This window comes from Pan paniscus, chromosome 10, assembly GCF_029289425.2.
Source record: "Pan paniscus chromosome 10, NHGRI_mPanPan1-v2.0_pri, whole genome shotgun sequence".
In the NCBI taxonomy this organism is placed as follows: domain Eukaryota; kingdom Metazoa; phylum Chordata; class Mammalia; order Primates; family Hominidae; genus Pan; species Pan paniscus.
In genome coordinates, this window is record NC_073259.2 from 103,457,731 (window position 1) to 104,544,063 (window position 1,086,333).

At 41.5% G+C, this 1,086,333-nt stretch overlaps 10 protein-coding genes, 3 long non-coding RNA genes, 3 other non-coding genes and 4 pseudogenes across 41 annotated transcripts; 8 read left to right on the forward strand and 12 right to left on the reverse strand.

Moving 5' to 3' along the window:
* Positions 1 to 57,201: 57,201 nt before the first annotated feature.
* LOC112436730 (U6 spliceosomal RNA) lies at positions 57,202 to 57,302 on the reverse strand (annotated as a pseudogene).
* A 28,474-nt stretch (positions 57,303 to 85,776) lies between these two features.
* Positions 85,777 to 86,389, reverse strand: LOC100988846 (large ribosomal subunit protein eL29-like; annotated as a pseudogene).
* A 4,666-nt stretch (positions 86,390 to 91,055) lies between these two features.
* Positions 91,056 to 132,792, forward strand: METAP2 (methionyl aminopeptidase 2). 2 transcript variants are annotated; one of them, XM_003808254.7, is made up of 11 exons: positions 91,056 to 92,857; positions 94,600 to 94,707; positions 101,736 to 101,801; positions 104,389 to 104,491; positions 112,537 to 112,698; positions 113,438 to 113,619; positions 114,485 to 114,579; positions 122,530 to 122,626; positions 130,348 to 130,451; positions 131,250 to 131,365; positions 132,102 to 132,792. In XM_003808254.7, exons 1-11 carry the CDS (start codon positions 92,707 to 92,709, stop codon positions 132,352 to 132,354), a joined length of 1,437 nt encoding a protein of 478 aa, XP_003808302.1. In that variant the 5' UTR covers positions 91,056 to 92,706; the 3' UTR covers positions 132,355 to 132,792. The 2 variants fall into 2 exon arrangements, with proteins under 2 accessions (XP_003808302.1, XP_008958580.1); XM_008960332.4 differs by having other exon boundaries at positions 92,501 to 92,857; positions 94,603 to 94,707.
* A 2,204-nt stretch (positions 132,793 to 134,996) lies between these two features.
* On the reverse strand, positions 134,997 to 170,606 carry USP44 (ubiquitin specific peptidase 44). Of its 10 annotated transcripts, XM_055096005.2 has the most exons (8): positions 167,804 to 169,509; positions 154,720 to 155,036; positions 153,417 to 153,470; positions 150,859 to 152,356; positions 146,880 to 147,075; positions 142,787 to 142,895; positions 139,106 to 139,311; positions 134,997 to 136,787 (listed from the first exon to the last, which is right to left on the reverse strand). In XM_055096005.2, the coding sequence occupies exons 4-8, from the start codon at positions 152,284 to 152,286 to the stop codon at positions 136,588 to 136,590; spliced, it is 2,139 nt and encodes a 712-aa protein (XP_054951980.1). In that variant the 5' UTR covers positions 152,287 to 152,356; positions 153,417 to 153,470; positions 154,720 to 155,036; positions 167,804 to 169,509; the 3' UTR covers positions 134,997 to 136,587. The 10 variants fall into 10 exon arrangements, with proteins under 10 accessions (XP_054951980.1, XP_054951982.1, XP_034790150.2 ...); XM_055096007.2 differs by lacking the exons at positions 153,417 to 153,470; positions 154,720 to 155,036 and adding an exon at positions 153,171 to 153,230; XM_034934259.3 differs by lacking the exon at positions 154,720 to 155,036.
* Positions 170,607 to 170,762: 156 nt separating this feature from the next.
* Positions 170,763 to 285,549, forward strand: LOC100986938 (uncharacterized). Its single transcript, XR_008620464.2, has 3 exons — positions 170,763 to 170,845; positions 269,690 to 269,767; positions 285,456 to 285,549. It is a non-coding gene; the product is annotated as an uncharacterized LOC100986938 (long non-coding RNA).
* Positions 277,613 to 410,528, reverse strand: NTN4 (netrin 4). Of its 2 annotated transcripts, none has more exons than XM_003808248.4 (10): positions 410,275 to 410,528; positions 406,961 to 407,490; positions 358,000 to 358,278; positions 333,251 to 333,377; positions 330,475 to 330,663; positions 303,459 to 303,672; positions 302,668 to 302,783; positions 290,108 to 290,176; positions 285,583 to 285,753; positions 277,613 to 279,031 (listed from the first exon to the last, which is right to left on the reverse strand). In XM_003808248.4, the coding sequence occupies exons 1-10, from the start codon at positions 410,327 to 410,329 to the stop codon at positions 278,895 to 278,897; spliced, it is 1,887 nt and encodes a 628-aa protein (XP_003808296.1). In that variant the 5' UTR covers positions 410,330 to 410,528; the 3' UTR covers positions 277,613 to 278,894. The 2 variants fall into 2 exon arrangements, with proteins under 2 accessions (XP_003808296.1, XP_008958577.1); XM_008960329.6 differs by lacking the exon at positions 410,275 to 410,528 and adding an exon at positions 409,806 to 410,212.
* Positions 292,300 to 293,571, forward strand: LOC129393538 (phosphoglycerate mutase 1-like; annotated as a pseudogene).
* Positions 410,529 to 412,314: 1,786 nt separating the features above from the next.
* Positions 412,315 to 479,788, reverse strand: LOC117975177 (uncharacterized). Of its 2 annotated transcripts, none has more exons than XR_008620465.2 (3): positions 479,365 to 479,788; positions 452,911 to 452,978; positions 412,315 to 415,694 (listed from the first exon to the last, which is right to left on the reverse strand). It is a non-coding gene; the product is annotated as an uncharacterized LOC117975177 (long non-coding RNA). The 2 variants fall into 2 exon arrangements; XR_004665386.3 differs by lacking the exon at positions 479,365 to 479,788 and adding an exon at positions 458,260 to 461,175.
* Positions 412,554 to 412,660, reverse strand: LOC112436869 (U6 spliceosomal RNA). Its single transcript, XR_003025544.1, has one exon. It is a non-coding gene; the product is annotated as a U6 spliceosomal RNA (small nuclear RNA).
* On the forward strand, positions 423,021 to 443,247 carry LOC130540679 (uncharacterized). Its single transcript, XR_008954669.1, has 2 exons — positions 423,021 to 423,194; positions 443,022 to 443,247. It is a non-coding gene; the product is annotated as an uncharacterized LOC130540679 (long non-coding RNA).
* Positions 476,175 to 483,414, forward strand: SNRPF (small nuclear ribonucleoprotein polypeptide F). Its single transcript, XM_008960328.3, has 4 exons — positions 476,175 to 476,334; positions 478,433 to 478,558; positions 482,598 to 482,662; positions 483,284 to 483,414. Exons 1-4 carry the CDS (start codon positions 476,332 to 476,334, stop codon positions 483,348 to 483,350), a joined length of 261 nt encoding a protein of 86 aa, XP_008958576.1. The 5' UTR covers positions 476,175 to 476,331; the 3' UTR covers positions 483,351 to 483,414.
* A 156-nt stretch (positions 483,415 to 483,570) lies between these two features.
* CCDC38 (coiled-coil domain containing 38) lies at positions 483,571 to 558,756 on the reverse strand. Of its 4 annotated transcripts, XM_003808247.7 has the most exons (16): positions 558,344 to 558,567; positions 552,085 to 552,135; positions 534,197 to 534,297; positions 532,454 to 532,619; positions 523,664 to 523,728; positions 515,875 to 516,038; positions 515,688 to 515,768; positions 512,298 to 512,455; positions 508,133 to 508,231; positions 505,745 to 505,793; positions 498,775 to 498,844; positions 496,935 to 497,086; positions 495,503 to 495,638; positions 489,539 to 489,744; positions 486,764 to 486,857; positions 483,571 to 484,468 (listed from the first exon to the last, which is right to left on the reverse strand). In XM_003808247.7, exons 2-16 carry the CDS (start codon positions 552,119 to 552,121, stop codon positions 484,355 to 484,357), a joined length of 1,692 nt encoding a protein of 563 aa, XP_003808295.2. In that variant the 5' UTR covers positions 552,122 to 552,135; positions 558,344 to 558,567; the 3' UTR covers positions 483,571 to 484,354. The 4 variants fall into 4 exon arrangements, with proteins under 4 accessions (XP_003808295.2, XP_054951983.1, XP_063449648.1 ...); XM_055096008.2 differs by lacking the exon at positions 515,875 to 516,038 and having other exon boundaries at positions 515,623 to 515,768; positions 558,344 to 558,594; XM_063593578.1 differs by lacking the exons at positions 483,571 to 484,468; positions 486,764 to 486,857; positions 489,539 to 489,744; ... (10 more) ...; positions 534,197 to 534,297; positions 558,344 to 558,567 and adding exons at positions 539,319 to 546,598; positions 558,645 to 558,756.
* On the forward strand, positions 558,645 to 581,869 carry AMDHD1 (amidohydrolase domain containing 1). Its single transcript, XM_003808246.4, has 9 exons — positions 558,645 to 559,383; positions 565,939 to 566,045; positions 568,128 to 568,192; positions 569,907 to 570,184; positions 573,622 to 573,847; positions 575,579 to 575,703; positions 578,916 to 579,009; positions 579,578 to 579,738; positions 580,985 to 581,869. The coding sequence occupies exons 1-9, from the start codon at positions 559,247 to 559,249 to the stop codon at positions 581,070 to 581,072; spliced, it is 1,281 nt and encodes a 426-aa protein (XP_003808294.2). The 5' UTR covers positions 558,645 to 559,246; the 3' UTR covers positions 581,073 to 581,869.
* A 3,773-nt stretch (positions 581,870 to 585,642) lies between these two features.
* Positions 585,643 to 609,340, reverse strand: HAL (histidine ammonia-lyase). 2 transcript variants are annotated; one of them, XM_008960326.4, is made up of 21 exons: positions 609,074 to 609,340; positions 608,660 to 608,987; positions 607,929 to 607,989; positions 607,794 to 607,821; positions 607,075 to 607,149; positions 606,912 to 606,984; positions 606,758 to 606,824; positions 606,436 to 606,473; positions 605,657 to 605,782; positions 603,376 to 603,515; positions 601,172 to 601,219; positions 600,064 to 600,211; positions 599,061 to 599,156; positions 598,904 to 598,962; positions 596,901 to 596,981; positions 593,790 to 593,855; positions 593,548 to 593,713; positions 590,937 to 591,071; positions 589,582 to 589,690; positions 589,413 to 589,482; positions 585,643 to 587,354 (listed from the first exon to the last, which is right to left on the reverse strand). In XM_008960326.4, the coding sequence occupies exons 2-21, from the start codon at positions 608,904 to 608,906 to the stop codon at positions 587,214 to 587,216; spliced, it is 1,974 nt and encodes a 657-aa protein (XP_008958574.1). In that variant the 5' UTR covers positions 608,907 to 608,987; positions 609,074 to 609,340; the 3' UTR covers positions 585,643 to 587,213. The 2 variants fall into 2 exon arrangements, with proteins under 2 accessions (XP_008958574.1, XP_057155490.1); XM_057299507.1 differs by lacking the exon at positions 589,413 to 589,482.
* Positions 609,341 to 613,809: 4,469 nt separating this feature from the next.
* On the reverse strand, positions 613,810 to 648,707 carry LTA4H (leukotriene A4 hydrolase). Of its 2 annotated transcripts, XM_003808244.4 has the most exons (19): positions 648,337 to 648,707; positions 642,035 to 642,165; positions 640,423 to 640,543; positions 637,458 to 637,526; positions 635,097 to 635,201; positions 634,030 to 634,082; positions 632,117 to 632,189; positions 631,712 to 631,852; positions 630,506 to 630,529; positions 629,993 to 630,063; positions 628,538 to 628,649; positions 627,810 to 627,954; positions 626,705 to 626,808; positions 626,143 to 626,213; positions 622,048 to 622,102; positions 619,280 to 619,375; positions 616,798 to 616,880; positions 615,927 to 616,031; positions 613,810 to 614,083 (listed from the first exon to the last, which is right to left on the reverse strand). In XM_003808244.4, the coding sequence occupies exons 1-19, from the start codon at positions 648,493 to 648,495 to the stop codon at positions 613,966 to 613,968; spliced, it is 1,836 nt and encodes a 611-aa protein (XP_003808292.1). In that variant the 5' UTR covers positions 648,496 to 648,707; the 3' UTR covers positions 613,810 to 613,965. The 2 variants fall into 2 exon arrangements, with proteins under 2 accessions (XP_003808292.1, XP_008958573.1); XM_008960325.4 differs by lacking the exon at positions 616,798 to 616,880 and having other exon boundaries at positions 613,950 to 614,083; positions 648,337 to 648,605.
* A 288-nt stretch (positions 648,708 to 648,995) lies between these two features.
* On the forward strand, positions 648,996 to 649,067 carry TRNAD-GUC (transfer RNA aspartic acid (anticodon GUC)). Its single transcript has one exon. It is a non-coding gene; the product is annotated as a tRNA-Asp (tRNA).
* Positions 649,068 to 672,985: 23,918 nt separating this feature from the next.
* On the reverse strand, positions 672,986 to 673,336 carry LOC106635407 (protein yippee-like 5; annotated as a pseudogene).
* Positions 673,337 to 805,444: 132,108 nt separating this feature from the next.
* On the forward strand, positions 805,445 to 889,772 carry ELK3 (ETS transcription factor ELK3). 4 transcript variants are annotated; one of them, XM_063593581.1, is made up of 6 exons: positions 805,445 to 805,784; positions 834,635 to 834,843; positions 857,905 to 858,699; positions 870,655 to 870,777; positions 881,807 to 881,902; positions 883,206 to 883,971. In XM_063593581.1, exons 2-6 carry the CDS (start codon positions 834,637 to 834,639, stop codon positions 883,437 to 883,439), a joined length of 1,455 nt encoding a protein of 484 aa, XP_063449651.1. In that variant the 5' UTR covers positions 805,445 to 805,784; positions 834,635 to 834,636; the 3' UTR covers positions 883,440 to 883,971. The 4 variants fall into 4 exon arrangements, with proteins under 4 accessions (XP_063449651.1, XP_034790156.2, XP_054951985.1 ...); XM_063593582.1 differs by lacking the exon at positions 883,206 to 883,971 and adding an exon at positions 886,886 to 889,772 and having other exon boundaries at positions 805,459 to 805,784; XM_034934265.4 differs by lacking the exons at positions 881,807 to 881,902; positions 883,206 to 883,971 and adding an exon at positions 877,978 to 880,724.
* On the reverse strand, positions 889,383 to 1,005,425 carry CDK17 (cyclin dependent kinase 17). 6 transcript variants are annotated; one of them, XM_063593579.1, is made up of 18 exons: positions 1,004,781 to 1,005,394; positions 998,052 to 998,148; positions 939,528 to 939,674; positions 928,756 to 928,920; positions 924,160 to 924,293; positions 921,894 to 922,019; positions 911,135 to 911,191; positions 909,699 to 909,813; positions 908,454 to 908,548; positions 908,097 to 908,159; positions 905,819 to 905,942; positions 899,989 to 900,109; positions 897,485 to 897,582; positions 896,864 to 896,969; positions 894,422 to 894,464; positions 893,340 to 893,430; positions 891,643 to 891,720; positions 889,383 to 891,114 (listed from the first exon to the last, which is right to left on the reverse strand). In XM_063593579.1, the coding sequence occupies exons 3-18, from the start codon at positions 939,643 to 939,645 to the stop codon at positions 891,077 to 891,079; spliced, it is 1,572 nt and encodes a 523-aa protein (XP_063449649.1). In that variant the 5' UTR covers positions 939,646 to 939,674; positions 998,052 to 998,148; positions 1,004,781 to 1,005,394; the 3' UTR covers positions 889,383 to 891,076. The 6 variants fall into 6 exon arrangements, with proteins under 6 accessions (XP_063449649.1, XP_034790151.1, XP_034790152.1 ...); XM_034934260.3 differs by lacking the exon at positions 998,052 to 998,148 and having other exon boundaries at positions 1,004,781 to 1,005,425; XM_034934261.3 differs by lacking the exon at positions 998,052 to 998,148 and having other exon boundaries at positions 889,383 to 891,468; positions 1,004,781 to 1,005,414.
* LOC112436859 (U4 spliceosomal RNA) lies at positions 914,199 to 914,337 on the reverse strand. The gene has a single exon (XR_003025534.1). It is a non-coding gene; the product is annotated as a U4 spliceosomal RNA (small nuclear RNA).
* Positions 1,005,426 to 1,086,333: the final 80,908 nt, after the last annotated feature.

Below are 1,086,333 nucleotides of genomic sequence, written 5' to 3' on the forward strand. Positions count from 1 at the left end.
TGTACTGCTGAGCCTTCTCACCAAGACCCCCTTTGGTGGGAGGGCAGATGCCCAAAAGGAGGATTCTTTTAAAAGATCGTTAATAGTGAAATACTGAAATCCCTTTAAAGGCAACTTTCTTTTTGTTTTGCCTTGTCTCTTTCAGAGTCTTCAGTTCTGCTGAAAGTAGACATTACTCTCTGCCAAGAAATGGGCTATGAGGCTCGGATAACATTACACAGGGGCAGGACTTAGCGTTTTGGCTTAGTGTTTTGGACTTGTGTGAAGTTCCCAAAATACCATCAGCAGATGGTGTTGCATTTATCTGCTTAGATGCTATTATCAAAGAAGACAGGGGGAGGATGAGGAAGGCAACCACCCCGGAGGGGCGAGTGGAGAAAATTTTTTCATCTCCTGTTTATTTCACGGATATAATTCTCATCTTGGGCATTTAATTTTATGTGTCAAATAAAGGGAACAATTTCCCAGTGTAAATTTAACTGTTGGGAAAAGTCTGATCAGGGCACTGAACATTCTAGCTTCTGCCTAGAAAGTGAAGATTTGTGATGTATTTTTATTTCCATTTTAACGTTGTTGACTTCTAATTCTCTAAGACTGTCAATTAGTCATAAAGGACATCTCAGGAATCATGTTGCTCAACTCTTGCATCAACCACTACCTATTAATTTTTTCATGTATAGCTTTTATTTTTAATTTAGTATTCCTGGAATGATAATTCTTTTAAATTTCATAAAATTGGAGTGAACAAGAAATACCAAGTGCAGGTCCAATTTTCTTATTAGGTGAAAGGGAAATAATGACACCTACTTTAATCATGCAATACAAGACAGCAAATTATATATTAATTCATTGAGCTGTGTCTCTCTTTATTTTTTAAATACATTTATTTGTTTATTTATTTGTTTATTTATTTATTTATTTATTTATTTTTTGAGACGGAGTTTTGCTCTCGTTGCCCAGGCTGGAGTGCAATGGTGTGATCTCGGTTCACTGCAACCTCCACTTCCCAGGTTCAAGTGACTCTCTTGCCTCAGCCTCCCATATAGCTGGGATTACAGGCATGCACCACCATGGCCAGCTAATTTTGTGTTTTTAGTAGAGATGGGGTTTCACCATGTCGGCCAGGGTGGTCTCTAACTCCTGACCTCAGGTGATCCGCCCACTTCGGCCTCCCAAAGTGCTGGGATTACACGTGTGAACAACAGTAGTTTTTAAAAATACCTCCCTTTTTTATATAATAGCTTTACTGAAATATAGTTCTCACATACTAGTCACCATTTAAAGTATAGAGTTCAATGGTTTCTAGAATATTTACAGAGTTGTGCAACAATCATGATAATCAATTTTAGAACATTTTTTATCACCCCAAAAAGAAACCATGTGTCCACTAGCAGTGACCTGCATCGCTCCCTCTCCTTGGCCTCTGGGCAGCCACTGATCTATTTGCTTTCTGTATAGATTTGCTTAATCTAGATATTTCATGCAAATGGAATCATACAATATGTGGTCTTTTGTGACTATGCTTTTACTTAGCACAATGCATTCAAGATTAATCTACGTTGTAACATGTATCAATACTTCATTCTGTGTTATGAATGAAATAATATTTCCTTGTATGGCTATACCACATTTTAGTTATCAGTTATTTGTCAGTTCAGTGCTCCTTTTGAGGATGTGTTAACGGTACTGTAATGAAATTATCATAGGGCCTCACAAATGGTGACTCTGTTTTTAGCTCAGACTTCAGGACAAGAAGTACTTTTTTTCATCGGGAATTTAAAAGAAAGAGAGAGAAAAGTAAGCAAACATATGCATATATAGATGGGTATGTGGATATAAACTCACCGTATTTTTAAGACTATATAAAATACTTTTTTTTTTTTTTTTTTGAGACAGAGTCCCACTCTGTCACCCAGGCTGGAGTACACTGGCATGATCTTCGCTCACTGCAACCTCTGCCTCCGGGGTTCAAGTGATTCTCCTGCCTCAGCCTTCCAAGTAGCTGGGATTACAGGCACAGGCCACCATGCCTGGCTAATTTTTGTATTTTTAGTAGAGATGGGGTTTCGCCATGTTGGCCAGGCTGGTCCCGATCTCCTGACCTCAAGTGATCCACCCACCTTGGCCTCCCAAAGTGCTGGGATTACAGGCGTGAGCCATAGTGCCTGGCCCAAAATACTCTTTGCCATGGATATATTTGCAGAATGGCTAAGAGGTTGAGAGGAAGAGAAAATTTTAATTTCCAGGTAATACTCTGTAGTTTAATTTTTTACCACATGCATGAATTACTTTTATTAAAATACATGTATACAAAAATCAATATACCTTCACCCCTGTGTCAGAGTGGGCTTTCTCACTGAGAAGTTATAAACAGTAAATTCTGTTTAGAGAAGCAGAAAGCTGTAGCAGCCCTTAGTCAGAGCCAGCATTTGCAACAGGTCAGAGGAACGTTGAGGATCACACAGGAATCAATTCGTAAGGACTCAACTTTAATAAATGATACTTAAGTGAAGATTTAGACCCAATTATAAGGATGGTGCCACAAGAAGAGGCATCTCAGCAGAGTCTGATTCTCCAGAGTTGAGTGTGGTAGGACACAGTTTGCACTGAACTCAGGCTTCAGTCCTGCCAGGGAGATGTTTTCACCTTCTTAGCTGGATTAAGGGAGGAGACCACCCCTCATATTGTCTTATGCCCAATTTCTGCCTCCAAAGAAAGAAGAAGTAAAAACTAAAAGGCAGAAATGAAATCCACAAGCAGACAGCCTGGCACCACACCCTGGGCCTGGTAGTTAAAGATCGACCCCCGACCTAATCAGTTATGTTATCTATAGATTCCAGACATTGCATGGAAAAGCACTGTGAAAATCCCTGTCCTGTTCTGTTCCATTCTAATTACCGGTGCATGCAGCCCCCAGTCACGTACCCCCTGCTTGCTCCATTGATCACGACCCTCTCACGCAGACTCCCTTAGAGTTGTGAGCCCTTAAAAGGGACAGGAATTGCTCACTCGGGGAGCTCGGTTGTTGGAGGCGTGAGTCTTGCCGAAGCTCTCGGCTGAATAAAGTCCTTCCTTCTTTAACTCGGTGTCTGAGGGGTTTTGTCTGTAGCTCGTCCTGCTAGAGATGAAACTGAACACTGATCTCAGATGCTTCTGAACATCCTTGGCAGTTCACTTCATATCAGTACCTATAATATGGAGTTTATCACTATAGTTTATAGGCTTAGATCTTCTCAACCAATTCTTTACAATCTCTACACTGTCCCAAGTGTCATTACATGTTGACATCTCAATTAGATGGACCCTGTGAAAGGAAAATCTTGAGGCCCCCAAATTACTAAGCTGAAGAATAAAGTGAAGCTGGGAACTTCTCAGGGCAAAACCTGCCTCCCATTCTATTAAGTCATCCCTCTGCTCACTGAGATAGATGCATATTCTGATTGCCTCCTTTGGAAAGGCTTATCAAAAACCCCAAAGAATGCAACCATTTGTCTCTCACCTACCTGTGACCTGGAAGCCCCCTCCCTGCTTCGAGTTGTCCCTGCCTTTCTGGATGGAACTATTGTATATCTTACATATATTGATTGATGTCTTATGTCTCCCTAAAATGTATAAAACCAAGCTGTGCCCTGACCACCTTGGGGACATGTTGTCAGGACTTCCTGAGGCTGTGTCACAGGCATGCATCCTTAACCTTGGCAAAATAAATGGTCTAAATTAACTGAGAACTGTCTCAAATTTTCAGCGTTCACATTTTGGTAACCACAAAGGGATTCTGAGTAGAGATGCCCCTGCCTTTGACAAATCTCCTATCGGTGCCTGGTACCAGCATGAGCTAACTTTATGTCTCAAACCAATAGGACAATTTGCTGAGGTCTGAGAGCACGCCCTCCAGAAAGTCCCTGATCTCCCAAAATTTGGTCGAGATCTAAAGTTTATTTTGCTGTACAATTCCTGCTTTTTTTTTTTTTTTTTGGAGTTTTACTTGCATCCAACACAAGGAAGGCAAGTTTTTCCTGCCTCCATGATGATGTAAGACAAATAACTCCTTTATGGAATTTGAGCGCGCATCCAACAGGGAAGATCAGTTTACTTTTTCCTGCTTCTAGGCTGGTAGAGAGCAGTCCTCAGCCTGAGACCCATCCCTAGGTAAGTAACTGAATTGGTGTTTGTCTTGGCTAAAGTTAAGATTAACAAACAGCTGGTCTTAATTTCCCCTTACCATTAGCGCGCTCAGTGATGATAAGGTTGGGATTTTTTGTTGTTGTTTGTTCCAGTCTTTCTCCCATTGGATTTGACCAACTCTACCTGACTTGGTCAAATCTGAGTGAGAATTCCAAATTATGGGTTACATGGCCTCTCTAATTTGGCTAAAATTCCTTGCAGCTGCAAAAAGCAAACAAACGGAAAAAACGTGTTTGGTTTCTGTGTTTGCAGCCTGTCTTAAAACAAACAAACAAACAAACAAAAAAAACTCGTCCTTTCATCTACTTTTCTTCCACCCTATACCTCCTTCCCCCTTTTGCCATTTGCAGTACCAAAAAATCTAGAGAAGGCGTCTAATGACTTGAACCTTGAACCCCTTTTAAAGAATTCAGAACAAAGGTGCTCTCACCCCCTTTTAGGGTGTTCTGTCTTCTTTGTGGAGTTTCAAGAGTCATGGACAGATTCTTTTTAGGTCTAAAGCTCTGTTTTCCTGGATTGCATGACCTGACTTTTTTGGCTTTGGGGTACCAGAGATGACTTTGCACTGTGAGATGATTTGCCCTTGACATGTACAGTGGCAAATGACAGCTGTGAAGTTACAGGTGGTTGAGCACAGTTTACAGGAAGTGGTCTTGGCTGTTTATTTTTCTTTTCTCTCCTAGGAAGCTGTTGTTTAAGGATCCTAATTCTAGTTCAGAGATGCATTCTAAAGGGTCTTCTGTATTGCTTTTACTTGCAAATTTAATCTTAATTCGGTTTGTGTGTGCATTTGCGTGAGGAACTGAACTGTTATTTTCTTTTCTTTTTTTTTTTTTTTTTTTTTGAGACGGAGTCTCGCTCTGTCTCCAGGCTGGAGTGCAGTGGCGTGATCTCGGCTCACTGCAACCTCCACCTCCTGGGTTCAATTCTCCTGCCTCAGCCTCCTGAGTAACTGGGACTACAGGCGCGTGCCACCACGCCCAGCTAATTTTTGTCTTTTTAGTAGAGATGGGGTTTCACCATGTTGGCCAGCATGTTGTTTTCATACGTTAATGAGAGACTGAGTTTTCTCAGCTTCAAAGAGAAAAGGCATTTGCTCCTCCTAGTTGAAAGTTGCCCCTGGGTGACCAGGCGCCTTGTGGGAGTGTCTGGGGGTTGACCCCCCTCAATGTGCAGTGGCCCTGCAGGGAAATCACCCAAAAACAATTTTTTTAAATGGCTCATCCAAGAAATGCATGTAAGGGCTGATCACCCAACGTTTTGAGCCCTCTCTGAGGTCATAGACCTCTAGAGAGAGAAACTAAGACACATAAGAGGGTGGAAACAACTCAGTGGTAACACACTGTGGAGTCCTGTTCACAAGCGGCACATATTGATCCACCACACAAAACCCTAGGCCACAGCTCAGCTCCTCCTTTTAAGAAAAAAGAAAGTGGGAAACAAATAATCTAAGAATGATGAGAAAGCAAGGAGAATGACCCCCTTTGGAGCACTCTGTGGATTTTCCGACACATCTACCTGCCAAAGATTATGTAAAATGGAAATAATATGGTCTTTATACACATTTACTTAAGGAAAAAGAGCCCTAAGGTCAATCTGCAAACTACAGTGTTCCTAAGTCCTCTTTTTCTCTATTTTTTCTTTTCTGCCTACTCTAAATCTGCTGTTATTTTTGTATTAAGATAAAACCACTGTTTAGATCCAATAAGTTCTTTTTGCAAGTTGGTGAATTTGTGTTTATCTCATGGCTAAAAGTTCTGAAGTAAAAGCTATAGGATCTTTGTGTGTATGTGTGTGTGTGTATGTGTGTGCATATATATTTCAAAGGCCTTTATAATTCCTATAATTTGTTTAATTGGCAATTAAATCCATTTTAATTTCCTGCCAGCACACCAAACTTTTTCTCTCTGCACCTTATAATGTAAAATTTGCTATTTGACTTTCACCTGAGTTGCTTCCTTTAATATAAAAATGTAAGGCTATTTAGCTGACAACTACCGAGGGTTGTGAAACAAGTCATCAAGAATCTGAAAGTCTAACATAGGAAAATAAAAGGTTTTTATGACTCTATAAGATGTATTTCCATTGGCATGCCTAGTATGTCTATGTATTTGTGTTTTGCATATACAGTGTTTCATTCCTAAAAATATATAAAAGAGTTCTAATTAATCAGCTTAAAAAATAAAATAAAAACACAAGTCAGATACTAAAAAGGAAAAGACTAGTCAAATGCTTTTTCAAGTTATGTAACAAGTAAAATTAATAAATAAGCTAGCTTTAAAATTATTGGTAAAGTAATATTAGAAATGTCTCAAGAATTACCAGAATACATTTTTGTTTGCATTTATTAATCAAGCAATTTCATACTTATCCAGGCCAAATACTATAAGGTGTCAAAATGTGTCACAGAGGTTACAAAACTATAAGTCCATCTCAAGACAGAATGATCTTTGCTTGTGTAATCTTTAATAAATAAGACATTGATATTGGTTTAATGAAAATAGCTACATCTTGAATTATTTAGTATAATTACCATAACTTCTAATCTTGTGGCTTCAGGCAGTCTAGTCCACATGCAGTAAGGAGGTCTGTTTTGGGAAAGGATTGTTATTGCCTTTGTTTCAAAGCTCAACTATAAATTAAATTTCTCCCAAAGTCCAGGAATGAACAAGGACACCTTGGAGGTTAGAAGCAAATGGAGTTAGTTAGGTCATATCTTTTTCACTGTCTCAGTTACAGTTTTGCAACAGTAGTTCCATAACTTTAAATGACTATTGCAGTTTTCATAAATAATCTAGGTAAACAATATATTAAAACAAAATAATTAAGTAAATGTAATAGGATACTTGCAGACAAATTCATCATAATTTAGAATATAAAGTTTTATTAAATTAAATAATAGAAATTTCATTATTTGGGTATTTTCCAATAAAAATATAATTGTAGGAAAACATTCTTTCTAAAAAAAAGTGTTTCCTGTTAAAAAAGTTGAACAGTTTTTTTCTAATTCAAAGCTTATTTAAAGATCATGTGTAAAACAAGGTAAAAGGAACCAGGAAATAAAAGAGATATAAAGACAGTTTTGTTTTGTTTTTTTTGAGATGGAGTCTCGCTCTGTCACCCAGGCTGGAGTGCAGTGGCCTGATCTCGGCTCACTGCAACCTCTGCCTCCAAGATTCAAGCGATTCTCCTGCCTCAGCCTCTTGAGTAGCTGGGACTACAGGCGCGTGCCACCACACCTGGCTAATTTTTGTATTTTTAGGAGAGACAGGGTTTTCCCATGTTGGCCAGGCTGGTCTTGAACACCTAACCTCAGATGATCCACCCGCCTTGGCCTCCCAAAGTGCTGGGATTATAGGCATGAGCCACTGTGCTCAGCCAAAGACAGTTACAAAAATAAAGAGGTATTCTTTATTGGTAAGAAAGCTTAAAGAGAAATAATTTTATATGCGGAAGAATCTTGTATGGTAAATTTAGTCCTAAAATAAAATGACTAGTTGTTTAAGAAGGAGGGATGTTCAGGACAAACTAGAAAGTCCAAGCATGTCATGAATGGTTGGTATAAGTCACAATAAGAGGATTAATATTTTTTAAAACTCCAAAAACTTTTAAATGATCAGGTTGTCATATTAAGTTTTGGTTTGCTTAGGAAAAAAACCGACATATAAAAAAATTTTTAACTAAGGTTATTACATCCATATAGCTTCCTGTATGTGCTTTTAAATTTCTTGTGACCGAGTTACAGGGCTTTGACTCCCTCGCACTACACAGCTCACATTCTAGTTGCACAAACTAAACTCAATAAATGAAAATTTAATTTCAGATTGTGAATAGTGCTAAGAGGAAATGAATAAAGTGATGGGCAAGAGTAAAGGAAAGGGCAGGACAGGGCTTCTTAAGATGATCGGAAAATCTCTTTTGAGAAACTATCTGGAAGTTGCTCAGAAGGTTAAAAATAGAGTTATCATGTGACCCAGCAATTCCAGTCTTAGAAATGGAAATGGAAACATAAATCCACACAAAAACTTGTACAAGAATGTAGTAGCATTATTCACAGCTGCCAAAAAGTAGAAATACAAATGTTCATTAACTGATGGACAGAAAAATAATGTGTGATATATCCATACAATGAAATATTATTCAGCCATAAGAAGAAATGAAGTACTGATACATGCTGCAACAGGGATATACCTTTTTTTTGAGACATGGTTTTGCTGTATCACTCAGGCTGGAGTACAGTGGTACAATCATGGCTCATTGTAGCCTTGAACTCCTGGGCTCAAGCTCTCCTTCTGCTTCAGCCTCCCAAGTAGCTGGGACGACAGGCGCATGCCACCGTGCCTGGCTTTCTTTTTTTTTTGTAGAGACAGGGTCTCCCTATGTTGCCCAGGCTGGTCTTGACCTCCTGGGGTCAAGTGATCCTCCCGACTTGGCCTCCCAAAAGTCCTGGGATTACAGGCATGAGTTCCTATGCCTGTGCCCAGCCTGGATGTACCTCAAAAGCATTATGCTAAGTGAAAGAAGCCAGTCACAAAAGACCCTATGTTGTATAATTCTATTTGTATGAAATGTTCAGAAGAAACAAATCTCTAGAGGCAGAAGGTAGGTTAGTGGCTGCCTAAGGTTGGAGATAGGATGGGGAATGATGAGTGACTGCTAATTGGTACAAGTTTTCTTTTTAGGATAATGAAAATGTTCTCAAATTAGATGATGATGATGGCTGCCAAACTCTGTAAACATACTAAAAGCTATTGAGTTGTATGCTTTAAATGAGTGAATTTAATGGAATGTAAATTATGTTTCAATAAGCTGTTTAAAATACAAAGAAAAAAAGAAAAGTTTTCTCCAAGAAGGTGATATTTAAACTGGGACCTGAAAGATAAGAAGAAACCAGTCATGCAAAGAGTGGGGACAAGAGCTTTCAGGCACAGGGCACAATGTGTGCAATGGTCATAAAGAGAGAAAGAAGGGCCAGGTGTGCTGGCTCATGCCTGTAATCCTAGCATTTTGGGAGGCCAAGTTGGGAGGATCACTTGAGATCAGGAGTTCAAGACCAGCCTGGCCAACATGGCAAAACCCTGTCTCTACTAAAAATACAAAAATTAGCCGGGCATGGTGGCATGCACCTGTAATCCCAGCTACTCGGGAGGCTGAGGCAGGAGAATCACTTGAGCCGGGGAGGAAGAGGTTGCAGTGAGCCAAGATTTTGCCACTGCACTCCAGCATACGTGACAGAGTGAGACTCCGTGTCAAAAAAAAAAAAAAAAAAAAAGAGAGAGAGAGAGAAAGAAGGCTCATAAAGAAGGGGCAGATCGTAGACAAGGTTGGAAAGGGGCCAGAGCAGGCAGCGTCTTCTGAAACTTTCCAGGTCACCACGTTCCATTTAGGCACAAACTATGATCAGACAGTATCATTCATATGGAAGTCAACATGAAATATGTTAACAGCAAAACCTATGGATGGGACAGCAAGTGAAAAGCTGTTAACCCCAAATTCTACAGCTGCAAAACACCTGACTGTGGAGAAAAGAGGTATCATCAAATTTTAAAAGGGAAAATATTTAAAACAACACTTAGCCTATAACCAGGGAAGTTCATTAAATTACTCCCACCATTGTCATAAAGATCAATTTCTGTAGCCAGCTCATAAAGAATTCACATCTCTAGAAGGTTGTTAATGTGTTGGGTCCTATAGAACACCAAACAGGAACAGAAATCAATAAAGCAATATAAATACAGACTTCATAGTATCTGAACTTTGTGAGTAGCTGTAGGTGACAGATCTGAGACCTGAGATAAAAGGAGGAGATCAATCCAGGTTGCACCAGCATGGGATGTAGAAAGGGATCAGAGGATGAAACAGAATTCCAAGTGAGAATATATGAATATACAGGAAAGAGAAGATAACCAATCCTTACAAGTTTTCATCAACATCCTTGATAAACACACTAATACTGGCCTGGTCATCCATCTTATACGTATTTACACTTCTCAAATTCCCCTATGCATGTATCATCCAACCTCTAACAGTATTGGAGGTGGAAAAAGGCAGTGAAGTAGACAGAGAATAATTTTAGATTCAATTGTTTCCCTTCTGGTTGATTGCCAAAAATGACTGCAATATTTTAGTGCTTTCTGAAGAAAAGCAGGAGTCTATTTCTCCACTTCCCGAATCTAGGTTTGGCCATGTGACTTGCTTTAACTGATGGGGCATTAGCAAACATGATGCTAGAGAAGGCTTGAAAAATGCTCATGCATTGGGCTTCTTCTTCTCTCTTGCTGCTTTTGGAACCCAGGCACCATGTGAAAAAGCCTGAGCTAGCCTGCTAGACACTGGAGACACATGGCCCAGCTACCTTGTTTCTCTAGCCAATAGCCAGATACATGAGTAAGTTTTCTATCTATCGTTACTATCAGACGGCTCTTTTTGTTTGTTTGTTTGAGACAGTCTTGCTCTGTTGCCCAGCCTAAAGTGCAACCTAAAGTGCCCAGCCTAACCTACATGAACACGGCTCAATGCAGCCTCAAATTCCTGGGCTCAAGTGATCCTCCCACCACAGCCTCCCAAGTAACTGGGAACACAGGCGCATGCCATCATGCCTAGCTAGTTTTTAAAAAACTTTAAAAAAACTCACTATGTTGCTCAGGCTGGTCTCAAACACCCAGCCTCAAGTGATCCTCCTGCCTCAGCCTCCCAAAGTGCTAGGATTGCAGGTGTGAGCCACTGCACCTGGCCAAGGAATCTCCTAGTATTGCTCATCTGGTGTGTACTCAGCTCCAGGCTTCTCTTTCTCTCAACATGTTCAGGGTTGGAAGGTAAAAAAGCACTGGAATTAGGATCTGAAAACTGACTTCAGTGCCCTTCTCTGAGCTTTGGAAAAGGTATCCATCTTCTCCAAGCCTCAGTTTCCTCCTCTGGGAATTACACCTAGTCATAGCATTCCTGGGAAAATTAGATAACTTGCAAAAGTGCTCTCTAAAGTGATATATATCAGCAAATAACAAGGGTGAAACATGAATCAAGCTCACCAGAAACAGTGTCAAAAGAACCTAACTTTAACAATCCCTGGAATATCAAGTGAAATCCATTTTTTCTTCATGAAAGCCATGATTACTTTTCCATCTTGTCTGTAGTGTCACAGAATAAGATGTTCAATTAAAATGCCGTAAAGTTACATCATGCTTGCTCATCTGTCTTTCGAAACTGTTGAATGACTAGAGTTGGGAGATGAAAAGACTTTTTGAAAGTAAATGCTTTCTCAACTTTTGAAATGCTTCCAGATTCTGTCATGTTCCTTTCATTTCAACATCTAAGCTGGGAAAGACTCTTTGACACCAAGGGCAGGTGTTTACATGCAGCTCATCCAGGTACTTTGCTACCCTATTAATCTGTCTCTCTCTATATATTTGGATCTTCAGAATCATTAGTCTTTTGTTTCTTTTAGCTTTTTGCTGGCCTGTACTCTTTGCTGGCAAGCTGCTGACACATTTTGACAGGTGACTTGGCTCATAAAAACAGCCAGGGAAGGGAAACGGTGAGAAGGGGCTTCACCAGGAGCATGGTCAGCACATATGAAATGCTGAATTGGTAGAAACACACAAAAGGATATTTATGAACTGGTTTTAAAAAAAAAGGTTCTTGCTCTCTGGATGACCTGATTCTCAACTCCCTTCATCTTGAAGACTTAAGTCAAAATACAGGGGTTGGGAAATATGTGATTGGAACTCAATCAATAAATTCAAATTAAGCAAATCTGGAGGGTGGATTTATCCTCATGGTGCTTTGTTTCACTGAGAGGCTGCCTTGTGAATAAGTTATAATGTCAATCTCTTCCTAAAGATCCAAGGGCCAGAACATGTTTTTCTAAACCCCCATTTCATGCTTTTTTTCATTTGCTGCATTTATATGCTTGAGGTGTCTTTGTTTTACATTTTTCATCTAAGGAGCTTTAAATATGAATCATCTACTAAACTGAAAGCGAGCGCATGGAAGAGGATTAGGCAGAGGTATGGGGTAAGTAATAGCCTAAGGAAAAGTAAATACAGAGAAACAGTAATTACAGTGAGTTGAACACTGGTCCTCCCCATGCATGTCCACCCTAAACCTCAGAAAGTGATCTTATTTGAAACGTGCTGTAGTCCCAGCAGGTTGGGAGTCCGAGGTCAGAGGATTGCCTGAGCCCAGGAGTTTGAGATCAGCCTGGGCAATATGGCGAGACCCCATCTCTAAAAATAAAGTTAAAAAATAAAATAAAATAGGGCCCTTGCAGATGTAATTAGTTAAGGATCTTGAGATGAAATCATCCTGGATTTAGGGTGGGTCCTAAATCCAATGACTGGAGTGCTTATGACCAGAGCAGAGATCCCACAGAGGAAGTGGCAATGTGAATGAAGAGAGAGAAGCAAATGGAAGTGAAGCATCTGCAAACCAAGAAACGCCACGCATTGCTGGCGACAGCAGAAGCTAGGAGAGAGGCATGGAAGAGTCTCTCTCTCAGAGCCTCCAGAAGAAACCAATCCTGTCAACACCTTGGTTTCTCACTTCTAGCCTCCTGAACTGTAAGAGAATATATTTCTGTTGTTTTAAGCCGCCCAATTTATGGCAATTTGTCATGTCGGCCCTGCAAAACAAATACAGTAAATTAACACCTACTGCAGGTAGTCTTGAAGAGCCCGGCAGCCTCTGCCACCTGCACTTGGTTGTCTGTGGACACTCTGACATTCTTACCTGGCTCCTTCAGCCCACCTCTGACCTTATCCTGACCCTCACTAACATTAAATGCCATCTCTTATCCTCCTCTTTCTGAGCCTCTGCAGTATGATATGGGGAGGGATTGGAGTCAGGGAGGCTGTGGGATATTGTGTATGTCAGGAGGAACTTTGGATAAGGCATGAGTTAGTCAAGGCTGGGACTGGTTAAAGGATCAAGGTGAAGCATCAGAGGAGCCTATGTGGGCACACATTGATTGGGAAATTTTTTTCTTTTTTTTGAGACAGGGTCTTGCTCTGTCACCCAGCCTGGAGTGTAGTGGTGCAATCATGGCTCAGTGCAGCCTCGACATCCCAGGCTCAAGCCACCCTCCCATCTCTCTCCCTACCAAGTAGCTGGGACCACGGGTGTGCGCCACAATGTTGGGCTATTTTTTTTAAATATTTTGTGAAATCGGGGGTCTCATTATATTGCCTAGGCTGGTCTTGAAATCCTGAGCTCAAGTGATCCTCCCACCTTAGCCTCCCAAAGTGCTGGGATTACAGGTGTGAGCTACTGTGGCGCAGACAGACTGGTACTATTTTTAAAAGCCAAAAATAATGGTCAAAAGGGCAGGCTTTGCAACACAAACATCTGATAGCCTTCATTTGATGTAGTAGGTAGAATAATGGTCCCTCAAATATGTCCATTCCCTAATCTCCAGAATCTGTGAATATGTCTTTACATGGCAAAAGGGACTTTGCGAATGCCTCTCAAGCTAAAGATTTTGAGATGGGGAAATTATCCTGGACTACCTGAATGGGCCCAGTGTAATCACAAGGGTCCTTCTGAAAAGGAGATAGGAGAATCAGTCAGAAAAGGAGATGTGGTCGGGTGTGGTTGCTCACGTCTATAATCCCAGCACTATGGGAGGCTGAGGTGGGAGGATTGCTTGAGCCCAGGAGTTTGAGACCAGCCTGGCAACATAGTGAGACCCTCTCACTACAAAAAAAAAAAAAAAAAAAAAAAATTAGCTGGGTGTGGTGGCACACACCTGTCATCCCAGCTACTTGGGAGGCTGAGGCAGGAGAATCACTTGAGCCCAGGAGTCTGAGGCTGCAGTAAGCTATGATCAGGCCACTGCACTCCAGCATGGGTGCAGGATGACACCCTGTCAAAAACAAACAAACTACAACAACACTATAAATTATTATTGGCTGGGTGCAGTGGCTCACACCTGTAATCCCAACACTTTGGGAGGCTGAGGCAAGAGGATTGCTTGAGCTCACCAAGCCTGGGTGACATAGGGAGACCCCATCTCTACAAAAAATTTAAAAATTACCAGGTGTGGTGGTGCATGCCTGTAGTCCTAGCTACTCAGGAGGCTGAGGCAGGAGGATCGCTTGAACCCAGGAGGTCAAGGCTGCAAGTGAGCTGTGATTGTGCCACTGCACTCCAGTCTCAGCAACAAGACCTCATTAAAAAAAAAAAAAAAAACGAAAGAAAATGTAGTAACAGAAGCAGAGAGAGGAATTTGAAGATTCTATGCTGCTGTTTTGAAGGTGGAGGAAGGGGCCAGGAGCCCAGCAATGTAGGCCATCTCTAGACTCACTCTCTCAGAAAAGGCAAGGGTGTGAGTCTCCCTCAGAGCCTCCCAAGGAATGTGGCCTGGCTGATACCTTGACTTTGCCCAGTGAGACTCAGTTTGGACCTCCAACATCCAGAACCATACAAGGATGAATTTGTGTGAAGTCGCTAGGTTTGTGGTAGTCTGTTACAGCAATCATAGAAAACTCTCCTCCTGGGCCACTGATATGCTCCTGCTGTGGGGGAGCTACCCACTGCTTCCCAGCCTTTGCCTCCAGAAACAGCCTCATGAGCAATCCCCAAGGATGCAGAAAATGCCCTGGTATGATAGAGAACAGGAGAGGTCTCCCTGGTCAGTCGCCGCTCTTGGGCAGTGTACACCCAGCCATCTCTGGTTTCACAAAGAAACACTTATGCTATGGCACATTTCCTAAAGCACGATAAAGCTGTAGTACCTTGAAACACCAACTTTCATGCTCCTATGGCAGTATCCCTTCATCTCGTTCCTGCCTGTGCACTGTCAAGGGCACATTCTCAGCCTTGGTGTTTCCCATTACGCTTGGGGATTCTCAAACCTCCCCATTCCACACACCCTCTGCCTTCTCCCTCTCTCTCTCTTGCTCTCTCTCTCTCTTTTGAAATGAGGATCTCATTATATTGGCCAGTCTGATTTTGAATTCCTGGCCTCAAGCAATCCTCCTGCCTTGGTCTTCCAAAGTGTTGAGATTACAGGTGTGAGCTACTGCACCCAACCACCCTCTGCCTTCTCTTTCTGCCATTCAGAATCACTGCTTCATGGAGTTTTCAGGTCTTTACCTACCTACCTATCTCCATATCTATCTGTCTACCTATGAATGTATGTATGTATCTATCATTTATCTACCTACCTACCTATGTATCTATGTATCTGTGTATCTATACATCTGTCTATGTATCATCTACTTACCTATCTATCTCCATATCTATCTGTCTATGAATGTATGTATGTATCTATCATTTATCTACCTACTACCTATGTATCTGTGTATCTGTGTATCTATACATCTGTCTATCTATCTATCTATCTATATCTACTTACCTACCTATCTCCCCATCATCTATCTATTGTCTATCATCTACCTATTATCTCTCTATCTTTTTAAAACTACTTTATTGAGGTATGAACAACATACAAAAAGCTCTAGTATATAATGTCGACAATTTGATTAATTTGGAGGTAAGTACATACCCATGAAACCATCACCACAATCTATGCTATAAACGTATCTATCATCTCCAAAAGTTATCTATCTCTTATCTTATAACACACTAAAAACTTCCATGGTAATTTGTCTTGTTTAGATCTTACAATCATACTGCGGGATAGGTACAATGTATATATATATACACACACACACATATATATAAAAAATATGGATTTTAAAAATAATATTTAGGTGTTTCTGATTATAAATGCAATAATACCTATGTACTCCTTATTAACTGACTATAAACACAGTGTGTAGACTGTTACGTGTTCTTTATTGTAACATATACATAAAATAATTAAATTTATTTTGGAGATATATATGTTTATATACACATATATGTATATTCCAAGTATTAACACTTGGGCATGCTATGTAATGTAGTGGGAGAAATTTGCCATGTTTTGTCTTCCCAGTCTTTCCTTTTTACCCATGACCTTCTCCTACTCAACTAAGATATTGGACATCACCTAAGGCTTCTGGAAAGGGTTATGAGAACAGAAGTGTCAAATTCTTGGCTTTTGAGTTTAAGAAGTTGAGATCTAGACACATGGCAAAGGGGATGTGGAAGAATATGTAATATCAGGAGCAGGTTTTTCCACCCCAGAGGAGTAGGGGATGGGAAGCAGTGTGGGAGGATGAGATCCAGGTGTGAGAGGCTCCCTGAGAAACAGCCGTGTGCTGTCCTCCTTAGGCCAAGCTGTAGGATGGGGGAACTCAATAGAGGCCCCAGGTCGGAAAGCCTGGAAGCTGACCTCAGGCCCAACATAACTCAAGAGAAGGAGAACAGATGGTTGTGTGCAAGACAGTCTCCATTTCCCCACGTTCCGCCCAGGACAGGAACAAACAAGTGTTTCTCTTGTGCCAAGGATGTGGAAGCAGCTGAGAGAGAGCTTGCCCTGAGAGGCTGGGGAAACTGGGGTCCAGGGGACACAGCCGTCAGCTTCAGGGACCAATCACTGCAGACCATTTGGAATGAAAGTGCCTGAGTATCAGATGTCAATCCCCCAACCGCCAATGCCTTGTCATTTCTTCAGCTCCCTGGAGCTGAGATGAACTCATAGAGAAAGGATTCCAGGGCTGCAAGTTTCTGCTACCTAATGGTAGGGGCTTACCTAGAAATTAAGTTGAGTGGCAGAATTTTTTTTTTCCAAGTTGCTTTTGGCCGGCCGTGATGGCTCACACCTGTAATACCATCACTTTGGGAGGTGAAAGGATCATTTGAGCTCAAGAGTTCAAGATCAGCCTGAGTAACATAGCAGAAATCCTGAAACCCCATCTCTACAAAAAATACAAAAATTAGCCAGGTGTAGTGGCCTGCCCTCCAGTCTGGGCAACAGAGCGAGACCCTGTCTCAATTAAAAAAAAAAAAAAGTTGTTTTTCCTGCTCACCTGGATGTGTGGATGGAGATTGGTATCCATGACAACAGTACCTTGTAGCTTACTCACCCATTCCTTAGCTGGTAGATACTTAGGTTGTCCTCCCCACTCACGGGAAGCTACCAATACCAAGACAGTGGCAAGGTAGTGCTTTCCCTTCCCTTGGTATGAATAAACTCACTTTTGTCTTGTCAACAGGTTGATATTTGGGTGATATTTTCCAGGAGCCAGCATTCTAGAGGTCATGGTTTTGTTTGGATATGTAAAGCGTGCTCTTACCGGAAGGCTTTGCTCTGACATTTCCTTCTGCCTGGAACAGTTTGCCTACAACAGCATGTCTGCCCCTCACTTCCACAGGTTCTGCTCAGATGTCCCCATATCAAACAGGCCTTCCTTGACCACTCCCAAAATAGCATCTCCCCATTCCCACTATCCTCTAGTCCCTCTTTCCTGCTTTATTTTTTTTTACAGCACTTTTCTCCACCCGATATGGAATATATTTATTTACTCAGCCTCCCTTCACTAAAACGTAAGCTATACAAGGGCAGAGACTTTATCTTGTTCCCTGCTATCTCCCCAGTGCTTAAACAGTACTCACATTATTAGGTACTTTGCAAATATTTGTTGAATCAATATATATAAATATCTTCTACAGATAGCTTTTTGTTTCAATTTTCTGTATTTTTTCTTTTTATTTATTTATTTATTTTTTGAGATGGAGTCTTGGTCTGTTACCCAGGCTGGAGTACAGTGGTGCCATCTAGGCTCACTGCAACCTCTGCCTCCGGGGTTCAAGCAATTCTCCTGCCTCAGCCTCCCCAGTAGCTGGGACTACAGGTGCGCCACCACACCCAGCTAATTTTTGTATTTTTAGTAAAGACAGGATTTCTCCATGTTGGCGAGGCTGGTCTTGAACTCCTGACCTCAAGTGATCCACCTGCCTTGGCCTCCCAACGTGCTGGGATTACAGGTGTGAGCCACCATGCCTGACCTTTTTTTCTTTTTAAATATTGCCTGTAGGCTCCTGACAAGACAGCTCTTGAGAAACAGGAACTGCATCTTACACTACTCTTTATTCTGAGTGTCTGGAATGTAATAGATGCTCAATAAATATTTACTACAGGAAGGGAAGAAAGAAGAAATATGTAAGCAAATGAATAAAACTTATAGTAATGTTATGGCTGAGGGCAGGGTGAGATGATAAAGTAACTGCACCTCTCTTCCTTGATTTCTCACTGCCACCCCCCACCTCAGGATGGCTCATCCAAATTGTTCACCAAGTAAAAGTTAGCTGATTTGGGTGTACAGCTATAATAAGTTGAATATATCTTCCATAAGAAAATGGAAAGGCTTGGAGAGGAGGGGTGGCATAAGAGGGGGGAAAAAAAGGGCTCTTAAAACAGAAAAGAGAAAAAAGAGGATCCAGGAGAGGAAAACATGAAATATTGGGCAACATTTTAGGACAAAATGAACACTTCAATACATTTTACACTCCAAGGAAATTACTTGTATTACTCTACTGTAAACTCCCCATGACCCAAACATCAAGATACTCGGCTGGGAGGCCGAGGCGGGCGGATCACGAGGTCAGGAGATCGAGACCATCCTGGCTAACACGGTGAAACCCCGTCTCTACTAAAAAAATACAAAAAATTAGCCGGGCGTGGTAGCGGGCGCCTGTAGTCCCAGCTACTCGGGAGGCTGAGGCAGGAGAATGGCGTGAACCCGGGAGGCGGAGCTTGCAGTGAGCCGAGATCGCGCCACTGCACTCCAGCCTGGGCGACAGAGCGAGACTCCGTCTCAAAAAAAAAAAAAAAAGATACTCGGCTACCCTCACAGGCCTTGGGTGAACAGTTTTTATATGTGAAAATCAAGAGAAGGAGCAAATTCCCCAATTGCCTCAAATCAAAAAGGAGCCAAAATAAACCTACAGATACAAGGCACAGACAAGAGAAACAGATTCCAAGGAGGCGGGATGTCAAAGCCAGAGGAGACCATGAGATCATAATCCCTAAGAACTTTGCAGAAATCTTGTATGTATGTATGTATGTATGTATGTATGTATGTATGTATCTATCTATCTATCTATCTATCTATCTATCTATCATCTATCTATCTATTATCTATCATCTATCTATCTATCTCTATCATTTATATCTATCTATCTATTTTTACTTGAGACAGGGCCTCGCTCTGTCACCCAGAGTGGAGCACAACGGTGCAGTTCACAGCTCACTGCAACCCCTAACTCCTGGGCTCAAAGAATCCTCCCACCTCAGTCTCCTTAGTAGCTAGGACTGCAGGTATGCACCACCACACCCAGCTAAAATTTTTAATTTTTTTGTAGAGATGGGCATCTCACTATTTTGCCCAGGCTGGTCTCGAGCTCTTGGGCTCAAGCAGACTTCCTGCCTCAGCCTCTCAAACTGCTGGGATTACAGGCATGAGCACCACGCCCAGTTCAAAAATCTCAAGGAGGATACAAGACAATCCTTGGGGCAGGGAATGGGGGTCCTGCCAGTGTTATCTAGTTCTTAAGGGTTAGGGAGGCCCAGCTGATACCTGGCTCTCTGAAATGACAGCCTCCGTATTCAGCTCCCAGTCTGTGCTTTCCTAGGGTCTTGCCTTTGTGCAGGTCCCTCTGCTCTAGAGAGCCACAGATCTCCACACAGGTGGTGCAACTGGATTGAGACCCAAGGTCTTCCAACCTAAGCTAATGCAAATCTGTACAAGGAACAGCCTTGGGCACGTGTGTACGTTTCCTCTTCCTTACCTGCTTTCCCAATTAGAGTGAGAATTAGAAAGATTGCTTCCCTTTTGCCAGGAGTTAGCTTTTCTTCTGCCCCACCCCCGACCCCTTGCCACCCCCCCCACCCATACCCACCCCCTTACCTTACCCCAAAGTTCTAGTTTGTCTGGAATCTCATGTACCTCTTAGGAAAAGAAGTGCTGCCACATCCAAAAGGTGTAAAGGTTCCAAGGATAACTGGATTTGGCAAGTCACTGAATACGCTGGTGTACACACCACCTGAAGGGAGGTCAGAATAGCTCTGACAGACAGCTAGGTGCCCAGAAGGATAGACACAATCCAGGTTAAGGAATTGATATTCATTAACAATAATAATTCTTATATAGAAAGATGTTAGCTGTCATACATATGTCCTTATTTATTTATTTATTTATTTTTTGAGATGGAGTCTTGCTCTGTCACCCAGGCTGGAGTACAGTGGTGTGATCTCGGCTCACTGCAACCTCCACCTCCCCAGTTCAAGCAATTCTCCTGCCTCAGCCTCCCAAGTAGCTGGAATTACAGGTGTGTGCCACCATGCCCAGCTAATTTTTTGGTATGTTGAGTGGAGACAGGGTTTTACCACATTGGCTAGGCTGGTCTCGAACTCCTGACCTCAGGTGATCCACCTGCCTTGGCCTCCCAAAGTGCCGGGATTACAAGCGTAAGCCGTCGCACCCGGCCTATTTTATTTTTTAATCAGCAATTTACAGGCCAGGCACCGTGGCTCATGCCTGTAATCCCAGAACTTTGGGAGACCAAGGCTGGTGGATCACTTGAGGTTAAGAGTTCAAGACCAGCCTGGCCAACATGTTGAAACCCCGTCTCTACTAAAAATACAAAACTAGCTGGGCATGGTGGCACATGCCTGTAATCCCAGTTACTTGGGAGCCTGAGGCAGGAGAAAGGCTTGAACCTGGGAAGTGCAGGTTGCAGTGAGCCGAGATCGCACTATTGCATTCCAGCCTGTGTGACACAGTGAGACTCCATCTCAAAAAAAAAAAAAAAAAAAAAAAAATCAGACCACGCACGGTGGCTCACTCCTATAATCCCAGCACTTTGGGAGGCTGAGGTGGGCGGATCATGAGGTCAGGAGTTCGAGATCAGCCTGGCTAACACGGTGAAACCCTGTCTCAACTAAAAATACAAAAATTAGCCAGGTGTGGTGGTAGGCACCTGTAATCCCAGCTACTTGGGAGGCTGAGGCAGGAGAATTGCTAGATTCCGGGAGGCAGAGGTTGCAGTGAGCCAAGATCTCGCCACTGCACTCCAGCCTGGGTGACAGAGCAAGACTCCATCTCGGGGAAAAAAAAAAAAATCAGCAATTTACAGATAAGGCAATGGGAGGGCCAGAGAGGGTGCCTCTCACTCCCATTGTCTCTGAGCGTGATAACGGTAGCGCCAGACCAGCACACAGGCTTCATTACTTTCAGCAGCATGTTCTTCCCATCCATGCGTATTTCTGCACCCTCATTTTAATCCTAAATTCTTTGAAGCCAATCTGTGAATAATAACAAGGGAGTCTGGTTAGACTGGTCCTGTTAATGGCTAGAGTGCTGGAAACCAAAGCTGTGCATTGTGACCTAGTATTTCTCAATGAGCTCGTTCCAGCATAGAGCAGGAGGATCAGTTGTCCTGACAACATCTGTGGATAGGTAGGGGTAAAGAGGGGCTGAGGATGATTACAGATATGCGAACAATTTCACAAAACCTGCCTGTACCGACCTCTCCAAAACTGTCTGCAATGGACTCTTGAGGCCTTTTTCATTTTGGATTTGTAGGAGCTGATTATAAAAGTTCTCTTCTTTCTTAGCTAGATTCTCTAGATGCTAAATCCCCATGGCATTCTCTCTAAGCAGGAAAATAAACCAAGGACAACTTGTTTCTCAGAACCACCTGAGCCCTCAGGCACTTCACACAAATATCAGCTACACGGCTGGGTGCAGTGGCTCACACTTGTAATCCCAACATTTTGGGAGGCTGAGGCAGAAGGATCACTTGAGGCCAGCAGTTTGAGAGCAGCCTGAGCAATGTAGTGAGACACTGTCTCTATTTTAATGTAATATTAAAACATTGTTTAAAAAATTAGAATTAACAAACAAACAAAAACGTGCAAAAAAATATATGCACGATGACCAGAGCTTCCCTTAAAAAGAAGGAAGCTCGGGCTGAGTGCAGTGGCTCACGCCTTTAATCCCAGCACTCTGGGAGGCCGAGGCAGGAGGATCAATTGAGGCCAGGAGTTTGAGACCAGCCTGGACAACATGGTAAAACCCTGTCTGTACAAAATATACAAAAATTAGCCGGGCATGGTGGCATGTGCCTGTAATCCCAGCTACTCAGGAGGCTGAGATGGGAGGATGGCTTGAGCCTGGGAGGCTGAGGCTGCAGTGAACCAAGATTGTGCCATTGCATTCCAGCCCAGGCAACAGAGCAGGATCCTGTGGGGAAAAAAAATAAAAATAAAAAAAGAAGGTTGTAAAGTGAGGAACTTGCCCCAACTTCTTTTTTGGGTTGATTTCTCTTGCCCCCAGATTGTGGGGATGTGGACCATTGGTAAAAAGGGATTAACAAACTCAAGGTCTGAGACCTCTTTTCCCAATCCTTCCTGGGTTTTTTCTGCTGAAATGGAAACCCCCAGCTGTCAGCCCCTTCCATCACGACCTGCCCCCTTCATCCTCCTTCCCGCCTGGGATTTTCACAAGGATATTAGGTCAGAGAGGAGCCATCCACCAGAGTGTAATGGAATTTTTTCATGTTGGGGTCAGCCTTTCTGACAATTGGCATCTGAGGCTTCTTCTCCAGCAGCTCCAGCCAGAAACTCTGTGAGCACTGCTGATCCCTGCTCTCCTCCACGCCTTCCAGGTCCTCATAGCGGCGCCGGATGAGTTGTTTGTTGATGCCCTCTTTTTTTTGCTTTGCTTCTTCTATTTTTCTGTTCAAAAGAAGAGAATTCAAGACACGGCTTGCTTCTTGGTCTTATCAAGGTCTGCAGGAGGGCCAGGGGCTCTGTTTGAGGCCCCTGGAGCCTCACCTTTACATGGATGTAATAAGCTTCCTTTAAGTCGGAAGAGCTGGATTTCAAGATTCATCCTGAGTCCCTAGCTAGTGTGTATTGAGTGCTTCCAATTTTTAAACAGTTATTGAGCACCTCCTGTGTGTGCAGCACTGTACCAGAGGCTGTAGGAAATATAAGGAATAGTGCATCGTCCCTGTGCTCACAGGAGCAGCATGGAGCAGTACAGGCTCTGGATAAGAACGAAGTGCGGGGCCGGTCATGGTGTCTCATGCCTGTAATCCCAGCATTTCGGAAGGCTGAGGTGGGTGGATCACTTGAAGCCAGAAGTTTGAGACCAGCCTTGCCAACGTGGTGAAATCCTGTCTTTACTAAAAATACAAAAAAAAAAAAAAAATTATCTGGGCATGGTGGCATGCGCCTGTAATCCCAGCTACTCAGGAGGCTGAGGCACAAGAATTGCTTGAAACTTGGGAGGCAGAGGCTGCAGTGAGCCAAGATCACACCACTGCACTCCAGCCTGGGCAACAGAGCAAGACTCTGTCTAAAAAAAATAATAATAAAAAATAAACTAAATGTGAATCCTGACTCTGCCACTTGGCACCACGGGAATGAGGACAGACTACTAAACTCCTCTGAGTCTTGGTTTCTTCGTCTGTAAAATGGGGACGCTAATACCTATTGGAAATGTAAGAATTCTCTGATTAATGAATACAAACCTCTGCGCATAGACCCCCGCCTTTAGTATGCATCCTACAAATCCTAGTTGTTATGGTTACAATTTGGTGAGGAACATACACATTTGTTAATAATAACGTGGTAAAGGAAAAAATACCTGTCATTTCTAGGTTTTACACTGAGACCCTGATATGAAGGTAGCATCTTAGAATATTCATGTATCATTCACAAATATTCATTAGGTTTCTTCCACAGGCAAGACTCATAACAAAAGAAGTGCCTGAGTTATACGGCTACGTGGCTACATGGTAAAGCCAGGATTCAATGTCATGCATACCCCAATTCCAAACTCATTACTAGACCTCCCCGGGCTCTGTATCTGAGGATAAAGCTGATGAAGCAGACCTTCCTAGTTCTTGCCCAGCCCAGCTTTTCAATCCCAACACACATGCACACACGTGCACGTGTGTGTATGCACATACTTATAAACACAACCACAGACACTCCTGTACCCAAGCATGCCAAACAGTAGCTGTTAGCAACATTCCATTAGAAGCCTCAGTCAGGTGCAGTGGCTTACACCTGTAATCCCAACACACTGGGAGGCCGAGGCAGGAGGATTGCTTGAGGCCACGAGTTCAAGACCAGCCTGAGTAGCACGGCAAGACCATGTCTCTAAAAATAATAGTATAATAAAAATTAAAAGGAGAAGCCTCCAGGAGTCAAGCTGGCAAAGCAGAGGTCATGTACTGGAGAGACATGCTTAGCTCTCTTGGACACCAGCATCACCTGTTTAATATCTGCATAGACTGGCTGGCTTGCCTCTACTCCTTGGCCCCAGCACCCAAAGGCAGGCTGCTGGGCTTCTCACTCATTGAAACAGATGTGGGGGCTGGGTGCAGTGGCTCACACCTGTAATCCCAGCATTTTGGGAGGCTAAGGCAGGCAGATGACTTGAGGCCAAGAGTTCGAGAGCAGCCTGGCCAACATGGTAAACCCTGTCTCTACTAAAAATACACAAATTAGCCGGGCATGGTGGTGCACGCCTGTAATCCCAGCTACTTGAGAGGCTGAAGCAGGAGAATCGCTTGAACCCGAGATGGGGCGATTGCAGTGAGCTGAGATCACACCACTGCCCTCCAGCCTGGGTGACAGAGAGAGACTCCGTCTAAAAACAAAACAAAACAAAACAAAAACACAGTGTGGGGATGTAACTGGACAGAATGAAGACCAACCCTTGAGAACAGCCAGAAGTGCCAGGACCCTAGTTAGGAGAAGTTAGGAGACGTGGGAGCCTTCTTCTCAAACAAGTCAGCAGTTTGTGCATTTCCAATGTGGACATAGAGTAAAGCTCAAAACAAACAACTAGATCTCAGCAACAGCGTGAAGACAAATCTCTGAAGCCACCCTTGGAGAGTTCCTTCAGATTCAGAGCAGATTCCACTGGGAATCCCCAGTAGTTTTCATTTTTAAGGCGTGCTTGAAATTTCCTAAAATTGAGCTTACATATGTCAAGGAGGCTTTGGAGTGTTGAGGAGAATTGGTCTCTGTGTTTTGTGTGTGTGTGTATACGTGTGGCACATTTACTGAATGGGTGTGGGGCTTGGGGAGTGGGAAGAGCTATGCTGAAAGGAAACTTTTTAAAGGATTAAGAATAAGTACTTGGAAATAATATAGCTGATTAAGAACGCAGGGAAAAGTATAATAGCAACACCATTGTTGGGGAAGGAACTAGAGCCAGAAGGGTGGATAAGGGCCAGATCTGCCACTCACTGAGTAGTTGGAAAATAGAAATGCTTGGTTAAAACAACTGCCCCATCTCCCTTCCCTTTTGTCTCTTCTCTTGCTTCCCTCCTCCTGACTCTCCTTCCTTTCTTTCCCATATTCTCATGAAAATGTATCCCACTGTCAAAAATGAGGTGAGTGGGCAGAATTTTTGAACAATGTGACAAAAGCAAAGCACTTATAGATTGCCACTCTTCCCCACCCCAGAACACACGCATGCCACTCCATTGAAAAGCACCAAAGGCTGGCAGAATGTCAGCCTAACAACACGTATTTACAAGCCCAAGCCTAATGACCACTTTCCAAGCCTACACCTCAGCCCTTTCATTCAGTGCCTATACGGGATTCTATTTTTCTGACTTTCTACAAATGGACCTTTTGGATTATTCTTAAAAGAAAGCTAAGCACTCTAAAGTATGAGTACCTATAATCATTGGGAGAAAAAAGGCACACTTCCCCTCCCTACTAACAAGGCCAAAAATTCAGATACAAAAGCCCTTGTGCAAAAAAAAACCCCAGGCAAAATCTCTCACATTCTATAAATGCCACATTAATCAAATACGTTGAGTAGGCAGCTGTAATTTGGGAAAGTTCCCCATTACCTTTTTAAAAGCAGTGCTTCCTTTTCTAATCCCTTTAACATGCCCTAGACAAAGAGTCTTTTAGTCATTGTGTCAAGGCCAATCAGCCTGGCGTGCCAACAAAGACGCCTTTTCTCTGCCTTTTCTCAAGGTTGACAGTGGTAGTTGTCCTGCTTTCCTCTTGCCTGAGGGCCAGAAGTTGATCCCTGGATTCTCCAACAGGTGACAATTATCACCAAGTTTATTCATTTGTCAAAGGTACCCTAATACTTGCACAAAATGGTTTCTTGGAAGTTTCAGGCAGCTGGTCATTCCCAGGGAAAGCCATTTTCAGGTCTTACGGAACAGTCATTCTCTAACTCACAAGTTACCCAATTGTTCTAGCACTCTAAGACAGAGGCTGGAATAAAAGGGAACTACATCTCAAAAAGGAACTATATCTCAAATCTCAAACTACATCTCAAAGCCAATCTTTATCTCAGATTGGCTCTAATCTAATAGTAAGCTAAATTCAATTTGGTAGGGGCACTCGTTGAATGTAAGAGCTGAAGGATGCTTGGAGAATATCTAATCCCATTTTACAGATGAGGGAGCCAAATGCAGAAAAGGGAACAATAATTGCAACATAATAGTTAACTGCTTATCAAACATTTGCTATACTCTAGAGACTGTGCTAAGGTATTTAGCTTATGATTTCATTTAATGCTTTCAATAACCCTATGAGGTAGATTCTATTAGGATTCCCATTTTACACGAGGAAAGTAGAGCTTTGAGAAGCTAAATGTCTCAAATCCCATGATTGGCAAATGAGAGTCATGTGGACTCCAGAGCCTGAGTTCTAAACCTTTATGCTATATTGACTCTTATATCCCTGGTCGCACACCTAAAGAATAGTAGGATCAGGATTAGAAGCAAGCCCAGAATTCCCCTGCTTTGCACCGCCATGCTGCAACAGTGAATATGACTAAAATCAGAGAACTTGAGTGTCATCAATTACAGACCAGAGATCTGATTCAGCACCAGACAGAGGGTCCACATAGACCCTTCCTGGGGAATGAGCTCTGCTTTCAGAAGTACCTTGGGAACTGGTCTGGGATAGTTTCACTATGTTTGTCAGACCAGACTTCTTGTGATAAATCCACAGAGTCTATCCCAGGGTAGACTTGCCCCTGGAGTTAGAGAAGCTTCTGTCTTTTTTCCTGCCCTTAATCTCCCTGGGCCTTACTTAATAGTAAAGTTCTATAATGCTCCATGTTGAGCAAACATAGAAATTTGGTAGGGTAACTAGGCTGAAAGTTCTGATTTGCCTAAAATTGCAATTCATCCAGCAAGTATTAATTTAATCTCCATGGTATTTCTGATGCCAGTAACCTGGGGATGTTAAGATTTTGCTGCTTTTCTTACAGAAATGTTTCATCATACACATAAAATTACATGTGCTGTTTTTAAAGCTTGGAGTCTACGCATGACAGATCCCTTGGGAATGAATTCTAGCAACTTCAGCAAATCTCATTTAAAAACCACTGCCGTGAGAGTTTGTTATCATGGGTCATGTATAATGGCCTCTTACTCATCCCTGCTGCTGTGTGCCAGCTAAACTCTCCTCCTCTATCATCTCTGTCAAGCCATCTCTTCTTGGTTCTAAACCCACTTGTTTCAAGAAAGCTCCTCTGGGCCGGGCACAGTGCCTCATGCCTGTAATCCCAGCACTTTGGGAGGGTGAGGGGGGTGGATCACTTGAGGTCAGGAGTTCAAGACCAGCCTGGCCAACATGGTGAAACCCTGTCTCTACTAAAAATACAAAAATTAGCTGGGCATGGAGGTGCATGCCTATAATCCCAGCTACTTGGGAGACTGAGGCAGGAGAATTGCTTGAACCTGGGAGGGGGACGTTGCAGTGAGCCAAGATCATGCCACTGCACTCCAGCCTGGGTGACAGAGCGAGACTCCGTCTCAAAAAAAAAAAAAAAAAGAAACAACCTCTGATGGTATTACGTTATTATTTTAAAAATACCTTTTACTTGCTTAGTGCTTTAGTGTCTACAAAACATGTTTATGTATATTGTGTTGATTTCAGCTTTATAACCTGCAGTACTAAACAGAGACATGTTATTTTCCCTAACTGACTGAAGACATTGAGGTTCAGGGAGTCCAAGTAACTTACATAAGATCCCACACCCATTGACTAAGGAACCTGAGTGTTCTGACCTCAACTGGGGTTTTATATTCTTTCAAATAAAAAAAAAATGCTTCATTATTCAGAACAGTTTTAGGTTCATAGCAAAATTAAGCAGAAAACACACACATTTCCTGTACACTCCCTGCAAGTTTGGTTTTCTTTCCATTAAAATATGCTACCTACTCCTAAACGGCTAGGATTACAGGTGTGAGCCACTGTGCCCAGACAGAAATTTCTTAAAAGATCAAGAAATACAAAGTTAAATCTCTCTAATTATTAAAGAAATAGACACTTAAAAGAGTATTTTTTGCCTATGAATTTTGCAAAGTTGAACAAGCATGTTAATTCTGTTCAGTGCTAAGAATGCTGTGATGGAGCTGCACGCGGTGGCTCACGCCTGTCATCTCAGTACTTTGGGAGGCTGAAGCAGGAGGATGGCCTAAGGCCAGGAGTTCGAGACCAGCGTGGGACACAGCAAGACCCCATTTCTTAAAAAAAAAAAAAAAAAAAAAGAATGCTGCAATGGGATCTCTCATACTTTGCTATGAAAAGTTAGCTGGCATTTTTGTTTGAAAAGCGATTTTGTAGTACATCTCTAGAGCCTTAAAAATGTTCATATCCTTTAACAAAATTTCACTTTGAGAAATCTAGCTTTAGGAAGGACCCAAAGAAACAAAAAAAATGTAGGATAGTTGTACAAACATAAATGTTCAATAATAGGAGAATGGTTCAAAAAAATCATAGACCATCCATGCAATGGAATTCAAAGCAGCCATTCAAAATATTTTTTCTGAAGAACTTAATATCACAGGAAAATGCTAATGATCAAGTGAAAGAAAAAAAGCAGGACAAAAATGGTATTCAAAAAATAAGTATATTATATATATATATATATATATACACACACACACAAATACATAGTATATATTCACTATATGTATGCGTGGGGTGTGTGTGTATGTATATTGGAGAAAAGTTTGGAAGAAAATATGCCAAAATGTTGAAATGGTATTCTCTTGGTGATAATATTGTGTGATTTTAATTTCTTTCTGACACTTTTCTAAATTTTTGAAAAATTTAAATACCAAGCATGTATTATGTTTAAAATACACCCTGAAAAGCGATAAGTGGTTTTTTTCACACCAGATGCTAGGTGAAGAACTGGAGTAGAAACAATTCATGGTGAAAAATGGGCCGGGCAAAGTGGCTCACACCTGTAATCCCAACACCCTGGGAGGCCAAGGCAGGAAGATCGCTTGAGCCCAGGAGTTTGTGACCAGCCTGGGCAACATAGCAAGACCCTATCTCTATAAAAACTTTTAAAATTAACTGGGTGTAATGGCACACACCTGTAGTCCCAGCTACCCAGGAGGCTGAGGCAGGAGGATCACTAGAGCCCAGTAGTTTTAGGTTACGGTAAGCCATGCTGTGCCACTGCACTCCAGCCTGGGGGACAGAGCAGGACTCTGTTTCTAAAAATAATAATATAAATAAAAAAGAAAAATAAATAAATGGACTTAGGAGTCACACAAAGCTGGGTTTTACCCCTGGCTCTTCCTTTTTCTAGCTGTATCACTGTGAACAAATGGCCACACTTTATGGTACATTGGTACCATCTGTAAAGTGTGGGTCATCATACCTGTCTCATGGGGTTTTTGTGATGAGTATAGATGACCTATTTAAAGCATCAGGTCTGCTGTCTAGCACAGACTAGATATTTTGTCAGTGGTTTCTATTGTTACCTCCTGATTATTTGATTTGTCCTCTGTTGATTGTTAGCTTGCTGAAATGCTTAGTTTCCCATTCTAGGAGATAAGTTCCTTGAATATAGGGACTGGATTTATGTTTTCTTAGAACGGTGCTTTGCCTACAACTGACTTTTCTTTCCCTGGCTTCCTCTTTTCTTCCTTCCCTCCTCCCCACTACTTTCCTTTTTTGTTTGTTTGTTTTTACTCCCCACTATTTTCACATATAATCCTGTACCAGTCACCTAACAAGGCTGATGCACTGATAAGTTCATGTGCCATATAGTGAATTTCCCATAAGTTACCAGGAAGAGAGGAGTTTGTGTGTGCAGCTGTGTATATATGTTTTCATATTACAGATACAATAGGCAGGTATCGTGATAAGGTGACTTGTCTGGGGGGCCACATGCTCTGCATTTCTTCTTGCCCATCAAACCATATGCTTTATAAAAGTCTATCATTATAAAGACTATGGAGGGCTTCCTACATTTGAATTATGGCTACTTGTAGTCTCTTCACAGCTATACTGGGGACTGTCTTCCACTTCAGAATTTCCCATTTTGAGTAAGGATGTTGAAAGATCCAACCTTAAAAAAGAAGACACACATATTAAATACAAAAAGAATATAAACAAACAAACAAACAGAAAAGGGATATTTCAAAATTTATACCAGTTCAGTACTCACTGTGTAAATCCTGCCCAGCCATCAGTCTACCAAAGCCTATGTGTAGAAGGAACCAAAATCCATTTGTGTCAAAGTATGCAAATCATCAGCCTAAGAATAACCTTTCCTCAAGGTGATTTGCACTGAAATGGGATTGAAGCTTTAACCTTAAGTAATTAAGTCTCTATGATGGTGGGCTGAGCCCAGTGGCTCACACCTGTAATCCCAGCACTTCAAGAGGCCAAGGTGGCAGATTGCTTGAGCCCAGGAGTTCGAGACCAGCCTGGGCAACATATTGAGATCCCATCTCTTAAAAAAAAAAACAACTTTATGATGGCGTCTCAAGTATTTGAGGCCTTTCAAGAATCCCTACATACTGTGTGGACCTACAGATAAGGCTCTTCAGCTTCTCCCAGTTTCAGACAGATTCCCATCTACCAGAGAAAACACTTTCTCAGCAGTCAATAGACTTGAGTTCTGTTTTTGACTCTCCCATTAACCAGCCTGAGTACTTAGCATCTATGAGGCCGGGCACAGTGGCTCATGCCTGTAATCCCAGCACTTTGGGAGGCCGAGGCAGGAGGATCACTTGAGGTCAGGAGTTTGAGACCAGCCTGGCCAACATGATGAAACCCTGTCTCTACAAAAATACAAAAATTAGCCAGGCGTGGTGGCACACATCTGTAGCCCCAGCTACTCAGGAGGTTGTGGTGGGAGGATCACACCTGGGAGGCGGCAACTGTAGTGAGCCAGGATCATGCTACTGCACTCCAGCCTGGGCGACAGAGGGAGACCCGGTCAAAAAAAAAAAACACAAAAAACAAAAAAACAAAAAAAGAACATCATCTCTGGGCTTCAGTTTTCTCATCTGTAAAATAAGAGAACTAAACAAGATTATCTATAAGGCCCTCTCAGCTTTCACATTCTTCTCTTGTAAGAATCCTACCTTATAGTGAACATATGGAAAGATCCAAAGACAGCTTTCAGGAACTTAGGAGAAGAGGAAAACCTGCTATTTCTTTATTTCATCCCATCTAGTCTAGTCCATTCAATAAACCAGTAAGTTACATGTAGAAGAAAATTTGGAAGATAATGAAATGAAACAGAGAAAAAAGAATATGGAATCCTACCACACAAACACTGTAAATATTTTGAGGTATCTCCTTCCAGAATTTTTGCCCTATGTGCAGGGAAAACATTAGTTGTAATTAGAAAGGGTAACCGGTATTCTATGTCCAGGTCTTTTGCCTTTGCCATAAGCTCTTCATTTTAGCCACAACTCCAGGTGAAGCTTTAAATCAGGGCATTGTGGCTCCTCTCTTTTTTTCTTACCTCTATTTCCCACCTTAGCCCTAGATTAAGAACAGGCTTTGGCTGGGTGTGGTGGCTCACACCTGTAATCTCAGCACTTTGGGAGGCCAAGGTGGATGGATCCCTTAGGCTCAGGAGTTTGAGAGCAGCCTGGGCAAGATGGTAAAACCTGTCTTTACAAAAACCAGAAAAATTAGACAGGTGTGGTGTTGTGCACCTGTAGTTCCAGCTACTTGAGGGGCTGAGGCAGGAGAATTGCTTGAGCACAAGAGGTTGAGGCTGCAGTGAGCTGTGTTTGCACCAATGTACTCCAGCCTGGGCAACAAGGTAAGACCTTGTCTCCAAAAAAAAAAAAAAACCAGGCTTTATCTTCATTTCTGAAACTATGGAAATACTTGACTTCCCTTCCTTTGGGGTATTATCACACCCCATTCCATGTGGCTCACGTTGAGCCAATAATTACACTCCCTTGCGCCCATGAGCCAATGGCCCAGGTTTGGCTAATATTACCTATCACCCATCTTCCAGGCAACCATTATTGGCCCATACAGTGGGTACTTACTATTGTTTTCTTGTTGTTTTGAGACACGACCGTGGTTTGTCACCCAGGCTGGAGTGTAGTGGCGTGATCACAGCTCACTACAGCCTTGACCTCACCAAGCTCAGGTGATCCTCCCACCTCAGCCTCCCAAGTAGCTGGGACTGCAGGCAAATGCCATCATGCCTGTCTAATTTTTGTATTTTTTGTAGAGATGGGGTTTCACCATATTGCCCAGGCTGGTCTCAAACTCCTGGCCTCAAGTGATCCACCCACCTGGGCCTCCCAAAGTGCTGAGATTACAGGCATGAGCCACTGCACCCAGCCTAGAGTCAGTACTTAATTCAAAGAAAGCTAATCATAAGCAGTCATTAGCTGGGATTGACACATGACTTTGGGAGAAAATAATCGCTTTCCTCCTAAGAAAGGGATACACAAATCTGGGGATGGCAGTGACCATCTCTTCAACATGTGGAGAGAGCCTGTCTGCAGCATGCAGCCACATGGAGATGGACAGAGAAGAGACCCTGCAGTCTTTAGTCCCCACATCCTGCCCTGGACCCTGTACTTGCAGTTCTTCTTTTTTTAATTTAATTTAATTTTATTATTATTTTTTTTTTAGTATTTATTGATCATTCTCGGGTGTTTCTCGGAGAGGGGGATTTGGCAGGGTCATAGGACAATAGTGGAGGGAAGGTCAGCAGATAAACATGTGAACAAGGGTCTCTGGTTTTCCTACGCAGAGGACCCTGCGGCCTTCCGCAGTGTTTGTGTCCCTGGGTACTTGAGATTAGGGAGTGGTGATGACTCTTAACGAGCATGCTGCCTTCAAGCATCTGTTTAACAAAGCACATCTTGCACCGCCCTTAATCCATTTAACCCTGAGTGGACACAGCACATGTTTCAGAGAGCATGGGGTTGGGGGTAAAGTTATAGATTAACAGCATCCCAAGGCAGAAGAATTTTTCCTAGTACAGAACAAAATGGAGTCTCCCATGTCTACTTCTTTCTACACAGACACAGTAACAATCTGATCTCTCTTTCTTTTCCCCACATTTCCCCCTTTTCTATTCGACAAAACCGCCATCGTCATCATGGCCCGTTCTCAATGAGCTGTTGGGTACACCTCCCAGATGGGGTGGCGGCCGGGCAGAGGCGCCCCCCACCTCCCAGACGGGGCAGTGGCCGGGTGGGGGCTGCCCCCCACCTCCCTCCCGGACGGAGCGGCTGGCCGGGCTGCAGTTCTTCTTTTAATCTTGTAATCCATCCCACAGGACATGAACAAATAATTATCCTGTCACTTCAGCTAATGTGAGTTGAGTTCTTGTTACTTACCACCAAGAGAACCCTGGCTAACAATCCTGATCACATTCAGGCTCACTCCCACTGGATCATGAGAACCATCCTAGCCTTAGACTGGAAGACTGAACAAGGTCCATCCTGGTTTCCTTAGAATTGGATAATGTCCTAATTGTTCCCAACCTCCCAGCCTGGGAGTGAGTCCTGCCCGTCAATGACAAAGGCCTGCCTCATTGCTCACAGACTACCTGCTGGGCCAACCAGCTGCTTGCCACTTGATTGGCTGCTAAGAGACTTCCTGTCCCCGGACCACCTATTTAAGTTCCCGGGCATTTGCATGCTGGGTCCTCTGGATACCTCCTGGTTTACTTCACTCCTACTTGCCATTTTGCTGTGTCTACCGGGCTTGTTCTTAGCATATGCACCTGGGTCTATTTCCTCAATATCTGGCCCGCCCCAGTGAGACAGATCCAGTCCTAAATTCTGATCCCTCATTACATCAAGTCCAGAAGTATATGTTGGGGATGGGGAGGTATGGAAGGAATACGTGACACCTAAGCACATTCTCTAAAAGCAAGAACCCTTCAACAGTTCTTAAAGTGTTTGATCTATGATGAAAAGGTCCTGAAAAGCAAGTCCATGAGACCCACAGCAGTCAGCCCTACCTCCCACTCATTCCCTGAGCCATACAGCAGTTAGCTCTCTTATGCCCGTGCTCCAAGGGAGGGCAAGGTTCTCTTTTTCTGCCAGCCCATATATTATTACCTTTATTACCTCATTCAGGGATAGACAATATTCTTTCTAGATTTGTGCAACCATAATCTTCCCTAGGAAGTCTCCTTTATAACATTTTAAAAATATAAGAACATATTTTTGCCTTTGAACACAGAAACCTTGGTTCCCAAAACACAGTGGGTTGTTTTTGTGATAGAAGGGCCCTGGGCCACTCTTCCAAGCACATGAATGTCATTGTCACCAAAGCCATGGTCCTGGCTTCTCAAGACCTTGAAGAAAATACTCCCAGGATATACAATGGAGAAATGAGGGAGGGCTGGGTCGGAGGGGGATGCCTTTGAAAAGTATGACTTGGAATCCATGAGCTTGAATGTCTGGCTCTGATTGAGGTTACAGCAAGAGGATGGCTGGGGGAAGATTCCAAATTCAGGGAAGGGAAGTGACTCTCACTCTGGTTTACTCATCAGAGTGGTGCCTGATTTGGGTGGGTAAAGGGATCTTACCATTTTCTAAACAGATCTTGGATGACAGTGAAAAGTGGGTGACAACAGGTAAACTGCTCTCCTGGGAGATCTGGGAACTGTGGTTGTGGTTGACAAGAGCTAGGCAAAAAGGAGGAACATGAACAAAGAGAGGAAAAGAGCATCATCAACAGAAACTCCAATTGCCAGTAGTTTAATATTCTTATCAGGGCATCAGCAAAGTTTTCCATAAATATCAACAATAACCCATGAAATATGTGTATTGGCCAGGTCTGGTGGCTCATGCTTGTAATCCTAGCACTTTGGGAGGCTGAGGCGGGCAGATCACAATTTCAGGAGATTGAGACCATCCTGGCCAACATGGTTAAACCCCGTCTCAACTAAAAATACAAAAATTAGCTGGGTGTGGTGGCACGCGCCCATAGTCCCAGCTACTCGGGAGGCCGAGGCAGGAGAATCACTTGAACCCAGGAGGCGGAGGCTGCAGTGAGCTTAGATCATGCCACTGCACTCCAGCCTGGCGACACAGCATATCTCCATCTCAAAAAGAAAAAATGTGTATTATTTGCTCTGGAAATGAATCTGCCTTCTAAACTAAAAACTTGGCTGCATAATTTCTTGATTTATTAAAGGACTGTTTGTTTATGCTTTTGTTCTAAGAACTGCCCTTCCACATGAGGCTACTCATAAAGGATTCATGTTTTATTTTTGTTCCTTCTTTTAGCAATTGAGTAACAGTAAAAGCACACACACACACCCACATAAAGGCTTCCAGGATACAATGCCCCTCTGTGTCATTATTAAGTTTTGTGCTAAACTATAAATCTAAAGCAAGAAACTATATTAAATCTATGAAGTAGAATGAATTCATCCTATAGAGAAAAAAATATTTTATAAGCTGTATAAAAGAAAAAAAAGACACATTTGAAGAGAAAGCAAAACTCATGAGAGCCTCTTAAAGTTTAGAAATGAATTAGGAGGTCCATAAGTCCAGATTCCCATAACAAACAGGTTGCATCAAAAGAAATAATACAAGAAAATTATACGCATGCTATCATTTAATTCTCCCAACAACATTCTACCCTTAGTCATCCTCACTTTACGGATGTTGAAATCAAGATTTAGATTTCCCCACATTCACAGAACTGGTTGGCAGTAGAGCTGAGATTCGAAAACTTTTAGAGTCTTTCTAGCTCCAATAATGTGGTTCTACCCACCATGCCCTCTATACTGGCTGTTATAAAAGTTAAAAATATACCCAGAGACAATATTCAGTGCTTCCTTAGCCCCCTGGTGCTCATAACTATCAAGTTCATCATTGCCATGAAGAAAGTGATTAGTTGGCCGGGCACAGTGGCTCATGCCTATAATCCCAGCACTCTGGGAGGCCGAGTCAGGTAGATTACTTGAGGTCAGGAGTTTGAGACCAGCCAGGCCAACATGGTGAAACCCCATCTTTACAAAAATACAAAAATTAGCAGGGCATGGTGGTGTGTGCTGTAATCCCAGCTACTTGGGAGGCTGAAGCAGGAGAATTGCTTGAACCCGGAAGGTGGAGGTTGCAGTGAGCCGAGATGGCGCCTGTGCATTACAACCTGGGCAACAGAGCGAGACTGTCCCAAAAAAACAAACAGAAAAAAAGAGAGACAGAGAGAGAGAAGAAAGAGAGCATGGATCTATAAAAGGAAAACACTAAATTAGAAATGTAAGAAAGCACCAACCAACCAATAAAACAAACAAACAAAAACATCTAAATTTCCTATTCCTGGGACTTCCTATGCACTGCTGAGCCTATCTGTTTTTAGTCACTGATAGAATGCCAAGAAGCCAGGTCCTGAGAGATCATGAGGACAAAAATAAACTCCTCTCCCAACTCACAGTCACAATATTGTTGCAGGGGCAGAGTTGGCCACAGAAAACTCAACAGGCTGGGTAAGACTATTCCTCCAGGAAGGCTGTTTTTCTCTTTCTTTCCCTCGCTCCCCTTTTACAGAAACCTAAACCATCGCCAGCTGTTGTAATCACACACACTGGATAAAGGGAAGCAAAAAGAATGGAATATATTTAGCCTAGGGTTTGGAGTCTAAAAGCCCATGTTCCATTCAAACTCTGCAAGAATCACTAAGGTTCTTGGTTTAAGCAACAGCCACCCCCCCCCACTTTTTTTTTTTGAGACGGAGTTTCGCTCTTGTTACCCAGGCTGGAGTGCAATGGCACGATCTCGGCTCACTGCAACCTCCGCCTCCCTGGTTCAAGCGATTCTCCTGCCTCAGCCTCCCGAGTAGCTGGGATTACAGGCATGTGCCACCACACCCGGCTAATTTTGTATTTTTAGTAGAGACGGGGTTTCTCCATGTTGGTCAGGCTGGAACAGCCACCCCCTTATATGCTCGCTACAGATTCCAAAACACCTCCAGAGCCTGGAGTTTTAGAGATTATGAATTCTGTCTCTTGGCTTAAAAAGTTTTTATTTTTATTTATTTATTTATTTTGAGACAGAGTCTAGCTCTGTCGCCCAGGCTGGAGTGCAGTGGCGCGATCTCGGCTCACTACAAGCTCCGCCTCCCGGGTTCAGGCCATTCTCCTGCCTCAGCCTCCTGAGTAGCTGGGACTGCAGGCACCCGCCACCACACCCAGCTAATTTTTGTATTTTTGGTAGAGACAAGGTTTCACCATGTTAGCCAGGATGGAAAAAGTTTTTATTGTAAATGCTGTCTATTTGAATTGGAATACCACAGTTTATTTTGTTTTCATAGGCTTTTATTCTTTTTCCTTTTTTCTCATACTTTAAAACTTAGGTTATAATTCACATACTGTAAACTCACCATTTTATTTATTTATTTATTTATTTTAAGTATTACAGAGCTTCTCCACTTTTTTTTAATTAATTTTTTTTTTTAAAGAGAGACAGGGGTCTCACTATGTTGCCCAGACTGGTCTCTTAACTCCTGGGCTCAAGTGATCCTCCCACCTTGGCCTCCCAAACTGCTGGGATTATATGTGTGAGCCATGGCATCCATTACTTATTTATTTTTATTGATTTATTTATAGAGACAGGGTCTCACTATGTTGCCCAGGCTGGTCTCAAACTCCTAGACTCAAGCAATCCTCCTACCTCTGTCTCCCAAAGTACTGAGATTACAGGCATGAGCCACTGTGCCTGCCTGACAGTCACCCTTTTAAAGTATTCAGTGGTTTTTTAGTACGTTCACAAAGTTGTATAACCATCACCACTATCTAATTCCAGAATATTTCTATTACCCCCCAAAGAAACCCCATACCTATTAGCAGTAACTCCTCAATTCCCTCTCACCCCAAAGCCTAGAAACCACTAATCCACATTCTGTTTCTATGGATTTGCCTTTTTTGGAAAGTTCATAGAAATGCAATCATACGCTGGGCGCGGTGGCTCATGCCTGTAATCCCAGCACTTTGGGAGGTTGGGGCAGGCGGATCACCTGAGGTCAGGAGTTCGAGACCAGCCTAGCCAACATGGCGAAACCCCTTCTCTACTAAAAATACAAAATTAGCCGGGCATAGTGGTAGGTGCCTGTAGTCCCAGTTACTTGGGAGGCTGAGGCAAGAGAATCGCTTGAACCTGGGAGGTGGAGGTTGCAGTGAGCTGAGATCGCGCCACTGCACTCCAGCCTGGGAGACGGAGCGGGACTCTGTCTCAAAAAAAAAAAAAAAAAGAAAAGAAAAGAAAAAAGAAATGCAATCATACAATATGTGTCCTTTTGTGACTTGCCTTTTCCACTTAGCATAATGTTTTCAATGTTCATCTATGTTGTAGCATATATCAGTATTTCATTCATTCCTTTTCTTTTTTTGAGAAAGGGTCTCACTCTGTGGCCAATGCTGGAGTGCAGTTGCATGATCATGGCTCATTGTAGCCTTAAACTCCTGGGCTCAATTGATCCTCCCACCTCAGCCTCCTGAGTATCTGCAACTACAGGCAATGCCACCACACCTGGCTTTTTTTTTTTTTTTTTTTGTAGAGACAGGGTCTTATCATGTTTCCCAGGTTAGTCCTGAATTCCTGGTCTCAAGCAATCTTCCCATCTTGGGCTCCCAAAGTGCTGAAATTATAGGCATGAGCCACTGTGCCTGGCCTCATTCATTCCCTTTTATGAGCGAATAATATTCTATTGCATGGATATACCACATTTTGTTTATCCATTTTTCAATTGACAGGCATTTTGGTTATTTCCACATTTTGGTTACCATGAATGATGCTGTTATAAACATTTGTTTATAAGATTTCATGTGGCCGGATACAGTAGCTCATGCCTGTAATCCTAGCACTTAGGGAGGCCAAGGCTGGCGGATCACCTGAGGCCAGGAGTTCAAGACCAGCCTGACCAACATGGAGAAACTCTGTCTCTACTAAAAATACAAAATTAGCCGGGCGTTGTAGCGCATACCCGTTAATCCCAGGTACTTGGGAGGCTGAGGCAGGAGAACTGCTAGAACCCGGGAGGCAGAGGTTGCAGTGAGCCGAGATCGAGCCATTGCACTCCAGCCTGGGCAACAAGAGCGAAACTCTATCTCAAAAAAAAAAAAAAAAAGATTTCATCTGGACATGTTTTTAATTTTCTTGCATATGAACCTGGAAGCAGAATTGCTAGGTCATGTGCTCTCTGTTTAATTTTCTGAGGAACTGCCAAACTGTTTTCCAAAACAGCTGTACTATTTTACATTCCTATCAGCAATGTATGAGGGCCCCAATTTCTCCATATCTTGTCTAACACTTATTATTGCCTATCTTTCCAATTATAGCCATTCTAGTAAATGTGTCTTAATTTTTAAGCTTAATTTATCTACTAGTTATTTGATGGTGGACCTAACTGTTTTACAAATATGTTATCTCCTAAAACTTTCTGTGATAGTAAAATTGTTTTATTTTTTATTTTTTCATTTTTTGAGACAGAGTCTCTCTCTGTCATCGAGGCTGGAGTGCAGTGGCACAATTATAGCTCACTGTAGCCTCAATCTCCTGGACTCAACTGATCCTCTTGCCTCAGCCTCCTGAGTAGCTGGGACTACAGGTGCACACCACCATGCCCAGCTAATTTTTGTATTTTTTGTAGAGATGGAGTTTTACCATGTTGCCCAGGCTTGTTTCAAACTCCTGACCTCAAGCCATCTGCCTGCCTCAACCTCCCAGAGTGCTGGGATTACAGATGTGAGCCACCATGCCTGGCCAGCTTGTTCTTTAAAGTAAAAAACTTATTGCTGAAATTATCTTGTAAAAGCAAATGTAATGGGCCTCATGAGCCATCAGGAAACAATATTAATACCTATATAACCAAGGGTAACAATGAGGGTCATATGAGACAATGGGGATAATAGTAACAATAAACACATGTAATATCCACTATGTTCACATACTTTTCCAAATTCCTTAGTGTTGACTTACTTAATATTCAGAACAACCCTGGAGGAAGCACCATTCGTAGCACCATGTTACAGACAATGACACTGGGACAAAGAAAGGCTAAGTAACATGTTCAAAATTGTATCACTAGCAAGTGCCAAGGCCAGGATTTGAGTCCAGGAATTCTAAAAGCAAAGGCTTAACCACTGATGAGGTTACTTCCGTATCTCAGAGGGGTTGTTGTAGGGAGAACTACAACTACCATTTATTATTGCTAATATTATTTTCATTATATGCAAGCAGAATGAGAATTAGGGATAAAGTTACAGAAAGAACATTATCCCGGGAGTCAGGAGACCAGGGTTGGGGTCATGGCTCTATCAGCAATCATATGACTTTGGGAAAGTTACTCAGCCCCTTGGAATCTCAGTTTTCTTCCTCAATAAAATGGAAATCCAGCCTAGGCAACATGGCAAGACCCTGTTTCTACAAAAATTTAAAAATTAGCCAGACATGGTGGCACATATCTCTGGTCCCAGCTCCTTGGGAGGCTGAGGTGGGAGGATCACTTGAGCCCAGGAGTTCGAGGCTGCAGTGAGCCAAGATTGTGCTACTGCACTCCAGCCTGGAATAAAAAAAAAAAAAAAGCCAGGCATAGTGGTTCACGCCTGTAATCCCTGCTACTTGGGAGGCTAAGGCACAAGAATTGGTTGAACTTGGGAGGCGAAGGTTGCAGTGAGCTGAGGTTGCACCACTGCACTCCAGCTTGGCCAACAGAGCAAGACTCTGTCTCAAAAAAAAAAAAGAAAAAAGAAATTCTAAATTCTATTATCATCCCACAGTGATATCAGGATGACTAAACTAGACAATAGCTAGAAAGCTCCCTGTGATCTGTGGAATACTATAAGTGAATATGATTTTATTATTGAAAATGTCAGTTCTTTTAATCTTCAAGTCCTGAATATAAAGTTTCATTCTTGGGAGAAAAGCTGGGTCTCCCAGGGCTCTTCATTGCATAGTGCTAATCTCAGATGAGGTTCTTCATCCTTCTTTAATTGCACAGAGCTGCTTCACTCACTCATTTTTCCTGAAAACTATCAAGTTTTCTGAAGTTACAATCAGTAAAGATTTCAGATTACTAAGCCTTTATTTATATTCCTGGGGTTGGTATTTGCAAATGTTTCTAGCATCTGAGAATGGCATCAATTTTTGGAAAGAAAAATAGTAAACTTAATTTTAACTGTAAAAAACCTAGAGGCAGCCAGGAGCAGTGGCTCTGTCCTGTAATCCCAGCACTTTGGGAGTCCAAGGCGGTGTATCACTTGAGGTCAGGAGTTCGAGACCAACCTGGCCAACATGGTGAAGCCCCATCACTACTAAAAAAAATACAAAAATTAGCCAGGTGTGGTGGTGGGAGCCTGTAGTCCCAGCTACTCAGGAGGCTGAGGCAGGAGAATGGCATGAACCCCGAAGGCAGAGCTTGCAGTGAGCCAAGATCGTGCCACTGCACTCCAGCCTGGGCGACAGAGCGAGAGTCTGTCTCAAAAAAAAAAAAAAAAAATTGGATTTATTGCCAGCATTTGAGGACTAGAAGTATGCTGCAAACATTTACATTCCAGGTTTCTCTTAAAAAATGGGTCCGGGCATAGTGGCTCATGCCTGTAATTCTAGCACTTAAGGAGGCTGAAGTGGGAGGATTGCTTGAGCCCAGGAGTTCAAGACCAGCCTGGGCAACATAGCAAGACCTCATCTCTACAAAAAAAAAATTTTTTTTAATTAGCTGGGTGTGGTGGTGTGCGCCTGTAGTCTTAGCTACTGGGGAGGCTGAGGTGGGAGGATTGCTTGAGCCCAGGAGTTCTAGGTTACAGTGAACTATGATCATGCCACTGTACTCCAGCCTGGGTGACAGAGCAATACCTTGTCTCAAAAAAATTTTTAAAGAAGGTTTTTTTTTAAAAAAGTATGGGCTGCACCTGTAATCCCAGCACTTTGGGGGGCCGAGATGGGTGGATCACTAGGTCAAGAGATCGAGATAATCCTGGCCAACATGGTGAAACCTCGTCTCTACTAAAAATAAAAAAATTAGCTGGGCGTGGCAGCGCGGGCCTGTAGTCCCAGCTACTCGAGAGGCTGAGACAGGAGAATCGCTTGAACCCAGGAGGCAGAGGTTGCAGTGAGTGGAGATCATGCCACTCCACTCCAGCCTGGGTGACAGAGTGAGACTCTGTCTCAAAAAAAAAAAAAAAAAAAAAGGATGGGCTGCATTGCTGTAGAAATATCATTTAAGTTGGTTCCTCCTGTCGTTATGTTAAGGCTGTGACAGGGCAGTGGTATTAACACATCTAGAGAGATAAAGAGCTATGCTGTATCTATACTAGTACTTCACACTAGTATTTATACGAATGTGAAATTTCTATAAAAGGGAACAGACTCCATGGCCACTGCTATCCTGAGAGTTCCAGTCAAGGGATTGTTTTGGCGCTCCTTGTGCCAAAGCAGTTCACTTTTGATATGGCCCACTGAATTCTGAATGTTTAACTCTGCTACCAAAGTGATTGCAATGAAGATCTGGCCTACTCCGGGAGATAGAATGTGCTGCTGACCCAGGAGTATGTAAGTACTGTGCCTCCCTAGAGACTTTTTTCAAAACAATTAGAAATTAATTCATGACTTGGCACCCACAGGCCTTCCCAGTCTCACAAATATTTTGCTTGGCTCGAGTCCATATCTCAGGTCCTGATTACCTTAGTCTTTGATAAGAGCCATCTCTGGGCCCTTAGAAGCACAGGGTCTGAATCTGGAATGCAGAGGCTAAAGGAAGGTGAGACTCCAGCTGACCCTCCCTTAGATGCGTTACCAGCAATCTCCTTCTACAAATTTCTTCAGTTCCTTCCTCCATAACCTTTTAGGACCTTTTTTTTTTTTTTTGAGACAGAGTCTCACTCTTGTGGCCCAGGCTGGAGTGCAGTGGCACGATCTCGGCTCACTGCAACCTCCGCCTCCCGAGTTCGAGTGACTCTCATGCCTCGGCCTCCCGAGTAGCTGGAATTACAGGCACCTGCCACCACACCCAGCTAATTTTTGTACTTCTGGTAGAGATGGGGTTTCACCATGTTGGCCAGGCTGTTTGCTCCCTCTTTTTTAAAACTCTTTTTAAAAAAAAAAAAATTGTGGTCAAATATACACAACAGTAAGTTTACCATGTTAACCATTTTAAAATACACATTTCTATAGCATTAAGTCCATCCATATTGTTGAACAACCATCACTGCCATCCACCCCCAGACCATTTTCATCTTGTGAAATGTAAACTCTGCACCCATTAAATACTAACTCTCCATTCCCCGCTTCCTCCAGCTTCTCTGACAATCGCCATTCTACTTCCTGTCTCTATGAATTTAACTACTCTATGGACTTCATATAAGAGGAATCATATGATATTTGTCCATTTGTGACTGGCTTATTTTGCTTAGCATAATGTCTTCAAGGTTCACCCATGTTGTAGCATGCTGTAAAATTTCCTTCCTTTTTAAAAGTGAGTAATCATCCATTGTATGGATATACCACATTTTGTTTATCTATTCAACTGTCAATGGACCCTGGGTTGCTTCCACCTTTTGGCTACTGTGAATAAGCTGCTGTGAACATGGGTGTACAACATCTGTTTTGAGTCTTTGCTTTCACTTCTTTTGAGTTTATACCTAGAAGTGAAATTGATAGATCATATGGTAATTCTATGTTTAACTTTTTTTTTTCTTTTTGAGATGGAGTCTCACTCTTTCGCCCAGGCTTGAGTGCAGTGGCGCGATCTTGGCTCACTGGAAACTCTGCTTCCCGGATTCAAGCAATTCTCTTGCCTCAGCCTCCTGAGTAGCTGGGATTATCGATGTCCACCACCACACCTGCCTAATTTTTGTATTTTTAATTTTTAGTAGAGACAGAGTTTTGCTATGTTGACCAGGCTGGTCTCAAACTCCTGACCTCAAGTGATGCCCGCCTTGGCCTCCCAAAGTGCTGGCATTACAGGCGTGAGCCACTGTGCCCGGCCTCTATGTTGAATTTTTTGAGGGTCTGCCATATCATTTTCCACATCATCTGCACCATTTTAAATTCCCACCAGCAATGCTCAAGCGTTCCAACTTCCCCACATCCTCACCAATACTTGTTGTTTTGTTTTGTTTTAAAATAATAGCCATCCTAACGGGTGTGAAGTGGTATACGAGAAAACTCTGAAAGTTGATTTCCTTCTCTATTCAACCCAGTCTACTTTTCTACCACTTCACAGATAAACCTCTTTTAAGGTCACTGGAGTCTTTTATAACGCATCATCCAAAGGTCACTATTCAGCCCCCAACTCATAATACAACCCCCATATAGCATTTGACACATCGAAATTCTTTCCTCACTTGGTTTCCGGGACACCACTTTCTCTTGGTTTTCTTCCCTCACTGGTTATTCCTTCTCTAGCTCTTCACTGGTTTCACCCATGGGTCGACTTCTCCCTGTCAGGCCTCTTTTGTTTTCTTCTCTACCTATACTCCCTGGATGATCTTCTCCAATTCAGTGGTTTTTTTTTTTTTGAGATGGAGTCTCACTCTGTCAACCAGGTTTGAGTGCAGTAGCGTGATCGTGGCTCACTGCAACCTTCACCTCCCAGGTTCAGGCGATTCTCCTGCCTCAGCCTCCCGAGTAGCTGGGATTACAGATGTGCACCACCACGCCTGGGTAATTTTTGTATTTTTAGTAGAGACAAGGTTTCACCATGTTGGTCAGACTGGTCTCGGCGTCCTGGCCTCAAGCCATCCACCCACCTCAGCCTCCCAAAGTGCTGGGATTATGGGCATGAATCACTGAGCCCAGCCAATTCACTGGTTTTAAAAACCATCTGACAACTCAGAAATGTGTGTTTCCAGCTTTGACATCTCATCTGCACTCCAGACTTAAATATCTTACTTCCTATATAATGTATCTTATAGGTATCTCATATTTAAATAATCCAACATGTTCAAAACTGAACTCTTGGTTTTCCTCTCCAAATGAGTTTTCCTTTAGTTCTTATTTATTTCAATAAATGGAATCTCCATTCTTCCAATTGCTCAGGCCAAATGCTCTGGAATTTTCTTTGACTCCTCTCTTTCTCTCACACCCTGTATCCATCCCCTAGTCAAATCAGTAAACTATATCTGAAATGCAATCTCATTACCTTCTTTCACTATTGGCTGACCTACCATCATCCCTCAAGGATCATTACTATAGATAACCTCATACCTGGTCTTTTTTCTGACCATTTCCCCACTCTTTAAAATGGAATCTCAACACAGGAGCCAGGTCTTTACTCAGATTAAGTCATGCCCCTCTTTGCTCAGACTCTAATCCCACTCAGTGTAAAAGCTTGTAATCCCAGCATTTTGGGAGGCTGAGGTGGGTGGATCACTTGAGGTCAGGAGTTTGAGACCAGCCCGGCCATCATGGTGAAACCTCATCTCCACTAAAAATACAAAAATTAGCCGGGCATGGTGGCATGTGCCTGTAATCCCAGCTACTCAGGAGGCTGAGGCAGGAGAATCACTTGAACCTGGGAGGTGGAAGTTGCAGTGAGCCGAGATTGTGTCACTGCACTCCAGCCTGGGTGACAGAGTGAGACTCTGTCTCAAAAAACAAACAAAAAAAACTTGTATAACAGTGGCCTCCGAGGTCTTTCATAATCTGACCCTCTCCCCTTCCTCTGATTTTTATTATATATCCTACTACCCTCTCTCAATACATTATGCTTCAGTCACACTGGCCCCCTTGCTGTCCTCAAACATACTAAGGATATGTCCTTCCTACACATCCCACAGGCCCTCATATCCACCAAGTTTCATTCAAATATTACTGTAGAATAAGGCCATTTGAACACTGTATATAAAAAAGCATCAGTCCCATTTCCTTAATCCTGCTTTATTGCACTGCACATATCACTATTTGTTGTCCTATATTTACTTTTTTATTTGTTTCCCTCTACTCCAATGAAGTCTCCACGAAGCAGAGACTTTATCTTGTTCACTGCTGTTTCTCTAGTACATATTTGCTCAACAAGTAGTAGAATAGTCTTACATTTTCAAGTGTTGGCAGAAAAAAAAAAGTATTAGAAAGAATGAATAATTTAGGACCAGATAGCTGAATTGAGTGAGTTCAAGCCTTGCTCTGATACAATTCTCCTTCAAGACAAGAGCCATGAGTTGGATACAGAACATTTATATCCCAAGCATATATTTTACTGAACAGCATCAATGGTGTCTCCAAGCCTCTAGATAGTTGACACAATAAAATCTAGGAAGGTGCTGGGCATGATAGCTCACACCTGTAATCCCAGCACTTTGGGAGGTCAAGGCGGGAAGATCGCTTGAGGTCAGGAGTTCGAGACCAGCCTGGCCAACGTGGCAAAACCCTGTCTTTACAAAAAACACACAAATTAGCCAGGCATGGTGGCAGGCACCTGTAATCCCAGCTACTCGGTAGGCTGAGGCAAGAGAATTGCTTGAACCCAGGAGGCGGAGGTTGCAGTGAGCTGAGATAGCACCACTGCACTCCAGCCTGGGTGACAGAGTGACTCTGTCTCAATAAATAAATGAATAAATAAAATCTAGGAAGGTAATCATCTTAGTTCATTTTGTGTTGCTATAAAGGAATACCAGAGGCTGGGTAATTTATAGAGAATAAAGGTTTATTTGCTCATAATTCTGATGGCTGGAAAGTTTACAATTTGGCACTTTCATCTGGTGAGAACCGAAGGCTGCTTCCTGTCCTGGCAGAAGGCAAAGGGAAGCCTGTGTACGCAGAGATCACATGATGAGAGAGGAAGCGAGAGAGAGAGAGAGAGAGAGAGAGAGAGAGAGAGAGGAGGTGTCAGGCTGTTTTTAACAGCCAGCTCTCCTAGGAACTAATCGGGTGAGAACACACTCATCCCCGAGGGAGGGCATTAGTCTATTCAGGAAGGATCTGCCCCCATGACCCAAACACCTCCCATTAGGTCCCATCTCTGACACTGGAGATCAATTTTAACATGAAGTTTGGAGGGGACAAATATCTAAACTATAGCGGTCATCAAGATAGCATGGTGGGGGCGCTGCACTACATGGATTACAAGGAGAGGACAACACAGTCCTTCTCTCTTTTATTTATTTATTTATTTATTTATTTGTTTATTTATTTATTTTTGAGATAGAGTCTAGCTCTGTCACCCAGGCTGGAGTGCAGTGGCGCAATCTTAGCTCACTGCAATCTCCGCCTCCCAGGCTCAAGCAATTCTCCTGCCTCAGCCTCCCAAGTAGCTGGGACTACAGGCATGTGCCAGCTCGCCCAGCTAATTTTTGTATTTTTAGTAGAGATGAGGTTTCACCATATTGGCCAGGCTGGTCTCAAACTCCTGACTTCAAGTGATCTGCCTACCTCGGCCTCCCAAAGTGCTGAGATTACAGGCATGTGCCACCGCGCCCGGCCAGTCCTTCTCTATCTGGAGCTTAAAATTCATAATCTGACGACTGTCATCATTCATTCATTCAACAAATGTCTATTGCACAAGGAACCAAAACAGATTTCACTGCACTGCCCGAGGCATGAACAAGAGAACTTTAAATGAACTGTCCTCTGAAATGTTCTCCCAACCAGTTGTTCAAAGAATTCTAAGTAAGGCAGCTGCCCCCGTCATCACTATTTCAGTGTTTTCTTTCACAAGCCAATGTGGTGAAACATATAGAAATTTGATGGAGTTTCACCTGAATAAAATTTTTATAAAATGGCGCACACCACTAAAGAGCTACTTGTCTTTTTCTTCTAAATGATGGCTCCATTAGCATATTTTGAAAAATAACACTGGTTTTCCAATAAGTGTTTAATGTGAAATAAAAGAGAAAATTTTTAAAGAACAAAAAGTATTTGAGTTAGCATAAGAAGTCTAAATGACAGCTAGGTGCAGTGGCATGTGCCTGTAGTCCCAGCTATTCAGGAGGCTGAGGTAGGAGGACTGCTTGAGCCCCAGAGTTTGAATTCAGCCTGGGGAACATAGCAAGACCCCATCTCTAAAATAAAAAAAGGAATTCTAAATGTAAATCTCAAATCTTTGACAATTGGGCATTGGTTATATATTCATGTTGACATTTAAAAGACAGAAAGCCCATTTAAGAAATATTTATTTATTTGTACTTATTTATTATTATTTTTTTTAGAGACAGGCTCTCGCTCTGCTGCCCAGGCTGGAGTGCAGTGGTGCAATCATAGCTCACTGTAACCTCAGACTCCAGGGCTCAAGTGATCCTTCCATCTCAGCCTCCAGACTAGTTGGACTACAGGTGCATGCCACCACACCTGGCTAAGTTTTAAAATTTTTTATAGAGATGAAAAATTTATAGAGATGAAAAATTCTTGCTGTCTCTTTTTTTTTTTTTTTTTTTGAGACTGGGCCTAGGTCTGTTGTGCAGGCTGGTGTGCAGTGGCATGATCATGGTTCATTGCAACCTCTGCCTCCTGGGTTCAAGTGATTCTCGTGCCTCAGCCACACCAGTAGCTAGAATTACTCGCTAATTTTTGTATTTTTAGTAGAGACGAGGTTTCACCATGTTGGCCAGGCTGGTCTCGGACTCCTGGCCACATGCCACATGTGATCCACCCACCTCGGCCTCCCAAAGTGCTGGGATTACAGGCATGAGCCACTGCACCCAGCCTGTATATCTCTTTATAGGTTTGAAAGTTGCCCTCATGAATATCATTTCACCAAACCCTAATGCTAATGCCATGTGGCATTTATTGTGTTATCTCCATTTTATGGTATATTCTTTGTAACATTCTGAAAATATGCATGTATAACTATTATTACTCAGATACAATGATAAAGGCTGTGCTTTTTACAATAGTAATAGTAACAGATACTATTTATTAATTGCCTCTGTCTTGTTTTCTTTTTGTTGTTTGTTTGTTTTTTGAGACACGGTCTCACTGTCATCCAGGCTGGAGTGCAGTGGTGTGATCTCAGATCACTGCAGCCTCGACCTCCTGGGCTCAAGTGATCCTCCCAAATAGCTGGGACCACAGGCGGGCACCATCATGCCTGGCTAATTTTTTTTATTTTTAATTCTTATTTTTGGTAGAGACAAGGTCTCACTATGTTGCCCAGGCTGGTCTTGAACTCCTGGGCTCAAGCAATCCTTCCTCTTTGGCTTACCAAAGTGCTAGAATTACAGGCATGAGCCACTGTGTCTGGCCAATTGCCTTCCTTTTATCATATGTAAAATGGGGCCGATAGGTACACCTCCTTCAGAGGGTTTTAAGGTTAAGAAATTTAATGTGCACTTTTAAAAATAATATTTATATGCCGGCTAATTTTTCAGATATGGTGCTCAAATAATGGACTGTCCAGTTCAAAACCAGACTTAACAATCTTAACAAGAGATAATCACCAATGAAGGACTTGAAGAAGAATGAAGACTGGCCCAGTCTTAAAGTAGCCTCACTTCTCTAGGCTTAGCACATATAGAGGAATGATTCATTCATTCCACGAATATTCATCAGGCACAGTTCTAGCTTTTGTGGAGACAGAGTGAAGAGGGCAGATCTCTGCCTACATGGACCAGTTAGGGAAAGACAGGAAGAAAAGCATGGAGGGAGAGAGAGGGAGAAGAAAAGAAAGGAAAATAAAAAATTACAGATAGTGATAACTGCAATGATGAAAATAAAACAGGCCACCGTAACAGTGATGGGGGTATGAATGTCGGGCTTCTTTGGACTGGGAGTCAGGGACACCCTCTCTGAGGAGGCCACATTTGAGCTGAGACCCAAATGATGATGACGAGGAGAAGCCAACCATAAAATAGTGGAAAACATCCAAAGCAGAGTGCACAGCAAATGTAAAGAACGTGAAGCAGCCTGGGCATGGTGGCTTACACCTATAATCCCAGCACTTTGGGAGGCTGAGGCTGGAGGATCACTTAAGCCCAGGAGTTCGAGACCAACTTGGGCAACATAGTGAGACCCTGTCTCTATTATAAAAAAAAAAAAAAAAGAAGAAGAAGAAGGAGGAGGAGGAGGAGAAGGAGAAGGAGAAGGACAAAGACAAGGAGAAGGAGAAGAAGAAGAAGAAGAAAGAAGAAGAAGAAGAAAAGAAGAAGAAGAAGAAGAAGAAGAAGAAGAAGAAGAAGAAGAAGAAGAAGAAGAAGAAGAAGAAGAAGAAGAAGAATCTGAGGCAGCAATGAGCTTGGTTGGTTAAAAAAACAAAACAAAACAAAAAAAAACAGAGAGGCCAGAACAGCTGGGGAGCAGGGAGTGGAAGGGAAAACTGCCTGCGAGGAAGTCAGAAGGCAGGCACGGAGAGGAAATCTCAGAAGGGCTTGCAGGTCAAGGTAAGAAGTGTGGATTTGGCAGGGCGCGGTGGCTCACGCCTGTAATCCCAGCACTTTGGGAGGCCGAGGCGGGCGGATCACAAGGTCAGGAGATCGAGACCATCCTGGCGAACATGGTGAAACCCCGTCTCTACTAAAAATACAAAAAATTCGCCAGGCGCGGTGGCCGGCGCCTGTAGTCCCAGCTACTGGAGAGGCTGAGGCAGGAGAACGGCGTGAACCCGGGAGGCGGAGCTTGCAGTGAGCCGAGATAGCTCCACTGCACTCTGGCCTGGGCGACAGGGCGAGACTCCGTCTCAAAAAAAAAAAAAAAAAAAAAAAAGAAGTGTGGATTTTATTCTCGGTGCAATAGCAACGGCAGGACAATCGGTGCAAGAAATGGGGTGTCTCCAAGCAGAGCGGGCAGAAGCAACGCTCAAGACCTAAGGAGAGCATCAAATGAGAAACGTGGCAGCCAGCACCCCCCTGGAGCTCTAGGATACACATACCTGCATACTGCTCATATTATAAGCGGACCCCACTGATTGAGGGCCAATGATAAGCCAAGCAATGTAAACACAAAATGATCGAGTTATGCTGAATTGTTTTTTAAAAAGAAGTTGGGGGCTGAGCATGGCGGCTCATGCCTGTAATCCCAGCACTTTGGGAGGCCGAGTCCGGCAGATCACTTGAGGTCAGGAGTTCAATCAAGACCAGCCTGGTCAACATGGCAATACCCTGTCTCTACTAAAAATACAAAAATTAGCAAGATGTGGTGGCAAGCACCTGTAATCCCAGTTACTCGGGAGGCTGAGGCAGGAGAATCGCTTGAACCCAGGAGGTGGAGGTTGTAGTGAGCTGAGATCGTGCCATTGCACTCCAATCTAGATGACAGTGTGACTTGATCTCAAAACAAACAAATAAACAAACAAACAAACAAAAAACATGAAAAAGAAAGTGGGAAAGGAGATAGTGGACTTTTAAAAACAGAAGCAGGCTGGGTGCAGTGGCTTATGCCTATAATCCTTGCACTTTGAGAGGCCGAGGCGGGTGGATCACCTGAGGTCAGGAGTTAGAGACCAGCCTGGCCAACACGGCGAAACCCTGTCTTTACTAAAAATATAAAAATTAGCCCGGCAGGGTGGCGGGCGCCTGTAATCTCAGCTACTCAGGAGGTTGAGGCAGGAGAATCACTTGAACCCAGGGGAGAGAGGTTGCAGTGAGCTGAGATCGCACCACCTCAGTCCAGCCTGGGTGAAAGAGGGAGACTGCATCTCAAAAAAAAAAAAGAAAATAAAAACAGAAGCAAATTGCAGTGGTTTTCATTTTTTTTTTAATAGTGATGGGGTCTTGCTATGTTACTCAGGCTGGTCTCAAGCCATCCTCCTGTCTCAGCTTCCCAAAGCACTGGGACTACGGGTACGAGCCACCATGCCCATCCTTGCAGTGATGTTGAGGAAAGGTATGGCAGGTTCCAAAAAACCCAAATACAGATTAGTGTAAAGCAGGGTTTGTCAACCCTGGCACTATTGACATTTTGGACCACACAATTGTGGGGTGCTATCCTGTGCATTGTAGGATGTGCAGCAGCATCCCTGGTCTCTACCTATGATGACAATAGCAACCAGCAGTTGTGACTACCAAAAATGTCTGCAGGCATTGCCAAATGTCCCTTGTGGAGCAAAATCGCCTCTGTTGGATAATTCACTGATACAATTGACAACATTTAATCTAATATACTTTTGTGATATATGTTCTAAGACAGGTTTGAGTATTTTAATTTTCCCTTCACAAGAAAAGAAATTCTATGAGTGGGCTAGGCACGGTGGCTCACGCCTGTAATCCCAACACTTTGGGAGGCCGAGGCGGGAGGATCATAAGGTCAGGAGCTCGAAACCATACTGCCTAACGCGGTGAAACCCCGTCTCTACTAAAAATACAAAAAAATTAGCCGGGAGTGGTGGCGGGTGCCTGTAGTCCCAGCCACTTGGGAGGCTGAGGCAGGAGAATGGCGTGAACCCGGGAGATGGAGCTTGCAGTGAGCTGAGATCAGGCCACTGCACTCCAGCCTGGGCGACAGAGAGAGACTTGCCTCAAAAAAAAAAAAAAAAAAAAAAACCAAAAAGAAAAAGAAATTTTATGAGTGAGCGCAAAAGTAGTTGCCGTGTTGGCAGTTGGAAACTACCATTTGACATTGGAATACATTCTTAAATAAATGTGGTTATGTTATAGATCATTTTAATGGGTATTTCTTGCTTTTTGGTTTTTTTTTTTTTGCTAATGACTTATTACTTGCCATTTATTTTGTGTTTATTTTAGACTATGGAAATGAAGTTACACAAAAAGCAAATTTGAGTGATTTTCATATTCAAGTTCAAAGTGGGTCATAAAGCAGCGGAGACAACTTGAAATATCAACAATGCATTTAGCCCAGGCACGCTAATGAATATATAGTGCAGCGATGGTTCAAGAAGTTTTGCAAAGGAGAAGAGAGCCTTAAGGATGAGAAGTATAGCGGCCAGCCATTGGAAGCTGACAGCGACTGAGAAAAATCATTGAAGCTGGTCCTCTTGCAAGTACACGAGAAATTGCCAAAAAACTCAGTGTCTACGATTCTATGGTTGTTCAGCTTTTGAAGCAGATTGGAAAGGTGAAAAAGCTTGATAAGTAGGTGTCTCATGAGCTGAGTGAAAATTTAAAAATCATCGTTTTGAAGTGTCGCATTCTCTTATTCTACACAACAACGACAAACCATTTCTAGATCGGATTGAGATGTGCGATGAAAAGTGGATTGTATACGGTAACCGGCGATGACCAGGTCAGTGGTTGGACCACAAAGAAGCTCCAAAGCACTTCCCAAAGCCAAATTTGCACCGAGAAAACGTCATGGTCACTGTTTGGTGGTCTGCTGCCGGTCTGATCCACTACAGCTTTCTGAATCCTGGCGAAATCGTTACATTCAAGAAGTATTCTCAGCAAATCGATGCGATGCACAGAAAACTGCAGTGTCAACTGAAAGCGCCCAATTCTTCACGACAGCACCCGACCGCATGTTGTACAACCAATGCTTCAAAAGGTGAATGAACTGGGCTACGAAGTTTTGCCTCATCCGCCATATTCACCTGACCTCTAGCCAACAGACTTCTTCAAGCATCTCGAGAACTTTTTGCAGGGAAAATGCTTTCACAACCAGCAGGATGCAGAAAATGCTTTCCAAGAGTTCATCAAATCCCAAAGCACAGATTTTTACGCTACAAGATTAAACAAACTTATTCCTTGTTGGCAAAAATGTGTTCATTGTAATGGTTCCTATTTTGATTAATAAAGATGTGTGTGAGCCTAGTTATAATGTTTTAAAATTCATGGTCTGAAACCGCAATTACTTTTGCACCAACCTAATAGTAACTAGAGGGTTAAAAAATGTGGAATGACTCATTATTTCATTCATTTTTGTGGGCTTGACACAATTCTATGGTGGTTAATAAAGAATCTTTATTAAGCGCATTCTATATGCCAAGCACTGTTTTTGGGGACTAGGGATAGAGAAGTGATCAAGTACATTAAAAATATATATATATCCTGCCCTTGTGGAACTTATACTCTCATAAGAGGAGAGAGGGTAAACAAATAAATGGGTATATCATTTAGAATACTAGAAAGTGATAAGTGCAATAGAAAAATTAAGTTGGGAAGAGAGATGGGAGTGCCACGATGGAGCAGGATGGAAATCTAAAGTAGAGGCCGGGTGCAGTGGCTCACGCCTGTAATTCCAGCACTTTGGGAGGCTGAGGTGGGTGGATCACTTGAGGCCAGGAGTTCGAGATCAGCCTGGCCAACATGGTGAAACCCCATCTCTACTAAAAATACAAAAAATTAGCCAGGCGTGGTGGTGTGCACCTGTAGTCCCAGCTACTCGGGAGGCTGAGGCAGGAGAATTCCTTGAACCCAGGAGACGGAGGCTACAGTGAGCCGAGATCGCACCACTGCACTCTAGCCAGGGTGACAGAACAAGACTCTGTCTCAAAAAAAAGAAATCTAAAATAGAGTCTTACTGCAACAGTAATATTTAAGAAAAGAGTTAAAGGGAATAGGGAGAAAGTTGTGCAGAAAGCAGAAGGAACATTAGTGCAAACTCCCTAAGGCATGAGCAGAGCTGGGTTTGTTGCAAAATAGCTGGGAAACCAGGATGACTGGTTAATATGAACAATTATGTTTAAAGTAACCACTGGCCTAACTTAAATAAAGCTCTCTGAATGACTGCATGGTCAAATCTGAAATGGCAACTCCTTGGTATAGTTTTTCAGCAGATGAGGGAATGGGAAACCATTGGTCTTGAGCATCTTACGAGCCTCTAAAGATGTAAAGTAACACCAACAATTAAAGAATAATTCCAAATGTTTTACCTATACTTAGCTCTTGAGGTGCATTTTGGGTGGGATAACCTTCTTCACAGGTTATCTTTTCCCATCTTTCCATTCAGGTTTCAACTAAAATAAAATAAAATGTTCTGAGTAAAATGTAGGGGGAAACACTGGTCAAAAGTGAATTGATTTTTAAAAAGTAAATTATAATTTGATGAGAAGGAGCAGTATTATTACCTGATCAAAGAAATAGATAGGCCCAGAGTCAAAGGGCTTGGCTTTGGTAAATTCCTTCATTCTGCCATGAGACCTGAGACAGAGCAACTGAAAATCTGAAGACAAATGATCATGTTCATGGATGATATTTCAAAGTACTTTATGGTTTTAAAGTTTAACTCTTCATTTTTTAAAAAATATAGATGAGGTCTCAACAGGTGCCAAGGCTCATGCCTATAATCTCAGCATTTTGGGAGGCTAAGGCAGGCTGATTGCTTGACACCAGGAGTTCAAGACCAGCCTGGGCAACACAGTGAGACCCTGTCTCCACAAAAAATACAAAAATTAGCCGGACGTGGTGGCGCACACCTGTATTCCCAGCTACTCATGAGGCTGAGGTGGAGGATCAATTGAGCCTGGGAGGTTGTCGAGGCTTCAGTGAGCTGCGACTGTGCCACTGCACCCCAGCCTGGGTGACAGAGTGAGACCCTGTCTCAAAAAAAATGAGGTCTCACTATCTTGCCCTGGCTGATCTCAAATTTCTGGCCTCAAACAATCCTCCCACCTCAGCCTCCCAAACACTGGGATTACAGGCATGAGCCACGATGTCCAGACAGATGTTTTATTTTCATCAAAGTATAAAAACACTGGGGGGAGAGGGACACCACTGTTCCTTTATCTCCATCTTTATTTCATACGCTATTGACTTGACATAGATACAATCAGAACCGAAAGCTATTGGCAAACAAAGCAATAATGGTGTATTAATAGAGACTTTCTCAACCTCAGCACTACTGCCATTTGGACCAGATAATTCTCTGTGGCAAAGAGCTGCTTTGTGCATTGCAGAATGTTTAGCAGCAACCTTAGCTTTTACCTCTTCAGATGCCATAATATAACCTCTCACCCAGTTGTGACAACAAAAAATGTTTCCTGACATTGCTGATGGTTCCCTGGGGGTCAAAATCACCCCTGGTTGAGAACACTGTGCAATGGCCAAAACAAAACAAAAAAAGGTTTGTGAAAAGAGGAACTGTTGTCTGTGAGGATGGGTGGCACTGATGATGGCAGGGTCATTAAAGCAGTGACACTCAAAATGTGGTCCCTGGACCAGCAACATCAGCATCACCTGGGACCTTGTTAGAGATGCAAATCCTCAGGCCTTACCCAGACCTAATGTTAGAATCTCTGCAGGTGGCACCTGGAATCTATGTGTGGGCAAGCCCTCCGTGGGATTCTGAGAACACTCAAGTTTGCAAAGTCCTAACCAAAGGGACACATTTTACTAAGCACTTCATAGCCACTAGCATAGTTATGATGAAAAAGACAATAAAAAGGGACACATTTTACTAAGCAGGTTGTGAAAAGCACATGACTGTGATTGGAGAGGAACTGTGGGGCTGGCTAAACCAGAGCTAAATGGCCTCAGGGATTTGCAGTGACCACACAGTGGAGGACAGGGCACCAGCAACAACATGAGGACTGGGACTCGTGGTGGACTGAGGCTTATTAACTATTGTAATTATTGGCCAGGCGTGGTGGCTCATGCCTGTAATCCTAGCACTTTGGGAGGCTGAGGTGGGCGGATTGCCTGAGCTCAGGAGTTCGAGACCAGCCTGGACAACATGGCGAAATCCCGTCTCTACTAAAAATACAAAAAATTAACCAGGTATGGTGGTGCGTGCCTGTAAGCTATTCGGGAAGCTGAGGTATGAAAATCACTTGAACCTGGGAGGTGGAGGCTGTGGTGAGCCAAGATCGCACCATTACACTCCAGTCTGGGCAACAGAGCAAGAATCTGTCTCAAAAAAGCAAAAACAAAAACAAAAACAAAAAACGAAACAAACCAAAAATAATTATTTGATTATTAATAATAAACATTTCCTGTGAATATACCAAAAAAGTTTAAAAAAAGAAAAAAAGAAAATTTTAAGGCTCAGACTAAACTAGCCCTTCCTTAAAGAGGAGTAGGAGAACACCTTTATTTTTTTCTTTTATTTATTTATTTTTTAATGGAACGCTTCATGAATTTGTGTGTCATCCTCGTGCAGGGCCCATGCTAATCTTCTCTGTATCATTCCAATTTTAGTATACGTGCTCATTGTACAGACAGAATCTCTATTTGTTCCCCAGGCTGGTCTCAAAATCTTGGCCTGAAGCTATCCTCCTGCCTTGGCCTCCCAAAATGCTGTGATTACAGACATGAGCCACCATGCCTGGCCTGGGAAGAGCTTTAAAATGAAATTTAAGGGACACCTAAAGCTTCTGTTTATCTAAATTTTTCTCTCTAGAGAGGGAAAAATAAATTTCTCAGCCAGGCACTGTGGCTCACACCTGTAATCCCAACATTTTGGAAGGCCAAGTGGGGGCAAATCACTTGAGTTCAGGAGTTCAAAACCAGCCTGAGCAACATGGTGAAACCCCATCTCTACAAAAAAAATGCAAAAATTAGACAGGCATGGTGGCACATGTCTGTAGTCTCAGCTACTCAGGATGCTGAGATGGGAGGATGGCTTGAGCCTGAGATGCAGAGGTTGCAGTGAGCCAAGATAGCACCACTGCACTACACTCTGGGTGATAGAACCAGACTGTCTCAAATAAATAAATAAGTTCCCTATCTCATTATCTTGCCACTGTGACTGAAGATTCCACTTTGCATGAATCCCGTATCTCCAAAATCCCTGATTAAAATGTAAATTTAGGCATTTATGCTATAATATGCTGTATGCATTCATGAAAAACGTCACATCCTGCAAAATTGTGTGCACTGAAATTAATAGGACTTATAGGAAAAGTAGTGTTAGGGCAGACCACGGAAAACCTATGCCACTTTGTAACCAGAGCACAAAAGTAGAATAATAATTGGTATGGCAGGAGAAACTTAGATAGTCCAGGCAGCCAGTTGTGGCCAGAGACCGCTTCAGGAGATATGAAAAAAAAAAAAAAAAAAATCAACAGAGTATAAATGCAAACTGATGGGTACTGAGATAATGTGGATGGAAGTGGAGCTCCTTGCCAGTGAGGTCAACTTTAAGGTGGGCAGGGAAGGAAGTGAAACCTGCCAGAATCAGAGAGCCGTGGAAGACTGGGAGTGCACCATTCTGGGGAGGGAGGCTTTGCTACTAGTGCTCATTTTTAATGTTTGAGTTTTTAAAAAAGAGTTGACTCCATGGTGCACGTCTCTACTCCCAGCACTTTGGGAGGATGAAGTGGGAGGATCACTTGAGCCCAGGAGTTCAAGATCAGCCTAGGAAACATAGTGAGAGCTCCCCCATCCTCCCACCACCTGTCTCTACAAAAAAATTAAAAATTAGCCAGGCGTAGTGGCGCATGCCTATTGTCCCAGCTCCTCAGGAGGCTGAGGTGGGAGGATCTCTTAAGCCTTGGGACGTAGAGGCTGCAGTGAGCAGTGTGCACCACTGCACTCCAGCCTGGGCAACAGAATGAGACCCTGTCTCAAAAAAAAAAAAAAAAAAAAAGACAAGCCAATGTAAAATGTAAAAATGGGCAAATGATTTGGATAGACACTTCTACCAAGAATATATACAAATGGGCCAGGCACGGTGGCTCACGCCTGTAATCCTAGCACTTTGAAAGGCTGAGGCGGGTGGACCAGATCACCTGAGGTCAGGAGTTCAAGACCAGCCTGGTCAACAGGGCGAAACCCCATCTCTACTAAAAGTACAAAAATCAGCCAGTCATGTTGGCGGGTGCCTGTAATCCCATCTCCTCATGAGGCTGAGGCAGGAGAATTGCTTGAATCTGGAGGGCGGAGTTTGCAGTGAACTGAGGTCGTATCACTTCACTCCAGCCTGGGTAAAAGAGTGAAACTCTGTCTCAAAAAAAAAAAAAAAAAAGAATATATACAAATGGTCACTAACACATGAAGAGATGCTCAATGGCATGAGTCATCAGATAAATGCAAATCAAAACCACAATGAGATACCACTTTATATCCAGTAGGATAGTTATAATGAAAAAGACAAGAAACAGTGTTGATGAGGATATGGAGAAATTAGAAGCCTCATACACTGCTGGTGGGAATGTAGCATCATGCAGTTCCTTTTGAAAACAGTCTGGCAGTTTATCAACTGTGCTATAGTCTGAATGTGTTCCTTCAAAATTCATACGTTGAAACTTAACTGCCAATGTCATAGTATGATTGGAGCCTTAAGGAGGTGATTAAATCATTAGGGCAGAGCCATCATGAGGGGGATCAGTGCCTTATAAAAGAGGCTTGGGGGATCCCCCTTGCCTTTTCTGCCATGTGAGGACACAGCAAGAGGTGTCACGTTCGAAGCAGAGTAAGCCCTCATCAAACTTTTTTTTTTTTTTGAGCTGGAGTCTCACTTTGTCACCCAGGCTGGAGTGCAGTGGCACAATCTCAGCTCACTGCAACCTCTGCTTCCCGGATTCAAGCGATTCTCTTGCCTCAGCCTCCCGAGTAGCTGAGATTACAGTCATGCACCACCACTCCTGGCTAATTTTTATATTTTTAGTAGAGATGGGGTTTCACCATGTTGGCCAGCCTGGTTTCAAACTCCCGCCTCAGCCTTCCAAAGTGCTGGGATTACAGGTGTGAGCCACTGTGCCCGGCCCTCATCAAACATTGAATCTGCTGGTGAATTGACCTTGGACTTCCCAGTTTCCAGAACTGTGAGAAAATGAATTTCTGTTCTTTATATATTACCCAGTCTAAGGCATTTTGTTAACAACAGCCCAAACAGACGAAGATACCTAGCAATGGTACTCTTATATAGATACCCAAGAGAAATGAAAAGATGTCCAAAACAAAAGTTGCACAGCAATGTTCACAGGAGTATCATTCATAACAGTCAAAAAGTAGAAACAACCCAAATGTCCACCAATTGATGAGTGGATACGCAAAATGTGGCATATCCATACAATTGAATATATATATTTTTAATTCTTTTTGAGATATGGTCTCACTCTGTCCCCCAGGCTATAGTGAGGTGGCACGATCTCGGCTCACTGCAGCCTCGACTTCCCAGCCTCAAGTGATCCTCCCAACTCCGCCCTCCAAGTAGCTGCAACTATAGGCGTGCACCACCATGCCCAGGTAATTTTTGTGTTTTTTTGTAGAGACAGGATCTCACCATGTTGTCCATGCTGGTCTTGAACTCCTGAGCTCAAGCAATCTGCCTGCCTTGGCCTCCCAAGGTGCTGGGATTATAGGTGTGAGCCACCATGCCTGGCCACAGCAGAATATATTCAGCCTGAAAACAGAAAGAAGTATTGATATATGCTACAACGTAGATGAACTTTGAAAACATTATGCTAAGTGAAAGGAAGCAGACATAAAGCCACAAATTGCATGGCTCCGTTTATATGAAATATACAGAATAGGCAAATCCATTGAGACAGAAAGTAAATAAGTGGTTTCCAGGGATTGAGGGAGGGAGAAATGGAGAATGACTGCTAATCAGTAAAGGGTTTCTTTTTGGGTTGATGAAAATGTTGTGTAATTAGGTAGTAGTGACGGTCGTATGACCTGTAATATACTGAAACCACAGAAATGTAAACTTTAAAATGGTGAATCTGACATGCGAATTATCATAATTGTTTTAAAGAAGTACTGAAGAATCTCAGCCAGTTCCAGCTTCCACCCATACCCATCTAGAGATATGAACTGCCAAAGATCAGCTCCTCGAAAACATCTGAGCACCTTAAAAATTACCTACCTCTGGATCACCAGCTGCTGCCAGTTTTCAGACCAAAGAATATTAGAGATCTGTTGGTTCTGACCCCAAAACTACTTTATACCAGAGTTCCATGCAGAACCTCAAGACCAGTTGATTCCGTTCATGCCTTTTGTTTTAGTGATCCTCAGTCACCAAAAGTGTAAGCTTGGAATTTCTGGATCAAGAGAAACTTGATAGGGTGCGGTAGCTCACACCTGTAATCCGAGCACTTTGGAAGGCCAAGGTGGGTGGATCACTTGAGGTCAGGAGTTCAAGACCAGCCTGACCAACATAGTGAAACCCTGTCTCTACTGAAAATACAAAAATTAGCCAGGCATGGTGGCAGACGCCTGTAATCCCAGGTACTCAGGAGCCTGAGGCAGGAGAATCACTTGAACCGGGAGGCAGAGGTCGTAGTGAGCTAAGATGCCACCACTGCACTCCAGCCTGGGTGACAAAGTGAGACTCCGAGGTATTGCTCCTCACAAGAGGGCATTAGCTGTGGGGGTCTGCCTGCAGACCCTGACCCAAACAACAGATGAATAACACGAGCATTGACACACAGATATTCTGTGTTGCCAATCCTGCTGAGTGTCCGACCGCCTGCACACCAAGAGAGGTTTGTCACTGTGGCCAGCCTCGATCAGCTCGGGAGGCTTGCATTAATTCATTAAGATTAGTTAACAAAAACTTGAGACAACACCATTAGAGGGTAATTGACATTGTCGACTTCCTGAGTAAAAAGCATATATCAAAGGTTTAAGGCTTAAGACCATATGAGTAAACAAGTTAACTAGATAACTTCCCCACATCCCCTTGTTGACTACTCTAATTTATGTAACTCAAGGTAATGAGACCAGGCCACCTTCAGCCCGGTCTATTACCGAAGTCATATGAAAACCCTCAGGCCTTCCAAAAGGGTTTTGTGGCTATCATAACTAATATTTTTCCCACCAGCCTGATTGAATCCCAACATCTCCCCCTTTTTTGTTTGCCACATCAAATTTTTTGATTGGAGAGCGCAGATATGTGCAGCCACAGGTTTGTCAGGCGAGGTGGTCACTGCTCTTATTCCGGCTTTGCATCCTAGGATTAGCAAATAACACAAAACAATCATGAGTACAATTAGCAACATTCTTTTCTCGTCAAAGAGTGACATGTAGTGTTACTTGGCATCTTAGTTCGATGTGTGCCATTACTAAGGAACCCCACTGGGGGTATGTTAACTCCTTCCAGCCAGGCAGTTACATTGTTAGAAGCTGGAAAGGGAGTGTCTGCTTAGATAACAGGGCTGAAAAAAGGCAGATTTAAGAGATGAGCTTAATAGAGTGTAGCAGCTATAGGTAGTAGGCAAAGTGAGAGAATTAAAAATGAATAAATTATCTGGCCTTCCGCTTCTTCAGCATAATGTCTGGGGCCTGTGTTGTTCGTGGAAGCCTCATTGTTGAGGCTGTGGGTCCTGTAGGGTTTTTCTTAGGCTGGCTTGAGTTTTTTCTTCTTTCCATCCCTTGATGAGGACATAGTCTCCAGGCTGGTGCTGGAAATTCTAGGGGTGGTGCCTGTGCTAACAGACCTTTTACATTCTTTAAAGAGCAGGTTTAGTGCTTTAAAAAAACTAGTTGTGCTTTATTTTAATGTCTAGTTTACAGAAAAACTGGATGATACTTTTTTAACTTCAGCCAATATGTTTACACACAGAATTTTTTTTACAATTAACATTTTAAAACTTGTTTAGACCTTCAGAACAAAAATCGTACATTTCCTGCATAAATTCCTTTTTATAACATTTTTCATGACTTTCACAGACAATCTTCAACATACCTTACCTTTCTATGTTTTATAACCTTCCTTACTAAAGGTGCATTCTTATAACTTTCCTAATATTTCCTTTCCCTTCTTGCTGCTTTATTTCTGTCCTTAGTCCTTCTTTTTGTGTTTTTCTCTGATCTCTGTCTTTTCTAGTCTCTTTCTTATTCTTTCCTTTTATTTCTCTCTCTAGCTGTGGACACAAGCATACTTTCTTCCTCATGTTAATAATTCACTTGGACCACGCCATTTATTACTGTTCACATCTTTCCATAAAATTGCAGGTTTTATGCCTTGAGAGGTTTTAGCAAAGTGCTTTTCTGCAGCTGATTGAAATTTGTCATATAAATTTTAAAAATTAAGGTTAAATAAAGCTTATGCCAGTAGTGTTGCAGGGTACTTACCTATATTTCCTTTTTTCCATTTTTTTGAGCATATTTTTAAGGGTGAAATGTGCTCATTCTATTGCCTGTCCTTGGGGGTTATATGGGATGCCTGTGGAATGCTGGGTATTCCACATGTGACAAAATTGTTGAAATTGTGAGCTGGTATAAGCTGGACCATTATCAGTCTTAACTTTTGTGGGTTGCCCCATAAATGCAAAAGTTAAAAGAAGATGTTTAGTGACATATCGAGTAGACTCTCCAGGCAAACCATGTGCACTAATTAAATGAGTGTTGGTATTGTGTCGGGAGTTGATTCCTGCTGGTGGGTTGGTGGTCTCACTGACTTCAAGAATGAAGCTGCGGAACTTCATGGTGAGTGTCACAGCTCTTAAAGGTGGCACAGACCCAAAGAGTGAGCAGCAGCAAGGTTTATCGCATACAGCAAAGGAACAAAGCTTCCACAGCATGGAAGGGAACCCGAGTGGGTTACCACTGTTGGCTGGGGTAGCCAGCTTTATTCCCTTATTTGTCCCCTCCCATGTTCAGTTTCTGTCCCATCAGAGTGCCCTTTCTTCAATCCTCCCCGTGATTAGCTACTTTTAGACTCCTGCTGATTGGTGCATTTTACAGAGTGCTGATTGGTACGTTTTAAAAAGTGCTGACTGGTGCATTTTACAGAGCACTGATTGGTACATTTTACAATCCTCTTGCTAGCTACAGAGCACTGATTGGTGCGTTTTACAATCCTAGCTACAGAGTGCTGATTGGTGCATTTTACAATCCTCTTGTAAGACAGAAAAGTTCTCTAAGTCCCCACTCGACCCAGGAAGTCCAGCTGGCTTCACCTCTCAGTATCAATGGATACATGCACCTATCTTAGTTTCCTAATTTCAGAGATGTGTGTAACATCTGTTTGCCACAAATGATTAGGTTCTGATCCTCTAGGGTTAACACCTGTTGAAGTAGGGGACATCCCTGTGAGCTGGCAATCTGGGCACATTGTAGGATAATTTGTTTAGCCAGCCTCTGAGTAAGTTAAAATTGTTTAGGTAAGTTTCTCTAATTTTGGTGGAAAAATTGATGAGATTGGGTGGCTTGGTCTAGCAGTGATGTCATAACCTGAAGGTATGCTTGATCATTGCCATAAGCCAATGGGCCAGGCAGAGCTGTGGGCTCGAATGTGTGTAATAAAAATAGGATGTGTACATTGATCTAGCAATTACTGAAGTCGGAGAAAAAGAGTAAACAGGGCTGGCTCCAAAGTGGACTTAATTAAAGCTGTTTCAATGTTTTGTAATAAATTAAATACAGTATGCAGAATCGCTAACTATATTTATGGGCCGAGTGGAAAACGTTTCTAAGGCCAAAATCAGAGCCCCAATCGTAGCTCTCTGAGTGCTAGTACATCCAAATAGAGTGATTGTATTGTGTGGTCTCCACCAGATTGCCGCTTTTCCATGTTTACCAGACCTATCAGTCAACAGTGTTAAAGCATTAGGTATGGGGGACTGAACTATTTTTGTAGGTAAAACATTTACCAGACTTTTTGGGAATTATGAAAATAGGTAAATTCCAAGGGCTGGTAGTAGAATATTACCTGTAAAATGAATAACCTTGAAATTATGAAACTTTTTTTCTACTGGGGAGCAAAGTTTGCTTTTAATTGCTCCTAAACTAATTCATGGGCCTTTTGTAATGTCTCTCCTTTTAGAGGTTACTGTTTTACTTAAATTGGTTTTTGAGAAAATCACGTTAAGGGTATGAGAGAGATAACAGTTGCCATGATCAGAAAGAGGTTTTTCAAATTCTTACGTTTTACTTAAATCTTAGCAGAGAGTTATAATCTGGGACATCCTTTGTATACAAGGGACACACAGAATTTTGTCCTGGGCCGCCTGCGAAGCTAGAGAGCTGAGAGGGCGGGCCCTGGGGCAGCGGCCACCTTCAGCTTGTGCTACTTCTTTCGCTTGTGCCGCCCCCTCTCACTGCCGACGCGCGGCTGTCCCCGGCTGGGTGGACTCGCGCGCACGCGCGCGCCTCCTGCCCCACCCCAGCAGGATAACACTGGCGCACTGGGCCTGGCTCCCCGCTGCTACTGCCTCAGCGCAGGCCTAGTTCCCAGGAGGATCCGCCAGCTCAGTGTTTGGGAGCTTCCTTGATGCTGAGCCTTTCCTTCCCTCTACTGCTCGCTTGGCCGCGCAGCTCCAGCCTCTAATGCTTTTTCTTATTTCTTTATGTACCTGATTACCTCGTTAATGTTGCATTACCGGGCAGGCTAAAAGCTCTCCTTTTAATTCCGCCTGCTTAAGATAGGGACTGATAGCTGTAGCATATCCCTGGTTTTTTTTTTTTTTCTTATCTATTGGAGGAGGAGGCTCAGGTAAAGGGAGACTTTACTCCGTTTCCTCTTTGTTATTTCGGCCGGCCGGGTGATACTAGGGCCCAAAGAAGAGGAAGTGATAAGGCAGGTGACATTTCCTCCTCCTTCCCGTTTTTAGGCTCTTCTGTGGGTAACTGAGCCAGGGCTGCTCTAATTAAAGCCCATAACGTTATAGAGATTTTACTGGGACCTGTTGCCTTTGCGCATGATGTTGCTTAAGATTTCTCCCCACTTGTTCCAGAGTTCTACATCTTTCGTTTCTTCTTCTGGGAACCATGGTCTTGGGATTACAGCAGTTTGTATTATTATGTCCCTTAATTGAGCCTGCGAAACTGATGCTCCACTAGCCTTAAGCAACAATGTTTTAACACTTCTATATACTGTTTCTGTTGAGCTGATAACTGTTGTCTCATAATGAAAACTCAGCTTGAACCAACTTCCCCAAGAACTTGGTAACCTCGAGTGGGCACCAACGACTTACTGATTACTCACTGACTTGACCGCGTGGTCCTTCTTCACCTTCGTTTTCGGGGGTCCATCGCGTTCTTCACACTTCCTTCACAGCTTGCCTCACAAGGGGCTCCAACTGTGGGGGGTCTGTTTCCGCAGACCCCTGACTTTCCTCACACGGGGCACCAATTGAGGTATTGCTCCTCACAAGAGGGCGTTAGCTGCGGGGGTCTGCCCGCAGACCCTGACCCAAACGATGGATGAATAACATGTACATTGACACACAGATATTCTGTGTTGCCAGTCCTGCTGAGTGTCCGACCCACCTGCACACCAAGAGAGGTTTGTCACTGCGGCCGGCCTCAGCTGGGCAGGCTTGCATTAATTCATTAAGAATAGTTAACAAAAACTTGAGTCAACACCATTAGAGGGTAATTGACATTGTGGACTTCCTGAGTGAGAAGCATACATCAAAGGCTTAAGGCTTAAGACCACGTGAGTAAACAAGTTAACTAGATAACTTCCCCACATCCCGTTGTTGACTACTCTAATTTATTTCACTAAAGGTAATGGGACCAGGCCGCCTTCAGCCTGGTCTATTACCAAAGTCATATGAAAACCCTCAGGCCTTCCAAAAGGATTTTGTGGCTATCATAACTAATATTTTTCCAACTAGCCTGATCGAATCCCAACAGGACTCCATCTCAGAAAAAAAAAAAGAAACTTGAAGGCCGGGTGCCGTGGCTCATGCTTGTAATTCCAACTCTTTGGGAGGCCAAGGTGGGAGGATTGCTTGAGGTGAGGAGTTCAAGACCATCCTGGACAATATAGCGAGACCCCAATCTCTACAAAAAGAGAGAGAAACTTGAACTGAGCACACGTAACTTTCTTGTTGCTCCGAGTGTGTCCAGAGTTGGTTCCTGCCAGTGGGTTCGTGGTCTTGCTGACTTCAAGAATGAAGCTTCGGACCTTTGCAGTGAGTGTTACAGCTCTTAAAGATGGCATGGCCCCAAAGAGTGAGTGGTAGCAAGATTTATTGTGAAGAGCAAAAGGACAAAGCTTCCATGGTATGAAGAGCAAAAGGACAAAGCTTCCACGGTATGGAAGGGGACCGGAGCGGGTTGCTCCTACTGGCTGGGGTGGCCAGCTTTTATTCCGTTATTTGTCCCCTCCCATGTTCCGTTTCTGTCCTATCAGAGTGTGCTTTTTTCAGTCCTCCCCACGATTGGCTACTTTTAGAATCCTGCTGATTGGTGCATTTTACAGAGCGCTGATTGGTGCGTTTCACAGAGCACTGATTGGTGCATTTTACAAACCTCTTGTAAGACAGGAAAGTTCCTGATTGGTGCATTTTACAAACCTCTTGTAAGACAGGAAAGTTCATGGCTGGGCATGGTGGCTCACACCTGTAATCCCAACACTTTGGGAGGCTGAGGTGGGTGGATTACCTGAGGTCAGGAGTTCGAGAACAGCCTGGCCAACATAGTGAAACCCCATCTCTAACTAAAAATACAAAAATTAGCTGGGCGTGGTAAAGGGTGCCTGTAATCCCAGCTACTTGGGAGCCTGAGGCAGGAGAATGGCTTGAACCCAGGAGGTGGAGGTTGCAGTGAGCCGAGTTTGCGCCACTGCACTCCAGCCTGGGGGACAGTGAGACTCTGTCTCAAAAAAAAAAAAAAAGAAAAAAAAGACAGGAAAGTTCCCGAAGTCCCCACTCGACCCAGGAAGTCCAGCTGGCCTCACCTCTCAATGCCCCCTCTAAACAGGACACCCCAACTGCTGTTGGGAAATGGGCAATGACCACTCTAGCTACTTTCTGCTGGATAGGGGCAAAGAAGGGGCCCTGCAGTTGTAGTGTCCTCCAGAGGGGAACTCTCTAGGCCAGTCAAAGAGCCAGTGGGTCAGTACAGGGGTCCTTGGTAGAAGCTGTGAGTTGAGCTTATTTGGGGTTCCATTTGTCAGACCATCTATAGTTTGATGGCCTCAATCCTGGAGGAGACAAATTTTGGCAAGGAGGTTAAAAATACGGGACCCAAGCAAGATGGCTGTCACGAGACCTAAAAAGGGGAGAAGCCATGTCGCCCAACTCCAGAGGTTGGTATAAGAGTTTGAAAGGCGTTGTCTGATTTCAGAAGCCTTTTCCTATAAACACTGGGCAGCGTCTCATACTATCCCTGACTGATTAGTGTAAAAACAACACTCTTCCCCTAAGAAGATGCAAAGTCCTCATTTCTCAGTAGTGAGGAGGTCTAGACCTCAGCGGTTTTGGAGAGTCACTGCTGCCAAAGAGTCTATTTGGGATTGTAGAGTAAGGATAGATTTTGTTATTTCTTGCCAACTGTCTGAGAAATCCTTTGAGAGTGTATGGTAGTAGGATAATGAAGTAGATAAACTGGCTATTCCAGTTCCTGTAGCTGTGGCCATTTCTAACCCTGTAAGTAGGGGTATTAGTTGTATGACCCTGTGCTGACAGACTAGAGCTTTGAGGGGCACTGATAGGGTCTGATTTCCTGGGACAATGTCAATGTTGGAACTTAGGAAGACTAAGGTGCAGGTGTCTGTCCAGTTGGTGGGGAGGCAGATATAGGTTGAAGTTCCACATAAGAAGAATATGCCTTGGCTGGGTAGGCAGAAATGACTGTGTATGTTAAAAAGGTGTGTGAGTTTGTTGTTTTCATTTTCCCATACTCATAGAGTACTTGCCAAGGTAGCTCTGGTGAGCGGCTGGAAAGAGGTGTTGGGAGCAAACTGAGTGGCTCCCTGTGTTCTGTTTTCCCATTGGAGAAAAAACCATTTTGTTATCTACTAGGAACCATTCAAGAGAGTAGCTGAAAGAGGGGATGAGAAGACATTCACTAGTGGTGGGGGCGCTGCTGCAGGGGGTCCAGGGGTGAATGGTCGTGCAGGGAGTATGTTTGCCATTATAAAACCTGGACTGTTTGTTAAGCAGGGAGGAGGTGATGATTTTTGGAGGCCCTGAGAACCGGACAAGCCATCTGAATGGAGCTGTTTGGGTGACTCGGAAGTTACTATGATCAGTTGGGGCTTGAAGTTGTAGGGTTTACACTGATGGGATAGTAGATGCTCCAGGGGCAGGCATGATAATAGGTTGCGTTGGATGCATAAAGGGGCTTGGAAAGTTAAGACATATTCGTGGTTACAGGGCCGTGTATGGGCTTTTCATTGCTCGTGTAATAGGTGAGGTTGGCAACGTAAGAACATAAAAGCTGGATTACACATCCTGTTACGGTATTTTTGGTCCTATCAAAGATGAGGAAGTCGGCTAATGATTATATATTTAGAAGTTGGAAAGGATGTCTTCTTTCATAATGGGGGTGGTAGGTTATGTTAGTAAAAACCCCTCCCTTTTTTTTTGCGGGAATGGGAGTGGCAACGTAAGCAGTGGCTGATAGAGAGATACAAAGCTGACAGTAATTTGCCAGGGAAGGATTGGACTGGTTTAACAGAGAGTGGGTTAAGTCGAGAGTCTTGTAGCAGTAATTAGGAGCTAGTGGAAGGGGAGGGGTGACTATGTGGGGTATCCAAGGAAGCAGGAGGGATACATAGGCAAAGAGTAAGTAGGAAGATAAAGAGGGTCCCCTGGAAGATGAGGTCATTTTATTCAGTCTGAGTTAAAGGTAGGAGTAAATTGCTGTTAGAGGGAAGGACGATAGAAAAAAGGTTGATGTGATTAGGATTTTTGTCCCAGCAGGAGCTACAGTATATAGTCCTGCTGCAAAGAGTATGGTTAATATACTGCTTAATAATGTGATGAAACAGTAAAAGGATTCCATTAAAGGGGAAAGGAGAGGTGTTAAAGATTATGTAGGTTTTCACTTATCTTTTTAAGTAGGAAGGGGTTTTTCCTCAGGATCAGCTGTGGGAGCCTTTTTAATCTGGGACGTTTCCTTCCAAAATAGGAGACGCAAATCCTTCAATGGTTCACAGGTGTATCGAGGCTGGTCTGGCTGAACTTGGGACGCCTGAGCTGATGGTCCCACAGGTTCTTCAGGGGGTGTCCAAAGTTTAACTTGGGTGTGGTGAATCCAAGATTCCACTCCTGCCACCTTAACTGCAGTGGGGGTACAGAGGATTACTGAGTTTGGTCCTTCCCACAAGGAATTCATGGATGGGGAGGTAGAGGAGCGGGACTTGACCAACACTAGATCTCCCGGTTGGAACAATTCTGTTCCCTTGTCTCTGTGACATCCTTCGGGTAGGTTTTTAGGGTTTTGTTGATATTTTGCCAAGGAAGTTATATCCTTGACCTAGTTGGCCGTTTCCTGATCAAGTAGGAGGTCATCTGTGAGAAAAGGTCGTCCATACACCATTTCATATGGACTGAGCCATATTTTGTGAGAAGAATTTCGGATTCTCAACAAGGCCATGGGAAAAAGAGTAGGCCATGGGAGATGAGTTTCTTGTATTAGTTTCCTTAAGTGCCTCTTGAGTGTTTCATTTGCCTTCTTGACCTTCCCTGAGGGTTGTGGCCTCCAGGAGCAGTGAAGGTGATATTGTATCCCTAGCACCCTGGAAATTCCCTGAGTTACCGTGGCTTTTAAAGTCAGGCCATTGTTGCTTTGTAAGCTTTAGGGAAGCCCAAATCTATATTTCATGAATTAGGACTGTAACCACTTCCTGAGCCTTCTCTGTCTTGCAGGGGAAGGCTTCTGTCCAATTTGTAAATGTATCAACACAGACCAACAAGTATTGAAATCCCCTTGACTTAGGCATATGTGTCAAGTCTAACTGCTAGTCCTCTCTGGGATAGTGCCCTATTCTTTGTTCCCCAAGAGGGGCCTTACAATGGACCAAGGGATTATTCCTTTGGCACACCTCACAGGCTTTGACTACTTGTCGGATGGTCCAGAGGAGATTTGGCCCTGTAAATAGGGATTTGGCCATTTGATGAGCGTTCGCAATACCCATATGAAAAATTTGGTGGAGGGTCTTAAGTATTTTCCACTGGCTGGCTTCGGGTATGAGTACCTTTCCCTCTTCTGTCGTTAACCACCCCAAGGGGAGAAAACGATGAAAGTGCCCCCTGTGAAAGTCCCCATTCTGTTTTGGTTGGGGAATACTAGGGCTTAATCTCTTGGAGAGGGTTGTTCCATAGCAAGGGTCCTTCCATAGGTATTTCTAATGGGAGGTTCTGCCTGGCAGCAATTTTGGCCTCAGCATCTGCCTGACAGTTTCTTTCTGCCTTTTCTCCTTCATCTTTTTGATGGCTTCAGCAGTGTAAGATTGTGACATCCTTGGGTTTTTGCATTGCATGCAATAACTCCATGATTTCTTTGTGGTATTTAATGGGGGTTCCCCCATAGATTAGGAACTCCCTTTCTTTCCATATTGCAGCATGGGCATGTAGGATTAGATAAGCATACTTGATACCTGTATACACATTTATTCTTTTTTCCTTTCCCAGTTCTAAGGCTCGGGTAAGTGCCACTAGTTCTGCTAACTGGGTGCTGGTCCCTGGGGGAAGAGGCTTACTTTCAAGTACTGTCACTAACTGTGGCATAACCTTCCCTTTGTACCCCATTCTCCCCAAATGAACTTTCATTGGTATGTAGGTTAAGGTCAGGATTAGCTAAGGGGACTTCTAAGAGATCCTCTCGGGTGGCATAAGTCTGGGCTACAATTTGTTGGCAGTCATGCCCGATTGGTTCCCCATCCTCTGGGAGAAAAGGGTTGAGGGCCGCACACATGCATATTTGAAGCACCAGTCCCTCAAGGAGTAGCTCCTGGTATCTAAGCAGGCAGTTGTCTGATAGCCATAAATTTCCTTTGGCACCTAGTATGCCATTTACATTATGAGTAGTCCAGATGGTGAGATCCTTTCCTTGTATTATTTTGACAGCCTCTGATACTAAGCTGGCCACTGCCACAACTACCTGTAAAAAGTGAGGCCAGCCTTTTGCTACTACATCAATTTCCTTACTTAGGTAGGCCACTGGTTGTGGGGTTGTCCCACGAGTCTGAGTAAGGACTCTAAGAGCCATTCCTGCTCTCTCTGTAACGTATAAAGAGAAGTTTTGTCCTGTGGGAAAGCTTAAGGCTGGAGCTTGTATTAGGGCCTACTTTAAGGTTTTGAAGGCTGTTTCTGCCTCTGGTTCCCATTCTATTAGATGAGTATTTGCCCTCTGAGTCTCCTTGATTAGGGTATAGAGTGGCCTGGCCATCTCACTGTATCCAGGGATCCATAGTCAGCAAAAGCTGGTGATCCCAAGGAACCCCTGCAACAGTTTTAATGTCTTAGGGCAAGGACAAGCCAGTATAGGCTGTATTCATTCTTTGCTGAGGGCCCGGGCTTCCTCTGGCTAAGATTGGGCCTAGATTTTTGACTTATTGTAGGCAGATCTGGGCCTTCGATTTAGATGCCTTGTACCCTTGCTTAGCTAGAAAGTTCAAGAGATCTAGAGTAGCCTGCTGTCATGAGGCTTCCGAACTGGTCGCCAAAAGTAAATCATCCACATACTGAAGGACCAGAGTGCCTGGACTTGAGAAGTGGCCTAAATCTTGGGCCAGTGCCTGACCAAACAGATGAGGGCTATCCCTAAACCCTTGAGGCAAGACTGTCCATGTAAATTGGGATGTGTGGTCTGTGGGATCCTCAAAGGGAAATAGAAACTGGGAGTCAGAGTGCAGGGAAATGCAGAAGGTGGCATCCTTGAGGTCCAGAACAGTGAATCATTCTGCTTGCTCTGGTATTTGAGAGAGCAGGGTATAAGGGTTGGGTACAACTGGATATAGAGGAATTACTGCCTCATTGATGAGTCTAAGATCTTGCACTAGTCTCCACTGACTGTTCAGTTTTTGTACTCCTAGAATTGAGGTGTGGCAGGGACTGCTGCATTTCCTTACTAAGCTTTGAACTTTTAAATGTCTAACAATGTCCTTTAATCCTTTATGAGCTTCAGGCCTTAAGGGATATTGCCTTTGATAAGGAAAAGTGGTAGGGTCTTTTAGCCTGATTTGGACTGAGTGGGCATTTTTTTGCCCTTCTGAATTGTCCTTCCAATGCCCAGACTTCAGGGTTAATTCCCTCCTCAAGTAGGGGACAACAAATGGGTAACTTGTTCCCCATATTCATATAGATAATAGCTCCAGCTTTGGCCAATATGTCCCTCCCTAATAAGAGTGTAAGACTTTCAGGCATAACAAGAAAGGCAAGTGAAAAGAGCAAAGTCTCCCAATTACAACTGAGGAGGTGGGAGAAATACCTGGTTACAGGCTGTCCCAGGATTCCTCAGGTGGTAACGGACCTTGGGGACAGCCATCCAGGGCAGGAGATTAAAACTGAGAAGGTCACGCCAGTGTCCAGGAGGAAGTCAATTTCCTGGCCCTCAGTGGTTAAACTTACCTGGGGCTCAGTGAGGGTGATGGCATGAGCTGGCGCTTGCCCCAGGCACCCTCAGTCCTGTTGTTGGATCATCTGGTTGGGGGCTTCTGGCCCAGAGAACCTTGGTCCTCTGGGGCAGTGCACCTTCCAGTGATTGCCTTGGCATAGTGCACGGGGTTGGGGGGGCAGCTTGTTTCTCGTTGGACAATCTTTTTTAAAGTGTCCTTGCAAACCACACTGATAACAAGCCCTACCAGGTGATTGGCCTGCTCCGTTTTCTGGCCTCTCTGAACCACCAAGGTTTGTTTGCCTGAGGGCCATGACTAAGGCTGTGGCCTTTCTCTTATCTCGCTTTTCCTTTTCGGCCTGTTCCTCTTGGTGCCTATTATAGAACACTGAGGTTGCCAGATTTAATAATGCCTCCCAATTTTGTTCAGGGCCCAGGGCTAACTTTTGGAGCTTTCTCCTGATATCTGTGGCTGATTGGGTAATAAACTTCTCTTTTAGGATCAATTGACCCTCGAGGGAGTTGGGTGACAGGGGAGTATATTTTCTTAAGTCCTCCTGTAGTCACTCGAGGAAGGCGGAAGGATTTTCTTCCTTTTCCTGAGGACATCATTGAATAATTCATGGGCTTTTTCCTAATTCTCCTTAGTCCTTATAGAACACAGGTCAACAGATGTTTGCAACTCCAGTCCCCATGATCTGAGTCTAGGTCCCAGTGGGGATCCATACTATGGATGGCTTGCTGACCAGTAGGGAATTTGTCCCTTTCTTCAGCTGTCATTCTATCACTTACTTGACTAAGATACCAGATATCTCCAAACTCTCGGGCTGCAGCTAAAGCCACATTCTTTTCATTAAAGGCCAGGGTTTGATCTAACAATAGCATGACATCTCTCCAAGTGAGGTTGAAGGTTTGCCCTAGACCCTGTAGGACATCTATATACCTATCAGGATCACCTGAAAACTTCCCCAGGTCTACCTTGATCTGCTTTAAATCAGAGAGAGAGAGAGAAGGAGATGTGTACCCTGGTTGGGCCAAATTCCCCTCCCCCTACAGCTTGAAAGGGACATAACCGATAGCCTGAGGGGTTTTGTAGCCCCTTAGAGATTTCTTTGGTTGTTTCCTTCTGGGTGGGGGAAGTTAGAGGAGGCTTACAATTAATAGGAAGGGGAGCTGTAGGGAGGCTAGGATATGGAGGTAAGCTGAGAGTCCCTCCTGTGGAATGTAAATTGCAAGCTTTGCATAGTTTTGGATTATCCTTCTATGAAAAGAAAGCTTGGACATAAGGTATTTCACTCCATTTGCCTTCCCTCTTACAGAAAAGGTCAAGCTGAGGAGGTAGGAGAAATACCTGGTTACAGGCTGTCCCAGGATTCCTCAGATGGTAACAGACCTTGGGGACAGCCGTCCAGGGCAGGAGATTAAAACAGAGAAGGTCACGCCAGTGTCCAGGAGGAAGTCAATTTCCTGGCCCTCAGTGGTTAATCTTACCCGGGGCTCAGTGAGGGTGACGGCATGAGCTGGCACTTGCCCCAGGCACCCTCATTCCTGTTGTTGGATCATCTGGTTGGGGGCTTCTGGCCCAGAGAACCTTTGTCCTCTGGGGCAGTGTGCCTTCCAGTGATTGCCTTGGCATAGTGGACATGAGCAAGGGGATGGCTTGTTTCTCGTTGGAAAGTATTGTAATTTATACTTCCCTCAGGTGGCCATTTTTCCCCATCAGAGAGAGAATGTTGGGGCCAGACTGTAGTGCAGAAAAAAAAAGGCCCTTCTTTTTCAAGGTTTGCAGGTCAAATTGGTCCCAATGGCTTAGGATGCATCTCAAGGGTGAGCTTGTTGATGCCTGAGTGTTTCCCATCTGAAAGAAAAAGCTGCCCCTGTTTTGGTCTGCTTTTTTTTTCCCTGCCCAAGAACCCACAACAGTCCCTAGACCCTGCTATTCAGAGTAGTTGTGCTCACCGAAGCAGCAGTGGAAACACTAGTTTTCCTCCTAGACCACAAAGAGGACTGAGGAAGGTCGGATTTAGTGGCCCTTACTGATGCATTCTTGAAAACCTGCACCCTTGCCTTTCCTCTTAAACCACAAAGAGGACTGAGAAAGGTTGGATTTAGTGGCCCTTACCAATGTATTCTCAAAAACCTGTTAGTTAAAGTCCTAAGCGATTTCTCCTGTTGGTTTTGGGACCTTACCCTTGTCCTATAAAGATGATATGCCTCAAAATGAAGTGGAGGGCCATACCCTGAGGGAGAGAAGGGATCTCCAGGGTTGGAAGAGTGATGTCTTTTGTCCTCACTTCTCATCATATGAATAGGAAGGATATCCCCCCAAATTTGGAGTCTGTAATTTCTGTGGCTCCCTATATCCTAGCTTCGGGAATAGGCTTTGTTAGGCCTGCTAGTCTGACGAGGGATCCTAAAATTCCAGATAGTGCCCCCACTGACGGGGCTTCAGGCAAAAATTATGTCTTTCTGATTGGTGAGCCCAGGTGCCTAAAGAAGGGAGCAGAATCCCGAAATTTATATTATAAATCATCCTTATAGGAGAAACTAGAAGAGCACCAGGGACAGGGAGTGGTTTTTAGACTCAGGACTAGCCTCAGAAAAGAGAGGTGGGAGGAAGTTTGTCTGACAGGCATTAGGACCCAGGAGGCAAGGGTCAGGATAGATAGGATAGGTGGGCAAGTCTCGCTTGGGTGACATAACTTTGAGAGTTCCACTCATGGCTGCAGGGTCAACCACTTTTTGTCAGGACCCTGGAGCTGAATGGCTTTCCTCTCTGTTGACCCTTGGCTCAGCCCAGAAGTGCAGGAAAAGCAGAAGCTGGTTGCAGGCAAACCAACACTTCCGATTCCAAAGAGTCAGAGGTTATTAGAGAGCCCTTTCCCAGAAAGCCTGACACCCATGTCTTTAGTACAGCAGCCACACTAGTTGCTTTTAACTGGCCAACAGATGCCCAGTGTTTAGTCCCTGAATTCTAAGGAAAAATAGGACAGAATAGCAAGTGAAAGGGGTCCGATGGTACTCACCACATGGCAATATCCTGGACGAGCCCACAAGATGTGTCAGGGGTTGGTTCCTGCCGGTGGGTTCGTGGTCTTGCTGACTTCAATAATGAGGCCATGGACCTTTGCGGTGAGTGTTACAGCTCTTAAAGATGGCACGGACCCAAACAGTGAGTGGTAGCAAGATTTATTGTGAAGAGCAAAAGGACAAAGCTTCCACAGCATGAAAGGGGAACTGAGCGGGTTGCTGCTGCTGGCTGGGGTGGCCAGCTTTTATTCCTTTATTTGTCACCTCCCATGTTCCATTTCTGTCCTATCAGAGTGCCCTTTTTTCAATCCTCCTCGTGATTGGCTACTTTTAGACTCCTGTTGATTGGTGCATTTTACAGAGTGCTGATTGGTGCATTTTACAGAGCACTGATTGGTGCGTTTTACAGAATGTTGATTGGTGCATTTTACAGAGTGCTGATTGGTGCATTTTACAAACCTCTTTTAATACAGGAAAGTTCCCCAATTCCCCACTCGACCCAGGAAGTCCAGCTGGCCTCACCTCTCACCAGGACCTTATTAAAATGATACTAAAGGAATTTTTTAAAAAATCAATCCACAACACATAAGACAGGAGCAGGGCTTCTGGGGATGAGAGTTATAAAAGTTCTGACTGAAATTTGATGAAGGAGAGAAAAGTCATGAAATAGTGTGGAGGAAGCACAGCCAAGAAGTCAGTAGAATAAGATGCTTTGAAAAGGGACCCAATTAGCTCTGAGAAATTCAGGACTTGGAAACACTAAGCAGGCCAGAGAGTGGGACCTGGGGCTTAAAAAGGAAGAATTAACTTAAAGTTTATATCAAGAATTAAGTCAGCAAGTCTACTCTTACAAGCATAATGTCTGCAGTTTAGGTGTTTCTCCATCTTCTAGGAAAAAATACAACAACAGCAACAAAGCTGAAAAAAATAGAGTGTTCTCTTCTAAGAAATTTAACAAATAATCTGGAAGCATTATGGAAATTATAAAGGAAGTTCACATTTAAGCACCAAGTCCTGTGTATTCTGGAGTTTGCATCACTTAGGATGACTTTATTTATAGGTATCAGAAATCTCTAATTCTAAAAATGTGGAGATGTGATATCTTACATGTTTGAATGTAGAGTGACTAGGATTTTCCAATTCAATGGCTGAATGACACCATCAAGGGCCCAGCATCATTCCACCTCTCTGTCCTGTGCTCTTCATATCCCCAGGGATTATTCATAGACTTGAAAACATCTAAAGAAGAAAAGAAACGATATTTTGGTCTCTTTTTTTAATTTGAAGCACTTTTTCCAGAAGTTCCCAATGGTTTTACCTCCATGTTTTTGTTTTTGTTTTTGTTTTTGTTTTTGTTTTTTGAGACAGGGTGTCTCGCTTTGTCACCCAGGCTGGAGTGCAGTGGTGCAATCTTGGCTCACTGCAACCTCTACCTCCTGAGTGCAAGTGATCATCCCATCTCAGCCTCCTGAGTAGCTGGGATTACAGGTTTGTGCTACTACCCAGCTAATTTTTTAAGTATTTTTTGCAGAGCCTGGGTCTCGCTATATTGCCCAGGCTGGTCTCGAATGCCTGAGCTCAAGAGATCCTCCCACCTCAGCCTCCCAAAGCACTGGGTTTACAGGTGTGAGCCACCAGGCCTGGCCCTCCATGTTTCATTGACCAAAATTGCAACACAAGCCGATGCCTAAACAAACCACTGGCAAGAGGAATTGGAATTCTCATGTATTAGTTTAGCCAAATCAGGATTTACCCTTGAGTTAAGGACAGGTTCACCTAGCTAGGCAGAAAAGCGTGGACACCTGAACCCAAAGAAGGATTATGTTAGCAAGGGAAAAACTAAAAATGAATTCTGGGTAAGCATCCAACAATGTCTATTTTCCAAAGTACATGGTCTGCTTTTCATCCATTCACACTAAAGCAAACCTCCTAATTGACAAAGCTCTACCTAAAAATACTGAGTTCCCAGTCAGTTTTTCTACTGCATCATTTAAAAACAAAAAACTGGGCTGGGTGTAGTGACTCATGCTTGTAATCCCAGCACTTTGGGAGGCTGAAGCAGGGGTGGATCACTTGAGGTCAGGAGTTTGAGACCAGCCTGGCCAAGATGATGAAACCCCGTCTTTACTAAAAATAGAAAAATTAGCCAGGAATGGTGGTGGGCACCTGTAGTCCCAGCTACTCGGGAGGCTGAGGTGGGAGAAACACTTGAACCCGGGAGGCAGAGGTTGAAGTGAGCTGAGATCGTGCCACTGCACTGCAGCCTGGGTGACAGAGTGAGACTTCATCTCACTAAATAAATAAATAAATAAATATAAATAAAAACTGGCAAGCAAAGCCCATCAGATGTTGACAGAAAGCCTGCAATGTGGAAGTGCTTCCACTTTCAGCCTTGATGTAGGAAAAGGACTGATACTGGACAAGACTTCCCATTATACGCAGCTGTCAAAGTTGGAAAAAGAAGTAAGTCCTTTTAGACATCCATCAATAGGAAACACAGAACTGTGATACCAGATGACAGGGAAATGATGCAAGATTCACAATCACCCCGGCTCTTTGTGTGGAAACACTTTCCTGTGTGGTGGTATCTCTGAGCTGAGGAGACATATCAGAGAGAAAGAAGCTGCACAGAAAAGAAACTCCAGGCCAGGTGAAGTGGCTCACACCTGTAATCCCAGAACTTTGGCAGGTCAAGGCAGGCACATTGCTTGAGGTCAGGAGTTCAAGACCAACCTGACCAACATAGTGAAATCCCATCTCTACTAAAAATAGGAAAATAAGCCAGGTGTGGTAGCATGCACCTGTAATCCCAGCTACTCAGGAGGCTAAGGCGGAGAATTGCTTGAACCTGGGAGGTGGAGGTTGCAGTGAGCTGAGATCACACCACTGTACTCCAGCCTGGGTGACAGAGTGAGACTCCGTCTCAAAAAAAAAAAAAAAGTAGCCGATTGCAGTGGCATGCGCCTGTAATCCCAGCTACTCAGGAGGCTGAGGTGGGAAGATTGCTTGAGCCCGGGAGGCTGAGGCTGCAGTGAGTCAAGATTGTGCCACTGCACTACAGTGACAGAGTGAGTGATAGAGTGAGATTCTGTCTCAAAAAAAAAAAAAAAAAAAAAAAATAGAGAGAGAGAAGGAACTCCAGAAATCTGCTCGGGGAAAGACTCCATGAGTCTAGGCAAAGTATTTCATCTAGCTCTAAGCTTTCTTTCATGAACACTTGATATTAAATCCTACACGGTCCTGGCCAATAAGCACTTGAAAATTTGCATGAGGGCTGGGTGTGGTGGCTCACGCCTGTAATCCCAGCAACTTGTGAGGCAGAGGCTGGAGGATCGCTTGAAGTCAGCAGTTAGAGACTAGCCTGGCTAACATGGTGAAACCCTGTCTCTACTAAAAATACTAAAATTAACTGGGTGTGGTGGCACATGCCTGTAATACTAGCTACTTGGGAGGCTGAGGCATGAGGATCACTTTAAACCTAGAGGTGGAGGCTGCAGTGAGCCAAGATCGTGCCACTGCACTTTAGCCTGGGTAACAGAGCAAGAGCTTGTCTCAGAAAAAAAAAAAAAGAAAAAGAAAAAAAAGAAAACTTTCATGTGGGTAACGATACTCCTGACATCTTGGGCATAAGAATATTGCTTTGGGCTGGGCGCGGTGACTCACGCCTGTAATTCCAGCACTTTGGGAGGCCAAGGTGGGTGGATCACCTGAGGTCAGGAGTTCGAGACAAGCCTGGCCAACATGGTGAAACCCCGCCTCTACTAAAAAAAAAAAAAAAAAAAAGAATACTGCTTTGAACCATATATGTTTTCCCCAAAGCGTAAGCCTCAATACGTGGACACCACAGAAGGTAAATTTCTACTATTAGGTATCTAACTTTATTCCAACTACAAAAGGAGATAAATTATAAGATTAATAAGTAATTTAGTTCCACTTCTGTCACCTTGAATGGAAAAGAAAAAAAACAAGTAATTTAGGATGTTGTTGGATACAACTATGATTGAGAAAGAATGTGTATTTCAAGGAAGTAAAAGAAGACAAGCTTTTTATTTTATTATTATTATTTGACACGGAGTCTTGCTCTGTTGCCCAGGCTGGAGTGCAATGGCACGATCTCAGCTCACTGCAAACTTCACCTCTGGGGTTCAAGCAAATCTCCTGTCTCAGCCTCCCGAGAAACTGGGATTACAGGTGCCCACCACCACACCCAGCTATTTTTTGTATTTTTAGCAGAGATGGGGGTTTCACCATGTTGGCCAGGCTGGTCTTGAACTCCTGACCTCAGGTGATCCATCTGCCTCGGCCTCTCAAAGTGCTGGGATTAAGGTGTAAGCCACTGTGCCCGGCCAAGGAAGACAAGTTTTTTAAAGGAAAAATGAGGAGGATCACTGGCTAAAAGGATCAATAACGAGGGTGGAGCCAGTCAGAGTATGGACAAGCAGTTGCTGGGCAGGTGTCCTCACAGAAATGTTTTGTTTTGTTTAGTTTTGCAAGATTGCTATGGCCTTTGTGCAAGGCTGTCATTTTTGCAGTCTTTTACCGTAATTCTTGTTATCAGACTTTGGGCATGAGAATCCTCCCTTCATGGCTTTCTGAGGCTCTATTTTTCAGGGTTTTGTTGTTTGGCTTTTTTTTTTTTTTTTTTTTGAGACAGAGTCTTACTTTGTCCCCAAGGCTGAAGTGCAGTGGCACGATCATAGCTCATTGTAGCTTTCACTTCCTAGGCTCAAACCATCCTCCTCAGCCTCCCAAGTAGCTGAGACTACAGGCATGGGCCACCATGCCAGCTAATTTTTGTATGTTTTGTACAGATAGGGTTTCACCATGCTACCTAGGCTGGTCTTGAACTCCTGGACTCAAATGTTATGCCCGCCTTGGCCTCCCAAAGTGCTGGGATTACAGATGTGCACCACTATCCCCGGCCTTGTAAGGGTTTTTAACACAAGTGACTCCATTATGATTCTGACAACTTTCACACTTTGTCCCTTGAGTTGGTGTCCAGGAAAGTACATCACAATCTCTCCTACGTAGCCTGTTTTGATGCCCCCTAACAAAATTGCTCTATCTGAAGTCAACAGTCTATTGTGAGACTTTGTACTACTTGATCTTTCTACAACAGCTGACATAGGTGATCAAACTATTTCATGAAACATTTTCTCTCCTTACCTTCATGTGATTTTTCTCTACAGCATTTTCTCCTTCTTGTCTTACCATTCCCTTGTAGTGTCCCACTCTCCCCACAAACAAACAAAATCTCCAAAACATTAGTGTCCTTGTGGGTTGTGTTTTGTTTTTTGGTCCCCTTCCTGTCTTCCTGAATGGTCTCGTTCATAGCCTCTGCCACACGGAGGGCCTAATTACTCCCGTGTCTGTATCTCTAGATGCATATTTCTAACTGACTACCAGATATCTTTGCCTGGGTGCCCTGCAGGCATCTCAAATTTAGAATACCCAAAGCTTATCTTCCATTCCACTTCTTCCAAAACCTACCCCTCCTCCTTCATTCTCTATCTTAGGGAGCGGTACCCGTCTCCACCCAGGAACCCAAGCCAGAAACCTGGGTCTCATGCTCAACTCTTCTCTCTCTGTGCTCAATGCACTATTAAGTTCTCTTAATATCTCTTTAGAAATGTTTCTGTGGAGGCCGGGTGCGGTGGCTCACGCCTATAATCCCAGCACTTTGGGAGGCTAAGGCAAGTGGATCACTTGAAGTCAGGAATTCCAGGCCAGCCTGGCCAACATGGTGAAACCCTGTCTCTACTAAAAATACAAAAATTAGCCATGCGTGATCGTGGGCGCCTGTAATCCCAGCTACTTGGGAGGCTGAGGCAGGAGAATCACTTGAACCCGGGAGGCAGAGGTTGCAGTGAGCCAAGATTGCAGCACTGCACTGCACTGCACTCTGGCCTGGGCAAGAGAGTGAGACTCCATCTCAAAAAAAAAAAAATGTTTCTCGCCTGTAGTCCCAGCTACTCAGGAGGCTGAGGCAGGAGAATTGCTTGAACCCGGGAGGCAGAGGTTGCAGTGAGCTGAGATCACGCCACTGTACTCCAGCCTGGGCGACAGAGCAAGACTCTGTCTCAAAAAAAAAAAAAAAAGTTTCTGTGATGCAGCCTCTCCTCTTAGACCCCTAACCACAGCCTTTGCATAAGTTCCCATCAATATTGTTATCAGCAATAATTTGGCAGTTCTCCCATAACACTAGGCTCTCCCATCTCCAATTATTTCTTTAGAATAGAGACCATCGGACTTAGGGATGTCACTATTAAGAAATGTTTAAAAAGTGGTTTTGAGAACTAACATAGTTTTGCCTTTTAAAAAATGTTGTCAAGGCACTGAAAAACAGTATCTATTATCACTGTCATTTTATAATAATAATGTAAAATGACTGTTTAACTTCAAAAAATAAGAAAAACCATACTCTCAGAAGACAGTTCTTTAAATATATTTGGCTTTTTATTTTATTTCTTTTATTTTTGAGACAGGATCGCCTAGGCTGGAGTGCAGTGGCACGATCATAGCTCACTGCAGCCTCTATCTCCTAGGCTCAAGTCATTCTCCCGGCTCAGCCTCCAAGTAGCTGGGACTACAGGCACCCACCACTATGCCTAGTTAATTTCATCTTCTTCTTCTTTTTTTTTTTTTTAGTAGAGATGTGGTCTCTACTATGTTGCCCAGCCTGGTTTGGAACTCTTGAGCTCAAGTGATCCTCCTGCCTCAGCCTCCCAAAGTTTTGAGATTTGTCCTGAGGCTGACCAGGCACATCCTTGCCCTGAGTCTAAAGATCTTTTAGATCCCTTGAGAAATTCCTCAGCTGACCGGGCACGATGGCTCACGTCTGTAATCCCAGCTACTTGGGAGGCTGAGGCATGAGAATTGCTTGAACCTGGGAGGCAGAGGTTGCAGTGAGCTGAGATCGCACCCACTGCACTCCAGCCTGGGTGACAATGCGAGACTCTGTCTCAAAAAAAAAAAGAAAAAAAAAAAGAAAGGAAAAATCCCTCAGCTTTGTGATAGACTATCTTAGAATAAAAAAGAATTAATAAATAAGGAAAGTGTTAGCATCTTATTTCATTTGTTTACACATCTGTCTCATTGAATTCTAAACTTTCTTGAGCGTACAGATTTCTGTCTTATTCAGTTTTGTGTTTTTCACCAAGCAAAATTACTCCCAGTCTGCAATTCTTCTGCTTCAGCCTCCTGAGTAGCTGGGACTACAGGCAAGAAACTTTTTTTTTTTTTTTTTGAGACAGAGTCTTGCTCTGTCGCCCAGGCTGGAGTGCAGTGGCATGATCTCGGCTCACCGCAAGCTCCGCCTCCCGGGTTCACGCCATTCTCCTGCCTCAGCCTCCCAAGTAGCTGGGACTACAGGCGCCCGCCACCATGCCCGGCTAATTTTTTGTATTGTTAGTAGAGACGGGGTTTCGCTGTGTTAGCCAGGATGGTCTCGATCTCCTGATCTCGTGATCCGCCCTCCTCGGCCTCCCAAACTTCTGGGATTACAGGTGTGAGCCACCGTGCCTGGCATTTTTTTTTTTTTTTTTTTTTTTGAGATAGAGTTTCTGTTACCCAGGCTGGAATGCAGTGGTGTGATGTCGGCTCACTGCAACCTCAATAAATATTTACTGAATTGATTTGAAATTTCAACTGGGAAGGTAGAATTCAAAATCATTAAACTTTTGGTATCTGATAACCTGGCTTTGGATTCTGACTCCACTATTCACTTGCTGTATGACCTGGGGCAAGTTCCCTGAACTCTCTCTGTAATTTCCTCAACTCAAAAATGGATTAAATGAGATAATGAATGTAATATGCTGGGTGCTTAAGTGCTATTTATATAGTGAATATTTACTGAGCTCCTACTATGCCTTAGGTTTGAGGCAGGTGCTGGTGATAGTGCAGAAAATATGCAGGGGCCGGGTGCAGTGGCTCACACCTGTAATCCCAGTACTTGGAGGCCGAGGTGGGCAGATTGCTTGAGTTCAGGGGTTCAATACCAGCCTGGGCAATGTGTTGAAACATCATCTCAAATACAAAAAAAAAAAAATTAGCCAAGTGTGGTGGCATGTACCTATAGTCCCAGTACTCAGGACGCTGAGGTGGGAATCACTTGAGCCTAGGAGGTTGAGGCTGTAGTGAGCTGTGATTGTACCACTACACTGCAGCCTGGATGGCAGAGTGAGACTACCTGTCTCAAAAAAAAAAAAAAAAAAAAAAGAAAGAAAAGGAAAGGGAAATGTAATATGCAGGGCTCCTGGGGAGACAGCCATAAAACAAATAACCACATAAATAAATTCATTACAAATTGTGATAAGTACCATGAAAAAAAGTTAAGAATTCAATGAAAGGTTGTGAGAGGAGGACCTGATTTAGAAAATTATGGAAGGATTCCCTGAAAAAGTGGCACTGAAGCTGAAACTTAAAGGATGGGGAGGTTCTCTATTTCCCCACCCCCCCAACTCATTCCTCAACACTTTTTTTTTTTTTTTTTTTTTTTGTGATGGAGTCTCGCTCTGTTGCCCAGGCTATAGTGCCTTGGCACAATCCTGGCTCACTGCAACCTCTGCCTCCCGGGTTCAAGCAATTTTATGCCTCAGCCTCCCGAGTAGCTGGGATTACAGGCACCCACCACCATGCCTGGCTAATTTTTGTATTTTTAGTAGAGGCGGGGTTTCACCATGTTGGCCAGACTGGTCTTGAACTCCTGACCTCATGATCCACCCACCTTGGCCTCCCAAAATGCTGGGATTACAGGCGTGAGCCACCGCGCCCAGCCTCCTCAACACTCTTTAGTCTGGTTTCCATCTCTCTACCTAAATAGCTCTTGCTAAGGTCACCAATGGCATCCAAATTACTATGTACATCAGTCCTCTTGCGTGACCTCCTAGCTACACTTAACACAGTTAATCATGCCCTCCTTCTTGAGAAGGTCTTTCCTTGGCTTCTCTAATAAGAAATGCCTCCTGATCATTTCCTCCCTCTCTGGTTACCTCGTCAGTCCTCTTTGAAGGTTCATCTACCCCACTCATTCATTAAATGTTCCCCAAGGCTTAGTCTCAGGTTCGCTTTTTTTCTGTCAGCCTAAATAACAGAGAGAGTCTCTGTAAAAGAAAAAGATATGTGGTAAATTATGTGCATATCCAGGGAGGTTTAAAAAAAGATAAAGGTATTTAAAGGAAAAATGAGAAGGATAATTGTTTTGAGATAATTATCCTTGGCTACAAAGATCAATAAAAAAAGTGATGCCAGTCCAGAGTCATACAGGCAGTTGCTGGGTAGATGTCCTTGTAGAAGTATTTTTTTGTGTACAGTTGGGATGGCCTTTATGCAAGGTTGTGGTTTTTGCAGAGTCTTTTGTGATAGTTTTTGTTATTAGGCATACAAGTGTGAGAACCCTCTTTTTATAGCCTTCCTCAGCTCTTTTTGTGTGAGTTTTTTAACACTAGTGACTCCATTTTGATTTTGACAACTTCCATACTTCTTTTTTTTTTTTTCCTGCCTCAGGTTTATTTGTACAAATAGCACAAGAGGACCCCAGCCCCATGCAGATGGTAGCCCAGGGGCGGGGGTGGGGGGTCGCACCAGTCCTTCTGTCCTCACGTTGGCAGAGATATCTACTCTGAAGCCTTTGTAGGGGCCTGGGCACCTTTGGGAGCCTGAGCTGGAACTGAAGCTGGAGCTGCAGCCTGGGCCTTGGCTTGATCCTTGGCCTTGGCCTTTGGCCGGCACAGCCTGAGCCCTTTGGCAATACGGGCACAAGCACGCTTCCCAAGCTTGGGGTGGGCAATGTAGGCAAGTCAATCGAGCTTGTGGCTGACACCCTTCGGGATCTTGGGCTTAACCTCCTTGGGCTTTACAAGGGCCTTGATAGCCTCGGCACGTGCACTCATGGCCTTGGCATTGTTGGCCTGCATCTTCTTTAGGCCCTTCTTGTTGTGCTTCTTGGCAAAGCGCATGTTCCTCAGGAACTTGGGGTCCACCCCCTTAAGAGATTCGTATCTTTGTGATCGGGGTTTCTTGATACCATTTCTGTGCCATTTTCGGGACTGGTTGTGTGTGGTGTGGTTCTTGGACTTGGCCATGTCTGCACCTTAAGCTGACAACTTCCATACTTCTTACTCTAGACTTTGTGAAGGTTGCAGATGCCAAAATGAAATCGGTTTTGTCAGACACAGACAAAAAAGGGCCAGGAAGGTTGAAAGGAGAGGAGGCCTATGCTTATATGTCTAAGAATTGTTTCCAAGGATATTCAAAAAGCTCTTCCGCATCCTTCAAGCATCTCCTGATTTGATAAGGTTTATCACTAGACATTTTTTAGGACTGCTGTAATTCAGGTAAAATGTTCTCAGAACACTTACCCAGTAAGGTGTCTCCACCAATGAAATGACAACTCTGGCTTTGAGCCTCTAGAAACAATGATCTGTTTCTAAGCAGTTTATATAAATCTCTTTTTTGTTAATAAAAGCTCCCCTTCCCTCACTGAGTGCACTGGAGGCTTGCCATTTCCTGCATTCTGGATTATAATCCTTATTTCTATTCCCAAGTAAACCCAACATGTTTAGAGATAACTTTCTCTTGCTTTTTTTTTTGAGACACAGCCTCACTCTGCCACCCAGGCTGGAGTGCAGTGGTGCAATCTCGGCCCTCTGCAATCTCTGCCTTGCGGGTTCAAGCGATTCTCCTGCCTCAGCCTCCCGAGTAGCTGGAGCTACAAGCACGTGCCACCACACCCGGCTAATTTTTGTATTTTTAGTAGAGACAGGGTTTCACCATGTTGGCCAGGCTGGTCTCGAACTCCTGATCTCAAATGATCCACCTGCCTCGGCCTCCTAAATTGCTAGGATTACAGGTGTGAGCCACCACACCTGGCCGTTTTTTCTTTTTTTTGAGACAAGGTCTCACTCTGTCATCGAGACTGGAGTGCAATGGTGATGAGATGGGATAGTTCCCTTGATCCCCTTGGTGGGTGGGAAGTGGAGTGACTGGTTTCACTAAGCCCACTGCTGGCCACTCCTCACGGGAGGGAGTGTGCGAGAGAGCGAGTGTGGGAACTGGAGTGAACGAATTCTGGAACCAGCCAGTTGCTCCTTTGTGGTGGGAGCAGGCTCTATGTGGGCCCTGCAGCAGCATCCAAGCATATTACAGCCAATGCTCTGTCCGCTCTGCCTTCCAGGGATGGCCAAGTGCCAACCAGCTCAGTGGAGGGTCAGGGTGGCAGCCCCTATACTCTCAGGGGCTTCCTGGTTCTTGTCTGGCGTCCAGGAAGAATCAGGTCACATGAACGGGTTGAAAGGTAATGAATGCAGACAACTTTATTGAGCGGTGGGTGGCTCTCAGCGGAAAGAGAGGCTGGAAAGGGGGTGGGAAGGTGATCTTTACCTGAAGCCCACCCATCTCTGGCTAGGCCCCTCTCGGAAGCTGCACGTCCAAAATTAGCTGCATCTACTCTCTAACACTTAGTTGTTTCTTTGCTTGCCACTCAGCCGCTCGTGTTCCCAACGCTCAGCCGCTTATGTTGCTTTGCCAGCTTAAGTCTTTCATGGGTACAGGATGGGGTGGGGCAGGCCAAAAAAGCAACATTTGGGCAGAAAAATGGGGTCAGCTGTTTTCACTTAGGGCCATGGTTCCAGGCTTAAGGGTGGGGTTTAGCTGGGAGCCCAGCCCTTCTGTAACAGTGTGATCATAATTCATGGCAGCCTTGACTTCCCCTGGGTCAAGCAATCCTCCCACCTTAGCCTCCGAGTAGCTAGGACTACAGGCACATGCCACCACGCCCAGATAATTTTTTAATTCCTTGTAGAGAGGGGGTCTTGCTTGGTAACCCAGGCTGGTCTCTGACTCCTGGCTTCAAGTGATCTTCCTGGAGTGCTGGGATTACAGGTGTGAGAAACCATGCCTAGCCTCTAGTGTCTTTTTTTTAAGGTTGACAATTTACATTTCCAATAGTCACTCACATAATTTTAAATTTTCTAGTAGCCACATTTTAAAAAGTAAAAAGAAACAGGTAACAATCAATCTTAATGATGTTTTTATTTAACTCTATATAAAAATTATCATTTCAACAAGTAATAAATATAACATTATTGAGAAACTTTAGTATTTTTGTATTAAGTTTTTGTAATTCAGTGTGTATTCTAAATTATGGCATAACTCAATTTGGACTAGCAGCTTTTTTTTTTTTTTTTTGAGATGGAGTGTTGCTCTGTCGCCCAGGCTGGAGTGCAGTGGCACCATTTCCGCTCACTGCAAGCTCCATCTCCTGGGTTCACGCCATTCTCCTGCCTCAGCCTCCCGAGTAGCTGGGACTACAGGTGCACACCACCACGCCTGGCTAATTTTTTGTATTTTTAGTAGAGACAGGGTTTCACCTTGTTAGCCGGGATGGTCTCGATCTCCTGACCTCATGATCTGCCTGCCTCGGCCTCCCAAAGTGCTGGGATTACAGGCATGAGCCACCGCGCCCGGCCTGAACTAGCAGCATTTTAAGTGCTCAGTGGCAACGTGGTAGGTGGCCACCATGCTGTGCAGTACGGGTAGACTCTCATGTCTAGATCCACTTGCTGGATGATCTTATCTGTGTCAAAGTTCCAATTCCCATCTATTAGTTGATGACTCAAATTTTTATATCTGCTCCAACTATTCTTTTGATCTCCAGTTCCTTATAGTTATCCACCTTCTTCACAGCTCCACTTTAATGCCCCAAGACACCTCAGACTCAGCATGTCTCACATCTAACTCATAATCTTCCCTTTCAAATCTGAAATGTTTTTCTATCTCTGTTATTTACATTACATTACCAGTCAATCCAGTTTCACCAGCACACACTGAAGGGGCTTCCTTGATATCTTCTTCTCTCTCAAATCCCTTATACAATTCATCACCAAGTCTTGCCCATTTTATCTCCCACATATCTCTTAAATCTATTCATTTTTTTGGTCATACCCATCATCATTCCCTTTCAAGCCACTATAACCTATTGACTGTAATAGCCTCTAAACTGATCTCCCTGCTTTCATTCTGGCCACCCTCAACTCTACTCTGTACACTGCAGCCATGGTGATCTTTTCAAAAATCTAATCATGTTAATTGCAAACCTCATCAGGTTAACTGTCTCTTCACCATTAAAATACTTAAGGGGGCTGGACACAGTGGCTCATGCCTATAATCCCAGCACTTTGGGAGGCTGAGGAGGGCGGATCACCTGAGGCCAGGAGTTTGAGACCAGCCTGGCCAACATGGTGAAACCCCGTCTCTACTAAAAGTACAAAAATTAACTGGGTGTGGTGGTGCGTGCCTGTAGTCCCAGCTACTCGGGAGGCTGAGGTGGAAGAATTGCTTGAATCCGGGAGGCGGAGGTTGCAGTGAGCCGAGATCATACCACTGCACTCCAGCCTGGGTGACAGAGCAAGACTCCATCTCAGAAAAAAATAAAAAATAAAGATAAAATACTTAAGGGAGGTAGGTGGATCACCTGAAGTCAGGAGTTTGAGACCAGCCTCACCAACATGGTGAAACCCTGTCTCTACCAAAAAATACAAAAATTAGCTGGGTGTGGTGGCATGTGCCTGTAGTCCCAGCTACTTGGGAGACTGAGGTGGGATAATTGCTTGAACCCAGGAGGTAGAGGTTGCAGTGAGCTGACATCACGCCACTGCATTCCAGCCTGAGCAACAGAATGAGACCCTGTCTGAAAAATAAATAAAAAAAGTAAAATAAAATACTTAAGAGATTTATATTGTTCTTAGGACAAAGTATAAAGCCCTTAGTATGATCTAAAAGGCTCTGTCAGCTCTCCTACCCTTTCCTTCCTGCAAGGCTCTTACCTTTCTAGTCTCATCTCATCACACTCACTCCCTTCTCCACCTCTTTGCATTCCAGCCATTCTGGATGTTTTTTAGTTCTTTAAATGTGTTATACTCCCTACTGTTTTACAGATGAGAAAATCAAGGCTCAAAAATATATGAGCTGTCCAGAGTCACAAAATTATAGCCAAATGACCATTCTAGTATTAGAATCCATGTCTCCTCTTAAATACCTCTTAAATTTTTCTTTACCTTCCCTTTGCCAGGAATACTCTGCCAGGCGCAATGGCTCACGCCTGTAATCCCAACACTTTGGGAGGTTGAGGCAGGTGGATCACCTGAGGTCAGGAGTTTAAGACTAGCCTGGCCAACATGGTAAAACCCCGTCTCTACAAAAATTAGCTGGGTGTGGTGGTAGGCGCCTGTAATCCCAGCTACTTGGGAGGCTGAGGTAGGAGAATCGCTTGAACCTGGGAGGCGGAGGTTGCAGTGAGCTAAGATCAGGCCACTGCACTCCAACCTGGGTGATAGAGCGAGACTCTGTCTCAAAAAAAATAAAAATACTCTCTCTAAACCTTTCCCCTCCCCTTTGCCTATTTATCCTTCAGATCTCAGCCTAATTGCTACTTCCTCAGGAAACTCTACCAGGCCATCCTACCTAGGCAAGTCCCTTTGTAATATGCTCTCATAGCAGCAGTTGTAAATTTGCTTTTATTAGCATCATTGCTTGATGTCTATTTTTGTTAACTGGCTCTATGATGACAAGGATCATCTCTGTTTTTGCTCTCTAAATATTGCCAGATCTAGGTTTATAGTAGGCATTGAACGAATGGATGGATGAGTGAATGAGTGAATATGTCAGCCAAGCAAAGAGCAGCCCAGATAAAAGTAACAGTGAGTTTGAAATGCTCCAAGGTCAGAAAGAGCTTTGAGAGCTGGAGCTGTAATAGTAAGAGAGTGGAGACATTGGAGAAGTAGGTATGGCTGGGTCTTGCCGGGCATTTTAAAGGATTTTGGACACATAGAAGCTACTTCTATTTTTATTTTTGTGGTATTATGTTTGGTTTACCAAGTTTTTATTTTTTATTTTATTTACTTTTTTGGGGGGGATGGAGTCTCGCTCTGTCGCCCAGGCTGGAGTGCAGTGGCGCAATCTCAGCTCACTGCAACCTCCCCCCGGGTTCAAGCGATTGTCCTGCCTCAGCCTCCCTAGTAGCTGGGACTACAGGCGCCTGCCACCACGCCCGGCTAATTTTTGTATTTTTAGTGGAGACGGGGTTTCACCATATTGGCCAGGCTGGTCTCGAACTCCTGACCTTGTGATCTGCCCACCTCGCCCTCCCAAAGTGCTGGGATTACAGGCGTGAGCCACAGCGCCCGGCCGGTTTACCAACTTTTATATTGCCAGCAATCAACTAGGGAAAACAATTTAAAATCTAAATAGGGATAGATTTAAAGAGATAAAGATCTGTACAAGAATAAGAGGAACAGTTTTTATTAGTATTGGATAGGTGCTGCCTGAAGCTTTAAGACAGAGAATGTACATTTATGCAGCTGCGGTCAGAGCCTGTGTGAGGTTTACTGTAAACCCACTGGCAATAAGGCTCTTAACGACATTTTGATGCCCATGAAGCTTGGTGCCTAGTTTAAAACTAATGAAAACACCTAAACTCTCCAGGTGGACAAAGCCATATTCAGGAGAAATTGAGAAGGAGTTGGTGCAGGCAGCCAATCACAATCCACTTACGCCACAAACTAAATCTCAAACTGCGGTTTGAACATGAGGCTCAAAACATAAGAAGTAAAGAAATGGGCAAAATTCAATTAGTTTCTGGTGAAACGTGCTAAATCCAAAAGAAAGGTGACCAGAAATAGAGAAAACGAAGTGTGATCTTTTGCATTAATGAGAGGGACCGTGTCCCCGTGTGTTAAAACCTGTCATTCTTGTCCTGAATTGGAAAGTGAGCGGAGTGTGACGGGTTCCCATCTTGAACCGTCCGGGGTTGAGTAGTACAAGAAACTAACACGGAACTCCAGCTTCCAAAATTCTCTCCAGTGCCTACAGAGCCTCGCGGAGAGCTGTGATTGTGAATGTCAACGCAGATTTGATTAAATCGCTTAGATTTAAGAGATATGTGGAGTCATGACAATAGAAATGTGTACAAGTGAACACATTTCTTAGCCCGTTTCCCCACTGCCTGTGTGATTTATAAAAACGCAAATATAAAATATTTCCGTTCCAGCAGAGACGCCGCTTGCTACGGCGGGTTGCCCCTCTCCACAGGTATCTCCGGCTGACTCTAGAGCTCAACTTCCCCTTTAAACTTCACCCTGCGCTTGCCGATTTGCTTCGGGAATGCCCGAGGCACCGGACGAAGCAGTCGGGTCTGGCCCCAGTCGACTCCAGCCAGGCGGGGCTCCAAGCCGAGACTCCTGCACGCCCGGCCCGAACCTAGCCCGACACCCTCAGCTGAGTCCTCCGCCGTCCCAGCATTCCCTGCGTCCCTACCATCGAGAGCAGCTTCCGGCGTGGCTGGTGTAGGCGGGTGGAGAAGGATCGGGGCCCTCGCCGCTCTGTCTCATTCCCTGGCGCTCTCTCGGGCAACATGGCGGGTGTGGAGGAGGTAGCGGCCTCCGGGAGCCACCTGAATGGCGACCTGGATCCAGACGACAGGGAAGAAGGAGCTGCCTCTACGGCTGAGGAAGCAGCCAAGAAAAAAAGACGAAAGAAGAAGAAGAGCAAAGGGCCTTCTGCAGGTAAAGAGAGTTTTATGTTTTCCCAGTCCCCTCCGGGAACGGCTGAACTGTTTGGCTCAGGCCCGTTGAGGGGGCCGGGACCGGGGCCCCAGAGCCCCGACTAGACTGATTCTTGGGCCTGACAGGGTGGCAAAGCCGGACTATAGATTCCCAGTCTGAGAAGAGGCGTCATCTCCTCCTGTGGGACTAGAGGGCTGGTGGGGGAGAAAAGAGTGCCTGAGGTTGGCGTGTGGTACCTCTGGGGTCGCTGGGCCCGAGCCCCTGTATTACCAGAACTCAGCTCCCACGCACATCGTGGCACGGTCTTGAGATTGTGCGCAGAGCACAGCCCTACCATCTTTCGCGCGATTTGGCCGCCGCCTCAAAAATCCGATTCTGACCCGTATTGCCGCGTCTTTGCTGGTTTGCTGGAGCCAGCTAGGACTTATTTTCTTTGGGGGTGGGCAAATGTAATGGAGAGCACACCTCCCCCCACTATCCCGGTTCACGTTGGGGTTGTTGCAGCCTGCACTTTTGGGGTGTGTGTACATGTGTGTTTGCCCGCGCGCTCATGTCATTAATTGCAGAATTTGTGGTGGTGATAACGAATTTTCACCTGCCTAATCCCATAGCATCGCCAAGGTTTAGGGCCTTTAGACCTGAATTATGATACCAATTGCAGGCAGTGCAGATAGGCTATTCTGTGGCTCAGAATGGAACTTCTGAGGTCTTAACCTCTAAATCCACTGGTAAGGCAAGGAGAACTGCGGAGAGTTTACAGTTGGATATTATGAGCTAGGAACTTACATATTTTGAGAAGTCTGTGTTTTTGCTGCACAAGCTCCTTCACCTTAAGAAAAATTATTTTTACTTGTTTCTAATTAAAATCGCCAGAGAAACAGAAAAATGGAGAAGTCAGAAGCGATTAAGATGGAATTGAGAGAGGTCGAAGAGAGCTAATCTTCATCTTTCTGAAATTTTGATTAGATAGGAATGGAAGGAGAGTTGTAGCGTTGCTGGAACTCTTCCAGAGCAAAATTTGTTACTCTGCTGGCTGTTCCTGGATTTCGAGTGAAATTCAAACACTGCTGTTTGTCTCGTAAGGTGTTAAGCTGACTGATCCTAATGTATTTTTAACAGTTGTATTTCTTAATATGAATTCTCTCCAGTAGCCAGAATGTCACTTCATTTTGTGCTACCTGATACTATTAATACATATAACATATTGCTCTTATAGGTAGGTTATAATCACTTCCAGAGCAGGGGCCTGGTCTTGTGCTTAGATATTTGAGCGTTTGTTTTTTAGTAATGGACTGTCTTTGCCTATTTATTTTGACTTTACCCAGCCCATCGTGATATCCTTCTTCATGAAACCAGGCTGCCCCGGGGTGTTGCACATGAATCTTTTTCCTAAGGCCTTCAGCATTTATTACCTATCTGGTGTTTAAGTATTTGTTAAGTCTAATTGCTGACCACTATTACAAGTTAAACTGCTTGAGGATAGAGACCAGTTCACGCTTTTGTTTATCTTTTAGCTGCTAGTGTGTGTAATGGATATTTTGTTGAGTAAATTAATGAATGGACAATACTGTGTAGGTATGGAAGATTTTTCTGTCATTAAACGAATTCTGTTATGTTCACAATAATGTTTCTGTTTTTGTTTCCTGAGGAAAGGATTTGTAAGTTTTCCAAGATCATTAGAGCATATTCTAGTGGGAAAGTGTCTGTATTAGATTTGATTTCTGCTATTTTATTTTGATCAGCAGGGGAACAGGAACCTGATAAAGAATCAGGAGCCTCAGTGGATGAAGTAGCAAGACAGTTGGAAAGATCAGCATTGGAAGATAAAGAAAGAGATGAAGATGATGAAGGTAAATGGTTAATTTGATCTTTGTGGTTAGAAAAGCTAGAAAATGTAGCCGGGTGTGGTGGCACACACGTGTAATCCCAGCACTTTGGGAGGTCGAGGCGGGTGGATTACATAAGTTCAGTAGTTCGAGACCAGCCTGGCCAACATGTTGAAACCCCGTCTCTTCTAAAAAGACAAAAAAAAATTTAGCCGGGTGTGGTGGCACACACCTGTAATCCCAGCTACTTGGGAAGCTGAGGCAGGAGAATTGCTTGAGCCCGAGAGATGGAGGTTGCAGTGAGCTGAGATTGCACCACTGCACTCCAGCCTGGCCAGCAGAGTAAGACTGTCTCAAAAAAAAGAAAGAAAGAAAGAAAGAAAAGCTAGAAAATGTGATATTCCTTAATCAAAATTTATTTACCCGTATAGTGTTTTCTCTGACATTTCACTTGTTACTTCAATTAATGTCACAGATTAAAAAGGAAAAGGTATTTATTAGCAAGTCTTGAAAAAGTTCAATGTGTTAATTAGCTGTTCAGATAGGACAGATCTCAGATTTTTAAAATATACTTGGTAGAAGGCAAAGTAGTGAGTATTAATAAGATTGAGGGGTTGTTTATTTAACTAATACTTACTGAAGAACTACTATGTACTAGATACTTTCCTAGGTTATTTTCACATACATTCACATTTTAACCTCACAAAACCAAGCAAAGTAACCTACTTGTGCTTAGATATTCATTTTGTTTTTTAGTAATGGACTGTCTTTTCCTATTTATTTTGACTTTACCCAGCCCTTCATGGCTTTACCCAGCCATCTCATTTTACAGATAGGGAAGTGGTAGTTACATGATTTACCCAAAGTGACATAGCTAATATGTGTAGAATAGAGCCAGAATTTCAAACCTAGTGCCTGACTGCACGTTTGTTCCTTTTACTCTCTATTTTTTTTTTTCTTTTTGAGACCGAGTCTCGCTCGCTCTGTCACACAGGCTGGAGTGCAGTGGCGTGATCTCGGATCACTGCGACCTCCCGAGCTCAAGCAATTCTCCTGCCTCAGCCTCCCGAGTAGCTGGGATTACAGGCGCCTGCCACCATGCCCAACTAATTTTTTTGTATCTTTAGTAGAAATGGGGTTTTGCCAGGTTGGTCTTGAACTCCTGACCTCAAGTAATCTGCCCACCTCAGCCTCCCAAGGTGCTGGGATTACAGGTTTGAGCTACTGTGTCCGGCCTGTTCCTTTTACTCTCTATACCAAAATTAACTCTTTTCATTCTCAAAGAAACATATAGGAGTGCACTAAGTTTTATTATAAATTCCTTGACCCTAGCTCCTTCTGGGTGTTTGAGTACAATAAGATTTTTTTAAAGACAGCAACTGCTAATTGATGTTATCAGTAAAACAGTGAAGGAAGAGACAGGTAAGAAAACTTACTTTTTTCCAGCCTCTTTTGGCGGAGGAAAAATGGGGCTTTCCCATTCTTTTTATTTGTAGGTGCCTACTACTGAGAACATCTGCTCCCCCTCAAGCACCACCAGCCTGGGGTTAGGTCTTTAACCATTAGTTGGGGCTGTAATTATTGTGTTAGGGTAATGTAGAGTAGTTGTTTTCCTTTAGAGTGGTATGTTCTCTGCCTTCAAGAAGCTTATAGTGAACATTTGGTGGAAAAAAGTGCCAAGATTCAAGGGAATTATTAGCTTTTCCTCTTCCTTAAACCTCCGTTCTACATTGGCTTATGCTTTAGATTATGAACTTATTTTGAGCTCTTCACAAGAAAATGTTTTGTAAATTCAAGGCAGTATAATAGATTGCTATAGACCCACTATGTATACGATATCATAATGCTTTCTGGGCCTGTCAGGCTAGTTAAAAAATATTGGCTGGGTGTGGTGGCTTATGCCTGTAATCCAGACAAGCCTGGGCAACATAGTGAGACCCCATGTCTATACCCGTCCACCCCCGCCCCCCCCCCAAAAGAAATCACAGTGCTAATCTTGAAGTATATCTTGTTCTGTTACATCTCTACAAAGTTGCCCATCAGGTTGGAAATCTTCAATGTATTAAAGAAGACTTTAGGAATATTTGTAGTTATTTCAGTAATCAGAGTCAGTCAATACTACTTACCTGTTGTTAGGTCTTTGAGGGAATGGAAAGCTAGTGTTTCAAGATCTTTCTCCTAATGGAAAACTAGACCAGGTGTGTTAGCTCTCGCCTGTAATCCCAGCATTTTGGGAGGCTGAGGTGGGTGGATCACCTGAGGTCAGGAGTTCAAAACCAGCCTTACCAACATGGTGAAACCCCATCTCTACTAAAAATACAAAAAATTAGCCAGGTGTGGTGGTGGGTGCCTGTAATCCCAGCTACTCGGGAGGCTGAGGCAGGAAAATTGCTTGAACCCAGGAGGTGGAGGTTGCTGTCAGTGGAGGTTGCGCCATTGTACTTCAGCCTGGGCAACAAAAGTGAAACTCTGTCTCAAAAAATAAGAAAAAATAAAGAAAACTAAGGATGTGGTAGACAGACAAAACCTAGAGGTGAAAAGGTATTTGGGTACCTGTAATAAAATTTATTGAAATTTGGTGGTATAAGTGTGGGCTGAATGCTGAAGGAAGGCTCATTGGAAGGAATAGAACTTGAGTAAAACCAAACAAAGGAACTATTTTGGGTTGGGGTAATGCTGAGAAAGCATTTGAAGCATTGTGGTAATACAAGCTTGCCATATGAGGTGATTGAGGGAGCCTTAGAGGATTTTTAAGAAATGTTATGAGCCAAGCACAGTGGCTGGTGCCTGTAATCCCAGCTACTTGGGAGGCTGGGATGGGAGGATCTTTGAGTCCAGAGGGCTTCAGTATGCTACGAAAACACCTGTGACTGGCCACTGCACTCCAACCTGGGTAACATAGTAAGACCCTGTCTCTTAACAAAAAAGGAATGTTATGAAATAATAATTTAGGCTTTACCTATATACAGGGTTGTTTAGAGGAGAGGAAGTGTGTAGGAAAGGCAAGGAGGAGATCATTTTGGAGGCCTCTTAGAAATAGCCCAGGCATATGGTAATGAAGATGTAAACTGGTAGTCATAAATAGGCATGGAGAGGAAGGATCCAGTGAACAGTAGTGTGGAAGCAGAATTCAAAAGACTTGGAGACTTGCATTCTGGGAGCCAGGAGTAAGGCATTAGTGGACTCTGGGAGTTTGAACTTGGGTGACAGAATGTTGGTGCTGTTGACTGAAATAGTGAAGTTGGGAAAGAGCCAGTTAGACATTGGGGGAGAGGTTTGCAGGCAAAGAAGAGGGTACTAAGTTTAATTTTAGATGTGCTGAATTGGAAACTGTGGTATTGGTATAAAAAGTTGATCCTATGGGCGTCTGACAATGTGCTGGAGGTAATTCATTCAATACATTTTGAGTCAGGCTCATTAACATATAATTTCCCTAAAATAATAGTCACCACTCTTTTTTTTTTTTTTTTTGAGACGGAGTCTCACTCTTGTCCAGGCTGCAGTGCAGTGGCACGATCTCAGCTCACTGAAACCTCTGCCTTCTGGGTTCCAGCGATTCTCCTGCCTCAGCCTCCTGAGTAGCTGGGATTATAGGTGCCCGCCACCACTCCTGGCTAATTTTTGTATTTTTAGTAGAGACAGGGTTTCACCATGTTGGCCAGGCTGGTCTCGAACTCCTGGCCTCAAGTGATCCGCCCGCCTCAGCCTCCCAGAGTGCTGGGATTACAGGCGTGAGCCACCATACCTGGCCCCAGTAGTCACCCTTTTTAAGTGTATAGTTTGGTGAGTTTTGACAAAGTATGCAATTGTGTAACTACTACCACGACGGAAGATACAGACTATTTCCATTTAACATTTCCATCTCCAGAAAAAAGTTGTGTCTCTTGTAGTTGGTTCTCTTGCACTATACCTAACCCTTAGCAATCACTGATACATTTTCTGACCCTAGTTTTGGCCTTTCCTGGAGTATCCTATAAATGGAATTGTTCGGTATGTAGTTTTTTTGTGTTTGGCTTGTTTTACTTAGCATAATACTTTTGACAGTCATCGAGTTGTGCATTTATCAATAGCACATTCCTTTTTATTGCAAGTAGTATTCCTAATATGTTTTACCCTTTTACATTGAACAATATTTGGGGTGTTTACAGTTTTGGTCTGTTGTGAACGAAGTTACTATGAACATTTGCATATGGGTCTATGTGTAGATATGTTTTCATTTCTCTTGAGTAAATAGGACTGGGTTGCCTGTCATATGGTAAGTATGTGTTTAAACTCATAAGAAGCTGTCTGGTTTCCAAAGTGGCTGTGCTGTTTTGCATTCCTCTTAGCAATGGTTGAGAGTTTCAGGTTGTTCGTATCCTTGTAAGGACTTGGTATTTGTTTTAAAATTTTAGTCTTTGATAATGGGTATGTAGTGCTTTGTCATTGTGGTTTTAATATGCACTTCCCTAATGATATTGAGCATCTTTTCATGTTTTTATTTGCTTTTTCCTTTATCTTTGGTAAAGTGTTTGTTCACATCTTTTGTCCATGTTTTATTGGGTTATTTGTCATCCTATTGAATTGTAATAGTTCATTGTATATTCTGGTTGCAAGTTCTTTATCAGATAATATGTTTTACAGATATTTCTATGGGATGGCTATTCACCTGGTTAATGGTATTGCTTATACGACAGTTTTAATTTTGATAAAGTCCAATCTATCTGTTTTTTAAATTTATGGGTAGTGCTTTTTGTGTCCTGTCTAAAAAGTTAAGTCATTGCTGTCTCTAAGGTCACAAAGATGTTCTGTGTTCTCTTCAAGAAGTTTTATATATTTTTAGCTGTTATGTTTAGGTCTATGGTTCATTTAGAATTAATGTTTCTAGATAGTGCAAGGCAGAGCTTAAAAGCTTGAGACTCTTTTTTTAAAAATATGATTTCCAGTTGTCATTCAACAGATATCAATTGATTTGGGCATAGTAGTAACACAAATAAACATAAGCAGCCTCTGCTGGCCAGGCCTGGTGGCTCATGCCTATAATCCCAGCACTTTGGGAGGCTGAGATGCGATTCGAGACCAGTCTGGGCAACTTAGTGAGACCTTGTCTCTGCAAAAGATTAAAAAACATTAGCCAGGTATAGTGGTGCGTGCCTGTAGTCTCAGCTATTCAGGAAGCTGAGGTGGGAGGTTTTCCTGAGTCTGGGAGATTGAGGCTGCAGTGAACTGTGATCCTGCCACTGCACTCCAGCTTGGGCAACAGAGTGAGACCCTGTCACAGAAAAACCAAAAAAACCAACCATCTCTGCCTATGAAGAATATGCTGGGATACTGTGAAGAAAAGACATGTAAAAGCACAAATTTCAACATGGTATAATGGTTGGAACTATAAACATATATAGATTAATACTCAGATCCTGGCTCTGCTGCCATCCTGGCACAAAGTTCTATAAATGGTGGCTGTTTTTCTGTACTGAATACAGACATTGGACATTGAATAAGGTAATTAGCCTCAAAAGGATGAAAGTATCAAAGAAGGACCTTTTTGTTCCATTTTAAAGATGAAGAAACCAGGGTAGAGAGAGGCTAAATAACTTGCCCAAGGTCACACAGATGGAAAGATTTTTAGTATATGTTTAAAATTGGTTATGTATCTTCAAGTATTTGTTTTAGGTTGTGCTACATACACTAGTATAGTGCTACATACACTAGTCACAACCTAAAACAAATACTTCAAGATTCATAACCAATTTTAGTCTGGAAAAAACTATTGTTTCTCCAGAACAGAAACTATCTTATTTTTCTGTCCCTATTGCCTGGCACTTAAGAGCCCAACAAACATTTAATGGGGTGAAGAAGGTTACTGTTAACGTTATAGTGCACGATATGTGAATTAGATTATAATTTTTCATGTGCCTTTTGAATCTAAAAATCCATAATGAATAAGTCAGCAATATTTGTGTTTTGGGTTTGTTGTTGTTAGGATACAAGATCTCCCTCCCGTCACCCAGGCTGACGTGCTGTGGCTCGATCTCAGCTCACTGCAGCCTTGACTTCCCTGGCTCAGGTGATCCTCCCACATCTCAGCTTTCCAAGTAACTGGGACTATGGGCGCATACCACCACACCTGGATAATTTTTTGTACTTTTAGTAGAGACAGGGTTTCACCATGTCCTCCAGACTGGTCTCAAACTCCTGGGCTCAAGTGATCCACCTGCCTCGGCCTCCCAAAGTGCTAGGATTACAGGTGTGAACCACTTTACCTAGCCTAATATTTGTACTTCTACTGTTCTCTTCTGCCTGCTAGGTTTTTGATAATTTCATAAGATTGAACATAAGAAATGGTGATTTTGAGGCTGGGTACAGTGGCTCACGCCTATAATCCCAGGACTTGGGAGGCCAAGGCTGGCAAATCACTTGATGTCAGGAGTTCGAGACCAGCCTGGTCAACATGGTGAAACTCCATCTCTACAAAAAAAAAAAAAAAAAAAAAAAAATTAGATGGGCATGGTGGCATGCACCTGTAATCCCAGATACTTGGGAGGTGGAGGCTGAGACACGAGAATCACTCAAACCTGGGAGGCGGAGGTTGCAGTGAGCTGAGATTGCGGCATTGCACTCTAGCCTGGGCAACAGAGCTAGACTCTGTTTCAAAAAAAGAAAAAAGAAGTGGCAATTTTGACCAAAAATGGTCAAGTATTGGCATTTTCATATGGTTCAACCCACGTAAGTCCTAGATCACGTTACCTCCCACTTTGCTAAACTGCTGCTTCCTGTTTCTGAATTTTTTAGTGTTGGAGTCTCACTATGTTGCCCAAGCTGGATTCCAACTCCTTGGCTCAAGTGATCCTCCCACCTCAGCTTCCCTAGTAGCTGGGACTATAGGCATGTGCCACCACACCTGGTAGCTGCTTCCTATTTCTTATTTCAGTGAAAGAATAAATGTAAACAAGATAAAATAAACTAACGTTTGTTCATTTATTGAATAGAACAAATACTTGTCTCCTTGTACTTGCTTTGTCCCTCTGCTTATGAGGTTTAAATGAACATGTACTTGAAATGTCTTTTCTTAGATGGAGATGGCGATGGAGATGGAGCAACTGGAAAGAAGAAGAAAAAGAAGAAGAAGAAGAGAGGACGTTAGTGTCTTAAGTTAATGTTAATTGATATATTAGAAGTGGTTATTCTGCCGGGTGTGGTGGCTCACACCTGTGATCCCCGCTACTCCGGAGGCTGAGGCAGGAGAATTGCTGGAACCCAAGAGACGGAGATTGCAGTAAGCTGAGATTGTGCCACTGCACTGCAGCCTGGGCAACAGAGTGAGACTCTGTCTCAAAAAAAAAAAAAAAAAAGTGGTTATTCACTGACAGGTTTGAAGAGTAGGTTTGAAGTTGCTTAAGGTCCTGATATATGTTAGGGAAATAAACTTAGGCTTAATAGAAGCAGAATTTAGTGAAACTAATAATTATTTATTAGTTTAATAACTTTGGTTTAACAATCTTTTATTTTCTTTAGCTGTTAGCTAAGGGATGTCGATATGAATTAGTTGCATTTTACTGCAAATTAGGGATGAGTTTCTAAAAATTTTATGATTTAAAACTTGCATAATTTAAATAATTCTGTCAAGAATGGCCGAAGTGGTGCCATGGTGGTGGTAGGGTAAGCGTTGTTTGTAATTTACCTTCCAGCTTTTAAATTATGAGATTCTTGATGAGTATTTAATGAGGAGTCCCGTTATTTAAGATGTGTGCATATGGTGAGACTTTATTATTAATAACTTTTATATTGTACGATCAGATTTGTATAAAATATCCTGCTTGTTTTGAGTTTCTGTAAGTGCCACAACCAAACATCATCAGGGGCCTGAAAATATATTAAGGAGGCTGAAGGGAGATTTCGTAGTGTTGAGGAAGAAAGGTTGGGTTGAGAATCACAACATGTAAATTTTAATCTTGGATGCCATTTGGGCTGTTGTAGACCACTGAATGTCTGGTTATGCCTTCCTTTAAAATTTTTCAGGCTAAAATTTTATGAATCAGAATTTTGGGGGCTTGATAGTGATTCCCCTGGTCTCCAGGTGGAGGTGGGATAGCCTTCTTTGCATTTAGGTGTCCATCATTACTAGATCCTTCCACTCTAAGAAGAGGATGTCAGCTATTCTCGTAGCCTGTGAGGGCCTGTGAGTCTGTATTTGATGAGCACAGGATACTTGCATTCCAGGAATCTTCCAGGGGCTATATTGTCCTATTCTTTCCATTAAAAAAAAAATTATTAAAAGTTTGGCTATAAGAAATAGTGTTACCTGAGAATGAATTAAGAGATACCTATTTCTTAAATTAAAAAAAAAAAAAAAAGAGATAACTATTTCTCCAAATACTCTGAATTGCTCCCTTCTGAAGTCAGACCAGCAGGGAGGAGTGTTGTTAGAGGACTGTTTTATATTTGCCCTTGACAGAATTCTTCTGACAGATGTTTAAGTATGATGCCATTAACCTTTGTTCTGCTTCCCCTGAGGATGTTGTTGAATGTACTGTTCATTATATTTCTTTATGAGGTACTCTTTTTTTTTCTGCTTAGTATCAAGGATAATTGTGTTTTTTTCTGAGTATCAGTCTGTTTCATCTCAGAACCATTGTGACCTGTGCAAATATTTTTTTTTTAATGTTGGCTACTAAAGGGCTTAGAGCCAAATTTGTGGTTTTTGTGTTGGCCTCATTTCAGGTACTAGTCTATGTTCTTGTTTTGGTTTTTACTAATTTACTTTGAATGTCTCTTTATTTGTTTATTTTTTATATCCTGGTAGACTTCTTGAATCATTTCTGGAACAAGCCAAATAATATAATCATGGGCAGTTCACTGCCCTCATTTTCCTCATCTATACAGTGGGAAAATTATAAATGTTAGTTAATGATAACCATAGTACAGATTATTACAGATAATTCATAGTTTTATATAATGACTTGGATGTAATACATTATAATTTTCAAAGGTTATCCAGGATTTCATCTGATCGTCCATTTTGTAGATGAGGAAACTGAGGATTGGTACTATTTAGCCATTTGTTCAAGTCATAGCTAATAAGTGGTAAAGGCTAGACTTCAACTGTGATATTCTGATTACAAATTGTGTATTTTTTCTCTAATGATCTTTTTAAGTCCCTTGTCATGTAATTTATGCACAATATAAAAGGCATCTTTATCAGATTTGTAGATGAGATAAAGTTGGAGTGATAAATACTTTGACAAAAGTTAAGATTTCAGAAAACCATGATTGATTATGTATGCTTTTAACTTTTATACCTTATATACTCTTGAAATAATAGTTTTTCTTGTTTTATTAATATATATTAGGTTTATATTTTTATTTTATTGCTATAGGACTTCTTACTACTTTGGTTTGTATTTGTGAAAGCCAACCTCTCTATGCTGTTCCATCTCTAGTATAGTGAGTGAAGATGAAGACATTAGAAGTGTGCCTTTTGCCAAGGCATATACTCTTTAAATACATAATGGAGTTCTGAGGAGTTAAAAATTTCTTTTTCCCAAGCAGCAATAAATCATTGAGGAGGTGGCCAGCATGATGAAGTGTCTTCTGCTTTTAAATGTGGCAGCAAGGAGTTTCCTTAAAATCAGAACATATAACAACCATTAGGAACTGAGAAAACTCTAATAACTGCTTAATTTTATTTTTAACTACAGAAGTTAATGCTTTATTTGTATCTCACAGCAAAAGTTCAAACAGACCCTCCTTCAGTTCCAATATGTGACCTGTATCCTAATGGTGTATTTCCCAAAGGACAAGAATGCGAATACCCACCCACACAAGATGGGTAAGGATCATCAAATCACTTCCAGTTTAATTTCTGACAGTTATAGCTTAGCAATAAAGCAGATTTGACATTTCTCAGAACTTTGCTCCACTACTTTAATAGATGCTTATAAATTTGTCATAAAGAAGATACAGTAGAAGCCCTCTTATCCAAAATGATTGGGACCAATAGCAGGTTATTGGTCATTTAAAAAGTATATTAAACTGAGGATCACAAAATAAAAATTCTTGTAGATAAAGGTTAACTTAAACAAATTTGTTTTTCACCTCTCTTGAAATTTGGGTATGGTTTAGTACTTTTCCCCCCTCATATGTATTCATAATGCGTTATCTACAATTCCATTTGGGATTTCTGAGTGATATAAGGGTTGATGTCTACTATATCTTTACTTTTTTTTTCCTGAAACCTTTTGATAGTTCTTACCTACACTTAATTTGACAGAAATATTTTTTGATCACTTATCCTTAGTGAGATTTATCAGGGTAGTTAGTTTTCATGGAAACAGTTTTTTTAATGTTACTTTTTTTTTTTTGAGACAGAGTTTCACTCTTGTTGCCTAGGCTGGAGTGCAATGCTGGGATCTCGGCTCACTGCAACCTCTGCCTCCCGAGTTCAAGTGATTCTCCTGCTCCAGCCTCCCGAGTAGCTGAGATTACAGGCATGCACCACCATGCCTGGCTAATTTTGTATTTTTAATAGAGACGGGGTTCCTCCATGTGGGTCAGGCTGGTCTTGAACTCCCAACCTCAGGTGATCCGCCCACCTTGGCCTCCCAAAGTGCTGGGATTACAGGCATGAGCCACTGCGCCCAGCCAATATAACATTATTAAATCACATAATTACCATAACAAGTACAGATGACTTAAACAGTCTTGGAAACAAATTCACCTGATTCTTCAAGGTGTTCTGTAAGGATACATTTAAAATGGTTAGCAGAAGTGGCATTATGCAGACATATTGAGAGCATGGAAGCTGGGGCCAAACTATCTGCATTTGAATCCCAGTTCTGACATTTATTAGCTTTGTGACTTGGGCAAGTAATTATCACATCTGTGCTTTTATTTCCTCATCCATAAAATGGGCACTCTGCAGGGTCATTGTGGGGAATGATATATGCATAGCACTTAGAAGAGTAGATGCATAGTGAACATAAAGCAGGCTAGTTCCTGTTATTCAAAGTAATAACCTGTCACCCACAATATTTATAATACCATGGACATTGATCAGTGTGTTTTACAAAGGGACTTAAGAGTATTGCTTAATCCAGTGGTTGCAGTCGTTGGTTAAGAAAGCTTCTACTGTAGCTCTTGTTTTCTTGGCCTATAAAGACACCATTATTTTTTTTTTAAACATAAAAAAGAAAAGAAAGAACATACTGTTGTTACATTACCACCTGCTCCCTCATTTCCAGTTACGAATGTTCTTAGGGAATAAGTGTAAAGTTCTGGAATTGTATGACATGGGCTTCTTTTCTTTGAATTTGAAATCGTCAATTGTCCCTATCTTAAAAGCACTTATTTTTAAAATGCCACAGATACAGATAATTTTACATTAATAAATTCTTATAGTACATATGATGTGATCACATTTATTTTTAAATATAATCTCTTAATTTTTTTTTTTTTTTTTTTGCTTGTTCCCTCTTCTTTTCCTTCCTTCCAGACCCATGTTAACCACCTAGCAGGTAGCCTTCCATATTTTTTCTTTGCTCATATATGTATACATCTGTCTGTTTATGTAAGGGAATGTTTGATCATTGTTTGTTTTACAAAAATGGAATCATAGGCACACTTTCCTCCACCTTTTCTCATTCGGTGCTAACTCTTGGAAGTTCCTCCAAGTCAATTAGAATAGTTCTATTATTATCTTGAATGGCTTCATAATATTCCATGGTGTGAGTGTACCACACTTTATTCCACCATTCTTTAGCTGATGGCCATTTGCTTTGTCTGCAATAATTTTTGCCACTATAAACCATTCTGCAATAAACCTCCTTAGGTAAATAGGTAGCTGGATATGTAGGTATTTTTCTCTCTCTCTCATGTACTGGTAGTTATATTCTGAAATACGTTTTTAGGAGTGAGATTGATTAACCAAAGAATATATTAATAATTTCCAGTTCTTATACTATTAGTGATTTTGAGCATCTTTTGATCCTAGGCTTTATGATATCTTTTGCTCTTCCCAGAAGTTTTAAATTTTTAAGTGCATTATGTGTCCATGTTTAATACTTCGGAGTTCCGGCCAGGCGTGGTGGCTCATGCCTGTAATCCTAGCACTTTGGGAGGCTGAGGCAGGTGGATTACCTAAGGTCAGGAGTTCAAGACCAGCCTGGCCAACATGGTAAAACCCCGTCTCTACTAAAAATAAAAAAATAAAAAAAATTAGCCGGGTGCAGTGGTGCGTGCCTGTAATCCCAGCTACTCGGGGGGCTGAGGCAGGAGAATCGCTTGAACACAGGAGATGGAGGTTGCAGTGAGCTGAGATTGCACCACTGCACTACACCCTGGGTGACAGAGCAAGACTTTGTCTCACCAAAAAAAAAAAAAAAGAAAGAAAATACTTCTGAGTTCCCAGTAGTCTCTCAGATTTTCTTGAACACGTATTTTGTGTGTTATTACACCTTTAATCTGGAATTTTTTGTGTAAGGTTGGGAGCACTAATTATTTTATTTTTCTTTCCAGTGCAGAGTCAGTTTATTGTCTATTAAATAATCCCTCCTACTGAATTGAATGACCACCTTTGTCACATGCTGTATTCCCATGTATATAATGGAATCAGTTTCTGGATTATTTACTCTGCTCCACTGATCTGTTTCTTCTTAGGCTAATACTATTTTGATTTGATATCCCAAACAATTCTTTTTAATACTTTTCTTAGCTACTGTCAGTCATATAGCCTTACACACACACACACACAAATGTCCTTGTTAGAATTCTCATCAGAATTGCATTTATATTTATGTATTAGTTTCTGAAAATTGACAGTTTATCACCTTGTCTTATCCAATGTCATGGGATGTTTTTGATATTTTTTCACTTATTCAATTTTATTTTTTCCAGGTAGGTTCTAGCCCTTTTTAATTAAATTTGCTAGTGTTTTATGGTTTTTGTTAGTGATGTGAATTAAATATTTCAATCCCATTTCTGTTTCTTTATACTTGCTGCTAGAGTGGAGGAAAGCCATTGATTTCTTATACTTGTTAACAGATTGTTAATACTTTTAACAATGTGAATATTATGGAACACTTGAAGTGGTATTTAATACATGAAAAAAATGAGATTTTGTAAACTTCAAAAACTTCCTTTTCCTTACTCTCAGCTTCTATTGAAATTAAATAAGTAGAATAACTTCTGTTTTTGAAATAATAAAGGAAGATATTAATTACATGTTATAATACTTCTCAAAGTAATTTTCTTAAATATTGCATTATTGTATGTTATCCTGGAGAAATACAGAATAAGTATAAGATAGTGTGGTGTGTTTGCTTTTTAATAAATCTCAATACTTTTTACATTCATATAACCAGTTTTGACTATTTGCAAATAGATCAGATTCAGTATTCTTACAGATTTGGTATAGTTTGTATCTTTCCTTCATTGTTTTATTAATAAACTTTTATTAGAAATTGAATGAATTATCACAACTCATCTTTGAAACTACTCTAGGTTAAGTGTATTTTTAAAAACTTCTTATTTTGTACAAAATTAGTCGGGCATGGTGGCGCATGCCTGTAATCCCAGCTACTTGGGAGGCTGAAGCAGGAGAATCTCTTGAACCTGGGAGGCGGAGGTTGCGGTGAGCTGAGATGACACCATTGCACTCCAGCCTGGGCAACAAGAGTGAAACTCTGTCTCAGAAAAAAACCCAAAAAACTTCTTATTTTGAAATGATTTTATACTTCCAGAAAAGCTACAAGCATAGTACAAACAATTCCCACATACCTTTCACCTAGATTTCCTTTGTTTTGCCACATTTGTTTTATTCTTCTCTATCTCAATGGAATACAACAAGTATGCATATTGTCATATACAAATAACATTCCATTTTCTCCTTAGAAGACAGATATAAGGCAAATGTGAAAAATGTTAAATTGGTGAGTCTATATATATATAGTTTTTTTTCTTTTTTTTTCTGTCAGCCAGGCTGGAATACAGCAGTGTGATCATAGCCCACTGTAGCCTGGAACTTCTGGGCTTAAGCAGTCCTCCTGCATTGGCCTCCCAAAGTGTTGGGATTACAGGCGTGTGCCACCACACCCGGCATAGTATTTTTTTTTTTTTTCTGAGCCATTTGAGATCAGACTGCATTTTTGGCTGGAATACTAGATAATGTATATACAGTATCCTTTTCAGGGTGTTATATCTAGAGGCATACATTGTCAATTTGCTCCTTATTGGTGATGTTTAATTTTTATCGTTCGTTTAAAGTATTAGCCCGTTTCTCAAGTGTATTGTTACTAATTTTTTCCTCTTGTAATTATTAAGTTGTGGGTAGTTGTTTTGAGTGTATCCAGATGACTGTTGTGAACACTCTTCTCACACATAGCTTGAAGCCTGTATTTTTTTTTTTTTTTTTTTTTTTTGAGATGGGGTGTTGCTGTATTGTCCAGGCTGGTTTACAATTTCTGGGCTCAAATTATCCTCCCATCTTATCCTCCCAAGTAGCTTTGAAACTAATTTTTAATAGTTATAGTAATGTTTGTTTACTTTCTAAAACCAGGATCCACTTGAGGTTCTCATTGCATATGGTTAGAGGCCTCACCTTTTTCTCTTTCTCTTCAGTGCCCCATCTCTTTGAAGAAACCAGGCAGTTGTAGAAGTCTCATGTTCTGGGATTTCTCCGATTGTTTCCTTGTGGGGGGTTAAACTTTTTTCTCTATTTCTGTGTTTTCTGTAAACTGGAATTAGGTGTTAATGGGCTTAGATTAGATTTAGGTTAAACATTTTTGACAGAGGTATAAAATAAGTGATTATGACCTTCACATTGTACCATATTCTGCTACATTAGATGTAATCTCAGGCCATCCTACTGTTAGTTTTATTGTGTTCGACCTCTTGATTAATGTGACAGCCAACTCTTTTTTTTTTTTTTCCTTTAAAGGTACTTTTTGCTTTTTGCAGTTTCCAAGTAATCTGTGGGGCTACTTTGGTATCATTTGGAATATCTATCTTCCTTCCTTTTCTTCCTATTTAGTTTATACAAACTTGAGAAGAAAGGAATATCCTTTTCTTAACAACTTTTCACTTAATTCTTTTAATATCCATTGATGATCCTTGCTTTTATGGGTTATTTCATTGGGAACTGCAAAATGGTGGATTTTTGATTCTTTCATTCCTTCTGCATTTATTAGGTGATACTATTCTGTAAGAGGAATTTTCTCTATCAACTGGGAATCAACTATAGTTCCTTCTTATAGGCAGAGTTAAAATATGCTTTATTTCTTACCCTTTAAGTACCAGTTTTTAGAGGAAGGATTTTATGTGATACATGCATACATTTTAATTGTTGTTATTATGTTTTTGAGACAGGGCCTCATTCTGTCGCCCAGGCTGGAGTGCAGCGGTGCAGTCTTGGCTCACTGCAACCTCTGCCTCCCAGGCTCAAGCAGTTCTCGTGCCTGAGCCTCCCGAGTAGCTGGGACTACAGGTGTGCACTGTCTTGCCTGGGTAACTTTTTGTATTTTTAGTAGAAACAGGGTTTTGCTATGTTGCCCAGGCTGGTCTCGAACTCCTGAACTCATGCAATCTGTCCCCCTTGCCCTCCCAAAGTGCTAGGATTACAGGCGTGAGCGACCACGCCTGGCCATTATTATTTTTTGAGATAGGGTCTCATTCTGTCACCCAGGCTGAAGTGCAGTGGTGAGATCTAGCTAAGTTCAGCCTTGACCTCTGGGGCTCAAGTGATCCTCCTACCCCGTCTCCCAAGTAGCTGGGACTACAGGCATGTACCACCTTGCCTGGCTAAAGTTGTTTTTTCTTTTTGTAGAGATGGAGTCTTGTTATGTTGCCCAGGCTGACCTTGAACTTCTGGGCTCAAACAGTCCTCCTGCCTCAGCCTACCAAATGGCTGGGATTATAGGCATGGGCCACTGCACCTGGCCTATCGTGTGTATGTATATGTGTGTGTGTGTGTGTGTGTGTGTGTGTGTATGTATATATATGTATATGTGTGTGTATATATTTTGGTGGAGACAGGGTCCCACTGTGTCACCCTGGATTGTCTTGAACTGTTGTCCTCAAGCAGTCCTCCCACTTTGGCCTCCAAAACTGTTGGGATTATAGGAGTAAGCCACTGTGCCTGGCTTTAATTGCTATACTTTTGTTTAATTGACTGAACTAAATAAGATAAAATATAGGAAAATAATACTCTTAGTAAAGGTGTGTTGAGGCAGATTTTAAAAAAATTTTTAGTCCACTTATAAGGAGTTTTGGGGGGGTCTGGAATTATAGACCCTGACGCTGGGTTTCTCTTATTGTTAATAACTTTCTATTTGAACTCGAGACTTTGAGCAAAAGAATTTCTTTAATTCTGTTTCCTTTTTCTTTATTATTTATTTTTCTTTTTTATTTTATGTTTTTAGAGACAGGGTCTTGGTCTGTTGCCCAGGCTGGGGTATAGTGGTGCAGTCATAGCTCACTGTGTCCTTGAACTTCTGGGCTCAAGTGATCCTCTTGCCTCAGACTCCTGAGTAGCTGGGATTACAGGGATAAGCCCAACGCCCAGCTAATTTTTTTTGGTAGAGACAGAGTCAGAGACAGAGTCAGGTTGGTCTTGAACTACTAGCCTCAAGTGATCCTCCCACCTTGGCCAGGGTCTGTAGTTTAGGGCAGAGTTGAGTGAACTTTTTCTTCAAAGGGCATATAGTGAATATTTTAGGCCTTGAGTGTTACTTAGCTTTGCCATTGTAGCATGAAAATAGCTATAGACAGTACATAAATGAGTGGGCACATGTTGCAATAAAATTTTATTTATAAAACGGGAGGCAAATAGCAATTCCTTGAAGGTATCACTTTTACACTTGTGTAATTTATACTCAGTGGTCACTAAGTTGCAAACTGTATATTCAGTATTTAAGAATGTGTGAAAATTGTTTAGATTTTTTTTAAAATATCATTTTAAGGCAGTTAATGTTTTTCCTACTACAGGAGTCGTGGATCTCATTCCCAGATACTGAATAAAAAATTCTGTCAGTTGGGGTGGCTCACGCCTGTAATCCCAGCCACTCAGGAGGCTGAGGCAGGGGGGATCACTTCGGGGCAGGAGTTCGAGATCAGCCTGGACAACATAGCAAGACCCCATTTCTTTAAAGAAAAAGTTTTTAAAAATTAGCTGGGTGTGCTGGTATGCACCTGTATACTCCCAGCTGCTTGGGAAGCTGAGGCAGGAAGAACCTAGGAGTTTGAGGATGTAGTGAGCTATGATCACATCACTGCATCTGCCTGGGTAACAGAGTAAGACCCTGTCTCTTAAAAAAAGAAATTCGTTAGCACTGGCAGTTTTAAAATGTGAGCCATGTCTTTCAAGGAAGAATACCTCTTATATTTATGTATACAATTAGGAAAACCCAGCACACGCATGTAATATGTGTTTTGAGGAAGTATATGCAAATTTCCAAGTCAGTTTCTTGGGTTAGTAGTTACTCTGTTGGCAAAATTAAATGCAAATTGTTGTTGTGCTCCTTTGAAGTGTCTAAAGTATATATGACCTCAAGTGGAAGGATGACTTTTTCCTACTTACTCTGATTCTAGGACTCTTCAGACTTTTCTGATTGTTTTATTATCTTTTTGTGTTGTCAGGGTATTAGTTCCTCTGACTATGAATGAAATCTCACATGAGGGTTTTTTTCCCTCCCTTAGAGTCTTAAAAAGTTTTTAATTTCATTTGAGTTGGTTGCAAGTGTTTGGCTTTTTGTATTTCAGAAACTTTATTGACATAAACTGAATATGTACTGTATTTTTATTTGAACTGTCTTAGTATAGTTGTCAGCTTTTATGCTTGTTCTGCTGTTTTATCACTAATAGTATTCTATGCCCACTCTAAAGGCGAACAGCTGCTTGGAGAACTACAAGTGAAGAAAAGAAAGCATTAGATCAGGCAAGTGAAGAGATTTGGAATGATTTTCGAGAAGCTGCAGAAGCACATCGACAAGTTAGAAAATACGTAATGAGCTGGATCAAGCCTGGGATGACAATGATAGAAATCTGGTAAAAGGAATACTTCTTTGTAAGAACATGATAAAAAATGTTTTATTAAGTACTAACTCTACAATTATAATGTTTGGCTTTCATTACCACTTTGCTAAATCTTTAAGTAAAGGTTGTAGAAATGTCTTCTAGATTATTTTAGTGTCACTATGAGAAAACCATGAAGAGGAGTACACATTGGCACCTCAGCCACCCTTTTTTGTGCACATGTAGTCATTACTGATTGTTATTTTCTATCTGGAAATCTGTTATTTTGCTATCTAACAAGTCATACTAAGAAATAAGAAAGTATTGGAGCAATTGCCCAAATACAGAACATGATGATAATAAAGTAACAAAACCAATTCAAGTAATTATTCTCTAGTTTTTCCTTTTGATAAATGGTTAGTATAACATGTAATTCTCTGATTCCTACAATTTAAAAAATATACAACATGAACAAATAAGATCAGCATTTAAATTGGTCTAAGTTCGACTCTTATTTTCTAGTAAATTTACTTAAAAGTGGATTGTGTTTCTCTGACTTTCTAGCAGAATCAAATTCCTTGTCTTCTAAAGATATGCTATTTTCATAGCATCAGAGAACTGTTATTTATTTATATTCAGAAAGTGCTCAGATCATTCCCAGAAAGTATTTAAGGTTTTTAGTAAACTTTCTGGACTTGATGAACTATATGGTATTAATATATAAAAGTAAGAATGTAAAAGTAAACAAGTTCCCTTTGCTTTTTTGTTTTAGTGAAAAGTTGGAAGACTGTTCACGCAAGTTAATAAAAGAGAATGGATTAAATGCAGGCCTGGCATTTCCTACTGGATGTTCTCTCAATAATTGTGCTGCCCATTATACTCCCAATGCCGGTGACACAACAGTATTACAGTATGATGACATCTGTAAAATAGACTTTGGAACACATATAAGTGGTAAATTCTTGCAGAAAATTCCTACCCCAGCCTCCTCCTGAAAAACTAGTTTTTGTCTCTGTTAAATGGAGTGATAAATACTGAACTCCCAAATTTTGTTCCTGCTTCCTCATTTCTTTAGGAAAGGTGTGTTGAGGCAGATTTTTAAAAAAATTTTAGTGCACTTATAGGAGAGAGAGGCAGTTGTGAGATTTACTTGAAAGCATACTACTAAGTAGAATAAAATGAAAACTGTTGGGTAGTTGAGGTTTATTACCCTTTGTATCAAGGCATGAAAGACATTATCCTACCTTTCTTTAGGTCATTGTTTCATACCTCTTTTATTCAAATAATAACATTTATTTAAAATACTTAAGTTTATCAGCCTTAATATACATGTTTGCTTTTCTGAATTCTCTCCAAAACCTGGTTAGGTAAGCACCTTGTTATCTTACTTACAAGTGAGAAAGCAAGCTTAGAATAAATACTTACCTAAGGTTTCACTACCTTGGAAAAGTAAAAGTGTATTCAGAGCCCTGTATACTTTCTCTGCCCTGCGTTACTATTTCTCATTTCCCTAGTCTTTTCTTGTATTCATTTTGTTTCTGTTTATATGTTTGTATAACTGCCAGGGTGAGCACTGAACTGGTGCTGTCTTGGGGTAATATATACTAACCTTGTAATTCTTTCTATTCTGAATCCTTTATATACTTCTACATTTTGTCTCCTTGATTATGAATGATCTTTGGGTATTTGGAGTGCAGCCTTCATTTGAGCCTTCATTCTATTTTTCTGTTAAACTAGCAAGATTAATAGATTAAATGCTGTAAAGTAGATAAATTGACTAGCTGATAAGTAAAATTAAAAGAGGAATTTTCTCTTTCAGGTAGGATTATTGACTGTGCTTTTACTGTCACTTTTAATCCCAAATATGATACGTTATTAAAAGCTGTAAAGGATGCTACTAACACTGGAATAAAGGTATGTGAACTGTAAGCACCATTTCATTCCCAATATTTTGAGCACTTTAAGGTCTTTTAAACACTTAACAGCATTTAAGCACTTTTAAGGCCTGTTTAAGGTCTTTGGGTAATTAAGAGGAATAAAATTGATCCATTTCCCTTATGGTTTTAAGCGGGTAAGTGTATGATTGTGTACCAAAGGTTGTTTTTTGTTTGTTTGTTTGTTTGTTTCCCTTGAACTTTGCTAAAATTTATTAAAACAGAGTTTGGATCTATTTTTGCCTGTCAGTTGGCAGTGGTTTTTTTGTGGTTCTTTTTTAGAACAATTTTAGGTTCATAATAAAATTGAGCAGAAAGTACAGAGATTTCCCTTATACCCACCCCTCCCCAACTTCCTCCATTGTCAGCATCCCCACCACATAGGTATATTTGTTAAAATCATTTGAACTAGCATTGACCACATCACAATTATTCAAAGTTCATAGTTAACATTAGGGTTCATTCTTAGTAATATACATAAGGGGTTTGACAAATATATAATGACACGCATCTACCATTATAGTATCATACAGAGTATTTTCATAGCCACCAAAATCTTCTGTGCTCAACTGATTCATCCCTCTCTGTCCACCAAGCTCTGGGCCCAGCTTTTCCCCACCCACCCCAATTTTTTTTTTTTTGGAGGGAGGTGCAGTTAAAATAGACATTACATAAAATTTACCATATTAACTTTTTCTTTCTTTCTTTCTTTTTTTGAGATGGAGTCTTACTCTGTTGCCCAGGCTGGAGTGCAGTGGCACGATCTCGACTCACTGCAACTTCTGCCTCCTGGTCTCAAGTGATACTCCTGCCTCAGCCTCCCGAGTTGCTGGGATTACAGGCACGCACAACCACTCCCGGCTAATTTTTATGTTTCTAGTAGAGATGGGGTTTCACCATGCTGGCCAGGCTGGTCTCAAACTCCCGATCTCAAGTGATCCTCCCGCCTTGGCCTCCCAAAGTGCTGGGATTACAGGCGTGATTCACCACGCCCGGCCATTTTTAAGTATTTTGTTCATTGGTATTAAGTACATTCATAATATTGTGCAGCCATTATCACCATTCTTCTCTGTTTACTCTTCATGTTGTAAAACTGAAACTCTATACTCATTAAACAGTAACTCCCAATTTCCTCTTCTCCCCCTACCCTGGCAGCCACCATTCTACTATATATGATTTTTACTGCTGTAAGTACCTCATATAGTGTTTGTTGTTTTGTGACTGGTTTATTTCACTTAGCACAATGTACTCAAGGTTCACCTATGTTGTAGCATATGTCAGAATTTACTTCCTTAAGGCTAAATAATCTATTGTGTATATATACCACATTTTTGCTTATCCATTCATCCACTGATAGACACTTGGATTGCTCCGATGTTTTAGCTATTGTGAATATTGCTGCTATGAATACGGGTGTATAGATACCTCTTCAAGGTCTGTTTTCAATTCTTGGGTGTATACCCAGAAGTGGATTTGGGAATCATCTGGTAATTATATCTTTTTAAACTTTTTGAGTATCTTCTCTACTACTTTCCACAGTGGCTGTACCATTTTCATTCCCACCAACAGTACGCAAGGAAAGGCTCCAATTTTTCCATTTCCTTGCCAACACTATTTTCTGGGTAGTTTTTGTTTGTTTTTTGTTTTTAATCTTTGGAGAAATGTCTATTCAAGTTTTTTGCCCGTTTTTATTTATTTATTTTTTAATTAAAAAATGTAGGCCGGCTGTGGTGGCTCATGCCTGTAATCCCAGCACTTTGAGAGGCCGAGGCGGGTGGATCACGAAGTCAGGAGATGGAGACCATCCTGGCTAACATGGTGAAACCCCGTCTCTACTAAAAATACCAAAAAAAAAAATTAGATGGGCGTGGTGGCAGGCACCTGTGGTCCCAGCTACTGAGGAGGCTGAGGCAGGAGAATGGCGTGAACCTGGGAGGCGGAGCTTGCAGTGAGCCAAGATCCCCCCACTGCACTCCAGCCTGGGCGACTGAGCGAGACTCCATCTCAAAAAAAAAAAAAAAAAGTAGAGATTGGGGGTGTTGCTTTGTTGCCCAGGCTGATCTTGAATTCCTGAGCTCAAGCTGCACCCTCACCTTGTCATCCCAAAGTGCTGGGATTACAGGCATGAGCCACCATGCCCAGCTCTTTGCCTGTTTTTTAATTGAGTCGTTTGTTGTTGAGTTTTAGGAATTCTGTATAGATTCTGGATGTTAATCCTGTATCAGATATATTATCTGAAAATCTTTTTTCTCATATTGTGGGTTACCTTTTTACTCCGGATATTGTGTTTTGAAGCATAAAATGTCATGAAGTCCAGTTTGTCTATTTTTTCTTTTGTTGCCTGTGCCTTTGGTGTCATATCCAGTAAATCATTGCTAAATCTAATGTCATGAAGCTTTTACTCCGTTTCCTTTTAAGGTATTTATAGTTTCAGGTCTTCAACTTAGGTCTTTGATCCATTTTGAGTTAATTTTTTATATGGTGTTAAGTAAGGGTCCACATTCATTCTTTTGCATGTGAATGTCCAGTTTTCCCAGCACCATTTGTTAAGACTGTTCTTTTGCTTTTCAATGGTTTTGACACCCTTGTCAAAGCTCATCTGGGTCAGGCACAGTGCCTCATGCCTATAATCTCAGCCCTTTTGGAGTCCGAGGTGGGAGGATCGTTTGAGCTCAGTAGTTAAAGTCTAGCCTGGGTAAGATAGCAAGACCCCAAGTCTACCAAAAATTAAACAAATTAGCCAGGTGTGATGGTGCACCCTTGTGGTCCCAGCTACTCAGGAGGCTCTGGTGGGAGGATCACGTGAGCCCAGGGAGGTTGAGGCCTCAGTGAGACAAGATTACGCCACTGCATGCCAGCCTGGGTAACAAAGCAAGACCCTGTCCCCCCCCCCAAAAAAAGTAATCATTTGTTTTTGTAAGTGAGGGTTTATTTCTGGGCTCTTCATTTTATTGTATTGGTTTATATGTCTGTCTTTATGTCAATACCACATTGGGTTTTTTTGGTTTGGTTTGGTTTTGGTTTTGGTTTTGAGACAGGGTCTTGCTCTGTCACCCAAGCTGGAGCGCAGTGGTGTGATCTTGGCTCGCTGCAACCTGTACTTCCTGGGTTTAAGCAGTTCTTCTACTTCATCCTCATAGGTAGTTGGAACTACAGGCTCATGCCACCGTACCCATCAATTTTATTTGTTTTTTATAGAGACAAGTCTCACTGTGTTGCTCAGGTTGGTCTTGAACTCCTGGCCTCAAGCAGTCCTCCTGCCTCAGCCTCCCAGAGTGCTGGGATTACAGGCATGAACTATTGTGTCTGATGTCCACACTGTTTTGATTACTGTAGCTTTGTTGTAAGTTTTGAAATTGAGAAGTGTAAATTCTCCATCTTTGTTCTTTTTCAAAATTGTTTGTCTATCTAGGATGTCTTGGGATTCCATACGAATTTAGGATTTTTTTTTTTTCTGCAAAAACCACCAAATGGATTTTGATAGGGATTGTGTTGAATGTGTAGATGGCTTCAGATGGTATTGACATTTTAATAATACTAAGTCTTCTAATTCATAGACATGAGATGTTGTGTTAGTTCATTTTCACACTGCTGTAAAGAAATACCTGAGACTGGGTAATTCATAACGGAAAGAAGTTTAATTATCCACAGTTCCACATCAGTGGGGAGGCCTCAGGAAACTTAGAATCAAGGCAAAAGGCAAAGGGAAAGCAAAGACCTTCTTCACATGGCAGCAGGAGAGAGAACTGCAAGCAGGGGAAGTGCCAGATGTTTATAAAACTATCAGGTCTCCTGAGAACTTCCTATCATGAGAACAACATGGGGGAACCACCCCCATGATCCTATCACCTCCCTCTCTCAGCACATGGGGATTACAATTCGAGAGGAGATTTGGGTGGGGACACAGAGTCAAACCGTATCAGATGTGTTTCCATTTATGTCTTTAATTTATTTCAGCAACGTTTTATAGTATTCATTGTACATGTGTTTTAATGTGTTTCACCTTCTTGGAGTTAATTCCTAAGGTTTTTTTTTTTAGTTAATGGAATTGTTTTTGTAATTTCCTTTTCAGATTGTTCATTGTTAGTATGTAGAAATGCAACTGATTTTTATGTTTTGACTTTGTATCTTGTACTTGGTTGAATTAATTTATTCTGACACTTCTTTTGTGTGGAATCTTTAGGGTTTTCCCTAGGTAAGATCATATAATCTGTGAACAGAGATAGTTTTACTTCCATCCCAATTTAGATGCCTTTTTATTTTTCTTGCCTGATTGTTCTGGCCTATGTTGAGTAAAAACGGCAAAAGTGGATATCCTTCCTTGCCTTGTTTGTGATCTTAGAGGAAAGCTTTCCATCTTTGACCATTGAGTATGATGTTAGCTGTAGGTTTTTCATAGATGGCTTTTATTACGTTGAGGTGGTTTACTTCTGTTCTTAATTTGTTGAGCCTTTCATCATGAAAGGGTGTTGAATTTTGTCATGCTTTTTCTGCATCAATTCAGACAGTCATATGGTTATTTTTCTTCATTCTGTTAATGTGTATTATTAGATTGATCTGTTTTTCTTATGTTGAACCATCTTTGGAATAAATCCCACTAAGTCATGGTGTGTATTCCTTTTAATATGCAGTCGTACTTGGTTTGTTAATATTTTGTTAAGGATTTTGCATCAGTGTTCATTAGAATATTGGCCTATAGTTTTCTTATAGTGTCTTTGCCTTGCTTTGGTATCAGAGTAATGCTGGTTTCATGTAATGACTTAGAAAGTATTCTCTTGAGGTTTTTAGAAAAGTTTGAGGAGGTATTAGTTCTTTAAATGTTTGGTAGAATTAACCAGTGGAAGCCATCAGGTTCAAAGTTTTCCTTTGTTGGGATTTTTTTTTTTTTTTTTTTTTTTTGAGACAGGTCTCCCTTGTTACCCAGGCTGGAGTACAGTGGTATGAACACAGTTCACTGCAGCCTTGACCTACTGGGCTCAAGCAGACTCCTGCCTCAGCTCCCAAGTAGCCGGGACCACAGGCGTTACCACTACACCCAGCTAATTTAAACAATAAAATAATATTTTAAATTTTTTGTAGATACAGGGTCTTGTTATCTTGCCCAGGCTGGTCTGGAACTCCTGGTCACAAGCCATCCTCCCACCTTGGCTTCCCAAAGTGTTGAGATTACAGGCATGAGCCACTGTGTGCGGCCTAATAATTCTTTTAAATGCATTAGTCTCTTGAATTATGTAAAAAATAGAATATGGAATTATAAACCAAAGTTAATAATAATACTAGCTTTTAGAATAAAAATAATTTTGGCCGGGCGCGGTGGCTCATGCCTGTAATCCCAGCACTTGGGAGGCCGAGGCGGGCGGATCACGAGGTCAAGAGATTGAGACCGTTCTGGCCAACGTGGTGAAACCCCGTCTCTACTAAAAGTACAAAAATTAGCTAGGCTTAGTGGCATGCGCCTGTAGTCCCAGCTACTCAGGAGGCTGAGGCAGGAGAATGGCTTGTACCCAGGAGACGGAGGTTGCAGTCAGCCGAGATTGCGCCACTGCACTCCAGCCTGGCGACAGAGCAAAACTCCGTTTCAAAAAGAAAAAAAAAAAAAGTAAATATATTAGTTCCTTAAGTCATGTGGAAAACAAATAGTGTTTGCAGACTATTGTTAGAATAATACTAGTTGTTACAATTGGCCTTTTTTTTTTTACTTTATTGAGATTTTTAAAAAATTCATATGGCTTCAAGTTACTACATAGTATCCTTTGCAGGGCATTTCTTGAGCACTTCTTGCAGGCCCAGTCTAGTAGTAATGAACTCCATCAGCTTTCATCTGGGAATCTTAATTTCCCCCTCACTTTTTTTTTAATATAATTTTTTTTTTTTTTTTTTCAAATTGAAACAGGGTTTTGCTCTGTTGCCCAGGCTGGAGCGCAGTGGTATGATCATGGCTCACTGCATCCTTGACCTCCTGGGCTCAGGAAATCCTCCCACCTCAGTTCTCCAAGTAGCTGGGACTATAGGCGTGTGCCACAATACCTTGCTAATTTTTAAAACTTTTTTGTAGAGATGGGGGTCTCACTTTGTTGGCCAGGCTGGTCTTGAGCTCCTGGGTTCAAGTGATCCTCCCACCTTGGCCTTCCAGCGTGCTGGGATTACAGACATGAGCCACCACGCCTAGCCTGATTTCTTTCTCACTTTTGAAGGAAAGTTTTCCCAGATAGGATTCATGGGTGACAGCTTTTTTTCTTTTAGTTAGCACTTTGAATATGTTGCACTGCTGCCTTCTAGCCTTCAAAGTTTCTAGTTTGAAATGTGCTTGAAGTCTAATTGAGCATCCCTTTTATATAGTGAATCACTTCTTTCTTGTTGCTTTCAGGTTTCCTTCTTTGTCCTTTAGAAAGTTTGATTATCATTTTGTGTGTGTGTGTGTGGGTTTCTTTGAGTTCATCTTTTTTGGAGTTCTTTGAACTTCTTGGATGTTATATTCTTGTATTTCATCAAATTTGGGGAGTTTCCAGTCATTACTTTTTCAATTATTGTTTACCTTTCTACTACTTCTGAAAATTTCCATAATGCATATATTGGTATACTTGATATACAGGTCCCTGAGGTTCTGTTCACTTTAATCTTTTTTATTCTTAGACTTGGTGATTTCCCTTGTCCTTATCTTCAGGTTTGCTGGTTCTTTTTTTTGCCTGCTCAAGTACTTTTGAATTCTCCTTGTGAATTTTTCATTTCAGTTACTGTACTTTTCAGCTCCAGAAATTTCTTTTTCTTTTAGGTTTTCTGTTTCTTTTTTGATATTTTCATTTTGTTCATACATTTTTTTTTTTTTTTTGGCTCTCTCAATGTCTTCCTTTAATTTTTTAAGCATCTTTAGAAGAGTTGTTTTGAAGGCTTTGTGTAGTAGTAGATCTGCCATCAGGTTTTTTTTCAGGGACAGTTTCTTTCGATTTATTATTTTCCTTTGATGGGTGTTCTTATTTCCTTGTATGCCTTGTGACTTTATGTTGAACACTGCCTATTTCAATGTAATATGGTAATTCTGAAAATCAGATATTCCCCCTTCCCCAGCATTTCTTTTAGATTTTTTGTGTTGGTTTTTTTGTTTTTCATTCTTGTAACCAATCTCTGCCAAGGATCCACCTGAGGTGTGAACTTCAGGTTTTCTCAGGTCTTTCCCTGGGCATGTGTGCTCACTTTTAGAATTTTCTCATATATGCAGTTGTTTTTGAATGACCTAGTCTTTAATATCTGGGCCCCAGAGGGGGAGAACAAGAAAAATGAGTATGGACGGGAGGCCATGCTGAGTGTGAGGGAGTGGAGGGGAAAGGGGTGCTCACCATTTAAATCCTCTGAAAGTCACTTCAGCCACAGGGGTGTGTAAGCGCTGAGGTTTGCAACTATGAGGGGAGATGCAACAACAGTGGCCGCTTCTGTATCTGCGCCTATGTGACCAGAAGCAGCAACCAGGGATCAAAGCACAGATCCCTGATGTTTAGGACATAGACTGTTTTGCCCACTCCCATACCCCCAAGCTGTGTGCGTGTTGCTCCAGGAACACGAGCCAACCACGAGTTTATGGAACGGTATGTAGCAGTGCTGCTACTGTGCTGAGAGCTAAAATGGATGGAAATAACCACACTTGACCATCCCATTATTCCCCTGGAAGTTGCAAGGCTTCAGTAGACTCCAGAGTTCCCAAGTACTTTCATTAGACAGATTTTATCAGTGCACTTGTTGTCTATTTAGGGATGCAGATTCCTGGTGCTTAATACTTCACTATCCTCCCATAATCCTCTGCAAAGTATTTTAAACAGGAAGTTACAATGTACAAAGCAGTTTTTCTGATTGTCCCTTGTTTTTAAATGTTACAAAATTAAGTTGCTGTGAAATTTTTGCACTGTGAATAATAAAGCATATGTTACTCTTTTTTTAGTGTGCTGGAATTGATGTTCGTCTGTGTGATGTTGGTGAGGCCATCCAAGAAGTTATGGAGTCCTATGAAGTTGAAATAGATGGGAAGACATATCAAGGTATGTTCTTTTAAAATATATCTTATTTTGAAATTGATTTTACAAACTATTGTCGAGTGCTTTCTTTGGGTCAGCTGCTTCATGTTTCTATCTTGGGAATTCAAGGAAAGAAGACGGAAAATGACCTGCTTAGAGCATGGTAGGAGTAGTGTTGTAACTAACTGGAAACTATTGCCAAGCCACTCTGTTAGCTGATAAGAAAACACCTGAGGAAATATCCTAGGGCAGCCAAAATGTGCAGCCAGTTTTCTGTGACTAGTCAAATCAAGGCTGAGAGAAGCCAGGTCTCTTGCCATTGATGACTTCTCATTGTGATTTTTGTTGTTGTTGTTGTTTGTTTTGTTTGTTTTTTAAAGACAGGGTCTCGTTCCGTCATCCAGGCTGGAGCGCAGTGGTGCAACCACAGCTCACTGTAGTTTCAACCTCCCAGGCTTAAGCGATCCTCCCACCTTAGCCCTCCCGGGTAGTTGGGACTACAGGTGTGGGCCACCATGCCCGGCTGATTTTTAATTTTTTTGTAGAGACGAAGTCTCACTGTGTTGCTCAGTCTGATTTTGAACTACTGAGCTCAAGCGATCCTCTCACCTCAGCCTCCCAAAGTGCAGGGATAACAGGTGTGAGCCACTGCTCCTAGCCTGTGGTTTTTTGGAATCACATTCAGAATTTGGAGGCCAGTTGCTTCTGTATCACTTTAATTCCCAAGTTCCTTTGCCTTCTAGTCTTTACCAGTGACTACCTCAAGTATATACTCCCAGAGTCCCCTGTGCTTTCTGGTGCTGTACGTTAATCTCTGTCAGTCCAGTCCTCCTCCGGCTCCCAGGTCTGTCTGACCATCCCCCAGCCACCATCCTCCTCCCTCATCTGTGCTCATTATTCTCTGTGATCCTGCTGTAATAACTTCCTTATAGAATATTTTCTATATTTCCTTTAACAGAATTCTGTCTCTCTTTGTAGACTGTGAGTGGAGACTCTCATGTTGTTTTCTTGCCTCTTAGTAAATTCACACCATTCAGCATTCTTTGCATTTCCTGTTGCCCATTATGTGTTTCTACCAAGAGCAGAAGTGATTCTTCCTCTGGAACCTGACCGTGTCTTCTATATAGACAGTTACCACCAACATAACAGTCCTCTTTCATGTCTTAAATACTGAAATTTATTACCAGACTTAAACTTTTCTTTGAGACAGAGTCTCACTCTGTTGCTCAGGCTGGGGTGCAATGATGCAATCTCGGCTCACTGCAACCTTTGCCTCCTGGGTTCAAGCGATTCTGCCTCAGCCTCCTCATTAGCTGGGATTACAGGTGCCCACCACCACGCCCGGCCAAATTTTTTTTTTTGAGATGGAGTCTTGCTCTGTCACCCAGGCTGGAGTGCAGTGGCACGATCTCGGCTCACTGCAACCTTTGCCTCCCAGGTTCGAGCCATTCAAGCCATTCTCCTACCTCAGCCTCCTGAGTAGCTGAGATTACAGACGTGTGCCACCATAGTTGGCTGCTTTTTGTATTTTTAGTAGAGGCGGGGTTTTGTCATGTTGGCCAGGCTCGTCTCGAACTCCAGACCTCAGGTGATCCGCCCACCTCGGCCTCCCGAAGTGCTGGGATTACAGGCGTGAGCCACCGTGCCCAACTCTTTTTTTTAGACAGAGTCTGCCGGACGTGGTGGCTCACGCCTGTAATCCCAAAACTTTGGGAGGCCAAAGTGGGTGGGTCACCTGAGGTCAGGAGTTTGAGACCAGCCTGACCAACACGGTAAAACCCCGTCTCTACTAAATACAAAAAAAAAAGTAGCCAGGCGTGATGGCACACACCTGTAATCTCAGCTACTCGGGAGGCTGAGGCAGGAGAATCGCTTGAAGCCAGGAGGCAGAGGTTGCAGTGAGTCAAGATTGCACCGTTGCACTCCAGCCTGGGCGACAGAGTGAGACTTCGTCTGGGGAAAAAAATAAAAAAGAGTCTTCCTCTGTTGTCCAGGCTGGAGTGCAGTGGCACGGTTGCAGCCCAACCCCCTTGCTCAAGCACTCGGTGGAGTGCGCTCAGCTTCCCAAGTAGCTGGGACTACAGATGTACAGTATCACACCTGGCTAATTTTTGTATTTTTTTAAAAATATTTCTTTTTATTTCTAATATATATGCTTTTTTTTTTTTTTTTTTGAGACGCAATCTCGCTCTGTCGCCCAGGCTAGAATGCAGTGGCGCGATCTTGGTTCACGGCAACCTCCGCTTCCCGGGTTCAAGCGATTCTTCTGCCTCAGCCTCTCAAGTAGCTGGGATTACAGGCATGCGCCACTACACCCAGCTAATTTATTTTTGTATTTTTAGTAGAGACGGGGTTTCACTATATTTGCCAGGATGGTCTCAATCTCTTGACCTCATGATCCGCTCGCCTCGGCTTCCCACAGTGCTGGGATTACAGGCATGAGTCACCGTGCCCAGCCTATATATGTTTTTTGATATCAAGATATTCTTCCATTTCATTGTTGTTCAAGGTTTCATTTCCCTTCCTCCTGCCTAGACCCTGTGTTGGCAGCTTTAATTCTTCTCTCATCTATATCTTTAACTTCTTTATTATTTGATTTTCAGATATTCTCTTTAAGATCTCTAATCCTGTGAACACAAGTGCAAAGCAGAATACTTATTTATTTATTTATTTATTTATTTATTGAGACAGAGTCTTACTCGTTCTGTCACCCAGGCTGGAGAGCAGTGGTGCAGTCTTGGATCACTATAAGCTCAGCCTCCCGAGTAGTTGGGATTACGGGTGTGTGTCACCATGCTGGCTAATTTTTGGACTTTTTTTTTTTAGTGGAGATGGGGCTTCATCATGTTGGCCAGATCAGGCGATCTGCCCACCTTGGCCTCCTAAAGTGCTGGGATTACAGGCGTGAGCCACTGTACCCGGCCCAGAATACTCTTGATGTTACTCACACTTAGGTAGGAGGTGTGGGATAATGAAGAAAACACACTTTGGGGTTCAGGCAGTTTTTACTTGGAGTCTTAGATAAATCTATAACCTGAATACCCAAGTTTCTTGACTGTAGTAGGGTTAATGGTATCTAGTTTATTTTGAGAAAGGTAAATTGTGTGATAGTGCCTGGAATTTATTAAGTATCCAACAAATATTTGTCATTCTGTCCCCTTCTCACCCCAATTCTGGGATTAGTGCCACAAATACAGTGCTTATTCAGGCTCTTCCAAATCGCATTTCGCATCCAGGAAATTACTTACCTGATGAGAAAAATAGCCAAACAAGCCTAACACTCTTTAACATTTTTTCCACATTGCATAAAGAACATGGCAAAATACCAGGATTGGCAAATGCCGGGATTTGCCCACCTTCTCCCTATTCTTATGTTTTTATCTCTGTTCTTCAAGGAAGAAATATTCTGTCTTCTATACAGTATTTTCTTTAAAATTTTTTAAAATTGTTAGCTCAAACACTGCGTTAAGGATCTTCTTTTCAGTGTTAATCCTCCACCTCCTTTGAGATACCACCTTATTACCCCTTTTCTCTACATACTCAGCCTTTCCCCTGCTGGCTCCTCTCAGTGTGAAAGCACATGTGGAGGAGAATAAAAATCATAGCATTAGATATCCTTCCATGATTCTCATGATTTTTTTTTTTTTTTTTTTTTTTTTTTGAGAGGGACTTTTGCTCTTGTTGCCCAGGCTGGAGTACAATGGTGCGCGATCTCGGCTCATCACAACCTCCGCCTCCCAGGTTCAAGCAGTTCTCCTGCCTCAGCCTCCCGAGTAGCTGGGATTACATGCGCCACCACGCCCAGCTATTTTTTTTTTTTTTTTTTTTTTTTTTTTTAGTAGATGTGGTGTTTCTCCATGTTGGTCAGGTGGTCTTGAACTCCCAACCTTAGGTGATCTGCCTGCCTCGGCCTCCCAAAGTCTGGGATTACAGGTGTGAGGCACTGCACCCAGCCGATTCACATATTCTACTTTTGGCTTTTACTTACTGTTATGTGAAATTTTTACAATTTATTTTTACATTAAGACATGGTTTAAATTTACTATGTTCCTTAGTAAGGGTAAACATACTTTTCTTTGTATCCTAGCCAAAGCCATAAGGAAAGCAAAAGATTTTTAAAGGCTAGAATTTAGAAGATCTCATTTCCAGTGTGCTTTTCTTTGGAAAATGTTTTGTCCAGTTCTTTAAATAGCTTAGAACCAGTTTTAGGAGTTGCTGCTTCTATTAACACTTTATGAGCTCCCCAGAAGCAAGATTCTTAACCCAAAGGAAGCTGAGATTAAAAGCATAAATGCCAAGTTAATTTGAGGAATTTATGGGACTAGAACATGGACCTTCTGATTTCTAGGTTCACTGCTACAAATGAACAGAATCTATTTCCAAATTCGTGAGTCTTATGTCAACTTGGAGTACACACTGTAGCAGTCTGCTTGGGGGACGACCTCTAGAGTTAGTTATTTCTCTTTTTTGAGAATTTGCTGAAATTTTGGTAAATTCCAACACTAGCCAACATATACCAATGTCTTCTCTTTTTCCTTTCATTTTCTCCTAATTCTACAACTTGTTTGGTATGTGGTCTGCCTTTCAAGGTATGGTAGGTGACAGTTTGACTTAATGTTTTAGTCACTGCATAATAATTCCAGCCTGCAACATCGGGATTTTTAATATCTACCCTTTTACCTCTTCCACTAAGCTAGTGCAGCATTTTTGGTTTCATTATTTCAGTACCCCTCTTTTGATCCCTGTTATTTTATTGATCAGGGTTCTTAGTTTAAGGCAACAATCCATTTTTATAGTTTAAGCAGAGAGGATGTGGAAAAATCATGATAATAGGGAGATGAAGAAATGGATTCCGGGTTGAACTTTCCAGAACAAATCAAAACACATAGCACAACTGGGCCATCAAAGGAGTACCTTAATCTCCTTTGATCAGGAAGCAATAGAATTAAAAAGTGATTGTTAACAAATTACTGGTCCCAGAATTAGCCTGTGCTGTTACAACCTGCATAAGTAAAAAATGAATTCCCCTGTACCCTCATTTTTCTGTGTAACTAACATATTAGGTTGGTATGGCTAAGAAACTTTCTTTAAAAAAATTGATTGGCTTGTAAGGGTCAGTTTGCAAAGTTTGAATTTTAAAATAAGCTTGTTACTTTTCAACCTAAATAACAAACAGAGGCTCTCTAAAAATGATGTTTGGGAATAGAGCATTGCAGTGGGAATGCCATAGTAAACTTGTGCATATTCAGGGAGGTAAGGAAGACAGAGGTTTTTGAAGACGAAAATGAGGATGACATAATTGTTTTGAAATAATTATCCTTGGCTCCAAAGATTAATAACAAAAGTGACGCCAGTCGGAGGTTGGGCAGGCAGTTGTTGGGCAGATGTCCTTGCAGAAGTATTTTTTTGTGTAAGGTTGCAGTGGGCTTTGTGCAAGGTTATGGTTTTCATAGTCATTTTCATTATCAGGTGTATAAGCATGAGAACCCTCTCTTCACGGCTTTCCCTAGCTCTGTTTGAGTCTGACAACTTTGACACATTTATATAAGAAGGTTGTTGTGAAGAGTGAATTGATTTGTTTTTCTTGTTGTCCCACTAAGTTTGTAACATACTTGTTCATTGCTTCAGACTACTTAATTCTGCTCTAGAAGAAAGGTAGCTCATACTGAGGATTCTAGAGTTATAGAGCTAAATTTTTTTAAGACCTCCCCCCCACCTTTTTTTTTTTTTTTTTTTTTTGAGACTCTGTCGCCCAGACTGGAGTACAGTGGTGCAGTTTCATTTCACTGCAGTCTCTGCCTCCCGGGTTCAAGTGACCCTCCTGCCTCAGCCTCCCAAAGAGCTGGGACTACAGGTGTGTGTCACCACGCCCAGCTAATTTTTGTATTTTTAGTAGAGATGGGGTTTCACTGTGTTGGCCAGACTGGTCTTGAACTCCTGACCTCAAGTCATCCTCCTGCCTTGGCCTCCCAAAGTGTTGGGATTACAGGCGTGAGCCACTGCACCTGGCCATTTTTAGCCCTTTTTTAAAATTTGAAATATTAACACAAAATGCACAAAGCATAAAAACTCAGCTTCTCAATTGCAGAAGCTACGTAACCTCACTCCTCAAGAAATTGAATATTGCCAGTATTCCAGAAGACGCTCAGTCTCGTTTTCTTAGTCCGTTTTGTGCTGCTACAGCAGAATACCTGAGACTAGGTAATTTATAAAGAACAGAAATTGATTTCTCACAGTGTTAGAGGCTGGGAAGATTGAGGGACTGGCATCTGGTGAAGGTCTTCTTGCTGCATCATCCCATGGCATTAGGCAGAAGGGCAATGAGAAGTTTGAGAGAGAGAGCAAGAAGTGGTCAAACTCGTCCTTTACAGGGAACTCACTCCTGAGATAATGGCATGAATTCATTGATGAGAGTGGTGCCTCCATGGCCCAAACTCCTCCTGTTAGGTCCCACCTCCCAACACCATCACATTGGGGATGAAATTCCCAATACATGACCTTTGGGGGATACATTCAAACCATAGCAGCAATACACTGCTTTCCAATTACAGCAGCCTGCCTCTAGTGAGCCACCATCTTGGCTTGTGGGGTCAGTTTGCCAGGTCTTAGAGAAATAGTAATGATGTCTGAATTTTAAAATATATTTAGCTTATCAGCACTGCAAGTATGAAAGGATTTTCATTTGCTTTTATGTCTTTACTACCTAATTATGCATCCCTAAACTAGTTTTATTGCCTAATTTTGAACTATTATATATATGTGGAATTGTACAATATATATGTAATTGTGCCTTTTTCTGCTCATTTTGTCAGTTTTAAAACAACTGGAATAAAAAAGCTAGACGTTTTATTCCAGTTGTTAAATGTATTCCTAGCTTTTTGTTTTGATTGTTGAATGTTATTCCCTCATGTGAATATGCCACAATTTGTCTATTCTGTCATTGCTGTCAGGACAGTGGGATGTTTAGATTTTCTTTCTTCTTTCTTACTTCTATTTCTTAATTACTGTGTCTCAGCCACATAGGTTTTCTTTATGAACATTTGAAATGTTGATATAAAGTTTTATAATACTGTCATATTAACAGTATCTTTCACATTATCTTTTGGTCTGTAACAATACAAATATGTATTTTTTACATTTCTAATAATTTGTGTACATGGCATTTTATTTGTTGTTAACAGTACCTCCTTAGATGACCTCCCTTGTGCCCTTAATCCTGTATTTCTTTCTTCCATCCTCCCTTCTAGCACCTTTTTTTTTGAGACGGAGTTGCTTTCGCCCAGGCTGAAGTGCAGTGATGTGATCTTGGCTCACGGCAACCTCCGCTTCCCGGGTTCAAGTGATTCTCCTGCCTCAGCCTCCTGAGTAGCTGGAATTATAGGCCCCCACCACCACACCCAGCAAATTTTTGTATTTGTAGTAGAGACAGGGTTTCGCCATGTTGGTCAGGCTGGTCTTGAACTCCTGACCTCAGGTGATCCGCTTGCCTCGGCCTCCCAGAGTGCTGGGATTACAGGCATGAGCCACTGCACCTGGCCTACTTCTGGTATTAATAACACTGCAACTAACTACTTTTTATATTCCACTAGATTCCAGTTTATATTAAACTACCTTAATGTAAGGTTATTTAGTAAAGCCATACCTGGTTTTTGAATAAATGCTTGAACTCTGTACCAAAATGTAAGAGATCTGTTTTTGCTTCTTGAGATCCTGAATGACTTTTATTTCCCTATTTTTTATAACAGTGAAACCAATCCGTAATCTAAATGGACATTCAATTGGGCAATATAGAATACATGCTGGAAAAACAGTGCCGATTGTGAAAGGAGGGGAGGCAACAAGAATGGAGGTATGTGTGTCACTAACATTTTACTTCCATGGAAGAGATTTTTTTCTTCCAAGCAGAAGGTCGTGGTAGTTAAGTATATGGTTATACTGACCAGAATTAGCTGCTTGTCATCCATATTCACCCTGCCAGGAATTGGGCCATTTGAATTTGCAAATTGTGTATAGTCAGCACTAAATCAGTTGTGGAAATTGGGGCTGTGAAAGGGTTGTTTATTCAACATTTAATGAATATTTATTGAGCATTCCCAGGTGCCAGTCTCTTTATAGTAGGCTCTAGGGGTAGAGCTGTGAACAAAATTCATAGGGGGAAGCAGAAAGACCAAAAAGTGCTAAGGAGATAAAATAGGGCAAGGCTAGATAAGGACTGCCAGGGGCTATTTCATGTTGCTGCTTAATCAGGTAGAGACTTCAAGAGATGGTAATTGTAGGCCAGGCTCGGTAGCTCGGCCCTGTTAATCCCAGCACTTTGAGAGACCAAGGCAGGCAGATCACCTGAGTGAGGTCAGGAGTTTGAGACCAGCCTGGCCAACATGGTGTAACCTTGTATCTACTAAAAATACAAAAATTAGCCAGGCATGGTGGCACGTGCCTGTAGTCCCACCTACTCGGGAGGCTGAGGCAGGAGAATCGCTTGAACCTGGAAAGTGGAGGTTGCAGTGAGCCAAGATCTCACCACTGCACTCCAGCCTGGCAACAGAGAGAGACTCTGTCTCAAAAAGAGAGAGAGAGAAAGAGAGATGGTAATTGTGATTTGTTCTGAATTTTTCTTCTTTCTCTCCCCTTGACCCTTATTTTTCAGGAAGGAGAAGTATATGCAATTGAAACCTTTGGTAGTACAGGAAAAGGTGTTGTTCATGATGATATGGAATGTTCACATTACATGAAAAATTTTGATGTTGGACATGTGCCAATAAGGTGAGAGACGAGACGATTGATTTTATGTGGCTAATTAGCATCTCTTCTGAGTTAACAGCATTTTAAAAAAATGTGGCATACATACAAAATAGTATATTCATGAATGTAGAGTTCTGTAGCCCAACAATAAGAAAAAAAAAAGCCTGTTAAACATTTTAACTGAGATAAAAATTACACACACACACACACACACACACACACACACACACACACACACACACATGCTCTCTTCAAGTCTGGTTTCTGATAATCATAAATGTCAGAGATTATTTTGCTAGCATTCCTAGGTTTTTGCTTTAATATTTTCCCATTGGTAAACTTCCATTTACAGTGTCTTTCAATTTACATTGAATTTTTTTAACATTTGAAGATGATTGAAATCTGCATTTACATCTTTTATATGCAGGTCTTTGAGCTTGCTGCACACAAAAGGAAATTCACATGATAATACCCTATAGTAGGTCTGTAGTGGGGAATATAACACACACACACGCGCGCGTGTGTGCGTAGACACGTAAACATGATAAGATGGCCTCCAGCTGGTGTCCTATTCAGCTGCCATCTATAATTAAGTATGGGCTATTATACATTCTGGCTTTTGATTGTTGAAAGAGCAACAATAAAAGTTTTTGGACTTCAACTACTAAGACACAGCTAAGGTCTGGGCTTTTCTTAATGAGGGAAATCAGTTCGTAACTCTTTTGCCAACAATTAATTTTGGATTTTCTCCTCTTAGGCTTCCAAGAACAAAACACTTGTTAAATGTCATCAATGAAAACTTTGGCACCCTTGCCTTCTGCCGCAGATGGCTGGATCGCTTGGGAGAAAGTAAATACTTGATGGCTCTGAAGAATCTGTGTGACTTGGGCATTGTAGATCCATATCCACCATTATGTGACATTAAAGGATCATATACAGCGCAATTTGAACATACCATCCTGTTGCGTCCAACATGTAAAGAAGTTGTCAGCAGAGGAGATGACTATTAAAGTTAGTCCAAAGCCACCTCAACACCTTTATTTTCTGAGCTTTGTTGGAAAACATGATACCAGAATTAATTTCCACATGTTGTCTGTTTTAACAGTGGACCCATGTAATACTTTTATCCATGTTTAAAAAAGAAGGAATTTGGACAAAGGCAAACCGTCTAATGTAATTAACCAACGAAAAAGCTTTCCGGACTTTTAAATGCTAACTGTTTTTCCCCTTCCTGTCTAGGAAAATGCTGTAAAGCTCAAATTAGTTAGGAATGACTTATACGTTTTGTTTTGAATACCTAAGAGATACTTTTTGGATATTTATATTGCCATATTCTTACTTGAATGCTTTGAATGACTACATCCAGTTCTGCACCTATACCCTCTGGTGTTGCTTTTTAACCTTCCTGGAATCCATTTTCTAAAAAATAAAGACATTTTCAGATCTGAGAGCTACATCTCAATGTCTGTGGTTATAATTCTGGACAGGATAAATAGCTAAACTTAATGTAGGCAAATGCAGAGACGTTTATCTGAAATGTAGACCTCTACACTGAGACTTTTCTGGCATAGTGGCTAAAACAAGATCTACACATGCATAAAAAGGGACAATCACCTTTTCTTCATAAATATACAGCTTTAGGAATATTTCACCATTCTTTGTAGGACATAGTAGTCCTTGTCTTTTTTTCTCCTGACATTGGAAAGATGTGCTAATTGAAACTTGACTTAGTAGGAACATTGTGCCAACTCGAAACCTTGATTTAGTAAAAATCTCAATGTTTAGATCCTTTGTCCAGTGGTGGTGTTTATCAGGGAATGTATTCAGCTTGCTCAGAAAACCAAAAGGGCATTAAAGCCACAAAAGCAAAGAAGAAAAAAAAAAACTTCCCATGTTTGGATCTTGTTCTAATTAGAAAAATTAAGTTGAAATTCTTGGACTTTTTCATTCATGAGGCAAATGCTGTAATACCTTCCCCTTCGACAGGTTTGGATTCTTAACATTACTAGTGGTATTTCAGGAAGTGAGGTTACAGTTACTTTCCTTATAGCGGCAAAGTGTATTAGGTTGAATGTAACGATGGTAATATTAATTTGTTTGAACTGAGGCCCACTACTGATTCTTTGACAAATTGAATTCTTATATTTAAGTAATTTTATGGGAATGTTCCATCATAATTTCTAAATCATTTATATATCAAGGTAGCCTTAATTTGTATATGTTTCAGTACAATGAGATTTTATTGCCTCTGGGATGCTGTTTAGTTTGTATTTTGTTGAACGTTTTTATCCTAGGAAGAGAAACCTGACTTGTGTACCTAGATCATCTGTTACATTAAAAAGCTGCTCTTTCAGCATTAGAGCTATAAATGAATGTTACCTTGTCGGGAAACAATCTAGGTTTTAGCTGTATGAGCTATGTTTATTATGGTGCTAATGTTCAGTAGCCACATTTGACTAATGTCTCCATTCTCTGTGATGCTGTGGCTAGCAGCAGAGCTCGCCAGTTCATGCCTGGACATACTGTCAGGGCTGGGCCCTCCAGCTAGCTCCTTTGGGGTTGAGTCCGTATCTTTTTGATGTGGAAGTATAAAGCAAGTATCTTGATTTCTAAACCCAGCAATTTTAGAATTGACCTTTATGAGTGAAGACTTTTGGAGCTTTTAAAGACCTTGGCAGTCATGATCTCAAACCAATTAGGAGCTCCAAGCTCCCTTCCCAGGTAACTGTTGGGAGCAATGGCATCACTGTATGCCCTTGTAATGGCTGGAAGGGACATGATCTTGTAAGTAGGAAAGCTGTCACTTAAAATTGTATTGTTTGCTTATTAGCCATGTATCTCTTAAATTTTTGTTATGTTTACAACGATGTACCTTATTGGCAACAAGTTATTAGTTTGATGTTTAACAATAGTGCCTTTAGTAAATTATTTTACAACTAAAACATGTTGTTTTTTGTTAGATCAACTTAGCAGAATGTAGACGTCCATGTTGAGATTTAAGATAAATAGTAAGAAATCTAAGTTTCTGTTTATTGTTTAGGTTTTAATTTTATTGTTGGTATTTTGAGACATTTTTCACACTAAAATTTAGTGGAAAGTACTACAGATTTCCCAGACCCCCCCAATAATATCCCCCTTTTCCAAGCCTCCCCCCATAGGTGTTTGTTAGTTTTAAGGGATTAAAAAGTAAAGGGCAAAGTCACTTTGTTTTTTTTTTTTTTTTTTAGGGGGAGTCTCGCTCTGTCACCCAGGCTGGAGTGCAGTGGCGCGATCTCAGCTCACTGCAGCCGGGTTCAAGCTATTCTCCTGCCTCAGCCTCCTGAGTAGCTGGACTATAGATGCATGCTACCACGCCTGGCTAATTTTTTTTTTTTTTTTGTATTTTTAGTAGAGATGGGGTTTCACTGTGTTAGCCAGGATGGTCTTGATCTCCTGACCTTGTGATCTGCCCGCCTCGGCCTTCCAAAAAGTGCTGGGATTACAGGTATGAGCCATGGCGCCCGACCTCTTGTATGTTTTTATATTGAAATAAGTACAAGCAACGATACCATTACAAATAGCTCAGGAGTTTTTACAATTCCATTAAAATGACGTGCTAAAATGTATAACGTTAAAAATAGTCCTTGAAATTAGAAAAGAGTAGACTCTGGTATCTTGACCATGTAAATTTTTAATGAGGTATTAAGTGTGTAACAGTTGAGGTAACAACTTGCATAGGTATTATGAACAATTTTAAACATAGCCATTTAATATTCCAGATGTATTTTTGGCACAAATGATTTGTCTGTTCAGTGATAAAAGTCTCACTGCACCTCACTGTCAGCTAACCCAGATGACTTGTTTTGTGAAATTTAAGAAAAATTTATTGGTAGAGATCTCTTTCAAGTTTGTACTTAACAAACAGATGATCACTAGTGGTGAACAGCATTCTACAGGATATTATCTTTCACTAAGACTTCAACCTGCAAATAAACCCACTTATAAAAAAAGGATACATGATCTTCCTGTGGTTAACAGAGCTTAGCTACATAGCTGGTCTACAGAGATTAGTTGATTCTACCCTCTCCAAATAAGATAAAGTTAGCAGCAACAGGACTTTAAAGAAACCCAGTGAGATTATCAGAGAAGAAGAAAAAGAGTGACTCACACTGTATTTTTTTTTTGCAAGTTTAGATAGCTTTTAGTTTTTTTTTTTTAATGCTCAGGGCCAGTGTTTTAAGAGGCTCCTACCTAGTAGTCATATAATCCTAGCAAGAGTAAATCAAGCTTTAGTTATTTAGAATGAGATGCTAGACATAATAATAGTCCAGTTGCCAATTTTGAACACTTACTTACCTTTTCTGCCCTATAATTTTTTCTCTTCAAGACTCTATTCCTTTGAACTAAAAAAAATACATAAAGTTTTAAGAGATCTAATGTCATCAGACATTATAAAATGAACTCATACCCAAGGTAAACTATTTGAATAACATCATACACTGGTTTGCTAAATTCAGACTTTTTATGACTGCTTAATTATTAGACTTCTGGACAAACCTGTTTGCTGCCAGACAAAAATCATAAATCCCAGCCATCATTTTTTCATGTCCATAGTTCCAGAGTTCACTTAAATATACTATTTGTAAAGCTGCCATTTTCATTTATAGTTTGACTATGCCAAAGAGCAATTACTAAAACAATTTTGAGGTTACATTAACCAAAATAATGTCAATTACAAGGCCTGTTAACACACAAAGCCTCAGAAATACCAGTGAGTGTGACTGAAGAATATTTAGGTGATACCTTGACATGTCACTTCAATAACTCCAAGGGGCAAGGTAACTTCAATATACAAATGAAAGACTATTAGTGACCAAAGTAGAGTCTAATTTTCCATCTATTAAGAATTTGTATAGAAAATACCTGAAAAAGATACATGTATATAAAATGATGCCACTTGAACTTTGTTGGTAGAAGATTGCACAAGTTCATCATCCGAGCCAATTAAGACATAAAAATATAAAAGAGGTAACATCAGTCTGAGGTAAACACCAAAAGTTTAAAACTCCAAATATTTGAAAAAAGTAGTTACCTTCAGTTGATATACACATTTATACTTTGTAAAAAAAAAAAAATTGTTAGATATAAAATGTATAAATGTAGTATACACTGATTCACAAGAAAAAATGAAGTTTAAAATGGTACATCAGTCTTTTAAAAAGTATATATATAAATCACAGGAAGAAAACCCCATTGTCTTTGGATCAGCTAAGGATTTCATTAGACGAGGTATCAGCGTCTTCATTGGGATGCTGGCTCCCCAACAGGAGCTCTGGAGGCAAAAGTTTAGAATGTCCATTCTCAGTAACTCGTTGGGTATAAAACAAGATATAAGCTTGAGCCTTGCATACTTCATCCATAGTGCACATGCTTAGTTTGGAATCATTGCAGTGTACCCAGAACCCTAGAGTGAAGCACAGAAATACATTTATGAAGGGACTTCAGAAAATTCTAGTATGAAAGGCATTGAGTGAGAAGCTTTTTCTAAAGGGAAAATAATTTTCTAGCCAATTTATTTTTCTTTAATGAGAAATATAGATTGGGCAGTGTTACCCTGGAATTATCTACCTTTATTCTAAAAGTAGCTTAAGTTTTTCACAGCATGTGACTGATTAGAGTACCTGACACTATTTATTCTTTGTGTAAATCTACCAGTTAATGCTTTTGCCACTAATCATACAGGATGATCATCCCTAATTCCAAAATCTGGCCAGGCATGGTGGCTCATGCCTGTAATCCTAGCACTTTGGAAGGCCGAGGCAGGCAGATCACCTGAGGCCAGGAGTTAGAGACCAGCCTGGCCAACATGGTGAAACCTGTCTCTACTAAAAATACAAAAATTCGCCAGGCGTGATGGTGCACACCTGAAGTCCCAGCTACTCAGGAGGCTGAAGCAAGAGAATGGCTTGAACCTGGGAGGCGGAGGTTGCAGTGAGCAAGGATGGCACAGCTTGCCCTCAAGCCTGGGTGATAGAGGGACTGTCTCAAAAAAAAAAAAAATTCCAAACCAAAACTTTTTGTGCCAACATGATGTCATAAGTAACCCTGAACACATTTTTTTCCACTCTATTAATATTTTTTACTGTGAAACTTATGGGCACATAAGCATAATGCACTTATGTACATTACATGCACATAAGTATGCTAATGACTGCTTATATTAGCATATAAAAATCAGCCAGGAATTATGGTGATGCCAAACCACCAGACTGTCCATATGAGTGGCTGAGATAGTGACACCTTTGTTTGCTGATTGCTCAATGTACACAAACTTTGTTATATGCACTCTGTTAATGAAACTGTTTCATTATTTAAAGTGTTGTATAAAATCTTTAGGCTATGTGTACAAGGTGTATATGAAGCAAATGAATTTCATGTCTAAACCTGGGTCCCATCCCTACAATACCTCATAATGTCTATGCAAAAAAATCCAAAATTCAAAACACTTATGGTCCCGAGCATTTCAGACAAGATATACTCAATCTGTATTAAAAGGCAAATTGGGTCAGGCATGGTGGCTTACGCCTGTAATCCCGGCACTTTGGGAGACCAAGGCTGACAGATCACTTAAGGCCAGGAGTTCAAGACCAGCCTGGCCAACATGGTGAAACCCCGTCTCTACTAAAAATACAAAAATTAGCCAGGCGTGGTGGTGCACACCTGCAATCCCAGCTACTTGGGAGGCGGAGGTTGCAGTGAGCCAAGATCATGCTGCTGTACTCTAGCCCAGGGGAAAGAGTGAGACTCTTGTCTCAAAAAAAAAAAAAAAAAAAAAAAAGCCAATAGTGTACAATTAACTTGGTAGTTTTTGGTAGCTCAGTGTTGAGTTACCCTGGTGGATTATTGGGCTTCTTGTCCTCACCTCTCTTTCTCTGTTTGGGTGGGGAGTTGGAGGTTCATTCTTTGTTCAACAGTAAGTATCAAAAGGGGAAGTAAGGCTGGGCGTGGTGGCTCATGCCTGTAATCCCACCACTTCGGGAGGCCGAGGCAGGCGCATCACAAGGTCAGGAGATTGAGACCATCCTGGCTAACATGGTGAAACCCCGTCTCTACTGAAAATACAAAAAATTATCCAGGCATGGTGGCATGTGCCTGTAGTCCCAACTACTTGGGAGGCTGAGGCAGGAGAATTGCTTGAACCCGGGAGGCAGAGGTTGCAGTGAGCTGAGATCGTCCCACTGCACTCCAGCCTGGGCGACAGAGCGAGACTCCATCTCACAAAAAAAAAAAGGTGTGGGGGGAGTAAAAAATAAAATCTCAATCCAATCACTTTTGCTAGAACTAGACTATCCTAGAAGGCAGAAAATAAGTGAGTTTTGTGTGTTAAACTTGAACACAGTGTTTGTTCCAAATATCTATGATCCCCCAGTTCATTAGGTACCCTATTTCTTTAACGAAATTAACTGAAGTAAACCAGTAAACATACGATCTGCTTTTTGAAGTGTGTCTTTAAGAAAAGTTAACACTCTGACTTTTAGTTAGCAACAAGACTATCCTCATTATTATATCCCTCCAGCCCTTAGTCAAAAGTACTGCAAAACCTACAGAAAATATTTCATGCATTAACTCTCATTTTTTAGTACCTGCAGAGGCATTCTCCCTAAGAAAATAAGTGGTCGAGTAGCTTTGTTTATGATTTAGTAGTCAATTTAGAAATCGGTTAAAGCCTGAACTCCGGCCTCCAAGTCCAACCCAAGATAAAATACTTTTTCTTATCTATACCTCCTTCAGAATTATAGCAGTAGGCAGTGTAGTGCCCTGAGCCAAATCCTTTCCCATGGTGCATCACCACCGCGGACAAGTCATAGATAAAGCATTCTGGTCTGAGGGATTTCAGGGTCTCCCTGCAGCAATAGGGCTCCATGTTTAAGATTTCCTCAAAGCCAACATGAACACTAATCTTCTCTCGGTTATTACGTCCTGACCACCTGTGAACAAACCAGTGTAAAATTATCCACACAATTAAGGGAAAATAACCATGTACTAGGTCTAGACACTTGTAACAGATGACCCCAGGCAGCATGGAATACAAAGTATCATATGTAATATAAAATGATGTCAATGCTGAAGCTGGCTATAAATGGAGACATTTTGGCTTATTTTGCCTTCTTGTAGTTAGATGATAATGTAGGAAAAAAAAATTTAACTTTTGGGAAAGTATTGCCTTATGGGGGCATTTACCCCCTAACAGGTAAAAGTCAAGGCCACGAAAGGGTTGGGGATTTTTTTGTTTTTTGTTGTTTTTGAGACGGAGTCTTGCTCTGTTACCTAGGCTGGAGTGCAGTGGTGCGATCTTGGCTTACTGCAGCCTCTGCCTCTCAGGTTCAAACCATTTTCCTGCTGGGACTGCAGCTGTGTGCCATCATGCCTGGCTAATTTTTGTATTTTTAGTAGTAGAGACAGGACTTTACCATGTTGGCCAGTCTGGTCTTGAACTCCTGACCGCAAGTGATCCTCCTGCCTTGGCCTTCCAAAGCGCTGGGATTACAGGTGTGAGCCACTGTGCCCAGCCCCACCAAAGGGTTTTTAATTCCTTACTGTCTTGCCAGGATATGAAGAGGGTTATCCCAGATGGGAGCTACAATCTGGATCTTTCTTGGCCAGGTATGGAGGAAAACAAAACAGGGCACCTCTATTTCCTCAGAACACTTCAGAGATTTTCAGACTAAAACAACAGGAACTGTGTCCCCTCGCTGTGTGTAAGTCAGCACAACCGCCCATTGGTGACAGAACTGAAAGAATGCCCTTATCCTGTTATTTTCTCAGTCTGCTGGTCATACTTCCCATTACTGGATCTCAGCATGGCAAGCAATGTGTTTATCAATATGCATAATGAGTTGGTGCTACGAGGGGAAAATAATGTAACATGGTAGTTTAAGAGATTATAATCCAGTTTGGGGTAGTATGGTAGAGAGACAAGGCAGACATAGATAAAAATATAGTAGTAAAGTACTAAAACATGAGGTTCAGACCAATAGCAGGTAGAGAAGGGAGAGACAAGAACATAGTTTTATGATGGAAAAAAAAAAGTGAAAATGCTTAGTCCAGTGTAAAATGGCACGGAACTAAAGATGAACCATTCAAATTATGTTATCTGCTGGACCATAAGTCATATTCCAATCTCTCTGTGGGGTTGTGAAATATATATTTGGTTTTCCTTCCAGTTTCCTAAGATACATCTCCTAAAATTTTTGGAATCTCTGGAGTGATGAGAGTGTCTTGGTTGGCCGTGGTGGCTCACGCCTGTAATCCCAGCACCTTGGGAGGCCGAGGTGGGTGGATCACCTGAGGTCAGGAGTTCAAGACCAGCCTGGCTAACATGGTGAAACCCCGTCTCTACTAAAAATACAAAAATTAGCCAGGCTTGATGGTGCATACCTGTAATACCAGTTACTGGGGAGGCTGAGGCAGGAGAATCGCTTGAACCCGGGATGCAGAGGTTGCAGTGAGCCGAGATTGCGCCATTGCACTCCAGCCTAGGCAACAAGAGCGAAACTCTGGCTCAAAAAAAAAAAAAAAAAAAAAAAAAAGTGTGTCTTTTGTATGCTAATGAGACAACTAGTGGCTGGCAACCCCTAGATAGCTTCAGGATGTGGGCAAGTCACAGGAAAGACCCAGGGATGACTAGAGGATTGGGACTTTCATCTTCCTTCCAAACACTGCCCCCAACTCCCAAAGGGAATGGGGCTGAATGATGTAATCAGTCATGCCTATGTACTGAAGCCTCCATAAAAACCCAAACGGATGGGCTTCTGGAGCTTCCGGATAGCTAACCATGCTGAAGTCCCCAGAGGGCGGCATCCCCAGGGAGGGTGTGGAACCTATACGCCCCTTCCCACAAGCCATGCCCTACACATGACTTCCATCTGGCTGTTCATATGGATCCTTGAAACTCTCCTTTGTAATAAACGGGTAAACACAAAGGTTTCCCTGAGTTCTGTGGGGGCCCTCTGGCAAATTAATCAAACCAGGGGAGCAGCTTGTGGGAATCCCATTACATTTACAGCCAACAGGTTGGTCACAATTTCCACAAACCTGGAGTTATGACTGGGGTCTGAAGTGGGGGTCAGTCTTGTGGGACTGAGCTCTCCATCTGTGGGATCTGATGCTACCTCCAGGTAGACAGTGTCAGAACTAAATTGAATTAGAGGACACCCAGCTCGCATCCACTGCAGAACTGATGACTTGCTTGGTGGGGAGAAATCTCCCACACATTTTGGTAAGCAGAGGTCACATTCGTATTCTCTGTTGTAAGAGTATGGTAGGAGAAACTGAGTTCGGTTTTTCCAATATCTCTCAGCCAGGTGCGGTGGCTCACGCCTGTAATCCTAGCACATTGGAAAGCTGAGGCGAGCAGATTGCCTGAGCTCAGGAGTTTCCAGATTAGCCTGGGCAACATGGCAAAACCCTGTCTCTACCAAAAAAAAAAAAAGAGATACAATAAACTGATAAAGAACAATAAGGTAATATTATACTGAAAATTCATAATGGTTTGCTTCTGAAGAGGGGAAAGGAACAAGATTGACAGGCACACACAGGGGACATCAAAGGTATTAGAAATATTCTGCTGGGCACGGTGGCTCACACCTGCCATCTCAACATTTCTCTTTTTTTTTCTTGAGACAGAGTCTTGCTCTGTCACTCAGGCTAGAGTGCAATGGTATGATGTTGGCTCACTGCAACCTCTGCCTCCAGGGTTCAAGTGATTCTCCTGCCTCAGCCTCCCAAGTAGCTGGAATTACAGGCATGTGTCACCACGCCTGGCTAATTTTTGTATTTTTATTTTTATGTTTATGTATGTATGTACGTACATATGTATGTTTGAGATGGAGTCTCACTCTGTCGCCCAGGCTGGAGTGCAACAGTGCGATATCGGCTCACTGCAACCTCTACTTCCCAGGTTCAAGCAATTCTCCTGACTCAGCCTCCCGAGCAGCTAGGATTACAGGCATGCGCCACCATGCCCGGCTACAGTTTTGTATTTTTAGTAGAGATGGGGTTTCACCATGTTGGCCAGGCTAGTCTCGAACTCCTAACCTCAGGTGATCCACCTGCCTCGGCCTCCCAAAGTGCTGGGATTACAGGCGTGAGCCACCTTGCCCGGCCAGCACTTTGGGAGGCCCACGTGGGTGGATCGCTTGAGCCCAGGAGTTTGAGACCAGCCTGGGCAACATGGTAAAACCCTATCGCCAGCCTAGGTGACAGAGTGAGACTCGATCTCTAAATAATAAACAAATAAGCAAATGTAAGTCATTTACTAGCCAAGTATATGGCATTAAAAGTTAATTCATTTGTCAGAAAGGTGATTAAAGTAAGGGGAAAAAATTATAACATGCATTCTTTAAGTTTTGAAGCATTATAAGCACAAGGAATGATAACTTTGCAACTGGTCCTACTACAGACCTGAATCGTTTGAGGTGCAGTCTGAGAACCTGAGGTAGGTGGCATATCATAAGTTGTTTCTGGGCTTCTGTGAGTACAACTGGTTTGGAGGAAAACCTTCTACGCTTTGCTGTAACATCAAAGAAAGAATAAAAATCAAATTTAATTTAAAGATGCAGGGAAAAGCTGAGTGAACCTTCTTTTTAATTAAGTCAGAAATGAAAAGTATGTACTGTGTTCCAGGCATTGTACTGTGCTAGAGATAGACATGGGCTTTGCCCTCAAGAAACTCATGATCCACAATTAACCAAACATCTTAGGAGCTAGTCAAGTTAGACAGATCTGTAATCAAGTACATGATTTAATAATAATCTTGCATATAATGTAATAGAACAAAGTATACTGCTATAATATTTTTATTTATTTATTTAGAGACAGAATCTCACTCTGTTGCCCAGGCTGGAGTGCAGTGGCACGATCTCGGCTCACCACAACCTCCCAAGTAACTGGGACTATAGGTGCGTGCCACCATGCCCGGCTAATTTTTGTATTTTTAGTAGAGACGGGGTTTCACTATGTTGGCCAGGCTGGTCTCGAACTCCTGACATTGTGATCCACCTGCCTCGTCCTCCTAAAGTGCTGGGATTACAGGCATGAGCCACTGCACCCAGCCATAATAATATTTTTAAATGGAACTGGCTATACCAATTAATAGGAAAAGTTACAACATTCCCTAAACATTTTAATATACATTTCCCAAACTCTTAATTTAAAAGTTTGTGGTCAAAAGATTTAAAAAAGAAAAAAGAAAAAAAAAGTGTATGGTCAGTTCATTTACCAAGGCTAGTCAAAAACCCAGAGGAAGGTCCTGATTGCCCAGAACATCCCTCCACTTTTCCTGGGGACCACCTCAGCCCTGGCCAACGGCCTAGGAAAGCAGGACTTTACCAGCTCTGAGGCCTCCCTCACTCAAGCGTTTTGCTTTTGCTCTTTTAGCACTAGATCTTAGACAGCTGGAACTCAGGATTCTTCTTGTTGTCCCTTCTGCTTCCCTAGAGGTCCACCTATGGACTGTCCTGGAGCTGGGCCATCAGCTACAGTTTGCTCCTGATGTCCAGGAGCTATCCTTCAACTTGTACACCAGCTCCGACTCCAGCCATGGCAGCAGCTGCTTCTCATGTGGGAAGCAGGCTCAGTCCACCATGAAGCTGAGCTCTAAGCCACCTTCGCTGGCCTTTCTTCCAGGTGTCTAACCCTGCGATCCAGGTATCTGGCTGCTGCTGAATGTCCTGGACCTACCTCTGGATTGTCTCCTAGCACATCCGGTCCAAGGGTAGCCAGATAGGGGATATCAACTCCTCGGCATATAATTGTAAACATTTGCACTGCTGTGTTAAAGCAGCTCTTTTAGGCCTGTATTTGGTAGCTTTAGTAAACACATAGAAATTTGCTATAAAACCATATTCTGCATTCATAACATCACCCCCAAATTTGGTGATGAAAGCATTTGGCACTCACCACATTTATGTCCAAGAAAAAATAATACTTCATCATAACAACTTTGACAAAGATTTATTTTTAAAAAAAAACCTTATAGGCCGGGCGCGGTGGCTCGCGCCTGTAATCCCAGCACTCTGGAAGGCAGAGGCGGGTGGATCACGAGGTCAGGAGATCGAGACCATCCTGGCTAACACGGTGAAACCCCGTCTCTACTAAAAATACAAAACATTAGCCAGGCGTGGTGGCGGGCGCCTGTAGTCCCAGCTACTCGGGAGGCTGAGGCAGGAGAATGGCCTGAACCCAGGAGGCGGAGCTTGCAGTGAGCCGAGATTGTGCCACTGCACTCCAGCCTGGGTGACAGAGCGAGATTCTGTCTCAAAAAAACAACAAAAAAAACCTTATAAATTTAAGGCTACTTTATGCGTTCACATTAGACAGCAGTCATACAAAAGTGTTAAAGTCATTCCAGGAAACCATCAATTGATATAATATTTCTTCAATGTGGGAATATCCTATTTTTTGTTTACCTTAAAAGTTTAGTTATCTAAAGCCTTAGAATCGATTTGCGAGATAGGGAAATTAGGGAGAATACCTGAGAAAATATATATAGTATAGTATAAACTATAGCATAGTTTACTATATACTACACTATACTACACTATATGTTTATATAGTATAAATACTAAGATGCTATGTAAGTATATCTTATTCTTTTTTTTAATTTCAATAGGTTTTTGGGGAACAGGTGGTGTTTGGTTACATAAATAAGTTCTGTAGTGGTGATTTCTGAGATTTTGGTGCACCCAACACCTGAGCAGGGTACACTGTACCCAATGTGTAGTGTTTTATCCCTCACCCCTCCCACCCTCTCCCCTGAATCTGTAAAGTCCACTGGATCATTCTTTTTTTTTTGAGACAGAGTCTCGCACTGTTGCCTAGGCTGAAGTGGAATGGCGCGATCTCGGCTCACTGCAACCTCCCCCTCCCAGGTTCAGGTGATTCTCCTGCCTCGGCCTCTTGAGTAGCTGGGATTACAGGCGCACGCCACCACGCCTGGCTAATTTTTGTATTTTTAGTAGAGATGGGGTTTCACCATGTTGGCCAGGCTGGTCTCGAACTCCTGACCTCAGGTGATCTGCCCACCTCAGCCTCCCAAAGTGCTGGGATTACAGGTGTGAGCCACTGTGCCCAGCCCACATTCGATCATTATTATGCCTTTGCATCCTCATAGCTTAACTCCCACTACATATACACATCAACAGAGGAAATAAAGACACAGTAGATCTTTTTGTGTTTTTTTTGAGACAGAGGCTTGTTCTGTCATCCAGGCTGGAGTGCAGTGGCACGATCTTGGCTCACTGCAACCTCCGCCTCCTGGGTTCAAGAGATTCTCCTGCCTCAGCCTCCCAAGTAGCTGGGATTATGGATGCACTCCACCACACCCGGCTAATTTCTATATTTTTAGTAGAGATGGGGTTTCGCCATGTTGGCCAGGCTGGTCTTGAACTCCTGACCTCAAGCGATCCACCTGCCTCGGCCTCCCAAAGTGTTAGGATTACAGGCGTAAGCCACCGCACCTGGCCAACACAGCAGATCTGATGTGGTTTTATACACTGTTTCCTTGGAGGAAGATGCTTCTTTTTTTTTTTTTTTTTTTTTTTTTTTGAGACAGAGTTTCACTCTTGCTCAGGCTGGAGTGCAGTGGCACAATCGCAGCTCACTGCAACCTGTGCCTCCTGGGTTCAAGCAATTCTCCTGCCTCAGCCTCCCGAGTAGCTGGGATTACAAGTGTGTGCCACCATGCCCAGCTAATTTTTGTATTTTTAGGAGAGACGAGGTTTCACCACATTGGCCAGGCTGGTCTTGAACTCCTGACCTCAGGTGATCTGCCCACCTCGGCCTCCCAACGTGGTAGGATTACAGGCGTGAGCCACTGCGCCTGGCCAAAGACGCTTCTCTTTTAACTGAAGTGGCTGTTTCACCCCCAGTGTCAGGTTCCTGTGCTCTCCTCTATTAGAGCACTTATCATAGTGGATCCTGTCTATCTGCTTCCTCCATTAGGAATGTAAGCACCTTGACAGTATCTCACCTCTATCTATAGACACTGGGAATAACTAACACAGAAGAGACAGTGCATGGTTTTGAATAAATCTTTGTTTTGATGAAGCCAATCTCCACAGCAGCAGTCCTGCATATATTATTTCCTATTTTATGTATATAGACATACACACACGCATTTATCTACATATCACTTTGATATGTAGCCAAAAAAAGCTCATAAAGCAAGTGTTTCATTCACGCTACATGACATGCTTTCCTTTCATTATTCCTCTTTGCTACTTTATTTTGCTCCACATATCATATTTAAACTTGTTATGAATCTTCTCTCTCCAAAATTGTCTACAAGATCAGAAACAATTTAAATTCCATCAATATGGCCAAACAAATGCATAGTTCATAAATGCCAATTATAAAGTGAAAATGTCTGTTTCTTTTGACGAACTGAAAAAAAGTTCATTCTCATAACTGTTAAAGATTTCTTTCAGTTTCCTCTCGTCTGCGTTTCTCTTTATCATTCCTAGGAAAGCACCAAGAACACAACGTCTTTACTCACAGTTACACTGGTCACATACGTAGATTTTTCCTTCTAAAGCTTCAGTTTCTGTAAATTTGGCCAACATTTCAGTAACCAGACATGGCTGGGAAGCAATATCTTTTCCACTGCATTGATACCTTTCTGGAAACTCCAATGACAAGTCCCAGAAAGGTTCTATGGTATTTGATTTGTTGTCACATGCAAGACATGTAACCTGCAAATGAGAATATGAGTTCCTAAGATTATAATCTTTCCATCAAAACATTAACTCTTTTCACTAGAGGTCACTGCCACTAAATAAACTTTTCTCATGAAAATGCACCATTAGGATTCTGAATAATCTGCTTTATATTCTTGTCAGGAAATCTTTCATTATGATTTTTCCTTCCAAAAGATTGTTATCAGAGCCATCATGAATTGGTTGCTTTAACTACTGGGCATTCAAAAAGCTCTAAGGGCATTAAATTTAGGTAAAAATCCAAACTGTGGACACACTGAATAGAAACACACTATGTATATGTATACATAGATATATACATATGATGTATTAAGTTTAATGTATTTATGTCATTAGGCTTGAGGTTCCTCACTGTTTCTTTCATCTTTTTTTTTTGAGATGGAGTCTCGCTCTGTCCCCAGTGCTAGGGTGCAATGGCGCAATCTCGGCTCACTGCAACCTCTGGCTCTTAGGTTCGAGCAATTCTCCTGCCTCAGCCTCCTGAGTAGCTGGACTACAGGTGCCAGCTACCACGCCTAGCTAATTTTTCTATTTTTAGTAAACGGGCTTTCGCCATGTTGGCCAGGATGGTCTTGAACTCCTGACTTTAGCTGATCCGCCCACCTCGGCCTGCCAAAGTGCTGGGATTACAGGCGTGAGCCACCATGCCCGGCCTCTTCTTCATCTTTTGCTGATTTTTCTTCCTAACCCCAAATCCTATAACCTCTTAACCCAATCCAATCTTAACCATATTACAAGTAAAATACTATCTTTTCATTATGCAGATTTTGAGGCCCTGACAACTGATAATTTCAAAAGACAAGATATATGACATAAATAATGATGTCATACTCCTACTTAAAGCAAACATAACATTAAAATCCCCATCCAAACACAGAAAACACGAAAAACATGGAGCTGTTTTAACAACTTACATAGGCAATGTAGCAACCGGAAAGGAAATGAATAGTAACTTCAGTGAAACATTCAGCAGGATTTAATGCCAACAAACACTGCACATAATTGAAGACAGACTCCATGAACTAACAATTCACATATGATATGAAATATTATAAAGAACCTCTTTCATACAAGCTATAGTCCTGGCACAGGCAACAAAATAAAGAAGCCAGTTCTAATACAGATTTTAGATTTCACAAATTGACAGAAAGAACTCTCCTGGCGTTTATAGTCTAAGGACTCAGTAGTGCCAGGGCCAGACATTTTGAGAATTTTCTTGAATTAAACAAAAAAAACCAAAAACAAAAGCAAAAACACACAAAAAGCCATCCCAGTCTGGGTGTAGTGGCTCATGCCTGTAATCCCAGCACTTTGAGAGGCCAAAGCAGGAGGGCTGCTTGAGCCCAGGAGTTTGAGACCAGCCTGGGCAACACAGTGAGACCTTATCTCTATAAAAAAAAATAAAAAATAGAAAGGAAAAGCCATTACAGCAACCAACTGTCTTAAATCTCCTGAGAACCAGTTCCCTAAGAGTGTATTAAAGAAAGAGAAGCAAAAAACTGGTACAATAATTTTTATTAATTTCAAAATACATTTATAAAGGAAAAAATAAGCATATAGCCACTTTCATACTACTGGAAATATAGATAGATGATAGATAGATAGATAGATAGATAGATAGATAGATAGATAGATAGATAGATATAAAAGAAAAACACTTTCTGGAAAGAACTTTGTCACCAAGTATCAGAAGTCTTACTCTGACAAAGTCAACTTCTAGGACTCTGTCATAAGGAAGTCAGAAAAATTAATTGATGACATTATAATAATGAAAAAAATTAAAAACAGTCAACAATAGGGGAATGGTTAAGTTACGGTATAAACATATGATGTGGCCAGGAGCAGTGGCTCATGCCTGTAATCTCAGCACTTTGGGAGGCCAAGGCACGTGGATCACAAGGTCAGAAGATCGAGACCATCCTGGCTAACATGGTGAAACCCCGTCTCTACTAAAAACACAAAAAATTAGCCGGGTGAGTACCAGCTACTTGGGAGGCTGAGGCAGGAGAATGGCGTGAACCCAGGAGGCAGAGCTTGCAGTGAGCCGAGATCGCGCCACTGCACTCCAGCCTGGGCAACAGAGCGAGACTCCGTCTCAAAAAAACAAAAACAAAAACAAAAACAAAAACAAAATATGATGTTAAATAGCAGAAATATACCAAAAAAACACAAAAAAATTATGAACATTGAAATGTTTTGAAAAGAATGATGAAATATTTTTAATTATTGGAAAATAATTACAATATTAAATGGGAAAAGCAGATAAATGCAAAATGACCAATTATGGGAAAAAATATTTATACATGTGCAAGAGAAAAAAAGACTAGAAAATATACCAAAATATAAATAGTTTTACCTATGGATTGTGGGGTTATAGGATTAGAGAATGATTTTTCTTTCCTTCTATATAGATTTCCTATATTATATAGGTTTCCTGCAACTATATGTTGCACTCTGTAACAGTGTATTTTAAAACTTTTGCATAAAAAGGAAATGACAGAGAAAGATGGAGAAGTAAAATTGCCATACAATTCTTATTTGCTAATTGACACAAAGTCTTTGCATTTCTGAAACACTGAAAAATAAACTTCATAGATATTCCTTAAGAAGAATTACATCTGAAATACTTAAACAACATTCTAGGAAAGTACACTATAAAAACAAAAGATGGCCTTATTACAATGAAAGTTGAACTGAAGAACAGAGGCAGGTGTGCAGGGGGAAGGAAATGACCTAAAAGCCTAATAGCCTCAGTTATAAAAAAAATTTTGTTTAAATTAGTGTGTTATGGGAAAGTAGAGAACCTTATGTCTATTAACAGTTCACCAATAAGTCCACTCAGTATAGAGAACCTTTACTTCGAAGATTCTGGTTTTATAGTCCACCTTATCATGACAAAGGAAACTTTCGAGTAGTAATTAAAATAAAGGAAAATCATATAAGATTATTCTAGATGAAATCACATTTGTTTACCTTAAAATTTCCCTACCTACTTGTTAAAGCTCTCAGACCATGACCCTTTGATTTTATAGGAAGTCCTCCAGGGCTACTCCTTGGTCCCTGAAATTGCTCAAGTGTGCACCATTTTCTTTCTTTCTTTGGTTTTTTTTTTTTTTGAGACGGAGTTTCACTCTGTCACCCAGGCTGGAGTGCAATCGTGTGATTTCAGCTCATTGCAACCTCCACCTCCTGGGTTCAAGCGATTCTCCTGACTCAGCCTCCCAAGTAGCTGAGATTACAGGCGTCTGCCACCACACTCAGCTAGCTTTTGTATTTTTAGTAGAGATGGGGTTACACCATGTTGGTCAGGCTGGTCTTGAACTCCTGACTTCAGGTGATCTACCCGCCTTGGCTTCCCAAAGTGCTGGGATTATAGGCGTGAGCCCCCACACCCGGCCATGTGCACCATTTTCATCCCGAGAATAGCAGCATCTTTAAATCCATTCCCTTTGGGATTAAACCCTCCTCTTCTCAATCCCTCAGATAATGAATGTAATATTGGTAACCTAGAGAGCTCCGTCTCCTGATTTCTCCCTCCCTCCAAAAGCTTTTGCTACCATGGATGTAAAACTACTTCCAATGATTCATGAAAGAAGGAATTGAGTGAGCTGATTTCTCTATACATATTTATAAAAGCAATCTATTTTGACCTGAAAATGGTACTAGCTCAACACACTAGATGTACATAGAATATGCCTTTTTATAGGCTACACTTTATGAACTCCCAATGATGAAAATAAGATTCTTAAAAATCCATACCTGACTAAGAAGTTGTCCATGAAAAATGTTATTTACAACATTCAGAACTTGTTTGATGAGTTTCCTTTGAGAAGTGGGGATAAGAGCTGGTAAACTGGTACCAGTTGTCTCTAATTCACGTTGTATTTTATCTAAAAGTTCACAAAGAAATTCCTGAGCGTCTTGTTGGGCGTAACCACGAAAGGCAGGAATGAGTCTCCACACTGAGTGTAGCATAGCAAATGGTGAGACCAACGCCCACTTTCCAGACCACATGACTTGGAACAAAGTATGCAATTCATGACAAAGAGAAATGTACTGTGAAGTTGGCTCCTTTGGCTGAATAAGTTCCATCTTTCTACCTTTTGATGCTCCACCACTTAGTCCTGATGACAGACTTGATTGTCTGGAGCGAACAAAACCTGTATCTTTTTCCTGACATTCATTCATTTGATATACTACTGTATCTGTGACTGGTGGATGCTTACAAGATCTTGTCTTCTCACTAGCAGTCATAGCCAGCCATTGGTTCAGATCAAGCTTTAAAAAACATTGTCGAAAAATAAGTAAATGACTCAACACCTGAAGAACAGAATTCATATAGCAAGTATTTCCCAAATTTCTCAATCCTGTTACACCAGGAGTTACTATTGGCCTTCGTTTAACTGAGGAGTCACTGACTTTTTGAGATATTTCATTTTCTGAGGTAGAGAGTACTTTATCTTTTGCTGGTGATGCTGGCGTTTGTGCTGGCACCTGAACAGAAACTATTTCTATTATGGTCGACTGAGCGAGCCCTTGTAAACGTAAACTCTTTCTTGGAGGCATACTTTCCAATTCTGCTTTAACTTGATACTCCAATTCCTGCCGTCTTTTCTTTACTTCTCTTTTTACTACTATTTTTTCCTGAAATGGTTCTTCTTGCTTTTTTCTTCCAATGGGTGATTGTTCAAACCATGTTCGAAAGATTTTACCCATTAGTATCCTTCTCCTGTGCCAAAGAGCAGTATACAGTTGATCTTCACTTTGAAGCAGAGATTGGGCACCGTCATGTAAGAAATAAGAATCATCACCTGTACCTGCGGACCGTAAAAACCTCCCACTACGAGTTGTGCAGTGATAATTTTGACTTTTGATGGCACTTAATGTACTTCGTAGTAACTTCAGGTCTCCAGTTGCATTATCATTCAGAACATAATCATCACAAAGGTAACAAAAAACGTACATCTCATTCACCTCCAATGCAACAGGATGACTGCTTTCTTGAAAGTGCTTGAGTGCATGCTCTTCAATATATCTTCCACAGGCAACATGGGAGCAGCTAAGGCAAGCCCAAATGGACTCGGTCGTGTTGCAGTCCACACAGTGCCATTTCTGAGGGTTGAGGCTGGAATGGTCTTGAGCAAGCTGCAGCTGCCCAACATGTTTGCACTTATCCATTGCTAGCATTTATTTAGTCTAGCTGAGAAATGCATAATCCAAACAAGTCTCTGTTCACAACACTTGAAGCATCTGAAAACTAAACAGAACAACGTCAAGTGTTAATAACAAGACGCTAATATTTTTCATATTTTTTCCCAAGAATAATAAAGATTTGTGTCCTCTGCTCCCAATTTCTAGGCTGCTTATCATAATACCATTGGCAGTTCTCCCATTTGCCTTTCTCTAAACTTCCCTAACCTCACATCCACCTTGCTCTGAAAGCAGACACTTCACTTTCTCTAATGAGTCGCCTTTAGCTTGTTTTTAACTTTCTGCCACCATCTAGTGGTGAAAAATGGGTAGTAATCACTTTCCACTGAAATAGCTTAAGATCTATCCTTTTTTACCCAGTAGTCTGAGGGCAGTTTCCAAAACTGCATTCCCTTTTTTTTTGTTTTCGTTTTTGTTTTTTTTTTTTGAGACAGAGTCTTGCTCTGTGGCCCAGGCTGGAGTGCAGTGGTGTGATCTCAGCTCACTGCAACCTCTGCCTCCTGGGCTCACGTGATTGTTGTGCCTCAGCCTCCCGGGTAGCTGGGATTATAGGAGTGCACCACCACATTCAGCTAATCTGTTTTTCGTATTTTTACTAGAGACAGGGTTTCGTCATGTTGCCCAGGCTGGTCTTGAACTCCTGAGCTCGGGTCATCTACCCGCCTTGGCCTCCCAAAGTGCTGGGATTACAGGCGTGAACCACTGTGCCTGGCCCCTTTTCTTAAAGACAGGGGTTGGCAAGACCCAAATATATCTCACTAATATTTATAAACATTCTGAGCCTTATGCGGAGTTAATAAAACATAATCAAAGATGAAAAGGTGAGTTTTAAGGCAGAAAAATGTAGGTTTGAATTGTACCTTTGCCACACACTGTTAAATGTATGATTTTGAGCAAATGTTTTAACTTCTCTAAACCATCTGTAAAAGAGGGAAAATCATACCAACTTCAATTGAGTTGTTGAAGAACTGAGAGATAATATTTATCTGACACATGGTAAATGGTAGTTTTAATTGTAGCTATAGTGAGCAAATCTTATTACCCTATTTAAATAAATCATATTACCATTAAACTTATTTTTTTCCATTTGGTAAATCAATAATTACCTTTAATTCATGGCTCTATAACATACTCTGAGGCCGAACAGACTTGACAGTTGGCTTTAGGGAAAGAGAAAGACAGAAGAGGAGAATGTGCTTTTGTATTTGAATATTCTCAGAAACATACAAGGAAATAAAGAGAAAAAAAAGGAAGAATATGAAGTGGGTGGCAATAAGCTTTTATTACATTCTAGCAGGCCTAAACCTATCTGAAATTATAAGCTTATTTTTTAAAAAAGCTTATGTGATTTTTGACACAGAACTTGTTCCTTTATCAGTTAAAGTCAGGAACACTTCTGCTGTAAGTTATTTACATGTAATGAACAGAAATCTTATTTAAAAAGCCGTGATCACAAACACTTTTTTCATTGATTTAATACAAATCAAAGACAAATTTCAGGGTTTGGGTGGAGACCTAGTTACGGAACACTAAAAACACCCTATGTATCATGACCAAGGCATTACATTTTTAGGGCAGTTGAAACTGTGAATTTCAATGGTACCTGCAAGTGCCACCTCCAGGCCTTAGGAAAACTGCAAAAGCAGTTGATTTTTGGTTCCTTCCCACCTCTTTTTGTAAAATCTCATATTCGTTCCTTAATTTTTAGGTATCAGGTACTGACCAGTCCCAAATCTCACATGTTCACATGTTTCTTTCTTTCTTTTCCTTTTTTTTTTTTTTTTTTTTTTGAGATAGGGTCTTGTTCTGTCACCTAAGCTGGACTGCAGCGGTGCAGTCTCAGCTCACTGCAACCTCCACCTCCCAGGTTCAAGTGATTCTCCCACCTCAGCATCCCCAGTAGCTGAGACCACAGGCATGTGCCATTATGCCTGGCTAATTTTTGTATTTTTGGTACAGACATAGTTTCACCATGTTGCCCAGGCTGGTCTTGAACTCCTGGCCTCAAGTGATCTACCCGCCTAACCCTCCCAAAGTGCTAGGATTACAGGCGTGAGCCACCGTGCCCGGCCCCCATTTCACACGTTTTAAGTGCACATTTTAAATTTACTCCTCTCTCTAAAAATTTCCAGAGGTTTAAAATCTGGTCAAATATGGTACTTTATTAGAACACCTAGGATTTGACAATAGTTGCTAATGGCAAAATTGAGACATCAGTGATTTATATATTCCACTACCCCATATCTTTCTGTACTGAGGCAAGAAACCTTAGAGTCATCCTTGACTCTCTCTCTCTAAATCAATCCTTCAGGAAAAATGATTGACTCTACCTTCAAAATATACTGAGAATCTGACTTACTTAGTGCCTCTACTGCCACCAGCCTGATCCAAGCTACAATCAAGTCTTACCTGGATTACTGCAGTAAGGCTCCCAGATGGTCTCTCCACTTCTGTCCTTACTGCCACCAACAGTCTACTCTCAACACACAGTAGCATGGTCTGCATCTAGACCTAAACAACCACTTTAGGGGATCCTTGCTGTGGCCCTCCTCTACTAATGTGTAGTCAGCAAGGCCAAGGGCATGTGGCCACCTGAAGTCTGCACACACCAGCAACTCCCCTTCTAAGGCCACTCGCTGGTACCTGGGACTCAGAGAATTACTTGCCCTAATCATCCCCAAGCTTGCTTCTAGGGCCTATGAGCAACATAGAGCCACTGAAGAAATCTGTAGAGGAGAATGATATGATCAGATCTGTGGGTTACAGAGGGATCTGAATTACAAAGAGCTCTGGAGAAGGGACGAGTGATTAAGAGAGACTAGCAGTCCAGAAATTATAAGGAAATTAAAGCTGCAGGAGAATAGCAGTTTTGAAAAGGGGGCAGAGGTAGAATTAGTGCTTAACAAACATTAGTTGAGAGAATTTACTCAATTTGGAGGTTAAGGGAAGGATCTAGGGCTCTGTATTACCTTTTATTCAAAATGATAAAATGAATACAGAGAAAATTTAGTTAAACATGTTTCTGGCAAACCATAGAAAATAATTTTTATATTATTTTATTTTTTGAGACAGAGTCTCACTCTGTCGCCCAGGCTGGAGTGCAGTGGTGCTATCTTAGCTCACTGCAACCTCCACCTCCTGGGTTCAAGCGATTCTCCTGCCTTAGCCTCCCGAGTAGCTGGGATTACAGGCACACGTCACCATGTCCAGCTAGTTTTTGTATTTTTAGTAGAGACGGGGTTTCACCATGTTGGCCAGGCTAGTCTTGAGCTCCCAACCTCGTGATCTGCCTGCCTTGGCCTCCCAAAGTGCTGGGATTACAGTCATGAGCCACCACGCCAGGCCGAAAATAATTATTAGTTCAACATCCTTGCAGAGATGAAGAAGGAAATGCCAGCAAAAAAGATCATTTCATTCCAAAATTTTAAAGACGTAGAATGAGTTAACACTTTCAGAAAAGGATCAGTAGGAAAAAGCTTGGTGAGAATACATTTATTCTGAGGTTACCTCTGGGTAATGGGACTGCAAATTACTGTACTTTCTTTATTAATCTATACTTTCAAAATTGTAAAAATAACATGTTTTAAATAAAAACAGCTCAGATAGTGTTAAGTATGTGCTAAATTGTACACTAGCCTCTTTACTCCTTTCTCTACTCTGCAAATAAATTCCCTTGAATACAAAAAAAGTACCTGTTTCATTGAAGCTATTGCTAAAAAATCTATTTAGATAATAACAAAGTACTTTACCTTCAAAGGGAAGTGGCATCTATAATTAAACACATCATTCTATTTGATACAAAATTGTGAAAAGGGTGAAATCTTGATTAGATGTCATCTATCTGAGACATCATGGTAGAAGAGAGGGATTACAGTAAAACGGTGAGCGAGCACACCCTGGAATCTAAATCCCCGAGTTTAACACTTGACAGGATTTACTATGTGACCATAAATTACGTGCTACATACCTCAGTTTTCTTATCTGTAAAGTAACAGTGGTAATAATACCAATAGGGTTGTTGAGGGAATTAACTTAGAACAACTCCTGGCACTTAATAATATGGCCCTGAGTACATCTTAGCTGCCAATAGTAATAAAATAATAATAAATTATTATTATAAATGCTAGTTTCCTTCTAGTTGATCACTTTTAGCCAGGGATTCCTTCTTCTCAGCCAAATGTGTACTAAGCCCAACTAAGGTGCGAACAGATAATCAAGATGTTAGCTAAGAACTAAGGTCTGACCTCTCCCAAGGGAATTTGCATTTTAAAAGCGGGGGGAATCTCTCAAAGATAAAATCTTTTTAAAAATAGACGTGAAACCAGAATAGTGGAATGACGGATCACGAGATTAATATTTTAGGGCAGGGGGCCCACTTACCCTGTCTACTTATGAAAGAAATCAGTAAGGGGTAGACGACAGAGGCAAGGGCACTGTGGAAAGCAGGAGCTGCAGAGCCAGGCTGCTGTCTTTAGAGATCTCCAGTAACTCAGACAGTAACTAGGGTATCCCCAAAGGGGCCTCATCACACAAAGATCTAAGAGCTTGGAGGAAAGAAAGGAGGATGGGAGTATTTTCTTGACACTTCCTATATTCCTCTACTGGGTTCAGAGCACCTCTTTTCATTTGCTAATCCACCGCTGTGAAGCTATGCATTAGCTCTGGCGTCAGCAGATTGGATGTATGATTTTTGGCAGTATATTCATTTTAAAGAGGTATTACCTGACAAAACATTTTTATATCCCTCATGCAGATTCTGACAAAATATTACCTGTACCAATATAATGGCACCTTACAAATAGGATGCTTGGAATGAAATCTATAAGGATTAAAACTATCTGTACTATAATTCTCATGCATTTAAAAAATGTTTCACACTCCAAATTCAAATTAGTAGCTATCAAATGGCTTTTTTTCTTTTTCTTTTTTTACCAGTGTGACTTGTCAATGAAATGGCTTTTTTTTTTTTTTTTTTTTTTTTTTTTTTGAGACGGAGTCTTGCTCTGTCAACCAGGCTGGGGTGCAGTGGCGCGACCTAGGCTCACCGCAAGCTCTGCCTCCTGGGTTCACACCATTCTCCTGCCTCAGCCTCCTGAGTAGCTGGGACTACAGGCGCCTGCCACCACGCCCAGTTAATTTTTCTGTATTTTTAATAGAGACAGGGTTTCACCATGTTAGCCAGGATGGTCTCAATCTCCTGACCTTGTGATCTGCCCGCCTCGGCCTCCCAAAGTGCTGGGATTACAGGCATGAGCCACCGCGCCCGGCCCAATGAAATGGCTTTTTAAACACCAAGTATACTATTTTCATTTTTAAAGACAGATGTATTTACAAATATTCTAAAAGCTTTTTTATCATTCTTCAGTGCAAAAAGACAATAAAAAATTTAATTTGTTCAAAGAAAGCCATTCAAGCTCTTCATACTTTTCACACCTATGACTGAGCATGCATTTTAAAAATTCCCTTTAGCAAATCTCTAAAGTTAAATAACTACATTTGACTTATTGAAAGCTAATTTTATGTAGAATTAGTATATCATTGAAGCACTTATTAAACAAAAAGCTAAAATGATTAGGAGAGACATAGATGATCTTATAAGGGATTTTTAATCAACCGTATATATCAAACTCCAAAATCAAATATCATAGGTAATATATTTAACTTGTTACAGTTCGACAGCATAAAACAGCTTATACTCACCACAGCGAGGACTCTCTGAAATTAATTTCTATTTACTCAAGTTACAGCCCTTTGTAACCTACAACCCACAGTTTCGCATGTAGTGTAATACCTTCCTGTTGTATTTTTGTAGCTCTTCAAACCTCTTCTGATAATGAACTCATCCTACAGAGGTTCCAGCAGAGGTTTGACCATCAGTTCTAGACAGCTAACTACCCAGACTTTACCCTTAGCCCTAACCTTTCTGAACCAGTCTCAGGCACAACCCAAAGTCAGCTTACCTATGCGTCTTACCTTCCCAAATTAGCTTTTTATCGGGTATTTTTCTCTAACAGATACTATATTATCATTCTAGGACCTAGGCTAGAAATCTTAAGGATTTTCTTTACTCCTCCCTTCCATCCATCTTTTTTTTCTTTCTTTTTTTTTTTTTTTGAGTGACGTTTCAGTGTTTTTGCCCAGGCTGGAGTGCAATGGTGTGATCTTGACTCACTGCAACCTCTGCCTCCCGGGTTCAAGTGATTCTCCTGCCTCAGCCTCCCGAGTAGCTGGGATTACAGGCACATGCCACCACACAAGGCGAATTTTGTATTTTTAGTACAGATGGGGTTTCACCGTGTTGGCCAGGCTGGTCTCAAACTCCTGACCTCAGGTGATCTGCCCACCCTCAGCCTCCCAAAGTGCTGGGATTAGAGGCGTGAGCCACCACACCCTGCTCTCCCTCCCATCTTTTTTACTACTGTATACTTAGGGTTATTGTTCACTAAGTCTCTATTACTTTTCATTTCCACAGCTATCACTCTAATGGATTTTATTATATTGTTCCTGGAGTATAATATTTTGGTAGCCTCCAAACTGGTCTCCCATCATCTGGATTGTCTCCTGCATACTATCCCACCAAATTAAACTTCGAGTTTGCTCTGAGCCTTTAACTGTTTTTTTGATGAAAAAATTATAATTGTAATTTCCTTATTATGAAGCAAAACATATTCATTACACAAAAATTGGGAGAGGAAAAAAAATTCCCCCTGATCTCACCATACGGAAGTAGCAATTTAAAACATTTGTTTTGGCCAGGCACAGTGGCTCACGCCTGTAATCCCAGCACTTTGGGAGGCCAAGGCGGGCGGATCACGAGGTCAGGAGTTCAAGACCAGCCTGCCCAGCATGGTGAAACCTTGTCTCTACTAAAAATACAACAAATTAGCCAGGCATGGTGGCGCGGGCCTGTAGTCCCACCTACTTGGGAGGCTGAGGCAGGAGAACTGCTTGAACCCGGCAGGTGGAGGTTGCAGTGAGCCAAGATTGCGCCACTGCACTACAGCCTGGGCGAAAGAGCAAGACTCCATCTCAAAAACAAAAACAAAAACAAAAACACCATTTATCTTTTTAAAATTCTAGTAAAATACATGTAACAAAATGTATCTTCACCACTTTTAACTGTACAGTGTAGTAGTGTTACATACATTTACTTTGTTGCACAACCATCCATTCCATAACTCTTTTCATTTTGCAAAACTTAAACTCTATGCCTAATGGGCACAATAATAACCCATTCCCTGCTCCCCTCAGCTTGTGTAAGCCTTTAACTCTTCTACTTAAAATCCTCCAATGGTTCCCTGCAGTTCAATAATGCAGAGGCTTTTGAACTTTGAGACTCAAAAATTTTACCTCACACCCCAGTAAATAGGTGTACACACATAATACACACACTCTGGAACAAATACTTTACAAACAATCCTTAAAAGAATAATGTAGCTGGGCACAGTGGCTCATGCCTGTAATCCCAGCACTTTTGGAGGCCGAGGCGGGTGGATCACAAGGTCAGGAGATTGAGACCATCCTGGCTAACACGGTGAAAACCCCTTTCTACTAAAAATACAAAAAAAAAAAAAAAAAAAAATTAGCTGGGCATGATGGTGGGTGCTGGTAGTCCCAGCTACTCGGGAGGCTGAGGCAGGAGAATGGCATGAACCTGGGAGGCGGAGCTTGCAGTGAGCCGAGATCACGCCTGGGCAACACAGTGAGACTCCGTCTCAAAAAAAAAAAAAAAAAAAAAGGATAACGTATTCTGGGCCAGGTGCAGTGGCTCACGCCTATAATCTCAGCACTTTGGGAGGCCAAGGCGGGTAGATCATTTGAGGTCAGGAGTTCAAGACCAGCCTGGTCAACATGGTGAAACCCCGTTTCTACTAAAAATACAAAAAATTAGCTGGGCATGGCGGCAGGTGCCTGTAATCCCAGCTGCTTGGGAGGCTGAGGCAGAATTGCTTGCACGTGGGAGATGGAGGTTGCAGTGAGCCGAGATGGCGCCACTACACTCCAGCCTGGGCGACAGAGTGAAACTCTGTTTCAAAAAGCATAATAATAATTAATTCTGGCTGGGCACAGTGGCTCATGCTCAGAATACAAAGTCCTAGCAATTTGGGAGGCCAAAGTGGGCAGACTGCTTGAGCTCAGGAGTTCAAGAGCAGCCTGGGCAACATAGTGAAACAAAATATGCAAAAATTACCTGGCACAGTTGCGTGTGCCTATAAGCCCAGCTACTCGGGGAGCTGAGGTGGGAGGATCACCTAAGCATGGGGAGGTCGAGGCTGCGGCGAGCCATGATGGTGCCACTGTACTGCAGCCTCAGCAAAAGAGCAAGACCCTGTCTCAAAAAAACAAAACAAAAAAAGTATGCTGATATTCCGTTTCATTTAAAAAATGCTGATTGTGACAAATTTCATAATAGTTTGACAAATATTTCAATAAAAACGTATACATTTGTCAGTCTTGCTTTCAAAATCCTCCACAATCAGATTCTAACCTATCTTTGCCTCATGACCCTTCTACCTGTCATGTGCACGCCAGCCAAAAGTCAGCCCCAGCTAATTTCCAGAACTCATCTTCATCCTCCAAGGTCCAACTCCTTCATAAAATCTTTTTAGTCAAAAATAATATCATCTCCATTTTTTTTTTTTTTTTTTTTTGAGACAGGGTCTTGCTCTGCTGCCCGGGCTGGACTGCAGTGGTGTGATCTTGGCTCACTGCAACTTCCGTTGTTGCAGGCTCAAGTGATCCTCCCACTTCAGCCTCCCAAGTAGCTGGGATTACAGGCGTGTGACACCATGCCTGGCTAACTTTCATATTTTTTGTAGAGATGGGGTTTCATCATTTTGCCCAGGCTGGTCTCAAACTCCTGGCCTCAAGTGATCCTCCCGCCTTGGCCTTCCAAAATGCTGGGATTATAGGCATGAGACACTATGCCCAGCCTTCTTTAATTTCTTAAAGGACTTTGGATTGTGCTAACATTATGCCACTTGCCAAATGTGAATCCTTGTGTTATGTGTGCATACATCCTTACTTTGCCACCTAACTGTTGGGTAGGCTCCTTATGGTCAGGAAAAGACTATATCCCAAACATCATCTTTTAACCTAAAAATTCTCTCAGGGCTTTATGAAGATTGTATAGATGTACAGCTCTATTTTTTCAGGCTACCAAATTCTTGGAGCAACCAACTAGCATTAACTGTAGGTCATCCTCTTTATATTTGAATCGGAGGTTGAAAATAGGCCAGGCACAGTGGCTTACCCTTGTAATCCCAGCACTTTGGGAGGCCAAGGTGGGCAGATCACCTGAGGAGTTCAGGACCATCCTGGCCAACATGGTGAAAACCCTGTCTCTACTAAAAATACAAAAATTAGCTGGTTGTGGTGGTGGGCACCCATAATCCCAGCTACTCGGGAGGCTGAGGCAGGAGAATCACTTGAACCCTGGAGGCGGAGGTTGCAGTGAGCCACTGCACTCCAGCCTGGGTGACAGAGCAAGACTCCATCTCAAAACAAAACAAAACAAAACACACACACACAAAAAAACAACCAGAGGTTGAAAATAGTAAGTCCTTGGCTGGGCATGGTGGCTCACCCTGTAATCCCAGCACTTTGGGAGGCTGAGGCAGGTGGATCATGAGGTCAGGAGATTGAGACCATCCTGGCTAACATGGTGAAACCCGTCTCTACTAAAAAGTACAAAAAATTAGCCAGGTGTGGTGGTGGGCGCCTGTAGTCCCAGCTACTCAGGAGGCTGAGGCAGGAGAATGGCGTGAACCCGGGAGGCGGAGCTTGCAGTAAGCCTAGATCGCACCACTGCACTCCAGCCTGGGTGACAGAAGGAGACTCTGTCTCAAAAAAAAAAAAAAGAAAATACTAAGTCCTGCTGGGCACTGTGGCTCATGACTGTAATCCCAGCACTTTGGGAGGCTGAGGCAGGTGGATCACTTGAGGTCAGGAGTTCAAGACCAGCCTGGCCAACACGGTGAAATCCCGTCTCTACTAAAAATACAAAAATTAGCCGGGCGTGGTGGCACGCATCTGTAGTCTCAGCTACTTGGGAGGCTGAGTCAGGAGAATCACTTGAACCTGGGAGGCGGTGGTGGTTGCAGTGGGCCGAGATCACGCCACTGCAGCAGTCCAGTCTGGGAGACAGAGTAAGACTCTTTCTCAAAAAAAAAAAGGAAAGAAAAAGAAAATAGTAAGTCCCAAACCGGGCAACATAGCAAGACCCTGTCTCTAGAAAAAAAGAAGAAAAAAAGAGACAAAAAGGATGTTTTTCCAGCAATATTGTGAGATCTCATCTCTAGTCAAATAATTTAAAAAATCCACGCGTGGCAGTGCATGACTATAGTCCCCAGCTACTTGAAAGCTACAAGAATTACTGAAAAATCAGAAGGGTAGCTAAATTTTTTTTACTTCAAAAACTAACATCCCAGGCTGGGCGCGGTGGCTCACGCCTGTAATCCCAGCACTTTGGGAGGCTGAGGCGGGCAGATCACGAGGTCAGGGGATTGAGACCATCCTGGCTAACACAGTGAAACCCTGTCTCTACAAAACATACAAAAAAATTAGCCAGGCTTGGTGGCGGGCGCCTGTAGTCCCAGCTACTCCAGAGGCTGAGGCAGAAGAATGGCGTGAAACCAGGAGGTGGAGCTTGCAGCGAGCCGAGATCGCGCCACTGCACTCCAGCCAGGGAGACAGAGGGAGACTGCATCTCAAAAAAAAAAAAAAAACCCAAAACAAAACAAAAACAAACAAACGAACATTCCACTGTAAATTTTAGTTATCTTTTTTTTTTTTTTTTGAGATGGAGTCTCGCTCTGTCGCCCAGGCTGGAGTGCAGTGGCACGATCTCGGCTCACTGCAAGCTCCGCCTCCCGAGTTCACGCCATTCTCCTGCCTCAGCCTCCCAAGTAGCTGGGACTACAGGCGCCCGCCACCACGCCCGGCTAATTTTTTGTATTTTTTAGTAGAGACGGGGTTTCACTGTGTTAGCCAGGATGGTCTCGATCTCCTGACCTTGTGATCCACCCGCCTCGACCTCCCAAAGTGCTGGGATTACAGGTGTGAGCCACCGCGCCCAGCCAATTTTAGTTATCTTTGACATAATAAACTTTTCAGCCAGCCACTCTCTTTCAACCTCAGTTTATGAAGACATTTGGAAAGAAAGCATGGAAAGGGACGATACAGCTGTAAGCCCTGGAGGTTCTTACAAGAGGATATCAGGTACCAAAGGTCAATGGTATGAATAATGTAATATAGATCTAATTGGCATAATCAGTAGCTCAATTTTCAGATCCCTTTTTAAAAAAATATTTTAATGAAAGTCAGGAAGTTACCATGATGAATAAACACACAAAAAAGTCAAATTAAATTACTATTTAATAAAGTGACAGAATGAGGGAAATGGCAAAAATACATTCCTAAAAAGAATTAGTCTATACATCTGTATAGTGTGGAAAAATAAAGAAAAAAAGAATTAATCTATATGTTAAAATCTGAATAGACACTGAGATAACATTTTAATTAAGAAGCTTCCCCCCGCCATAGCTCATATTTAGTCAAATAATCATCATACAATATTTACATTTTATATGTCTTAGTGTCTTATAACCACAATTTTATCAATATTAAGGTATTTCTAAAATAGCCACGATTTTATAAATATTAAGATTGTTTAAAGTCTTGAAAGACCACAAGCTAAATCTAAACTTCTTAACATGGCACATAAAAGCCTTTGAACTTTGGAACAATATACACTTTTCTACTCTCATGTATGACTAACCACTTCCCAAAAATCTTTTGTTAAGATGTTTTTAACAAATCTTATTGTGAATGTTTAATTTTTAAAACTCTTCATAATTGGGATATAAACGATTTTCATAAGAAATGGGCATTCATATGTTACCGGAACACATATACATTCTAACTCTATTAAAGAAAGAAGAAATGTAAGTACCACTGGGCATAAAATAGAATACATTTAAAAATAAAAGTGTCACAGTAACCATCTCATTAAAAACAAAAACGAAAAAAAAAAAACTTGAAATCTCCCAGAGGGAGAATATGTTGACCATTTTAATGAAGATAATTTTTGTAACAAAACATTTTTCTTTAAACAGTAACAAACTAAACAGATCCTCTACAGGCTATTAAAAGTTGTATGATTTGTTATTTTCCATAATAAAAGATAGGAGGAAATGGTAATTTCGGTAGGAAGTAGGCCTTAGGAATTACTAACCACCACAATGCATTTGGATAAAAATGAAAACAACTTTATCCATAGTTTGTAGTAATTAGGGTAAATCTTACCCACTCGTATAAGCAATTTTCCATTTTCCATTTACTTCACGGAACCACCATAGTATTCTGTCCTCTTAAGAAATGTTTGTAAAACGCCAAGGGTCAAGCACAGTGCTTGGTTCACAGAAAGGGGTTCAATATTTTTGAATGAACAAATTACTGAGCGAATGAACACAATGGGCTCTCAAACCCTCCCTACTCCCTCTTAGGTATGCTATTATGTCCATTATGTGCTTTGGCACCTCTCCATGTCAATCATGATGTATTTCCTTTCCTTTATCCCTAGAAAGGCCCTGGTTATTCTTTCTTCCTTTAGAGATCTAGAATCTATAATTACCCTGATCTTGCTTGGAACTCCTCATTAAACAATAAAGGACACCCTTTTCCCTTGGGCCTTCCTCATGTCTCTAACATGCCTCTCCTGAAGCAGAGATTGAATCTAGTTGAACACGTTGTAAGATAAAGCTCCTGAAAGCAGTTTCTGCCTCCGGGTTATTTGAATTTCTCACCCCCATCCCTACTTAACAAGTAATTTTGTTCCAAAACATTTATCATCAGTGTCACATCAACAAATTTACACATCAATCTACTGCAGCTAACTTCGTAACAATGGGAGAAACATTCAGAATAATACTGAGCATCCTACCAAGGGTCTGAAAAATTGAATTCAAATACTCTGTGTGTAAAATGCCTAGACTCTGTCATTCCAGCACATCTATGATCTGATCTAGCAAGTATATCGTTAGACTACAAATTACCTTTTTCCTATGACGTGTAAAACTCCATTAAAAATGAATTCTTCCTAATAAAGTTTTTTATGGCGTCTAAAATTGCTGTAAATGTTACACCTTTTACAATCATCTTTTAGCCAGAAAGCCATTATTTGTAGAATCCTCCTGTATTTCAGTTATTTGTCACCTATTTAGGCTGGGCCTAATAGCAAAACTGTCCCCCGTTACTGAATTCAGAGAATTATTCGGGCACACGATTTATTTCCTATCTTGATTAGACTCCTGAGCCCATGCCCCAGCCTCTCGCTAATCTCTCTGGACCAGACAACTCCATTAGAATCTGGCACCCACGTTTGTTCTGCCTAACACTGCAGGAAGGACAGAGACTTCAAAGCACGTGTTTGTTTTTTTGTTTTGTTTTTGGCTACCAAGAAGCCAAATTTCTGTATCCTCTACCATTCAAAACCCCAATTCAACAAATTTACACGGGGGTTTTTCCTCCACGTTAAGCAGTTAGTCGGGTACTAGAGATACACATATAAAACACAGACTCTGCCCTCAAACAACCCAATGAGCAGAAAATTCTCTTAGGCACCAAAACGCTGTAATAGATTCAAGTGTGTAGAGGAGAAGTTTGGTAGAGTGGATATGACGCTTTCTTTCTTTGTAGTACAGAAAAGATAAATCTGTAGAAAAGGGAGAAAGACAACTGGGTAGAAAATTTATTTCAAATATCTAACCCAAATCTTCAACAGATTTTCCATTTTAAATATTCCAAAAAGTGTACCATTGTATATTATACTAAATGCAGGTTCATTTATCACTTAAACATTTTTAAGCTAAAAAATCTCAAACAATTAACATTTGGGAAGAAAAACAGGACTGATACACAAAGTAGTCAAAATATTTCAGCTTTCTAAACTGTATGCACTGGACTAACTGTTCAATATTAGAATATCTCTACATTTGAATTTGGATAGCCCACAGTGATAAATACTGGACTGAAAAATCTGACATCGAACATATGCAAAACTAATGGCTACTATGAAAAAAGATAGAATGGGGAGAGAAAACTTGAATGTGCCAAAACATTTAAACGCTCTTTAAAATATCCTGAGATGCTAAATTAAGGACAAAACGATTAGAGTTCCAAGAATACAAATTTTCATCTCTTTCAAGATTCAACTGAATATTGAATCTCATTGAGATTATGAAATATTCTCTAAGCATGTGCTTAACTTCTATTTGGCTTTCCGCATTTCACCACAGTGAACAGCCCATTCTTTTTCCTTGTTTACACCAAATGCTCGTTTTGAACACAACTCAAAATGGAATTCCAGGCCCAAAAGTCACCACCCCTACTTTCACCCCCACAGGCAGCTACTTAACAGATAAGGAATTCAAGTGCAGGACCTGAAGGTCTTATTTCCATGCAAATTTCACAATCCCCGTTACTTGCCCAGATACAACAATTAAAGCTTAAAAGGTGGCGGGAGTGGGGGACTTGAGGACTGGTCTGAGGAGAAAGTGAATCTCCCAAGGGTTCCTAAATGGTTTTGCTTCCAGTATAAAAACTGCGAGCTACCAGTAGAATTTAACAACAGCTCAACCTTGCATTTGAAACAGTTACTATAGTTCACTTTCTTTTTTCATGGGGGCGGGGTATGGTGTCTTACCTAGTCTTAAATTTGAACGTATTAACAGGTTCCCCTCCGCGCACACTGACATATTTCTTATCCCCCATAATGAATTCAGCCGTATGGCATTCTTTCCCATCGAAGGCCATCGGGAATGGCTTTAGGAAGCTGATTTTTAAGCTTTAAGCGGCAGCAGGTGCCGGCAGCGCGGGGACCGATCGATGGAGAGAAGGCGGGCAAGACGCCGGGAAGCGCATTCCTCCTCAACCGAGTGCCACAACCGCCCTCCCGAAGCGCCCCGGGGCTTCGAGCATCACCTCGCGGTAATCCGGGCGGGTGGAAGGATGCGGCTGTACCCGGGCGTTGCGTGCTCCACACAGCGCCCAGCCCGTGCCAGCCCCGCGCCCACCTCTCCACGACGCTCGTGCCGGGATCAGCGCGAAGCCCCTTCCCGTCCCCGAAGCCCTCGCCCGCGCCCGTTCTCCCCCAGTTCGCCCCCTCCAGCCCGCTGCGCCTTGACGCAGCATCTCCGGGCACTCTGAGGCTGCCGCCGGGACAGGGTCGGAGCGCCGCAGAACCCACCGAAACTTCCCAGGGGGGCCAATTCAAAATTCGCCGGACGCGTCGCCGCCGCGCGCCCCTCGGCTCGCTCCCTTCCGCGCGCCCGCAGCCCCAGGCTCTCCCTCTCTCAGGACCCCCCAGCGCCCTGCGCGGCGAGAATAGACCCCCAGGTGCCTCCCGGCCCCGGGGGCTGCCGTCGCACGTCCGCTCCCGCAGGGGTCCTCACTCCGCCAATCGGCGCGGCCGCGCGCCCTCGCGCACACTCACCAGCCCGAGCCGGGGCGGCCATCTTAGCGCTCACCCCGGCCCCCCGCCCCCCGGTTCGGCGGCCGCGACGACCCGGTGCGGCGGCTACGACAAACGTGACGCGCAGCAGGCCCCGCCCCCTCCCACAGCCCCACCCCTGCGCCGGCTCTTCGCGGGCACCGAGAACCTGCCGGTGGCCGCCTTCCGCGCCTCGTGGGGGGGTCGGGGCCACGGACGGTCCCCAGCGCCGCAAGTGGGTCTGCGTGGACAACAAGCACTGCCTCCCCGGGCGGGCTTCGCACCTGTAGTGCCGTCGGGACACGGGAGGGTAAACCCAGCGTGTCCTGTGTGCCTGTGAGCCGCAGAATCATCCACGGACGTCGTTAGTCCTTCCTGGAATTTCTGCGATTTACACAACGTCGAATTGTTTGGCAGAAACGCGTGGCAAACTCCGTTATCTTTAAAACCTTCCCCAATTCACTGGCATAGAAATTCTTACAGAAAACGTTTCCTTCTTGAAGCGACCCCTGGGTGTAACTTCAGTGGCGATGACGGCTGTGAATTGGGTTTTCTCGCACAGTAGAAGGACGAGAGAGGTTCCAGAACGGGCACAGGAAGGGAACCGCTATCTAGAACTGCCTAACCCGAAATTGCCCATTTAAATAATGAAGTACATACCGAAAAGGAAAAGGAGGGGAAATCTGGAAAACAGGAAAGTCAAGGCTAAGGTACCTGAAAATTAACCCATTAATATTTATTGGATTATTTGTGTTCAACTCTGAGCCAGATTGTTGTTTTTAACTGAACCTATACTCAATGACAAAGCAGTTCTACTTTGGCCACCCTTTGGAGTGTACTGAAAATTTAAAAACTCTCCAAGGAGAGCTTAAAAAGAAGACAAACATGCAAAGTTAACAATACATCAATGCAGTGCAAAATCTTGCAATATGTAAGACAAGGTATAAAATTGTTCCTATCTTTTCATCATCAGTTTTATTCTGGGGAGTATGTTTCAGTGGTATGACCTGAATAAAGAAATGAGTGCACAAAGGTATTCACAGCATATTATCCAAACACTGTAAAAGGCAAGAAGGAGCGGCACAGGATTCTAACAAACAAGAAATGGCTAATTAAGGTCTGACATAGAGGCCAGGCGCAGTGGCTCACGCCTGTAATCACAGCACTTTGGGAGGCCAAGGCGGGTGGATCACCTGAGGTCAGGAGTTCGAGACCAGCCTGGCCAACATAGTGAAACCCTGTCTCTACTAAAAATACAAAAATTATCTGGGCCTGGTGGCGGGCACCTGTAATCCCAGCTACTCGGTAGGCTGAGACAGGACAATCGCTTGAACCCAGGAGGCGGAGGTTGTGGTGAGCCTAGATCCACAATTGCACTCAAGCCTGGGCAGCAACAAGAGCGAAACTCCGTCTCAGAAAAAAAAAAAAAAAAAAAAAAAAAAAAAAATCTGATATAATACAGGAAGTTCTTATGTTAACAAAATAGATACAAAATAGCAACAATGTCTAATCAATTCATGTTTGAAAAAAATACCAAATATGTACATTAAGGTTACAACTGCATAAAATGTAGTCATGCAAATAAAGATTAAAGGGATGAATTTGCATAGTTTAATACTCATTTTGTTCTTTTTTCTGTATATTTAAGTGCATAATAATTCTGATTCAATAATGACCCCAGTGCACTTCTCCCACTCAAAACATCTAACCTCTATGTTGTACTTTTGCCCACCACCTGAATTTCTCAAATGCATTAAAAGCATTACACGAGGGCATCTCTTAAGATGAAATATTTAAAATTTAAGTATTTCTGGCATGCAATATGGTTTTTCCTGTAATTCCTTGAAAGCAAAATATTAATAATAGAAAAATCAAAACGCTTGCTTTCCTATTATAATGCCATAAAACCATTCTGGAAGGTCGTTTGGGAGATATGAAGAGTCTTAGTTGCCTCCCTCTGATCTAGTAATTGGGCGGGGTCTTTTAAGGACTAAAATGATGTGAATAAATGAAGAGAAAAAGTGAAATGGGAAGAAAAGCAAAGGCAAGCCGTGTAAGGCATAGGTGGAGAGTGCTGAATAGTGTCTTCAATAAAATGCCTTAATACAATGATGTAAGTTAGGAAGAGGTGCGGAGTGGGAAGGGAAGAGGCTGGAGACAAGAAATTCTCATTACTAGTGTTAGTAATTAAAGAGCAGATGTTTGTAGTTTAGCTTTTTCTTCATACTTATTACTACTTATTCAACTTTGAAATTTCCTCAGCTACCATTTTATTCATGATCTTCACTATCTAGGCCTAAATTATAGCATGCTCTAGCTCATTTCCTGAGCTCCAGAACCTCTCTATTGCAATTTTATTTTTACATAGCAATCATAGTCATTCTTCTCCTTAAATTTTCCTATTTGTTTTTTAACCCGTCTCATCGAATCTAAGCTTTTTACTGTAACATTAAAAAAAAGAAAAGAAAAAAGCCTCCTTCCCTGCCCACCTTCATCAATGATGTCCCCAAACTTACCTATTAAAACCTCAAAATCAGTCTTTCCCCAGGTCGGCCTTTGGATAACTCAGAGGTCAGTCCCTGCAGGATCGCCCAGTTTCAATCAGGGCAAATGCTGATCTCCTAAGTGAAAAGTCCTGGCCGCTGCCTCCAGTGCCCCCCTGCAAATCATTACAAATCAACCTCTTTCAGGTTTGGCTTAAACTCTCACCTCCTGGAAACTGCTTTCCTGAAGTCACAAACCGGGCGTGCAGATCCCCATCCCCCACCCCCAGCAGTGCATTATTATGCAGTCACTGCTTTTGTTCCGAGTTCTGAGCCTGCTTCTATTTGCATCGTAACCTCTTTGGGGGCCGGGACTGTGCACTTGCTCCCTTTCTATACCTCTCCACAGTTCCTAGTACCGGCCAAAAATACTGCTGAAATGCCTAATGAATCAACCAGAAGTTCCTTAGCATAATATAGGAGCGTGGAAGTGATGTTTAGGGGGCCTTCCCTTGCTTCCCTGATCCCCAGATGGAGAGAAATGGCAATTTGCCCTTCCAAGGTAAGCAGTTTCCTAAACCAGATAAAATTTTAACGATTCTGAAACCTAACGGATGTGTAACTACTCAATTCTGAGTTACTACACAAACAGTTTTGCCCTTTGTATCCTGAGAGAAAAGTACGAATGAATTCAAAGAAGACAAAACATTGTAAATTTCATAAACCTCAGAGTGGCTTTTTATGCTTTATGTCGATTTTTAGAATTTCCTAGTCCAGTCTTTCATGAATCGAAGAATATTTCAGGAATCATAATTGCAGACTAAAGAATTTATGAGCTTGTGAAATTTTAGGAATCACTTTTAAGACTTTTCAGAGTTTTACAGACAATGCTCTTACCTAATAACTGATACTCGTTTAACATTTTTTTCAACACCTAAATGCCTGGCACCATGCTAAGCATTGAGATATTCATAGCATTCATTTCAATGGTTATGAGGAGATGAAGGATTGAGCAGAGGAAGTGGGTAAAGAAACGCTAAATAACTCAGCCATAAACTTTTGATTAAGGTGTAGCAACACACTTCAGTTGAACTTTTTAAATGAGAGGAACCCAAACGACCTTAAATTTCTGGCAAATATGAAAGAAAGGAGTTGAGAAAAAAGGAGTATGGAAAAAAGAGCAGCAGATGTAAGCTATGGCCTTAGTGGAGGAAAGTGAGTAGAAGGGGCTTTAGAATTCGCCTTTTTTCTTTAATTCTAAGAATGAGGTTGGTAGCAGGTAAGGAAGGTAAATGCCAGCTGAGTAGATGGTACCAAAGTTGATTTGTTTTTAAAAGACCATTGTTTATTTGGTGGTCTGTCAGGGAAACTTGTACCTTGCAGGTGAATTTCCAACATAGGCCTACTGGAAACTGAAACCCTGAGCCCCAGGGTTTAGGTATTAATGGAAGCAAAATTGTGAAGTGAGTCCATTTCTCCCCCTTTTTAAACATCCACTCCACCTCCACCCTATACTCAGTTTTTCTTTTTCTTTTTTTTTTTTTTGAGACAGAGTCTCGCTCTGTCACCCAGGTTGGAGTGCCGTGGCGTGATCTCGGCTCACTGCAACCTCCGCCTCCCGGGTTCAAGCAGTTCCCCTGCCTCAGCCTCCTGAGTACCTGGGATTACAGGTATGCACCACCACGCCTGGTTAATTTTTGTATTTTTAGTACAGACGGGGTTTCACCATGTTGGTCAGGCTGGTCTCCAACTCCTGACCTCGTGATCCGCCCGCCTCGGCCTCCCCAGGTGCTGGGATTACAGGCGTGAGCCACCACGCCTGGCCCACTCTATACTCACTTTTACAGGGATCCTCAGGATGCTGTGTCCAGGGCTTTACTGCAGTCTGTCTCTCTTCCCATCAAAACTCTTCCCATTTTGTTCAGGACAGGTACCCCAACCTTTCATTCTCTCTTTTTATTTATTTTTAAAATGGAGACAGGGTTTTGTCACCAGGCTGGAGTGCAGTAGCGTGATCATGGCTCACTGCAGCCTTGACCTCTCAGGCTCAAGCAATCTTCCCACCTCAGCTTCCTGTGTAACTGGGACCACAGGCATGCGACACAACTTCTGCTAATTGATTTTTTGTAGAGGTGTGGGGGTGGAGGGGGGCTCTCCCTATGCTACCCAGGCTGGTCTCAAACTCCTGGCCTCAAGCAATCCTTGTGCCTCGGCCTCCCAAAGTGCTGGGGTTACGAGCATGAGCCACCATGCCTGGCCCCAACCTGTCATTATCTAAGGAGCTCAGTTATGAAGTAAAGTTATCTACTTTGTATTATTAGTGTTTAGTATTTTTTTTTCCATTTCTCTCTAAGACTGTTCTAATGGAACCTCCTGTAGACACCCAGAGTTTGGAATTTCTAAAATGACATTTTAAACATTGTGACAGATCAGTGGGATAGATATTTTGCTAAGCCAAGGTACTTCCTTTCCAAGGATAAGCTATGGGAGGTGATGACAGCAGAATACACACACACACACACACACACACACACTATACACGCAGACACACATATATATACACATATGCACATATATAATTAGAACTCATTTAGCTATAATAACAATTTATCTATCTAGTTATTTGCAATCCTTTCAGGATTTTTAAAATTTCTATCTCATTTGTAGAGTTTGGAAAATAGTATCTGTCCTATCTTCTTCACAATAATATTTTAAGGACCAAATGAGGTTTTGTCCATGGAACCTGCCTAAACTGTAAGGAGAAAAGTCAGTGTGTTTATCATTATTTCTCTCTTAGGTTTACTATTACCCTGTAAAGTTCTTTGAAGTCAGAAACAGACTTTTGTTCATATTTACAACCCCTATAGCAATTAATACAGAACCTCACTCAGAATAGATAAGCAGTATTCCCTTAAATCAAGTTTTACTTCTGTACTAAAGTAATAGTCAATTCAAGGACAAGTGCTATAAAGGTTAAAATTAATTCTATTACTCTGAGAAACATGGCAATACTATTTTAGTCTTCCTCTCTCATAGTAGGGAGGGAAAGGATCTGGAAAGGCAGAGGGAGAGAGGGGGAGAAAAGAAAAGGCACTACAGGTGGAAATTTCAACTCTTAAAGTTTTAGTAAACCATGCCAAAAAGATACTAGTAACTTTTCATGAGGGAGAGATTATTGGGGTACCCAAGTTTTGTTTTTATACTCTATACGTGTTTTTAAACCCATTTCTTTTTTTTTTTTAAATAATAGAATGAGGAAAGTGTAGATGGATAACTGTAGCTATTTGTATAATTATTTACATCTTGCCAAACCATTTGGAAATTGAAATCCTGCAGTGTCGCTCCTGGGTTGTAAAAGATAAGAAAAGTAAATAGAAGGCCCCCTTAATACAGCGTGATATTGCATCATTTAAAAGAAACCACAAACTGTCTATTCAGGATGTATGCATACAATAAAAAGAGCTAACAATTCTTCATGTGTAAGAGCTAGGATGATCAACCTGCTTTTCTCTGCCATCTTAAGGTTGCTTCTTTTTAGGCCAAGGTACCTCGTGGTAGCAATCATTGATTTAGTCATCTGTAAATAGTGTCTGTAAGCCTCTTTTCCTTAGCTAACCAGTGATTAACTCCTAGAAAAACCACATTTTTTTTCCTGCCACCCAGGAGTGCAGTGGCGTGATCTCAGCTCACTGCAGCCTTGACCTACCAGGCTCAAGCAATCCTCACACCTGTGCCTCCCAAGTAGCTGGGACTACAGGTACATGCCACTACACCCAGCTAATTTTTGTATTTTTTGTAGAGATGGGGTTTCACTATGTTGTCCAGGCTGGTCTTGGACTCTTGAGCTCAAATGATCCACCCACCTGGACTTCCCAAAGTGCTGGGATTACAGGCGTGAGCCACTGCACCCAGCCTTGAAAACCACATTTCTGAGGGAAACTCTTTGGGGGAAGGGAGGTTGTGTGTAAGGTAGATAGTCCCTATCTATTTCATTTTATTTTTGGTTTTGAAATTAGTGTTTAAAGAATTAAGCATAATGAATACTTGATATTAATTTCTTGGATGTTTTTTGAGATGGAGTCTCACTCTTGTCGCCCAGGCTGGAGTGCAATGACACGATCTCGGCTCACTGCAACCTTCGCCTCCCGGGTTCACGTGATTCTCCTGCCTCAGCCTCCTGAGTAGCTGAGATTACAGGCGCCTGCCACCACACCCGGCTAATTTTTTTATTTTTAGTAGAGACGGGGTTTCACCGTGTTGGCCAGACTGGTCTCAAACTCCTGACATCAGGTGATTCACCCACCTCGGCCTCCCAAAGTGCTGGAATTATAGGCGTGAGCCACTGTGTCTGGTCCTTGGATTTTTTTAAATGTCCTAAATATGTGGCTCCTAATCTTTAGAAAAATAATGAAGGATGAGCCAAGCATTGTAGGGGGGGAAACAAAAGCTTGAAATATGACATGTAATGGGATGTTTTTCACAAGTATAAAGTTTTATTTTGTCTATTTGGATGAAAACTCCAAAATGCCACAGGAATGATCACAGAAGGAAATTTATATAAATTTACCATTAAATGCCTATGAAATAATCTCTTCTTAAAAATCAATGGTAGTAATAAAGGATGACTTAAACATTTATTTGCTTATGCCCATAACATTGTATTAAATTTAAGATAAAAGGGCCGGGTGCAGTGGCTCACGCCTGTAATCCCAGCACTTTGGGAGGCTGAAGAACGTGGATCACCTGAGGTCAGGAGTTCCAGACAAGCCTGGCCAACCTGGCGAAACCCCGTCTCTACTAAAAATACAAAAATTAGCTGGGCGTGGTGGTGGGTGCTTGTAATCCCAGCTACTTGGAAAGCTGAGGCAGGAAAATCACTTGAACCTGGGAGGCAGAGGTTGCGGTGAGCCGAGATCATGCTACTGTACTCCAGCCTGGGCGACAAGAGCAAAACTCTGTCTCAAAAAAAAAAAAAAAAAAAATTTTAAGACAAAAATGTGGTCTTATCATTAGTCACAAAATTAAACTGTGTAAGACAATTGTAATTCTGACTAGCCTCATAGTGAATAATTTTCCCCATATTGTTTTGTTAAATATCAGTCTAACAGTTCTCTGGGAGGAATGACTCTGTGATCAATTCTGTGCCTAGGGAAAAGAGCAGCCTCCTTTGAAAGTTATCTGAGGTGTTTTATGCATTTATACATGTCAAAATATATGTTCCTTCATAGAGCCAACCCTAGGAAAAGTTATACGCACCTGTCGGTCACCTTGTTCTCCAGACTTTTTTTTTTTAACCCTTCTCTTCAGCAAAACCAACCATTTGAATTTTCGTTCTGTGCCAAGCAGATGATTGATTTTAGTTTTTTAGAGACAGAGTCTTACTCTGTCACCCAGGCTAGAGTGCTGTGGCATGATCATAGCTCACTGCAGCCTTGAATTCCCAGTCTACATGTAATTAAGTAAATATCAGTCTACATGTAATTAAGACTAGACTTATTCCTACAAGAGAACCTACGCAGTAGGCCTTTGTTGTGTTGGTGTGATGGGATGCTAGGAGAGACCAAATGTCCTTGGCCCAGTTTTTGGGGTCAAAAATGCCCATATTACTAAACTACTTAAGGTCCTAGGGTAAAATGAAAATCTGGGAGGAGATAATTTGGTAAATCCTTATTAGTGCTAATACCTTAGTACAAATTAATGAGTTAGGTAAGTTTGTCATGTCCTGAAGAAAGTTGAAAGCATGTTGTTAAATTGTGATTGGGAGGGAGAGGGAAGGGTGAGAAAGGTGTATGGGTAGTAGGCTGCCTGTGGGAGGCCAGATCAAGATTGGGGCACTCACTGTGTCTTTGGGGAAATACAAAGAGGGATCTCAGTGAGATGCAAAACTTTTAATCTAGGACTACCTATAATCAAGAAGTTAAACATTTTATTTTATTTTTATTTTTTGAGACAGTCTCACTCTGTCGCCTAGGCTGGAGTGCAATGGTGTGATCTCGGCTCACTGCAACCTCCACCTCCTGGGTTCAAGCGATTCTTCTGCCTCAGCTTCCCGAGTAGCTGGGACTACAGGTGCACCCCACCATGCCCAGCTAATTTTTGTATTTGTTTGTTTGTTTGTTTTGAGACGGAGTCTTGCTCTGTCACCCATGCTGGAGTACAGTGGCGCGATCTCGGCTCACTGCAACCTCTACCTCCCAGGTTCAAGCGATTCTCGTGCGTCAGCCTCCTGAGTAGCCGGGATTACAGGTGCCCGCCACCACACCCAGCTAATTTCTGTATTTTTAGTAGAGACGGGGTTTCACCATGTTGGCCAGGCTGGTCTGGAACTCCTGACCTCAGGTGATCCACCCACCTTGGCCTCCCAAAGTGCTGAGATTACAGTAATTTTTGTATTTTTAGTAGACATGAGGTTTTGCCACGTTGGCCAGGCTGCTCTCGAACTCCTGGCCTCAAGTGATCCACTGGCCTCCAAGTTAAACATTTTAAATATCTACTGAAAACCTAACAACCTAACAGTTCTCTGGGAAGAATGACTCTGTGATCAATTCTGTGCTTAGGGAAAAGATCAGCCTCCTTTGAAAGTTATCTGAGGTGTTTTATGCATTTATACATGTCAAAATATATGTTCCTTCATAGAGCCAACCCTAGGAAAAGTTGTACGAACCTGTCGGTCACCTTGTTCTCCAGACTCTTTTTTTTTTTTAACCCTTCTCTTCGGCAAAACCAACCATTTGAATTTTCGTTCTGTGCCAAGCAGATAATTGATTTTAGTTTTTTAGAGACAGGGTCTTACTCTGTCACCCAGGCTAGAGTGCTGTGGCATGATCATAGCTCACTGCAGCCTTGAATTCCCAGGCTCAAGTGATCCTCCCCTCTCAGCCTCCTGAGTAGCTGGGACTACAGGTATGTGACACCACACTCGGCTACAGGCAGGTGATTTAAATGAGTGAATCAGTGTGGGTGTGACTGTGTATACATTGTGTAAGTAGAAATGCCCTGAAAAAGCTCATGTAAATGAATTCATTGATATCAAACTTACTACTTGTCAAATATTTGCTCAAATTTTTTTTCCATCACTCTATGGGTCAAACAAAACACATCTGTGGGATGGATTTTGTGCATTCATCCCTGGCTTGTGAACTGTGGATTAAAGGACCAAAGAGCCACAGCTTCTGTCTTGGGAACAGTGGGAAAGACACAGTAATTTTAGCACAGTGCGGAAAATGTTATGAGAGTGATATGTGTGTTTAAATTCTATGATCCATCATTACAATGACTCTCACACATACATCAACTCCCTTGTGCCTTTCTCTTGACAAACATCTATACTCTTTAAATTCAACTCTCCCACCTGCTCTACAGCTCCATCCAAGCAGGCTGATGAGGCTAGAAAAAAACAACCATGATGTGATGACTGACCCCACTTTACGTGAACCCATCATGCTGCCTGGAAATCTTCCTGTATACCTCTAGTTTATGTATTCTTCCATTTTCTTAGATGACTATTTCATACTTTCAAGTTGTTCACCAACATTTCAACAGTTCTTCTCTCAGCCTCACGCTCAGGTGATAGCCTTTCTTCATTTTGAAAATTGAAGCACGAGGGTGTTTATCCCCATATATACTCACTACTTGCTTCTCTGCCCTTCTACTTAGCCTTCCATCCTGCTGTTACTATGCATTAACTGTCCATGCTACTTGTTTTTTTTTTTGTTTGTTTGTTTGTTTTTTTTTTGGTTTGAGACATCCAGGCTGGAGTACAGTGGTGCAATCTCAGCTCACTGCAACCTCCATCTTCAGGGCTCAAGTGATCCTCCCATCTCAGCACCCCAAGTAGCTGGGACCACAGGTACATGTCACCAAACCTGGCTAATTTTTGTTTGTTTGTTTGTTTGTTTTTTGAGACAGAGTCTTGCTCTGTCGCCCAGGCTGGAGTGCAGTGGCGCAATCTTGGCTCACCGGAACCTCTGCCTCCCGGGTTCCAGCAATTCTTCTGCCTCAGCCTCCCGAGTAGCTGGGATTACAAGTGCCCACCAGCATGCCTGGCTAATTTTTGTAGTTTTAGTAGAGACAGAGTTTCACTATGTTGGCCAGACTGGTCCTGAACTCCTGACCTCAGATGATCTGCCTGCCTCGGCCTCTCAAAGTGCTAGGATTACAGGCCACCACTTCCAGTTATGCTTCTTTTTAAGGCCAGTTCTCCCATTTTTGCTAGATCCCACATTTTTAAACTTATTCAAAGATGTTATTTGAGCAATTTCCTTTTTTCTTCTGTATTATCAAATATTCCCTCTCTATTGACTCATTACCAACAGCAAACAAATGTTTAAACACACACACACACACACACACACCCCTACCCCTCTCTTGACCTATCTCTTCCAATTAATTAATTATTATTATTATTTTATGAGATGGAGTCTCACTCTTTCGCCCACACTGGAGTGCAGTGGTGCGATCTCAGTTCACTGCAACCTCCGTCTCCCAGGTTCAAGCAATTCTCCTGCCTCAGCCTCCCAAGTAGCTGGGACTACAGGTATGTTCAACCATGCCCAGCTAATTTTTGTATTTTTTAGTAGAGATGGGGTTTTACCATATTGGACAGGCTGGTCTCGAACTCCTGACCTCGTGATCTGCCCGCCTCAGCCTCCCAAAGTGCTGGGATTACAGGTGTGAGCCACCGTGCCTGGTCCCCTTTCAATTAATTTCTACATTCTCTGCTTCCCTCTCCTCCCATTCTCTCTTGAACCCTCTCTCATCATCAAAATGCCATCAAAACTACTTTGTGGAGGTCAGTAATGACCTCCACATTATAAATCCACAATGTGACAAATGTTTTGACACATCATTAACCCCTCTTGGAAATACCTTCTTCCCTTGGTTTCCAGCATACCACGCTTCTCTGATTTCCTCCTTCCTCTTCTTCTGGGGTCTCCTTGTCTAGGTTCCTCAAATCCTAGCCACTGCAAAATTGCTCCTGGATGTAAGAATGTCTAAATGTCATAACAAAGTTTGCTGTTTATTAGATGTTATGACATTTAGACATTCTTACAGTGTTCAGTTATTAACTTTTTTTCTCTTCACTCTGCTCACAGTGATCAGTGAGATCACTGATGACTTCTTCCAGTCTTAGGGTCTTAAATATCATCTATACATCGATCACTCGAACACTTATATTTTCAGCCTGGACATCTCCCAGGAACTCCAGATTCATCTATGCAAAAGCTTGCTCTACAATTCCACTTGGATATCTAACAAGTACTTCACACTTCACATAACCCACTTAATATTATGAGCTGAATTTTGTCCCCTCAAAATTCATACGTAAAGGCCAAACTCCCAGTACTTCAGGATGCGAGATTTAGAAATATTTGGAGAAAAGGTCTTTTAAAACGGTGATTAAGTTAAAATGAGGCCCTTAGGGTGGACCCTCATCCAGTCTGACTGGTGTCCTTCTAAGAGGAGGAAGTTTGGACACACAAAAAGGAGATACCAGGGGCTTGTGAGCACAGAGGAAGAAAGGCCACGTGAGGACACAGTGAGAAGGTGGCTGTGTGAAAGCCAAGGAGAGAGGCTCCAGAAGAAACCAAACTTGCTGATACCTCCTTGGATTTCCAGCCTCCAGAACTATGAGAAAATAAATTTCTGTTTGTTTTTTTGTTTTTTTTTTTTTTTGAGATGGAGTCTCACTCTGTCGCCCAGGCTGGATGGAGTGCAGTGGCGCGATCTCGGCTCACTGCAAGCTCTGCCTCCCAGGTTCATGCCATTCTCCTGCCTCAGCCTCCCGAGTAGCTGGGACTACAGGCGCCCACCACCATGCCTGGCTAATGTTTTTGTATTTTTAGTAGAGAGGGGGTTTCACTGTTGTTAGCCAGGATGGTCTCGATCTCCTGACCTTGTGATCCACCCGCCTCGGCCTCCTAAAGTGCTGGAATTACAGGCATGAGCCACTGCGCCCGGCCAATTTCTATTGTTTATGCAAACCAGTCTGTGGGATTTTCCTATGGTAGCTCTATGAAACTATTACCTATATTTAACAAAAAGATATTGGTATTTCCACCCAAATTTGTTCCTCCTAGAGTCTTCCCCATCTCAGTAAATGGCACCTCCACCCTCAGGCCAAAATCCCAGCTTTTCCTTTTCACACACTGTATATTCAACTGGTCAGCAAATCCTGTTAGCTTTACTTTCAGAATACATCCAAAACTCAATTACTTCTCATCACTTCCATCTTGGTCCAAGGCACCATACCTCTTATATGGATGACTGTGATAACTTAAGAAGTTATAGTGTAGCAGGACAAGCCACAGGCAAAACCCCTCAGACACCAAGTTAAAGAAGGAAGGGCTTTATTCAGCTGGGAGCTTTGGCAAGACTCACATCTCCAACAACTGAGCTCCCCGAGGGAGCAATTCCTGTTCCTTTTAAGGGTCCACAACACTAAGGGGGTCCGCATGAGAGGGTCGTGATCATTGAGCAAGCAGGGGATACGTGACTGGGGGCTGCATGCACTGGTAATCAGATCGGAATAGAACAGGACAGGGATTTTCACAGTGCTCTTCTATACAATGTCTGGAATCTATAGATAACATAACTGATTAGGTCAGGTTTCGATCTTTAACTACCAGGCCCAGGGCGTGGCGCCGGACTGTCTGCCTGTGGATTTCATTTCTGCCTTTTAGTTTTTATTTCTTCCTTCTTTGGAGGCAGAAATTGGGCATAAGACAATATGAGGGGTGGTCTCCTCCCTTAATAGTAGTAGTAGTACTAGTAGCAGCAGCAGTACCTCAGCCCTCCCGAGTAGCTGGGACTATAGGTGCATGCCACTGTGCCTGGCTAATTTTTTTTTTTTTTTTTTGGCAGGAAGTTATCACAGTAATCCAAATATGAGGTATGGTGATGTTCCATGATCATCAGAGGTACTGTGATGTTCTCCCTCTCTTGGCCTTAGACACCATCTATCAACATTCTGTTTTCAACACAGTAGGCATTTTCATGTCACTCCTCCCCTTGAAATCCTCCAAAGGCTTTTTGTCTCAAAGCCTTTACAGTGGCCTACAAGGGCTCACATGACTTGGCACTGCTGTATTTCCTATTTCATTTTTTTCCCTTTTTTTTTTTTTTTTTTTTAAGAGACAGGATCTTACTGTGTCACCTAGGCTGGAGTGCAGTGGCACGATCATAGCTCACTCTAGCCTTGAGCTCCTGGGCTCAAATGATCCTTCTACCTCAGCCTTCTACGTAGCTGGGAATACAAGCGTGCACCACCATACTCAGCTAAATGTTAAATTTTTTGTAGAGTTGGGATCTCCCAAAGTTGTTCAAGCTGGTCCTAAACTCCTAGCCTCAAACGATCCTCCCACTTCAGCCTCCTGAAGTGCTGAGATCACAGGCGTGAGCCACTGTGCCCAGCCGCAAGTATTTGTTGAGTACATTCTATTTGCCTCGTAATTTTTTTTTTTTTTTTTGAGATGGAGTCTCGCTCTTGTTGCCCAGGCTGGAGTGCAATGGCACGATCTCCACTCACCCCAACTTCTGCCTTCTGGGTTCAAGCGATTCTCTTGCCTCAGCCTCCCGAGTAGCTAGGATTACAGGCATGTACCACCACGCCCGGCTAATTTTGTATTTTTAGTAGAGATGGGGTCTCTCCATGTTGGTCAAGCTAGTCTCAAACTCCTGACCTCAGGTGATCTGCCCACCTTGGCTTCCCAAAGTGCTGGGATTACAGGCGTGATCCTGTAAAAAATTACTGGGCCAGCCAGTAATTTTTTTTTTTTTTTAAGAGATAGAGCCTCACTCTTGCCCATGCTGGATTGCAGTGGTATGATCATATCTCACTGTAACCTCAACCTCCTGGGCTCAAGCAATCCTCCCTCCTCAGCCTCCCAAGTAGCTGGGACTACAGGCGTGCACCTGTAGACCACAGTTGTAGAACTGGCTAACTTTTAAATTTTTTGTAGAGATAGGTTCTTGGTCTCACTGTGTTACCCAGGCAGATCTCAAACTCCTGGCCTCAGACAGTCCTTTAGCCTCAGCCTCCCAAAGGACTAGGATTACAGGAATGAGCCACTGTGCCCCACCTTGCCTAGTAATTTACCAGACACTGTAGAAAGAGGATTAAGGCTCTCTCTTTAGGTTGCTTACAGTCCAGCACACTCAGAATCTCTGCTTCTCAATAGATCTGCCGTAAACGTATCAGTGACTGTTTATTTAGGCATGTAATTTTTTTAAAAGCCTGAATTAAATATTTTCTAAACATTTCTACAGAGGCTCTCTTGTCTTCCCATGAACCCTGAAAGATAGGAAAAAAGTAATGTATGCATATTCGAATCTCAATTACTAATTTCTCTTACCTTTTTCTTCCAATACCAATTACTTTTCCCACATACCTGAATATATCTTGGTGAAAGATACTTGAATTCATTTATACATACAGATTTGCTTTAGGGGTATCTCCCCCAAATCCATACCTGAATATATCTTGGTGAAAGATACTTGAATTCATTTATACATACAGATTTGCTTTAGGGGTATCTCTCCCAAATCCATAGTTGGCAAGCCCTATAATAGTGGTAGCATGATAGCTGCAGATCTACTTCCGCTTTTCTTTTCTTTTTCTTTTTTCTTTTTTTTTTTCTTTGAGACAGGATCTCTGTTGCCTAGGCCAGAGTGCAGTGGTGTGATCATGGCTCACTGTAGTCTCGATCTCCCAGGCTCAAGTAATCCTCCCTCCTCAGCCTCCCAAGTAGCTGGGACTACAGGTGTATGTCACCGTGCCAGCCTAATTTTTCTTTTTTTTTGTATTTTTTGTAGACTAGGTTTCACTATGTTGCCCAGGCTGGTCTTGAACTTGGGCTCAAGTGATCTGCCCATGTTGGCTTGCCAAAGTGCTGGGATTAAAGGTATAAGCTGGCCGGGCGCGGTGGCTCAGGCCTGTAATCCCAGCACTTTGGGAGGCCAAGGCAGGAGCATCACGAGGTCAGGAGATCGAGACCATCCTGGCTAACACAGTGAAACCCCATCTCTACTAAAAATACAAAAAAAAAAAAAAAAAAAAAAGAAAAAAGAAAAAAAATTAGCCGGACATGGTGGCGGGCGCCTGTAATCCAAGCTACTCAGGAAGCTGAGGCAGGAGAATGGCGTGAACCTGGGAGGTGGAGCTTGCAGTGAGCCGAGATTGCACTACCGCACTCCAGCCTGGGTGACAGAGCGAGACTCCGTCTCAACAACAACAACAACAACAAAAAAGGCATAAGCCATTGTACCCAGTCCTATTTTCTTTTTTCAAGCTCAAATTTACTCCAAAAATGTACTAAAATAATAGAATCCCAAAAACAAGCTGTATCTTCTTACAACAGTGTCATTCTTGGCTCTGAAGCAAACAGTCATCCTTGTAAGGTGCGTTGGGTGGGGGCAGAATGGTTCAGTGGAAAGTTTTGAGGTAATCTCAAATTCTGTTATTGGGTAAAGCAAGTTTTAATAGACCAAGTTATTTAACTTCTCTGAGGCTCAGTTTTCTCAAATATGGCTTTGGTTCTATATCTGTTTAGCCAGGAGTATGGTGAAAAATTTAATGAGACAGTATGTATACGGTACCTAGCAAATAGTGATATAAGTGTTAATAAAGGGGAAGGAATTTGTTCACCAACCTGTCTTTTGGGAGAACTTTGGTGCTCAAGTTGTAACTCTGATTTGTGCATCCTTGAATATATTTACGCTTCTCCATAGCTTGCTATCAATAAATAAGCAACTGATAAGTCAGAGTAAGATTGCCTACTTACTCCTCAAAGCCATATTCATGATTTAATTTATAGACAAGCATTTTATGGGTAAAACAACCCCCCTACTTAATTATGTAATCTAACTGCTTTTTAAGGTTCAACAGATGCATTTAGGATTACAATCCTCTACAAATTATCACTTATTTGAAAATTTGCTTATTAAAAATGTTACAGAGCCATGGTTAAATTTGAATGTGCATATTTTTCTTTCTTCAAATTATTTTTATCCTAAGTGAATTAATTCAGGAACAAAATCAAATATTGCATATTCTCACTTATAAGCGGGGGCTAAACATCAGGTACTCATTCACATAAAGATGGCAACAGTAAGGCCGGGTGCAGTGGCTCACGTCTGTAAGCCCAGCACTTTGGGGGGCCGAGGCAGGCGGATCACCTGAGGTCGGGAGTTCAAGACTAGCCTGACCAATATGGTGAAACCCTATCTCTACTAAAAATACAAAAATTAGCCGGGCTGTGGTACACGCATCTGTAATCCCAGCTACTCAGGAGGCTGAGGGGGGAGAATCGCTTGAACCGGGGAGCCGAAGGTTTCAGTGAGCCAAGATCACGCCACTGCACTCCAGCATGGGTGACAGAGGGAGACCCTGTCTCAAAAAAAAAAAAAAAAAAAAAAGCAACAGTAGACATGGGGACAACTAGACGGGGGAGGGTGTGAGGGGGCCAAGGACTGAAAACTCAATTGTTGGTTACTATGCTCAGTACCTGGGTGATGGGATCCTTTGTACCCTAAACCTCAGCATCACCCAATATACGCTGGTAACAAACCTGTACATGTACCCACTGAATCTAAAATAAAAGTTGAAAAAGAAAAAAGGAAAGAAAAAAAAAGAATAGCAAAGACAAAGAAAACCTATTAATGGAAATCATAAGTGAAAAGCTCAGAGCCATGAATGTAGGACACCAATATATAAATCATCAACAGAAGAAGAATCGAAGAATGCCAAAAAAGATCTTCTGCAGGCCAAAGCATGGACATTTCTAAGCTACACAAATAAATACAAATAATAGTGAGGTAAAAGAGCTTCCTAATTCACATGAAGAAACTCGTGTGCATTTAATTAATTAATTAATTAATTTTATTTTTTGAGATAGAGTCTTGCTCTGTCACCCAGGCTGGAGTGCAGTGGTGCGATCTCGGCTCACCGCAGCCTCCATCTCCTGCATTCAAGCAATTCTTCCTGCCTCAGCCTCCCGAGTAGCTGGGATTACAGGCATGAACCACCACGCCTGGCTAATTTAAAAAGCCAAATACAGCTACCAGAAAAGTAAATTATTTACCAATTTACTCGACAATAATGATACAAAAATTCAAAATAAAGTATTGGCAAATTAAAAAAATATAATATATGTGTTAAAAATATAACAATATATATTTAAAAATTTCAAAGATAACTTGACATGTTGATAGATATATTACACAGGGTAGAGACTTAATACATGAATGCAGATTCACTGTATTTGATTCTGGTTGATCCCTTTGCTAAGCCTGTGGATATAGTGCAATCGGAGATGATTTACATTTTAGTCTTGAATCAATGAAGTTTTTTTACAGGCTAAAATCTATTTTCTGACGAGTGGGAATAACCTGATTTTTATGTCTTGCTGATATCTTACTGTTTTCGTCTTTTCTATCGGGGTGCTAGCTGAAGTGGGGAAAATCAGAGTTTATTGCTGGAGGAATGGAGAGAGGAAGAATGAGGGAATATTTCAAAGCAGTGGATTTGCATATTGGCTCTCCTATTTACTAGCTGTGTAACCTCATGCATGTCATTTAACCTTCATGACTCTCAATTTCTTTATCTTAATATGAAAATTATAGGCCGGTCACGGTGGCTCACGCCTGTAATCCCAGCACTTTGGGAGGCCGAGGCAGGCGGATTATTTGAGATCAGGATTTTGAGACCAGCCTGACCAATATAGCGAAACCTGGTCTCTACTAAAAATACAAAAATTAGCTGGGCTTGGTGGCACATGCTTATAATCCCAGTTACTTGGGAGGCTGGTGTGGGAGAATTGCTTGAACCTGGAGGTTGCAGTGAGCTGAGATGTGCCACTGCACTCCAGCCTGGGAGACTCAACTGACTCTGCAGATTCACAAAGTTGTGAGGATTCTGTGAAAGCTTTTGTAAACTATGAATGTCCCATGAATTTGAGGTATATTTTGAGGTCCAAAAGGTGAATAAATGATGTTACTACTTAATTTGCGATTTATACTTACACCAGTAAAAATCAAATGTGAATTACATATGTTCTGACGATAAAACAGACTTTTAAAAAATGTGAATTACCTTTTAAGCACTACCTGTTACTATGCATAAGACAGATATTTGACACTGTTTTAATATGGTAATGGTACTCAATATATGGAGTTGCTACTGTTACTGAATTAAGACTTATGCTGTCTTAATACATGAGATACTTTGTTGCTAAGCTTTCCCCCTTCCTCCTCTCCCCCGCCCCACACACAGACATCACCTTCAAGCAGATACCCTTCCTCTTCTCTGCGTTCTCTTCCTGTTCGCTGGCCCCTTACCTTCGGCTTTCAAGCATGCATATTTATCCATATCTTGAAAGAAATTGCTTGGCCGATTGCTTCCTGTCTCAACCACATTATTCCTCTTCTTCCTTACGTCATCAATGAGAAAACTGTATTAGCAGATTTCAGTGGTATAGCAGTAATCTAGTGGGCATACTGTGTTTCATCAGTCACTACAAATGCATTCTTTCTTCCTTTCTTTCTTTTTTTTTTTTTGAGACGGAGTCTTGCTCTGTCGCCCAGGCTGGAGGGCAGTGGCGCGATCTCGGCTCACTACAAGCTCCGCCTCCCGGGTTCACGCCATTCCCCTGCCTCAGCCTCCCGAGTATCTGGGACTACAGGCGCCCGCCACCACACTCAGCTGACTTTTTGTATTTTTAGTAGAGACGGGGTTTCACCATGTTAGCCAGGATGGTCTCGATCTCCTGACCTCGTGATCTGCCCACCTTGGCTTCCCAAAGTGCTGGGATTACAGGCGTAAGCCACTGCGCCCGGCCTAAATGCATTCTCTTTCAATCTCCAATCTACTTAGAGATATGGCTTGCCTCCCCCTGCCGACTTCACTTACCAGTTTGTATTAATTATCAATGGGCTCTGTAGTAATAATGATAGCAAAATATATCCTCAATAGTTTTATATATTGTCAACCACTAATGGAACATTTTTCTTGTTTATGACTTACAGCCATGGCAATAAGACGGTCTCAGTCGTATTTTTCTCAATCCTGTAACTTTCTGTAAACACGAGAACTTTAATAAAAAGTTCAGGCCGGGCGTGGTGGCACACGCCTGTAATCCCAGCACTTTGGGAGGCCGAGGCAGGCGGATCACGAGGTCAGGAGATAGAGACTATCCTGGCTAACACGGTGAAACCCCGTCTCTACTAAAAATACCAAAAAAATTAGCTGGGTGTGGTGGCGGGCGTCTGTGGTCCCAGCTATTCGGGAGGCTGAGGCAGGAGAATGGCGTGAACCCGGGAGGCAGAGCTTGCAGTGAGCTGAGGTCACACCACTGCACTCAAGCCTGGGCGACAGAGCGAGACTCCGTCTCAAAAAAAACAAAAAACAAAAAAAGTTCAGAAACATACATTTCTCTCTCTCTTCTTCTTCTTCTTCTTTTTTTTTTTTTTTAATGAGACAGAATCTCACTCTGTCACCCAGGCTAGAGCGCAGTGGTGCAATCTCAGCTCACTGCAGCCTCCACCTCCTGGGTTTGACTGATTCTCCCGCCTCAGCTTTCCAAGTAGCTGGGACTGCAGGAGCGCGCCACCACATCCGGCTCTCTCTCTCTCTCTTTTTTTTTTTTTTGTATTTTTAGTAGAGACAGGGTTTCACCATGTTGGCCAGGCTGGTCTCCAACTCCTGACCTCAAGTGATCTGCCCGCCTCGGCTTCCCAAAGTGCTGGGATTACAGGCATGAGCCACGGCGCCCAGCCTTTCTCTGATATTTTAAAATCATGACTCTATAATAGTTATTGGTGAATACAAAATGTTGAAAACCTCCAGTTTATACCTGCTGCCTCCATTTTGTTTTCTTTTTCTTTTCTTTCTTTTCTTTTCTTTTTTTTTTTTTTTTTTTTTTTTGAGACGTAGTCTCGCTCGGTCACCCAGGCTAGAGTGCAGTGGCGCAATCTCGGCTCTCGGCTCGCTGCAAGCTCCGCCTCCCGGGTGCACGCCATTCTCCTGCCTCAGCCTCCTGAGTAGCTGGGACTACAGGCGCCCACCACCACGCCTGGCTAATTTTTTGTATTTTTAGTAGAGACCGGGTTTCACCATGTTAGCCAGGATGGTCTCGATCTCGTGACCTCGTGATGCGCCGGCCTCGGCCTCCCAAAGTGCTGGGATTACAGGCGTGAGCCACCGCGCCCGGCCGCTGCCTCCATTTTCTTTATGTTTGCTTCTTCCTTAGCTGCCTACACTGAGGCTTCCCCTCTTACTGCTTTGGAAATGTTCTCTTGAAACAAAGCTACCAACAATTCCTTTCTTGTCAAATTCAAAAGCCACTGATTTTACTTCACTATTTGCCAACGCTGATTGTGCTTCTTTTCTTGAAACATTCTCTTCATTTTCACTGTCAGACCATACATCATCCTGGATGCATCCGGACAGAATGAGAACTGTGGCTGCTGCTGCTCCTACTGTAATTGTTACTCCTTTTACTTAGTAGTCAGCTTTCCTTCACTGCTTACTGTAATTTCCACAGCAACCCTGAGGAGATCGGTATTATTATCCCCATTTTACAGTTGAGGAAACATGCTCAAAATTTAATCAACGGGTTCAAATTCACACACCAGAACAGGATCTGCTCTGGGAAATGTTAGATTTTGCAACGGAAAAGAAGAAAAAGTTTTTTCTAACTGGATCACAGCATACTATGTTGTTTATATTTAGATTAACTAGACTTTGTTTTATTCCATTTATCTGTAGTTTTGGGAAGTACTGTACATTTGGAAAGATGTCATTTCAAGTAATTTTTCTACCCAGGCTGTCCATTTACAATTACCTGGTCACCTTTGAATCACTTTCACCAAAATCAGAGAAGGTGGCTAGATAGCAAGTTGTGATATGCCACTGATTTTTTTTTCCTCCTTTTCAAGTTAAGTGGCCCCTGTAAGAATGGCAATGCAACCTTGGATTTATTCAGAGAATGCTCTAACCACATACACTACATCAAAAAGTATAGTCTCAGAATTTGACAGATGACAATAAAAACTTCCGATTAAACTATGTATTATAAATTGTTCAATTTTTGGCAGAGTGGATCTTATTGAAGGCACTATAATGATAAGGTAGGATTTAGTTACATACTTTAATTACATACATACTTTGTTTTCTCAAGCAAATGTGTAACAATGGTGTGATCTAGCTACAAAATATTTCCTTAAGATTTTTGTTGGCATGTCAGTGCTAACAATTAGGAATTAAGTGTTTTAAATTTCATCTGAAATTAGTGGTTTAAATACAATGATAAATGGTTTTCATGGTTGTCAGCCTTCATTAATGTTATATTAAACCTCTTGAGTATGTTATACCACTACTTTGTTATTTAACTGATGGATCTGAAAACCCATAAAGATGCAGTATTTGTCTTACAAATAGCAAATGTATAGTCTTTGATTTGATCATTTAATGTACCCTTTTTTTCACAGCCATTTGGCTTTAATCCTGTAACAGCTTATTGTCACTTGTCTTTTATTTATCTACCAAAATGCCTTCAGTCATTTCATGAATAAATCAATGGAGGGAAGAGAGAATTATGAGTTATCCCAAAGATATATTAATGGCATTATTCCAATATAAATAGAATGAGGAAAAGAATAATTATGCATTAGTAATGATGTTTTTCATTGCAGAGCAATTTCTACCTCGCAAAGGATTTTCATACAGATCCTCTTTCTTCATACTTAGCATTATATAGCTGAGGAAATTATAGTATTCAGTGACTTGTCTGAAGCCACACAGCAAGCATCAGATCTGGAATTAGAAAGCAAGTCTTCTCATGACCAGCCATTGTTCTTTTATAGTTTACCTTATAGATGGCATGAAAGTGACTTTTTTGTGGAATAGTTATTACAACTTCTCACCCCCCAATGTATCTACTTGTGAAAATAATGGGGTTTTTGTTTTGTTTTGTTTTTTGAGACGAGTCTCGCTCTGTCGCCCAGGCTGGAGTGCAGTGGCGCGATCTCGGCTCACTGCAACCTCTGCCTCCCGGGTTCAAGCAATTCTTCTGCCTCAGCCTCCTGAGTAGCTGGGATTACAGGCGCCCACCACCACGCCCAGCTAATTTTTGTATTTTTAGTAGAGACGGGGTTTCACCATGTTGGTCAGGCTGGTCTCGAACCCCTGACCTCATGATCCGCCCGCCTCGGCCTCCCAAAGTGCTGGGATTACAGGCGTGAGCTACCACACCCGGCCTGACTTACATGTTAAGGTGTCCAAATTGATTGAGATGTTCTTCTATCATCATTTATAGAATCTCTTCTACCATAATTTACTTCTTAACTGATGACCTTGGAGAATGAGCAGAATAACAGATAAGAAAGGGCTCAGGGAGAAAGAGAAATGTATGTGCTCTCACTGGGCATGGTAGCTCATGCTTGTAGTCTCAGCACTTTGGAGGCCCAGGCAAGAGGATTGCTTGAGTTTAGAAGTTTGAGACCAGCCTGGGCAACATAGCAAGACCTCGTCTCTACTAAACATAAAAAAAAAAAAAAAAAAAAAAAAAAAAGCTGAACATGGTGGCACGCCTGTAGTCCCAGCTACTTGAGAGGTTGAGATGGGAGGATCGCTTGAGCCTGGGAGATCAAGGCTGCAGTGAGCTAAGATTGCACCATTGCACTCCAGCTGGGTGGCAGAGTGAGACCCTGTCTCTAAAAATAAAAGTAAAAAAGAGACCGAGATGTATGTGTTCTCTACACTACTCATTATAAGGATGCAGGTGGGGATCAACTGGTTTATAAACAAGGTTTTACTTCCTCTTCCTGATCTGAACTGTATCCTCATTTCCTCTATCTTTATTTGATGTGAAATGTATTGATGGTCATATGTCAATTTCTTTTGTAGACTCAGTGATACAGAAAGTGTCCTGGTAAGCACTGGCACCCAAAACAGTAAAGATAAAAGCTTTAGTCTGAATTTTGCAGTTGGGAAAGTTGAAGTTGGGGGTGAAATGACTGAGCCACAGTGGGTTACTTAGCTTCCTGATACCAAGGCAGAGCTGTTTCCTCCAGGATTTGGTGACTCAGTAACCTCCTCCTGTTATTAGAAATTTCTCCCTTAGAGCAAACCAAAATTTGCTTCATTGTGATATTTACCCTCTGGGCCTATGTTTGCCCTCCAAGTCTGCATTGAACAAATGACTTTCTCCTTGTCTCCCCTGCATATGTCTTATGCAGCTTAGGGTCAGAAGTGGATTTGATTTCTGAGGAAACATCACCAACCAAGAATCTTTTTGTTTTTCCAGATAGAAGGTTTTGCTCTGTCACCCAGGCTGCAGTGCAGTGGTACCATCACAGCTCACTGTAGCCTCACACTCCTGGGCTCAAGTGATCTTCCCACCCCAGCCTCCTGAGTGGCTGGGATTACACGGGAGCCCCACCATGCCCTGCTATTTTGTTTTTAAATTTTTGTAGAGATGGGGTCTTGTTAGGTTGCCCTGGCTAATCTTGAACTCCTGCCTCAAGTGATCCTCCCTCCCCAGCCTCCCAAAGTGCTGGGATTACAGGTGTGAGCCACTGCACCTGGCTGTCCAAGGGACTTCTAAACAAAGCTTATTTTTGTTATAATAAAAACAAATGAAGATTAAGCAATCTAAAGACAAAGCCTCCTGAGTAGCTAGGACCGCAGTGGCCCATCACCATGCCCAGCTAATTTTTGAATTTTTTGTAGAAACAGAGTTTCTCCATGTTGCTCAGGCTGGTCTGCAGCTCCTGGGCTCAAGCGATCCTCCTGCCTCAACCTCCCAAAGTGCTGTGATTACATATATGAGCCACTGTGCCTGGGCTAGTACATTGTATTTTATCTCACTCTCTCATCTCAGAGGGAGGCTGAGGTAATTTATGCATATACACATGCACACACCCCATTTGTTGGACATCTACAATGTCCCTAATCCTTACAAGTTAGATTTTATTATCCCCATTTTACAGATGAGGAATCTGTGGTTAGATAACTCTTTAAAATCACTCAGCTAGAAAGTGGCTACAGTGGCATTAGAACTAAAAATTCCCATGGGATGAATGCCTTGGCTTTAAGTCCTTGCTCTTTTCACTGTAATATGCTGCGTGTCAGATCACATGGAATATTTGTGGTAAAGGTAAGAAACTTCAGAAGGCCACAGAACTAGTTTTGGAGCTGGAATCAGTTTTGTGTTGTCTTGATTTTGTTCCTATTTGCTTGTGTAGTTTGCTAGATGTTACTTGCTTGAAAAGAAGTATCAATTGGGCTCATTTTTCCCCAAGTCCTTACAAACAGTGGTGCCTGTTTGATCCTTTGATTTAAAAAGAAATTGATAGTACCTTTAAGACTGTATGGATGGCAAGCTACTCCAAGGCTGGACTACGTCTCTAGTTTCCTGAAAATGATTCCTCTCTAGGATTTACAGTTTGCTGGCTTTTAAGACATAATAGAAAACACAATTCTCTCCTTAAGCCCTGCAAGTCCTTGGCCGGGCGCAGAAGCTCACACCTGTAATCCCAGCACTTTGGGAGGCCAAGGCGGGGGGATCATGAGGTCAGGAGTTCAAGACCAGCCTGGCCAACATGGTGAAACTTCGTCTCTACTAAAAATACAAAAATTAGCCTGGCATGGTGGTGTGTGCCTGTAATCCCAGCTACTCAGGAGGCTGAAGCAGGACAATCGCTTGAACCCGGAAGTTGCAGTGAGCCAAGATCGCTTCATTGCACTCAAGCCTGGGTGACAGAGTGAGACGAGACAATGGCTCAAAAAAAAAAAAAAAAAAAAAAGAAGCCTTGCAAGTCCTGAGGGGGCCCAGTGCTAAGACAAAAGGATATGGTCATTTTCCCAAAAGGTTAAGGAGAATAGTTAGGTACAAGGATACCACACACCATCCTCAAACGGACAGAATTTTTGCCAGATACTGTTAATAAGTCAGATTTAATTGATAGATGGGTAAGATCTGAAATAACAGTCAGTCAAAAACAAGGCCTTTATTCTTCAAATCATCCTAAACTCCAAACTTCCCCCAAATGGCTTGAGTTCACATTAAAGCCCAAACCTTCCATTTCTAAAGGAACAGAAATACATCGCAGTTCCTCGAATTCTCTTTCCCTTCAGCGTTGCCTGTCCACTCAGTTTAGACTGTTCTGAACTATCAGGCTTCGGGGTGGTGGCAGGCTCTGCTCACCCAAGCTTTCCATTTTGATCAGTTTAATTCCCTAGGAGCCGACTGCCATCGGAAGGAAGAGAAATTGTGAGCGCGCGCTGGGCTGCGGGGGAGGGGAGGGTTGGCCAGTGAGGACTCCTATCTCTGGGGCTGGTCACCCAGCCTCAAACAAATCTGCATCACACTGGGGGGTCTCACCCCTTTTTCTATGTCAATGATCCCCATTTGTCCCAAGTGCTTGGGGTTTCAGGTCCTGGTGAGCCATTCTCATTTATCTTCCTTTTGTTTTCTGCCTTAACTACTGACAATTATCATTTATTCTGTTCCTTTTAGCTTGGTGGTGAGTGCTGAGGCTTTGCTAGCCTTTCAGTTCCGCCATTCAGCCTCTTTCTAAAAAACAAAACAAAACAAAAAAACAAAAACTGGGGCTTACCAGTACCTTGATCTGTCTCTGACTAACAAGATATCTTAGAGTTGGAGGGGATTTCTCAGTCCAGATTTTTCCTTGAATTTTCTTCCGTGTCAGAAAAGATTTAAAGAAAAAAAAGTGCTCTTCCAATGGTGGCCGTGAGTCAGATGGCCCTGAATCAGATTTCTCCCTCTTCTTTAAAACCTTATTGAGGATCTTTCTGTCCTCAGCAAAATGCACACAATTTTAGAGTTTCACAGACCTTCTCATCTTTTAAACCTTTTTGAGGTTCTTTCTGTCCTCAGAAAAATGCACACAATTTTAGAGGCTCACAGACCTTCTGATACCCATGAATGTACTGTCTCCAAATTAGGATTCCTGCCTGCGCTAGCGTACTTCTGGAGTTCTGAGATCTGATCTAGTATGAAGACCTCAGTAGTGAATGTGGCTTTTGAGATGGAATAATCTGATTTCCTCTCAGTTTTCCATAATTTTCAGCCTCATATATCAGAAAATCTGGGAGCACTGTGTGCCATGGCATGGGAATATGTAATTACTCTCCAACTGGCTCTCATATTTTCCTAGAACATCAACACCAACACTCTGTTAATTCATTACCTTTTTAGAGGAAGTGGAGCTCCAACATTCCCATTCATTGCATGTGGCAGTAAAGTGACCTCTAGTGGACTTTCCTGGTAGTTTATAGAAAATTCTGGAATAAGGAGCTGTCAATTGTGGGTAGAGGGACAGATTATTGAAATCAGATCTGCTGGGCACTGAAGTTTATTTGGCTGCAAAAGGTCAGCTTCAATGCCAAGTCTGGGGCAGATGAAGGGGCTACATTTGAATGAAGCAAGATTCATCATTGTTTCAAAGTGGCTTCAAGAGACTTTGAGTACCCTGGAACTAACATTTCTCTAAAGAAAGATCAAGGATTAGGTCATGAATAGACCAACCCACTGGATTGATTTTGGGGGACAAAAAACCGTCTCTTTGAAATAATAAGCAGTAAGAATAATTTGAAGTCATGATGTACATTTTAGGTAAAAGCAATGGAGTGAATATTCCACATTTTATGTTCTGAGTGGTGGGACTTTAGGTGGGAGGAAGAGAAGGAAACTAATATTATTAAAGTTCCAGCTGAGGGCTAAACATTTATTTTAATCTTCATAAAACGTCTGAGAGGTAGTTTTATTTTTAGTATCAACTCCAGCAAATAAATTATTGCATACGATTTGATGAATTCTGACAGGCTCTTCAATCAAGTGCTGTAGGGACCCAGGAATGCTGTGATTACCTGGGGAGAGAGAAGGGGGAGGGGCAGCATCAGAAAGGAATGAACATTTGTGCAGGCTATTGTGTTGTCCAGTAGAGTAACCACTAGCCATATGTGGGTATTTAAATTTCAATTCATTCAAATAAATTAAAAATTCAGTTCCTCAGTTGTACTAGCCACATTTAAAGTACGCAGTAGCCACATGCAGCTAGTGGCTACTTTAATGGACAACAGAAGTCATTGCAGAAATGTCTTTAAAAAGGTACTGGAGGGAGGCTGGGTGCAATGGCTCACACCTGTAATCCTAGCACTTTGGGAGGCCAAGGTGAGTGGATCACTTGAGGTCAGGAGTTTGAGACCAGCCTGGCCAACATGTTGAGACCCTGTCTCTACTAAAAATATAAAAGTTAGCTGGGCATGGTGGCGCACGCCTGTAATCCCAGCTCTTTGGGAGGCTGAGGCAGGAGAATTGCTTGAACCCCGGGTTTGGAAGTTGTAGTGAGCCGAGATCACGCCACTGCACTCCAGCCTGGGCAACAGAGTGAGACTCAGTCTCAAAAAAGAAAAAGAGAAAAAAAGAAAAAGAAATGTGCTGGGGGAAAGACTAGGTGTTTGAATTTATTAGATTGAGGGACTACCCTGTCAAAAGCATAGTGGAGGAATGAAACAGACAAGGAACCAAAAGCAGCTCTGTATGGCTGGAATCAGTACAATGTAGAAATGTTCAGAGATAAAGTTCTCTTTGTTTCTTTCTAATTTCCATTTACTTCTCAGTCTCTCTCTCTTTTTTTCTTTGAGACAGGGTCTCACTCTGTCACTCAGGCTGGAGTGCAGTGGCGTAATGACGGCTCACTGCAGCCTCAACCTCCCAGCTCAAGTGATCGTCCTGCCCCAGCCTCCTAAGTAGCTGGGACTATAGGCACACACCACCATGCCTGCTACTTAAAAATTTTTTTTTGAGACAGGGTCTCCCTATGTTGCCCAGGCTGGTCTTGACCTCCTGGGCTCAAGGGATCCTCCCGCCTTGGCCTCCTGAAGTGCTGGGAGCACAAGCATGAGCCACTGCAATGGCTTCAGTTTCTTTTTTCTTTTCTTTTCTTTTTTTTTTAATTTTAGGCAGAGTCTCGCTCTGTCGCCAGGCTAGAGTGCAGTGGTGACATCTTGGCTCAGTGCAACCTCTGCCTTCTGGGTTCAAGCGATTCTCCTGTCTCAGCCTCCCGAGTAGCTGAGACTACAGGCTTGCACCACCATGCCCAGCTAATTTTTGTATTTTTAGTAGAGACTGGGTTTCACCACGTTGGCCAGGATGGTCTTGATCTCTTGACCTTGTGATCAGCCCACCTCGGCCTCCCAAAGTGCTGGGATTACAGGCGTGAGCCACCACGCCCGGCCTGCTTCAGTTTCTTTTGAGGGCTTCTCTTCTACCTACTTCTGAGTTCTTCCTGTAGCTTAGGGCTGTGTGTTAGCTCCTCTCTCTGCTTTCTATACACTCTTCCTGAGAGCTCTCACTCATATGCTTACCTGACTGCTTCCATTACCATCTCTATGCTGATTGATTTCCAAACCCCTATCTCCAGTCTAAAACAATTTTTATTTCTCTTTTCTCTGCCCAGCTTTAACCTTGTATTGATCTTTGTCTTTATTTCATTCTTGTACTTTTTTGGGCATTCTTATTCAAATCAATAGTAGCTGACTCTTAGGCTGGGCACAGTGGCTCACGCCTATAATCCTAGCACTTTGGGAGGCCAAATTGGGCGGATTGCTTGAGTACAGGAGTTTGAGACCAGCCTGGCCAGCATGGTGAAACCCCGTCTCTACTAAAAATACAAACATTAGCAGAGTGTTGGCACATACTTGTGGTCCCAGCTATGAGCTGAGGCATGACAGTCTCTGGAACCCAGGAGGTGAAGGTTGCAGTGAGCTGAGATCGTGCCACTGTACTCCAGCCTGGGCAACTCCAGAGTGAGATCCTGTCTCAAAAAAAATAAATAAATAAAATAAAAATAAATAAAAAATAGCTGATTCTCTCTCTCTCTCTCTTTTTTTTTTTCCTAAAGTGACAGAGTTTTGCTCTGTTGCCTCAACTCCTGGGCTCAAATGATCCTTCCACCTCAGCCTCTCCAGTAGTTGAGACTATGACTTTCAAATTTATTATCTCTAGTCTAGATTGGTTTTTTTAACTTTAGATCTTTGTATAAAACACTTGACATCTTCATTTGGATGACTTCATAGGTGCCTCAAACCTAAAACTAATATGTCCAAAATTGGATTCATCATCTCTCCACCATGCCCAAAATAACTGCCTCCTCCTCTGTTCCCATCTTGAAGAATGGTGGTGCCACATCCTGAGTTGTTGAAGCCAGAAACCTGGAGGCCATTCAAGCTGCCTCTCTCTCTTCCTCACTCCTCCCTCCTTCATCCAGTCTATCACGAGGTCTTATTGGTTCTACCTTTAAATATCTATCTGTTCTGCAGGCTTTCAGTCTTGCCTCTCATCCACAAGCCATTCTCCATCGAACAGCTAGAGTGACTTTCTAAAATACAAATCTGATTAAGTTATTCTCTCCTTAAACCTACTGAATGACCTTTAGGACTAACTCCAAACACCTTTAGCTGAGTTCCAGGCCTCTATGATTCTATCCTTGTCTACCTCTCCAGTCTTAATTCTTTCTCCTCATATCAAGATCACCTCTTTTCTGAGCCTTTGCATATGCTTGTTCCCTCTGCCTCCTTTCTTTGGCTAATGCACTACTCATCCTTCAGCTCTGAACCGAGGTGTAAAGCCCCCTAAGACAGCTTTTCATTCCTTTCCAGGACTGGGTTTCTATTCCTTTCTAGGACATACTAGGCTATGAGAACTAGGAGGGCAAAAACCAGGTCTGTTTGGTTCAGCATTTTTTTTTTTTTTTGAGCCAGAATCTTGCTCTATTGCCCAGGCTGGAGTGCAGTGGCACAGTCTCGGCTCACTGCAACCTCCACCTCCTGGGTTCAAGTGATTCTCCTGCCTCAGCCTCCTGAGTAGCTGGGATTACAGATGAATACCACCATGCCTGGCCAATTTTTGTATTTTTAGTAGAGACGGGGTTTCACCATATTGGTCAGGCTAGTCTCGAACTCCTGATCTCAGGTGATCCACCTGCCTTGGCCTCCCAAAGTGCTGGGATTACGGGCATGAGCCACCGCACCTGGCCTTGGTTCAGCATTTTATCCCCAGTGATCAGCACAGTGTCTGGAGTACAAAAGGTGCTCTTGTATAAATATTTATGTAATATAATGTTTATACAAAAAGAAATATTTTTGAATAGATGCATGAATGGAGAAAAAGACCAGGCTGGGATTTTATGCCATGCTACAGCATCTAGGATTTTTTCTCTTATAACTGGTGGGAGCTAGTGAAGGATTTTAAGTGGGAAAGCAACATAAACATTTGCCTTTTGGAAAAGTCCCCAAGTGATGCAGATTATGACTGGGATGGGGATGAGGGCTGGAAGCTAGAAGCAGCAATATTGAAATGTTATCACAGTAATCCAGGGAAGAAATCAGGACCTGAATTAAGATAGTGGCAGGGGGGATAAAGATGGGTTGATTTCGAGAGACAGGGACTCAGAATGATGGCATCTGGTAACTATTTGTTGGGGTGAGTAAAAGAGAAGAGTTCAAGATGACTTCCAGATTTTGTTTTTTTTTTTTTTGAGACAGTTTTGCTGTGCAGTTGTGTGATCTCAGCTCACTGCAACCTCCATCTCCCAGGTTCAAGCGATTCTCTTGCCTCAGCCTCCAGAGTAGCTGGGATTACAGGCATGCGCCACCACGCCCGGCTAATTTTTGTATTTTTAGTAGAGATGGGGTTTTTGCCACGTTGGCCAGGCTGGTATCGAACTCCTGACCTCGAGTGCACCCGCCTTGGCCTCCCAGAGTGCTGGGATTACAGACATGAGCCACTGCGCCTGGCCTGGTTTGGATATTTGGTTTGCGTCTTTTGTCTAATAGCAGTCCCTCCTGCCCTGGCCCCCTGTATCCTGATATTTAGTCTTGTACCTGTGAGACTGTTTTTCAAGTCACCACTGCTGGTGTTGATCCCATATTTAACATGTAGACCACATTTAACTCTGTAAGGCTCAGACTTCCTTAGCTAGGGCTGACCTTTTAGGAACCCTGCTATGGTGGGATTGATACTGTGCCTTCACTGTAAGGCGACTGTAGATTAATAATTAGGATGCTTTTCTCAAAGAAATAGGGGAACTCAATATCTAATATTATTATCTTTATTAGCATTTAAATATGCTAGTAAACCAAGTTCTATCATACTAGTTGCTGTCCAAGCATGCTTAAATTTGATGCCTTTTTTGAATAAGACAAGAACATAGAGATTTATTCTCAAGACATACAGAACACTTGAAAAGTCTAAACAATGTGTTAAAATGTAACAGGAAAAAAGAAGCTATGTGTGAATTTCCCGAATTCCTTTTGGGAGGTGGTAAATCTGGTTACCTCTAGGTTATCCAGGTGAACCTAATAGGCAAGAGGTTACAATTGAAGATAGAGATTTTGTCATTAGTGTAAGAGAGGTACTTGAAAAATACAAGTGAAGGTGAGAGATCACCCAGTGACAAGATAAGAAAGTCAATGATGGAACTCTAGGGGATACTGACCTTTTTTTTTTTTTTTTCTCAGATGGAGTCTCTAATTATCTAAATTATTATAGATGTTTGCCTGCTTGGGTCAGAATTATTATCTCATTTCTTGTCTTTCCAGCTGCAGCAAAAATCCTCCAGAGAACCATGTTTACAGCTATGGCCATTGATGATCTTAACAATAGAAATCAGTGATCCTGTTTAGTGAATAACAGCTTACTGTTACTAGTGAATAACAGTTCATACAGTGTTCATAACATGAGCTGGCTATGAAGTGGCATCCAAGAGGAGTTAAGTGGGTATGAATAGTTTCATGAAAAATTACACTTTACAAAATACTTCAAGTCCAGCTGGTTGTAGAAGAAATCCATCTGGGAATTAAGCTCATCAGGAGTTTAACAACTATGCTAGTTTAGGTTTGCCATGACTGAGTGGATCTAGAGTATAGGGTTCAGCCCAAGTACAGTGGCTGATGCCTATAATCTCAGTGATTTGGGAGGCCTAAGTGGGAGGATTGCTTGAGACCAGGAGTTCAAGACTAGCCTGGACAACAACACCCCATCTCTACCCCTGTCCCCCCAGAAAAGTTAGCCAGGTATGGTGGCATGCACCTATAGTTCCAGCTACTTAGGAGGCTGAGGCAGGAGGATCCCTTGAGTCCAGGAATTCGAGGCTGCAGTGAGTTATGATCACACCACTGCACTCCAGCCTGGGTGACACAGTGAGACCCTGTTTCTTTAAAAAAAAAAAAAAAAAAAAAAAAAGGTGAAACGTTCTTAAGAGTAGGAAAGCAGCATCTGTCTCCTGAGATCGAAACACTTTGTGATTTTTTTTTTTCCCATGGATTTACTTCCTTAGTGCATTTTACCATAAGGGGGTGCTCTGGGATAATACTTTTCAGCAAAGCAGTGGTCTCTTCTGCTCTGTTAACTGAAAAAAGGCAAGCATTTATTAATTCTGCATCCCATCCGTATTCACTAATCTTCAAAACGTGTCCATTTACATTAAAAATATGAAAAAAAATTAGTGAAACTATTTAAAATGTAAACAACCAGTGTCTGACTGCTAAGGAAAAGACAAACATTGAAAACTCTTGTAGGGCTCAGACTTCCTTAGCTAGAGCTGACCTTTTAGGAACACTGCTATGGTGGGATTGATACTGTGCCTTTAGTATAAGGCGATTGTAGATTAATAATTAGGATGCTTTTCTCAAATAAATAGGGGAACTCAATATCCAATGAGGCTAGAGCCGGGCGCGGTGGCTCATGCCTGTAATCCCAGCACTTTGGGAGGCTGAGGCAGGTGGATCACCTGAGATCAGGATTTTGAGACCAGCCTGGCCAACATGGTGAAACTCCATCCTCTACTAAAAACACAAAAAATTAGCGAGGCATGGTGGCACATCCCTGTAATCCCAGCTACTCAGGAGGCGGAGGCAGGATAATCGCTTGAACCCAGGAGGCAGAGGTTGCGGTGAGCCAAAACCATGCCACTGCACTCCAGCCTGGGCAGCAAGAGTGAAACTCCATCTCAAAACAAAAAAAACAAAAACAGAAAAGAAAAATAAAAAGAAAAAAAGAGACAGAGAGATTAGAGTCACAGTGAACTGAAGCTGCACTGGATTTCTTCTGGTTTAGGAGAAGAAAGCCATAAAGGATTTGCATTTGTCCTTTAGTTATTTTTTTGGTAGCATTGTGTTAACTATATCTTTCCGCCGATGCTGTGGAGATTCATTATGGTTGAAATTGCTTTCTTACAAAGCTCAGTCAGTGTTAACCCATCCTTGGGGAAAAGCATAGGAATTAAGAATTACAAAGTAATTTCATTCTCACCTCTGTCACATTTATGAATCAGTTTTTAGGTTTGTGTGTGGTTTTTTTTTTTTTTTTTTTTGAGATGGAGTTTTGCTCCTGCTGCCCGTGTTGGAGTGCAATGGCGCGATCTTGGCTCTCCACAATTTCTGCCTCCCGGATTCAAGTCATTCTCCTGCCTCAGCCTCCCAAGTAGCTGGGATTACAGGCATGCATCACCATGTCCGGCTGATTGTGTATTTTGAGTAGAGATGGGGTTTCTCCATGTTGGTCAGGCTGATCTCGAACTCCTGACCTCAGGTGATTCGCCCACCTCGGCCTCCCAAAGTGCTGGGATTACAGGCATGAGCCACCATGCCTGACCAATTTTTAGGTTTTATTCCTGTCTAATTGTGTGGGGTGAGGAGGTGGAGAGGAAACTCAATTCTGTTTGCAAGTACTTGGGAGAGGCAATCAGTAGCAATCAGCTATTCTAAGCACATGATGTTGTGAAGGGCAACAAACTCGTCAAGGCCACCAACAGGACATTTGGAGAAATGGCCACAATATGGAGGCAGGAATAGGGAGTCCTCAATGTTTGGTCAAAAGAATTCCCTGGGTTGACAGCAGCATGTTTGAAGGTGCTGGTTCCTTCCAATCTGAGTGACAAATAGCCCTGGTATACAGCACAGGGATTGGGAGGAATGTTACACCTTTGCTTATGGAGAGCAGTTCTCTCTATATACATTCTCTGAACTCATCTCATTAGGCAAAAGCAGATGAAGCTTCTTTAGTCATCTTCATGAGCATTTAACTCCATATACAAAATGAAAATTTGGCTGAGGATTTACATAATTTAACTTGGGAGATTTTATGAGAGACTAATGTCTAGTCATTGGTCTTTAGTATCCTTGTTATGCCAGTACTTTTTAAAAGTTCAAGATATATTCATCCCAATACCTACTTTTTTTTCTTCGAGACAGAGTCTCGCTTTTTTATTTCCCAGGCTGGAGTGCAGTGGGACGATCTTGGCTCACTGCAACCTCCGCCAACTGGGTTCAAGCAATTTTCCTGCTTCAGCCTCTCGCGTAGCTGGGATTACAGGCATGAACCACCACGCCCGGCTAATTTTTGTATTTTTAGTAGAGATGGGGTTTCGCCATGTGGCCAGGCTGGTCTTGAACTCCTGGCCTCAGGTGATCCACCCACCTCGGCCTCCCAAGGTGCTGGGATTACAGGTGTGAGCCACCGCAACCAGCTGCCAATACCTACTTTTAAAAAATACATTTTCCTGCTGGGAGCAGTGGCTCACTCCTGTAATCCCTGCATTTTGGGAGGCTGAGGCAGTTGCTTGAGGTCAGGAGCTCAAGACCAGCCTGGGCAACACAGTGAAACCCTGCCTCTACAAAAAATACAAAAAATAGCCAGGCATGGTAGTGTGCACCTGTGGTCCCAGCTATTCTGGAGGCTGAAGTGGGAGGATCACTGGAGCCTGTGAGAGCTAGGCTGCAGTGAGCTGTGATTGTGCCACTGCACTCCAGCTTGAGTGGACAGAGCCAGACTCTGTCTCAAAAACAAAACAAACAACAAAAAAAACTAAAAACATTTTTCTTAAATATTTGTTAAGTTTCATTTCCCAGAATTGGTTTTCTTTATGGGGTGTGTTTTTATTTTTCCTAGAGGTGATACAAGCAAAAGAGGGAAAAGTAGTCTGGTTAAAGGAAAATGTACATGAGCTTTTCTATCCCTTAATTTTTAGGTTTAAAATTGTATTTCCTTTGTTTTTCCCACCCATGAAAAAAAAACTCACATATTAGACTCTTGATTACAACAGAACATCCTAAGGAAAAGACTTTCTTTAAGAGTTTAATATTAGAAGTCATAGGAGATTATCAAATGGTGAAAAACTAAAACAGAAAGGAAAAAATGTTTTCAGTATTTTTTTTTTGTTTTTGCATTTTTTTTTTTTTTTAAACAATCTTGCTCTGTCGCCAGGCTGGAGTGCAGTGGCACATTCTTGGCTCACTGCAACCTCTGCCTCCTGGGTTCAAGTGATTCTCCTGCCTCAGCCTCCTGAGTAGGTGGGATTACAGGCATGCGCCACCATGCCCAACTAATTTTTGTATTTTTAATAGAGATGGGGTTTCACCATGTTGGCCAGGATGGTCTCCATCTCCTGACCTCAGGTGATCTGCCCGCCTTGGCCTCCCAAAGTGCTGGGATTACAGGCATGAGCCACTGTGCCTAGCCTCAGTATTTGTTTTTTTTGTTTTGTTTTGTTTTTTGAGACGGAATCTTGCTCTGTCGCCCAGGCTGGAGTGCGGTGGAGCAATCTCGGCTCACTGCAAGCTCCGCCTCCCGGGTTCACATCATTCTCCTGCCTCAGCCTCCCAAGTAGCTGGGACTACGGGCGCCCACCACCACGCCCGGCTAATTTTTTGTATTTTTAGTAGAGACGGAGTTTCACCGTGTTAGCCAGGATGGTCTTGATCTCCTGACCTCGTGATCCGCCAGCCTTGGCATCCCAAAGTGCTGGGATTACAGGTGTGAGCCACCATGCCCGGCCAGCCTCAGTATTTGTTTTTTTGCCCCGCCTTCCCATCTGTAAATGTTTTAAAATTTATTTATTTTTTTTTTGAGCCAGAGTCCTCCTCTGTTGCCCAGGCTGGAGTGCAGTGGTGTGATCTCTGCTCACTGTAACCTCTGCCTCCTGGGTTCAAGCGATTCTTCTGCCTCAGCCTCCTGAGTAGCTGGGATTACAGGCATGCACCACCCCGCCTGGCTAATTTTTGTATTTTGTATTTTTAGTAGAGATGGGGTTTCACTGTGTTGGCCAGGCTGATCTCGAATTCCTGACCTTGTAATCTGCCTGCCTTGGCCTCCCAAAGTGCTGGGATTACAGGTGTGAGCCACCACACCCGGCCCTAATTTTTATATTTTTAATAGAGATGGGGTTTCGCCATGATGGCCAGGCTGCTCTGGAACTCCTGGCCTCAAGTAATCTGCCTGCCTTGGCCTCCCAAAGTGCTGGGATTACAGGTGTGAGCCATCTCACCCAGCCAGCACTTTGGGAGGTGGAGGTAGGTAGATCACTTGAGCCCAGGAGTTTGAGACCAGCCTGGGCAATATGGTGAAACCCCATCTCCCGCCTGGGTGACAGAGTGAGAGTCTGTCTCAAAAAATAAGGGATGCTGGATTTGAGGGGTTTTTTTTTGCTTAGTTGTTGTTATTGTTATTTTTGAGTTGGGGTCTTACTCTGTTACCCAGGCTAGAGTATGGTGGCATGACTGTGGCTCACTGCAGCCTCAAACTTCTGGGCTCAAGGGATTCTCCCACCTTAGCCTGTTGAGTAGCGGGGACTACAGGCACATGCCATCACACCTGGCTAAGTGTTTTAAACACTTTTTGGGCTGGGTGCGGTGGCTCACACCTGTAATCCCATCACTTTGGGAGGCTGAAGTGGGTGGATCACCTGAGGTCGGGAGTTCGAGACCAGACTGACCAATATGGAGAAACCCCGTCTCTACTAAAAATACACAATTAGCTGGGCGTGGAGGCGCATGCCTGTAATCCCAGCTACTTGGGAGGCTGAGGCAGGGGAATCGCTTGAACCTGGGAGGCGGAGGTTGCAGTAAGCCAAGATTGCACCATTGCACTCCAGCCTGGGCAACAAGAGCAAAATTCCATCTCAAAAAAAAAACAAAACAAAAACTTTTTGTAGAGCAAGGGTTCATTATGTTGCCCAGTTTGGTCTTAAATTCTTGAGCTCAAGTGTGGATCTCAGTTTTTTATAGAAAAATCTATTTCTACTTTTAGCCTCTTTTTAGATTATTATGACTAACAATGTCAAAAACAACCCTTCTGGGTTTTAGCAGCTATTGGAATAAATGGAACTCCTTCTCGTTACCTTCTCTATGAGCTGCAAATAATTGAATCAAGGGCCAGAGATTTCCTATGTCTGAAAGAAAAGAAAAAACAATCTTGAAGAGTCTCTTCTTGTTCTTTTCACTATAAGTGGTGCTGGAACAATTGGGTATCTATATGGGGAAACATTGAACTGACTTCAACCTTACACCATAGACAAAAATTAATTCCAGGTATGTGAAAGTCAAAACTATAAAGATTTTTTTTTTTTTTTTTTTTTAGACAGAGTCTCATTCTGTTGCCTAGGCTGGAGTGCAGTGGTGCAATCTCGGCTCACTGCAACCTCCATCTCCCGAATTCAAGCAGTTCTCATACATCTGTCTCCTGAGTAGCTGGGACTGCAACCACTTTAAAATGGGAACAAGATGCTATTTGGCAGTGTTAACAAATATTTTATTTTATATCATTATTTTGTTTTATTTTATATATTTTTTTGAGATGGAGTCTCGGTCTGTCACCCAGGCTGGAGTGCAGTGGCGCAATCTCGGCTCACTGCAAGCTCTGCCTCCCGGGTTCATGCCATTCTCCTGCCTCAGCCTCCCATAACTGGGATTACAAGTGTCTGCCACCACACCTGGCTAATTTTTTGTATTTTTAGTAGATATGCAGTTTCACCATGTTGGCTAGGATGGTCTTGATCTCCTGACCTTGTGATCTGCCTGCCTCGGCCTCCCAAAGTGCTGGGATTAGAGGCGAGAGCCACCGCGCCCGGCCTATATCATTATTATGGCTAGCTGTTGGCCATGCACCAACATCCTCGGCTAATTTTTGTATTTTTTGGTAAAGATAAGTTATATTAGTTTGTTTTCATGCTGTTGATAAAGACATACCCGAGAATGGCTAATTTACAAGAGAAAGAGGTTTCATGGATTTACAGTTCCATGTAGCGGGGGAAGTTTCACAATCATGGCGGAAGGCAAGGAGGAGCAAGTCACATTTAACAATGGATGGCAGCAGGCAAAGAGAGAGCTTGTGCAGGGAAACTCCCTCCCCCTTATATAACTGTTAGATCTTGTGAGACTTATTCACTGTCATGAGAACAGTATGGGAAAGACTTGCCCCTGTGATTCAATTACCTCCCACTGGGTCCCTCCCACAACATGTGGGAATTTAAGATGAGATTTGAGTGGGGACACAGCCAAACCATATCACAAGGTTTCACCATGTTGGCCAGGCTGACCTCAAGTGAACAGCCCACCTCGGCTTCCCGAAGTGCTGGGATTACAGGTGTGAGCCACCATGCCTGGCCTATAAAGCTTTCAGGAGATAATAGAGTACTTCAAGGGTGAGAAATGATTTATTAAACAAGTCACAGTCGGGCATAGTGGCTCAGTCCTGTAATCCCAGCACTTTGGGAGGCTGAGGCCAGAGGATCACTTGAGCTCAGGAGTTCAATTCTAGCCTGGGCAACATAGTGAGACCTCATCTCTACAAAACAAAACAAAACAAAAAGCCAGTCATGGTGGTGCACACACCTGTAGTCCCAGCTACTCAAGAGGCTGAGGTGGGAGGATCACTTGAGCCTGGGAGGTTGAGGCTACAGTAAGCTGTGTTCATGCCACTGCACTCCAGCCTAGATGACAGATTGAGACCTGTCTCCAAAACAAACGAACAAACAAACAACAAATCACAGGGCTGGGCATGGTAGTTCACGCCTGTAATCCCAGCACTTTGGGAGGCTGAGGCGGGTGGATCACCTGAGGTCAGGAGTTCAAGACCAGCCTGGCCAACATGGTGAAACCCTGTCTCTACTAAAAAATACAACAATTAGCTGGGCGTGGTGGCTAGCGCCTATAATCCCAGCTACTTGGGAGGCTGAGGCAGGAGAATCACTTGAACCCAGGAGGCAGAGGTTACAGTGAGCTGAGATCGTGCCACTGCACTCCAGCCTGGGCGACAAGAGCAAAACTCTGTCTCATAAAACAACAACAACAACAACAAAAAAACCCCACAAACAAAAAAACAAATCACAAAAATTCAGATACTTTAATATACCCCCTAGATTTGCAAAAATTGGGAAGTCTGACAATATCAAAGTTTGGCCAGTATAGGAAGCAGTAGGAGCTCTCATACACTTCTAGTAGCAGTGGACACTGACACAACACTTTGGAAATTAGTTTGCATTAACTAATTTGGTTGCAGATAAGCATATCCTATGACACAATAATTCCACTCCTAAGTATATACTGTGTGCTTATGTTTATTACAGTTTGTGTTTTACAATGTTCTTAACAGCATTGTTCATTGTAGCTCCAAAATGGAAACATAAATATCCATTAACTGTACAAGGGAGGAATAAATTGGGGTGTATTTATAAAATGGGGAGGCTGGGCATGGTAGCTCATGCCTGTAATCCTAGCACTTTGGGAGGCTGAGGTGGGAGGGTCACTTGAGCCCAGGAGTTTGAGGCTGCAGTGACGTATGATCACACCACTACTCTCCAGCCTGGGTGACGGGGAGACCCTTTCTCAAAAAAAAAAAATTAATAAAAATGAAATGGAAAATTATACAGAAATGAAAACAAACTACAGCTGCAAGCAATGACGTGAAGCAAAAGAAATAAGAGCATACATACAGTATGATTCCATTAAAGAAATGTCAAAAGTGGGCAAAACTAAACTATATTATTTAAGGATATACTTATGGGGAGTAAAACTGAAGAAAAGGAAGAATGTGATAAGGATGAAAGTTAATGCTGGGTGCAGTGACTCACGCCTGTAATCCCAGCACTTTGGGAGGCCAAGTGGGTGGATTGCTTGAGGTCAGGGGTTCGAGACCAGCCTGGCCAACATGGTGAAACCTCGTCTCTACTAAAAATACAAAAATTAGCCAGGCGTGATGGCAGGTGCCTGCAGTCTCAGCTACTCAAGATATTGAGACAGGGGAATCACTTGAACTTGGGAGGCAGAGGTTGCAGTGAGCCGAGATCGCACCATTGCACTCCAGCCTGGGCAATAGGGTGAAACTCCATCTCAAAAAAAAAAAAAAGATAAAAAATAAAAGATATTTTCTAGAGTTATGAGGTCAATATTTTGAAATATTTAGAGGAAAAATTAATATCCAAGCCTAACTTGTAGTAGGGGTTTATATTTACCTGAAATCCTACAAGGGTAGATTATAGGTAAAATTATAAAATTGACAAAAAAAGCTTTTGGCTCTATGCCCTCTTCCCTTCTGGTTTTATTGTCTTGCCCAAATCCTGCATCTCATTTCTAATTTGTTTAACGAAGGTGATAGCTTAAGGGGTTAATTCTTCCAGGAATTTGTATTTTAAGAGATTTTTTTGAAGGAAACTTAAAGGCTTTATAGACCCCAAATAAAATCTCAGATGATGGAATTTAAGCTATTTTTGAGAAATGCGAGACCATTTTTCACAAGATGGCTTACTTGTAAGGTATTGTAAGTAACAAGCAACCACTGCTTGTAGAAGACCAACCAAAGAAGAGATTCCTTCTGGCTAGGCATTGGTTTCTTTTGAAATTGACAAAGATTTAGGGCACTTTGCCTGAAGTTTTTGCTGTGTGAGAGATGAAATCTCTACTAACTCAATGAACTGTAAATAGTGGTAGACACTTTAGCTGCCCATGTATGAAACAGCTTGTCTCAGCTCAGTCAAGTGAAATATAACCAACCACTAAAATATGAAACTTAGAAGTCCTTCATAAAAGAAACTAGAGGCTGGGCACTGTGGCTTATGTCTGTAATCCTAGTGCTTTGGGAGTCTGAGGCAGGAGGATTGCTTGAGGCCAGCCTCTGTGAGACCCCGTCTCTACGAAAAATTAAAACAAAACAGAAAACCTTAGCTGGGCATGATGGCATGCCCTTGTAGTCCCAGCTACTTGGGAGGTTGAGGCAGGAGGATCGCTTGAGCTCAGGAGTTTGAGTTACAGTGAGCTACGATCGTGTCATTGCCCTCCAGCCTGAGTGACAGAGAGAGACCAAGAAAGAAGCTGGAAAAATGACTGTTGGCTGGGATGAAATGAGTTTCTTTGACTTATAAAGTGTAAATTTTAAGATCATTACTTTGGCAAAGTTAGAAAAGATATATCTTTATGCAAAAGTACAAGAATAAGACTTCTGTTGAATTTGAAATGCATTCTTTAAACAATTATCCCCGAGATTGAACAGTCTTCTGTAATAGAAATTAGTGGAAAAAAAAAAAAAAGAATACTAGAAGTATTTTAGCTAACTGATTTGCTAGGTAATTTGTAGACCTGTACTTACAGCTAACAGAGTAATTTTAAACAATTTGGACTATATTCTGGCTGTTGAATACCCGAAAGTCACTTGGTGCCAACAATTACTAAGCCACCTCAAAATTGTGGGTAAAAACAATTGCTCCTATATTGGTTTAGATTTTAGCTCAACAATATACATAAGTGATAAAATATGTAGATACATACACACACACGCACACGTATTTTCTTGAGAGTTTCAATTAGTTTATTTTCTGAGTAGTCAGGGAAACTTTTTTTTTTTGAGATAGAGTCTCACTCTATTGCCCAGGCTGGAATGCAGTGGCAGCATCTTGGTTCACTGCAACATCTGCCTCCTGGGTTCAAGCAATTCTCATGTCTCAGCCTCCCGCATAGCTGGGATTACAGGCATGCACCACAATGCCCAGCTATTTTTTTGTATTTTTAGTAGAGATGGGAGTTTCATCTTGTTGGCCAGGCTGGTCTCAAACTCCTGACCTCAAGTGATCTGCCTACCTCGGCCTCTGAAAGTAGTGGGATTACAGGCATGAGCCACTGGACCCAGCCAGGAAACCTTCTTTAATAGGTGTCAAAAATGGTCCTTTGAGTATCCTGAGGTATCTTTGTTCTAGGGTGGCCAATCTCATCATCACATTAATAGAAATCTTGTTTTTTATTTCTAGTATCCAGTTTTTATGGAATTCTCACAGATACACAAGGACATGTGTATAAAGATGTTCACTGGAACATTTTAAAAACTAGAAATTGGAGACAAGCTGAAAATGTATTATAATGGGAAAGTTGTATCATGGTACAAGGATGCAATGGAATGTAATTCAGTTGTTAAAATGAATGAACTAAATTTATTTATTTATTTTGAGACGGAGTTTCACTCTTGTTGCCCAGGCTGGAGTGCAATGGCACGATCTCCGCTCACTGCAACCTCTGCCTCCCAGGTTCAAGCAATTCTCCTGCCTCAGCCTCCCAAGTAGCTGGGATTACAGGCATGCATCACCACACCCAGCTAATTTTTGTATTTTTGGTAGACATAGGGTTTCTCCATGTTGGCCAGGCTGGTCTCGATCTCCTGACCTCGTGATCCACCTGCCTCGGCCTCCCAAAGTGCTGGGATTACAGGCGTGAGCCACTGTACCTGGCCCAGAGGAGGTTTTTAATTAATTTGTTTATTTTTGAGACAGGGTTTCACTCTGTTGCCAAGGCTAGAGTATAGTGGCACGATCAGGGCTCACTGCAGGTTTAGGTAAAGCAAGAACATGGGATCACCAAGGTTGGACTCAGGCAATCCTTTTACTTCGGCCTCCTGAGTAACCACAACTACAGGTGCATGCCACCACGCCTGGCTAATTTTTGTAGTTTTCTTGTAGAGACAAGGTTTTGTTGTGTTACCCAGGCTGGTCTTGAACTCTCGGGCCCAAGCAACCTACCTGCCACAGCCTCCCAAAATGCTGGGATTACAGGTGTGAGCCACTGTGCCCAGCCAGCAGAGGAGTATTTAAATAATCAAGCAGATAAGATGCCCTCGTCTGCAGATGCCAGTCAGCCTCTTTCCTCAGCCACCCATGTCATCACCTGGTAGGTGCATGAAAATAGTGGCCTTCATGGCAAGGCTGGAGGTAAGCATGGGCTCAGCAGCATAGACTTCCACTTTTCAAGGCTGACAGCTACGGCCAATGCTGAGTGCTCAATCTGCCAGCAGTGGAGACCAACAATGAGTCCCTGATATGGTGCCATTTCCTGGGGTGATCAGCCAGCCACCTGGTGGTAGGTTGATTACCTTGGACTGCTTCCACCATGGAAGAGGCAGCATTTTACTCTTACTGGAATAGACACTTACTTGGGATATGGCTTTGCCTTCCCTGCATGCAATGCTTCAGCCAAAACTACCATCTGTGGACTTACAGAATGCCTATTCACACCACCATCATAGTACTTTATACAGCATTGCTTCTGCCCAAAGAACTCACTTCATATCAAGCAAAGTGTCGCAATGGGCCTATGCTCAAGGAATTCTTACCATGTTCTCTATCATTCTGAAGCACTCAGCTTGGTAGAATAGTAGAATGGCGTTTTGAAGACTCAGTTACAGCACCAGCCAGGTGGCAGTACTTTGCAGGGCTGGGACAAGGTTCCCAGGAGGCTGGGCATGCTCTGAATCAGTGTCCAATATATGATGCTGTTCTCCCATAGCCTGGATTCATGAGGCCAGGTATCGAGGGGAGAAAATGGGAGTGGTATCACTCACCATTACCTGTAATGATCCACTGGCCAAATTTTTTATTTCTGTTCCCATGACCTTCTCTGCTGGCCTAGAAATCCTAGTTCCAAAGGGATAAATGCTTCCACTAGGAGACACAATAATGATTTCATTGAACTGGAAGTTAAGACTGCTACCTGACCACTGCAGACACCTCAGACCTCTGAATCAAAAGGCAAAGGAGTTAACTGCGCTGGCTGGGGTAACTGATCCTCACTACCAAGGGGAAAATGGATCACAGTAGAGGTGAGGAGGAGTATGTCTGGAATATGGGAGCTCTTTTAGGGTGTCCCTTAGTATCACTATGTCCTGTGATTAAGGTCAGTGGGAAACTACAACAGCTCAATCCAGGCAGGACTACTAATGATCTAGACCCTTCAGGAATGAACGTTTGAGTCACTCCACTAGCTGAAGAGCCACAGCCAGCTGAGGTGCTTGCTGAAGGCAAAGGAAATACAGAACAAGTCTTGGAAGAAGGTAGTTATAAATAACAGCTCTGACCATGTGACCAGTGACAGAAATGAGAACTGTGTCATGGGTATTTCTTCCTTACTTTGTTATGAATATGTTTATGCACTTGCGTATATATATATGTATATACATATATACACAACTATCTTTGTTTTCTTCCCCTCTCTTATCTGCTTATTATACAGCATAGGATGTATTGACTTTGCATTGTAGAATTTAAGTTACATTGTATCAAGATGAGTGCACATCATCTAAAGGCTTTGCATCCTCTTCTGGGGAGAGGGTTAGTACAATTTCAGTTGTATACAAGGTAGTTGTATCATGTTAGGCAGGAGTAAAATCTTGTTACTATCTTTATTTGGAGATTAAGTAGGATTTGAAGAGATGTCTATGGGTGCCAAATTGACCAGGGGTAGACCTGTGATGGTTAATTTTATGTGCCAACTTGATTAGTGTGTCCAGACGTTTGGACACCAGTCTAGATGTTGCTGTAAAGGTGTATTTTAGATGTGATTAACATTTAAGTCAGTAGGCTTTGAGTAAAGCAGATTGCCTTCCATAATGTGGGTTGTCAAGCAATACATATAGTAAATTTCATTTCTATTAAACATTTATGTTCAAGCATATACACAAATACTCAAGGAAAAAGGTCTGGAAACAATGTACAACAATTATTTCCTTTGGGGAATTAAATGGGAGTTGAGGTAAGGAAAAGGGTCGTATCTTTCCTTTTTTTTTTCATATTGAACCAGGGTCTCACTCTGTCATCTAGGCTGGAGTGCAGTGGTGCAATCTCAGCTTGGCTCACTGTAGCCTCAACCTCCCGGGTTCAAGTGATCCTCCCACCTCAGCCTCCTGAGTAGCTAGGACTACAGGCACGTGCCACCACACCAGGCTAATTTTTTGTATTCTTTGTAGAGATGGGGTTTCACCATGTTGGCCAGGCTGGTCTCAAACTCCTGGGCTCAAGTGATCCACCTGCCTCAGCCTCCCAAAGTGCCGGAATTATAGGCATGAGCCAGCCACTGCACCTGGCCTCCCTTTTTATTTTTACAACTTCTCTAATTAAAATTCTCCCCTTGCAGTGTATTCTTGCATTTGTTCTTTATTCCTGGGGAAGATACTACTTTTCTATATTTTGATTGTATCTTGATTAAGAATATCAGTTATCACCTTTAGCCTGACAAATTTCCTTTCTCAATATTCACCTACAACTCTATGCTGGAACTAGCACTGTATTCTATGCATCAAAAGCACAGATATTCCATGGCCATCTTTCCTCCAATCTGCAGGCTGTAGAAGTGTGGAGAATAAGACTAAGAATAATGTAGCTTGTTTGAGATTCAGTATTTCATGATGACTAAATTTAGTAACGTAAATTATTAACAATGTGATGTATTTTGTGTGACTACAGATGACCTTTTATTGGTAGTGTACTTGCATTGTTGCAAATTGGGCTCCCCAGCCACAGACTCAGAGCTTAGCATGCAGGATGTTTATTAAGGAGTGCCCTTGGGATCTCGACTTGTGGAATGAGGGGGAGGGAAGCAGAGGGATAAATCCAGCTGTGATGCACACCAGCCACAGTCTCGGCCAATCCCACCAGAAGCTCTGAAGCTAGAATAGCCTTTTGGGGTTGTCCCAAGTTGGCCTTAGATGGCCAAGTCTTTCTATTCCCTCATCATCCAGTCATTGGATATGGGCCACCCTGGAAAGGGTGTGACTTTGGGCAAGGTTGCTCTCTGCTTCTGAGGCAAGCTGGGAAGTGAATATGTGACAGCTGAAGGCTAATCAAGTTGCTAACACAGGGTAAGGCTATCTGCCAACAGAACTAGCAGCTGGGTAACACGTCCTTCATTGAAGACGCCTCTGACTGGTTATCACAATGCCTACCTCACGCACCGTTCTTATTTTTGGGATCAGCTTCTCAGAGTTTAAAACCATTATGTGTCTTTATTTCTCTTCAAAATTGATGTAGTGTGTATCAGTATGATAATTCGATGAGAAAATGTGAAATACTTATGATTTATTAAATGTTAGCTATCATTATTATAATTATTAATATTGTTATTCTCACTTAGCAGATGTCTTGAAAAGACCTGGTATTGTTTCCCAAGCTTTGTTTTTATTAAGCATGCTTAATAAAAACAAAGCTTGGGAAACAGTTCTGATACTAGTTGAAAAGAATATTATTACATTTCTGTTGTACATACATTATGTCGAGTTGGCCCTGAAAAAGTTTCAAATTTGGGGTTGTTTTCCTGTAGTATGAGTGCTAATCCCTTTACACATGATAATGAAAATTTTAATCTTCCCTTTTTCTTTTATGAGATCGAATTCAGTGTCATTCAATGATTCCTAAGGAACTCTCTTTCCCAGCTTATTAAGGGAAAAGCCAGGCTGAGGCTTTTAATTCATCCCGCTGACAAATGTAACACCATCAAAAGGCCTAATATTAAATAAAAACTTGGCTCCTGCTCTAGGAAGAATAATCATGTGAGACTATGTTGTTATTGCTGTTGACATTTGGTTTTGTATTTGAGTGCTATGCTGCTGAAAAATATCTGTTAACTAGGAAAATGATACTAATATGAATAATAGAGGTTAGCACTTATTGAGCTCTGTACTATTTTACCTGCATTATGTCATTTAAGTATCTTCTCAGTCTTAAGAGGCCGATAATTTTTTTTTTTTTTTTTTTTGAGATAAGAGTCTCACACTGTCACCCAGGCTGGAGTGCAGTGGCACAATCTGGGCTCACTGCAACCTCTGTCTCCCGAGTTCAAGCAATTCTCATGCCTCAGCCTCCTGAGTAGCTGGGATTACAGGCTCCTGTCACCATGCCCGGGTAATTTTTGTATTTCTAGTAGAGACGGGGTTTCACCATGTTGGCCAAGCTGGTCTCGAACTCCTGACCTCAGGTGATCTGCCCTCGGCCTCCCAAAGTGCTGGGATTATAGGCGCAAGCCACTGTGGCTGGCTGAGGCTAATAATATTATTGATCCTCTTTTACAGATGATAAAACTGTGGCTCAGAGGGGGAGGTTGCTTAAGGTCAAACATCTAGTAAGTGCAGAGCAGGAATGAGAACCCAGGTTAATTGGACTGCAAGATTCATGCCTCTATCCATTCCATTTTATTGACATTAAGGACTGATTTGAATACATTCCTTTCAAATGGTCAATCAAGTCTTTATTAAAACCATACTGTGAGCCCAGCACAGCCAGGGTTGGGGGAATAAAAAAATTATAAGCGTTTTCTGTGCATTTAATCTAGCTGAGGGATCACAAGATTATCAAGAGGAATGTTTCCTAAACCTTAGTTAGTTATTCACCATTTTTCTGTCGTCGTTGTATTTGTGTACCACATGAAGTGTTACTTCCCCCTTTCTGAATTCTCTCATCTCCTAAACTTCACTTGTACACTCAGATCTCTCAACTGTGTTTAACAAAAGCTGAAAAAAAATGCAGATAGTTTTTCATTTATCTTTTATACCTCCTTGAATGACGATTTCATATTTTGGTTAGTACAATTAGAAATTAATGTATTAGTGGTAATTTACTTCACTACTGTATCATCCTTCTAAGCAATTCCACAATTCTTCCATTTTCTTATTATTTTAGTTTTAAAAAAAATCATAGTTGAGAAAAGCTGATCAGAAATGGTGAACGAATTCTTAGGATAATGAAACAGCAAAATATTTCAAAATGTGAGAAAAACAAGATCACTAACATCTCATAATTTATCTTAGCTTTTATAAGGGTCCAGTTGACGCATATGGCAATTATAAAAATAGAATACGTTTTAGCCTATTAAAAACAAAGAAATAATTTAATTACACATTTAAAAATAACAAAGAGAGTATCATTGCATTGTTTGTAACACAAAGGATAAATGCTTGGTGATGGATACCCCATTTACCCTGATGTGATTGTTATGCTTTGCATGTCTGTATCAAGATAGCTCACATACCCCATAAGTATTTACATCTGCTGTGTACCCACAAATATTAAAAATAAAATAATAAGAGAAAATTAAATTCAAAAACAAAGAGCAAAATTTGTCTTTGTTTTTTGAAGAACTCTAAGATAAAACCAAAGTCAATCTTCCCAGAGGAAGATCTTTATGAAAAAGTCAATCCTTACAAATAGAACAGCTCAAAAAATAAATTTATTTTATGTTATTTTTTATTTTTTGAGATGGAGTATCGCCATGTCACCCAAGCTGGAGTGCAGTGGTGGCAACCTCCGCCTCCCGGATTTGAGCAATTCTCCTGCCTCAACCTCCCAATAGCTGGGATTACAGGCACACGCCACCACGCCTGGCTAATTTTTGTATTTTTAGAGGAGACAGGGTTTCACCATGTTGGCCAGGCTGGTCTTGAATTTCTGACCCAAGTGATCTGCCTGCCTCGGCTTCCCAAAGTGCTGGGATTACAGGCGTGAGCCACCACGCCCAGCCTCAAAAAAGAAAAAAAAAATCAAAAATCAAAATGAATTTAAAAGACACTGATATACCAAGGGCTTAATTTTGTAACAATTTTACAAGATAGATATTATTTTTATCCCCATTTTACAGTTAAAAAAAACCTCAGTGTTCAGGGTTAAGAAACTTGCAGTCTGTCTGGGTGCAGTGGCTCACTCCTGTAATCCCAGTACTCTGGGAAGCCAAGGCAGGTGGATCACAAGGTCAGGAGTTTGAGACCTGCCTGACCAACATGGTGAAACCCCCGTCTCTACTAAAACTACAAAAATTACCCAGGTGTGGTGGCATACACCCGCAATCCCAGCTACTCAGGAGGCTGAGGCAGGAGAAATGCTTGAACTTGGGAGGTGGAGATTGCAGTGAGCCAAGATCACGCCACTGCACTCCAGCCTGGGTGACAGAGCGAGACTCCATCTCAAAAAAAGAAAAAAAAAAAAAAGCAAAAAAAACAAACAAAAAACCCCTTGCAGCCAGTCCAACCCCAGAGCCCATGCTCGTAATTACTTACTATTCAATCTCCCCAGATAAATTAGTCCGCCTATTTTTATTTTTTGATACAGATTCTCCCTGTTGTTGGCTGGGCTGGAGTGCAATGGCACGATCTTGGCTCACTACACCTCCGCCTCCTGGGTTCCAGCAATTCTCCTGCCTCAGTCTCCCGAGTAGCTGGGATTACAGGTGCCCACCACCACGCCTGGCTAATTTTTGTATTTTTGGTAGAGATGGAGTTTCACCATGTTAGCCAGGTTGGTCTCGAGCTCCTGACCTCAGGTGATCCACCTGCCTCGGCCTCCCAAAGTGCTGGGATTACAAGTGTGAGCCACCGTACCCGGCCAGTCCTCCTATTTTCATCACTTATGTTATCCTACAGTTTTCCTTAAAAAACTATATAGTGAGATATATATATACACACACACACACACACACGTATATATATATACAAGTATATATATACACACACATACATATACATGTATGTTTTATATATATATATGTATATATATGTAGCTGGGATTACAGGCTCCTGCTACCATGCCTGGGTAATTTTTATATTTTTAGTAGAGACGGGGTTTCACCATGTTGGCCAGGCTGGTCTTGAACTCCTGACCTCAGGTGATCTGCCCTCCTTGGCCTCCCAAAGTGCTGAGATTATAGGCGTGAGCCACTGCGCCCAAGTAGCTGGGATTACAAGCTTTTTTTTTTTTTTTAAATTATACTTTAAGTTCTACGGTACGTGTGCACAACATGCAGGTTTGTTACATATGTATACATACGCCATGTTGGTGTGCTGCACCCATTAACTCGACATTTACATTAGGTATATCTCCTAATGCTATCCCTCCCCCTCCCCCAACCCCATGACAGGCCCCGGTGTGTGATGTTCCCCTTCCTGTGTCCAAGTGTTCTCATTGTTCATTTCCCATCTACGAGTGAGAACATGCGGTGTTTCGTTTTTTGTCCTTGCGATAGTTTGCTGAGAACGATGGTTTCTAGCTTCATCCATGTCCCTACAAAGGACATGAACTCATCATTTTTTATGGCTGCATAGTATTCCATGGTGTATATGTGCCACATTTTCTTAATCCAGTCTATCATTGATGGACATTTGGGTTGGTTCCAAGTCTTTGGTATTGTGAATAGTGCCGCAGTAAACATAGGTGTGCATGTGTCTTTATAGCAGCATGATTTATAATCCTTTGGGTATATACCCAATAATGGGATGGCTGGGTCAAATGGTATTTCTAGTTCTAGATCCTTGAGGAATCGCCACACTGTCTTCCACAAAGGTTTAGGAACACTTTTACACTGTTGGTGGGGCTTTTTTTTTTTTTTTTTGAAACTATACTATAAGGACACTATGTTTGTTTTGCTGGCCACAGTATCTCATTGCATATAGCACAGTACCTGGCACAGAGTCAATGCACAGTAAATATCAATTAAGCTAAATACTTGGACAATTATTTAATCATTATGCTTAGCATCTAATCAGTTACCATGGGCAAAAGTATCAAAATGCTTTATTTGTTGAGTACATACTCTGTTGATAGCAAGTTGTAGGCTCTGAGATAAGAAGATCAAGACATGATCTTTGCCTTCAAGGAACCTCCAATCCTCAGTGGGGTTTAGGGCAGGGACAAGGACAAGGGCATAAAAGGATTAATAATAATGCAGGTGGGCAGGTGTAGACACCTGACTATAGATAGTGTCACCACTTTCTAGGAACTTTACAGCTTCATAAAAGAGTCATCATGGAGGCTTCCATTCTTTGAAGGGCAGAGAATGCTTTCATATATATATATATATATATATATATATATATACACACTTTTTTTTTTGAGAGACAGTCTTGCTCTGTTGCCAGGCTGGAGTGCAGTGGCACGATCTCGGCTCACTGCAAACTCCGCCTCCTGGGTTCAGGCGATTCTCCTGCCTCAGCCTCCCAAGTAGCTGGGACTACAGGCGCCCGCTACCATGCCCAGCTAATTTTTGTATTTTTAGTAGAGGTGGGATTTCACCATGTTGGCCAGGATGTTCTCAGTCTCTTGACCTCGTGATCCACCTGCCTCGACCTCCCAAAGTGCTGGGATTACAGGCGTGAGCCACCGCGCCCAGCCTCTTCCCTATATATTTAACTGTAACTTCTCTTAAGCATTTTTATTTTTTAATTTTTATTTACTTATTTATTTTTTGAGACAGGGTCTCACTCTGCCTGCCCAGGCTGGAGTGCAGCGGTGTGATCTTGGCTCACTGCAACCTGCACCTCCCAGATTCAAGCGATTCTCCCGCCTCAACCACCCAAGAAGCTGGGATTACAGGCGCACACCACCACACCAGGCTAATTTTTGTATTTTTAGTAGAGACAGAATTTCACCATGTTGGCCAGGTTGGTCTCAAACTCCTGGGCTGAAGTGATTCTCCCGCCTTGGCCTCCCAAAGTGCTGGGATTACAGGTGTGAGTCACTGTGCCTAGCCTCTTAAAGATTTTTAGAAAGAAAGTTTTATATTCTCCTCTTTCTGATCTATCATTTTTTCCAGGAAATTCTTTCAACCTAAATCTTATATAATCAATTTCTGTTCTTAGAGAATAGGAATTGATAGTGAATATTCATCTACAGGCTTTGAGGATCATTATTAAGTTACTTTCCAGTGACTTAATTTTTAATTCACTTAATTATTAAGTCACTCTACAGGCTATACAATTTTATTTTATTATTTTTTCTTTTTTTTTTTTGAAGACGGGGACAGGGTTTTGCTCTGTTGCCAGGCTGGAATGTAGTAGTGTGATCTCGGCTCACTGCATCCTCCAAGTCCCAGGCTCAAGTGATCCTCCCCCCTCAGCCTCCTATGTAGCTGGGACTATAGGCATGCACTACCATGCCAGGCTATACAATTTTACTTTTTAAAAAATTTTCAGCCAGGTGCAGTGGCTCATGCCTGTAATCCTAGCACTTTGGGAGGCTGAGGTGGGCAGATTGCATGAGCTCAGGAGTTTGAGACCAGCCTGCGCAACATAGTGAGACCCCATCTCTACTAAAATACAGACAATTAGCTGGGCGAGGTAGTGCAGGCCTGTAGTTCCAGCTGCTCGGGAGGCTGAGGTGGGAGGATCACTAGAACCAGGGAGACAAAGTTGGCAGTGAGCCAGGACTGTGCCACTGCACTCCAGCCTGGACAACAGAGTCTTGCTCTGTCGTCAAAAAAATAAAAAAATAATAATTCATTCTGTTTTCTTTTCCTGTCTTTCAGTCATAATCATTGCTCTCTTCTACCTTATCTCCAAGATTTCCAGGTTTCTTTTACATTGTGAAGCTGAGATTTGATCATGTTCCTTGTAATAGGATTGTTTTTACTATTTCTGCTGACTTTCCTTTTTCTCCTTTTTTTAAAGAAAAGAATTTTTATTATAAAATTTTCCTGTAATTGACAGTAGCATATAATTAACTTTGCACAAGTCATATCCCCTCTGCAGCAGATTGAACCACATCTCCTGATATTCATAACCCTCTGTAGTCTTCTCTTGAATCTGGGCTGGCGGTGAGGCCTGCTTTAACCAACAGAACACAGAGGAAGGCTTAAGCCTTAAGAAGACCTAGCAGCTTTCTCGGGGAAGCCAGCTGCCATGTAATATGTCCATCCTAAGACCGCCATGCTGTGAGCAGTTGTCCTCCACATGGCCTCTCCACGAGCCCAACCTAGCCACACGGAGAAGCCATGTGGTGGAGAACAAAGTCCCTGGCCAACAGCCTCAGCCGATCTTCCAACGGACAGCTAGCACCCACCGGCCTGGCTATGAATGAGGCCATCTTGGAAGTAGATTGTCTAGTCATAGTTGCGCCATCCCAGCTGCCGCCATGTGGAGCAGTGACAAGCTCTCCTTGCCGAGCCCTGCACAAATTGAAGAATTGTGAACAAATCATTTCTTTAAGACAGTATTTTTTGGAGTAATTTGTGAAATACCCAGAAATAATTGAAACACTCTCTCTGGGCAAGGCTTTCCTTTTTTCGCCTGTAAAGTGAATTAGTTGGACAAGTTAATCTCTACCTCTTATAACCTATTAGAGTGTAGTCTGTGTTGTTCCATTGCTGCTCGACTTCTGCCCACAACCTGATATTGGTCCTGTATCTTCTTATTTGATACTAACTTGTGACTAGGCTTGTTGAAATTTATTGTCTTTTTCTCCCCCCTTAGATTAAGTCTCTAACTCGCCAGAATCATTTTAAGTCAGTATTTTAGGTGCTGATTTCCATCCTGCAGTGTGTTAATACTGCTCCCAGCTTGGTGATGTGTCCACTTTATGAGCTTGCCTTCTCCTTCATCATTTCCTTCAGAAATCTCACAGCTGTGTTCTCACAGCTGGACTGGCAGATTCGCTGTCCTTTTTGGCCCTCAGAAAATCTTATTGGCATAGTTTCTAGGATTCAAAACTCTGAAACTTGCCTTTCCCACCCATTTTGCTGTTTCTGGCTCAAGCATATTCCCAAATTGGTCTCTTTTTCCAAGATATAGCATGCCCATTCCTGTGAATTTCTTGTGAATAACATGTGCTATTAGGAAGTTAATGAGAAAAATACTTTTCTTTTTTGGTGGAGTCTTGGCTCAGAATATTCCTGAAGTAATCATCATCAATTAACTATGCCTCAAGACTTCTGTGATAGGGATGTAAAGCCAATAATTCTTTTTCACATCATGTTGAATTCATGTCTCAGAATATTACAGCACATCTGTTCTCCTTGAGCTGAATTTATTCCAGAAGGAACATGTTTCCTAATAAATATTGTCTAGTCATTTTTGAAGGACCTTTAAGCTTGGAGAGCATTAAAGTAATTGATTCTCAGCATTTTTCAAACTACTTTCAGGTTTAGCCACTGCTGGCCATCTGTTTATTCAGTTTAGAAGGAGTTCCAAACATAGTCTAGAGTCATCATGAGTAATCTTAACAGGCTCACTGGAGCATATGCCATAACTCCCATCTTCCTAGGATTTCAAAAAATGCTGTTGAAAAGAACTGCATGCCTTTTAGGGCCCACCTCTCCTTTCTTGCAGATGATAGACTATCTAGGAGCTAAACATGTTACCTGACGCAACAACAAAATAGAAGCGTTGATCTATGGGGCAGGCAGACTGTAAGGTTCACGCAACACAAATTCCCATGGTGCAAGGTTACTAGTTCTACGGCAGAAGGCCACTGTTTTTCCAACTCACCCCTCAACCCACTCCAATTGGAAAAGCACTCATTGTCACAGGCCCCTTAAACATTTGCCTAAACACTTTCTGGGGTAATATGATTTACCCCAGAGATCATGACTCTGTGCTTTCCTACGTAGTGGGTCTTTTTTTGTTTTTTGTTCGCCATCCTTTCTCTTCAGAAGTGTCTTTCCTCTACATCCTGTGATTCTGATGGGCTACAATTTCCAGGCTTCACTTATTTCACTATAGTAACAGCACATGATCCAGGCTTGACCAGTCATGGTAACTTCTTCGTCTGGACACCGGTATTGGTTCAGGTGTTGGCAATTGATCCAAGCAGGGCCAATCAGAGACTTGGCTGAACTGATAGATGGATGATGGTGGAAGATTCCTCTGCAGAAGATGCTACATTAGAATGCAGCATGCAACCACACATAGTAATTGTCCTAAGCCACACGGAGTCTGCCTTATATTAAGAGAAAACTAGGCCGGGTGCAGTGGCTCATGCCTGTAATCCCAGCACTTTGGGAGGCTGAGGCGGGTGGATCATGAGTTCAGGAGATCGAGACCATCCTGGCTAATACAGTGAAACCCCGTCTCTACTAAAAATACAAAAAATTAGCCGGGCGTGGTGGTGGGCACCTGTAGTCCCAGCTACACGGGAGGCTGAGACAGCAGAATGGCGTGAACCCGGGAGGCGGAGCTTGCTATGAGCTGAGATCGCGCCACTGCAATTCCAGCCTGGGCGACACAGTGAGACTCCGTCTCAAAAATAAATAAATAAATTAATTAATTAAATAAATAGAAAACTAACACATGGGAGCAGAGTGGAAACAGAGAAGATGAGAAGTGCCAATGTTGGTCTGACCCCTGGATACAGCTATATTTGAACTTCTAAGACATTCATTTGCTTTTTTACTTTAGCGCATTTAAGTTGTGTTTGTCTCATTTGCAATCCAAGAGTCATCATTAACAGCAACGTAGTCTTTAAGAAAAATGTATGCAACCTTAAAAATAGCTTCCTTCTTAGAAATGTAAATCTCAGTTGTTGAAACTTTAGAACAGGTTTTCATATAATTTGGTAATTTTTTGGAAGGTGAGAATTTTTTAGAGGCGAGAGTGGTTTCCTTAATCCAGGCAGGTGGTGCCTTGTCTGACAAGATTCTCCATCCAAATCTTTCAAAAAAATGTATTATGACCTACTGGGAAGTCTTAGTTCAGGGAATAGAGTTGTTGCTTCACTCTGTCCCAAAATATTAGGAATACAGGACCCAAGGAAATAACTGAAATGAAGGAACTGTGGCCCATGTATCTCTTTAGGAATGCCTGTTGATTTTAAGATCTACTGACGATATGATGGATGAATCCACTGAGCTTAAGCTATTTTCTGTTGGGTGTGTTGGGAGCAGTGAAAAGGACGCTTTAAGCACAGACAATCAGTAGTTTCGTTTTTAGTTTGTCTCTCACTCCAAGCTTTGTAATTAAGCATTTTTATCTTTACAAAGCCCACTGGCATCATCCGCTTTAAGATTTTCTAAGATGTTTCGGAATGTCTCCTTCTTCCTACTTCTTCCCTTTCCTCCTTTTTACTTTAATTTTGTCTTTTCACTTTGATTAGTGATTTTCAGTTTAAATTTTATCTGTATTTTATATTTTAAGTTATGTTAAACATATTTTGGAGGTACACCAAATACACACATACATACTAGATAGGACTGGAGACTTCTGGCAAACTAGGTGGAAATATTGATGAAATTATGCATTGCATTTGGACTCAACTTTATCCTCTAAAAATCAACAAGCACATTAGAGAACTTAGTAAAATTGATCCTTTTGATAAGTATACTATATTATTATTGAGCAGCTGTGTGTAAGGAATTATGCCAAATATTGAGAATGAGAAGAAGAAAATGATTTGATTCTCTGTCCTTGAGGAATCAACGATGGGAAACAGAGTCAATGTCCCAGACAGGCAGAAGGAATGCTTCTTCTATTAGGCTCACATTATACCTGTCTTGATTATAGCATATATCATAATTATTTCTTTAGGTATTCATGTCTTCCTTTGGAATAAAAACTCTATGTTGAGCCAGTTGGCTGTCTTCTTCATTTTTATATTCTCTGTGCCTAATATTGTCCCTGACACAGTAGTTATGTTTTTATTTTTTTGAGATAGGATCTTATTCTGTTGCCCAGGCTGAAGTGCAGTGGTGTGATCTTGGCTCACTGTAGCCTCGACCTCCTTGGCTCAAGAAATCCTCCCACTTCAGCCTCCCGAATAGCTGGGACCACGGGCTTGTGCCACCACACCTGGCTAGTTTTTATATTTTTTATAGAGACAGTGTTTTGTCATATTGCCCAGGCTAGTCTCAAATGCCTGAGCTCAAGTAATCTGCTTGCCTCAGCTTCCCAAAGGTCTGGGATTACAGGCGTGAGCCACTGTGCCCAGCAGTTGTTACTTAATAAAAGCTTGATGTCAATGCAGTTAATGGAATGTGCAACTCAAACTGACTTTAAAAATGAGGAAGTCTGCCAGGCGCAGTGGCTCACGCCTGTAATTCCAGCACTTTGGGAGGCCGAGGTGGGCGGATCACGAGGTCAGGAGTTTGAGACCAGCCTGACCAACATGGTGAAACCCCGTCTCTACTAAAAATGAAAAAATTAGCTGGGCATGGTGGCAGGCACCTGTAATCCCAGCTACTCAGGAGGCTGAGACAGGAGAATCGCTTGAACCCGGGAGGCAGATGTTACAGTGAGCCGAGATGGCACCACTGCACTCCAGCCTGGGTGACAGAACAAGACTCTGTCTCTAAAAAATAAAAATAAATAAAATAAGAAGGATGTAGTTTCCAATACTGACCCAGATGCTGCTATAGAGAATAATGGACACAAAAGATTCTCCCAGACAACAGAATTGGGGGTGATCATGTGGGTCAACCGAGGAACTTACTCTCTGCCAGGACAGGGAATCTTTGCAGCTTCTGCTCATTAGGATTTCACAGTTGCTGAGGATGAGTGACAGCTGTATGTTTCCCATTCTTCCCTTGTCTAACCTGGAGTTTTACTTGTGGTTATCCTGTCTTTGTCACAGAAGTGGAGAGTGGATGTTTAGTAGATGAGTCACTTCTCCAAAAGGAGCCACATCCAAACTCGATGGAGAGGTCTTGGACTCTGAGAGGTAACTGGTTAGGACTTTGGATTGGTTTCCTTGGGAAGGAGATGAATGTGTTCTTATGTCTCAGAAGGGTATGCATTGATTCTTGGGTGGCCAGAAAGGTGGTCTATAGAACCTGCTAATTGGCCTCTGATATCCATTCTCTCAATCTCTCTCTCTCTCTTTTTTTTTTATTTGAGACAGTCTTGCTGTGTTGCCTAGGCTGGAGTGCAGTGGTGTGATCGTGGCTCAGTGCAACCTCTACCTCCCGGGTTCAAGGGATTCTCATGTCTCAGCCTCCCAACTAGCTGGGACTACAGGCATGTGCCACCATGCCCGCCTAATTTTTGTATTTTTAGTAGAGAGGGGGCTCGCCATGTTGGCCAGGCTGATCTTGAACTCCTGGCCTCAAGTGATCTGCTGGCCTCAGCCTCCCAAGTGCTGGGATTACAGGTGTGAACCACTGCGCCTGGCCCCAGCTAATTTTTTAATTTTTGTAGAGGTGGGGTTTTGCCATGTTACCCAGGCTGATCTGGAACTCCTCAAGCAATCCACCCACCTCGGTCTCCTAAAGTTCTGGGATTACAGTGTGAGCCACCATGCCCAGCCAAGCAAACATTTTCTTAGAGCCAGATAGGAAATATTTTGCCATGCAAGTCATAGGGTCTCTGTCCCAGTGACTCAATTCTGACCTTGTAGCTCCAAAGCAGCCATTGACAAGACTTCTACAATGGATGTGGCCGTATTCCAGTAAAATTTTATTTGCCAAAACCGGTGCTTGCTAACTATAGTTTGTTTATCTCTGCATCTCTGCTCTGGTGGAACAATAACATTCATGAACTCTGGTTCCCTGGATGCCCTGGAAAGAGAACTGCCCTACATTCCAGATTACCTACTAACTCAGATGTCTATGTGAAGGAAAAATAAGGTGTTTTGTTTTTGTTTTTGTTTTTTTGTTTGTTTTGTTTTTTGTATTTGACAGGATCTCACACTGTTGTCCAGGCTGGAGTGCAGTGGCAGGATCATAGCCCACTGTAGCCTCAACCTCCCTTGGCTCAGGTGATCCTCCCACCTCAGCCTCCCAAGTAGCTGGGACTACAGGCATATGCCACCATGCTTGGCTGATTTTTTATTTTAAAATTTTTTTGTAGAGACAGTATATCACCATGTTGCCCAAGCTGGTCTTGAACTCCTGGGCTCAAGCAGTCTTCCTTTCTCGGCTTCCTCAAGTGCTGGGATTACAGGCATGAGCCACTGTGCCCAGCCTGAGAAATAAGTTTTTAACTCTTATGTAAGTCACTGTTATTTTGGATTCTGTTAATGTGTTCAAACCAATATCGTAATGCAACTGTATCTTCCGGTGAGAAGTATCTAAATATGGATGATCACAGTTCCCTGGGAGTGTTATTACTTTATTTTAGTCACTAATCTAGTTCTAGAAAAAAGAGTGATGATTGGGAAACTCATCTTTTCAAAATCCTGTAGCAAGTCTGACATGGTACTGATGTGGCACTATATCCCTTGATTCTGAAGATGCCAGTTGGAAGCAGCAACCAAAGATAACGTTTCTTTGCTTTTGTTGTTAACCTGAAGTCATTGTAAAGAGGTTGAATGACCTCTTGACATTTAGGAGATGTTAAATGACCTCAGAGCCAGTTTTTCACTAGTAAGGATATAATAAATAACTTGCATTTCATTAAATGCAAGTTAGTTGCAAGTTCCAACCTGCAATTCTGGTTAAACATAAATATCCTAAAGGCAGTATACTTGTAAAGAAAATTTCCATATATTGCATAACATATTCACACTTTGCCCATCATTCAAGGCATTGCATGTGCTATTGTCAACTTCCCTAACCACCTTTTAAATTTATCATCAATATAAAATTAAGAAGAATAGTGAAATTCTTTTCATATTGATGACAGTCCACTATTTTCTAAAGAGCAAGATAATCAAAACAAAATAATTGGTCATTTTGAAGAAGAAATTTACTAAATGAAGCAGTTGGAAAGAATGGATTACAGTTGTTTTTGAGAAAGTTTACATTAATTGTTCACATTAAAAATATATCTTCCAAGTATCTTCTCTGCTTTCCTTAGTCCTTTTAGCAAAGGCATCTGTGTTTATTTATTTACCTAATAAGTAGTTATTCTCTAAATTCTTACCTCTAAGTTCTCTAACTTTAAGTTCTTGTCTCTAAGAACATTTATTTACCTAATTATTTATTCATTTACCTAATGTCATCCTTTGGTCCCATAATTTTAAATAAGTGCAAAGTGATGTTTATACTGCCAGTTTGGAGTTTTGCAGTAGCAGGTGTGATTGTCTTATAAAAGCTCTTTTGATATAGCCAATGTCATGTTCCTTATTCGTGTGTTATTTTCGAAATGTATTCAAGGCAGCACCCCCGAGACAGCTGTGACAATAATGCCCCCCACCCCATGACAACAGAGGAACCGTGCCAAAGCTCAGCAAAACAAAATTTACTTGGCAGGGGAGAGAGTTTAGAGGCTTTTCACAGCTCTTTGGAAATGCTAATAAGGTCTCAACCTTGAACCGTGTTTGCTTTTTATCTGGGAAACCCTTTCCAGTTACGATAGCATTGATATACTAAGAGATTCCAAGTTAGGAGTTTATACAGTAGGTTTATGAGACAGGTAATCCAAAAGTCAGGTGCTCCCTCTTCGCTTGGAAGAACAGTGCATTTTGGGACATTTTAAAGCACATTGTCAACTTCTTTGGCTTTTTTTTTTTTTTTTTTTTTTTGAGTTGGAGTCTTTACTCTGTCGCCCAGGCTGGAGCGCAATGGCGCAATCTCGGCTCACTACTACAACCTCTGCTTCCTGGATTCAAGTGATTCTCCTGCCTCAACTTCCTGAGTAGCTGGGATTACAGGTGCGTGCCACCATGCCCAGCTAATTTTTATATTTTTAGTAGAGATGGGGTTCTACCATGTTGGTCAGGCTGGCCTCGAACTCCTGACCTCGTGATCCACCCACCTCGGCCTCTCAAAGTGCTGGGATTACAAACGTGAGCCACCGCATCTGGCCGGCTCCTTTAACCACTACTTATAACAGGCTCACAGCCTCAAGGTTGGCAGGCTTTACCGCCAGGCGTAATGTTGTGTTAATGTGGGTGAAGTACATTTGCAATGTGCAAAGAGTTGACTCACAGCTCTAATTTTGTTCTTCTGAGTAGCTCTTTTAAGCTTCCCTGCCCTTTTTGTCTTATGTTGCTTAGATGACTGGAGAAAAATATTATTATTATCTGATGGCTCAATTTAAAGACCCACGATTAAACCAACTGAGCTCAGCCTTCACACTCACACCCACCTTTCAATATCTGGCACTAATCTTTTAAATACCTTGTCAGAGGAATACTGTTTCCTGGGTGTGTTCAAACTAGTCATGTTGTTATGTCCCAACAACAGTGGGATCCTTTTCAGACGAAAAACACATGAAGGCTCAAAGCCAAGCTGCTGCGTAAAAGCTTTCCCTTTCCTTCCTCTGACCCATCCTCTTTGGAATAATTAGATGAATGGTGCTTTTCTTCTGTGATTTATCTGTGTTTTTAAAGGCAAAACTCCCATGAAGAGATGGGCTATTAAGAATTCTCACAGTTGGCTGGGCGTAGTGGCTCACGCCTCTAATCCCAGCTCTTCTGGAGGCTGAGGAGGGTGGATTGCTTGAGATCAGGAGTTCAAGACCAGCCTGGCCAACATGGTGAAACCCCCGTCTCTACTAAAAATACAAAAAATAGCCAGGCTTGGTGGCAGGCGTCTGTAATCCCAGCTACTCAGGAGGCTGAGGCAGGAGGATCGCTTGAACCTGGGAGGTGGAGGTTGCAGTGAGCCAAGATTTTGCCACTGTACTCCAGCCTGGGCAATGGAACAAGACTGTCTCAAACGGACAAACCAAAAAAGGATTCCCACAGTCAACACTTTCAACTATTTGTTTGAAAATTTTTATTCCTCTTTTGCTGTGTCTAAAAGACTAAGAATCTTGAGGAGTTATGTATAAAAAGCTCTAACTCTCCTTTTGATAATTTTTAGAGTTAGTAATTTATAGCCTAAAGAATTATATAAGGCTGGGCACAGTGGCTCATACCTGTAATCCCAGCACTTTGGGAGGCTGAGGTGGGCAGATCACTTGAGGTCAGCAGTTTGAGAACAGCCTGACCAACATGGTGAAACCCCATTTCTACAAAAAAAAAAAAAACAAAAACAAAAAAAACAAAATTAGCCGGATATGGTGGCACATGCCTGTTAATTCCAGCTACTTGGTAGGCTGAGACAGGAGGGAGGCAGAGGTTGCAGTGAGCAAAGATCGCACTATTGCACTCCAGTTTGGGCAACAAGAGCGACACTTTGTCTCAAAAAAAAAGAATATATAAGGTGACATCATTTAGTATAAACACAGATAATATAGGATCTTGGAAAATATGAGTCGTATCAGTACTTAGCAGCAATCAGGTCATTTACTAGTTATGAGTAATTCACTCAAAATGTATCTTTTTCTACAAAAGAAACATTATTATTATGAGTAGGCTGCTTAGCATGCATATTATCATTTATTTAGTACTGAATGTCATGGTGTCTTTCTTTTTATTATTCTCATGTTTCTAAAGCAATAAGAAAAACAGATGGGATAGGCCGGGCGCAGTGGCTCACGCCTGTAATCCCAGCACTTTGGGAGGCCGAGGCGGGCGGATCACGAGGTCAGGAAATTGAGACCATCCTGGCTAACACGGTGAAACCCCGCCTCTACTAAAAATACAAAAAAAATTAGCCGGGCGTGGTAGCGGGCGCCTGTAGTCCCAGCTACTTGGGAGGCTGAGGCAGGAGAATGGCGTGAACCCGGGAGGCGGAGCTTGCAGTGAGCCGAGATCGCGCCACTGCACTCCAGCCTGGGCAACAGAGCGAGACTCCGTCTCAAAAAAAAAAAAAAAAAAAAAAAAAAAGCAGATGGGATAAAAACAACAGAAGAATATTATCCATGTGTTTATGCAAATAACGTGGCTTAAACATTTTGTGATAGCTAAGTTAGTGCTCTGAATAATAATTTGTATGCACTGAGTAGTCAAAATTTAAAAATGTGGAAACTTACATTTACACTGATTTCAAATTAAATTGATTTAGGAACCAAAGTATACTTTCATGATGAAATTATTTTTTAGTGTTTCAACAACTATACCTACCTTTTTTTCACCCTTTTCTTTTAAAATAAAAATATATGTGTGCATATGTATTTAAATAAAATAATGCTTATTATAGAAAATTTGGGGGAAAAAAAAACCCTGAAATTGCATCAGATAATTACTTCTGATAATTAGAACATTTTGATATCAAAATCAGCATAAACTCACATGTTTTACTATCTGCTTTTCCTCCCACCGTATGTTGATATTTTATACATTTTATTATTTCTTTAAATATTATTTGCTTACATGATTTTGAAGCTTAATCAAATGAACATACCACGATTTATTAAACAAAATTTCTATTGTTGGACATTCAGATTGGGTTCAACTTTTTCTTTTTATAGTAACATTCAGCAGAACACCATTGAACATAAATCTTTGAATGCATGTTGATTATTTCCTTAGGATAAATCCCTAAATCTAAGATTACGGGGACCAGAGTTACTTCAATTTTAACTGGTGAAATAATTTAAAAATTGTTATTTTCTTCCTCTTCTTTCTTCTTTCCTTTTTTTTTTTTCTTTTTTGAGATGGGATTTTGCCCAGGTGCTATCTTGGCTCACTGCAACCTCCGCCTCCTGGGCTCAAGAGATTCTCTCGCTTCAGTCCCCCAAGTAGCTGGGACTGCAAGCATGTGCCACCATGCCCCAGCTAATTTTTGCATTTTATGTAGAGATGGGGTTTCACTATATTGGTCAGGCTGGTCTCCAACTCCTGAGCTCAAGTGATCTGCCCATCTTGGCCTCCCAAAGTGCTGGGATTATAGGCATGAACCACCATGCCTGGCCCCCAAAATGGTTATTTTCAAGTCTAAAATTTCTTTCAGCTTCTACATGACAGATAATTTTCCTGACAAAATAGTCTTCCTTTTTAAAAAATGTGAAAGATAGTTTTGACTTGTCCAATAAATGAAGCTTTATCAGTGGTTGTGTGTATGTGGTTTTGTGAATTTTTTTTGTTTTTTTGAGACAGAGTTTCACTCTTGTTGGCCAGGCTGGAGTGCAATGGTTCACTGCAACCTCTGCCTCCCGGGTTCAAGCGATTCTCCTGCCTCAGCCTCCGAGTAGCTGGGATTACAGGCATGCACCAGCATGCCCAGCTAATTTTGTGTTTTTAGTAGAGACGGGGTTTCACCATGTTGGTCAGGCTGGTGTCGAACTCCTGACCTCAAGTGATACACCTGCCTCAGCCTCCTAAAGTGCTGGGATTACAGGTGTGAGCCACCGCACCAAGCTGATTTTGTGAATATTGCAAATGTATTTGTGGAACAAAATGGCTTGGAGTCCCTCTTAAATGAATGCCCTGTTGTTCTCATCATAGCAATCCACCTACTGCTGTAGGCTTGATGTTATCACTCCTGCCATTCGGGCAGGTGTCTGGAGGGTGGAAGTAGGGACAAAGACCTTAGAAAAGTGGTAGGGTGATGAGAGATAGATTGGGAATTAATAGCAAATCAGGAAAGAAGCAATTAAGTAAATGACGAGAATTGAGGCTGGTTAGAGTAGGTCTGAGAAGCAGAGTAGATACTTTTCTCATTTTAATGAATGCTAATCAGCTGGCCTAGTGGAAACCTCCTCCTGATATGCCAAACACAATGGCTTATGCAAACATTTGATAAAGCATTCTCAGGTGAGTTAGTCATTAAGCCATGACCTTGGGAACAGATTGCATGGCTATATTCCTCCTTAGTCATTTACAGTACACACACAGGTCCATAAATGCAGCTGTGTGAATATAATTAATTACTAACAATTCTTATTTTAGAAATGGTAGTATCTTGAGAGTAATCCATAGGTAGTGGACAAGAAATAATTAAAAGCTGTTCTGCATTGAGCCTAGCCAGAAGCTCTAAAAGCTGTTGTGCTATACTGTGGGAAAAAGGGGAGTTTAATTAATTAATTTATTTATTTATCTTTCTTTTTTTTGAGATGGAGTTTTGCTCTTGTTGCCCAGGCTGGAGTGCAATGGTGTGATCTCGGCTCACCACAACCTCAGCCTCCCGGGTTCAAGTGATTCTCCTGCCTCAGCCTCCCAAGTAGCTGAGATTACAGGCATGCACCACCACACCCAGCTAATTTTGTATTTTGAGTAGAGATGGGGTTTCTCCATGTTGGTCAGGCTGGTCTTGAACTCCTGACCTCAGGTGATCCGCCTGCCTCAGCCTCCCAAAGTGCTGGGATTGGGAGTTTTCTTTAAAAGCGATAAAGGACAAGCCCACTGAGAAAGTTATCTGTTGTTACCTAGGATAGTCTTCCTGGTGGTAAAAATCCTTTGGAAACTTTTTTTTTTTTTCTTTTTCTTTTTCTTTTTTGAGACGGAGTTTCGCTCTTGTTGCCCAGGCTGGAGTGTAATGGCTTGATCTTGGCTCACCACAACCTCCGCCTCCCGGGTTCAAGTGATTCTCCTGCCTCAGCCTCCCGAGTAGCTGGGATTACAGGTGCCCACCACCACACTCGGCTAATTTTTGTATTTTTAGTAGAGACAGGGTTTCACCATGTTGGCCAGGCTGGTCTCAAACACCTGACCTTAGGTGATCCACCCGCCTCGGCCTCCCAAAGTGCTAGGATTACAGGTGTGAGCCACCGTGCCTAACCTGGAAACTATTTTCTTCCATCTTAAAATCGAACAGCTGAAATAAATCCATCCTCCCAAGTTAAAGCATACATCAGGAGGATAATGGGAATCTTGTGAGTCAGAGTTTATCAGAAAGATGAGATGGCCAGGGATGAGGCCAGGCAGGGAGAGGCAATGCTATTAGGACCAACAGATGTAGTCACTGTTGTCACTGACTCTGGTCTTCTGGCCAGGATTGGATCTTTTAGAGCAGCAGTTTCCACATCCAAGCGTCAGACACACTGAGGTGTTAATATCTATTAAGTCAAAATCTTTGGGAACGGGGCTTGAGAAGCTTTAAAAAAAAAAAAACTTTTCACTGGGTGCAGTGGTTCACACCTGTAATCCCAGCGCTTTGGGAGGCTGAGCGGGGAGGATCAGAATTTTTGGGGGGGCTTTAGCCCAGGAGTTCAAGACCAGCCCTTTTTTTTTTTTTTTTGTAGAGATGAGGCCTCCCTATGGGCAACATCAGCTGGGCGTGGTGGTGCATACCCCTAGTCCTAGCTACGTGGGAGGATTTCTTGAGCTCAGGAGGTTGAGGCAGCAGTGAGCCATGACTGCGTCACTGCACTCCAGCCTGGGTGACAGAGTGAGACCCTGTCTCAAAAAACAAAACAGCAACAGCTTTTCAACTCAGCCAGGTTAGAAGCTACTATCTTGGAGCTTTCCCATTTTCAAGTTGTTAGATCAGTGACTGTGGCCATTTGGCCTAGTGGGGGTTTCTTAAAACAACAGCCTCCAAAGGGAGGATGTTGGAAGAAAACATTAGAAATATTTATATATTTAAAAATCTCATCCTTAGCCAGGAGTGGTGGCTCATGCCTGTAATCCCAGCACTTTGGGAGGCTGAGGCGGGCGGATCACTTGGGGCCAGGAGTTCGAGACCAGCCTGGTCAACATGGAGAAATTCTGCCTCTACTAAAAATACAAAAATTAGCCGGGTGTGGTGGTGGGCACCTATAATGCCAGCTACTTGAGAGGTTGAGGCAGGAGCATTGCTTGAACCCGGGAGGCAGAGATTGCAGTGAGCCAAGATGGCACCACTGCACTCCAGCCTGGGTGACAGTGTGAGACTCCATCTCAAAAACAAAAACAAAAACAAAACCTCATCCTTTAAAATGTTCTGTATTTTTATGTTTTATCAAATGCATAATATATGAGGTCATATTATATGATATAATTTAGAAATAAATATACATATAGTGGGATTTGTGCTCAAAATGTTTTATTGGTAGAGTTGAGCAGTCAAAAAAAAAAAAAAAAAGTCTTGGACCCACTACCTTGGAGGGCTTGAAAAATGAAAACTTATCCTTAAGAGGCAGGTATCCAAAAGCGATGTTTGGCCTTCAGAAGTAGATGTAATGGACCATATACTTTTAGAGTCACATGACCAACCCAGACAGGACAAAGATAAAATTCCTGGACAGAATAGTGGCTTAGCCACTGATAGCTAGAGAGGCAGCTTGATGTAGCCAAAAGAGAACAGGCTTGGGAGTCAGCACATCTGACCTCAACTTGGAGTTCCGCCACTTCATAGCTGGGTTTCCCTAATCTCAGTCCCAGTTTTCCAATCTGTAAAACAGGAACAGAAACACTTAAGTTGCAGGAACCCCTTGAGAATTAAGTGAGATAATGTATTTAACAGAGGTCAGCATGTAGCTGGTACACTATAGGATGGTAGCTCTTGTTACCAACAGCTATTATTGATGGTACTATAGGTATAGAGGCAGTATAAGGTAGTGGTCGATAGTATGGGTTCTGAATGTCTGAGTTGGAATTTTGGCATGGTCACTCATTAACTGTATTAAATTGGGCCAGCTGATAGTAATAATAATATAATATAATAGTAGTATGGTGTCTGGCTCATAATATATGCTTGTTTTTTGTTTGTTTGTTTGAGACAGAGTCTCACTCTGTTGCTCAGGCTGGAGTGCAGTGGCACCATCCCGGCTCACTGCAACCTCCACCTCCCGGGTTCAAGTGATTCTCGTGCTTCAGCCTCCCAAGTAGCTGGGATTACAGGCCTGTGCCACCATCCTGGCTAATATTTTGTAATTTTAGTAGAGATGGGGTTTTGCCATGTTGGCCAGGCTGGTCTTGAACTCCTGAGCTCAGGTGATCCGCCTGCCTTGATCTCCCAAAGTGCTAGGATTCACCGCACCCACCCAATATATGCTTAATAAATATTAGCTGCTATCAACCTCATCATCATTGTTATCACCATTATCATCATCATTACATCAGTTTTTGGTTTTTCTTTTTCTTTTTTTTTTGGTGATGTGGTCTCACTCCTGTCTCCCATGCTGGAGTGCAGTGGTGCAATCATGGCTTACTGTAGCCTTGACCTCCATCCCTGGCTCAAGTAACCCTTTCACCTCAGCCCCCCCGAGTAGCTGGGACCACAGGCACATACCACCACACCTGGCTAATTTTTTTTTTTTTTGGTAGAGATGAGGTCTTGCTATGTTGCCCAGTCTGGTCTTAAACTCCTGGGCTCAATGTTTTAATTGTAATGTGAGGCAGTATCAGACTGAATAATCCTGGACCTGCTGAAAAAAGAAAAAAGATAATATGAGGCAGTCAATGATTAATAAATAATTGTAGACATGTGGTTACAATTCTGTTATTAATCACCAAGTAAAATGACAGGGAAATCTGCTGGTATGGTTCCCTGATGGCATCAGTTCCTATACTTTTGTGTACACTAAAATCATCTGTGGGGCTTCTGAAGAAGGCAGCCAAGTCTATTTCCTGAATCAGAATTTTTAGGGTGGAGCTCAGGCAGCTGTGTTTTCCATGAGACAAATGAGTGATTCTTATACATAACAAAGATGAGAACCACTGATTATAGTGTCCTCCTCTCAACAGCTTTAGTTCTCCTCAATTACTTCCAACATTTCCCAAGCCCCAAGAAGCTCATTAAGATAGTGTTATATTACAAGTACCTCCAGGATCCAAATGACCATCTGGCTATTACTTGGTGCTTGAGTAGGTTGTATTCTTAATTCAGATGATTAGGCCACTGGATGGAAGTTTTAAAATGCTTTTCTTTCATTTGGGGGTTACATTTTGCTTTTTAATTTTGCTTACCACCATGTCATATACCTTACTGTTCAAGAGAAATGAACATATTCATAGTCAGAAATGGAAGGGAATTTAGAGTAACTGGTCCAATATCCATATTTTACTGATTTTAAGAATGAGGCTAGGGCCAGGTATGGTGGCTCATGCCTGGAATCCCAGCACTTTGGGAGGCTGAGGCAGGAGGATCACTTAAGCCCAGGATTTCGAGACTAGCCTGGGCAACATAGTGAGAGCCTTTCTCTATTAAAAATATCTAATAATTTATTTATTAAAAGAAGAGAAAGAGACTATACTCTTCCCTCTGTTTAGTTAGCACCAAAACCAAGATTAAAATTCAGTTTCTTTCTTTCTTTTTTGAGACAGAGTCTCACTCTGTCGCCCAGGCTGGAGTCCAGTGGTGCTATCTCAGCTCACTGCAACCTTTGCCTCCTGGGCTCAAGCGATTCCTCCCACTTCAGCCTCCCGAGTAGTTGGGTCGACAGGCGTAAGCTACCAATGCCTGGCTAATTTTTGTATTTTTTGTAGAGACAGGGTCTTGCCATGTTGCCCAGGCTCGTCTCGAACTCCTGAGCTCAAGTGATCTGCCCACATTGGCCTCTCCAAGTACTGGGATTACAGGCATGAGCCACCGCACCTGGCCAGAATTCAGTTTCTTGATTTCTGGGTTTGTGTTCTGCCTCCACCATGTTAATAACCATCTGGCACTGAAAAAAGACAGTGTGTTCACCTTTTGGAACTCTGTTTCTTTCAAGTCACTAAAACGTCACTTAGAAAATGATCTCTCCCAAAACCTCAGAGGTATGAAAGAACTAGTGTTTTCAAAATGAGAGGACCATTTCTAAAGAAAAACTAAAATGAGGTTTTCTTATATTAGTTGTCCTCAATTTTAAGCTTTATCATTAAACAGAAATGATGGAAAATTACTTCCCATTAACACAACTCAGTTTAAATGTTTATACGTTTAAAATATCTGCTGAATTATACTAATGCTTAAAAGCACTGTGCCACAGAAAACTTTGGACATTAGCATTTATCTACTTGGAGTAACTTATCTGTAGTGGAAGACAAAGCTAACACGGTATCAGTTATACTGTGTTAGTCACTGTTATACTATTCTGTTGCTAGTACACCATAATATAGTATACGCTTCCTTTTAAAAAAAAGCCTGGGCCGGCTGTGGTGGCTCACGCCTATAATCCCAGCACTTTGGGAGGCCAAGGTGGGCGGATCATGAGGTCAAGAGATTGAGATCATCCTGGCCAACATGGTGAAACCCCATCTCTATTAAAAATACAAAAATTAGCTGGAAGTGGTGGCATGCACCTGTAGTCCCAGCTACTCAGGAGGCTGAGGCAGGAGAATTGCTTGAACCTGGGAGGTGGAGGTTTCAGTGAGTGGAGATCGCGTCACTGCACTCCAGCCTGGTGAAAGGGCAAGACTCATCTCAAAAAAAAAAAAAAAAAAAAAAAGCTGGTCCAAAGGTACTGTACTATTTCAACCGATTGTTCACAGTCAGTTACAGATTGTCTTTTCCTCCTTCTCACTACTGCACTTGACTAGTCTTTTATTGTTTGTTTGTTTTTTTGTTATTTTGAGATGGAGGCTTGCTCTGTCACGCCCAGGCTGGAGTGCAGTGGCGTGATTTTGGCTCACTGCAACCTGCGCCTCCCAGATTCAAGTGATTCTCCTGCCTCAGCCTCTCTAGTAGCTGGGATTACAGGTGCCTGCCACCATGTTCAGCTAATTTTTTGTATTTTTAGTAGAGACAGGGTTTCACCATATTGGCCAAGCTGGTCTCGAACTCCTGCCCGCCTTGGCCTTCCAAAGCACTGGGATTACAGGTGTGAGCCGCCACATCTGGCCTTGACTAGTCTTAAAATAATAATAATAAAAATAAAATATTTTAGGCAAATAGAAAATAATATGACATCCATAGTGTAATGGTTAGCATTCTGGACTCTGGAAATAATATGACAAATAATATATACCCATTACCCAGCTTTAACAAATCTTAGCATCTTGCCATAACATGTTTCTTTCAGATCTGTTTGTTTCCTTTGAAGGAATAGCAGCACCAAAAAGTAAGATAGAGTTGAAATACCTGGTATATCTCTCCTCAGTCCTTCTCCTGTTAACCACTATCCTCAATTTGTTATTTCTCATTCCCATGCCTGGGGTATTTTACTTTGTTTGGGGTATTTGTATGACTGTTTTATACTATTTTTATTGTTTTTGTTTTTGAGACAGGGTCTCACTCTGTTGCCCAGGCTGGAATGCAATGGCATGATCATAACTCACTGTAGCCTCTACCTCTTGGGCTCAAACAATCCCGTCTCAGCCTCCCAAGTGCTGGGACTACAGGTGCACACCACCACACCCAGCTAATTTTTATATGAAGAGACAGAGTTTCACCATGTTGCCCCAGCTGGTCTCAAATTCCTGAGCTGAAGCAATCTGCCTGCCTCAGCCTCCCAAAGTACTGAGACTACAGGTGTGAAACACCACACCTGGCCTCTGACATCTACTCTTTAGATGTTTATTGATAATTCTTCCAAGTTATTTATTTTTTTCTAAGAGCTTTAAACTCTTATACATGGATATATAACTATTTGTCCTAACACCTTTTATTGAATAGTACATGCTTTATAAACTAATTGATAATGCTATCTCTGACAGCTATCAAATTTTCAGAAATGAACCTAACCACCTTTTAAACTTGAGGTAATAGGAAACAGTTTGAAGGAATTTGCACAGTGAAAATATTTCAAAACTGTATCATCAAAATTCAGTAAAGGAACAAACCAACCAAACTGGCAAAATACAATTTTGCATCATTAAATAATTTTTTTGTCTTTTTTTTTTTGCAAATGTATATCAGTGTACTTCTTCACCAGACAATTTTGGCACAGTCTTCTATATTCTCCTTATTGCTTAGAAACCATAGAATGCAAACAAGTGCCTTACACAATTCTGTACCCTACAAAAGACCCGTGGCAGAACCAAATACTGCTTATTAGGTGGTATAGGGAAGGAGTAAGATGACGTTCCTTTTCTCTTTTTTTGAGACAGGATCTCACTCTGTCACCCAGGCTGGAGTGCAGTGGTGCAATCTTGGCTCACTGCAACTTCCGCCTCCTGGGTTCAAGTGATTCCCGTGCCTTAGCCTCCCGAGCAGCTGGGACTACAGGTGCCTGCCACCACGCCCAGCTCATTTTTTTTTGTATTTTTAACAGAGACAGGGTTTCACCATGCTGGCCAGGCTGGTCTCAAACTCCTGACCTCAGGTGAACCGCCTGCCTCCACCTTGCAATGTGCTGGGACTACAGGCATGAGCCACCATGCCCAGCCTCTGTCGTTTAAAATCAATTTCGGGCTGGACGTGGTGGCTTATGTTTGTAATCCCAGCACTTTGGGAGGCCAAGATGAGAGGATTGTTTGAGGCCAGGAGTTCAAGACCAGCCTGGTCAACATAGTGAGACCCTATGTCATATTAATTTAAAAACAACAACAGCAACAAAAATCAATTTCAAAAGGTTACACTTTATTGTAGCATTGGAAAAAGTTACTGTGTATTTGGAAGGGCATGGACATATAGCTATGAGATATAAATTTCTTATAAGGGAACAAAAGTTGTCACTGGAAGACTCGCTTCCTGTTCATATTTCTTGATTAGCAAAAGTCATATGCTTTATTGCAGTGGTCCCCAACCTTTTTGACATCAGGGTCTGGTTTCATGGAAGACAATTTTTCTATGCACTGGTGGGGAAGGGGAATGGTTTGGGGATGAAACTGTTCCACCTCAGATTATCAGGCATTAGTTAGAGTCTCATAGGAAGCGCACAACCTAAATCCCTCGCAAGCATAGTTCACGATAGGGTTCGAGCTCCTATGAGAATCTAACGCTACTGCTGATCTGACAGAAGGCAGAGCTCAGGCAGTGATGCTCACTCACTGTTCACTTCCTGCTGTGCAGCCGGTTCCTAACAGACCACAGACTGGTACCAGTCCATGGCCTGGGGGGCTGGGGACCCCTGCTTTACAGGTTCCAAGAAGGGGAGCCACTCACAAATACATTGTTTGATTTTGTCACCGTGATGCACAAAGCGATTATGTCAAGGGCCTGGCAATGCAATGAAAGGAAATGGAAGTTGCCAAGTATAGGAGACATTGGTATGACTGATCATATATCATGAAAGACTCAGGCACTAGAATATGTCAACATTTTCTAGCTAATATTTGAAGAAAGCTGCCTAACTTCCAGTCACATGTAATTTTACTGAGAAATAAAAACAAATGCAGAAAGTAGAAACAATGTGGTTTTTTTTTCTGAGATGGAGTCTTGCTCTTTCGCCCAGGCTGGAGTGCAGTGGCACGATCTTGGCTCACTGCAGCCTCCTCCTCCTGGGTTCAAGCCATTCTCCTGTCTCAGTCTCCCAAGTAGCTGGGACTACAGGCATGCACCACCACTCCCAGCTAATTTTTGTAATTTTAGTAGAGATGGGGTTTCACCATATTGGCTAGGTTGGTCTCGAACTCCTGACCTCAGGTGATCTGCCTGCCTCAGCCTCCCAAAGTGCTGGGATTACAGGCGTGAGCCACCGCTCCCGGCCACAACCTGGAATTCTTTAATATGCCTTGACATTATCCTGTTAGTCCGCAAAGTGGTAAAGATGAGCAAGTTTTATGGTACATGGAGGTTCGCCACTCGATGCCGTACACCATACTGTCCGTAAGAAGTGATTTGGAAGTTCATGAGGAAGAGAAGCCTCAAACTTTGATTGTAACAGAGCACAACAAAGTGGAATATAATTGCATGAATAAATGTATGTTGTGGTTGATTGGTAAAACATTTTTGTGTGCATTTAATATACTGGTCATTTTTGGAAAAAATAACAACCCTGCACCATATTAATGGTCTGTCTAAAAATCGATCACATTTTAGGATCAAAGAATTCAAAATGTCTCTTTTCTAGGTATGGGGCTTTCTCTTCTGTTACCGCCTGCTTTTTCTTAAGGAATTCTGCTGTATTTCCAGTTCAAGGAAGGGATATAGGCTTTATGGTTTTGTTTTTTTTTTTGAGATGGGGTCTTGCTCTGTTGCCCAGGCTGGAGTGCAGTGGTGTGATCATGGCTCACTGCAGCCTTGACCTCCTGAGCTCAAGCGATCCTCTAACCTCAGCCTCCTAAGAGGCTAACTAAGGAGCACACCACCATTCCTGGGTAATTTTTATTTTTTAAATTTTTTTGTAGAGACAGGGTGTCACTACATTGCCCACATGGGTCTTGAACTCCTGGACTCAAGTGATTCTCCTGCCCTGGCCTTCCAAAGTCCTGGGATTACAGGTGTGAGCCACCACACCTGGCCTTAGGCATCATCTTTATCTTATAACAGAGGAGAGACTATAAAAAAAACTGGGTTAGACTTGAGCAAGCTCAGCTGGGACTGTCAAGGCCTGACCTGAGGTGTTATTTAGGAAAAGAATAATCCCGACTTTTGGAAGCATATTAAAGTGATTGTCCTGAGTCTCTCAGAGCAAGATCATGCCTTTGTGGATTTCGGAGGTGGTCTCCATCATGGCAGTGGTAATTCCCAGGTCAGTCATCTTGGAAGAAACAATTCCTGGGACTGGAAATAAGGACTTGGGCAAGCCTTAGCCTAAGGACAAAAGGAGAACTCTTTCTCTGGGTCTTTTGGCATTTTGCCTGGGAGGGCTTTACTTAGCAGACATACCAGTATACTTCCAGTGGTGGGGGTGGGACAATGTTTGACGGAATAATGCAGGTTGAAATCTATGCATGGAAGGTTCCCCCGTGTTGGGACCTGGTTCTCTAGGCGCTAAGAAGAGCCACATCTTATAACAGTTAAAAATTATTCTTCATGCCAGTGGTTCAAATATTAATGCGCATGAGCCAGGCACTGTGGCTCATGCCTGTAATCCCAGCACTTTGGGAGGCCAAGGTGGGCAGATCATGAGGTCAGGAGATCGAGACCATCCTGGCTAACACGGTGAAACTCCGTTTCTACTAAAAATACAAAAAATTAGCTGGGCGTGGTGGCGCATGCCTGTAATCCCAGCTACTTGGGAGGCTGAGGCGAGAGAATGGCGTGAACCCGGGAGGTGGAGCTTGCAGTGAGCCGAGATGGTGCCACTGCACTCCAGCCTGGACGACAGAGTGAGACTCTGTCTCAAAAAAAAAAAAAGTCCAAAAAAAAACCCAAAAACAAATATTAATGTGCATAAATACCACCTGGGAAGTTTGCCATCTATGCAGATATCTGACCCACTTCCAGAAATTCTAATTAAAATTTGAAGTATTTAATGGGCATGGTGGTTCACATCTGTAATCCCAGCACTTTGGGAGGCTGAGGTGGGAGGATTGCTTTGAGACCAGGAGTTTCAGACCAGCCTGGGCAACATGGTGAAGCCCTGTCTCTATAATACACGAATTAGCCAGGCGTGTTGGTGTGCACCTGTAAGTCTCAGTTACTCGGGAGGCTAGGGTAGAAGGATAGATTGAGTCTGGGAGGTTGAGGTTGCAGTGAGCCAAAATTGCGCCAGTGCACTCCAGCCTAGGCAACAGAGTGAGACTCTGTCTCAATAACAATAATAATAATAATAATAAATAAAATTCTGAATGTGGTCCTTAATCTTATTTATAACAAACACCCTAGATAATTCTAATTCATTTAGTTCACATTTTAGAAGATAGGTGATCTTATATTGTCTCCAGTTGGTTGCTTTTGAACCTTTGTGGAAGCCTTAGGTGGTGTTCGGCTGTGATGAGTCAGTCACTAGAGGAGCCTGTTGTGGGGTTACAAAGGTGTGGCGAAAGGGAGGACGATGCCTCATCCTATGGTCAGAGCAGTGGGAGCGGTGGTGAGCAAGCTATGTTCTGTAGAGTGGCTGTCTCACTAGGGACATTGTGAGAGGCAGTGGCCTGAGTCAGGTTCCCGGGTAGGTGGGAAAGTTGAAGTCTGCAAAGGTTTTTCAGAGGAATAAATAAGAAGAATTAATTTTGGAGTCAAGGATCCAGACAGTGTAGCATAAAAGGGCTCAAGAGCACAAAGTGGTCTCCAAAAGATGGAAAAACTACCAATTAGCCAGGCGTGGTGGTGCGCACCTGTAGTCCCAGCTGCTTGGGAGGCTGAAGTGAGAGGATCACTTGAGCCTGGGAGGTTGAGGCTGCAGTGAGCTGTCATCACGCCACTGGACTCCAGCCTGGGTGACAGAGCAAGACCCTGTCTCAAAAAACAAAGCAAGACTGCTCTTCCTCCCCACTCTATCCCCAGATGTTAAGTAGTCAGCAAAGACTAATTTCAGTTTCCCTTAAGGGTGACAATAAGGAAGAGAAGATACTGCTGCTTTTGGGAACCGCTCTTATTAACTAGGGCTGCCTTGGCAGCTCCCAGGGGTGCTGTGTCTTGACAACCTTCTTCTGTTTTTGTGTTTGGTAACTACCCCACCCCAACCCCTACCCTCTACCGCCCACGCCTCCTCAAACCTCCTCAAGCAGCCCAATGACCAGACACCGCAGCGTCGCCTCTAGAGGGCGCTTGAGTCTCTACTAAATCCCTGAGTGGCCTCACCAGTTTGGGATTCCATTTACATTCCAAGAAATTCCTTTTTAAAGGTTACACAAGAGAGGCAGGCCTGTGGAGCCCTAATTGGTGTTCTTCAGTTGCCAAGCCCAGGCCTAGGTTCTTTCTCTCTCCTTGAGGTCAGGAAATCTTTTTTTTTTTTTTTTTTTTTTTTTTGAGTCAGAGTCTCGCTCTTTCGCCCAGGCTGGAGTGCAATGGCCCGATCTCGGCTCACTGCAACCTCCGCCTCCTGGGTTCAAGCGATTCTCCTTCCTCAGCCTCCCGAGTACCTGGGATTACAGGCGTCTGCCACCACGCCTGGCTAATTTTTGTAGCTTTAGTAGAGACGGGGTTTCACCACGTTGGTCAGGTTGGTCTCGAACTCCTGAGCTCAAGTGATCCACCCACCTCGGCCTCCCAAAGTGCTGGGATTACAGACCTGAGCCACCGCACCCTACCTAGGAAATATTCTTGAATTTTCCAAAGGTACTCCCTTTCCAGTGCTCCCACCTCCTCCCTGCACCTGCAGGGTGTTGGCGGTGGAGACTCCCACCTTCTTCCGTCAGGACCCATTCTCAGGAGTCTAGTGGTCTTGGTAACAGCCCTTATCTCCTTTTTCTGTGTTTTCCCTAGAAGGGTGCAGGACCCTAGAAGTTGCCTGGGCTCAGGGACTGCTGTAAGGGTGGATCTCAGAGCATCCTATGGTAGGTCTGCAAACTAAACCCTGAAAATCAGCCCCCGGAAGTCCCAGTGATGTCCATTTCTAGGCAAGAATAATTAAAAAGTTCTTTTATGTCAACCCAAAGAAAGGCAGTTTTGACCTTTTTGTCCTCGACACATTGTTTGCTCGAAGTAAGAAATGTTCACATGGAATAGCTGCCATTAATATGGGTGACCTCAAGGTTAGTATCGCTCAGGGAATGCCTTTCATTGTTCTGTATTGTTTGTTTCCCTTTTGTGAAATTCTGTGGCCAAGGGAACTGCATAGTTCCAGTATGCGGTCCAGTAGCACATTACTAATTGCATACTTTAAAATACAGATTTATGCTGCTTCGTTGGGCCATACCAGGAGAGAAATCAGTGCAGGGGGCTATAAAGCGTCAAGGTTATAAACTTCATGGGGCTTTCAGGCAAATGAGGAATTTTTATTAATTCTTTAAATGCAAATGTCCAGTAATGTCTCCACTTGCCCCACCCCCTGCAGCGCTCCAGGTAGGAAAGAATTGCAACCTGCTAGCTGGTGGCTGAATGGAAAAAAGAGTGATTATTCATGGGGTCTCCGATGTCAAATAGTACATACAGCTGAATATAAAAGACCCTCCTTCTCCCCCACAACCTACTCCTTTGCTAAGAGCACAGGTATGAAACACAGATGCAAAATGGAGGAATCCCTCTCATTTGTCCCCCTGGCAGGACATATTTTAGAATAAAACCGGCAAGTACCTTGGCAGGCACCCAGCGTATCAGGTAAATTGTTAACTATCCGACTATTCTTTTACAAGAGCAAAATTGAGTGTGATATTAAAGCAAAGCCTCTTTATTTTAAATTATTAGTTCATAGTCTTGCTTTGGAGATCCCCAAAATGTCCATGCTAAGAACTTTGAAAAGCAGCCTTTTCTTTTTTCTTTTTGAAAAATAGACATAAAAGTCCAGACCTAGAGTGACAAATCAACACGTATCAGTTACTTTCATTGTCAAGGGCATTTTGGGTGTTCACACTTTATCACATTACTGGTAACCAAGTATTATTCCTGACCTGTGTGTTTGTTTATAATGTATACAGTAGAAGTTTGCTGGCTAAAGAAGGAAGCGACTGCTAATTCTGAGGAGTCAGAGACAGGGTGCTCCCATCCACCTGTGAGCATTGTCTGTAGACACAATAAATAGCACGTCTTGCATGTATCTGTGCTCGATGAGGTCAGGCGCCGTGTTGGTTTTACCTTTGTGTCTTCAGTGCCTACCTCAGTACCTGCTACATATTAGGCATTCCATAAGTCAATAAATTCATAAAAGGAATAATAAACACGAGTTTCCTATCTGCAAATGCTATTGTAATAAAATACAAATTTATTTTATTTTATTATTATTATTTTTTGAGACGGAGTTTCGCTCTTGTCGCCCAGGCTGGAGTGCGATGGCATGATCTCAGCTCACTGCAGCCTCCGCCTCCCGGGTTCAAGCGATTCTTCTGTCTCAACCTCCCATCTCAGCCTCCCGGGTAGCTGGGATTAGAGGCGCATGTCACCACGCCCGGCTAATTTTTGTATTTTTAGTAGAGACGGAGTTTCATCATATCGGTCAGGCTGCTCTCAAACTCCTGACCTCAGGTGATCCGCCCGCCTTGGCCTCCTAAAGTGCTGGGATTACAGGTGTGAGCCACCGTGCCTGGCCTTGTTATTATTTATTTATTTATTTATTTGAGACAGGGTCTCCCTCTGTCTCCCAGGCTGGAGTGCAGTGGTGCCATCTCAGCTCACTGCAACCTCAGCCTCCCAGGTTCAAGTGATTCTTCCACCTCAGCCTCCTGAGTAGCTGGGATTACAGGCGTGCCACCACAGCCCCGCTAATTTTTTTTTTTTTTTTGAGACGAAGTCTCGCTCTTGTCCCCCAGGCTGGAGTGCAATAGTACTATCTCCATACACAGATAATTTTTGTATTTTTAGTAGAGATGGGGTTTCACCATGTTGGCCAGGCTGGTCTCGAGCTCCTGACCTCAGGTGATCCGCCCGCCTTGGCCTCCCAAAGTGCTGGGATTACAGGCATAAGCCACTGCGCCCAGCTGTCATCATATTTTTTATTGTGGTAAAATATAACATAAAACTTACGATTTTAATCATTTTTAAGTGTACAGTTATTGTGGCATACTGGTTCTAAATAGATTCTAAGAGTGCAAATACTACCCTGGGGGGTGGGGGGGGGTCTCAAAATTCTTTATGCTAAGGATCTTCAGACCTACTATGGTTGGAAATCATTGGTAGTCTATTTCCTAATAAGAAGTCATCTAATCTTGCAGGAGTTTGAGACCAGCCTGGACCACATGGTGAAACCTTGTCTCTACAGAAATTACAAAAATTAGCTGGCATGGTGGTGCATGCTTGTGGCCCCAGCTACTTGGGAGGCTGAGGTGGGATGATCATCTGAGCCCAGGGAGGTCGAGGCTGCAACAAACCATGATCATGCCGCTGCACTCCAGCCTGGGTGGCTGAGTTTGTTTGTCTCAAACAAGCAAAAACAAAAAGAAGTCATCCAAGCGTGACTATTTCCATTGTTGTGTGTCTTCAGGGAGTGATATGTTTAATGCCGATAAAAGTGTTACAATGTTCTTCCTTGTACTGACTTGAAACCTGTCTCCCTGTATTTTCCCATTGGTCTTATTGATTTTAGTTTGAGGAAATGGGATTAGTACATTATGTCTTTTTCCAAAGAACAGCCTTTATCAGTGGCTGGCTTTTCATTTTTTTTTCTTTAAAAGCAACTTATTATAAACTAGAATCTTGGTCAAATCTAACCAAAATTCCTCCTATTGTAATTTAAAATGGAAAAAATTAAAAATTTTGCTCTATCAATTCTGGACCTTAAAAGATATGGCTAACTATTAAAAAAATATATAGGGTAATTCAGGGCGCTGAACCCAAACTGGCAACCCTCGCACAGCATGTGCTACCTCTAGCGTGTGCTTTATTGTCAGAAACTTAATTCCCAGAGGTAGGACAAACACAGGAGATGAAGAGATGTATTTTCGAGTGGAGAGCTGTGGTCCACTCCCATTCCCTTTATCTGCAGACACTTCTTGCTTCCTTCCCACCTAGTGAGATTTGTGCCTTCTTTTTGAGGCAGGGGGTGGGACCCAACTCCGGAGGCAAGGCTTGGACACTGGACCAAACTGAGGACCAGCTAGTTCCAACCCATCTGGTCTGCTGGTCTGGAGAGTGAACACGTCCTGCCTTTGGGCCCCTTAGACCAGGTATCCAGAGATTTTTACTCCTCCAGTGCTATGTGGGGCCGACTGCCCATAAACTCAGTAGGAAGCAGTTACAGAAGATGGACCTCCGCCCTTCTGCAGCCCCCTTGAGATTAAGGAGTTATCTAGGCCGGGCGCGGTGGCTCACGCCTGTAATCCCAGCATTTTGGGAGGCCAAGGCGGGCAGATCACGAGGTTAGGAGATCCAGACCATCCTGGCTCACACGATGAAACCCCGTCTCTACTAAAAATAAAAAAAATAAAAAATAAAATAAAAATAAAAATAAAAAAATCAGCTAAGCGTGGTGGCGGGCACCTGTAGTCCCAGCTACTCAGGAGGCTGAGGCAGGAGAATGGCGTGAACCTGGAAGGCGGAGCTTGCAGTGAACCCAGATCACCCCAGTGCACACTGCACTCTAGCCTGGGCGACAGAGTGAGACTCTGTCTCAAACAAACAAACAAAAAAGGAGTATCTAATCTCTGAGCAGGGAGTGAGGCAGGAGGAGGACTCGACTCCGGAGGCGGGGCTTGGACACTGGACCAAACCAAAGACTAGCTAAAACAGGTCCTGCCAGGCACGGTGACTCAGGCCTGTAATCCCAGCACTTTGAGAGACCGAGACGGGCGGATCATCTGAGGTCGGGAATTTGAGACCAGCCTGACCAACATGGAGAAACCCCATCTCTACTAAAAATACAAAATTAGCTGGGCCTGATGGCCCGTGCCTATAATCCCAGCTACTCGGGAGGCTGAGGCAGGAGAATCGCTTGAACCCAGGAGGTGGAGGTTGCAGTGAGCCGAAATCGCGCCATTGCACTCCAGCCTGGGCAACAAGTGGGAAACTCCTTCTCAGAAAACAAAAAACAAAAAGCAGGTCCTGGTGGAAGCAGCTTTCTGTAAGACACACCCACTAGTGTGCCATGTCAGATTACCATTGCTATGGCAACACTCATGTTGAAGCTACTGCCCCTTTCTATGGCAACAACTCTGATAACCCAGAAGTTACCACCCTCATCCTAGAAATGTCTGCATAAACTGCACTTTAATTTGCATATAATTAAAAGTGGGTATAGATACGAGTACAGAACTGCCTGTGAGCTGCTCATCTGGGCACACAGCACATGGAGCAGCCCTGCTTTCTAATGCCACCACTCACCCTTGAATTCTGTGAACCCCAAATATCTGAGAGAGATCTTAGTTAATTTGGAAAGTTAATTTTGCCAATAAATAGGTGACACAGCCTCAGGAGGGCCTGATGACATGTGCCAAAGGTGGTCAGAGGACTATTTGGTTTTATACATTTTAGGAAGTCATGAGATATCAATCAACATATGTAAGATGAACATTGGTTTGGTCCAGAAAGGCAGGACAACTCTAAGTGCGGAGGGGGCTTCCAAGTCATAGGTAGATAAGAGACAAATGGTTACATTACTTTGAGTTTCTGATTAGCCTCTCCGAAGGAGGCAATCAGATAGGCATTTATCTCAGTGAACAGAGGGGTGACTTTGAATAGAATGGGAGGCAGGTTTGCCCTAAGCAGTTCCCAGCTTGACTTTTCCCTTTAGCTTAATTATTTTGGGACTCCAAGATTTTCCTTTCACAATTCTTTCCTGGGTGAAGCCAAGAACCCTCCTGGGCTAAACCCCAATTTTGGGGCTTGCCTGTCCTGCATCATTTTCAGCCATGTGATAGGCCTTCCCATTCAACTAGACTCCTGGCTTTACATTTTGATGAGGAATTATTATACTCAGAACACAGTGGGCCTAGTCCTAGGTCACACTCCAATGAATGCCATAGGAAGGTTGACTACTGAGTCAAAGACAAAATAACAAAACAAGCCGGTTGGAGCTGCCAGTCCTTACTTGGCTGCCTCTTATGTTTCTCTGATTACCAGAGCCAGAATTAGCTATGAGTGGGAGACCACGCTCTTTTTCTTCACCTCCCACTGCTTGTTGATTCACGTGGGCATTTCAAAAGGATTCCCAAGTCCAAAATAATTTGCAATGAATACAAATATACTTCATTTCTAATTTTGGTCTTTTTTTCAGTTCAGTATATGAAAATTCATTTATTTAGTGAAACCCTACATTAAAGCATCCCAACACAAAGCAGATTTGACTGTAACATAATTGGTGATTGGCTCATCTCATAGGCTTATATGATCAGTGTGTTAACATACAACAGGACTGTACCCTTTTACATGATTGAGTGTTTTGGATCTCACTCACACACAAAAACCCTGCCATAATGCTGTATCAATTAGAGCTGTTCAAATGTGAAGCTGCATTGGAAAATGGGAAACTTTATCACCATATATATGTATATTTTTTGAGACGGAGTTTCACTCTTTTGCCCAGGCTAGAGTGAAGTGGCGCGATCCCAGGTTTTATTAAAGTCTGCAAAGGGATTTTGTACCTGATAGTTAAATAAAGTAATTAAATAAATACACTTTGTTTAACTGTATGGGAACCAATATCTAAATGTGACTTTTGGACTTGCTTTCAGAAGTCACTTCTTGGACAAGATCTTGAAAGTTTAGCACCTTGGTAGTTATTTCCACAAGTGATCCTTTGGCAAAACTTAGTTATACCATGGTATGGAATCAAAAGGAGCTATCTTAACCTGGTTTTCTTTTCTCTCATCTCAAAAAACCACTTCTGCTCATTCAGAATTTATCAGTATCCCTGTAATTCTTTTTAGTCTTGTTCTAAGAATTACCTGACAGAATTAATAAAGGCTGACTAGCTTTAGTTGTGACTCCAGAGTTGGATTTAGCTAAACCAACCCAATTAGGCCATCAGTGCTAAGGGCAGCATCGGCCTTTCATAGTGACAACCGGCCTATCCCCTTCCTTTCCACCAGGCAGGAAGGAAACACTTTTGTCATTTCTAACCAACAAGGAAACATTTTCTGGTTGCTCCTTAACAGAAAACAGGAAATTCTGTTGGTCATTTTCCCATGGTAATCATCTAAATACCTATCTCTTGATAGATCCCAGATAATTCTAGGACTGGAAGAGAAGCCTCAGATCATATGGTCTGTTTCCATGACAGCCCTTTATACCCATATTAAAAAGTCTAAGTCGGCTCTCAGCCATCTCCTCACCATATTACATGGGTATTTTCTCTACGGGAGTTGATAGTATTCACCTCCTCTCTTGGAAACAAAAAAGCATTCCTCTTACTCCTCTCTGAAGCACTGGAGAGTGTCCCCAGTATAGTATTTGATGTCTTTGCATGTAGAGGGACAGTTTTTTCAAAGCAAAAGACAGAGGAGAGGTGATGGGGAAGGAGGAGAGAAGAGAGACAGGGAGTAGGGAAGGAGCAGGGGAAGGGGCAGAAGAAGAAGAGACTGTTGCAGATAAAAAGAGACTTGAGGCCAAGCGAGGTAGCTCACGCCTGTAATCCTAGCACTTTGGGAGGCCAAGGCGGGTGAATCACCTGAGGTCAGCAGTTTGAGACCAGCCTGGCCAATATGGTGTAACCCTGTCTCTACTAAAAATACAAAAATTAGCCAAAAGTGGTGGCATGTGCCTGTAATCCCAGCTACTCAGGAGACTAAGGCAGGAGAATCGCTTGAACCCAGGATGTGGAGGTTGCAATGAGCTGAGATCGTGCCACTGCACTCCAGCCTGGGCGACAAGAACAAAAAAACTCCATCTCAAAATATAAATAATAATAAATAAATAAATAAAGAGAGACTTGAGAGCCTTATCAGCTAACTGCAATTGATGGGCCTAGTTTAGATCTTGATTTGAGCAAAATAATTGTAAAAGGATACTTTTGAGACAGTTGAGAAATCTGCACATGGACTAGGTACTAGCTAGATGATACTAAGAAATGATTGCTAGTTTTGTTCGACACAATCATTGTATTGGAGTTATGTTAACAAAAACTTCTTTTCTGTTAGGAATACAAACTGAAGGATTTATAGTTGAAATGATAATATATCTGGTATTTGCTTTAAAATATTCCAGAAAAACAAGATAAAATAAGATTGGATAAATGCTAATTACTGAAACTATGTACAATGAACTAAGATTCATTACTTGCTTTACAATTATTTGTATATACTTAAAAATTTCCTAGGATACAATTTTCCGGGTTGTTTTTTAAGAGCAAGGAAGAGCACATCTTTCTTTCATTTTTTCCCCACTGTTAATTTTTTGTTGTGATTATTCTAGTGGCAGAGAAGACATATTATTCAATCCAGGTCTTGCCTGTATTATTTATTTATTTATTTATTTAGACAGAGTCTCCCTCCGTCACCCAAGCTGGAGGGCGGTGGTGTGATCTCGGCTCACTGCAACCTCCACCTCCCAGGTTCAAGCAATTCTGTGTCTCAGCCTCCCGAGTAGCTACGACTACAGGTGTGTACCACCATGCCTGGCTAATTTTTGCCTGCATTATTTTTAATAATGATAAAGTAACTCAATAGTTGATCACTAAATCAAATAACTACAATGGCTGGTTTTCTTATTTTTTTTAGTGCTAACTACTATATTTCATGTGCTTTATATTTAATTAGGAAGTATAGAGGAGGTTATTTTTTCCTTTTGCAGTTGAGGAACCTGAGGCTCAGAGAGGCTACAGTAACAAGTGCAAGGTTAATAGAGCCAGCAGATGATGAAGGCTGAGATTTGGAAACAGATCTAGTTCCCAAATCTGTGCTTTTTGCACTATCATCTTACCTCTCATTCTGTTTGTGGTTTGGGACCTTGCTAACTAGTGACAGCCAAGTCAGCTGGCAACTAAGAGTGACTTTCTTAAAATGTAAATCAGACTATATCACTTTGCTACAGAAAACCTTCCAAAGACTTCCAGACTGAGTAAAATCCCAATTATTTTCAGAAGCCATAGGGCCCTTCCTGATCCCCTCCATCCCTGCCACCCCATGCCCCTCGTTTCTTTCAACTACCACTTTGCTCGCTCTGCTGCAGCCTGGCACAGTATTCTAAGAACTTTTCCTTAACTGTCTAAGCTTCCTGCTTAGGCCCTTCCCTTGATATTCTCTCTGCCTGAAATGCTCTTTCCCAGATACCACATGGGTCACTTTCTTCCCTCTCCCCTCATTTCCTTCAGTCTTTGCTCAAATGTATTCTTCTTCTTTTCAAATACATATAAATTTAAATTTCATTTATTTATTTTTGAGACAGGGTCTCACTCTGCAGCCCAGGCTGGACTGCAGTGGCACAATCTTGGCTCACTGCAGCCTCCGCCTCCCAGCCCCAAATGATCCTCCTGCTGCTCTGTCTTCAGCCTTCCAAGTAACTAGGACCATGGACGTACACCATCCCACCCAGTTATTTTTTATTTCTATTTTTTGTAGAGACAGAGTCTTGCTGTATTGCCCAGGCTGGTCTCAAACTTCTGGCCTCAAACGATCATCCCACCTTGGACTCCCACAGTGCTGGAATTACAGGCATGAGCCACTGCCCCCTGCCCTTCCTTATCTGTGTTCATCGCACTCATCACTACCTGACATTATTATGTACTTATTTATTTATCTATTACCCCTGAGTAGAGTGTAAACTCGGTGAGGACAGCAGTTTTTTCCATTCACTGCTGTATCCCTACCACCTAGACCAGTGCCTGGCACACAGTAGCTGCTCAGTAGTACTTGCTGAATCACTGAATGACTCTCAACCTCATGAGTGCGGTGCTGTGAGTCACCGGGTTACTACATCATGCCCAGACTGGGCAACCTGGGGGCGCTGAAATGGAATCACCAGTAAAGATCTGCAGCTTCCTCTGTGATGTGGGTGTGGTGGGAAGATTTGCATTCTGAATCCATCACTTCCTTGCTGCCGGACTGTGAGCAAGTTTCTCAACTCTCTATAGTCTTCGTTGTGTCATATGTAAAATTGAGATAATAATTATTAGATAATTACATAATTATCAGATAATTATGTAGAATACTGAAAAAGTTATCCAGTTCAAACCTCCTTTTTATGGTAAATCAGAAGTTCCCCCTCAGCTCCATAAACTTCATTTGCTTTCACAATCCCAGACATCTGATTAGGCAGCCAAGAGCTCTGAGAGGCCTTTGGCCGGAAACTAAGGATTTATGAGAGCCAATGTTCTCTGTCTCTCTTGTTTGAGCATGTAGATGACATGGAATAACCTCTCTGATGTATTGAATTCATTTCTCCAGTGTCGTTTATGCTGCCAGATGATCACTTCCCAGTTTGATAAAAATCACTTCATAATGGGGATTAGATGGTACCAAAATGACAGTGGTCTCTGCTGGATCTGACAAATTATCTCTCTCTCTTTTTTTTTAACCCCAAATCTCTAGTATGCCAAAAGTTTGCACAAAGACTTATTGTTGTTATAATTGTCTAGGACTTAATAAATTAGCTATTGTCCTGAGATAACCTCAAAACTCCTGGCTAGGAGGTTAAAAACGATTTTTAAGGGAGCACAAATATGGACACACTGGTAAAAAAGTTTTTCATCCCATGTAGCATTTTTTTTAGGTTTGAGTGGAAAGTGGTGTGTGACCACAGGAATGTACATTAACAAAAGCAGTAAGCTAATTAAATATCACACAAATGTTGTATTGTCTGGGTATTAATTCTTCAAGTTCATGTCTTAGTTTATAATGGCAAAGGGAATTTATTAAGGGAGAATTATTTGACAGGAATCTTTTTGTTATTATAAGTTACATGCAGGTTAAGATAATCAACAATATTTTTTCTATAAGAACCATAAACAAGAGAAATCCTGCAACATATACTTCTTGCTTATTGCATTATGGTGTTTAGCTTACAGGAACTTGGGAGGAGATAAGAAAAAAGAAGAGAAGAGGAGAGGAGGCAAACACTCATTGGGCGTTGTATTTGTCTGTTTTCATGCTGCTGATAAAGACATACCCAAGACTGGGTAATTTATAAAAGAGGTTTAATGGACTCACAGTTCCATGTGGCTGGGGAGGCCCCACAATCATGGCAGAACGTGAATGGCACGTCTTACATGGCAGCAGGCAAGTAGAGAATAAGAACCAAGCAAAAGGGGTGTCCCCTTATAAAACCATCAGATCTTGTGAGACTTATTCACTACCATGAGAACAGTATGGGGGAAACCGCCCCCATGATTCAATTATCTCCCACCACGTCCCTCTTACAACACGTGGGAATTATGGGAGCTACAATTCAAGATGAGATTTGGGTTGAGACACAGCCAAACCATATCAGATGTTAAACTGGAGGTTAATGTTCTAGTCAGTTGGCTATAGCGAGAGAGACTGAGAGTTGCCCTAGTTTCTGAGGTTTAATACCTAACAGAGCAGGAAGCAAATGAGCACTGAGCCATGTGTGCACCTTTTTCCTGCCATCCTTAAACAAACATAGCTGCAGTCCAAGGGTGCAAAGGTGGGTTTGGCACTGGAGCTGGGTTTCCTGGTGACTTTACTCTCTGTCTTGGCATTTGGTCTGTGTTTATAGTCAAAGCAACAGACATGAGGTAATGAAGCGGAGAAGGGAATCACAGAATAATGACCATAACATAAAGGCACTGTTTACTCTGAACCTTTTGAAGGATGGAGGAGGATGGGAGAGTCAGCTGCATTGCATCTGCCTTGGGGTCATCTGCGGCCTAGACTTGCTCTATTCTGTGTCCATGATCACCCAGTATTACACCGCAGCTATTGGAGGTCAAGGGGGCTGTGAAAAGCATGTGATGTAATCACCCTTCCAGGGATTCCTGTTGAGACTAGTGATGATAGCTGAGTGCCAGGAACTCCTTGGTAGTGGGCATAAAAAGGTGCTTAATAAATAGTTGAGTAACTTGACTCTTACAAAGCCTATAGTCATGGTCTCCATTCCTTTAAAAATATAACCCAGGGTATGGTAGGGCTACACCTGGGGAACTGAGAGACTGGGGGCTAGTGTTACTAATGCATCCTTGTTTCATCTGGAGGTGACAGTAGGGATAGGATTCATTTAGGAAAGGCCAATAACACACTGAAGGACATGAGGCTATAAGAGAGACAGTGGGCCCATATCCCACCTCAGGGACCCAAAGGACACAGTCTAAATGGCAGCTTCAAGTGTGACAATTTGAGATGGAGTTTTGCTCTTGTTGCCCAGGCTGGAGTGCAATGGCGCGATCTCGGCTTACTGCAACCTCCGCCTCCTGAGTTCAAGCGATTCTCCTGCCTCAGCCTCCTGAGTTGTTGGGATTACAGGCCCCTGCCACCATGCCCGGCTAATTTTGTATTTTTAGTAGAGATGGGGTTTCTCCATGTTGGTCAGGCTGGTCTCGAACTCCCAACCTCAGGTGATCTGCCCGCCTCAGCCTCCCAAAGTGCTGGGATTACATGAGCCACTGTGCCCGGCCTCCTCTACTAATGTTTTAGGGACTTACACAAGTTTAGTTCAAAAAGACTTTTTGGAAAGAGCTATGAAATATAATCTATTGCAGCAGTATGGAGACTCAGTGGAGAAACGGCTATGAGCTACCCTTTGACAAAGGTATTGCAGAGCACCTCTAAGAAGTAACTCTTTTTTTTTTTAGAAAAAACTTCTGTTTTAGGTTCAGGGGTACTTGTGCAGGTTTGTTATATAGGTAAACTTGTGTCACGGGGTTTGCTGTACAGGTTATTTCATCACCCAGGTACTAAGCCTAGCTCCCAGCAGTTATTTTCCACTCCTCTCCCTCCTCCCCTCCTCCACCCTCAAAGGAGAACCCAGTGTCTGCTGTTCCCTTCTTTGTGTTTATGATTTCTCATCATTTAGCTCCCACTTATAAGTGAGAGCATGTGAGTATTTGGTTTTCTGTTCCTGTGTTAGTTTGCTAAGGATAATGGCTTCCAGCTCCATCCATGTTCCTGCAAAAGACATGATCTGGTTCTTTTTTATGGCTGTGTAGTATTCCATGGTGTATATATACCATAGTTCCTTTATCCAATCTGTCATCGATGGGCATTTAGGATGATTCCATGTCTTCGCTATTACGAATAGTGCTGCAATGGAAAGCAGTGTGGCGATTCCTCAAAAAGCTAAAAGCAGAACTACGATTCAAGCCAGCAATCCCATTATGGGTATATACCCAGAGGACTATAAATCATTCTATCATAAAGACACATGCACGTGAGTATTCATTGCAGCACTATTCACAATGGCAAAGAAATGACTATGAGATGTTAGTGACTAACTGCCAAGGCAACAAGGGACATCAGAGCACATGAAGCTTTGCCAGTAGGGTAGGCCATGGCAGGAGGGAACAGCATGGAGCCTGAGACTAAAGAGCCTGGTCCCTGTTGGGCACAGTAATCCAGTCTGGTTATCACAAACTGTAATAAATCCAATAATGGAATAGTCAGAGAGCAGAGTCTGGAGTTCAATTTGTTTCTGGACCTGCGTAATGTAATGTAATGTAATGTAAGGTAATGTAATGTAATGTCAGAACAGGCAGCTCAGAGTGGCTCTGCCACCAGGCAGGTAGCATGGCTGCTCTCAGAGGCAGAGATCACCAAAGGATTCAGTAGCAAGGAGTGCAACTAGAACCAGTGGTGGAATCCGAGAGCGTGCACGTGTCCCTTTACACGGGAAAAGGCTTCCCAGTGAGCCCTTTTGGCAAAAGAGGCACCAAATTGAGGAAAACAAATTGTTTCTTAATGGCAGTGACACAGAAGAGTTAGCAGTTTCTGATTTTGCCAAATCCAATCCTTCGTTAACAGCATAAATCAGGTTAAAGTGGAATATTTGTTTTCACGTTTTTTGTGATTTGAACACTGATGTCATTACTTCCTCATTTCCAGTTTTATGCTTTTCTCTATTTCCCACTGGAACCAGTCAGCTAAAGAATATTTGGCTGGTGGACAACAGGAAAATACCATGCATAGCAACTGAATATGTATGTGCTATGGAAAAATCTCCTGGCCCTATAAAATCAACAAGGAAAAATCCTAGCACAGATGCAATAATGACTTCTCACGTTAACTATAGTTCATTTCACGTAATCCTTATGTTCTAGAAACAACATCTGTTCATCCTGCTGTAGATCTGTTGGAAGCCCAGGCGTGTGAATGCAGGAAAAATTTTCCAAGCCAAATTACTATGTAATACTAATAGTGATACTTCATTATGTGAGACACTTGTTGGCGTATTTTTCTTTTAGGCTTCTTGCAAAATGGTGCAGATGGTGTCACATAGTGGAGGTAGTGACTGCTTCTCGGGACCAGGGCTTGCTTACATGCTCTCCCCACCTCAACTTTCTGCTAAGAGTCACTAGAGGGGCCAAGTGAGACTTTAGATAGGACCAGCATTTGCACAAGGTGGAAGATCTCTCCAATACCACACCTGAGGTGAGACAGGAAGAAGAATAGAGCCTACGCCAGCAAGTCAGGTGCTGTCACCATGCTTTGAACTCCATGGACGTTTAGCAGGCTGTGAGGAGTCTGGGAGGGTGGACAGGAATGGGACCTGGGGAAGGAGAGCAGCAGGAACTTGGGGGAACAGATGTGAGCAGGAGCCTGGAATTGTGAGCCTGGTCCAACAGGCCAGGCTGTGGTTCCCCTCGAACACAAGAGGGAAGGAGATGCCTCTGCTTTTCCTCAATGAGTGAGTGCTGGGATGGAAAGTGGAGCAGAGGGTCAGGACCCAGATTGCGATTAGAAAGTTATCATAAAGCAACTAAGGTCAATCAGGCAAGGAGGAAGCAAGCAAGAAAGATGCCAACAACCAATCGGGCATGGTGGCTCACGCCTCTAATCCCAACACTTTGGGAGGTTGAGGGGGGTGGATCTCTTGTGGTCAGGAGATCGAGACCAGCCTGGTCAACATGGCGAAACACCATCTCTACTACAAATACAAAAATTAACCGGATGTGGTGATGCACGCCTCTAATCCCAGCTACTTGGAAGGCAGAGGCAGAAGAATCGCTTGAACCTGGGAAGCAGAGGTTGCAGTGAGCCCAGATCACACCACTGCACTCCAGCCTGGGCGACAGAGTGAGACTCTGTCAAAATCAATCAATCAATCAATCAATCAACAACTGCAAACACCAGCAGCTTAGTGTAAAAGGACCCCAGGCCCTCCGGAGAGGTTAAGTTCTGGGCAAGAGGCCAGACCAACAGAACCGGGATAATTGGCTTTTTTGCCACCACTTTCTTCTCTCTCTAAGCCATCTTATATTGCATTTGGATTTTTCTTCCTAAAACAAAACTCGAGATACATTACTCTGTGCTCAGAGAGGTTTGGATGACTCCCTTTTGCCCAATGGACCAAGTTCCAACTCCTTAGCCAGGTGTTCAAGAGCTTTGACAATCTGGCCTTCAACAACCTTTCCAACCTTATTGTCCACTGCTCACCTTCCTAATCCTCCTATTCTGGAGAGAGTGGTGTTTTTTCATTGTCCACACAGAATTTGCTTTCTTGCTCTCTGAGCACCCAGGATGAGATGAAAACCGTCTAAACTGTCTTCTCGTCTTGCCATAGGAAATCTGGATTTGTCGACCAGGCTGCCAGTTATGGTAGCCACTTCTTTGCTCACATGTGATTTCACGTCTCAGCAACATTTGACAGTCTTCTTCCTGAAATCTCACTCTCTCATTTCTCTCACCTTCTCTTAATTATTCTCCAACAGCACTTGCTGCTCTTTCTAAATCCTTGTTTGTTTTTCTTCTTGTGGTTGAGCAGCAAATGCAGAGGTAACTTAGGGATTTGTCCAAGGCCCTGTTCTTTGCCTACATTCTTTTTTTTTTTTTTTTTTTTTTGAGACAGACTCTCACTCTGTGCAGTGGTGTGATCTTGGCTCACTGCAACCTCCGCCTCCCGGGTTCAAGCAATTCTCCTGCCTCAGCCTCCCAAGTAGCTGGGACTACAGGCATATGCCACCACACTTGGCTAATTTTTTATATTTTTAGTAGAGATGGGGGTTTCACCATGTTGGCCAGGCTGGTCTCGAACTCCTGACCTTGTGATCTGCCCGCCTCGGCCTCCCAAAGTGCTGGGATTACAGGCATGAGCCACCGCGCCCAGCCCTGCCTACGTTCTTATCCTGGTCATCTCATCTGTGGTGGACTACATTATGGATCCCAATTTTATCCTCTCTCCCACTTCCTGCATCCAGGGTGTCATCTCAGGCAGAATATACTTCTGCCCTTGATGTGGGACTTGGACATGTAACTTGCTTTTGGTACTAATATATTGACAGAAGTACAGGTGTATCATGAGCCCCCACCTTTTATTTATTGTAAATTTTTTTTTTTTTTTTTTTGAGACAGGGTCTCACTCTATCGCCCAGACTGGAGTGGCACAATCACAGCTCCCTACAGCCTCAACCTCTTGGGCTCAGTCAGTCCTCCCACCTCAGGCTCCCAAATAGCTGGGACTACAGGCGTGTGCCACCAGGCCCGGCTAATTTTTGTATTTTTGGGTAGAGACAGGGTTATGCCATGTTGCCCAGGCTGGTCTCTAATTCATGGGCTCAAATGATCCTCCTCCTCCTGTTGGCCTCCCAAAGTGTTTGGATTGCAGGTGTGAGCTACTGCGCCCGGCCCCCAGGTCTTTCTCAGGGCCTCCAGTGCTTCCTCTTGAGCCATTGCCATTGCCTGGCTGGCGTGTTGGTCCCAGGAGGATGAGAGACAGAGTAGAGCTGCCCACCTGACCCACAGACCTGCAGACAGAAGCAGAGATGCCTCACTTGAACCCCAGGAAATCTGCAGATGGCAGCAAAAATCAATGGTTTTACAACACTGAGTGTTGGGAATGGTAATGTAGCGATAACAAATCAACATATCATCGGTTTACTTATGCCTTCCAAGTACAGATGTTCAGCCTTTGACGTTGCTTCTTTTGTGCTCTAGACTTGTGTATCTGGCTACTTGGCATCTCCACTCACTGGCTAACATGCATCTCAAACCAAAAGAATCCATGATGGAACTCTTTATTTTCATGCCTAAATCTGCTCTTATACCATCATCCTTCCAGTTATCAAGCCAAAAAACTAGGAGTCAGTCTTCATTCCCCTTTCCTTCATTTCCCACGTTTAATCCATTAGCAAGCCCTGTGGGTTTTCCTACAGAGCACTGCATGTAAACACAGCCACTTTTCTCTATCTTCATCCACATGCCACCTCGTGTTTGGAAAACTTCGGTAACCTTTTAATTGTTCTTTCTGCTTTCATTTTGGTTCTTTCTTCAATCCATTCAGCTAGCGGGACCTTTTTTAAAAAAATAAATCCCTCCCATTGCTACTCATCATTTTCTAGAATAAATCTAAACTCCTGCAAGGTTCTCATGTTCTGGCCCTTGCTGGCTTCTTCAGACCTCATTTTATGCCATGCTCTGGCCTCATGGGTCTTCTTGCTGTCTGCACTTCAAGTGCTGCCAGCTTGTTCTGACCTGGGGATATCACACTTGTTATTCCCTTTAATAAGAGTGTTTTCTCCCATCTATTTATTTCTCCTATCTATCTATCTATCTATCTATCTATCTATCTATCTATCTATCTATCTATCTATCTATCTGGAAGTCTACCACCTTCTCACCATATGGTTATCAGCTTAAATATTACCTCCTCAAAGAGGTAATATTTAAGGTATGACTATTTTATTTTAGGTAGCTCCCACTCACACTATCTGCAAACTGAGTGTGTGGCCGATACTCCTGCAATGGAGACCTGGCTGCTGCAGCTGCTGGGAGGGCCAGTGGCAGACAGTCTCCAGCTGTCAGCCCCTATAGGAATTGCTTCAGCCGCAGAGAGATTTCCCCAATGCCATGCCCCATCCTAGGGTGGCCAGCATCCAGTGGGATATCTGAAGGCCTGTCTGCCTCAGGTCAACTTGGGATGACACTGAAGGGTTATTCCACTTCTGCCTTCCTTCTGGGGGTGGCTGAGGCTATCACTAGGCATGCTTTGCAGCTCACCTTCTCTCTCTACTCACTTCCAGTTTCTCCTCCCACTCTCCACTGACATTGACACTCCTTGATAAATGCTCTGCATGCTAAAGTCCATTTCAGTGTGGCTTTCTCCACAGCAGTGAAGCATCATTTCCTTCTCAGTGTTTACAAATCTTTGAAATTTTGTTTATAGGTTGGTTGTTTGTTTCTCTTACTAGAATCTAAGTTATATGAATGTAGGGACTTATCTGACTTCTTTACTCCTGTGTCCCTAGTGCCCTGACCAGCCTGGTATGTCATTATCATCACTGTAGCAAACATCTGGTATTGATTATATGCCAGACACTGTTCTAAGTATATTCATCCACTTTATCTTCCCAAAAACCTTGTGAGGTAGGTGCTAGTATCTTCTCCATGTAGAGACGGGGATGCTAAAATACAGAAAGCTTAGTTGGCTGGCCCAGGGTCACACAACTGGTAAGTGACAGGGCCAGTGTTTGAACCCAAGCAATCTGGCTCTAGATTACACATACATAACCGCTCCATTATGCTGGTTTTTTTTTTTTTTTTTTTGCAGCGGCTGTTCAATAGATGTTTCTTAAATGTTTGAATAAATAAAAAATAGCTGGGTGTAATCTGAAGACATCATCTAATTATTCATTTAATGAATATTGTTTGAGCACCTACAATATGCCAGACACTGTGAACTGCCTGGGGATGCAATGTGAACAAAGCAAATGAGACCTCTCCCTCAAAGAGCTTGCACAGTATGAAGGAAGAGAATAGACTATATATGACAACAATTATATCATTGCACATTGTTACCTACTGGCTGTTATCCAAATGCATGGTTTCCTTTTCAGGCAATCAGAGTACCACTTATCCTCCCAGACCTCTGCTATAGGGTATACTATCAGCTAACAGGACCATGGTGACAGCATTTCCTACAGTCAGTGATTAAAAAAAAAAAAATTGAAGGGCACTTACCTTTGTCAGCCTTAGCAGGAAGAAGAGAATGGGGATGATGAAGCTTCTATTGCTGATGGTGACTAGCTGTAGGGCAGAGGTCCCCAACCCCCATTAGGAACCAGACCACACAGCAGGAAGTGAGTGGCAGCAAGCAAGCTAAGCTTCGTCTGTATTTACAGCCACTCCCCATCACTTGAATTAACCCCCGAGCTCCGCCTCCTGTTAGATTAGTGGCGGCATTAGATTCTTAGAGGAGCGTGAACCCTACTGTGAACTGTGCATATGAGGAATCCAGGTTGCGTGTTCCTTATGAGAATCTAATGCCTGATGATCTGTTGCTGTCTTCCATCACCTCCAGATGGGACCATCTAGTTGCAGGAAAACAAGCTCAGGGCTCCCACTGATTCTATATTATGGTGAGTTGTATAATTATTTCATTATATATTACAATGCAATAATAATAGCAATAAAGTGCACAAGAAATGTAATACACTCGAATCATCCCAAACCATCACCAACCCACTGCCCCCTACACATCCCTGCCTTGTGTCTGTGGAAAAATTGTCTTCCATGAAACCAGTTCCTGGTGCCAAAAAGGTTGGGAACTGCTGCTGTAGGGAGTCACCTACAGCTCCTAACTCAATTCATTGTCTCAGGCCTCAATTCCTGTATCATTCCAGCAAATGATCCTGAAGGAAGGCAGAGATCCAGGGGGAGCCAGGGTCATTAGCTGCCTCTGCAGACCGAGGAAGCATGTGCTCAGGAGGAGGTGTTTCAGTGTGATGACTGAGAGCATGGACTCTGGGGCGCAGACTTGAGCTTGGACTTTGGATGCGTCTCTTACTAACAGTGATACAACAGCCTACTTACCTGAGCTTCCCTTCCTTATGTGTAGAATGGGAATAATAATAATAATAGCACCCGCCTCAGAGGTTACCATAAAATTGTGAAGATAACTCATATAAAGCAGCCCTCAGTGACAACAGTATTTGGATTGCAGGGGAGTCTGGGTGTCTGTTATCACAGTTGTTATAAACCACAACAGGGAGCTCTGTCCCCCTTGCCTAGTGAGATTCAAAAGCTGGGAAGCTGATGCTAGACCTAGTTCAGATCATCTTCTCTAGAATGTCTTCCACAGTCTCATTCGGGGCTTCCTCAGCGCTGACTTGTAACTTATTGATAGCATTTCTCCCAGGGCACCACATTATTGCTTGTTTGCGTTATTTCCCCAGTCAGGCCTCTCTTGGCTAGTGTTTGAATTGTATTAGTCTTTTCTCCTTTTCCACCCCTTAATTTTTCATTCCCGACTGTTGGCATGAGGACACTTGCATTCTGTATGGAAGGAATTAAGTGCTAATCTGTGGTGCCATAAAGAAATGTCTTCTCTTTGTAGGGTGTAATAATGATCTCTGCTGTGTTAGCAAGGTCAGTGCTTTGGACTTCTAGGACTAGTAGCCTAAATTTGTACGAGTTTTAGATGCTCAGGAACACTACTTCTTATTCTTTCTTCTCTCTTCTTCTCTTCTGTTCTTTCCCCCTCCTCCCCCTCCTCCCCCCTTCTTCTCCTCCTCTTCCTACCCCTCCTCCTTTCTTCCTCCTTTCCTCCCCCTCCTCTTCCTCTTCTTCTTCCTCCTTCTCCTCCTTCCTCTCCTTCCTCTCCTTCCTTCCTCCTTCTTCTCCTTCCTTCCCCCTTCTTCTTCTCCTTCCTTCCCCCTTCTTCTTCTCCTTCCTTCCCCCTTCTTCTTCTCCTTCCTTCCCCCTTCTTCTCCCCCTTCCTTCCCCCTTCTTCTCCCTTCCCCTTATTTTCTCCCTTCCCCTCTTCCTCCTGCTCCTCCTCCTCCTTCTGGAGTCTCACTCTGTTGCCCAGGCTGGAGTGCAGTGATGCTATCACTGCTTACTGCAGCTTTGAGCTCCAGGGCTCAAGCCATCCTCCCACTTCAGCCTCCCCAGTAGGAGGGACTACAGGTGCACAACACCATGCCCAGCTAATTTAAGTTTTTTTGTTTTTTTTTTAAGACAGAGTCTTGGCTGGGCATGGTGGCTCACGCCTATAATCCCAGCACTTTGGGAGGCCGAGGTGAGCCGATCACTTGAGGTCAGGAGTTCGAGGCCAGCCTGGCCAACATGGTGAAACCCTGTCTCTACTAAAAATACAAAAATATTAGCCAGGTGTGTTGGCGCATACCTGTAATCCCAGCTACTTGGGAGGCTGATGAAGGAGAATCACTTGAACCCAGAAGGCGGAGGTCACAGTGAGCCAAGATGGTGGCACTGTACTCCAACCTGGGCAACAGAGTGAAACTCCATCTCCCAAAAAAAAATAATAATAAAAAATAAAATAAAGACAGTCTCACTATATTGCCCAGGCTGGTCTCAAACTCCTGGCTTTAAGTGATCCTCCCACCTCAGCCTCCCAAGGTACTGGGATTACAGGTGTGAGCCACCATGCCTGGCCTCAGGGACAATTTTTTTTCTTTTTTCTTTTTTTTTTGAGACGGAGTCTTGCTCTGTCACCCAGGCTGGAGTGCAGTGGCGTGATCTCGGCTCACTGCAAGCTCCACCTGCTGGGTTCATGCCATTCTCCTGCCTCAGCCTCCTGAGTAGCTGGGACTGCAGGCGCCCGCCACCATGCCTGGCTAATTTTTTTGTATTTTTAGTAGAGACGGGGTTTCACTGTGTTAGCCAGGATGGTCTTGATCTCCTGACCTCATGATCCGCCTGCCTTGGCGCCCAAAGTGCTGGGATTATAGGCATGAGCCACCGCGCCCGGCCTTTTTTTTTTTTTTTTTTTTTTGACAGAGTCTCGCTCTGTTGACCAGACTGGAGTGCAGTGGCGTGATCTCAGCTCACTGCAACCTTCACCTCCCAGGTTCAAGTGATTCCCCTGCCTCAGCCCTCTGAATAGCTGGAATTACAGGTGCCTGCCACCATGGCCCGCTAATCTTTGTATTTTTAGTAGAGATGGGGTTTCACCATGTTGGCCAGACTGGTCTTAAACTCCTGACCTCAAGTGATCCGCCCGCCTCAGCCTCCCAAAGTGTTGGGATTACAGGCGTAAGCCACTGTGCCTGGCCTCAGGAACACTTCTTAATGATTTTTTTTTCTTGCCTTAAGAAAACTTGAAGCAACTTCTTTTGTTAGTCTTTTTAGTCTTCTCCCTTCCTTCACTATTGTTGTTATTATTTTAGAGTCAGGGTCTCACTCTGTCATCCAGACTAGAGTGCAGTGGCATGATCATAACTCACTGCAACCTCAAAGACTCCTGAGCTCAAGGGATCCTTCTACCTCAGCCTCCAGAGTAGCTGGGACTGTAGACATGCACTACCACACCTGGCTAATTTTTAATTTTTTTTTTTTTTTTTTTTGAGACAGAGTCTTGCTCTGTTGCCCAGGCTGGAGTGCAATGGCGTGATCTCGGCTCAGTGCAAACTCCGCCTCCCAGGTTCAAGCAATTCTCCTGTCTCAGCCTCTTGACTAGCTGGGTTTATAGGCACCCACCATCATGCCTGGCTAATTTTTGTATTTTTAGTAAAGACAGGGTTTCACCATGTTGGCCAGGCTAGTCTCAAACTCCTGATCTCAGGCGATCTGCCCACCTCGGCCTCCCAAAGTGCTGGTATTACAGGCGTGAGCCACCACGCCTGGCCTTAAATTTTTTTTTTTAGAGATTGGATCTCGCTTTGTTGTCTAGGCTGGTCTCAAATTCGTGGGCTCAAGCAAGCCTCCTGCTTCAGCCTCCCAAAGTGCTGGGATTATAGGTGTGAGCCACTGCGTCTGGCCCTCCCTTCCTTTATAGAGGAAGAAATAGGCAAAGAAAAGTTAGGAGGTAAGCAGGAAGCGAGTCTTCTTAAATGGAATCATAGGTGAGTTTGAGATTTACAGGAGAGGCTCAAACGGGTGATTTGGAGGATGCACCTGGGCCTAGAAAAAGACACAAGAACATCGGGCTGTCTGGACTGTATAAAGGAGTGAAGACTTCTCTTTACAACAACCATAAATAGTTTTGGATGTGAATTTCTGAAGCTTAAGGAACAAAATACTCAGCAAAATCTCTGGGTCACAGGTGATTGGCTCCTTGCTCTGGAATAGCAATGCTTAATGTTGAGAAGCTTCAAACCGTTGAAATCTGTCATTGCCCAAAGCCTGAGAATAACTCACTAAATCCCAGGTTGACCTCCCTATGGAATCAGCTTGCAGTTCATGACAAATAAGGCAGGGAGAGAATTTATAGAGTTAATTACTAGGCTTGGTTCTATTAAATGTGCAAAGCACACATGCAAGGGGCTGGAGCTTTGACATGAGTGGAGAGACTTGAATTCTTTCGCAGCTGGAATGTGCCGGAACTTCCCAAAGGCTTGAAAGAATGCCTAGAATTTATTTTTTCTTTTATGGTCACTGTTATTTCTCACAGAGGCAAGTGAATCTTCCCAAGCTACCATGACGGGAGTCGAGGAGCTCCTGGCAGCCTTGTGGGGAACAAAGCCAACTAGCTCTCCATGGCTTGGGCGGGCAGGGATCCCTGACTTTCTCTCACATGGGGGGCAGACAGGAGCTGTTGTAAATCTTTAAAGCCAAAAGGAAAATTAACGAGCGCAGCACAGAGCAGGAACTTGTCAGCTCGGTAATGGGTGGTGGGAGGAAGAATTCTGCTGCTTCCTCCTGGGCATTAAGTGTAACTCAAACTCCTGTTTTGTGGCCATTGTCCAATTATAACAGCTTTCTACTCTGGAGAATTTAGTCATTGACTGCTTTCAAGTCACCTGGGGGGAAACAGTATTCAATACGATCAAGAGGATGAGGTCTCTTGTTTTGAATTTTCCCTTTAGTGATGGAAACAAAATACTTCTCTGAATCCATTTAGGGCATTGAGCACTCCCAAAAGAAGCCCTACAATGGAGAGAAAGAGCAGGGATTATTAAAGTGATCTTCTGAAGGACCTCCCCCACTAGAATGGAGAGTGTAGAATGCAGAGTAGGGATTTTGTGTCATGCGCTGCTCTATCTCCAGAACCTAGAACTGGACCTATCGCACAGGAGGCTGACAAGAAATAGGTGCTAAAGTAACAAATGAAGATCTACAATCCAACAAATGACGCTGTTCGGGAGCTCAGAGCTTTAAAGCAGTGTGATGTAGTTGCAGGAGCGTAGGGTGTGGAATCAGGCAGATATAGTGTTGTTGGATTGTAGATCTTCATTTGCTCATTTAGCACCTATAGGTTTATTCATTAACTTAGCACCTATAGGTTTTGGCTCTGCTAGTTTGCTAGCTGTCTGGCCTATGGCAAGTTACTTTACTCCCCTTAATCTCGTGGTCTTCATCTGTAAAATGAAATAATAATCCCAACTTCAAAGTTGTTCTGAGGATTCCTTGAGATGATGATTGTGATGGTGTTTGACACTCTGAAAATGCTGATCCCAACCCTGTCTCTCCTTAAATCATGTCAGTTCAGTAAGGAATTTACATAATGAACTATCTATTCAGTGGGAGAGTTAGAAAGCGGAAGCATCTATTTATTGCCACAAAAATTTATAGATTAAGTTTAGGCAACATAGGGAGAACCTATATCTTCTTAAAAAAAAAAAAATTATCCGGGCATGGTGGCAAATGCCTGTAGTCCCAACTACTCGGGTGGGAGGATCACTTGAGCCACCGGGGGTCAAGGCTGCAGTGAGCTGTGATCTCGCCACGGCATTCCAATCAGGATGACAGAGCGACACCTTGTCTCAAAAAAAAGTTGATAGTTTATACATTTATTTATTCATTTACAGATTTGTAGATTACAAATTACTCGTGATGTCTTAAGGTATTTATTGTTTTGTTTTTACACGTGTGTTATTTTGTGTTTACAAAAGGAAAAGACACTTCATAAAGCTATTGAATCCCGAAAAGTCAACTTTAATTTTATTTTTTGAGGCAGGGGCTCACTCTGTTGCCCAGGTTAGAGTTAGGTGGCGTAATAATGGTTCACTGCAGCCACAACCTTCCGGGCTCAAGCAATCCTCTTACCTCAACCTCCCAAGTAGCTGGGACCATAGGTGCGTGGCACCATGCCCGGCTAATTTTTAAATTTTTTTGATTAATTAAGTGGGATCTCCCTATGCTACCCAGGCCAGTTTTGAACTCCTAGGGTCAAGGGATCCTCCTGCCTCAGCCTCCCAAAGTGCTGGGATTATAGATGTAAGCCTGAACAATATGAGGCTTTAAACACTACTTCTCAAAGAGCCTTAGCCAGTTCTGGTAGGATAATATCCCGGGGCAAGTGAAAACTTGGAGAGGCAGGTTGTTCCTAAACTTAATCTTCTCTCTTGAAGCATTTGGTGAAACCTATAAAATTTGGGGGCGTGCAAATTAAGTGTACTTGTAAATATGGTTTGAAAAAATGCATTCACTGTATTTTTGCTTCCCACTGTTTAGTATAACATTTATCAGAGAGGCAGAAAACATGCGGATAAAAATATCCAGTTGTGTATTCTCAGTTGGTATCAAAAGCTAGGTCACTGAAGGTCACTGCCCAGCAAGTCCGCATGTGTAAGAGAGTGTTGGTATGTAAGAGTGTTTCTGATGTTAAGGAATTCTGTTTGCTGTGATGAGAGTTGTGTACATCTCCTTGATTTTTCTCCCCATACGTAACCAAAAAAATGCTATCCTGGATTTTATTTCTCTTTCACAGGAATGGGAAGGAAAAGTGTGGAGTCCGTGTGGATTTCTCTTATTTTATTGTGGCTTGAATGTACATTTCTGAGAGAGGGTAAGTGAAGCCATCCTCCATGTTTTTCTTTCTCAATGTCACTTCCTGTTCACCTTTCTCCTTATTCTTAAGCCTCTGAAGGTTACAATGGGGTGTGTGTGCAGGACTGCTACTGCCTAAGGGAAAATTACGAAGCTGCCTAGGCAGCCTGATTTATGAGGCATTGAAAGGCACATCTGACCAAAAATATCCCCCCCACTGGCCTGCCACCAGTGCCTGAAATACCTATGATTAGAATCACCCATTAAAATGTTTTCTGCAGGCCGGGCATGGTGGCTCACGTCTGTAATCCCAGCACTATGGGAAGCCGAGGCGGGCGGATCACCTGAGGTCAGGAGTTGGAGACCACCAGCCTGGCCAACATAGTGAAACTCCATCTCTACTAAAAATACAAAAATGAGCCAGGCGTGGTGGTGGGCGCCTGTAATACCAGCTACCTGGGAGGCTGAGGCAGGAGAATCGCTTGAACCCAGGGGGTGGAGGTTGCAGTGAGCTGAGGTTGCTCCACTGCACTCCAGCCTGGGTGACAGAGTGAGACTATCTCAAAAAAAAAAAAGAAAAAAAAAGTTTGCAGACATGCCTGGCTTCTTTGGGTCATGAAGGCATTGTGTTAGGAGAAAATTGGGAAGTGGGAAAATGGGAAAGTATTGCATTATAATGATTTATATTATGAACCTATCAATCTCTTGGTCAAGAGTAACATCTTGATAAGTAAGTAGACTGAGGCTGGAGGGAAAGTTGGGAGTTGAGAGTTTTGTCCAGCATCTTGGTGTACACCCTGTGCAGGATGAAGTCGACAGGATTGAGGGGTAGAGATAGCAAAGACAAATTTAGGTATTTCACAGGTCTATACAAGGCCAGGTTAGGAAGTAAGGGTACATAATTGCCGGAGGAATCTCCTTTCTGACTGACTTTAAGGAATCTCTCTTACCGACTCTACAGGGCTGTTATGTGAGGTTCTTTCAATTTTCCTTTTCCACCATCTTAGTTTTGGGGTAACCATAACAGGACTAATGATTCTGTTATTCATAAAATAATATTTGTGACAAAGGCCAGGTAGATTTATATCCGACAAATCCAAGTGGATTTGTCGAGTCTATTCTGTAAAAGTGTCCAGAGCAGTGCTTCTCAAAGTCTTGTCTATAGACCACCTCTATCTGAGTTACCACTGGTGCTTATGAAAATCTCCCTCCCCGGGCCCCATCTAGACCTTTGGAATCAAGACTCTCTGAGGTAGAGGCCTGGGTCTCTGCATTAAAAACAGCTGTGTGGCCGGGCCTGTAATCCCAGCACTTTGGGAGGCCGAGGTGGGCGGATCACGAGGTCAGGAGATCGAGACCATCCTGGCTAACACGGTGAAACCCCGTCTCTACTAAAAATACAAAAAATTAGCTGGGCGTGGTGGCAGGCGCCTGTAGTCCCCGCTACTCGGGAGGCTGAGGCAGAAGAATGGCATGAACCCGGGAGGCGGAGGTTGCAGTGAGCCGAGATTGTGCCACTGCACTCCAGTCTGGGCAACAGATTAAGACTTGGTCTAAAAAAAATAAATCAATTTTAGTATATGGTAAAAGTAATGGGTTTCCCTAATTTCCTGGTTACCATTGTTTACAGTTTCTGTATTATTTCACCTTCTGTAGCTTTTCTGGCTCTTCAAACACAATTAACAGCAGGAAAGTTAGATGGAAAATTTTTGTAATAAATATTCAGAAATACCTTACATAAATCATGGTGTCTAGCAATGGAAGAATTGATTAACTGAATATATTCTACCTTGAAATATTCTGCATATTTTTACTAGAACAAACTGCCTTTTTTTAATTTTTATTTTTTAATTTGAGACAGAGTTTTGCTCTGTTGCCCAGGCTGGAGGGCAGTGGTGTCATCTCAGCTCACTGCAGCCTCCACCACCTGCAAACTGCCTTTTTCTAGCTGTTGGTTTCCTTGATACTCTTATATCATTATCTTTTGTTTCCTGCCCCTATCTCCCTCCCCTTGGTTGACAAAGTGCCTACATTCTCTATTTTTTCCCATTTCCTTGTCTCTCTCTGGTGTAATTCCTTCTCATTCATCTTGCAAGCAGAATTTCTCTATACAGCAAAGGTCAGAGCTGACAGGACTGATCTGAAATGCTGTTGAATTTCATAGTTGCTCATTCAAGATCATTACTGATACATGCAAAAGTGGACCTTCTGCCAAAATCGACCTCAGAAAATCAGACCAAGAGGAAAAGGGCAAAGGTAAAGAAGAGACTCTTGCTGGGCAGCGGCTGATGCCTGTAATCCTAGCACTTTGGGAGGCTGAGGAGGGAGGATTGCTTAAGCCCAGGAGTTCGAGACCAGCCTGGGCAACACAGCCAGAACCCAGTCTCTACAAATAATTAAAAAACAATCAGCTGGGTGTGGTGGCGTGCATCCAGCTGGGACCACAGGCTACTCAAGAGGCTGAGGCAAGGGGATTGCTTGAGCCCAGGAGGTTGAGGCTGCAGTGAGCTGTGATCACGCCACCACACTCCGGCCTGTGTGACAGAGTGAGACCTTGTCTCGAAAAAATTAAAAAAAAAAAAAAAAAAAAGAAGGGACTCTTACCATTTCCATTTCCTCTTAATATAAATGACATTAGGCAGCATTACTCTGATGGCGCTGTAACCATAGGAAGGAGTAGAAAATGACACAGCCGCATAGTGGCATGATACAATACATTACAATTTGGAGTGTGTAAAAAAAAAAAACCGGAAGAAAATGCTGATTTTCAATTCTCTTCCCTCAACTAAAGAAACAGGCGTGAAGGAAAATGGTGCAGTTGGCATTATCTCACATGGACTCCTTTCTAAATGCGAGAATGCCCTTTTAGGGGCTGAAATATGAACACTGTGAGTTAGAATGCATGGGTTCAAATTCAGACTTCACAATTATTATCTGACTGTCCTTGAACAATTTAATCAGTCTCCTGCACCTCTGTTTCTTCATCTGAGAAATGGGAATAATAATAGCATGCACCTCAGGGGTGGTTAGGAGCATAAAATGGGGATAACACCTGTAAAGCACTAAGAAAAGTGCCTTGCATGTAGTAAACTCTTAATTGCTGCTTGCTAGCATTGATATATTTTTTCTTTTTTGAGACAGTGTCTTGCTCTGTTGCCCAGGCTGGAGTACGGCGGCAAGATCATGGCTCACTGCAGCCTCGACCTCCTGGGCTCAAGTGATCCTCACCTCAGCCTCCTGAATAGCTAGGACTATAGGCACACACCACCATGCCCTGCTAACTGTTTTATTTTTTTGGAGAGACGTGGTCTCACTATGTTACCCAGGCTGGTCTCGAACTCCTGAGCTCAAGCAATCCTCTCACCTTGGCCTTCCAAAGTGCTGGGATTATTTTTTATTCACCAAGTTTGAAATCTTTGGTAGTGTCCTAGCTGAGGAGGCATCCAGGGAGTTTCTGGGCAGAATATTTAACCGATACTGTGAAAATCTGCTAACAGTGGTTGTTTTGCTTTTTGGGAAGCAGGGTTCCTTGTCTGGCTGCTGTTCCCCCCTGGTCACATGGGCACACTATGATTAAATCATTCCTAGTAAATCTTGGATATTCTTGGATTTAATAATAAATTAATTACTAATGATCACACTTTGGAACATGTTTCCCTGCCTGTGACATACTAAGAAACTAGAAATGTATTCAGCATTTACCAAAACACTCTTCCTTTTTTTTTTTTAAGACAGGGTCTCACTCTGTGGCCCAGGCTGGAGTGCAGTGTTGCAATTATGGCCTTGATCTCCCAGGCTCAAACGATCCTCCCACCTCAGCCTCCCAGGTAGCTGGGATTACAGGCATGCACCACCACACCCAGCTAATTTTTTGTGGGTTTTGTAGAGATGAGGTCCTCCTATGTTGCCGAGGCTGGTCTTAAACTCTTGGGCTCAAGTGATCCGCCCACCTTGGCCTCACCAAGTACTGGCATTACAGGCGTGAGTCACCGCACCTGGCCAAAACCCTCTCTTAATGGAACATACATCTCACATTCTGGAAATATCTATTATCCCAGTGCATATTTCTTTCTTTCTCATGACTAACATTCTGCTTTTTTAGTTATTCACATACATAAACTGACTGATAATAAATCTGGGAAGTTGTCATTTAAAAAAATGCACATTTCAAACACAATCAGTAATCCTCAAAAAGTAGAGACATGTTTACATTTCTTTGGTGAAAGTGTAGGAACACAGGGACTAGGGAATCATTTTTTAAAAAGTATTTTCAGACAAATCATTTTCTGAGAGACTTAAAAAAAGAAACTGTCAGTCATTTGAGGCACACCCTTTTGCTTCTATTCCATTTTTATCATACCAATCTCTCTTGCAAAATTGATGTTATTCATAAATATTTTCCTTCCAAACTGGGAAATAAGATGTGAGTTTGGCCCTTTGATAAAGTTAGGCTCAGGGACTGCTTATCATTGAAACAATGAGCACAAAAGCGATTCAGTCCCGGGACTTCTCACAAAACTCAGCGGGCCAGGCGGTGCTCACTCTTGTTCTCAGGCATTCCAGGGGAGTGGCAGAGGGACAGCCAGCATGAGACATTTTCAAGGTTCTTTTTCCCACCCTTTAGAATTGGTAAGTCTCCGATCGTTTAGAAAAGGATTTGTTTTGCAAGAACCTAAAGTGTCCCCAAGAACTGTTTACCCATAATAGGCCTTGCTCTCTGTTTAACAGAGCCAGATGGACACTGCTATTTGGCTCATGGTCATATCCCCACAGATTTGACCTCATTTAGAGGACACTATTAAAAGATTATCCTATTATTGAGAATTTCCATTGCATCAAATAGCAAATATTAGTAACATTCCTCTACAGGGAAAATGATGTAAGAAGAGGGTAAGACTGTGTTGACCTCAGGCAAATCACATGGATAGGTATGTGGCAATTATGAAACTCAGTGCTGACTAATAAAGCCCAGCGGCACACAGAGTAAAGGTCCAGGAGCAGAGACTTTCCCAGTAGCTCTCGAAGGAAGTGTTGAGGTTCCACTGAAGCCATAGATGGAAATCTTATTTGACTCCGTTGTCTTAGTACCAAGATGGTTATTTTGAAAGAGGCTAAGGAGGAGAAAGTGCATGTAGCAGGATGGCAGGATGGGATGTGGGGATGATGGGATGATGGGATGTTGGGATGATGGGATGATGGGATGTTGGGATGATGGGATGATGGGATGTTGGGATGATGGGATGTTGGGATGACGAGATGTTGGGATGTTGGGATGTTGGGATGTTGGGATGATGGGATGTTGGGATGTTGGGATGATGGGATGTTGGGATGATGGGATGTTGGGATGTTGGGATGATGGGATGATGGGATGATGGGATGTTGGGATGATGGGATGTTGGGATGATGGGATGTTGGGATGTTGGGATGATGGGATGTTGGGATGTTGGGATGACAGGATGTTGGGATGTTGGGATGACAGGATGTTGGGATGTTGGGATGTTGGGATGATGGGATGTTGGGATGATGGGATGATGGGATGTTGGGATGATGGGATGATGGGATGTTGGGATGATGGCATGTTGGGATGATGGGATGATGGGAATGGGAATGGGGTCATGAGGGGGCCAGCTCCATTTTCTTCTTTGCATTTACAAAATGGGGAACATAAGGTTTCTTTCTTTTCCTTTTCCTTTTTTTTTCCACTTTGGAAGCCAAATGATGCTCATAGGAAATTTAAAACTGCACTGGAAGGCTGCAAGTGATTTGAGAATTAAGACCTTAAGAAACGGTTCTAATAGTAACCTATCTTTCTGAATGTTGCTGGAAAAGGTACTTGAAAGAGCAATGAAGGAAGCAGATTCTAGTCAAAGGGGACTGGGAAGACACTGGGACCCAACAATTTGGTAAACTAGAAAAAATTAAACTTTCAGTTCTGATTTTACTTGAACACACTTTAAAAACAATTGGTTAAATTTTGTTTTATAAAATAAATTACAGGTCGGGTGCAGTGGCTCACGCCTGCAATCCCAGCATTTTGGGAGGCCAAGGCAGGTGGATCACCTGAGGTCAGGAGTTCCAGAGCAACCTGGCCAACATGGTGAAACTCTGTCTCCACTAAAAATACAAAAATTAGTCGGGCGCGGTGGTGAGTGCCTGTAATCCCAGCTACTCAGGAGGCTGAGGCAGGAGAATTGCTTGAACCTGGGAGGCGAAGGCTGCAGTGAGCCAAGATCAGGCCACTGCACTCCAGCCTGGGTAATGGAGCAAGACTCTGTCTCAAAAAAAAAAAAAAAATTACAAAAGTAGTACATGGTTAGTGAAAGAAAGTCAAGCAATACAAATGTATGTAAAATAAGAAAGGAAAAGTCTCCTTCATTCTTTGCCAGACAGGCACCAATACTGTTATAATCTGTCTCTCTTTCAGGACTTTTATTTATGTATTTGAGACAGGGTCTTAATCAGTCACCCAGGCTGGAATACAGTGGCATGATCATAGCTCACTGTAACCTTGAATTCACTGTAACCTTGAACTCCTATGCTCAAGACATCCTGCTGCCTCACCCTCCTGAGTAGCTGAAACTACAGGTGGGCACCATCATGCCTGGCTATTTTTCTTTTTTTAAGAGATGGGGGTCTCACTCATTGCCCAGGCTGGTCCCAAACTCCTGACCTTACGAATCCTCCCATCTCAGCCTCTAAAAGTGCTATGATTGCAGTTGTGAGCCACTGTGTCTGGCCCTCTTTCAGAACTTTAAAAACACTATATATACTATAAATGTGTTTTTGGGGTGGGGCTAATTATGTATGTTCTGCAATTTTTTTTAACAATGTTTTATGGACTTTTTTCTACTCTTTTTAAAAAAATTCTACTCTTTGGCCGGGCATGGTGGCTCATGCCTGTAATCCCAGCACTTTGGGAGGCCCAGATGGGCAGATCACGAGGTCAGGAGATCAAGACCATCCTGGCTAACACGGTGAAACCCCGTCTCTACTAAAAATATAAAAAATAGCCGGGCGTGTTGGCGGTTGCCTGTAGTCCCAGCTACTTGGGAGGCTGAGGCAGGAGAATGGCATGAACCCGGGAGGCGGAGCTTGCAGTGAGCCGAGATCGCGCCACTGCACTCCAGCCTGGGGGACAGGGCGAGACTCCAGCCTGGGGGATAGAGCGAGACTCCCTCTCAAAAAACAAAACAAAACAAAACAAAACAAAAATTTCTACTCTTTTTGAAGTGGGTATTTGTTATTTTAAATAAAGTGAAATGGAAAATTCTGTATCTGATGTATTTAAAATTTTTTTTTTGGCATGCTATACTTACCAACATGTTTTATAAGTTGCTTCTAAATGATAACCATACTAGATAGTGGTCCACCTACCAGGATAAGATACGATAGTAAGAAGCTAAGAGACATGCTGCAGGTGAAAAAGCAGATTTCATAAGACTATGCTTAGTATAATTCCAATGATATAAAACATATATATGTATGCACAGAAAACAGTCTATGTTATAGACACCAGAGTGCTAATGGCTCTTATCCCAGGATGGCTAGAGTATAAATATTTTTTCCAGTTATGCTTTTTCTGTGTTTTCAACAATGAACATTTATTACTTTTAAAATTAGTTAAAATTAATTAATTAATGTAATATAAAAATCACAATGTATCTGATGAAAAAAGTTTGTGTCTAAAGGCTACAGAAAATAAATCCATCTGAGTTAGCTTCCACTCCATTCCAAAACCCCGGAGTAACAGAGAGAAAGTCAGGTCTTCTTTTATTTTCTTAAATTAATGAATTAGATTTAAGTTCCCTCATTATGAGAAGATAATCTTTAGCATCACTGAAAGAGTTAAGAAATGAGACAAAAATCAGGAGATCATATTCCTTTATTACATATATGAAATATAAAAACAAATTAACAAAGCAATATATATATATTTTTGCAAGTCCACAGGACTTCAGAGAAAAAAAGGTTCTGTATGTGAAATTATTCATATGGCACTGTGTTCATGTTTTGTATATTCAAGTACAAAAGAAACTATGTATAGTGGTTATGCATGGGTACAGAAGATGAATAATAATGAAAAACTGTGATTTTTTGACTATCACATACATTGTGTTAAAAAACAGGTAAATATAATGACTATTACTGTTAAGAAAGACAAGGAGGAAAACTGTTTCAATGTTCAGGTTTAAATACTAAGCACAAAAATATAACAAATTCTGTGTCTACAATAATTTTTGAAGTGTATACAAGTGCATTGCAAATGAGCTCTTTAAAATTTAAAGTCCATTTCCCCTTTAGCCAAGCATATGTCTACATTTATGATTTCTTTCTCTTATTTTAAAGTCTCTTCTGGTTTAGTTTTTTAAAAAGTTTCATCATGGCTGTCATCTTGGAATCTAGCCTCCAGCTCAAAGCTGAGACTTCACGCACACATATTCTCCTTTCTGGTTGCATCTTCACCTAGTTTCTCCAAGTATTCAGAGTTAAATAGCACAACTTCTTTTATATGGTCACTTTTGTCCACATGTAGTGGCAGTGCTGCTGCCTCAGTAGGCTTTCTCACACACCCTTTTCCTTCTTTCAACAGCAGTCACCAAACGTTCACAACACAAGTGGTAGGTAGTAAAGTGCTTTATACAAGGAAATACTATACACACATGGAGAGGTTCCACTTAACACCTACAGACCAAAGTTCATGCATAACACACAAGAGAAGGCTCTTTAACAAACACCTTTTCTGATAGTAGGGTTAGGGATTCCTTAAAACGTCATTCATTACTTTAAGTAGCATCAAACGTAAGTAACATAGCTGAAGCTGGAAGGCGTCCTTGTTAGAGGTACTGCCCTTAATGAATTACTGCTAAATGTCATGCTGCTATTAAAATATTCTTAATAGTTAAGAATTTCAGAATCAGTCCCATAGAAAACAGATATCAGTGTAGGGGTTTTCATTTCTCTTCATGAAATAAAACTGTATTTAAACATGGGTCCAGAAGAGATAAGTTAGATAAGACCCATGCATTCAAACATTTCTATATGTTTTGGCACTTTAAAAAATTCCAGTTTCCTGTCTGAGGTCTTCTTGCTCTAACGTTTGTGTTTTGTACATAGACAAGTGCCATTATGTGCTAGCCATCTTAATGCTACTTGCACTCTCTTTTTAAAATATCCATGACTTTTCTTCCAAGAGAAGGTTTCCAGTGCTGGACAAAGCTTTTCATATTCACAATTAGTTTGCCTGTTCTTATATCCTCATGTCCTGCTACAAGGTATTCCAAACCTAAAAGAGAACAAAATTAGGGGCTATATAGTATCATACTTTGTTGAAGGGAGAGATGTGACTCCAGCAGGTTTTCTTTTGCATTTATTTTGAGACAAGGTCTTGCTCTGTTACCCAGGCTGGAGTGTAGTGGCATAATCCTGGCTCACTGCAGCCTCAATCTCCTGGGTTTAGGTAATCCTCCCTCCTCAGCCTCCCAAGTAGTTGGTACTACAGTTGTGCGCCACCACTCCCAGCTAATTTTTTCATATTTTTTTGTCGAGATGGGGTTTCATCATGTTGCCCAGGCTGGTCTCGAGCTCCTGAACTCAAGCCATCTGCCCACCTCGGCCTCCCAAAGTGCTGGGATTACAGGTGTGAGCCACTACGCCTGCCTGACTCCAGCAGTTTTATATATTCAAGGTTGGAATAAGGAGTAAGAAACATTAATAGCTGCCATTTAGTAAGCATTTACTACGCTTAGTGCATGTATGCTTTACACGTATGATCTCATTTAGCTTTGAAAATAACCCTGTGAGGTAGATAATTTTTTCCTTCTTGTTTTGCAAATGAGGAAACTGAGGCTCAGCAAGGCTAAGAAACTTGTTCGATATCTTTTTGTAAGTATAGCAGCATCTGGACTCAAACTCAGGTCATGCTGAGTCTAGAACCTTTCCTTTGTACTATACCATGCTCTATGACAAAGAACTGAGGGTTCTAAGGACACTTATCATACTGCCCTAGATCAGTACATCTTGGATACTCACTGTGTATGGTAGTGTATATTAAGGAGGTTTTTTTTTTGTTTTTGTTTTGTTTTGTTTTGATTTTGGATGGAATCTCGCTCTGTTGTCCAGGCTGGAGTACAGGGGTGCCGTCTTGGTTCACTGCAACCTCTGCCTCCTGGGTTTAAGCAATTCTTGTGCCTTGGCCTCCCAAATAGCTGGGATTGCAGGCATGCACCACCATGCCCGGCTAATTTTTGTATTTTTAGTAGAGACAGGGTTTTACCATGTTGGCCAGGCTGGTCTCGAACTCCTGACCTCAGGTGATCTGCCTGCCTCGGCCTCCCAAAGTGCTGGGATTATAGGCATGAGCCACCGTGCCCAGCCTAAGGAGGATTTTTATAAAAGTGAAACAAGCATTTGGGAAAACATATAGGAAAGAAGCTATGAATTATAGAAAATAACACATATTCCCTATATAAAGCCTATGTGTTTTTGGAATAGGATGTTTGTTTGTCATACATTAAAAAAAAAAAAAACTAAATAAATGATAAAACTTGCCTAGATCTTGTGATGACCTTGTATTCAAAATTCGTTTCAAGCTTTAGATAACAAATTTTAGCTAATATATCCAAGAAATGAAAGGACAGTCTCATCACCTATAGATTAGTAAAAAGAAATACAATTGCCCTCAGTTAATGTTTGTAATAACGTAGATTTTGGTATTTAGGAACAATTTTTAAAATTATAGGATAGATAAAATAATTATGTTTATAAAATAAAAACTTTCCAATATAAAATAGAGGCACACTTTTAAAAACGAAATTAAGTGAATGCTAGATGCTAAAATTCAACTGCAAATATCAATTTAATTTCACAAATTGATTCATTGCTCATTTTTCACTGAAATGACTGAGAAAAAAATGTCATCCAAGTAGTAATGAACACCTGTAACAACCATACAGGCTTCTTGGAAAACGGCTTATTCCAGGTTCAGGGCAGGAAGTTGAGCATGGGACATCTCTTTGTGTTAAAAAAACAAGAAAGCTTTCAAAGATGAATGTGTGTCTTTTTAAAAGGACACAGCAGCTAGCAGGAAGGGGTTATAACTTGTCAAAGTTGTGGTAAGTTGAGCACCAAGAAGTGTTTATGAAAACACATTAAATCCATAGAAATCCATAATTCCAAAACGACACTAAAAAACGAGAAAGCCAGAGAAAAATTAACTTGTCATCTTTAGAGGTAGCTGTTAAAACCATTTCTTACTTTGAAAATTAGAAATTACAGGGAAGGAATGTAGCATTTATCCTGTCTTTACAATAAGAACTGTATTTCATGATAACCTAGTTGCCCAGCTTGGGAGAGAAAGCCCTCTTACAGAAGAATGCCAGCTAATAAGAGAAGAGAATTCAAAAGAATTAGAAAAACATCATTTCTCAGACTCTAATGAAATTATTGATTCAGGAAAGGATTATCAATTGGTGATAAAGTCATTAAATGAATGGTTAATGGAAAGCTGGATGCTTGTAGAATGCTACATAATATCACATTCACTCTTTTCTATCTCTAAAGGTAAAACAAAACTTTGGCAATGGAGAGATCAGACTGCCTTCATTGTAATCCAAAGGTCAAGCTTAGAGACACTGATGGGAGGTTATCCAGGTACCATGTGCATTCGACATGATTCAACATGAAGCACACAATGATCTCTATAATGGACTCTAGCCAAAATGTTTGTCTTGAATCAATCAAGCCTTTCTTTAGAGATTACAGAAGATAGAAGAGATAGAGGAACAAGCTAAACACCACCATAAATGAACCAACCACACAAATGTTGATGGTCAGATAATGGACAGGGCATCTGACCTGGTTTCCTCAACAAGTCATAAAAAAGGAACTGTGCTAGAATAAAAGAGAGGTGAGGGACTGAAAAACTAGATATAACGTGTGATCCTGGATTGAATGCTGGCAAGGACACATCAGCTGTAGAGGACATTTTGGGATCAGTTGGGAAATAGAAATATGAACTGAGTATTAGATAATATGAAAATCAACTGAAATTGAAGGTAAAGCTTATTAACAGAATAATGCAGGTTACAGAATGGAGCATATACTATGATATCGTTTTGGTTAAAAAATATAATACATACACACAGAGGAAGATTGGAAAGGATTTGCCTAAGCTATTAACAGAGATGATCTCTGGGGGATAGAAATGTGAAATTTAAAAATTTCCCCTAAACGTCTCCCCTCCCCTCCCCTTCCCTCCCCTCTCCTTCCGTTCTTCCTTTTTCTTTCTTTCTTTCTTTTTTTTTTTTTTTTTGACAAGGTCTCACTCTGTCACCCAGGCTGACGTGCAGTGGCACCATCTGAACTCTGTAGCCTCCACCTCCCTAGGCTCAGGTAATCCTCCCACCTCTGCCTTCTGAGTAGCTGGGACAACAGGCTCATGCCACTAAACCTGGCTAATTTTTGTATTTTCTGTTAGAGATGGGGTTTCACCATGTTGCCCAGGCTGCCCTCGAACTCCTAGGCTCAAGCAATCCACCCACCTCAACCTCCCAAAGTGTTGGGATTACAGGTGTGAGCCACTGCACCCTGCTAAAAGATTATTAAAAGAAACTCATCCTAAACTTTAAAAAAAGCTATTATGGTGTTTTCAGAAGAAGAGAAAAAGGAAAATAATGACACAGAGAGGTTTCAAACACTGGAGAGTACAATGTAAAATGAATGAAAAGGCATTTAAATTATAAAAGGCAACCTTAACTTCTGCATGAAAAACAATCTCAATATTTAATTAACAGACTAGTTAAAAATATAATAGCCTTAAAATTGTTTGTATAATGTCTAAAATAATAAACTCCTCATTTAAAAATACAATAATCAATTTTTAAGAAACTTCAAGGTTAGGGCTGGATGCAGTGGCTCTCGCCTGTAATCCCAGTGCTTTGGGAGGCCGAGGTGGGAGGACTGCTTGAGGCCAGGAGTTTGAGACCAGTTTGAGACCATAGCAAGACCCTGTCTACAAAAACATAAACAAACAAAAATTAGCTGGGTTTGGTGGCATGTCTGTAGTCCTAGCTACTCAAGAGGCTGAGGCGGGAGGATTGCTTGAGCCTAGGAGGTTGAGGCTGCAGTGAGCAGTGATAGTACCACCACTCTAGCCTGGGCAACAGAGCAGAGAACCCTGTCTTTAAAAAAAAAAGAAAGAAATCAATCTCAGGGTTAAGTCTAGTATTTTTACATGAATTTACTTTGAACCTACAAATAGAATAAACAGGAATTTACCATTAAAGTATAAATATAAGTTAAATTGATAAAAACAATACTGAATAAAACCATAAATTATGAAGCAGCATCACACCAAAAACAAATATGCAAAACAATGTTCTTTTACACCTCTTATTAGCATTTATATTTTATTTTCCTATCTCTAGGGTTTTGACATCTACTTTGCTACACGTTTGAGAACACGAAGTTTATTTTGTATCCATAGAAAAAGAAAATACAATACTTTAGTGCTAGTTTTGGTGTTCTAAAATATATGACTGATGAATGAGTAAATGTATGCATGAATTAAGAATGAATGAATATGCAGGGATACCCAATAGGATTGTTTCTTTTCCAAAGTAGCCAAAGAAGCAGGTTGGCGTGTAAGGTTTCAGTTTTCTTATCAGCTTTCTTTGGCCTTGGCTGTTGAACTTGTAAAAATGGAAAAACAAAGTAAAATGAAAGAGTGTCTGGTTTTGCTTTGGCAAGTTCCAGTCTTTTCTTCAAAGCAAGTAAACATGTTTTCAAGAATTCTTTGAATAATTGCGCTTATGTTTTCAATTGTGATGAACTCAGTTGATTCTTTGACTTGGCTTGGCAGAAACCTGATTAGGAAGTATAGTTCACTTCCTGGAGGGTGGCTCACATGGTCAAAGCTTTTGTTTTTAATGTCTCACTAAACTGGGCAGACTTTTTTTTTCTTTTGCCAAGACAGTAGGAAAGCTCTTATAAGAGATGCCTCTAAGCACAAATCATTGGGAAATAGAACTTACATGAATTATTTTTAGTTTCCTGTATTCAAAGCTCAGGATTCTTATTATTTCAGTGTGTTCTTTGGAATTTTATTTATTTATGTATTTTTAATTTCTTTTGAGATACGGTCTTGCTCTGTTTGCCCAGGCTGGAGTGCAGTGGCTCAATCATGGCTCACTGCAGCTCTGACCTCCCCGGCTCAAGTGATCCTCCTACCTCAGCCTTCCAAGTAGTTGGGACTACAGGAATTTGCCACCACACCCAGCTAATTATTTAAAAATTCTTTTGTAGATACTGGGTCTCACTGTGTTGCCCAAACTGGTCTTGAACTCCTGGGCTCAAGCTATCCTCCCACCTTGGCCTCCTAAAGTACTGAGATTACAGGCGTGAACCACCATGCCCAGTCTATTTATTTATTTATATAATTTAAAACATTATTCTTCACAGTTTCCTTATTAAAATCTAAATTAATTTAAATATATTATTGAAAGGGTAGAAAAGGATGTGAGAGATTGGTCAACACTTGGCCAAAATCAAAAGTTCTGTATCAATGTTGAGTTTGTTTAGACTGAGGGGATATTTTATTGTTAGTTTATGCTCTCTTTCTCTTTCTCTCTCAGTTATCTGTTTCTCTCAAATTTATTAATCAAAGACCGCAAAAGACTTTGTTTTTTTGAGATGGAGTCTTGCTCTGTCACCCAGGCTGGAGTACAGTGGTGCGATCTCAGCTCACTGCAACCTCTGCCTCCTGGGTTCAAGTGATTCTCCTGCCTCAGCCTCCTGGGTAGCTGGGACTACAGGCACATATCACCATACTGGGCTAATTTTTGTATTTTTAGTAGAGATGGGGTTTCACTGTGTTGGCCAGGTTGGGCACAAAAGACTTCTTATTAATGTAACAATGAGTTTATATGGGGAAGGAATTAGACCAAGAACATAAATAATGCACCTGTTTCATCAGTGCCGCTAAGACACAGATGACAATCACACAAGCAGGGAGATGCAGAGGATTTTTTGAATTATGATTTGTTTTATTAGAACCTGCTAAGTATTATGTTACCATTATCTGGGTACTAATGGTAGGTATTGAAGATACTATGATCAAAAGCCTAAATCCCATCCTCAAATTTGATGAGGGAGACAGAGAAATAAGCAGCTTATAACCCAGGATAACCATGCGCTTGGGGCAAGAACCCCTGTGCTTATTTATTTGTCTTCACTTCTGCTATAACATTTAAAGGTGCAAATCAAATTTCTCTCCAAGTTGCTCTAAAATCCTACAGTTTTTGTTTTGTTTATTTCTGCTGTTTCTAATTTGAAACCAGAAATATCATTTCATGAAAAACAAGATGATGAGAACTTGAGAGCTGTTTTCTCTCCAAGAGAAACAGATGCTTTTCAAGCAATAGTCGAAATGAATTCAATATTATTTCCACAGATGGAATTTTGCATTTGAACTTCCTTTGGGAACAGGTTCTACTGTAATAGGACCTAGCTTTCAGATAAAGAGTAAGTGGCAGATAAATTCATGAAAGTGCTTTCTATGCAACTGGCACCTGGAACCAATCTGAGCCTCCTCTTTTAGGAGAGAGAGTATTATATTTCTGGATTTTAAAATATTAAACTTTTATAGAGCACATGGAAGAGAAATAATTTTTCGATGTTAGTTCAAAGAATTCCATTTGGATTTCCCGCAGGAGTCAGATGGTGAAAGGGAGAGATGTTCTTGCTGAGTTTGTTTATGTTGTGCTTCAGAGGATGTAAGACAAGCAGCAAATCAGCAGAGACAAGGTGGGTACTAAGATAGGAAAGTCTAATACTCACCAGGATTGAGGATTGGACAAGTGCATCCTCTGTCCGTCCATGATTCTGGATATAATGTTCGCTTTCCTCGGAAAATCTTCAGTTTGGTAGATTTTAACACCTTTTTAATCTTCACATTGACCTCAACATGAGTACCTTTATCATGAGCTGATAAAATCTTTATTTTTAGCACTGTTAACACAGAAGTCAAAATGCATAGAATTTCATATTATCATTTGAAGTTTGAATAACACTTAAGTATGCATTTCAGAATATAATGGAAAGGTGAATTGATGATAAGGATGTGAAAATTTGCTTTAAAAATCATTAGGCATTAACTTGGATGGAGTTAGAAGCCATTATTCTAAGGAAAGTAACTCAGGAATGGAAAACCAAACCTCATTATGTTCTCATTTGTAAGTGGGAGCTAAGCTATGAGGATGCAAAGACCTAAGAATGATATAATATACTCTGGGGACTCGGGGAAGAGAGGGGATAAGGGATAAAAGACTACATATTGGGTACAGTGTACACTGCTTGGATGATGGGTGCACTAAAATCTCAGAAATCACCACTAAAGAACTCATCCATGTAACCAAAAACCACCTGTTCCCCCAAAACTATTGAAATAAAATAAAATAAAAATACTGAATTAAAAAAATCATAGGCTCATTCAGTTTTGCGCTGGCTTTATCTCATTTATCTATATTAACTATATTCTTATATGTTAGGCAATTTCAAACGTGACTCCCTCCAATATCATTATCCTAAGAGAATATCAACCATTTGCCTATTGCAATTATAATCTTTTTTTTTATTATTATACTTTAAGTTTTAGGGTATATGTGCACAATGTGCAGGTTAGTTACATATGTATACATGTTCCATGCTGGTGTGCTGCACCCACTAACTCGTCATCTAGCATTAGGTATATCTCCCAATGCTATCCCTCCCCCCTCCCCCCACCCCACCACAGTCCCCAGAGTGTGATATTCCCCTTCCTGTGTCCATGTGATCTCATTGTTCAGCAATTATAATCTTAAATACATTCAGCTACCACATCTAAACAGAGAGAGGAAACATAGGAAGTAGAATTATCCTGGCTTTTATTTAGGTTCTGACTATATTATTCTTTTGTGGCTGATTGTGTTTAATGTTATGATAGAGAGCAAAATGCTACTGCTAGAATATATTTTGCATATTCCAAAGAGATTATATAATATGATTGACTACTTAATATTCTTCTCCTGGCATAAAATGCAAGCTGACTGGAGTTAGGGAAGCTGTCCCTTAATGGGTGTCCAACCTCTTGACTTCCCTGGGCCACACTGGACCACACATAAAGTACACTAACACTAATGATAGCTGATGAACTGAAACAAAAAGTCTGTGCATAATTTTTGTGATATCCACCACCATAGATAAACCAAAAAGTCTTCACATTTCAAAGGGCTGGACACCCATGCATGACGATGGAGCTCCAGTATTCTGTATGACTTATGATTCTATTACGCCCTCCCATTGATGAAATTGATATGGCTGGGGATTAAGTAATGGAATAATTTGGGGTCGGAAAGAAGGTAAAGCTAAGGATCACTGAGCTACTCAGGAACACTAGGGAACGTAGGGAAGTTCTTTTTTTTTTTTTTTTTTTTTTTTGAGATGGAGTCTTGCTCTGTCATCCAGGCTGGAGTACAATGGCGCGATCTTGGCTCACTGCAACCTCCGCCTCCGAGGTTCAAGCAATTCTTCCTGCCTCAGCCTCCTGAGTAGCTGGGATTACAGGCCACCATGCCCGGCTAATTTTCATATATATATATATTTTCACAGGGAAGTTCTTATCGGCTTATCCACATCTCCATGGAAGAGTGTGTGTAATGAGAGCACTCTATCTTGGCTGGTCTCATACTCTGCGAATACAGCGTCAGACAGCTATCTTTATGGAGTCATCACATTTTAGACTTCTAAGCGGTCTTAAAAGCTCATGTATTTTATACACGAGGAAGCAAGTTTTAAGAAATTAAGTCCAGGTGCAATGGCTCACGCCTGTAATCCCAGCACTTTGGGAGGCTGAGGTAGGCGGATCACCTGAGGTCAGGACTTTGAGACCAGCCCGGCCAACATACAGTGAAATCCTGTCTCTACTAAAAAATACAAAAAATTTAGCTGGGCGTGTGGTGCATGCTTGTAGTCCCAGCTACTTGGGAAGCTGAGCCAGGAGAAATGCTTGAAACCAGGAGGCAGAGGTTGCAGTGAGTCCAGATCACGCCACTGCACTCCAGCCTGGGCGACAGAGCAAAACTCCATCTCTCAAAAATAAACAAACAAACAAACAAATAAATAAATAAATAAATAAATAAATAAAACAAATAAATAAAGTGAACCGTTCAAGTTCACATAACTGGTTGGCTAGAGGTAGAGTTTGGGCTAGAACCCTGATGAGATAAATGCATGAAGGACAGGGAGCATAGTGCCCGGCGTGTGGCTAACGCTCAGTAAATGTTCGCTATTATTATTCCACTAGACTTGTAAGCTAAAAGAGAGCAGGGACCCTGTCTGTCACTTCTATTGCTCAACAGATATTTGCTAAAGGAGTAAGCAAGTAAGTTAAGTGTTTTTTTTTTTTTTTCTATTAAGCCAGGGAATGGGGAGGAGGAAACCAATTTTTTCCAAGTCTTAGCAGTATTGCACTTAATAAGACCAAGATGTTTCATTACATTAAGAGTGTTCAAATTCTTCTTAAGTAGAAAATTAATGCAGTTATATTAAAAGATTGGTTATTTGTAAATTCAGAGAGCTACCAAGTTGATGTGATAAGGAAAACCAGTTGATATTTTCACTGAATGAACTGACTTTGAACTAAATTATCATATTCTTTGCTCTTAATAGTCAATGCCATTCCCTCTAAACTGCCTTTCCTTTATTGAGCGCTGTACATTTAAAAAGTTTTCTTCTATTATTTAGCCAAGTTAGAAAGTAGAGAGGGAAGTGTACATATAATTTTAGATAAGATTCATGAGGTTTTTATCACTTATTTACTTTTTAAAATCTTGTATGAGATTAGAGACAATGTTATCCAGAACCTAAATACTTGGTTTCATAAATGATGACTTAAAATTTTCTCCTCACTGTAGTGTATATTTCAGGCCATATATATTATAGACCAATAAAAAGTCTCAGGCTGGGTGTGGTGGCTCACGCCTGTCATCCCAGCACTTTGGGAGGCCGAGGCAGGCAGATCATTTGAGGTCAGAAGTCCAAAACCAGCCTGGCCAACATGGTGAAACCCCATCTCTGCTAAAAATACAAAAATTAGGTCAGGCGCGGTGGCTCACGCCTATAATCCCAGCACTTTGGGAGGCCGAGGCAGGCGGATCACGAGGTCAGGAGTTCAAGACCAGCCTGACCAACATGGTGAAACCCTGTCTCTACTAAAAATACAAAAATTAGCCAGGCATGGTGGCACATGCCTGTAGTCCCAGCTACTTGGGAGGCTGAGGCAGGAGAATTGCTTGAACCCGGGAGGTGGAGGTTGTGGGCATGGTGGCATATGCCTGTAATCCCAGCTATTCAGGTGGTTGAGGTATGAGAATCGCTTGAACCCAGAAGGTGGAGGTTGCAGTGAGTCTAGATTGTGCCACTGCATTCTAGCCTGGGCAACAAAGCGAGACTCTGTCTAAAAAAAAAAAAGTCTCAGACACTAGGCAAGAATGTGTTGGCAAGATATGATATCTTAATATATTTAATAGTAAATATAAAGCCATTTGAAGATAGTAACAGTCTTTACTTAGGCAGTGCCATTTCCCTTTTTGTACAGGATGTATTTTCCTGTTATTTGAAAGATAGGGGTATCTAGAGTATACAGAGAGGGTGGGGAAGAGACCCAGGTGGACAGCTGGTCTCAGTGCCTCACAAATAAGACATCATCTCCCTCCCCCTACCATTTACCGAGCATCAAATATGTGCTAGGTAATGTGCTGCATGCTTTTCAAACATCTCATTCCACGAGGAAGGTGGCATGATCCCTATTTTACAGATGAGGAGACAAGTTTGGAGAGGTTAAGTCTCCCACCCAATAAGCCAGAAATCAAACTCACATAGGTCTGAGTCCAAAGCCTGTGCTCTCAACTATAGTGAAATGCTGCCTTAAACTGATTTCTACTCAGTATTACTGTATGACAAACGAACACAAGAGTCACTGAAGTGGCTAGAAATGTCCCTTTTGGATGAATAAGGCAAGAAGTATCCACAAGAAAGGATTTCATATCATGATTTCTTCTTTCTGCTCTCTGCCTCTTTTTCTTATGGTATAATAACTCTACCTTTGCTCTACAAGCATTCTGTCCTCCCTGGGACATCCATCACCAACTACATCAGGAAAATCTAGCTCAAGACCAGAACACTGTGTTTAGTGTTATTATGTAAGACTAATGCTTTGTGCTTTCATTTATACACAATGTCATCAGTCAGGCCTCCCATTTTCTTAAAAATTCTCTGAACTTAGTGTGAATAGGTTCTCAGAAGCATTCAAGGATTTCAGACTCACCATATGAATATTTCATTGCACAGAATGCCTTGGCATTTCCTAATGTCTGTTCCTTACATTCGCATTTACCTATGGAAAGTAAATTAAAAATGGTGTTAGTTATTAGAAAAGCAAAGAAAGAAAAAATAAGAGATCAGCAAGTGTATCCAGATAACACATCCCTTAAGCCTTGAGTGATGCATACAGTGTAATCTGTAAGTACCGAGGAACCACGAAAGTCATTCAAAAGAAGTAGAGTCTCTTTCTAAATTAGTTATCTTCCAATAAAGTATTCATCCAAGAGAAATACAGAAGGTAGAAACAGTGATGTATTTCAATGCTTGTAATTGATGTTGTGATAAATACAGTCTAGTATTAATATTCCATGCTAACAGAAAGGAAAAACTGAATGGAAAACAATTGTCTTTCTGCAGTTAATGCTCACCACCACAAAAGTGAAATTAAATGAACTGATTGGGCAGTCCCTTGAAGGTAATGTCGTCCAATTTTTTTGTTGTTGTTATCCATTTAAAAAGTATTTATTGAGCACTTTTGGTATGCAAGGCATGGTGCTTCGCACTTCAGCACCATAAAGATAAGCAAGATACAATTCTTGCCTTAAGGCTTGCAATTCAGTAAGGTGAAGAAACCAAGTATACAAAAAGTGATAAAGTGATAAGTGGTCTGGGAGAGGTACAATATACTTGGGTGGAAGAGTCACATGTGTCTGGGAAGATGGGAAAAAACTTCTTGGATCAAGAAGGATTTAAAAGGGACTTTGAAGAATAAGTAGAATATTTTCTCCCAATAGTTTAAATTATATATTGCCACTATTACATGTGAGAGATTTGCCAGGCCCTATGGAAGACTTTCAAAATGCCTTTGTGCAGAGTTTATTTTATGTATGTATGTATGTATATATTTATTTATTTATCTATCGAGATGGAGTCTCATTCTGTCACTCAAGCTGGAGTGCAGTGGCGTGATCTCAGCTCATTGCAACCTCTGTCTCCCGGGTTCAAGCAATTCTCCTGTCTCAGCTTTCTGAGTAGCTGGGACTACAGGTGCACACCACTACGCCTGGCTAATTTTTATATTTTTAGTAGAGACGGAGTTTCACCATATTGGTCAAGCTGGTCTTGAACTCCTGACCTCAGATGATCCACTAGCCTCGGCCTCCCAAAGTGCTGGGATTACAGGTGTGAGCCACTGCGCCCAGCCTGTACATAGTTTATATGTAGCAGGGGACCCCAAACCCCTGGCCGTGGACTGGTACTGGTTTGTGGCCTGTTAGGAACCGGGTCACACAGCAGGAGGTGAGCAGCTTGAGAGAGAGCTGATTTTCATCTGAATTTACAGCCACTTCCCATCACTCAAATTACCGCCTGAGCTCCGCCTCCTGTTAGATCAGCAGCGGCATTAGATGCTCATAAAAGTGCCCACCCTATTGTGAACTGTGCATATGAGGGCTCTAGGTTGTGCTCTCCTTATGAGAATCTAATGCCTGATGGTCTGAGGTGGAACAGCTTCATCCTGAAACCATCCCCTGCCCCTGCCATCCATGGAAAAATTGTCTTCCATGAAACCGCTCCCTGGTGCCCAAAAGGTTGGGGACCACAGATATATAGCATTCTCATACTCATTTATATATTCGTTTCCTCTCTAGACTGTGTCCCTTCAAGACAATGGCTATATCTTATCAACCTTACATTTCTGGAGCCTAGCATGGATAGGATTTTCACTCACTGATTTAACAATTAGATATACTTTTTCCCCTTTCCTGTCCCCTCCTGCCCTCATGCACTGCATTTCATAGGCATTGAGTGGTCATAACAGCAGCTAGTGCTTACTGAGGAGCACTTACTGTATACCAGGCCGTTTTAAGCATTTTACATTAATTTACTCATTTAATATTCTCATAGGTAGAAATCTGGGAGGATTATAGAGATAAAAGAGTGAGCAGCCAGGTGTGGTGACTCATGCTTGTAATCCCAGCACTTTGGGAGGTCGATATGGGTGGACTGCTTGAGCCCAGGAGTCTAAGACCAGGCTAGGTAACGTAGTAAGACATTGTCTCTATAATAAAGATTAAAAATTGTCGAGCACGCAGGCGCAATGGTCGGGTTGCGGGGGGGGGGAGGGGAGGCGGGGGCAGGGGGCGGGCTGTGATTCTAGAATCTGAACCCCAGCTGGCACCGCCTCCCAAGCCCGCCGCCATGGCCGCCTACAAACTGGTGCTGATCCAGCATGGAGAGTGCATGGAACTGGAGATCCACTTCAGCAGCTGGTACGACTCCGACCTGAGCCCGGCAGGCCACCAGGAGGTGAAGCGCGGGCGGGCAGGCGCTGCTAGATGTTGGCTATGAGTTTGACATCTGCTTCACCTCAGTGCAGAAGAGAGCGACCCGGACCCTCTGGACAGTGCTAGATGCCATTGATCAGATGTGGCCCACCTGTAATGAGGACTTGGCGCCTCAATGAGCGGCACTATGGGGGTCTGACCGATCTCGGTAAAGCAGAAACTGCTGCAAAGCATGGTGAGGCCCAGGTGAAGATCTGGAGGTGCTCCTATGATGTCCCACCACCCTGCTGGAGCCTGACCATCCTTTCTACAGCAACATCAGTAAGGATCGTAGGTATGCAGACCTCACAGATGATCAGCTATCCTCCTGTGAGAGTCTGAAGGACACTATTGCCAGCGCTCTGCCCTTTTGGAATAAAGAAATAGTTCCCCAGATCAAGGAAGGGAAATGGGTACTGATTGCAGCCCATGGCAACAGCCTCCGGGGCATTGTCAAGCATCTGGAAGGTCTCTCTGAAGAGGCTATCATGGAGCTGAACCTGCTGACTGGTATTCCCATTGTCTGTAAATTGGACAAGAGCTCGAAGCCCATCAGGTGCATGGAGTTCCTGGGGGATGAAGGGACCCTGTGTAAAGCCATGGAAGCTGTGGCTGCCCAGGGCAAGGCCAAGAAGTGAAGGCCGGCGGGCAGACTACTGTCCCCAGGAGCACCCTCCTTGCCTGGTGTGTCCCTCTGCTCATCCCTCCTGCACACTGACCACATCTGTAGGCATCTTGAGCTGTAGCTGCAGATGGGGACCAGTGGCTCCCATTTTCGTTTTAGCCATTTTTGTCTCCTGCACCCACTCCCTTCATTCATTCTAGTCAGAATAGCACTTCTAGGGCATGGGTTCTCAGTCCAAGCTGTGGAAAAGCTCCCCTTGTCCAAGAGAGTTTAAAGGTAGTGACTTGGGTTTTTGCGACCGCTTTGTTTACTAAGAACTTGTGGGGGAGGAACCATGCTAAGCCATGACCAATGAGGAGAAGCAAGAGAGCCTGTCTGTCCCCAAGAGCCAGTCCTCTGCTCTTCTGTAGTCAGGCCACTGCCTGGGGGCTCTAGTCATTCCAGTGGAAGATGAATGTAACTCGCATGGTGATGTGACAGCTGTTTCCTCCCTGACCCCAGAGGAGATGGCTCTAGAAGGTTGGGATCAATCCTGAATTTAGTTTAGGTGTTACGTTTACTTTTATAAAAAAAAAAGTATAGTATATATAAATAATACAAAACCATAATCCTTCTCGGATCTCTCGTGGCAGTTGAAATAGTCCCACATGTGGTCATCAGAAAGTAAGCCATTCCTCATACTAATATGGGATAAGCTCCTTGACCTCGGAGGAGTAGGAGTGCTTCCTGCTGTGTTTTTTAGAATCCCTCTGCTGCCTTGTTTCATGGCAGTGAAATGCCTCTTGGTCCTGTCCAAGTGTGTCTTTCACTGACTGATTTCTGAATCATGTTCTAGTTGCTCGGCCACATGGGTCCAGTGTTCATTTGAGCATAACTGTACTAAATCCTTTCTCCAGGAATGAGTATAATAAAGGAGTTATGTGCAATTAAAAAAATTGGCCTGGTGTGGTAGTATGTGCCTGTAGTCCCAGCTACTCGTGGAGGGGAGCACTGGTGGCACTGAGGTGGGAGGATTGCTTGAGCCTAGGAGGTCAAGGCTGCAGTAAGCCATGATGGCGCCACTGCACGCCAGCCTGGACAACAAAGTGAGACTCTGCCAAAAAAAAAAAAAGAAATTGTAGTAACCTAAGTGAATAGCCTATGGCCTTTGATAATTCCACAAAGCAGAAGAGTACAGTAACTACTGTGCTATATAACCTAATGGAACTCCAAATGGCATATACTGTTCCTCAACACAATGCTCTTCTCTTTAACCCTTCAGCCTAGAAGAGCAGACATAGGTCTATTGTTTGATGACCTTTCTTTGGCTGCTTTCCAATACTTCTTTTTCATATGCTTAGAGCTCAAACAATATTTGTTGATCAGGCTTCAGCCCAGATATGTTTTCTTAAAAGAAATCTGGAAGGGAAGAAAAGCTTGTTTAGTTATGCTAGGTTATTAGGACATTAAAAAAAAAAAGAGCATTGTTTACAGTTCTGTGGTACTAGTTAAGGCCAGTTTTGTTATTCAGGAAGTGAAATTTTACATCTGGTGTAAGAAGTGGTAGAAATTAAGGGTGTTTTGTTGGTAAAGTATATTATACTCCTAGTTGAAAGCTGTTTTTATGGAAACTTATGGGAGGTATATAGGTAGGTAGATTTTTTTCAGTGCTTACAACACTTGTTGAAAAAGGTGCTCAGAAGCACCATTCTATACCCAATGCAGGGAACTCAATAAAGTCTTCCTCAATCTGGCGTTCATCCAGATGAATTTCAGAGACTCTCTGGGGACATCACAGACCTAACAGCTGCTGTGGACATGAGAGTCTGCAGTCATTCTGGTGCCAGCACTTTATGTGCTTGGCTGGAATGCTGCCAACTCTCTAATAACACGCATGATGGGCTTAGTGAATGTCCTATAGTCCTAAAAACCGGATTATTACAGATTTGGTTTAGCAAACTTGGAGAATTATAAAAAGTCATTGTGTGCTTAGAAAAATAGAAGAACACCTTTAAAAGTGGCTATTAAAGTTAAAATCATAAAATTCCAGACTACGTAGCATTAAGGCAAAAAAAATTCATAGTAAAGACTTGTTTTCTTTTTCAAATGCTGAAAAGATAAATATGATAACTTCATGTTGCCTTCTCTTTTGCACCTTCTTTCCTGTTGTGACTGAACATGAAGCCATTAGGAAAATTATCATATGATTATGTCAAGTGAAAAAACCATGATACAGATGGGCAAATAACCTTGTTTCTCAGATTTAGGTTCTTGATTCTTGAAGGGTCCATATGTTCTCTATGAGAAGGTTTTAAAACTGATTTCTTTCTGATCTAAAATGTGGATTGATGGGTGGACAGAATTTAGGTGGCGGGTATGTGAGTGCACAACTTCTAAAACTTTTCTGGATGTCTGAAAATTTTCATAATAAAATGTTGGGAAAATTATCACAGACATTCTCAATCAACACAACTTTGTGAATTCATACTTTAGCACATCCTCAGCTCCAAGCACATAGCAATATTAGATAAAGCACGGAAAAAAAGACATAACCTGCATCAAAAACTAGATATTTATCTCTGTGGACTAGGAATGAATGTTTTCAATTTGTTGATACTTCTTGAATTTAAAAAAAATGTAAAGAAAAGAAATGAATGAATGTGCATTCGGGGGATAGGGCTTTGGGGTCTGCTTTCAGAATCAGGCAGCAGTGGTCAGGAGTTCAGATACAAAGGAGTTAATAGGACAAAAAAGAGATCACAGTCAGACTCACTTTTTAAAGACAGATTGGGTAAGGCTCTCCTTGCTAATGAAAGGAGGCTGGGAAAAAACAATAAACCAACCACATACACAAAACTCCAAACTATTATTCATGGCCACTTGATGAAATTCTTAAAAAGGGCTCTGCATTTCATCCAGCATCTAGTCCTGCAAATTATGTAGCTAGTCCTTAAGTGACCTAGAAATGAATCCAAGTTGCCCTCCTGGTTTTCAAAGAATAGATATAATACAATGAAATTAGATTAGAGATAATCAGTAAACAAATATTCTTTTTTGTTTTTTTGTTTTTGAGATGGAGTCTCCCTCTGTCACCCAGGCTGGAATGCAGTAGCCTGATCTCAGTTTACTGCAACCTCTGCCTTCCAGGTTCAAGTGATTCTCCTGCCTTAGCCTCCCAAGTAGCTGGGATTACAGGCACGCGCCACCACACCCAGCTAATTTTTTTGTATTTTTAAGTAGAGACGGGGTTTTGTCATGTTGGCCAGGCTGGTCTCCAACTCCTGACCTCAGGTGATCCACCCACTTCGGCCTCCCAAAGTGCTGGGATTGCAGGTGTGAGCCACTGTGCCCAGCCCCGGGTAAAAAAAAAAATATTCTAAAAACCCTGATGTTTGAACAATTAAATATCCTAGACAACTCAATGGATTAAAGAGAAATTCTTAATGGAAATTAGAAAAACATTAGAACTTGAATGATAATGAAGATACTACATATAAAGGCCAATAGGATCCAGCTAAAAGATCTTATAAGGAAATGTATAACCTTAAGAGTACTTGCTAAAAATAAGAAAGACTAAAAGTAAGTGAGTTAATAATCACTGGACTCACAAAGGTAGAAAAGGACTAAAAAAGCAAACTTAGAGAAAACATAAAAAAAAATAAAGATAAGAGCAGAATTAGTGAAATAAAGAAAAATTAAATAGGTTGGATCAAGTTAACCAAAAGTTAATCTCTGAGAGAAGCAAATTAAGATCAGTATAAGACAATAAGAAAAAAGGCACAGATAAGCTTAGGGACAAAAAGAAGATTAAGGACAGACTGAGTAAAGGTTAAATAAATTATGAGTGAATACCATGTATAACTCTATGCCAATACAATTTTTTAAAATTAAAATAATTGGTGGCTGGGCAAGGTGGCTCACGCCTGTAATCCCAGCACTTCGGGAGGCTGAGGTGGGTGGATCTTAAGGTCAGGAGATCTAGACCATCTTGGCTGACACTGTGAAACCCCATCTCTACTAAAAATACAAAAAATTAGCTGGGCATGGTGGCATGCGCCTGTAGTCCCAGCTACTTGGGAGGCTGAGAATTGCTTGAACCCGGGAGGCAGAGGTTGCAGTGAGCCGAGATTGCACCACTGCACTCCAGCCTGGGTGACAGAGTGAGACTCCAACTCAAAAAAAAAAAAAAAAAAAGAATCGGTAATTTTCTAGAAAACTTTGATTACCAACACCAAATCACAAATAAAACAAATTAATAACCATGACAGATATTGAATCAGTAATACTTTCGTCTACTCATAGGCACTGTGTCTCAATGGTTTTATAAATTCTAACAAAAATTCAAGTAACAGATGATTCTATTTTTATATAAATAATTGCAGAGAATAGAAAAAAACCGTAGTAGGTAAGGGGACCTCCTAACTTACTCAAATATACAATGCAATACATTACATTATAGGCCAATATCAGTTATAAACATCAATATGAAAATCCTAAGCAAGCAAATAAATAAATGAAAGATAAAAACCCTAGCAGATCAAATTCAGCAACGTATGAATAAAAATACATCACAGCAAATAAAACTTATCCTAAGACTAAAAGAATAGCTTGATAATAATTGCCTTTCTGACAAACAACAGATGCTGGCAAGGCTGTAGAGAAATAGGAATGCATTTACACTGTTTGCAGGAGTGTAAACTAGTTCAACCATTGTGGAAGACAGTGTGGTGATTCCTCAAGGGTCTAGAACCAGAAATATCATTTGGCCCAGCAATCCCATTACTGGGTATACACCCAGAGGATTCTAAATCATTCTACTATAAAGACACCTGCACACGTATGTTTATTGCAGCACTGTTTACAATAGCAAAGACTTGGAGCCAACCCAAATGCCCATCAATGATAGACTGGATAAAGAAAATGTGACACATATACACCATGGAATACTATGCAGCCATAAAAAAGGATGAGTTCATGTCCTTTGCAGGGACGTGGATGAAGCTGGAAGCCATCATTCTCAGCAAACTAACACAGGAACAGAAAACCAAACACCATATATTCTCACTTATAAGTGGGAGTTGAACAATGAGAACACATGGACACAGGTAGGGGAACAACACACACTGGGGCCTATTAGGGGTGTGGGGGGCGAGGGGAGGGAGAGCATTAGGACAAATACCTAAGGCGTGCGGGGCTTAAAACCTAGATGAGGGGTTGATAGGTGCAGCAAACCACTATGGCACATGTATACCTACGTAACAAACCTGCACACTCTGCACATGTATCCTAGAACTTAAAGTAAAAAAAAAAAAAAAAAGAATAGTTTGATACCGGAAAAAAATTATTTTCAAATACCACATTGATAGATTACAGGAGAAAAACCATCTGATTTTCTCAAAAGATGCAGAGAAGGCATTCAGCTAAAAGCAAAACTCATTAACGATAAAATTAGAAATAGAAGAGAATGACATTTACTTGATAAAGGCTACCTATCAAAAATCGATATCAAGTTTTATAGTGGTGAAAATTTCAAACTATTTCCATCAAATTTGGGAAAACATTGTACTGGAGTCAAAAAAAATGAGGCATGAGAACTACACAAGTGAGACAAAACTGTCCTTATTTGTCAATAATATGATGGCCTACATTAGAAAATCCAAGATAATCCATACATACTGGAATCAGTAAACAAGTTCAGCAAAGTCACTGGATACAAGCTCAAAATACAAAAAAAAAAGTGACACATATACATTTATATCCTTTATATCAATAATCATTTAAAAATACAAAAAAAATGTGACACATATACACCATGGAATACTATGCAGCCATAAAAAATGATTTTAAAAAATCATTTAAAAAATTCAGGTAAAGAACACTTTCCCAATAGCAATAAAATCTAAAGGTATCTAGGAGTAAATTTAATGAAAGACAGGTAAAACCATTTTGGAGAAAAGTGACAAATGCTATTGAAAGGCCTTAAAGAGGACCTTAATATATAGAAAGGTATCTTCATGTTTGGGACTACTCAATATTACAAAGCTATCACTTTTTTCAAAATGATCTATAAAGTCAATGCAATTGCAATAAAAACCCCAACAGAGCCTTTTGTGGGATTTAATAAACTTAATCTAAAATTCACATGAAAGGCAAAGAACCGATAGCTAAGATAATTTTAAGAAAGAACAATGAAATGAAGGGACTTGCCTTCTCAGATATCAGGACTCATTATAAAACTGTAATAATATATTGTGGTATTGGCTCATGAAACATGATAGAGAGACAAGATACAGATCCATTCATATATAGAAACTTGATATATAAGGTAGCATTACAGAAAATGGCCTCAGCTGCTCATTCCCATGACCATATCTTAGACATCGCCATTATCGATAACTGCTACTCTTCCAGTCTCAATTTCAAGAGTCTCATTCTTTGACTTCTACATCCCATCCTAGCTTGTTTCCAACTCCAACAATCCTCTGAAACCCTGTAATCCTTGCCCTACCTCATTTCACCCTCACATCCCTATTTACCCAGTTTAAATTCTATGAACAATTATTGCCCTCTCTTGCTTCATTCTTGCTTGGAAAAACCTCAACCCAGCTTAAAGTCATCTCTTTGTTTATGCCTACATCCACAGTGCTGAATGTGACTAGGGAAAACACACAACCATGCCGACGGGTGTTACTCTAAATGCCACACCTTTGCTTGAAATGCTCCAATGGCTTCCATCTTACTCCAGGTGAAAGCCAAGGTCCTCATAGTGGCCTCTGCAGCCTCATTATATTTCCTCTTCCACTTGTCTTCCCAGCTTACTCTGCTCCAGCCACACTAGCCTTCTTGCTGTTTCCTGAATTCCTCCTCAGGGCTTTAAAGACTTGCTGTATCTTCTGCCTAAACTCTCTTTCCTCTGCCACCTGTATAGCTAGCCTTCTTACCTCAAATGTCACCTTTCAAAGGGCTTACCCTGATCACCTTATTTAAAAGTATGTCCCTCTAAAACATATCTTATCCCCTGTCCCTGCATTATTTTTCTATTACACTAAACATTTATCATACTAAATATTTTATTTGTTTATTAGCTGTTTTCCTTCGCTAGAATGTAGGAGACACAGAAGCAGAGATTTAATGTTTTGTTCATTTATTTACAGCGCTGCCACATGACAGAGGTACTTAATAAATATCTGTTGGATGAATGAATAAATTTATAAAGAACTACTACAAATTCGTAAGAAAATTATGGATAGGAAATTCACAGAAAAGGAAACCTGAATGGCCAAGAATAAAGACAGGTACTTCTATAACCATTTAAAGTGTAAGCATTTAAAACTGTGAAAACCATTCTTAGGGCAGGTAGCCTGCAAGCTATAGAAAAACAGGTGGCCGACTTGGCCTGAGGGCTGTGGTTTGCCAGCCCCTGGCCTGGTGAAACACCTTCTCAAGTGCACAAAGTCACATACAAGAGAACATTTAGGGCAGTGTTATTTATAATGGTGGAAAATTAGAAATTGGAGATATCCTAAATGGCAAACAAACGAGAGAATAAAAATGGTATATTCATATAACCGCTTTTATATGAATTTTTTTGAGATGGATAAACCTCAAAAAACTACATAATCAGGTAAAAAATGTTTTGCTTATTTACATTTCAGAGATGGGCTCTTTCTATGTTGTCCCGGAGTTCAGTGGCTATTTACAGGTGCTATTATGGTGCACTACAGTCTCAGACCTCTGGGCTCAAGTGATCCTCCTGCTTAAGCCTCTTGAGTAGCTGGTACTACAGGTGCACGCCACCAAGCCTGGCTACCAAAAACATTTTAAAAGAGTATATAAGGGCTGGGCGCGGTGGCTCATGCCTGTAATCCCAGCACTACGGGAGGCCAAGGTGGGTGGATCATGAGGTCAGGCATTCGAGACCAGCCTGGCCAACATAGTGAAACCCCATCTCTACTAAAAATACAAAAAATTAGCCAGGTGTGGTGGTGGGCGCCTGTAATCACAGCTATTTGGGAGGCTGAGGCAGGAGAATTGCTTGAACCTGGAAGGTGGAGGTTGCAGTGAACCAAGATTGTGCCACTGCACTCCAGCCTGGGCAACAGAGTGAGACTTTGTCTCAAAAAAAAAAAAAAAAAAAAAAAGAGTAGATATAATGTGCATGGAATTCTGAAATACTCAATATATATATAGGTAATAAAAACATGAAAGTGGACGATCAACACCAAGTTCACCATTGTGGTTATTCTGTGGACAAAGGGAGGCAACTGGGCTTGGGGCTGGTACATCGGGGACTTCAAAAGCATCTGTAACATTTTATAACCTAAATGAGAATATGAAACAATTATGGCAAAGTGTGAGATTTGCTAACCCTTTGAAGGTGTGTATGGGTGCTCATTGCATAACATTTTTACTACTTGTAATGTTTCATAATAAAATATATTTAACTTGCTGTGAGTTTAATTTGGAGCATTTGGTGAGCACTTTATAGCCAAGTGTTGATTCAATATTTCATGCCCACATTTGAGTTTGTGTTAAGGAGCAAGTTACTGCTAAGTATAATCACTTGCTTTTCTACAAGAAGAGAACAGAGGCAAGATGAACACAGAAGCTGAGAATTCATACCACTATCATGGCATGCCCTTCAAAAGAAGAAACAGAACAACATCATAGGGAAATTGAGTCAGAGGAAATAGGAGCCCATATTGAGTAAACTCAAAGAGCTATATTTATGTAGTGAGCAGTGTTTTGGCTTTGGTACAAATCATTTTTCATATTCAGTTAATGTCATTAATTTGATTTTTTTGGCTTCATTATTTGGCTTATATTTAGTTTGTAGAATTACTTTTGCTTTCTAGTTGTAAAAAAGCTATAAACATAAGGAGTTCACATCTGGCTTTTGCTTTGTACCTATTAAGTTAAGCTAGGTTTATAAGAATATTTTTCCTTTCAATGGATCTGTAAATTTCCAAACCTAATATATTCAGTAGGCTTTTTTTTTTTTTTTTTTGAGACAAGGTCTTGCTCTGTTACCCAGGCTGGAATGCAGTGGCACGATCACAGCTCACTGTAGCCTTGACCGCTCAAGTGATCCTCCCACCTTAGCCTCTCAAGTAGCTGGGACTACAGGCGTGCACCACCACACTGGGCTAACTTTTTAATTTTTGTAGAGATAACTCTTGCTATGTTTCCCAGGCTGGTCTTGAACTCTTAGCCTTAAGCAATCCTTCTGCCTTGGTCTCCCAAAATGCTGGGATTATACTCACCCCACTCAGTAGGCTCTTAACTGTGTTTTAGAGTGAGAAAAACATACCAAAGTATTAACAGTGGAATAATGAGATTTTGGGTGACCTCTTTTTTTTTTTTTTTTTTACTATGATGTTTTGCATTTTCCAAATTTTCTATACCAACTACATATATTACTCTAATCATCAGAAAACAAACAAAAATGTGTTAAAATACCCCTTAGCTATATTTTACAGTTTCATACTTACGGGAGTCACTACTTTATTATACCATGAAACCCCAGAACTAAAGAGTTCCCCTCATAGGATCCAAAAGCTGGACCCTGGTTTGTCACGTATCACTGTTACATAAGACCAGACCCGAAAATATGATGCCTGGTTACATCCATCTCACCTGAGTGTAGAAGTGCAGAAAACCCCTGCGCATCCTCCCACTCCCAGGCTGGTTCGCTCTTATTGTGCACGGGACGGAAGTCAGGAACTTCATGATACCAGTCTATGTCTGTGTGGCTAACAAAATAGAACATGATAAAGAACGTATTCAGGAATTTTTTAGAACTTGTATAGAAATGAATCTATAGAGATTTAAACCTTATCTTCTGCCTTCCCATTCTTCCTTTTTCCAGAAATAGTGTTTTCCTTGAACTATTGTGAAGACAATAATTATTTTGCAAAATGAATTAGATATCTCTAGAATCTTGCAAGAACAAATTACTTGAGTTTGTAATTAGACAAAAATTATTGGTTTGGTTTTGTTTTGTTTTAAAACGGAGTTTTACTCTTGTTGCCCAGGCTGGAGTGCAATGGTGCAATCTTGGCTCATTGCAAACTCCGCCTTCCGGGTTCAAGCGATTCTGCTGCCTCAGCCTCCTGAGTAGCTGGGATTACTGGCGCCTACCACTATGTCCAGCTAATTTTTTTGTATTTTTAGTAGAGATGGGGTTTCATCATGTTGGCCAGGCTGGTCTCGAACTCCTGACCTCAGGTGATCCACCCGCCTCAGCCTCCCAAAGTGTTGGAATTACAGGCGTGAGCCACCACGCCCAGCCTGACAAAAATTCTTTAAAAGAGATGTGCAAATACATCTTTGCTCCATTAACAGAATGCAAGATTTTCCAAATCACTATAGGTTTTCAAAAGAGCCTGAAATACATGCAGCTGAGAGCAAGAGCCTTGCACATTCACCTGCTGATGCAGTCTCCGGTGATAGGGTCACAGCTCCCCGCACAGTCACATGGTCGACAGCCATAGTCTCCGAAGCCCCAGTATCCCACCATGCACCTGTCACAATGTCGCCCTGCCACCCCAGGCTTGCAAGGGCAGTCACCATTGCTGGGGTCGCAGAAGGTCACTGAGTTGGCAGGAAGGACAGCTGATCCTACTGGATGGCAGGAACACGCTACAACAGAGAGGACACGCAAGGATCAAAGACTGACTGTAGATCACCCGTGTGAACATTAGGCTTGACCATCCCCAAGTGGCTTCCCTTCACCACACAGCATATTTCTGAGACTCCTTCTTTAGCCAGTGAGTGTATGCTCAGAGAATGAAAGCTAATTAAATGACAGATAAGCGAGATATAATCAGAAAAGCATGTCTGCTGCAAAAATAAACACATAATTTATCCTAATATGGAAGGCATGAAATATGAATGCCCTTTGGTTGGGGTGATGAGGACGAACCAGCAAAGAAGACAGGGTGGAAGGATTCAGTGAGAAAGGAAAAGACGTCATGAGAGTATAGTGTTCTGGAAGCCAAAGAAGGTTTCAAGGAGTAGGGCAGCATCAGCTGTGGCAGATGTTGAAAGGTCAAAGAAGATGGGGCATGTGATGGAGTATTGCATTTGAACAGCACAAAGGCTGTTGGTGTTCTTCACAGGAAGAGTTTCAGTGTAATACATAGTGAGAGGGGAACCCAGTGGAAGAGGATTCAGGGGAGTATGGGAGTAGAGGAATTCGAGCATGTGAACAGATAGCTCTTTTGAGGAGCTTTGCTTTTTTTTTTGAGAGAGGGTCTCACTCTATCACCAAGACCAGAGTGCAGTGGTACCACCATGGCTCACTGCAGCCTCAACTTCTTGAGCTCAAGCGATCCTCCTGCCTTAGTCTCCCGAGTAGGTGGGACTACAAGCCGGCACCATCATACCTGGCTACTTAAAAAAAATTTTTTTTTTTTTTTTTGTAGAGGCAAGGTCTTGCTATGTTGCCCAGGCTGGTCTCAAACTCCTGGCCTCAAGCAATCCTCTCACCTTGGCCTCCTAAGTGCTGGGGCTACAGGCGTGAGACACTGCGCCTGGCCGTAAGTCTTTAATACTAGTCAAAAGTCCTTCTCCTCAGCCCTCTCCCTACTCCTGGAATTACTTATTGCTCACAGTCTGACAACCTGCAGCAGTTTCTTTGTTCTTGGGATGGCAAAAGTAGTTGAACAAAGTGTATATCTATGTGTTTGTATACATACATATATACACTTTTCATATATATGTATGTGTGAAATGTGCTTTCTGGGCTTATCACAAATTCATGAGCCCTAACTTCAGTTGGATCTCCAAAACCAATGCTCATCAACTCTATTTTTGCTTTTTTGAGACAGGGTCTTTTCTTGTTCCAGGCTGGAATGCAGTGGTGCTATCTCCACTCACTGTAGCCTCAACTTCCTGGGCTCAAGCAATCCTCCTGCTTCAGCCCCCCAGGTAGCTGGGACTACAGGCACACGCCACTACGCCCAGCTAATTTCTGTATTTTTTATAGAGATGGGGTTTCACCATGTCCAGGCTGGTCCAAACACCTGGACTCAAGCGATCTGCCCACCTCGACCTCCCAAAGTGCTGGGATGATTACAGGCGTGAGCCACTGTGCCCAGCCCATCAACTCTATTTATTCAAATTTTCCTGGATTAAAAAAAAATAATATTTCTCACAGTGGCTGTCTCAGAAATTCCCTAGGCTTCTCAATCAACCTACCCACTTAGTCTGATTCTAATTCACTGAGAGGGTCCTCTGGATAATCTTTTCTCCATTTCAAAATCTTTTTCATCTTCCCACTGCTTTCTCTGAGAATCAAGTGAGAAACGCTGGGAGAAACCTTGGTTGACGGCTCTGCCTCCCAGAGCCTCTGTGACCTCAGGTGAGAAATATAACTTTCCTGGATCCTGGTTTCCTTATTGTGGTATCTGCATCTCATGGAGAGTTCATGCAGTTGACATGATTTTAAATGAAACTACTTCAGCAAGGTGCGTAGCACAGTGTCACACACTGAAGAAGCCAGTTCTTCATGCTGCACCTTCTCAACTAATATTCTCAATCCTGTTCTCTGCTTTTTCCCCTTGGAAACTTCTTTTATTGATTATTTTTCCTTTAAAATATCAGTTTGGCTTCAAATCTCCACTACTGACTAACTGTGTGACTTTGAGCAAGATACCTAGGCTCTCATCTCAGTTCCCTTATCTGTAAAGACAATAAAAATAGGAACTATCCTCATGCAGTGGTAAGGATAAAAAGAGATTATGTGTGCAAAGCAGTTAGTGTGATGTCTGGTACATGATTAATAGTAAATTAAATTAACTAACTAATCCAATAGATAATTCTTTTTTTTTTCTTTAGAGAAGGTTTCACTCTGTTACCCAGGCTGAAGTGCAATGGCACATCACTGCTCACTGCAGCCTCGACCTCCCAGGCTCAAGAGATCCTCCCACCTCAGCCTCCCAAGTAGCTGGGACTATGGGCACATGCCAGCACACCTGGCTAATTTTTAATTTTTTTTTTTTTTTTTTGTAGAGACAGGGTATCACTATGTTGCTCAGGCAGTCTTGAACTCCTGGGCTCAAGTGATGCTCTTGCCTTGGCCTCCCAAGTGCTGGGATTACAGGTGCCAGCCACTGTGCCCATCAGATAATTCTTATAGAGATATAGGACCTATGTTTATCTGAGAAATGGTGCCAGCCCTCAGGGAACTTATAGTCTTGTGGGGGAAACAGAGAAGAAATAAAAGATTTCCATACATGTGATGTGCTGTAACAGAGGTACACATAAAGCACTGTGGGAACACAGAGGAAAGGTGAAGGCAATACAAGCTGAGGGAATCAGGTGGGATCAACAAAGGAGGGATCATTTAGCGATCTGAGCCAGTTCATAAAAGATGATTAGGAGTTTGCAAGTTGAAAAGGAGGGCAAGGGGCTGGGCGTGGTGGCTCACACCTGTAATCCCTGCACGTTGGGCGGCTGAGGCGGGTGGATCACTTGAGGTCAGGAGATCGAGGCCAGCCTGGCTAACATGGTGAACCCTCATCTCTACTAAAATACAAACATTAGCCGGGCGTGATGGTGCACGCCTGTAGTCCCAGCTACTTGGGAGACTGAGGCAGGAGAATCTCTTGAACCTGGGAGGCCCAGGTTGCAATGAGCTGAGATTGTACCACTGACCTCCAGCCTGGGTGACAGAGCGAGACTCTGTCTCAAAAAAAAAAAAAAAAAGAAAGAAAGAAAAAAGAAAAGGAGGGCAAGGAAGGCAATTGCTGATTCCAGCTCAGTCTTTAGACACTTTCCCCAGTGCATCTTTTTAAAATAAATTTTTCATAAATAAATTGTGGTAAGAAACACACACTATACAGTTGACCGTCTTAGCTATTTTTGGGTGTACCGTTCATCCCTTCTGCATTTTACATTTCTGCATTGTGTGGGGCTCTTACTGCTTCCTGGAAATGCTACACTCTCTGATGCCTCAGTGCCCCTGGCCCTTGGCCATGCCTGTGTGGCCTTTCCCCACCTTGTCCATCTAGATTCTGACAGGATTTCTTGTCCCACTCCCTCCAGACAGTTAGCCACTCTCTCCTCTATGCTGCCTCTTTGCATATATTTCTATTTTGTGCCTATCACAGTGCATCATTATTATTATTATTATTTTTCCATTGGAAAAGGATTTTATTTCACCATAAAAATGCAAACTGGAATAAACATCATCTTTCCTAATGCAAATGTTACAGCTATTTTTAAGTATTTCTGAGTTTCACTTTGAAAAGCAAACGACTATAAAATTAACAAGTTTGCAGCCTTAAATCTGTTTGAGACATTCCATGTAAAAATAATTTGGTGAAAAAGCCTTTTTTTTTTTTTTTTTTTGGTTTTTTGTTTTTTGTGATGGAGTCTTGCTTTACTGCCCAGGGTGTAGTGCAGTGGTGTGATCTCGGCTCACTGCAACCTCTGTCTCCCGGGTTCAATCTATTCTCCTGCCTCAGCCTCCCAAGTAGCTGGGATTATAGGTGCCTACCACCATATCGGCTATTTTTTTGTATTTTAAATAGAGATGGAGTTTCACCATGTTGGCCAGGCTGGTCTCGAACTCCTGACGTCAAGTGATCTGCCTGAGTCAGCCTCCCAAAGTGCTGGAATTACAGATGTGAGCCACCACGCCCAGCCACTAAACAGTTTCTTAAAATAATTATTTGTTGATATGCCTATCTCCCTTACTAGTAGAGTCTGAATTCATTGACAGAAGGATCTTTATCTTCTTATTTTTGTCTTTGGGGCCCCAGAACAGTGTCTGGTACATCATAGATGCCCTAATCAGCATCTGTGGAATTGACCTGGAGGATATTCCAGGCTGTGGGAATCCTATGTGAAAGAGCCCATGTGGGGAATGTGAGAAGTTTAGTGTGCCTGAGTGTACACTGAGTAGAAAGCAGTTGAAGGAGATGAGGCAGAAGAAAAGCTGTAGAGTCAGGTCGGATGGTAATAGGATTCCAGGTTGTGGAATTGCCTAGCTTTAGAGGTTGAATTTTGTCCTATGGGCATAATGAATCATAAGAAGTTATAAAGCAGAATTATGGCACGGTTACAATTGAATTTTGACAGACACTTTGGAGGCATTGTATAGACTAGAGTGGGGAGAGGCTGGTGGCAGGATAATCAAAGAAAAGAGAGACAGCAAGGAAATGACTAAGACAGTAGGTGTGGGAATGGGAGGTAAGTTTGGATATGAAAAACTTATTTTTTAAAGTTAGAATAGATAGGGTTTGGAGACCATCTGGAAGAGGAAGAAAGGGTTGTTGAGGGACAAATAGAAGTCGGGGAAGATTTTCAGGTGTCTAGTTCATGAAACTGAATAATTAGTGACATTATTCACAAAGATCTACAAGAGAGGACTAGAGAAAGTTGGGGCAGATAGATCCATGCTGAGGGTGGAGATAGGGAAGGAAGGGAAAGAGAATGAGTTTAGGATCAAACACATTAAGCTTGAGATGCTTAAAGGCTATCTTAAATATATCCTGGAAACATTCTGACACTTAGGAGAAAAGTTGGGGTCACAAATACAGTTTTGAGAGTTGTCACCCAATGGCAGTTGAAATTAGGAGGGCTAGATGAAACTTCCCAGGGACGGTGTGTAGAGTGAGAAGATGATCAAGGATAGAACACGGTGGAAACATCCATAGGTACTGGCAGTTGGAGGAGCAATAACTTGCAAAAAGATTATTAAGGAGAAGGTAGAGAAGGAGGAGAGAAAAAAAAAGAAGCCAAAGGATGAGAAAGTTTCAAGCAGTTAACAGTGTCAAACAGTGCAGAATGCTCAAGTCACATACGATGGACAATAGGCCAGCAACACCATCAATCAGGAGGTCATTGGTGACTTTTGTGAGAACAGAAGCTGGAGAAATACAGGCCCTGATGGTGTACTGTGCTACTGTTTAGATCTCTCTTTCATCTCTTTAACCAATAATCATTAGAGCCATGGTTCTCAAACCAGTATGAATGTGTGAGGTTTGCAAAAAATTTCTAACATCTGTGCAACCTTCCCCCCACGCCCCTCCCCATAAGCTCTCTTTCATTGAGAACCACTACAATAGAGCATGAAATGTTGCTTCTTCTGCCAAAGGTATGAATTATCTTCTTGGATAACCTCATATTCATTCATTTATTAGAATCTCATTCATTGACTCACTCACTCAACCAACAAATGTTAATAATAATAATTCTAATGTTTATGAAGCATTTGTAGTTTCCAAAATGTGGTCACTCCTTAGCCAAACATGTAAGGTCCTTCATAGCAGAGGTCTAGCCTACTTTTCCAGTCCTTCCTCTCATTATTCTCTTGCATATAGCCCTTGTTCTAATTAATTGGGACAATTTCTAGACACACCCTCCATCTTTCTTGTTTCTTTGCCTTTATTAATTTCAACAGTGAAATCTTTCTTCCCATAACAATCTTTCAAAATTCTATATGTCCTTCAAAACCTATATCTAATGTCACCCCTAAGGGTTGCTGCAATTCAACCATTTGGGGGGATTAGCGTGCTCAAGGTGGGAGCTCTGTTGGTATTTTCCTTGTTAAAGACAGAACTTTTGACATACAATGATATTCAGAAAAGAAAAGTGGGATTCAACACCCTTTCCTCTGCCACCCCTTCCCACCTCACCAAATGTGAAGCCAGGGCAGTAGCTCCACTTGCCCACAAGGGACAGGTCCACCTTCTTTTAGAAATCATTCCTTATTCCAATGCAGTTGAGTATGATTTACCCTTTCTTTGTAACCCTCCAGTGCTTTAAAGAAACATTTCTTCTTATAGCTCTGATCACATTCTACTTTGCATTAGGCAGTTGGGGGTTTTCTTTGTCTATCACACCGGTCTGTAAGCTCTTTGAAGTGGAGCATGGGCCTCACTCACCTATCCCCTGCAGTGCTTAGCGGAGGCAGACTTGAGTTTAACTCCTAGCTGAAATTTGTTTTACCTTTCTGAGCCCCACATTTCTATTTTACCAGGTTTTGTTGAGGACTAAACCAGAGATAATGTACATCACTAGCACTTAGTAAGACATTAGCAAATGGTAGATTACAGCTGCTCAAAAATGACCCTTGAACTGAATTAAAAGGCTATGATATAAGCACTATTTACAAAGGACAATGGAGGAAAACAGCATAGGAGACACTGTTTGAAAGGCTAATAATGTGTGTATTTAAGGCAGCGTTTATTTACCCATTCACTTACTCAACAAACATTTAATGAGCACCTGCTATGTGCTAAGTACTGTGCAAATTGCTAGGGATCTAACTTGAATAAAACAGTCTTGGTCCTTAAAGAGATCCCAAGTTTAAAAGAATTATTCCAAGATTTTAAAAATCTTTACACCGGAGGAAAGTAAAGATTTTGCCTCTAAAACATTGAGGTTCTAAGGAGAACATCTTTATATTCATACAGTTATGATAAGCACTGTCTCTACATTAAATTTCCTAATTTTTTTCTTCACTTGGTTTTTATTATGAGAACATTTAGGGATTTTTCTCTTAAAGTATCAAAGCACTATTGATTTATGGTTTGTTTCTAATTAAGAAATAATTCATTTGGATTATATAATATGCAATATGAATATATCAAAATGCTATATTCAAAACAGTGTAGACATTACTTAAAATGAAATCACATAATCTAGTATGAAAATTATATAATTTTGAGATGACGAAACCTATAGTTACTATATCACTCAGTCAAGTCAATTTGGTTCTTAAAGCAGATAGGAGAGATTTAGCCAGAAGAAAGATATTATAAGAACCCCTTCTATGGTAATATATGGTAGTCCACCACTCCTATCTTTTCCTCTAATAGAAAATTCAAGCATTTCCAGGAGTTGACCTCTCCCTTCTACCATATATTTTAAAAGCTACACTCATTTCAGGAATGGCCAGAGAAGAATGTGTTTCTGTCATATGTGCTAGTAGATTTCTGTCAGCATGACTTCTCACATAATTACAAGATAAAGATACCATTTGGAAACTATGCAGAACTAGCTCCAGGCCGAAGGCCCTGACATCTTTCATGGCATACTTTTTCAAGACTCACACCGAGGTCTGCCTTGCATACTTATCTCCTGAAGCTTGATAGCAGTCAATATCTGACACATACAATCTACTTTTCTTATTTTCTTCCAAAATGCAAACATATTTTCTTCTTGTTTGGAAGGAAAAAGGATCTCCTCAGGTTCTGGTTCAGTTCTGATTCCCCAACATATATTTCTTACTAATTGTTGATTCTAAAATGCAACCCAAGAACTTATTTTTTCACAATAAATGTCAAAGTTATGACCCAGACTGACAGAAGTTCTTAACTTCAGCTTTGTCTTTGTTGTTGTTTGTTTGTTTTTTGAGACAGAGTCTTGCTCTGTTGCTCAGGCTAGAGTGCAGTGGCGTAATCTTGGCTGACTACAACCTCCGCCTCCCAGGTTCAAGCTATTCTCATGCCTCAGCCTCCTGAGTAGCTGGGATTACAGGCACATGCCACCACGCCTGGCTAATTGTGGTATTTTTAGTAGAGACGGGGTTTTGCCAGTTGGTCAGGCTGGTCTTGACCTCCTGACCTCAAGTGATCCACCTGCCTCAGCCTCCCAAAGTGTTGGGATTACAGGCGTGAGCCACCATGCCCGGCCTGTCTTCTTGTTAGACCCAACAGTTGAACCATCATCATATACTATTATGCTGACATTAATTATTCTTTTCGTTATAATTTTTAGTGTTCACAGCTGTGGTGAACTGTCCTTAAGAGCCAAAATATTACACTGAGTGGTAACCAGGTATATTTAGAAGCTGTATGGCCTGTCTAGGTGGTAAATCATTCATCACTGGAGTCATCATTTTCCCCCCAAAATATCTGCCCTAACCTGCTCTCACCCACAACCATGGTGGCAAAACAAAATTATTAAAAATGTCAATTTAATTTCCGGATATTTTCACAAGAGTTCATCAATAATGCATGAGACTTACTTTGAATAGTACCTTTTTTTGGGGGGGACAGAGTTTCGCTCTTGTCGCCCAGGTTGGAGTGCAATGGTGTGATCTCGGCTCACTGCAACCTCTGCCTCCTGGGTCCAAGTGATTCTCCTGCCCCAGCCTCCTGAGTAGCTGGGATTACAGGCACCCGCCACCATGCCCAGCTAATTTTTGTATTTTTAGTGGAGATGGGGTTTTACCATGCTGGCCAGACTGGTCTCAAACTCCTGACCTCAGGTGATCCACTCGCCTCAGCCTCCCAAACTGCTGGGATTACAGGCATGAGCTACTATGCCTGGCTGGTACCTTCTTTACCCAAGTGTTCTACTGGAAGAAAATCTATGGTAACAGTGCAAAAGTTTTGAAACAGATGAGGTAGAGGAAATGAGTACTTTACAAAAGATTTCACAACAGATTCCCTTCAAGTAATGAATTTAGATAATTGCTGAATATGATAGAAATTTTATCTATAGTTATATGTTTGCAGCAATACATCTGAAAGTGAAGCAGGGCCCCTGCAGCATTTATAGAAAAGGAGGCAATGCTGCTGTGTAGGACTTTCTAGCAGGAAACACACCTGTTAATGAAACGATGGATGGACACATTTTCAAATATCTTGTGCGTGCATAAGGCTCTAAAACTAATATTTGTATCAATCACAAAGGCTGACAATAAATACAGTTGTTTGGAAATTTGCTGTAAGATTTCTTAGAAGACAGAAAATAAAATAGAAGCAATATAATAAAGTTGGTAAGAGCACAAGCTTGGGAATCAGACTAGATGACTAGATTCTATCCAGAACTAGATTCTGGTGATGAGGCTTATTATTTACAAGACTTTGTGAAATTAACTTCTTCAGCTGTCAGTTTTCTCATTAATGAAGGAAGCCACAGAGATGTTTTGTGAGGTTTGAGATCATGTATGTAAATATTTAGCAATGTATCAGGCATCTAGTGGCACCAAATGCTAAAAAAAAAAGGATATTATTATCTAGATGAAACTTATTCGTATAAAAATGCTCACCACTCGTTCATTCATTCACTTGCAACTTTACCAAAGGGTTATTGAACTTTAAGGTTAACATGAACTATGCTAGGGGCCGAAGATACAAAGATGACTACAAAAAGTCATATCTCTTGAGTGAGGGAAGAGAGAAGTGTAGATAATGACAGGGCAGTAAGCATTATACCCGAGGTAGTTCAGGGTGCATGAGAATACAGGAGCAACAAACTGCCTCATTGTAGATATGTTTTTTTTTTTTAAAGGAAACTAATGATCTAACTGGCTTTCAAAATAGCCTCCTTGCCTTTGTATCAGAGAGGAACACTGCTTTCTTGACTACTCTAAGTTCTATGGAATTAAGTTACTCTCCTGTTATATGTTCCTTTCCTTGGACAAAAAAAATTAACTTATTGGCCAGGTGCAGAAGCTCATGCCTGTAATCACAGCACTTTGAGAGGGCGAGGCAGGCAGATTGCTTAAGGTCAGGATTTAGAGACCAGCCCGAGAAACATGGTGAAAGTCCGTCTCTACTAAAAATACAAAAATTAGCTGGGTATGGTGGTGCATCCCTGTAATCCCAAATACTCAGGAGGCTGAGGCAGGAGAATCGCTTGAACCTGGGAAGCGGAGGCTGCAGTGAGCCGAGATCACGCCACTGCACTCCAGCCTGGGTGATAGAGCAAGACCCTGTCTCAATTGAAAAAAAAAAAGAAAAAAAAGAAAAAAAATTAACCTATTACTCTTATTTTGTGGATCAGAGTATGTTGAAAAAAAGGAGGGTGTGATCTATGGTCCTGCTGTCCTGAAATGTCATATAGGACAAGAGTCACAGCAGTCAACCTGCATGAATATAAAAAGTATACAAACACAAGCACAAAACAGGAACATAATGGAACCATTATGGCTCCCTTTATTCTGAAGAGATTGCTATAGCCTTTGATGATGGAGTCAAAGGAGGTAATTGCTGCCGGTTCATCTTTATTCCCACCTTCCACTAGAACTCTAGGAGTCTGCCTGTCTTCCACTGAGGGAGTGATCTGTGATCTTAAGCTCACTGTTGAAACCACCAATGGAATTCAGCATCTTACCGCTCTGAAACTGGCCTCCTTTAATATTACCTGATGGCTCTAACTTTTGTTATTTTGTTATAAAAGCTACACTGGGAGAAAAATACCCTAAAAGTATTTGCTCCTGATTTAGCTTTTCTAAAAACAGAACTCAAAGTTCAAGGCCCTTAGCTGGGAAAGAAGCTGCTTGTCAAGATCTTTCACCAAGACCCCGGCGGCCACTCCCTCCGCGCGGCCACTCCCTCGGCAGCGCCTCCAGGCTCCCAACATTGTTTTCTCCTGAAAAGGCCAAGGCCCTACAGAATTTCTGAGGGGGATTTTTAATAGTGAAGTCATTCCAAAAGCTGCCCAGCTGCCTGCTGAATTCTTAGAGCAAGGGGGACTTAAGGGAGATGATTTCGAGACACAGCTTTAAGAAGAAAGGACACAATTTGAACTGTTATATACATAAATAGAGTGTGAAGTTAAATAGTAGAAAAAATGAGATCTTTTATCTTTTTTTTCTTTTTGGCACTGTTTTCTTCTTTCCTTCTGCTATCAGCTATTTTTGCTAGTGGATGAAAAGCTATAAAAAAATAAGAAAAAGTTGTAAATGTGCTTTACTCTGTGAAAGGCCATATGGTACCCCTTTACTATCCTAGGGAACATTTTTCTATTGATCCTTGCAATGTTATATACATTACGTTCAATGGTAGCTAGTTCCACAATATTCAAGGGGTATTTAATTTCAAATAAAATTATGGCCAGGCACGATGGCTCATGCCTGTAATCCCAGCACTTTGGGAGGCCAAGGCAGGTAAAATCACTAGAGGCCAGGAGTTCAAGACCAGTCTGGTCATCATGGTGAAACCCCATCTCTACTCAAAATACAAAAATTAGGTGGGCGTGGCGGTGCAAACCTATGATCCCAGCTACTTGGGAGGATGAGGCACAAGAATGGTTTGAACCCGGGAGGTGGAGGTTGCAGTGAGCCGAGATCACGCCACTGCACGCTAACCTGGGTGACAGAGCGAGACTGTCTCAAAAAAAAAAAAAAAAAATTACACTTGAATCAGCTTAATAAGAAAACAATCTGAATTATGATTTGCCTTTCATTTACTGAAGTTCAGTGTCTCCTGAGTTTTTGTACATCCTACCCAAAAGAGGGGTAGGATGCATGAGATCTGCCTCTAAAGCTTTAAAAAATAAATGTACAGTATTTAAGTCTGTTTCCTGTCTTCTATACACATTTAAATGCATAATGCAAATAAATACAAAAGTCATAGCCTTTATTTTATTTTATTTTGAGACAAGTCTTGCTCTGTCGCCCAGGCTGGAGTGCAATGGCGTGATCTTGGTTTACTGCAGCCTCCACCTCCTGGGTTCAAGTGATTCTCCTGCCTCAGCCTCCTGAGTAGCTGGGGTTACAGGTGTGTGCCACCACACCTGGCTAATTTTTGTATTTTTAGTAGAGACAAGGTTTCACCATGTTGGCCAGGCTGGTCTTGAACTCCTGACCTCAAGTGATCTGCCCGCCTCAGCCTCCCAAAATGCTGGGATTACAGGCGCCCAGCCATAGCCTTTATTTTTAATGCTTGCTATGTGACTACTGCTCAGATTCCCTATTTAATTTCTGTATCATTCCTTTCATGTTTACTAGTTGTAGTTGGGCCAGTTACTATTTATTCCTGGGTATATCTAAGAGATCTTAGGCAGCTAAAAAGCCAATTTTATATTCTTGATTTGCTACTTTAATTAAAACTGAAGAAAGCACTTTTGCATATACAGACAAATTTTATCATGGGAAAACTTGGGTGCACCATTCTCTCCCTTCCTCCCTCCCTCCCTCTTTTCTTTTCTCTTTTCTTTCTTTCCCTCCCTCCCTCTTTCTTTTTCTTTCCTTTCCTTCCCCTTCCCCTTTCCCTCCCTCCCATAATCACTTCCTTCCTTCCTTCCTTCCCCTTCCCCTTTCCCTCCCTCCCGTACTCCCTTCCTTCCTTCCTTCCTTATTTTTCCACCTGTTCAGCCTCCTGTATTTCCAATCTATGCAGGCACCTAGCCAGGAACTGGAGTTATCCCTAGCTCCTTTTTCCTTTGGAGAAACAAACCTAACTGTGTCTATCTTCAGTCTCGCCTTTGAACTGATGCGGTTCATCCTGCCATAATCTGTCATGCTCCCCTTTTTTTTTCATAACACTTATTATAGCTTTTAATTACATATTTACTTGGGTAAATTTATTTAGAGTCTATTTCCATGGGGATAGAGACAATTTTGCTGTACAGACAGTGACTAGAATAGGCCTGCCACATGAGAGGCACTGAATAAATCTAGGTTGAGTTTTTTAAATTGAACGATTTGTGTCATTTAAAAAATATTTCTTAATAATTGATGATCTTTTGGCCTCCAATAATCTTCTGATTTTTCACCACACTGCTGTCACTATAGTACATTGTAAAGGGCTAGAGGATAGGAACCACATTGTTTTATCACTGTATCCCCCAAACCTAGGACAATGCCTGACTCATTTTAGCAAATCACTCACCTTTGTTACACTAATAAATGAACGTGCATCTTAATAAGCAACAATCATGAAATGATTTTATGCTTTGATGAACCTCCTAGAAGGTCCATACTGCTCTTTATAGGTTTCTGTGAATAATATCTTAACACCACAGGATTGCAGTACTGGATACTGGATACTAGAAACAGAAAACCACCCCAACAAATCTATGGTAAACTCAAATGGTCAAAACAAAGCAGATTATTCTGCACCTTCCCAGAGCAAGACTATATCCTATATTTAATGCTTCAGTCAGTCCAGCTTTATTTATTTTTTGTAAGAAAAGTTCTTTCCAGGCACGGTGGTTCACACCTGTAACCTCAGTACTTTGGGAGGTTGAGGCCGGAGGTTCACTTGAGCCCAGGAGTTCAAGACCAGCCTGGGCAACACAGCAAGAGCCCCTCTCTACAAAAAAAAAAAAAAAAAAAATTAGCTGAGTGTGGTGGCATGTGCATGTAGTACCAACTACTCGAGAGGCTGAGATGGGAGGATTATTTAAACCCAAGAGGTCAAGGCTGCAGTGAGCTGTGATCATGCCATTGCACTCCATTCAGCCTGGGTGACAGAGCAAAAACCCTGTCTCAAAAAAAAAAAAAAAAGTTATTTATTCTAACTTGATAGGGGACATTCTCCACCCGTAAGTACCTTTCACTGGCAGCAAAATTTCTTTCACATTAATCAATCTGAAATTCCTTTCACCCAATTATATCCAATTAGAACTCTTTGTTCAAGGAAAGTAAATTATTTTTTGCCACACCTCTACTTCCCCCTTACACCTTTTGAGTATTTATAGAAAGTTGCTGTAGTATCCTTGAGAAATTTCCTGGATAATCTGACAATATTTATCATCTTTCACACTTATTCATTAGTATCTCTCTTTTCTTGATGGTTTTTGTTGGCCTATCTGGAATATTCTCCAGTCATTTCCATCTTTCCTATACTAAGATTCCTTAGGATGAAATCAGTTCTTTAGATTCAAATACTACATGGCTATTTATCAGTAAGCAGGGCCTTACAAAACTAAAGGCTTTTACTTTTTTTTTTTTTTTCAAAAAAACTAGGTTCTTTAAAAATTATTTTTGCCTTTAAAATATATATCTTTTTATTTCTTCCTTTGGGTTTTGATTCTGTTGTCATTAACTGGGTCACGGTGTGTAATACAGTTCTTTGGATCTTTGCAGGTCATGGGATCTTTGTAGTCAGACTAACCTGGGTTCAAATCCCAGCCTTGGCACTGACCAGCTATGTGAACATGGGCAAATTATATACAGTCATCCCTCAACATCCGTGGATTCAGCATCCATAGAATCAACCCACTGTGGATCAAAAATATTTGAGGAGAAACCCAGTAAAAAATAGCAGTACAACAATACAACTAAACACTACAGTATAACAACTATTTACACAGCATTTACATTGTATTAGGTATTATAAGTAACCTAGAGATGATTTACAGTATACAGGGGGGTGTGCATAGGTTATATGAAAATACTAAGCCATTTCATATAAGGGACTTGAGCATCCACGAATTTTGCTATCCTCGGGGATCCTGGAACCAATCCCTCGAGGATACTGCGGATGGAGGAACAGGAACAACTGTAATCAATTTAAGTCTCAGTGTCTTCATTTGTAAAATAGAAAATATAGCACATAAAGCTATAACTTAGCACACAAACATTGCTAAATTACCTACCATGAGGTCTGGTCCATGACAGCCATTCACTAAATGCTCATTCTCTTCTTTATGCACCTTCTAATTTTGTCCAGACCTTCTGAAGATTTTGATATTTTCTAATTGTTTGCTTGATTATTACATGTCCTCATCAAAAGTAGAATGGTATACTATTTATTTATTCAGTGAATTACTGCATTTCACTTTCTTCTTGGAAGACATTTTAGAGAATTTCATGACCTCGTCCACTTCTCTTCCCAAATGTGACTGATTTTTATTATCCATCAATTTGTAAAGTTTTGGCTGGGTGTAGTGGCTCCAGCCTGTAATCCCAGCACTTTAGGAGGCCAAGGTGGGAGGATCACTTGAGCTCAGGAGTTCAAGACCAGCCTGGGGAACATAGTGAGACCCTGTCTATACTAAAAATAAAAAATTAAAAAATTAGCTGGGCATGATGGCACATGCCTGTAGTCCCAGCTACTCAGAAGGCTGAGGCAGGAGAATTGCTTGAGCCCAGGAGTTTGAGGCTGCAATGAGCCATGTTCATGACACTGCACTCCAGCCTGGGCGATAGAGTGAGACTCTGCCTCAAAAAAAAAATAAAAATAAAAAAATAATCGTAGCTTCTCTTTTTTTGATGAATTTCAATATGTGTTATTTAATCTTTTTAAAGGATTGCCTTAGTATGATTATTATGTTATGACATATCTATTTTCTCTATTTCTCTCACTGCTTAAACTCTGGTTTTACTTCTTGGATTTAAAAAAAAAAAAGAAGCTGAGATTAAAGTATCCCAACTATTACTGCCAAGTTACTGTTCTATTTAAAGTGTGGTTTCTACAAACAGTTACTTCATATTGATTCTATGCTGGAATCATTCACAGTTGCTTTCAGTATAAAACAAGGATGTCTATGTTGTTTATATGGTATAAAATGAACTCACGTGACTTTGCCAAACCTACAATTTGAAAGAAAAAGCCCACAAGTTACTATTTGAAGAGACCTCAATAACCTTTGGGAAGGAATGGACTGGTTCACAGGCACGAGAATAAACAAATGAAAGGTGCTTATGTTTTCTTACATGTGTAATTGTGGTAAGGTATTCTGGATTTAATTAGTGTAAAAATTGTACTTGAAAGATAGACTGAAATGGAAGCATCACTATACAGGAGGTAAAATGAAATAACTGTTTAAGAGAGATCAGTGCAAACGGAAATGCAGAGACTCTTCCTGAGAGCATCATGAGAAGGGGCTATTTGAGTAGAGTGTGAAGAATGGCAATAGAGACTGAGGCAAGAGAGTCATCCACCCAAAGCACCTGCATCTCCAACAGCTGAGTAGTTTTCACCTAAGCCAGAAAGAAGGAAAAAAAAAAAAAAAGATCTGGATGATATAACCCTTTCTTTACAAAGATAGCTGGTTCATTTGGGTAGGTAGCCATGAAACCCGATGCTATCTTGGTAAATGCTTGGTTTGGGTTTTAGGGCAGAGAGACCAAGTTTATTTTTATTCACTCTGTGCTAAAAGGCAATTGACTACATTTATTTTGGCCCATCAGGGAGGAAGGAAGGGCATGCCAATCTTTCAAGAGGTTGTTTACTTTGACAGAGAATGAATTCTGCTTTCTTTTCCATTTTCTGATTTTCCTTTTAATATGGAGAAAGACTATGTAATAGTTTAAAATATGTGTCTTGGCATAAAAGTCAATAAATTTATTGTAAAGGAATTAACTGGTTGTTTCCTAAAAGGAGTTAATTCTGTTCTACAGGCATTTCTTTAAACACCTGTTTCAAACAGTGTATTCTTCTAAAGTGAGGATTTTTTTTTTTTTTTTTTTTTTTTTTTACCCAGGGTCTCAGTCTGCCACCCTGGTTGTGTAGTGCAGTGGCGTGATCATGGCTCACTGCAGCCTCAAACTCCTGGGCACAAGTGATCCTCCTGCCTGAGCCTCCTGAGTTGCCGGGACTACAAGTGCATACCATCATGCTCAGCTAATTAATTTTTTTTTAAAGAGAGCTTATGCTAGAGACAAGACTGCTATAAGCAGTGGTTTTCAAATGCTGAGCCAGGAGACCAAAAGGCTGAATCAGAATCACCAACGATGCTTTTTAAAGGAATGCAGATTTCTGTCCGGACGCCCTGTTGGAGATTCTGATTCAGTGTATTCTGGGCAGGACTCTAAGATTGCACATTTTGAGTAAGCGCTCCCTGGTGATTCTGACCCACAGCCAGGTTTGGGAACCAATGACTTGAGGTGAGAGAAGTGGGGCTGTGAAAGTGGAGGCAAGACCTTGTCCAAACCATTCTACTTTTGACTCAGAGTCTGAGTCTGACTTCCTGATGAAAAATGACCTGAGAGTTTGAAACTGGCTGTGGTGAGAATGTTTCAACCACAGAAATTGCTAAATGGTGTGAATCAGGTCAGGGTTCCCTCCCACCACGAACCCTGCCGCAAAAGCCAGTACACAATTATCTAGGAAGGTTATTCTCTTTTTTATTTCTTTCTTTTCTTTTTTTCGCTTTCTTTTTTCTTTCTTTCTTTCTTTTTTTTTTTTTTTGAGACAGAGTCTCCCTCTGTTGCCCAGGTTGGAGTGCAGTGGTGCAATCTTGGCTCATTGCAACTTCTGCCTCCTGGGTTCAAGTGATTCTCCTGCCTCAGCCTCCCAAGTAGCTGGGACTACAGGCACCCTCCACCATTCCCAACTAATTTTTGTATTTTTAGTAGAGACAGGGTTTCACCATGTTGGCCAGGCTGGTCTTGAACTCCTGACCTCAGGTGATCTGCCCACTTGGCCTCCCAAAGTGCTGAGATTACAGGTGTGAGCCACCACCCCTGCTGTCACATTTTAAAAATATGCCTGCTATAGAAAAATCTACCTGTGTTATAGGTTACCAAAGTCACATAGGTGAGTTTAGAGGTTTCAAGTGAGTTACTCTAAAAGAGACTATCCTCTTTTAGAACAGAGAGATGAGATTCCTCAGAGTACCTCAGTGCACAGTGAGAATTACATTCCCCTTTTTCTTTCTGTGCCTGAGCAACGAGTCACTTTGAGCCTCCATTTCTGTTCTCAGCCCTAGGTTCAGCTGGAGAGATTCATGTTTTCCCTTGTGTTTACAGACCTTAAATGCACTGTCCTTTAAAAAAATTTTTTTTTTTCCTAAGCTGTAGAAATAAATTCAGTTTCAGTGATCTCCCTAGTCTTAAAAAAACAAACAACATCCCTGGAATCCTCAGAAGTGATTTCTTGGCATGGTAATGTGTAGTTGATTGTGCTGGGTCCAACAGTAGACTCTGATTAAGGTTGAAATAAAGAGGAAGTGAGAACAGGGATGATTTAATTGCTCACAAGAAATAAATCTATTGGCTAGAAGATTTGGTTCAGGGCCTCGTTTCTTCAGGTTTGATGAATTTATAACCATTAAGTAAAAATGTACACATAAAACCATAGCATTTAGCATGGTGCTTCTCAGGAGAGTGGGAGGAAAAAAAATCTCTTAGAACATTCGTGGAACCAGTAAGTCCTTGGCTTAACCTGGCAGGAAACTATCTACCTAACTGCAAACAAAACCCCAAGATTAATGCCATCAATATTTGTTGAATGAATCAACATGCCCAGGTAAGTATTTTATTACATGTATCATAGATGCTGTGAGGAAGAACATCATCAATTTGTTTCATTTTCTAGATCAACTCATTAAAAACGACTGAGATTAGAAAGCTGGACAAACTGGCTGGGCGCGGTGGCTCACGTATGAAATCTCAGCACTTTGGGAGGCCGAGGAAGGTGAATCACTTGAGGTCAGGAGTTCGAGACCAGCCTGGCCAACATAGGGAAACCCCGTCTCTACTAAAAATACAAAAATTAGCTGGGTGTGGTGACGAGCACCTGTAATCCCAGCTGCTCGGGTGGCTGAGGCAGGAGAATCATTTGAACCTAAGAGGCAGAGGTTGTAGTGAGCCAAGATTGTGCCATTGCACTCCAGCCTGGGCGACAGGGAGGGACTCCGTCTCAAAAGAACAAAAAAAAAAAAAAAAAAAAAAAAAGAAATCAGGACAAACTGTATTTCAGCAATTTTACAGGAAAAAACAGAAACAGCCCTCTAAGAAGTAGGGAGGAACCTTTTCAAGGAAGTCTTCCCTAAATTGTCCTCACTCACCCCCACACTCTCCCTAAGGCACTTGCTGTATCTTTTTCATTGCACTTTCCTCTTGTAAAATGGGTAGTAATAATGTTACCTACATTGAAGTGCTTTAGTGAAAGTTAAAAAAGTGAAAACATACACAGCCCTTTGAATAGTGACCAGAAAATAGTATGCACTCAATATACGTCAGCAATTACTATGATATTGTCATCATGATCACCACCACAGAGTACTGAAATGATCTATTATTATACATTTCTCCTCATCTAGAATGTAACATCTCTTAGGGAAGATCTTCTGATTTTCACAGACTTAATGTTGGCACAGGGGAAGCACTCAATAAATGTTTTCTGAACTAAACTGAGCTACAACTTATGTGCTTCTAGTAAATTTATCTCAACTGTTGCTTCAGGTTTTCAATGGTTTTTTTTTTTTTTTTTTTTTTTGAGACATAGTCTTGTTCTGGAGGCTCCCAGGCTGGAGTGCAATGGCGCAATCTTGGCTCACTGCAACCTCTGCCTCCCAGGTGCGAGTGATTCTCCTGCCTCAGCCTCCTAAGCAGGTGGGATTACATGTGCCTGCCACCATGCCTGGCTAATTTTGTATTTTTAGTAGAGACGGAGTTTCACCATGTTGGCCAGGCTGGTCTCGAACTCCTGACCTCAGGTGATCCACCAGCCTTGGCCTCCCAAAGTGCTGGGATTACAGGTGTGAGCCACCACACCTGGCCCAGTTCTAACTTTTGAGAAGATAAAAACTGGAAAAGAAGAGAGAGAAGAAGAAAAGGGCTGTCATATGTTCATTGCTGGCAGTCCAATAGACTAGATTGCCCAAGCCTAGTTAATATTATGTTTATGATTATTTCACTGATAGAAATGTAAGGTTCATTAGTTCCTTGGCACGCATTTGTAGGCTCTAGCACTTGGAAATGGGGAACAAATATATAGAAAAAAATCTTCTAGCGTGTGTCTTCCCAAGTAAAGTCTTCGTATAGATATGGCCAGTATAACAACATTTTCCAGTGTGTGCTATAGAACACGGGTCCCAAAAGATGCTTTGAAAGAAAAGCATTCTCTGGTTAAATTGGAGAGATGTCAAAACTCCGAAACAGGTTTATAATAAACATTAGCATATTAGGCTGTGAGACATCCTGAAGTGAAGAAACCTTTGATTAATTTATTTCCTAAATTTGAAGGCCATAGCAAAATTTCCCCTCACATAATTTCTATTAACTTTTCATGGAATTAGAACTCTGCAGATCAAACTCTGGAAAATGCTGTACCACAGAAACATATTTATTCAGATTTCCATTTTTTCTCAGTAAACCTCTACATAATTTATTCTAAAATATTCTAAGTCTATATGCACACAAATAGAGATGTAAACCTTCGTTAATTTGGATGTTTGCTTAACTAGGCTGTTCTGGCTAACTCTGAAAAATTTAACTGTAAATTAAGTGCATAGAACCCTTGTTGAAAAGCATTCAAGAGCACTCTCAACCTTAAAAAAAAATTTTTAAGAGATGGGAAATTTCTCTGCTGCCCAGGCTGGAGTGCAGTGGCGCGATCCTAACTCACTGCAGCCTCGAATTTTGGAGGCTCAACTGATCCTCCCTCCTCAGCCTCCTGAGGAGCTGGGATGTCAGCTGTGTGCCATCATGCCTGGCTACTCTGAACCTTTAATACGATTCAATAGCTCTGGGGTAGGATCAGAGGTTCTGAATTGCTAATCAGCAACCAGATGATGCCAATGCGGCTGGTCTGCAGACCACACACAGAGTAGCAGTTTGCTTTTCTGCCTTGGTAAGCTCAGTAAAATAAATATAATAAAATTGTTATTTTGAATAACATTGTACATGTTGTTGATGGAACCACATACTGAAATAGTTTAAATTTTTAAAATATCAACTTGTTTTCTTGATACTACCTTCCTCATAAAAGTAAAGTGGGAAATAATGGGGGGAAAACATCTAGCTATAAGAATATCGCTGTCAGCACCTCACATGAAATCTGGTAATTATAGGTACTTAATAAATGTTAAATATGTTAACTTATTTGTCACAAGCTTTATTATCAGTTATAACTGAAGCAGTGACAAAGAGGTGACATAGGGATACATCTACTAAGGAGGGAATTAATGATATGAAAATATTACTAAAGAGTAATGAAAATGCTCTCAAACATACTGCCAATCAAACAACGTAGGTAGAGAGTACGTAGGTGGAGAGAACTGGATGTGCTGATCAATGTTGGGATCTACTGCAGACTCAGAAAAAGAGAAGAGAAGAACCAGAGTAATATTCTGGAAGCAGATGCCAGTAAGGAAACGTAAGCTAGGGAAGCAGACACAGGCATCTCTGCCCCAAATGTATCCTGGAATAGTCACAAAGCGAATGGAGATAGGCTTTCCTAGGGAAGCCTACCCAGGGATCGGGGAGCTGTCTGGAGAGGGAAAGAAAGAAATACAGATCTTCCCTATGAACCCATCTACCTCCTATACATTATGCTAAAAGAACTAAATTGGTGTTGGTTATTTTCATAATTTTCCTACTTGGTGCATTAAGTACCATCCAAGTATTTGTTAACTAGGAATGATTACTAATATGACTTAGTAGTAGTAGTTTTTAGCTTCAAGTTTTTCAGTAGCCAGATGTAGGTGAATCCATAACAACATATAAGGGGATCAGAAACTTGTTACAATTATGTTAGAATTACAGACAAATATGTTACAATTACCTTATTATGTTTCAGGGCAATTTTTTTTTTAAGAGTATTTTAATGTGGTCTTGATGGAGTTTTCCTTGAAATGACTTTGGAGCCTTTGGTCTTCTGGTACTTGGGTATTATCTATAAATATACTTGGCTATATCTATAAATATCAACCAGGCAATTATAGTAGATGACGCACATGGACTGATTATCAACTACTTGTTGGTAGTTCAACTCGAGAGTTACTCTTGCTCCCTGACTGAGATGTCCAAGATGCAGGCACTTTCAGCCAACCACTTACCTGCCCTACTTCCCTCATCCTCACACTGCTTTAACCACCTCCTCGCTCTTTCCTGTCTCTATGGCCAGGACTTTTTTCAGTTGTCAGAATATGCTATATTCTTTCTTCCTTCTGTTCCTTTTTGGCAAATCCTGTTGATTTTTCTCTCTGCTGGGAATATCTCTACTCATGCTTTGTTAATTTCCATTAAACTTCAGGTCTCAGGTTCTCAAAACTCAGAACACTCCACTCTTGCTAACTGCCCCTCTGATGTGCTCCCCTCCACACTCTGTAACACAATACTTATTATACTTCTGTGTATGAGTGTGTGTGTGTATACCACTAGTTGCCTATATACACATATGTGTATGTATACATTACAGATAACTCACTAGACTTTGTTAGCTTTGTCAAAAGACGGTGTCTCTTTTGCTTACAGTTGTAATTCCCAGAAACTAGCACACCTAGCACATAGTAGCACTGAGTAAGAATGAGTTGAGTGAAGGAATAAGCTTTAAAAATATTCTAATTGCTCAAGTTCGTTGATGAATGTTCAGACATTTACATGGATTGAAAAAATAATAAAAAGTTACAGGTGTTGTTTAATTTTAGCTGCATTCTCACAATTTGCTTATGTTTTTCACAGACCTGGTAGTTTGGGAACCGAAACCTATAAAACTTGTTTTGCACAAGTCTCTAGATGAGCTGTATAAGTAACAGTAACTACTAACAAGAGGTCACTTTTTTTCCTAACTCCTCTTTCATACTCTTTTTATAAAACTCTGAAGCTATGAGTATTCTAGGATTTAAAAAGCTAGGGCTGGTGACCTTTTTACATTTAGTAAGAATATGAGCCATATCTTGAACATAGAACAGTAACAAAAAAACAAAACTAAAACAAAATAAACAAAAAGGTATTTATTTTGGCTCCAACTTTGCCAGTAAGTGTTTTCTTTTTTCTCTTTTTAATTGGTCAGACTTAGGCACTATAAAAGGGCTTCATCTGTTTTAATTCTTTGTACATTTACCTATCTTATGACTTTACAAAGCCGAACAATTTAAAAATCAGTAAAGTAAAATGCAATGAATAATATGTAATGCTTTGAAATTAATCTGAGCTATACATCATTAAAATACATTGCAAATATATCACACTATACTAATTGAATTATTGCGATGGCTCCTAGTACCCTAGAAAATAAATACCAACATTTTTAGGTTGGCAGTTAAGGCCCTCTCAAATCTAGCCCCAATCAATCCTCCAACGTTTTCTTGCACTATTCCCCTTGGTATTCTACTCTTTATTCTAATGGAAGTGACTAGCTGTTTGCTACACCAGCACATAGAAGAGGCTCAAATGTTAGCAAAATGTTAGAAACTGGCTTTGTTAACCAATGTAAAATTTGGGGGGGTGGGGCATGCTTTATTGAGATCAGTGTTTCTCAAACTTTACTATGCATCAGAATCACCTGGAGGGCTTGTGAAAACTCGGATTGCTGGGCCCCATCTGCAGAATTTCTGATTCAGTTGATCTGTCTCAGGGTCCGAGAATTTACAAGTCTAACAGATTTCCCAGGTGATGCCGATGGTGCTGGTCCAAGAGCCACACTTTGAGAATCACTAGTTTGCTTGCTAACTTCAACTAAAGCTGAATGCTGAAAGTGCAAGTTCAATATGAATTGAGCTGCCTTTGTGTAACACAAGAACAGTCTTTTGAAAACTAAGTCAGACCATGCCACTTCTCTGCTGAAAACCCTTGCAGTGGCTCATCATTTTACTCCAAGTAAAAGCTGGTGAGCTTACAGTGGCTCATCAGTACATATTAGATTTTCTCCCCTCCCCAGTCACCTCTCTAGTCTCATCTCCTGACACCCCCAACTCTCATTCTGATGCAGCCACGCTAACCCCCATGTTATTTCCTTTGTCACATCAGGCACCTTCCTGTCTTAAGACGTTCACTTTAGGTATTCCCTCTCCTTAGAATGTTCTTTCCCCAGTTAACTCTTTGGTGAACTTCTTCACTGTCTTCAAATCTTAGCTGAAATCTCACCTTCCCAGTGCTGGGGACTACCCTCATCATCCTGTCCCTTACTGTACCCTGCCACTCCTCTTCCCACCCTAAGCCCTTGGCTCCCTGGATCCCTTCCCTCTTGTTTTATTTTTTTCTTCTTTGATGACACTAGCCCTTATGAACTTCTCACATACTGTATATTTCACTTATTAGTTATATTTCTTGTCTGTCTCCTCTATCAGAATATAAGCTCCTTGAGGGCAAGGATCTTTGTCTTATTCTCTGATGCATCTTAAGCACCTGGCACATAGTAGGCGCTCAATAAAAGTAACTGGATGAATGAATACATGAACACATTAGGTATACTGTACAGCATACTGTTCAAGGAAATGCTATATAACTGTATCTTTTTGAAAATGTTACCTGTCACCCTACAAGATAACTTATCCAAGTTAGTGACAAATTATTTTTCTTTTCTCTTTTATCTGCTTAGTAGTTCAGACATTCTCATTTTTAGACATTTCTACTAGTGGTCTGAGGCTATGGGATACACACGTATATATATCTATTCATTTAAACATATTCTGTACAAAATGGTGTCAGGGCTATGTTCTAAGACACCATTATTATAAGCAGAGACCATTTGGTTAGCACATGGAGATTAGGATCTATATTTTAGACCGTAAGGAGCTGCAGATTTTAAGGAAGTAATTATCTTTAAATAAGGTATTTTTGATCAATAAAGAGTAGAAACCCTATAGTATTATTTTCCACCTTCTGGCTTATAGGACATGACAGTTATTATAATACGAGTTTTCATTTTTATTTCTTTATTGTTATTTTATTTATTTATTTATTTATTTTTGAGACAGAGTCTTGCTCTGTCGCCCAGGCTGGAGTGCAGTGGCACGATCTCGGCTCACTGCAAGCTCCGCATCCCGGGTTCACGCCATTATCCTGCCTCAGCCTCCCGAGTAGCTGGAACTACAGGTGCCCGCCACCACGTCCGGCTAATTTTTTGTATTTTTAGTAGAGATGGGGTTTCACCGTGTTAGCCAGGATGGTCTCGGTCTCCTGACCTCATGATCCACCCATCTCGGCCTCCCAAAGTGCTGTAATTACAGGCCTGAGCCACTGCGCCCAGCCTCTTTATTGTTATTTTTAAATATAATATTAAAAATAGAGACAGGGTCTTCTTCTGTTGCCCAGGCTGGTCTCAAACTCCTCGGCTCAAGTGATCCTCCCACCTCAGCCTCCCAGAGTGCTGGGATTACAGATGCGAGCCACCCCACCTGGCGTAGTTTTCGTTTCTTGAGGGCTTATTCTATGACAGGCAATGTGCCATCCCTTTTATCTTATATACACACTTTGTCTTATATAGTTCTCATTACACTACAGGCAGGAATTTTACATATGAAGAAACTGAAGTCCGAAGAGCTTCAATAGCTGGCATAACATCACACAGCTGGCAACTGGCAGTGTAGGCATTGAATCTACATCTGTTTGAAACCTATTAAATATTACAAAGTCTGAGTACAAACAAGGAGCAGGAGTAAAACAGGATGCTGGGAGAAATATTATGACACAGATCTAGATTTGGGGCTTGGTGTGGAAAGTGAGCAGTACTATATTTTATCTGCCATTATTTAAGAGAAAAAGCTTTTAACAAGCAAACCTGTTCAAATTGCACATTGATATCTTCTCCCTGATGTTAAAAAATATTTTTAAAGAGCAATATAGTTTTTCCTTTAAAAAACTCGCAAATAACCCCAAGGTTTTAAATGCTTATTTCCCATTGTAGTGCTTTCTTCCTGTCACTGTTTTTGAGCTAGAACATGGAGTCCTTGGTAGGGAAAGGAAGGGCATGATCATCAATCTCCATTAATAGTCTTGAGTGGCTTCTGTTATCTGATGATTTCTGAGCTGAGAGAGGGTAAATACTGATGTGGTTAGATGAGCTATTCATCCACAGTTGACATTTACATAAGCCCTGCATGCACCCTTTACATTCACATAATTCAGATAATGTCCTATGAATTGGATAGATCTTTTCAAATTCTATTCTGTTTTCAAATAAACCTCTTTTTCTTTTCTTTCCTTTCCTTCCTTTCTCTCTCTCTCTCTCTTTTTTTTTTTTTGGAAAGGTTTGGCTCTATTGCTCAGGCTGGAGTGCAGTGGCACTATCCCAGCTCATTGCAACCTCTGCCTGCTGGATTCAAGCCATCCTCCCACCTCAGCCTCCCAAATAGCTGAAACTACAGGCCTACAGCACCATACCCAGCTATTTTTGTAGTTTTTGTACAGACAGGGTTTTGCCATGTTGCCCAGGCTGGTCTTGAACTCGTAAGCTCAAACGATCCGCCTGCCTTGGCCTCCCAAAGTGCTGGGATTACAGACATAAGGCACCGTGCCTGGCCTCCAAATAAACCTCTTCTCAGAGTTATGTCAATAAAAAAGCAGAACCCATGCTATAAGAGTTTAGTATTTTTGGGGACAGCATAAAATTAATATGATTTCCTAAATTAGTTATGATAGAGAGGATACATTAGAGCAGTGTCAATCAAAATGGATTTATAAGGAAACCAAAACTAGTCTTTTTTCATGTTTAAGTTCACTGTTAAGGTAAAAGAATAACCCAAGTGCAGTAACTACCCTTTATTTCATCAGCTTGAGTCCATTTATTGTCTACCTTCTACTCACAAGTAAAGTCTTAAGATCTTAAATAGCTCTCCCCCTTCATCACTCTTTTTTCTCTTTTATTAGTCATCCTGTTTACCAAAATGCGGTGCTATAGGAAATAATTTTACTTTATGGAGAGTGAGAAAGGAAATTACTTTGATGAATATTATACTGTTTTCACCCAACTGGTTGAAAATTCTTGCCTCTTATCAATGAAGAAATTAACTGATATCTGTGAGTGTGTTATCTCAGAACCTCAATGACCTCCTTCTCTTGGGTTAGCAGAATGAGGGATAAAGAGATTCATCTCTTGTACGAATCAGCCTGTTTTCTGGAAACCACAGGTTACTTACGTTTGCAAGCATCTGGAGCTGAGAAGGGTCTCCGCAGGTCACGATAGAAGCCTGGCTTGCACCTCTGGCAATGCTGTCCTTCTGTGTTGTGCTGACAGTCATCACAGATGCCACCACTACGATTCCCTGATGCCTCCCACACATTAATGTCGAAGTGACAGGTATCAGCATGCCCATTACACTTACAGGCTGGAAATAAGAAGCGTGGAGAGAAACACTAATAAGTAAAAATAAAATGATGGGTTATCTCATATTCAGATAGTTAAAAATAGGATGAGTTGGCCAGGCGTGGTGGCTCACACCTGTAATCCCAGCACTTGTGGGAGGCTGAGGCAGGTGGATCACCTGAGGCCAGGAGTTTGAGACCAGCCTGGCCAACATAGTGAAACTCCATCTCTACTAAATACAAAAAAATTAGCCAGGTGCGGTGGCACACGCCTGTAGTCCCAGCTACTTGGGAGGCTGAGGCAGGAGAATCACTTGAACCCAGGAGGTGGAGGTTGCAGTGAGCTGAGATTGCGCCACTGCACTCCAGCCTCTGTCTCAAAATAAATAAATAAATAAACTAAAAATAGGATAAACTGATTGTTAATGTTTAGTTTTAGTTTCTGAGTAGTTAACAATACAAAAATCAAAGCAATATAGAAAGGTATCCATTGAGAAATCTAGCCTCGGCCTCCCCATTTACCCTGTTTTTCCTGATTTCAATAGGTTACTACTTTTTTTTTAAAAGGGTTTCTTGTGTAGCCTTCCAGTTTTTCACTATAAGCTGTTAATTAAAAAAAAGTAAGTTTCAGGAGATGCATGAAAATCAACAAAGTGTAGATTTGTCTAGTTGGGCGGAGATACTATGATGAACTTACCAACGGGGTTTGACATTTATTATGGAAAGATTACAGGAGTGACAACCAGTTTTTTACCCTCTCTTTTGGTAACACTTCACAATTCCCATTCCTGTTACTTCTCAAGGGTCATCCCTGTGGGTCTCCTGTCCTTGCTAAGAAAAGCTGAGATTGTCAGGCCTTATGTGGAAATGAGCATTCATATTGCAGATGCAGGCATGAATTCATGCTTACTAATGAGCCTGGAAGGAAGCTTCTGGTGGACAGAGCTTAGTAAGTTGGCAAGTAGATTGATTTATCTTTCATGAAGTACTATTCTTCAGCTGTTGAACTGGTGAGTAGAAGGTGGACTCCTATTGAAGCCTCAATTTTCTTACAGAAGAGGCCTGCAGTATTTATTATATAACAATTCCTCAAAGGCACTTCTAAGATTATAAGTCAATAGCATCAAGTGACATGTCTCTGTGTTCTATATATATTTAGATAGGCAGCTGATTTCTGTGGAAAGAGCCAGAAAGTCACCCTAGGAATTCAGGAGAAATTCTTTAGATTCTCTTCATGAGTGATTTAGAATAAGAATCCAGATTTTTGTGGAGGTCAAATGTATTTGCAAATGTTTGTGCTATTGTTTTTCATTGTTTCCTTGATGTGTTATGAAATTCTGACCAGATTCATATCTTTTAAAAGTATATTACAAGATAATTTAAGATTGATTCTTACAGGAAATCCTTTACATTTCCTAGAAACAAAAACAAATCAGTTATGACTCCAAATTACGTATGGGAAGAGACTTCTCACAGTTTTACCCACAGAACCCGCTTTTAAATTCTTGTAAAAGAGAGGTTTGTGAGCGTTAACATTGTGATGGGCATGCGCATTTCTCTGAACATTTTAAATTGCAAAGAAAAAAATGGCTCATGTTCCCATATTTTAACCTTCCTATTTAATCTCCAGCCTCAAACCTCAAGTTAGTTAGTCCTCGTAGAGAAATCTCATTCTTAACTTACTGGCTTAATTTCAAATCTAATCTTTCATTTCAAGCATCATAAAGTGAAAAAAAAAGGCAATGTGGTACTATGGGAAAAAGTACCTAATGTGGAGTCTTGAAACTTGGGATCAAGTCCCCACTATCATTTACTAACTTTGGCAAATCACTTAATCTTACTGAGCCTCAGTTTCCTGATCTCTATAATGGGATTAACACCACCTGCTTTATTGGGTAGTTTTGAGAACTGAATTCAACATAGCTATTTTCATGTTTATAATTCACCATCTCAGCAATGAGAGTACAACAGAATCAGATGTTCTTGTGTCTACTCATGTATTTACTTATTTATTTAGAGACAGAGTTTCCCTCTGTCACCCAGGCTGGAGTTCAGTGGCATGATCTCGGCTCACTGCAACCTTCACCTCCCGGTTTCAAGTGATTCTTGTGCCTCAGCCTCCCAAGTAGCTGGGCTTACAGGTGCACGCCACCATGCCTGGCTAATTTTTTTTTTTCTTTCTTTCTTTTTTTTTTTTTTTTTTTTTTTGTATTTTTAGTAGAGATGGGATTTCACCATGTTGGCCAGGCTGGTCTTGAACTCCTGGTCTCAAGTGATCCACCCGCCTTGGCCTCCCAAAGTGCTGAAATTACAGGTGTGAGCCATCCTCCTGTTTTTATTATGTCAAATCATAAAAGAGTTCTTAGCTCCCACCAAGTATCCAAGCAAATAGGCAACATATTCTTGGCAAAACAGTCACATTGGCAATGTAATGAACGGCAACTGTTTTCAGTGACTGAAGCCTCAGTGGGCAGTGATATGGCTATGTTTGTGTAGGGTCTAGTGTTTGTCATCCACCACTTTGTGTTGTGTTTCTAGAGACAACAAGGAGTCCACAGATGCGTTGACTTTACAAAGAAAGCTTTTGAGTATCGTGGGCTTGTTACTTACTTCTGCACTCGTTGGGAGCCCCCGTTTTGCCATCAGCTGCCTCCCATGGCCGGTCATTGTATAACGGGGCACAGTGCTGGCAGTGGCTGCCTGCTGTGTTGTGCTTACACATACACTTCCCATGGACCTACAAGCAACATCAAGTGAGAACTATGAGCACAAATGTCGCCGAAGAAGAACATGCTTCCCACAATCTCATCTCATGGACTGGCTTTAGTCATAAGATGTTCATTCACTTTCCTGAAGAAGTTAGCCATCAAGAGGAGAGATGCTTTCTTTAGTTTGTCTTATCATCTTTTGAAAAATTCAAAAGATTAAGTAATATAGTTTCTTGGCTGAAGGGTATATGACCCTATAGAGCAATTCTAAGGTACTGGCTGAGCAAACACTTGAATTCTAAAGTACTGGCTAAGTTTTTAATATCTTTAATTTTTAAAAATTCTTTATGCAAAAGTAACATACCTCCATTCTAGAAAGTTTAGAAATCCATAATCTCATTGCAAAATGACATTAATATCAACATTTGGAGCATATAATTCCAGTACTTAAAAAAAATTATATTTACAATCTTTTTCACATAATATATTGTGAATATCTTTCCATTTTGTTAAATATTCTCATATAATACACACTCTAATGGCACCCCGTATGATGTACAATTATCTGACCACCTATTTTATTGTAATTTAGGTTTTTAAATGTATGTATATATTATATTCAATGCTATAATGAATATCATTGTAGCTAAGTATTTGAGTGCATCTTTAATTATTTCCTTTGAATGTATTTTCTAGAAGTAATATTGAAAATATGTGCATTGTTAGGGCTTTGAATACAGTTTGTCCTAATGACTGGGCATTTTTTTTTCCTCCCCATAGTTCAGAGTAATATAGGGTTTATTAAAATAGTATTTCTCCCAGAGAGAAATACTTCAGTAGAATTCTTAGAAACATGGGAATTTTAATATTTTTTGTATTATTTCACTGATAACTTCTAAAAATTAATATTTGGAATCATCTGAACTATCTCCTGATAACTGAGACTTGCAATGAATTTCAACCAAGATGCATTCCAGCACCAAGATTATTTATTTACATGATGTCATGACTGTACAAAGGAAAGGTTTGCAAAGTAGCTCAGAATGGGGTTCATAAGTGTGGATCTAAGAGGTTTTATATTTTTTCCTTGAGAAACAGTGTTAAAGGTAACATAAAGGTAACAAATTATATCAACTAGTCAACAAATATTTAATGGGTACCTACAAGGGAGAGTCACTATGCTAGGCCATGTTTGGTACACAAAGTATTAGAAAACTTTCCTGTCTTTAAGAAAGATAAAATGTATAATAGCTGGAGAAAAAAGAGTTACATAGAAGAAAATAACAGATAAACAAGACAATAAACAAATACTTAAGAAGCAAAATAATGCTGGCGTTCAAAAGATGCAGAAATCACCACAGGCTGACAGCTGTGGAGGGCTTTATGAGAAAGGTGGAGATTGGAGCTGGCCCTTGACACATGGGTGGCATTTTTAACAGACAGAAGGGAAGAAACTTTTCAGGAAAAGGAAACAAAATGAACCAAGGTGTAAGGAGAATCTGTGAGCAAAGTTTATTTCAATGCATCTAAAATATTTTGATTGTGACAAAAAATGAATTACTAAAAATGACATGTGCTCAGAGTGGCCAAACCAAAATGAGTCCCTAAGGTAAAGTTCAACAAACCTGAAAACAGCCACACCGATACACTGATATACTACTGCTTGACCTAAGATAACACTCAAGTAACTTGTGTCATCTCATCCAGGACCTTCTTTCTTTTAATACTTTCCTACCACTGGTGGACGCACTCTGCAAGTGGCCTGTGCAATTATCCGAGTGTGCTATATGACTGCTATGGGCCTTATGCTCACATAATGTCCAAGTTCAGGAGTTACACACAGGGCTTAGAGGACTTCGGGCTGCGTGTGAGTGAACATGACGCCTAAGAGTTAGCTAGAAAATTTCATAAGCAATATGTTGGTGGCCATCTTGCTAAATTTCATTTCAGTGTATTGTCATGTAAGGTTCTCATGCTTCATGAAAATTATAGAAGTTCTTTTAATTCTCAGGGATTAGTGAGTATATAGATTTTTAAAAAATAGGGTAAATTGGCTCCTTGAAAAAAAGATGATGTTGCAAAATTTTTTGTTAATTTTCTTTATAGAAATGCAACTAATACTATAGATTCAATTCACTGGTTTTGGTCTTGGAATCCCCAAGTATGAATTGAGTTATAATAATCTACCTTCTTGGCCTTCTCTCTGATATGAAATGTTTATATATCAAAATTCCATGGAATTATAAGGGTTCACTACAAATCTCCATTCACACATCCAGGCAAGCTCTAAAGACAAATCTGCACTTAAATTTTGAGAGCTGCAGGAATTCAACTTCTACTGCTCTATAAAAATGAGATTTTTTTCATCCTAGCTCCTGGGTATCTGATTTTTCCTATCCATTTTTTTATTATAAAATATATGAAGTAGAGGTGCCTCAGACATATTACTTTTATTGAGCATTTTAAATTCAGTGTTCTCTCTCATCATGAAAAAATATAAACTCTTGCCAATCAAATAACTTCTATGTGGCAAATTTCTGTAAAAGCTCTCAGGAAAAGTTGATGATTCTTTGTTTTACTTGTAGTACTAAATGCTGATTTCAAAGAAAAGAGAGTCTTTGAAAAAATGACTGTGTAGGAAAAATCTTCCGAGGCTGAAGAATTTAGTAAGATGAAGACATCCTTATGTAGCTGGCAGAAGTAGCACAATGGAGACTAGTAGGAAAAACAGTTTTGTAATTATCTAAATCCTACATGTCAAAAAAAAAAAACCCACACACAAAAAAGCAAAACATATATTAAAAACACATAAATAATCTGATAGAATTGGAGTCAGAGTTCCGCTGTTAAGGGAGTTCTATCTAAGGAGGGCATTAGGGAAAATGTTAAGGGGTGTAAAGTAAATATGATAAAAAACAAAGTCAATTAGTGCTGTCTGTATAAAACTTCTAAGTGTAGTCCCTGAGTCTGTGTCCTGAAGGGTACATGGGATTTTCCTTAGGGAGCAAAGACAAGAATATAAAAACCCTAAAGGAATAGTCAGGGACAGTCAATAAATAAACCAGAGGTATGTGTTCGAGAGGTAGGTTCAATCCAGATCACAGAACACACTAAACATTAGCTTAAAGAGGCTGAAATTTATCCTGTAAGCAATGCAGATCCATTGAAGATTTTTGAGTAAGGAAATGATGTGAAAGATATATTAAATATACTTTCTTTTCTTCTTTTTTAAAAAAATTATTTCTATCTCTCTCCTATCTTGCCTGTTATGTTCTTTCTTCCCTTTCTCCTTTTATGGTTTCTTCTCCAGCTTTCCCCCCAGCTCATGCCTTACAATAACCAGTGGCACCCACATGTATTTTCTGAAAATATTCAGAAGTTGAAAAGGTTGTTAATTTCTTTTTCCTGATTTTCCAGTTACATCAGCATGTTAATTCTTATGTAGTTTTTTTGCATCCTCTCCATTTTTTAATTTTACTTATTTATTTTTAATTTTTTTTAGAGACAGGGTCTTGCTTTGTTGCTCAGGCTGAAGTGTAATGGTGTGATCACAGATCACTGAGACCTTGAATTCCCAGGCGGAAGTGATCCTCCCATCTGAGTCTCCCGAGTAGCTTGGACAACAGGCACATGTCACCATGCCCAGCTAATTTTTGTATTTTTTGTAAAGATAGGGTTTCACTACATTGCCCAGGCTGGTCTCCAATTCCTAGGCTCAAGTGATCCTCCCACCTCAGCCTCCTAAAGGGTTGGGATCACAGGCATGAGCCCCTATGCCTGGCCCTCTTTTCCACTTTTTAGCAACCGTTTATTGAATACCGTATGAAGCAAGATGCTGCAAAGTACTGTGAGTCCTCTTCAAAGGAGCTCAACCATCATCATAGGTTCAACTTATCAGGTTTGGTCTTGGAAGGCCTAAGGCCTATACATAATATCACCCAACACATGGGTTCATCCTGCCACAAATCTCAGGCCTCAGGAGTCCGCAGATATTTAGAGTTACCTCATCAAACATTCACATGTATCACAAGATAATGTTGGACAGGTCAATTCCCTCTACAGCGAGGATTTCAGAGCATTCCCTTGATCCCACATGCCAAGGATTGGGATGAACCTCCCGGGGTCTGAAAGATGCTAGCCCAGCAAATTTTTCTGCATACAGAAAAATTCAAGGAGCTGTCATTTTGAGAATTACCAAAAATAGCTGTAAATCATTACCTAGACAATTTGAAACAAGAAATCCTTCCTCAGCAATACAACTGTTGCTGTTCAAGCTTGAAAGATCATCCACTATTTGATGCTCGTGAAAAATGTGCAAGTAAAACTAGGTCTTCATTGAAAAAAAAAAAAAACAGAAAAAGGAAACTTTAGTAATAGGTTAAACATAGCTCTTGTTTGGTATACAAACATGAACTAGATAAGGAGCAGGAAAATGGGATTATGTATTTAAGGTTTAGTTGAAGAAAAGCAGTGTCTAGTTATCTAATTAAAAAATGAGTAATTTACCTTAACAGCAAAACTACAACTTCTAATGACCCAAGAGGTGAATAGAATTTTGGATATTCTATGATTTCCATAAACTTCCCTGTTATGCTAAGAATACTCTTCTCTGCCAATGTCAAAAGTTTTCACACTCGTATTTAATTGAGTTTATTTGCTACTAATATTAACGCACTTGCCAGTCATTTTTAGCACATTTATCTTACAGGAAGGGACTCATACACACATTGAACCAGTCAGTCAAGGAATTACTGGAACAGCATGCTCGTTAAGAGCTGTTTACTTTGGTGATAATATCATATATTAAAGCCAAATAGGCATGGAAGAGAAAATATTATTTCCTCATATTTGAGGCAAGAGACATAAGAATTTAGGTCAGGGGGACGTGAAATGGGGAAATTATTATCTTTTAGATTCATAACTGGAAGATACACGGGACTTGCCTAGAAAAGCTGCTTTTTCATTGTCCTTCCTTTTGGGGCAGAACGCTTTCAGTAGTCAGCAATCATGTGGTTGAGTTTGAAACTGACCAGCCAGGAGGTTGTGGGAAGCTGTTCATTGACAGCATCAAGCATATGGGATGGATGCTTACCAAGATTGTTGTAGAATATTTAAACATGGAAGATTGGCTTAAACAACTTTTAGGTTGCTTCTAGTCTTAAGGTTCTATGATTTCAAGGCCTGTTTCTCTGTATTGTAAATACTATTTGGTTGCAGGAACTACCCAAAATCCTTTTTGAGCCCCCAGATTAGGCTTAAATGACATATAGCTGGATCCTGTTGCCACTTCACCAATGCAGAACATTCCTGGAATCATCTGAAAATCAAACGAGGAAGAGCTAAGAGAGTATTTCCTCTTTCCTGCAGCAACTACCCAATGTGACACAAATGGAAAAGTAAATAAATATTAATAGTCTCTGAAGACAGACTTTCATTCATCTATATTGACTATACTTAAATGAAAATAAATACGATCCTTTTTTATTTCTCTCCTTCAGCTTTCTTCTCTCTCTACTGCATGTTTCCCATTGCTTGTGACTACAGTACTCTTGGACTAAATGTTATTCTAGTTCCTCCTCCCAAATAAAGATGTACTTTATCTCCAGTGATGTTTACCACAGACGTTGACCATAATGGAATTACAAAAGCAGAAAATCCACCTGGTTAATGCTTTGAAGGACTTACATTAACTAAATTATTCTAGGAATGTCTGATAAAATTTGCTTCCCAATTGCTTTCCACGAAAGAAAGGAACAACTATTGTTTGAGTCTCTTGTTGATCATGTCCTACTAAAAATTATAATGAAAGTTAATGAAAAAAAGATTTGTTTTAGAGCAAAGTACACAGAAATCTTTGAATTTCATCAGTTGAGTAACTTCCTTGTGCTACTGTGTCATTATTACTTATATACATGATTTTATTTCAATTTGTTACCATGCAAATTTTAATTCCAATTGAAAATGAATCTTCTCTTAGACCATCATGGGAACTTTAAAAAAATGTTTGTGAAAAGAGGATACAAACAGTGCTTATTCTATGGACCATAGAAAAATGCCCCCTTAACGACAGCTGCAGCAATTCATGGACCTCTATAGCTATGACACATAATTTAGAGAGTGAAACAATGCTATACAGCAATTGAAGACCAAATGTGAAGGCAAAAACTGATTAATTTCTAAAGAGATAGTATGCCCCTTTTAGAGAAAAGGATTAAACTTCTAAAATAATGAACTTGTTATTCATGAAAAGAAATAAATTCTAATAATGGGCTAGCCTGTTAGAACCTGCTGCTCTTATTCAGGGCAAAAACATGCACAACAAATGCTAAAACACAACCTTTGAATAGAAAGCATTGTGATAAAAACATGTTTTTTCATTAACGAATAAAATATGCCCTTTCCCATTAAAGGTTTGCATGTTTTAATTTAACAGAAGAAGTAGAAGTTCTATGGTGAATATCAAGCATAATAATTGAGTTTGGTGAAAAGGAGGCCTGAAACCTACTGTCAGAATGGGGCAAAATAGGTTGAAGGCTGAGTGTTTCAAACCCTTGCCCAATAATATAAGTAGTAAAAATGCAAGTAGAAATGAAAAGCTTTACTGCTTATTCTTTGTCTATAGTTGAACACTAGAGGAAACCCACTCATAAAAAAGCATGGGCAATAAAATAAAGATAGGCATAGGGTAAAAACAATTATAATTAAAGAATAAAAATTAACCAGTACTTAAGGCTTCATTTCCCCCAGCTAAGCTGTAACCTGAAATTCTTTCTGTAGAAATTCATTCCTTTAGCTCTAGAATGATGTTTTAGGTTCAAGACCTCCTTACAAAAATGCACTTACCCTCAGGAGGGGCAAATCCTTATATTATTAGCAAAAACATGTCAGCAGAGATTATAATTATATTTTCAATCCTAGAACTGGGACTTCCCGGAGGAGGGAAAGGGAATGTCTTAAGGGGAGAGAGGAGCCAAAAACAAACTGTGCCTACTTCACTAATTTGCCAAGACCTTGCTCTGATGGACAGACCTGAAAAAACCATGAATGGAGCCAATGCAAATTCCCTAAGAAAACGGCATTTAGTGTACAGCATGGGAATCATACATTATCCACCTCTCTCTACTAGATTGTAAGACCTTGCAGGGAACAAACAGTGGCTTAAATGTCTTTGAATCCCTGGTAACTGACATACAATGGGTTTCCAATAAACGTGTATTTTTTTTTCATTCAGGGAATATATATATTATGAAGCCTTGAGAACTCAAGTTACCGAGCTTAGTCTCATTTTTAAAACTGCCAAGAAGGCAGGGTGATAATTATGCATTTGAAGTGGGAATGAGATAATTTCACTTGTCACATTTAGCTTTGTCCAGATTGCTTCCTATAAGGGGTATACAGGTTTATACCTGGGCAAGGCATGTTGATAAATATGTCCTCATGCGTAGTGGTCATCTCCTGGAGATCTATTGTAAGCTCAAGGAATGTGGGTCAGTTATGGACCTGATGATAAATAACAACAACAATAGTAATAGTAACTAACACTGAGTAGCTCTTACTATATACCCAGGCACCGTTCTAGGCATTGTATAAATGTTAACTCAATTCCTTCACACGAAAACCCCATACAGTAGGTATAACTATTATTGCCCAGTTTCACAAAGGAGAAAACAAAGGCCCAAAGAGTTTAAGTAATCGGCCCAAGGCCACAAAGCCAATAAGTGGTAAAGCTACCTGAACTCCAGCAGTCTCACTCTAGCATCCTCATCTTAACCCCTAAACTATGCCATTGTAAGACCCTCGGCAGAAGGATTTTCAGGGGTCCACTTTGGCCAAGTCTCTGCGGGATGACACTTTTATAAATAAAATTGGTGTGTCCTCCCAAAACTTGTCCTTTAAGTAAGAGCTGTCCAGGACAGAGTCTGGTTTGGACTCATGGTGAGCCACTTCATGAGTGTTCTGTGCTTGAATGGATTATCGGTTCTATTCCTCTGGAAGAAGCCAAGCAGTTTTGAAGACAGGTGAATACAGGGAGACTGGCCCCAATTTCCCACACCTGGCATAAAGTTCAGGCAAGTAAGGGTAGAGAATACTTTTTGATCTTCACTGGTTCTATGTAAAACCTTTCTATCTGCGCACTGGAGATTCTGATGCCTTCTAGGGGAATTTCCAGGCCACTGCAAGCCTCAACAAGTCCTTATTAGGAACTCCTTTGAATACATTTACAAACAGAGATGACAGCAGGAATGTAAATAAACTCTAATTAAAGATTTGCTCTTTGTGGATAGCACCTCCTTTATGTTATTTACCATCCCTATTAGATACGATCTGGTAAGAATGGTAATAGGTAGTGTGATGACTTCTAGTCAGTTTAAATCTAGTTATGAAGAATAAGAAGTACACTGTGCATAACCGAATGATTTAGGTAAATTTTTAAATTGAGGTTGCTGGCTTACTTCCATTTTTTCATGTACAAAATTTTATATGCCCCAAAGCTTTGAATTATTTATCTAAGTCCAAGTTCATCTGTGCCATGGCATATGCTACTTACCACAAGAAATCAGGAGTTGAAGAGTATTCAGAAGTGCAAGTGTGCATGTGCATGCACACGTGCGTGCACACACACACTCACACACAAATTTCCAAATGCGACCCCATCTGTGTACATTGGCCACATCTGTATACATCTATATATTATTATATATAATATATATAAAATATATATAATATATATATAAAATATATATTATATATTATATATAATATATATAATATATATATAAAATATATATAATATATATAATATATATATAAAATATATATAATATATATATATATATATACACGGTGGGCACTGATTCCAAGACTGCTTAAAGTTGTGATTCAGTAGATCTCTTTTTTTTTTTTTGGTAGTATTACAGCTAGAACTAAGACCTAAAGTCAAGTTTTGTGGTTTATCTTTCTCTATATAGCATGGCCACTTTTGTAAAAATTAGATGATTAGCCAAAAATGAAATAAAGCAAAAACAAACCCCCAAACCCACCCATCTGCAGGAAGGAAGGCAGAAACTGCTCAAGGGCAGAGAAAAGCGCAGCTTGGCCTTTTCAAATAAATCACAAAACACGTTTGAGTTTAAAAATAGTGTTGATAACATAACCTCACTTAGGCTGGGCGTGGTGGCTCACACCTGTAATCTCAGCACTTTGGGAGGCCATGGAGGGTGGATGGCTTCCACTCATAAATTGGAGACCAGCCTCGGCAACATGGCAATACCTCATCTCTACAAAAAATACAAAAATTACCCGGGTGTGCTGGTGAACACCTATAGTCCCAGCTACTCGGGAGGCTGAGGTTGAGGATCCCTTGAGCCTGGGAGGCAGAGGTTGTAATGAGCCGAGACTGTGCCACTGCAATCCAGCCTGGGCCAGAGCCAGACCTTGTCTCGAAAAACAAAACAAAAACCTCACTTAAAAAGCCAAGTGAAAGAAGGTTTTAAAATATTTCCATTATTTTAGGCCAGGTGCTGTGGCTCATGCCTGTAATCCCAGCACTTTGGGAGGCCAAGGCGGGCAGATCACTTGAGGTCAGGATTTCGAGACCGGCCTGGCCAGCATAGTGAAACTCTGTCTCCACGAAAAATAATAAAATTAGCTGGGCATGGTGGTGTGTGCTGTAATTCCAGTTACTTGGGAGGCTGAGGCAGGAGAATCACTTGAACCCGGAAGGCAGAGGTTGCAGTGAGCCAAGATCGTGCCACTGCACTCCAGCCTGGGTGACAGAGTGAGACTCTGTCTCAAAAAAAAAAAAAAAAAAAATCCATTGTTTTAAAACTATATAATTGGCTCAAGAGTATTTTTTGCAAGTGAGCAGTACAGTTTAAATTTGGGCTGAGTAATTTTAGGTAGGAGTCTCTCTTACTCTTCAGAATAATGATTTCCTAGAACAAAACAAATCTCTCTTTTGTGAGGCCAGCGATAGACTATCTTTATTTATAACTGTGGACTTTAGGTTCAAATATAGCATCTTTTGGGAAACCTTACTTCCAAAATTACCTTTCCTGCTGTCGGGGAAAAATAGTGAAAGACTCTGAAATCCAATCCCTGTGCCCCCCACCAAGAGATTACCAAGTGTGTTACCGCAGCACACCCTTGCTAGGTTTTCTTGGCCTTTTATCATCATTCAGCTATTTTACAACTCTGTAAGTTGTAGGAAATGATTAATAATGCAAATAATTTCTGTCCATAGAAATGCAAATCAGTTGTGTCTGGTAGAATGCAATTGATCATTGCCCTTCATATTGACTTGTTTTGCATCTATTTGTAAATACATTTCAGCATTATTTTTTTTTGAGACACAGTCTTACTCTGTTGCCCAAGCTGGAGTACAGTGGCACTATCTTGGTTCACTGCAACCTCTGCCTCCCGGGTTCAAGCGATTCTCCTGCTTCAGCCTCCTGAGTAACTGGGATTACAGGCGCCACCACACCCGGCTAATTTTTGTATTTTTAATAGAGATGGGGTTTCGCCACGCTGGCCAGGCTGGTCTCAAACTCCTTACCTCAGGTGATCCGCACGCCTCAGCCTCTCAAAGTGCTGGGATTACAGGCATGAGCCACTGTGCCTGGCCTATTTCAGCATTCTTTATTTGCCTATATATGTGTGATTCTTTGAATTTTCCTTTGAACTGTTTGTAATGTCTTACTGGCCTGTCATTCATTAATGAGTTAAATACATCTTTGACTCATGTTCGTTTTATATATATATGAGAGTCATGACCTTTCTTTTTACAAAGTTATTTTTTAACACTACCATTTCTTACCCTTCACATGTTACCTAAAGTTTTTTTTTTAAATCAAGAATACTTGAGGATTTACTTCTAAAAATGGAATTTTAACATGTTTTGTATAGTGGGGTTGGAATGCCTCATATTTTCACAAGATTAATTCTACTAGCTTCCTCTTTTCAGTATCATCATGCACTTTATCTTCCCTCTGGGGACTGTAATAAATATTTCTGCCATAAAAATGCAAATAGCATTAGACTAAGAATTGTAATGCCCAGGAGGCTTAAGAAGATTACATTTAGATAAGATCATACTGTTACCAATTATGAGATTTTTTCCATCATTACTCCACTCTATAGAACTGTTTCTTATTCTTTGTTTCCAATAGGTTTTAAAAATTATTTCTGACTACTGGCCTTTTAAAAATGATTTCTGTCCAACAGGGATATTTACTTGACTAGATCCTACAAGTGAACTGAGCTGGTGTATGGGCTTAACTTGGCTGCAGATTTGCATGTATACAATGGCAATAAAGTAAGGCACTCTGATTTTAAGACATTTATTTCAATATATCTAAGACTTCATTGCATTAGAATATCAAATTGGCTCCTTTTCTCCTTTATAACAGCTATAGTTTGTTCAGCTGCAAATATAGAGCAAAAGATGATCAACAAGTATTACAACAAAAATACTAGATTTTTGCTGTAATTCCTGTCTATAGACAGACTTTTCTATAATACTATATGGGAAACTATCTCAATACACAGCCAAGTAATTTGAAATTTCTTTCAAGCCAAATTGCTACTAGGTCACTATGCTCAGTTACTAAGACAGTAGCTACATAGTCATTCTACCTACTCCATCTTTGTTCTTCATTTGATCTCAGTCTTGTTTTCATAACTTTCCTTTGCACTTGTCTTTTTATACTTAAACTTTCCCAAGGTCAGAAAGCAAATCAATGACAGAATAGGGAACAGAACTCCCAAGAGATTCCTAAAATATTAGAAGTTCCATCTTAGAACAGTGATGTCATCAGGAGGATTTTTTTTTTTTTTTTTTTTTTTTGCTTCCCACAAACACCTAAAATAACTTCTTATAATAGAATCTCTTGGAGGGAAAAGGGGATTACATCGATTTCAGTTTCTTAGTACCTATTTAATTTTAATAATTTTAGAAAGAGGCAGCAAAAATAGAATTAACAATATATAACTTCTAGTAAGCCATTTAAACTCTTAATACAACTATTAGGCAAGAACCTGGGAAACTGCGTGAAAGCAAAAAACAAGTAGAACTCATTTTGTAAGCAACTTATCTGTCAAGTAGTGTTTGAGAATGAAGGAAGGTGTTGTAGGGTTTTATTCACTGTCTTCTAGGATTTAGAAGAGTTGTTATAATTAGTTGGGGGCCAGGTAAATTCTATTAGAAATGCTGTAAGGATTATTAAGTACTTTTCACCCAGTAAGATTCATTTGCTCAATGTGTTTGCATAGTTTCTGGTTGTTTTAAAGGAAAAAAATTTCTTGTCACGGGCTACTATGCATTCTCTTACAAAGATTTTTTTTTAAAGATCCAGTCTAGTTCATGTTTCCTGCTGTTTCCCTTCTTTCTTGACAGCACTGTCTGATTGTCACTCAGTATTCTATACAGGGCACAGGGTATTACAAAAGTTGACATGTTTAAGATAAATGAGCCCCTGATTGTAGTACAAGAAGTCAGTTACTAGGGCATGTTGTCTTCCATTGTTTTTTGTTGTTAATTCATTCAGATGCTTCTTTTCATATCGGGAAATTGCTTCTAGGTGAATCTTGTAAAACACAGTCTTCATTATTGAGTATGCGCATATGAAAAATGAAGGTGGAATACTGGTTTATTAAAAAGTTATGCTTGTTTAGAAACTCTATCAGAATACAGAGCCATTCAGAAATCTGTGACTATCTGTACATGGCCAGAAACAACAGCCACAGCTATTGAAAGAATTGGTTTTCTTCAATACTCATCCATCCAAAAGCTATTGCTTTTGAAATCAGTCAGTTTAATGACTGGTCTTGAAAAGAAATATATTTATTCTGTAAAATTCCTGTATAACCCACCATGTTTGTTTTTCTGTTTTTGTTTGGGTTTTTTTTTAAGCTATTGATTTTTTTCTAACTGAGATAACATTCACGTAACATAAAATTCACTATTTTTAACCATTCTAGTGTACATTTCAGTGGTTTCAGTATATTCAAAATGTTGTACAATCATTACCACCATCTAATTCCATGGCATTTTCACCACTCCAAAAAGAAATCTCATGCTCACTAGGCAGTCACTTCTCATTCCCCCTTAATTGCTGGTACCTGCCAATCACCAACCTATTTTATCTTTATGGATTTGTCTATTCTGGGGATTTCATATAAAAGGAATAATACAATATGTGGGCTTTTGTGTCTGGGTTTCACTTAGCACAGCATTTTCAAGGTTTATCCAAATTATAACGTGTATCGGTATTTCATTCTTTTTTATGGCTGGATAATAGTCCATCGTATAGACATACCATAGTTTATCCATTCATCAAGTGATGGACATTTGAGTTGTCTCCACTTTTTGGCTACTATGAATAATGCTTCTATGAACATTCATGTACAAGATTTTGTGTAGACATGTTTTCAATTCACTTGCGTATATACTGAGGGGTAGAATTGCTGGGTCATATGGCAACTCCATATTAAAATTTTTGACAGGGTTGGGCACGATGGTTCATGCCTGTAATCCCAGCACTTTGGGAGGCCAAGATGGGTGGATCACCTGAGGTCAGGAGTTCGAGACCAGCCTTCAACATGGTGAAACCCCGTCTCTACTAAAAATACAAAAATTAGCCGGGCGTGGTGGTAGGTGCCTATAATCCCAGCTACTCAGAAGGCTGAGGTAGGAGAATGGCGTGAACCTGGGAGGCGGGGCTTGCAGTGAGTGGAGATTGCGCCACTGCACTCCAGCCTGGGAGACAGAGCAAGACTCTGTCTCAAAAAAAAAAATTTTTTTTTGGGAAAATGCCAGACTGTTTTCCACAGCAGCAGTAGCATTTTACATTTCTACCAGCAATGTATGAAGGTTCCAACTTTTCCATATCATCCCCAAGACTTGTTATTGTTTGTCTTTCTGATCATAGCCATGGATGTAAAGTGGTATCACAATATCATTTTGATTTGCATCTCCCTAATGACTAATGATGTTGAATGTCTTTTTATGTGCTTATTGGCCATTTGCATACCTTCTTTGGGTGGCTCAAGACCAGTCATTCAAATCTTTTACTGATTATTAAACTGGGTTATTTGTTGTTTTGTTGTTGAGTTGTAAGAGTTCTTTATACATTCTGGATACCAGAACTTTTTCAAATATATGATTTTAAAGTATTTACTCCCATTCTGCGCATTGTCTTTTCAGTTTCTTGATAGCATCCTTTGATGCACAAAAGTTTTTCATTTTGATGATGTCCAATTTATTTGTTTTCTTTATTTGTTGCTTGTGCTTTTGGTGTCATATCTAAGAAACCATTGCTTAATCCAAAGTCATGAAGATCTACACCTATGTTTCTTTATAAGAGTTTTATAATTTTAGCTCTATATTTAGGTTTTTGATCCATTTTGGTTAATTTTTGTTAATTTTGGCCACAAATGTATAAGTTTATTTCTGAACTCTCTCTCCCATTGATTTATATGCCTATCCTTTGGCCAGTACCACACTGTTTTAATTACTATAGATTTGAGGTAAGCTTTGAAATTGGAGAGTGTGAGTTCTCCAACTCTGCTGTTCTTCAAGGTTGTTTTGGCTATTTGAGGTCCTTTGCTTTCCCACCTGAATTTTAGGTTCAGCTGGTCCATTTCTGCAAAAAGGGCAGCTAGAATTTTGATAGATATCACAGTGAATCTATAGGTCAGTTTGGAGAGTATTGTCATTTTAATAATATTAAGCCTTCTAATTAATGCATGAAGTCAAAATGTCTTTCCCTTTACTTAGGTATTCTTTAATTTTTTTAACAATGTTTCAGGGTTTTCAGTGTATATGCCCTGCATTTGGTTAAGTTTATTTCTCTCTATTTTATTCTTTTTTGATGCTACTGTAAATGAGATTTTCTTAATTTCATTTTTGGATTGTTCATTGCCAGTGTATAAAAATATAATTGGTTTTTGAAATGTTGATCTTGTATCTTACAACTTGTTTATCAGCTGTAATAGTTTTTTGGTGAATTCTTAAGAGTTTTCTATAATCTAAGATTATATCATCTGTGAATAAATATAGGCTTACTTCTTCCTTTCTAATCTGAATGCTCTTTACTTATTTTTCTAGCCTAACTGCCCTGGCTAGAACTTCCAGCACCATATTGAATAGAAGGGGTGAGAGCAGACATCCTTGTCTGATTCCTGATCATGGGAGGAAGTATTTGGTTTTTCACCATTAAGTATGATGTTAACAGGGGACTTTTCATGGATGACCTTTATTACATTGAGAAGTTCCTTTCTAACCTTTATTACATTGAGGAAGCTCCTTTTTATTCCTGGTGTGTTAAGTTGAATTGAATTAAGTTATAAATTTGAACTAAAAGACAAATAGGCTACAGGATTTTTTGCCTCTGTTCAGCCTATGGAAATACTATGATCCTGTGTTCTCTTTAATTTTAATGGCTACTAGGTTCTTATCTGGGAAACAATAAAATCACTGCCTTTCAGAAATTCTGAGAGCTCACTGAGCCAGCTAAGTTACATGCCTGATAGTGTTGCCCTGATATGGTTTGGATCTGTGTCCCCATCCAAATCTCATGTCAAACTGTAATCCCCAATGTTGGAGGTGGGGCCTGGTGGGAGGCGATTGGATCATGGGGGCTGTTTCTCAGGAATGGTTTAGCACCATTCCCCTTGGCACTGCCCTCAGGATAGTGAGTTCTCAAGTGATCTGGTTGTTTAAAAGTGTGTGGAACCTCCCCTACCCTTGTTGCTGCTCCTGCCATGTCAGGGGTCTTGCTCCCGCTTTGTCTTCCGCCATGATTGGAAGCTTCCTGAGGCCTCCCCAGAAGCAGATGCTGCCATGCTTCCTGTACAGCCTGCAGAACCATGAGCCAATTAAACCTCTTTTCTTATAAATTACCCAGTCTCAGGTATTTCTTTACAGCAGTGCAAGAACGGACTAATACATGCCCTTAGAGATGCAAAATTAAAAGGCAAGACACTTGATTCATGTTTACTTGTATGAATTGCATAATGTTTATATTATATATAAAATATTTAATAGTATAACAAATATAATAATTTTTTCCATTATAATATGTGAGCTATCTTAAAGCTAAAATATATTTTGTCTTGGTTTTTGAAACCATAATTTTCTCTATTTTTGTTCTACCTAAAGACTAGGAAAAGAGCTAAAAAGATGCCAAATTAGAATCCCATATTACAAAAAAATCTTTTATGAGTTAACAAATATTACAGCCCTTTTATATCCCTATATGTGTACTAATTTACTATTTTATTCCATTAAAATATTTACATTGCTAAGATGTAATGCAATCGTAGTCCCAATTGTATTATTAAGGTTTTGAATGTCAACATCAACAGATCTTGTTTTCCTTACTATTTGAAATGGCTGTGGGTTTTTTTCCATCTTCTGGAATTACTATAAAGAGAGAGAGAGAGAGAGAGAGAGAGAGTGTGTGTGTGTGTGTGTGTGTGTGTGTGTGTATGTGTGTGTGTATATTTTAACCTTACGTGTCTTGTCACTAAAAATTTCCCTTGCAAGGGAGAATAAGGACTTAAATCACAGTTTATCTTCTACTGAATATAACTGTTTCAGGACAAATTGAAGTATGCTTCCAGCTATTACAAAATTGGCAAGACACAAATGAAATACCGTGGAGACACGATTTGTGCACCAGAAGTCAGATATCTATCAGTAACCTCAGCTTTTCTCTTTCCATATAGCTTCCTTCTCCCCATGAACCCATTATATTAGCAGTGAAATTGGAAGGCCAGGTCTTCCAGACACAGAGATCTGACTCCAGGTTCCCAGCTATTCACAGATGGACCCAAAAATGTTATACTGAAAAGGAAGTATTCATGAGAAAATTTGCAAAGTGAGATATGCCTTGAGTATTTGGGGAGTACTTTATAGTAAGAAAAAAGTCAAATATGAGTTGTTCCTTCCCAAATTTATAGAACAAGTATTTCAAACCTGTTAGATTCATTTTTGCACTTTTACAATGCCCCAATTTTGACCTAAATATATATGTTTTCTGGAAAAACATTCACTTTCTGGAAAGTATGTTCATGAAAAGTTAAATGAACAAATATTATATTTTGGAGACTCAACCTTACTTTCCCATTGGCTTCTATTTCACTTTTAGAGATGTCAGCTCTGATACCAACACTTTACCTCTCAGGTATTTTTATCCTTTCACCTCTCTGTGAAATAAAGTCCTATAAATAAATATCTAATTGTTCTGGGGGAACTCTTGAAAGGAACCCCACAGGAAATCCCTCTATGGGTGCCAAGATTATTTTAGAATGCCTCTGGTCCCAAAGTCTTCTTGTTTCCTAATCATCAGAAACAGTAATCCTGGGCAATTTTTTCCATTAAAAGAAAGTATATCTTACTGTGTGGAGAGAAAACACAGTCAAAACACTAACAATTTCCAGCCATGAACGTGAATTTGGCTTGCCCTTCTATTAGGAAATATGAGGTAGTAAATAAAGTAAAATCAACATTCTGTACACCTTCTATAGCACCTGTGGTTACTCAGTGCTAAGGGACTACCAGCAGAACTATGCCATGCTAACGCAGGAGCACTGAAATAAGGATTGAGGATAGGCTTACACTAATTGTATCAAATTGGCAAGCTTTACATTTGTTAATATTAGGAATATGTTGCACTCCTTTGGTGACAGGATTACCTATTCCTCCAGATCCTAATGTGACAAATTAAATTATAGAGGTTGCTGGTGCTTTTCATCAGCAGCAAAAATGATTTAGGGCTAGAGAGGGAAGTAAAGGATGGTAGATCCAGAAATTCCTCTTCCTAATAAAACCATAGATATCCATACCCCTCCAAAGATAGTCACTTCTAAATTATTTACTTTGTAGAATATCCAAAGTTTTTGCTTTTATTCTTTCTCTTTTTCTTCCCTTTGGAGCCATTTCACTAGTTGTTAATGGAAGAGAATCAATGCTAATCTCTAACTGAAATGTAGAGGACTTGGATAGTTTACCTATCCTTGTAAGAGCAGTCATACCTTCTAGGGTTATAGTAAAGATGGAGTGAAATAATGCAGAGGAAAGGACTTTATAAAATATAAAACAGCTAGGCCAGGCATGGTGGCTCACACCTGTAATCCCAGCACTTTGGGAGGGCAAGGTGGGCAGATCACCTGAGGTCAGGAGTTCGAGACCAGCCTGGCCAACATGGTGAAACCCCATCTCTACTAAAAATAAAAATTAGCCAGGTGTGGTAGTGGGCACCTGTAATCCCAGCTACTCGGGAGGCTGAGGCAGGAAAATCGCTTGAATCTGGGAGGCAGAGGTTGCAGTGAGCCGAGATTGCGCCACTGTGCAACAGAGTGAGACTGTGTCTCAAAAAATAATAATTAATAAATAAATCAGCTAACTTTTGGGGGTGAGAATTGTCTTTACTCTCTCACTTCCCTCCTTAGTTTAGATTCTGTGGTTATGATGATGATCAGTCCCTTGAACCCAGCCTCATCGCCCCTGCCCTCTCCAATCCTTTTTCCCCTCCCTCTCTTTTCTCTGTTCTTGGCAAGATGTCAACCCTGGTTAGATCCAAGTCTTTCACAGCGCAACACCAACAAAAAGAGAATGGGCTTTAGAGTCTGACAGGTGAATGTAATTGTGGCTCTACCCTTCGTTCGTTTTGGGGAAGTCAATATTTTCAAGTCTCGGTTTCGCATCTGTGAAAGAAAATAATGATGATACTCCATGTAGTTGTTATGGAGATTAAATTCAATAATACTTGTAGCATGACAGCACAAGACCTGGCACATAGTAGGCACTCAGTAAGGGGTAACTGTTGTCATCAGTATTTATAATCCATGATAGTTTTTTTCTGTGCTAAAACCGAAAACTAATTTACAGATGTACATTTCCAAACATACATGCATGTTTTACCATATAAAGTATTTTAAAATCCTGATTTTATAGTCTAATTTAGTAACTTTATTGTTTTTTAAATCTCCTGTTCGTTTCCTTAACACCTTAAAGATTGAAGAGCTTTCTTTTCTCTCCCTTTTTCTTTCTCTTTCTTTTTCTTTCTCTCCTTTCTTTCTCTCTTTCTCTCTTAAAATCCTGATTTTATAGTCAAATTTGATAACTTTATCGTTTTTAAAATCTCCTGTTCATTTCCTTACCACCTTAAAGATTGAAGAGCTTTCTTTTCTCTCTCTCTCTTTCTTCCTCTTTTTTTTTTTTTTTCAGACAGAGTTTCGCTCTTGTTACCTAGGCTGGAGTGCAATGGCGCAATCTCAGCTCACTGCAAACTCTGCCTCCTGCGTCCAAGTGATTCTTCCGCCCCAGTGTCCGGAGTATCTGGGACTACAGGCGCGCGCCACCACACCCAGCTAATTTTTGTATTTTAGTAGAGACAGGGTTTTACCGTGTTGGCCGGGCAGATCACTCCTGACTTCAGGTGATCCGCCTGCCTTGGCCTCCGAAAGTGCTGGGATTACAAGCATGAGCCACCGTACCCGGCCTGAAGAGCTTTCTAATGATACTTTTGGCTTATTCATAGAACATGAATAAAATCTAAAATAAATTTTAAAAAGAAGATGAAAACTGTAGCTTTAAATCTGTCCTTAATTTATAAAACATGACATATGATATATGAAAACATAAATACATGAAGGAATGTATCCGGATTCCTCGGGAAACACTTTCATGATGAGACTATATGAATGATTCTAAAACCTGCCTTATACAGCTAGGTAGCTAAGGAACATTTTCCTCAAACCCCATTATATGGTTCCACAGATCTCAGCATTTACCCTCAGACTTAGACGCATCAGTCAAAATACTGACCATCTTTTAAAATAAGCTCCAAATTACAGGAGAAAAATCTGCCTTAACAAGTGCAGCTCAGGGCATTTAAATATTTCTCACAGTATTCTAAGGCCTCCATGTTATCCAGTGGATGATAATTGAATAAAATAATGAAACATTCCATATTCCCTCTTATTACCATTCATCACCCAACAGCTGTAAAATCACCAGCTGCTAGGAAAAAGAGAACTAAATTAGTCCTCTACAGCTGCAAAGAGAAAAAAGCTTAAGATCTCTTCACACAATTTCTGGGATTCCAGCAGGCTGGAGTCAAAGCACAGTTTTCCTTGCCACAAAACCCTCAGCCTTGTAAACATGTCAAACAGCACATAAGCTGTGATTTATTTTTGTCATTATTGGCAAAGAAGTGTATGAAGGAGAAGAGTAGAGGTAGCTGAGATAATACAATAGAATCATGACAGCAATATAAGTAGTGTCTACCATATCCCGGGCACAGAGCATCAGACTTTTAAATCCTTACCATAACTACAAAAGGTAGATATTATCCTCATTTTATTAGAGAACTGAGGCTCAGTGAGACCAAGTAACTTAGTAAGTGCTGTGGTAAGTCAGATTTAGCTGTGTTTGGCTCCAATACCAGGGTCTTAATCATCACACTGTTCTGTCTTCCAGTAAAATAGACAGATGAAGGAAAACTGAACTGGTGAGACTAAGTGGAATGGATCTGGGGAGAAGGGGAAACATGGGGGGAAGGTGATGCTGTGTTAAAAGACACAGGAGGGGGCCGGGCATGGTGGCTCACACCTGTAATCCCAGCACTTTGGAAGGCCGAGGCAAGCAGATCACTTGAGGTCAGGAGTTGGAGACCAGCCTGGCCTACAGGGCGAAACCCCATCTGTACTAAAAATACAAAAATTAGCCAGGCATGGTGGTGCGTGCCTGTCATCCTAGCTCCTTGGGAGGCTGAGGCATGAGAATTGCTTGAACCCAGGAGGGGGAGGTTGCAGTGAGCCAAGATCACGCCACTGCACTCCAGCCTGGGTGACAGAGCGAGACTCCATTTCAAAAAAAAAAAAAAAAAAAGGAATGTATTAAGGTAAATGAGGCTCCTAGTTTGAATCTCTTTTCCTGTTCTTTTCGATAGTTTAAGAAATAGGGTGCCATTTCCATTAACTTCCCTAATTTGCTATCATCAGCCATAAACAATTCTAGCCCATAAAATCAGGTTTCATTAATTACTCATTTTAGCAACAATATTAGCCACAGATGAACTGGCACAGTCTGTAAAGCAATGGTTTTCAAACTTTAGCAAGCATTAGAACACCTGGAGGGGTTGTTAAACATAGATTCTTAGGCCTCATCTCTAGAATTTCTGATTCAGTAGGTCTGGGGTAAGGTTTGAGAATGTGTATTTCTCACGAGTTGCCAGGTGAGGCTGACGGTGCTGGTTCAGGGACCACATTCCACTGCTGCAAATAACAACTGTGCTAAAAATTTAGATTTGTGTGCACATACCTATGATAAGCTGACCTGCAAAAGAACAGCATTTCTTAAGAAGCTACCTTCCAGTCTGCAGGCACAATCAGATTTCAGTTCTTCTACAGCCGTGTACATAAAATAAATGGCGTCCAGAGACACACAAATGTGGGACAACTAATCTATGCCTATGTTCCTAATAAGGCAAAAGGCTATACTTTCAATGTGTAATATGCTCAGTGAAGCAATCATAGGAATTAAAACATCACATTCAGGCTGGGTGTGGTGGCTCACACCTGTAATCCCAGCACTTTGGGAGGCTGAGGTGGGTGGATCACCTGAGGTCAGGAGTTCGAGACCAGCCTGACCAACATGGAGAAACTCCATCTCTACTAAAAATACAAAATTGGCCAGGCGTAGTGGCACATGTCTATAGTCCCAGCTACTCTGGAGGCTGAGGCAGGAGAATCACTTGAACCAGGGAGGCAGAGGTTGTGGTGAGCCGAGATCGTGCCGTTGCACTCCAGCCTGGGCAACAAGAGCGAAACTCCATCTCAAAAAACAAAACAAAACAAAAACCACATTCAAAGGAGGCAACCATTTCCAAATTTAATACAAGCTCTTTTCTAATTCAGAAAAAAGTATAGATAAAAGTCAAATACACCCAAGCTTAGGGGTGGAAAAATCGAAAACCAGAATAATTCACATTTCCAACCGTGGCCGCTATTGGTCCAATTGCTTATGGGTTCTTTTTTCTTCTTTTTTCTTTTTTCTAAAGAGAATAGGGATAACAAGAATTGTCATGGAACTGGATCCCTGGAAGTCAACATAGTCTTGGCCACTTAGGCTGTTTTTTACCCCCTACCTGGCCTTATCCACAGTTTTGGCTTAGCTTAGCTCCATTCAAACACATGCTTAGTAATGGCACTAGGGGCTGCTACCACTGCTGCACAAATTGAAATCAGTATGAAAATGGAATAGAAAGATGTCAGCAAACTAATATTATTTTAAAAGGAAATTGCTTCCAATTTCAAAGCAGCAGGAGATTAGTAAGAAAATGAGGTTTCCGTTCCATAGGGTTTTCTAGGATGGAGATGTCTCATTCTAACATCCTTTTGGAATGGAAAAACACTTACTGTATAGTCTCCTTTACTTGGTTATCCTGAACCTCTTTACAGGCTGATAATTTTCTTACTGGCAGTATATTGTATAGAATAGTTGTATTTTAAGACTTCTTCAAAAGTGTCTGTTAGCTTTGAGTAATTATCCATTGTTGAATTTGGCAGAACAAAGAGAAACTTCTAGAATTTTTATCTTCAGCCTTAGAAAGTGTTGTTAACTCTGAAAGTTTATATTTAGAGGACTTACTTTAAAAAAAGAAAGTAATACTTTTAAATGCCTGCTCATGATTTTTTTTTTAATTTTTATTTATTTATTTATTTTTTTTTTTTTTGAGACAGAGTCTTGCTTTGTCACTCAGGCTAGAGTGCAGTGGCACGATCTCGACTCACTGCAACCTCCGCCTCCCAGGTTCAAGTGATTGTTGTGCCTCAGCCTCTCGAGCAGCAGGGAATACAGGCGCCCACCACTATGCCCAGCTAATTTTTGCATTTTTAGTAGAGATGGGGTTTTGCTGTGTTGGCCAGGCTGGTCTGGAACTCCTGACCTCAGGTGATCCACCCGCCTTGGCCTCCCAAAGTGCTGGGATTACAGGTGTGAGCCACTGTGCCCGGCCACCTGAAGTTTTTATAAGGCCCTTGACAACTCTGGCACTTTGTTGTGGTTGATCAGAGCCATGCAGGTAGTCTCATAGGTCCTTCAGTCCACAAATATTGAGGGTCCACCCTGTGCCATGTTATGGGGGCCTCTGTCATTTTGCTCAGGACTCTACTCTGAGGTGGTCCTGTATGGCTTGGATTATAAGAGACAGTTGAGGAAACAAAAGATCTGCATGCTCTCCTTTCACGAATTCACTAAAATGTCATGGCAAAATATTTTGAGCACTCTACCTCACATAAACTTTCTAGTTCACAGTCTGGTAGGTTGACATGTCTCTAAATATTTGTTATTTTCTGATTGAATCCTACCTGAACCCAGTTAACTGAGATACACTAAATCATAGCACCCTTTATTTGAAACAATACTGTAGGATTTCAAAGATCCATCAGTGTCTAGAAACTAGCAGGTATCTGTTGAATGAATGCTGCATTTTCTTCAACTCTGGGAGCCTGGATTAACTTCTACAAGTAATAGCACTGTTTGTATTTTGGTTACTTTCTGGCTGCTGTCCTAGTCATTTTAGTTACCCTGATGCTGCCCCAGCGACTCAGCCCAGCCAGCACAAACTGTCCTGCTGGCTAACTGGATCATGGCTGCTGGTGGCCTATCGTATACTAGGGCTGAGAGAAAGAAGAAAGAATAGGGATGTCTACCCTTTAGGAAATGCAGTAGAATATTCTGCGGCCTTTTCCATTTTATTCATTTTGCTTTGGTTTGCTCAGAAGTATCAGAGCAAAATAGAAAATCAAATAATTGGAGCGCTCATCCTTATTTTCTCCTTGCCCAATCCCCATCCATAGTCTCTGGATGTGTCCCAACAAGGTGCTTACTGCTGAGCCACTCTCTATCTTTTCTGGAAGTCGGGGAGGTAAGGACAGATAAACAATGACACTAATTTTTCATCATCTCCCTATTCCTATATTGCTATCATTCAAGCAAACACCTACTGAGCACCTACTTCTGGCCCAGGTAATACACTTGGTCCTGAGGATACAAAGATCATACAGTTCCTCAGAGAGTTCGCGGTCTCCTGGGGGATGCAGAGAAGTAAAAATTCAGAGGAAAGCCCAGGAGATGTGTGAACCTAGAGGAAAGAGAGTTTAACTCTGCCTTAGGTGAAGAGGGGGTCAGTCCTCTTCATGGAGGAGAATTTTTATTCATTCTGCTGGCTGGGCAGCAAAGATACCAGGCATAAAATCGAGGTTCTTATTTTTCCCACTTTAAAATCTACTCCACAATGGTCCCCATTTACTGTCAAAGCTGGCTTGTGTGTGATAATACCACTAATATGATCATGCCATCCTCTCACTCCTGCTCACTTTACACTTTATATCTGAAGGTCACAGTACTAAAAACTGGCATGGGTGTTTTCCAAGGAATCTGGTTATCAGGCTTGACTACAACTCTAAAACTGAAGATTAAAAGACAAGTTAATAGGCACTTTATAGGATGAGTATGGAGTCGGAGCTGTGATGGGCAGAGGAAAAAATCAGCAGCACTATGTTAAGCATATACCAACCAATGCCCAAAGCTGAAGGTAACTTATGATTTGTTTTTCTTAGGGGAGGACTTGTTTCACCTACCATGTGGAATGTTCCTGGGGCCTTGACAGGTCTGAAGCCATGAACAGGTATGCATTGATCAGCGTGGCCATTGCAGAAGCAGCTGCCCTTGACAATGAAATCATAGATCGCATAGTGTGTAAAATGTTGAGGCTCTTCGTTCAGGTCATTTCTCTGACAGGGACAAGACTGTCGTTTCAGCAGCTGCACGCGAAGGTTGGTGATCTTCAGCTGCTCCTGAACTTTGGCACTGTAAGGGTTCTCTGTATCGTATGGTGGTGACAAAGCTTTGAAAATAACCTGTAAGGAGAAAGAAAATACCATGCGTTTATAGGACTGTGCGCAAACCCTGAATTGTTTGCCTAATGTAGTCCCTGTTTGATTTATGCCTTATGTCATCTGTGAACGATAAGATAACAAGAAGTTTTTAGACCTTGAGCACACCTGGGACAGAGCTGCCCTGTTATTCTAAGGAGCAGATGTGCTGCCTGTTTGTACACAGAAGTATACATTGAGTGACCAGCAGAGACCTGACCCTTGAGATAAAGGCAGCCATACAAAGATCTTGCCAGGAAGAGCATTCTGGGCGAGGGAAGAGCAAGCTTAAAGGCTTTGAGGCAGAGTCAAGCTTGGCTTGCTCAAGGAAGAACAACGAAGTCAGTGTGACTGGAGACCAGTGAACAAAGAGAGAGTGGCTGGAGAGGCAGACAGAGAGCAGGTGTGAGATAGACACGAATGGAGCCCTGTGGAAGTCACAGTAGAGTTATGCTGACTGTAGCGGAAGCCACTGGGACACTGTAGGCAGAGAGGTGATATCTGATTTACCTTGCCTAAAAATATAACTCTCTCTTTTTGGATATAAAAGTATCACTTTAGAGATCAATTTCATACCAAAAGTATGAAAAGGAAAGAATCAACTGTGTCACATGTCCAAGGTCTACTGGTACAGACCTGTCCTCAGTGAAATATAACTTTAGGGGAGAGGGTAATAATTCAGCAGAAATTTGGCCTCTGCAGCTCATTGTCTAGCCAGTAGCCAGAGTGGTTCTCTATAAACAGAGATTGGATCGTGTCACTCCCTTGCTTAAACCACCCCCACCTGAAGACCTCCCATTTTCCTCAGAACAAGATACAAAGTCCTTGTAATGGCTCTGCCTGGTTTTTGTTCTTAGTACTTATCACCATCTGACATTATATTTGTAGTGGTTTAGTGATTTACTATCTTCCCAGTCCAGACCAAAAACTTCATGTAGGCGGTCACGGATGTATCCTAGGACAGTGGCTGGCACATAGTAAGTATTCAATAAATTTTTGGTAAACAAATTAATTAATTTAACATTGTTCTTGGCATTTGTGTAATAGGTGAGAATTCCAAATAACTTCCTTATGTCGGGTCTAAATTCATTCGCATACTGAATTTCACGTTAAACACCAGTATTATGACAATAATAAGAAATAACGGATTAACCGGTATTTGTATTTCTAGCTATTTTTGAACTTTTAAAGCTTAAACAACATTGTATCTTAAACTCAAACCACATTCTGTCCCATTTATCCACATGCAAAGTGGTGGAAGGAAGCTTATCAGAAAATAAAATTTTCCAACAAACAATATGTCATATATTCAAAAGTCAGTACAGAAGTAACATCTTTTTCTTTTAACAACAGCTAGAACATGATTTTCTGTTTCGAAGCATTTTTTAAAAATTGAATCCATTATGGGCTTTATATGGAACTTATTCTCAACGTGACCTCCAAACACTGGCATTTCTGTTAGACAGGAAGAACTCTTGCTCTAAATGATATCAGTGAAGGGCTACCTCCTATTTTATCAACCACAGTAATGTAAGGACATGGAAAAGGACACACCAGTGCTAACCAAGTAAGAGCTCCACTGAAAAGTCTGTGGTGTCCTTCTCCTCGTTATCTGCCCACCCTTCCTTTTCCTGAGCCTCGGTGGCAACTGTTTGGTCTCTCTCTGTCTCTGCCACGTATTTACCCTTGACATTTACCCTAGTTCCCTCTCTCACCCCATTCCATCTCCCCCTCACCCTCAGAATTGTTCCGCACAGGCAAAGCCAGAGGAAGCTCTGTCAAGGTCTGTAGGAACTTTGAAGCTCTTCTGCTTCCTGAGCCCAGACAGTGGGAGCTGAATGGCGGCTCTGTGCTTGGTGTGCATGACACCACAGTTGGCACGCGGATATCAGTAGGGAAGGGACATCATGACCCCTGAGGCTGTGTGCTGGAAAGGAGACAGCAGAGTGCCACAGACACAAAAGTGAACGGGAATTTAAACCATGAAATCTTTTTTCCAGAAAGGAGACGCCTTAATCTGATACCCTGGGAATGGATCTACCCTGCGTCAGGAAACAAAGAGTGCGCCAATACAGATGCTTCCAACTTCTGGCAGGTCGCCCTTTGGGTCCCACCCAGTTTTTCTTCAAACTTCCCCAGAAGAAGCCTGTATGGCATGAGTGAAATGAAGTAAGAAAACACGTAGAAGCCCTCAGGATAGTATCAGCCTCTTCTGTGTTTTGTTCCCATAAGGAAGGGAATGTATCTATAGGCCCATCACTGATCCTCTGTCTGCAACTGCCTCTTAATACACACTCCCAACAAGATATATTAATATTTAGAAAGTCAGGGATCGTGCTTTTTGACCAGGTTCAAGCATACTTCAGTATTTCTGGCTCGTTAGCGCTATTGGCCAGGACTTCATGATCTCATTTTTTAATTAAGAAATTTTATTATGTTTTGGTGGATAATATTATGCTCATTACAGAAAAATAGGTCATGCAAAATATTAAAGATAATAAGTACCTACAACGTGATCTACCTCCAAAGATAACCAGGGATGCCAACTTGATAATATCTTTCTACCTAAACTTCTGTATGTATGCATACATATAAAATACAACATAAACATCTTTATATACCTTGTGAGTATTCTTCCAAGTCAATAAGTGTATCTCTACATCAGAGGTTCTCAAAGAATGGTTCCCCAGACCAACAGCACCCCTAGGGAACTTGTTAGAGATGCAAATTCTTGGACCCTATCCAAGATCAACTGAATCAGAAACTCTGCAGGTGGGGCCCAGCAATCTGTGTTTCAACAAGCCTTCCAGGTGATTCTGATACATAACAAAATTTGAGAAACACCGTTACATAATTTTAAAACCTGCTTAGAATTACAGTGTGTGGCTATGACATAATTTATTTAGCCAGGCTGCTATTGTTAGCCAACTAGGTTGCTTCCAACTTTTCAGTGTAACCCACTGCAGGGAACACCCTTGTAGCTAAAATGTGGATGTACAGACAGTAGTCCGCCCTTATCCTCCAGGAATGACTTCCAAGACCCCCAAGGGATGCCTGAAACTGCAGACAGTACTGAACCCATAGAGACTATGTTTCTCCTATACGTATGTACCTATGATAAAGTTTAATTTATAAATGAATTATATATAATATATAATTATATATTATATATTAAATACAATTATATATAATATATAATTATATATTATAAATTAAATACAATTATATATAATTCATTTATAAATTAAACTTTATCATAGGTATGTATGTATAGGAAAAACCTATAATGTAAATTATATATAAATTATATATATATATTATATATATATATATATCTGTCTCCTCCATGCCAACATGGAGGATTGTTATATCCTCTTGATGAAGTGACTGTTTTATCTATGTATGTCCCTTTTTATCCTTGGCAATATTCTTTGATCTAAAATCTACTTTGATAGTAATATAGCCACTCAAGCTTTCTTTTAAAGTGTTTAATATATATATAAATTATATATAATTAATTTATAAATTAACTTTATAATAGCACAGTAAGAGATTAACAACAAATAAAATAGAAGGAAAAATAAAACAATTATAACAATACACTGTAATAAAATTTATGTAAATGTGGTCTCTCTCTCTCTCAAAATATTTATTGCACTCGCCTATTTTTGGACCATGGTTGATGGTTACTGAAACCGCGGTAAGTGAAACTGCACATAAGGGAGGACTACTGTAATAATTTCCTGAAGATACATTTCCAAAGCTGAAATCAACGGGTAAAGGAAATGCATAATTTAAAAAATATCTGACCCTCTGAATGAATCATGGACCCCTTCCTACCTAACCTTTGGAATCTTCACATTTTCCTGGTCTTGCCTTATTTCTCTAAGCCTCGAATCCCTTGAACTTTGCCTGAGGATGGGGATTCTTGGCTCAGGTTCTGCCATTTCTTTGTGCCCCAGTGTAACAGAGAAATCCATACAAAGTCCTGAACAGGTGAAAATGACCTATATGATCTTTCTATTCTAGAATACTCATAAAAATTTCTCAATAAGAAGATGGAAAATTAGGCTAGGTGCAGTGGCTCATGCCTGTCATCCCAGCACTTTGGGAGGCCAAGGCGGGTGGATCACGAGGTCAGGAGATCAAGACCATCCTGGTTAACATGGTGAAACCCCATCTCTACTAAAAATACAAAAATTAGCCAGGCATGGTGGCGTTTAAAAAAAAAAAAAGCATCCTATATGTCTTATTTATGCTTTGAGATGAAAATTTAAACAGAGCATCAATACAGTGTGAACAGAATAAGGAGTAAATATTAGGTACATAATAGTCAAGGAATTCTTTGAGAATCAAACTCATACCTTAACATATTGCTCCATGCCTAACATTGTATTGCCTATGTTGAATTATAAAAATTTGTAATAATAAATGTGATCATATTTTTAAAAATTCTTTTTAGCTGCTAGCTTGAGAAATATTCAAAGCCGTCCTGTGGACTCCCTTGGAACTCGTTCCTTCCATGATGGCACGCTTACACTGGTCTATTGTTGTTGCCTATTTACTTGTCTGTATCTCACATCAGACTCAGTGCTCAGAGGGCAGGGATCCTGTTTGTCTGGTTCACAGCTGTGCTCCCCAGCATGTCCCACAGTCTCTGGCACATTGTAGCATTTCATAATGACTGTTGAATGAATAAATGAATCAACTATTTCTCCAAGTATCATTCTAAGAGGAGAAGCCAAACAGGGTCTAGAGTTTAGAAGAACACAGATAGCAAGATGCTCTTACCACAAGTTCCGCACTCTTGATGAGAACGATGTGAACACACACATCTATGTATAAACACTACGTAAAAATATGTAATACATTTCAAAATGCTTTATGGATTTCTTCTCTTCAGTAGCACACAAGATCTTTCATATTCTTAAGAAAATGGATCAGGCAGGTATAGCAAACACTCCAAGAAATACAAATCTTTTCCATAGTTTCTGATCTAGTTTTCTTATTTACTAAAAATAGCAACTTCAGGAACATAACTGCATTTATTCTTTAACAGTTCTTAAGATACTAGACATCCTCACATTCTTAAAGAAGCAGCTTTTTGTTTTAATGATTTTCTCTATTGTTTTTCTGTTTTTCTTTTTCATTGGTTTCTGCTTTTATCTTTATTATTTACTTCTTCTGCTTACTTTGTGTTTAATGTGCTCTTCTTTTACTAGTTTCTTAAAGGGAAAACTTAGATCATTGATTTGACTTTTTAAAAATAATTCACTAAGCAGTGAATTTTACTTTTAAGCTCTGTTGGACTTGAAGATCATTGATTTGAGATGTTTCTTTTTCCCTAACAACTTCTTTAGTTGCATCCCCCCAAAGTTTGATATGCTGTGTTTTCATTTCCATTCAATTTCAAAATACTCCTGATTTCCTTTTGATTTCTTCTTTGAATAATTGGAATAAAAAGTGTGTTTATTCCAGTTATTTGGGGATTTCCCAGATACCTTCCTGTTATTGATTTCTAACTTAATTTCATTGTGGTCAAAGAACATGTTTTGTATGATATGAATCCTTTTACATTTATCAATACTTGTTTTATGACTCAGTATATGTTCTGTCTTGATAATGCACCTTGTATCCTTGAAAAAGTATTGAAATATCCAGCTATAATTATCAACTTATTTTATTTCTCCCTTCAGGTTTTGCTTCATGTATTTTGAAGCCCTGTTGTTGGGTGCATAAACATGGAGGATTGTTGCTTTTTGTTTGTTTTTTTGAGATGAAGTCTCACTCTTTTCCCCCAGGCTGGAGGGCAGTAGCACGATCTTGGCTCACTGCAACCTCCACCTCCTGGGTTCAAGTGATTCTCATGCCTCAGCCTCCCAGGTAGTTGGGATTACAGGCTCCTGCCACCACGCCCGGCTAATTTTTGCATTTTTAGTAGAGATGGGGTTTCACTGTCTTGGCCAGGCTGGTCTTCAACTCCTGACCTCAGGTGATCCACCTGCCTCAGCCTCCCAAAGTGCTGGGATTACAGGCCTGAGCCACCGTGCCCCGCCAACATGGAGGATTGTTATATCCTCTTGATGAAGTGACTGTTTTATATGTTTTTATATGTCCCTTTTTATCCTTGGCAATATTCTTTGATCTAAAATCTACTTTGATAGTAATATAGCCACTCGAGCTTTCTTTTAAAGTATTAGTAGGGTATATCTTTTTTTATCCTTTTACTTTTAACTTAGCTATATCTTTATATTTAAAGTGAGCTTCTTATAGGCGGCATACCTAATCTTTTTCAAAAATTTTGTCCAATATTAAAATCTATGCCTTTAATGGGGATGTTTACACCTTTTACATTTAATGTGATTGATGATATTTACCACTTCACATATAGTATAAGAAACTAAGAATAGTATACTCTCATTTCCTCCCCTCAACCTTTGCACTGTTGTCATCCATATTACCTCTATGTATATGTTATAAGCTCCACAACACACTGTTAATACCTTGGCTTTAAAAAGCCAACTAATTATCTTTAAAGAGATTTTAGAAATATAAAAAGGCATTTCACATGTATTCACCTACTTTTCCTTTGTGATGATCTTCATTCCTTTTTGTAGGTCCAGATATCCATCTGGTATCATTTTTCTTCTGTCTGAAGGATTTCCTTCAATGCAAATCTGCTGGTGAAAAACTTTTTTTTTTTTTTTTTGGCTTCTTTATGTCTGAAAAAGTCTTGACTTCATCTTCATTTTTGTAAAATATTTTTTGCTGGGTATAGAATTCTAAGTTGACTTTTTTTCTTTCGGCACTTTAAAAGTTTCTGCCTCCACTGTCTTCAGGCTTACATTGTTTCCAACAAAAAGCTTTTGTCATTCTTAGATTTGTTCCTCTGTACGTAATGTGCCATTTTTTTCTCTGGCTGCTTTTAAGGTTTTCTTTTTACCATTGCTTTTTAAACAATTTGATTGTTATGTGTTTTGGAGTAGATTTCTTCTTGTTTCTTGTGTTTAAGGTTTGTTGCACTTCTTGGATCCATGGATTTATAGTTATTATAAAATTTAGAAAAATTTCAACCATTATTTCTTAAAAATTTTTGTTCCCCTCCTCTCCCTTCTTTCCTTTGTTGGTTCCAACTATGTGTACCAAATTGCCTGAAGCTGTCCCAGAGCTCACTAATGCTATATTTATTTCTTTTTCTGGCTTTTTTTTCTCCCTGTGTTTCATATTGGGTCATTTCTATTGCTACATATTAAACGTCACTAATCTTTTCTTTTACAATGTCTAGTCTACTAATCCTGTTTGGTATGTATTTTTCATCTCAGGCATCAGAATCTTCAAAAATGGTCATTCAACTTTTTTTTTGCTATCTTTTCCTTGCCTCTGCTTAATGTGCTCCATCTTTCTTCCACTTTTTGAACATAAGAAATACAGTGATAATAACTGTTTTAAAGTCCTCAGCTACTAACTCTCTCATTTGTGTCATTTCTGTGCCTGTTTCTATTGATTTGTTTTTCTTTTTATTATGAGTTGTATTCTCTGTTTCTTTGCAGGTCTTGATTAGCTGCTAGGTATCATGAATTTTACCTTGTTGGGGGCTGAATATTTTTGTATTCTTGAGCTTTTTCTTGGGATGCAGTTCAGTTTCTTGGAAATAGCTGGATCCTTTTGAGTCTTGCTTTTATATTTTGTTATGTGGGACCAATGCATTTTCTAGCATAAGGCTAATTCTGCCCCTCTACTGAGGTGATACCCTTCTAATTACTCTAACAATGAATTACAAGGTTTTCCACACTGTCTGTTCCTGGCCCCATGTTACCTCTGGGGATTGTTCCCTCCCTCCTGCAGGGTGTAATGCCCAACCTTGTTTTTACTAACCCTGTTCTTAGTCTCTCCCTTTCCTTTAATCACCTAGACTTGTTTCCACCTGAATTGATTCTCCCTTAGCTAAGAGAGCCAGACAGACTCCATCTTGGCTCTTTCACTGGCAGCCCCTTCCTCAAGGACTTAACTTGTGCAAGCTGACTCCTAGCACATCCAAGAATGCAATTAACTGATAAGATACTGTGGCGAGCAAAATCTGCAGTTCCCAGGAATTCGTCCGATTGATAAAACCCAAAGCCCCGCGTCTATCACCTTGTAATAGTCTTAAAGCCCCTGCACCTGGAGCTGTTTACTTTCCTGTAACCATTTATCCGTTTAACTTTTTTGCCTACTTTACTTCTGTAAAGTTGTTTTAACTAGACCCCCCCTCCCCTTTCTAAATCAAAGTATAAAAGAAAATCTAGCCCCTTCTTCAGGGCCGAGAGAACTTTGAGCATTAGCTGTCTCTTGGCCGCCGGCTAAATAAACGGACTCTTAATTCATCTCAAAGTGTGGCGTTTTCTCTAACTCACTCAGGTACAACAAGGGTGTTTATCTCTCTGGCCTCAGGTAGTTTTCTTGCATATGTGTTGAACAGTTCTCAGCTGGAGACTTGAGAAGGACTATCTGCAAATCTCTGAAAGTCTCTTCCATATAGTGCTCTCCTCTGTGGAACTCTACCTTGCAAACTCTAGCTCCCTTGGTCTTTCCTTGATTCTCGAGTCCTTAAGTCAGGAAATCCATCGAGCTCTATCTAGGTTCCTCTTCCCTGCACTGCAGACTGGACACCCTCTCTAGGCAGTAAGCTGGGGTAATTGTAGGGCTCACCTCATTTGTTTCCCTTCTCTCAGGGATCATTGTCCTCTTCTGCTGGAAGTTCAATACTTTAAAACAATTGTTTCACATATTTTGTCCAGTTTTTTAGTAGTTTCAGGTGGGAGGGTAAATCTGGTCCTTATTACCCATCCTGGATGAGAAGTGACATGTAAAAACCCAAGGCAGCTTAACTTTTATAAAACACAGTTTATAAAACTGTACATAAACTAAGCCTTTATTTTTGTACTCAAATATATAGAAATGGCATATTGGATGTTTTATAATAAAGTTAGGAGTATAGTCATATTTAGTAGATAGAAAGGCATGAAAAATCAATAAAATATGTTCCTGAAAAATTTGAAAAAGAAAATATAAGCATCTAAACTTTGTACATTTATTCAATAATTCTGTTTTAGTAATTTGTGTCTGAATATACCAGTAAACTCCCATTATAACTTTTCAAATAATTTGTGATACCTATTATTATGATCGCCTATATATGTATGTATTGTTTTCTTTTTTTTTCAGAGACAATGTCTTGCTTGAGTCTAGTGGCACAATCATAGCTCACCACAGCCTTGAACTACTGGGCTCAAGTAATCCTCCTGCGTAGCTGGGATTACAGGTGCATGCCACCATGCCCAGCTAACTTTTTTATTTTTTGTAGATACTAAGTCTCACTATGTTGCCCAGGTTGGTCTCAAACTCCTGGCCTCAAGAGATCTTCCTGCCTTGGTCTCTCAAAGTTTTGGGATTACAGGCACAAGCCACTGTGCTTGGACTATTTATATTTTTTTGTGTGTGTGTTTATGCTATGTTTTGATGCATCCTTATATATCCCCAACATCTAATACAATGCCTTATGAATTCTCAATAATGTTACTGAATGAGTGAATCTGAATCATGTCAATACAGGTTTATTTTGATTTTCCAATATAAAAATAACGGAATAACTATAATAAAAATTTATTTTTATAATGTACATTTCATTAATAAGCAAAAATTCTAGGTACATATTGCCTCACAATAAACTTTATCACTTTAAAAATATCTTAATTTTTATGGTAATCTTACACCCCCTTCAACATAACTAGCACAATTTTACTTTATAGAAAAAATATATTTAATATGCCAGGCATGGTGGCTCACACCTGTAATTACAGCACTTTGGGAGGCTGAGGTGGGTGGATCACAAGGTCAGGAATTCAAGACCAGCCTGGCCAATATGGTGAAACCCCATCTCTACTAAAAATACAAAAAATTAGCTAGGCATGGTGGTATGCACCTGTAGTCCCAGCCACTCAGGAGGCTGAGGCAGGAGAATCACTTGAACCTGGAAGGCGGAGGTTGCAGTGAGCCAAGATCATGCCACTGCAATCCGGCCTGGGTGACAGAGCAAGACTCTGTCTCAAAAAAAAAAAAAAAAAAAAAAGAAAAGAAAAAATAGATTTAATATTAATCAGCTTATTATTTATTCATTACATTATTCAAATATGGCATTGAAAAAGTATTGAATATTTGAATATTTTCAGTAATAAATTTACACCAACTGCAGGAATGACTACAAACATTTAGGGAGAAATCCCTGGAACTTTTGCCTAATATAATCTAATAAAAAGACAAATCACCTCCATAGTAAAACCTATTTTCTTTTCTTTCTTTTTTTTTTTTTTTGAGATGGAGTCTCACTCTGTTGTCCAGGTTGGAATGCAGTGGCATGATCTCGGCTCACTGCAACCTCCCGGTTCAAGTGATTTTCCTGCCTCAGCCTCCAGAGTAGCTGGAATTACAGGCACGCGCCACCATGCTCAGCTAAGTTTTGTATTTTTAGTGGAGCTGGGGTTTCACCATGTTGGCCAAGCTGGTCTCGAACTCCTGACCTCAGGTGATCCACCCAGCTTGGCCTCCCGAAGTGCTGGGATTACAGGTGTAAGCCACCATGCCTGGCCCTATTTATATATATAAAATCACATTTCTTCCCTACTGTGTCTAAGCCTGGTTGGAATAGGATCTATAGTGAGAAACATTTCCACTTGTATTTGTCAGGCCTCTGAGCCCAAGCCAAGCCATCGCATCCCCTGTGACTTGCACATATACGCCCAGATGGCCTGAAGTAACTGAAGAATCACAAAAGAAGTGAAAAGGCCCTGCCCTGCCTTAACTGATGACATTCCACCATTGTCATTTGTTCCTGCCCCACCATTAACCCTGTGAATTTCCTTCTCCTGGCTCAGAAGCTCCCCCACTGAGCCCCTTGTGACCCCTACCCCTGCCCACCAGAAAACAACCCCCTTTGACTGTAATTTTCTATTACCTTCCCAAATCCTATAAAACGGCCCCACCCCTATCTCCCTTCGCTGACTCTCTTTTTGGACTCACCCCGCCTGCACGCAGGTGAAATAAACAGCCATGTTGCTCACACAAAGCCTGTTTGGTGGTCTCTTCACACGGACGCGCATGAAATTTGGTGCTGTGACTCGAATTGGGGGACCTCCCTTGGGAGATCAATCCGCTGTCCTCCTGTTCTTTGCTCCGTGAGAAAGATCCACCTATGACCTCAGGTCCTCAGACCGACCAGCCCAAGTAACATCTCACCAATTTTAAATCAGGTAAGCGGCCTCTTCTTACTCTCTTCTCCAACCTCTCTCACTGTCCCTCAACCACTTTCTCCTTTCCACTCTTCAATCTCTCCCTTCTCTTAATTTCAATTCCTTTCATTTTCTGGGAGAGACAAAGGAGACACGTTTTATCCGTGCACCCAAAACTCCGGCGCCGGTCACGGACTGGGAAGGCAGCCTTCCCTTGGTGTTTAAACATTGCAGGGACGCCTCTCTGATTATACACCCACGTTTCAAAGGTGTCAGACCACGCAGGGATGCCTGCCTTGGTCCTTCACCCTTAGTGGCAATTCCTGCTTTTCTGGGGAAGGGGCAAGTACCCCAACCCCTTCTCTCCTTGTCTCTACCCCTTCTCTGCTTTTCTAGGGGAGGGGCAAGTACCCCTCAACCCCTTCTCCTTCACACTTAGCAGCAAGTCCTGCTTTTCTGGGAGAGGGGCAAGTACCCCTCAACCCCTTATCCTTCACCCTTAGCAGCAAGTCCTGCTTTTCTGGGGGAGGGGCAAGTACCCCTCAACCCCTTCTCCTTCACTCTTAGTGGCAAGTTCCGCTTTTCTAGAGGAGAGGCAAGTACCCCAACCTCGTATCTCTGTGCCCCAATCCCTTATTTCCACGCCCCGACCTCTTATCTCTGCGCCCCAATCCCTTATTTCCGTGCCCCGACCCCTTATTTCCATGCCCCAACCCCTTATTTCCATGCCCCAACCCCTTATTTCTGCGCCCCATCACTTATTTCCACGCCCTGACCTCTTATCTCTGCGCCCCAACCCCTTTTCCCACTTTTCTGGAAGGTAAGAACCGCCGAACCCCTTCCCTCCATTTCTCTACTCTCTCTTTTCTCTAGGCTTGCTTCCTTCACTATGGGCAACATTCCACCCTCCATTCCTCCTTCTACTCCCTTGTCCTGTGTTCTCAAAAACTTAAAACCTCTTCAACTCACACCTGACCTAAAACCTAAATGCCTTATTTTCTTCTGCAATGCCACTTGACCCCAATACAAACTCAACAGTAGTTCCAAATAGCCAGAAAACGGCACTTTGAATTTTTCCATCCTGCAAGATCTAAATAATTCTTGTCGTAAAATAGGCAAATGGTCTGAGGTGCCTGACGTCCAGGCATTCTTTTACACATCAGTCCCTTCCTAGCCTCTGTGCCCAGTGCAACTCGTCCCAAATCTTCCTTCTTTCCCTCCTGCCTGTCCCCTCAGTACCAACCCCAAGCGTCGCTGAGTCTTTCTAATCTTCCTTTTCTACAGACCCATCTGACCTCTCCCTTCCTCCCCAGGCTGCTCCTCGCCAGGCCGAGCTAGGTCCCAATTCTTCCTCAGCCTCCGCTCCTCCACCGTATAATCTTTTTATCACCTCCCCTCCTCACACCTGGTCCCGCTTACAGTTTCGTTCCGTGACTAGCCCTCCCCCACCTGCCCAGCAATTTACTCTTAAAAAGGTGGCTGGTTCTAAAGGCATAGTCAAGGTTAATGTTCCTTTTTCTTTATCCCAAATCAGATAGCGTTTAGGCTCTTTTTCATCAAATATAAAAATCCAGCCCAATTCATGACTTGTTTGGCAGCAACCCTGAAACACTTTACAGCCCTAGACCCTAAAAGGTCAAAAGGCCTTCTTATTCTCAAAATACATTTTATTACCCAATCTGCTCCCGACATTAAATAAAACTCCAAAAATTAAATTCCGGCCCTCAAACCCCACAACAGGATTTAATTAACCTCACCTTGAAGGTGTACAATAATAGAAAAAAGTTGCAATTCCTTGCCTCCACTGTGAGACAAACCCCAGCCACATTTCCAGCACACAAGAACTTCCAAACGCCTGAACCGCAGCGGCCAGGCGTTCCTCCAGAACCTCCTCCCCCAGGAGCTTGCTACATATGCTGGAAATCTGGCCACTGGGCCAAGGAATGCCGGCAGCCCGGGATTCCTCCTAAGCCGCGTCCCATCTGTGTGGGACCCCACTGAAAATTGGACTGTTCAACTCACCTGGCAGCCACTCCCAGAGCCCCTGGAACTCTGGCCCAAGGCTCTCTGACTGACTCCTTCCCAGATCTTCTCGGCTTAGTGGCTGAATATTGACACTAGATCGCCTCGGAAGCCCCCTAGACCATCACGGACGCCAAGCTTCAGGTAACTCACGGTGGAAGGTAAGGCCGTCCCCTTCTTAATCAATACAGAGGCTACCCACTCCACATTACCTTCTTTTCAAGGGCCTGTTTCCCTTGCCTCCATAACTGTTGTGGGTATTGACGGCCAGGCTTCTAAACCTCTTCAAACTCCCCAACTCTGGTGCCAACTTAGACAATACTCTTTTAAGCACTCCTTTTTACTTATCCCCACCTGCCCAGTTCCCTTATTAGGCCGAGACACTTTAACTAAATTATCTGCTTCCCTGACTGTTCCTGGACTACGGCTGTATCTCATTGCCGCCCTTCTTCCCAATCCAAAGCTTCCTTTGCGTCCTCCTCTTGTATCCCCCCACCTTAACCCACAAGTATAAAATACCTCTACTCCCTCCTTGCACCCCTTACCATCTCATTAAAACCTAATCACCCTTACCCCACTCAACGCCAATATCCCATCCTGCAGCACGCTTTAAAAAGATAAAAGCCTGTTATCACTCGCCTGCTACAGCATGGCCTTTTAAAGCCTATAAACTCTCCTTACAATTCCCCCATTTTATCTGTCCTAAAACCAGACAAGCCTTACAAGTTAGTTCAGGATCTGCACCTTATCAACCAAATTGTTTTGCCTATCCACCCCATGGTGCCAAACCCATATATACTCTCCTATCCTCAATACCTGCCTCTACAACCCATTATTCTGTTCTAAATCTCAAACATGCTTTCTTTACTATTCCTTTGCACCCTTAATCCCAGCCTCTCTTTGCTTTCACTTGGACTGACCCTGACACCCATCAAGCTCAGCAAATTACCTAGGCTGTACTGCCACAAAGCTTCACAGACAGCCCCCATTACTTCAATCAAGCCCAAATTTCTTCCTCATCTGTTACCTAGCTCGGCATAATTCTCATAAAAACACACGTGCTCTCCCTGCCAATCGTGTCCGACTGATCTCTCAAACCCCAGCACCTTCTACAAAACAACAACTCCTTTCCTTCCTAGGCATGGTTAGCGCAGTCAGAATTCTTACATAAGAGCCAGGACCACACCGTGTAGCCTTTCTGTCCAAACGACTTGACCTTACTGTTTTAGCCTAGCCCTCATGTCTGCGTGCAGCGGCTACTGCTGCTTTAATACTGTTAGAGGCCCTAAAAATCACAAACTATGCTCAACTCACTCTCTACATTTCTCATAACTTCCAAAATCTATTTTCTTCCTCATACCTGATGCATATACTTTCTGCTCCCCGGCTCCTTCAGCTGTACTCGCTCTTTAAGTCCCACAATTACCATTGTTCCTGGCCCGGACTTCAATCTGGCCTCCCACATTATTCCTGATACCACACCTGACCCCCATGACTGTAACTCTCTGATCCACCTGATATTCACCCCATTTCCCCATATTTCATTCTTTCCTGTTCCTCACCCTGATAACGCTTGATTTATTGACGGCAGTTCCACCAGGCCTAATCGCCATACACCAGCAAAGGCAGGCTATGCTATAGTACAAGCCACGAGCCCGCCTCTCAGAACCTCCCATTTCCTTTCCATCGTGGAAGTCTATCCTCAAGGAAATAACTTCTCAGTGTTCCATCTGCTATTCTACTACTCCTCAGGGATTATTCAGGCCCCCTCCCTTCCCTACACATCAAGCTCGAGGATTTGCCCCCACCCAGGACTGGCAAATTAGCTTTACTCAACATGTCCTGAGTCAGGAAACTAAAATACCTCTTAGTCTAAATAGACACTTTCACTGAATAAGTACAGGCCTTTCCTACAGGGTCTGAGAAGGCCACCACAGTCATTTCTTCCCTTCTGTCAGACATAATTCCTCAGTTTAGCCTTCCCACCTCTATACAGTCTGATAACAGACCAGCCTTTATTAGTCAAATCAGCCAAGCAGTTTTTCAGGCTCTTAGTATTCAGTGAAACCTTTATATCCCTACGGTCCTCCGTCTTCAGGAAAAGTAGAATGGACTAAAGGTCTTTTAAAAACACACCTCACCAAGCTCAGCCACCAACCTAAAAAGGACTGGACAATACTTTTACCACTTTCGCTTCTCAGAATTCAGGCCTGTCCTCAGAATGCTACAAGGTACAGCCCATTTAAGCTCCTGTATAGACGCTCCTTTTTATTAGGCCCCAGTCTCATTCGACACCAGACCAACTTAGACTGTGCCCCCAAAAAACTTGTCATCCCTACTATCTTCTGTCTAGTCATACTCCTATTCACCATTCTCAACTACTCGTACATGCCCTGCTCTTGTTTACACTGCCGGTTTACACGGTTTCTCCAAGCCATCACAGCTGATATCTCCTGGTGCTATCCCCAAACTGCCACACTTAACTCCTGAAGTAAATAAATAATCTTGGCTGGCAGGACTATGCTGAATCTCTTTAGGCACTCTCTAATCAGATGTCCTAGGTCCTCCCAATTCTTAGACGTTTTATACATGTTTTTCTCCTTCTTCTATTCCATTTAGTTTCTCAATTCATACAAAACTGTATCCAGGCCATCACCAATCATTCTATAAGACCAATGTTTCTTCTAACAACCCCACAATATCACCCCTTACCACAAGATCTTCCTTCAGCTTAATCTCTCCCACTCTAGGTTCCCACGCCGCCCCTAATCCCGCTTGAAGCAGCCCTGAGAAACATCGCCCATTCTCTCTCCATACCACCCCCAAAAATTTTCACCGCCCCAATACTTCAACACTATTTTGTTTTATTTTTCTTATTAATATAAGAAGGCAGGAATGTCAGGCCTCTGAGCCCAAGCCAAGCCATCGCATCCCCTGTGACTTGCACGTATACGCCCAGATGGCCTGAAGTAACTGAAGAATCACAGAAGAAGTGAAAAGGCCCTGCCCTGCCTTAACTGATGACATTCCACCATTGTGATTGTTCCTGCCCCACCTTAACTGAGTGATTAACCCTGTGAATTTCCTTCTCCTGGCTCAGAAGCTCCCCCACTGAGCACCTTGTGACCCCTACCCCTGCCCACCAGAGAACAACCCCCTTTGACTGTAATTTTCCATTACCTTCCCAAATCCTATAAAATGGCCCCACCCCATCTCCCTTCACTGACTCTCTTTTCGGACTCAGCCTGCCTGCACCCAGGTGAAATAAACAGCCATGTTGCTCACACAAAGCCTGTTTGGTGGTCTCTTCACACGGACGCGCATGAAAGTATTATAAAGCCATCATTTGTTTTATGTGGTTGTTTACTAGTTATTTACAAACAGCATCTGGTTAATTCAGTTAAATCTTGTCACTACACATTCACAACTGTTCTGATTATTGTTAGGTTGATAATACACCTAAAACCCAAACATAGAAACAGACACATTTGTCTCCATTTCTATTGTTTATTAAGTTATGTAAAAACTTAAATCTGTCATGCTTTTTAGGTTCCTAAAATATATGTAATTCACAGACTAGTTTTTGTATTGTCACCTCACTTGAAGAGGAAGGTTATACTTCAATTGACTTGTGAAACCAATTTCTGGCATCGCCTAAGTTGACGTTTTGGTACCAGAGTTGAAAAACCCAAAGAGCATACATTCTGTCAGATGAGTACATGTATCCTAGTATGTTCTGAAACAGGCTTTCTGCTTCCATGGGTAGGTGGCCACTTGGAAAGTATGTGAAGTTTCCAGGGTTGCAGCGAGTGGGAGTTCTGGTTTCATGGAAAAAGAAGGCTGGACTAGAAGATAGTATAATTGACATGTGGGCGTCTGCAGCTGGTTGGTTTAATTTTAGAACATTTGTCCTTGACTGTGCCCCTTTAAGTGAAGTACCTACTTGTCTTAGAGAAGTGTGTCTGTCTTTTGGGCAGCACCAAAATCCTTTTGCTTATACTCTGGAGCATTCGGCACCCTGTTTCATCAGATAGCCCACCCTTTAAAGTGGGAAAGTCTTATCTTCTGAGATAGGACAATATAACCTAATAAAGCTCTCAATGGAGCAAGCTGAAGAATGCAGTGCACTCAAGTGACTTACTTGTACGATAATAACCTCAATTTGTAAGTACACAAAAGCCTCTTTGCATGTTTCAAGGGCATATTTACAGTTTTAAAGTGACGCAAAGGCAGCTTCGTAAATATCTTCAGGGAAAAGGGAAATGACAGAACTGTAACTGAGGAATGAGAAACAAGATAGAAAACCAAATTAAAAATAAAGACTGGGGCTAAAAATAAATTTTAAAAATTCTTCAATACCTGTGGAATCCTAGCCTTTTTTCTTTTTGCCCTCAGGACTTGAAGTCAAAGGATTTGAGGGTCAGAAACGTCCTTAGCAATCAATGGGCTAGTCCAATTAGACGAAACTGAGGCTCTGAGAACTTGATTTGCCAAGTGTCAATCAATAGGTTGGTGACAGAGTTAAGACTGGAATCAAAATCCTAACCTCCAATCTAATGATTTTTTCACTATATCCCATTTTATACTTGTTTTGGAGTTAGCCATTCCTGGATTAAAATTAAATTTAAAACATAGGATTAAAGAAAATATTATATATGATTGATACCATTAGCACTTGTCAACCAAATAATGGATAGGATGAACTGTGCCACCTTTATTCTGTGAATGGATGTGATTAACTGTACACTGGTTAAAAGTAGTAATACCTGCTTCTGCCTGGCTCGCAAAGATGTAGTGAACGTTTTCTTCAAAGGTCTGAGATGTGGAAATGCCTTGAAACATCACTGCCCTTTATAAATAAGATTGATTGGTGTGTCGCTTTTTGTTGGGAACCTGCCTTGTTTTTGTCAATCTCCCTTCTTTGGGACTGAGTCCTCCTGGGGAGTACAGCTTGGTGACTAGGATTCATGGACAGGCCTCTTGGATGCTGTGTGCCTACACTGGTAACTTCCCAATACTGATCACCTCAATTTCCTATCACCGTGCTTGGCCCACACTTAGGAATACCCCACTACTTCATCTTGGATCATCAATCTCTTGCCTGCTTGACCTCTGGTGGAAATTGCCTGTATGATCTCTCTTTTTTTTCCCTGCCCATCCTTCCCCACTCTTTCTCCCTCTCTTTGTACCCAACTTTACACTCCAGCCATACCGAGAACTCCTTTCTGTTCCTGGAAAGCTCCATGAACTTGCTGCCTGCCCAGCTGTTGCCCATGCTATTCCCCAGCTGGATCACTTGCCACACCTCTCTGTCATTGCCACCCATTCCACTCCCACCCTCTACTTGGTCAACTCATGCCAGTCTTTTAGATGTCATCTTCGATGTAACTTTATTCAGGAAGCTCTCTTAATCATCCCTGTTCCTTCTATGTGCTACTTCAAGCACCCGTTATTTCTTCCAGACTTAGAATATACCATGTCTATTTTTAAATTTGCTTAATTGCTTGTATTTCTCTCTAGACTGTGAGTGAGACATGAGTGCAGGGGACCTTGTCTGCTTGCCCATCAGTGTGTAGGCAATGCTTGGCATACATGAGTTAACACATATTTGTTGAAAACTCATATTCATGCTTAATAATGGCTTACATTTTATAAACTGTCTTTATTTTTATCTCATTTCATCCTTATAGTAAATCTATGATGTGGTATTATCCATTCCCGTCTTTCAGATACAGAAACTCTGAGAAGATGTTAATTAACCTATCCAACGTCACCTAGCTAGTAAGTGGCAGAGCCAGTACTTGAACCCAGGTTGTTGGAGTCCAAGTTCAGTGCTATTACCATTACATCACAGCTGACTTTGTTTGGTTATAGAATACATAGCAAGTGATCAGGGGAGTGAAATGAACAGACCTTCCCTTCAGGAGAATTAATATGGCAAAGAGAAGACTCTGAACCATGGTAAAGGCAGTTTGGGGAATAAGAGATGTAGTGGGGAGCAGGGGAAGAACAGCCACGTGTGAGAGGCAAAGAAATGAATGTTGGAACAAAAACAGAACTAAAGGCTGAGCTTTGGGGGCCATCTATGGTTAGAGGTCAGAAAGCAGAAGAGCCAAAAATAATACAAAAAAAAAAAAAAAAGATCCGTGAGCAATATGGGAAAATAGTGAAAATTCATTATCATAGAAGCCCAAGGAAGTGAGAATGCAAAGTAAAAAAAAAAGTAATTAAAAATGGCAAATGCAATTTATTAGAAAAAAGGAGATTACAAAAACCTTTCTGGGTTTGGCTGGATAACAGAAGACTATTGAGAGCTTAGATGGAATAAGGGACAGCTATAAAGGATTCAGGAAAGAGCATGAGACAAGTAAATGGAAGCAAGAAAGAACTGATTGAAGAATTTTGGCAGTTTATTCATTCATCAGTTGATGGATAGTTGGGTTGTTTACAGATTCTGGCTATTATGAATGAAAGTGCTGTGAACATTCACGCAGAAGTCATTATAAGCATGTAAGTTATTTTTCGTGGGTACTTAGGAGAGGAATTGCTAGGTGGTATGGTAAGTGGATATTTATAAGGAACTGCCAAAGTGTTTGCTAAAGTTGTTGTACTATTTTGCATTTCTAGCAGCAATGTATGATGAAAATTTTAGTTGCTATACCTCCTCTGTAATATTTAGTGTTATCAGTCTTCTGAATTTTAGGCTTTATAGTGAAAGTGAGCAGTATCTCCCTGTGGTTTTAGTTTGTATTTCCCTGTTGACTAGTGATGCTGAGCATCATTTCATGTGTTTGACATGCATCCTCTTCTCTGGTGAAGTGTCTGTTCAAATCTTTTGCTCAGTTTCAATTCTTGTTTTCTTCTTATTGACTTATGAGTTCCTTATGAATTGTGATATGTAAATATATATTCAGTTTGTAATGATTTGCAAATATTTTCTATCTGTGGCTTCCTTTTAACACTTTCCTTAACAGTGTCTTAATAGCAATAGTTTTTTATTTTATTTTATTTTTTGAGACAGGGTTTTGCCCTGTCGCTTGGGCTGGCTGGAGAACAGTGGCATGATCACGGCTCACTGCAGCCTCAACCTCCTGGGCCCAGGTGTACCTCCCACCTCAGGCTCCTGAATAACTGAGACTACAGGCAAGCACCACCACACCAGGCTAACTTTTTAATTTTTTGTAGAGATGGGATCTCCCTGTGTTGCCCAGGCTGGTCTCAAACTTCTGGGCTCAAGTGATCTGGTCTCCCAAAGTGCTGAGATTACAGTCGTGAGCCATTGTGCCTGTCCAGTTTTAATTTCTATGATGTTCAGTTTACCAGTATTTCTCTTTCACAGTTTGTGCTGTTTGTGTCCCATTCTAAGAAATTTTTGCCTAAACTCAAGGTCATAAATATTTTCTCCTAGAAGTTGTATAGATTTCAGCTCTTACATTTAGGTCTGTAGTTCATTTTGAGTTAATTTTTCTCTACAGTTGAACTAAGTGTTGAGGTTCTTCTTTCTGTCCCTTCACATATGAATGTCTAATTATTCCAGCACTGTTTATTAGAAAGACTAACCCTTCTTCGTTGAATCAGCGTGGTAACTTTGTTTGATGTGCTTTTCTTTACAGCTTGTTTTATTTTTTACTTGGGGTTTACTGAGCTTCTTAGATCTGTGGATTTATAACTTTCATCAAGTTTGGAAATTTTTTTTTTCCTGTTACTCCTACAAAGATATTTTTTGTCCTCAACTTCTTCTTTTAGACTCCAATTACTTGAATGTTAGACCACTTAACATTGTCCCACACTCACTGATGCTCTTTTTACTTAATCATCTTTTCTCTCTGTGATTCATTAATTAATAGTTTCTATTGTTATGCCTCCAAGTTCACCAAACTTTTCCTCTGCACTATCTAATCTACTGTCAGTCCCTAGTAGTATTTTTGTTTGTTTGTTTGTTTTGAGATGGGGTCTTGCTCTATCTCGGCTCACTGCAACCTCTGTCTCCCGGGTTCAAGCGATTCTCCTGCCTCAGCCTCTTGAGTAGCTGGGATTACAGACACCTGCCACCACACCTGGCTAATTTTTGTGTATTTTAGTAAAGACGGGGTTTCACCATGTTGGCCAGGCTGGTCTGGATCTCCTGACCTCAAGTGATCCACCTGCCTCAGTCTCCCAAAGTTCTGGGATTACAGGTGTGAGCCACCGTACCTGGCCCCTTGTAGTATATTTTTTAAATTTCAGATATTGCATTTTTCATCTTTAGAAGTTCCACTTACATCTTTTAAAATATCTTCCATTTCTCTCTTCCACATGTTCATGTTCTTGAACATATGGAGTATATTTATAGTAGATGATCTAATGTACTGGCTTGCTAATTCTACCAGCTGTGTAATTTCTGGATGTTTTTATTCATCAATTTTTCTTTTGGTTAGGAGTCATATTTTCATGCCTTGTAATTTATTAAACATTAGACATTGTGAATTTTATATTGTTGCTTGATGGATTTTGATATATTTCTCTAAAAAGGGTTAGACTTTGTTTTGATATGCAGTTAATTTATTTGAGATCATGTTCAGCTTTTTGAAGATTGCTGTAAATTTTTATTAGGGTGAACCCAGTTTTGCCTTTATTTTAGGGCTAATTTAACCCTATTACAAAGGTTTTCTGAGGGCTCTACCAGATGCCTGTGAATTATGAGGTCTTTCCAGTCCAGACAGTGAGAAGGTGAACTATTCCCAGACTCATAGGAATACTAAGAATGGTTCAACTACTACTTTCTGACAGTTCTTTCTTCACTCTTTTAGAGTTTACCTCACACATATGCAGCTCAGTATTTAGCCAAAAACTTAAGGAGACCTTTGTGTACAGATCTCTGGACTTCTCTTATGTAGCTTTCTCCTCCCCAGTATTCTACCCAACAAATTCTAGCTGCCCTGGCCTCCTTGAGCACTCATCTCTGTCTCCTCAACTTAGTGGGCCCACTGGACTCTGGGTTCTCCTTCCTATGTGGTGGCTTGGAAATGTCCAATCAGCAAATTGGGGCAATTGTAGGGATTGTTATGTTTGTTTCTTCTTTCTCAGAGCACAGTCTTGTGCTGCCTATTGCCAATGTCTGAAAACAATTGTACCATCTTTTTTTTTTTTTTTTTCTCGCTTAAGCTGTGTGTTTGTAGTGGGGAAAGAAGAGAGGGGCAGTCATTCCTGTAGCAGTTAATCCCTCATGAGCAGAAGCAGAAATCTCATTTCAAACTGATAAGTTTTAAGAGGTTGGGACTTCTGGAGTGTCAGAAGTGAGACAAAAGGAAAAATCAATCTGATTTTAAGGAGATTAGTTTGAATACTAAAATGTAATTATTCTTTCTTTCTTATTCCTTTTTTACTCCATCTCCCTTTCTTCCTTAAAGGGGAGAGGATTCTACTTGAGATTTATTTTCCTTTCAGCAAATGAAAGTTGCAAGAATTGCTTCCTATATAGTTTGTTGTATTAGGAGGTATGCACAGCATATAAATAGCGGAAACTATAGTGTTGCAGATATCCTTTTTTTCCCCCTGAAGTAAATGAAAATTACAACAGCTCTGGGTAGATATTTCACTTCTTGGGTTAAAAGTTCTTAGACTTTCATTTTGGTCCTGCTGTCATTCAACAGGATCAGAACAAAGCTATGTATACTCTTCCATGCTTCAGTCAATTAACTCTAATATCAAGGTATTTTAATGCAGAATGTAGACTTCTGTGCATAGTAAAAGTGAATTTTCCCGAGGCAGGACAAAAGAGATATTTTTTTTTTTTTTTTTTTTTTTCCCCAAGACGGAGTCTCGCTCTGTCTCCCAGGCTGGATAGAGTGCAGTGGTGCGATCTCGGCTCATTGCGACCTCCACCTCCTGGGTTCCAGCGATTCTCCCACTTCAGCCTCCAGAGTAGCTGGAATTACAGGCACTCGTCACCATGCCCAGCTAATTTTTTTGTATTTTTAGTAGAGATGGGGTTTCACCATGTTGACCAGGCTGGTCTCGAACTCCTGACCTGAAGCGATCTGCCCACCTTGCCCTCCCAAAGTGCTGGAATTACAGGCGTGAGCCACCGTGCCCAGCCCAAAAGAGATAGTCTTATAAGTAAAGTGCGTCAAAAGACATTAGAAGAGTCACCTAGGTTGTCTAATTTACCTACAAAACCTGGTCACAGTAGGAAAACGATAAACCATGAACACATAGTTGTGAGCACCCAGAATAATTCTTTAAGTCTACCTAATTATATCTACATTTCTATTAACACATAGTTTTTTTCTTTTATCCCCCTCTTGAAGAGTAAGACAACTCTTCAGCTGTAATGAGACCAAATGCTAGTGAACTTATCCATAGTGGCAAAAGCTTTTAGCCATTTTTGCATGTTTAAGTCATTAAAATTATTTTATTACCTCCTGTTTATCTCCTCAATTAATCTTCCTTATAAAAATGCATATATATACATATATATTATTCATATTATATATGTTAAACACGTTCCCTGACTGGGTGCCACAGAAAACCACCACAGTTGGCAATTAACTTGATGTTAAAACTAATTGAGTTTCTTGTTGAACATGTGTGTGCCTACTGGGGATTTCCAAAATGCAAACTTAGACTAGAATGTACTTTCCATTTTTTTCATTCAAGAGTCTTTATCAGGAGCAACCCCAATGTGCTGATTAAGGTTTAAAAAATTTTCAAGTTTTAAACCCTGTTACCCTGGTGGAGAGATCCTGGCTACCAAACAGACTTCAAAGGGACCTCCAACTTGCCCTAAGCCACAGACAAATATTTGCTGTTACTCTAGTACTAGGCAGCATAGGGCCACTTTGTCCTTCACTTGTAGGAGACCTTGAGGATAAGTATTAATCACATCATGAAAGGTTTTCTCAGTAGAGATGAATCTCACATATCTTTTCCCATTAAGTTTCGGTCTGAAGTATGAGGATTAGTTGCAAGAGTTGAATTAAGAAAGAGAACTGAAAGCTGAGTTAGAAGAAAAGACTTGCAGAAATAGAGACCAGCAATTGGCTTTAAAAGTAAAAAGCAGATATTTTTCTCTCTACTGTGTCCTACATGTACTGAAGTACGAGCAGTGCAACTGAAAGACAGGTGAGTCTAATTCACATGATTCGTATAGAGACAGAAAACAGTAAATGGTATGAAATTAGTCTGTTTCCTTCTGCTCATGGAGTAGAGATTTATATAGAAGAGCTGAAAGTACAGAATTTTTCAGGATGTTTAAGCTTTGGGCTTGCAGAGCAAGAAAGCTCACAATAGAAATTCTGGGCTCGAAAGAGAAATTGGCAAACAAACTAACTCTCATTTCGGCTTCTAAAACCGTTTCTTTCCTATACATTTAGATAAGAAAAGGCATTTCTAACATGAATCAATTGCAAATGTGGCTCATATAAATTCCGACTGTGTCTCTCATCATCAGTGTCATTTTTGTTTTTAAATAATGACAAAGCCATAATTAAATAAGATAAAAATCCTAAGTTTCTGTGACCTTAAGCCTTTTCATAAAGAAATACTTATTTATTAGTTCAAACTTTACTTATTGAGGAAATGCTTTGTATGAGGCACTAAGACTCTGGATACAAAAATGGATAAATTAATAATGCATAAGATTCCAATTGTCCCCTAATTCTTGAAAATTGATCTCTATCAAAAGTGGTATTAGAAACAGCTCAAAGAATTTTTAATAATCAAAAAAGAACATGAGGCCATTTAACTCAAATTTCTCAATGCAAGAAGTTCCTCTATAATGGCTGATGCCCATTCATTCTCTGCTAGCTCCTACAGCCTCATCAGGCGGCGTGTTTCAGTTTTAGAAAGGTCTAATTATCAAAAAGTTCTTCTGTGTTAAGCTAGAGTCTGTTCCCTGAAACTCCTAATACTGGCCTTAGAGCTATACAAAACAAGTCTACTTTATCTTCAACATGGAAATCCTTCAAATATTTAAGCACAGCCATCAACTTAACTTCTATTCTCCAGGTAAATTATCTATAATGTCTCATATCACATAGTTTCTACACCATTTACCACTCTCGCTAAGTAGCAGATGACCTCTCTGTAACTCGTAAGCACATGTTACTAATGACGGTATTTTCTAGACATTTTCCTCTCCACGATGTCAAGCGAATTCTAGCCTCTATTTCTGAACCTTTCTTTTTCCAATTTTATTTTTTTAATCCAAATAAATTTCAAAGATTTTTCCATAATGTAATATTCAGATTTTAAAAGACCTAGAGTACTTTCAACACAGCTGTTGGGGAAGAAATGAAGCTGACTGAGTGGAGACAGTAGCATGAGACAGAAAAATATGTTTTTATGAGACCTATTATTTACATAGCCTCTTGAGCAACCACTTCTAATCATGGTAAAACTGGAATGCAAGACTGAAGTTCCAATGTCATTATTTTGGGAGGTGAGAAAGGGGAGGAAAGAGTCACTTCCACATCTGAATTAGAGTGTTTTGATATGACCTGCATATTTCTATAACATCTGTCATTGCATCATTTAGTTCATAAGAAAATAATATTTCTGGTTACATGCCAATGATACTGACAGGCAGACTAGTAGTCAAGGCTGAGTCATAGAAGGGTGGGGTTGTGGAGAGCCACAGCTGTAAAACATGTAACTGTCCCTTAAGCAGCTGAAGTGATGCAGGAGGCTGACTGGAAACTGAGCAGGAGATTAAAATGGCCTTTGTGGATGACAGCAATTGGAGTCAGCTCTATAGGTAACAGACCCTCTTGGCTATACTCACAGCACCTGCCAGAGCATCTAGAAGTAGCTAACTGCTTTATTAAGTGGGCTTTTAAAGAAGGAGAGCTGGCCGGGCACAGTGGCTCACGCCTGTAATCCCAGCACTTTGGGAGGCCGAGGCCAGCGGATCACCTAAGGTCAGGAGGTTGAGACCAGCCTGGCCAACATGGTGAAACCCCGTCTCTACTAAAAATACAAAAATTAGCTGTGCGTGGCGTCAGGCACCTGTAATCCCAGCTACTAAGGAGGCTGAGGCAGGAGAATCGCTTGAACCCAGGAGGCGGAGGTTGCAGTGAGCCAAGATTGCACCACTGCACTCCAGCCTAGGTGAGAAAGCGAGACTCCATCCCCCAGCCCCGACCAAAAAAAAAACAAAAGGCTAAAAAAGCACCAGAAATAATACATCACTGAACTCTTGGCTGTCACTTTCTACCTGTGCCTGGTGCATGTTTTATAAAGTTCTTGGAAAATGAGTGTGTGTGAGACTTCTGATTACAGTACTTCAAATTGAGAATCTTTTACACGTTATAACTCCCTAACTTGAACAGGACCTTAAGAGAGATTTTTTTAAAGCATATTAACCTGTCATATAAATTATGAGGAGTGCCTATCCCTAATAAAAGAATAAAGGCAAGTCCCGAACGGGAAGCCAGAGGAGGGCTAGAAATCTAACTTGTTCACTCACTCACTGTAGAGCCACCTCTTAACAGAATCACTTGGAAATTCCTTCATGAGTCTGAAATACCAACCAGATGTAGGTGGATACATTTCTTTCAGTTTTGATAAGACATTTTACTTTAAGCTCATACTTGTATCTTACCATAACATTGCTGTCTAAAAATATCTTTAAAAACATAGTTCCTTATCTTGTACTTGACATTCATAACACAGTTCAAAAAGAATTTGTAAAGTCTCAATAAATACGTCAAACTAAATATGGAATGAAGAGACAAGAATTGTTCTTTGTACCTCTGATTTGTTCACTTTTATCTAAATCTAACTACCACTATATTATTGCCTGTCTAGGTAGATGACTGGGCTACTGCTTTAATGAGAAGACACAATTCTTGTGTTCACGTTATCTACTATTAAATGCCAAGACTGATGTTGTCCTCTAACTCAATGTCTGTCCAAAAGCACTAAGCAAAAATGTAGACCCTCAACGCTCTTGGAGACATTGACAGTTGACCAAAGTTAGTACAGGAAGTCCCTAACTTAACGACTGGGTTGTGCTCTAAAGATGTATTTGTACGTCAGTTGTCTGGGCTTTAGAAGGCATTTTGTGTCCATTTTGTTTACTACCATATCCTCGGAGCCTCGGAAGGTGCTAGACATATAGAGGCACCCACATATTTGCCGAGTGACAGGATGAACTGGCCCCAAAAGTCTACTTCACTAATAATGTAATAGAATTATATGATTATTAATAATAGCACTTATATAGTACTTAGCCATTTATAAAACACGTTTATATATGCTTTATCTTATTCTTTCTCACATTGATCCAACTTACAAAGGAAGAATCCAAGGCCCCTAAAATACAGAGACAGCCTTTTAGGGTACTTTCGAGATTTGAGTGTGCAATGAGAGAGATGGAACTAGACAGATAATAGTGGAAGTGGAGAACCAACTTAAGAGCTGGCACCACCAGAGCCTGGTGACAGACTAGAGCCCAACTCACACACGCAGACTGCCATATTGTGTCTAGTATCATTATAAATATAGATAAAATGTCACCCATTAATACAGAGACTCAGAAAGACTCGGGGACTTCTTGCCTTTTTCCTCTGCCTTCCTTTTCTTTGGCAGTTAAGTGACATCCTTATGTTCAGTGGCTAAAAAGGGTGCTCCTCTTACAGTAGCAAGAAATAAGATTTCCCTAAAAGAGTTTCACCAAAATTATGGGCTCCTGCCTAGCTAGCTGAAGACTCAGTGATCTTGCTAAGCAGTGTCCAACACAAGCCCTCTTCTACTGGAGTCGTTGGATGTAAAATATTTTCTTAAGTCATAATCTATATTCACAGTTAAATGGGACATTCAAAGGTCTTGACCTAAGCCTCTGAATCTGGACATAAATCCTCTCTGTACCTTTTCTCACTGTAGATCATTCAGCCTTTGCGGAAACATTTCACGGGATGAGAAACTGAAAGGAATTCATTTGGTCTTTGGATACAACAAGTTTTTTAGAAAGTTATTTGGTCATACTCTTGCCTTTTGAAAGCATCAGAGCCCATTTAATCCCTCTTCAAACATCTAAAGAATGCTAGCAATTCCTGAACATCCATAAATCCTCTCTCATAGGCGAAATATCCCAAGTTAATTGTTCATTATATAACGAGGTTTCTCATTGATCTCACCAGTTCTGCTCAGCTTTCGCTAAATAGGAATATCTTGACCTGCGCATAATATTCTAGCTGTGCTTGCCTAGACGGGAAGACAGAAGGGCTCTTCTCTTCTTTTGTTTGGAGCATTATTCTTCCATGAATGTAGCCTAAGATTGCATTCGCTTTTTTGGCAGTCATGGTATACTGTTGACTCACGTTGATCTCAGTCAATTAAAACCTTCAGGTCTTTTTCACATGAATGGCTGATAAGTCACACCTCTCTGGTGTAGTACAGCTGATTTTTGTAAAAAGGAATTAATATTTATCACTGTTAAGTTTAATCTCATACATTTTACTCAAGAATCTTTCACACTGTCCCCTGAGTTTTCTTTCTTAAACAGTTCTGATTATGTTATCTCTACTCAGAAAAACTGTTGATGGATCTCCACTACCCACAGGATTGAGTCCAAACTGCTCCCCGTGGAGCACCCAGGGCTAGCTTCATCTTCCTCTGTCTCCCTTTCTTCCCCACCCCTCACCACACCACCCTCTCCAACCACTCTCAGGATTGGCTTTCCTTACACAGGTGCACTTTTCCATGGAACTCCCTGCTCTACCTTTTAATTATTACCCATCCTTTAAGAGACAGCAATTTAAAAGTCCCAATCAGACTAACTCCTTAAAGACAGGAATATACTATAATGAGGTACAGGTAATAGGGAAGAGGCACAGCTCAGAAATTTCTCACAAAAAAAGTTTATTTTGTTTGTTTTGGCAAGGAAAATAATATTTAAACCTCTCTCACCGAAGAAAGTTTTCTCCCTTAACTAGTTTCTCCTCCCAAATCCAAAAACACAGGTGAATTGAATGTAGCTTAGCAGTGCTTACGGAGAGAAAGTAACAAGCTTGGCCATTTATCCCAGTAAGCCAAATAGCTGCACAAGCTTGTCCACAGTGTCATAAGGCAGTTGTTTTTCAGAATCACAAAACAACACCCCATGCAACGAACTCAGCATTGTGACAAAGAGCCCAGCTGGGAGCATAAGGCACCCTTCCCAATCATTTCCCATATTGATGAAAAACTAAGCAACGCCCCCTCTCCAAGTGAACCTTCAGAGGCACCTTGCACTGTTTTCCAGGAGGTGGTGATAGATCTGTACCTTTCCATCTAAACGGGAACCCTTTGTGCTAGGCCTTTGTACACTGGGAATAGAGCCTGTGGTTTGGATTTGCAGAGGGATGTAACCCATGACATCGTCCTTGTTGAGAAATCACACCGACCAACTGTCTGCCCGAGGATCTGTCATCCTCAATGGCTAACTTACGAGACGCTTATCAAGGCATCTCTCCAACACACTATTTAGTGTGTCTGCACATCCCTTATTCTGCCATAAAAGTGCTTTAAACCATATGAAGCAATACAAAGTTGTTGTCAGTAACAATAACTACAATAGTGCAAGAGTTGGTTTACTTGACCAATAGCTATTGAATATGTCAGGCAGCACGTGAGATGCTAAGGCAGTGTTTCTCCAAGTGTGGTCTGAGCTACTTTAGGGAGCTCGCTAAAGAATGTGGTAAGTACTATGACAGAGGTGAACGTAGGATACTGTGGGTGCACACATGTGATGTACGTGTACACTGCACCTAACCCAGAATCTTGGTGCAAGGTGAAGTTTAAGCAAATTCCTTAAGGATGAGTGGGAATTATCTAGTATTTCTCCATCTACCCCTAAATTATTTGAGTGACTTAATTAACTTAAATGAATGAGAGGCAGGATTAGGGGGAGGGGATCAGAAAAGGAGAGCCCTCCCCCACCAAGCCAAGGAGGGTCAGAGAGTGAGAAAGAACATGGCACCTGAGAGTGATCTAAGCAGCTCAACAGATCCAGCTAGAGGCTACAGCTCAGGAGGCAGGGATGAGACAAGAGGCCAGGGGGGCATTCAGACAGGGCCTAGCAAGCCACATTCAAGAATGTGGACTTCATGATAATGCACCTGGGGAGTCACTGAAGAGTTTCAAGCAAGGAAGTAACATTTTGTACTTTTTAAATATCCTTGAGAATGCAGTATAGAGAATAAATTGGGGAGCAAGCGAGACAGAACAGAACATTCAGGAGAATGCCACAATTACGCAGAAGAAAAATAAGAGTGGTTTGCTCTAAGATAGTAGCTACAGGGATGGAGAGAGGCATACCCACTAAAGAGAGACCCAAGTAGCACAATGGGATAGGTCCTGGTGGATGATCGAAACTGGCTGAAGGAGAGAAAGGAATTGAGAGAAACTCTCAGATTTTTGCTTTGATGAGCTTCTCTGGGTTAGACAGCAATGCCATGTATACATCTATTTTCTCTGTGAAGCAGGAGGCAAGCTCTTTAGCTGAGAGTGAGCAGGGGGTTTGTGGAGATGTCAGGGAGAAGAGAGAAGCTTTGAGAGTCTCTGCAGGGAAGAAAGAGAGCGGAAGGGAAGAAGAACTTCCAGGGAAGTTTTAGGGCAAACTTGAGACTGGAAAACATAAAGGCATCTCTCAGTATGATTGTGTTGTTATTTTCTCCAGTAGAGTTCAGCTGTCTAGCCGAAGGAGCAAGAAGGTAAACAGTGAGATTGAGCTGGGATTGGGATGCAACAGAAGGTCAGGGGGCAGTGGAATTGAGAGAACTGATAGAAGATTCCAGAGAGAAAATCATGGGGGCAAGCTAAGTATCATGTCCATTTTTACAGACAAATAGGAGCCAGAGCAGAGATAAAATAAGTGGTCTACTGGGACATAAGTTGGAGTCTTAAAAGAAAACTTCAGCCGAATTAGATTTAAAGGAGTTTAATTGAGCAATGAACGACTCGCGAGTTGGGCAGCCCCCGGAATCACAGCCGATTCAGAGATGCCACCGCAGCCAGTGGTGGAAGAAGATTTATAGACCAAAAAAAAAAAAAAAAGGAAATGATGTTCAGAAATTGGAAGTGAGGTACAGAAGAGCTGGATTGGTACAGGTTGGCGTTTGCCTTATTTGAACACAGTTTGAACATTCGGCAGTGCATGAATGGTTGAAGTACGGACATTGGGATTGGTCAAGACTCAGCTGTTGTTACAGTGCATACTCCTAAATTAGGTTTCAATCTTTTTTTTTTTTTTTTTTGAGACGCAGTTTCACTCTTGTCACCCAGGCTGGAGTGCAAGGGTGTGATCTCCGCTCACTGCAACCTCCATCTCCTGGGTTCAAGCGACTTTCCTGCCTCAGCCTCCCAAGTAGCTGGGATTATAAGCTTGCGCCACCACACCTGGCTAATTTTTGTCTTTTTTGTAGAGGCGGGGTTTCAGCACGTTGGCCAGGCTGGTCTTGAACTCCTGACCTCAGGTGATCCACCAGCCTTGGCCTCCCAAAGTGCTGGGATTACAGGCGTGAGTGACCACTCCCGGTGGGTTTTCAATCTTGTCTACTTATTAAATTAGGTTACAGATTGTCCACAACGACTCAGATATAGAAGTACAGAGTCCTTCTCAGGCCATATTTAGTTTCCTTTAACAGAAGTGGAAATTAGAAAGAAAAATGGCCAGAAGCAACAAATGGGAATGAGTAAGAAAGGTGGGATGTAAGGGCTGCCAATCACCTGGTTTTGGTTTCTGCAAACTACACTTTCTCACTACACTCCCCTCCTTCAAGAGGGTGTTCCAGTGGGCTTACATTCTTCTGAGCTTTCATGATCATCAGAGAGGGAGCTATGGTTACGAAAGGAAGAGTTTTGCACCCATTTGGGTGTGTTAGGATGGAGGGCAAGGATGAGGGTTCCTGGAGAGTGAGATGCCCGGCTCTCCTGATGCAGCACCAGTTTGATGTGACCTCCATTACCTTTACTTTTTATTTGGAGGTGGTGGTGGGATCAGGGGCTATTTACTGGGACACAGAATATGAGACAAGTGTAGGCATCTGTTACAAAAGAAACTGGTGGAAAACCTCAAGGGCCTCAGAAGGGCCAGATTGGCTGAAATAAAAAGTAACAGAAATTCTTGACATAGATTAAACAGTGTAAGAGGGTGATCACATCTTCTCTCTTCAATTCAACTTTAAAACAGAGAAGCCTTTTTCAGTAGCAGCCAGAAGACAGTGTCAGCACAAATGAACATGATGTCATGTAGAAAGCACGTGAATATTTTTCAAAATTATTTTTTGTTTTAGGAACTGGGATTATGAAGTGTAAAGTAACATCAGTAAACATAGCAGAGGCCTGGGAAGACTTCTGCTCCTCTGCCAGTGGCAGGAAGGGGAAGAAGAGAAGAGAAATATGACATAGAAAGAAGGGTGTTGTTTTGTTTTTGTTTGCTCATTAGCAAGATGAACCATCCAGGAAAAGAATTTGTTTCTTTTTTTTTTTTTTTTTTTTTTGAGACGGAGTCTCGCTCTGTCGCCCAGGCTGGAATGCAGTGGCGCGATCTCGGCTCACTGCAAGCTCCGCCTCCCGGGTTCACGCCATTCTCCTGCCTCAGCCTCCCAAGTAGCTGGGACTACAGGCGCCCGCTACCAGGCCCGGCTAATTTTTTGTATTTTTAGTAGAGACGGGGTTTCACCGTGTTAGCCAGGATGGTCTCGATCTCCTGACCTCGAGATCCGCCCGCCTCGGCTTCCCAAAGTGCTGGGATTACAGGCATGAGCCACCGCGCGGGGCCAAGAATTTGTTTCTTAGAGATACACTGAGTGTATGCAAACTGCCTGGCACAGAAACCGTTGTATTCTACGATGATCTCTCAATGTTGGTTTTCCCTTGTCCTCCTTAACAGAACAATTAAATATTAATATATTCAATACTAATTAGAAGATGAATAAATTTTTAAAAAATTCTGCACACAAATTGAAATTGTGAAAGTATAAACCCTTTTACTTAAATGGGATTGTCAAGGTAGATGCTCTCCATCAAATTTTGTAAATCAAATTTCATAACATTAAGCAGAAAAATGTGTACAATGCTATCTATATTTTAACTTTGTTTACAATACTGTGATAGTCCAGGGGCATTCCAAAAAATTGCTCCTATCGCTGAAATTCTGAGAGTCAAAAAAGGATGAAAAGTTAGATAATTTCAACATGAATGGAATATGAGGCCCTCAAAATCTGAAGGTCTCTAAAATCAACATTTCTCTTTCAGCACAGTATTTTCAAAGTTTTCTTCCTCCTTCAATATAGCATGCCAACTATTGCTCCCTCTCCCTTTTCCATCATCATTTGTTATCTGATTAGTACTTTGCCTTCTCCCTGCTTGTTTTAGGTCATGTTTTGAAAATGTGAAATTGCCATTCCCAACTTCTCTCTCACCTGTGATTTTAGAGTTTGCACCCACCATTCTGACTATGGTAACCCAACATAAATCAATTCATGTTGTTGCTTAATTGAACAAAAGTTGGACCCATAAATTAGTGAGATTGGTTTTCTTTCTTGTTTTTGAGACAGGGTCTCACTCTGTTGCCCAGACTGGAGTGCAGTGGTGCGATCATGGTTCACTGCAGCTTCAGCCTCTCTAGGCTCAGGTGATCCTCCCACCTCAGCCTCACAAGTAGCTGGGACTACAGGTGTGTGCCACCACATCTAGCTAATTTTTGTATTTTTTGTAGAGACAGGGTTTCGCCATGTTACCCAGGCTGGTCTTGAACTCCTGGGCTCAAGCAATCCACCCACTTCAGCCTCCCAAAGTGGTGGGATTACAGGCATGAGCCACCACGTCCACCCAAGATTAGTTGCAAAAGTGTTTTCAATAATGGCAGCATCAATGGACTAACTTTAATCCTCCCCTTGGCTCAGTTTTTAGAACTTTCTCTTTTTTTAATCCATACTCACTCCCTTGGCAATCTCAACCAGCTTCATAGCTTAAAATCTCACACATATGTTTGGTCCAGCCAGCTTTTCTGAACTCTAAACTCCAGTGGCCTCCTAAGTATCTCCATTTGTATGTCTAAAAGGCAACTCATACTTAACGTGTCTGAAAATGAGTTCCTGGTCTTCCTCTCCAAATCTGTTCCCTGGCACATCTTCTCTATCTCAGTAAATGGTCGTTGCATTCTTCCAGGTGCTCAAACTAAAAACATACTTACTTCTTTCTCTTACACTCTACACCCAAACTGTCAGCAAATGCTGTTGGCTCTATCAACAAAATAGATCTAGAATTCAACCACTTTTCACCATTTCTACCTCTGCCCTCTGTCCCATGCACCATCAAGTCTAGTCTGAATTATTGCAATAGGATTCTAAATGGTCCCCCTGCCTCTTCCCTCACCCTCCTTCCCTCTTTGGTCTTTTATTAACACACAAGCCAGAGTAATCGTACTAAAAATAGATAATATCACCCCACCACTTAAAATCTCAAAATCTCCAATGGCTCTTTTTTTTCTTTTTTCTTTTTTTTTTTGAGATGGAGTTTCACTCTTTTGCCCAGGCTGGAGTGAAGTGGCACGATCTCGGCTCACTGCAACCTCCGCCCTCCGGGGTTCACATTATTCTCATGCCTCCGCCTCCCGAGTAGCTGGAATTTCAGGCACCTGCCACCACGCCCAGCTAATTTTTGTATTTGTAGTAGAGACAGGGTTTCACCATGTTGGCCAGGCTGGTCTCAAACTCCTGACCTCAGGTGATTCACCAGCCTTGGCCTCCCAAGGTGCTAGGATTATAGGCATGAGCCACCAGGCCTGGCCTCCAATGGCTTCTAATATCACCCAGACTAAAAACAAATGACTTTATAAATAAGCCCAGAATAACATATGGTTCAAATTGGGGCTCCTTTGAGGGAATGCTAAAAATAATGAACAGGATTGAATTGATCTAGGCGTAAGTTTGAGTCATCCTGGGCACCTCTTTTTGAGGGCCCGCATGCCCACACCTGCCCATCACTCTGATCTCACCTACTACACTGCACCTGGACCCCTTAGCTTTGGTATCAACCTCCTCGCACACTGGAAGGTGCCAGGCGGACTTCCTCAAGGCCTTTGCTCTTCTCTATGTATGTCCACAACTCACCTCTACTTTCCTTTGGGTCCTTATTCGAACGTCTCAATGAGGCTTTCTCTGGGAGCCCCATCTCAACATAAGCCTCTTCTCCCCATAGCACCCATCTCTGCTTTATTTTTTTTTCCTTTGCACTTATCACTATGTAGCATTCTACATATTTTACTTATTTACTTTATTTAGCACCTTACATTTAAAATATGATGCAAGGTGAAACATTAATACATTAGATGACTTCATTAGAAATACTACTTAAAGTGGGTACTAACTAGATAAAAAGTACCTTCCCTCCCCGCAAAAACCAAACCAATCAAATAACAAAGCATGCTAAGTGGTACTGAAGAACTGTGATGTTCATTCCCATACAGCTTATTTTAAACGATCTTGGATAACACTAAGTGCAAAGAGTCTTTACTTGTTATATATACTTCTTCTATCTAATGTAAAAGCAGTAACTTTATTATGCAAAGTGCATACCACCATATTACAAATTATCAGTAGACTATATGTTGTATACAATACCTACTGATTACCAGGGAAATTTAGTTTTAGTTTTTCTCTCTTTTTTTTTTTTTAAAAAAAAAAAAGATTGGTGTTTTATAATAAAGCCTAATCATATAAATAACTTCAAGGCAAATTAATCATCCCAGCTCTGGAATAGGTTAGCTCAATAATTTTAGCTATTATTTGACTCTGTGTTATTTCAACTCACTAGGTTTCAGTTTCTTTGTCTGTAAAAGAGAGTTAATATTGGTGCTTAACTAAGGAGCTTCTTGTGAGAATAAGGGATGCAGTGCACTGGGAGCACCTGGCAGGTGGGAAGGCTTCAACAGCTATTAGCAGCCATTATGACTTGTGACTACTGCTACTGTGGAAATAGGCATGAACAGATTTTGCCAGTTGAAGACTACAAGTAGTTAACCGAACAGTCATGCTTAGAAAGCATTCCTACTCATATACGACTTTGTTTTATCTTTTGAGAAATTCTAAATATTGCTTAACATATCATAAATGTAAATGCCCATAAAACCCCGATTAAGTAATTTATCATTTTCTGCACACTTGTGCCATACTGACTTTATCACAAGGTATTGAAACATAGCCCTTTCCATGGCCTAGAGACAAATGAATACTTGGATCTTGAAAGGCATATTATCTACACCACATATTTGGGGGATTAAGCATGCACTATCTCATATAATTTAATGAATCAGTCCATAAATTATCATGTTTATTCTCTCACCCAGTAGGTTGTAAGGAGTGTGAAGGAACGGAATGTATATAGTTTTTGTATCTTTCATGCTACTTGACTTGGCACAAAGTTATTTCAACTTAGTATAGTGGAAATAGCACTGGGCTAGAAGTCAGGAAACACAGATTTCAGCTGAGTAATTGAAGACAAGTCACTTCAACTATCTTTAGGCTGCAGATTACTCATGAGTAATATTCTTTTCCATTAACAACATTTAGATTCCTTTTCAAATGCTCTCATTCTAAGGAACACTAGCAAAAGGGGTTTTTATCAATGAATGTTGGGTTAATTAATATCCAACATCATTTTCCCATACCTTAAAACATACCATTACCGAGGCTTGGTTCCAAGATGGCTGAATAGGAACAGCTCCAGTCTACAGCTCCCAGTGTGAGTGACACAGAAGACGGGTGATTTCTGCATTTCCAACTGAGGTACCGGGTTCATCTCACTGGAGCTTGTTGGACAGTGGGTGCAGGACAGTGGGTGCAGTGCACCAAGCATGAGCCAAAGCAGGGCGAGGCATCTCCTCATCCGGGAAGCACAAGGGGTCAGGGAATTCCCTTTCCTAGCCAAGGGAAGCTGTGACAGATGGCACCTGGAAAATCGGGTCACTCCCACCCTAATATTGCGCTTTTCCAATGGTCTTAGCAAACGGCACACCAGGAGATTATATCCTGTGCATGGCTCAGAGGGTCCCACGCCCACAGAGCCTCGCTCATTGCTAGCACAGCAGTCTGAGATCGAACTGCAAGGCGGCAGCCAGGCTGGGGGAGGGGTGCCCGCTATTGCTGAGGCTTGAGTAGGTAAACAAAGCAGCTGGGAAGCTTGAACTGGGTGGAGCCCACTGCAGCTCAAGGAGGCCTGCCTGCCTCTGCAGATTCCACCTCTGGGGGCAGGGCATAGCCGAATAAAAGGCAGCAGAAACCTCTGCAGACTTAAATGTCCCTGTCTGACAGCTTTGAAGAGAGTAGTGGTTCTCCTAGCACAGAGTTTGAGATCTGAGAATGGACAGCCTGCCTCCTGAGTAGCCTAACTGGGAGGCACCCCCCAGTAGGGGCTGACAACTCACACGGCCAGGTACTCCTCTGAGACAAAACTTCCAGAGGAACGATCGGGCAGCAACATTTGCTGTTCAGCAATATTCGCTGTTCTGTAGCCTCTGCTGCTCACACCCAGGCAAACAGGGTCTGGATAGACCTCCAGCAAACTCCAGCAGACCTGCAGCTGAGGGTCCTGACTGTTAGAAGGAAAGCTAACAAACAGAAAGGACATCCACACCAAAACCCCATCTGTACATCACCATCATCAAAGACCAAAGGTAGATAAAACCACAAAGATGGGGAAAAAACAGAGCAGAAAAACTGGAAGTTCTAAAAATCAGAACGCCTCTCCTCCTCCAAAGGAACGCAGCTCCTCACCAGCAACAGAACAAAGCTGGATAGAGATGACTTTGATGAGTTGAGAGAAGAAGGCTTCAGACGACCAAACTTCTCCGAGCTAAAGGAGGAAGTTCGAACCCATTGCAAAGAAGTTTAAAACCTTGGAAAAAGATTAGATGAATGGCTAACTAGAATAACCAATGTAGAGAAGTCCTTAAATGACCTGATGGAGCTGAAAACCATGGCATGAGAACTACGTGACACATGCATAAGCTTCAGTAGCCAATTCGATCAACTGGAAGAAAGGATATCAGTGATTGAAGATCAAATGAGTGAAATGAAGCAAGAAGAGAAGTTTAGAGAAAAAGGAATTAAAAGAAACGAACAAAGCCTCCAAGAAATATGGGACTATGTGAAAAGATCAAATCTACATCTGATTGGTGTGCCTGAAAGTGATGGGGAGAATGGAACCAGGTAAGAAAACACTCTGCAGGATATTATCCAGGAGAACTTCCCCAACCTAGCAAGGCAGGCCAACATTCAAATTCAGGAAATACAGAGAACACCACAAAGATACTCCTCGAGAAGAGCAACTCCAAGACACATAATTGTCAGATTCCCCAAAGTTGAAATGAAGGAAAAAATGTTAAGGGCAGCCAGAGAGAAAGGTCAGGTTACCCACAAAGGGAAGTCCATCAGACTAACAGCTGATCTCTTGGTGGAAACTCTGCAAGCCAGAAGAGAGTGGGGGCAAATATTCAACATTCTTAAAGAAAAGAATTTTCAACCTAGAATTTCATATCCAGCCAAACTAAGCATCATAAGTGAAGAAGAAATAAAATCCTTTACAGACAAGCAAATGCTGAGAGATTTTGTCACCACCAGGCCTGCCCTACAAGAGCTCCTGAAGGAAGCACTAAACATGGAAAGGAACAACCAGTACCAGCCACTGCAAAAACATGCCAAATTGTAAAGACCATCAATTCTAGGAAGAAACTGCATCAACTAAACAGCAAAATAACCAGCTAACATCATAATGACAGGATCAAATTCACACATAACAATATTAACCTTAAATTTAAATGGGCTAAATGCTCCAATTAAAAGGCACAGACTGGCAAATTGGATAAAGAGTCAAGACCCATCAGTGTGCCGTATTCAGGAAACCCATCTCACGTGCAGAGACATGCATAGGCTCAAAATAAAGGGATGGAGGAGATCTACCAAGCAAATGGAAAACAAAAAAAGGCAGGGGTTGCAATCCTAGTCTCTGATAAAACAGACTTTAAACCAACAACGATCAAAAGAGACAAAGAAGGCCATTACATAATGGTAAAGGGATCAATTCAACAAGAAGAGCTAACTATCCTAAATATAGGATAGTTCCACCCAATACAGGAGCACCCAGATTCATAAAGCAAGTCCTTAGAGACCTACAAAGAGACTTAGACTCCCACACAATAATAATGGGGGACTTTAACACCCCACTGTCAACATTAGACAGATCAATGAGACAGAAAATTAACAAGGATATCCAGGAATTGAACTCAGCTCTGCACCAACTGGACCTAATAGACATCTACAGAACTCTCCACCCCAAATTAACAGAATATACATTCTTCTCAGCACCACATTGCACTTATTCCAAAATTGACCACATAGCTGGAAGTAAAGTACTCCTCAGCAAATGTAAAAGAACAGAAATTATAATAAACTGTCTCTCAGACCACAGTGCAATCAAATTAGAACTCAGAATTAAGAAACTCACTCAAAACCACTCAACTACATGGAAACTGAACAACCTGTTCCTGAATGACTACTGGGTACATAACGAAATGAAGGCAGAAATAAAGATGTTCTTTGAAACCAATGAGAACAAAGACACAACATACTAGAATCTCTGGGACGCATTTAAAGCAGTGTGTAGAGGGAAATTTATAGCACTAAATGCCCACAAAAGAAAGCAGGAAAGATCTAAAATTGACACCCTAACATCACAATTAATAGAGAAGCAAGAGCAAACACATTCAAAAGCTAGCAGAAGGCAAGAAATAACTAAGATCAGAGCAGAACTGAAGGAGATAGAGACACAAAAAACCTTCAAAAAATCAATGAATCCAGGAGTTGGTTTTTTGAAAAGATCAACAAAATCGATAGACCGCTAGCAAGACCAATAAAGAAGAAAAGAGAGAAGAATCAAATAGACACAATAAAAAATGATAAAGGGGATATCACCACCAATCCCACAGAAATACAAACTACCATCAGAGAATACTATAAACACCTCTACGGAAATAAACTAGAAAATCTAGAAGAAATGGATAAATTCCTGGACACATACACCCTCCCAAGACTAAACCATGAGGAACCTGAATCTCTGATAGACCAATAACAGGCTCTGAAATTGAGGCAATAATTAATAGCTTACCAACCAAAAAAAGTCCAGGACCAGACGGATTCACAGCCGAATTCTACCAGAGGTACAAGGAGGAGCTGGTACCATTCCTTCTGAAACTATTCCAATCAATAGAAAAAGAGGGAATCCTCCCTAACTCATTTTATGAGTCCAGCATCATTCTGATACCAAAGCCTGGCAGAGACACAACAAAAAAGAATTTTAGAGCAATATCCCTGATGAACATCGATGCAAAAATCCTCAATAAAATACTGGCAAACCGAATCCAGCAGCACATCAAAAAGCTTACCCACCATGATCAAGTGGGCTTCATCCCTGGGATGCAAGGCTGGTTCAACATATGCAAATCAATAAATGTAATCCAGCATATAAACAGAACCAAAGACAAAAACCACATTATTATCTCAATAGATGCAGAAAAGGCATTTGACAAAATTCAACAGCCCTTCATGCTAAAAACTCTCAATAAATTAGGTATTGATGGGACGTATCTCAAAATAATAAGAGCTATGTATGACAAACCCACAGCCAATATCATACTGAATGGGCAAAAACTGGAAGCATTCCCTTTGAAAACTGGCACAAGACAGGGTTGCCCTCTCTCACCACTCCTATTCAACATAGTGTTGGAAGTTCTGGCCATGGCAATCAGGCAGGAGAAAGAAATAAAGTGTATTCAATTAGGAAAAGAGGTCAAATTGTCCCTGTTTGCAGATGACATGATTGTATATTTAGAAAACTCCATTGTCTCAGCCCAAAACCTCCTTAAGCTGATAAGCAACTTCAGCCAAGTCTCAGGATACAAAATCAATGTGCAAAAATCGCAAACATTCTTATACACCGATAACAGACAAACAGAGAGCCAAATCATGAGTGAACTCCCATTCACAATTGTTTCAAAGAGAATAAAATACCTAGGAATCCAACTTACAAGGGATGTGAAGGACCTCTTCAAGGAGAACTACAAACCACTGCTCAATGAAATAAAAGAGGATACAAACAAATGGAAGAACATTCCATGCTCATGGGTAGGAAGAATCAATATCGTGAAAATGGCCATACTGCCCAAAGTAATTTATAGATTCAATGCCATCCCCATCAAGCTACCAATGACTTTCTCCACAAAATTGGAAAAAACTACTTTAAAGTTCATATGGAACCAAAAAAGAGCCTGCATTGCCAAGTCAATCCTAAGCCAAAAGAACAAAGCTGGAGGCATCACGCTACCTGACTTCAAACTATACTACAAGTAACCAAAACAGCATGGTACTGGTACCAAAACAGAGATATAGACCAATGGAACAGAACAGAGGCCTCAGAAATAATGCCACATATCTACAACCATCTGATCTTTGACAAACCTGACAAAAACAAGAAATGGGGAAGGTTTCCCTATTTAACAAATGGTGCTGGGAAAACTGGCTAGCCATATGTAGAAAGCTGAAACTGGATCCCTTCCTTACACCTTATACAAAAATTAATTCAAGATGGATTAAAGACTTAAATGTTAGACCTAAAACCATAAAAACCCTAGAAGAAAACCTAGGCAATACCATTCAGGACATAGGCATGGGAAAGGACTTCATGTCTAAAACACCAAAAGCAATGGCAACAAAAGCCAAAATTGACAAATGGCATCTAATGAAACTAAAGAGCTTCTGCACAGCAAAAGAAACTACCATCAGAGTGAACAGGCAATCTACAGAATGAGAGAAAATTTTTGCAATCTACTCATCTGACAAAGGGCTAATATCAAGAATCTACAAAGAACTCAAACAAATTTACAAGAAAAAAACAAACAACCCCATCAACAAGTAGGCGAAGGATATGAACAGACACTTCTCAAAAGAAGACATTTATGCAGCCAACAGACACATGAAAAAATGCTCATCATCACTGGCCATCAGAGAAATGCAAATCAAAACCACAATGAGATACCATCTCACACCAGTTAGAATGGTGATCATTAAAAAGTCAGGAAACAACAGGTGTTGGAGAGGATGTGGAGAAATAGGAACACTTTTACACTGTTGGTAGGACTGTAAACTGGTTCAACCATTGTGGAAGACACTGTGGCGAAACCTCAGGGATCTAGAACTAGAAATACCATTTGACCCAGCCATCCCATTACCGGGTATATACCCAAAGGATTATAAGTCATGCTGCTATAAAGACACATGCACACATATGTTTATTGCGGCACTATTCACAATAGCAAAGACTTGGAACCAACCCAAATGTCCATCAATGATAGACTGGATTAAGAAAATATGGCACATATACACCATGGAATACTATGCAGCCGTAAAAATTGATGAGTTCATGTCCTTCGTAGGGACATGGATGAAGCTGGAAACCATCATTCTCAGCAAACTATTGCAAGGACAAAAAACAAACACTGCATGTTCTCACTTATAGGTGGGAATTGAACAATGAGAACACTTGGGCACAGGAAGGGGAACATCACACACCGGGGCCTGTTGTGGGGTGGGGGGAGCGGGGAGGGATAGCATTAGGAGATATACCTTATGTAAATGACGAGTTAATGGGTGCAGCACACCAGCATGGCACATGTATACATATGTGACAAACCTGCACGTTGTGCACATGTACCCTAGAACTTAAAGTATAATAAAAAAATAAACCATACCATTACCATAAAACAAATGTGACCCTTAATTATAGGTTTTGTTCACTCATGAAAACTTGCCAGGAACTCATAGTCCTTGTCACTGTCCATTCTATCAAACACAAATCCTTCAATCTGTTTTAAAAATAGCAAACCTGGGTGGGAGGAGGGCGAGCATCAGGAAGAATAGCTAATGGATGCTGGGCTTAATACCTGGGCAATAGGATGATCTGTGCAGCAAACCACTATGGCACACATTTACCTATGTAACAAACCTGCACATGCTGCACATGTACCCCTGCACTTAAAAGTTGGAAGAAAAAAGTTGTTAAGCTTGACTCTCTCATCTTACCATGTCATTTCTATTTCTCCATTTGTTTATGTTCCCCATTTCTTTTTTCTGCTTTAATTGAATAAAAGTAATAATTAATTTAAAAAAATAGAAAAATAAAAATAGCAAACCTTCCCCTGCCAGCATTCCCCATCCCCTCCCCCGTTTTGTTTTCTCTCCTTAGTATTTACCACACTCCGACATAACACAGATTTTACTTATTTGCTCTCTATCTCCCCATCCCCACATTAGAATCTGAGTTTCATGGATACAGGGATTTTTATGTGTTTGGTTCACTGCCATGTCTATGCCACCTGGAATGGGATCTGACACATAGTAGCTTGAAAATTATTTGAATAAATGGGTGAATAAACATCATTTAAGATCCTCTATTGGTTGCGCTTCCCATACCATAACTAGTCTCATATGACTACAAACTCAGCTTCTCCAGTTAACCAAGGTTTCTGATCCTCATCCCCTGCCCAAGGCTTATTCATTTATCCCCTGTCATTTCTCCCTGCTTGTCATATCACTCATTTATTTATTCAGTTACAGATTTATTGACTGCCTACTGTGATCCAAGCAATGTGCTAAATGCTAGGGACATACAGGTAAATAAAACTGACATGGGACTTACCCTCTTTAATAATCCTTTACTTTTTTTTTTCTTTTTTTTGAGACAGAGTCTCACTCTGTCGCCCAGGCTGAGGTGCAGGGGCGTGATCTCGGCTCACTGCAACCTCCGCCTCCCAGGTTCAAGCAATTCTCGTGCCTCAGCTTCCCGAGTAGCTGGGATTACAGGTGTGTGCCACCACACCTGGCTAACTTTTTTGTATTTTTAGTAGAGACAGGGTTTCACCATGTTGGCCAGGCTGGTCTTGAACTCCTGACCTTAGGTGATCTGCCTGCCTCCCAAAGTGCTGGGATTACAGGCGTGAGCCACTGTGCCCAGCCTAATAATCCTTTTCTATTCAAAGATTACTTTGAGACCCAGCTACTCCCTCTGTTCTTGGCTTCTCTGTACTGCTATCTCCGACTTTACAGTCCTGCCTTTGAATGGTACATTTTCATAATGCCCTGGAGAAAAATTTTAAAAATCTGTGTGCTTTGGTTGGTTGCTATCCAATTTTGAATAGAGTTCTTTTAATAGAGAGTTAATAGAGCAGGGAGCAAGTCATGCTCACTTCTAAGGAGACCGTAACTACATCCCTTTAGAGTTACTTTTGGGCCACACTGGAACAGATGCTGTTTCCTAACAGTGATCATCGCAATTCCAGTGTCGTGAGGCCTGACTGTGTGGCATCTAAGACGATTTGCTACATCTTCCCACTTCCTTGTGTTTGCTGTATCCAGAGGTAATCTGAGAGTGCTTCTTTTACATCCTGAAAAAGCCTAATTAACCTATCATTTTTAGCCTCAAGGTTATTATTATTGACTGCTCCAACTACATAGGAGGCTAAGCTCCTAATGGACAGAGTCCTGATATCCAAGGATGCCTAGCCCCAGGCCTGTCTGTGCCTTTCATCAGAGTTTTGGGAGCACTTAAACCTCCACCCCAGCATTTCCCATGCTGTGCTCTGTGGATCATTAGGGTCCTGAAAGATAGTAACGAATTCTGCAAAAAGAGGGTTTCATAGCCAAGTAAGTCCAGGAATGTCACATCCTAAATCTCCCATTTGGGGATACAGGGTACATAATGAGAATATTAATGTATTTCTAAATGTTTCAATTTGTTAAACCCAGTCAGTGTTTCCCAGCCTAAGTTAACAATGGTATCTTTTATTCTCAGTATACCACTGCCATCTCAGAGGACATTACTGCTCAGGAGAAAACTGTTTGGCAAATTCCATTTTACCTTCATGTCATCTCCAAATGAATAGCAGCAAATGGCTTTAAGAGAGTGAGAGAGGAGGGAGATATAAGATATTCCCCACCAGTAGTTCTTGAGGGTCACAAATAGAGGGAGAGAACTTGATTTTATGGAACAAATACTAGACTTCAAGTCAGAAGACTTGTGACTTAGTCCTAGCTCTGCCACGTAACTAACGGTATGTTGTTGGGCAAATCATTTTAGCTCAAGCCTCAATCTCATCTCCCAGGAAGGAGACACGTTTTAGGATAGCCATACCCCATTCTTTGAAAGAGCTGGGCAGTTTAGGAAGTTTCTATATAGCAGGTTTAATGCCTATTTAAAAAGTGTTCTTCTGGGTGAATTTTTGGGCCCATGTTTTTGAAGTCCTCTTTCGGATGACTGGTGCCTTCCACTCTGTTGATGGAGGTAGCTGACTCTTTAGACATGAAGCTCCAGGCTCTCAAAACCCAAAGCAGTATTTCTGAATGAACATTGGAAACAAATTGAGTCTGGCATATATTTATGTTAGCCTAATTAATAGGATAATACCTAGAGAAGTCTTAAGCCTTATATAGAATGGAGGAAAATATAGGTCTATAATATTGCAAATAAGCCATAAATGAAATTTGAGACTTCTTATTTTTAAACTAGATTGACTAGCTTCTTTTTCTGAGCACACAATTTTCAAAGATGGAAATCGGTGACATGGAGTTGAAACTGCAAAATAAATTTGTAGTACTGCACTGATTTATATATATTCTAACATGACAGAGGAGAGGAAGGCAATAATCACTTCTGGGGAGGCTTCCTGTAGTCCTTGAGTTAGAGAAAGACTCTTCCATTCTTTAACTCAGGAGAGAAAGATTAGTTCCCAAACCTGTCCTCTGCAAAGAAGAAATTCTATAATGACTTCTTTACACTTTACACTTGCAAATAATGCTCTAGAGGGAACTAGGTCACACTTGATGCTTTTCTCACCATTAAAATATGTCTGCTGAGGCCGGGCGCAGTGACTCACACCTGTAATCCCAGCACTTTGGCAGGCCGAGGAGGGCGGATCACTAGGTCAGGAGTTCAAGACCAGCCTGGCCAAAATGGTGAAACCCCATGTCTACTAAAAAGACAAAAAAAAGCTGGATGTGGTGGTGTGCACCTGTAATCCCAGCTACTCAGGAGGCTGAGGCAGGAGAATTGCTTGAATCTAGAAGGTGGAGGCTTCAGTGAGCCAAGATTGTGCCACTGCACTCCAGCCTGGGCGACAGAGCGGGACTCAGTCTCAAAAAAAAAAAGTCTGCTAAAATAACAACTACAATTAAAAACACTTATGAACTAGGTTTAGAAGGTATCTGTACACTGAAATAACTTACATAAATGTTAGTCTCTATCTGCTTGGAATTTGATATAAACATTGATGACAATAAATAGTTGGTTTTAAAAAAGACAAGATTGTATTTCCATATAGGTTAGTTCAAAGTTACTGTAGTCATCTCTAAATAATTGCTGGACTGTTGCAATAAATTTGCAATAAATTCAATGTGATATTTGCTAAATGAGCATGCCTGCCATCTGATTACTCAGACTGTATTTTTGCAATTTCACAGATAAACAAGGCCCAGTAGAGATTACTATAGTCATCTTTAAATAATTGCTGGACTGTGGCAATAAATTTGCAATAAATTCAATGTGATATTTGCTAAATGAGCATGCCTGCCATCTGGTTACTAAAACTGTATTTTTTCAACTTCATAGATACACAAGGCCCAGTAGCACTGAGATGTAAGGAGCCGATATGAGCCTGAGGATCAATTCCAAAGCAATTTGAGAGTTTAAGCCATTCATTTGTTTTCAGCACAAAGTGTTCTCCACATAACAAAACAATGAGACTAACTTATCTGTCTCTTTCCTGTCCTGGTAGCTTTAAAAATGTCCATCATGACAGGTTGCAAATGGGCTTAACAATATTCAGCCAACTTTGGGGACCATGAAGAATGGAAAACAGTCAGTGTGCTGCTTGCACCATGTCCTACTTGGTTCTGGTGCCAGCAGCACTATTCTTGCTGGTCTCTTCAAGGTGCACACAGAAGAAGTGGCTGAATGATATGGCAAAAGTCTCCATGTATCTATGGAAGTGGGGAAAGGAGGTCCCAAACCAACCTTTTCATCAGGCTCCTGGCAAGCACCTCCCCATACCACACCAAAAGCAGAATTAGTAGCATTGAATACAGTGCCTGAGGGGGTCAATACATGCTGATTATACACAACTACCTGGGAAGTCTGAGAATAGTTATATAAAGGATGCTAGAAGAGTGCTTATCCTAGTTTCTGTAGCCATTGTGATCCATGTATTGGATATATGCCTAATAGTCCAGGCTGTCTCAACCTCGGTACATTGACATTTTGAGCTAGATAATTTTTGGTTGGGGATGGGGTGGGGAACGCTATTTTGTGCATCGTCTGAGGTTTAGCATCATCCTTGGCCTCCACCCACTAGATGCCAGTGGTGTTCCTCCCCCTAGCAAAAATGTCTCCAGATATTTCCAAGTGTCCCAATGTCCCCAGGGAAGAGGAGCCAAAAATCACCCCTAGTTGAAAGCCACTTATCTAGTCTGTATATTCATGACATGGACCAGAATTAGAATGATTATACTCTCCTCTCTTTTTCCTGAATCAGTATTTCTTCATCTACCTATTGAAGTATTATATTCTCTTAATCTGCTTTTATTCAGTTTTCTCTGTTCTCATACACCTGAGGGTTGTGGGGAGCCTTTCAAGGTATTGCCACATAAGTTAAGAAGAGCTAAAAAGAGACCTGTTTCTCCCTTAGGAGAAAGGAATATTAAAGAGAAAACATTCCACATAGAAATTGGATCAGTAGCTAAGGAGGCTGTTTTGCAGAATGAGTTTAAGATGGCCTAAGCTGAAATTCATGTGTCTGTGAGCCCAGAAGAAACTTTGTATGTTAAAAGCAACTACTTTCATTTGTTTGCTACTGTCATACAAAAGTATCCTTCTGTCAAACAGATTTTTTTTTCTTTCTTGGCTTTGTTTTTATTTACTTCCTATTTATATTAACACTATCAGGAAGATACCCGTGTGGGCTCCAGGAACAGACTGTCTCAGTAACTCCTCCCCTTTCAGAAGCACAGTAAGTAGTCCCGAGAACTGAAGCAATGAGGAGCCTCTAGAGTGATGATTTGTGTCTGCTCTTTTTTTATATGTGAAAAATTTGAATCTTAGAATACTGACTTAAACCCAGCCAGTGGGCAATCTGCTTGAAAATGACTACACATTCATATGTAAGGGTAAGAAATAATTTATGACAAATAAATCTCATGAAAAATTCTAATTTCATTCATGTTGCTACAAGTATAGCTTCATGCTTTTAAAAAAAATGCGGGCTGGTAACATTTTTCTATCTTACTTACAGTGTAGAGTTAAACAGGTGCCCTTACCTCTCCTCCAGTGCATGGAAAAGGACTGGAGTATTTAGAAGTACAAATGGCGCCCTTCTTGACAACATCATCTTCCAGGCCAAATGTAGCGGAGCAGTTAGTCGCAAAGTACTTATAAGGCTTCCATGTTTTCCCAAAGTCCTGGGAGCGGTCCAGCACCATGGCAGCCGGCCTGGGGGACTTGAACATCACAATTAGGTGAGTGAAGTAGAATTCAGCTTCCAGGTCTAACTGGATCTTTTCTCTGTGCACATCCTCCGCAGACTGCCACCATGTGCGAGGAAACCGGAAGGATGAGTCTGCCATGGCAGATGGCAGGTGAGCCAGGTGAGGATGGGCAGCATTGCATTTGTCACATTTGGGCTGCCGACAAGTCAGATCCGTGTTCTCACTGTAGAAGCAGTACAGTTCGGTAGCATTCTGACCACAGGTGGTGTCTGCCCAGAGTTTTCGCCCCAAAGCCAAATTTCCCATCCGAGGGTTGCAGGCTTTTTCACAGCGGGAACTCACTCCAGCTACTCCACTCAGTCCTAAGAAAGGGAAAGCATGCATGATGCAAGACAAACCCATCTGGAAAGCTCTTTTGGCCACCTAGTCCATCGACAACAGTCAAGGATCTCCCCAAAAGCACTTGAGACTTTCGATAAATGGCAAATTCTACCATGCTCCACCATGTTCCTGTTTGAGCATGAACACTGTTCTGCATTCACAATGCATTCGTGTATGCGTGTGTGTGTGCGTGTGTGTGTATTTGCTTTTTATGTTCAGATGTAAAATTCACATCACAGAAACAAACACTTTAGGCAGAGGGCAAGAGGAGGGAAAATAGAACCACCAGGGTGAAGATTATTGGCCTAAAACTTTTCAAGTACTTTGCCTTATAAATGTTTTCTGTATTTCAAATACATTGATGTGTTTTTGAAGTCATGACTATTGAAAAACCATAGTGTTTTTAAGACCACCTAAGTTAGTCTTTCCAATTTAATGTGAGTCCTTCACATGATTTAACATGTTTATTATGAGAATGCATTTAGAAGGAAATGTGGAATTCTATTTTCTTTATATTTTTAAGCCAGGGAAGGGGTAAACTCCCTAGGAAAAGCAATATGAGATATTTAATAAATATACAATGGGTCCTCATTTAGAGGGAGGCAAAGCTAGAGACCTTTGGAGTTCAGATGTGCACTATCAGTTTCTAACATTACGTAAACATAACTAAGAAAAAAACTCTCTGAACTGCCAAATGGCAGAAAAGCTTATTTTACATGCTGTCTCTTCAGGGTTTCTACCTGTGACAGGTTATATAGTAGTTAACTGTTTGCTTAACAGGAGAGTGTCTACAGTCTGGCAGCCACTAACAGCACCTTTAAATATTATCTGTGAACTACAACACCTTCTTTAAAAAACACACTTTTCCTCCCAAAGGTCCAACAGACTTTAATGTTTTAAAATGACTTAAAATGATAAACATTATCCACTTATTAACATTCTGAGTACATACTATAATCCTTTGATTTGCATTTGTCATTTTAATTGTGAATACCTTAAGCAAAAATCATCTATTTTAAAGGTTAAAACAGAGGGGGAAAGAGGGAAAAGGAAATCAACCCTTAAATTCTGGCTAATTGAATGTTTCTGCTGCTTAAGAAGCAGTACGTCTGAACTGTTGTCATAGTAAGGATTGGAGGAGGCCAAATGACAGCTTAGGCTGCAACAGAGACATTTCACACACTGACAATGGCCAACCCCACGAAGCCTTGCAACTAAAGGGCTTCCTTAGGCATTATTTTTTAAATGTCAAATTAAAGTGTGCATTATGCCTGGGTTCTGTTTGCCACTTTTCTCATTAGCTGGGGCAACAGTTGCTTGTGGCCAGAAGCACACAAACACACAGTGTGCTATGACTCACCTGTAAAAAATTTCAAGGAAAATCATATACTGCCTGTACAAGTATTTTTGACTTGAAACACTTGCCTTGTGATGTTTATTTACAACCTTTCAATGGCTTGCATGTTTTTGCCATAATATGGTTTGAGAAGGAAAAGGTTTTTTGAAAGCTCATATTTTAAGAGTGCAAGAATTAAAGTAAAATCTTAGGCCTTTAATAGGCCCCTGGGAAAAATATCCAATAATTTTAAATGCCCCTAAACTCCTAAGTCCAGAAAAGATTTGAGCCAGATAAAGAATCCGTGGGGCAAAATACTTGGAGTCACTCAAGGGACTATTCAATGATACTAAGGATGCTCCTGTGACTTGGACTGGTTTGGGATGCAGACTGGAAAGCCTGGATTTTGCTGGGTGCCAGCGGCCCTCAGGGAAGAGTGGAAGCCCAAGGGAGGAGATGCGTGCTACAATGTTCTGTAGCCACCAGCGCGTCCCTCTAGCCCAGGCGCCCCTTTCTGAAGCAGTCAAGATCCGCACGAGAGACTGGATGTCTGCAGACTCCCTCACATCTCTCCCCCTCACCTACAGGGCTGCGCTTACGCCTAACTGGAAACCAGGTGACCCGCAAGAGGGAGGGAGAGGAGCAGAAAGGGGCTCCCGAATACAGAAACCACGAGCCAGGAGCCGGTGGCCTAGGGCAGCCCAAGAAAGCCAGGATGGGAGTGGGAGGGAGAGGGCATCTGCCGAAGCCGACGCCGGTTGTCCAGTTACCGAGCCAGGGAGCAGACCCGCCTCCGACCTCCCGCAGAGTCTCTGCCAGGGTACCAATTCCCCAGGGGCGGCCAGCCAGCTCAATGCAAGCCCGGGGTGATCACCACCTATCGTCCAAGCCAGGAGTCCCACTGCGTTCCAGTCACTGCTCCGGGGAGAGGGCGCTCAGCCCTGCCCCAGGTGTCCTTACCTGGTTCTCTAGTACCCAGCACCAGGTCAGGGACACCAGCGATCGGCTTCCACCAGAGACCGGCCCCAGCCCACGCGCGCCCAGGGTCGCTGGACCACCCCTCCTCATCATTCCTTAGGCCATGAAGTGCCGGGGGATGGCGAGCTGGGTCCTTTGTTCCCTCACCAAGTGGAAAAGCAGTTTTTTAACAAGCCAAACCAAGAAAGAAACCCCGGTCGCAGTATCCCCGGCAGGGCGCACCCAGGATAGCTGGTTATCCAAGAGCATGTGTATCCCAGTTGTAAAAATAAATCAATAGTATTTGAAACTGCGGAGCCCCGGGGAAAGGAGGCGGAACATGGCCACTCATTTCACCCTCGGGAGCAGCGCTCTGCGCTCGCAGCCCTGGCTCCCCTGCACCCCCGAGTCCCGAGATGGGTTAGAGAAGCAGCGAGGGAAGGGGTGGGGGCCCCGCCGCGTCACCACCCACCTGCGGCCACCACCGTGCAGCCCCAGAGCAGCAGCAGCCGCGCGCAGCTCCCCATGGCCGGGAGGAGCCGGGAGCAGCCGGGCCGGGCGGGTGCCGGAGGGAGCCGAGACCTCTGGGCTGCGGGATGAAGCGCCGCCGTCCTCGGGAGGGAACCGGGCCCTGGTTTCTTCCTCCTCCTGGGGCGCCGGGCTCGGTCAGCGGTCGCCGGCAGCTGGGAGCCAGGGGCCGGGACCGCGCGGGGAGGTGGGGTGACCCTCGCGCACCGGCCTGGCGAGTCCCGGGCACCTGCGGGGCGGCGGGAGCCCCGGGACCATAGCCGGCCTGGCTGCGCTGCCCCGCGGAGCGGCCCTGCGGGCTCGTCTGCCGCTAGCCCGGGGCTCGGCGCCCGCAGCCGCCGCTGAACTTTGCGAGACCTTTCACTTCCCGGCCGCCGCCGCCGCCTCCTCCTGGGCGTCCTCCTCCGCTTTTCCCACCTCTTCTGGCTGCCCCGGCTCCGTCCCGTCCTTCTCCACGGGCAGTTCCATGCGATGCATTTTTATTGCACCGACGCCGCGGCGCTCCGGTGCCAGCCCTCCTCCCCTCGCACCTCCACCCCTTCCTCCCGCCCGCCCCCCGCGCTTGACAGCCCGGGCGGCGCAGCCCGCGGGATCGGATCGCCGCTGCCGCTGCCGCCCGGGGTGGGGGGGGGGTCCCCCGCGCCCCGACCGACGCCCCCGACGCCCGGCTGCCCGCTGGTCCCGGTCGCCTCAGCCTGGCCCCCGGCTGCCCTGGCGCCCCTCCTGGCCCGCGCCCTGCATCTCCCTAGTGACCCCCCTGGTGCCCTGCAGCACCCACAGGCCTCCCCTGGGAAGCAATCTCCCACCTTCTCCCGGAACATTCCTAAGAGCAGTAGACTCCCTCTAGATCAGGTCAGGGCATGCCAAGGGGCTTAAAAAACCGCGAAACAGGCTAGCGCCTACTTCCCACATCCCCCAGCGAAACAAGCCCTCCCTCCTCCTCCAGTCACCCCCTCTCGGGGAGTCCCACGACCCGGGGACGGAACACCCCAACCCAGCCCCGGGTCACCCGCACTGAGAGCGCGCCAACTGCTAAGCGGCGTTCGCCGCTTCTCTGCTGCCTTTTGCGGGGGTAGGGGGATGTCTCGGCTAAACAATCGCTGCCTACATGATCCGAAGGTGTGCCCACTTTGGTGTAAGAGGTATTGCCTAACTCAAACTCAAGGTGCTGAAAGAAAAGTGTCACAGGATTAGCTAGTCGGCAGTGTAAGAACATCGTTGTCCAGAGGCAGGGCAGGGGCACGACAAAGGGAACTCTTCGGTCCTTCCAAGCGTTCTCCCTTTATAGAGTATGCCGTGCTGTGAAACAGTGTTAGGAACTAACTTGTGGGGAGCAATTTAGTAGCAACCACACGCAGCTAATTGCAGATAGGATTGCTCAGGGCTGGTGCTTCTGGAAAGAGATTAAATAGCAGCCGAGTCTGAGATTTTTGCAAGTTCTGTGAAAATATAATTCTACTTACACATCCAGGGAAACTGGCAAAAGTTAAGTCGACAGCAATTTTGTATTGCAGTGTTCATTTTGTTCCTTTGAATATTTTCCAGAAAATTAACTACGTTCCAGATACCATTTAGTCGTTGTGTCTGTTACAGATGAGGATAATTCAGAGCTTTGGGATACATGTAGATATTATTTACAATGACCCAGCCAGGAACATATAAGAAGTTTATATCTCCCAGGGGGATCTGGGTTGAGGTCAGCATAATCCATTTGGGCGACATTAAAATTATTCTTCTGGCCAACAGAGGAAAGTAGCAGCAGGTGTGGACAGGAATTCATGTAGCATCACCTGCTTTAGAAAATAAACGCTTTGAGTTCCCAAATACTGGCAATGGTGGGGCTTTCTTCATATCTCCTAATGGAGCCATTGAAACACCTCTCCAATTAATCTTTTTACCAAATAAATGATAGGAAACTATAACAGCCAAAGGTTCTTAGCATAAATGTTAACTTAATAGCCAAGGCAAATTAAACAAAGGGGTGGATGCACATTTATTATTAACTTCTGAGTCTAGTATATTTAGGCAGAACTAATCCATTTCTGTTTTTTAATTAACAAATAAACTTGTATGTATTTATCATGTACAACATGATGTTTTGAAATATGTATACAGCGTGGAATGACTAAATCTAGCCAATGAACATATGCATTTTTGCATATTAACATGCATTTAAGAATACACTCACTGTCTTAGCATTTTTCAAGAGTACAATATATTGCTAAAAATATAGAATGCTTCACAAATTTGTATGCCATTCTCATGCAGAGGCCATGCTAATCTTCTCTGTATTGTTCCAATTTTAGCATATGTGCTGCCAAAGCAATCACAGAACTACTCCATATCTCATTACAAATTTCAAAGCCATTTACTGTCTGCACGAATCCTGCATTGATAATATATTTCTTTGATTGCTGAATAACTGGCTCTTATTTCCTTTAACAAGACAGAAAGCTCTCTAATGGTAGAACAGTCTTTAATATTCAGTTTATACAAAACATTACTGTGTTTTTCTGATATTCTTCCTTATTCTTAGCCAAGAACACCTACAATAAGTGTTCATTACATGTTTTTGACTGAGTTGTGTTAAAACTATTGTTATATACTAAGGGGCTAAGGAGACTAAGGACTAAGGAGAAAACCAGTTATATCACAATGATTTCCCATATTCAAAAGGAATCTGCACATTCGACACCAATACTATCTATATGAAAAGCTCAGGAGAGAAAAACAGTCCGCATTCTAATAAACATCATTTGCTTATATAGTCCAGTTTAGTTACAAAGGATATTTTCATTTTGAAGAAGCTATCCAAGAAAAGGTTACCTACATAAGAAAAATCTTGGATAAGTATATTATTGCCTATGATTTTGTTTTTGAAAACATCAGTCATGGATTCAGAATATTTTGTAATTTTATGAATTAGTAGGAAGCTTAGCAAACTTACAGAATTTCAATAACAATTCCCAGAAACCACAAAATTGATAAGTTAAATCTAGAATATTCCTGAGAACTTGAAAGGAAGTTAAAAGGGTCTTTAAAAAGTAAAATAAATGGCATAGCCAGGCGTGGTGGCATATGCCTCTGGTCCCAGCTACTTGGGAGGCTGAGGTGGGAGGATAGCTTGAGCCTGGGAGGTCGAGGCTGCAGTGAGCTGTGTTGGCACCACTGTACACCAGCCTGGGCAACAGAGTGAGACCTTGTCTCAAAATAAATAAAATAAAATAAATGGCAAAACTCTGTGCACCAAAGACTTTACTCACAGGAGAGCCCTTCAGGACCTCACTTAAATCATTCATGTATTTTTATTAAGTTTGGTTATGACATCTTTCTAGATCACAGCCTATTAGAAGTAACAGATTAGAATGGAGCAGGATGTTATTAAAGACAGGGGATAAACTGAGGCAATCCAGTAATGAGAAGGATGGGAAAACTCTAAAAAGCAGCCATAAGTACAAAAACAAAACCAAAACATCCACAGCAGTCTGAGGCCTTCTAGTGCAGAAACAAAGGACGAAAAAGCTATAAAGGCATCACTCTCCTGTAACTTAGTAGAGTAAGTGAGGTTCCTAGTGGAGCGTAAGACATTCAGAATCAGGAGGGACCCTTGAGCCCAACTTCTCACTCCATCAAAACCCCTTTCCACAAAGCCTCTGTCCAAAGGTCATCCAGTTTCTGTTCTAAAAATCTCCATAAACAAGAGCCTCAAAGGCAATTCTGCTCATTTTTGGCACTGTTCTATTTAAGTGGGATGTTTCTCTTCTTAAAATTCTGTGTTTATAGGTTAGTCATCTGCAACCATACAGAATAAGTCCAATTTCTCTTCTGGTAGGTATTCAATGATTTAAAGTAAAGTTTTAATAATTTTCATCTTAACTATCCTTTTAGTTTAAACACCCATATGACAGGATTCCCACACTTTTCACCATCTTAATCACCTCTTTTCAGATATACTCCAGCTTGTCTTACACTGTGCATGTAGAACTCAACTCCAGGTTTGTCTGATCAACATAGAATAGAACTAACATTTTCCTTAACTTAGCTCTATGGCTTATATTTCTGTAACCTAATGTGATGTTGGCTGGTATATTTGAAGTCAGCTAAAATCCTTTTTTCATATATTGGTATCTTACAGAGTCATCAATAAAAGGTAAAATATATTTTGTTTTACCAGAGGGAAATATTTCCATTAAAATACATTGCATGTAGTAAGCATTCAATAAACATGAATTTGAAGAATAAATCAACAAATTTAAGCTGCTAAGTTTGAAAAATGGTTACAAATTTTAAAAGAAACTTTTAGTTTTCAAAGGACTAATTACCTATTTTCTGAAAAGGTGATCACTTTTATGGAAAATTTGACTCTTCAACAATACCATTTGCAACTGGCATTATTATACATTTCCAAGAAAAAGAAAGACTCTGAAAATAGTGATATTTTTAGTATACCTAGTGTTTTTTCTCCATGGAAGTATAAACATGATCTTATTTATCCTCACAGCATCAATGTGTGGGAGGGAACAGGAATAGTTGTGCCCATTTATACAAAGAGAAAGTGAGATGAAAGATGTAAGTGCCAAACTTAAATCATACAATAAATACACACTGAAGATAGGACCTGGGTTTTCAGATAAAAAAAAATCATTGCTTATCCATCAATTTTCCATGAATACAATCTTCTCTCTCTTTGAACTAGAAGACTACTGGGAGAAGATAAAATGGAGAATTGTTTTCATTAAAATAATCCTAGATTTTGTTTTCTACCTGGACTGTGCCCTTTGAATGCCCTTTAAAAACATCATCTTGGGAATTTCCTTAAGCTTTAACTTAAGCCTCCTGCCATGGGCGCTCTTTCTTATTTCATGTGCTTCCTGGCTTCAGCTGCTCATTCCTAGGAAGGGAGGGAGTGAGAGCCTTTGAAAATACACATGCTCTTCCAGGAAGGTAACCATACTTTAAAAAAAAAAAAAAAAAAAAAGCACGCATGCTCTCTCATGTTGAAATTAATTATATGAGGGCAAGAAATTTTTTTAAAAAAACAAAAACAAAAACCAAAAACAGTTGTGTTGTTATTACAGATATAGCTACCATTGACAGCATTATATTGACACACATTTTAAATATTTTTCCCTCTAAATGGCTCTTAGCTAAAACTTTCTGTACCTATTGCTATTTCTGAAATTGATGAAAATCCAACTCAGTAGCTTAACCAAATTGAGATTGATTTTTCTTACAAGACAAGAAGTCAGGAGGTAGACAGTCCAATATAAATGCAGCTACTCAAGGAAGTCATCCAGATTTGTTTGGTATTCTCCCTCATGGGCACAAGATGGTTTTTCTGCCTCCAGGACGGGTGTTGTTATTCTAGAAAAGAGAAAAGGGTAAAAGATACATGCCAGCTGGCCTTAAAACACTTTCCCAGTAACCTCACCCATCTGCTTATATCTAATTGTCTAGAACTGGGTTACATGGCCTCTTCAGACCATGAGGAAGTCTGGAGAGCTAAGCATTTTAACTGGGCACATTGACACCCTTAACAAAATCAGGATTCTACTGGAAAGAAGGGGAGGTTGGATATCAAGTAGACAACTACAGGAGCAGTATATGTCATCCAAAGTTAGCAATTTCACTGATGTGTTTGGCCCAAGCACCTATTAACATATTCAGTGGCTTCTCATCATTGGCACATAAAATGCATGTTGCTTGGCTTGGCACCCAAACCTATAATGTCCCGGTTCCTTGCCACTCACAGTGAACAACCTGCACTCTTCAAGATGGACAATACTGCTTCATGCCTCTCGCTTCTGCACACCCTCTCCTCCTTCTGGCTACCTCTGGCAGGTCCTTGGAAATTCAGTTCTGACAATAGCTGCTGTGACACCTTTCCTTCTTAGGCTCCTCTTCCAACAGGGTTAGTTTCCCCTCTGTCCTCTCATGGCACCCCCTGTATCACTTTATTATTCTCAGTTATACTTTTTTTCTCTCATATATTGGGTGAAAGAAAATTAAAAGCAAAATTGTATATATACTTTCATTATTGTTTTTGGTTTTTGTTTTGTTTTCAAACAGGTCTCACTCTATTGCCCAGGCTGGAATGCAGTGGTGCAGTCTCAGCTCACCGCAACCTTGACCTCTGGGCTCAGATGATCCTCCTGCTTCAAGTCTTCCAAGTGGCAGGGTCTATAAGTGCACACCACCATGCCCAGCTAATTTTTTTGTTTGTTCGCTTAGAGATGGGGTTTTGCCATGTTGCACAGGCCGGTCTTGAACTCCTGGGCTCAAGCAATCCACCCGCCTTGGCCTCCTAAAGTGCTGGGATTACAGGCATGAGTCACAGTGCCCAGCCACTTTCATTATAACAACAGAAAACATACATATGAAAAAGGTCTGGAAAGAAATACATCAAAATATTAGAGATGACTGTTCCTCTGGCCTCTAAACTTTCAGCAATACCATAGGATTGTTATAATTCCATTTTTTGTTCTACAAAATATAACAACTTAAGGCAGGATATGATAAAGCAGTGCCTGGCAGTGCCTCAAGAGTGGCATATAAAGTAGGCTATTAGCACAGGTGAAACTTTGTGGGCTGAGGAAGTTAAAAAAAACCACATGGAGGATGTGGACTGAACCTGGGCACTAACAATTGTGTAGGTGTGGATGAATATGGTGTGGATGAATATGCCAGTGGTGGTCGCCTAAGTGCTCCAGTGTGAATAAACAGAGTGCCTCTGAGAGAATGAGTGGAGTCTATTAGGAGAAGGAGATTCATAGGGATTCGTGGAATGGGGAAGAAAAAGTAGAGGAGGGACAAACAAATAAAGGCTTTGGCAAGTCAAGCTGCTTTGTGTTGGGAGGTTCTCTGAGTCATAATTTAGAAATGACATATAATAGATCAGGAAAAGAAGACTTGGAAGGTGAGCTAAGGGCTACTTTATGAGAATACCTGGGTCTACACCAAGATGAGGATAGGGATAATGGACAGGGGTTGGGGGGAATTGAAGGAGAACCAAAAAGAAATTGATAGAACTTTGTAACTGACCATGGGATTGGCCAAAGACTGGGAAGAAATTAAAAATGACTTGGGCCAGTGCGGTGGCTCACACTTGTAATTCCTGCACTTTGGGAGGCTGAGGCAGGCAGATCACTTGAGGTCAGGAATTCGAAACCAGCTTGGTCAACATGGCGAAACCCCGTTTCTACTAAAAATACAAAAATTAGGCAGGTGTGGTGGTGCATGCCTGTAATTCCAGCTACTCGGGAGGCTAAGGCAGGAGAATCACTTGAACACTGTGGTGAGGAGTGGGTGGGGGGTGGATGAGGGGGGACAAAAAAGTGACTTGGATTGGGGGCTCTGAATCTGGTTCGTTGAAAAAATAATAATCTCTTTTGCAGAAATAGGAAAATCAGGAAATGTAGTTGGTTTGGGAGGTGACTGATTCCATTTGGAACGGGTTGACTTAGTGAGGATGGCAGACCAGTCATGTCCAGCAGATGGTTAAACTGGCTTTAAAGCTTAGTGGGACAGTCAGACAATAAAATTTATAACTTTACCTAATTCATAATTATCCTGATAAAACCTTAGCATAGGAAAAGACCTTGGAAGTTATTAGTCCAACCTTTTCTGACACGAGAAAACTGAGGTCCATTTAAAACTTTTTATTTCACAGGCCCCAGCCTAGTCAAGGTTATACAGCTAGTTAGGTTTGGTGACTAAGCTGGGTTTGCAAATTTAGCCTTTTCTTTGCCTAGTACTCTTATGCAAGCAATTGAGAGTACAAAGATTCTACTCAATTTGTCTAGTTCAACGAAAAGTACTATTGTCTAAGTATTAGAAAATCAAGCTTAAAAAAGCTCACAATCTACTGAAGCAGCAATTTGATTAAAAACATCCCTTGTCCATAGGTGGGATTTCAAGATATGTAATATAGTAGAATATGTTCAAGATGTTAATTAAGCTAGATATGCTTCTGCTTTGGTTTTACCTATAGCTCCTAATTACCCTGGACACTTTCCGATCCTAAACCTGTGCTGCAATTTCAAACACAAGTGCCTTTCTGAATATTTTTATTACAATTGTGCCTTACAAGATTACAATGCAATTTAGAGGGTAAATCTATGACACAATCTGCTTCAACCCTAAATTCAGTATAATTGACCTCATCATAGAAGAGGCATTCAGTTATCAGAAACATTAGAAAAACTTCATTAAGCAGTATTAAAACTGTACCATCTCAGAGCTCAAATTAATGGTTTCAGGATGTTAATACATTTTGAAAACCTGTAAGTGAATTTTAAGCAAATTGGTTTGGAAGGCCGAGGTGGGTGGATTACATGACATCAGGAGTTTGAGACCTGCCTGGCCAACATGGTGAGACCCCGTCTCTACTAAAAATACAAAAAATTAGCCAGGTGTGGTGGGCACCTGTAGTCCCAGCTACTCTGGAGGCTGAGGCAGGAGAATTGCTTGAACCCAGGAGGCAGAGATTGCAGTGAGCCAAGATCATGCCATTGTACTCCAGCCTGGGCAACAAGAGTGAAACTCCATCTCAAAAGAAGAAGAAGAAGAAGAAGAATTTTAAGCCAATTAGCCATAGCCACTCAAGGTTACAATAAATGTAAGTCCATTTGGGTTTCTGCACTCTACAAAATAACACCTCAAATGTTCTACCTTAGACCTTCTCTACTTATAAATGCTATTTACTCACAGAAATATTCCTCACTAAATTTAAGGAATTAAAACTTTAAAGCCAAATTAATACAAAAATATTAATTGCTCTGAAGCCCAAGCACTTTTTTATGCATGTAGTAAGTCTCTCTAACATAACTATTGAAGATTCCTTCATCGTAAAGAAAAAGTACATCATTTCCCCACTATCTGTCCTCCTTCAGAAATGTTTGAATGAATACAATATTTATCGCAAACAGAGAAAAAGGAATCTTTTTAAAAAAACAAAGATGAATTCTTCTTAAAATGCATGATATTTCTATCATGAACAGAATTCTTTCTTTGGTAATGAAATCCTTTAAAGCTACAGTAACACTTTCAAAATAATATTAAATTTTACATTGAAAAGAATCCTGAAGTGGCAGGGGAGTTCCCAGTCTATTAATGACCCTATAGGAAGGGTGAAGGAGGTATAGATTATTATCTCTTACTCTGAAATTTAAAAAATCACAGCCTGCAGACTTGAGGTAATAAGTAGCTAAAGTCAGTAGCTTTGAATTTCTTTCTCAGTCTCACTGGTACGGTCTTGGATATAGCACTTTTAAATACACAGACAATCAAATATACTTATTGTTTCTGAGTGTGTCCTGTTTTTTGGTATACGAAAGGACATTTAAGTGCCCCATTTGTAAACTCCAGATATCCGGCAATCAGTAAATAAATATCTTGAAAATGCAACTCATTCAAAGAAATACATCAATAGAGTCCAACAGAGAAAGGAAAACTTCCCTGTGCAAATCTGGGTGAGCCTGTCCTAAGGTGCTTATCTTTTTTTTTTTTTCTTTTGAGATGGAGTCTTGCTCTGTCACCCAGGCTGGAGTGTGGTGGTGCCATCTTGACTCACTGCAGCCTCTGCCTTCCAGGTTCAAGTGATTCTCCTGCCTCAGCCTCCTGAGTAGCTGGGATTACAGGCATGCACCACCACATCCGGCTAATTTTTTTTGTATTTTTAGTAGACACGGGGTTTCACCATGTTGGCCAGGCTGGTCTTGAACTCCTGACCTCAGGTGATCTGCCCGTCTCAGCCTCCCAAAGTGCTGGGATTACAGGCATATGCTACTGCACTTGGCCCTAATGTGCTTACTTTTGATAGAAATTTTTTCCTCATTATAACCAATAACAAATAGCTAGCATTTATTGGGGACTTAATATACAGCAGGCCTTGTGCTAAACACTCTACATACAAGATCACCTTCAGACCTCTTAGTCACCCTAGGGAGAGACTGTCAAGTGTCATCCTTGCTTTACAAATGAGAACTGAGACTCACCCAACTAGTAAATAATAGAGCTGAGACTGTAACCCAACCACTGGATTCCAAAGCCCATGAGTGAAACCACTGTGTTCATCATGGGTCTTTGGGAAATAATAGAAAAGCAGTTAGTAGGGCAAACCCATCTTCCAAAGAAACTGAGGCAGGAAAATAGGGTCTGGAGGCAGGGAGCATAAGGCTGACTCATACTTCAGCTATAACAGGAAATAGCGTCTCCATAGGGCGTAGGCTGTAAATGACTTTGTAACTTTACTTCATCCTTTCCATTTACATAGGGTGTACCTGAAGTAACCAATGGAATCCTCTAGGTATTTAAACTCCCAAAAATTCTGTAACTGGGCCTTTGAGCCTCTATGCTCAGGGCCACTCCCACACTGTGGAGCGTACTTTCATTTTCAATAAAACCCTTCATTCCTTCCTTGCTTTGTTTGTATGTTTTGTCCAATTCTTTGTTTAGGACACCAAGAACCTGGACACCCAGAACCTGGACACCCTCTACCATTAATAAAACCAGCTTTCATTTTGGTATGGCTCCTTCTAATCTTATATCTAGCCTATATAGCCATACAATTTTTGTTCCATGTTTTCTTTACTTTTTAAATTTTTTTAGATGGAGTTTCGCTTTTGCTGCCCAGGCTGGAGTGCAGTGACGTGATCTCGGATCACTGCAACCTCCGCCTCCCAGGTTCAAGTGATTCTCCTGCCTCAGGCTCATGAGTAGCTAGGATTACAGGTGTCTGCACCATGCCTGGCTAATTTTTTGTATTTTTAGTAGAGATGGGGTTTCATCATGTTGGTCAGGTTGATCTCAAACTCCTGACCTCAGGTGATCCACCCACCTCGACCTCCCAAAGTGCTAGGATTACAGACGTAAGCCACTGCACCCGGCCTTTCTTCACTTATTATTAAGTTATTAGAAATTCTACACAAACATCAGTTTTCATGGCCATATACTGTTCCAGTGAGTGGATCTACCTTATTATACTTTTGTGTTATTTTCAGATTTTTGCTATTATTCATAATAGTTTTATAGCTATCTCTGTTAATTAAACATTTTGTTAATTTGAGTTTTTTTTTAATTTTTATTTTCTTATCATCATTAAAATGAAAATATCAGGTCAAAGAAAAGTTACATTTAGGCCACATTGTCAAATTTCTCTCCAAAAATGCTGCATCCATCTGTATAACTATCACTAAGGTATGGTGCCTATTTCACCTCACCCATACCAGCATTGAATATTATACTTTAAAAGTATAAATTTTCCAATTTAGTATGTGAAAAGCGATATTTGTATTAGTATTTCTTTTATTAGATTATATGTAAAATTGAATTTTTTTCTTTGCTTGCTAATCAGTTTTATTTCACCCTTTTTACTAATTATCTAAGATGGAATGAATTTCCAATTTCCTAAGGAAGTTAGACCTTTCTCCATTTCTAATATATGCGTTTAATGCTACAAATTTCCCTCTAAGCACTGCTTTTGCTGTGTCCTGTGAATTTTGATAAGTTGTACTTTTATTTACATTTAATTCAAAATATTTAAAATTTTCTCCTGAGATTTCTTCTTTGGCTCATGAGTTATTTAGAAACACATTGTTTAATTTGCAGATATTTGGGGATTCTCCAGCTAACTTTTCTGAGATCATATTTTGTATAATTTCTATTCTTTTAAATTTGTTAAAGTATGTTTAATGGCCCAGCATATGGCCTATTGTGGTGTATATTTCATGTGAATTTGAAAAGAATGTGTAATTCAGCTGTTATTGAAGTATTTGATAAACGTTCACTAGGTCAAATTGACTGATCTGTTCAGATCATCTATAGCTTTACTATTTTCACCCTTTTCAAATGATAGTCACTGTTAGCAACTAGTAAACAACAGAAGAGAAAAGTAAATAGGAAACTAATTACACTTTTAGTGTATATTGTAGGAAACAGACTGCCATGCATGCTTTCCATGAAGTTTTTGGTTTGTATCTATTACCTCTTTCCACAATGAAGAGGATGTAAGAGAGGAAAAGCAGGGTAAGAGGGTGAGCCAGAAACACAGAAGAAGTTGTTGAAAGGACACACCAAACACATCACTAGTCTGAGATTTTTTCCATATTTTATGTAATGCTTTCATGCCTATTGAGAAAATAAATGCTTGTTGATGAAGATTTTAATCTTTATTGGCATTCTTTGGAATTCTTGTTTTTTAACACAAAAGTGATAGTATAACTCTTTTAAAAGACATCTATATAATCTTATGTTTTGAACTGGCTCTCTTTTCACTGAAAAATACCAAAAACTCACAGTTATAGAGTTGGAAGGGTAACTGTAGTACAGAAAGTTTGGCCAATTACATAGTGTTACAGTTTTAAGAGCTGCTTCCAAAGCACTCACACTATTCGGAAAAACTTTTTCATAACAAATGTGTTCTTCCTTTAAAATGTAAACAATGAGCCAATCTTAGAAGCAAACATTGACCGCAGAGTCATATCAAGTCCGTTGTTATAAGTACTTTAGTTTTAACAATGCAGAAACGTGAAGGATAGGTTTACTTTTTAACTCCAACCCTGTTCAAAGATCACTTATTGGCCTCTGAAGGCACAGGTGGCATGCCTGTTATAGTTTAACAGGTAGCCTCTGGGTGAGGTATAGTAGTTCAGATAACTTTGGATGCTTTGGATGCTCTCATGTGTGGCAGTATGCACTTGCTAAAACATTCTCCTCTCTGGGTCTGGAAGCCCAGAGTCTATATCCATATGAGGCACTGGGCAGGTATTCCAGACTTCTGAGTCATGGATGAAAAATGCCATCTTGCAACTGACACAGCAATTCCTTTGCCAAGAAATCATCATATCCTTAGTTTCTTATGTTGAGGTAAATATTCAAGTTCTTGGTAAATAAGGTAGATTTTCTATTTGCAACCTATATCTGAGTATTCATCCTTTTGATAACAAAATTTACAGGGAATATTTTTTCTATCAGAGGCACCGTTAATTATACTAGGCTCTCAAAAGAATTCCAGATTCACCTCAAATACCAGCAACTCAATTCTATTCCACTACTCAGATCTGTTGGGTTGGGTTGAATTGGAATTGTATTACATTTATAGTTAATTTAAGGAGTATTTACATCTTTAGGGAATTTAGTTTACATTTTTATGAACATCATATATTCTCCATGTATTTAGGTCCTCTTAAAGACATTTCAACAAAGTTGCCTAATTTTCTACATAAAAATCTTGCCAATCATTTATTAGATTTATTCCTATACATATTTTTGATTATTTTTTTATATGATATATTTTTAAAAGTAATATTTCTTAATCTTTGCTGTATGGGGATGTCATTGATTTTTGTCCATTGATCTTATATCCAGCAACCTTACTAAATTCCTAATTCTAATAATTTGTAGTCTCTTATGCCTAACTCCATGTTTCCATATAAACAACCATATTGTGTACATTTAGGGACCGTTTATTTCTTCTTTCCAATCTTTACAATTTTTATTTGTTTTTCCTTTCTAATTACACTGGCTAGAATATGTAGTACATTTTGAATAGTCACAATATTGGAGGACTGGTGATTTCCTTTATTATCTTTGTGAGGCAAACAATATGCTTTAAAATGTTTGTTTTTTAGCTGGCAACTAGATGTTTTGTACCGAGAGAATTCAAGCTATGTAATCTGCACTATTGCTAGAGTCATTTCTTTTCTTAACTCTTTTCTCCTATGTTTACCTTCTCTACTAGTTGATTTGCCCTTTACACACTCTAAGTCCAAGTGTTACATTTGCTTTTCTCATTTCTAATGGTGTACTTTTGTGGAATTGAATATTGATTGTAGAATCTCCTACCAAGAACTTTTTTCTCTTTTCAAATTATTATACTTCTTAATATTCATGGCTTCTAGAAAGAATTAAATTTAAAAATAAAATTTACCTTCAAAGACAATGAGATGACCATGGATCTACCAAATGCTTTCATGAAATGTTCTTTATTTTTTCCTACAATATTCTCAGTACTTCCAAATGTGCAGGTTGCTCTGCTGCACAATGTTGGGAATGCCATTCACATCATGTGAGTAGCATGCCCTGGGATTCTGCAGCACGCAATCTTCAAGGCTGACTGTGGTAGCCCTGCCTCTGCATTTCACTTTTCTGTCTAATTAGGACTGTGGGGTCTCTCAAGCAATTAGTGATAATCTACTAATGCCTAACTCCAGAAACAACTCTAAATGTGTTTCAAAAAAAATTCTACTTTTGGCTGCAAGCAGAAAAAATATCATGTCTGGGAGATACGTTATGATAATACAGCTTTAATAGGCAACCTCATTCCATGCCAAATCAGTGTTGACACAATATTCTTTTGTTTAGTATTATGTAATTAAGTAAATTGTCACTTCTGTTTCTATAAACACAATTAGGACGAGGTAAAAAAATGGGAAGAGAGGGGAGGAATTCATTTTGGAGAAAGAATCAACATAAAAGTAATATAATTACAACTCTCATTAGTAGTAATAATAATACTTGTGATGAGATGATAATGGTAAGGTAGTAATGATCATCATGATCATCACCATCATAATGATGCTGATATGCCCATGAATCCAAGTTGTTCGGCTTAGTTCCAAGTTTAAGCTGCATTATAGTTTAGTTTCTGCCATAAAAATTTCTTCAAAGCAGAGAGGGAGAGGATTTCATAGCATAGCTTCTGCTTTCTCACTAAGAAATGATATATGTCAAACTTACAGTGACACAAGATTGCCAATTATATTATAACTTTTTAAACTCTCATCCCATGTACAAGCAAGGTCAAAAATTAATTTTATCCGATTGAAACCAGAAGCTTTCTTTAGAAAGGCAGGTCTTTAGTTAAATACTAAAAAGGGCAAAGACTATAGCCAGTTCATTTTTTAGCTGCATATCTAGAGTTTTAAGTTACATATATATAATATACATTATAGGTAATATGGAGAGACTATAGATAGATAGATAGATAGATAGATAGATAGATAGATAGATAGATAGATAGAAACCTATATATAGTATATGTATTTGTGGAATATCTTATTCATTCAGTACTGGATAGCACAGGTCTAGACCTCACAGGGGGTAATACCACAAGGGGAATAATGTGTGCAAAGTGCAGAGTAAGTGCATGTAAATAGCTTGCACTAGCAGAAAAAAGCACTGCAAGGAGCCAAAAGAGGAATATAAATCAATCGTGATCCTGGTAGAATAAAGTTGAGATGCTCTGGCATATTTGCAAGTAATGATACTAGTGAAAGAGCTAAACAGAAGGCAAAAATAGAGACCACAGGTTATAAGAAAAAGTTATGCACAGTCAAGAGTTGGAAAGCAACTTAACTTAAAAAAAATAAAAACCCTCTACCCTGGCAGTGTATAAGGCATACTAGGCTTGCTGCTAATACGAAGTAGCCAGGGACATTTGTCTTTCTATCACTGGTGCCAGGCACAGGGTAAGTTCTCAATATATATTTGTTCACAATGGAGGAAGAGTGATCGGTTAGATAGCTATGTGGCCTACTTAAAAATACCACACTTTGCCAACGTCACATGTGGTTCAAGAAAATCTGTTTCTGAGTTGTTTTTGTGGGTGTGGTTCACAGACAACATTGGTGACACATCAGGAAAGATGGCAAGCAGAACGAGAACTGGTGCTACAAAAAGTGATCTCACTGTAACAGCATGGGTGGGCCTGGAAGTCAGTTCTCATGCAACCCCATTAGTTCTAGAAAGTTCTCATATGACTAAGAAAAAGCTGACAGGAATCAAACAGATTTCATCATTAAGCAAACAGAAAACATCAAGTAAGTAAGGGAAAATGTCGAATGAGGTTAGGAGGAAACAATTTTAGATACCTTTATAGCCTCTGGCCTCTTTCATTCCCTTTCTCAATCAGCTCTCCTCCTATCCCAACCCATGACCCTCTCCTACCCTTACCCCAGGAACACTAACAGAGCAGGGATGTTTCTGTATAATCCATTCAAGAAATTGCACAAGATCACCTAAGAAGAGGCTGCTATAGTCTGAATGTTTGTGTTCCTCCAAAATTCATGTGTTGAAACCTAACCCCCAAGGTGATGGTATTAGGAGGTGGAAGGTGATTGAGTCACCTCATGAATGGGATTAGTGCCCTTAGTACTGGAGAAAGCCTGTTTGCCCTGTTTACACCCTTCTGCCATGGGAGGATTTCTTGAGAAGGTGTGATTTTTGAAGCAGAGAGGGGACCTTCACCAGACATCTAATCTGCTGCTGCCTTGATGGTGGACTTTTCAGCCTCCAGAACTATGAGGAATAAATTTCTGTTGTTTATAAATTACCTAGTGTAAGGTATTTTGTTATAGCAGCAGGAACAGGAATCTCTGCTTCTAAGACAGAGGCAGAGCCAGGATTTGAAAAATTAGATGCCAGAGCTCCTGGTCATTATTATTGTACTAAACCAGATCATGCAGTAGTAACACTACAGGCAGAAAGCAAAATGCCTTCAAAGCCATTTTCTTAAAATTCTGTCATGAAGCAGCAATTATCCTTCAACTCATTTTTTTTTTTTTTTTTTTTTTTTTTTGAGACGGAGTCCCACTCTGTCACCCAGGCTGGAGAGCAGTGGCACGATCTTGGCTCACTGCAACCTCTGCCTCCTGGGTTCAAGCAATTCTTCTGCCTCAGCCTCCTGAATAGCTGGGACTACAGGCACATGCCACCACGCCCGGCTAATTTTTGTAGTAGAGAAGGGGTTTCAATGCATTGACCAGGCTGGTCTTAAACTCCGGACCTCGTGATCCGCCTGCCTCGGCCTCCCAAAGTGCTGGGATTACAGGCGTGAGCCACTGCGCTCAGCCTCAACTCAGTCTTTAACCAAAGGTTGCAACTTTCTTTACCAGCAAAAGCCACCTAAAAATTTTAAAATCATCCACCAGTAAAAAACAAGAAAACAACCAAGATTCTGAAATCTCCAACAATGAAGAATAGAGGAGGGAGAGGGCAGGGTGAACATGTTACTCCCACTAAGCCTCATTCATAAAATGGGAGTAATAATAACACATATCTTAGAAGATTGTGGTAGGATTAAATACATTAATAAAGCACTCAGAATAATGCTTGACACATCATATGCATTTAATAAAAATTAACTATTATTTATCTTTTTCCTACCAGGTGCAGTGGTGCTTTTTTTCTTTTTTGCTAATTAGCCTAGAGTAAATTGCAATGTGTCTTCAGTTCCTGAAGCCTAAGGATGTGACGTCCAGCAATGTACTCATATTTTTAAAAATTCTATACAACTTATTTGGGTAATTCCATGTTGTGATAGTAATAATGTAATAATACTAACTCACCATAATTTGTTATTTTAACCAGACATTTTTAATTGCTCTAACCAAAGTGAATTAAAAGATTACTGATCATGCTGCAAAAGCAGAATGGTGAAATGATTAGGAGCCTAGACGCTCATGTTCTAACTCTAGGTTAGAATCTCACTCACTAGCAGAGTGATTTTGGGCAAATTATCTATCTTCTTTATGCCTCAGTTTCCTCATCTGTAAATTGGGATACTACGAGTATTTCTCTCAGAGATTTCTTATGAGGACTATATTAGTCTGTTCTCACACTGCTATAAAGAACTACCTGAGACTGGGTAATTTATGAAGACAAGAGGTTTAATTGACTCAGTTCCACAGACGTAACAGGAAGCATGACTGGGAGGCCTCAGAAATCTCACAATCATGGTGGAAGGCAAAGGGAAACAGGGACCTTCTTCTCAGGGCAGCAGGAGAGAGAGAGAGCGGGGAGAACCACCACACACTTTTAAACCATCAGATCTCTTGAGAACTCACTCACTATCACGAGAATAGCATGGGAGAATCCGCCCCCATGATCCAATCACCTCTCACACCAGGTCCCTCCCTACACACGTGGGGATCACAATTCAAGATGAGATTTGGGTGGGGACACAGAGTCAAACCATATCAAGGACTAAATGAGTCATCATTGCACATAAAGTTCTAGGAATAGTGTCTTGCACATAGTATGTACTTATATAAGTTGTTTCTTTTATACTTTTTCCATATAGTTAAGAAAATATATTTTGCCAGTTGATTTTTACAAGTTTATTAGTAAAATGTTCATAGAGAAACATTTACATTTCCTTACTCTAAATGTCCAAAATATATTTAATACTTATTTAACATACTTATTTTACATGGCTGAATATTACATGGTTGAAATTAAAGGCTTTATGTCAGCCTAATTTTAATATATTGTAGTTATTGCTTTAATTGTAATATATTGTAGTATATTGTAATTGTAATATATTGTAGTTATTGCTAATTGTAATATATTGTAGTTATTGCTTTAATTCTATTTTAATCTTCAGATGTTTAGTTAAGATCACACTGCTTTTCATTATCTCAGCCTATTTCTTTTCTCAAAATCCATGCATAGGCTTCAATTATAATGTTTATATAATTGACTAGTAAATTCCCTCACTAACAAAGTAAACTATTAGGCTATAACAAATATGATACATACTTAGACTATTTTTATCTTTATATACAGACACTGCTAAACATCATAAATCATAAAGCTTAAAGATTTTTAAAAATACATGTATATATTTTTAATTTTTATGCTTAGCTACCACTATGAGTATTGAAATTAACAACAGCCTCAAATCAAGCAGTGAAAAATGCTAGTGAATGATCACATTTTAATGCTGCTTAATTTTTAGGCTTCTGGTGTGAATTAGCTATGAGATACAGCAATTTAAAGGATAATGACTAAACTCTTTCCTATTTCCTGCTTAATTTCCTTTTAAAGAAAAGTATTGGACTTTAAAAAATATTACTCATTCTTTAAATAAAGAAAACCAGGGAATTAGAATTCTCTTAACAAGTGCATCTTCTAGAGCAGCAGTCTCCAATCTTTTTAGCACCAGGGACTGGTTTCACGGAAGACAATTTTTCCATGGACGGGGTCGGTGGGGGGATGGTTTTGGGATAAAACGGTTCCACCTCAGATCATCAGGCATTAGATTCTCATAGAGAGCCTGCAGCCTAGCTCCCTTGCATGTGCAGTTCACAATAGGGTTTGAATTCCTATGAGAATCTATTGCTGCCACTAATCGGACAGGAGGCGGAGCTCTTGTGGTAATGCTGGCCGGCCACTCACCTCCTGCTGTGCAGGCTGGTTCCTAACAGGCCACGGACCAGGAGTTGGGGACCCCTGTTCTAGAGCAAAGAATTTCAGATGAAGAAATAAGTGACTAAAACAAAAGCACTTTTATAAGTTTAGAAAGGATGGCTCTATATAGATCTACATAAGAAGAAAAAAAATCAATCAAATAGTATCTGTGTCATGTTGATGTATCTTGTTGAACCTTCTAGTCCCATCCCAATGTTTAGCATCGTAAACACACATGCAGGCCAGGTGTAGGTGGCATTGGGGCAGCACTACAGTGACAAGAGCACCTTGGGAAGTACCATAAGCAGAGAATGTTTGCATTTGGGTCACTCCCAGGAAAGTTGCAGAGACATAATAGAAAAAAGCTAAAACTACAAAGGCATTTTTTTAAAAAAGGTTAACTTATTATTATTATTTTAAAATTTTACTTTAAGTTCTGCGATACGTGTGCAGAACGTGCAGGTTTGTTACATACATTTGTATGTGCCATAGTGGTTTGCTGCACCTATCAACCTGTCATCTAGGTTTTAAGCCCCACATGCATTAGGTTATTTGTCCTAATGCTCTCCCTCCCCTTGCCCCCAAGCCCCCAACAGGCCCTGGTGTGTGATGTTTAAAATGATTAACTTATAAAGAAACCAAAGTGATCAGCTTTCATATTTATAATTATAGAAAACATTAAACTCACATTGCTAAGGGTGTAGTTAAGACTTTCTTCATCTTCAGCTATGTCCTTTTAGGGAACTGAACATTTTTTAATTTTTTATACAAAATTTAAAAACTCTCCTTATTTAAAATTGATTGACTACCCAAAAATGTGTCTTTCTTTGCTTCCATTCCATGATTTATAAAGAATTAGCTTTAGTACTCTTTTTAGAGTGTAGGTTGAAAAGGCATTTTATTTTCCACCTCGGAGTAATTTTTAAACCACATCAATTATTTTTCATGTGCAGCCGTTTTTATCCACAAATTATTGCCTTAGGCATTTTTACTTTACCACACATTTCAGAAGAGAAGGAATGAAGGGGAACCAGCTAATCTACAAATGTTCACCTACAGTAGATCAGGCCAGAAAAGGAGAGAAGAATATGACCCAAAACTTCTTCAGAAATAAGAACTGCTTATTAATAGTCTAAAGCAGGGTGTCCAATCTTTTGGCTTTCCTGGGCCACACTGGAAGAAGAAGAAGTGTCTTGCGCCACACATAAAATACACTAACACTAAAGAAAGCTGATGAGCTAAAAAAAAGAAAAAAGAAAAAGAAAAAAGCAAAAAAAAATCTCATAATGTTTTAAGAAAGTTTATGAATTTGTATCAGATTGTAAGCCTCTTGAGAACAATCTTGGGCTTTATTTATGTTTCCCAGCACATAAGTAAACATTTCCCAACAAAATGCATAAATGGTAGGGGATAAAGTAAATTGGGAATCAACTCTTTAGTGATAATTAAATGCAAGGAAAGTAGATTATATATTCAGCGTTTACCAAGCTTGGTAAATAAAGCACAAGATTGTTCTCAAGAGGCATACAATCTGATTTGGCATGTAATAATTTGCACATAAAGCAATGAGAAACTACTATAAGGCAATAAAACATGCTAGAGACTGGGAGACCCAGAAAAAGAAAAAAAAAAGCTGGATGGCGACTATGATAAGGTTTGGATATGCTAAAAAGGGGCAAGAAAGACATTCTCCAAAGGAATACATGAAAGTTTAAAATTAATAAGGGGCTGGGCGTGATGGCTCACAGCTGTAATCCCAGCACTTTGGGAGACAGAAGAGGGAGGATCGCTTAAGCTCAGGAGTTGGAGACCAGCCTGGGTGACATACTGAGACCTCGTCTCTACTAAAGATAACAAAAATTAGCCAGGCATGGTGGCACAAACCTATAGTTCCAGCTACTCAGGAGGCTGAAGTGGGAGGCTCACTCAAGCCCCGAGGCTACAGTAAACTATGATCATGCCATTACACTCCAGAAGGAGTGTAATATCTTTTCTGTTTGCTAAAATTATACTGCTTTGGATTCACCCATTTATTTCTATCATGTTTTCTAAGAAGGAGAAAAGGCTACAAGATATTGAGATGTTCACCTGTCAATGAAAAGGAGCTATAATTTGGCCCAGAAAGAAAGTCTATTGATCCAAGGAGCAGCTTAGACACAGAGCTGTTTTCAGTATTACCCAGGTCTCATGCTATCCACCACCAGCAGTCCTCACTGAACTTCCCCCCAAGCTGAATAATTCTAAACTTTAGAAAATGCTAACAATTTTTAAAGTGTCAAGAAATTATGGTAAAATGAACACTTACATTTGGTACATGATATGAACATAAACAAACAAAATATTTTACTACAGAACCATAAATTGATGGAATGATCAAATAAGATTATAGAATCACGGCTATAGAAATAGAAATACAAGGTCAGGAGCAGTGGCTCATGTCTGTAATCCCAACACTTTGGGAGGCCGAGGTGGGCAAATCATGAGTTCAAGAGATCGAGACCATCCTGGCCAATAGTGAAACACCATCTCTACTAAAAATAGAAAAATTAGCTGGGCGTGGTGGTGCATGCCTGTGGTCCCAGCTACTTGGGAGGCTGTGGCAGGAGAATTGCTTGAACCTGGGAGGCAGGGGTGGCAGTGAGGTGAGATCGCGCCACTGCACTCCAGCCTGGTGACAGAGTGAGACTCTGTCTCAAAAACAAACAAACAAAAAGAAATACAAGTCTGTTGACTAAGCCTACCATGACTCATGTAGGATGATATCGTCTAGAGAAAAACATGGCCATTAAATCAAGTACTTGTGATAACAGTCAAATGATATCAAGTTCTAAAGTCAGAGAGAAATAGTTAAATCAATAACTGAAAATTTACAGATTTTATTGGATAAATGGTGAAGTATTTAGTTGTGAAAATATAAACTTTTCTCCAGAGTTAAAATGCCTGAGTACTGACCCTCCTTTGTTTGTAATTGACAATATCCCTAAGATATTTTCTTAAAGAAAATTATCAGTATCAACATTTTAACTCTGGAGAAAAATATATATATAATGATAATTTTCTTTAAGAAAACATCCTATGGTTTTTGTCAATTACAAATAAAGAAGGATTAGCATTCAGGTTCTTTGCCTTAAGGAAACAGAACTCTGAATGTAGAGCTCTTTATGACTCCAATAAAGGGCATATATTTTTCTGTATCTCCTAGAAAGAGGTGTGGAAGTTTTTGGTGGTTGAAGAATTAGAATCCGAGTTAGATTCTGTTCTCTTAAAACAGGATCCATTTTCCGCATGTAATTTCACAATGGGTGCTATGACCAGCTAAGCCTATAAATGATCACTGCACCAAATCAGGACTCTAATATACTACTGTTTTACTTTATATGCCTAGTACATATAGCAAAGTTGCATAACAGAAGAAAAACAAACCCTGGTTTTACCATTCTCATGGCGTTAACATAATCTCCAGTGAGTAAAAAGATACTTCTTAAAAATTGGCCCAATTTATCTATTGTAACTATAGCCTATAACGTACTTTCAGTAACAGGGTGATCATGATAAAGAAGAATGCTGGCCAGGTGTGGTGGCCCACACCTGTAATCCCAACACTTTGGGGGACAGAGGCAGGAGGATTGCTTAAACCCAGGAGTTTGAGAACAGCCTTGGCAACGTAGCAAGACACCATCAATACAAAAAATTTTAAAAATTGGCTGAGCAGCTGGGCGTGGTGGCTCATGCCTGTAATCCCAGCACTTTTGGAGGCCAAGGCGGGCGGATCACCTGAGGTCAGGAGTTCGAGACCAGCCTGGCCAACATGGTGAAACCCCATCTCTACTAAAAATACAAAAATTAGCTGGGTGTGGTGGCAGCATCTGTAGTCCCAGCTATTCGGGAGGCTGAGGGAGGAGAATTGCTTGAACCCAGGAGGCGTAAGTTGCAGTGAGCCAAGATCATGCCACTGTACTCCAGCTTGGGCAACAGAGTGAGACTCTGTCTCAAAAAAAAAAAAAAAAATTAGCTGAGCATGGTGACACCTTCTTATAGTCCTTCCTACTTCAGAGCCTGAAATAACAGGATCACTTGAGCCCAGGAGGTCAAGGCTGCAGTGAGCCACGATCACACCACTACCCTCTATTCTGGGCAACAGAATGAAACTCCGTTTCACTTAAAAAAAGAAGAAGAAGAAGAAGAAGAAGAAGAAGAAGAAGAAGAAGAGCCCTCTTTGTCATTCAACACCTGTTTTTGAAAACTTGATATGTGGCTAACAGAACAGAGTGTCCCTGGAAAGAGGTCTTTTTTTCTTTTGAGACAGTCTGACTCTGTTGCCCAGGCTGGAGTACAGTGGTGCAATCATGGCTCACCGCAGCCTCAACCTCCCAGGCTCAAGCAATCCTCCCACCTCAGCCTCCCAAGTAGATGGGACCATAGGCAGTGCCACCACACCTGGCTAATTTTCTAAAACTTTTTTGTAGAGGCAGGGTCTCACTATGTTGCCCAGGCTGGTCTCAAACTTCTGGGCTCAACAGATCCTTCTGCCTTGGCCTCCAAAAGTGCTGGGATTACAGGTTTGAGCCATCGTGCCCAGCCTAAGAAGTCTTTTTAATAAGGAAAGACTCTGGAACAAAGAAGATAAAGGAGTTTCAAGCTTATTTGATTTGGAGGGAAAGACTCTGGAGTTCAAGCTTATTTGATTTAGAGTATCTTTACACAATGTAGTGAAATTTCATTAATTTGTATTCATACAATGAACTAATTTCACCTAGTTTGGGCTATTCTGTAATATTTATGATGCAAGAAAGTCAGTAACAAAATTATAAACTAGTTCTTTCCGGTTAGGTGTAAAATGAAAACAGTTGGACAATTATTCAGGCACTAGAAAATATTATGTGGAGCAACTCCTAGGATTTGGCTTGCTCCCCACGGAAAAACAAGCTTCCAAATAAATATTTCAGCAAACAAATCTATTACCTTTTTCTTTTCTTAATTATTCTTAGAAAAAATGTATATATAAACACTTTGACTGTTATCCGTAAGTCAAATATTTCCAAAGTAGACATTGCCCACGTTTGGTTAATTACCTGAATTTACAGGGTTGGTTTCCATTCCATTCATTTGCGTAGTCACGTTGTTTAGTTCACATGATATGTGCCAGCCTCAGCTGAAATTCTAGTTATTGGCAGAGTTTAAGAAAGCTTGGGAAAGGAACCTGGGCAAGTGCTTTTATCCATTCTGGTCAAGGGGTCCTGATCTGGAGTCCATGCATGAGCTTTTAGGAGGTCTGCAAATCTGCAAAACCTGCATGTAACAATTGTATATGTTTTCATAAAAAATTTTTTTGAGGCAGGGTCTCACTCTGTCACCCAGGCTGGGGTACAGTGGTGTGATCTCAGCTCACTGCAACCTCTACCTCCCAGGTTCAAGCGATTCTCCTGCCTTAGCCTCCCGAGTAGATGGGACTACAAGAACGTGCCATCAAGCCCAGCTAATTTTTGTATTTTTTTGGTAGCAACAAAGTTTCACTGTGTTGGCCTGTCTGGTCTCAAGCTCCTGTCCTCAAGTGATCCGCCAACCGTGGCCCCCAAAGTGCTGGGATTACAGGTGTGAGGCACTGCGCCCGGCTGATTTTTATACGTTTAGAAGAAAATTTCCAGAGAGTTCACGATTTTCATGATTATCAAAGGTCTCTCTCCTTCTAAAAAGGTTCAATTATTGATTTAAGGAGTTCTTATTTGTCAGTCCTTATTGGAGATCCAATGCTCCAATGAACTGAGATACAATTTTGGGTTGAAAGATCTGAAATGGTGTCTTCTTTCCACTGACCACAAGCTGGGCTTTGAAATTAGAGTCGTAACCTTTCCCTTGCAAATCCCTGGAAGGTCTGCTTTCAACAGCTCGCTGCCGTTTGAAGGAAAAACTGTTCCAAATGTAATTATATACATATTGGGGATATTAAACATTTCTTCTGAGAAAGTTTCTTGTATCCTTTGTTTATTTGGTTAACAATACTTTTGCAACCCTATTATACGCAGTATGTGCCAAGGATAAAAGGATAAACCCAAATACACGTGTCCTTTGTCTTCCTGGATGGATATATAGCAGAGAACATTTTCATTTTTCATAATTCTCTGTATCTACTGGAGAAAGAAAATGATAAAACATATCCAAGTTTATCTAATTTCAACCAGAAACTCTCAAATTAAATGCATGAAGTAAAGTGACATCTAGTGTTGGTTAAGTGGCAGTGAAATATGTGTCAGGACAAGGCATACTTTAACTTTCTTTGAACAGACTGTTAAACTTGGCTTTGTTAAGTTGCCAACTCCGGAAAGCATAGTTTTGCTTTTAAAAATGTTTTAGAGTAATTCTGAAATAATCTGAATTTAAATGCTAATAACATTGTTTTTATTTTTTCAAAATAAAATGCTTAACGCCTACAGAAAAGTCTAGAGAATGAAATAACAGTTACGTATCTACCACCCAACTCTGTCAAATCTTAACGTTTTGCTTTACTTACATCAGATATTTTAAACATAAAATGTAATAGACACATTTGATGCCTTATTAACTATTTCTGATTTCATGTCCATCTTGTTCTCTTTAGAAGTAATCAATATTTGGTTTATTATCTCTGTGACTTTTTGTATTTTTATTACATATTTGTGTACACATAGAATTTATAATATTGCACATATTTTATAGCTGATATAAGGGATACCATATGGTACAAATATTTCTGCAACTTACTTTTTCTAGTTTAATATTATGCTTTGGAGATTTCGTGATATTGGTCATCTAACTTCAGTCATTTACTGTAACTGCTGTATGTTAACATTCCATTGAATGAATTATACAACAATTTATTTAATTTACAGCTGATGGACATTCAGAGTGTTTTCAGTCTCTTGCTCTTATAAACCATGCTACAGTGAACACTCTTATACATGACCCACTGTGCACACATTTGTGAGTTTCTCTAGGCTGCACAACGAGGAGGTATTGCACAAGTGTATACTTTCAAAACATCTCTAGCTATTGAGCATTTGCTCTCCAAGATGGTTGTACCAATTTACACCCTCAGTAGAAGTGTAAGAAAACTTCTGTGGCTTCACATTCTCGCCAGCACTTGGTATTGCCAGGCTTTTTAATTTCTGACAATCTGCTTGATGTAAAATCTTATCTCATTGTGGTTTCAATTTGCATTTCTCTGACAAGTAGTAAAACTGAGTTATTTATTTATTTATTTATTTATTCATTTATTTTGAGACAGAGTCTCGCTCTGTCGCCCAGGCTGGAATGCAGTGGCGCGATCTCGGCTCACTGCAAGCTCCGCCTCCCAGGCTCACGCCATTCTCCTGCCTCAGCCTCCCGAGTAGCGGGGACTACAGACGCCTGCCACCACGCCCAGCTAATTTTTTGTATTTTTAGTAGAGACGGGGTTTCACCGTGTTAGCCAGGATGGTCTCGATCTCCTGACCTTGTGATCCACCCGCCTCAGCCTCCCAAAGTGCTGGGATTACAGGCGTGAGCCACCGCACCCGGCCGAGCTTTTTAAAAATATGTTTTTACTACTGAAGTTTCTTCCATGAATTGCCTATTCCTATTCTATGCCTACTGGATTGCTGGCATTTTCCTTTAAGTACTTACTGATATAAGTACTTTGTAGGCTTGATATATTGCAAATATTGTTTCTCAGTTTATGGCTTGGCTGTTCACTGTGTTCATGGCATCTTTTCATTTTAAAGCAATCGACTTTGGCTGGGCGCGGTGGCTCATGCCTGTAATCCCAGCAATTTGGGAGGCCAAGGCAGGTGGATCACCCGAGGTCAGGAGTTTGAGACCAGCCTGGCCAACCTGGTGAAATCTGTCTCTACTAAAAATACAAAAATTAGCCAGGCGTGGTGGTGTGTGCCTGTAATCCCAGCTACCCAGGAGGCTGAGGCAGGAGGATCACTGGAACCCGGGAGGCAGAGGCTGCAGTGAGCCGAGATTGTGCCACTGCACTCCAGCCTGGGCAACAGAGCAAGACTTTGTCTCAAATAAATAAATAAATAAATAAATAAATAAATAATCAACTTTATGAATCTTTCCCTTTTTATTGCTTATTTTAAAATCTTTTTCTTTTTTTTTTGAGGCAGTGTCTTGCTCTGTTGCCCAGGCTGGAGTGCAGTGGCACGATCTTGGCTCACTGCAACCTCTGCCTTTGGGGTTCAAGTGATTCTCCTACCTCAGCCTCCTAAGTAGCTGGGATTACAGGCATCTATCATGATACCCAGCTAATTTTTGTATTTTTAGTAGAGATGGTGTTTCACAATGTTGGCCAGGTTGGTCTCGAACTTCTGACCTCAAGTGATCTGCCTGCTTCGGCCTCCCAAAGTGCTGGGATTACAGGCTTGAGACACTGTGCCTGGCCTTAAAATCTTTATTAAGCTTTTCTCCTTTATTTTCTCTTAAAATGTTTAAAGTTTTTTTTTTCCTTATTTAGGTTTCTAAATTATAAACTTTTCTGTATTGTGTGAGGTAGAAAATTCAATTCCTTTTGTATCATGGATAATGATTGTCCTAGCATTATTTATTGAAGAAACCATCCTTTCCTCATTGTTCATTTTAGCTCATCACCGAAGTCACTTATGAAATTAATTTGGGGCCAGGCACAGTGCTCACACCTGTAATTCCAATACTTTTGGAGGTCAAGGCAGGAGGATTGCTTGAGGCCAGGAGTTCGAGACTAGCCTCGAAAACAAAGTGAGACTCCCATCTCTACAAAAAATGTTCTAAAATTAGCCCAGCACAGTGATGTGTCTGCCATTGCATTATTTGGGAGGCTGAGGCAGGAGGATTGCTTGAGCCCAGGAGTTTTAGGCCGCAGTGAGCTTTGATGGCACCACTGCACTCAAGCCTGAGTGACAGATCTTTAAAAAAGAAAAAAATAATAACTTTGTAAGATTTGTCTTGCATAGCACTACCTGGCTCCTGAGGTTCCCTCAGTTAAGTCAGGTGTGTATACTGACTTCCACCTATGGGTTCATCCCTACTCACATGCTGAGCCTGTTTTGCTATCTGTTGTCTGAGAAATATTGGTCAGCATCAGGACCATTATTCCTAGTGTTTCCATACTCCATTCCTGCATTCTGGCCACTTGTTTTTTCTTGGGGTCCAATCCTTGTTGTTTGCGCTCCTATTCTAGGTTCTGAGCTAGGATGGCCAACCATCCTGGTTTTCCCAGGACCAAACTACCTGGTTTCCCCAAATGCAAGACTTTATGTGCTAAAACTGTGACCATCCCTGGCAAACTTGGCCTGGATGGTTGGTCACTTTAGATGTATCCTGCGGTTTTTGCTTCCTCCTGTGTTGACCTCTTGACTGTCTAGTTTGGTGTTATCTCTGTGCTCACAAATCATATTTACCTTGAACTTGTATTCGTTGAGTGCCTATGATGTCAGAGGCTGTATGAAGCATTTTCATATGTGGTATCTCATTCAGCCGTTAGACAGCTCTGCATGATTTCCTTTTACAGATGAGGAGGATTTTATGTAGTTAGCCAGGACCACAAAATTAGTGACACAAAAGAATAAAACCCAAGCCTCCTGACTACACATTTTTTATTTCCACCAAACTTGTCATCTTTCCGGCCCGAGTTGCATACTTGGGGCCTCCACTCTGTACTAACTGAACTTCAGGGTGAACTCCATTATGCCTTGCCTAGCCTCTTGCTGTCCTTCATACATCTTTTTTTTTTTTTTTTTTTTTTTTTTGAGACAAGGTCTGGTTCTATCTATCGCCCAGGCTGGAGTGCAATGGCACAATCTCAACTCACTGCAACCTCTGTCCCTCTCTATCCACCAGGCTCAAACTATCCTCCCACCTCAACCACCCAAGTTGCTGGAACTACAGGCACAAGCCACAATGCCCAGCTAATTTTTGTATTTTTTGTAGAGATGGGGTTTTGCCATATTGCCCAGGCTGGTCTCAAACTCCTAGGCTCAAGTGATCCACCCCTCAGCCTCCCAAAGTGCTGAGATTTATAGGCGTGAGCCACCACACCCAGCCTATCCCTCACACATCTTTAACCTAATATGATAGTACTTGAAGTCAACATCTTCTATTGCAAAGCACAAATGACAAGCCCATTTGTTATGCAATGGTATAAATATCTCAAATGTTTCATTAGGATAAGCACTAAGAAGAAAAACAAACATGAATATAATAGCATGGCACATCACACTGCCACATCAGATTGCATCCCTCCAGTTAATATGTCATGGCATAGGATGCAGAATCTTTGCATTTTAATGTATTCATTTCATTAATATTTCCTTTTTGGTAGTTTATTTAAGAAATCCTTCATTAAGTTATTCTCCTTCAATTTCTCCAAATACCTAATTTAATTAATTTGTAGATTATGAATACAAAATATTTGTAGAATATTAGTTTCCCAAATATTAACAGAAATTAGGTGTGTATGTGGGATGGGAGGTGGGCCAATTAGTTTGGGAAACAAATATCTTATTATAGAACTTCTCAGTCTCTATTTTGCTAATTTGCAGTGTGACTTTCCTACAGAGAGATAGAGTGTGTGGCATTTTTCAAATGCTACGAATTTTCCAAATGACCATGACACCTTTTTCTTTTGTTGCATTGGTTTTGTTTCATAATTTCCCATATGCCTTGGAATATCCACTGGGAAATGGTGTTTTCATCTCTAACAGCACAATACCCTCCAGAGGGCAGCAGATTCCCTTGGCATATAGCCAATCATCTATTCATTGAACAGATTGATGAGGGACCTGGAGCGTGTTATATTATTATTCCAGTCAGGGATGTAAAATTTCTAGTTTCTGTAACAGAGAGAGGCATTAAAATTTAGCTCAAGGCTAATAATAAAATAAATTATTGGCACTGAGATATAATACAAAAAAAAATCCAATCATATCTCTGATGGATTACAATGGCATGCATTGTATTGTAAAGTCCAGATCATGTCTCTATTTATCCTCTTAGTCTCAATCAAACAACAAATATTAGTTGAGTGTTCCATAAGGAATAAAATGAAATATTACCATTAGTTCATTTCTCAAGGAACTAAGAGATCAGAGAGATAGTTAGATAAGGCAACACATTAGTTCATTGGATTTCATTGGCTGCAAATCAGAATCACTGGGGGACACTTTTAAACAATAATAATGCTCAAATCTCACCTAAGAACATTAAATTTGAATCTTTGTGTTTGGTTCCAGGCATGAGATTTTTTTTTAAATTATACTTTTAAGTTCTAGGGTACATGTATACATGTGCCATGTTGGTGTGCTGCACCCATTAACTCGTCATTTACATTAGGTATTTCTCCTAATGCTATCCCTCTCCCCTCCCCCACCCCATGACAGGCCCTGGTGTGTGATGTTCCCCACTCTGTGTCCAAGTGTTCTCATTGTTCAATTCCCACCTATGAGTGAGAACATGCAGTGTTTGGTTTTCTGTCCTTGTGACAGTTTGCTGAGAATGATGGTTTCCAGCTTCATCCATGTCCCTACAAAGGACATGAACTCATCAATTTTTATGGCTGCATAGTATTCCATGGTGTATATGTGCCACATTTTCTTAATCCAGTCTATCATTGATGGACATTTGGGTTGGTTCCAACTCTTTGCTATTGTGAATAGTGCTGCAATGAACATAACGTGTGCATGTGTCTTTATAGTAGCATGATTTATAATCCTTTGGATATATACCCAGTAAAGGGATGGCTGGGTAAAATGGTATTTCTAGTTCTAGATCTTTGAGGAATCACCACACTGTCTTCCACAATGGTCAAACTAGTTTACACTCCCACCAACAGTGTAAAAGTGTTCCTATTTCTTCACATCCTCTCCAGCACCTGTTGTTTCCTGACTTTTTAATGATAACCATTCTAACTGGTGTGAGATGGTATCTCATTGTGGTTTTGATTTGCATTTCTCTGATGGCCAGTGATGATGAGCATTTTTTCATGTGTCTGTTGGCTGCATAAATGTCTTCTTTTGAGAAGTGTCTGTTCATATCCTTCCAGGCATGAGATTTTAAAAACATGTTTTCAGGTGATTCTAACGAGTGGCCAGGGTTGAGACTATTGCATTAAGAGGATAAAAAAGTATTTTTGGAAAGAGGTTTCTGACCTTTTCAAGCAGGTGGAGGAATTTAGAATCCTTTTCCCAGGGAGAATGTTTCAAATGTAGAAGAGTACAAAAAAGACAATGGTCATTCTTACATCCTCTGTTCAAAGTTAACCTTTGTTAGCGTCTTTATTCTTTCTTAGCTGTCAGAATTGCAAACAACAAAATCATACAAAACCCACATCTTATAGTTCCTAAACTTAACCTTAAAAAACATTTCCTAGGAGAGCAAAAGACATCATTTTTTTCATCTCCAAAAATGCATTATAACTCACCCTAGTTAACAAATAGTCTGGCATATTCCAAATAGATCCACTGGGCCATAGACCTCATCTAACAAAGATGAATTCTGTTCATTTGCTCCGTGAATAGAGCTAAGAGGCTTATTTGTGCAAAGACTAACTGATGAGGTGGAAGAGAGAGCAAGACAGCAAGAAAATATTAGTGAATATATATCTTCCAATTGCAAAGAGATATGGAGCAAGAACCTGCCTAGATGGAAGGAATGAGAACTATAGGCTATAGTTATGGATGGGAGGTTTTCTTTATGCAAAATTAACTAGCTTATAGTGGGAAGTGAGTGGATGGAAACGTGTCTCATTAACATCATGTTCGAACTTACCATAAGCTCAGTGAGGGTCAATAACCTGATAGGATGGCTGTTTTTAGGGCATCATAGGACTAAAGAAGACTTCCTGACAACCGTTAAAAATCTTTGAACTAGAAGACAAACTTGAAAAAAAAATACAAGCAGAAATATGTCCTCTGACAGCTGATAGGTATTTTAAGCAATGGATCTGATCCATATTTTGCAAAAGGCTCTAGAAATTAAACTAAAAATGCTTCACTAGGTCTAATGAAGTATATCTTGAATGATCCAGAGGAAGATATTATTTTCATCCCCATTTAACAGATGAAGTATCTAAAATCAGAGAAACTGACTGATTTTCTCTAGACTACAAGCTAATAAGTAGACAACTGGGACTTGAAGCCAGGCACACTGATTGTCTCCATAGTCTGTGTGCTTAACCACTGCATGGTACTGCCTCATAACTTACAGAAAAAAATTCGCATTGCATTATAGAAAACCTATATATTCACACATTACATTTATTACCCATTCTAAGGGACACACTATAATGTCTCTAAATTTGGGATATTACTAGTAATCAATGGTGTCTATAATTTTAGTTGATACATATATTAATACATACCTGATATCTATAATTATAATCAACAAACAATTGGTATATAGAACAATGGTGCATCTTTGAAATAGAGTAAAATAAATCTCATAGGCACTTGTACTTGTTCTTTCTCTAAGGGAAATGTTTGTGAATTCAGAAATCCTTTTCTTTTCTAGGAAAAGTGATGAATTAATTACAAATTTCTGCAAATGGAAGTTCATTCATTTATTTGGCCACCAAATATTTTTTGAGTTTGGAGATCAAAGCAGTAGAGTCTCAACTCTGAAGTCAGACAGACCTGGGTGGAATCCTGGCCACACCATTTTCAAGCTATGTAACCTTGAAGAAATTCTGTAATCTCTCTAAACCTCAATAAAATGAAAATGTTCACAGTGTCTTATAGGTTTATTGTGAGGATTTAATGCAGTAACTCATTTAAGGGATAATACCTTTTCGGCATATTAAAAATGCCATCTATTAGTATCATTATTTAAAAACCTGTTAAACATCCCCATTTTGTTACAGTGTTCTAAGGTTTGTTAACAACCTTAAGACAATGAAATAAGGATAAAATTTTGCCCTCATAAAGCTTATATCCTCATAGGAAAAGACACAATTATTATTGTGTTCATGTGGTGATCACCAGGCAAGTCACTTAAGAGTTTGAAGATAAATAAGATGCCTTATCTAATGGTTAAAATCTTACTAAAGAAAATCTCTTTGAAAGTAGCTTATATTTTTACAAGATAAAGCATTTCTATATATGGTCTAGTAAAAGATTTAAAGTAGGCAATCCAGAAAGATTTGTTGAATCAAATTGCACTGCATGTCTTCCTTTCTAATTTGCTATGAGTTAGGAACCACAAGCAGCCTTTTCCTAACAATGTTAAAAAAAACTTTTGTGCTGGGCGCAGTGGTTCGTGGCTATAATCCCAGCACTTTGGGAGGCTGAGATGGGTGGATCACTTGAACTCAGGAGTTTGAGACCAGCCTGGACAACATAGTGAGACTCATCTCTAAAAAAAATACAAAAATTAGCTGGCCGTGGTGGTGTATGTCTGTAGTCTCAGCTACTCACGAGGCTGAGGTGGGAGTATCGCTTGAGCCCAGGTGTTGGAGGTTGCAGTGAGCCGAGACTGTACCACTGCACTCCAGCCTGGGCAACAGAGACAAACTCTGTCTCAAAAAAAAAAAAGTAAAGTAAGATAAAAATAAAAAATAGTTTTCCTTTAACAATCCTACTACAGAATCACAGGAAATTTTAAAATATCAAATATATAGCATCTACCTTCCAATTACACATTCAGATGTTTTCACTTATTGCCATATGTGTTATCATCACATATTAACTGTTATCTTTTATCACTGTAATAATTGTCTTTTATTACCAACTATATGCTGAGATGCCAAAAAATAAAACTTACCATGTAAGGTGGATTAAACCCCAACGATCAGTTCACAGTGACAGTTTACCATACGCTAACAGCCCTTTATGTAAGATGAGAACAAGAGACAGTGAAGTGGTTTAATGGCTCAGTTTCTGCAGATCACTGAGAACTGGAAGAGTCATGGTGGTTGACTCTCACCCTATTGGCTAAACAGTGGCTGGGCCAGGGCAGGTTTTCTGGTCCTAATTTAAGGCCATGATCCACCTATGAAATGCTCCTGGCTTCAGTTTCCTTATTTGAAAATTAAGCATGAAGTATCATTTCATGAACACATAAATAATATAGACTGATTTCTGAATATTTGGAAAATACAGACAAACATAAAAGTAAAAGTAATGTATAATCTTATCACCCACAGAAAACTATTATTAATATTTTGACATATTTCTCTTTAGAAAGAAGAAAAGAGAAAGGCAGGAAAATACACATATATACAAATTAGGAATGGGCTATAACCAGATGTACAGATGAAATCAACAAGTAGAATACTTATTACTTTAAAAAATAAATTACAACAAGATATGAATGATTTTGAGGGAAATATAAATTACCATAACTGGATCAAGAATAAACAGCAGGAAACCTGAATATATCTATAATTATGAAAAAAAAAACCCTGAAATCGTTTGCAGAAATTTTCTTCCATGAGGTAGGTATCATTGCAATTCCCCTTTTACAGAATGGGGAAACTTGAAAGGCTACATATCAAGTCACTGGCAGAGGCAGGACTTGTCAGTCATTTCATGATCATAATCACCATTCTCTCTAAGTAGATCTGGCCTCCAACAAGAATAAGCTCATACGACAATAGGGAAGTCATTTAACAATCAGTAACCCAGGACCTACTCTGTGCTAGGTGCTCTTCTGGGTACAAAAAAATGCAATGGTGGGCTGGGTGTGGTGGCTTATCCCTGTAATCCCAGCACTTTGGGAGGCCGAGGCAGGCGGATCACGAAGTCAGGAGTTCGAGACCAGCCTGACCAACATGGTGAAACCTCGTCTCCATTAAAAATACAAAAATTAGCCAGGCATAATGGCACTTGCCTATAATGCCAGCTACTCAGGAGGCTGAGGCAGGAGAATCGCTTGAACCCGGGAGGCGGAGGTTGCAGTGAGCCGAGATCACACCATTGCACCCCAGCCTGGGTGACAGAGTGAGACCCTGTCTCAAAAAAAATTTTTTTTTAAACATATAAAAACATATAAAATTGTTACATGCAATTTTTGCAGATTTGCAGACCTTCTAAAAGCTCATGCCACCTGCTGGGCGCGGTGGCTCACGCCTGTAATCCCAGCACTTTGGGAGGCCGAGGCAGGTGGATCACAAGGTCAGGAATTCAAGGCCAGCCTGGCCAAGATGGTGAAACCCGTCTCTATTAAAAATACAAAAATTAACCAGGTGTAGTGGCGGGCATCTGTAATCCCAGCTACTCGGGAGGCTGAGGCAGAGAATTGCTTGAACCCGGGAGGTGGAGGTTGCAGTGAGCCGAGATCACACCACTGCACTCCAGCCTGGGCGACAGAGTGAGACTCTGTCTCAAAAAAAAAAAAAAAAGAAAAGAAAAGAAAAGAAATGCAGTGGTGAATAAGGTATAGTTCCTGTGTTCAAGGAGCTTCTAGTTGAGTCAAGACAAGACAAATAATTCTACAAACTATACAGCAACATGTGAATGGTTACAACAGGTAGAAACAAGTGTTGTCAGAACTCAGAGGAAGAAGTTATGCCATGGGTGACAGGGAAGAGTTCGTATTGAAGGTAGGATTTGGGCCAGCTCTCGAAGGGCAGGTGGGGAAGGGAGAGAAAGGTATTCCATGCAGAGGAAGCAGCATGTGTGAAAGCCACATGCCATAGATAATCTATACGTTCGTTGACTTCTTCACTACTTCTCTCTTTAAAAACAGTGCAAAGGGACATTATGCTGCATTTGACCAAAGGCAGTCATTCTTGGCAGCATCCTTTCGTTCTTCCATCATGACAAAACTGCTGTTAGGTCACATTAAAATAGTAGCAATCTTTGGCAGAAACCTACTGTATGCTTCCTTAATGAGTTGTCAGAGGTTCTGTAGTGCCATTTGTCTTCTAAGCTAGTTTTTTATGAAGGCTGTCAGTAAAGGGTAAAGATGGGGATACGCAATATATTCACCAGTCAGCGGGGGGTTGAGAATCTGTTCATTCAGAATCAGCAGGGGACTGTGGGAAAATGTCTATTCTTTAAGCATGCCTCTGAAGGACTACAATTCAAAAGAGGGGGTGAGGTTTGTAAGAGGCTAAGAAAGTCTTCCTCTAATGTAAACTTCCAGGAGTCTCTGCAGGCCCTCTCCTTACAGACAGGGAATGAAATAAAGCCTAGCAGACTTTCTACCATCAGAATGATCTTAATTTTGACAACTCAACAAAACTTAATTCAGAGATCAACAGATGAATCTGATACTATCCAGGTCATGTGTATGGGTAATTAAGTTGACAGTCACAGATATCAAAATAATTCCCACTCAGGCTGCAACTTAGGAATTTCACTGTCTTACTGAGGCTATGAACTATATGTAGCATTAAGAATTGAGGTGTTTGTTTTGTTTTGTTGTTTGTTTCTTCCTGAAGTTCTTACAGTTTGGGTTAGAAGAGCTAAGGTATAAAGTTTGGAAGCAGACAGATCCTGGCTCTGTGACTTATTCTTTGTGAAACCTTGAGCAAGTTACTTAGGAATTCTAGCTAATAATACCTGTTTTACGGAGTGGCTGTAAGGATTAAATGAGATAATGAATGTAAAGCATTGGCACAGAAGTGCTCAATAAATGGCAATCATCATGATGAATACTACTTTTCTGTATATCCAAGAGCAGTCTAGACTTTCTCCAGAACAGAATATGTACCTATAGGGAGATGAAAACTTTTATTAAATATAAATAATTATGGATAAATGAATAATAAGTAAAATATTTTATACCAGCATATTTTATCTTCTGTACCATCCATAATAATCTAGCCTGCTTTCTATAATCAGGTCATCAGGCAGAAAGCTGAACCAGTTTTTGTTCATCTTCTTAATCTATCACACTTCTACTTGCTCTACTCTACTTTGAAATCAAGGTATAAGTATTAGCATGCTTGCAAAACTTCATTTTACAGTGTATGGTTTTAAAATAATTATATTGCACCATCTCACATCCTCAACATATGTGGGAAACTGCTGAAAGCTTTACCTACAAAAAGACTTCATTGTTACTTAAACTGAAAAGCTAGCCTGCCCTTTATTTTGACTATTTATATAAACTATTTGTATAATTGAAAGCATAGTCACGAATCAAAGGATATTCTTTATTTTAATCTTCATTCTTTCTAGTTATTAATTTAAACTATAAGAAAATAATACCATCTTGGCCAGGCGCAGTGGCTCACGCCTGTAATCCCAGCACTTTGGGAGGCCAAGATGGGTGGATCACTTGAGGTCAGGAGTTCGAGACCAACCTAGTCAACATGGTGAAACCCCGTCTCTACTAAAAATACAAAAATTAGCCAGGCATGGTGGTGGGTGCCTGTTATCCAGCTACTAGAGAGGCTGAGGCACGAGAATCACTGGAACCCAGGAGGCGGAGGTTGCAGTGAGCCGAGATCACACCACTGCACTCCAGCCTGGGTGACAGAGTAAGACTCTGTCAAAAAGAGAAAGAGAGGAAGAGAGGAAGGAAGGAAGGAAGGAAGGAAGGAAATAATACTATCTTAAAGTTGGAAAGATCCCTAAGATTATCTCTCAATCCCTGAATTTGACTAATGCAAAACTAAGGCCTGGATAGGTCAAGGGACTTAAGCAAATATCAATGGAACCAAGTTTAATATTTAAAAATTTTTGTCTTCTGTATTGCAGCAGCCATACCTAATATATCCTTATAATTGCTAGAAATAAATAATGGAAGTAATTTTGCATGGAATAAACCTGACTTTTTCTATCTTAATTGGTTGTCACATCTAAGGACAAATATCAGCTATTTGGAACATGGTGAATAACGTTATGAATAACATTAAGTGCCTCATTTCTTAAGATAATAATGGATCACATTATTCTATAATGCATGAAAAAATGTTCTCTAGTGCCTTGAAAGCTAAAGTACTACTCAGGATTCATTTTGGGCATTGGATAGAATTGGATGCAGAATCATATCTGGCTTTGGGAAATCTCATGTTACCTTGCATGCAATTAATATCTCTCTCAAATATTTGCCTATATTGTCTTGTTCACTGTAACTACAGCATATACTGGTACAACAAGATGAAAGAAAATAATAATTCTTAACAGAAGATACTCTTTCTATATGAGAGTAACACAGAATTGCTATTTTTCTGCAAGTCAGTTGATGTCACTCTATAAAACATGCAGTAATTATGATAAACACTAAAATAAACTTCTTAACCTTATACTTCAGCAATTTTTTAGCCATACACATTCAGTCATGCATGTAAAGCTGTCATTTCCAATCTAGACTATTTCTGATTAGTCTTAGCTCTTCTGCAGCAATGCCAATCAAAGTAATTATGTTATCACTGTTCTGGCAATTAAATGCTCTATTTGTTTACTACTGAAAGCACAATTGATCTGGTACATAGTTAAGTTACAAATAGTTCTGTGTCTGATATTAATGAATGCCCATAATGCATTTTTCCCAAGTTATTTCTTCAAAGTTAAAATGGCACAACTTACAATAGAAATTCTTCCCCTTGAAATCAATGGTTCTCAACTATGGATGACTTCGCCTCCCAGGGGACATTTGGCAATGTCCAGAGACAATTTTGATTTTCAGAATGGGGTGGGGGTGGGAGAAGGTGGAGATGCTATTGGCATCTAAGGAGTAGAGGCCAAGGATGCTGCTAAACACCCTACAGTGTACAGGACAGACCCTACCACCACTCCAACAAGAAGAATTATTCAGTCCAAAATGTCAATAGTTAAAAAGTTCTGGAGGCAGATGGTGGTGATGGTTGCACAATAATGTCACTACTTAATGTTACTGAACTGTATACTTAAAATGATTAAAATGGTAAGTTTATATTATGTATATTTTTACCACAATAAAAAAATCAATAGTGCTGAGATTGTGAGCTTTAAACCATTGAGAGTCCTTGTGTAATGAAAGTATTTCAGTACTGCTAGGGAAACCAAAATGTACTCTGTACCTGGTAAAATGCCATTCATAAAGCAAACAACTTTACTTTTTTCTTGTAAATCACATTTTGTTTTCCTTGACTGGCTCCAAATTTCTTTCAGGCACTAGTCAATGATCCTAAACAATAGTTTCCTTCCCTGAATGCATACATAAACGAAAACAAAAACTATAATTAGGGTCTTTTTTCTTTGGCTGAAGCTAGTTTGACTTAGGTTTCTGTTATATACAACCAAAACTCTTGACAAGTAGAAGCAGCAGCAAAGAAATGTGGACAAACAAATTTGGTTTCACAGAAAATAAGAAAACTTAAAACTCACATGGGTTGCAACGGAAAGGAAAGAAGAACAAAACAGTAAGAAGCAATGTGCTCCTAATAACACTGAAGAGGGCAGGAAAGACATTGTATTAGTCAGGGTTCTCTAAAAGGACAGAACTAATAGGATAGATGTATATTTAAAGGGGAGTTTATTAAGGAGTATGAACTCACACAATCACAAGGTGAGGTCCCACAATAGGCCGTCTGCAAGCTGAGGAGCAAGGGAGCCAGTCCGAGTCCCAAAGCTGAAGACAATGTTTGAGGGCAGGAAGCATCCAGCATGGGAGAAAGATGCAGGCTGGAGGACTAAGCTAGATCTAGTCTTTCCATGTTTCTCTGGCTGCACTGGCTGCTGATAGATGGAGCCCACCCAGATTGAGGGTGGGTCTGCCTTTCCCAGTCCAATAACTCAAAAGTTAATCTCCTTTGGCAACACCCTCACAGACACACCCAGGAACAATACTTTGCATCCTTCAATCCAATCAAGTTGACACTCGATATTAACCATGACAGATGTATTTACTTTTTCTGGTTTTAGTCACAAAGAAAGATGCAAGTGCACACTCAACAATGCTCCACAAATAAGATCTATCTAGTGCTACCTCATCCTAGGCTTCTTCAGATCCACCATCTCCCTACTTTATAATAATCCTACTTGTGTCCACAGTTAGATCCAGCAATAATTAGTCACTTCACTGAAGTAGTTTAACTTTCTGTTTTTGTCAGTAGCTTTTCTTCCTCAGTTTAGTCAATGGTAATTAAAATACTTCCACTGGAACCACACATATGATTAATAACTCTTACTGAAGCTGAATTAGAGCATATCATCCAACCACCACCCTTCAAAAGTTTGGATATTAATACAAATGAAAATGAAGCTCTAAAATTGGAATGCAATGATTAAAATCAACGGTTCCTTCTCACTTATAGCCACATCATAAAAATAAGTATTTTGCACAACTTTTACTAAAATTACCTTTTCTTAGTTCTGTAATGACAAATTGAAAAAAAAAAAGGAGGTTGTCAATCTGTCAAAACAAGAGTTTTTAGTCATCTGTGTAGAAAAATCCTTGTCACAACACTGTAAGAATTTTAATACACAAAAGAGATAGGGAGAAGAATATATAGTAAAATATTTTAATGACATCAGGTATAGAAAAATTTAAAGAAAACAAAAAGTAGAAACTATAAAAGAAAATTAAGGCATCAGAAACATTAAAATTAAAACTTTCTGTATGGCAGAGACCCTACTGCCTTAGTCTGGGACAGTGTTTCTCAGAAGCACACAGGTAGCACCTGAGGAGCTTTGAAAAGTACTGATCCTAGGTTACACCTCTCCAAATTCTGGTTTTAATTGGTTGAAGGTACAGCCAAGGTACTTAGAGTTTTAAAAGCTCCCCAAGTGAGTCCAATGTACAGCTAATGTTGAGAACCATTAGTCTAGGAAAAGAAAGTTATAATAATCTACAAGGTATTTTTATCCAGAATTATAAAGTCTTATAGGTCAATGAGAAAAATTCAAAGAACCCAATATAAAAATGTGCAATATTTGAATAGGCAATCAACTGAAGAGAAAACTCAGACCGATAAACAAACACAACAATACTCAATTTTCTAGTAGTCAGGAAAATAAAAAAATCCAAATTAAAACAAGATACCAATTCACACTAAGCAGATTGGCAAAATTAAAATATTTGTAAGTACCAAGGACTGGTAAGGGTATCAAACAACAAGAACTCTCAAAGGTGCTGGTGGGAGTATAAACTGGTACAACCCTATGACAGTTAATTTTTTTTTTGAGATGGAGTCTCGCTCTGTCACCCAGGCTGGAGTGCAGTGGCATGATATCGGTTCACTGCAACCCCCGCCTCCCAGGTTCAAGTGATTCTCCTGCCTCAACCTCCCGAGAAGCTGGGATTATAGGTGCCCACCACTACACCTGGCTAATTTTTGGAATTTTGGTAGAGATAAGTTTTTGCCATGTCAGCAAGGCTGGTCTCAAACTCCTGACCTCAAGAGATCCACTCGCCTCAGCCTCCCAAAATGCTGGGATTACGGGCATGAGCCATTGTGCCGGCCATTATAGGTAATTTTATGTGTCGGCTTCGTTAGACTGAGGTGCCCAGTTGTTTGGTCAAATATGAGTCTAAATGTTATTGCAAATGTATTTTTTTAGATGTGATTAACATTTAAATCAATAGATATTGAGTAAAGTCAATTACCCTCCATAATGTGGGTGGGCCTCTTCCAATCAGTTGAAGGGCTTAGGAGAAAAGACTCAATAAAGAATAATTTTGCCTCAAGACTCCAACATCAAAGCTCTGCCTGAGTTTCCCATTTGCTGGACCGCCCTGCAGGTTTCAAACTCAAGACTACAACAACAACTCTTACCTGAATCTCCAGCCTGCTGGCCCACCCCACCATGCCCACAATCATGTTAGCCAATTCTATAAAATAAATCTATATCTATATCTGTATTTACATCTATATACATATCCATACCCATGTCTCTATATCTCTATCCTCTTGATTCTGTTTTTCTGGAGAACCCCAATTAATATAAACTAACTTTAAAGAACAATTCAGCAATATCTAGAAAAGTTGAAGATGGGTATAGTCAATTTCAACTCCAGGTATATAGCCTGTAGTCCTCAAAGAGACAGGTGAGAAATGGGATGTAGATGTGGGACTTCTACATCTTTTTTAAAAGTTGAGGGTAAGGGGGCAAAGCAAATATGGCAAAATGTTACAGCGTTTTAAATCAGGGATGGAGTATGTTTTACATTGTCATACTATTTTTGGCATTTTTGTGCAGTTTGAAATACTCCATAATTTAAATGAAAGCAATCAAGCAACTTGTGTTAAACATGGTGGTGATGGAAGTGGCCCCAACCAGTAAGCCAAACCCTAAATAAGGTCGAAGTGACGGAGAGCAGACCCAGCAGAGGGCAGGGATGGGATAGGAATGGATTTCAGGGGAAAGCGAGTAGCACTCAAGAGAGCCCCAAGACTTCTCAAAGTCTCTTCATAAACAAAAATTTCCTTTGACTTCTAAGATAGTTAGCTCATCATTAACTGCCCAGGGAAAGAATAGAAATCTGGCAGATGACATGATACCCTGAGGACATCACTGATAACACTAACCTTCATGACTCAGTTAAGGCAATGGCTTCCAGGTTTCTCCACTGTCAAGTTACTGTCTTCCTCTTTTCCTGGGGAAAAAGATCATATTTAAAAATAATTTATTGAAAATAATTAAATAAATGAACTTGCTATCCAATCAGAAGAACACTTGGATGATTATTGCCTTGCAGTGGGTTTTATCAGAAGTTGAAAGAAGATGGCACCCAGCAAGAAAAACTATACAAGGAATGGAGTGGGATGAAGGTAGAAAAAAAATAAGCAAATGATGTTGCCCATTTTTCTTCTGTTCATTGCTTTTCTACTCCCCCTTCCTTTCTTGGTCTTGAAAGTCTTTTTTTCTTCCTTTTGTTAACTGGCTCCTGCTAGGTCCAAGTACGAAGGAACCATGTCTCTATTTGTTAATCATTGTATTCCCAGAGCTTATAGTAGCCAGTGATAAATGGGTACTTACTGAAGAATGGAAAAGAAAGAGGAGAGAAGCGATAGAAAGAGAAAGAAGAAACAGTAAGATAAAAGATGGGAGAAAGGAAGGAGCTTACTGATCATACCAGGTTATTAATATATTCCTTAACATTTATTTTATTTATGTTCCATGAACTCAATAATATTAAGCTATATTGATTTAGGATAGTTTCTCTAAGTTTTTTTTTCTAAAATTAGATTGTTTTCTTACTTGATGTTACCCTATATTTATATTTTTTTCTATTGAGCATTGCCCTGAATAAATAGAAGGTTTACTGTCAATTTCAACCTAAAGCAATTAATTTTGAATGGTAAATTTTCTAGCTTTCTAGGAAATGAATGGAAGATACCATTTCTGGTAAGCAAAACTTTTGGCTACCCTCAAAATATGTATTATTTTATATTAGATCACGATATTCTTCTTTGCCCCTATGTTGGCCCCTTCTCTGGTGACGAACCAGTAGGAAAATTATCAAAATAAAAACCATAAAAACCATGTTAATATATTTACTGAATCATAAGACCTCCAGATTGAAAGAAACCTTCAGAATCTTTTTACCCATCAGACACTTGCATCACCTCTACATCCCAATAAGTGTTTTCTCCTTAAAATGGTCAAGGGAATATATATATATATATTCCTCTATATGTATACTGTTCATATTTATCAAGGATATATTCCTCTCTAAGTAGGACCTGGCCTGACCAAAATACTTCAAAGGTAATCTGACTGGTACACAATCTAGTAGGATTACCAATCCCTTTTTTTACTTATTCATTAAAAATAGAATTATTGCATATGATGTACATGGCATTTGTTTAGGCACTGGATATCCAGCAGTGAATTAAAAAGCCAATTCTTTCATACATATCAAGGAAGAGAAATGGAGGAATATATATATATATATATACACACACACACACACATATACATATATACATACATATGTATGTGTGTGTATATATATATATAGAGAGAGAGAGGAAGCCTATTCAATTCTTATGCACCTCTAAATGCGAACAAGCTCTTTCTTAGGCTGAGCAAAAGTCAACAATTTCCATCCTTTGGCACAGGTTATAAGCCCAAATATTTTTCATATGAAAGGCTTTTTAATGTTTTAAGAGAGTTTAATATTTTAAGATAGACAAGCTTTCCTATCCCTAACTCCCTTCTCTTTTCCAAACCAAACAATTAGAGTTTCTTCAATCATTCTGCCCAGGACACACTTAAAGACCACTTGTCAGTGTGTCAATATTCCTCTCCAGGTAGGGCCTGGCCTGACCGGAATACTTCAAAGGTGATCTGACTGGTACATAATCTAGCAGGACTACCAATCCCTTTGTTTTACTTATTCATTAAAAACAGAATTATTGTTTATGATGTACATGGCATTTGCTTAGGCACTGGATATTCAGCAATGAATTAAAAAGCCAATTCCTGACCTGGTAGACCTAACATTTTAGTGAAGGCAAACAGATAATAATTAAAATAAATAATAAATTGGCCAGGTGCAGTGGCTCATGCCTGTAATCCCAGCACTTTGGAAGTCCAAGGTGGGTGGATCACCTGAGGTCAGGAATTTGAGAATGGCCTGGTCAACATGGTGAAACCCCATCTGTACTAAAAATACAAAAAATATTAGCCAGGTGTGGTGGTGCACACCCGTAATCCCAGCTACTCCAGAGGCTGAGGCAGGAGAATTGCTTGAACCCTGGAGGTGGAGGTTGCAGTGAGGCGAGATGGTGCCACTGCACTCCAGCCTGGGTGACAGAGAGACTCCGTCTCAAAAGATAATAATTATTATAATAAATAAATATATTATAGGATACATGAATAGGAAATAAGCTTTACAGAAAAAATGCAGCAAGGAGGCTCTAGTTTGGGGAAGGAGGATGCTGAATGACTTGTGATAGCCTCTCGAGATGCATTCTTTGTCCTTCTCTGCCTTGCTCTGTCACAGGAGGTTAATCTATGGACTCTATCAGTGGAATCCCTTGCCCTCTGACTTCCAGCCCTTTAATTTGGGAATACCTTAAAAGCCTTAATTAAACATATCCTATGATCAAACAATCTTATTTTTAAGACTTTACCCTAAGAACACAATCAAAGAGGTACACACAAATAAATACTGATAAGGATGTTCACGGTGCCATTACCATTACAAAAAAGTCATAACCAGGTTGAGCATCCAACAATGGGTTAAATAAATGATGGTAGAACATGAGATGTAATATCATGCAGCTATTAAAAATCTTGTTGTAAAATAATATATATTGACATGTGAAAATGTTCATGATATATTGCTAAGTGAGAAGAAGAGGAAAGAGTGGCAATGATGAGTATCAGGTGATATAACTAGAACTCGCAGGCTTTTGTTTCTATTGCAACTATACATTTTGATGATATCAAGGATGCCGTTTAAAAGTCAGAAAATATTCTTTGCAAATTCCTAATGATTTCTTCTGCATTCTTTTTTTCTGGGATTTTTAAAATTTTTACTTTAAGTTCTGGGATACATGTGCAGTGCATTCTTGTTTACACAAGTAACTTTCTTAGCAAGATTTTCTTTTCAGAGAACAATGATAAATTCAGCTCTAATGGAATTCCCATAAAGTCCAAATTAGTCAAGTTTATATGAATGCAGATTTATTATAATCCAGAATGAAATGATTAAGAACAGAATATCCTCTTTTCCCCACAAATGGACCACAAATATATCAAATTATCTATGAAAACATGATCTTCTTTGATCTCATACAAATTCCTATTATTTGTCATGGAGTAAGGCCTTACTCAGTATTTGATCATGTATTATTCAATTAAAATGACTCATGAAACAAGTGTGTCATTATGCTGGCTTGCCTATTGTCCATATTCACATACTTGAGTGTATCCTTATTCTTGCCTGGAAAAGGCATATGCTGCCTTGGGCATCATTCCAGTTAATCTCTTCAAACGATTTATGAATGAGCATTCGTGAATGTAATTAAGTAGCAAACAGACTTCGAACAGCAGTAGGGAAACAATCTTGAATTCTTCACTCTGAAACTACTTCAAACGTTATGTCCAAATAAAAAGAGGATCTTCACTACCTATTTCATCCTGTCTGCTCAGGGAAGGCTAAATATCTGTCCTGTTCCTATTTGGATAGGTGAAGATACTTGGTTTAAAATCCACATTCTATACATTTCCTCTCCCCATCTCATCTCACTTTCATCTTCTTGCCCAGCAGGAGAGAGTTAACTCAGCCAGAAATGTGGGTAAATACTGGAAACTTACTCAGATGCAGAAGGGACTGTGGCTCAAGATGTTATAATGTCCAGAAAGCAGGGAATGTGTTGGCTTGAGTTAATGCCAGCTTCCTTGTTTACTGGTGAAGTGTGCTTAAAAGGTAAGTCTTTGGAGTGTAAGTGTGTGCAACCTGAGAATGAAAGAGAGAGAGCAGAGAGGGAGGAGATGGAGAGGAGAGGGAGGAGAGAGGGAAAGAGGGAGAGAGGGAGGAGAGAGGGAAAGAGGGAGAGAGGGAGGAGAGAGGGAAAGAGGGAGAGAGGGAGGAGAGAGGGAAAGAGGGAGAGAGGGAGGAGACAGAGGGGGAGAGAGGGAGGAGAGGGAGGGGGAGGGTGGAGAGAGGGAGGAGAGAGAGAAAGAGGGAGAGAAGGGTGAGAGAGGGAGAGAGGGATGAGAGAGGGAGGGAGAGAGGGAGGAGGGAGGGAAAGAGGGATAGATGCAGGAGAGAGAGAGGGAGAGAGGGAGGGGAGAGAGAAGGAGAGAGGGAAAGAGGAAGAAACGGAGAGGGAGAGAGGGAGGAAGGAGAGAGGGAGAGAGGGAGGAGAGAGGGTGGAGAGAGGGAGGAAGGAGAGAAAGAGGGAGAGAGGGATAAGAGCAGGAGAGAGAAACGAGAGAGAGAGGGAAAGATGGAGAGAGGGAGGAGAGGGAGAGAGGGCGGAGAGGGAGGAGAGAACGTGGAGAGAGGGAGGAGAGAGAGAGGGATGAGAGCAGGAGAGAGAAACGAGAGAGAGAGAGGGAAAGATGGAGAGAGGGAGGAGAGGGAGAGAGGGCGGAGAGGGAGGAGAGAACGTGGAGAGAGGGAGGAGAGAGAGAGGGATGAGAGAGGGAGAGAGGGAAGAGAGATGGAGAGAGGGAGGGAGGAGAGAGGGAGGGAGGAGAGAGGGAGGGAGGTGAGAGGTAGGAGAGAGGGAGAGAGAGATAAGGGAGGAGAGAGGGAGAGAGGGAGAGGTTCAGTGGCTCAGGCTTTTAATCCCAGCACTTTGGGAGGTTGAGGCAAGAGGATTCCTTAAGCCAAGGAGTTCAAGACCAGCCTAGGCAATGTAATGAGACCCTGTCTTAATAAAACATTTTAAAATGTGTGTGATGGGTGTAGTTCCAGCTACTTGGGAGACTGAGATGGGAGGATCACTTGCGCCCGGGAGCTTGAGGCTGCAGTAAGCTGTGATCACACCCCTGCTCTCTAGCCTGTGCGACAGAGTGGGACACTGTCTTAAAACAAAGGGCGGCGGTGAGGGGGAAGGAGGTTTGAGGAAAAGACCATATGATACATTATGGTCAACTTTTGCAAGATTCTGAAATTCTGCTGGATGATTTTGATTATAACAGAATGATTAATATTAATTGTGTATATAGCCCTGTTAGCGGTGGAGAATCCATATCCATCTGGGTCTGCAGCAACCTCAATTCTTGCCTCCTCAGAAGAAACAATTTGACTGAGGGGCAGAAGGAGAGACCGAGACAAGTTTTAGAGCAGGCGTGAAAGTTTATTCAAAAGCTTTAGAGCAGGAAGGAAAGGAAGGAAAGTACACTTGAAAGAGGGCCAAGCGGGCGATTTGAAAGACCAGCACGGTTTGAACTTTTGACTTGGGGTTTTATACCTTGGCAGGCTTCCGAGGTCTTGCGTTGCTTCTCCTGCTCATCCAACGCTGAGATCTGATCCGGAAGCTGCTGATCACCAGTTTCAGCTGTTTTCTATCTGGTAAGAGACTGTCTTTCCCTAGTGCCAGCTGTGACCAATTATTACTGTAGAGAAACAGTTAACAACCGCCTGACCTCACAGGATGGCCTCCTGACACACCTGGTGTGTGAGTAGTGGGGGAGCCCTCTCCTTCCCTGCTCACACCTGACTATAGCACAAGATATTGTTTAGATTATTATTATTCTAATATTACCAATGCTAACTTTAAAAATGAATACATTTCCACCACCTCTTAAAGGAAAGATTCACTGGCTAATCTCCTCAGATAAATATATTCTTTTTTTTTTTTTTTGAGATGGAGTCTTGCTCTATTACCCAGGCTGGAGTGCAGTGGCACGATCATGGCTCACTGCAAACTCTGCCTCCTGGGTTCAGGCCATTCTCCTGCCTCAGCCTCCCCAGTAGCTGGGATTATAGGCGTGCATCACCATGCCCAGCTAATTTTTGTATTTTTAGTAGAGATGGGGTTTCACCATGTTGGCCAGGCTGGTCTCAAACTCCTGACCTCGTGATCTGCCTGCCTCGGCCTCCCAAAGTGTTGGGATTACAGGTGTGAGCCACTGCACCTGGCCAGATGAATATATTCTTGAATGAACATTTACATGTTTAAATTAGTGTGTATGCAAGTGACTTCAGGGTCATGGTGACCACATTCTGTAAATCCATCGTATGGAACATAATTGTGAACGAATAGTTATGGGCATAAGCATTCATAAATGTTAAAGAGCTAACGCTAACTGAGTTAAAAATAATCTCTCTATTATCAAGGGCACACTTTCTAATGGCAAAATTTTTTAAAATGAAAAACCCGGGAAATTATAAAGAAAATTTAACCATCCCAAATCCCATAACCTAAACATAACAACTAATAACATTTTGGTGTTTATTTTTAGTCTGTTTTTCTAGACACATATATTCAAATGTCCATATTTTGACATTATTAATATTTATTTACATATTTTGATGTCTTATATTTTTCCATGTCATTAGAATCTTTGTAAATATTATTTTAAATTATTGCATTACTTTTTTTTTTTTTTTTGAGGTGGAGTTTCGCTCTTGTTGCCCAGGCTGGAGTAAAATTGTGTGATCTAGGCTCACTGCAACCTCTGCCTCTCAGGTTCAAGAGATTCTCCTGCCTCAGCCTCCTGAGTAGCTGGGATTACAGGTGCCCACCACCATGCCCAGCTAATTTTTTTGTACTTTTAGTAGAGACAGGGTTTCATCATGTTGGCCAGGCTAGTCTTGAACTCCTGGCCACAGCCTCCCAAAGTGCTGGGATTACAGGTGTGAGCCATGGTGCCCAGCCTGTATTAAATTTTATCATATGAAAATATTGTTGCCAATTGAAGTATTATTTAGCCACTTCACTAGTATTGACCATGAACGTCTTTATACATGTCCACAGTTTTAAAATAGAAGAAACTGGCCAGATGCGGTGACTTGTGCCTGCAATCCCAGCACTTTGGGACGCTGAGGCAAGCAGATCACGTGAGCCTAGTAGTCCGGGACCAACCTGGCCAACATGGCAAAACTCCGTCTCTACAAAAAATACAAAAATTAGCTGGGTGTGGTGGCTGTGCCTGTAGTTTCAGTTACTTGGAACGCTGAGGTAGAAGGATCACCTGAGTCTGGGAGTTTGAGGCTGGAGTGAGCCGTGATAGTGCACTGCAATCCAGCCTGGGTGACAGAGTGAGGCTCTGTCTCAAAATAAAATAAAATATTGCTTCTTGGCTTTTTGGCTAAGATCAAGTGTAAAATAAAATAAAATACTAGAAGAAATGAAGATATAGGGAGGCTAAATACCTTGTACAAGATGGTAAAGTGTGAACTCGTTTGTTTGGAAGCTATTTTTCAATATATAGAATAACAGATGCTAAAGATAAAAGAAGTCACCAAGTTCAACCTTTGTATTTTTTTCAGTTGAGGAAACTGAGACCCAATGAGGTAAAGGTGACCTGTTCAAGGACTCAAAGAGTCTAATGACTGAATGAATACTAGAGCCCCAGTCCCTTGGGTGCTATTTTACATATTTTTCTTCAAAGTGTAAATCACTACCTAATATTATTTTTGTTATTCATTGACTTATGTATCAACACTCCCTTGCACAGACCCTCAGCTCCTTAGTCTCTAGCACCAGAGTTGTCTATACTTAACCTTCTTCACTTCTCCCTATGTTTCCACCTAAATCCATGTCAATCAAGCTTTCAATCCTACTACCTCACTGGGTGCTCTTGTAAAGATCATCAGTGACCCCCACATGGCCTACTCTAGTGGACAGAATGAGTTTTCATCTGTCTTGATTTTTTTTTTTTTTTGAGTCAGGGTCTCGTTCTGTCTCCCAGGCTGGAGTGCAGTGGCATGGTCTTGGCTCACTGCAACCTCCGCTTCCCAGGCAATTCTCGCACCTCAGCCTCCCAAGTAGCTAGGATTACAGGCTTGTGCCACCACGCCCAGCTAATTTTTGTATTTTTAGTAGAGACGGTTTTGCCATGTTTCCCAGGCTGGTCTTGAAATCCTGACCTCAAGTGATCCGCCCACCTTGGCCTCCCAAAGCGCTGGTTAACAGCAGCATTTGATGCAATGGATCACTTTCTCTTCTTACAGTACTGTCTTCACTTGGTTTCTAGTACACTACTCTCTCGGTTTCTTCCTAACTGTTGGGTCCACTTACTACACCTCTAAACATGGAAGTATTTCCAGGTTCAATCCTTGACTATCTTTTTAAATTAGTAATCATCAGCCCCATCAGACCCAATGCCTACCTTCTACAAGAAGTATTTTTTCAATACAAAAATTAGCCAGGCGTGGTAGCATACACCTGTAGTCCCAGCTACTAGGGAGACTGAGGCAGGAGAATTGCTTGAACCGGGGAGGCGGAGGTTGCAGTGAGCCAAGATCATGCCATTGCACTCCAGCCTGGGCAACAGAGCAAGACTCTGTCTCAAAAAAAAGTATTTTTTTTCATGCTGCCTTTAAAGGGGCTTGCCATCTACTAAGTTACACAGGTGGTAGATGGGGGCAAATTCTAGGTGCACTCTGTTGCCTAGTCATACACCCTGACAGGGGGCTACATCAACCCCAAAGAAGGGGTGCCTTTTCCTAATTCCTCCACTCAGAGGGGGCCTCTTATTTGTACAGAGGCACCTTATATGCTAGCAGCAGTTCTGTTCTGTACTATCAAGTGAAATTCATACAGAATACAGCCTACGTACACATGTAATTTTAAAATAAATATAATGCCTAAACTGTAGCATCAAGCAGACATAAATGTAAAATAATTGATCATAAAAATATGCAAACGCTCAAGTACTTTTACACTAGAAAACCTCACAAAGTAGTCAACTGCTTGAACCTGTAAACAGAGCCATGGATGTTATCTTGGTGATTCAAGTGCAGCTTGCAGCATTGTCAATACTTTTCTGAAATAGTGAAAACTGTTAGTAAAACTCTAAACAAAAGCAAGCATAGTCTTCTCTGAATTTACATGATAATTGTATTTTTGAAAAATGCAGTGTTAAGAGCAAAAAAAATTATGTTAAAAAGTATAAGATAGTTATAAACAGGTTTTTCACCTGAAATCCCTGGAATATAAGAAGTATAAGTATTAGCTATTGTTACCTTGTTTAACCCTGTTAATAATATTTAACCCATTTTTAAAATTATTTATTTATTTATTTATTTTTGAGATAGAGTCTCACTCTATGTGACTCACTCTGTCACCCAGGCTGGAGTACAGTGGTGTGATCTCGGCTCACAACCTCTGCCTCCCGGGTTCAAGCAGTTCTTCTTCCTCAGCCTCCCAAGGAGCTGGGATTACAGGCATGCGCCACCACACCTGGCTAATTTTTGTATTTTTGTAGAGATGGGGTTTCACCATGTTGTCCAGGCTGGTCTCAAACTCGTGACCTCAAGTCATCTGCCTGCCTCAGCCTCCCAAAGTGTTGGGATTACAGGCATGTGCCATGCACCAGGCCAATTTAACCCATTTTATGATAAGGAAATAGACAACATCCAGTAGACCCTCTGGCAATAGAGATCAATGGTTGCCTACCCCAAACAGCCTACTGGTGTTAGAACCCCTGATTCTCAGCAGGGCATAGGGCCACTGGGACTGTAAGAATCCTTTTCCATCCTCCCTTGCAGCCAGTGTGGCCATGTGACCAGGTTCTGGTCAACATGCTATGAGGAAAAGAATTGTGCAGCCACTTCCAGAAAATTTCCTTTAAAGATAGCTGGTGCTTGCCCTTTTTTCCCTCCTTCCTCCATTTGACCCTTCGACTACGTATGTGGTAGTTAGAGCTCCATCTGGGATGATGAAGATGAGGGTCATAGCCTAAGAGGGCAGATCAAAAGCTAGGGGCAGTCAGGGTCTCTGAAGATTTCAAGCAGCAAAGCGTCACCCCAGTATTGAACTATTCACCTTTACAAAAGAGGTCAATAAACTTTCTTTTTGTTAGGCAGTTCTTGTGTTACTACAAAGATATATCTGAGGCTGGGTAATTTATAAGAAAAGATGTTTAATTGGCTCACAGTTCTGCAGGCTGTACAAAAAGCATAGCGCCGGCATCAGCTTCTGGGGAGGCCTCAGGAAGCTTCCAACCATGGCAAAAGGCAAAGAGGGAATGGCGGCGTCTCACATGGCAGGAAGGGGAGCAAGAGAGAGAGGACCTGGAGGTGCCACACACTTTTAAACAACCAGATCTCGCAGGAACTCACTCAATATCATGAGGACAGCATCAAGCCATAAAGGATGTGCCCTCGTGACCCAAACACCTCTCACTAAGCCCCATCTCCAACTTTGGGGATTACATTTCAACATAAGATTTAGGCGGACATATATCCAAACTGTATGATTCAACTGGTTTAAATCATCCTTAATTTGGGTCTTTGTTAATCATAGCTGAGCATAATCCCAACCTAATTACCCTCTATAAATTATAGTTCCTTTCCTCAATCCTAAATCTCCTTCCATAAATAACAGCTCCCTCTCTCAATCTTAATCTTTTTGCTTTAATTTGCCTTAAAATCTACCAGTCTATCCTGTTTACTTTACTTCAGTAAGACTTTAATATACTGATAAATAATAGGTTCTTTCCTAAGAGTTAATCACCATATTTATGAACTTCTAACTCTTAAAATATTGACTATATGATTTTTTATAAGAGATTTTTTTTTACCTTGAGTCACACACTTCTCAAATGATTTTTCTAGTATTGTGTATTTTATTAGATCAATTTGTGATATAATTCCTTTGCTCTTATTTCGGCCACCCATGAAATAGAAGAGATAGAATAGAAATGGAAGGCCAGGCATGGTGGCTCATGCTTGTAATCCTAGCACTTTGGAAGCCAAGGCAGGCGGATCATCTGAGGTCAGGAGTTCGAGACCAGCCTAGCCAACATGTTGAAACCCCGTCTCAACTAAAAATACAAAAATTAGCCAGGTGTGGTGATGCATGACTGTAATCCCAGCTACCTGGGAGGCTGAGGCAGGAGAATCTCTTGAACCCAGGAGGCAAAGTTTGCAGTGAGCTGAAATCGCACCATTGCAGTCCAGCCTGGGCAACAGAGCAAGACTCTGTCTCAAAAAAAAACAAAAAACAAAACAAAACAAAAGAAATGGAAAGAGAAAAGGAAACTGGAAAAGAATAAGAAGAATAGCCCTTCCTCACAATTTTCACATTAAAATAGCATCACATAATAAAGCTTGACTAAATTTTTTTTAAATTTACTTGGAATACTGGTATACTGAAACAATTGGAGGGTGTCCAGAAAAAATTAAAATTCTTTCCCTCTATATTTTTTCTTTTGTATTAGTTTTTATTATAAACATCAGTTTAAAGGGGATTTATAGTTTGCTTCTATCTATCCTTCATTTCTGAATAATCCTGTCTAAAAGTATGAGGTAGGGCTGAGCAAAGTGGGAATGGGGAGGTCAGCGCGCTCTGGAGTGGTGGCCCAGTTCATGCTGTTAGAGTCAGGCAAGGCTGTCTTGCTGGGTTGGCTGGGAGGGGGGATGGTAGTGGTGATGAAAGTTTGGTTACATGGAGGGGATTGATCAGATAAGCAAACAAATTGAAGATGAAGGGAGACAGTTTTCTAACTGTTGGGGAAGGGACTACAAATATGGAAACTGAAAAAACTAAAATAAGCCATGTGGTGTTGAACTGGAATTTTCAATAGCGATATTGAAACAAGTATGGATATGGTCATATATGCATGCATGTATGTATGTATACACATGCATACGTTCTCTAGTTTTGTCCAGTGAGAGGGACTGGAAGCACCAACACCCCCCTACCAAGGAGCGTGCCTATTGTCTAGACCAATCTTTAGTTTCCTAAATGCCATTCTCCACTAAAACGAAGCAGGGTTTTTTGGAGAATTGACTGATTCCAGGTTTGGGACAGGGAACATCTTATTGGGACAGAAAATAAGGAAATGCTCAAAGAATGAGGATGACATGTCAAAAGAACACAGAAGACAGCTTAATGGGGGTTCCCCCTGTCCAAATATGTGACAATTAAGGCAGAGAAATAACAATAGTAACAGATTATAAATTCATGTAATAAAATAGAAATTCATGACTCCTTAAAATAAAGAGCATCAAAATAAGTAATCATGACATGATTAACCCACTAAATAAAATAGAATCTATGAGTCCATACTGATATAAATAAGTGGGAAAAGGAGAAAGCTTTTCTTACAGTGGAATGCCAACTGATGCATGGAGAAGAAATGATGGAGTCAGAAAATCACCATTTGGCAGCCAGCATAAGTAACTGATTTAGCTCAGAAATACAGTGGATGCTAATATGCAGTAGGTGAAAGTTTGAGGAGGAATGAGATAACTACATAGCCTCAAAGTACCTTCACAAAATACTTCTTAATAATACAATTTTAAAAGGTAACTTTGCAATGAAGAAACCTGGCAGATAGTTCCCTAATCAAGAAGTTAAGGCTAATAGCACAAGTAATGGAGCCAATAGAATATATAGGCAATCTAGGGCCGGGCGCAGTGGCTCATGCCTGTAATCCCAGCACTTTGGGAGGCCGAGGCGGGTGGATCACAAGGTCAGGAGATCGAGCCCATCCTGGCGAACACGGTGAAACCCCGTCTCTACTAAAAATACAAAAAAAGTTAGCCGGGCGCAGTGGCGGGCGCCTGTAGTCCCAGCTACTCAGGAGGCTGAGGCAGGAGAATGCTCTACTGTTCAGTATATTCCATTCTTTTGAGTAAGAAGGGTGGACACCCTGATTCCACCCCCCTTTTTTTTGGCATATATATATATATATATATATATATATATATGTTTGAATTGGTGCAAATTTTTAAAGTCCAAGTCTCTCAAGTCAGTTATTCATTAATTTATTCATTCCAGAAATTTGCCATTATGTGCCAGGGAACTAATTATGTGCTAGTAAATGACTAGTAATAGCAACAAAGGGTTAATGAATAAAATACCTTTTTCTCTAAAAGAGTGTAGTTAGTGCTAAAACAGGTGGGGTAGAGCCCATGTGACAGAACAATTAGTTACCTAGGGAAGTCAGAGAAAGCTTCAGATATGAAGTGCCCATTTGAGTGGGGCCTTGGAGATTAGATGAGGAGGCATTTTTCAGGCAAAGCAAATGGGGAGGGATTTCTAGGTGGTAAGAACATCCTGTGTAAGTACGTGGAGTTGTGAGAAAAAGCATGGCCAGCGGTGCAAGGGCCAGCTTTGCGGTTCATGGGACAGAAGGGAAAGAGATGAAGGAGTTTGTTTTAGGCTGCTAGTCATGGGTAACCAACAAAGGTTACCCATATCCAACTAAAATGTCCAGGTCTTCGGTTTGTTTTGAAGGAAAGGAGGTCAGATACCTCTGGCAACAGGGTAATAGATGAGGAAGTAGAATAAGCTTTATTTTTTAAAATTGGATTCAATGGAGACATTTGAGGGGTGAAGGAGGTGGGGGGAGACTGTATGGCACAGGATACTATGGGGAAAATTCCATGAGGTTTTGTTTTGTTTCCTTTAGTGTTTTGAGAACAGTGAAGTCCTATTTGTACTGATTAACTTTGAAGTGCTTATGTGGCAAACAGAACTCTTATTCCAAATTCACCACTGCCACCCGCTGGAACCATGGCAAAAAACAGAAAAGTGTTTAAAGTCAGTATTGAACGCTGATCATCTACTTGAGTGGTTTCCAGCCATTTCATCCACAGACTTCTTTTATTATCTACTCGCCCCCACAGATTGAATCTATGATTTACAAAACTCAAAGACATTACTTATTTAAAATTCATTTCCCATTTTAATAATCAGATATATAAATAAATGCCAGTCAGAGCTTCTGACCCATGATGATCCACCAGTATTCGTATTTTAAGGTGACTTCATTCCAAGCAAAAGCAAAGACACATGAGGTCTTAGTCTATAGTGTCTTTATTAAAATAAATGTACAATTTGTTGGTTATTTTTCTTTGTTTTTGAAAATAGTTTGCAAAGCCACAACACTACCTGCAAACTGATCCAGGTTCAGGGGCCTGTGGGGCCATTGACCTCCAGTGGTCCTCAACCAGGGGCAACTGTGCTCCCCAGGGGACATTTGGCAATGCCTGGAGACATTTTTGGTTGTCAAACCTGGGTGGGGGAGGGACTACTGGCATTTAATGGGTAGAGGCCAAGGATGCTGCTAAGCAACCTATTATGCACAGGACAAGTCACAAAATAAGAATTATTTGTGGCTGGGTGCGGTGGGTCACTCCTGTAATCCCAGCACTTTGGGAAGCCGAGGCAGGCAGATTGCTTGAGCTCAGGAGTTCAAGACCAGCCTGGACAACATGGCGAAAACCTGTCTCTACCAAAAATACAGACAATTAGCTGGGCATGGTGGTGCACACCTGTGGTTCCAGCTACTTGGGAGGCAGAGATGGGGGGATCACTAGAGCCCGGGAGGTGAAGGTTGCAGTGAGCCAAGATTGAGCCATTGCATTTCAGCCTAGGTGAGAGAGAGACCCCGTCTCAAAAAAATGGGGTCTCAAAAAAAGAAAAAAAGAAAAAGAAAGAAAAAAGAATTATTTGGTCCAAAATGTCAATAATATCAAGGTTGAAAACTCTGATCTAGCCCAATCCCTACAGTGTATAAAGGAAGAAAATAAGATCCAAAACAATTAAATGACTTTTTCTTTTATTTTAGTAGGCAATAGATTCAAAAGTTCCAAAAATAGAACATTAAAAGGGTATGTAGGATTTGAACAGATATTTCTCCAAAGAAGATATACAAATGGCCAATGAGCAAATGAAAAGATTCTCAGCATCATTAGTCATTAGGAAAATGCAAATCAAAACCACAATGAGATACTGCTTTATAGCCACTAGCATGGCTATAATTAAAACAACAACAAAAACGGAAAATAACAAATTGTTGGTGAGAACGTGGAGAAATTGGAACCTTCATACATTGCTGGTGGGAATATAAAATGGCGCAGCTGCTGTGGAAAAGTTTGGCAGTTCCTCAAAAAAAGTTCTATGTAAAATTATGATATGACCCAGCAATTCCACACCCCTAGGTATATGTCCAAAGAAATTGAAAACAGGTATTCAAACAAATACTTGTACACAAATGCTCATAGCAGCAAAATTCACAGTAGCCAAAAGGTGGAAACAACCCAAATGTCCATTAACAGGTGCAGGGATAAACAAAATGTGGTATATACATACAGTGGAATCATACTCATACATTAAAAGGAATGAAGTACTACTACTACAACAAGCTACAATGTGGGTGAAGCTCAGAGACATTACGCTTAGTGAAAGCCAGATATAAAAGGTCACATGTTGTTTCTATTTATATGAAATATCCAAAACAGGTAAATTTATAGATAGAAAGCAGACTGAGGGTTGCCATGGGCTAGGAGAGAAGGAAGATAGGGAGGAACCGCTTAATGACTACAGAGTTTTCTTTTAAAGTTGTGAAAATGGGCTGGGCACAGTGGCTCATGCCTGAAATCCCAGCACTCTGGGAGGCCGAGGCAGGCAGATCACTTGGGGTCGGGAGTTCAAGACCAGCCTGGCCAACATGGTGAAACCCCGTCTGTACTAAAAATACAAAAATTAGCTGGGTGTGGTGGCATGTGCCTATAATCCCAGCTACTCAGGAGGCTGAACCAGGAGAATCGCTTGAACCCAGGAGACGGAGGTTAGCAGTGAGCCGAGGCTGCACCACTGCACTCCAAACTGGGTGACAGGGCGAGACTCCATCCCAAAACAAACAAACAAATAAATGAAGTTGCAAAAATGTTTTGGAATTATATAGAGGTGGTGGTTGCAATAACATTGTGAATGTACTATATGCCACTCAATTGTATACTTTGAAATGGTTAATATGTGAATTTCATAATTAAAAGTTTTTAAAAAATGCATAGTGAAACATCTCATCATTGTCTGCCCTCAGTGTAGTTCCCACTACACCCATAGGCAACCCGTGTTCTTAGTATCTTAGAAGCCCTCCAGTATACTTATGCACATACACAGAAATGGATAGCTTGTTATCCCCTTCTTTCTCTTTTTATACAGAGGCAGCATATTTTGCAAATTATTCGGTGCCTTGTCTTTCTCTGCAATTTATCATGGAGATCTTTCTGTGGCCTTGACACTCTTGAACATTGCAGGCCACTTTGTTCCTCAATGTGGTTTGTCTGATATTTCCTGATTACTAGATTCAGGTTATGTGGCTTTGGTAAGAATATCACAGAATGCATCTTTTCTTTGCATCTTATCATGTGGCACCTGATTTTGATTTTCCAGTTGCTAACGATAGTTGTTTGATCACTGGATTGTAATAAGATGGTGTCTACCAGTTACTATAGTGAAGAAGACTGAAAATAGCCAATGTTCGAAGGGATCCTGATTCCTTTAGTGGGAAGCAGTTTCTAGAAACTAAAACCTGAGCATTAAGTATGCTCATTATTATAGGTTGATTCCTTTGATTAGTGCCCTTGTAACAAATTTCCCTTCCTGCCATTGTCCCCTCCCCTGCATTTCTTCTTCATTCCATTCAGGTTCTGACATCGTGTGCCAGGTCATTCTGCATGGACATCCTCCTTGCTTCCTTTAGGCTCTGACACTCCACAGCAGGCCACCCTCTTCCCCGCAGTGTGGACACCCTCTTAACCCCACTCAGGCTCCAACACTCCCTGTCAGGCCACCCTCTGGGGATGCTTCATCCTACTTGGGCTCCAATGGCTGGTGCTGGGCTGCCCCTCGCCATGCGTGATCACCATCCTCACCTCCTCAGGCACCAACTTCCCATGTTTGCCTGCCCTCCTATGTAGATACCTTCCTCCTCCTGCTGAGGCTCTGACACCCCACACTGGCTGCTCTCTTATGTGGATGTTCTCCTCACTCCATTCAGACCACTGTGACTACCCCCATACCCCAGCACAGGTGCATACTTTGCTTACTCCATCTAATGGTTTTAAAACCACATCTTCAGGAAGGATAGAGGAACAACCTTGTACTAACTCCTAACATCCACTACCACACTGGGAGAAAGAAACAATTATCCCTATGTCATGGGAAAATAAGCTTAGTGAGGGCGGGTAACTTACACAAGTTCCCACTAGTAAGTGTTGGGGGCAGGATTCAAACTCAGACTCGAACCTGGCCTCTAGAACCAGCATTATCAACCATTATGTTGTCAATCATATAAAACAATCATATAATGTGCTATTAAATATACTGTTTTTATTATCTTCTGCTGCCGTATATACTGCCTTCTTTTTTTGAGACAGAGTCCCATTCTGTCGCCCAGGCTGGAGTGCAGTGGTGCCATCTCGGCTGACTGCAGCCTCTGCCTCCTGTGTTCAAGTGATCCTTGTGTCTCAGCCTCCTGAGTAGCTGGGCTTACAGGCATGCACTACCATGCTTGGTTAATTTTTGTACTTTTAGTAGAGACGAGGTTTAGTAGAGATGGGGTTTCACCATGTTGGCCAGGCTGGTCTTGAAATCCTGGCCTCAAGTGATCCACCCACCTCGGCCTCCCAAAGTGCTGGGATTACAGGCATGAACCACACTGCCTGGCCTATACTGCTTTTTTAATTTAACTCAATATATATGAACAAATTGTATGCATCCACTCATTTTCTGTCTCATCTGTTTCCCAGGTCCTTGATTGCTAGCTCCCTCCAGCTCCCTCTGCACTTAATGGCTAATAAATGTGGTTTTGGGTCTAGACTAATCTCTTATATCTTCAGTTATTAGGCAAACTAATTTTCTGGTCCATAAAGGGATTGGTCTCCCCATAAATATATAAGGTGCTACTTTTACATTGGTTTTACATTACTTAAACCAAGCTTTTGGGGATAATTAGATTTTGATTGAATATAAATGTAGGAGAACAAATATTTATCAAACTGACCAGATATTGTACTGCTTTGCATATATTATCTCATTTAATGTTCTTCATTTAATGTTAACCCTGTGAGAGTCAGGAGAGAACCCCAACTTCAGGTAGCAAGGAGTAAACCTGCTGTCTCTCCACAGGTGCTGAAAGGAGACAATGAGACTATGTGGATCAGAACAAGACAGTTTACTACACACAGCAAACAGAAGCATTGTCTTAGCCGTGTCAGCCTCCCTTGCCCCCCAGGTCCCAAGAGGTGAAGTGATAGACCCAGATAGATAGATGTCAGGTGCACAGTGGATTCCAGCACAGCTGAAGAATCAAAGCCAACAGCCCAGAACTTTTTGAGCAAGCAGCAGTTTAGCAAACAGCAAACAAGTAGTCCAATATTAGTTATTAGCATTAGTTATTGTAGGTCACATTGACCTACTCACGTGCCTACGTACCTCGCTACAGAAACTATTCAGTATCAGGAGGTGGATAAACACCACAAATATTGTATCCTAATAGCAGCCTTATAAGATGGGTATTGAACTGGGCGTGGTGGTGTACACCCATAATCCCAGCCACTTGGGAGACTGAGACAGGAGGATTGCTTGAGCCCAGGAGTTTGAGACCAGCCTGGGCAACATAGTTACAGCCCACCTCACTAAAAAAAAATTTTTTTAAGATAGGTACTATCATGATCATCCTCTTTATTGATGAGGAGATTGAAGCAGAGATAAGCTGCACATGGCAGAGTCAGGATTTGAACTCAGACAGTATTGGCTCCTACCCACAATACCAGGTTTCCTTTGTTGGGGCTCAGAAAATGATACCCCGAAGCATACTGCTACTTTGCACTAAAGCAGCAGCCTCAGAACCAAGGTCTGACCTTCTCTCTGACCTTCTCCCACCCCCCATCTCTTGCCCCTCCTCCTCTCCTGAAGCACAGGAAGAGACTTTTCTCTGAAGTTTCCTTATCTACCTAAAGATCCAATCCACTGAAGAGGAAAACAATTGTCTTCAATCTTCTTAATGAAATTTCATTAACCAAGGAAAATTAAACTCATATCACAGAGGAAAAGACTGAAAATCAAACACCATACCCACAGCCCAGAAGAACTTTGTCCCAGACTATTGTCTGTCTGTTCCATGGACCCATTCATCTCTTGTAAAAATCACTTATTACTCTTCTAAAATTGCCTACATCCTGCATTCCCCTCTCCCCTATGAATAAGGGTATATAAACTTCTAGACCTTATTGGGTCTAGCACTACTAGAATTGGGCATTCACCTTCCTCTGATGCTCCCATGCGCATAAATCAATTACGCTGTGCTTTTTCTCCTTGTTTTGGATAGATAGACCAATTGGTCTATTGTCTATTTATTTCTCAGACTCAAATATCAAACCTCAAGAGGTGAGAGAGGAGGTTCTTATGCTCCTACACCTTTGAGGTATGATTGTCTCTCTACAATGGTACAATGGGCTTTGAACCACCAAAAAGATTTGAATTCTAATCTAGGTTCAGTGTTTGTATGATCCAAGGAAGCTTATATATTTTTTAATCTTAACTTCTTCGCTAGAGAGAATGCCATATCGCTCAGGTTTGACAAAAAAATATATAAAAAGCTTCCACCTGACAGCATTCAAATCTTGGATTTTTCCTCCTTTAAACCTATTCCGATCATACCTGTAGCTGATTCTGGCCATAATCAGAAAAAAATAAGATGTTGGAATTATGAGAATAAACAAAATAAAAAGAAGAGCTCATCAATTTCAAAAGTAACTTCCTAAATGCTATCCCTCTTCATTGACTGCATTAATATTTGTATTTCTATATATTTATTTGTACTCTACTTAACCACATTTTTGGGAGCGGCAGCGTCGTATAAAGGAAAAATCTTAGGCTTTGGAGCCATTTTACCTTCCACATGGCTTTCGACAAAAATACATAATCTCTCTGAAGCTGTCTTCTCATCTCTAAAATGGGGATGATAATAATATCTACCTTGAAGTACTGTGAGGATTTAAATTAGACAAATTACACAATAAAATATCCTAGCATAACATGAAAGGCATTCAATATGTATTGGTCCCCTTCTTCTCAAAGAGGTTTTAAAATTCCACAAGGGCAGACATCATACATTCATTTTACTCACCTCAGTAAATATTTCTAAATCATTTCATAAATTCCTTTTTAGATGGTTGTATACCACTGGAATTTTTGGGTTATAGGATAAATAATGGTAGAACTCACCAAACTGTTCATCCTAATTAACAATTAGGGGTCGTTTTCTTCATATGTGCTCAAAATGTATTCTATCTCATCTTCGAAAAAATATAAAGTCTGTTATTTCCCCTATATTTGAAGCAATTATTCTGATGAATATTCTGTGGAGCCATATGCCAACATGGCAATATATATATTTGCCTTTAAAATAGTAATGCCTTTTAACCTAGGAATTATATTTGTAAGAATTTATGGTAAAGAATCAAAAATACACTTGAAGATTCATGTAAAAGTATGTTCAGTGCAGACTGTTTATAACAGGAGAAAAAATGAAAATAATAGAATAATACATTATCACAGATGCAAAATACAAAGTATAATGAAGACATTAAGCCACATTTTAGAGGAGTATATTCAGTCATATGAGAATTTGCTCAATATAAAGTGAAGAAAACAAGTTACAAAACTGTGTGTAGGCTGGGTGTGGTGGCTCACACCTGTAATCCTAGCACTTTGGTAGGCTGAGGTGGGCAGATTGCCTGAGCTCAGGAGTTCAAGATCAGCCTGGGCAAAGTGGTAAGACCCCGTCCCTACTAAAAATTAAAAAAAAAATTAGCAAAAGATTATCTGGACGTGATGCTGCATGCCTGTAATCCCAGCTACTCAGGAGGCTGAGACACGAGAATTGCTTGAATCTGGGAAGCGGAGGGTGCAGTGAGCTGAGATCGCACCACTTAACTCCAGCCTGGGTGACGGAGTGACACTCTGTCTCCAAAACAACAACAAAAAAGAAAAAACAAACAACAACAACAAAAAACTGTAGATATCTTGTAAAAAAAAAAAGTGCATATGTTATTGTTACAATAAAAGTTAATCGTTGTTTTCTTTGATTGGTGGGATTACTAGTGATTTTAGGTTTATTGTTTAGAACTTTCTACATTTTCCAAAATTTTGTATGATATTTACAATTAGACAAATATAAGTGACTTATGCCCACTTAATTTTAATAAGGTATTTAAGATTAAAATTTAATATGGACCAGGAATGGTGGTTCACGCCTGTAATCCCAGCATTTTGGGAGGCCAAGGTGGGTACACAGCTGGAGCCCAAGAGTTTGAGACCAGCCTGGACAACATAGCGAGACCCTATCTCTACAAAAAAAATTAAAAAATTAGCTGGGTGTGGTGGCACATGCCTGTGGTCCCAGCTACTCGGGAGGCTTAAGTGGGAGGATCTCTTGAGCCCAAGAGGTCAAGGCTGCAGTAAGCCAAGATCTCACCTCTACAATCCAGCCTGGGTGACAGAATGAGACCCTGTCTCAAATTAAAAAAAAAAAAATTTAACATGAAAAGAAAAACCAACCTTAAATACACTATCTTTACAGAATGTGTTTACTGTAGTATTTCGTTTCACTTCACTGAGAAAACAGCTAAAGAGTCAGGCTTCTAAAATACATATTGAGTCTTTGAAAGGTAGCTTCATGAAGTAGAAAAAGCAGAGTTTTGAAACCCAGGTATGTGGTCCTGAGCAAGCTATGAGGCAGAAGAATAGCGGCTGGAAGCAGGGAACCTAGGGCCCATCCATGCTGACTGGGTATCAGAGGCTACTCCCATTTCAACCCCTCCTTTTTCTGCGTGGCAGTTGAAAAATGAAAGTACCTCTTATTGGTCCCCTCCCGCAACCAATCAGACTGGTTGTGGGCCAATGGGCAACATCTAGAGGGTATTTAAAGCCCAGAAAATTCTATAACCAATGCTCTTGAGCCGCTTGCACCAGGCGGTGCCCACCCTGTAGAGTGTACTTTCATTTAAAATAAATCTCTGCTTTCGCTGCCCTGCTTTGTTTGTGCGTTTTGTCCAATTCTTTGTTGAAAACGCCAAGAACTCGGACAGCTACCCTCAACTGGTAACAGTTACCTGCTGGGCCTACTTCCTCATCTCTTAAACGGGGCTGTCATCCCGAATCAGACAGTAAGGTAAGATTTCCACAACTGTTGAAAAAGCCTGACACATAGTAGGAACTCAAAGTCTATACAAAGACTTAAAGTTCATAAAACAATAGACAAACGGAGAAATCCACTGAAGTTTAGGGTGAATAAATCTAATAACTGTTTGGTAAAAACTACACTGACAATCATTGTCTGGTCAGTGTTCAACATTTACGTGAAACACTGAGCTTTTACAAGGCCAAGCCCCGTTTTACGTTAAATTCTCGCAACCACCCTGAGGATGGTTCCGTTTTTAAAGCCGCGTTCCTGCCGAGGAAACAATGGCCCTCGGGGTTAAGACACTGCCCAACACCGGCCGCGCCTGATAGACGCAGGTTCCGAATGCAGGCCCCCTCCAAAGTCTTGCCCACTGCTCCACAATGCCTCAACACCCAACATTTCATCCTCAACTCCAAATCCATCTCTTCAGGGCCGCAAAAAAGCGTTACTTCCCAAAGGGCGTGTTCTCCAAGAACTGCATTTAGCATTTCAGATCAGAGTGACCCGAACTCAATAGGATTACGACAAAAACTAGTGAGATTCAGATAACACCGTTACATCGAAAGTTTTAATCCGTGACAGAGGAAATATTGCTTACGCCCTTAGGTAATTTCAAATGCACGTAAGAAGGCCGTGCGGGTTTCTGCAGGCGAAGCAAAAGAAAGGTGGGGCCGGCAGGGTCGTGGGCCGGGGGTGGGGCATGACACCGTATCCCAGACGCAACTCGACCTCGTTTGCAAGAAATTCTGTATCCGACTCTCTTCAGTGCGTTTCGCCGCCCCTAGTCTAGTCTGGCTAGCCCCCAATTCCTTTAAAAGGGGTTGAAACGGGTGTTGCAGAAGAGAGAACACTCAGGTAGAAAGGGCCTGCGGCAGAGGCGCCCCCAAATCATGGAACCTGTTGGAAGAGTGAGGAAAGAACTCTGGGACCCCGAACATTCTCACGGGTGTAAAAAGACAAAGTAAATCCCCATTAGCCAAGTTGGGGAGAAATCACATCCGTTACACAGCCTCTCCCAGACCGCCCTCTAGGAAGGACACCACATTTAAAAACACCGGCCTGCCTCCAGTCCTTGGCTGCCTCACAGCGATCCTCAGAGCCGGTTTTCCAAGGTCCGGGCGCCGCCTGCAAGGCGCAAACCCAAGCCGCTGCTGGTTGCTAGGAGATACTGGTCCAGCCATCTCCTCCAATCAGCACGCATCTCTTTGCGTCCAATCACAGAGGCAGGAAGGGCCGTGGTGGGAGGTGAAAGGTCATACTCCTGTTTGGCGGCCATTTCTCTTGAAACTCTGCGGCCCGGGACCTGCGGTACCTGCTGTAGTCACGAGGGACGGGCGGCGGTCTGGTCGGCAGAGAGTAGCCTGCAACATTCGGCCGTGGTTACGATGGTAAGGAGAAAGAGAACGGCGGGAGAAGCTGGGAGAAAGAGAAGGAGGGAGACCAGCCTCGCGGGGCCTGCTGGTTCCTTCGCGCGTTTCCCATTCATCCGCGTGAGGCGCCGCGCACCCTGTCGCCAGCTCCTTTCACTCTGCTTTTAGGGTTTCTGAGTCGCGTGCTCCTCCCGATGCCTTTCTTTTCCTAGGAGTGCCCGTGCCTTCTTCTCTTTGTTTGAATCCGGGCCTGGGGTATTCTTAGTTGGGGCTATAGGGTCGGGGTAAAAGTCAAAGAGAATTTGCACTTCCCACTTAACCACACTCCAGAATTCACTTTCATTCCGTGAAAGTAATGATACGGCCATGCTCTAGATTAACTCACTTGGGTGGGGAAGACAGACATTAGTCAAAAAATAACAAGTATGCAATTGCAAATAATAAGTGCTAAGAACAATGCAGACAGGAGGCTGTGAGGGTGCGCGTTAGACATTAGAGGCTTAGTCAGAGATGGCCTCCCTAGGAAGTGGAATTTAACTTGAAGCCTAAGTGTCATGAAATACGACCCTTTAAAGAGCAGGAGGAGGAGTGTACCGAGCACAGGGAATAGGAGCATAAGACCTGCGGCCGGAAAGAAAGCTTGGTCAGTTGGAGAAATTGACAGAAAGGTATAGCCACTTGCGCGAATAGTGGTTAAGAGATGGTATCGGAGGAGCAGGCGTTGGGCAGGACCTCTTAGGCTGTATTGGGAGGTTTTGATTGTACTCCAAATCAATTTAAAATGATTCGGTTGGAAGCCATTGGATCATTTTAAGCAGAAATATGACAATCTGATGTGCACTTTAAAAAATCATAGTTACTGTGGTGGATAACAAATTGGAGAATGAAAACTGGAGACCCATTAGGTTATTGGAGTAATCGCCATATCAAGATCACTCCGAATATGCTCATGTTAGAGGGGGTTAGTAGCCAAGTTTCTTAGTTCTCTTCTTTGTTTGACTGGTGAGTGAGCAGAAGAGGGCAAAAACCGAAATCACTGGAGATGTTAATGGTTTGCTGAATAAATAAACATTAAGTAATTGCTGTAAGTAAGAGGCAGTGCTAGTGACAAAGTCAGATAGGACCTAGCCCTAGCTTCCCCAGTTAAATACTGTCAAGCGTGATCTGCCCTCTGCTTCCTTCTGTAGTTTTATATTTGGGGCTTTGACTGACAATGCTGAATTGTATGTCCCCAAAATCACCTTGTTGCATCACTCTTCCCTCCTTTTACATAAGTAGCTAGCCTTGCCTGGAACAGCATTTTTTCCCGCTCTGGAAATAAACTCTTATCCTTTAAAACTGAGGTATTACTTATTTCAGGCAACCTTTCCTTTTTCCCCTGGATTGCTTTGGTACCCTTGTGCCTAGTATATCTCCTTTTACTACAGTGCAGCATGCAATATAATTATTTGTATGTGAGGAGTTCCCCTCCCCATCTCCAACTTCTTGACAGGGACTCATTTATTTATTTATTTATAAGAGACAAGGCCTTGCTCTGTTGCCCAGGCTGGAGTGCAGTGGCCTAATCATAGCTCACTGCAGCCTCGAGCTCCTGGGTTCAAGCAGTCCTCCCACCTCATCCTCCCTAGTAGCTGGGACTACAGGTGTGCACCACCACACCTGACTATTTTTGGTAGAGATGGGGGTCTCACTATGTTGCCTGGGCTGGTCTTGAACTCGTGACCTCAAGTGATCCCCCGGCCTTAGCCTTCCAGATTACTGAAATTACAGATACGAGCCACCCTACCTGGCCCACTTTTTTTTTTTTTTTTTTTTTTTTTTAGTGCCTTTATCTTTGTTTCTTTAGAGCTCAGAACAGTGAGTGATGTAGATAGTCAGTGTATCTTAAGTGAATAGTCAGTGTTTTGTTTTGATGGGTTAAAGGTGAAATTGGCTAACTGGATATTTAAATTTCCCTGGTACTCTCAACAAATAAAAGTGAAAATTATGTACTAAAATAATAAGGAGTCAAAAGTTTTCTTCATTTGCATACCACAAAATATTGGTGATTCGGTAGAAGAGAGTTGGTGGTGGGAGGAAAAATAATTAATTAGATCCTTTTTTGTTCTTTGTGCAGAGTTTACCCCTCAATCCCAAACCTTTCCTCAATGGACTAACAGGAAAGCCAGTGATGGTGAAACTTAAGTGGGGAATGGAGTACAAGGGCTATCTGGTATCTGTAGATGGCTACATGAACATGCAGGTAAGCTAAAGAGCTGTAAAGGTCATAACATTGCATTTATTTTGCTTCACCTTATTTCTCAAAGGTTTAGTCTGACTAATAAGAATACATACAATTAAATTGACAAATATACGGCAAAATTCAAAAATAAAGTCAAAGCCAGGAAGGATACTGTGATGTACTAGGTACAAGACATGGACTTAAACCAGAATTCAGCTACAGATTTTATTCCTAGTAGTTAAAGTAGGAAGAGCTCAGACATTTGATTCATAATAATACCATAAGGGAAAAACACTACTTTGCTGGAGAAAACAAAACATTTCTCATCATTTAGCCCTGAAAGAAAGTTTTCAAGTGAAATTATTGAGTCTTTTAATGAATGCTAAAGGCACAACACCAAAGCTATTGAGGAAATTCATTCCTTCAGGGGAAAGACAGATCTGCCAAAGGAATTGAACTGACTGTATGTCTGTCAAACGAGTTTCTGTAAATGATTCAGCCATGTGTTTTGGTGGTTTTTTTTGTAATTAATTTTCTTTTTATTGTGGTAAAATATACATTACAATTTTGCCACTCTAACCATTTTTAAGTGTATAATTCAGTGGCATTAAGTACCTTCACATTGTTCTGCAGCCATCACCGTTGTCCATTTCCGGAACTTGTTTACCATCCAAAAGTGAAATTTTTTGCCCATTAAACAATAATTTTCCATTAAACAATAATTTTACAATTAAACATTAAACAATAATTTTCCATTCCTTCCTCCACCTAACTAACCCCTGGTAACCACTAGTCTACATGTCTATGAATTTGACTGTGCATAATACCTCATGTAAGTGGAATTGTGTATTATCCTTTTGTGTCTGGCTTGTTTGACTTAACGTAGTGTATTATTCAAGGTTCATCCATGTTGTAGCATGTGTCAGAATTTCCTTTTTATGACTGAATAATATTCCATTATATGGATATACCACATTCTAATCCATTTGCTTCTTGGTGGACACTGGGTTGCTTCCCTCTTTGGACTGCAGTAAATAATGCTGCCGTGAACATGGGTATACAAATGTCTGTTCCAGTCACTGCTTTCAGCTCTTTGGGGTATATACCCAGAAGTGGAATTACTGGATTACTGGTAATTCTATGTTTAATTTTTTAAGGAGGCCAAGCGTGGTGGCTCACACCTGTAATCCCAGCACTTTGGGAGGCTGAGGCAGCAGATTGCTTGAGCCCAGGAGTTTGAGACCAGCCTGGGCAACATAGTGAAACTGCATCTCTACAAAAAAAATACAAAAATTAGCTAGGCATGATGGTGTGGGCAGCTATATTCCCAGCTACTCAGGAAGCTGAGTTGGGAGGATTACCTGAGCCTGGGGAGGTTGAAGCTGCAGTGAGCTGTGATCACTGCACTCTAGCCTGGATGACAGAGAAATTTTTTTTTTCTTTTGAGTAACTGTCACACTATTTTCCACAGCAGCTACGTGGTTTTACATACCCACCAGCAATGCACAAGGGTTCCACTTTCTCCACATCCTCACCAACACTTGTTATTTTCTATGGGTGTTTATAAAATAGTTATTCTAATGGGTGTGAAGTGGTATCTTATTGTGGTTTTGATTTGCATTTGGCTAATGATGTTGAGCACCTTTTCATGTGTTTATTGGCCATTTGTTTATCTTTGGAGAAATGCCTGTTCATGTCTTTTGCACATTTAAAAAATTAGTTTGGGATTTTTTGTTGTTTTTTTAATGGTAGTAGTTTCCAGGCAGGTTTTTAAAGGCTATCAAGACAGGTGGTCAATCCAATCATGAATCCAAGGATTCCATACTTGTAAGCAGAGTACTAAAAGGAGTACTTAAGTAGGCAGAGAGCTATGATTTTCCTTAACTTAGGCAATTACCACCTGAGCACATGACATTAAGGCCCCCAAAGCATAGTTTGAGTTTGGAAAATTCCTTAAACAGGAGTCATTTACCAAGACCATAGAAAAATCTGGGAAGTATATGAATTGTGATGAAAATATTCTGGAAGTAGTGGTGATAGTTGCACAGGTTTTTGAATATACTGAAAACCACTGAATTGTACACTTTAAAAGGGTGAATTTTATGCTATGGAAATTAACATCTCAATAATAAAAGAATTACCACTTAATATTTGTTTTAGAATTAATATAGCTTGCTAGTGACCCTGCTAGAGTTGCAAAATGTCTGAGTAACCAACCACTTTGAGTAGTCAACTATATTGTACCAGTGTTTGAATTTGTTCACTCAGCAAATATTTATTGAGTTCCATTATGTGCCTGGCACTGTGAATATAGCATTGAACAAAACAAAGTCCCTGCCCTCAACAGTTTATGGTTTAGTGGTGGGAGGTGGTAATATAATGTGATAATAGGCATGATAGATGCCATCCATGAAGAAAAGGGGGAAGACAGTATGTGCAATATTATATAGAGGAGCCTCTCTGAGGAGGCGAATTCTGGAAGATACCAGAATTAGTGTACAACTCAGTTGAGTATCTGGGGAAAAGCATCCCAGTTTGAGGGAACAGCAAGTACAAAGGCCCTGTGGCAGAAGCATGCTTGGTGTGTTCAAGGCACAGCAAAAAGGCCAGAGCAGATTGAGTTAAGGGACGAATGACAGAAAGTTAGGTTAAAATGGCGGCCATAGAGAGCCTGTTAAGTGATGGTGAAGACTGAATTTAATACATGATAGAAAGTATTTGGAACATTATTGTGTAATTTAGAAATGTTAAATGCTGTAATTACTTTTTACAAAAAATTAGTTGCTCTTAATACATTATTTCTTATAGCTGTTACATACAAACTAATTGTCTCAACAACCTCGTATATTTCAGACAAAACTATATCATCTGGATAATGGAGATTACTTTTTGTTGTCTATAAGAGAGGGAGTAACATCCAGTAGTAGTGTTCATTACCATGTTTTTCATGCCTTATGAAACATCCTATTTTAATCCTTATTGTTAAGCCCTGTTTTTCTTTTCCTTTTCCACATGCCTAATTGTGAAGGAAACCTCCCTCTCTCCCATCACTCCTTAGTTCCTTCTCTGAGTCCCAAGTGGCATTGATTGTGATTTTTCTTTTAATTACAAGTAGAGCTTGTTACCTATATGTAGAAGGAAAGCTAAACATTTTGATATAAAATTAGAAATAATTCACCAAAATAACTGTAGGTAAAGTAAGAAGAGCTCAGACATTCGATTCATAATAATACCATAAGGGAAACACACTACTTTGCTATAGTTCACCAAAATAGCTGTAAAGGTCACTGTTAACTATTTAACTTTCTCTTAAGAACTTGTTTTTCCCTGTTTATTAGTACATAATTAAAAATTCTTATTCAGGCCCAGATGTGGTAGCTTATGCCTGTAATCCCAGCACTTTGGGAGGCCAAGGCGGGAGGATCACTTGAAGACAGAAATTCAAGACCAGCTTGGGCAATATAGCAAGATCTCATCTCTACAGAAAAAATTGTTTCGAAGTAGCCAGGCTTTGTGGCACATGCCTTTAGTCCTAGCTGCTCAGGAGATTGAGGCAGGAGGAGCCCAGGTGTTCAAGGTTTTGGTCAGCTATGATTGTGCCACTGCATTCCAGCCTGGGCAACAGAGGGAGACCCTGTTTCTTAAAAGACAGGAAAAGAAGAAAATTCTTACTCAATTATCTGCTTTGGTTGTTGACTAATATAAAAGTATTTGGCATGTTAGCCATAGCTTTCGTATACCTATTTGGACACCTCAATATGAGTTAGAGACTGCCTTCTTCCACACACTGTTTTAATATCTAATAGAAATATTACATAACCTGGGAGATTCAGAAACTTATGTTGAAACAAGCTTTGAATATTAATTTCGTTGAAGGTTTATATGAAACCAAAAGTACTACAATAGTAATAGGAAGCTCATCTTCTGTTTATTAATTATAGATAAATTTGAGTTGTTGGTATAGAAAGGTCTCAGTTAATGAGTTCTCTCACCAATATTAGCTGTATTGTAATATTTTCCTCCTGTGTGATTATACTAATATATTTCTTTTTATTGAAAGCTTGCAAATACAGAAGAATACATAGATGGAGCTTTGTCTGGACATCTGGGTGAAGTTTTAATAAGGTAACAAACAGCAGTAGTATATGTAAGGAGTTACTGGTGAGCATTAGGAATACCTGTTCTAAATATATTAGTGCCTCAATTTTGGAATTACTTTTTTTAAAAAAATCACTATTAACTTATAATACTTTACAGTTAGACTTCAGAAGTCTTTGAAATTGTTAAACTTGTCAAAGGTAAGTTTTCAAATGTTTTGGAACTGGCCAAAAGATTTTTCTAGTGTTGATGTTTAATTTTCTAGCTCTTAGCTATAATCTTTTGCAGTGGCAACCTTTTGCAGTGGCCTTTGTTGCGGGAACTTAGTTTTGAATTTTAGTTGGGTCTGGCTGTTTTGTTATATTGATTTTCTGTACTAGCTTCGAAGCTCCAAATTCTGGTAATTATTTCCTTTGGAAAATCATAAAGATGTCATTTTATAACAACCATACGGTGGAAAATAAGTGCCATGTGCTTTTCAACAAATCTATGTGAAACTTTTTTTTTAAATGAATATATTTAAATAATTTTTTTAAAGATAAGAATATTATAAATATAGCATTCAGTATTTTCATAATAAAAATATAGTAATTCAGATCATACATGGTTTCTGGTTGGAACAACAAAATCGACTTTTTGTATTTACAGGTGTAATAATGTCCTTTATATCAGAGGTGTGGAAGAAGAGGAAGAAGATGGGGAAATGAGAGAATAGCATCTTTTGTGGGGGATTTTTTTTATATATATTTCTAGACAATAAAGATTTGTTTGTTTTTCAACTTGACTTGTGAACTATTTGTATTCAGATATTTACAAGCAAAGCTGAAATGATGAACCAATTGGGAAAGATTACTCACCGAACTAATGCTTTAAAAGCCACTGAATTTCATTTAAGTTGCTTTTCTTTTGTAAGCCCAATATTCTTTTTTTTCCCATAAAGGATAATTATTTATATGCTTTAGATATTTTTATGAAGGTGAATTTCAGACCTTTTCTTGTAAAATTATCTATTAGCTGAGACCTTTTAAATGCAACTTTTTCTTTTAAAGTTACTTTTGAGCCACTTTTAACGTATAAAATTAAACATTTTCTTGGTATTAATAATATACTGTCTTATTTTACCTAGTAGTCAATAAATTACATGTTAATTCTGTGTCAATATAAGCTAAATGCACATATTGTAGCTAAAATTGAAGCATCTTCTAAAAATTAAAATGATTGTACAGACAGGGCACAACAGAAATTGGGAACTGACATTCAGGCTGAAGGCATACAGTTTGTTCACTGAAGAGAAAAAAGTTCTCTGAACAAAATGTAATGTCAAATAAAAACCAGTCTCACCATTATGTTCTGAGACATAACCTCGAGGTTGAGTTTTAAGCCCCTCAAAACCCTTCAGGTATTTTAGGGTTGTACATTGTTAAAATGTATATTCCATAGTAATAACAGTATGCTATGAACTTCCCTACAGATGGGTTGAGAAAATACATCATTTACATTCTCATGTTGTAAGAGAATGGCCATTATTACACTTCAGTGTTCATTTACCATGGTTTTATCAGTAAACTATCTTTGTGTATCCCCAAGTGGGACAACTCAAAGTATAGAAGAAAGTGTTTAGCTATATGGAATAATACTTATGATATGAATACTTAAAGACTTAAAATTTACAAAATACACCTAAGACATTCTGGTAATAAAATGTCTTACTGCTTTTATTCAAGTAAAAAAATATTCTTCCTCTTGTGATTTTGTTTTTGTTTCATTGACTAAAGGTAGCTGCTGTTTGTTACCAGATGGAGGTTTTGAATGAAAGACAAGTCGTCTTCCCAACTGAAACAAAAGAAAAACAAAATACTTAATATTTTTTGAGCATAGCCATTTTCTATTGAAATTTGTGAAATACCAATATTAACTTGATTTTTACAAGGAATAATATGGTTTGTAACATTAACTAATCACAGTTAGAAGGGACTTATAACCTAACGGATGTCTAACGTGCTAGGCAAAGTTGAGTAGCAAACTGGACACTAATAACTATGCAGAAGGAACAGCAGTTAGGTTTTATTGGGAAGTGGGAAAACTTAGGTAAAGTCATCAGATAGTGTATGGTTCAAATGTGGTCAGCCTAGAAAAGCACCATGTTGAAGGCCACCATTTTATTTCTCAGTAAGTGCCATAGCCAGTTTTTCCTCCATGATTGGAAGAGATGGCTTTCTCCTGTTGAGCACCTGACTAGCATTTAGAAATCTTGTTAAATAAAAAGTCCAGAAAACCATGTACCATCTTGAACACTGGTTGGCTTCTGGAGGTGTTCCCAACAGAAGAGGCTTTGGGAAACCCCGAGTTCATACCTATTCATTCTCTCTGGGTCATATATACTCAAGTATATTACTACTTATTTTTCTCTTTACGTTTGGGATTCCCTCCTCCGCTTTTTATTTTGTTTTGCTTTTATAGCTGAATTTGTATACATTAAATGTATAAGTGGGGAAACTACCATAATTCTATGAGATTTGATGGGACATTGCCACTGTGTTCAAAAGGCACTATTGACATTGTAGGACAATTCTTATGTGAGATTGTCCCCTGCATTGCAGGCCTGAGAGAACCTGAATAACAATAGCACTTTTCCCCATCATTGTAACAACAAAAATATCCTTGGGGGGCTAGAATCTTTGAATTCCTTCTGCAATATCGGAATTTTTAACTGTCAAAGATCTTTGGTAACATTTGTTATTAATAGTGTCTGAGAAAATTAGCAATGATGAAGTGTCCTAACTGGGTCAGCTTCTATCAGAGGTCTTTTGTGTGTTGTTGATTTATCAGATAACCATTTTTTCCCCCAATTTTTTCCAGTTTTAGTTTTTATGCTCATTTTTAGTCTGTTAATTCACTACACATCAAGTATCCATGATGTGCCAGGTATTAGGAATACAAACGTCATAAAACTCATGGTCTAGAAGGAAAGGTGAATATATTAAAAAATAATAATTTCAATTTGGTGGATTTGCTAAGTAGTCCATGTGGAAGGGTGATGAATGGTTAATTCTTGGGAGGAGAGGACAGGTGAGGAAAGTCTTCATGGAAAGAATTGAACTAGATAAATACCTTTTTTAAGATGAAGTATTTATTTCAATAAAATATTTTGAAGTAATCGTTTTTTTGTCATGGCACATATTAATTCCCATACTTCAGAATTGTTTTCAAGTTCTTACCTCTTGAGGTTAGTTGTAAGGCACACAGTAAGCATTCGTTATGTGTTAGCTATCACTGTGGTAAGAATCAGCATCCGCAATAGCTTTGCAGATAACCATGAAATTGTCTTTCTGGAATATATTTCAGATGCTATCCCAGAGGAGGGAAAGAGTGGCATATAGAAACAAACTCCTTACCCTGTGTAGAATTGATGGACCACATGTACCTGACTACCTAATCCCAAACTTCTGATTGGACAGGTAGTCTTGCAAAATAAAGAACTTTGGCTTCTGGTCCTGATTGTGCTGCTAAGTCAAAGTGACTCTGGGCAAATCATCTTAACTCCAACTGTCAATCTCTTTGTCTTTACAATGTGGGGATTGTACACAGTCCCCACAGTTACATGCGATTCTCTGGGTTCACATGTCCAAAACATTACCGAGTGAAAGAAGCCAAGTTCCTAGTTATCATTAGTAAGAAAAAGAATATGTACATAAATACATATTTGTGTATGTATATTTCCAGAGGGATGCAAATGAACCTGTTAACAGTGGTTGCCTTCAGGAAGGGGAACTGAGGAAGACTGACTTTATACTGAATACTCTTGTATCTTTTGAACTTTGAACAATATACTTTTATAATCTATTCCAAAAAACAAGAAAAAAATTATCTGATTTTAATGAACCTAGGTCTAAAAAGAGGAGAGAAGAGGCTTCTTTTACTAAAATGTGTGTCTAATTGAGAACTGGAGAGCCACTAATTTGAATTATTCTAAAAGTAACAAGGAACCAGAGAGACCAATTGTAGCTGTGAGCAAGAAAGATTATCTTTCTGAAGTTCAACCTGGATAAGTTAGACGAATAAAGTATTTTGTTTTTGTATTTTGTATCACATATTGATATGGCTGCATCTATTAATAGCAAAACAAACCTTTTTCTTTGGTTGTGCTACTGCTTTTTCCAGAGCAGCTTTTAGCCTTTCCTCTTGGTGTCTTTGTTTTTCTTTCATTTTCTCATCACGAAACCTGTCACAAGAAGGGAGAAACATTCTTGTAACTATAAATCACATTGAGTAGGAAAAGCACATTCCTATTTGTTAATGAGCCATGTGAATAGAAGACCTCCTTTAAAGGTGAATGAAAATGACATTTCATCTTTACTCAGAACCGTGGCTTTTGAATATTCAGGTAAATCTCGACAATAAATACTATTTTGAAATGGGAAGAAATTTCATCATTTTGGAAAATATAAAATATACCCAGATCTTGGTCTATTTTTTTTTTTTTTTTTTTCCCCCAGAGACAGAGTCTCAGTCTGTTGCCTAGGCTGGAGTGCAGTGGCATGATCTTGGCTCACTGCAACCTCTACCTCCTGGGTTCAAGCAGTTCTCCTGCCTCAGCCTCCCAAGTAGCTGGGATTACAGGTGCATGCCACCACACCCGGCTAATTTTTGTATTTTTAGTAGAGACGGGGTGTCACCATGTTGCCCAGGCCGGTCTCGAACTCCTGACCTTGTGACCTGCCCACCTTGGCCTCCTAAACATTTCAGCACTTTACAGATAGTTTGTATAATAGCTACTTGAATTAACTTTCAGCTACTTGTTCCTCTTTTTAAAACTTTTAATTGAAGTGTCACATACATACAGAAAAGTACACAAATAAATGCATAGCTTAGTGAGCTGCCACAAAAGTGTACCTTCCAGTTAATCTTTTTGAATAATATCCTCAAATTGTGAGCAAGAAATGCTATTTGTCATACTCTCTTTAGGGTTGTTTTGAGGGAAAAAATTAAGTAATCTGTGCAACTTATCAAGTACAAGGTGGTGAGCAATAGGCACTAAATATGTGATAGCTATTTTATGGACCTATTTAATGATATTCTAAGTGTAAGGTTATATACTAGGGAATGGAAATAACATGTACTGAGCATTTTTATTGCAAAATTAGGTGCCATGTTAGATGCCCCAAACCATGGGGAAAATCAGCTAAAATTCTTTTTAAGAAGAATGTAAGTAATTGGAATTACATTCATTTATCACTGCTAAAAATGAGTTGTAATTACACTTTGGTGCAAATATATTTGCTAGTGTAAAAAAGATGGAAGTGCTGTTAGTGTAGTCATAATGAGGTCATCTTAGGGAAGGAGTAACTTTTCATTTATAGTTTTTTTTAAAGCTTGCTTTATGTTCAATAAGATCCCATCAGGATCACCATAATATAGTCTGGACATCATTTTTACTATGGGTAAGCATATCCACCATACATCCATAAAGTAGGCAATAACAAAATATCTAACACTACTGGCTAATATTTGAGTACTTACTATGCGCCAAGCATGCTCTCATAATTTACTTGGATCATCTAATTTAATCCTCACAACAACCTGTATTTATCAGTATTACTCTCGTTTTACGGATAAAGAAACCGACTAGAGTGCTTATGTTGCCTAAGGTCACAAAGTCATAAATAGTTGAACTGAACTCACTCAGCATGGTCTAATCCCCAAGCTGGTAGCCAGAGTACTAGTCTGCCTCTCAACATGTTTTTTGCCATTACGTGAACATTATCCCACTTGTAAACATTCCCTACATGCCACAGTAGGCTAGGGGTCATATTTACAATCATTGCCTCAAACTAGGACAGTAGGCCCTCCATATTCACAGTTCCACATCTGGGCATTCAACCAACTGCAGATTGAAAATATTTGGAGAAAAGCCCCAACAATAAAAATAATACAAATTTTAAGAAATACAGTATGACAACTCTAGCATTTACACTGTATTAGGTATAAGTAGTTGAGAAATGATTTAAAGTATACAGGAGGATGTACGTAGGTTATATGCAAATATGCCGTCTTATATGAGACATGAGCATCTGCAGATTTTGGTATCTTTGGGAGGTCCTGGAACCAATCCCCTACAGATACCAAGGGACAACTGTTTGTACCTAAAAGTTCTTATTTAACTTGGTATGGAAATTTGTAAGTGAACGCATTCTGAAAGGCCCTGGTCAGGCCATACCACCCTCAATGCACAGATCTCCTTTGAAGGGCACCAAGCTATGCAAGCATGTGGGGGATGGGGTGGGGCTCCAGGGATGATAATCCTCATGAGGTTGTCTTGAGGAATAAATGAGTGAATGTTGTGTACATGTTGGCAGTTATACACTGCGGAAAACCCTCATTGTGTTGCTCAGACTTTCAAACAATTCCTTCATTAGGAATTTGGAGCCCTTCATGGGAGAACCACAGGTAGATTGAGTCTGCTTGAAGTTTTCCCATGACAGGCTCCTAATTCTATATCTTGGGTCCTTCACCACCAGTGCAATTCTCCTTCCCCATGATAGCTATTCAAAAATTTTCATGTAATTACTTATTCATAAATTTCATATAATTACAAAGATTTGCTTTTCCAGGCGAGTTTGTCCATCCCAAACTGGGTCAGTTGCCCCTGGTGAACTCTGTTCACCCAGTTCCTTCCTTCGCGGTGCTCATTACCATTGGTAATGACACATTTATTTCCTAAGAGTATTTGATGAATGATCTCCCACGCTAAATAATAGCTATATGAGGAGAGCAGGGCTGGATTTCATTCCTCCTCACTGTGTCCCTATAATATGACGTTACACAAGAGACTTGCTAATGTGTTTGTGGAATCTGAGCAAAACCAGCTACTCATTAAGTCTTTCTTATCCTTATTGACTGTACTTTTGCCGCCATTCTTTCTGTTTCATCCTCTCAATTGCCTCCACATTTTCTTTGGGAATGGATTCGATGAGGTCACACAGTTCTACCAGGCGAGATTCTAATTTTACCAGCTTTTGAATTGGGTTGAGGCCGTCATCCTCAGCATCTCCAATGCAGACTTTGTATACTTGAGTAATCTTTTTACTAAGTGAGTCTATCAGTATTTCCTGAGATTGAGAAGAGCAGAAAACATTAACATCACATTGCACATTCAATAAATATAGCATTTTACTATATTACAGTAAAATCCCATGTATATGCTATTAAATGTTTACATTTTTATTTTTATTATTTTTTTGAGACGGAGTCTCACTCTGTCACCCAGGCTGGAGTGCAGTGGTGCAATCTCATCTCACTGCAACCTCCGCCTCCCAGGTTCAAGCGATTCTTGTGCCTCAGCCACCCAAGTAGCTGGGACTACAGGCATGCGCCACCACGCGCAGCTAATTTTTGTATTTTTAGTGGAGCTGGGGCTTCACCATGTTGGCCAGGCTGGTCTTGAATTCCGGACCTCAGGTGATCGTGCTGCCTCGGCCACAGGCATCAGCCACTGTGCCTGGCCTAATGTTTACTTTTTAAAATGAGAAGTTTTAATAAAACAAATCATTGAGAAAATGCAGCAGTGATGTTTAACCTATATTATAATTTATAGTCAGAGCATTACTATAGAACACCTTGGATTATTTTCTTAAAATATATTGAACTCTAGATATAAAAAGTAGTTATAATGGGCGGAATATTTTTTGCTTGAATGTTTTTGTATATCTGAGTCCCTAAGAATTCAAATACAGGCAACAAACATTTTAAATCGTTTTTTTGCCACTCGGATGCATTTCCTTTTGGCACAATATGTAACCCAGCCCCCCTCCTTTTTTGCATGTATTACTCTGTTATAATTGCGAAACTATAATCATCCTATATAATAGTTCTCTGCCTTATCCTTATAGTCCAGGAGAGCAGGCGCTACATCTTATGCTTAAACTTACAACTAAAACAGTGCTTTGCACATAACTACGCACTGAATAAATGTTTGCTGAATAAATGACTAAATGCATTCTCAGAAAAAAAAGTTGCAAGCAAACAGGTACCCAGGCTGGCCTACCAAAGCCTTTTTAGAAGTATCATTTTCACTGTTTTCGTTGGGAAGCCATTGCAGTATTCTAGTCTAAACAAAAGCTTAGGCCAAACCTTGCTGATCCCTGTACCTCGACACTGTGCTGTTTAACTGTTGGTGCCAAGAGATTCTTGAGGTGGTAGGTAACTTGTCTCAGGACCGTAAGAAAATTGTCATCCTCTGTCTCCATTGTGAACCCGGTGTTTGCAATTAAGAAGAGCTCAACAAACTGCTGGGCAATGTGAATCACTCTTCAGGTAGCATTCTGCCCCATTTCTTGCTTCCACTCAAGAAGATGAGAATCACCATAAAGCCAGCGACAAATAACACTCAAGAGAGAGGTGGCTCCTGGAGCCATGGGAAGCCCCTCCTGGAACCACAAACAACTTACAGAGCCACCAACACAATTACAAGCCAAGATCTGATACCAAGAGCACTTCCGACAGCTTTTCTCTTCCACCTCCTAGCTTAAAAAGCTTTCTGATGGTCCTGTTTAGCATAAAGCTTCTTTTTACCTTCGTAAGGTAACACTTATTATATTTCCTATTTACATGAATGACATGATCCTTTTAGAAAACTTGGAGAAATACATAATAATATAAAAGAAAACAGCAAAAGTCCTATATTGGCCATAAATTTCCCTTTTCCCCTCTCTCTAAAATAACACTTACTGTGTTTCCTATTTATGTAACAGCACATTCTTTTTCTAAACCTTGGAGACACAGAAAAATATAAAAGAAAATAAAAGTAACCCATCGGATTGAAATATTGTAAATTGCATATGAAAACAACGCTGCAACATGAGTCACTAAATAAAGCACAGAAAAATACTTTAAAAATGTATTCACCACAGGTTTTGAGGAAAAACAACTTTAAGATGAGAGTGGTTGCTAGTTGATGGAAATCTCTGAAGGAGACCTCTTGAACACTTAGATGGCTTTAGAGATGGATGAGCAGGGCAGTGGCTTTTTACGATGTCTTTTCTACACCACCACCCCCTCCCCTTTTTTTCTTAAATTCCCTCTTCTGAGAGGAGAGAAAATGGCGAGAAGAGGTATTTTCTTAATATAACAAGGTAAGAACAAGAGATAGGAGAGGAGAATGAGATGAATGAAGGTAATTCACATATGAAAAAGGGATTGAGAGCCTGGCCTGACAAAGCAAAAAGTCAAAAGGGAGCACAAGGCACAGGCCAATTGATGACAGGGAAGGGAAGTTTCAGCCCCATCCCTGGAACTGCCCCCAGATGGCAGGCCCAGCCCACAGTACCTCGGAGGAGGAGCTGCCAAGGGAGTCTGCCCAGGTGAATGGGACAGGAATTATGGAAGACTGATCAGAGAACTTCAGGTGCCTTTCAACAGTGAACGGGAAGTGATATGACCAGAGCAGTGTTTTAGGAGGAATCATTGTATCAAAACGGGAGAGGGGAAAGGTTGCCGGGGTGGATATCTAGATGTCATTGAAAGTCTTTTCAAACTCAAGGGTTCTGTCATTCTAATCCATGTGACATTCTGCTGTGTGTTGACTGTACACAGTTCTCTCAATTGCAACTGATCAGCTCCTTGTGCAAAGAAAACAATAAAACCAGAGATAAACACATTCCTCACATTGAACAGTGGAGCAGTTTATGTTCCATTTCATGTTCAATGAAGAAGTAACAACTGCTACACTAAACAACATGGATGAGTCTCACAAACACAGTATTGAGAGAAAGAAGCCAGACATGTTACATGATTCCATTCCAACAGAGTTCAAAAACAGGAAAGCTGATTGATGGCATGAGACGTCAGGACAGTGGGAAAGAGGGCTGGTAAAGCCTGGAAGCAGGTGTGAGGGAGGTTTGCAGGGGCTGATAATGGTGTATTCCCTGATCTGGGGGGTAGCACACGGGTGTGTTTGCTTTGAGAAAATTTCTTGAGAGGTACACTTGTGATTTGTGCACTTCTCAACATTACATTATACTTGAACTTAAAATGTTATTTTAAAAGTGAAATATTGGATCAAGGGCAAAAATTTTAGGGGATTAAGTATCATTAAGAGTGTGGAAGTTTTGAAAGACTAAAATTCATTTCATACTGATAGCTCCAGAGTAACATAATTTATGAATATCACAATCAAATATGTCAATTATACCTCAATAACGCTGGAAAAGAATCTTTTAAAAAATGAGCTGCAGCTAAATTTACTCAAAGGATTATGTTTTGTATATTCTGAGAGCTGAAAAAATGGAGGTAGAGAAGGAAAAAATCCTAAGAATACATTTCCCTCCCAATTTTCCTGCTTCACCTCCCCTTCCCCACCCCACATTTCACATCTCCAGAAGACACTATGGATTATTAGTCCCATTTCCGCAGAGTGCAATACATGAATGCCAAATTTACACTTGTGATCAAAATTTCATGGATAGCCATTTAAAAAGGAATTTTACGTCAATTCTACTTTCTTTCTTTAGGTATCTGGTTGCCTCAATGTTAAAGAGTATCAAAAATGCCGCTTTTATTTTTTAATAGTTGCCCCAAACTTGGATGAAAGGGGCTTGGTTGGGATGGGGCAGGGAGGAGGGGAGATATCACAGATATTTATCAGACATTTTGCATGTCAATTGGTTTCAGAATTATTTTAAACAGTTGAAGTGTGGAAACCACTCAAGTGTCCATCAACAGATGAATGAATAAACAATATATGGTATAAACATACAATGGAATATTATCTAGCTGTAAAAATAATGCAGTCCTGATACAAGCTGCAACATGGATGAACTTTGAAAACATTATGCTAAATGAAATAAGCCAGACACAAAAGGACCAATATTGTATGATTCTTCTTTTGTGACGTACCTAGAATAGTCAAATTCAGAGAGACGAAGTAAAATGGTGGTTGCCAAGGGCTAGGAGAGGGAGGGATGGAAAGTTATTGTTTAATGGGTATAGAATTTCAGCTTTGCAAGATGAAGAGTTTTGGAGATTGCAAAACAACATGAATGTACTTAACACTACTGACCCGTACATTTAAAAATGGTTAAGATGTTACATTTTTATGTTGAAAAGATGATGAAAAAGTTGTGGAAATAGTGGTGATGGTTCCACAACATTGAGAATGTACTTAATGCCATTGAATCACACGCTTAAAATAGCTAACAGGTAAATTTGGTTATGTATATTGTACCACAGTTTTTAAAAAATGGTTAGAAAAAAACAGCACTGAATTGAAAGGTGGCTATCATCACACCTCTTGGCCCCGGCAATGCACAACCCCATCCCCTACTAACTCAGGGCACTATAACTCCCTAGGAAATGTGTGTGTGTCTGGAGGAGCCAGAACCAGCTTGTGCTTTTTGTAACCCTGTTCACCTGTGGCTAGGGGAGGACAGTCTTCTTCTGATGCAGTTCTCCCAGTTCTACTTCTGTTTGAAAATCAAGTTCATATCCATAAATGTGATGTTGTGGCAGGCCAGGTCTCACTAATGCAGGCCTCCTTAACAACTGTTTTCAGTACTGACTGAGTGGTTAAGTTAAATATTAAAAGCCAGTGCCCTTATACAAAGGCTGGAATGTAACAAAAGCCCACCAAGAGTTTTGCCTAGACCTTTCCAGGGTCTTAAAGAATGACAAAATAATGAAGGAATTCTCAACAGGACTCAGTTAAGATTAAACAAGTTTTATTGGGGATGAAGAAACTCTCCAGGCCTCCACAGACAAGTTTATTGGGGATCTGAAGGAACTACCCAAACCTCCCTGATTTAGCAGGAGACAAGATAAGGGTAATCACCCCAACATCTGGACCCATTTAGATTAAGTAAATTTACTGAGGCTCCAGAGGAAGGTCTTCAGGACTCAGACCTTAGTTATAGATCAAAAGAAGTTAATCACTCATGTCTTTAGATGAGTGCACACTTACACACAGACATATAGCTTAGAAGGTATATAAGCTCTGGAAAACTTTGTAACTTTGAGTTGGTCTGGCAATAATTTCCAGGCCTTCTCCCTATAACCAGTTACAGAAATAAAAACTGTCTTCCTCCCCAGTTCATCTGCATCTCGTTATTGGGCCACGAGAAATAGCAGCCCAACCCTCAGTTTGGTCCCGAAACAATGTTAGCCTCATATATTAGCTTTGAATTTTTATTTCATTTGAGGTTTTTATAAGGTAATCAATGTTAGATGGAGCTGGTTGTGGGTCTAAAAGCTAACCTCATCATTCATTCAACAAACATTTATTGAGCACCAACTTTAAAGGGACCCTCAACTGAACGAAGAATAATAAGTCAATCCCTGCACTCGAGGGGGTTTGCATCTAGCTGAGAGATGAACTTCTCAATAAATAAGTGTACTAGCACATATCACAGCTGTTTTGATAATGAGTCTATGCAGGCCTGAAGAGGCAAAAATCTAGTACAGGCTCAGTGTTGGGAAAATTTTCTAGTCAGTGTTGAGTCACTGTTAATTGTGTTGATTCATGGCTTCCTCTGTTAATTACTCCTTGAATTACCACCAAAATGACAACACACAGTGAACTACTACATATGTCTAGGCTCTGAAAAAATGTATTTCGAGGGGAAACTATGGTCAATATCATGCATTGCAAAAGAGAAACGTTTTAAGAGAACCCCAATGCCAATTTGAATGCTTTCTGCCTATGTAAATTGGCTATTACATAATGGCAAGATAAATTCCAAGCTGGCTTTCCACTTCTGTCATCAACCTAGGACTTGTGATTTGCTTTAACTCTCCTATTCACATACTTAGGACACAGGGAATAAAAATTATAATCATGAGCCAAAATGAAATCACCATAGGCAAAGAGTGATTTACCTGAGCATCTGAATTAAATTCTCCAAAGCTAAAGAGCTTGGACTTTAATTGCAATTCTGCTGCTTTCTCTTCTTCTCTCACACAGTTAGCTTTAAGCATTTCTTCTTGCTCCAAAAGAAACTCTATGTTGCTATTTCTATTACAAAAGAAGAAAGAGACCCTCATCTGAAATTTGTGGTTAGTGAAATAACCATCAGTCAGGAGCTTTAACACTCTAGATCATGTGTCAAAATCCATGTAGTGAGCCAAATACAAGTCTGTATTTGAAGACATTGCCAAAGTACATGCAACTTTTCAAGTTAAAATGAGAAAAATACATGCACAAATGCTGTTTTTAACTTCCATCAGAAGGCATTTTCTTCCCCTCCCCTACTTTTGTGGTTCCATTCGAATTCCCCCAAATAGCAGCAGAGCTGAGGCATCAGGAACCAGTGTTCTCAAACGTGGCTGATAATCAGAATATGTGGGGAGCCAAGAGGGAAAATATAGACTCCTAATTCCCTCACCTAAAGATTCTGATAAGATCCTCTAGAGATAGATTCTATATATCCCCCTTTCCTGCCTACCTGCACCCACCCTGTCCCAGAAAATCTTATTGTGGAGGTGGGTGGAGGGCCATTAGACACTGTGAAGATTGGAAAAGATACAAGGATTAAAAAGTCTCAGAAATGGTAATGGGTAGCTGTGAGATAATGATTTTTATTTAGATTCTTCTGAACAAATTAATTTGTTTTGAAGTTAAATGTAGTTTGACCTATTGTTTAAAAAGATTGCCATCTTCTGGCCCAGAAAACTGTTCTGAGAAAAGGTTCTACACATTTTTGCAATGAGTAGATACGAAGATTTATTCTCTGTAATTCAATGCTTTTTCAAGTTTGTAATACTATATATTTTTAGATGAGGAAGGAATTTTGTGAGGGATCAAATCCAGCTGCTTTCCCCTGACAGAAATCCTTTCTATATTTGCCCTGAGATATTGACAGGAACTTTATAAAATGATATAATATTTAATCACAAAAATTATTTTTCTGAGAGTCACAGCCAATGAAAATACATTTGTTAGCATTATCATCCACAGCATGATTTGGTAAAGTAAATGACAGCTAGCCAAGTGATAGGGCGAAAACTATACCGGACAAAAGTTAAGGCAGTAGGTACCATTTTAATTCTTTTTAGTCATTTTTCAAAGTATCTTTTATTATTACTAGTAGGAAAATACGTTGACAAGTGAAAGGAAGTAGGGACAAAATTAAAGCCAGTCTATTCTGTGTAAATACGATGTCTACGTTTTGCACTCCACAATGTAAACTATTAAAAACCCCAGCCTACATTCACAGAGACCACGAGGAAGAGCCACATGTGAGTGAGTTGGACCCAGGCTCTGGTTAGAAATTGCTTAATGGAATAAATCTACTTGTTTATAATGACTTACGTTTTATCCTGTATAACTTTTTCTCTTTTGTTTACCTCTTCAAGATTTTCATCTACATCTTGGGAATATTGAAACAAAGTAAGACTCTGCTCTTCCAGCTCTCTGAGGACTTGTAGTAACTCCTCTGGTTCCTTGAAATAAAGTGCTGGCTCCTAATTAATCAATAATGAAGAATATAATTTACTTAAAAATATGCTACCTATGCACATGTGACTTATCTAGAAAATACAGTGGGGTAAAGGAAGACGGTTCTAAGGATGAGGGAGACACAGGTAGGAACTTGTATGGGAAACTCGCCTATTTCCAAGTGAGAGCTGGCTCTCAGAAAGAGCACATTTGCAGTGTTGTGGGGAGATGAGGGTATTAAAAAAGGGATGAGGAAGAAAAAAGGAAGAAGAGGGTGAGGAAAAGGAGACAGAGCAGAAGAGGAGGAGGCAAGTGCGGGAAAAAGGGAAAGGGAGAAGGAATAGAAGAAAGATGACAGGAGGCTGAGTGAAAGTCATTTTCTCCCCACATTTTAATTATTTTATATTTCCTACATTTTTAAGATAAAGTATGTGTTACCTTAAACATTTTTTTTAAAAAATGACTTGGGCATTTGCACACCCATGTTCCTCATTATTCACGATAGCCAAGACATGGAAGCAAAAATGTCCATCAATGGATAAATGGATTAAGTCAATGTAGTATACACATACTATGGAATATTATTCGGCTTCAAAAGGAAAGAAATTGACCGGGTGCGGTGGCTCACACCTGTAATCCCAGCACTTTGGGAGGCTGAGGTGGGTGGATCATGAGGTCAGGAGTTCAAGACCAGCCTGAGCAAGATGGTGAAACCCCGACTCTACTAGAAATACAAAAATTAGCCAGTCATGGTGGTCGGTGCCTGTAATCCCAGCTACTTGGGAGGCTGAGGCAGAGAATTGCTTGAACTCAGGAGGCGGAGGTTTCAGTGAGCCGAGATCGTGCCACTGCACTTCAGCCTGGGCAACAAGAGTGAAACTCCATTTCAAAAAAAAAAAGGAAACAAATCCTGTCATATGCTATAACATAGATGAACCTTGGATACAGTATGCTAAGTGAAATAAGCCAGGCACAAAAAGACAAATACTGAGTGATTCCACTTACATGAGGTATCTAAAATAGTAAAACTTTTAGAAACAGAATGTAGAATGGCAGTTGCCAGGGGCTATGGGAGGGAGAAAAGAGGAGTTGTTTAATGAGTATAGAGTTTCTATTTTGCAAAATCAGAAAGTTCTAGAGATCTGTTGCTTATAGTTGACACTACTGTAATGCACACTTAAAATGGCTAAAATGGTAAATTTTTTACATGTTTATTTGTCACAATTTTTTAAAAAGATGACTTGGATAAGGTGTGTAATATACAACAATGAATGGTATTTGTTACCCCTTTTGAGTTTCTGTGGTTGCATTTCGGGTGGGGTTAGCTCAAAGTCAATCTTGCAGCAATAAAGGGTTGTTTTGTTGAAGGCCTATTTATTTTATGGTTCAGCTACCCAACACATCTCAAGTCCCAATAAAATGCAATCAGCAAGTGGCTATTTTTATAAGAAGATTGTAGATTTTATATATTTTTATATATATATAAAAATATATATCCTAAATCATTACCTTCTTCTAGATACTTATTTGTTATAAAATGTCTTATGACAAAGATAGATTATATATCCAATTGGAGAATAGTATCAAAATTATATTTCTTTCTGGAAGGTTTGTGCAATATTTTGAATAAAATATTTTAATTTCAAAAGAATAAATGATCATCAGTATTTTTCACCAAACCCAATATTTAAACCAGCAAATATAATCTGGTTACCAAATCAACATCCATTTCATCATCTAAAAGGAATTCCAAACTGTCTTCTGAACCGAAACTTTCAGCCAGGCTGTAAAAGAAAAAAGAAAAAGAAAATGTCTGATTTGTGAGCCATTTTCTGTCAACAGGTTTGCATTCCTTTCTAAATTGTCGTTGGAACCCAACTGTAACATAATTATTTTCAATAGCAGGTTTAGCCTTTTAGGGAACTGCTGATTGCAGAAATCAATGGATTCCATGAATATACAAAAGAAAATTGGATTCTGTCCCAGACAAAGCTGACATACACAAACAATGAGACCACATGGGAGGGCCATACCATATGGTACCAATTATTTGAGGTGCATCTATAAAGTAAGGTAACTTTATTTTTAAAGAAACACATGACAGCCTATGTTGCCTCATCCTTTTGTCCTTTTAATGCATTCTTCTTGAGAATCTAAATGTGCTCTACTTCTCAAAATGAAAGCTGTATCACAGCCTTCTGACTGTCCCCAAGTAAGGCAATGCTTCTCTCTTTAAGAGCAAATTTTACTTCTCAAAATATCTTCCAATCAGGCTGACAAAATGTTGGTTGGGGTGATGGACAGTGAGATACCTCCTTAAAGCATAATCATGTGGCTTGGAAAGTGGCTCTGGAAAAATCCTGTAAGAAAGATCAGTGGAAACTGATTGCAATATTAAAGAAGCAGGGATAGGGAGAGAGTAAGTTGGCTGTTGTGATCTAGGTCATTAACACTTTCAGATAGAGGGCAGTGATGATGGCAACGATGAGTAAGTGTGTGGGGAGGGAGGAGAATTTAGAGATATATGGAAGAATGAAATCATGGGAACCAAAAATAGAAAGGGCTCTTGGGGCCATGAGAGAAGAGACAAAGATGACTCCAACATTTGTGGTCTGGAGCCTGGAAAAATGGAGGTAGCACTCACAGGAAGGAAAACGGCTTACAGATGGGATAAGGAAAAGATTAATATTTGCTTTATTCATGTTGAGTTTGAGGGGACAAAATACACACCTGGAGCTGCCTATTGAGCAGTTGGAGAGAAAGTGTGGGAAAACGGAAAGGGCCAGGGACATAGATGAATTTTAGGGAAACATACCCTGAGAAAGCATTTGACATTACAGTCCACCCTTCTCTGCTCTTGGGTTGAGCAACATCACTTTCTAATCACTCTCTTCCCACTTCTCTGATACTCTTGCGGTCTTTTGGGGCTCCTCCTCAGTCTTCTTCCCTTCTCCTTCTACCCATTCTTTTGGGGAGACCTCATCCATCTCATGGATTCAACCACTGCTAATACACTAATGACTCTCACATCTCTATCTCTTTCTTGAGCTTTAGATTTCAATGTCCAACCTTCAACTGGACATCATTACCCACATGGCTGTCCCACAGGGAGCTAAAATGAACATCCAAAATCACACTCCTTCTCTTCTCCTCAGGCAGGCCTGCTCCTCTTACTGGGTTCCCAATATTATTGGATGGCAAGACCATGCACCCAGTTGCCATGCTAGAAATCTGGGCGTTATCTGTAACCACTCTCTTTTCCTGACACTTCCCTCAATCTTTACATAAGCCATTCAAAGTCCTGTCAGTGCCACTTCCCTATGTCTCTCACAGCCTTTCTTTCTTTGTTCCCGATGCCATTATCTGGTTTAGGCAGTCCAATCTCTCTCACCTGAATTGTGACAATAGGCTCCTAACTGGCCACTGTACCTCTAGTTTTGTCCTCCACCATTTCATTCTCTAAAATACTGCCACATCCATCTTTCTAAAGTGCAAATAGGATTGAGTCTCTGTCACACTCTTGTTTAAAACATACAGTGTCTCCCCAGGGCCCTTGGGACAAAGCACAGGCTGCTTAGGTAGATAGCATCACCACTTCCCTGCTCATGGTGCAGTGCCCATGTACTCCTTGAGCCTCTCCCCCTTTTACTCAGAATGATAAACCTGCCATTCTGAACAGAGCCAAGCTCTGTCATCTCTGTACCAGAAAGCACTCCCTCTTCCAGAGCTTGTCCTCACTAACTCTTCCTCCTCTTATAGACTCAGCTTAGAGGCATCCTGTTCTGAAGCACATTCACTGATCCTGCCCTTGCCCTCCCATGCCCTTACCTCTCCTCTGGGTTAAGAGTCCTACCTTTGCATGCCTGTGGCACTCTGGGCTTATCCTTCTAATAACATTATCACATTGTATTGCAATCAACTTGGCTGTCTTCCTCCCTAAATGGTAAGCCCCTTGAGGGCAGAGATTGTCTTTTATTTATTGTTGGGGCACTCAATAAGTATTTGTTGAATGAATGGATGAGACTAGGAGAGTGGTGAGATTTCTGAGGGAGCGAATGTGGTGTCTGCATGTTACTGTGAGCATCTAGATGCAGAAAAGGCATTTGGCAGGATTCAACACTCATTTTGATAAAAACTCTCAGGAAAACTGGAACAGAGAAGAACTTTCTTAACTTGATAGAGTATGCACATCTACAAAAATCCTCCAGCTAACGTTATATTTAATGGTGAAAAACTGAATCCTTTCAAGACTGGGAACAAGACAAAGATATCTGCTCCCTCTACTCTTATTCAACATCAAAAGTTCTACCCATTGCAATAAAGCAAGAAAAAGAGATAAAAGGCATAAAGATCAGAAAGGAAGAAATAAAGCTGTCGCTATGTGCAAATGACATAATGGTCTACTTAGAAAATCCAAAGGAATCTTTAAAAACAAAACAAAATTCTTGAACTAATAAGTGAGTTCAGTATGGTCAGGGTATACAATCAATTGTATTTCTCTATATTAGCAATGACTGCATGGACACCAAAATACAAAGTACAATACCATTTACAATTGTTCAAAAAGAAAAGACAAAAATATTTTGCTATATATCTAACAAAACATGTATAGGATTTGTAAGCTGAAAACTACAGAAGGCTGAAGAAATCAAAGAAGATCTAAACAAATGGAGAGGCAGACTGTGTTTATGGATTGGAAAATGTAACATAGTAAAGAAATCAATTATCCCCAAATTGATATACAGATTTGTGTTAGTTTCCTAGGGTTGATGTAACAAACAACAGCTTAAAGCAACAGTAACTTATTCTCTCACAGTTCTGGAGGCTAGAAGTCAGAAATCAAGGTGTCAACAAGCCATGTTCTCTCTGAGAGCTCCAGGGAAGAATCTATTAATACCTTTCTCTTAGCTGCTCCTATTGCCAGCAGTCCTTGGCTTGCAGCCACATCACTTCAATCTCTGTCTCTGTCATCACATGGCATTCTCCCTGTGTCTCAGTGTCTCTTCTCTTGTAAGGACACCAGTCATACTGAATTAAGGGTCTACCCTAATGACTTCATCTTACTTTGATTACGTCTGCAAAGGTGTAATAAATATATATATATTTTTTCCAGATAAGGTCATGTACATAGTACCATGGGTTAGGACTTCTATGTATCTTTGTGGGGGACATAATTCAACCCATAAAAAGGCTTAACACAATTCCCATCATAATTCCAGAAAGTTTTTTTGTAGATATAGATAAGTTTATTTTAAAATTTATATAAAAAGAAAAAGGAGCTAGAACAGCCAACACAGTTTTGAAAAACAGGAGTTACATAAGAAGTCTCCCTGACCTCGAGACTAATAGCTACAGGACATTTCCTGTTCCCTGTGTTGTGTCTTGGAATCTGGAGCAATGAAGACCTCTGTGCTCTTAGGCGGGTCCTTCCTGTTTTCTCTATTGTTTTGGAATTCTTCTGGACTCGACCCAGTCCTAAGACACAGATCTTCAGTGGATAAAGAAGACACTGTTTGGACTGCAGCAATGACTGAGTTGACTACTGATGGCTTAGGTCACTGTCTGACTTGCAACAGTTTCAATGTGTTCTGATGATTGTTTGTTAGAATGAAAATAAGGCCCTTTGATAACAACACAGAAATTAAAACTGGCGACATACACCTGGGAGATAACTGTCCTGTAACAAGACTGTTGCCATTTAACTATGAGTTTTCTTATCCTGTCACTTCTTGTGGGATCAAGAAAATTATGTTCCAAAGAAATGATGTTGCTATATTATCAGAGATCAGTTACAGACCAGTGCTGCATACTACCTATAAATTTCCAGTGGTTTGCTTTGTAAAGAGGCTTAAGTTCCCATCTGTGATGCATTTTGGAATGAGTGGATGTGATGTCAACACCTTGAAAGATATCACTCAAAACACAGAATAACAAGAGTCATCAGCTCCCACACAAAGTAAAACATGTGAACCTAATTTTAGCAGTGTTAATTAGGAGCAATTATCCACGAGTCACTGCATCAATAATGCCTATGTTATAACATCCTATCCTCCCTAAGGCACGGGAGAAAGTGGTACATACTTGTCTGAGAACCAGTTCCATTAATACTATGGTTGTATCTGTCCAAAGATAAGTAGCAGTATGTTACCAGTTTCACTACCTTTGGAGTTTTGGATAACATATCTATACTGTGATATTTACACCTTTTAATGAGTTAATTTTAAGTGTAATTGCTATTCTAACTTTGTGAAATCAAGGCCATACATAATAAAGCTTGCCTATACTAAAAACAAACAAACAAGCAAAAAACTAATAGCTACAGTAGTCAAGATCATGTGGCAGGACAGCCACATAGATCAATGGAACAGAATAGAGAATCCAGAAATAGCCCCCAACAAATATGCCTAAGTGATTTTTGACAAAGGTGCAAAAGCAATTCAATGAAAGAAGGCATTTCAACATTGGTGCAGGAGCAATTGACATACACAGGCAAAAAAGCACCATCACCACAGTCTAAACCTCACCCCTTATGCAAAAATTAACTCAGAATGGAAAATGGATCACAAACTTACATGTAAAACTATAAAACACCTAAGAAAAAATATGGAGAAAAATCTTTGAGTCTAAGGCTAGGGAAAACGTTTTAGAATTGACATGAAAAGCATGAACTATAAAAGAAAAAATTCATAACTCGAAATTCATCAAAATTAAAACTTTCACTCTGCAAAAGACCCTATTAAGAGGATAAAAAAGACAATCTACACACTCAGAGAAATTCTTTGCAAACCACATATCCCCAAAGGACTCATATCTAATATATACAGAATTTTCAAAATCCAACAGTTTTAATAAAAGGCAGTTCAGTTAGAAAGTGAGCAAAAGACATGAATAGATATTTCATCAGAGGATATAAAGATGCAAACAAGCACACGACAAGATGCGCAACATCATTAGCTACTAGGAAAATCAATTAACACCTACCAGAATAGTTAAAATAAAAGACAGTGAAAACACCAAATGCTGTTGAGGATATGAAGAAACTAGACCCCACATACAATGCTAGTGGGAATGTAAAGTGACATAGCCACTCTGAGAAACAACTTATCAATCTCTTTAAAAACTGAACATGCGGCCGGGCGTGGTGGCTCACGCCTGTAATCCCAGCACTTTGAAGGCCAAGACAGGTGGATCACCTGAAGTCAGAAGTTCGAGACCAGCCTGCCCAACATGGTGAAACCCCATCTCTACTAAAAATAACAAAAATTAGCTGGGCGTGGTGGCAGGCACCTGTAATCCCAGTTATTCAGGAAGCTGAGACAAGAGAATTGCTTGAACCTGGGAGGTGGAGGTTGCAGTGAGCAGAGACTGTGCCATTGCACTCCAGCCTGGGTGACAGAGCGAGACTCCATTTCAAAAAGGAAACAAAGAAACAAACAAAAAAAACACTGAACACACATCTACCATCTAATCAGGCATTACATTATAATTATTCCAGAGAAGTGAAAATTATGTTCACACAAAAGGTTGAACAAAGATATTTATAGCAACTTTATTCACTACATCCCCAAACTAAAAATAATCCAGATGGTCTTCAATGAGCAAATAGTTAAACTGTAGCACATCCATACCATAGTATACTACTCATCAATAAAAAGGAACCAACTACTGATAGACCAAACGACTTAAGTGAATCTCCAGAGAATTATGCTTAGTAAAATAACCCAATCCCAAAAGATTACATACTGTAGGATTCCATTTATAGAACATTCTTGGAATAACACAGTCATAGAAATGGAGAACACATTGGTGGTTGCCAGGGTTTAAGGGGAGGTGGGAGAGGGAAGTGGGTGTGACTATGAAAGGGCAACATGAAGAACCCTGCGCCGATGTTCTGTATTTGATGGCATCCATGTCAATATCCTGGTTATGGTATTTGTGCTACAGTTTTGCAAGATGATACCATTGGAGGAAACTGGGTAAAGGGTATATGGAGTCTCTCTGTACTATATCTTACAATTGTACATGAATCTAAAACGATCTCAAAATGAACATTTAATTACAAAAAAATCTGTGCCAAATGCCACAGAAGTGGGTGTCTAGAATTCAGAGGGTACCTAGAAGTCACAGCAAAATGTTTCTGTTTCTCTCAGTGATTGTCATGATACTGTGATGCTGGCCCAGATCCCTTCCTCTGGGCTGGTGTACCCATCCCAGGCATCAACATATTTTCTTAAAGAAGCTCTCTTGGGGTAGTAAGGGTTGAGAACGAGTGACTTCTGAAATAATGAGTACAAACGAGTGAACAATTAAGTGAGGGGGAAAACAACAACAACAAAATACTTTATGATCCTAATTGCAGGAATTTTGAATCACATGGTGAAATTGCAAACACACAGGCTAGCAGAATAGCTTAATAAAAAATAGGGCAGTGGGTTCTGAGAAGCAAAGACCCAAGATGCAGGGGGCGGGGCAGATAGCTTCTGCAAATAATAGCTGTAGGTACTTAACAAAGATTGGAGAGAGGCCTGTGAGATCTCAGGAGTGCACAGAAATGGCACCACTACTTCCAGGATCTCTTACAACAGTTATGGATACATGACATATATGCTGAGAAAAGGCTTTAAAAGTTATTTGCTGAAAACCATTCCCAGTTTCCAAGGGAGTTAGTCAAGTATATACTGTACTTTGATTTCCTTTTCTCTGGGGTGCGAGTCAGGCTTCTGCTTGGCTTTCCTGTTCAAAATGTCCAGGTGAGGCCATGCCGTTGGTGATGGTGGAGTGAAAAGAAATAACATGGAATTAGAAATGAGCCCGTGCACTTGGTGCAAGGTATTCATTTTTCTGCACAGACATGCCCATTACTTCTTTCTTTTTTAAAAAAATTATTTTATTTTTGGAATGATCATTGCATAGAAAATGGTGGTCTTTTATTCTATTGAAACTGAGTTGCATGCATAAGAATAAAATGAAAGGCACAGACTCTTCTAAATGCCTCAGGCAGAGATCACACTTTTGGCTTTTCCCTCCAGAGCCCTCACTGTCTATAACTATATATCATTCGCCCCATTGTAGTGTGTAGTTCTGGGATGCAGAGCTATGTACTATTTGTCTTTGTGTACGTGGGGTCTTGAAGAGCACCTGAAACATTTATGTCTCCAATAAATACACGGTGAGTAAAGGAAAGATGGGAAAAAAAATGGATGAAGAAGAACCAATCAGATAGGTCCCATCACCATCTTATTCTTATTATTGTCTCAGCTTTTTTTTTTTTTTTTTTTTTTTTTGAGATGGAGTTTCACTCTTGTCGCCCAGGCTGGAGTGCAATGGCATGATCTCGGCTCATTGCAACCTCCGTCTCCCAGGTTCAAGCGATTCTCCTGCCTCAGCCTCCCGAGTAGCTGGGATTACACGTATTTTTACTAGAGACGGGGTTTCACCATGGTGGCCAGGCTGATGTCGAACTCCTGACCTCAGGAGATTCACCCACCTCAGCCTCCCAAAGTGCTAGGATTACAGGCGTGAGCCCCCGCACCCGGCCTGTCTCAGCTTTTAAGCTGGTAGCCTAACATGTACTACTAAAAAGTATTGTTAAGAGGTGTTATTTAAACTGAGAAACTTCTATATTCAAAATTTCAAAGAGAAGGGAATATTGACACCACCTCCCACTCCGTCTACCCCACCCCTGCCCCCACACCCTACTCAAGATCCTCCAACAGGCAAAGTAGTATGTCTTAAAGTGAGCCAAAGTGGCCTCACAACCCAAAAGAATTTACTTTTCAATCAGCTGGCCAGATGCACAAGGCTTCAGGCTTATACCAGGGTCATTTCTGGGCAGGCAACTTGTATTCCTGACCTTTATCCCAATACTAAATACATCCCAAGGTTGGTAGCAGGATACAGGAGAAAAGGAGTCCCAGGAGTCAGCCTGTATTGGGGGCTGCAAACTCAGATGGATACAGGGCAGGGCAGGTAAAGGAGTGGAGTGGATCCAGTAAGAACAAAGCAACTGGAGAGATCAGACCCCTCCCACGAGAAAGTTCCCAACTTGATCCCAGACTTCAGATCTTGTGGTTTTCAAGAGAAGATAGAAATACAGATTTCTTTTCATGACATATGCTCATTTTACTTTTATTTATTTATTTATTTATTTATTTATTTATTTATTTGAGATAGGGTCTCACTCTGTTACCCAGGCTGGAGTGCAGTGGGGCGCAGCACCATCACTGCTCACCGTGGCCTCGATTTGCTGGGCTCAAGCGATCCTCCTACCTCAACCTCCTCCGCAGCTGGGACTATAGGCGTATACCACCATGCCCAGCTAATTTTTGTATTTTTGGCAGATATGGGTTTTTTCCATGCTGCCCAGGCTGGTCTTGAATTCCTGGGCTCAAGTGATCCACCTGCCTCAGCCTCCCAAAGTGCTGGGATTAAAGGTGTGAGCCACCATGCCTGGCCTACATGTGCTGATTTTTAAACATTGGCCACCAAGCCAAACAACACCAAAACACTGGGGCCAGATAGCGCAGCCCAGTGGGCCAAATCTCGGGTCTGAATTTGTGATGCAGAGTGGGAGGAGGAGGGTCATTCCACCTGGGAGAGATGGTGATAGTGAAGGACTTCTTGGAGTTGATGGTGGGTAGGTTAGAGCTACCTCTGCTCTAAATTAATCCTTTTCCCAAGGGTTAATTCTCTGAATCACTGGCCAAAGTCAGTCACCTCATTGCAAATGGCCTGGTTTTCTGGACCCTGGGAGTGGGCCTGCCAACAGCAGAAGGCAGGTCCGCGCCAGAGAAACGAGGGGCCTCAGCTTGGAAGGACTTCAGGACGTGTGCTGGCCAGCCAGGGGATGTCTCAGGGGCCCTCTTCCTCTGATTCTCTGCCTATTCTATCCATTTGTGCACCTCTTGGCATTTTGTGATAACATGAGAAAGAGAACCAGAGCCCCTGGCTGCTAGGATTGAGGGTGGGGTGGACACAGCCCATTTTCCAGGTTGGCTTGTAGTCCTCTATCTCCACTTTGAGATGGACACATTCTCAGGTTTTACTTTCATGAGTCCCAAATCTACCTTTACCTTGGCTGTCTCTTCCCTGAGAAGCATCTTCTGAAAGGACGGCTGTCCTCCCGGACTCCTCAAGGATGCCTTCCTTGTTACTTGAATGTAATGATAATTCTAGAAATAGAAAATGAAGAGGAGAGAGACAGAGAAAGATGGGGGGAATAAAACACTGCTGAGAAAGAGAGCTTTGTCTCAGGGTGAAGATAGAGTTATTGTCAAAACTTCCAGGGACAGAAATATAAGTTGGAGACATCATCAACCAGCAAACGTAATATGCAGATAGTAATATGCAAACGTAATATGCAGATGGTAATATGCAAACACAATATGCAGATAGTAAGGGCTGGTCCCTGGGATAAGAGAATGTGTGAGAACTGACTGGTAGGGCACTAGGACATCTCCGTTTTCAACATCCATCTGTCGTAACTCCTTAAATCCCAAATGTTAGCTTTCAAGCCTCTGGACTGACAGACTTAACTAGTTTCTGAACATTCTCTATTTGGATCACGAACCCAGATGAAATTTATTTTATTTTAATTTATTTTTTTGGGGACAGGGTCTTGTTCTGTTACCCAGGCTGGAGTTCAGTGGCACCATCATAGCTCACTGCAGCCTTGACCTCCTGGGCTCAATCCATCCTCCCACCTCAGCCTCCAGAGTAGCTGGGACTACAGGTGTCCACCAGTATGCCTGGCTAATTTTTGTATTTTTTTTGTAGAGATGGGGTTTCACCATGTTGCCCAGGCTGGTCTCCAACTCCTCGGCTCAAGCACCCCGCCTGCCTTGGCCTCCCAAATTGTTGGGATTACAGGATGGAGCCACTGCACCTGGCCCCAGAAGGACTGAATTTTAAGTTGTTGAATGCAAATACTTCTTGGTTTTTTTTTCCCACTTGTTTTCCCTCTTGTGCAACACCATTTAGCTTTAACCAAATTTTTTCATGTGCTCAACACTTTACACATATGACCTAATTTAATCACACTTGGCACAGTGAGAGACCTAGGGAACTCAGCAGGGAAACCATTAGTGGTGTGTTGGTAAAGGTTTAACAACCAACTCTCTAGAAAGCAAATTCCCCCTGATTTGTAGTTCGCCAATTTCTGTGTTGTAAATGCTCCTATCCTGGAGTAGTGGCATCAGTTCTCAGCTGGGCTGCCCCTGGCTCCCATCCCTGCACTGCATCCTGGAAACTCTCTCTCCAGGTAGTAAGCTGAGGCAATCCTAGGGCTCACCTCCCTGGTTTCCCCTCTCCAAGGGATCACTCTGCTATTTTTTTTTTTTGAGACGGAGTCTCACTCTGCTTTACTGTTTGATGTCCAATGTCTGAAAATTCCTGTTTCATGTATTTATCCAGTTTTTCAGGCAAGAGGCTAAGTCTGGTCCTGGTTACCCCAATGTTAGTTGAAAGTGCAAATCATCCCCTTTGATTTGTGACCCCACTTTCACTTATTACAATCTTTTTTTTTTTTTTTTTTTTTTGGAGACAGGGTCTCGTTCTGTTGCCCAGGCTGGAGCGCAGTGGCATGATCATGGCTCACTGCAACTTCCTCCTCCTGGGCTCAAGCAGTCCTCCCACCTCAGCCTCCCTAGTGGTAGAACTACAGTTGCATGCCACCATGCTCAGCCAATTTTTAAATTTTTTGTAGAGACTATGTCTCACTATGTTGCCCAAGCTGGTCTCCTGGCTCAAGCAATCCTCCCTCCTTAGCCTCCCAAAGTGCTGGGATTACAGATGTGAGCCACTGTACCTGGCTTAAATTCTTTTTTTTTTTTTTTTTTTTTTGAGACAGGGTCTGCCTGGAGTGCAGTGGTGTGATCTCAGCTCACTGCAACCTCCGCCTCCCAGGTTCAAGCGATTCTCCTGCCTCAGCCTTCTGAGTAGTTGGGATTACAGGCATGCGCCACCAAGCCTGGCTAATTTTTGTATTTTTTAGTAGAGACGGGGTTTCACCATGTTGGTCAGGCTGGTCTCGAACTCCTGACCTTGTGATCCACCCGCCTTGGCCTCCCAAAATGCTGGGATTACAGGCGTGAGCCACCACACCCGGACTTAAATTCTTATATATATATGTAGTGGGACCCATATCTGGTCCGTTGAGCTGACCCAATGCCAGTACATGACTGTTTCAATTACTGAGACTCCATGATAATATATAAAATTTTAAAGCACTTGTAATCCTCCTCCCATTACCTTCCGAATTCAAAAGTATTTGTTTATCTTTCTAGATGAACCTTTGGATCATTGTGCAAAGTTCTCCCCAACCAAGACCCAATTCTCTGATACATTTTTGGTAACATTTTAATTATAATTCCATAAAACTTATACATTAGTTTTAGAATATTTGGCAACTTTACAATATCAATCTTTCTATCTGAAAACATGACGTAGCTTTCTATTTCTCAAAACTCCAGCTCACACACATTAAGGTTATTGTTGTTTTCTTAGACTTAATTTCCTCGTATATTTTCTTTCTTTTCTTCCTTCTTTCCTTCCTTTTCCCTTCCTTTTCCCTTCCTTTGCCCTTCCCTTCCCTTCCATTCCATTCCCTTCCTTCTTTTTTGAGACAGGTTTTCTTAGATTTAACTTATCTTCCTTCCCTCCCTCCCTCCCTCCCTCCCTCCCTCCCTTCCTTCCTTCCTTCTTTCCCTCTCTCTCTTTCTCTCTCTCTCTCTCTCTTTCTTCCTTTCTCTCTTTTTTGAGACAGGGTCTCACTCCCATCACCCAGGCTGGAGTGCAGTGGCATGCTCATGACTCACTACAACCTCAACTTCTGGGGGTTCAGGTGATCCTCCCACCTCAGCCTCCTGAGTAGCTGGGAGGTGTGCATCACCACGCCCAGCTAATATTTTGTTTTTTGTAGAGAAGGGGATTTGCCATGTTGTCCAGGCTGGTCCCAAACTCCTGGGCTCAACTGATCTGACTGCCTTGGCCTCCCAAAATGCTGGGATTACAGACATGAGCCACCATGTCCCACCTTCTTGTGTATTTTCTAATTAATAAAGTTAGTTTACTTAGGTTAATATGTTAGGTTAATAAAACATAAATGTTAATATATAAGTAAATAACATATATATAGCATACATAAAAATATGTTAATATATAAATAAAACATAACATGTTAGGTTAATAAAACATAAAACTTAGGTTAATTTGTTAGGTTAATAAAACATGACGGCCGAGGCGGGCAGATCACAAGGTCAAGAGATCAGGACCATCCTGGCCAACATGGTGAAACCCCGTCTCTACTAAAAATACAAAAATTAGCCGGGCATGGTGGTGCGTGGCTGTAGTCCCAGCTACTCAGGAGGCTGAGGCAGGAGAATATCTTAAACCTGGGAGGCGGAGGTTGCAGTAAGCTGAGATCGTGCCATTGGACTCCAGCTCTGGGTGACAGACAGAGACTCCATCTCAAAAACAACAACAAAACCAAACAAAACAAAAAATAAAAATAAAAATGAATGACTTTGTGTCTGTTTACAGAATCCTTTAATAAAATCAAACAGTCTCTCAGGTTTTTAGAGGGGATTTCTAGGTATGGCTACCATATCAGTTGCAAATAATATATTTTCTCTTTCCCCATGCATATATTTTTATTGCTTTATGCTACACTCCAAATCTCATGTTGGAATTTGGTCCCCAATGTCAGAGGTGGGGCTTAGTGAAAGATGCTTAGGTCATGGGGGTAGACTCCTTATGAATGGCTTGTTGCAATCCTCATAGGAATGAGTGAGTTCTTACTCTCTTAGTTTCCACAAGAGCTCCTTGTTGAAAAGAGCCTGGCACCTGCTTCCCCTCCCCGTTGCTTCTCCTTGCACCATGTGGTCTCTGTACACATGTTTCCCTTCTGCCATGAGTGGAAGCAGCCTGAAGCCCCCACCAGAAATAAACGCTGGCACCACACTTCTTGTGCAGCCAGCAGAACTGTGAGCCAAATAAACCTCTTTTCTTTATAAATTGCCCAGCCTTAAGTATTCCTCTACAGCAACACAAATAGGCAAAGACACTTTATATCTGAAATTAGCTCAAGTTTCCAAATTAATGATATACAATAACAGAGATAGTGAAAATCTTAGTTTAGGTCCTGCTTAAAAAAATATCTATTTAGATAAAAAACATTGAAGCAGATGATTTTAGAGTTAGGGATATTTAGTTCATGAAAGTTGAGTATAAGTAACTTACTTGCTAATAGTTTTGGAAGGATGATATTTGCTTTACTTTTTGATGCCTGTGCTCTTTTTAGTGCTTGCTGGGTTTGCCAATGTTTTGGAGACATTTGCAGCAGAAAAAAATCATATTTCATATACTCCCTGAGGAGGAATTCTGTTTTTGCTATTTCACTACTCAAAAGAAACAAAGATATGATTAGGTATATCAGTGTGAAAGCACATTCATTAGAAAAAAATTTTTACAAAATTGTTTCTCTTATGTACTGAATTAATAATTTAATTATCAAAAAGGATAAATATGGCCATAAAAATATGGGCTTCAGTGAATATGAAATGAGATGAAGGAAAACTCTAGGAATGCTGTTTAAATAAAACATGTCCAAGGATATGCACACATAGAATAGACATGATAGTTTTACTCGACTTGTTTATTATTTCTGTAGGAAACACTGTATTAAGTTTTAGATATAGGGAGAAATTAGAAGGTAGCAAAAGGGCCGGGTGCAGTGGCTCACACGTGTAATCCCAGCACTTTGGGAGGCCAAGGCAGGCAGATCACCTGAGGTCAGGAGTTCGAGACCAGCCTGGCCAACATGGAGAAAACCCGTCTGTACTAAAAATACAAAAAATTAGCCAGGTATGGTGGTGGGCGCCTGTAATCCCAGCTACTTGGGAGGCTGAGGCAGGAGAATCGCTTGAACCCGGATGGCAGAGGTTGCAGTGGGCCGAGATCGTGCCATTGCACTCTAGCCTGGGCAACAAGAGCAAAACTCTGTCTCGAAAAAAAAAAAAAAAAAAAAGCCGGGCATAGTGGCTCACCCCTGTAATCCCAGGACTTTGGGAGGCCAAGGAGGGCGGATCATGAGGTCAAGGGTTCAAGACCAGCTTGGCCAACATGGTGAAACCCTGTCTCTACTAAGAATACAAAAATTAGCCAGGCGTGGTGGCGCAAGCCTGTAATCCCAGCTACTCAAGAGGCTGAGGCAGGAGAATCACTTGAACCTGGGAGGTAGAGGTTGCAGTGAGGTGAGATCACGTCACTGCACTCCAGCCTGGGCGACAGAACAAGACTCTGTCTCAAAAAAAAAAAAAAAAAAAAAAAAGAAAGTAGCAAAAGATGGTACATTTGTAAGGAAAAGAAAGAAACTAACACTTAATGAGGACCTATTACTACAGGCAGGACACACTACAGACATAAGCTGATCCTCAGGACAGCACTTTAAAATAGGTACTATTATTCTTATCTTGGAAAGGAGATGTAAATGGTAGAGCCAGCACTCAAACCTAGGTCCACCTGACTCAGATGCCCAAGCTCTTGCCAATATTGAGTGACTTGGACCAAAAGCTTTTGCCCAGCTTCACATTGCGTTATAGCAATTACATTACAAAGTGGACAAAGAGGGATGTTAAAATAACAAAAGAAGGCCCACTTGAAAGGCAGCTTCCAAACCTTTATCTGAAAGATATCAATATTACTTTGTATCAATGTTTTCAGCTTTAATACTTCTATCTGTCAGAGCCTTCCTTCAGCCCTGGTGCAAGAGTGATATTCAAGGGTCAGTAAATGGCTGCTTCACGTATCACCAGTTGGAAGATTGATGGGAGACCTTCATTCTACTGCTGCCTCCGTTTTAGATTGAAATCCTCCCAGATATGCTACAAAGAACACGAGGTGACAATTGGCTGGAAAGATACAGTTTCCAAGCAAAAGCTTCAGAAGATGCCCCCTTCCCTTTCCAGCCCTACCTGTAGAGGAGGCCTCCTGGGGCCATCTCGAGCCATAAAGAGAGAAGAGCACCTGCTGCCCTTGCTCCACTACAGGCTTGTTTTTCATGATCTCCTGCACCTTTCTAGGATGATGTGATACATCAACGATCAAGTTATCTTCAGCAAGACCATTTGGAGGGCTCAACTCGGCGGCTATTGTGCATAAATGCAATACTTTGCACAAAAATAGAGGCTGCTACTCTAGCTCTAGAAATATTCTATAAATGGATAGAAACTTCTAATTGCATCGGGGGTGAAAGAGAGAAGGAAATTCTCCATCTTGGAGCAGCTTCAGCTTTAGGCTCCTAAAATAGAAGAGCCTGCTGTAGCCAGAATATGAAATGCACATTCTGTTAGTGCAGTTGGTTTCAGAGAAACCAACTCTGCTTTATTTCAGACTCGCTTGTCTGAAGGATGTAAGAAGCCTAGGACCTAGTTCTAGAGGGGAGGTAAGCATCAAGTTCTCAAAAAGGAAAAGTAAGTTTTAGCATTGACCTGATACCAACACTACAGTGTATTCTGAATCATGAAATTACTGTCCAAAAATGATGACAGAAGGAAGCTTCTTTAGCTACTTAAAATTAGTTAGGCCGGGCGCGGTGACTCATGCCTGTAATCCCAGCACTTTGGGAGGCTGAGGTGGGTGGATCGTCTGAGGTCAGGAGTTTGAGACTAGCTTGGCTAACGTGGTGAAACCCCATTTCTACCAAAAATACAAAAAATGACCCAAGTGTGGAGGTGGGCACCTGTAATCGCAGCTACTCGAGAGGCTGAGGCAGGAGAATCGCTTGAACCTAGGAGGTGGAGGTTTCAGTGAGCCGAGATCATGCCATTGCACTCCAGCTTGGGCAACAAAAGTGAAACTCCCTCTCAAAAAAAAAAAAATTAGTTCAAGTGAGTTTCCTTGACCATAGAAGGAAACATCCAAGTTTGAAAAAGAGTGGCAGATGGTACAATTTTATCCCAACTCCTGCTCCAATGCTTTTTTCTCTTTATAGATCTTAGTTTTTTATTTTTATTTATTTTTACTAAAGATGGGGTCCCACTGTGTTGCTAAGACTTCACTTGAACTCCTGGGCTCAAGCGATCCTCCCGCCTCAGCTTCCAAAGGAGCTGAGAGGCAAGCAGTGTGTCCAGCAGATCTTAGTTTTTAATAGCAATACTAGTTTCTACTATGTAAGCGTAAATATAAAAAATACTGCCCATGATGACTGTAAGATGATCGTAGAATGAGTCCCAATTTCAGAGATGTTAAAATGTGGGAGAAAAAATGTCTCAGAATGAATGCAAAAGTGCAACCAGACTAAACTAAAAATATAAAAAGAAAAAAATGAATGAATGAAGAAGGGCACTTAGATAATAATTTATTGTTTATTCCTAATTGTTTTGCTTCATCTAATTTCTTTGCTTCTGTATCTACAAGTTAGAGAGACTTTCCAACTGGAAGCCACATACTGTCCTGATACCCAGGCAGGAACAAATCTTGATGGACAGGTTACTTATTTTTTAAAATTCGTTCATACTTATGACATCATCAACTGTTAAGGATGATCAGGATTATTAGGTCTTACCTGGCATGAATAGGTTTTAATGGGTCGTGGAAATTTGGCCATGAGAAGATTCTGCCCACCCTCACCTTTTCACAGCTTGTACCTCCACGCTTGCTTTCTTCAGCTCTGCTGTCATTTGGAGTTTGTTTATTGTTTCCTGTGCTGCCCTGAAAAGCAATGAAGATCTGTTAATTTGCTTCTTAGAAACAAACAAACAAACAAACAAACAAACAAAAGAGGTGGGAGGGATTTGGCCAGAGTGATGAAACAAACATTTTCAGAGCGTCTACAGATCTCTGGTCATTTTCTCGAAGGAACTCTTCAAAGGCCAGTGCATCATCTTGGAGCTTTTTCTCTGCTTTTTTTAGTTGCCGTTCCCTCATTGCTATGTCTTTTTCAAACTTTTTGATTGTGTTTCTTTTGGTTGACAAAGCATACTAGGGGCATTGAAGACAGAGGTGTAAAAACATGATTCCACATTTTTAGTAATTTCAACAGTCTTATACACAGCAAGTGAACATTTGTATTAGAAATAATAGTACGCCTAAATCTTGGAGCAATGGACTTTATTTCTTGAAGGAGTTTTATTTTCAGGGATAATTGGAGGGGAGACTAATTTCCCTCCCTTACTTCTATGAAGAGGGTCAGTGTTGTTCCAAAAGGGTTCTGCCCTACAAATAAAAAATAGCTGCATATTCCTCCAAAGAGTAGGTGCATCTGGTATTACCTACAGTGTATTACCCTCCAGTACTTTCTGGGAATTGGGAAACTGGGTTGTCTGCAGTCACAAAAGCTACCAGCTTCTCCACCAATAGGAAGACCATGGGAGAAAGCAGTTTCAACTCTGCCATGCCAGTGACGCATTCCTGGGAGCCAGCCCAAGGGTACCACATCTAACTGTAATCAAAGAGGCCTGTTTAGATCCCCAAACACAACTTTGACATCTGCCTTCTAGTTCCTTCTATTTTTTTAGTACAGAATATAAGAGTCCATGTGGTGATTTTTGTTTTGTTTTGTTTTTGAGACAAGGTCTTGCTCTGTCACCCAGGCTGGAGTGCAGTGGGGTGATCTTGGCTCACTGCAGCTTTGACCACCCAGGCTCAAGCAATCTTCCCACCTCAGCCACTCAAGTAGCTGGGACTATATAGGTGCACACCACCATGCCCGGCTAATTTTTGTATTTTTAGTAGAGATGGTTTTTGCCATGTCAGCCAGGCTGGTCTCAAACTCCTGAGCTCAAGCAATCCACCTGCCTTGGCCTCCCAAAGTGCTGGGATTACAGGCGTGAGCCACCACACCCAGACTATTTGGGTTTTTAATACCATGCAGGAAAAAAATAAATCATAAATAAGGCCACATACATAATATAAATGAATTGAAAATATGGAAATGAGATGATTTTAAAGAGATAACAACCAAAAATTAGACCCTCCAAGTTTATAGCAAAAAATGCTTCATTCATTACTTTATTCTGCAAGTACTTACTGAGTGCCTACTGTGTGCCAGGACTGTTTTAAGGGGTGTAAATAGAGTGATGATCCAAAGAAACATAAATGCTTGTATGGAGTGTCCATTCTAGAAGAGGAAGGAAGCTGATGAAAGCGGGATGGGGTGCTGTGGACAAGGGCAGGGGGTTGCTATCATGTATAGAACAGCCAAGGAAAGTCTCCCTGATGTGGTGAGAATTAAACAGAGACTGGAAGGAAGTAGGAAACCAATCATGAGGATTTCTGAGGGAGGAATGTTCCTCCTATTAGGTTGGTGAAAAAGTAATTGTGGTTTTTGCCATTGAAATAGCAAAAACCACAGTTGTTTTTGCACCAGCCTAATATAAGGAAGAGCCTCCAGTGCATCAGCCTGGAGACAAGAGAGTGATTGGTGTGTCCCAGGAACAGCAAAGAGGCCACCAAGGCTGGAGCAGAGTGAGCAAGAGAAAGGGTTTGTCCCTAATACACAATACTGAATGCCATAATCCCAAATGTCGAAATCCCGAAAGATCAAAATTGTAAAATCCCTAATGTCTAAAATCCTGAAAATCAAAATCACAAGATAGTGGCATCATGTTAGACAAAACTATTACCTTGTTATCGTCTTTATTCAGATGAAAATGGATTTCAGTTGAGTCTCCAAACAATATGTTGACATAATGACAGATTTGGAATTAGGGGTGATCAAAGACTTCTAAAAAAATTTCAACGTGTTATTGATAAAGTTTATTTGATGACTGCAGTTGTAAAGCTGGGTGCACAAATTACCAACCATAGCAATATTCATTTATACATTTTGCTCTTGGATCTATTTCTTTCTGCATATAGTTAGTCTGCTCATAATGGTTACACCTGTGCAATTGTCGTTAGAATGCCTATTTGTACCGGCAAAAATACATATGTTGTTGTTATTGCCTACCTCATTGTGCAAAGTGGCTTAACAGGTGGTCTGTCATGTTGTTATATGTTCTCAAAAAAATCCCCCTTTAAAAATGTAAATAAATAAATAAATGTCTTTTAAAAATTTTTTAAGTTTACATTTTCCAGAACTATATTTTTGAGATTTTGATCTTTCAGGATTTCAGTGTTTGGGATTATGGCATTTTGAATCGTTGTCTTTTGGGACAAGAGAAAGAGTGATAGGAGTGAGGTCAGAGAGTAAGCTGGGGACCAGATCAAGTTGCTAGAGGCCTTTGGCAGAGGAAGGGCATGATCCTATCACTGTATGGAGAACAGACCGACTGCAGGGGAGCAACAGTAGAAGCAGGAGACCCAGGTTTAGAAGTTATAACACTAATACATGCTAGAGATGTTGGTGGCTTGGACTGCAGTAGTAGCTGTGGAGGTCATGAACAGTAGTCTGATTATGGATATATTTTGAAAAAGAATATTTTTGAAGATCTGTTTGGATGTGGATTGTAAAAAGGAGTCAAGGATAACCCCAATATTTTTGGTCTAAGCAAGTGGAAAAATGGAATTGCTATTTAGTGAGCCAGGGACTATGGTATGAGATGCAGACTTGCAAGGGTAGGAAAGAGTATATTAGGGGCGGAGTTTAGGAAACATGAAGTCTGAAATGCTTACTGAACATCTTGATGGGAAATGTTAAGAATTACAGTTGCATCTGTGAGCCTGGAGTTCAGGGAAGAAGATCAAGCTAGAGAAATAAATTTGGAAGTTGTTAATATGGAGGTGGAATTCGAAGACATGAGCCTGAAGGAGGGTAGACAGAGCAAAGGGTAAGGAATGGGCCCTGGACATTCCAACACTTGAAGATCAGGGAGAAGAGGAGAACAAGCACATAAAACTGAGAAGCAGCAGCAGTTAGCAAGGTGGAAGAGTCGAGAGAGTGGCTCCCAGAAACCAACAGAAGAAAGTATTTCAAAAAAGGAGTGAATAGACCAATTGCTGCTGAAAGGCCAAGTGTTAAATAAAAGGAATACTGTGACAATTTGATTTAGCAACAGAGAAGTCTCTGGTAACTTTGACAAAAGTCGTTTTGGTGAATGATAAGGACAAAAACCTGATGGAAGTGGATTTAGCAGAGAATAGGGAGAGAAGTGGAGGCAGGAAATAAGTATAATGCTTTTGAAAAATTTTGCTATAAAGGAGAGCAGAAAATTGGGGCAGAAGATGGTATGTAATGTGATATCTAAAGAGGGTCCCAACTCTGCTATAAATAAAAAAATAAAGATGCCATGAAACCACTTCAGTTTTTGAAAACTATTACAAGTTACCCAGAGTTAGCCAAACTGATATCTAAAGAGGGTTTTTGGGGTGGGGTTGTTTTAAAAGATGGGGTAAATAATAGGATGTTTGTATGTTGGTGGCAATAATCCAGCAGAGAGGGAAAAATAATAATTAGAAAATATCAGTAATTGTAGAATCATTTTCATAATTTTTTTCTAGTTTAATTGAGGTATAACTATCCAATAAACTCCACATTTTTAAAGTATACAATCTGTTAAGTTTTGACATGTGTATATACTTGGGAAATCATCACCACAATCAAAACAATGAACATATTCATCACCTCAAAAAGTCTACTCAAGCCCTTTGTAATCCATCCCTTCTTCCCTCCTCCCCACCTCCTTTCCCAGGCAATTACTGACCTGTCTTCTGTCACTATAGACGAGCTTGCATTTTCTAGAATTTTATCTGGTGAAATTATAGTATGAACTATTTTTCTGTCTGGATTTATAAACTTAGTACAACTATTTTAAGAGTCATCCATGTTGGTAGAATATCCATAACTAATTCCTTTTTATTGCTGAGTAGTAATCAGTTATGTTGATATACCCCAGTTTGGTTACCCATTTACCTGTTCATGGACATTTGGCTTGTTTCCTACATTGGGCTACTTCAAATAAGGTTGCTATGAGCACATATGCTTTTATTTTTCTTGGATAAATTCCCAGGAGTGGAATGGCTATAAATAAGAAACTATTCTTTATTTCTGACCCAGGAGTCTGGTGTCTTCTATTGAAACTATGAAACTGCAGCAGACTAACTTCTTGGCTTGCAAGTAGGATAGCATTTTAGATCCTTCATAGCTCTTGAAACTAGGTCCTTTGCATTTCCATAAAAAATTTAGAATCAGCCTTTCAATCTCTACAAGACAGACTCCTGGGATTTGTACTGAGATTGTATTTATAGATTAAATAAATTATTTAATCTATAAATCAATCTGGAAAGATTTGGCATCTCAGCAATATTGAGTCTTTGGATCAATGAACATGGTATCACTCTCCATTTATTTAGGTCTTTAATTTTTCTCTGCAATGTCTTGTAGTTTTCAGTGTACATCTATTGTACATATTTTACAAACATATCTAGAATTATTTCATATTTTGATGCTGTTGGACATGGCATTGCTTTTTAAATTTTAATTTCTTAATTCTTCATTACAAGTTTATAAAAATACAATTGATTTCTGTAAATTGACCTTGCTACAACCTTGCTAAACTCATAGGTTATGGTAGTTTTAAAATAGATTTCTTCAGATTTTCTGCAGAGAGGATCGTGTTGTCTGTAAATAAAGACAGCTTTAATTCTTCATTTCCAATCTAAATGTCTTTCATTTCTTTTTCTTGTCTTATTGCACCAGCTAGGACCTCCAGAACACTGACAAAAAGAAGTGGTGCAGTGGAAATCCTTGCCTTGTTCCTAATCTTAGGGGGAAAGCATTCAGTCTTTCACCATTAGATATGTAATGTTAGTGATAAGTTTCTAGTAGATGTCCTTTTATAAAGTTGAGGAACTTCTCTTCTGTTCCTACTTTGCTGAGCGTCTCCATCAAGAATGAATTTGGATATTGTTGAGTGGTTTTTCTGCATCAATTGGGATAATCATATGGGTTTTCATTTTTAATTTGTTAATGTGTATTACATTGATTTATTTTTAAATGTTAAATTACTTTTGTATTCTTAGATTAAACCCTAATTTGTCATAATGTATTATCTTTTTATGTATTATTGGATTTGGTTTGTTACATTTTGTTCAGAATGTTTGCATATATGCTTACGAGAGATCTTGGTCTTTAGCTTTCTTGTCTTCTAATCATTTTATCTAGTTTTGATTCACAGCATGAGTTGTGAGGTATTCCCTCTTCTTACTCATTTTTTTGGAACAGTGTGTATAAAATTAAATTTATTTCTTCTTTAAATATTTGGCAGAATTAACCAATAAATCTGGGTTTTTCTTTGTGAGAAGTTTTTTACCTGTAAGTTCAATTTCTTTAAGAGACATAAAGCTATTCCATTTATTTCTTTCCTCTTGGGTAGGCTTTGGTAGTTTGCATCTTTCAAGGAATCTATTTCATCTAAGTTGTCAAATTTATTGGCATAAAGTGTTTATAATATTAAATTCATAATATGTCAATGTTAATAATTTTTAAATGGGTATTTCATGTCCCAACTCTGCTATAAATAAAAAATAAAGATGCCATGAAGCCACTTCAGTTTTTGAAAACTATTACAAGTTACCCAGAGTTAGCCAAATTGAAAATTTCTTATCATAGTCCCCAAGACTGCTCTCACTTCTGACACTGACCGCAAGTTTGAGGGGTTCCCCCAAATACCATCAGTTTTGATAATTTGCTGGAAGGACTCACAAACTCGCTGAAAGCTATTATACTCATGGGTATAGTATAGTTTATTAAAAGGAAAGAATATGCATTGAAATCATCCAAAGGAAGAGACCCATAAGGCAGAGCCTGAGTAAGTTCTAAATGCAAAGCTTCCAGTGTTCCCTCCCCATGGAACTAGGAGGTGTTATCCTCCCTGCATCTACATGTGACAACGCACAGAGAATATTGCCAACAAGGGAAGCAGAAATGAGCTTCAGTGTCTAGAGTTTTCACTGGGGCTTCATTAACTAGGCATGATTAATTGATTGACCATGTGGTTGATCTGTCTCCAGTCTCCAGACCCTCTGAGTGCGACCCAAAGCCCCACCTCTAAGTCCCATTGTTAATATTTCTGGGATGGGCAGCCTCCACCCTAAGACTGTCAGATGTGACCAGTCCTATATTAAAGAAAGACAGCCTTATTAAGTATGATATAGATTACCACCCGGAAGTCAAGAGCAAAGGCCACACTCTTTCTAGACAAGGCCAGATTTTTTACTACAAATAGTTGTTCCTTGGCATCAACAGGAGATTGGCTCCAGGATCCCCAAGGACACCAAACTTTGTGGATGCTCAAGTCGCTTATGTAAAATGGAATAGTATTTGCATATAACCATGTACATTCTCCCATATACTTTAAATAATCTTTAGATTAATTATAGTACCTAATACCAATGTAAATGCTATATAAATAGTTGTTATATGTTATAATTTTTCAAAATTTGTATTATTTTGTTGTTATTTTTTATCATTTTTTCTGAATATTTTTGATCTGCAGTTTGTTAAATTCTCAGATGCTGAACCTGTGGATACAGAGGGTAGACTGTACAAGTCTTTTTGATAAGTGGACACTTCACCAAACTGGTTGAGGGGGGGAGGGATACAGTAAAGAAAGGAAATGAGGTATATTTAATATAAATGTCCTGAAATCCTAGTGTATCTGTCAAGCACCACCTTAAACTACCTAGGACATCAGTTATGTCAGTAGGACTTTATAATAAAGATCAAACTCATACCCAGGAGATGCTTTTTAACAAACAAAGCCATCAGGTTCTATTTATAAATTTATCAGTTACTTTAAGTGAGATATTTTATGTTGATTGTAGCTGGCAGCATATGGAAGTACTAACTAACTAAATTTATGCCCCAAAATATATGATGTGAAATTAGGAAAAGTCAAGTACATTGTTATTTACTCATTAGCATCAAAGAGTTTAATTGAGACACATTAACATCTTTAGATTATTAGATACTTGACAATAAAGGTACAAAAATGTTCAATTCATTCATTTTGTAATTATTTTCCCATTAAGTGCTTGGCATCTCTGCTTTATCTATGGCAAATGAATATGCATATAGACATAGTAAATAATCATGTTTTCAGTTATATGCCTGGCATCTAGTTAAAGTTTTTGATGGCAGGAAAAAAAGCCTCTATTATTTTTTATAAAAGACTCCACAAGGGACCTGGCACACTGTTCTGACATGAATAGGTATCAAGGAAGCTGGAGGGATTCTAGAATTGTCTGAATTTCCAGAGTGCTTGGATTCCCACCATCTTCAGCCAAAGCATCAGGAGAAGCTGCATTAAATAGGGCATCTCAGGCACTATCCTGGTCATAGGAGAGATAATTGGAGAAAAAGGGACAAACTAGAACCAGACATTTTCTAGAATAATTTTTCTGATAGGTTCCAGGAAGTATAAAACCTTGTCTGGGATATTAGAATGTAAATCCTTTGAGAGGCAGGTCTTTGCTTTGTTTACTGCTTGGCACATAGTAAACTCTCAGTAAGTATTTTTCAAATTAATGAACACATGAAAAAACCAACCTGTTCAACCAATAGATTTGGGACATGTAATAGACAAGCAAAATGTCAAGGTAAATATTTGAAAACACTATGAAAGAAGTCTTCCATTTGGCTAGGGGAGAAAAGTTATTTTTACTACCTCGAGCAGAAACCTGTCTCTCTGGTCATTAATAAATTCATGGACAGTCCTTTTTGTGTCGGAACCTGTGAAGAAAGTTGAAATAGACGTGAGTTTAGTTCATCATCCTTAAAAATGCTGTATAAAATAAAAGCCATATAATTAAATTATTCTACAGTATGTATCTGATCTTTTAAAAATACTATATCTTCAAATAAACCTTTCCCTAGCCACTCAAACTAATTTAGTAATAGTAATTACAATTTATTTTATGTCTATCATATTCCAGAAACCTCATTAGCCACTTTAAGCACATCATTTAATCCTAACAACAACCTGAATAAGGTACTTACTACTATCCCCATCCTGTCTGTGAGGTCCTGAAGTGTAGAGCTGTCAAAATTCTTATCCAAGGTCACACAACTAACCTAAGCTTGTGCTGTACCAAGTAAGACTGAACTATTTTAAATCTTAATGTTTGGCCAATCTACACATACCAAAGCTCTTAGGCAAAATCTTTTTTGGCTCATAAACCAAACTTCTGTGAGGAAAGGAAATGATGACAACTAGTTTTACCATCTAGCAATAGAAAATACCAAATGTTTCTTTTCAAGCTTTTTTCATTCTGGAAATTTATACATATGCTACATTTCAATAATGTTTGCTTCATAAAAACCAACAGGATGTGGCATAAAATAAAATCTCTTGATAAGAATGTAACTATAGCTAGCAGAAGAAAAGAAATAACTAAAATCAGAGCAGAACTAAATGAAATTGAGACCAAAAAAATCATACAAAGAATCAATAAAACAAAAAGTTGGTTCTTTGAAAGAAAAACGAGATTGACAGGCCACTAGCTAGATTAACAAAGAAAAAAGAGAGAAGATCCAAATAAGCACACTCAGAAATGACAAAGGTAACATTATAGCCAATCCCACAGAAATACAAAAGATCCACAGAGACTATTATGAACACCTCTATGAAAACAAACTGGAAAATCTAGAGGAAATAGATAAATTCCTGGAAACACACAATCTCCCAAGATTGAATCAGGAAGAAATTGTAACCCTGAACAGACTAATAATGAGTTCTGAAATTGAATCAGTAATAAAAAACCTACCAAACCAAATAAAGCCCTGGACCAGATGGATTCACAGCCGACTCCTACCAGAGGTACAAAGAAAGGCTAGTACCAATCCTACTGAAGTTATTACAAAAAAAATCTAAGAGAAGGGATTCCTCCCTAACTCATCCTATGAATTTGGTATCATCCTGATATCAAAATCTGGCAAAGACACAACAAAAAAGAAAACTACAGGCCACTATCCTTGATGAACATAGACATGAAAATCCTCAAAAAAACACTAGCAAACTGAATCCAACAACACATCAAAAAGCTAATTCACCACGATCAAGTGGGCTTTATTCCTAGAATACAAGGTTTGTTCAATATACACAAATCAATAAATGTGATTCACCACATAAACAGAATTAAACCCCAAAACCATAGGATCATCTTGATAGACCCAGAAAAAGCATTCAATAAAATCCAAAATCCCCTTATGATAAATACACTCAACAAACTAGGCATCAAAGGAACATACCTCAAAATACTAACAGCCATCTATGACAAACTCACAGCCAACATCATACGGAACAGGTAAAAGTTAGAAGCATTTCCCCTAAGAACTGGAACAAGACAAGGATTTGCACTCTCAGCATTCCTAGTCAACATAATACTGGAAGTCTTAACCAGGGCAATCCAGCAAGAGAAAGAAACAAAAGCATCCAAATAGGAAAAGAGGAGGTCAAATTATCTGTCTTCACTGATGATATGGTTCGATACCTAAAAAACCCTAAAGACTCCACCAAAAGAGTCTTAGATCTGACAAACAACTTCAGCAAAGTTTCAGGATACAAAATCAATGTACAAAAATCAATAGCATTTGTATACATCAATAACATTTGAGCTGAGAGCCAAATCAAGAATGCAATCCCGTTTACATTACACACACACACACACACACACAAATACCTATGGATATTTGTAAACAAAGAGGTGTAAGAACTCTGCAATGAGAATTACAAAACACTGCTGAAAGAATTCATAGATGACACAAACAAATTGAAAAACATTCCAGGCTCATGGATTGGAACAATCAATGTCATTAAAAATGTCCACACTTATGAAAGCAATTTACAGATTCAATGCTATTCCTATCAAACTACCAATGTCACTTTTCACAGAATTAGAAAAAAACTATTCTAGAATTCAGGCTGGGCATGGTGGCTGATGCCTGTAATCCCAAAACTTGGAAAGGCCAAGGTGGGAGGATTGCTTGAGGCCAGGAGTTCAAGACCAGACTGAGCAACACAGCAAGAAACCCATCTTTACAAAAAAATTAAAAAATTAATTGAGCATGGTTGTGCGTGCCTATAGTCCTAGCCTCTCACAGGACTAAGCCAGGAGGATTGCTTGAGTTTAGAAGTTCAAGGTTACAGTGAGCTATGATCATGCTACTGCACTTCAGCCTGGGGGACAGAGTAAGACACTGTCTCTAAATGAATAAATAATTCATAAAAATAAAATAAAAATTACATGAAGCCAAAATAGAGCCCAAATACCCAAAGCAATCCTACGCAAAAAGAACGAAGTTGGACTCATCATATTACCTGATTTCAAACTATACTACAAGGCTACAGTAACAAAAACAGCATGGTACTGGTACAAAAATAGACAGACCAATGGAACAAAATAGAAAACAGAGAAATAAAGCTGCACACATACAACCAACTGATTGTCAACAAAGATGACAAAAATAAACAATGGGGAGAGGATCCCCTTTTCAATAAATGGTGCAGGGAAAACTGGCTAGCTATATGCTGAAGAATGAAACTAGATCCCTTCATCTTACCATATACAAAAATTAACTCAAGAGGGATTCAAGACTTAAATGTAAGACCTCCAGCTATAAAAAGAAATCCCAAAAGAAAATCTGGGACATACTCTTCCAGACATTGGCCTAGGAAAAGTTCTCAAAACCAAATGCAACAAAAATAAAAATTGGCAATTCACACCTAATTTAACTAAAGAGCTTCTGCGCAGCAAAAGAAACTATCAACAGACTAAACAGACAACCTATAGCATAGGAGAAAATATTTGCAAGCTATGTATATTCGCAACCTTTGTCAAAGACAAAGACCTAATATCCAGAATCTACAAGAAACTTAAACAAATTAACAAGAAAAAAACACATTAAAAAGTAGGCAAAAGAAGACAAACAAGTGACATCCAATAAACTGGAAAGAATGCCCGACATTGCCAATCATCAGAGAAATGCAAATCAAAATCACAATGAGATGCCGTCTCACACCAGTCAGAATGGCTATTATTAAAAAGTCAAAAAATAACAGATGACTAGGTTGCAGAGAAAAATGGAATGCTTATACATTGTTGATGGGAATACACTGTTAATTCAGCCCCATGTGGAAAGCAGTTTGGAGGTTTTTCAAAGAACTAAAAATAGAACTATCATCCAACCCAGCAATCCCATTACTGGGTACCTACCTCCCCAAAAATAAATTGTTCTGCCGAAAAGACACATGCACTTGTATGTTCATCACAGCAATGTTAACCATAGCAAATACAGAGACTCAACCTAGATGCCCATCAACAGTGGACTGGCTAAAGAAAATGTGGTGCATGTATACCATGGAATACTATGCAGCCATAAAAAGAATAAAATAATGTCCTTTGCAGCAACATGGATAGAGCTGGAAGTCATTCTCCTAAGTGAATTAACACAGAAATAGAAAAGCAAATACTGCATGTTCTCACTTATAAGTGGGAGCTAAACATTGAGTACACATGGACATAAAGATGGGAATAATAGACACTGCGGCCTCCTAAAGCAGGGAGGGAGGGAGAGGAGCAAGGGTTGAAAAACTTCCTATTGGGTACCATGTTCACTATTTTGGTGATGCAATCAATAGAAGCCCAAAGCTCAGCATCATTCAACATACCCTCGTAACAAACCTGCACATGTATCCCCTGAATCTAAAATTTAAGAATTTAAATACTCATCCCTACGTGGAAGCTAAAAAAGTTGACTTCATAGAAATAGAGAGTAGAATAGTGGTCACTAGAAGCAGGGAAGGATGGGGGTGGGGGGATAGGAAGATGTTGGTTAACAGACACACAAGTACAGCTAGACAGCAGGAAAAAGTTCGAGTGTGCTATAGCGCTGTAAGGTGACTATACTTAGCAACAGTTTGTTACATATTTTCAAATAGCTAGAAGAATAGATTTTGAATGTTCCCAACACAAATAAATGATAAATGTTTGAGGTGATGAATATGCTCATTACTCCGATTTGATTATGGCACATTGTATACATGTATTGAAACATCACACCATACCCCATCAATATGTATGATTATTATGGGGTCAATTAAAAATAGTAATAAAAGCAGGGCCAGCAGCAGTGGCTCATGACTGTAATCCCAACACTTTGGGAGGCTGAGGTAGGTGGATCACTTCAGCTCAGGAGTTTGAGACCAACCTGGACAACATGGCGAAGGCTTGTCTCTACAAAAATATACAAAAATTAGCCAGGCATGGTCGTGTGTGCCTGTAGTCCCAGCTACTTGGGAGGGGAGGCTGAGGTGGGAGGATTGCTTTAGCCAGGAGATCGAGGCTGTAGTGAGTCATGATCACACCACTGCATTCCAGCCTGGGTGACAAAGTGAGACCCTGTCTCAAAAGTTAATAATAAAAGCAAAAAAAATGCAAATAGAAATAGAAAGGAAACAATATTTCCAAGTAACCTGTGAGCCTGTGCTGCCTAGGAGGCCCACGTCTTCCTGGGTCACTTTTGACCTTCACCTCTTACTAGCTGTGGGAATATGAGTAAATAACCCTCTCTCCATGCCTCAGCTTCCTCATTTGTGAAATGAGAATATTGCCTGTGGCAGATTATGTTATTGTTCCCAAATATTTGCTGCCCCTCTCTGTGAGAGGATTCTCTTTCCCCACTAAGTTGATGTCAAACTTGCCTATTGACAGATTCAGCCCAGGGAATGGGAATGGGATCGGATGGGATTTATGTTGCCTCCAGGAAGAAGCTTCAAGAACCACTACCTGTTTCTCTCCTTTCTCCCTTTGCTATAACTCCAGCAACATCCTAGACAGGAAATGTTCTTTCAGCAGAAGACCCAGAGAAAAGCACCCACATTGGAAAGTGAAGGATAATTAAACCTCTGTTATTGGAAGCCACTGAAATTTAGGAGTGATTTATTACCAAAGCATAAGTAAGCCCGGGTAGATACATTACTTTACTTTGTAATGGTGTTGTGAGAGGAAAATGATGCAATATATTACAAAAACACATAGTAACTTCTTAATAATTGTTACTGGCTATTATTTAAACAATACAATTGGGATGAGTAATTATTTAATTTCTCAAGGTTAATAATGGCAACAATGATTATTATAATCATTAATAAACATTAATTGGGAGGTAAAAGAAAGCAAGCTTTGGAGTCAGACAGGCCTTGGCTTGAATTCTGCACCCACCGAGAACTTCGAATAAGTGACAGACTCCGTGAGCCATGTTCATCAGACACAAAGAGGAGGCAAAAATATTTAACAATGTTTTGTTGATGATTAAATAAAATACATATGAAATCAGTCAGCATTTATCACACAGCTGTCTTTTTAATAGATTTTAAAACTTTAGGCTGGGAGTGGTGGCCCATGCCTGTAATCGCAGCACTTTGGGAGACCGAGGCAGGTGGATTACTTCAGGCCAGGAGTTCGAGACCACCCTGGCCAACATGGCAAAACCTCGTCTCTACTAAAAATACAAAAAATTAGCCAGGTATAGTGGCATGTGCTTGTAGTCCCAGCTACTCAGAGGCTGGGGCACGAGAATTGCTTAAACCTTGGGGACAGATTTTGCAGTAAGCCAAGACTGTGCCACTGCACTCCAGCCTAGGTGACAGAGAAAGACTCCGTCTCAAAAACAAAACAAAACAAAACAAAAATACTTTATATTACGGGAATCACTGACATTCATAAAAGTAAAGAGCCATATAATGTTCCCTGTGTACCTGTCACCTACTTCAACATTATCAACATTTTACCAATCTTGTCTCATTTATTGCCACCCTCCTTAATGTCTCCGTCACTGGAGTATTTCAAAGCAAATTCAAGCCTTTGTATCATTTCACCCATAAATACTTTAATATCAAACTCTAGCAGATAAAAAGTTTTAAATCATAACCATAAAACCACCGTCACCCCTAACAAAATGAACTATTCCTTAGTGTCGTTTTACACACAGTCTGCATTCAAATCTTCCCAGTTGTCTTAAAAATACCTTTTTGGAATTTTAAAAATTAAAATCTAAATATTTTATGGTAAGGATCCTAAAGTCTCTTTTAAATCTATAATAGCCACCCCCGCTCCTCACACCCTATACCCTACACACACTTTTTTTTTTTCCCAAGCCATTCATTTGTTCAAGAAACGAGGTCAATTTCTCTGTAGAATTTCCCATATAATGGATCTGACATATTGTATCCTCATGGTGTTATCTAACATGGTCTTCAATCCTCATATTTATTTGATTAGATTCAGGTTCAATTTACTCAAACATTTTTAATAGAAGAAAAGAATGAAAGTGCTTACTGTAGCTTTCATTTGATCACTTCTGATGGGTCAGCCAAATTGAAAATAAACTTCAATATCCAAAAAAATCCTGTGCTGTCAACTTACTAAATCTTAGAGCCATATTCACCATTTCAGCTTACTTTGACATGGTACTCTCTGGCTGAGTTGACAGAATTTTATTCTTCAACTCTAAGTAGACTCGTTATAGTGAGTTTCCCATTTTGGCTCTTCTAGCTATCAGGCAGATCTTTGAACCAAGAGGCCATGAATTAATAAAGCCCTCCCAAAGCATTAACATTCCTAGACCTGAGGGCACCTCCACCACTCTCTGGGGATGTAAAGACCAGCTTGAGAGATCTGAGGACACAGAATACTGCAACAGAGAGTCCTGCAACTATCCCAGGTGTTGTGCTTTGAGAGCAAAACCAGAGTCAGGCTGCTAGCTGTGCGAAGATGGAAATGGCACTTCTCTCATGTAGGCGAACTGATCTGTCTCTGACACTTAGTTGTGCATGTGATTTCTTTGATGGGCACCGAGCAGTTTGCCACTTACTGCATACACAAAAAATTAAAGTCACCTAACCTCCCAGCGTGTGGTTGCTTGCTCATTTTGCTTTCATGTAGGTTTGTTTTCAGTCAGGATTCAGGCAGGGGATGCAAGGTTGAGGAGTAAGGGTTTCACTCAAATCAGCTCCTGATTGGAAATACAGCCTGAGGGTGACTTCTATATTTTAAGTTAAAATGTCCAAATTGCTTATCTGTGCAATTGGCAGAAATTGACAATCTGGTTTCCATTGCTGACAGAGCCCAAATTGCCTTGGATAATGCCAAACAATTTTACTGTTTCCTTTTGAAGAGTTGACCCTATGCCATTTACTTTATTTTTCCTTTGTACCCAAAATTCATCCAAGACATCTACTTTTAAGAGACCGGTAACTTCTCTGTTAAATAGCAATGTTGTCGAATGGGGTCATCTGCAAAGCCATACTTCTGAGTTATTTAAGAACTGCTGGAGCGTCCTGGGTATTTTAAACCAGCCACTTGGTGTAGAACTCTTTCTAAAACATATCACATGTAATTGTAAATGCTCTTGATGACCTAAGGTTTACCACTCTACGGAGGCGAACTATGAGGCATATGATTGAACGTAGATATGCCCTAGAACTTGTGGTACAGTCCCTGGCATCACCTTGCTGCCTATCATTTGCTCCTTTTACATACAATTATATATGCACTTGAAAGCTCTTCTGAATAAGTTAACATGGCTTCCTTTTCCTACATTAATTGTTGACTCCAAAGCCCTTCCCTAAGTGGTTTGCTTGTTCTCTGAAAAATTTTTTTACAGTTTGAGAAAGTGCATGGGCTTTGGGATCCAGAGAAAATTTTTTTAAGTTGCCTGCCTGCCTTCCTTTCTTCCTTCCTTCCTTCCTTCTTTCCCTTCTTATTTTAAACTTTTTAATTTAACAATTTGGAAAACATTCATTTTGGGGGAAGGTTTTAGACTCCATCATCCTAGCATTAATCCCTTTATTTTCATTAACTTCAAAGTACTTTCTGTCTCATCTATAGGCACTACTTGGTTTGACAAGCAGGATACACCCATGACATTTTTGATCATCAGATTGCCTTCTTTTGTTGAGTAGTAATGATCATCTTATAGTATTTTAATATGTTGCCTCAAAAGGTCACTAAAACCAGATTAGGTATTTGCAACATCAGGTAAGCTCATTTAATTTTATTAGCTTCCTCATTCTGGATGCATGAGTTCTATGGCTTGGATATCAAGGCTTTTTTATCTTTAGAAACTTTCTAAGTTTGACATCTAGAACTGAGTATGAATGGCCAGAGCTATTACCTTTACATTTTATCCACTTTTGCAAACTTTAATACTACATTCTTTTGGCAGTAACTGTCCTCCTGGGAGAACGGTTATGAAAATGAGTAACAGTCATCTTGGAAAAGTATGTTTTCTTATTTAACATAGAATTTCTCCTAACTCTCAATCCCCATGTACTAAGACTCCCTACCATTATAAGAGAGCATACTGTCTGTTTTAATCACCCTCCAACAAAGCTCCCAAACCTGACATTAATAGTAAATATTCAAAATGATGTTCTTAAAGAGTAATTTAGACTCACCTTCTATTAATCTAGGAATCGGAGCAGGACCTGGCCCAAACTTTTCAAATGACCTACCACTCCTTTTAGGGTAGAAAGCTAGTTGGCTCAGGTATGAATGACTCTTCATTCTGGATGAAAAAGTAGTTTTCTGGTAGACTTTCATGTTACGGTTCATAAATTTTTCCTGCCCAAGTGGAAAAGTTGAAAAGAATTTTTAATATACCAAAGTATGTTATCTTAAAATTAGCGATCATATACAAAAATAACATTTGCAACAAAAATCTTAACATTAAAAAAACAACCCCAGGTTCTTCTCTTTGAAGGAATGTGTGTTGTTTCAATTTCCTTCTCATATGAAGCTGAGATCATTTAACTTTTATTAAATATGTACATCACAAATACAAGACTGGAAAATGTCCTCTCAGCTTCATTTTCACAATTTAGTCTTGCTCAAAATGAGTTAAAATTTGGAAATTCCAGGCTGGGTGCAGTAGCTCATGTCTGTAATCCTGGCGCTTTGGGAGTCCAAGGCGGGCAGATCACCTGAGGTCAGGAGTTCAAGACCAGCCTGATCAAGATGGAGAAACCCCTCTCTACTAAAAATACAAAAATTAGCCGGGCGTGGTGACGGGTGCCTGTAGTCACAGCTACTCAGGAGGCTGAGGCACAAGAATCACTTGAACCTGGTGGTAAAGGTGGCAGTGAGCCGAGATCACACCACTGCACTCCAGCCTGGGTGACAGAGCAAGACTGTCAAAAAAAAAAAAAAGGAAATTCTAAGTGTTGGTTCTGTGGAATTAAAACTTGAGAGGAAAGGGATCTCCCCAGTAGATATTTAAAAATTAGGCTTGTGATTTCATTCATCTTCTCTCAATTTAATTTTAAGTATGTTCCACAAAACCATACAACACATCCTGAGGAACAATCACATACAGGTGAATCTGTTGTTGAGCATTTCTAGATAATTTCCTTATCTTAATTAGGGTAGACAAAGTCCTGTAATCAACTTTTACCTCTGGAAAGAAAGAAAGTAAATCTACTGAAATGTGAACCAGGCGATGTAGGTGTGATGACCACAGCAGTGGTGAGATTAACTCTGCAAGGCACAGTGGGAAAATCAGCCTTATCATTGATCTAGCTTCATACCACATAATTTGAAAACAACACCCCCTCCTCCACTTTCATCCCTTCTTCCTTCCCCAGCACACGCATATACATTGTCTTATCCATATCTGATTCTTGAAGACCCACCTCCTTTTATCTCCTCACCACTAACAGCCTTTTTTCCATCTTCTCATCAACAAAGATGAACACCCCTTTCTCTATATTTCTTTGGCACGCCTCTGTTACTGTATTTCCTCCACTCTGAGATGCCACTTATTGTAAGATGTGCTATTATTTTACCCAGGGCCAGTGATGTATGACATCCCATCTATGTAAGCTAGGTACCAATTTCAGAAATGTAAAAAATGTGGAGATGCGTGTGTTGGAATCAATGAAGGACAGTGTACCATACGTGTCCTACTGGACTGCAGTGGTATATCTCTCTTCCTCCGTTAGGTGGCGATCTTTGTGCTGCCTACTGTCAGCTGGATGTTTTTCTGTCGTTTGTGTTCACACTGTCTCCCCATCATGGTGTGGGGCACACACCATCTGCGTCTAGTTGACTCCATGTCTTAGCCCAGCAAAGTTCATAAGAGCAATAGGTAAGTGGATATGATTCTAACATTAATTGGGGTTGTGATTTTAATTAAACTTTACCGTTTCCTTTGCTGCCATTTCATTTTCTTTGAAAAGAAAGAGATCTCTGAAAAAGATCTTATAAGGCCTGTCCTCTTTGGTTGAGCCATCTTTTACTTTACCTGTTAAAAAAGAAAGAATGAATGAATGAATTCTGTCATCCTTCCTCTGCTGACCAGAATAGTAAGTCTCCCACCAGCTAGGGTGGAATGAATGGGATGCAGGGATCTCTGAGAAGGTAGTGTTAAAAGAAAAACTTTGGCCGAATTAAATTTAAAGGAGTTTAATTGAGTAATGAATGATTTGTGGATCGGGCAGCCCCCAGAATCACAGCAGAGTCAGAGACTCCAGGGATATCTCATGGTTAGAACAAATTTATAGACAAAAAAGGGAAGTGAAGTTCAGAAATCTCAGGTGAGGTACAGAAACAGCTGGATTGGTTACAGCTCGGCATTTGCCTTATTTGAACACAGTTTGAGCACTCAGCGGTGTATGAGTGGTTGAGGTACGGCTGCTGGGATTAGGCCAAGATTCAGCTATTGTTACAGGGCATACTTCTACGTTAGGGTTTTAATTTTGTCTACCTATTAAGTTAGGTTGCAGTTCGTTCACAAGGACTCAAATATAGAAGTATGGAGTCCTTCTCAGGCCATATTTAGTTGGCTTTAACAGTAGAATGCAGACAGCCTTGCCTCCACATCTCCTGGGTAGAAGTCACAGCTCCTCTGTCTGTTTCCCACAGCGCCGACATAGCTCTTACTGCTTCATGAGGAATGAGTTGATAAAATAAGGAGGTCTTTACCAAAATAGTAGGATAAAATTTTGAGATATTAATATGTTTCTTCTCACCATTATACATATACCACCATTACCCTTACACCACCATTTCAACAGCAACAGATACAGCCACTACCCTTAGGGAGAGCCTCTGCCCAGATTAGAGAGTCTTAAAAAAGAAAGTCAAAGATAATAAAAAGCGCTGGAGAGCATGTGGAGAAATTGGACCCAAATTCACTCCTAGAAGGAATGTTTAAGTGGGGCAGTCACTTTGGAAAACAATCTGGCAGTTCCTTAAAAAGTTGAACACAGAATTGCCACATGACCTAGAAATTCTACTGCTAGGATATACCAAAGAGAAATGAAAGCATAGGGGCTCACAAAAACGTGTACATGAATATTTAGAGCAGTATTATTTTTAATAGCCAAAAAATAGAGACAACCTAGATATCTGATATGGTTTGGCTGTGTCCTTATCCAAATCTCATCTTGAATTGTAGCTCCTATAATTCCCATGTGTCATGGGAGGGACTCAATGGAAAGTAATTGAATCGTGTTGAGGGGTTCTTTCTTGTGCTGTTCTCGTGATAGTGAATAAGTCTCATGAGATCTGATGGTTTTATAAAGGGGAGTTCCCCTGCACACACTGTCTTGCCTGCCACCATATAAGACGTGACTTTCCTCCTCTTTCACTTTCCACCATAATTATGAGGCCTCCCCAACCATGTGGAACTGTGAATCCATTAAATCTCTTTCATTTATAAATTAGCCAGCCTGGGTATGTCTTTATTAGCAGCATGAGAACAGATTAATACAATATCCATCAACTGATGAATGATAAACAAAATGCAGTATATCCATACAAGGAACTCTTATTTGCCCAGAGAAAGGAATGAAGTACAATATATGCTACAACATGGATGAACATTGGAAACATGTTAAGTAAAAGAAGCCAGTAACAAAGGACCACACATTATATGATTCCATTTATATAAAATATCCAGAATAGGCATATTCATGGAGATAGAAAGTAGATGAGTAGTTGCTTGGGGCTGGAGGGTGGATGGGGCCTAGGGGTTGATGGCTGAGGGGTGCAGGTTTCTTTTTGAATTAGTGAAAATGTTCTAAAATTGGCTGTAGTGATGGTTGCACATAATTGTTCTACACTTAATAAAAAATGAAGGCTGGCCATTAAAAAAGCAAAAGAGGGCCAGGCGCGGTGGTCACGCCTATAATCCCAGCACTTTGGGAGGCCGAGGTGGGTGGATAACCTGAGGTCGGGAGTTCGAGACCAGCGTGACCAACGTGGAGAAACCCCATCTCTACGAAGAATACAAAATTAGCCGGGTGTGGTGGTTCATGCCTGTAATCCCAGCTACTTGGGAGGCTAAGTCAGGAGAATCACTTGAACATGGGAGACAGAAGTTGCGGTGAGCCGAGATCATGCCATTGCACTCCAGCCTGGGCAACAAGAGTGAAACTCCATCTCAAAAAAAAAAAAAAGAAAAAGAAAAGTCAGTTGAATTTCTGCATGGACTTCCTGTTTTTATTTATAACATTTGATATGACAAAAAAACTTTCTCTCTCTTTATTTCTTTATTTCTTACTTTCTAACTCTTGGGATGTGGCAGGATGGAAATCTTGGCTTTCAAAACCAATAGTCAAGGTCAAGTGTAATTGTCTATTTTCACAGTGCTGTAAAGAACTTCTCTGAGACTCGGTAGTTTACAAAGGAAAGAGGTTTAATTGACTCACAGTTCTGCATAGCTGGGAAGACCTCGGGAAACTTACAATCATGGTAGAAGGCTAAGGGGAAGCAAGCACCTTCTTCACAAGGTGGCAGGAGAGAGAAGCATGAAGGAGGAACTTCCAAACATGTATAAAATCATCAGATCTTGTGAGATCTCACTCACTATCACAAGAGCATGGGGGAAAACGCCCCCATGATCCAATCACCTCTCTCCCTCAACACATGGGGATTACGGGTCCCTCCTTTGACATGTGGGGTTTATAATTTGAGATGAGATTTGGGTAGGGACACAGAGCCAAACCATATAACCAAGAATACTGGGAGCCTGGAGTTGACACCTTAAATCAGAGATAGGAAGAGGATTCCTGAAGACACATTCCCCAACTCTTACCCCACATCCCATGTCCACCTCAACCTTACAAAAAGACTCCGCATCCTCCCAGCAAGCAGAGGGCCTATGAAGAAACTCAATGATTCTTGCCCCAAATCACTAGAATCATTTTGGCTCCACCCACCTCCAGATATTCTGACTTAATTTGTCAAGGAAACATCAGCACTGGAATATTTTGAGAGTCCCCCAGGTGGCTGTAATGTACATCCAGGACTAAGAGCTAGTGGACCAAAGTTTAAGGAATTAATGGACTGGAGCTTAAAGTCTACCTGAGAAGCAGCCATTTGCCCAAAGATTCAGTGTAGAAAGTGGGAGTGGCTGGGATTATAGAAACTCCAGACACATTTTTCTGTAAGTCATGAGTTAGAGAGAAAGAAAATTGCAGAGTGGAAGTCTTGGGTTCAACACAGAGTACTCTGATCATCTCCTATTCACCCTGATGGTGATGGAGTGAATCCCCTATCCTAAATACTACGAGATGGCTGAACACATGATACCCAACACTGGACATATGAGACTGAAAGCAGTTTATAAGTCATATATACTCATAGCCTGGGGGAGGAGAATGCTGCCTGCAATGCAGTGCCACATGGGAATTGCACTCAGGATCACAGTGAATCACCAGTGGTGGGAGGCAACTTTGTAGTAATAAAAGGCTGAGGTGTCCCCTGGTCCCCACAGGAGGATGTGATTGACTTGTTTGAATAATTTCATGGCTGACAGTGCAGTGAAACCCATTAGGTTGAAGACCAGGTGGAATGCAGCTGGTCCAATTGATAGAGGAACTAGCCAGGCAGGGAGAGTTTCCTGCTAGGTGGACGTCATATTTGGCAAGAGCAAGAGGATTTATGGTTAGGCTTTTGGGGCCCTGTGAGGCTGAAATATGTCAAGGCAGCACATAAAATTTTAGGCCTTAAAAACATGAAGTAGAAACAGCTGAGGGTGGGTCCAGGCAGCTAGACTCTGGGACAGCAGAAGTGTGGACGAGCAAAGCCAACAGGCTGAAGACCAGGAGGTAGCCACAGAGATTGAGGACTCAAAAGGACCTGGGGCCAGGTGCCTGTGATGGTTAATTGTGTACGTCAACTTGACTGGGCCATGGGTTCCCAGATTAAACGTTATTTCTGGTTGTGTCTGTGAGGGTATTTCCAGGTGAGATTAGCATTTGAATTGGTGGGCTCCGTAAAGTAGACTGCCCTCATCCATGTGGGTGAGTCTCATCCAATCTCTTGAGGGTCTGAGTAGAAAAGGCTGAGGAATTAGGAAGTAACCCCTTCTTTTCTGCCTCACTGCTTGAACTGGGACATCTCATCTCATCTTCTCCTATGCTGAGACTGGAACTCACACCATCAGTTCCCCTGCTTCTCAGGCTTTCTGAGTCTGACTGAATTACATCACCAGCTCTCCTGGGTCTCCAGCGTATAGATGGCAAATCATGGGACTTCTCAGCCTCCATAATTATATGAGCCAATTACTCACAGTAAATCTCCTTCTTATTGGTTCTGTTTTTCTGGAGAGTTCTGCCTAATACAGTGGTGTTTACAGAGTCCATGGACCTATGCCTTATATACCATCACTCCCAGGCCAGGGCTGGACCCCAGACATCCCAATATGGAGCCACTGTTGTCCTCCAGGGGATGAGTAATTGGTGGGCTGGACACCTCTTCCCCAATCAGCCTTCTCTTCTCCCAAGAGAAACTCTACAAACTTAGATTCTGCCCTATCCCAAGTGTCTTTTTTTTTTAAAATTTATTATTATTATACTTTAAGTTTTAGGGTACATGTGCACAATGTGCAGGTTAGTTACATATGTATACATGTGCCATGCTGGTGTGCTGCACCCACTAACTTGTCATCTAGCATTAGGTATATCTCCCAATGCTATCCCTCCCCCTTCCCCCAACTCCACAACAGTCCCCAGAGTGTGATGTTCCCCTTCCTGTGTCCATGTGTTCTCATTGTTCAATTCCCACCTATGAGTGAGAATATGTGGTGTTTAGTTTTTTGTTCTTGCGATAGTTTACTGAGAATGATGATTTCCAATTTCATCCATGTCCCTACAAAGGACGTGAACTCATCATTTTTTATGGCTGCATAGTATTCCATGGTGTATATGTGCCACATTTTCTTTATCCAGTCTATCATTGTTGGACATTTGGGTTGGTTCCAAGTCTTTGCTATTGTGAATAATGCCGCAATAAACATACGTGTGCATGTGTCTTTATAGCAGCATGATTTATAGTCCTTTGGGTATATACCCAGTAATGGGATGGCTGGGTCAAATGGTATTTCTAGTTCTAGATCCCTGAGGAATCACCACACTGACTTCCACAATGGTTGAACTAGTTTACAGTCCCACCAACAGTGTAAAACTGTTCCTATTTCTCCACATCCTCTCCAGCACCTGTTGTTTCCTGACTTTTTAATGATTGCCATTCTAACTGGTGTGAGATGGTATCTCATTGTGGTTTTGATTTGCATTTCCCTGATGGCCAGTGATGGTGAGCATTTTTTCATGTGTTTTTTGGCTGCATAAATGTCTTCTTTTGAGAAGTGTCTGTTCATGTCCTTCACCCACTTTTTGATGGGGTTGTTTTTTTCTTGTAAATTTGTTTGAGTTAATTGTAGATTCTGGATATTAGCCCTTTGTCAGATGAGTAGGTTGTGAAAATTTTCTCCCATTTTGTAGGTTGCCTGTTCACTCTGATGGTAGTTTCTTTTGCTGTGCAGAAGCTCTTTAGTTTAATTAGATCCCATTTGTCAATTTTGGCTTTGGTTGCCATTGTTTTTGGTGTTTTAGACATGAAGCCCTTGCCCATGCCTATGTCTTGAATGGTAATGCCTAGGTTTTCTTCTAGGGTTTTTATGGTTTTAGGTCTAACGTTTAAGTCTTTAATCCATCTTGAATTAATTTTTGTATAAGGTGTAAGGAAGGGATCCAGTTTCAGCTTTCTACATACGGCTAGCCAGTTTTCCCAGCACCATTTATTAAATAGGGAATCCTTTCCCCATTGCTTGTTTTTCTCAGGTTTGTCAAAGATCAGATAGTTGTAGATATGTGGCATTATTTCTGAGGGCTCTGTTCTGTTCCATTGATCTATATCTCTGTTTTGGTACCAGTACCATGCTGTTTTGGTTACTGTAGCCTTGTAGTATAGTTTGAAGTCAGGTAGTGTGATGCCTCCAGCTTTGTTCTTTTGGCTTAGGATTGACTTGGCGATGCAGGCTCTTTTTTGGTTCCATATGAACTTTAAAGTAGTTTTTTCCAATTCTGTGAAGAAAGTCACTGGTAGCTTGATGGGGATGGCATTGAATCTGTAAATTACCTTGGGCAGTATGGCCATTTTCACGATATTGATTCTTCCTATCCATGAGCATGGAATGTTCTTCCATTTGTTTGTATCCTCTTCTATTTCCTTGAGCAGTGGTTTGTAGTTCTCCTTGAAGAGGTCCTTCACATCCCTTGTAAGTTGGATTCCTAGGTATTTTATTCTCTTTGAAGCAATTGTGAATGAGAGTTCACTCCTGATTTGGTCCTCTGTTTGTCTGTTATTGGTGTATAAGAATGCTTGTGATTTTTGCACATTGATTTTGTATCCTGAGACTTTGCTGAAGTTGCTTACCAGCTTAAGGAGATTTGGGGCTGAGACAATGGGGTTTTCTAGATATACAATCAAGTCATCTGCAAACAGGGACAATTTGACTTCCTCTTTTCCTAATTGAATACCCTTTATTTCCTTCTCCTGCCTGATTGCCCTGGCCAGAACTTCCAACACTATGTTGAATAGTAGTGGTGAGAGAGGGCATCCCTGTCTTGTTCCAGTTTTCAAAGGGAATGCTTCCAGTTTTTGCCCATTCAGTATAATATTGGCTGTGGGTTTGTCATAGATAGCTCTTATTATTTTGAGATACGTCCCATCAATACCTAATTTATTGAGAGTTTTTAGCCAGAAGGGTTGTTGAATTTTGTCAAAGGTCTTTTCTGCATCTATTGAGATAATCATGTGGTTTTTGTCTTTGGTTCTGTTTATATGCTGGATTACATTTATTGATTTGTGTATATTGAACCAGGCTTGCATCCCAGGGATGAAGCCCGCTTGATCATGGTGGATAAGCTTTTTGATGTGCTGCTGGATTTGGTTTGCCAGTATTTTATTGAGGATTTTTGCATCAATGTTCATCAAGGATATTGGTCTAAAATTCTCTTTTTTGGTTGTGTCTCTGCCCGGCTTTGGTATCAGGATGATGCTGGCCTCATAAAATGAGTTAGGGAGGATTCCCTCTTTTTCTATTGATTGGAATAGTTTCAGAAGGAATGGTACCAGTTCCTCCTTGTACCTCTGGTAGAATTCGGCTGTGAATCCATCTGGTCCTGGACTCTTTTTGGTTGGTAAGCTATTGATTATTGCCACAATTTCAGCTCCTGTTATTGGTCTATTCAGAGATTCAACTTCTTCCTGGTTTAGTCTTGGGAGAGTGTATGTGTCAAGGAATTTATCCATTTCTTCTAGATTTTCTAGTTTATTTGAGTAGAGGTGTTTGTAATATTCTCTGATGGTAGTTTGTATTTCTGCGGGATCGGTGGTGATATCCCCTTTATCATTTTTTATTGTGTCTATTTGATTCTTCTCTCTTTTCTTCTTTATTAGTCTTGCTAGCGGTCTATCAATTTTGTTGATCCTTTCAAAAAACCAGCTCCTGGATTCATTAATTTTTTGAAGGGTTTTTTGTGTCTCTATTTCCTTCAGTTCTGCTCTGATTTTAGTTATTTCTTGCCTTCCGCTAGCTTATGAATGTGTTTGCTCTTGCTTTTCTAGTTCTTTTAATTGTGATGTTAGGGTGTCAATTTTGGATCTTTCCTGCTTTCTCTTGTGGGCATTTAGTGCTATAAATTTCCCTCTACACACTGCTTTGGATGCGTCCCAGAGATTCTGGTATGTTGTGTCTTTGTTCTCGTTGGTTTCAAAGAACATCTTTATTTCTACCTTCATTTCGTTATGTACCCAGTAGTCATTCAGGAGCAGGTTGTTCAGTTTCCATGTAGTTGAGCGGTTTTGAGTGAGATTCTTAATCCTGAGTTCTAGTTTGATTACACTGTGGTCTGAGAGATAGTTTGTTATAATTTCTGTTCTTTTACATTTGCTGAGGAGAGCTTTACTTCCAAGTATGTGGTCAATTTTGGAACAGGTATGGTGTGGTACTGAAAAAAATGTATATTCTGTTGATTTGGGGTGGAGAGTTCTGTAGATATCTATTAGGTCTGCTTGGTGCAGAGGTGAGTTCAATTCCTGGGTATGCTTGTTGACTTTCTGTCTCATTGATCTGTCTAATGTTGACAGTGGGGTGTTAAAGTCTCCCATTATTAATGTGTGGGAGTCTAAGTCTCTTTCTAGGTCACTCAGGACTTGCTTTATGAATCTGGGTGCTCCTGTATTGGGTGCATATATATTTAGGATAGTTAGTTCTTCTTGTTGAATTGATCCCTTTACCATTATGTAATGGCCTTGTCTCTTTTGATCTTTGTTGCTTTAAAGTCTGTTTTATCAGAGACTAGGATTGCAACCCCTGCCTTTTTTTGTTTTCCATTTGCTTGGTAGATCTTCCTCCATCCTTTTATTTTGAGCCTATGTGTGTCTCTGCACGTGAGATGGGTTTCCTGAATACAGCACACTGATGGGTCTTGACTCTTTATCCAATTTGCCAGTCTGTGCCTTTTAATTGGAGCATTTAGTCCACTTACATTTGAGGTTAATATTGTTATGTGTGAATTTGATCCTGTCATTATGATGTTAGCTGGTTATTTTGCTCGTTAGTTCATGCAGTGTCTTCCTAGTCTCGATGGTCTTTACATTTTGGCATGATTTTGCAGTGGCTGGTATTTGTTGTTCCTTTCCATGTTTAGCGCTTCCTTCAGGAGCTCTTGTAGGGCAAGCCTGGTGGTGACAAAATCTCTCAGCATTTGCTTGTCTGTAAAGTATTTTATTTCTCCTTCACTTATGAAGCTTAGTTTGGCTGGATATGAAATTCTGGGTTGAAAATTCTTTTCTTTAAGAATGTTGAATATTGGCCCCCACTCTCTTCTGGCTTGTAGGGTTTCTGCCGAGAGATCCACTGTTAGTCTGATGGGCTTCGCTTTGTGGGTAACCCGACCTTTCTCTCTGGCTGCCCTTAACATTTTTTCCTTCATTTCAACTTTGGTGAATCTGACAATTATGTGTCTTGGAGTTGCTCTTCTCAAGGAGTATCTTTGTGGCGTTCTCTGTATTTCCTGAATCTGAATGTTGGCCTGCCTTGCTAGATTGGGGAAGTTCTCCTGGATAATATCCTGCAGAGTGTTTTCCAACTTGGTTCCATTCTCCCCGTCACTTTCAGGTACACTGATCAGACATAGATTTGGTCTTTTCACATAGTCCCATATTTCTTGGAGGCTTTGCTCGTTTCTTTTTATTCTTTTTTCTCTAAACTTCCCTTCTCGCTTCATTTCATTCACTTCATCTTCCATCGCTGATACCCTTTCTTCCAGTTGATTGCATCAGCTCCTGAGGCTTCTGCATTCTTCACGTAGTTCTCGAGCCTTGGTTTTCAGCTCCATCAGCTCCTTTAAGCACTTCTCTGTATTGGTTATTCTAGTTATACATTCTTCTAAACTTTTTTCAAAGTTTTCAACTTCTTTGCCTTTGGTTTGAATTTCCTCCCATAGCTCAGAGTAATTTGATCATCTGAAGCCTTCTTCTCTCAGCTCGTCAAAGTCATTATCCATCCAGCTTTGTTCCGTTGCTGGTGAGGAACTGCGTTCCTTTGGAGGAGGAGAGGTGCTCTGCTTTTTAGAGTTTCCAGTTTTTCTGCTCTGTTTTTTCCCCATCTTTGTGGTTTTATCTACTTTTGGTCTTTGATGATGGTGATGTACAGATGGGTTTTTGCTGTGGATGTCCTTTCTGTTTGTTAGTTTTCCTTCTAACAGACAGGACCCTCAGCTGCAGGTCTGTTGGAGTACCCAGCTGTGTGAGGTGTCGGTCTGCCCCTGCTGGGGGGTGACTCCCAGTTAGGCTGCTCGGGGGTCAGGGGTCAGGGACCCACTTGAGGAGGCAGTCTGCCCGTTCTCAGATCTCCAGCTGCCTGCTGGGAGAACCACTGCTCTCTTCAAAGCTGTCAGACAGGGACATTTAAGTCTGCAGAGGTTACTGCTGTCTTTTTGTTTGTCTGTGCCCTGCCCCCAGAGGTGGAGCCTACAGAGGCAGGCAGGCCTCCTTGAGCTGTGGTGGGCTCCACCCAGTTCGAGCTTCCCAGCTGCTTTGTTTACCTAAGCAAGCCTGGGCAATGGCGGGCGCCCCTCCCCCAGCCTCACTGCCACCTTGCAGTTTGATCTCAGACTGCTGTGCTAGCAATCAGCGAGACTCCGTGGGCATAGGACCCTCCGAGCAATGTGCGGGATATAATCTCCTGGTGCGCTGTTTTTTAAGCCCATCGGAAAAGCACAGTATTCGGGTGGGAGTGACCCGATTTTCCAGGTGCCGTCTGTCACCCCTTTCTTTGACTAGGAAAGGGAACTCCCTGACCCCTTGTGCTTCCCGAGTGAGGCAATGCCTCGCCCTGCTTCAGCTCATGCACAGTGTGTGCACCCACTGACCTGCGCCCACTGTCTGGCACTCCCTAGTGAGATGAACCCGGTACCTCAGATGGAAATGCAGAAATCACCCGTCTTCTGCGTTGCTCATGCTGGGAGCTGTAGACGGGAGCTGTTCCTATTCGGCCATCTTGGCTCCTCCCCAAGTGTCTTAAAATCTTTAATGCCTGAGTTAAAATCTCTACTGACCAAGGTTAACTGTCTTGGAATTGACAAGATGATATTTTTGTCCCTCCAAGTTCAAAGCTGAGTTTATTTCAGTTTACAGAGAAATAGAAGAAAACTAAATTTCTGAACACCAAGTATATTAGTTTCCTCTTGTTTCCATAATAAGATATCACAAAATTGGTAGTTTAAAACAACAGAAATGTATTCTCTCCATTCTGGAGGTCAGATATCTGAAATCAAGGTGATGGCAGAGCCATGCTCTCTTGGTGAAGCCTCTAGGGGAGAATCCTTCCACAGTTCTAGCTTCTGATGGCTCTAGACATTCATTGGCTGGATAATTCCAACCTCTGCCTCCAACTTCACATGGCCTTCTCCTTTTCTTTCTTTTATAAGGACACTTATTATTGAATTTAGGGCCCACCCTAAATTCAGGGTGGTCTCATCTTGAGATCCTTATCTTAATTACATTTGCAAAGATCCTTTTCCCAAATAAGGCCACATTCCCAGTTTCCAGAGGTTAGAATAGGAAGGCCAACCATTTGTGGAGGGCCACTATTCAACCCGCTACACCAAATTTCCTATATTATAAACTCACCACATGAACTAGTCCCTAGGCAACACTTCTCCCTGTATTTCTTTCCTAGTCACATAGGACTAGGGCTGCTGTAGCAGATTACCACAAACAGGGTGGCTTAAAACAACAGAAATGTAGTCTCTCACAGTTCTGGAGGCCACAAGTTCAAAATCAAGGTGTTAGCAGCGTTGGTTCCTTCTGGAGGCTCTGAGGGGGAATCTATTCCATGACTTTAACCTAGCTTCTGGTAGTGAAATTCCTGGGATTCCTTGGATTGTAGATCCGTCACTCCAATCTCTTCCTCCATTCTTCACATGACCTTCCCCTCTGTGTGTCTGTATCTCAAATCTTCCTTTCTGTTCTCTCATAAGGACACTAGTAATTGGATTTAGCCCTTGTCCTAAATCCAAGAAGATCTCATCTTGAGATCCTTACTTTAATTACTTTTGCAAAGATCCCCCTTTCCAAACAAGGTCACATTTTCAGGCTCTTGGTGGAAATATCTTTTGGGGTCTAAATTCAACCCCTTACAGCACTCCATACCTGCAATGTACATCAAATTCCACCATTAATCATGTCTTCTACCTCAACACAGAGTCTCATTCTACCAGCTCTTTAGCAAACTGGATGCTAGGCTCAACCTCTCTCCAATACTCCATTTTAGCAATAAGGGGTCTGCTTAGATCTACAAATCAAATTCTAGTAGCTGAATCCTGGCTACTCTAAACTCTAAACTCTAGATCTCTTCCTTTTGTTACTATTATATTCTTCTCTAAGTTGCCTTGCAAATCCCTGACATTACTAATTAACAACCTTGAGAGAAGGCTTTCTCTTCTCTGCCTCACTGTATTAGTTTCCTATTGCCGCTGTAACAAATTACCACAAACCTAGTGGTTTAAAACAATGCAAATTTATTTTCTTACACTTCTGGAGGCCAGAAGTCTGAAATGAGTCCTTTGAACATAAAATCAGGATGTTGATAGAGCTGTGTTCCTTCTGGAGGCTCCAGGTGAGAATCAGTTTCCTTTCTCTTTCCAGCGGTTAGAGGCTGCCTGCATTCCTTGGTTTGTGGTCTCTTCCTCCATCTTCAAAGTGCATCACTTTAGCCTCTACTTCCATTGTCACATCACCTTCTCGGTCTTTGAATAAAAAGACTCTTGGATTATATTAGGCCCGTTGGCTAATCCAGGATAAACTTCACATATCAAGGTAATTAACTTAATCATATTTGCAAAGTCCCTTTTGCCATGTAAGGTAACGTATTTACAGGTTCCAGGGATTAGAATGTGGACACATTTGGGGGGCCATTATTGTGTCTCACACAGTCTCACTCCTTTCCTAGACTTGCTCCTTACTGACACTCTATTTGTCTTGTCCTAATTCTTCTATTTATTCATTAATTCATTCATCCACTCATTCATTCATTCAACAAATACCAATGAAGCCTCAACTATGTGCCAGGTAGTGTTTTAGGAACTGATGTTACACTGGTGAACAAAACAAAGATGGCTGCTCTTGAAGATCTTATACTGAGGTGAAGTGGCAGGTTTGGAAATAGAAAGTATAAACATTAATATAATAAAGTAACTTTTATGTTTTAAAGTAATAAAGTTCTGTGGGAAAAATAAAGCAGAGTATAGGAGGGCTGGGGTGAACAATTTTAAGTAGAGTGCTCAGAATGGGTCTCATTGATCAAGTGGTATTTAAAGGAGTTGAGAGAACCAGTCAAGTGGATATCTGAGGAAGAGAGGTACTGGCTGTGGCAACAGCCAATGCAAAGGTCCTGAGGCAGGATCATCTCTTGTGTGTGTTCAAGAAAGGCTAGTGTAGCTGGAGTGAAATAAATGGGGTCGGGGGACTGTAGTAGCAAGGATAATTACTTAGTATCTTGTAGGCAGTCTTGAAGACTGTGGCAATGACCCTCAGTAAACTAGAGAAGCATTGGAGGGCTTTGAACAGAGAAGGAATGTGGTCTGACCTACTTAATACTTTGTAGTTGGATAAGAAGAGACTTGGAGTGGGGGAGTCAAGGATTGAGATAAGACTAGTTCAGGTAAGAGGTAATGGGCTCAGACCAGCATGGTAGGAGTAAAATGGTGAAAAGTGGTTGGGTTCTGAGTACATTCTGAAGGGAGAACCAACAGAATTCCCTAATAGATTGCATATGAGGTATTTTCCCTCAAGCACTCATTTTTCCTTCCTTCTTTCCCTCCTTTCTTCCTTCCATTTGTTTCTTCATTTTTTGGTGTTGTTTCTGGACTTGATTTTGTTTTTTTTAAAATCATATTTGGAGTACATACCAATATTAAGTATCTTTTTAGAAATCATGGCTTTTACTGTCTCCAATCGTACTGATGTATTCATATTTGAACCCCGAGCAGCTAGGTTAGTATATAAAAGGCACTAAAAAACTGCAGAATTGAAATAACTGCATAACATAATCTTAAAATACATTAAAGTAGATCTAAATTAATAGAGAGATGAGTCATGTTTGTGGATAGAGAGACATGATTTCATAAAAATGCCAATTCTCCACGAATGATCAATGGATTCACAGTAATATAAGTACATAGTCCCATAGGAGTTTCTCTAAATAAACTTGATAAGTAAATTCTAAAGTTACTAAGGAAAACCAAGAGACAAGAATAGTGAGAACCCTTCCCAAGAGGAACAGGATGGGGAGATTGCTCTGCTGTGTATCATTATGGAGCTACAGTAAAGGGAAAGACAAATTCACTAATGGACTAGAATGGAAATCTCAGGAACATATCCATACGTGGGGAAAGGAGAGACTGTTCAAAAAATGAGTTGGGGAAAATGGTTATTCTCATGGAATAAAAGGAAATTGGATCTTTACCTCACACTCCATACAAAAATTAACTACAGATGAAATAAGGATAAAATTGTCCCCCAAAAACCTTTAAAACAAACAGTAGAACATATAGGTTTTATCATTTAGGCCTTTGCTAGGGAAAGATTTCTTTTTTTTTTTTTTTTTTTTTTTTTTTTTGAGACGGAGTCTCGCTCTGTCGCCCAGGCTGGAGTGCAGTGGCGCGATCTCGGCTCACTGCAAGCTCCGCCTCCCGGGTTCACGCCATTCTCCTGCCTCAGCCTCCCGAGTAGCTGGGACTACAGGCGCCCGCCATCACGCCCGGCTAATTTTTTGTATTTTTAGTAGAGACGGGGTTTCACCGTGTTAGCCAGGATGGTCTCGATCTCCTGACCTCGTGATCCGCCCGCCTCGGCCTCCCAAAGTGCTGGGATTACAGGCGTGAGCCACCGCGCCCGGCCGGAAAGATTTCTTAAAAACACAAAAAGTAGTAACTATACAAGAAAATATTGATAAATTCAGCTATATTAAGATTAAAGACTTTGTTCATCAAAAGACGCCATAAACAAATTGAAAGATAAATTAAAACTGGGAGAAAATATTTGTACTCCATAGAGATGACATAATTGGGATATACCACATCTACAAAACTGCAAATCAATATAAAGAGCACTAACAACCTAAAGAAAAATAGAAAAAAGACTGTATTAAACAGGCATTTAACAGAAGAAGAAATATTTATGGTCAATAAACATATGAAGAGTTGTTCAACTTCATTAGTTATCAGGGAAATGCAAATAAAGACCATAATTTCACCCATTTGATTGGCAAAGCGTTAAAAAACTTGACAATACCAAGTGTTTGGAGAGGATATAATTCCACAGGATCTCTAATACATTTCTTGTAGAGTTATGATTGGCACAACTACTTTGGAAAACACTTTGACATTATTATCTGAAGTTGAATACTCAGCTAACGTCAGATTCAGCAATTCTATTCCTAGATATACATGCAAAGAAACTTTCTTATATACCAGGAGATGTGAACAAGAATGTTTATTAGCAGCACCATTTAGTAGCAATAAGCTGAAAACAACCCAAATACCCAAAGAAGTGTCAACTGTAAACTATGGTACATTTGCATTTTGCGATATTATACAGCAGTGAAAATGAATGATCTAAACCATACAACAGTATGAATGAATCTTAAAATATAATGTTGGCTGGGCATGGTGGCTCACTCCTGTAATCCCAATAGTTTGGGACACTGAAGTGGATCGCTTGAACCCGAGAATTCAAGACCAGCCTGGGCAACATGGCAAGACCTTGTCTATAAAAACAATTGTTTTTAAAAGATTAAAATAAATATATATGTATGTATACATATAATGTTAACTGAAAAAGTTCTAAAATATGATAGTCAACAAGATATACTTTTTTAAAAGTTAAAACTAAAATGAAAAATATGCTCTTTAAGACTGCATATGTACAGTATAAAACTATACATACAAATAAAATAGTAAAGAAAAATTCTAAACAGACTTCAACATGGTGCCTGGCTTAGGTGATGAAAGCCAAGGGATAGGGTATGTAGTTATTGTCAGGTTGTAATTTCTTGTGAAGATCCTCGTCTTTGGGTTCTGATGGGTTCAAAGGTTCATATTATGTTATTAATATATAATTGTATTAATCTTAAAAGAAGGCTATGGGTCTTAGGGAACTGGTACCAAATATGTCAAAACTCATGCTGCTTGTTGTTTTGTGAGTAATAAAGTCGTTTGTCTCTGACCCAAGAGTTTTGTATCTCTTGTCAACATCCAGGAAACTGTAGCAAGCTAACTTATGAGTTTGCAAGTAGAGGAAAATCTTAGCCCTGTCACAGCTCTTGACAAAGTAATATAAATCCTTTAATTAAAAAAGGCATCATCCAATCCATACTAGTCTAATATTCTGCATTTTGTTTTTTTCGGTTAGCAATATACCTAGGAGTTCCTTTTATATCAGCAAATATATATTCACGACATCAAAAAAAAAAAACAACTAAATAACTAGGCTGGGTGTGGTGGCTCACACCTGTAGTCCCAGCACTTTGGGAGACCGAGGCGGGCGGAACACCTGAGGTCAGGAGTTGGAGACTAGCCTGGCCAGCATGGGGAAAACCCGTCTCTACTAAAAATACAAAAATTAGCCAGGCGTGATGGGCACCTGTAATTCCAGCTACCCGGAAGGCTGAGGCACGAGAATTGCTTGAACCCCCAGGAGGCGGAGGTTGCAGTGAGCCGAGATGGTGCCACTGCACTTCAGCTTGGGTGACAGAGAAGCTGTCTGTCTAGTATCCCATTATCCCATTCCCTGGTTGTATTATAGTTTACATAACCAACCCTTTCCAATGGACATTATGATTGATTCCAGTCTTTTGCTATTGTAAACAATGCTGCAATAAATATTCCTGTACACACATCTTTAATCACTTGTGCATACATATCTGTAGAATAAATTCCAAACATGGCTCCTTTTAAATGCTTTTTTTAAAAAAATGGTAGTGGAGCAGATACTACTAGTGAACCCCCAATATCCATTCTTCCTTCTTCTATAGGAATAGAACCCTAAATGAACACTCAGAGTAGAGGCTATGTTTCTCAGCCTCCCTTGGAGGCAGGTCAGTGGAAGTGGTGAATGCAACTTCAGGGCATGTCCCCCCTTCCCCTTTTCTCCTGGCTGGCAGGAATATGGATGTAATCACTGGTGTGGAAGCAGCCGTCTTGGACCAAGAACATAGCCCAGGAACAGGCCAGAAGGAGTTGGGCCCCTGATGTGAACCTCCATATGGAATGCTTGTATCCAGACTTAACCTGAGAGAGAACAAACGTCTATCATGTTTAAGCCACAGTTGTTTTATATTTTCTGTCTCTTGCAGCCAAACTTTTACATTGTAAATACAAATAGTGTCAAATGTTCCTTTAAAGAGAATGCCTATAGAGAGCCTGAGTGCCTGTTACCTATTACAAACTCTTAGTGTTATCCAAATGTTAAATTTTTGTCAGATTTGTAAGAGAAAATTGTAATTCCTTATATACCAATAAATACTAATTCCTTGTATGCTCATAAATAAGCAGAAGGAGGCTGGGCATGATAGCTCATGCCTGTAATCCCAGGTCTTTGGGAGGCCGAGGTGGGTGGATCACCTGAGGTCAGGAGTTTGAGACCAGCCTGGCCAACATGGTGAAACCCTGTCTCTACTAAAAACACAAAATTAGCTGGGGGTGGTGGTGCATGCCTCTAATCCCAGCTACTTGGGAGGCTGAGGAAGGAGAATCACTTGAACCCAGGAGGCGGAGTTTGCAGTGAACCAAGATTGTGCCAATGCACTCCAGCTTGGGCAACAAGAACGAAATTCCGTCTCAAAAAAAGTAATTAATTAAATAAAATAAAATAAATAAAAATAAAAAATAGGCAGAAGGATAAGATGAGAAAGGGTGGTAAAGGAAAGAAGAGGGCAGATTTTCATAAAGTTTAATTAGGTATGTCCTTGACTATGACAAATAATTGAGTTAATTGTTTTCTGTCATGAGAGACTGGGGCAATCTGGCTAAATATGACAATTTAATGCACCCTCTGATTTGAAGATTTTTTTTTGAATTAAAAAGTAGAACAGAATCTTCTCTGCAGGTAGTTTATAAACTCATTACATTTTATATTTATGGTGTAACATTCTCCTTTTCTTATGCTCACAATCTGTTATGGAGCCTAACACTGCCAGGCCCAAACAAGAATATATTGATTGATTTCTTTTTACCTCCAGAATTCAGTGTTGGCAATAAATTTGAGGACATTTTGTTTCCTGGCCCTGTTGAAAGAAAAAAAAATATGTTTTTTAAAAATTCTATGAACATCATATAAAAGGGCTAAATTCAACTGCCAATGACTCCTTAACAGTCCTTATGGCTTTTAAAAGCAGTGAGCACACACATACTCTTTGACCCAGCAATTTCATTTCTGGTATCTTATGTCAAGAAAATAATCAGACAAGCAGCCAAAAAAGCATGTGCAATAATGTTTGTTCAATGTCATTTCATAAATACAGAGTTGACCAAATAACTATGGTATATCCATAAAATAAATTACCAATTGGCCCTTAAAATGATGCTGTAGTCACTATTTACTTCTCTCCATGGTATTGGTTAAAAAACAAAACATTTCAAAAGAGTAGGGATAGTGTGGATTAAAAAATGCATGCAAAAATCTGAGAGGTGTTTGAAATGCTGTTCATCAAACATGAATCTTGATTACATGTGATTTGGTGCAGTCTCTCATTTTTACCAGGTTTGGGATTAGGGTTAGGTGATTGAGGCACTCAACCTTAGCTGCAAAGCTTAAGGATTGCCAAAATAAACAAACAAAAACAAAACAAAAAAATCAACTTTCAGTTATTATGATAAATTAAATGTTAATGCAATATATTTTTATAAAATTCCAAATAAATGCAGGAAATTCTATAATGAACAAAATATCAAAATTGTAAATATGGACAGTATCTGACCCTGTACTTGTGTGACCCTGAGAGCCAGTGCCTCACTCTACTCACCCAAATCCTGGCCCACAGAACTTGTCTCTATTTAAAATTCTGTTATTTCATTTATCATGAATTTTTTACATTAATTTATATATTTAAAATAGTGAATTAAAATATTGCTTATTTTGATTACTGAGTTTTTGCTTTCCCCTTAAATTTTATGCATGAAGCTAGAGCTTCACTGGCCTTACCCTAATCCTTGTTCTGATTTCTATACTTTTAGTATCATTCAAATTTCTCAGTGAGCTGGTGTAACTCTTACAATGAGAAAAATAATAAAGATATATTCATTTTGGGGATAAAGGACACCCAGGAGTTTATATTTAAAAATGTGCCCGCAGCAGAAACAATGGACAACACATTCTATTTTGGGCTACTCATTTAAATATGTGCCTCAGGAATCTCAAAGAGCCATATATAAGAGCTAAATATCCTGGAAGCAGAGCAGCAGATGATTAAGAACACAGACTTTGGACAAGCCTGATTTTTGAATCTTGGTTTGGTATTTACTTATGTGTGAGCAAGTTCATGTATCATTCAAAAAACATTTATTGAGTACCTACTATGTGTCAGGCACTGTACGTGTGGGGGACAGGGCAATTTTTAAAAAGACAAAAAAGAACAAAAACTATTGTCTTCATGGAGCCTACATCTTAATTACTCAGCATCTCTGAGCCTCTGCTTCCTGTTTCATAAAGTGGACACACCTCTTAAGGCTTTCTTGAGGATTCAGTGGGCAATGGATTTAACCAAGTGGGGTGCCTGGCTTACAGACCAGCTCAGTAAGTGGGAACTATTATGTGCTAATATTTACTAATTAGCATCTGATTTTAGTTCCAGTGGTTATAAAAACAAATATTTAAAAAATTATCTTAAAGCTTATAAAAGAGAAAAAAATGAATAAAAACTGTAACACTGACATTATACTTTTTCAAATGACTGAACATTTTTTCACAGGCATTAAATTCATTCTCACGGGGGAAAAGAAAGATCGGTGAAAAATTGGTGACAACCTGTGGTTGATGAGTATTTGGAATTTGGATGGCTAATACTAAAGATTTGTAGATTTTCTCAATTTTACACTCTGTACTCATCTCCACTCTTAGGATTCTGATCACCTCTTTCTTGTCACATTTTCACTCCTTTGGTCCTTCTATCTATCTAAATTCACTCTCCTTCCCACTCTCATTCCCTTTATCCTTAAAGTCTTTTTGCAATGAGCATCTTTATCCATGCGTTCAAGGACTTTTTCACTCACAGAAAAACTGGAAGTTCTGTTCCTTTAAACCAATTGCTAAGAGCAGATATCTGCTCTTATTCTGTCTCTATTATATAGTTCATATAACATGTAAATGCAATCAGCAGTCTCTAGATGTTGTTATACTTCTATACTTCCATATGCATGAATTCCTGTATTGATGAATGAAAGGTTGGTGAACAAAAGGGAGGGAGAGGAACAGAACCAGTTATTGTTAGGAAGGGATTATAAAGTCCCCTTTCCAATCAGAAAAAATGTTAAAGTCAGTGGATGTCTTTGTTGTGCGAAATAAAAATAGCATGATGGCTAAACAAAGGCTCTGTACCAAAAGAGAGAGAAAATGTTATTGGATTGCATAGCAAATGCCTGAAAGTTCACATCTTAAATACACATTCAAATCCAACTTCCAATAGATGAAAAAGATCAAAAGCTCAGAAATATCAGGAATGTAAAATGGTGGTGTATAACTGCCAGCCATCCATTTTAGAGGTCGCATAAGCTAAATGATTAAGAGCATAGACTCTCTCTATGTCCCTTAATCCTCACACTTCAATTTCCCCATCTTTCAAGAGGAATGATGCAAGTAGTGTCTACCTTGTGGGATTGTTAGGTAAGTTACCACGTCCAGCCTTTGGATGGCCTCAGTTGCATAGTATGTGCTATGGGAGTGTAAGCACATGGAGAGGTGCACTCTGAGGGAGGAATGTGCCTGGTGTGTTTCAGGAACAGTAAGGACACCAGTGGGCCTTAAGCACAGTGAACAAAGAGGACAGCACCCCAGATGAAGCCAGAGAGACAACAAGTCCAAGATCACGAGGGCCCTGGAGGCCATTTTCTCAGTGAAATGGAACCATTCAATGAATCACTCTGATGCTGAGCTGAGAAGAGACTGTAGAAAGGGAAAAGGGTCACACAGGGAGATCTACTAGGAGACTACAGCCACTGGGAGGCAAGAGATAATGCTATCCCTTCCTTGGGATAGCAGTGGAAGTGGTGAGAGGTGGTCCGATTCTAGATGTGTTTTGACAGTAGAGTCTACAGGATTGGCTGATGGTTTGGATGTGGAGTATGAGATAAAGAACTGATTGCAGAAAGGATGGAGTTGCCATAAATGGAGACAGAGAAGGCAGTCGGGGAAGGGGCACTTGGGAAGATCAAAGGCTCATTTTGGAACATGTGAAATTTGAGATATATATTAGATATCTAAAGGGACATAGGTGTAATGTATACTGTTCTTTCAAGTGAACACCATGCTGGTTGATTTAATTAATTGTTGTGTTCCTTTAATAGCTGTACAATTATATGTGGTCTCTGAGTCAGGTCTCTTGACAAGTGTCATTGCAAGGGTAGTAGGAATGGCACTATGGAAAGACCCCTGGCCTTTGGGGGCAGGTAGGTTTAACTCCTGCCTCTGACTCTTATCTACTCTTTCTCTTGGGTCTAGAGAATTATGCTTAATGCACCGTAGAATCTTCTATCAAGTATGAATAATAACACCTTCCTTACAGGCTTGGTGCAATTTTCAAACACAGATAATATATGCAAAGTGCCTGCTCATAGTAGGCTTGTGAAGAAGTGATCTCCTATACTTTTTTCAAACTAGATATTGTCCAGATCCTTCCTCTTTCTGGCCCACTCTGTCAACTGCCGCCATTTGAAATGGGAGCATAACTGACAACTACTTTTTGTAAGAAACTCCCAATCAAAGTTCTTGAAACCTGGTCATTGGAGAGGAGTCTACCAGCAATATCAGTGCAAATCTGGGGGACCTGAATCAGCTTCATGTAGTCTTAACATTCTGAGCTCCAGGGGAAGTGGGGAAAGAGGAGTGGGATGGCCGGGCGCGGTGGCTCACGCCTGTAATCCCAGCACTTTGGGAGGCCGAGGCGGGCGGATCACGAGGTCAGGAGATCGAGACCATCCTGGCTAACACGGTGAAACCCCGTCTCTACTAAAAATACAAAAAAATTAGCCGGGCGTGGTAGCGGGCGCCTGTAGTCCCAGCTACTCGGGAGGCTGAGGCAGGAGAATGGCGTGAACCCGGGAGGCGGAGCTTGCAGTGAGCCGAGATCGCGCCACTGCACTCCAGCCTGGGCGACAGAGCGAGACTCCGTCTCAAAAAAAAAAAAAAAGAGGAGTGGGATTTGATAAGGCCCAGTCCTAAGTTTCTAAACCAACTCTAAATAAAATGAATAATAACACTGTCTACCAGATATTATTCGAATCAGTTTATTTGTTTTTTGCAACAACCCCCTCTAAAACCCAATGAAAACGAATTTCCAGATGATCTCGATGTGAGATAAAAAGCAATGTTTATCTTCACATGCATATGAGGATTTAGACTGGTTCTCTCAGACCCAATGCCCTTCCATTTTTTTTTCCCACCTCCTCTCCGCCTACCTTGGACAAATACTAGGAAAAGGGGCTGTGAACTGTGTCCTTGGATGGTGTGGGGAGATCAGAGTTAGCAATTTTTTGTTTACCTAAAAGCCAGGAGCCACTGGGTCCTTGGCCTGCTTAGATGCGCGCTGCCGCTTCTGACTAGGTCAGAGCACAGCACAATGATGAGGAAATTACTTTCACCTTGACCTTTAAGGTACTGCTGGCGTCAGGCTATTTAGTATGGACGCTTCTGTTGACATTTCTGACTGCCCCTTTTGCGAAGTGAAAACAAACAAACAAACTAACAAAAAAAACCTGGAGGTCAAGAGGAAGGAAGGATCGGTTAAGGAGTCAGCATATACAAGTCAGATAATGTGAAAAGTATTTTATAAGAGCTGCTATCGGGATGTTGGTTATTAGCAAGGAAAAATGTGTCATCCTTATCCATCTATAACTACTGAACAGTAACTAAGGAAAGAAATTCATTCATCCTTTCTGCTTTTGCAAACCTCCTGTTTGCAGGAGCTTATCAGGTAATGTCTGTCTGGACTGTGAATCAGATGCACAGTTCACCCACAAACATAAATACCTATGAAAAAGAAATATAATTTCTTTTAGACTCACCCAGAACTTGCAAGCTTTAAGTACATGGTCTGTGAAGTCAGGAGAGGAACTATACTATTGGCTGAAATCTAATCTTTAACTTAATTGGCCAGGAAGACAAATAGCAGGATTAAAACAAACGAATAATAGTAATAATACCTATTACTTGTTTAGAGCTGGGCACTGGGCTAAGTGATTTATGTTTTATTTTATTTAAAACTCAGACAAGCCCATAAAGTAGAAACAGCTCTCCCTATGATGAGGATGAGAAAACTGAGGCTTCGAGAAATTACTGTAAAGAAATTCCCCAAGGCCAAACAGCTTATAGGAAACAGAACTCAGACTAAGACAAGTTTATTGAACCCTATTTTTCTATAATTTTAACCCATCCTTTATACCTACAATTGCATAGTTCTGCAAATATGCCTAAAATTGCAAAATGTAACTGATTAAAGTCTTCAGCAGCAATTTTATAATAGAAAATTTTAATATTTCTCTGTGAATTAGTGGCTTTATGTGTTTCTATTCCCCACTATTTCTACTTCTCTTTTTAAAGACATAGAAATATATGTATGTATAAACTTTTTAAAAGCTATGCACACACACACACAACCTGTTTGTCATTGTGTATATGAGCTGTGAATAATCTTCTGATGCCCCCTCCCCCACGCCCTTAGGGTCTCTTTCACTCACATTGTCTATATATTTTCCAATTTTTACCTTTCCTTTCTCTTTCCTAACTGATCTCTCTTTTATAGGCCATAATATGAAGCTAAATTATATTCTTATTTATCGCGGTCATCTAAAGGAGTTTTTGCTTTCTGTTCTAGGTTTTTTTAATGAGACTAAATTAACTTTTATATTTTGTGGGTTTGCAGGCTTAGTCTGCTTTTATAGTATATTATTTGTGTCCACATCTATCACTTTTATTGTAAAGTCTTTACTGGGCAGGGAAAGCGCCTTTCCTGTCTTTGTATGTTCCACAAGACTTAACACAGAGCTTGTAATAAACATGGATAAACGAAATCAAGTAATTAAGGACTCAAAAGCCTGGGCCTGGCAGTGTTTCCATAGCAATTGGTAGCAGGAAGCGACGAGGCTGAGAATCACAGACCATCTTCCATAAACTTGATTCTGTCTCCAATTTTGGTCGCAAGTTGCTTGTAGGCCCACCAGACACAGCTGAGGGGTGGGAGGGGGCATGCGGAGGGGCGGACACTGAGCTGAAACCTATTTTACCTCAGCGAGTTTGGATCCAGGAGCCTTTCCAACCTATCGTTCGGGAAGGCGTTGTGGGAAAAGTGGGCGGAGGTGCCAATCGATCCTCCAGTCTCGGCTCTATCCTCCCCCAGCCCGGTTCCCCGTCATCTCAGGGACCGTCTGGTAGCTGATCCCGGAACGCAGCTGGCCAACGGATAAGTGCGCGGCACCCGCCACCCGCGCGGACCCAGGAGCACCTCCCCTACCGCATCCCCCTCCTCCCCACCCCCAGGTTCCCTCGGCTCGCGGCCCTCCGCGTCCCGGGCTCCCGCCCCAGAACCTGTGGGCAGATGTTTCCTCCACGCAGTACCCTCCCGGGGCTCTGCCTCCAGGCTCGCGTCCCAGCACCCTAGGCAGAGGTTTCCCCTACTCTGCCCTCTCCAGGAGCGCTATCTCCAGGCTCCCACCCCAACCCCCCGGGCAGAGGTTTCCCCCATGGCCCCCCTTCCGGGGCTCTACCCCAGGTTCCGGTCCCTCACTCCCGAACACTCCGGGTGCCCTCACCCAGCCAACCCTTGACGCGCTTCCACATAACCACGTGATCCACACAGCTCACTTTGATCTCTCGGGGTGACCAAGCTTAAGTTTCCTTATCTGAAAAGTAGGGACACTAGTCTCCATCTCGTTTACTCGGGACGGGACAAGACGACCAAAAAAGAGAGGATTCCTCATCAGGTTTATTACTCGTTGCCATTCTTGCAACGATTACCGGCCCCGTTGCTGTGGTTGGGGGAGGCGAGCAAAGGGCAGCGGCTGCGAGCGCCCGCCCCCGCCCCACCCTCCCAGCCCCGGACAGCGCAGGCTGCGGCTTTTCGTCCTCCACTGAGTCCTGCCGGTGGCCCGAGCGCGGTGGCCTCCCGGCGACCCTCGGCGCGAGGCGACATGGCAGGCGGCCACAGCCTCCTGCTGGAGAACGCGCAGCAAGTGGTGCTGGTGTGCGCCCGCGGCGAGCGCTTCCTGGCGCGGGATGCGCTGCGCAGCCTGGCGGTGCTGGAAGGCGCCAGCCTGGTGGTGGGCAAGTAAGTGGCCGGGCGCGCAGGGTGGGGACCGCCACGGGCGGAGCTGGCCGCTCTTCCTCTCACTGTGCACTCTGGAGGGAAACAACGCCGTGAAAGCGTCCCTGCACAGAGATACACGGGCAAGCCAGCCTTTGGGGTACTTGTTGCTAACACGCTCTGCTGCTTGGGGTTGTCATTCCGTCCAAAGAGCTCAGAGAGGAACACCCCATTGGAACGCATCAGGGTCCTGCCTCTGCTGGTAAAATATCACTGTCCAACCATCAGAAGGGGTTGAGGTCCTCCCCAGTGCTTCTTAAAGGGAGGCCAGGAGACCACCTTTGTCAGGGTGGCCTGTGGTTATTTTATTCTTACGGCAGATTTCTGATTCCACCTGTGTCCCCCACTCCCTATCCCTAGAATTTTAGAATCAGCATCACTGGGGCTGGAGTTCTGAGACCTGAATTTTTCAAAAGTACCTTTCACATCCCCGTGACCTCGTACACTAAAGCTTTAGAACCACGGAGAACATTTAGACGATAATGGCCCTGAGTGATAATAAATCAAGATTTGACCATCAGAAAACAAGATATTTCTCTTACTCATCTGAGGTTCCTGCCAGATATGAATAAAAGAACAAAGTTTGAGGGCGACCTGGGGTAGCAAGGGAAGTTGGATGAGAATTTGAATCCAAAGGGTGCCATGGGGCCACAACTGCACACGATATGAGTCTCACAAACTGACCACGGCTTATCTGAGGCAGCTTAGGGTTGTGCAAGAGCCCAGCTTTTAAGGGACTGTGGGTTGGTTTAATTTTATTTATTTATTTATTTATTTATTTATTTTTGAGACGCATGAGCCACTGCGTCCAGCCTATATTTTGTTTTTTTGAGACAGGTTCTAGCTCTGTTGCCCAGGTTGGAGTGCAGTGGCATGATCTTGGCTCCACCTCCCAGGCTCAACTGCAATCTCCACCTCCCAGGCTCAAGCCATCCTCCCACCTCAGCTTGACGAGCAGCTGGGACTACAGGTGCACGCCACCACGCCAGGCTAATTTTTGTATTTTTTGTAAAGACAATGTCTCACTGTGTTGCCCAGGCTGGTCTTGAACTCCTGGGCTCAAGCCATCCACCTGGTTTGGCCTCCCAGTGCTGAGATTACAGGCGTGAACCACCACGCCCAGCCTGATTGGTTTATTTTTAATTAAGGGATGAAAACATTCCCAATTTACTATGAAAATATTATTTAAAATTTTGCTTAGAAAGTTGAAAAATATGTACCTGGGTTGGGACTGGAGTATCTTATAAAAATTATATCAATGCTACCAGGCACAGTGACTCATGCCTGCAATCCCAGCACTTTGGGAAGCTGAGGCAGGTGGATCACCTGAGGTGGGGAGCTCGAGACCAGCCTGGCCAACATGGTGAAACCCCATCTCTACTAAAAATACAAACATTGGCCGGGTATGGCGGCACACATCTGTAATCCCAGCTACTCGGGAGGCTGAGGCAGAGAATCGCTTGAACCCGGGAGGCGGAGGTTGCAGTGAGCCAAGATCTCGCCACTGCACTCCAGCCTGGGTGACAGAGAGAGACTCTGTCTCAAAAATAAATAAATACATAAATAAAATGATACTAATGCACCAACATGAAGTCTTGGGTTCCAAGACATGTTCTATGTTCACATCAAAACCACAAAAAGTAGGGAAAGAAAAAGGAGGGAGCTGACTTGTGGTCTGAAAGGTGGGGCTTTTTCATTCGAGTCTGCTACATTGTTCTCAGAGTTTGTTGGATTTATTACATTGAAATAAATTTACAAGAATATTGAGAACTTTGCCATTCAAATATGATTAGCTCAGTACAGGATGGTGCTGTTTTTATTTTCACTTACTATCATCACTGTCTTATACATTAGGTTGGTGCAAAAATCAAGTACAGAATTCGAATAATTATCTGGTGACTTGAGGTGCTTTGATATATATCTCCCACCTCATTATCTGAATATTTTAAGGTAAAAGTGTTTTCAGGGTGAATTATTTAGGTGATTGTCTTAAATTTTCACATCACTTCCCTTATGCAGAACCTGTGTGTTCAAGGACAACTTAATCCTGCTCTTCTTTTGGTAGACAAGAAGAACACAGGCTGTGAGTGTGAGTGTGTGTAGGGAGAGGGGTACTGATTAAAAGCACAGAGAAGTGGAAGAAAGTTCCATTTCAAAGCCCAGAATTAGATGGATTTTAACGGTGTGTTTTTTTTTTTTCAACAAGTATATACATACCATGGTGTGTCCTGATTAGAATGAATCTCAGTAAGATCAACTAATAGTTAATCCCCTATATGCTATAGATATATAAAATGAGTCCTGGAAAAGAATATGGTTTGAGGGACACCAGAAACTCCCCCTTCCTAAAAATAAATATCTCAGTGATTGTCTGCCATAGGGTGTAAATTCCACCATTGTGTTCATTCATTTAGGTCTCTAAAGGTATCTCATTCTTAAATTAAGTTCTCTCTCTCTTTCTGTGTGTGTGTGTGTGTGTGTGTGTGTGTGTGTGTGTGTGTGTAGATTGTAGTTAATCTTGAAGAGGCTCCCAGGTGTGGAAAAGAAGCACAAACTGTCATCCAGTTTACAATTGTCCCATCCAAAGGCTAAAACCTAGATGAAAATGTCTAAATGAACAAAACAAACAGGAATTAAAATATAGATTCATACACAAGGACCATTTGTTTTAGCACTTCAGAGGAGGGGCAAAAATGGAAAATGTTGAAGGAAAAATTGGTGGGTGTTATATTTTCCTTCCTAGAAGCCAATTAAACTGTCAGGTGGACAATGAACCTAAAATAGGACATTTTCATTCATTCACAAATATGTGCTGGGTAGTTAGATTGTGCTCAGTGTAGAGGATGCAAAAATGACTAAGACTGGTTCTGACCTCAAAGAGCTCAAAGTCTACTGGGAAACAAGACACATGAAAAGATAATTATAATACAATATGGTAAGCACAAAGGTAGAGAGATGTGTGCGTGCAGGCTTATTATAAGAGACTGCACAGAGGGGTGCCTGAACCAATGGGAGGATCGGGAGAGGTGTCAGATTTATCTACTATAAAACAAGACCAATTTTTAGGTTTTAGAAACTGAGACAGTGTATGTGCCAATTCTAAATTTTCACAAAGCACCCTGAGAGCCACTCAAAGAAGCATCATCCTCCTTAAATCATCATCATTACTGTTTTCATTATAATTATACTTTAACTCCTAAAGTAGGGTCTTGCTTGCTAATTTGCTTTACTTTCAGAAGACTCTGCAGAATTTTTCTTCCTAAACTTCTCAGAATACAAAGTAAATAAAACCACGTGTGCCTATTATTTGTATCCCCTAAAAAAGTATATGTGATATACGTTCATTGTAGGAAAAGAAAATACAGATGAACAAAAAGGAAAAAGTCACTCAAACCCCATCATTAGGTGAACTAATACCAACATTTAGTGCTTCTGCTTTCAGATGTTTTCCTATGCAAATAGAATCACATAAAAATGCATGCTTTAGAAAAGGAAGCTATGCATATTGTTTTGTATTCGGGTTTTTTCACTTAGTCGTAAATAGTGAAAATCTCACCATAGCAGTAATATGTATCTTTGTAATTTTAATGACTACCTTAAAAAAACACTTTTGGGGGAATGCTTTTTGTTGGTTTCCTTCAATAACTGTCCTCATTATGTCCTCAACAAAGGAACATAAGCCTTTGTTCAAACATAGGTACATCCACCGATGAATGAGAGAACCACACTGTTGAAAGGTAGATAAGCATGGGATTAGTGGGGTCAGGAAGAGGACCTAGTGCCCTCAAAATTCACCTCCCGCACAGACGGAGAATGTTAGAGATTTATTTCTTAGGTTTGACTTTGTTAAAACAACCTCTCTTAAAGCAGTGTCAGTCATTAACTCTTTGCATAAGAGCATTCTCTTTGTTCTTTCCCATTCAAGGGTCAATTTCTAATCCTGCCGGTCCTTTCCACCACCAGATTCGCTGCACACTAGGTAGATTATCTAACTGGGCCAGATAAAAGCTGTTAGTGATGAAGAATTGTATTAATCAGGATACTAAATTCTATTTCAAGACTTAATTTCTTATTCCACCCTAAGTTTATCCTCCCCAAATCCCCCACAATCATTATTTCTTTTCCTATCATAACATCTTCTCTTTCCATCCAGTTTCTTCTGCTCTTCCAGTCTTACATTTTGTTAGGTTACCCCAACCACTTCTGTCCCAGTTCTGAATCCCTTATCCTAACTGCTTTTCACAACACATTCCAGCTCTCAGGTTTATAGCCCTGAATCTCCATGTTGGAAACACGAATTTGTTGTAAGTGACCAAGACCTAAATTAATAGTGGCTGAAACAAGATGGAAGTATATTTATCTCCTATGTGAAAATCCAGACATACGAATGCAGGGCTAGTTGATTGCAGTACTCCATGGGGTCCTCAGGAGCCAGGCCCCTGCTGCCTTGCTCTCCCATGCATGGCCCACTTTCTTACACTCACTCCATGACCCAAGATGGCCACCCCATCTCTAGTTATGGTGTCTGCATTCCAGCCAGTAAGAATAGGAAGAGAAGACAATCCTACTGGCTAGACCTTAGTCTCATAGCCACACCTGGCTAGTGGGAGGCGGGGAAATGTAGTCTGTATTTTGGGTCATCATGTGTCCAGCTAAAATTTAGGGCTCTACTAGTGTAAAAAAAGGGAACATTGATCTTGGGGAACAAATGGCAATTGTCTGCTACATATATTTGACGTTTAAAGTTTTTTTAATTGTAAATTTTCATGGTTACATATATATGGGGTACATAAGTTATTTTAAACAGTCGTACAATGTGTAATAATTATATCAGGGTAAATGGGGTTTCCATCATCTCAAGCATTCATCATTTCTTGGTGTTACAAACATTCCAATCATACTCCCTCAGTTATTCTAAAATGTGCAACATATTATTGCTGATTGTAGTCACCCAGTTGTGATATCAAATACTGGGTCTTATTCACTGTATCTAACCATATTTTTCTAGCCGTTAACAATCCCCATTTTTCTCCTCTCCCCTTCTATTCTTCCCAGCTTTTGGTAACCATCATTTTACTCTCTATCTCCATAAGCTCAATTGTTTTCATTTTTAGCTCCCACAAATGAATGAGAATATGCCAAGTGTGTCTTTCTGTGCCTGGCTTGTTTCACTTAACATAATATCCTCCAGTTCTATCCATGTTGTTGCAAATGACAGAATCTCACTCTTTTTTATGGCTGAATAGTACTCCATTGTGTGTATGTATTACATTTTCTTTATCCATTCATTTGTGGGTGGGCACTTAGTGTACTTCCAAATCTTGGCTATTGTGAATAGTGCTGCAATTAACATGGGATGCAGACATCTCTTTAATATACTGACTTCCTTTCTTTTGCATATAGATCTACCAGTGGGATTGCTGGATCATATGGTAGCTCTATTTTTAGTTTTTGAGGAACTTTCATACTCTCCATAGTGGCTGTACTAATTTACATTTCTAACAGTGTACAAGGGTTCCTCTTTCTCCACATTCTTGCCAGCATTTTTTATTGCCTGTCTTTTGGATAAAAGCCATTTTAACTGGGGTAAGATGATCTCTCATTGTGGTTTTGTTTGCATTTCTCTGATGATCATTGATGTTGAGCACCTTTTCATATACCTGTTTGCCATTTGTATCTCTTCTTTTGAAAAATGTCTATTCAGATCTTTTGTCCATTTCTTAATCAGATTATTAGGTTTTTTCCTATTGAGCTGTTTGAGCTCCTTATATATTCTGGTTTTTAATCCCTTGTCAATTAGATGGTGTGCAAATTATTTTCTCCCATTCTGTGGGTTGTCTCGTCACATTGTTGATTATTTTCTTTGCTGTACAGAAGCCTTTTAACTTGAAGTGATCCCATTTGTCCATTTTTGGCTTGGTTGCCTGTTCTTGTGGGGTATCCCTCAAGAAATTGTTGCCTGAACCAATGTCCTGGAGAGTTTTCCCAAGGTCTTCTTTGAGTAGTTTCATAGTTTAAGGTCTTAGATTTCAGTCTTTAACCCATTTAGATTTGATTTCATTCTTTTGCATATGGATAGCCAGTTTCCCTAGCACCATTTATTGAAGAGACTGTCTTTTCCCTGATGTACGTTCTTGGCATCTTTGCTGAAAATGAGCTCACTGTAGATGTATGGACTTATTTCTGGGTTCACTATTCTGTTCCACTGGTCTATGTGTCTGTTTTTTATGCCAGTACCATGCTCTTTTGGTTACTATAGTTCTGTAGTATAATTTGAAGTCAGGTAATGTGATTCCTCCAGTTTTGTTCATTTTGCTGAGGAGGCTTTGGCTAATCTGGGTCTTTTATGGTTGCCTTGAATGTGGCTAGAGACGTTTTTCCAGACTCAGGTTCAAGATAGAAACACAGTAAATGTTGACTAATTAACACCAAAGAATCTGAAAACATATTTTAAGTCACTCATCAGATTTCTCACAAGATTTCCCCAAATTTAATAACTATTTCTTGATTTTTCTTCAGAGATGGATTTATAAAAGCTATTGGTCCTGCTGATGTTATTCAAAGACAGTTTTCTGGAGAAACTTTTGAAGAAATAATTGACTGCTCTGGGAAATGTATTCTACCAGGTATTTACCTCTTTTTCAGTAAAGGTCTACAAGTAGCTTTAACAGTTGCTCCTGAAATGTAAAGAGGAAGAGTAACAGCTTATTTTAAAGTCTCAAAATAATATTTAAAAAAAATCATCGTTCCATGTATTGAATTTCTATTATTGAATGTCTAGCTGCTTTCAAACATGGTTTCACCTTGAATCCTTATAACTGCCCTGTGTGGGAGGTATCATTATCTAAACTTTACAGATTAGAAAATTGAAGGCTAAGGGTGAAATATGTTACCCAAGGTTCCTAAACAGGAAACAGACAACCTAGGAATCAAGCCCATTCATTCAACTCCACTTCTTCCCACTCACATGCTGAATAGAAACCAGCTGTGTTGTGTTTAGGTTCAAAAACAGTCAAAAGAACTTTATTAATCCATGGCACAGGAGAGGCTAACAAGGCAGCTGCTGTCTCTAATACTAGAAATACTCTAAATTTGTATAGGATGTGAAACAAAGGATCCAGCTCTGGGCAGAAAAAGAAAAACAAAAATCCTAGAGCTTTCACTGCAGTTCACTTGTATCTTTAATGATTGACAACAGAATCAGTTTATTAACCATCATCTCCTACATTATGTTGTATGGCTTCATATAATCATCCAAAACAAGTTTCACAAACTTTCAGTTCTACACAAACAAAAGGGCTTCATATTTATATTTTTTATATAAAATTTTTATACTTTTAAATATTTATTGTACACGTCTGACAGAGCTTCTACCTGATGGGTTTTCATTTGTTTGTTTATTTTGAGACAGTCTCACTGTGTCACCAAGGCTGGAGTGCAGTGGTGTGATCTTGGCTCACTGCAACCTCCACCTCCCAGGTTCAAGCAATTCTTTTGCCTCAGTCTCCTAAGTAGCTGGATTACAGGCATGCACCATCATGCCTGGCTAATTTTTGTATTTTTAGTAGCAACAGGGTTTCACCATGTTGGTCAGCCTGGTCTCGAACTCCTGATCTCAAGTGATCTGCTGATCTCGGTCTCCCAAAGTGCTGGTATTATAGGCATGAGCCACCACGCCCAGCCTTCCTTATGATTCTTGAGGGTCAGGAGACAAAGTCAGGGTGAAATGTTATGAAAAAGAGGAATATAGCAGAAAGCAATCTGAGTAGGGGCTTTTGATTTTAGTCCAATCAGAGCCAATAATGAGTCATTTAATCCATAAGGCATCTAAAACATTTTGGAAAGACACACTTTACTGAATTGTACCTGGACAAACAAAAGTTTCAAGTGATTGCTTTACAGTTTCTCCTTAATTAAAATACATTTCTTTCTTGAAAATAGATTAATCTTTCTGATTTCACATTTTCCCTTCTCAGAGTTGCAGGGGGAGGGGATTGTAGTATTATGTTTTCATATCCAGATTATTCCTTGTGATAAGGTACATGGCTTTGCCAACTAGGGGGTTTGACAACCTAATTTCAAAGCTTATTTGGGCCAGGAGTAGTGGCTGATGCTTGTAATCCCAGCACTTTGGGAGGCTGAGTCAGGCAGATCATTGGAGGCTGAGGCAGGCAGATCGTTTAAGCCCAGGAGTTCAAGACCAACCTGGGCAACATGGCAAATTTTAGCTTGTGTGGTGGTGCATGGCTATAGTCCCAGCTACTAGGGAGGCTGAGGTGGGAGGATTGCTTGAGCCTGGGAGGTCAAGGCTGTAGGGAGCTGTGAGTGTGCCACTGCACTCCAGCCTGGGCGACAGAGTGAGAACCTTTCTCAAAAATAAATAAATAAATAAAATAAAATAAAATAAAAGCTTATTTGGTGAGCATGGACTTACTGAGCAAAAGGAGCTGTATTTCTGTAAGGGATATTTTCATCATGTTGCTTCACCTCCTTCATTAGAGCTTTCTAGACCAACCATGCAACAGGGCAGTCTTCTTTTCTCTCTATCAAGGGAACCAGACAGACAAATTCTTCCTTTCATGCTCCTCCAAAATGGATGGCCACTATCACACTTTCCCCAGAGCAGCAGGGTGTAGTGCTGCTGTTTGCCTGCTGTCTAAGTGCTCTCTATTTCTTAATTGTAAGGTAACTTGATTTATTGATTACAGGTTTGGTGGATGCACACACACATCCAGTATGGGCTGGTGAAAGAGTTCACGAATTTGCAATGAAGGTAACTGCAACAAATCATGGCAAATCAAAATAAAGCACAAATATGAAGTCTTTTGCTGAAGAGTTAGTAGGCTATCAAGCTTTGCAACATATGTCAACATATTTTTTAATGGATATTTTTACTTGCTTGGGTATGGGAAACAAATGACAACAAAACTTATTTATAACTGCCCCAAATCATTGTATTATACACAGGGCTATTCCTGCCCACTAATGTCTCCCTCTCTTTCCTTCCCCACATTCCCATTCCAAATCGCTATCTCTAGTAGCCTTTGAAAGGGCTCCAAGGAATAGTTTGAAAATTGCCATTCATTGGAGTAAAGCTTGGAAAAATATGTTACTAATCACAAAAATAAAATACCTTAATTTTTCTGTTATAAACTGAGACTTATTAAGAATCACAAAATGTAAGCTGTGTTAGTCCTATATTAGCTGTAACCAACTCCTAAATCCCTGGTTGGAGAGATTTTCACATGTGTTTTTTAAAAAAGAAAAAAAGAGATGTGCCTCCTAGCAGCTAAACTGGCTTATTTCAGGAAAAGAAAAAAAAAATTCTTTTCTTCAGCTATCATGTACCTTCTTCAACAAACTAGAGCTGTTTTTAAGATTGTTTTATTAAATCACAGAATTTCAGAGCCAAAAGCAGTCCAATCCTCTCATTGTATAGATGGAGAAAGAGATTTATAGTCCAATCCTCTCATTATGTAGATGGAGAAAGCTGGGTCTAGAGAAGGGAAGAGTGTTGACTAGCGTCACCAGCTGGAGGATGGCAGAACCCAGATGAAAACTCTGGCCAGGAGACCCCAGGCCTGCATCCTTTCTCTGCACCACACTCCTTGCTGCCCAGAGTAACTGGAGCCCAGTGGGACCCCAGAAAGAGCCTCTTTGAGTGACAAAGATCAAGCTCCAAATTCGGATGGCCAAATATTGAGACAAGGAAACTTCCTGGGGCCGCTTTAGTGGAGATCTGAATAATTGCAATGGGGTTCCCTGCAACTCCTGAATTGCCTAAGCTTTGTTTTCTCAAACAAGCTGAGGGATGGAGGGAGGGCTGATACTTAGCAAGTACACATTGCGGGTTGATTGACTTGTTAAAATATTGCAATACTCCTGTGCCAGTTTTGTTTTGTTTTGTTTTGTTTGTTTGTTTGTTTTTTGAGATAGAGTCTCGCTCTGTCACCCAGGCTGGAGTGCAGTGGTGCGATCTCAGCTCCCTGCAACCTCCGCCTCCCGGGTTCAAGTGATTCTCCTGTCTCAGCCTCCAGAGTAGCTGGGGCTACAGGCGTGTGCCACCATGCCCCCGCTAATTTTTGTATTTTTAGTAGAAATGGGGTTTCACCATATTGGTCAGGCTGTTCTTGAACTCCTGACCTCGTGATCTGCCCACCTAGGCCTCCCAAAGTGTTGGGATTACAGGCGTGAGCCACCGCGCCAGGCCTCACTGCCCTAAGATCCCAACAGGCCACCCACCACATCTCCCATCTCTACCACTCCAGCCTCTTCCCAGGACCCCTTCGGAGCTCCCCACAATCCAGTGTCTGGCAGACTAGGGGCTTCCAGGACTGTGTATCCCAGCACCTTTCTAATCTGATGGGTTGGTGCCCATGCCATATGGCTTCTTAATCATTATATAATATTGCCCCTGGAAGTAGATTCTTCAGACCTCCCTGCAACTTCCTGGCATGTGCTGGCCTAAGGGTGAGGCGTGTGTTCAGTTGGCAGGAGCCACCTACATGGAAATTCACCAGGCCGGAGGAGGGATCCACTTTACCGTGGAGCGCACGCGCCAAGCCTCAGAGGAGGAGCTGTTCCGCTCCTTGCAGCAACGGCTCCAGTGCATGATGAGGGCTGGCACCACGCTGGTGGAGTGCAAGAGTGGATATGGCCTCGACCTGGAGACCGAGCTCAAGATGCTGCGCGTGATTGAGCGCGCCCGGCGGGAGCTGGACATCGGCATCTCGGCTACCTACTGCGGGGCTCATTCAGTGCCTAAGTAATCTCAGCCAGTGGGGACCCGGGTTTAACTCAGAGCATTGAAAACGAACCCCGGGGGTGGAGGTGCATTAGCACTTTAGCTCTTGCAGGGAGATGGATAGAAGTCTTTGGAAAGACCTGATTCTAATGGCCACTCATCCCGCAGACTCGGTTTTAGGAAGGCGATCCCTTAGCCTCATCAGTCTGCTAGTCCTTTAATTATGATAGAAGAGATGTTTCAAGCTCTTTGGGTTAAGACAAAGAAATGGCTCCGTGTAGGTCGTTTAAAATTACACATATTAATTTGAATAATTTCCCATGATAATTAATTAGCATTTCTAAAAGCACTTTAGAAATTAATAGTAACACTCTTTAGGAGGTAGCTCAAACCTTGTGGTCTAGGTGACTCAAAGGGGTTCGTTTTTGTTCATCTGCTTGCTTTCTTAACAGCAAACATTTTTGTTTTGTTGTTGTAAATGATTTTTAGCCTTCCCCTTTATCTAAAATTTCCTCCTACATGGCCTTACTGTAGAGAACTCTGTTCCTTTCTGCACTTGCATTTTATTTGTCCAGAGTTCCTTTTGGTCCTGGAATTTCTAAATAGGAAGGCTCATGGTTCCAACAGCCAATTGAACTATCTAAAAGAAATCCAGGACTTGAACATGCATAAGGTGCCTCCAAAGTCTTAGTGTGGTCTTAAACATTGATAACTTAGATAGATAAATATAATACTACAGACTTACAATCATTATTTAAAAATTTAATTGTTTAAATTTCTTTTACATTTATCTGATTTTGTAAACTTCGGAATATAAATTCCGTTTTTAGGCCAGGCACAGTGGCTCACACCTGTAATCCCAGCACTTTGGGAGGCCAAGGCAGGTGGATCGCTTGAGCTCAGGAGTTTGAAACCAACCTGGCCAACATGGTGAAACCCCATCTCTACTAAAAATACAAAAATTAGCCAGGCGTGGTGGCCCATGCCTGTAATCCCAGCTACTCAGGAGGCTGAGGCACGAGAATCGCTTAAGCCCAGGAGGCGGAGGTTGCAGTGAGCCGAGATTGTGCCACTGTACTCCAGCCTGGGTGACAGAGCAAAACTCTATCTCAAAAAATATATATTTTTTTTAATTGACAAATAATATATTTATCATGTAGAGCATGTTGTTTTAAAATATGTATACCTTGTGAAATGGCTAAATCAAACTAATTAATATATGCATTACTTTACATACTTATCACTTTTTGTGGTGAGAACACTTAAAATCTATTTTTTAACAATTTTTAGGAAAACAATACATTACTATTAGCTATAGTCACTTTTTAATGGAAAAATATAAATATTTAATATCAATAAAAATTAACTTCATGTTATCTTCAATCAGAGGAACTAAAAAAGGAACATTAAAATTTATTATTCAAAATTAACAAAACTAGTTGTGTAGAAAAGACATAAATATTTAATATTTCCAGGATCTTTGTTGTAAGTTTTTAGCATTTATATTTCTGAAATTATTAAAGCTTAAAATTTCACTGAGACTCTTGAGACATTCTCTATAGAAAACAGTAGATTTTTTTTCAAACAGAATATAAAGTGTATAATAGTCTGTTTTCTTTTGCAGCAGAAAGGATAGTGTGGCATGGTGGAAAAGTCTCAGTTTGAAGTGATGCCAGACCTGGGTTTGAATCCAGCTTGGCTACTTCCAGCTGGGTGATTTTGAGGTCATGACTTAACTTTTCTGAACATGAATTACTCATCTGTGAAACAGAACTAAATGCCACCCTATTCTATATGATTGTCTTGAGAATTAAAAATAACTTGCGCAGGCAGGGCACGGTGGCTCATGCCTGTAATCCCAGCACTTTGGGAGGCCGAGGCGGGTGGATCACCTGAGGTCAGAAGTTTGAGACCAGCTTGATCAACATGGAGAAAGCCTGTCTCTACTAAAAATACAAAATTAGCTGGGCGTGGTGGCACATGCCTGTAATCCCAGCTACTCGGGAGGCTGAGGCAAGAGAATCACTTGAACCCGGGAGGTGGAAGTTGCGGTGAGCTGAGATCATGCCATTGCACTCCAGCCTGGGCAACAAGAGCAAAACTCTGTCTCAAAAAAGAAGAAAAAAAAAAGAAAAGAAAAAAAGAAAAAAGAAATAACTTGCGTAAGTGCCTGTCTCTCATAGTCCACCTCTACCCACCTACCCAAATGGTTTTGCTGAGTGAGAGCCTTCTGTGTGCCAAATATAGGGCTGAAGTTTCACAGAAATTTTCTCCATCTGCCAATGAGCCTCTGAGGTCTGCATCTGGATTCCCATTGGTAAAGCCTGAGCTCAAATAACAGCTAAAGAGCATCTCCTAAGTTACGTGGCCACCATGTGGTAGAGCTCTGTGTCTACCAGACTCTAAAAGCCCAGGCTTTTCTAACATATAACTACTGCAGAACTTTATTTTATCTACTCTTCTTATTGTTAATTTTTTTTTAGAGACAGGGTCTTGCTCTGCTGCCCATGCTGGAGTGCAGTGGTGCAATCATAGCTCACTGCAGCCTCAAACTTCTGGGCTCAAGCAATCCTCTTGCCTCAGCCTCCCCAGTTGCTGGGATTATAGGCATGAGGTACCATGCCCAACTCCACCAGAATTTTAGAGAGAATTTCAGAGCCTCCTACTATCCTCCTCCCCCATATCCCCAGATAGTGAGACAGAAAGCTAAGGCAGGTGCTTCAGGAAACATTGTGGAGGAAGAAAAAGGCAGGGTGATAGCTGGGGTCAGGTAAGGGGACCACAGGTGGGTCATCAGGGGGAGTATCCAGGATGCCCTCTGAGTGTCCTTGACAGGAAGATTATGCTTTTTTTTTTTTTTTTTTTGAGGCGGAGTCTTGCTCTGTCACCCAGGCTGGAGTGCAGTGGTGCGATCTCGGCTCACTGCAACCTCCGCCTCCCTGGCTCAAGCAATTCTCTTGCCTCAGCCTCCTGAGTAACTGGGATTACAGGTGCATGCCACCATGCCCCGATAATTTTTGTATTTTTAGTAGAGACGGGGTTTTGCCATTTTGGCCAGGCTGGTCTCAAACTCCTGACCTCAAGTGATCTGCCCATCTCGGCCTCCCAAAGTGCTGGGATTACAGGCATGAGTCACTGTGCCCGGCCAAATTAAGCTTTTCAGCCAGGTAGCCTTGCTGGCATCCCCAAAGTTAACACAGGAATGCCAGAATGGATAAACCATTTGAGTCTCTGTGCATAGGGTCAGTGCATACAGAAGTCTTGTCAATACCTCCACTATGTAGACATGGCCCAATAGTTAAGAGCCCATAGTTGCAGCTTTGAGTCTTTCTCTACCTTTCTGAGGCTTGAAGTCATTTACCTCTACTGCTCCTCAGGTTCTTCAAGTGCCAGATTACCCTGTCTTTTTGTGTTTTGTTTTTAATATTTGCCCATGGCAATCTCATTTTCTTCCCCAGAGGAAAAACTGCTACTGAAGCTGCTGATGACATCATCAATAACCACCTCCCAAAGCTGAAGGAACTTGGCAGAAATGGGGAAATACACGTGGACAATATAGACGTATTTTGTGAGAAAGGTGTCTTTGATCTCGATTCCACCAGAAGGATTCTTCAACGTGGAAAAGATATAGGGTTACAGATTAACTTCCATGGGGATGAACTCCACCCGATGAAGGCTGCTGAGGTGTGGTTGACTTTTAGTTTTTCCCTCGTCAACATTCATTCTTGCACATTCATGCTATGGGAAACTTAATTAGTTTCTTCAAAGCCCTCTGAGAAGATATTGAATGGGGAAATTTGTTTGAACAATGTACAGATTGGTCTGGTTGAGACTTGAAAACCCTGACCTCTATTAAAAACTTACTTTTTTGCTGATGATTTACTTTCATTATCATCCACTGGTGATATTAGTATTAATAGCAAAAGAATTGGCTGGGCGCGGTAGCTCACGCCTGTAATCCCAGCACTTTGGGAGGCCAAGGTGGGTTGATCACGAGGTCAGGAGATTGAGACCAGCCTGGCTAACACGGTGAAACCCCATATCTACTAAAAATACAAAAAATTAGCGTGGTGGCACGCGCCTGTAATCCCAGCTACTCGGGAGGCTGAGGCAGGAGAATTGCTTAAACTGGGAGGCACAGGTTGCAGTGAGCCGAGATCATGCCACTGCACTCCAGCCTGGGGGACAGAGCAAGACTCCATCTCAAAAAAAAAGGAAAGAAAAGAAAAAGAATTACCTCAGTGATCTCTTTTACTAAATTTCTAAAGTATTTTGCTTGGCACACAAAGCCGCACTAGCACAGTATATTAATTTCACTTGTACCTTTTCAGATCTTTCTGTGGCAGCATCCAAATCATTTTAGTGCAGCACACCAAAAATAGCCACAAGATGATTTTCAAATCCATATACCTTTGCTCAAATTAATTCACTTATTCATCCTTTCAACAAATATTTGAATGAATACTGTGTGCCAGGCACTGTTTTAGGCATTGAGAATTCAGCAGTAAGACAAAGTCCCTACAATCATGAGTCTAGGCTTCTCTCCTCTAAAGCCTGAGACCTAAATAAACAAGCCCTTGGGGCATAAATACAGACATAGATACCCCACCTGCATGCCTCTTAACTGGCTTATATCCAGCTTGAACTCTTCGTATTGCTTCCAAGTCTTGTCCCATTTTCTGCTTCAGTAAATGACGCCATCACCTGTCTGTTGCTTAAGTCAAAATCTTGGATATCATTTTGACTGCTGCCTCTCCCTCACCTACCGCATTTCATGCAAACACCAATTCCTCCCAATTCTCCCAAATAGCTCTAGATCCCCTTATCTCACCTCTGATCCATAAGATTCATAAAGTTTTCTGTTTCAGAAAATGTCTGAAGGATTTGTGTTTAAGAATAGTTTTTGAAGTAGCCCACTAGCTAATTTTCAAATGAGTGCCCATTACAAACCCTTCACCCATTTGGGGGATTGGGCTTACAACGGTTGGTTGGCAAGAAATCTTAATAATAAAACGCTGTTTCTCTTTATGGGAAAAACAATTTAGGCCACGCTCGGTGGCTCACGCCTGTAATCCTAGCACTTTGGGAGTCCGAGGCAGGCGGATCACGAGGTCAAGAGATCCAGACTATCCTGGCCAACATGGTGAAACCCCATCTCTACTAAAAATACAAAAGTTAGCTGGGCATGGTGGCACACGCCTGTGGCCCTAGCTGCTCGGGAGGCTGAGGCGGGAGAATTGCTTGAACCCAGGAGGCGGAGGTTGCAGTGAGCTGAGATTGCACTACTGCACCCAGCCTGGCTACAGAGCAAGACTTCGTCTTAAAAATAACAAACAAACAAAACAATTTAATGGAACTTCATGGATTCGTTGTTGCTATTTGTTAAATCTTTCCCTCTCTGCCCATTCTCCTTAGCTTGGGGCTGAACTGGGAGCGCAGGCAATCAGCCACCTGGAAGAAGTGAGTGATGAAGGCATCGTTGCCATGGCAACGGCCAGGTGCTCTGCCATCCTTCTGCCCACCACAGCCTACATGCTGAGGTAAGGTCGTTTCTCACCCCAGACCCAAGAGCTGCAAGTACAAGCTGTGAAGACACAGATGTCCAAAGTGCCCAGACATTATTTCATTGCCCTTACAAATCCCTTAAAAATGCAGATGAAGAAAACTCAGCTAATGAAGATGCCAACCCTGGACTGATGTTCGTAAACGAATTTCTCTGAGGAAGGAACTTAGACCCAGATTGCCTTTGAGTGGCAGGATTATTGAGGAGGATGGTGCTTTCTTTTTCTTTTTCTTTTTTTTCATGGATTTTGGAATTTTCCAATTAAAAAGAATTACTATGCATTACTTTTATAATTAGTGAATAATGAAATAGGTGCTATACTTTTAAATATATGCATAAGATGTTAAAGATATTTAGCAGTATTCAGAATCTGCATGAGCTGTTTTCTAAAGGGATGTTAGTGGGTACCATAATTGTCATAAATCTTTATGAATCCTGGGGGTGGGAGGAAAGAGGAGACATATATTTTGTAAAATCTCCCCAGATATTTTGCTGTATGCTGTCTATGAATTGAATATACTTAGTTCATCTGTTATTACTGTTGCTCTGATTCTAACCAATATGAGATCTGAGGTCTTCTGACACTTCCCATTGTACCACTTACTTATATGATATCCAAGTTTGTGGTCTGGGAGGCCAGCAGTCAAGAGGAAGTTTATCTTCTCTTAGGACTAGGTGCTTTCTGTGTAGCTAGGACATGTGGTCTTTTTCATGGGGAGTGATTCTGCAGTTAAGACAGTGGTTCTCAACCCCAGGGTAATTTTTTCCCTCAGGGGACATTTGGCAATATCTCGAGACATTTCTAGTTGTCACAACTAGGGGATGCTACCGGCATCTAGTGGGTAGAGGCCAGGGTTGCTGCTAAACAGTCCTCATTGCACAGAACAGCTACCCAAAACAAAGAATTATCCAGCCCAAGACATGAATTGTACTGAGGTTAGGTAAGACCAGGCTCCGAGTAACTTTTAGAAGGGCGAAGAAAGGAATACTTCAGTGCTTTTCTCAAATCTACTATGATTTTATATGCACATGTATGATATTATACATTTTTATTATTATTACTATTCTCTTAAAGAGTAAACACAATGTAGACTATAATCAGGAAATATCAATAACGGTTCTTGGTATGACCAATGTCTTATGCATTTCAAGTGTCATCAGTCTAAGTCATCAATCAATATTTGTCTCCACCACCCAAGAAATAAGTTTTTTGTTTTTTATTTTTTTGGAAAGAAAAGGCTTTCTTCGGCTGGGCACAGTGGCTCACGCCTGTAATCCCAGTACTTTTGGGAAGCCGAGGTGGGCAGATCACTTGAGGCCAAGAGTTCAAGACCAGACTGGCCAACATGGTGGAACCCCGTCTCTATTAAAATACAAATTTAGCTGGGCATGGTGGCGCACGCCTGTAGTCCCAACTACTCGGGAGGCTGAGGCAGGAGAATTGCTTGAACCCAGGAGGGAGAGGTTGCAGGGAGCCAAGATCATACCTCTGCACTTCAGCCTGGGCAACAGAGTGAGTGAGATTCCATCTTAAAAAAAAAAAAAAAAAGGCCTTTCTTTAACTAGTCTTGAATCTCTTGACATGGAGCAAAAGCCTAAGACTTTGTGGTACTGGAGGGCAATTCAGCATTAAAAGTCTGAACTTTGTTCCTATACCAGCGGAAGCTGTCATCTGCCATTGCCACAGACAGGTTTAGCCTCCTGTTTAGGACCACAGGGGCAGTCGAAGTGAAGGCCACACTCTGCTTTCTGGCTTCTCGTTTCTGTATTTTTCTGATCTCTGCATCAGGAGAGACCAGCAGGGCCCCCTGCTCTCCCCTGAACCCTCTCTTGACTCTCATTTCCAGAATAACCATTGCCTTATGCTACTTAAGGGCTTGCTTTAATCATGTATTTTATGTATATTTGCATGTAATATTTAAATGTATGCAGGAAATATTCACCTTGGTTTTTATGGAGCGCCCTAATACTTTTACAGCCTCACTTTTTCCTCTTTTACCCCTAAGTATTTATGGAAGGCGGGGAGGGCCATTCAAATGACTTGCAGGGACATTTGAAGCTGTACCCTTTCCTCACTCTCTGTCTCTGCTTCACTCACCTCCTCTCATACGTTGTTGAAAAACATTTTAAGTGTCCTACAAATGATCGATCACAGACTGGGAGTGACTCTAGGGCGAGAATGATCTCTGCTGGACTCTTTCTTTATTGCAGCAGTTATTCCCAAATTAAATCTGTCCTCATTGCTTTAATGAGCTTTTAGGCTTTGTTTATTTTTGATGTAACACTTTTGAGATATGTCCTAAAGAATAAAGAATATTTCACCAGGGAGGTCAAGGGGATGCCTAATCCAGGAAGAAATATAAACATTTTACACACTAAATTCTTGGGCCTTCAAGATTTTAAAGGACCTACAGAGATGTTTGAGGCAAAAAAAAAAAAAAAAAAAAAAAGAGGGCAAAGGGAGAGATGTGAATAGGAAATTGCAAAATGGAAACTAATAAAAATAGCATATTGTGGCTGGGCACAGTGGCTCATGCCTGTAATCCCAGCACTTTGGGAGGCCAAGGTGGGTGGATCACCTGAGGTCAGGAGTTTGAGACCAGCCTGGCCACCATGGTGAAACCCCATCTCTACTAAAAATACAAAAATTAGCTGGGCGTGGTGGCGGGTGCCTGTAGTCCCAACTACTCGGGAGGCTGAGGCAGGAGAATTGCTTGAACCCAGGAGGTAGAAGTTGGAGTGAGCCGAGATCGTGCCACTGCACTCCAGCCTGGGCAAGAGACAGAGATTCCATCTCAAAAAAAAAAAAAAAAAAAAAAAAAAAGCATAGTGTAACCGCATTTATTATTTAATTTGGGAGTCACCAAAAAGCTTATTAAATTCCAAAACCATTTGTAAGTTATATTTTCCTCCCTTTGCAAGAATGCCTTAATATGTAAAAAGATGGATGAGATAAACAATCATTAATTAAATGTTAGTCATATCTAAGTAACTGCAAAAGCAGAATGATAAAAATCAGGAGTCCTGGGATTATATATGTAACTCTACCACTAATCATTTAATCTTGAGTTTCTGCTTCTTCTTCCAGAATATGAAGGCGTTGACTGTCTCAAGTTCTCTTCTGTTCTGAACAGCTATTCTACAAAAGTTCACATTCTAGAGACTGACATATTTTTTTCCTCCCCTTAGACTGAAACAACCTCGAGCCAGGAAGATGTTAGATGAAGGAGTAATAGTTGCTCTGGGAAGTGATTTCAACCCCAATGCATATTGCTTTTCAATGGTAATTATTTTTTTCATGTGCCTTTCTGAGCAGAGTATCTACCAAGCATATAAATAATTTAAAAATATTTCACTAGCTTCTAAAACAGTATAAAAAATCTAAAAATATTTTTCTGTGAAACAAGAAAAAAAGGGGTAGACAGCAGTGTAATTGGATTTTTCTGTCCCACATAAATGCCTGCAGGCATAGAGAGAGGAGAGAAGCTTCTACATGCATTATTTTCTGATTCAGCTTTGAGTATTGTAGTTTTACAGTAACCCATTTCCTTTCTCCAGAGAATAGCATAAACTCCAAGAGGTCTTAGTAAGTGTGGAAGTGAACTTCATTGTGTGCAGTAAGTGGTCTTGAAAAGTTGTCAATAAATATTAAATACGCAATCCCTATAATAAAGTAATCTTTTCCAAAGTCTAAGAATCTTTATGTATAAACTTAGATTTTTCCCATTGCAACTGAGCCAATTCCTCCTATACCTTTAACTGCCTCTATTTGTTTTGCTGTGTTGAGAAATGTTTTAAATTGCAGTTGCCATATGTCACTTTCCTCCAACACTTTTCTCTTCCTGCCTTAGCCAATGGTCATGCATCTGGCCTGTGTAAACATGAGAATGTCCATGCCTGAGGCCTTGGCCGCTGCCACCATCAATGCAGCTTATGCACTGGGAAAGTCTCACACACACGGATCGTTGGAAGTTGGCAAACAGGGAGATCTCATTATCATCAATTCATCCCGGTGAGTGTGCTTCAACTTAGCTCTTTTATATTATGCCCACTGAAGTATGCAGATAAGGCCTAAATCCCTTTTCCACTAATTATTAATGTCAGACTCTGTCTGGACTCAGACACTATCCAGTCCCCTCTATCCTGATCCCTTTCCAAAGAGCAAATCTACTGACAGACCCTAAACAACAGGGTAGACCAAGTTTTCAAGATCTCTTCATCTGTCTGGTATCTTTCGTAGATTTCCAGATTTCTGCTCTGTTTACCTGGACTTTGGCCGGGTTTTGCCCTCTGGCATGTGTTTGTGTTTTTCTGCTCGGCTTCTGATTTTCAACTTGCTCCCAACTCTGGCTTCTCACCTTGGTTCTGATTCATTCCCTCTCTGATTTCTCATGCCGACTGGATCCCAAAAGCTTAAACTTAGTTTTCCTGTTCCTGGTGACTTATCACTCACCCACCCATAGTCTGTTGCCACCTGGGCCTCCAGTGTGATATTAGTCTGTTATCACACTGCTAATAAAGACATACCGAGACTGGGTAATTTATAAAGGAAAGAGATTTAATTGGCTCACACTTCTACATGGCTGGGGAGGCCTCACAATCATGGCGGAAAGCAAAGGAGGAGCAATGTCATGTCTTAAATGGCAGCAGGCAAGAGAGCGTGTGCAGGGGAACTCCCATTCATAAAAACATCAAAGCGTGTGAGATTTATTCACTATCATGAGAACAGCATGGGAAAGACCCACTCCCATGATTCAATTACCTCCCACTGGGTCCCTCCCACAATGTGGGAATTATGGAAGCTACAATTCAAAATGAGATTTGGGTGGGCACATAGCAGCAAACCATATCAGGGTTTTACTGTTCTAGACCTACAAGTTGTAAATCCTATGGCTACTTGACTCTTACGAGCCCATTGCAGCCCTTGGACCTCAAGTCCTCCAGAGACACCTGCTTTAAAATTCTCTCCATGATCAGAAACCACTCCCTGTATTGAATATAATGCTGATGGTGACATTTATGTATCATTTAATGAAGCAAATATTTTAAGATCAAGTACTTAAATGATATTATTAAACAATGTTTGATTTACCATAGACCAGTTAGTTATATACTGTTTTTTAGAAAGCCCAAATACCATTGACTGGGTGTAAATAAATGTGTAGGGAATGCATTTTAAAATTAGCATTTATTGATAAAGTAATAATTTTTACTTGCACACATTGAAGTAATATTTGTTGTTGTTTTTTTTTTTCTAGATGGGAGCATTTGATTTACCAGTTCGGAGGCCATCATGAATTAATTGAATATGTTATAGCTAAAGGAAAACTCATCTATAAAACATGATAGATTTGAAAAGAGAAGACTTTTTGACTATATGAAATAAGTCAATATAGTTATATTAAAAGTTAAAACACCTTAATATTTACAAGAATTATATCACTTAAACCTAAATGTACTTCAATGTCTTTTTAAGTCACTCAAAAAACCCAAGGGATAGATTTATTTTCATTTAACACATGCATTTGACATATAAACAGGTAAACCTATTGTGATTAAAATCACAAAACATCCAATTAGTTCACAAATATTGGTTACAAATATTCTGTAGATTAATATGGTGGGGTATCACAAAAATGCCTTTGTGGGGAAAAGTAGGCTTGGCTTAAAATTTCCATTTTGTGTCTGTATTTCACATCTTGGTTTTTAAACTATATTTAGTGAACATTGAGGGATCGAAAGAAATCTAAGTGATACGCCCCAATGAAGCTAAAATATAGCCTTCTGTTAAGCAAATAGTATTTCCTTTCCCCAAGTAGTTCATTTTCTAGATGCTTGTCAAATGAATTAATGTCCTCTGATGAAGAGTGTCCTTCCGTTTCTAAGGTCTTCTCAATCTCAGCAATAGAGCTTCCCAGCAGCGTTCAAGACACATCATTTATACACAGGCACAGGGGCCTTCCTGAAATGGGTGCATTTTTACCAACTACAATCATGTAATTTTTTTGGAAATTTTTTAAAATTTTTGATTCTTTACATTACAATTGGGTGAAACACATTTTACAGCTCTCAATAAATGTTTGCTGTCGCTCTTATTGTTGTTGTTTCCTTTCAGCCTGGAAGTAGATCAGCAGTGTTGTCTATTAGAGTTTTTAGGAAATTACAAAATTATTTGTAAAGACTTGATAATTATTTACATATAAATGGGTGTTTTTAAAAGCCATGTAAGTTGATTTGAAATCTTTTTAAGTGTTTCGATCATCTTTATAATCACAACTGCATTACCAAACTTGGTAAGAAATGATTTGAGAAGTAAAGATTAACTCTCCAAGTGATCACTAATTTCAGTTTAATAGAGCCTGAATGAATGAGGCTTTGCTGTAGTCAATATAAAGCAACTCAAAATGCCCCTCACTGGAAGGTTAAGGGTAACATTGCACATTGTTGTCATCATGAGAGGTGACAGCATGCTGGCAGTCCTCAGAGCCCTCGCTTGCTCTCGGCACCTCCTCTGCCTGGGCTCCCACTTTGGTGGCATTTGAGGAGCCCTTCAGCCCCCCCACTGCACTGTGGGAGCCCTTTTCTGGGCTGGCCAAGGCTGGAGCCCACTCCTTCAGCTTGCAGGGAGGTGTGGAGGGAGAGGCGTGAGTGGGAACTGGGGCTGCGTGCGGCGCTTGCGGGCCACCTGGAGTTCCGGGTGGGCGTGGGCTTGGCAGGCCCCGCACTCGGAGCAGCCGGCCAGCCCTGCTGGCCCCGGGCAATGGGGGACTTAGCACCTGGGCCAGTGGCTGCGGAGGGTGTACTGAGTCCCCCAGCAGTGCTGGCCCACCAGCGCTGCGCTCGATTTCTCGCCGGGCCTTAGCTGCCTTCCCACGGGGCAGGGCTCGGGACCTGCAGCCCGCCATGCCTGAGCCTCCCACCCACTCCATGGGCTCCTGTGCGGCCCGAGCCTCCCTGACGAGCACCACCCCTGCTCCACGGCGCCCAGTCCCATCGACCACCCAAGGGCTGAGGAATGCGAGCCCACGGCGCAGGACTGGCAGGCAGCTCCACCTGCAGCCCTGGTGCTGGATCCACTAGGTGAAGCCAGCTGGGCTCCTGAGTCTGGTGGGGACTTGGAGAGTCTTTATATCTAGCTCAGGGATTGTAAATACACCAACCAGCACCCTGTGTTTAGCTCAAGGTTTGTGAGTGCACCAATCAACACTCTGTATCTAGCTGCTCTGGTGAGGACGTGGAGAGTCTTTATGTCTAGCTCAGGGATTGTAAATACACCAATCGGCACTCTGTATCTAGCTCAAGGTTTGTAAATACACCAATCAGCACCCTGTGTTTAGCTCAAGGTTTGTGAATGCACCAATCGACACTCTGTATCTAGCTGCTCTGGTGGGGCCTTGGAGAACCTGGGTGTGGAAACTCTGTATCTAACTAATCTGATGGGGATGTGGAGAACCTTTGTATCTAGCTCAGGGATTGTAAACGCACCAATCAGCGCCCTGACAAAACAGGCCACTCGGCTCTACCAATCAGCAGGATGTGGGTGGGGCCAGATAAGAGAATAAAAGCAGGCTGCCCGAGCCAGCATTGGCAACCCGCTCGGGTCCCCTTCCACACTGTGGAAGCTTTGTTCTTTCGCTCTTTGCAATAAATCTTGCTACTGCTCACTCGTTGGGTCCACACTGCTTTTATGAGCTGTAACACTCACCACGAAGATCTGCAGCTTCACTCCTGAGCTCAGCAAGACCACGAGCCCACCGAGAGGAACGAACAACTCCAGACGCACCACCTTAAGAGCTGTAACACTCAGCGCGAGGGTCCGCGGCTTCATTCTTGAAGTCAGTGAGACCAAGAACCCACCAATTCCAGACACAATCACAATGGGGTCTCTGGAGCTCTGAACCTCATGCGATTGTTTAAGAAGTCTTGAGACAGTGTAGGGGGCACACAGTTGCTGTGTGTGATGGCTCCCCTGTGACCAGTCACCTAGGCACTGTGAACATTTGGGGCGCAGGAGATACACATAAAAGCCAAAACGGAATGTTAGGTCGAGTCTTCCCTGGAACTCAAGCAACACAAGATTAGATTCTTCTATTGAAGGAACAAGGAAGAGAAGCACATCTGATTTTTCATCTAGGAGGCACTCACTTTAAACAAATAGCATTCATGCCTTTTTTGAAAGAAGACAGAAAAAGACATCTACCCAAACTGCCCTAGTCCTCCCAGGCCAGCGTGCTGCAAGCCCGTGCAACTCACGGAGTTTGCTAGGAATGCAGAACCTCTGGCTGGACCCAGACCTGCTGAGTCCGAATCTGCATGCTAATAAGCCCCGGGTGATTCACATGCACATTAAGGTCTGAGCAGCTCTTGAGTTCTAAGCCCTAATCACACCAATCTTCACACTGTTCCTTAGGGGACAGTGAGCTGCTCAGGGCCATGCAATACGGTTCCCTCTGCCCAGAATGCTTTCCTTCTCTTCCTTACATGGGAAACTGGAGGTGGACGCCCTTCCCCACATTCCCACATCTCTATGATAGCCTTTGTAGCATTGTAATTTAACTGTCTTTTGTATGTTAGACTAATGAAGTCTACCCTCTGGGCTGAAACTAATGTTCTCCAACTATTTTTTACATTTACATTTACATTTACATTTACAATGTTTACATTTAATAAATTAATACTCTCAACAAAAGTAAGCAAAAAGGCAAAATGAGTTGGGAGCGGTGGCTCACGCCTGTTATCCCAGCACTTTGGGAGGCCAAGATGTGTGGATCCCTGGAGGTCAGGAGTTCGAGACCAGCCTGACCAACATGGCGAAACCCCATCTCTACTAAAAATACAAAAATTAGCCGGGTGTGATGGCACATACCCGTAATTCCAGCTACTCGGTAGGCTGAGGCAGGAGAATTGCTTGAACGCAAGAGGCAGAGGTTTGCAGTGAGCTAAGGTAGCATTATTGCACTACAGCCTGGGTGACAGAGCCGAGACTCCATCTCAAAAAAAAAAAAAAAAAAAGCAAAATGAACCGTAAAGAGAACCATAAAGTTTAATAAAAAGCAATCCAGTGACCAGACCCAAAAATCAGACACAGGTTTAAAGCAGTATGAAATGTATCTGCTTTTGAATTTTGCCGGTTGTGATGACTTTTTTTTCTTTTTCTTTTCTTTTCTTTCTTTCTTTCTTTCTTTCTTTTTTTTTTTTTTGAGATGGAGTCTCACTCTGTCACCCAGGCTGGAGTGCAGTGGCACGATCTTGGCTCACTGCAACCTCTGCCACCCAGGATCAAGCAATTCTCCTGCTTCAGCCTCCCGAGTAGCTGGGATTACAGGCACCTGCCACGGTGCCTGGCTAATTTTTGTAATTTTAGTAGAGACAGGGTTTCACCATCTGGGCCAGGGTGGTTTTGAAATCCTGACCTCGTGATCCACTCACCTTGGCCTCCCAAAGTGCTGGGATTACAGGCATGAGCCACTGCACCCAGCCTGTGATGGGATTTTATGCATGTGGTAGATTGTCAGATACAGGCCCATGGATCACGTCAAATCACATGCCCATGCCCTTGAGTGTTACCCTCCCAAATTGACTCTGGGCCTGGAACGTGACTCGCTTTAGCCAACAGGACATTAGCGAACGTGGCACAACAGGGACTTGAAAAGCCCTTGTTCTTTAGGGTTTGCCTCCTCCAGCTGCCCTGAGACAACTTGTGACAAAGACCATGTGAGCCTGCGGGGCTGGGGAGGAAATCCTGATGCCTCCAACTCTTTTGTTGCTAGCCAATGGGAAAAAGAGTGTACTGAGTCAAGCATATTGTTCTTAAAACGGTTGACATCTGTCAACTGAATCCTTCAGAAGCTTGATTAACTGCTGTTAGAGGCGCTTAACTTTGTTATAAATACCTAAGAATAAAGCGACACCATAAGGCAATTGAGACTTAGTTTATTCCATGTTTCCCTTGAAGTGCACTTGAAGGCGTGTGCTGTCAGTTACTAATAGAGCTGTGTAGAAAACTCAGTGACAAAGTGTCATTTTGACCTGGAGGGCTGCAGGGGCCGTAAGAATCCAGCATTCCCCAAACTGGAGCGAAGAGCACCATCAGACCGCTGGGGGTTACTGGCTCAATGGCAGCCCACGGATGACAATGCACAAACCTCATTTGTGTGTGTTCACATTTTGACAAAGAATAGCACCAAGAACAACCTTTAAGTAAACAGTCTCCTCAGCACATTTTTTGCTCCCTGAATTGCTGTGGGCAGCAGTTTTCACTTCAGTTTCCACCTGACAGGTTGTAAATCTAAAGGGTGAAAACTCTATTGTGAAATCCACTGTTCGGCCCATTTTAGACGGCAATTAGGTAGGCAAGGTGGCAAGTGTGTCTGTCCTCCTCTCCACCAGCTGTGGTTTTTAGAGCCACGGTTTCAGACCACTTGAAGAGCCTTGCACATATATGCACACACTGGTGCAAAGTCACAGAGCTTAGACTTGGGAAGCCAAGAGGTCATGTGACCCATCCTTCATCTGGACAGATACACTTAAGCCATCCCTGAAGGTCCTTTATCTTCTTGGGGAAAAAAATAGATGCAGTAATACATTCTAGGGCTCCATCTGACCTTTATCAATAGGACTCATTTTAATGATTACCATTACAGAAAGGAGGTTGGTTAATCCCCAAAGATTCCTTATCTGTGAAATGAGGAAGGTTACAATAAGAATGTGAATAGAGTACTAACACCTAGGAAGTGAAAATACTAACCTCAAACTCCCATGTAAGCATTTGGGGGATACGTGTAGTGATAAGTACAAAATACACAGTTTAATAAGAGCCACCCAAATAGCAATCTTTATATTCATTCCTTATCTCCTTTGCACATGAAACTCCTTGTTGGTTTTAATCACCTCTACAATTAATAGCTGAAGACCCTATTGACTACTCTTTACTATGATCCAATTAATAGAAGAAAAAAGCAGCTTAAGGACAAATTATGACTTAAAATGGTTATTTATGAAGGCATATTAAGGCATATCATGCAAAGTAAAATTAGCCAAAGAAAGTCAACTGGTGGAGAGCTTGTTGAAGCAAATTAAAAAAAAAAAAAAAAAGGTTAACAAAAGTCTGATGTTTTTAGAAAAAATTGCTATCAATCTGTTTCCAAATTTGAATTCATCTAATGCTAAGAGTAAAAAACAGGCACATACAATTGTGGTTATTCTTCTCACCCTTAAGAGTGAGTGGCCTGTTGAAACTGTTAAGAAAGAAAGAAAAGTTTTATAATCTGAAAATACCTGGTGGGTCTTGAACCACGACAACAGGAACACAGTGCTGAATTTAGCAACTATAATACTGCCATCAGCCTAACCAACGTGGGCTTTAGAAGAACTGAATTATACAATGGATTGATCTACCTAGGAAAGTTCTCAGGTCTCTCCTTCAGCCTAGTATTGCTTTGTGCTAAACTGACTGCCCTCTGATCTGCTACTTCATGACAAAACCCATTAAAGGTCCTCAGACTCCGGGATTTTGGTGGATTTCTTGTGCAGAAATTGCAGTGAAAAGGCTGTTGGAGAAAGAGGTCTTGATTCTGGAATATGCTCCATTCTGTATTTTTCAATGTATGGAGCAGCTACTTCCCAAACCTGAAAAGCAAGGACAAAGCAAAGTTGAAATATTGACGACATTGTTTCCACATGCTATTAAACATCAACTTCATCCGAAGTCAAAACATACTCTATACATGACTGGACACAGCTGCTGTTTGCTTGCTTTTATTTTAAGCCATTTGACACATGACCTGTGTCAATTAGTCTTTGGTTGCATTAAAGACTGTAAATATACAAAGTCCAAAACTTTCTAAAGTCATCATAAAGATTTTAAGCTGCATACTTTTCCAAAGCAAAACAAGCAAGCAAATAACAAAACCCAGAGAATTCAGTGTGGACAGAGTGAAGGATAGTTGCTCCAGGGTCTTAACAGTACCTATGTGGTTTTTTCTTGTTTTTTTGTTTTTTTTTCTTTTTTGTGAGACAGAGTCTCACTCTGTCGCCCAGGCTGGAGTGCAGTAGCATGATCTCAGCTCACTGCAACCTCCACCTCCCAGGTTCAAGCAATTCTTGTGCCTCAGCCTCCTGAGTAGCTGGGATTACAGGTGCATGCCACCAGGCCCAGCTAATTTTTGTATTTTTAGCAGAGACGGGGTTTCACCATGTTGGCCAGGCTGTCTCGAATTTCTGGCCTCAAGTGATCCACCCACCGCAGCTTCCCAAAGTGCTGGGATTACAGGCGTGAGCCACCACACATGGCCTGGACCTGTGTGTTTTCTAAAGCAAGCCTTAAATGGTAAAAGGCAGTGAATTGTATTCCCTATTGCCTTATTTCCATGCAACAGGTGCTCTGTTCCTTTGACCCTGCTACCCAAAGCGTGGCCTGTGCCCCTGCAGTATCAGCATCACCTGGGACAAGTCAGAATCTTGGCCTTCACCCAGACCTACTGAATCCACATCTGCATTTTAACAAGATGCCCAGCAGATTCATAGCCACTTTAACGTTGGAGAGGCACTGCCTCAGATCCTTGGTTAGTTTTTGCCTCCCACCCACCAACCTCTTTTTTCTTTCTTTCTTTTTTTTTTTTTTTAAGCATAACATCATCTCAAAGTAAGGCCCTGGACGGTCATGGTGGCATGTGCCTGTAGTCCCAGCTACTCAAGAGGCCAAAGTGGGAGGATCACTTGAGCCCAGGAGTTTGAGTCCAGCCTTGGCAACATAGCAAGACCTGCATCTCTAAAAAAATTTTTTTTAAAAATTGAATGAAATTAAGGCCCTGTTTTTGGTTTATATATGCTTTTTAACTGATTGCCACTGACAGCCAAAGAGCCTTCCCTATTATTTTTTATGACCTTAGAAAATGAATACTCTTAAAGGCTAACATCTCGTATACCTCCCTCCTAGCACCAAAGTTGGCAGCAGACAAGCAGCTTCCCCATCCAGAGTGCAGGACATGCTTAGAAATAATGGGTGTGAAAATCACAGGGAAAAATCACTGCCCCAGAGCAGAGCAACTGTTTTAAGGAAATCAAGCGATTCTAGGGAACATAACACCCACAAGTTATTCAAAAGGTTTAAAGCACTTCAAAAACGATATTTAAAAGATAAGCCAGCATGCTGGGCATCTGTACCTGGCAACTGAGTATATGGTCAATGTAACCAGTGGAAATATGCAAGAAAGAAAAACCCGTATCTCACCAGAGCACAAGACAGACCGAAAGTCTTCTGAAGTAAACACCCGGGCCTTGGTTTTCTCTCCAGGTCTACACAGCCATTGCACCCAGTGGTGGTAGTTGTGATAGCATCACCCAGAAGGGAACGCACTTTTAAATCAAAGAGGACATCTTGCAGGGGTGGGGAGGCATCAATGAACCTGACATCTTATTTTTTTCCCCATGAATATTGTCCCAAAACTCCATTTAAAATCATTTCTGTTTCTAATCCTTAGATATTCAACCATTGGCTGCACCCTGGTGCACTTAGTGTTTATTATATGGCTTCTTAGTGGTGCTGCAAGTTGTTGCTCAAATACCTTTTTGCTCATTCCCAAGGAGTGGCCAGAAAACAATAGAATAAGGCAATGTTTCTCCATCCCCGACTTTGCTTTCCTGTAACAATTAAAAATTAAGAAACAAGCCAAGGAGCCAGCTTGCCTTCTGCTCCAGGAGCAGCCTGTGGGCTGCCTCGATGTCCGGGGCCATGAAGCGATCTTTTATCCAGGGCCTACAGGGAGAGCACATCCGCCCATCAGCCAAACATTAAACGCTGCCAGGGTTCACAGTGCTGAACTGATGTAATTTTCAGAGACCTGTTTGATCTTACCTTACAACAGAGCGCACCAGGTCATAGACCTTCTCCAGCGGAGTGGTTGTTTTCAGGGGACGTAGAAACTCTATGCCCTGGCAGGCTGCAAGGAGCTCGATGGCCAGCACTGAAACAAGAAATTCCAAGAGGGTAGCTTATGCAAGTCTGACTTCATGCTTAAGGAATGTGGATTTCCCAAAGTTGACACCCATCACCACCCAACTAACAGATGGTTTGTTCTCTGTCTATTGGTAGAATGAAGTTGCTTTGGTATTTAGTTGCCATTTTAACCTGTTTTCTAACCCCTTGACTATATCTTTAATGCTGAGAAGGGGAGAATTGAGACATTTACCTGAATAATGACCAGACTTGCACACCTACCCAGGAAGCTGCCCATTCATCTGCACTAGCAAAATCTGCCATGTCCCCCATTCACATCCTCTAACAAAGGTTTGTTGGCCAAGTTTGGGTCATGTGGGTAGGGAAGGAAGTCAGAAAGAAGAGCTGATCGTCATCTTGAGCCCCAGTTCTATTAAATAATTTTATGCATTTCATCAAGATGCTTTACATCTCGTGGTTTCCAATTCCATATGAATTGTGGGGTGGGGATACTGGACTAGAAGATGAGAAATTGCTTCCAGGTCCACAGTGAATTCCACAACTTCATCCTCTCCCATTGTGACCTGTCTGCACTCACTAGAGTTCATAGTGTACTTCATAAATTGAATGTGCTGTTGAATCAAGGTGGGGTGTGAGAGTTCACGGTACTCTTCTCTCCACTTTGAATATGTTTTAAAAGTCTCATTAGAAAAAAAACACTTTGGGGGTGAGGTGGGAGGATTGCTTGAGGCCAAGAGTTTAAGACCAGCCAAGGCAACACAGCAAGACCCCATCTATACAAAAAAATTTAAAAATTACCCAGGTGTGGTGGTGCTTGCCTGAGATGTCAGTTACTTAGGAGACTAAGGAAGGAGGATCACTTGAGCCCGGGAGTTCAAGGCTGCAGTGAGCTATGGTTGCAACACTGCACTCCAGCCTGGGTGGCAGATAGAGATCCTGCCTCAAAAAAAAAAAAAAAAAAAAAAAAAAAGAGAGAAAAAAAAGCCAGCCAAAGGACCAGCTTAGTTCTGCATGGTTCCTTGGTTCTTAATCTTTAGTGAAGATCAGAATCACCCGGAGGGTTCGTTAAACACAGATTGCTCCGCTCTCCTCCTGGAGTTTCTGAATTAGCCATCCTGCAAGGAGGCCTGAGAGTCTGCCTTCCTAACAAGTTTCCAGGTGATGCTGATGTTGCTGGTGGGCGATCCCACTTGAGAACCACGGGCACAGTGGTCTATCAGGCAGGCCCACCACCCTGAACTCATCAGCATTACCTTGCTCCACATGCTCGATGACCCTGAGGGCTTTCCTTGCTGCCCATCCTCCCATGGAGACGTGGTCCTCCGTGGCTGCGCTGGTGGAGAGGGAGTCAACAGACGAGGGATGGCACAGAGCCTTGTTCTCAGAAACTGCAAGAGACCAGTGCCAGTTAAGAAGTGCTCCTCATAGGATGAGCTGTCTAAAGGACCCGTGGCTTCCACAGAGTGCTCCACAGCATGGGATACACTCTCCAGAAGATCTTGGACATTATCCAAGCACCTGATGGTAGAAAGCTGCTTTGGGAAAAGGAAGCAGGTCATTTTTTTCCCCAAGTGAGGACTCTAAAGCAATAGTGAGTTCTGAGGTAAGACGGAGATGGGAGAGCTGGGAATTCTAATATAACAAGGCCAAGATGACAACCTGGGAAGCATATAGCATGCCAGGGAGACTAGGGGAGAAAGAGACATGATGGCCATTTTCAGGTACTTGAGGTCAATTTGGTTGTGTCACCAGAATTCCGGTGTGGCATTTGGGGACTGAGGCTGGACCCATAAATCTTGGGCAAGAAGATTTAACACTTCAGAGTGTTCAAGGATGATATAAATGGATGTAAACAGGGGCTCGATGACTGCCAGAAATATCTGGGAGGTGGGGGAATTCTAGGGAGGACCAAGACATGGGACTCTCAAGCTTTCCAGTGCACATGAATCACTCAGGGACCTTGTTATAACAAAGATACTGAGCTTTGGGTGGGGCGTGAAATTCTGCTGTTCTAATGAGCTCTCAGGTGATGGCCATATTGTTGGTCTGAGGACTACACTATAAGTAGCAAAAACTTAGGTTATGAAGTTCCCTCACCCTAGCTTAGAAGTCAGGAAAGGTCAGACTCAAAGTCTCTTCTCCTCTATCTTTGGCTTTAAGAGTGGTCATGGGTGAAGCTTCAGTTGTTTTCTATGCTGTATGGGATCGTATCCTAAGATGATCTCGCTTTAAACTAGGGTCATGCTACTTTGTCAAGGTCATGTTGGTTGGCCAAGGACTTTCCAGGTTTCAGCGCTGTAAGTCCCAAGTCCTTGGACCCTAAACTGTGGACTATACAGATAAGTAACCTGTGGTAAGGCTTGTTCAGAAAGATAACTTACAAGTGCCAAAAAAAGAAAAACACTAATTTTACTACAATGAAAGCAAGCCAAACAACCTCAATAGGCAGCTTGGGAAACTAAAACATATTCAAATGAGGCTTCCCAATGTCCATCCTGTTCTCTAGAAATCAATGACTACTCCCCCACTACTACGTTATTGTGAGAAATTTCTACCTGTTAAAGGGGTATTTTATTAATAAGCAAGTAAGCAAATAGAAGATACTGGTCAGAGGAGGTGAATTCAGTGGCTCTTAGTTGGTTATTTGTGTTGGTTGGGAATAATATTAATAGCAACTAGTATTTTTTTAGTGCTTATGATGTGCCAGGCTTTATATACATCAATTCATTTAATCCTCCAAACAACCCCCTTAGGTAAACTTATCTCCATTTTATGCAGGTGTAAATCGAGGATCAACAGGATAAAGAGGCTCACAGAGCTAGTAAATGGCAGAGCTGGGCTTCTGATCTAGCATCTACGCATGTAATAACTCATGCTATCCTGCCTTTTAGGGTAGGGTTGTTAGATAAAGTAAAGGATGCCCAGTTAAATTTTGATTTTAGATTAAAAAAATAATTTTTGTAGTACAAGTATGTCCCAAATAATTCAAATTTAACTAGTCATCCTGTGTTTTTGTTAAATTTGACAACCCTATTTTAGGATTAAGTATTGATTAAAATGAGATCCTCATTAATTGAAGTAAAAGCACATTTTTGCATGCCAAAATTCAGGGTTTGAATTCTGCTTTACATCTTGCTAGCTGTGCAATATTGGGCAAGTCACTTAACTCTCAGATCTTCAGATATTCATCTATAGATAACAATAATAGCACTTACCTCAGGTGACAATTGTGCAATTAAGTGAATGAACATAAATGAGGCCCTTAGCACTTACTTAGTGCCAGGCACTGTTCTGATGTGTTAATCTGTCTCTTACAATCTTGAGTCAGAAATAAACTATATTGAAGCTCAATCTTCACAGAGGGTATCCTGATTCTTATAAGCATTTTTTTAATGTTGCAATAACATCTTTATGTTTTTAGTGGTTGTTGCATCTAGTGAAATGAATCCAAAGTTTAATTATAGGTTTAAAAGTTTAAAGTTTAATTATAGGTTGGTTCAAGTTTCACCATTAACTATAACCATCTTAGTCTTTTTCCAATAGTCTTCAAATGGAGATTTGGAAAAAAGCTATAGAGATGAAGTTCATATGCAATGTCAAATTGCTTTCCACAGAGAAATTGTCCATTACAGCCTTGTTATTGTATTATTATATTTCAGTATAACAGTATCGAAGTTTTTAAACTATTTTTTTCTGAAAAATATTAGAGTTAACCTGTTACCTTTGCACTGAGAGAACTAGGATGCAGATAAAAGTGGTGAAAAGTTAGATCTCGCTCACAGACCACATTTGATACTTCTAGGTGAAATGGAAAGACCCTTAGATGGACGGGCGTGTGTTCTGGGAAAGGGGCAGTGTCCTTACCAAGGGCTGCTGCCGTGCAGTGAGCTATCATGAACCCAGAGTTCAGACCACCTTCAGCCACCAGGAAGGCAGGCAGCTCACTGAGGGAGGGATTGCAGAGCCGCTCGATTCTCCTCTCACTGATTGCAGCAAGTTCATGGATGCCAATGGCCAAGTAGTCTAGGGCCTGAAAGAGGGTCTCCATTTAGTCAGCCTATATTGAAATGTGCCTTCTGGGTCAAGAGCAGTTCTAAAAAGCTTACTTTGGCTGGGTATTCACCATGGAAGTTTCCTCCAGAAATTGTCTCTCCCCTATTGGCAAAGACCATCTTTCAAAAGAGGTTAAGGCTTGAAGATAACATTTGCTGGTCACTTCAAGTACAACCCCTTCCTGCCTTCTTTTTTAACGTGGAGGTGGCAGTCGGTGTACAAATGTGGGGTGGAGGGAAAGAGACAAGTGTTCCTGCAAGAGACATAAAGGGGCACAAAAGCAAAAAACAAAAAGCCTTAAAGGTGGATCATGTACACCCAATTTGGAGGCTGAAAAAACATGAACCTTGAAATGATGTTTTCTCTTGAGATTAGATTCTCAAGCACCATAACTTTACTAACCTGGTGGTTAGTACCTGCCCTCAAAACGTTTATAGCCTGAAACTAAAAACAGAGACCAACACATCTGTTTGAAAGCAACTTCTGTTTCTTCAATGAGCACTGCAAACTTGTGTTCCATAGAAGAATCTGTTGAATGGGAAACTCTGCTGATGAGCAACTACCAAAATGTCTGGAACAATCGATATTGAGAAAATTTTCAAATTCTTTACTCAGTAATCTGGTGTCAGCGTTCAACAGCAGATGGTGGCCAATATGTCCTCATGAATCTATTTTAAGTAGGTGGCAAGTTTAAATTTGCTGAATATTATTACTCTCAGGTAATTCTTTTTTTATTTTCGGTATCATTCTGTCACCCAGGCTGGAGTGCAGTGGCACCATCTCGGCTCACTGCAACCTCTGCCTCCCGGGTTCAAGTGATTTCTTGTGCCTCAGCCTCCTGAGTAGCTGGGATTACAGGCATGCACCATCACACCCAGTTAAATTTTGTATTTTTAGTAGAGACAGGGTTTTGCCATGTTGGCAGGCTGGTCTTGGACTCTTGGCCTCAAGTGATCAGCCCACCTTGGCCTCCCAAAGTGCTGGGATTACAGGTGTGAGCCACCAAACCCAGCCTCAGATAATTCTATTCCATCATGCACTTTACTTAAACCAGCAAGCACCCAGAAAAAGGCAGTAGCAGATCCTTCTTCCTGGTTCTAAAGAGCTAATCTTTGCCTCTTGGGCTCAAGAATATTCATTACCTATTAACTGAGAACTCGCTGTGTGCAAGAAAGGTTCTAACTTTGAAAGAGTTAGAGATGTATGTGTTACATTAACCTACTCAAGTGTGGATTACTCTGTTCTGCATGTGTAACTGTGAGCCCATTGGGTCTAGCTCCTTGGCCTTGGCCTCCTCTCCATTCTCTGAATCCCTATAGCAATGGAATTCTGCATCAATTTAGAACTTAGACATGTTTTTATTGTCCTCTAGTTGTTCCAAATTTGTTTGTTGGCTATTAGATTAGAACAATTAGAATTTAACTCCCATAATATCCAGCATGTGTGATGGGGCTCCATATCTGCAATAGAAAATTGAGACACATATTCTTTCAGGTAACAGCAGTATTGCAAGAGAACTCCCAAATACTAGCCTATTGGAAATTTATCAATAATTAGCAATCTTTAATTGAAAAAAATAAAAGACTTTTGGCTGAAATTCTTGCTGAGGCAAGTGGTAGCAGAAGAATTTAGTGAGGAATTAATTATCCCCTGCCCCATATTCAGTAATTGAATGGTAATTTCTAAAAACTATGAGATACCCTTTAAAAGCAATGATGTAAATGTAGAATAGATACCTCTTCCCTACAGTGAAAAGACTGGTACGTGAGATAAGACTACATAGAGTTCATAAAAACTACTATTCCATCTGGGGGATGGGGTGGTATTGAGGTGAATGGAGAGACCCACAATTCCTGAGGCTTATTTAGTGTGGGTTTGACTTCAGTGTAAAACAATGTGAGAGAACATAAAACACACATTCTGAAGTAAGCTTGTCAAAAAACACATACATACAAAAGCCATCTCATGGGAAACCTTACGGAGCTATCACATAACCATCTGCTAACTCAGCCTGTGACCTGCTTTTGGGGCTGCTTTTTCAGCACTTTCTCTGGGATTCAGAACTGAGGCAGATGTGGAATAGGAAAAATAGATTCCAAAGGCGTTTGATTATCTTCAGAGGCAGTGCTATCTCCATGAAAACTGTGCCAGTGTGACTCCTGACTGATCACCTCAACATCTGGGGAACTGAGCCATCATGGAACATTCCATAGAAAAACCAGATGGCTCTGAGATAAGCCACACCATTAAGAGAGGACCTCCATCCTTGAGAAATGGAATCAGTTTTACTATTTCTTTGAACAAACGCAAAAGCACTAATTTGAGCAAAGTGCGCATGACAAATAAAAACTCATGATGGGGGCCAGGTGTAGTCACTCACACCTGTAATCCCGGCACTTTGGGAGGCCGAGGCAGGTGGATCACTTGAGGTCAGGAGTTTGAGACCAGCCTGGCCAACACAGCAAAACCCTGTCTCTACTAAAAATACATATATTAGCCGGGCCTGCTGGCACATGCCTGTAATTCCAGCTACTTAGGAGGCTGAGGCAGGAGAATCACTTGAACCCGTGAGGCGGAGGTTGCAGAGAGCCGAGATGGCACCACTGCACTCCAGCCTAGGAGACAGAGTGAGACTCTGTCTAAAAATAAACAAAAAAAAAATGCCAAAAACCTCAGGATGAGGAAGCCATAACTCTTTAATCAATACTTTGGTAAGTGTTAAAAGGCTGACCTCTGCATAACGCAAACTGCTCTCACTCAAAGCAGAGAGGCCTGCATAAATTGTTCAGCATTTCTGCAATCACATTTGTGACCCACGTCTTCACCCTTCCACCAACAACCTTGGCAGGGGGTTTTAGGGCCAGTGTCTTCAGGAAACATGTCAGCCGATGCTGGAAATATCTTCTTAAATCTTGAATGGGTCCATTTTGAAAGTACAGCATGTTAGACTTGGAACCTGAGAGTAAGTTCACAGGTCACCTCTGCCACTTACCAGCTCTGACCTGGAGACAGTCAGTTAACCTCTGAGCCTCAGGTACTGATTCATTTACTCTGTAAAATGGAGCAATGGAACTGAGAAGCTACACAAAATGATTGTTTCAGTAGATCCTAAAATTACCAGCTGCAATTCTATAATTGCAGGTTAGTATACAATCAAAAGATACAGGATTATCTGTTGCGCTGTTCAGTTCTGTGGTAATGATGTTCTTCACAAATGCTATTGTATCATTCACCACACCATGGACCTAAAATACAATCAAAATAAGGTATATGACCCATTTGATTACCTGAAGAGTACCAATATTCTTAAAAGAATATAGAAGATCTTATCTTAAAGTTATAAAGAATATAGAAGATCTTATTTTAAAGTTATAACCATGGAAATTATACTATGTTCCTTTTGAACTGAAGATAATTTTGTTATAATTCTTTTGGGTTTTCACTGAAACAAATTAGAATAAATTCATTATCATATATATTCACATTAGATCAATCTATACAAAGCAGTATGGTGTGGGAGGAAGAATGCCAACTCTAGACACAGGCAGATTCATTCCCAGGTTAGTGGTAGGACTTGGGCAAGTTCCTTAGGTTTATAGTTAAAAGAGAGGAAGACTTAGAAAACAGACAATAGCACTTATGGCTTTTGAGAAGTACATAAAATAATGCAAACAAATTCTTAGATGTGACTCGCAGAGATTACTCAAATGGTAGCTATTATCCAAGGCAGTAAAGTTCATTAAGCATGGAGGTATCACATTAGAAGATGCTCACACATAAGGCAGCTACCCTGTACAAACCCCAGAAATAGCCACAATGCTATAAAGCAGCACCTGGCTCTGGTTTCTCCCAGAAGTCAAGGAAGTAATTATCTGTCTGTGTGATCGTGGGCAAGATACTTAATTCTGTGCCTCAGTTTCCCCATTGCAAAATGGGAGAAAGAGTATCTTATAGTTGGGAAGATTAAATGAATTAATAAATGAGAGACAGTGATAATGGTGCCTGTCACATAGAATCTGCTATTGTTATTAAAATATCAGGGAAGTCTTACATCAGGACTTAATCTTCCTGTAGATCTAATTTGGCAATTCTTACCCATAGGTGTTTTGATCAATTGCTTAATAAGCTAGCTAGAAAAGAAAACTTGCTGAGTAAAGGGAAATGAGGGTATTTATTCTAGGGAGGACTCTCTATTACACCATAGACTGAAATTTGGCACAGACCAAAATATGGTTTATTGCAATGCCTGGCTCTCTAATTGTCATATGTAAATTATACATCTGCAATACAGATGCCTAATGCCAACCCAGGTCATCTGCATTTTTAATTTAAAGTTAAGCATCACAAATTCATTTAAAATAATTTATATTGCCCATAAAATGCAAGTAAGGTATAACCATTACTATGCACTTGAGTTTCAAAATGATATAATTAAGACTTTCCTGTAAACACCTCTGACTATCTGGTTACAGTTTCATCTTAACAGGGAGAAACAGTACAACTCTACTAACTGGTTATGATTTTATTACTAAGAATTTTTAAAAGTTAGGGCACTGAATCAACATAAGAGGTTGTCTGGGCCGGGGACGGTCCTCACGCCTGTAATCCCAGCACTTTGGGAGGCTAAGGCAGGTGGATCATTTGAGGTCAGGGGTTCGAGACCAGCTTGGCCAACATGGTGAGACCCCCATCTCTACTAAAAATACAAAAATTAGGCATGGTGGCACATGCCTGTAATCCCAGCTACTCAGGAGGTTGAGGCAGGAGAATTGTTTGAACCTGGGAGGTGAAGATTGTAGTGAACAGAGATCATGCCACTGTACTCCAGCCAGGGTGACAGAGTGAGACTGTCTCCAAATCAAAGAGGTTATCTGTTGGTTGTCTGTCTCAAAAAAAAAAAAAAAAAAAGAGGTTGTCCTCTGAAAGTAGGTTGAGCAATCAAAAGAAAACAAATAGTTCACCATATAGAATAGAAACTTTACAACAATTGCACACATAAAGGTAAAATATACATAACTTTTCATAGAGACAGTAAGAAATTGGGACTATAGTTGACCATTACATGTTTTTCTAACACTTTCCTATTTTAAAATTTTTCATCCTGAACCTGGGGAAAGAAAAACTTTATTGGCATTTTTTATTGACTTTTTTTTTTCTTTACTTTTACCTGTGGACAGCAGCGCAAGGTGTATGCATCCTGGACGTGATCACAGAACCTGTGACTCTCTGTGGAAGAGGTGGAGGGGATGAGACAGGGATCATGTTACCAATTCTTTTCACAAAACACATAACCAAATAGGTCACTCCCATAAACATGGTCAGACCTGCTATTTCTGATGGGTGGTGATCTGAGTCCAAGAGTGACCGAAACCGAAAAGCAACTTCAATTTGCCCACGGTGAGGTCGAAGAGCATGAATGTCTAGAATGGATGAAGGAGAAAAAGTCTGAATAATTCCATTTATTTTTTTTTTTTTAAAGATGGGGGTCTCACTACGTTCCCCAGGCTGGTTTCAAACTCCTGGGCTCTAGCGATCCTCCTACCTTGGTCTCCCAAAGTGCTGGGATTACAGGCATGAGCCACCATGCCAGGTCGAGTAATTCTGATATTAGAATAAATGACCATCAATGGTTCAGGACCATCTATGGTGCTGACACAGCCCTCAAAAGTCCCAGGGGTCCTTAGCCACCACTCAGAATTAGAAACTTAACTCCGAAAGCACGATTTTCCTTATTGACTTGACTCCTTCTACTTTAAATATCTGAGAGCAAACTATATGTTGAGACCACTGGGAATTCCACTCAAGACACTGGGCCTACCTTAAAGGAACAGGGCTAATAACAGGAGGGAGCCCTACAGTGGCCTAATTTAACTCATTCACTTTTAGACAATGTTCTGCCCTTTTTCATATTATAGTTGGGGGGTCGTCAAAATTCACTACTTTCTAAATAAGCTACCAATTCGACAGTTTTTCTTTCCCAATTTTCTAGTCGGGACCAACTCTAATCCTACTCCTTTTTACAGGACTCCTAAGTCCTGTAAAAAGATTCCTAAGACAGCACAGAGCTTGACACACCCAGATCCCCGGGTGCTCTCAGGCAAGTCACTCAACTTCCGGGCTGTGTGTATCTGTAAATTGCGGTTCTTTCAAAGATCAGTTGTGCCATAGCCTAGATGAAGAGGCAGCACACTGGGTACGCCACAGGAACTTGGGTTTTCTCCTTCCCTACTACCTGCCCCCACCACTTCTGTGTCTAAAGATCTCAGCCACCCCGCCCCACCACCTCTGGTTGAATGAATAACAACCAAAAGGAAGAACCCTGCTGACCAGTGTCAAAGGCTTTGGTGGTGCCCTTCAGCACCTCAAGGGTCAGGGCTGCCACAATGTCAGCCTGCCGTGCAATAGCACTGGCTCGCTCTACAGCTTCACAGCCCAGGGATGTGATCATCTGCGTCCCATTGATGAGTGCCAGGCCCTGTCGGGGGAGAGAGCAAAGTTTCCTACTGTGATTATTGTAATGAACCTACATACCCGTGGATTTTGTATCTTTTGCTTTCATAAGAGAAAAATTAGCCAGTCAGCTGAATTATGTTTATGTTTTCTAAAGTGCGGGCCAGTAATGTTTATTTAAGCCCTTGAAGAATAAGTGCTATCATATGTGAACTCGTAAGCACAAATCTGGCAAATGAAACACTCATTAAGTATCCCCATTCCCAAAGCAGCAATGCAGCTCTGGAGTGTAGACTGCACATAAAATCTTTAGTGCATTAGGTTGCATTTCTTCTTTAAATTCTTACTGTTATAGACGAGACATCCAAAAAAAACCCAATTCTGGTCCAAGACTCTTAGCGCATTCTAAGGAATTTGGGCTGAGAACATCTATCTCTCAGAGATCCTAACAGAACTCGATTTGAAGTTTTAAGTTCCTAAGAGACCCCCTATGCATTGTGGCATGAAGAATCTTTTTTCTTTTTTGAGACAGGGTCTTACTGTGTTGCTCAGGCTGGTGTGCAGTGGTGCGATCATGGCTCCCTGCAGCCTTGACCTCCAGGGCTCAAGTGATCCTCCCACCTTAGCCTCCAGGGTAGCTGGGATTACAAGTGTGCACCACCACGCCTGGCTAATTTTTGTCTTTTTTTGCGGGGGGGCGGGTAGAGATGGGTTTCGCCATGTTGCCCAGGCTGGTCTCAAACTCCTGAGCTCAGGCAATCCACCTGTCTCGGCTTCCCAAAGTGCTAGGATTACAGGCATCTGCCACCATGCCTGGCATAAAGAATCTTTTAAATTCTTACGGAGTTGCCCCTTCTTCAGGGATGAACTTTAAGCAAACATGCAAGTTGCATTTAAGGAATGATTGAGGCTGAGATTAAAACTGAAAATACTGCATAAATAAAAACTCATGCACTATGAACATATTTTTCTTGAATTTCCTTACCTCTTTTGGTTTTAAAATAACTGGTTTCAATCCATGGGCTTCTAGCACCTATAGAATGATTAAAAATATGAAAATGGGTATCAAATGAAATACTGGCCTATTTCCAATATCATATGGAATCCAATAATAGCTCTTTATGCCCAAAAGTCCATCTTATAAGAAATGAGACCTACAGGAACTGGCTGTATTCATGTTCTCTGGTCTATTCTCTAGTTCTGTTCTTTAGTCGTGAAAGCAGACTTATCTTTCAATTAATTTTTGTACTGAAATCAGGGGCTCCATTGTCTATAGAATCAACCCTAAATTTTGGTTTCTACGTCCTTCGTGTTCAGTTTCCACCTTAGCGGTTCACCTTTTTTACCGCTGCCTCCTGACATGCAGGCATCTGACACACATACATGCATCTGTGTTGTGCTCAGGCTGGACTCCTCCCAGTTCACACTCCCTTGCCTCCAGAGCTTGACCTAAAAAGTCCTCTAACCTCATTAATGCTTCATTTAAATACTGGCAAAACCTCAGAGCAGGGCTTTTGTGGCACATGTGTGAGCACCAGTGAAGAGGGGATTATAAAATTCCCTCTACTAGATGGAGACAGAATCCCGAGGGGGCAATGGGCAGAACAATCTTCCCTTGAAATAAAAGAAGTAGAGAGTCATTAAGTTAAGGTCTCTCTAGGAAAGAAGGAAGGGGAAGTTAAGGTAAGAGAAGGACAGAGCTGGTCCCATTTACTATGTCAATTTCACAGTTAGATTCAAGTATCAGCTAGAGGCTAGATTCTGTTCTGGGTGTTGGGGTCGGTCTAGGAGTAGGCAAAATGAAGACAGACAAGCTCAGGGCAATCTGAGTAATAGTACATTCAGTGCTTGAGGATGTGGGAAGTGGGTGGGGTGCAGTGGAAAACAATCATTTGCTAGGAGAGCATACAGGAGGGTCACAAGGAACTCGAGGGGTAGGAAGTGGAGCAGCGGAGACGGAAGCTTCTTAGAGGGCTTTTCTATTTTTCTTTTTATTTTTTAGACACCTGTCTCTGTCACCCAGGCTAGAGCGAGCACAGTGGTGCAATCCTAGCTCACTGCAGCCTTGAACTCCTGGGCTCAAGTGATCCTCAGCCTCCTGAGTAGCTGGGACTACAGGCACATGCTACTGTGCCAGGATAATTTTTTAATTATTTTATGTAGAGGCGGAGCCTCGCTTTCTTGCCCAGGCTGGTCTTGAACTTCTGGCTTCAAAAGATCCCTAGAAGATGTTTCAGAAGCAGAAATAGGAGAGAGAAGAACGTATTTGTACCAGACCCTCTGCCCAGCACATTCCTGCTGCAAGCAACCTCCAGTTTCTGCAATGCAGAACCACACATAGAAGGGATTAGGGGCTAACGTGACAAACAAGACCCTTGAAAGCCACTTTCAGTTTAGCCTTTATCCTGAGGACAATGGGAAGCATTACAAGTTTTCACCAGAACATGCTTGAATTTGCTGTTTAGAAAGGTCAGGGTGATTGCTGTATGAGGGTGGTCGGAGGAAAACGCTGTCCATAGTGAAATAATCAAAGACAAGCCTGCATGGAAGACAGATGATCTAGAAGCTGCATCCCCAAAAGGATTATCTATTTCCTTAGCTGTTTCCTCTTCTGGGGCCCTCTACCCCTTTCACTTACTATCAGGGAAGCTCCCAGCAGTTCATCAGGGATGTTACATTAAATGATGCTTTATGCTGCCGTAATGAAATTCAGACACAGATGAAGAAAACACCAAAGCTTTATCAAAAACAGGCTTTTTTGATTAGCCACTAGGGTAAGAGCTTAGGGAAAAATGAAACCTGCTTTCCAGAAGCCATATAGTAAGTGCTATGAGCCATACCACTGCACCTGTGAGACCAGCTCGTAATTAAAATTGTGACAGTGTGTGACCTCCCTGCTAGGCACTGGAAATGTTGTAGGTGCAGGATAAATAATTGGGATTAACAGTAGCAGTTATGCCTTTTCACCAAGGTGATTACCAAACCCAGAAGGCTGACAGCCGAGTATGGAAGCTAACAACAGTCTTGCCTAGTCTGACTTCTAAGCTTTCGTTGTCTCATCTATAAAGTAAGGATAGTAGAGGCTCCCTCACTGGGCTGTTGTAAGGATTAGGTGATACGAAGCATGGAAGCACAGTTGGTGTCCAACCTAGGGCAATTGCTGCAGATAGAAGCTGCTACGAGTCTTACATATTTAGCATCAGCCCAGCCACTCTTTGGAGACCACATCTTCCCTTCTCCAATTAGCCCAAGAGCAAGATGAGAGAGTGGGGCAAGGTCTCCACTGGCACCAACGGTTCCTTTCTCTGGAACATAGGGCAGGCAGGAGGCTGGGAGAGAAGTAGGCAGCAATTAGTTCAAGAGTACTGCATTCTGACTCTCCTTGCTTTGCCAGTGAGTGCCCCCACCGCCCTCCCAAACACCCTGCCTCCAATATCTATCACTTTATGGCATAGATACCTGGGGAAAGACAATTCTTCAAACCCAGCTAATATGTAAGGGACCTGGATGAATTGTTATAGAAAGAAAAAGAGGAGTGGGGGTGGAGAGGAAGAAGAGAGGAAGGTAAAGAGGAGAGAGGGAGGAAAGGAAGGTTGGAGGGAAAGTCAGCAAGAAGGAAAGAAAGGCCGGGCGCAGTGGCTCAAGCCTGTAATCCCAGCACTTTGGGAGGCCAAGGCGGGCATATCACTTGAGCCCAGGAGTTCAAGACCAGCCTGGGCAACACAGTGAAACCCTGTCTGTGCAAAACATACAAAAATTAGCCAAGTATGGTGGCGCATGCCTGTAGTCCCAACTACTGGGAAGGCTGAGATGGGAGAATCCCTTGAACCCGTGAGGTGGAGGTTGCAGTGAGCCGAGATCGTGCCACTGCACTCCAGCCTGGGTGACAAAGCAGGATCCTGTCTCCTAAATAAATAAGAAGAAGGAAGGAGGACACTTCTGGATACAAAGCCCTCAAAATCTGCGTGCTCTAATTCAACCTAGTACTTCCACTTGTAGAAATTTTAGCAATATAACTTAAAGACGTGATCAGGAACTAGCTGTTTTTTTTTTGTTTTTGTTTTACAGTTCATTGTTTATTATAGGAAAAATAGTTAGAAATTATCTAAATATGAAATTAAAGGACATTCATTTGACCAAGTTTAGCCATTCACAGCTATTGGAAAATGTTTGGAAACATTGGAAAAGTAATATAAAATGTTCCAGAAGGAAGTGGTGCACCAAAGCATTAACAAGGTTCCCAGGGGAAGAGAAGTCATAGGCAACTGAGTCTTTTCATTTTGCCAGTCACCCAGTCTACACTCCACTGCCGCTTATCAATGAACACGTGCCATTTTCTAAGAAATTCCCAAAAAGTTACCAAAAAAGAGGCTTCATTTTTCTGAAATAAAATCAGATTCCTGACAGCAGCATTTTTTCCAACTGTTAAATAATGTCAGTCGGGTATGGCAGTGCCATCCACAGACCAGCTTCTGGCTCATAGTTCATGCTGGGGAATTCTCAGAGGTGCCTTAGACTCACCCATAAAGTACAGGTGGGTTTAAGGTTGGAGTGCTACTGTCTGGGATTTTAGGGCTATATAGCATGGCAGACCAAGGTAGGAGTAAAAATAGGTGTTGGAATCACTACTAGTCTGTTCAGCACAGTCCTATATACAATAGACTGCTCATTCAAATTGCTCTCCACTCATTGGCATATCCTATTTACGTGCCACTTGCGTCCATAACATGGAAACTCAAGAATGTGTTTTGCTGTTTGTGACTGCCTCAGCACTGCTTCTCCTCCCTCTCCTTCCCCTCAAAGAGTTCTGAGTCTCCACTGACCTAGAAGGCTTGTCCTTACCTGTGAGAAGGGACAATACCTCCAACCACTGCAAATCTGGTTTCCACATTAGAATTTTCCTATCCAAGAAGAAAGCTCCAGAGTTGAGTTCCCTCATATCCTGCCACTACATGGCTTCTTGATTACAAGGGAGTCATTAACTCATTTTGTTCTACCCTTGCAAGAAGTTGGATTTTAGTGTACAAGTCTGGCCATCACCTGGAGGGGCATTACGATTTCAGATTCCCAGGCACCAACCAGAACTACTGAATTGGCCTTTGGGATGGACATTGATATCATTATGCAATTTTTCTAACCATATTCGTGTACCACTTAATCCAAGGTTCTTCTAGGCAGACTTGAATGTAAGGGCAGACTTAAGAGTCCTGTTCTAGTCTTGAAGATGACAAATGTTAGGGAAAGGGTCTTGCAGAATAAGTTAAAATTCACAGGAGTAAGCATCTCTGATGGACTTTCTCCTCTTCCCCCATCTAACTATCCTTCTTTTTGCCAAAGGCATTTCCCACTCATTTCAATTATTTCATGTCTTCTTATCTTAGGTGATTCCTCAGCATCTGGCCAATCAATTCTACCCTGTGGTACATGTCCAGCCTCCACAGAGGTTCTGTCTAGGGAGCCATTGCATTACCATTAAACATTTCTATGACTTGTTTGAGGGTCTCCAGGGAAATGCCACTGTATCCTTTGGCTAAGACATTGATCCTTAAAGCCAAGAGCATCCGACACCTCTCAGGACTTAGTGGTTTCCCAACACCTGCAAAACAGAATTGATGTTTTCTCCAAGAAAAGCAAACTCCTTTCTGTCTCCTGACAACCGCCCTCCCTCCCTCCCTCCCTCCAATCTTTCCCATATGTAGCCCAGTCTGCTATTACCTTCTCCTCTCGGCTCAGGTAGTTGGACTACTCTCCCTCCTGCCTGTCTGACTTGTCCGAGCCCCATCTTCCTGACAAAGGTTAAGATCCCAGTTTTGCCTTCTCAATTCCCCTTTTTGGGAAGCTTCAGTGAACCCCTGACCTCCCACTCACCTTTAGAATAGCATCCAGAGTCCTTAGCACAACTTCTTTATCATCTGATGGGTGCTGATTGGTGACAGTCTTTCCCGTCTCACTATGCCCATCCTAACTCATTCTCTGAGTTCCAGGCTTTATTTCCTTCCCTGAATGCAACACTGTCTCCACGGCATGGGACATGTGTTCTCATACCAACCCCATCCCTCCACCTGGCCCATTTCTTTTTCTGAGGCTCAGCTGATTCTTTCTGCATCCCTTCTCACCTCGGCACCTAGTTCTTGAAATGCTGTTTTGAGAAACTAGCTTTTTGTGACAATAACTGGATAACTCACACTGTGCTGTGCTTTATTCATCTAATCACACAAGATCCAGGAGGCACCCAACGTTTTGACTTACCTGAAGAATGTGAGCGTACTAAGTTGACCTGAAGCTCCCTGCAACAGAAAGGTAAAAACCCTCTTAGATACATTGCAGTGAGAAAATTTTTCCCTCAGCTGGGAAAATAAAGGGAATCATGGTCAAATCCTTGGAGGGACAGAAGGAAGGCAATGGGAGAAACCAGCCAGCCTGGGTTTTCAATACCAACTCACATGCAAGGTAACCCAAGCCTCATCCTCTGATCTGTAAATTGGGGCAAATGTGAATTATTTCCCTTGTTGAAAAATATTTCAAAGATGAGGGTAGGTGGAACGTGAACATATGTGTGTTTTAAACTTACTGTAGCTTATTGATAGGAATTACAGTTCTGGCAAATTTCCCGAAACCTGTAGTAATACCGTAAACAACTAGGATAAAAAGAGACATTATGCAATTAAATGCAGGGATTTTTGTTTGTTTATAAAAATATTTATAACATAAAGATAAAAAGATACCTGTTTTCTCTTTTATGATGCTATCTATGACCTCCCTGGATTTCTGCACCCTCTTCTCAGCAGTTGGGGTGAGCTAGGAAAATGTTGATCAGAACTGAGCATGTTAAAGACTTCCACAGGCAACAAAAATGGCCAGAGGACATCTTTCCCTTCCTCCCCATACCTTTATTTTGTAGCGTCCCTTTCCCAAGTTGACCAGATCCTCCGTGGTCAGACGGTCTCCATCTAACTCGATGTACTACACAAAAGAAGGGGATCTCAGTGAGTCTGAACAGCTTGATTATTCTAACCAGAGTAGGGACACCTCCAACAGAACCAAACTGACATTTCAGAGATCTGATCATTGCGTGAAACATGAATATGCTAAATAAAAATGCAGCTTGCATAAGAGGAGGCTTATTGGTGCAAAAGCATAATGCCTTTCCAAGCCCCCTTTCCCCACTACAGAGCTGGATAAAGCCCTGTGGTTTGTTTGTTTGTTGTTTGTTTGTTTGTTTTGAGACAGAGTCTCCAGCCCAGGCTGGAGTGCAGTGGTACAATCATGGCTCACTGCAACCTCTGCCTCCTGGGTTCAAGCAATTCTCGTGCCTCAGGCTCCTGAGTAGCTGGGATTACAGGTGCACGCCACCATACCTGGCTAATTTTTGTACTTTTAGTAGAGATGGGGTTTCACCATGTTGGCCAGGCTGGTTTCAAACTGATGACCTCAAGTGAACTGCCCACCTCGGCCACCCAAAGTGCTGGGACTACAGACATGAGTCAGTGCTCCCAGCCAGCCCTGTTCTAATTGACAGTGTTTACTCAGAAGTTTTCCTGGCTTTCCTCCCTCTTAAATAAGGGGCCTTAATTTTCTGAAGAAAAAGAAAGTGGTTTGAAGCTTACCTTTTCAGGCTCCCGGTACTTGCTGTATCTGTATCCAGGTAAAGGAACACATAGGGTGGTGTGGAAAAACCCCCAGCCCCACCATCTGCAGGAGCCACCCCCAGAGCAGACCAAAGAGCCTGTGGGAAAGGATACAGATAAACTCCTTCTGGTTGAGATGGAATGAAGTCAGGAGACATGGCATCACCCTCTATAACTAAAACAATGCACAGGAGACTCGTTACAGATCACATTGTACAGCCATGTTCCCCCTGTTAAACCAAGGAAGGGCCCATCATTGGCCCATGAATTCTATAGAAATGGCTGCTTTAAAACTACTTCAGATGGTTTCATGTGGTCTTAGCATCTTTATGTAGGAGGAGAGCAAAAAGCAGAAAGGTAGGTGTCAGGGCAGAGACCAGGGGTTTAGATGAAAGTTCAAGACAGAATTCCACTTCCATCCCCATTCCCAGCTTTATTTTCTTCAAAATCTGAACTGATGCTATGCTGCCGGCCTCCAGTCTGGGGGTGGGGGTGGATTCTTTCGAAAGGCAAAATAACCTCAAAATGATTCAGTCACTGCAAAGGGATTCAGACCTGCAGCCTTGAGTACCAGTCTAGTCTTTGTTACTTACTAGCTGCTGGAGTCTGGGTAAGTTACCTCCTCTCTGATTTCTCCTCCATCAGAGGTGGAGGAGAATCCTACCCATCTCACAGGGTTGTGTGAGGACTTAAGATCCCCAGAGGCGTGGCATGTGCCTGCACAGGGCCAGCCTCGGCAAGCCTGACCTCTGCTCATCATTTTCCCTGAGGTGGGGGTTCAATGCTGCAAAGACTAAGCCCGGCCAAACCGCACCGGTTCGCGGCCCTCTCCTGCAGCCACTCACCCACTTCCACGAACTCGTTGTCCTCTAGGGCCACCTCGAGCCGGTCCTCGTTGTCCAGCAGGCCCAGGCCCTTGCACCGGCGCACAAGGAATTGCGCGTCATCCACGGAGGTGAAGCCACCATTGTCGGGCTTATTCTTGATATAGCGCCTCACGGCCTCCCGGCCCAGCCAGCCCACAGTGAGCTGCGCGTCCTGGCAGGGCACTGCCAGCCATTCCCCACGTACGTGCACCGTGTATCTGGGCATGGCTCCGCTGCAGCCTGAGGTCCTCAGCTGGTCACAGGAGGGGAGAGCGTTATGCAGGAGTGGCTACCGGTATGTGGTCAGCTGGAAGGATGAGAATAGACTTTCAAACCACTCCCCCTCCTTCATCTTTACTCATTCATGCATTGGACAAATATTTATTGAGGTACCCGCTGTCCCTTTGGTTTTTGTAGCCGAGCAGGGGCAGGAGCAGGGGATGCAGACGGGTGAGCCTCCTGTCCACTTTCCATCCAGACCTGCTGCCAGAAAGGCCTGGGGTCTCCCACCCTGGGAGGTGCTGTTCTTGTCCCTGATGGCACCTACCTGCTGCTGGCCCCCTTTCTTCAGGGTCCCCAATTTCTCTCTCTTCCCTCGTTTCTGTCTGTGTTCTCTGCCATTAAGGGCAGCTTATAAACACCATGTTCCTGTCTTTATCTGAGATTACTCAACTGTAAAATGTGTCCTGCGGGCCAACTGTGACACTGGGAGTGTGGCAATCGTCACTCATTTGTTTATTCCACAAACATGTATTGAGCAACTACTTCCTGTCACCAGTAAGGTTTTCTGAAGCTTTCTTTCCACCAGGGAAGACTGCAAAGGCCAGAGATCATTTTCACAACTAAAGGTCGTCATCTGGGCAAATGAACCACCCTGACTTGGAGATTAGGGGCTCAGACAGCCGTGGATGAGAGTCCAGCTCTACTACTTATTAGCCTTGATTAGGTGAGTATTACCGTGTATTTCCTTATCAGAAGGCCTAGGGGCTAACTGCCTCCCTCCAGTATGTGCAGGATTTACCTGTGATCAAATCCTGGCTCTGCCATTTGCTAAGTGTATGACTTGTGGGCAAGTGATTTGACTTCTCTGGGCCTCAGTTGCCTCATCTGTAAAATGAAGATAACGGTAATGATGATAGTATATACGTCAAAGGGCTATTGGCAGGATGAAGTCAGTTCATATATGTAAAGCCCTCAACACAGCACCTGGCATAGTGGAAATATTATAGAAGTGTCTGTGATTACTAGTATCTGGACACCAATACTCCATGTAACTATAATGCTTTATAAATGTTCTGTATGAATCATAAAGCTATAAAGTTCCATAAATGCTCTTTCATCTTGGCACATGGATATCCCTCACCCAATTAAGCTTCTTCACCACAGATAACTGCTCCCTGCACCCGCCTTATTACCATTTGTATTAAGGAACTCTGGATAGCATGATTACGGCATCGAAGATATGCAGATGCTATTTTGACTAAGCAGCACTTTCATCGTAAGCCAATTTTTAGAGATTTGATTATTGCACTAGAAAAATCCTGAAAAGTCTGTTTCCACTAAATCAGACTTCTGTTGGGAAGAGAGACATGGTTGCTCAAGAAAAACACCTATACTCATACCCAGAGTCCCTCTCATCTGCTGACAGCTTCCCAGGAAGCGTACCCTTCCTTGAGCCTTATTGAAACTTGCTCTTCAGATACTCACACCATGACTGCACCCTGGAATTTGTCATGACCTGAATTTGACACACTTAAGAAATCACCCTGGAATTTGTCACAACCCGAATTTGACACACTTAAGAAATCTGAAATTCCAATATTCCACCTTCTGACCACAACCTTCCAGCTGCCCTTTTACTTTAGTCACTGCCAGTCTTGGACCTGACCTCCAGTCAGTCTCTTCATCCCTCCACTTCCCACCAGCATCCTCACTTACTATCCTAGGAAGCTGGTCCCTAGTCGCTCACTGGACCACTCTTTCTTAAGCACTCTGAGATTCCTTTGCATCCCTAAACTTATGTCTACACTTGGAATAACACCCATCCCCTTAGTCATCACAAAAAACAGCCATCTCTTGGAAGGATTGCTTAAGCCTAGGCAGTCAATGCTGCAATGAGTTATGATTATACCACTGTACTCCGGCCTGGGTGAGAGCAAGACCCTGTTTAAAATTAAAAGAAACTGCCATATCTGTTCACCCAGGCAGAAGACACTGATAGAGAAAGTCCTGTGATCACATAGATTGATGGTATTGCCCTTTTATTCCATCCAGCCCACAGTGACTTTCTAAAACTTTGACCCCTCTGCCAGGACCTTCTCGACATCCACCTCTAATCCTCAGAAGGAGACCTTACTTCCTACATCTGTGAGAAAACTGAGGACTGCACATGTGAACCACCTTAACCTTCTGCCCCACCCCCCCCCATTCATTCCTCGACTCATTTAACAAATATTTTTTCAACACCTGTTATGTAACAAGGTCTATGCAAGGTGCTGGAGATGAAATAAATAACAAACACGCTCTACATTCATGAGGCTTACTGTCTGGTGATGGATAAAGCTGTATAAAGATGACTAATAAAACTATCTTCATGCTGCGAAACAACCCAAACTACTGCATGCTCCAGTTGACTGTCACTGCCGAGTCCAGCTTCTGAGTAATTTCAGCCCAGACATCAGACTAGTGAGGGAAGGAGCTTCCAGGTGATACCACCTCCCAGCCATGTAAGTCACCCCCAGCAGTTTGAGGATTCTAAACTCAGGCCCTACGCATTGTGCAGCAGAGACTTCCTTGTTATTCTTTCTCCAGAAACGCACTTTCCAACTTCCTTTGCCTGGCTCGATCTTTCTTACTCCTTAAGCCTGTTTAGGCCTTTTCTTCTCCAGGAAGCATTCCCTAAATTCTTCAGTTGGGTTAAGTGGCCCTTCTCTGGGATGCCTTAGCGTAGCTCTTCTTTAGTATTATCTAGAAATTACTTGTCTGTGTTCATCCATAATTATGTATATATCTGACCTGGCACAAAGACACTTAGCATATGCTTACTAGCTGAACTGAAGAACTTGTGAACTGCACCGAGCTGGCCCCTAGGTAAACCAGCAAGCAGGATTAAGTTTGTCTTTAGCGCCCTCTACCTTCTTCACAGCACCCTTCCATGCCACCCTTCAAGCATCCCTTGTCACAATTCACTTTCAGTATCACTAAGTGATAACTAAAAACGCCATTAACTTACAGCTTGTCTTGTAAGCTCATAGGGCAGAAGCCTTAAAGAGCAGTATTTGGGTAAATGGATTTGCTAAAGTCTAATCTTAGAATGTGATCTTATGCCAGTGATTTGAGCTGAACTCCCTTCTCTGTATTCCTGGCAAGGAAGACAAGGGAGAGCAGAGCCTGGAGAAAGAATCACACTGCAGCATAGATAAGTGACCAAGAGGACAGAACAAGGCGGGTGGATTGCTTGAGCCCAGGAGTTCGAGACCAGCCTGGGCAACATGGCCAAACTCTGTCGCTACAAAACAAAAATTAGCCAGACATGGTGGTGCATGCCTGTAGTCTCAGCTACTCCAGAGGCTGAGGTGGGAGGATGGCTTGAACCCAGAGGCCGATGCTGCAGTGAGCTATGGTCATGCCACTGCACTCCAGCCTGGGTGACAGAGTGAGACCCTGTCTCAAAACAAAACAAAACAAAAACTGCTAGGGAGAGTGAGAGCCAGGGAAAAGTCAGGATTCCGGGAATAGGCAGGAATATGTCTCTTCCATACCTGTCCCACCTTGGGTGTTTGCTCCTATTGTAACTTTAGTCACTGCATTAGCACTTTGAGGGGTTATTTGGTCAGGACACCACCCCCCACCCCCACCCCATGCCAACAATTATACTCTAAGACACCATTCCTCTTACACAATTTATTTGACCAGAGGTGGACCCAACCTGGGTTAGAGTCTCACCTCTGGGAATTTGGAATGTGATAGCCTCTCCATGTGGTCAGAACTATTTGCAACAGTAAAGCTGGAGAGTGGCCAGCCTGTACAACGTAGACTAGAGAGGCAGAGGTGAGGGACAGGAGCACTGATGGTGCTGCAGTCCTGGGCGTCAGACCCCTTCTGTCCGTCCCAGGTTCTGATAATCTCCCCATACCTAGCATCCTTAAAATAATCTTCCTTTCCCTTTTTGACTTCTGGTCACTTGGATTGCTGTTACTTGCAATCAAAGAATTCTAACACAGCTATGGTTCTAATTAATTCTAACTAATAGAGCTAATACACTAATAATTCTACCTAATACAGCTATGTGTGCTGAGGTGCGCTGGGGCACTACATTGCATTGGCAGGGGTGCTTTGTTATGTTTGTCTTTTATTTGGTTCAAGTTATTTTGTTGTCTTTGAACAGACTGTGAGAGGGATGGGAAAGACTGGTGTTTGGGGTGGCCATCTGACCTCTGATGGACAGGAGACCAGGACAAGCCCACTGGATGAGCCGGAGGGGTCCAGGAGGAGGGAGTTGAGAGCTCCTGCTAGGGTTGACACATTCTGGTAAGGAGTTCATCTGCTGTCCACCAGGTAGGTGGTGTGCAAATACAACTGAGCATTCACGTTTAAGGTTTTTTTTTATCTTTTATTTTTCGAGGCAGAGTCTCCCTCTGTTGCCCAGGCTGGAGTGCAATGGCGCCATCTCGGCTCACTACAACCCCCGCCTCCCAGATTAAAGCAATTATCCTCCCTCAGCCTCCCGAGTAGCTGGAATTACAGTCGTGCCACCACGCCCAGCTAATTTTTGTATTTTTAGTAGAGACGGGGTTTCACCATGTTGGCCAGGCTGGTCTCAAACTCCTGACCTCAGGTGATTCACCCGCCTTGGCCTCCCAAAGTGCTGGGATTACAGGCGTGAACCACTGTGCCCGGACTTATGTTTAAGGTTATTTAAAAAGCAAAGCAAAATCCTAACCATGTTGAATTTTTGAATCTGCAGCAGATTCAAATTAATGAATTTAAATCATATATCAGGTAAAATACTACCTTGACATATTTTGTGATCATACTGGGAGAAAATTAATATAAAGCTAATTCAAAATTTTTAAATTTGTAAATCGAAAGATTAAACCTTGTTAAAATTTACAAAGAATATGCCACTATAAGAAGAAGTAGCTCAACTTTATTTTAGTAAAATCACCAACAAAACAATAAAAAGCCAAAACCAAAAAGACAGTTTTAATTGTGAGCTGAAGTTTTATATTTCTTTACGAATTCCATTTAAAAAAGAGAAATCTCTAAAATCAATACGCAGGTCTTTAATCCACTTTTAAGTCTTTCCCCACCAGCATTGCAGTCACGGGATGCATGCTTGCTTTGTGCTCTTGGTAGGTTCGGACAGCTTGATCATGGGATTTGTCAAAGGCAGCAAGATCCCTGCCAAAAAAGAAAAAATTGAAAAGAAAGAAAGGCGAGAAGGAGAAAGGGAGGGAGAGAAGAAAGAAAGGAGGGAAGGGGTTCAGAGGAAAGGAAAAAGGAAGGAGAAAGAGAATAAGAACATAAGTCAATACCCAAGATTAAATTAAAGGATGTCAGCAGGGGTGACAGCCAGCATCACCCAAATAAGGCACCAGTCCCAGCCAATCAGATGGGTATGGTCCTGTCACAGGGTCCCAGAGACCTCCTTCTGTACCAGAGACTGGCCTTTATACTGGCAGATCAGACATTTTGCAGCAAGTTACAGGGAAGGGCTAGAGTGGCTGGGACCAGTGGCTATTTACCAAGCAGCATGGAAGGATTTTATTATTTGAACAGAGTCCTCTCATCTCCTGGCTAAATATCAGCCCTGTATGTGAGAGTGAGCCTCAAAGCCTTTCTTTTTAAAAACTGCTTTAAAAAAATTTTTTTTAATCAAGATTTTAAGAGTATGAAAACACTAAAATTTATATAGAATTTCTGAAAACTTCAAATAATTGAGAATAAAAGTCCTGACCACAGTGAAATAATAAATACATAATAAATAATACACTAAATAAATAATAAATACACTAAATAAACAGGACCTACCATACAAAAGGTAGGATTAGTCATTTTTAATGTAACTACTATAAACATCATAAAACAGAAATATTTATTTTTCCCACAAAAGGTATACTCTTATTTATTTTATTCATTTTTTTTTTTTTTGAGACAGAGTCTCGCACTGTCACCCGGGCTGGAGGAGCTGGAGAGCAATGGCGCAATCTCAGCTCACTGCAACCTCTGCCTCCCGGGTTCAAGCGATTCTCCTGCCTCAGCCTCCCAAGTAGCTAGGATTACAGGTGCCCACCACCACACCTGGCTAATTTTTTGTATTTTTAGTACAGACAGGGTTTCACTATGTTAGCCAGGCTGGTCTCAAACTCCTGACCTTGTGATCTGCCTGCCTTGGCCTCCCAAAGTGCTGGGATTACAGGCGTGAGCCACCGCGCCTGGCCCAAGTATACTCTTATTTAAAAACCTATTTAAAGTATACTTTACTCAATCCAAAGCTAGATGGGTTTTAATTAGGGAAAGCATATAAAATATACTTAAAACTTAATTTTGTGGTCACATCAAAAAAGAGATAATGACTTATTTTGCCAAGTTTTATGATATTATATGGCCATCACTTTTGAAGGCCAAAACTGCAATTACTTTTGCACCCACCTAAATACTTGTGAAGTAAATGAAAAGCAAACAAAAGCAATCATGGATATTTATGGCATGATTTTTTTTCCCAGAATTTGGACAAAATTCATAAAGACCTTGACTGAGATATTATTGTATCTTGCTGTCAAGATACAACTTATCCCCCCCTCACTAAGCATTCCTTTATTATGTCAAGCAACCTACCCTTGACCTCTATGCAACATTTGAACACAAAAGAGTTAGCTTTATCTGCTTATTTCTCCTTACATTTAACTTCAGACTCTCTTTCTTGTCTATACCTACCCACCAATTATCTTCTAGTTACCTTTAAAAATCTTTGTGTATATAAGGCTATCTTTGATTTATTTCTATTTTATCAGTATCTAACTCTATTTGATCCAAAATAGTAATCCATATATAATGCTTCTAAAAAGAGGAATGAAATTATTTCAAATTTTAAATATTTATAAGTGTGAATCCCTATTCCAAAATTATACTGATAAACTTTCACAAATTAAAAAATATTGTCATATAGATTACGTTTAAATATTTGACAGTTTTCTTCCTGTTTCTTAGATGAATTCAAAGCACAGTCTGAGTGGGCTCTTACTTGAATAAGGGCCGGGTAAACTTCATTCTTCCTTGTTCAGTTGCCATCTTTAGCGCCAAAGGAATTGCGTCCTCCCACTTGGATTGAATGCAGAGCCGCAGCCATCTAAAAGGAGGATTTGGGGGGAGCATGGAGTAGAAAATGAGGAAGAGGCAGGATATGACAGGTATATCTTAATATTACTTCTGTAGTGATATGAATAACCCCACTATAGTTATACTGTACACCACTTTATGGTATGTCTTGATTCTGAGACTCTCAAATCCTTATATATACAATTTAATAATTGGTGAAGAGAAAGAAGAGGAGCTGGTTCTTGAAAAAGATCATATATTTTTAAAGGTCTGGATCAGGTAGGTGCTCACATACCTTATAAATACAATTTCTGAAGGAACTAAACTTTGGTTTAAGCCTCACATTACAAATTTGAATTAAGAAAGATCAGGTAGGTGCTCACATACTTTATACATGCAATTTCTGAAGGAATTAAACTTTGGTTTAAGCCTCACATTACAAATTTGAATTAAGAAAGATTAACATATAATAGAATAAAATATTTCTAACTATTCCCATTTCAAAGTAGATTTAGTTGGTTGTGGAGAAAGCCTATTTACCACGGAATCCTTCATTCTAATTTTTTTTTTCTTTTAAGGCAAGAGAGGTTTAGAGCAAAGTCTAACAAAAAGATTAATACTATCGGATTACATATTGCAACTATTCCTTAAATACCACTATAAGTATTTATATAGAAGCAGTCAGTTTGACAAGGAATTCTCAAGACTCAAGTATGTCTCATACTCTGCATTCCCTTTCTCCATCTTTCAAAGGAGTTTTCTGCTTTCTTCCACAGAGACAAGTTAAAATGATGTACCTGAATCGTATTTCAGAATTGTTAATGGCATTGAAGTTGTACACCTCTTGCATTCGCTTTATGTGCCCCAATGGAAGAGGTGCCTAAGAGCAAAATAAAGAAGTATACCGTATCATTTCAACAGGATTCCTTGGAAGAAAGGAGCTGGAGAGAAATGCATAGCCAGATTAAAATCCTAAATATTTTATAATATAGAAATAAGTTAGATAAAAATAAAAGAAACAAATTGCACGCTAAAGTAAATTCTGTGCAAACTTATTCCAGATGAGGATATTCTACTGGGAGCACAGGGATAATTTACTTTGTGAAGTATTCAGCATTAAATGAGAAATGCTCTTCTTAGACTTTTTAGCATGTATAAATATTATCTTTCAGACTTTTCCTAGAGTTTTTCTAGTTATTCTCTATAACTTATATATCTTAAATGCAATTCCATTCTCCAGATGAAATCATAGTTCCTTAATTTTTGCCTGATTCCCCCTAGCTTTATCTTTGTATATTTCCTCTGAAATCCCTCTTAAATTATCTGCATACCTACATAATAGCAGTTCTTAAATGTTTGTATTATAGATCTCTTTGGGAATCTGGTGAATAATGTGGACTCTTTCCCTAGGGGGAAAATACACTTACTACATGAATACAAACTTCTGTATACAATTTCAGGGGGTTCATAAGCATCCTATCCCTACCTCAACTCACCCTAAAAGGGAGGACAAGTTTGGGTGAAGGAAAGAAAAAAGATGAGTTCAGTTTGGACAAGCAGAGAGTTTGTAGTGCCTGTGAGAGGCAGAGGTGCCTCTAGGTAGATGATAACTCTCCCCTCCAACCACGACCTCCTTACCTCACAGGACTCCACACTCACTAACCAATCTCTGCTCTCATGAACTACTAATCCTGTCGCTAATAATTTAGTCCATTAGCCCCTTATGGACACATGCAACTCCAAGTCTACCCTGGTAGACCAACTGGTTAAGGTCATCTCCAAGGCTCCCTGACTTGCCCTAAGTTTTGCTATACCCATTCCAGAATCACCCTACCATGTTCTCTCTCTCTGTGGCCCTAGACCACCCACCAGTGGTAGAGCAATTTATGAAACCATGATAACCCGATGCACTAAAAATAGATTCTCTCTTTGATGGGTCCTTTGTTGTGTCAAAATCCTATTCCTAATTTTTGCATCAATTCCACATAAAATTCCGCTCCAAATCTTCTTCCTTCTCAAGGTCCTTAGACTGAAGACTTCCCTTTCATGGAAGTCTTTAAAATCCAGTCATTGGTTTATCTCAAAATGCAGCAACTCCTTTCGGTTTCATCTATTCTTTCAATTGCCTAGATTCGAAACCTTAAAATCTGCTTGGATTCTTTACTGTCAACCCCTATATCCAGTCAGTCACAGAGCTCTGTGCTTTCACCCTGTGTAACCTCTTTCTCACGTCCTGTTCTCTCCTCTCCCCACAACTTACTCCCTCAAGTCCGGTACTCCTGCCAGTCTCCCAACTAGTAACTTCACCACCATGCAACCTTCATGGCCCCAGATTAGTTTTCTACAACCCAGCATTTCATCCCGACTCTCCTGCTGGATTTTTAAAATCCTTTCCTACTGATCAGTGTAAGATCTAAAATTTCTTAGCTTAGCATTGAGAGTCATCACATCTGGTCCTACCAGCTTTTCTAGTGTTACCTTCACTGACTTCCTTACCCAGTGCTACTGTTTACTCCAGCAATGCTGCAGACGAATTCCAGCCCTTGCTGCTCCCTCCACCTTGAATTTCTACCTCCCTGCTAGCCCTGGGGGTGCAAATCAAATCAAGTCTCCTCCAAAATTCCCTCTCTGATGCCCCTAGCTGGAAGAGTCTTTCACTAATTAAGTTTTTCCAAATGATACCTAAAGTATGCCTCCTTTTATTGCTAATGTTTTTAAAAAAATTTTTTTATGAGATGGAGTTTCACTCTGTTGCTCAGGCTGGAGTACAGGGGTGTGATCTCGGCTCACTGCAACCTCCGCCTCCCAGTCCAAGTGATTCTCCTGCCTCAGCCTCCCAAGTAGCTGGGATTACAGGCACCTGCCACCATGCCAGGCTAATTTTTATATTTTTAGTAGAGACGAGATTTCATCATGTTGGCCAGGCTGGTCTCGAACTCCTGACTTCAAGTGATCTGCTTGCCTCGGCCTCCCAAAGTGCTGGGATTACAGATGTGAGCCACCGTGCCTGGCTTATTGCTAAATTTTGCATGTGTTCCCCTTCCTACTAGATTATAAGTTATTTGAAGATAAGGTATATCCTTTCTTACATATTTTCATATTTAGCACAATATAAAACACAGTAAGCATTCAATGCTTTTTTAAAGAAATGAATAAATTTTATAAATGATTTTTTCCCCATTAGTTTCCACGTTAATAATCTTTTGCCAAGTTGGGTAGAACATAAATGCTGTGCCTTTCTGTCCATTTTAATTTCTAAGGTTTTGAGCTAGTACTTACCCTCTGGAGCGTCTGTGCTAAAAACTCATTCAATTGATGAGAAGAGAGATCTTTCAGGTCTGTGGCATTGAATGAATTTAAATCATCTTCTTTGGCCTAAAATAAATGTTACCTAGTTATTTTTGTTCAAGTACAATTTAATAATACTTATTGGTTTATCTGACATAAAAGTAAAAATTCAGAAAAAGAACCATATGAATGAACAAGATTATTCAAAATAAATTTAAGGCTGAGTTACTTAAGTAATCATGAGATTGAGTTACTGTAATTTAAATAGCTGATATGACTCCTAGAATCTATATTACTTAAGAAAAAGTAGATTATGGGTAGGAAGAGTGGAAGAAACTGTTGACATTCATTGTACCATTTGAGGTATAGAAATTTCCAAAGCAAAGAAACATTTCAAAATGTATGCATGTCGACTAATTTATAGACCAATTCAAAAATGTAAAGAACAAAATCGTATATTTTTAAATATTACATTAATAAATTGGTAAGGCCATAAACTAATGTTTTCCTCCATCCCCACATATTGTTTTCCCCACTTAATCTTAGAAACCATCTAAGAAAAGAAAAATGAGCCTGCACTTTTCAAATTTGGATTTACTCTCAAAAATCTTTGAGAAGATGATTAAGCAATATTAAATAAAGCTTATAAAAATAAGGATTTTTAAATCTTTTAGAACTACTTGTATATTCTTTTAAATTAGGGCTTTTGTTACTTTAAAAGAAATATATGCAAATACTAAAAAATCAAATAGGACAGAAGGAAAAATTCTTTTGGTTTTGCTCCCTGTCTCCAAGTACTACTCCTCAGTAACCAATATTAGTAGTTTCTGTATATCCTTCCACTAAATTTGATGCATAGGTATATACCCTTTTAAATAAATATTTTGCATCTTCCCCCCCCTTCAGAAATCTCTTTAATAGCAATACTTCTTTTCCCTTTACAACTTATCCTTCATATGAGAACTTACAGCTCCAGCTCATTTTCTGTGCAAAAACCTGCAAATCTAAACTATATATTAATTAAGGATATATTTATGTGGTAAAAACATAAAAAGCAAGAGAATGATACACCAAAATTCAGGACAATGGTTACCTGGATGGGTCAGCAAGGAGGGTGGAGAGGGGGATAAGATGGGGAGGGATGCTACAGAGGTACCGGTAAGATTTTACTTCTTATGCTAGTGGTGGGTCACACAATTGTTTTATACACCATATGAATATGTTATAAATATTCTTTTGCATTTATTTACTATTTAAGACAAATCACTGAGAAATAAAATACATAAGGAAAAGAGTGCATTAGTGAATACAGTGTCCTGAATCTGTTCCTAACACTGCCTGTTTCTACTAATATTGAAGAGTTGATCATTATCTACCTTAACTGCTGGGCCCAAAGGAATATTTGAGCAGAAATTAGTAGCAGTTTTAACTAGCACCAAATAAGCCGGAATACATTTTTCAAACTAAAACAGAGGATTTTAATACACTCACACTGTTAAAAAATCCTGTTTCCCATAGAAATCTCTTATACTTTTCTTCATGACAAGTTTGTCAACTACACAAAACAGGTTTTAAAAGGCAATAGCTAAACTGATTGCACAGCTGGAGGCCATTATCCTAAGTGAATTAACACAGGAACAGAAAACCAAATACAGCATGTTCTCACAAGTGAGAGCTAAATGACTGTATATTCATGGACATAAAAGTGGCAACAATAGATACTGGGCACTACTAGGAGTGGGGCAAGGGTTGCAAAACTACTGGGTACTGTGCTCAGTACCTGGGTGATGGGATCAATCATACCCCAAACCTTAGCATCACACAATATGCACGTGTAACAAACCTGCACATGTGTCCCCTGAACTTAAAAGTTGAAATTAGGTAAAAAAATGATAAATCTGTTGCAAATTAATAGGAATAAAAGTATTCCTAAATCTTCTGTTATTTTTCATTAAAGAATTATCAAGGGCACATCCTTACTTTGGCTTCAGTAAAGGGTTCTATTTTAGTACATATATGAAGAAGCGCCTCTTTAAGAAGCTTCACAGAAAGTGAACAAAGAGCAAAAGTGCTTCGATTCTTTCCACCACTAATAGCAGCTGGTCACCCAAGATCATTTTAGATTTACCTGGTATGTGAAATTGCTATATTGGAAGCAGTATCTTATAAATGATTTAAAAGGAAAAGAAAGGTAAGATGCAAATATTTTTGCATACTTTTTTTTAAGAGTTAAGAAGCAAGAAAAATCAGGATTAATGCCTTCAACATCAATTTTTCCCCCCATAAAACTTAATTTTCTAGGCTGGGCACAGTGGCTTATGCCTGATGCCTGTAATTCCAGCACTTTGGGAGGCTAAGGTGGGAGGATCACTGGAGACCAGGAGTTTGAGACCAGCATGTACAACATAGACCCTGTTTGTACAAAAAGTTTTAAATTAGCCAGGCACGGAGGCACATGCCTGTAGTTCCAGTTACTCCAGAGGCTGAGGTGGGACGACTGACTGAGCCCAGGAGGTTGAGGCTGCAATGAGCCATGATCACGCCACTGTAGTCCAGCCTGGGCAACAGAGCAAGACCCTGTCTCAAACCCTTAATTTTCTATATTGAGAGTAGATATAATATCACCTTAGATAAACCTGACTTTCAAATAGCCTTTCCAAATATAACTGTTTGTGATTTAAAGTACCCTCCCTGCTTCATGAGTAAAGACATATTTGCACAATTCAAAAAGGAATCAAAAATCGCACATTATTACTTACAGTAATCCATCTTTGACTTAAGGCAATACAAGCATTTGTCAGAGTCATATCATAACTGCAAAGATAAAGATTAAATTGTTTAAAATGCACATGCTTTTGCAGAAATGCAGTTTTAAAGCTACAGTACATACTTAAATTTCAAAGTCCCTTTTCAATAAGGAAAACAAACTCCAAAGTGATGAAAATAGGAAATATTTTACCTAACTTACATACTACTGGCATCATCCAAGAACTCAAAAACCCAAATGGATACCACATTAATGAAACACCCATCTATCTTTTAGAAAGAATGCTAAAGCACCTCAGCAAAAGACTGTCATGTGCTCAAGTAGTATATGTTAAAGTAGTTGGAATCAGTTGAGCATATTTACTACATGGCAGGAACAGTTCTAGGCACTCAAGACAACAAGATGAACAACACCAAGTCCTTGCTGTCATGGATTTTACTTGGTTGTTCCAAACATCTAATCATCTAACACACCTGCAAGCACCTGCTACATAATTGGCACCGTTCTAGATGCTAGACCCTTGAGAGCCCGATACCATTGCCTGATGATTTCATTCCTTTTTAGAAGAAAATGAAATTAACACATGGTAATTGTTAAGCAAATTATACCAATATTTGTGTGTTCTCAACTTAGAAATCATATTTTGCAACAATGGGAAAGAACATGCAGTGTGTGCAAAATTCTCGCAAAACATCCCTCTTTGTCCGTAAATCATGCTTGCTTGTACTGAAATGCTTGTATTAGGGAACAGAGAGGCAGCTGCCCCTTAGAGCCTAAATGAAGTAAGTTTTGATTAGAAGTTACCACTGAATCTCCCTTAAAGAGAGTTGTGACTGGGACTCCGTTTGTTCCCTAGGGGAGACAATAAAGAGGACAACACAGCTCCCACCTCGAAGCAGCTGCCAGTTTATTACATGAAGTGTCAGGTTGTGGACTGCAGGCATGCCATTTTGTCTTCAAGAACAGGTGGGATCAGAGGTCCTTGACTGATCAGAATACACTGCTTTCAACTAAAACATTATTAGCATTGATTTCTTAAAAAATAATAGCAAAGTAGAAAACCTTTAGCTGGTCTGTTTCTTCATGTCCTGAAACTTCCTTATCAGTGTAATTAAAAGTACTAAGTTAAGAATTAGCCTGGGAAAGGACCCTACTTATGGCAAAGTCTTCAGAAAAGCAAAGAGCAAAACCAGATATGTGCCTTGTTCTCATGGTTCTGACAGTATAGCAAAGAGGAAATACTTTAATCACACGAATAAATGTAAAGTTAGAACCGTGCAACTGCTACGAAGAGAGGATATAGCACTAAGAAGCCCTAGAATGGGAGATTTGACCTGGCCAGGGATGTCAAGAAATGCTTCCAAGAGGAAGTGGTTCTTGAGCTGAGATTGGAATTAACTGGGCAAAGGGCTCCGGGTAGAGGAAACAGCATGCTCAGGTACTATGTTGGAGGACATATGGGGAGTTCGAGAAACTCCAAAACTGCCAGTGTGACTGAAGCAAAGGGAGCTAGAGTGTTAGGAGCTTATAATCCCCACTAAAGGATTTTGTCTTAGCCCAAGAGCAAAGAGATACCAGTGGAGACTGCTAAGCAGGAGGACACCATGACACATTTGTGCTTTTAAAGGTTTACTCTAGCTTTAGTGTGGAGAGTGGCTGGGAGAAGTCAGAACAGATACAAGTGCACAGTTTGGGTGCCAGAACAGTCTTCCAGGATGTGAAGATGTGATACTGAACTTGGACAGTGGTAGTAGAAATGGAGAGATGTGGATAGACTCAGATATTTAAATACATATACAAATGATGAGAGCATTATAAAAAGAGGATCGTGGAAGCCAAGATTCTGTACTGCAATGGATCAAAGTATTTTCTGTGGTTTGAGATTTTCTAAGATACTCTCTCTTTACAGAATTCCCGGGCACAGGAATGATTCCAGGGTTCCTCCGGCACTTTGCTATTACTTGAAAGCAATCTTAAGGGATCTAGAATGAACCAATGCCCAAAAAGGATCCCTTAGCAGCGGTGATATCAAAGAAACACTTTTGAAGAAGTAATTTTCCACCCAGATTTCCCCAATTTTAAAAGCAATGGGCAAAGCCTTCTCCACTCCTAAACTTCCTGGAACTGTCTTTTGGCTTTATCAGGCCCCTGAAGTTAGAGTCTTTGAAAGACTCCAAACTCCAAATTCTATGCTTTTATTCTCAGGCTCCTCATAATTCTACAGCACACCAGACTGCTGACCACTCTCCGTACCACTTTTAAATTATTTCTTCCCACAACTTTCTTAACAATGAATTAACCTTTGAAATCTTTTTAATTTTCCATTTATTTTGCTACCTTTCCTCTGTCCTAGCTCTAAAATGAAGATCCTCTAAGGTTCTAAAGTTTACTTCTTGTATTCTCCTTTGTAAGTCATCTCTTAGACGATGTCCAAATCCATCACCATTAAAATTAATAGTTTCCTCACCCGCAACACTTAATATTTTTTTAAAAAAATATGTTTCATTGTATTATAATTACTTGATACATACATATTTGCTCCATGAGTTCCTTATTCATCATATTAGTGCCTGACAATAAATGTGTGCTGAATTGAGCTGAATCTTTATTACATCTCTGCTCAGTCATTTTTAATTTCTTCTTTTCTCACCACAGCCAATCAGTTGCCAATAGATTCTAGCCCTCAAACGTCTCTTCTCTCAGTTACTCCTTTCTTTTCCACTGCCTTTGTATGACTTCAGGTCCTCATAATCTCTAGCAAGGCTGTTGTAAAAATTAACGAGATAATGTATGGCACTTCTTAATGAAGTGCTAGGAAAAAAATCTGAAGTATTATTTTTGCTGATACCTTTTTTAGACGTTAAAAGGGTTTACTGATGATTTGTGCCACCTGTTTCCAAAACAAAATTCGAAACATTCTATTGTAATCACCCCTCCCTATCTGAGCTCCTGTTTCCCACCACAGCCTATGATAACCAGGACTGCCCAGTTAGTGGGGCGCTCTGACCACATTTGTTCCATACTCAAAACTCCCAGTAACTTCTCAGCCAAACACTTCTCGGCCTGGCTGTTTAAAGTGCTTTACAAAAAAACATGACCAGGCCTCATCTTGTTTCTTAGCTTCTCTCCTGCTGCTCCCTGCACATCAATTACACTGGCCTGTTTAGTGTAAGAGAAGCTGGTAGGCAATTTTGGTGATCCCAAAGAAAGGCAACAAGAGAACATGCCATGGAACACGCCATGGTCAGTGTCCTCACACAACTCGTGAAAGACCAGGGTTCAGGTCCGAGTGAAGGAGGGGGTTCAGTATAAAAAGCAGTATATTGAGGCCGGGCACGGTGGCTCACACCTGTAATCCCAACACTCTGAGAGACAAAGGCAGGTGGATCGTTTGAGGTCAGGAGTTCGAGACCAGCCTGGGCAATATGGTGAAACCCTGCCTCTAGCAAAAGTACAAAAACTTAGTCGGGTGTGGTAGTGCGCATCTGTGGTCCCAGCTACTTGCAAGGCTGAGGTAGGAGGATCACTTGAGCCTGGAAGGCAGAGGGTGCAGTGAGCTAAGATCACATCACTGCACGCCAGCCTGAGCCACAGAGTGAGACCCTGTTTCTAAGAAAAAAGAAGAAAGAAAGCAGTATATTGGAGGCAATAAGACTGCCAGGGTTTGAATCTCAACTTTTACTACTTACTAGCTGTGCAACCTAGGGCAAGACACTTTACCTAGCTAAACCTAACTTACCTCCTTGGGAAATGGGGATAATAACTTATAACAGTGTTGTAATTAACATAATACTTATAAAATATTTTTATTGCAGAAGTTTGAAGGAAGATACGATAGCTTATTTTCTAAATCCCTCACCATCCTTGTGCAGAAAGGAGGCACTCAATTACTTGAAGTGAAAAACCATATTTGTAAACTGCGGAAATTATTGTTTTGGCCTCAGGGTTAAGGCCAAAACACCTAAGAACTCTGCTCTCATCATTAACTAGTAACAGTTTCAGGAAGGCATACTATTCCTTCAGATATTTTGAGGCTCTCTAGGAGTTAGGAGAATGAGAAGGAAAGCACTAGCAGACAAGTACTTACTTGGGCTTTATGGGAGGCAGTCCAGGAGAGTAGAGCCAGGCATTCCAATCAACTTGATTGAGAACATCAACCTATGAATAGTAAGAATTCACAGTTTACAATAGAATGCCCTTTCCTGTTGAAAAAAAATTTAAACTTATAAGTCCTTAGATATATAATTTTGTCTAATCTGCTATATCAAGATAATTTCTAAATCTTTTTTAAAAATTAATATTTTAAATTGATAGATCATAATTGTGTATACTTATGTGACACAATGCGATGTTTTGATATATGTACTCAATGTGGACTAAGTCAAGCTAATATATCCATTACCTCATCTAACTCTATCTTCTAAAATTTATATTCATCACCATACTATTGATGACTTCTCTGAAATAGGAAAATTCTACAGGTAGTTCATGTGGTTAAGATCACATTTAAAATAGAAAAAATATGCAATGAGAGGTTGAGTCCTAAAGTTCTGAACCAATACTACTATTAGATAATACAAGTTAACCTAATCAGTCAATAAATAGAGATATATCGAGCATGAAAAATAGAAAAGGTTTTTAAATCCAACCTTATCTTTAAAATAGGAATACAGGAAATCCTTCCAGTCATCAGTAGTTATGCTCTTATAGGAAAACTTCTCAACATAAGCTTTTAAGAATCCTAGGAAAATCTCTAAGAGTAAAAAAGAAAAGAAATCAATTCATAGAAAGGTAATTATTTGACATTTTGTGTGCGTGTTTGGCATTGTACTATTAACCACAGAGAACAGAGAACATTCAGAGAATAGAGAAATCTACGAGGACTTTCAGAGTGAAAGAATGTTCAAAAAAGGAGGTGGGACTTAAGTTGGGCCTTGAAGAATATATGTAATTCAGTGGAAGGGAGAAGAGAAATTCTAATTATAGGTAAGGGGATAACACATGAAGACACAGAAAAGGAATGCATAACCCAAGTTCTAAAAGCAATAACCTTCATATGACTAGAAAGGAGAAAAATAAGACTGGACAGGCAGAATGGATCCAGGTGACAGACAGCCTTCCAAGTCAATCAACCAAGGAGAACACCTCAATGTCCATCAGTGGGGGATGGGTACATAACTCAGCATAGCTTTATCATGAAATAGTATGATGGCATTAAAAAGTATGAAACAGATTTATATGTACTGACACAGAAGGGTGTATGTGAAATATCGAGCAAAACAAAACACAAATGCAGAGCCAATATATAGCATGACCCATTTTTTGTAATTAAAATAATTACATGTATTTATTTGTCTGCTTGTTAATTTACACCTAGAAAATGATCTGGAGCCATTTACACCAAACTGCTAACAGTGGTTACCCCTGGGGAGTGGAAAGGGGTTGATGGACTCTCACTTGTTACTCTTATAAACTTCTGTACCATAGAAATGTTTTCAGGGAATACACACTATTATCCTAATTTCAAAAACTGATGAGACTTTTTAAAAAATGAAGCAGCATAATTTAAACCTTAGGGGTTATTAATGGTTTTAAGTTGAGAGGTAACTCAGAAAACAATACAGATTTCTTCAGCAGCTACATCCAGAATGAATTGGAAGTATTAAATGGAACAAAACAATAGTTTACAATTCTTCCTAATTCTCACATTACCCTCAAAAAGAAAAAAAAAATCATAAAATACCAACTACTTACCTGGTCCTCCAAGCAGTTGTTCAAGGTAAAAAAGTAAAGCAAAGCCCTTCTCATAGGGAACTGAAGAATAAGCTACATCAGGGTCTATATCTGTCAGATCAACCACAAGTTTGGTGAAAGGATGTGTCTCCCCAAATGTCTTTACCTGCAAGACATGAAATAACGTGGAGAAACATATAGAAAGACTGCTATCACCACGCAAATAAGCTAATAAGGAGGTATTACTTCACTCAGTGGTGTAACTTTAGGGGAATCTAAAACTTGGAGACTGGAATACTAGGATATGTTGGCATAAACTTCTGGAAGTCTATTAATAGAATGCTTACTTAAGTAATATTCTCTGATGTTTCTTGCTCAATAATACAGGCTTTATTCTTATAAAAAGACTAGAAAAATGATTTAATGCCTGGTCAGCAAATTTGGCTTTCAGGAGACAACACTTAAAAATGACATACCAAATAAGATTCAAACATAGTTAACAGCTATATTAATAGCAAAGACCCAGTGAGGTCCCACAGCTCCCTATTTAGACCAGGTCATCAAAACTACCTTACATAGAACAGTGAACGGTGTGGATCAACACAGTGTTATACCAGCATTGACTTCACTTTCCACACTTGTAAAAATGACTTTTTGGTTGCTACACAGTAAAGACGCTTTTATAAAAACTCAGTTTTTAACACCTATACAACTTTGGATGAAGGTTTTTAAAACTTTGACTCCTTTACCGAATTCTGTAGTTCTCCCCATCCTCCCAGAGCATTAAAATGTCTGAACTTTTCACCAAACAATCGTCCGCAAATGTGGCGTTCCAAGTACACAGTATGTCCCTCATTTAACCTGAAAAAAAAATATTTTAATAAAAACACGGACACAGCTGAGAAGAAAAGACATTTCAATCAAGATATTTTCTTTTTGGCTTTTCTACAGAGGAAAGCAGTTGTAAGGCATGACCACTACAGTCTAAGCCGACTCTGGCTCCCAGGCAGTCAATCCAGAGCAATGGGAAGACCAGCCCAGCAGATGGCAGCAGGGAAAGTTAAGCCCTGGTTCTGCTCTTGCATGTCCCTATGTTAAAAGTGGGAGTATATCAGGAATTAAACTTAACACCTAGACTGAACCTAATACTCCTAACGCTGTATTCTTACAGAATTTTTAAGAACTATCCTTGTTGGCCGGGCATGGTGGCCCACGCCTGTAATCCTAGCACTTTGGGAGGCCGAGGCGGGAGAATTATCTGAGGTCAGGAGTTCAAGACCAGCCTGGCCAACATGGTGAAACCCCGTCTCTACTAAAAATACAAAAATGAGCTGAGCATGGTGGCGTGCACCTGTAGTCCCAGATACTCGGGAGGCTAAGGCACAAGAATTGCTTGAACTGAGAGGCAGAGAGATCACACTACTGCACACCAGCCTGGGCGACAGAGTGAGACTCCATCTCAAAAAAAAAAAAAAAAAAATCCTTGTTGGCTGGGCGTGGCAGCTTATGCCTATAATCTCAGCACTTTGGGAGGCCTAGGTAGGCGGATCACTTGAGCTCAGGAGTTTGAGACCAGTCTGGGTGACATGGTGAAATCCCATCTCTATAAAAAATACAAAAATTAACCAGGCATAGTGGCATGCGCCTTTAGTCTCAGCCACTTTGGAGGCTGAGGAGGGAGGATTGCAACCCTGGAGTTGCAGTTAGCAGAGATCGCACCACTGCACTACAGCCTGGGCCACAGAGTGAGACCTTGTCTCCAATTAAAAAAAAAAAAAAAAGCTGGGCATGGTGGCTCACACCTGTAATCCTAGCACTTTGGGAGGCCGAGGTGGGTGGATTGCCTGAGCTCAGGAGTTCGAGACCAGCCTGGGCAACACGGTGAAACCCCATCTCTACTAAAATACAAAAAATTAGCTGGGCGTGGTGGCGCATGCCTGTAATCCCAGCTACTCGGGAGGCTGAGACAGAAGAATCACTTGAACCTGGGAGGCAGAGCTTGCAGTGAGCTAGATCGCACCACTGCACTCTAGCCTGAGTGACAGAGTGAGACTCCATCTCAAAAAAAAAAAAATCCTTGCCTACCTAAGAGATGATAACAAAGAAAAACAAGAGATACACACAAAACAATTCAGAGTGGTAGGAGGCAGGGAAAAAAAAATCAGCAACATGAACCAATAAAGAAATAATAACAAAAATCTTACCAAAAGTGATCCCAAGTTTTGTTGGTCACTAGATTCCCTGTCCAGCTATGAGATATTTCATGTGCAATGACCTAAAGAAAACAGTGTGATTAATAGTAAGACTGATTATCTTAACCTAAAATAACCCATTCTACTGTAAACACTCCATGTTATTCAATTTTTAAAAAATATTAGCTGAGATATTCAGGGAGTTACTCAGTTCAGCAAAATCTTTAATTTAACCAAAGACATACACACACACACAAATATGGCATAAAGTAATTAGAAAACAAAAATTACTTAGAAAATATTAAATAGATATATCACTGCATTAAAAATATTTCATAAATATATGAAGAGATCAAACCATAAAATTTCCTTAAATCTATTACATCTAATTGTTAATAATGTGAGAAGAGTCCCCAAATTGTCCGTTATAACCATATCTTTAACATAAAAATACAAGGGATATTTTAAAATCAGTTGACGTAATACTTCTTGAAGGTAAGGCCATAATGAAAAAGTTTAACTTACATTGGAGAGTGACTTGTCGCCTGCCTACAAAAAAAGAAAATTACCTTAGTATTTTAGTAATCGAATTACAGACTATCTAAAAGACTGCCTACCTAAATACTTAGCATACCGGCACTGGTGATCCACTGTATTTCTACTACAGCACTTCAAAGAAGGTAAAAGAGACCTTAATTGAAAAAACAAAAAAAATACAGAACTAAAAATTAGCATCATTCTTTCTTGCCCTAATTCTAGGGAATTTTTGCAATACAATGAAAGCCAGTCTATTTGTGTCTAACTTCCATGAAACATTTCTTCTACTTCCATTTTTATATCTGCTCTTATTTACCCATCACTTTCTTTCTCTCCTATTACCCAAAATATATTTAATAAAACTTTAGAGTGTCCTATCTGTCCTGTGCTGTATTTTATTTATTTTATTGCTAATCCATCACTCATTTTGGTTCTAGGAAGAATTTAAAGTAGCTCACAGGCATATTAAACATAGCAGCGTACTATGGCCCTAATCCTTTCCTGTATATGGTGTACTGATTTTTTTTTTTAATTGTACCTACACACCAAGTGTAATTGGTATAGTCTGATTGTCTGGATACATAATTTATCAATGAATTGTTGTTACACAGCACCCCCATGCCCAACTCCCCAAATACCGTGAACATAATATTCTCCTTCTCCAAATGGCCTGATTATTTTCCTTTCAAAAACAAGATGGAGGCCTGGTGGGGTGGTTCATGCCTGTAATCCCAGCACTCTGGGAGGCCAAGGCAGGTGGATCACGAGGTCAGAGGATCGAGACTACCCTGGCCAATATAGTGAAACCCCATCTCTACTAAAATTACAAAAATTAGCTGGGCATGGTGGTGTGCACCTATAGTCCCAGCTACTCAAGAGGCTGAGGCAGGAGAATCGCTGGAACCCGGGGGCAGAGGTTGCAGTGAGCTGAGATTGTGCCACTGCACTCCAACCTGGGCAACAGAGCAAGCCTGTGTCTCAAAAAACAACAAAAAAAAATGAGATTGTGATAACCACAATAAACAATAAAATTAGAAACAAAGGTTACACGAACAAGAGAAAAGATTTTTATACATATATATATTATTAGGACTCTAAGGTTCTTTACATATATATACATATTATTAGGACTCCTAAGGTTCTTAAGTTTATTTTTGAAACGTCAATTTCAAATGAAGAAACATTTACACTTACCAGTAGAGTAGGAGTTACAAAAGTAAGGCAAGGATTCTCCATGCCACCATAAGGGAAGGATGGTGGCAGGACCAATAGGTCATACTGTCCCCATACATACGGTCCTCCCAGATCTTCTGCTATTTTAAGCATAGATTCAGTCTGAAAAATCAACATATATATGTCTGTATGCCTTAATTATCACCATTGTACATTTCTTAAAATTGTATATTGCTTTCTATGAAGGTTAAAAGTTAATGATTTTTATGTTAAATGAAAATGATAAAAAGAATGTAGCAACTACACATCTACATAAAAGACAATCTGATTATTTCCCTGTATCACTTAAAACCATCACATTTCACACTCAAAATCTTCAATCTACTGTCTATCACAATGATTACAAAGGATAACTATATGACCAACCTCAGAAAACTCATAAGCAGACTTTTCCACCTGCTCTTTCTCAGACCACACCAAAGTTCTTGGGCCAATTTGCCTGCAAGATTAAAAAGCTTAATAAAAAAGAAATTCACGGCAAATGATTCATCTGGTTCTAAAAAGTAGTTAATGTCTTGTAGACAAACCTTTACAGTGAGAGTGCATTTACCATGTGCCTATGGGAAAGGGATGAGGTTACATGGCGTGAGCCGCAAACTTGCTGTTGTATATGCAGCAATAGATATGCAGCTCTCTAAGGAGGTACAGGCTGGACCAAAGGAAAAAAACCAAGACATAAGGTGTCCCCAATTAGTTTATTGCCTCTTGTAAGACCTCTTGAGGGTCTCATTTCATCCCTCAATTTCACAACTATAGAAACCCAGTCACAACTCATAAGAAACTTTTTTTTTTTTTTTTTTTTTTTTGAGACGGAGTCTCGCTCTGTCACTCAGGCTGGAGTGCAGTGGCGCCATCTTGGCTCACTGCAAGCTCCACCTCCCAGGTTCACACCATTCTCCTGCCTCAGCCTCCCTAGTAGCTGGGACTACAGGTGCCCGCCACCACGCCCAGCTAATTTTTTCTTTTTTTTGTATTTTTAGTAGAGACAGGGTTTCACTGTGTTAGCCAGGATGGTCTCAATTCCCTGACCTCATGATCCGCCTGCCTCGGCCACCCAAATTGCTGGGATTACAGGCGTGAGCCACCACGCCCAGCGTTTTTTTTTTTTTTTTTTTTAAATATACAGGGTCTCATTCTGTTGCCCAGGCTGAGTACAGAGGGGCCATCACAGCTCACTGCAGCCTCCGCCTCCTGGGCTCAAGCAATACTCCCACCTCAGCCTTCTGAGTAGCTGGGACTACAGGCATACACTACCATGCCCGATTAATTTTTTATTTTTTTGTAGAGACATGATCTCACTTATGTTGCCTGGGCTGGTCTTGAACTCCTGGGCTCAAGCGATCCTCCCACTTTGGCCTCCCAAAGTGATGGGATTACAGGCATGAGCCACAGAGCCCAGCCTATAAGACTATTCTAGAACAGGAATGGGTATAAACTTTGTCATGCACTTAAAGGTTGAATACTCTTATATAAGAAGAAACAAATAGAAAATGAAGGAAATCCTGTCAGATGCTATAACGTGGATAAACCTTAAGGGCATTATGACACCTTGAATGAAATAAGCCAGACACAAAGAGATAAAATCATACTGTATGATTCTACTTATGTGAGGTATCTAAAGTAATCAAATTCATAGGAACAGAAAATAGAATGGGTGTTACTAAGGACTGGGCGGTGGGGGAAAGAGGAGCTATTGTTTAATTGGTGCAGAGTTTCAGTTCTGCAAAATGAAAAATTTCTGAAGATCTGTTTCACAACAATGTGGATATACTTAACACTACTGAACCGCACACTTAAAAAGTTAAGTGTGCTTAAAACTAAGAATGAACAAAAAATTAAGAAGGAAGGGCACTTTATTTGTAAAATATTGATAAAATATCTTACATTTCTGTAATATTTGTAGGCTTCCAAGTTCTTTAATATATTTTATCTCATTTGTTTCACATAACCACCCTATGAGGTAGAAAGTCAGACATTATAATTTCAAGGATAAGGAAACAGAGATTGAGAGTGACTTGTTCAAGCTTACATGAGAATCCAGATCTCTAAAGGTAAGAGCATACTCATTTTACAATACTTGAAAAAATAAGGGGTGACTGGTCAAGATTTTTAAATGTAAAATTAATTTGTTGCCTACATTTTAGATTTGAATTTTTCTAGAGCTGTCAGCTTGATATCTTGAGAAATATGCAAATGATTGACCAATTAACCTTGAGAGAAGTTCAAGATGCCTAAGTTTTGATCTTTCCACAAACCTGAAAATTTTTCCAAAAGCTCACCTGCTTTCTAAAGCTCCAACAACTAAAGCAATCAGGTAGCAGGGTATTGGAACCTAAAGAGGGCAAACAAATGCACACCACGTGCTTGCATTAGTGTTCACAAATGTTACACAGTAAGACAATTCATATTTAAAAGTAAGTAAATTCCCTTTCAAATCTCCTAATATTAGTAGGGATAACTTTGCTTTTATACTTCTCAAATAGTTCTCATCTTTAACATATAGCTTGAAATTGTGATATAAAACATTGTTCAAAACATCTATTTGCCTTTTATTCTGCTAGGAACAAAAGCTTCTCACACATGAAAAACAAGATCATACATACTATTAAAAGGTGCATTTTGAGCATTTCTCAAAAAGTAACCTACAGGAAGCACATTTCCCATATGTTTGCCTTTTTCCTCCTGACTTTTAAAAGGTTTTGGTTTTCTTTTTTTATTCCTTTATGTTTCAAAGCACTATTGGCATGTTGTAGAGGCACACAGAGTTACCCGGCAATAAGTAGATGCCAAAGTTATGGGAGCTTGGAACCACAGAAGCTGCAGTGGAAGTCAAATTATCCATTGTGAGGTCAATTAAGAAAACACACACACACACACACACACACACACACACACACACACTCACGCATGCATACACATTCTGTTCACTGAAGGTCAAAGATACATGTCTAATGACCAGGACTGTAACTCAGTGCTTTTTTGGTCTTGACTCCTCCATTTGTAAACACTCTCAACAGCCACTTGCCCACACTGTAGTACCAGGGCAGGTGAATGCCTAAGAACTCAAAAGAACAGGAAGCCAGCCCCTGAACTGGAGTGAGGAAAAATGAAAACAGGCATGCTCCCTATTCTGTCTCTACAGCAAACCCTCTCTTCAATACAACACTCTGTAAGTAGAACAAAACCCTTTAAAAGCACAAAAGAAAAAAAAAATGAAGAAAACAAAAACCAAAAGCTGTTCTCAAAATTCTGAAATATTTCAAAAGTAATTTTGCCCTCTGGATGTGTACAAGCTAACTGTAGTTTACCGCCAATGAAAACAAAAATCTAGACCCTAGGATCTTACTTTTTGGATGAATTTGTATATTTTCCTGCTTGGGTCTTCTGGGTCAGGTGTTTCTCCATCACGAATAGCACTCATAAGTGCCACCAGTTCTTTAGGGACAGACACCTAATCAAGGAGAAAAATCATTTCTAGTCATAAATAAAAGCTTCTATGTGTCTTAAACCATATATGTAAAATAACCTTTTCTTCCCATTCTTGACTATCTAATAAACAGACTATGAACACAAAAAGTATATACATATACAAAAAGTATATATATATACACACACATATATATGAACACAACGTGTATAGATGTGTATATATATGCACACATATATATGTGTGTGTATATATGCACACATATATATGTGTATATATATAAAACACATATACAAAAAGTATATATATACACATATACATATCAGTTTTGTAAATAAAATTAGCAATATGGGAAACTGGCTTCTTTAAAAGTGAATGTGAAATTTCTATCCATTCACCTATGCACATTAAGAGCAGAGTTTTGGTAGAAACTGGATTAAAATCCCAGCTCTGCCACCTAATAACTAACTGCACAAACTTGGGCAAATAAATATAACCCCCGAGCCTCAGTTTCCCCATCAAGTAAGTGTAAAACTTCAAAGGCTTGCTGCAAGGAATAAATAATATAAGTGAAGAGCCCAGCACCATCCCTGGCAATGGCAGCCACCATCCCTGCTCCCCCTACACTCACAAAACAGATTCAAAAGGACGTTATATACTCACTGTAGGACAGAATGGTTTTGAACAATTTTGTTTTGAAAACACACACTTGGAGTTACAAATAGAGGAACCTTTTAAAAGTAGTAACTGTGAAAAACTAAAATTTATTGCTAAAAACTGTCAAATAATTTTCTCTGGAAATCCATACGGAAAAGACCCTTATGCGGCAAACCATATAGTCATTTAACTGTGTATCCTAGCTCCGTGATTCTGAAAGTTTGATTTCTGATGAATGCCAGAATAAAGGACTCCCCCAAGTATTAATGATCAAACAAGAATATATTCCAGTAGGGGCTAGACTTTCATGTTCTTCTTGCATGGCTCAGGACCCAAAGCTATGACTGAGGCAGGCACAGAATTAGAAGTTCCTGAACCAGTGCTACAACAATTATAGATTCTAAAGCACAAAACTATTCAGGAAATAATTTGGTTCAGCCACCTCCCTTCATTTAGGTGGTGATACGTTATATATATGTGTCAACTGAGGTTGCGAGGTCATAAAACTTGTTCAAGGGTCACATCATTATTTATTTATTTTTTTAGAAATGGGGTCTCGCTATGTCGCCCAGGCTGGCCTTGAACTTCTGAGTTCAAGTGATCTTCCCACCTCAGCCTCCCAAGTAGCTGGGACTTCACGCAGTTATTAAGTGGTGGAGAAGAGCCAGAGCCCTGGGATTCTTTGCCTCCAAGTATAATATATCACTGCACTATCCTAGATGTAATTTGGTTGTGGGATGATTTGGGAAGCAAGAAGGCCCCATAAATATGTGTTGGTCCTCATTCTATTTGCTTGGTCTAAGTAGGTCTAGCCTCCGGGATAGTGATTATTTAGTAATTACAGTTCACCTTTTCCAAAAAGGATTAGCAGTACCTACCAAGGGAATAAGTTGGAATTGCATACAGACAAGTCTGAAATACATGCCCACTAGGCTTATATGGCTACAGAATGCATTTACAGAAACTTAAATCGTGCAAATGTCAATTTTTAAAAGTCAAGTAAAAATTGTTCCTAAGTTCTTATTTTTAGATCCAGGATTCTGAATTTCTTCTTTTTGTTTGTTTGTTTGTTTGTTTTTTGGGTTTTTTTTTGAGACGGAGTCTGGCTCTGTCGCCCAGGCTGGAGTGCAGTGGTGCCATCTCAGCTCACTCCAAGTTCTGCCTCCTGGGTTCACGCCATTCTCCTGCCTCAGCCTGCCGAGTAGCTGGGACTACAGGTGCCCGCCACCATGCTCGGCTAATTTTTTGTGTTTTTTTTAGTACAGATGAGGTTTCACCATGTTAGCCAGGATGGTCTCGATCTCCTGACCTCGTGATCCACCCATCTCGGCCTCCCAAAGTGCTGGGATTACAGGCGTGAGACACCGCACCTAGCCCTGAATTCCTTTTTAAAAGTCAGATTGGTTTCCATTTCCTTTTTTTCACAGTTAAAATGTTTAAAACTGCCTTTAAAGTAGAGATTCAGAATGAGTGCCACAGCCTCTTTGTTTACATATTTCAGGTAGAATTTCATTAAGAAAAATAATTCTAGCTCTAGGAATTCAATTATCATCTCTGCTTATCATTTATACCATATTTACTGATATGCATCATTTAATTGAGTTAATAATTCGTAATATTTACCTCTGCAGTATAGGTTAATTTCACAGAAGGAGTGTCCTGACAAGGAAGGATTGCTCTGCAGTGGATGGCCTGAAAAAGGGAGAAACAAGAAGAAATAGCTATTTATCTTTCGCATAAGTCATTAAGAAATCATTAAACATTGCAGCATTGTTCTTAGACATTAAAATAAAAACAGTCCTCATTTCTTGGGATTTTTTTTTTTTTTGAGATGGAGTTTCACTCTTGTTGCCCAGGCTGGAGTTCAATGGCACGATCTTGGCTCACTGCAACCTCCACCTCCCGGGTTCAAGCGATTCTCCTGCCTCAACCTACCGAGTAGCTGGGATTACAGGCATGTACCACCACGCCCAGCTAATTTTGTATTTTGAGTAGAGATGGGGTTTCTCCATTGTTGATCAGGCTGGTCTCGAACTCCCAACTTCAGGTGATCTGCCCACCTCGGCCTCCCAAAGTGCAGGGATTACAGGCGTGAGCCACCACGCCTGGCCTTTTGGGATCTTTTAAAGTCCAAAAATAGATTCTTGGACTTTTAAAAATCAGATTTTCCATTTTAATCTATGGTTAACCCTCACATTTCAGTTGAAGCATGGAGAAACTCTTAAGCAGTGTTTCCTACTCTATGGTCTGGGTGACAGTAGTGCCCAGTGAGAAGCTTTTAGAAACCTGAGAAAAAAGGGCTCTGTAGCAAAACAGACCTGAGAAGTATGGCATACTGCACCACTGTCTTGCAGAGCCACTAGAATATTAGCCGCCTGAAGGCTCTGAACAGACCTACAATAAAGAAACCTGTTTGATTTCTTACATTTGTGTTAACACAAAACCCATTTCTCTCTGGTTTAACACCTAATGGGATGTCAGTATTCTAATGAACACAGCCTGAGAAATGTTGCTGTAATCTTGACACTTCAATCTTGCAGCAAACCTTGTAAGTAAAACAAAGAAGCAAAGAAGGGAGAAAGAACAGTCTCTTTCAATGCCATCTAGACATATTCATTCATATCATATGCAAAGTGTTTCTGTACTGCCACACCAATCGTTATTAACATTGGTTCCATCCAGTATGGCCACAGGCCTGGTGCCGTGGCTCACTCCTGCAATCCCAGCACTTTGGGAGGCTCAGATGAGAGGATTGCTTGAGCTCTAGAATTTGAGACCAGCCTGGGCAACATAGTGAGACCTTACCTCTACACAAAAAAAATTAGCTGGGCATGGTGGTGCACACCTGTAGTCCCAGCTACTCAGGAGGCTGAGGTAAAAGGATCACTTGAGCCCAGGAGTTCTAGGCTGCAGTGACCCAAGTTCGCACCATTGCACTACAGCCTGGGCAACACAGCAAGACCCTGTCTCCAAAAAAAAAAAAAAAAAGAGCACCTAAAATCTTATACCCGGTCTGTTTACAAATAAGTCTGTCTACTGCTGGTGAACAATGAAATGAAAACCCAGCCTCATTGAGACAGTCTACTAAACTCAAAGGAATTCTGATATTAACACCCTTCTCTGAAGCTATTACAAATCCTAAACATACTTCATTCCACCACAAGCTTTCTTAAAACCCCCAAACTCCAGGTCTTTTTATTTCAGTTCTAGAAAATTCTCCAAAGATATAGGCTCCCAAATGACCTCTAGATGGATTAAGTAGGACTAGCAGAGCCACCTGGTTCTCTCTCCCAAAATAGAGTTCCAAGACCATGCCTCTATAGTTCCTTAATGGTTTCTAGTTAGGTGACATGGCAATACCAAAGGGGTTTTTAAATGTATTTCATTGGATAAGGCCAAACCCAGTCAAATATGCATACAGAACAACCGTAAGCAAATTCATCAAACAAAATCATGTCTACATGATTCCTATCACCTCAATCATTTATTAATTTAGCTGAAATCTGTTTCCCATATTCCCAACATTGCTGCCAATAAGAAATGGAATAATATATTCAAAATTAACATTTTCATGACTCACAAATCTTGCATTTCTTGCCAACTTTGGTTAATAGACATTCTATTAAGAAATACTGCCTGAAAATCAGATATTTATGAGATACAGATTGTGCAATTTGTACACTCTTGCGTAGAACATTTCATCTCTTCTAGATTATTAAACTGAGGGTTTCTTAGATTAAAAAGATATTTCAAGTGGCCATAGAAAGTAAACAGGTCTGATTCATATGCTAATTCCTTTTTTAAATGGACTTGTATTGAAATTTGAACCTAACACACAGGAATATTGGGAGGGATGAAACATGTAAAGAATCTAGCACAATGCCTGGAAATAGAGCAAACGTTTAATGAAGTCAGTTCCCTAAATTGTAAATTATTTGATTACTATGAAAAGTAGGTATTTTTTCTTTCAGAAGACAGTTTGAAATGTATTATCCTTGTGACAGGTTATCTCTAATTGTATGGCTCTTTACCCTTAGTTTTAAAACAGAAAACAAAAGTAGTTTAAGTCAGGCAATTTTAAAGGTACAGTTAATATATTGATATAATACACACTTTTGTAAATGTGTAAGAAAAATATGGAAAAGCTACATTCCAAACTCAATGGTGGTTACCTCTGGGCAATGGTGTCTGGAAAAGGTTTGGAAATTAAATCTTTCACTTTCCATTTCTTTACTATTAGCATTTTTCATAACCAGTACATATTATTTATTAATTTTTCCTTTCATTTTATGACTATTTACTGAGTACCTACTCTCTGCCAAGTTCTAAGTCAGGCCTAGAGAGTCCAATCTAGGTGGACATATTTCCAAACTGAAAGAAGCTTCTTATTTAAAGTAAGGCATGAGTGTATTAATAGTGAAAGATAAAATGAAAATATATAATTCATCTTATATGTTTTTATAAGATCAATTAATACATTTTATTAGGTAAAACCTACATAATCCATAAAACCACTGTTCATTTTGCTTCATTCAACCATATGTGCTGAAATTTTCTGCATCAGAAATCATTCTGGAATCCTTTTTACCTGGCACTGACTAAAGAGATATGGGTGTTCCTTCCCAGAAGTCTGTTCAGGAGTGAGCCACTGGAGAGCAGAAGATTTTGGAGAGGTCTCAAAAGAAATTTCTATAACAATTTCTTGATTTCTGTATGAAACAAATAAATATATTAGTAGAGTATGATTCCATCTAGTGAAAATTTAAACTCATAATACATACACTGAATAATATAAATAACATAGTATGCATTCTCATCACTGATTGGCAGTAAGCTCTAGGTATGCCACATCCTCAGTGGGTAAGTCTCCTCTCAGTTTTCCTACCTAATTGCCAGCCTGTGGGTCCTTTTACCTCTCCTATGCTAACTGCTAGCGAAGGTTTAATGGCAACTAACAGTGGTTGACTACCCCATTGTGTGTCACGTACTTTGCATCTGTGATATCATTTAATATTTTATTAGAGTGAAAAAGTGAAAGAAATCATTTTGGGGCTTCAACTACCACAGCAGCAGGTGCCACAGCATGACACAGAGCAGTGCTAGTCTGCAAACTGTTACCGGCCCAGGACAAGACAAGACCAGAAGTTGAGAGTCAGCATTGCAAAACTTTTAGAGTCATTTTTATGTCTGTTGAATCTAATAATAAAAAATGTGTGCTTGTATTTCATCTCTTCTTCCTCATATTTCATTTTTATTGCATTGTACAAAAGTATCAGTCTATGACAGATTGAAGAGGATAAAAATTGGTCCTTTACCCCAGAGAGTTTGAGAAGCACTGATAATAAGGAAACAGCAGAGCTTTAGAGACCAGCAGCCCTGCTGGTGTTCGAATCCTGACTCTATCACTTACTGGTACTGTAAACTTGGGGAAATTATTTGACCTCCCTATGCCACAGTTTCCTTGTAGAATGGGGTGAATACCATCTACCTCACAAGCTAGACTTAAGTGTTTCCCTTCTCTTAAAGGGAAAGAGAAGGCATGAAAACACTGGCCTCTGAACAACTGGGGTAGATCACCCTTGTTCTAGGCCAATAGTTTTCACCCTCTTTCCCCTCAAGAGGTGGCATATACTCCCAATGTGACAATTCTGGTTGCCACTTTCTTGAATAAGTTATTTCTCTAAGGTTCCCTTTCCTCATCTTTAAGTGTAGATTATACCAGCAGGGTTACTGTAAGGATTAGATACAAGAATGCATTTAAAGCACTTATCCCAGGATTGCTGCACTGTAACAGTTCTATCTTTGGCATTATCATTGTCCCATTAATAAATGCAGCTGGCCTCTGGGGCAAGGGCAAGGAGGGTGCAACTTGTAAAGCTGCCCAGGTTATCTTGAAATGCCTTCTTATGATGGCATGCCCCCACCATCACTCTAGATATTAGTAAAAGGATGAATCGTTTAGAAACTAACAGTTCCCAAAGTCCTTGTTGTATTATATACAAACAACATTTTTAGTATCTTAAGTATATATAATTTTAACTGCTGTATCAACTTTAATCTGAACAGAAGATCAGGATAAGTAGTGTACCAATCATTACATATTTACAAACTAAAATTTAAAAAGAAAAAATATTTAAATTAGTTAAGAATATGTTTCCCCATTATTTAGCTGTAAAAGAGAAAGATCATAACATTCATACTTGCTCAAAGCGATAGGAAGAGAGATTTCCATTGGCGATCCCTTGTAACTTTGTCTTTCTCCAAGAGCATATTTGACTTCTTGTCCATTGATCACTACTTTTTCTATTGTAAGGTCCTTTGTATCCAAAACCTAAAATTAATATTTTTAAATAGTAAGAAAATAGTTTCATTTACCAGAAAAAACTCATATTAGATATAGGCTACAACAACTATTTGCTTATGGAGAGTAAAATACAGAGTGAAATTAGAAGAATTAAAGAGTCAAAAGCTAGTCTAGGTCTCATTTTTTGGGACTCTAAGCATCTTGAAAATTTTTGGGTTCTAAGATTTGCATATATATTGTTAAATAACCCTAGGACAGTCACACAAATTTTGGGCTTTAAGTAAAAGTCAAATCTAAATCAAAATATGTTTGCTTCTGACTCCTAAAATTTTCTCTATTATGAAAAACTTTATCTATAACTTAAGTTTCTTTCACTCTGGCTCCTCAATACATTACACAATATATTTCCTCCTAGAACTCATGTACTTTCAAACTTCATGTTCGTTAAGCAAATCAGCAAACTGTATATCACTGTGGTTGTATCTAGAAAAAGCCCAACCTGGTATGGCAACTCAGACCAAATGATTCTGCAGAGGATTGGGAGGCCATATCTACTTGCCATGGCCAATTAAGGACAACTGCTTTGGGCATGAAGGAGTGGCATCAAGTGTCAGAGTATTTTCTATCCCCCAAATCCTGAGCCCTACAAATCATACTCTTTAATTATCTCTCAACTAATCTCTTGTCCTAGAATCTTGAACCTTCCCATGCCACAAGACTGTTTCCTAACAACATAAACAAAATTCTACTTGATGGATCTACCCACTAAATATTCTAGTTTTCCTCCTTCCTTCCTTAAACTCCAAGGGAGTTTTTGACTGCTATGACTACTACTTCTACTTCCTCATTAATCATCCTCCCTTTCCCCTTCTTCCATCTGGCTTCTTGCTATTGAAAGGGCAGCCCCCACCCCGATCAACAAAGTCTTTTCTGTCCAATAACCTTGACCTCTGTCTACTCACAGCCCTTATGGACCATGTCATCTGGTTAAAACCCCTTCCTTCACTTCTTTGCCTGTACACATACATCATAAATGGTTCTCTATTTGTCTAATGTTTTTTTCCTTTCCCCTCCTTTATTCCAATTCAAAAATATGGATATGTCCCAATGTTCCAGCCCCGGTCCTTTGATTTTCTTGCCATATCCTTCACTCCCTAGCTCTTACTCATGCCCACATCTTCAACTAGTGTCTCTGTGAAGATGCCTGCCATTCTAGTTCTACAGTTGTATTCCCTCCCCAGGACCTCAGTCTAATCGCCTGCTCAACATTTCCATGGGACATAGCACCACACATTGAATAGGCTTCTAAAAATTCCAAAAATGATTTTTATACTCCCTGAATCAGATTTCTCCCCAGATTTCTTGATTCTGTTAAAAGAACTCTTCCAGTTACCTAAGGTTTGATCCCATTTCCCAACCCCACACAGCCACTTAAAAGTTGTTCTTTCACAATGTCTTCATACTTTTCCTTTCTTTCCACTACTAACCCAGGTCAGGCCCTGGACTGGTAGAACTGCTTTCTACCAGATCTCCCTACCTCTGGCATTATTTTTTTCCTTTTCTGAAATCTGACCTGGCTACATGTGAGGCCAAGAACCAGCCATTTCCCAGCTGCCCCTGGGTACTTTCTTTTGGGGGTACCTCATCTGTTATCCTTACTCTAAATTAGTAGAAGATACGGTTTATATCTTATTTAAAATAATAGGCTTACTCCTTCATATTCTAGTACCTCTCTAGTCTCTTCATAGTCTAGTACCTAGTTCTGAATAGCTATTCAGAATAGCTAACTTGTTTTAAAAACTTGATTTGAGTATCTTGTGTTTATAACACATGCTTATATAGATGAATTAACTGGGTCATTTCCCAGTGGAACATATTCTGTTTTCTATATTGGCTAAACTTTCCAAATCTGTTCAGAATCAGAAGTGTCATAGTGACAACTATTTTTTGTGAAACGTTTTGATATCCCCTGTGTCTGTTATAGCTCTTGGCCCTACCCTTTCCTATAATACTTACTGTACTGCATTATAATGATTTCTTTTTCCATTAGACTAAGGGTTCTAAAACAGAGAATGTTACTTAGGTCTGTATTCCCAGGGTTTAGCACTCTGCCTCAAAAACACTAGGTGTCAATTAATGCATGAAGTAGGTCCTAGACCAAGAGAAAACAAAAAATGCAATGTTTAAGCTGTATTATCTCAAGTCCTAAGTCTCAACTATCATTTGCAAACTACTTTTTAAAATTCCCCTTCAAATTTCAGCGATGTTATTTTTAAAAAAATAGTCAAAAACTGTAATAAGAAAGAAAAATAAACTGGACTGTTGACAAGTTGGATTTAGTACTTTTTAAGAAACGTGTTAAGCATCAACAGCTCTACTAATTATAGGATATAATTTATATGTTTCACAGTATCCTCTTTGAACAATACCCTCCATCCCCCTAAAAAGCAGCTGTACTTCTCAGTAGCTGGTCAGTTGACATGGAATAGATATCTGATTCCTTTTTTGCACAGGCTGGTAGGAAGCTCCATGTCAACCCTGTGGCCCACTTCTTTTAAAGTATAGAGAGCTTTATGCCATGGGTTTTGTTTCTCCTATCCTTATTCTCTCTTCCTGCAAATTATTTAATTATTTTTAATCTTATACTATATATGTTGCTTCAAGCAGTCTCAGTCCTTTCTAGAACAAAGCAGAGTTTTTTTTAAAAAAAGCTTTATGCCTCATTATGATGTCTAAATTTACATTTTCTACTTGCTACGTGCAGGGATATGATGGAAAAAAATAAGTTTATGTGTGAAACACAAAGCTAAAACTAAAAAACCACCTTGATTTGATTCCCAGTTGAGCCATTTACTTAGTGAAAACAAGATGGTTTGCAGTCAGAAATACCTATTGTTATCTGCTGGCTTCTGCCTTGGCCATGGCACTAAAACCTCTTGAGCCACTAACCAAAAGAACACCTAAACATTTCTGAAGGTTTCAGTGAAAAGAAACAAATGTATGAAAGTTATCATAAATTTGGAGGATCAAACTTCAGTGTAAATAACCCAAAACTTGAAAAGAATTTTAGAAAGCTTAGAATTTGTCCGATTAAGGCTTCTTCAGCATTCCTCAACATCACAAACTCTAAGAACAGAGAGGAAAAGAAGACATGACGTCTCTCCTGATTCCGCACTGACACTGGGTCTTCCCATCTCACCTCTGAAATACAGCTGGCACTATTATCAATGTAGCCCATGTTAAGCTTAGGCACTGTTTTCTAATTGAAATCATCCATTAATCAAACTTTTGAATGTCCTCTACATGCCAGACATAGACTATACTAGGAAGTTGAGATACAAAGAGTTATGAAACACAGTCTCTACATTCAAGAGTCCACAATCTAGTGGAGGAAAGAAACAAGTTAACTTTAAATAAATATTAATTAACTAATTAATGAGGATAAGCTCCTGGTCTAAGGCTTTTGTCATAAATAAGCAAACAATTATAAACATGTTATTTTGTACCATAAATTGCCTTCCTTGTATAACATCTAACATTATTATAATTCCAGGCTCTAATTTGCTAAACAGACATGCCAACCAGAAATCACAATTTTAAAACCTTCTTTTCTCTAGATTTGGGGAATGTAAAAACAATGAGCAGATTTTTAGATTGGGACATTCTTTTCAAAATTTAAACATCCTGACTCTTGCTTACTTATAGAACAGAGGTAAAGTTTTTATTTTACAAAAGTGATGAGAACACATGGCCACACAGTGGGGAACACACACTGGGGCCTACTGGAGGGTGGAGTGTAGGAGAAGGGAAAGGATCAGGAAAAATAACTAATGGGTACTAGGCTTAATACCTGGGTGACAAAATAATCTGTACAACAAACCCTCATGACACAAGTTTACCTATGTAACAAACCTGCACATTTGAAGTACACCTGAACTTCAAATAATAAATTTTTTTAAGTTTTTATTTTACAAAACAAAGGTAAGTGTGAGGTCACATTAAGCAGCAAAAAGCTATAAAAATTTTCATTCTTTTACTTTTTTCAGCATAGTTTATAATTTAATTTTTTTAAATAAAGGTGAAGAACAAGAACTTTCCAGTTAACTGAGAGCTTTGAGTGGGTTTGGGGCTTAGTCAAGGTTTTATTATATCTTAAACCAATTGGAATATTTCTTCTGAAATATATGTTGCAGCTAAAGATTCAAGGAAGAATTTGCTGTTCATATATTAGAAAAACCTGTTTAAATTTCTTCCACTAGCGACCTCGGTTTTGGTTTGCAATTATTCACATCTGAACACAAGTGTCCTGAATTGCTTAATTTTTAAATCTCTAGTACTTTTGAATGTAGGACATATAAACACATGTTCAAATATGGCAGTCCCACAGTGTGGTTTTTCTTTTTTTATTATTATACTTTAAGTTCTGGGGTACATGTGCAGAACGTGCAGGTTTGTTACATAAGTATACACATGCCATGGTGGTTTGCTGCACCCATCAACCCGTCAGCTACATTAGGTATTTCTCCTAATGCTATCCCTCCCCTAGGCCCCTACCCCCAACAGGCCCTGGTGTGTGATGTTTCCCTCCCTGTGTCCATGTGTTCTCATTGTTCAACTCTCACTTATGAGTGAGAACATGCGGTGTTTAGTTTTGAAACTGCATTGAAATAGGACTTCAGCCCTGCCCAGGCAAAGTTGCTACTGCAATTAAAGATAGCATGGTACTTCAAGAAGACCAAAGTGCGATCTGCAAGGAAATAGATGCCTTCCTGCTTATAATATCTTTCTTTTCTTTCTTATAGTAGTTTTGTTGATTACCTATCAGTACATAGAGGAATCGACCTATTTTTCAAATCAATCAGTTTAGCAAAATGTTGAAGGACGAAGAGTAAGAAAGTACTTATTAGTTCATATTAATGAAATCAAAATGCAGATCTTTTCTACACAAGTAGGAAAAAGAGGCCTGAAAGCCACCAATTCTTATCTGCCCGATCTGATCTGATTGCTTATTGATGTGCTTTAGTAGATTTCACCATGCTACACTGTGTAAAATACACATGTAGCATCCTGCCCTGGTGAAGAAGCCGAATTTGGCTGTCTTTTCATGACCCTCTTATTTTTAAAATGATCTTCTATGAAATTCTTCAGGTGAAAGGTACCTTCAGGTGAAAGGTATAAACCAAATACTATCGGGCAATTTGAGCAAGAACATTAAATATAGGTTATGATACAGATAAAATCATTGAATAATATTCCATGAATCTACAACCTTTCTTCATTCCAATGGTTATAGAGTTTGTAGAAGTATGTGTTTTCTAAGTGAAATAACTACTTGGCTCCTTGGAACCAACTATTAAAAAAGCGTAGTGAATCATACTTAGAAAATTTGAATGTCCCATCCGTTCTTAAATTATTAGAAGAAAGTTGATAAGATTAAAAAGTAGAAAGGACCCTGAAGAGAGAGAGCTGCGCCTAGAGTTAGCAAGCAGGGACTGTTAGTTTCAAAGTACGGCGGAAAGAAGAGGCCTGCCCGGCCGGGGCTGGAAATCCTAAGAGGCTTGAAAACGACTAGCAGGGAGATCCAGGGAACTAGGAGGGAGACGGATGGGTGGTGCCCTGCAGACCTGTGGATTGAAATAAGGGTTCCCGGGAGGCAACCGTGGGATCAGGGATCGACATGACATGGGATCTGAGACTTGGGTGAGATTGTTGACTGAGGAAGGTGCCCAGGGGGCTGGGAAAAGTCTGGGGCCTGAAGAAGAGGGTTCTGGGCCGCAGGCCGAAGCAATGGGGAGGCCATGGAGTAATTAGAGCCAGGAACTAAAATTATGGGGGCTACTGCAAAGATGACACCTAAGGGCTGGGTGAGTTGAGAGGAGTGGACGAGGCGCTGGATGTGCCCAGGGACCTCGGAGAGAGGATCCGGGCGAGGGGCGGAGGAGACATACGTATAAGTGGGGGGTGAGGGAAGGGATGCAGAGGCGTAAGCGGGGTTGAGAAGGGGTGCTGTGAGAGATCTGGGGGCTGAAGAGAAGTGCACAACATGAGTTGGATGGGGACTACAGAAGAGCAGACGGGGACGTGGGGCTAGGCAGGGGCCGCGGCGGGGTGAGCCGGAGATCCGGGAGCCCGCAAGGACTAGGGGCAAGGGGCAGGGAGCCCGGGAGAGGCGGGCACTGGGCAGGCGCCCCACTGTACCAGGCTGCGCAGATTGTCCTCCTGAGACTGGACCGTGAGAGCAGCAGTCCCGGTCAGCGTCCGGCGAGTAAAGTCGACGCTGCAGCGCAGGTGCAGGTGCTTGGTCCGGCAGACGGAAGCCGGAGAGGCCAACGAACAGGTATCCACTATCTCGGGCATGGCTCTGGGGGATCACACAGCACAGCGACCTACAGCCCAACGCTCAGCTACCAGACTCGTCGATAGAGAACCTGAGGAGGAGGGAGAGAGGTAAAGAAGAGGAGGAGGGATTCGCGGTGCACGCCGGGAAAGGAAGTTTCTTAAAGTCAGACGAGCGTTGGGGGAACGGGTGAAGGAACTACAAGTTCCATGGTGCCGCGCGGCAAGCGGGCGCTTGGCTACCTGGGAGCGTATGTGTTAGGGATGTTGAGGGGGACCAAGCGTGCGCCTGGAGCTGAAGAAGAGGAGGGGAGTAGGGGCAGTTAGAAGGGTGGCCGAAGGGAAATGATGAGAATGGAGGGGGAGATAAAACTGAACACTACCATTTTGGCTCTGTTCAACTTTCGTGGAAGCTGTGGTGGCAAACATAAGAAAATCAGGTTCATCGGTGTTTGCATGTAGCGGGGGGGGCGGAGCAAAAACGTAGAAAAGGCCTATCACAAGGCTTTCTTTTGTGCGGTTCCTCGTTAGTATAGTGGTGAGTATCCCCGCCTGTCACGCGGGAGACCGGGGTTCGATTCCCCGACGGGGAGGCATAATAATTGTTTTTGTTCCAGCTGTAAGTAATTCAAGGTTTAAACAGTTGTTTTGTCAGTTTCGGTGTTTATTATGTACATCCCCAGAACCTGCATCTCTCAAACGGAGAAAGCCAACATTCCCATCTTAGAAACTAATGAATTTCTATAAAAGTTATGCACTGGTCGCAATGGGAGTGCAGAGCTGGGACATTTAGCTCAGCTCTGGGGCCCTTGTGGCAGGTGAAGGAGGATTGAAGGATGCCTTGCCTTTAGGGTGGGGCCACAAAATTAAAACTGGAAAAATTGGAAGAGGCTAGGTTTCGAAGGACCTTAAACAGGTGGCCTTTTAATCCTGGGTGCATTAATGGGGGACCCACTGAAGAGTTTTCAGCAGGGGACTGATAAAGCATGGTCAGACTCATGTTATAAAATGCGGTGTCAAAACCATTAGCAGGAGATTTAGGAAACTATTAAAATGGCTCAATCAGAAGATGCTGGGGGCCTGACATAGGTAAGTAGTAAGTTAGGATAGAGAGGAAGGAATGAATGGAAGGAATACTTAGATAAGTGGATTCACGGATTGAGAGGAGACAAAGGTGGCCCAGGCTTTTGGCTTCAGTGGCTGGCTAGTCATTAACCAGAGGTAGTAGTCTATATGAAGAGGACAGTATGTTAGGCTGTACTTGCATTGCTATAAATACCTGAGACTGGGAAGAAAAGGGGTTTAATTGGTTTACAGTTACGCAGGCTGTACAGGAAGCATAGCTCCGGTATGCTTCCAGGTATGCCTCAGGAAGCTTACAATCATGGCAGAAGGTGAAGAAGGGGCAGGCCTCTACATGGCCCGAGCAAGAGCAAGAGATTGCGGGGCCGGTGCCACACACTTAAACAATCAGATCCCACAAGACACTGTGGCGAGGACAGCACCAGGCCACGAGGGATCTGCCCCCGTGACCCAAACACCTCCCACCAGGCCCCACCTCCAACACTGGAGATTATAATTCAACATGAGATTTGGTAGGGACATATATTCAAACTAAATCAGACAGATTTAAGGGGAAGATGCTAAATTCAATTTTGGACATATGAAATTTGAGAACCTATGGGAGTCGAAGCGGAGATGTCCATGAGTCACTTGGATATTTAAGTCCATAGCTCTGGGGAAGTGCCAGGTAGACATGACCACGTCACATAACGTGGTGGATGAAATTATGACAGTGGGTAAGCTCAACCCAAGAAGAGTGTGTAAAGAGAAGGGTAATGAAAACAGGTTGGAAGCTGAGAGAACACCAGAATTTATTGTTTTAAAAAGGGCTAGAGGAAGAGAAACCCATGAAATAAACCAGAAAGAGCCAACCAACAATGCCAGATGCAGTCCCGAGGACCACCGAAGTAAGAAGTGAAAATTCTCTAGATTTGGCAGTGGGGTGAGAATGGGGAAGGTGGTGATTTTGTTGACTGTCGTGATTTGGTTGAAGATGGAAGCCAGAGAGTAGTGGATTGAGCAATGAAGAGAAGAGGGAGGTGAAGCATAAACCACTGTCAAGTTGCTTGGCCAATGTGAGAAGGGAAGATAAAGGGGAAGCTAGAGAGGAATGCAGCATTGAGAAAGCTTTTTTTTTTTTTTTTTGAGACGGAGTCTCGCTCTGTCGCCCAGGCTGGAGTGCAGTGGCGCAATCTCGGCTCACACAAGCTCCGCCTCCCGGGTTCACACCGTTCTCCTGCCTGAGCCTCCAAGGACTACAGGCGCCCGTCACCAAAACCGACTAATTTTTTGTGTGTGTATTTTTAGCAGAGACGGGGTTTCACCGTGTTAGCCAGGATGGTCTCCATCTCCTGACCTCGTGATCCACCCACCTCGGCCTCCCAAAGTGCTGGGATTACAGGCGTGAGCCACCGCGCCCGGCCGAGAAAGTATTTTTTTAATGTTTGCTTTTTAGGGCAAGAGAAAACTTTAACATGTTTAGATATACAGGTGAAAGGGCTTCTGGAGAAGAGGAAAGTTTCTGCAGAAGGATCGACTCAGAGGCAAAAAGGTAGAGAAGAAGAAGAAAGTAAAGATTTCAGAGGTGTGAGGGATAGTTGATGGGTTGAGCATGCTGGTATGGTTCAATTCTCTATCAAAAGTGACGAAACTTAGCTCCAGCAACAACAACAAAAAACTGCTATATTTCTGGATATCCTTGTGTTGGCCCCTGCAAGCCAAAGGAAAATAAAATAAAACAAAAAAATCCCAAACTATGAAATCTAATACCTTACACATGCATAGGTCCTAATTCATAGGGTGTAAGAATTTGTCATCAACATTTGCATTTTCGGATTTTTTTGGCAAGTGTCCTGTTGCCCAGGCTGGATACAGTGGCATGATCATGGGTAACTGCACATTCAACCTCCTGGACTCGAGCGATTCTCGTGCCTCAGCCTCCAAGTAGCTGGGACTACAGGCGCCCGCCACCACGCCTGGCTAATTTTTATATTTTTTGTAGAGATGGGGTTTTGTCATGTTGCCCAAGCTGGTCTCAAACTTCTGGGCTCAAGGGATCCACCTGCCTTGGCCTTCCAAAGTGCTGGGATTACAGGTATGAGCCACCACACAGAGCCGCAAACATTTTTTGAGGTCACCAAATCTAGGGTGACAAATACAATAGATACCATAGAATTCATTTAGTCAAATAATACACAATCAAATCATCTTATTTATCTAGTATGGAGAAAGGATAGTTTGTTTTAATAAGAACTTCATTATCATCATCTTCAATTATTGATTACCAGGAACCCACAGAGTTTATGCCACTTGTGTTTAAATAAAAATATCCACACACAACCACAAATAAATTCCTCCATTAATATATTCATCAAAAAATAAATTACAGTAGGAATTGTTTTCTGAGATACCACTCACCCCAAATATAGAATGTACAAAATTTGCAATTTACAAGCAATTGGAGTATTATTGATATCCAATGGGGAATTGAGAATGCTTCAAAAAATGAGGCTTTCCACTGCATCTATAAAAGAAGGGTAAGGCTGGGCACAGTGGCCCACACCGGTAATCCCAGCACTTTGGGAAGCTGAGGCAAGCAGATTGCTTGAGCCCAGGAGTTCGAGTTCAGCCTGGGCAATGTGGTGAATCCCTGTCTCTACAAATAATAGTAATAATAATAATAAAAGAAGGGTAATATCAGGGTTTACTTACCAAAGGAGACTTAAAGATGAAAAGATGATCTATATAAAATATTATGAAAAGAAATAATACCTATATTTATAGAGCCATATGAACAGGAAGAATTCCAGCCCTGCTCTTCACCTGGAAAAGTTACTTAATCCCTCAATCCCCTCAGGATAATTGAGGCACCTGTGGCCCGTGCAGTTGTTGAAAAGATGAAATGAGATAAAGTATGGGAACTGCTTGGCACTGTGATTGGCACAGATTGGGCATTTGTTACATGTTAGCTAATATGATTATTGCTGTTGGCTTTTATTTTGTCTATTTGAACCACTGTAATGTTATTTTTCCTTGTTGTGTTAGCAAGAGCTTTTAGGACAACCTGGGAAGTGAGAAGCAACCACGGTTTGTACAGCAAAACAAGTCACACCAAATTAGGCCTCTAAAAAGGAATGGCAACATTAGCAAAGATATGTTTTGAAATGCGTTTACGGGAAATTTCAATTGTTGCACAAATACTTCCCTTAAGAGGGCAAAAAGATTTTACATTGTTTTCTCCCCTTCCTTTACATATACCTTTCCTTTCTTGAAATAGTCGATGTAATTTGCAGATATTTATTAAATGCATTCTACTACACTGTGCTACTTAGAAAATAATTGGGGAAGGTTCTGTCTTACCTCTTGGATAATTTATACTCTAGTACCCAGCTGTACTAATGACCTAAGACAACATGGTGTTAAGAGGAGACTAAGGCCCAAGAAAAACTATACATGAAATTCTAGAGGGACAAGTTCTATCCCTTTGGAGAAAGTCAAGAATAACGTCATGATTAACATAGCATTTGAGATGGGATTTGAGGACGAGCAGAATATTAATAGGAAAAACGGTAGCATTGAGCATGGGGAGTGGGAGGTGAGCAGATTTTTCAGGTGGACTTAGCAGGAATCAAGGCGTGGGGCCAGAAGTAGAGATGTGTTTAGGAAAGAACAATTCTGAAGGTACAAAGTCCTACAAGTTAATGCAGTGCCCTCACACACTCCTCAATAATCTGCCTTTCTTCTTTCCTCTCCAGGTTATACATCTGGCATGATAGAGATCATTAGTTGTCTCCTAATACCTATATATCTTTTCATCCTTAGTAGTAAAACCTTCCATGTTTAGCTGGACACATGGCCACCCGGAAGTAGACATTTCCCAACCTTCTTTGCAGTTAGGCCATGCCATTAAGTTCTGTCCAATGGAATGTAAGTGGAATTGTCAATTATGACTCCCAGGAAGTGTCCTTAACAGTAACTTTATTTTCTTTTTAACCTTTTCTCTATTCTTTTCCTGGAATGTAGATAAGATACATTGATGGCTAGAGCTCTGACTACCATGTTGTATCATGATGTTGGAGCCATGTGCTGAGAGTGGTGGAGCAGCAAGGTAGAAGGAGCCATGAGCTGGAAATAGCCAGGTCTCTGGGGATCATGGAAACCCCATGTGAACTGCTCTGAATTTCTCAAAGAAATAAATTTCTACTTTGTTTAAGACAGTGTTATCTGGGGTTTTCTGTCCTTCACAGGGAACTCAATCTTTACTAAGACTCCTGGTCTCAGTTGGGTGAGTTTATCAGTTTTGCCCCAGATACTTGCCCTTATCTGTTGGTTTTCCACCACATTATCGTGGACAGATCTTTCTTCCTTCTTGCTTGTGTTATCTGCTAGAGCATTCTTTCTAATGTAATCGTCTCACTCCCCTGCTTAAAATCCTTCAAGGTCTTACTAACATTGCCAGTTGATATTATCTGCCTTTTTTGATTTAAGGCCCATTTTCAAATACTAGAATTTTTGGCATACAATCCAAGGGATTAAAAGATGAATGTAAGCTTTTTTTTTAAAGAAAGCTTTGGCAAATTTTTTTTAAATAACCAGTTATTCACAGTATATTATAATATTATATTTGTATGCTTTTATGATTTTTTAAATCTGAAATTATATTAAAATGAAAGATGAGTCTCATTTCTTGTATAAGTTCACTTTTTTGTTGTTGTTATTTTGGCATTTGATGTTTGTAAGAGTTGAGAATCCTAATTTTCTGAGAAATGACATGGAAGACTGCAGCAGTACCTCTGGACTCCACAGTTGGGTGCTCTTCGAGACCATGTTGCCATTTAAACAGAATGGTTTCCTCCCTTTGCTCTGCCTGCTGATGTGGTCTAGCTAGCTCCTGATTAAACTCTGCCTCTTGCCTCTTTTTTACAGAAATGTGTATCCTCTACATGCATCAAAACATCACACTATACCCCATAAATACATACACTTTTTATGTCAATTAAAAAAAAAAGAAATGTGTATCCCCCTTTACACCAAGTTAAATCACTCAGCTTATTATCTTCAAAGTAGTATAAACCCCCAGTTGTTGTTTTTGAGGCGGAGTCTCTCTCTGTCGCCCAGGCTGGAGTGCAGTGGCACGATCTCAGCTCACTGCAAGCTCCGCCTCCCGGGTTCACGCCATTCTCCTGCCTCAGCCTCCTGAGTAGCTGGGACTACAGGCACCTGCCACCACACCCGGCTAATTTTTTGTATTTCTAATAGAGATGGGGTTTCACCGTGTTAGCCAGGATGGTCTCAATCTCCTGACCTCGTGATCCGCTCACCTCGGCCTCCCAAAGTGCTGGGATTACAGGCGTGAGCCACCGCCGTGCCTGGCCATAAACCCCCAGTTTTAAATTAAACATTTCTTTTTTTTTTTTTTTTTTTGACAGGGTCTTGCTCTGTTACCCAGGCTGAAGTGCAGTGGCACGATCTCAGATCATTGCAACCTCTGCCTCCTGGGCGCAAGTGATCCTCCACCTGAGCCTTCTGAGTAGCTGGGACCACAGGCACAAGCCACTACGCCGAGCTAATTTTTGTATTTTTAGTTAGTTAGTTAGTTTGTTTGTTTGTAGAGACAGGGTTTTGCCATGTTGCCCAGGCTGGTCTCGAGCTCCTGAGCTCAAGCAATGTGCCTGTCTCAGCCTCCCAAAGTGCTGGTATGGCAGGCCAGGTCCACTAACGCAGGCCTCCATAACAACTGTTTCAGTACTGACTGAGTGGTTAAATTAAATATTAAAAGTCAGTACCCTTATACGAAGGCTGGAATGTAACAAAAGCCCACCAAGAGTTTTGCCTAGGCCTTTCCTGAACCTTAAAGCATGATTAAACAAGTTTATTGGGAGTCTGAAGGAACTCCCCAAACCTCCATGATTTAGCAGGAGACAAGATAAGGGTAATCACCCCAGCACCTGCACCCATTTAGATTAATTTACTGACGCTCCACAGGAAGGTCTTCAAGACTCAGACCTTAGTTATAGACGGAAAGAAGTTAATCACTTACGTCTTTAGATGAATGCACACTTACGTATAGACATATAGCTTAGAAGGTATATAAGCTCTGGAAAACTGTAATTTTGGGTTGGTCTGGTGATAATTTCCAGGCCTTCTCCTTAGAAAAAAATAAAGGTCACTATTCCTGTAACCGGTTACAGAAATAAAAACTCGCTTCCTCCCCAGTTCACCTGCATCTCATTATTGGGCCACGAGAAACAGCAGCCTGACCCTCACTTTGGTCTGAGAACACTGCGATTACAGACGTGAGCCACCATGCTCAGCTAAATCAAACATTTCTATATATTGGCCCACAGCAATGTTCATGATTGATAAATGACCAGTCTTACTGTGGCCACCAGTTCTGTGAGGATCTTGATCCTGCTTACCATTCCCATCTCATACTTCATTCTTCCCCCAAAGCACTCTGTCCTTGGACTGCACCTTCCCATCAGCCTATCTCACAACTCCACTTCTTCGCTTTTGTGTTATTTCTCCAGAAACATGTTGCTCCTCTTTGCTTTCTCCACATTCTGCCTAGAAAACTCCCTGACGCAACCTGCAGTAGTTGGCAAAGTGAGAACATGTCGGGTAGACCCGGGAGGTGAATTGAAGGGGTAGGCAGGGACTCGAAAGAACCTCACATGCCTTGAGAAGGAGCTTGGAACTTACCTTTAAGGCTGCAAGAAGTCGACGAGTCTTAACTGGGATAATGCATGGTCGGTACTTGTCTTTTAGAAAGATTTCTCTGTGGCAGCATGGGAGACAGATTAGAGGAGGTGTAGACAGGAGGAGAGAAAATAAACTCCCAAGCCCATGCATCCTCTTGCCCTCTTCCCTTGTTGCTTTAAAAGACAAACATGCGCCTGTAGTCCCAGCTACTCGGGAGGCTGAGGCAGGAGAATGGCGTGAACCCTGGGGGGCGGAGTCTGCAGTGAGCTGAGATCGAGCCACTGCACTCCAGCCTGGGCGACAGCGAGACTCCGTCTCAAAAAAAAAAAAAAAGACAAACATGTAGTTCTTTTCCATTTAGAGAGTTTTATTGGCGATTATTATAGGAAAACAGACTGGAGAGAGAATAAAAGTAGGAGCTGCAGCAATTCTCAGGTGAGAGATGATGGTGGCTTGGACCCAGGAGTCAGCAGTAGAATTAGTAAGAAGTGATCAAATTCAGCATAAATTTTGAAGGCAGACCTACTAGGATTTCTTGGCAGTTTAGATATGGAGTATGAGGGAAAGGGAGGAGTCAAAGATAATGCCAAGACTTTTGACCTGACAAACCAGGAAAATGTAGTAGGATTAGCTGAGAAGGAGAGATTGTGGGAGAAGCAGACTGGAGTGGGCGAGGGTAAATTCAGGAGTCCAATCCTTTTTTTCCCCCTAATTTTATTTACTTATTTATTTAGAGACAGCGGTCTTGCTATGTTGCCCAGGCTGGTCATGAACTCCTGGCCTCAAACCATCCTCCTGCCTCAGCCTCTCAAAGTGGTGGGATTACAGGTGTGAGCCACTGTGCCCAACTCAGTCTTTCACATATTCAATCTGAGGTGTCTGTGATTCGAGTGGAGGTGCTGAGCAGGCAGTTGGACATATGAGTATGAGTCCAGAAGAAAAGCCGGAACTGGGCTGGAGATACACATTTGGGAGTTCAGCATGTGGATGGCACGGGGGAAGAAGAAACGCTAGCTATGGAGACTGGAAAGGAATGGCCTCGATGAAGAAGGAAAACCAAGGAAGTCCGTGTCTTGGATGACAAGTGACATCTGGAAAAATAAAGGAGCAGTGTGGTCAGGGAGCCTGATGAAATTCTGACTATGGATGACTCACTGTTTTGTGTAAAAAGGGGGAAGAGAATTTATTCTAAAAATTTATTCATATCTACATAAAATACTTCTGGAGGGATGCTCAAGAAACTCATGGTATTGTTTGCCTGTGTGGACAGAGAAGGAAGGCCAAGGAACAGAGGTGAAAAGTAGATATTTCAACTGAATAATCTTGTAAGCCTTTTGAATTTTAATGTGAATATATTTCCCAGTCAAAAGGTTATTTATTGATATGAAAAAAATAAAGGTCACTGGAATCCCAAACCACAAACAAAAACAGCCCTTGCTGACTTCCTGTGGACTTCATAGTGTCTACCACTGGCCCCACGGGGCTCTGCAGCTTCCACTTGAGTGGCTCGATACACCCTGCGTCAGCCATGCTGAACCAAGGTGTTCAAGCTCTCTGCACTCTCTTGCCCTTCCTTGAGCCTGCATGCCCTTCCCACTCCCACTCTTCCCACAACCTTGGCAGGGCTCTCCTCCTCCCCTTCAGGACTCTGCCCCCCACCACCCTCCAGTCTGGGCTAGAGTCTAGTAGAATCTCCCTTGCTAAGAGAACAAGGTGCATGTGACACCCTTCTCTTCCTCCCTTCAGTGTGTGAGCAAATAGAAGAAATGATTTTAGCCACATTTTTAATGTTCACCTTACAACATAGTTGAGGCAATCCTGACCAGTTTCTCCATCTTCTGTGAAATTTCTTCTTCCTTGTGCAGCCATGCACATGAATTCTATATTTATAGTCACATCTCCATGTTCTGCATGTCAAGAAAAGGTTTGGGACCAGGTGCGGCAGCTCATGCCTGTAATCCCAGCACTTTGGGAGGCCAAGGTGGGCAGATCACCAGGTCAGGAGATCAGGAGCATGTTGGCCAACATAGTGAAAACCCATCGCTACTAAAAATATAAAAATTAGCCGGGCGTGGTGGCGCACACCTGTAGTTCCAGCTATTTGGGAGGCTAAGGCAGGAGAATCGCTTGAACCCAGGAGGCAGAGATTGCAGTGAGCTGAGATCGCACCGCTGCACTACAGCCTGGTGACAGAGCAAGACTCCATCTCAAAAAAAAAAAAAAAAAAACCCAAGGTTTGGGCAGCTGGGAAGGCCAAAATGAAAGAAGCACAAGAAAAAGTTCTGCCAATTTTGTAAAATAGCGTAAGTGGTCTCCTCCCAGATCCCTTTCTGGCACCCCACCCCACCCCATGGTTGACCGCAAGCAGAGTCTGGAAAGCCCCACAGCCACCCGTGTCTCCTCCCACACAGTTCTGTCTTTTATTTCTCGGCTTGTGTCCTTGGGAGGGACTGGCCTGAACCAAATAGGCTGTCACGCTGTCCTGAGTTGGAGCCAGACAGTGCCCACCATCACATGGCCTTCTCTCTTAGGTCTCACAAAGTGTGTTTGAAGATCAGCAGCATCTGCACCTCCTAGAAGCCTCATCAGAAATGCAGATCTTGGCCGGGTGGCTCATGCCTGTAATCCCAACACTTTGGGAGGCTGTGGTGGGCGGATCACTTGAGGTCAGGAGTTCAAGACCAGCCTGACCAACATGGCAAAACCCCGTCTCTACTAAAAATACAAAAATTAGCTGGGCATCGTGGTGTGTATACCTGTAATGTCAGCTACTTGGGAGGCTGAGTCTGAGGCATGGCGTGCACCTATAATCCCAGCTCCTTGGGAGGCTGAGGCAGGAAAATTGCTTGAACCCAGGACGTGGAGTTTGCAGTGAGCCGAGATCACACCACTGCACTCCAGCCTGGGCAACAGAGCAAGACTCCATCTCAAAAAAAAAAAAATGCAGATATCAGGCCTGCCCTGACCTACTGGATCAGAATCCACATTTTATTCAGATCCCCAGGTGATCTGTGTGCATTTTAAATGAGATCACTGCCTTAGAGGCTCAAGAAATACTTTTGGCATTGGAGAAAATTCAGTCCAAGTGTTAATCAAACATGTCAGGACTTCTTCTCTTAGGGTCCACTGCCCTTGACCGCCATATCAGTACTCTCTTAATACCCTAGTGTTATCCTCAACAAAGCATTTACCACACTGCATCATTGTCAGTTTACTTGTCAGCCTTCCCTACTACATGGTGTGTCTTTAAGACCCTGATTGTATATTCTCCCTCTCAGCACATGTCTGTTGTATGAATGAACAAACGTATAAATGAGCGAATGAGATTTCACATGAGGTTCTAGGCATCCTTTTATTCAGTGTTTCACTCTGTGTTGACTTTGCAGCAAAGAAAAAGCCACCTTCTGCACTTGCCCTTGTCGTCTGATGCCACCAGGCAATGTTTGTTTGTGATACAGAATGCCCTTGCCAGCCCACCCCCCCACTAATGGTAAACACTTTGAAAAACATTGTTATTGAAGCATCCTATCCATTCATAAAAATGCACATATTGTAAGTGTATAGCTCACTGAACTTTATAAACTGAGCATGCCAGTGCAATCAGCACCCAGATCAGAAACAGAACATTACCACCACCGCACTGTTGCCTCCCTTAAGTTCCGTTTCAGTCTCTATAAATCCTGCTTCCTAGGGGTAACCACTGCCTGACTTCCAATAGTATATTACCTTGACCTGTTCGGCTATTTATCTTTCCTTTGCATAAACAGACACGTACAGTATATTCTGTCATGCCTGGCTCCTTGGCTCAACATTCCTTTTGCAAGATTTCTCCATAATGTTGTGTGTACATCTAGGCTGTGCATACTCACTGCTCTACAGTGTTCCATGTGTGGATATACCATGATTTACTTATCCTTTCAACCGTGGATAGACATGTGGGTGATTTCCAGTTCTGAGTTATTATTATGAATGGTGCTGCTATGGACATTCTGGTACGTGTCTTTCAGTGAACACATTGTAGCCAGGTTTTGACATGCTGCTTTGAAGTTTAGACAGTTGCACCCTGCCAGGAGATTTCCTTTAAGACCCCTGCACCAGGCCAGAAACATTAACTGCATTGCAGCAACCTGATTCTGTAGTTGTTGACACAAATCCAACACCCTTCTCCCTACCCCAGCTTGGGTAGGGGTTAAAAGTAGATGAAGTAGGGAGGGAAGCTGTTTTCAAGTTACGAGAAAAAGTTCTTTACAACTGCTGGCCTTGATCATACTTTATTTTCCTCTCACTCACTTCCGTTTCTTTTCCAGGTAAGCCTGATTGCAAGCTTCATTGTACCTGTTTCTTTCTGACTCAGATTCCAGCTCAGCTTACATTTTTCCCACTAAGTAGGCAGTGATATTTCATCACAGCAGGTACTTACACCTTTTGTTCTGATGACTTAAAGCACAAGTAGGTTTTGATAAGTGCTTGCAGGGTTTCATTTTCAAAAGTCCTATTTCTGTGTCATATTTGTAGGCTTTGAGCCCAGTTTCTCTTGCTATGCCAACAGAGCAGGTTATGCCTATTTGCTCATGGAAATAACATTTTCATGAGCAAAGGCTAACCCAAAATGCTTTCCTCCTAACTGTTCTTCTCATCTACAAATCCATGTTTGAGGAACTATTATTTTGTCATTTCTTACAAAAGGCTTTTATTTGAAATCCAGAGTTGAGTAAACCCATGGAAGAGACTCACATGGTTGACTCACTCTCTGCCCTCTCCTGCACATGTGTCTCAGGATTTCTTAAACCCAGTCGAGCACTTCCGCAAACCTCCCAGACCTGACCTTCTCCTCCCTCCCAAGCTGCTTCCCCTTGGCTTCCAAAGCAGCCCCCTTCTCCTTTCTTCCTCACACACACACTGCACCCCACTCAGCTCTTTCCAACCAATGCACGGTCCTGGAAGGCCCTCCATACCCACTTCTCTCACCTCTGCTCACTGCCTCCTTTCGCCATAGATATATTCCCAGTGTATTTTTCTCTCTTTTGGTCATTAATTCTTCTGAACATGAACTTCACATACCTATGTATGTATGTATGTATGTGTATGTATATACACATACATATATACATGCAGTTAATCCTCATTATTCATGGATTTGGTGTTTACAAGTTTGCCTACTTGCCAAAATTTATTTGTTATTCCAAAATCAATATTTACAGAGCTTTTGTGGTCACTCTTGGACACACTCAGAGCTGTGAAAAATTTGAGTCTCCAGAGGCACACAGTCTCAACTGAGGTTAAACAAAGTGACCCTCTGCCTTCCTGCTTCTGCGCTTATACTGTAAACAAGTGTCCTTTTTGCAGTCTAGTGTCACCTTGTTCACACATTTTTGTGCTTTTCGTTGGTGATTTTGCAGTTTAAAATATTCCCCAATTTGGTGCTGAAGTGCTGTCTAGGGTTAAGCGCAAGAAGGCTGCGATGTGTTTAGGGACAAAGTGTGTGTGTTAGATAAGCAGCATCAAGCATGAGTTACAGTGCTGTTGGCTGTGATTTCAATGTTAATGAATCAACTATATATTACAAAAGTGTCTTGAAACAGAAAAACATATACAATGAAATTTTGTATTGATTGATGAAAATGTGAACAGAGGCTCTCAGGAACCTACTATATTTCCCCTGGGAGCAAAGGTTCAGGATTCACTAATGCAATGTTTATGAACTTTCTAAGATATAATTACTGCAAATCATGACAATCGACTGTATATATTTCTTGTCCTTCTGGTTAATTTGTATTTGTTTCTTTATACCTTTCTCACTCTGTTCCCAAAGAAGTGGAGAGGGGCAGTTTCTTCCAGGTATACCTTACAATTCTGTCGTCTCTATTGCAGCCCCCAGCTCAGTACAAACAACATAGTAGGTCCTCAAAAGATTCAAAAGGAATAAAAGACAGGAGTGGAGAAAGGAAGGAACAAAAGAAGGAACGATGGCAGAACGAAAAGACGCACCATGGAAGCTGAGGGTGCTGCTTATCTAAGCGGGCGTGGCTTCCCAGAACTTCTCATCTCTCACTCCTTAAATGCTTCCTCTTTATTTCATTGAATCATTGAACTAGAATAATATAATATCAGAAATCAAGTTATATTTTATGATAGATTTGGCTTTTTCTGCTGCTCTTTGCAAAATCTAACAAAACAAACCTTCCAGGTTCTTTGATTTTTTTTTTCAAACTTTTCTTCTCCCTCTCCTCATCCTCTACTCCTTGATCTTCACTTGGAGAGGGACAATTCTAGAATTCCTGAACTCTAGGCCAAAAGGAAGTGGGCAATCATGGCAAGCATAAACACATCCATGGCAAGTTATCAGACACCTTTTGTGGGTACTAAACAGCAGGGATGCCCACTTGTCCCTTGGAAGTTTGCAAACATACTGGGAAAATGGGGACTATAAAATTAAACCACCAAAGATCAGTGTGGGAGACTGAATAATTAAAGGGTATCCAGGTGGACCAGTCACAAACGCTGTAGGAGCTCAATGGAGACATCAGTGGGCATCTTCCTGGAAGCAGTGAGGCTTGCATGGAAATAAAAAACAGGGGGTTCTAATTTTTGTTATTGTTCACCAATATCAGCAAAAAAGGTGGGCACACCCTCAATAAATGTTTGCAAATTCTTTACATGTGCAATTAATCATATCTTAAGATGCAAAATACATTGAGGGCAAGGTTTACTCTTAACAATGGTCAATGTAAATCCTTACTTTAAATAAGCATCTTATAATTATGATTTGCATGGGGGGCACATTTTGTCAGATCTTATTTGTCATCATTATTTTGTTTTGTTTGTTAATACACTCATCTTATCTTGGAGTAGGAGAATTATTAGGTCTGTTAATCTTTCTTGTTGCTCACTGTTATTTTGCTATGGCAGCTCAAGCTGAGACAGAAATTGGTACCAGGATGGGTGCTGCTATAACAAATGTATAAAAATAGCAAAGACGTGGAATCAACCTAGGTGCCCATCAATGATGGATTGGAAAAGAAAATGTGGTACATATACACAATGGAATACTATACAGCCATAAAGAAGCTGTCCTTTGCAGCAACGTGGATGCAGCTAGAGGCCATTATCTTGAGTGAATTAACACAGAAACAAAATTAAATACTGCATGTTTTCACTTATAAGTGGGAGGGAGATAAACACAGGGTACACACAGGCATAAAGATAGAAACAATAGACACAGGGGACTCCAAAAGGGGAAAGGGAAGGAGGGAGGAAAGAGAGTTGAAAAACTACCTATTGGGTACTATGTTCATGTTCACCATTTGGGTGACAGTTCAGCAGAAGCCCAAACCTCAGCATTAGGCAATATATTCATGTAACAAACCTGTACATGTACCTCCTGAATCTCAAATTAAAATAATACTACTACTAATAAAGACCAAAGTATTTCAGAGGGAGGAAGAATTTGCATGGTGAAATTTGCATAGTGAAATTGGCATCCATATGGTGCATAAGGGATATCTTTGGATCTTCTGAATTACATTATATACATTTTTTAAATTAAAATAAATTCTAAAAATGTGGAAGCAGTAATGATGCAGGGTGATGGGTGAAGGCTAAAAGAGTTTTGAGATACATGCTACAAAAAGCCAAGGTTGCTGTGAAAAAATTGCTAAAGATGATTCTGGTGAGGACTCAAAAAGAGCTTCTGTCTTCCTTCTTTGAGGATGCGTAAACAATCGTGAACAGAATGCTAGCAGAAATATAGGTGGCAAAGGCTATTCTGTGAGGCCTCAGATGGAAATGAGGAACATGTTATTGGACAATGGAGAAAATCCTTTTTATAAAGTGGCAAATAACTTACTGAATTGTTTATGTTCTAGTGTTTTGTGGACGGTAGAACTTTCAAACAATGAAATTGGATAGTTGGCTGAGGCCATTTCTAAGCAGAGTGCTGAAAGAGCAGCTTGGTTCCTCTTGACCACTGATAGTAAAATTTAAGAAGAGAGAAATGAATTGATTAATCAAAAAATAACCAGCACTTAAAGATTTGGAAAATTCTTAGCCTGTCCTTACTGCAAAAAAAATGAGAAACCATGTTCAGAAGAGTTAGGCCAAGCATGGTGGCTCCTGCCTATAATCCCAGCACTTTGGGATGCCAAAGCAGGCAGATTACTTGAGCTCAGGAGTTCAAGACCAGCCTGGGCAACATGGTGAGACCCCATCTCTATTTTAAAAAATAAAAAAAGAAAAGAAAAGAAGAGATTATTAAGAGTGTGGCTGGTCACCCATTTGATAAGGAGAGTAGTGTGAGTATCAACCATGGACCTAATCAGCCATCTCAACAGAAGCCAGAAATAGAGTTGGGATTATTCCAGGAGAAATAATGCTTAGTCCCCTGCCAGTTGGGACTAAAAGGAAAAGAGAAAACAAGATGGAATGAAGTAAGGCTGTGAATATGCAACATCCTTCAGGAAAAGAGAAAACAAGATGGAATGAAGTAAGGCTGTGAATATGCAATACCCTTCAGGAAAAGAGAGGAAGGATCCCAAAGGCAATTCAGACATCATCAGGGCTGCTACTCCCACCACAGGCCCAGAGTGGAAAGGCCCCTGGGAACAAGGCTGCCTCCATCTTGGTTTCAAAGAGTGGGACTGCTACTCAGCACTCATGTGGGTGTGGCCCTCACAGACAGCCATGTGGGCAGTGCTACACTGAGCTGAAGAAGCAGGGACACCCCACTGAAAGATGGGGGTGATACCTTCCAGTGGTTCTGGAAGGGAGGACCACCACCCCAGTGGGCCTACAGGGCAGAGCATTCTTTGAGCCAAAGAGGATTGTATTTCAGTTTTAAAACCTAATGAAGTTTGACTTCTAGATTTTGGATTTCTTGGTACTTGTCACCCCTTTCTACCTTTCAATTTCTCCCTTTTGGAATAGGAATATCTATCCTGAGCCTGTTCCATCATTGTATTTCAGAAGCACATAACTTGTCTGGTTTCACAGATTCACAGTTGGAAAGGAATTTTGCCTTAGGGTGAATTTTGAGTCTCACTCATATTGGATTTACATGATATTTAGATGAGACTTTAAACTTTAGAGTTGATGCTGGAATTAGTTGACTTTTGAGACTGTTAAGATGGAATGAATGTATTTTAAATGCAAGGAGGATGTGAATTTTGAGAGGGACAAAGGGCAGAATATTATGAACTAAACGTTTAAGTCTCCCCCAAATTCATATATTGAAGCCCTAACCCCCAATGTGAGGGTATTACAAGGTGAGGTCTTTGGGAGGTAATTAGGTTTGGATGAGGTCATGAGGGTAGATCCCTTGTGATGGAATCAGTGCCCTTATAAGAAGAAGAGAGACTAGAGCTTCCTCTCTCTGCCATGTGAAGATACAGCAAGAAGGTGGCCATCTGCAAGCCAGGAAAAGGGGCCATGGCAAACACTGAATCTGCTCACAGTCTGAACTTGAACTTGTCAGCCTCCAGAATTGTAAGAAATGAGTATCTGTTGTTTAAGCCACCCAGTCTATAATATTTTGTTTTGGCAGCCTTAGCTGACCCAGGCACTCACTTATGCTTACATTCTAACTTCTAAATTAAGGCTGCAATATATGAAACATGATCATAGAACTTGTAATTATCTGAGGATCCAGAAAAATCCCGAGCCTGCACAAGGTTTATCCAGAGGCAGAGGAAATACCAGTTCACTGAGAAAAATTAAAGGGACAGTAGAAGAATAAAATATAGTTGTTTATAATTCTATGTTACAAATTATGTTTGTGAAGCCAGTTACATAAATAATCTTAAAGATTTAATAGTTTCTGCCTGCATCCAAATAATTGCCATGTGCCTATGTCCATACGCCTATGTCCATACTACTTTGGAAACCTCTAATGAATGAATGTGTAAAGTTTGGATGGGTATTTGAGAGGGAAAATACTTCTTATGAGGTTGACAGTTATAAGCAAAGTTAGGAACAAAAAGCAAATTCAGAAAAATACTTATCTTTTGTTATGGTCTAAATGTTTGTGTCACCCCCAAAATTTATATGTTGAAATCCTAACCCCCAAGTTGATGATATTGGCAGATGGGGCCTTTGGTGAATGGAATTTGTGCTCTTACAAAAGGGACTTCAGAGAGCTTGTATGCCCTTCCACCATGTGAAGATACAGGAAGAAGGCACCATCTATGAACCAGAAAATGGGCCCTCACCAGCCGTCACATCTGCTGGCATCTTTATCAAGGACTTCTCAGCCTCCAAAATTGTGAGAAATAAATTTCTGTTGTGCATAAGCTACCCAGTCTATGGTATTTTGTTATAGCAGCCTGAATGGACTAAGACACACTTATTGAACCCCCACGTGTTTTTCCGAAGAATGAATGCCTCACATTTTACACAAGATGTCTGTGTGCACTGGGGCCGTCTAGTCTACCCTGGCCTGGTGATCAGGGCAGGGAATCATTGAAGTTTCCCATTCTCTAAAAGTGGAGGAAATGGCAGCCATGGGGAAGCTGCCTTTTGCTAACACAATTGAGCCGTGAAAACAATATACAACTATTTTTGTTATATTCCAGTGGTCACACAGAGCAACCCCAATACAATAGGAGGGCACACCACAAAGCCATGGGTACCAGGAGGGGTGATCACTGGGAGACTCCTTGGAAGCTGGCTGCCACTGTGAGGCATTATCTCTGTTTTACAGAGGAGAAACAGAAGCTCCAATAAATAATTGCTCAAGTCAACTCAACTTGGAACAGGCAGGTCTGGGGTTCAAACCCAGACAATGAGACCCCAGAACACATCCTTTTAGAGCACTGCCCTATACCCTGGCCTCACCACAGGCCTTTTTTTCTAACTTCCTCTCTTCCCCTCACCGTGCAAAACATTGCAAATGAGATTTTTCCTTTTTCTTAGACCATTTCAAAAGTCATTGTTACTTAAGGGTGGAGGTTGGAAGATTTCCAAAGAATAAAATATACAGAGAATATCTAACCAAAGTTCCTAACACATACACAATTCAGAAAATGTAACTCACAGACAAGGGATAACAAGACCATTGACCCAATTTCAGAGCTTGACGTTTACAAAATGAACACAAGGCAGTGTGGGTTGTATGCGCGTTCTGTTCAGTTTCTCTCCTTTGGGGTTGTTTGGGTCAGCCTGTTGTCTCATGAGACTGGGTGGGCTAAATTGAGCAACATTTTGCTATAATAAGTCTGCAAGATTAGACCTTAGGCAACAAAAGCCGGAAGGAGAAACTACATTTCCTATAAAATGTGGAACTGTGGGATAACAGTGTAACAACACTATGACTACAAACAGGGAAATTTATATATGAGAAGGAACTGGATTGTATGTTACCTATATAAATGATCATGAGAAAGTCATGTTGTTCTTTTGTTGTGATCTTTTAAACCAAATTTATAGTGCATTGAACCAAATAATTGTAGGCCATTATTTTAAAGTAGGTTGTAGCACAGCATGAATTAATAATCACACCAATTTTATTTTACTTCATTGGATTTATTTAGCAATTGTTTTTAGCACTTTCTATATCCCAGGCCCTCTTCTACGCATTTTAAATGTATTAACACATTTCAATTAATCCTGGCAACCGCCTGAGAGATAGGTACTATTACTATTCCCATTTTATAGATGGTGAACTGAAGCATGGTGCAATTAAGTAAGCAGCCAAGATTCAACCGGAATTCAAACCAAGCAATCAGGCTCCACAACCTGCCTTTTTAATCTGGCTCTCTGCCTTGTGCAAAAAGATGGTGAGTTAGTCCGTTCTCGCACTGCTATAAAGAAATACCTGCTGGGCGCGGTGGCTCACGCCTGTAATCCCAACACTTTGGGAGGCCGAGGCGGGTGGATCATGAGGTCAGGAATTCAAGGCCAGCCTGGCCAAGATGGTGAAACCCGTCTCTACTAAAAATACAAAAATTAGCCAGGTGTAGTGGCAGGCATCTGTAATCCTACCTACTTGGGAGGCTGAGGCAGAGAACTGCTTGAACCCGGGAGGCAGAGGTGGCAGTGAGCCGAGATTGCGCCACTGCACTCCAGCCTGGGTGACAGAGCGAGACTCCATCTCAAAAAAAAAAAAAGAAGAAGAAGAAGAAGCCGGGCACGGTGACTCATACCTGTAATCCCAGGACTTTGGGAGGCCGAGGCATGCGGATCACGAGGTCAGGAGTTCAAGACCAGCCTGGCTTATGGTGAAACCCCATCTCTACTAAAAATACAAAAATTAGCCGGGTGTGGTGGCAGGCGCCTGTAATCCCAGCTACTCGGGAGGCTGAGGCAGAAGAATCACTTGAACCCAGGAGGCGGAGGTTGCAGTGAGCCGAGATCACACCACTGTACTCCAGTCTGGGTGACAGAGCAAGACTCCATCTCAAAAAAAAAAAAGAAATACCTGAGAGTGGGTAATTTACAAAGAAAGGAGATTGGCAGGGCGCGGTGGCTCATGCCTGTAATCCCAGCACTTTGGGAGGCCGAGGCGGGTGGATCACGAGGTCAGGAGATCGAGACCATCCTGGCTAAAATGGTGAAACCCCGTCTCTACTAAAAAAAAATACAAAAAATTAGCCGGGTGTGGTGGCGGGTGCGTGTAGTCCCAGCTACTCCGGAGGCTGAGGCAGGAGAATGGCGTGAACCCGGGAGGCGGAGCTTGCAGTGAGCCGAGATTGCACCACTGCAGTCCGGCCTGGGCGAAAGAGCGGAAATCCGTCTCAAAAAAAAAAAAGAAAGAAAGAAAAGAAAAGAAAGGAGGTTTAATTGGCTCATGGTTCTGCAGGCTTCACAGGAATCATGGTGGCTTCTGCTTCTGGGGAGGCCTCAGGAAGCTTCCAATCACGGCGGAAGGCAAAGGGGGTGTGAGGTGTCTCACATAGTGGGAGCAAGAGCAAGAGAGAGCTAGAGAGGAGGTGATGTACACTTTTAAAAAACCTAATCTCACAAGCACTCACTGACTATCACGGGAACAGCACCAAAGGAACAGCACCAAGGCGATGATGCTAAACCATTCATGAGAAATCCGCCCCCATGATCCAATCACCTCCCCGCCAGGCCCCACCTCCAACACTGGGGACTACAATTCCACATGGATTTGATGGGAACACACACCCAAGCCATGTCCGATGGACACATAGTTTATTTTCTTTTGTGACTCTGCATAGGCCATTCTTGCCACTGGGACCCCTTCCCTCCCAATCCTCCTGGCTTTCCCTGCCTGTCAGCAAACTCCTGCTCCTTTTTCAAGCATCAACTCAGATTTACCCTCTGCTGTGATGTCTTCTGTGACTCACATGCAGATTTAGGCACCTGTTTATTGTGTTCTCAATATATCTTACCCATACTATAGAAATATTTGTTGTTTTTTATCTACCTAGTGTTAAATTAAATAAGCACGAGGCCATTGGCCAGAGGCCCTCTCCATATTTTGAGTTTCTGTGGAACAAACAGCAACCTAATAGTATGTAAACAAACTGAAACCTAATTTAGGAGTATATTTTTGTAACATATAGCCTGGTTTCAGCCAATCACAGAGAAGCTTCAGCCAATAATAAGCACCCAATTGATGAGACCACGCCCAATAAGGCAGATGCCTAGCTATTGCCGATCAAGTGGTTTCTCTACATTGCTTTTGTGTTCACCCTAGAAAAGCTCATTGCTCACACTGCCAAGTGGAGTTTTCTGAACCTCTTCTGGTTCTGAGTGCTGCCTGATTCATGAATCATTCTTTGCCCAAACAAACTCTGTTAAATTTAATTTGTCTAAACTGTTTCTTTTAACACTAGCTTCTATTCTGCCTTCTCTGGCAAGAGTTCAGGAACCCATCCCACCCCCACCCCGTACTTTGGGTGTAGCCCATGTGATTTAAGTCTAGCCAATCAGAGCACTAAGGAGCTACAGTTCAGCGGTGATCATGAGACCCAGGTTCATCTAACTAGAGTGAATCCTGGGACTGAGCATGAGCGGCTGGGAAGAAACACACAAGTTTTTGTTGCAAGCCTGGAGCCGCTAGCAGACTTCACATACTGCCTGAGCATGAAGCGAAAATAAAGAGAGTGAAAGGAATGAGAGAGTGAGAAAGAGTCTGCTGGTGACATTATTTGATCCTCTGAATCATGCCTCACTTAAATTCAGGATACATTCTTGGATTTTGTGCACTAACAAATTCCCTTTTTGAGCTTAAACCTGCTTGAGTTATCTATCATTTGCAACCAAAGGAACATTAACCAATACATACATTTCACTGTGTATCTGTGTCTATATATCTATATGTATTTCATTTTACCAAGGTGTCTCCCTACTAACCATAATTCTTTGAGGGCAGTAGATGCTCAATATTTGTCAAATGAATTCAGCTGAATGGTGTTTTGAAGGAGACTGACCTTAGAGGAGGGACATTTTAGGAAGGCTAATGGACTTAGTGCGAGATGTGATCAAGGGACTCAACCAAGTTGAAGAGTAGGATTGAAAGGGAAGGGACAAATACCAAAGAAAGATTTAACAAGGCAGTGATACAGAGTGGGGTGGAGCAATAGTTAGATTAAAGCCTGAGTGCTACCCTGTTCTGCGTATTTGTTTCTTTTGGTGTCACTTTAGCAGCCAGCCTAAATTAAAAGTTTATTGTACTGGCTGATTATTGCCTGCCTAAATCACCCATCTCTGTTAGTTTATCACAAGTGAAAAAATCAATGATAGAGAATCAGAGACTCACATATAAGCAAATAAGCATGATTATTACAAGAAAGAGCTTTTATTAAACAATACTTTCAGGTCTTCATAAGAATAGGGGTAGAAGTTCAGAGACCCACATAACTCAGTGTGCAGTAAAGGCTGCTCCTGGGCAACTTAATGGAGCATAAACCGCCAGCAATGGTCCCAATTGAAATGGAGACTGGAAGGTGAAGTTGTCCTTCCTTTCTGTAACCACCAGGCAAGAGGACACTTGTAAGGTGTGAGTAACAGCACCCAAAAACCAGCTGCAGGACTCAGTGGAAGGGAGGAATAAGGTCACTCTTAAAATCCTATCACCTCACATAGAAAAATAGCTAAGTCCTAATTAAGCTCAACATCGCCACCCTCAGCTTATCCCTGAGACAGGTCAGGAGACGAGGGACCATTTGCTTTGCTCTGGGATTGTTGCACTTCTGCAATATGACTTTGTAAAAAAAAAAAAAATTAATTTAAACAGTTTCTACCATATTGGATAGTGTAGCTCGATGGTTTCTTTCTCTCTCTCATCCCTCTCCTGCTCTGCCTTCTATGTATTTACCACCCCTCTTGCAGAAATGCTCTCGTGGAATGTGGCTTTTTTTTTTTTTTTTTTTTGAGATGGACTCTCACTCTCGTCACTCAGGCTGGAGTGCAGTGGCACGATCTCGGCTCACTGCAGCCTCCGTCTCCCAGGTTCAAGCGATTCTCCTGTCTCAGCCTCTCAAGTAACTAGGATTACAGGTGCCCACCACCATGCCCAGCTAATTTTTATATTTTTAGTAGAGACGGGGTCTCACCATTTTGGCCAGGCTGGTCTCGAACTCCTGACCTCACGTGATCCACCCACCTCGGCCGCTTAAAGTGCTGGGATTATGGATGTGAGCCACCGTGCTCAGCCGGCTTTCTATTTTTTTTTTTTTAAGAGATGGGGGTCTTACTCTGTTACCCAAGCAGTGGCTTGATCATAGCTCCCTGCAGCCTTGAACTCCTGGGCTCAAACAATCCTCCCACCTCAGCCTCCAGAATAGCTGGGATTACATGTGTAAGCCACTGCACTCGGCTAATTCTTTAGTGTTTTGTAGAGATGAGGGTCTTGCTCTGTTTTGGTCTTGAACTCCTAGGGTCTCCCTATGTTGCCCAGGTTGGTCTCAAATCCCTGGGCTCAAGTGATCCTACCACTTCAGCCTCCCAAAGTGCTGGGATTACAGGTGTAAACCACTGTACTGGCCAACTTCCTGTGTTTTAAAAATCCTCCCAGTTGGGGCCAGTGCCCTAACCGAATGGATGCGCAATGAGCCAGTTGAATGTGGCCTCTTTTAGTCAAAGGGAAAGATTCTTTTTTTTTTCCAAGTATTTCTTTCTTTATATTACTAGGCTTAAGTTACATGAAGAAAGACAACTAAGCAGTTCTGCCCATTTCAGAAAAAGTTTCCAATCATCACCAATTATGTGACAACAAATAACTAGGAATGGTGACAGTTTTGGGTCAAGACCAACAAGGAAGAATGGGCTCTGGTGCTACAGTTCATTTCCAACAAGAATATGGCACACCAGCCAGCACAGCCATGCTAACACTGGGCCTTCAGTGCCAAGCACAGATTCAGATCTATTCTCTGAAGTTAGCAAATCAAGTGAAATAACTGGAATTTTTTTTAAGTTTAAAATGAAGCCCAAGTAAGTTTAAAACCACACTCTTGTCATATTTTCCTTTCAAAATTCACATAAAACACACTTTTCATGCCAATAGCCCAGATATTTTTTCTTACATAACCCACTATGTAGCTGCAGACAGACTCTTCTACCTCAAGATGTAAACACAAGGGAAAAAATTAATGGCCATCTGTCTAATATTCTCTGTATACACTGCTGTTGGATGGAAAATACAAAACTTTTTTAAAAAGGTTCCATCTGAGATTCTCGCAACCTGCAGGTCATACATCTGACTCTGATGCTAAGGTGACAGTGAATGTCACCTGATGTTTGTTTTCAGTAAGGGGGATCTGGAAAGGATGAATTTATCTCTTTTTCTTCAAGAATTATCAGATGGTACATGCTCCTCAGAGCCTTCACTCTCTGAACTAGAGCACTTTCCAGGATCACACAGCCTTCCTTATAACACGGCTATCTCCAGTGGCAAATTCATAAATCCACCCCGGTTTGCTATTGCAACTTTTGCAACTCACATCTTGAACCCTGTGGCTGCCAGTGAGCATGACCAGATCTTAAAGTTCACTGCACAGCAGGTTAACGACCTTGTTAAAAGGCCAGGGCGCCTGTGAACTGAGTGGAGATGAGTTCTGGACGGTTGGTCAGGATCATGTCAGTTTGCACAGGAACACAGACAGGTACCACCGATATGATCAAGGAAAATTCTGCCCATTTTTATAGCTGAAGTTCTAAAATCTCTGAGTGGCGATGAGATCCATGGCTGCCAGATCTCCTCGCCTGGGATGAAGGCCCCAGGATTCTTGACAGTTAATTAAAACCAGAATTCATACTGAAGCAGGAAATTTTCCCTGACCCCTCACAGGAGGGGGAGTGCAGGTGAGTGGGTGCAGGAATTGGGGCGAGTGCTTTGGGGCGCTGGCAGGAGCAAAACTCCATGAGGCCCTGCAGCACAGTCTAGTGGGGTACCCATGACTCCTGAAGCCCCAGTAAGAGTGTTACAGTGCTCTTTTAGCGTTGCCATCTGTGGACAGCTTAAGTGTTAACAACTCAGTGGAAAGTCAGTGTGACAGCCTTTTGCACTCGCACCCAAGTTCTCGTTCGGCATCTAGGAGGAATGAGGTCACACAACAAATTGGAGGTGGTATATGTGGGGGATTTTATTGCCAGTGAAAGTGGCTCTCTGCAGAAAGGGGAGCTGAAAAAGGGACAGAGCAGGAAGGTAATCTTCCCCTGAAGTCCAGCCGTCCCTGCTGGACTCCTTTCGAAAGCTACAACGTCAAGCTGTCCGGTGTCCTTATAAGAAAACAGCCTTGCTGGTCGCAGTGGCTCACGCCTGTAATCCCAGCACTTTGGGAGGCAGAGCAAGAGAGAGCTAAGGTGGAGGTGCTGCACACTTTTAAGTCAAGCTGCTTCTCCTCTCTGCCGGCTGAGTTCTGGGGTTACTATAGACACAGGATGGGGGCAGGGCAGGCCGTGGGTGGTTTTGGAAAAGGCAACATTCCAGCGGGAAAACAGGGATGTAAGTTTTCACTTTGGGCCGCGGTATTAGGCTTTTCACCTTGAGGGCGGGGCTGTCGCTGGGGACCCACCCCCTTCTGCCCAGAATTTTTCTGCATCCTGTCCCTGTCAATACGGAATAAAATGGTACACTGCCATTTCACGTTATTCATTTTTTTAAAAATACATATCCTTTAAGCTGGTTATTTACCTCTTTTTAAAAGGAAACTGTAAGGTCTTCCAGGGCAGGGAGTATGTCTGTAAAGCCTTCTAGAGCTGGGCTCCTTGCTTCCTGATCTCACTCTCTCACTGTCTGTAGGCTCTTGGGCAGGTTATTTAATTTCTTAGTGTCTCAATTTCCTCCTCTATAAAACAGAGATAATAGTATTTAGCCCAGAGGGTTGTGGTGAAGTGTGAATCATTTCTCCATGTAAAACACATAGGACAGGCCGGGCATGGTGGCTCACGCCTGTAATCCCAGCACTTTAGGAGGCCTAGGCGGGTGGATCACCTGAGGTCAGGAGTTCAAGACCAGCCTGGCCAACATGGAGAAACCCCATCTCTACTGAAAATACAAAAATTAGCTGTGCGTGATGGCGCACACCTGTAATCCCAGTTACTCGGGAGACTGAGGCAGGAGAATCACTTGAACCCGGGAGCGGAGGTTGCGGTGAGCCGAGATTGTGCCATTGCACTTAAGCCTGGGTTACAAGAGCGAAACTCTGTCTCAAAACAAAACACTCATAGGACAGAGCTCAGCACAGAGTAGACATTAAGGATTATATCCTTTGCTTGGCACAATACCTTGCACAGGGCAGGCACGCAACAGATGTCTCTGGAATGAAGGAATGAATGAGTGATGACTGGATTAAGCACGTTGCCACCAGGTGGCAGAAGAGCCTCACTATCAAGGCAGAACCCAAACACAAGATTCATGAGAACTCCCTCCTGAAGTCCAGATACACATTGAAAAAAAGTAAAAAAAGCACTGAACCTCATTTAGGCCTTGAAGTGAAGTTCCTCTTCTCTCTTGCCCTTCTTTTCTCTCCCATCTCTGCTCACTCTCTGCTGTAATGAACCATTTCTTTCTTTCCCACTTAATACATATTAGTCAGTTTGGGCTGCCACAGCAAAATATTACAGACTCAGTAGTTTAAACAACAGATATTTAATGCATCACAGTTCTGGAGGTTGGAAGTCCATGATCAAAGTGCCATACGGGCTGGTTTCTGGTGAGGCTTCTCTTCCTGGCTTGTAGCTGTCCACCTTCCCACTGTTATTCTCACAGGGCCTCTTCTCTGTGCCATACAGAGAGAGGAAGGAGAGGGAGTGGGAGAGGGAGAGATGTCAGATTCACACAATGAAGCCCTAACCGCCATTTTGACTGTATTTGCAAATAGGGTTTTTTTGGTTTCTTTTTTGAGACGGAGTCTTGCTCTGTCGCCCAGGCTGGAGTGCAGTCGTGCAATCTCGGCTCACTGCAACCTCCGCCTCCTGGGTTCACGCCATTGTCCTGTCTCAGCCTCCCAAGTAGCTGGGACTGCAGGCGCCCGCCACCACACTCAGCAAATTATTTTGTAATTTAGTAGAGATGGGTTTTCACCATGTTGGTCAGGCTGGTCTCAAACTCCTGACCTCGTGATCCGCCCGCCTTGGCCTCCCAAAGTGCTGGGATTGCAGGTGTGAGCCACTGCACCGACCTGCAGATAGGGTTTTTAGGGAGGGAGAGAGAGAGGGAGATCTGGAGCGTCTTCTTATAAGGACACCAGTCCTATGGGATTAGGCCCCACCCAAGTTACCTCATTTAATCTTAATTACCTCCCTAAAGACCCTGTCTCCAAGTACAGTCAAACCAGGGGTTAGGGCTTCATTGTGTGAATCTGGAGGGGACACTCTTCAGTTTATAACACATACCTTTCATTTTTTAATTCCTAATTCTCACACTTCCTACCAATGTGGTTTTTCATTCTTACTCTCTTGTTATTCCCACTCTTCCCCCGACCCCCATCCGCCATCCCTCAATCTTTATATGGCTTTTCTAGGGCTAGTTGTATTTATTGTAAACTGAAAACTCTAGGGGGCACCATTCATGCCATAGTCAGCATAGGTTTGCATATGTATTATGACAATGTTGAGGCTGATGGCAGCAACATGTCTTGAGGAAGGGGAGTCTTTTTCTCATTCACACAAAGGTGCTGGCCCCTTCGTTTTCCTCTGTTGTTTTCCTGTCCTCCTCCCCATCATTCTCTTTCTTCAGCCTTTCTCTCTCTTTCCTTACTCTCCTCTTCAGGCTGAACCTGCTCCATGTCCGTAAAGAGATGATTTAATTCATCGCACCACACATTCATCCAGTAATTTTGGTGGGCCAGGCCCTTTGTGGGTGCCAGATGGTTCACCCTATTCTTGCACCTTTAAAGGAATCGGTCCATTTACACCCTAGAGGTCAATACCCAATGGAATGTGCCTCCAACATCCTTGGATCATTCATGGTCTTCATTTACCTTGGAGCAGACATTAAGACTCAAGCGTTGGCCGGGTGCGGTGGCTCACGTCTGTAATCCCAGCACTTTGGGAGGCCGATGTGGGTGGATCACAAGGTCAGGAGTTCAAGACCAGCCTGGCCAACATGGTGAAACCCCATCTCTACTAAAAATACAAAAATTAGCTGGGCATGGTGGCACGTGCCTGTAATCCCAGCTACTCGAGAGGCTGAGGCAGGAGAATTGCTTGAACTGGGACCTGGGAGGCGGAGGTAGCAGTGAGCTAGATCGCGCCATTGCACTCCAGCCTGGGCTACAGAATGAGACTCTGTCTCAAACACAAAAACAAACAAACAAAAAACAACAAAAAGACAAGACTCAAGCATGGAGGAGAAGAGAAGAGAATATAATCCAATAACATAATGTTTATTGAACACTTGTGTGCTGCACACAGTTCTCATCCCTCTCTATGCATGACATTTAATCATCAAAACTGCCTTCTCATTTTGTAGATGAGAAAACTAAGCTGCAGAGAATGTGGCAGAGACTCCTCCTGGTTTCCTAACTTCCATTTTCTTTTCCTTTATTTAAATAACAGGAGCTCATGAGTTTTGGCTGGGCACGTGGCTGCCCAAGGAGAGCCGACATTTCCCAGCCTCCCTTGCAGTTTGATGTGGCCATATAACTGCATTCTAGACACCTGAGGTGTGAGTGGAAATGATGTCTGCAATTTCAGAGTTCCATCCTTAAAAGGAAGCTGCTTGCCTCTATGTCCTCTTTTCCTTGTCCCCAGGCTGGGACAGGGTTAGGGGAGTAGTGAGGCAGCTTTGACAGGAGGGTGAGGACAGGAAGCTGGGGAAGAGCAGAGCAACCACTGGAAGGAAGCTTCACACTCACTCCCCACCCACTCACTACTCACCCAGAGCAACTTCCCATCCTGCAAACTCCAATCACGGGAAGTATCCTATAGAGGGGTATCCTTTTTAAAGAAAAAAACCTCTGATACCATATTTTTACTGTACTTTTTCTGTTTGTATATGTTTAGATATACAAATACCATTGTGTTGCAATTACCTACAGTATTCAGTACAGTAACGTGCTGTTCAGGTTTGCAGCCTAGAGCAATAGGCTACACCATATAGCCTAGGTGTATAGTAGGCTATACCATCTAGGTTTGTGTAAGTACTGAACACTCCATGATGTTTGCACAACGGTCAAATTGACAAGTGACACATATCTGGGAACATATCCCTGTTGTTAAGTGACACTTGACTGTATTTCTATTTGGGGGAACAGAGCATTGGGAAAGAAAACAGAAGGACCCATTGCCTTGAAGGAAGGATGGTAGATGGAATAATGTCCACCCTGGCCTCCCAAAGACGTCCAAGTCCTAATTCCTGGAAATATGAGTATGTTACTTTACTTGGCAAACGGGACTTTGCAGATGTGCTTCAAGTCAGGAAGTTGAGATGGGGAGATTGTCCTGGATGATTTGGGTGGACCCCATCAAATCTCAGGGGGCTCTCTAAGGGAAAGATGAAGGCGGGAGCGTGAGAGCCAGATAAGACACTGTGATGATGGAAGCAGAGGAGAGAGAGAAGATGCTACACTGTGGGCCTTAAAGAGAGAAGAAGGGGCCCTGATCCGAAGAATGCAGCTTCTAGAAGCTGGAAAAGGCAAGGAAATGGAATCTGCCCTAGAACCTCACTAGGAATGAATTGCAGCTGACACCTTGCTTTTAGCTAAGTTAAACCCATTTTGGACTTCTGACCTCCAGACCTATAAAATACTACACTTGTGTTTTTTTAAGCCAACAAATGTGTAGTAATTTGTTAGAGAAGCAATAGGAAATAATACAGAGAGTGTGATAGGGTCCCTATGGGGAACGAGTGGCGCACATATAGGACATAACTGACAAAAGTTTAATGAGACACTGTGTTTTACAGAGGCTTGGCCAGGGTTAAAGGCGCACAAACAGGATGAGAAATCACCAAGGCATTAGCAGCAGCAGCGAGCCAGCACCTCCCTGAGGCTTGAAGGGCAACGGGAAAGGAAAGGTGTTACTAGAGACCAGTGAGAGGAGTCATGGCAGAGGCCACCCAACAGAAGTAGTGGCCACAAAGGTGGGACTGTGGGTTGAACAGATCCCCAGAGGTGTCTGTTATGCACAGTAAGCTCCAACGGTGAAAAATCATTTATAAAGGGCCGAGGACAGTGGCTTGCACCTGCAATCCCAGCACTTTGGGAGGTCATGGTGGGCAGATTGCTTAAGCCCAGGAGTTCCAGACCAGCCTGGGCAACATGGCAAAACACCATCTCTACTAAAAATTTAAAAACTTAGTTAGGTGTGGTGGCTGGCACCTGTAGTCGCAGCTACTTGGGAGGCTGAGGTAGGCGGATCACTTGAACCCGGGAGGTTGAAGCTGCAGTGAGCTGTAATCATGCCACTGCACTCCAGCCTGGATGACAGAGCAAGACCCTGTCTCAAAAAAAAAAAAAAAAAATTATCAAGGACTTTTGCCTCTAATAAAATATTCACAGTGGCTTCCTAATTTCTGAGGTCAAACCAGAAAATATTAGTAGCTGACTTAATTCAAGAAGGAGGAGCTTGAGTATACGTACTTGTTGGTGTGTCTTCAACTCTTGTTCTAGATTTTACTTTGTTTTAAATATGTAAAAATGCTTTTAGTGATTACAACTTATGCTTCTTATTTCAACAGATATTTTAAAGGGAAAAATATATAATTGAATCACAGGATATAAAAAGAAATGCAGTTATCTATATGTGCAAAAGCCTAGCTAATTGATAAAAGCTGTAAGTTGAGTCCTGCCACTCACCTTGGGGCAATGATTTTTTATTTATTTATTTTATTTTATTATTATTATTTTTTTAGACAGAGTTGCCCAGGCTGAAGTGCAGTGGTGCGATCTGGGCTCACTGCAACCTCCACCTCCCAGGTTCAAGCAATTCTCTGCCTCAGCCTCCCAAGTAGCTGGGATTACAGGGTGCACCACCACACCCAGCTAATTTTTGTATTTATAGTAGACATGGAGTTTCACCATCTTGGCCAGGATAGTTCCGAACTCCTGACCTCGTGATCCACCACTCGGCCTCCCAAAATGCTGGGATTACAAGCATAAGCCACTGCACCACGCCCGGCCAATGACCCATTTTTTTCAGGCAAAGTAGCAATGGGAAAATATAAAGTTTCTCTAGTTTTAATATAGAAGTGGTTAACCTAATCACACAAGCCATACACAGGGTCATTTGGGAGAATGTGCAAGGAGGATTGCGTATTTTTATCTTTTCATAGTTTTCTTCTTGATAAATAAGCTTCTATTTTCAAGCCAAATCTCATCTTGCAATTTCCTGCCAACTTCACTTCTCTACAAAGTTTACCTTTGCTTTTCCCATCTCTGCCCTCAGGCATTTAACAAACACTGTGCCTTTTCATTTTTCCAGATTTAAGTGAAACATTTTGCAGAAATGAGGAATGTGATAACAGCCCCTGAAGCCCTACCTGACAGCATGACATTAATTTGGGCCTGTTTTCTCTCATACTTTTCAATTGCTCCCCAATTTATATTTAATTTACCACAGGATATAAAAAGAAATATTTCTTTAATTTATATTAAATACATCTACATTAGGAGAGCTAGAGGTTATCTAAGTGAAACTAGCTCGATTATCTAAAAAAAGTCAGAATAAAATAATTATAAGCAAATTGGAAGAACAGCCAATGTTGTTACCAATAATTTTTTAGAGTTTGTTCAATTATTGTTTGTTATACTCTGTTTCCACTTCTTTAGCCAAAATAAGCTCTAAGCAAATTCAAATCTATTTGTATAGATGAAGTCTATGAATTTAACATGATAACTTGAAAAAATGTAAAACTTTGGCTGGGTGTGGTGGCTCACACCTGTAATCCCAGCACTGTGGGAGGCTGTGGCGGGCGGATCACCTAAGGTCGGGAGCTTCAGACCAGCCTGGCCAACATTGTGAAACCCCATCTCTACTAAAAATACAAGCATTAGCCAGGCATGGTGGTGGGCACCTGTAATCCCAGCTACTCAGGAGGCTGAGGCAGGAGAATCGCTTGAACCCAGGAGGCGGAGCTTGCAGTGAGCCAAGATCGTACCATTGCATTCCAGCCTGGGCAACAAGAGCAAAACTCTGTCTTAAAAAAAAAAAAAATTAAAACCCAAATAAATTCATTTGGATCTTACCCATATTTCCCATGATTTAGATAGGAGTTGGTTTTAAGTTTATTTTTCCACTCAATGGGGGAAAGGATTTACTAGGAAAATAATGTAAACTATCTATTTAAGAAGTCAAATGGCTTTTAAGCACTTAAAAAGCTTTGATATTAGCAATTTACCCATAAATCTTTTGTTAATTACAACATTTTTTTCTTTTTAGAAAATATTTCTTCTTTTCTTCTTCTTTTGGCTAAGCCTCAGCAGCCAAATTTTTTATTTTACTTTATTTTAGTTTACTTTTTAGAGACAGGGCCTCCCTCTGTCACACACGCTGGAGTGCAGTGGTATGATCATAGCTCACTATAACCACAAACTCCTGGGCTCAAGCCATCCTCCCTCCTCAGCCTCCCGAGTAGGTGGGACTACAGGTGTGCACGACTACACCCAGCTAATTTTTGTAGTTTTTGTAGAGACGGGGTCTTGTCATGTTGCCCAGGCTGGCCTCGAACTCCTGGGCTCAAGCAATCCTCCTTCCTCAGCCTCCCAAAATGCTGGGATTATAGGCGTGAGCCACAGCACCCAGCCTACCAGGTATGCTTTTAATACATATATATTGAATAAATAAACAAATTAAAGATCATCTGACAGAACCTTCACTGGATAATGTTATTTTTTCTTTTCCTTTTTTTTAAAAAATAAGACAGGGTCTCACTGTGTTGCCCAGGCTGGTCTTGAACTTCTGGGCTCAAGTGATCCTCCTGCTTCGGCCTCTCAAAGTGCTGAGATTACAGGACTGAGCCACCACAACCAGCCTTCATTGGATAACATGTTATTTGACATTTCTTCTATCATTGTACATTGATGACTGTTGGTTGCCTGCCCAGCAGCCATTGCCCTCATTACTCCTGTTAGAATAACCCTGATTTTGTGTTTGTCATTTTATTTTATTTTATAGACAAGGTCTCACTCCATCACCCAGGCTGCAATGCAATGTAGTGATCATAGCTCACTGCAACCTGGAACGTCTGGGCTCAAGTGATCCTCCCACTTCAGACTCCTGAGTAGCTGGGACTACAGGTGTGCACCACCATGCCAGGCTAATTATTTCATTTTTTGCAGAGATGGAATCTCACTTCATTTCCCAGGCTGGTCTTGAACTCCTGGACTCAAGCCATCCTCCCGTTTCAGCCCCTCAAGCACTGGGATTACAGGAGTGAGCCCACCACACCTGGCAGCGTCCATCTTTTAAAAACTTGATTCAGGGAAGGGGGCATCCTATTCCTGCTCGAGGGCAAAATCGTGGTTGATGTAAGGTAGTGATTTTCAACTGGAGGTAATTTGGCAATATTTGGCAGTTTTTGTTGCCACAGAGGTAGGGGTATTGTGCTACTGGCATCTAGCGGGTAGAGGGCAGGGGTGCTGCTAAACATTCTTCAATGCACAGGACAGCCCCCACAACAAAGAGAACCATCCAGTCCAAAATGTCAATGGTGCTGAGGTTGAGAACCCTGACCTAAACCAGTCCTGGTGGTCTCATTCCCTAGCTGTTAGTGGTTTAGATCCCATGATGTTAAGTAATTCTGACCAATGAGACATGAGCAGAAATTGACAAGAGGAGTATGGCAGAGAAAGTTAATTTCTCCCTACATTCACTTTACCTTTCTTTTCAGCAGAAGTTACATTCAGTGTTAGCTAGGCACATGCCCAATTACAGACTATAATTCCCAGCCTCCATCGTTGCAAGGTGTGGCCAAGTTTTGGCTAATGGGATGTGAGAAAAAACAATGAGTGTAATTTCTAGACCATGTTTTTAAGAAGGAGAATGCTTGTTCTTTACTTTCTCTCTTAATCCCTTTCTGCACACTGGGTGGTATTGCTAATCCAGCTTCAAGCAAGCACATGACTCCAGAGAATGGCAGAGCAAGACAGAAAGACTTACATACATTGGGACTGATACATGAAAAGAAAATAAATTGCTTCCTTCTTTGAACCATCATATTTTTTAGTTTTTTTGTTTTAGCAGTTTAAGCTGTATGTATATGAGGTACTCCTGGGGAAGGTTTTCCTCTGTGATCACACACACACATACATACACACACACACACACACACACGGAGGGAATATTCATCTAAAGGATGTTGTAGGATTTGTGTGAGATGGCTGGAACCGTGGCTGCTATCTTGTGACCATGAGGGGAGGTACCTGGTGGTTCAAAACTGCCCTGCTAAGTGAGAATGGAATAGGAAGGTTGTAAACAGCCCAAATCTTTCTTAACCTTGTTAAGCCATTGAGTTGACGAACTTTGCATCTGTCCTGTCTCAGGACTTCTTGTTAAGCAAGATGGTATATTTTTCATATTGTTTAAATATTTGGCCTTTAAATTTTCAGTAATAGTCCTTACAGTGATGGCTTTCAGACAGAAAATTAAAGTTTTTAAAAAGTGCTATCCTAACTGATTCTCTCAATATATTCAAGTGTAAAGAAATTACATGTCTAACCTCTCATGGAATTAGAGGGAAAATTTTCATGTTATTTGAAGTATGTTCAGTTCTTTTATTAACTCATATTGGTTTCCCCCCTACTCCTTACCCTTGCAACCAAGATAATTTGCATCTGAGAGGTTTTATTCTATTTCCACTGATATGTTTAGAAATTACTATATCTGAGGTGGGTATGTTGGGAAAACATACACTACCACTCCTTTGCAGAAATGAGGGCTTATTGCAGCAGCTACTCGCCCTTGCAATGCTTCCTGCTTGGAAACTCGAAGGACTACATTGAGCAGGTGGAATAAAGTTGAATCGAAGGTTCAACTTGCAAGCAGTCAGGAGGAGATCTGCCCTGAAGCACTGTGCAGACTGGGACCTGCAGCAGGGCTGGGAGGGGGAGTGTCGAGGAAATGCCTTTTGCATGTCAATGGAGCCCCCTTGCTGTTCTGTGCTGCACAGCCACATGAGGTCATCCCAGATTAGAGGGTGCCCATGTCCAGGATCTTAAACCAATTACTTCCATCTCCATTGCTTCCTCTAAAGCCTAACTCTTAGTTCTACACAGTAATACTGCCTGGAAACTCCCCAAGGCCACCAAGCTCATACTAACAGGTTTGTGATGTGGGCAAACTCCTTACATGATCTCAAAATGAAAGAAGAGGCTGTTCACTGGAGGCAATAGCAAATCCCCTTTGTTCCTCTCTTGGCAGATGAGGGCCTTTGCTCTCTCCCTAAGGGTTCCGCCTGTCACCATCTGTGCACCCACTGTGGAAGGGCCAGCGCTAAGGTGAATTTCCATTTACTTCCTGCCAGCAGATGGCTCCTCCTTTTGGTCTCATCTTGAATTGTTTGCCAGACCAGCCAATTAGTCTCCTCACCCTTCCTGAAGCGTCCCAGGGAAGCAATATCATCACCAGCAGCCTATCATTAAACCACGTCTTCTAAGCACTGTGATTCTAAATGCCTGCCGTGGAACAGAAGCTCATTCGCACATGGCTCTTTAACCCTTCCTTGAAAGACCTCAATTCAACATTCTCTCTCTCTCGCTCTCAAACACACACACACACACACACAAATGCACACTCACACACAGTACCTACAACCTGATCCAAGATAGGAAACAAAATGACAGTATGCGGCATTCAATAATAAATTTAAAAATAAGGCATAATTTCAGACGGAATGCAGAAGGAAAAACACAGTAACTATATTTTCTGATCCCCACTGAGGACACAATAAAAACTTTTTTTTAGGCCAGGCATGGTGGCTCACGCGTGTAACCCCAGCACTGTGGGAGCCCGAGGTGGGCGGATCTCGAGGTCAGGAGGTTGAGACCATCCTGACTAACATGGTGAAACCCTGTCTCTACTAAAAATACAAAAATTAGCCTGATGTAGTGGTGTGTGCCTGTAATCCCAGCTACTTGGGAGGCTGAGGCAGGAGAATCTCTTGAACCAGGGAGTTAGAGGTTGAAATGAGCCGAGATCGCACCACTGCCCTCCAGCCTGGCTACAGAGCAAGACTCCATCACAAAAAAAATAATGATACAAAAAAATTAATTAAATAAATAAAAATAAAAAATAAAGAAATGTGGAGGGTTTTTTTTTTTTTTTTGACAGAGTCTTGCTCTGTCGCCAGGCTGGAGTGCAGTGGCGCAATCTCGACTCACTGCAACCTCCAACTCTCTGGTTCAAGAGATTCTCCTGCCTCAGCCTCCCAAGTAGCTGGGATTACAGGCACACACTACCACGTCCTGCTAATTTTTGTATTTTTAGTAGAGTCGGGGTTTCACCATGTTGGCCAGGCTGGTCTGGATCTCCTGACCTCGTGATCCTCCCACCTCAGCCTCCTAAAGTTCTGGGATTACAGGAATGAGCCACTGCATCCGGCCAAAACTTTTTTTTTTTACCTTGTGGATTTGTTCATATGAAAGAAATCTTTTAAGGATATAAAATCAAATTGCATTGAGTTACATTTAACAAAGTATCTTTATCAGAAAAGAGTATATAGAATGACACTGGCAGGATTCTTCATCCCCGCAACCCAGGATGAATGATGACTTTCCAGGCTAGGCCAAGGAGATTCTCCCAGCGCTATTCTTAGAAACATCAACAAGGCCCTTGTGCACTTGTTTTAGGGTTTTTCATCTTCAGACATTCCTGCCTGATGCCTAAAGAAGACATATTATTCAGGGCATCCCATTCGAATACTGTATCTCCTCTGATGCTTGAGCAAAGTGTCTATAAAGCTAGACAGAGGGGACAACTGCTTCCATCCATGGGGCAAGGGAGCAATGACGAGATGATGGAGGTTAAAGATATTTGTGAGGCAGACACAGCATCTGTGCAGAGGGGTAGAGGTATTTGTTTTTCCACTTTTCTGCTCTTGTTACCACAACTTCCTTGTGTCCTGTGATTATTGCACATGAGCTGGAGTAGCAGGGGAGGTTCAGTTCCTTTTGGTGGTTGAGGTGGCAGGTAAGGAGGCATGGACACAGGACAAACCCCACTTTTGGGCAACCGCCACCCTGAGGCAAGGGTGGGAAAAGCTCACTTTCCCATAAATAATCACTGGGCTGTTGTCCTTCAGTATAAGTGAATATAAGCAAAGCCCCAAGAACAGTGCCTGGCACATAAAATGCAGTAGCTCAGGGTGGGCTATAACCACTTGCATCTTCTACAGCAGTGCCTTGTGCCAGCATGCCCTCAATAAACATTTGTTCAGTGAAGGACTGTACAGCTCTGTGCCACCTGGCAGCTCCAACTGTCCCAGTGGATCTTCCTCTTCCTTTGTTCTTTTCCTTGCAACCTTTGCAATAAAGGGGGCATTGGCCCAACAGTTAACTCCCAAATCTTGAACAAAGGGGATTACCCCTGCAACTCTGTTCCAAACTGGGAAGCTTCTGGCTTTGTGGTGAGCTAGGGACTGCTGAAAACAACTAGAGATTAAAAGAAGCTGGAACCAGCTGGAGAATAAAGAAAACTGCTGCAAGCAAGTCACTGCAGGAAGTACCAGTGGTCTCCAAAAATGCAGTTGCACCAGATTTTACATACAATAAGGAGGATTGGTCTCTCTAGACAGGAGAGAGTCAAGTGTTCCTCTGAGAAGGAACCAACTCCTGTAAATCAGGAAATCTCAGGCTCTTACTGGCCAAGGGGCAATGGGACACCTCCCCAAGGTGATTCATCGGCTCCCTCTGAACCCAGAAGCTCAAGCCCATTGTGCTCCTTTTTGTAGCCTCTTCTCTTACCCTAGTCCCCAAGAATGTGCTCTGTGAGCAGGTTACACCCTTCACAAGACCCTTTCATGCCCTGTGACTCCCTTCCCCATTGTTTGCATAGTCTGGCAGCTTCTGCCACTTTCCCTGGTAAGCCCTGCCTTAAAGTGAACCCTCTTCTGTCAATCACCAGGGACTCATTTCATGCACACACCTGTCTTTCTGGAGCCGTTTAATCTATAGCCTTCAATCCTATAAACCAGTGAGAGATCTGCAATTAGGTTTGGAAACCAGTCTTGTCCACTGACTCAACTCAAGAATTGCTCCATTTCTCTCATTCCCCTCACTTCAGCCTCACAAGGGGCAGTTTGAGGGAGCCTCTCTATTTCTAAAGAGACAAATTTGAAATTAAATTTGCTTAATTAAAAATGTGAAAATTTAAAATTAAATTTAAATTGCTGGCAGCCAACTGCTTCATGGGTACAGGGTTTTCTCTGGGGGCGAAGAAAATGCTTTGTAACCAAATAGAGGTGGAAGTTGCACAACATTGTGAATGTACCAAATGCCACTGAATTGTACACTTTAAAATGGTTAATTTGGCCAGGCACAGTGGCTCACACCTGTAATCCTAGCACTTTGGGAAGCCAAGGCGGGCAGATTGCTTGAGGTCAGGAGTTCGAGACCAGACTGGCCAACATGGTGAAACCCCGTGTCTACTAAAAATACAAAAATTAGCCTGGCATGGTGGCACGTGCCTGTAATTCCAGCTAATCGGGAGGCTGAGGCAGGAGAATCACTGGAAACCAGGAGGCAGTGAGCTGAGATTGCACCACTGCACTCCAGCCTGGGCAACAGAGTGAGTGAGAGTTTGTCTCAGAAAAAAAAAAAATAAGGTTAATTTTATGTTATGTGAATTTCACCTCAATTAAAAAAATTAAATCACTTTCCCCACCAAATATTGGCCCGGATGCTCAGGCAAACACGTTCAGGGAAATACTCTGAATAGTGGAATGAGGAAATACCAAGGAGGAGCTGATGGGGTTTGGTCTCCTCACAGCCCCATTGCAGAGGCTGAGAGGGCAACAAGGAAGGGAGAGGAAGAATAGGCCGAGCCACCCACCTGGCAACAGATTCTGAACGGGGGAGAAAGTGTGTGGACTGGGGTGGGCTTCATCAGCTTGCCATTGAGAATAGAACTACCTGACATTTACCTATTACAGAACAACAACATTACTTTTTTTGCGGAGTCCCTTTGGTTGGGTTGATGACAACTGGCCATTCAGGTTCCCTGCATTAAGACGTTCATCCCATAAGCAAACAATGCTTTGAGTCTGGCAGCCAGCCCCTAGAAGAGTTCAAAGACTAGTGAATAAGACGTCAGCATTCACAGCCGGTTTCCTTTTGCCTCTGCCTTCAGTAGAAACTTCCGGAGGCAGGCAAGGTGCGATGGCTCACGCCTGTAATCCCAGCACTTTGGGAGGCTGAGGCAGGCAGATCACGAGGTCAAGAGATCGAGACCATCCTGGCCAACACAGTGAAACCCCGTCTCTACTAAAAATACAAAAAAAATTAGCTGGGCGTGGTGGTGCACACCTGTAGTCCCAGCTACTCGGGAGGCTGAGGCAGGAGAATTCCTTGAACCCGGGAGGCAGAGGTTGCAGTGAGCTAAGATCAAGTCACTCCAGCCTGGTGACAGAGCGAGACTCTGTCTCAAAAAAAAAAAAAAAGAAAGAAAAGAAAAAGAAACTTCTGGAGGCATTCTGTACCTGGGGTGGGGTAGTCAGAGAAAATAGACGATGCTTTGTTAAATGTAAGTTTTAGATAAAGAACAAATACTTTTGAAAATAAATTGTAATTGACCAGTAAAAATGTATATATTTATGGTGTACAACTTGATGTTTTGAAATATGTATACATTGTGGAATGGATAAATTGAGATAACCTATACATTACCTCACATACTTTTTTTGTGGTGAGAACACTGAAAATCTATTCTCTTAGTGATTTTTAAGTATATAATATATTGTTATCAATAATAGTCATTGTTTGTACAATAGATCTCTTGGACTTATTCCTTTTATTGAACTCAAATTTTGTATCCTTTGGCCAACATCTCCCCAAACCCAGTCTTTGGTAACCACCATTCAACTCTGCTTTAGTGAGTTGGGCTGTTTTAGATTCCACATAGAAGTGAGAGCACGTGGTTTTGGTCTTGCTGTGCCTGGCTTATTTTACTTAGCACAATGTCCTCCAGGTTCATTCATGTTGTCACAAGTGACATAATTTTCCTCTTTTTGTTTTAAGGCTGAATAGTATTCCATTGTATATATACATTTTCTTTATCCATACATCCATGATGGACACTTACTTTAATTCCATATCTTGGCTACTGTGAATAATGCTGCAATGAACATGAGACACAGATATCTCTTTGACATACTGACTTCATTTCCTTTGGATATACAATCAGTAGTGGGTAGCTGGATTGCACATGCCTTCATCCATTTGTCCTGCTACCACAAAATACCTGACACTGGGTAATTGATTAAGAACAGAAATGTATTTTCTTTTTCTTTTTTTTCTTTTTTTTTTTTTGAGATGGAGTCTCGCTCAGTCGCCCAGGCTGGAGTGCAGTGGTGCAATCTCTGCTCACTGCAAGCTCCATGTCCCTGGTTCACGCCATTCTCCTGCCTCAGCCTCCTGAGTAGCTAGGACTACAGGCGCCAGCCACCACGCCCAGCTAATTTTTTTTTTTTTTTTTTGTATTTTTAGTAGAGACGGGGTTTCACCGTGTTAGCCAGAATGGTCTTGATCTCCTGACCTCGTGATCCACCTGCCTCGGCCTCCCAAGGTGCTGGGATTACAGGCGTGAGCCACCGCTCCTGGCCAGAAATGTATTTTCTCACAGTTGAAGAGGCTCGGAAGTCCAAGATCAAGGCTCCAGCATTTAGTATCTGATGAGGACTGCTCTCTGCTTCCACGATCACGTCTTGTTGCTGTGTCCTTGTGGCAGAAGGAAGATGAGAGTAAAGCCTCTCCCTCAAGCCCTTTTATAATGGCCTGAATCTCATCCATGAAGGTGGGGCCTTCATGACTTAATCACTCCCCAGATGGTCCCACCTCTTGATATCACCACCATGGGGATGAAGTTTCAACATGAATTTTGGAGGGGACGTATTCAAACCACAGCAATATGCCAGTTCCATTTTTAATTTTTTGAGACACCTCCATACTCATTTCCATAGTGGCTATACTAATTTACATTCTCACCAACATCATACAAGGAAGAACAAATACTTTGTAAGCATAAGTATGTCCTCCAATGCAATATTTGGGACATAGTTATCCTTAAAAAAAAAAAGTGTTCCTCCTTTATTTTAAATTCAAACTTAATGGAACACCCTGAATTTTGATTAGCCAAATCTGGCATCTCTGAAATTTTAGAAATTTGTACTGATGGATTTTCAGACTTTGTGGGTTTGGAGAACACTTTGTGTCCTCTGGGACATGCACCGCCCCACCAGCCTTTTCCTCTGTGGAATACCAGTTTCCCAAATGACTGTGCAGCTTCAAATACCACAAGCCTCAAGTTTGTAACAAATGGCCTCAGGCCTGGTTTTATTTGCTGATACCCTGCTGGTGGCAGCGGTAGCCCCTGCAATTTACACCAGGTGGGAAACGGGCTGCAGCATCCAACCTTCCTAATGGAAACAGACTGTGATCCAATGGAGTGTGAAAGGTGCTGAGCTCCACCCACTCCTCAGCAACCCGGTTCCTTAGGAAGAGCTCTCTGCGGGCAAGACCTGGTTCTGGGAGAAAACTTCCCAGAGTTGCTCAGAAGTTGGCCCTTCTGGATTTTGACATTTCCTCCCACCTTTGTTCTCCTGGGTTTTCTCAGGCCAAGGAGGGCTATGTGAGGAAGGAGTCAGCCCACAGCAGGGAGATCTTTTATAAACGGGGACCCAACAAGGCCGGATTATATGCCCATGGTGCCAAACTGGACTTTTAAATTATTATTATTATTATTAGAGACAGGTTCTTGTTCTGTCACCCAGGCTGGAGTGCAGTGGTGACATGATGGCTCATTGCAGCCTCAACTTCTTGGGCTCAAGCGATCCTCCCACCTCAGCCTCCCGAGTAGCTGGTACTACAGACTCATGCCACCACACCTGCATGATTTTTAAATTTTTTGGAGAGATAGGGTCTTGCTATGTTGTTCAGGCTTATCTTGAACTCTTGGGCTCAAGTGATCCTCCTGCCTCAGCCTCCCAAAGCATTGGCATTACAGGTGTAAGCCACTGCGCCTGGCCTGGACAACTATTATTAATGCCCACTTGCCTCTGTTAAGACTTAAACTCAAATACTGGATGAAAGGAAGAAAAGAACTCTCTGTTGACTTCTAACCCTGGGAAATGACTGGCAAGAATGGTAATAAACAGCCCCTTTCCACTCCTCAAGTCCACCAGTCAGTTCCTTTGCTTCATTTACTTAAAGATGTAAAGGAGTGGGGGGAAAAAAAAAAGGGCTTGATCCTCATGGTGAGAACCACACACCCACACCCATCCTACCCTGCAAAGTTCAAACAACTGTGCTATAGGCTGGGATGGCAGCTCGTTGTGCATGTCTCCCTGGGTGGAGGCAGTCTGCCAGACCCCCAGAAACACACAATACTTTGGCTCTTGGTCAAAAACACCAACATTCGTTGCTGACAATATCCCCACCTACCACCGGTCCCTAGCCACCCCTTCCTGGAAAATGTGATGGAGGAGGGAGAGTCGGCCAACTCCAACACCACCTGGCCCTCAGCAGCAGACCTGGACGCTGGCCCGGAAGCAGCCCTGGCCCGTCCGTGGACAGCTCCTCGGGGGGGTGCATGGAGCAGCATATCCTTCTTCTCACAGCTTCAGCTTCCTGCAAGGCTGCGGAGTCACCTCTGTTGGCTTGGGCCTCTCTGACCTCAGATGACATGGGAAACGGAGGCCAGTGGGTGAAATTGGGAGGCTGAGCTGTGATGTGCCACTATCCGGCATAGGGTGGGACGCATTGTCCCTGAAAAGGGAGGCTAACTTCCCACCCCACCCAGCCACAGCACAGCCTTTCCAGGGGGAACCAACCCACCCCCTCTCCCCGTCTGGCTCTGAAAATGTGTGCCACATACTGTAGCCCAGTTGCTGTCTGAGGCAATTTGAACTCAACCAAGGAGCTGACACTCAGTTCTTTGTCTACTGCTTTAGGAAGTCTTAACTCCCTTTAGAATAGCTGGGTTTTGGAGGCTTTTTGGGGAGGGGACTGATAGATATAAAAGCGTACTTTCAGAGGTTTGCTTACTAAACAATGTCATGCTGAAAACTCACAGTGATCCCAGCAGCCGCTAACTGAAATCATACACTCGAATCAATTTTTGCTAATCCAGAAATCTGGCAGACTTGTCCAGATCCCAAAGGAATAAGAATATAAATGTAATTTGGCTCATTCAACATGGTCCTTAAAAAGACTAAACAAAACAACCACTTATGTAGTAGGAGAACCTAATAATAAGACAGGCCTTCCTTCTTTGGTAGACTCAGTAACTGAATTTTCCTCTTGCACACAACTGTTTGGGACCATTAAGATTACCAAAGTGACAGAGAGAGACTCTATTTCTTCTCAGCTTTTCTGAGAACCTTTTTGGAGGGTCTCTTATGTATTAATATACCTCTGTCAAATTTCTCCTCAGCCTGGGGCCCCCTTCGGTGTTGCTCTCCCCCGGAGGAACGCTCCAGGCTTCAGCTTAAATGTTCCTTCCTCAGAGAAACTTTTCCTGACCACCCCCTTCAACCATGGCTTAGCTTCTCCTGTTACGATTTTTTTTTAGATGGAGTCTTGCTCTGTCACCTAGGCTGGAGTGTAGTGGTACAAACTCAGCTCACTGCAACCTCTGCCTCCCGGGTTCAAGAGATTCTCCTGCCTCAGCCTCCTGAGTAGCTGGGATTACAGGCACGCACCACCACGCCCGGCTAATTTTTGTATTTTTAGTAGAGACGAGGTTTCACCATGTTGGTCAGGGTGGTCTCAAACTCCTGACCTCATGATCCACCCACCTTGGATTCCTAAAGTGTTGGAATTACAGGCCTGAGCCACCACGCCCAGCCTTCCTTTTTTTTCTTTTCTTTTTTTTTTTTTTGAGATAGAGTCTCACTATGTCACCCAGACTGGAGGGCAGTGGCACGATCTTGACTCACTGCAGCCTCAGCTTCCTGGGCTCAAGTGATTCTCTCATCTCAGCCTCAGTAGCATGGACTACAGACGCACTCCACCATGCCCAGCTAATTTCTGTATTTTCTGTAGACTCAGGATATCGTCATATTGCCTAGGTTGGTCTCGAATTCCCAAGCTCAAGAGATCCACCTGCCTCGGCCTCCCAAAGTGCTGGGATTACAAACACGAGCCACCACGTCCAGTCCACCTGTTACGATTTCTTGTTGTTCTTGTTACTGTTGGAGCACTTAACTACTAATGACATTTTCATCTTTAATTGTGTGATGATGCATTTAATGTATGCCTCCTTTCTAGACTATAAGCTCCATAAGAGCAATGTTATGGGTCAAGTTATTCCCCCAACCTCCAAAAAAGATGTTAAAATCCTAACCCCTGGTATCTCAGAACATAACCTTAGTTGGAAGTAGGGCCATTGCAAATGTAAGTAGTTCAGATGAGGTCATACAGCAGAAGAGTGAGCCCCTAGCCCAATATGACCAGTGTCTTTATAAAAAGACAGCCTTGCTGGGCACAGTGGCTCACACCTGTAATCCCAGCACTTTGGGAGGCTGAGGCAGGTGGATCACCTGAGGTCAAGAGTTCAAGACCTGCCTGACCAACATGGTGAAACCCTTTCTCTACTAAAAATACAAAAATTAGCTGGGCGTGGTGGTGTGCACCTGTAATCTTAGCTACTCAGGAGGCTGAGGCAGGAGAATCGCTTGAACCCGGGAGGTGGAGTCTGCAGTGAGCCAAGATCGCACCACTGCACTCCAGCCTGGGCAACAAGAACGAAACTCCATCTCAGGAAAACAAACAAACAAACAAACAAACAAACCGACAGACTTGTGAAGATGCAGACATGTAGGGAGAATGCCATGTCATGACAAAGACAGAGACTGGAGTTACGTAGTTGCAAGACAAGAAAAAGCAACAAAAGTTAGGAAGAGGCAGGAAAGATTCTCCTATGGCTTTCAGTGGGAGCATGGCACTGCCAACACCTTAATCTTGTATTTCTACTCTCCAGAACTGTGAGACAATACATTTCTGTTGTTTTAAGCCACCCAGTTTATGGTACTTTGTTATAGCAGCTCTAGGAAATTAGAAAAAGCAAGGATGGTGTCTATTTTGTTCACTGCTGTATCCTCAGCATCTAACCCAGTGCCTAGCATGCAGTAGGTGTTCAATAAATATTTGTGAATGAATGAACAACAGCCTTGAGGATTCACCTTTGGAAAAACAAATCATTTCACTTTGGTTGCTGACTGTTCCTAAGAACCATTCACATGGTCTTGGGTTTTTTTGTTTTGTTTTGTTTTGTTTTTTTGAGACGGAGTCTTGCTCTTTCGCCCAGGCTGGAGTGCAGTGGCACGACCTCGGCTCACTGCAACCTCGCCTCCCAGGTTCAAGCAATTCTCCTGCCTCAGCCTCCTTAGTAGCTGGGATTACAGGTGCACACCACCATACCTGGCTAATTTTTCTATTTTTAGTAGAGACAGGGTTTCACCATGTTGGTCAGGCTGGTCTTGAACTCCTTACCTCGTGATCTGCCCACCTCGGCCTCCCACAGTGCTGCGATTACAGGCATGAGCCACCGCACCCAGCCGGTCTTGTTTTGTATTTGTTGGGGCCAAGGGAAGTTCCCCTTCACCCTCAGAAGTTTCACTGAAAATTCAGCTCACAAAAAAGGCAGATTAATAAGAGGAAAAGACTTTACAAATTTATTACTACGGAGTACACAGGGAGAATCACAGAGTGTTTGCCCAATATCCCAAAAGGTACAGATGCTTATATGTCCTACTTCTTAGGGGAAAGGGAGATGGGGAAGTGTGGTTGACTTTGGGGTATGGTTAATGCTTTTTGGGGGGAATTCAATGGGCTTGAAAAATGTGCAAAGGTCTGGGGCAAAGTCTATTGAACTCACAGAGCAGATAATGGTTTATAACAAAAGTCTGTCCAGGTTTGTTGACAGACTTCCTGTGATATGGGTTCAGTTAATGAAAACTCAGGGAAGGGACTGGAGGTAATCGTTTTCTTCTTTGGTAGGTCCGGACTTTAGGCAGATAAGGGAACTTCAGCCTGTGCTTTGGAGAGGTAGGGGATCGAGAGACAGGAAGCGGGGAGGAAAAACAATTGTTCTCCTTGGTGGGTCTGTCCAGTCTTTATGTAGATAGGGGGAAAGTCTCTTCTGGCATCTGTGATCTTTCAGAGCCTTTAACTCAAAAATACTCATTGGCCAAGTGCAGTGGCTCACACCTGTAATCCCAGCACTCTGGGAGGCTGAGGTGGCAGGAATGCTTGAGCCCAGGAGTTCAAAACCAGTCTGGACAACATAGGGAGGCCTCATTTCTACAAAAAATTAAAAAATTAGGCCAGGCATGGTGGCTCACGTCTATAATCCCAGCACTTTGGGAGGCCAAGGCGGGCAGATCACCTGAGGTCAGAAGTTCAAGGCCAGCCTGGCCAACATGGTGAAACCCCATCTCTACCAAAATTGGCCAGGCATGGTGGTGGATGCCTGTAATCCCAGCTACTCAGGAGGCTGAGGCAGGAGAATCGCTTGAACCTGGGAGGCGGAGGTTGCAGCGAGCTGAGATTGCGCCATTACACTCCAGCCTGGACTACAAGAGTGAGACTCCGTCTCAAAAAAAAAAAAAAAAAAAAAAAAAAAAAAAAATAGCTGGGTGGTAGAGGCTGCAGTGAGCTGTGATCAAGCCACCATACTACAGCTTAGGTGACAGAGCAAGACCCTGTCTCAACAAAAAAAAATACTCGTTATCCCACGGAGCCATATGCTGTGGTAAGGTTCCCTGCACTCCTTCACATTCCTCAGTGATATCATAACATCAGCAACAAGCAAAAAAACCAGCAGAACTTCCCTTGCTTTCCTTCCCCTGACACCTATCCATGGGAGGAACACTGCAACTCTTGGAGGAATCCAGCTAGGAGTTGAACAGAACTTTACCTGAAGGTTAACATGTGTCAAGTGTGTGCTTCGTGAGCAAGTGGGTGAGAGGGTGGGTCTGTGTCAGCAGCATTTATTAGGAAACATCCAGGACAAGCCACGAGTTAGTGTTGGTGGTCAGAGCGTTATAAGGAATACCCTCTTTATCCTCAAGGAGCTCATGCAGCTGAGAGATATGTAGGTTGCCAGTATTAGCAAAGAAATGACTCTCACGTTGTACAGAATCCATTCAGCACACACAAATGGTGCCTGCTCTTGTTTAGTATAATTTAATGTATAATTAGTGGCATGGAACCACAGGTGTGAGAACAACAACCCCTTCCTGAGGTAGGCAGTGATGTTTTTACAGAGAAGGTTGTCAGAGGTGTTTGAACCAGAGTAACTCCATCTTGAATAGGGGCTGGGTAAAATAAGGCTGAGACCTACTGGGCTGCATTCCTAGCAGGTTAGTCATTCTTAGTCACAGGATGAGATAGGAAGTTGGCACAAGATACAGGTCACAAAGACCCTGCTGATAAAACAGGATGCAGTAAAGAAGTCGACCAAAACCCACCAAAACCAACATGGCGAAAAAAGTTACCTATGATCATCTTCACTGCTCATTACACGCTAACTGTAATGGATTCACATACTAAAAGACACTCCGACCAGCACTATGACAGTTTACAAATGCCGTGGCAACATCTGGAAGTTACCTTATACAGTCTAAAAAGGGGAGGAACCCTCAGTTCTGGGAAATCAATGCCCCTTTCCCAGAAAACTCATGAATAACTCATCCCTTGTTTAGCATATAATCAAGAAATAACTATAAATATACTCAGTTGAGCAGGCCATGCCGCTGCTCTGTCTATGGAGTAGCCATCGTTTTATTTCTTTACTTTCTTAATAAACTTGCTTTGCTTTACTTTATGGACTTGCCCCAAATTCTTTCTTGTGTGAGGTCCAAGAATCCTCTCTTGGGGTCTGGATCGGGCCTACTTTCTGGTAACAAGGTGACTTTTGAACCAGTGTATGGTGGTACCTTATCTGTCACCCTTAGTACAAGTAGATTCAGTCAAATGGGAAGGGTGGAAACCAAATGGTAACAACCTGAGGAAGTATTTAGTAAGGGTAAATTATACTTTCCAGCAATTTGGCTTTATAGGAAAAAAAAAAAAACGAGATAAATGCTCTTTCCTCAGTCTAAATCTCATTAGTTGGAATATGTGGTCACACCAAACAACTCCAGGGTCTCAGTGGCTCGCTAAAAGAAAGGTCTTAGACAAATTAAATTCAATGGAGTTTAATTGAGCAAAGAATGATTCAAGAATCAGGCAGCCCCTAAATCAGACACTTGAGCAGCAAGGAATCATGGAAACTATGCCTACATTTTCAGATCATTCAGCCCCCTCCCTTCTCCCCCGCTGCTGCCACCGCCATAATCCTAACTTCGTGGACTTTCATTAGTTTTACAAAGGCAGCTTTTGTCCCTGAGCAAGGAGGGGATTTGTTTCAGGGGATTCGTTTTAAGGAAGGGCTATGACCATCCTTGCTTTAAAGTTAAACCATGAACTAAATTCTTCCCATGTTTAGCTTGACTTATGCCCAGGAATGAGTGAAGACAGCCATTGCAACCTCCGCCTCCCGGGTTCAAACCACCCTCCCACCTCAGCCTCCCAAGTAGCTGGGACTACAGTACATGCCATCACACCCAGCTAATTTTTGATTTCTGTATTTTTAGTAGAGACAGGATTTTGCCATGTTGCCCAGGCTGAGCTCAAGTGATCCACCCATCTCAGCCTCCCAAAGTGCTGGGATTACAGGCCTGAGCCACCATGCCCAGCCCAGCCTTCTTAACAGCTGCTTCCAGCAACTGATGCAGGAATATCAGATGCTGACTTTCCTGGTATCCCTCCTGCCTATGAAACAGAAGAAAGTTAAGTCTTCTGGTATGTTTTGATGAAGACTTTTGCTTTCCTTGCAAAGGAAGTAGACACTGTTGTTCTCTTGTTTTCTTCTTTCTACCTTGACTGCTGTGACCTTCTTCTGACCATGAGTGACAAGTGTTATGGCATAAAGTCAAGATGCACAGATAACAGAGCAAAAATAGAGAAAGAGCCTGGGTCCTTGATGACAATTGCTGCCAGAAACCACCCACCTTTGCACTTTATGTCATGTGAGAAAAGTTTAAGCCATGGCTAGGATGGCTTCATGCAACTCAAAGCACTCTTTTTTTTTTTTTTGAGATGGAGTTTCACTCTTGTTGCCCAGGTTGGAGTGCGATAGCATGATCTCGGCTCACTGCAACCTCCACCCCCTGGGTTTAAGTGATTCTCCTGTCTCAGCCTCCCGAGTAGCTGGGATTACGGGCACATGCCACCACACCCAGCTAATTTTTGTATTTTTAGTAGAGATGGGGTTTCATCATATTGGTCAGCCTGGTCTCGCCTGCCTGACCTCGATCTCCTGGTCTTTTTCTGCCCGCCTTGGCCTCCCAAAGTGCTGGGATTACAGGTGTGAGCCACTGCACCCAGCCCTAGCATTCTTAACTGATATTTCTTCATATCTTCTCCTTCTAAAGATAAAGTTCAATAAGACAGAGACCTTACCTATTTTTTTTACATTAATAGACATACATTTATTATAAGGAATTGGTTCATGCAATTATGAAGGCTCAGAAGTCCCAAGATCCATAGTTGGGAAGTTGGAGATACAGGAGAACCGGCGGTGTAGTTCCAGGCCAGTCCAAAGGCCTGAGAGTCAGGAAAACTGGTGGTGTAAGTTTCAGTTCAAGGTCAGAAAAACTTGATTCCAGCTCAAGCAGTCAGACAGAAAAAGTTCCTTCTTACTCAGTCTTTTTGTTCAATTCAGGTCCTCAGTTGATTGGAAGAGACTCACCCACATTAGGGAGGGCAATCTGCTTTACTCATTCTACTGATATGAATATTAATCTCATCTAGAAACACCCTCACCCAGACACAATACCCAGAATAATGTTTGACCAAAGTCTGGGCACCCCATGGCCCAGTTAAGTTGATACACAAAATTAACCATTATAAATGGTATCATAAAAGTGGAAGGGGATGAGATCCCATGCTCTGGTAGAGGCATATGTTAGATAATGAGAGAAGAAAATCAAATGGGACTCCAAATTTCTTTAATCAGGGTACCTTTGAGAATCAGGCAGTTGGGTAATGAAGCCTCTCACCAGAAAAAAGTATATATAATGGGTTGGATGTGTGTCCCTGATATGGTTTGGCTCTGTGTATCCACGCAAATCTCATCTTGAATTGTAATTCCCACATGTCAAGGGAGCAAACTGGTGAGAGGTGATTGGATCATGGGTTTGGTTTCCTCCATGCTGTTCTCATGATAGCGAGGGAGTTCTCATGAGATCTGATGGTTTAAAAGTGGCAGCTTCTCTTGCTCTCTCTCTCTCCTGCCATCATGTAAGATGTGCCTTGCTTCCCCTTTCCCTTCCACCATGATTGTAAGTTTCTTGAGGCCTCTCCAGCCATGTGCAACTGTGAGTCAATTAAATCTCCTTTCTTTATAAATTACCCAGTCTCAGGTGGTATCTTTATAGGAGTGTGAGAATGAACAAATACAGAGAATTGGTACCAGGAGTGGGGGCCTGCTATAAAGATAACCTGAAAATGTGGAAGTGACTGTGGAACTGGGTAACAGGCAGAGGTTGGAACAGTTGGGAGGGCTCAGAAGAAGACAGAAAGATGTGGGAAAGTTTGGAACTTCCTAGAGACTTGTTGAATGGTTTTGAGCAAAATGCTGATAATGATATGGACAATGAAGTCCAGGCTGAGGTGGTCTCAGCTGGAGATGAGGAATTTATTGGGAACAGAAGCAAAGTTTACTCTTGCTATGCTTTAGCAAAACAGCTGGTGGTATTTTGCCCCTGCCCTAGAGATCTGTGAAACTTTGAACTTGAGAGAGATGATTTAGGTTATCTGGTAGAATAATATTTTTTTTTTTTTTTTTTAGACAGAGTTTTGCTCTTGTTGCCCAGGCTGGAATGCAATGGCACAATCTCAGCTCACTGCAACCTCCACCTGGTGGAAGAAATTTCTAAGCAGAAAAGCATTCAAGAGGTAACCTGGCTGATTCTTAAAGTGTTCAGTCATATGCATTCACAGAGAGATGGCTTGAAACTAGAACTTATGTTTAAAAGGGAAGCAGAGCAAAAAGGTTTGGAAAATTTGCAGCCTGACCACATAGTAGAAAAGAAAAACCCATCTTCTAAGGAGGAATTAAAACCAGCTGCAGAAATTTGCATAAGTAATGAGGAGCCAGATGTTAATAGGCAAGACAATGAAAAGAATGGCTCCAGGGCATGTCAGAGATCTTCATGGCAGCCCCTCCCAACACAGGCCCAGAGGCCTAGGAGGAAAACACAGTTTTGTGGGCCAGGACCAGGGTCTTGCTACCATGTGCAGCCTTGGAACATGGCACCCTGCATCCCAGCCACTCCAGCTCCAGCAGTGGCTAAAAGGGGCCAAGGTACAGCTCAGATCATTGCTTCAGAGGGTGCAAGCCCCAAGCTTTGGTGGCTTCCATGTGGTGTTGGGCCTGCAGGTACACGGAAGTCAAGAATTGAGGTTTGGGAACCTCCGCCTAGATTTCAGAGGATGTATGGAAATGCCTGGATGTCCAGGCAGAAGTCTGCTGCAGGAGCAAAGACCTCATGGAGAACCTCTGCTAGGGCAGTGTGGAAGGCAAATGTGGGGTTGGATCGCCAACACAGAGTCCCCACAGGGGCACTGCCTAGTGGAGCTATGAGAAGAGGGCCACTGTCCTCTAGATCCCAGAATGGTAGATCCATCAACAGCTAGCACTGTGCACCTGGAAAAGCTACAGGCACTCAATGCCAGCCCTTGAAAGCAGCCACAGGAGCTGTACCCTGCAGAGCCAGAGGGGCAGAGCTGCCCAAGGCCTTGGGAGCTCACCTCTTGCATCAGTGTGCCTTGGATGTGAGACACAGAGTCAAAGGAGATTTTGGAGCTTTAAGATTTAATGGCTGCCTGGCTGGGTTTCAGACTTGTATGGGGCCTGTGTCTCCTTGGTTTTGGCCAATTTCTCCAATTTGGAATGGGAACATTTCCCCAATGTCTGTACCCCCATTGTATCTTGGGAGTAACTAACTTGTTTTTGATTTCACAGTCTCATAGGCAGAAGGGACTTGCCTTGTCTCAGATGAGACTTTGGACTTGGACTTTTGAGTTAATGCTGGAATGAGTTAAGACTTTGGGGGACTGTTGGGAAGGCATAATTGGTTTTGAAATGTGAAAAGAACATGAGATTTGAAGGGACCAGTGGTGGAATAATATGGTTTGGCCCTGTGTCCCCTCCCAAATCTCGTCTTGAATTATAATCCCCACATGTCGAGGGAGGGACCTGGTAGAGATGATTGGATCATGAGGGTGGTTTCCCTCATGCTGTTCTCATGATAGTGAGTTCTCAAGAGATCTGATGATTTAAAAGTGGGAGTCTCCCCTGCTCTCTCTCTCTCTCTTTCTCTCTCTCTCTCCCGCTGTCATGTAAGATGTGCCTTGCTTCCCCTTCACCTTTCACCACGATTATAAGTTTCCTGAGGCCTCCCCTGCCAAGTGGAACTGTGAGTCAATTAAACCTCCTTTCTTTATAAATTACCCAATCTCAGGCAGTATCTTTATAGCAGTGTGAGAACAGACTAATACAGACTTGGCCCAAATCTTATATTGAATTGTAATCTCCAGTGTTGGAGATGGGGCCTGGTGGAAGGTGATTGGATCATGGGGGCAGATTTCCCCTTTTGGTGCTGTTCTCGTGACGGAGTTCTCTTGAGATTTGGTTGTTTAAATGTATATGGCACCTCTCCCATTCTCTCTTCCTCCTGCTCTGGCCATGTAAAGTGCCAGCTTTCCCTTCATCTTCTGCCATGATTGTAAGTTTCCTGAGGCCTCCCCAACCATGTTTCCTGTACAACCTGTGGAAACACTAGCCAATTAAACCTCTTTTCTTTATAAATTACCCAGTCTCAGGTATTTCTTTATAGTAATGCAAGAACAGACTAATACATATATCCACATATATATAGTCAGCTCAGGCTGCTATAACAAATACCATATACAGGTGGCTTAAACAGCAGGCTCTTCCTTCCTTCCTTCCTTCCTTCCTTCCTTCCTTCCTTCCTTCCTTCCCTTCCCTTCCATCCTTCCTTCCTTCTTCTTTCTTTCTCTCTCTCTTTCTTTTCCTTCTTTTTTGATGGAGTCTAGCTCTGTCACCAGGCTGGAGTGCAGTGGTGCGATCTCAGCTCACTGCAACTTCTGCCTCTGGGTTCAAGTGATTCTCCTGCCTCAGCCTCCTGAGTAGCTGGAATTACAGGCACACGCTGCCATGCCCAGCTAATTTTTGTATTTTTTGTAGAAATGGGGTTTCACCATGTTGGCCAGGATGGTCTCGATCTCTTAACCTTGTGATCCGCCCACCTCAGCCTCCCAAAGTGCTGGGATTACAGGCGTAAGCCACCGCACCTGGCCCCTTCCTTCCTTTCTTTCTTCCTTCCTTCCTTCCATCTCTTTCTTTCCTTCCTTCTCCTTCCTTCCTTTCTCTCCTTCTTTTTTTCTCTTTCTTCCTGTCTGTCTTTCTCCCTGTCTGTCTTTCTCTCTTTCTTCCAAAACAGGGTCTTACTCTATCACCCAGGCTGGAGTGTAGTGGTATGATCCTAGCTCACTGTAACCTTAAACTCCTGGGCTCAAGTGACCCTCCTTCCTCAGCCTCCTGAGTATCTAAGACTACAGACACATATCACCATGTCCAGCTGATTTTTGTTGCTGTTGTTGTTGTTGTTCTTGCAGAGATGAGGTCTCATTATGTTGCCCAGGGTGTTCTCAAACTTTTGTCCTCCTCCCTCCTCAGCCTCCCAAAGTGCTGGGATTATAGACGTGAACCACCTCGTATAGCCAGACATTTATTTCTCATGGCATTTGTTTCTCATGGTTCTGGAGGCTTGGAAGTCCAAGAACAAGGTGCCTGATCTGGCTCTCTGGGAGAAGCTCCTTGTAGTCCCTGTTTGCTATCTAAGAGGCTCTTCCTTGATGGTTATTCTCCACAGCCACCTATAAGCCTTTGAGGTGGGTGTTGGGAGCCCATGGTCTTTGAAGGCTGCACAGCTTTTGAAGCCCACTCCCTGCTTGTGCAAATTTGGGGACTCAAGGATTGGTTCAAGGTTCTAACTGTCAAAAGTCTTTTAAATGTAGACTCATTTTTTTCTTTGGCAATATAATTTCCCGGAAACTTAGCAAATGATATGGTTTGTCTGTGTCCCCACCCAAATCTCATCTTGAATCGTAGGTTCCATAATATCCACATGTCATGGGAGGGACCCGATGGAAGCTAGTTGAATCATGGGGGCCAGTCTTTCCCATGCTGTTCTCATGATAGTGAATAAGTCTCACGAGATCTGATGGTTTTATAAAGGGCAGTTCCCCTGCTCATGCTGTCTTGCCTGCTGCTATGTAAGACATGCCTTTGCTCCTCCTTCACCTTCACCATGATTATGAGGCCTCATTAGCCATGTGGAACTGTGAGTCCATTACACCTCTTTTTCTTTATAAATTACCCAGTCTTGGCTATTTCTTCATAGAAGTATGAAAATGGACTAATACAGAAAGCTTCTGATCTTTGCTTCCCATCAGTTCCATAAGCAATGATCATGCCCAAAGTTCTTTCCTAGACATCATTTATTGTCAGTCCACTGCAGGTATCTTCCACATAGTAATTCAGAGCCTCAGGCTACTGCCATCGTGCGTTCTGCCATGCCCTAGGGCATGGATGTCTGGCTCCCTCTCTTGAGTTAACAGCAGCTAGCTTGAGCTTTCTGAAACAACAGGCACGGATGGTGCAAAAGACTAAATGTGTCCCCCAAAATTCATATGTTGAAATTTTAACCCCTAAGGTGATAGAATTAGGAAGTGGAGCCTTGAAGAGGTGATTAGGTCATGAGGATGGGACCCTCATGAGTGGGATAAGTTCATTCTTTTCATGAGGCCCTTATAAAAGAGGCCTCAGAGAGCTTTCTCATTTTCTTTCTGTGGTGTGAGGACACTGTGAGAAGATGGAAATCTGTAACCCAGAAGAGAATCTTCTCCAGCCCCTGACCATGCTAGCACTCAGATCTCAAACTTCCAGCCTCTTGAACTATGAGAAATAAATTTCTGTTGTTTTCTAGCTATCTGGTCTATGGTAATTTGTTATAGCAGCCGGAATGGACTAAGAGAGATGGGAAGTTCACATTCTTAATCAGATCTTTAATAGTATTAATACATGTTAGTCATAAAGGGCCTTTGTGTTTCAATAATATTTTGTTGCTCTTTGAGGTCCAGAAGTGGTGGGCCTTTATAACCCTTGAGGCCCTGTGTTTCTGGGCCCTCTCTAGACTCTTTCACTTCTGTTTGCAAACAAATCTTTCCTATAAATTTCATCTGTCTTGTAATGTCTAGCTAAAAACAGGGTGGTAAAAGAGACTGCCTCCTTACTTTTGTATCCTAGGTGCCTCACTCACCTCACCCTTGTCTCTGCCCTGTGAAACGTCTATATATCCTATTACTCTGATTCTTTCCAACCACTTTCCCGAGAACTACAGGCTTAGTAGGATGCTATCTGTCATCGAAGGAAATACTTTACTACATGTCTTGCCACTTTACAAATTAGGTTTCCTTTTTCCAGCTTCTTATATTACTTTTCTCACCAACTACCACTCCACTGCTAAGCCAATGCCATATTACTTTAGGTTTTTGTTATTGCAGCACACCACTTCTAGATACCAATTTTTGTATTGATTGACATGACACCAGATACTATGACTAACCCTGGCATTTCAGTAGCTTAACCCAATAAAAGTTATTTCTTCTCACAGTCAATTCACAGCAGGCATCTTCCACATGGTGATTCAGGGCTTCAGGCTGCTGCCACCTTGTGTCTGCCATGCCATAGAACATGGAGTCTTTTGCTTCCAGGCAGCAGATCACTAAGGACATGGAGGATTATCCATGGGAGGTTTTTAATGTCAAGGCCTGGAAGTGGTGGACATCAGCTCTGTTCACATTCCACTGGCTAGAATCCAGACATGATCACACCTAATGCAAAGGAGGCTGAGGGATATAATGTAGTTATGTGCTCAGTGAGAAGGGCGAACAGGCTTTGGTGAACACATGACAACCTCTCTGATGAACTTATACAGCACCAAGAAAACTGGGCCACAAACCAGTGAGTCCTTTGTGTCTTCATAGCATTGTGGTCTTCATAAGGTAGTATTCTTCCTTATGAAGTCTAAGCAATCACATCTGGGAGTGAGAGTAGGCCTTTGTTGTTAAATGGTGGGTTACTGCAACTGTTTCCTTGGGGGATAATTTCTGTAAGGATAGCAGCAAACCTAGGATTAAACTCCACATGTACCCCACCCATCACCCCCAATTCTTTGCCTCTGCCAATAACCCAAGAATTCCTATCTCCTCCCCACCACCTCAATCATTGACATATCTGGTGCTGACAGACCACAGGAAAGGTGTGTCATGATGGGAGGCATGTAGGACTTTGTCAGCCTAAGGGGCTAGACAGCCATTTCTTCGGGAAGGTTGAGTAACAATAGTTCCCTCCCAAGCAGGACTTGAGTTCTGGGAAGTGATCCCAGAACACACAAGTAAGGAAGTAGGAGAAGTAAGTTAGGGAAAGAGAAAAGCTGAAAGCAGATTACTCTCAGGGGCAACAAAGACTCAGTCCCAGTACAGACTGAGAAACCGTGTGGAACATGCCTCAGAACTGTCCCTCTAGAAGCCAGGGAGACTGGGGCATTTTTCCAACAACTCCATCCAAATTGTTGAGAATCGGCCCCAGGAACATTGACACCCTCTCCCTCAACTATGGGTTGCACTTATAAGTAGCCTATCAGGCTTCTGTACCAGACAAAGAGAGAAGGCCTATGCAGGCACTTGGGATGAAAGCCATCAGTCTGCCTGTGCCAGGAACTGCCCACAGCTTCAGGGGCACTCAGGTGGGTCCAGGAAACATGGGGCACCTGCTACAGATAGGAAGAGGCACAGGCAGTGAAAAGTAAGGACCTGGACATGTCACGGGCTCTCAAAGTCCCCTAGCTAAAATCACACAGTATAGCTCTCATCTGGAGTGGAACTGACTCTGCCTTCCTTGTGTGTGAACTGGTATTAGCAGCCAGTATGGATTGAACATTCACTATATGCCAAGAACTGTACTAAGAAGTTTATAGAAATTATCTTATTTAATACTTATTGACCATGTTTCATATACCGTGGGAAACGCAAGAAATAAGTAAGACTTACTCCCTGCCTTTAAACAATTTAAATTCCAGCAGAAGGGATAAGATAAGCAAACCAAGATTTTATACAGCAAAGGCTGTGATGAGGGCCATAAGAGTTACAAATACTTAAAAGGCCTTAGAGGTATGAGACTGACTTCGGGATGGTGGATCAGGCTTCATTGAGCAAGGAGGGGGCATTTGAATCTATCCTTGAAGAACCAGTAGGATTTTGACAGGCATATTAGAGCAAGTACATATGTGGATAAAGCTATGGAGTGTTGAAAAGCGGGGAGGGGAGGGACACAGGGTAGAAGGCAGGAAGGAGGTCAAGTTGGGTGTTGCTAGGAAGCTGTCACAATTTCATCATGCCTGGGGGTGAGACAAAATTCATAATCCAGATGTGAAGTCAAGGTTGGAAGAAGCCAGGTCAAGCTTCAAATTGGGAAATGAAGAATGTATACAGTGGAAAGCAACAAGCATGTGGGACAGAACAAGTTTGGCAAGGAGTGAGGTACAGAGGAGCAGAGGCCAGGCGTTCAGGACTAATGCCATGATTGCTGGGTGTCTGTAGCAATTCATTCAGTCAGTCACACAATACATATCCCTTGTTCACTGTTTTCATTCATTCAACAAATATTTATTGAACGCTCACCTTGTGCCAAGCACTCATTTACATAATAGGGATATAGTAGAAGACAAACAGGAAAAATCAGTGACCTCATGGAGTGGACACAGACAACATCATAAATAAAATATCTAGTATGTCAGACAATAAGCGTATGGAGAAAAATAAGCAGGGAGAGGTGAGAAGGAGTGCTGTCTGGGGAGAGGAAGGTCGTTATTTTAAAGAGAGTGGTCAGGGAAGGCTTCTCTGATAAAAGAATGTTTGAGCAAAGACCTGAAGGCGGAGGGAGTGAGCCACGTGGCTCCCTGAGGGAATCCTGCAATTGCAAAGACTCCAGACAGGAAGGTGACTTACTGGTCCAAAACAGCAGGGAAGCAGGTGTGGCTGGAGCAGAGTGAGTGAACTGCCTGAGGGCTGGTGTTTAGTTTAGAGAGAGGAAGCCAGCCCAGATGGTAAAGGGCAGTGGTTTTCAATGGGGTGGTGCCATCTGATAGTGGGTGTTTGTGAAATTCGTGGAGATGTTTTTGTCTTCTACTGTAGTTGTGCCTGAATGTTTACATATTAAAATGCATCTCTTATTGTGGGCTTTCTTTTTATTTCTGCTTTGTATTTTAGATATGACTCTTAAAAATTGTGCATGGAGGGAGGTCATATTATCTCTGAATTCCAATTCTGGATTGCAAAGGCGGTGTTATACCATGTTGCTACTAACAGCTGCTAACTTGCATCTAACAAAGCTGAGACTCCAGAGAGGGACCATAAAGGTCATTGTGAGAACTCTAAATTTCACTCTTTAAGCTGAGTTGTTTGAGTAGAGTTGAGCAGAGGAGTGGTGGGGTCAGACCTAGGATTTAAACAGCTCTTCATGCCTGCTGTATGGAAAACAGAATGCAGGGGCCAGGGGAGAAGCCTGGAGACCAGTTAGGAGGCTGAGGCACTAACGGCGAAAGATGGAGGTGGCAATGGAGGAGTGAAAAGTGGTCTGATTCTGTGATATGTTTCAGAAGGAGGGAGCTATAAGGTTTTCTGAAAAAGATTTATAGGGTGTGAGAGAAAGAGAGGTGTTGAGAATGACTCCATATTTTTGACCTGAGCATTGAAGGATGTAGATACCATCAACTGAAATGGAAAGCCTACAGGTAGAGTTGGTTTGGGGAAAACACCAGAATTTACTGGACACCAAACTATAAACTATATGCCAGGAACTATTTTAGGCACCAGGTACTTTCATAGGTCTAATACAGAGCATTATGTAAAGGAGTTCATCAGGCCGGAAGCTGAGGCCAGCAAGGACCAGCCTGTTTGACATGTAGGATTCCAGCTAGACTCTAAGCCTTCTGGGGTCAGTGAGCATGGTATGGTGTCTTGATCAACTCTGTGACCCACTTAGGACATGTTTGATAACTATCTATGGAATGAATGATGATTCTCTGCCTCTCATTCTCTGAGTGATTCAAATCATGACGGCATGAAAGTGAATCCTTATGTACAACCATAAAATTATTAGAATAACTGTTCTGGGTTTAGGCAAGGATTTCTTTTGGCTCATTTTGGATATTCTTATAAGACTGTAGCACCTCTAGAACAAAGATAGTGTATTTAATCTTTGAATCTGCAGGGCCTAGCGCCTAGCAGGTATTTGTTGAATGAAAACATTTCAGTGTATTTCCTCAGACTTTTTAAAATCAGGTATATTTTTATGGTGTTGTGATCATAATACCCATTTTATTTGTTTCCTAATTTTTACTTACTCCTTTGTTAAAATTATTTTTCCATATATAGATTCTTCATTAACTACTATTTTTATGACTGCACAATAATTTATTGCATATGGATAAACCATAATTCCATTACCCATTTCCTCATTATCCAATAAGATTCTTTTGGGCTATCAAAATAATAAATAAAACATCAATGAATATTTTCCTTAATGAGGCCTTTTATGTACTTTAGGTTATTTTAGTAGAGTGGTAAGATTTCTTGGTCAAGGAATATAGCAGACATTATTAGTATTTACCAACATCTGTGTTTCTCTGCTCCTTTTGGGCATGCAGAAAGGAGGCTTCACTTCTCAGCCTCCTTGCCATTGGGTAGGGTCATATGAATAGCTCTGGACAATGAAGTGTGAACGGAAGTGATGTGTGAATTTCCTGGATGTGGCTGTAGAAAGCCTATGCATGATTTGCCAATCTCTCCTGTTTTCTGCAAGGGTGACCAATGACATTCCAGATGGTAGAGTCCCTGAGTGACACAGAACAACCCTCCCTGTTCGCCAACCTGAGGTGGGTATGTTGGAACTCTTGTTACAGTAAACTACTAGGATTCTGGGGTTAATTTGTTACCACTGGTAACCTAGTCTTTCCTGACTAATACAGAGACTCTGAGCCTTATGACACATTAGAGTATATATTGGCAAATTGCACAGTGTATATAGTAGGTACCAATAAATATCTCTTAAATGAATTAATGAGACTGGTCACCAAAATTACATGAAAATACCAATTTCAATGCTTATCAACAGCAATGGATTTATTACTTGATAGTTCTTGCCAACTTAATAGGCAAAAATATTGTCTTGGCTGTATTTTAATTTGTATTTCTTTGCTTATTGGAAAAACTGAACATTTTTTCATCTGTTGTTAGCTATTTCCTCTTTTGTATATTATTTGTTCTAAAGCTTTCATTCACTTTCAGTAACTATATGTTGAATGCCTTCACTGTTCTAGATATTGGGGCTGTACTAGTGAATAATTTTGCTGTTGTGAACTTTCATTCAGGAGGGGAGAAAAATGACGTGTACACAAATACTTAAATATTTTAGGTAATGGTAAGTGCTATGAAAATAAAGCAAGGTATGAGACTTAAAGATTGGCTGGGTGTGTTTGCACGCTGACTGGTCATGCAGGGCCTTTCTGATAATGTCATTTTTGAACAAAGGGGATGAGCCCAGCGGATATTGGAAAGAAAGGTGTTCAGGCCAAGGGAACAGCACATACAAAGGCCTTAAGGCAGGGGCATGCTGGATATTTTTGGGGATCTAGCAAGAAGCCAGTCTGGCTGAAGCAGAGTGAGCAAGACGGGAGTAGTAGGAGATGAGAGTGGAGAGGTAACAGGCCACAGCATGAACAGTCTTGCTTTTTGCTTTTTGCTTTTCTTTGGATTGATATGAGAGTCACTGAGGGCCTTTGAGCTTAGGAGTGACATGGTATGACTTACTATTTAAAAGGATTACTTTGGCTTCTCCGTAGATAAGAGACAGTAGTGGTTAAGTGAGAAGGGATCAGATTCTAGATATTTTTTGTGGTAGAGCTAATTGATTTTGATGATAGGTTGGATATGGGAGTGGAATGTGAGAAATAAAGGAGTCAAGAATGATTTCAAGATTTTTTTTTTTTTTAATTGAGACGGAGTTTCACTTTTGTTGTCCAGGCATGATCTCAGCTCACTGCACCTCCGCCTCCGGCGTTCAAGCGATTCTCCTGCCTCAGCCTCCCAAGTAGCTGGAATTACAGGTGTGCGCCACCACTCCCAGCTAATTTTTGTATTTTTACAAAATACAAAATATGTGGGGTTTCACCATGTTGACCAGGCTGTTCTCGAAATCCTGACATCAGGTGATCCACCCACCTTGGCCTCCCAAAGTGTTGGGATTATAGGCGTGAGCCACCACACCCTGCCTGATTTCAAGATTTTGACTTGAGCAATTGGAAAAATGTAGTTGCCATTTACTTTATTGCTCCATTAAACTATATGTGGTATTTTTAATGACTCCAGAAAATTCCATGTCAGAAATCACCGCAGTATACTGCGGTGGATAAAGTACTTGATTTCCAGGCCAGGGGTAGGTCTTGATTGACTTCAACCAGTTATGGTCCACTCGGTGCCATGGCTGCAGTAACTGGTTCAGGGGTGGTCCTGTGACCTTAGATTATCCAATCGGAGGCCCAGGACTTTCATTTAACAATCTGGGAGAGATGCTGCCGCTTCTGCTAGAAATGAACAAGGAAGCATGCTCCCTGAGGCTTCTGGTAGCCCTCTTGCTCCTTTGAGAGAAATCAGCCTTAAGATGAACTTGACATGGAAAGCAGAGGAAAGAGTTAAAAAGAAAGCCAGGAGTTTTGTGACATGGTTGAGTCACTGCATCCATCCTCACCTGAAATCTATCCAGAGACTGTTCAGCTACATGAGCCAGTACACTTTCCTTTATTGTTTATGCCATTTGGGGCTGTATTTTCTTTTTCTTTCTTTTTTTTTTTTTTTTTTTGAGACGGAGTTTCACTTTTGTTGCCCAGGCTGGAGTGCAATGTCACAATCTTGGCTCACCGCAACCTCCGCCTCCCGGGTTCAAGTGATTCTCCTGCCTCAGCCTCCCGAGTAGCTGGGATTACAGGCATGCACCACCATGCCTGGCTAATTTTGTATTTTCAGTAGAGACGGGGTTTCTCCATGTCGGTCAGGCTGGTTTTGAACTCCTGATCTCAGGTGATCTGCCCGCCTCAGCCTCCCAAGGTGCTGGAATTACAGGCGTGAGCCACCGCGCCTGGCCTTGGGCTGTATTTTCTATTACTTGCCACTAAGCATGTCCTGACCCACATAAGCAGCTTTCACATAAATGCTGTCCACAGTTCTCAGGCAGAATGCTCTCACCACCTGTGATCTTGGAACACAGGAAATAGTCACCCTAGAAAATCTGCAACCTATTTGAGCCTGAGGATTGGAGGGTTACATCATGCTGTGTAAGAGAAGAGGCCACCTTCAGAACATATGCTGTCCAAAATCCTGGAGGAATGGATCCCAGGAACCGTCAGCGCAGCAGACATCACCTGGCATCACAGGATCTCAGCTGCTCCCCCAGCAACGAGGGCCAGTCCTTCTCCCTGAAACAGCGTATCATTGGCAAGTTGCTTCTGGAGTGTTTACAGTCATCCTCATCAATTTCTGGAAGCATGGGGTAGAAACTGATTCTGAAGGCAAAGTCTCCAAGAATAGCAACACCCTTCTTCAGCATTTGTTCCTGAAAATCCTTTACCAATGTGTGCTCTTTGGGAGACAGTTTAAGGTCATGGAGAGCAGGACAGACAGTGGAATCAGACTACCTGGACTTCCCTCCTGGCTCCTCCAGGACTACTAAACCCAAAAGAGGGGTCTCAGGGCTGAGGGCAGTGGGCAGATATGGCCCCTGCATCCCAGTCTTAGCAAATCCTCTGCACAGGGTTGGCGGTTGAGATTTTAGGGATTGCGGTACGGTGGGCTTCCTGGAGCCTGTGCTCTCTAATTGTCTTAGTGGCTAAGAGCATCAGGAGTTTGCAGCCACACTGCTGGGATTTGAGCCTTAGATCTACCACCTACAGACTGCACAAGTTATTTAACCTCTCTATGCCTCGGTTTCCTTCCCTGTAAAATTAAAATAATAAAAAGGTATTTATCTCCTAGAGTTGCTTAGAAGATAAATGAGTTACTACATGTAGTCTGAGAATGATGCCTGGCACTCTGTTAGTCAGTTTGGGTTGCCATAACAAAGACCATGGACTGGGTGGCTGAAGCTACAGAACTTTATTTCTCACAGTTCTAGGCGCTGGAAAGTCCAAGATCCAGACACCGTCAGATCCCATGAATGGCGAGTGTTGCTTCCTGTTTTGTAGATGGCTGTATTCTCGTTGTATCCTCATACAGCAGAGAGCCAACAGAGCTCTCTGGGATCCCTTTTAAAAGGGCATTAATCCCATTCATGAAGGCTCTATTCTAGGATTTGAACATACGAATTTGGGGCTGGGAGACACAAATATTCAGGTCTATAATGGGCACGTAATAAATGTTTACTGAGTATTAGCTTTTGGGTTGCCTGTAACTTGCTAAGAAATAATGTTACAAAAAAAAAAAAAACCAACAAAAAACGCCAAAGGCAAAAATGAATGGAAAGAAAGGAAGAGAAGTGCATATACAAAGCAGATACCATTTAATGTTTGACAGAAAAAGGAATGGCTGGTGTACCTTTCAGTAAGGTTCAATCTGTTTCCTCCAGCCAGGGTGTAGTTTCTGGGCTGGAACCAGAGAGCAGGAAGAGGAAGCCCAGCGTCCCCTTCCTGTTGCCACCAGCCTTTGCAGCTGGCTGCTGGTGTGTGTTTTTATGTTTGTGTTTTTGAGACGGAGTCTCGCGCAGTTTCCCAGGCTGGAGTGCAGTGGCGTGATCTCGGCTCATTGCAACCTCTATCTCCTGGGTTCAAGCGATTCTCCTGCCTCAGCCTCCCAAGTAGCTGGGGTTACAAGCATGTGCCACCACGCCTGGCTAATTTTTGTATTTTTACAGGGTTTCTCCATGTTGGCCAGGCTGGTCTCGAACTACTGACCTCAAGTGATCTGCCTGTCTCGGCCTCCCAAAGTGCTGGGATTACAGGCGTGAGTCACCACGCCTGGCCTTTTTTTTTTTTTTCAATGCTGCGTAATCCTCTTCCTAATTACAATAAACATTCCTCACTATAAAATTTCGCTTTATGTTTTCAGAGCCCTTTCCCATCTCTTCCCTTCTCATCTGATCCCCACAACAGAATCTGATCCCCACAACAGAATAGGTAGAGCCTATTGTTTTCCCACTTCACAGACGGGGAAGAGTAGGGCTTGGGCTTGCCATCCAGCTCAGATAAGATCCAAAGGCATGCCAAGATCATCGGTTCTTTTTTTTTCTTCTTCTTCTTCTTTCTTTTTTTTTGAGACGGAGTCTTGGTCTGTTGCCCAGGCTGGAGTGCAATGGCGGGATCTTGGCTCACTGCAACCTCTGCCTCCCAGGTTCAAGTGATTCTCCTGCCTCAGCCTCCTGAGTAGCTGGGATTACAGGCACGCACCACCATGCCTGGCTCATTTTTGTATTTTTAGTAGAGACAGAGTTTCACCATGTTGGCAGGCTGGTCTTGAACTCCTGACCTAGTCATCTGCCCGTCTCAGCCTCTCCAAGTGTTGGGATTACAGACATGAGCCACCACACCCGGCCTCCTTTTCTTCTTTTTATATATATATATATATATTTCCAAATGTTCTTTTCTGTTTGTTTTTTGAGACAGAGTCTGGCTCTGTCACTCAGGCTAGAATGCAGTGGCATGATCTTGGCTTACTGCAGCCCCCCAGATTCAAGCGATTCAAGGTTCTCAGCTCACTGCAGTCCCCCAGGTTCAAACAATTCTCCTGGCTTAGCCTCCCGAGTAGCTAGGATTACAGGCATGCAACACCATGCCTGACTAACTTTTGTATTTTTAGTACAGGCAGTATTTTTTGAACTCCTGACCTCAAGTGATCTACCTGCCTCAGGCTCCCAAAGTACTGGGATTACAGGCACGTGCCACCACATCCAGCTCAAAATGTTCTTAAATTTTAAAATGTATTGCTAACTTTCCTTATGTTTTAATAGTAAGGAGTAACTCATATTAAGCATCACATGTACCAGGCATTATTTTAAGAGCTGTATCTGTATTGTCATTTACTTCTCACAACAGCCCAATTAGATAGCTGTTATTATTTTTCTCCTTTTACAGATGACATCACTGAGTTACAGTGACCTACCACTATTAAGTTTAAACTCAGGTAGTTTGGTTCTAGAACAAACACACTTAACTATTATACTAGTTTACATGTTCATGGTAGAATTTATTTTTATTTTTTTAGAGACAGGGTCTTGCTATGTTGCCCAGGCTGGAGTGCACTGGCTATTCACCGACACTATCCCACTAGTGATCAGCATGGGAGTTTTGACATGCTTTGTTTCTGACCTGGGCTGATTCACCCCTCCTTAGGCAACCTGGTGGTCCCCTGCTCCCAGGAGATTACCATATTTATGCTGAACTTAGTGCGGATACCTGATTGGCATAGCACACTTTAGCCCAGAATTCCTGGCCTCAAGCAATCCTCCCTGCTCAGCCTCCTGAGTAGCTGGGACTACAGGCATGTGCCACCACATCTAGCCATGGTAGAATTTTTAAACACCAGCAAAGCAAAAAAAAAAAAAAAAGAAGAACAAGAAAAAGAAAAGTTTTAAAATCATTATAATCCCAATACTCAGATATAACTACTGTTAACATTTGATATATGTGGATAAATTAGACATGAGATGTGGAGTGAAAGGGAAGAACATATTTCAGAATTACTTGGGGGAGCTTTTGAAATATGTATATACTTGAAGTACTTTACTCAAGGAGGAAGGACAGGCATGAGGATTTGGGGTGAAACATTTAGTGGATGCTACTAAACAGCCTCCACTTTTCCCTTCTACTCCCCAATTGCCTCACTGCCGCCCCAGTAGAATGTCACCCGTGTATCTTTCCAGTCTTTCTTCCATGAATAGCTACATATGCATACACATAAATACACACTTGTAAATGGCAAACCAAACACTAATTAATGGTAGTTTAAAAAAAAACAAAAACCAGCTGGGCGTGGTGGCTCATGTCTGTAATCCTAGCACTTTGGGAGGCCAAGGTGGGCGGATCACCTGAGGTCAGGAGTTTGAGACCAGCCTGGCCAACATGGCAAAACCCCGCCCCTACCAAAAATATAAAAAGAATTAGCCAAGCGAGGTGGCAGGTGCCTGTAGTCCCAGCTACTGGAGAGGCTGAGGCAGGAGAATCGCTTGAACCCAAGAGGCGGAGATTGCCGTGAGCCGAGATGGCGCCACTGCACTCCGGCCTCGGCAATAGAGCACAACTCCGTCTCAAAAAAAAAAAAAAAAAAACCAAGGCAGGCAGGAGCTGCTGGCACATTTTATGATCACATTCTTAATTGCTGTGGATTCTTGCTGCACCTCAAGGGCACACTCATATGACAAATACAAGATTCCAGGCTGGAACCTGACGGGTTTTTGGCATCAACATCCCTTGCTGTGAATTTGTTGTTTTGCTGTTTGGTAAGTGGAAGTGACCAAGCTATTCCCCTGCCCGTGTTCTCCCAGGGGCCCTCTACTTCCGGCTGATATGTACTGTACAGTCTTCCAGACACAGCCTCGAGCCAGGGCGCTGGAAAACTGCCTGTGCCCATGTTATTCCCCATTCAGGCTGGCTCCAGGGCCTGGGGAGAAGAGGCCTAGGGCAAACCCAACAGGATGCCTGGTGCGCTCAGGAAGGAGTAGAACCTGAGCCACAGAAGGGAGAAGTAGAACAAGGTGTTTCTTCTCTCTGCTCTCCGCCATAGCCCACTCTGGCACTTGTCACACCACTCCCCAGGTACTCATGTACTCCTCTGTCCCTCATAGTGGACTGTGTGCTCTTTATGGGCAGGTATCAGACTTGGTTCATTTTTCTTTCTTCCTTTTTGCATCCTGATTGCTTGGAATGGCACCTGGAACGGAGGGAGCAGTAGATTCCTATTGGGATGAGGCCAGGCATGGTAGCTTACGCCTGTAATCCCAGTACTTTGGGAGGCCAAGGTGGACAGATCGCCTGAGGTGAGGAGTTCGAGACCAGCCTGGCCAACATGGTGAAACCTCGTCTCTATTAAAAATACAAAAAAAAAAAAAAAAAATTAGCCGGGCGTGGTGGTGCACGCCGATAGTCCCAACTACTCAGGAGGCTGAGGCAGGAGAACTGCTTGAACCCAGGAGGTGGGGGTTGCAGTTAGCAGAGATCACATCAGCCATTGCACATCAGCCTCCAGTCTAGGCAACAGGGCAAGACTCCATCTAAATATATATATATGTATATATATACACACACACACACACATATATATACACACACACATATATGTATACACATATATATACACACACACATATATACACACATATATGTATACACATATATATACACACATATATATATACACACACACATATATATATATATATATATATATATTCCCTTTGGGATGAATAACAGGCATAACCATAGCTAACACTGATTGAGGGCCTCTCTGTGCTCAAAGGCAGATAAATAAGACAGAACTTTCTCTTCTAATCTTTCCAACAACCCCATAAGGTAGAATCCAGATTCTATTATGATCTTCTTTGTAGAGTGAAGGAAATTAGGCAGAGAGACACTAATTAATTTGTCCAAGGTGGCAGAGATCAGTGGCTGGCTGCAACCCAAACCAGGAAGTTTAGCTCCAAAATTCCAGTTCTTAGTCCTTCCTCTATCCCACTTCTCCCACCCACTCTCTCCTGCAAGTCAGTGACCATAGTGGTCACCTTAGGGTTTCACTTTATTATGTCACTCCCCTGATCAAGAACCTTCCAGGCCAGACTCCCCAGCACAGCATGGAGGCTGTCTAGGGTTGTCCCCAGCCTCCTGAGCAGTGACCTCCTCTTTCAGAGGCAATAGGAGCTTGGTCCCAGCTACCATCTACCACTGTGTGACTGTGGCCATGGGACTTAACCTCTTTCCACCTCAGGCTCCTCCACTGTAGAATGAGAAGTACTGGGGCTGACTTCACATGGCTTATGATGGCTTGAGAATCATCAGTGTGGGCACTGCTTAGAACAGGGGTTGGAAAACGTTTTCTAAAAAGGGCCAGATGGTAAGTATTTTTGGCTTTGTGGACCATATGGTCTCTGCAACAACTGCTCAACTCTGCCATTGTAGTCCAAAAGTAGAAGCTATAGGCCTGGTGCAGTGGCTCACGCCTGTAATCCTAGCACTGTGGGAGGCTGAGGCGGGCGGATCACCTGAGGTCAGGAGTTCAAGACCAGCCTGGCCAACATGGCAAAACCCTATCTCTACTAAAAATATAAAAATCAGCCGGGCGTGGTGATGCACACCTGTAATCCCAGCTACTTGGGAGGCTGAGGCAGGAGAATCGCTTGAACCCGGGAGGCGAGGTTGCAGTGAGCTGAGATCGCACCACTGCCCTCCGGCCTGGGTGACACAGCAAGACTCTGCCACAAAAAAAAAAAAAAAAAAGCAGAGGATATGGTCTGAATGTTTTGTGTCCCCCCAAATTCGCATGTTGAAATCCTAACCCCCAGGGTGATAGTATCAGGAGATGGGGCTTTGGGGAGGGGATTAGGCTATGAGGGTAAAGCCTTCATGACTGGGACTAATGCCCTTGTAAAAGAGGCCCCAGAGAGCTAGCTAGCCTCTCCCATTATGTGAGGACACAGGGAGAAGGTATCATCTAGAAATGAATTAGAAATGAATTTTCTACAAACTAGAAAGCCCTCACCCAACACTGAATCTGCTGGGGCCTTGATCTTGGGCTTCCCCACTCTTAGAACTGTGTGACATAAATGTCTGTTGTTTATAAGGCGCTATTTTGTTGTAGCAGCCCAAAGAGACAAGCAGCCATGGACAAGATGAAAAATAATTTGTATGGCTATATATCAATAAAAGTTTATTTATGGCTGAGTGCAGTGGCTCAGGCCTATAATCTCAGCACTTCAGGAGGTAGAGGCAGGAGAACCACTTCAGCCCAGGAGTTCAAGACCAGCCTAGGCAATATAACTAAACCCCATCTCTGCAAAAAAAAGTTTAAAATTAGCCTGGCGTGGTGGCTCACGGGTAGTACCAGCTACTCGGGAGGCTGAGGTGGGAGCATGGCTTAAGCCCCGGATGTCGAGGCTGCAGTGAGCCATGATCACACCACTACACACCAGCCTAGGCAACAGAGTGAGAAGCTGTCTCGAAAAAAAAAAAAAGTTTATTTATGGGCACTAAAATTTGAATTTCAAATAATTCTTATGTGGCATGAAATATTATTTCTAGTTTTTTCCTAACCATTTAAAAATGTGAAAACCTTTCTTAACTCATGGACATTATATACAAAAACAGGTGTGGGGCTAGATTTGGTTCACAGGCTGTAGTCTGCTGACACCTAGTTTAGAGCAGTATCTGGTACAAAGGAAGAGCTTAATACATCTGAGACAGACAGTGTGAAGTAAGGTAACAAGTAGGAGGTTTTATAAGGTGCCGAGGGCCTTGGCTTGGTGGGGACATGTGGCTGGAATAGATGTGTTAAATATAGGAGACAGAGATGAGAACCCAACATCTGCTGAGTGCTGACTGTGGCCATGCACCACACTTTCCACATTTCCTCCCATTGAGTCCTCACACTGACCTTGTACCTTACACCTGTTTACAGAGATGATGAGTGAGGCTCAGAGAGGTTAAGTAATACACCCAGAGTTACACAGCTTTTAAGTGACAGAGTCAGGATCTGAACCCAGGTTTTATAGAACAGCAAAGACTGGGCTTTTTCTATGAGACTGTCATTTGCTGAACATGTATTTTATTGAAAACAGATGTACAAGGTGCTATGCCAGGTTTGGGAACACAGTGGTGTAAAAGATGTACACCCCATGGAGTGTATAGTCTGGTAGGAGAGACCAGGCATCCAAACGAGCAATTATAACTCAGGGTGACATCTCCAGGATGAAAATGAACAAGGGAGCTCAGAATGTACAGTTCTTACCCATGTATGGAAAATCAGAGAAGGCTTCCTGAAGGAAGCAATGTCTAACCAGATGGAAGGTCAAGAAGGAAAGACCCAGGAAGGCACGAAACAGGGGCTAATGATACTAAACTACAATTTGTTTTCTTGCATAAGCAGGTTGTGGCTGGTGCCCCTACCTCTCAGATTTGCTGCCCTTGATAGTCCAATCCCTTCTTAGGAGGGTGCCTGCGTCTTTTTTTTTTTTTTTTTCTTTTTTTGAGACAGAGTCTCACTCTGTTGCCCAGGCTGGAGTGCAATGGCATGATCTCAGCTCATTACAGCCTCTGCTTCCTGGGTTCAAGCAATTCTCTGCCTCAGCCTCCCGAGTAGCTGGGATTACAGGCGCCTGCCACTACACCCGGTTATTGTATTTTTAGTAGAGACGGTGTTTCACCATGTTGGCCAGGTTGGTCTTGAACTCCTGGCCTTGTGATCCACCTGCCTCGGCCTCCCAAAGTGTCCCAACACTTTGGATTACAGGCGTAAGCCACCGCGCCCAGCCCGGGGTCCTGTGTCTTTTATCCTTAGCTGTCCTTTGCCTCCATCCCCTCTCATTCTGAAATGCTACCATGGTTTTGTTTCAGAGCTCCCCAGAGACACAACTCAGCCCCTCTCTGCTTTCCTCATTTACTTCAAGTGTTCCATGAATTCAGTAAACCTGATTCAAGATTTTGGTGGAGGGCGGGGATGGGAGTGCGGTATCCATGGGGAGGGGTCATTCCTGGAGCACTGGGCTTCCGCCCTCTCCTGGCCCCCCACTTCCTCCCTGGAGTTGCAAACAAAATCCTCCCTTTGTCTTGTTGGGAGCGTTCCCGCCCACCTCCCGCCAGAAGGATCTCGGTTCCTACTTGAACTTAGCAAAGTATTTTCTCAACAAAGACAGCTCTACCTTCCTAAGAGGAATTCTGATACATAAAAAGTTCTCTTTACACCTCTGTTGTTTCATTCAACCCTCCAAGCAAATCGCTGGAATAGCGATCATCGTCCCCATTTTACAGATGGGGAAACTGAGTAACAAACCCATGTGATGGTGCCGGGAGTTAAAGGCAGGACTGCCAGAATCCAAAGCCTTCCCCAGCCACTGGCTATTCCACTTTCCAACACCACTGTGATGGGGTCTGGGGAAGGCAGGGGAGGAGACAGCCTAGTTGGGGTAGCAGGGAAGATGAAGGCCAGGAACTGAGACCATAGAAGTATAGTTTCACCAGAGACACTCGTTTCCCATTACTTAAATCTCCACAATCTTCCAGTGAATGTTTCTTACTGCTGTTTTTCCAGAATGAGAGAACTGGACAAGACAGGCTTCAGTCACAGACACCCCAAGCAGACCAGGATCCTTCCTAAGAGGAACACAATTCCCCTCATGGGTTGGGGTTTGGATGTTTGGTTCAGGAAGAGCCTAGGACCTGGCTGCGGTCACCCAGGGCGCCCAGCACTCGACCCGAGAACATTTCTGAAAGTAGCACTGCAGTTCCTCGATAACTGAGCAGACTCCAAGGAGACAAGGAGAAAACAGAAAATAAGAAAGGAGGTAACAAAGAGACCATTCTAAATTCAAAAAAGCAATTTTAGATTCAAAGTGAATTCGGCTATTGAAGCCAGAAACTACAGAAGTTCACACGGTGAGGTCTTGGCCTTAGCTCTTCAGAGAGCTGGGTTCCACGTGGGGGAAATGAAGTTACCGTGAAATCAAAGGCTTAGAGGGTGAATCAAGGAGCCAGCATGTAAGCACCTTGGTTAAGCCTGTGCCCAGAGGAAGGCCAAAGAACAGCAGAGAACAGGAGCCCCGCCTTCAGGAAGCCTTCAGCAGGAGCAGCAAAAATCTGCTTCCTCTCCAACCCTAAGGTCACTGCAGGCTGACAAACCCTTCCCCCACGCCCTGCCACTTGAGCAGCTCAGCTCCCTGCACCCCACCCCTGTCCTAACCCCCAACCCCAGCTGAATCACAGAGGCCACTTTTTTTGGGGGGGGGGGAGCAGAGGCTTGCTCTGTCACCCAGGCTGGAGTGCACTGGCGTTGAGAGGTGACAGCGTGCTGGCAGTCCTCACAGCCCTTGCTCAATCTCGGCGCCTCCTCTGCCTGGGCTCCCACTTTGGCGGCACTTGAGGAGCCCTTCAGCCCGCCGCTGCACTGTGGGAGCCCCTTTCTGGGCTGGCCAAGGCCAGACCGGCTCCCTCAGCTTGCAGGGAGGTGTGGAGGGAGAGGCGCGGGTGGGAACCGGGGCTGCGCACGGTGCTTGCGGGCCAGCGCGAGTTCCGGGTGGGCGTGGGCTCCGCGGACCCCGCACTCGGAGCGGCCGGCCGGCCCCACCGGCCCCGGGTACTGAGGGGCTTAGCACCTGGGCCAGCAGCTGCTGTGCTTGATTTCTCGCCGGGCCTTAGCTGCCTTCCGGCGGAGCAGGGCTCGGGACCTGCAGCCTGCCATGCCTGAGCCTCCCCTATGCTCCGTGGGCTCCTGTGCGGCCTGAGCCTCCCCGACGAGCGCCACCCCCTGCTCCAGGGCGCCCAGTCCCATCCACCACCCAAGGGCTGAGAAGTGCGGGCGCACGGCGCGGGACTGGCAAGCAGCTCCACCTGCAGCCCCGGTGTGGGATCCACTGAGTGAAGCCAGCTGGGCTCCTGACTGTGGTGGGGACGTGGAGAACCTTTATGTCTAGCTAAGGGATTGTAAATACACCAATCAGCACTCTGTATCTAGCTCAAGGTTTGTAAACACACCAATCAGCACCCTGTGTCTAGCTCAGGGTTTGTGAATGCACCAGTCGACACTCTGTATCTAGCTACTCTGGTGGGGACTTGGAGAACCTTTGTGTCCACACTCAGTTTCTAGCTAATCTAGTGGGGATGTGGTGAACCTCTGTGTCTAGCTCTGGGATTGTAAACGCACCAATCAGCACCCTGTCAAAACAGACCACTCGGCTCTCTGTAAAATGGACCAATCAGCAGGATGTGGGTGGGGCCAGATAAGAGAATAAAAGCAGGCTGCCGGAGCCAGCAGTGGCAACTCGGTGGGGGGTCCCCTTCCACGCTGTGGAAGCTTTGTTCTTTTTCTCTTTGCAATAAATTTTACTGCTGCTCGCTGTTTGGGTCCACACTGTCTTTATGAGCTGTAACACTCATTGCGAAGGTCTGCAGCTTCACTCCTGAAGCCAGCGAGACCACAAACCCACCAGAAGGAACAAACAACTCCAGACCAGCGCCTTAAGAGCTGTAACACTCACTGTGAAGCTCTGCAGCTTCACTCTTAAGCCAGCGAGACCACGAACCCACCAGAAGGAAAAAACTTTGAACACTTCCGAATATCAGAAGGAACAAACTCCGGACACGCCACCTTTAAGAACTGTAACACTCACCGCGAGGGTCCGCGGCTTCATCCTTGAAGCCAGTGAGACCAAGAATCCACCAATTCCGGACACAGCGTGATCTCGGCTCACTGCAAGCTCCGCCTCCCAGGTTCACGTCATTCTCCTGCCTCAGCCTCCCCAGCAGATGGGACTACAGGCGCATGCCGCCACGCCCGGCTAATTTTTTTTTTTGTTTTTAGTAAAGATGGGGTTTCGCCATGTCTGTCAGGATGGTCTGATCTCCTGACCTTGTGATCCACCCGCCTCGGTCTCCCAAAGTGCTGGGGTTACAGGCGTGAGCCACTTTTCTTCGAGATGGAGTCTCACTCTGTCGCCCAGGCTGGCAGCGTGATGGCGCGATCTCGGCTCCCTGCAACCTCTGCCTCCTGGGTTCCAGTGATTCTCCTGCCTCAGCCTCCTGAGTAGCTGGGAATGCAGGTGCCCGCCATCATGCCTGGCTAATTTTTGTATTTTTAGTAGAGACAGGGTTTCACCATTTTGGCCAGGCTGGTTTCGAATTCCTGACCTCAGGTGATCTGCCCATCTCAGCCTCCCAAAGTGCTGGGATTACAGGCGTGGGCCACCACACCCAGCCACAGAGGCTACTTTTTGCCCACCTCTCCCGGGCGGGCTCTCTAGCCTTGCACTTCTGCTCATGAAGACTAAGGGTTGCCAATGTCACAATGGCAGACACTGGCGGGTCCCAGTAGGTCTGCTTCTGCTTCATGGGGGTAGCCGTGGATAGCACAGTGGGCAGCCCTGGAAACAAAATCCCCTTTGACATCCAAAATGAAGTTTGCCTAGAGCAGTGTCCGGTCCATGGTAAGTTCTGTAGAGCTGTTAGCTGTTATCATCTACCCTGGCTTCAGCCCCTAGTTATGCTAAAGTGGGTGAGTGAAGGAAGGAGGTGGGAATTGATGACAGTCTTGAAGGTTAAGCATTTGAAAGAATTCTTAACCTTCAAGCAAGGCTGGATGGAGCACGTGTCTGTGTAAAGATTTAGGAATAGTGATGATCGAGGTGTCTTGCAGAGATGTAAGTGGAGCAGATGGAATAGGGTGAAGATTAAAGTAAGTAGTGGGAGCAGGTCTGTGGGAGTTAGATTGTTTAGAGCCTGGGATGCCAGGCTAAGGTTTTTTTTTTTTGTTTGTTTGTTTTTTTTTTTTTTTTAAAGTGCAGTGGCGTGATCTCAGCTCACTGCAACCTCCTCCTCCCGGGTTCAAACAATTCCCGTGCCTCAGCCTCCCCAGTAGCTGGGATTACGGGCGTGTACCACCTTGCCCAGCTAATTTTTGTATCTTTAGTAGAGATGGGTTTCACCATGTTGACCAGGCTGGTCTCAAACTCCTGACTTCAAGTGAGCCGCCTGCCTTGGCCTACCAAAGTGCTGGGGTTACAGGCATGAGCTACCACACCTGGCCCCGACAACTTGGATTTGAATGCAGACATCATTTTGCTATCATAGATTAAGACTTGGTATAGTTGAACTCTGACTTTGCATTTGGGTTCTGTGCCATTTCTTTCTCTCCTTCCCTCGATATCCCTCCCTCCCTTCCTTCGTTCTTTCTTCCTTCCTTTCCTTACTCCTTCTATACCTCTCTCCCTCCCTCCTTTCCTTTTTTCTTCCCTCTCTCCCTTCCTCCCTCCCTTCCTTCCTTCTTTCCCTCTTTATATTTCCCTGTGCATTTTCCCAATTCTAACATTCTGTGCATTTTATCTTTCATGCTGTTGGCAACTAATGATCATTTCCTGAGAATCTTCACAGCAATTCGTGAGAAGGTTGAAAATGTGACAAGTTCTTCTCCTTTTTTTGTTTAAATGGGATTAGCCAGCTAACTGCACATTCTATGCAGAAGCAAAGTGTCTAATTTCTCACTTCTGAAGTTGTCATCTCCTGCCCTGGTCTACCAGACTTAATTTATACTGTAAGGGTTACCATGGGAGATTCCATATGAAGCTCTAACTTGGGTACCTGTGGGTCCCAGTGTTTCTAAGTCTAATAGTTAGACCAATGGTCCTCCATCAGAGTCAAATTTGCCCCTCGGGACATTTGGCAATGTCAGGAAACATTTCTGATTGTCAAACCTGAGGAGGGAGAAGTGCTACTGGTATCCAGTGGGTAGAAGCCAGAGATGGTGCTAAATATCTTACAATACAATGCACAGGACAGCCCCACAACTAAGAATTATCCAGCCCAAAATGTCAGTAGTGCTGACACTGAGAAACCTTGGTCTAGACTGAGACCTCTGACCAAGAAAAGATGGTGAAGTGAACTGAGTATCTGCACAGATAGGATTGGAATGGGGTGGGATGATGGACCTGAGGAAGAGGTCTGCTGGAAGCAACTGGAAAGCATTTGGTATCAGAAGGAAAAACCAGAACCTTTATGAGCAAATGATTTGCCTATTTTTAATTAGCTCCCTTGTGCAGATATTGACATTTCAGTATATTGCCCCAGTGATACTTATCACCAGAAGCCATGGCTTCTCCAGTTTCTAATGAAACCTGATGTGTTCATTGGTTCTGAAAGCCTACAGCTGTGTTTGGCTTTGCAGCCCTAACTGATAATAGCGTTTGAAGTCCCTTGTCGTTCTGACTTTCAGGAAATACAAGTAATATTGTTGGAAGGCAGCAGGCACCAGACATCCATTTGTGTGGGGGAAAATGTATCACAAAAGCGTTTCCTGGTCCAGAAAGTAAACCATTGAACTTGATCCGACTGGTAAGTGAGTGATCAATTATTAACTATGTTTGGAGAAGTGGGAATTCCCTCTAATCCCTGTGGTTTGCTGGATTAAATAATGTTGCACACAGATCTAATCGTTTTGGCTCTACAGTGAGCTCTGCCAGTCAGGCTCCATCCTCAACCCTGTCCTCTCCTCTGTCCAAACTCACTCCGTACTGCTCTCATCCAGTCCTAAGGCTTCAGATAGTCTTCGTATACCAACGGCCCTTCAGGCTAATGGATAATCCCATTACATTTCCGTGATCTTATTACTCTCCCACTTTCCCAAAGGACGATCTCATGCTTTCCCTTTCCTCAAACCATCAATACATCCTTCCCCAATGTGCTGCACTGAGAACCTCACTTCCTATTTTCTGGAGAAAACAGGAGCAATCAGAAAAAACTTGCACCTGCTTCCAGCACATCTAGCAGTTCCTGTGTCCTTCTATTCTACTTTCCCTCCAGTGACCACGGTCCAACGGTTCCTGTGCCTTTCCAAGGTCAGTTCCTTCACTTGGAGAGTAGATTCCAACTCTTCTACCTACCCAGGAGTGTCACTTGCCTCTTTTCTCCTGAATTCATCCTTTCCCACCCTATCAACTTATTTACAATAAATTCCGTTAAAAAAAAGTCTTCCTTGGGGCCAGGCGCAGTGGCTCACGCCTGTAATCCCAGCACTTTGGGAGGAAGGCTGGTGGATCACTCAAGATCAGGAGTTCGAAACCAGCCTGGCCAACATAGTGAAACCCCATCTCTACTAAAAATACAAAAAATTAGCCTGGTGTGGTGGCAGGTGCCTGTAATCCCAGCTACTTGGGAGGCTGAGGCAGGAGAATTGCTGGAACCTGGAAGGTGGAGGTTGTAGTGAGCTGAGTTCACACCACTGCACTCCAGTCTGGGTGACAGAGTAAGACTCTGTCTCAAAACAAACAAACAAAAAACTTACTTGACCCCACATCTCCCTCCAGCTATTGTCCCAGTTTCCAGCTCCTTTAATGGCAAAAAGACTTGCCTCCTTATCTTCTCCTGTTCTTCTCTCATGTATCCTTTTTATTTACACCTTCATTTCATCAAACCATCAACACCAGCTCTTGTCAAGGTCACTATGACCTTCACTTGGCCAAATGCAGTGGTTAATTTTCAGCTCTTATCAGACATTCAGCAGCAGCAACTCCATTGCCCACTCCCCTCAACACACTCCTTCCCAGGGAGGACGTGGGAATTTCCGTAATAGCCGAATGTCTTCAACCCAGGGAAGATTTAGAATTAAATATAAAGGTGATGGAGTATGTCAAATCTGTAGGGTTAAGTCTTTTAAAAATATACATAAAATTTGAAAATAATCCATATGTTTGATATTTTAAGCACTTAAATGTTTAAATGAATTTGGCATATTGAACAACTTGCTACACTGAGGGTTTTTTGTTTTTGTTTTTTTGTTTTTTGTTTTTTGAGATGGAGTCTCACTCTGTCACCCAGGCTGGAATGCAGTGGCATGATCTTGGCTCACTGCAAGCCCCACCTCCTGGGTTCACGCCATTCTCCCGCCTCAGCCTCCCAAGTAGCTGGGACTACAGGCGCCTGCCACCATGCCTGGCTAATTTTTTTTTTTTTTGTATTTTTAGTAGAGACGGGGTTTCACTGTGTTAGCCAGGATGGTCTCGATCTCCTGACCTCGTGATCCACCCGCCTCGGCCTCCCAAAGTGCTGGGATTACAGGCATGAGCCACTGTGCCCGGTCAAGAAATTTTTGTAAGGGAATTACAAAAGAATCTGTAGGCCAAGTGGGGTGGCTCATGCCTATAAACCCAACACTTTGGGAGGCCAAGCTGGGAGGATTGCCTGAGGCCAGGAGTTGGAGACCAGCCTGAGCAACATAGCAAGACCCTGTCTCTATAAAAAATATTAAACAGCAGAAATACACACACAAAAATAAAAATAAAAAGTAAGTTTTGGAATATATAAAATAATTTGAACCTTTTATGCTATATTTATAAGTATAATATTAGTTTTACGAAAATGACTAAGGAGTCAGCGTTTTTTCTTTTTAGTTAATTTGTAGTCAGCTTCTTAATGTAAAAGGTAAGCATGCAAACCTGGAATCTGGGGCACAGTCTGTTTTATTGGAGGCTTTGCTTAAGGGTTGGTTCCACTCAGACTTAGTTAATTAAACAACTTGAAGGGTTTTTAACTGTGTTTATAAATTTAATATATTTTATTTGCTTTTCAATGACAGCTAGTTCAAAAAGTAGCCCACATATTATTAGCTATATGACTGTGAGAATTATTCTGTATACCTCAGTTTCCCTGTATGTGAAGCGGAGATGATAATAATATAAGATATTCGCTAGAATTGATACGAGAATTAAAGGAGTTAATGGTGTAAATTTTTTTTTTTTTTTTTTTTTTTTAAGATGGAGTCTAGCTCTGTCACCCAGGCTGCAGTGGTGCGATCTCGGCTCACTGCAACCTCCACCTCCCAGGTTCAAGCAATTCTCCTGCCTCAGCCTCCCGAGTTGCTGGGATTACAGGCCACGCCACCACACCTGGCTAATTTTTGTATTTTTAGTAGAGACGGGGTTTTACCATGTTGGCCAGGCTGGTCTCGAACTCCTGACCTCAGGTAATCTGCCCGCCTCGACCTCCCAGAGTGCTGGGATTACAGGTGTGAGCCACCACACCCAGCCAGTTTAGGACAGTGTCTGCCCATGGTAGGGGCTGTAACTGTTAGGTATCACTGAAACACAAATCAAATAAATTTACAAATGCAGTTTAAAACGCTTACAGTTGTTTCATTAAGTCTGAGTGGAATCAACCCTTAAGCAAAGCCTCCCATAAAACAGGCTAGTAAAATTTTCTCTAGAAATAGCCCAAAAAGATTTATAAAAGTGACTTAAAAGCTTGAAGGAAAACCTTGGATTGTAAATTTGTTATTCCAATAAGTGAAATATTGCTTAGGGAAAAAAAGTGGTGCATAGTAATTTTTTGTTTGTTTGTTTGTTTGTATACCAAAGTTGTTCTCTGGACATTAGAAAATCCACAAAAACAAAATTAATTTCCGAGGAGCCCTGGCATGTCTTAGTTTCTGGGACTTCTGAGAGGACCATGGGTGTGGCATGGGGAAGCTTGCTTAATGGATGTGGCCCTGAGCCCAAGTCCCCTCCCACCTACCAGTGAACCTTAGCAACTCCACTTAGATCAGTTTTCTATATTGGATTTCAACCTAAGATTATAGCTTTTGGAGGGTTGTAGTCCAGTAAAGTTTCAAAAATCTTGTTTTATTTGGATGACTGTATAATTTTTAGTTTTTTTTTTGAGCATTATTTCAAAGGTAGTATATCTTATTATTAATTTTTTTTGTTGTTGAGACAGGGTCTCACTCTGTTGCTCGGGCTGAAGTGTAGTGGCACAATCACTGCTTTCTCACTGCAGCCTCAACTTCCTGGGCTCAAGTGATCCTCCCACCTCAGCCTCCCAAGTAGCTGGGACTACAGGCATATGCAACCATACCTGGTTAATTTTTTTTTTTTTTTTTTTCCCCATAGGGACAGGGTTTCGCCATGTTGCCCAGGCTGGTCTGGAACCTCCTGAGCTCAAGCGATCCACTTCAGCCTCCCAAAGTGTTGGGATTACAGGTGTCAGCCACCGTGCCTGGCCAGTAGCATGTCATTTAACCAAAGCTCACAATATTTAACTCCTTACAGGACAAGAATAGGAAAGTCAGCATACGAATTACAATGATGATGCTCTGATACAGACCCAAGTGCCAGACCAGAATGGGGCTCTCTCTTACCACACAAGTGATTATTGCAAACTAGGAAGCACTCATTTCTCTGCAGGGATGAGAGCAGAGCGTCAAATTAAATCAAATAGTCATTGAGCAGCATTCACCGGTGTCTGGCATTTAGAAGGAGCTCCTTGATTATTTGATTTGATTTGATGCTGAATTCTCATCAGTTCCTAAACTTTGCCGCCTTAAGAGCAGGGGTGGGCTAGGTGCTGTGGTTCATGCCTGTAATCCCAGCACTTTGGGAGGCCTAGGTGGGTGGATTACCTGCGGTCAGGAGTTCGAGACCAGCCTGGCCAACATGACAAAACCTAAAAACACAAAAATACAAAAATTAGCTGGGCGTGGTGGTGGGGGCCTGTAATCCCAGCTACTGGGGAGGCTGAGGCAGGAGAATTGCTTGAATCAGTGAGGCACGGAAGTTGCAGTGAGCCAAGATCATGCCATTGCACTCCAGCCTGGGCAACAGAGCAAGACTCCGTCTCAGAAAAAAAAGAACAGAAGTGGGCAAACTTTTCCTGTAAAGGACCAGGTAGTGAATATTTCAGGCTTTGCAGGTCATGAGGTCTCTATTGCAACTACTCAATCCTGCTATTGTATCACAAAAGCAGCCATACATAAATAAACGGGCAAGGCTGGGTTTCAGTAAAACTTTATATAAAAAAAAAAAAAGTGGTGGGTCCAATTTGCCCTGCAGGCACTAGTTTGCTGACTGCTGCTTTAGAGCAATGCTTCTCAAACTCTTTTGACTAGGACTATTAGATTATTGCTCAACAGATTGTTGTTTTGTATCTAACTGATGTTGGGCTCAGTCGTGTGACTGGCTTTGATCAATGAGACTGTGGGAGTGAACTTCTCTGACCTTGTCATTCAGCCAATAGGATGTTAGCAGACAGGAGACAAGCAGAGACTTCAAATGTGCTTAGAGGATTAAGTTTGCCCTTTTGTGCCTTTAACATCATGATAAGAGCTTCCCCCAGGAAGCTGCTACCCCTTAGACTAGGCCCAAATAGAAGACATGTGGAGCAGAACCAAGTCCAGTGATGAGGAGCCAAGCTTGGCAAGACCTGAAGCTTGAAGCAGACCTGCTCGGCCAAGCCCAGCCTAGATTAGCTGATTATCAGCTGATCCACAGAGGAGTGAGTGAGCCCAGATGAGATCAGCGGAGCTGCCCAGCCACCCCCAAACTCATGGGAAATAAATGCTTCACACTTTGGGAGGCCAAGGCAGGCGGATCACGAGGTCAAGAGTTGGAGACCATCCTGGCCAACATGGTGAAACCCCATCTCTACTAAAAATACAAAAATTAGCTGGGCATGGTGGCTCGCAGCTGTAGTCTCAGCTACTCAGGAGGCTGAGGCAGGAGAATCACTTGAACCCAGGTGGCAGAGGTTGCAGTGAGCTGAGATAGTGCCACTGCACTCCAGCCTAGTGACAAAGTGAGACTCTGTCTCAAAAAAAAAAAAAAAAAGTAAATGCCTCATGCTGTGTGCCACCAAGATTTTTATGATTGTTTGTTATGTGGCATTATTTTAGCAATCTACTGTTACAAACATGGTCAATAAGAAACAAATCATGCCTTGTGATTCAGATTCATAAACATTATTTTCTTCACAATGGCAGAAACTGTGAGCAAAAATTTTTTGCAGAAATTGTATAGCAAAATACTTACAAGGTCTTTATCACCTGCCAGGCATTGTTTTAAGTGCTTTTTAGCTTTATTTATTTGTGAGACAGGATTTGGCTCTGTCGCTCAGACTGGAGTGTCATGGCATGATCTCGGCTCACTGTAACCTCCACCTCCGGGGCTCAAGCAATCCTCCCACCTCAGCCTCCTGAGTAGTTGAGACTACAGGTGCATACTACCATGCCTGGCTAATTTTTGTGTTTTTTATAGAGATGGGGTTTTGCCATGTTGTCCAGGCTGGTTTTGAACTCCTGAGCTCAAGTGATCCCCCTGCCTCAGCCTCCCAAAGTGCTGGGATTACAGGCATGAGCCACCACACCTGAGCTTAAGTGCTTTACATATACCAACCCATTTAATTTTTTTAACCCATTTAATATTTACAATAGCTCTATGAAGAACATACTATTCAGGTGTAAAAACTGAGGCACAGAGAAGTGATTTGCCAAAGGCCACATAGCTAGTAAGTGGTCACACTGTGGAGGTTCAGTACAGCAGGTCTGGCTTTAGAGTCCATGGTTAACTATACTTTGATATTGTCTATTCTAATATAATCTATTACATTGTTTAAATGGGGGAATAGAAAGTGATGTGGCTAAGAATGCCAAGACAGTTCAATGGGGGAAAGAATAGTCCTTCACAAAAGGATCTGGGACAATTGGATATCCACATGTGAAAGAATGAAGTTGGACCCTTATATCATATTCACACATTAACTCAAAACAAATCATAGACCTCCATGAGAGAACCAAAATTATAAAATTCTTAGAAGAAAATATGGGAGTAAGTTTCCATAACCTTGGGTTAAGCAAAGCTTTCTTAGGTATGACATCAAAAACATACACAACAGAAGAAAAAATGGATAATTGGACTTAATAAAAATTAGAAATGTTTGCGTCAGTGGACACCACCAAAAGTCAAAGGACAACCCACAGAATGGGAGAAAATACTTGCAAATCATATGTCCAATAAGGGTCTACTCTCCACGATATATAAAGAACTCATGACTCAACAACAAAAAGAAAACAACCCGATTTAAAAATGGGTCAATAGGCCAGGCGCGGTGGCTCATGCCTGTAATCCATGTACTTTGGGAGGCCGAGCCAGGTGGATCACTTGAGGTCAAGAGTTCAAGGTGAAACCCCACCTCTACTAAAAATACAAAAATTAACTGGGCGTGGTAGTGGGCAGCTGTAGTCCCAGCTACCCGGGAGGCTGAGGCAGGAGAACCACTTGAACCCGGGAAGCAGAGGTTGCAGTGAGCCAAGATCGTGCTGCTGCACTCTAGCCTGGCAACAGAGCAAGACTCTGTCTCAAAAAAAAAAAAAAAAAAAGAAAAAAATGGATTAAAGATCTGAACAAATATTTCGAGAAAGATACACAAAATGTCCAATAAGCACAACAAAAGATGCATAACATGAGGGAAATTCAAATAAAAACCACAAGGAGATACCATTTCACACCCGCTAGAATGACTATTTTTAAAAAGACAAATAATTGTTGATGAGGGTGTAGAGAAGTTGGAACCCTGATACTCTGTATTGCTAGTGGGAAAGTAAAATGGTTTAACCACCCTGGAGAAGAGTCTGTCAGTCCTCAAAATGTTAACCATAGAGTTATCACAGGATCCAGCAGTTCTAATCCTAGGTGTTTACCTAAGAGAATTGAAGACATGTCTACACAAAAACTTACACACAAATGTTCATAGCAACATCATTCATAATAGCCAAAACATGGAAAAAATCCAAATGTCCATCAATTGATAAAGGGATAAATAAAATGTGGAATACCAATACAATGGAATATTATTCAGCCAAATGAATAAAATTCGTATATATGCTACAATATGAATGAGCCTCAGAAATACTATGCTAAGTAAGAGAAGCCAGGCACAAAAGCCTGTATATGGTATTGCATTTAGAAGGAATATACGAATAAGCAAATCTATAAAGATAGAAAATAGATTAGTGGTAACCTAGGGCTTGGGGTTGAGGAGTGTTGGGTAAATAAGAAGGATGTTAATGGGTACAGAGTTTCTTTTCAGTGATGAAAATGTTCTAAAATTTATTGTGCTGGTTGCACAACTCTGTAAATATACTAAAAATCATTGAATTGCATACTTTACATGGGTGATATGGTATGGTATGTGAATGGTATCTCAATAAAGCTGTTATAAAGAAAAAGATGGAAGAGGAGGGGTGGGGAGGGGAGGAGAGGGAAGGGAGAAAGGCAGAGAGACAAAAGGGGGAGGGAGGGAAAGAAAGAAGGAAAGAAGGAAGGGAGGGAGGGAGGAAGGGAGAAAGTTAGGCAGACAAAAGGGGGAGGGAGAGAGGCTAAAGCGCAGACTGGCCTGGGACTGGGTTGTGGGGGATGTGTGGTCAGCAGAAGCAGAAGCAGTGGCCACACTGTGGGAGGTCTCCTAGGCCACAGTATAGAGTGTGCCTTTTGTTGTCATTGCTATGGGCAGCCACTGGAGGATTTTAAGCGGAAGTGTGATATGATCTTATTATAAACAGCTCTGGCCCTTCCGTGGAGACTGGGCTGGGGGTAGGGGCAAGCCTTGTCTGGGGAACTCTTAAGTATCACAAAGGTTCACATGAGAGATTCTGTGTCCTGGACTCGGTCACAGCAGTGAGGAATGACATGCCATGGTCCACAAGCAGGCTCCATCCTTCTCTTCACTTTTGACCCATCCTCAACTCCTCCCCACCCCCTCCAGCTTCATTTCCAAGGGAAGGGGATTACACTAGCCAAGATCATCTTTAAAATTCAGCCTATTTCCTTTGCTGGGTTTAGAAATGGAACTGCCTTACTCCATTCAACATCTCATGTGGTGGAGCAAAGAAGCATGAAAGGGGCACGTGGGAGATGAGACAGTGACTTTCCCAGACCACAGTCAGTGCACCCAATGCAACTAGGCTGTAGCCAACTGAGGTTTTGAGGCCAGAAAGGCCAAAAGTGAAAGCTCTTTTCTTGACCTTTCAGTTACCGTTAGGAAGTAACTGCACATTCATGATATTTGGAAAGAGAGCTGCAAGGAATCAAAAGGAAACACCACATTCACTTTCATTACCCCCTGGAGATGAATCACTAATCCTTGTGCAAGGCACCCGGACCTGTGCATCAACTGATTCTCCACGGATGCTGGAGTTCCTGCTTCTGGGGGCCGATTAATGACATTGCCCAGAAAGTGTCACTCAACATGGCCAGTCAGTCTTCAGCTAAAACACTAACAAAAAAGTGTTCTCACTGAAGTGGGTGTAAACTCTCTCCTGGGGGAAAATTCAGCTGTTGTGGGTGTCACGGCTTACCCAATTTCAGAGAGGCTCGTTAAGGAAAAGAGTACAAAATTACAAGTACAAGCTTAGGTATGAAATGAGTATTGACAAATTTTTAAAAAGCTGACAAATACCACAAACACCACAAAATCCATTAAAATAACGTAATATTTTCTCTGCTAATTAACTACCTGAGTCACCTCAAGAACACTATTTTTTCCTACAGTTTTGACTGCATTCCGTCTTACCTGTTCACATAACAATGTTGTAAAATAGTTATTTTAGAGAATAGAAAGATAATCCTGGCTTTCCTCTTGCATGTTTTTTTTTTTCTCCTAATGTTGATTTTTTATTTTTATTCTTTTTTTTTTTTTTTGAGACTGAGTTTTGTTCTTGTTGCCCAGGCCGTAGTGCAGTGGTGCAATCTCGGCTCACTGCAACCTCCGTCTCCCGTGTTCAAGTGATCCTCCTGCCTCAGCCTCCCAAATAGCTGAGATTACAGGTTCTCACCATCATGCCCGGATAATTTTTTGTATTTTTAGTAGAGACGGGGTTTCACCATGTTGGTCAGGCTGGTCTTGAACTCCTGACCTCAGGTGATCCACCCGTCTTGGCCTCCCAAAGTGCTGGGATTACAGGCGTAAGCCACCTTGCCTGGCCAATGTTGGTAGTTTAGAAAAGTTTCTTTGTGCTGCAGAATTCTTTGCTGGCGATGCTCCTCCTCCAACATCCTCTATGGTTTCTTGCTCAGTGTATTTTGTTTAGAGACAGGGTCTCGTTCTGTGGCCCAGGCTGGAGTACAGTGGCATGATCATAGCTCCCTGCAGCTTCAAACTCCTGGGCTCAAGAGATCCTCCCGCCTCAGCCTCCAGAGTAGCTGGGGCTACAAGCATGCACCACCACACCCGGCCAATCAAACAGTGTCTTTGACAGCAGCCGGTCCAGCTCAGCCAGCTCCTTGCCACTCCATGTTCCGGCTAGTCCTGGGGTGGCCATGAAACCTGGCTGTAGTAGCCTCTGAGCAGGGAACAGAGCGGCATCTCGTTCAAACCTTCCTTCTCAGGATCAGAGATAGCACTAGAATCCTCCTGGAGGTCCACCAACAGCAGGTGGGCACTGGGTGGCTGTCCATATGATGCAAAAAGCCTATCCACCCTGCCTGCAGCCCCGGGACTGGCCCCATGGTCTTTGCAATCCTGGCAGGGAATGCTTGGAGCTTTAGAATGGGCCCAACCAAATGAAAGGCCGTGAAGGTTAAACTTCATTCACTACTCAGTAAATCCACTTCTCCAAGCCCCCACTGCCATGAGCAGAGATGACTGTGGCCATCAGAGAGGAGGATAAATTACAGCCTTGTCCACAGGAAGGAGAAGCCAGAGATGATGGCTCCAGTGAGACAGACAGCTATATCTAAACTTCTGTTGCTATTGTTCAAACTTCCTTTAGAAATCAATTTACAAAGAGACGATGCTGTACTATTTCAGATATTACCTGGAGGATGCACATAAACCAAGATTAGGATTCGTTAATAAGGCATTCCAGGCAAAAGTAGACCTTTTTTTTCCCTTTTTTAATTTTAGAGCCAGGGCTTTGGTGGATCACCCAGGCTGGAGTGCAGTGGTGCAATCATAGCTCATTGTAACTTTAAACTCCTGGGCCAAGTGATCCTTTTGCCTCAGCCTTCTGAGTAGCTGGGATTTCGAGTGCACACCACCATGCCCAGCTAATGCTTTTGGTTTTTGCAGAGACAGTGTCTTGCTATTTTGCCCAGGCTGGTCTTGAACTCCTGGGCTCAAGTGATCCTCCTGCCTTGGCCTCCCAAAGTGTGGGATTACAGGCATGAACCATCATGCCCAGCCAGAAGTAAACATTTTTGACTAGATGTCTTGAATAAGACCACGTCTGATACGTACAAATAGATCAAGAAAAGTCTAGAATTATTCCATTAGCCACATTTCTATAGCATCATTACTGGCTAATTAGTGTAACTAATAATAATAGTAGTAGTTAATATTTATTCAGTGCTTGGTATGTGCCAGGCACTAATGTTTGGTTCTAAGCATCTTACCTGTATGATCTCAGGTCATCCTCATGGTCCCTGCTTTGTACAGATGGGGCAACCTGGACACTCAGAGGTTAAGTAACTTGCCCCTGGTCATTTAGCTGGTCTGTCTGGTTCCAGAACTTGTGCTCTTTGCCAACTCACTGGAGGTTCATTATCATTCACTCTATAGCCTTTAGAACATTCTATATAAAAAATAAAATGGGCCCAGCATGGTGGCTCACACCTGTAATCCCAGCACTTTGGGAGGCCAAGGCAGGCAGATCACGAGGTCAAGAGATCGAGACCATCCTGGCTAACACGATGAAACCCTATCTCTACTAAAAATACAAAAAATTAGCCGGGTGTGGTGGTGGGCGCCTGTAGTCCCAGCTACTTGGGAGGCTGAGGCAGTGAGCCGAGATTGTGCCACTGCACTCCATCCTGGGTGACAGAGCGACACTCTGTCTCAAAAAAATAAATGAGTTGTATATACTTCACATTGCAGAGTGTGGGATGAGTTCTTTACAACCAGTTCTGCAGTGATCCTCTAAATCCCTAGTTAATAAATCTCTCAAGTGTTTGTATGAGTGTGTGTATTGTCTGTCTGTCTGTGTATCTATCTATCTATCTAATCTATCTATCTATCTATCTGGAACAACATATATTTTTTTCTACTGTATGAAAAAACACCTAAATTAGGGCCAGGCACGGTGGCTCATGCCTGTAGTCCCAGCATTTTGGGAGGCTAAGGTGGGAGGATGACTTGAGCCCAGAGTTAAAGATCAGCCTGGGCAACATGGCAAGACCCCCGTCTCTACAAAAAATAAAGTTTTTTTAAAAAGAAAAGAACATGTAAATTACTAAAGTGCCCAAAGCGTTAGGATATTAGTTAGGATACTAGTTTGGCTACTGTTGGAAAGGTCAGAATAACAGTAGCTTAAACAAGTGGAAGTTTATCTTCTGTCCTGTAATTCAGTCAGAGCATCAACAGTCCAAGGCTAATGCGGGGGCTCCACAATCACGGAAATTCAAATTTCTTCCACCTTGATTTTCCATTATCCTCAACAGAAGTCTTCCACCTCATGGTTGAAGATTGCTGCTCCAGGTCCTGCCATCATAGCTGTATCCCAGCCTGCAGAAAGGGGAGAAGGAAGAAGTGAGGGTGTTATCCTTTTCCTTTAAGGTCATGGACCAGAAGTGGTACTTACCACTTTTGCCCAGATCACGTCGCCTATATCAGTTCAAATGTATTTCTAACCTCAACCAAGTGCAAGGGAGGCTAGAAAATAGTCTTTAGTGGAACAGTCATGGATCTGGCTAAGATTCAGAGGCTATGTTATTAAACGAAGAGGTGGAGATCAGCTGTTAGGGGATAACGTGCTCTATTGCCACTGGGACAAAATCAAGTAAAAAGACCTTGTGTAGAATTCTGCCTTGATAAGCCTTATTGCTCTTTGAATGTGAGCCATTTTGTATTCACATTAAAAATTTTACAATTTTCTGTGCCTTTTAAGAACACAAGGGATCTAGTGGTTATTGGTGTTTACAATATGAACATTTGCAGGGGAACATTGTTTAACAAAGAAGCTAAACACTTAATGGATGATGATGCCAATCTATGCTCCAGTTCCCACTTAGGTTGTCCACATAAAAAAGTTAAAATCGATGCACAAGAGAGTCCCAGGAAGCACACAAGCTTGATGCCCCTGCAGCATAGGACATAAGGTTTTAATGGATTTAGTCCTTTTTGATCAGCAATTCAGCAAATTCACTTGAATATGGAATAGATTGATTTCTGTACAATGCTAGAAACAGCAGGATCACATCTTCTTTTGCAACCCCCCACCTGCCACATTCAAACTCAGATGTTTGGCTTCAACATTAATACGATAATATATTCTTGATACAAAGAGCACACTCTTGGAGCAAATTGAAAGCCTGGAACTATTTCTTTTTTTTTTTTTTTTTTTTTTTTTTTTGGAGATGGAGTCTCACCCTGTCATCCAGGCTGGAGTGCAGTGGTGCGATCTCGGCTCACTGCAAGCTCCACCTCCCGGGTTCACGCCATTCTCCTGCCTCAGCCTCCCAAGTAGCTGGGACTACAGGCACCCGCTGCCATGCCCGGCTAATTTTTTGTATATTTAGTAGAGATGGGGTTTCAGCATGTTAGTCAGGATGGTCTCGATCTCCTGACCTCATGATCCACCCACCCCAGCCTCCCAAAGGCCTGGAACTATTTCTTCACCTTTTTTACTCTGGTCTGAATGACTGGTTCAGATTACATCAGAGTGAGTATCAGTCAATTTTTGCACTGCTATAAAGAACTACCTGAGACTGGGTAATTTATAAAGAAAAGAGGTTTAATCAGCTCACAGTTCTGCAGGCTGTCCAGGCTTCTGCTTCTGGGGAGGCCTCATGAAACTTACAATCATGGTGGAAGGCAAAGTTGAAGCAGACAGATCTTCATATGTCAGGAGAGAGAGAGAGAGAACAAAGGGGGAAGTGCTGCACACTTTCTTTTTCCTTTTTCTTTTTCTTTTCTTTTTTTTTTTTTTGAGATGGAGTCTCCCTCTGTTGCCCAGGCGGGAGTGCAGTGGCACAGTCTCGGCTCACTGCAACCTCCACCTCCAGGGTTCAAACGATTCTCCTGCTTCTGCCTCCCAAGTAGCTGAGACTACAGGCATGCGTCACCAAGCCTGGCTAATTTTTGTATTTTTAGTAGAGATGAGGTTTTGCCATGTTGACCAGCCTTGTCTCAAACTCCTGGCCTCAAGGGATCCGCCCAACTTGGCCTCCCAAAGTGCTGGGATTACAGGCATGAGCCACCAGCCACCATGCCTGGCCCCAACACTTTCAAACAACCAGATAGTAAGAGCTCATTTACCATCATGGGTACAGCAAGGGGGAAATCCGCTCCCATGATCCAATCACCTCCCACCAGGACCCTACCCAGCAACAGTGGGGATTACATACAATTCAACATGAGATTTGGACAGGGACACAGAGCCAAACCATATCACGTGCATATTGGTATCGGCATTCAAGAATCTACTGGCTCATAAAACTGAGCTATTTAATATTAAGATCAATACAAGGTCTACTTGATGACCCACAAGCATAATATAGTTTATAGGTTCATGTCCAAGTTCTGTGTAGTAAAATGAATGTTATAAAATTATAGGCTTGTCAACATGACCCTAAAACAACCGGTCAATTTAATAAACGAATAGATGAAAATCTATCAAATAAGTTGTTAGAAAATTACCTTGTATAAGGCCATACAGCAAAACAACTGAATTTTTCACTCATCAGCTAGTTAATTGGGCCTTGTGAAGACATAGGCAGAAAGAACGATAAAACTAGGGGCCCAGGAAGTTATCATGTCCAGTCTCCTGTCTGTGGTCAGGTCAATACTTCATGTATAAAAATACACGAAAGTTGCTAAAAAGCAAACTTGAGTAAAGGGAATTGAACCATCTTCCTCTGAAGTCTGTTCCAGGTTCCAATTAGGAATGCTTTCTTATTCATAACCATCTTTGTGCTGCAATCACAGCCTATTTCCTATAATTTGCTCCTCCATGGAGATGGAAAACAGCTGGCCATTTTTCTCTTTGTGATAATCTTTCTCATGCTCAAATCAAGGCACACTTAATCTTCTCTTTTCCATGTTGAATAACTCAAACTCTTTTATCTGTTTTCAGAAGATCTTTTTATTTTCCAGCGATTGTTCTGGCTTTTCTGTGGCTTTCTCCATGTCTCTTCTTAAAATGCAGGGCCTTACACTGAAGACTTTAAAACGGCCTTGTTGGGTCTGAGGAATACTGAAAGATTCATTCTCAACCTTTGTCTCTCACTATCTAGACCACAGGCCATGTTTATGTTTTAGTCTCTGGTGGCCATCAGGTCATTCCTATGACCCTAACGTCTCAACCAGTTTTTCCCCAATAAGAATTTCATTCTGCTCTTGGAAAACCACTTCTCTTGTTTGTCGAGGTAACTTAGGACATGATTTCCTACCTCCAGTGTACTAACAAGTCATCCCAACTTGGTGTCCTCTGCGACCAGTAAACATATTCTGAATGAATTACTCCAGCCTCAGACAGGGATTGTTAACACCCCTAAGCTAACATCTGAATCAACAATGAATATTTCTCCTTACCTACTGCTTCAGAGCATGAACAACTCCACATATGCAGTTGGGTCCACTTGGCTTATTGACAGATACTGTGGGAATGTATTAGTCTGTTTTCATGCTGCTGATAAAGACATACCTGAGACTGGGTAATTTATAAAGAAAAAGAGGTTTAATGGACTCACAGTTCCACGTGGCTGGGGAGGTGTCACAATCATGGCAGAAGGCAAAAGGCACGTCTTTTTTTTGAAACGGAGTCTCGCTTTGTCGCGCAGTCTGGAGTGCATTGACACGATCTTGGCTCACAGCAACCTCTGCCTCCCAGATTGAAGCGATTCTCCTGCCTCAGCCTCCCGAGTAGCTGGGATTACAGGCATGCGCCACCACACCTGGCTAATTTTTGCATTTTTAATAGCGACACAGTTTCACCATATTAGCCATGCTGGTTACGAACTCCTAACCTCAGGCAATCAGCCTGCCTCGGCCTCCCAAAGTGTTAGGATTACAGGCCTGAGCCACCGCACCCAGCCAAAAGGCATGTCTTAACATGGCAGCAGACGAGAGAATGAGAGCCCCAAGGGAAAAGGGAAACCCCTTATACAATAATCAGATCTCATAAGACTTATTCACTACCATGAGAACAGAATGGGGGAAACCACCCCCATGATTCAATTATCTCGCACTGGGTCCCTCCCACAACACGTGGGAATTATGGGAGCTACAATTCAAGATGAGATTTGGGTGGGGACACAGACAAACCATATCAGGGAAGAACAACAAAAACTCTGCTTTGGGCCAAACCAGGGTTTCTTAGCCCTGACACGATTGAAATTTAGAGCATTGTAGAGGTGGTCCCGCACATTGTAGGATGTTTAGCAGCATCTGTGGACTTTATCCACTAGATGCCAGTAGCAACTACCCCCAAGTTGTCACAAAAATGTCTCTAGACATTGCCATATGTCCCCTGGGGGAGAAAATCACCCCCAGTTGAGAACAACCATCCCAGATGCATGATTTCCCTCTGATCTTGTCTCTCCAGACAGAAATTAAATTGGTTCAAGAAAATTTGCTCATCACAGAGCTTCATTCTTCACTACCCAGCATCCCAGGAACTGTTGGACTTGGCATGTATAATACTGAGGAGCCCTGTCTGTGCTGTGCAGCTTCATCCTTTGAGATCAGCCTTATTGCCCCCATTTGATAGGCAGAGAGTGGATGAGCTATGAATTCAGCACCACATAGCTACCAAAGGGCATATATGAACCTAGGTCAGCTAGGATCTCATGCCTGTGCTCTCTGCATCATCAAATGCAGCCTTTTCTCTAGATGCACAGTAGATTTGTAATTACTTGAGTCATCCTTTCCCCATTGATGAGATGGAGATTTCACCTTGTAAGAACTCTGCAGTCTTCTTTAAATAAAATCTAACCCTGGTCCTCTGAGGTGACCAAGAGGGAAACCCCCAGTGGAGAATCCCCTGACAAGGTCCACCTTGAAAAATCTGCATTTATCAGGTGGTGGATACGCTAAAAGCCCTGACTTGACCACTACACAATCTATGCATGTAAATAATATTGCACATGCAACCCATAAATTTGTACAAATAGAAAAGAAAGAAAAATCCGAGTTCGTGTTATTAATGCAGATGGTAGTTCCCTTGTGCAGCTTTAAAAAACTGTTTCATTTTTTCCCCCAGCCTTCAGAGCTTCACCCTGCTGGGCGGACTCACCATCTTCCTGTCTAGTCCCACACGGCTCTTTTGAGCTGAGTGCAGGGGCTGTTAGAATGTTCTTTACCATTTCCCACCATTGTCAGTGTCAGTGGCTTAGAGCTGCTTAAGGCTTTGCCATTCACAAAGCACTTTCCCATGTGCTGTCACATTTGATTCCTGTTATGCCTGCAAGAGAGCCTGGCTGGTGGATTATGGAGGTGAAGAAAACCAACGTGTAGGCCAGGCATGGTGGTGCACGACTATAATCCCAGCACTCTGGGAGGCCGAGGCAGGAGGATCACTTGAGCCCAGGAGTTTGAGGCTGCAGCATGCCACTGCACTCCAGCCTGGGTAGCAAAGCAAGACCGTCTCAAAAAACAGACAAACAACAACAACAACAACAAAAAGGTATAGGGAGGCTGTAGATCACTCAGTTGGTAAATAGCGGGGAAAGGCCTGTAAGTAGTGGTAAGCCTACTGGCCTCACCTCCAGAGCTTCATCAAGAGGGATTTCTGCTCTGTTCAGATGGTCCTGGACTTCTTTTCATAAAATGTCTATGCTTTTGTGTCAACATTTTCTGGAGAAAGCTGGCTCCCGAGGTCCTCTCTTTTGATCTTACAAACTGAAGACTGGCTTTTTTTCCTTTTTGTCTCACAAACTTTTTGCTAATACCATCATTTTCTTCTTTCAATGATCCCTATCCATAAAGATAAGTTGATTTCTGTCTACAGGCACTCCCAGGTCTAAGGAAACCTGTTTCAGCTGCGCTTTTCCCACGCAAATGATCTCTCCTGCAGGCACCGTGAGACTCTCTCCATTCTCTGGTTCCCCTGCTGGCCACAGCCACTGGGATATCTTTTCCCTTCTTTCTTGAGGTGCCTGTCGGGCCCCACCCTAGCTAGCTCAGTGCCAGCTCCTCCTGGAGTCCCCGAAGCCTCTGCTCACCCACCCAATCTCACCCCTGCCTAACTCACTGGACCGCAGTGGGATTTGGAAGAAACATTCAATGTGAGCGACACCACCCTGTACACGAGAAGGGTAGCATGACAAATTTAGCATAGGATGTGAAAAGGGCATCCTGTTCACTCGGATCCTTTGTCCCTCAGATTTCGTTCCCATTGGCTTTTTCTTGCCAAAACCCTGAGTTCATGAAAGTCTACCTTCCTGCAGCCCATTTTTCTTTATCTTGCTGATTTCTCTCCTTCCTTCCTTAGAACCCTGAATGTTATCATTTTGTGGTCATTTCCACCGAAGTTCTTGGGCACTTTTCTTCAAAGATGAGAGAAACGTGGATATGTTTATGGTCTGGACAGGACCCAGGAGAGAGGGTAAAGTTGAAAATACAGGAGACAGAAAGGGTTATTGAAAGAGCAAAGTCCTAGGAGAGATAAGAGAAGATGAGATCCCGGGAACAGAAGCAAGAACCTTCTGAGATAAGAGGGACAGAAATGAGATGAATGTGGTTGTAGACAAAGTGGAGGTGAAGCGGCATCGCTCGTCTGGGGTAATACCCAAGGTTCGTTGTCCCACAGCCATGGAAAACTAGGATGCGGACACACCAGAGTGAGGTTAAGAGCGGAAGTTTAATAGGCGAAAGAAAGAGAAGAGCACTCTGCAGAGGGGGGTCCCAGAAAAAATGGGTTGCCAGTTCCATGATGAAATGCAGGAAATCTTACAGATGAGGTTGAGGAGGCGGTGCCTGATTTACATAGAGCATGAAAGATTGGTCAGACCAGGTGTGCTATTTGCATAGCACGGGAAGAACTGGTTAGGACTAGTTATGCCGTTTGCACAGCACGTGAAAAAGCTGGCTGCCCACCCTAATCTTTTATTATGCAGACAGGTTCTCTACCTGGCCAGCAACATGTTGCCTGCTTCTTTACTGTACATGTGGTGACAAAGAAAAGGGAAGATGGAGCTTCCATGTCAGGTAGCCGTTTTCTATTGGCACAGCTGCCAGCATTCACCCATGCAAGCTTCCAGCTTGCTTATCTATTCTGAAGCTCGATTTTTCAGGCTGCTCTTTGTTAAAAAGGAAATGATTTGGGAGTTGCTTTTTGTTAAGAGGGAAAGCTTGCTGAAGGCTCTGTTGCCCTTACTATCTGCCTAAATAATTTCTTTCTAGCTCCTGTATCAGAGGCAGGGTCAAGGGAGCATTTTAAGATCTGAATCTCAGTGCAGGATCAGACTTAGTGATGCTGGACATGGGGGGAGGCATTGGTTGGCTCCGCTGTGCTTGGTGACCAAGTGTTAGGTGAGAAGGCAGTTATCGTGTGAGTGAAGGTTGAAGGTTTGGAGGCAGGTGTTGGAAGGGAACCCTGTGAAGGAGCAGAGCATACGAGTGCAAACTGATAACCAGTGGAATCCAGGCTGAACAGGAAGATAGTTCATGAAGCAATGGGGGTTAGTAGACGTGGTTCAAATCCTCAACAAGAAAGCAGAAAGGCTACACATCTGTGGTCTGAAGGCTGGAGATTAGAGTTTGATTTTTGGTGTTCACATAAAATGGGTAAAACCTCAAAAGCCTTGTCCCAGGAATAAGACGTGGACGACCTGAGCCATAGCCTGCCCCACATCCTGTCTCCACGAACTCTCCCAGCCATCGATTTCACCGGCTTCACCTTTGCTTGCCTCCTTCCTCAGATTTCCTGCATGCTTTTTATTTCACTCTCAAGTAATGGCTTTGACTGGGCCCCACAACGATTCCACCTTTCCATCCCAGTACGACATCTTCAGATTCTCTCAGGTGAGTCCTCCTCCCCAGCACCCTCCTTCTTGGACACCACCCCAGAGTAGGTTGCTTTCACCCAGCTGGCCTTGGCTTCAGGTGGGATGTGGACAGCCCTCATGGGCATAAGCTTACCCAGAGGATGGCAGCCATCTGGGTGGAGAGGAGGATTGAAAGGCAGGTTCTCCGTGAATGTGAGGAGCTGAAAGTGTGTAATTTTTTCCCCACCTTTTACTCAAATTCCTATACGAGGCCGGGTATGGTGGCTCACACCTGTAATACCAGCACTTTGGGAGGCCGAGACGAGCAGATCACTTGAGGTCAGGAGTTCAAGACCAATCTGGCCAACATGGTGAAACCCTGTCTCTACTAAAAAAAAAAAAAAAAAAAAAAAATTTGCTGTCATGGTGGCAGGCGCCTGTAATCCTAGCTACTCAGGAGGCTGAGGCAAGGCAGGGGAATCACTCAAACCCGGGAGGTGGAGGTTGCCGTGAGCTGAGGTCGTGCCACCGCACTCCAGCCGGGGTGACAAAGCGAGACTCGGTCTCCAAAAAACTAAAAAAATTAAGAAAAATTTCTACAGGAGCCAGGGAGGTAGAAAAACAAGTGATACCACCCAGTGCCATATGCTGGAGACCAAGGCCACCTGGTGGACACATGTCCCGTCTATGTGGAGCAAGAGCTGCTCAGCCCCTAAATTGCTGCCATACAGGAATGTGCCAGAGCTTTTCATCATTTAACAGAAGCTGGAAATCTAGGTTTATACATAAAATCTCCTGGTTTTCAAATGATGACAACTCATTCAAAAGAAAACATCTTTTTGAAGCACCTTGTGACCAAATTACCTCTGATGGTTGAATTGTTCCTGAGGGCTGCCAGTTTGCCTGAGTAATGGTGTGGACATGGCAGAGGGAAACTAGGAGAAAGTTCCCCAAAACTGGGAAGCGGGAATGAGGCTGGGGTATGCCAATGAGATGAGTTCCTAGGAAGGGCATACTTTTTTCACCCACTTGGATTCAATAAACAGTTAACAAATTTTAAGGTTTTATTCTTCTCATGGTTTTTTGCCATGTTGTCTAGGTTCATCTCGAGTGCCTGGACACAAGCAATCCTCCTGCCTCCACCCCGCAAAGTGCTGGAATTACAGGTGTGAGCCATGGGGCACCCCTTTTTTTCTTTTCTTTTCTTTTTCTTTTTCTTTTTCTTTTTTTTTTTTGAGATGGAGTTTTGCTCTTGTTGCCCAGGCTGGAGTGCAATGGTGCAATCTCGGCTCATTGCAACCTCCACCTCGTGGGTTCAAGCAATTCTCCTGCCTCAGCCTCCCGAGTAGCTGGGATTACAGGCATGCACCACCACACCCAGCTAATTTTGTATTTTTAGTAAAGACAGGGTTTCACCATGTTGGTTAGGCTGGTCTCGAACTCCTGACCTCAGGTGATCCGCCTGCCTTGGCCTCCCAACATGCTGGGATTACAGGCATGAGCCACCATGCCCAGCTACTCTTAACCCTTTGGGAAAGTCTGTTAAGCATGCACAGTCTTGTTTGGTGCTGTTTTGGAAAATTGAGAGATAAGCAATAGAAGAAAGTAAAACTTCCCTGATTGAGCCCCCCGTGGGAGTTAGCATGGTGCAGCTGCCCTACACCGAGGGGTTGCAGACCTGCACAGCCAGCAAGGGAGCAGCAGGCATGCAAGCAGGCACAGCTGGGAGAGTGAGAAGCAGCAGCTGAGACATGGAAAGCATCTGCCGAAACAGGGGCTACCCCTACTGAGACCCAAAGTGAATCCTCAGAGAGGGTGACCATGATCCCTGAAGGTGTTGGAGACAGACAAGTGGGAAGCGCTTTGCCATAATTGGCTAGGTGAAAAGGCGGGTCATAAGAAACTATTACAGAGGAATCCTTTCTCTGAGAAATAAATGTTTTTATGACTACATCTGCATGGGGAAAGATCAGAAGAAGATATGTGAAATATTAAAGGCAGCTCTTATGAAGTGGTAGATCGTGGGTGAGTTGGTGACACTGGCACGACACACAGAGGTGGCTTTTGTGGTCTAGGATAAGCAGAGGTAACACTGTGCCTGCCACTTTTCTAAGACTTTGATGTGGATTAATTGATTTGATCTCCATTACAACCTTGTGAAGTTGGTATGATGATTATTCCCTGTATGATTATGGATGAGGAAAGGCATGAGGAAGTTTAACAACTTGCCTTAGGTCAGACAGTAAATGGCACAGCCCTTTCTGGAGTCATATTTTATAATGTGACAATTGCTGCTTTTTAAAAACAAAGGTATTGGCTGGGCACGGTGGCTCATGCCTGTAATCCCACCACTTTGGGTGACCAAGGCGGGTGGATCACTAGGTCAAGAGATCAAGACCATCCTGGCCAACATGGTGAAACCCTGTCTCTACTAAAAATATAAAAAATTAGCTGGACGTGGTGGCGGGCGCCTGTAGTCCCAGCTACTTGGGAGGCTGAGGCAGGAGAATCACTTGAGCCTCGGAGACGGAGGTTGCAGTGAGCTGAGATTGTGCCACTGCACTCCAGCCTGGCAACAGAGCGAGACTCCATCTCAAAATAAATAAATAAATAAAATAAATTAAAAAATAAAAACAAAGGTATTGTCTCCACGTGTGAACATTTATTTGAAAATCTATGTCATGTGGCCGGCCACGGTGGCTCACGTCTGTAATCCCAGCACTTTGGGAGGCCAAGGCGGGTGGATCATGAGGTCAAGAGATCGAGACCATCCTGGCCAATATGGTGAAACCCTGTCCCTACTAAAAATACAAAAATTAGCTGGACATGGTGGCGTGTGCCTATAATCCCAGCTACTCGGGAGGCTGAGGCAGGAAAATCACTTGAACTAGGGAGGCAGATGTTGCAGTGAGCTGAGATCACACCACTGCATTCCAGCCTGGTGACAGAGTGAGACTCTGTCTCAAAAAAAAAAAGAAAAGAAAATCTGTGTCACACGAGTGTCTCCTTTTTCCTGGTGGTAGTTTGGGGGCTCAAAATTTCTCACTTCATCCTGACCCAACTCAAACCAAACATTTCCTTGGTGAAAGTATTCCAGATGACTTCATCTGCTTTCTTCTCTGAGACTGATGGTACAAACTATTCTTTTTTTTTTTTTTTTTTTTTAAAGGGAGGGTCTTTCTCTGTCACCCAGGCTGGAGTGCAGTGGTGCAATCATAGCTCATTATAACCTCAAACTTCTGGGCTCAAGCAACCCTCCTGTCTTAGCCTCCCAAGTAGCTGGGACTACAGGAGAGCACCACCAAACCTGGCTAATTTTTTTGTATTTTTTGTAGAGATGGGGTCTCACTATGTTGCCCAGGCTGGTCTCAAACTCTTGACCTCAAATGGTTCTCCCACCTTGGCCTCCCAAAGTGCTGGGATTACAGTTGTGAGTCACTGTGCCTGGCCCAGACTCTATTTTTAGTCTTCACATCTTCCCTATTCATTCATTCAATACATTTTTATGATACATACAAAATCAGTGTTGACTACTCTCCTACTTCTTTTAGTCTTTCTGGTTTCTCCCCAGTACATACTTTGTTATGAAAAAGAATAGGTAAAGATTCAGCTTTGACTCTGTACTAGGCATTAGATTAAGCATCTGTCAGACTAGATCTTATTTAATTCTCACAATCACCCTGTCAGTTAGGTGCTCTGATTAGCCTATAGATGAACACTGTGTGGCACCAAGAGATTAAGTTACTTGCCCAAAATCACACAGCAAGTAAATCGAGGAGCCAGGATTTGAACGCCAGGCTGTCCAATTCCAGATCCTGTGCCTTTGAACACTTAGTCTATGCCTAGCTGTGCTCATTGGCCAACATGGTAAGGGAACAAACAAGACTCCTTTGTCCTGGACCTCAGAGTATGCACTGACATCCTGGAGGCATAAGGCTGCCTCCTTTCCCAGCCTGGCTCTATTACTTTTGGCTAAAAAGCATGGCAACCTGGAATAACCCAGGCCCCCCCAGCCTGCATTCTTGGCATGTTTGCCAGACCACTCTGTCTCACTTACGCTGATTACATCATTACCCTGGTCCTGAGTGGAGAAGTCAGACTCGCCTTCTCTTCACATTTATGTATGAACCTTTTTAGTCAGTCAGTCTGTCAACATGAGTTTTCCTTTTGCTTTCTTCCCCCTTCACTCCCACTCTGGCCCTGCTCTAACTTTCCATGTCTCTTCTCGATCTTGGTTTCCCTTTGGGCTTGGAAAACTCAGGACTGCCTTTGACTTGAAACCCTCCACTCACTTGGCCTGCCAGCCTGCTCCTGCAGACACTCTTCTCTTTCTTTGGGACACAGGACCTTTTTTCTGAGATCACATGCCTATTGAGAAATTGAAGACATTCTCTTCCAAACCACTTGTATGGGGAGACTTGGAGGACATGGCTACCTCTTCTCTGTCCTCCTCAAAGATCTAACATTCTTCCTGGTTAACACTGGTCAGTATCACTTAGGCACATGTAGGGCAGAAGCCAGTTCATATTCTGGATAAATACGCTGTCATAACATGGAGCTAGATACTCAGATTCATTGAGTGATGAGATGACTCATTTTACCCCCAAACCCTCCGGTTTTTTGTTCCTCTTCTCTGGCAGGAAAAGGCTCATGCTGTTAAAAGGCTCCTTTTAATGTACCAGGAACCTTCCTTCTGAGCCACACTGTTCCAGATCCTAAGGACTCCATCTCTAAGCTGAGAACAACTTGATGCAGTGGGAAGAGTAATGAGCAGGAGACCAAGGTTGTAGACCTGGTTCTGCTGCTTATCTGTGTGTTTTATACAGTCATTTAAGCCTGCTGAGCCTGAATTTCTTTTAAAGTTAAATGCCGGTGATACTCTAATGTTGCAAGGTAAAGTGATTTAGACAGCAGCAATGACAATGCAGATGTAACGCCGTATTATTTTACCAAGTTTCCAATCTTGGAGGCTCACACCATAAAACCATCAACATTGATACCTTGGGTTGGGCCCAGATGGCTCATGCCTGTAATCCCAGTGCTTTGGAAGGCTGAAGTGAGAGGATTGCTTGATGCCAGGAGTTCAAGACCAGCCTGGGCAATATAGCAAGACCCCATCTTGCCAAAAAATTTAAAAATTAGCCAGGAGTGGTAGCTTGTGCCTGTAGTCCTACCTACCTGGGAGGCAGGAGGATCACTTGAGCCCAGGATTTGACGCTGGAGTAAGCAATGATCACACCACTGTACACCAGCATGGGTAACAAAGTGAGATCCTGTTTCTCACTAATAATAATTTATGAAGAAAAAAAGATTGAGAAGCACTTAGTTATCCTTATCATGGGATGGGGGAGTAAAAAAGAAATCATTTATGGAAAAAAAAAGATTGAAAAGCATTTAGTATTCAGTTGACTTTATCACAGGATAGGGAGGAGTGAAGGCAGGTCCATGCAGGAGCCTGGGCTGGAGAACAGTGGCACAATCATAGCTCACTGCAGCTTTAAATCCTGAGCTCAAGCTACCCTTAAGCCTCAGCCTCCTGAGTAGCTGAGACTACAGACATGCACCACCACGCCCAGCTCATTTTTTATTTTTTGTAGAGACAGGGTCTCACCATGTTGTCCAGGCTGATCTCAAATTCCTGGGCTCAAGCCATCCTCCTGCCTCGACCTCCCAAAGTGCTGGGATTACAAGCATGAGCCACTGCACCCAGCCCTCAATCTGAAAAGTACAGAGCGGTTTCAAGACCCCACCCTCACTTCCCACTTAATTGCCACTTTTAAGTCCCTTCTGTATAGAAATTCTAAAACTACACCAGATGGGAGTCTATTAAATTGTAATGTGAAAAAGATTTGAAGTTAGATAACATATTAATATATATCAAAGAGATTTATATGAATAGTCATAGTATTCTTTCAAGTAGCTATTCATAATGATCACTTGATAAGAAGTAGCTATAAACAGTGGAGAGTTTATAACGAAGCACAGTGAATGTTTAGGCTCTTCCTCAGACCTACTCTCACGTCGACCCCCAGTAGAACCCCTCCTCTTAGGCAGTAGAAGCATCTCTAGTGTGACAAAGCAAGGGAGTCAGAGTTAAGATCAAAAGGAGTGGTTCTTTGCAGGTCTCACAGGTAGGAATGCTTTTGACTACAAGGAACAGTAAATTCAACAAAATGACTTAAGCCATATGGACACTCATCCCTCACTTAAGAAATCCAGAGTTGATTTCTGTGCTTCAAAAATGCCATCAAGGCTGGGCATGGTGGCTCACACCTGTAATCCCAGCACTTTGGCAGGCCAAGGCAGGCAGATCACTTGAGGTCAAGAGTTTGAGACCAGCTTGGCCAATGTGGTGAAACCTCATCTCTACTAAAAATACAAAAATTAGCCGGGCGTGGTTGAGTGTGCCTGTAATCCCAGCTACTCAGGAGCCTGAGGCGGGAGAATCCCTTGGACCTGGGAGGCAGAGGTTGCAGTGAGCCGAGATCACGCCATTGCACTCCAGCCTGGGTGACAGCAAGACTCCGTCTCAAAAAAAAAAAAAAAAAAAAAGAAAAAGAAAAAAAAAGTCATCAAGAACCCATTTCTTTAAAAATTTTTTTGTTTTTTAATTTGAATCGGTTTTTGGGGAACCGGTGGTATTTGGCTACATGAATAAGTTCTTTAGTGGTGATTTCTGATATTTTCGTGTACCCATCATCCGAGCAGGGTACACTGTACCCAGTGTGTAGTCTTTCAGCCCTCACCACCCCCACCCTTTCCCTCAACTCCCCAAAGTCCATTGTATCATTCTTATGCCTTTACATCCTCATAGATTAGCTCCCACATATGAGTGAGAACATGTGATATTTGGTTTTCCATTCCTGAGTTACTTCACTTAGAATGGTCTCCAATTCCATCCAGGATCCTGCAAATGCCATTATTCCATTCTTTTTCTATGGCTGAGTAGTATTCCATGGTATATATATATATATACACCACATTTTCTTTATTCACTCATTGATTGATGGGCATTTGGGCTGGCTCCATATTTTCACAATTGCAAATTGTGCTGCTATAAACATCCATGTGCAAGTATCTTTTTCATATAATGATTTATTTTCCTCTGGGTAGATACCCAGCAGTGGGATTGCTGGATCAAGTGGTAGATCTACTTTTAGTTCTTTAAGGAATCTCCACACTGTTTTCCATAGTGGTTGTACTAGTTTTTATTCCCACCAGCAGTGTAGAAGTATTCCCTTTTCACCACATCCATGCCAACATCTATTTTTTTTTTATTATGGCCATTCTTGCAGGAGTGAGGTGGTATCACACTGTAGTTTTGATTTGCATTTCCCTGATCATTAGTGATGTTGAGCATTTTTTCATATGTTTGTTGGCCATTTGTATATCTTCTTTTGAGAATTGTCTATTTACATCCTTAGTGCACATTTTGATGGGATTGTTTTTTTCTTGCTGATTTGTTTGTGTTCTTTGTAGATTCTGGATATTAGTCCTTTGTCAGATGTATAGATTGTGAAGATTTTCCCCCACGGGTTGTCTGTTTACTCAGCTGATTATTTCTTTTGTTGTGCAGAAGCTTTTTAGTTTAATTAAGTCCAAAAACCCAGATCTTTATATTCTTCCACCTCAGCCATCCTCTGCATGTTGGCTTTTGTTCCCATGTTTATTACTTCATATTTGCCACAGCTCCAAATATCATATCCTCACATGCAGGCAACCGCATCAAGAATGAAGGAAGAGGAAGGGGTAGTTACAAAAACCCCTTCTCTCCATATGATTCTCTCATCGGGGAGGAAAGTCCTTCCAGAAGCCCTCAGCAGACTCTCCATGATTTCTCATATCCCAGAGCTGGGTTACATCTTACCTCTAATCTAACCATGGGCAAAGGAGTAAGAGGCTTCCCTTATGATTCATCCCTGGGGCTTAGTGAGTGGCAGCCCTGAGAGGCCCTTGGGTAGACAGTGAAGAGCATCAGCCACAACAAAGTCATCCAAATGCGGGTTTACAGAAAACAAGGAATTTGGGTTAAGTGAAAACGTACCTTTTTCAAATGTAAAGTAGTCGTATGTTTTATTCATGAGCTAGAAAATAAGAAACAAATATATGAAAAGATGTAGTGGCATATGCTAGGCAGGGAGTGCTTGGATCACGTCAGCAGGACCTGAGCATGCCTGTCTTCTTTGAGCAGCTACTGGGGAGGCTGAGGTGGGAGGATGTGAGTTCAAGCCCAGCCTGGGCAAAATAGGGAGACCTTTTAAGTAGGTGAGACCCATTTAGGTGGAACTCATGGAGACAAGAAAACTGAGTCCATGGACACATTTTACAGAGATTTATCTAGGGAGCAGAATTGCTGTATCCAACGGACAGGTATCTAAGAAAAGTGACCACTATGCTGGAAGGCAGTGGACATCTGCCTGGTAGCCATTTCTTTGATCTACCGCCTACCTTCCATGTGAGGCTGTGCTCTGCAGCCCCTCCCAAGACTCCAACCTCATGGCCTCTAGAGTGGGCACATGATGCTCATCTGGGCCAACTACTTCTCTATTCTAGGCATGTAAACCTGGAGCAGAAACACAGAGGGACAAGTGCAGTTAGTTAAGTCATGGCATGGCAACGCCTAAAAAGATGGTCCAGGAGTTCCTGCTACTGATCTTGCTTATCTCCAATCATTTCCAGGGCTTAACATTTCAGCTCTTCCTTTCTACTCATTTAGTCATCCCACAAATAATTCTGAGCGTACCATGTGTGCTGGGCACTGTCCTAAGTCTGGTGATAAAGCAATGAGCAAGAATGACAATGTCCCTGCCTGCATGGAGTATGTAGTCTAAGGAGGAAGACTGATAACAAACAAGTGAACAAGGCAGTTTCAGACTACACAAGAGCTGTGAAAGAAATCAGCAAGGTAGGTGATGGAGCCCAGCTGGGGAGGCCACACCAGACAGGGTGGTTAGGGAAATCCTCCATGAGCTGCCCATAATCTTCACAAGAATCCTCCTTCTTGCTTTAAGCAGCCAGTTATTTTCTGTTGCTTGCCATCAAGCCCTCCTAACAGACACATAGAACAAAAGGAATTCATCAGGCCTGATCACAACCTGGAAACAATAGCCTCTGGATCATGAGGCCTTCGTGTTCTGAATCTGTATGTCCATACAATATCTTCATAACTCATTTGACTTACCAAGAGGAAAAAAGATCTAGAGAGTATATGAACAGGCATATACCATTAATCTAGGGAAAAGGTGTTCTGGAAAGCATATGAAAGTTTTCCTGCTACTGCATACTAATAAAAGAGCTTTCTGGAACAAATCTGACTTGTCCGAGTCCAGGCAGTATGAGTCAGTTCTCCCAGGGTCTGAGGTCATCCCTGGATGAGATGACAGCTCCGGACAGACAGAACTGGGAGGTCAGTTAGTACCGGGGAAATGCACCAAGGTTCCACAGCCCATGGAGTCTGGCTTGGTGAGTTTGCACATCTTATGCATCCTCCTTTAATGCTGGAGGGTAATCCTGAAGTCATCTAAGCCTCATGGTATTAATGAGGAAAGCTAGGCCTGAAGAAGTGAGGTGACCCACAGGACTGACCACAGCTCACACAGTTAGTTAGTATTTGGGATCCTTTGTAGGACCCAGATTGACAACTCAGGGTAGCCATGCCTCTGCATTTACCCGGTCAAGAACCAGTGTGTTTTCATTTTGGGGCCCTGGCAATAAACTCCAGCTACTACAAGCATGGGACAAAACATTAAGACAAACCAAACCATTTTTTTTATTCAATGCATGGTGGCCAAGGATCTAGCATATGATGGGAGATGGGGCTGGAAAAGTATATTTGAACCAGGTGGTGAAAGGCCTTGAATGTCTTGTTGTAGGACGTGGACTTACCCTTAGGAGCTAGGAACCTTGAAGGTTTTTAAGCAAGGGAAATGATGCGATCATATCTGTGTTTTAGAGAACCAAATCTGATGGGAAAGGGGAGGAGCAGAAGGTGCCAGAGCAGGATTAGAATGTATATAAACAGTTCAGGTGAGGATGATGAAGGCCTGAACTAGGGCAATGGAAGGAGAGAGGAAGGAAAACATTTAAAAAACACTGCAGGCCGGTCACAGTGGCTCACGCCTGTAATCCCAGCACTTTGGGAGGCTGAGGTAGGCAGATTACGGGTTCAGGAGTTCGAGACCAGCCTGACCAACATGGTGAAACCCCATCCCTACTAAAAATAAAAAAAATTGCCGTGCGTGGTGGTGTGCACCTGTAATCCCAGCTACTCAGGAGGCTGAGGCAGGAGAATTGCTTAAAGCCTGGAGGCGGATGTTGCAGTGAGCTGAGATCACGCCACTGCACTCCAGCCTGAGCAACAGAGCGAGACTCTATCTCAAAAAAACACAAACAGAACAAAACTCTCCAGTTCGGGCACAGTGGTGCACGTCTGTAGTCCCAGCTACTGGGGAGGCTGAGGCAGAAGGATGTGCATTCAAGCCCAGCCTGGGCAAAATAGGGAGACTTTTGACTTCAAAAAACATTCAAGTTAAAAAAGTAAAAAGACACTGTAGTAATATCAATCAATAGGCCTTGGGGAAGGAGAAGAGAGAGGGATCTAGTCTGGCTCTACCAAGTAGATGAGGCAAAGGAGGACCAAAGAAGTCATAGCGGGAGTGAGAGGAATCTGGACAGGCTGACGGATTTAGTTTTAGCCTAGTTTAGTCCCAGTTGTCAGTGGAGCATTCACTGAGATGTGTAACTCCTGGACCTACTGTACAATTTGTAAAGCAGCCTCTGATACTACACACAGGGCGGAGGGGCTGTTTCTCAAAACCCCGTTAAGAATAAATGGTAGAAATTAAGGAAATGGGATAAAAGTGGTTTAAATAAAGAGGAAATTGGGCTGGGTGTGGTGGCTCCCACCTGTAATTCCAGTGCTTTGGGAAGCCAAAATGGGAGGATCGCTTGAGGCCAGAAGTATGAGACCAGCCTGGGCAACATAGGGAGACTTTCTCTCTACAAAAAAAAAAGTGAAAAATTAGGTGGGCATGGTGACTGAAATGGGACGATCGCTTGAACCCAGAAGTCAAAGCTGCAGTGCACTATGATCATGCCACCGGACTACAGCCTGGGTGATAGAGCAAGACTTCGTCTCTAACATAAATAAATAAAATAAAGAGAAATTGATTGTTTGGGGGATAACTAGGGCAGAGCAGAAAGAGGAAGGATGCACCAAGGACCGCAGGAGAGAACAGGTCAAAGCAAGTCAGAGACAGACAAGAGGCAGGAGTAACCAAACAGGAAGGAAGAACAAAGGCAAGAAAATGGGGAGGGAGAGACCAGAGTGGGAAAGGGCAGACTTGAGTGTTGAAAGTACATCTCTGTTGGGAGGGTACAACTCTTTTCAAGGTTTCTTTCCCCCACCTCTTTCTTGGAACTGCTTGCCTTCGTTATATCTGTGCAAAAGGGATGTATGCAAAGGAGCCTGCTGGATGGTGGTGGTGGGCTGTCTCCTGGCTCACTTGGAGTTTGTTCATCAATAGTCTTTAGGAAGACTGCTTCTACCTTAAAAAAAAGTTGGAAAAATGTGGAATGTGTATAAGAGGCACACATATCCAACCTCCCCCTGGTATTTTTCTTTATCATCTTCCTCCTCACCTTCCTTTCAGTTTCCCAAGTCAAAAGGGCAGAACTTCCTGTCTGAATTTTAAAGCCTCTGTTGCCTTGATTTTGTTCCTGACTCAATGGAGATGAATTCCGAGTTGAAGACAAACAATTGTGCCTTGTGAACAGTCGCCACGTCGAAAAGACTCAAGAGTACTTTTGCGGAAACCTGTCTCAGGAAAAATTCCCAGTGTGGGAGGGAAGGAGGGTGAACTCCATCCTGGAAGGAGGAATTCCAGTTGCTCTGAAAATGTAATTTTCTAAGTAAATTCATTAAAGTTGAAATGTCTAATAAGAAAGGGGAAGCAAAGTTGGTTGCAAAGGGAGAAATTGCATACTGCAAAGCCACAAATTCCTAAGCAGCAAAATTTCTTTCTTTTTTTAATTTTTTTCCAGAGACTAGCTTGAGTGCAATGGTGCAATCATAGCTCACTGCAGCCTTGAACTCCTATACTCAAGTGATTCTCCCACCTCACCCTGCCTAGTAGCTGTGGCTATAGATGTGAGCCACCACACCCGGCTTAAAATTCCTTGGTACTAGAAAAATTGCTCTCATACTGGCAATTTCACCCAGGATCATTGATCTCTTCTGAATGGTGAAAATTGACGCCGAAGAGCTTTCTGTGTAAATTGCTGCACAGGGTATGCAGGTATACTGCATGCCCAGCCTTGTGCTTCTTGCCTGCTTGCAAAACCACTTGTATTTCCACCCTCTTGATTCCTAAATTACTACACAAAAACAGAGTTCCTGAGTCTAGGAAGGGGGGAAAAATCCCCTGAAATTCTGTTGTCAGGGTAGAGTTTACCTCTCCTAATATTAAGATGGACACTCAGTAAGAAACATTCAAAGTAGCAGTCATGTTGGGACCAGCCCTTGTGATTCTTTTGCCAGCTCTGCAGAAATTATTTTTTAGGAAGAGTGATGCTCTCTTCTTCGTTCCTGCCCACAACAGCCACAAAATACTATATTCATTATCAACAACAAATATTTATTGCCTATTGTGTGCCATCCACTTGTGCTAGCCACTGGTGTTTTTATTTTTTTTAAAGTGAAAGTGATTTGAAATGAATTTTCTTCCCGATATTTGAAGTCCTCTAGAAATATTATAAGTTCAAAATTAGATGTCATTGTCCCAGGATGAGATTTCCTTTGAATATGATAAATACTTCTTAAAGTAAAAATGTTTTAAGGATCCCTCTCCACAATATTTTTTTTTAGAATCCTCTGATAAAATATTTATTTATGTAATGACTTCTGGATTATGGTAAAAAAAAATTTTTTTTAATATATTTATTTAATTCAGTCAACAAATATTTGAAGGGTACACCATGTATCAGGCACTAATCTGTATGTTGAATAATTCAGTGGTAAGCACTAATAATTATAGTCATAGATATTGAGAGCATTTCATGTACTCATTGTATTAAACATTATGTTAAGGGTTTTATATGTACAGTACTCATTAATTTATTCCTAAAACTCTATAATGTAGATGCCATTAATATTTATATAAATTACATATCAATATAAACATTTTCTAAATGAGGAAATCAGGGCACAGAGAGGTTAAGGTACTTTCCCCAAGTCACACAGCTAGTTAGTGATGGAGCTCAGATTTGAATCTAGCCACCTAGGTCCAGAGCTCCAGCTCTTAAAAAACTGGAAACCCCCACCCTCGTGTAATTTACATTTCTCATAATTCAAGCATATGCTGGTACAGATTCCTTTGCAAGCACACCATGGCCTCGGAGGAGTCTACAGCCCCCAGATTGTAAAAATAAGCACTACACTTAGAGTTGGTCCAAAGACTTGAACTCAAAACCTCTACATATCGGCCAGGCACGGTGGCTCCCGTCTATAATCCCAGCACTTCAGGAGGCCAAGGTGGGCAGATCATTTGAGGTCAGGAGTTTGAGACCAGCCTAGCCAACATGGTGAAATCCCGTCTCTACTAAAAATACAAAAATTAGCTGGGTGTGGTGGTGCACACCTGTAATCCCTGCTACTCGGGAGGCTGAGGAATGGGAATTGCTTGAAGCCAGGAGGCGAGATTATGGTGAGCCAAGATCACACCTCTGCACTCCAGCCTGGGTGACAGAGTGAGACTCTGTCTTAAAAAAAAAAAAAAGTCTACAAATCATTTAGCCTTTTTGAGATTTAGCTTTCTCATCTCTAAGTTGTGGATCATACCCCTAAGTGAAGTATACTTGAGTTGATGTATGTGAATTTTCCATATACCTAAAGGTCTTGCTTGTGCCTTTAATTGCTTCTGTGGTTGAGGGTGACCCATAATGCTGTTTATTGGCCTGGATGAGCCACCGCTGAGTTGGTAAAGCTCCACAAGGAGCTAGAGTACCCTGAGTAGCCCCAGCTCTCTGTGATTGCCATGCTGAGAGCCTCCAGTCCTCCTTCATCCAAGCTTCAGCCGTGTGACTCTAGGAGACTTTCAGCAAATACCATACTCTGCTCACACAGGAATGCTTTTCAGTGGGAAGAGATGCTAGGTTCCAAGATGCTCAACATTTAATATAATTAGAGCCGAACTATCAGCTTCACCCTAGTTAACACTCATGTTAATAAGAAATGGTCCATAGATCAGTACAAAATTGAGCAAAGTTTTAGACAGTATCCACATAGGACTTGGAAATGTTTTTATCACTATTAACAGCCTGACAGTCACTGTAGATGATAGAATACCCCTTATCACCTATTAATATGGACTTGGAAGGTAGAGGACTTTTAAAAAAAATCTACAAACCTTTATTTTTATGAAACTAGTCATATTTCAAAATGGAATTATATCAAGAGTGTTTTGCCATCCTTCTACAGTCTTAAAAATTATTTTGATGCCAGGAAAGACTGAGTAATGTCATTGTTAAGGTCAGACAGACTGGTCTTGATTCCTTGTTCTCCATTTTCTAGTTGTGTGTGTCAGACAAGTTACACACCTCCATGAGCCTCAGCTTCCTCCTCTGTGAAATGGGGAAATAATATTTACATTGCAAAGTTAGGAGGATTTGAAATGACACAGATAAAGAACCCAGTGCTGGCCAGGAGCAGTGGCTCACGCCTATAATCCCGGCACTTTGGGAGGCCAAGGTGGGTGAATCACTTGAGGTCAGGAGTTGGAGACCAGCCTGGCCAACATGGTGATACCCCATCTCTACTAAAAATACAAAAATTAGCTAGGTGTGGTGGCAGACGCCTGTAATCCCAGCTACTTGGGAGGCTGAGGCAGGAGAATTGCTTGAACCTGGGAGGCGGAGATTGCAGTGAGCTGAGATCGCACCACTGCACTCCAGCCTGGCTGACAGAGCAAGACTCGGTCTCAAAAAATAGAAGAAGAAAAAAAGAACTCAGTGCTGTGACTGGTAAGCACTCAATAAATAATAACTATTTCCAGCTTTAGGGGAAAAAGATCAAGATTTTCCTTTTTTTCCCAGATACCCCTAATTATATCTAGACTGCTTCTGTTAGGTTCCTGCTACAAGCAGTTCATACTCTACTCTGTTTCATAGCGTGACATTAGCATTTCATACACTTGAGTAATGCCTGGGCATATTTTAAAGGAAAAGAAAAGGCATTTAAGGGTTGGTTTAAATTACATGTTGCCCAGACGTACATAAACATAAAATTAGACCTAAACTCCTATGCAACTATAAAACCAAACTGGGCAGGGCGCGGTGGCTCACGCCTATAATCCCAACATCTTGGGAGGCCGAGGTGGGCGGATCACCTGAGGTCAGGAGTTTGAGACCAGCCTGACCAACAGAGAGAAACCCCGCCCCTACTAAACATAGAAAAATTAGCTGGGCGTGGTGGCAGGTGCCTCTAATCCCAGCTACTCAGGAGGCTGAGGCAGGAGAATCGCTTGAACCCGGGAGGCGGAGGTTGTGGTCAACCGAGATCACACCATTGCACTCCAGCCTGGGCAATGAGCAAACCTCCGTCTCAAAAACAAAACAAAACAAAACAAAACTGAATTTAATAAAACAAAAACCTATGCATAACAAGCACAAATCAGAACAACAGCATTGACGTGAGAAATGGCGTTTGCATTAATGGTGACCACAAGGAGAGTATGCTGTGACCTCCCTGGTGCCCCTAACTTTTCTTGTTTGTACAGCGCTCCATGATGTCATTTGGCATTCACAGGCATCATGTATGAATCACTTAGGAATTAAGTCCACCCATGTACCTTTCTCATTAGCTCGAGATAACTACAGTGGCACCACTTTGTGCCAATAGGACAGTGAATTGAAACAGAGAATTCGACCTGAAAATCTCACACTGTACCTGCTTATGGGATATGTGATCATAGGTGAGCCGGCATGTGCAAATATTAACTTTTTAAGGCTATCATTGAAATGAATACAAAAAATCACCAAATTTAAAAATTACCTTGGCCAACTCTTAGACCTACAGGGATCTACAGGCCTTGGTTTAGGAACATGGTTGTGATCATCAGGCCTGTGAGCTTTGCCATCAATCTGGGTTCAAATCCAGTGCTATCGTGTGGACTCTGTGTGATCTTGGAGGGATTCACTTAGTCATTCAACAAACATGTAGTGGGCACCTACTATGTTCCAGGCGCTTTTCTAGGCACTGGGAATACAACTGGATACAAGACAGGCAAGGTTACTGCCCTCACAGAGGTTGCATTCTAAAATCTACTGAGATAAATCATTTAAACTCCTCCCCAAGCCTAAGCCTCTGTAGCTATAAAATGGGGATAATTGGACCTCACTGGAGGACCGCTGGAAAAATAGATGGAATGAGGCATGTTTAGAAGGTGTGCTGGATTTTCCTGTTTGTCCTTCTGGTTCTTTCTCCATCCCTCAGGTGCAGGGAGGGAACCACTTCAGCTGCTGCTCGCTTAGGCTTCCCCCTCATCTCTTGCTGGTTCACCTTAACCCTGCCCACATCTTTGCAAGTGGTCCCATGAATCCCTCTCCAGTCACTCCATTTGAGCATGCCATCAATTTCCTGCTGGGACTCTGCTTCCGAATCACACATAAAACAGGAATTTTATTTCACAAACTTCAAGGTGCAAGAAGGGTCACGTCATCTGTTTTTGTTGAATAAAATTAAATTTACCTCCAGTTTCCCATTCCATTGGGTTGGTGGGAAATACTGACCCCATTCTCTTGTCTAGGGTATTGCTAGAATAGGGAATGGTACTATTTTACCTAGAGCAACTCGCTGCTGCTGCCAATTTCCTCATGGTCCAAGCCCATATGCAGGTCAAGCTGCATGCCACACAACAGCATCTCCTCTACAGGGACACCATTCACAGCAGAGAACTAGACTGGGGTTGATGGGAGGGTACTGGTGGGCACGGAGGTCCCAGGCCTCTCACCCCATGTCCTAGAGCAGCGAGGTACACACAGCTATGCATACACTCAGTAAAGTACATGCGCACACACACTTGCAGGATACAGGACTATGCCCTGCCCCACCTCGCTTCAGCGGTCATGTCCTTTTTCCCCATTCACAGCTTTTAGAGACCTCATTCCCATGTGTCCCTCCCTCTAAACCTGAAAGGGCCTCTTTACCTACCAGTATCACATGTCCAGGTATACACTTTGCGTGTGAATAGGAGAGCATCTCAGCTCAAAAGCATGGGATCAGGGCTGCGTCCCTGCAAAGGTTCTGGAGAGACCCCCCCACCCCCACCACCCCGCCGTGGGACCTGTTCCAATTGTATGATAATTATATTAGTTTCCTTGGGCTGCTGCAACAAAGCACCACAGACTGGGTGGCTTAAATAACAGAAATTTATTTTCTCACAGTTCTGGAGTTTGGAAGTCCAAGATCAAGCACTAACAGTTGCTTTCCTCTGGGGCTTCTCCCCTGGTCTTGCAGATGGCAGCCTCTTTGCTGCTGCTTCACAAGGTCATTCCTCCATGCATGCGTGTCCCTGATGTCTCCCTGTGATTCCAAATTTCCTCCTCTTACAAGCACACCAGTGAGACTGGATTAGGGCCCATATTAATGGCCTTATTTTAACTTTTTTTTTTTTTTTTTTTTTTTGAGGTGGAGTCTTGCTCTGTCACCCAGGCTGGAGTGCAGTGGCATGATCTTGGCTCACTGCAACCTCCACCTCCTGGGGTCAAGCAATTCTCTTGCCTCAGCCTCCCAAGTAGCTGGGATTACAGGCATGCACCACTACACCTGGCACATTTTTAGTATTTTTAGTAGAGATGGAGTTTCGCCATGTTGCCCAACCTGGTCTCGAACTCCTGGCCTCAAGGGATCCACCCATCTCGGCCTCCAAAGTGCTGGAATTACAGGCATGAGCCACCATGCCTGGCCTTATTTTAATTTAATTACCTCTTCGAAGGCCTTATCTCCAAACACAGTCACAGTCTAAGGTACTGGGGGCTAGGGCTTCAACATACGAATTTTGGGAAAATGTAATTCAGCCCATATCAGAAATATACTAACCTAACAATAAATTATTTAAATAAGGAAGAGGGTACCTATTTCTAATTGGCACAAAGACACCATATGGGCTAGTGGTGGCCCAGCTGGTGGCCCCTTAAACTCAGCCACTCCAGGGCTTCTGTGACATGCTCAGGACAAATAATCCTCTACACGGGCTGGAAATGCAGGGCCTGAGCCCAGACTCCCCGGGGGCAGCAACAAACATTCCCTTCTGGGAATCTCACTGGGAGCCCAGCTGCAAAGGAGTGGGGCAGATATTCTCTCCACTACCAAAAGGACGTTCTGACCCTTGCCCCCTTTTAAGCCAGGGGAGTTTGCCCCATTCTCCCTCTCTCCTGCTTTCCCCCATCCCCACCACGAGGCCCAGCACAATCCATGAGTTTAGCTTTCTTAGAAAAGACAAGGCAGATAAGTTGTTTTCAGTCGACTTTGGCTTTTGGCTCTGCAACACCAACCTCTCCTTACACAGGGACTGATGGCCTCAGACGTCTTGGATTTTGAGGTTGGGAGAGGAAAAATGCAATGAGAAAATTAGCTTCTCAGTGGTTCAACCTGCCAGACACAGAAAGGCTTTAGCACAGTGCCAGGCAGCGTGAGAGCTCAATAACATGGCCCATGACAATTAACATAATTATTACTCTCATTGTAATTACATAGGAAGCAGTGCTCAGAGTCTACGGTCTGAGGAAAAGGCACCAAGAAGCTGGTGTGTCCAATAGCCCTGTCCAACAGAACTTCCTGATGGGAAGGGGAAGTTCTCTACCTGTACTCTCCCACAAGGTAGCCGTTAGCCACATGTGGCTATTGAGCACTTTAAATGTGGCTAATGCAATCAAGGAACTAAATTTTAAATTTTATTTAATTTTAGTTCATTTAAACTGAGGCCAGGCACGGTGGCTCACACCTGTAATTCCAGCAATTTGGGAGGCAGCAGCAGGAAGATTGCTTGCGGCCAGGAGTTCGAGACCAGTCTGGGCAGCAAAGCAAGACCTCATCTCTGCAGAAAGTTTTTTCTTAAATTAGCCAGGCATGGGGGCATATGCTTGTGGTCCCAGCTACTTGGGAGACTGAGACAGGAGGATCACTTGAGCCCAGGATTTTGAGGTTGCAGTGAACTATGATCACACCATTGCACTTCAGTCTGGGGGACAGAGTAAGACTCTGTCTCTTAAAAAAAAAAAAAAAAAAAGTTTAAATAACAGCAGAGCTATTGATATGAAAAAAAAGAAGTTTAAGCAACAGCAGAGCTATTGATACGAAAAAAAGTTTAAATAACAGCAGAGCTATTGATATGATTATTGGGCAGCATAGAGTTATAAGATTTTTGTAGCAGCTGACAATAGGGAATAAGTGAACATTCTAACTCCAAATAATACAACAATTCCCACCTCATTTCCTAGCCATGCCCTGGGCTCAGACTTGCTCCTATATCCACGACGAAGACCAAGGCTGCCCCCTTACAATTTCTACAAGCAAGCCAAAAGCCAACAACTTTTGGAAATCTTGCGTGAATTTTCCCAAGTCAAAATCTTGATAATCCCCATTCATTCTGGACGGAAGAAACATCACAGAGTAATGCCACCCTCTCGTGACTTTAGTTCTCAGCACTCCCTTTACCAAGTTTTATGTGTCATCTATATCAAAGTGGAATTAAAATCAACATGTTTTTCTGCGTTGGTGCAGACTTTCATACCACCATCCCCCGATACCCTCCCAGCTGCAGCGAGGCTCCACTCAACCAGGCCTGGGAACTGCAGGTTCCACGCCTCTATTCAAGCTGCCAAACTCTGTGAAAGTCCTTTGAGCACAATTAGGATTTTTTACTAGATGCCTTAATGGTGTGCCCACAGGAAATGTGTACCTTGGCCCAGCCACCTTCTCACTGCAACTGGAATTGGCATTGCAGCCCCTGGAAAATGGGCACCTCTCATCTTTACAGTCGGCGTGAATCGCCGCGTTCTGTGCAGGAGTGGGGCTTGCCTGCCTGAGACGCCTGCAGACATAACACGTGGGCCGCCTTTCCCATGTCGAGCTTTCCCTAGGGGCTGGAAGCCAGCCGAGAATCCCTTCTCGGGCCGGTGTAATTTTTCCTCTCCTCATTCTCTGCCCTTTCCAAATTGTATTATTTCCTTGGAGCCACATGTTTTTAACGTCTTTCATTCACACACCTTCACAGATATTACCCAGTAACATGTGTCTGTGGATTTTAAAGGCAGGCTTGGTGAGTGTGTGGGGTTTGATGAAATCTGCTGGTCTCTCCCTGTTTGAAGCCCTTCTCTGAGTCCCCATCACTTATGAGATACAGCACAAGCTTGTCTTCATAATTAACGAGGCCCATTATGATCTAGGTTCCGCCTACATTGTCAGTCTCACCCTCCTCCCTTGTAACATTTGCGGCAGCAACACCGAGTGGCCAGTGGCCCCTCGAAACATGCTGTTTCACTCCTCCATGTATCTGCCTGCGCTGTTCCCGCCTGCTCGAGATGCCCTTCTCTCTCCGTCCACCAGAGAACTGTCCCTCCCCTAACACCCAGGCCAGCAGGCACCTGCTTCGGGTAGCTTTCTCCTCTTCCCTGTCTCCCGTGCTGTTTCAGCGCCCTCCCTCTTACAGATTTCTGTGTTTCACTCGTATTGCATTTTGTCTCCTTGCCTGTCTTTCTCCGTTAGGGCACTGTGAGATGGTGGAGGACTAGGGCTGTGTTTTTTCATCTGAACTGCCAGAACCAATCACAGTGCGGGGCTCATGACCACCAATCAAATCCCATTGTTGAATTGAAACGCGTAGAAAGAGCATCTGATGTGGCGCCGGGCATTTCCCACACTACACATTCTCTTCTCAACAAAGTTTTGTCGAACTGACCTGAATCTTCCTGGCATTGGATGTAATTATGATTGGTGCATTTAAAGAAAAAGATGTAAGGCCGAGCGCCATGGCTTATGTCTGTAATACCAGCACTTTGGGAGGCCAAGGCAGGAGGATGACTTAAGGCCCTGTCTCTATAAAAAATAAATTAGTTGGGTGTGGTGGAGTGTGCCTATAGTCCCAGCTACTCAAGAGGGTAAGGTGGGAGGATCGCTTGAGCCCAGGGGGTCAAGGCTACAGTGAGCAGTGTTCATGACACAGCATTCCAGCCTGGGTGACAGAGTGACACCCTGTCTAAAAAAAAAAGAGAGACAAAGGTGTAGATTACCTAAGAAATACCTTGTGCCAAAGCTCGATAAATGAAATGCAGCAAGGAGGTAGCAAGGGAGGAAGGGAGGAAAGGAAGAAAAGGAAACACACATGGAAACATTTACTGAGGGCCTGTCCTGTGGGCTCCAACTCGAAAAGACAACCTGAATCTGCCGTCGTCTCTCCCCTCAGTTCCACTCAGCTTGGACCAGTCTCTCCCATCTCTCACCTGGACCTGCAGCAGCCTCCTCTCAGTTTCCACCCGCCCTGTCATGGACTGAATGTTTGTGTCCCCCTGAAATTCCATTTTTTTTTTTTTTTTTGAGACGGATTCTTGCACTGTTGCCCAGGCTGGAGTGCAGTGGTGTGATCTCGGCTTACTGCAAGCTCCGCCTCCCGGGGGTTCATGCCATTCTCCTGCCTCAACCTCCCGAGTAGCTGGGACTACAGGCGCCCGCCACCACGCCCGGCTAATTTTTTGTACTTTTAGTAGAGGTGGGGTTTCACCGTGTTAGCCAGGATGGTCTTGATCTCCTGACCTTGTGATCCACCCGCCTCAGCCTCCCAAAGTGCTGGGATAACAGGCGTGAGCCACCGCACCTGGCCTGTGTCCCCTTGAAATTCCTATGTTGAAGCCCTAACCCCTAATGTGATGGCATCAGGAGGAGGGGCCTTTGGAAGGGGAGTAAGCTTAGATGAGGTCATGAATTGGTGTCCTTATAAGAAGAAAGAGAGAGGCCGGCCGTGGTGGCTCACACCTGTAATCCCAGCACTTTGGGAGGCTGAGGAGGGCAGATCACTTGAGGTCAGGAGTTTGAGACCAGCCTGGCTAACATAGTGAATGAAACCCCATCTCCACTAAAAATATAAAATTAGCGGGGCGTGGTGGTGGGCGCCTGTAGTCCCAGCTACTCGGGAGGCTGAGGCAGGAGAATCGCTTGAACCTGGGAGTCGGAGGTTGCAGTGAGCCAAGATCGTGCCACTGCATTCCGCCTGGGTGACAGGAGCAAAACTCTGTCTCAAAAGAAGAAGAAGAAAGAGAGACCAGAGCTCCCTCTCCATGTGTTTATTCAAGGAGGTCCTGTTGAGCACACAGCATGATGACACTTGACTGCAGGCCAGGAAGAAAACCCTCACCAAGAACTCAATCTGCCAGTGCTGTGGTCCTGGACTCCCCAGGCTCCAGAACTGTGAGAAATAAATGTCTGTGGTTTAAGACCCCCAGTGGATGGTATTTTGTGATCCCCACCAGGGCTGACCGAGACATACTCCCTTACACTTTGCTCTCCACTCAGGAGCCAGAGTCAGCTTTTACAAATGCAAGTGAGATCAAGCCATTCTGCCTTAACTTCCCCATTGATTTCCCTTGAATATAACCCACCCTCCTTTCTTCAGCCTACAAAGACCTTCCGTGATCTGGTCATCAATCTCATTTTCAGAATTCTGTCTTAGTCTCTCTGTCTCTTTCTCAAATTCCACTCACATATACCTTCTTTCAGTCCTTTACAAGCTAAGACCTTATGCACCATTGTCCAAATGATATTCCTGCAGCCCTTTGGATGACTGGCCCTTAAAAGACACCTCCTCATTGAGGCCTTCCTTGACTGCTGTATCTAAAGTCACTCCACAGCCACTTTCCATCATGCCACCAGTTTTATTTTCTCCATAGCACTTTTCAGGACCCAATACACCTTCTTGTCTATGTACTCATTCATTCTCCATCTCCCCCAACTAGGCTCCTTGAGAACAGGAACCTCACTTGTGTCGTTCACTGCTCTATTTCCAGCACCTACAACAGAGCCTGGCTCAGGTGGTGTTTAGAAATGAGTGGTTCTTGAGTGACTAGACGTGCCTGGCACTGGCTAGACATGTTCACAGGCAGTATTTTTATACCATCATGTCCAGAAAGGTTTTCTGTAGAGAACTGTCAATGATTTCCAGGGTTTTGACATCCGTGGGGTGAATTCATTCATAACTAGTTTCTTTGAAGTAAAAGTGAATCAGTGTGTGACTTCATACCCAAGTCCACATCAAAGTGTTTATGGATGAATGCAAGGGCAGTGGAATTAATGCAACCTTAAAATGGGAGGTGTAGGAAGCTGCTACGTGAAGGGACGTGGTGGGTGGTGACAGGCCCCTGTCGAGGTCTGCATTCCAGCACTTGCCAGTCAATTGTGCTAAGGTTTAGCCACCTTAAAACCAGGGTCAGGCCTATCTGCCCACCCACTTTAAAGCCTGAAATGACGAATGAAATTTCTGAAACCCTGAGCTTCTCAGAAGCAAAGTTTAGCATGAAGGTTAGGGTGTGCTTTTAGGAGTGCATTGTCAAAGGGAATCTGAAATTTTCTTTGGCTTTGAAAAGAGCACTGGACTTGGAATCGGAGACCTAGGTTTCAGCCCAGATTCTAGTGCTCAGGCACTGTGTGACTTTGGGCAGGTCCCTTAACCTCACCTAATCTCTTTTCTCCTCTGTAAAAAGTAATGCTTCCTCTTTCCCCTCAGAAGGTTGTCCTAAAAGTCAGAATTAGGATGATTCTCTGCAGGAAAGTGTAGAACTATAAGGCACTGTATATTGTAGTTGGTTACTGTAATTATTATCAAGATCTGCTCCTTGGCTGGGCGTGGTGACTCATGCCTATAATCCTAGAACTTTGGGAGGCTGAGGCAGGCAGATCACCTGAGGTTAGGAGTTCAAGACCAGCCTGGCCATCATGGTGAAACCCCCTCTCTACTAAAAATACAAAAATTAGCTGGGCATGGTGGCGTGCACCTGTAATCCCAGCTACTTGGGAGGCCGAGGGAGGATAATCGCTTGAACCCGGGAGGCAGAGGTTGCAGTGAGCCGAGATTGCACTACTGCACTCCAGCCTGGGTGACAGAGCAAGACCCTGTCTCAAAAAACAAAAACAAACCAACAAACAAAACAAACAAACAAAGAACAAAAACCAGATCTGCTCCTGGAATCAAAACAGAAACTATTAATTATTAAAAATGATTAATCCAAACCCCTTTGTGTGATGTGATGTGATGTGATGTGTGTGTGTGTGTGTGTGTGTGTGTTATTACTCATATTATAAGGCTCCTGCTTTGGGTTGCTGCCCATTTACTTGAGGTAAGAACAGCCATACAACGTGAAAAGCTAACAACAGAATGAAGGACCAAGAGTCTTTTGAATAAAATGCTGTAGGAGGGGATGGTGGCCTGATGTATTGCAATAATCTCCTAACCAGCTTTCCTGCCTCTCTGGGCTCTCTCTTTCCCAAGCCACCCCATGTAGTGGCACCAGAGACCATGCCTCCAACAAAAGGTAATGTAGCTAAGTGGTTAAAGAGGCAGACTTTGGAGCAAGATGATTGGGTACAAGACCCAACTGTGCTGCCCAACTAGACAGTTATTTCTCTGTAAAATTAGGAAAGTGCCAGTTCCTTCCCCTGAGGGTTGCATGGAGGATTAAAAGAATTAGTCTGTATTAACTATATTTTATATGTATAGCTTATATATTTTATATGTACTTATATATTTTATACATAAACACAAGCTATATTTTATACCTAGCTAATTAAGCTAAATATAAAAGTATACTTAGCACCCTGTCTGGCCCTTTATAAACATTGGCTATTATCATTAAGTTGCTCTTCTGGTCCTATGACTGGTCTACGCAACATTTTTTCATGAAGTCTCATTCCCTACCAAAGTAGGAAAAGCCCTAGCAAGTTGTCAAGCTCTCCCCGACTCCATCTTAGCAGCTCTGCCTGTTCCTCTCCTTCACTGCAGGCAAACAGAATGATCTGCTTTTCTTGACACTTTTTTTTGCCTTCAAGCCTCAACTCTGCTTCCCAAAGTTGGAAGTGCCTTCTCTTATCTTTGAACCCACATAGGGCTTTGTTGCTGTGTACAGCACTTCTCATTCTAGTTTGTGAGGTGGTTTTATCCTCCCCTGATGGACTGTAAGCTCTTGGATGGCAAAGATTGTAATTTATTTGACTTGCATACTTTTTGCAAACAGGCCTTTTGCCCATAACAGGTATTTAGTGAATGTTTGTTGAATGTATGGTGTGGTCAGAAATGGCATCACAAAAGTGAGAGTTGAACTGTGCCTTGAAGGAAGAACAGGCTTTAAAAAATCATCATTATTATTGGCCGGGCACAGTGGCTCACGCCTGTAATCCCAGCACTTTGGGAGGCCAAGGCAGGCGGATCACCTGAGGTCGGGAATTTGAGACCAGCCTGACCAACATGGAGAAATCCAGTCTCTAGTAAAAATACAAAATTAGCTGGGTGTGGTGGCGCATGCCCATAATCCCAGCTACTCGGGAGGCTGAGGCATGAGAATCGCTTGAACCCAGGAAGCGGAGATTGCAGTGAGCCGAGATCGTGCCATTGCACTCCAGCCTGGGCAACAAGAGCAAAACTCCGTCTAGAAAAAAAAAAAAAAAAAGAATCAGTATTATTTAGATTGTAGTGCAGTGACTAAGAGCACGCATCATGTAGCTAAACTAACTGGGTTCAAATCCCGACTCTGACATTTCGTAGCTCTGTGACTTGGGACAAATTACTTAACCTCTCTGTTCTTCCATTTTCTCTTCATTAAATAGGGATGATAAAAAACAAAAAACAAAAACAAACAAGCAAACAAAAAAACCCTTCTTCCTGGTGTTACATTGTGAAGATTGTCACATGAACTTAGCGGCATCCTTGGCACTTCGTAAGTGCTCAATGAACAATAGCCATTACTACTACTATCACACAGATAATGAATGCTTCTTATAAGAAGTCCAGCAAGACACTAGAAAGTGGAAGAGTTCCTCCCTGCACCCCGGCAATCTTACCCCCATAGACACAGCCACTACTATGGGCTTAGTGAATATCCTTCCAGAAGTTTTATGAATATAATATATATTTAGTAACATAAACAGAGTCATACCACATATACCATTCAATTATGAAAGCCACTGAGGGATGCAGGCTGATGGAACTGTTGCCCTCTCCAACTGCACTGGCCATTAAATGCTTCAGCCTGCAAGTGATACACTTCACTGGCTTTCACAACTCATTGGCCAGAACTAGTCACTTAACCCCAACCAACCCCCCAAGGTGGGCGAGAGGTGTAACCCTGTCATATGCCAAAAGGAAGGGCACATCTAAAATCTAAATCTAAATCTAAAACCATCTAAAATATGCTGAGAAAAACCCACAATAACTAAGAGAGAGAAGGGCCAAATGTTGTTGTAGCCAATGTTGCTTCAAAATACTGGGCTAAAGGCAGGGTTTGAATATGCTTGGAAGCAGCCTGGTTCAGTGGGTCAGGGCATTTTGATAAGGGTTACAGGTAGGGTAGAATGTGGTGGAATAGTGTGAAAAGCTTTCAAAAACAGTGAAAATCTGTCCAAGAAAATCTGCATAGAAGCTTTACTCTCCTTCTACTTCTTCTCAATTTTATTTTCCCTGGATCCTTAGACCTTCTTTGGTACTCATGTAAAGTGCATTCAGGCTCTAACAGATTCCCTATTCAAGAGGTTTCCCAGGGCAGAAAACAATAACAATGGTGACCATAATAATAATGATGGTAAACTCTCTAGCAGTACCTTCTATGTGACAGTGTTTTCTGTATATGAACTCACCTATCCTCACACCAACCCTATAAGGTAGGCATTTTCACTATTTTTTTCTTTCTTTCTTTCTTTTTCTTTCTTTCTCTTTCTTTCCTTCTTTCTTTCTTTCTTCTTTTTCTTTCTTTTCTTTCTTTTTTTTTTTTTGAGACAGAGTTTCACTCTTGTTGCTGAGGCTGGAGTGCAATGGAGAGATCTTGGCTCACGGCAACCTCCGCCTCCTGGGTTCAAGCGATTCTCCTGTCTCAGCCTCCCGAGTAGCTGGGATTACAGGCATGCACCACCATGCCCGGTTAATTTTGTATTTTTAGTAGAGATGGGGTTTCTCCATGTTGGTCAGGCTGGTCTCGAACTCCCAACCTCGGGTTATCTGCCCGCCTCGGCCTCCCAAAGTGCTGTGATTACAGGTGTGAGCCACTGCGCCCGGTTGGCATTTTCACTATTTTCATTTGACAAATGAGGACATTAAGGCACAAAATGGTTGAATCACTTGTTCCAAGTTTACCTGGGATTAGAAGCCAGGCATTAAGATTCCAAAGATGGATATAATTGCTAGGGCAATTGGTAGAAGAAATGTTCCAGGACCTTCCCCTCCCCTCAACCTTAAACCCCTAGCTACCATAATTTACCACAAAAGCCTCTCTATTTTAATAAAAATTTTCCAGCCCTATCCTATGCCCCATTAATTTTAGCCAGTATTCAATGCAGAGAAATAGCACTGCAATGAAAGCTCATGGGCCCAGCTGTTCCTTTAATAGACTTGACCTGAAAACCTGACGTAAAAATCAGTCCTGCTGTCACCTGGTTGAGGCCCTGCTTTGTTTCTGCTAACTAGTCTGATTTCATTGTCACTCATAATCTCTCAATGTTTGTGTCTTTTCTTTTTTTCAACTCTAAATACTTTTATAATTTCACCATGAAAAATCTCCTTTCATGGTGCATTTCTTCCCCCCAGGTAGTGGTAACCTTTGAAACACACTGACAACATTCCTAGACCTTCGAATATAGTTAATACTCACTTCACGCTGAAAGGAATTTCTTATCAAATTAGGGTCTGTGATGACGATGATCGTTTCTGCACTTTTATAATAGCTTTCATCTGAGGCCTATAGGACACTGTGTAATGTTAATTAGGCCCCTGTGAAGCAGAGAAGGGCACGGGGAAGGTGCAAGGATGGAAATTAACACTGTGCCAAGTACATAACATAAGCCAGAAGTGATACTTCCTTTTCATGTTTTCCATTTTCATCTTCTTAGTGTTGACATGCCCAGAGGACATTAGCATTGGTGACTGATCTGGTTTCCTTGCCCTCTTTCTTCTCTGGTTTAAAGTCTCAGCTATGGCCACTTGCCCTCCAGGCCCAATCCTGTGGTCCTCTGGGTCTCACCTCTAGGCTGCAGAAGTTATTTCCTCTCCCACCACCCTTTCTCTAGTGAAGAGGAGGGTGAGTTTGTCCCCAGGATGGTCTAACCATACCAGTCATGGGAGGAAAGAGAGTAAGGAAGGGATTCCATGTGACGAGAAGGGATCCCAGCCAGTCGCTGGCCCAACCTGGTCCCATTAATGTAATACCTTGACTCATCCCAGGCAAAACCCTTCTCCATCTGGTGCTTATGGTGTGATCCTGAGGATGCCATGTTACCTGTGATCCGCTTCATGTTAGGCAAAATGAGGGAGGGTGTTGTTTGAGGGTTTCATGGAGGTTAGGAACCTCCAGGTATATAGGTTGGCTGAGACATTGAGACTGACACCCCAGTAAAGAAGGGGAGATAAAGCCTGCTACATGCCTGGCCTGGGAGCTGGGGAGGGCATGGTTTATGATGAGGGGTGTGAGAACCAGGAAAACCAAGCAAGTACCCAAGATCAGGGTCAAGGTCAAGGTTAGGTCAGAGACTAGAAATGCAACACAGAGTAGAATCACCCAAATAGACCACTGGACTAGCTCTGTGGGAAATAGTTCAAAGTTTTTCAACATGGAAGAGCAATGTAGCACTCTGTAGAAGGCCAGAGAATCATATAATAAGGAGAGTTTGGTGTGGGAGCAGAGCTTGACCATTGTTATTCTTTGAGGAAAATCTTGAGCTGGTTCCATTTGCCTTCAATTGTAGACTCAAGAACTTTTCCTTCTATGGCACTACCTTGCCACCTACACAAAGGCCCCATCCTCCTTCTTGGGGGCTTACAAGCACCATGAGATATTGCATATTAGGTTGACCGCATGGAATCAGTCTTTTTAACTGCAACATAGCCAGGTTTGGAGGCAAAGACAGTTGTTATTCCTGCTAAATGGTCAGTGAGAAAAATGCCAACAGCCCTCCTAGGAAGTCCTCATTGGATGCCAAAGGACAAGACAACCAGTGCAGCCCCGATGCACCGGTGGTGCACAGGCTCATGTGAGTGGATACTGCGTTGTCCATGGATGCTGGGTCTGCTCATGCCCCTGAAGTTTCTTCAGATCTGATCTTCTCGCCCCAGTCCCCATCAGTTCTCCTCCCCACTGGATATCCACAATCCTTGAAGCTCAGGTGGTAGGGCTAGTAAGGAATTTGGTTCTCACTCACAATACTTCTGCCCAGTGTTCAATCCTTTCTGAGTCTTTTCCATTTCTCTAATGAACTAAGCTTTTGAAACTCCAAAGTCAGGAAGTCTTTTCCCGATTCTGTTTTCCATTGTAACATCCTTTCTCTGAGGCAGTCAGTGCAGAAGAGCCCAACTGCTTCAAAGGGCACAGGGACCTGGGCAAGCACCAAGGAGAGAAAGGAAACATTGGGGTTGAAGGAAAGCATTTGTTCATACAATACAACGAGGTTAAAATATTTTTCTCCCACAGATCTCATTTCTGAGAGGCTGATTTTAAGTTGGTTGTCTCACTTGCGTGGAAACACTCTTTCTATCTACATGGCTTTTGGCCCGTCTACTGACATCCATATTTAGAACATCAGTTGGGTACCCAAGGATGAGCATGAGTGGGGCAGAGGTGGGTGGCTCCCATCAAATACAGCCCAGGGGGTCAAGAAGCAGGGAGGTCTGGGAGCACAGATACCTCATGGGTCCCCTAGGACCCACAGGGAGGAAGGAGTCTGGAACATTTTGCCCTGCCTGCAAATATCCTCACACAACACAAGAACCACAGGCAGCCACCATGGTTGCAGTGGGTGTGAGGAGCTGGAGTTCCTAAACAAGATGGGGCAGGAGCATGACCTCTTTGATCTTAGTCAGGACCCTGGATTGAGGATAATGTGACCTGGGAAAACCAGGACCCCACTAGGGTGGAATCAAAATGCTGTTTCTGCTTCTTGTGCTCTTGAGGGTAGTTGGAAATGGATTGTTTCAGGGCTCCATCTAGCAACTGCCCAGTTTCTGAGTCTAAGCTCCAACATGAAGTGTTGACATTGAGTAGGAAGGTCCTTCTGTTTATGGAATACTGTGGTTTATGTAATTCCTATGTTTAAGCTTTTTCTCTAGGTAGTAAAATGATTGATCCCCTCAAAATAGAATCATCTGGGGTTGTTTTTAGATGAAATAAAGCATCTAGACAGACCCTGATTTTTGTTCAAATTGGCTGAATTGGCTGAACTGGGTTAAGTGGAAAATATTAGGTCAACCACAAGCACACTATGAGTCTTGAGAAATGGACTTAGCTTCTGTCTGGATCCTGTATTACCCTGCCTGAAACATATGCTCTAAGGCAGCTGTGAAAGGGAACTGTTTTGATTTATGTGAGACCCTGAGCGAAGGATTTCAGTTCTCTGAGTGTCCACGCCATTGATGGTACATGCAAACTACACACACTACACACAAACACACACCACATTCACACACACTACACACACACCACATTCACACACACTACACACACACACATTCACACACACTACACACACACACCACATTCACACACACACCACATTCACACACACTACACACACACAAACCACATTCACACACACTACACACACCACATTCACACACACTACACACACGCACCGCATTCACACACACTACACACACACACCACATTCACACACACACACACCACATTCACACACACTACACACACACACACACACACCACATTCACACAAACTTGTTGGAGTCAGTCAAGCCCCACAGCCCTAAAAGGCACTTCACAAAAGGGTGAATGAGAAGAGAAAGCAAACCTGAGATTCTGTGGGGCAATTGACACCAATCCCCCGTCCCAAACATCCCCATTTAAATGTGATTAATTTGCAATTCTGAAAGATGTCATTTGTGTCAATCCAGGAACGCATTCGTTTTGGGGTGAGCGGAAATGTGCCCAATTTCTGGTGGTAGCGGATACATCTGAAAAATGGAATCGAATCAATTTTGCTCCCGAGAGGGACAGGTGGAGGACTCCCATTTCCTGCCAATTCAGTTGGAAACAATGAGGAGAGAGGAAAAAAAATGGAGCCCTCCCTTCTCTTTCTGGCCTTAGACATGAACTCCTGATAAGATCCTGGAAAACAGGCAGCGTTTTTAACAGCCGGTTGCCCTCTTCAGCTGAGAAAACAGCACGAGCCAAAACTAGGAACCGGGGCCACCTCTATTGTGAATGTGGCCAGGCTGACTTATTGTCGCCAAACAGCAAATCATGAAATGACTGAGATAAGGAATATAATCACATTTTCACATGAACCTTACATTCTTACCTCTTCTATAGGAAAGGATATCCCTGCAGGAAGGAGGAAGGTGGGGCCTGCCCATGTTCTGCAGCAGGGCTGGGACTGCATTGTCCAGGCTTTTGTAGGGACACAGGAAGAGGGTACGGAAGTTTCTACAGGAAAACAGAGAAAAGTTCAAACATAAACAGCATCCAAAAAAATTTACCAACAGCAAACTAGATTTCCTCTTTGGGCCTCCCATGCTTCCATGCACCCCTGGACTGGCAGATTTTAATCTTGGATTCTGTTCACCTTGGTAACCTCCAGCGCGTGTGATTATGCTGTTTCCCTACTTATTAAGTTAAAAGGATGTGTTTTCTATGGCAATGGAGACAAAAACAATCTCTTTCCAGAGACTGTATCCTGGCCTGGCCGGAGACTGTTCTGTCTTTTCCATTTGTCATTTCTGGGGAGGGCATGAGCTTTCCTGAAGTTCCGTGTGTGATAGGGCGGCTCCCTTTCAGGAGCATTTGAACAAAAGCTGAAAGTGGCTACATCATTGCTTCCCACGAGGCAGGGGTTTGGTTCGGCTCCCTAGTTTCAGCCAGAGATGAGCTTTGAGAAACTCACCCATAAGGGACACGAGAATTGTATCCTCACTCCACCCCCAAGTCACTAGTGAGGGCTGGAGTTGTCCCTTTCCACCCCCCTTGCCGTCTGTCCTCCCACCCCCCAGGGCTCAGAAGAAGCTGCCACAGGAATCTCGGCTGCCCACCCTGAGGCCGCACAGCTCTGGTTTTAGGGTTATGAAAACCACGGCTCTAACAGGGAGAATTCCATCACTAAATCTGAAAGAAGAGGGTCTAGATGAAACCAGGGAGCAGCTTTGGGGACTCACGCCACCTTATGCCTCGGCCTTGTGTTCTAAACCAAGTCGTTCCTTTCTGCCTCTGGTTACATAGATGGGTGACAAAAAAAAATTATAGAAAAATGTTATCAGATTCCCTGGTTTTGGGAAGAGGGGCGTGAGGGAAAAGGCCTTCTCAAGGGCAAACTTTGAAATGTTTCTCTCCACTCTTCTTCCTGACTGAAAGGCTTCACATTGGCTAGGGATCACAGAAGTCACTTCCACACTCGCTGTAATGGGGACTGCCAGGCACTAAAAGGAGCATCCGTCACCTCTCAGATGGGGCCAATCACACATTTCAGGAGCAAACAGTTACAGTTAATAGACAGATTTCCTAGACACTTGCCCTTATGGGAAATTAAAGTACCCCCCTACCCCCCTCAAAATAGCTCATAAGTCTAAGGATCTTCCCCAGCCCATCAGAGGATGGAGTTCTGAGTGGACTGTGCTAGATTTTTAGGGGATATCTTTTTCTGAATTGCTTTTTCCAGAACGAATGACTTCCATTATGTTCAGCCAGGGACCAATTTTTCACTTAAGTATGTAAAGCAAAATATGACTTTTTCCCTGGATATGTTACAACAGAAAGCTTTCCTGACAGCTGCCAGGCAGGTGATTAAAGCGTATTATATAAAAGCCCAGGTACAAGTAAGAGGGTGACCTTGAATTCTCAAACCAGTGTAAAATGCTATTTAAGATGGATTCAGAGAGCTCTGCTGTGTGTAAGGAATGCCTGCATTTTCAGAAAACAGCAGATGAAGACTCATTCATGCAACACACACGTATTGAACAGCTGTTGCCCTCCAGCCCTACATTCATTCATTCATTCATTCATTCATTCATGCATTCATTCATTCATGTGTTCATTCATTTATAGAAGGTGCCAGGCACTGAGTTACATTTGAAGAACAATCAGGGGTGATTTTCAACACATGTAACAGGAAGGCTTTCACCCTAACTCACCAGTTTTGTTTTTCAGGGTTTCAGGAGGACTTTGGAGATATTGCTGGGCCTGTGCTGGAGGCCCTTTGCTCCTGTGTCAGGTGTTAACCCTTGAGTCACTTGGTGCATTTTGATATTTTAGTAACCACTACAGCTTGCCAGCTGGCTCAGTCCTGAATACAGTAATATACAAGTCCCTGATCTCTGGAAGCCAGCATTTTAGAGTCTGCTACATTTCCAGAAAAATAAGCCTGAGTCCCAAGCTGACCTGAGCCCAAAGTCCTGCATGGGCTTCAGGAGGTTCTCAACTCCCATGAAAGGGAGGCAGCAAGGGCCCTTCTAATCCAAGGCTGAGCATCAGATGGAGCTTGAGCGAGCCAGGGAGTCCTGCTAAGGATGATGAACCAGGAGAGGGACTCCCCTGGCTCTCCAAGCTCTGTTTCTCACAGGACCCAGTAGGGCTGTGGCCTCCACCTGTGGAATCAGGCCTGCCACACTCCAAGACCAGCAGGCCTCTGAGCAGGGGGTCTCTAAAATAGCCCAGCAGATGACTCAGTTCCAAGCTTCCACTTTGATGGTAGGGCTTCTCACCTGTTGCTTTTCTTACAGCCAGCTCTCTTCATACATTTAGGTTACCTGCCTGGCCCCTATGGACATGTGATTCCTCAGCTACCCTCTTCCTAAACACAGGTTTCATTTAGAGTCAAAGTTAGAAGCATATTAACCTAGGCCTGAGCCTGTCTTAACTTATTTTACCCGTAATGAGGGTGAACAGTCATCATTATTGCTCTGATAAAACATGTACAGGAAGTCTAGAAGTATGCAAGGGGCTCACCTCTCTGGTGAATTGTCGGCAAGTATCAGGTTAAAGGAAAACAGTGAGAAGAGAAAGCAATAATGGGCAAATTTAAAGTAACTATTGGAGAAAGCTTATAACAATTGGGAAGAAAATCTTGGATTCCAACAGCCCCAAATCATGTAAGACCTACAATTTCTACATGAGTACAAAACAATCAAGTTATTAGGTTATTAAATGAAATTCACTACGATTACAAATAGTTTCCTGTAAAAGTCCAATATTGTATAAAATATTACTATAAACCAACATTATTGTCTTTAAAACTCATTTACTGGAAACTTTGCATTCAGATACCGGCCATCACCATCTAACTGGTCCCCTTGGAAGACCTGCTCCTTTTCCCATGACAACCCTACAGAAAACATTTTAGAACTCCTTGTCCCAAATCCTTGTGTGGGCTAATCCTCAAAGCCAATTTATAAGTCACTTAGAAAAAGACTCTTATATTGTTTTATATTCATATATTTTGTTTGTTTCTTTGTTTTTTGAGATGGAGTCTCGTTCTGTCGCCCAGGCTGGAGTGCAGTGACACCATCTCGCCTCACTGCAACCTACACCTCCAGGTTCAAGTGATTCTCCTGCCTCAGCCTCCCCAGTAGCTGGGATTACAGGCATGTGACACCACACCTGGCTGATTTTTGTATTTTAGTAGAGACAGGGTTTCCCTATGTTGACCAGGCTAGTCTTGAACTCCTGATCTCAGGTGATCTGCCCACCTTGGCCTTTCAAGTGTTGGAATTACAGGCGTGGGCCACCACGCCTGGCCATGTATCTTATTTTTGATCCAAAATAGTAACATCTACTTTTTTCACCATTATCTAGATATTATTTCTGTTCCAAAATGAAGTCTATCAAATAATGAACATTTATTCATACTGAAATTGAAAGAGGCTGGGTGCAGTGGATTACGCCTGTGATCCTAGCACTTTGGGAGAATTGCTTGAGGCCAGGAGTTTGAGACCAGCCTGGGCAACAAAGAGAGACCCTGTCTCTACAAAAAATAAAATAATTAGCCTGGTGTCATGGCATGTGCCTGCAGCCCCAGATGCTCAGTACTACCTGGGTTAGTCACAAAGTATATGGTGTTGAGCAAAAGAGATGTACAGCTAGAATTCGTGCAAAGAATCAGACAAATTACTTCATGGGAAGTTTTTTTTAAAACATTAAGCAAAGATGGTCTTTGTTTCCTGACAACCATGTAGCCCCTGCCTAGTAGATGAGTCGATATAGAATGGGTGGATACCAAGCAGAAGAAAGAGGTCATTGCTCAGCTTTGAGGGTCACACTCAATTTTTAAATCCATAAGACAGGCTGGGTATGGTGGCTCACACCTGCAGTAATCCCAGAGTTTTGGGAGGCCAAGGCAGGAGGATAGCTTGAGGCCAGGGGTTCGAGACCAACCTGGGCAAAAAAGCGAGACCCCCCCCCCATCTCTATAATTGATACATCCATGAGACAATAATCTTAAAAGGCAGGTTTGGTCGGGGAGTGGATGAAGAAAAAGTGGTAGGTGGCAGGGAGGGCAGTGGTTTGCCTTTACCTGCAAGAGGCAAACCTACCGCACAGCTTCACACTGCCTACACTATAGTGTGAGTCAACGGAGACCATGCCACAGAGTCGTTCCCACCAGCCAGGAAGGGTAGGAGAAAAGGGGGGAGGATGAAGTGGGAGTAAGAAGAGTGTCTTTGCTTTCAGGCCCCTTTGCCGTGAGCAAACATTAGAGCAGGGATGTTGAATGGCCCAGGTGGTGGAGAGGAAGCTGGCTCAGAGAAGGCAGAGCTTTGCTTTCTGCTTGGAACTCAGAGGAAATTGTCTAGCATGGCATCCATGAACTGTGAGGGCAGCCACAGCAGGGGCGAAATGGTGGTGGTGGGCGTGTTTTCAGGGAAAGGAGCCTGTGATTGCTCCCCGTTTCCTCTTGACCTGTGTGTAGCCTGTAGGGAACATCGAAGTTCCCCAAGACATACTCCCAAGACAGCTGAGAATGCAGACTCGTGAGCTGGCGGGCAGGGGATGATGCCACGGCAAGCCCAGATGTGGCCAAGGGCTGGAGGGCACAGCTGCCCCCACACAGCCCAGGTGTAGATGCAATGGTGGCTCCCATGAGGGGGTCTTATCCCATGATAGCCCCCCGGGCCCTGCCCAACACCCTGAGGGCCTCTGACCCACCCCTCCCTGCAGCCGGACCCTGTATTGAGGAGGATGGGCAGGGAAAGCATGCTTTAGAGAAAAGGAAGCAATCCTGATAGGAAGTTTCAACTTAGAATTAACTGATTATTTGGGCGAAACAGATTGTTTTAAGCCGGAAGAGGCAGTTACCTTTCATTGGTAAGTGTAAATTTCTTTTCCCCTCCACTATCAGCAGGAGTGGGAACAGATGAGACCAGTTATAAAAATAAATGTAAACGACATTTTTCAAACAAAAAAACCTGAGCCGTAGTGTGTATATGTCCACACCCTGCTGGTAAGTATGTGATTATAATTAACCATGAGTCCTGTGAAGAGAAAGTCTCTAGTGCTTTGAATGCATTTAATCAGGGCACATAACATAGAGTGGCAGGTGGCCCTCGGGGACAGTCACTAGAAGGAAGTGATATTAGAGCAGAGACTGGCTGGAGGGTTAGATAGGCAGGAGAACACGACAAGGGCTGCAGGAGGAAAGAGGCTGGTCCGGGGGGAGAAGGGAGAAGGTTTGCTGAGCTGGAGGGCCAGGAAGGGCCTGCGAAGAGTTGCAGGAGACGAGGGGCGAATGCCAAGTGCCCTTTTAACTCTTCTTAAGTTTCTAGTTCACTCAACTCAGTATAATCTATTTAAAATGCTCCTCTATTTTTCCAGGGGAAAACAACAACAACTATAACAGTGTGCTTTAGCATTCAGAGATCTTCCGAGAATAAGTAAAGACAGAGGCAACAAGCTTCGAGCCAGGGAGTGGGCCGTGCAGCTCAGGCAGCTGCTGAGAGCTTAGACCGCTGCCGCTGCTGCCCACACTCGCCAGATTCTACAGCCCTCTTGGCCTTCAGACAGTCCCATGCCCTGCCAATCTCTCCAACCCTCTGGAGGGCTGGCTCAGAAGCAGGGCTGTCCCAGTCTGGGTGTGGGGGCTCACGCCTGTAATCCTAGCACTTTGGGAGGCCAAGGCAGGTGGATCATTTTAGGTCAGGAGTTTGAGACCAGCCTGGCCAACCTGTTGAAACCCCGTCTCTACTAAAAATACAAAAATTAGCTGGGCGTGGTGGTGGGCACTTGTAATCCCAGCTACTTGGGAGGCTGAGGCAGGAGAATCACTTGAACCCGGGAGGCAGAGGTTGCAGTGAGCCGAGATTGAGCCACTGTGCTCCATCCAGTCTGGGCAACAGAGTCAGACTCCATCTCAAAAAAAAAAAAAAAGAAGCAGGGCTGTCCCTCCTATGGGGCTGAACCAGAACACAAGAGACCACGGAGATAGAGACAAGAGGACCAAGGGCTCCTGGCTAAACCTGGTGTCCCTCTTTCTTGGCATCTGGATTTCTCACGGGCACCAGGGATGCAGTGGCATCACTGAGAATTTTCCTGGCCAGACTAATGGGTCAGAATGGTAGTAAGAGCAGACAGAATCAAGCCTCATGTGGATATAGAACAGCCAACCTGCTCTAAGCCACTGGTACACTGGCCTAGGCTACTATAACACTCTTTTAACTGGTCTTTCTGCTCCCACTCAGTCCACTCTACATTCTTTTTAAAGAGCTATTTTTACAAAATAAATCAGATCATGTCTCTCCTCTGCACAAAACCCTTTAATGGCTCCCCATTTTGCTTTTAATAAAAATTAAAAGTGCTTACATGCCTCCAAGCCCCCACGATTGGTTCTGCTTACCTCCCCTGTGTCAGCTTGTCCCACTTGCTCGTTCCATGCCATGCACATGATGCTCCTTTGGTGTCTCCAATGTTCCTGTTTTTTTCCTGGAATCTCCTCTGGACCTTCTAGAGCCCAGTTCCTTCTTTTTTTTTTGAGACAGGGTCTCACTCTGTCACCCAGACTGGAGTGTGGTGGTACAATCACAGCTCACTGCAGCCTCAACCTCCTGGGCTCAAGCGATCCTACCACGTCGGCCTTTCAGAGTGCTAGGATTATAGGCATGAGCCACCACACCTGGCCTAGAGCCAGGTTCCTTCTGCCACTCAAGTCTCAGTCCAAACTCCTTCAGGGAGGCTGATCCTGAACAATGTTATCTAAAGTGGCACCTTCCCATTCTCATTCTGTCTTACCACCCTGTTGATGCCTTTCATAGCTTGTATCAATCTAGTATTTTCTTGCTTATTTATTTGCTTATTTATTGTCCATGTCCATTACTAGAATTTGAATTCCTTCAGGGCAGGGACTTTGCCTTGAGCAATTCCTGGCACAAAGGAGGAATTCAATTAGTACTTGTTAGATAAGTACATGAACGAATGAATGTCCTCTTACCAAGGAGAAGCCAAGGTAATGGAATGAGTCTGGACTACAAACACTTCCATTATGTGATTGGCACTGGGGGTGTTGGTGGAAAAAAGACAAATAAAATGTGGGGGCGGAGGTGGGAAGTTGGGTTGCCCATAAAATTTGCCCACAATCTCATGACCGAGACAAGAGCAGTTGACTAACCCTAATAGAAACTCTAAAAGAAGTGTTATGGTCGGAACAAAATGTGCTACTTTTGACTGCGGAGTTGAAAATAGTTCACAGATCCAAATGTAGTTCAACAATGCAATGAACAGTAAACTTGGGCATTTACTGTTGTGCAAAACATGGAGCATTTCAAGATGAACAAGACTTGATCCCTGCCCTCAGGGAGCACACAGTCTCAGGGAGCACACGAAGAGCCAGCCACAGAAAAAACTAATTTGTCTTTAAGGTGATTAAGTATGGAAGTAGCCAGGGGGAAATACACAGAGGGGTTCAGAGGAGGAAGGGATGGGCTCCACCTGAAGAGGGTGGGCAGACTTCAAAAGGTGAACAGGATTTTAGCAGGCTGAAAGGGCTAGGGTAAATGATGGCAGAACTAAAAATACCAGCAAGGAGGTTTGAATGTCCAGTGCGTGGTTCTGCACAGGTTGATGACAGCATCCTATAGGGAACTGGAAATGTGGACTAGGAAACAAGTTTGGAAATCCTCAGCAGGTGTTGAAGCCATGGAGCTTGGGAGAGCTCCCAGGAAAAGCATATTAAACCAAGCATGCCTGAAGCAGGAGAACTGGCTGAGATCACCAACAGATGGAAAGGAAAGAAGACAGAGCTATGAGGACAAGCCCTTGGTGAATGCCAGGATTTAAAGGGCACATGGAGGAAAAGGAATCGGCAAAGGAGTGGTCAGAGAAATAGGAACCAGAATTTGGAGAGTTTCAACTCCCAGAATCCAAGAGACGCCTTCTCTGAGGGCTTCTCCACCTCCCTATTCATAACCCCTATCCTATTGGCTGCCACTTATTCAATGTCCATTTCACTAGACAAGAAATAAGGTCCACGAGCATAAGAAATGTTTCTGACTTGTTTATTGCTGTATCTCCTATACCTAAACCAGGTCTTGTCACTTAGTAGAATAGACGTATGGACAATTGAATGAATATGTATTCTCAAATTATGAGGAGAGTTGAAAAAAACTAAAAGTTGTGAAACTTTGGATTTGGCAATTTGACATAAACATGATGTTTGACAGACCAATTTTAGGAATGGTGAAAGCCATAAAACTTATGTCACAAGGTTGTTATTTGAATTAAATGAGCTAATATATATAAATGCCTAGCCTAGTGTCTGGATGTAGTTTGAACTCAATAGATGTTAGATAATTAATATTACTCCCTCTAGCCTTCACTTTCAGAAGCTGTTCTGGTGAACTAATTTGATTTGGTTTTTTGTTTGTTTGTTTTGTTTTGTTTTTGAGACAGGGTCTCACTCAGTCTCCCAGGCTGGAGTGAAATGGCGTGATCTTGGCTCATTGCAACCTCTGCCTTCTAGGCTCAAGCGATTCTCGTGCTTCAGCTTCCTGAGTAGCTGGGACTAGAGGCATGTACCACCACACCTGGCTAATTTTTTGTATTTTTTTGTAGAGATGGAGTTTCGTCATGTTGCCCAGGCTGATCTCGAATTTCTGAGCTCAAGTAATCCACCCACCTCTGCCTCCCAAAGTGCTGGGATTACAAGCATGAGCCACTGCACCCAGCCTGGTGAACTAATTCTTTACAGTGGTATTGTATCTAACAGATTTTGTTACTACCCTTCCAAGATATACTAGAGATGTATTGCCTTAAAAATGACAACTACAGAGCACTACTTTAATTGATATATAATAGATGTACATAGTTTTGGGGTACATGTGATAATTGAATACATTCATATAATTTGTAGAAACCAAATCAGCATACTTGAGCTACCCATCACCTTAAATATTTGTCTATTTTTTATGTTACAACCATTCAAATTCTGTTCTAGCTATTTTGATCTCGAACTCCTGGCTTCTGGTGATCCATCCGCCTCGGCCTCCCAAAGTGCTGGGATTACAGGTGTGAACCACTGCACCCAGCCCTTTTCTAGCTATTTTGAAATACACAATAGATTACTGGAAACTATAGTCACCCTACTGATCTATTAATATCTAATACTAGGTCTTATTTATTCTGTCAAACCATATATTTGTACCCATTAATCAACTTCTCTTCATCTCCCCTCACCCAACCCTTCCTGGCCTCCAGTAACCACCAATCTACTCTCTATCTTCATAAGATTTGCTTTTTTAGCTCCCACACTAAAAAGTGTGGGCATGTGACATTTGTCTTTCTGTGCTTGGTTTATTTCACTTAACACAGTGACCTCCAGTTCCATCTGTATTGCTGCAAGGGACAGGGTTTCATCCTTTTTATGGCAGAATAATATTCCATCGTGTATATGTATTACATTTTCTTTATGCATTCATCTGCTGGTGAGCACTTAGGTTGATTCCCTATTTTGGCAATTGTGAATAGTGCTGCAATACATACAGGAGTGCATATATCTCTTCAATATATTGATTTCCTTTCTTTTAGATATATACCCAGTAGTAGAAATGCTGGATCATATGATAGTTCTATTTTTAGTTTTTTGAGTAATCTCCATACCGTTCTCGACAGTAACTGCGTTAATTTACATTCCCGCCAGCAGTGTATGAGAGGTCCCCTTTCTCCACATCCCCACCAACATCTGTTATTGCCTGGTTCTTTGATAAAAGCCATTTTTAAATTTTTTTTTTAATTTTTGGTAGAGATGTGGTCTTACCATGTTGCTCAAGCTGATCTTGAACTCCTGGGCTCAAGTGATCCTCCCACCTCAGACTCCCGAGTAGCTGGGACTACAGGCATGTGCCACCATGCCTGGCTAATTTTTTACTTTTTTTTTTTTTTAGAGACAGAGTCTCACCATGTTGCCCAGGCTGGTCTCCAACTCCTGAACTCAAGGGATCCTCCTGCCGCGACCTTCCAAAGTGCTGGAGATCACAGGCATGAGCCACCAGACTGGCCAAAAAAAGCCATTTTAACTGGGGTGACATGGTATCTCGTAGTTTTGATTTGTATTTCTCTGATGATTAGTGACATTGAACATTTCTTCATATACAAAGCACTATTTTATGAAATACCTTTTAAAAATCCAGCAAAAGGAGATTTGTCTGTCCAATCTAGCTATGGCCTGGGAGCCTAATAGACTCCCAAGGGACCAGAAGATGAAATGGAATCTCCTTTCCTGTTAGGGAGATTCATAGAACTAAGGCAGCTGTGGCCAGCCTTGGAAATAGGGCTTTGGTATTCTGTTCCTAAAGCCATATCAGTCTAAAGAATGGCTCTGACAAGTGGAGTGGCTCAAAAGACTGGCTCTGTCACTAGGTTTGGGTAAAGAAGAAAGAGGCTGCAGGTAGAAAATGTCCTTGAAGGTGTGAAAACATTGGACTGACAAGCAGGAGGCATAGGTTCCCATTCTGGATGTGCCACTAACTCTATGAACTTGACCAAGGCACTTAACTTATTTGTGTATCAGTCTCCTCATTTCAAGAATGATAGGCCTGGACAGGCGTGGTGGCTCACACCTGTAATCCTAGCACTTTAGGAGGCCGAGGCAGATGAATTATTTGAGCCTGGGAGTTCAAGAACAGCCTGGCCAGCATGGCAAAACCCTGTCTCCACAAAAAATACAAAAATTAGCCAGGCATGGTGGTGTGCACCTGTAGTCCCAGATACTTGTGGGCACATGAGATGGGGGGATTGCTTGAGCCTAGAAGGTCAAGGCTGCAGTGAGCTGTGTTCATGCCACTGCACACTGGCCTAGGAGACAGAGTAAGACCTTGTCTCCAAAAAAAAAAAAAAAAAAAAAAAAGAATGAGAGGACTGCATGAGCATCAAGGTCTTGGCAGTAGGTTGACTATAAAGAGGGCCACAACTTCTCCCATCGCTGCATGTTTGCTCCCTTTGCGGCATACTTTTGCTTTTTCTCCTATTAAGAAATAGAATCTATTTCCTGTCTCCTTGAATCTGGGCTAGCCCTGTAACTTGCTTTGACCTACAGATTGTAGTAGAAGTAACATTATGTTTGAGTCTGAGCATTAAGAGATCTTGCAGCTTCCACTGTCATTCCTGCAATGATGCTGTACCCATGTGAACAAGCCTAAACTAGCTTCCTTAAGGATGAAAGATAATGTGGAAAGAGAGGCTCAGCCAACAGCCAGCACCAACCACCAGACATGTGAGTGAGGCCATCTCAGATCATCCAACCCCAGTTGAGTCGCCAGATGACCATAGTCACATGTGTGATTCCTGTAAGACCAGCAGAAGAACCGCTTAGCTGAACTCAACCAAATCACAGACCCATAGAGTTGTGAGCAAATAATATGGTTTCTGCTTTAACCCATTAAGTGGTGATTTGTTACATAGGAATAGGTAACTGATACAGCCCCTTTTATATCTGGTACTCTAGAAACTGATTTTATTACTCTTAAGGTATCAGGCTATATGATCTTTTAGTTGGATAGTAGGGTTTGCTGCAGATAACTGGAACAAAGGTTAAGTGACTGTTTCATTTCCTCCCCTCCTACCTCCAGCTTTGACTTTGAAGGCCTTCTCCTTGCAGTGCTGTTATGTGTGGACTTACTAGAGCTAGAGCTCTGCTGCCTTCCCACCCTGTCAGGACTTGGCTTGGAGTACACTGAGAAAACAAGAAGTGGCTTGCGTGACTCAGTGGTCCTTCCTACTGAGTCATTGAGTTTTCAGTTTCCACTCTCTGCTGGTTCCAGGGGATGTTCATTTGTTCATTTAGTCAGTATCTCTGAGCAGCTGTGGTGAGCATGAGGAAGGGTGTGGTGAGGGGAAGGTCTGGCTTGGAGTGAATGGGTGTCAAGGATCTGAGTAGTAGTTTTGCTCAGAGAGGGGCAAACCCACTGCTCCCTTCTAAGCTTTCCTGTAGCATCTCACACACACACTTCTGGGCTTCCTCAGAGGCGGCTCATTCTTAAGGCACAGAATTTCAGAGCTGAGGGAACTTTTAAGGCCAAGTTAGTCCAATCATTTTTTAAAAAATATGTATGAAAAAACTAAGTTCTGAGAAGTTAAAGAACAGAGGTAGCTTGTGGTAAAATTAGGCCCAGAATTCAGACCTATTAGCTCCAAATTTGGAGCTCTTTTTTTTTTTCTTTTCTTTTTTTTTTTAGATGGAGTCTCGCACTGCACACCTAGGCTGGAGTGCAGTGGCATGATCTCAGCTCACTGCAACCTCCACCTCCCAGGTTCAAGTGATTCCACTGCCTCAGCCTCCCAAGTAGCTGGGACTACAGGCACATGCTGCCACTCCCATCTAATTTTTGCATTTTTAGTAGAGACAGGGTCTCAGCATGTTGGCCAGGCTGGTCTTGAACTCCTGGCCTCAGGTGATCTGCCCACCTTGGCCTACCAAAATGTTGGAATTACAGGCGTGAGCCACTGCACCTGGCCTGGAGTTCTTTCTATAGCATTAAAAGACTCCATCAGGCCAGTCATGGGGCTTACACCTGTTATCTCAGCACTTTGGGAGTCTGAGGCAGGAGGATCGCTTGAGTCCAAAGTTTGAGACCAACCTGGGCAACATAGTTAAACCTCCTCTCTATAAAAAATAAAATAAAAAAATTAGCCAGAAATGGTGGCACAGCTGCTTGGGAGGCTGAGGTGAGAGGCTCGCTTGAGCCTGGGAGGTCAAGGCTGCAGTGAGCCATGTTTGTGCCACTGCACTCCAGCCTGGGCAACAGAGTGAGACCCTGTCTCAAAAGGAAAAACAAAAACAAAAACAAAAACAAAAACAAAACTCCCTCCAGGGCCCACACCGTCCTTCCTCCTACTAGTCCTTCCCAGCTTTGTATTTCAGGCATGCAACTAGTTTCCTCTTCTGGTTCAAAGTACAGATATAACCTGAGGAATCTTTCCTTAGATAAATTCCAACCACCAAATGATAGTAGGAATAATAACAACAATATACATTCAAAAAATATTTATCGGCCGGACATGATGGCTCATGCCTGTAATCCTAGCACTTTGAGGCCTAGGCGGGTGGATCACCTGAGGTCAAGAGTTCGAGACCAGCCTGGCCAACATGGTGAAACCCCATCTCTACTAAAAATATGAAAAGTTAGTGGGGCATAGTGGCGTGTGCCTGTAATCCCAGCTACTCGGGAGGCTGAGACAGGGGAATCACTGGAACCCAGGAGGCAGAGGCTGCAGTGAGATGAGATTGTGCCACTGCACTCCAGCCTGGGTGACAAAGCGAGACTCCATCTCAAAAAAAAAAAAAAGAAAAAAAAATTATCAAGCCCCTATTATTTGCCAGGCTCTACCTTAGCTTTTGGCAGAAGAGGAGAGACAAGGAATGAACCTGTGGAGAATATAGCTTCTTGAGGAAGGTGGGGCAGACAACACACAAGGAAACAAGATAACCAGAGGTTGCTGTTATAATAAGTAAACAGGAGGATGGGATAGAGATGAGTGGGCTGAGGAATGTATGATGAGGAAAGGCCTCTGGAGAAATGACATTTGAGCCGAGCCCCTACTGGCGAGGAACCAATCACTTTTCAAGAAAGGAAGAGCTGGCTGGCCGCGGCAGCTCACGCCTGTAATCTCAGCACTTTGTGAGGCTGAGGCGGGTGGATTACCTGAGGTCAGGAGTTTGAGACCAGCCTGGCCAACCTAGTGAAACCACGTCTCTATTAAAAATACAAAAATTAGTTGGGCGCGGTGGCGGGCCCCTGTAATCCCAGCTACTTGGAAGGCTGAGGCAGGAGAATGGCATGAACCCAGGAGGCGGAGGTTGCGGTGAGCCGAGATGGTGCCATTGCACTACAGCCTGGGTGACAGAGCGAGACTCCGTCTCAAAAAAAAAAAAAAAAAAAAAAAGAAAAGGAAAAAAAAAAGGAAGAGCTCAAAGGCCCTGGACAAGAACAAACTTATCTTCAACAGGGGAGGCATGTGCCCTCCCTACTATGTATTTGAATGGGCGCATGGAGGGTTCTAAGTGATATGACAGCTTTACATTCTTGAAAATATCAATCAGCTGCTTGGATAGAAAATGGATGTTGAGGGTTGAGAGTGAAATTGAGAAGGTGGTTTATTGAATACCAGCTACATGTGGGGTATTTTGTATGATTCAGCTCTACTCCTCTCAACACTCCAGAGTGGATCTTTTATGCCCGTTGTTTTATGAACAAGGAAGTGGAAACTAGAAGGGATCAAGGAACTTGCCCAAGACCAAAGAGCCGAGTCTGAACCTAAGACCATCTGACCCTTCCCCATGTAGCTCACAGCCTCCCTAAGATGATCATCCCACCCCTGTGCTAATACATTTTCTGTTTATCATCATTTTTTTTTAGATGGAATCTTGCTCTGTTACCCAGGCTGGAGTGCAGAGGCACAATCTTGGGTCACTGCAACCTCTGCCTCCCAGGTTCAAGCGATTCTCCTGCCTCAGTCTCCCAAGTAGCTGGGATTACAGGCATGTGCCACCACACCTGACTAATTTTTGTACTTTTAGTAGAGATAGGGTTTTACTATGTTGACCAGGCTGGTCTTGAGCTCCTGGCCTCAAGTAATCCACATGCCTCAGCCTCCCAAAGTGCTGGCATTACAGGTGTGAGCCACCGTGCCCAGCCTATCATCATATTTTGAATCATGACATTTTATATCTGAAAGCTATAGATTGGCAGTTCCTTGAAGGCAAGATTCATGTCTACTAATCTTGCCTGTGGCACAGTCCCTTACACATAGTAGGTGCTAAGGCAATATGTGATGAATGCATGAATGAATAAGTTAATGGGTTTCAGTCATGAGAGATTTTCTGAACCACCCCTTGCCTCGGGCCTACTATTTTCAAGAGAGTAGGTGAAGTGTTTTTCCCAAAATCACACGGCAGGGTTTGAACAAGAGCCTAAGATAGTGAATCTGTGCTTCTCTTCATCATACCACTCTGCTCCAAATTATATGTTTAAGGCAGATTTCTTGTTTCCATGTGAGTTTGGTAAACTCAAAGTCAGGCATGGTGTCTATTTTGTACCACATCATGTTGGTTGTATGTGGAGCCTACAGGGAGTTTCAACCTGGGGGCTTGGAAGCAAGTTTTCTCTCTGAAAATGAAATTAAACAAATTGAGTCTGTATGTGATGGGAAAAAACAGATGCCTTTTAGGTCTCCTGGAATAGCTACTTCACTGGAGTTTAATTTCTGAAGAAAGAACATTTGGATAGAATAGGCATGGTCAGGAAAGAAGGACAAAGAGAAAGGCCATCTTCGGCTTAATTGTCCGACAGAATGAAAAATGGGGGATGGGAGCTTTCTGCTTTTCAGAGAGGACCCTCTCTGATGGGGCAGGACTGGTTGGTTCATTAAGCCTCATTATCGTCTGAAAGAAACAGCCCTTAAGATGCTCACCTCAAGGTGCTTTCATTGTTGATCATTGTATTAGTCCATTTTCATGCTGCTGATAAAGACATACCTGAGACTGGGTAATTGATAAAGAAAAAGAGATTTAATGGACTTACAGTTCCACGTGGCTGAGGAGGCCTCAGAATCATGGCAGAAGGCGAAAGGCACATCTTACATGGCAGCAGGCAAGAGAAAATGAGAGCCAAGTGAAAGGGGTTTCCCCTTATAAGACCATCAGATCTCATGAGACTTATACATTACCACGAGAACAGCATGGGGAAAATCGCTTCCATGATTCAATTATCTCCCACCTGGTTCCTCCCACAACATGTGGGAATTACGAGAACTACAATTCAAGATGAGATTTGGGTGGGGACACAGACAAACCATGTCAATCATGAAGGAACAAATTCTCCAAGGTTAGGTTGGGTTCCTGGTTACCTTGGAGGATCCTCTGAACAGGACAGGAGCTGCAGACATTTCAGTCACTTTGAGAAAGGAACGTCTTCCTTTCACTCCGGAGTGAATTCACTTGCAGATGTTCTAAGAAAATTGTGTCACTGGCCAGGTGCGGTGGCTCACACCTGTAATCTCAGCACTTTGGGAGGCCAAGGCTGATGGATCACGAGATCAGGAGATCAAGACCATCCTGGCCAACATGGTGAAACCCCATCTCTACTAAAAATACAAAAATTAGCTGGGTGTGGTGAAGCGTGCCTGTAATCCCAGCTATTCAGGAGGCTGAGGCAGGAGAATCACTTGAACCAGGGAGTTGGAGGTTGCAGGGAGCTGAGATTGAGCCACTGCACTCCAGCCTGGTGACAGAGCGAGACTCCGTCTCAAAAAAATAAAAAAGAAAGAAAGAAAACTGTGTCACCAAGAATCTGGTCTTCCTTGGGTGGGCCTTCTCAAAGTTGAGAAAGGCTCAGGTCTCTGCCGTGTTTGGTGTATATCAAAAATTGAACAAGTGCTAAAAGATGGTTTTAAAATTTGTGATGTATTTTCAGTGTTTATCTTGAACCAATGGATGCATTTAACATGCAAAATGCAATGTGATATTATTGTGCTAGTGACAATATAATTGCAGGACCTACAAAAATATTAGTGAATTTCAAGCAGTGTGATTGGAGGATGGTATGTAAGTTTAAAGATGTGTGATGAAAGCCTTCTATTACTAGTCTTGTTTAAATTTATTTATTTTATTATTTTTTTTTGTGGCATGATCACAGCTCACTGCAGCCTTCACACCCCAAGCTGAAGCGATCCTCCCAGATAGATACTCCCTCAGGCTCCCGAGTAGCTGAGACTACAGGCATGCACCACCATGCCTGGTTAGTTTTTTGTTTTTTGTAGAGATGAGTCTTGCTATGCTGCCCAGGCTGGTCCTCATCTAGGCTTAAGCAAGCCTCAGCATCCCAAAATGCTGGGATTACAGGCATGAACCACCAAACCCAGCTGGCCTTCTACTTTCAATCTTGCCAGGCAATCTCTGTAACTACATGAACAAGACCATTTGGAGATGGCTTCAGAGATAAATAAGAGGCCTTGTGTGGTAAGGCCCAAGGCCAAGGGACCATGCTTAGAGGTACTGGTCCATTCAACTTTCTGAACCAGTAAGCTAGGGCTCAGACTGTCACCAAGGTGATGCTATCCATGGGCCATCAGTCAAATCAGGCTTCCCTTGGTGACACCCCGACCTTGTTGCATGACCCCTTCGAAAGATCACACCCTCTTGAATCTGGCTGTTAATTACAAAGAAAAAATAAAAAGATCACAGCCCACCCTGTTATGTGTAGCAGCCAGCTATGGACACAGGGAGTGCTGCTCAAGGAACTTATTGCCTGAGTGGCTGATAAATCAAGACAGTGATAAAGTATCTTTTGAACATTCTTAGCTACAGAAGACAGAAGTGAGAACCTTCCCGGTGAGATGGTATATGATGTGAAAGTGTTGGGCATGTTAGGAAGGACACTGAATCACACACAGCAGTCACCTCCTCTTCCTTTTCTCCCATTCAGCCTCATCTGGCTTCTGGGATCCCCCGTCTTCCCAGGACTTCTCCCACCACCACTCTTCAATTTCTAGCTTGTCAAATTGTGGCTCTTAAACCATTTGTGGGTTATGAAATCAAATTGGTGTGTTGCAACCAACATTTTCTAAACAAATGAAATAGAATAGAAAGTACTCAAATTGTAAATGTTTTCTTTTAAAAACAAAGTTTTAAAACTGTTTTGTTTTGTTTTGTTTTTTTGAGATGGAGTCTCACTCTGTCACCCAGGCTGGAGTGCAGTGGTGTGATCTTGGCTCCCTGCAACCACGGTTCAAGTGATTCTTGTGCCTCAGCCTCCAGAGTAGCTGGGATTACAGATGCGCGCCAGCATGCCCAGCTAATTTTTGTAGAGACGGGGTTTTCACCATGTTGGCTAGGCTGATCTCAACCTCCTGACCTCAAGTGATCCACCCACCTCAGCCTCCCAAAGTGCTGGAATTACAGGCGTCAGCCACTGCGCCCGGACTTGTTTTCTTAATATTAGTTGTTTTTTGTTTGTTTGTTTTAACTAATAAAACACATAGTATATGTTTCAAAAAAAAAAAAAAAAGAATATGGCTGATTGCAGAGGCTTAGTGCACCTGTAATCCCAGCACTCTGGGAGGCCAAGGCGCAAGGATTGTCTGAGCCCAGGAGTTCACGGCCAGCCTGGGCAACATAGCGAGACCTCATCTCTATTTTAAAAAAATATATTAGCTGAGCATGATGGCACATGCCTGTAGTCCCAGCTACTTGGGAGGCTGAAGCAGGAGCATTGCTTGAGCCTAGGAGTTCGAGGCTGTAGTGAGCCGAGATCGAGCCACTAAACTCACTCTGCACTGTGACAGAGTGAGACCCTCTCTCAAAAAAACAACACAAAAGAGTAAAAAACAAAACAAAACAAAACAAAACAAAAAAACCAAACTATTATTTTGTGTAACTTGTTCCAGTTCCACATATGTGTGCATTGGGTTTAGATGTAAACTTCATTTCCTACTGTGAGTTGCAGATAACCTTTTCAATCCACTGCTGTAGGTGGCTGATTAAAATGCCCCAGGCTTCTGCAAAGCCTATTCTGTGACCACGTGCTTCCTAAGCAGAACTGCTATGAATAACTGTGACAGGAGGTGACTACTATTGAGAGGTGAAGCCAGCTGGACTTCCTGGGTCCAGTGGGGACTTGGAGAACTTTTCTGTCTTACAGCAGGATTGTAAAATGCACCAATCAGTGCTCTGTAAAAATTCACCAATCAGCACTCCATAGCTAGCAAGAGGATTGTAAAATGCACCAGTCAGCACTCTGTAAAATGCACCAATCAGCGCTCTGTAAAACACACCAATCAGCAGGATCTTAAAGGTAGTCAGTTGCAGGCAGGATTGAAAAAAGGGCACTCTGGCACTCTGATAGGACAAAAACTGAATGTGGGAGGGGACGAATAAGGGAATAAAAGCTAGCCACCTCAGCCAGCAGCGGCAACCCGCTAGGGTCCCCTCCCACACTGTGGAAGCTTTGTTCTTTCACTCTTTATAATAAATCTTCCTGCTGCTCACTCTTTGGGTCCATGCCACCTTTAAGAGCTATAACACTCACTGTGAAGGTCTGCAGCTTCATTCTTAAAGTCAGCGAGACCACGAACCCACTGGTAGGAACCAACTCTGAACACACTAGCATCTGAATGTTTGTGTTCCCCAAAAATTCATATGTTGAAATTCTAACCCCCAAGGTGATGGTATTGGGAGAGAGGTTTTCAGGGGTGATTAGGTTATGAGAATAAAGCCCTCATGAATGGGGTTAGTACCTTAGGAAAGGGGCCTAGACCCCTCACTCCTTCTGCCGTGTGAGGACACAGCAGGAAGGTGCCATCTATGAACCAGAAATTGGGCCCCCACCAGACACCAAGTCTGTCAGCACCTTGATCTTGGACTTCCTAGACTCCAGAACCATAAGAAACAAATGTCTGGTGTTGAATTAAGCCACCCAGTTTATGGTATTTTGTGATAGCAGCCCCAACAGACTAAGACAGTGACCTAAAGCAGAGAACCACCCAGGACCTTCTCAGCATGTCAGAGTCTTAGACACACTCTAGTCCAAGCCCTCAGCACACAGTTTTATAGGCAAAGAGGCTGAATCTCAGGTGATTCAATTTCATGGTAGAACCAGGAGTCCGATCCAGTTTCCCTGACTCTGCTTTCTGAGTTCTTCTCTTTATTTTCTTGTGGTCCTCTATTGTCATACAGCAAAGAATAGCGGAAAGGATTTGGATTTAGATCAGAAAACCTGGATTTTAGTTCCAACTCCATCACTTGTTAACCATGTGATCTTGAGCCCATAAATCTCTTAACATCTCTGTTCGTCACTTGTATCAAACATAAAACGGGATTAATAATATCAGGGATCAATGGCTTAATCTATTTAATGGCACTTTTTTAGACTGTGGCATTATATGTATTTTCTAATAATTATTATTTTTTCTCCTTAAGTATCCATGGCATTTATTCAAGAAATGTGTATTGCTGTGGAGAGAAAGGGGTATGAGTGGATTACCAAGTCTCACCCTCCTAAGAGTGTCCAGTGTCATGATGCTTCCAGGAAGAGATGCTTCCAGGGAGAGGATGCTTCTTTTCCTTTCACCCCAGTACCTGCTTCTAACCTCAGTACCCTCATAGTGGCCTACAGAAGTCACTCAATTTAAAGCGAATTCAATAGCATGACAGATTTTACCTCCAAACCACCATGTATGGCTCCCAAAAACAGCCTGCAGAACAGCGTTTCTCTTCTCTCCCATCTTGGGTTACATTGGTAGCTAAATCGGCCTGTGGGTACGCATGAGGCCCTAAGACCACAGATGCCCCAGTTAGGACATTGTTCAATCTCTCCCTGCTCATATGGAAATTCAATACCCACTCCTTACCATCAACACTCTTCTCCAGTTGTTTCTCAGAGTGCCAAGGGTGGGGTCTCACACGACCTGGCTGGGATTTTAGGAGCCCAATAAATGGTTTCCCTCTTCCCTGTCCAATTTCAGAATCAATTGAGAGATATACCCAGGAGCCAGACTGATGGAGATCAAAATGATAGTCTTATGAGACAAAAGCTAAATTGGATGATACCCTTCCAACTGCAGGCACAATGGGTTCGTTTGTCATTTTGCCCCCAAGACCGAGTTTGCCTACCTAGGCTAAGCCAAAAGACTGCAGGCATCCCCCTAGCAGGGAGAACTGAGACCATGTGTTCCTGAGACAAGCTGGCTCCGAAAGAGGAGAGACGAGGAAGCTGAGCCAAGCATGCCAGTTTCTTCTCCTAAACTTGCCAGTTAGAGAACGTACCTCTGCCGTTCCTACTGGAAATGCCTCCAGACAGAGACAGGAGGGAATAAGGGGTCAGGGGGCTGGGGAATCCTACATTTCCAGAACATGTTTGTTCATATTCTGTGCTTTCTGGCTTCCTCATTTGGGGGCCCCCCTCATGCCTGCAGGGACCATCAGGTTCCATGCCAATGTGGAGAAAATGCCCTCTTCATCTCTGTGCTGGCCCCCAAAGGGAAGACATGCCTGTGTTCAGAATTTCCTGAAGTTTCACAGGAAACAGCTTCTTTTTCTTGATTTTTTACTGCAACTCCCCTTTGGCTCCAGCCTTCCCAGACAAAGCCTATCAACCCATGCAAATAGATTCTTGAGGAGAAGGAATTTTACGCTTGTGCCTTGGAGCTTCTACTTGTTCTGAAGACCCTACTCTACAATCATCCTTGCACTTAGTGTCATGGTCCTGGTCTTCCCTTTGCTGCTCTCAAATTATTTTTAGGGATTTTTAAAAAATGTGATCATGAATCTCCAATGACTTAGCTTTTTCCACCCTTAAGGAGTTGGTCTTGAAAGGCCCGACCACCTCTTCCCCATCTTTGCCATCAATGCACAGCGTGACATCCTGCCCTTCACAGTATTTCCTGAGCTTCCTGTAACTGTCTGATGCTGCCCGATTTAAAAAAAAAAAGACTGCAGTTTCCCACAAAGCCTTGTCCAACACCTTCTAGGATCAAAACAAAAGATAAAATACTTGATTTTCTTGATCTACACGTTTAAAATCCAAAACAGTTGTTTGCACAGGAACTCTGGGCATCACTGAAAGGGAAAGGGCCAAAGACCATTTGTACCTTTCTGAGCATGTCAGATTTATAGCATGTGCGAAGTGATTTTGACCGGCAGCTGGTCGGTACACATTCTCATTTGTATTCATCCTGAAAACTATGGCAATGTCTCACCGTTTTAGGAGTTGTGACACTTTACCACTACATATTTACCCTCCCTTCCTTTCTAAAGGTACGATGTGGATTCAGGGTGGGTGTGAGGGTACAGGGTGTTAATGAATTTCGATCATTTTTTAAATTTAAAACTCTGAAGCTTGGAATCAGTTTTAATTCCCCCCAAATGTCATTAATTCTTCTTCTTCATGATTGTTCACATATCTCAATTAGTATGGTATAACATCATTTACAAAACTGTATTTTACATCATTTCTTCTATTATGGATTGATTGATTCAACAAAAAGTTTTAGCACTTTCTTGGCAGGTGTTAGGGATATAGAGACGGGAATGCATAGTGGAGCGAGTCATAGAAATAAGTCTAAGCTGTAAAGTTCAAACACGGTTCTGTGGGGGATGTAGGAGAAATGGGCCGTACATTTCATCTGGTGAATCTTGGAAGACTTCTTGGAGGAGCTGAGGTTTAAGCCATGTCTAAAGAATGAGTAAGACATTTACAAGGGTTTCATGAAGAGAGAGGGTGTCTGGATGGAAATATGGAGACATAGAATTTCCTGGGCTCAACCTCAGACTCCAAGAGGTGAGGTCCTAGAGCACATGGTTCTGATGTGTAACCAGGGTTGGGAACCAGCAGACAAAGGCTCAAGTCTGTTCAGAGACCAGATTGCAGAGAAAATCTTGAAATGCCATCTCAGTGTCTGGGACAGTGAGCACCAGCTATTCTCCACCTCTTCGGAAGACCGAATAAGGGGAATTAAATGAAGCATGAGCGTTTGGTTTTCTTTGAAGCTGAGGTTCCTGGACGTGAAGTGCATTAAAGACACATAAGATTTTTACGTGATGTGGCAAGCAAGGGCCTTGTCTGAAATGAGAAAGAAAATGCAGTTAAAAATCCAAACCAAAAAACAGCACAGAATCTCGTTTGCCTACACCAGCAGTTGACAAACTTTTTCTATAAAGAGCCAGAAAGTAAATATCTTCAGCTTTATGGGCCATATGGTCTCTGTCACAACTACTCAAGCATGCTGTTATAGTGCAAAAACAGTGTTAGACAATATGTAAATAAATGAATGTGGCTGTGTTCCAATAAAACTTTACTTAGGGACACTAAATTTGGATTTCACATAATTTTCACATGTTACAAAATATTATCCTTCTTTTGGCTTGTTTTCAAACATTTAAAAATGTAGATTCTTATTACTCACAATGGCCAAGAGGTAGAAGCAACCCAAATGTCCAAAACAAATGAATGGATAAATAAAATGTGGTATGCACAAACAATGGGATAGTATCTAGTTCTGAAAAGGAAGGAAGGCCAGGTGCAGTGGCTCATGCCTGTAATCCCAGCACTTAGGGAGGATGAGGTGGGAGGATTGCTTGTGTCTAGGAGTTCAAGACCAGCCTGGGCAACATAGCAAGATGCCATCTCTACAAAAAATAAAAAATTAGCCAGGTGTGGTGGTGGGCACCTGTAGTCCCATTTACTTGGGAGGTGGTGGAGGAGGGACGATCACTTGAGCCTGGGAGGTCGAGGCTGCAGTGAGCTGTGATCATGCCACTGCAGTACTGCCTGGGTGACAGAGCAAGACCCTGTCTCAATAATAATAATAATAATAATCATAATAAAATAAAAAGAAAGGAAATCCTGTCGTATGATCAATACGGATGATCACTGAGGACATTATGCTAAGTGAAATAAGTCAGTCACAAAAAGATAAATATTGTACAATTCCATTTATGCAAAGTATCTAGTCAAATTCATAGAAACAAAAAGTAGAATGATGGTTGCCAAGGGCTGGGGAAGGGAAAGATGGGGGCTCGTGTTTAATGGGGATAGAGTTTCAGTTTCATAAGATGAAAAAATTCTGGAGGTGAGCTTCACAACCACATGAATCTACTTAACGCTACAGAATTAATTATACACTTAAAAATAGGATGGTAAATTTGATTTTTTTTAACCACAATTAAAAATAAAAAAGAAAAGGCAAATACTTCTTCACTCAAAAGTCATACAGAAACAGGCAGTGGGTTCTGTGGACTGACTGCAGTTTGCCAACCTCTGCCCCATGAGTGGCCTGTCTGAGGGCAAAAAAGACGGTCCAAGTCAATATTTCTCAAATGTCCCCCTGAAATACCTCTAACAACACAAAAGGGAGACCGCAGACTCCAACAGGGGGCTGCCTACAAGTCTATACAACTCTTTTAAATACGCTTTTAAATGAACATTTAAGAATCTTAGGCCGGGCGCGGTGGCTCACGCCTGTAATCCCAGCACTTTGGGAGGCCGAGGCGGGCGGATCACAAGGTCAGGAGATCGAGACCATCCTGGCTAACACGGTGAAACCCCGTCTCTACTAAAAATACAAAAAATTAGCCGGGCGTGGTAGCGGGCGCCTGTAGTCCCAGCTACTCGGGAGGCTGAGGCAGGAGAATGGCGTGAACCCGGGAGGCGGAGCTTGCAGTGAGCCGAGATCGCGCCACTGCACTCCAGCCTGGGCGACTGAGCGAGACTCCGTCTCAAAAAAAAAAAAAAAAAAAAAAAAAAAAAAAAAAAAAAAAAAAAAAAGAATCTTAGTCCATAACACGTTATTTTAATGTAAAATTGGCATTCAGTGGAAACATCAGTAAAAACTGACACTTGTTCCAGCCCAGAGAAGGTGAGTGATTTAGTCAAGGTCCCATAGTTAGAACAAGTCAGGTATGGGACTGGATTCCCAAATTCCTGATTCCAAATGTACACATTCCACCAGAGTGGTCTGTCTTACCATCAGGCTTTGGCTGTTCATTCCCAGCCCTACCTCCTAGCCCCCCAGTATTTAAGCAGTCTTCGAAGGTAGTGATGGCAAACCCTTTTGAGCTTCTATCAGAAATTCATCAATTCATAAGCTTCAAACATTATTTATTCTGCTTGGTTTACTGTAAATTTTAGTTTGGTTTATTGTAAAACTAATTTTCTTCTCCCGCTCCGTTTTCTTATCCATCTGTAATTTTTTTCTTTACTTTTGATAGCATCCCATTCTGTTATACGTTGTAGGATGTTAAAGTGTAGAAGTGGGAGTGTGTCAGTCCTAAGCAGAGGTTTTAAGAAGCATCACGTTTCCACTCACCCCCACTTGAGCTCCAACTCTCCTTGAGAACCACGTCTGAAGTGGTGTCTGTTCCTTTAGCCTGGTCCTAGAAATGAGAAGCCGACATGCATTCAGCCTGCAGACTGGAGCCAAGCCCAGCCAACCTAGACTCACTTGTTGCCATAAGCTACTAAGTTTTGGAGTTGTTTGTTACATGATATTATCCCAGCAGAAGCTGACTAAAACACCCCTTCTTTTGGAACCAGGCTTTGATGAATATTATTATTTTTTGAGACTTAGCCCTCTTCCATTCTTCATACTGCCTCTCCCTGACCCTGCCTGTGTACCTTCCAGAACATCACTATCTCTCATTCCTCAAACACACAGATTTTGCATATCATCTCTGGTGGAATCTCAGCTGTTCTTTTTAAAGCTGAGAGAGTCTCACTTGTTTCTTGGCCAGCCAAAATATATGACCCTGGGCTCTGTCACTTGCTATAAAGGGCTCCTGAAGAACTCTTACTTGAAATCTACTCAGTCCTAACTCCTCGCTGTTTTAAAACAAAAGCATAGAAAGCGGAGTGTGGATCATGCAATAGCAGATACCACATCTTTTGGCTGCTTTTTTTTTTTTTTTTTTTTTCTTGAGACAGGGTCTCGCTCTGTTGCCCAGGCTGGAATGCAGTGGTGTGACCATGGCTCACTGCAGCCTAGACCTCCTGAGCTCTGGTGATCCTCCCACCTCAGCTTCCTGAGTAGCTGGGGTAGTTGGGGTCACAGACATGCACCACCATGCCTGGCTGATTTTTGTATTTTTTTGTAGAGAGATGGAGTTTCGCCATGTTGCCCAGGCTGGTCTTGAACTCCTGGGTTCAAGTGATTCGCCTGCTGTGGCCTCCCAAAATGCTGGGATTATAGGCATGAGCCACCTCCCCTGGCCTTGGCTGCTTTTTGATAGTGGGAAGGAAAGCATGGAAAACAAATAGCAGCTTTCTCTTAGAATGCAAAGAATGGAAGCTGCCGACACCTGAAAATAAAAGCTATGCCCTGTGCTTTGAGGAAGACCAGAGTCAGCTCTGAATCACCCATGCATGTGAAGAGCTGAGAGTAGTCGTGTGGACAATCCAAAATACCAGAGAAACTTATCAGGATTTCATATGGGCTGGGAAACCCTAAAGCTGCCCAAAAGTGTGTCAGAAGTGTTTTAGATGAGGTATTTCTTCAAAACAATCAAACTGGTTGACAAAAACATGCTCCCTTACATGTTAGGATTCTACAAAGATTTGTTGTGCAAAAATAAAAGCATAAAAATCACTGAATTAAAATGTTTGGCTTTGAATATACTTTTTTTAAAAAACAGACTTCATATACTTCATATGTGTGCGTGTGTATTTTTTATTTTTTTAAGAAACAGGGTTGACCGGGTGCGCTGGCTCACACATGTAATCCCAGCACTTTGGGAGGCCGAGGTGGGCAGATCACGAGGTCAGGGGTTCGAGACCAGCCTGACCAACATGGTGAAACCCCGTCTCTACTAAAAATACAAAAATTAGCCAGGCATGGTGGTGCGTGTCTGTAATCCGAGCTACTCAGGAGGCTGACGCAGGAGAATTGCTTGAACCCGGGAGGTGGAGGTTGCAGTGAGCAGAGATCGCATCATTGTGCTCCAGCCTGGGTGACAGAGCAAGACTCTGTCTCAAAAAAAAAAAAAAAGAAACAGGGTCTCACTTTGTTGCCCAGGCTGGAGTGTGAACTCTTGGGCTCAAGCGATCCTCCTGCCTTGGCCTCCTGAGTAGCTGGTATTATAGGTGATAGTAGTATCACCACACCTGGCCCCTAGACTATTTTTCACTATTTTTTTAAAGTGATTTATTTTTTTAAATTTTTTTGAGACACAATTTCACTCTGTCACCCAGGCTGGAGTGCAGTGGCTTGATCTTGGCTCACTGCAAACTCCACATCCCAGGTTCAAGCAATTCTCGTGCCTCAGCCTCCTGAGTAGCTGGAATTACAGGCGTCTGCCACCATACCTGGCTAAGTTTTGTATTGTTAGTAGAGATGGGGGTTCACCATGTTGACCAGGCTGGTCTCGAACTTCTGACCTCAGGTGATCCATCCACCTCAGCCTCCCAAAGTGTTGGGATTACAGGCGTGAGCCACTATGCCCAACCCTAAAGTGATTTTAGACTCACAGCAAAACTGAGAAGGAGGCACAGCGGTTTCCCATATACCTCCTGCCCTGACACGTGTACAGCTTCCTCAATCATCAACATCCCCCACCAGAGGGGTACCTTTGTTGTAATTGAATCTACATTGACACATCATTATCACCCAAAGTCCATGGTTTACATTAGAGTTCATTCTTGGTGTTGTATATTCTGTGGGTTTTAACAAATGTGTCCACCATTATAGTATCATACCGAGTAGTAGTTTCCTTGCCCTCTGTGCTCCTCCTGTCCACCCCTCCCTCCCTGCTAACCCCTGACAACCACTGATCTTTTTTACTATCTCCATAGTGCCTTTTACAAAATGTCATATAGTTTGGAATCATACAGAACATAGCCTTTTCAGACCGGTTTCTTTCAGGCATATACCTCCTAAAGCAAAGCAACATGAGTTCTTAACTGTGTGGATTTTTTTTTTTCCCTGAGGATAATAAGTTTACATTCTCTCAGTCCAACAGCTGGATCATATAGGGACACCATAGGTGTTCTGCTGAGTGACAGAGGAAGATGACTAGGGATTAAAACGATAATACCCTAAGTGGAAAATTAGCTGTGGGAAATCAGGGGTTGATAAGCAGCCCTCTTTTCCATATCTTCTCCTTCTGCCCCACTCTCCTACCGTGCCCCCACCCTACACCCCACGGGTTTCCCACTCCTTCTCAGAGGTCTGGAGGGCACTCTCCCACCCTTTCCAGTGGACTACCCACAGAAGCCCTGAAGCAAATGCCCGAAGGAAATTCCTATCACCTGTATGCTCTGATAGGCACTTGGAGCTGGGATGTGGTACTAATCAGTAAAACATACCCCGTGCCCTTTAGAAGCTCACAGTTGATGGCAGTGAGAAATTTGTAAACAAAATAATCTTTCAGGAGAGACTGCAAAACTAGAAGCAAACGTAGTGGAGGAACTCTTAGAATGTGGTCCTTTTGAAAGGACTCACACCCGGCCCCCACAGAATCTGACTTAATTGGCCTGGGTTGAGTCTATTGTTGGAGAGTGTCAAAACACTCCCCAGGTGATTCTGACATTAGCCGGGGCCGGGAACCACCCCAGACCTACTGAATCTGGGACTCCAGGAGAGGCCCAGCCACTAGTGGTTTAACAAGCCCCTTGGGTCAAGTTTGAAAACCAGGGGTCTGGGCTGCTAAGTGGCGGCATGGGAATGGAAGGTTCTGGAAGGTGAGCAGTGAGGTTGGGGCGCAGGCCTGGGAAGGGAGAGGCTCTTCAACAGGCATCCCCCCCAACCTTGTCTCAGCCTAGGGCAATGGGCAGGCTCTCCCATCAGAGCCTGGCCTGAGCCCTCAGAGGCAGGACCTCCTTGAGGGATGTGGAGGCGTGAAGACCAGTTCTGAGACCACAGAGGCTCCCTTCAAGCCTCAGTCTCTGACCCTGCGGGCATTATTTCCATGACTACCAGTGTTGTGGCTCCTTATCCTTTCCCCACAGGCTCGCCCCCCAGCTGAGGGCTGGCTTTTTTATTTTTTTGAGACGGAGTTTCGCTAGTTGCCCAGGCTGGAGTGCAATGGGGCGATCTCGGCTCACTGAAACCCCTGCCTCCCAGGTTCAAGCGATTCTTCAACCTCTGCCTCCCAGGTTCAAGCGATTCTCTCGCCTCAGCCTGCCAAGTAGCTGGGATTATAGGGACCCACCACCACACCTGGCTGTTTTTGTTGTTGTTGTTGTTTTGGTATTTTTAGTACAGACGGGGGTTTCACCGTGTTGGCCAGGCTGGTCTCGAACTCCTGACCTTAGGTGATCCATCCGCCTTGGCCTCCCAAAGTGCTCAGATTACAGGCGTGAGCCAGCACGCCCGGCCGAGGGCTGGCTTTTAAAATACCGAAAACCCAGACAGGAACGGTGTCCATCTCCAACCCCAGACGGAAACTGTGCCCGCACCCACAGGAAAAGCAGTCCTTTCCCCAGAGCAACCAAACCTTGAACCCCACTCTCGATTCCCCTCTGCCCCCCAACTCTTCCATCCCAGCGGATGGGAAACAGCGAGTCCAGCCGCCTCCCCGCCTCGGGACCCCCCTCCCGGGCCAACTGCGCAGGGCACGACCCCGTCGTGGTGCCCCGAGCGCTCGACCCCCAGGGGTTGAGGTGAGGAGGGATTCCCGGCGTCCCGGGAAGCGCGGCGGCTTCTGCGGGTTGCGGGCGCACCCCCCTCCCCGTGGGGAGGGGCTGCGGCCGCGCGGAGTCGCCGCGGGTCGGAGGCTCCTCCCCGGGGTGGCCGCGCAGGAAGCGGGGCGGGTGGGGGCGGTGCGGGGCGCGCACGGGGCCGGGGCGGCGGGGGAGGCGCGGGCCTGGGCGGCCAGCCCCGGCGCACAGCCGCGGCCGGGGCGCGCGGCGCGGGGCGGAAAAGCCTGTTTACACAGACTGCACACCGCCTGGGGAATAATGCAGTAAAGGAAGTGAGCCGGCTCGGCCTGACTGCTCCAACTTCCTGCTCTCACACACACCAGAGGGGAAAAAAAAAGAGGAGCGAGAGAAAGAAAAAAAGGGGGAAAAATCAGGATCTCATTACAAGAGCCACAGACCGTCTGCAGACGCCTGTCAGCATGGAAAATCGGGGGCTTTCGCCCGGGTCCTCCTAGAAATTCCCCCCGAAGAAGACTCCCCCACATCTGGGTAGGTAACAGGGCTTCTGCCTGTTGCTCGGACACTTAAAAAGTTTGTTTGGGGGTGTTTTCTTTTTTTCTTTCTTTTCTTGGGCGCGGTGGGGGTGGGGCGGGGGGCGCCGCGGGGTGGGCTGCGGGCCGGGGTGGGGGTGGCGGTGCGTCCGCGCGGGAGGGCCGGCCGCGGGGAGGGGGCGCCGCGGATGCTCCTGCGCCCGCGTCGCTGCCACCGCCGTCGCCCGAGCTCGCGCCGGGCCCGGGGCTGCGGGGACCCTGCGCCCGCGTCTCCCCTCCCTGGGGCTGCGCTGCGACCCCAGAGGAAGGGGCGCCGGGCGTGCAACCCTGGGAGCTCGCCCAGGGCCCCGCTGCAGGCAGCGCGGGGAGCGGGGGACGGCGAGACTTCGGGTCCCTGGGAAGAACCGTGGCAGGAGCAGGCTGAGTGCCTGGAGGCTGGACCACCGCCGACCTTCCAGCTGGGACCGCAGTCAGGCTCCCCTCGAGTGGGCAAAGTGCACTGGTGCTCGGATCCAGGGAGGAAGACAGGGATGGAGAGGGCGGTGGAGGACATGGGTCGCGAAGGTGTGGGGCTGGGGGCTGCGTCCACTCTCGCCTGGCAGGTGACCCCCGCCCAGGTCACCGCCCCAGGCGAACGCCCCGTCGGACATTTAAAAGCCGGTGGTCTCTATTGGGCATGGTTTTGGAGAAGGACCAGGCAAGAAATGATCTTGGGGCCCCTTCCACTCCCCATCCCTGTTTACCTTCGAACTCAACGTTGGCCTGTGACGCTACTGTAACTTTTGGGGAGGCGGGATTAAGATTTTGGAGTAGTTAAAAAGCAAAAATAAAAGGTCTCGGTTTTGTTATCTTTTCTGAACCGAATCATCCTAGGGACAAGCTGCAGTTAGGCGGCGGGTGGAGGTGGAAGCAAGAAATGTTATTTCAGAAACTGCAAAAGGGGCTTTTTAGAAAGAAAAAAAAAAACGAGTGTCGGGAGAGTTTCTGGCTTGTCTGGAAACGGCAAGACTAATTGCCATGCGCTTCCGCTTTGAAACTGGCAGCAGACAGCATCTTGAAAATGACTCACTAGAGGAGCTCACAAAGAAACTGTGGTTTGCTCCTTCTTAGGTTTATGTATTTGTGCCTTTTACAGTTTCCTTTGTAGTGTTCGAGGGGTCCCCCGCCCCTTCCCCGCCAGCCTCCTCCCACCCTCCCTCATTTGAAAGCCCCTGGCCGGTCTTTAACTCCCCCCACCCCAGTCCTCCAGCCTGGGGGTGGCGGGGAAAGGGGAGGCTGAGTTGTTTTTGGAGTTGGCTGCGGAGAGGGTTAAAGGGATTCTGCTGCTGCAGGGGGAAAAAGTTCCTTGAATTTTCCACTGGCTGCTGCAGGAAGAGAGAGCCCCCTTAGTCATTGCTAAGTAATGTCTGCACACACACCAACTAATCTCATTAGGAGTTTCCGCTGCTCGGCACAGGAGGGGTTTTGTGCAGCCACTGTCAGCCTGGGAGCCCGGCGCTGGGGAAGGAGACAAGTTATGGCTTTATTTACTTAGGGGTGCAGCCGCCCAACGAGCCTTTTCAGGACATGTCTTGAAAACTTTGAAGTCACTTTGGCCATTTTGGATTTCAGATTTGCAGGTTTTTCTTTCCCGCGTGTGTATGTGTGTTGAGAGGTGGGGGGAGATAAGCAGCTCACACACACCCATCTTCTCCATCTGTGCTTGTCTTTGGGGGTGGGGGGGGGGTGTGGAGCATGTTCCAGGCATCTATTCATGAGCCGAAATCGATTTGTGAGCCTTACAAAATACCCTCTGATCTCTTTTTCTTTCTCTATCGCCATGGCACCCATTTATTTGGAAAAGGTCAGTTAGGAGTTTCAATTTATGAGGATGATAAAATTACAAATTGTGTTAGGAGGGCACATGGGTCAGGCAGTTAAGGAGACTGTCCATAAGTGTTCTTAGAGTTTCCAGTAATGATCCTGCCTAGAAACCCCCCTGAGTTTGGAAAGTGATGGCCTTTCTATGCCAAATATAGCAAAGGCCTTCTGCCCTCTAAAAGTGTTTTTTTTTTTTTTTAATTTAAATGTTGCGTAGAAATGTGTGGCGTTACTAAAAAGGGTCAAAAGGAACCTGATTGGAACGATGGGGCCCCTTTATTGACAAAGACGTGTTGCTTTTAAGGTGTTGGCAGTTCTTTTACGGTGGCAAAGTTGTCCTAAAAACAGCCCAAACAGCCCGACCGGGGTATGAGTCAGTGGACATGAGTACAGGATGTCCCTAATGCTATGCCTTCACAGAGTAGGTGCTCAATAAATTGTAGCATTGAAAGCTGTGAGTAGGCTAACAAAACTTATAATAGGTAAGAAAAAAGACTTACAAGATCTCATACATTTTGCATGAGTGTTCCTTAAGAATGGAGGTTGTAAACTCTCTCCAGAGTACATTTCCTTTAAATAAAAAAGGAAGTATTTAGAATTCCTCCTTCTAAGTAATTATTTGGGACACATAGGTTCATTTACGTTAGTGGTTCACAACTAGGAGTAATTTTACCTCCCAGGAGACATTTGGCAATGTCTGGAGACGTTTTTGGTTGTTATAACTAAGGGGGTGCATTGGCTTCTAGAGGGTAGACGCCAGGGGTGCTGCTAACCAGTCAACAATGCACAAGAAAGAATTTTTTTTTGCCCAAAATGTCTATAGTGGATTGAGAAAAATCTTATTTACTTTAATGATGATGAAGATGATGAAAGCTCTTTAACACGCATTCAGTCAACAAATAGGACATTTAAAAGTCATCATCTGTAATTTTGGCCACATACATAACATAGCATTCATGAATTTTCTCTTTCTCTTTTTGGTCAGTAACATGCAATAATAGAGTGACATACAGATGGTGACCTTGTGATGGTGTACCCTTTATGTCCTGAATTAGGCCATCTCTGAAACTCTGCAAGTATAGCATCTTCATGCACTTGGTACCGATGCTGTTGAGACCAGAATGGCAGTAGTCCAGATAGGGGAGAGCAGTGATTTGCCAGCTCCATTTGAGTTTTGAAGTTAACCTAAACATTTATTAAAGACCTCCTCTTTTTCTTATATAAAAAATTAAATAAGTCAAAAGTGCTAATATACAGTACATGTAACTCTGAGGTCATATATTAAAATTTATATTTGGAATAACTTTTTGGAACTTGAATCTTTTCCTGAAATTGGTTTTAAAGGACTTCCAGGCAGTGTATGTAAATTAAAATATTCCCTTCTTAGCTGTCAGATATTGGATTTTGTGTGTTCTGTGGGACCCGATTATATTTATATATCTATCTGATTCAGAAGACCAATATGGTGCTGTGAAATGTTGCAAAACATGACCTGATGACAACCCAAAACACTTCATAGAAAACTATCCAAGAATGTGACTTCCTGGAGTAGAGTCTTTTTTCACTGAGGGTGAGTTGCTGCTTACTAATCGTTAGTTTCGTTGCCTTCCAATTCTAAGGAATGACTCAGTCATCTCCGTGTTTCCCAGACCTGGACTTCCTCGTGAAACTTTATTTTTTTAATTGTTTATGTTGCCAGGGCTGGCCTTGCACTCCTGGGCTCAAGTGATCCTCCCACCTCAGCCTCCGCAGTAGCTGGGGTTACAGGTGTGAACCTCTGTACCAGCTGTCTCATTAAAGTTTAAAAGAAATGGGCTGTCTGTCCATTCTGGCTTTGTTCTGGCTGTAGAGCCCAGATGACTGTCTTCTGACCCTTTCCTAAGGTTCTGTACATAAATACACAGATGAGAGGGGAAGGGGACTCCATTTTTGTCAGATTTTCTTGTATGTTTCAGGCAAAAGTTTTTTATGTCCTGGTTATCTTTAATTCCTCTTTGCCTGTATAGATCGACTTATAACACACTTTGAGACCATGCTAGCAGAATAGTATCTTCTAAAGGTTGGTTTTTTTCCTATTGTAAAAAATATTAATGTGAATTGCCTTACAAAGATACAGAAAACTGCTATAAAAAAATAGACATCTCCCATAATTCCACTGTTTACCTTTTGATGTGTAATTGTTCAGTTTTTAAAAAAAATGCATATGTGTGTCTATGTATATCCACACATGTACATACCATTTTTAATTGAAAGCACACTGTACTTACTGTTTTATAACTTTTTTCACTTAACATGTAACACATTTTAATAATTAGTACTGAGACCGAAATTATCACGTAGAGCTTCTATTTATTGATCTAATAAATGTGTTGGCTCAACCATGGATTGACATAATTTCTTCATAGACTTGTTCAGTGTTTTTTGTCCTCTGTGGTTCAAGTAATGTTCTAAGAATGCTGCCCTCTTGAAAGACTGAGTTCCTATGTGCTGTGAAATTTTGGATTTTGATGAGTTTCTCTGTGATTTAAGGATGAGTCATGATTTGCAGTAGAATATCAAGATGTAGTAACAGGAAGTACAGGGCACTACACATCAAAATAGAATGTTAAATGATGAAAGAAGAGAAACCAGGTTAAACTGAAAATATACCTTGAAATTATCCAACTATGAAGGGAGAGGAAGATGTGTTTTGTACACTTTAACAACTCCTATTACTGTTTCATTTTCTATCAGTGGAGTTTCCAAACTTTGAAGTTGGTGTTTTAAATTGATTTTTAGCTTAAGATTGCTGTTGTTCATAGCCACTTTGAATTGAGGTCATTCAGCCTTTTGATTGAAACCATGGCAGTGAGACCATGAAAACTCTAGTTTTGCCACTTATAGAGCAGCCCCAGTAAATAAAATTAGCTGTGTGTGTGTGTGTGTGTGTGTGTGTGTGTGTGTAACCTTCTGTGAAATTCTAAATGTCTTCAAAAATGGTAGATTACTCAGTCTTTTAAATAACTATTCTGTGCAGAAATTCAACTCCCCATGGTTCCTGCCTGAAACCAAAATAAAAATGGCCTTTCATCCATTACTGGAGATTTACATATATGTCAGCAGTTTTAAAATAAACTTTGAACTAGTCATTTCAATAAATTGTGATTTGGTTTGAATTCCCACTAGGAATAAAGTCATTGACTACTTTATTGCTATGTATTAATTTACATTTCCTGGAAAGTACCACATTTTTCTAAGAATTAAATAAGATTATAACATGGCTTTACTTGTATATTTTTAAAGAAATTTAGACAATGTTATATTAGTGTATTCTAATTTGAATTAGACTGAAATGAATTTACTCACACACTCTAAAACAAGGATCTATTTATGACACATAGTGTCATAAATATGCTTAAAGTTTCTATAGCTAAGAACAATTTCTGAATATCCATGTGTAATATGGGAGTGATGGGATAGGTATAAAACACTTATCTAGATACCTTCTCTTTTTATTTTATTTTTTAAAATTGATATACATGTACATATTTATGGGGTACATAGTGATTTTTTACATATGTATCATGTATAGTAATTAGATCGAGGTAATTAGATCCATCATCTCAAATGTTTATGATTTATTTGTGTTGGGAACATCCATTATCTTCCTTCTAGTTAATTGAAAGTATATAGTATTATAGGCATCCTGCAGTGCTATAGAACACGAGAACTTACCCCTCCTGTTGGAGACCTTCTCTTAAGACTGATGAAGCTAGGGCTCCTGTACTCCAAGCAATAGAGTAAAGAAAACAAGGCTCTTGGTATCTTCCCCTCTCTCTTTTTTTTAAGTTGAGGTATGATTTACATATATTAAAATGCGCAGATCTTAAGTGTTATTGTATACATACATGTAACCCTGCCCAAAGAGACAATATTTCCATGTCCCCAAGTGTTTTTTGGCTTATGTATTTAGAGACAGAGCCTGGTTCTGTCACCCAGGCTGGAGTGCACTGGCACTGTCATAGCTCAGTGCAGCCTCAAACTCCAGGGCTCAGGTGATCCTCCTGCCTCAGTCTCCCAAGCAGATAGGACTGCAGGTGTGCACCACCACACCTGGCTAATTTTTTTTTCTTTTTGAGACAGTGTCTGGCTCTGTTGCCCAGGCTGGAGTGCAGTGGTGCAAGCTTGGCGCACTGCAACCTCCGCCTCCTGTGTGTAAGCAGTTCTCATGCCTCAGCCTCCCAAGTAGCTGGTATCACAGGCATATGCCACCATGCCTGGCTAATTTTTGTATTTTTAATAGAGACGGGCTTTTGCCATATTGGCCAGGCTGGTCTCAAACTCCTGGCCTCAAGAGATCTGCCTGTCTCCACCTCCAAAGGGCTGGGATTAACAGGAGTGAGCCACCATGCCTGGCCTCTGGCTAATTTTTTTATTTTTTGTAGAAATGGGGTCTCATTATCCCTGGCCATTTACAAAATTCCGTTACGGCAATTTCATGATTCTACCATATAGATTCTTAAACTTCAGAATACCTTGATAAAATATTGTGGTATTTTATTTAATCTGCTTCGTTAAAAATAAATCAGAATGTGTAGATTTCCTCATGATACAGTAAGAGGAAAAAGAAAAATCCTTTCTATATTACCTGATATCCGCAAAATATTTAACCAAAAGTAATATGTGTGCTTTAGGAAAAATGTATTACCTGAAGACTAATTGGGATGAGAGGGTATTAGTAAATCTTCCCAGACCTCAGTTTCTTTAGCCTGATGGTAAAGTAGTTGAAGTGGAGGCTTGGTGCAGTGGCTCACATGTGTCATCCCAGCATTTTGGGAGGCTGAAGCAGGCAGATCACTTGAGCCCAGGAGTCTGAGATCAACCTGGGCAACATAGTGAGACCCCATCTCTGCCAAAAATTAGCTAGACGTGGTGGTGCGTACCAGTAGTCCCAGCTACCCGGGAGGTCAGGGCTGCAGTGAACCGTGATTGCGCTACTACACTCCAGCCTGGGTAACAGAGGGAAACCCTGTCAAAAAAAAAAAAAAAAAAAAAAAGGGATTGAAGTGGAGAAGCTGAGATACTCCCTTTCAAGTCAGAAGCCCTATTTGTGTACTACTATATTTGGAGGAAAGGACTTGACTCCTTCTAAGAGTTGTGAAAGTGTGATATAAACTTCTGCTGTCATCTCCAAACATCTGACTTGTAGACATGTGCAGGAATTTAAACAAACAGCTATTTTGTGGTGGAAAAGGGGGCTCTCCATAGGTTTCCCCTTGAATTCCATTTTGGCCCCTTATTGAATAAGGAACACTCCAGTGGAAGGCCGATATTAGCTGCCATGCTTCCTTTCCTCCTAGTCTTTTGAGGTTTGTGACAGGCAGCACTGATTTCTAATGACCCACAGCCACCTCATTCTTGGGGACATCAGTGACTGTCTGAGTTGGTGCTCTGTAGCACCAGATAAGAGTTTGGTCACCTGGTGAAATTCCTCCTCCTTCCTTCTGATAGTCTTTGAAAGTGCTGTCTGCCCCCACTGCTGTATCTTGAGGGTTCTTACATTCCCCTGCACCCCCTCTGATCCCTTCTCTCCCCAGGAGCTAGAACAATCCTTTCAAAACACAGATCTGACCAGGTCATTCTTCTACTGAAAAATCTTCTAGTGACTTCAGCTTAGGATAAAGACCAAAACCCCTAACTCAAGCTGCAAGATGTGATTTGGGCCAGCAAACTGACTTTTCCTCAGTTCCTCAAATGCTTAAGGCGTCCTCTGCCCTCTGTCCACTGGGTCTTTGTCAATGCTGACAGAATTTTCCCCCCGACCCCTCTATTTTTCAGACTCCATGCCTAACCAATTTGTAGGCATCTTTTAGTTCACACTCAGCTCCACCATCTTTTCTTGGGGAAGCCTTTCCTGTCGCCTAGAGTAGATCTCCCTCAGTCATCTGCTCCTGGCCTTCAGAGCCCTTACCACAAGCTTTTTTTTTTTTTTTTGAGAGATGGAGTCTTAGCCTGTTGCCCAGACTGGAGTGCAGTGGCACCATCTTGGGTCACTGCAACCTCCACCATGTGGGTTCAAGAGATTCTACTGCCTCAACCTCCCAAGTAGCTGGAATTACAGGCTTGTGCCACCACATCTTGCTAATTTTTGTGTTTTTATTAGAGACAGGGTTTCGCCATGTTGGCCAGGCTGGTCTCAAACTCCTGGCCTCAACTGATCCGCCTGCCTCGGCCTCCCAAGGTGCTGGGATTACAAGTGTGAGCCACCATGCCTGGCCGCCACAGGCTTTATTTACAGGTTGCCTCATTACCTGAATTCTCTCTCTCCAAATTCTTGTTACCCAAACACAGGAACATGAGATGGAGTCTCGCTCCGTCGCCCAGGCTGGAGTGCAGTGATCTCGGCTCACTGCAACCTCTGCCTCCTGGGTTCAAGTGATTCTTCTGCCTCAGCCTCCCAAGTAGCTGGGACTACAGGCACGCGCCACCACGCCTGGCTAATTTTTGTATTTTTAGTAGAGACGGGGGTTTCACCATGCTGGCCAGGCTGGTCTCGAACTCGTGATCCACCCGCCTCGGCTTCCCAAAGTGCTGGGATTACAGGCATGAGCCACCATACCTGGCCAGGAACTAGACAGTTTTAGAGACATCTTTCTGAAATAGGGCTGGTGCCCCTCATTATTCATTAATGCTATTTTCTCCAAAACCCGGGAACCAGATAGATGTGATAGCATGGCATCCCTCATGATCTGAAGTTACTGTCCGTAACTGCGGTCCCATTCGATTTGGATATTGGGGGATGCCTGCACGTGTCTGTGTCATGTGCTGCATGTCTGCGGTGCCATCAGTCTGTGAGCTCCCTCTGGGCCTGCATCCGTTTTTCTCATCCTTTGTATTATCTCAGCACTTTGTACAATACCTGGCACTCAATGAATTAAAAATAATCTGAAGCGGGGGTTGGGGGGAGCTTGTCAGTATAGCCCCACCTTGTTTTGCCCTTGGACTTGATAAAGCCGTTTGTTGCTATGCATATGTCCATCTCTTTTCTAGACAATGAGTTACTTGGATGAATAGGCAGATTTCTTGGTTAAACCATAAAGACAGGCTGGGCGCGGTGGCTCACATCTGTAATCCCAGCACTTTGAGAGGCCGAGGCGGGCAGATCACTTGAGGTTAGAAGTTCGATACCAGCCTGGCCAACATGGTGAAACCCCATCTCTACTAAAAATACAAAAATTAGCCGAGTGTGGTGGCGCATGCCTGTAATCCTAGCTACTTGGGAGGCTGAGGCAGGAGAATCGCTTGAACCCGGGAGGTGAAGCTTTCAGTGAGCCGAGATTGTGCCATTACACTCCAGCCTGGGCAACAGAGCGAGACTGTGTCTCAAAATGAAAACCCATAAAGACAGCCAAAAAGCTCCTCTATGCCACTTCCCGTACTTCTTGTTTAGACTTGCAAGAAAAGTGGATATATAGAAATGAGGTTAGTTTGCTAGTATCCTGGAGGACAGGGTTTGGCTCTATTGTTGGTATCAGTGTTACTATACTGAGAGTGGTCGGTTAACAGTACAGTTATTCGTGGGATAGGATATGTTGAAAGAATCTCAATGTAAAGTTTTTTTTTATAGAATTAATCATTGTAGAGCAACCATCATTAGTCCTTTATTAAAGACTTCAGTTGATCAGGTTTTCGTAGTTCCCTTGGATAACCAGTTTTTAATCCTGTAAGATCCACAGTTCAGGGTCCTTCTTTACTTATAGAAAACCTGTGTGTGTAGCTTCCATCTATACCTTTTTGAAATTAATGATGTTTCTGATTGAGTTTGGAAATAACAAAAGATTCTGCTTATGTGATTATGAAGACTTGAATGACTAAACACCCAAACGGGGGAGGACTAGGTCTCCTAATAAATTTCAGCTGGGTTTTGCCAAGGAGCAATTTGTTGATAGTCAAACCTTGATTAAGCGGAATGTATGATTAAGGAGATTTTTCTCCTTGCACGTAATTGTCAGAATAGAGAGATTACATCAACAACAACAGCAGCAGCAGCAACATCAAAATAAGCCCGAAATTATTCTAGGGTAGCTGCAGGAATTCTCTGTGGGAATCAACAGTAGGAGTTCTCCTCTGCTTGCACCTGTAGGTTGTCATCATCCTCAGAGTTAACGATCCTGAGGCTCAGGAAGATCATACTATTCTATTAAGCAAGAAAAGGAGGTGTAAATGTTAGAATGATTCCCTAACACTAAAAGTTAACAATATTTCTCTGGTTAACGCTCATTGAACTGGAAATGTCACTTCCCCTCTTCATCCCCTTGTTGGAGTTTGGAAGGCTCGCCTTTAGAGGCTCAGATGCAAATCCTTGTTGGAGTTGATTCACAGATGAAAGGGCTATGCCCTGGAAGGTGAGGAGTGTGTATACGCCTTTACAGATGTGGGCTGCAAGAGGGAGGTCTGTGTCTGAGAGAATGGGACAATAGGTGACTTCAGTTGGTGCTGCTCCTCTTTGCAGAGTCACTGCCCATGTAGGATTGAAGCCCTGGTTCTGTGAGAGGGTGGGAGCATAAGTGAATGTTTACTAACCGTCTCCACCCTTGAAGAATCATTGTTTCACAATGAGAAGTCAGGAGAGAACCTAGATTTATTACAGAATTTGCAGGAGAGAAGAAAGCATAGATTCCTGATCACCTCAGCACATCCCATTATGAACATACAGAGAGGGGACCAAACCATTTAGTATTATCTTTGGGACTGTGTGTGAGGTGCAGTACCTCAGTTTCCTTGTATGATCTTGAAACCCTCTGGCAACTAGAATTCGTGAGCATTGGGAGGGAATTTATTTCTGCTAACATTCCTGTAGATTTTTTCAAGCCCCAGCTACTGATCATTTAGACCAGAGGGCATTGGATGGTTTCTTTTCTTTTTTTCTTTTAGAGACAGCATCTTGCTCTGTCACCCAGGCCGGAGTGCAGTGGTGCAATCATAGCTCACTGCAGCCTCGAGCTCCTGGGCTCACGTGATCTTCCCACCTCAGCCTCCCTCTGTAATCCACTGGGATTACAGGCTTGAGCCACTACACCCAGCTCTTCTTTTCTTTTTTGAAAAAGCAGTTTAGAACAAATGCCTTGAAATGCTCCAAGTGACACCCGAGTGAGGGTTAGAACTGATTAAACTCCGGGCAGAGAGATGTTGTCATATCTTTGCTGCATGCATAGCCCAGTGCAAAAATGCCCATAGATGGACTGACTTCATCTTAGATAGTTGAGGCAAAAACAGAAGAGCCAGTCAGCCACTTGGCGTTTCTGTCCTCACTTAATTCACCCCTTTAGTTGCTGTACCATTAATTCTCGATGCTGGATTGGTGACAAATGAAGTAATCTGAAGAGTGTTAAAATTTTCTTAAAGTGTATTACTTTAATGACAAAATTATATGCTGCTTGAAGACATCTTGAATCAGATGACCCAAGTGTACTGTGAATTCTCAAAGGATTGGGGGTCACGGCTCTCAAGCTCGTTGCCCTGCTTTGATTTCAATCAGAGCTGAACCACAAGAACAGCATCTTCCTTCAGCCTCTGCCACATCCTTTGTGTGTTTTTTTTTAAACCTAAATATTAAAGCCTAGTAGTTTGTCTTTGAGAAAGGAGAAACTTTAAAACCTTGATGTAGAAGATCAGACGTGCACCAGATGATTCAAATATTTTACCTAATGAAAGGGGCAATTTTCTTTTTCTTTCTCTTCTTTCTCTTTCCCTTTTATTTATTTATTTTTTTTTGAGACAGAGTCTCACTCTGTTGCCCAGGCTGGAGTGCAGTGGTGCGATCTTGGCTCACCACAACTTCCGCCTCCCAGGTTAAAGCGATTCTCCTGCCTCAGCCTCCCAAGCAGCTGGGACTGTAGGTGTGCGCCACCATGCCCAGCTAATTTTTGTATTTTTAGTAGAGATGTTGGCCAGGCTGGTCTTGAACACCTCACCTCGTGATCTGCCTGCCTTGGCCTCCCAAAGTGCGGGGATGATAGGTGTGAACCACAATTTTCTTTCGCAAGGGAAAAAAAAGATCCTCTAAAGCAGGATCTGGCTGTTATTTTGTACAGTTAATATATTCACGCTGAACAATTATTGGAAGAGCAGGTAGAGTAATAAGTTGTATATGACATTTCAAAAAGGGACTGCCCAAGCCAGTGGATGGCAGATGCCCACGTGGGAATTAAGGGCAGCAAGGATGCTTTGGGGTACAGATTGATGTTTGATGTTAATGCCACCAACAGCCAGTCTCTTCCATCAGATGCTTTTGGTGGTCTTTGCATAACACCGTTCTCTGGACATGAATGAATGAACGGTTGGTCTGCCCCTTGATGACAGTTTTAATGTTATTTTGCTCATTTATTCAGTGCATCTTGATGGTTAATTTAAAAATCTATTTGAAATATGAGGCATTATGAGAAGACTGTTAAGTTTTGAAATCACTCACTGTCTTATTTTTGCAAGTTTTGGAAATAACAGTACCCACCAGGAACACCAAGCTGTTTTAAAATGTGTTCCACTTACAGTTGTTTGTCTACAAGTCGGGTTTGGTTTAAACAGACATTGAATGAGAGGTGAGAGGGCTGTGCTTGTACTTTTACCTTAACACCACTGTGTTTTTACTTCCTGTTAAAAATAACTTTATTAGAGGTGCTGTATACTTAGAATCCCTCTGCATTTGGCACCATAACCATCATATGCAGCTAGACTTGATGTCCATCGTACAAAAATGTGAGCGAGACATAGGCATGTGGGGAGGGTAAAGCTATTCAAGGGCTGGTGACTACCTTTGGGACTTCAGATGCAGTTAAAATCCCACGCACATGTCCACCACATGAGCAGGTGATGATATGTTGAAGACTGCAGAGTCACTGTTTTTTATAGTTCTCTTCCAAAGTGAATGTATTACCATACCAGATTTATGTATAAATGTTTATGCCTGGAATTTGCATTTCCTAAACCATGAAAGAGTTTTGTTGAGAAGAGCACGAAGGAAAAACAGTGAAACTAACCAGTTCCTTGCTTCAGGAACCACCTCTGTAAGGCAGCTCTTTGTGCTTCTCAAAAACCTCTAAAGATGTTGATGGTGATCCCTCGGTCATGAATACCAGTAACTCATAACCATTTTTGCAAGAATACTGTATAGAGTGGGACCCAAAGACTGGGTAATGTCAGTATTATCCAACTAAACCTTGACATGTTTTGGCAAATGTTAAACTTCAGAAAAAGAAAGAAAAGATGAATAATGCAATTAACCCTTTGTATAATAAATTATCAGCAATTCAAATATGCTGTAAAGCGTTAACACTGATTGTATCCTCTAAATAGTGTCTAGCTCAGCCAACTGTTATCCTTTGCCATATCTGTGTACCATTTAAAAGAGGGATTAAAAATAGTTTCAGTGGATTTACTCTACGAAGGGAGAAAGGTAACTTTTCCAAAGGTAGGCTAATGTTAGAGGGCAGTTTTTTGTTTTTTGTTTTTTGTTTGTTTTTTCTTTTGAGACAGAGTCTCGCTCTGTTGCCATGTTGGAGTGCAGTGGCATGATCTTGGCTCACTGTAACCTCCGCCTCCCAGCTCCTAGTGATTCTCCTGCCTCAGCCTCCTGAGTAGTTGGGATTATAGGCGCCGGCCACCACTCCCACCTAAGTTTTGTATTTTCAGTAGAGACGGCGTTTCGCCATGTTGGCCAGGCTGGTCTGGAACTCCTGACCTCAGGTGATCCACCCACCCCGGCCTCCCAAATTGCTGGGATTACAGGCGTTAGCCACCGCACCCAGCCATAGGGCAGGTTTTTTTTAGTGACTTAACCATCCAGAAATGATTAAGTTTACTTTGTTATTTTAAATTCTATAGAGAAGATAAGAAAGTTCCCAGTTTTCCTGAGAAGAGCATGCAATGGCGTCTCTCCTTCTCCAGGCCACTGCCAGGGCTTTCTGTGAAGGAGCTGGAAGGGAGAGGGTCAAGGGTTCTTGTTGCTTCATCCAGTTCCCAAGAAAATTATAGCCTGATGTGTCATGCGTTGTGAGAAGCAGGCACTGGTGAGGAGTTTTGGTGGAGGCAGTAAATGAAGTGCAACCAGATTTAAATGACCTCCAAGGAGCCTGTGAGATGCACTGTGGCCTTGGTAGGACAGGGGAGCAGAAGTCATGCTCACACCAGAGGGAGTTTTGCAGGGACTGGAGAAAGGAGCTGCAAGGGGAGGAAGAGGCTCTATAACTCTCTCCAAGATAGAACCAGGGAGGTAGAATGTCTGTGCAGATGTTGGAGGTCCCGGGCCAGGTGCAGCTGGGCCAGGGAAAGGGGAAGGTGCACAGATGGTTGGGCACCTCTCTGCCAGGAAACACTCATTGCTGCATCAGGACTGGGGTGCCCAGCACAGCTGTGCAGACTTCCCGGTCCCCAGGATCCCTTGGGGATCCTTCTGAGAGGAAGGGGTGATGTCACAGCCCACACCTGACCCCACCTGGGACCCCTTCCTCCCCAGGGTTGCACCATCCTTCCTGACCCTGCCGTGGTGCAGCGTGTGTGCACACGTGCAAAACAGAGACAGGGCAGACGTGATGTTTAAGGCCATTTGTAAGCACAACAGATTGCAGGATGCCATCGATGCAAAAAGAGTTTGAGAGAGGAGCTAACACATGAGATTTTCTTTTATTAAACATATTTTATCTTGCTTTTTTTTTTGTAATGTTTCCACTGGGTGGTGCTGCAGGAATTCCTACCTTTTGCCTTGGATCTACCCTTCCCAGAAAGACGCCTCTAAAGCATAATAGGAGGAAGTCCTGATTTAGAAAGATTTTACAGTTTCAACACAATAGAAGAGTTGGAGGATGCTCTGGCAGGAAATGTTTCAGTTTCTGGATGTGGAAAAACCGCCATCATTTTGTATCCATGCAAAAAGGTTCTCATTGCACTGGGTAAATACTTTCGACTTTCATCAGCTTCTTCTTTAGCACAGAAAATCTTTCAAGTTTATCAGAAAGATTAGGGTTTCATTCTAGTGGAAGTGGTCTATAAGATTTCCTTTATTTTGATTTTTGTAACACCATCTTAAAGTAAGTAAATAAACATTTTCTTACATTGACAACCATAGATTTAAGAAAATACTTCTGTCAAGGCTGTCTTTAAAGCTGAAGACATTGTTCCATCCTTATTATAAAGATCATTTATACAGTGTACTGATCAAAAGGATTACATATTTTTACTTTCAAATACTTTTAAGAAGTCTTTTAGTTTGATAGTATGTAAAGGATAAGACTGACTTTGCCCCTTCTACAGAGGAGAAGGTTGAAATACAGAAGTTAACATCCCTGCTGTAGCTCACACGACTCTTTTTCTCCTTTTTTTTTTTTTTTTTTTCCTACATTTGACCAAGGCACAGAAGATCACACAACTTTTTAAGGTTTTGGCTGCAATGAGGATTTGTTTATCTTGACCTCCTCCAACTTTTTTTCTGTTGTACACAGGATTGAATTGTATTGATATTAATAGTACAAAAATTTGGGGAAAAGATTTTCCATTCAAGCAAAGGCCTCTGAAACATAAGAATCAAAAGTAGTATGAGGGTCGGGGGGCCAGATGCCCACTGGGGATTTGAGAGCTCATTAATTTAAAGCTCAAACTGAAAGACAGTTTGTAAGATCCTAGTAGTTTCACTGACTGCGGAACAGCCTGTTTTTTTCGGGGCATGTTGTGGTCCTCCATGAAATCCTAAACACTGCTTTCTTAGAACCTGAAACAGGGCTTCCCTAGAGGTGTTTCTTTTTAAAGGAAAGTTTTGGAGGCACTGCTGGGTGCTAGGGACCTTGCCAGATCCTGTCATGCACGGTTTCCCTGGGATTCCAGCCTGTCCCTATTCACACTTGAAGTGCTTCTCATGATTCGTGATGTGAGGTGCATGCATGTTTGGGGCCCCTCTCGGGCCAGGCTAGCTCACTTCTGTTTCCTCTGACTTTCATCCTGTTCCACCGCCCTGCACACACACACACACACACACACACACACACACACACACACACACACACACCCCCGAGTGGGAGGTCCAGGGGCACCGACTTCCAGAACACGCAGCTTCTCAACGTCCCACTGGTATCGAGAGCCACCCTTGCTTATTTAGTGTTGGGTGAACCTTGAACCTATTTAAACCACGATACAGATCTTTGAAACGAGGGCACTGGTTAACAAAATGGTGGATGGGGTGGATTCAAAGATTCTTTCTTGAAACAACGCAACTGGAGCAGCTGGAGACGCAGATGAGGCAACACCAGAAATGAACAAGGAAATGTCCTGATTTGATTCCTAGTAGGAATGTATTTCTCACGCATTACAATGAGACGTTTCCCTTAGCAGCAGTGAAGTGTGCATATGAGAATTGAAGCCTCTACTGGGGGCATATGCGCGTTGATTAAGAACCTGGACTTTGGAGCCAGATGCCCCTGGATATGAGGCTCTGTTGGCCCATTTTACCCATGTGGCCATGAGCGTCTTATTTCACCTTTCGAAGTCATAGTTCCTCGTGGGCACAGCCAACTGAGAGTATTAAATTTAGACAGCATGTATAAAGCACTCAGCACAATTCCCGGTACATAGTAAGTGGTCATCAAATTTAATTACACTAAAAAGAAAAGCTCCTATTTAATAAAGTAATGGATTTCTTTAGGTATGGGCGCTGTTCTTCAGAATTCCATGGGATCTCAGCGTTGCTGGTGGTGGAGGATATATTAATAGCTAACGTTTTCTTAGAACAGTGCTCTTAATTTGAAATTTATAAGTTATTTTTAGAGTTTTATAAATCCTGGTGAAATTATGTGTATTTCGTATAGCTGTATATTTTTCCTAGAGAATTTTAGATTGTCAGAAAGGTCCATGGACCAAATATGTGAAGAGGAAACTGCCCTGGGGATGTCATTGTGTGTTTGTGTGTGTGTGTGTGTGTGTGTGTGTGTGTGTGTATGTGTATCAGTTTTATGTATGTGAATATATTTTAGGTTGAATATATGAGATTGCTGGTATTTGACTAGTTTTGATCTATAAAAACAATAATTTCTTACAGTTCAACTTAATAGTTGTGATATTATGAAACAATTTGAAATATATCACAATGTGATATTTATGATGAAATATGATTGTAGCTTATTTTTGTATGTTATTTATCAAAGCCTAGCAAGTTAAAATTCATCAGGCAGCCTTGGACCACTAGTAACCATATTTACCTAAAATAACTTGTGCTTTTCCATTGACCTTAATCACAGGAAATACAAAATAAAAACTTTTCTGTGTCCAGTATTATGAAACAGTCTTTAATTTTCATTGTGGATTTATTAATAGCTTTATTACATCTAATGAATCACTTTTCTGATCCAAATGACTACTGTTTAGGAGAATCTGCTTAGTATTTTTTCCCTGTTGAATTCACAGTGTTAATTACTTTGGGGAGGAACAAAAATTCTGAGTTTTCTTGGGCGATAAGAACCTCAGTGTTGTTTCAGAAGGCAGAGTTGGGCTGCAGTGCTGAAGGTTAAAACAGAGCTAAAACACAAGACAAAATGAAACCAGAGCTGCAGTGACAAAGTGGGACAGATGTAGGAGGCCAGGTTTCCTGTGGCCCATTTTCCAGTTTCCTGCCTGCAACCTGCAGAAGAGGAAGCTGAATGTTACCAAGTATGAGAACTGCGGGACGTACTTCAAGCCAGAATTAAGAGAATGCAAACAACACAGGCAACAAAAACAATTGCAAAGAAAGTGAATGTTCAGGTTTTAGTCCAAAAATGTCTGGGAAGGAACAGCCCATCTGTTTAAAGAGAAAGCATTGTCAGCAGAGCTTGTCCTTCCATGTGAGACTCTAAGGGGGCCTAGGGACTGCCTCAGGTTGTAGGAACCTCTGTTTTTTATAGCCCCACTCATCTTTCAAGACATGGTCTGCTGTTTTAATACAGAGGGTTACCTGAAAAGATTTTCCCTGCAGTTCCCAGGACTTCTAAATCTGTTTCCTGGGGATGTTGATATAGGGGGGAGGTGGATGTGGTTAACCAAGCAGCTCTAATGAACGGCAGCCTCAATTTGGGAAGGCCGGGTGACCAGTTGGCTGCTTTGATCTAGGAGGCTTATATTCCTTTAACCACCCAATAAAATTTTTGTCTGATGTTTTCAAAGAAGAGATTAAATGAAGATGTGTGTGTGTTGAAGACTGTGTAGTGCACACTCTGTGTGGCTACCGGTGAGCCACGTGGCGGGATACAGGACTCAAAGAAGACAACACTGGAGAAGGGAGTGAGTTCATCTTTCTCGTGGGGGAGGGGGAAGCAAAATAAAATTATTTTTTCTAGGCTCTTTAGCTCATTTTGGAAGAGTCTGTGAAGTCAGATCTTACAATACCCATCTTAGAGAAATCGAGAGCCAAAGAAATTGTGATTCATTACACACCTTTTAATTGAGTACCTATTGTTTGTCAGGGGCTGTGTTGGAAGTGCTGGGTAATGCAAGTGAAATGATGGCTAAAAATAAATAGCTGTTTATGTGTTGTGGAAGGCTTCATATAAGGCATATACGAAGGGGGCATAGAAACCTTATTGAAGGTTTAAAACATATATAAGCCTTTGGCGCAGTGCCATGCTTTTTCCACACACCATCTCATTTAAATTGCCTTGCTGCTTTGTGCTACAGAGAAATAGGGTGTGCTTCTGGGACAATCAGTTATTTCTTTACCCTGCAGATTGACCACCTCTTCTTCTCTAAGCCCAGAAAGAACAAACTCTATACCAGGAATCTTAAAAAGTTTTGGACTGTTAGGGGATCAAGAGGTACCCACATGAGGCAGCCTTGGATGGAAATAGGCCCTTTTCTGTCTTACTGTGGGCCCGCTCTGAAAATGTAGGATAACATAGGGCTGGGTTGTATGGTGGTTAGGGTGGGGTGCGGTGAATTATGTGGGAAGAAGTAGAATGGTTGTAAGACATTTTCTCAGCCAGAGTTAACGAAGCCATCATTTACTACTCACCCATATAAAAGTCACTGACAAACCAATTGAGTTACTTCTAATTTAGCCAGAGACAGCATAGTTCCAGAAGGAAAGAGTGGTGTTCCTACACACAGTAAATTGCATATGTTGTTATTTCAGTGGTTGTCAGTGATTTCCTCTGAAAAATCTCTCTTTTTTTTGTTTTGTTTTTGAGACAGGTTCATGCTCTGTTGCCCAGGCTGGGGTGCAGTGATGTGATCACAGCTCACTGCAGCCTCAAACTCCTGGGCTTAAGTGATCCTCCTGCCTCAGCTCCCCAAGTAGCTGGGACTACAGGTATGTGTCACCACATCCAGCTAACTTTTGTGTTTTTTGTGGGGATGGGGGTCTCATCATGTTGCCCAGGCTGGTCTTGAACTCCTAGGCACAAACTGTCCTCCCTCCTCGGTCTCCCAAAGTGCTGGGATTACAGACATGTAATCCATTCATTAAAAACCCAGTAATCCTTGCATTGTGCTAGATATTACATTGTGCTAGATATAACATGTACAGGCATGTAATCCCAGCAACCTTTCTCTTTCCCAAGATGGAAGAGTTATTTAAAAAACATTGCAGACTGGGCCAGACATGGTGGCTCACGCCTATAATCCCAGCACTTTGGGAGGCCGAGGTGGGTGGATCACCTGAGGTCAGGAGTTTGAGACCACCCTGGCGAACATGCTGAAACCCTGTCTCTACTAAAAATACAAAAATGAGCCAGAGGCAGTGGTGTGCACCTGTAGTCCCAGCTACTCGGGAGGCTGAGGCATGAGAATCACTTGAACCTGGGAGGTGGAGCTTGCAGTGAGCCGAGATCACACCACTGTGCTCCAGCCTGGGCGACAGAGCAAGACTGTCTCAAAAAACAAAACAAAACAAACAAACAAAAAAAAACAGCAAAAACCATTGCAGACTGTAAAGAGTAAGTAAATAGGTGAGCAATACCTATTTTTGTTTACCTTTTTTAAAATGAACAATTTGTAGATATTCACAGAATGCAAATACTTGTTAATAAATGAAAAGCTTGGGAGACATGAAGTTGGCCTCATGCCTTTTTTATACACAGTGATAATGATCAAAATAATTTAAATGTCCTTTGAAAATAAATTTAATAGTCTTCCAACTCACAGAAATAATAAAAAAAGACTTCAGAACTTGTATAAGTTGTTTTTTTTCAAATATTATCCTTATTTACTTAATACCTTACACTTACTCTGTGCTGAGTTATTGCAGACCCCTAATAATATAAAATGTTGTCTTCCAGTTCTTTGACTGAAGTACAGGGTTCATTTTCTATAATGAAATGGCTACTGCCCTTTGTCTTAGACAATGATAGTATCATGACATGGAAATGCATAGCAGATACTGGCAGAGGAGTTGAACTCAGCAGAATTTTCAGTAAGAAGTGTTCAAATCCATCTTCATTTCTCTAACCATGCAAAATTTAACAAACGAAAAAAGACATGGGTACCTCATGAGCACCTATTTTGTTTATTCCTTACCCAGAAGTTTTTCTCCTTTTCTTGGGCTCTCATTGCCTTTTTTTTTTTTTTTTTAAGTTGCCTCGTTTCTTATTTCCCACCACATAGAAGCTTAAGAAAATCAAAGCTAATTCTGCCCCCTCAACTCCCACCTCAGTAAAAATGAAACAAGGAACATGCAAAGGGAAGTGCTAGGTTGCCATCAGTAGAAAGAAGAACAAATAAGTGGGCATTTCGACTTCTAAGAATGGAGGCAAAAACCTCATACTTTGCATAAGGGGTCTGTGCGGCCCCTGCTCACATTAAGACATCGGGCGCCACCTTGTGGCCGACAGGAAGGAGGTCAGCTTCCAAGAAGAGGCCAGTAGCTTTTCGGTGACAGAGGCAGGAGGCAGCTGGGACACCTGAAGCTGGGATCGTGTCATGTGACCTGACAGCTCTCACGTAGGCGGAGGCGGGCACAGCGTAATGAGAATGATCAATATTTCTGTCAATAGCATCTTTCTTTTTGAGGCTCCGTCGGATTAAAGAATGAATCAAAGTTAAATAAAAACATGGGAAAGACTAAAGAGGGACATAAAACTTTTTTTTTTTTTTTTTTTTTTAAAGAGAGAAGGTCTCGCTCTGTCACCCAGGCTGGAGTGCAGTGGTGCAATCACAGCTTGCTGCAGCCTCTACTTCCCAGGCTTAGGCGATCCTCTCACCTCAGCCTCTTGAGTAGCTGGGTGGACAGGCGCGCACCACCAGACACAGCTAATTTTTGTATTTTTTGTAGAGATGGGGTCTTACTCTTGGCCAGGCTGGTCTCGAATTCCTGGGCTCAAGCAATCCACCCACTTCGGCCTCCCAAAGTGCCAGGATTCCAGGCGTGAGCTACCACGCCTAGCCTCAAAACTGTTTTCATAACTGCATTCTTTAAGTGCAAAAAGCTGGAAACAGAATAAGGGCAGAAAATAATCACTCAGAGTCTGCAAAAATGTCCCTCCCCTCTGTGCCAGAGGTCAAGCGTTTTACTCTCGGCCTCTCTACTGTGTGTCTTTTGCCCTGACCAGCCCGTGAATGCCCTCCTGTAGGGCCCCGTCTGCAGCGGCTATGAGCGGTGTTGTCATCATTGTCCCTTGGCTTGTCATTTAGAGCATCTTTCTTTCTTCGCTGTCTGACCCAACAGCTCTCACGTACTTGACTCTCCTTCCTGTTCCAGAGAAACCACATAGATGGGAGCCGAATGTACCCCAGGGAAGGAGAGAGCCCCAGGGACCCTCTTTGCTGAGGTCACACAGCTTGGAGGCCTCAGGGTCAGCATTTAAACCAGTGTTTGTTAAGCTGGAGTCGGAGAATCAGTGCCCTGGCATCTGAGTTTTCTGCAAGCATTTACGATTTTTTGTGCTTTCATATTTGATGATAGACTACAAAACAGAAGCATACTCCAAGTCACCTTATAAACCACAGTCGCCATGTGGCTGAAGAGTCTCCCTGGATTTCAGTGCCTGTGTGGGGCTCATTGCCTAATGGACAAAGAGCCCAGGTGGGTGCTGTAGCTACACAATGCCTTCCAGCCTGATGAAGGCCATGCGACTCCACAGCAAGCTCTGTGAGGAGGATTCCCTGTAGCTTAAAAGGTAATTGTAGTTAACATTTAAATAGCACTTACTTTGCCCCAGGTGTAGTTTAAGTGCGTTATTAGTAACTTCTGTAACTCTTACAACAACCCTGTATGATATGATACTTTTATCATATCAGTCCCATTTTACCTATGAGGATACTGAGGCACAGAAAGGTTAAGTAACTTCCCCAAAGTCCCGCAACCAGACAGGACGAGTCTTTGCTGTTGAACCCAGAGAGTCAGGTGCCAGAATCTGCGCTTACCTTCCAAATAGACAAAAGTGCTTCACTAGCACCTGCTTTGAGTTATAGAAAATAGTTATACAGCTGGATGCGATGGCTCATGCCTGTAATCCCAGCACTTTGAGAGGCTGAGGCAGGAGAGTTGCTTCAGGCCAGGAGTTGGAGACTCCTGAGCAACATACAGAGATGGTCTCCACAAAAAATTAAGAAATTAGCAGGGCGTGGTGGCACATACCTGTAGCCCAAGCTACTTGGGAGCTAGAGATGGGAGGATTGTTTGACCCCAGGAGGCTGAGGCTGCAGTGAGCCAAGATCGTGCCACTGCACTCCAGCCTGGCTAACAGAGTGAGACCTAGTCGAAAAGAAAAGAATTATGCTTCAGTGAAAAACTGCATTCTTGACTCTAGAGAAGACTCCCTCCAGATGATGTGATTCTGATTTTTTGGAAGGTATTTTACAACGTTGTTGACTATAGGTAATTGATCATGAAATAATTCTCGTCTATAGACAGCCAAATTCTGTCTTACAGAGTGCCATTGACTCCCATCCCTAGTTTTGCCTCCATTTAAGCATTTATTTCAATGTTCTTCTTCTATAAATGCCTCTATTATTCAGATGCTTTTTTGAACTCATTATAACGTCTGCCTGGTTCCCTACTGAATTATGAGTGAAATAAAATCTCGAACGTGTTCGTTTTGATATCTGTATGAGAGCCATGATTTAACCCTCTTTTGAAAATTATTTTTTAACAAACCAATTTCTCAGCTGGGCACAGTGGCTCACACCTGTAATCCCAGCACTTTGGGAGGCCGAGGCGGGCAGATCACCTGAGGTCAGGAGATCGAGACCATCTTGGCCAACATGGTGAAACCCTGTCTCCACTAAAAATACAAAAAAATTAGCTGGGCGTGGTGGTGCGCACTTGTGGTCCCAGCTACTTGGAAGGCTGAGGCAGGAGAATCGCTTGAACCCGGGAGGCGGAGGTTGCAGTGAGCCGAGATCGCACCACTGCACTCCAGCCTGAGGGACAAAGAGAGACGCCATCTGAAAAAAAAAAAAAAATCATTTGTCAACACTGAGAACGAATCACTTTTCCTCCTGCTCCTTTAAAGGAGGTATGCATATGATTCACATTTGACAAGCTGCTCTAAGTCATCTAACTTCACTCTACCATGGCAGATCACAGCTCTGCATTACAAAGGGAAAGGAGTTGGGGCAAGTAACAGGTGGTTTTGCCCTCTGGAGTAGGAGTGGGTGGGCCTCAGCCCCCTGTGACCATGGTCTTGGTCAGTGCTGGTAGAAATGGTGAGAGACCAGCCAGAGACGGGAAGGCCCTGCAGGCTGCAAGGTTGAGGTGAGGTCAGAGGAATCCAGAAAGTATCAGATGTGAAGGGGGCACCTCTTCCTGTAAGAGCAGTGATGCCTTTAAAAGCAGACTGATGGGCCTCAGTATGAAAGCACAGAGTTCGATTCTGCAAAAAGAATGGCATTAAAATACCTGATAAAATTTTGTACATTCAAAATAAGGTCTGATAAGGACGGGAATAATAGACTGGGGACTGCAAAAGTGGGGAGAGAGGGAGGGAGTGAGGGCTGCGAGATTACCTGTTGGGTGCAGTGTTTGCTATTTGGGTGGTGGGTATGCTAGAAGCCCAATCCCCGCCATTATGCAGTATACCCATGTAACAAACATGCATATATACCCCCTGAATCTTAAAAAAGCGGGGGTCTAGGCAGGGGAAAGATAAGCATTTTCTTTTCTTTTTTTTTTTTTTTTTGTGACAGAGTCTTGGTCTGTCACCTAGGCTGGAGTGTAGTGGCGCGATCTTTCCTCACTGCAAGCTCCACTTCCTGGGTTCACGCCGTTCTCCTGCCTCAGCCTCCCGACTAGCTGGGACCACAGGCACCCGCCACCACGCCTGGCTAATTTTTTGTATTTTTAGTAGAGACAGGGTTTCACCGTGTTAGCCGGGATGGTCTCGATCTCCTGACCTTGTGATCCGCCTGCCTCGGCCTCGCAAAGTGCTGGGATTACAGGCGTGAGCCACCGCGCCCGGCCAAGATAAGCATTTTCTCATTAGATAAAGGGAATTTTTTAAAAAAGATTTCTAGCATGCCTTTTATGTGTTCTACATTTTTGAAGCTCAGAGTGGTGGGAAATCAGCTAAGTAAAGTTAGGCAGATGAAACATTTTAACTTAGAGCAGGCCTCCATGTGCATAATAATCTATCAAACAAATCTCAAGTACCACCACTTTTTCAATTGTTGATTTAATAAAAGCCACAGTGTACTGTCTGAATTACTCACATTCCTTAAAGTGGCATCCAGATAAATGGGCTTTATTGTACCTGCCTGTTAAGACATTGGACTTCATTAAGGGTTCTAGGTATCAAGGAATTAATTTAGAAAAAAAAAATGGTTTAAATTTTTTTTCTGGTGAGAGAGATATATAGATGAGTTTACGAAAATCTGTAGTGTTAGCGGTTATTGGAAGGGCGTACCTCCCAGCATGATGGTACAAAGTCTGTGTTTTCCAACACCCCAGAGGGCAAAATTTCCAGCTGGCAGAGGCGCAGTGGAATGTACAGTGTGATTGTATGTGAAAATAGTTGTGTATATTATGAAACTTGATCTCATAGTTAAACTACATCGAGTGGAACGAAAACAATATGGAGAGCGCTGTGGCAGCTGGTGGCCCACTGCCCACCTGTCCCCCTACCCAAACCTCTGCCACAGACAGCCACCCATTTTCATCATGCAGATGGCTCTGGCCAGAGAGGATGGTGGGTCCCAGAGCTGCCTGGGGGCTCCACGATACCCCAGAGTGACTTCTGAGCGTAGACAGGAGTGACTGATCTTTGTAGATGCAATGATAAGCCCACAGGAAAGTAGTTTTCGACTCAGCTCTGAGTAATGTCTGGCTGCGATTTCCACCGGGAAGGCTACATGACTGCCCAGTCATCGAAACTGGTAGATCCACCAGGTTCAAGGAGTGGCTCAAGAGAGTGCGAGAAGAGGAGAACGAGGCCCTCAGCACGGGGCGAGGCTGGGCATGCCTCAGACAGGAGAGGCTGGAGCCCTTAGTCACCTCCACCGGAGCGGTGTTGCGCATAGCAACCCCTCTGAGTAATCCTCTGATGATCCCCTGTGCCTGCAGCTGCCACCCAAGCTCTGCAGCTTGGTTGAACTGTGGGGGCATTTCTGTGATTCCTAGTGAACAGCTCTTGCCTTCTCTAGGCGAGTTCCTTTATTCCAGAAATCTGGGAGGCCCTGAAGCAGTAGGTCCCCATCCCCACCACTGCTCCTCTGCCGGTTCCCTTTCTACTCTTTCACCTGTCCTTTTTGTCCTTTTTCTTTCTTTCTCTCCTTCTACCTTTGCCTGAGGTTATGGCCATAGCACCCATGGCTGCCACTTAGCCCATGTGTGGCCTCTGAGTAAAAATGTGATCAGCCGATCCCTCCACACCTAGTAGCATACTTTTTCGTGATTTTTTTTTTTTTTTTTTGAGATGGAGTTTCGCTCTTGTTGTCCAGGCTGGAGTGCAGCGGCGCGATCTTGGCTTACTGCAACCTCTGCCTCCTGGGTTCAAGCTATTCTCCTGCCTCAGCCTCCCAAGTAGCTGGGATTATAAGCGCGGGCCACCACGCCCAGCTGATTTTTTGCATTTTTAGTAGAGATGGAATTTCATCATGTTGGCCAGGCTGGTCTTGAACTCCTGACCTCAGGTAATCCACCTGCCTCAGCCTCCCACAGTGCTGGGATTACAGGCGTGAGCCACCACAGCCGGCCTTTCTCATGATTTTGAACACAAGCTCTAGAGCGTAAAGATAACAGCACCCCAGCAAAGGGAGAATTTTTTTTTAAACAAAGACATCATGTATTTTAATAGTCAGCTTTTTGCTGCAGTGGTGCTGTGTAACCAGTTGCCCCAAGATCACTGACTTACAGTGGCATTTATTTTTCTCACAAGTCAGTGTCACGGATGCTGCTTCAGATGATGGGCGGGTGGGGCTTGGCTTCGGACTTTGGGTTGAGTTCAGGTCACCTCCATGTGTCTCGTTCTGGGGCAGCAGCTTCCTGGCAGCATAGCACAGGAGGAAAAGTGCCAATTTATGATGCCTCCAAGACCCCAGCTCGGCAATGGGATGCTGTCACTTCCCCGTGTCAGTCTCCTGGCCAAATGCAATCACATGGCAAAGCCCCAATGTCAGCACTCCTCCCACAGCCACTCCAGTGCAGGGCTACACAGTCACCTAAGGAGAGGGCAGTTGAGAACATTTAACAAGTCTGCCATATGGGTTCTCATAAGTCATGCCCAGAACATGGTCTCTGACACATGGGGTTGGATTGCAATGAAAAGTGATTCTGTGATGCACAAGAAGCTCTGAGGAGGCCAGGCAGGTGGAAATGCTAAGCGTAAAATACATGGATAGATGTTTCTGCTGCCCTCCTGTCCCATTCGGAACGTGATGTCAGTTAAAAGTGGGAGGTGGCAGTGGCCGTCCACTTTCCCACCTGGCATGTGAGCAGAGGCCCAACAGTCCCTTGCCTGCAGACCTCCAAACCCACCGGCAGCCTTCTGCCCTCAGGAGCAGATTCATCTGAGCAGGCACTTAAAGTTTCAAAGATACGTTAAAGCTGACTGACTGACGTGTTTGGCCAAGAAAATCTCAAGAATTTGCGACAACTGTTAGCCGTTCTTAGTGCCAGTGAAGAGAAGAAAGTTGTGGCTCATATCCAAGTCATCAGAAGGGTGGTTCATAGGAGGAGTAGGGACTCGTCAGCTGCCATGCATCCCAGCAAAGTGGGGGCTTGCAAGATTTGTGAGATGCAGAGGTGGTTTTGACCCAGCAATGAAATGACTGTCTTACAGACCATTGTGGTTAATACTGATTTCTGTAAAGAATATCCCCTTTAAAGAGCCCTAAATAAAATGCCCTGTGGGTAATTGGAGAGCACTCCTAGTCTACTTTCCTTTAATTGAGAGGAGTTGTGGGGTTGACAATATTGGTACAAATAACCCTCCCCAAGGCAATTATTCTGGCTTCCAGGTCTCCCAGAGCTGCCCCCTGGGTTGCGGTCACTCCAGGTTCAGTCCCCTGCCCCCCGCCCACCAGGACTTCAGTGTCTCCCTCCTATCCAAGGGGATGATCCCTAGCTCTCTGTGCCATTCACAACAGTTGATCTGGGCAAAGCTTTTGAGGCCAGTCTAACCACCTTTTTAAAAAATGTAATGAGGATTGATAACACAAATGGATTATTATTATTATTACTACTTAGAATCAATACCTATTGTCCTGAAAGTCCTCAAAGGCCTGAAATTGAGAAACTGCCCAGGAGTGGGGAAAAATTTCCTTGAGAAGGCCCTATTTGAGCTGGGTCACAATGGATGAGAAAGAGTTCACCAGGCTCCAAAGCTAAGGAACAGCATTTTAGCCAGAAGAAATAGCATTTAAAAAGTTCACACCAGAGTTGAAGGAAAAGGATAACATTGTGTATATAGGTTTTTGTCTCTTCATGGGAGAAATTGCTTTTCCCATCTGTGCATCTGTGATGGTGGGCTTTGACCTGCAGCATGGTGAGTGCCGGGAAAGGGAAGGTCTCTGCAATTGGCAGTGATTGTTCGGTTTCACAAGCATCCACGGACTGGGCAGCTTTGAGCATTGTATGGGTTATCAGAGTGCTGGCAATACAAAATAATCCAGCAAAGTCCTTTCCTCGTGAAGCTCATCATAGTAGGAAAGGCAGTTACACTTAGACATATACCACAACCACAGGAGAGAGATTCCAGGCACCTGTATAAAGTATGGGGTCCAGCATTTTAGTTAGAGACCGACTATATTAGTTCTTTCTCACATTGCTATAGAGAAATACCCAAGACTGTATAATTTATAAAGAAAAGCGGTTTAATGGGCTCACAGTTCTGCAGGCTGTACAGGAAGCATGATGCTGGCATCTGCTGGGTTTCTGGGGAGGCCTCAGGAAACCTGCAATCATGGCAGAAGGCAAAAGGGGAGCAGGTGTGTCACATGGCCGGAGCAAGAGCAAGAAAGCGAGGGTCAAGGTGCCACACACTGTTAAATGACCAGATCTCATGAGAACTCAGTCACTAACTCAAGTATGGTACCAAGGGGGATGGTGCTAAACCATTCATGAGAAATCCACCCTTAGGATCCAGTCACTTCCCACCAGGCCCCACCTCCGACGTTGGGGATTACAATTCAACATGAGATTTGGGCGGGGCACACATCCAAACTATATCACGGACCCACAAAGAAATTGATGGGATGGGCGGGAATAGACACTTGTGTTAAGTGGGGAACGGTTTGAATGGGGACTCGTTCTGCAAGTGGTCATGTCATTAATCATTGTTCTGCATCATTCCCCATGCATCGCCGTCACTCGTGGGGACATGTGGTGAATAGAGGAGGATCACAGGGCCTCCCTGTATTTCTGAATTGTGGCTCCTTACAGAAATGCAGCCAGGAAGCTCCTGGTTCAGAGTGGCCCCTTGAGATGGAAGTGAAAGCTACTTTTTATTAGGTTCACTGGGGGAAGGAGGGGACAGCTGAGTTGCCCATTCTGAAGCCCCCTCTCTCCCCGCCAAGTTTGGTCGGCATCGTGACCAGCAGCTCTGATCTGGCCTCCTCTCCCTGCAGGTATGGAGAGTGCAATCACGCTGTGGCAGTTCCTGTTGCAGTTGCTGCTGGATCAGAAACATGAGCATTTGATCTGCTGGACCTCGAACGATGGTGAATTCAAGCTCCTCAAAGCAGAAGAAGTGGCGAAGCTGTGGGGACTCCGAAAAAACAAAACAAATATGAACTATGATAAGCTGAGCAGAGCCCTGCGATACTATTATGACAAGGTAAACCCTTGACCTTGCATGGGGCCATCTTGGGGAGGGTGGAATCCCCTCTGCGTAGTTCACTGATGAAAGAAAATAATAGCGTGCTATGAATCAAGTTAGAAAATAAAATAGGGGCAGTGCATACCTTCTTTTTGGAGAAAAGCTGTGCTGTAGGGATTTTCCCCACCCTCTGGACGCCCTTTGGATATTACTGAGGGTCACATTTTGTGTCTTCTGCATTTTCGTCTGAGTTTGCTGAAGAACTTTGCTCACAATAGAAATGAGATGCAGGCAGGCTCTGGGGCTTTCCTCATGTTGAATTGGTTGAATGACACAATGCGTGTTAAAATCCGGAAAGTCTGTTTATCCTGCCTGGTTTGTGGTTCAATTAAAGGGACCTTTCCTGGAAGGTGGTAGCTTTGGCAGATTATTTGTTAACAATTCAGTGCCTCAGTATCCTCGTTTATAAAACAGGAATCAGCATAGGAATAATAATAGGAATAGGAATCCTGTCTCAGGATTGTGGTGATGACCGACCGAGCCATTACCTGTAAGTACTTAGAACACTGCTTGGTATGTGGTGCTTGCAACTTCATGGGAAACTTCCCTAATTGGAAGAAAAAACATGTTCATTTTTAAGTCATAGAGATGAGGCAGAGTGCTTTGATAAGTGATAATATAGCGTAGTTGCCAAAACCAGGACAGTTGGAGTGAGTTTTAATGCATTTCTGGAAAAGCAGTTTTAATGTGCTTGCTAGGGCAAAATTATTGCTGTTTAGGAGAACCATTTCAGGCCTGTAATTGTTAGCCATTTCAGTTTGAATCTGTTGTTGCTGAATATTTAGCCTCTAAGACATAAAGGCATAGAGCCATGATAATGGTAAGTTTTGTTCTGGTTTTATTGTTCATATTAAAAGGTGAATTAAAAACTGATTTAAATATTAGTTCCTGATCTATATTTAGGGTCTGCCGTCTGCCAACCTCTTTGGAATTCAAGACATAAGGATTATACATTTCAGGAAGTAGAGACATCATTAATTATAAAGTGTTCCTTTATGTGATCGTAATTGCACGTGATTGTGTCATTGAAATGCTAAAGGTGCTCTCCTTTAATGTAGCAATTAATTAATCCTGACTTACTGCAGAGTCCTACTAAGATATAAAAGCACTTCTTGCAAATTGCACTGTCTGAAAGCCTCGCAGATGGCTTATTGTTTTGCGTGTTTTCCCAGGTTCTAAGTTCTGCAGTGGGAACTGGGGCCGCTGAAGGAAAACCCTCCCGTTGCCTGCTGGCAGAGTGCCTAAAAGCTGGGCTTTGAGACTCAAAAAGCATTTTCATTGTTTTCAATCAAGGTATCAAAAAAAGAAGTCCTCCCTCTGTGTCTGGGACTTGACTCATCTCTTCGAAGCCTGGCCTGGGCCTGGGGGCTTAAGGGTTGTGTCTCTTTAGCATGAAGGGTTGTCCTGGGCTGGAAATGACTGCTCACAAAATTAGCAAAGCCATTCCTGTTTAGACTATATCTTATCTCCCTTGGGCAGATTTTAAAATCTCTAGAGAGAGCAGTTTCATAGCCTTCAGTCAACAAGTATGTTCTGGCACTTTCTGTCAGACGTCTAAGGTGCTGTGCTGAGCACTTCTTCCCCTTGTCTCCTTTAAACTTTACAACAACCCCATAGACAGGTGCTGCTGTCATCATCCTCCTTATACACATGAGAACGTGGAGGCTTGGATGAGAAACCTGCCCAGGTGCACACAGCCAGTGAGCAGTAGAGCCCGGATTTTGAACCCAGCTGGTCCACCCAGGTTCCCAGCCAAAAGGCACACACACACCCTGCCTTCTGGGCCATTCATTTCCTTTGCCTTTGAATGTCTTGAGTTCCAGGTAGGCAGTCAGGCTGTCCAAAGGGTATTACAACCTAAGAAGTTTTGTTTATTACCAAGAGCCTCAGGCTGGGCATAGTGCCTCACACCTAATCCCAGCACTTTGGGAGGCTGAGGCAGGAGGATCACTTGAGTCCAGGAGTCTGAGACCAGCCTGGGCAACATGGTGAGACCCTGTCGCAACAAAGAATTAAAAATTAGCCGAGTGTGGAAGTGCATGCCTGCAGTCTCAGCTACTTGGGAGGCTGAGGTGGGAGGATCATTTGAGCCTGGGAGTTTGAGACTGCAGTGAGCTCTGATTGCACCACTGCACTCCAGCTTGGGCAATAGAGGGAGATCCTGTCTCTTAAAAAGAAAAAAAAAAAAGGAAAGAAACAAATTCAGTACTGAAAAATCCCAGCAAACGATGTGCATCAGGTAGAGCCCAAGGTCAGGAGTCCAGGTGGCTGGTGTGGCCTGCCTGCCTGCACTGCCCCTTTCTCTCTTGCCAGGCAGAGCATGGGGGCTGGCCACATGACCTTTGAGCAGCCCCAAGCATCAAGCTGGAGCTGGCAGTAAGGGCAGGAGCAGCCTCCTATCCTGTTGTATCATGTAGACTTTGGCCACCAGAAGAAATTGCTCCATGTCTTTCCTTCTACAGATATACCTGTCCACATGCACACACACACACAAGTATACACATACACACCTGTCCACATGCACACATACTTGTCCACATGCACACAGAGATGTCCACATGTGCACACCCATGCCCACATGCACACACAGATGTCCACATGTCCACACAGATGTCCACATGTCCACACAGATGTACACATGTGCACACACATGCCCACATGCACATACAGATGTCCACATGCACACACATATGCCCACATGCACACAGGCACACACACCCACTTGCACATCCACATGCACATGTGGCCATTGCCATATGCACACACATATGTGCACACGCATACATGTACATGTGCACGCATGGCTGGTTAATTCTTCCTTATAAAATGCTCTCAAGTGATGAGCAAGATGGAAAGTTAGACTCTTAATACAGTTTAAAAAGAAAAGAAGGAGAGGGGGAGGAAGATGAGAAGAAAAGAGATGGTTGAGGGAAGTGGAGGGGAGAGGAAAAGAGAGGGGACGGAGAAAGAGGGAGGAAGAAGAGGAGGCGTGTCAAAAAGAGATGACGAAAACCACACTCTATTTGACATTTTCCGATGACCTCTTTCTTCCTTCCGTTTTGCCAGTGTCACTCTGTGATGATAGGTGTAAGTTGACTGTGTGCATTGCCCGTCTGTGACCGTTTTCGACTCACAGAAATGGCAGTCTGAAGTGGCTCGGCCTCTCGCTTGAGAGACAGATTGGAGCAGAGTCTTTGTGGATGCAAAGCCACCTGGGCGACTGCCGTGTGCGCCACCCCCAACTTCAAGCTGCCCTGAACGGCGTGCGTTTCTCAGCGTCACGTACAGCTCGGCCTGACCGTTTGCCGTTTAGTGTTCTCTTCCTTCTCGGTGTCCTCCTCCTCTTCCTCACTAACATTCATCCAGAGCCTTTCAGTGCAGAAATCAGGTAGCTGCTGGACTCGGCGGCTGCGTCCTTTCTCCCATCATCTCTCCTGTCCTTTGCTAGCTGTCATTTCTTCCCTCTTGGCTGCAACTGCACATCCCTGGGTTTGTCCTAATAGGGAATTTTTCCCACTTGAGTAGACAAGCATGAGAATATCATTATTTTTATATGTTATATGTTATATTTTTAGCAGAGAAAAAAGTGGAAAATGTGTGCAAACTTGCAGAAGGCCCCCCCGGAGGAGGGTCGTCCCTGTGCCCATGCGGTCAGGAAGGCCCCGGAGGAGGGTCGTCCCTGTGCCCATGCGGTCAGAAAGGCCCCGGAGGAGGGTCGTCTCTGTGTCCATGCGGTCAGGTTGGGGCTGAGGCATTTTGATCATTGCTCCTCCTCAGAGTGTTATTTTCCTCCCCTCTCAGATTATAATAGCGAGGTAGTTACAGCGTGAGCTCCAGCCTAGATCATGTGGGTTTGAATCCAGCTCCATGACTGTGGCCGTGTTGCCTAATCTCTCTGAGCCTCAGCTTCCTTTTCTGTAAAGTGGGTATAATAGTAGAGTCTACACTGTGGGGCTGTGGTGGGATTCACCGTGTTCACACGTGTGCAGGGCTGAGAACACGGCCCCAAACAGGGTAGGCACAATGAAGCATGAGTCAGAATAATAATACAGATGACAGTTTCTCTATCACCAATTTGAACATTTCAGACAGTGCAAAGAAGAAAATTAGAAACTGGGAGGATCACTTGAGCTCAGGAGTTCAAGTCCAGCCTGGGCAACATAGCGAGACCCCTGTCTCTTTTTAAAAAATTTAGCACAATTTATTAAAAAAAGAAGAGGCTGAGCAGGGTGGCTCACGCCTGTAATCCCAGCACTTTGGGAGGCCAAGGTGGGTGGATCATGAGGTCAAGAGATCAAGACCAGCCTGGCCAACATGGTGAAACCCCGTCTCTACTAAAAATACAAAAATTAGCTGGGCGTGGTGGTGCGCACCTGTGGTCCCAGTTACTCCAGAGGCTGAGGCAGGAGAATCGCTTGAACCCGGGAGGCAGAGGTTGCAGTGAGCCGAGATTGCGCCACTGCACTCCAGCCTGGCGACAGAGTGAGACTCTGTGTCAAAAAAAAAAAAAAAAAAAAGAAGATCAAAACCTTTGTTGCTACGTTGCTGCTCAGGCACATGGAGATAGGGAAACGCCGGATCTGAGTATTATGGCCCTTTTCACTTAGGACCTATCAGGAGCACTTTGTCGTGTTTTTTAATGACTGAAGACAGACAACAACAGTTTCTTTCCTCAGTTGCTTATTTTCATATATTTAATCTGTTCTGAAAATTCAGCTGTGAAGATGCTTTCTTATTTAAATGACTCTCCCTCACCGCTCTGAATCAAAGCTCTGGCACTTCTCTGAGCACCTGCAGTTGGAGCCAGTCTCCACCTTCTGGACTGTCTTAGTGACTGGTGGGAGCTTTGTGTCCAGAGCCCTCGAGGTTAAGAGTCCAGCTGTCCCTCAACCTCAGAGTCTCAGTTCATCCATTGGAAAGTGGTGATGGGAACAGCACCCTTCCTTGTCGGACTGTGTGAGGATGGAAAGAGAAGATAAGATGACGCGGATAAGGTGCTTAGTACAGGTGTCAGAAACCCACTCAGTGGAGGCTCATCATTCCAGTTATGCGTATTTATAAAAAACTGACTGTATTATGTTGTAGCTGTCTGTATATAGCTGCCTTCATTGTGGCCTTCTGGATGCACCACTTTTGTCGCTCTGGTACCTCGGACAGGGTCTGGCATGTATTAGTTGCTTAGTAAATGCTAGACGAGTGAACAAATGGATAAAACACTGATGTGTCCACTACTCAAGTGCACACCATTTATGTCATGAAAGTTGATATTAATGAGTGATAAACTAAAAAATAAAAGTAGTCACTGCTTGTTGTTTATTGTCCCGTAGTTTCCTAGGGCTGCCAGGTCAGATGACCACAAAGTGTAGGTGGCTTAAAACAACAGAAATGTGTTGTCTCACAGTTCTGGAGGCCAGATGTCCAGAGCCAGGGTGTCAGCAGAGCTGTGCTCCCTCTGACTCAGGTGGACTCTTTCCTGGCCTCTCCCCAGCCCCGGGCTTGCCAGCAGTCCCTGGCGTGCCTTGGCTTGCAGCAGCCTCACTCGGATCGCTGCCCCCATCATCACATGACATTCTCCCCGTTCTGTGTGTCCAGATTTTCCTTTTTTTTTTTTTTTTTTTTTTTTTTTTTTTGAGACAGAGTCTCGCTCTGTTGCCCAGGCTGGAGTGCAGTGGCATGGTCTCAGCTCACTGCAAACTCTGCCTTCCAGGTTCAAGGGAGTCTCCTGCCTCAGCCTCCTGAGTAGCTGGGACTACAGGCATGTGCTACCACACCTGGCGAATTTTTGTGCTTTTAATAGAGATGGGGTTTCAATATGTTGGCCAGGCTGGTTTTGAACTCCTGACCTTGTGATCTGCCCACCTCGTCCTCCCAAAGTGCTGGGATTACAGGCGTGAGCCACCGTGCCTGGCCGATTTTCCTCTTCTTATGAGGATACCGGTCATTGGATTAGGGCCCACCTTAATGCATTATGACCTCATCTTAACTTGGTCACGTCTGTAAAGACCCCTTTCTAAATAAGGTCCTAGTCACAGGTATTGGGGATTAGGACATCAGCATAGTTTGGGGAAGGACAAAATTCACCCTGTAACACCTCCATATACAGTCATGTACCACATAATGTTCTGGTCCACAGTGGGCCACATATATAACAGCGGTCCCATAAGACTGTAATTCCATATTTTTACTGTACCTTTTGTACATTTAGATACGTTGAGATACATACATACTTACTATTATATTGCAGTTGCCTACATACAGTATTCAGTACAGTAACGTGCTGTACAGGTTTGTAGCCTGAGAGCATATAGCATAGCCTTGGTGTGTGATAGGCTAGACCCTCCAGGTTTGTGCAAGTACATGCTATGATGCTCGCACAACAACGAAATTGCCCAGCGACACATTTCTGAGAACGTAGCCTCATCGTTAAGTGATGCATGACTGTATTTCAGACACTGCTGGGCTTTTTGTTTAGATTTTTAAAATTACACTTAAAAGGAGAGTGTTGGTTTCCCTCTATAAGTGATGGTTTGATTCAGCAAATCCTAAAAGGAAACTGCTCCCCATGACAGGCACGGCACCTAGATTCTGCAGCAGGTATAAATACTAGACTCCATGACAGGTGTGACACTAGAATCAAAGACACATCGCTGAGCCAAGTCCCCCGGGTGGAGACAGGTCCACCCAAGAGGAGTCCTGCCTTGGAGGGATTCAGAGTTGCTGGGAATTGAGCAGCTCCCTGGCCTCGAAGTGCACATGATTTTAATAGATGACTTAAATGGGAAGAAAAGGCGACCCTGGGGGCGCCAATCCCGGATTGGCAGTGCTGGGATCGGAGGCTCTGGTCACTGTGCTCAGAGGCTCCTTCCTGCATCTGCAGTTGTGCGGAGTGCGCGTGACGCAGGTGTGGGGAAAGTCTGGAGGGCCAGGGTTCCGCATCCGAGCTCCACCAGGGAACTGCTTTCCCCGGTTAAGCTTTTGTAGAGGCTGCGGGGCAAACCCAATTAGAATTCCAAGAAAGGAGTGATGCCCCATCCAGGGAGTGGCATGTTTTGCAACCCGGGTATGGATGAAAGGCCCCTGTTTCATTTGAGAAACACACAGGTCATGGGAGGCGCCTGTGGCTGAGCCCGTGAGGGGCAGAAACCAGAGTCCGTAGAGGCCTAAACAGGACATTTAACTGAGGCCTGGGCATTTTACACTTCCTCTCTGTCAAACAGCTTTTTCCCTTGGTCTTGTTTTAAGCCCTAGGAGATAGGTTTGTTACTGTAGTTCTGATGGTGTGAATTTTTGGATAAGTTTTTTTTTTTTCCTTAGGTTTAAACTGAGTCTTCCAGAAGGTACTGTTATAACCTGATGTAACAGGAAGGATCTTTTTCAGAGATTTTATTAACAAGCTAACAAGTCTTTCACTCCTTAACATCAGACAGATGGACCCTTCATCTTAGAGTAGAGAAGAGCGGGGCCCATGCCCAGAGCATTTCTGTCACTGGCCCTGACAACTGCCAGGCACCTTATGGGTCAAGCCTGAGGGGCAGGAATTCCTGCTGGGATTCACAGCATTCACCACTTCTTGAATAAGGCCTTGTTTTGGAGACACAGTTTCAACTCCCGTTGGCCAGACTGGAGTGCAGTGGCACGATCTCAGCTCACTGCAACCTCTGCCTCCCAGGTTCAAGCGATTCTCCTGCCTCAGCCTCCCGAGTAGCTGGGATTACAGGTGCGTCCCACCATTCCCAGCTAGGTTTTGTATTTTTAGTAGAGATGGGATTTCACCAGACTAGTCTCGAACTCCTGACCTCAGGTGATCGCTCGCCTCGGCCTCCCAAAGCGCTGGGATTGCAGGCATGAGCCACAGCACCTGGCCTAGGGTTTTTAATTATACATCCACCTCCAGTTGACACGGCCTCTTCTTTCACCTCTGCCTTTTCCTCAGCCATCCAGCCATCCCTTTGGAAACATACCTCCTTCCTCCTGAGGGGCTCAGCAGCTGGTCGGGGAGACAGACAGGAAACCAATTTTAGTAGAGAACCCCGTGTAAAGTGCTGGCATGGCCAATGCTGGGGCCTTCTGGGAGAGCAGGGAGGGATGTAGAGGCAGAGGGAAGGCCTCCGGAGGTCAAGACACTTGATCTGGATCTTAAGGAATGAGAATGAGTTTACCCGGCTGAAAAAAGTTAGAAGGGATATACCAAGAAGGGAACAGTGTGAGTAAAGGCAGGGACATGTGGATGAGTTTGACCTTTCAAGCACAGAGTATCTTGGGAGTGAGGGCAGGATGTGGTTGGAAAAGTGAGTGGGGAATGGAGTGTGGAGTATATCATGCTAAAGGGTTGGAACTCTGTGGTGAGAGCCAATGAAGAGTTAAAAGCTGGCTGGGTGCGGTGACTCACGCCTGTAATCCCAGCATTTTGGGAGGCCGAGGCAGGTGGATCATGAGGTCAGGAGATCGAGACCATTCTGGCCAACATGGTGAAAACCCCGTCTCTACTAAAAATACAAAAATTAGCCGGGCATGGTGGTGTGCGCCTATAAATCCCAGCTACTCAGGAGGCTGAGGCAGGAGAATTGCTTGAACCTGGGAGGTGGAGGTTGCAGTGGGCCGAGATCACATCACTGCACTGCAGCCTGGGCAACTGAGCAAGGCTCCATCTCAAAAAAATAAATAAATAAAAATACATTTAAAAAAAAGTTAAAAACAGGAGATGGGGGAGGGGGCGGGGAATGCTCACACCTGTAATCCCAGTACTTTGGGAGGCCAAGATGAGAAGATTGCTTGAGCCCAGGAGTTTTGAGACCAGCCTGGGCAATATAGTGAGGCCTTGTTTCTACAAAAACAAACAGAAAAAAACCCCAAAACCAAAAAACTAATAATAACAGATGAGCAAAAATGACAAAAAATTAGCTGGGCATGGTTGTGCGCACCTGTAGTCCTACTTACTGGGGAGGCTGAGGCAGGAGGATCACTTGAGCCCAGGAAGTAGAGGCTGCAGTGAGCTCTTACTGTATGACTGCACTCCAGCCTCGGCAACAGAGCGAAAGAGCAAAACTCTGTCTCTTAAAAAAGCAAGAGAGTGCTATGAGCAGATTTCCATTTTAGAAATAAAAATCTGTGTCTCCTCTTACTGTTCTTGGCATGGATCGTTTTACACCCAACCATACAGCCTTGATCTTTCTGGCCAGGTACCATGAATCTATTTCTCTCTGCTGGCCGAGTTGGCCCTATCACACCTTCAGCATGAGGTGGAGAGGGAAAAAGGATGGGCTCTGGTATCCCCATAAGGTGGGTAACTGTCTTTTGCTCACGAGAAGCTGAAGACACGGGTTCTCTCTGTTGTTGCAGAAGGAGACCTGGAAGCTTTCACAACCCCTCATCCTCTTCTGTCCAGCAGACCTTTTGTCCTTGCTGGCAGTGAACATTCAACCCCGGGGGAGGCTGAAAGCTCTGCTGGCTCCCTTCTCATCAAGAGAGGAAAATGGTGATAGGATGAAAAATCCTCCCGTCTCCACAGCAACCTCTTGGCTTAGCCTCACGATGTACTGAACAATCTTTACTTAATTGGAAGGGATTTCGGGGAGAACAGTCAAGACAAAGTCATTGGCAACCTATTCCTGGAATTAGAACGCATCACCTTCTTAACTTAATTGGATAATTCATTTTAAATTGGGCGTGCAATCACGACAAGAAAATGTTAGTATTAATAATACATATCTGAGATCAACTGCCTCTCCCAAGAAACCTGGCCCTGGTGGAATTCTTTAATTCCTCCAAAATAAATTTTGCAAAGATAAAATGATGTTGTCAAAGTGGAGAAGGAACAAACATCCAGCAGGCATTCATATCCCAGAACTTTCTAGAACACCTCTGTTGGTCATGGAATGTTAGGGAAGACCTGGACTCCCTTTGGGGTGTTTTATTGATCGAGGGGGCCCTCTGTGCCCGGCCCTGGGTGTGAGTGTTGAGGGCCTGGTGTGTTTTGTTGAGTGTCTTTCTTTCCTACCATAGCAGCTATTCAGATGGTTGGAAGCATAACAGATGGCAATGGGCTATTGCCTGGGGGCGCAGGGGATGACCAGGGCCTCTCTCGCAAGCTTGGAGACCTGTGGAGTGGCTGAACCGCCTCATGGAGGTCTTCCAATCTGGTCACATTGTGCCGGGAGATGGCAGCTGGTATCAGGGGACCAGGCTGCTGGGAGCAGGGGGCTGCGTGTTGACCGAAGGTGCTGCCTGTCTTGCACGTGCTTCCAGGCCAGCTTCCCTGTGGCACTCAGTGTTCCCCCAAAATAGGGCAGTTGCTAAGAAACAGGGATGAGCCAGAGGCCCGGGAGCGCCGTCAACACTGTGTTGATGAGGATGCTTCTGCGCCAGGGGCTCGGCTGCCAAAGCTCCCGCGGCCTTGCCAGATCCACTTACGTCAGGCTGTTGCCCAAGCCCACACCGAGTCTGCGTTTGCCAGCATGAGCGTTCCTGCTTCTGGGATTTGAGCTGCAGGAAAATTTAGTGGTTGTGTAGACAAACTCACAAAAACTCCAACATTCACAGCATAGCACCCACCACCCGCCGTCCACCCACGCCTCAGCTGCTCCTCTGCACGGCCTCTCCCCCACCCCTGCCTGTGCTCCTCCACGGCTCTTCTCAGTTCCTACCCCAATTTGTAACATAAAAAAGAGATGCTTACGTGTGTGCAGCATTTTGTTTTAAGCCAGGCACTGTGCTAGGTATTTTTACATTTATTAGCTTATTTTCCAATTTGTGATGCACCAGTGCTGGTGGTCAATATTGAGCCCATTTTAGAGGTGGGGATGCTGAGTCTCCAAGAGGTGTAAATCACGGACTCAAGACGCAGCAGCAGGGCGGTGGCAGAGCTTTCAGACTAAGAGTGTTGACCCCCAAGGCCCATGCCTGGGCTTCCAAAGCTGGAGGGCGACACAGCTCCAGAGCCCTGGGCCCAGACTTGAGTCCTGTATGCCCAGTACTGCTGATGATTACCCCAAGGGCAGCCAGGGAGGAAAGACAGGCCCCCGGTATTTTTTAATTGAAATGACAGTGGAAAAACTGCTGGCAAGATTATCTGAGTCAGCTGAAAATGTGAGTTTGAGTGGCCCCAGAATACCCCACGCTTCCAGAAGACGCTTCCTACGGAAAGTACTGGAGCGTGACACTCCTCTGTGTGTGCGCCTCCCAGCTCTCGGCAGCCTCCAGGAAGGAGTCCAAGCTCCCTTCACCATCTCACCCCAACCCAACTGCCTTCCCTGCACCCCCACAGCCGCCCCCCACCCCAGCATCTTCTCAGGCCCCCTCCTTCCCCCTGCCCTTCCTGCCTGGCTCACTCCTGGCCACCCTTCAGACTCCTCTCTGTGCCTCCTCCAGCTGGCGCCTCACTTGGTGATGGCCGTGTCTGTTCCACGGCCCCTCCCAGAGGGACTTGGTTTCTCCTGCTGTCATTGCGTCTCCCTTACGGGGCCGCATGCTGGGTTTTCTTACCATTTCCTGCATCCTGCAGAGCCGAGGGTGTGGCAGTACCAATCAAGTGTAGTAGGAATGAGTAAGAAACAAGCATCCTTCTCCATGGCACAGAAGGGAGTCTGTCACCTTGGAAAGTCACTCAAGAGAGGATCCAAGAAAGCGTCTTGCCCTACCTACCCCTCCTTTAGCAAGTGAGGATCCTCGAGGGGAGGGGAGTTTCCAAGTCAACTGGTGACAAAGCCAGGATGAGAAGACACTCCCAGACCACCTGTGGCTAATGACACACACTGCCCCGCCATGCCATCTGCCAGCGCTGGAGGTGGCCACTCAACACAGGAAGGTCAAGGTCAGTGTTAGCAGCTCCCCCACCCAGCAGGGGAAAGGGAAAGACTTGCATTGGGGAGCAGTTTTATTTATTTTTATTTATTTATTATTAATTATTTTTAGATGGAGTCTTGCTCTGTCACCCAGGCTGAAGTGCAGTGGTGAGATTTTAGTTCACTGCAACCTCCACCTCCTGGGTTTGAGTGATTCTCCTGCCTCAGCCTCCTGAGTAGCTGGGACTATAGGTGTGCCACCATACCCAGCTAATTTTTATATTTTTAGTAGAGATGGGGTTTCACCAGGTTGGCCAGGCTGGTCTCGAACTTCTGACCTCAGTTGATCCACCTGCCTTGGCCTCCCAAACTGCTGGGATTACAGGTGTAAGCCACCACCCTGCCTGAGCAGCTTTATGTTCTATGTTATTAACACTTAAAAGGCCTTTGAATAAAAGTACCCTTGAGTGTTTAAGGAGAGCCAGGAGGGAGACAGGACTCCAGGTCCAGCCAGCAGCAGCGCCCAGCCAAGAAGGCGGGGAGAAAAATGCTGTGAACGTCCAGTCGAAGCCTCCCGGGTTGGGGTGTCCTGCCAGGCCAGCAAGCCAGCACTTCTCACTAGCACCCTCAGGGTGCCACGTGTACTCAGGCAGCAGGGATGAAGAGCGCCTCAACTTCAGGCTGGCCAAATTTGGTGAGATAGTTCACGCTGCAGTTTACTGGTGCCAGAAAGCAAAGAAACCTCAACCCAAACCACAAGAAAAGCTCTCCCGGGAGCCGACAGAGTCGGCCTGTTCAGAGACAGAGTTCCAGCCTTTGTTGGCAGCACGTCATTCTTAGAAGTCTGGAATGGGTATGAGTGGGTGTGTACGTGTGTGTGCACACACTCCAAAGTTCGGCTTTGCACAAGGGACAGCCCAGGCTCCACCTAACCCGGTGCCTGTACCATCGCAGTGGGAAGGGCTAGTTGCACCCCAGTGGCGGCCCCAGGCTGTGCCTCCTCTGCCTCACTGAACAGAGAATTTTAAGAAAGGGGTGTATTAGTTTCCCAGGGCTGCTGTAACAAATGACCCCAAACTTGGTGGCTCAAAACAATAGAAATGTATTCTCTGAAGGTTTTGGAAGCCAGAAGTGTGTAATCCAGGTATCTGCAGGGCCCCGCTCCCTCTGAAGGCCCTAGGGAAGAATCCCCCCTTCCTCTTCCGGCTTCTTGTGGGCTCCAGCCACCCTCGGTGTTCCTTGACTTGGAGCTGCCTCACTCCAGTCTCTGCCTCCACGTCCCATGACCACCTTCCCTGTGTGTGTCTTTCTGTGTCTTCATGAGGACAGAAGCCATTGATTTCAGTGCCTACCCCAAATCCAGGATGATTCTGTGTCGACATCTTTAACCAATTACATCTGTAAGAACCCTGCTTCCAAATCAGATCACATTCTAAGGTCCTTGGTGGACATGAATTTGGCAGGGACATTAAACTCACTGCAGCGGTGGGTGGGGGAAGATTGCCTTGGTGAGAAGCAGCTCAGGTTTATGGGTCAGAGGAGCCCTTTCATAAGATGCTCTTAAATAGCAGGGTGTGGCGGGTCACGCTTCTCATCCCAGTACTTTGGGAGGCCGAGGTGAGAGGATCGTTTGAGCCCGTGAGTCCAGGATCATAAGATGCTCTTTAGTGGGGGTGGGTGTGAGGTGAGCCTGCCCCCCAGACATTTGTAGCAGAGTCTCTTACGGCCAGCTGACTGCTCACTGTCCCCTCTGCTTCAATGGCAGAGACAGAGCAGAGGCAGGGGATGTCACACCGCATCCAAGCCACTGAGGGGCACTTCAAGGACAGAAGCCGGCTTCACTCCTTCTCCATTCCTCAGAGCCTGGCACGGGGCCACCCATAGGAGAGTGTGTATTCAGTGTTCACTGAAAGCCAGGTGTGGTGGCTTGAACCTATAGTCCCAGCTACTTGGGAGGCTGAGGCAAGAGGACCGCTTGAGCCCAGGAGCTCCAGGCTGCCGTGTTTAACAGTCGTGCCTGTGAATAGCCACTGCACTCCAGCCTGGGCAATGCCAGCAAGACCCCATCTCTAAAAAACAAAAACAATGTTTGCTGAAAGAATGTTTGCTTGTCGGAGAGATACAGTAACTACTTGTTCTAACTTTGGAGAAAGGACACTTCGGGTTTCATGTCAGGAAGGAGTGAGTCAGACTGTGGTCTGGATGGGAACCCAAAAGCAGGAGTTGAAGAAAATGTGTTGGCCAGGAAGCCGCGGCCTGGAGATACTCCTCTGCTACTTGTGGGTGTTGTGAACTCAGCTGGGAGCCTCGGGTCTCACATCTGTGAAGTGGGTATCAAAGCATTGTGAGCTAACATGAGATTGTGTGTGAGCCTTCTGTAAACTGTAAAGTGAGGTGCCCACCCAAGCAATTTTCCTGGAAGGCAGAATAAAATGAAAAGTGTGATATAATGAGCAGTGTGTATGATTAGATTATTGCACGCTAAGCAAGATTCACTGGGTGAGGGTCATGTTGTAAGGACCTGTGTGAGTGAGGCACTGACTGCGTTAAGTCTTTAGAAAAAATTAGCCTATGGGGTATTTTTATTCCCATTTTAGGGGTGAGCAAACTGAGCCCCCTGTAGATGTTCAGTAACTTTCCCAAGGTCATAGTAAGCAGAGAGGCTGGAATTCAAACCCAGATCTGTTCACCCCAGCACTGGGTCCACATGACTTCTGGCCCGTCAAGGCTCCTGGCCTGTGCCCTTGTGTGAGCTGCTGCTGGGCACGGGCCTGGAGACAGCCGGGGGAGCTTGGCAGTGGGTGCCATCACCGGGCTGTATATGGTGGACACGAGCTTCCTGTTGTTTTCCTGTCAGCCTCGTCCCTTGGATGGCATGCCACTTATAGTTTGGCTGCTCATGTCCAGTCTGCTGCACTGGGAGTGCTGGGTCCCCCGTGCCTCATGTTAGGGTGTCCCTCCAAAGCAGGCACCTTCTCTACCCTGTGGATTGGCAGAGGCAGTTCTATTTCTAGGTAATGAACGGACCTTACGGAAGATTGGTCCCTTCCGCCCGAAGAGCTAGAAATAACTGTTCTCAAGCAAGGCCCATGCTTTCTCAGCACAGAGCTGGTTTTCCCAGGCACTCTGCAGTTAACCCCACTATTACTCTGGAATGCAGAGACCCCTTGGCCCTGACGGATTTACTTTAGTAGCAGCCTCTGCTTCCAAATGCAGCTGCTTTCTGGAAGAGGGTGTGGTAGTGGAACAGAAATGGCTTAGGTCTTGGCACTAGATACAATTGGGTTCAAACTTCGGCTCCACCAGTTACAAGGTGTGTGACCTTGGGCTAGTCAGCTTTTTAGTTCCTATTTCTTTCTCTTAAAAAGTCTTAATTTGACAAGTAATACATATCAAATATACATTCTTTAATGTGAAAATACACATAAGCAAAAAGAAATATGAAAAATCACTGTTAAATTTTAGTATACATCTTTTAAGATTAATTTTTCTACCTCCTTTTATTTACACATATATGCATATATACAGTAGAAAACATATATATGCAATAGAACATTTTTAAAATAATGGAATTATTCATACTGTTTTTTTTTTCCCACCTAATGTATATTTAAAGATATGGGGAAGTGTTAGCAATGTCGTGTCCCCTGAAATAGCTACGTGGTATTCCATTGTATGGCTCTCCCAATATTTAACCTACCCCCAGGTGGTGGACAGTTGGATATAACCTCGCTGTCCAGGGGGACCTTGGCTTCTCCATCTCTGCAATGGGATAACAGTGCCCGTCCTGCAAGGCAGCTGTGTGTGCTCAGCATGCAGCTGGCCCTCATAAATGCTGGCTTCTTTCCTTGTCCTTTCTCTGCACTGGTTCCTTTCATGTAGGGTATCTACCACGATAAAATGAGTGTGCCCCAAATAAATGCATTGTCTCGTGTGTCTGCTCAGCACCTGAACTGTTTCCTGCCTCGGGTCTTGCTGACAAGTGCTCAGGGCCAGCAGCTTCCCGTTGGCCTCTCCCAGGAACCCTGAGCAGAGGCCTGAGCCCAAGCAGACGCTGCAAGGCTGCTCTTCTCCCTCCCAGTCTGGGCAGCATGGTTTCTGCTCTGAGAAGCCGCCGGGAGCAGTTGAGATGAGCTGGGTGCCTGGTTAGTGTCTGCACCACCTTTCGGGGCCTGACGTGTGGCGTCTCGCCTGTAGGCTGCAGCCAGCATCTAAGCGGAGCACTTGGATCCAGCAGTTATTCACATCTGCGGCTCCCTGTGTCCCCCTCCTAGAACCTCCCCACAACCCCCAAATTAATTGGATTGTGTAAGGTTTTCGTCACAGTGGATGTCAAGTGCTGGCCGTGTTAGGCACAATATAATATAAGCCTTGTATCTATTTCTTGTCTGAACCTAACTAAATAAAAACATCATGTTTCCCCGCTCAGTTGAGATATGTAAACCAGATGTAATTCTGCCTGCTGTGCGACTGATCATGTTACCCAGAACTTTGGACAAAGCTAGCAGAATATGCACAGCCTTCTATGAGGGTTAATTTTGTCTATTAAATTGTCATTAGGGCTGACACAGGGTGATATTTATGTTTTGTTCTGTTTTTGCTTAAATGGGAGTGTAAAAATGATGATAATACTAATAGCTAGTATATGTTACGGGGCTTGCCATGCATGGATGCATCGGGCGTTCTGATAGAAGCTGTATATGGATGTCTCATTCAGTCCCATGAGGCAGATGGATCAGTCCCCCATTTTATACATGAGAAACTGAGGCATTGAACTCAGGCAGTGACTCTGGAGCCTCTCCTTTTAATCCCTGCAGCAGCCTTTGTGATAGGGTCAAGTGGGTATTTATTGGAAAGGTCCCCTGCTCTGTCCCCCTTACCCAGTGCAGGGGTTAAGAAGGGCCTGTTTGTTAGGAAGTCTTCAGCACAACCGATCCTGCTTGCTTACTGAGCTGCTGACATTTCTCAGTTTTGAGAACGAGGTAGGAGAGTTGCAGAATCAGAGGGCAGGAGCGCTGTGTTTCCAGGGTGCCCTGAAATGGCAGAGGATCCAGGGGCCAGACCAGAATGACGAGGAACTCGCCACAGGCCTGCCTCCTCGCGGGGAGGAAAACGGAAGATCAGATAACAAGACTAAGCATGTGAACTCCAGATGCATAACCTTGGATCAAAATTGGGGTGCCAGACCAGAGTGGGTGGACAGACACATGCAGCAAATATTTGCCACGTAAATGGATGGGTGAAAATATGGCTCATTAAGCTCTCACGGGAGGTGTGAGGTTGTATGTAGCATGTGGAGTTTGCATATGGCCTCTAGTATCTGCCTGGGAGTTTTCAGTGTAAAAATGCCAGCAAAGAAGAACAAGCAGGTATATGTATGGGATACACCCACGGGGAGCTTTAACCAGCCTAAGAATGAGCCGTGGAAAATTGTGTCTTTCATGCCTGTGGCTTTATGCCTGGGTCAGTTCTCCTTATAGTTGGTAATTCATTCAACAAACATTTAGTTAACTCATTTAAATATAATCCTAATAACATCATCAAGAAGGTAAATCTAATTCCATATGCATCTTTTCATTACCTAGCACTGCATGTGCTTTTTTTAAATTACAAAACTTAAAGAAATATTTCTCATCTATCTACTATTTGAGATTATTTACACAGACTCCTTCCTCTTCAAAGGGCAGAGTGGAGCATTTGTGTGTGTGTGTGTGTGTGTGTGTGTGTGTACATATGTAAACACACTGTGGACAGCCATACCTGTTCTTATAGGTATGCCTGTAACCTGTCAGGGTAACAGACAGCACTGAAATGGAAATGGAAATATGACCTGCTCTCTTGGCATTTTCTATGCAGTTAAAGTGAAATAATTGAGGGATCCTGTCACGAGATCCTGTCATGGGCTGCTGTCATGGGATGCCTTGGTCCCCAGAGGTGGCTGGTGAGTGGGAAGGGTTCTTCTGCACAGGTCTGCCTGGAATCCTGTCCCAAAGGGACGACTTGCCCTTTAGGCTACTACTGCATTCTCAAAATGGCAACTTGGATGGGGTGAGGGATTAATTTTGGTATCTGGTCCTCCTCTTTTGCCTGGAACTGCCACTGGGCTCTGTTTGAAGGGGATATTGCTTTTTCCTCTCACTAAAATTGGTCCCATCCTTGCTGCCCGTAACCTCACACGGAATGCCTGCCGGGCAAAGAGGCAGCCCTTTTGCAAATACGTATTTAATGGGAAATTACAAAGAGACTGGTCCCACCCGTGTAAGAGGGAAGCGGATGTGTGTAACACTCTAAAACCACGCTGGAGATGCACTCAGCTCCATCCGACACAGACCAGCATCGCTCAGGTTACCAGGCAACTGTGAGCAACAAATACTTGTGAGTCTGGGATTGAAGGGGGTGGAAACCAGACTTTTTCTAAATATCCTCATCACTTACCATAATAAGAGCCCTTACCCAAGTGTGCTTGTGTCCCGGGCTGCCTAAGTTGGCCTGAATCTTGTGTCACCCTTCATAGTAGCCAAGACCTCAGGAGTCAGATTGCCTGGTTACCATCTGTTCTCTCCAGGTACAAGCTTCCAACAGTGTATAATTTATACTTTCCGAGCCTCAGCTTGCTTATCTCCAAAATGGGGATAATAATCATTCCGGTCTCTAAGAGGATTGAGTGAGTTGATGGTTGTCAGGTTCTTAGAAGATAGCCTGACAAATAATACGTGCTCAGCACATACTAGCTTGTATTATTCCTGACACTGACTCTTCTCAGCAAACTGTCTTGGAAGGAAACTTCCCTCTGGAAGCCACAGAGAGATCTTCAAACATACATGGCGCTGCTTCTGGGGCAGCCCTGGAAGATAAGGAAGAAGGGGCTGTCAGTGCAGCTGCAGGAACACACGTCCTCTGAGCCCAGGTTGTTCCTAATCCTCCAGCCGTGGGCACCGCTGTGGGGGGCTTTCCTTACCAGCTCCCCTCGTCTAGCAGATGTCCCCGGTGCTGAGTCACTGGGCTGCACTGCTCTGACCCACTTACTGTACCCGACCCTGCCCTCTTCCCTCCCAGTTCCACTCTTTAGCCTTCGACCCTGGCAGGTTTCCAGGTAGCCAGATCGAATCCGTCTTTCCCACTGGTCTCTAGAGAAGCATGACCTGCCTCGGTTCTTTCCAATGGCTGTCACTTCCTCCTTTTGGCCAGCTAGTAAGTTGTCTCCATCCCCGTCACTGCGTAACCTTTCCCCAGAAAACTCTTGGTGTCGTCTCTCCTCCCCTCGCAGAGGCAGCAGCTACTGAAGGGCCCTTCCCAGTGTCTCCCTTTTTACATTCTGAGTAGGGTTAGCATGTTATGACAGTCGCTTCTAGCTATAGAAAGTTCCCACTGTCTTCCACTTAAACACGTAAAATACTTAAGATTCTTATATGTTCTTTTCTTTAAAAACCAGCTTCATTAAGATAAAATTCACATACCATACAATTCACCCATTTACCATATACAGTTCAGTGGCTCTGAGTATAGAGTTCTGCACCCATCACCGTGACCCACTTTAGAACATTTTCATTACCTCCTTCCTTCCACCCCTCTCAGCCCTAGGTAACCATACTCTACTTTCTGGTTTTTTGTATAGATATCATGATTCTGGACATTTCATATAAATGGAATCATATGTGACCTTTATCATGTAATATCTGGCTGCTTTCACTTTGCAGTGAATCATAGAATAGAATATTCTATTCTATGGCTCATGCCTATAATCCCAGCACTTTGGGAGGCTGAGGCGGGCAGATCACCTGAGGTCAGGAGTTCAAGACCAGCCTTGCCAACATGGTGAAACCCCATCTCTATAAAAATTAGGCAGGGCGTGGTGGCTCACGCCTGTAATCCCAGCACTTTGGGAGGCCGAGGCAAGGCAGATCACGAGGTCAGGAGATCGAGACCATCCTGACTAACACGGTGAAACCCCATCTCTACTAAAAAAAATTAGCCTGGCATGGTGGTGGGCGCCTGTAGTCCCAGCTACTCGGGAGGCTGAGGCAGGAGAATGGCATGAATCAGGGAGGCGGAGCTTGCAGTGAGCCGAGATCACACCACTGCACTCTAGCCTGGGCAACAGAGCGGGACTCCATCTCAAAAAAAAAAAAAAAAAATTAGCTGGGCATGATGGTGGGTGCCTGTAATTCCAGCTGCTTGAGAGGCTGGGGCAGAAGAATCGCTTGAACCTAGGAGGCAGAGGTTGCAGTGAGCCGAGATCACGCCACTACATTCCAGCCTGGACGACAGAGCAGGACTCCATCTCAAAAAAAAAAAAAAAAAAAAAAAAATCTATGATTCTATTTAATGAAATTGAGGCCCATTATGTTATGTTTGTTCCTTACTATTCCAAACAATATTCCTTATTGTTCTTACTATAGTCTAGTAATTCATTTTTCCTCAAATAATGAATTCTAGGCCTTGGTGCAGAGCTTCATTCTTTACTACAGCTGGATAATATTCCATTGTAAGGACACCCCACATTTCATTTATCCTTTTGCTGGTTGGTGGACAGGTGGGTTGTTCCTCAGGTTCTTTTTAACACAGCAAGGCCATATGATCTGTCTGAGGCTGCCTTTCAGTTCCCAACCATTTTTTGAGCAGGAGAGACATTTTCTGTCATTTTTATCACAGCCTTTGGTTATTTCTTGATGTGTTCATGAATGTAATCCCAACTTAGACATGATGTTCCAAACCTATAAGAAAATTAAAAGTTTTTTTTTTTGAAAAGAAGAAACAGTTATTTAAGACTTGTTAGAATAAATGATTCAGATCCTTTTTCTTCTGTGTTTTTATTTTGGCTCTAAATAAAACATTTATAGAAGTTTGTCTTTTGTGTAATTATTTAGGCTCTAAAAACTTCACTCAGTTTAGATGAGTGTTCAAACTCGCTGAGGGAAAAAATAAAGTTTTTCCCCAGGGAGAAAAATATTATGAGCTAAAACTAAAAATAACTTAAAATTTTAGCAAAGGAAGCATTAACACACCAGGCCAGCACACTTTCTTTTTAATGGGAACTGACCCTGGGTCAGGTGGGTCCAATGACACCCTTATTTAATTTATTTCCTGCTGGGAGCTGATTTTCCTGGGCATGTTCTGACCCAGGGCACTCGGCAGAGACGCTGCTAACAAAGTCCAGGTGGAAAACATCTGAGTTTCCCAAATTTCTCTAAAGGTTTTTAAGGGCTGTTCAGCTTCGAGTAGCAGCGTGAGTGTGAGGTCGCTGGCGTCAATGAGACCCCGCGGGTTAAGTTGCAGGTGGAGCTCCAGGATGCAGCAAGGTGGCCGCGGCCCCTGGAACTGTTGTTTGGCCTTGACTCTAATCTGAGGTGCCCTGGGCGTCGGCCTGTATGCTGGTGCTCAGTGAGGTTTCTCCATGACTCTGTGTATGAGATCTCCTGTGCTGAATGGCACCCTTAAATGTGCCCTTCGCTCCCATCACTTAAGGAGGGAAAAGGCAAATCAGAATGTCATAATGTAAAGGATGGCAGGAAAACACATGTTTTTAGAACCACACTATGATTTCAAAAGGCACATCAACATTCAGTTGAATTTCATGTCTATTGGGGGATCTTTGATTCTCTCCCCCTAAATTTGTGTGGGGATGTGACAAAGCTTACGCTTTAGAATCTGTCGATCTTGGTGGTTCTTGGGCAAATGACGCCCCATCTCTGGGATCTTGTTTGTGTCAGAAGGATGACATCCTCCACCTCCATCAGGGCTAATGTGGGGATCTAATGAGGTGCCTTATGTACAACCCCTGGTACAGAAGAGAAGCACTCAGTCAGAGCTGCTTCTAAAGCTCTTCTACTTGAAATGATCTTTTTTTAACCCTCACTCATACCCTGATTTTAGGTGGAATAGTTTCTAAGGAAACAGAGTCCATTTCCCATAGGATGGTGCTGGGTTTTTGTGCTTGAGAGAGACCATCTTTGTCTCTCTGAGCCCCTTGGACCCCAAGATGCATCCACAGGGCAAGGCACACGCAAGCATTTGGTAGGTAAATATAGAACCCAGTGGGCTCGGCAGGGAATTAAAGTATCCATTTAATAAACCTCAAGAACAGCACAGCCTTTAATATAAAGTCCCTTCTCCCAAAGGGCTGCAAAAACTTTTGCAATGATTATTGCTTTTCATTTATAGCCTAATGTTTGAGGACTGGAGCCACAAACTGAAGAGCCAGAAGTAGACGCTAGCAACTAAAAATACTGTCAATGAATGTCACAGATATCCAAAGTAGACAATTCGTTTTTCTTCCAGTGGCTTTCTTGGCAAAAAAATAAAAATTAAAAAGGAAAAAAATGACCAAGTGAGTTAAGAAAACGTTGTAGTGTTTGATGATGATAACTTGCATTTTATAATGCTTTCCAGCTTACAGAATGCTTTCTCATTATTATTTCATTGAATTCTTCTGACTCCCAGAGGTAGGTAAGACAATACTGTGTTATGGTTAAGGACATGCTGCCTCTACCACTTCACTTCCTAGCAGGTGGCCATGTGAGTTACGGAAGCGCTCTAAGCTTATTTTCCAAATTTTTAAAATAGGAGTCACAACACCTTCCTTTTAGGATTGCTGTTCAGATTGTATGAGATAAGGTATGAATAATCCCATCCACATAGTAAGGGCTTCATAAATGGCAGCTGTTACTATGTTATTACATAGAATAATCCTCACTCGGCCAAGGTTGGGGGATTGCTTGAGTCCAGGAGTTTGAGACCAGCCTGAGCAACAAAGTGAGATGCTGTCTCTACAAAAAATAAAAATATAAAAATTAGCAGGGTGTGGTGGCATGTACCTATAGTCCCAGCCACTCAGGAGGTGGAGGCAGGAGGAGTGCTTGAGTCCAGGAGGTTGAGGCTGCAGTGAGCCATGTTCGTGCCACTGCACTCCAGCCTGTGCGACAGAGTGAGACCCTGTCTAAGAAATCATCATCATCATCATCATCATCATCATCATCATCATCATCTTCCTTACTTTACAGACGAGGAAACTCAAAGTGGCACTTAATTTGCCAAAGATCACAAAGATCTAGTAATGGCAGAACTGGAATGCACGTCTAATTCTACTTCCAACTTCATTCCTCCTTCCACTTTTCCTTAGCCAAGAATGTAAATCAGGAACATTTTGGTGCTTCTGCCAGCGACATTTACCATTATCATGAGCTCTTACACGGTTTCTCGGGTGCACTCAGATTTTCAACGTCTACTTTTGTATTTGCAGAACATCATCAAGAAGGTGATCGGGCAGAAGTTTGTGTACAAGTTTGTCTCTTTCCCGGAGATCCTGAAGATGGATCCTCACACGGTGGAGATCAGCCGGGAGAGCCTTCTGCTGCAGGACAGCGACTGCAAGGCGTCTCCGGAGGGCCGTGAGGCCCACAAACACAGCCTGGCCGCCCTCAAAAGCACGAGCCGCAACGAATACATCCACTCAGGCCTGTACTCGTCCTTCACCATTAATTCCCTGCAGAACCCACCAGACGCCTTCAAGGCCATCAAGACGGAGAAGCTGGAGGAGCCGCCCGAAGACAGCCCCCCCGTGGAAGAAGTCAGGACTGTGATCAGGTTTGTGACCAATAAAACCGACAAGCACGTCACCAGGCCGGTGGTGTCCCTGCCTTCCACGTCAGAGGCTGCGGCGGCGTCCGCCTTCCTGGCCTCGTCCGTCTCGGCCAAGATCTCCTCTTTAATGTTGCCAAACGCTGCCAGTATTTCATCCGCCTCACCCTTCTCATCTCGGTCCCCGTCCCTGTCCCCCAACTCACCCCTCCCTTCTGAACACAGAAGCCTCTTCCTGGAGGCCGCCTGCCATGACTCCGATTCCCTGGAGCCCTTGAACCTGTCATCGGGCTCCAAGACCAAGTCTCCATCTCTTCCCCCAAAGGCCAAAAAACCCAAAGGCTTGGAAATCTCAGCGCCCCCGCTGGTGCTCTCCGGCACCGACATCGGCTCCATCGCCCTCAACAGCCCAGCCCTCCCCTCGGGATCCCTCACCCCAGCCTTCTTCACCGCACAGGTAAGAGTCATTCCTGTCATCTCAGCCACAGCCAGCTTCAGTGGCTTAGCAAAAAAGGAAGAGCAACTAAAGAGACTTCCTTCTGTCCCTCAAAACGTTGTCCTATGACTCGTACCGAGGTCACTGTGTAAATGTGAAGGGAAGCTGCTTTTCCATCCTCAGACCAAGGGGTGCACATGAGACAGGGTTTGGTTTGTCGACTCTAGTGGGGTGCTTGATTGGTTTCTTGCTTTTAGCGGCCTAAAGTGACCATAGGTGGAACACGCACACTGGCCGACAAAGCAGATCTCACCAGCGATTTCCAAGGGAAAGTTGAGCGGGCCAGTTTACATTTCAGGAGGCGCTTGGGCTTTATGAGATTTTTATGGCAGAATCTTCTCTGGGGGCGCTTAATAAGGAGCCACTTCTGTTCTGTTAACAAGAAAATAGATGTCAACTGATGCCGCCATCGCATGTCAGTGTGGAGCTGTGGTCATAGCGTAGGTAATAAAAAACAAAGGGGCCACCCCAAACAGCTGCTTCGCTGAAAGCAGCACTACTCTGAGAAAGCCCCAGTCCACAGCACTGGCGAGAGGACAGCAAACTTGCAGAGCCAAAAAAGCCTTCGTTGTTATTAGTCCCAAAGAGAAAGCAGCCTTTTCCTTTAAATCAGATATTCAGATGCTCTTTCTTGTCCAGCTGACAATTGCAGTGCAAAGGTGTAGTAGGTGCTGGGAAACCATATTTCTCCTTCCCCTTGAAAACTGGATGCAATTTTAGTGGCAGAGGTTAAAAGAGTATTCGTTTTAGGTTCACAGACCTGCATTCAGTTCCTGGCTACCCTGCTTCCTAGGAATGGGACTGTGGGCGGTTGCTCTCTGGGCCAGGTTCCATGTGTGGAAAATGGGACCATGGACAGGCTTTGTGAGCTGGGGACACCTGGTAGCATTGTTAACCGTGGAGCTGCACCCGTCCCCTGCCTCTGTAATCTCATCGTAGTTGTCCCTGTTGTCATTAGCAGCAGCCGCGGCAGCATATGACGGGCTCCCCATGTGTGCCAGGCACTGCTCCAGATGCTTTACATGCATTGCCTGTATCCACACTTACAGCAGCCCTGTCACGTGGATACAGGTTGAGCATCCTGTTTCCAAAATGCTTGTGACCAGAAGCATTTCAGAGTTCAGATGTTTTCAGATTTTGGAATATTTGCATGATACTTGCCAGTTGAATATCCCACATCTGAAAATCTGAAATCCAAAATGTTGCAATGAGCATTTCCTTGGAGTGTCATGTCAGGACTCAGAAAGTTTCAGATTCTGGAGGATTTGGGATTTGGGAATTTTTGGATTTGGGATGCTGAGCCTGTGCTATTATTATCATCCTGTTTCCCAGCTGAGATAAATGAGGCACAGAGGTAAAGTAGTTCATCCAGGGTCCCACAGCCAGTAGGTGGTAGAGGTGGCTTTGGATCCAGTGTCTGCCTTCAGAATCCATGCTCTCAAATGAAATGCATTCCCGCTGCGAGAAGGCAGTGTCCCTGATCACGATGGCCGTCCATGGAGCACCTGAAAGCAGCTCTGGGCCACTGTCCTCTCCACGCTTTCTCTGGACTGGATTCTGCCCAGGATTTCGCGACAGCTCAAGCCTGTGAGCTGGTGGTGACGCGCGCCACTGCGGAGGGGGAGGGCCAGGGGATCAGGATATAGGTCAGAGTGAGCACGTGTGCTCTTAAATCAGGCATCTTCCAGTTAAGCAAGGCTGTCCAGTGACCGAGGGCTGCTGAGCAAATGGCTCAGAAACAGCAGCTCCTGATGTAGCTCAGGGGAGTATCTTGAGAGGCAGAGCCAGGGTAGATGATCTGAGCATCTCCTCCCCTGGCCTCCTGTGTGTTTACAACTGTCAGGGTGAGAAAGGTCCGAAGCCAGGCCAGGGCTGACTCTGATTTAGGTGTCTGTGTTCCCTGGGAGCCTGGATCACCTTCTCAGAACAGAGTGAGGCAGATGCCAGCCCTGTCTCAGAGGAAGTCAGCTCAGCCAGCCCTGTGGATAATGTGGATGGAGTGGTGGCTCCCATCGGTGGGGCTGAGGGCGTGAGAGAAGGATCAAGGGTGGATGCTCAACAAATGGATGCAGAGGGCACGGCCAGGAGCCAGAAGCCACCAGCATGGCCTGAAACTAGATGGGAAGGCGTAGGAAAGCCAGGATCTTTACAAGAGGACCTGTGCCTTAGGCAGTGAGGGTGCCCCGTCCTCAGCCAAGCTGTGAGGGCAGGGCTGTGATGATTTAGTGCCGGGAAGCCCAGAAATGGTCCTGAGGGGAGGGAGGCAACGGGCAGCGTCTGGACCCAGGGCAGGAGAGTGGAAGTAAAGGGACCTGGCTCAGAGAGGGCCTTCGGGTCAGAGGAGGAGGAGGGGCACCAGGCAGTCCTCTAAACCACGCAAAACTAAGGGGGTCACCGGCTACACTGGGAGATGGTAGAGCCTTGGGACTCAGACCCCACTTTGAACTTCCCTCACATTCCCAGAGTGTGGGCTCTGCTCCTGGCATGGCCATGGGTGGCCAACAGGGAGGGAGAGAAGGGGCAATGAGGGAGACACCAGAGGGGCCCAGGTGGGAGTCAGGGGTGTGGTACTTATTCAGAGCTGAGTTCTTGCAGCCAGTTTCGCCCAGGCGGATTCCCTGAGATCAGATAGGATATCTTGAAGCCAGGGGTGGTTTAGGATTAGGGTATGTCAGTGTCAGATTTGGACTCTCAGATTCCCTCCCCTGGGAGCTGCTTCAGGGGGTGCCCCAGAAACTCACCCACCAGCACCAGCTCAGTAGTTTGTCTTCCAGGTGACAGCCAGAAACAGCGTGGCTCTCAACAGCCAGGCGTTCTGTGGAATTCCTTTTGGCCTCGGGAGTGAAGGACAACTGTGGGGTTCAGGGTGTTCCACAGGCAGCAGCGAGGCTTCAGTGGTTTTCCTCTTACCTGAGCACTTTGTCACAGAAACTCTCCTTTTCTGTGTGTGGGGGGGGTGTGCTGTGTGCAGCTTGACGCTGTGTGCACATAAACATTTGATAATCTGTGGGCTGTAAGCTTTGCTTAGTGGTGGGCTTTGGAAGAGGTGAAAGCTGTGTGTGCTGTAATAACCCGATACCCTGAAGGTACAAATTCCCAAGGTTGGTTATTTCCAGCTAGAATCATGGCAGGAAGAAGGGGAGAAGTAAGGGAGGCTTGGCATGGCCTGTGTCACGTGGTTACCTTATTACACCTCATACAGGCATCCCTCATTTTACTGTACTTTGCTTTATTGCGTTTCACAATTAATTGGTGGTTTTTACAAATCGAAGGTTTGTGGCAACCTGGCGCTGAGCAAGTCTTATCAACGCCAGTCTGTTCTTCCAACAGCACACACTCACTCCGTGTTTCAATGTCACATTTTGGTAATTCTCAAACATTTCCAACTTTTTCCTTACTATTGTGTCTGTTATAGTGCTCTGAGATCAGCGAGCTTTGATACTACTGTTGTCATTGTTTTGGGGCACCATGAACCACACCCGTATAAGACAGCATACTTGATCAGTGTTGTGTGTGTCCCAACTGCTCTCCTGTGTCTCCCTCTCCTTGGGTCTCCCTATTCCCTGAAACACAACAATTTTGAAATTAGGCCAATTGATAACCCTATAGTGGCCTATAAAGTGTTCAAGAGAAAGGAAGAGCTGCGCATCTCTCATTTTAAATCCAAAGCTAGAATGATGACGGCGAAGGCATGTCCAAAACCGAGACAGGCCTAAAGCTAGGGGGCTCTTATACCAGTTAAATATGTAAATGTAAAGGAAGAGTTCTTGAAGGAAATGAAAGTGCTGCGTCAGTGAAAACATGAATGATAAGAAAGTGGGACATCCCGATTGTTGATATGGAGAAAGTTTTAGTGGTCTGGATAGAAGATCAAACCAGCCACAACATTCCTTTCAGGCTAACCCAGAGCAAGGCCCTAACTCTCTTCAATTCTTTGAATGCTGAGAGAGGCGAAGAAGCTGCAGAAGAAAAGTGTGAAGCTAGCAGAGGTTGGTTCATGAGGTTTAAAGAAAAAAGCCATCTCCATAACATAAAAGTGCAAGGTGAAGCAGCGAGTGCTGATGGAGAAGCTGCAGTAAGCTGTCCAGAAGATCTAGCTACGCTCATTGATGAAGGTGGCTACATCAAACAGCTTCACTGTAGGTGAAACAGCCTTCTATTGGAAGAAGATGCCATCTAGGACTTTCATAGCTGGAGAAGAGAAGTCCATGCCTGGCTTCAGAGCTTCAAAGGACAGGCTGAGTCTTGTTAGTACAGCTTGTGACTTTAAGTTGAAGCCAGTGCTACTAAATACACTCTGCCCGTGCTCTGTAAATGGAACAACGAAGTCTGGACGACAGCACATCTGTTTTCACAGTTTATGGAATAGTTTAAGCCCAGTTGAGACCTACTACTCAGAAAAAAGATTCCTTTCAAAATATTACTGCTCATTACAGTGCATCTGGTTACCCAAGAGCTCTCATGGAGATATACAAGAAGATTAATATTTTTCATGCCTGCAAATACAACATCCATTCTACAACCCAGAAGTCAAGGAGTAATTTTGACTTTCAAGTCTTATTACTTAATAAATACATTTCATAAAGCTACAGCTGCCATAGATGGTGATTCCTCTGATGGATCTGGGCAAAGTCAATTGAAAACCTTCTGGAAAGGAGTCACCATCCTAGATGCTATTAAGAATATTCATGATTCATGGGAGGAGGTCAAAATATCAACATTAACAGGAGTTTGGAAGAAACTGATTCCAGCCCTCATGGATCACTTTGAAGGGTTCAAGACTTCAGTGGAGGAGGGAACTGCAGATGTGGTAGAAATAGCAAGAGAACTAGCATTAGAAGTGGAGCCTGGAGATGCAACCAAATTGCTGCAATTTATTGATCAAACTTGATTTGGTGAGTAGTTGCTTCTTACAGATGAGCAGACAAAGTGGTTTCTTGAGATCTACTCCTGTTGAAGACGCTGTGAATGTTGTTGAAATGACAACAAAGGACTGAGAATATTACTAACTTTACATTACATTACATTACTTAGTTGATAAAGCAGCGGCAGGGTTTGAGAGGATTGACTCCAATTTTGAAAGAAGTTCTACTCTGGGTAAAATGCTATCAAACAGCATCACATGCCATAGAGAAATCTTTCATGAAAGGAATAATCAATTGGGCCAGGTGCGCTGGCTCACGCCTGTAATCGCAGCACTTTGGGAGGCCAAGGCGGGTGGATCACCTGAGGTCAGGAGTTCAAGACCAGCCTGGCCAACATGGCAAAACCCCGTCTCTACTAAAAGTACAAAAATTAGCCAGGTTTGGTGGCAGATGCCTGTAATCCCACTACTTGGGAGCCTGAGGCAGGAGAATCACTTGAACCTGGGAGGTGGAGGTTGTGATGAGCCGAGATCACGCCACTGCACTCCAGCCTGGACAACAAGAGCGAAACTCGCATCTCACAAAAAAATAAATAAATAAATAAAAGAGTCAATGAATGTGGCAAACTTCATTATTGTCTTATTTTAAGAAACTGCCACAGCCACCCCAGTCTTCATGACTCTGCCTCCTTGTCCCTGGTTCTGCCCTGCTTCCTCCCCTGTCCCTTTCTGTAGCTACCCTAGGCCCCCATGGGAGTCTCCATTTTGTCTCCTTTTCCGTAGGATCAGTGCTACAGACTTCTGTGGGATTAACTCCCCTTTTAAAGACCTTAAAACCATGGTTTCACTTGAATTCAGACAACTTTAGGAGTTTCCAGAGATTCAGTCACCTTTTATTTGAGGACTTTTTTTTAACCTCAAGGTGGCATTGTCATGGATTCTGTTGGCATCTGTGGGAGCTTAGGATTACAGATATTTGTGGGTACAACCTGCTAGACATCTTGTTTCTCTCTCCTTTACTTTCTTAAAGACTGAGTGACTTACCGGTATCTCAGATCACCAAATCAAGTGATCAGCAAATACTTCTGCATCTTCTTTAATCAGTCCAGTAACAAATGTTTATCATGTATTCATTCATTTGGGAGATAATCATTGAAAACTAAGCATTCGCTTAGATACCTGGAGATACAGAGGTTAGCAAGATAGAAACCGTTCCTGTTCTCATGAGTTTACAGGTTGCTGTCCAGCATACGGGGCAATATATAACATAGGGTTATAATTTAGGGTGGTGTGAAATTATGGAGGACTCTGAGAACTGGCTAAGGAATTTTGACTTGTTTGGATTGGAAATTAACTGCTAGAGGCTGGGCGCAGTGGCTCACGCCTGTAATCCCAATATTTAGGGAGGCCAAGGAGGGCGGATAGCTTGAGGTCAGGAGTTCAAGACCAACCTGGCCAACATGGCCAAACCCCATCTCTACTAAAGATAAGAAAATTAACTCGGTGTGGTGGTGCATGCCTGTAATCTCAGCTACTCGGAAGGCTGAGGCAGGAGAATCGCTTGAACCCTGGAGGCAGAGGTTACAGTGAGCCAAGATTGTGCCACTGCACCCCAGCCTGGGTGACACAGTGAGATTCTATCTCAAAGATAAATAAGTAAATAAACAGCTGCTAGAGGTATAAGTGAAAAAAATCTCATTAGAATCAACAAATAATTATTGAGCAATAACAGAGCCTAGAAAGGACACCAAAACTACAGTCGCTTGTTTTTATGACCTTAGGACCTAGCCATGACAACAAGGCATTACAAGTGCACACACACACAATAGCCCTTGGCAAGAGTCAAACATGCAGCACAGAGAAGCGCCTTAGGAGCTGAGGGGCAAGATCGTTTAGTTCAGGTCAACACACATGAACTGAGTACCCACCATGTGAAAGCTGCTGTGTTTGGAGCTGGGGCTACAAACGTGGATAAGATAGTCTCTGATAGTTAGGAGCTCATAACTTAAGTCCCTTCATCTAGTATCTCAGGTGCAATACAAAAGGAATACTAAGTTGCAAAAGGAATCCTAAGGAGGAAGGTATTAACTTTGCCTGAGATGGAGGAAGAATGTCCAGAGGGCTTCCTGGAGGGGGTGAGACCACTGGTACAGGGTGTTGAAGGATCAGCCTGTGGCAGGGTAGACAGGGAGAGGAAGGCATCGTCGGCAGAGGAACAGCTTGAGGCAAGGCATAGATACGTGAAATAGCTTTGTGATTAGGGGAGGTATAGCAATAGGAAGCATTGAAGGGGTATGAGTGACAGTCTGAATTGTTTTAGGAATCACCCTGCTGGCGAGATTGGGAAGGGGGAAGGCTGGATCCAAGTAGGATGCTATTGGAATATTCCGGGCGAAAGACCATGAGTATCTAAGGCTGTATGGTGGGAGGGGTCAGAGGGATGGATCTGATGTTGGGAGTGCCGTCAGCAGGAGTTGGTGACTGACTGGGTGGGAGGAGTGGGGAGAGCCAGAATTGAGTGTGAGGAACATGGGAGGAAGACTAAGCTCCCTGGGAAAAGGCTAAACGTCCAGTCGGGGCCATGCTGAGTTTGAGGACCCTGCAGGACATTCGGGTGGAAAAGTCCAGCTGCATCTGGAGAGCGGAGAGTGTTTTGGAGCCGGAGAGGAAGTTAGGCAGTCATCAACACGCAAGGGGTGGTGAAACCATGGGAACGGATGAGGTCACTTGTGGAGAGGGCCTGTAGCCCAGGGAACTATGGGCTGGGCTGGGTGGTCAGGGAAGTTCTGAGGGAGTGTTGAAGGACTGTTGGGTTAGAATGCCTGTTCCTCCGTGCATATGAGGAAAGCTCAGGACACATCAGAGCAAGTAAGAGGGTTTGGGGAGGGAAGTGTCTACGAAGAGTCAAACTCTGTAAAATATTTGAAGAGATTTATTCTGAGCCAAATATGAGTGACCATGGCCTGTGACACAGTCCACAGGAGGTCCTGAGAACATGTGCCCCAGGTGGTCGGGGTACAGTTTGGTTTTATATATTTTAGGGAGGCATGAGACGTCATGAAATTGCCAGGCAACTTCAAGGTATGGCAAGGAAATATATTTTGGGGTTAAATATTTTTTCCTCGTTCCATAATGTTACGCCAGAGTCAGATTGAAAAGTAAGTCACCATATATAGGGTCAAATAAAACCCATCTGATGAGAATTTACGGTTTGTAGGGCATGACTCCCTAGACCCCTAGGTAGGAATTTGGGCAAGATAAAAAATGAGAGCTTAGTCCTCAGAAGTTAGCAAGTGTGTGAACCCAGATTATGGGGAACCTCAAATTGTGGCTAAGGAGGACATCACATCCTTTCTGAAATGGTGACTGAATGTTGAGTGAACTCAGTGTTTGAGGGTGGTTGATTTGGCGATGGGGTACAGAATAGATGGGGAGACCGGAGGCAGGTGGACTGGCCTGGGCAGCTGTTGTGGAATGCCATCTGTAAGGTGATAGGGGCTTGGATGCAGCAGGAATGGAAATGAGGGATAAACAGGAGACTGAGTTGTGGGACTCCTCCAGAGGCTATGTCCGGAGCTTGCAGTTATCGGAAGGCATTTTGCATGGTGGGGCCTGGGATGCAGGTGGTAAATGGGGCTGTGCCTGCAGGGATTATGTCTTGTTTTATCCTCATCTGTGGCACCTGAAACATAGTTTGCACTCTCGGTCAGTATTTATTGAGGCAGTGCCTACACGGTGGTCCTGTTGACAGAAGGGGAAGAGTCTTAAGAAACACTGATGTGGAAAGGTGCTGAGCTTCATGACGTTGGAGCATGGTGGGGCATCCGAGTGGAGATGCCCAACAAGCGATAAGCCAGGGGGGACCCAGCTAGAGCTGCAGATGGCTTCAGTTCATTGGTATTTAGGAGATGAAAGTACAGGAGGAATAAAGATGAGCAGATACCTTAAAGGCTACAGAAAGAGGTATAAGAAAAATGTGCCAATCACCATAATAGGAGGCAGAACATGTTAAATGTTAAGAAAAAAATGGTCACAAAGTGTTACAAAGATTCAGAAATAAGAAATCCCATCTGGTTGAGGGGAGATCAGGAAAGTGTCCTTTGAGGAGGTGGCATTTTGATGGGCAGAGGAAGGCAAGAGGAGGAGGCAGCGGGCCGGGGCAGGGGTGCGCAGGTGGGCATGCCTGGATGCCAGCTCACCCTGGCGAGCTCAGATGTGCAGGCTTTTAAGGAGACTCTATGAAGTGGAAGTGGAAGATGAACTGAGTGGGGAAAATGAAAAGGGGATCTTGGGATGAGGGTCTTACTCTTTGCAAATGCATTGCCTGTGGCATCTCCTTTCCCAGCAGCCGTGGGATCAGGAGCTCCTTATCTGCCATGCTTGTTAAAACGAGACTGTCTTTGGGGAAGGAAAGAAAACAGCACTTTTTGCTGTGGCTTCTTTAGCCCTTGGCCCTCAGGCTCAGCCCACTCTGCCTGACTCCAGGAGCGTGTGGAGAGAGGCTGTGAAGTCTCACACTGTCCCGGAGATAACCCAGAGCAGGCGTTATAGGAACGTTCCTTAAAAAAGCAACCACATGGTTCTTTAAGGCCACAGGATTTTCAGGGAGAACTTCAGGGACAGAAGGGAGAGGAGGGAATGAAGTCATTTTACAGTGTTTATTTGCATATATTATAGAAGACATTTCAGACATATTAAAGATGAGAAACAAGAAGGCTACTGTAGTCTCAGTACATCCTGTATTCCTAAGAAACAAATGTGCAAACATCTCAAATCCAGACATGGGTATACGTTTTAGACTAGAGAAATAGAAATTCTAGACCTTGTACATTGCTTAGAGGATTAAAAAGGAAGGGGCATATGATGGCCATGGAGGAGAGAAGGATAGCTGTGTTTTGTGGTTTAGAAGATTGTCTCTTTAAAGCTTTGAGAGCCTTCATTGATGGATAAACTAGGAGGCCTTGAACACACTGGTTATTAAATGTTAATGTGACATATTGAGGTTGGAACCTTGCTCCAGAGTAACATGCAAATATTAGTTTTCAGAACACCTGAGCTTGTGGCCTTGAGCCTAACACAACTGACAGTAGCCTCCAAGTCCAGGCTGACTCAGTTGAGTTGGTCTGTTTCAGAGGATTAAGTCCTTCTCTGTATACAGCTGAGAATTTCTCCCTCACATAGATGAAATACATTTAGTAAGTATGTCATGTATACTTTCAATTAATTACCAATCCATTTATTCATTCAAAAACATGTATGAAGTACCTAGCCAGATAACTGCCTCTGGCACTTGTTGAGCATTTCTATATGCCAGGCACATATCTTGTAAGAGCTTGCAGTAGATCAGCTTATTTAATCTTCCCAACAACCCTGTAACGTGGGCATTTTTATTCTCCCCATTTTACAGATGAGGCAACTGAGACAGAGAGAGGTTAGGTGGCTTGCCTGAGGTTACCTGGCTGGGAAGTAGTGGTTCTGAGATTGGAACCCTGGCAGAGCTCATGCTGAGCCGTTAAGTTTTAACTGGTAGGCCAGATGGCCTGGCATGCTTGTGAAATTGCCTTGGACTAGAACAAATGGGAAGCTTATTCAAAACATGTATTTATTCTAGTAACCTCATAGGTCATTCAGTATGTAGGAAATGCCATGGAACCAACGACTCAAATAATTTGGTATAAATGTGTTTACATTTCAGCAGCTTCACAGTTTGAGGAACTTTGGATGTTTGTCTCCATTCTGCTGAACAGAGCAGACCTTTCAATTTAGGTTTAAGCCAAATGCTGTTGGTAATTAATGATGCTACGGAGGCCAATTCTAGGAAAAAATAACACTTTAGCATCCAGCATGGTGCAGTCTGAAAGGCTGGCGCCTTTGCTGTGGTTCTTCTTACACAAAGCACCTTATTGACATCACAAAACCACTGAGGGACTCCTTCTAGTCACCAAAGGTACAAAACTACCCTGGGCCAGGGAGTTTGTCTCCACTGAGAATAAAAGCCATGCAGACTTAGCAGCTGGGCGGGTGTTTCTTCTGCCCTCCTGCTGGCTTGCAGGCCAGGACTCCTGCTGTGTGTGTGCAAGCAAATGCAGTCCTTGGAACTCTCCTGGGAAACCCAGGGTTTTGGCTTTATACCCCATCTGACAAGAAAGGGCCCTCCCTGCCCCCACCCAAACCATTGCCAGGGCAATGAATTCTCATCAACTCCACATCCGGAAGGAATCTGGAAAACCCGGCTCAGAGCTTCTGAAGAGGCTGCTACAGGGTATTTTAACAGCAAATCCCAAAGCCTTAACAGCTGTTGATATGGAGACCATTTAAAAACGTGTGTTTGTAACCCAAGTAATAGATGTCCACTGTAGAAACACAGGAAAATATAGATAAGAAGAATTAAAGCCCCTTTATGGGATCCCATTTTGTTTGTATACTAGTCCTTCTTGTTTAATCTGGGAAGGGGAACAAGTTGAACAAACCATTCGGACGAAAGTTGATACAAACTTGAATTTTCCACCAGAATGTTTAGGGAAGGTAATGTGTCAATACCTTTTTCCTTTATGAAAGTGTTAATAAAATTAGCATTGAAGAAAATTAGCCAGCCAGGTATGGTGGCTCACGCCTGTAATCCCAGCACTTTGGGAGGCTGAGGTGGGCCGATCACTTGAGGTCAAGAGTTCGAGACCAGCCTGGCCAACATAATGAAACCCCTTCTCTACTAAAAATACAAAAATTAGTCGGTGGTGGGTGCCTGTAATCCCAGGTGCTTGGGAGGCTGAGGCAGGAGAATCGCTGAAACCCAGGAAGTGGAGGTTATAGTGAACCAAGATCGCGCCATTGCACTCCAGCCTGGGTGACAGAGCGAGACTGTCTCAAAAAGAAAAGAAAATTAAAATTAAACTCTTCACAGCCCCTCAGAAATAACGTTGCCAGTTTTCCTGAGATGGTAAGGTCGTTTCCTGGCCCATGCCTAGCCTACCTGACCTCTCTCTGCTGCTCTGTTGATCATGGCCCAAGTCAGGTGAACCTATATGAAGAAGTCTGTCTGCTTTATTTCCCAGACACCAAATGGACTGCTTGTGGCTCCGAGTCCGCTGCTCTCCAGCATACATTTCTGGAGCAGCCTTAGTCCAGTTGCTCCGCTGAGTCCTGCCAGGCTGCAAGGGCCAAGCACGCTGTTCCAGGTGAGCGTTTGCACATGAACTTTCGAACATTAAACTTCTGAGGGATGGTTTTTTCTCTTAAATCCTGCAGAGGTAACGGTGAGTTTTGCCATATGTTGAGTTGAAATGTTAAATGTCCAGAGGGGGGTTCATGTTAGTGGGGTTGCGCGCCCTTCAGAGGCAGACATTGTCATTGAGGCAGAAATTGCAGGCTCATGCCAGACACCCATACGTGGAACAATTAGTTCTTGAAGTGTTTTGCATATTTTCATTTGTCTATGAAAACAGGAAATTTATTAAGGAAAAGGCAAAACTTTAAAAATTATTCTTTAGGACAGCGTGATGGCTCACACCTGTAATCCCAGCACTTTGGGAGGTTGAGGGTGGGAGGATTGTTTGAGCCCAGGAGTTTGAGACCAGCTTGGGCAACACAGCAAGACCCCATCTCTATTTAAAATAAAATGAAAATAAATATTATTATTTATAAAAGTCCGCAAAAGACTTTAAAATATTAATCTTCCTAGTTAATGTAGCAACTTGTTTGACATAAAGTGAAAATAAAAATAGTGAACAATTTCCCCATCCTGGGATAGAAAAATTACTTGCATCATTTTATGAATCATCATTAAGTTCTCCTTGTTCTGTAATGAAAAAGGAGAATCCAGGGCATTTGGTTAAAAAATAATGAAGACTTAGCTGCTTTATCTTATAGAACTCTCCATACTAGGCGAGCACCTTCATTATTCATTCACACACTAGAATCTTGCAGGACCGTCACTTGCTATCATGGAGAAATCAGTATTTCCTCCTTGAGACCCATAGATCATTACTCACTGATTAAGGTGTTACTGTTTGAATATGTTGAGTACAGGTGGAAAGAATCCTAGGGACAGGACTGAAGAAAAGGTGGACCCAGTGCAAACTCCCTCTTTCCCAAATTCTAGCTTTTCTCATCGTCCCTGCCTGTATCCTGTGCCCCACAGTGTGGCTTACCCCAAGTTAGTTGCAGCTCTTTGGATACCATTTCATCTAGCACATGGCACTTTGTATTATGATTGCCTGTTGATCTGGCAATCTTTCTCACTAAACTATGGGCCCTCGAGACCAGAATGGAATCCTGTTCACTGTGGTGTCCCCAGCATCTGGCACGTGGCTTGGTACACAAGTGAGGCTCAGTAATAATTGACTGTCTAAATGAAATCACAAAGAGAAGTCTGAGAAAGGCCAGTATTAATAGCAAGTCTTCATGATCATCTGAGCTGGTCATTTTGCTTGTCGAGGTTAATGTCTGCTGAGTACCTCCTCGGTGCCAGGAGCTGTACATGCTGGGATTCAGGGTCTCTTTGTAAGGGTGGAGCTAAAGAGGTTTTGATTGCCATCTTGCTTCTTTGGTTTCCTAGTGGAGTTAGGGAAGGGTGTCATGAAGTGACCATATCCTTGGAGTAATTGGGTTTCTATCTCTTTCACAGCCCTTATTCCCATCACAACAACTTGAGCTATAGTCATGTTGATTTTTAACAATTTCAGCTTGGGTAGGAAAAGAGAAACTAGAAATAGCAAAAAGCAATGAGCAAATGTTGTATTAGGAAAGTTTAAAATTAGGAATACTAATCTTTTGGTGGAGAGATAAAACACCTCATTTCCTGAAAGTCTTAAGATTAGAGCAGCAGAATTCTAAAATTAATAGAATAAAAAGAAATTGTTTGGTTACAGTAAACTCCATGGCAGTAGGGATTGTTATACTACTCTAATCCTAGAATCTAATACAGAGCTTCTGTAGAGTTCAGTAGGTATTTGTGAATAATAAGTGGCCTCTCATTTCTCTCCTTACTGGGAATTCTGCCACCTGATTGGTGCAGGCCTTGGCAACCTCCTAGGAAAGCAATGGAGCACTATTGGCTGGGTGTTCTTTGGGATTCCTTGTCTTAGATACATTTTCCAGCCCAACACTCCCAACAGGAAATGATGGTTCATGTCTACAGTGATTCGACACGTTATCAGGATCTCTGGGAGTCGGGATACATGCATCCCCTCGTTTCTTCAGTCCTCAGTCACTACTGTAGACCAATGGTTCTCAAAGTTAGCATGCAAAATAATCTCCTAGAGGGTGAGTTAAAATAAAGATTGCAGGGCCCCACTCCCAGAGTTTCTGACTCAGTAGGTCTGGGATAGGGCCTGATAAAAACTTTTTTTTTTTTTTTGAGACAGAGTCTCACTCTGTTGCCCAGGCTGGAGTGCAGTGGTGTGATCTCTGCTCACTGCAATTTCCACCTCCTGGGTTCAAGTGATTCTCTTGCTTCAGCATCCCAAATAGCTAGGACTACAGGCGTGTACCACCACACACAGTTAATTTTTGTATTTTTAGTAGAGATGGAGTTTTGCCATGTTGGCCAGGCTGGTCCCAAACTCCTGACCTCAAGTGACCTGCCTGCCTTGGTCTCCCAAATTGCTGCGATTACAGGTGTAAGCCACCGTGCCTGGCCCAAAAACATTTTTGTCATGTTCCTAGTGATACTACCCAGTCCAGGAACCAATTTGAGAAGCACTGCAGACCAGAGGTTCCTAGTTTATATTTAGAATTCTGCATCAGAAATTACTGCATTTAAAGGCTACCTGCTTCGAGTTTTAATTTCACCAAGTTCCTGAAGCCATTCAGAACACAACCCTTGAAAAAAAAGACAAGCTGGTATTCCGGATGGCTGACAGGTTGTATGGCCTTGGGCTCTCTTTTTGTGGCTGGATCCATGAGACTAAGGAAAAACAATTTTTTGCCTTTTAAAATATTATTAGTCTTCCTGTGAAAAGAGCAACTGAGTGTGGCAAAAGTTGAAAATAGCAATTTTGAGAACAGTAAACAACAAAATATGGTAGAGGAATAACTTTCTGATTTTTAAAACTAGATGTTACAATTGATACATATTCAGAATTCAGATTACTATCAGCAGTGCCTCTTATTTTTTTAAGAACTTTTTTTTTTTTTAAATTTAGAGACGGGGTCTCATTATGTTGTCCAGGCTGGTCTTGAACTCCTGGGTTCAAGTAGTCCTCCACTTCAGCCTCTGGAGTAGCTGGGACTACAGGCATACCACCACGCTGGCCAACATCCCTTTTAAACTGATGAAAATAATTTTCTTTCAAAATAACAACAAACCTCTTTCATGTCGCTATAGATGTAATGAAGGAAGAAAAAAATAGATTTGGCTTATACATTTTAAATGATGCTGGCAAGTTTCCTATTACCATGATTGGAAAGGTTGATCAGAATCCTTGGGGTAATAGTTGAAGAGCTGAAGCATTTTTGTACAGAAGGGCCCCTAATATGATTACTATAGCAGGTTATAGCAGATATTAAAGAATTCCAAGGAAGGAGAGAGAAGACGCCTTTCTGGAAGAGGTATGCTTTATAATTGAGAAATGTTTAGGTAAGGAGAGAGGCACCAAAGACATTGTGCTAAATGTAAACAAAGAACCTTGATTTATATAAATAAAGTGAACTCGGTTTTTCTTGGACAGTTTAGTATTTTCTTCTTGTCTAAGGATGTCTGTTCCATGACTTTTGAAACAGATTTTGTTCCAATGTGGAATATACCTAGTAGGAATAGGTATGTCTTGAAACAAGATAGAGCTAGTTAAGTTTTCAATTAAGAATGTATGCTGTAATTTTTAGTTCAACAAATCTAACCCCATCAAATATTTGCAATGCTCTGCGACAAGGACTGTAGGGACAGAGAATATGTGAATAGTGGATGAGTAAACAAAGTGCTGCAGAAAGTAAGGGGCAGACGCGCTCTTTCCAGCTGGAGACTGGACAGGCTCCAAGGAAGCAGTGGCGCCTCAGCTGGGAGGAAGGGACAGGATTTCGATCGAGTACATTTAGATGAATAGAGCCGAATGACGGGGACCTGAGAGTCTGTTCAGGAAGGGACCAGGTGATAGGAGATAAGGTTGGAAACGCAGCTGTGGGCCTTGAATATAGGCTTAGGAGTTTCTCTCTTTATCTGTTAAATGTTTACGCTTTTTAAGCTGGGGGTAGGAGGCTGAGATCTCTGTTTTAGAGAACAATCACTGATATTAGTGTGGAGGAAGAACTGAAGAGAAAGTGGAAGGAACAGGAAGATAAGAGGAAATTTTTATTTTTAATTTTTGAGATGAGCTCGCTGTGTTGCCCAGGCTGGAGTGCAGTGGCACAATCTTGGCTCACTGCAACCTCTGCCTCGTGGGCTCAAGCGATCCTCTCACCTCAGCCTCTCAAGTAGCTGGGACTACAACTACAGGCATATGCCACCAAGCCTGGCTAAGTTTTGAAATTTTTTTGTAGAAACGAGGTCTCACTATATTGCTCAGGCTAGTTTTGAACTCCTGGGCTCGAGCAGTCCTCCTGCTTTAGCTTCCTAGGAAGGGCTAGGATTACAGGTGTCAATGACCATACCTGGCTAGAGGAAATGATACTACAAATATTGAAGGGAGAATCACCTTTGAGATTAAAACACTGGACACAGGATATAATTAGAAGACATTTTAGAGGTGAACTCAAGAGAGGCAGACTTTGAGCTGGGTCTGAGGGTAAGTAGGTATTGAAAATTAAGAAGAGGCAAAGATTACTAAGTGATTAACATACTGGAAATGCTATTAAGTAACAATAGTTAAGGCCGGGCATGGTGGTTCATGCCTGTAATCCCAGCACTTTGGGAGGGTGACATGGGTGGATCACTTGAGCCCAAGAGTTCGAGACTATCAGGGGCAACATAGCAAGACCCTGTCTCTCCAAAAAAAAAATACAAAAATTGGCCACGTGTGCTGGCGTGTGCCTGTGGTCCCAACTACTAGGGAGGCTGAGGTGGCAGCACTGCTTGAGCCCTGGAGGTTGAGGTAGTGAGCCATGAGCATGCCACTGCACTCAAACCTGGGTGACAGAGTGATCCTGTCTGAAAAAATAAAGATAAAACATAACAATAGTTAACATTTATTGATGATTGATGACTTATTGTGTGCAAGACATTGTTCTTAGCACTTTTGGTGGCTTCTCATTTAATACTCCCAGTAATTCTATTTTAAAGATAAGAAACTAAGGCACAGGGATATTGGCTAGTTTATTCAAGATAACACACTAGTAAGTGGTGGAGCCCTGACTCAAGTTTAAGTTTGTGGTCCCAACCACCATTCTCACTGACTTGGAGTAAGCAATGGAAGAAGGGCGGGTTTTGTGGGAAAGAGGCATTGGTTGGAGATGTCTAAAATGGAAATGGTTGTCAAGTCCAAGCATGGTACTGGAGAAAAGGTGGCTGGGGACAAAAGTTTGGGAAACGTTGCAGTTTAAAATAGGGGAGTGTCATGGGAGAAGAGCCTAATAAAGATGACTAAAAAAATGTTAGAAAAGCCAGGCTAATCAAGAGAAACTATGTCCATTGAGTATACAGAAATAATAAGGGCAGAAATCAGTAATTTATTTTGCAAAACAGATGAATACCAAAACTGATTCTCTTGAAAACACCAATAAGGTACACCAAAGAGAGAGAAGATGCAAATAAACAAAAAGAATGAAAATGCAGGCTGGGCACAGTGGCTCACATCTGCAATCCCAGCACTTTGGGAGGCTGAGAGACAGGCCAGCTGCTTGAGCTCAGGAGTTCCAGACCAGCCTGGGCAACATGGTGAAACCTCGTATTTACCAAAAATACAAAAATTAGCCAGGCATGGTGGCATCCACCTGTAGTCCCAGCTACTTAGGAGGCTGAAGTGGGAGGATGGCTGGGAGGTGGAGGTTGCAGTGAGCCAATATTGCATCACTACGCTCCAGCCTGGGTGACAGAGCCAGACCCTATCTCTAAATAAAATAAATAAATAAATGAAAATTTAAAATCTGTTCATCTTCCCATGTTCACTCTAACTCAATGGGAAGAGTGGTTAGTAGCACGGACCTTTTAAACAAGAGTATAAACTATATGTGCATAGATTTGATAATGCAGTTGAAGTGAATAAAATTCTAGAAAAAGTTAAAATTCTAAAGTTCCAGAAAAGAAACAAAAACCTTGAATATGCCAATAACCATTAAAGAAATTGAAACAGTAATTAAAGATACCCCCTAACTCCTACCAAAATAAAAAGTTGTACAATGTTGGTACAGAAAGATTTGTTTAAAACTTGGCTGTGTTGCTTATTAGCTGTGTGACCTTTAGCCAACAGAACTTATTTGAAATCTGTTTTCTCATCTGTAAAATGGGGACAACAAAACTTACGTTACAGCTCCTAGGTATCAAATGAAATGACAAGCCTTGATAAACTCTAAGGTACTAGACACAAGTTACTGAAATTGTTTGAAAATTGCAAAAACATATTTACTTAAATATAAGTATTTGTTGTACTTCTAACATGTGCCAGGCTCTGTAATTTGATATTTGGCGCTGAAGTTTAACTTTCCTGGACTAAATAGGAAATAAGCTAGAAAAGACAGCCCAGGAGATCTTTGACACATCATCCTCAACAACGAAAATCTAGTTGCAAGTAGTCACATATTAAAAGGCCTTGTTCAGTTGGGATTGCAACTAACATATTTGTTTCAGACCTGAAACTCATTATCAGAGCATATACTGTCATCCTACTATTTATCATCTTAGTGAACAACAATACAGAAATTTTATTCTTTGTCACTTATGAGTGATCTGTGTGATATTTTAATTAGAATACTTTCTTAGCTCCAAAATAATCTATTCTAAATCTTTAAATACATTTCTTATTTTAGAATAAATGCTGCAAGAATCATCTTTGTAGTACCCTGAAAAACTGATGGCAAATTTCAAAATATAGTATTAGAAATTACTGACTCACATGTAGAGTCTATGGCTTTCAAAACACTCTTTTAATATTTAATATTAAACATTATTTTAATATTTATAGCATTGTCAGCATCCTGAGTAGCTTAGAACTTTTAAAAAATAGTGTTAGAAGATGCTTTAGCAACATATAAATTATATATTTTTTCCTAGTAGCCTATGCATATAGAATAATTAGGGACATTTTCTGGGCCTTATCCTTTGTTTGCTCTATGTAATCTTGATCTCATTGTCATCTTCCAATTATTCTGTAAAATACATTGGCAACTAATCTCTATCACAGGGGTGATGAGAGAAATGGACTGCTATGGACTGTATGGGAATGTAAAGAACCTAAGTTCTTCCCAATGGATTTGCAATAATTATTGTAAAAATCTTTTGTCCCCTACAGTTCCCCACACTGCTTAATGGCCACATGCCAGTGCCAATCCCCAGTCTGGACAGAGCTGCTTCTCCAGTACTGCTTTCTTCAAACTCTCAGAAATCCTGATGACGTCTGGCCACAATTAAGGACTCATTAACTGATGAAACAAATTTGTCCCCATGGGCTAGTTTACCTGTGTCATGAGAAGGACATTGTGAAACTCTGTTAATTTGGTTTGCACTTTTCATAACATGGATAGTCTAGATTTATGTTAGCATTTTAAAAACTTTTTGATATATTCAAGTATATATGAAAATCTGTTTGGCATTAAGTGAATTTTAATGTTTTTGTTTTTATATCCTTTTAGCTCTTAAGTGTTGAACACTGTTGACAGTGAAGAACTTTTCTTAATGGTTTTCAGTATAACTAATAAGGATGTGAAGCTTTTTTCTCTTTAGTTCTGAGTATGCTAAACTGTGTGCTTATATAGACTATAACCAGCTGTGCCTTCCTTTGCATTTAATGTAAATGATTTATATATTTTTTAGTATTAAGAGGAAATGTTTGAAAGATGAAAATTAGTATCAAACAAACAGCTCTCTAGTAGAATTTCATTATTTTTCACCAGTGGGCAATATGAAAGCATATTCATATCACGTTTTCTGTTTTACTTTCAATTGTATAAGAATTGCCTTAGAACCTCTTTTGAACTGAAATTCAGTAAATGTCCAAGTAATGTTTTTATAATAAACTAAGCCATATTTAGACAATAAACATTGATAAAAGAAAATGTTCTAAAGTACATTTTCAAAAGAATGGACCTTGAAAGGCTAGCCTCCTTAGCTGTTTACAGTATCTTTTAGATGCCTCCCAGACAAAAATCTGAGATGGAAAAGCTACATCAAGTTCATGCTATTCCAGGCCCAAGAATATCTCCTAGGTTAGTATATTATTTCAAAAAAATTAGCCCTGGTTTTCTCAATTTTCCATAGGGAATCCCGACCATCTGATATATTTACTGTCAGTATAAGTTGTTGGGGTTCCCCTGGAACTATAATTAACATTTAAAAAATCTAATGCTTTAGAAGAAGCTCACAGAGTGGTGATGAACCCAAACAACAAAGAAACCATTTTTAACACTAGGTATCTTCATCAGTATAGGTAGGTGTTCACAATTTTTGATGGATCAAAAACTTGCTGTAATACAAATAGAGAACTGGAGGTACTAAAGGCCTTGCTTGTGGAAACAGAGAGGATACACTGCTTTATGTATTACTAAAGTTAGGGGGAGAATGAAGGAAATCTGACAGATGAAAAATTCTACAGGAACCTCATCATCGTGGAACTGAACTGATAACTTGGAACACTCCAGTAAATTCTGTTGTGTAATATAATTTGGAGCAGTGATAATACAGACATATTTTCTGTTCCATCAGAAAATCAGCAGGCACCAGTCCAAAGGTACCACACCTGTACATGAAGAAGGAAAGTTCTAATACAAGAAAACTGAAAAGCACCAAGCTTTAAATTCAAGATTAATTACAATCCTTAACTATAAGTGATGATAAAAACTAACTTGAAATGTGACTAAATAACTGATCCAAACTGGGCATTAAGTGGCAGGATTATGAGAAAGGATAAAAAGAGAGATTTGAGAAAACACATTTCTTGAATTTTCAGAAAAAAATCTAGACTATTGCTTTGACACTTAGAAATTCTGAGGTTTTTCAATTGGAATTGAGCATCTCTGTATGTGGGGATGTGGGCCCTTATCAAGGGATAAAAATCCAAACACTCTAACATGCCTCCTTGACTGTAAAGTAATGACACTGGTTCCAAAATTCACAAATAATAGACACTACTGTCCCCCCACCCCCACCCCATAGGCTAAGAATAATTCTGTACCAGAATAAAAGGAGCTGGTCCAGGGAACTGATATTTACTGAACATACAAAGTTAGTGCTAGAAGGGGCCTTTGAGAATGCTTCCCGCCACCTGTTTCCAGCTCAAGACAGGTGCACAGCAGAAGCTGGGAGTTGCCTATGGCTGCACAGCTCACTGAAGGTAGAACAATGATTGGTGCTCAGTCCAATTTTGTCTCCCCCATGCCTAGCTGTAAGTAATTACTGGTTCAAAACTACGTGTTATTAGTAAAACAAACAAAACAGATAAAGACAGAGCATTTAAAACTGTGTTGTCAGATAAGAGAACACATCCAAAATGCATGATTCTTACAGACAAACTAAAGGAAGTTAATGTGCAAAAATCTCAACCAAAAATACTATTTTTAGTATACTTGTTTATGTAAATGCTGATTGGAAATATTTAAATGACTATAGATCTGATTCTTACTTTCTTTTCCTTTGGAAACTGGGATTAATGTATGCTCTAGATCCATTTATTAGAAATGCAAAAATACTACAATTTTTTGATGGATGAAAATACTCCTGTAACACAAACAGAGAACTGGAGGAACTGAAGAATAACTCACTCATATAGCTCTGCCTCATTCTGTGTGTGTGTGTGCATGTGTGTGTTAGCAGAAGTATTTTACTCAGAAAATAGGTTTCAAAGAACATTAATGACTTTCTTTTCCCTTTTATGTCTGCTTAATCAGTGTTAAACTGCTATGGGAAAAGTTTTATAGAACTATATAACCTGAATGTTGGTCTCTTTGTACACATCTTTTCTATGACTGCAAATCTTCTTCACTTTATGTATCATTTTTACTGTCATATTATTTTTGTTCAATAAAAACTTTGTGATAAAAGGTGTTTAGAGGTAACTGGATTGGCTTACTTCCATTTGCTTGGGGTGACCCAAACCACTTTTCCATATGGATACAAGTTGGAAAATGAGTCTTGTCACCTACCCTTAAAGATAGCACATCCAAAAAAAAAGTGCTTTACATACACATATTTTAAGAAATAAATGTAATTATTGAGGTTGACTTGTGGGAGAATGGAATGGGATTGAAAAGCAGACCCCTGATCTTATTTAAGTAAGTTCTATCAACTGCTCTGTATTGAGGAGGAGGAGGAAGTGAGAAGGTAGGGAAAAATCAAATCTACCATTTATTCTTTTAGCCATTTTGTTGATTCAGGGGAATGTGAACTGCTAGGCTTGGTGATAAAGGTTATTATTTCTCTTGGTCTCAATACCAGGCTGACCTGGCTCTGGTTTTCATGGGTGATTCAAAGCAGTCTCCACTCAGGGTTTGATATAGGGAGACTGGTGTGAGGGGAGGGGAGGGGATGCAGGGAGAAAGCAGATTAATGCAGTCCCTAAACAACACATTCAGTATCACTAGCGTGCCAAAAGGCCACAGATAACTCATAGCTGCATATAGTGTAACACAGGTGGCGGTAGGAAATCATTTGCTTCCTGAAGAAACATTTAAAGATCAACTATGTTCCAGGTGCCATTTTAGAAACGGGGGATGGAAACCTGATCCCTGTTCTCATTAATAATTTGCTTGGTTCTGTTTATACATAAGAATTCAACTGGCTGGGCGCGGTGGCTCACGCCTGTAATCCCAGCACTTTGGGAGGCCCAGGTGAGTGGATCACCTGAGGTCAGGAGTTCAAGACCAGCCTGGCCAACATGGTGAAACCCCGTCTCTACTAAATATGCAAAAATTAGTTGGGCATGATGGCAAGTGCCTGTAATCCCAGCTACTCGGGAGGCTGAGGCAGGAGAATCACTTGGATCTGGGAGGTGGAGGTTGCAGTGAGCCGAGATCACGCCACTGCACTCCAGCCTGGGTGACAAGAGCGAAACTACATCTCAAAAAAAAAAAAAAAAAAGAATTCAAATCAGTTTTGTAAAATGCCCTTTTATGCTTAAATACCCACAGGGATCTGCGCCGCCCCTTCGTGTTACCTGCGATTATATGACCCTGCCTAAAGGATTGGCACTGAAGAATACACTATGTTTAGTTACCCTCTCTCAGGTGAGTCAGATCTCTAAAACATGGTTTTATTTCATTGCTGGATGGCATAATTTCAGTTAATGATAGCAACCATTTGTAAGGTTGCTGTCATGCCAGGCACTGTTCTAAGCATGTTACACGGATTATTTAATCTTCCTAATAAACCTATGATAGAAGTACTATTATATACCATTTTACAGATAAGGAAATTGAAGCCTAGAGTGATTAAGGAACTGGCTCAAGGTCACAGAATTGGCCAGATTTCAAACAGCATTTTGATTGAGAGGCCATGATCTTAATCTATACGACTTCCAACGAATGTAAATTAGCAATTTACATCTTCACATAGAACAGTACCTGGTGCATATAAACCTTTCAGACATGTTTGCTATATCAGTGTTTCCTGGGAGGGCAAGCAAATTTTCTGTCATCAAGAAGCTGGCCCTACCTAGATTTCTCTAGGATTGACTTTATTCCTAGACCCACTCCCCAGTGGTGCGTGTGTACCTGCATATCTGTGTGTGTGTGTGTCTGTGTGTGTGTGTGTGTGTGTTGAGAACAGCTTGATTATAGGTTAGTTCTTAAGATTTTAAAGACTCACATGTTTTAGCCAGCTAGGAAGAAAGTTTCTATCACCAATTTTTGACAGCGACATTTGTCTTTGGTTGACTCAGAGAGGGGACGAATCCAAGTTGATATTACATAACTGACAAAAGATTTTTTAGAATTACTCAGAATTTCATCATGCATGTGTGCCTTAATTTGATCAGCAAATACTACTGTTCCCCTAAAATGTATCAGGTACTAGGATAAAGAAGTGAGCAAAATGCAATCCTCTCCTTCATGGAGCTTGTGGATTAGTGAGAAGAAATGACGTGTGATTAAGTGTTGTTGCAGAGTGAAGTATAAGGATGCTATTGGGAAGGAAGGCAGTTAAGCAGCAGAGCACATAACCCAGTCTGTGGTAGGGTAGGTGGGGCAGAGAAGGCTTTCTGGAAGAAAAAATTACATTGAGAATGAGTAAGGGTAACAAAGAGAAGAGGCATAGATGAACAAGCAGAGGAAAGGGGATGTTTCACAATGAGGTGAGATGTGAGGAACTCAAAAAGATCAATATGGCTGGATTTACCCTCACAGAGAACAAAGCCTATCTCATCATCATATGGGATAGTAATGTAGAGACCAGTAGCAATAGAGTCGAAATTGAAAAGGGAGGAAGGAGGAACGCTTCTAGATCCCTGAGGAGTAATGACACAGTGATTAGCTATGATTGTGTGGAAGAGCAAGATGGCAGGATGGGGCCCTCAAAAATAAACTTTTTCAGGTTTCTGGAATAACAGTCCATCATCATCATCCAGAGATGAGCTACACAGCCTGTAACAGCACCACGTCACCCATTCATCACTGGACAACCTCAGCTGCATACATACACGAGGAAGAAAATAACAAGATAAAGATGATCCTTAAGACTATTTTGACTGTTAGAATGTGGAACTATTGTCAATATAGCTGGAGAAACGGCTGGAGAGTGGCACTGTTTCAACTAGCACTGTTCTAGGAAAGACTCAAAAGAGTCCCAAGGGAGTCTTGCGTTAAGTCCCAAGTCTATTCACTAAAATTCCATAGGTCAATCAGAGCCCAGTGGAGCTATCCTTTGGTAAACATACAAGACTGTTGGCAGACGCTAAGTTTCCCTTACCCTCTGAAAGGTGCTGCATATTATCCAGAGGGTCACCAGCTACATCTTCACATCTTTATGATCCAGCCCAGGTATCTCTGCATCACTACTGCAGCAGCGTTAAGGTGGGAGAGAGTAGCAAGAGCAGCCATCAGGATTCCTATTCCAGCTTCAGTCTTTCTCTCCCTGTCCCCCTCTCACAGATGCACACCTGCACATCTAGCCCCTGCACCCACTCTACTCAACAGAGGTTTAGTTTACAGTCTTTGAAATGGTAATCTTTGAAAAATGGGTTTTCAAATTAGTGGAATTTTCCCACTTCTCTTAGGGGGAACCCACCAATGAAAAATCCTCCCCATCATCACAGATTGAAATTTTATATTCTCCTCTAATCAAAGTAGCTTTATAATCAGTGGCTTGGTCACCTTCTTTCTGTTTGAGTCTAACAGAAAATTGGTAACTTCAGTGGTTTTCTGGGTCAGTGATGGAAACTGATTATTGTAATAACTTCAGTTGGGAATGATGACAGCTCAGGGAAACTCCTATCTGACTAAGCCCAGAATCTGAATTTAAGATTAGAAAATAGTTTCAGGCCAGGCGTGGTGGCTCACGTCTGTAATCCCAGCACTTTGGGGGGCCGAGGCAGGTGGATCACCTGAGGTCAGGAGTTCAAGACCAGCCTAGCCAACATAGTGAAACCTCGTCTCTACTAAAAATAGAAAAATCAGCCAGGTATGGTGGCATGTACCTATAATCCCAGCTACTCAGGAAGCTGAGGCAGGAGAATTGCTTGAACCTGAGAGGCGGAGGTTGCAATGAGCTGAGATTGCACCACCGTACTCCAGCCTGGGTGACAGAGCACAACTCCATCTCAAAAAAAAATTTTTTTTTAAATAGTTTCAGCTTTACACTGAGCAAGAGGGAAAAATGTTGTACCTTTCTCTTGGGTCTAAAGTAATGCATTAAAAACTTTGGAAATTTCAAGTTTGGAACATAGAAAAGTATGCAAATTCTTCAGCAGCCTTGCTTGAGGGCTTGTGTTAACACTTAAAATTCTGATATGGATGAATTTGTCAATCAAAAAGAATCAATGTAAGAATCTAGAATATTTAAAAAATAAAACCACTGACATTATAAATAATAAACTCGAAGGGATTACATTTGGGGATAAATATTTTAAAATGATAGGAACTGAAAATAACTAAAACTATACAGGCAAAGAAAGAAGAAAATAAAAATGGTACATTACCAAAAAAAAAAAAAAATCAAATACAAAGCAGTATGTAGAAACTGAAGAACAAAAAGCACATAAGACACACAGAAAACAGCTAAATGGCAGAAGTCCTTCCTTATCAGTAATTATTTTAAATGTAAATGTTGTAAAGTCTCCAATTAATGGGCAGAGATGGGCAGGATGGATTTAAAAAATGATCTGTCAATATGCTATCTACAAGAGACTCACTTTAAAAACACAGACACTGTATTTTTACTTTGAAGAGGCTGAAAATAAAAGAATGGAAAAAATATTCCATACAAATAGTAACCAAAAGAGGTATGGGGTGGCCATATTTTTGTCAGATAAAATAGACTAAAGTATCAAAAAAAAGTTACAGGAGACAAAGGACATTATATATTGCTAAAAGGTTCAATCCACCAAGAAGATAGGTAACAATTATAAACACATATGCACCCAGTAACAGGGCCCCCAAATATATGAAGCATGCACTCACAGAACTGAAAGGAGAAATATGACAATCCTGCAATAACAGTTGGAGATGTCAATGCTCCCACTTCAATAATGTACAAAAGAGTCAGATCAGTAAAGAAAGAGAGGAACTGAACACTATGAACCAATTAGACCTAACAGACACATACCAAACACTCTACCCAACAACATTTTTCATAGAATGAGACATACTTTCTCAAGCATACACGAAGCATTCTCCAGAACAGACCATATGTTAGGCCACAAAACAACTCTTAATACATTTTTAAAAACTGAAATCATACAAACTATCTTCTCTAACCACAATGGAATGAAACTAGAAATCAATAACAGAAATAAAAAGGATTATAAGAGACTACTATGAAAAAGTTTATGTCAGCAAACTGGTTATAAGAGATTAAATGGACAAATTCCTAGAAACACACAAACTACCAAAACTAACAAGAAATAAAAACTCTGAATAAAATTATATATAACAAAGAGACTGTATCATTAATCAAAACCTCTGAACAAAGAAAAGCCAGGACCAGGTCACCTCACTGCTGAATTCTACCAAATATTTAAGGAAGAATTAACACCAATCCTCAAACTATTCCAAAAAACTGAAGAGGAGAGAACACTTCCTAACTCATTCTATTAAGCCAGCATTACCCTGATACCAAATCCAGACAAAAACACTATAAGAAAAGTAACTACAGGCCAAATACCTTATGAATATAGGCAAAAATACTAAAAAAAAATTAGCAAACTAAATTCAGCAGCCTATTAGAATTACATACCATAACCAAGTGGGATTTATCCAAGGAATGCAAGAGTGGTTTAACATATGAAAATCAATGTAATACACATCAAAAGAATATAGAAAACAATATGATCATCTTAATTGATGGAGAAAAAGCATTTGAAGAAAACCCAATATTCTCAAGATAAAAATACTCAATAAACTAGGAATAGAAGGGAACTTCTTTAACACGTTAAAGACCATACATAGAAAGACACAGCTAATAGCATACTCAATGGTGAGAGACTGAAAGCTTTGTCCCTAAGATCAAAACAAGACAAGGATATGTTCCTTCATCACTTCAACATAGTACTGGAAGTCCTAGACAGAGCAATTAGGCAAGAGAAAGAAATAAACAGCATCCAAATTATAAAGGAGGAAGTAAAACTATCATTCCTTGCAGGTAACAAGATCGTATGTATAGAAAACCCTAAAGACTCTACAGAAACCCTGTTAGTGCTAATAATCAAATTTAGCAAAGCTGCAGGATACAAAAGGAACACACAAAAATTACTTGTATTTCTATACACCAGCAATGAAAAAATCCAAAAAGAAATTAAGAAAACAACTCCATCTACAATAACATCAATAAGAATAAGATGCTTAGGAATAAATTTAAGAAGGCAAAAGACTTGTATGCTGAAAACTACAAAATGTTGCTGAAATTATAGATGACCTAACTAAATGGAAAGACATCTTGTGTTCATGGACTGGAAGATTTAATATTATTAAAATTGTAATACTACCCAAAGTGATCTATAGATTCTAATTTAATGCAAACCCTATCATAATTCCAATGGTGTTTTGTTGTTGTTGCAGAAATAGAAAATCCCATCTTAAAATTCATACGGAATTTCAAGAGACTCTGAATAGCTACAACAATCTTGAAAAAGAGAACAAAGTTGGAAGACTCACATTTTCTGATTTAAAACGTTCTAAAGACAGTAATCAAAACATTGTGCTACAAACCCTTATGGACAGACATATAGACTAATGGAACAGACCTGACAGCCCAGAAATAAACCTCACATCTATGGTCAACTGATTTCTGAGAAGGACAGTATTTTCAACAAACGGTGCTGGAAAAAAAATTGATATTCACATGCAAAATAAAGTCGGACCCTTACTTTGTATCACATATAAAAATTCAAATGGATCAAGGCTCTAAATCTGACAGCTAAAAATATAATAAACTCTTAAAGGAAAATGTAAGAGCAAATATTTATGACCTTTGAAACGTGACAATACTTTCTTAAATCACCAAAAGCACAGGCAACAAACGAGATAAAATGGATGTCGTTAAATTAAAAACTTTTGGCTGTGCGTGGTGGCTCACACCTGTAATCCCAGCACTTTGGGAGGCTGAAATGGGCGGATCACAAGGTCAGGAGTTCGAGACCAGCCTGGCCAACATGGTGAAACCCCGTCTCTACTAAAAATGTAAAAATTAGCCGGGCATGGTGGCACATGCCTATAATCCCAGCTACTTGGGATGCTGAGTCAGGAGAATCACTTGAACCCAGGAGGCAGAGGTAGCAGTGAGCCGAGATTGCACCACTGCACTCCAGTGTGGGCAACACAGCAAGGCTCCGTCTCAAAAAATAATAATAATAAAAAAAATAAAATAAAATAAAACTTTTGTGCAACAAAAGGACACCAAAGAAAGTGAAAGAGAACCCAAAGAACAGGAGAAAATAATTACAAATCAAATACCTCATAAAGGTGTAACAGCCAAAATACATAAAGAATTCTTAAACTCGATGACAAAAAGATAAGCAACCCTATTTTTAAAATGGACAAAGTACTTGAATAAACCTTTGGATAAAGGTTTATCCAAAGCAAATAAATAAATAGCCAAAAAAGTATGAAAAGATGTTCCACATCACTAAGCATTAGGTAAATGCAAATAAAAACTACAATGAAATACCACTTCAACCTATTAGAATGAATGTAATAAAAAGGAGGAAAAAAAGAATTAGCAAGGATGAGGAGAAACTGGAACTCTCATGCATTACTACTGCAAATATCAAATAGTACAGCCACTGTGGAAAACATTTTGGCAGTTCCTCAAACAGTCAAACACAGAATTATATGACCCAGCAATTCCACTCCTAGGTGTATGTATTCCCCAAATAATTAAAAACAAGGACTCAAACAGATGCTTATACCCCAATGTTCACACAGCATTATTCACAAAAGCCAAAAGATGGGATATCCTAGTGTCCATCAACAGATAAATCGATAAACAAAATGTGTATAATCATAATATTATTCAGTCATGATAAGAAATGAAGTTCTGATACATGCTAAACATGGATGAACTGTGAACATTATGCTGAATGAAATAAGCCAGACCCAAAACGACAAATATGGTATGACTCCACTTATTTGAAATACCTAGAATGGGCAAATTCACAGAGACAGAAAGTAGATTAGCGGTTACCAGGGGCTGCGGGGAAAGGTAAAATGGTTCAGAGTTTCTGTTTGGAGTAATGAAACATTTTAGAAGTAGACAGTGGTAACTGTTAAGCCACTGAACTGTACACATACAAATAATTACAATGCCAAATTTTATGAGAGATATATATATATATCAACACAATTTTTAAAAGATAAAAACAACCTACATAAATTGTCCCGAGTCCAAAAGATAGATTATAACATGTTACCAAACAGCCTTTCAAATGAAAGTTGATAAAGCCTCAGACAGAATGCAGCCACTCTATACACCTAGAATGACACATCCAATGTGTGTTCACAGGACCACTTGGAAAGAAAATATAAAAGGCATCTTCTCTTACCTTTAAGAATCTTATCAGTTTAAGAGGAATCACAGGTATTCAAAGTTTCAAGTTTCGGAGTTTCAATTCCCTTCACTGCAGTGTTTTCAGGATCTGAATGGTGCTCGAGTATCAAAAATAAAACAAAAAAACAAACACTTGTTTGCTTGTCAAATTCCTTAATAAAATGAAGAAATACCCCTAGGAATTCCTAGGAAGAAACACTTTACGTAACAAATGGATATATATTTTCACCTTTTATACGCAAGAATTAAGCCTATGAAAAGCTATAATGTCAAATTTGCAACAAATCAAATATACATTCTATGAAGTGACAAATTTGATACTTTATAATTGAGAGTGCTATAAAAAAAACCCAGCAGAAATTACTAAGCAAATGATTGGCACAAACAGAAAACAATAACACCTCTAGCACAGTGAGACTTCATTATCTTAAGAACGACCCATAAAAGAAAAGGACCCCACTCAGCACAGCCTTCATCCCCAAGAAAGAACTGTGACTCAATAAAACCACATTTTAACAACATGGAGATTTTGTTATTATAAATTTCAAAACAAAATGAAGGAATTTCCACATATTTATAACCTTCAAAGTACAATATTAATACATGTCTGTCAGTTAGAAAGAACAGCAGTTTGTTAGGCTACAAGGTTTAACATAAAACCAATTTACAAATGTGAAAAGCAGTAGTGGTCCAATATTCACCATTACACATGAATCTGTTTCTTCCAGAATTTTTTTTTAAAATTAAAATTTCAGTATCGTGAAATATTAAAATAACACCCCAAACATGCCACAATCACTATTCACAAATAAAGTTAAAATGAAATATACAAAAATCCACTTAATACTGTTAAATAACAACAATAAACTACAAGATTTCCTGAACAGAAATGGTAGGACCCCTGAATGTTTTACAGTGAATTTCAGGAAAAGAAATTAAGTTATGACTATTTTCATGATATATAAGGCAAAAATTTACACGACCATTTCAAAATATACCAATTAAGATTTATAGTTTGTAAGATGCACTAAACAAATAGTCCTTAAAAGTGAACAAAAATGCTTAAAATACTGTTACCAACACCAAAGTGTGTTTATGATGTTCAAAGAGATGCATAATTAAAACTAATATTTAGTATCTCTGGTAAACAGATAATACCCACAATAATTTCAAGCAATCCTGTAAGTTCTCATTTCTCTTGTTTGTAATTTATCATGGCTCATTTCAAAGACATATTACAGCTTTCAGCTGATTCCAAGTGAATGTTACTGAAACACATAGCCCCCAAATGAAAGAAACTGTTCCCCAATGAAGTATCATCCTTTCTAATAAAATAAATGTATTTAAAACAAACAAAGCAAGACCTTTCGCGTTTGAACAGACTTCTATGGTTAAGTTTTAACTAAATTTAAAACACAATGTAAAATAGGTAAGTGTATTAGTATACAAATATCCAGTAATATGCAGTAGACGTTTCTAAAGTGAGGAACACGTAAAAAACAAATAATTTTGGAGCTTTAATTTGTTGGTGTCTAATGTGAGATCCTCAAAATGTCAGGGATTCACTTGCTTGAATCAACTTCTGCATCACATGCTTATCTAAACATAATGTGCTTGTCAATCTCTTAGCTACTCTATTTGCCAATGTTCATTAAGAAATTATACAGTATAAACTTAAAGTGTTCAAGATGGCTCACTTATTTTACTATTAAGCAAAGCTAAATTTACATTCCAGGAAACACTGCAGTTTAATTTTAAAAACAAAAAATGCAGCAGTAAAACAATTCGTGAGGAGAAACAGATGCATTCACATATAATAAAGCCACTGCAACTTCTTCAGGCATTCAATTGTTGTGTTAAATAAACAGACAGTAGTTATTTAGCAGCAATGATTCCGCAATAAATAATGCACTGTGTTTCTCTCAGTCCTGCACAAAAATTGCAGCTACAGTTACATCAATAGCTGTAACCTACTGGCTCTAATGGCAGAGAAGACCTTAAAACCGACTGTACAAAAAATTGTCACACTGTGACAACAAATATAAAAACAATCTGTAGGTCTGAAATAAAAAGACTCCACTGTGAAGAGGACAGTGTAGACAAACGGAGATTCCAAGTCCACCAAAAGAAATAATTGCCTTCAGTTCTGAGTCCTTGATTGGTAAGAAAGGCTGGGGGCTGGGCTTGAAACCATGTTATCAGACTTAAAAGAGCATGCTCTGTCTTCTGTTCTTCCCATGTCCTAAAATATAAAGTCATTTTATGAGGCAGTTCAAGGTTCAGTTTTATCCCACATACAGTTATTTGGTGACTAGGAAGCTAATGTTCCCACCAGCAAAAGCTAATATTCCATGGTAAGAGTGATCAGCACTGTCTTAAATGACCCTTCTGTTGATGGGGTCAGTCTACAGCTTCTATGCTTCGAAGTGATGAACCTGATGACTAGGGAAGCACAAGATGTGTCTTCTGCCTCAGGTACCAGGGATGGCGTGTGCAGTGATCAAGCCAGGTCACTTGTAAAAGGTCTTTGTGCCATCTGCAGCTTTCAGGATCCCTGACTTGACTGAGTCAGATTTTTCTCTGAAGATTTACTGAGCTGCCCACATCATACAGAAAAGTGAGTACGTGCAATGCTAAACATAAACAGTTGTGGAATGCACTGTACATTGCTTTTTACATCAATAATTTTACTGATCAATTTATAAACCAAAAGCTTGGTTCCACGCAAAAATTCATGATCGACACGTGAAATGGTTTATGACAAACACACCTGTCTCTGGATAAGAAGAATTTCGAAAACCCGGGTCCTTTTGCAACTGAATCTCTTTCAAACTGAATATTGATACACCTAAAATGCATAGACAAAAATTATTAGGTGAAGGTCTAACATTAAAACAAACACAACCCTACTATCAACAAATGTTTATAAAGCACTGATTCAATATGAAACCATTTTACAAGGTGATAGCCCTGCTGAAATTTTTCCTTTTTGTCCCAGTGTGTTGAGGAGAAAACTAAATGAATGAAGCAATCCACCTTTAGAACCTTTCTTCTTCCAACTCTGTGTCAGAGCAGGCTGTGGGCAAGTGTTTCTCTGAGGAGAATATACACTGTCTGTTCCAGGACTTTCTGGGGTTGGGAGACCCAGTCAAAATATATTATTATACTAGGTGTTAATTCTCTCTGTCCTTTCTCTGTCTCCTTACAATGACATGAAGGTACCAGGCCCTCAAGCTATCTTTGGAATTTTAGCGAAAAACAAGGAAAAGGTTTGTATAACCATAACTGCCTACCTCAAAGTAAAACTTGGTATTAATAATGAAACACAAATACCTTTTTCTTTTTGAGACGGAGTCTCACTCTCTCACCCAGGCTAGAGTGCAGTGGCATGATCTTGGCTCACCGCAACCTCTGCCTCCCAGGTTCAAGCAGTTCTCCTGCCTCAGTCTCCGGAGTAGCTGGGATTACAGGTACGCGCCACCACACCCGGCTAATTTTTGTATTTTTAGTAGAGACAGGGTTTCCCCATGTTGGTCAGCCTGGTCTCGAACTCCTGACCTCGTGACCCGCCCACCTCGGCCTCCCAAAGTGCTGGGATTACAGGCATGAGCCACCGCGCCCAGTGAAATACAAATATCTTTAAAAGAAAACTTGTAATTTATGTCTTTCATTTCCAATCTCTGTCAGAGAGGTATTCTTTCATTTAAATATATCCAGTAAAGTTGAAGTGAAAAGTATTAAGGATTTTTTATTCCAATTAGCTTTGTCACTGACTGCTACACAAGCTTTGATGAATCAATATTGTCTAATAAATGAGAATAGGAAATTAATGAAAGCTTTTGGCAGCTTAGTTCCCAAACATTCTTCTAATTCCCCACTCACCTTACTCTATTTTAAAGTAAAATACTGTGGTAATCTAAAAATAGAATGTTAAGAGTAAAATCAGTGTTACTCAGGCATGGGAAATCTGCTATTACAGTGACTTTGACAATATGCTCACTGCTGTCATGGGGATAGTAAAGTCAGTGTGACCACAATAAAGGAAAATCATCTTTGTATCTTAAGAAAAAATGTATTTTCACAAGAAAACAATTTATGTTTCGGTTATGCTTCATTAGTTTTTGTTTGAAATTCACTTTTAACAACGCTAAATCAAAGCTAGATTGGGCCTAGGAACAATGCCTGTCATCAGATGGCATGTTTCAACCAAAGTCCAATAAGATTAATGATCCTTGCCTAAGTACTATTGGTTTCCTACAGAGGAGTGACAATGTGCTCAGTGTTACAAGAAATAACTAAATCATAGGGAAATAAGACACACACCTCCCTTCAAGAAATTCTAATCTAACTATAGAAAAGACTAGAATCTTAGGCTTAAAAATCAATAGCCATCTCCCCAATCACCCCAGTCCCTAACCTTGGACAAATAAAAATAAAGCAGGGAAAACACTTTAGGATTTCTCTTACTTTCTGGTAAAGCATGTATTCTTGGTCCCAGACTTCGAAAGTACACATGTTTCATGGCCTCTTCAGCTGAAACCCTTTTCTTAGATTCATACTGTGAAAAAGCAAAGAACTGCTTCATTAGCTTTTTCTCTAATTACTGCAAAAAGTAGGAGATGGGCAAATTAGCATTTAGAGCTACTTAAAAAAAACTTGATTATTTAATATGATGACTATTTTTCAATCAACAATTTGGAATACTCCAGTTATACTCTAATTTGAGTCGCTGCTGAGATTGTGTAATAACATCTCAGTTCCACATTTCTAAGATAAGGCTGGATCTTAAACAAGAATTTACATTGCTTGTATTTTCTGAAGCAAAGAAAAATTAAAATATTTGACCTGTGTAGTTACTTCTCTTCATGAACACCAAAGGACTGGTGGACATATACCCAGTATTTTTATGGCAGCCATTCTTAATGACCTATCCAATACTCATTTCCCTTTTTTTTTGATGATACAACCTAGAAACCTAGGTTGTTCAAGGTGTCCATCAACTCTGACAGATGAATCATGAATCATAACTGTTTTAAATTTAGGCTAATTATGACAATCCTGCTCCCCAATTCCCAGTCTTTCCTACAATTAATGTTCTGGCCAATAAGACTTGGAAAGAAACCTTGTAGGGGTTTCTGTAAAGCTTTTGCTTCCAAGTTTCAAGAGGACTAATGTGGCTGGTACTACCCTTATCGTCCCCCCTTATTCCTGCTTTGGAGGGAAATATGAATGGCATTTGGAGGCAGAGCATCCTCCAAAGGCTGTAAGTATAAGGAAAAGAGAACGTAAGAGAGCATAGAGAGCATCAACTGCAGAGAATGTGGCCTTGACACAGCTCATCAATGCCAGTAACCAACTACCTCAGACTGTTGTAGGTGACAAGAGACCCAGACACATTAGGAGAAACCATGTTTTTTTTTTTTAACTTAAACATGTGCCTTAAGCATAGATAATTTTATGTGTCATTAACAATACTGAGGAAGTACTACTGACCCCATTCTACACATGAAGAAGCTGAGGCTTAACAATTACTGTAAGATCTGACTTACCTGAAGAAATTTTGTTATCAACTCAATTCCTTCAGAGTCTAACCTAGAAACAACAAAGAACAAGTAAAAATTTATGCTCTCTTAGCTGATAAAACTTTTCAGATAAAACTATTTTCTAAGTATTTTAATCTGCTAAATTTAAATGCCCTAAAATAGTCACTCTTGTTGCCTTCAAATAGACTCAAATCTGTTTTAGTCTTAAAAGACTGGCCTTGCTATTTGTTTAAGGATAAGCCATAAATAACTTGGCTTCAATATGAATTTTCAATATCCAAGAACAAATTAAAGAATTTAAAAAATCACCATGCTGTCTCAAAACAAAGAAACTTCAGTATTAAGAAAGCTTAAATATTGTATCACTTTTCACAGTCTTTCACTAAACGCAAGTATATAAGAGCATCATTTTCCTATTATATAGGTGAAAACAGAGACAAGTGACCCCAAAATGTATCACTGTTGTTCAAGACAAACACAGAAATGAGCAATTCAACAAATTTTTACAGAGTTGTCTGCTTAGCACCGGGTACTAGAAGGTATTGAGTTCAATTTAAATATGCTACAATAACTTCATAAAACTTCATCAATGGTGGCCAGGTGCAGTGGCTCACGCCTGTAATCCCAGCACTTTGGGAGGCCGAGGCGGGCGGATCACGAGGTCAGGAGATTGAGACCATCCTGGCTAACATGGTGAAACCCCGTCTCTACTAAAAATTAGCCAGGCGCGGGGGCAGGCGCCTGTAGTCCCAGCTACTCGGGAGGCTGAGGCAGGAGAATGGCGTGAACCCGGGAGGCGGGGCTTGCAGTGACCTGAGATAGCACCACTGCAGTCCGGCCTGGGTGGAAGAGCGAGACTCTGTCTCCCCCAAAAAAAAAAAAAAAAAATTTATCAATAAGGGATATAAAACTAATGACATAATAAAGATGAAATTAGTATAACTAGGGGTAGTAGGGTTAGGGATTATCTTTTTTTTTTTTTGAGATGGTGTTTTGCTCTTGTTGCCTAGGCTGGAGTGCAAAGGTGCGATCCCGGCTTACTGCAACCTCTCTACCTCCTGGGTTCAAGCGATTCTCCTGCCTCAGCCTCCCGAGTAGCTAGGATTACAGGCATGCACCACCACGCCCGGCTAATTTTTTGTATTTTTAGTAGAGACAGGGTTTCTCCATGTTGGTCAGGCTGGTCTCAAACTCCCAACCTCAGGTGATCCGCCTGCCTTGGCCCCCCTAAAGTGCTGGGATTACAGGCGTGAATCACCGTGCCCGGCCTGGGATTATCTTAATGGAATAATCTCTTGATCAGAAATAACAGGTTCTATCTTACACTGCCTTTCACTGGTAGAAGTACAATTATGAATAAAGTAACGTTTTCTTCCAAGTGCTCTCAAGTGGGTCCTGTGGATGCTGCAGTCTAGACATTCTATGTAGTTTGCCATTCTAGCACATATCCAGAGTTCCCTGGGCACAAACTAGGCACTACAGTCATGGAGACTCTGCTTCAAAGAAAAGCTTCAACCTTCTACACTGAACATTATCAAAAAATTATTAAAGGACAAAAATAGAATTTATGCTACTTGGGAGAGACATGCAAAAAAAGCCCAGCAAGTATTATTATTCTTCCTAAGAAAATCTAGTTAGAATGGTATTAGTTGCTATAGTAACAATAAGAGTACCAACCCACATAAATACTTTAAAAATATTTTTGGTGTCATAACTGTTTTGCTCTTCCTTCCCTAGCTTGAAAATAAAAGGAAGCATAACAAGTGTGTTATGTTGTGAGCAATGTGAATGGCTTTGGGTTAAAATAAATGATGTCCTTATTTGGTATCTTGGTGACTTTCAAAATTTGGGGGGGTTGGGTGCAGGGAGATGGAAAATGCAGTCAAAGGGGTTATTCTATGTTATCTCCTGAAAATGTAATACATTCTACAAGTAAAAATGTTCTGACTCAAATTTTATTGGGAGCCTTGGATTGATCTTGGGGTAGGTCTAAGAAGAAACTTAAATGAATGGCTGACATTTAGATGTTACATTTTGCTAAGGAATTGGACAGAGTTTATATTCTTCAAATATGAATTACATCATTAACACTGGTCAAAATACTGATAGGTTACCTTGTGTTATAGAGTCAAGATTTTACTTACATAACCCTTTCTTAGGTTTTTGTTAAGTAAATACAGAATAATTCTGTAGAAAGCAAAACAGGAATTTCATCATAATCTTTGTGGTACGGAATAAGGCATTAATCAATGTCTTCTTTCTGGGAAAAGTAACTACATAAACTCTAGAATTCTAATACATATACAGTTCAAAATTAAATAAGATCCTAAAATACGTAAGGATTATGTGTATTATGTATTTTTTCCTGAATCCTTACTGTGGCTAATCCTTCAAAAGACTGAAAAGAATCATGTGTTTTCCCCGCTTTCACATAAGAAAAAAAAATACCTGGGTGCGTGGTTAATTAGAGGCTGTGGTTTATATTTTGGAAAGTTGTAGTTCTTGAACTCCTCATTTGAAGAAATACCTGGCCAAGTTTCCTGAGATGGAGTTCCTGAATTTAAAAAAAAAATTTAAATATATTTATAAATATATATAAAATTTATATATAAAAATTATATATACATATATATAACAAAGTGTCTTAGAGAATAACTTACATTTACCAGATGACTTAACTATTTCAACTGCAATTGAAATGACAGAAATAAATGTACATGGACTTTTTGTTTGGACTTTGCAATGATACTGTAAAAAGGATGCCTGGCCCTTTTTTTATCCAGTTGATACCAAAAAAGCTAGCAATATTCCTTAATAATATGGTGACATCCAATTTTCCATACTAATTATGTTCTGTTTTTCCATAAAATCTTTATTGCAAAGTAAAACTTAGCAGATGAAGTTACCTAGAAGGATCTATCTTCATAGTGTCCATTCTAATTATTCTAAGTAACAGCTGTTTATGTTAGTCTCAGTATCTAATTTTAAAATATGTATTTTAGAGATACAGTCTTATCCAGCTAGTCAATTATGGGTGCAAAATCACTGGGAAAAGATTTCTTCTGTTACCTAGCAGTCGGAAAATTAAGTGCAGTTCATCTTCCACAGTTGATCCTGGAAATAAAGGTCTTCCAGAAGCCATTTCAAAGAAAATGCAACCAACACCCCTTTAAAATAGATCATGAAAATAATTTAGCAATTCATTTACATATTATGAAGCACAAGAATCTTTTCCTTAAGATTGCCTCTCTGCAGAATTTTGCACTAGCCTGTCAGAAAACCTCTTGAAGAGATATTTTAGATCTAACTAATTTGTTCGCATTTACCCTATTTGTCTCACTTTCTATATTGCTATATCCATTTTTCCCACTTAAAATGTCCAACTCTCCTTTGCATAATCCTTGAAGAATAACACTAACAACAGCTAACAGTGACTGAAGATTTACTATGTGTTAGAAATGTTTTTTAAGTGCACCAATTATCTCACTGAATCCTTGTATTAGCAATAGTGTAGACCATGGATTGAACAGCAAAGACAGGAGTGGGGAAAAACAACTGAAGAGATATTATGGTAATCTAGGAGATGACAGTGAGCGAAGCTAGGCAGGAGAAATGGAGAGAAACAAATGATTCAGGACGTTTTGATGCAGGAAGCAGAGGTAGAACATGTTGGTACAAGGCGGTGTGTGTAAGAGAAGGAAAAGAAAAGGATGGTGGTTCAGAGAATAGAATGGTGGTTCTTAGAATAGTCATCTAGGAACTGTATGTACACACATAATTTAAGATATAATCCTTCCATTAAAGGGCTCGTAATCTAGCAACTATATATAAAAGTTAATTTTACATATTAAGTGTTATATAGGAAGTAAAATGATATAGTTGCTATGGAAAATAGTATGGTGGTTCCTCAAAAAATTAAAAGTAGAATTACTATATGATCCAGCAATTCTACTCCTAGGTATATATCTAAAAGAACTGAAATCAGGCCAATGCAGGAGGATTGCTTGAGCCCAGGAGTCTAAGACCAGCCTGGACAACATGGTGAGACAATGTCTCTTAAAAAGAAAAAGAGAAGGAGAGAGAGATAATTGAAAGCAGGGTCCTGAAAAGGTATTTGTATACCCATGTGCACAACAGCATTATTTACAATAGTCAAAAGGTGGAAGCAAACCAAATGTCCATCAATGGATAAATGGGTAACAGAATGTGGAATATATATTTAATGGAGTATTTTTAGCCTTAAAAAGGAAGGAAATTCTGGCATACACTACAACGTGAATGAACCTTAAAGACGTTATGCCAAATGAAATAAGCCAGTCACGAAAAGACACACACTGCATGATTCTACTCGTAAGTGGTACTTAGAACAGTCAAATTCATGGAGAGAGAAAGTATTACAGAACAGTGGTTACCAGAAACTGATGGTTGGGGAGGGGAATAGGAAGAAATTATTAAATGGGTACAGAGTTTTGGTTTTGTAAGATGAAAAAGATTCTGGAGGTAGATAGACAGTGGTGATGGTTGCATAACAATATAAATGTACTTAATGTCTCACAACTGTACACTTAAATTGGTTAAAATGATAAATTTTATGAGTATTTTACAATATTAAAAATTAATTTTAAAAAGTTATACGAGACATTTTACATAAACTGTTCAAGACAGCAAAAGAAATCGGTATATGACTTATTACCACATGAAGAACATAGAAAATAAATGCAACCACAGTTCAGAGGAAGGAACTGCCAACAGAGGCTAGAGTATATTCAGGAAAGGATTTATGAAAAGCTGTATTTTGAACGTTACTAGGAATGAGCCCAAGTTAGAGCACCGGAGTGGGCATTCCAGATGGGTGGACTGGTATGAACACCAAGAGCAAAGGTAGGAAAGTCCACATTATTCCTGAGATATAGTGAGTATGCCATTTTGCTAAAAGGGAACATTTGTGTTGAGAAACAGTCTGAAATAAGTTGGAAAAGGTAGTTTAGAGACATCTTATGGAAATCCTTAAGTATCAGATTGAGGAATTAATTGTACCTTATTCTATAGGTAATGAAGGGGGTGGCAATAACGGTGTCTTGAGTAGAAGAGTGTCAGGATCGAAGTGGTGTGTGAGAAAGATGACTACAATATTTTAATTATTACTTTTAGTTCAAGTTCAAGCAGAAAGATTTTGGTGAATACTAAATGATGATAAAATGATAATTTTGTTTTAAATTACTATGTATCAGATACTCTTGAGTGTCTCATAAAGCACTCTTCTGAGTGTTCATTTAATCTTAACATCACCTACAACACTTCAAAGTAGTTATTGTTACTATTCCCATTTCCTTAAATGAGGAAACTGAGACAAAGGCCAGTAATTTGAATAAAGTTAACACATAGTTCTAAATGGCAGAATTGGTATTTAAACCTAGGTAATCTAATTCCTATGCCAGAACTCATTAATCACTGTTACATTATGGCTCTTTAAAATAATACCTCCTTAAAAGTATATACTTATCAATACATCCTGCATTAACAGTTACATTCTTTCAAAATTATAAATGTCAGTGACATCTGTATATATTTACCACATGTCAATCTGTGTTGAGTACTCCGAGGAACCAAGAAGCACATCAGGTGGCCGGTACCATAGTGTGACAACTTCATTTGAGTAGGTCTTTGTGGGAACCGACTTGGCTCGGGCTAGTCCTTCATAGGGAAAATAAAACAAAGGGTTAAGAAAAAGCTTTAATGGATCTCTCAGACCCTATTCTCACCATGACTCCATTCAAAGGGATGCCTGAGATGGTTAATTTGTAGCTTCTTGAGGCTTCACCACTATTAACTTTATGAATTCGTTGAGTGCATGTGGCCCTAAGTCAGCAAATCCTTACATAGTTGAACTAAACAAGAATTCCACAACCAGAGACTATGCTTACTTTTATGTTTGAATACACCTGGTGAAGTATTCTGGGTGAATCTAAACTTAAGGTGTTTTCCTTCTGTCCATGAATCATGATGACAAAATTATTTCTCAGCTGCAATTAAATTAATCCATAATAGGCCAATGACATTGAGATACACAATTTTACTTCTAACAGCTATGAGCTTTTGTAACCTTTTAACCTGATTCCAACTTTCATTTGCTATACCATTTTTTATCAAAAACTGTAAAGTTATTGGTCCATAATCTCATTGAGATTTACTGACAAATCGACTTAGAGACAATTTTCTTGGAATAAAATTACAGTGCTGTTCTGTACTCCCTTTTTAGGCTGTAAGTTACATGGATCATTCTGGAGTAAGACAGACTTCATTGTCCTTGGATATTATTAATTGCTGTTTACGTCAGGGGTGTCCAATCTTTTAGCTTCCCTGGGCTACAATGGAAGAAGAACTGTCTTAAGCCACACATAAAATACACTAACACTAACAACAGCCGTGACCTTTAAAAAAAAAATCGCAAAAAAATCTCATAATGTTTTAAGAAAGTTTACGAATTTGTGTTGGGCTGCATTCAAAGCCATCCTGGGCCATATATGGCCCATGGGCCATGGGTTGGACAAGCTTGCTGTAAGTGATATAAACCATTTGCCATTCCTTTGCTAATTTAATATGGAATCTATTGATAATCCAGAAATAAAGGCTAGAGTTTACAACTTTATCTCTTGAGTCACTAGTGTGAGAGAGTTGCTATTACCTCAAAGCCTCTAAATTATGATCTGAAGAAGCAACTTTAAAAAATATCTGGAAAATTACAAATTTATTTTGCCAAAACAAGGAAGATTTATTTTTTAGGCTGAGATTGCTGTTATATATAACTAGGTATATCTGATTAAAATATTAAAGAAAAATGTCACAAAAGAAAAAATCAATTTTACTGAATAAGGTTACAGAAACAATGTCAGAAATTTAATTAGGCAGGACTCATATACTATTTCAGTTCAGTATAATGGTGAAAGGTTATAACTGGAACAATGTTGACATTACTTCATTTAATTACAAGTTTTACTCTAGCATCTCAACTTGGTGAAGTAAGTCCAACAAATTATTTTCATACCAATTTTGGTAATTAACAAGATGGAGGTAGCTTTCTGACTTCTCTTCTTGATATTAAAAGTGGGTTATAGGAAGGCAAAGGACAGGGTTGCAAACGTGCTTATCCTGTAACATACCATATCAAGGCAAATTACCAGTTATAGTTTCCTCAGTATCCTACTCTCCCACTCCTGAGAGGATTCCGAACTATGGTATTTGTGTACATGGCCTTCTAGCTCACAATTAGAATTTCAATATTGGTTGGAATGAAATGAAACAATCTCTCCTAAACAAAATTAATTAAATGTGATATGGTATTATTATACAAGCCATTTTCTATCATTAGTGAAAATATCTGTCTATATCACTAGTTCCTAGACTTCTGATTTTCACTGATCATGGGAAAAGGGTAGAATTTTCAGAGGGACAGAGAACAACTTATAGTATAAATACTCAAAGTTATATGACCCTCCTTCACATGAAGTCATATTTACTATGCAACCAAAAAAAAAAAAAAAGGAAGAAATAGAGACAGAGTTGAATATACTATCTCATGGAATAATCAGAATTTCTTGTTGCCTTGTGGGTAAAATTTGCCTGGCTTGCTTTGTAGAGGTTGGAAGCAAAATTTAAAGCACTCAGAGTATTCCCTGATAAAAGTAGTAGTTGTTTTTTTCTTCTTCTTTTTGAGACAGGGTCTTGCTCTGTCAACCAGGCTAGAATGAAATGGCTTGATCATGACTCGCTGAAGCCTCAACCTCCCGGGCACAACTGATCCTACCATCTCAGCCTCCCAAGTGGCTGGGACTAGAGGTGCACACCGCCACACCTGGCTAATTTTGAAATTTTTTATATAGGCAGGTTTTTGCCATATTGCCCAGACTGGTCTTGAACTCCTGAGCTCAAGCAATCTGCCTGCTGGGCCTTCCAAAGTGCTGGGATTACAGGTGTCAGCAACCGCACCCAGCCAAAGGTAAATTTTTTATAGTCCTTGACATTCCTTCTGCTTTTTTTTCTTTTTTTTTGAGATGAAGTCTCGCTCTGTCATGCAGTGGCATGATCTTGGCTCACTGCAACCTCTGCCTCCCGGGTTCAAGCAATTCTCCTGCCTAAACTTCCCAAATAGCTGGGATTACAGGTGTCCGCCACAATGCCCAGCTAACTTTTCTATTTTGAGTAGAGACAGGGTTTCACCATGTTGGTCAGGCTGGTTTTGAACTCCTGACCTCATCTGATCCACCCGCCTTAGCATCCTGAAGTATTTCTCTTCACTGCCATTTATTTTGGGATTGGGAATAAAGAGCATTACATGCAGGTTAGCGAACAAAGAGAAGGAGAAGGAAAAAGAGTGAAAAGGAAATAGTGGCTGGGGGAAGGAAAGAGAAAGAAAAAAGAGAGAGAGTAACAATTATTATAAGGGAAATAACAACATAAACTATGCCCAAGAAGAGACTTTATGAAAGCATATGTAAATAGCATATAATTTGTTATTCAAACACAGGTAACCCACACATTTCCTTTTTAAGGAAGGAAATGCAAAAAGTAATTTACTCTTCAAATGGCAAAGTATTAAACGAGCAAAAGTAAAGGAATTTCCAGAATAAACTCACCATTTAATGACAGTGAAGAGTAATACTTGAAACACTCATATTTATTAAATTTAATGAAATACTCCAAACATAAAACTACCATAATCAAAGCCAGGTGTGATGGCTCACACCTGTAATCCCAGCATTTTGGGAGGCCAAGGCAGGCAGATTGCTTGAGGCCAGGAGTTCGAGACCAGCCTGAACAACATGGTGAAACCCCATCTCTACTAAAAATACAAAAATTAGCTGGGTGTGGTGGGCACCCCTGTAATTGCAGCTATTTGGGAGGCTGAGGCACCAGAATCGCTTGAACCCAGAAGGTGAAGGTTGTAGTGAGCTGAGATTGCACCACTAGACTCCAGCCAGGGTGACAGAGCAAGACCCTGTCTCAAAACAAACAAACAAAAAACTACCATAATCATTTATGAAAAAAATTATGAATTTAGTTATGGAAAACTGCATGGGTTTTTAAAAACTAAGTTCTCTAAGAGTATTCAAACTCTCAGAATGCGGAATACAAAAAATTCAAAGCTGCTCTACAAAGTTCCTTCAATATGAAAAAGTTTACTTTCTAGAAGCAAAAAGAGCATTTAATTTTACTTTCAATTCCCTTAAAACCAGATTAGCTAAAAAAAATAGATAAATAGCTACAATTAAATTACTGAGCATATAATAAATACAGAGTAATGGTGGCAGGTATATTAAGGGAACGCCTTTCAGTAGTTGCTTCTAAACTCATTGTTCTCAAAACCCATTTTATACTCTTGAAAATTATCAAAGACCTAAAGAGCTTTTATTTTTGTGGATATATTTACTGATATTTGCCACATTAGAAATTAAAACTTAGCAAATTTTAAAATATTATTTTCTCTTTAAAAACACCACCCTTTATATGCAGCATGTATGACATTTTTATGAAAAACATTTTTTTTATAAAAACAAAACTTAGTAAGAAGAATGGCCTTCTTTCACATTTTCGTAAATCTCTTTTAAGTCTTGTTTTTGTAGAGATGGGGTCTTGCTATGTTGCCCAGGCTGGTCTTAAACTCCCGGCTTCAAGTGATCCTCTCATCTCAGCCTCATAAGTGCTGGGATTACACCCCTGAGCCACTGTGTCTGGCCTAAAGTCTATTTCAATAGAAGACAACTGGATTCCACATCTGTTTTTGCATTCTGTGTGTCATGGTATGTTGCTCTGATACATATCACAATATGTATCAAAATAGATCAAATATACATATCACAACATACATACATATATGAAGGAAATCAAATCTCACATAGATATGAGGTTGAAAGAGGAGGGGCACTTTAATAGCCTTTTCTGATAAATGTGAATAGTCTTATTTGACACTACATCAGAACTAGAAAGTAAGTGGTCTCTTAAAAGCTATGTGTTAACAAAAACTATAACGATGAACTTCTCATGCTTTTGTTGCACTAAAATTCATTGACCTTGTACTTTAAATGGGTCTTTTATCCATGCATGATTCTGTAATATCATGCATTAGCCATTTGGAAAACAGTGGTTCCCTGGGTTATACATTCCAAATGTTTATACACTTTTTCAGCATATTGAAAAATCGTGTTTGTTAACATCAACATCGATCTCATCAGAAAAGTCTCTAAGTATTGAAAAGCCATCAAACTCAAAGCAGATCCAAATTTCCAAACTCTAATTTTTGCTTGAAAACTTGAATTTTATTATTGGCAAGAAATACTGACAGTTCTTTTCCTTGAAATGATAGGCTTCCTTCATTCATTTTCAGGAAAATGTCTGCCAAACACCTAAGTCTGAATAACCACAGTTTGTCTGTCAGTCATTTAAGTAAAAATGGTGTCCCCTCAAATAACAGGGCTAGTTCAATGTGCACTCAAATAATCACATGAGCACTTTTCCCTGAGAAGTAACCACATTATTTCTGTGTGCAGCAAATGAGTTTTATGTACACTTCCCATTTTATCACATAAAATATTAAAAAGAAATGTAGTCAAGGATGGAAATTAAATATAATTAATAAATTTTATTGCTTCATCATGTAAGTGTAACTGACAGTTTTCCCTTTACGTAAGTGTAGTGGTAAAGAATACAATGACGGCCTGGGCATGGTGGCTCATGCCTGTAATCTCAGCACTTTGGGAGGCCGAGGCGAGTGGACCACCTGAGGTCAGGAGTTCAAGATCAGCCTGAGCAACATGGTGGGCACGCTAAAAATACAAAATTAGCCAGGCATGGTGGCGCATGCCTGTAATCCCAGCTACTTGGGAGGCTGAGGCAGGAGAGTCACTTGAACCTGGGAGGCAGAGGTTGCAGTGAGTCAAGATCACACCACTGCACTCCAGCCTGGGCTTTAACAGCAAAATGCTGTCTTCAAAAAAAAAAAAAAAAAAAAAAGAATACAATGATATATTTTGGTGCCACTACTTTGATGTATAGTTTTATGCATTATTATTTTGGGACCATCATTGCAAATATTAACACAGTGAAAAAGGCAAATAACAGATGGTACAATTTTGGTAATATATTTACATTTAGAGGCCTCCTACGAGGGTCTCAGGAGCCCTAGGGGTCTTTGTCCACACCCGAGAACAGCCTGTGCATTTTAGAATTTGCTGCTAATAACCAACATAAATCACCAACCAAAGTTCTGTCAAATATCTTATTCTGTGGGCTACCGAGAGAATTTCCAAACCCACATAAAAGCAATGGCATATTATGACAGTGGTTGATCTTTTAACCATTACATTTTAGAACCTGGAAGTACTAATAAATATCTCATACATTCCATACCAAAATCTGCTAGCTTTAATTCTCCTTTTTCATTAATGAGGAGGTTCTGTGGTTTCAAATCTCGATGCAATACCTTTCTTCTATGGCAATATGCCAAACCACGTAGAATTTGGTACAGAAACAGCTACAGAAACAAATAAATAAAAATTAGTCTTAAAGATGAGACATGCTTTAGTATAAGCATAAATGATGGTAAGCAGAAAAGCAGCTGGCCTAGAACATTGTAACAGGAAAAAGAAAGTAATTGCATCCTTAAGTACAATGTCTTTTTCCTTTTATATATAGTGGCTTTCTGAATTTAATAGTTTATTATTCTATTTGAAGCATCTACCTGTTTCTTTTAGTCTAACAGTATCTATGGAAATATTTTTTAAAAAGTAACTTCCTCCTAGCAGTAACAGTTGATTTACTGTGGAAAATGACTTAAAAAAAAAAAAAACATATCCTCATAAACTTACAGGCCTACTAAGGTTTACATAGTTTAATTATAAAATTCTGGCAAAACAACCAACCAACCCCCCTCCCACCCATCTCTCCTTGAAAAAAAACAAAAACAAAAACTCTGATCTGGGGCAGTGTCTTTAAAATAAGGCATTGGAATTGGCGATTTTATGAAAAGTCTGAGGTATCAAAGAGAAAGCTGCTGCATAGCTCTGGCAAATTACTTACTATAAAAATAACCTAAACCAGCTTCTATCAACCATCTCTTGGGTACTTTACTTTCAGCACCTCCTACTCAGCCTTCAAAATCTACTGTGATTCACAAAGGGGCATTAGCACTGTAGTGTTCTGAATGACTCTGAAAAAAGTAATTCCTATAAGGCTAATGGTAGAGTTTTTGCTGTACATTTTGGTAGAAAGAGGGTTACGGAACACATAAGACCTTTGATTCTCTGGGGTTAACAAAAAGAACCTCAAGTACAGAGGATTCAAGAGTTTCCCCTCAGTTCATCTGTAGGTGAAAAACAGGGCATCCGAACACTGAGGCAGCCAAGGCAGCAGGTCAACGGTATGCCTGAATGAATTCTCTGTGCCAGAGTCTCTGCAGTCTACATAATTATGTTTTTAAAACTCTAAAATTACTATTTAAATGAATTCTTGTTACACTTTGTATTTTGAAAGTATAAAGGCCATTTAAACAAATAAATAATAAAACGCTTTCCAACTTAAGCTAATCATGTAAACCTGGCATTAAAGAAATAAACGTCTCAACATTTGTGAAATTATCATCATTAAGGACCTTGTTTTATTTTCAAATTATTGCCAATAAAAAAAGCAGGAAAAACAAAATTAAAACCAAAAAAGATACAAAATGACAGTTATAACACTTTGCAAACAAAAAATGTAAAATAAGATGAAAGCAACCCTGACAGAATATATATGGAAGTACATTTAAAGCCCTTTTCAAAAATCCTTAGCAATGTGTTATCCATATGTTCTGAGCCGTCTTTTAGTAACAGAAACTGGCTCTCCTTTATAACCACCAAACTTAATATTTTTTTTAAATGTAAGTTTAAAATTACTACCTACAGAATTAGAAATGTCTGAAGCACACAGCTGCGACAGCCTATTTTCAGAATAGGTTCTTACATATTGTTGACTAAGTTTGGATAAATAAATCTTTGCTAAATTTGGATACACTACTCAGGTCAAAGAAACCTACTATAAGAATACAAACTATGCTGGATGCTGTTACTCAGTTAATAACTTTTGGGTATCATCTGGCACTGATTTTATGGCAAACATTTTTAGCATTAAATTTTTAAATATGTTGTAGTAAGAAAACACACCAATTATCTTACTCTTCTTCCTGACAGTACAGATTGGTATTTCCAGCATAGTGTTCACAAAACCTGCATGTTCTGGCCTTATTCATTAGTCCTGAAAAGTTGTTGTTTTACAATTAAATACCATTTATTTGGGGAGTTCACTATTTAAAGAAGGCCTTTCACAGAATGCACCCATCATTCGTATTTATTTTGAATTTTTTTTTTAAAGCAGAATACACCTGTACATATATTCTATATTAGGACAATCAGTTGTAATGTGAAATGTCAAAAGAATGAAGTGGTTCTACAAAAAGGTCTGATCCTAAGAAAGCTATAGTGTAGTAAACAGAAGTTCTGGGTAAATATTGCACGTTCAGAGGACAATAACCTATTTAAAAGGCCAAACAGAAAACCCTGAAGAAGAGTTATGAGGCTGGTACATTTCATTATATAATGGTTCACCTATGCTTTAAACAAAATTAAAAAATTAAACACGCAAGACAACATACCTTTACGTTGTGCATACTCATGATGTTTCCACAGTCATCCATGTACTGTTTCAGGTCTTTATCCTGGAAAAACACAGCACTCTGCTATGTGATACACCGTTTTCAGAATGTTGTGACTGGTTCACTTAATAGTGTTTTTCAAAATTAGTTGTTTTTCAAGAAAAGATACTGGATGCACCATACACATAATTTAATGAAAAACTGATAACTAAACAATAAAGTCTCTTGGGCTCTTTAAAAGTCCAATTTAGCTAAGCACAGCTGCAGTTTAAAGAAAAATAAAGAACAAACTAAAAGTCCAATTTACTATGTTTTTCTAAAGTAAAGTTAAATACTGAATTTTTATGAGATGCTTACCAGATACTCAAACACCAAAGTCAAGGATTTATCTGTGTGAACAATGTCATGTAAGGTTACTATATTTGCATGTTTTAAATCCTTTAATAGTGAAACTGCAAAACAGAAAAAGAAAGACAATTGTTTAGTCTGTGGCAGTCTTTATAAAAACCTGAAGTAAGTTGAACATACGAACTGATTAAAAGATTCTCTTAAGTTTAGGTCTTGGGTGGTGGCTCACCCCTATAATCCCAGCACTTTTGAGAGACCGAGGCAGGCAGATCACTTGAGCCCAGGAGTTCAAGACCAGCCTGGGCAACAATGCTATTTAAAAAAAAAAAAAGATTCTCTTAAGTTTAAAGCAATAATTTACCAAGGGGATTGGTTGTAAAAATGTTCATGGAGGCTGGGCACGGTGGCTCATGCCTGTAATCCCAGCACTTTGGAAGGCCAAGGCAGGCGGATCATGAGGTCAGGAGATCGCCTGGCTAACACGGTAAAACCCCGTCTCTACTAAAAAATACAAAAAAAAGTTAGCCGGGCGTGGTGGCGGACGCCTGTAGTTCCAGCTACTCGGGAGGCTGAGGCAGGAGAATGGCGTGAACCCAGGAGGCGGAGCTTGAAGTGAGCCAAGATCTCGCCACTGCACTCCAGCCTGGGCAACAGAGCCAGACTCCCTCTCAAAAAAAAAAAAAAAAAGGTTCATAGAAATCAATTTTTTCTTTTATACTACTGGGTTTGATATTATAATACTTAAAATTGTCCCCAATATTATAACATTCTCCATATCATCTTCTGTATTTTTCCTAAATGTTAACTTTTGAAACTTCTGGCATTAATTTAGATATAAAGTACAAGGAACCATTTTTCCCCTCCACATTACTAATCAGTTGCCTCAAGCCATTTTCTGAATAATCTTCTTTATAAAATGGTACTATGATATAAATATGTTTACACACTGTTTTTTAATTTATTTAGTTTATCTGGTTAATTTATAGTTACCATGTTCCTCATGTACCAATGTATAACATTTCCCTATGACAAATAGTTGTCTATGATAGTGATTTTTAATGAATTCAGATTTCATTGTAAGTTATACACTAATATAATTAATCCCTTTGAGTATTTGTTTTAGAAATTTGCTTTTTAAAGGTTTAATTACATCTTCCAGTCATTTATTACTTGTATATCTGAGCTCTTTTTACTTATAAAAAATAAACTTATTCCACCACTTTGATTTTAAAATGTTCTGTATAATTATTATACCTTCTCTTATAGCTGTGCAGGGTGCACCTTCTTCATGTTCCAATCGGATCTCTTTTAATGCCACCAAATTCTCTGTCAATTTACTTCTTCCTTTATATACTGTTGCATATGTACCCTATAAAATATATTTTTAAAGGACGCATCAAAAGTATCATAAGAGTCTATTTAATACCATCTTATAATAAGGAGCTCTACCTGAATTTCTAGTTTCTAAGCATTGTTAAATTCCATCTTGCAAAGAAAAACACACAATGATCAGCCATGGCTTTTCTTACAGTAAACAGGACTTTCAGTTCATATGCACAGCTTCCATACTTCTGTAACACTACAGAGTGCCTCAAGAGTATAAAAACATAGACAGAATATTTACTTTTTGTACCTTATTTTAGATTAACAATTAGATCAATAGCTTTAAAATCAAAGGTGCTTTACCTGCAATGGTATATGGAGACTGATGGACACTAATTGAACATATTAATTGAAAAATGAAAACATAATGTACATATTGTTAAATCATAAATTTTTTTTTTTTTTTTTGAGATGGAGTTTCATTCTTTCGCCCAGGCTAGAGTGCAGTGGCATGATCTTGGCTTGCTGTAACCTCCACCTTCCGGTTCCAAGCGATTCTCCTGACTCAGCCTCCCGAGTAGCTGGGATTACAGGCGCCCGCCACCACGCCCAGCTAATTTTTGTGTTTTCAGTACAGACGGGGTTTCACCATGTTGGCCAGGCTGGTCTCGAACTCCTGACCTCGTGATTCACCCGCCTCGGCCTCCCAAAATGCTGGGATTACAGGCGTGAGCCACCGCGCCCGGCAATCATAAAAATTTTACCCATGTTTCTAGACTTTTCAGAATCTTTGTACATTAACTCTCCTTTAAAAAACAAGGATCTCTTCTATTATTGCCAGGACAGCCCTCAAGCTCCTTTAAGCCTTCCCTATTAACTATTGTTTTCTTTGCCCTTTCCTACTATAGGAGGTAGGCCATTTCTAAATCAGTAGTACTAGTAGTAAGTTCAAGAAAACCAAGATCTTAAGAATTTCCGTAACCTTCAAAAAATGTGTTTTTATCTTTATTCTGATTTTTCACAGGTCTGAACTCATGCAATTTCCCATGGTGGCACAGACAGTAGACTGGCAGTAGACTAAGTGACAAATGCCTATTTTGTTATTAAGAAAACATAATACTTTCTGCTTCAATAAAAATTTCAAAGATATAAAAAAAATTCATTTCCTCTCAAACTGATGGGATAATTTCAAGAATTGAAGACTGTAACTCCTAGAAACTCTGTTACCTTTCCAGAACAGGTATATAATCTTGTAGACATCAGTACTTACGTTTTTTCCAGGTTAACAAAAACCGTGGAGTAACAGAGTTTGAATGACGAATAAGAAAAAAATGTGTCTTACATTTTTGAGATAAATATTTACTTACCTCTCCAAGCTTTTCCAATTTGATGTAGGTTTCCATTTTTCCAAAGCCAATTTCTGACTGAAAAGTAAACAATGAAAAATTAAGTATTTACTTTTTTTTTTTTTTTTTGAGACAGCATCGTCTCACTCTGTTGCCCAGGCTGGAGTGCAGCGGCACAATCTTGGCTTACTGCAACCTCCACCTCCCGGGTTCAAGTGATTCTCCTGCCTCAGCCTCCGGAGCAGCTGGGATTACAGGCACGCACCACCAAGCCTGGCAAATTTTTGCATTTTTAGCAGAGACAGGGTTTCAACACATTGGCCAGGCTGTTCTCGAACTCCTGACCTCAAGTGATCTGCCTGCCTTGGCCTTCCAAAGTGCTGGGATTACAGGCGTAAGCCACCGCACCCAGCCTTGTATATATTCTTAAAGTTTCAATTCATCTCTTCCTCAACTTCTGAAACTTTCCCACTCTAAAGAATGACTAAGAATAGAAAAATCTGATTATAATCAAATGGTTGAATATCTATCAAGTTTTAAAATAAACCCAATGTTGGAACATTCAAAAGTTCAAAAATATCAAAGTTCACAATCAAAATTGTCAACCCAACCTTTATATAAACACAGTTAACATTCTGTCATGAAAAATATTTGGTTTTATTCTAAGATACCACAGGCATTTTAAGATACTAAAGAATCTTATCAAGGATAACTACTTGGGATTTTCTTTTTAACAAAATTGCAAAATAAATAATTTTCCTATGTATTTTCTCCCTCACCAATCTGAATTCACAAGGAAGTCCTGCAAACAACAAAATACTATTTGTTTCAGGCTTTCCAATCAAAATACAATGAAAAAGACAACTGAAAATCATGCTCTACTATGGATCAGGAAGTGGCAAACACAGAAGCAGCAATGTAAGTCTAATTCTGGCTACACCCCCCTCAACCCTTGGCCAAAAAAAAAAAAAAAAAAAAACCCACAACAACAAGAGAAAATGCTTTAAAAGTGAGTTCTTAAAAGCCTTGCTTTTAAACCTTGAGCTCGCCTGACTATTGTGTATGGAGATGATAAACAGGGTACATGAAATATACCTAAATATGTAATACAAACCCAATATTTAAAATGAAAAAGAAAAAACCTTAACACAAAATTTAGGAAAATTTGTTTTTAGATAGATTGAAAACTAGGGACTGAGAGAGCAGAAATATTTTAAAAAGTAAAACGGAATGGAAAAAGAATTTTCTTAAAGTTGCTTTCTAGTACCCCTTTGTAGATAATGGAAAAGGTAATGATAATCTAAAGAAAGATTCACTTGCTTAGAATGGTGCTAATGCCCTTAAATAAAAAGCCAGTGAAAGGAAATAATGTTTTTTAATACATAATCTCAGTTCTCAAAGGTGTATAAATTATGCCAGATGATTAAATGTTGTGATTTAGTCAAACTCTAGAGGTCTAAATAAGCAATTTTCCTTGGAACTGTGGAATAAAATTAAAATAATCCTTGGTAATTAGACTTGCATCACTTACCATTTCAGACAACAGGATAAATTATCCAAAGTTGAATGGCCAAAAGTAGCAGAGGCCCCTCAAAATAACTGTTTTTATCTTTTTGTTACAATGATATGTATCATATTAAAAGCCATGTGGAAAACTGCACATCCAATAGTACTTAATTCAATTTTAGTAAACTAATTAAAACTTTGGTCACAGGTATTATTGAATGAATGAAAAATTATTTTTGCAATCTATGACATTTTCCTATGACGTTTTTCATAAAACATTAAATTTTAAAAATGAAGTTTTACGACCATCATACACTATTCATCCATGTATTGTCTTGTACATGACTCAGTATTAAGTCCTTCGCTTTCTAGTATCAATAACTATGCAAAATAAAGAAGTAAAACTACAATAGATAACATTTTTAAAATACAAGTGAAGTTTTTAAAATCAGTGTGAAAAACATGGCAAATAGCCCACTATCTGGTACATGACAGTCTGATTACGAATAATCTTTTAATTTATATATGTTTTATATAGCCTATTTATATATGATCTTAAATACTTTACTCCATAAAAAAGGCTACTTGCCAAGATCACAGAAACTAATAAAATATCTTTATTCTGATACTTATCTCTGGAATTTAGGTGCTTAAATTCATGAATATGGAACTACCGCATTTTTGCCATGAATTTTAAGTTTTGTGTCATCTTTTATGGGGGAAAAACACTATATTGAGAATAAATGCAAACTAGTATGAACAAAAGAATGAATATTCCTGAAAAAAATATTTAAAATGTCATTATAACAATGAGAAGCACACGGGAAATAAGACTGTAAGCTAGGCATTTTTTCTTCTCAGGAGTAGAGAAATTTTCTTATTAATCCTTTTATCTTAAATGAATGAATACTACTATGTTCTTAAAACATCAAATACACTAGGGTCCAATGGTTACTATGACAAAATGTCGAGGTTTGCTTTAAAGACTATGTAAATGGACTACAAATTAGACTGTAAAGACAAATATGTAAGAGGTTAAGTTTAAATTTGAATAATCAGTCTATAAAATAAACAGCACTACTGAATTCCACCCATGCATGCAGGCAGGCAGGCAGAGAATTCAGACAAAGGCACAATTACACTAGTGAATTGTCTGTCAGATCCTAATTCAAAAAGTAAAAGCTTAGCCCCCATTTTAGTAATCTCCAACTTAGGATTTAATGATTACATCAAAACAGTACTTACTGAATCTTTAAATAAAATTTTTAGAAAATTTTGCTTGCATTTTTATTTGCTGAACACAACAAGATTAACAATAGATATAATGACTAGCTTGTTGACGTGCTCTCCTACAGAAATTATTCAGAGGACAGAGGACAAAGCTCATTTATTCAACATTTACCCAGCACAATGTTAGGTGCTAGAGAAGACAGACATGATTCCCACTTTCATGAGTTCACAATCTAGCCTGAGTTCCATCCTAGATTATTTTAGAATATTTTAAAAGTTTCACAGAAACAGAAATAATAGCTAAAGAAATAGCACAATAAGCTTTATAATGTGTATGTTGTTGTTTCAGTCTCTGCAGAAACTCAAAAATTGCCAATGCCAACTATAATCACAAGTTGTCATGGCGGGGGTATTTGGGAAAAATTTTCAATTAGCAATAACTGTGCCTTGGATAAACCTCGGGTATGATACTATCACTGCTCAAAGCTTATATTTTCATGTAATATAAGAGCCCCCTTAATGCTGCTTTCCAGACAAATGAAGATAATTTTTTCTGATATTTCACTGTTCCAAGAAAATACTTCACTTTTTGACAGCCCCAAGCAAATTCCTATTCAGATGGCTCTTAGAGTATAAACACATGAAAATTCTAAATATATATATAAATTAAATTATAATTTATAATAGTCTTCCTAGAATTCACTGTAACTTGTAAGCAATACCAAGCCTTATGGGAAACTTTTTGTTTACTTTGGATCTAGCAACATAATTACTCTATCACAGGCTGGAGATGCTGTTCTAGCTGAGCTTCAAAACAAATGAAGCACCAGAGGTCCCCCTTATCCACAGGGGATACTTCTAAGAACACCAGTGGATGCCTGAAACAGCAGACAGCACTGAAACCTGTATGTACTAGGTTTTTCCCTATACATATTAAATACACTCCTGAGATAAAGTTTAATTTATAAATTTTGCAGAGTAAGAGATCAACTAATAAAACAAATAACCATAATAATACACTGTAATAAAAGTTATGTGAATGCAGTCTCTATCTCTTGCTCTCAAAATAATCATACTGGCATTGTATTCACCTATCTTCAGACTATGTTTGACCTCACATAACTGAAATTGCGGAAAATGAAACCACAGATAAAGGGGGAAGCTTCTGTATGTACAGAGGATCCATAGATGACATTTTAAGAGTGAGTATATATTAATACATAAGAAACGGGGCCGGGCACGGTGGCTCATGCCTGTAATCCCAGCACTTTGGGAGGCCGAGAAGGGCGGATCACGAGGTCAGGAGATCAAGACCATCCTGGCCAACATAGTGAAACCCTGTCTCTACTAAAAATACAAAAATTAGCTGGGTGTGGTGGTGCATACCTATAATCCTAGCTACTCGGGAGGCTGAGGCAGAAGAATCGCTTGAACCCAGGAGGCGGAGATTGCGGTGAGCCAAGATCGTACCACTGCACTCCAGCCTGGCGACAGAGCAAGACTCTGTCTCAAAAAACAACAACAAAAAAGAAACAGCAGGGGAAGAGGGAGGCTTTTTCAAACACTCATTTCCCTCCCTGTGGGAATTACCGAGTTACTGTTAACGACAGAAATGTGTTAAAACACATCCCTTAGACTTGGTGGGCAGGGGGAAAGACTGAGAATCTCTATTCTACTCAGTCACTTTGTCTTACAAAAATTGCTATTATCATCACCACAATACCACCTTAATCCTGTACTCCTGTACATAATATGCTAAAGGTAAATTCTGTGGGACTTTGAACCTCACTCCCACATTCCATCTTATATTTCTAATTGCTGAGAGATGTAAGGACTTGATTGTATTTTCTCACCTGCTCTGAGAATTAAGAAAGGTCTATATAGTCTATTGGTAAAACCAGGAATGAAGAATCCAAACATTCATTGTTTAGGAAGGCATATGCTCTTAAAATGTATAAACCTATAATTTGAATACAATAAGACAAATTTTTATATATGGATGACCTTCATTATAATTGAAGCTGCACTCAGTCTCACAAAACTTCCACTGGGTATACCATTATCGTAAGGGCAAGGAAGCTCTGATGAATCCTGACTATCTACATATAGGCTTTCCCACTATTCTAATATTTAACTAAATATGTTGACAATGTTTTATTTCTTATCAATCATAAAGGACTACTAAATAGCACTTCACCAATCCAATAGCCAATATTTTTAACATGACATATGTCACTAAATGTAATGTGGTATCCTGGAGGGGGTATCAGGACAGAAAAACAACACTGACAAAAAATTAGTGAAATCTGAATAAAGTATGGAGTTTTGTTACTAGTAATGTACCAATGTTGGTTCCTTAGTTGTGACAAATGTATTAAAGTAATATAAAATGTTAATAATATGGTAACTGGGTATGTGGTATAGAAGAACTATATAATTTTTGTAATTTTTTCTGTAAATCTAAAACTAAAATTATGTTTATGTAAATAAAAAGTCACTGGAAAGGATTAAGGTAAGAAATGGGAGACTGAACACACATGAGTTTATAGGGATAACAGATAGTCTTAAGCATCCTGAAAAGATGGGATAGTAAGGGGGACAACTTCTCAAGATTAAAAACAAAAAAGAACAGAATGGGTATATGTATAGGTAGATTTGCAAGTTTGTTATACAGAAAAGGAGGGAGTTTTCGGTTAATGGCCACCGCCTTTTTTTTTTGAGACAGGGTCTCTTGCTCTGTCGACAAGGCTGGAGTGCAGTGGTGCAATCATGGCTCACCACAACCTCATCCTCTTGGGCTCAAGTGATCTTCTCACCTCCTACCTACTGAGTAGCTGGGACTACAAAGGTGTGCCACCAAGCCTGGCTAGTTTTGTTAATTTTTTGTAAAGATGGAGGTCTCACTATGTTGCCCAGGCTGGTCTTGGACTCCTGGGCTCAAGCAAACCTCCTGCCTCAGCCTCTCAAAGTGGTGGGATTACAGGCATGAGCCACAACATCTGGCCCTCTCTCTTTTTTATGATATAGGAAGAGAGATCATCTGCTTACAGTAAGAGAGGAAGAGTTAATCAGAGAAAGACAGTGGGATAGCCAGGCAACACTGGGGATCTATGCGAGATTGATGACCATAAATTTATATTAGACCCATTCAGCCCTACTGTATAACTTTCTCCAGGAAAAATGAATTGTTTCTTAATTCCTACTCAAGCAAAGGTTTTATGTTATTTTTACTACTCATTATATATTGCCATTAGAAAATATGAAAATAGGCCAGGAGAGGTAGCTTACACCTGTAATGTCAGTGATTTTGGAGGCCAAAGCGGGAGGACTGCTTGAGGCCAGGAGTTCAAGACAAGCCTGGATAATATAGTATGACTCTGTCTCTACAAATAATTTGTACCAAAAAAAAATTATATATATATATATGAGAACAACACATTGAAAGTTTAAAACTTTTAGAAGACAAGGCTAAATTTTACATTTTACCTTAAAAAATATTTTATTTTTTAGATTAAGGGTATATTATCCATGGAAAAATGAACTCTAGTACATGTGAAGAATATTTTTCTTTTCCTACCTCCTTTCCATCCATCCCTAATCCTTACCCATCTCCTTTACACATAAACCAAGGGTCCAGACTTCTATGCTGAAAAACTGATCTCTTTGAAAAAACTTTTACTTTTTAGGTATATAAAGAATATATTATCCACAGATACACAAATTCTAATACATATAAAAAAAATGAGTTTCTTTTTCCCACTCCTTTTCCATCCATCCCTAACTTTCACATGCCATCCTTCACTGACTACGTTCAAATATAAACCTAGGGTAGAGATTTTCATTTTGAAGAATAATTTTTAATGTATTTCCAAAAAGTATGCTTTACTAAGGTAGATGAATAATGAAATGGATGCATCAGTAAAATCCAAAACATAGCTGGCATGATTTATCTGAAATCTATAAGCCATTTCAGAATTTTCTGAAAAGGGAAGTAGGCAGGCCAGGCGCAGGGGCTCATGCCTGTAATCCCAGCACTTTGGGAGGCTGTGGCAGGAGGATCACCTGAGATGGGGAGTTCAAGACCAGCCTGACCAACATGGAGAAACCCCATCTCTACTAAAAATACAAAATTAGCCGGGTGTGGTGGCGCATGCCTGTAATCCCAGCTACTCGGGAGGCTGAGGCAGGAGAATCGCTTGAACCCGGGAGGCAAAGGTTGCGGTGACTCGAGATCATGCCATTGCACTCCAGCCTGGGCAACAAAAGTGAAACTCTGTCTCAAAAAAAAAGTGGGGGAGGTAGGTAGGAACACTTAACCATAAATAAAAACTCTAATCACTTAGCATTCATTAGAGGGCACTGTTTTTCTTAATATCATGTAGACTGTAAAAGATAGCTCCTAAATGATAGCTTAAAAAAATTACACGGTGATTAAATCACATTTTTACTCCCAATTGGAACAAATACAACCTCAAAATTTATCCTAAGTACCAATCTTTGATAAAAACTGATAGCCGAAGAAAACTTTTGACTTGACAATCAAATGGCAAAATCATCCCAATAAAAATGTCTTGGCCAGGCACAGTGGCTTATGCCTGTAATCCCAACACTGTGGGAGGCTGAGGCAGGTGGATCACTTGAGGTCAGGAATTCAAGACCAGCTTGGCCAACACGGCAAAACCCCATCTCTACTAAAAATGCAAAAATTAGCCAGGCATGGTGGCACATGCCTGTAATCTCAGCTACTAAGGAGGCTGAAGCATGAGAATCACTTGAACCAGAGGCAGAGGTTGCAACGAGCCGAGATCGCGCCATTGTACTCCTGCCTGGACGACAAAGTGACACTCTGTCTCACACACACAGACACACACACACACAAAATGTCTTAAGCAGTGATGCTAAATTATGATAATCATATGCTTATACCAAAATCAAGTTTGTGTTATACTTTTTACCATATTTATATACTGGTGAATGTCAAATAACAATGTGCTCATGGTATATACAGCATAAAGTGATTTTATTTTTTAGAGTATGTAACCAAAATATTTTGTAGACTATCTAACTAGAATATCTAATCTGGCCCACAGGAGCCAGATGCTGTGGGCGGCTCACACCTATAATCCTAGCACTTCGGGAAACCAATGCAGAAGGACCGCTTGAGGCCAGGCATTTGAAACCAGCACGGGCAGCACAATGAGACGCCATCTCTAAAAAAAAAAAAAAAAAAAAAAAAAAAAAAAAAAAAAAAAAAAAAAAATTTAATTAGCTGGGTGTGATGGTGTACATCTGCAGTCTTAGCTACTCAGGAGCCTGACATGTGAGGATTGCTTGGGCCCAGGAGTTCAAGATTACAGTGAGCTATGATCGTGCTACTGCATTCCAGCCTAGGTGACAGAGTGAGACCTTGTCTCTAAAGAAAATAGTTCCATTATATAATAATATGTAAAGGCTGGATGCAGTGGCTCACCCCTGTAATCCCAGCACGTTGGGAGGCAGAGGCAGGTGGATCACCTGAGGTCAGGCATTCAAGACCAGCCTGGCCAACGTGGTGAAATCACATCTCTACTAAAAATACAAAAATTAGCAGGACATGGTGGCGCATACCTATAATCCCAGCTACTCGGGAGGCTGAGGCCAGAGAATCGCTTGAACCCGGGGAGGCAGAGACTGCAGTGAGCCAAAATTGCACCACTACACTCCAGCTTGGGTGACAGAGCAGGACTCCGTCTCCAGTAATAATAATAATAATAATAATAATAATGTAAAAAAGGAGATACAACAACTGCTAGCAATCCAAGAGTCATCATCAATTTCTCTTCCTTCAGGTGCAAAGTCCAACTGGGTATTAGGTGGTATTTTATCCCTTCCTGGTCCCTAGGATTTATGTTCTGCTTTCTATTTCCATCTGATTGCCACAACATCCTTAATTTTGAATACATTCCTAATTCTCCCTGCCTCTAGTCTTTCTCTCTAATTCATTGTTTGTACTTTTCCTAAAGCTATTGCTATGAAACAAAAATGTGACCATGTCAGCCTTTGTTTAAATAAATACCTTTGATGTCTTCTCATTACATGGGAAGAAGTCCAGACTTCTTGGCCTGACCTCTAAGGCTTTTCATTCTGGATCTGTCCTGTCCGTTCAAGCCATAGCTTTTATATTATTCCATATTACCCTTCATATCAGTTCTGATTTCCCAAACATGACATCTACACCCAAACCTCTGGGTTTTAGTTTTAGTACATGAAGTTTCCTCTTCTTAGAACACCCTTCATTCATAGGCCGTTTTTAACTGACAAATTTCTGCCCATCCTTCTAGGACCAGCTCAAGTGCTATCTCTGTAAGCTTGTGATTTGCCAAGGCATTTTACTTGCTGCCTCTTTTGTTGTCCCAAAGCACTTTATATGTATCTCTACTACAGGACTATAGTCATCCAAAAGAGATTCTCACATAAACAATCACCTGAATTTACATTAAAGTGATACTGCAATAAGAAAAGTTATCCTTTGAATAAATGGTGCTGGGTTAATTACTAAATATTAAGAAAATATATTTGTAAGACATGTAACTGACAAAGGTCCTGTATATAAAGTATACTTAAAAATTCGTATAAACCAATAAAAAAGACAGAAAACCCAATAGAAAAAAGAAGAAAAACAGACTTGGGTAGTTAATTCACAAAAGAGAATATCTAAATATTAACATACAATAAACATATGATGAATAATAAACACACAGAAAGGTGTTCAACTTAGTCATCAGAGAAAAGCAAAATAAAACCAAGAGACCACTATCAACTTGCTAGAAAAGTTAAAATAATAATTTTTAAAAGACATTATCAAAAGTTGGCAAGGAGAACAACCAGAACTATTATATGCTAGTGATGTACGTATAAGTTGGTACAACCACTCTGGAAAGCTGTTGACAGTATCTAGGGAAGCAGAATATAATGCAACAATTCCACTCCTAGGTAAGCACTCAACAGAAATGCTTACACGTTAACCAAAAAACATGCACAGGAATGGTGATAGAAGCATTATTTGGTAATAGCCAAAAACCGAAAACAACCAGAATGCCCATCGATAGGAGAATGGATGAAGTACAGTACACTCATAAATGGAATACCATGCAACAATGAAAACGAATTATCTATAATTACATGCAAAAATAGGGCTGAAACTCACAAACATAACACTGGACAAAAGAAGCTAACAACAAAAATAATACATACTGTATAACTTCCATACATACTGGGATACATATTGTGCAATATATATATACAAACTTTGTATAAGTATATAATTCTGTATATCTACATAAAATATATTTTAATATAATTACATATTCATAATTACACAAAGCTCAGACGTTTTAATAAGGATAATCAGAAAGAGAATATTACACATTTAAAAAACAAATAAGAATATATGTGAATGGGATTTTAAAAGATCCAGATACCAAAACATACTTTAAAAACAGTATGATCAGAACAATGTCACACATATGGGTAAAACTAATCTTTAGCATCAGAAGGCAGAGAGTATGGCTACAGTTGAGGAAGTGAGGAATACTAAGTAAAGAGAAAGGGAACAGAAGGGGGTTTCTGGGATTTCTGAAATTTTCTTTTACCGATCCAGGTACTGGTTACACAGGTATATTAACATTTCAAAAGTTCGTTGAGCTGTACAATTATGGTTTGTGTACTTCTCTGTATATCTAGTATATATTAATACATGTTTATTTATCCAGCACATATCTAGTATATCTATATATCTAGTATGTATTTATCTATCTAGCATGTATTAATAACATTTACCAAAAATAAAATATACCTTAAATCCTATTCCAATATGCATCCTATTGAATGCATCTTAAGGACTCCAATAAACCTTTAAGAATGGAAAATAATAAAAATCGAGAAGGCAATATAATAAAATTTAGCTATTCTAAAGTCAAGTATAAAAATAAATTTAAAATGTTTACACCCAGAAGCAGCAAGCAGATCTGATTGATGGTGGAGGTACAGGAGACCAAAAACTTACTAAGGAAGCTCTACGAGACCTTCGACTCATTGGTTGGTCAAATGGTGGACTGTTTATCTGCAACTTTTCAAGATATCCATCAGGTATTCTGATGTCTGCAGGCAGTGATAACCGCTTATTTAAATCCTTAAAAAAAAAAAAAGGTAATCAAAAATAGTAAAGGCAAGGCATTTGGCTTTTGTATTCACAGGCTCTAACACATTATTTCTTAGTGATAAGTAATTGTAAAGTTTTATTGCAGTTGCAAAGTTACCTACATTGATTATATGTAATATACTCATGGCAAAAACATTTACTGTAAGCAAAAGCATACAGCGAAGTGTTACAGAAATGAAATTTTGCAACCTCAGTAATTTTTGAGTCCTTTCACTGGTAAATTCAACTTGAAATTTACTTTAAATTTATTATACCATATAGTAACATTAGGCAAACACTACCACAAACTCTGTGATCAGTTTAAATAACTAACCAAGTAGATATTATATGATCTTGCATGCAACATGGGGAAAGAGAATTGTATTTATTACTGCCATGTTAATGGCATTTCTACTTTATTTAATTATACAATGTGAGCTGGGATAAACTTGAAAAGAATCTTGCCTATATCATTGTATCAAGAAATTTAAGCCCTATAAAAAGAAATTCCTCCCATTCATAACAGCAGCCAAACCATGAAATGGAATGGAGAGGTATAGGAACTGCATAAATATTTACTGAGAAATATAAGACTTAAGTATAAAAACATACAATGCCACCAAATGGTAAGAATAAGTAATGAGAAGATACTGGTCCTCCCTATATTAATTTCATAAGTTATATAACCACTAAGAAATCACAATAAGCTTATTCTTAGAACAAAATAAAATGCCTAAAATGTATCAATAGAATAAACAGAAAAAATCCAAAAACATTCTAAAATAAGAAAGAGTACATGTGTATATGGGGGAGGGATACAGAAAGAAGTCTTTCCAGATATTAAAATATACTACAGGTCAGGCTCAGTGGCTCAAGCCTGTAATCCTAGCACTTTGGGAAGCCAATATGGTGAAACCCTGTCTCTACAAAAAATACAAAAAAATTAGCCGGGCATGGTGGTGTGTGCCTGTAGTCCCAGCTACTTGGGGCTAAGGCAGGAGAATCACTTGAGCCCAGGAGGTTGAGGCTGTGGTGAGCTGAGATCCCACCACTGTACTCCAGTCTGGGTGACAGAGTGAGGCCCTGTCTCATAAAACAGAAAAAAATATATACTATAAAAAGAATATAATCTAGAGCATGCCTCCTTGGTGGTGGGGAAACAAATTATAGCTCAACGAAGAATGAGAAACTCCAGATACAGACCCTAATACTAAATAAAACAAATGATTTTAAAAAATCATCTATAAGGTGAAGAAAAATAAGAAATATTTTCATTAGTATTGTGTCACATAAATATATCGTTGATTTCAACAAGTGAAAATGTTAATTTATCATTTAGAAAACTGGTAAGATTTCCTTAACTGATTAAGAAGAATCCTTTTATAATGAAAATATAATCAACCAATAGGAGAGATACCTTAATCATCATCTCAACAGCACCAAAAAAGCAACAATACTTTCATTTCAAAACATGTTCAATTTTTTTTTGCAGAAACCTATTTTAGTTTACAGTACGTACTGAAATAACAGTCACGATCAACTTATGTCCTCAAGGTTATACCACAACACTTACAAAGAAAAGAAAATGAATTCTTCATCCTTTTACATGGAGAAATAAATGTGCTTCAGAGATTAGTAGGTATAGTGAACCACAAAGGAAAGGACACCCACTTTTATAATATAATGCAAGAAAAAAAAGCTGTTTATTTATACCTCTTAAAATTTGAAACAGAGAAAATAAAATGCTAATTATCCAGATGAATCTCGAAAATATTAAAATCGTATTTTCTAAAAAGAAGACATTGCTAATGTATCATTCTGTATTTCCAGAATTTTTGAAAATTCACTTCTCCTTAATGAATAACCTAAAATAACGTTTTGCAAAAAATTAAAATAAAATGTTTCACAGAATGCGAACAACTACACTGCATATCTACATTGGGATACAAATTAAAAAAGAGGAAATATTCACAGACTGCAATTTATGAATGCAAAGAAGTAACTTTCTTACAAGTGTCACGTGTCTTCATGAAAATTTTTAAATGGGCATTTACTCCACTTGATATGTATGTGTATTAACATATACCAACACACATATTCACAAGTATATTTGTATTTTTTAAATGATTACCTCCATTGAGATCCGTCTATGTATACGATTTCTGAGACAAACACCTGTAGGTGACTGGACTTCATCAGATGATGTCCCAGAAGCTTGGTCACTCTCACCATCTGATCCCATTTTTAGATTTTCATGAACAATATCTATATCAAAAAATGAGACATTAAAAGAGATACATTATATTCTAATATATAATTTATTATCACTATGGGTAAAATATAGAAGGCCAACAAGTAAAAATCACAGCATAAAAAGTCATTTACATTCTGGGTGCCACAGGTATGCAGTTAATAGACGAAAACATGACTCAAATGTCTTAAAATAGTAGTATGAAATCTTTTTACACTTTCAAATTATGAAAAAAATTAACATTCAAGTTATTATCAAGGGTTGAGTAATAAAATTATAAACTGGAAATAATATCTCTGAGAATGAGCCAGTTCTTTCATTTTCTAGATCTGGGAACTGAGACTTGAAAGGTTAAATGACTTTCAAAAGGTCACAAAGCTTAGATGCAGAGCTGGAATAGACACCTGGTCATCTGCCTCTTATTTAGTATTCTTTCAATTAAATAATGTGTCACTGGGTCTATGGTTAAATGGAGCTAATTCTTTGAATATTCTTTAAAACACCTCTTAAAAGCTTCTAATGCAGTTTCTCCTCCCTGCACCCCCAATGTTAAAAATAAAACAATAAAAAATTATTCACTGAATATCTATTTTGTACCAGAACTACAAAAACAAGTTTATGATCTTCAAATACTCAAAAATCTGTTCAGAGCAAAAACATACTACAATAAAGGTGGGTTATGGCATGCTTAATAGAGATAAAAGTTAAATGGAAGTAGGGGGAGGAAGATACATTCCATTTGAAAATATTAAAAACAGACATATACTGTTTTGTTTTGTTTTGTTTTTGAGACAAGGTCTTGCTCTGTTGGCCAAGCTGGAGTGCAGTGGCACAATCATGGCTCACTGCAGCCTCTACTTCCCAGGCTCAAGCAATCCTCCTGCCTCCCAAGTAGCTGGGAGTACAGGACCCATCACATCTAGTGTTTTGTTTTGTTTTATTTTATTTTATATTTCTGGAGAGACAAGGTTTTGCCTTGTTGTTCAGGCTCATCTTGAACTTGTAGCCATTTATGCCTAGTGTTCCATTATTGGAAGCTAAGCATGTGGGAGCTACTTATATCCTACTGCTCAAGGTCATCACCAAGGTCTGATTGCAAAAATTCAAAAAACTGCAACTTCAGGAATCCACCCACCTTGGCCTCTCAAAGTGATGGGATTACAGGCATGAGCCACCACATCTGGCCAAGTTGTATACTCATATACCTGCATTTGTCAGTCATTATCTAATAACCCAGCAAGAAGAGTGTACTAGGAAACAAATGCTGGATCTCTAGAACTCCTCTCTTGCCACTATTACTTTCTATACACGTATTCATTTTCCAAAAAGAACCATGTTGTTTCATGCTGCAGTGCTTTAACACACTTTTTTTCTCATTTTTAAAAGATGCCTTTTCCTATTTTATCAACTTTGTGAGATCAGGCTTAGTCTTCAAACTATGCTCATGTGTCATCACTCAGTGAAGTCTTTTCTAATCTCAGGCACAGTTGACTACTGTGCCCCCACCCACTGCACTGAAGAACATTTTTTGGTGCATGTGATTTTATAAGATCCTTGGGGATGGGATTTAGCTTGTTCACTTTTCTATTTCCAGAACTTAACCAACTGTCTGGCACTCAGAAGGTGCTTAACAAGTATTCAAGGGAACTGCATATTAACTAACAATCAAGGAATGGCCTAGATAACTAGATCTCTTTTTCAAATAAAGTTATATAAAATATCAATGTGTGAGACAATTGTATAAGTATAAATGTTAACTTTTAATAATATTTACATATAAAATCATGAGGACTGCTTAGATTAAGGAGAAATTTGAACTCAAGGGTCTCATATCAACTCTATCTTAAAACTCACTTTATGTCTGTATTTTTGTCTTGGTTAACTCAATATCAAGAAAACTCCAATTAATATTCATAAGCAGTTGCAAATGGTAATGGATTTTTAATAGCTCAATATGTAATCTAAGAATACACTTCAGTTATGTTGAGATTTCCGTAGAAATTTTATGGTGATGATATGTGAACAAAAAATTAATTTGGCAGCAAAAGTAACGTATTGGTGATTGATTCCTAACCTCTTAAAATTTGGTATATAACACATCTAAGGTCCTGTATTCATTTCTGTCACACCTTCAAAATGTTAAAAATAATTTAATCATGGCTTCCATTTCTAGTGAGATATGAAAATCTCCCTTTCCTCAAGAAAATGTTGACTAAAATACAATATTTTAAAATGCACAGCTAAATGTGCAAGAATGTATTGGTAATACCTAGGAAGCAAAAACAAAGAGAGGACTGAAAATCCAAAGCTGTTATACATAAATTGACTCTATCAGTGTCTTAGGAGAGGCTGCTGATGTTGATGAGAAGGTCCCTGGGTTTACCTTCCACATTGGGATAAAAAATGAAGCCCTGGGTTTCTGAGTTACAAGTGAGACCTTCCCACAGAAAGGCTCAACTCCCAAAGTGCTACACTTTTGAGACTTAAAGGGTACATTTAAAAAAAAAATCACACTTAAAAAAAAATCTGTCCTGTTGCACAAGGAATTGGACAAAGAAAGCTTACTAATCTCAGACTATGAATAAATACTTGAGTACCATCTGACCCAAACAAGAAATTACTCATGTCATTAACAAACAAGTGTAGTTCTGACATGACTACCAGTCGGTATTTTCATTTCCATCAAGACAAACGTGAAACAATGATGGCTTGTCAGAACTTTACTCATCTGTCAAGGGGGGAGAGGGATATTTCTCTGCTGATCAGGTAATGTAACAGCTGCAGATACAACATACTTTTCTCCTCCAGCACAATACCCTTTAAATTTAATCTGCATTACTAACATTTTCAATACACTGTCTTAATTCTAGAACAAGAGTCTAGAACAAGTGTGGCTTCTTTTTATATGGCCCATGAGCTAAAAATGTTTTTTGTATTTTTAAAGGATTATTAAACAGAGAAGAATATGCAATGGAGACTGTATGCCCATAAAACCTAAAACATTTATTACTAACTGCCCCCTCACAAAAAAAAAAAAAAAAACAAACCCTGGTCTAGACAAACAAGAAAACAATAAGCCAGGGCCTCATCTGTAGTGTTTTCTGACTTCTCTCTCCATGGACAACTTCAGGCTACCAACATGACAACACTGAACATATGGTTGGGAAGAAATGTGCAGTAGCATACCATTATATAGTGTTTTTGACTATAACTAGAACAGAAAAAAATAACCCCGGTGGCATAGATAATAGTTAAAAGTGGTAAAAAATTAGGAAGCGATGACTTTTGCGTATTCATTACCTTTGTTTTTAATTTAGTTTACCTATTTGTAAACTTATATAATTTAAAATTTAATAGCTATGTTTAACAACCAGCTTGCAAAGTTCCTGAAACTTTAACAATCATCTCTTATGAACTAGTGTGAGCCAACTCCAGCATATCATTCTGTAGAGACACACCTACAGAGATAAAGGCTATATGCAGTTCTCACAGAAAAAATCTCACTGTAGATAAGCTCATATTCCCAAAATTAAAGAAACACATTTGGAAATAATATACTATTCCAAGAGTAAGCACATAAAACGAGCAGTAGAATAAAACCCCTAGGAGCTTCAGTAAATATAATTATCTAAGAAGACTATAAAATAGTTGTACTTGAAGTGATTTTAAAAATCAAAACATAATAGGCCAGGTGTGGTGGCTCATGCCTGTAATCCCAGCCCTCTGGGAGGCTGAGGCAAGTGGATCACTTGAGTCCAGGAGTTCAAGACCAGCCTGGGCAACACAGTGAGACCCCGTCTTCTAAAAAAAACAAAAAACAAAAAAAACAAATTAGCCAGGCGTAGCGGCATGCACAGGTAGTTCCAGCTACTCAGGAGGCTGAGGTGGGAGGATCATTTGAGCCTGGGAGGTCAGGGCTGCAGTGAGCCTCAACAGCACCACTGCATTCCCCTCCAGCCTGGGTGACAGAGTGAGACACTGTCTCAAAAAAAATAAAAATAAAAATAAAAACATAAGGCATCATCAAAAAAGGCCAGAGGAATAAACAAACAGAAACTTGCAATTCTTTTTTCTTGGATATTTAAAGGCATAATGACAGAAGAAGAAAGAATTCAGGTGATAACCACATATACTAATCATTACAATAGGCTTTATATGGTGATGATCTGAAAAGTTACTGAGGCATGACCCTAAAACAAACACCATCCCAAACTGCCATTCATCTTGAAATACTGCATCCATTTATTATGGGTTTCATTTCCCTCCTGATGGACAGGTTTTTCAAATATTACTTCCCTGTATTGTCAGCACTACTACCTCTCTAGAACTTTCCATCTTTCTGCTATTCCTCTTGATCTCAACTTGATTTTTATCTGACAGAAGAAACGAGATAATAAAAGTTGCTTAACTAAAACTTAACTATGTGCATGACGTATAATCAGAAAGGTAAACACAACAGACAAGTAATCAAATTACCTAATCTGCTTCCATTTCTGGGCATTGCCATGAAGGAGCCAAGGCTCCCTCCAATAACACTGTGTGGTCTCCGCAATGGGGGCTTCTTGAAAGATCCTGTGTACTGGTGGAGGAAGGAATGCATACTGTGAGACGTTGGAGGCCTGCCATTCTTCACAATAGGCTCTGTGGTTCATAGAATTCGAAAATCATTCCATCATCAGTCCAAGATCCAGGATCACATGAGAAGGATTCAGAAAGCAAAACAAAAAGTTGTAACAGAGATTAGTACATTTAGCCTCATTGCTTTGCTTAACTATACACAGTATTAAAATTAAAACAGTTTCTCTGAAAAAACACTTAAGAAAATACTTGAATATTTTAAGTTGGTCTAATAACCATCTATTTCTTATATAATCAAAAGTGGCTAAGAACCACAAAACTACTAATATACCCAACCAAATTTTCATCCATTTGTTTATTTTAGTGTATCTCAAGATTGTTTCCATACCACTCCTCCATTTATTGACTACCTGTGTGCCTTATTTTAAGCATGCTTGGCTGGGTGCGTGGCTCACACCTGTAATCCCAGCACTTTGGGAGGCCGAGGCAGGCGGATCACCTGAGGTCAGGAGTTTGAGACCAGTCTGATCAATATGGTGAAACTCCATCTCTACTAAAAACACAAAAACTAGCTGGGCATGGTGGCATGCGCCTGTAGTCCCAGCTACTCAAGAGGCTGAGACAGGAGAACTGCTTGAACCCGGGTTGCAGAGGTTGCAGTGAGCCAAGATCACGCCACTGCACTCCATCCTAAGCGACAGAGCAAGACTCCGTCTCAAAAAGAAAAAAAAAAGAAATTAAGCATGCTTTAGAATATAAAAGACATGGTCCCGGCCTAAAGGAATTTACATCCCTGTTTGCTGGACATTCAAAATGGTATGTCAATTAGTGAATAAAACCGAAGTACCTAATACATATCAATACAGAGGCTCCAAGTTTATTCCCCTGAATTTGGGATTAATATAAAGAGTTTTTAAACAATCACAGACCCATAACCAAGCAGAAACATTTAAAAAATATAATACTTAAAAGCTATTTAATTATGCATGGGGGAGAAACTGTTTTGTAATGTTTATCAGGAATCTCTTGACTCCTTTCCACCTCCAAAGAAGAGCTCTGATACAGGTTAAAGATACAAGTCTTGTGATACACAATTAGTCTTCTATATTAGAATTTTGTTTTTACTGATAGCAGCCAAGGAGTTTTAAAAAGAACTGGGCTGCTCTGAATACCTTCTTTTTAAAATGAAGCCAACTATTCTTCTGTAGCTAACAATCAGGCATAAGGATAGCTCCTGATCAGGGGATTCCTTTTTAAAATGAAGCCAACTATTCTTCTGCAGTTAACAATCAGGCATAAGGATACCTCCTGATCAGGGGATTCCTCTACCTGTTTCTCAACTAAGGTTTCTCAACTAAGGACAGGTTGACAGGAGTTGGCTACAAGCCTTAAAGTGAAAGGCTTCTCTCACAAGAAAATCTTAGGATCCGCAGAACAGGACCAGGGTATGGGCTCCAGAGAAATGGGCCAAGAAGGCCATGTGGCCTGAGCCTTTACTAATACTGGTTACCTAAAAGGGTAGAGGAAGGATGGGGCATAAGGGCCCAAAGGCTCACCCAAGGTCCAAGCTATCTAATCTGGGTCAAACACAGACTGGAGGTAGGGGCAAATGCCTACCTAGTAATACAGAACATGTGTCTAAAGTTTCCTGTGATCTGTACATTCCCTGGCATGGCAGTACCTAACTGTTAAAGAATTTGGGGATCTTAAGTCTAGCAAAATAATCAATGGTTTAATAATGAATGAAGAGGGGCTATCTGATATAAATGCATAAATAATTACAAACAATGTGGGATAATACAGGCTACAGCATACAATAAGATTTTTCTCAGCCAAGCATGATGGCATGCACCTGTAGTCCCAGCTACTCAGGAGGCTAGAGTGGGAGGATCACTTGTGCCCAGGAGTTTGCGGCTGCAGTGAGCTAAGATAATGCCACTGCATTCCAGCCTGGATGGCAGAGTAATACCCTGTCTCAAGAAAGAGAAAAGAAAAATGAAGATTTTTTTTCTCTTTCTAGGTTATTTCACATGTGAAATATCACAACATTCAAATATTAAAAACAAATTATGCAAATCTTTTGCCTACAGACAACATTTTAGTTGCTCTGTAAAGCTGTCCTGGAGAATACAGCTTGACTGTTCTGGAGAATATAGAAAAAAAATGGGGATCATAAGGACATACTATTTGATAAACACTATTCTAGGCACTGGGCATCAACTGGTGAACAAAACAAAGTACTATTCTCAGAGTGCATAAAACCTAACAGGGAAAAGACACACACACGAAGTCAGGTAATGACAGGCGATATGCAAAAGACTAAAATAGAGGGATGTGGAAATGAGTAGCTAGTTATTTTACACTGTATATTGAGGAAAGTTCTCTCTGCTGAGATATTTTTAACAGAAATTTAAATGCAAGAAAGAGCCAGTCAGGGAAGATGGGTAAGTTGTGGATAACAGGATATTCCAGATAGAGAAAAAAGCTAATGCAAAAGCCGACATATGGCAGAGTTCGACTTGTTAGAACAGTGGTCCTCAAACTTTAACATGCTTCAGAATCATCAAGGATCTGTAAAACATGAGATTGCTCGGTCTCACCCACAGACTTCCTGGTTCAGTAGGTCTGGTGTGGAATCTAAAAATATGTGTTTCTAACAAATTCCCAGGTCCTGCTGACATTGCTGGTCCAGGGATCACACTTTGAGAACCACTGTGTTAGAGGACTAGAAAGAAGGCAAGTGTAGCTATAGTACCTAACCGTGCAGGCAACAGTGGTACCAGGTGAGACCACAGAGGTAAGGAGGGAACAAGTCATTCAACACTTTATACTTCACCATAGAAGTTTGAATTTTATTCTCAGATTGGAAGCAGTTATGGTAGCTTTGTAGCAGGAGAGTGATATGATCTGATTCATGTTTCAAAAATATCACTGTGAAGGGTTAAAGATAGTAGGAGGTAAGGGGGTAGGGAAGACTACAAAAGGTAACACGAGAGATCTCTTGTCATGATGAAATAGTTCTTAATCTTGATTGCAGTGGTTACACGAATCAACACAGGTGAGGACATGACACAGAACTATATTTAGACTTTATTCCAGTATCTATTTCCTGGGTTCTATAGTTACATAAGATGGAACCAATGGTGGGGGGATTGGGAGAAGGGTACAAGTATGGGTCCTTTCTATATAATCTTTGTAACTTCCTTTATATTTGTAATTACTGAAAATAATTTTTTAAGATATCATCTTGGTTGCTGTTTGAAAAACAGGCAATAGGGAATCAACAGCAAAAGGAGATTACTACAGTACCCTAAGTAACAAATGTTGGTGGCTTAGACTAGGGTGGCTGTACTGAAGATGGAGGGAAGCAGGCAGATTTAGGACATATTACAAAGGCAGAAGCAACAGGCCAGCAGACACGACTGCTAAATTAGTTTCACACACACTCCTACCACCCAGCTTTTAGTCAGCATTTATAGTAAAAACATCTATTCAAATATTTTTTTTTCTTTTTTTCCAGGCAGGGTCTTGCTCTGTTGCACAGGCTGAAGTGCAGTGGTGCAGTCACAGCTCACTGCAGCCTCAACCACCTGGGCTCATGTGATCCTCCCACTTCATCCTCCCCACCATAGCTGGGACTACAGGCACACACCATCACACCTGGCTAATTTGTGTCTTTTTGGTAGAGATGGGGTTTTGCTATGTTTCCCAGCTAGTCTCAAACTCCTGGGCTCAAGTGATCCTCCTCACCTCAGCCTCCCAAAGCACTGGGATTACAATGAGCCACCATGCCTAGCCCCAAAATATTTTTAAATCTTTACCAGATCAACTGTTAAACATATATGAAATATGATATGTTAATGGACTGTAACTGGAATTGTGTATCAGTCACATTGATCAGGGGTCCCCAACTCCTGGGTCACAGACCAGTACTGGTCCATGGCCTGTTAGGAACCAGGCCAAGAGGTGAGCAGTTGGCAAGTGAGCAAAGCTTCATCTGTATTTACAGCCACTCCCCACTGCTCACATTACTGCTTGAGCTCCACCTCCTGTCAGATCAGTGGCGGCATTGATTCTCATAGGAGTACTAACCCTGTTGTGAACTGTGCATGCGAGGGATCTAGGTTGCATGCTCCTTATGATAATCTAATGCCTGATAATCTGTCACTGTCTCCCATCACCTTCAGATGGGACCATCTAGTTGTAGGAAGACAAGGGCAGGGCTCTTACTGATTGTACATTATGGTGAGTTATGTAATTATTTCATTATATATTACAACATAATAATAATAGAAATAAAGGGCACAATAAATATAATATGCTTGAATCATCCTGAAACCATCCCCCCAACCTCAGTCTGTGAAAAAACTGTCTTCCACAAAACTGGTCCCTGATGCCAGAAAGGTTGGGGACCACTGATACAGATGACTATCATAATCATGAGTTTGTAAAAGTTATTTATGTGGTAAAAAATAGGAAGCTACAATGGTGGGGGTTGGGGGCAGGGAGGAGACAACAGGAAAGTAAAGGAGAGAAAAGAATTGGGGACAATGCCTAGATTTTTAGTTTTAGTAACTGGTTAAGTGAGCAAAGTTTGAGTAGAGGCAGATTTTGGAGAAAGGAAATCAAGAATTCTGATTTGGTCATGTGAAGTCTAAGATTCCCATTACACATCCATGTGGAGAAGACAAGAAGGCATTTAAATATGAATCTAGAGATCCAGATGAAGATCCTAACTGGAGACTCAGACTTAGGAGTAGTCAACATATATATGGTAGCTGAAATTGTAGGGTTGGAGGAGGTCACCCAAGCAGAGGGTATAGACAGAGAAGAGATTGCGGCCCATGAGAGAGCCACAATAAAATACAATAAAATATTCTAACACTTCCAGATCTTGAAACTAATTAGCTGGCCAATTCAATAAGATAATAACACTCTGTATTTTAAAAAGTAATGGAAACCTTGGCGACAATATGCTAAGGGAAATAAGTCAGACACAAAAGGACAAATATTATATGGTTCCACTCATATGAGGTACCTAGAATAGGCAAATTCATAGACAGTAGAATGGTGGTTACCAGGGACTGGGGAGAGGAGGGAATGTGGAGGTATTGTTTAATGGGTACAGAGTTTCAGTTTGGGATGATGAAAAAGTTATAGACATGGGTAGCAGTGATGGTTACGCAATGTAAATAGACACGTATTTAATGCTGCTGAACTGTATACTTCAAAATGTTAAACTTTGTATTATATATATTTTACCATAACTTTTAAAAAGTAATAGAAATCTATATGAAAAATTGCAGATCTTTTATACTCTATAATTAGTTCCAAGTAAGGATTTCCAATGATTTTTACCACCACAACATGATAATCATTATGATTCCACTAAGAAACGTTATTTGGCATCTTATTTATCTAGATCTTTTCATTACGTGAACTATGATCAGGAACGTGCAATTTCATAGCCCAACTTGTAGCCTAAGCCATTCCCTCCTCCCAAACCTGCTCTTTTAAACATTATTACTAGCCTGATCCCATTCTAGATCCTACATATATCCAATGGAGTTTATGCCTTCAGCGTCAACCTTTCAAGGAACTTGTGCTATTTGTAGAAGTTAGTCCTCCTTAAACTCCCTATGTTATCCACTGTTGTAAAAAACAGTTACTGTTATGATGTAACCACAAACTGTCGAAGACAAACTGTCACAGCTAACATGTAAGAGATCAGCAAGATAAAAGAGACCTAGGTGAAAGACAGAGGCTCACAATATCCATAAAACTGGAATTTGTTGACTCCAAACTTGACAAATTGCTCCAGTGTACAAACGGAGCTGTTAAGAATGAGAATTTGGAATATCAGGAAAACCAGGTCATTTTAATCTTTGCTTTTTGGTGTTACTTCTAATCCTAAATAATCATGATAAGTGACATCCTGTTAGGTTTATCTGACTACACTTCTTGGGAACATGTACATTAGCTGAAGAATTTCAGTTGGTCAAGAAGTCTCAAGTAGTATATGTGCAATAAAACATAATTTTACCTTTCTACAACTGTGATTTATTCTCTTCCTCACATTTAAATTGTCGCCTATTCTCATCAAATTCAATAATCTCAATATATCGTCCCATTACAAGAAAAAATAAGTTCAAGGCTATGTAAACACAAGGTTCTGAAATATAACTTTCTGTGATAAGTCTTAAAATAGAATTAAGACTTATCAAACATCTGTTCTGCTGCAGTGACAGCAAAAAAAAAAAAAAGACATCAAATACATTGAGTGTTTATGAGGGAAAGCTGAAGCTCAGATGAACTGAATTTTTTGTTGAGACGAAATTCTTATAACATTAACCATTTTAAAGTATACAATTCAGTGGCATTTCATATACTTACAATATGGTACAACCATCACCTCTCTGTGTTCCAAAACATTTTCATATTGCTAAAGGAGATCCCATACACAATAACCAGTCACTCCTCAGTCTTTTCTCCCTATCAACCTCTGGGAACCACTAATCTACTTTTTGTCTCTATGGATTTACCTATTCTGGATACTTCATATAAATGGAATCATAGAGTATTTTGGGTCTGGCTCCTTTCAGTTTTCAAAGTTCATCTATGCTATAGCACATAGCGCTTCATTCATTTATGTATTGAATAATATTCCATTCTATGGACAGACCACATTCTGTTTATCCATTCATCTGTTGATGGGCATCTGGGTTGTTTCCACCTTAGCTGTTGTGAATAGTGCTGCTACAAATATAAATATTTGTGTACAAGACTTTGATTACCTGTTTCAATTATTTGGGGTATATTCCTAGGAATAGAATTGTTGGGTCATATAGTAAGTCTATGTTTAACTTTTTGAAGAACTGAGGTAAATTAATTTTTGACAGGTGTGTTTGTTTGTTTGTTTTTGAGATGCAGTCTAGCTCTGTCACCCAGGCTGGAATGCAGGGGCGCCATCTCGGCTCACTGCAACCTCCGCCTCCTGGGTTCAAGCAATTCTCCTGCCTCCTGAGCAGGTGGGGGACTACAGGCATGCGCCACCACGTTCCATTAATTTTTGTATTTTTAGTAGAGACAGGGTTTCACCGCGTTGGCCAGGCTAGTCTAGAACTCCTTACCTCCAGTGATCTGCCCACCTCGGCCTCCCCAAAGTGCTGGGATTACAGGCATAAGCCTGGTACCATGCTTGGCCTTGACAGGTTTTTAAAAATTGAACATTAAACACTTCTCAGTTACTAAAAAGAAAACTGATGGGCTCAAAATTCTTTTTCTTCCAGGCACTACAGAAAAAAATATTTTGTACATTTCAGTTTGTAAATTTTTCTGCAAAAATTTTATTTCATATTTAGGGAAAGGTGTATTGAGTTAAGGCCAGAATCCTTAAATGAACCAAATTTGCAAACTTTCAACTTTTTTTTTTTAACATACTGAATACAAATTCAGGATTCATCATTCCTTGGGTTCAACCCACCTGTCAATGTGCAAACATACTCGTTTCTATAAATAGACAAAGTAATGTGAATTATAGATTTATAACTGAGTTAAAAACCTTCATATATGACTCAGTTATCAAAATAAGAGAGATAATATCTCATTTGGGATATTCTATTCTATTTGGATAGAGGTAGAGCATGCATGAGTGAGATTATGGGTGTAAGTATAACCAAACGCATCATACCCATAATTTCTCCAACATGTTTATAGTATTACCCCCAATTAATGTGTTCTGGATCTAGAGTATGCATGAGAGCCATGTGCCTAGATATGCAAGAGTAACAGGACTGTGATCATGCCTGTGACTAATCAAGAGACAAGTGATCAAAAATTGGCCCAAAGGCAGTTTATTCAGGGAAATTATAAACTACTGTTATGTGCCATGTGACGTTTCAGACAATGACAGACATCATATACAACAGTGGTCTCATAAGATTATAATGGACCTGAAAAACTCCTATAGCCTAGTGATGCCAGTGATGCCATACCCGCTGTAACATAGTAGCACAATGCATTTCCTTTTCTATGTTTAGATATACTTAGATACACAAACACCATTGTGTTACAACTACCTACAGTATTCAGTACCATAATACACTGTACAGGTTTGTAGCCTATAAGTAACAGGTTGTACCATGTAGGCTAGGTGTGTAGTAAGCTATACTACCTAGTTTTGATATACTCTGATGTTTGCACAATGATGAAATGGCCTAATAACGTATCTCTCAGAATGCATCCCCACTGTTAAGCAATGCATGACTGTATATTCCTCCTACTCCTTCAGCTAGCATTATGTTACTATTTGGCATTAAAGCTCACTTTTGCTTCATAAACTGCTTACATTGTATGTGAGAAGATAACTTTAAAAGTATATACATGTCATTCATTATGCTATATTCTCTGTATTCTGGCATGGACTGTGTCTGTGTATGTGACCTGTCTAACAGCTTTTATACTCTAAAATATGTTCCACAAGAAAAGAATGCGTTGGAATCAGCTATCAGGCACTGACAGGTGACCAAAAAGGTGCAGAATCTCTGTGAAAGCTGTTGGTGAAATCCATGTGCTATTACAGAGAGAAAATAAGCATAGTAGATTATGGTAGCCTATGCTACTAGCAATCTTTGCAACCCAAGAGGAATCAATGTCTCTTATGACGTCTTGAAGTATTACTTCAAGGTCAAGGAGAAACTCAATAGATCGCCTATTTGCCCTTATTTACTACCTATTAAAAGTTACTACTGTAATAAAATAAGTTTTAAAAAACATATACAACTTGAGAAAACAAATATTTTTAATCTTTCACCATTTGTTAAAAACAAAGCATGTTTTATGATAGTTAATACCAAAATATTCTAGAAAATATGCAATTGGTCTAAAATATTAGCTAAAACATACGTTCATTTTCTTTGACTCATACCTTTTCTTTAGGAAAAGAGGATTGTCTTGTAGTCAAATACTAAAAATATGTCCCAGAAACCATCCACTAAGATATATACTGTGTTTATTTTATTCCTGATCATCATTGGCAAACACATTGGCAAGACCCTTCTATCCTAAGAGTAGGCACACTGCGCTTCCCACCAAAAATTCAACAGGGGGGTTCCACCAAAAATTCAATGAGGGGGGTCTAAAAGAGAATTAAGGATTTTGCTCTGTGTATCTAGAATAGGTCCTCTGGCAAGAGGAACAACAGTAAAATCATGATGTTTGAGATTTGACCCAAATGTACAATTTTCCCCTCCTACATATAATTATATCCAAATTATTATATTAAATTTCCTACTGAGCCCATCCCTCTCTCCTCCCCACCATGACAAAAACAAAACAAGGCCGGGCGTGGTGGCTCACACCTGTAATCCCAGCACTTTGGGAGGTTGAGGCAGGCAGATCACTTGAGGTCAGGAGTTCAAGACTAGCCTGGTCAACATGGTGAAACCCCAACCCCATCCCTACTAAAAATAATAAAAAACTTAGCTGGGCATGGTGGCCCATGCCTGTAATCCCAGCTACTCAGGAGGCTGAGGCAGGAGAATCACTTGAACCCAGGAGGTGGAGGTTGCAGTGAGCCAACATTGTGCCACTGCACTCCAGCCTGGGCAGCAGAGCGAGACTGTCTCAAAAAAAAAAAAAGGTAGATGTTATCAAGGAAAACCTTAACAAATGAATGAAAGGGTCCTTGCAGAACAGTAGCATTGTTATAGACTCTGAAGTGAAGAAACCTGGGTTCTAAAGTACTGGTTCTGGAGCTGGGTAACCTTGAGCAAATAATGACCCTTCTGAGTAAAGGAAATAAGAAAACTGAAGCCTGGGTAGAATAAACGGCTTAGCCAGTCATCAACTAGGAAGTGTTTAAGTGTATCCAAAATCCAAACCTATGACTTTAAAAAGTCCAGAGCCCACTCCACTATACATTTTCCTCTCTCAAAACATAAGTATGTGCATTCTAGTGGAAGGGGTAAGGGTGTCCATGCTTTCCAGCCACTGCCACAAATCTCTAACAGCAGAATTTCAGGCACAGGTAAGGAAGATCTGCCAGATACTCTGCACATCATGACACACTGAAAGCCAGTCACATAAGTTCCTTCCCAGTTACTACTATGACATCCCTAGGGCTATTTCAGATTTGAATATGTAGCCTTCCTCTAGAAATTTCACCAGGATTTTGTATTTAACACACTTAACAAGCTCTTTTTATTTTAACATCTGGATACTATTACTTTATGTTGTAAAAAGCACTGTCAAATGCATGAAACATTATGAAACTGATGAAGCCACAAACAGAAATTTCACAGACTTCCTATGCACTTTTAAGCTGTATTAACTTGGGTTATAAGAATAAAAAAAATTAATAGTTATTTAACAATCAAGATAATATTATAAAATGCATTCTTATTTAAGAACTAGTGAAAAATGGAAGGATATGTGCAATAGAACAATTCATCAGGGTTTGAGACCAGGTATCGTAATGTTGGAGTGAGAGGGAAATATTCCAGTTAGTAACCAAACAAAAGTTACATAGTCTTCAATTTCCTAAGAAACCATGGAATGAGACAGAAATAAACAAAGGGAAGCTATTATGAACTTATCTAAAAAGTAAATTTACATTCTATTCATAAAGTAATTAAAAGGAGGAAGCATCTCCCCCTATGCCAAATATTTACCATTATCCTTGCTGCTGTTTTCTTCAATAGTCATTTGTTCAGCCAATTCAGACAATGATTCATCAATAGTCTGGCTTCCTCGGAGTGTGAGGGATAGCCTTCTCTTAAATTTTTTCATCCTATCAATTGAATGTGGCTTGAAAAATCCTGAAAGAAAAGAATAAACACAAAACTAAAGCTATAAATATTTTACCACTAAAGAAAAATACCGCCTGGGTTTACTGGAAATCTTTAAAATAGGAATATAATGAGGAATTCTCGCTTCTGCCAAACATCACCAAATCCAACCCCTTTTTTAAAAAGATTCACCTACTCCAAATAATGCTGTATTTATTTGGCATCATCAGAAGAGCAAGAATTCCATGTAACTAAAGAGTGGGACTTTAAGCATCACAAATAAGTTTAGAAGGATTGGAAATTTTCTTAAAATGTGTATTTTAAAAACAATTACAGTAAAATATCAACATTATTTTGATGCTTAGGTTCCATAACATAAATATCAATCATTATATTGGAACCAGCCAGTGATATCTTCAGATATAACAGGGAGGCGGGTGAGGTAATGGAGGAAGACAAAGAACAATGTTTGACAATTAAACAGCTCCAACAAGAAATTTTCCTTTTTACGCTCTTACACAGCCAGTACATTAGAGTTTGGTTTTGTTTTTACTTGTTAGGCTTTCAAGTGTCTCTTTCATCCTAAGAGAACCAAGCTTTAGAAGGAAGAAACGAAAGCCAAATTAGCGGGTACTGAATGCCTGCCACACAGCAGACACTTTCATATCTCTAATTGTGTCTTTCTAATTCTGAAAGGTAAAGTATACTATCCCATTTTCACACATGAGGAAACATGCTCATAGAAGTTCCCTGACTCATGTCAAACAAATAAATGACAGAACTGAGATTTAAAACCAGAATTACCATTTACTTTTTCCTTCACACTTTAACATCTTTGAAATCAGAATGTATCTCACAATTAATGTGATGTCAAAATGTAACTGACAGTATTTTTTCTTACAGGTACATAAATTAATGGTATAATTCATAGTAGAGTCTTGGATATGATGAAACAAGGTACTTATGCCAAACCCAAATTCTTGACCCACAATTTCCTTTCTAACTTGGTATTTCTATGATGAGCTGGCTTACCAGATTGCCATGCACACTATAACCATTATCCCAACCAACCAAGAGTAAGGGCCGTACAACTCCTCTATGTTAAAGTACAGGGGTTTTACCATCCAGCTCCAGATATCTATTTTATATCTGTAAATGTTTTGCTTATTTTCTCATTCTAAGGATTTATTCTAAGTAACTGAGTTTGCTGAACAGGTAATCTATGCATATTAGTTATAGAATAATTTATTTTTGCTTAAAAGCTGGGGGGGAGGTATCACAAATAAACATAAGTAATAATTTTATATTTTACTACTTTCATATTATATACATATTATATTTTAAAATAGAAACCAGCTGGGCATAGTAGCTCATGCTTGTAATCCTGGCATATTGGGAGGCCAAGGCAGGAGGATCTCTTGGGGTCAGGAGGTTAAGACCAGCCTGGAAAACAGCGAGAATTTGTCTCTACTGAAAAAAACAAAGAAAATTAGCCAGGCATGGTGGCATCTGCCTGTATGCCCAGCTACTCAGGAGACTGGGGTGGGAGGATCACTTTGAGCCCAGGAATTTGAGGCTGCAGTGAGCTACAAATGTGCCACTGCACTCCAGCCTGAGTGATAGAATAAGATGCTCTCTCTTAAATAATGTTTTTTAATAATTTTTTAAAAATCCACTAAAATAAAAATACCAAAAAATACTAAATACACATTAAAATAGCAAGAGTTGCGATTGCACTTTAATAAGGACTCTTTTCACCCACACGCTCTAAAATAAGAGACATACTTTGGTGAGATATTGAAAAGTTTCTATTCCTTAGCTCAGTTTAAAGTCGAGTTTATGCCTAATGTTTTCTACTAAGGTATCCTCCAGTTCACAAATCCTCTTTTCAGCTGTGTCTAATCTGCAGTTAAACCCATCTGTTGTGCTCTTAGTTTTAGTTACTATATTTTTCAGCTCTAGAATTTCCATTTGACTCCTTCCTGCAGATGCCAGTTCTCTAGTGAAATTCTCCACCTCAGCATCTATTTTCATGAACCGAATACAGTATTTTAAAGCCCCTGCTTTTAACTCCAAAGTCTGAACAATCTATCGATCTGTTTCTCTTGTCAATTTTCTTCTCTTGATCTTTTTGTATGCTTAGTAATTTTTTATTGTATGTAAGACATTGTGAGTTATCATATGCATATGTATACGGAAAAAACGTAGAGCCTCCAGATGATGTTACCTTCCTCCAGAAAGGATTTAATTTTTATTTTTTTAACAGTCTCTATAGGAGCAGACTGATGCAATCCAATTGGGACTGAGCTGACTTGAGACTGAGTTTCAGACACTACAAAGATTGGTAGGCCTCTGATTTGTCCTCACTCTATGGTGTGGCTCTTCAACAGATTTCAACTGTAAACCTAGGGCCAGAACAACAACACAACAAACTATTGAAAGCTCCATTCAACTTCCTCAGTCGTTTTTTGCTCATCTCTTATGCCTTGCTCAGCTTTTATCTTCTTACCCCCAATAGCTTAAGAGTTGGAAAATGGATCAAGAGGAAAACCAGCACAGAGTGTGTCTGTCTCCCTTCTTTCCTGAATCTTGACTCTTCAAGTGTTGATTCACTGAGAAGCTTTACAATGCCTTCAAAATGATTTTTTCCCCTAGCATTTCTAGTTTTCAGCAATTTTAGTCTGTTACAAGTTACTCCATCATAGGCAGAAATGGAGGTTTTGATGTGGATTAGATGAGATAATATATGCACTTCCCAAGCAAAGGAGAAAGTAAACCATGAAGTTCATTCCAATTAAGAAACCTGTTAATTGTAGGGTTACTCTAAATGCTATTCTTTACTTCTGATAGTCAACCTTTATAGCTCTACCTTGACAGTCAGTAACTCATGCCATTTGTTTAAACACACTAGATATTTAAGTTGTACTGAGCTATTGCCACTCTCATCTACCCTTTGTTTCTGTAAGACTTTACACTACTTTACACTAGAGACATCTTCCTTTGTTAGGCTCCCAAATCACCCTGTGCAGTAAAGAAATAATTAGGGAGGCTTGGGGTACTCTAACTCTGCACATTCTGAAAAAAGCACTAGTCTGTGAGAGGCTCCTGGGAGATAACCTCCGAGCCCTTGGAATATCCTGCCTGATAAGAGTGTCTCTACATAACTGAGACCTTGGATCATATCAGATAATCTATATAAACAATATGAATTATGGTTAATGCTTGTTTTTGTATGCCTGGGGCTCTGGCCCACACTGTATCAGTTTGATTTCTTAGGTGAGGAAGGACCTGCAGGAGAGGCTGGAGACTGAGTAACTAAAGTCAGTCATATGAGCACTCCATGCCTATCTAATAGATCCACAGTAATTTTCTTGCACAACAAGACTCAGGTGAACTTCCCTGGTTGAAGCTCTTTGCATGTTGTCATAGCCCATGCAACTCCACTGGAAGAAGGCAAATGAAAGCTCACATCTGGATCCTCTTGGACTTCAAGCTACATACCTTTTCCCTTTGTTGATTTTCATCTGCATCTTTTAGCCATAACAAATCATAACCATGAGTTTAACAGCTTTTCTCTTAAGTTCTATGAGTCCTTCGAGCAAATCATCAAGCATGATGGGTTGGTCTTGGGGATTCCCAATGCACACTCCAAGAAATCTACGTGCCCCAACAAAAAGTCCGAAGAGATGGTAGCTCATAACTACCAACATTTCGGACTCCAACTTTTTCAAACACAGGCATCTAGTCACTAATTTTTGTATTTTTAGTAGAGACAGAGTTTTGCCATGTTGACCAGGCTGATCTTGAACTCCTAGCCTCAAGTGATCCGCTCACCTCGGCCTCTCAAAGTGCTGGGATTACAGGCATGAGACACTGCACTTGGCCCTCAACATGTTATTAATATAATAGTTATTAACTTTTTTTTGGTGAGGGATAATAAATGTTATTGTCCGAGGCCACTAAGGTTTCTTTTTTTAATTTTTAAAAAAGTTGTAAAATACACGTAACAAAATTCACTATCTTTACCATTTTTAAGTGCAGTTTCAGTGGTATTTATTTCATATTGTTCTGCATCTACCACCACTTTCCATCTCCAGAATTCATTTCATCTTGCAAGATGTAAACTCTGTACCCATTAAAGAATAACTTCCCATTCCTGTCCTTCCCCCAGCCCCTGGCAACCAAAGTCCACTGTGTATTTTACAGTTGCATTATCCAACTATACAGACATCACCACTTCAGAATCTTGCCACACCATTTTTGAATGACCCTTTTGCTATTTTGCTGACCACGGGACCTGCCTATTGTTCTGGATGACAAATAAGGACAAAAATAACAAAGTATTATAGAAATGTTATTACAGAATTAATTCACATAACAGTAACATTCTGTAACACAGAATAACTATAAATGGATTCAGTATCTATTACAGCACAGAACTGAGCTATCCAAAACTGTAGCCAACAGCAGGCTAATAAGCACTTGAAAAGTATGTAGTCCAAACTGAGTTGTGCTGCAACTGTAAAATACACAGTGGACTTTGGTTGCCAGGGGCTGGGGGAAGGACAGGAATGGGAAGTTATTCTTTAATGGGTACAGAGTTTACATCTTGCAAGATGAAATGAATTCTGGAGATGGAAAATGGTGATAGATGCAGAACAATATGAAATAAATACCACTGAACTGCACTTAAAAATGGTAAAGATAGTGAATTTTGCTATGTGTATTTTACAACTTTTTTAAAAATTTTAAAAAAAAACCTTAGTGGCTTCAGACAATAACATTTATTATCCCTCACCAAAAAAAAGTTAATAACTATTATATTAATAACATGTTGAGGGCCAAGCGCAGTGTCTCATGCCTGTAATCCCAGCACCTTGAGAGGCCGAGGTGAGCGGATCACTTGAGGCCAGGAGTTCAAGATCAGCCTGGTCAACATGGCAAAACTCCGTCTCTACTAAAAATATAAAAATTAGCCAGGCATGGTGGTGCATGCCTGTAATCCTAGCTACTTGGGCTGAGGCATAAGAATCACTTGATCCCAGGGGGCAGAGGTTGCAGTGAGCTAGGATCGTGTCACTGCACTCCAGCCTGGGTGACAGAGTGAGACTCTGTCTCAATCAATCAATAAAATAAAATAAAATAATGTTGAAAAATATTTTAGATGTTTAAGTAAAAAAAATCACCAAAATTAACTCTGCCTTTTAAAAAGTTTTCAAAAAATATGCCTACAAAAATCTTAAAAATTACATATGGGGTGCACATTACATTTCTACTGGACAATGCTGACATAGAGCATTTTATATGCTCTATGTCAGCATGGTTTTAAGAGAGTCTAAGAGAAAAAAATAGAATCACATAAACCTTAACCTTTTCTTCATATAGTGCATTTGAACAATGTATCAGGGGACATTCTATGCGCTTCTAACTCAGAATAATACGCATGGCACTTATTTCATCATCAAAGAGTGAAGAAAATCCTGGTCTATAAAGTAATTTTAACTATACTTATTTTATATTCTGTCAGGAGTAAGAAAGATATTTCTAATTCATAAAAGCAAGAGAAAAATACTTATAAAGCTAAACCTTACTATAAAATTTTCAAATAAAATCACATCTTCAAATTGTTCCTATTTTTAATCTGTGGTATAATTGTAAAATTTTAATTAAGTTACAGTGATTTGTAAACACAGATAAAGAATTTCATTACCACAGCCTAGATCATTATTAAAGAAAAAATATTCCCAAATGAAATAGGTTCCCTGACATTTCTAATTATCTTTAAGTAGAAATGTGCATATCAACTTTTTTCGTTAGCTGAGAACAAAGGCACATATGCTAAACTAAAAACACCTTTTGTGACGTAAAAACTACTACTTACACTGGCTTTAAGGTTAATCTTTAATATTTACTATAATAGGGCAGTGCAAAATTACTGATTATCTAAAATTGGAACACTCAAGAGTTTGGTTAAAATATTTTATCAGTTTAATAAAAATTTTTGAGATTATTAAGATCTTTACACTATAATTTCTTTTTTTAACTTTTATGCTCAGGAGTACATGAACATGTTTGTTATATAGGTAAACTGCATATATGGGGGTTTGGTGTGCAGATTATTCTGTCACCAAAGTAGTAAGTATAGTACCCAATAGGTAGTTTTTTTATCCTCTCCCTCCTCCAATCTTCACCCTCAAGTAGGCCCCGGTGTCTGTTGATCCCCTCTTTGTGTCCATGCGTTCTCATTGCTTAGCTCCCACTTATGAGTGAGAACATGTGGTATTTGGTTTTCTGTTCCTACATTAGTTTGCTTAGAATAAATGGATGAATCTGGAGGCCATCATCCTATGCTATTGTTTCTATGAATATTAAGATAGATTAAACAGTGTGACTTAATGGTAAATGACTAAATATTCACATTTCAGTGTAAATGTCATTCTTCAGAGGGCCCTTTTCTGACTCTCTCTATTCCTCTATCCTTAGTTTTTACTCATAGCACTTATCATATATATATATACACACACACACACGTCTCATATATGTACGTGTGTGTACTGCAAAACTAATGTTTTTCTAGATGTCAAAAACACTTCTAGCTTTTTGTAATACTTAGATCAAATTTAAAACGGTAAAAGGGCAGTAAAGGGTTACAGAATGACAGCATACAACTCTCCATTTAAAGACAGTTGAAAATGTTCAAAAATCAGTTATCAACAATAAGTACATAAAAGGAACTTGCAAATATAATGAATTATCTTACTTCGCCTTGGGCTAAACTTGTTCTTGGATTATCTGCTATACAATTAAGGAAAGTTTTTATGTTTCTTTTATCCTGAAAAGGTAAGAATTCTATTTACTTAAGGAATATAGATAATGATTCTAGAATGCCAACTCAGTTTGGGCCTTAGGAATAGAAAAATATGCATACCATACACTGTTTTAAAAGAAGATAACAGCTATAAATACTCCCAAACTAGATGTTCTAGTATGTCTTTACTTGTAAAAATGGTGTTATAGTGTGGTTTTCTCAGCACTTGCAGTAAGAAACTCTTTGCATACAATTTCACCTTATATTCAAGCTACTCTAATATAAAAGGACTTATTAGAGTGGCAATCCACTGTTTATGTTTTTGAAATATTCTTAAAACAATTTTTTGTTAATAATTGCAAAATATTAAAGAAAAGGCTAAATATTGTTTTTAAATGACTAAATGACTTTCCTTTAGGTAAATAAGCAAAACGTACACGTAGAACAAATCAAGTATTGTGAAGAATAAAATCTAGGATTTATTGGGAAACTAAGATTATTCCACGTGATGTTGCTTTTGTCAGTCTTTCTGAAATATCAAACAGAGATAAAGACAGATTTATTTCTTCATAACATTTTCAGCAACGATGACTATAAATAAAAACTACTGTAAAAAAAGTGAACTCATTAGGTGGCATGTAAGCAAATATTCTGTTATTTTCCCCACAATAATTAAGCCATGACAAATACCGAACACACTCTAGGACATGTAAGCTAATCATACAGAATGAGGAATAACCAATGTTTAAAACTTAAACTTTTTTCACTAGAGACAATGTTGTTATTTGCATAAAACACAAAGTAAAATACAAAAATTAGCCAGGTGTGGTGGTGTGCACCTGTAATCCCAGCTACTTGGGAGGCTGAGGCAGAAGAATCGCTTGAACCTGGGAGGTGGAGGTTGCAATGAGCTAAGATCATACCACTGCACTCCAGACCAGGTGACAGAGCAAGACGCCATGTCAAACAAACAAACAAAACCATGAAGTGATTGTACAAAACACTGACAGAGCACTGAATTAAAATTTCAATCATGCTATAGGTTTTTTATACAAACACTTAAAATTTTTAATCCTTGGCCAAGTGTGGTGGCTCACGACTGTAATCTCAGCAATTTGGGAGGCCAAGGCAGGCGGATCACCTGAGGTTGGGAGTTCAAGACCGCCTGACCAACATGGAAAAACCCTGTCTCTACTAAAAATATAAAATTAGCTGGGTGTGGTGGTGCATGCCTGTAATCCCAGCTACTCGGGAGGCTGCCGCAGGAGAATCGCTTGAACCCAGGAGGCAGAGACTGCAGTGAGCCGAGATCGTGCCATTGCACTCCAGCCTGGGCCAACAAGAGAGAAACTCTGTCTAAAAAAAAAAAAATTAATCCTTGATGTGTTCAAATCTGAGGCTGATTCTTTTCTTTTGATAGTATGAATAGTGAAACACACAAACTAGAAAAAAAGAAATGTACCAAAGATTTTCCTCCATTCAAAAATACCATAAGAAAGACAATATTAGTTTATTATGACACTTGAGGTGTAAAATGTCAGAGAAGAATGCTCTAGAGCTTGGTTCTTGTACCAAAAACAACCAGTAAACTGGAAAAACAACAAGAATCAACTATCTTGCAAGTATGGAACCTAATTAGACACTAAAAACAACCAGGAAAGTGCTTCATGCAGAGGCTGCTGATCTTGATAGGAGACTCACATGGGCAAACCAGTAGCTACCATTCCCCATTTCTCAGCTTTGCCACAACAGTAAGGAACAGCAGCCCCCATCTCTGGAGCGACTTATTAGTGCCATAGCAGGCAGTGGGAGAATTCTGTCCTCCAAAAATTCAAGTTTGAATATTTTGGTCAGTTTGGCAGATCACTGAGACAGGCACAGAGGCAGATGCTTGCCTTTATTTAGGCCCTCTGGGGCTACCAGGCAGGGGAGGCGCACCTGCATCTACTGGAAGATCTAATAAGACAGCACCTTCTTCTTTAAACCAGATATTGTTATATCATTGTCAGGTCACTGACTTACTACAGAGATAATGTAATAGAAACTTCAGTGACTATACACACAAGAAATACACAGTTTGCAAAAATGGTTTTGGAAAGTCACAAAGGGATGACAACAGCCTTCAACTAGCCAAGAAAGGCCTGATGAGTGGGAGAATCTGATAACCACAGTTACCACATTGTACTACAGTGGCTAGGTCTCAACAAATAACCACAAAGCACACAAACAGGAAAGCATGGCCCATTAAGAAAAAAAGCATTTGACAGAAACCTGAAGCAGCACAGAATTTGGAACTGCTAGTCAAAAATGTTAAATCAACTGTCCTAAATATGCTCAAAGAGCTGAAGGAAATCAGGAAAACAATGTATGAGCAAAACAAGAATATCAATAAAGAGACTGAAATTATAAAATGGAATCAAAACAAAAATTCCAAAGCTAAAAATTACAATAACTACAATTAAAAAATTCACTAGAGTGGTTCAACAGATTTGAACAGGCAGAAAAAATGATTAGCAAATTTGAAGACAAGGCAATTAAAATTATCCAGTCTTAGGGATACAAAGAAAAAAGAATGAAGAAAAATGAATAGAGCCTGATGAACCTACTGGACAGGGACACTATTAAGTGTACCCACCTATACAGCATAGGAGCCCCCAAAGATAAAAGGGGGAAATATTTGAAGAAATAATGGTGAAAAGCTTCTCAAACCTGATGAAAGACATGAATACATACATCCAAAAATTTCAAATAAATCCAAGAATAAATTCAAAGGAGATACAATATTCAGACACATTATATCCAAAGTGTAGAAACCCAAAGACAAATAAAGTATCTTGAAAGCAGCAAGAGAAAAGCAACTAGACATATACATGGGCTCTTCAGTAAGATTAACAGCTGATGTGTCATCATAAACTGTGATGACCAGGCAGCAATAGGAACGGCATATTTTAAATCCAGAGAGAAAACAAAAAGTCAACCAAGAATTTTATATTCAGCAAAACTATCCTTTAAGAATGAAGGAGAAATTTCCAGATAAAAGCCAAGGAAGTATGTTACCAGTAGACCTACTCTATAAGAAAGATAAAGGGAAACCTTCAGGCTATAATGAAAGGACGTAAGACATAACACTGGTAAAGGTAATTACACAGGTAATTATAAAAGAGAGTATTAATGCACTTTTGGTTTTTAACTTTTTGCTTTTCTTGTTTTTTTAATTATTTTATTGTTGTTGTTTTTGAAGTTCTGGGGTATATGTGCAAGATGAGCAGGCTTGTTACATAGGTAAACATGTGCCATGGTGGTTTGCTGCACTTAACCCATCACCTAGGTATTAAGGCCAACATGCATTAGCTCTTTTCCCTAATGCTCTCCCTACCCCTGCCCTCCTCTGACAGGCCTCAGTAAGTGTTGTTTCCCTCCCTGTTTCCATATGTTCTCACTGTTCACCTCCCACTTATAAGTCAGAACACGAGGTGTTTGGTTTTCTGTTTCTGTGTTAGTTTGCTGAGCATAATGGTTTCCAGCCTTAACCATGTCCCTGCAAAGGACATGACCTCATTCCTTTTTGTGGCTGAATAGTATTCCACGGTGTCCATGTACCACATCTTCTTTATCCAGTCTATGAATGATGGGCATTTGGGTTGATTCCATGTCTTTGCTGTTGTGAATAGTGCTGCAATGAACATACACATGCATGTATCTTTGTAACAGAATGATTTATATTCCTTTGGGTATATACCCAGTAATGGGATTGCTGGTCAAATGGTATTTCTGGTTCTAAATCTTTGAGGAATCGCCACACTGTCTTCCACAATGGTTGAACTAATTTACATTCCCACCAACAGTGTAAATGCATCCCTATTTCTCCACAACCTTGCCAGTATCTGTTGTTTCTTGACATTTTAGTAATCGCCATTCGACTGGTGTGAGGTGTTATCTCGTTGTGATTTTGATTTGCATTTATCTTAAAAGGCAAAAAAAAACTATAAATCTGCTGCTGGGCACATAAAATATAAAAAGGTAATCTGTGACAATAACAATATAAAAGAGAAGAGACAGAGATATACAGGAGCAGACTATTTATATACTACTAAGTTGGTATTATTCAAATGAGGTTACTATCATTTTAAGATGTTAACTATAATCCTCAAGGTAACCACTAAAAAACTAACTATAAAATATTACAGAAAAGGAAAAAAAACAAAGGAATTGGAATGGTATGCTATTTTAAAAATTAGCAAAGTGCAATAAAAGGGCAAAAATAAAAAAATTAAGGAGTTAGAAACAAATAAGACATACAGAAAACAATAGCTAACTAGAAAAATTAGTTCTTCCTTATCAGTATTTTAAATGTAAATGAATTAAACTCTTCAATTAAAAGGCAGAGATTGTCAGACTGGATTTTTTAAAAACCCAATCCACCTAAATGCTGTCTATAAGAGACCGGGTGCAGTGGCTCATACCTGTAATCCCAGGACTTTGGGAAGTGGGTGGATCGCGTGAGGTCAGGAGTTCAAGACAAGCCTGGCCAACATGGTGAAATCCCATTTCTACTAAAAACACAAAAATTGGCCAGGTGCAGTGGCTCACGCCTGTAATCCCCACACTTTGGAAGGCGGAGGCAGGCAGATCACAAGGTCAGGAGATCAAGACCAGCTTGGCCAACATGGTGAAACCCCATCTCTACTAAAAATACAAAAAAACAGCCGGGCGTGGTGGCACACGCCTGTAGTCCCAGCTACTCGGTAGGCCGAGGCAGGAGAATCACTTGAACCTGGGAGGTGGAGGCTGCAGTAAGCTGAGATCATGCCACCGCACTCCAGCCTGGGTGACACAGTGAGACTCTATCTCAAAAAATAAATAAATAAATAAAATTAGCCAGGCGTAGTGGCGTGCACCTATAATCCCAGCTATTCAGGAGGCTGAAGCAGGAAAACTGCTTGAATCCGAGAAGCACAGCTTGCAGTGAGCCAAGATTGCGCCACTGCACTCCAGCCTGGGCAACAAGAGCAAAACTCCACTGAAAAAAAGGCCGGGCACGGTGGCTCACGCCTGTAATCCTAGCACTTTTGGAGGGCAACACAAGTGGATCATGAGATCAAGAGATCAAGACCATCCTGGCCAACATGGTGAAACCCCATCTCTACTAAATATACAAAAATTAGCTGGGCATGGTGGCAGGTGCCTGTAGTCCCAGCTACTCAGGAGGCTGAAGCAGAAGAATCACTTGAACCCAAGAGGCAGAGGTTGCAGTGAGCCGAGATCACACCACCGCACTCCAGCCTGGTGAGGGAGGGAGACTCTGTCTCAAAAAAAAAAAGAGAGAGAAGCACTTTGGATACAAAGACACTAAGAAACTGAAAGTGAAAGGATAGGAAAAAATATTCCATGCAAATAGTAACCAAAAAAGAGCAAGTGTAGCTATGTTTTTGTCAGACAAAACAGAGTATGATAAGACACGAAGGCCATCATATATTATAAGGGGTTCGATACATTAAGCTATATCAATTATAAACATTTACACACCTAAAAACAGAGACTAAAAATATATTAAGCAAAAACAGAATTGAAAGGGGAAACAGACAACTCTACAATAATAGATGGAGACTTCAATATCCTATTTTAAGTACTGGACAGAAGAACCAGACAGATTTATAAAGAAATACAGGACGTGGCTGGGTGTGGTGGCTCATGCCTGTAATCCCAACACTTTAGGAGGCAGAGGCAGGCAGATCACCTGAGGTCAGGAGTTTCAAACCAGCCTGGCCAACATGGTGAAAACTCGTCTTTACTAAAAATACAAAAGAAGCTAGCCAGGTGTGGTGGTGCATGCCGGTAATCCCAGCTACTCAGGAAGCTGAGACAGGAGAATTGCTTGAAGTTGGGAGGCAGAGTTGAAGTGAGCCAGGATCACACTCCAGCCTGGACGACAGAGTGAGACTCTGTCTCACAGAAAGGGGAAGGGAAGGCAGGGGAGGGGAGGGGAAGCGAGGGGAGGGGAGGGGAGGGGAAGGGGAGGAAAGAAATATAGGACTTGAACAGCACTATATACCTATTGTATTAGACCTATCAGATATACATAGTACACTCCACCTAACAAGCAGAATACACACTCTTCAAGCGCATATGGAACATTCTCCAGGACAGGCCATAAGGCAGGCCATAAAACAAGTCTTAATAAACTTTAAAAAACTAAAATCATAAAAAGCTATTTTCCAATCAAAATGGAATGAAACTAAAAATCAGAAACAGAAGGAAAACCGGAAAATTCATGCATATGTGGAAATTAAGCAACATATTCTCAAACAAGCAACTGATCAAAGAAGAAACCACAAGAGATATAAAAAAGACCCTCATGCAAATGAAAACAAAAACACAACATACATAAGCATATGAGATGTAGCTAAAGAAGTGTAAAGAGGATGTTTATAGCTATAAAAGCTTACATTAAAAGAGCTCAATAACCTAATGGTACACTTTATAGAATTAGAAAAAGAACATCAAACAAAACTCAAAGCTAGCAGAAAGAAGAAAATAATAAAGTCCAAATTGGAGATAAACAAAATAGAGAATAGAAAAAGAATAGAGAAAAAACAAAACAGAAAGTTGGTTCTTTAAAAGATCAACGAAATAGGCCGGGCACAGGGAGGCCGATGTGGGTGTACCACCTGAGGTCAGGAGTTTGAGACCAGCCTAGCCAACATGGTGAAACCCCATTTCTACTAAAATACAAAAATTAGCTGGACGTCATGCCAAGTACCTGTAATCTCAGCTACTTGGGAGGCTGAGGCAGGAGAACTGCTTCAACCTGGGAGGTGGAGGTTGCAGCAAGCCGAGGTCGTGCCACTGCACTGCAGCCTGGGCAACACAGTGAGACTCTGTCTCAAAAAAAAAAAAACAAAACAAAAAAGAAAAAAAAATCAACAAAATAAATTTTTAGCTAGACTGACTAACAAGAAGAGATTACACTCAAATAACTAAAATCAGAAAGTGGAAACATCACTACCAATTATACAGAAATAAAACGGATTATAAAAGAATGCTATGAACAATTATATGCTAACAAATTGGATAGCTTAATGAAATAGACAAACTCTTACAAACACACAAACCAGCAAAACTGACTTAAGAAGAAAGAGACAACCAAAATATACCTAAGAAGTGAGGTGACAATCAGTATAAAACACTTCCAAACCAAAAAAGCCCAGGACCAGATGACTTTACTGGTAAAGTCTACCAAACATTTAAAGATGAATTAACAACCTATTCCTAAACAACTGAAGAGGGGGTAACACTTCTTGACTTCTATAAGGCCAACATTACCCTGACACCAAAGCCAAACAAAGACATCGTAAGAAAAGAAAATTTTACAAGTCAGTATCCTTTATAAATATAGATGCAAAAATCCTTAAGAAAATACTAACAAATTGAATTCGGCAGCTTATTAAAAAGATTATACCAAATGGGTATATAATGAACTAGGATTTGTCCCAAGAATGCGACGGTGGTTCAACATAAGAAAATCAATTAATGTAGCCAGGCGCAGTGGCTCACGCCCATAATCTCAGAACTTTGGGAGGCAAAGGCAGGAAGATCACCTGAGGTCAGGCGTTGGAGGCCAGCCTGGACAACATGGTGAAACCCCGTCTCTACTAAAAATACAAAATTAGCCGGGCATGGTGGCGCATGCCTGTAATCCCAGTTACTTAGGAGGTTGAGGCGGGAGAATCGCTTAAACCCAGGAGGGAGAGGTTGCAATGAGCTGAGATTGGGCCATTGCACTCCAGTCTGGGCAACAAGAGCAAAACCCTGTCTCAAAAAAAAAGAAAATCAACTAATGTAATACATCACATTAGCAAAATGAAGATAAACCACATGAACTTCTCAACTGATTTAGCAAAAAAAAAAAAAAAAAAAAGGATTTTACAAAATTCAACACCCTTTCATGATAAAATCACTCAATAAACAAAAGAGAAAGGAATTTCCTCAACATGAAAAGGCCATATATAAAAACTCACAGTTAATATCATATTCAATGGTGAAAGACTGAAAGCTTTTCTCTTAAGATAAAAAACAAGACAAAGATGTCTGCTTTCACCACTTCTATTCAATACAGTACTGGAAGTTCTAGTCAGAACAATTAGGCAAGAAAAAGAAATATAAGGCAGCCAAATAGGAAATGAAAAAGTAAAACTATCCCTATTTAGAGATGACATGATCTTATATGAAGAAAACCTTAAAGAATCCACAAATAAAACCCTGTTAGAGCTAATAAACTAATTTCCTTAAGATGTAGAAAGAAAACTGCCATGATGAAATCAGTTGTATTTCTATAGGTTAGCAATGAACTATATGAAAGGGAAATTTTAAAAAGAATCCATTTAGAATAGCATCAAAAACAGTAAAATACTTAGGAATAAATTTAACCAATGCAGTGATAGACTTATATGCTGAAAATTACAAAATATTGTTGAATAAAATTAAAGAAACCTAAATAAATGAAAGTATATCCCATACTCATGGATTGGAAGACTTAATATTAATATGATGTCAACATTATCCAAATGATCTACAGGTTTAATGCAATCTCTAGCAAAATTCCAATGGTGCTCTTATGCAGAAAAAGAACATGGTCTAAAATTTGTTCCGGTTTACAGTGAGCTATGATTATGCCACTGCACTCCAGCCTGGGTGATAGTGGGATCCTGTCTCAAATTTAAAAAAAAAAAAAAGAAGGATGACGACGATATCTTAAAATTTATATGGAATTCCAAGGAACCTTGAATAGTTTTGAACTAGAAGAACAAAGGTGGAGGTCTTATGTGTCCCCATTTCAAGACTTAATAAAAAGATAAAAAGCTACAATAATCAAAACATTGTGGTATTGACATAAGAATAGATATATATAGACCAATAGAATAGAGTTGAGAACCCATACACAGACTCTCACATCTGATTTTTGACAAAGGTACCAGGACCATTCAATAGGGAGGGAGCAGTTTATTCAGCAAATGGTGCTGGGAAAACTGGATGTTTTCATGCAAAAGAGTGAAACTGGACCATTACCTTACACCATATACAAGAGTTAACTGAAAATGAATCAAAGGCCTAAATATAAGAGTTAAAACTGTAAAACTCTTAGAAGAAATATTCCTGATGCTGGATTTCACAATGATTTCTTAAATATGACACCAAAGGCACGGGCAACAACAAGAAAGACCCCCAAAAACAGACATATTGGACTTTAAATTTAAAATGATAGTAAAGAGAGTGAAACAACCCACAGAATGGGTTAAAATACTTGCAAATCATATATCTGACAAGAGTTTAATATCCAGAAAGAACTGCTACAACTCAACAGCAAAAAACAAACACCCAATTTAAAAACGGGTAAAGGTCTTGAATGTACATCGCACCAAAGATATACCAATGGCCTATAAGCACATAAAAAGATGTTCAACATTATTACTCATTGGAGAAATGCAAACCAAAACCACTATGAGATACCACCTCATACCCACTAGGATGGCTACTATCAAACAGAAAGCAGTGTCAGTGAGGATGTGGACAAACTGGAACACTGATGCAACTGTAAAATGGTGTAGCCATTGTGAAAAACTGGTAGTTCCTCAAAAAACTAAACACAGAATAATCATATGATCCAGCAATTCTACTCCTAGGGATATACCAAAAAAAAAAAAAAAAAAACTGAAAACAGGGACTCAAACAGATACTTGTACACCAATGTTAATGGCAGCATTATTCACAACAGCCAAAAGGTGAAAACAAACTGCCAATCAACGGATAAACAAAATGTGGCATATACATACAATGCCATAAAAAGAAATGAAGTTCTGACATATGCTACAACATAGATGAGCCTTGAGAACATTATGCTAAGGGAACTAAGTCAGACACAAAAGGACAAATATTGTATGATTCTACTTACATGAAAAAGCTCTAGAAATAGTTGTGATGGTTACACAAAATTTCAATCTTAATTGTCGTTGAACGTTATGCTTAAAAATAACTAAAATGGCAAATTTTGTTTTGTATATTTTATCACAATAAAAACATTTTAACTGTCGTGTTGGCAGGCATTTATATCAGTTTTCCATCAAGCCTAAATATGGTCAATATTTCATTTGAGTGGAGCTTTACTGAAATAATTGGCTAAATAATTTCAATATGACCTATACCAATTATGCTGAACACAACAGAGTATATCAGGATTAGCGCTTTATGGTTATGATGTAGACGCTCACAAAAGACTGTTGTTGCTTCCCGCTTAACAGTAAGAATGAGCCAGACAAACTATAAAATCATAGTTTTTTAAACTCAGAAAGCTGAGGATGCAAAGAAAATAAATCAACTAAATTCTAGAGGAACAAGCCCTTTCTGGAAAAGAAAACAGGGCTGGGATCGTGGTGAAAGGAGAAGTGAACCTGCAATAGGAGAGTGAAACTAGCCAACTTTTAACAGACTTTTCAAGGGGAACACGGGGGCAAGATAGATTAAAATCTCAGAAATCTCATTCACAAAGCAAATCTGCACTTTCCCAATAGGATCCCTTCGAAGTATTGAAGCTGAATAAGGGAAGGTGAGGCAATGGGACCACAGAATGCTGGGGACAAGGCAGAAGAGCTGAGAGAAACCCCTGTTCAAGTGGCACACTAAGTGTAAGGTGGCCAAAGGAAGGTGGCAGGGTATTAGTTCAGTGCTCTCTCCAGAGGTAAGGACTGAAGCCAGAAGTGGGGCTAGAGAGAGAAAAAAAAAAACATGTCCCAGCTGCTCCAAATGCCAACAGCTGTGCTGTGAAACAGAGAGGGATCTCCCACAGTACAACAAACTGGGCTATAAAGGCTGGGGTGGGCTAAAAAGGATGGCGAGATTGCCTGAATCTCACAGGTACTCAGATCGCAAACTCTAATAAAGGGAGTGTCCTCATCCTGCCTTCACAACATCTGATACCAGTGGTAAACTAAAGACAACTAAAACTGCAACAAGGTCCCATCCCAAACTGAACTGACTCAGCCCCTAACACTAGTGACCTGACAGAATACTTCAGTCTGTACTGTCCTTTTTCACAAGGTCTGACAGCAAATAAAAAATCAGAGACCAAGAAACAGAAAAATGTGACCCACAATCAAGAGCAAAGATGTAATATGAAGTCTTTCAGTGACAACATTTCAAATTATGGCTATTTTGCTACTCAAAAAGATGACAATTTTTTAAAGTATTAGAGTTTATGAAATAGTTTAATTGGATCAGACACAGGTTTTTGGTAATAAATACTGTTTGTTTTTCCATATAAAGGTATTAAAAGTGGTGTACAGAATTCATACAACATAGAAACCACCTGTCCCACTACTATTAATAGTTTGGTCAAATCTGGAAAGCTAAATCAAATAAAGTAGAAAAACTATAAAATTTTGCAGAGACTTCATATACTAATAAGTATTACTGACGCTCCAAATATATTTGGCCAGGTAATATCAATGACACTTTTAACACTTTACAAAACCTAATGTTCCAAAAAACATATATAAATACATTCACATGAATTCCATCAGGCCATACATGCTGTTTCATAGGCTGTTTTCCCATGAAGTATTACATTTCAGCTACTTCCCCTCAACTATTTCATGGAGATCCATTTATATAAATAAATGTAGCTATACATCATCTTTCTAAATGGATGTTTACTATTCCATTGTATGGCTATACTATGTAGCAGAAATGTCTTATGCTTCGGGTTTCATCACACAGACATTAAGACAGACATGGTGAGATTTAATAAAATTAATACATTTTACTCCTTCATCAAGAACATTCTTAAGTGAAACTGTTTCTGTTTCTTTCCCTGTATGTGTGAAGTAAAGAATGCCACTGCCATGATTTTGAAATAAGGAGCCAGAAGTTTTACACACATTGCATATGTACCACCAGGGCAAATGTCAACAGAGTTTAAAAGGCGGGGGGGGGCGGGGGGGGGGGCGGTGGGACAAATATTTTAGTATTATGAAAATTAAGTTTTGACCTTGTGGGCTTTCTGAAAGGGTCTCAGGATCACAAATCACACTGTGAGATTTGCTAGGTTAGTTCCCCAAGCTGAATTTCAATTAACCTATCTTAGCAAACAGAACATTAATAATTCAATAAGAAAGGTAATAACTAGTAATAATAGTAACCATAATCAAAATTACTAATTGCTGAGCACAGGAAGTAAGTTTGGGGGAAAAAAGTAAATTAAGGATTGAACCTATTGGAACAAATTTAATCTAGAACTCAGAAAAAAAGTCAATGTTTAAAGCGTGAGTCTGAGAGCTGCACTTATATAAAACCAACTGAAGCCAGAAAGGGTATGTGTAATAAGAGGGAAGGTCAGAAACTTGAGGAATACTTAAAGTTAACAAGTAGACAAGGGCAAAGTGTAATCAACCCAGTTCCAAACAGAATGGATAGAGACATCAATTCTGACAACTGAAGAAACATTAGAGACAACCTGGGCCAAGCAATTTATTTTATGATTAAAGAAACAGAGCCTGAAGAGGCTCAAAAAAGTGAAGTGATCTGGCCAAGTCTCTGAAAGTGAGAGAGTCAGGTCTTAAAATTTCATCTTAGGGATCCCAACTCAATTTTCTTTCCACAGTAGCAAATTTCCAGAGTTAGGAAGCAACTCTCTTACCTGCTAACTACTGAAGAATTAAAATCTAGCATGAGAGACAGATTTCAGCAAGAAAATAGCACGTGTATCTCTACTCCTTCAAACTCTGCTCCTCTTGCAGTCTTCCCCATGGCAGTAAATGGATGGTAACTATAGTCTAACATTTGCTCTGTCTTTCCTTTTCTCACATTCCACAATCAATGCATCACCAAAGCCTTCAAAATGTATCAAGTCTGATCACATGAACTGCTCAAATCCTGATCCAAGCCCAGCCTCATCATCTCTTTGCTTAGAATTTAATGTTTAGAGCATCCAACTGGGCATGGTGGCTCACATCTGTAATCCCAGTGACTCGAGAGGCTGAGGCGGGAGAGCTGTTTGAGGCCAAGAGTTCCAAGACCAGCCTGGGCAACATAGTGAGACCCCTTCTCTTAGAAAAAAAAATTAAAAATTAGCCAGGCAGGGTGGCACATGTCTGAAGTTCCAGCTACTCAGAAGGCTGAGACAGGAGGATTACTTGAGCCCAGAAGTTTGAGACTGCAATGAGCTGTGATCTCGTCACTGCACTCCAGCCTGGGAATCAGAGTGAGACCCCAACTCTTAAGAACAAAATTTCGAGCAGCCTAACTCGTCTTACTGCTCCCACCGCAACACCTCTGCCCTCCCTGCCCCACTGCCCATAGTGTATTTCTATATAGTAGCCAGAGCAAACATATTAAATCATAAATAACATAATCACTCTCCTTCAAAACCCTACAATGACTGGCACTTACTAAACTGTTAAACTCAAAGTTCTTAAATGGTTTATGAGGTCCTGATAAGCCTCATAAATGGCCTGCCCATCTCCTTTTTAACCTCGTTTTCTGCCATTCTGCTCCTACCCACTCCACTATAGCAGCTGTCTCTTTTTTTGCACTTGCCCTTCCTTTGCTTGGAATGCATTTTCTCCAGATGTTAATGGCTCATTTCCTTATTTCCTTTTAGGTTCTACTCAAATATCACTTCCCTGGTCACCTTGTACAAAACAGTGAGAACTCTACACGCAGCTAACACTCTATTCCCCTTAACTGCTTTAATTTTCTCCACAGTCTTGCTGTCTAACATTCTATATTGGGTTTTTTTTTTTTTTTTGGAGATGGGAGTCTCACTCTGTTGTGCAGTCTGGAGTGTAATGGCGCGATCTCAGCTCACTGCAGCCCCTGCCTCCCAGGTTCAAGCGATTCTCCTGCCTCAGCCTCCAGAGTAGCTGGGACTACAGGCACGCGCTACCATGTCCACCTAATTTTTTCTGTATTTTTAGTAGAGACAGGGTTTCACCATGTTGGCGAGGATGGTCTCCGCCTCTTGACCTCGTGACCTGCCCACCTCAGCCTCCCAAAGTGCTGGGATTACAGGCGTGAGCCAACGTGCCAGGCATATATTGGTCTATTGTCGATTCCCTCCACTAGAATGTGGTCTCCTTAAGAACAGGGAATTAATATATTTTGCTCATTATTGTATCCTCAGCATTTAGAACAAATCCTGACACTCAACAGGTGCTCATAAATACCTACAGAATGAAGGAATGATAGCAAATACTAACATAGTACTAGAGATTAGTCATCTTTTTTGACTTAGGCTCTGTCTCCCTGATTGAAGTCAATCTATTAACTGGCAAAGTTTCTGATCACTGTCTCACACAAACTGCTGTGCTTAGGTTTTCTCCTATATATTAAAAAGTATTATTCATTCATTTCAACAAACATTCACACACAGGCCCTATCATGTCCCCAGCAATATAGGAGGCATTGAGGGCAAAAAGATAAAATATTAACTCTGTTAATATTACTTAGTCTTGGGAGGTGTTATATCATTTTCAGAATGAAGTTATTCTGCAAATGAGTGAAACTCCAGGATAATAACGATAAATGTTTTCATAATTATTTCAAAGGCCAAAAATTCAAATAATAGCCCACATACTCAAAGTGAACTTTACATGAAAACTGTTTGAGCCATGTGACAACATATATAAAATTTATTTATTTTGAGACAGGATCTCACTTTGTCACCCAGGCTGGAGTGCAGTAACGGGATCATGGCTCACTGAAGCCTCCGCTGCCCAAGCTCAAGCAATCCTTTCGCCTCAGCCCCCCAAGTCGCTGGGACTTACAGGTATGCACCATCACACCTAGCTAATATTTGTTTTTGTGGAGATGGAGTTTTGAACTCCTGAACTCAAGCAATCCTCCCACCTGGGCCTCCTAAAGTGCTAAGATTACAGGCATGAGCCACTGTGCTAAGTCTTAAAATTTAATTGGCTGCCTTTATTAAGCTTGTAGAGATCAAGACATTATAGTTCACTATATTGGAACCCCTACATGAAATGACATCCCTACCCATTACCTCCTGAGTTCAGTAAGAACTTAGACAAAAATAACCAGTAGCTGAGAAGCTTCAAACAGGTTTATTAAGGTTGTTTCTCAACACCATCATTTGTATAAATAATCCCCCAGATCCCTCTGACTTTCACAAGGTAATATTTTTCAACTGAAACTTATTTTCATTATTTTCTTTAAACATATTTTTGTATACATTCTCTGCTGGGCAATAAATTAAAATTCAAAATATAAAATCTGATTTAAATGTCACTCGGAATGTAGATACTTCCATCATGAATAATAAATTGATTTGCAGATGATAAATCCCCACAGAAAGGGCATTTGTTTTAAACAGCTGTTCAGTTTCAGAGAATTCAGATAGTGATCTATTAGAAATGTCATCTGATGCTTTTGATAATGGTCTTACTCAGAATAGAACCAAGAGAGCAATTGTAACCACTTGAGATAGTGCCTCATTTTGATATACAAATGGTTATATACAAAAGGGGAAAAAGCCCATTAAAAGGAAGCTCAGGCCAGGCACTGTGGCTCATGGCTATAATTCCAGCACTTTGGGAGGCTGAGGCAGGAGCATCTCGAGGCCAGGAGTTTGAGACCAGCCTAGGCAACACAGTGAGACCCTCAATTCTACAAAAAAATATTTTAAAATAGCCAGATGTGGTGTAATGTGCCTGTAGTCCTAGCTACTTAGGAAGCTGAGGCAGGAGAATCGCTTGAGCCCAGGAGTTTAAGGCTGCAGTGAGCTGTGACTGCACTCCAACCTGGGAGACAAAGTGAGACCCTGTCTCAAAAAACAAACAAAAACAGCAGAGACGAGAAGGCAATTATTTTACATCTCAGTTATGTGATGAACACCCTCGGTCGTGAGTTTGCATATAAGTAATGCGTTTCTCAAAGTACAACTACAGAAAGGTTATAGTAGACTACTGATAATTCTGAGATTCAAATTACCCTACCTAGCCATTTGAAAACCAACCTTTTTAACTGATAAAGCAAGCACTGAGAGGTTACACCTCTGGGTTGTACACGCCCTACCTTCTCTGTGAGAGCAATCCAGATTATTTTATCTGGTGAAACGTGAACTAGTAATAATATTAGGCAGTAAATTCAAATTCTTCCTGAGAAAGGTATCCTGAGATTTTAATCCTGGGTATATATCCAAGAGAAACTGTAACACATTTACCCAAAAATATGAACAGAAATGGTCACAGCAACATGTCCGTAATAGCATAATACTAGAAACAACCTAAATGTCTATTACAGACCAGATAATAGGTAACAAATTACGGTGATTCATAGAATAGAATGTTATTATACAGCAGTAAAAATGAATGAACTACAACCACATGCAACAAGGACGAATATTAGTAATGTGATCTTTAACAAAAAGAAGTCGCAGAAGACTACATTTAGTATTTTTTATAAAAATAAAAAAACACAATATATTTATTGTTTAGGTAAACTATATATAATGCTTTTTAAAAATACAAAGGATTAAAATAAAGTTTATGATGATAGTTACAAATTAGGGAGAGGCAAGGAGAAAAGAACATAAAAAGTTAAGTTACTGACAATATTTAAGAAGTTGGGTTCACAGATATTAATTATTTTATTGCTGTATAACTACATACACACACAGATATGCAGATTATGCAGGGAACAGTGAGGATCCTGTCATAAGCCCAGAACTCTGTGCAAATTTGTAAAAAAAAAAAAAAAAAAAAAAAAGTTTAGGGAAAAAAGAATAAAAACAATAGCATAATTAAAAAGTAAAAGTAGATTTTAAGAAAGTAAAATGTATACATATATTTATTTATCTGTTTCTTAGTAAGTGTGCAAGGTCAAATATTTTAATAATAAAAAGGATACAGGGGCCGGGCACATGGCTCACATCTGTAATCTCAGATCTCAGCACTTTGGAAGGCTGAGGCAGGTGGATCACCTGAGGTCAGGAGTTCAAGACCAGCCTGGCCAACATGGTGAAACCCCATCTCTAGTAAAAATACAAAAAAAGGTAGTCAGGTGTTGTGGCACACACCTGTAATCCCAGCTACTCAGGAGGCTGAGGCAGGAGAATTGCTTGAGCCCAGGAGGCGAAGGCTGCAGTGAGCTGAGATCAAGCCACTGCACTCCTGCCTGGGTGACAAGAGTTGAGACTCGGCCTCCGTGCCCCGCCCCCCACTCCACCCCACCCCACCCCAAAAAAAGGATATATGGCTAGAGTCAAAAGAGTGAATTTCTTTTTCCCAGACCTGCCACTAGGTAACTGTATATTCTCAACAGATGACTTTCCAAAACTGACTGGTCAGATGGCTTTTTTTTTTTTCCTGAAACAAATGGCCTATATTTGACATCATTAGGTATAAAATTTGATGTCATTGGGTATGAAATTTGGTCTCTTTCGTAAGATGTATCACTCCATTCTTGGCTTCCCTTCATTTCTTGGCCCACCAACGTATCTAATACCTGCTACTATTTGGCCCACAAATAAAGCACCTTACTAATCATTCCAGCAGATTCTCTTCATAATTTATACAGATTATTATAACCACTAAGGACAAACATGAAGATACATACACCATGGGAGAACAACTGTTTTTATCTGAGATGTGTTTATTTGATAAATGTTCCTTTAAAGAAGACATTAATTAATATCAACTGTAGCAGTCAGATTTGACTAGGTTATAATAACCAAGATTTTATTCTCTTTCATGTTATACATCCACTTAGCACTGACTGGAGGCTCTGCTCCAAGTCTTCAAGGATCTAGGCTGAAGGAGCTGCTACTATGGCAAGAGGATAAACAGTGGCAAAGTACTGTCTATACAAACTCACTCAAAGTGTCCATCTAGGGGTATTACACGTTACTTTTGCTCAGATTTCATTGGTTAAATCAGGTCACATGGCCATGCCTAATTTCAAGTAGGCAGCAATTCCTATCATATTCCCAAGAAAAAGAATATAGCTAAACAATCTTCACAATTTCATAACATTTTGGCATTTGGAGACAAACACTATATTAATTAGCATACTATGATGTATTAAAATTCAAGAGTAAACAAAAATAAACACAATTTCTTAAAAAGATTTATACTATAAAACTCAAACAGCAGATAAAGTTTAAACCAAATCCCCATCAAAATTCTGAAAGACAGAAAACAAATTATCTATATCCCTTGATAAGTACATAGAAATTTCAAAGAAATATTTACTTTTTCCTCTAAAAATCCCTATAAAGTAAACCAAGACATTCAAGCTATCTATAGTCAACAAATCTCCACTATAAAGGAAATAAAGCAGGAACAGACATAGTAATTATAGATTTGTTTAATTATACTTAGGGGAAGGTAACCTACACTAAAAGGTATTAAGACAGAAATGACACAAGAGCCTATAACATGCACCATGATGGGGGAAGGGATCTGGAAGTGGGATTTATACAGGCCAAGGTGACCCCACTAAATAATGGAGAGGAAAGTATACTGCAATCAAAATATCTAGAAGTCTTGGAAACTCTCAGCATGACCCTGTATCCAGCATATGTTTAGGTACTAATGAAGAAAGTACATTGAAGGAAACAGGGTTCACTCTACAAGCGTAATGGAAGTGGAAGGGTTGACGGGAAGAGGCCTGATCATTTGAAAGGTATCTTGATAGATGGATTTACATTCTTCCCTGGAACAGTTTTACAAGAGCTGGTAAGATATGCCAGTGAGAATGAGGCATATTCAATCTCATTAACAACTGAACTAGAAAAACCTAATCAAGTCTCAGGTAGGTGACTTCTGGAGGGTATCACATAATCTTTGATACCAGGTTAAGATTTGGTTTAAACATCTCATTTTCTGAAGAATTTTAGATGCCAAAAATTATCAAAATAAGATCCCTCCCTTCATCAGGTAATTTTATCATGACTCACCTAGTTTATATGAATCCTGTGTTAGGAACTAAGGACAGAGAGACAAAAGACATCAGCACTGGCCTCAAGACGAGAAACACTACAGAAAAGCAGACAACAATGCAGTGTGATAATGACGTATACCCAGGCAGCTCTGGGACCACAGAAGACATCCAACGGGATACCGAGAACAGGGAAAGGCTCTGCACATTGCAGAGGCTCAGAAGCTATTAATGTGATCTCCTGGACTTTGGCTGGCAAAGGCCTAGTATTCTGACCAGTGTATTAGGCAGGGTTCAGTCAAGAGACAGAAACTACACCTGTAATTTTAACAGACAATTTAATAAAAGTTGCTAACCAGGAAAATTGGAGAACTGAAAAGGCAAAAAGGAGGACAGACATGTTATCACAGACATAGTAAATGCAAAAAGCAACTGTCAATACCAGAGCTGAGAGGAACAAAGGGAAGTCGTAGGAATTATGAAAACTCAGAGGCTTGAAGGAGAAACCCTATGAAACTGGGATCCAGACCTCTGAAAAGAAAACTACGTGTCAAGAGCTTGGAGGGGGAACCCTGCAAAGCTGGAACCCAGATTTTTCAGAGGGAGGAAATGGCTAGTTGATGCTGGCATCTCTGAGGGGATGTGATGAAGATGGTTTTATGAGTGTGGAAAAACTGCAAACTGGAACCATTTGCCACTCCTTTTCCTACCAGGGTGAAGCTTTGTTGCTGTGGAGACATGAACAGGAAGAAGAAGTAAACAAAAAGGAGAAAAGTCCTTTGTCCCTCCTCTTTTACTTTCCTATCTCCATTGGTACCATCTATTGGCAAAATCTACCAGGAAACTAGTTACAAAAGAGAAATATAGTCTGTAGGATCTCAGCTCCAACCTCGCAAAGCAGTTTCAATGGGTAAGTCTGAAGCTGAAGGAAAATAGCTTAATACCTGTATGATTTTATTTCTCCATTTTAAATATTTAAGGTAATATTTTGCAAATATTTAGAGTTACAAAATCTAGTTAAACTAGGCTGTTTGAGTTTTCTCATGACTTATGAGGAAATTAAATAATCAATACCAAAATAACGGTATCTATTTTAATACACCAAACTTTGAAAGAATGACCCTTCTGTCCTCTATAATAAGGCAATATACAGATCTTACAAAACAGAATCAAGACCTTAAGAATTGGGGAAAAAAAAATTTCCCACTTCCATGCATACCTAGATGGAAAATTGGCATTTATGTGAAAACTTGAAACTCTCACTTATTCAAAAATCATCAGAAGAGAAGATTAATGTGGATTAGTGAAAGGACTGAATTGCTAAAAATTTTAGATGGATGCTATTTCATTACTTTCAAATATAAATAGCTTTTTTCTTTAGACCAAATCTTCTTCTAGTAATTGATTTTGATATTTTTATTGCCTGAGATGTACTGAGTCTTTCTCTGTAATAGTTGACTTTTTATTAATATTTATCTTGAAACAAACAGGCCACATTTCACCAAATCTATAGAATATAGCATTACTGAATAAACGAAAGAAAAAATGCTGGAAATTAAACTATGACTTCATGTGTCCTTTCACGGACTTTTTAAAACTTAGTCAAATAACTAATAAGATGATAAGAACATAAGATATTTACAGCACACTTTGATTTTTTTTTTCTTTTTTTGAGACAGAGTATCAGTGTCACTCAGGCTGGAGTGCAGTGGCCCCACATCGGCTCACTGCAACCTCTGCCTCCTGGGTTCAAGTAATTCTCCTGCCTCAGCCTCCTGAGTAGCTGGTATTACAGGCACACACCACCATGCCTGGCTAATTTTTCTATTTTTAGTAGAGACGGAGTTTTACCACATTGGCCAAGCTGGTCTCAAACTCCTGGCCTCAACTGACATGCCCGCCTCAGCCTCCCAAAAAGCTAGGATTACTGGTATGAGCCACCATGCCCAGCCTCCACTTTGATTTTTATAAAATCTTGGTTTTGAAAATAACTATATTAGAGGATTCTCTAATATCCTATCTGTAAAACTTCATCCGTAAATCACCCAACAGTAAATATTTTAGGCTTTGTGGGCTATATACAGTCTCTGCTAAATACTTTTAAGCAACCTTCAAAAATGTAAAGCAATTCTTAGCTCTAGAGATGTATCTTTGGCCCTTGGCTCTAACCACATACAATTTTTTTATTTTGGAAAGCAAGCAGTCCAAACGTAGCCCACAGCAATGATGGTATTAATGAGAGGACACCAAACATCAAAGCAGTTTTGGTCTTGGAGGAATGTATTTCACCTATCATTCTGCTGGTGGAGTTGGGGGATGGAGGGTTCGATACTGACTAAAATGATTTCCACACCATAAATCAGATGTTCTAGATGTGTCTTCTCAGCATCCAAGGTACAGTGATGAAAGAAGAAAGACCTCACACATTTATGAAGAATTCATGAGCTCTCTGACCTTAAAAAAATACTTGAAGGGACAAAGATAATTACAGAAATGACTCACAGATATACACTCTATATATCTAATCAAAGTTCATACCACTTCCAGTTACGAAATAAGAAAACAAGTCATCAATTAGCATTTTAAAATTAGAACCCCCTGGCCAGGCATGGTGGCTCATGCCTGTAATCCCAGCACTTTGGGAGGCCGAGACGGGAGGGTCACCTGAGGTCAGGAGTTCAAGACCAGCCTGACCAACATGGTGAAACCCCGTCTCTACTAAAAATACAAAAATTAGCTGGGCATGATGGTGGGCGCCTGTAATCCCAGCTAACTGGGAGGCTGAGGCAGGAGAATTGCTTGAACCCAGGAGGCGGAGGTTGCAGTGAGCCGAGATGGGCCACTGCACTCCAGCCTGGGCAACAGAGCAAAACTTCGTCTCAAAAAAAAAAAAAAAAAAAAAAAATTAGAGCCCCCTGTGCAGGGGTTCCACAGAACTCTAGTATTCTATGAAGTGCTACTTTTTCAAGAGATTGTGACTTCAAAAAATAAATATTGTTGGACCAGGTGTGGTGGCTAATGCCTGTAATCCCAGCACTTTGGGAGGTCAAGGCGGGCAGATCACGAGGTCAGGAGATCAAGACCATCCTAGCTAACACAGTGAAAGCCTGTCTGTACTAAAAAAAATAAAAAAAATTAGCTGGGTATGGTGGCATGTGCCTGTAGTCCCAGCTACTCTAGAGGCTGAGGCAGGAGAACTGCTTGAACCTGGGAGGTGGAGGTTGCAGCGAGCTGAGACATGCCACTGCACTCCAGCCTGGGCGACAGAACGAGACTCTGTCTCAAAACAAACAAACAAACAAATAAATACTGTTTTTAGAACTTTACACATCTCAAAATGCTAGAGGTTCACAGTGCGAGAAGGCAACCAAGTAGCCCCATTAGCAACTTCTGTCTTTCAGTCCCTTACAGCATAATCCTCTTTAGAATTTCACATAAACTGGATCACATAAGGATATGTACTCTTATACACGTAACTTCTTTACTTGGCATAAGAATTCTGAGATTAATCTATGTTGTTCTGTGTATCAGTGGTTTATTTTTATTGCCTAAGAGTATTCCACTATATGGATATGACACATTCTCATTTGCTTGTTAACAAACATTGGGTTGTTTTCAGTTTTTCAATACTGTAATTAAATTTGCTATGAACATTGTTGTATAATCATTTTATGGACAAATGTCTTCCTTTCTGTCGGGTAAATACCTGAGTAAAACTGCTGAGTCACATGGCAGATTATGTTTAACTTTCTAAAGAATTCCTGGTTTTCCAAAATGGCCACACCATTTTGTATTCCCACCAGCAATGTGTTCCAGCAATCCAGATCTTCATAAACACAGGCATTACCTTTTAAATTTTAGCCACTCTGATGAATAGTATATCACCATAATTCTAATTTGCATATTACTTGTGACTAATGTCGCCAATCATCTTTTCATGTCCTTCCCCCTATCCATTTCATTGAGGACTCCAATCATACTTATGTTCAACCATTTGGCTGTGTTCTGTTTGGTTTTTGGCTGCTCTGTTCTTTTCCCATCGTTTTCTCCTTTGTGCTTTAAATACATCCTCCTTACAACAACCACTCTCAGCTGAGTACCATCAAGAAAGACGGCACATACTACAGGAAATCACTTCCATAGGCTTGCTCTTTACTTGAGTCCCTAAAAACAGAAAATATTTTTCTCTATGTTTCACAAATGAACTTCAACAATTTCCTTGAAAACAAAATTACTGGGCTGGGAATTTGGTCCTACCTTTAGTTTCATCAAGCACCATGGAAAAGCAATAAAGTATATTCAAGGACTCAGGAAGACCTCACAAATATGAGACAGGATCAAGGTATATAAAAAAGGTGCAGAACTTGGCAAAAGCATTACTTGGTTATGAGGAAATTTTCAGACACCGAAGTTTTGTCTGTTTATATATATCACAAATAGGTTTGCCAATCTAATAATTTCTGAATGTCTATACATTATATTAATATTTTCTGTACATTTATCCATAAAAATTAAAGAGTTTTAAATTGTCCTTAAATATATATTCAATGTTAAATAAAAATAAAATTGCTTTTTCCTCAAAGATGAGATATTTGATAATGGTACATTATCTTCCCTATGCCAATCATTAAAATAATTATTCCACAAAGTTGATAATTCATTCATCAATTTAAAAATAACATGAATAACATCACTATATACCTAGCTTTATGGAGTTTACAGAGTCTTTACATCCATCATTTTATTTGACTCTTAAAACAATTCTATGAAGTAAAAAAGATAAATTTACCATTCCTATTATATAAAGGAGAAAACAAAAGCTCAAAACTTAAGACTCACCCAAGAGTCACTATTTAGTAAACCCTGATAAGACAAAATGCAAACCCTGTGTGTTCCTTCACTAACCTCACACAAATAAGCTGGTTGATGTGTAGATTATGAGGGAAACACAAACTGCCTTTCCTTTCAATTTTTGTGAAATTAAGCAATATTCTTGAATAGTCAGAACCCTCTTGATAATCTTTTTCAAAAGAAAAACTACACCTAAAAGCAATTTTAGCAATATCAAATTATATGAAAGTTAACAAATTTCACTTACTATGCTACCAAAATGTGTTTGACAAATTATTTCCTAATGAGGTCAACTTATCTGATTTTTCTCTTATGTATTTTTAAACTAGGTTTATAGAAGCTGGGCATGGTGCCATGCACCTATCATCCCAGCTACTTGGGAGGCTGAGGTGGGGAGACTGTTTGAGCCCTAGGAGTTCAAGACCAGCTGGACAGCATAGCAAGACCCTGTCTCAATTAAAAAAAAGTTTTTATTTTTAAAAACTAGGTTTATATAAGCAGATAATACTATAAATAGTACTTCTACAGGAGACCTATAAGCATTCCTCCTTCCTCCTTTGGTAGGCCTGTGAATCTCTCTCCTTTGGCAGAATCAAAAGACAAATTCCAGACTCAATTCCACAATTAGTAAGGAAAATTTTTCTACTCCTGGTTACATTTCAACACTTCTGAGAAGAGATTTCAGACACGGGGAAGGCCAAAAAGCTCTAGCAAATACCTTCCATTGCTATCCACCTTTCCTAGACTGGCCATGTATTTTTAAATGATACCAAGTTATTTAAAATTATTAACAAACTCTTTTTGAGAACAGTACTGGCAAGTGTTAGACATTCCACCAGAGAACTAGGCTACATCCATTTATTGTATGAACACAGATGTTACCCTTCCTACACAGCAGGCCATTTTAGTCACTTCTTTTGTAAGCAGTATGACCCAGTCCCTCATGTAAGGGAAAGTAAAATAGCCATCTGAAAACCACCCTTAGTTCTAGGTATAATAAATCACAGCCGCTATCATATATCTCATACATTACTATATCTAGTGTATCACAGTATCTAGGACAAACAGACATCAAGTAAAAATTATCTCTGAAAAACAAGTGAAATTATAAGCAGCTTAAACAGCACTGTCCCAAATTTTTTAAAAAATCAGTTCGTAGTACCTCATGCTTGTTTAAATTGTTTGACTAAGGCTAACACCCACAGTTTGATCCTTTTTTATAAATCAGTCAGATTTTCAACCAGTGACATAATATACCCATAACTCTGGACAATTGGAGGTAGTAAATATTAATATGTTATCAGTGGTCTTATAAGGATTTAACCAAGATTTACAGATAGCTCAATACCATCAATTATCAGGAAGGTACACAAACATATGTGACTTCTCCTAAATATCTGGATCTTTTTCTCTTTTTTCTGAGTAGAAAGATATCAACTACACAAGTCAGTAAAATTTTAATAGTTATTAAACACCTACGCATATTTTAACCTCCTTATTTCCTTTTCTTTCCTCATTTCATGACATTTCTAACTAAAGACCTTTGCTCTTACTTATTTCGCTGTAACTCAGTATGTCCTCCAAGTCAAGCATAGAGACTTCTAGCAAAGTAGTAGTTCCCTTTGTTATTAAGAAATCTTATGGCCATGTGCGATGGCTCACGTCTGTAATCCCAGCACTTTGGGAGGCCGAGGCGGGCGGATCATGAGGTGAGGAGTTCAAGACCAGCCTGGCCAATATGGTGAAACCTCGTCTGTACTAAAAATACAAAAAAATTAGCTGGGTGTGGTGGCGCGTGCCTGTAGTCCCAGCTACTCGGGAGGCTGAGGCAGGAGAATCACTTGAGCCTAGGAGGTGGAGGTTGCAGTGAGCCGAGACTGTACCACTGCACTTCAGCCTGGGCGACAGAATGAGACTCCACCTCAAAAAAAAAAAAAAAAAAAAAAGAAATCTTATAAAGTAAAATAGTTCTCAAGTCTGAGGTTAATTTCTTCAATTACTATTTAGTGCTCACATTCTGAGCATTAGAATTTGTTACTAACAGTCGAAATAAGAAAACGTGAATTATACTTAATGAACTAGAGCAGATTCAGAACTATTATTTAATATTACTCTCAGTTATGAATGGGAGAAAAGAGTACAATTACAACTTGAGAAGTGAGAACTGCTCACAATTCTCAGTCCCTCTTATCAATCCAGTAACTTGCAGTGTTCCATATGTGAGATTACCTATCCTGGCATGTGAGTCACAGCAGAAGCAAAGTTGAAATCTCTAGAAAATAAACTTCAGTAAAACTTTTATATTAATGAGCTGGGCACAGTGGCTCATTCCTATAATCCCAGCACTTTGGGAGGCCAAAGCAGGAGGATCACTTGAGCCCAGAGTTCAAGACCAGCCTGGACAACACAGCAAGTCCTCATCTCTACTTAAAAAAAAAAAAAAAAAAAAAAAAATCCCTTATAGTGACTGGTAGGGATATTCAGAGAATAATGAGAGGCCTAAATTTACCAAAAGAAAGCATGCTTTTAAAAATATACATCAAAAAACACTGGTCTGCTATATAACACAGGTAAGAAATGTCACACTCCAGTATGATATTTCAAGAAAAGGGTGAGTTTACAAACAGTCCAAGTCTATTTCATCTAGGCTGCATCTATATGAATGGCCTAGGAAAAGTTCAATAGGAAAAAAAAATGACTGTGTGGAAGGGAAGGAATTATTTCTCTATTCAACACAGAACAGTAGATTAAGACTAATGTTCCTTGTATTCCAAGGGAAACCTGGAAGATGGTATTCTGAATCTACCTAAGTTATAAAGAAAATCAGGAGATCACAATCTTTAGATTTGGCTATATCTTCCCATGTATTTTTGTGGCTAGATGTTAGGAAGTGACTGAACTGTTCCCTCTTGTTCCCTCTTTCAAAGGTAGGAAATGAGAGGTTATCCTGAGGTCAGGAGCTTCTAATGTGGCTCTTGATTTAAATTGTGTGAACTTGCTCTGCTCCAGGATGAAAGCAATCATGACCAGATCAATGTGCTCTGCAGCTGGCCAGTCAGCTGCTCCAGAGGAGAGAGCCAGCAAAAGAGCTCTGGAGCCCTCTCTGGGCACCATGCCTCCTAAAATTTGAGCACAGGCCAATCTTGTTGCCCCTCATTCTTAAACGGCATTTTCAGTTCCCTAATAAGTAAAATAAATCTAAGTAGGAAATATCCTCCTTTTAATATTCCAATTGTTGAAGTGTTCCACATTTTCGTCTAACATTCACTAGAAAATGAAGTATTTTGACACTTTGATATGAAACCATAATACTGGCTCCAGAGTCTGCCTTAGAAGCATCAGCTGATTCCTTGGAAGAGGAAATTTAGAAAGAAGCTACTCTAAGACAGAGAGAGAGAGCGGGGCACAATGAATAAGGCTGGAAAGGAGCACAACAGAGTCCCAAACCCTAGGTAACTACAAAGTCTTCTTTAAAGAAACAGTTTGAATATAAAATGTCATGATAGTTGCTGGAAGCTACAAGTGGTACTATGAAATTGCTGTATTATTCCAATTTTACTACAAAATCCATGTTAAAGTTTGAAAAAGGGCTTCAGTCCCACTACTGACTTTCAAGTTAGAATTCAAAAAGTAGGCCTGTGATAGGTGTATTCACTAAAAAACAAGAATCTGGTGAATCAACTAACTCAGGACCAGTCCACTAATCAAATTGGTAATTCAAACAATCACAAAAAAGAAAAAAAAAGTATATATCTATACACATATCTTTACAATTATGTACCTTAAACATGTTAACTTACAACACTCAAATGCACTGATTTGTTGCTGTGAGATGAAGGCCTGTATTCATGAAAGGAATTCTTTACATAAACCAACACAGTCTCTACCATTTCTGGTTGATTTCTTTAAAAGTAAAGAAAAAACTTGACAACACTAAGAAAAAGGAAAAAAACAAATTAAGTATTTCTTATAAATGAAAATTGTGTTGAGCAATCTATCAGCCCATCCAGTTATTAATAATGTCATAGATACATCTCATGTATATGTGGTGAGGATTTCTTTTTTAAAAAATTTTGGCTGGGCACAGTGGCTCATGCCTATAATCCCAGCACTCTGGGAAGCCAAGGTGGGCAGATCACTTGAGGTCTAAAGTTTGAGACTAGCCTGGACAACACGGAGAAACCCGGTCTCTACTAAAAATACAAAAATTATCCAGGCGTGATGGTGCATGCCTGTAGTCCTAGCTACACTTGGTGGCTGAGGCATGAGAATCGTTTGAACCCGGGAGGTGGAGGTTGCAGTGAGCCAAGATGGGGCCACTGGGCTCCAGCCTGGGCGAGACTCTGTCTCAAAAATAAATAAATAAATAAATAAAATAAGTCTGGCGCGGTGGCTCACGCCTGTAATCCCAGCACTTTGAGAGGCTGAGGTGGGCGGATCACGAGGTCAGGAGTTCAAGACCAGCCTGACCAATATGGTGAAACTCCTTAACTCTTTCTTTAGTTTAAGCACAAGATTATGAACACCCCAGGGAAGGATATTTTGCTGTTTTTGTTTTAAAATCCCCATTTATTTGTGAAGGAACTGGCTCTAAGAAGCCGCGAGTGTAAGAGCTGGACAGAAGGAAAGAACGGAGGGCATTTTAAAAATAAAAAAAGTCACTGCAGAGTAACAAGGAAGACACAAATCTTATCAGGTGTTTAGGATATTCTGCAAATTTAACCAAAATGTATGTGAGAAAATTGGAACATGTGTCAGGCAATGTTTTCTTCCAAAACTCCTACTAACAGCAAGATTTGATTAGCAACTGTATATTGCTTTAATTTATTTGGTTCACACCGAAGTCTTATGAGTTGGTATTACTCTACCCATTTTACAAAAGAGGAAACATTCCAAAATGTGAATACATTTTCCTGAAATGATACAGCTAGCAAGCCTTGCCCTTTCCAATCAAAGCCTATGGCTCCAACTATTTATAGTAGAAGTTACCTGTGAGTAACTTCCAGAATGGAATTTAATGAGTTACTACAGCTTGACAGAAACAGCCTGTAAGAATATGCAATTCAGAGCAAGATCAAAAGTAGGATAAGCAACCCACTTCGTTTTGCTCTAAAGCAGAGATTCTCCAAGTATGTGTGGTCTGGGGAACCTTTATGGGAGCATCCTGAGGTAAAAACTATTTTTATAAAATACTAAGTTATTTGCCTTTTTTACACTTCTCTCACCGGTGTACAATGGAGTTTTCCAGAGACTACACTGAATATTGTAATAAACTAAAAGGCAAAAGCAGATGTGTGAATCCGGCTGTTTTCTATTTAGCTTGAAATTAAAGAGACTTGCAAATATGTAAAACAATGCTATTCTCATATTTTTAAAAATAGTTTTTTTAAGATTTGTTAACTTCGTAATGTTTGTTATTTTTAAGTAAATTACAATTTTTTGTAACCTAAGGTTTCTGTTTTCGTATTCTGTTTCCATAACGTTTAAGAGTATAAACAGGTCCTGAGACCAAAAACGTTGAAAACTCACTACCCTAAAGCTATTCTCAACCAACCCTCAGATCTGAAATCAGATCTTCTAAATTGGTTTACTTACCAGGATCAAGTGGGCTATGTAAATAAAAACTTCCTGGGTTTCATCGTATTATAAACTCCTTAAGCAAAGAAACATATTTTTAAAATCTTTGTGTCCCTCCCTGCCCCCACTGCATCACTCATATCCCCCCCTTAAAACATTGTTGTATCAAGCCAGATTATTTCTCATTGTGTATTTCTAAATTAACATTATACTTTATCCTCTAATTAGCATAAGAGATTCTACAATACCAGATTATCTCAAAATGAACTGAAGAGGAATGTCACAGAACAAAGCTGAAAAGATCAGACTTCACCACATGGTGACATATCATGACCCACTGACGTAAAGATATCCTGTGAAGCCCAGCTAATTGTTCACCCTTTAACCACCTCCTAACTCCAACAATAAAAAATTAAAACAGCATTTTAAGGGGCATCATTTTAATAGGAAGAACTAAATATATATTTAAATATTTAAAAGGCCACATTTGACAGCTACTGTAAGAATGAAATTTCAGCAGGGCACAGTGGCTCAAGCCTGTAATCCCAACACTTTGGGAGGCTGAGGTGGGCGGATCACCTGAGGTCAGGAGTTCGAGGCCAGCCTGACCAACACAATCTCAGCTACTCAGGAGGCTGAGGCAGCAGAATCACTTGAACCCAGGGGGCGGAGACTGTGGTGAGCCGAGATCAGGCCATTGCACTCCAGCCTAGGCAACAAGAGTGAAACTCCATCTCAAAAAAAATAAAAAGAAAAAGAATGAAATTTCATTTCCCTTCAAAAATAACTGAATTATCACGACATATTTTTCAATCATGATCAAATAGTATTATGTATTGCCTTTTATGTTTTTAAACTGCAAATCTCACAAAATCACCTACTTTCTAAATATTCAGGTAGGTTTCATTAAGAATGTTCTTAGCGTACTTGGCACAAGGTAAATATGAATTTGCTTATCATGTTAAAAAGAGGGGGGAGGGAGAAAGAGAGAGAGAGTGTGTGAGTGTGTGTGAGTGTGTGTGTGTGTGTGTGTGTGTGTGTGTGTGTGTGTGTACAACTTTCTAGTCTTTCTCTCCAAGAGGCATCTGAACTGGACAAATGCTATTTTGTCATTCTGTAATTTATGACAATAATATTTATAACATCTTTTAAAAACTAACACTATTAAAGCCTTTATAAGACAAATTCTACTAAGTAGTGGCCAACTTTCCATGGCAACAGTAGAAGACTTGGCAACATATTAAAAATGCCAGCATTCTTCAATCTTCTGGTAAAGGTTTTCTTTGGGGGAAGAAGAGCTGTGAAGGAAAAAAATCTCCCTCTTATATGGCCAGTTAATTTCAAAGATATTGAAAAGGCCTCAAAATAGAGTCTTCCTAGGGCCAAATCAATTGATCTCAAAACTATAAAACTACCATTACCTTCAGAAAAGCTTTTTTTGTGATTTGGTGAGGGGTGGGAGGCACTCTAATCCTCCATCACATTACTTGCTAAGTGGAAAATTAGAAATTGTTCACATACCAATCCTAACAGGAAGGGAGCATAACAATGAGCCAATTTCCAAGCATACTCTATCATCTTTATAAGATCTAAGGTAAAGGCCAAATTGTAGATTTTCACCAAAACAGTAAGAAAAGGTGTACCTGAATAATCAACTGAAAAAAAAAACTCCACAGCCACTTTTTTTCAGAGGTTTTCATTTTTATTTGTAGAACTCTCTATTCTTCTAATTTTACTTATTTAGGAAACCTCAGTATATTATAAATAGAAAAAATAAAGAAATTAACACAGTGAAGAAAAAGAGGGTAAAATATGCATATACATTACAAATGATAGCCTTTAAAAAATGTTAAAAGATTTCCTATAAGGATATAGAAAAGCATTTTAAAACAGTAATATTTGAATTAACCAGAATTCTGACAAACAGAATATTGTTTGGGCTATCTGAATTTTCCATTAGGTGAATTAAATGGATTGTAGTTAACCAAAGGATGGCTTTATGAGCCTAGATTCTCTCTTTGCTTCATTATTGCTTACTACCTATTCAGTCTTCTTAAAAGCTTAGAGGTTAACACATCACTACATTTAATTAACACCTACAATGAAATGTTAATTATGGTACACACAACTTTGGCACTAGTGATAAAGGGTTTATAGCACATAGGAAGTTCACTTTCTTTAAGAGAAACTGAGAATAAGTCCTAGGGTAAGCCTAACCTAGGTTCAAATCCTGATTCCTTCATTTAAACACTAGAGAGACAGTGAGAAGTATGACACTGAGAAAACTGCATTTAGTTTTCTCTTCAGAGAAGGCAATTAACAGGCCAGCTGCGGTGACTCCCAAAGTGCCTGTAATCCCAGCACTTTGGGAGGCCTAGGCAGGCGGATAACCTGAGGTCAAGAGTTGGATACCAGCCTGGCCAACATGGCGAAACCCCGTCTCTACTAAAAATACAAAAAATTAGCCGGGCGTGGTGGCAGGCACCTGTAATTGCAGCTACTAGGGAGGCTGAGGCAGGGGAATCACTTTGAACCTGGGAGGCAGAGGTTGCAGTGAGCCGAGATTGCGCCATTGCACTCCAGCCTAGGTGACAAGAGCAAAACTCCATCTCAGAAAAAAAGAGAGAGAGAGAAAAGAATTAACAATTACCTCAATGGCTGGGCACAGTGACTCACGCCTGTAATCCCAGCACTTTGGGAGGCCAAGGCAGACAGATCACAAGGTCAGGAGATCAAGACCAGCCTGACCCAAGATGGTGAAACCCTGTCTCTACTAAAAATACAAAAATTAGCTGGGCGTGGTGGTGTGCCCCTGTAGTCCCAGCTACTTAGGAGGCTGGGGCAGGAGAATCGCTTGAACCTGAGAGGCGGAGGTGGCAGTGAGCCAAGATCGCGCCATTGCACTCCACCCTGGGCGACAGAGTGAAGACCACTCCACCCTGGGCGACAGAGCAAGACTCCGTCTCAAAAAAAACAAAAAACAATTACTCCAAAAGGATGTGAGATCTAAATCAGAATGCATGTATTGTACCTAGCACACAGTAAGCATTTAACATATACTATTTTTGCCACTGTATACTCCCAAATTATGAACATCTGATTTATGTTCTGTATGTAAAATTGCAAGCTACATATCACTAACCCTCTTTCCCCATTAACAGCCAAAATGAGAAATTAAGTAACTTTCATGGAGCAACACGGCAGCCAAATTGGTAAAATTATTTCTATGAAAATATTATCAAATTCAGATAACTAATCTGCAAACACAATTTCCCACTAGGCAATTCTTAGGTGAAGAATGTCATGAACTGAATAGCTCTGTGAACAGCCATTATTTTGTACATGCGTAGAAAAACTGTTAAGTAAAAATTAATCTCTGGGGCCAACAGGTCATTCTTCACCTAGCCTTACAAGAACTTTGTGTTCTGACCCCACTACTTTTCAGCTCCATCTCCAGAGATACACAGTGAGTGCTTCATTGCCTCAAAGAAATTATTTGTAGCTTCTATTCCCTTAAGGTGTTTTGCTCAGGCCTCTTAACTTCGCACAAGCATATCCCTCTACCAGGAACAATTAACCCCTTCCCCTTCATCCCATTCTCTGACCTCTTGGCAAATTCTTATACTTCCTTTATAAATTTAGTCAAATGCCCCTTCTTCCTAAGAAGCAACATCAGAGATCTCAAGACTCTGTGGAAACCAGGAAAAGGGGGGAACTAATTTACTTCTCCACAGAAGTAAAATAAGTTCAGATGGGCTGAATACCAGTCAAGCAGTAAGCTTTCAAGCAAGTGAGGTCATGAGAAGAGCCCATCAGAAATAAATGAAACAACACAATGCTACAGCCACTCCAAAGGCAGAAAGGTACATATACTTGGATCTACTGCAATGCACAAATATATTCTTGTCCATCCCAATCCTAATCCACCTAAGACTTTCTCCACATCAGCACCAGTTCATCTCAGCACTGCTGAACAGTCACACAACAGAGCAGTTTGATCAGCGAACCTAAATGGGCCTCAACACTGGCCAATAATCTTACTATATTTCTCTGCTGCACTTGGTCTCCTACTCTCCCCAATGTCTACTTCAAACCATCTCCACCATCCACAATTATATGATGACCCTTTCCCTAACCCATACAGTGTGCCTGTGTGTATACATATGTACACAAAAATGAGTTAAACATAGAGCTTTCAGGTAGAAATTTCCTGAACTAACCTACACCAGTTATCTTCACTGCTCCTTGCCTATAATTATAGGAGTTTGACCAGTCCTTCATTATCCTAAACACATTTTCCTTGGCTTCTCTATAACAATATCTTGGTTTTCTTCCAACCTCTCTGGCCACTCCTCTGCAGATTTATTCCACCCCTTTACCCCACCCTCAGCCACACATACACACACACCAGTGTGGCCTAAGTTCTGGCACAAGCATTTTTCTTCTGTGTTTCCTCCTTAGGCAAGCTCATTCTGGGTGGACAACATCTACACACAGTGACTCCCAAATTTCCATCTCTGATCCTAACTTTTTTTTTTTTTTTTTTTTTTTTTGAGACAGAGTTTTGCTCTTGTTGCCTAGGCTGGAGTACAATGGCGCGATCTCGGCTCACTGCAACCTCCGCATCCTGGGTTCAAGTGATTCTCCTGCCTCAGCCTCCTGAGTAGCTGGGATTACAGGCACCCACCACCACGCTTGGGTAATTTTTTGTATTTTTAGTAGAGATGGGGTTTCACGATCTTGGCCCGGCTGGTCTCAAACTCCTGACCTCAGGTGATCCACCTGCCTTGGCCTCCCAAACTGCTGGTATTACAGTGATCCTGACCTCTTTATTAAGCTGCAGACTCACCTATCCAACTGCCTACTTGGGCATGTCTGACTAATTGTTAAAGTCAGGCCTCATTCCCCAGGGGAAAAAATTGAAAGTCAAACTATTCACCAAGAGAATGCACTGTCTTTGCAAATGAGCCTAAGAATCAGACTTTTTATAAATACATGTTCAAGTTTCTTGTGGTTCTAAATGGACACTAAGAACTGAAACTGTCTACACCAAGTTTACAATCTATATTAACTATCATTATACAGCTGTCTTCAACAACATGACTTTGCTATTCCAGGAAACTCCTGCTCAGGCAGATAAGAGCTACAAAAAACTTCATTGTTCATTTCAGGAACTTCCCAAAAAACCCATATAAACCAACATCAGACTATTCAATTTTTCAATAAATAGTAGCAAATGACTGTTCACTTTCTAAGACACTAAAAAAGCTTACCTCAAAACTCTTGCCTTGGTATGTCTGTCCAATCAAACTATTATATCATGATCCTCACCTAATTCTAATAAAGCTTTGAAATACTTAAACCAGACTCCAAAACATCAATAATAAACACTCCAACTTTGATGTTCCTTTCTGGTTTGCCATTCTTATCAACACCCACATGGCCCCCTACAAATGCTTATAAGCAATATACTCAACAGATAATTTTTGGTGGTATTTTCCAGCAGCCAAAATTCTGCAGTACCACCAGACAGCTTCCCAAATGTCTGTTACAAGCTCAGTTCAGTGACACTAGTCTCATCACAAGCAATGTGGGGAAAATATTAATACTGTTATAAAAGGTTAAGATAAATCATCACCCTATATTAGGCAGGATCCACTGACACTACTGGCCAGTTTCTTAATGAGTTAAAACAGCAAACTGGCCTACTAATTAAACTTCTGAAGATTATAAAATAGAGTTTAGTAATCAGAGGACCATAAAACCAGTAGGAGTTCTAAGGAAGATGAGAAACAGATCACAGACAGGTTTAATAATCTAAAAAGGAATCCTATAAGAAACAGGATAAGGAAAAAACCAATTGATACATGAATAATCCACAATACTGATAATCAGTAGAAAAAATACTACGAAATATACAATTTAACAGTGAAAAGAAACTCTAAAGGAGTTTCCATTTACTATAATAATCATGATCAGTAATCAGAAAGTTGAGACTTCTTACTGAGAGTAAATGCCTAAGTATTTCTTTTACTATAAGTCATCTGAATCACCTATATGGCCACAACCATGCTGATGCAGGTATAACCAGAAAGCAAGGGGTAAGCATTTAAAATGCCTCAAAGATTGAGAGGAACTGAAGGATCCAAATTTTAAAATCCAAATGTGAAAAACACAACCACAAGTATTAGAAGAAAATGTGGATGAACTTCCTTATAACCTTGGAATGGTGAAGACTTTTCTAAATATATTTCAAAATCCAAAAACATAAAAGAAAAAATTACTTCACCATGTAAAAGTCGAAAGTTATGCATGAAAAAACATAATCTAAAATATACATATTTGCAACCCACATCACAAATAAAGGGCTAATCTCCCAACAGAAAATTCCTGAAAACAAAGACCAATGACCTAAGAGAAAAATAAAGGACATGAGAATTCAAAGAAGGGAAAAAACGTAAAATGCCCCTTAAACATATGAAAAAATGTCCAATGTCATTGATAATGAGAAAAATACAATAACCTGAGTTAAACCAGTTCTCGTCTATCAAATGCAAAACTCAAAAAGTCTGACAACACATTCAGTTGCTGAGGTTATGGGAAACAGGCCTGTTGCACATTTAGGTGGTAGTACAAAATGGCAATCTGGCAGTATCAGAATTACAGAAGCAGTTTTTTTTGTTTTGTTTTGTTTTTTTTGAGACGGAGTCTCGCTCTGTCGCCCAGGCTGGAGTGCAGTGGCGCCATCTCGGCTCACTGCAAGCTCCCCCTCCCGGGTTCACGCCATTCTCCTGCCTCAACCTCCCAAGTAGCTGGGACTACAGGCGCCCGCCACTACGCCCAGCTAATTTTTTGTATTTTTAGTAGAGACAGGGTTTCACCGTGTTAGCCAGGATGGTCTTGATCTTCTGACCTCGTGATCCGCCCGCCTTGGCCTCCCAAAGTGCTGGGATTACAGGCGTGAGCCACTGCGCCCGGCCCAGAAGCAGTTTTTTAAAAGTGAACTTTTAGTATCGTTTTAGATTTACAGAAAAATCGTAAAGAGTTCCCTTAAACCACACACTCAGTTTCCACTAGTAAGATCTTACATTAGTATGGTACTTATTGGCAAGAAGTCACCTCATGTAGCTCACACTTGAAAGGTGGGGAGTTGTATTATACTTCCTTGAGGGCTGTGTATCTAATTATGCACAGATTTGTCTATTCTTCCCCCATTTATTTATTTAGTCAGCCATTTACTTCTATCAGCATGAACTCATGGATATTATTTTATACTTTGGGTTATAATTCAATATTACTTTTTTGTTGCTCAAATTATTCCAGTATTGGCTACTGGGAACTCTTTCAGTTGGCTGTGTCCCTTTGACATAACTCATTCATGTTTTTGTTTGAATAGTTCCTTCCTTTCCAGCACTACAAGATACTCCAGGTTGATCTTACAGTTTTATTGGCTGCCCCAGTCCTAGAATCAGCCATTTCTCCACAAAGGCCTGGTTCCTTTTACTGGAGAATGGTGTTAGAAACCAAGATCTGGGCACCAGGTGTGCTCACTGCTACAGTGATATTGTTGCTTCTAGGTTCTCTCAGCTGACAGCGGAAGAAAATACTTGACCTAAAGATCTAAAATTGCTTGTTCAAATAGAAAATGTTACATGTATATTGTTATTCATTTGGCATTGTAACAGCAAAAAATAGAAAACAACCCAAATAGCCACAAAGGATTGAGTGACTAAACTACAGTACATCTACATAAGAAAATACTATGAAGCTATTAAAAATAAAGATCTTTATCTAGATATGGAAAGATCCCCAGAATAAAATATACATTTGTTTGTAACTACAAAAGGAAAACACTGGAAGGATAAACAGGATACCAAAAAGTGTGGAAGGAAAATAAAGTAGCAAGCAAAGGAAGAAATAAGACTTTGTGTACCTCTTTCTACATACTTGAGTTTTATCTATCCCAAAAAAATAAGTTTAATTTTAAAAAGAACTTAAACTGGTTATAATAGTGGAAGAATCTGAAGGTTCAAATACTAAGAAAGAAAAAGATATTAATTTCTGAAGCGTAAATACATACTATGAGACAGAGTAGCTCAAACCTAGGGACAATTATGTACCAAAAAAATCTAAGTTTAGTAAAATGGAGGTATTTCAAGTCAAACTCAGTTGAATTTAAAGTGCTGAAATGCAGTACAGCTGCTAAAATTAACATATTATCAGAACCTGTATGTAAGTTTACTGAATTACTGTTAAATGGAAAGTGATTTATGATCACCTATATTAGCAGGGAGATAAAGGCTAAAGAAATGCAAAACAATTTATAGAAACAATGTTTATATTCTTGATTATAAGATATGCTGATATTTATAGTTAAACAAAAGCATCTATCATTTCTATATTTTGTAAATCTAATTTTTTTTTTTGAGACAGGGTCTCAAGTCTGTCCCCCAGGCTGGAGTGCAGTGCCATCATAGCTCACTGCAACCTCAAATTCCTGGGATTAAGCAATCCTTCCACAGATTGAGCTTCTTGAGTAACTAGGACTGCAGGCACACATTACTATGCCTGGCTAATTTCTTAAACATTTTTTGTAGAGACGGGGATCTCACTATGTTGCCCAGGCTGGTCTCAAACTCCTGGGCTCAAGCAATCCTTTCACCTTGGCTTCCCAAATTTGCAGGAATTACAGCCATCAGCCACCGTGTCCAGATTATATCTCTTACTTCCCCAAACAAAATGGTGAAACCAATTTCTAACATATCAAAACATTTCCTCATCGGAAGATAAAAATGGCAGAGTTTCTAAATTAAACACATATTTCCAAGTGCTCCTAAGAGACAGTAAAACAACTCTCCCTGGGTGCTGTAGCTAACATCTTTAATCCCAGCACTTTGAAAGGCCAAGGCAGGAGGATCACTTGAGCCAAGGAGTTTGAAACCAGCCTGGGCAACACAGTGAGACCCCATCTCTACAAAAAATACAAAAATTAGCTGTGCATGGTGGCACGCACCTGTAGTCCCAGCTACTATGGAGGCTGAGGTGGGAGGATCACCTGAACCCAGGAGGTTGAGCCTGCAGTGAGCCATGACAGCACCAATGCACCCTAGCCTGAGAGACAGAGGCAGACTCTGTCCACCCCCCCCAAAAAAAAACAAAAAAAAAAAACCCAAAAAAGAAAAACCAGTAATTCTCATGTCTCTGAGGTGAACCAAAAAATTACCCAAAAAAGGCACAAGTAGCTCTTTTTAGCTGTTTTTTTTTTTTTTTTTTTTTTTTTGAGACGAAGTCTTCCCTGTTGCCCAGGCTAGAGTGCAATGGTGCGATCTCAGCTCACTGCAACCTCCGCCTCCCGGGTTCAAATAATTCTCTGCCTCAGCCTCCCGAGTAGCTGGGATTACAGGCGCCCAGGCACCCACCACCACGCCCGGCTAATTTTTGTATTTTTAGTAGAGAGACGGGGTTTTGCCATCTTGGCCAGACTGGTCTTGAACTCCTGACCTCGTGATCCACCCGCCTCAGCCTCCTAAAGTGCTGGGATTACAGGCGTGAGACACTGTGCCCGGCCATTTTTTAGCATTTTCAATATTGTAAAGCAACCCTTTGAGAGTACTTCTGAAGCACCAACATCACAAAAGGTTGTCCATTTAACTTGCAGAAGTTCATCTGTAATTGTACACAACTTTCCCAATGGCTTCACTATAGAAAAAAATGATATTCTGCCTAAAAAGTGTTCAACAGCCTCCTTACTGGAATATCTCCCTCTTTGACCTCATTTCCTGCCACTACCTCTATGAGCAACCTTTATCTCTATTTCTATCACATGGAAATACTCATTAGGCTGGTAGAGAATAACATTTTTAAAGGAATATAAATTTTTTTCATATCCCTTTTTTACATGTTCTTTTATCCTACCTAGGAAGTGGTTCTCTTCTCTCATCTCTCTATTTGTAAAGCTAATTACCTTTAGTGTCAGTTCATCTGAGACATCTACTTAATACCCTCAGCTAAATGTCACTCTTTCCTCTTCATGTTAATCCTAAATTCATCTTTAACCATAAGTTCATCTTTGGTAATAACACAAATAAACTAATACACTCTATCATAAACCACATAACCTTTTATCAAGATGCTCTCTAAGCCTTCTGAGGACATTCCAAGACAGTATACAGTCCTATGGTCTCCTTGGAAATCCATATAGATAACATTTCAAGGGCGATATCCTGTTGGTTTTGACTGGATATTCATATAAACTTTTCAAAGAGATGAGTGATACAACTAACCCTTATCTGTAAGTTTTGAGTTTACATTGTTTCATCCCATGTACAAAACCATTTTTTCCTACCAAAAAAAAAGATGCTCTTTACAGTGTACAACCTAGACAACGGGTAACAGGAAGTCTATTTCAATTACTGAGGCAACTCTTATAGATATACTGACATACCTACAGTTCAAATTTTATAGCAGGGAGACCAGTTTTGAAGAAAAAAATAGAGACTTCTAATGAGCTGAAAGGATCATCCGCAATCTTCCTCCCATAAAGTCTACTATTGTCGATAGATCTACATTTTTTTGCCTGCCCTTTACTAAAGTAGAATTAAAAATACATATATAAGAATATCAAAATTATTAGAAAAAAATTAAGTGTTTTGCCATACTAGATATTAAAATATATTACAAAGCATTGAAAAATAAGCTGGAATGAATATAAAAAGAGATGGATCACCAAAACAACTTACCTAGTTTTTTTTATTATATAACAACTTGATAAAAACCAAATATCAGAAAAAATTAAAAAAAGAAGATGCCAGGATTCAGGAAGCAGTCAAAGTCTCCTCCTTAGCAATCTGTGGGGATAATGGGGGTGGGAGGAGGACCAACATCCCAGAAATCAAAGAAATTCAAATATAATTATATTTTTCTAAAACCAATGATCAAAAGCAAACATTTTAGATAATCATATCACTAAAAACAGATGTGGCACATTATTCGTGGTACTGGTACAACAGAGATATCAGAAAAGGGTTCACAGACTTTCGTTTGGGAATTCCACTTCTAGACATCTATCTACCCTAAGGAAATGCAAAATGGTGTGGGCGGGTGGGAGAGGGATATCGCATGTTCAAGTTTGTCACAGCACCGATTTAAAATAGTGAAATCAGAAATACAAAAGATATTCAGCCTACTATCAACACCTCTATGCACACAAATTAGAAAATCTAGAAGAAAAGGATAAACTCCTGGAAACACACAACCTCCCAAGATTAAACCAGGAAGGAAGTGAAAACCTGAACAGACAAATAACAAGTTCCAAAACTGAATCAGTAATTAAAAAAAAAAAAAAAAAAATCCTACCAACCAAAAAAAGTCCAGGACCAGATGGATTCACAGCCGAATTCTACCAGACATATAAAGAAAAATTGGTACCAATCCTACTGAAACTATTCCAAAAAATCAAGGAGGGTTTCCTCCCTAACTCATTCTAGGGAGCCAGCATCAGCCTGATACCAAAATCTGGCAGAGATACAATGAAAAAAGAAAACTTCAGAACAATATCCCCAATGAACATAGACACAAAAATCCTCAACAAAATACTAGCAAATGGAATCCAGCAGCGCATCAAAATGTTAATTCACCATAATTAAGTAAGCTTTGTTCCTGGGGTGCAAGGTTGCTTCAACACATGAAAACAATAAATGTGATTCACCACTAAAACAGAATTAAAAACAAAAAACATATCATCTTCTCAACAGACAGAGAAAAAGCTTTCGATAAAACCCAGCATCCCTTCATGAATGGGCAAAAGTTGGAACAATTCCCTTGAGAACTGGAGCAAGACAAAGATGCCCACTCTCACCACTCCTATTCAACATAGTACTTGAAAGTCCTAGCCAGAGCAATCAGGCAAGAAAAAAAAAATCAAAGGCATCTGAATAGAGAAAGAAGACATCAAATTATCTCTCTGCAGATACAATTATGTATCTAGAAAACTCTAAAGACTCTGCCAAAAGGCTCCTAGAACTGTAAACGACTTCAGTAAAGGTTCAGGATACAAAATCAATGAATAAAAATCAGTAGCATTTCTATATTACAACATTCTAGCTGAGAGCGAAATTAAAAACACAATCTTATTTACAATAGCCCCCCAAAAAATGAAGTGCCTAGTATTACATCTAACCAAGGAGGTGAAAGATCTCTAGAATAACAACTACAAAACACTGCTGAAAGAAATCAGTGATGACACAAACAAATGTAAAAACATTCCATGGTCATTAATTAGAAGAATCAATATCATTAAAATATCCATACTGCCAAAAGCAATATACGGACTCAGTGCTATTCCTATCAAACTATCAATGTAATTCTTCACAAAATTAGAAGGAAAAAAAAAAAAAAACTCTTCTAAGATTCATACAGAACCAAAAAGCCCAAATAGCCAAAGCAACCCTAAGCAGAAAGAACAAAGCCAGAGGAATCATACTACCCGACTTAAAACTAAACTGTAGGGCTAAAGTAAGCAACACAGCATGGTACTGATACAAAAACAGACACACAGACCAATGGAACAGAACGGAGAATCTAGAAATAAAGTTGCACAACCACAACCGTCTGATCATCTGATCAACAAAGTTGCCAAAAATAAACAACGGGAGAAGGACTCTCTATTCAATAAATCATGTTGGGATAACTGGATAGCCATACACAGAAGAATGAAAGTGGGCCCCTACTTTTTGTCCTATACAAAAATTAACTCAAGATGAATTAAAGACATTAGACTATAAAATCCTAGAAGAAAACCCAGGAAACTCTCTTCCAGACATCAGCATTGGCAAAGAATTTATGGCTAAGTCCCCAAAAACAATTGCAAAGAAAACAAAAATTGACAAGCAGGACCTAATGAAACTAAAGAGCTTCTGCATGGCAAAAGAAATTATCAAGAGTATACAGACAGCCTTCAGAATGGGAGAAAAGATTTGCAAACTATGCATCCAACAAAGGACTAATATTCAGAATCCATACGGAACTTAAATCCACAAGAAAAAACAAATCCCATTAAGAAGTAGACAAAGGACATGAACAGACATTTCTCAAAAGAAGACATACAAGCAGCCAACAAACACATGAAAAAAATGTTCAACATTACTAATCATGAGATAAAAGCAATGAAAACCACAACAAAATACCATCTCACACCAGTCAGAATGGCTATTATTAAAAAGTCAAAAAATAACAGATGTTGGCAAGACTGCAGAGAAAAGGGAAAGCTTACACACTGCTGGTGGGAATATAAGTTAAGTTAGGTTAGCCACTGTGGAAAGCAGTTGGAGATTTCTCAAAGAGCTAAAAACTGAACTACCATTCAATTCAATAATCCCATTACTGGGTATATACCCAAAGGAAAACAAATCATTTTATCAAAAAGACTCATGTATTCATAGGTTTATGGCAGCACTATTCACAATAGCAAAGACATGGAATCAACCTAGGTGCCCACTGATGGTGAACTGGATAAAGAAAACATGGTACATACACACCATGGAGTACTGTATAGCCATAAAAAAAGAATGAGACCTTGTTCTTTGCAGCAACATGGATGCAGCTGGAGACCATTATCCTCAGTGAATTACTGCAAGAACAGAAAACCAAATACTGTATGTTCTCACTTATATTTGGGAGCTAAACATTGAGCACACATGGACATAAGATAGGAACAGCTGAGCAGGGTGGCTAATGCCTGTAATGCCAGCACTTGGGAGGCTGAGGCAAGAGGACTGCTTGAGCCCAGGAGTTCAAGACCAGCCTGGGCAACATAGACCTTGTATCTACAAAAAATCAAAAAGTTAGCCAGGTGTGGTGGTACATGCCCATGGTCCCAGCCACATGGGAGGCTGAGGTGGGAAGATCACTTGAGCCCAGAAGGTCAAGGCTGCAGTGAGCCATGATCATGCCACTGCCTTCCAGTCTGGGTGAAAGCAAGACCCTTTCTCAAGAAGAAAAAAAAAAAAAAGCCAGGTGCAGTGGCTCACACCTGTAATGCCATAACTTTGGGAGGCCTAGGCGGGCAGATCATAAGGTCAGGAGTTCAAGACCAGCCTGGCCAACATGGCAAAACCCCGTCTCTACTAAAAATACAAAAATTAGCCAGGCGTGGTGGTGGGCACCTGTAGTCCCAGCTACTCAGGAGGCTGAGGCAGGAGAGTTGCTTGAATCCGGGAGGCGGAGGTTGCAGTGGGCCAAGATTGCGCCACTGCACTCCAGCCTGGGCGACAGAGTGAGACTCTGTCTCAAAAAACAAAAAAACATGTTAACAACAGACACTGGAGATGACTAGAAGGGGTTGGCAAATGGGGGCATGGGCTGAAAAACTACCTATCACATACTATGCTCACTACCAGAGTGACAGGCTCATCCATACCCCAAAACTCAGCATCATGCAATATACCCATGTAACGAACCTGCACTTGTATGCCCTGAATCAAAAATAAAAGTTGAAATTATTTTTAAAACAAAATAATGAAAAATGAAAAGTAATAATTATCAAACAACATGAAATGGTTAAGCATCTTTTGCAAACACTAAAAGTAACAGCCACAATTATTTGGTACCTTAAAAAAAACATAAAAAGGATCTTAAACAAAAATACAAAACATATTGGAGAAAAGCCAAGATACTATTTGAAAATAGTAACCACTGTGTTAGAGAACGTACATTGTACATTTTTTATATGATTATACATTCTCACATTTTAAAAATAATTTTCTAAAACTAATAACTGAGACCATACAGATAGGAAACAGTATCACTGATAAGAAACAAGCTAAAAGAGTCAGACAAAAACATCCACTAAAGGAAAAAACATAAAATTATTGAAACAAAAGACAATTATACATAAAATTAAGAAAACTGCCAACTCCCAGTAAAACTAAAACGCTCCAAGTAGAACAAAAAAAAAAAAGGAGGGAAAAATAAGATGGAACGACAGGAAGGTTTCTTGGTTTTTACTTTGTTTTGAGATAGGGTCTCTAACTCTGTCACGCTGGCTGGGGAGCAGCGGCACAATCACAGCTCACTGCAGACTTTACCTTCCAGAGGAGTAGCCAGGACTACAGGCATGTGCCACCACAGCTGGCCAATTTTTTAAAACACTTTTTAAAGAGATGGCATTTTGCCATGTTGCCCAGGCTAGTCTTAAACACCTGGGCTCAGGTGATCTGCCCACCTCAGCCTCCCAAAGTGCTGGGATTACAGACGTGAGCCACTGCACCCAGGTAGAAAAGTTGTAATCACTTTGCCCTTACTTCAAAAAATTTTCCACACATTTATGTTCGTTAAAAACTGACATACTGGCCAGACACAGAGGCACATGCCTGCAATCTCGGCACTTTGGGAGGCCAAGGTGGGAGGATCACTTGAGCCCAGAAGTTTGAGACCAGCCTGCACAATATAGTGAAACCTCATCTCTACTCTCTACAAAAATCTTTAAAAAATTAGCCAAGCATGGCGGCGGCACCTGTAGTCCCAGCTACTCAGGAGGCTTAAGTGGGAGGATCTCTGGAGTCCATGAGGCGGAGGTTGCAGTGAGCTGAAATCGTGCCACTGCATTCCAGCCTGGGAGACAGAAAGAGGCCTTGTCTCAAAATGAAAAACAAAACAACAACAAAAAAACTGACATATTACATGGACATACTGCATAATGGTAAATTTTTTGATAGAAAAAAATTTAAAAATGAAAATTGACATAAGCGAAGAAAACCTATACAGAAAATATCTCAAATCACATATTACCTTGAAACAGTAATCTTAAGAGACATTACCACCAGGACCCCCTCTCCCTCTGCCATGGCCATGTACTCTTCCTCTACCTCTTCTTCTGCATTGGCCTCTTCCTGCAACAAACAGCTTCCCTTTTCTTAGGTTTTTACTTTAGGCTCAACATCCACAAGTAGTGTATCCAGAGGTAAACTGTCTGGTAGAGTAAAATATCTAATGTTACTTCCTCAAATTTGTGTTTCCAACTGTACAGGTTCTCTGTCTTCAGGGTCATTTTCATGCTTTAAGATGTGTAGCACGGTGACATCCACACCTGTGACTGTTCCATAGACCTGTGTTCCACTTTTCAATTCAAGGTTACAGTTTCATGAACCATTTCATCAAAAATCTCATGAGCTTCATCCTAGCAGTGCCATCATTCTTTGGGTCCAATAGCACACAGCATCCAGCAACCAAGGACCGACCAACCCACTAGAAGTATGAATCTACTTTAAATTTAATGTATGAGTGGTTCCTTCCCTTAACACTGTGCTAAACCCTAGAACAGTGTTTCTAAAACTCCAGGATCTATCAAGAATTGTCTGAAACATTAAAAACCCAAACCCAGAGATTCTCATTCAGAAACAGAGTTTGAGATTACACAGTTACAAGCATGCCTTTAGATTTTTTCTTATTTTAGTCAACAAGAATGATTCTGAAGTTTAGGTTAAAGCCATTACTCTGGAATAATATATAATAGTAAACAATAATATAATACTAAGCATCCAGGCAGATTTTATGACAAAGAATAAAATGCAAAGTCAGTTTCTTCTTTTGATGGGTAAACTTTATAACCAGTTACTCTATTTTGATTTCAGAAAAACGTGAGGCAGGGCATGGTGGCTCACACCTTTAATCCCAGCGCTTCGGGAGGCCGAGGCTTGAGAAGCACTTGTGTCCAGGAGTTCAAGACTAGCCTGGGCAACATAGTGAGATCCTGTCTCTATCAAAAAAATAAAAAGTAAAAAATCAGCCGGGCATGGTGGTGTGCACCTGTGGTCCCAGCTGCTCAGGAAGCTGAGGTGGGAGGATCGCTTGAGCCCAGTAGGTTGAGGATGCAACGAGCTGGGACTGCACTGATGTGCTCCAGCCTGGGCAACAGAGTAAGACCTTTTCTCTAAAAAAAAAAAAATAATAAAATAAAAGAGAAAAAGAAAAACAATCAGCCAGGTGTGGCAGCTCACGCCTGTAACCCTAGCAGTTTGGGAGGCCAAGGTGGGAGGATTACTTGAGCTCAGGAGTTGCAAACCAGCCTGGGCAACATAGTGACATCTCATCTGTACATAAAAAAAAAAGAAAAGAAAAACTCTAGAGTCACATACAAGAGTCATAAACAAGGAAAGCAAATACTGTGTAGACTATTAAGATGTCAAGTAGATGATAAAGCACAGGCCTAAACAAGTGGAACAGAACAGGGAAAATGGTTCAAAGAAATATCTGGTTGGCCCTAAGGAAAGCTTACAGATATGCTTACAAAAGATTATGACCTATTTATTCCTAATGGTCATTAGATTAGAAACAACAATGCACATCTTAGACTATTTAGTCTACTGGTATGTCTATATGTGCCACCTCCACCCCCAAACATACAAGAAGGATGCAACACACGCCCATTAATAACTCGAACTCACTGCTACAGTTACGCTCAAATCTGGTGGGAGTAGAGGCATATTAGAAAATCTGGGAAATATGCAAAGTTCAAAAAGCCAGAGATGATTTTCATTCAATTGTCCTTGTGAATCACTGATTTAGACATTCCTTCAATGTGAAGCAATGGATTAAACAATTTTATTACCACTACCAATAGTTCTTATTTTATAAAGAGTTATAGCAAAAACAATCAATGTTTTACATGCTGTGTTGGGCTGTTCTTACATTGCTATAAAGGAATCCCTGAGACTGGGTAATTTATAAAGAAAAGAGGTTTAATTGCCTCATGGTTCTGCAAGCTGTACAAGCATAATGCCAACATCTGCTTGGCAACTGGGGAGGCCTCGGGAAGCTTTTACTCATGGTGCAAAACCAAGTGGGAACAGGCATGTCACATGGCGAGAGCAGGAACAAGAGAGAACAGAGAAAAAGCTACAAACTTTAAAACAACCGGATCTCACATGAACTCACTCATCACCAAGGGGATGGTGCTAAGCCATTCATGAGGGATCTGCCCCATGATCCAAATACCTCCCACCAGGCCTCACTTTTTATTATTATTATTATTATTATTATTTTTTGAGACAGGCTCAAGAGAGCCTTCTGCCTCAGCCTCCTGGGTAGCTGGAACTACAGGCATGTGCCATCTCATGCTCAACTAATTTTTTTTTTTAATTTTTTTGTAGGCATGGGGTCTCCCTATGTTGCCCAGGCTGGCCTCAAACTCCTAGGCTCCAGTGATCCTCCTCAGTCTGCCTCCCTAAATGTTGGGATTACAGGCATGAGCCACCTTGCCCAGCCAAGAGTTAAAATAACGAGCTTATAGTAATATGGTTATTATAAGTTATTACTGAAGTAGGCTTTATGAAAAGAAAATTGAAAACATATAACCAATTCTAAACTTTATACAATAGAAACCTAAGTTGCAGATCTTTTCCAAAAAATTGTACCTGAAATAAATGTTTCAACCATTTTATAGCTTCTTGGGAAGAAAGGGGATGAGAGCAAAATGGAAATGGAAATGATATCTGGAGAAGGGAGGGATCAACAAAAAAATCCATGCTCACCAACTTATGGGCAAAAATTATTGCAACACAGAATACCCCACTGTTTCTGAAATGATAAATGTTGGTTAATAAACCATGATCTCAAAAGCTTAATATAAAAAGTGTTTTAAGAAGACTGTGTAAGCTGAGGAATTTAAAAAGGCACTGACTCCCACAAATTATGAAAATTCATTTTAAATGTCACACTTCAAACAAGACGTTACCAAGCCATAATCTCGAACTAATATTTAAAATAAATTTATTACTTATAACACACCTATTATAGAAGAGGGTTTTTGTTTTGTTTTGTTTTGTTTTGAGAGGAAGTCTCACTCTGTCACCAGGCTGGAGTGCAATGGTGTGATCTTGGCTCACTGCAATTTCCACCTCCCAGGTTCAAGAGATTCTCCTGCCTCAGCCTCCTGAGTAGCTGGAATTACAGGCATGCGCCACCACACCCAGCAAATTTCTGTATTTTTAGTAGAGATGGGGTTTCACCATGTGGGCCAGGATGGTCTCGATATCCTGACCTCATAATCCGCCTGCCTCAGCTTCCCAAAGTGCTGGGATTACAAGCGTGAGACAGCGCGCCTGGCCGAAAAGAGGTATAATTTAAAACTCAATTTTTATTTTTTTTTTTTTGAGATGGAGTCTCGCTCTGTCGCCCAGGCTGGAGTGCAGTGTGGCGATGTCAGCTTACTGCAACCTCCACCTCCCAGGTTCAAGTGATTCTCCTCCCTTCAAGCACGTGCCAACACACCCGGCTAATTTTTTTGTATTTTTTAGTAGAGACGGGTTTCATCAAGTTGACCAGGGTGGTCTCGAACTCCTGAGCTCAGGCGATCCACCCACCTAGGCCTCCCAAAGTGCTGGGATTACAGGCATTTTAAAAAAGCCTTGGCCAGGCGCGGTGGCTCACGCCTTTAATCCCAGCAATTTGGGAGGCCTAGGTGGGTGGATCACCTGAGCTCAGGAGTTCAAGACCAGCCTGCCCAACATGGTGAAACACTGTCTCCACTAAAAATACAAAGATTAGCCAGACACAATGGCATGCACCTGTAGTCCCAGCTGCTCAGGAGGGTGAGGCAGGAGACGCCTGAACCTGGGAGGTGGAGGTTGCAGTTAGCAAAGATCACACCACTGCACTCCAGCCTGGACGATGGGGTGAGACTCCATCTCAAAAAAAAAAAAAGACAGAAAAGAAAAAGAAAAAAAAATCCTTCAAGTTTAAAAGTAGACCATGGAACAGTTTTTATTTAATTACTGTAATTCCATTTAAAAACAAGGCCGGGTGTGGCGGCTCACACCTGTAATCCCAACACTTTGGGTGGCCAAGGTGGGTGGATTACCTGAGCTCAGGAGTTAGAGACCAGCCTGGCCAACACTACTAAAAATACAAAAATTAGCCAGGCATGGTGGCACATGCCTATAATCCCAGCTACTCGGGAGGCTGAGACAGGAGAATTTACTGAACCCGGGAGGTGGAGGTTGTAGTGAGCTGAGATTGCACCACTGCACTCCAACCTAGACGACAGAGGGAGACTCCATCTCAAAAAAAAAAAAGAAAAACAAAGCTTCTAGTCAACTGTATACATAAACTACCACAGCAGAATGAATAACATTAAATGCACTGTTTGATCCTTTGAGTACAATTCTGCACTGCAGTAAGCACATTTAAGCCAATACTACACAGTTAAAGAGCTAGATTTCATTAAGGACAATTTTGGGGCGGGGGGTTGTTTTGTTTTTGATTTTTTTTTCTTTTTTTTTTTGAAACAGAGTCTCACTCTGTCACTCAGGTTGGAGTGCAGTGGTATGATCTCAGCTCACTACAACTTTCACCTCCCGGGTTCAAGCAATTCTCATGCCTCAGCCTCCCAGGTAGCTGGAATTACAGGCCTGCGCCAATACGCCCGGCTAATTTTTTGTATTTTTAGTAGAAATGGGGTTTCGCCATGTTGCCCAGGCTGGTCTCAAACCCCTGACCTCAAGTGATCTGACCGCCTTGGCCTCCCAAAGTGCTGGGATTACAGGCGTGAGCCACCGCGGCAGGCCAGTTTTTTTCGGTTAAACCAAATTTTACTCCTGATATACTGACCAATATTTTTAGACCTTCAGAAATGAGAACTTTCTTTACATATTAACATTATAATTTTATATTTCCATTTTGTCTAAAAGACAACAATCTTTGAAGGCCACACCCCTTTTCTCTCCATTTTCACTAACAAGTTAGTACAGCTCACATGCAATTAAACAGTCTCAATAATGCCAAGTTACTGTCCCTCCAAGTTGGCCTACAAACTGCTCTAGATTGCTCTCACACAAATACCACCAAAACTGTATAGCTCCAATATTTGAAACCTTTTACACTTTTTTATTATCTACTATATCAAAACGTATTCTTGATTGCTTCTAAGCCTACTCTGACCTTAATTTACCAACTCGGTGTTGTTCCTCCTAATTCCATCACTTTATTCAATTTAAGAGTACGATAATACGGGAAGAAATACAGAAATGAAAAAAAACATGGCCTCTCTGGAGCACAACACCAGCCAAAAGAGGGAGAGACCTGAAAATAATTAATTACAACATAACATATTAAGTACTACAGTATACATAAATACTATATAGCAGAACCACCATAACTGTCAGAATGGAACAAAGATCACGTTGGAGAAAGAGACATTTGGGCTTAAAAATGAGAATTTCTCTACAAGTGTCATAGCATTGTAATATCAACATACCAGTTTCTTCATCTTTGTATCCTAGCCCCTACCATAGTGTCTAGTACAGAGTAGGCAGGTACTTCAGACATGGATGGATGAATGGACGGCAGTACGGAAAAAAGGATAAAATAAGATACATATATAAACATAAAGAAAGAATATGGATAGATTAAAATGGGACAAAACTGGAGCCAGCAAATCAGATAAGACATTCCAAAACCCTTATGTAAGAAAGTGACACAGGAAAAAATAAATTTAAAAGATATTTAGGAATTAAAATTAACAGGACTTGGTGTGACTAACTGGACTAAGGGGAAATGAGCATAACAGAAAAGCGTAAGAAAGAAGCTGCCAAAGTTTTTGGCTTACGTGACTAGGCTGACAGTGGTACCATTCACTGAAATTGGGAACAGAAATAGGGGATTCGAGTTCAGTTTAGGTAAGGGAGCACTAAGGCAATATTGAGTAGGAAGCTGGAATGCAACTCAGAAAAAGAGGTCTGGATTAGAAATAAAGAGGTGGAGATTATTGCATATGGGTGATGAGAACAAAGCCCTAAATATAGACCAGATTGCCAGGAACACATAAAACCTGGAAAGAAGGCTGTGGACAGAATACTCAGACAACCAACATTGCTGTTATTTTATATGTTACAATATTGCCACATTAAATTATATTGTTACAACACAGATAATGGCTAATACAATACTGAGGACGTAACAAATGCTTTAAAAATACCAACTGCAAACCTGAGTTAATTGAAAAATTAAATTTATTAACTTAAATTGAGACATAAAGGACCACTTCTTAAAACTAATTTAAGGCCAGGCACGGTGGCTCACACCTGTAATCCCAGCACTTTGGGAAGCCGAGGCGGGTGGATCACGAGGTCAGGAGTTCAACACCAGCCTGGCCAAGATAGTGAAACCTCATCTCTACTAAAAACTACAAAAATTAGCAGGGCATAGTGGCAGACACCTGTAATTCCACCTACTCGAGAGGCTGAGGCAGGGAGAATCGCTTGAACCCGGGAGGTGGAGGTTGCAGTGAGCCAAGATCGTGCCATTGTACTCCAGCCTGTGAGACTCCGCCTCAAAAAAAAAAAAAAAAAAAAAAAAAGCTAATTTAATAGGTCAGACTCAAGGTGCTTAAGTCTAAGGAATCCAATTTTACTTCAGAATCAGTAAAAAATCTGGGCACAGTGGCTCACACCTGTAATTCCAGCACTTTGGGAGGCTGAGGCAGGCAGATTGCTTGAGCCCAGGAGTTCAAGAACAGCTTGGGCAATATGGCAAAACCCCATCTCCACTAAAAACACAAAACTTAGCCAAGACTGGTGGCGCTGAACCTGTAGTCCCAGCTATTTGGGAGGCTGAGGTGGGAGGATCACTGGAGCCCCAGAGATCAAGGCTACAAGAAGCAGTGATCACACCACTGCAATCAACCTGGGTGGCAGAGTGAGACCCTGTATCTTAACAAACACAAACACACACACACACACATACTCAATGAAAAGCTTCTTTTTCCGCCAGAAATAACATTACAAGTCAATAATATAAAATACTAAAATCTAAGTTGTTATACTTCAAAAAATGTTTATTCTAAAATAATACTAAAAAATACATATTAACTAATTTAAAGAAGAGCAAGTCTAAATTTGGAGTGATAAGGGCTTCAATGCTGTTACTTGATAGTTTCTCACAAGTATAGACCAGGCGCAGTGGCTCACGCCTGTAATCCCAGCACTTTGGGAGGCCAAGGCAGGCAGATCATGAGGTCAGGAGCTCAAGACCAGCCTGGCCAACATGGTGAAACCCTATCTCTACTAAAAATACAAAAATTAGCTGGGCGTGGTGGTGCACGCCTGTAATCGCAGCTACTCGGGGGGCTGAGGCAGGAGAATCACTTGAACCCGGGAGGCGGAGGTTGCAGTGAGCCAAGATCACGCTATTGCATTCCAGCCTGGGCAACAGAGTGAGACTCCATCTCAAAAAAAGAAAAATTTCTCACAAGTATTAATATCAACTTTTACCAACGTTGTTTACATTATTGAATATTAACACATACTAATAACAAACATTACCCATCAATTATAAGAATAGTAGATTAATATGACTTGAGAAGGCCAAAGTTAGTAACTGAACTAGAATACAATGAAAGAGAAATTACCTTTGGGTCCTTTTCCCTTGTTTACAAACATGTACACAAAATGTAGAGTATTCTTGAATATATTTACACTAACAAATGCATAAAAAGAAACAAAAATGTGTTATTAAAAGGTAGAGAAGCACGGGTACGGTGTCTCATACCTGTAATCCCAGCACTTTGGGAGACCGAGGTGCACAGATCACCTGAGGTCAGGAGTTCGAGACCAGCCTGGCCAACATGGTGAAAACCCACCTCTACTAAAAATACAAAAATTAGTTGGACGTGGAAGCTCACACCACCTGTGGTCCCAGCTACTCCGGAGGCTGAGGCACGAGAATAGCTTGAGATCACGCAACTGCAACACTGCACTCCAGCCTGGGCCAACTGAGGGAGAGACTCCGTCTCAAAAAAAAAAAAAAAAAAGTAGACAAAAAACATTTATTATTTATTTTATTTTTATTTATTATTTATTCAAAAAATCTATAATTTTTTTCCCCCCGAGACAGAGTCTTGCTCTGTCGCCAGGCTAGAGTGCCATGGTGCGATCTTGGCTCACTGCAACCTCTGCCTCCCAAGTTCAAGCAATTCTCCTGCTTCAGCCTCCCTAGTAGCTGGGATTACAGGCATGCACCACCGTGCCCAGCTAATTTTTGTATTCTTAGTAGAGACGGGGTTTCACCATGTTGGCCAGGCTGGACTGGAACTCTTGACCTTGTGATCTGCCCGGCTCGGCCTCTCAAAGTGCTGGGATTACAGGCGTGAGCCACCATGCCTGGCCCATATAAATGTTTTAAATTTTTTTAGCATCTTGATTTTTAATTCATTTTGAGCAACATGTCCTACCTTACATATTTTATATACTGCAATCTTTTAATGTAGTAAAACTAGTTCAATGTACTTTAAATCGTATTTTGATGAGCTTTTCTAATTTCTCACTCACTGTTTATAGAGTGCAGACAGTAACATTGACTTTTTAACATCTCATCCTCATGGAGACAGTGTAGAGTAGTGGTTTGAATGCCTAAACTGGAATGTCAATGTTACCACAGAGGTCGGTCCCTGGAAACAATGACTTAACCTAAGGTCTTTGTTTCTTCATTTGAAAACAGGCAGAATACCTATATGAAGCGCTTATTGTGAGGATTTCACAAAATAATACTTAGCATAGTGCCTAGTAGAGGAGGTAAATAATTAACGTTAATTTCTTTCACAAAGTTTATGTTATGGACTGAAGATCTGTGTACCCCCAAAATGCACATGTTGAAGTCCAAACCTCCCAGTGTGATGGCTATTAGAGGTGGGCCTTTGGGAAGTAATTAGGTTTAGATTAGGTCCTAAGAGTGAGACCCTCTCATGACAGGATTTGTGCCCTTTTAAGTACAAAAGAAAAAGACATCCTCACCTCTCCCTCCCCTCCCTCCCACTTCACCTGCAGGCAGGGAGGAAAGGACTTAAGAGTGCCCAGGGAGAAGACAGCTGAGAGGGCAGGTGCTTAGCTGATTTCAGACTTCCAGCCCCGGACCTGTGAGAAAATACGTCTGTGTTTTAAGCCACCTCAATGTATGGTATTTTGTTATAGTAGCCCAAGTAAAATAAGGTGATATCAAAAAATATTTTCGAAAGGAGACTTTGGAGAGCAAGATAATTTTCACCTCATCCCAATATGCCATAGATCTGTAAATCTACATCCTCAAACAGTATTCAGTATTGCAGGTTACTGCAGAACACGGTAACATAACTTATTAGATTTACTGGTAGATGTCTATTGATTTTCCATGTTGGCCAACAGGGAGAGGCAGACAGGCTGGGAACAATAAACTACACTGAGGTATATTCAATACACTTCTCTGGCCCTTGGCAATTCCTCTTGCCAGGTCAATATTTTGCAGATATCAAAAGTAACCACCAACTAACTATACTGGAAGCAAAATAATGACAAAGAATCCACTGATGACAATAAAAATTCTTAAAAGCCAGTTTAACTGGTCCTCTCCCCATCAGTTCAAAGAAATTGCCAACATTGTAGATTGAATGCTAGTGAACTACACTAGGTTCGCTATTACAGGCAGTTTTTTTAACTTCAAAAATGCTACATAAAGCACATTTTTAAATGCCATAAACCTATTGTTTATCTTCTGCATTTAAAATGCAAAATGCCATATCACTTTATGAAATATACTTTACCGATTTCCTGTTTAAAAGTTTAGGCAAAAATTATCCATTCAAAATTCAAAAGAACCTAAAACTATTCATCCTTCCCATGTATGAAAACTGAGACAATTTTTTAAACAGGTAAAATTCCCTAGAGAATATAATTTTTACAATATAGCAATAAAGTAATTATCCATCCTGAAAGTCTAAAACAAACAAAACAAACAAACAAACAAAAAATACAAAGAACATCCTGGAAATCTAAATGCCATGTAAAAGAATGCTAGCCCATGACGGTAGAATTTTCTAAAGACTAGGAAACATCAATAAAGATTCAAAATGTAATGTCTTATAAATATTCAGCATTAGTAGACAATAACAAAGAAAATCATAGGGTAAAAATTTTTGTGTTCACAGATAACTGTTGTAATATTAAGGGACATCGTCATCTCCACTTTTGAATAGCTACCCCAGTTGCCATTACAGCTTCCATTGTTCAAAATAAAATAGTTGCATTGTTTTTCAGTGAAAGGAAAGAAGGAAAATATTGCTGAAAATAAGGAAAAAAACAAGCCTCAACAAAGCAACAAAATGATTTTATATGCCATCTAGTTCCACCATAATTGTAGGACTGCACTGGTATCTGAAAACTAAATATATCAACAAACATATACGTTAAAATCTGCGCTTAGACACAGCTATCCTGTGCTACAGGGCAAATAAAATTTAAATTTTCTATTTTTTTTTAATTAAAGCAATGACTTATTAGAGACTACTGGTATATGAAGCTGCAATACACATGGGGATCAATTCCTCCAATTTCATGTTTCCTTACTATGTATGTATCTCTTTTTGTTTTTTCATTCTGGTAACCAGAGTACATATGACAGGCTGCATTATTTCAAATACCTAACACTGAAAGTTACTTTCTGGCCTGAATCTAAGGATGAGAATGATACATTTTATAGAAGCTTCTTTTAGTACAGCAATAGGCAAATTACGATATTAACAAGACTTTAATTCTACATTTACATTTTTTTCTCATTGTAAATGTAATGTGAAACTTGTAAAATACAGGAAAAAAATGTTTAATCACCAACAAATCCCACCATTCGGAAACCTTGCTACTTTTTGGTAAATTTCCATCTAGTAACACTGAAGGTTCAATTTTCTAATTCGATACTGATAAATATGCAGGAAAAAAAAATCAATGTATCCTCAATATGGCCTTTCAATAAATGTACATAAAACAACAATTATTAATTATATGACCTGTTAGTTTCACAAAAGTCTCTAAAATGTTTTAAGTGGTGGAGTAGGGTAAGGAGTCCATAATTCAGACACTAGCCCTCAAACTGAAATCTCTTCCACAATGTTTGTATGTCAACCCTTTAACGGCAGTGAGCAGCAAGCTATGACTGTTCGTACAGTGATATCAACATTAATGCCTCTATATTAAACAGGCTTTGCTTTTTTCTTTCCATTTATACTTCAAGTGTTTTATTTTCACTGTAAAAATAAATAATAACCTATATTTGCATAGTAATTTTACATAAGCTTAAATTCAAAGACTCCCGTTTTTTTTTAAGCAAACCATTCAAACTGTTAGTGCTTCTGGCCTATGAGATGGTTTACCAGATAAAGTAACATTCTTTATATTCCAATATTCTCTCTCATAACATAAAAAAGAATTTAAGGAATATCCCTTAGTCACATTTTCTTTTGTTCCAACCCACTGTTTATGAAAGCATGCAGATGTTAAGAGTTGCAAAAATTGAAATGACTTCATTAACAAAGCAACAGCCCAACGTTTAATGTCAACTCCTCAGACTCATAAAAAAATGAAACAAAACCAATTATATTACCACTAGCAAATTTTTTCCCCTTAAAATCTAGCTTCGTCTTATTTCTAGTTTCAAGGGAAGCTTTGTCTACTCAAGGTATCAAAGGTCTTCAAATCTCATTCATTTTCTTCTGCCCAAGAGTTAAGAAAGTAAGTCTAAAACAGAATAAGCCAGATTTGTTACTGTGATCTTCTCACACAAACGCCTTTTAAAAGAAGTCTTTCAACAAAGACTCAAAAAAGAAACAGCAAAGTTTGGGGAAAGAATTGTCTGTCTTTAGGTTAAGCATTTCCTGATAAGTGACTGAGGGTCTGGCTGCCAGGAATACACTTTGCTGACCCTAGGAATGGCCAAGTCTCAAAACAAAATTTGCCTCTTCTGTATCTTGAAAGTGACCTGTTAAGACCTGATGTCAATTTGACGAAGAGGTGATAGAACATGACCAACGAGGTGTCTTTGGTGGACATATTCATATAAAGGAGGCGAGAGCCACAGATTTCAGCTAAACGCTTTTTGCCACTTTTGCAAAAGAAAAGCTAATTGTTAACGGCCATGTGACATTATAGATCCCAGAAAAGGAAAGGGTGGGAGGAAGAGAGAGAAGTTCAAGGCAGTTCAGGGTCAGAACAAGCTCAGACATCCTGTCATTAACGAACGTTCCCCAAGCTGAAAGCAAAATACTGCTTACCCGAAAAGGAGTGGGTGAAAAGTAGGGGGAGAATGAGGGGAAAACCACAGGAGAGTCAATGTGGCAGTGTGGGGGTGACAGGAGGGAGGGAATCTGGAGCTATCCAGCTGAGTTGGGGAGCAAAAGCATCGGGCATAGCATCGGGCACAAAAATGCTGAGAAAAGCAACTGCGACGGAGACAGCACTAGGCACCCTCCTCCCCCCATTTTCCCCTCCCCATCGGTTTGCTGGGTTTCCCACCTTCCCTCTACCTCCGCTCTTGACCAACACTCCGGGGTGTGACCCGCCAGCAGGAGGCTGCCCTGATCTTTGTCTCTGCCCGCTCCCACGCGCGGGCTCCTCCTCCTCCTCCGCGCTCCCCACCCGCGCACAGCCCAGCGTCTCCAAGGAGCTGCAGGCGCCGCGACCGCCGCCTCCTCGCCCACCTCCCGCGGACCCGCGCCCCTTCCTTCCCCTCCCGGGCAGCGTCGCCTGCGCCTCCAGCTCCACCCGCGCCGAGGGGACCTTTGTGTCTCGGGGGACTTTCTGCCTCTTTCCCCTCCTCCGCCTCGCGGGGAGACCGGCCTCCCCCGCAGACCAAAGCGGCAGCGAGCACCGGAGGCGGCGGCGTCTATATCTGTCGGCGCCTCCTGGGAAGCAGCTAGCAGACACTCACACCCCACCCGAGCCCCGGAAATCCCCGGGCGACCCAGGGTCCTCGCTGGACCGGAGAGGTGACAGGCGCACGCTAGCCCCCCGCGCCGCGCCTCCTCGCTCAACTTCCCGACCGGGCCTGAGCCACCCGCGCCCCCAGTAGCCCCCGCCCCCGCCTCTGTCCCACGCAGCCTCCCGGCCCCGCGGCCGACCCGACACCAGGGGAAAGCGCGGCGCGGACGCCAGCCGCCAACTCACCAGCAAGAGCGGGGACCGCGGGTCCCGAGGCGAGGCGAAGAGAGGCGCGGGGGGAAGCTGCTCCGCGGACGCCCGCGGCGACCGGATGCAGGTCCGGGTCTCAGCGGCCGGCAGACGTGAGGCGCTTCCGAGCGCAGGCCTCCGCCGCCACAGCCGCCTTCCGGCTCTCGCCGCGGGTCCGGAGCCTCGGGAGGGGCCGCGGGTGTCTCACGCGTTGCCAAGTCCCTCGGTCAACATGGCTCCCGCGCCGACGAGCCGCGCGGACGGCCCACTAATCCCCTCGGAGCAGCCGGGCGCGAGCGCGGCGGGCGCCGACGGCGGGCTGATACTGTCTGGCCGAGACTGTCTGGCCGGGCGCTGGCTCCTTCTTCTCCGCGGCTCTGCGGCGGCCCGCGAGGAGCTCAGGAGACTGCGGGCGGCCGCGTTCGCTCCTTGCGTGTGCGTCGCTTTCACACTCGGCGGCTGCGGATTGACGCCTCCGCCTGTTCCCCGGAGGAGAGCGAGTGCAAGATAAAAAACACTTTTATTGAAACGATCCAACCAGCGGCGGCGGAGAAAAGCGACCGGCCGCGGGAGCTTACCCCACCCCCGCCTGAGCGGCTCGCCGGGGGCAGCGCGACCCCTGCCGGCGGCGGCGGCGGCGGCGGCGGCGGGGGCGGGGCCGGTGGCCGGGGGCGGGGCCTGCAGGGCGGGGCGGGTGTCCCCGGGAAACTCCCAGCTCCGAAGTGCGGGCGTGCGGGGAGCGGCGGAGGGGGCCAGGGAACCCCACCGGAATGAGTGCCTGTCCGCAGCGACTGGGGGAGAAATTATGTGAATAATTCAGCCACTCCAACATCCCCCTGCCCCTCAACTTCCCGCTACCAAACCAAAACTCGTGCTTCAGTTATACAAGTAATTACTGTACAAGGTGTCCATGCCACAGTTCTCCACTGACTTTCTAGAGAGTCCATGTCAAAGGACCCACACTGAAAAATGTTGATGGCTGCAACTTTTCTCCTTTGTTGTGTGTGGGTACGTGGGTACTAGTGCCGCAGTCTCTCACACACACGGCATCTATTCATTTAAACTACAGTACAGTGTTTTGTATATATTATCATGTGCCCGGCAATATGCTGAGTCCTCTAAGGATGGAGAGTCTAGCTGGGATGAAAGATGATCAATAACTATCATAAAAATCTGAACGTTATAAGCGGAGAAATACAAGGTGCTATGAAAACAGAAAGGACTACTGTTGCACGGGTTAGGTTTTGTTTTCTTGCGGGAGGCGGGCCGCGAGAGGTTGGCCCAGTTTCTGCAACTGTTTTTACTTTCTCCTTTCCCAGAGGCTAAAAGCTAGTTCGGGAATGAACAGCAGAGTGGCAGTGAAGACAAACTAAAGTAATACTGACCCACTTTTTTCCACTAATAAGGATAAAAGCATAAAGTTAAAACAAACTTAAACCCCTAGAGGGAGATAATGAGAGGATTGCAAGAAGAGAGTAGGGACCGGATGTAGACAACATAAACAAGAAAAAAAAACCCACATAAAAGTCCTGTGAAGTGAAATAAATTTTTTTTCCCATGTTAACACCCGGAAGTAGAAGCTGCATTGAAGTTTCAAATCACATTATGTGCCAAGAACTTCGGGGAATTATCTTTTTGGATTTAGGGATGAATCCTTTCCCCCTTAAAAATGCTGCATGCTGACATCTTTCTCTTATTTTGTTTGGCAAAGTTAAATGCATCTACAGTTATATCCAACGATCGTACGTGTCAATCAGGCTTTTCCCATGCCTCTAAAATTACCAGGACCCGTAAATTAGCAACAATTATGCTCTACGCGTATTTAACACTTGTTTACCAACCAAGAATGCAAATATACATAACAAGCTTTCCGTTAGAACAAGTGCGCTTTGTTTAAAAGCACTGTTAATGAGGCTTTTTAGATTTGTCCAAGTCAAACTTGGAACTTTATAATATAGCAAGATGTAGCATCATTTTCAGAGTTCTTTTTAAGTTAAAGAGAAATACTGATATTTCTACAAGGCCTATTTATATGAAAGGATTTTCATATACTTGCCTCATCTAAATTAGTACTTTAGTAAATATCAAAAAATCACCAAAAAAGGGAGCCTATGAAATGGCATTCTGAGTTTCAGCATTAATACTTATACCTTCATATCATTAGATTAAAATTACTCCATGAGAAATAAAAAGATTATTCTGTCTCATCCAAAGCACCCTCTCCTCTTTCTACATCTTTCATTAGCATAACAAAGAATTCGTAATTGGGAGGCTGAGGTGGGAGGATCCATTAAGCCGGGGAGGCGGAGTTTGCGGTGAGCTGAGATTCCTCCACTGCACGCCAACCTGGGTGACAGAATGAGACACCGTCTCAAAAAAAAAAAAAAAAAAGACGAATTCATAATGAAAACTTAGGTGATTATTTGATTGATTGGTTTGTTATTTCTTTTTTTTTTTTTTAAGACAGAATTTTGCTCTTGTTGCCCAGGCTGGTGTGTAGTTGCGTGGTCTCGGCTGACTACAACATCCGCCTCCCAGGTTCAAGCGATTCTCCTGCCTCAGCCTCCCAAGTAGCTGGGATTACAGGCATCCGCCACCACGCCCGGCTAATTTTTTGCATTTTTAGTAGAGACAGGGTTTCACCCTGTTGGCCAGGCTGGTCTCAAACGCCTGACCTCAGATGATTCACCCTCCTCGGCCTCCCAAAATGCTGGGATTACAGGCGTGAGCCACCGCACCTGGAGGATTTGTTCTTTCAATGAAAAAAAAATTACAGATTGCACAATATTTATTTCATTACTTTTTATATTTATTTATTTATTTATTTATTTATTTAAATGAGATGGAGTCTCACTATGCCGACAGCCCAGGCTGGTATTAAACTCCTGACATCAAGCAATCCTCCAACCTCGGCCTCCCAAAGTGCTGAGACTACAAACAGGAGCCACCACCCCTGGCCTATTTATTTATCTATTTATTTATTTATTTTTAGAGGGAGTCTTGCTCTGTCACCCGGGCTGGAGTGCAGTGGCACCATCTCAGCTCACTGCAATCTCCATCTCCCGGGTTCAAGCAATTGTCCTGCCTTGGCCTCCTGAATAGCTGAGATTACAGGTGCCCATCACCACGCCCGGCTAATTTTTGTATTTTTAGTAGAGGCGGGGTTTGGACATGTTGGCCAGGCTGGTCTCGAACTCATGAGCTCTAGTGATCCAAAGTGCTGGGTGAGCCACAGCACCCAGCCCCATGGCCTATTTAATTACTTTTCTAAACTGATTTAAAATTTGGCCAGGCGCGGTAGCTCACACCGGTAATCCCAGCACTTTGGGAGATCGAGGCAGGTGGATCACTTGAGCTCATGAGTTCGAGACCAGGTTGGCCAAAATAACAAAACCGCATCTCTACTAAAAATACAAAAATTACCCAGGCGTGGTGGCAGGAGCCTGTAATCCTAGCTACCCAGGAGGCTGAGGCAGGAGAATTGCTTGAACCCAGGAAGTGGAGGTTGTAGTGAGCTGAGATCACACCACTGCACTCCAGCTTGGGTGACAGAGCAAGACTCCGTCTGAAAAAAAAAAAATTATATGTAATATTGTGAGCATGTTGTTTTTTCCGTAGGTTGTAATATAGGCTTTTTTTTTTTTTACCTTGTAAAACTATGTTAAATTATAAAATTATTTACTTAGAATATTTCCCTAACTGTGATTAATAGATATTCCATAGTGCTTAGTGGAGGAGAAAGATTGAGGAAGAATTCCAAGATCAAATCCACTTGAGGAATGCCACATACTTTATCTCCCTTTTGGAAATTCACAATATACATTTACATGTTTAAGGCTCTTAGAAGGTCTGAGATTGAAAAATAGTCTTCTTTCCAGTGAAACAAGTATATCCCAAAATGTTTTCACCATAGAATAGCTATATCATGCGACATATATAAAAATATTGAGGGGAGAAAATTTTGAAGGTCAATTGAACTTTGGACAAAGAGAGTTAAATGTGGTAAGTCCAGAAAATCTTTGCTGGGATTCACATTCTGAAAATGATACTGTCTGGGAAACAAATATGAAACTTTCAGATAAGATACAAACAAGAAACACTTAAGCTGGTTTTCAATTGCTCTACATCAGTGGTTCTCAGCAGTGTTACCTGGGAATTTCATAGAAATGCAAATTCTCAGTTCCCGCTCCAGACCAACTGAATCAGAAACTCTAGGGTGGGGCCCAGCAAACTGTTTACCGAGATTTTCTAAGATTCTGCTGCACAATAAAGTTTGAGAACCACTGCTCTATACAACATCAATACATAGTTTTATTTACAAAACAATTTTCCATATGTCTGAATTTCTGGACTATTTCTAATTATTATTTCATATTCCTTAAAAATTCTCAAAGAAATTAGATAACTGACCAAATAGAAAAAACACTTTTTGTCTGGGTTCATTCCCTGTTTTACTAGGCTGAATCATATAGGAAGTCTGTATGTTTGTTTGCTTGTTTTGCAAGAAGAGTAAAGCAAATCAAGCTAAGGACAGCAATCAACAATTTTCCCCCAATAGCAAAATAATTTTACATTTGGCAAAAATGAAGCTGTAGGCAAGAAAGGAGTTTTGTCAAAGGCTTTTTAAAACCTGCTTCAAAAATGAAACATCTAGCCAGGCCTTAACATTTATTTTTAATATTTTGTACCATCCCAACACCTGCAAAACAGCTATATACCATTGCATAATGATACAGTTGTACCCTGTCACTTAAAGCTTAATGGTAGAGATTTTACAGAGCAGATCTATTTGATATCATCAGAATACCTCCATAGATTTACAAGTTACAAATTTGGGGAGGGAAATTTCTTCCCTATTTACATGTAAATTTCAAATTCGGTGTACCAGATTTAACCCTAGAGGATGAATAACATCTGGGACATTTGGTCTCGTCCAGGGAACGTTATAAAAAGCTTTCAGCAGAGTGATGTCATGTGTCCTTACAAGGGAAATGAATCCAGGAACCAAGCTGAATCTTGGCAGTTAAGGGGGACAAAATTTTCAAACATTTTATTTTGGAATGAAAGTTTTCTCTAGTTGCTGACAAAATGCTTAGGGAGAGTTAGTTTCCAGGCTTCCAGTAAGACTGCATACACGTCTCTATTATGAGATTAAGATGGGATTAACTAGTTTTTTCTTCCTTTCTTTTTTAAATGTAATATCAATACCTCTTAACTAGATTGATGTTCTGCCTCTGAGAAAAACCAGACGTGGGTCTTAATCAAATACAATACATTTAAAGTTTATTTGAGCTTTTTGAAAAAAATGAAGCATAACATGAAGCTATTGTTTTTTGTTTTTGTTTTTGTTTTGTTTTGTTTTGAGATTTTGAGATGGAGTCTCGCTGTGTTACCCAGGCTGGAGTGCAGTGGCACAATCTCGACTCACTGCAACCTCCACCTTCCAGGTTCAAGCAATTCTCCTGCCTCAGCCTCAAGAGTAGCTGGGACTACAGGTGCACGCCACCACGCCTGGCTAATTTTTGTATTTTAATAGAGATGGAGTTTCACCATGTTGGCCAGGCTGGTCTCGAACTCCTGACCTCTAGTGATCCACCTGCCTCGGCCTCCCAAAGTGCTGGGATTACAGGTGTGATGAAGTCATCTTTAAGCTTTAACAAATGTCTTGCTTTAAAAAAAAAAAAGTTGGAAAGTGGGAACTGGGGCAGTATAGGTTTTCCCTTCTCAAGCAGGTTGAGAAGAAGAAGAATGTGGCAACTGGCCATTTCCCCAGGGGCTTGTGGGAATTATCACTATCTTTTTTCATCTTTTCATCTTTTCATCTTTTGTTTTTTTTGAGACGGAGTCTCCCTCTGTCACCCAGGTTGGAGAGCAGTGGCGTGGTCTCGGCTCACTTCAAGCTCCGCCACCTGGGTTCTAGTGATTCTCCTGCATCAGCCTCCCAGGTAGCTGGGATTGCAGGTGACTGCCACCACGCACAGCTAATTTTTGGTAGAGGCAGGATTTCACTATGTTGGCCAGGCTGGTCTCAAACTTCTGACCTCAAATGATCCGCCCACCTCTGCATCCCAAATTGCTGGGATTACTGGCGTGAGCCCCCTCGCCTGGATCTTTTTCATCCTTTTTTTTTTTTTTTTTTTTTTTGAGACGGAGTTTCACTCTTGTTGCCCAGGCTGGAGTGCAATGGTGCAATCTCGGCTCACCGCAACCTCTGCCTCCCAGGTTCAAGCAATTCTCCTGCCTCAGCCTCTCAAGTAGCTGGGATTACAGGCATGCATCACCACGCCCAGCTAATTTTGTATTTCTAGTAGAGATGGGGTTTCTCCATGTTGGTCAGGCTGGTCTCAAACTCCAGACCTCAGGTGATCCACCCGCCTTGGCCACCCAATCTGCTGGGATTACAGGCGTGAGCCACCGCGCCTGGCCTTTTCATCCTTTTTTTTTTTTCCTTTTTTTGAGATGTAATTTTGCTTTTGTTGCCCAGGCTGGAATGCAATGGCGTGATCTTGGCTCACTACAACCCCCACCTTCCGGGTTCAAGAGATTCTCCTGCCTCAGCCTCCCGAGTAGCTGAGATTACAGGTGCCCACCACCATGCCCGGCTAATTTTTGTATTTTTAGTAGAGACGGGGGTTTCTCCATGTTGGTCAGGCTGGTCTCGAACTCCTGACCTCAGGTGATCCACCCGCCTCGGCATCCCAAAGTGCTGGGATCACAGGTGTGAGCCACTGTGCCCGGCCCTTTTCATCCTTTTAATGGGAGGAGGGAGGGATGGTTTGTCATCTTTGAAATCTGGCTCAGTGATATGCTTTTAGGTAAGCTGATAGGACTGATTTGTAGTCTTCTAGTATTAGTAGTTCAGAAGTGCAAATTTCAGTAAACTAACTTTGCCTTGCCCCAGCCTACATGACTCCCAGGACCATCCTAGAATTGATATGATCTGTGAAGAAGACTAGAGCAAATATTTGGAATATAGATATTGGAAAAATGGAAAAATAAAAAACGAGGAAGAGGGGAAAGAAGACAAAAAAGATAAGAAGCAGGGAAAAGGGAGAATTAAGTCTTACACAAGTTTTATTTCAGCAATAAGAAAGCTGCAGATGTTGTTAGTGTTAAGCTTCGTGTAATAGAAAGAAAGAGTAGAAAAGCATAAATTAAGCAGGTCAGGGTTCTAGCCCTGAAGGAACATTGCATAGTAATAGGGCTTTGCAATCAGTTGGATTGGATGGGAGTCCTAATTTTGTCACCATGAGATTTTGCTAAATTACTTAACTAAAAGTTTCTCCATATGTAAAATTGGGTTAACAGTTTACTTGCCAGGTTGTAAGGATTAAATAAGATAATGAATGTAATGCATTGTATCTCAAGTTTTTCTGTGTAAGTGACATGAATAACAACTCAAACAATACAGAAAGGGGATTTTGTTGTTGTGTGATTGAAAAGACTAGGGGCCGGGTGTGGTGGCTCACGCCTGTAATTCCCAGCACCTTGGGAAGCCGAGGTTGGTGGATTACCTGAGGTCAGGAGTTCGAGACCAGCCTGACCAATATGGTGAAACCCCGTCTCCACTAAAAATACAAACATTAGCTGGGCATGGTGGCGTGCGCCAGTAGTCCCAGCTACTCGGGAGGCTGAGATGGGAGAATTGCTTGAACCTGGGAGGTGGAGGTTGCAGTGAGCTGAGATCACGCCACTGTACTCCAGCACAGGTGACAGAGCAAGACTCTGTCTCAAGAAAAAAAAAAAAAAGACTAGGGATGGCGCAGACTTTAAGGTCATCTTAGCCAACAGCTGTCCCGATGTCATCAGAACCTGGTTTCTCTCCTTTCAGTTCTGCTTTTGGTGGCCTTGGCTCTCCACCCATTAGGTCAAAAGATGTCTGTAATATTTATAGCTCTAAGCTTCTAGGTTCAAGTCCCACAGGAAAAAGGGAGTAACATCTTTAGTAGCACAAATATTAGCTTTATTTAGCTCAGCTTAAATCACTGACTGTCACTGTGGCCAAGGCAGATGAGTGATTGGCTAGGGCCTGGACATATGCTTAACCCCAAAGACAGGGTGGAGTCTGCCTCAGCTGAATCACATGTGCTGAGAGTATGGGAAGGGCGGTCCGCCCAAAACAAGAAACAGGTGCTTTTCCCGTAACTAGGGTGGTGGATGCGGGGCACCCACTTAATTAAAATGCAGAAAGCCAGGGATGAGTGGGCTTTATCACTAGCCAGATTCAGGAAGATTGTCTTTCATCTGGGCTTCTGTCTATGTGCCAACCTCATTCTTTATAAGTTCACTGACAGCTCTGAGATCACACTTTCACAGTTCCTAATCCAAGGGAAAGGAGGTCCATTTAGAAAATTCCAAGGAAAGACTCTGATTGGCCTGCACCATACTAATCAGAAGGGTCCCACCAGACTACATGGAATGGGGAAGACGCAGTTGTCCAAAGGAGTGGAGGGTGCTTCTAGCAGAAGTAACAGGTGTGGGGTGGAATGCAGGACGGTCAGAAACCACTGGTGTCCACTATACATGGGTAAATGCCAAGGGCATAATCAGAAATTGAAAATCAGAGAGGGCCGGGCGTAGTGGCTCATGCCTGTAATCCCAGCACTTTGGGAGGCTGAGATGGGCAGATCATTTGAGGTCAGGAGTTCGAAACCAGCCTGGCCAACATGGTGAAACCCTGTCTCAACTAAAAATACAAAAATTAGCCTGACATGGTGGTGGGCGCCTGTAATCCCAGCTTTTTGGGAGGCTGAGGCAGGAGAATTGCTTGAACCCGGGAGACAGAGGTTGCAGTGAGCTGAGATCGCACCACTGCACTCCACCATGGGAGGCAAAGCGAGACTCCATCTCAAAAAAAAAAAAAGAAAAAAAAGAAAAAAAGAAAATCAGAGAAAGTATAAATTTTGACAAGTATAGGAGGGCAAAACAAAAAAAGGGACAAGTGAAGGGATAAACAAGTTGATACTATAGGATACTACTCAGCAATAAAAAGGAATGAATTACTGATACATCCAACAACATGGATGAATCCCAAAATAATTACGCTGAGTGAAAGAAGTCAGACCAAATAAAGAGCACACACTGTATGGTTACATTGTTATAAAACTATAGAAAATGCAAAATATAGTGACAAAAAGCAGATCAGTGGTTGCCTGTGTCTGAAGAAGGGAAGGATTACCAAGGCGCATGACACTTGTGGAGGATGACAAATGTGTTCTCTTTTTTAAATGATTGTGGTGATGGCTTTATGGGTGTACACTTATCAAACTGGACACTTTAAAGATGTGCAGTTTATTGCATGTTAATCTTTCGGTTAAAAACAGAAAGAGAATGGGATCCAAAACACTGTGCTGTTTAATGGCCATTTGAAACCACTGTATTATCTGACCTGTCTGTACAAGCCTGAATTTTTCAAAACACACTGTTAAAAATGTGGGCTTTCTGTAAGTATATCTATATAGAAGTCACATCACTTAACCCATAGTTGGTTTCTAGCCTCAGGGTCAAAGAAGAGGTTAATATAAGCTATAAGTATACTTTAAAAATACTTTTTTTTTCTTTTTTTTTGAGATGGAGTCTTGCTCTGTCGCCAGGCTGGAGTATAGTGGCACGATCTTGGCTCACCACAACCTCCACCTCCAGGGTTCAAGTGATTCTCCTGCTTCAGCCTCCCAAGTAGCTGGGATTACAGGCACGTGCCACCACACCCAGCTAATTTTTGTATTTTTAGTAGAGAGGGGGTTTCACCATGTTGGCCAGGATGGTCTCGATCTTTTGACCTCGTGATCTGCCTGCCTCGGCCTCCCAAAGTCTGGAATTATAGGCGTGAGCCACTGCGCGCCCAGCCAAAATATTTTTCTTGACATTTTATCTCTGTAGTGCAAGAGTGTAGCAGTGGGCAACAGTGAGTGAGGCGTGCCTGAAACCTACTTAACTCTATGTAAAATATTGACCTGGTAAATCCAGGATATCCTGTTAAAGCAGACTGTAATATGCAATAAATGTCAGTTCCCTTCTCCCTCTACTTCCTCAATGTGGAAATAATCTGAAAAGTTTGAGATATTGTTCCATCTCATGTGTTTATTTAATGTAAATTTGCCTCTTTTTATATTCCTAGTCTGAACTGTAGATCATCTGTGCAATTAAAGGTGCTTTCCTTCTAGGCAGGGAGAAAATTGCCATTAGGTAGGATATCTTATTTCTTTGGGCACCCTGATACTCAAAGTCATTAGATAAATCACAATTAAAATTGTTTTCTTGAGCTCATAACAATTACTCATCCTTAAATTCTAGTTTGATTGGAAGGCATCAGAAGTGCTGATGCCTTCTGCAAATGCAAAGATATTTCCAAAGACCACTTGTGTTGTTTACAAGATCATTTTCTTATAGTGTTAAGAAAAAACACTTAGTAATGTAATCTGTTTAAAAAGATTTTTGAAGAATCGTGGTGTGTAATGAAAAAATAAAAAATAAGATAAAATAAAATAAAAAGTTATTTTACATGTTGGGATCATTCGCATCATTTTAAATGAACCCACTGATAAGGTAGTCAGTGCCTCTCTGTGCATCATGCTTTATTCCTTTACTACTTTCTATCAACTGCTAGGCATGATGGAATAAAATATTTCAGGCCTTTTTTATTTCACATATATGTTCTAAAAAATTTTAGCATGATGCAGCAGAATATAGAATTCAAAGTGGGACAGGTGTCGTGGTTCATGCCTGTAATCCTAGCACTTTGGGAGGCCAAGGTGGTAGGATCGCTTGAGGCCAGAAGTTCCAGACTACCCTGGGTAACATGCCAAGACCTGGTCTCTAAAAAAGAAAAAAAATTAGCCTGATGCAGTGGCTTGCACCCGTAGTCCCAGCTACTCAGGACATTGAGGCGGGAGGATCACTTGAGCTCAGGAGTTCAAGATTACCGTGAGCTATGATTGTGTCACTGCACTCCAGCCTGGACAGCAGAGTGAGATTCTGTCTCTAAAAAAAAAAAAAAAAAAAAAAATAGTGAAAGGAACCTGAGCCTGGGTTTAGATCTGAGCTCCACTATTAATTGTAAGATATTGAGAAAGATAGTTAATCTTCCTGAGCTTCAGTTCCTTCATATGTAAAATGTTCGTATCTCATAGGGCCTTTCATGAGGATTCAACACGACACCAAATATAAAAGTGCCCACCAATAATTGGCACTTTACAGGCAATGAGTAAACGTTAGTGTTCTTCCTTCCACTCCCGCACACCATGACTGCAAAAGTCATGGAAAAAAATACTTTGATGAAAATGCATCTAGGAAGGCAGAGTTTATAATGCTCAAAAGAAGTCATCTGTCTTCTATGGAGATGCACTACAATATTTAGCAAAAAGTAAAGCAGAAAAATAAACATTTTTTGCTTGAAGATTTGCAGCCCCATTTAGGCCAAAAAAGAAATCGATGTTTATTTCTTAGTGTATTATTCATCATAAGTATTACCTAACATTCGGAATATGAAGGGTCAGTAATAGCTACTGTGAACAAAATACTTGTCGTTTGTGATCTGAAAAGATTCTTCTGTAAGGGGACCAAAGCACCGGAACCACAGATTCTTATTTACCTGCTTTCTATAACCTGTATTTACAAGTACAGCTATAAATCTAAATTTATTTTATCGGAGGAACTCAAACAATTTTAGGATTGGAAACTAGAAGTTATCTAACTGTCATATATACTTTTGTTGAGACAGAGTCTTGCTCTGTTGCCCAGGCTGGAGTGCGGTGGTGAATCTCAGCTCACTGCAACCTCCGCCTCCTGTGTTCAAACTATTCTCCTGCCTCAGCCTCCCAAGTAGCTGAGACCATAGGCGTGCGCCACCAAGCCCAGTTAATTTTTGTATTTTTAGTACAGACAGGGTTTCACCATATTGGCGAGGCCGGTCTCGAACTCCTGACCTCAAGTGATCCACCCCCGGCTTGGCCTCCCCAAGTGCTGGGATTACAGGCATGAGCCACCGCACCCGGCCTCATATATACTTTTCAACTACCATTTCCTTCAAGAATTCCTTCAAACAATTTATATTTCATGTCTACAATGAACCAGGCACTGTAAATAATGGAAACATGACACAGGCAATGTCCCAGTCCTCAAAGGGCTTAGTGTCTATCGGGGTGAAGAAGGTCTGGCCATAACTTAAAAAGAGCTAAGAGCCTAAGATAAAAGTTTGAATATGCTGCTCAGTAGAAGAGGGGGACTTCTAGCTGGGAGAAGTGGTAGGAGTAGGAAACCAAAGCAGGTTACATTGCTTAAGAGACAAGTTAATGAGCACTTACTGGTGCCTAATTAGGAATCTAGCATTGAGTGCTATAGAGAATGCAGCAGTACCTTAAGTGGCAATCCCTGGCCTCAATGAATGCATAATATGTAGTTTGACCAAATATCTTAGCACAAAGCAGAATTTGGAAGGAAGTCAACCAATTTCTATTCGTTCTATAGCTTCTGACATATTTACTTCAAATGTTAATTGTTTATTAACAGTAAAACAACATGCAAGGTTTTTTATTTGCTTACCTGAGAAACACTGCCTTTCTTTTTGTATCTGATTCCTGCCTTTTGCTGTTTTGCAAACTGAATATCTCAGCTTTTTCCTGCAGGTCACATACTTCCAAATCAGATTGAGACAAGTCTGTATGGTTCACACAAGTGACACCAAGCTAGCAAAATACAACAGGCTCAAACTATGCTGGAATTGAGCCTGAGGGGGACTGATCAGTTTTATTCAAAACAGAGAATGAACTGGAATGAGAAGAAGCTTTAAGTAGACTTTGAAAAGATGATAGAGGAAGAATGGAAGAAAAAGTCATTAGGTTTTTAAGAACTTTCCACTTTTCCCATATAATATAAAATATTAATTTATCTCTTCCCCTTTTATCTTTTTTTGGTAAACACTTTTAAAATCATACATTAGCAACATCATAAAAAAATTTAGAAATGAAAGAAAATTGCCCATAACTTTACAACTCCAACACAGTAACTTGTATCATTTTGGAGTATTTCTTTTTAGCCTTTATTTCATATTCATATATGCTTTAATAGTATACAGGTAGATTTGTATTATGTTCTTCATTTGTCATTATTGTAAATACTTGTTCCTGTTGCTATAGAGTCTGCATGATTATTCTATCTGTTGGCTGCCTAATACTCTGTGACCTGTGTTTTGTGAACCTTCCCTAACTCCCTGCAAAGTCTTTCCCAAAACGTGCCTAGGAGTCATTGGAGTGAAGGGGTGCCACTCTTGGTTGGGGTCCTGCCCAGTCAGCTACCATATAGATCATTTAATTCCCCTTCTCCATTGCTGGATACCACAATGTTTTCATGCAAGCGGAGTCTGCACATGCTGCTTTGAATGAAGGGTTTTAATTTTTTTCTTTGGTGTTTGCACACATTGGATTTATTTCAGATTACACCATTTATGTGAATAAACAAAAATGAGGGAAGAAAATTTTTTCTAAGATTTTTTTTCTATATGAAGGAAGTCAATTTCTAATGCATTAAGATGCAGTGTTTACCAAAATTGGGGATGGGGGGGGGGTGTTTATGTGCATTTTTGTGAGAAATCAGATACAGGGATGGCTGCCTCTGCCACCATTTCCCTGGATACTATTAACTTCCCAGATGGGACGTCCATTTTAGTTTATTCTCCCAAACCACTCACCTTGATTTCACCCACTGCTGCTACAAACTAAAGGATTCCTGCTTACAGTGGGGAAATTGGACTGGGAACTAACAAAGGCCGTTGGGATTCCCAGCAGTAGGTACCTGTTTTTCCTAGACTACTTTTAATTATACTCATTCATGAAAAGAAAGTTTTTGTCCACATGCTGGGCTTAATATGAATTTTTAAAAAATATTTGCTCCTGGGTTCCAACTCTGACTCTGTCACTTATAACCGTGTATTCCTACTTAGCAAGTCACTTAACTTCTTTGATCTCCATTTTCTCATCTGCAGATTGGGATAATACTTTCTGCTTTGCGGAGTGGTTGTAAGGAGGCCAGAGGCAATGCTTATATAGTTCTCAGCATCACAGCACCATATTGATATTGATAGCTAATGTTGTTATTTATTGTTCATATACTAACAGCAGATGTAATTCAAATAGCCTACCCCATCTTCAAAATGGCAGACAGGAAATACCAAGAGTCAAAATCTCAACTCTCTTTTGTTGTTTTGATCAGCAATTAAAAAGAAATTCTTGGCTGGGCACGGTGGCTCACGCCTATAATCCCAGCACTTTGGGAGGCTGAGGCGGGCAGATCACCTGAGGTCAGGAGTTCGAAACCAGCCTGGCCAACATAGCGAAACTCCATCTCTACAAAAACTACAAAAAAAATTAGCCAGGCATGGTGGTGCATGCCTGTAATCCCAGCTATTCGGGAGGCTGAGGCAGGAGAATCCCTTGAACCCGGGAGGTGGAGGTTGCAGTGAACCGAGATTTCACCATTGCACTCCAGCCTGGGTGACAAAACCGAGACTCCATCTCAAAAAAAAAAAAAAGAAAGAAAGAAAAAAAGAAATTCTTGAACTCAAAAAAAAAAAATTCAGGCTATGAAAAGATATTTTATTGAATTAAATGTGAAAATGTATGACTTTTTTATACTTGAAAATTAAAAAAGCTTTAAATTAGCTTCCTGAACCTTTTTCTCTTTAAAGCAACAGGTTTATTTCAACATATAGCCCCAAGAACTCACCAAACTGTAGTATAAAGTATTATATCCAGAGTTCAGACAATGGCAAAGTGACACACCAGGAAAAGCCAGAGTTTGGGTTTTGAGAATAGAGACACACCCAGGTAAAGGCTGGTGTTGGTTATTTCAGATGCTTAAATCTGCTATTGGATTTGTAACTGGGACATCTGTCATTAAAGAAGAAAAACAAGCAGGAACAAGATGCGGTAGGTGGCAGATGGATTTTCCAAGCAGCTGGCAGTTAGCACAGGTTTGGACAGGTTGGAAGTCAAGGTTGAGAAAATCTGATAGTCACACGTTTGGAACAAAAGACTTCACTTTCACATAATTTTGTTGTTTGTTTTATTGGTTGTTTTTTTGTTTTGTTTTGGTTTGGTTTGGTTTGATTTGTTCTGGTTCCAAATAACTTTCTTATGTCACTATGGGATGCCCCACTGAGGAAATGTAATGGCTACATATATAGTAGTTCATATAGTACATGTCTCTTACGCCTTAGACATAAGATAACTGGATTCAAATTCCAGTCCTAACACTTACTAGCTGTGTCACCTTAGGCAAATGTTTGATGTTCCAGGGGCTCCACTTATTCACTATAAAATAAAGTTGCCATTTATTTATTGAGACAGGGTCTCCATCTGTCTCCCAGGCTGGAGTGCAATGGCATGATAATAGTTCACTGCAGCCTCTGCCTCCCAGGCTCGAGGTATCCTCTTAACCTCTCAGGTAGCTGGTACAACAGGTGCATGCCATCAAGCCCAGCTAATTTTTGTATTTTTTGTAGAGATGGGGTCTCACTGTGTTGCCCAGGCTGGTCTCAAACTCCTGGACTCAAGCAATCCTCCAGCCTTGGCATCCCAAAGTGCTGGGATTATAGGTGTGAGTCATTGTGCCCAGCCTAAAGTGGGTATTTAAACGAGCAATTCTTAACCCTGTTTATTGGTGGGAGAGGGTCATTCACCTCTTTTGACCTGATCAAAGATAAGAATCACTTTCTCACAAAAATGCACATAAACATCCCGCCTAATTTTGGCACATATTTTATCTTATTGTATTAGAAATTGACTTCTTCACACAGAAAAAAAATCCTATAAAAAATTTTCTTCTCTCATTCTTGTTTATTCACGTAAATGGAGTAATCTAAAATAAATTCAGTGAGCAAATACAAAAGAAAAAAAGTAAAATTCTTCCCCCAAAGCAAATTTCAACACAAAGGCTGCCATTACTTGTCTTGAGAAGAAATTACAGCATAGTCTTACATGGTAATATGCTTGTCATTTGTGGTAAGTCTATCAATTTTGATAGCAACAAATGTAAGAAAGCCCAGATTAACAAAAGTATGTTGTCGCAAATGAATAGGTTTAAGTCCAGATGCACTGGATTTCTCTAGGACCCTTCAAGCTAATGCAGTTGCATCATTTCCTCACATCTACAAAGTTGGTCATCTTTGCAAAGTCTGCATCATCTATGTGGCATATGTCAGCAAGGAAATGGTTAAAATAACCATTCCAATTTTAAGGTCAAACTAGTTTAACCTTTAGAAGTATTCTGCAGTGTTTCCGGAAGTCTGTAGATTTCTACCTTGTGAGAAATCAACATGTTTCATCACTCTTAAACAGAGCCAGGAGAATATCCTCCGGCGTGGAAAAGTTGTTCATATTTGTCCGTTCCCAATCTCCTCTCCCACAGTGGCAACTTAGCCAAAAGGACTCACAGATTTTTTTTTTTTTCTGGTCGGTTTCCAAAATGGCAACCTCAGGATCTTATGCTGAACAAAAGCCTTACCTTATTCATGTATTCTGCTTTTATTTCTTGACAAAAATCTCTTTAAACACCAATGAGTCAAAGCCTGGGATCTGGAGAAATTGATGACGTCTGCAGCTATAGGTAAAACATCTTTCAGGACTATTGGCAGGGACTTTAATGCTTTTGCAAGATGCTATAGAAAGCCGTGACACATAGTGATGTGTTGAGCTTCTTTCTTCATCAAAGCAGAAAAACCAGATGCATTGCCAAACATTGCATGTGTACTATAGTCTCAAGGTTCTGTTTGCAATTAGAGTTTTTACTTGAAGAAGCAACTCTCTACCATTTTAAGTAATTCAGAACCTTTGAGGTTTCCAAAAGGGGATAACAAAATTTCTTTTTAAAAATTTCAACTTATATACGACAGATAAGCATTAGAAAATGACTGAACTGGGATATGGCACTTTTTTGCCAAACAGAAATGGCATAATTGCAAGTTACTCCATGTTCTAATTCAGAATAATAGATGAAATGTCAGTAAATTCAGAATAGAGTATTTTATTTGGCAAAGGGGCTAATTCCCTATTATTCCTTTATTCCAAGTCATAATTCAACTTGACCATTTAAAAAGTACTAGGCTTACATTACATGTGGCTTCCTGTGCCTAGCAATGCAATTAGAAGCCTTGTCAGATGTTTCAGGATGGGAAGTGTTAGGGCAAATACAAGCTTTTGGAAAATTCCAGCCTTTTCAGATTGAATCTTCTTCACAAAACAACAAACAACAATAGCAACAACAAAACCACCACACTGTCTCATGAATTCTTAGGATAATGTAATATAAAACTGTGTTTTTGTTTTTGTTTTTTCAGTTCTTTCTCTGCTAGCTGCCATGAGCCAGAATCAAGGTGCTCAGTAAGCAATCTGGCTTTCACATTCATAACCTTCTAGCAAAGCATATCAAACCAAGGGATACCTAAGCCTAGAAGCACTTTTTGCTCTTTCAATTTTAGCTACATGCAATATAAGTAGATTATCTGTAAACATAATGCCACATATAATTTTAATTCTTACCAAGAAAGCACTATTGAACTATCATGATATATAGTTATTTATTCTGTCTAATAACTGCCCATACCACCCTGCCATTTTTTTTTTTTTTTTCTGAGTCTCCCTCTGTTGCCCAGGCTGCAGCGCAATGGTGCGATCTCGGCTCACTGCAAACTCTGCCTCCTGAGTTCAAGCGATTCTCCTGCCTCAGCCTCCTGAGTAGCTGAGCATGTCAAACATGCTCTTGGGGTCAGATGAGGAGGCTTACAGTTGTAATTCAGAACTTTGGGAGGCTGAGGTGAGAGGATCATTTGAGCTCAGAAATTTAAGGCTGCAGTGAGCAATGATAGAGGCACTGCACTCCAGCCTGGGCAATAGAGCAAGATCCTGTCTCAAAACAAAACCAAAACCAAACACAAACAAAAAACAGGCTCTTGGGGTTTGAGCAGTATGAGACAATTTTTCTGAAACCTGATCATACACCTGCCACCACACCCAGCTAATTTTTTTTTGTATTTTCAGTAGAGATGGGGTTTCACCATATTGGTCAAGCTGGTCTCAAACTCCTGACCTCAAATGATCTGCCCGCCTTGACCTCCTGAAGTATTGGGATTACAGGTGTGAGCCACTGCACCCAGCCTGTAAATGCATCTTATTAAGTAAATTTGTTACATAAAAATATTTTCTTGGCTGGGTGTGGTTCAAATTAGTTGGGCATGGTGGCACATTCCTGTAGTCCCAGCTACTCGGGAGGCTGAGGTAGGAGAATCGCTTGAACCTGGGAGGTGGAGGTTGTGCTGAGCCAAGATCAGGCCATTGCACTCCAGCCAGGGCAACAAGAGCGAGACTCCATCTCAAAAAAAAAAAATTCTTTATATAAGCAATTTTCAAAGGTACAGGTTTGACTGTACTGTGTTGGCTCATTCAAGTAAATATTTATTAAACACTTACCATGTGCTATCTGCACTAGAACAGTGAAGAAACATGGAAACATGCTTAAGATATGGAGTTAAGATTTCTGTCTGTCTATATCTATGTAACATATATATAACTATGGAAAAAGAATTGCTTGCAACAAAAACTTGGAAGGAAATATAACAAGATGCCTTTTTTTTGTTTGTTTTAATTGAGATGGAGTTTCTCTCTTATTCCCCAGGCTGGAATACAGTGGTGTGATCTCAGCTCACTGTAACCTCCGCCTCCTGAGTTCAAGCGGATTCTTCCGCCTCAGCCTACCAAGTAGCTGGATTACAGGCGCCTGCTACTACACCTGGCTAATTTTTGTATTTTTCATAGAGACGGGGTTTCACCATGTTAGCCAGGCTGGTCTGGAACTCCTGACCTCAGGTGATCCACCCGCCTCAGCCTCCCAAAGTGCTGGGATTACAGGCGTGAGCCACCATGCCTGGCCAGACAAGATGCTTTTAATGGTTGTGTTAGGATAGCAAAATTAAGAGATATTGCTACTTTTTCTCTAATTTCCAATTTTAACATAATGCTATTGTATTATTTTTAGAATAAAAATGAATTACATATCAAAGTTAAACAAAATATTGGAAAAAATGAAACACGCCAACCTCAGAAACATTGTATGCCACTTAGATATGAGAGCAGATACTATCAGAATACAGTTCTGTTAGCTATAATTAATTGGGCTAGCTGTTTGTTTGTCTTATTTAATCTTTTAACAACCTGTGAGACAGTTACTATTATTGCCTCAATTTTCTAGATGAGAAATTTAAGGCTCAGAAAGGATAAGCAGTTTACCCAATGTCACACAGCTAGAGGCTGAGCCAAAATTTGAACCTAGGTCTCCTTGACTCCAAACTCTGTGTTTTTAATTTCTATACCAATATGAAGGAATCAGAGATGTAGGTGAGCAAATAAGTATAAGCAAAGGAAGCAGGATTCTTAGCTGAAGGGTAAATATGGACTATTGGGGTGGGGTGGGATTAATTTAAAGAGAAATCAATAAAAGTGTCTTTGGAGAAGGTACCATGTTTCAAACAAATATAGTTCTCTTTGCTCTAAGTCTGTGTTCCCAGAGTCTTGTGATCTGTGACTTATGCTCCCTTGTGGGTGTTTATCACTAATGGAGTCTCTATTCACAATCCAAGTTCTTAAAACTTTCCAGTATAAACTGATGAATCTTTTTCATGTCAAACAGGTTCTTGGGGACAGGTGAGGAGGCTCACACTTATAATCTCAGAACTCTGGGAGGCCAAGGTGAGAGGATCACTTGAGCTCAGACATTTAAGACTGCAGTGAGCTATGATAGAGGCACTGCACTCCAGCTTGGGCAGTAGAGCAAGACCCTGTCTCAAAACAAAACAAACAAAAAACCCCAAAACCAAAAAACAAGCTCTTGGGGTTTGAGCAGTATGAGACGATTTTTCTGAAACCTGGTCGGTCATACCACCTCCTTTTCTGTTTATTTTTTTTCCTCCTTTCATTATTATTATTACTCTATAGAGACAGGGTCTCACTATGTTGCCCAGGCTGGTCTTGAACTCCTGGGCTCAACTGATCCTCCAGCCTCAGCCTCCCAAAGTGCTGGGATTACAGGCATAAGCCACCATACCCAGCCCCACCTCCTTTCTCAGTTCCTTGTTTTATTCACCTCGAAATCCTGCCAGCCCAGCACTGCCAGGCTCCAATATTTACTAGCGGGCACCCAGTAGATGTCAGCTGAATGATGAAAACAACACATGAGGTTCTGAAAGACCCACCGAGTCTAAACACCCAGCAGACTGTTGAAAGTGGCCTGCAGGAGAATATTTAGACAAAGCCAATCAGCTACTTCCTCCACCCTTATCCCATCAGCACCGTAGAATTCGACAATGCACAAAACCATCTTGCAATTCCTGCATGGCAAACCTTTGCTTCGACAAGCACATGCCTGAATTGTGCAGGCCTTTAATGGTGTTGACTCTTGCCCATCTTTAGGAACCCTGTGCCTCTTTTTGTTTTTGCAACCATCTTATGCCATCATTTTCTTATCTTTAGAAAGCATATTTTTTCTGTTATTCTTAACTGTACTAAATTTTGTTCATTTGATTTCCGACAATTGTGATAATATGCTGCGGTCAATGTGTGCTTTTTCTATTAATTCCTTTCAAAATGAAAAGAGAAGAGCTGAATTTGTCTTGGGAATAAATTCCAGTAATTCCTTTTTCTTTACAAATTGTCTCCATAAAAATGTAAAACCAATCTTGGCTGACAGAGAATGCAGAGTTATTTATGAGTTAAATGATATAAAAATCTCCCGATGAGCTCAACTTGAGTGTCTGAAAGAGCCAGGAACCCATGATCCAATTCCCAACTGGGAGCCAATCTTATATTAAAACATGGCAGGTATTATCTAAGAAATTTCACTGCAGTGCAGTTGGGAACTCTCTCTCTGAAATTTACTGCAGTGTGCTGGGCCACAATTTGAATTGGAAAATTTGAGATATTCTTTATCCGGACTGATATTCCGATGAAAATTTAAATAAAATTGCTTACATCTTAGATTTGTATTAAACTGCATTTAAAAATGTTTGGCTGGGCACAGTGGCTCACGCCTGTAATCCCAGCACTTTGGGAGGCTAAGGTGGGCACATCACTTGAGGTCAGGAGTTCAAGACAAGCCTGGCCAACATGGTGACACTGTTACCAGTAGAAGATGGCCAGGTTCTTGGCATCTTGAACAAAGAATTGGACAAAACGCACAAACAAAGCAAGGAAGGAACGAAGGGTGTTATTGAAAATGAAAGTACATTCTGCAGTGTGGGAGCAGGCCTGAGCGTGGGGCTCAAAGGCCCTGTTACAGAGTTCTTGTGAGTTTAAATACCCTCTACCTGGGGTATGCCCTATGTAAATGAAGAGGATGAAGTAAAGTTATAAAGACATTTATTTGGTGTATGCCCTATGGAGAGGATATTTCCTCTCATGGCTGAAGTGTGAATCGGCCTTATGTTCCCTGCCTCCAGACCCTATTTTCTTGCCTCAAAATCCTGTGTCTACTAAAAAAATACAAAAATTAGTCGGGTGCGGTGGCACGCACCTATAATCCCAGCTATTTGAGAGGCTGCAGCAGGAGAATCGCTTGAACCCTGGAGACAGAGACTGCAGTGAGCTGAGATTGCGCCACTGCACTCCAGCCTGGGTGACAGAGCAAGACTCCGTCTCAAAAAAAAAAAATACTCTATCATTTATGTCCTACTCATTTATATCAAATAATCAAAGGGTTAGTGGACTTTGTAGATTTCATAATGACTACCAAATATCATGTGTGACTTGAGGCCAGGAGTTCGAGACCAGCCTGGCCAACATGGTGAAACCCCATCTCTACTAAAAATACACACACACAAAATTAGCTGGGTGTGGTGGCGTGTGCCTGTGGTCCCAGCTACTCAGGAGGCTGAGGCAGGAGAATCACTTGAATCTGGGAGGTGGAGGTTGCAATCAGCCGAGATCACACCACTGCATTCCAGCCTGGGCAACAGAGCAAGACTCTGTCTCAACAAACAAACAAACAAAAAACCAAATATAATGTGTGAGATAAGTGATCAACACCTACTGTAATTTGTTTTTAATTCAATTCAAATCATTTTACATAAATATACTTATGTACTGATAAGCACACATATATATATATATATCTCCTCCTCTTTCTTGAAATTGTTTTAAGAGATAATACTCCACATGATAAGATATTAAAATACAGCATAGTGGGGAAGCCAGACTGCCTGGGTTCAATCCAGGCTCCAATATTTACTACTGTTTGATAAGTACTCTAAGCCTTAGCTTTTTTCATCTGTAGAACCCAATATTGTTGTGAAGATTAAATGAGATAACTCGTGTAAAGCACTTGGCACAGAGCCTGGCAAACTGTTTTATTAGTCATTATAAGAAGAAAAGTCAGGATCTGGGAAAAGAAAAATACAAATATTATAACCATATGGATAAACATGTGGCTTAAATTGTTCAAATTAAACAGTTCAACTGACTTTGAGTTTTCTAGCACCATAACAGTAAGGAGAAGCACAATCCATTATACAAATGTTGGATTCAGAAGGGAGAAAAAGCAAACCAGTTCAGAAGTGAAATTTTTGCTAGTACTGAATTCTGAAAAGAGCTCATATAGGACATATTGAATAATGTATTAAACAAGATTTTCAGTAACATTTTACAGAAAATATTTTAATGAATATGGCTATGACAGCAACCTTTGGTAAAAACTTAAAGTATACTATTAAAATGTAGCTCAATAAAATGTTCTATAATTGGCTAAGTAAATATGGTCCCAATTTACAGTATTATAGAATTCAAAAAATAGTTGCTGAACATTTGTTTTGTGCAAGATACTATTATAGGTGCAGTAAGGAAAACATAGATGAATTAGACTTAATGATTGCCCTCAAGAACTTATGAATTAGTAAGGTATGCAAACAGTGATAAGAAAATAACAAGGATTATGGCTGGGCACGGTGGCTCATGCCTGTAATACCAGCACTTTGGGAGGCCGAGGTGGGTGGATCACGAGGTCAGGAGTTCAAAACCAGCCTGACCAACATGGTGAAACCCTGTCTCTACTAAAAATACAAAAATTAGACGGGCGTGGTGGCGAGCGCCTGTAGTCCCAGCTACTTAGGAGGTTGAGGCAGGAGAATCGCTTGAATCCAGGAGGCGGAGGTTGCAGTGAGCCGAGATGGCGCCACTGTACTCCAGCCTGGGGGACAGAGCGAGACTCTGTCTCAAAAAAAAAAAAAAAAAAAAAAGAAAGTAACAAGGATTATGATCAAGGCAAACGAATATTAACCTCAAAGGCAGATATGAAATACTCTGGAGGTTCAAAGGAATGAAAAGTCGGATTTCTCAAACATATAAAACTCAACCCCACCTCGTGGCTTTTGCACATGTTCCCTGTGCTTGGAATGTGCCTCTCTCCATAAGTGCACATATAACTCCTCGTTTCCCTTTAGCTCTCAGCTTACTTTGCTTCCCTGTAGAGGTCTTTCCTGACCATCTGCCACGATGAGACGTCCCTATATAGTTCTCTGTCTCAGCACCTTGTTTGTTTCATCAGGGCATTCATTACAGTTTACAATTATTTCATTTATTTGTTGATCCACTTGCTTTTTATGTCTCCCCATGTAGAAACTCCATGAAGACAGGATACTATGCCTGTCTTATCTACCATTTTATCCTTGATGCCTGGAACAGTGCCTGAGACATAGTAGGCATTCAATACATGTTTGTTGAATGAACCAACCAACAAACAAAAGATCACATTTGATTGGTAGGATCAGGACAGGTTTGACGAGAGGAAGAAATCCTTAGAAACTGGGTAGGTTGTAGGTAGAGGTAGGGAGAGGAGAGATGTTCCAAATGGAAGGAAAAGCACATGCAAATGTCTGGAGCCCAGGAAATGCAAAGCATTTTCTGAGAGCAACAAACACTGTATATATTTGAACTTAAGATGCACGCTTTACCCTTCTGCTCCCCCCTTCCATTTTAACATTTTCAAATTTGTGTAACTGGTACATGTCTTATAACCACCATCTGAACGTACTATGGTTGTGTTATTTTTTCCTTGAAATGTTCATTAATTCATGGTGTGCCTTATAATCATCAGTTGCATTTTAGAAATAGGAACATAATTTAGTTTTACTGGAACATAGAATATGTCTATGGGAGCTGATAAAACTAGTACTGAAGAGCTCTGTTGAAAAGTTATGCTGTAGACATATAACATGGCCAGAGTAGTAAGTTTATACTTTTTTTTTTTTTTTGAGATGGAGTTTTGCTCTCGTCACCCAGGCTGGAGTGTAATGGCATGATCTCAGCTCACTGTAACCTGCGCCTCCTGGGTTCAAGCAATTCTCCTACCTCAGCCTCCCTAGTAGCTGGGATTACAGGTGCCTGCCATCACGCCCGGCTAATTCTTGTATTTTTAGTAGAGACAGGATTTGCCATGTTGGCCAGGCTGGTCTTGAACTCCTGACCTTAGGTGATCTGTCTGCCTCAGCCTCCCAAAGTTTTGGGATTACAGGCATGAGCCACCATGCCTGGCCAGTTTATACTAAATTTATCAGCAAGGAAAAGGAGTTCCTACTGAAACTGTAATGCTATATTGTCTCCCAAAATAGTTGTAAATCTTTCTCTAGAGAGAGATTTTTTCTTTGCCATTTGTATTTTTAAATTTAACCTCAAGACAAAAATGTCTGTGTACAAGGTACAGAAGATACATTTTTCCCTACTGGACTATAAGCTGTTTGAGGGCAAGAAGTGTATCTCTAGTAACTGTCACAATACCTGGTATGTTAGTAGTGGCTTTATTCATGTTTATGGAATGTTAAATTCCTTAAGTAATTATTGAATGAGTGATAAATACTATTTTAAGATCTTTATGGCTGGGCGTGGTGGCTCATGCCTGTAATCCCAGCACTTTGGGAGGCTGAGGCGGGTGGATCACCTGAGGTCAGGAGTTCAAGACCAGCCTGGCCAACATGGTGAAAACTTGTCTCTACTAAAAATACAAAAAAAATAATTAGTTGGGCATGGTGGCGGGTGCCTGTAATCCCAGCTACTCGGGAGGCTAAGACAGGAGAATCTCTGGAACACGGGAGATGGAGGTTGCGGTGAGCCGGGATCGTGTCACTGCACTCCAGCCTGGGTGACAGAGTGAGACTCCCTCTCAAAAGAAAAAAAAGATCTTTATGAGAAAAAAATTATTAGGTTAAAGGAGATGAAGATAATGGTAAGAATTTTTGAAGCCAAATGGAATTAATCTAGGAAAAGGCCTTGGAGTGGGGAAGTATTTAGTGCCTGTTTGGAAGCAACGGAGAGAGGTGGGTTGGCAGAAAAGAGGAATCAGCACCCTACTAGGGAAAACAGGACATTTAAGGCCTGTTAAGATTTATGGAGAAAATGTTGAAATGTGCATAGGAGCCAGGAGTACGCCAGGGAGAATGAAATGCATCAAGTGAAGGCAGGGACAGGAGGAAGAGGTTAGCCATGGACCACAGACAGCCTGAATCTGTCATGACTCACTTTTACTGAAAGTCAGTTATGAGCCAGAAAATATGCATAAATATTTGCATGTGAATATTGATTGAAGTCACCCAGAATGTAGGCAGGATCCTGCTCACACTTGTCACCAGCAATCTCTATGACGCTAAACACAAGGGATATTTTCAGTCCTCCCTATCCCCGACCTTTCAGCGGCATCTGAATCTGCTGACCTCTCTTTACTTTTTCTAAAAATTGTGGTAAAACTACCTTTAAGAGTATAGTTTAATGACATTAAGTGCATTCACATTGCTGTGTGATCATCACCACCATTCATAAAACTCCTTTTGTTTTTCTTTTCCTTTTTTTCTTTTTTGAGAAAGGCTGTTGCTTTGCCCCCCAGGTTGGAGTGCAGTGGCATGATCATAATTCACTGCAGCCTTGATCTCCTGGGATCAAACGATCCTCCTGCTGCAGCCTCTCAAGTAGCTGGGACTACACGTACATGCCCCCACGCCTGGCCAGTTTTGGGGATTTTTTTATGGGGAGGGTGGGATTTAGTAGAGGTGAGGTCTTGCTCTATTGCCCAGGTTGATCTCGAACTCCTGAGCTCAAGCAATTCTCTCACCTTACCCTCCCAAAGTGCTGGGATTAGGGAACCACAGTGCCAGGCTCACAGAGCTCTTTTTAGCTTGCAAGACTGAAACTCTATACCCATTGCACAATAACTCCTGTTTACCATCTTCCCCCAGCCTCTGGCAACCACCCTTTACTTTCTGTCTCCATGGGTTTGACTACTCTATGTACTTTATTTTTTTTATTTTTTATTTATTTATTTTTTTGAGACAGAGTTTCGCTCTTATTGCCCAGGATGGAGTACAATGGAGCCATCTCGGTTCACTGCAACTTCCGCCTCCTGGGTTCAACCGATTATCCTGCCTCAGTGTCCCAAGTAGCTGGGACTATAGGCATCTGCCACCACGCCAGGCTAATTTTTGTGTTTTCAGTAGGGACGGGGTTTCACCATGTTGGCCAGGCTGGTCTCGAACTCCTGACCTCAGGTGATGCATCCACCTCAGCCTCCCAAAGTGAGAGGATTACAGACATGAGACACCACACCTTGCCTACTCTAGGTACTTTATATAAGTGGAACCATACAGTATTTGTCACTTTTGTGACTGACTTATTTCACTTAGCATAATGTCTTCAAGCTCATCTCATATTGTAGCATGTGTCAGAATTTCCTTCCTTTTTAAGGCTAAATAATATTGTATTGTGGCCAGGCGTGGTGGCTCATGCCTGTAATCCCAGCACTTTGGGAGGCCGAGGCAGGTGTATCACCTGAGGTCAGTAGTTCCAGACCAGTCTGGCTAACATGGCGAAACCCCATCTCTACTATAAATACAAAAATTAGCCGGGCATGGGGCCTGTAATCCCAGCTACTCGGGAGGCTGAGGCAGGAGAATCACTTGAACCTGGGAGGTGTGGTTACAGTGAACCGAGATTGCGCCACTGCACTCCAGCCTGGGTGACAAGAGCAAAACTCTGTCTCAAAAACAAAAGAAAACGAGAAAAAATAATATTGTATTGTGTGTATAGGCCGCATTTTGCTTATGCCTCTTTACTGTTCGAGACATCTTTTCCCTTGGCTTCCACAACACCACATTTTTCTGATTTTCCTCCTACCCTCCTCCTAGCATCTATTTTTCTGCCTCCTTTCAGGCTCAGCCCTCACCACTTGGCCCTTCAACGTTAGAGTTTCCTAGTTCTTAGTCCCAGTTCCCGGCTACCCTCTTACCCTAGACAATTTTGCTCCAGATCATGGCTTCCCTTCCTGTTTGTTTGCCAGTGTCTCCATGTGTGCAGCTCCAGGGGGTTGGGGGGCGGGGTGCGCAGAGAGAGCAGTGAGGAAGGAAGGGGACATCTGCCTCCTCAGTCAGCTCAGCCGAGTCAGCGCTGACGAACAAAGGGGCAGCAAATGTCTCAGCCAGATTGCTCTCACATCTGGATCAGGAGCTTAAGTGTGATTTGAAAGGCGTGAGGCCAAAATGATGCTGGAGGAAGCTGACTCGTGCTGTGATTTCACAGAAAAGAATGCAGTTAGAATAAGATCATGGGAGACAGCTGTGATGGCAGTACAGCCACAAGATGACTGGTCTCCAGGCTGACTCTGACAATAGGAATGGATGTGAAGAAAAAACAAGTTTATAAGAAAAAATGGACACAAATCGGTGGTTGAAAATGTGGGAATGAAAGAAATGATAAACAGTGAAGTTAATGCTTTCTCTAAGGCTTTTGCCTATAAATGCAACATGGAATCTTTTTGACCGTGCTTGAGGTCAAAAGGGTTTCTCTTCTGAAAATTAAAGAAAAGACCCAGTTAGACCATTAAGATGCTTTCCTATCCATTTCTCCTTTCCCTTTTTTACTTCACTCTCCAGGGCTAGAATCTGCAAAATTGACAGAAGGATAGATAAGACAGGCTGATAATTGTGTCCTCAATTGTATATGCTTTCCTCCAGTGTTTTTCTTTAATACTGGCATTTTTTTTGTTAACAGCCTCACTCTTAACTCTGCCTCTCCCACCCTTCAAGGGCTATAACAGCCTTGTTATATCCCTCCATAATTATCATTGACAGGCTTCTCGGTCTTAAAAAACCTGAGACAAGAACATGTGTTTTCCTTTGGACTGAGTTTTGAAAATACAAATGATCCAACCGGGCATGGTGGCTCATGCCTGTAATCCCAACACTTTGGGAGGTCGAGGCAGGAGGATCACTTGAGGTCAGGTGTGGTGGTGTGTACCTGTGGTCCCAGATACTTGGGAGGCTGAGGTGGGCAAACTGCTTGAGCCTAGGCCTGGTTGACAGAAAGAGACCCTACCTCAAAAAAACAAAAAGCAAAAAAGTGAAATCGAAGAGTAATTTTTAGCCAGCGGCCTTTGGAACCAAAGTGTTTGGCTTTATTCTTTTGTGGGCCTCTTCTCTTTCCTTTCTAGATTAGGAGATCTTGATCAATGCAGTGGGATGACATTAGGAGAAGGAAAAATGACTTTAGGAGTCATAAGTATAAAAACTGGCTTCAGATTGAGAATCAACTGACTATTCAAATTGTAAAAGAGCAGAAGTGTTTTGGATAGTCTCCACAAAAATACAAAAATTAGCTGGGCCTGGTGGCACACGCCTGTAATCCCAGCCTGAGGCAGGAGAATCGCTTAAACCCAGGAAGTGGAGGTTGCAGTGAGCCAAGATTGCACCACTGCACTCCAGCCTGGACGACAGAGCAAGACTCCGTCTCAAATAAATAAATAAATAAATAAAGGATGTTATGCAATGTGATATGTAGAATACATAATCTTGTCCTAAAAATATAGTATAACAAATGTAGAATAACCAATGGTGTTAGGTTGTTTTTCACTTTACTCCTTTTTCTTGTGACAGCATTTCCAGTTTGCCTTGGAGCACTATTGGAGACGATCCCGGTGCTCCAAGAACCAAGGTACTTCGTTAGCCAAATAAGAGGTGAACACACAGCCAAAGCCAGACCAATCAGATGCTTGTCCCCAGGAGTTTGAATCTCAAGCAGAGAAACAAAAAGACTGAAAAAGATTACTTCTTGCTATTTGGATTCCCAAGGCCACCCTGGTCCTTGTCTTTTCTGAGCCTGGTTATTGTGCTGGGCTTTCCATTCTGTAAGCTACTAGCACACAGAGTGGAAAGTTTCTTTTCTGCTACTTTATCTGGTTTCCTTTACTTCCAATCAGCATTTTTATCTTGAATGCTTACGAGTGCCAGGCACTGTTATGAGGTCTTCGTGTAGATGACATCATTTGAGCTTCACACCAATTCTTCAATTATTATTTGGCTCACACCTGTAATCTCGGCACTTTCAGAGGCTGAGGCAGCAGGATTGCTTGAGTCCAGGAGTTCAAGACCAGCCTTGTCAACATAGTGAGACCCTGTCTATATAAAAATTAAAAATTATTTGACATTTGGCAGATGAAGATGAGCCTCGGAAAAAATAAGTGCCTTATCAAAGCTTACACAGCTAGCAAGACGTGGAGTTGATGTTCAAACTTAGGTAGTATGACTCCAGGTCTGTAGCGTCTAATCTCTGGGAAAGAATTCTTTAAGCAAACTCATCAAGTGGGTCTTTTGGTAATGAGGTGGTGAGGAGGGGACCCTGGAGGCTGGATTGGAGAAATGGAAACAAAAGGGAATTGTTCCCCATAGTAAATTAATAGAATTTTGGAGTTATTCTCTGATGTTCAGAAAAAGTAGGTTTAGAGATCCTGGGACTCAAAGAAGGCTACAGATGTTAAAAGGAGAGGAAGTCCTTGCAATGGCGACAGGCGGGAGTCACCGGAGAGAGGGAAGCCAAAGTGTCCATTAGGATATTTTCTGCTGTAAATAACAAAAAACTGAACTCAGAATGGGCATAAATAATACTATATTCAAAAAGTCCAAAGGTAGGAATGTCCAAGATTAAATATGTTGATGGGCCAACAATAAAGATGAGGTTTTTTTCCCCCAACTTTGCCTTTTTCACTCTGTGTTTTGTTTTCTCTGTCCTTAAGGAATGCCCCCTTAGTTATGAGAAGGCTACAGCAGTTCCATGTATAACCTTTGGACAGGACAATTTTAGAGGAAGAGGTGCCCTCTGTTTATCTCTCTTAAAAGGAGGAAACCTTTTTCAGAAGCAGCCTGAAAGATTTCTTTTTACATTTAATTGGCCAGAATGCACCACATGCCAATACCTAAACCAGTCACTGCCAAACATACTAATAAGAACAATTGGAATGGAGCTCTCAGCAGTAGATGTGGAAGAGGTTGGGATACTGAATAAAATCAGGGTTCAGCAAAGAGATGCTGGGTGCAGTGGCTCATGCTTAATCTCAGCACTTTGGGAGGCTAACATGGAAAGATTGCTTGAGCCCAGGAGTTCGAGACCAGCCTGGGCAACATAGTGAGATCTAAATAAATAAATAAATAAAAATTAGCTGAGCATGGTGGCAGGCACCTGTAGTCCCAGCTACTTGGGAGGCTGAGGGAGGAGGGTCACTTGAACCCAGGAGTTTGAGGCTGCAATGAGCTATGACTGCATCAGTGCACTCTAGCCTGGGCAGTAGAGTGAGACCCTGTCTCACAAAAAAAAAGAAGGAAAGAGAAATAGAGTGAACATTGAATAGGCAACTAATTTGTTGCCTGCAGAGTAAGAGACTTAGGATGCAGATGCAGAGGCAAATGGGGTGAGATATAGAGGAAGGTGCATGGAACTTCCATACCCTTCATGAGTGTACCACCAACCAGGACCCCTCCACGTGTTCAGCTATCTGGAAGCTCACTGAACTCTGTCCTTTTGTTTTGTTTTTGGAGACAGAGTTTCACTCTTGTCGCCCAGACTGGAGTGCAGTGGTGCAATCTCAACTCATCGCAACCTTCGCCTCCAGGGTTCAAGCAATTCTCCTGCCTCAGCCTCCAGAGTAGCTGGAGTTACAGGCACCTGCCACCATGCCTGGCTAATTTTTTGTATTTTTAGTGGAGATGGGGTTTCACCACGTTGGCCAGGCTGCTCTCGAACTCCTGACCTCAAGTGATCCGTCCGCCTTGGCCTACCAGAGTGCTGGGATTACAGGCATGAGCAACCATGCCCGGCCCTCCTTTTGGGTTTTTATGGAACCTTTATGACGTCAGCATTCCTTTCCCCAGGGTATGGGCAGGATCCTCTCTGGGAAGAGTCCTAAGACCCACAGTCAGAAAGGTGGGGGTGGGGCAGGAAGAATTAGAGTCCTGCCTTGAAGCAGGGGAGAAGAAGGCAGGAGGTCAGAGGCCTGCCCCTGAGGCCTAACACACCCCACATTACACCAAAAGATTGTAATGGCCAGGCTCGGTGGCTCCTGCCTGTAATCCCAGCACTTTGGGAGGCCCAGGACTGGGGATCACATGAGGTCAGAGTTTGAGATCCGCCTGGCCAGCGTGGTGAACCCCTGTCTCTACTAAAAATACAAAATTAGCCAGGTGTGGTGGCACATGTCTGTAGTCCCAGCTACTCCGGAGGCTGAGGCAGGAGAATTGCTTGAACCCAGGAGGCAGAGGTTGTGTGGTAGGCCTGGTCTCACAGATACAGACCTCTGTAACAACTGTTTCAGCACTGACTAAGTAGTTAAGTTAAATATTAAAAGCTGAAAGAGCCAGGATCCTTATACAAAGGCTGGAATGTAACAAAAGCCCACCAAGAGTTTTGGCTAGCTTTTCCTGGGCCTTGAAGCATGACAAAATAATGAAGCAATTCTTAACAGGACCCTTTTAGGATTAAACAAGTTTTATTGGGGGTCTGAAGAAACTCCCCAGGCCTCCACAAACAAGTTTATTGGGGCCTAAAGGAACTCCCCAAACCTTTATGATTTAGCAGGATACAAATAAGGGCAATTGGCTGGGCACAGTGGCTCACGCCTGTAATCCCAACACTTTGGGAGGCCAAGGCAGGCAGATCACGAGGTCAGGAGATCCAGACCATCCTGGCCAACATGGTGGAACCCCATCTCTACTAAGAATACAAAAGTTAGCCGGACGTGGTGGTGCGTGCCTGTAATTCCAGCTACTCAGGAGGTTGAGGCAAGAGAATTGCTTGAACCCAGGACAGGGGGTGTTGCAGTCAGCCGAGATTGTGCCACTGCATTCCAGCCTGGGCTACAGGGCAAGACTCCATCTCGGAAAAAAAAAATACAAAAATTAGCCGGGCATGGTGGCGCATGCCTGTAATCCCAGCTACTTGGGAGGCTGAGGCAGGAGAATCACTTGAATCCAGGAGGTGGAGGTTGCAGTGAGCCGAGATTGCGCCACTGCACTCCAGCCCGGGTGACAAGAGTGAAACTCTGTCTCAAAGAAAAAAGAGAGATAAAGGTCATCACCCCAGCACCTAGACCCATTTAGACTAAGTAAACTTACTGAGGGTCCAGAAAAAGATCTACAGGACTCAGACCCTAGTTACAGATTAAAAGAAGTTCATCACTTATGTCTTTAGATGAATATAGCTTAGAAAGTATATAAGCTTTGGAAAACTTTGTAATTTGGAGTTGGTCTGGCGATAATTTCCAGGTCTTCTCCCTGTAACCAGTTACAGAAGTAAAAGTTCTCTTCCTCCCCAGTTCATCTGCATCTCGTTATTGTGCCATGAAAAATAGAAGCCTGGCCCTCAGTTTGGTCTGGTAACAGTTGCAGTGAGCTGAGATCTTGCCACTGCACTTCAGCCTGGGCAACAAGAGTGAAACTCCATCTCAAAAAAAAAAAAAAAAAAACAAAGACTATAACAAGGGCTGTGGGAATTCTGAGCCAGGAACTGTGGACAAAAACCTATATATATATCATAACACCACAGGCCACTCCCTGGTTTTCACCCATGGATCACTTACATCAAATAATACACACAATCATTAATAGTTAATGAATAGTTATTAATACAATTATTACTAGTAATAATGCATTAATAATTAACACAATGTGTTTCAGTCCATCACACTGTGTATCTCCCAGGATGAGGCCACTCAGGTTTTCAGGTTTCATTTAGATCTTGTCAGGTTCCAAAAGCAGGAGTGGCCTCCATAGATACGCTGCCTCACCCTTTCAGGCATCTGGGGAATTGAGGTAAGTGGCTGGGCATGGTGGCTCACACCTGTAATCCCAGAACTTTGGGAGGCCTAGGTGGGCGGATCACTTGAGGTCAGGAGTTCGAGACCAGCCTAGCCAACATGGTGAAACCCTGTCTCTACTAAAAAAAAAATACATAAATTAGCTGGTCGTGGTGGCGGGCGCCTGTAATCCCAGCTACTTGGGAGGCTGAAGCAGGAGAATTGCTTGAACCCATGAGGCGAAAGTTGCAGTGAGCCAAGATTGTGCCACTGCACTCCAGACTGGGCGACAGAGCAAGATTTTGCCTTTAAAAAAAAAAAAAAAAAGGCTGGGCACTGTGGCTCACGCCTGTAATCCCAGCACTTTGGGAGGGCAAGGCTGGCAATCACATGAGGTCAGGAGTTAGAGACCAGCCTGAGTGAAACCCCATCTCTACTAAAAATACGAAATTAGCCGGGCATGGTGGCACATGCCTGTAATCCCAAATACTCGGGAGGCTGAGGCAGGAGAATCGCTTAAACCCAGGAGGCGGAGGTTGCGGTAAGTCGAGACTATGCCATTGCACTCCAGCCTGGGCAACAAGAGCGAGACTCCATCTCAAAAAAAAAAAAAAAAGAGGAAAGCAAGTGTAGGAGGCAAGATGGTGAAAGAGGATCAATAATTACACTGGGAGTAGAGGTTTGGAACAAGTATCAGTACATTCAAGTGTTCCCTTAGGAGAACCAAGCTATGTGCTGTAGCTTCATTTATTTTGTTTTATTTTATTTATTTATTTTTTAAGATGGAGTCTCGCTCTTGTTGCCTGGGCTGGAGTGCAGTGGTGTGATCTGGGCTCACTGCAACCTCCACTTTCCAGACTCAAGCAATTCTCCTGCCTCAGCCTCCTGAGTAGCTGGGATTACAGGCACGTGCCACCATGCCCAGCTAATTTTTGTATTTTTAGTAGAAACGGGGTTTCACCATGTTGCCCAGGCTGGTCTTGAGCTCCTGACCTCAAGTGATTCGCCCCTCTTTGGCCTCCAAAAGTGTTGGGATTACAGGCGTGAGCCGCCGTGCCCAGCTGGCTTTATTTATTTTATTAAACACTAAAGAGAAGGGCAGAGGTCTTGGAAACATTTCGGTTACACACACACAAAGAAGACTAACAGTGTAACAGTGCAAGGCAAAAGATGCATAATGAGTGATGCAGATCATAAGTGCAGTAGAGACTTGAAAGGAAGGGAAACCACAGTGGATTACAGTGATCAGGAAGGGCCTCACGTGACATGTGAGACTTGAACTTTGAAGAATGTTTAAGAATCAGTTAAGGGAAGACAAGAGAGCATTCTTGATAGATAGAGAGATGGATAGAGAAAATGGTAAGAGCAAAGTTGTGGAATGAAGAACATGCCAAGAATACAAGAGTGCCAATTAGGATTAATACAGTGGTCTCTTAAAATGATAACGCTATGAACCAGGAAGTTGGTTCTGTTTTAGCAATTTAAAAATCTGGTTGTGAAATTATAAAGGTGGAGCTAGTTACAAATTACTGTTTCAAAAATAATTATAGCCTGGGCACGAGGGCTTATTCCTGAAATACCAGCACTTTGGGAAGCTGAGGTGGGAAGATTACTTGAGGACAGGAGTTCAAGACCAGCCTGGACAACATGGCAAGACCCCATCTCTACAAAAAATTAAAAAATTAGCCCGGTGTGGTGGTGTGCACCTGTGGTGCTACTTGGGAGGCTGAGGTGGGAGGATTTCTTGAGCCCAGGAGGACGAGGCTGCAGTGAGCTGTGTTCATGCCACTGCACTCTAGCCTGGGCAACAGAATAAGACCCTGTCTCTTAAACAAAATTATAACAAATACAGACTTAAATTCAAAATAATATAGTTGCTCAAATTGTTAATTTATTAAAAACTATAGCACTGGTCATTTCTATAACCACAAATATCAACATAAAGTTACAAGATTATACAAACATGCTAGTCATGACTAGTTGACTAAAATATATAAGGTACAAGGTAAAGGACAAAATAGAAAGTATCAATGTCTATGAATAAAGGGTTATTAAAAATTATTGTGGCCAGGTGCGGTGGCTCATGCCTGTAATCCCAGCACTTTGCGAGGCCGAGACAGGAAGATCACGAAGTGAAGAGATCAAGACCATCCTGGCCAACATGGTGAAACCCTGTCTCTACTAAAATTACAAAAATTAGCTGGGTGTGGTGGCACATGCCTATAGTCTCAGCTACTCAGGTGGCTGAGGCAGGAGAATCACTGGAACCCAGGAAACGGAGGTTGCAGTGAGCCGAGATTGCGCCACTGCACTCCAGCCTGGGTGACAGAGAGAGATTCCATCTAACAACAAAAAAAATGGCATATAAGATATTCTAAGAACTACGTGAGACAAAAAGTTATGGCATAGAACTGTCCTTAAAGAACGAAAATCTAGAGATGTCTGTGTGTGGCAAGATGGTAGGGCGAAAGGCTAAGGAATGTAGACTTTTTTTTTCTTTTTTTTGAGATGGAGTCTTGCTTTGTCACATAGGTTGGAGTGCACTGGCTTGATCTCGGCTCACTGCAACCTGTGCCTCCCGGGTTCAAGCAATTCTCCTGCCTTAGCCTCCCGAGTAGCTGGGATTACAGGCGTGTGCCACCAGGCCCAGCTAATTTTTATATTTTTAGTAGAGGTGGAGTTTTGCTATGTTGCCTAGGCTGGTCTCGAACTCCTGGCCTCAAGTGATCAGCCCACCTCGGCCCCCAAAAATGCTGGGATTACAGGCGTAAGCCACCATGCCCAGCCCCACAGTGATTCTTTAAAATGTTAGTATCACCTCTGTTTCACACAGCTGGAAGCACATGGAGGAAGGCCGCCAGGAACTCAGCAGACCCGCTCCCAGCACCTCCTCAACATTTTCCCAGCCTGTTCCCCATACTGCATTCTGAGATGCTCCTGGTCCTCTCTTCCTACTTACTGTTCTTCCTGGCCCTTTGGACTTCACCTTGCCACTACATCCCTGGTTATCAGTTTGCTGTCTACACATATAGGATGTTCTTTCAGCTACAAGAAACAGAAATCCCAACAAATAGTGGCCTAAGAGCATAATAATATTTGTTGTTCACTCAACAAGAGGCGAGTCTCAAGGTTAGTTTGGTAATTCAACAATGTAATCAAGAAGGCAGAGTCCACCATGCCTCCTCAGTAAGTCAGCAATGTCTGTCTTTGCGAAGCTCTTACCTTGAGATCCCCTCATACAACGGCATTCAAGCTGGAATCGAGGGAAGAGAGGCCAAAGGCTTCCACTTCCCTAGCGTTTCTTTTATCAGGAAATAAATTTTTTCCACATACCCTCAATTGACTACTTCTGACAATGCACTGGTTAAGTCTGGGCCATGTGCCCAGTCTTCTACCAATACTGGCAAAGGAGAATAAGTCCACTACGATTGGCTTAGACCAATCATCACTCATCCCATGGGCTGGGAATGTTTTCCTGAACAAAACCGGGGCTCTGCTAGCAGGAAAGAAGGGGAATGGCAGTGGAGTAAGCAATTCAGAGTATCTGTGATGGACTGTGAGTACAAAACCTTATCCTGTCCTGTGTAATCACTTCTCAACTAGCCCTTGGAAGCTCCACCTCACTGCATTCAGCCCCTATCTTCCCTACTACTCTTTTGGAAAGTTCTTGGTTTGATTTGTCCTGAGTCCTTACGCAAGTCATAGGTAAGTCTATAAGATGTAGACAGTAGTCCTTACAAAAGAATTGACCAGAGATGGCCCTTGCTTGGATCCGCAAGGCAAGGCTGACTGATGCTATGAGAGATATCAGTGAGGTCTTTTGAACCTCTGTCACTAGTTTTATCTTATATGTACAGATTTGAGAGTTTAGCTCTTGCTTTTAAGCCCTAGAGTCTGTCAAGTGTTGGATTTTATGGGGGTGGATAATATAAACATCGAGGATTAGGGGAGAACAGTTTGAGGAGGAGCTGAAAGAAAAATAGAGAATGCCAGTGTCTGCAGATGACAGGGCCTTTGTAAGCCTCTCTCATTATCATCTCTTTTCTGTGGTTCATTTCACATTAAAATTTCCATCAGCATTTTGGCATGGATAAACCTTGGCAATGTCTCCTTGAAAAAATAATTATCATGTATTTTTCTTGTTAAAGCCAAGCAGATTTTTTAAAATGGTTACAGCTCTGGAGTATTCATTAGTAAAATCTACTGGGCTTTTAGATAGTAGGTATCATTAGTGTTCTGTAATGTAGCTAATTTCATTCACTGACCTCTCTTTGCATCTATGCTTTTATAGTTCTTTATTCCAATAGTTCTAATTATCATAAATATAAAAGGGGTACACATGTCCATTTTTCTTTCTTTCTTTTTTTTTTTGAGATGCAGTTTTGCTCTTGTTGCCCATGCTGGAGTGCAATGGCATGATCTCAGCTCACTGCAACCTTTGTCTCCAGGGTACAGGTGATTCTCCTGCCTCAGCCTCCCAAGTACCTGGGATTACAGGTGCCTGCCACTATGCCTGGCTAATTTTTTGTATTTTTAGTAGAGAATGGGTTTCACCGTGTTGGCCAGGCTGGTCCTGACTTCAGGTGATGCACCCGCCTCGGCCTCCCAAAGTGCTGGGATTACAGGCATGAGCCACCGTGCCTGGTCTACATGTCCATTTTTTAAGAAGTTTTTACTTCATTCCACCCCCGATGCTGTGTTGCTCTGTCCTTATAAGCATACCCGTTAACCTCGATGTCCTAGGACTTATCTATTTATTTATTTAATTTGAGACAGGTCTCGCTCTGTCATCCAGGCTGGAGTGCAGTGGTGTGATCATGCCTCACTGCAGCCTCATCCTCCTGGCCTCAAGCAATCCTCCCACATCGCCTCTGGCATAGCTGGGACTGCAGGCATGAGCCACCATGCCCAGCTAACTTCTTTTATTTTTAGTAGAGACAGCTATGTTGTCAGGAGCTGATCTTGAACTCCCAGGCTCAAGCAGTCTTGCCATCTTGGCCTCCCAAAGTGCTGGGATTGCAGATGTGCCACCGCCCTGGTCCTAAGATTTATTTTTGATTTGAGAGGAACAAGAGGGCTCGTGACTAATAGGGACCAACTCTTTCTGATCCAGTGGGCTTCTTCCTCTATTTTCCCTAAAATAGATTGTTTATACATTATCCTAAGCCATGTTTATGCCAGGGATTTTCATGTATGCCAAATAACATTCATAAGAAAATTTAAGTTCAGTTGAGAACTGCAAATAAAAAGCTTTTAGTTAAAAAGAAAAAAACTTTAGTTAAAGGGTGACCTCATCTCTCATTCTGCCCATCTTTCATACCCCTTTCCTGTGTATACACACACGTGCCCTCCCTGCTCTCTGGCCACCCTGGATTCATCATCATTCAGAGGAAAAAGATCTCTGACCTGCATGCCTTTGCTTATTTTATTCCCTTTGCATATGGGGCCATCTCCACCTCTCTGCCTAGTTATTCCATCTTATCCTTCAAGGCCCAGTTCAAAAGCCATCTCAGTGTGAGACCTTTCTAGAACTCACTTCCATCCTGCTTCCTAGGGATATTTCAGCCCTTCCTATTCTCTGTATTCCTATAATAGTTTGAAATAGCTTTCCTCTAAAGCTTATAATGTCTTAGTCCCTGCCTGTACTAGCCCAGCCTACTTTTGGCTAGAGTCGACCCTCACCCTGGAGAGTTCTTAGAAACAGGGCACTACCTTTCATCTCCCTGTTAGCCCTGATACTGCTTAGAGTGCCAGCTGCAGTGCCCCTGGCCATCAAATGGAGTATTTGGGTACCATTATGAGCCCTCATCATCCAAGTGCATCATGCCTCTTTTGGCATTATAATTGGGACAGCTGGGTACTCTTTAGCCTGATTTGCTCTCTTCTCTCCATTGTCTTTATTGCCAGACTGTGAACTCACTGAGTGTGTGAACTAGACTTTGCAACTTGGAGATGACAGAAATTTCAATATCTCAAGCAGTGATAGTGAGAAGTGTGTTAAAATCCTCAGTTTACTTTTCTTTGAGTCATGGTGCACAGGGTTTTAGAAACAGAGGCTCCAAATTTAGCCAGGCGTGGTGGCGGGCACCTGTAGTCCCAGCTACTTGGGAGGCTGAGGCAGGAGAATGGCATGAACCTGGGAGGCGGAGCTTGCAGTGAGCTGAGATCGTGCCACTGGACTCCAGCCTGGGGGACAGCGAGACTCTGTCTCAAAAAAACAAAAAAAAAACAAAAAAAAACAAAAACAGATGCTCCAATGATTGTTCCCTTGGTGAAGATTTCTTCAAAAACAAGCAGTTCTCAAAAAAGGAAAAACAAATGGCTTACAAACATCTGAAATTATATTTAACTTCACTCATAATAAGATAAGTACAATTTAAATATATGCTGAGATACCATTTTTTACTGACAAAATAGGCAAAAAGCAAAAACTTTGTTAACATGCTGTACTGTTGAGGATATGTAATAATACATGCTCTTCTATGAATCTACATGTTCTTTGACCCAACAGTATCACTTCTAGATTTTTTTTTTTTTTTTTTTGAGACAGAGTTTTGCTCTGTCACCCAGGCTGGAGTATGGTAGCATAATCATAGCTTACTGCAAACTTGACCTTCCAAGTTCAAGCAGTCCTCCCACCTCAGCCTCCTGAGTAGCTGAAACCACAGGTGCACTATTTTTTTGTTTTTTGTTTGTTTGTTTTTTGAGACAGAGTTTCACTCTTGTCACCCAGGCTGGAGTGCAGTGGCGTGATCTCAGCTCACTGCAATCTCCGCCTCCCAGATTCAAGTGATTCTCCTGCCTCAGCTTCCCAAGTAGCTGGGATTACAGGCGCTCACCACCACGCCCAGCTAATTTTTGTATTTTTAGTAGAGACAGGTATTCACCAAGTTGGCCAGGCTTGCCTCAAACTCCTGGCCTCAGATGATCCACCTGCCTCGGCCTCCCAAGGTGCTGGGATTATAGGTGTAAGCCACTGCACCCAGCCTTTTATTTTTTTATTTTTACTTTTTGTAGAGACAAGGTTTTGCTGTGTTGTCCAGGCTGTTCTCAAACTCCTGGGCTCAAGCAATCCTCCTTCTTCAGCCACCCAAAATATTGGAATTGCAGGTATGAGGCACTGAGCCCAGACTAGAAATTTATCTTGTAGACATGCAGGCATATGTGAAAATCAGCTTACATATTATGTTATTCATGTCTGTATTATTTGTAGTGGAATCAGAGTAAAACAACTTAAAGTTTTATCAATAATGGTTGAACTAGTTTACAGTCCCAGCAACAGTGTAAAAGTGTTCCTATTTCTCCACATCCTCTCCAGCACCTGTTGTTTCCTGACTTTTTAATGATCGCCATTCTAACTAGTGTGGGATGGTGTCTCATTGTGGTTTTGATTTTCATTTCTCTGATGGCCAGTGATGATGAGCATTTTCTCATGTGTCTGTTGGCTGCATAAATGTCTTCTTTTGAGAAGTGTCTGTTCATATCCTTTGCCCACTTTTTGATGGGGTTGCTTGTTTTTCTCTTGTAAATTTGTTTGAGTTCATTGTAGATTCTGGATATTAGCCCTTTGTCAGATGGGTAGATTGTAAAAATTTTCTCCCATTCTGTAGGTTGCCTGTTCACTCTAATGGTAGTTTCTTTTGCTGTGCAGAAGCTCTTTAGTTTAATTAGATCCCATTTGTCAATTTTGGCTTTTGTTGCCATTGCTTTTGGTGTTTTAGACATGAAGTCCTTGCCCATGCCTATGTCCTGAATGGTATTGCCTAGGTTTTCTTCTAGGGTTTTTATGGTTTTAGGTCTAACATTTAAGTCTTTAATCCATCTTGAATTAATTTTTGTGTAAGGTGTAAGGAAGGGATCCAGTTTTAGCTTTCTATATATGGCTAGCCAGTTTTCCCAGCACCATTTATTAAATAGGGAATCCTTTCCCTATTTCTTGTTTTTGTGGTGATTCCTCAAGGATCTAGAACTAGAAATACCATTTGACCCAGCCATCCCATTACTGGGTATGTACCCAAAGGATTATAAATCATGCTGCTATAAAGACACACGCACATGTATGTTTATTGTGGCACTATTCACAATAGCAAAGACTTGGAACCAACCCAAATGTCCATCAATGATAGACTGGATTAAGAAAATATGGCACATATACACCATGGAATACTATGCAGCCATGAAAAAGGATGAGTTCATGTCCTTTGTAGGGACATGGATGAAGCTGGAAACTATCATTCTCAGCAAAGTATCGCAAGGACAAAAAACCAAACACCACATGTTCTCACTCATAGGTGGGAATTGAACAATGAGAACACTTGGACACAAGAAGGGGAACATCACACACTGGGGCCTGTTGTGGGGTAGAGGGAGGGGGGAGGGATGGCATTAGGAGATATACCTAATGTAAACGATGAGTTAATGGGTGCAGCACACCAACATGGCACATGTATACATATGTAACAAACCTGCACGTTGTGCACATGTACCACAGAACTTAAAGTATAATAAAAAAAAGGTTTATCAATAATGAAATGAGTAAATAAATTATGGTACATTCACACATTGGAATACTGTGCAGCCAATACTGTGAAAGTATTTTATGTATTGATATGAGATTATTTCCCAGCTCTATTATTGGGAGGGGAACAGGAGGCAGAAGTCATGGAGTGTCAGGGGCACATGTGTGGAAGGGAGGTAATATGGTTCGGCTCTATGTCCCCACCCAAATCTCATCTCAAATTGTAATCCCCACGTGTTGAGGGAGGGACCTCGTGGGAGGTGATTGGAACATAGGGGTGGTTTCCCCCTTGCTGTTTTCATGATAGTGAGTTCTCACAAGATCTGATGTTTAAAAGTGTGACTTCCTTTGTTCTCTCTCTCCTGCCATCGTATAAGACACACCTTGCTTCCCTTTCACCTTCCACCATGATTGTAAGTTTCCTGAGGCTTCCCCAGCCATGCAAAACTGTGAGTCAATTAAACCCCTTTTCTTTATAAATTACCAAATTTCAGGTATGTCTTTATAGCAGTGTGAGAACGGACTAATACAGGAGGTTTCCACTGTTTATCCTTTCAAGACTTTGCTTTTTTGACCATATGAATTCATTAAAGCAAACAAATAAAATATTTTAAAAAGTATTTGTAACACTAGAACATGATGTCTTTTCCCTAATACCTAGCACAGGGTTTGGCATTTGAAAGTGGTTCACCTTTCCTAGAAAATAGATGTTATAGCCGGATGTGGTGGCTCACACCTGTAATCCCAGCACTTTGGGAGGCCCAGGCAGGCGGATCACCTGAGGTCGGGAGTTCGAGACCAGCCTGACCAACATGGAGAAATCCTGTCTCTACTAAAAATACAAAATTAGCAGGGTGTAGTAGTGCATGCCTGTAATCCCAGCTACTCGGGAGGCTGAGGCAGGAGAATCACTTGAACCTGGGAGGCAGAGCTTGCCGTGAGCCGAGACCACGCCATTGCATTCCAGCCTGGGCAACAGAGCGAACTCTGTCTCAAAAAAAAAAAAAAAGTAGAAAAAAAGAAAATAGAAGTTATATATCCATCATTCTGGAGACAGGTACAATCCCAGGGCACTAAGAAAGAAGAGAAAAAGAAATTGAGTCCGCGAAGGAAGGAGAGCAAATAAAAAGTGGTATATTGTTTTACTGGAGACACAGCTTCACAACAAAACATGGCTGATAGTTCGGTGTCCAGAGAGGTTATAGAAATCCAGCACATCTCAGAACAGTCCATGGATAGGACAAACGACAATTTCTTTGTTGGGTTCTCTCTGTCTCTGGTCTCTCTGGTCTCTCACTCATTAAAGTCCGCTCCTTTTGCCCTTCTGTGATTTCTAACAACTCCTGGAAGCTTCTGGTGAAGGCACAGCCTCCAGGGATCCCAGACAATGTGAATATACAAAGGTCCCTCTTTGTCAGGCCATGCCCTACACAGGAACTCCTTCTTCTATCACGATGACTGTGGAAACTTGTCAAGTGACTGAGGTTTGGGGGTGGGGATCAGATACTACTGAGCAATCTGGTGTGGTACATAAATGGTTCAATACAACAAGTGCTGAGAAGGTTTTTTGTTTGTTGTTGTTGTTTTTATTTTATTTTATTTTATTTTTGAGACAGAGTCTTGCTCTGTTGCCCAGGCTGGAGTGCAATGACGCGATCACAGCTCACTGCAACCTCCACCTCCCGGGTTCAAGCAATACTCCTGCCTCAGCCTCGTGAGTAACTGGAATTACAGGTGCGTGCCACCACACCCAGCTAATTTTTGTAGTTTTAGTAGAGATGGGGTTTCACCATGTTGGTCAGGCTGGTCTCAAACTCCTGACCTCAGGTGATCCACCCACCTCGGCCTCCCAAAGCGTTGGGATTACAGTCAGGAGCCACCACGCCCACCCTTTTGTTGTTGTTTTAATAGACTTTGTTTTTCAGAGCAATTTTAAGTTCACAGCAAAAATAAGCAGAAGGTACAGAGATTTCTTATGTACCTTCTAACTCCACACAGGTACAGCCTCCCCCACCATCAACATCCTACACTCAAATGGTATATTTGTTACAGTCAATTAAGCTATATCTGCACAGGTGCAGTCAACAAACCAGGTATCATTATCAGCCAAACTTAGAAACTTCTGTTTGCTTTTGCTTGTTTAATAACTTGGTTGATTGGTTGGTTAAAATGGTCAAGGCATTTCCTGTAAAATTATAAATCTGAGAGTCTATAAGAATTTAACCTATTTAAATTGCCCAAGCCAATAATTATTTTATTGTAGTGCAGGATCATTGTATTCCACTTAAATATATACATGGTTATGTTTGTTCCTGTTTAATACTTGTGCTTTCAATAAATTAATCTAAAATATGATTGAAGACACTACATGGTCTTTACATGGTGTGCAGACACAGAAAGAAGTAAGACATATAATCTTCCTCCTGAAATTATTACAAAATAATACAAACTTAAACAGGAATGCAAGATTTAAGAATCACTACCGCATAATAAAACAGCACAAGAGGCCGGGCGCAGTGGCTTACACCTGTAATCCCAGCACTTTGGGAGGCTGAGGTGGGTGGATCACCTGAGGTCAGGAGTTCGCGACCAACCTGGCCAACATGGTGAAACCCCGTCAGTACTAAAAATATAAAAATTAGCCGGGCATGGTGGCAGGCGGCTATAATCCCAGCTACTCGGGAGGCTGGGGTAGGAGAATCACTTGAACCTGGGAGGCGGAGGTTGCAGCGAGCCGAGATCGACAAACACTCCAGCCTGGGCGACAAGAGAGAAATTCCATCTCAAAAAAAAAAAAAAAATCAAGATACGCTCCCTCTGTGAAGTGGTTAACGGCCAAGTGAGAAATAGAGATAATAAATACAACAATGATTGTGCAATTTCTTTGTACCCGAAGTAGTTGTGGAAGACCTAATGAAGAAGCAACTGAAACTGGACTTGAATTACAAACAAAAACAGAAACGGTGAGGACATTTAGGATGATAGCCCGGCCTAAGCCCAAGCTCCAAAAACTTGGAACACTATGTATGGACTCTTTTAAAAAAAACTTCGCCGGGTGCAGTGGCTCACACCTGCAATCCCAGCACTTTGGGAGGCCGAGGCAGGCGGATCACCTGAGCTCAGGAGTTCGAGACCAGCCTGGCCAACATGGGGAAAACCCATCTCTACTAAAAATACAAAAATTAGCTAGGTGTGGTGGGGCATGCCTGTTAATTCCAGCTACTTGGGAGGCTGAGGCAGGAGAATCGCTTGAATCCAGGAGGTGGAGGTTGCAGTGAGCTGAGATAGCGCCACTGTACTCCAGCCTGGGTGATAAGAGCAAAACTCTGTCTCAAAAAAAAAAATAGTGGGATAGTTTGAAATAAGTCTAGAAAGGTAGGTAGGCAATAGATTGTATAAGGCTTTCAAATTATTTGTAAAGAAACTAGAATTTTATACTAAATCAAGGAGAAGTCATTAAAATTTTTAAATAGAATGGTCATATGCCCTATTAAGAATATTTGGGGCTGGACATGACATGGTGGCTTACGCCTGTAATCTCAGCACTTTGGGAGTCCAAGGTGGGCGGATCGCTTGAGTCCAGGAGTTTGAGACCAACCTGGGCAACATGGTGAAACCCTGTCTCTACAAAAAAAATACAAAAAAAAAAAAAAATTAGCCGGGTGTGGTGGTGCACAGCTTTAGTTCCAGCTACTTGGGACGCTGAGTTGGGTGGACTGCCTGAGCTCAGGAAATTGAAGCTGCAGCGAGTGGAGATTGTACCACTGTACTGCAGCCTGGGCGACAGAGCCATACCCTGTCTCTAAAAGGAAAGAAAGAAAAAAGGAATATTTGGGATACAGATTCTAACAAAATGTCTTTAAAACACTCCTACCTACCACTTGACTAAATCAGAAGACATTTTTCCCATGGAAATGTCTGTGGTGAGCAGACCAAACCCTGAAGGAACTAATTTCCCTGGAGACAGATCTTGTGTATTTCTGGAGCTTGATAGATTACCAGGGAGCTGTTTATAAATAATAGATTTTCATTCTAGGCTCTCTATATCTTACGCAGCATAAGCAGTTGAAAGTCTAGGTAGCTAAGGGATTCTTAAAGGGAAAGCTCTGAAGTCTGAAGCTAGATTAGGTCAGTAGAAAACCATGAATCACTAGCCACTGAATGGAAGGTGGAGCCTTTATCAGCAGCATCTCAGAATCAAACCCCAGCACCATAACATCACATCCTCTTCGTTCTGCTATCAGTCAGATGCAACAGGAAACTGACGAAGGTACTAGGCAGTTTCCTTTCTGCTCTGACCTGACTAGTTTCCTCTGCAGCTTGCTCCGAGCTTATTGTAAAGGAAAATAATGAAATGCCAGTCAATTTCCTCCAGTTGGATTAAGCCTAGGACAAGGAAGGAAAAACAAATTTCTAAGATTAGTCAGTTTCCCCTTGCAGCTATGAAGGTGGTTCAGGGCCTCCGGCTGACCCTTCTCTCAGTATTTCCCTCTCAGAGCTCAGCTTTACATCATAGGCAAGATAAAGACTTGGCAAAGTGAACAACACATATTGTGTAATTCTTATAGGAAATCTTGGGTTCATTCATGGGAAAACCATCTATACAGAAGATTGTGTTTGATAAGCATTGAAGTCTCCTTTGACGTCTAGCAAATTCATTAATTCAAGAGAGTAAAAAACAAAAACAAACCAAAAAACCTACTGATAATAGTAATTGGTATACCCAAGCAGCCAGGTTATTTTGCTCCTTTCTCAGTATGACTAACAAGGAGCTGTTTCCATGGAGAACATTTATACAAAATTAACAAGGGAATCAAGTTAGTTTAGTGAAAGAGACAGGGTTGGACTACTTCGAAGAAGTAGTTATGTCTGTGGTAACCTGGATTTTGCTGGGTATTAGAGATGCTATGGCCTGCTGAAAAATATAACCAAGAGTCTGGCATCTGAGGAATCTGACTGGCTTACTTTGTAAAAGTAATTAAACTTAACAGTGGAAGTTGCCACTTAATGTATCTTCTCAGTGAACTTAGTAATGTGGAGTAACAATACTGTATTGAAATCCACATTGAATGAGAGTTATTAATTTAGCAGATGGATGATTCTTTATCACCTTCTACTTCCTGTTTCTTCTAATTTACTTACTTTTAATTTTCCCTAGTAAATTTCTGTATCTTCTGTACTTCATAGCTGTTATTAAAATAATATTCCATCAATCTTCCTTTCATACATTTGTGTGATTTTTATTTTTATGTATTTTTTTTTTGAGACAGTGTCTCACTGTGTTGCCCAGGCTGGAGTGCAGTGGCGTGATCTCAGCTCACTGCAACCGCCGCCTCCCGGGTTCAAGCAATTCTCCTGCCTCAGCCTCCTGAGTAGCTGGGATTAGAGGCACGTGCCACTATGCCCGGCTAATTTTTGTATTTTTAGTAGAGAAGGGGTTTCACCATGTTGACCAGGCTAATCTTGAATGCCTGGCCTCAAATGATCCGCCCACCTCGGCCTCCCAAAGTGCTAGGATTACAGGTATGGGCCACCGCGTCCGGCCTATTTTTAATATTTATACTGTAGAAACTCCTCTAGCTAAGCCATACATTGTAATTGCTGAAATTAATAGTGTAATAAAAAACAAGAAAACAAGTGTATGGAGCTTTAGAATACGAAGAGTTGATAAACAGACTGTGAGAATAAATAGGCAAGAATTCAAGGTTTCACTTTAATGGCATTTGGAGCAGCCACTGTAATAGACATCTGACAAGTAACAGATTTGTGGGGGCTGTGACATTCTCCTTTTTGTTTGGTTAAGGACTAATTATCTATTACTTTACAGACTTGCTAATATACTGTGGAGCTCCTAAAACAGCTTGGTCGATCAACCAGCAGTAGCATTATTAAACTAACAAACAAAAGAACTTGTACATGGATAAAGGTCTAATAATCTTTATTAAGGGATCTGTAGCCCTTTTTGTAACATTTACAAGAAGAATTTACCTTGTATTTTCAAAGATATATCACATATCTGAGGAAGTTAAAATAGGCCCCCCCTTTTTTTTTTTTACTTAATTAGCCTGAATCAGTAAAATGGTTTCCATGATCATCACTCCTCAATACAATTATGTCCCATTTTAATAGTGGGTTCTGGGTGAATTTGCCTTGATCAAATTTGAGGACAAAAATAGGGCATAAGATTAATTATTATTTTGATTTTGAGATGGAGTCCTGCTCTGTCACCCAGGCTGGAGTGCAATGGTGCAATCTTGGCTCACTGCAGCCTCTGCCCCCCGGGTTCAAGCGATTCTCCTGCCTCAGCCTCCTGAGTAGCTGGGACTACAGGCGCCTGCCACCAAGCCCTGCTAATTTTTGTAGTTTTAGTAGAGACGGGTTTTTGCCATGTTGGCCAGGCTGGTCTCAAACTCCCGACCTCAGGTGATCTGCCCACCTCGGCCTCCCAAAGTGCTGGGATTACAGGCATGAGCCACTGCTCCTGGCCAAGATTAATTTAATGTAGGCAAAATTTCAGCTGATCTTATATATCCAGTCAATTCAAAATATTTACCTTTTCAGAGTAAGCTATGAATATTTTATAACATATGCTTTAGTAGGCCTATAAAAATTATGAAAATGTCTTGGGTTTGCTTTGCTCCTACCTCCCCTGCCCTGTTCCTTATGTGTTGACACCAAGGGTGCTCCTTAATAAACATCCTGCAAGCTATAAACTCTGTCTCAGTGCCTGCTTCCCAGTGAACTCAGTCTACTACAGTGACTCTTTAAAAGCAGCAGTGACCACCTGGACTGTGAGTCACAGGAAAAGGATGGAGAATCGCATGTCATATGAGGAGTGACTGAAACGAGAGTGAGAAATAGGAGAGAAAAGTATAATACAATGATTAAATACATAGACTCAACTCCTAGCTTGACTATCCACTTACTGGGAGATCAAGGAAAGTGTTTTTTGTTTTGTTTTGTTTTTTTGAGTCAGAGTCTCACTCTGTCACCCAGGCTGGAGTGCAGTGGCGCAATCTCGGCTCACTGCAAGCTCTGCCTCCCAGGTTCAAGCCATTCTCCTGCCTCAGCCTCCCGAGTAGCTGGGATTACAGGTGACCGCCACCATGCCTGGCTAATTTTTGTATTTTTAGTAGAGACGGGGTTTCCCTATATTGGTCAGGCTGGTCTCGAACTCCTGACCTCAGGTGATCTGCCCACCTTGGCCTCCCAAAGTGCTGGGATTACAGGCATGAGTCACTGTGCCCGGCCGTTTTTGTTCTTTTTAATCCTATTTTTCTGCAGAGAATCTAGGTTTTTGTTTTGTTTTGTTTTGTTTTTGTTTTTTAATTCTACTTCTGCTGGGAATGTAGTTTTAATAGATAGTTATTAAATTGCAGTTTAATTTGTTAATCTATGGATTAATGTATTATCTCCCATAGGGGGCAAACTTTACTAATATTATGGAAAAAAATAACTCAAAAAGTGACATAACTGTTATTACTATTGCAGAATGTGGAGACAGTGTTTGGGGACAGGTAAATCCTTCAGTAGCTTCTTTTTTTCTTTTTTTCTTTCTTTTTTTGAGATAGAGTCTCACTCTGTCACCCAAGTTGGAGGGCAGTGGCAGGATATTGGCTCACTGCGACCTCCGCCACCCAGGTTCAAGCAATTCTCCTGCCTCAGCCTCCCAAGTAGCTGGGATTACAGGTACCTACCACCACACCCAGATAATTTTTTGTATTTTTAGTAGAGACAGGGTTTCACCATGTTGGCCAGGCTGGTTTCAAACTTTTGACCTCAGGTGATCCACCTGCCTTGGCTTCCCAAAGTGCTGGGATTACAGGCATAAGCCACTGCACCAGCCTTCAGTAGCTTTTAATTGCACAGTGTAGTCAACCATTTCATTTACCTATGCATGGGACTAGTCCATGAAAGTTAATAATGTTAATGGTGGTAAATGGTGTAGTACAATATTAAAGAATATCGGCTTTGACATCCAGAAGATAGGTCTCAAATTAACAACCTTATAGAACACATAATAGAACTAGAAAAACAAGAACAAACTAAACCTAAAGCTAGCAAAAGGGAAAAAAAATATATAATTAGAGCAGAACTAAACAAACTTGGACCAAGAAAACCATACAATGGATCAATGAAACACAAAGTGTGTTATTTGAAAGGATAAACAAGATTGAGGCTGGGCGCGGTGGCTCACACCTATAATCCCAGCACTTTGGGAGGCTGAGGTGGACGATCACCTAAGGTCAGGAGTTCAAGATCAGCCTGGTCAACATGGTGAAACCCCGTCTCTACTAAAAAATACAAAAAATTACCTGTGTGTGGTAGTGGGCGCCTGTAATCCCAGCTACTCAGGAGACTGAGGCAAGGAGAATTGCTTGAATCCGGGAGGCGGAGGTTGCAATGAGCCAAGATCATGCCACTGCACTCCAGCCTGGGCGACAGTGAGACTCCGTCTCAAAAACAACAACAACAGGCCAGGCGCGGTGGCTCACGCCTGTAATCCCAGCACTTTGGGAGGCCGAGGCGGGTGGATCATGAAGTCAGGAGATCGAGACCATCCTGGCTAACACGGTGAAACCCCGTCTCTACTAACAATACAAAAAAAAATTAGCTGGGCGTGGTGGCAGGCACCTGTCGTCCCAGCTACTCAGGAGGCTGAGGCAGGAGAATGGCGTGAACCCCGGAGGCAGAGCTTGCAGTGAGCCGAGATCGCCCCACTTCACTCCAGCCTGGGTGACAGAGAGAGACTCCGTCTCAAAAAAAATAAATAAAACAACAACAACAACAACAACAATACAAGACGATAGACTGCTAGCTGGATTAACAAAAAAAAAGAAAAGAAAGAGAGAGAGAGAAGATTAAAATAAGCACAATCAGAAATGACAAAAGTGACATTGCAACTGATCCCATAGATATGCAAAAGATCCTCAGAGACTACTACAAACATCTCTATGTGCACAAACTAGAAAGTCTAGAGGAAATGGATAAATTCCTGGAAACATGTAATCTCCTAAGATTGAATCAAAAGAAAGTGAAAACCTGGACAGATCAATAACAAGTTATGAAATAGAATCCAACCAAAAAAGTCCTAGACCAGATGGATTCACAGCTGAATTCTACCAGATGTACAAAGAAGAGCTGGTACTAATCTTACTGAAACTATTCCAAAAAACAGAAGAGGAAGGATTTCTCCCTAATTCATTCTGCAAAACTCATTCTGATACCAAAATCTGGCAAAGAAACCACACACACAATAAAACAAAACAAAGCAAAACAAAACTACAGGCCAATATCCCTGATGAACATAGACACAAAAATTCTCAACAAAATACTAGCAAACTAAATCCAGCAGCACATCAAAAAGATAATCCACCATGATCAAGTGGGCTTTATTCCTGAGATGCAAGGATGGTTCAACATACACAAATCAATAAACATGATTCAACACATAAACAGAATTAAAAACAAAAACTATAGATGATCTCAATAGATGCAGAGAAAGTAGCCAATAAAATCCAACATCTCTTAGTGATAAAAACCCACAACAAACTAGGCATCAAAGGAATATACCTCAAGATAATAAGAGCCATCAATGACAAAGTCACAGCCAATATCATACTGAATGAGCAAAAGTTGGAAAGCATTCCCCCAAGAACTGGAAAAAGACAAAGATGTCCACTTTTACCACTCCTATGCAACATAGTACTGAAAGTCCTGGCCAGGCCAACCAGGCAGGAGAAAGAAATAAAAGTCATCCAAATAGGAAAAGAAGAAGTTAAATCATCTCTCTTCACTGATGATATGATTCTATACCTGGAAACCCCTAAACATTTCACCAAAAAGCTTCTAGACTTGATGAACAACTTCAGTAAAGTTTCAGGATACAAAATCAATGTGAAAAAATCAATACCATTTCTACACACCAATAATGTTTAAGCTGAGAACCAAACCAAGAACATAATCTCATTTACAATACACACACACACACACACACATAGAGTTAGGAATATATCTAAGCAAGGAGGTGAAAGATCTCTACAAGGAGAACTACAAAACATTGCTGAAAGAAATCAGAGATGACACAAATAAATGGAAAAACATTCCATGCTCATGGGTTGGAAGAATCAATATCTCTAAAATGGCCATACTGCCCAAAGCAATTTACAGATTCAGTGCTATTTCTATCTAACCGTCAATGTAATTCTTCACAAAATTAGAAAAAAAAATGCTTCTAAGATTCACGTGGAACCAAAAAAGAGCCTGAATAGCCAAAGCAACCCTAAGCAAAAAGCACAAAGGCAGAGGTATCACATTAACTGATTTCAAACTATACCACAAGGCTAAAGTAACCAAAACATCATGGCACTGTTATGCAAATAGTTACATAAATTAATAGAATAGAGTAGAGAACCCAGAAATAAAGATGCATTACCTACAACCAACTAATATTTGACAAAGTCAACAAGAATAAGCAATGGGGAAAGGACTCTCTATTCAATAATGGTGCTGGGGAAATTGGGTAACTATATGCAGAAGAATGAAACTTGACCCCTACCTTACACCATATACAAAAGTTAAGTCAAGATGAATTAAAGACTTACATGTAAGACCTCAAACTATAGAAATCCTAGAAGAAAACCTTGGAAATACTCTTCTGGACATTGGCTTACGCTAAAAATTATGACTTAAGTCCTCAAAAGCAAACACAAAGAAAACAAAAACTGACAAGCAGGAACTAATTAAACTAAAGAGCTTCTTGCACAGAAAAAGAAACTATCGATTGAGTAAACAGACAACCTACAGAATGAGAGAAAATATTTGTAAACTACGCATCTGACAAAGGTCTAATACTCAGAATCATAAGGACCTTAAAAAAGAAAAAAACAACCCCATTAAGAAGTAGGCAAAGGACATGAACAGGCACTTCTCAAAAGAAGACATAAAAGTGGCCAAAAAACACATGAAAAATGCTTAACATTACTAAACATCAGAGAAACATAAATCAAAATTACAATGAGATACCATCTCATACTTGTCAGAAGGGCTATTACTACAAGTCAAAAAAATAACAGATGTTGGTGAGGTTACAGAGAAAAGGGAATACTTATATACACTGTTGGTGGGATTGTAAATTTGTTCAGCCACCGTGGAAAGCAGTTTGGAGAGATCTCAAAGAACTAAAAATAGAACTACCATTCGACCCAGCAATACCATTACTGGGTATCTACCCAAAGGAAAATAAATTGTTCTACCCAAAAGATACCTGCACTTGCATGGTTATCATATCACTATTCACAATACCAAAGACATGGAATCTCCTAGGTGCCCATCGGGGTGAATTGGATAAAGCATATGTAGTACATATATACCATGGAATACTACATAGCCATAGAAAGAATGAACATGTCCTTTGCAGCAATGTGGCTACAGCTGTAGGCCATTGTCCTAAGTGAATTAATGCAGAAACAGAAAACCAGATACCACATGTTCTCACTTGTAAGTGGAAGCTAAACATTGGGTACATGTGGACATAAAGATAGGAACAAGGCCGGGCACGGTGCCTCATTCCTGTAATCTCAGCGCTTTGGGAGGCCAAGGTGGGTGGATCACCTGAGGTCAGGAGTTTGAGACCGGCCTGGCCAACATGGTGAAACCCTGTCTCTACTGAAAATACAAAAGTTATCTGGGTGTGGTGGCACATGCCTCTAATCCCAGCTACTCAGGAGGCTAAGGCAGGAGAATTGCTTGAACCTAGAAGGTGAAGGTTGCAGTGAGCCGAGATTGCGCCATTACACTCCAGCCTGGGCAACAAGAGTGAAATTCCATCTCAAAAAAAAAAGATGAGAACAATAGACACTGGGGACTCCAAAAGGGGGAGGGAAGGGGAAATGGTTGAAAAACTACCTATTGGGTACTATGTTCACTATTTGGATGATGGGTTCAATTAAAACCATCATATTTCCTCCACATATAAAAAGTAATGTAGTACAGAAGCTACATTTTTTTTTATATGTGGAGGAAATCTGAGCTTGAGATGAAGGAGAAAATCAACCAGTTAGCCATCTTCAAGTTTCTAATAACAGCTAGAATAATGACCCCCATTTGTTGAGTTCCTACTTAATATGCTATATATATATATATATATATATATACTTAGTTAAAATGATTTTTACAACAACACTATATTACAAATTGTAAAACTGAAGTTTAGCTAGTGGTCACATAGGTAGAAAGGAGTTGAACCTGGAACATGGATGGAGCTGGAGGCCGCTATCCTTAGCAAACTACTGCAGGAACAGAAAACCAAATACTGCATGTTCTTACTTATAAGTGGAAGCTAAATGATGAGAACTCATGAACACAAAGAGGGGAACAACAGACACTGGGGTCTCCTTGAGGGTGGAAGGTGGGAGGAGGAAGAGAAACAGAAAAAAATAACTATTGGGTACTAGGCTTAATACCAGGGTGATGAAATAATCTATACAACAAACACTCATGACATGAGTTTACCTGTGTAACAAACCTTCACATGTACCCCTGAATTAAAAGTAAAAAAAAAAGCAACTAGCTCTTCTTTCATAGACATTAATTTATAGGGTCAATATTTCAAACCTTAACTCAGAATACACTCAGGAAGGAGTTGATGAATGGATGAATATAAATAAATTTCAGTTATAGAGGCCACTTAGCCAAGGTTACTTCTCCTGCCTTCTCCTCTTGTTGAAGTGTGGCAGGATATTCTCCTTAGCTTGATTTTCACAGTCATTTCACAGTCCCAGAAAAAGCTTGTCTCACCTTTTGTCATCAAGGAGTGACTCAGATACTGAAGAACAGGGCTTTATTTCATTGACAGTGGTTTTAAGAGGGGTTAGAGAGATGGATAGATCATCCTTGGAAGCTCTTGATGAACTAGTTTAGCTTTGACCATCCTGGCTGATGAGATAATCAGTAATGCAGCTGGTTAACCAATGTAGAATCAGAAAAGTTCTTGCTCTAAAGATACCATTATCTTGAAGTTGTTCTGAATTATATTAATATGTTTTAATATTTTTTATACATATGTATAGATCCATAAACAATAATGGGCTGTCTTGCATTTTAAGTTTTAAGTGGTATAATTTTCTATGCATTATTCTGCAACATTATGTTTTGAGGTTTGTCCATGTTGATAGATCTCTCTTGTGTGTTTGTCTATTTATTGTTTTTCTGGAGTCCATTTTATGAATACATTGATTTCAATGTTAAGATTAAGTTTGGCTAAAGATGACTGAAAAAAACAAAATAACAGTGTTGATAAGAAAATTTTCTCTCTCTTGTGTGTATGTCTAAAGATGGTTTTCTTTTCTTTTCTTTTTTTTTTTTTTTTTTTTGAGCTGGAGTCTAGCTCTGTCGCTCAGGCTGGAGTGCAGTGGTGCGATCTCAGATCTCGGCTCACTGCAACCTCCGCCTCCCAGGTTAAAGTGATTCTCCTGCCTCAGCCTCCCAAGTAGCTGGGATTACAGGCATTTGCCACCACACCTGGCTAATTTTTGTATTTTTAGTAGAGACGGGGTTTCTCCATGTTGGCTGGGCTGGTCCTGAACTTCTGGCCTCAAGTGATCTGTCCACTTCAGCCTCCCGAAGTGGTGGGATTACAGGTGTGAGCCACCATGCCTGGCCTAAAGATGGTTTTCCAGGGATGGTATGGAGTGTCCTAAGTTTAGGGACCCTAGCTTCCTCAATCTTGTTACTCCACTGTGCATAGGCCTTTATGTACAAAGTCACCTCAAAATTCAAGGTGGTCATTCCACCTCTAGTGAACACATCTGCATTACTACAGTACAAGGGAGAAAGGGAAGAAGCCTCATTCCCCCATTTTGCTTACACCAATTGGTGAAAACTTAATCACATTATCAGCTATAATTATCAGCTATAAAGGAGAGTGGGAAGAGGAATTTTCATTCTAAGTGACCACATGCCTCAAATTTGATTGTTCTATTACTGATGAAGAAGGGGAAGGGGAAGTTTAAGAAACAAGTCTCTACCACAATGGATGGACATCTAGGTAATTTCCAAATTTCTGCTTTTTTTTTTTTTTTTTTCTGAGATGGAGTCATGCTCTATGTAGCCAGGCTGGAGTGCAATGATGTGATCTTGGCTCACTGCAACCTCCGCCTCCCAGGTTCACGCCATTCTCCTGCCTCAGCCTCCTGAGTAACTTGGATCACAGGCACCTGCCACCACGCCCGGCTAATTTTTGTATTTTTAGTACAGACAGGGTTTCACCATGTTGGTCAGGCTTGTCTCAAACTTCTGACCTCGTGATCCATTTGCCTCGGCCTCCCAAAGTGCTGGGATTACAGGTGTGAGCCATTGCGTCCCACCAAATTTCTGCTATTATAAGCAATGCTGTGACAAACATTCATACATATGTCTTCTTGTGTTCACATAGGACAGTTTCTCTAGCAGAATATGTTTCTGGTAATTCATGTTTTTAACTGTGCCAGATATTGTAGATATTGTCAATTGTCAATTGCTCTCCAAAATGGTTGTCCCTTTTTCTTTTTTTTTTGAGACAGGGTCTCCTTCTGTCACCCAGGCTGGTGTGCAGTGGTGTGATTATGGCTCACTGCAGCCTCGACTTCCTAGTCTCAAGTGATCCTCCTGCCTCAACTTGTTGTGTTGCTGGGACCACAGGCATGTACTACCATGCCTGGCTAATGTTTTTTGTTTTTTGTTTTTTGTTTTTGTAGAGATGAGGTCTCACTTTGTTGCCCAGGCTGGTGTACCAATTTTTACTCCAGCCGTATAAAAGTTCTTGTTTTCCCATATATTCCTAACACTTGGTATTAGAGTACTTTTTTTTTAAGTAAGTTAAATTTTTTTTTACAATGTGATGGGATCGTAGGGTGGTGACGTTGGCAAAGGCAGTTTTGGTAGAGTGGTGGAAACTGATGCCAGAGTGCCTGGGTTGAAAGAGAGTGGGAGAAGGGGAAATGAAACTAGTGGGGTATCAGCTACCCTTTTACTAACCTTAGCCATAGAGGGAAGTGAGAGGTAAACCATTAGATGGAATTGGTGGAGCATTTGTGTTACGATTAGAATCCTGGGCTGTTGGGAGTAAGGCAGTAGAGAATGTACCAGAGAAAGAGAGAAAAAGGAATTAATAACTGGAGCAAATGTCTGTGGGGTTTACAATTTCAGAGGTGGGGCATTTCCAGGTGATGATGAAATGGACAGAGTGTGAGAGTTGCTAGCTGTTATGGAACAATAAAGAAGCTCCTTGAGCCCAAGATGCTTTTCATTTATTTATTTGTTTATTTTTTAAAACACAAGGCCTAGTTCTCTACTGGAATGCAGTGGTGCGATCAGAGCTTACTGCAGCCTCAAACTCCTGGGTTCAAGTGATCCTCCCACTTCAGCCTCCAGACTAGCAAGGACTATAGGTGCATACTGCCATGCCTGGCTAATTATTTTATTTTTTGTAGAAATGGAGTCTCACTTTGTTGCCCAGGCTGGTCTCAAACTCCTGGGATGAAGTCATCCTCTCCCCTTGCCCTCCCAAAGTGTTGGGATTATAGGTATGAGCCACCACACCTGGCCCCAAGATGCTTTGAAGCTTCAAGGGAGTTAAGTAGAATTACTCATTCAACAAATATTTTCAAGCACCTCCTAAGTGTCAGGCATTGTTCTAGAAACTGGAGTTACATGTTGAGTAGAAGAGATAAACACCATTCTCTGTAACAAGAACTGACAGCAAATGTGTAAACAAACAAGATAACTTTTTTTATATATACAGAAAATATAGCTACTAGGAAAATAAAACAGGAAAAGGTGTTGTTTTAGCTAAGATGAGCAGGAGTGCAGGCTGGATGTTAGGTTGAATGTTACTCTGGTGCCCTTGAGGAGGAAGAACTAGAGACTTCAGTAGCAACAGGCAAATGGCTGGCCAGGTAATTGGGAATGGGGTGGAATGAGGGCTTTTGCGGATTACAAGGAGGTACATCTGCAGAGGGAATTAAGGACAACCTGGGTGTCCTGGAAGCCCATTTGAGTTGGAAATGGTAATGGTGGATTTTCCAGCTCTGATACTTTCTTAGCTGGAGACAATTAAGGAGAGAAGATAGAGGGACAGGCATTAATTAACACGAATTATTGCTTTAATCTTGAACTTAGAGCTATGAACAATGGGCTTTTTAGAATTTAATTTCTTTTTTTTTTTTTTGAAACAGAGTCTTGCTCTGTTGCCAGGCTGGAGTACAGTGGCGTGATCTTGGCTCACTGCAACCTCCAACTCCCGAGTGCAAGTGATTCTCCTGCCTCAGCCTCCCAAGTAGCTGGGACTACAGTCGTGCACCACCATGCCCAGCTACTTTTTGTATTTTTGGTAGAGACGGGGTTTCACCATGTTGGCCAGGAAGGTCTCAATCTCTTGCCCTCGTGATCTGCCCACCTTGGCCTCCCAAAGTGCTGGGATTACAGGCATGAGCCACCGCACTGGCCTGGAATTTAATTTCTAACATTCTTCTAAATAGAGAGTATTTAGTGTCATTAGCTATTTCTTCCTTATAACAAGTGATAAAAACTAATCAGCTTATTTTTATTTTTCCTTTTTCTTTCTACATCTCCTTTTGGTCCTGGACAAGAAGGCTATTTTTATTTCTTTAGAATGTGAAATGTGAAATATTCATTTATCTATTAACAAATTGTGAAATATCTCTTATTTATCTCCCTTTTTCTTCATTCCTGCCCCCCCACTTTTTTTTTTTTTTTTTTTTTAAATGGAGTTTCACTCTTGTTGCCCAGGCTGGAGTGCAGTGGTGCAGTCTCGGCTCACTGCAACCTCAACCTCCTGGGTTAAAGTGATTCTCCTGCCTCAGCCTCCCAAGTAGTTGGGATTACAGGTACCCACCACCACCCCTGGCTAATTTTTGTATTTTTAGTAGAAACGGGGTTTCACCATGTTGCCTAGGCTGGTCTGGAACTCCTGACCTCAGGTGATCCGCCCAACTGAGCCTCCCAAAGTGCTGGGATTACAGGCGTGAGTCACCGTGCCCAGCCTCCCTTCATATCCCTTTTTTTTTGAGACAGAGTCTCGCTCTGTCACCCAGGCTGGAGTACAGTTGCGCGATCTTGGCTCACTGCAACCTCCGCCTCCCGGGTTCAAGCCATTCTCCTACCTCAGCCTCCCGAGTAGCTGGGACTACAGGCACCCACCACCACGCCTGGCTCATTTTTTTTGTATTTTTAGTAGAGATGGGGTTTCACCGTGTTAGCCAGGATGGTCTCAATCTCCTGACCTTGTGATCTGCCTGCCTCAGCCTCCCAAAGTGCTGGGATTACAGGCGTGAGCCACTGCGCCTGGCCCATACCCCATTTTTTAAACCTTTCAAATATTGCAATTTTTAGAATGCATCTGCAACACAGAAAGCCTATGACTATCAAAAAACAATAAAACAGAGAAAAACAATAAAAATAGAAAGAAAAGCATTCAGTTTTCTTTTTGTTTCTTTTCCTTTTTTTTTTTTTTGGAGACAGAGTCTCACTCTATCGCCCAGGCTGGAGTGCACCGGCATGATCTTGGCTCACTGTAACCTCTGCCTCCTGGGTACAAGCGATTCTCGTGCCTTAGCCTCCTAAGCAGCTGGGACTACAGGTGTGTGTGCAACCATACCCGGCTAATTTCTGGTATTTTTAAATTTTTTTGAGACAGAGTCTCCCTCTATTGCCCAGGATGGAGTGCAGTGGCGCAGTCTCAGCTCACTGCAACCTCTGCCTCCTGGGTACAAGCGATTCTCCTGGCTCAGCCTCCTGAGTAGCTGGGACTACAGGCTTGCACCACCATGCCTGGCTAGTTTTTTTGTATTTTTAGTAGAGACAGGGTTTTGCCATGTTGGCCAGGCTGGTCTCAAACTCCTGACCTCAGGTGATCCACCTGCCTGAGCCTCCCAAAGTGCTGGGATTACAGGCGTGAGCCACCGTGCCCAGCTCCCCTTCACACCCCATTTTTTAAACCTTTCAAATATTGCAATTTTTAGAATGCATCTGTAACACAGAAAGCCTATGACTATCAAAATCAGTAAAACAAAGACAAATAGAAAAGCATTCAGTTTTCTTTTTGTTTCTTTTTTTTCTTTTCTTTTCTTTTTTTTTTTTTTTAGAGACAGAGTCTCACTCTGTCGCCCAGGCTGGAGTGCACTGGCATGATCTTGGCTCACTGCAACCTCTGCCTCCCGGGTTCAAGCAATTCTTGTGCCTTAGCCTCCCAAGAAGCTGGGACTACAAGTGTGTGTGCAACCATGCCTGGCTAATTTTTTGTATTCTTATTTTATTTTATTTTATTTTTGAGACGGAGTCTCCCTCTATTGCCCAGGATGGAGTGCAGTGGCGCAATCTCGGCTCACTGCAACCTCTGCCTCCTGGGTACAAGCCATTCTCCTGCCTCAGCCTCCTGAGTAGCTGGGACTACAGGCTTGCACCACCATGCCTGGCTAGTTTTTTTGTATTTTTAGTAGAGATGGGGTTTTACCATGTTAGCCAGGCTGGTCTCAAACTCCTGATCTCAAACTCCTGCTCACCTCGGCCTCCCAAAGTGTTGGGATTACAGGCGTGCGCCACTGCACCCAGCTAAAAAGCATTCACTTTCAAAGTTCATGAGCCTTACAGTGGAGAAATATTCTTTATTTTACCCAGCAGAGGAGTGATATGGATTATTCCAGGCAGTGGCCTAAAAGCCTGTTGCTCCTGATTAAGTGAGTCAGTTGAGATGAAAATGTTAACATATTTGAATAAATAAAAGTCAGTGCTATGCTGGGGGTGAAAATAATCATGGTTTATTGTACCAGCACACATATCACAGAAAACTCTGAAAAATAATGTGGCGAGCCTCAACAGATACGGCAACCAATTTTTAAAGGCTTCCTTTAAATTTGAGATAGTAAGTTTTACAAAAGAATGTTTTGTTGGGTCCATAATATTTGGGTCCAGAATATTTAGATCAAACCTATGTAAAACAACCCTTTGTAGACATGCAATAATATGATTCTGATGATATTTCATTTTGTTCCCAAAGCAACCAAGTAGAGGCAATGAGACAGAATGAAATGGAACTCTGGGTTAGTTAGGACACTGGGTGGTAATTCTGGCCTTATCACTAATTACAGTAAATAGCTAATATGATGATGGGGAAGTCACTCGATCTCTTTGGAATTTCTTATTTGCAAAATGATGGATTGGCCTTGGTTGTTACTGCCCCTTTCTGATTTAAAATAATATGATTTTTGGATTATTAACTATAAAAGGATGCTCTATTATGACCCTGGAGTGGCCCATAATGTACCTGCAGCTGAGTGTCCAGGGTCATGTAGAAATCTCCACGGCACCTTTCCTGCTTTTATGACAGATCTTCTTCTAGCTTTCTAGATTGATAAGGCAGTGGGAAGTAGCGTGTGAATGTTTGACTAATAGGTTGAAGCTGATTGCATGACAACAAATCATTTGGACCAGAACCTTCTTTAATTTAACAAGGCACAACACCTGAGTTTGAAACAAAATTTGAAAAGCTTCTGGTTTATGATAGTTAACCAAGCTCATGTGTTAACCTTTCCTTCCTTTCCAAAACCTTGCAGAAATAACCAAATTAATATAGAAGTGCTAAACCCTAAGCACTCATACCCCTGCGTATGAGTCCATTTTGTGTTGCTATAAAATAATATCCAAGGCTGGGTAATTTATTTATTTATTTATTTAGAGATGGAGTCTCTCTTTGTCCCTCAGGCTGGAGTGCAGTGGCGTGATATTGGCTTACTGCAACCTCCACCTTCTACCTCAGTCTCCCAAGTAGCTGGGATTACAGGCGCCTGCCACCACACCTGGCTGATTTTTGTATTTTTAATAGAGACGGGGTTTCACCATGTTGGCCAGGCTGGTCTCGAACTCCTGACCTCAGGTGATCCACCTGCCTCAGCCTCCCAAAGTGCTGGGATTACATGCATGAGCCACTGCGTCCAGCCAAGTCTGGGTAATTTATAAAGAAAAGAGGTTTATTTTGGCTCATCATTCTGCAGATTGTACAAGAAGCATGGTATCAGCATCTGCTTCTAGTCAGGACCTCAGGAAGCTTTCACTCATGGTAGAAGGTGAAGGGGGCGCCAGCGTGTCACATAGTGAGAGAGGGAGCAAAGTCTTTTAAACAATCAGCTCTCGCTTGAACTAATAGAGTGATATGTCACTCATTACCGTGGGGAGGACACCAAGCCATTTATAAAGGCTACGTATGCCCCATGAACCAAAGGCTTCCCACCAGGCTCCATTTCCGATTCTAGGAATCACATTTCAACAAGAGATTTGGAAGGGACAAACATCCAAACTGTATCAGCCTGGAAGAGGACTGTCATTACACATGAAGGATTCAGGTGGCCATTGAGAATATGAACGTGAGAGCTGGGTTCTTGGTCAGTTGCTTACTCTCTTTGCGTCTTCTGGCCCTTGAGTGCATTACCCGATCTATGCCTCAATTTTCATATTTGGAAAATAGAGATAATACAACCCACTCATAGTGTTGTTCCCGTGAGGATTAATACAAGACATGAGCTTTGAACGTGCCTGACCCAAAATGTTTTCATATCTCAGCTATAATTATTGTTACTATAGGTAACATTATAAGTGCTATGATAAATTTAATGTGGAATAGTAAAGCAGATGGGGTAGACATGGATGATAACATGCATCAGGGATACAAAAATCTGCAATCCTATTTAGGTGAAAGACAATAGTTCTGATGACCCCTGATAAGGAAACCTAAGATCCTAAGTAATAAGGGCAAAGGCAGGCAGCCAACAGGATAATTAATTACAGAGCTGTGGGGTAACCGTATCAGTCTTTTATTCTCCGAGTGCTTGCTGTAGCATTTGCCCCCAGATTAAAGCTATGAGTTCTGTTCTCTAAATTAACTGGGATATTTGCTGCCAAATACTCCCAGGGCAGGTGCTGGGGCCAGAGAGAGAAATGGGACAATATCCCAGTTAACTTCCATCTGTTGTATGAAAGATGAAAATGTAATCTATTGTCTAAAATGGGACACTTTTGAGTGAAAGAAAGCACTATTAATAATTATGCCAGAAAAAGAGGTATAACCTGTCACTGTGGCGGGCAAACCAGGACATCTTTTTCCTGGTCTTAAGGAATGGGGAGCACCTGTATTTGGAAAGCAAGCTACCTACGCCCCCTAAAGAAAAGCCTGCTTGGCCACATAGTCTCTCTCCTCTCCCCAGGAATTGCATTAATTGCCAAGAAAACAAGGAATGTCACGAGCTGAAATGCTCCAGCTACCTAAATAGGTCAATCTAAATCTAAAATTATAAGTGTGAATACATAACCAAGAAGTCACAAACATTCGAGGAAAAGCAACAGCATGAAAGCAGGATACCACACCATAGAAAGAAAAGAAATTCCCTGTGAGGCACCAAAATTAATGCAGAAAATAGAGCGATCCATATGGACTTATTACAACCGTAAAACAAAAAGAGGCTGCTATTTTTAAAAGACGCAATCTAAGTTCTGGGAAATTAAAGAAATAATTGCCCCTCCCTTAGGGTTGCCTGATCAAGCAAATACAAATATAAGACATCCGGTTAAATTTTAATTATTTCTAATTACCTATGCATATGGACATCAGACTAAAAAATATTGAATGGGACATACTTATGCTAAAAATCACTTTTTCTTTCTTTCTTTCTTTCTTTTTTTTTTTTTTTTGACACAGGGTCTTGCTCTATTACTCAGGCTGTAGCAGAGTGGCACCATCACAGCTAACTGCAGCCTCGACCTCCTGGGTTCAATAATCCTCCCACCTCAGCCTCCTGAGTGGCATCTTTTTATTTTTGTTTTTTTTACATAGAGATGAGGTCTCGCTATGTTGCCCAGGCTGGTCTTGAACTCCTGGGCCCAAGCGATCCTCTTGCCTTGGCCTCCCAAAGTTCTGGGACTGCAGGCGTGAACTACAATGCCTGGCCTTATTTCTCATTTATCTGAAATAAATTATAAGTATCTAAATTACATGCTTCTTCCTTTAATTATGTTTCCCTTGGCTCTCCTTACTAATTCTTTCTTATGCATAATTTGTTTATAAAATTTCTTGCAGTTACAGCTTATGTTCCACTTACATAACAGAACTTCTACCAATTTAGTAGTCACACCAATTTATTTCATTTATTTGTCCATTGAACTTCCTTTTTTTTTGAGACAGAATCTCACTCTGTTGCCCAGGCTGGAGTGCAGTGGCATGATCTTGGCTCACTGCAACCTCCACCTCCCGGGTTCAAGTGATTCTCCTGCCTCAGCCTCCTGAGTAGCTGGGATTACAGGCGTGCACCACCATGCCCGGCTAATTTTTGTATTTTTGTTAGAGACAGGGTCTCACCATATTGGCCAAGCTGCTTTCAAACTCCTGGTCTCAAGTGACCCACCTGCCTTGGCCTCCCAAAGTGCTGGGATTACAGGTGTGAGCCACCGCGCTCGGCCCCATCCATTTCTTTCCTAGGCATTTACTCTTCTGAAACATTCAAGTTTAGACATAAAAATATTTGCAGCATTCTTTGTGAATATATTGGGGCAATCTGTATGTATAATAACAGGAGAATGTATTGCATGTATTAAAACAAATTCTTACCATGAAATACTATTCAGTCTTAAAAAAAAAAAAGAAGTGGAGAAAGAAGGTCCACAATATAATATTGAGTAAAATAACACAAACTGAAGGAGAATAGCTAACATCAGCTGAGTTTTTGCGGTATGCCAGGTTCTGCTTTCAGTGAGTGAGTGTTAATTTTCACAACAATGCTATGTACTAATATTATTCCCATTTTAAAGATTGGAATATTTTGGCACTGAGATGTGTAGTAACTTGCAAAATGTAACATAGCTAGTACTGGTGGAGCTGGGATTTGAATCAAGGTGGTGGTGCTGAAAGCCTATGCTCTCAAGCACTATGCTATACTGGCTTTGTGTATAGTACAATCCTATATATTTTTTTAAGTATTTGTATTTGTATGTGCTTATTTTTAAAAGTGTGAAAAGATACCATAAAATATGGTAGGGCCGGGCATGGTGGCTCACACCTGTAATCCCAGCACTTTGGGAGGCTGAGATGGGTGGATCACTTGAGGTCAGGAGATCAAGACCATCCTGGCTAACATGGTGAAACCCCGTCTCTACTAAAAATACAAAAAAAATAATTAGCTGGGTGTGGTGGCAGGCGCCTGTAGTCCCAGCTAATCGGGAGGCTGAGGCAGGAGAATGGCATGAACCTGGGAGGCGGAGGTTGCAGCGAGCCGAGATCGTGCCACCGCACTCCAGCCTGGGCGACAGAGCGAGACTCCATCTCAAAAAAAAAAAAAAGAAAAAACTAATGGTGGTGACCCCATCTAGGAGTGGGAGTTATGGAGAGTCTTTTACTTTTTGTTTCTGTATGGTTTGGACTTTTTAAAATAACATATATTGTTTGCAACACAAATCTTAAAGTAAAAGTTTACAAGTTTGATGACATATGTTGAAGTGATCCAGTGCTACAATGCAACAATTAAGATTTAGTACCCAGCAAAACATCTTGATTATGGCAAATACTTGATGAAAACTTATTATATGGAAGAATGGCCAATCTCTTCTAGCAGACTCCACATTCTTCAGGTCTAGGGATTGCAGTTTATATCTATAATTGGTCCCTACTCTGTTATAGTGCTCTCACTCAATAAATGTTTGTCAAATTTATGTATATATACCCCTAAAGTGTAAATGTTCTTCCTTATTTCTTGCCATAGCTGTTTCCTCTTCTTTTTTCATCACAGCCTTAAACTACCTAATATTTCATTTATGTTATTGACTTAAAAAAACTCAAAGCCTCTGGTAACACATCCCATCAATAGAAGTTATCAGTGCATATTAAGAATAAATATTTGTAGTGGCATATCATGATTTTCATTCCTAATAAAGGGAAGCTAATAATATGAAACTATAAGTCATCTCTGAGTTCCAAGTTGTAAGATCACTTTATTGAATTTTAGAGTTTATGAGCTTTCCCTTGCTTTGGGAAACTGGTTTTAATTTGAACTGGTTGAAATCCAATAGGTACTGTTTCTTTGTTTTTAGATAATATTGTATTTGAAAGGGAAGAACTTTGCTTCCGATTAGAAGCACATCTTTCACATTTGAGAGCAATCTGGAGCCTCTGGAACATACTGTGGCAATCCAGTGCACTTAGCAACTGAAAGAGCGTGGGCTGTGAGTATGTGCAGCCTAGTGACATAAAGAAATCACTTTGCAAAGAGGTGGTTTGAAATTTGCAGAATTTCTTTGCAAGGTATTGTGAAGAGGTGTTGACATCACGAAGCAATTAGAAAATGACATGCATTTCACTGCTTGTATAATATTCTGTAGCTCAAATTTCCCTGCTCTCTACACATGTCTTCTGTTCCATTTTTCTTCTGTTCCAAGAGAATAACATCTTGTCTGTAGACATGAGTACAAGAGAAAAACCCTCTGTCTACAGTGTTTGTCTCTGATGATCGTTCCCTTCTTGAAAGCTATTCCTTCTTCAGGATTATTCGCTATAAACAGATGGAGACTATAATGTACTCATAGATTTAGAAAGTTAAGGATATTTTCTCTTTTGAGGTTAAGGTAGAAAAAATACACTTTGTTGTAATATTAAATAGCTTCTAAAAGGACAGGAAGAACAAGGTCTGGAAACTTATTAAAGATATAATGAAGAACATGCCTGTAATCCCAGCACTTTGGGAGGCTGAGGCAGGCAGATCACCTAAGGTTGGGAGATCGAGACCAGCCTGACCAGCATAGAGAAACCCTGTCTCTACTAAAATTACAAAATTAGCCGGGTGTGGTAGTGCATGCCTGTAATCCCAGCTACTTGGGAGGCTGAGGCAGGAGAATCGTTTGAACCCAGGAAGCAGAGGTTGCGGTGAGCTGAGATTGCGCCATTGCACTCCAGCCTGGGCAACAAGAGTGAAACTCCATCTCAACAAACAAACAAACAAACAAAAGATATAATGAAGAAAAGTGTAGAACAACTATGGTCAAATATACCAATATTTCTGAAAAAGGAAAAGAAATCAGATTTAACATGTCCAAAAATGAATCAATCACCTTCCTCCATGTCTAATCAATGATTTTTGCCTAAGTGCATAAGAAAACAAATCTAATTACTTGCCCTTCTCCCCAACAAGGTGAATTTGTTGGGAGGATATCCAGAAACAAAGGCAGGAAAGCAGCTGGACCTCTGGAGGGATTACAATCAAGACCAGAAAACTCTCACTAACATAGGCAATCCTCTCTCTCCAGCTTCTGCCTTTGCTTTTCTGAGACATCATATTTCTATCTCTCCAGACTGGCTTTCTCTGCTTCTCCAAGCTCTTGACAGAAATTGACCACCTGTATATTCAGTTCTACTATGCCCAACAGAATCTCAGTTTCAGATTCCCCAGGAGAAAGAATCCAATTGATCCAACTGGGTCAAGTGTTTATCCCTGGTCCAATCAACCATGACTGGTGATGAGGTCATTTCATACAAGACTGCTGGGTGAGTGGGGAATGGTTTTTGGAGTAAAGGAAGTTTACATGCACTGGCTACCTGCCTGAAAGTTGTATAGCAAGTGCCTCAAGCCATCTCTTACAGTTCTTATCTTGACTGCTAAAATAATTAGAATTCATGCAGGTGGTCAGGCTTGAAACTTTGAATTTATGTTCAAATCTTCCATTTTCCTTTACCTTTCACATTGGTCATTCATTTTTCTGTGCTTATTCACTCATCCATTCAACAAATATTTGTGGAGTAACTACTAAGTGTGAAGCATTGTTCTAAGCGTTTGGGATACAACAATTAATACACACGCACAATCCCTGGCCTCGCTATCAAGTTTATCAATGTTTTACTGATTTTAACTTCACACCCAGAGAGTTGAAAGACATTAATATGTGATGAGGAACTGGAAAAAAAACCAAACTGGTTTTGTTGACAGTGAACCTAGTGATTTTTTTTTTTTTTTTTTTTTTTTTTTTTTGAGACAGAGTCTTGCTCTGTCACCCAGGCTGGAGTGCAGTGGTGCGATCTCAGCTCACTGCAACCTCCGCATCCTGGGTTCCAGCGATTCTCCTGCCTCAGCCTTCTGAGTAGCTGGGACTACAGGCGCATGCCCCTGTGCCTAATTTTTGTATTTCTAGTAGAGATGGGGTTTCATCATATTGGCCAGGCTGGTCTCGAACCCCTGACCTTGTGATCTGCCCATCTCAACCTCCTAAAGTGCTGGGATTACAGGCGTGAGCCACTGTACTCAGCTGAACCTGGTGATTTTAGCATTGTACCCATGATACTGTGAATAGGGTTTATTATGAAGACGAGAATTGAAAATATGATAGTAGATAAACAGAAATGTAATGTTTCTTTGTGAGTTGGTAGGGTCCCCAAAACAACTCTTTTGAAAGAATAAACTTGTCACCTTAACAATTGCTCTTTTATATTTTTATTCAAAAAATTAGTGGCTCTTATAACATCTTGCTCCAATTGTTCTCACTCATATATTTTGTTAACAAATGATAAAAACTAACATTTATTGAACATTTACTTTAAGGTGCGTCCTGTTTTTTTTTTTTTTTTGAGACGGCGTGTCCGTCAGCCACCCAGACTGGAGTGCAATGGTATGATCTTGGCTCACTGCAACCACCATCGCCCGGGTTCAAGTGATTCTCCCGTCTCAGCCTCCCAAGTAGCTGGGATTACAGGCACCCGCCATCATGCCCGGCTAATTTTTGTATTTTAGTAGAGCTGGGGTTCACCATGTTAGCCAGGCTGGTCTTGAACTCCTGACCTCAGGTAATCCGCCCGCCTCGGCCTCCCAAAGTGTTAGGATTACAGGCATGAGCCACTGCGCCCGGCTGGGTGCGTACTGTTATAAACATTTTGCACATATCAATTCATTTAATCCTCACAACAAATATGTGCACTAAGTTTAAATTTATGCCTTTGTGTTAGTCAAGTCCAATCAGTTATTTAAATTTCATTGATTTCTGCTCTAATATTTATTATTTCTTCCTCTCTGTTTGCTTTGGGTTTATTTTGCTCCTCTTTTTCTAGTTTTTTGAGAGGAGAGTTTGGATTATCAATTTGAGACTTTTCCTCCTTTAGAATGTAATCATTCAGTGCTGTAAATATAATGTGTCAGTACTACATTGCCCAGGTCCCATAAGTTTTGATATGTTGTATTTTCACTTTCTTTTAGTTCAATGCATATTTTGATTTCATGTGAGACTTCCTCTTTGATGAATTATTTAGCAGTGTGTCGTTTAGTTTCCAAGTGTTAGGAGATTTTTCTGTTATTTTTCTGCTATTTATTTCTAGTTTGAGTCCATTTTGGTCACAGACCACGCTCCATATAATTTTATTATTTATTATTTATTATTTATTTTTGGGGGGGAACAGAGTTTCGCTCTTGTCACCCAGGCTGGAGTGCAATGGCACAATCCAGGCTCACTGCAACCTCTGCCTCCTAAGTTCAAGAGATTCTCCTGCCTCAGCCTCCTGAGTAGCTGGGATTACAGGCACCTGCCACCACACCCAGCTAATTTTTGTATTTTTAGTAGAGACGGGGTTTCCCCATGTTGGCCAGGCTGGTCTCAAACTCCTGACCTCAGGTGACCCACCCAGCTCAGCCTTCCAAAGTGTTTCTCCTTCATTTCTGAAGGATATTTTCACTGGATATAGAATTTTGGGTTGGCCATATTTTGTTTGTTTTCAGTACTTGGAAAATGCTGTGCTACTTCTTTATGGCATTCACACTTTTTGGTGTGAAATATATTGTCTTTTAAATTGTTTTTATCCTATTGATAAGGTATTGTTTCACTGTAGCTGCTTTCAGATTTTTTTCTTTGTTTTTAGTTTTTGGAAGTTTGACCGTGATGTGTCTTGGTGTGGATTTCTTTGGATTTATTTTGTTTAGATAAACCAAGTTTATTAGCTTTTTTATTACATAGGTTCATGTCTTTAGACTATTCCTTTTTTTTTTTTCAGTGTACTTTCTGTCTGATGTTCTAATTGGGTAATTTGTTTTATTCTTCAATTTCATTGGTTCTTTCCTCTTTCCTCTCTATTTTACTGTTGAGCCTATCCAGCAAGTTGTTTTTATTTCATTTGTTATATTGTTCAGTTCCAAAATTTCCATTTGATTGTTCTTTATAACTTCTATTTCTTTGCTGAGACTTCCTATGTTTTCATTTGTTTCAAGTTTGCATGTAATTGTTCATTGACTCATTCTTATGGTGGCTGATTTATAATTCTTGTCTGAGAATTTTAACATTTGTGTCATGTTGGTGTCTGCTAATTTTTTAAAAATTCAGATTGGGATATTCTTTGTTGTTGGTATGATTATTTTTAAATGAAACTTGGACATTTTTGCAATTATATTATGAGACACTGTATGTTATTTAAATCTTCCGTTTTAGCAGCTTTCTCTGATACCACTTTGGCAGGAGAAGGTTCTCCTTTATTGATGGTTGGTCATGGGAAGTCAAAGTCCCCATTGGGTCTCTGTTGATATCAGCATGGCTGAAAGGGACAAGAGTACCTTGCTACTGTTTCCACACACTGATTCCCTGAGAGAGTGGCTTTATTACCACTGGTTGGGTATGAAAATCCTGATCCTCCACTAGCCCTCTGCTGACACAATCACAGTCAGGAAAGGGAAGGGTGCCTTATTACCACCAGATGAGGAGAAATACCCTGATTTCTTACTAGGCCTCTCTGGAGGTAGTTGAGGCACCTTGTTACATCCAGGGTGAAAAGTCGAGGCTCCTCATTTGTTCATTGCTGGTGGGGCTGAAAGTGGGAATTGCAGTTTCTTCTGTGGTATTTGGCTAGAATAGAATGGTTACTGTCTACAAGCTTATGGTCTTGCTAAGCTACCCCTTTCCAGGTCCTTTGTCTGGGAAGAGCAGGCTTTCCTTGCCTTATTTTTTTTCTTCTTCTTGCTTCCATTGGAGTTTCTAGGTTGCCAGCTTCTCTAGCACCCCACCTGGAATATGTGAAGCAAAAAGAAAACTCACTGCCATCTTGTTGCTTGGGTCCCTCCTTTCAGAGTCTGCTTTTTGTTTTTTTGTTTGTTTGTTTTTTGTTTTTTTTTGAGTTGGAGTCTCACTCTATTGCCCAGGCTGGAGTGCAATGGTGAGATCTTGGCTCACTGCAACCTCCACCTCCCAGGTGCAAGTAATTCTCCTGCCTCAGCCTCCCAAGTAGCTGGGATTACAGGCACCTGCCACCAAGCTTGGCTAATTTTTGTATTTTTAGTAGAGACAGGGTTTCACCATATTGACCAGGCTGGTCTCTTGGCCAGGGTAGTCTTGAACTCCTGATGTCGTGATCCGCCCGCCTTGGCCTCCCAAAATGCTGGGATTACAGGTGTGAGCCACCGTGCCTGGCCCCTTTTTTACACATACTGTCCAAGATGTTTATCTGTACTTTGTTGGAAGAATAGGGAAAAGTATATCCACTCCATCTTTCTGGAGGCAAAATTCCACAATAAATTATTTTAAATAGCAAGAATAGGAATTTAATGTGGGTAATTAGTTATATGGGAGGACTGCAAAGCCAAATAGAGGACAATGAGGCATCCTAGACATTAATAACAGCAGGAAGGCATGCCAGAGGGACAAAGGGAGGCCAGGAGTTGCTCATCCAAACCATGATCACAGAGAGCCTGGCCAGTGGGAACTGGAGTCATACAGGGATCAGGCTGTTAGAGCTGCTGCCCTAAGCTATTGAGGACATAGAGACAAACACTCTGGCTTCTCTCTTTCTTTCACTCTCAAATTTTTTACCGGTGCCTCTTATTGACCAAATCAAACTAGAACCCGATTGGGCAGGGCATGGGAGATGAAGTTCCCTGTGACACAGAGCAGAGAAGGGGTAGGGAAGGAATGGATTTGGAAGCAAACAGGCAAATGTCTAGCACTCCCCATTTCACTGATGAGTCAACTGAAGCATAGCCAGTTAAGTTACTTGGTCAGAGTTCCACAGCAAGCAATGTTGTGGTGTCAGATTTGAACTTAATCGTTTGGTCCAGGGCCCATAGTCCACATCCTTGCACTTCAGGACACAGTGAGTCCCTGAGGACATAAAATTTTTGGAATTTCTGGGTTTGAAGAATTTAGTGTCAATTTTTATTTATCCTTTAGCAATGCAAGAAACATGGATTATTGGTTAAAATCTAGAAGTTTGATATGTTAGCTTGAAAATATTCAGGATCATGAGGGGAATTCTGAAGTCATTAAGAGTTGTGTCAAATATGATATTGACCCACATACTTTTAAAAAATGTTGTTATTTATTCAGTGCATATTCTGCGCCAGACACCATTTTAGGCACTTCAATAGTTTTATTAATTTAACTCTCATAACAACTCTATGAGGTAGTTACTGTCCTTATTATCCCCGGTTTACAGATGGGAAAACTGATGCACGGAGAGGTTCAATGAATTTTGCGGGTTACACAACGAATGCCGCTAAATCAGACACTCTGGCCCTGGAGCCCACATCCCTAACCACTCTTTTATATGCCCTGTGACTGTTCCCACAGTGACCTTGGCAGTGAATTTAGTGACAGCAGAGAACAACCACAATGAGGGAACGAATAAGCAGCAGCTGTCAATCTAAACAGCACAAGGTAAACATGTCTGTTTATGCACTATGTGAATTTAACAGATCTTGGTGTCTCTTGTTTTTTGTTTTAAATCCTGAGTAATAACTATGTGAAACAGATGTTTCAGCAACACTTAAAACTAATCATGTGGGCTTGGTGGCTCACGCCTGTAGTCCCAGCACTTTGGGAGGCCGAAGCCAGTGGGTCACCTGAGGTCAGGAGTTCGGGACCAGCCTGGCCAACATGATGAAACCCCGTCTCCACTAAAAATACAAAACTTAGCTGGGCATGGTGGCAGGTGCCTGTAATCCCAGCTACTCAAGAGGCTGAGGCAGGAGAATCACTTGAACCCAGGAGGCAGAGGTTGCAGTGAGCCGAGATCGTGCCACTGCACTCCAGCCTGAGTGACAAGAGCAAGACACTGTCTCAAAAAAAAGAAGAAGAAAAAAAATACATTGTAGGGGCTGGGCGCGGTGGCTTACGCCTGTAATACCAGTACTTTGGGAGGCTGAGGCGGGCACATCACTTAAGGTAAGGAGTTTGAGACCAGCCTGGACAATATGGTGAAATTGTGTCTCTGCTAAAAAAAATACAAAATTAGCCGCATGTGGTGGTGTGCACCTGTATTCAGCCACTCGAGAGTCTGAGGCAGGAGAATTGCTTGAACCCAGGAGATGGAGGTTGCCCTGAGCTGAGATGGTGCCACTGCATTCCAGCCTGGGTGACAGAACCAGACTCCATCTCAAAAAAAAAAAAAATATGCCAATTTGGGAAAAACAAACAGCTTTCTTTGACTGCTGAAAGAAGAGAAGTCTTGGCAAAGAGTACTCCAATGATAATGAAAGTTGAACAGATAAATAATACCTGCATCTTCCTTCAAGGTCATTTCATAAAGTGCAATAAAAGTCAAAGTTCACATAATAAGAGAAAATTCAAAGAACTCCCTGCATAGCAAAACTGAAAAGTAACCTCTTCTGATGATGCCATGAAAAAAGCAGAAACAAGAAGTGATAATGAACTGGGGAAAGAGTGAGGGAGAATGTTCTGAGGCTACCAGGCTGAGATTGGCTGATAGGCTGAGCCCCCAGAATCAAGCTGAACATAGGAAGGTGTGAGCGTTGTGGGGTGGTGGTGCTAGTGGTGGTATGGGTAGCGTGGGTGAGGTGTCATGACAGATGAACTACATAGTTGTCTTCAAACTTTTTGTTTACTTTGCCCCGTAAAAATATTCCCCAAATTCTGTATTTTATTGCATATTTTAAAATAAGTGTATAGCATATTATAAATATTATATTGGCAATACATCTTACAACGTGTAGGGAGGCTGTAATGTGCCTTGCTTAAATAAATTGTTTAATTGTTCCATCAATGCCTCATAGTAAGATTCCAGATGCCTTTGTTTTGTTAGGAGATTAGAGCAATGGTGGAAGGGAAGGAGAGAAGAGAACTTTGAGTGCAAGTGCCTTCGAAGGTAAATAAATATGCAGAGAATACAAAAGTCAAGGATCTGGAAATGGACTCTCCTGAAATCAGACATGCCCATACATTTGGAAAGTCTTGGTGTATTCCAGGGCTAGAAGGACCCTAGGTTGAAAACCAGTGTCTAGATCATTAGGGAGGGCTTTCTGTATGGAGATACAAAATTAAAGGCAATGGAGACCTATGAAAGGATGTCAAACTGGTTGAGTTCGCGTGATTTGATTTGCATTTTAAAAAGATCATTCTGGCCACATTGAAGAATGGGTTGGAGAGAGGCCAGACTGGAGGCAGAAAAAGTGATTAGGAGGTTTTTGCAGAAACCTCACTGAAGGCCAGACATGGTGGCATGTGCCAGTGGTCTCAGCTACTGGGAAGGCTGAGGTGAGAGAATTGCTTTAACCCGGGAGATTGAGGCTTCAGTGATCTGTGATCATGCCACTGCACTACGCCGTGGGTGCAGAACAAGACCCTGTCTCAAAATCAAAACCAAAACCAACCGAAACAAAACCAAAAACACAAAACCCTCCCAAAAACCTTTTGAAAGAGGATGAAGGCCTAAGTTAAGGCTGGGACAGTGGAGATGAAGAGGAAAAGACAGCCTAGAGTAGCAATGTGCAATAGAAATACAATGCAAGCCGAAAATGAGAGCCATGTGTGTAATTTAAAATTGTCTAGTAGCCACCTAAAAAAGGTAAAAAGAAGTAGTCTTCATTTTAATAATTTATTTATTTAATCAAATATGCTCAAAATATTGTCATTTAAAAATATCATCAATATGGCCAGGCGCAGTGGCTCACTCCTGTAATCCTAGCACTTTGGGAGGCCGAGGCAGGTGGATCACCTGAAGGTTGGGAGTTCAAGACCAGCCTGACCAACATGGAGAAACACCCCTCTCTATTAAAAATACAAAAAAAATTAGCTGGGCGTGGTGGCACATGCCTGTAATCCCAGCTAATTGGGAGGCTGAGTCAGGAGAATCGCTTGAACCCAGAAGGCAGAGGTTGCAGTGAGCCGAGATCATGCCATTGTACTCCAGCCTGGGCAACAAGAGCGAAACTCCATCTCAAAAAAAAAAAAATATATATATATATGTCATCAATATAAAATTTTATGAAGATATACATGTTGTTTTTATACAAAGTCTTTAAAATCGGTTGTGTATTTTACACTTATAGCACATCTAAATGTGGGTAAGCCACATTTCAAGTGCTCATTAGTCACATGTAGCTAGTGACTGTTGAATTGGACAAGTATGGGTCTAGAGACTGGGACTGGAAATGGAATAAGAGGATTCAAAGATACCATTGTTCTTGCTTGGGTAACTGAATGGTGGTATCCAGTGAAGGGCCAAGGGGGTGAGTTGAGGGAACATTGGCCACTTCATAATTTCCATCAGCTCTATCAAGCCAACTTAAATGATCATACGATCTAAATGAAAACAATGTGTTTGCTTATAAGGCCAAGGCGGGCAGATCACGACGTCAGGAGTTCAAGACCAGGCTGGCCAACATAGTGAAACCCCATCTCTACTAAAAAAAATACAAAAAATTAGCGGGGAGTGGTGGCAAGTGCCTGTAATCCCAGCTACTCAGGAGGCTGAGGCAGGAGAATCGCTTGAACCTGGGAGGCGGAGGTTGCAGTGAGTGGAGATCGTGCCACTGCACTCCAGCCTGGGCAACAGTGCAAGACTTCGTCTTAAAAACAAACAAAAAGACAAGATGCAGCTTCAAAACTAGTTTCCTAGCTCTTCCTTCTAACCTAATTGCCACAGCCCTCTTCTAGCAAGACATTAATGGCTTTTAACCCTCTTCTAGTATGAAAATTCTGGAGCCTCCACTAATGGCATCTGTTACTTGCTGAGAGACCGAGAAAAGAGAGAGGAGTAAGTTGGGAAAAAGATATTTGTTACTTTGAATGATGTTAAATTTAAGATACTCTGGTAGATTGTATTATTGTTCAAAATAGTAGGTGCTTCTCCCTGTGGGGGATTATACTGCTCAGCCCCACTGAGAGCAGCCTTGACCATTTGAGTTGATTTAGAAAATGAAATGTGAGTGCAAGTGCTGGGTGCCACTTTGGAGACAAAGCTTTAAGATGCCCTGAATTGTTCCTCCATCATTTTCTCCCCTCTGCCCTGAGACTGGCAATGTCCCAGATATGGCTTGGTCCTTCAGCCTGGGACCCACATTATTCAGGAATGCGAGCAAGGGATAAAACTTTGTTTTTGCAAGCCACGGGGATATGGGATTGTTTGTTACTGTAGCATAATTTAGCCTAAGGAGACTGTTGTAGTGTTTCATAGTGTTTTGTACTGGAATTGGGATGTTGGGGTAATGAAAAACTTACAATGTATGGCACTGGCTACAGAGATGTTGCCGGAAAATGGGCTATTGATCCAGACTCCAAGAGAGAGTTCTTGGATGTAACACAGGAAGGAATTCAAGGTGAGTCGCAGAGTGCAATGAGAAGAGATAGCTTATTGAAAGTTACTCAGATACAGAGTACGGCACCCTCAGAAAGCAAGCGGAGGAATGCCTTGTCTTTAAGTTTTATTATACTTATACAGGGGTCTTGACTATGTAAAGACCAAACTAAGCTGTGTCTATGTTGGGTGGGCTGACAGCATGACAAAATTTATTATTCTATTCATTTAAAGAAAACTATCTTTGACATTCTAGTGTGTAAGTACATCAAAGCATAACTCTAGTTATCTTGAAAGCAGATGTTGTTATGGGTATTGGGACATCTGGACATTGTGTGTTCATAGAAGTTTGTCCTTGCAGGTGTTACTAAACTGCTTCCTTAGCCTTAGACATCTTATGGCCATGGGTCGTGACTGGCAAGGAATGTACCTTGTAAGTTTTTTTTTTTTTTTTGAGACGGAGTCTTGCTCTTTCGCCCAGGCCAGAGTGCAGTGGCGCGATCTGGGCTCATTGCAAACTCCGCCTCCCGGGTTCACGCCGTTCTCCTGCCTCAGCCTCCTGAGTAGCTGGGACTACAGGCGCCTGCCACCGCGGCCGGCTAATTTTTTGTATTTTTAGTAGAGACGGGGTTTCACCGTGTTAACCAGGATGGTCTCGATCTCCTGACCTCGTGATCCGCCCGCCTCGGCCTCCCAAAGTGCTGGGATTACAGGCGTGAGCCGCCGCGCCCGGCCGTGCCTTGTAAGTTTTAAGATGGAGTTGATTTGAAAATGGTGTCACCCTGCCTCTCTCATGCTCCTGTTTCCTTGACAGAGCCAGATAGTGAGCAGCAAGGAAACTGTTCATGGGAGCCTAGAAAGATGGCAACTCATGCTATTCAGTGATGAAACATTTACTAAAACTGTTACCTGCAATACTTTGGTAGTGTTTATTAAGTATTTATTATTTATTATTATTATTAAGTATTAACATAATAAATTTGGGGGCACGGTGGCTCACACCTGGCTCAGCACTTTGGGAGGCTGAGGCGGGCAAGATCATCTGAGATCAGAAGTTCAAGATCATCTTGGGCAACATGGTGAAACCCTGTCTCTACTAAAAATACAAAAAATCAGCTGGGCACAGTAGCACATGCCTGGAATCCCAGCTACTTGGGAGGCTGAGACAGGAGAATCCCTTGAACCTGGGAAGTGGAGGTTGCAGTGAGCCAAGATCGTGCCACTGCACTGCAGCCTGGGCAACAGAGCAAGATTCCGTCTCAAAAAACAAAAACAAACAAACAAACAAACAAAAAACTTGGATTTTTAGGTGAAGGGTTGGGGAATAAAAAATGTGTTGGTTGCTAGTGGTTATATTTGCCAAGGTAATAAAAAAAAGAGAGGGGCTCAGAAAATAATTATAGTATCTGATTTTCAAACAAAGAAGAATGAAACAGTCCAAAAACTCTGGGACTTTGCAGAATTGAAAGATACAACTGTTTCTCATCCCAATTTGTTAACAGACAAAATCAATGGCAATTAACAATCAGCCTTCTGGCAAGAACCAAATTAAAAGTATAATCATTATACTCTTTGTATTTCTTACCGCTCATTATAGTAAAAAGGTTCGGAAATCATTAGACTGGGGTTTTCTCACCAACTCAGAGAGTCAGATAAAACGTTCAGTTTTTCTTTGATCAGCATGTTATATGACAGATAAGATCCCAAGAACATTCTCCTCTCAGTGCTCTTCCAATTTACACTCTGCTTAAGCTTTTCCTTAGGGAAGCTAGCATTGTGGATTGCAATCTCTATTTGCATATCCCCCCTTTACTTCCTGCCTTGTTGTAAGCACAGAGTTGTACTCTTTGTTTTTTATTATTTTTTTTTTAGAGACAAGCTCTCACTCTGTTGCCCAGGCAGGAATGCAGTGGCGTGATCACAGCTCACAGCAACCTCCAAGTCCTGGGCTCAACCAATCCTCCCACCTCAGACTCCCAAGTAGCTAGGGCTACAAATGCACGCCACCACACCTGGCTAATTTTTGTATTTTTTGTAGAGATAGATTCTCATTATGTTGCCAAGGCTGGTCTTGAACTGCTAGCCTCAAACAATCCTCCTGCCTTGGCCTCCCAAAGTCCTGAGATTACAGGTGCAAGCCACCATACCCTGCCTCTTCTTTAAATTCATGTTTAAAGAAGAAAGCTGGGAAAGACGATCCAAGTGAGAGGTAGGATGTACATTTAAAGCAATATGCCTATTTTGGGGGTTCGTGTAGACCCTAAGTCTTGGAGTTTGGTCTTAAAACTGCGTAAATGAGTCAAAATATTTTCTGCTTTTTTTTTTTGAGATTCAATAAATGAAACAAATAGTATATAGTCCAAGAATGTGCTCCTAAATGCTTTCACCAGAATAATGCAGTTAGTGGAAATTTTGTCTAATAAAGTCTATAGAAGTCTTATTTTTAGTTTATAGTACTGTTGTCATGTGTCTATATTTTTACACTTTAGGTAAAAAAGTATTTTAGCCAGGCGCAGTGGCTCACGCCTGTAATCCCACCTCTTTGGGATTCCGGGGTGGGTGGATAATGAGGTCAGGAGTTCAAGACCAGCCTGACCAACATGGTGAAACCCTGTCTCTACTAAAAATACCAAAATTATCTGGGTGTTGTGGCACACACCTGTAGTCCCAGCTATTCAGGAGGCTGAGGCATGAGAATTGCTTGAACCTGGGAGGCGGAGGTTGCAGTGAGTTGAGATTGTGCCATTGCACTCCAGCCTGGGCAACATAGTGACATTCTGTCCCCCACCCCCTGCCATAAAAAAGTATTTTATTTTACAACAAAGGTAGTATATTTTCATTGTAGAAAAATTTTGAGGTACAGAAAAGAACACGGAGCAAAGATTCCTTGTAATCCCATCTTCCTGGGATAACAAACTGTTAATAGTTTTACTTTTACATTGACTTTTTTTTTTGTATTATTATTATTATTTTTTTTTGGTAGAGATGGGGTCTCACCATGTTGGCCAGACTGGTCTTGAACTCCTGATCTCAAGTGATCTGCCCGCCTCGGCCTCCCAAAGTGCTGGGATTACAGGCATGAGCCACCACACCTGGCCCTACATTGACTTTTATATTTTAAAATTAACTTTTAATTACACAAGTAATACAGGAAGGTCTTTCTTAAACCTGCATGACACATGTTTACCTATGTAACAAACCTGCACATCCTGCACATGTACCCTTGAACTTAAAATAAAAGTTAAAAAAAGGGAAAACAATACAGACAAGTTTAAAATCTCATTTGATCCTATATTTTCAATTCCAGTTCATTCCAAAATGCAACCACTGTTAACAATGTATTGGGTTTTCTTTCAGAACTTCTCAACACATTTATTTTCACTCTCATTTTTGATCTCTCTCTCTTTTCTTCCCTCTCTCATAATACATACAAACATACATATAAACACAAATATTATAGTATCATTTTTGTGGTACATATAGATAAATGTTGGCGTACTGTTTACATTATATTGCAATTTTTTGATTTAAAAAAGTCTTAAAAATATTTTTATGTTAAGACATAAAAACCCACTACATTCCCTTTGGGTGCTGAGTAGTATTCAATACTATAGCTAAACTATAGTTTATCTATGCATTACTCTATTGATGTACATTTATATTGTGTTTTTTTGTTTTTGTTTTTGAGACAGAGTTTCACTCTTGTTGCCCAGGCTGGAGTACAATGGCGCGATCTCGGCTCATTGCAACCTCCACCTCCTGGGTTCAAACAATTCTCCTGCCTCAGCCTCCCGAATGGCTGGGATTACGGGCATGCACCACCACACCCAGCTAATTTTGTATTTTTAGTAGAGATGGGGTTTCTCCATGTTGGTCAGGCTGGTCTCGAACTCCTGACCTCAGGTGATCTGCCTGCCTTGGCCTCCCAAAGTGCTGGGATTACAGGTGTGAGCCACCGCACCCAGTGATTGTTTTTAATGCTTTACTATTGTAAGCATTTAAGGTTAGCAATAAACATCTGCTGTATGTTCTGTATATATCTGTATATGCATCTTTATGCATATGTATGATTTCTAAAGCTGATTTCAAGAAATCAAGAAATAAAATTTCTTTTTTTTTTTTTTTTGGGATGGAGTTTTGCTCTTGTTGTCCCGGTTGGAGTGCAGTGGTGTGATGTTGGCTCATTCCAACCTCCACCTCCCTGGTTCAAGTGATTCTCCTGTCTCAGCCTCCCAAGTAGATGGGATTACAGGTGCCCGCCGCCACGCCTGGCTAATTTTGTATTTTTAGTAGAGACGGAGTTTCACCATGTTGGCCAGGCTGGTGTCGAACTCCTGACCTCAGGTGATCCACCCGCCTTCACCTCCCAAAGTGCTGAGATTACAGGTGTGAACCACTGCACCTGGCCCAAGAAATAAAACTTCTAGGTGATAGGGTACAATAGTTGTAGTAAAGGGTTGGCACCTCCTACAAAAACCTCCAATCCCAGTACCTGAAACAAGGTGAAAGTTTATTTATTTATTTACTTATGGTTGTTTATTTTATTTTATTTTTCGAGATGGAGTCTTGCTCTGTCGTCAAGCTGGAGTGCAGTGGTGCCATCTCAGCTCACTACAACCTCTGCCTCCCGGGTTCAAGCGATTCCCCTGCCTCAGCCTCCTAAGTAGCTGGGATTACAGGCACGCATCACCACGCCCGGCTAATCTTTTGTATTTTAGTAGAGACGGGGTTTTACCATGTTGGCCAAGACGGTCTCAATCTCCTGACCTCATGATCCGCCCGCCTCAGCCTCCCAAAGTGCTGGGATTACAGGCGTGAGCCACCGCGCCTGTCCGCTGAAAGTTTATTTTCCTCTCACATAGTAAGTTGGGTGAGTGGTCTAGGACTCATACCAGGGCTTCACAGTGTGAAGGAATCCAGGCTCCTTCCATCTTGCTGCTCTCTTTTCCTTAGCGTGTTGCTGGCATTAGCATCCAAGAGGACTTGTATACTAGACACACCTTATGCAAAGCCTTGGGTTTTCTGTCTTCACCGACTTTCTAGGCCCTCTACCACTTGCTGCTTTCCAGCAACCGCTCTGATGACTGCCTCCAGGTTGGAGAAACCCCATCCTGGCCTGCTTGGTTCCACCACCTGAGGCCACTATGTGGCGTTTTTGGCTCCTTTCACCACTTTAAAAAAAAAATTGAGATGGGGTCTCACTATGTTGCCAAGGTTGGACTTGAACTCTTGGGTTCAAATGATCCTCCCACCTTGGCCTCCTAAGTAGCTGGGATTATAGCCATGTTCCACTGTGCCCAGTTCCTTTCACTGCTTTTGTTGTT

Excerpts from the sequence above, each read along its gene's own strand:
- USP44 (XM_055096004.1), bottom strand. The coding sequence starts at position 152,286 with ATGCTAGCAATGGATAAGTGCAAACATGTTGGGCAGCTGCAGCTTGCT. Across the intron at positions 142,896-146,879 it reads CGTATGTGACCAGTGTAACT|CAAAGCGTAGAAGGTTTTCC; the intron begins GTGAGTAAAGAC and ends TTGATGTTACAG. Across the intron at positions 136,788-139,105 it reads CTGCTATAATTCTGAAGGAG|GGTTCTGGGTACACTGCAAT; the intron begins GTATAGATAAGA and ends GCTTCACTCTAG.
- LTA4H (XM_003808244.4), bottom strand. The coding sequence starts at position 648,495 with ATGCCCGAGATAGTGGATACCTGTTCGTTGGCCTCTCCGGCTTCCGTC. Across the intron at positions 630,064-630,505 it reads GCGACAAGTCACTCTCCAAT|GTCATTGCACATGAAATATC; the intron begins GTAAGTTAAACT and ends TGTTTTCTTTAG. Across the intron at positions 622,103-626,142 it reads CTGCCTCCCATAAAGCCCAA|TTATGATATGACTCTGACAA; the intron begins GTAAGTACTTGT and ends TTATCTTTGCAG.
- NTN4 (XM_003808248.4), bottom strand. The coding sequence starts at position 410,329 with ATGGGGAGCTGCGCGCGGCTGCTGCTGCTCTGGGGCTGCACGGTGGTG. Across the intron at positions 407,491-410,274 it reads CTGCACGGTGGTGGCCGCAG|GACTGAGTGGAGTAGCTGGA; the intron begins GTGGGTGGTGAC and ends TCCCTTTCTTAG. Across the intron at positions 303,673-330,474 it reads AGCTCCAGATGCTTGCAAAC|CGTGTTCCTGCCATCCAGTA; the intron begins GTAAGTAACCTG and ends TCTCTGTTGTAG.
- ELK3 (XM_063593581.1), top strand. The coding sequence starts at position 834,637 with ATGGAGAGTGCAATCACGCTGTGGCAGTTCCTGTTGCAGTTGCTGCTG. Across the intron at positions 834,844-857,904 it reads TGCGATACTATTATGACAAG|AACATCATCAAGAAGGTGAT; the intron begins GTAAACCCTTGA and ends TTGTATTTGCAG. Across the intron at positions 881,903-883,205 it reads GTTTAGTTACCCTCTCTCAG|GTTTCTGGAATAACAGTCCA; the intron begins GTGAGTCAGATC and ends AAACTTTTTCAG.
- CCDC38 (XM_063593578.1), bottom strand. The coding sequence starts at position 541,595 with ATGGATAAATTCCTTGACACATACACTCTCCCAAGACTAAACCAGGAA.
- AMDHD1 (XM_003808246.4), top strand. The coding sequence starts at position 559,247 with ATGGCAGGCGGCCACAGCCTCCTGCTGGAGAACGCGCAGCAAGTGGTG. Across the intron at positions 566,046-568,127 it reads TGGGAAATGTATTCTACCAG|GTTTGGTGGATGCACACACA; the intron begins GTATTTACCTCT and ends TATTGATTACAG. Across the intron at positions 579,010-579,577 it reads ATGCATATTGCTTTTCAATG|CCAATGGTCATGCATCTGGC; the intron begins GTAATTATTTTT and ends TTCCTGCCTTAG.
- METAP2 (XM_003808254.7), top strand. The coding sequence starts at position 92,707 with ATGGCGGGTGTGGAGGAGGTAGCGGCCTCCGGGAGCCACCTGAATGGC. Across the intron at positions 94,708-101,735 it reads AAGAGATGAAGATGATGAAG|ATGGAGATGGCGATGGAGAT; the intron begins GTAAATGGTTAA and ends GTCTTTTCTTAG. Across the intron at positions 114,580-122,529 it reads CTACTAACACTGGAATAAAG|TGTGCTGGAATTGATGTTCG; the intron begins GTATGTGAACTG and ends CTCTTTTTTTAG.
- SNRPF (XM_008960328.3), top strand. Across the intron at positions 478,559-482,597 it reads ATGGCTACATGAACATGCAG|CTTGCAAATACAGAAGAATA; the intron begins GTAAGCTAAAGA and ends TTTTATTGAAAG. Across the intron at positions 482,663-483,283 it reads CTGGGTGAAGTTTTAATAAG|GTGTAATAATGTCCTTTATA; the intron begins GTAACAAACAGC and ends TTGTATTTACAG.
- HAL (XM_008960326.4), bottom strand. The coding sequence starts at position 608,906 with ATGCCCAGATACACGGTGCACGTACGTGGGGAATGGCTGGCAGTGCCC. Across the intron at positions 600,212-601,171 it reads TTATTTTAAAACCAAAAGAG|GGCCTGGCACTCATCAATGG; the intron begins GTAAGGAAATTC and ends CTCCCCCGACAG. Across the intron at positions 596,982-598,903 it reads CCTTGCGCTGCTGTCCACAG|GTCCATGGTGTGGTGAATGA; the intron begins GTAAAAGTAAAG and ends ATTGTATTTTAG.
- CDK17 (XM_034934260.3), bottom strand. The coding sequence starts at position 939,645 with ATGAAAAAATTTAAGAGAAGGCTATCCCTCACACTCCGAGGAAGCCAG. Across the intron at positions 924,294-928,755 it reads CAGAAATGGAAGCAGATTAG|ATATTGTTCATGAAAATCTA; the intron begins GTAATTTGATTA and ends TTTTTGATATAG. Across the intron at positions 905,943-908,096 it reads TGAGTATGCACAACGTAAAG|CTGTTTCTGTACCAAATTCT; the intron begins GTATGTTGTCTT and ends TTGTTTCTGTAG.